This window comes from Colius striatus, chromosome Z (assembly GCF_028858725.1).
Source record: "Colius striatus isolate bColStr4 chromosome Z, bColStr4.1.hap1, whole genome shotgun sequence".
Lineage (NCBI taxonomy): Eukaryota > Metazoa > Chordata > Aves > Coliiformes > Coliidae > Colius > Colius striatus.
Window position 1 is genome coordinate 44,124,943 of NC_084790.1, and position 1,049,151 is coordinate 45,174,093.

General features: G+C 38.4%; 7 protein-coding genes, 3 long non-coding RNA genes and 1 other non-coding gene across 31 annotated transcripts; 5 read left to right on the forward strand and 6 right to left on the reverse strand.

Annotated features, from left to right (window-relative positions):
* The first annotated feature begins 15,160 nt into the window (after positions 1 to 15,160).
* RAB3C (RAB3C, member RAS oncogene family) lies at positions 15,161 to 128,646 on the forward strand. Of its 2 annotated transcripts, none has more exons than XM_062018605.1 (5): positions 15,161 to 15,223; positions 24,251 to 24,478; positions 67,210 to 67,328; positions 117,979 to 118,103; positions 128,459 to 128,646. In XM_062018605.1, the coding sequence occupies exons 1-5, from the start codon at positions 15,161 to 15,163 to the stop codon at positions 128,644 to 128,646; spliced, it is 723 nt and encodes a 240-aa protein (XP_061874589.1). The 2 variants fall into 2 exon arrangements, with proteins under 2 accessions (XP_061874589.1, XP_061874590.1); XM_062018606.1 differs by having other exon boundaries at positions 15,161 to 15,184.
* Positions 128,647 to 171,398: 42,752 nt separating this feature from the next.
* On the reverse strand, positions 171,399 to 772,276 carry PDE4D (phosphodiesterase 4D). 13 transcript variants are annotated; one of them, XM_062017696.1, is made up of 17 exons: positions 772,195 to 772,276; positions 679,817 to 679,932; positions 602,515 to 602,750; positions 290,255 to 290,446; positions 275,575 to 275,611; positions 270,002 to 270,075; positions 268,868 to 268,917; positions 216,294 to 216,406; positions 186,272 to 186,365; positions 182,737 to 182,909; positions 181,695 to 181,793; positions 181,443 to 181,607; positions 179,117 to 179,216; positions 173,933 to 174,087; positions 173,289 to 173,411; positions 172,625 to 172,807; positions 171,399 to 172,050 (listed from the first exon to the last, which is right to left on the reverse strand). In XM_062017696.1, the coding sequence occupies exons 2-17, from the start codon at positions 679,856 to 679,858 to the stop codon at positions 171,646 to 171,648; spliced, it is 2,241 nt and encodes a 746-aa protein (XP_061873680.1). In that variant the 5' UTR covers positions 679,859 to 679,932; positions 772,195 to 772,276; the 3' UTR covers positions 171,399 to 171,645. The 13 variants fall into 13 exon arrangements, with proteins under 13 accessions (XP_061873680.1, XP_061873679.1, XP_061873681.1 ...); XM_062017695.1 differs by lacking the exon at positions 772,195 to 772,276 and adding an exon at positions 681,924 to 682,001; XM_062017697.1 differs by lacking the exons at positions 602,515 to 602,750; positions 679,817 to 679,932; positions 772,195 to 772,276 and adding an exon at positions 520,800 to 521,068.
* On the forward strand, positions 686,791 to 686,861 carry TRNAG-GCC (transfer RNA glycine (anticodon GCC)). Its single transcript has one exon. It is a non-coding gene; the product is annotated as a tRNA-Gly (tRNA).
* A 28,198-nt stretch (positions 772,277 to 800,474) lies between the features above and the next one.
* Positions 800,475 to 821,917, reverse strand: DEPDC1B (DEP domain containing 1B). 2 transcript variants are annotated; one of them, XM_062018592.1, is made up of 11 exons: positions 821,852 to 821,917; positions 820,985 to 821,250; positions 815,834 to 815,969; positions 815,250 to 815,377; positions 810,343 to 810,473; positions 809,247 to 809,294; positions 807,872 to 808,012; positions 803,287 to 803,453; positions 801,720 to 801,896; positions 801,065 to 801,250; positions 800,475 to 800,762 (listed from the first exon to the last, which is right to left on the reverse strand). In XM_062018592.1, exons 1-11 carry the CDS (start codon positions 821,897 to 821,899, stop codon positions 800,601 to 800,603), a joined length of 1,590 nt encoding a protein of 529 aa, XP_061874576.1. In that variant the 5' UTR covers positions 821,900 to 821,917; the 3' UTR covers positions 800,475 to 800,600. The 2 variants fall into 2 exon arrangements, with proteins under 2 accessions (XP_061874576.1, XP_061874577.1); XM_062018593.1 differs by lacking the exon at positions 801,065 to 801,250.
* A 1,786-nt stretch (positions 821,918 to 823,703) lies between these two features.
* Positions 823,704 to 854,751, reverse strand: ELOVL7 (ELOVL fatty acid elongase 7). 3 transcript variants are annotated; one of them, XM_062018032.1, is made up of 9 exons: positions 854,665 to 854,683; positions 852,615 to 852,683; positions 835,543 to 835,636; positions 833,725 to 833,915; positions 831,490 to 831,570; positions 831,041 to 831,097; positions 829,538 to 829,643; positions 826,570 to 826,706; positions 823,704 to 825,552 (listed from the first exon to the last, which is right to left on the reverse strand). In XM_062018032.1, the coding sequence occupies exons 3-9, from the start codon at positions 835,604 to 835,606 to the stop codon at positions 825,349 to 825,351; spliced, it is 840 nt and encodes a 279-aa protein (XP_061874016.1). In that variant the 5' UTR covers positions 835,607 to 835,636; positions 852,615 to 852,683; positions 854,665 to 854,683; the 3' UTR covers positions 823,704 to 825,348. The 3 variants fall into 3 exon arrangements, with proteins under 3 accessions (XP_061874016.1, XP_061874015.1, XP_061874017.1); XM_062018031.1 differs by lacking the exon at positions 852,615 to 852,683 and having other exon boundaries at positions 854,665 to 854,751; XM_062018033.1 differs by lacking the exons at positions 852,615 to 852,683; positions 854,665 to 854,683 and adding an exon at positions 843,161 to 843,210.
* A 23,987-nt stretch (positions 854,752 to 878,738) lies between these two features.
* Positions 878,739 to 917,447, reverse strand: ERCC8 (ERCC excision repair 8, CSA ubiquitin ligase complex subunit). 4 transcript variants are annotated; one of them, XM_062019127.1, is made up of 13 exons: positions 917,229 to 917,252; positions 916,639 to 916,702; positions 915,291 to 915,386; positions 915,047 to 915,148; positions 907,830 to 907,953; positions 905,803 to 905,884; positions 905,101 to 905,169; positions 899,736 to 899,802; positions 896,178 to 896,281; positions 893,923 to 894,047; positions 885,833 to 886,030; positions 880,218 to 880,304; positions 878,739 to 879,103 (listed from the first exon to the last, which is right to left on the reverse strand). In XM_062019127.1, exons 4-13 carry the CDS (start codon positions 915,145 to 915,147, stop codon positions 879,035 to 879,037), a joined length of 1,026 nt encoding a protein of 341 aa, XP_061875111.1. In that variant the 5' UTR covers position 915,148; positions 915,291 to 915,386; positions 916,639 to 916,702; positions 917,229 to 917,252; the 3' UTR covers positions 878,739 to 879,034. The 4 variants fall into 4 exon arrangements, with proteins under 4 accessions (XP_061875111.1, XP_061875110.1, XP_061875108.1 ...); XM_062019126.1 differs by lacking the exons at positions 916,639 to 916,702; positions 917,229 to 917,252 and adding an exon at positions 917,344 to 917,447; XM_062019124.1 differs by lacking the exon at positions 916,639 to 916,702 and having other exon boundaries at positions 917,229 to 917,447.
* A 140-nt stretch (positions 917,448 to 917,587) lies between these two features.
* NDUFAF2 (NADH:ubiquinone oxidoreductase complex assembly factor 2) lies at positions 917,588 to 986,537 on the forward strand. Its single transcript, XM_062018410.1, has 4 exons — positions 917,588 to 917,808; positions 962,703 to 962,792; positions 971,054 to 971,094; positions 985,432 to 986,537. Exons 1-4 carry the CDS (start codon positions 917,682 to 917,684, stop codon positions 985,687 to 985,689), a joined length of 516 nt encoding a protein of 171 aa, XP_061874394.1. The 5' UTR covers positions 917,588 to 917,681; the 3' UTR covers positions 985,690 to 986,537.
* On the reverse strand, positions 965,255 to 966,647 carry LOC133628821 (uncharacterized). The gene is made up of 3 exons (XR_009820867.1): positions 966,579 to 966,647; positions 965,639 to 965,763; positions 965,255 to 965,521 (listed from the first exon to the last, which is right to left on the reverse strand). It is a non-coding gene; the product is annotated as an uncharacterized LOC133628821 (long non-coding RNA).
* SMIM15 (small integral membrane protein 15) lies at positions 986,525 to 990,211 on the reverse strand. 2 transcript variants are annotated; one of them, XM_062018412.1, is made up of 3 exons: positions 990,150 to 990,211; positions 989,918 to 989,991; positions 986,525 to 988,200 (listed from the first exon to the last, which is right to left on the reverse strand). In XM_062018412.1, the coding sequence occupies exon 3, from the start codon at positions 988,172 to 988,174 to the stop codon at positions 987,950 to 987,952; it is 225 nt and encodes a 74-aa protein (XP_061874396.1). In that variant the 5' UTR covers positions 988,175 to 988,200; positions 989,918 to 989,991; positions 990,150 to 990,211; the 3' UTR covers positions 986,525 to 987,949. The 2 variants fall into 2 exon arrangements, with proteins under 2 accessions (XP_061874396.1, XP_061874395.1); XM_062018411.1 differs by having other exon boundaries at positions 989,918 to 990,170.
* A 58-nt stretch (positions 990,212 to 990,269) lies between these two features.
* LOC133628837 (uncharacterized) lies at positions 990,270 to 1,025,765 on the forward strand. The gene is made up of 3 exons (XR_009820881.1): positions 990,270 to 990,615; positions 993,328 to 993,435; positions 1,025,551 to 1,025,765. It is a non-coding gene; the product is annotated as an uncharacterized LOC133628837 (long non-coding RNA).
* Positions 1,025,766 to 1,032,939: 7,174 nt separating this feature from the next.
* LOC133628838 (uncharacterized) lies at positions 1,032,940 to 1,041,787 on the forward strand. Its single transcript, XR_009820882.1, has 4 exons — positions 1,032,940 to 1,033,083; positions 1,038,762 to 1,038,909; positions 1,040,823 to 1,040,918; positions 1,041,232 to 1,041,787. It is a non-coding gene; the product is annotated as an uncharacterized LOC133628838 (long non-coding RNA).
* The last annotated feature ends 7,364 nt before the right edge of the window (positions 1,041,788 to 1,049,151 follow it).

Sequence of the window (1,049,151 nt, forward strand, 5' to 3'; positions counted from 1 at the left end):
CCCTGCCTGGAAGTGCTTCTGCTGACCAAAGAGTAAATAAATAACATGAGGAAACAGTAAATTATTTTTGATGGCCAATCATAGAATCATAGAATAGTTTGGGTTGAAAGGAAACTACAAAGATCATCTAGTCCAGTCCTCATGCAGGTAAACAGGGATATCTTCAACTAGATCAGGTTGCTCAGAACCTCATCCAAATTTCCCTTGAAAGTTTCCAGTGATGGGGCATGCACCACCTTTCTGGGAAACCTCTTCTGGTGTTTCACCCCTATACAGCCAAGCCTATATATAAATGAAGTATTCCCTCAGCTTATACAGACAAGATTCTTTGAGTGGAAAGGTGCAAAGAAAAGTGTCTGAGTCAGGTCTGGAAACAGTGTTACGCAGCACTTGAACAGTGCAGTCAGGACCCTATAAGGAAGAAACAGGTTATCACTGACATGTTGGAAGATTAAAATACTCATAGACAATTTTTCTCCATATATCTCAGTTTCTGGAGGAGAAATGTTCAGTAAGGTATGTTTTGTAATAGCAAAATTATATCTGTCATAATCTTAATTTAGTTGCTTATTACTTTCTCATTCACTACTCCAACTGGTTTCCCTCTGTCAGTTACCAAAGGGTCCTCTAAGAGAGATACAGCATTTGAGGCAGAGTTGTAGCCATCAAAGGCACAGTGCAGGTAACCTAAATGTATATGATGTACATAACTATATGTGAGAAGTTGATTCTGATTGCTCAGGGGTGAATTATTGGTGGATGTAGGGATAACTTTGCTTGGTAGTTTGGTGACAGAAAAAGTAATGCAGATTCAGCCAAATATAGAGTTCAAGAATAGCAATATTAAGCCACTTTCTCATTTCCTGCTGGATGACAGCATTCAAAGAGAAGTAGCACATGTGATTGAGCACTGCCTGCTTCCATTAATTTTTTTTTGTATGTGAGCTCTATGCTGTTTCTGCAAAGAAAGTCTCTGAGAAAGGATTTGTCATCTTTTCCTGCATCCATTTCAAAGTGAAAAAATATATTTTCTGATAGCAAATGCAGAAAGTGATACAAGAGGAAACAGAATACTAAGAATCTGAGAGCAGCCTGAAAGACCTGTATCATGACATTAGCCAGCCCAGAGGTGACATCAGCCTTTACCAGGGTTCCAGGAAAGAGCTGGCAAGAAGGAAATGTAGGAGAGACAAAGACGGTGTTTGATCCTAAAGAAACTCAGTATTTCTGTCATCTCTCATGAAGCTTAAATAATTGTCAACCTTCTTTTTCCAAAACAACTTTGGGTTTTTAAGAAAAAAATACTGATAGAATCATGGAATCATAGAATGGTAGGGGTTGGAAGGGACCTTTAGAGATCATCTAGTCCAACCCCCTTGCAGAAGCAGGTCTACCTAGATCAGGTCACATAGGAACTTGTCCAGGCGGGTCTTGAAGACCTCCAAGGAAGGAGACTCCACAATCCCTCTGGGCAGCCTGTGCCACTGCTCCCTCACCCTCACAGTGAAATAGTTTTTCTTATATTTAAGTGGAGCTTTTTGTGTTCCAGCTTCATCCCATTACCCCTTCTCCTGTTGTTAGCTACTATAGAAAAAAGGATGTCCCAACCTCCTGACACCCATCCTTTAGATATTTATAAATGTTAATAAGATCACCCCTCAATCTCCTCTTCTCCAGACTAAACAGCCCAAGTTCCCGCAGCCTTTTCTCATATGAAAGATATTCCAGTCCCCTGATCATCTTGGTGGCCTTGTGCTGGACTCTCTCCAGAAGTTCCCTGTCCCTTTTGAGCTGAGGAGCCCAGAACTGGACACAGGACTACAGATGAGGCCTCACCAGGGCAGAGTAGAGGGGGAGAAGAACCTCCCTTGACCTCCTGGCCACACTCTTGATGCATCCCAGGATGCCATTGGCCTTCTTGCCCACGAGGGCACATTGCTGGCTCATGTTTAGCTTATTATCAATCAGGACTCCCAGGTCTCTCTCTGCAGAGCTGCTCTTCAGCAGTTTGACCCCCAGCCTGTCCTGGTGCATGGGGTTGTTCCTTCCCACATGCAGGACTCGGCACTTGTCCTTGGTGAACCTCATGAGGTTCCTCTCTGCCCAACTCTCAAGCTGGTCAAGATCCTGCTGAACAGCAGCACAGCCTTTTGGGGAATCAGCCAGTCCTCCCAGTTTGGTGTCATCAGTCAACTTGCTGAGGATACACTCTATCCCCTGAGCTTTCTGATGAGGATGTTGTGGGAGACAGTGTCAGAAGCCTTGCTGAAGTCAAGGTGGATGACATCTGCTGCTCTCCCCTCATCTAGCCAGCCAGTTATGCACTCACAGAAGGATATCAGGTTAGTCAAACAGGATTTCCCCTTGGTGAATCCATGTTGACTCCCCCTGATAACCATCTTATCCTTCATATGTTTAGTGATAACATTCAGGATGAGTTGTTCCATCACTTTTCCAGGGATGGAGGTGAGGCTGACCTGCCTGTAGTTTCCTGGGTCATTCTTGCCCTTTTTGAAGACTGGAGTGACACTGGCCTTTTTCCAGTCCTCAGGTACTTTGCCTGTCCTCCAATGACTGTTCAAAAATGATGGAGAGAGGCTTAGCAATCACATCAGCCAGCTCCCTCAGCACTCTAGGAATGGTACAATGGTCTATCAGGACCCATTGACTTATGAGCCTTAAGCTTGGCCAACAAGTCTTTCACCTCTTCCTCTTCCACCCAGGGCAAGTCCTCTGCTGTCCTGGCCATCCTGTTATCCTCACCGGACTGGGCTTCCTGAGGGTCAGCCTTGGCCATAAAGACTGAAGCAAAGAAGGCATTCAGTACTTCGGACTTCTCTGCATCCTCAGACACCAGGATACCCTCAGCGTTTAGCAGCGGGCCCACATTCCCCCTCACCATCCTTCTGCTGCTGATGTACTTGAAAAATGCCTTATTGCTGTCCTTAACTTCCCTGGCTAAATTTAATCCTAGAAGGGCTCTAGCCTTCCTAGTTGCACCCCTGCATGCCCTGGCAATGTTCCTATACTCTTCCCAAGAAGCCAGCCCCTGTTTCCACCTCTCATAGATGGCTGCTTTCTGCCCGAGTTGTGCCAGCAGCTCATCCATGGAGGCCTCCTACCTCCTTTTCCTCCTTTCTTGCGCATTGGGACACACTGATCCTGGGCTTGGAGGAAGTGGTGCTTGAAGATTGACCAGCTCTCATTGGCACTCCTGTCTTCTAGAATCATATCCCATGAGATCCGTCCAAGAAGATCTTTGAAGAGGCCACAGTCGGCTTGCCTGAAATCCAGGGTCACGGTCCTGCTTTATGTTCTGCCTCTTCCACACAGGATCTTGAACTCTACCATCTCACTGTCACTGCAGCCGAGGTTGCCTCCAGCCTTCACATCCCCTACCAGGCCCTCTTTATTTGTCTGTACCAGGTCCAGCAGCACACCCCTCCTTGTTGGTTCCTTGATCACACATGACAGGAAGCTGTTGTCAGCAATCTGTAGGAACCTCCTGGACTGCGTGTGCTTGGCTGTGTGGCCATCCCAGCAAATATCAGGGTGGTTGAAGTTCCCCATGAGGACCAGGGATTGTGATTGTGAGGCAGCTCCCAGCTGTTCATAGAAGGCCTCATTCACATCTTCCTCCTGATCAGGTGGCCTGTAGCAAACTCCTACAACAATATCACCTGCCTTACCCTGGCCATTAATTTTTACTGATAGTGCTTTCATGTTTATCACAGTGTAACGACTTGACTCTGGTCGAAAATGAACACCCCTTTCCTTAATCATCTCTAATTATAATTCTAGCCAAAATAATTCTAAAAGAAAGGAGACATGCACTGTACTTGTATACCCCATAATTAAACATTAACCTGCCTTAAATTGAAGTCAATATAAATTATACATAGGTAATGTATTGTCTTTGTTTAATTTAACAAAAATGCTTGCCAATACATAGGAAATGTCCTATGATACCTATGCATTTATTTTGAAAGATACTGCCGGCTTGATGATAATAATTATCAACATTACTAAACTAGTATAAGTATAAATTTATTACCTTAACAGACCTCTTTTATGCTTGCTTTCTGTGTGTGCAAGAGATTTTTGATACTCTTAAGACTTTGATCTTCTTATCATCAAGCAAGAGAGACGGTAATGGCTATACAAGGAACCTTATTGTCATATAGAAAAAATAACTACAAACAATTAAATCTTATTAATTGCTTTTTTTACTTCTTATTTTGAAACAGATGCTGAAATCTACTGCAGAACAAACACAGCTCAGCTATTAACACTGTATAATAAGAAGTTGCCAGTTCTGACCTCTCTTAGTCAAACTGGTATCTGCAATACACATATGCAATATGAATGTAAATTAAAACCTCCATTGTGTCTGGTTGAAACAATGTATGTGTGATCTACATGCAATTCTGGCTAGCACAGGGAAAAATATCTCATACTGAAGATGCCTTTGGAGCTGAACTCTGTTGTTCTTAATGCATTTTGTGAGAAACCACTGAAGGTGGTTATTAAGGAGAGACAACTTGAGAAAATCATGAGGAAAACTTAAGAGACCAAGGTTGAAGTCTAACACCATATAGGTCAAAGCTGCTGAAGGACAGTAGTCATGCTTTTACCCTCTGCCAGCTATGCTGCACTATTAAGTGCACGTTACTACCAGCTGCAGTCAACAAGATTACCTACACTGCCCAGAGCCTAAAATATTGCTATAGACTACATATTCAAACTCTGCAGTGCAGAACTAGGGACTTTAGGAAAAGCAGACCACTTCACATAGCTAAACACTGCAGAAGCAAAAGAAGCACATGATGGGCAACCAGATTTGTTTTATGAAAAGTGTTGTGAAGTAGACAGCACTAGTTTAAATATTTGGATTTGGGATGGTGTGGCACTTCAAAATTATATTTGTTCTCAGCATCAGTTGCTTTTTGTTGTTTTTTTGGTTTTGTTTTTGGTTGGTGGTTTTTTTTCCCAAAAAGAATCAAAGATTCTTTTAAAGAATATTGGAGTCATGAAAAGATTGTAAGATCTCTTTCCTCTTCTAGTTATCTCTGCAAAGTGCTTATCAGCCTCTGTCAGTAATGTTTCTTTCCTTCATTATATTATTCCCCTACCTTAATCAAAGACAAATTCTTTTGGTAAATATTGTTGCTACAAATCAAATAGAATATGCAGAAATTTTGTCTTGAAGAATAGGAGCTGATTCCATCTCTGTGATAAACTTCATCTATGAAGCCAAGGCAGCAAGTCTTTCGAATGCTATTTGGCATGTCTGACTCAAGAACTGCTACATACATACACTGTATTGATCATTACATGTGCTTTTTCCTGTTTATAATTAAAACTTCTTCTGGCTTTTGTCTTCATTTCCTGATATGTTCCTTTAGAAAGCAGCATTATGTTTCTTTCCTGTGTAAAAGCAATTTTTTATGTGATGAGACTATCTCCATTTGAAAGGGATGTGCTGCAAAACTCAGGAAGCACACATGATAGAATACACATGGATGCAGGTCTCAGGCAGAAAAATAAGTTTAGTCTTCTGATTACTCCCAGAAAAAATGAAATCAAAAAGTTGAAAATACATAGAAAATTAGTTTTCTGCTTAGTTACACTCCAAACTTTTAGATACTACACTTTTGAGATACAATATAAAATATATGGCTTTGTTGTCATGTTCCTTTAGCTGAAAAAAAACCCAAAACTACAAACCAGCACCTGGGTCTAACAGATTACTTCTTTCTTCATCTCAGTTCAAAGAAAGTCTTTGCCCTGTTATCTTGCAAGCTATTAGAACTCAGAGGTTTGATGAATGAAAGACAGAGTATGAGTTGCTCCACTGAACATATTTTTCTTCGTGTTTACTGAGGTCTGTGTTGCAATAAAAGGGGGCACAGTGGTTTGGCAGAAAATAAAACCTCTTGCATTTTAACTCTCCTCACTGAGGTGAGAGGTTAGGTGCAGCTAAAATTCTGAGTGATACTCCATTTGCCATGACCAGTACAGATGCATTCACCTTCTGTGAACTATCACGACTCTGGATACACTGATAGCAGACTGCACCTTCGGTCCAGTCATGCTCATGAACTAGCATGGCCACACTCCAGAGTTTGGTCGTGTTCAGTGAGAAACTGGCTACTTAAACAGTGCAGTTTTGTTCATGCAACAGATATACAGGTTCTTAAGGATTGCCAGTGATAGTCACTGTCTGCAAAAGAAAGTACGTACGAAAAATTAGATATATAAACAATACAGTGCACACAAAGTATAGCCTGGCTATAGAAAGTTAATTATTCAGTTTAAGTTTCAGCCAAGGCATCCCAAGGCAGGAAGGAAGAGAGGCTCAGTCCACCAGTTGATCCCCTGGGTCAAAGGCAATCTGAGAGAGAGCTTCACTGACTCGTTCATGATGGTGTCATCCCCCCAACACCTGTTTTTCTTTAACCATTTTGTACCTTATTTCACCTTCAAGGTGGAGTTTGAGTGATTGTACTCATAAATAGCTTTATTATGATTGGTGTAAAATTCTCTCACCTCGCATTTAAAGGTATAGCTTACAAAAAATTCAGGGTGCAGACTCAAGAAGGAATGGTCACACCTTGGAGGTGGATAGCCTTTGGGATGGAGGTGTGTTTTAGTATTAAAATGACATTAAAATGAGCCAAGTTTGCACTAAGGACAGCATTTTGTCAAGATTTGAAAGACCATTGGCTCAGGGTACCAAAACTGCTGCTTACCAGTTCTAGAGGACTATCTTGTTCCTGTATATCATCACAGAGTTTGACTGCAGAGCCTCCACTCTGCTCCGTGCTCCATGGTATTTGCAGGGAGTTGTTGTGTTGTGGATTCCTCACATTGCAGCAGCAGCTGTATCCACCCTGTAAGCTTTCTTGATTTTATACCTTTACTTAATTGGTGAACAATGCTGATTTTTAATATAAGTTTTAATTTCCAAGCCACTTAGGTTATTATGCCACAGTCTGACATTGCAGCTCTGGTCACTCTAAAAAATTATGATATAATGCTTTGCCTACACGTCCTTAACCGCCGTGTTCCTTGACATTGTTGGTTGACTGAATTTGTCATATATTTCAGTAGCTGTCATGGGGCTGGAAGGATCTGGGACATCAGATGAATACAAAGAGGTTGACATTACCCCAGTACATATGTTTTTACTTTACAAGGCTGATGGGTCAGTAATTATGAGGGCAATCCAAGTGATAAATGAGATTAACAACCACAAATCTACATTTCATATTCTTGAAACTGGAGCCATACGACCTTGCTTTGCGGTCCTAACCAGATGAGAATAATAACATGCTTAAATCCAAGGAAGCAGCTACAGCTTAATTCTTCATTATGAATGTACCTATTCCAAGAAAATAAAGAATGATTCGTAAATAGAAGAAATTTTAAATAAAAAGTATCGGGATCTGCTGAAAACTAACCAGAATATCTCAGTGGATAATTTTGTAACTGTGTATGGCATGGAATCTGGTTTTTGTCTTCTGCTATGCAAAGCTAGTAGCCAGACTTCCAGATATATTTAAAAAACCCAAACTTTTTCTAGAAGCTTGTGGTTTTTTTTGAAGGAGTACTTTTACTCAGAAGTTATTTGAATTGGCAAATGTTGTTTGAAAAATTAGCCCACAGTATGTTAGCAAATCTAAATGAAGATTAAAATTTGTTGACAGTACATTAATTCTCATTCCTCTGCATTTCAATAATTACCAGAAATACAGGAATAAGCTTGTCTATACTATAGAGTTCCAACTGTATAATTAATTTACTTTCTTCAGAAAGTGTATAGATATATGCTGCTTCAGGAATAATTGTCTGCTTGTTTTCTGCTTGCTACTTTTATCCTTGTGTCTAAGTATCTCTCTTTTATTGGATCATATTTCAAATATAATAACCACACTAATTTCCTCAAGATCTTTCCTGATTGTTATTTCCAATAAAATAACCTTACTAATTTCTTTAAGTTCTTTCCTGTTGTGTTCTTTCTTGCTCTCAACTCTTGTTTTTTTCTAACTCATACTCCAAAACTATCACCAGTTAAGATGAGATAACAAGTTTATCTTATTTTACAAAAGAGGAAATGGAGACAAAGAGACTTTCTTAAGGCCACACAATGAATCAATGGCAGAGGCAGAACCTAAACCTGCTTTCAACCAAATTTCTGACCACATTCATTCTTCCAGAACATTCAGTTTGGCATTTTGATTGCACACATGAGAATTAAATATGTATGCAGATTAGACTGTACTTAAGACACACTAAAAATTAGGAACATGGAAGCTGACCGCGCTGAGAGTTTCCCTGCAGCATGGCAGTGTAAAGAATCCTTCCCTGGGGACTACCCATTACTCCTCCTTGTTACAGGTTCCTGCTGCAGGGGAAAAGCTGATGGAATGACTTGTGTGAGTGTCCATCATCAACTCTGGTCAGAAATTGGCCAGTTATGCACAATGTCTTCAGATAACATAATGCTCTCTGTAGTGGATATCTAACTGTGGACTCCCTGGCCACCTGCCAATATTTTGTTTGGTACCTTATGCAGAAGTCATGATGGTGGAACATTAATCTAACACATGCATCTTTATCTACCTGCCCTTATGGTCTTGCTGTTTATGTATGTTGTAGGTTCCAGAGCACTTGGAATACATCATGCAAACAGTCTGATTCCCTTTGAGTAACTCCTCCACACCGTCAGTCCTGCATGCCAAATGAACATAGCCCCAGGATTGCCAGGCAAAATGAGCTAAACCGTTCCTAAGGCTGAACTTGCCCTTAGGTTCAGGTGTTCCTTTTACTTATTATTTTGGTGAGATGTACAATTTTGCAATGACAAAAAGCAAGAGAAGGAAATAGACATTAAAAATATTTATATATTCACATGGAACACAACCCTTCCAATGCTCTTTCCAAACAGATTAAGAAACAATGCAGAAATAGAGATAGGATGGACACAGGATAGACTGGAATGGGCTGCCCAGGAAGGTGGTGGAATCACCATCCCTGGAGATATTTAAAAGACACACAGATGAGGTGCTGTGGGACATGGTGTAGTGGTGGGCTTGGCAGTGTGCAGTTAGTGGTTGGACTTAATGATCTTAAAGCTCTCTTCCAACTCAAATGATTCTAGGATTCTATGACATGATGATTTCTCTAAAACAGTTAAAAAGCTTTTCTTTAATGGAAAATAATTATGAACTAATGCTAGGAGCTATTGCCAGCTCCCTAGCAGGGTAATGTACTGCATGTATAAAAAGGAAGATGGTGAATTATTTAAGTTGGAATAAGGAGTAAAAGGAATAATTAATAAAATTATATATATATAATAAAATAATATGTAATAATAAGTAATAAAATAGAACATATCATAAGATGCAATAAAATATAAATTAGAAATAATTTTATTTATTTATTATTTGTAGAAATAATAAAATAAGGAATATATGAGACAGACACTATGTCATTAAGCACATATGGAATCTGATGAACACTTCACCTTCTCTGCTCCAGTGAAAAATTACTACTTTTAAGACTCCAAATGATGCTTATGGAGTTGATGTGACATTTAAGGCCAAGTTGGGACTCCTTCTTTAGTTTTGAATTTCAGCCTAAGATCTCAGACCTGAGAGAATGTGGATAACTCTAACCAAAAGCTAATGAGATGTATAGGGCATCAGCATCTCACAGAATTACATTCTCATTTGAGCTCCAGAGGCTTATTCCTCATATCCCTGATGAAACAAGACTGATGTCTGAGAACGTCTGGTGATTGGTGTTTTAAGTACCTAGGCAGAATAGAAAATCAAGTAATTATTCTTTTTCTTCCTGAGTCATGCATAGCTAAGGAACCCAAAAACAGCTATTAGGTTGTTTCCTGCCACAACAGCTTCTTCTAACACAGCTGCAGTGTAATCATGGAAAGTGCTTGACAAAATCACCATGATATCTTTTTCAGCAACTGTATTTCTGTCTTGAAATGCTTATTAGATGAGAAAAAGCAAGCAAAACTAAATTACATTAGAACTAGACATGAATATATTTATTTCCTCAGTCATTTTTACATTTTTCACTGGAAAACATGCACTCCTAATACATGCAGTTCTTTAAATATTTCTACTTTGGCCTTCCTTTTTTGCCTCAGTCTGTAGTTACTGTAGTAGAAACTTTCAAAAGAAAATATAGTGAATTGTAGAAGAACTAGTGAATTGTAGCAGTATCTGTCAGTATTGTTCCCATTATTAGAAGTTTTATGCTGACATCACATTGTGGAAAGACAGATAGCTAGATGCAAAATGGCTGCAACACCCTTAGAAATCTCATTGACCGTGTATATATCTGACAAGATTGGTAAGATTATTTCTCTAACCAAACTTCTTTTCACCAAGAGTACGAAAAAACAAAACCCCAGAAAATCTTCCTGCTTGGTCTGAGAGCCTAAAAGACATTGTTCACGGCTGTTCTACAGAAATCAATACAGCTGAATTCATTGCATGGCACTTGTTTTAACAACTATTTTGGCAGTTCACAAATGTGTTTGACAGGAAGAGCTGTGTGAAATTCCTACCAGAGCAGTAGCCCGAGAAAGCTTCTCTCTAGGTCATTCAATTGATCTGAGCTGTTGTCAGCACTATGCCAATAAAAGCATCCAAAGACCATCCAGAATTGTGATGTGATATGTCATGGATCTGACAAAACTATTTTGTTTGCTATGATTAAAAATTTCCATGCTGGATTGAAACTAATGTATACTCATTTCTTCCATCAGAGCTTCCTCTTGTCTAAGATGGATCTTGTGATTAATAGTACAGAAATGATGGACAGTAAAAGAACCATTCTTCCAACATACAGAAAGCTTAGGGTGATGCCATTTTACTATGAATACAAAGCTTGTTGTAAAAGCATTTCATGAGAAAGACATTTAATCTGTAATTTAAGTGTATTTTTAAAATTTATGCCACCCTTTGGCGATGGTGACTGATCACTAGCGACCTTATTGTTGTGTAGTAACATCCCCTACCCTATGCCATAAAGTCTCTTCTTCATTCTGGCCCGTTGTTCCAACTTTTTAATTTTTTTCGCCTCTTTTTAAAAATTTGATGTACATACTGCTACTAAGTATCTCTATAGATATAGGGGGTTTAGTTCCATATTAATCTTTATAATCTGCCCATCTTGATGAATATATACTGCTTTGATCTCTCTCTGGAAGTGTATGTTGACTCTGAGTATAAAGCCCCTGTTCAGGCAGCAGCTGAGCAGACATTTTAAAGATTTTCAAAGTTATACTTGATACCAAAAATTGTGCTAGAGATCTAAAGTACTGACACCTTCAGATCCAAGTAGCAGTTTGTTCCTTGCCCGCAGAGGTCACTGGACATGCAGATGCGGAGTGCTACGAGTGGTCACATTAGCTGGTAACAGGAGTCAAGAGTAAGAGGCTTTTTTTCTTCAGCCCAGGAACATGTAGCAAAGGCAGATGCCTTCAGAGTGGGGTATATATTGCCTGTTTGATCTCCACAAACCGAGGTGAGTTTATTGCAGACAAGATAGTGTGCTATGCAATAGAAAATGAAAAACAGAATGCCCCTTTCCCCTTTTCTATAGGCCAATGAAACCATTTCATGTAGAATACGAGAATGCAGGAAAAGTGATGGCCTATCTGGTGCTATGACCCAGTAGCCATAGCAACAACTGTGCAAAAATAGATTACTACAGTGCTCATTTCCATCAATGGCAGAACTGTAGTGATTTGCACTGGTCCCTTACCCATAAAATGCAAAGCTGTGTTTCAGTTCTTTTACAGTTTTAGTGGTTGCAAAGTCTAACAGGGAAGAGACCAGAAGAATTTTTATTCTGAAAATCAAAAAAAAACCAAAAAAAAAAACCAAAAAACCCCCTCACTGTCAAGAGCCTTTTACTTGTCTTTCATTGTAATGCAGACCCATGATGAGCATCAGATTTATTCTTTTAGCCACTGCTTTTCTCATTCCCCACTGTGGCGTCTCCAGTTCATGCACCAGCAGCATGCTGTCATGTCATGTCATGTCATCTGTTGGGATTCTAAGGACTTGCAGAATCTGGCAAGGTCACAAAACCAAGCTTCTGTACAGCAGTGAGGCCTTCTCATCTGTTGCAAACATAACAATTTTGATGGTTCACCTCATGACAAGATTTTCTGTTTATGTATCTTCTAGCCTGACAAGAGGTCCCCACAGATTTTTTTCAATGAATGTGCATCTGAGATGTTTGCTTGAGACAGATCTCATCCTGTTTCAGAGACACATCTGCTCTCAACAGAATTCCTAGTTTCATTTGACATCTGTGTTTTGTTAATTTGTGCTTGCTGTCTTGAAATAACATTTAAAACTGGCACTGGAAAGAAACATTCCTGAGAATTTTTTATCCCCTTTTTTGCTTAGTGAAAGACCCATGACTCTCTTTTTATTCTTTTCTCTGTAATCAAAGTCCACTCCCAGGATAAGACAAACAGCATACAGGAGTAAAAGAAACACTGTGTTCTAAAAGGTCAGGGGGAAAATGTTAAGTGCTTGGCATTAAGGAAGAGAACACATGTCCTGATTTGGGCTAGGGTAGGGTTAACTTTGATGAGGAAGTAGAAGGGGTACAGCATGGGCAGCTGACCCAGGCTGGCCAACAGGTATTCCATACCATCCTGACTGCTCAGTACATACAGGTGGGGAGCTGGCCAGGAGGGGTGCAGGGGAATCACAGGTTCAGCTGCCAATAGGGAGCAGTTGTGTCAGGTCCCAGGTGGTGAGCAACTGTGGCATGCACCATTCCTTTTGTATATCCCCTCATTTACTGTTATAACAGTTTTTTTCTGAACTTGTTTCTTCTTCTTGTTGTTCTATTAAACTGTTCTTATTTCAACCTTCGCCGGTTTTCCCCTTTTCTCTGTTTCCCCTCGCCGTTCTGCTGGGAGGCGTAGGAGTGAGCAAGCACCCTGGCTGGACAAAACCACGACAACGTAGGAGAAAACATTGTCAAGGTGTACAGATATTTCAGAAAGGCTGGCATTTTGTACCTAGCAAGTACCTTTATTTTCTTAAATAAAAAAGCTGTAAGGATTTGTATTTCTATCTAAAAATTACAAGAGAAAACAATGACCATTAGTTAAACCTTTTTGCTTTATTCTTCTCCCTCTTAACTTAGGCTTCTTCTACTTCTGAAACTTACTTGCTAGTTTTATAACATGGCCTATACCTTAAAGGTTTAGAAAGAAGTGAAATTATTGTTCTCAATATATGCATTATGAAATAAAAGTTACATTGGATTTCTCTAATATTTACTTATGTAGACCTCTAGGGCAAAATTAAGAAACATTTTATTTATGTGTACATCATTCAAGAATTCACTCATCTAAAATAACTCAGCTGTACACAAACCATATGTCTCCTGGTGCTTTTGTTCATACAAGTTTTCTTATATTTAGTATGCAGCCATGAAAGTTATCATTTATATACTGAAAAATTAGTGTTTTGGGAAAAACACAAACTGTCTTACAAAGACTGAAAGATGTTCCTAAAACCAAACAGTTCAATATCTAGGTAAGCCAGCTTGACTGTATTGGCAGGCTCATTCTAGATTAGCTTTTGTGACTATGTACATTATGTATGTTCCCTGGCACAACTTCAGGCTATTTCCCAGTCTTGTTATTCATTACTGGAGAGATTGACCTTCACCTCACTATAACTTCCTTCAGGTTGTTGTAAAGAGGGATCATGTCTCCTCTCAGCCTCCTCCAGACTAAACAACCTCAGCTTTCTGAACTGTTCCTCATTAGACTTGTTCTCCAGACCCTTCACCAGCTTCATTGCCCATCTCTGGACACACTCCAGCACCTCAATGTCCTCCTTGTAGTGAGAGGCCTAGAACTGAACACAGGATTCAAGGTGCGGCCTCACCAGCACTGAGTATGGAAACAAAATCACTGCCCTGGTCCTGCTGGTCACATTATTACAAGCCAGAATCAATCCAGCTCTTCAGGTCCCTCTGAAGAGCTTTCCTGGCCTCAAGCAGATCAACACTCCCACCCCGCCTGGTGTCCTCTTCAAACCTACTGAGGGTGCACCTGATTGCCTCATCCAGACAAAGATAAAGATGTTAAAATGAGGAGGATGAACTTTTGTACCACCATGAAAAACGAGAAGCAGTGATGTCACATCCACGTGGGCCTGCTGCCGTGCTACAACAGCACAGCTCTGGCCCCTCTCTGCCACCATTTGGCAAAGGCTGGAGAAGATCCAAGTGAGGAAAAAGAAAGCTGGGACAAGGGGGCGGGGTGAAGATGAGAACTCATGGGATGAGACTGTTCCTCCACAAAGGCATGTGGACCGCGGAGGGGCGGGGCCAGCGCGGCGGGCGCCCCCTATCGGTGGGGCGGCACGGTGCAAGCGCGGCTGCGAGGCCGGGGATGAAGGGCCGTGAAATGGCCGCGCCTCACAGCCAGTTTCTGCCGAGCCCCGCGGCGGGGGCTCCCCGTGCGCCCCGCTCCGCCAGGCGACTCCCCGCAGCCCACGCGAGAGCCGCTGCCTGCTGCGCCCCGCTACCGCCCTCGCTTGCGCGGCCCGGCGCTGCTTCTCCGTGGCTGCCGGCGCTCGGAGCAGGCCGCTGGGGTTGCGCAGGGCAGCGCATCCGCCGGGGCGCCGGGGCCCGGCTCTGCTAGTTCCAGCTCTGCTTTCCGCCTCAGCGCCGACAAACCACCCCGCGCCCAGGGCGCCCCGTGCCGCCTCGCTTACTCCCAGTCCCGCCGCGCCCTTCGCCGCCCCGAGGCGAATCATCAAAACGCCGCGCTCGCCCCGCCGGCTGCATCCCCTCCGAGCGCGCCGTCGTCCGCGGCGGCGGGCTGCCGTGCGCGGAGCATCCCTGGAGCTGTAGTCCTTCGCTGCCGTCATGGTAGCGGTGCGCGCGAGGGCGGCGGCGCGGCAGGAGGACTACAACTCCCGCGGGCGCTCGGGAGGGAGGGGTGGCGCCGGGGCGGAGCGCGGACAGCTCCGGTGCTGATCGCGACGCCGGTTTGTTGGCAGAGCCCGGGCAGGCGGCGGCTGGTGGCGTGCGTCAGCGAGCGGAGAGCGGCAGCGGAGCGAGCGGCGGGCCGCGCCCGGCGATGAGGCACGAAGCGCCAATGCAGGTCGGCGTCCGCGCCGGAGCCGAGCGAGCGGTGGGGGGCGTGGAGGGCGCAGCGCGGCCGGGAGCCCGCGGGACAAGGCAGGAGCCCTTCCGCCCTGCAGTGGCGTGGCGGGGCCGCCGGCCGAGCTCTCCTGCGGTGGTCGGGGGGATGTGAAGAGGAAAGGGGTGAGTGGGCCCGGGTGTGTGAGCAGGCCCGAGGTGTATGAGTGGGTCCGAGGTGTGTGTGAGGACTCGGGGTGCACGTGAGCAGCGGGAATGCGTGTGAGGGATCCCAGAGCGCATGTGAGGGTGCCCGGGGTGAGTGTGAGGGGGCCCGAGTTGTGTGCGTTGAGGCCCGCGGGCGATCATGTCCCTGTGAGAGGGGTCCCTGTCGCGGATCAGGGATGTGGTGGAGCCTATCCATCCGCTGCACAACGCAGCTCCCCAGGCCAGGGAGGAAGTTGAAGAGGGAGACTAGCTAATTAGGACAGGCCTTGTGGTGGAGACCACCATGCTGCCATGGCCACGCGTGAATTTCAGGTGGCATTTGGGCAAACCAAATGGTCCTCTACAGATCCTGCCCTTTGAGCATTGGTTGCAAGTCCACTGGGAGTGAATGGATTAAAGTTACTAGGTGGTGAGATGTAACAAGGTCTTGGATGCTCAGGAGGTTGGCATGGTATCTCCGCCTGTTTATTCAAGAAGCAGTTACCTGTCCGCACCACGAAGAGATGGCTCATGGCTAGAACTCTGAGTAGGAAAGTGGTAGACCTTTTTCAGCAGTTTTCGTATATGGAAAAATATCGTGTCCCTTAGCCCTCAGGAAACAGATGCCATGCAGATACCATTTACATTATGTGTAGTTTTTAGCACTTTCTAAGTTATTGGTTCAAAACAGTTTATGTTGATTAGGACCTATCTTATGACCTTATGCTCTGGGGGCCCCAGACTATACATTTGAACACATTCGAACACATGACTATCATTAATAGAAGATTGGTCATGTTACCAGTGGATTGGTAACAATCAATCCCACTGATTTTATACAATCTAAACAGCACTTTCATGATTTAAATTAAGAACTGCAGCTCTGTTAGCTGATATTTTTCATCCTGAATATCTACGCTGGCAGTAATAGAATTTCAGCCTGAACGGAATATCTGCATCCTCTTCAATATGCATGCTCAAAAAGAAATCTGAAATCTTAAGTTACATTGGTATGGAGTTGGGTTTCCTTGACTTTGGACAGAGATTAATAATCTTATAAATCTTTTGCAGAGCAATTGCTCAGATGTCACATGCCAACCAAAGAGGTGCACTAGAAATAAGCCATTCTTCAGTAAGAATGCCTTTCATTTTTCAGATTGGAAAACAGCAATAATTAGAATACTGTTTTAAAATGCATAGTTCTGCATGCTACATGCATGTGTTGGAAACTTTTCTGTGGAATTTGCCATTTATTTACTCATGCTTATAGCGATACTGAAGTCATGTTTAGCATGTACTGGCATTTCAGAGGATTTCATTAACAACAAATTTTGCTAGTAAAGGATGACAACTACAGATTGGTCACTACTGCACTTGACATTTTTGACATGTTGAATTCACTGACATTGTTAAATAGTTGTGGTAACAAAACAATGGTATGACATTAATATAGAATCTAAAGAAAGTCCAGTAATGCAAAAAAAAAAAAAAAAGTACTTGACACACATCAGAGAACTGGTCTTTAAGGTTTTTTTATATAATTGTCAGTATAAATAGAGTTATTGTTAAACATAATTTAATGAAAGTCAGCAGAAACCACAGCCTTAGATTAAAAAGAGACAGCAGAGAGCTATTAAAAACCTCTACAAATTCCAGATTTTCAAGGCTGGTGAGATGATCAAATGGTATCTGTTTTAAAGCATATCTCATCCAAAATTATAATCACAAGCATCTGGATGTTTCCAATATGTGAAAATGCAGTCTGGCAGCTGAGATTTGATTTTTCATTTGCAGTTTCTGCATTAAGTTTTTTTTTTCTTCTACTTACACTGTTTCCGCCATACTCAAATATTATTATTCAAGATTCCAGTGAAAAAATATTTCATTATGGATTCTGCTTCTTAAGAATCCCTTTGTTTTCAGCTAGTATGGTTGATCCTTGTTCAAATGTGGTTTAGGCTGGTTGAACTAATTGCTTGACATATCTCTGTTAGCTATCTGATTTCCTGTTACATGAAACAAATGTAATTGCTTCCTTACACATGACAAGTCTGTGGAACAGTCTGTTACAGAGCTACAATCTCTGAACTGTAGAGCTATAGGAAGAGTCTCTAATATCTGTCTTCAGATCACAACAGAAAAACCTCCAGTATAAGCTTCTCTTTTATTTCTTTTTTCCCAACAAGCAATAATTAAAAAGAAAACTAAAAAGTGAAAATATTTCAACAGGGACGGTGCTGTAGCACTGTTTTTCTATATCAATTCTTTGTTTCAATTGCAAGCTTGTGCCATTTGTCTGTAGACAAGAAAGGCCAATAATAACCAGAAAGGCAGCCCAAGCAGTCCTTCCAGAGAAGGACTTAAAGTGTAAAAGTTTGCTATTGTCATCTGATGGATATAATTGGATCTGAGTCAGAATTTGTGAATACTTTTAATTTTTCCAGCCATGTTTTCAAAGAATAAATATTGAGTCTTGGTAGTGCTTATGGCCATGGAGAGGGCTTTGATTTAGAAGTCAAAACCAATGAAGTCTTTTTTTCTGTGAAACATAAAAGCCTTTATGATTTCTGCATGCTCTTTTAAGAATTGGTCTGAGCTAGTTAAAAATCAGTGTCTCTCAGTAGTTTCCCCTAAGGTTTTCATGATACTTTCAAAAATAAAGAAATTGTCAGTGATGAATGCAGTGTTTGATTCACTGATTTAACTCTTTATCTGATTGTGGCATGCAAATTTTCCACATACCTGCACTTTGCTAAAATTAAAAAGCCAGAATGTAGTTTTGATAACCAGTTCTTAGAGTTTATCAGAGCATACAGGCATTAATGGTGGCAATTTGTAGAAAATGCTAGATCTCTAGAGACTGTCTCTTTCACTTGACAGGGCAACAGATCATCTCAAAGGTGACTGAGGCCATAGAGGGAAGGGAGAACTAGAAAGCGGAAAATAATCATTAAATAATCCAGTTTACCAAAGAAATAAATGAGGACTTTTTCATATCCTCTTGTCACTTGCAACAGCTATGCCCAGACAAAATAGGTTTATAACAAACATATCCAAACACAATGAAGAAGGGCGATAGCAAGCATGAAAGGCTGCTTTCAGACACTTAGAAGTTCTTTGTAGTATTAACAAAAATCAAAGCTATTATACACAGGAGTTATTATGGCAATTCATCTCCTATCACTCAGCAAAATTATTAGATTATTAGTCTTGGTTCAAATTAGAAATATTGGAGTAGAAGATCCTGTCAAGCCACCGGGCACACAGAATGAGTTATATACACCTTTTGTTAGCTGATCAAGCTGCATTTGAAGTCAATAGTCTTCTTTCTGTCACTAGCCCTCTTTGAAAGTGTACTGGGGAAACTCTTTCCCTTGCTGGTTAGACGTTTTCTAATCTCCATCTCAAAGGCATTAAAGGCTAGTTTAAACTCACTTCTGTGTCTATTGTCTGCTCCAGAATATATCAGTCAAAATAGTTCTCATTCCCTAATGTGTACTCCAGATTACTATCTGGAGAAACCAAACCAGTTTTGGTTACTCTTTTTTCTTTTTTTTTTCTCTCATAAGCTCTTCATTTCTCTGGTCTTCCTAATATTCTTTTCTATAGTTTCCATCTTGAACCTAGCTTTCGTAAACACACTTGACCAGAATTGTTGTTAATGGCATCTCACTAGTGCCTTAGACAGTGGCATTAGTATTTCACTTGGTCTCTTGGCCTGATACAGGTGCTTTGCAATTGAGAAGCTGCACAGTCTTTGCTGGTCTTATGACCCTGAGTGCTGCACTAAATAGGGCAAATGGTGGAGGGCTGTAGCCATCTGATTTTCAGTCTCTTTCCTGCCCCCTGGTAAATCTAAATTTATTTTTACTGGAGTATCTGAGCTGTCACAGCTTGTGGTCTGTTTTCTTTTTTTTTCAGAGCTGCACTGTTTTTGTGGCTTCTTAACATTCTCTGTTGGTCTAACTCAACTACGACTTAATCCCTGGTGTTGCCACTATTTGGAGAGTGGGATTTTGCCATATCACCTAGAGTAAAAATTGGAGATGGGTTTCTTAAGTTGTCCTTTTCATGGAGAAGTTAAACTTAGGTTAAAGAAAGATGAATGGATAATGCCCAAGCTCACTACAAGTAGACTCACCAGAATCCATGTGCTAGAGCCCTGACGGAACCATTCTTTACAGCACCTTGCATTCTGCAGTGCTGGGCAGCTGCCAGCACTGTGGCCTTGTTCATGATACTTCTGAAAAGAGACAAGTAGGGATTCTTTAAAATGTTTTAGACTCTCACCTGTCTGTGTCTTCTTACTATTTCCTGACTTGGTATTTCGGTATGTTTCTCATAATAAAACTTTGCATTTCTAACTACATCTTTCATGCTAGGTTATGATATATACACATCCATGAAGCTAACTTCATAATACCTTGGAGCAGATAAGCTTCTTGTGGTGCTGGCAAGTGCATTCATTCACAAGGTGTTCTCTGCAAGACGGCTGGAAAACCATAAATTCCAAATAAGTGCCTGGTGCATTGTCCACTGACTCTGTTAAGTCTTATTAATTGGTTAGTTAAAAATAAGGATTTGTGAGTATTGGCTGAGGTTTGAATCTGTGGATACTGTTATATTTGTTGAAAGCACACCAAAAATCAAAGGAGTTAAACCGTTTGGCCAGGGTACATAAAAAACGAACACAGAAGTCACAGGATATCTCTGAAAGACTTAGGAATAAATTTGGTCTGATGATTTGCCCAGAAAATAATTGATTTCTTCATGACTGGGTGATATTGTCACAGTGTTCTTAAATATAAGGATCTTGGTAATATTTTGACTACTCTGATGGTGGTATTTGATCTGCACAGGAAGGGCACTCACTTGTGATGTAGCCAACATATAGTGTGGTGCATTACGATCATTGAATTTTCTAGTTATATTCTATTGTTTCAGTACCCATTGATTATGTTAAACTAACTGTATTTTTCAGAAAGCAAAAAGATAACCTCAAAAGAACTTGTGTGTTCAGGGAAATCTGTCTTTTTAGTAAAATAATGACAAAAGTCAGCTTCTTTCTAGAAAGCAATGGAAACGTATATATTTCTACACCATATATAGAAAAAAGAGTGTTGCTGTTTGGAACAACTGCAAATTAGCTAATCAGTGTCTGTCTATTCTTCTGTAGACAGAAATGAGGCATTTTCTCATCAATCTTTTCCTTTAAGACATGCCTGTTATAATTTTTAAAATAAAACAATTTATTTGTGAAAGACCCACAGGAATCAACCTTGGTATTTTCACTCCCAACTTTCTTTTCCTTTTGCATTCCATTTTCAAGTGCAATTCATCCTGCATTAGTCATCCAGAGTAGGTTGCATATATAAATGCAAACTGAAGTGATGTGAAGGCCAGAGTGCATGCTGTTCTGCTTAAGTGAGAAAGCTGTTCAAATTAATTAAAGAATGAGGTCATCTAAGGTCATAAAAAGTAACATAGCCAAGTATTATGTTATTATTATGAAGGTGGCAGGTAAGCATATACTTTTTCAGACATTTCTTCTCAACTTTGCCTTGTTTTAACTTCTGTATTTAAGAAGTTTAAAGGTGTACTTTAAGCAGGGAAGCATGCTAAGCCATTCTTTTTTGTCCTCAGACCTATTCAAGCTGTGGACATTCCTTCTCCCAGGAGCACACACATGAAACCTCTTGACTATAGCTCTTATGATTGTTGTCTTGAGCTTAGATTTCCCAATGGACTCTCAAGTCTGTTCTGAGTCCTCTAGGAGGGGGCCTGAGGCTGCCTTTGGTGATAACATCCTGATGGATGTAGGGATCTGAATAGAGACTCATCTACAATAAAAACCAATTAAGCACCATGCTAATGAAAATAGCTGTGTGCATTCTGTCTTTAATTTTACTAAATAACTGCAAGATTTTGTTGTAGAGAAAACTCCATTTGTTTTTTTGAAAGTGATGCTTGGTTAATATATGCATTTAATCATTTCAGAGGACAGCTTTGTCAAAAGTAAAAGGTTTGCTTTCTGGGAAACAGAATATCATAACATTGGCAAGATTGGCATGTTTATGTGGTTCTGGTCCATAAACATAGTATTTAATTTCAGGTCTCAGGACAGCATTCCTGGTGATTATTTCCAGCATTGTTTCCAAAGCAGAAATGCTAGCACTAGCTTCTTCACATTTCTGTTCCAAATGCCTCTATAGTAGGGACAACTCCTGTTAGGAGGGAACTGACATAGCTAATATGTCAGGAAGTGGGCTACAGTGCATCCATCATCACATGCTTTCTTGAAGTCAGCAGCTTGCATTTAAGAAAGAAGCAGTGCAGGCTTATTCATCAAGTTTAAGAGGACCAAGCATCTAGGTTTCCCTTACAGTCTGCAGAAAAATAGAGACTCATCCAGAGTATCATTGAACAAGAACTTCATGTAGGTGGTATAACTCCACCCCAAAATGAGTCAGCTTAGGAAGTAATGGCAAAGTCTTAGCACCTGTACTGAGCTTCGTGTTTCTTCAGGGTAGTGCAGACGGTAGTACTTTTGTAAAACTCATTTAGGTTTTGGATGCAAGAAAGGATCACCATCAGTAGAACTGAGAGACTGGTTCTCTAGGCTAAAGCTAGTCTATCAAAATAACCTGAATTATTATCAATACATTTCTAATCATGTTGTGACTTCCTAGGTGAAAGGTGGTGAAATGAGTCTTTTCCCATGCCTTTCCTGTGCATTCTGTGTCTTGTGATAGACAGACATACTCCTATTTCTGAAATAAAAGCTGACTGCAATTCTCTGTTCAGCTTGCTCATAGTTCTGCCTATGGTACTCCAAGTAACAAATCTGTAAGTTCAAGGCACAGTGAAAGTGTTGGTTTTGGGGATTTTTTGTTTGTTTGTTTTAATAACTTTTAAGGAAACAAATGCATAGGTGATGCACACAACTAGTTTAGAGCACTGAAATGTCTTTGTGGGGAAAGTCTCTGTTTAAAACCATCCACAGGAAACATGTTCTATACTCAGATAGGCTACATAATGTACAAGATTTAGCAAGACTATTATTAGAGTCCAGGTCTCCTGGTTCCTCTGCTCACCGAATCACAGTTTCTGAAGTGTTAGGCTTTAAAGTACATGGGGAGGAACTGTAAGGCACATAGGACTAAGGACAACAAATGAAATGAAAGCTAGAACCCCTTTTTGTAAACCTTAAGTTGAAGAAGCTACATGAAAGGCTTCCTAGGAGATAAAACCAAGAAAGAAAATTATTTTTCTTGCTAGAAGTGTTAGCTACTGATTTCAGCTGCTGCATTACAGAGAAGACCCAGAAGGGCAGCAGAACAGGCTGCTGGGGTCAGTGTTCAGGTTACACGCTGATATCTCCAGACAATGCGCTGTCTCTGTCTACTAACTTTATTGATCCATTGTTGAAAACTGTATGCAACATCAGCATGCTCTTTGATAGTTTACAGCCATACTTCTACTACTTTATAATTACACTTGTATATACAGCACTTGATATTCTCATGTTCTAAGCAATATTTTCTCCAATAGTTCTACAGTAAGGGGGATTAGTGAAGGTGCACAGGGTTTGTTTCTTCTTTTTGCTGTAGAAATCAGAAAGATGAAAGATTAGTGATGTGTACGCATGGTAATATTTAGATTTTTGTTCTCAAATTTCTTTATTGCATGCCTATGAAAGAAGTGAAAAAAAATATTAAGACCAATGCCTTCCACTCAGAGTGGAAACGTGTAGGTACTCAAGAATGCATTTCATCAGGAGGTTTAGTCAATATCAAATAAAAGGATAATTCTAAATTCAAACACTCCATACTGCATTATTTATGAAATATAAATGTTGCACTGAATGTTCTTTCAAAAGCTTTCTACTTTAACTTTCTCATTCCGGACTTTTGTCCGCAATTCTATATGCCCTTTGGTAGCCCAAATAAGCTGGCATAATGTTATTAGTACTATGACACAGCAAAATTATCTCAGAAAATTTATGCAATAATTGAAATTCTGCTGAGAAGGTGGGTTAGCACACAGCCCTCACCTTGCTTCCAGATGTCCTCTCTGGTTGCCCAAGTGCATGCTGAAATGTGAAGCTTAAGAGAGCTTTGATGTGAGCTGCTTTTCCCTTCAACTCTCTTGAAAGCCAAAAATGTACTTTTTATCAATGAAGCACATGTTTTTTAAGTTCCTAGAGTAAAATAAGCTTGCTATTTAGCAGGATTTTGTGTTTTATATGGACCTTTATATGGATTAGATATTGTATTTTAAAGACTCAAATTTTTAAATATTGATAACTACCACTTGTTTTTCGTTAACATTGAAAATTCCTAAACTGTACAATAGGCTAGAACTAGAAAAAATTAAGATCTTCAAGTCATATACCCAACTCACTATTTAACGGTATGATAACTGAAAATTTGTAAAGACAAAATGCTTTGAATAAGGCTATAGGCCTTACAAAAGGCAGCAGCACATTTACAGTAAAATAAATGGTTCAAGAATTTAGTCAGATATGGAATATATTAAGATTTTTCTTGTAAATATACCTCCTGTGTCATAACACAGCATTGATCTCTTATTTCATTCAAGTGAGGTCTTTGTCTGTATTTTCACTGTCTGTTGCATTCATCACATTTTCTGAAGCAGGGGGGATTTACTCAAGAGCTGCCTTGGATTATTTTTTTTTCTTTTTTTTTTTTTTTGATACCTCCTTTTTGCAACTGGAACTATTACCATGAACAAAGGAATCGTTAAAAAGAATTAAGCTGCTGTGAATCTTTTCTTTAATTCTTTCATATCTGCTCTAAATGTTTGCAGTTTTATATGACACATGAGACAATAAACCATTTCTTTTTATTTTTAATTACAGATGGCATCTGCTCAAGATTCCAGATATGGCCAAAAAGATACACCTGACCAGAACTTTGATTACATGTTCAAACTGCTCATTATCGGCAACAGCAGTGTTGGGAAAACCTCCTTTCTGTTCCGATATGCTGATGATTCCTTTACGTCTGCATTTGTAAGCACGGTTGGGATTGATTTCAAAGTAAAAACGGTGTTCAAAAATGAAAAAAGAATTAAGCTACAGATTTGGGTAAGCCAAAAATAGTCATTCTATGAACTACACAAGCTGTAGAAGTTTTATAAATAGCATTTATGCTACTGTGGGCTTGCCCTGAATGTCGTAACTTTCAGATATCATAGCACATATATATCGAGAGAGAGAGAGAGAGAGAGAGAGAGAGAGAACATAGTAACAAAAAAAAATTCATTATTTCCTTCATCCTTTTATTGTTTGGAATAATAGAGAGCAGATAGTGTTTTTAAAATATTTAAGTACAGCACAGTATATATTCTGAACTAAATTTCATTAAGAAATAACACAGTTTGACACATTGATATATCTGTGAAGTGAGGTATAAACTGTGCAATATATGTAGTCTATTAAAAGTGATACATGTTATTAAAAAGTACCTTGAAATACCAGTTAGGATGTGGTTTCTACCCACAAAATTTACAAATTCATGTAGGAGTTGTGACAGTGGATATGTAACGTAAGACATTTTTATTCTCAGTTAGTTATGTTTTTCATCCTGGTCACATCTTCTTCCTGCTGAGGAAGAAAATGTGTGGAAAAAGAGTGTTAACAGCTGTGTTACCCAAGTGTACAAAACTTTGAGTCCCTTGACTATAACTTAGAGGTGTGAGAGAGATGCCATATGTACGACAGTGTGATGCCAGGGAATTAGGTGTTCTTTTCTACAAAATTTCTTCAGAAAGGATAGTAAAAAACTTCCTTATACAGGAGCCCCTGATGCTCACATCTAATTCTTGAGTGATAGGATGGTACTGACTAAAGGGAGAGAGGGAGATAGCAGAATATTTAACAATGTGGGACCTGGCTTCAGGTCTAAAGCTTCAGGTCTTTGTCATCTTCCTTGAGCAATGTTTCCTTTATGAGATATTTGTAACAGCTTTATTAAACAATATTTTTCTTTTTTGTGCATGAGCACAATTAATTTGAAAGTGTATTTAATGATGGAAAGCCGATAAATCTCAGGAAACCTTGAATCAAATACAACCAGTTAACCTAGTTGTTTTGAACTGCAGATAAACTGTATGTATTTTTAATATGGCGCACAGATGAATTTCTCAGTTTCCTATGCTATATCTATTTCACATCTGTTTAGGTGGGCTTCAGCCCTTGATATCTCAAATTATTTGTTGTTCTGTGCCTTCTAGCAAATGGAACACAGACCCTTTGCTTCTCAACCTCTACCTTTTTCAAGCTTAGATTCTTGAAGTTACAACAGTGCCACATACTAGGTAACTATGTCGTATGTATTCTTTCACTGCAATAACTTCCTAGTTTCATTGAAGTACTTTAGTTTGGAGATCACATGGTAATTCATATTGATATTATTACTTTTTTATGATGGAGCAATAGTGATAATGTAATAATAGTGTTCACATTAGAGGCTTTACACAGTTCTTTTAATCACTAAGTGTCCTCTGCAATAGATTTTATCGTTTGTGTCTCTCCTAGCAAAAGCAGCAATGTTAGTTTACAATGCTGTATTAATGTGATTAATTTGACACCAGTATATTTCTCATAATGCCTTACCATGGCAGACTACAAATATGTACTTGGCTCAAAGCAGTCCATTAATCTTAATGTTTTCAAGGCTATCCATGGCATAGAGAAGATGTAGAAACTCTATTCTTGCCAGCTGGAATAAACCTCTAGTTCCAGCAAAACAGAATTTTTGTTGTTCTTTGCATGACAAGTAACACGCAGAATCCAAACGAACTCTGATGATCTTTGCCTGAAAATTACTTGCAGTTAAAATCAGTGAAACAAGCACAAGGTCTCCATGACTCTTAGGGAAGAGAGGCTCAGAGACCTTAAAAAAGTCACTTACCTGGATGTAGGGTTAGAGACAGGTCTGCAGATCTTACTTTCATGCTAAAGCTTTTTACCCCAACCTACATCGTGAGTTTTGGTTTTATTTTTTTTTCCCCACAAAATTCTTAATATCAATTCTTAAAAGGGGTTGCCAAATTAACTCATGTTGCAACAGTTCACTGTTGCTGTTCCTGCTTTTTAGGTGCAGTGTTCTGCTTTGGAACATTGTGTTACAATTACACTTGCTAGTAAATCAGGTAACTGTTGCACCTCTGGGACTTTAAAAAAAAAAAAAAAAGTGTCTGGGAAGCTATTCTAGTGCATGAAATTTGAAATAGAGCACTCTCACTCCACCTCATAAGCTATATCAACAGCTGTACTGCTCTTAATATGCTGTATCTGTATATGTAACATCTATCTATATTATATTATACTTTATAACTTTTCATAGATTATGCAATGTTTTTGTAAAATGAATAGTACTCTTGCAATATCCATTTCCATTTCAAACTACATTTAGGCAAGATCATTTATATTTCATAAAACAGAAAACTGAATTAATCACAGTGAGTGTGAATTGATGTTAATTCAGAGTAGAAAATGCATGAGGTTATAACACTACCTTCAAAATCACTAGCAAAGTATTTGGTTACATCAAGTGAGAAAGCATATATGAAATAAAATGTTCTGAAAAAACTCACATACCACAACAGTCAGAAGAAACTGAAGTGCAAAATGTGTTCTGAATGGCAAGATCAGAACTGAATTACTGATGTACTGCAGTGAAAAAGTAGGTTGAATGTTACTGCTTTGCTATCCTTGCCTGGCAGTAAGATGCAGAGAAGTATAAATAGCAGTGCTGTTAAGTCACTAAAATTCTCTAGCTAGAGATACAGTTAATACAACCTGTGTTGTGTTACATATTCATCTTGGGTAGGCATCTAAGCTTTATATAGCTGTGTTTTGTAGCTGATCCAGCATGATACTTTAGCATATTGGAGACTGAGACAGTAGTTTCCTCAGAAAAGAATTCTCATATGCTTACCAGCCAATGGCTCCAAGTTTGAAAGTCAGCATGAACACTCAAGGAAGCAGAGTCATTAGGTCTTATTAAAATTCACTGTGTGATTGTCTTAACTGAGCTAGCAAGGGTGAACTGGTTAAAGTATGTTCGTTCTTACATACTGGGATGCCCTCCAGGTCTTTCTTTTGTTTGAGGTTTTTTCTTGCTTTGAGGCAATGATGCCTTATTTCTATATTCAAAGGATCCGAACTGAATTATTTTCTTTCATTGTTCAAGTCAGAGAGGACGATGCTCTTTTTAGTATTTACCATGATAATTTTTTCATATAGTCATAAAGAACCAGTGGGGAGCACTGTAACATTTTCTTTGTTTCCTTCTGAGCTGAGCACCTTTTTTCCACAATATTTCTTGCTAGAATTGAAAGAGGTTCAGAGTTCAAGTGCTATATTCATTAGTGATGGCACATTATCTTGTCATAGGACCACCAGCTGGCCCTGAAATTTTGTTTCACGGTAAGTTATAAATGTGACAACCATGGCATGGACATTACAAAGACAGCATATTAACAGGGTTTTTTAACTTTTTAAGGAGAGAAATGTATTTTAAAAGGCATTTTACCTAAAAACATACTGGTTTCTCAGCAGAAATGAAAATCAGTTTTGGAAAGGAATCATGTCTGTATGCAGCACATAACACATATGAGATAAAAGTCCCTCAGAAAGCTTTAAGTGGTTTTACAGTGTCAAATAATAAATGGCAATGCATATTTCCTCCAATTTGGTTCATATTAGTATTATTAAAGACTGAAAGGCTATAAGATTCTTTTAGTTTCAGATTGCTAGATTTCAAATTACGTTTAATTGAAAAAATATTCTTGTTGATATCGATTCTAACAAAAATACATGTTAAGGAAAATTATTAAAAGCTCAAAAAGCTGCAAATCAGAAAATAAAATTAAGGTGACCCTTTTAAATCTATCACTGTGTTCACTGTCTATATCACTACATTCAGTGTACTCTGTAGCTGTGATGCCATACAAGTTTGAATTTCTTTTGTAAACTGTCAGAGATTTAATAGAAAAAACAGACAGCAAGAGCTTGTGGAGAAATCATAAGCTAATTTGGATAGCAGAATTTTTTAGCTAACATTTGTCAAAAAAAAAAAATTGAATTTTTTTAATAGGGCAAAATTTCTGTGCAGATAATGATTCCTAGAAAATGGGATAAGATTTACAAAGGCAGGTCAACATATTTGTTTAACTGACAGTGTATCCATACCACACTTTAGCTCATGTTTAAAATTTTCTTTATCAGAGCTCAGTGATTTCTAAGTGATTACAGCATAAATTTTGTTTAAGCATCAAGTTCTCCCTCTCTGATCTGTTTATTACACAAAAATGTTCTAACTGTGATCACACAGCAGTTTTTGCATCGTTTCTACCTGGTTGCAGTATTTTGATACAAATATGAAATAAGAATAATGCACTGCCTTTTGCTCTTTAGATGGCTTTTCCCTGGAACTAGCCAGAGGCTTCATAGACTAGATAGAATAATGACACACAAATAAAAGATATCCTTCTAGAGAAGACAGTGTAAGAACTGCTTATGTCAACATATCTTTCCTAGAACTGTGTGTGACAGTTGCATGTGATACCCAAAATATTGCTGTCTTCATATCAGCTGTTTTCTATAAATTGTCATAGGGCTTAGGAATTAAATGAGGACTAAGTTTTATAAGCCAAATGAAAAAATTCAGTCTAATCATTCAAGATTTAAAACTGTAGTTGCTGTTAAAAAAAAAAAAACAGTAAATACTAAGCAACTCATTTTTTTCCCTACAAGCTCCTTAAAAGTGCTTTAGCAGTAAGAGATATTCAATTAAAATGTGAATCAATTTGTGTGTATTAGAAGGGTCCATGGGTGTACCAGTATGAAAGAAAAGTGCCTTGATATCCAGAGTTTTAAGGTGTATCCTATAGTAACCTGCAAGTATGGAGACAGTGTAATATTGCAGAAATATCCTCTAGCAGTGACTAAGGCTATAACATCAGTACAGAATCACTAAATATACTGGTTTGGAAAAAAGGTAGTGAAAGCTGATGCAATAAAAGGGAAGTTGAGAGTAATGTGTAGAGATAGCAGACAGCAAGTGTAGCCAATGTTTCATCACAGGAGTTTCATGGCCTGGTCTTGTCACATTTGACTCATCTGCATATTTTTAACTGGTATTAGAATTGGCCCATATTCCTTTCTTCGGTGTTAGTGACTGTGTAGCTGCTGCTTTGAATACATAGTCTTTAAGATGAGGATACTAAAATCTAATACTACAAGTCAAATTTTCTTGTCTCAGCATGAAAATCAAATGTGCATCCCGTGATATATCAGGTAACAAGTGATCTGAAGACAGCACAGGAGGGGTTTGGGAGGTACCTGGATCCATCCATATTAGTAAATTAAGCAGACCTAGATTGTGTCTGGCATGGAATAGCTCTTAGCCATATGTTCAAATTCTTTTAGTCTCAGATTTTGTATTGGGAAAGGTCTCTGTCGTGTTCTAGCTCATGAACCTTGCCCAGGAACTGTTTCTCAAAGTGCTAGTGAGACTGTGTCAAAATCATGCCAGAAAACATGCTGGCAGTTTCATGGTATAGGCAGATTCCATAGCCTCAAAATGCTCCATGGCACAACTTAATTTACTGTTATAGGCATGGCCTAAAAGAGGAGCAACTCCAAACAGCCTTGGGTTAGGTTGACCTGCCTGTGGTGGGAAGCAATGCAGTGAGTTTATACATGTTCTATCAGAAGGCTCTAAAGGAACTGTTTCTAGAAATAGATGGTTATTGAGGAATGTAGTCATGATGGCAAGAATGCAAACTGTTTATGGACTTTCTCTGTTAGCTGAAACAAGATGAAAATCTGGGCATATTTTGTTTTGGTTTAAGCTGCCTTGCAACAGATTGTGTTTGAATATTTTTAGATTAAAATACTCTCTTCTCCTTTTTTTAGTTCTACTAATACGTATATTTGGAGAGCCATGAGTAATATTTACCTCAAAGTTTTGGGTAGATTCCAATTTTCATAGTGCTGTATTATTTCATTGGGTGCATCTTAACATCTTCACTGAGAGGTCTTCCTCTTCGGTGCAAGTCATTTTGGGTATATTTTATTTCCCATAAATACTGACGTTCATTAATCATTATTTTTCCATAATTAGAGGGAGTTTTTCTCTATTTTTTGTCACACCTGAAGTTTTCAACAACAAACACTGAAGACTTGCAGAGGTATGGGAAAAGCCCATTAGAATACAGATATTACCATTGTGTTCACATCTCAGTCAGAGAAGCATCAGGAGTTTTTAGTCCAGTGGAGGGCTACCAAGATAATTAGAGGACTGGAGCATCTCTCATACAAGGAAGGACTGAGAGACCTGGGCCTGTTTAGCCTAGAGAAGGGTGAGGAGGAAACATGTCAACACTTACAAATACCTACAGAGCGGATGTCAAGAGGTTGGAGTGAGTCAATTTTCTGTAGTGCCCAGTGACAGGACAAGGGGTAACAGGCACAGGCTGGAACACAGGAAGCTCCACAAACAGGAGGAAAAGTTTTTTTGCTGTGAAGGTGAGGGAGCCCTGGCACATGCTGCCCAGGGAGGTTGTGGAGTCTCCTTCACAGAATCACAGAATGGTAGGGGTTGGAAGGGACCTTTAGAGATCATCTAGTCCAACTCCCCTGCAGAAGCAGGGTCACCTAGATCAGGTCACACAGGAAGACGTCCAGGTGGGTCTTAGAGACCTCCAAGGAAGGAAACTCCACACTCTCCCTGGGCAGCCTGTGCCACTGCTCCATCACCTGCACAGTAAAATAGTTTTTCCTTATATTTAAATGGAACTTTTTGTGCTCCAGCTTCATCCCATTACGCCTTGTCCTATTGCTAGATAGAAACCTCCTTCCCTTAAGGTTTTCAAAATCTACCTGGATGCATTCCTATATGACCTGATCAGGGTGAACCTGCTTTAGCAGGGGGTTGGACTAGATCTCTAGAGTTCCCTTCCAATCCCTACTGTTCTGTGAATCTGTAATATAGCTTGAGGATCTTAGTTACATCCAGAAGTTGTGTTTTCTGTAATTCAAGGATTCTTACCCTTCCCTGTTTTTCTGTTTCTTGTATCTCTTGTTCTGTTTCTGTTGAAGTTGTGCACATTAATTCAATTCAGTTCAGATTTCCACTGATTTAGGTAAAGAAAAAAATGTTTGAATAGTTCATTTTAGCCAAATAGGAGTGAACAGATGGGAAGAGGAGATGGCTAATGCAAATAATTGACATGGAAAAGGAAACTGCATACCTTGCAGACAAGACAGCCTGCTTTTTCTGTAAACTTCAGTAGATGCTACTACTTCATATAACCTATATAATATGTACATATTGTAAATAGTTTATATAGCTTAAAGTTTAAAGTCATCAGAGCAAAAAGAAATATAAGCAGAATCTGAAAAGATAATATGTATGCTGGTATTTGAAGTTTGACCGCAATTGCTCATACAAGGAGGCATGATGTGAAGAGAAAGCACCAAAGAGTCTTGAGTGAGAATGAGACCAAGAGTTTATAAGACAGAGCACCATAAATGTGTAAAAAAAATCAGAGGCAGTTACAGATACTACATTTGATGTCTTGCTATTATTATTTCCTTGCAAATCACATGGCAAAAGTGTTAATAGATGCAGTACCACAGTCCTTTACTGGAAAATACAACACTGAACTCTCTAAAACATTTTGCAAGAAATGCTACCTTTGGGATCTGTTTTGGGTATAAAAATATAGATACATCTATTATAAACAACACATATCTTGTAAAACTGCTTGGTGTGTTTCCTGTATAGAACCAGCACCCTGTCTTCAGTGCCAAAGCTGATCTTGGCAATGTAAATGTCATATTCAGTTCAGACGAGTGCAAAGAGTATATGCTGTATGCTTTGTGAGACTGGCCACGTTAACCAGGGATAAACTTTAAAAAATTACAACCTTTTACTCAAAAAGAAGCACTAGCTATCCAAATATGGATGTATTATTTCATTGTGGGTTTTTTACTATTAAAAGCACATGTCTTGAGGGTTTCAAACATTAACTCTAAATCAAATTTAAAAAAAAGGAACGTGCCTATCACTTCAGAACTGTGGCTAGAGAGCCCTAGGACCTGATCCTGTGTACTTACTCTTAACACTTGATGTTCCAAAGTAGTTGCAAACTCCTGGCCTCATATAGTTTGGAGAGGAAACGAGGTAAATGTCAGTCCTGCAATTGCAACTAATATTAAATTCCACTATTTTTCCCAATATTCTAGTGTTTTTTTTGTGAAAGCCTTCTGTAACAGTAGATCAAAGATTTCACTCTTCTACAAACTTATGTGCTTTACAAAACCCTCCATTGCTTACTGCAATAATTTTGCTGTGGAGCTTTACTTGCAGCATAAAAGTCAAGTCCCTGTGACCATCTTAGCACTCTATAGATCACAGCTGGATTTTAAATATTCTATGACAAAGACTTCTGTTACCATTAAAATGATATATCTGCATTTAAAAGGCAAAGAGTAATTGGAAGAGAAGGTGGCATTTAGCATAATTAAAAGTCTAAATAAGACTAACTGTTTAAGCGGAAAATTCCACAAGGATTCTTTACGCAAAGCTGAGCTAATTTAAGACACTATGTAGAATACTTTCCTGTCTGTCATGTGTCTTAGGCAGTTTTCTTCATTGGACTCCTGGGAAATGCATCCTGCATCATTTAGCCCAATAAATCATCATTCTGCCAGACCTAAAGTAACTGCAACTCCCCCTAACCTGTAACCAGGCAGTGTGATATAACATTTTTTTCAGCTGCATTTGCCTTCGACATCACGATCCTAGAGTCACTAGCTTTTCCCATATAAAGAAGCATAAATCAGTGGAAGAATTGTCATGGACGAGCACTTATATGTGTGCAAGCATCATATAGATTCCGCACAGGCTTCTTAAAAAATGGTGATGAGAAAGGGAATGGAAGATACAAGTCTTTCATACAGGTGTACCTGAATAGTGAGATCTTTGATTTTGTTCCAAGTGAGAAGTCAGGATAAGAAAGGAAAAGGGAATAGAACAATTTTGCTGTGATAGGGGTCTGAGGCAAGAACAATAACCTTGAGCTAATGCTGAAGAACAAATAAGTTACTTTAATTATTTAGTCTCAATAAAATACAGAGAAGTCTGACAATATGGCTTAAACTGGGAGATGCAACACATACTTACTAAGCCATAATTTTAAGAAGGAAGAATAAGTCTATCTCTAAAATTAAATGAATGTTGACAGCATTTCTTAAAGTGAAATCAGCTGTGCTAACAGTTCCTGTCAACTATTTTAGCAGCACATTTAAGACTTTTATACAGGTGCCATAAACGTACGAAGAAAGAAGAAAAAAAGCCCATATGGCCTCTTCACTGCATTTTAATAAGATTTGCGTTGTAGATTAGAGCAAAATGTTGCACTCTTGCTGTGCAGTAGTTGCTTTGAAGTCAAAGGATCAGAGCCTTGGACCATGAAAAAGGGAGTGTATGTAAACAATAAAAAATATGTAAAACTCACTTTTGCCTTTTCACTTTTTCACTTTTGCTGCTCAGTAGAGGCCGTTTCCCTGTGCTTTTAAAGCAGCTTGAAATGATCCTGAAATTACACTAGATTGAGAGGGGTAGAAGTGACTGAAAGGATGAGGGAATCACACAAAGGTAACTAATTTTTATTTGACATCAGTCAATTTACATTATGTTCTGGAAGTAAGCTTAAGTGCATTTTGTATGAAGCCAGAGCCATAAGGGGCTCTGTGTCATGTCAAGGCAATGTTTGTAGTGGCTAACATGTGGATGATGCATTCTCCTTTTACATGTGGAAATGATGACACTAAGCAAAAGAGCATCTCTAGAAGATGTAGCTCTGTATTTACTTTGTTATGTCTTGGCCAGTTAAGAAAAATCAGTTAGGATATTGGTTGCATTTTTTTTTCTGCTAGAGAAGCTGCATTTTCCACTTCTTTTTCTTTACTGAGTAAGTGAAGGATAATCTCCCTTAGTCTTTTCTGAATAAATATATTGTTCTTCTGTAATCTTGGTATTTTCTGGTTTAACCCAAATTGTTTTACTACTCAATGCTTATAAACAAATGATTTCCACAGTTTTTACCTGTTATGACTTGATTTGTTAATTTCAATTTGAGAAACAGAGAATTTTGCCTCAATGAATTCAGTCAACAACTCAGAAGCTGTTGATGGTGTAATTTAGTCAAGTTGTTTGTTCTAAAAGTAACATGGTATCTACATATAGGTAGCTCTTACTTTTCTGCCTGATATGTTATTATTTAGGTGTATTTATAAAAAGAAAAGACATCTAGGTCTGTCACAGGAAATCAATTGTTCTGTTCTGACAATGAGAATGATGCTTGTTGGATTTTTGCTCCATATAGATTGGATGCTGTTGACTTTGGTTTATTTAGAAATAAAGGCAACCCTGCAGAAAGGCATATGAAGTCATCTCTCATAGAGTAACTGGTTTTCCTTTCTAAATGATTTGGTCTGTCACACTGTCTAGCAAGGCCTGTATTTCTTCAGCTTAATGAGTCATTCTGGATGAGCTGAGCAAAAAAAAAATGGCTGGAAGTGTAATATTTATAATTCTATATTCACTTATAATTAGGACTCATATCTTCTGCAATGTTCTGAAGTCTTATGGAACTGCTTGTTTTTGACTTCCTCTCCAAAAGATTTTCAAATTCTTATCATACAAGATGTTGTAATGCAATGAGTGCAACTGAAATTTATTTGAAGACGTGTTTGTGATTAAGGTTCCTAGAGTTTAATGGATATGATCACACATGAGATGGCTTCACCTATACTATGAACTAGGAATGTGAGAGTGAAGTATGGAAGCATCCCAGTTGGCTGGATATAACTGGAATATTCTTTAACTGCATGAGCAAAAAGGATCAAGGAAATTTCCTGGAGAAGATGGAGTTCAGTAATGAAAAGAGGGGTTGATACGAAACTAGTAACAGGCTTTCTTGAAAGGAGAGATATTAGACTTAGAGTGCATTGTGGAAAGGTTTTAGGATTCAGTTAGTAAACTTAATACATAGTAGGTGTATGCTAGTAAAATTTGTTAATGATGGGAAGTTGGGAAGTATTACCAGTGTAGAAGAGAATTGATATACCATACAGAAAAAAAATAGTGGCTTTCAAGTGTCATATATAGAAATGGAATTGAATTGAATAGTGCCAAACTGGTTACTTTGGGAACAACAATATGAAATTATTTTATAAACTGGAAGTTATTCAGTTCATTTCACTGAGAAATGCACTTTGTGTGTACTTGAGAAAGAGAAAGGATTCCTACCAGCCATCCAATGAAAAACATTTACTGTGGCTCTTGCATGTGCATGGTGATTTCTAGAGGAAATGGGACTGTTCCATTATCTGCTTCACTAGAGATACATTATGTGGAGAAAGGGACTCAAACTGAAGACAGCTGCAGAAAAACTCCAGAGTAGAGGAACTAAAGGAAGTAGAAGGAAACAAAAGTAAGGCTTTTATACTCTAGAAAACAAAAGGGACTAGTGCTTTGTTTTTGACAAAGTAGTTTTTTAAAATTTAATAATTTTGTCCAAAATGCCTAATTCTCTGCTGAGAAACAGTTTGGAGGGGAAAAATGTGTAAGCAGGCTTGTTATTGTCATGACAGCAATGTGCTATTAGAAGAAACCTGTAAAAAATAAACAAGATATGCGTGAATGGTCTGTATAATAGACAGAGGCAATCATGAATTGCCTTAGCATGTATGGAGTTGAGTTGAGTTGAGTTGATGAATGCCACTGGCACTGTTCTGAAGGTTCCAAATTATTCCCCACCAAATATACAGGGAAATTAATGATATTTTGAATATGGCAGTAGTCTTACAGTACCTTCAGGACTCAAGTATTTAACTTGTTTCATGGCTATGAGCCACCATCCCGTTCTCATTTAGGCTAAATTCCTTTTGGAAAGTCCATTCAAGTGCTAAGATTGTTTTTTTTTTCACAGCACTTTGCTTCAGGCAGTTTAATGAAATGAGATTGTCATTAACAGTCTGCATCCCATAAAACAAAGCTGGTGGTGAGTAAGAAGAGTCATAGCGTAGCAATCAACAGGAAATCATATGATGACTCTAGTAGACAAAGAAACTCACTAGACAGCAGCTGAGTGTGAACATGTCTGTTTGCAATGTCGAAGGGAATATAGAATCTATGAAGGCAGAAATGCATTAAAAAGGTCACATAATGGCAAGGAGCTTATAGTTATTTTGGCTGGGAAATGGAAAGGCTGAGAAAACCAGTACTGTGCTAATTAGAGGGGAAGAGAGAAAAAATTATGTGCTTGAAGCATATATGAGGAGTCTTGTGAAAATGAATGTCAGATCTGAATCAAGACTGTAATTAACAGCCTGAAGGATAAAAAGACCTTACAGAAAAGTCAGAAGTCCAGGAGAAATGCCTCAACGCTCAAGATAATGAATGCCATTATGATTGTACAGGAATAGGAGTCTTAACAGCTAAATGGAAGAAGCAATGTTAGAAGATGACATTTGTGGATAACATCCTTAATTGGACATCCTCTCTGGGGATTAAACCCATATACATTTAGTACTAAAATCATGAGCAGTTCTTACTTTATTTGAAAGGGTAAGACTGCCTAAGGAAATAACAGCTGGTCTATATGAATGGATGAGCCTGTGATCTTAAAGGCATAGAAGGAAGATATCTTGGGATCCCTTCATACATTCTGCCAGTTTCACACATCTTAAGTAAACAATGCAAGTCCTTGCTAAAGAGTGTTGCACATGCTAAAAGTTTACATGAGTAACTGTGGGAAAATTTGTGTAAGACATGACCACTGAAAGTATTTATAGATACAGGAACTACTTCTCAAGGGAATGCATGTGGTTGAAGGTTAGGGGTATATTAAAAAGAGCTATCACATATGTCCATCCAGATGCCCAAGTATTTGACAATTGTCAATGTTGTTACAGAGTATACTGACTAGACAGTCTTTTGATCTTATCCAGCAGGCCCAGTCATACATAAATGTTTATTTACCTGTAAAACAGATCAGTTATTTTCCTTCTTCCAGGAAAAGCTTACCTGCATTTTATGAAGCTATGCTTCCTAGCTAGAAAAGTGCAAGAAAATCCACTCACATTTTAATACCCAGGCTTCTGACATGTTCAAATAAGCCTTAATAGTTTGAAAATAACAGGATCCAGGCAAATAGGAATTTAACTTGCTTGTCTCTTACAACAAGGTTTTCTGTCATATAGTAGTATACCAAGTGAGCACAGAAGTTGAACACAAAGCATGGCAGGACTGTAGTCTTTTTTTTTTATCATGGTAAGGATGCAGGGTCAGGAGCTGAGTAGAATCCAAGAAATCTTACGTTAATAGTTGTACTTTGATTTCCATTTGTAGAGGATTGCTAAAAGGCTAAAGTTGGTATAATGATCTTGTAATTCCTGATCGATTACATACTAGTTTCCTTTTGCTAAATTATAAAATTCCTTTACGTCTTTTTATGGTTCAGATATCACAGCCTATTTTCTTCTGAGTTCCTTCAGAAAGCCTAGGCCTCAGTGCAATGGTTCTTAGCCATTCATATTTGGGCCCATGTGGTGTCCCGTAGGACAGATAGATGTGATCTGTGGAGTGATTGCAGATTAAAAATTAAAAAGCATTCTCACACTCATAAACAAGGAAGCAAAATGAGGAAAAATTAGTAGTTTACATTATTAACTCAAACTATATGTAGGTAGAAATAAAAAACTGTTGTGAGACATCTCTGAAAAATAAGTTGCGTAACTTTGATTTAGAAAACCTTATTTTTCCTTGGCAAATATAGGAATGCTACTATCTCCTAGCTGACTTGCAATCACTCTTCTCAGTTTTTCTTCTTGCTTTATATAAACCATAGAGTTCAGTCTGACAACAGCAGAGCTATTAAGAATTAGTTTTTGACATTTTCTGTTTTGTGTTGCTATCTAGGAAGCAAAATAGTATTATATAACTTTCCTTTTCTTTGTGTATAAAAGAATAAGTGAATACGTACACTTTTATAAGGTGAATAATGTTTTCAGGAAAGACTGGCTTAGGTTTGGATAAGGAGACTGCTGTAATTTGAACATTTCTGGAAAGATGCTAGCGCCTGTCTCTGACAATGATGGATGCACATTCATCCAATACATCCTTGTCTTGGTGCAATCACTGTGCAAAAAAACGTTTTCAGCACACAGTATGCTACCGCTGGGGCTGCGCAGGGCAGCACATCCACTGGGGCGCCGGGGCCCGACTCTGCTAGCTCCAGCTCTGCTTTCCACCTCAGCGCTGACAAACCACCCCGCGGCTTGATCCAGGGAGCACATGGCAGGCTGCCAGCAGGTAGAAAGAAGAGAAAGCAGCATGTGACAGGACAAGAGATCAAAAGAGTGGGAGAAATTGTGGGAGGCAAAGTTTATTGCCCAGACAGATAAAGTTCAAACGTATATTCCTGTGTGTTGTGTATCACACAGAGGCACTCAACTCCTCTTAGCAGCCAGCTCTATTTAACATCTTATTTAATTACAGGTTTGTTGAAGTCCCTTCTCAGACTACCATCTTACTTGTGCTGAGCCACTTGCATTTCATTATATTGGTAAAATCAATCTATTTTGATTTTCTAGCCATATCAGAATAAAGTGATAGAAAAGACTATGGGCTTAGGCACAAAGGGCTGTGAGGTAAAGTTTTTTGGGAAAGTGCTGGTATAGCAAGAACAATCAAGGCTTTTATTTTTAAAGAGTAATCCCTATTTACAGTATATGGATTGATTATGTGTTTAAAAAAATAAAGGGGGAAGAGGAGTTAAGAGAAACAAGAAAAAAGCTAACATGCCAAATGTTTAGCATTCAGCAGCAGCGCAAATTTTAAAAGTGTATGAGCAATAACAGGGAAAGATTAAACCATCTGCCCAATGTCTCTGGTTGCTGAAAGTCTGCCTCTTTGTTAAGACTCTGTTTGCTTTTGAATTTTTTTCTCTAAATTTTGTATGTATTGTATGGATTTGTATGGAGGACTTATTTCAGGTTTTGATACTTGTAAAGGGATTAATGCTGTTCTGGTGGCTTGTGTAGATGAAAATACCATTATTTAAATTTTGAAACTAAACATTTTCTTGCATAAAAAATATTTTCCAGGCCAGTCCCACTGTATCAGAAAATTATTGTGAGACAGTATGTGTAGAAAAATAAGTAATCAGTGCAGTCAAAATTTCTAAAATTTCTAAATCTCTGATTGCATCAATGTGCCACAAGTGGACATTTTTAATTCTCAAAAAAATAATGATGAGAAGTAAAAGGCCTATTTTGTATTGATGCTGCTTGGATGATTTTCAGTTGATTGGAGAGCAGTTAACAATGGATTTTGGATTTTGGGTTTTTTTTTTTTTTTTTTTGCTACTGTACAGGCTTCCTTTCCTCATTTTTTTACTCTGGACTTTATATGTATATATATAAATTATATATATATAATTTTTTCATTAGAAGGGATCTGGTATTTTTCCCCTTTTATGAAACTTCTTAAATGTTTCCCCATTGCTAGTAAATACAACATTGTTCATCCTAGTTCATGTATGCTAGTTCATGTTGATTCAGAGGCTTTTCTTGCTGTTAACGCTGCAAAAAGAGGGTTTTTGAGGACAGAACATGAATCCTCAGTATTATTCCATTGCTTCAGATACTGATATTCCCAAGAATGCTAACTGCAAACTAGGGATATCTTTCAAAAAGTGTGCTTTGTGTCTGTTTTTCTGACCCAGAAATATGTTCTGCACAAGATATTCATAAATAAATGGGAAGCATTCTGGCTACTTAGCGAAATTGATGTTTTTAATTTATTAGCAGTGGAAACATGCCATAGGCTGTATTAAATCTCATTTCTTGACTGATACTGTCTGCTTTTCAAACAGCTCAGGTATGCTCTCAGTGACCTTTGCTCTCTGACAAACATCCCATGAGGTTTCACCACTGAAAAAGCAACTGTGGGAAGGATTAGAGTTCTTAAATAACTTGCCATGTGTTTCTGACCCGTACTTAAGTATCATAGAATCATTTAGGTTGTAAAAGATTCTTAAGGTCATTGAATTCAACCACAAACTTAACAAGGGCAAGTCCATTACTAAACCATGTCCCTAAGCACCACTTCTGCACATCTTTTAAATACCTCCAGCGATGATGACTCAAACCGCTTCCCTGGGCAGCCTGGTCCAATGCTTGACAATCCCTTCAGTAAAGAAAATTTTCCTAATATTCAACATAAACCTCCCCTGGCATAACTTGAGGCCATTTCCTCTCATCCCATTACTTGCCACTTGAGAGAAAAGACCTACCCTCACTTCACTACAATCTACTTTCAGATTCATCCACCTCTTCTACAGGCTAAATAATCCCAGTTCCTTCAGCTACTCCCCATCAGACTTGTTCTCCAGACCCTTCAGCAGTTTTGTTGCTCATCTCTGGACACACTCCAGCACCTCAATGTCCTCTTCACAGTGAGGAGCCCAAAACTGAAAATAGTATTTGAGGTGCAGCCTCACCAGCATTGAGTACAGGAGGACACTTCCCTTGGTCCTGCTGGTCACACTGTTTTTAATACAAGCCAGGATGGCATTGGCTGTCTTGGCCACCTGGGCACACTGCAGGCTCATATTCAGCTGGCTGGCAGTTAACATCCCCAGATCCTTTTCCTCTGGGCAGCTTTCCAGCCACTCTGCCCCAAGCCTGTAGCATTGCCTGGGGTTGTTGTGTCCCAGATGCAGGACTCGGCACTTGGCCTTGTTGGACCTTTCTGAACTGGCCTCAGCCCATCGATCCAGCCAGTCCAGATCAATGCTCAAAATCATAGGTCGTTGTACATCTTCTCTCCTTGAGCTTATCCTTCTTTGTTAGATTAGTATTTGGTTTGGGGGTTTTTTTTGTTGTTGTTTTTTCAGAGGTGCTGGCAAATTTCTCTTTCCCATAGAGTCATAGAATGGTAGGGTTGGAAGGGACCTTTAGAGATCAACCCCCTTGCAGAAGCAGGTTTTCCTAGATCAGGTCGCATAGAAACATGTCCAGGCAGGTTAATTACTCCTCAGTAATTAACAACCGAGGAAGCTCCTAATCTTTCAATTGATTTTATTACACAGTTGAATACTAGTTCTGCATGTGCACGTCTATCTCTAATGTGAACTGTTATGTTTTAGTTTCAATGGAAAAACACAGAAGAACTCTACAGGAATGCAAATGTCTACTTGGCCAATAAGCTTATAGAAAATAGCTGCCACTTCTATCGAAAAGGAAGGTAAAATCTAATTATTCATGTTCTGTGAGTGGCTGAGATGAATAGGAAACAGCAGGTCTTCAAACTTCTTCTCTTACCTAAGAATTAAGGTCTCAGAGATGAAATGACGTGTTTGTTAGCCTCAGTTTGCAAACCCACAAAGTGACAGGAGTTGGGGTTTGGATTTCTTGACACTGATGAAGTGTATATTTCTCATTCTCCTGACTTTTGTTGATGAAGTCTTTCTTCTTACCACTCTTCCCTGCCACATGTGAAGGGTGTGGAGGAAAGAACAAGGGAAAAAGCTGGGAAGCTTATTTCCACTGAAGTGAATAGTGAGTCCTCCTTCCTGGGCAGCAAAGGGAAGGAAAAGTTTTCTCTCACAATAATAGCTTCCTGAAGGATGCTGTAAAAAAAGAAGATGCAATAAGGGAAGAATCACAAATGAGATGCACTATATCCAGGAGATTAAGGAGGAAAATGTTTCAAGGAAAATAACATCACTTTTCACCTGAGATAGCAAATCTGATTCAAAACACAGAGGAACTAACTGGGTTTAATCAATTGTAGATTCCTACCAACACATTCCTATGAGAATTTCCAAATTCTCTTCTGGCTCTCCTGTATTCCCCTGAGGTTTATGTTCCACCTTTGCCTTACTAAAGAATCCTCCAGTAGATTCTTTTATCTTTCCTTTTATCTTAACTTCAGGTTTCTTTTCTATAGAGTTTCTATAGGCTTTTCTGTCTGGGAGGTATCACACAGGAGACATGGAAGTTTTCCCTTGGTTTTACTAATGAACTTTTTAGTAACTTGGCTGTTTTCCATATTATGTACTGAAGTATTGCTTTGCCTACACAGCTACCTGATTGTCAGGGCTTTTCATCTGCTGTGCACTCATCATGTACCTCCATCTATACTTCCACTTGAATTCCAGGAAGGTTGAGTATGAGTCTCTGGAGCAAAGTTGTTCCCATCAAATATTGCACCAGATTAAATAAACAGTACTCTCATAATGTTTTAGGGCCTGATTCAACTTATTATGTATTACATACATTAGCAGGAGAGATGCACACAGTTGTCACTTGATCCAACAGTAGAAGCCAGTACTATCTTAAACATTTTCTATCCACGCATTTTGCAATAACATTATGGCATGTGCAACTCTTGACACATAGATGAGTTTATTGCCAAGGCATATGCTTACACTTTGAAGTCAGTGGAAACTTTACCCTTCTTTCTATGGAGCCAGTATTTCTCTCTGCAGAGTTCCTACTGTCAGCTGTCCCAAGGAAACAGGAGCTTGTTTTTCCTGAAGTCTTTCCTTATGACAGCCTGATGCTCCTTTTCTGTCAGTAGTTAATGTGAGGCATTCATTTCCCATAAGGAAGCCAATGTATGGGACTTAAGATGAAACAGTATCATTCTTTGAAGTGAATTTAGTAGTGGGATACGAACTATTTATGAGACATCCTTGGTTAATAACAGTGGTAAAAAAAGAAGCTATCAGAAAAATAATTATGCAACACTTTGTGGAACATGAAAGCTGTGTGCCATTTAAAGAATGTCACCATCAAGCTCTAAGTCAACTATCAGCCTTTCAGCTAGGTTTGGATAGCCCCTGTAGCACCTGACAGCCTAGCAAATCCCTGCCAGCTGAGGACTGGTGTAGTATATAAGAGAACTCAATTGCTTCCCATTGCTATTGTGTCAGTTTCTGGATTATGTCCTGTTTAGATATTAATTCACTGCCCCATTCTCTGGCTCTGTCCTGATCTGTGTATCAGCTCTACACTTTATTCTCCCAACTCACATGGTTCTTGCCTTCATCATTTTTCCCGATCTTGTTTTCTGTTATACTAATAGTAGTACCTCTTTCTGAATGACTTTCTTAGGCTTTTTTTCTATCATGCCTATGGTTGGCATTTCTCAGCTTTTACATGCCTTCAAATTGTATCTGGCTTTGAAGCATGTTTATACTTCTGCTTGTGTACCTTAGCCAGACTATTCATAACTCTTTTGTTTTACCTTTTAGCTCATCTTTCTGATTTAGTCACACTTGTACTCATGCTTCTACTTGAGGATTGTGGCCAGCAGGTCAAGGGAGGTTTTGCTCCCACTGTACTCTGCCCTGGGGAGGCCTCATCGGGGGTCCTGTGTCCAGTTCTGGGCTCCTCAGCTCAAGAGGGACAGGGAACTTCTGGAGAGAGTCCAGCACAGGGCCACCAAGATGATCAGGGGACTGGTACATCTTTCATACAAGGAAAGGCTACAGGAACTGGGGCTGTTTAGTCTAGAAAAGAGAAGACTGAGGGGGGATCTTATTAATAAAGGGTGGGTGTCAGGAGGTTGGAGCATCCTTTTTTTTTTCCTATTGTATCTACCAACAGGACAAGGAATAATGGAAAAAAGCTGGAACACAAAAAGTACCATTTAAAGGTAAGGAAAAACTATTTTACTGTGAGAGTGAGGGATCAGTGGAACAGGCTGCCCAGGGAGGGTGTGGAGTCTCCTTCCTTGGAGGTCTTCAAGACCTGCCTGGACATGTTTCTATGTGACCTGATCTAGGTGAATCTGCTGCTTCTGCGGGAGGTTGGACTAGATGATCTCTAAAGGTCCTTTCCTACCCCTTACATTCTATGATTCTGTGATTCCATGATTCATGTTGCAGCACACTGACAGGCAAAGTTTCCCATCTCCAAGTGCTAGGGTCATTTGTGTTGTCTCCGAGTCCCAACTCTAACAGTAATTTGGAATGGAATTTGGAGGATGTCAGTGTTTAAAATATAAAGAAAGACATTGTGCAAATTTGTGTGGAGGATTGTCAATATGCATATATCTATGAATTGACTAGATATTCTCCAGAACTTCTTCACACCTTTTCTAGCAGCAGCCTGCAAGTATTCTCAATATTTCTTCTACAGCTATATTTTTTGATCCCAGCAAGACCTGTACAAGAGAGCCTTTTAATGTATACGACCTCTCAGCATATTCTGTGCACTTCAGAGCTTATTTTAGACCAACATTAAGTGAAAAATCTGCTGAAGTGGGGAAATGCTCAGGGCCAAGAGATGATAAAATTATTAAATTATGTGGTTTCCTCAGAACAGACTGTGGTTTTCTGAGAAAACAATATTGGATGTAGAGTGCAAAGTATTGAATCACAGTTGCCACAACACAATTACATTCAGAAAGCACTGACCTTGTATAAACTCTTTTGCAGGATCAAATTTAAGAAATGTTTGCAATCCCTTTATATGAGACGGTATTATATCATATTTACCTGAGTCACTGTAACATGACATTAGATCAATAAAGTGCAAATTACATACAATCATGATGTCAAATTAATTTCTGTGACGGTTCATTCTGGGTAATTCAGTAAAAATGTGCCAAGCTGCCTGTTCTGGGTCTAGATCAAATTTGTACTGCAATGTATTCCCATATACCTGTGGAAGCATAAATATCGCTAGAAAATAAGCCAGAAATTACTATAATGCAGATGAAAAAGACAAAATGTCTGGCAGAATTCAGATGCTGTGATAACTGCATGTATATTCTACAAGTCTTGATAAAAAAGACTTTATATAAACATCAAGCTGAAACAGACCAGATGACTACCTATGTAGTCTTAAGATCATTGACCATAATGCAAACCACTTAACACCTTTAGGGTTTTTAAAAAAGGTCTGCAAGTGCATATGATTGTCTTAATATTTCTTAAATATAGGTTTCATTCCTAAACAGACATATGGACCTTCAGTATTTTAGTGCAGTAGTCTAAATATTTCAGCTGAGAATTATGCCAATGTACTTTTCAGGAAACTGAAATAGTTTTTGGATTTTTACATGGGAGCCTTTCTGGAGGTGCTGAACTGAAATCAATCACCAGCATTTAATGGAAACTGTCTGAAACATTTTATCTCACTTAGTAGGAAGCTACGGATAGATATATTGCAGAATCAAAAAAATAAATCCTTTACCCTGCTAACCTTGAAAAATTATTGGTACAAATCCAGGGATAGCTCTGTCTTAAAAAAATATTGAACTAACCTGCCTCATATATTAAGAAAACCCAGCAACACAGATTGTACTATTTCTGGTGAGTTCAGAAAACTGAGAATCAGTTCTTGCAAAGGTGATTTCTTTTTTTCTTGACAGATGCATTTATCAAGATATTTAGTTTGGGTATGTTGGCACGGTGTTTTTAATTTCTCTGACATCTGGCCTACCATAGCTTGTCTAAAGGACATGAAAAGCCGTTTCAAGATGATTTCTATAGTTATTTACAGAACTGAAGAGATAGCTGAAGAGCTGCTGTTATGCAGCTTCCCCTTTAAAAAATGTAAGTGGAAAAGCAAACAATAGCGTGCTCTTCTGCTAGAATTCATATTAATTTCATCTTATATTTGAGGAACTGAAAAACCATATTCCTAAAAGAAAAAAACACAAAGGGTTTGTTGTTGCTTCTATTTGGCATAATTAAAGTTATTCTTAAGGTGCTGTAATTCTAATTCTACAGCCCTTAAAAACGAACCCATCCATTTCAGCAGACTTGAGGACAGTCTTGCTACAAATCCACATAAGTATAAAACCTTGCAGTATCTCATGAGAAGAAGCAAATAAAAGATGTGCAAGGAAAAACCTTTTAATTGGGTAGATCACTCTAGCTATGCTGTGCTTACAAACATAAACAAATAATTAAAAAAAACCCCCAAACCTCGGAATGGTTACAGCCTCCAGAAAGAGTAACAAGTGGACTTGCATCTTAAAAGACAAATAAGTGGGGTTTTTTAATACTGCCAATTAGAGCAGATGTTTGGCAAATGGTGGTGGTGTGATTTAAATCACTTTTTCATTTTTTTGTCTGGAAGGGAAAAAAAAACTCTGAGTAAATATTAGAACTACATAGACAAGAAATAAAATAATCGCTTAATACATGTGAGGACAACCTTCATAGCAAGAATAGAGAAAGTCATTCTGAAGGGTCATGAACAAAACCAAGAAACAAGCTAATGTTAGATATTCAGCTAAATTCAGAAACATTTGCTCTTCTGAGTGTTTGAAGTGCAATTATTTTTTATTAAAAGTTTGAAATAAGAAATAGATAAGAAATTAAAAAGGCTACTGTATTAGCTTTTCATACAGCCCTCTTCCTAAATAAACACTGTAGAAAAGTACCTTTTTGTAATAATTTAGAAAGCAAGCTGTCAATCAGATGAGTCATAATAGTTGTCTTAGGATAGGAAAAAAAAGAAAAATATGTGAACTAACTTGCTTCATTTTAGTTGATTTACTGGGCTCTGTGAAGTAATGACTTCCAGACTTCCTTAGCTCAGGCTAAACTTGCATCACAACACATGCTTTAGTGAAGTAACGACCATAGTTCAGAAACTAATAAAAATATCTAATAGGAAAAAAATAAGAAAACAATATAAATATGAAAGTCTACTTTCTATACAGACTGCTCTGAATGAACATGCTAGGCAGCCTATGCTAGAATTTATGAGACCTGCAGTTTTGAACTTTTGAGAATTTTGAAAACATTGCTTTGTGATATAGGCTTGGAAGCTATGGAACATGGAATGAGTCAGATTAGTTCGTAGGGACCGGGTTTACAAAATCAACCAAATCCAAGAATATATCATACAGAAGAGAAAGGCCTACTGAACAACAGAAAAATGTATTATGAGTTAAAGCATTCAAGTAACAGATTCATGTTTACCTTCAGAAAGACTGGTATTGGTCAAGTCTGGTACATCTCTGAACACTATTAAAAAGTACACTTAGCTCTATTTTTTAAGTTCAGAGTTCAGGGTTTTTTTTGGTTCAATGCTCCAGTAAAATTAGAAATACAAATTACTTATGGATACTGTTGTGGATTTTACATAATAACTACATATTCAAGCTTCTGGTCTTAATTCTGTTAATCCTATTTTAAAAATAATATCTCTTGTTAAGACAGTGAATTACACTTAAGAGGAAGCTCAGTTTGCAGTAACAAGAGAGACATGCTCTGTGACTGTCACTCAGTCTGAAAAATGCTCTTTCTGCAGCATGGTATTTTATGTGTTTGCACCCAGAAATACAAAACTAATACTTGAATGAGGCTGGAAAGAATGATTTAGCAACTAACAGCCCTGAGAACCACTATGTCCTGATCTCGAAGTAACATTGTAAGTTGCAGATTTGACACAGGTATATTAAAACAAATGAGGAATTGTGAGAAATATCAGAATTCTGTGCAAAGCCTGTCATTATAAGAGTAGATGCATTTCCTGTAACCATGGCCATGTTTTCCATGTGGAAATGTGCAATAGGTTTTTATAAGAAATCCATGGCTCACTGTAAGCAGTATAACAGAAGAGCATAGCAGAGGACTTCAGTGGAATGGGGCTAAAGGTCTCAGAACCAAGCTAAGGGAGCTGCCCCATGCATAATGGAAGCAGATACGAGAGAGAATCATATGGAAATGTGTGGATGAATGAATGGATGACCTACCATAACTGATATGCAGTATTGTGCAGGCCACAGCTTTTCTCTTGTTGTGCACCACATGATACTGCACTGTCAGAGCTGCATTATCCAACTGACAGCACCCAAGCTGACAAATACTGATTTGTCATACATGAGTCATGGCTGCCAGCTCAGACAATAGGTACTGAGACTGGATGGGTGAAGTTCCTCCAGAGCTGGAAGCCTGAGATGCTGCACTGGAGCTGAACAGTGAAGTCTCAACATCAAGAGGTATAACAGATTCCCCTTCTACTCATACCACTCAAATTCACACTGTGACACATCCTCATTACTGTGGTTGGCAATTATCTTCTGAAAATACGGGTTTTCATGTTAGGTTTTTCAATTTTCAGCAACTTGGGTAAATGATTCTTTTGATTTTCATTTAAATGCATAATAGTAAATCCCCATAAAAATAGGCAGCAGATATGATCCATGTTCCTGCTTAAGCAAAAAGCGAACTAATGTGATAGAGTTTTCATTTTAAAAAGATGTCATGCTTAATTCTTAAAAAAACCACTTCTTTTAAAATCAAGACGTGTCCTGCCTGATATAAGTTTCAGGTTAGGTTATAGGTTGTGTAAATATAGCATGTGTTTTTATATAGTAAATAACAGAGGATTTTACCTGTGCTGTTGTTTCCTAATGACACAACACTTTTTTACAAGTTATTTTGTACAGTCAGTAATATACAAAATGCAGAGGCATACATGATACCTATTAGAAAAAAGATATCTATATTTACAAAAGTAAGTATTTTTAGCTGTATCTTTCTTAAGAATCAGTCCTTAGCTTAATGTCATTTTTTTTTTATAAATGATATAAAATTTTGTCATAGAATCCAATTAAATACCCATTACATATATCTGAATCTGAAGATAAGTAATGTAACAGTGGGAAGCATTTTTGTTCTGCAGTTAGGGATTGTGTTGCGATTTCATTTTCTTTATTAAGAAAAAGAATATCATAATATTATACAGCAGATATTACTGCTTTAAGAGCAAATGAACTCTATACTAAGGATTAAGTAACTTTTCTTAGCAAGAGAAACAGTTGGAAGGGAAGAGGAAAGCTGGCATGGTTAAAAAAGGTTTTGGATTTAATATTCTGTGCTGCTGTACATGAACAACTGACACTAGCTGTCCTGTGTTTCAGGGAGGTATTTTGCTTACCTATTTACATAATAAAACTCTGCATTATATGAAAGGGTTAATGTTATTGTAAAACCAATGTTCGTGGGAATTAAATAAGTAAAAATTTTAATTATTTCATTGGCAAGTTATATCCTTGCTTTGATTTGTATCAGTCTGGATTTCATTAACTGTATGTGCTAATTTAGTTATTTTCATAGAATCATAGAATGGTAGGGGTTGGAAGGATCCTTTAGAGATCAAGCCCCCTGCAGCAGCAGATTCACCTAGATCAGGTCACATAGAACCATGTCCAGGTGGGTCTTGAAGACCTCCAAGGAAGGAGACTCCACACCCTCCCTGGGCAGCCTGTGCCACTGCTCCCTCACCTGAACAGTGAAATAGTTTTTCCTTATATTTAAATGGTACTTTTTGTGTTCCAGCTCTTTTCCATTACCCCTTGTGCTCTTGGTAGATACTATAGGAAAAAAAAAGGTGCTCCAACCTCCTGACATCCACCCTTTAGATATTTGTAAATATTAATAAGATCCCTCCTCAATCTTCTCTTTTCTAGATTAAACAGCCCCAGTTCTCGCAGCCTTTCCTCATAAGGAGGATGCTGCAGTCCCCTGATCATCTTGGTGGCCCTGCGCTGGACTCTCTCCAGAAGTTCCCTGGCCTTCTTGAGCTGAGGAGCCCAGAACTGGACACAGGACTCCAGATGAGGCCTCCCCAGGGCAGAGTACAGGGGGAGAAGAACCTCCCTTGACCTGCTGACCACACTCTTCTTGATGCATCCCAGGATGCCATTGGCCTTCTTGGCCACAAGGGCACATTGCTGGCTCGTGGTTAGTTTATTATCAATCAGGACTCCCAGGTCTCTCTCTGCAGAGCTGCTCTCCAGCAGTTTGACCCCCAGCCTGTACTAGTGCATGGGGTTGTTCCTCCCCAGGTGCACGACTTTGCATTTGCCCTTGTTGAACCTCATGTGTTTCCTCTCTGCCCAACTCTCAAGCTGGTTGAGATCCTACTGAATGGCAGCACAGCCTTCTGGGGAATCAGACAGTCCTCCCAGTTTGGTGTCAACTAATGACAATCGGGCCTCCTTCCTTTTAGATTTCAGATCCTGTTAATCATTGTATTTCTTTAGTGCCATTTACATCCTCAACCTTCTTGAACAGCTAATGCTGTAGCATGGAGCTCAGAAACTCCTTTATAGGTACAGAAGTGAAGTTTGATTTTTAAGTTTGGAGAATATCCAACTTCCTGCAAGGTCCAATAAATTGGATAGTGCTTGACATCAAAGAAAATGTAGTACAAAACGAAGTACTGTAGTACATCCACCTTAGTTAAAACTGTGTGTCATACAGACCACATTTTCTTCATGTTAAAGATTAAAAGGGTAAAAATGGGAGAAAAGTCATATCTTCCCCACATATACTAGGCTACATATCCTCTATAAAGTTGCGCTTTGAAAACTGTAGCACATTTCAAAACTTTTAACAACTGAATATAATTTCAAGGTTTAAGTGTTGAGTTCTGTCATTTTCTAAATTTGCGTTTTGTGATGGCAGATGTTTGGAAAGGCATGTTAGTCCCTCCCTCCCCCAAACTCCTTAGCATCAGGTAGTTTTAGCAAAATCAACACCTTTTGTTTAAGCTGGGCTGAAACATGAACCCTTGGGAGCCTATGTGCAGCTGACTAAAAGCTCTGGCTGTTTATCATCCTCTTCCTTATTTCTTTGAAGCACGGGTCTTTGAGCATGCTTACATGTGAAATAACCATAATTCCTCTATATAGTCCCCCTATATATTAGAAAATATATCAGAAAAACCTCTTTTCTGGACTCAGTTCTTACTTCTTGTTATTTCAATCTCCTCTTTGTCTGTGAGTCTCTCTTTTCAATCACAGTAGCATTTTTTCAGCTGCTGCATGATAATTCAGTTATGTCTGATCAGTGAGAGAACATGTCCCACAATTTAATCAAATCAGGGTAGAAAGAATCTTCTTTCTTTATCTTGGATCAAAGAACACATGGTTGAGTGTCTAATAATGCAATTTCCAGTTAATATGCTGGTCAGTGTTACAGCCAGTGAAAAGGTTATTAGGCTTACTATTCAGGTTGCAGCAGCCAAAAGCCAAGATTGCATGTGGGAAAAATACATATCCACCCAAAAAGACGTCTTTTGCAGTGAATGATGCCTGGAAAGGGATGTTTAAGGAACGTGAACTGTGTTAACTCTGCTGTGTACTTTACTTCTGCTCCATCAAGGGATTTCTTCATTTCACTTTTGAAATTAATTTAGTCTATTCTGTTATTGAAAAAGAGTCATTTGATTTGCTCTAGTTTATGTTTAATTTCATATTTTATTTTCTTTGGTAAATAATATATGAATCTGAAATAATTACAATGTCCTAGTATACTTGCATTTCTGATTCATATTACTGATTTCAACTCTTCTGTAAAATAACTCTTCTCGTTGTTTGTAATTAATGAAATATAAATGTATATGGGAGCAGTTATGAGTAGGTATATTTTCTTCTCCTCATGCTTTTATGAAGTCAGTCATAATTCAGGGTAGGCAGAAATTTGCAAGGAGAAAAATTTGATTTCTTTATCCTAACATAAAGACTAAGTATTTAGGGCAAGTTCACAAAAAAAATTTATATCACAATATGAATAGTGGAATATATATGTCTTATACATATAGTCCTATTATTTACCTATGTATATGTTTCTAAATTTGTATATATACACAGAAACAAGCACCTATGTGATTATATTATTTACAAATGAACTTTACTATTACTATAATACCACTTCATGTCACAGTTAGAAGACTGAGAAGGAACAAGTTGGAGCTGCAGTAGAATATGGGGGCTTCTGGGGAGCTAAGTCTTATTTTTAAATTAGAGAAGAAATGGCACAGTGTATGAATTAAAGCAGAAGTGTGATCATCAGTTGTCTACTGGTCCAATATAGTCAGTGCTGCACTGTAGGCAATGAAGCCTTTTTAAATTTGTTTACATTCAGTTTGATTAGGCTGGTTTTTGACTGTTTAAGCCCAAAATCTGGTTTTATAGTAGCTAGTGCTTTAATGTAGTTCTGATTATAATTACAATTGCTACAGATGTCACAGCTGGTCATTTTTCTGCTTCCATTAGACTGTGACTTCCAACTCCTTTCTGATGGATTAAGGTAGAATAACTGTGATTACTGGAAAAATATCTGTAGTTTACAAATCACAGCAGAAGAATAACACTAATTGTAGTACATCATACGTAATCTAAATCCACTCTTTAGAAATTATTTAGAACAGCATGTTTTATTTTCTTGAAATATTTACATTCTAAACTTTTCAAATAACCAATGGTAATCAGTTTTCCTGCTTATACATATAAAAATTATCAAATGTTTTGGAAAGAAAGGTGCATTTCAGTCACACCTACCTTAACAGGTCAAGATCTTTCCATTCTGTTTTTCTTGAGTACTTGATTTGACTTCTTGTGATGATATTGTATTTTCAGCATTGATATAATAGTTCCTATTTACTTGATCAGAATAAATGATTTTTGATCTTCCTAAAAGTTTATTAAGTTGCTAATGATCTAGGTTTTATATCTTTAAACATATATTTTGTTACTTAAAAATAAGCATAACTATAACTACTACAGCTACAGAACTGAGAAAGCTTTTTAACTGTATTCTGTTTGAAAATTTTGTGTTATTGGATCCCACTCTGTACAAAAGGTAAGCCAAAGGAAAATAAAATTGTCAATGTAGAATTAGAAATTCTTTGGTTCAGAATTAGTCTAACTAATCAGGGAATTAGTGTCTCTGTGAGACCTATTAGGCAAGCTGAATATCCACAAATGCATGGTTCCTGATGGGATGCACCCACAAATGCTGAGGGAGCTGGCTGATGTTACTGCTAAGCCACTCTCTATAGTTTTTAAATGATCATGGAGCACAGGTGAGATGCCTGAGGACTGAAGGAAGGCCAACGTCATTCCAGTCTTGAAACAGGGCAAGAAAGAAGACCTGGGGAGCTACAGGCCAGTCAGCCTCACCTCCATTTCTATAAAGGTGATGGAACAGCACATCCTGAACGTCATTTGTAAAAGCACAAAGGAAAAGATGGTTGTAAAGGGGAGTCAACACAGGTTCACCAAGTGGAAATCCTGTTTGATCAACCTTCTATGAGGGCATAGCTGGCTGGCTAGATGAGTGGAAAGCAGTGGATGACATTCAACAAGGCTTTTAACACCATCTCCCATTACATCCTCATAGAAAGGCTCAAGTAGCATGTGTTCAGTGAGTGGATGCTGAAGTGGATCAAGAGCTGGCTAAATGACAGAGCCCAGACAATGGTGATCAGTGGCACAGAATCGAGTTGGAGGCCTGTGGCCAGTGGAGATCCACAGCGGCTGGTTCTTGGGCCAGTCCTGTTCAAATCTTCATCAATGACCTGGGTGAGGGGACAGAGTGTACCCTCAGCAAGTTCCCTGATGATACCAAACTGGGAGGACTGGCTGATTCCCCAGAAGGCTGTGCTGCCATTCAGCAGGATCTCAACTATCTTGAGAGTTGGGCAGAGAGGAACCTCATGAGGTTCAACAATGACAAGTGCAGAGTCCTGGATCTAGGGAGGAACAACCCCATGCACCCATAAAGACTGGGGATGGACCTGCTGAAGAGCAGCTCTGCAGAGAGAGACCTGGGAGTCCTGGTGGACAGCAAACTAAACATGAGCCAGCAATGTGCCCTTGTGGCCAAGAAGACCAGTGGTATCCTGGGATGCATCAAGAAGAGTGTGGCCAGCAGGTTGAGGGAGGTTCTCCTCTCCTGCTACTCTGCCCTGGTGAGGCCTCATCTGAAGTCCTGTCTCCAGTTCTGAGTCCCCAGCTCAAGAGGGACAGGGAACTTCTGGAGAGAGTCCAACACATGCCACCAAGATGATCAACGGACTGGAACATCTTCCTTATGAAGAGGACTTCTAGATATTTCTTTTTCTCAAAGTATTTCAGCCTATTCAGCCTACCTATGCATTTATAAAGTTTATTGTATAGTTTTTGTTAAGAACTGGTTCTGGATTCTCTTGCTGTGTTCCATGAACACTTTTAAAACTTCAAAGCTTATACCTTAAAGTGTAGAAATCTTGCTGCTGCTTTGTTTGACTGGCAGTTTTTGAAATATAAATATAGGAAGAAAAATTCCTAGTTAATATCCTTCTTTCAATACTTGTTCTTTGCTTCACTTATTACTCCATTTATTGAAGAAACTTTGAGTAAGTGCATCTTTCTTTGAACTGTTGAAACCATTCATGCCTCTCAGTAGAAAAAGAAAAATAATATTTTCTAGAAAGATTTTGATAATACTTTTTAATAAATAATAATTTTGAGCCTTCTTGAATGTTTTGTAAGATCACATCTATGTAGCATCAGAGCAAATGTCCAGTTACTCCAGTACTTTCTCTACAACGGTTGTCAGTAATGGATGCTTAAGAAAAATAGCTAAAGAATGGTTAAGTGTATGGGTAAGTATCTGGGTAAGCAGACTTTAAATGCTACCTGTCTTCTAGTTTGTCCAGGTCTGTGAATTTGCATATTCGTACCTACCTACATGCCTGAATTTTTCTTGCAAAAGTTATAATTTGCACACTAAAGTCTCTTGTAACCTAGTTGGCGGGTGACAAACATGCTGAAGTTTTATTTTCTTTAAGAGAACTGGGAAGTAAATGCCTAAATATGTAAAGCCTAAGTGTGCAAATTGTTCAGGCATTTAAAAACTGGACATAACCAGTAACTCCTCCTAAGTGTATTAGTAGCTTATATGCTTGTAGTTTGAAAAAATCAGGATCCGACTTAATGGCCACACTTTTTGAAGACATTTTGTCAGAGATATTTTACACCTAGGAACAAATCCTTATGTAGTGAAATTTAGACCAGTGTGATGTTATAATACTTTAAACAAAGTGTTTAAAGATCTGAACTCATAAAACAGCTGTGCAGTGATCAAGGAATTAACATCACTGCATTTCCTCAAGTGCTGGATCATGAACTGTCTCTGCCTACAAATTGTCAATGGGGCTGTCAGTGTTCTGCTTACAATAATAATATAAACTTATCTGTTAAATAAAACTTTCTAATTATTTCATTATTTCTTTGGACAAAGACCTAAGGGAACAAGGAACTGTTTCTCAGAATGATATAATATGGGATTTATTCTGCTTCCTATATAAAGATATCATAGAAACTTATATACTTGTAACGGTGGTATTGATAACATTTACTGTAACAGTCTGTTGCATAGTGGCCAGGACTCCAGTGTAGTTGCCATATGTAAAAAGATGGAATTTATCATTACTAAAATAGGGCAAGAAATATTAATGTGATGTTTATACCATATTTATTATTAATTATATACCATATTTAGTATTAATTTTATATATTATTTATGGATAAATATAATATTTTTTAAAGGATATTAAAGTATTCGAATGCATCCAGGGAAGACAACAAAGCTGATGAAAGGTCTGGAAGGCACTTCCTGTGAGGAGCAGCTGAGGGCTTTGGATTTGTCTAGCTTGGGAGAAGGAGGCTGAGGGGTAATCTTATTGCTTCCTGCAGCTTCCATGGGAAGGGAAGAGGAGAGGCAGGTTCTGATCTCTTCTCAGGATCCAGTGATGAAACATATAGTAACAGGTCAAACAGGAGAGGTTTAGACTAGACATTAGGAAAGATTTCTTTACAGAGTGGGTAGTCAAAGTCTGGAACAGGCTTCCTAGAGAGGTAACAGATGCCCCAGGCCTGTCAGTGTTTAAGAGGCATTGAACACAGCCCTTAATAACCTTATCTGTTTTCACTTTTGACATCTCTGAAGTTATCAGGCAGCTGGACTAGATGACCATTGTAGGTCCATTCCAACTGAACTAATTCTATTCTATTCTGTTCTATTCTACTGTATTCTAACAAGTCTGGCAATTATTCTTTCTGGTGAGACTGTGCTTTTCTCAAGTATTTGGCTTTAAATTTACAAAGAAGTCATTAGAACTGCTAAATATTATTATACATATGCTAAACTCATAACTCTCAACCAATTTGAGCTAAAAAAAAAAAGACCAGGAAGCAAATGAAATAGCAGTTTATCTGAAATCTAATTTAATTATTTCACTTTACACAGAACTCCCCAAGAAGAGAATGCAAGGTTAAGGGCACTGCATTTTAAGATCCATAGATGAATCATACCTGATATATTTAACTTCTTTTTGTAGTCTCTCCTTAATAATTTACAGTCTTAAACTAGAACAACATGAAGGTCATGATTGGCTGATATGCATTCAACTGTGTTTGCTACTGAGATGTTTTCGGGGTAAATAAATATTTCCTTGTCGGTATAACTTATGCTCTCTTAAGTTTTTCTCATCAAATACCATTAGGACATTAGAAAAGTGTTCTAGATATAACCTTTGGATATGCAGCCATAGTGCAGAGATATTCACTGACAAGACAACAGAGAGGCCTTTAGTTTAAGTAATATATTTTCCAGATGAAAATCCACCCCAAATCACATAGTACATTATATTGTTGTTTCTATTTGGCATCTTTAACCCTTCTTTCCTTTGTGAAGAGATTGTAGCAGTGCATACTGTATATCTAAGAATTATGTCTTGTTTTGGTGAGACTTTTTTTTTCGTGTTGACTTTAATACAATTTAAAGATTCCCCAAATTAATAGACAAATTCTACCTAGGTGTAGATAATTCTAGCAGCATATTGATGACAAAGTTATAATTTTCTTATAGAGGATATGTCTTCTTAATTTTTCCACAAGGAAAGTAAAATAATTAAAAGCCATAAAATTAGATTCTCTGTGGTCTTGTAAAAGTTGCTAAGTAAAGATAAATTTTGAAAGAACTTGAGAAGTCCTTCAAAGTCTAGAAGTCTTGGAACCAAATCCTTAATTTTTCATGAATCACCTTTGTGTCACTAGCTGCCTGTATGCAGCAGCAGACTCTGTAAAAAAGTCTTCAAGCACCTCATGTCTGATGCAACCTATCAGATGCCACCTGTCCTTTCTCTGTCTTTCCCTTTAATACAGAATCATTTTGGACAGGTTCATCTGAATGTCTTGAAGGTGACAGAATAATTAACTGGAACATAACATTCTTTAATGATTCTGGGCAGCTGACCACACTGTGTAATACCTATCATTGCAAACCTGAATTATTAATCACTACAATCAGACACAAGAAAAAGAAAAGCTAGAATGATGAGGAAGTCAAAGATGTCTCTCAGAGTCACATATTAAAGTTTGGTGATGACTGTTGGAGAGCAGAGGAGTTAAAAGTGGAAGAAAGTAGAGTTTGGTACAGATTCTTGGGCAAGCACAGGTCTCAACAGTCTTTTATCAGGAGAGATAACAGCTCCTTGAAAGGCGTGAAGGAAAAATGTTTCTGGTGGAGAACAGATGATGGCATTACGCAGCAGGTGCTTTTTCAGCCAAGCCTTCGAATCTTAAAATACCTGCTTAAGGTCTGATATACAAAGAGCTACCAGCATTTGTTTAGGTGTCTGATGCCAGTGCCAGAAGACAGTGTCTGCCACAGTCATAGTAAGGCGACACAGAAATTACCTACAGATCTTTCTACAGGAAATCTTCCAGACAGCTCTAAAGCAGTGTTACTTTGCCGAGGCAAGAAGAACTGTTAGAGCACAAATCACACTGTAGTCCAGTGTTTTTATTCCGTAAGTTTTCTAAAGCACTAACCTGTCCCTGTCACCGACCTTCATGGAAGTTCTGAATGGGATTGAGCTTCACCTGTGGCTGGACTCTTCCAGAAATATTGCATTTACGTTTATTGCTTAAATTAGGTGAAATGGGTCTTGTTCTGTGTTTTGGGTAGTCTCTTTTCCTTTTAATTGGTAGTCAAAATTTAAAACATTTTTATGTAAAAAGTGTAAGTTGGTGATAATTCTAAATTGCCTTTGAATGTGTTTTGTAAATTTAATATTCCACACAGAAAAGCATTCTTTTCCTCCTGGATAGGTTTGGAAGGCTATGAATATTTAACAGAAATATCCCTGTATTTTTTCAAAGTGAGAGAAACTTCACTGCAGATTTAAACACAAGGGTTTATCACAATGAAAAGCAGAGGCACAGAGAGTGTTTCTGGCAGGAGTGTTTGGTTTATGGCTTTATTGGTCCCTTGTACCAATAATTAATTTTTATCTTGGAGTTGGAGAGGTACAAAATTTTCTTCTAAAACAGATCCAGGAAATGTGGTAATGTCAGTTATGCCATGAAGAAAGAATTATGTTCATAGCTCTCGATAGCTAAGAGGTTCCGTTAGCTAATCAGTGGACGAAGATTTGCATAATGTTGTAACATGGTGGAACTATTATGCAAATTTGTTCAGTGCAGTGGACCACTAACATAAAGCTATTATCAAAATGGCTGGTCAGATTTCTTTTCAATCAGTGGATCCCACCTCATCATGAATAATAAGGAAAAGTTAATTAAATATGAGTAATGAATACTAATAAAGCTGTCTTCAAGATGCAGAACAAAGCAGAAAGAAAAGGGAGAGAAAGCTGAAAGCTTATTATTCTTATTTTGTGAATGACAAATTCTAGGAATAAGTAGCTAATCCAAAAGATTTAAATATGTATATAATCAAAGTACAGAATTGAGAAGAGGAGAGTACTCTGGCATTTGAATATACCTCAACATTATTCTCTGTTTGTGTGGTAATAGTCAACTTGACTCTTAGTTTTTGAACTTATATTTTGAATCAGTGTTTCTTCCTACCTCTGCTGAGTGAAAGGCAAATGCCTTTAAAAATGGTAGATCAAAGATGTAAAAGCTTTAGTACAGCTGTAAAAAAAATCCATCAAAACAACACTGCACCCCCTAAAGAACTTCACATATATCTTAGGGCAAGAACATACGCATTTTCAGGCTACCGAATGTTTTAAGGATGCAAAAGACAGTTTGGAACACTGTGAAGTTGCGTATACCTTTATCAATCACCAAAGCCAAGTGAGATGAGGACTGAATAACTGTTTGGTGCCTACTTCATCTATGGATAAAACAGTTCTCCTTATTTTCATAATAAGCCTAGGTCTCACAGCATTAGGATTAACTTTGTTACAACCTGTCCTTATCCTACTGTGTGATGAGCACTGTTGCTTTAGTGTCTAAATTACCAAGTATGCTCCTGGAGGTTAAGGAGATTTTCTGTCAGGACTGAAGATTGTCAATAGTGCATTTGAGCATCAAGTTTCTAAAATTACTGTTCCATGTAATGTTATTAGATCTAATGTTTCTTTGTGTCCCTTTCACTCAAAAGCAAGTTGCTCTGATCCTCTCAGACTTTGCCAGAATTCAGTGCCAGCTGCCAGCACTCCAAAATGACTTTGCTCATCGTAAAGGATTTATTCTAAATACAGTAATTTTGTTCCATATTAATTACCTTTTGGGTTTTTTTATTATACACTGGGACACATTTTTGGTCTTTGACTCAAAAGATTGTAAAAAAAGAAAAAAAAAAGAAAGGTTGCTATTCTTGTATAATCACAAGACTCTTGGAGAAGGAACTTTAAAAACAACATATGACAATCATAGAATCATAGAGTGGTAGGAGTTGGAAGGGTCCTTTAGAGATCATCTAGCCCATCCCCCCTGCAGAAGCAGGTTCACCTAGATCAGGTGGCATAGGAACATGTCCAGGCATGTCTTGAAAACCTCCAAGGAAGGAGACTCCACAACCACTCTGGGCAGCCTGTGCCACTGCTCCTTCACCCTCACAGTGAAAGAGTTTTTTCTTATGTTTAAGTGGAACTTTTTGTGTTCCAGCTTCATCGCATTACCCCTTGTCCTGTTGTTGCTAGCTACTATAGAAAAAAAAGATGTCCCAACCTCCTGATACCCACCCTACAAAACTACAAAACTAAGTATATCACATCTTGACAAAACTAAGTATATCACATGTTTTTCCAGTGATGCTTGCTGTGCGGTAATAGCTGCCTGTAGAACAAAGATCCTTTTCACAGCTTTGCTGGTATTAGTTGTGTATAACTATCTTTTTCAGAATGACTCTGTGTTTCCTCATTCTTGAGGAAAAAATCTTGAAAAGAAAACATGAGCCGTTCCATAAAAACAAATTCTTCTCAAGACCTTACATGAAACTTGATTAGAATATAAATTGGTACTTTAATTAATAGGTTTTACTTTTTTGAAGAGAATGGCAGGTCCAAATATGGGGAATAAGTACAAGATGATCCTCAGCTACAACAGAGCAGGACAATCCACATTGCAGACAAGACCAGGAGAAAGCTGCAGCTTGTGGTGGAGAAAAGCAAATATGCAGTGAAATGGCAGTGAGGCTCAAAACACGTGTCCAGAACCAATGGCAGTTAAGATCAAGCTACACTAGCCTAGAAAGGAGGCAGTGACCTTCCCAAACTTTATGTTTTAGGAAGGCATGGTTGCTGAATTTCAGAGAATGAACATTTTATGTGAGTCTTAAAGGAAAAAGAAGAGAGAACAAGAAAGAAGAAAACCAGACAACTTTAAAAGCAATTAACTTCATGCACAGTCACCAGCTTTGTGGATAGAATGAGAGAAAACAAAACACAGAATTCCAGAATCTTAAAGGTTCGAAGGGACTCTGAAAGATCATCTAGTCCAACCCTTCTGCTAGAGTAGGACCTCCTAGAGTAGGTCATATAGGAACTTGTCCTGGTGGATTTTGAACGTCTCCAGAGAAGGAGACTCAACAACCCATCTGGGCGGCCTGTTCCAGTGCTCCATCACCCTCACAGTGAAGAAGTTTTTTCTTATGTTTCTTTGGAACCTCTTAAGTGCCAGCTTATACCCATTGGCCCTTGTCCTATCATTGGTCATCATTCCTGAACTTTAATGAACCTCCTCCAAGCTAAAGAGCGCCAGCTCCCTCAGCCTTTCATTATAAGAGAGAGGCTCCACTCCCTTCATCATCTTTATGACCCTGCACTGAACTGTCTCCAGCAGCTCCCTGTCCTTCTTGAACTGAGGGGCCCAGAACTGGACTTGTTGACAATGCCCTCTGTTCCCTCAGCAAGGTCATTAATGAGCACATTGAACAGTACTGGTTCCAGCACTGACCCTTGAGGGGCTCCATTAGATACAGGCCTCCAACTAGACCTTGCCCCATTGATCACAACTCTCTGCCTTCTCCCCTTCAACCAGTGAACAATTCACCTCACTACCTAATCATCCAGCCCACACTTTCTCAGTTTTACTGCAAGGATACTGTGAGAGATTGTGTCAAATGCTTTGCTGAAATCCAGATAAACCACATCCACTGCACTACCACCATATATCCACCTGGTTATAGCTTCATAAAAGGTTATCAGGTTGGTCAAACATGATTTCCACTTGGTAAACCCATGTTGACTGGTCCTAATGACCCTCTTGTCCTTTAAATGCTTAGAGACAGCACCCAGGATAAGTTGTTCCATCACCTTTCTAGTTTCTCCAGTGAAGGTTTAGTTTGGATGATAGGAAGAACTTTTTCACTGAGAGGGTAGAGGGTTATTAAGCATTGGATAGGGTTGCCTAGGGTAGAGTCATCATCCCAGGAGATATTCAAAACATGCAAAAATGAGTTGCTGAGGGATGGGGTTTAGTTTAGTGATGGGCCTGGCTGTGTCAAGTTAGTGGTTGGACTCGATGATCTTAAAGGTCTTTTCCAACCTTAATGATTCTGTGATTATATGGTTCTGTGTTTTTATGTGTGTAATCTGTTAGAAGTTCTGTTTGTTGGGAAACAGTACTCCCAGAACAGTCAACTTGCCCTGATCCAGCAGCTTTTTTCTCTGACGCGTCCTTTGTGCCCTGCTCTCAGTTGCTTCTGGTATAAACCAACAACCACTCTTCATGGGTGGTGAGCAGCAGGCATCAGGTGGGTTTACACTCCATCTGCCTCCCATCTCAAGATCATTTTTGCAGAGATTGTCCCCATCCCTCTCTGAACAGCACTTTTCCTGTGTTGTTGGTTTGTTGGGTTTTTTTGTTTGTCATATGTTTCTATTTATCCATTCTTCCCTGAGACCCCACCAATCCCTGAGCAAACATCAGAGAGATCTTTTATGCTACTCTGAAAAGAGCCAGTTTAGATTTTCATCCACTTTCTGCCTTGAATCCTTTTATGTATCAAGAGGAAAAATTAGAGGAATATAGAGTCTTTTTGATGGAGTGTATAAATAACCTTTGGGAAGAAACAGCAGAAAAGAAACATGAAACTCATAAGGCAGTGGTAGTTTTTTATTGCTGTGCAAAGTGAAAATCCACTCAATTAACATTTCTGATTTTATCTTTCTGTTTGCCTGTCTTCTAATACTGTGAATGTGCAGCAGAGGTATAAATGCCATCCAAGAAATCCTCTTCTACTGCTGCCATTTTTTTTGGCACATAACACAAGCAGTACTTTATATTATTAAAACTCATAATGTGTGGGGGGGAGTGGATCTAAAAAGATACTTGTATGTTTAGCATACAGAGCAGAAATGCAGATGCACAGAGTCACTCGAGTGAGTAGTACAAAACAAGTTTGTGTTTTGCAGGCTAAATCCTTTTGTTACAGGCTCATTGAATGTATTTGCTGCCAAATACTGTTTGCTTTCACCTTCAAAACTCTTTACATTAATAATGAGCAACTCCATTTGGAAATCACATATTGTTCCATTCAGCAGTGCAGCACTAGGCAAACATGAGAGGGAGAGCACACACTCGGGAAAGAGGGCTTATTTTAATGTATTGCTCAATGACATTACTATAGTCTAAGGTGGTATGGCTCATTCTGTATGAAGTGTAGCAGGACTTGACAGTGATAGGGATCTACTTCTAGCTAGGTTAACTCAACTAAATGTACTTTGCCAGCCTAAGTAGTTGTTATTGTCCGGATTACTATCAGAACCTTGATTTCTTAGTTTTGTATTTTGAGATTTTTCAGCCCTACAAACTCTTAACTTCATGTGAGATGCAGGTTCTTCTTGAGTCAGCTAGCTGGTATTCTAAAGTGTTTCTATGTGCACAGGTGGTTATTAGGTTATCTCTCTGCATTCCTCTGGGAGCATTGCTGTCAGCAGCTGGTACATTCACCATACACTGAGGCCTTTGATGGTATGGCAGTTACACAGTAGTAATGAGAACTTGTAGGAAATTTACCATAACATTATTAAAGAGTTATTTCAAGGGACACACATAGGACAAAACTTGGTTCATACGATTATTGTGAATGTAGGTAACATATTTTCACTCGAAGCTTTATTGTACTGTCAAATTCACTGCTGTTAACGCAAATGAACAGGCGAGGGAATCTAGAATTATCTGTCCCATACCATTTGATAGAGGACAGTTTGACATAGATGTACAAGATTGCTATCTTCACCATGAGCCCAAACCAAGTATTTTGTACTCAATCTATACCTCTACCATTCCTGTTTCACTGCCTATAGATATACAGGCCCTCTTCAAGAGCTTTAATGATGAAAAGACTTAAATGATCCTTTTAGCTATCGAATTTCTGGCAAAAAAAAACAATGATTTTTTTGTACTATGAAGTTATATCTATGAGGATCTAGAGCATAAAAATGTTTGCAAAAATCCAACTTCGCTTTTAGATGAAAAAACTAAGGAAAAAAACCTCCGAACAACAAATTGAAGTTATCAGAGCACACAAGGCCAAACCATGCAAGTCTTAATCTTCCAAATACTCAGGGCCATGGGCTACTAGCCAGCATACTTTATGAAATACTCATAAAATAGATTATTTATACAGTATTACATCTACTAAATCTTATCATTCTGTGATATAGTGTCTAAAATATGGTGCCTCTTATAAAATTCACTGATACGTTCACCAAACCAGAAGCTAATGGAATTGTGGGAACCTTATTAAAACCAGAATTTACAAGAGAAAATGTAATATTTGAAAATATTTCTTGCAGCTGCTGAGATCCTTTTTTCTTTGTTTTGACTAAGATTTGTAAAATCCTTGTTTTTGTGTTCTGTGTGTGGGATATTTCATAAAGCATTCTCTCCCTCTTTCATTCCCTTCTGCTTTTTCACTGTACTTTTTTAATGAACAGTCAGTTCTCCATAGCAGACATTACGTACATGAATGAAAAGGCCCCCAAGATGATCTATGTCTCTTGTTTTCTTCCCATCAAAGATGGAAATGAACTGCCATAGTTGAGATACCAGTCAATAATATGTCAAATTTTATTCTTCCTCAGGATTATTTTATTTACCTTCCTTGGAAGTAACCATCAGTCAGTGCAAAATATAGATGTTATGTTTCAGAATTTAAACCTGAAACATGGGAATCTAATTCCATGGTCATGGAAAAAAGACTAAGATTACATAGCATCAGCCAGTAATTGTAGCTGAATTGGAAAAGCTTTTCTTCAAGTACAGGTACAAAACAGTACCTGAGGATGAAATCATGCTAATTTACAGATATAAATACAATGAAATACGGAAATTAGTACTTCTCTGCTCAATTTTTCTATAAAAATAAAAGCTAGCACACAGAGACTAAAGCCAATTACATTGTTGTGTTATCTGTCAAATAAATAAAATCAGTCTCATATAATAAAATATCTAATATTAAAGCATTTGATATTTCTAACGTGCTATTTCTCCTGATAAATGGTATTTGAGTTCCTTAATAGTCATATAAAAGGAGTTATGTTCAGGGAACTTATGAATAAATACTTGTCAGAATGCAAAGGAGATACGAAAAGTTTTGACAATATTAATTATTAATATTTTCAGTTATTTCCTACATGATCATAAACACTGTACTGCATAATTTGTAGGTAAGACCAAGTGAAATTTTAGTTGCAAGTGAATAGAAAAGAAAATCAATAGGAATGTGATTACTGACATTTTAAACTAGTAAATTTTACTATATTCATGGCTGTCCTTCTAACCCATATACTGAAATACCACTTTAGAAAATCTTTTTTTATCATCATACTAACATAACATTAACTACAGGTGCATATAATATGCCTGTATTGAGAACAATCCCAAATACCTGGTTCCTTCCCAGACTGTCCCATATCAAATGCCTAGGTCCTGGAGAGCATCTCGTATCCTGAAGTCAGTCAGTGTTTGTATCTTCATCTGCAGCTTCATTTCCCTTTATGTGAAAATTTTTAAAAACTTTTATCTTCCTTTATCTTTCTTTACCCTCAATTTTTATTCTATGATCAACATTGCTTAAGCTCACAGTAGCTACTTTTAACACTGTGCAGAATATATTTGATATTTTGATTAGGAAACCTCACTGAGTTACAACTTTACTGCTAGGGCTGTTCACTCTTACTTACAGACAGCCTCCAGCAGAACTCACCCGTGGCGAAATCAGATTTGCTTCAGTAGTGGGCTCCTGTTTGTCATACCATCATGTTTCCAACCGTACATGTCTCTCCTTCTCGGATCACTGAAACTGTATCAAAACAGTAGTGGCTGTAATCCAGAATTAACAGAATCCAAATCTTTTACCTAAGACCTTGCTTGATTTCAGTAACTGTCTTGGTTATGCTTCTTATTCTACAAATGGCTTCTGAAGTGTGTAAAGTCTCTTTGTTTATTTTATTGGTTTACAAGAAGAGTAATACATATGTAAAGAAGGAGAACCACTTAATCTACTTTTCTTCTGTTCAAAAGACAATAGTACTAGCCAGGAACCATATCAGAAAACACAACAAATTAAACTTTTTTTGTCACTGGTTATTCTTCACTCTCTCTAGGAAGGCAAGTTAAATAAATTTGTGTGTACTAAAAAGTAAACTATTTCATAGCCATTCGAAAAAATCTGTAATAATGAAATAAAATGTCAAAGTTTGCTAAAATTGAAAATGTACAGCTCATCTGTGAAACAGTTACAGGATTACACTGAAATATTATGTATGTCTTGCCTAAAGCTTTTGTGGTTTAAAAATATTAAGTATGCTGGAACAGGAAATAGTTATTTCCTGTACTTTGGGTATTATTTTTCTCTCACAATCTTAGTTCAGACATGGGTGGTTGTGCTAAACATTACATATAAATCAAGTAGCAAGTAGTCCCTGCTGTGAACTTTTTTAAATGGAAGTAAGTAAAGCAAGCAGTAGAAGAAAGGGAGACTTACATTTGTTACTTTAAAGGCAATTGAATGAGGGAGAAAAGCAGACATAAGAAATTACTAGCAAACTTTTTTAGAAATTATTTTTGGTCAGATATCATCCTTATTTTAAAAGCACTCCTCTCTAGCTTTTATTTTCTCAACACAGATCTGTGTTGGAACTAAAGCTGAGATGAGCACCAATGGCTTAAAATCGCAAGAACAAAACAATTGGACACTGCCTTTTGGGTCAGAATATTTCTGGGCTTCAAGAACCACCCTGATCTTACACTGAAGACCTTAACGACGTTATTTTGTCCCAGCTTTTTAACCAGGACATGAGGTTTTTACCTATCCCATCTGTCAAACTAGGAGAGTATGAGGCAGCAGCATAAGACAAGGTTCTTACCTGACTCTCAGGTTGAATGACATGAATCAGTGAATGACTCAGGTTATATGAATTGAAAAAGGGCCATGCTTTCCTGCTTCTTTTCGCTGTCATCTCATGGCAGAATGGATGTGTCCCTCCTATTATGCTCCAATGCAGATTTCTCCTGTTCCCTGTTATTCTCAGTTTTCTCCTCCTTGCTTAGTTTTATTAGTAGGATTGTATAGTTTTGCAATAACTGTTGTCAGACTTTTCTTTCTGTTAAAAAATAATTTATCAATTTATTTGCAGCATTGTATTTGTTGTTTCAGGACACGGCAGGTCAGGAGAGATACAGAACAATTACCACAGCTTACTACCGGGGTGCAATGGGCTTCATTTTAATGTATGACATCACAAATGAGGAATCTTTCAATGCTGTGCAGGATTGGTAAGTAAAACTTGGATTGCATGTTAAATAGCACAGAGAACATTTGATATCACTCAGCTGCTGCGACAGTGCAAATTATTTTGGAAAACTTATTTCCAAATGCAATATCCAAGCATTCTTGTATCCAAATATATGCTGAGGATTTTTCAGGAAAGATAATGCTTTAAAATGTTTTGCACATAATTCATTGTAACCATTGTGTTTTCTATTAGTAGCCATTAGTGCACACTAGTAAACATGCTAGTCTGGAGAGTAACTGCTAAGACACTAGAAAATGTTTCCATATTTCATGGAAAAAAAAATGAGGTTCCATGGCAGGGATAGTTAACTTAATTTTTCATCTTATTGCCTTTGACTGTAGCTGGTTCTATAGTATACTGTTAATCTTGTGCCTCCAGTGTAAAAATGGGGGGCATACTTCCCATCTTTAACTTACAGAGTTAAATCCAGTTGGTGGCCAGTTACCAGTGGTGTTCCCCAGGACTCAGTGCTGGGACCTGTTCTATTTAACATCTTTATCAATGATTTGGATGAGAGGATTGAGTGCACCCTCAATAAATTCGCAGATGACACCAAGCTGGCCAGGTGCATAGATCTGCTTGAGGACAGGAAGGCTCTTCAGAGGAACCTGAACAGGCTGGAGAGATGAGTGAAGGCCTATTGTATGAGGTTCAACAAGGCCAAGTGCCGGGTCCTGCACTTGAGCCACAACAACCCCAGGCAACACTACAGGCTTGGGGCAGAGTGGCTTGACAGTTGTCTTGTGGAAAAGGATCTGGAGGTGTTAATGGACAGCAGGCTGAACATGAGCCAGCAGTGTGCCCAGGTGGCCAAGAAGGCCAATGAAGTCCTGGCTTGGATCAAAAATAGTGTGACCAGCAGGACACATTTCCTCTGTAAGCACTAAAGATGTAGTTATTCACACCCCTTCAGGCTAAAGGGTCAACTCCCGAGTGTGTACCACCTTCTCTGCATCTGTAGGACTCTACACTGAATTATTCTTATGAAAATATTTTTGTATTTATTAGAAATTTTATAAGCTTACATGACTGGTACCAGACAACTAGCTTTTGGACAATTGAATGTATCTGAGAGGAGTGTCTGCTTGATACTCAAAGACACATTTGGTCACTGTGACTTCCTGCACCAAAGGGATGTTCTGCCATTTTTTTACAAGCCAGAGGCATGGTGATGAATGCCCTCTGTTAACACTTTTATGAATACTGCTCTGTTCAGCAGCATGAGACAGTCTCCTACCTAACAGGAGGTAGCTGAAAGTGTTATTCACAGATGCTGCTATGGACAAAAAAAGGTATCAAGGAGTACATCCAGCCTCCCAGCTGAACCTATAGTTGTGGCTGCCAGCACCACTGCTTCCTGTGCCTGCCGGCTGAAGCACTTTCATGCTTTGCATCTGCTATTCAGGGCTGATTCAAGCACTGGGTTAACTAGGTGATAATGGCTGCATAGGATCAGCTGTAATCTGCAAATCTCATTGCCTAATCTCTGGGCAAACCAGATGGCATGCCATGTATTATCTAGCTCCCTCTGACACAAAGGTTTCTTTATAGCAAGTGTAAACATGAGTACTTATTAATTTTCCCACCTGTTTATTTTCCAGCCTCCTAGGTCTATTATGGTTGGCACTCTTTGTCCCCTGGTGGAAAGTAACTGGGCTTCATGCTAGTTAAAATTTTTTAAAAGTCCCTCTAAAATAAAAAATTAAATACTTTAAAAGATATTATGTTCTTAAATATGGTTGTGAAATACAATTTCTCCATCATTCTCATCTAGAAGCAGTACAAACAGCTACTGTAGAAATTTGGTGGACAGGAGGGATTGCATTGTTATGTGCCAAGAGCTACTGAACAGTCATCTGCACTATGAAAGGAATGACAGAGAGGCAGAGTGCTTCACTTGTCAGGATAAGACATATATTTACTTATTATGTTTAATTTCATGAGCCCAGCTGCCACCCTGCTTTTCTTCCTGTTTTATTCCTCTCATCTCACATCTGATAATTGATTTTGATTAGTCAGTGCTCCTATTTTGATAGTAATTATAAAACTACAGCTTGGTTCTGAATGTGAGAGAAGTTACTCACAATTACCAATGCTTGGGAAAAGCAAGCATGGCTATGCTCATGTCTCTGTGTGTTTGTGAAAGATACGGGGGAAGGGAGCAGGTGCTTTAAGCCTCTCTGGGTCTTTAAAATGCTTTTTTCTGTGGTAAGTGTGCCTCTGAAGGCAGTGATGCCATTTTGTGTCCATGAACAATTCAAATCCAAGGTCAAATCACACCAGCTTCAAGACGTGATCTACAAACCATATGGCAGTCAGGACAATGAGTCTACAGGTGCCTTTTAGATTATGATAAAGGAGTTTGGCTTAAAATATGGGTTGAGATGATTCTTTAAGTGCTGTTAGTTCAAAGTAGTTGTACTTGAAAGTCATTTTTTTCAATCTGAAGTCTGTCTGACAAGTCTGCTTTAAAACAGATAGATAGCTGTTATTTCTAGATGCCATGCCTAGGCCACCATGATTCTGTTCAGCTGTGGGAAATTCTGTATCTAATTTGACTATTAAAATTCTACATTTAAAAAAAAAAAATCAGTAACTGTAATTTTATCTAAATCTACTAGCACAAATATATGCAAAAGTATAGCAGTCAAACATTTGTCCACCACTTTGTAAGGCTGAGAAAGGGTTTTATCTAAAAGCTTAGCTTTTATTGGACTTTTATTGGAAGGTCCAATAGATTTCAACCACACTGCAGACACTTCGGGAAATGTTAATATGTTATCTTCCCTAATTAAAATGGAAAAACCTTACAGGTTCCAAATGATAGTAACAACAAAAGTTCTAACCTAAATAGAGATTTTTTTTTAAAGATTCAAAAACTTCTGTCATCTTGAGACCTTCAGACTAGCATGCTAAGAGTACACTGTCAGCATCCATGTCCTATAACTGTTCAGTCACTTCAGAACTGCCATTTGCTAGGATGTGTTTGACTAGCTTGGTTCTCTGAATAGCAATATTCCCTGCATGGTTTCACTGTAACAGGTGCTGTTTAGGTGAGCCTAGTTTGACGGACAGTTCAGACAGACCTACAAAACTAAGAGGCCCTTTATAATTTTTATCATTTGGATGTTTTTTGCATCATCTGTACACTTTATCAGCAATTAGTCTAAATGTTTTAAAACTTTGAAAAAATAGTTGAAAAGTATTTATCTTCAGTTTCAAATGAGTCTCTGAATATATTTCTTCTGAAGAAAATGTCAGTGCCAATAGTCACAGCACTAAACAGTATGTCCTTTATAAATACAGATGTTAAGAAGGAACAACAGGACCAACAGTTTCTGTTTTCATTCAGGAGAGTGACGTTTTCATCCAGAATATGTTGAAAATCTGGCTGCTAGCAGAAACATCAAAGCAAACGTGCTTTGGCTCAGCAGATTTCCTATGGATCAGTGTCCACATTTTGAAGCTGCCTTTTCCATAAGGCTTTTTCCTTCAGAAATGCAGCTAATGCTGCAAGTTCCAGATGTGTACCTCACAGTAGTTTGGTGCATGTTGGTCATGCCACCCTAAAAAGATGCACTACTGTTCCTTGTGAAAGAATTCAAAATTTGAGCATTCCACATTGCCGAAGTCTCAAATTAAGGGATGCTTCCTCAGGAGACACACAAGGCTGAAAGAGCCTAAGAGGCTTTGAATTATTGAAGGCAATCTATATTTTGTAAGCTTGTCAAAGTCTACAGAATTGTTTCTTCCTGTATTTTTGGCTTAGGGCTATGGAAGCAGGGAGGATAAACTTTGGTTGACTTCACTCTTTAGAAAATAAACTATTTCTCAAAAATATTAAGATCAATATTTTGAATGTCCCTGTTGGAAAGGATTATGGTTATACATCTTAAATTCAGAAAGTCTTCCATGAAAGATGCTTCTCTTTCCTCTTTTTTCCCTTCCTTTTTTCTTGATGTCATTTAAACTGCTCCTGTCATCAGTCTGCTCAAGCTCATTACCTTAGAGATGGAATCAGCTGGCAGAAGGTACATAAACTTCCTATTTTATGAAGGATGCAGAGGCTTAGAACACAGCAGGCAATTTATGTTTTTAAGAACTCTCTTGTGCTGTATGTATTTCTATAGGAAGTATTTGTGGAATTTTGTGCTAACCAATATGCTTGGAACAGAGTACTTAAAGCCAACAGAATGAAATACTGATTATGCATCCTTCATCTGTGTCCATAACACGTGAGAGAGGGTTATTGGTTATTGGTTATTGAGTCTGGGCAAGACAATAGACATGAAACAGCAGCCATCAGGTAAGACCAGAACAGATCCTCAGCTGTGCAGTCAGCTGTTCAGCCATTACCAGAAACGTGATATACATGGTTTGGATTAAATTCTTCAAGGTGTCATTTGAGGTTGTTTTAAAGCAGAACCTTAATGAATGGCTGTGTTACTATCAATTCAAGATAATATTTAGAACTGAAGATTTAAAAATATGAGTATTCACTACCAAATGGCATTTGGCACCTAGATTTACTGGCTAGGCCAGTACTAGTTGTTGTTTGAGACAAAAAATAACCCAATTTCTTAAAATTAGTAAGTTTTTCTTTCCTTTTAACACCTCAAGTGAATTATAAGTTAGCAACTATGGCTGTAGTGCACTGGAAATTGTTTTATCTGTGGTTGACCATGTCTCTCTTGTAGTAAGAGACATGATGGAATTTTTTTAATTGTCATTAAGAGAAAAAATAAAATTGGAAAATACATTAGCATGTTAATGGATGAATATAAGAAGTCCTCAAAGCAAATTAAACCCATTAAGTTAATGTCAGCACTGCAATATGCACTTCTAAATGGCATATGTTCTCAAGGATCCCTTCTTTTTGCTTCCACTTCTAAAATGTTGGTCTAATATTCATGATTAACACGTTCTTGATCTCCAGATAGGCTATTTTTCTTTTATCAAAACTTATTTTTCAATATTAAACTTAGTTTTATCATTTAAGAAAACTCTGTTATGTGCTATGTACAAATCTGGAAAGTGCTTCTCGGTAAATTTAGCCTCCATCCCTCTGCCAAAACAAATGACCTGACATGCAGCACAATGTGTGCAGTTCTGCTGCACAGAGAACAGAAACAAGCTGTGTTATGCCATTTCTCCATGTCCTTGGGAGCCATGAGGCTCTGTCCAGACAGAAGCTGCATCGTGTCCTCTGGTGATGCATACACAAACTAAGAGGCTGCCATAGAGCTGACAGCAACTTCCACAGCAATGCAGCTTACAGCCATCTGGATAAATATTGTAAATATTAAATGTATTAATGTGGTCTTAATATGGACAGAGATTTGAGTGGATTCCCTTGACATAGGAAGAATATTTCAAACCAATTCCAATCTGGTATATCTTTTCCCTATTTTCAAAATTTGGCTCACAAATGCAAAATTATTGCTAGCTCAAACCACCTACATGCTTTCCGGTTTCACAGACCCATTCCAAAATCTTCCACAGTGTTTCTCCCTGCCTATCCAAAACAAGAGTATCCCCACATTTCAAACTGAAGGGCAGGGTGTATCCCTGCGTATTTAGGCAGCAGCATATACTGCAACCCAGTCTTCCCTAAAAAGGCATCTGTGATGACAGGAAAATGTTGCAAATATATTGGTTTATGTTTTTAATTACAGCTTCTTGTAATTTTCAACAGATCACTTGTGACAGACCAACAAAAAATATTCAATGGCATGCAAAGTATTTGTTTGTTCCTTGAAGTTGTGAATGTGAAAGAAAGTCACGTATTACCCTCGCCTATCACTGACATTGCTAAATAAATGGCTTTAAGTTTGCCTGGAAAGATTTGTGAAAAAAAAGATGATATACCTATTTTTTTAAAGGCTCTTCCTGGTAACACATCTGATCTTAAACAGTACAATAGCCTGGTCAACATTGCCTTGATGAAGATATTTTCTTACCTTTTTGTTGCTACTAAACCCTGAAATTAAATATTCTTAGTACTCATGTAAATTATGCAAATCCTTATCTAGGTGCTTTTTTAAAAGTTCAGACCTCATCATTAAATGTTTTCAGTAGTAGATATGCCATAAAAAAACTATTCATGCATTGTAGCAGTTAATCAGGAAAGAGCTGTTAAATTTTCAGGACATTTTTCATTCTTTCCTATTTTTGTGTTCTTAAACCATAGAAAGGAACATATTTGTAGATTAGAAATTATCCATATGTGGTTCTTGGTCCTGTTGGCCCTTAACATTTGCTCCTTGCAAACTTTTGATTTGGACTAGCGCTCAGACAAAGGTTCTACACCTTCCCAAACCTCTGTCAGTATAGATGTGCCATTTTCTCAATTGCTAGGCATCATCCAGTATTAAGAGTGTTCATTCAAGTGTCCTCAGCTGCATCAAACCATATTAATACTGCCAGTGGAGAGACTGATAAGAAGCTCTCAGGGTGCTCCATGTCTCTTTTCTCTCAAATCTGAGATCGGGCAGCACAGCCATGAAGCCGTTAATAGCTGTCACTCCCCCAGATGCTGCTCAGCCACTGGTGACTTGAGTGGAGCTCCTCAATGGAACTAATCTCAGTGATATGCTTCAGGAATTCACCAGCAAGATTAAGTGCTCTGGTTTAGCAAGGAGCAGCTTTTGGCTTAGTAACAGGGGGAGCGTGTTTCAGTGAGGACCCGCTAAAGAGTTTGCGGACCTCCGGCCTGGCTGGGCCAATCTGGCGCCTCTGCCATCACTATTGAGGGGACGGGTATTTGAAGTGCTGGCAGGAGGTGTAAGAGTGATATAAGGTGGGGGTGACCACGCGGACCCTTCAGTCAGAGAAGGAGGAAGGAAGGAGAAGTAGTAGACGAGAGACCCGTCTGCAAGCCGTGGCGAGAATGCAGCTGTGCCCCTGCAACCTATGGAGATCCATGGCAGGACCGAGAGTTACCAGCAGCTCCATGTGAGTGAGCCCGGACGGGTGAGGGACTGTGTGGGGAGGCGGCCATGGCCCAGGCCGTGCTGGAGAGCCTGCAGGCCGCAGAGCAGCCCCACACGAGAGGCAGAGAGGAGCTGCAGCCTTTGGGATAAGTGCGCGTCGGAGCAGCCCGTGCAGGGCTGCCGTGTGTGTGAGTTACCCCATGGACTTGCAGGGAGGACTGGTGTGGAGTTCACCCGTCCTGAGGAGGGACAAACGGCAGAAGCTATGGGGAACAGACTGACTGAAACCCCCACTCCCTGTGCCCTGGGCCGTTTGGGGGGGAGGAGGTAAAAACACCGGGATCAGGGCTCTGAGCCCGGGAAGAGGAGAGGTGTGGGGAGAAGGTGTTCTTAAAAAGGCTGGTTGGACTCTTCACTGATGTATTAGTCTGTGTTATTTTGGTTATGTTTTGGGGGTATGTTTTAGTTGATGTTGCATTAAATTATTTTCTGTTTTCTTCCCCAAACCGAGTAGCCTGGTCTGTTTTGTCCTGAACCTTAAGCAACAATTAAGCTCTCACTGCCCTTGAGCAATTCTCAGCCTCTTCAGTACTTGAGGCTAATCGTGGTCTTTTGTTCCCTGATGGGCATAAACCAGGACATTAAGTCACTTTCACCTTCCACTGGACCTAACTGTCCTAGGCTTAAAAAATTGACTTTTTTTTTTTTTTAGTTTCATCTCACGTGGTAGTTTATTAAGACTTCTGTTCGCCATAGCTATACATGCCTTATTCCAGCATCATGGATTGCACCTCTGTGTTAGCACCAGCTGCAGACTGGTAACTAGACCATATGTGTGGCTGTATCTCCTCTACCACCCCCTCCCGTACAGATACAGGCTGTAGTTCTGGGGGTTATTTTTTTTCTCTTCTTGTCAGAGATGGGTAGTATCTGCATCACTCCCTTCCTAAGCCTTCTTTCCTCACTCAAAAGATACATCAGTCCTATCTGATAAGAAACCACAAATATCTTTTGTTTGGGAAAATGTGACAAATTAGCAAATTGTGCCTAGGTACTATATACATATAGCAGCAAGAAGAGACATCTGGCTTAACTATTTCCATACTTCAGTTCTCATTCCCAATAGCATGTGGCAGAATTATCCTCTAATTCATGAGTTTCTGCCCATTGCTCTTTAAGATCACACAGCAAGAAAAAGAAAATACCTATTTTGCAGCCTGCTATCTCTCACCTAGTAATTGAACTGAACATCAATAATTAATAGTAGCACAGATGTGGCAATGTGAACATAAACTTCCTGTACTGGACTGGAAATTTCAGGGTGAAGTTTCATTGTGTGGCTGATGAGGCAATAAAGACATTCAGCCATTCAGAGAACTGTTGTTAAATAAAAACGAGGTATCTTCTGTGTTGTACCAGATCTGCTCCTCTTCAGATATGGTCACTTAAGGTTACTCTAAGGTAGACAAAAGAAAACCAGATGTTCAGATTAACATCTCAATGCTGCCTTGCTGAACTTATATCCATTAATTAGACTATGCTAAGATACTCTTAATGAGATTTTCAGTTTTGCCTGTTTTATGATAATGCTTTTATTTTTAAAAAGTGAAAAATGCCACTGAGAAGCCAGTGGTGAGCTGCTGGAGTTCACTAAGAAGATAAACAAACTCCAGCATCGTAATGTAACCATATACTAAAGGATATGTTGGAAAGACTGATTCTAATATTTGGTCTAGTTTGACTATTATATAGAGAGACACAGTCAGCAGCAAAACAAACAAAACTTAGTGTGTTATAATCAGCCCACAATGTTAATTTTTTTGTAAGTAATGTCAGAAAAATCTTGTGACAACAATAGTTTTTGTTGTCTGAACAGTAACTAATATACACTTTTCATCTCCTTGTAAATGTGAATGTTGACAAAGTTACAATTGCTCAGCATTCCAAAATGAAAGCTGTGTGTTAGCCAACAACACCTGAGTCTTATTAGTGACTGAGTAATATCCCCAGGCAGTTCCCATTCTTACCTCAAGGTGCAGAAGATTTACTTTCCTCAGTGCTCTATTACTCTAAATCTTTTTATTCTAACTTCAGAGGAATCTCATGATTCCTGCACCAAAGCCAAACCTTGACAGGTGCTGAAGGAACTGTTCTTTTGGGGGATTTCAGACCTGCATTTGTCTTCTGTGGATTGCAATGTATGTCAGTAGCACTAAGATCTGCAGTTTCGTTCATGCTGCCTGGAGGTTATTCATTCAAAAAGCCAACAAAACTGAGACTGAACAAGTCAGCAGCAAAACAGTATACAGCCTTGTGGGCAGTCTGAAGAAGTTTGAGTTCCCTCTCCCTCATAAGCTTCCTCACCTCTGTTACACTCAGATTGCACCCTTTCTCCTGATAGCTCCTTTGCTTTTGATTTCTTCTTTCCTCTGCATCTGATTTCAACACAGCTTGTTCAGAGTGTCAAGCATGGACAGTTTTAACAGGGTGATAGCTATGTGAGATACAGGCTGTATGTGGGTGTATACAAGTTTTATTGGAATTTATCCCTTTGATTAGACAGGAAAAGTGCTGTCAATGTTCTTACATTGAAACTCAAACTACGAAGTGACCTGGCAATGTAACCCAGTAATAGTGATTCTTTTCAAAGCATAACTTAATACTATTTAGATCTGGCCTGCAAATGAAGCAACTTTTAGAGTGTATATTCATCAGAATATTGCAAGGCCTTGACGGGTAAACAAAGAAATCCATGCTTAATAATGAATGTTTTCCATTTTGAAAAGTCTATTTTCTTCAGTACCATTTATTGTTTGAGCCATTGCCAAATCCACAGAGAACATCAGGGCATGAATCATATAACTTTTAGAAATTTCAGTTTCAAGGAGGTCCTTAATAGTGACTTAAAAGAGATCTTAAAACTGTTATGGTGGTAGATTCTAGCTGGCCACCAGAGCAGATCGAGTGGCACTTGAACTATAAATTTCAACTTCTTAGGATGATCGGTATAGAGATATTTTCTGAACAGATTATTTCTGGTACAAATCCTTCAGACCTGTAAAAGCATTGCAGGGTAGCTCTGTCTGTTACAAAATACTCAAAGCTACAGCCTCAAGGATTTTCTCAGGAAATCTATTTTTTTCATATTTGGGTGTGACCAGTACCCTCTGCTCCCAAGCTCTGGTGATATGGTTTGCATAACTAATGGCGTTTTATAAGGCAAATGATCATTCCTTGTGACCAAGCTAGTCAGGCATTCTATACCTATCCTGTCATTATCAGTCACTGAAGGTCTTGTGAATGAAATAAACAAACCAAACATATTTCTTCTTCCCCTCCATGTTGACCTCAAAGTTCCTGGATGCTAGGCTGATTACTCCCTTCCTTACCAGTCTTGAAAGTCCCAGGCTTCTGGCCAAACAGGTGATGGTGACCCCCTCACAGAATGGGGAAGTATAGCACCACTCATAAATCTGTCTGTAAAATTAAGCAGTTACAAGATCTCAATGGGGAACTTGACTGGAACTGCTTCTGGACAGTGAAACCTGGGAGTCTTGGGTGCCCAGCAATGCCTCCATTGTCGTCTGTGTCCTCCAAGGACTGAGTGACTTGTCTTTTTTTATAGGATCCTCAAGTCTAGGTTGTGATTGTTATATTGATACATCAAACTGTGTATTATGACCTGACCCAGTCTGCAGAGGGTGTAGATGATTAGAAATCGTACATTAAGGTCTAAGTGATCAGGAATCATAAGTTTTAACATAAGTTCTGTATTATGCTCATATGTTGTACTATGTTGATTCTACTTGTAGAAATCCTATGCCATTCTATTAGTAAATTCTGTGCTGTACTAATCATAGTATTCTGTAAAATAAAAAGAAAATAAAGCTTTGTTTATGGCTACGCTTTAGAGCCATCATTCTGCCAAGGATCCCTAAAGAATCACAGAATCGCAGAATAGTAGGGGTTGGAAGGGACCTTTAGAGATCATCTAGTCCAACCCCCTGCAGAAGCAGGTCCACGTAGATCAGGTCACACAGGAACATGTCCAGGTGGATTTTGAAGACCTCCAAGGAGGGAGACTCCACACCCTCCCTGGGCAGCCTATGCCAGGGCTCTGTCACCCTCACAGTGAAATAGTTTTTCCTTTGGTTTAAATGGAACTTTTTGTGTTCCAGCTTCTTCCCCCTACAGTCTCCTCTAGACTAAACAGCCCAAGTTCCTGCAGCTTTTCCCCTTAGTGCTAGGTGACAGCATGTTAAAGACAAATAAATATTTCTGAATTTCTAGATTTATGAGTATAGAGTTATTAAAAAATAAGGGAAAAATAAGGGAAACTATCTTGTTAATCCAAACTAGAGGTTCTACATCTACCCAGTGTTTACTCTTTTTTTCCAGAAGAGGCATTAGGGCCCTTCTCTTTCTGGTGAATAAGTAGGACAGAAAAGTCAGTCTTCTATTTTGGCCAAGGTTTTGTGTGTTTATTAAACAGGCCTTAATGAAAAACATACTTCAAAAGCACCTAGTTTTTCCAGACATCGTTTGATACCCTTGCAGAACTGTCAGTGAAAACAGTGAGCCTTGGAGGTCACAAGCTGCTTATAAAACTCTTCAGAGGGATCAGAGAAGGGACTGCCTTTCTGCTTTAATCCCTCTCTGTGCTGGCCACATAACAACTGAGGCCCATCTTAGTGGCTGAACATGTTGTTGTTGCCTTTTCTGTATAATGCAATGCTGCACAGAAAGATGCAGGCTAGCTGAGTTGCCCCAGCAAGATTCTGGGATAACACTGTTTCCGATGCTTAAGCTAATTTTCTCCATCTAAACCTGAATATCATTGTGCAGTGCTTAGTTCATGCAAAATAGACTTAATATACAAATTATTCCTCCAAAGTCATTTCAATTCTGCATACATAGCATCAGCAATTTAGAGATGTTCATTGTAAAGGGCCAAGCAATGACACCTCAGTGATTTTGTGTGGCAAGTATTTTATCTGTATGGTAGTGCTTCAGTAGAATATTTTAAACTCTGACTTCAAACTAGTTTGGAATAGGAAATAAGAGGGAATTAGAGGACACCAACTGAGTCTGTGTATAACTCTTGGAAACACTAAGCAAAGTGTGGAAAAGCAGATGTTGCTCCATATCAGATGAACTCAAACTCTACTGGGAACAATACAGACCTCACTTCATCATATCCACTTTCTTGCTACCACTAGGATTTTTGAAAGTGCAGCTAAAATTTGATTCACACATGAAATCATGGGAAGAGTTGTAGCTGTCCAATGTTTACAGGAGGGAAGATTTTCATAAGCTCTCCGCTCCTCTCTGCTTGCAGCAAACATGCTCTGCCATAAATTCACATCATAAGAGGAGTGTACTCCAAGGGGAAAGATAAATCAATGTATTTTATCTTGAGTTACCTCCTGTCACTTGCACTATAAATCTGTTTGCAATGTTTTGTTCAGAGCAAGTGAGAAGAAAGTGTTATATCCATTAAAAATAAAAGCATAGGGAATAGCTCCCTTGGAAAACCTAGTACTGACAAAATTTATTTCAGATTCAGTTTAACAGAGACAAATATGCATGATATGCCCATTTTTTCAATAGCTACATTTTAAACTATGCCTTTCAGATGTACTCTGAACAACAAAACTAGCATCTGTTATGTGAGGTGATTGGTTTTCCTGTAGGAAATCCATCTAAACTTAACACATGAAATTTACACTTAGCTCTATATATATACATTAGAAGAGTTAAAGTGTACTAAAGGAAGCAAAAATAAAGAAAAAAACCACAGAACAAATAAATTCTACTTCAAAACAATTCTGAAGAAAGAACAGGACTTGCCATTTCTGCTCCGAGTCAGTGAGTCTGCATATTACAGTTTCCTTGCTACAAACAATGTTACAGCCTCTGGGAAAAAAAGGAGAGAACAAAATATGAACCAGACAGAAAGGAAAACCCTTATTTTAATTTATTGTTTTACTTTTAGATGCACAAATTTAAAATTGGTCACCTCAACCTCTCCTTATTTATGACAGCCTTTATAATCCCTGTTTTTCTTGAGAGCCTTTAAACCACACATAGCAGTTAAAATTATATTTCTAAGCAGCTTTAAAGACTTTTGCTTTCTAGATCAAGGAGAATCAATATTGGTAGTTCATCTTAAATGCTACCACATACTCATTTTTTTGTAATTTGTGTAGAATTTTGTTGCTGATGTGTATTTATGTGAGTAGATAACAAAAAGTATGAAAGTAACCAAGAATGATCAGGAAATGTTGTCTCTAGCTGAAAATTCGTAAAATATCTGTTAAGAGAGAGATTTGTAATCAGAAAGTGATGAGTGTTTGAAATGATTTTTCAGTTTCCATGGAGATTCTTCACTGGGTTAGTTGCTGCAGTCAAAGCTTAGATATATAAACAAAAGCAAGGGTACCTTGACTAGAGGGAAAGTCTGGGTTTTTCTGAGATTGTTAAGGAGTTTTTTGTACTGTCTACCACAGGAAAATAGTCTTCTGAATATAGTATGTTACTGAGAAAACAAAAACTAATCTTTTCCTCACATTTAAGTTAAGGTTTTAAAATTTGAATGTCTGTCTGTGTCTTCGATTTTGCCCTCCCAAAGGAAAGGACTTTCAGTAAATTTGAGGTATGTTACAAGCTTTTTTTTTTTTTATGAGACTTTAAACTGCAAATCTTTAGCTAAAACTTCTTTTTAATTCCAGTTCTATACTTAAATATTTCTCTCTTTTCTAATAAAGTCACACAATGAAAATCTAGTCAGAGCTTACATGAGTTTCATGTTGAATATGCCACGATGCAGAAGGGAACTACGCAAGAGAGTGACAAAACTGCAGCTCTCTTAGAGACACCAGAAGTGCTGTCCAACACAGTAAACAGGGAGCACAGACAGAGTTACTGAATGATCTGAGACCATCTCCTTTTTGTAGAGGATGTCAAAATCCCAAATGGTCAAAAAGAAGATTTTAAAAGAAGCAATCTGAAAAAAGAAACACATCCTCCAAGTCAGACAAGGATAAGCAGAGGCCTGTCAAGAACAGTAATTATGTTGGCAAGTAGATATCATTCTAGTAGAGAAGGACTGGCAGGTGATCAGCCATCCTTCAGAGCTTTCCTCAAGTCAGCTTGTGCAGTAGTTCAAGGGCAGCAGGTCTTGCTGAGGAGCAAAGTCCTCACAGTGGGAGAGGAGACATGGCTGCAGGGAGGTATGGCAGGAATCAGAAAATAATCCTAAAGAGGTAGCTGAATGAGGGTTGAGGAATGAGGCAGCACAGATCATCCCTCACAGCTAGTGCACCTGTCTTCAGTCAGGGAGTGGGATAGAGCAGGAGGACTCAAACACCACAATCACTGAGGAAGCTTGTCTTTATTTTGTATTTCTGTTATTGATCTTTATTTCATTCATACATCCCCTCATGCTGATTTCTCTCCCAAGTCTCCACTGCAACTCTTCAAAAATCATTTTTCACTACTGTGTCAGTCTTCAGTATCCTCTAAGCTGTTGACCTGCTCATTTTCATTGTTATTCTTTGTTCATCTTCTTGAGTCTCTTCTTCCAAAAATGAGTTTTCTTCCCACCTCACTTAGCTGCAAAAGTCTTAATGGAAAGAGATGCAGTAGGAAGAGAAAGATTTTTGCTAGGAAGAAGGAGAATGCTGCAGACTAAGAGCTCCTTATACTGTAGAAGGAGGCTTGAAAAATATATTTAAACAAGTCTCAGAATGGTTCTATTTTCATTTAGAATCTGCCAGAGCCCACTTGTGGACACATAAATATTGCTGGAAAGTCTCTGAAGCAGCTCTCTTGCATTTTACGTAACAAACTGCTGAAAATGACTTTTTTGACAGCAAAGGTTACCTTGAGAACAGTGGAGCAAAAGAGCAAACATGGATGTCTCTGTATTGATCTGGTATATTCATAGAATGAAGCTGAAGCAGTTAATGTCAGTCCTTTCTCCACAAAATTATTTGCTGAGGACTAAGAGCTAGAATGCCCCTTCAGAGCACACTCAGCTGAAAACAGCAGGGAACTGTGCTATCCAAGAAGTGATGAGATGGCTTGGAAAAGCAGAGTTATCCCCACTTGTGTGGGTAGCACCCTCTTTAAAGAACACAGTCAGCTTTTCTCCCTGAGTGTGGTTGATAATCCACACACTTCTTTCTGAGTGAGGAATCTTAAGTGTTGGAAGTTCATCCTGTGAGTTACAGAGATGAAAGGAGATAAAAGACAGGGTAGGTGAAGGTGGTTTATATTTCCACAAGGTATGCAACGTGAGGGCAGCTGAACACTGTCCCCATACTTCTCTGTCCTATTATCATATCAAGATTCCTTAAGATTGTTTTTATGGCTTCTAGACCAAAGCTGCCTCATATGCAGCTTATTCCCGAGCCATTGACAGACTTTACTATCTTCTCTCTCTACCTAACCAGTCAGGCAGAACAGGGGGAATGTTTTGAAGTGTGAAGTTGCACTGTATGTGTATGTTGGATTACAATGATGTCATAGAATCCCACAGATGGATAAGTCTCTGTCACAGCTTTACTGCACTGAAGTGGGTTTTGCATGTAAGGGCAAACGCCTTCTAATGAGCAACAGTTTCACCAAAATATGGCATATTGAAACAGGTTTCCAGATTTCACGTTCTTTAATAAAGATGTTAGTGGAAATGAATAAAAATTAAGCTTAACAAGCCATAAATCCTGTCAACAAAGACTCATTGTTATTTAGGAGAATAGTTGAATCATTAGCCGTCTTATTCTGTGATGTATATTCAATTTGTTTCTATATTTTCTATGCTTATTCATCCTGTTAGTAGTACTTTCTTGTAGTGGAGACAACATTAATTTTTTCCTACACTTTGACTGACTTGGACTAAAGAACTTGATTTTTATTTAAAAAAAAAAAGATATGCCCATTAGTTAAAAACACCAGAAAATGCAGTATTATTTTCTTACAGGGTAAGACAGAACAGAAAAACAAGCTCAGTATATTCTTCCCGAGAATCCTAGGGAGCAAAATGCTCATAAACACAGTGTTTGGATTCACTTTTAAGTGTCCCTAAGTCAATCAGTCAATACAGATTTCATTACCTTTATTTTTACTCTATTGCTTTTTTGAGTTTTTGTTTACACTGAAGACACTATCACACTTTCCTAGGTAAACTTAATAGAAACTTATTGATTCATTACATTGTTTGCTCTCCTTTTTTATTTTTGTCCTATTTGACAGCATTGATCAATATGATACACGTAAGAACCTACTATAGAGAAAGCTGAAGTCCTCCGCACTATTAAAAATCAGCTTTTAAGTATCTTTTGCTTTCTTATGTTCAGCTGTAGCTGTGGCCACCAAGGATCAAATCAGCCAATCCTTCCCAAATGCCTGAAAAATATGAATGCTTGAAGTTTTGCTTGTTTAGTATTCAGCAGTTAATTAGCACTTTTAGCATTTCTTTTGATTACCATTTCCTGGTATTGTGGTTTTTTTTTTTAAAAATAGAGTTCTACATTCATTTAAAAAAAGCCAAACTGAGGAAAATACGGAATTGGAAAGAGAATTTCTGTACATACCTTATCATGGAGTATATGGTTTTCTTCTGAATCTTAGCAATGACGTCTGCTGAGCTTTCAATTTTGCTTAAGATTTAGACAGGAGGCAAAGCAGCAAGAAGCATAAGAAAATTAGGTGGAATCTTTATAGTTAAATCAGATGACTATTTTTTGTGCTTTCCTGATTATTCTCTGTGCTTGTAAAGATATACATTTGGATATTTGGGAGATGTAGATTATTTCTTTGGGCTTTGGCTTCTGGGGAGAATACTGTATAATAAAGAAGAAAAAAGTATGAATGCAGAATAAAGGGCCAAATTAAATGACTATAAGAAAATGAGGGTGAAGTGTGCAAAGAGTAAGAATCATGCTTAAGAAGAACAGGAAAATATGGTAAGCCTTGATTCATTCTCTTTGAAGACATAAAATTGAGAAATACAGTGATTCTGCGGGCCTTCATCAGATCAGCAGCATTGGCTGTACTCATTCCTGTCATTTTACATTTCGGGAAACTACCTCCATGCCTTCACTGATAAGCTGGGCACATTTTGTGCTAGCTAATTGTGATGTGAAAAAGCAGTGTTGCTCTGCCTCCAGGCTGAGGGCAACTAAATGCCAGAGTAAGTTGTTCTGGTTTAAAGGTTTATTTGCAACCAAATAAATTCTATGATTTAGAAGCCACGGGAATCTGGCCAAGCTTCCTGGAGCACTTTCATTCTTGATGTCATCAACAGAGCCTTAGACTTCTGTGGGATGGGGTTCAAGAATATAAGCCTGTCAAGTTTTAAACAAATTACAGACAAATTCTAAGACAAAATATTTTGTTCATAGCAAGAATATGTCAAAATATGTCCCTTCTGACATATATAAAGCTGTGGAGATGAAAATTTAAGCATCCATAAAACATACAGTGGAGTTAAGCTTGTTTCTTCCTCAGGGCATTTATTGCTTAGTTTTGTATATCAATTCATTGTAGAAGAAAACTCATAATATCCATATATTTAAACACAATGCTATGTAATCATGTATCTGTAACTTCTTGAGCAGGTGGCAAATATAGCATAAACTGGAAGCGTAATGAATACCAGAGTGGCAGCTGAGCAAAGCACATCCAATGTTTTCTGTCTTACACACATTAAAGAAGACAGAAACACTGGGTCTTAAAGTACTTAAAAAAACTTCAGCCAATGTTTTGCTTCTTGTGGTGATTAAAAGGATACTGCCACTGTGTTTTTTGAGGAAGTTTAAACTTTAAGTAGGTAATTTATAAATCGCTGTTAGCATTATTAATTATTTTGGCTATAGCTCATGCAGATTATACATCCAGGGTGCTTTGTAGCCATTTTCAAATATATATGTTTGTTAAAGAAGTGCTTGGATGATCTACTAGTATAATATCATTTTTCAATACTCAGAATTGATGCAAAAGTTAGGTTTCAGCTCTTCAGCTTAATCAACTGTGCTGTTGATGAGCAGCCTGTTCAGCATAACTTTTCCCGATATACTTCAACCCGATTCTTCATGTTGCTGAGCTATGACAAAAAAAAAACCAAACAAAAAACCCAAAAAACTAAAGCAAACTAGCTAAGAATGGAGTCTTTACACAAAAGTGTGTGCTGCTTTAGGGCAAGTGCAATCTGTGATGATACACTGTTGACCCGTGTGCTAGGAAGGAAGGTGTTAATCTACAACTAGACAGAGTGAATTAGAATAATAGAAGGCTGTGAGAGTGAGATCTGTAAAGTATATTACCTATACTTGTATGTCAATGTGTAACCGAAAAACAAATAATTGAGCTTGGGGAGTGTTATGAACTGCAAAGACATTATGACATTATAGTCTAATTGTTGACACTTCGTCCATATGAATGGTTTTTATGATGGATTTTTAAACTCAATTGTATGAGTGTCAATAATTATCTGATTTTCGTACAGTATACACTGAAATTAGACCTGGAAATAAATATTCTGATAACAATTTTCAGATATGCTCTGCCAGATATATGCCCAGTATTTTAAAGACAAGTAAGTCTCAGTATACAGGTGGGGAGTGTATCCTGTCTGACCTGCAGATCATTGTGCTGGGCACATCCTGGTTCCATGGTCAAACTAAACCAAAATATTTCAATCAGTCTGAGAATCTTCTCTTTGATCTCCAAAAGAATCACAAATACCAGGGGAAAAATATTAGAGTGAAGAAAATATTTCTATCTTTCTTAAAACTCGCAAGGCTTTGTGGTGAAAGGGACTATATGGCTTGCAAAGGACTAATTTTGTTTTGCTTCCATGGATTGAGTTCTGAGGTACATTTACACCATTTTGCATGTTTTAAATGTTTTCAGAACTTTACCAAGGACAATGAGGGTCAGTAATATACCTTTTTTAAAAAATACATGTGATATCAGAATCTCAAGAGCTAATATTTCAGTGATAATGCTGAGTTTTATGAGAAATTTTAGAATTAATAAAATCTTAGCATTTGGAATGCTGTAAACATATAACATTTAATATATTTCCTTGCAAGAAACATGCCCTACCACAAACAGATCCTGGAAATTACTAAAAAGTGGATGACATCAGAAAAATATTCAATGACCTTATGAATGGCTCTAAAATTCACATTCTTACTCAGGTGTGATGACATGAACTAACTATACATTAGGAATACAGCCCAATCCTATTTTCACGATATTGCCTTATACAATTCTCAAGAATTCTTTTCCTTAATCGGGTTCAGTTGAATTTCAGTTGATGAGTTTGTGGCTTTCCTTTGTTTCTGCTTATTCTACAGCTTGAGTTTTCCATCATGCCAAGGAACAGAGAGTAAATTCACCCCAAATATTTCTTATCAAATGTTAATATGTATATGCACCAGGCAGGCAACCTGTCTGGGTCTGGAATCTGATGTCTTGACTCTTGTGTGATGCTGCACTGTGTTATATCACTTAAACATCCAGACTACTTTAGGAAGATCCCTAAATTACTGACACATACTGCTATACATGTGCTTGTCATCTGTATTTGCATGTGTATATCATCCCTACATGAACAATCCTTTCTGTTTTCACTTTCCTCTACCCTCATATTTATCAGGATATTAATGAGAAAGGTAGATTTATTTAGTCACAGTTACCATTCTATTGTAAAAGCACTGCATTGGAGGTCGTGTCAGAACTGAGTGACAGTTGTAATAGGGATCATGCCTATTAACATGCAAAAATGCCATGTTAAATGTCAGTCTTAGAAAAATACACCAAACCCTTGGAGCTGAGTTCAAAATAGTGCTAAATATCTGGTGGAACTTTGTCTCAGATTTTTAAGTTCTGTAATAGGATTGGGAGTGGTATGTTTCTATAAACAATTGTTTACCTATGTTCATTAAGTACTTATTGTAAAGTGGAAAATATCTTGGCCAAAATACTTTTAAGTGTTTGCAAGAACTTCAGGTACGTCGGAAACAAATTCTTGTCAAGGACACTATCATATGCTTCTATATTTTTGCTTTTCTATGCTCAGCTATCTCACTTTAAAGGCTTAGGAGTGTGGCGGACAAGGAGTAACATATTTAAGCAGTACACAAATAATGCTGACTGGAAGACCTTTTTGTAAATTTTGCAAAAAGTTCCACCTTAAATCCATACATAGCAGTTGGACTGCTATGGTTAGCACTGAACATCTTGTTGTTTGATGAAAGAATTCAAACCTGTTTCCAAGGTAACCAATCCCATCCTCTAAAAATCTCTGCTGGGCTTCCACCTGTTCTGTGAAGCTGAATGCTTTTTTCATTTCCTGAGATGCAGTTTGAACTTTAATACACACGTGTACACACACACCACATGCTGCTTTCTTTCCACTGTGACAAAGGAGACAACAAAAGTAAATAGGAGGTGGTTAATATTTAAACTGTTATGACAGAGTGTCTCAGTAGCACATTTTTAGAGGTATTGTAAGTGGTGCCAAGCAGCTCTTGAAAAAATAGGTCTTAGAGGAAAGGCAGATTAATTTTGAATTTATTCTTGGGTACCTGGATGTCAGATCACTGTAGTCTCCTTTTTCTTTGCTTTCTGCTCAGGCTAGGAAGGATATCACATTTTAAGCAGAGTAATGAAGATGTGTTAGTAGAGGCAAATGTTATTCAATAATACCATCTAATGAATAAATTGCCATCTTCTCTGTTGCATTAGGTAGTTGCTCCACATACTTGATAATAGCATGTAAAGGCAGAACACTTTAGAGAATTCTATTTGCACATTCCATGCACTTCTGCACACATAAAAACATTTTCAGTAGATGATCTGGAAGATCATTACTTTTCTTTAAAATTATTTTTTCTACTGAGACAATAAGACTTGAGAGGGTTGGAACACAAAATATGTGTCAGGAAACCACAGAACAGTGGAGTAAGGCAATGGAGAACACCCACACAAAAAATATCTTTTTTATCTGGAAAAAAAGCAGGGACATGATGCCTGATTCAGGCTATTCTGAATGTTGCCAACATTTTACAAAAAGGATATCCAATTATAATTTATTTTTGTTTCAATTCCTTTAAATATTGCCCATACAGACTATTTAGAGTTTCCAAAATAGGTCTCAGAGTAAAATAAAATAAACAGTTCCTGCAAGACAGAAACAGCTCCTGCTCTGATGCTGTAGGAGATTAATCTATAGCCCACTTTTCATAGGGGATTTATTAATGATACAGACCATCATCTTCTCTATAATCATCCAATAATAATGCTATAGATATACAAATCTATTAGTCATATAATTCACTAGAGTTAATCAAAGAATATCTAATGGCCTTTAGTGATTTTTAACATAATTCCCTACAACCTGATACCCACTTCCTGTTTAACTTCTGAAAATTTTTTATCTGAAAAGTGAGAAATTGTATCACTTGAATAAATTGGCTTAGTAAAAGATATTACCTGTGACAGCTAGTGTCTCAAATAAAAGAAACAGATGATTCACCAAATAAAATTCTGCCAAGACCTCTTCAACTATCTGTGAGTCAATACAGTGTTGTTCAGATATCCATGCCTTACATTTCATTTGTAACATCATCTTAAACTTCAGTTTGAGAGAGTGTTGTAATTAGTCTTCTATTGACAGAATTGGAAGAAAACCACTGGCACGAGTAAACCCTATTATAATTATTTTGAGTAACACTAATGAAGGTGACTTTCAGAAGCATTTTGACCTTTGATGGAAGTTCTGCAGAGTCTCAGTGCAGGGTGCACAGTTCAAGGAGAAGGACTGAAAAGGATTCATGTTTATTTTATGAAACAAGTTGTCCTTGTTTCTCCAACTGGTTCTTCTGGAAACTACCTTGCAGCAATCAGTATAAAACACATCATAGGTCATTTCTGCCTACCTCATCAGGAAAGCAATGCATCCTTTGTGCATGGCCTTATTTATTTTTTAAATATTTATTTTACAATATTCCTTAATTACAGTTGTTGATATAGCAATATCCTGTTTAGATCTTGTTTCTAGCCTATAACGTGTTGGTCACAAGAGAAAATCTATTAACTATATTTTAAAAACAACTTCTTATCTTGATCATAGAGAATTTGCAGAACATGTACTTTGTGTTCCTACTTTGGGGGAGTTTGGGAACTTGTCAGCAAATATTTATCTTGGTAATTGCTCAGGTCACTGCTGGATATTTTTATACCTTTGATCTCCCTTTATATTTCTAGCCCAAAGTTAATTTTCTCTATCTCTTCATCATTCATTCATTTAAGAGGCATCTTCAGTGTCTTATAAATCTGTTTACTTTCTACATATGTTGCATATATATAAAGGTTCAAGGGCCTTTGACTCTTCAGATCTGTGTAAATATACATGATTAAGCAATATGCTCAGTTAGTTATAATAGACCTAACTTTAAATTAGGTATTAGTCTAAGCCAGTCAGCAAGGCTCTGTTTATAATCACAGAACACAGGAGACAAAATGCATCTACTAAACTTTCATGGTCAATTATACAGTGAAGTGAATTGGTCTCTGACAAGTCCTTTGCTTTGACTATGGAAGGAGCCAAAGCAACAGACTTACAGATGCCTAGACTTTCAGAGGCTGAAGATAAAAGTGCTAAATCCTAGCTTTGTTGTTTTTTAATTTTTAACTGATTACTGATCACCTTTCCATGAAGAAGTGGTGCAAAAATATTGTAGATGTTGAGGATCAAAATGTCGAGAAACAACAACAAACTAGCTATCTAAACAGGTAATCATTCAGTACCTATTGATGGATAAAGACATTTGGGGTGGATTTGAGGGTACAGGGCTATTTCACCCACTTTGACACATCACTCCATTGAGCATGTACCTTGAATTTATGTCAAATAAGTTGGATTTATCTTTTGTTATAATTTTGTAGTAAAGAGATTTGTACATTTTGGGAGATTCAGAGACTCATGATGCTTTCCAAAGTTGTGCTGTAACATATATAAAATAATTTTCTCTGGAATGGAGTCGATGTAGCATATCTGTAAAGGACAGAGAAATGCTAATGTATGGCTGGGTGGCTCTTATAATCTTACTCGGTGTAGCAAACTGATTTGCCACAGAAAAGGATATCCAGAACCATAGTGAGCCAGGCTTGTCAACTACATCTCTGAGAAAAAAGCAGCATGAGTTCAAAATGCACCCTGCCAACAGAAGCTATGGGAGCTCCAGAATAGCGTATGGTTCATAGCGCTATACTAGACTTTCCCCACAGGTCACTGTAAGTGCTAACAGTTTCTCATGAGCTGTCCAGTATGTTTCCAGCTGAGATTAATAAATTATATTTCTTTATGTCTCAGGTAAACCTTTAATATTTGTTCACATATTTCTAAACCTCTGGCCTGTTTTGTTTCTGTCCCCCTGTAACCTTCCTAATTTGTCTTGAAGTTTAGTCTTCAAAATTACTGCAAATGCTGAGTAGAATGAATAATCCTTGTTCTTTATAACACCTCTAACTCCAAGAGTCAAATTAGTCGTGTCTAATTCATACACAATCTTTGGTCCCTGCAGCCCCAGACTCTTTTCTCTTTAGACACTCTACCTAGTCATTAGTTTAAAAGCTCATATTTATGTATTTGCTCTCTTCCAAAAGGTAGCACTTTGCACTTGTCTGTATTAAATTTCATCTCATTGATTCCATATTGTTCCTTTGGCCTATCAAACCATTTAGAATTCTGATCTCATTCTCTGAAGCAGTTATTTGCAAATATTTCTGAATATCTCTGAAGCAAATATTTGCCTCCAGCTTGATGTCTTCAAATTTGATCAGTGCCTTATTCTGTCATCCAAGTCACTAATACAGCAGCAAATAGAAATGCATTGACAGACCATGTTTAGAATGCCTTTCTATCTTGACAGTGAATCAATCATATCCAGTCTAAGTGCAGATTATAATTTTGTTCTTTTTCTTCCACATATTTATTTTGGTGGTGTGTGGAAAAGGACTGTTACATGTTAACTGTACTAAAATCAAGAGTAATCTCATTGATTTTCTCTCCCATACTTGCCAGGTTTGTTAACCTGTCAATGAAAGCAACCAATCTGGCTAGACATTCTTTATTATTGGCATAGCAATATCAGTAACACATCTTTGGTGGGTATGTCTCATGAACTTGTTATGCGTTAAGAGCCAGGAAACTGTTCTGACTTCAAGTATTCCAGGCTATAAGTAGTTTTATTGATCTATAATTCTCATCTTCTGCTTTTAACTTGTTTTTGGGGTTTTTCCTGTGTTATATTTCTCGAAACTGAAAAATAATTGCTAATAGTTTAGAGATTACTTAACAGTTTCATTAATGCCTTAGGACATAGCAGACTCTGCTGACTTAAATATACCTAAATTGCATTAACAACTTTGCTATTTTGGCATGCATTTCTCTCCTATTATTAAACTTACATTATGCATGAAAATCAGTCTTTATTTTAAAGACTAAAAGAGATATCAAGTAGAGGCTGTTGAACACCTGTACTTTGTAAGGCCTTCATAACTCTTCCCCACTGAGTCAGCAGGTCTATATTTCACTTTATTTCTATCTTTTTTCTAATGCATATATATAACTTTGTATTTTATTTTTGTTGTTTTTATATCCTCCCAAAATTGTGTGAGAAACACCTCTTGTTTCTTGTAAGAATCAGAATCCTACCCAACCAGAAGGACTCTGGCAGGTATTTACAGCTTTGTACCATGAAAAACACCTTTCTGCTTGTCATCAGTCACTGCAAACACAGTTTCTGTGCAGATATATTATCATAGTTTTTGGGCATTATGTTGGAGAGATACGCACTTTTGCTAAGCTGCCCCAGCATCCTCGTTTTTAGATTACTTTTCAGTTTAGACTAGGAGGCTTTCACAATCACTCCTTAGTCGAGTTACAACTTCATGCAAATGAAATCAGTTTTTACTGGACAAAGAAATACAACTGGAATAAAGACATAGCATTTTATGTTTTTTTCCTGAAAATGTAAAGAAGGCTATATATGGCTGAAAGCTTTTCTGTTGTCCCAGATCTGTTGCTTGACTGAGTACAAGACGCTACTCCCTTGGGCAGTCTCTCTGACATTTGGTAGATGTTTTCCTCATATAGCCAGTTAGAATTTTTTTTCACCTGGAGTGCTTTCGGTCTTAGATTTCATTCCTCAGGGACAAAATAGTTTTTTGATAGCAAATGCTAGCTTTTATAACTAAGCTTCTTAGAGGCCTTCAGGAGATACATACAGATTTAATCTTTCATTCCAAAACATATTTACTGCAAACGTATTTAAAGACTACTGTTAATGAATTACCTTAATTAAGGGAAAATGTACTTCTTCAGGGACACAAATGCCAATTAAGTGGCTGAGGAACTCTTTACTGTATTAGATTGGCCATTTAACTAGTGACTGTATGACTTAAAGTCACATCTTCCCTATTTTGTGAATCAATACGGGGATCATTAATATTTACAAATACCTAAATGGTGGGTGTCAGGAAGTTGGGGCATCACTTTTTTCTATTGTATCTAGCAACAGGTCAAGGAGTAATGGGATGAAGCTGGAACACAAAAAGTTCCATTTAAATATAAGAAAAAACTCTTTTACTGTTCAGGTGAGGGAGCCCTGGCACAGGCTGCCCAGGGAGGGTGTGGAGTCTCCCTCCTTGGAGATCTTCAAGACTCGCCTGGACATGTTCCTATACAACTTGATCTAGGTGAACCTGCTTCTGCAGGGGGTTGGACTAGATGATCTCTAAAGGTCCCTTCCAACCCTACCATTCTGTGATTCTGTGATTCTATGAATATGCATAGTAAAATGTAAAATGACCCTATTCACTGAATCTTACATTTTTATAGTAGCAGATATTCTTCACAGAAAAATAAGAATGACTTATATGCATGTATTAAAACTTTGACTGAGATTAGACAAAATTGGCATAGTTACTACACAAATTCTTGGCACAGTAGTAAGCCTTCAAAGACCCTTGCCAATGGATACTGCAAAATACTAATATGTGATGGATCTTGGAGAACAAAAATGCTTTGACTAGTATGTGTTGTTCACATTTCTAAACAGTCCTCTGTGAGACTGCATAACTTTTTATCCATTTCTGATTCAACAAAGATAATTCAGTCAAAACATGGGAAGAATTTATGTATTCATTATGATAGATTTGAAGTTGTTACCAAATCTTTCTTCATCCCATTTAACAGTTCTACCTCCCCCAGTTCTCTGTGTAGGAATACTATAACCTAAACAAAACTAGTTTTGGAAAAAGACCACATATACTACATCAAAATAGTAATTTTAAACTATCTCAGTCCTCTTACATAAAATCTGCTCTGTTCATGCAGTTATCTATTTCCTAATTCTTTGCATAATAATTAGAAGCACTTATCTGAGACAATCCTTTGTTTTTTATACACAAATCAAACCCAAACATTTGCAACAATCATAGGGAATTGTACAAGGATTGTTGTAATTGTTATCATCTAAAGACATAGATAGAGAGTCATCAATATAAAAACATCTCAATTTTCTTAGGCCACTCAGTGTATTTCAAAATATCAGACAAGGCTTTGGTTTTCCTCAAATTATTCTAAATTCAAGACACAGGCAGGATACAAACAAATATGGTTAAAATGCACAACACTGTTACAAATATTTATAAATAGAAGGGTTGGCAAGTTAGAAAAACCCAAAAGCCATACTTTATCTACTTGCAGAAACATTCGACAAGAAGGACGTTCTTCTACTGTATAATTTATTTTCTGTAAACTATCCTAAAAGCATTCCAATATTGACCAAGTCGCTGCAGAATGGATTCCATTGTGTTTCTCTGTCTCCCATAGTTATCTGTGTGAGACAGGTGAAGGAAGCACTGAATAACTTCATGCCCTCCAGATCTTTTATTGTGGCAAATTGTTAAATCTCACTTTCCTAATGTCTTCAGAGAACATGAGGTTCCTGCTGTGTATGAATTCAAAGACTTTTAAATGGCTTGTTCTACTAACCTAAAATTATTTGTGAACTTGTCTCTTCAGTGTTTAGGTTTTTTTGTAAGAACTACTTGGCTGTTGGAGGGTTAAAAGTACCCCTATTATCTATACTGATCAGGAGGCCATTATTTACTCAATGTTGTATCCAAGCAGAAATCTCCACTTTGTGTATGACAATCATTATTGGAATTAATGGGAACAATTAGATGCTGAACATGAATTAATTTCATCTAAAAGGTTAAGGCCTGGAAAAACTATTTTTAAACATTCTTTTTTGAGGCCTACAATTTTTTAAGTCTTATATGCTTTTCTCAGATAAAATTGTTATTATTTGGCTTCATTTTGCTACATAGTGAATAAAGATTTTTTTAAATTATTTCCTGGATGAAGAACTGGATGAAGACTTTCAATTCTTGTGTTCATGTGCCCTAAACTGATCATAATTCTGGCTTGCAGCTAAGACACCTGACACCACAGGACAAGCTTTCATCCAAGTACAAGGCAGTTGTAGTCTACTCAATTATTCAGTCCACTATAAGACAACATAAACATTTTTAGTACTTTTTTGACAATTTCAAAAGTAACTGAAGAGTTTTGCAGTATGAATATGATATGCTTCTGTCAGTGAAACTAATAAATTCACTTTTCTGAACAAAAAAATAAATGTAAATGAAGCCATCATTCATTTTAGGTACACAGGACACTGGCAGTTCACAGAACATAAAAATTCCAATTTCTGTAGCATATTGTATGGTTTTTCTCAAGTATTGTTTGTATCTTGGTGCTGGTTTTATTTATGCATTTCTGTGGCAGTGTGACTAGAACTGAACACTCTGTTCCAAGCAAGCTTCTGTTAACAGTTTATGTATTGGAGTTATTGAGTTTTTATTATAAAGGTCAGGTAAAATTATGCTGTTGGTACAATGGCTGTATGTTATTAAGAACTTGAAGAATCAGTAAAAATTTCTATTTTCCAGTAAGCTAGTTAAAAGGTTGACCTTTTTTACTCCATATATAGTATATACAAAACTTTGGAAAAAAAAGAATTGAGTTGGGATCATGAGATGTTGATGGTCCGTAAGCTGGCATTCACCTGACAGGATATCAACATCTACCCTGTGCAAGTTACTTTAGTTTACAGTCAGTGAACAGGGTATTTTTGTCTCATTATTTCCTTCATCTTAAAATAGACAGGTAAAATAGTTTGTGTGATTTGTGTTTTAAAAGTGCCTGCCTCTCAGCAGTGACTGACCTGCAGTCATGAACACTTACACTGTAAATGTCTCAATGTAGGTAAGGCAGAGCCTATTCTGTATTTTTAAAGGCAGAAGACAGAGAAAACAGGAAAACAAACAAACAGGAAAATCACCCCAAAAACAAACATACAAATAACAAACAAAAAAAGAAAAAAAAAAATGAAATATGCTTCTCCAAGAAGATTCGAATTCTTTGCGCAGGGGTTTCTGTGAGGAATAGGCTGGTTTTATGAGGTTTAGGAACTGTTAGAAATATTAACATCTCCTATTTAATTTCTGTTTTGACCTCAACTTTGAGCATAACTTTTATATATAAGAAAACTACATTGACAATATGTGTGATACTCTCCTATTAAAATTTTAAAATAAACCAACAAAAAACCTTTACAGGAACCTTACCTGTAAAAATCTAAATTTGGCTAATGACCTTGGGCAAGAAGGGAGTTTTTTAGTATTCTCCTCAGTCATGTTATACATGCAGCCAACATTTTGTTTTGTTATTTAACTGGAGCAGCATATTGAGCACCAGTTTTCATTAAGCAGCTTGCAATGACACTTGAGGTTTTTCCTAAATGATTGTACTTAATTTAGATTTTAAAAGATGATTATTATAGGTTATCCTTTCTAATGTGCATTGATTTAGATTTATCAACACTAAATTTTAGCAACCCTGACTGGTAACCATTTAGCATTTTTTTTCTGCAGCAGTAAAGCTGCAGAAATTTTTCAGTTGTCTTCCATTCTGATTATCCTAACAAGGATTTGTCCATGTATGCTCATTTTACCTTGTTTTTCAGAATGTTCTTCTTACTGTTTCACAAAAATTGGACACATCGCTGTTTTTTTTTCACTAAGTTAAATGTTACTTTTTGTTCCTTCTTTTTCTCATGCTTCTTAGCCACTTCATGTTTTATGATGATATTAAGAGCTTGTACCATACTGAATTACTTGCATTTACTATACAAACAGCTGCAATAGCTTGAGATTTTACTTTTCTGCCTCACCTACTTGTAACTGTTCTTTCTCCATTAGCATTGCTGCTATGCAGAACTCAGCAGAACAAAACATGTATTTACACATCAACCAGCCCATAGCCCAGAGCCAGGGTTCATGGGCAGATAAGCTCATATATTGCTGTTGATCTAAATATCTGAGAGATATCATATTTAGTCTGTTGCATTAGAACTCCAGCAGGAGAAGTGGAGAGACAACTGGGATTTCATGTGCCCAAATCCTCAAGCTTCTTAAAAACTGTCAAACATTTAAACAGTCCAAACAGACTATGTCAACCAACTGTTCACAACTAAACGGAAAACAATTATTGAGATTTATAGAAAACATTTATTCAGAGTATATGAGCTGAGTACATTTTTTTGTTCTTAGTTTTGTGCAAAAGAGAAGTTATGCTCTTTACCTTGTAGAATTCTACATAAAGACCTTGAGAATATGGTAAGTATTCCATGAAATTGGAGGCAGGGGGTTGTATTTCATGGCATTTGTAAAGCACATTGTATCACTCTGTCATTATAGCAATAATAAGGAGTAATTTTAGCTGTAGATGCATTAATCTTTTCATATTATTCTTGTTTTTTCATTAGTCTACCTAGTCACCTTATAATCATCTTTTAGCACAACTGTTTCTCTGTGATGAACAAATCTGTTCTATAAATCAGATTTTTAAAATTTACTTATTTATTGTCTTTTTCATTTAAAACTACACATGCGGTGTCCTGTTTCCTGAAATAAAGTATAATCAATTAGGAGCCAGAGGTCTTTATGTGTATCAGCCCATAAAATTCCCATGTATCCCTCCTTCATCTAGGTCTGGTTTTGGTTTCCTCACTTGGTCCTATTTTGGCCTCAAGACTGAGACAGCTACAAAACAGTACTATACTGTAATCCCATGTGCCTTCCTCTAATCTTCTGGTTTAGTCCTTGGGTTTTTCCTTCAGTATTTGCAGCTCTCTTCGTTATTGTGAAGTCTGAGGGAGTTTGTGCCATGCCGTTATGTTAATCACTGTACAAGAATTAAAAAAAAAAAAATCCCTGACCAAAAAGGTGTGTGTAAAGCTTGATCAGAAGTATAAGGAAGATAAAAGGCAATATGAAGAAACACAGGATACCAGTGAAACTGTGAGAATTCAAATAACATCATTCACAGCATCCCATCTAGCCACTCATTAAACAGAGACTTCAGTATGCAGGTTGTTTTTCAGCACAGATGAAAAATGTGTAAAAAAGAGATGGCATCATGCTGCTTTCTACAAAGGACAGCTTGAGATAATGTCTAGAGGTTACTAGAATAATGAAATATGTTGGCCATCCTGACTGGAGATATCAGTAAGGCAAAGGTGAGGTTTGGCAACATCATGAAATGTGGGAAACATGACGTGATTTGTACAGAAGCATTGAAACCAGAAGCAGTTATCTGGGATTTCAAAGAAGGACAGTTTTCTTCTCTTTAGTACAGAAAGAATGTGATCATGTGAAGATCACCTCAAGGTCAAATATGTGTCTGACTTATCATACTCTGCAGATCCTTAGGAAGCAATGAAAAGGAGAGGCCTGCAGTTCTTGTCATGGTTTATGGGCAAGTTCAGAAAGAACAACATTTTAGCACTTATATCTATTTGGTTCATATTTGAGAGGCTAAGCACAGCATAGCTGTAAGCATTCTCTGACTATTTCAATTGACAGTCCAAAAATAGACTTGTAAATGCATATGGAGGCACTTGAACAACCAGTCAGGTTCAGTGGGACTCAACAAGCAAATTCAAAGCTCAGGATAGCATGACTCCAAATTTTAGAAGCCTGTTTTCTGAAAATCATTGTCATCAACTTTGAAATGTTATAGCATAAAATATATTGCTAAAAAAACAAACTAAACCAAAATCTTTAGGATGCTAGAGTTAGTGTCTGTCTGCAATTTATGTAGCAATACCTCAAATTGCAAGTAAAAACACTTCTCTTCTTCTTGTCCTCAGTCTGAGAATTAAAAGTTGTGGTGTGTTTGCATTTCCTTTATCCTGTCTAAGCAAAGGTGTTAGACCACCTTCTCTTCACAGTGAGTCTCAGGACCACCTGTGCCACCTTACTCCTTGCTGTGGATTTACAGTCAGCAGTTAAGACTTTGTTATGATCAGGATTAGAGCTTGAGTATCCTACTGCTTGGAGATGTACCTTTAATAGGACAGGAAACACTGACAGTTTTACAACAAATGCATTCACTAAAAATCTGCACATAAGGAATGAGCATGCAGCATGCTCGGGGTATGAATTTGGGCAAATCTGTTTGTGCCAGCTTTCAGTCAGTATAGAGAGCAATTGTCCTCAGCGTCTTTCTGCAGTGATATAGTGGAGGGTCTCTTCTTTCCCCCAGTCTTTAGAATTTATACCTGCATTAAAATTTATTACATATTCTTTTTAAATCCCTAAACAAACATGAGGGGCAGAGGTATATAAAGAGATCAATTTTACATTACCTACTTTTTTCTCCACATGAGGGTTTTATAATAAAAGTAATTTATTTGATTGCTAGATATGCTTAAAGTGTTTGGCTAGAAAGCTTTGAACTTCGCTGAAATACAAAAAGCAAGCTGTTCATTTAATCAGCACATTTAATTCATCCTGCTTTGCATGCTGCGCCACACTGTCTTCTTTCCATATAAGGATCTGTGGTATCTTCCTGCAGCACCCCTGCCTCTCTTCTGAAAGCAGCCCAAGATGGCTTTGTGCATATTCCTTATATGTGCTGTAGGCCCAACTCATTTTCCTTGTGCAATGTAGCAGCTGCCTCCTTCTTGTACATCTCTCTCTACAGGTGAGTTGTTTATATTCCAGAGCTTTTTTTCCACACTGACTGAGAGCATGTTCTTAATTTGCCTTGTTTTAAAATATTTATTTTTTCTCTGTGTGACTAAATGGGAAGTGAATCAGCAAACTGAGTTGGATTATATTAAGGAATATAATGTCATTTATGGATGTCGTCTGCTTGAGACATTTTGTTTGTTTGTTTGTTTAATAGTGGTAATTCATCAGATTTCTCTTTAAGCAGCCATTGTTCAGAATCCAATGAGGGTTTTCTAATTCTATGCAAAAAATTTAGAATAACCGTCAAGGCAAGGTTCGGGAGAGGAGGGAAATATTTTCTAATTTAGCAATAATATTATATTAACAAAAATATAGGATATTTGTTCTGGGCTTTAGTAAGATTAGGGCTATTTTTTTTTCTCTGAGACTCATGCATAATATATAAATATGTAACACGCGTTTACCACAAAATTAATAGAACCTTTTGTGTCATTTTAGGTGGTCCTTATTGTATAATCTGATCTACCTTCTTATCCAAAATTGTTTAAGGACAACGTAGCACTTCAGCCTTCAGAGATTATCTGCCACAAATGTTAGAAAGGGTATTTGATTATACCTTAGCACCCGTTCATGCATATCCCACTTCACTGGACTTTTTTACAGATAACTTTTAACAGTCACATCCTCTCTTCCGTTCTAAATCCTTTCCCTGCCAGATGTACAGAGGGCAGAAGTTAAAATTTGTTTATTAAATGATTGATCCATTCAGCACTGCTGTGAATGGGAGAAGAAAATGTAGATTCAAACTGTGTTGTGCACATTCTCTTCTTTACTTCTGTGTGAAAGACTGAAGCTATGAATGCTCATCTGGAGGTCATGGGATTCCCATGGGAAGCAAGTCCATATGGGTCCTGCATGGGTCTACAGGACAAGCCCTGTTTCTCTGAGAGGTCTCAGAGGTGTTACCCAGGTCTTTAACGCTGAAGAGAAGACAGCAGTTGAGCTGCATTGCAGTTCATTCTACTTCCCCTCCCAAACCTCTCACATCCATGTTTCAAGTTGGTCTTGGATTATGTACATCCCTTTTTATGGACTATCTGAGAAGCAGTTATCATATGTTTCTTTGAATATAAGCTCTGATGAGACCAAATCACCTGCTTGCAATTCCTTCTTTTATTTCTGTTGATAGAGTATCATTGACCTTCTACTTATCACTTGATGCGTTCCACTGGCAATTCTCCAATATGTAAGCTCACATCCTGCAGCACAAAAGTCCACTTGTAGAGGACACTTTGTATCTGTTAGCAGGGCTATCAATAAAATCCTTGTGATAGACAACAATCTGGAAATATCTTTTTATCTCTCTTCAGCAAATCTTTAAAAGAAGAATACTCAGACCAGAATAAAATTTGTCACAGCTACAAACTAACCGCTTTCACTAGGAACTAACCACTAACTAATTCCTTTTGTGGCTCCTATACCTGTAGGGTTAACTGAGCTCAGAGCAGCACACATTGCTAGGAAGACATTGAGGGCTAGCCAGAATTTCTGAGGTCTTAAGGTTTTATATGTAGTGATTTCTTGCTGTAGTCAATCAGATACTGAAAAGATATATATAATTGAGAACAGGTTTGCTGTAACCTCCCATTCAGATGTGAGCAACAGAGTCCTCACTTTCAAATGTTACTATGTAGAATTCAGCTTCAGTGAAATCTAGTTTTCCTAGATGAAGGAAACCACGGCCTCTCTTTGTTGTGGGATCTGGTAGTTAATATCATCAGGTTTTTCAGACACATCACTTCTCCCTTTTAGTTTTTCTTAGCTCTACTGATCAGAGTTAAGAGAGCATGTGGTTGTCACCTGAATTCACTCACAGTCCAGCATGATGCTGTTTACAGACATGAGATGTTCTTCTTGTGGACTTTCTAATAGGCCTTTCTGAGTTATTTCCAGCAGCAGCAAGTGAGGCTATCAGTGGCACTTGAGCTTCTGGTTCCCTGTGCATACAAGTAGCAGAATTGCACTTGCCTTCTTTTGTCAGGAGTTTTAACTATCAAAATGCTTGAAGTTTTACCTTTTTGAGAAAATAATGAATGCTAAGATTCTGTATTGCAAATTGAAGCTTTAGAAACCAGGAGTAAAGTCACTGCATCTTGAGTAGTGGTCACAGACTTGATATAGCTGAACAAAACACAAGGGAAAAAAATAAGTTTGTTAACCTCAGTATGTTCTGGTTTTGTTTGTTTAGGTTTTTTTCCCAGATCTGTTTTGTGGCAGTTGGGTTAGTTCTTGAGTTTGTGAAAAAAAAAAAAAAAAAGACTGAAAGCTTGTAATTTCTTTGAATATATGTGATTACATTTCAGTGTGGTTACTGCTGATTTTAAATGGTCCTAGATAGCTAAATGGTTCATATGCAGCTAAATGCTGCTGTACTTCGGAATTCTTAATGGTTTTATTTACAGAATTCTATTTTTCTTAATTAAATCAGAGTCCCTACCAGCAGTTGGTCTCTGGGAAATATATTTTTTTGTGCCCACTGTTCTTCTGTCTCTAGGCAGGAGTTTCTATGTGTCTCTAATGATAAAAAAATGCAAAGCTGGGCCTACAACTTGGTCCATGGTCAGGATGATATCCATAAGATTTCCAAAGGAGACAGGAGCATCACATTGACATTTCTCATCTACTCAGCCTAGGAAATGTGCCCACAACTCCTCAGAATTCTTCCTATCCACCCTCAGATTCTTTTCCACTTCCCAAGGGAATGGCTTTGTTTAGACTGTATGAAGGAATAGAAGGACAGTAATACTGTGTTCACAGCAGGAGTGAAAAAAGAGAGGCCCTCTGCTCCTCCTGGGACGATGGAGGCTGTAAAGGAATGGAGTGAAGGAAACTGGATGACAGGGAATGGTGCTGTTTTGTCCCAGACTCCTCTGCAGTTGTGCAGTACACACACAGAGGTGCTCTCATCCATCTTCACAGTCTGCCACAAGCCGAGACTTGTGGTTTTCCTTCCTGAGTTATGGGTACTGAACATGCCTTAGGGGATCAAGCCTTGGCTAGAGACATTTCACAACAATGAAGCTTATATAAATTCGTTAGCCAAGCTGTCTCCTGAGTGTGATAGCTCTGCAGAAATCTTTCTCTGGCATAAGTCTGTTTATATCTCTAAAGTAGAGGTGTATGAGGAACCTTCACCTGATGCTATTATTCTGTAGACAAACCTTGTGGCCTGCTAGTGAGTTCTGTAACCCTGGAGACCTTGATAATATCCAAAGCTGTGGGTGAGATTTCTCAGAATAAATTTAGCTGATATATTGCAATATCCAAATTAAATACTTGAGGATACCTTCTAGTCAATGGCAAGAAACACTTTTCACTTATTACTCATCTCATTCTGAAGTAGTTCTCTAGAACAGGTCAGATGAATTGCATCCAAAGAGACTTCTGCCAGCCCATCTGTGTCAGAACTGTGAAGAATTGTGACTCTCAGTCTGTCTCAATCTGTCAAGAGAAATCTCTAATAGGGATGTGTTTATAGAGGCAACAGTTTTACTGCTGTATTTGGATTTGCTATAGGATCAGACTTGGCAGTGCATGATAGTTCATTACATTCCAGGGCAAAATACAGCTTTGTTGGTATAGTTATGTCCACTCTAGAAACACTTTCTGGTAAGCACTGTTATTTCCTCTACTGCATGACTTTAAAAGACTTACTGTGAAACTCACTCATTCACTGTTACTTGTTTGCAATAGTAAGCTTCCATTTCTAGAACAGTGCATGGGAAATGTTTTATTCTCTTGATTTTTTCAGTACATTACTTTTCTCAAATGCTCTGGAGATGCAAAACAATAATGAACTTTTGATTTTTGGATGTTTGCCCTTATAAACTTTCCGAAGATTCCTATCTGCCCAAGCACTTGTTTAAGGCACACAGTTACGTCCTCTGAGAGAGATCTCTGCCTACTGAAGTCAATGATGAACTGTCCATAAGACAATATTAAACACTTCATTAGCAGAGAGAAGCTGTTCACTTAAAAATGAATTAGCTAGCATGGTTTAAACATTATGCTTTACAGTACCCACAGGCAGAACAAGATAAATTTTAATTTATGAAAGTTCAACACAAACCTTAACTAACCATAGGCCATATTGAAACATAACTGTGTTCAGTATTCAAAAGTGTTAAAAAATATTAAAACTAATCTCAAAATTCTTTACTAAAAAGTCATATTCATGCCTGTGTATGTTGCTGACAGCCTTCAGCATACTCAGGATTCCTTTTTAGCTCTGGCTTCTGAGGTCAGGGTTAGCACCATACTTTTGTTTGAAGAATTACTATGAGTAACAAAATTCAAATATATAATAGCTAGGGCTTGAGAGGCAGATGTATATATACACAAAAATATATAAACAGGTTAATCGAAGAGCAGCCATATTGACATTCTGAATGAATACATAACTCTCACTTTTTTACAACTTGTTTTCTCGCTTTATTTTCAATCCTAGAAATAAAACCGAAAGTCTAATACTTCCCATTATCCTCCGTGTGTCACCAGAAATAAGCCTGCAGTTTACTTACTTGCAGGGTAAGTCAGCAAGATTATTCTGCCACCCTGTGCCAGGAAGGATGTAGACAGTGAAATGATTTTTACTGGTTTCTTTGGCTCCTGGCAGTTCTTACAGTGTCCTAAAGCAAAGTGTGAGTACAGTAATTCAAAATTTACCTTCAGGGCCTCATCCCGTCCCACCTCTCCCCCCAAAAAAAAGACCAAACCCTAAACAATTATGTAACTTATACTCATCCCATTATTAGTTAATGGTGGGATTAAGGTAGTTGCTATTTTGCTAGTACAGTTTTAGATATCTGTCAAAAAAGGCAGAAGCTCAAGTGTTCAGATGAAAACTAGGTCACGTAATCTGACTCAAAACTTTATACTTTAAATCTCTTATGCTTGCAAGTGTACAGCCATGGAGGAAAGTTGCTTCCAAAGAGGTATTGGTGGAACGACACAATGATGGAATCACATTTTTATGCCTAGGGTTCACATATAGCTCTGAATGTCTCCATTCGAGATAAAATGTACTATTACAGAAGTAACATATCTTTGCCTTTTTAGTAAAACAATGCTATCTATCTTATCAACAAGAAGTAAAATGACTCACAAGATAGCCTTGACACACGGCTTGCAAGCTGGATGAATCCTTACCAAGGAGAGCTTGTGATAATTTTTGTCTTCAATGACCTAGTAAGATTTTTCAGTGATTAAAATTAGTTCTTATTGTTTTAACCTCTTTGGTAAAACATGAACACAGGCAATTCAGAACACAATTTATGTGTGTATAAGACTGAGTTGTTTATGAAACAGTTTATGCAAAATACCAAATCAGGAAAAATAACCCCAAATGATCCAAGAATATCAGATATAAAAGAAGAAATGGCAGAATTCATTTAAACTTAAAAACTGAAAGCTAAAACAATAGAGCAAATAAAATCCAAACCAATGAATTTGAAAAGTGAGAGGAACTTGGAAGGCATTCCTGGCAAAGCAAGCAGAGATGGATTAATAGCCATAAATATGCAAGCAATTTCCTAAGGAGATACGACAGAAAAAAAGTCAGGGTCAATCCAGAATACCAGAGAATTGTTTAATGAGAGGTTCCCTAAATAGGGATATCTTGTTGCTAGATACTTGCCATATATATTTGCAAATATTATTCTAGATTTGCTATTGAAAATGGAAAAAATAACTCTGTTAACCCAGTTAAATTACAGCTATGTAACTGTCGAAACCGTTAGAAACCAAATGATCTTTACCATGGCTGTAAAAATTTTACTGCTTCCTAAATGCCACTGATGTGTGGGTCTGAAGGCAAGAGGCTGATGTATAATCCCAGAAGTGCAAGAGAGTTTAGCAGGTTAATGCAGTCCAGAGTTAAGTGAGTATTGGTGGTGCAGGGAAGAATCAAGTATTAGGTATAAGTACGCAGGATGAAAAGGACTTCCTCAGCACCAGTATTGCTTGCTTAATTATCTTTTCCTTTTTTTTTTTTTTTTTAATTCTCAAAAGCACATTGCTGTGAGAAAGAAAAAGTGACTGTGAGGACACGTACATATGTATCAGAATCTGTTTCCTGATATATATGTATATGAATACAAAATGGCAAGCAAAAAAAAATGTTTAATTGACAGCAAATTGCTTATTTACTTAAAAGCACGATATACTCAGACAGATACCGTACTTGCTGTAGTAAATAACTTCAGTATTCCCTTATTTCAAAGATGTGTTTTTCGAATGCCAGAGTTAGGATCAGCTGTATTGATTAGGGCCATTACTCATCGTTCCAGCGACACTCTGTGCAATCAACATAAATTGGTGATTAACAGGGTCATTTATTCAGAAGCATCTGGAACATGAAACCATGGGGATAATCAAAAGATGTTCAAGTGCAGGCAGCATTTTGCCTTTTATTGTTTCCATTAATATTATTTTTCTGTAAATACATTCTTCCATCTTTTTTCAAACCCTGGTTTTTGATCATTGTGTGTACTGGGCCTGTGCAGTAGTAGCTTTGAAGCATGATAATTTAATGGCACATTTCTCAGTGGGGAGAAAATTAAAATGTACAGCCTTTTGGGTATGTGGTGCATTGCTATATCACGTCCCACAGTATGGGACAGCTTGAGGCATTATAGATGACATAAAAACTCTTCATTAACCTGGGTTATTACTGTGTCCCACTGTGAAAAATGTGTTATATTAGTTGGCCTGCTCCTAAGTAAACCTTGTGTAGGAGAGAATTTTTTACTCCTGTGAGTACGAATTAAATATTGAAATGTATTTCGTATTGTTTTACCACAACACAAAAAAAAGGAAGTGAGTTGAAAGATCTGTCTGACTTTAATCTCTAATACAGTATTTATTGTCTCTTCTCCACTGTATGTGTAAATATCTGTTCAACTTTTCTAAATAAAAAGCCTAGAAAAGAAATAGATACCACACATCAGAAAAGGAAAGGAAAGCATTTGACTTCGACAGGGAATTTACTGTCTTATATTAATTCCACACGCCTTCAGCCAAAGCACACCTTGCCCTGCAAGAGGCTGGTAGCTTTCATACAAGTACTCTGTTATCTGCTTCCATGACAAAAAAGCCCTCAGAATGTGCAATGTCAGGGGGACATACTATATGTAGGGCACCAGAAGGCAGTGGGATCTCAACCAGCTTGAGAGTTGGGCAGAGACAAACCTCATGATGTTCAACAAGGGCAAGTGCAGAGTCCGGCACCTGAGAAGGAACAACCCCATGCACCAGTACAGGCTGGGGGTCAAACTGCTGAAGAGCAGCTCTGCAGAGAGAGAGCTGGGAGTCCTGGTTGATAATAAACTAAACATGAGCCAGCAATGTGCCCTCATGGCCAAGAAGGCCAATGGCATCCTGGGGTGCATCAAAAGGGAGGTTCTTCTCGCCATCTACTCTGCCCTGATGAGGCCTCATCTGGAGTCCTGTGTCCAGTTCTGGGCTCCTCAGCTCAAAAGGGACAGGGAAGTGCTGGAGAGAGTCCAGTGCAGGGCCACCAAGATGATCAGGGGACTGGAAGATCTTTCATATGAGGAAAGGCTGCGGGAGATGGGGCTGTTTAGTCTGGAGAAGAGGAGATGGAGGAGAGATCTTATTAATATTTATAAATATCTAAAGGATGGGTGTCAGGAGGTTGGGACATCCCTTTTTTCTGTACTATCTAGCAACAGGACAAGAGGTAATGGGATGAAGCTGGAACACAAAAAGTTCTACTTAAATATAAGAAAGAGCTATTTCACTGTGAGGGTGATGGAGCCCTGGCACAGGCTGTCCAGAGGGGTTGTGGAGTCTCCTTCCTTGGAGGTCTTCAAGACCTGCCTGGACATGTTCCTATGCTGCCTGATCTAGGTGAACCTGCTTCTGCAGGGGGGTTGGACTAGTTGATCTCTATAAAGGACCCTTCCAACCCCTACCATTCTATGATTCTATGATTCTATACTCTGCCTAAGGCTGTTCTTAGAGTTACTTCCAGTTGTTAAGGTGCCAACTGAAGTGTGCAGGCTGTGCAGGGACAGGAAAACACCTCACCTCCTGGGCTTGTCTTCTAATGAGGTGGCCATCAGAACTCTGGCACAGGTGGTAATGGGGAAAAGGAATAAAAAGTATAGTACTAACTTAGAGCACAGACTTACTATTTTCTGTCTGGCTTTTTTTTTTTTTTTTTAATATAGTAAGTGCATGATCAGGCTCCTGCTATACTTGTATTGGAACATCGTTTTAATGCTTATTTGATAACTGGGATGAAAGCATGATGCAAAGTTTGTGCCAAAGATACAAAAATTAAGGACATCTGCAACCTGATTAATACAAATTAAGAATGCCCTTCAGGCTTCTGGACCTTCACTATCACTCCAGCCAAAAGGATGTGTGTAAGAATTACAGTTTGACCATGAATATCTTTTGCCTATAATATTTTCACAGAATCACAGAATTGTTGGGGTTTGAAGAGATATCTTGGGATCATCCAGTCCAACTCCTTGCTAAAGTAGTTCCACCTCAATGGGGTTGCACAGGAACGTGTCAGGGAGGGTTTTGAAAAATTTCACTTCATACCATCTACCATTTTTCAGTGGATTTGCATTTTGAAGTCTGAAAATAATCTTCTGACACAAGAGATACTTAGTACTTTGATTTGAAATGACAGTGCACAGAAAAAGCACTATAGCTAATTTATCACCATGAAAAAAGTATGTGTAGATTACATTAAAAATCTAATGTAATTCTATAAAATACTCAGCAGAGAAGGCACTTTAGTGTGTAAGGTAAGAACAAGTCAAAATACTTAATTAGAAAGACAATTCTGATTGATGAATCTCTGATGCCTAACCTCCCATTTTAGACACCATGCAGAATTATAGTTATCAATGCCACATCAGTTCTTATTGCATTGTGTTAAAGGCAGATCCAGGGTACTCCCAAGAGCGGACATTATTGAGCACGCATATACTTCCTCATTAAACTTATGGTAATGGATACTTACATACAAATAAATATCATAAACACACAGAGAGTATCACCTCTTGAATCTTTTTCTAGTTTCTCCCTTTTTTTAGTAACTACACTTTTTGCAAAATGATATCATGGCCTCAGAAACTTGCAGTGAACTCTTTTGTTCAGGTTCCTTTTGTGTTTAATTCACTGACAAAACTAATTTTTTTTCCTTAAAGTAGATGCAGTTCCTACCAAAGCACTGAAAATCTGTGATGCTCTGGGTAATTGTCCTGGTTTAGGCCCATCAGGAGACAAAAGACCACGATTAGCCTCAAGTACTGAAGACCTGAGAATTGCCAAAGGGCAGGGAGGGCTTAATTGCCTCTTATGGTCCAGGATAAAACAGACCAGGCTATTCAGCTTGAAGAAGAAAACAGAAAAACATTTAATGCAACACCAACTAAAGCATAAGCATAAAAGCCCAAAACACAACAAACACAAAACAACACAGAGTGGTACAATGATGAAGAGTCTGACCAGCCCTTTAAGACCACCTTCTTTTCAACCCTCCCATCTTCCCTGGCTCAGAGCCTTGATCCCAGTGTCTTTATCTCCTCCCCCCATGAACGGCTCAGGGGGGCAGGGAATAGGGGTTTCAGTCAGCCTATTCCTGGTAGCTTCTGCTGCCACACACTCAGCAGCCCTGCAAGGGCAGTTCCAATGTGCATTCATCCCAAAGGCTGCAGCTCCTCTCTGCCTCTCATGTGGGGCTGCTCTGCGGCCCACAGGCTCTCCAGCACAGCCTGCACCATGGCTGCCTCCTCACACATTTTCTCACCCATCCAGGTGCACTCTTCCGGAGCTACTGGTAACTCTTAGTCCTACCATTGCCCTCCATGGCTTGCAAGGGCACAGCCTGTGTTCTCACCACAGCTTGCAGAAGGGTCTCTGATCCGGCGCTCTGCCTTCCTTCCTCCTCTTCCTCTGACTGTGGGGTCCAACGTGGTTGCCTCCATCTTGTACCACTCTTACATCTCCTGCCAAGCGCTTCAAATTCCTGTCCCTAAATAGCAATGGGAGAGGTGCCAGATTGGCCCTGAACCCAAGAACGGGGTGGGGGGAGGAAGACTGAGAACTCTTTACTGGGTCTTCACTGCAACCCACTCCCGCTGTTACCAAGCAAAAGCTGCTCCTTGCTAAACCATGACAGTAATGTTCATTTTGAGCACACTTCTGGCTGAATATGAGCCAAAAATTTGTTAGTGTCATACCTGTCGTGCAGCTTCTGCATCATCAATTTGTCTTCCTCCAAGGGAAGATTAAACGTGTAGACTTTGTTTGCACAGTTTGCAGTCTGTGTCTCTGCTCAAGGAAGATAAAGTCTGTCAGAAGGAAGTGGTGAATCATTGGTATTCCTCTGGTTTCCTCAGTATCAGCTTATTTCACAATCATAAGGCATTTTTCAATTCATTTGTCTTTCATTCCAGACAGAAAACGTAATATTGTATAAACAATAACTGACATGTCAAATACAGTCAGTGTTGTCCAATATCCAGTCTGTTGCAAGAGGTTGATATATCCCTTTTATGCCATTACATTCCCTTCTCCACAGGTCCTTTTCTCTTGCTGCTTTGTGATACTGAAGATGGAAGGGATTTATTTTCTTCATTTTTGTACATTGTTTTCCTTCCTCCATCCATGTCCAATCCTCCTGTGTTGCTGGGAGATGTTTGCCTATTCTCTGTAGTTTGTTAATAAGCATTTGCAGTCAGCAGGTACTGGTACTATCACCAAAAATAAGCATCCCAAATTCATTATGTTATCTATTCTGAATAGAAACAGAGAAGCTAAGATATTCATTAGATTGAATTCCTTGATAAGAAGGATCAAAGAGCAGTTTGTCCACTCCTTCACAGATTCATCTAAATCAGCTTACTATTTTGATAATTATTTCCTTTATTGATCGCTTTTCATAGTTTTCACTAGTTGCTTCAATAAGCAGCTGGAGCATGCCAAAATGACATGAGTAGCAATAGCTTAAGTTTAAAAATTGCAAATATCCAGAGCTTCCTCATCAGTAAGGGAGGAAAGATCCTGAGCTCTTTCTCAAAGCTAGTTCTGTTTCCTAGGGCTATGCATTCCCCCAGCCGCCCATCAGTTCCCAAGTGCAAAGTGCAGAGCAGCTAGTACAGAACAAGCTTCCAAATGGCCATCAATACTGAGCATGGTAATCATTTAATGTACTAACCCTATATGTGCCACATCTCCATCGTATCGCCAAGATGAATGAGGTAGAGAGAGGAGATGGGAAAACTCCGATATACGGGGGCATTCTTAAGGCACACAACTTGTCATGGTTGCTGGGAATAACAAGAGTTTAGGAGACGTAAAGAAGGGCACAGGGAAAGGAATGGAGCATTTGGGAGAATTTTAGGTATCAGCCAGTGAACTCAACACAGCAGAAACTTCAGAACATAGAAAGATTTTCACAGAGGTTTTGTTAATTTTGTTTGAGGGTTTTTTGCTTGTGCTTTGTTTTGATTTTTTAAATTTTGTTTTCATGGCAGGATGATGCACCCCACTTAATTACATACTCCTTTATGACACTGGAACAGCAGAAGTACACCATGTTTGCTGAACCTTCTGCAATAATATATATATGACCAGCTCTGGAGCATTTTCATTAGGGTGCATCTCTCCTGTCAGTGCATGTAACTTACTACTAATTAACTCAAAAATCCCGTGGAAAACAGCCCCTCTAGAAATGACAGGCATCCTTGGAGAGCTTTAAATCCAAATAGTAGTGTGTAGATTGTGACTTTCTCTAAAAGTTCATATTCCTGATACATTTACTATATGGGTATATCTTTACCGAATGTAATTGTTTGCTGTCCTTGCTGTCTGTGGTTAAGAATATACTAGAGACTGTTCCAGGTTAGATTAATGTTTGTCCTGAACATGTCTCGAGATACATTTAGAGTGACCCTAAGGTGTGCCAATCTGTGTGCAACTTGAAATGTACAAGCAGCAGGTTTGTCTTCCCTAGCAGTTTCTCCAGGGTACAGTGCAGTGTCAACCAGGGGTAGCTAAGTGAAGTCTGAGCTCTCAAAGGAAAGTATATCACACTGTATCTGACAGCTCAAGAGGCAAGGCTGCAGCTCCATGCCTCAGGTCCAAGCACTAGCAAAGCTGAAGATGTAGTCCCAGAAGCTGTGTGCGCACAACACACATGTACAATAGTCATTTTTGGAGCCCAGTGTGGTGCAACAATTTTCCTGGAAGAACCCCTATTGTTTCTTTTTTCCTTGCAATTCACATATCCATACCTTTGGATCAAGGTAGGTTTTCCGTCCTGCTTTTTCATTTTCATGTCCTCTCCATTATCCTGTAAGTAAAACCACAGGATACCCCATGGTGTTTAATGTATACATACATGGTCAGCCACACAGATAACAGGCAGACTCACAGAACACTCCCACAAACACCACTAACAGCCTCATCCTGCACCCCTGCCTGGCAGAAGGACTTGGAGGTCCACTAGTGAGAGTATTTATCTGTGTAGACATATATACAGTGTAGATCCCTGCATCAGATAGCCTCACATACTCAGTGTGCCCAGTAGCTGCCCCTGGATCCTAGTCTTCGAGTTGCTGGCACCTGGACATAGAAGTCTCTGTGGTGACAGGTTTCAGGCCTGGACTTTAGGGCTGAAGCTGTCCTGGGACAGCCCTGAGAAGTACGTGGATGTAATGTCCCTTCTGAGTCTTTAATTTGGGTTCTTACCAACCTTTTTGTCCCTTTACTCCTCTGGGCTTGTGAACATGGGCCTTTAACAAACTGATGGCTCCTGTGATACATCTGGAAGCAGCTAGGGCCAGGATCTCCCACCTGCCATCGTTTATCTGTGCTCCTTTGTGGATGTGCAAATCAAATTTTATCACATAATTTAGTGTTAATAAGCTAGTTTGCACAACAGTAACATCACAGCAGTGCTTTCATGTTGCTCTGTGCTAGTTGCCTTCGCTTCCAGCATCTCAGTTACCTCAGCGAGCTGGTGCTTGGGTATCTCCGAACCCCACTCCATCACGCTGTGCAATACTCCTTGTAGGCTGCCCACACAAATATACAAAGGCATCCCACCATTGTTGCCTGGACAGTTCTTTGAGTTGCCGGAACAGTTTTTTTAAGCTCTTGTGTGTTCAGAGGTGCAGGGTACACTACTGCACAAATGTTAGTGTCTTGCTTGTTTGGAAGTTTTGTTCTTTAATTATTGGTTTCAATCTTCCTGCTAGAATCAAGTTCTTTGTTAAACTACTCTCCTAGGCTTCAAGCAGAATCTTATCTGATGATAGATGTAACCCTTCAAGCTTGTACCTGATCTTTTCCCAAAAGATGCTGCAATATAGACCTTTTTACCTTTCTCTGTGTCATGAACAGGCATTTCACTATGCTTGGTTATAAGCAAAACTGATATTTAGTGTTTTTTTCCAGACTTGGAGAGGTGTATTGCATAATATATCTTTGTTTTTTATAATGATGTGTTCACTGAATCACAGAATGGTAGGGGTTGGAAGGGACCTTTAGAGATCATCTAGTCCAACCCCCCTGCCAAAGCAGGTCCACATAGATCAGGTCACACAGGAACAAGTCCAGGTGGGTTTTAAAAAACTCCAGAGGAGGAGACCCCACACCTTCCCTGGGCAGCCTGTGCCAGGGCTCCCTCACCCTCAGAGTGAAATATTTTTTCCTTATGTTTAAACATTGTAAAATCCACTTTGAAAGCTGTGTGCTCATGAGAGATGAGGTAGCAGTGGACAGCTTTGCCTAGACAACGCTGATTTTATTCACTCCAGTAAATGGCAGTGTTAGAAGTGGTATCAACACAAAATGTCATTATACTCTATTGAATTAAAAAGCACTTTTTTCAGAATAATACTTTATGATCTAACAAGCATTACAAAGCATTTCTTAGGAGCCAAACTAGATAGCACAGTAATACTGGAGCAGTATGCACATGAACATATGCCAGTGTAAACTGTTTAACTTTGCCTTTCTTTTAGAGTCCAAAGTAGAATTTTTTGTATGTGTTTAAAATTGTGGTTTGAACATTTTTTTTTCAAATAGTATTTTATTCCATTTAACTACAGAAAAGAGCCTCCATGTTACCTTTTACAGTCTTCTGACTTAATAGTCCAAAACTCTTTTGGAGATTTGTTGATGTAACTTTACAGTACTTTGAACCAGTAATGCAAAATATAGCACTGCTTTAAGATGAGCAAATACTATTGCTTTAGTTAGCCTTCAGCAGGTACTCTTTTCTGACAAGAAATATGGCGGATTTGCCATACAGGGAAAATAAGTCTCGTATTGATCACTAAAAGTAATGGATCATCAACTTCTCCATTAATCTGCTTCGCTGGTCTCTATATATTATAAAACCGCAAGCATGTGGTAGATTGCCTGCCTACCACTAGCATGTGAAAGATTTACAGGGTAAATTACTATTGACATACACCAGATCACCGAGACTAAACAAGAATTGCTGTATTCAGTTTACTGCAAACATTGGCTTTGCCTTTTCTTATCTTCAGTCTTCCCGAGGCTGAAGTTCTTCACAACGACAATGGTTTGTGTTTTGGGTTAATTAGAAGCCTCAGTCATTTGAAAGGTCATGTATGCAAGGAGCAGCAAAATCTTTTTTTGAATTGACCTGTGTGTTGGATATTATGGAGAATTGTGGGAATCAAAATCTATAGAAACCATTAGTGGAAATGTATGCCTAAAAGAAAACATAGCAGTGACAAGCCTATTATATTCTATCCAGTTCCTACTGTTGGGGGATTGAGTGGGGATACATTTGAATGATTTTCACAGTAGTTGGTTGTATTTTTGCACTGCAGAGTCTTTTGCAAAACATAAGCTGTTGGAATCGTTACCAAGAACACTATCTCTTCTCTTACTGCTTAAAAATTTGTTTAGAACTAGATGATGTGACATAAGCAGACCACATCAAAAAGTTTAAAAGTGAGTTGCTTTGGTAATGAGAAGAATTTGAATGCAAAATTTTATAGCTTATAGAACAAAAAAATCATGTTTGGCTGCACTAAAGTGAAGGGGTTTCCATTCTTATGCAAAGAAATTCATGTACCATTCTGAAACAAAACAAGATTGAATGTAGTCTCATTACACTGGTGTGACAATATGTCATCGTTTGACATGACAGCCATTTCTGGTAAAGGGAAAGGGGCTGTAAAGATGGCTCCTGTAAAAAGTTGCTCAAAATGCTCCCCAGATCTGAGCCAGACCGACTTCTGGGGCTGAGCCAATTAGACTCCTCCATGACCACTTTTTCAGAAGAAGCCAGAAGAGGAGGCTTCTTCCTTTATCCTTCTTCTTCTTTTTTCTGGCTAATGGTGGTGCAAGGAATGGGAAGAGAGAGAGAAGCAACCATGCGGACTCCAAGGTCAGTGAGGGAAGAGAGGAGGAGGTGTACTGCAGCAGAGACTCCCCGGCATTCTACGGAGAGGACTGCTGAAGCTGACATTTGTTTGCGTTTTGTTAAAGACCCCGCGTCAGGGTCAGTGACTCATTTCATTAAAGACTCCCTATCAGGGGCAGTGATCCCCTTCATTAAAGACCCTGTGGCAAGGGCAATGACTATGGCCAGGGGAGGTCATATCCTGTGTCAAGGACCCCATAATCACAGAAGCTGTAACTGTGGGGAAGAACACATGCCAAAGAAGCTTGTTAAAATTATGCCCAGAAGAGGTTGCGTCCTCTGTGAGGGACTCTCTATTGGCAGAAGCTGCAGCTGTGGGGATGAACCCACACCAGAGATGTTCATTAAGGTCTGTGTCACATGGGAGGGACCCCGTATCTGAGCAGGGGAAGAATGCAAGGGGTCACCCTCATCTGAAAAGAGAGAAGCAGCAGAGCCCATCTGTGAGAGACTGACTACACCCCCCATTCTCTGCCCCCCTGAGCTGTTGAGGGGGGAGGAAGTAGAGATACCAGGAACAGTGAGCTGGGCCGGAGAAGAAAGGAGGGAGGAAGGAGGGAGATCTTGAAGTGCTGACTGTAATTTTCTCATCATCCTACTCCCTTTTTGCTTTTTGTCCTGTTCTGTTTCTTGTAGGTAGTATAATAAACTTTCCTACTTTCCTCTCTAAGTCGAGTACTGGAGTCTGTTTTGCCCAGAACCGTAATCAGCAGCGAGCCCTCCCTGCCCTTGTCTTAATCCAAAACAACCTTGCTTATATTTTTTCCTCCCATGTCACTGCGGCCTCCACCATCCTAACGAGGGTGGGAGTAAATGGGGGCACTGAGTGAGAGACTGTCGTGGTGCTTCATTGCTGGTTGGGCAAAAGTATGACACAATATTTCTCCAGGTTGTACATCTTTGTTCATAAATTTCTTCTATTTCACATTTGCAGAGTGCACAAGTAATTCATTTTGTAAAGCTTAGCATTTTAACTGCATATTTTGCTTTAGAAACTTCTTCAACATAAGGAGAACAAATTGACCCCCAACTCATAACTCTTCAAAGATTAGGTCTTTTAGAGTCTGTAATGGGCTAATATCCTCTGACGCTCCAGCTACTATTATTTGCAAAGTTGCCATGGTGACAATTGTAGTTCTGGTTTAAAATTAAAAGTAAAATCTCTATTTTATTTAAGAGCTCAGCACAGTTCCAAAAGAACATTCTGGCAAAATGAATGCAAAGTGTTCTCTTTTCTGAGTAATTCTATCTTTAGCAAAATGTAAATGGTCAGAGAAGTCTGACCTCTTCTTTGGTCACACTGCCTTATGATCACTTACTCAAATTGCCATAAAACAGATTTAAAATAGCTCAGTGTCCATTTCTTGAATGAAAGATCAGGGCAGGCCCAAGGGAACAATCTGTAGCACAAAATACCTGGGACATGCTTCAGCTTCTTTTTGGTAATTCCAATAAAGTAAAAAATCCCTAAAGATGTCTGTGATCCTTCCACTGAAATTCCTCTTCCTGACACTACAAACCCATCAGACGTGGATTAAAGGTGCTTTGACTTATGTAGGGGGTTCTGGGCTTGTGAGCAATGCCATTGGACCCAGGGTTACACAGATAACTGTAGCAACTTTTGCCCATGTCCATCCCTCTGGTCTTGCAGTAAGCAAGATTTGTTCCATTTTTGTCTTTCACTAGAAATGGTTGTCAGACTATATCGTGATCTTTTTTGTGCCTGTAACATTTTACAGACAAGGATCTGAATATGTAAAGATAATGACTGTGTTATGAGAAGAGATAACTAGTGAACTTAGCAGCCACACAGATCAGCTTCCAAAGCTGATTTAGGTGACTGATTTTTGAAGATATTTAATTTTTTCTCAGAGTCCTAGGACCCTGATACACAACCGGTTGTCTTCCAGGTTACCCTCTCCTACCTGTATAGTTAAACAGGTTAGTTTTTATTCCAGTGCAATTTCCTAAACAGCTGGTATTGTCCAGGGTGTGGGGGCAGGGAGGGGGAAGCAGAGAAATGCTCTGCATCTTTTTCTCTCCATTGATTATATTGGGACAGAAAAGATATTGATATCCTAACAAACATTTGACTGGAGCCTAAAGTCAGACCTCATCATGAGCCCACAGCTCATTCGTAAGTGTTTAGAGTAAGCTTGCTGCACCCAGCATTACCTTCAAAGGCAGGTACTGCTCTCAATTAGAAGGTATGAAGCAGAAGCATCACTCCTGGCTGAATCTGGAGCCAGGACATGGAGCTTTCCCTTCGACAGAGCAGATCTGAGTATCATCAGAGTAGTGGCAGTTAGTGACTGAGAGGCACCACAATTGTGCTCCCAAGCTGCCCATTAGCTGCAATGCTTAGTTGCATCACATTCAAGATGCAAAAGAGGGCTTTGTCAGGTAAGCAGTTTCACCAACAGCACTCCATGGTGTTTCAAGACCTCAGATACTCTGATTCAACTATTGTCATCTCTAATTTAAATGGAAGATAAAGTTCAAACTCAGCCCCTGTGCATGTCTTAATGCACAATGCAAATGTTCCTATTGTTCTGGTAAGTCAAAGACATGTAGTGGAATGTGCTGGAGGGAAACAACAGAAGGAAGACAGATTGACTTTGAAGGTTTGCTGGTAAATTTGGATCCTGATTTTAAAAGGTAAAAGATAACGAATAAGCTGATAATTTTGATTCAAAGTTCTGGTTTTAGATTATAAGACTTGCATTAAAATGTGAAAATACTTTTTTAATTGTGTGGGAGAAAGTGTCACAATTTCTAAGAATATAAGAAGAATGTTGATGGGAGGAGAACATATTTTAAAAGTGCCTATTTCTAAGAGGCAGAAGTAAAGCCTATGTGGATAGTATTCCTCTAATAATAATTATTGTCAGATCACCTTTCATTTATTAAAAAACCAAAATTAAGCAGAATCATGTTACCCTAAGATGTCAAAATCACTATCGTCTTTTTTGTCTTCTTGCAATTCTATTTGAAGTTTTTTTAAGAGAATTTTGCTTCGCTTTGACTTCTTTGTCTTTCTCTCTCTCTATCTCTCTTTTAAGGTCAACTCAAATCAAAACATACTCTTGGGATAATGCCCAAGTTATTTTGGTCGGTAACAAATGTGACATGGAGGATGAACGGGTAATCTTCACTGAAAGAGGCAAGCATTTAGCAGAGCAACTTGGTAAGAAAAGAAATAACAGAAATTTTGTAGTTGCTTGTGAGATGCATAAAGTGATGTCACTAATTGCTAGAGTACTTGTAATGAAACATCAATGATATATTCACTGCAAAGAAATAGTCATACACTGCTTCCCTTTTGTTTCTGCAGGCTGAGCTCTGAATTGTCCTTGTTGGTATCATTAATATTGTAACATCATTAGAATGGACAGGTGTCCAGGGATGACCTTATGCAGAACTGTGACATGTCAGTCTTCTAAAAGTGTCCACAAGATCAGTGCCAGCCCAGAGGCTGGCTCAGACTACAGACATACTGATAAGATGTTTCTTGTGCTACTCCTTATAGAGCCTTTGTGATAAGCAGCAAGATTAGATATGTGTCTCTATATATACAATATGTTTAGTTATAGTTATAGGCAGATAGACCCTAGCCAAGGAAAAAATAAAACAAAACAAACAACAAACTTACTCAATAGCTTACTCAAAATATATAGACTTTTTTTTGCAAGTTCAGAACACTGGAGTTATAATTTCCAATACCAACAACGAAAACAGAAATATGCCAATATCCAGTTCCTAGTGTTAACAGTTTGCCTCCTGCACATTTACAGAAGTGTAAATAAAAAACCTCTATTTCATAAGATCTCCCTCTAAGAGACAAATGTTTTTCAACACAGAAAATTACAGAGCTGTGAATGTCTCCATTCTTTCTGTGATATCCTTTCATGGTATGAAGTGTTTTTGACGTAAAAGTGGCCAAAGTGTAATGGAAAATCTCCAGAGCATCGTCATAAGATTACCACCTGACCTGATTTTTCTTTCAAATTTACCAATCCCTGGAGAGCATGCTCATCAGGTGTGCAAATAAAACCCTAGCATCATTAGAGGTCAATTTCTGTACTGCTGTACTGGTCATTGGCCTGTTATTATTTTTAAAAGGTAAAGGTTCAGTCGAGTGAACATGTGTGTAACTAAGATCTCCTTGTCACTAGTCTTATGTAGCTGTAGGGGAAAAGGTATCATAAGAGTAATTGCACAGGAAACAGAGAGAGATAGTGGCATTTCAAAGTATAGCACCTGTGCTGGATCTAGTCCCATGCTAGTGGTTCGTAATTTATGTATAATCATGGGTCACTGACCATATTTTTTAACATCTTTTTTCTAGTTGTGCAATTGCTTGTCCTGGTAAGTTATTTCATCAGAATAACTTTTCTTCTTATAGTATCTAAATAAGCATTACAAATGTGTAGCACACCTGTAATGTATACATTAAAAATGACCATAGATTGAAAAGTGACAGGAAAGATTAACAGCAAGTTACCTCCAGAAAACAAAATTGCCAACATTTGTGAGGAACTAAGTTTCTAAAACTCTTTGCAACAGAACCAAAATTATTACCATTGCACCTGCTTTAACAGAGGATATTTTTCTTTGCAGAAATACCTGTTATATTATAGATATTTCTAATATCTGTTCTTTCTTTTCATTTCTAAAATTTATTCATTTTAATACAATCTAAGACAGTGTATTCAATAGAGAAAGAGATCCAAAACATCTAACTGTATACTTTTACCACAGTTTCAGAACAGGCACTAAAATGTTTGTCAATAAACATAAATTTTCAATGTAGAGTTTGAAGATTGTAAATTTTTTTTAAAAGTCATATAACTAATCTGAAATTTTATTCCTCAATATATTTACCTGTAGAAAGTTTTATTTAGTGAGTTGACAAGGAATCTCTAAGGTCATGAATTGAACAAGATGAGAAGGAACTTTAGCTAGTTGTACTGTCAAGAGTCCTCAGCTGTAATAGGCAATGCTTGCAATAATTCTTTTTTTTTTAAAAGAGGAATGACATAAATATTAAAATTCATATTTCAGGCTTCAAAGCAAACTCCAACTCCTGGTATTTAGAATTCAGTCTTTATGGAAGCAGATTATCCTCTGTTCCCATCTTTATCTACTCTGGAGTTTTCCTTTCTCAGATATATGTCCTGTGGTTTCCTCAAGGATAGATTATTGTAAGGGATAAATTATTTGTTCTGATTCAGTATGTCATTTAATGTGCTCAGACTGTACACACAAATGTTTATGTTTACTGTATAGCTGAAAGGGAAAGGAATGAGAAAAGGAATGAGTTTTCCTGAATTGTGGTAAGTGCTCTGGCCATGTTGGGCAGTTTGAAGAGCACCAGTTGTGTCAAGCAGGTACGACTGTCTTTTCTTTCTCTACCAGTGAGTTGATAACATCTCTTGTGAGCAAGTTTTGAAAGTAATGATTTTTACATCCAGCAAAACATTTTAAGACTGTGAGTCCTTTGCTGTGATCTGTAACGTCAATTAAAGCTACAGCTGCAAGCAAGCACAATACATGAGTGCTGTACAAAGAACATGTTGTGAAATATTCTGTTCTCAAGTATGGTTTTATTTTCAGCCCTTGTTTATTTGAAGTCACTGAGAAAATGAATACATGTACATTTGAGGCCAGGTTTTCAAAAGGTCAAAATGAGCACTTGGCATTTAGCTCTCCAGGAAGCACAGTCTCCTGATGGGGATGATGTTATTTGAAAATTGTGCCTCTTTTGTGGCTGCTGATGTCTTTGAAAAGTGTGGCCTTCAATGTTATTAATGAGGTGTAATCAATCATTTTTTATATCTCAGTGCTGGCTTGTTTTTCAAGTGTAACTCAAACAAGTGGTTTAGATAACCAGCAATAGATCTCTTTACCTGGCAAGGTCTGGCTAAGCTAGTCAAGTATCCTGTGGTAGCTCTGAATACCTCTCTCATAACCCTAACAGAAGTTCACAAAAGAGAGAAGGAACAGTAAAGAAAACCAGATCTGACCTTGAAGGGAAATTACCAGAATATTTATGAAGACAGAATTTGTCTTGTTTTCATTTTACACTTTGTTGTTAATGACATGGGATATGATGCTGGCAATACCACCACAGATCATATCTGCAAGCGGTGTGGTACCTTACTCACAGTAATGGCTAGGAGTATGTGCTTTGTGAAAGGTACAAAAGGACAAACATACAGTGATACTTTGCCAGACTGTAACAAATTGTATTTGTGGGTCTCATGAACCAAAGGCAATATCTTTATATTCAGTAGCCCTTCAGGAATATTTCCGTGGACTTGTCCAACTTCACTTTTGAAACCATGTAGAATCTTACCATCAACAGTATCCATTAGATAGGTGCAGTTTATCTGAGTTATCAGCTTCTGCTCTGAATCAACCACTTGCTAGTTTCATCTGATGTTTCTTCACTGTTATGTTCCAAGTACCTGGTTTGTAACACGGTTGGTTTCAGAGAACTCCATAATACTCCTCCTTTTTCTCCAGGCTGAAATTCCCAGACTATTTCATCATTTCAGACATGAAGACCAACTCACACCTTAGCTACTCTTTGTCACCCTATTCAGTACTTCAGAAATCAGTTCATGGTTTAATGATTAGCATCATTAAAAGAGAAATGTTAGAAAGAGATGAAAACAGGCAGGATAAAAGAAGTACAGGTAAGTTGTGTAACTTTGCCTCACAAAGATATCATACCAAGAAAATATAGAAACATGACAAACCAGCCAGCAGACAGAAACAATTAACCTACCTTTAGTATTGACACACAAATCACAATTAAACAAGTTTATTCCCTAATCACTACAAACATAATGCCTATGCTATTTTTTCCCTTCATGAATGTTTACTCTGAGCACAAGATGCATTGGCTGTTGAGTGAAATGCCCATATAGTCAGCACTTACATTCTTTAAAGCATTTTACTAAAACAACTTTGGAACTTCTTGCAAAGAAAATGCATGCACACTTGCCAGCTGCATTAGTCACACAGCTTTTCTGACATGTTTCTCTCATGCGTCTCAGCTGAGTTCAAAGCTTAATTCATTTGTAAAAGTTTGATGCCACTTGTCAGAAAATAAATTTTAAAGGGACTCACGCCACAAATTTCTTGGTTCTTTTTATTTGTGGTCTGTATAATATATTGTTATCTCTGTTCTGACAAAGGGCTAGCAGGCAGAGGTGTGCACAGAGCTTTCAGAAAAGTAACTGGACAAACAAATGGTCAGTTTCATATGGAGCTTGGCATACAGATTATCCATTTATTTATGAAATTTTGCTGTGCATGCAAATGAGGCATATAATTTTACATGTATTCTTTTGTTGTGCTTCTGTACAACTCCTATTTGTGTGCATTGCAAACTATTTCAACACTGATTAGTTTTAAGTGCAAGTACTGCCATTATAGAATATATCTTTAAGACCAGGGCCCCTGAAGTTTCTACAGTACGGTCCAAACTGTGTCTGTTGTGCACCTGATGCTAGAGGGCTACTGTAAGATCTGTCCCAAGTGTCTGGTCGTGTTTTCTATAAGTTCCTATTTGACCTATTTTGGCTTAGGATGGTTAAGGCTCTGGGAGATGGACCTGCTGTAGCATAGAAATGTTGTTTGGAAGAGACCTCCAATGTCCTGCTAAAATCCACCTCTGGTTCTATGTTCTGTCCAGCAGTTTTCAGGGCAATGCCCTTCCCATCAGATTTTCTGTGCCTCCACTTTTCTTACACTCTGTAACCCAAGGTCACCCATGGCTGGGGGGGCATCCACCACAGATGAACATGCCTTAGAGTGCGCTCCCCTGCTTTCAAATTGTGTCCTGGCGTATTGTCTCTTCCAACTGATGTCAGAAAACAAAATAAATGGACCCTTTTCTGGGAGAGCTCTCACATTCCCTTTTGCAAGTGCCTGCAGAAAACAGCCCTCACACTGCATGTGTGGCACCTGCAAAGGGCTCTGTGCTATATGCCACAGTGTCAGCAGTGCCCTGGGCTTCAGTGCTGCTCCACAGCTTATTTCTCAGAGATGGAGTCATTTTACCCCTCAGATTTTAACAGATACCTTATTTTGCATATTTTAGGGTGTTTTTCCTCTCTCTATCCTATTTTGTTTTCATTTTGTTCTTGGCCCATATATGTACATAATGGTTGTGCTGAGGAGATGCTCTAGACCCAATTCATGGGTGATTAGATTTCTTTAAATTAAACCCATTTGGCAGCCCAGTAAGCCTGAAAGCAGAGCATTTGTCAGTGTGTGTGCTTATGCAGGATGTAATCCAGCACTTCTGTGATCTGACCAAGCCTGCAAGACCAGGTCTGCTGCTGAGATGGGGCAGGAACACAACTGGTTTCTGAATCCTACCAGGGCTGAGGCACAACACAGCAGCTCCCCAGCATCAGGACTGGAATGAACCCTCACTCACCTTGGGGTATGAACCCTGGGGTGTAACGTGTATGTTAAACATCTGTGGGTGTTAGGCATCTGTGAGTTCAGACAGCAACTGAAAAGGCACTTTTAGAGCTGTAACTTTGGCATCTAAACAAAGAATGAAGTGGGACCTGGCACCTCAGCTCACAGCTTGCTGGAACAGCAAGTTCTGTTTTGCCCCTGTGGCTGGCTGCAGGCTGTGGTGCAGAAGGCAGGCTCACCATCAGCTTCAAGTGCATAGACATATGGCTGCATCTAACTTGGCATTACCAATTAGAATAATTGGGTTGTGAAGGAACATGCCTGTTCATAGTTCCATCCTTCACTGTTTTTTAAAGGGCAATTGTTAGCACCAGAGGAAAGAGACAGACTGACAGCACTAAGGAGCACTAGTCTTCTGTTTAGTTACATCACACATAGGGTATTGGCAGACAATTAATAGCTCCTGTCCCCAGGATATTTTTCTCACAGGGGTGAAATGTCAACCAGACATTGCTTCCATGCACTCAGAGCTGGATTACAGGAAAGTTACTTGGAGACAGTGAGAGACAAGGGATTGTATTTTTTCAACAAATGTCCCATGTAAACAAAGAAAAAACATTTCTTCGCGAAGGATCTAATCTATTGTCCAAATCATTTAAAAGGTGTCTGGAAGCCACAATCAAGATCATTACAATTGAAATATATATGAAAACCCTCTGTTCTGAAAGACTGTACAAGAAGATAGAGCATTACCAGTAACTTCCCCCTCAAGTCTGGCTGTTCTGCCACAACTGAGAGTCCCTCTTTTGCTTTCTTTTTTAATAAATCTTGCATCCCTAAAGGTTGGATAAACATGTTGGCTTTTATACTATCTGTATCTAGAATGGTGCTAAAGCACTGGTCTTTGCTGAGGTAAAATTAGCGAATTCCTATTGAGGACCTTAATGTTGTTTCAATACTTTTCTTAAAATAGTCCAGCCCTCAGCCTTGTGTGGATAGCAGACATTTCATACAACTGGTTTACAAAGTGAAGCATGATCTAACCAGATCTGCTGCTGTAGTTGCAGGTGTAGGAAGCAGTTTGAAAGGACAACAATGGTCACCAGCTACTTTTCAATCCAGTTTCCTAGGAGAGATGACCTTTGCAACTGTGCCACTTGTGTCTATCTCTCTTTGAGGGAAAAGTCTCAAAGACATTAAGAGTTTCGATGAAGTGGACAACTGAGCAGTAGAGGAAGGTTTTGCAGTTGCCTTGGCTGACAGCCTGCAATGTGAATGCAAACCTTAGATGCTATTCACAGCAGGCATGAAGATAAGTGCCTGCCAGCATCCTCTCAGAATGGTCCATGGGATGCAAATCCAATAAATTAAGGCATCATTAGCTCCTCTCCGTCATATAACTATTATGGAATGTATATATAACATAATACACTTCATATAACATAACAGAATCATTATGGATTGATTCATTCTCATGGCTTCCTAGATTTTGCCTTTTGTACACAACTATGTTAGAAAGGGAGCAGGTTCCTGCAGCCACTCCTTTTTCTGACGTTGCATTTCCCCACTACTCCTCAAAGTACTGGATTGAACATGAGACTGGCAAGGGCAGCACTAGGCCTCATGGTTCAAGGAAGAATAGTTATTGGGTGATTACACCCTCGAGGACATCAGCTAGCATCATATCAGGAGCAGTAAATAAAATTGTCATGGTTGTGGACAAACACTCTGAAACCAGATCAGCAGGTGAAACCTTAACATAGCTCTTTTCTGTATTGTCTGTGGAATTGTGCTTAAAATTTGCTAGCTATTGTGTCCTATGAAGTCACATTTTCTGAGGAAATAAGAGGCTACAGAATGTTCTTCCCTTTGCATATGGCTCTTATTTCTGTTGTTGGGTTTTTTTCTTCCTTATTTTTTGAAAGTAGGTATAAGCAAGTACTAATGAGCTTTGATGAAGGAGCCTCTATAGAACCAGGACAAGCATGAGGCAGAGAGGAACAAACTGGGTTAATTCAAGCTGTTTGAGGGAGGCTATCTGAAGTGCTCTGTGTGCGTTAGAGTTCACCAGGTGAATGACAGCACTGTATCTGGCTGGCCCCTGCTGTTGTAGTGCACTGCAGGGGCTGCTGAGAGCTTGACAGGTTTGAGTCAATACTACTGTGAAGAAGATAGGTAAGTGAAAGAGACAAAGTATAAGGACAATAAAGAGAAAACTGAATTAAACACAAAAGGGGCATTTAAATTGGAACATCATCATGCATGTTCCACACACGTTGTTCCTATGTTCAGGTAGCACTTTGATATTTTGGCTTTTCTCAGTTTCATCTCTGTTCTGCCTTACCTACACACTTGCCTTTGGGCTTTGTTGTATCTTTGCAGTAATTTGCTCTGCTCAATCACATCCAAAACAGCAGTACAGATCATCACAGGTGCCAGGAATGTGCCATTTTTTGTGCTCAGCTGCCCTGATCATCACCAGAGAGTTGTCCTTTAGGCTTATACTAACATGGAAAATCTTTATTCTCTGTTGACCATTGCCAATGAGCAGTGGGAAAAAAAAAAGAAGAAAGTATTAAAAGGCATAGATCTGAGTCCTTTATATAAAGGCATTTTAGAAACTTAGGATCTGTAAGCACTACAGTAAAATAATAGCAAGATGAGTCAGGAGGAGAAGTCACAGGGAAGAAGTTCTGCAAAACGTCCTGAAACAAAATGGAAACCAACCAGAATTCAGGCATTTTTTTCGAGACACACCCTGCTGACTCTTTGAAACAGTTCCACAGACAGAGTTTTTGTTAAACACCACCACAAAAAGATTAAAAAAAAAAAAAACCCAAAAAAACCATTCTAATTTATTGGCCTATTTTGCATAAGGTAGCACTTGTACAGAATTGAATCCACTGCACAGGATAGTCAGTTGCTGTTTGAAAGGCAACAAGCCTCCTTTGCAAGCATCTTTGCAACAGCTCCTCAGCTTCATCAAATGGAACTCTCTTAACTGTTGTTACCCTGAATTCTTGTAATTCAGCTAGTCCTGTGAGCCCACTATGTACCGTGATCTATTGGCAATGATTAAACTGTGCACAAAGCAGCTTTTAACTGTCTTAACTAGTTTCAAGACTGTTCTGTGTGATCATTTTGGTACCTGCAAGAACAATTTCCACAAGCCATCTGCAAATGTCTTACCCATATGCAGCTGAATCCATTCTACAGCAGGAGCTGCCTGGAGAGAGCCCACTAGCATGGCCCTGTTTTCTACTTAGGATATTTACCAGCACATTTAAGCATACAAATAGTTCCTCTCAGATGGCCTATGCACAGTGGACTGCTTAGGAGAATCTCAAAGACTGTTCAAAATTCCCTGAAAAGAGTAAAAGAAATACTTTGTTGTGAAGGCAGCTGGGTCAGCATATTGTCTCATGTATGCAGGTCTAGCTGGGGAGGTTCTGGATCACACAGGCAATCGATGACAAAGTTGATAGCCTACAGGCATAGTCTGACACTCAGTGACAACACTACCAGGACTACAATTTACTTCTTATATCAAAATTGTAACTGAAATCCCATAGATTTCACCTCAGATATAGTGTCTATTTTTATTTTATTTTAATAAATAAGTTTGTGCTTGAGTGCTCTGTAAGCCTCCATCTTACTTAGAGAATGGGTGCCTCTAAGCTTTTCACAGTGTTCTTATGCAGAACATCCCCGCAGTGATAGTTTTCTTGATCCTGTCCATGTTACAGTATTTCCTCTCCCCTCCCCTTCCCTTCCCTTCCCTTCCCTTCCCTTCCCTTCCCTTCCCTTCCCTTCCCTTCCCTTCCCTTCCCTTCCCTTCCCTTCCCTTCCCTTCCCTTCCCTTCCCTTCCCTTCCCTTCCCTTCCCTTCCCTCCTCTTTTCTCCTCTTTTCCTTTAAATTTCTGTTTTCTCTCTGCCCTGATCTCTTACCTACCTGTAATACCTGCCATTTCATTATTACCTCACATGCCAGTTATTTTCTTATCTGTAAAAACTTCTCAGCAATGTCCATAATAGTCATTATGCCTCTTGTCCTCTCCAAGGCTTTGGTGCACCATTCCTCATCGTCCCCCAACTCCTCTGCCCTCTGGTCCTGCTTGTTCCTCTTTGGCATGGCTGCTTTTCTCTTGCTTCTCATGGAGCAGATGCAGACAGTTGTGGAGGATCTGACTCTGTTGCTGTGCCAGAGTTGCAGCAGAGTTTCAACACAGAGCACTCAAAATGTGGAGGATCTTCCTTCCCCCAGTCAGCCCCAAATGCCCTGAACAATCTTCTGAATTGAGCTCTGCAGGAGGGCTGAAGCCACTAGCAAGGGAGGCTACACCAGCTTTTCCAGTTTTCCTTCTAGTTTAGAAGAAAGGAGCTGTGTGACCGAGCTAAACTAATACAATGCTATGTAGGTTCAAGTCTCTTCCCGTATATGGCTTCTGTAGACAGTCTATTATTATGCGTAGTTTTCCTGCTTTCCAGAGAAACGTGGGGCAAAAAAAGTTTTCATGGCAATCTGAGGTTACCTCGTACCTGTGAGGTTATCCTGACATGTCTCACTGATATTAATACAAGTTGAATGACCAAATCCCTGTACAAAATTTATACTTCTTACCTAAACTACCTATCAACACTAAATTTAGCCTTTAAAAAACTGTTTCCTGGTTGGGCACCAGGTTAATGACAGGATAGAAGTGCCTCAAATAATGCTCAGAGGAACATAACAGTTAGAGATGGAGCAGTGGATTATACCTTTCAAATGGCTGGACATATAGAGCATTTCTAAATTAGTAATACTCTCAAACTGGTGTCAATTATTAGGTTAAACTGTTTTAAAGCAGAACTTGCCTAAGTGAATGTATTTGGGCCAGTCCTGATTTTAGCTGGCTTGATATAAAGCAAATAGCACTGGTGTTCTTAACCCTGAGAGCATGACAATGTCAACCATTCTTGCAATATCATTCTTGGATGTGTGCTTTCACATTTGCTTTCTGAGCATCTCTCCACTCTTCTTGCCCAAGAGAAGTTTGTGTATTTATTGGAAATACTGGGATACATACACATCGAATATAAACGTGCTGTTTATTTTCTTAGGATTCGAGTTTTTTGAGACAAGTGCCAAGGACAACATTAACGTCAAGCAGACATTCGAGCGGCTTGTGGATATCATCTGTGACAAAATGTCAGAAAGCCTGGAGACGAATCCCACTATTGCTGCCAGCAAGCAGAACACACGGCTAAAGGACACCCCTCCTCCACAGCAGCCCAACTGTGGCTGCTAATGCAGCAATCAGCAAAGGCAGCCCCAGTGTGTTCTGTTGCCAACAGAGTATTTATGATTGGTCTATATGCCTTTATTTATACTATCTTTTTATTTGGGAGAAGCCTTTTATTTTACATCAGCAGCTGATCGAGTATGCGGATGGAGAGGTTTTAGTTTGAAAGGATGATCCATTTTTTAGCATCTGGTTTTTGCATGCAGGATAGTAATTAGTGGCTTTTTTTTCTTTCTCCTGTTTTACATTATACTTACTTCAGCTGGTACCATGTCCTCAGACCACATTTGCCTAGGACTGACTATTGCTTCATCAGTTTCAAATTATATAGTTGAATCCTTAGGGTAGGGACCAAGCTGTTTTAGATTAAGATTCCTGATACCACTTATATTTTCTCCTGATTGCAAATCAATTTAGAGATATTCTTCTAGTGAGCCAATCCCCCATTCTGTTTAGATCACTTATACATGGCATACTTCCTGCAGCATGTTGCCTTGGCAAATTGGCACTCATGTGTCACACACCATGGATGACTGGGAATTGCGGAAGTTAGAAAAAAACTAGTTCCTGGACCCAAAGCCATCAAACTTCCCCGTGAGTTTCCAACTAGAAGTGGTTATCCAGTGCACACCCTCAGAGATACTCATCCTGTTTGGATAGCTAGTATGCCTATATTTACATGGGAGCTGCATGTCAGTCTGACACGTGTCTAAAACTGGACTTCATTTCTCATTCCATCATTATGGAGATCCCAGTAATACCTACCCAAGTAGTGGAGGGCTGACTAACTCTTCCCATTTCTACCTGCATTAGATACTAAACACATAGCTCCTGTTTTATTGCCCCCTGACAGAGCTTGGCTGTTTATAGCAAAAAACTGTCTTATGCTCCTTGTCAAACCTGCACAGTTAAGTTTTCAGGAACTTTATCTCCCATTCATTCACTGAAACAACCATCACCACACTGGCTACAAACACCTATATTTTATTCAGACCTATTGCAAAAGTGCTGCTGGCATCAGTGAACTGGAGTTTGACCTAATTTTTACTTTGATGGGGATATCTATTTTGAAAAGACAATCGTACTTTCATAAGACTTTTAAAAACTTTAGGAGTAATAAAGAATTGTCAAGTGTTAAGAATTGTCAAGTGTTACAGTAGCCATATTTCGCTTTTTAAGAGTACTCCTCTAGAACTTGGTGACAGTTTCTTACATCTGTGCCCTGGAGTACTTTGTATGACTGCTTTACTTGCGTCATAGTAGCATTTTATAACTAATGGCATAATTGGAGAAACATTAACTGTTTTATTGTTCCAATTAGAATTTAGGACAAAGCTGACATTTCTTAAACTGTCTGCAATGGCAAAAATCGGAAAATGAATGAAAAAGGAAGTAACACGAGGTACTTCAGACTGCTCACTACTGGAAAGAAATCCCCCTACATACTTGACTTTTTTTTTATGGTAATTTATGTAACTCCTGAAACACACTAAGAGAAAATGGTTGGGTTTGGTTTGTTTGGGGTTTTTTTTGCTCATTAAATAACCTATATACACTTTGACACCATAAAAATTACTTCCAAACAAGACATATAGGGACATGTAAAATGGATATGCCATCAGAGCATTACATCAGCTGCCCAACTTAAATGAATAAATATTCTTTCTTCAGTCTAGAGTTTTAAACCATGTCTGCCTTATTAAATAGTTTACTTAAGCACTTGTTTTCTGAGTAGACATGGAGACTGGATTTAACTCCTTCACTTCCATGAAAAGAAAACACATCCAGAAGAGGCAATTGCTACCCCAACCATAACCCTGCCTCTCTCCAGGAATGCTGCTTTTCCCTCTTCCATCTAAGGCAGTATGTTGATAACTGTGCTGACAGACTTTGATTAACACTTTTTCACCCACTAGGTGCAAACTGCTTTGAAAAAAGAAGTTATAAGAAGCTGAGGAAGCTTTGTGTGACATGGTGGGCAGTATTCCCGTCCTTTTCTTGTTATTTGCATTTATTCCTACTGGAGAAAAAGGGAACAGGGAAGCCCTGAGACAGAACTCATCTTCCACTCTTGTGTCCTTCAGAAAAGGTTTAGGTTATACTAGTAATCTAAGACATCTCAGCAAGGGCAAGGAGAGAGGCACACAAGAGCATGGCTGCAAGGGCAAGTGGTCTTCCAGCTTTGCTCTGGGATGCTTGCTGCAAAATGTTTGTCTCCTGTGCATGTTCTAACAAAGGAAAAAGGCTACAACATGCCCCTTGCTGCAGCCACACCTTGTTTGTACTCCATTGCAATGAATTCCAGACCCTTCCTGCTTCTTTAAGATGTAGACTCTAGTCAGTGGTAGCAGTACATTATTAGCATGTATGTTTTTAAACAATGGAGTGATAGATAAACTTCTTAAACAGGATTAATTAATTGATCTTCATTTTGCATTAAGAATCTGGGCAGAAGAGTAACAGCCAAAACAAAGAAGGAGAATCTCTCCTTCACATTTCAGAGACAACTAACCTCCCAGGCCTCCGACGTGTCTGACCTTCTGCATGGGATGGGGAGGACGGGGAAGCAGTTGCAACAGTAACTCTGTTAGACTGCCAGCCATGTGTTACAAAGAGAAGGCTCACCTGAAGTGCAGCAGCGGAGCCAGCCAGCATTTACAAACTCCTAGGATCTTTGTATTGACACTCAGATATTGTCACAGAGTTCAGAATAAGATTAATTTTTAAAATGTTCACATCCAGTCCTTGGAGGTTTTCAAGACCAGACTGCCTTGGTCCTCTGAGTTGACACTGTTTTGAACAGAGGGTTGGGAAGGATGGCCTGCTAATGGATGTTCCATTGAACCCAATTTATCCTATCATCCTTTCCTCTGAAATTGAAAAATCTGTGGAAGTTCAAGTAAATCTTTTCTTAACAGGCAGGGTTACCTGCTGTTGGAAAAGTAGGCTTTGATTTTCCATCTCAGGTTGTCTTTTGCAGCCACATGTTTCTTAGCAGTAGTGAGTTTTCTGCTGTACATTTTGGTCCCATTTAGTTCAGGAGCATCATGATCTCAGTACCGCTCTCAACTGGAATCTGACTGTTGTAGGGAAATGTGAAAGAAAGATTTTTGAGAAGTAACTTAGTATCCTTTCCTTAAACATTCTAAAAATTTATCTTGAATTCCAAGTGAACTATCACAATTGGGATTTTCATTCTATTTAAGATTATATCTTGGCTTGTTCATAGGGTAGGATATCCAAAAGCAGCCTGTGTAATCTAGTTTGGCTCCTTCAGTCTAGTTTGACTCCTGTTAACTTATATGATAGAAGGATTTTCTGCATTTTCTTAAATGCAGGTAGAGTTAGGCTGAACAGTTCTGGAAATCACATCAACTTGATCCCAAGCAAACAATAGTGTGTTCGTCACACATATCCAATAGTCACTAATTATGAGTTGCTGGATGCTACAAACAGGATTTGGTTAGATCTCTCTCAGCAGAGAAATAGGACTGAATATCGTGGAGCTTTATTGGTCCAGACACAGACAACCCCTTCAACTGAGATTTAGGCCACTTGGTGTGATTAACACACAGCAATCGACACACAGAGCACGTTAAATTTCTGGGGGATTAGATGCCTTTGGACCCTGAGATCCATAGTGCCAGCTGAATTAATAGTTCACAACCATTTTCCAAGTTATGATCTAGACTGAAGCTTTCAGCAGCAGGCTAATCCTATGCATAGTTAGTGCCCCAGCCTTACCATGCTTTGACAGTGTCTTGCTTGCTCCAGACTAGTGCTCCAAAAGTGCCTTAGGAGCACAGAAGAGCACAGGATGTGACTGGTTCCTAAGGTGCTTTATGGCACCAACCATACTGAATGACTTGCAAGCCTTGCTGGGCAGAACCTTGAGATGCATGTCTTCTAGTAAAAATTCATGTTCACAAGCCTTCTTGTCCTTATAATGCAACTAACGTAATACTGTATCTTTTTGTTATTGCTGTTGGTTTTTTTATCTAGACTTGTTGGTTTGCTGTTTGAAATACCTATGAGCTGGCCTGATTTTCTGTCCAAAAATACTCATTCTCTCTGAACAGCTGTGTACATGACTGTTACCTGGAACTGTTTGTTCCTGTGTGCTTATACTTAATGTAGCACCTAGAGAAACTACCTGAGCAACTACATCTAGGTGGCCCTTCCAGAGCACCAGTCTGAAAGATCATTTTCTTCCCAGTCTGCTCAGCTCTGTATATGCAGCTGTACCACGTGTACCTTCTTTATTTTAGGAATAAAAAGCTGTTTCAGGGTGCACAAAATCTGCTGGAGTCTGATCCTAACTTTGAGAATGCTTTGACACTGTCATTTTTAGGAAAAAAACAGTGGTACAGATTCTACATCTGATGATGATGTCTTTGTTTCTGCAATAGCAGACTTGTGATGCTCCCAAGTTCCACCTCTCCCCATCTACTCTTTTCTACACTTGTTTGTGAGAGGCAAGTTTTATTACTTGCATTTTTAAGGGGATCAGCTCTTTAACATAGACACAGAGTGCATGAGCCTAGTTCTTCTTTAGGATGACAGATTTAGTGATGTGAGACCATGTGTATGTAAATACTCATAGATAAACCCTCAGGGGGTATAAAGCAACATGTCTTCACTTTTGCCATTAGGGGAGTGAGCTGTGTTGATTTACACCATTTAATCCATATCTGTAGTCTCTTAATCCATACACTTCTACTCCAAGTTCTCCCAGGTTCATCATTTGTCAAGTCTAATTTAAAGAGATAACTCATTTCAATTATTTAAATTATTTCTACCACTTTATTAAGGGATAAATGTAGTTCAGCTTTTCAATTTAAGCTTTTCTTTTTCTATTTTTTCTTCTTTTTTTTCTACTTTGTTTATCCATGGATATTAATTACACACATATAGTATACAATTGTACACAGCAATACATCTTTGACACTTATTCAATTCCCACTTTTACTTGTTCACGCTCAGTGCAGCCCTCCCTAAATACAACAGTGGAATTTATCCATAAATTCTCATTAGCACCAGAAATCATCTGAGTTACATTTGCAGACAAATCTGTGGTTTCAGTAGATACAGATGGTTTGTCATTTGTAGAATAAGGTATCTGGTATTTGATTTGGGGTGGGGTAAGTAAAGTCCTAATTGTCCAGTAACTTTAGGATCATGCATAACATGAAGAAATGAAAGGCAGAGATTGCTTACCACTTCTGGCGATGAATTTCCTTGAGTAATTCTGACATATACCTGCAACTAATGTGAAATGAAATGTTTGTGTTTTAACTCCCATTTAATACTTTGTTGGTAATGTCGGGTGTGTTGTGGCTCAGTTGGACTGTCGGAATATGTAACCTGTATACTAGTGTTTGTGGAACTCAGATGTCTTAAATGTTGCATGAAAATATATTGTAAAAAATAGATACGTTTTCTATTTTTTAATACCTCAGAACTGAGGAATCATGGGCCAATAAGTGCAATATTTAATTATTTACTCAATGTATATAAACTTGTGTGAAAGGGAGAGTTGTCATGTATGTGTGACAAGCTGTTGATGATGCCTGCGTGGCTTAAGGTTTCCAGTAGATGTATGTGTCTTGTGGTAAAATTTCTATAGTAAATACTTTACCAGTGTAGTGTAAGAATATTCTTGAGTCATTTTAACTATTTTTCATATATGAGACAATGGTAAAAGATACTTGTATGTTTACTGCAAATGCATGTCAATTTTACTTCTAGAGTCGTGAGTTGTCCTTTTTGAAAACTATGACATTACACCAACATTAGTGGGGCAGCGCTTTCAGTCGGAAGATGTTTGCAACCATTTCTAAACTGTCTGCCTATCTTTTTAATTATCTAGAAGATTAAAAGAACCACCTAGAGCTCAGAAGTTACGGTGAGCTATGGAAAGAATCAGTTACCTGCTCTGCCTGCTTGTTTTGCATAGTATCAAATGGGTGTGTTTTCTTTAAGCTGATACATTTAACTCATTTATCTGAATATCAAATGGGAGTGCCCAATACTCTTGCAGACAACTCTGCAAATTTCAGTTGGTGCCCAGAGTTAATGTTTTTGGAAACAGCTTGAAGGTCAAGGCCAAAATGGTCCAGCACAATGGGTGGTGACATTAATTAGTCACTTCTGACAATTAAGTTTCTTAACTTTTCTAGATCCTAAAGATGGAATGTTGACCCAGACTCTTCACTCAACTCTTACATAGCCTTCCACATGGAATAACTCCACTGTTTGCAGTCAAACTGCTGTATAAACGGAAACAAAATGCAGGGCAAAAGTTAAGCATGACATTAAAAGGAGACATATAAGCAAATAAACAGTTCTCGAGGCACAAGAGTAAGGCCATCACTATTCAACAAAACTCTTCAGTACATTTGGGACTTTAAACCTGGAATCACTGATCTGCCCAGAGTTCCCAGCTGTGCCCACAGACTCTGCAGAAATATTCTGTCGATTCTTGCTGCATCTCTGGGTTCAAAGGAACACGTCATCTGCCCTAAGAATTTGCTAACTAGACTACTGAGTCTGGGCCATAGGGAGTAACTGGTTTTGCTGAACAATTTCCATAATGAATTATTTTCATTAGTACCATATTTGATCTGATGTATTTTTTGTGACAATATACAAGACTGACATACATTTGAAGTTTTGTTTAAATTAGCTTGATCAGGAAAAGAATGAAACTCTAAGGCCTACTAGAAGCCAGTATCAAGGATTTCCTTTCCTATATCACCAAGCAGTTTATCTGAAAAAGCCAAGTAGCCAGATTGCATTAAGTAGCACAGGAGAGTACTTGCAATGCTCTGAGCAGTCTTTAAAAATTCTCCATGTTTTTCTGTCTTCTGCCATGAAAACAACTGCAAAATTATACAGACCAGAGTGAAATGGAAATGTAAGATGGAGAGAAAAATTTGGGATTGCCTAATTAAAAAAGGAAATTCTTGACATCTCTGTAGCTGAGCAGCAAAGTAACAGTCATAATATGAGGTATCACTTAAATAAAGATATATAGACTGCTACAGCTTTGAGGCTGCTTTATCTAAACTATTTGTTGCTAAGTGACCTGAATGTTCAAGGGCTGGCAGATAATTTTACCTTGCATATTTATTATTCTTCATAGATGTGTGATTACATATACAAAGATAAATGCTTGCCTTCAAAATATGTGACTATTCTGGCTCCTTCAAACTTGCTTGCTGAATTGCTCTTGAAGAAAAGTTGAAGTACTTGCTTGGGATACAGTATTGAGGGAGTGAGACTCAATCTGTCCCTCCTCCTCTGACTCTTACTGCAATACAGTTATTGTGGTTCTAAAAAAATTTTAATTTAAAGTGCTACTGGGTGACAAATTTTGTGAATCTTCTGCATATATCCAAGGGAGCTCTTGTCTGAACATGAAGTACAAGTTTAATCCATGTGCGGAGTTTTAATTCTTTGTGGATGTAGAGACCGTGTGTATTCCATTAGATAATCTGTTTCTATGTGACTTCTGTATACCAAGTGGGTTTTGTTTGTTTACTTTTTCTTTGAAGTCTTTTTTTTTTCCTTTTGCAATTACAATAAATATTCAAGAGACTATATTCATGAATACATCAGTTGTGGTGATGTGGTCTTACCCCTTGCCTCCTTTTGTTTCTTTCCTTTCACTTATGAAAAGCAGGAGAGAATTACTTCAGTTTGGGCAAAATAATGGACAATGATAACATATCTGCAGTAACTCATTTCATTAATATCCTCTTAGTAGCATAGGTGAGTCGTAGTTCTGTCTGAATCCCACAGAATTCACTAGAAACTTTACCCTAGGAGTCTGCAGGAGAAAGGTTAGACTTTTCCCTACCAAAAGCACACTGTTGTCCCAGGCTATATGCTGACCCTTTAAAATGGGGGAATTTTTTTTCTTTTGACATTCCACTGTAAACAGTATCTGTGCCATTTGGATGCTGTTATTAGTTGGTCATGTAATCTTAGCCTGAATGGGCCATCTCAATGTAGTGAGTAATATTTTACACAAATTGTGATATATCACTCTCCAGATATTGCTTTCTTTTCTAGACATACGCTCTGGCTCCTGATAGACTGAACCCTACTGTGACCCTATCTTCCCTCCACATAAGTCCTAATCTTCATTCAATCTGTTGAACAGATTGCAGTCTCCTGTGCCCTGCCAGCTGCTGCTCACAGGAGCCCACCTGAAAACTCCTTTAGCATGTTTCCTCTGTTTTTTCCACTGCATTGCAATCAAGTCCCACAGTTTTTCTAGTATGTAGTTTCATCTGCAGGGTGCAGAGTAAATATTGCCTGATTAATGCCTAGTTCTCACGCAACCTCAAGTGCTTCCTAGCTCATTGCTTGGGATCCTATCTTTAGACCAGTTCCTGCTGGGAGGTTTACCTGCACAGCTCACTGCCCTCATTCAAAGGCCTTCTTCCAGCACAGACTTGAATCACCTCAGAGAATGAAACTCATTCCTTCCTCCCAGCTACTAGCGATTGTAGTATCTTCTCCATCCATCTTTCTCATGCCACTGCTCTGTGAGACTGGCCCTAATGCAGTTGCTCTGCCTACCAGGCGGAGCATAAGACAAAAGAACAAGGGGAAAGAGGGGGAGGATAACAGGAAACGAACTTCTGACAGATACTTTGGAATGAAAGAATTTTTGAATTGCTGTATTTTCAAAATCCACCTGGATGCATTCCTGTGTGACTTGATCTGGGTGGACCTGCTTTGGCAGCAGGGTTGGACTAGATATCTCTAAAGGTCCATTCCAATCCCTACTATTCTGTGATTTTGAAGATGTTGGCAATTTTAACATATAGAACTAGACTAGAGAAAATCACAGATGGGTAGATGAGAATGGTGATCAATAGATAGGCTAAACACTGTCTCAACAACAGGTGTTTCTTTCTCAAGAAAACCCATTTTTATTTTATTTCCTTCCAGTCAGAAGGCTGGAGACAGAGACAGAAAATTCACATCCACCAAAGAAAAAGACACCTGAAAAGGTGCTAGACAAGGGGGATTTAAAGTGGTATAGAAAAGATTCCTGACTTTGAGTAAGAAAGGACAAACAGGCAGAATGTCCCAGTGAAGTGAGAGTGGATGACTTAGCAATCTGATCCACCAAAATCAAGAAAGACATTTAAAGTGTGGGCTTACATAAAAATGAAGGGACTCTACAAGTCAAAGAGAAAACTGAGGCAGTTAAGTACAGGGAGTTGGTTGTTTTTTGTACAGAATCAAAGATGCCTTCAAAAATCTTACAAAGTACCTTGCTAGATTTGTGTATCTGTTTGCTCTCATTTATAAGATCCTGAAGAATTAAACTGCAAGCCAGAAGATTTACAGCTTAACTGGTTGACATCAGACAAAGATGTGCTTTAAGCCACCATGAACTCAGGTCATCAGTGGCAGGGACAGGCAGTGGGAAGTTGGTGTGAGGTTCTGCCCTCAGTGGCGGGATGAGGAGACACTCCAGCCCAGTGAGTAAGCAAGTCTGTCATGTTTAGGCCCATAGGGAACAAAAGAACATGATTAGCCTCAAGTATCAAAGATGTGAGAATTGCCAAAGGGCAGGGAGGGCTTGATCACTCAGGACTTAATGGTCCAGGACAAAACAGACAGGCTACTCAGCTTGGGGAAGAAAACAGAAAATAATTTAATGCAACACCAACTAAAGCATAACCATAAAACCTCAAAACATAACCAACACAAAACAACACAGAGTGGTGCAATCATGAAGGGCACAACCAGCCCTTCCAGCCCTTTAAGACCACCTTCTCCCCAACCCTCTCCTCTTACTGGGCTCAGAGCTCTGATCCGGCTCAGGGGGGCAGGGAATGGGGTTTCAGTCAGTCTATTCCTGATGACTTTTGCCATTTGTCTCTCCTCATAGCAGGTAGACTCTTCACTGATCCTCCCTACTCCTCCACAGGGTACCTGATCTGCAGAGACAGTTCCAAGGTGTGTTCATCTGGAGGGCTGCAGCTCCTCTCTGCCTCTCATGTGGGGCTGCTCTGTGGCCCACAGGCTCTCCAGCACAGCCTGCACCATGGCTGCCTCCTCACACATTTTCTCACCCATCCAGGTGCACTCTTCTGGAGCTGCTGGTGGCTCTTAGCCCTGCCATTGCCCTCCATGGGTTGCACGGGCACAGGGGCATTCTTACCATGGGTTGCAGAGCGGTCTCTGGTCTGGCACTCCTCCTTCCTTCCTCCTCCTCCTCTGACTGTGGGGTCCAACGTGGTCACCTCCATCTTGTACCACTCTTACACCTCCTGCCAAGCACTTCAAATTCCCGTCCTTAAATAGTGATGACAGAGGTGCCAGATTGGCCCAGCCAGGCCAGAGGTGGGTCTGAACCCAAAAGTCCAAAAACTCTTTACCGGGTCTTCACTGCAACCCGCTCCCACTGTTACCAAGCAAAAGCTGCTCCTTGCCAAACCATGACATAGCCTAAGAGTGTGCTTAGGCACCTCTGCAACCCACCACAGTGGGGTGGAAATTAAGACCAAAGACCATTGCGCCATTAGAAAAAAAGATGTGGAAAGGCTAAAGCCCTACCCAAAGCCCCTGTTGTTAGGGAGACAAAAAACATCTCCTCAGAGAGTTAGAAACTCCAGTACTACACTCTTCACTTCCTAACAGCTGCCCTGGGGAGGCTATCTGGGGGTTCCCCTAAGCAGGAACACACTCTCCTGAGGAGATGCTACGTTTCCATCGCTTCCAAGCGAAGGGTGATCTTGGGCAGGCAAATTATCTCCCCTAAGGATGCAGTGCAATGAGCCCGGTACAACTTGACCAGGCACAGACATGAGCATGCTAATGGCAGGCCAGCCTCACTATGTAACCCGGGTTGGGTCTGCTGAGGCTCCAGGAAGTGTGTGTGCACTTATTTCAAATCAATGTCTGTGGTTAAAAAAGTAAGTTTATGAATAGCTGTAGAACATCTGGGGATGCCACACAGGATGTCTTCCTCTCACCAGATCCTTAAAATTTTAAAAGATTTTAGGAATATAACATTAGGACTCTGCCCTGCTTTTCTTTCAAGATGTACCCTAAGAGCAAAGCAAGCCACAGTATGTCTTTATTTTTGCCTTGTCTTTTGTACTCTACAAAGCAGAACAAAGACTAGCTCCTGACCCAACACTAGCAGATTTCTCATAGTCCACGGGTGCAGCTTGTGCTGCTCCACACACCACCCAGCCAGCTTTGCCCTGCAGTAGCATGGCAGCCAACAGCTTGGGCAACATCTGGTGAGTGGCTCAGGTGGAATTTGCTTTTAGGTTATCTCTTTTATTTCTCTTGGGGAACAACATAAGAAATGGTCTAGAAAATAAAGCCCATTTCAAATTGCAGTGTCACTCTGTTGTAATTGACAACAGGAAGATTAATTTTCTGATGTCTTCCTTGAACAAAGGCACAACCACTGTCCGCATGCCACCTGGCAAAGCAGAGAAACACTAAGGTTTTACTGTGTAACTAAAGTTAGGATGCAACAAATGTTATTTTGCTTCTGTGGAGAATAAAAACATCTTCACTAGTATTACTGACAAGCCAGTGAAACAGTCTGCTCTGGGAACAGGGACCAGGAGGGAGATACTTGATTGCCATTTTGAAGCTACAGGAGGTCACTTGACCCAGGGCACACATGAGATTTCAGATACAGCATGTCATGTCACAGTTCCCATGCCTTGGCTCAATAGGCTGGCTACTTTTATTATATGGGTGCTTTCCATACCATGGTATTAGGGGACATAAGCACCTGGCCCTGAGATGAAAATTTTGGTCTGGAAATTGTCTAACTAGCCTTCTGCATATGACTCCCAGTTTCTTTCCACTAATTACTTTCCCAGAATACAATAATAGAGATGCCTGAAATATACAAGCAGGGATTTTTCCTATTGCATTAGCACACAATGTCTGTGCTATTACAGTTCAGAGGGAGCCAGAAAGACAATTTATTAACTTGCTAAACCTTCTCTCTTGCATTGCCAATCTCTTGGCTAAAGGAAATCCATGCCTGCACAGTCCTATAATACAGAAATCACTAACTCGGTGTGGCAGATGCCTGGCAACTGCTACCAAAACAAAATGGAGAAATCACAGAGCTGTGTTTTGGGGACGTGCTGGCAACAGACCTTTTCCATGCACTGAGCTCATTGGTGGACTATCCGTGAACTTGAAGCAGTAGCCTTTGTAGCTCAGTGCTAGGCAAAAAGATTCTTTCTCCCCCATTCACCACTTATATTCCAAAGAGAAACTGTGACCTTTTGGTGCTGAGACACCAGGAAGTGAGTCTTGTTTTTTGAAAATGAAGTCACATAACCAGAAGTATTCACTGTACCAGGAAAGGTGCAGATAAATGCTAGACTCAAGAAGCCATGAGGCATATGCATGATAATGAGAGACAAGCCACAACAGGAAAAGGCAGCTGGGCCTGAACGGTTTTGACAACCATAGATACCATACAAAGCTACTTCTAAGTATGAGCAAAGGAAATTATGACCTTGTGAGCAGCGTCTTTCCTCATCATCTGTCTTCAGCCACCCTTTACGATCCAGCCATGAGGTTTCTGAGCACTGCATTTGCTTGGAAGGTGCTGACCCAGCCCCAAAAGTAGGCTCAGCTAATGATTTCATCTCACAATGCTAAAAGAACATATGGGGAAAAGCAAAAAGGGGAGGCTGGGGGTAAATCTACAAGGGCCGAACAAAATCTTGGTGTAAAAGTAACACTCTTTAGGACTAGGAGTAAAGTTAGTAAAATGGGAGTGATCTAGTGTCTTTGTCCATTTTAGAGGCACTGGGTCCTCAGGTAAGTCAGAGAGCCTTGGTAAGTGCAGTTGGTAAAGCTTGCCCCAGGTCTTCACTCAGGACTATGCATGTCTGGTTACACAGATCACATAAGGTGGTCACTGGGACTTGCTGCTGCAGCCCTGCGCTGCTGTGGTCAGTTCTCAAACTATTTCACACATTACTGAACTGCCTAGTGCTGATATACTTATTTCTGCCTCTGTACTTCTCTTTGCACTGAAATGAAAATCAGATCCCAGAAATGTCTTTTAACTAACTGTCACTTTTGGTCTCACAGCAAGAGACAGACTTTGGGTTACCCTGCAACCCATACAGATGCCATGGGCTCAAACCTATCCCAGCTCCCTTTGTTTGCCCAGCGCCATCGGGGAGGAAGCTTTCTGCTGTGCAGTTTATAATTGCATTAGATAGCCCTCTAATGTGTGTACGCCGCCAAATGCACCTTGCTGCCCCTCCCAGGCAGCTGGCAGGGCCTCCTCCTGGGACCCATCATTGACCCAAGGGTAATGAGGGACAAGGGGCGACAAGGGCACATGACAGGGAAAACTAAACTTTTTTTATTATTATTAAATTGCCTAAAAGAGAGCAATTGAGAGGAATCTTGATCAGAAGTGACTTTCCTGACTGTGCCTGCAGGCTGAGTGGTTGCCACTGGCCTTTTCCTGCACACTGGAGAGATCTGCTTGTCAAAGGGGTAGTTGTATTACTGTGATCACTAGAGCATCTATGGTAGGAAGCCATTTAGAAAGAGGCTGTCTCAGAAGCTGATCCTGTTCAGCAGTGACTTCAACCATCAAAACTGGAATTTTTAGGAATACCACAGAGATCTGTATTGGGAGAAACTGGGAGAGAGAACAGAGGTTGAAGCATGCAGGGGGCAAGATGGGCACAAGAGGTGACCCTAGGCACAGCCAAAAGGCAGGATGAAAAGGGACAGGACAAAAAGGGGAGCTTTGGAAAATGCAGCTGGAGCTGGGCAGCAACAGAGGAGGTGGCATGGGCATGTTGAAAGCTGTGGGAAAAGCTGGTAGACACCTGGTCTGCAGATGCCAGACTTCAGGGAACGTCTGATAAAGAGGGCAAATGCAGTAGTCTGGGGAATATAATGAGGAGGAATGAGTAGAAGAGGCTGATAGGAAGCACGAGCAAGAGCTGAATGCAGAGCGGATGAGGATACCTGTGCAGCTTCCAGTGGTTTTGAAGCTGAATGTCACACTGAGATGCTCATAGCAGCTGGAAGGGCTGCCAAATTTGGTTTCTCAAATGTGTGTAAAATAGTTTCATTAAATTAAAATGAGGACAAAAAAGTGAAAAAATGCCATAACCCTTTACAAAGGCCAGTCAACTCTGGAAAAGAAACAGTCTGAACTTCTTCAGTTCTGTGTAGAATTTCCTTTATTCAAACAGCAAAAATTTTGTTCAGTGCGTTTTGCTTTGGGAGTAGTTTTGTCATTTAAATTTTCACGGGAAGAAGTCCCCATTTTTCGTCCCCCTGTTCCCCGAGCTCGCACAACGCCAGGCCACTGCTCAGCCTGCTCGATAGACCGAGCTGTTCCACCACGTGAAATTCACGTTCCCCGGCAGTTTGATGCCTGTAGCTGAGTGTCAAGCCCCGGCATCGACCCAGGCAGCACTTTCCAGTCTCGGTATTGCCCTCTGCATCGCCGTGAGCCACAAGACAAGCCGACGAGCCGCAGGTCAGCCCCGGCCCCTGCCTCGGCCCCGGCTCCGGCGCCAGGCCGTGAGCAGAGGGAGCGCGGCGCGCCGCGGCCGCACCATCCCGCCGCTGTCTTTACGTCTCCGTGCAGCTCTTTCTCTTTTTTTCCCTTGGGAGGGCTGTTTTTCCGCACGCCGGGAATCAGTGACGTCTCTCGGCCACGATGTGGCGACAAGGCTTTTTTTTTTTTTTTTTTTTTTTTTGTGAGGTTGTCTTTGTTTTGTTTTGTAGCTCGGTGCCATGTGCTGAATCCTTCGCCGATGTCCCTGTCGGCTACCTGCTACCCATCCGGATCCAAGCGTGGGAAAGGCTTCAGCTGCACTTTGAGCCCGTTTTCCACGCAGACCCCATCCTGCATCTCCTGCAGCACACATTCTGACGACAGTTGCTGATGCCTTTCAACTCTGTCTTTAATTATAGACTTCAATACTGTCGTTCCTCTGATTTCCCAAACCACGAGTCTGACTCTGGGAAAGCTGTGAGATGGGTGCCTAAAAGCCATACAATATGTTTGCTTCATCCCTTCTATTGTCTGGTGAGTGGAGGTTCTTGTCTATACCCCATGTGCACCTGAAATGTGTGAGGAGCTGCTGCTTAGGTGAAGGGAAGAAAGAGCAAGAAAGAGAAATGCATCATGCTGTCAGCTTTCATTTATATACAAAGACAAATGATCAAAGATGAGCTCCCACCATCCCTTGCAGGCATATCAGTCTCTTACCCCCCATTCAAGCTCAGTGTAGCAGTGCTCCATCTGCTGCTGACACCTTCCCTGTTGTCAGCACTGAGAGCTAGAAATCCCCTGAAGAATTAGTGCCAAGAGATTCTTTGATCATTTTTTACCAGCTGTAAGACAAGAAATTATGATTCCATAGCCAGAAAACACCTCAGCATTGGTAAGCTTGGAGGTTTACCTGGACTTATGCATATTTTCATAAAGCAAAGTTAGTTGTGTGGTTGCCAGCACTTTCAGAACAGGCTTTCCTGTTCAAGTCGAGCAAGCTCATCAGAAGCAGGAGGTGCTGCTGCACAGAACCCACAGCATGGGCCACTGGCAGGCAGGGAGAGCTTCCACTCGTGGCAGCTGTAGAGAAGTAAAAACATACAGCTTTCATGTGGGCAGTGATGCAGGGCATGCTGTTTATGTAAGCCAAAGTTTCATGCCTGTCCCCTCAATTTCTTGTCCCTACTCTGACCTCAGGGAAGGAGTGGGGCAGAGCTGGTTCCAGTGGAGAGATAGGAAACACTTCTTCTCCTAGCCTAATGCATCCCACATTCTACTAGATATAGTATCCTCACATGCCATGGAAAGGGGTTTTGCCAAAATAGCAAAGCAAGGAAACTTTGCAGAGTGTAGAGGAAATGCCCTTAGCACACTACAAACCATCCCTTGCTACTCTTGACTTTGCAACAAGTAAGCATGTGGTACATTTGTCCACAAACTGCAAGGATGATGAACCCCACTGTTAGTTCACATGATAGTATTGCAGTTCACACACTTTCTAGGGTTTGTTTTAAAACCCTGGCCCTAAGACTAACTCATCAGAATGCTCAAAAATTTTCACAATTTCCAAAACATTTTTTATAGAAGGTCATGGTTTAAGCCCAGCCAGTACTGAAGCTCCACACAGCCACTTGCTCAGCCCCACACACCCCTACTTTCCACAGGATGGAAGATGTCTTAGTGAAATGGAGGACAAAAGATACCCAAGGGCCTTGTGGATCGAGTCAAGGGCAGGGAGTGCTCACTGTTCTGGCCAAAACAGACTCCACTACACAACTTAGCAAAGAGAACAAGAACAGTTTAAACCACTATCAATTACAAACAGAACAGACAGAAAACAAGAACAGAGCAGGATAATGAGAAAAATACAACCAGCACTTAAAGATCTCCTTCTCCCACTCCTCCCTTCTTCCCAGGCTCAGCTCCCTGCTCCCAATATCTCTACCTCCTCCCTCCTCAGTTGTGCAGTGATATAGGGAATGGGGGATTTCATCAGTCTGTCACAAAGGTTCTCTGCTTCTCCTTTCTTCTCAGAGGAAGAGGATGCTTCACATTCTTCCCCTGCTCCAATATGCAGTCCCTCCTCTGGGATACAGTCTCTAAAAAACCTCTCCGGCATGAGTCCTTCCCAAGGGCTGCAGCTCCTCACAGGCTCCTCCAGTTTAGATCTCCTCTGAGGCACCATAACTCCAGGCCCATTCTGCTCCAACACTACTTCCCCACATAGTCCCAGCCCCTCCAGCCACAGCCACCCCCTCTGCTGTGGGCTTGTCCATAAGCTGCTGTCAGAGCTCAGCTCCACCATTGCCCTCCACGAGCTGCAGGGAGGCAGTTGAAATCTCACCACAGGATGCAGAAGAGAGTCTCTGCTCCAGCACACCCCCTCCTTTCTTCTCTCACTGACCTTGGGGTCTGCATAGTATCGTATCTTTCTCATTCAAATCCTTTCACCACCTCCCATATAGAAAAACCTTCCTCCTCTGGCTTCTTATTCTTAAAAAGTGATTGTGAAGGTGCCCAATTGATGCAGTCCCAGAGGTGGGTCTCACTCAGATATGGAGGAAGTTCCAACCAACTTCTTACATGAGCCACCACTGCAGCCCTTCCACTATCACCAAAACAGCTCCATAGAAGCCCAACACATAGAGGCAAGCTTACAAGAATTAATATTAAATGCTACCAGACTCATTAGTGAAATAGCAGGAACACCAAGTACATTTCTTATTAACTCACTGCCCAGGAGAAGTAGGCCTACTACTGACATGTGGCCCTCTGCAGGGGCATTACAGTGCGTGGGTGTATGGAATGATCATGGACCTACTGGCCATACTCCATAGAGAGCCAAAGCTGTGAGTATCCCAGTCTTCCCCATCCTTAAATCTACCCCAAAGATGGGGCTGCTAGGTCTGAAGGCTTTGGGCTGAGATTTACCTTAACTGGAGGTTTAAAGCTTTGAGAGATAAAGTAGCACTGGCTGCAAATGCTCAGCTGACCTCCTAAGATTCCAGGGAAGCCTGTCCCATTCCTGTATGGGAGAAGAGACTGCTTCTCTCCTCACATCCTCCACATCTAAAATACCACAACCTAGTGGTCTGCCCCAACCCAGACAGAAGATGGAGTGAGGAGATTCTGAGCTCAGGCTGATGATGCTACTGCCCTCACAGTTCCCTGACCCTGGTCTTGTGGCATCGGTGCAATAAGCATCTAGGAGTGCAAGGACTCCCTTCATGTGGTGTCTGGTGTTGCCACCACTTAATCTTGGCTGCAGACACCACAGAAGCATCTCCCAGCAGGGGCACAGACAGAGTGTGAATCCCAGTGCTGCCTTATGACTTCAGAAAAGGATGTGGACCTAATTTCTGAAGGATCTTGTGGGCAGAAGGTTTGTGCTTGCCTTTTGTGTGCCAAAGTGGCCAGAACAATGGCTGCGGCTGCTACCCAAAAATGTGCTTACGAAGATGGAAGGGATGGTTATGTTCCTTGTAAAATCTACTGAAGCCATGGGTTTCTCCCTCCCAGTCTCCCCCATCACTTCTCATGTAAAGATGTGACTACCATTGTACTCATTTTTCTCCAAGGGAGTCAGTCTGGCCCGGCTCAACCCACAACCACAGACAGCTCTGCCAGTGTCTGACTGTGATGGGGCTGTGCTCCCAGATCTCAGTATCTTGCCTTAATATGCCTGCAGCAAGTAGTTAGGAGAAACTGTCCAGCTTTAATTTATATAGCAATGGCAGGGATCATTGCCTGCAAGAGTACAAATCATTAAAAACAGGAAAAGATGGTGAGACAGAGCAACTCACTTGAGAGATGAGTCTACTGTGCAGTAGCTTCTCCTGGGCAGAACTGTTGTTACCAGCCAAGGGACTTGCCATATCTTTCACCCTCTGACACTGGTGTTTTAACTTGGCCATCAGTTGGCTGAAACACCAATGAAGGCTTTCTCTCTCTGTGGTGTCTCTGGGAGAGAGCTGTATTGCAAAATCTTGCTTCCCTCTAGAGCCAAGAGCAGACTTGGAGAGCTCATCCCTTTTGCCAGAATCATCCTGGGTCTGCTTCTTCTGCACTTCCACCTACTCTCAGTTTCTCAGCCTAAATGAAGACTGACTCGTGAGACCTGAGGAAGTAGAGGGAGTTTCACCGGTGAGCAGAGCAGAGTAGGTCCCAGGTGTCAGATCAGGAGAAGCACTTGCTGGTGCAAGGGATCACATGTCAGAGGCTGTAAACTTAGACCTTATTGAGAGATATGAAGGTAAACAAGAGCCATTTAGGACATGTCTGGGTGAAGGAAATGACATGCCAATTAGGAAGTATTGAGTATGAGCAGCTTGTGAAAATCTGCAGATATTGAGTGAAAAGATGAAACAGAGAATATGGATCCTGCTTCAAACCATGAAAGCATCTTATTTTTCATATCAGGCACCTCTGTAATTGTTCCTTTTTGAGTGAGACAAGATGCTGTCCCTGCTGTCCTTCTGCAGAGGGAAGTAGAACTTTTGTAGGCCAGGGAGGGCAGGGTGATAGGGATTTTCATTGTGTGACTTGTGGTCATCCACAGTCGTGTCCTGCAACTGCATTTGATGAAATCTGTTGGTTTTGGCTGACTCAATCAGTAGTCCCTACAACAAAATAACCCCCAGAAACAATACTAATGCTTTCATGGGGTCAGTTGCTGCTATGCTGCCTGCCCTAACACTGGTTGATCCCAAGGAGTTTGGAGGGGCATAAAAAACTGCTGGAGGTGACATCCACATCTGCAATGGGCACATAATCTGCTTCCACCAGAATGCCTGTGCGGATGGCCAGAAGACACAGATAAAGTCACGTAAAGTCTTCAGGCAGCAAGTCCCTCTCAGGGACCCTAACAGGATAGAGAGACATTGCCTGTCATTTTAGTGGAAAATCCTTTCCTTGGTTTTACAGATCCTTACTGTTAGCTCTCCCAAATGCCTTTAAAGCTAGATCTGTATGTTGACATACAGAGAAAAATAAGAAATGTCTTAGACTTGCCATGAGAGAATGCTGATTACCGTGCTGCAGCCTTTCAGATTCCCCCACAACACACTTCCATCAGATAGTAGTTTCTCATAGAGCTTCAGGTGAGCATTGTCTCATGACAACTCTCCAAATAAAATCAGTTTCTGCTTGCAATCTTACAGTCTCTTACCTAGGTTGAAACTTCTTTTTTATTTTATATTTTAGGCTTCAGAGGCTAATGTTTTACTTTTATTATTGCCACTTGGTGTTCATCAAAAAGTACCACTGTTTTCAGCTTTAAAGCAGGAAGAACATTTAAGTGAAAACAGATGTGTTTTTTTCTGTCAGTTATCATGATGTCTGTCTCTGAGGCAAGTTCACATTATGTAATATTTTTCACCTCTCAGAAAAGCACAACAGTCTCCTAAGAAAGTACGCTCTGCCATGCTCCTCTGGCTCATCACATGCTTTTCCTGTGGTCATTGTGGAAGTCTCCAGAAAAAGCAATTTTTAAAATAGTCCAGTGGAACACTTGTTAAATGACAAGTGCTTCCCATTTCTTTTACATTGCTGCATGACTTTCTAGTTCAGTTGTTTGGATTTTTTTTCTAAATAGATTTGAATCAGCAGAGCAACGGAAATTACTAAATTAAAGTCTGCTGAAATTATGTGCTAACAAAGGTTGCCTTGCCCCTGCAGAAAGGTCAGAATCTACACAAAAAGAAAAGCAGCAGCATGTATAAATAGAGATGTTCAACACAAGACAACAGTAATTATCTAACACAGCATAGCACACCAATGACTGCATATTAAATGTGTGAAGTCTGATTCACCTCTCATTCTCACATTAAATAGCAATTTCTTAATAAAACTCATAAATTGCCTACTGCCAAGTTAGCAGTTCATGGTGTTTTATTTCCAAAAAGGGCATTTTAGTACTGCTGCATATAAAATGAAGTGTGTTGCTTGCTTTAGGATGCAGTAGTGATATAATGGTTAACCACAAAATCCTTATTCGTTTAATTGCTGGATTACTCTTAGCTCTCTATTTATATGCATTGGGATCTGTGGGTGTGCTTCAGGTGCATCTTTGACTAAGATTTAGGAAACCAAGTATGCACAGGAGAGAGGAAAGAGGATAAAAAGCTGAACTCTGAAGAAAAAGTGCTGCCAAACCCTGTGTAAAACCAAAGAGGAATGGGAACAGAGACCAGTGCAGGCAGGTCTGATATAATCAGGTGCAGTTTTGCCTGGTTTGGAAGGGAAGGAGGGCTTGAAGAATAGTCAGGAATCATGGCAAAATGGCAAGGAATCCATGTACTTCTCACTGCAATACCTTGTCAGAGCCTTCAGATGCTCCTGCCTTGCCCAAGACATTGGTATCAGGTCTACAGCTACCCAGACAGGTGTCCAGGCACCATAATATCCTAAAAGGCTGAAGCTATTGAGGGTCTGATATTGTCTCTCTGGTAAACTAGAAACAATTACGATGATACTACTTTTGAAAAGCCAGCTTGTTCTGTTAGCTCTGCCATATAGCACAGAGTCACATACCTGTACCTTCTACTTCCTTCCTCAAGACCAGGTGCACCAAAGTATTGCCTATATACTCTTTGCTGTGCACCTCCTGAGCTCCAATGAGGCTGTCTAGAAAACTATGTTGTCACCGTGCTATTACTCACTTTAAAGTTTTCATTTCTTTCTTTTCCCCACAGAAATGCTCTGTCAGATGTAGGGAAGGTGTTGGCTCCACTCATACTCTATACAAATAAACCCTGTTCTAATCACACACTGTTACCAGCACTGTGACAGCTGAACAAGTTCTTCACTCAGCCTGGAGACCTCGACATTTGTGCAATGCAGAGAAGTCAGGCCCCAGTCCTCAGTAACATCCTTTTGCCCATAGTCAGACACCCAGGGACTTTCCTGCCTTGGCAGCTTGGACAGGGTTTGTGCGTGTAAGTGAATTTCACTTTCAAAGACAATGATTAGTAAGAGAATTAATCATAATGCAGCTGGGAAGCCTGTCAGTCCAATTCTGACAAAAAAAAAGTTGCCCTCTAGAGAAAGAAGTCTTTTCAGAAGAAGCAGTTTCTCCAAAAGAAAGAAGACACTTTGTCATAGGAGGGTAAAAATCTTCCAGTGACTTGAATATCACACTGGAAGACTGGTTTTTTTTGAGTCAAAAGCCACTTTGAGTAACTGATTCCAAGAACTGAAAAGGTTGAGTTACATGATGTACTGACTCTGCGATCCTCAGTCTGTGTGTGGACAGGTAAATGAAGGGAGAGTTGGGGATTTTGGCTCTTCTCAGCTGAATGACTCTGAAGTTGAAACTGCAAAGAATTTCTGCCTCCACTTTTGGTAGATAAAGAGTTTTCGTCACTACGACTGACAGCCTCTTCCCCTCCAGATCATGTCACTGACTTTCACACGTTGTCTGGTTATTCTATGACATGCTAACTAGAGCCTATCTTTAAAATAGGCATTTATGAGTCACCTGTCATTCAGCCATGCTCTCAAAAACCCACACTTCAAAGCCATAAGATAAAGGTATGAAGAAACTCTCTTAAAACCCCTGAATCACTTCCCTTGACGCTATCATTCTTGAGCAGTCCAAAAACGCTGCACATTCCCGGAGCAGTTCAGGGTAGTTCAAACACAGCAAGCATATCTGAGCATGGCTCAGGGATATTTTTTTTTTCCTTCAGGATGACAACTTCAACCAGTACCTCCAGCAGCACAAGTCAGGGCAACGTGCCCACCATACCACTGCTGCCTGTCGGACTGGAGAGCCTCACATGATTTCCTACTGCAGGAGCTGCTAAAAGCTGGAGATATCAGGGGAAGGAGGCGGTGGGGGAGAGGAAAAAAATCCTCACACACCTGCAAACATGCAATTTTCTTCCAACGTTTGGCGAAATACTTCTGGCTTTCAGCTTGTTTTCACATAGTGATGTGCTAGAGCACACATTTTTAGTACTTAGAGAAATTAAAAAAAAAATCATTAATGAATTTACTGACATCAGCTTCCTGATAGCAAGCTTTAATCGGTTTTCATGGCAGGCATTTAAAATTCTCCATGTTTTTAGTGAGTATAGCTTCAAACAGAAAGCAAAAAGTCCTTTAGGTATAGAACCATTTCTACACATGCCCCCTAAGGTCTGTGTAGCAAGATCTTTAAACTGATTGATTTAGGTTAGGATCAGATGCCAATTCCATGTCTTAACACAGCTTGATGCTGACTATGTTGGAGGTAATTCAATAGAGGCAACGAGATGACATTATAGTTTTTACTCTATAGCTTCTGGTGGTATCACTGGAGCCCAAATTTCCAAGTCACATGTATAATTTTAGTTACAATTCAGATAGATCAACGAGCTGGATGAGGGGACAGAATGTACCCTCAGCAAGTTTGCTGATGACACCAAACTGCAAGGGGTAATGGGATGAAGCTGGAACACAAAAAGTTCCACTTAAATATAAGAAAAAAAACTCTTTCACTGTGAGGGTGAGGGAGCAGTGGCACAGGCTGCCCAGAGGGGTTGTGGAGTCTCCTTCCTTGGAGGTCTTCAAGACCCTCCTGGACACGTTCCTATGTGACCTGATCTAGGTGAACCTGCTTCTGCAGGAGAGTTGGATTAGATGATCTCTAAAGGCCCCTTCCAACCCCTACCATTCTATGATTATATGATTCTATGACTGGCTGATTCCCCAGAAGGCTGTGCTGCCATTCAGTGGGATCTCAACTGGCTTAAGAGTTGGGCAGAGAGGAACCTCATGATGTTCAACAAGGGCAAGTGCAGAGTCCTGCACCTGAGAAGGAACAACCCCATGCACCAGGACAGGCTGGGGATTGACCTGCTGTAGAGCAGCTCTGTGGAGAGAGACCTGGGAGTTCTGGTTGAGAATAAACTGACCAGCAATGTGCCCTCGTGGCCAAGAAGGCCAACGGCATCCTGGGGTGCATCAAGAAGAGTGCAGCCAGCAGACTGAGGTTCTGTTCCACTTCTCCTCTGCCCTGGAGAGGCCTCATCTGGAGTCTTGTGTTCAGTTCTGGGCTCCTCAGCTCAAAAGGGACAGAGAACTTCCGGAAAGAGTCCATCAAGATGATCAGGGGACTGGAGCATCTTCCTTATGAGGAAAAGCTGTGGGAACTGTGTGTGTTTAGTCTGGAGGAGACTAAGGAAGAATTTCATTAATATTTACAAATACCTAAATAGTGGATGTCAGGAGATTGGGGCATCACTTTTTTTCTGTTGTATCCAGTGACAGGACAAGGAGTAATGGAAAGAATACAAAAAGTTCCATTTAAACATAAGGAAAAACTCTTTCACTGTGAGGGTAAGGAAGCCCTGGCACAGGCTGCCCAGGTAGAGTGTGGAGCCTCATTCTCTGGAGTTTTTCAGGAGCCATTTGAATATGTTCCTGTGCAACCTGATCTAGGTGGACCTGCTTTAGGAGGGGGGTTGGACTAGATCTCTAAAGGTCCCTTCCAGCCTTATCATTCTCTGTGTACATATGTGCACCTGCATGGGAGTCCAGGAAAAGCAGTGTTTCACTTACATCCCACTTTTAAGCAGTGTTTTGAATGGCTTAGCAGTCTGTATTGATTTTGAGGAAGAATCACACCCATCTTTGATATCAATCTGAAGTGGCTTGCAGAAGTCCTGCCAGGCCACAGCACAGATTCAGACCAAGCCATGGCCTCCTTGAGAATGTGGTAAAGATGGCAGTTTCAGCTCTCCATTCTGTTCCTGACATCCTAAATATGCTGAGTGGGTGACAGGGTGCAGGCAAGACCAGAGAGCTCAGGCTTTTTTAGGATATTAAGGAAAATGAACGTCCTGAGACAAAACATCTGCTTGCTCGTGCTTGTTCACAGTATCGAGCCACACAGAAAGCAGGAGCTTACAGCTCTATGTTAACCTCATCCCCTTGCATTTTCCTCCTCATCACAAAACCTTCAAGTGACAGAAGAGTAAGTTGTAAAAACTTACAACTCACAAAACAGCCCTGGCACAATTTTTGCTTTTATACCAGTATGTCCTCACTGTGGCTGAATGAAAAGCCTAAGTCAATATACAATGTTGCTGTGGGAAATAAAACCTGAAGCTACTGTGGGAAAAGGGTTTGCAAGGCTGGGCAACAGATGTTAGTCCAGAAGACTAAGCTTGGGAATAAGTTTTTCCCTACAGCACAAGGGATCTGGGTCTCATCATCACCGAATGGCTTGGACATGAGCAACCTAGAGTTAAGCTCTAGTGACCCTATGCTGCAGAAAAATGGGGCAAGGAGGTGTTGCAGTTCTGCCTTGGACAGGCTGGCACAACTCCTACTGGTTTAGAAGGCATTGCACACACTCACCCAGGAGCCCATCATGAAACAAAGCTCTATTCATGCTTGCCTTCCCTACCTTGCCACTGCTGCTTTTATTCACAGGTATTTTATCATCAGGTGTCTCAGCAAGAAATCAGAAAGCTGAACACTATCTTATTTTTCCTCTCTATAAAACCTCATCACTTCATAATTCTACCTTCACTTCCCTGTTATGGGTTTGTGCGGAGCCGTTTCTGGTAAAGGGAAAGGGGCTGTAAAGATGGCTCCTGTAATAAGTTGCTCAAAACTCTCCCCAGCTGAGTCAGACCCACTTTTGCGGCTGAGACAGTTGGGCGCCTCCATGATCACTTTTTAAGAAAAAGCCAGAAGAGGAGGATTCTTCCTATTTCTTTTTCCTGTTCTTTTTCAGATGGTGGTGGTTAATGGAGTTGGAGGAGAGAGAAGCGACCACGTGGACCCCAAGGTCATTAAGGAAGGAAAGGAGATGTGCTGGAGTAGAGACTCCCCTGCATCAGCAGCTATCCCTGTGCACCCTGTGGAGAGGAGTGGTGAAGCTGTGAGTTGTTGGCAGTTTGCAGAGGACTCCACGCCAGGGGTAGTGACAGTGCCTGGAGGAGACGTGAATTTGTGTGAGGGCGGCGTTGCAGCAGAAGGTGCCTGGATGCTGCTGCCACAGAGGAGTCCCAAGCTGGAGGAGTTTGTGAGAAGCAGCTGCAGCCCTTGGGAAGGGTTTCATTAAGGACTTTGTCCCATGGGAGGGACTTAATGTTGGAGCAGGGGAAGAACGTGAGGAGTTGTCCTCTGAGAGGAAAGAACCAGCAGAGACCATCTGTGAGAGACTGACCACATGCCCCATTCCCTGTCCCCTGTACCGCTGAAGGTGGAGGAGGTAGAGGCATCAGGAGCAGGGAACTGAGCCCAGGAAGAAAGGAGGGACAGGGGAGGGAGATCTTAAGTGCTGGTTGTAATTTTCTCAATTGTCCTACTCTCTTTTTGCTTTTTGTTCTGTTCTGTTTCTAGTAGGTAGTAGAATAAACTTTTTTACTTTCCTCTCTAAGTCAAGCAGTGGAGTCTGTTTTGCTTGGAGCCATAATTGGCAGCGAGTCCTCCCTCTCTTTGTCTCAATTCACAAGGTCCTTGTTTGTCTTTTTTCCTCCCATCTCACTGGGGTGTCAACCATCTTAACAAGGGTGGGTGTGGATGGGGGACAGTAAGCAAGAGACTGTCATGGTGCTTCATTGCCAGCTAGGCCTAAACCACAACATTCCTTTCCTTGTCAAGCTACATATACCTGCCCAGAAGATACAGGCAGAGAAAAAAGCAGAGGGGGTATCAGTCATTGTTTCACAGGGTTTGGCATTAGTGTGTCACCAGTCTACCAGGACACATGTTGGAGGCAGGAACTGGAGGTGACTCACAGGCCGTGTGTCAGTGCTTTTGTATATCCCTGGCTTAGGTAGTAAATCAGGGCTTTGGATTTCTCACGTCACGTAAATAAAATGAAGGATTTGACAAGGATTTTTTAATCCGCCTGGGGCTGACTGTCAGCATGGGATTCCCCCTGCTTGGTTCACAATCTGCTTCCCTCACTTGATGAGACAAGTTTCCCACAAGTCATTCAGTACTCCCAGAGGTGTGCTTGCTGCCTGAACTAGGTACAGAGCAGAGAGGCTCTACATGGGCCAGTTGTCTGAAATGATGGGTCCCTAGGACATGTGTTCTACTTTGAGGTCTGCAGGGCTGCACCCGTGGTGCAGAAGTGTAGATGTGACAGCACACATTCCCCCAGGCTGAGCACCTGCGCCAGCACAGCTGTGGCTTCACTGCACACATTCACAGAGCTTGTCCAATGGTCTGTGAGGCACAACTTGCATCCTTGACATGTGGACTCTGATCAAGGTCAGCAGACTTCCTTACTGGGGTAGTAGCTGGCACAGGCTGTGAGCAGAACTGCCTTGCAGTCACTGCATTTCTATACCTAAAGGAAGAAAGGTCTTAGGACCATCTTTTCTCACCCCTCCATCCCATACACCTGCCTTTTGCTTCTTTCTCCAGTGTGAGAGAGGAATCCCTTCAGACACAGATGAGATTTCTCAAGGAGTGTCTTGCTCTGTCAGGTGTTTTGCTGCAGAGTGAGTCATGAGTGTCCTAGAGATTTGGTGGCGTGATCTCTGGCTGCTCAGCAGCTCTCTGCTTGTTTCAGCAAAGGAAAACAGAATGCTGTTTTCATTGCTGTCTCTAATTAAATACTGGGAGTATATCCAGGACTAGCACTAAGGAATCCAGCCATAATTTGGCTTCTAGTACATGCTTTCCCAAGCTTCAGGGGGAATCCAGGCTGCAGAGGAAATTCCTTTGGTTAGGAAATCCCTCCATGAGGTAGACCAAAGACTTGGGCTGTCTCCAGGAGCTGGGGGAAGCCAGCTTGCACAGCAATGCCTTGTCTCTTTTTCACTCCTCCAGTGCCTTGTAGCGCCTCCCCTCTTGCAACACAGACAGGCTCCTATCAGATCCTACTGCCCTACTTCCAGGCTAGCTAGTGTACTGGACTTCCATTTTCTTCTCAAAACTCTCTTGTGAACTGATCTCTACAGTTATTCGGTTAACCCCTTCTACTATATTTTATCTTGGTGCCCATATGAAATCACCTGCTCAGACCCAGTTCATGGACTGGGTCACACAGTTCATGGCCAGAGGACACGACCTGGATGCTACTGCCAGTGACACCAGCTTCCCCCACAGCACTTCCAGGCAGATCAAGTGACTTGCCGTTAGCAGCCACATGCCTGGTGCCAGAGGTGCTGGGCTCAGCACTCCCACCCAGACAGCTTGCAGTAAGGCATAGTATCAGAATCAACACCTCTTCTTTTTCCAAAGTATACCACTCAAACCACTTCTGGTTGTGGCTATCTCTCTAAATACAGTGTGAGGAGAGCATTGTGAGTAGTCCTGACCCAGCAGGGAGGTCCCAGATGTCTGGAGGATGGAAAATATGACAGATATCTGCAAGAAGGGTCAGAACGAGGATCCTGGGAGCTACAGGACTGTCAGTCTGATCTTGGTGCTGGGGAAGGTTATGGAACAGGTTGTCCCAAGCAACATTTTGAGGCACATACAGGATAACCAAGGGTTCAGGCCCAGCCAACATGGCTTTATGAAGGGCAGGTCCTGTTTGACCAATCTGATCTCCAGTGACAAGACCCGCTTAGTGGATGAGCGAAACGCTATCAATGTGGTCTGCCTGGACTTTAGTAAGGCCTTTGACGCAGTGTCCCACAGCATCCTCCTGGAGAAACTGGCTGTCCATGGATCTACTCTGAGATGGGTGGAAAACTATCTGAGTGGTCAGACCCTGAGAGTCATAGTGAATGGAGTTAAATCCAGTTGGTAGCCAGCTACCAGTGGTATTCTCCAGGGCTCGGTGCTGAGGCCCGTTTTGTGTGACATCTTTATCAATGATCTGGATGAGGACATTGAATGCACCCTTAGTAAATTTGTAGATGACACCAAGTTGGGTGGGTGCGTACATCTGCTGGAGGACAGGAAGGGCCTACAGAAGGACCTGAACAGTCTGATCCATGAGCAGAGGCCAACAGTATGACCATCAACAAGGCCATGTGCCAGGTCCTGCACTTGGGCCGCAACAACTCCAAGCAACACTACAGGCTTGGGGCAGAGTAGCTGGAAAGCTGGCTGGAGGAAAAGGACTTGGGAGTGTCAGTTGACAGCTATCTGAACATGAGCCAGCATTTTGCCCAAGTGGCCAAGAAGGACAATGGCATCCTGGCCTGTACTAAAAATAATGCGGCCAGCAGGACCGGGGAAGTGATTGTCCCCTTGTACTCTGCACTGGTGAGGTGCACCTCGAATACTGTGTCCAGTTCTGGGCCCCTTACTAGAAGAAGTACTTTGAAATGCTGGAGTGCTGGAGACAGGCAACAAAGCTGGTGTAGGGTCTAGAGCACAAGTCTTAAGAGAAGTGGCTGAGAGAGATGGTGATGTTTAGCCTAGAGAACACGAAGCTGAGAGGAGATATGATCATTCTCTACAACTACTTGAAGAGGAGCTTTAGTGAGGTAGGGGTCAATCTCTTCTCTCCAGTAACAAATGATAGAACACAAGGAAACAGGTTCAAGCTGCACCAGGGGTGGTTTAGATTGGAGATTTGAAAGGACTTTTTCACCAAGAGCGTTATTAAGCATTGGAATGGGCTGTCCAGCGAGATGATGGAATCACCATCCCTAGAGATATGCAAAAGAGTGTAGATGAATTAATGAGTGATATGATTTACTTTAGTGATGGGTCTAGCAGTGTGAGGTTAGTGGTTGGACTCAATGATCTTAAAGGACTTTTCTAACCGTAGTGATTCTACGAGAGGCAGGATCAAGCAGGGCTTCAGGGCATGGTCCAAGTTGTATAATCTTAGACTAAACAAATATCTTTGTAGTTAGTGGCAAAGATCTCACTGGTCAAAGCACTGCTGGGCACATGCAAATAGCTTTAGCACGAGCACAAGATGCATTTGCCCCCAGTGAATAGATGCAACTCAGAATATAGTTTTGAGCCCATGTTTCAACTTTTACCAGATGGATCATCGGCATTTTCTACACTGAGAATCCACAAGTCTTGACACTTTCAGGCCTCCTTAAGCCATCCCACAGGTGAGACTGTGAAACTATATTTTCCTTTGTTTTTACCTTTCTCCTATTCTGACGTCTCCAAGATCAGCTCAGCTTTTTACCTCTGTATGGTTTTCTTGTACCAGTTGCAGTTCTCCAGGCAGCAGCAAAAGTTGCTTAATGATTTAATGCCAAGGGCTGTGATGGACCATAGCCCCAGGCTTAGTGAACCACAGGGGGACTGTGTGCATGCACTGCAAACTGTCCCACTCTGTCCTCTATAGAGATGTGGATAGTGTTGATGTGAAGGTAGCTGCACCCACCCAGGTGGGCAGGAGCACCAGGATGGTTTCTAAACTCTCTGATCAATGTTATCTCTGCTATTTGATTTGAGCAGTCAGCTTCCCCTTTTATCTGCAGAGATGAGAGAAGGGTACAGGCCTCAAGACATTAGTCTTTTCAGCACACATTTCTGTGTCTTTGCACAAACCCACCTTCAATAGCAGTGTTATCGTTGATGCTGGACTTTGTAGTGCTGGGTTTGAGTCATGGGTGATGTTCTCTGTGTGTGACTGTGCTGTGGGAGAGGTATCTTCCCAGGGATGGTCCAGCGGAGCCAGGGGTCCCACATTCTTGGTATCTACTTCATCCAGAGTCACCAGAGGGTCTCAGACGTCCTGATCCCTGAAGTGAGACAGCTTATGCACTGATGGGAGAATGGGGACAAAATCCTTTTGTGTAAATACTTCAGGGGTTTATGCCTAATGCAGCATCAAAGATAGACTTAATGGTTGCAAATATGGTTGCTGTTGAATGATGTTTAGCAGGAATGGATGCCTGGGGGGGATTTGCTGTGAGCCTCAGTGTTGTGAGAATAAGTTTGTTATGTAGCTATTTCCCTTTATCGTCCACTGTAGGTGCCCATTCCAGATAATATAATATGGTAATGAGTGAGTTACCTCATCCTAGCAACAGCTAGAAGAGCAGAAAGAAATCCTTCGCCGTGCTTAACCAAGGAAGCAGAAGGTACAAGAGTATCAAGCCGAGGACATGCAAAGTACAAAGAAAGACACTTTGAGAGACCAAGGAAAATGTCGGTGGTTGAATGCCCTGGCCTAAAAGGAAGGGACCCATGTGCAGTGAAATGGTGAGAGTGTGGGCAGTTACTCAGAGGACACATGTGAGAAGTGGTGATGGAATGTGATAAATATGATGAACTGTAATTAAAATACAGTTGACAAGTGGGTTAGTTTTGCAGAGTTCTCTGCAGAGCTCTGCAGAGAAGTAGGTGTGTAGTGGGGGCAGACAGACTGCAGCCCCTCCAGCTATTCCAGCCCCTTTTCCCAGAGGCTGAGCACTACTGCAGGAAAGGGATTTTGTTACAGAGTAGGTACTGTAACCTGCCTCATGAACAAATTCAAGCTCTTTTAGCTGTTAATAAGGGATCCTGGGAGGACCTGCACTTCCTTTTCCTCTAATAAGGACTGTTTTGTTGCAGTGTGAGCTTTGCTGCAGATGTCAAGGCTGTATTTTCTATTGTGTACTTGTTTCTTTCTCCTGGGAAATCTCCATTTCAATCTCTCTTACACACTCAGCTATCCTTTCCAGAGCGCCCACATAAGAGTGGCTGTCCAGATCTGCAGATGTGCTCTCCCCTTTAGCTGTAGGCAAAGACAATGTGGCCAAGCCTTGCCTTCCCACTATATTTATTATTAATGAAGTTGAACACTGGAGTAGTTCAGCTGAAGCAGCACAAAGGAGAAAGGAGTGATTCATACCTGTTCTCCTTAATGCTTTCAGAGTAATTTGCTGGATTTCCAGTGGCCCACGATTAAATCCTCCTTCCCTCCCCCTTTTTAAAATCAGGCACAAAACTCTATCCTGTTAAATTTCAATTTGTTAGAGGCAGATTGGAAAGTATATGACTCTATTAGGTCACATACAAACCAGCTCCACGGTGTTATCTGAAATGCAGTAAGAGATTTTAGATACAAAGCAAACCAAAGGGATTTTTTCACCTATTTATCAATTTTTCACAATAATGTGCTGGTCTATACTTAAATTAATGTGCAGAGATTAGTGTAAATCTGAAGCAGCATTTCCCATCTGCCACAAACATACCAAATGTCGTTGGAGCAGCCAGTGACTGTCCCCGATGCTCCTCCGTGGCCCCATGCCAGCAGCATGGCAGTGGGTTGTGCAGCTCCTGCAGACCACAGCACCCTGCAGGTGGGGTCCCCCAGCTGCGTGACCTGTCCCCAAAAAACAGTGGGAACCCACTGCCTGCTGTTTGGGTAGGTACTGGGAATGGAAGGCAAGGTGCTGGGATTTCATCTCCCTGAATCCAGCACAGCAGAGGAAAACTTGGGTTCCACCGTGAGGATACCTTTTGCTAAAAGGAGTCAAACTCTAATATCTGTTCTCCAGGAAAAAAAAGACACCATTAGCACTGCCTGCGAGGGCTATGACAGTTGCAGGACTCTGCAGAGGCACCAGAAAATTGCCCAAACATGGAGAAATGTAAACATCCAGGCTTTTGAGCTTAGCTGGGAGTAAGCAAGAGTATGGGTAGCCCAAAACCTGCTTGCCACATCAGCCCCTGCTCATCTCCACACAAGGTCACCATGGCACCCAACTGTAATCCTCGCTGCTCACCAAGCACAAAGCCCTCAGTGATTTTGCCAACCCATTGACCTGCCAGAGGAATATCCTGCATCACCAGCCATGCTTCCTCCCTGTTGTCAGCTGTGGGGACAGCCCCTCTGGAGCAGACAGGCCCCAGCACTGCTGCTGCAGTGTCCCCGGGGAGGAGGCCGGGGCCTCACTACATCCCCAGTGGGCAGAGTGCTGGCGCTGGCAAATACAGCAGGGCAGTGGGTCTGAGGCTTGCAGCCACCCCTCAGACACAAGTGCTGAATGGATCTGCAACAACGTATCACAACAGGGCATCTCTGCCTGTCTCTCTGGACAGCAGAGACTGTAGGTGTTAATATTTATGAAGGGAGCCCAGCACCGGGAATTGTGGTGGGGAAAAAGGGACACGGCTGTCAAATGCTTCCAGTAAAGCATGAGTGTGAGGGTTGCTTTGCCTATCTGCAGAATTAAAACAACAAACCGTGACTTGCTCAGTTACAAGTCGTGCTGCTGAAGGCTTGTTCAGCTCAGACAGTCTAATGGAGAAATTTTTTAAATGCTAGTGGCATTCATTAATATCATGAGTATCTGGGGAGGAGGACACTTGCAGACAGTCCTGGTCTTAGGCTCCTGCAGAATGACTCCCATGGCCCTACTGGGGACACTGCTTGGCACCACATCTGCCTTGGCCCCGTAGTGCCATTGAGTGTTGCAGATCAGAGACTGCAGTTCACTGTGAACAGCATAGCACTCTACTCCCGTTTTGGGAAGCAGGCTTTGAAGACCCTTTCAATTTACAGACTGCTCCAAGTGAAGGGGTGGTAGGGTCAATGATGCTCCACAGCAACCCAAGGCAGCTGATGGCACCACCTGCAAAGTGCATCTCAGCTTCAGGGCACTGGCAGTTTTCCAGGGCACTCATCGCTCAGATGACTTCATAACAGTTGGCACCCCAAACTATGCACTGGACTTATCAATGTACAATGGCTGTGGCTGAGCCTAGGCAAGTCTCCTGCAGCACTGTGCAAGCAGGACAGCAAGTGTGTAGCCAGAAACATCAGCACATAACAGCCTGAGACCACAGTGAGGTTTTTTTCAGTTGAGATGTGTAGCACTTTAAGCCTTTCCAGAGCAGCAGTTCATAGAATCATAGAATGGTAGGGGTTGGAAGGGACGTTTAGAGATCAACTAGTCCAACCCCCCAGCAGAAGCAGGTTCACCTAGATCACATCACAGCAACATGTCCAGGTGGGTTTTGAAAATCTCCAGAGAAGGAGACTCCACACCCTCCTTGGGCAGCCTGTGCCAGAGCTGAACAGTGAAATAGTTTTTCCTTATGTTTTGAATGGAGATTTTGCATTCCAGCTTCTTTCCATTACCCCTTGTCCTGTCAGTTGATACAATAGAAAAAAGGGTTGCCCCAACCTCCTGAGACCCACCATTTATACACTTGTAAATATTAATGAGATCCCCCCTCAGTCTCCTCCAGACTAAAAAGCCCCAGTTCCTGCGGCCTTTCCTCATAAGGAAGCTGCTCCAATTGAGACATTCCTTGAGTGTTATTTCATTTCTTCCTATTTATCTCTCTCTGTCCTCACTCCTCGCAGCCCCTCCATCCTTTTCAGCACAAAGGAACAGATGTGTACAGCACAGGGAAACTTTGGAGATCAGAGGACATAGCAGGAGGCTACGTCTCTCTTACAAGGAAAAGCTGTGATACCTGAAGCTGTTCAGGCTGGAGAAGACAGAGAAGAGATCTTATTAAGAGTTATAAATACCTAAAGGGTGGGTGTCAAGAGGATGGTGACAGTCTTTTTTCTGTAGTTCCAAGCAACAGCATAAGGGGTAACAGGCATAAGCTGGAACATAGGAAGTTCTACTTTAACATGAGGAAAAATTTATTTCCTCTGAGGGTGAGGGAGCCTTGGCACCCGCTGCCCAGGAAGGATATGGAATTTCCTTCTCTGGAGGTTTCCAAACCTGCCTGGACACATTCCTGTGTGATATAATTGAGGTGAACCTGCTTTAACAAGGGGTTGGACCAGATGATCTCTAGACGTCCCTTCCAACCCCCATCATTCTGTGATTCTGTGATTCTGTATCTCTGCTAAGTGTAAAAACCCTGAGACAAATTGTAATAATCTCTTTTTCAAACCTTTTCCCCATTTTTCTCTAGGTTTCCTTTAAACATTTACCCCCTCTCTTTCCTCAGTTGTGGGTTTCCCTAAGGGTTTCATACTCAACTTCAAGACAATCCCAGACAGACCCTTTTCGTTAGGTTTCAATGAGATGTCATTAGCTAATTGGACCTGAGGGTGGCTTATATGAGTAACCTGCAGGAGAATTGGACGTGTTATAGAGATGCTCTTCTCTTGAAAAAACACGTTAACAAAAAAAAAAAAAAGCAAAATAAAGGAGAAAAAGACTGACTGACATTCCCTGTCCCCCTGAGCCATTTGATGGGGAGGAGGCAAAGACACCGGGATCAGGACTCTGAGTTCAGGAAGAAGGGAGGGGTGGAGGTAAGAGAATTTTAAAGGGCTGGTTGTGCTTTTCATCATCATCCCATTCTGTGTCGTTTTATGTTTGTTATGTTTTGGTTGTTGGTAGATTAAACTAAGTTCTGTTTTGCTCAGGACCATTAGTGGCAAGTGAACCCTCCCTGTCCTTAAGGGGTTCCAAAGGCCCTTGGTACTTGTAGCTGATCATGGTCCCCAGATGGGCCTAAACCAAGACAAAGAGTAATAAGAAGAGCAGCACAGTTGTTCTGGATGCCCTCACCCCAATGGCAGCATGGCTGATGAGGGCTGATGAAGGAAAGGCATATGTGTAATTATACCCTGCTGTTCTCGTTCAGCTGAGGAAAACATGGCCAATGCCATGCTGCTGGCGCAGGCTGACACACAGACACTGCCATGAATAGCACAGTGTAATGGTCAGAGCATTGTGGCCCCATCTCCTCTCCCCAAGTGGGTCACAAGCCCAGAAAACCACACTGACATTAAGAGGGATATGTCTGCCAGCACCCCTAAATATAAGTGTCCTTTCCCTTCTATGAGCATGTGGGAAGGAGACAAACAATGCAGAAGGTTAAATGAGAAAATCAGCTCAGATTGGAAGCTGTTATTAGAAATATTTTTTGCCTGCAAATACTTTGCTATTTTGAGATAGCCTTAGAGTTTTAAAATTGCTGTAATAGAAAAAGCCTTTCCAAAGAGCACTTCACTCTTCATCACTCCACACTCCCACACCATCATTTGTACAGAGGATCAGCCCATTCTCAAGCAAAGATAGACCAAAGTTAATTGCACTTATCATCCGATACCTTTGAGGACAGGACCAGTAGCATCAAGCCATGTGTTTTGCTCAGAGACAGGTCCTCACTCGTAACCATGAAGTTCCCCAGGTCTTGGTCCTCAGCAAAGTATCTGCCAGCACAAAGAATGAATGAAACAGCTGATGCAGCTGTTGTGTCCTGCAGCCTGAATTTGTTGCATGGCAGTTTCCAGTGATTTGGCTCCTTGCTGGCTTTTGGCTTTGCCTGATAGACAAAAAGGTAGACCGAGGGAACTATCACATTTCTGTCCCGACATGATCAAACTATACTTTAATCTTCTCTTGACTAAGATAAATAGATCACATGCCTTGAATCCCACTAGACAGCAGATTATATTTCCACTGCAGTTTGTGTTTTTTTTTTTCTGCTGGAACTGCAACTCTAAGTCTCTCTACCAAACTTAGGTGCCATAATTCCAAAAGCATTCTTAATAATATTAAAGGTTGATTAAATAGGTTCTCATTTACAGTTTCTCAAGCATTTTTGGAGTCCTTTTATAGGCACAGCTTTGTAAAGGACATTTCTCTGCAGCTGCTATCAGCAGAGCATCATTGCACGTGTTGTATCACCGATTCATTCAGTCTCTCACCTGACAAATGTCCCCCACATAATTTACCCTGAGATGTATGTGGTTATTACAGACATACTACCACAGCTTATGGGAGGGAATGGGAGAAAGCAGGAGAGAAAGCAAGATTGCTCTGGAGCAGGGATAGGGCTGCTTCTTTGTTTGCTGCAAGCTTTCATAGAATCATAGAATGGTAGGGATTGGAAGGGACCTTTACAGATCATCTAGTCCAACCCCCCTGCAGAAGCAGGTTCACCTAGATCAGGTCGCATAGGAACATGTCCAGGTGGGTCTTGAAGACCTCCAAGGAAGGAGACTCCACAGCCCCTCTGGGCAGCCTGTGCCACTGCTCCATCACCCTCACAGTGAAATAGTTTTTTCTTATATTTAAATGGAATTTCTTGTGTTCCAGCTTCATCCCATTACCCCTTGTCCTCTTACTAGCTACTATAGAAAAAAGGGATGTCCCAACCTCCTGTCACCCACCTTTGTCTTTGTAATACATGCAATAAATAAATACACAATTTTTAACATCCCCCCTGCCCTCCCTCCCCTCCGCGTGCTTCTGTTCTCTTTCCATGTTCAGCAAAGATCCTAAAAACAAAAACTGCTTTTTGTGGGGCCATGTCAAACCCAAGCACTGGCAGATGTCCACAACCAGTATGATTATAAGGTCAGCTCTGCATGCGCTGGTGCTGCTCTTTTCATCAGAGGAAGGGCTCTGCTCGGCGTCTCTGGACACAAGTGATCCCCTCTATCAAGCAGGCTTTGTATCAAGGCTTCAACCAGCAATGCAGTTTAGGAGATCAGCCCATGTCCGCAGCTGGGACAGCCAATGTAAGCTGCTAACCATGGTCTGAGGATGCCATTGGCTACACTCAGCTCTTAGACCCTGGAAATGCTGCACTCATTTGAGGTTTTGAAAACTTAGTAAGAGATTTAAAGTATTAGTTTTCTGAAGAGTTTCCACTATTAGAAGGCACTCAAGTTTTTAAGCCTCCTTTGACTGTTTCTATTTAGCATCACGTAATGATGGCCCAGTGTAATGGTGTAGGCCAAGTCCTACGTAACACACACGTCAACTATGCTTCAACTACTGTGTGCTGCATAATCTCTATGTTAATTTCCAGTCTTCTTCAGACAAATAAGTTTCTTTGCTGCATATCAGAGGTGCACCATGTCTGTAGGCATCTGAACTCCATGGATGCTGGAGGAAGACAGGGGAAGGGTAGGTGGGAGCAAGGATTTCAACATTTGCAAGTAACTGTGCAACATGACTGCTGAGTTTCTGATCTGGGTTTGCTGCCTGCACTAACCAGTTAATGTAATCTGGGGCAACACATCACGTGTCTTCTCCTGTATCACCCAGGGCTGTTTCCCAAGCATGATGCCATTGTCCTCCTGCTAAAGGCACATTTAGCAGAGATAGTCATCACATGTTTTTAGTCTTTAAAGCTATGCTGAACTCTGCATTGCATCAATTTTTTACTTTCTAGATGTCCATCTTAAATACGTACATAGCTCTTACTACCACAGCAGCTCCAAGGACCTCAAAACCTTTGCTTTACGAGAAGGAAAAAAAATCCCAACATCTTTGTACCTGGGGAACTGAGACGGAATCAAACTCAAAGTCCGTTCTCCTAAGGTCCACATCTAAGACACAGAATTGCCTTTGACAAGATGAAGTTATTTTAGTTGGAGGGTATTTCTCCCTGCCCAGGTTTTGCTTCCCGTTTGTCACTCTGATTTCTGTTTGGACTTCCTAACTACCTTTTTTTTACTTTTGCAGATTTCTGAACTGGTCTGACAGGAGGAAGCTGGAGGTTTTATTTATCCTGCAGGCTAAACTAAACTGAATGAGCTGAAGACTTGGGTTTTCATGTTGGGTTGTTTGGTTTTTTTTCCCTCTTGAAAAGCTATCCAAAATCATTCTGGTAACAAATTTGGTTGGTCATCCCAGTAAACTTTTTTTGTACTCAATCAGAAACTACTTTCGGTTAAGTAAACAATCCCCTCAACAAGAAGATCCTAACTCTGATCACGGGGAGGTGCATGAAATCCACTCAACAGTTGGACCTTCATTAAGACTACATTTCTCTCTTTAGGACCAGCATGGCTGTTTTTCATGAATTATTTAAAAGAAGAATGTCATTTTATCACCCATCTAGAGTAGAGACTCTGTGGTCATTTTTTAACTAAGGTACTCTTTTTTTTTTTTTTTTTTTGTGGTACTACTCTCCTAGGCAATTCATAGTCTTTTAGTTCTTTAAAGTGCAAGTTTTATTCTCTCAGGATACACTGTGCTGCTTTTGCCACTCAATCCAATGGTAAAGTTTCCTGAAAACTGAGACTGAACGCCTCTCTCTGTAACTGTATAGCACCCTTGAGGATTAGACTTCTTTACAAAATATCACATTTGATCAATATTTGTGACTTGCCCCCACATTTATTTTGTATTATCTATGCAAAACAGTACGATGACAAAAACACGGTAATCAAATTATTCTGGAAATACGCTTTCTCTTAAAAAGTCACAACTGTGGGATATAGGTAAAAAGGAGTTTAACTTGCAAAAGAAAATAAAATACAGTAACTAGGCAGAATCAACCCATGCTTTTATTTCCATTGCATATAAAATTTCATATGAAGGTATTGATGTACAGTACTATCCCCTAGACTGCAAGAGAGGCTAAGAAACCAGTGAAAGAATAGTCATGTGCAATGTTCACGCAAGTTGTCACTCTCAAAGACATCCCCAAAATAAAAATCAAATCAAGACAATAACCAAAAATTGTTCAGGATTTCAGTTATAGTGTCCCTTTCATACCATTTAAAACAAAATCAATCAATTTTCTTTGGGCCAGGGCTGCTAAAAATCTACAGTTTGTGTCAGAAAGGAGGATCTCTTTTTCCTTGTAAAAGAATCTCTCCTTTCACAAAGAAGTTGCGTGCTACGAGGGCTGGGCATCGCTGCAATAGAGGAGTGATATTCACCTTGCTCTGGCAAATTCACTGGTATCAACCTTTAAGTAGTTTGGAGAAACAAGTCAGACAGCAAGAGATGCTCAGTCCAACCTGCAAATCTGATACTAGTGTTATTGAAAGACCTAAAGATTTACCACTCTCCTGTAGACCTAGGGCATTATGCTATACACATCTGTACAAAGCCTTAGATACACCCATACAAAATGACACTTTGGCTGCTGAGAATATTAATATTGGTGTTGGAAAGCATTTCCAAGACGAAAGTCGTCTGTCTTTTGTCCTACTTTATGGAGTCTGCTCACTCAGTCACAATTTGTGCTACTAGATAAAGAAGGATATTACAGATGACTGTAAAACCCTTTCAATACATAGCCCTGCTTTAGCAGGGGGTCAGACTGGACGATCTCCAGACACTCCTTCCAACCTGTCATTCTGTGGCTCTGTGTAAGTCCGGCTATTTGACTTCCCAACATGCACTAAAATCACATAGTTAATGGAGATGCTTTCCAAAGCCACCTCACTACTGAAATACAGCGACGTTTTTAGGGTTTTTATTTTTTTTCTTTTTTAGGTGGGGAAAAAAAAAAAAGAAATTGGCTGCAATAATCCCCATTGATAGCCTGTAAAACAATAATAAGAGAGGCAACACAACTACAACTACATATTTCCAGAAGCCTGGAAAAGCTTGAACTTCCAGTAGGGTCATGAATGAAAGCTCATCACAGTTGCTACTGTGCATATTAGCTCATACAAGTAACCCCATCAGTTACCAACGGAAAATATGATAGAAGTGCCCAGCCCTAGCCCCACAGCTACCTTACTTTCAAATGCAGCAAAAAAGAAAAGATTGTTTAAATTTAAGGCACAGCCCTGGGACCAAAGACCTGCAGCTTTTTTTTATTGATATATCTTTATGTATTTTATACTTTTCTCAAGTCTTCCATAAACAAGCTCTAAGGTGACACTGAATATATTACAGGAGAAAAAAATGTACAAGGAATATGTATACACAATAATCATTCTCTCACCAAGAGTTTCCAAGTACAGCAACACCACCCTGACGAGGATGATGTTATAATAAGAACTGATAATTTACATTTAACATTACAGTATGTACATTACAATAAATACATGGTTGTAAACAGAGACAAACAAGACTGTATTACAGGTAAGGTCATTTGGTGAGAAAAATGCATGGCACAAATAAAATAAATAACGCATTTGAAAAAGAACCGTCAAAGCTTTCTGTAAAATCCATTTCATTCAAGTTTTTTAAACCTCTGAATGCTGTTTGTTCTATCTATATTCTTTCATTATCTTTTTTTAATGACACAAAACAATTTAAGAGTTCTAATAGAGCATTATTGAGGACAGTAACTTGCAAGCTAAAGTGTACTGTTACAAGCAAAGTGAATTTTCTTTTTTCCCCACTCAATACCAACTCACTGCCTTTTCTTATGGCAAAAATATTCAGAACACATAAAGCCACTTGTAAATTTTACTGTTAAAGCAGTGTGCAATGCTAGAACACACTTTGGCAAAAGCGGAAAAAAAAGATTGTACAATGCATTATATCCCCATCATTAAGTAATGATATAATATTCTATTACTTGATTGTCTACATGTATGGATGTATATCTCACAAAATGGTGTGTTGTTCTTTTCATTTCCTTTCAGTTAGTGCAGATACAAAACCTTTTCAGGTCCCTACTGGTTATTCTGCAATTTATATTGCTTTTTCCATTAATAAGGTTCCAGGCACTCTTGGGGGGTTTTAAAGGATTTTTAGATGGATCAGGTTCAGGAAGAAATGATGAATAACAAAAACAACCAACAGGAAAAAAAAAAAAGAAAAAGAAAAAAAAGAATGAAAAAAATACATGAGTATTCTCTTTCCTTCTTCAGCACCTTCAGTGCTAAGGCCCTGTAAAAGCTAAATGTAGAGAAGAAAACTGACTTGGACAAAGTAGAATGCAAAATGTCTTTTCAGCTTTTGCTGAATTCTTAACCAGTCATCATTGAACAGGCTTTTATTCTAGATCTCACTTAAACTCCTCCCCTGTATTCATATCTGCAAATTTACTATAAAATGAATCCAAAGAGGAAATAATGTCTGTTCCGTGTTCTTTTTTGAAGAAATCACCTTGGTATTGTCATTTTGCCACAATTTTACAGAGTGGGAGTCTGCTACCTGCCCGAGGCAACTATTTTCCATCTTCTGTGCTCAAATCTATAATTTAAACAAAGAGTAAGGTGGAAAAAATAAAACTATATTTCTTCTTTCATGTAACCAAACAACAGGACTGCAAAATGAAATATACAAATTGCTACCTCCCTTTAACTTTCCAAGTCACAGACACTTTCTGTACCAATCAAACTGAAAAGCAGTATTACTCCAGCACGAGCTGGATAAAGGATGAAAAGATCTGAGCCTGAAATAATGTCAAGCAAACTACCACTCTCACAATACATTGCTCATTTACTTAAAAACATAAAAAGACTGACCTGGCTCTTCTTGCAACAAAGACTTGAAAAAACAACGCTAATCATTATTTTTATGTAGGTACACATCTCAGATTAGCAAAGGTTTTAACTACACAGCTGACACAGACAAAAAGTTATTAAGAGAATCAAAATTGCAAATCTTACATTAATGCTTCACCCCCTGAACTAATACTCCGTACATTTTATTAGCCTTCTCTGATTTTGCAGTCTACAGCTCCCAGTAAAAAAATGGTCTGGAAACCATCGTTCAGAGGGAGGAATTTTATTAGTATAGCAGCAAGAGCTGCTTTTGTATTAAGATGATGACTAATTACCCTTCTTACAGGGTCTAGTCCTGCAAATCCTGGTCTTACTGGTCCCAGTTGGTTTTGCTGGGACCACCTCTTGTAGTAAGAGAATTGACAGGATCAGGTGGCTATGAAGGCAAAAGCACAATGAAAGTTTCTCTAATATGTCTGCAAAAACTGTGATGAAAAACAAACAAATAAAAAGCTATCATACTGAAAGAGTTTTATGTAACAGAAAGGATATCCATGGAGTTAACTAATAGATAAAATCATAGACTTTAGTAGCTTAATATTACTATGAGAGTCAAAGGTGCAAAAAAAACCCCTCAAAACTCAAAAAAAACCATAGAAGAAGAAAGGAAAAAAATCCAAAACCTAGAAGCATTATCCAGTGTAGCACTGATTTGTACTGAAAACCTGCAAGATACTCTTTGGGGAAAAAAAAAAATAACCAGTGGCAAATGAAGCCTGAAAGTAGGTTTTTTTTTTTTTAAATATAATACCTCGGTGCATTTAATAATAAAGGTAAGCTCTACAAAACATCCCTCTTTCACCCACTATACAAAACACAGTTTAGAGCAACCCACTGGGTCACACTGTTTTCAGTCACATAATAGGAAGACTTGAAATTAGAAAACTATGAAATTAGAAAATTATGCAATTCCACAGTTCATCTTCCTATTGGTAACAGAATCATGTTGTGTCCCACCACTTACGTGCATTTGTATTCCAGTAGGAACCTCAGTTTATTCTCTGTTTCCTCTCACGGTGAACATTATCCAATGCTTTGCTCATGAAATACAATGAATTCAAAAACTATCAAAGCATAAAAGCATTTGTTTGGGAGATGAACTCCTCTAAAAACACTTGCTTTATGTACTCAGATCTGCCAAATGGACAGCTTATTAAAGTGGAGTTTACAAATGTTCTCCCCCCCCCCCCCCCCCGCTTTCTGATGCCGTGAAGGTGAAAATTCTGGTTACAATATTCCTGAGTGCCAAACTGAGTCATCAAGGTCAGTTTTGATCAACAAACGCCCTGGCAGATGATAGCGAGTTGTGACCACGGCTGGTAGCATATGACATACACTTTGGAAAGCCTTATCTAATAAAACTGAAAACAAACAAACAAACAAAAGCCAGAGACAAAGAGGAAAATAAAGTGAGAGGGCAAGAGAGAAAGAGACTGCGTCTTCATTGTTACGTGTCAGGAGAACGGTCTTCTACCACACAAGGTTCTGTCTGGTTCTCCTCCTCTTCTTCCCCTACTTGCTCATCAAGAGGGATTTCAGTGGATTCTGAATCCTGGGTGCAAAGTGTCTTGGAGTCGCTGCAGCTGGTGTCTTCTTCTACTTGACTTCCACTGTCCTTTTCGGTGTCTGACTCTCCGTCTTCCTCCAGTGTCAGTTCAAACTGGAATTTTTCAGTTTGGCCCTGCCTACTCTCTTCCTGGTCATCAGGTGCAGGAGAGGGACTTTGAGGGATTGTGCTCTGGTACCATTCTCGATTGTCCTCCAGTGTATCTAAGATATCCTGGGCATCTGGGTGAACGAGATCTGCCCACGTCTCCCACAGAGGATGAACGATGTAGTCTATAAAACCCACCTGTTTCAAACAAAAGAAAATTAGGATGAGCTCTTACTCGAAAAGAAATAAACAACTCTGCCTGTCAGTCACACAAAGTATGAGAACTGTAACGATACTAGTGCTGCCCGGAAAGGTGGCCAAAAGGAAAACCATCCTGTTTCACTTACTAAAATAGAGTATTTTACATTTCAAAAGTGCAATTCGGGACACCGGGTGAGGACTTGGAAAGGTTCTATTTTCAAATTAACCGTTCTTTCCAAACAAACTCCACTGCACCTAATGAGTCAAGCAGCTGCTTTATATTTAATTCTGCTTTCAAAGGAAACTCTAATGAGCAGCTGTAGAATACTCTCTTTTGATACATAAGCTACATTGGAGGTCATGACAGTGATGGAACCCTTTCAGTGAACACACTGCCATTGCGCTGCATTCTCACAGTAAAAACCTCAGCTCCTCTCACTACTCAGAAGCTGACAATTAACTAGGAGGAAAAAAAAAGGAAATGGTGCATTCAGAAACGAATCCAAACATGGCTATGGGCCACACTTTTCTGTTAAAGTGTGTTATTTAACTGCTACGACGAGTCAGTTACCTGTGATTTCTCTACAGATGCATTGTGCTTGTCACACATAGGACTTATCTCCATTCCCCTCTCTCTTTCCCGATCTCCCTGATGGAAAAATTCCTCCATTATTCTGTCTGTCCACTGGCGGTAGAGATGGAGTGGTTTGGTTGGGTTGCTCAGATCTGCACAGTGTACCATATTCTGAAGAACCTAAAATAGATTGAACACGCATGGTGTTATTACATGGCAGAAAAACAGCTCCTTTTCCATTTACACTTTTGGTGACTGTGAAAACAGAATCTTGAACTTATGTATAGTGCAAGATTTATTCTAAATGGAAAAAACTTGGGTGTTTTTCACACTTGCAGTAGTAGCCATGAACTACCTTACTCCTGGCTTTGTAAGAGACAGAAAAATCTCTGAAGGGCCAGTTGGGTACTGATAATATTAAGGGACGGCCAAAGCCACATTTAGCCCAGAAATATTCTAGCACCTTGATGCTCTCCCAGAGAGTCCCCCAGTATCTAACAGAGTATGTCAAGGTAGGAAAGACAAGAGGCAGTAAAGGGAAGGCAGTGAGCCATTGTGTAAGAACAGACAGCTGACCTAAACTGTCCTGGGGAATGGGCGTATTAGTGTTGTCAAAGATGTAAGTGAAAACAAGTGACCATTTGCAGATGAATTTGCTTACCTGAATCCTGTCTGAGTAGTTATCAAGAAGTAGGACACCAGAACTGGTCACTTTTTTGGTTTCAACCATGGTTTTTAAATCAGCCAATAGATTCATATGCTTAGACATGTCTGTTGCAAGTACCTTGAAAAAAAACCAGAGGCTGACATTGTATAAATTATTCTACTTATTTTAAAAAAAAAAAAAAAGAGGAAAAAAAATCTTTGAATGTATAAATAAACCGTTCCAGAGGGGAACCCATAGCTCCTGTCTCTACACTATAAAAGTCTTAGTCCTATGTCATTACTGTCCAAAATACTAAGTTTTCATTTTGGTTGTTTTAAGAGTATGACTAAACAATTGTTCAGAAAGATCTGATCAGCCTAAACTTGTCACAGATTCGGTGCCAAATTTGTGACATGTGGCATACATTTCAGTATGAGAACAGCTCAAAGCAGGACTGTACACTTTCTAAAAAGGTAGAGACAGTTACTGGAACTGAAAAGAACCCACTATTCATATTTGGGTAAGACACAATAAAATTTCAAAATGTACTTCATTGGTTATAGGCCTAATGACATTTAATTTATCATAAAATGCTTCTGTGCTTTATTATTCAATTTGCTAGCACTATGGAAGAGGGACTCTCAAGAAGCAGAACTCACAATGTCAATGACCATTTTCCTCAATGATTGCCTCTGTTTTTTGGTCAAATTCTGGAAAATGTCACAATTTTCTTCCTGTAGCAGCTTGAAGCCCACAGCTAAGTGGTGATTCTCCAGTACTGATGAGTCATTGTACATCAAGGCAAGTTCAGAATCTGCAATAACAGTTGCAGGGCAGAATGTTACTAAAGCCTGTGCTTCTACCAAATCCCTCAAGGTTTTTCAAATTCATTACATTCATAACAAGACTTACAAATGGACTTTTAGAAAAAAAGCTCCTGTCATTCACACAGGAAAGTTACCGAATTAATGACTGAACATCTTAACAAATCAAGGCAAAACATTTTGAGGGAAATAAAGAAATTGTTTTGCAGGGAAGCATGTACATGTGCCTGGAGCGGCAATTAAAAAAAAATACATGGAAGGTATTTTTCAGAGTATGTTTTCATATCTGCATGACGTAATATGGAAAATATTATATGCATAAACACGCCTAAACTAAAACACACTGATGTTTTCCCTTCTCATGCCTCCCTCTGTTGATAACTACTAAAATTCCACTGTTTAAGTCTAGTTCCTGCACTCAGACTTACACACAAATCCTTAAAAAGAGAATTAATAATCAGAAGTATCATGTGTGAGTAATTGTAAATCAGCTGAGATATGACAAGCATGTACTTACTTTAGTTAGCTATATGTCTATTATGGTTTTTTTAAAACAGTATTCTTATATTTCTTAGATTCACTGGAAAACAAAACTAGGCAGAAGCCAATCATCATCTAGAGGGTAGGAAAATTTAGGATCTGCAAGACCTAAATTACATGGTCTTTACCTCTGTGCCTGTCCCTACAGTTCCTTCCTTCCAGAGCAACTCAAAATGGCTAAAATCCCTTTGTTCCCTTCAGCTTGGCAACAGTAGTTCCAGTTAGTGACATTAACTGGTAGACACAAAACCCTTCCCTATCAAAAGCTAAATGGAGACAAACCAGATATGTCTTCTAAGCTACTGAATAAGCAGCATTAGAATCACTGCTAACTTAGCTGCATTTCAACTGTATGCCAAAAAGTGCAAGCTTTTTGTATCACTCCTGGTCCCTTCAACAAGCTGCTACTCCTGCTTAAACCAGAACAACTTGGTGGTTTCCCCATAGCACCTCAGAGCCATCAATACATCCTGATACTCAATTTCTGATTAAACAAAGAAATAAAAAACTTTACTCATATGTGCCCTAAATTCTTGAGAATTTAGGTCTTACACACTGCTTTGTGCACAAAGCTTGGTTCACTGTCTTCCTATATCATGCTGATGAAAGGTACTGGTTACCAATAAAAACCCAGAAATCTAGAGTCAAACTCAATCCTCCTCTATGAGTCATCAAACTGAATTTCACTATAGGGTTGCCCTTAGGTCATTAAGGCACATAGAACTGGATGTAGGCTAAACTGGACTGGAGGTCTGAATGTATAACAACGAGTCACAAGTAAGAGCTTCCTTCTTAAAGCTATACTGATGATTTGGGGTCACATTATTTTAGCACCAGTACAATAAATTTACCCAACTGCTAGAATGACATTATTCATAAATGTGCAACCAGGTGGGTCAAATATGTAACCCTAGGTATGTGTCCATTTCTATAGCCTTTTCTTCTTATGTGCTTGGATAATTAGTATTATTTCAACTTTTATACTTCCAGGTCATTTATTGTTGAAGGAAAAGCTGTCAGTCAGCAAGAAATAACATAGTGTGACAGAATCACCACATTGACCTACAATGTGCTACCCATATATAAGAGTAATATGCACCACTAAAATCAAAAGCAGGTTACATTAGGGCAAAACACCATTCAATAGATGTGTCATTGCAGTGTTTTTGCCGGGTCCAGGTTTTTGGTAGCTGGGGGCTACAGGGTGGCTTCTTTAAACAAAGACAAAACAAAGTACATGTACCAGAAGCTTCCCCTATAGCTGACAGGGGTAATGTCAGTCAATTCTAAGATGGACCCTGAAGCTGACCCAGGCCTGGCCAATTAGTGACTGAGGCAACACCTCTATGAATAACATATTGGAGAAGAAGTTGCTGCGCAGCAGCTAAAATACAGCGGCAACAGGGAGTGAGAATGTGAAAACATCTCTGGAGACACCAAGGTCAGTGGAGAAGGAGAGGGAGGAGGTGCCCAGCCACTGCAAGAGATATTTCCCTGTGTACTGTGGTGCAGCCCATGGTGAGGCAGCTGTGTCCTTACAGCCCATGGAGGCCACTGGGGAGTAGAGACCCACACGCAGCCCAGGGAGGACCCCACGCCAGAGCAGGTGGATGCCTGAAGGAGGCTGTGACTCCGTGGGAAGCTCACCCTGGAGCAAGTTCCTGGCAGGTCCTAGGAGCCCATGGGGAGAGAGGAGCCCATGCCAGAGTAGGTTTGCTGTCGGGGCTTGTGATCCTGTGAGGGACCAAAGCTGGAGCAGTCAGTACCTGAAGGACTGTTCTCCCCGTGGGTGACCCACATTGGGGCAGGGTGTGAGGAGCTGCCCCTGTGGGAGGTCCCATGCTGGAGCAGTTTGTGAGGAGCTGCAGTCCATGGGAAGGACCCACGCTGGAGAAGTTTGTGAGGGACTGTGTCCCATGGGAGGGACCCCACAGTGTAGCAGTGGGAAGCGTGATGAGGCCTCCCCCTGAGAAGCAGCAGCGATAAAGTCCATCTGTAATGATCTGACCTTAACCCCCATCCCCTGAGCCGCTGGAGGGGAGAAGGAAGGAGAATCTTGGAGGAAGGAGGGGTGGGGGGAAGTGTTTTAGGATTCAGTTTTCTCATCTCCCTGTTCTGATGGTTATTTAATAAATCAAACCTTTTTCTCCGCAAGTTGAGTCTGTTTTGCCCATGACACTAATTGCCAAGCAATCTCCCTGTCCTTATCTCGATTCACAAATCTCTCATTATATCTTTTTCTCCCCCGTCCAGTTTAGGAGGGGGAGTGATAGAACAACTTGGTGGGCACCTGGCATCCAGCCAGGGTTAAACAATCACAGTCATGATAAGGTTTAATGAAGCTATAGTATTCTTCTAACAGAAGATGAATTCATGCAATCCTGTAGAGCAGCCTTAAGGGATGCAGAATGAGTACACTGGGTTTAAAACTCATAAATCACAGAATGGTGGGGGTTGGAAGGGATGTCTAGATATCATCCAGTCCAACTAACGCAGGTCTGCCTAGATCAGTTCACACGGGAACATGTCCAGGTGGGTTTCAAAAACTTCCACAGAAGGAGACTCCATACCCTCCCTGGGCAGCCTGTGCCAGGGCTCCCTCACCCTTACAGGAAAGAAATTTTTCCTCACGTTCAAGCAGAACTTCCTGTGATCCAGCTTGTGTCTGTTACTCCTTGTGTTGTCACTGGGCACCACAGAAAAAAGTACAGACCCATTCTGACATCCAGCCTTCAGGTATTCATCAGTGCTGATAAGATCTCCTCTCAGCCTTCTCTTCTCCAGTCTGAAGAACCCAGGTCTTGCAGCTTTTCCTTGTGAGAGATGTTTCAGACCCCTGATCATCTTGGTAGCCCTCTGCTTAAAGTTCTCTAGCATTCTTCATCTGGGGAGCCCAGAACTGGACACAGGACTACAGATGAGGCCTCATCAGGGCAGAGTAGAGCAGGAGGAGAACCTCTCTCGACCTGCTGGATGCACTCTTTTTAATAAATCAAAAACTGTCATTGGCCTTCTCAGAGGGCACATTGCTGGCTCATGTTTAGTTTGTTGTCTACCAGAGCTCCCAGGTCCCTCTCCACAGAGCTGCTCTCCAGTGGGTCACCCCTAACCTGTACCGGTTTATGGGGTTGTTCCTTCCGAAATGCAGGACTCTACAATTGCCCTTGTTGAACCTCATGAGGTTCCTCTCTGCTCAACTCTCACACTTGTCGAGATCCCGCTGAATGGCAGCACAGCCTTCTGGGGAATCAGTCAGTCCTCCCAGTTTGGTGTCATCAGGGAACTTGCTCAGGGTACACTCTGTCCCCTCATCCAGGTCGTTGATGAAGATGTTGAACAAGACTGGCCCCCGAACTGACCCTCCACTGGAACTCCACTGGCCACAGGCCTCCAACTTGACTCAGTCTGTTGGTCACCACCCTCTGGGCTGTGTCATTCAGTCAGTTCTTGACCCACCTCACTGTCCACTCATCCAAGCCACACTGCCTGAGCTTTCTGATGAGGATGCTATGGGACATGGTGCGAAATGCCTTGCTGAAATCAAGGTAGATGACATCCGCTGCTGTCCCCTCATCCTGCCAGTCAGTCACGCCAACATAGAAGGCTATCAGGTTAGCCAAGTAAGATTTCCCCTTGGTGAATCTATGTTGTTGACTGTTCCTGGTAACCATCTGTTCCTTCGTGTGTTTACAAATGACAATCAGAATAAGCTCTTCCCTCACCTTTCCAGGGATAGAGGTGATGCTGACTGGCTTGTAGATTCCCAGGTCTTCTCTACTGCCCTTTCTGAAGACTTGAGTTATACTGGCCTTCCTCCAGTTCTTGGGAATGGCATTAGGGTCTCATTTCATTATGTTTTTTTTCCTTTACACATGGAATGCCAGCAAGTGACTCAAAAAAACCCCCAAACAATTGTGAGGAAAAAGAAAAAAAAAAAGAGTTTGCCATAGTTTGCAGGAATAGGCTGAGAAAGTCCAGTCCACAGGGCCTGAGCATGCACACATCAGAAAACAATTACAGCAGCCAGGGACAGACAGAAATGCTGTTTGTTAAAAAAAAAATTGTTTTCTGAATTCCTTAAAAATGTATGGCTATCCTTGGTAACACCATATGTTTTCAACAGAACCAAATATGCCGTTGCCTTCCTCTTTTTAAAATTTTTATTTAATCTTTCTCCATTTTTCTCCTACAACATTATTTAATGTAAACTGACTAGTTTCCAGGAGAGATCATGTTATACATTGAAACAGTGCTAAGTTTATAGTTCACATCTTAGTAATTCTTTGCTAGAGGGTACTATGTAAATTATTTCTGAAGCAATAAGATAGGAAAAACAACATCCAGTTTAAAATACAGTTATCTATACATTGAGAAAAGTCACAGTGAGAAGTAAACTAAGGAATGAACTGAGTGTTTTTCAGGTGTCTTGTGCACACCTTGCATCAATTTTTTGAGGAAATCCTTGAACATCAAACTTACTTGTGTTGATAAGAAACTGGTTTGAAACTCCAGGATGATCTACATCATGTATTGCACTGGCAAAAATTGCTGCAAGAATCTCCAAATCAGTGAACACTGCCTAGAAAACAATAAAACATAAATTACAGTCACTAACCACTAAAAAAGTGTTTTCAGTAATACATTACTCTCCTAGGTCTGAACCAAAGAATCACATTTGAAATGTATCAGGGATCTCAAAGATTTTACACATAGGCTACCTATCACATACTGTCAATTATATAAAATTTCATAAATATTTGAAGTTTGGCAAAAGTGAAATGATCCTTACCTCACACTGACAGTATCACCACATTACAACAACTGAAGTTTTTTCAGCTTCAATCTGTAAACAAATCCACTTTTCTTGAATTACTAAGTAGAGATTAGATCATTAGACACAGGTTTTTAACCTACAGCACAATTTAAGTTAAAAATTTCTGCCTGACTCCTACATATTGTGCTATATCTGCCTCATATCTCCTAAATGATGCTAAAGGAAATGGCGACAGACTAGAAAGCATCTTAAAACATTTACTGATTCTTCTTCTGCATGAGTTTACTAGGAACAGAGGTCTCCAATGGACCTGGCATGTCACCTAGTCCCCTGTAGTCACCAATTCACATTTTTGCCTTTAAAGTTGATTAAGAACAGCTCAGAAGTGCGTATGTCAGCGGTAGCGCTGGGTAGACATTTGCTATTTTACTGGCCAAAGTGCTGCTGAAAACAAGGCTATGATAAAGAGTTTATCTGGGAAAAAAAAAAAATCAAAAAATGCTACTGACAACCACTACAGCTTTTTCAGCTTTTCAGTTGTGAATTCAGAAATCATGAAGTCTTGTGATTTAAGAAGATAATCTGATCTTTCTTTTTGAGATAAAGAAAATCCTTCCCAAGAGAATTCCAGAGTTCTTCAGAAGTGAGACCTGCCAAGAGTCTTAAGGTCCACTTATAACCCTCTTTTTAAAAAGAAGGTAAACAAAAGTGTTCAGCAACATGAAAGACGGGTCACTGTGAAAAAGAGTCAAAATGCAGCCCTCCTTGACAGAGGGCAAATCCTCTGAACTACTACAATTTCAACCGCTTCATCTATCTGTCTATTTCCAACAATTTAGTGAGATATACAAATGTTTGCTATACTAAGACCTGAACTGTGCTTAAAAAAGTGAAAGTAATCTCCACCTCTCTTCCACTTCCCTTTACTTTGGAGATTTACGTACTTTCAACAAGAAAACTTGCCAGAAAAGAGCATAAAAGATGTTATTTCTTTACAAACAATTTTGAAATTGTTGAATTTGGGCTCCTCAGCTCAAGAGGGACAGGGAACTTCTGGAGTGAGTACAGCACAGGGCCACCAAGATGATCAGGGGACTGGAACATCTTTCATATGAGGAAAGGCTGCAGGAACTGGGGCTGTTTAGTCTGGAGGAGACTGAGAGGGGATCTTATTAACATTTATAAATATCTAAAGGATGGGTGTCAGGAGGTTGGGACATCCCTTTTTTCCATAGTAGCTAGCAACAGGACAAGGGGTAATGGGGTGAAGCTGGAACACAAAAAGTTCCACTCAAGTATAAGAAAACACTATTTCACTGTGAGAGTGATGGAGCAGTGGAATAGGCTGCCCAGAGGGGTTGTGGAGTCTCCTTCCTTGGAGGTCTTCAAGACTCACCTGGACATGTTCCTATGCGACCTGATCTAGGTGAACTTGCTTCTGCAGGGGGGTTGGACTAGATGATCTCTAAAGGTCCCTTCCAAACCCTACCATTCTATGATTCTATGAAATATTTATGAAAAACAAACAAAAAAAAGAGATAGCCCAGCGAAAATTTAATATGTGTTCCACTCTGCCTGAGAAACAAACACAAAAGTAGCCATTCAGGACCAGAATTAATATGCACAAGGGAAAAGGCATTTGGGCCTATTGATGGAATCCCATTTTATCACTATGTTTCCTAAGCAATTCCACTAATTGTGGTCAGTGAGAATCCTGCATGGGAAATAATGACAGAATGGTATTTAGTACTGACATTGGAGACCAGTTACGTACACTTTTACAATGAAAAACGTTACAGCAGCACAAATCTGTATGATTTTAAAGAACAAGATGTGATATTTTCTGCACAATCTTTATGTGACAATAAACTTTGACCCTCATAAAATATCTTTAAAATAGCAGAATTGATGAAAGAAATTTTAAGATTTTTGTCTTAAAATACTGCAGAAATTAAGATCTTTAATATTTAGTTTAGAAGAGTATGCCCCTTTCTCTCATGCCTGTTTCTTCCCCACCTCAGTGTAGTTTACCTCTAACGCTGGAGTTGACAGCAGGACGTGGGTTGACTGAACAACATCTGCAGCATGTATGTTATTGTGATATGCCACATCTGCATGGTAATGGTCTTCTAGAGTCATCAAGTAAGTTATTAAAGTATCTACTGGAATCTTAAATGTTTTCAACAAGTCCCGTTCCTAGGAAAGGAGAAGGGAAAAAAAAGATTACAAAGCACAGAAAAATCTCTAAGATAAGCAAAGAGGAGCATGGCTACTGCTACTTGCCTGAAAAATAGTATGCATGATGACTGTCAAAGGTCTGTTTCCAGACAACTCTGCTACTCTGAAAACCTGAAGGCCCCATTTGTTCACATCTTCTAGTTCCTAGAGTAGAATTAAATAACAAACACATTGAAACCTAATACAGAATTTTTTGATGGAAACAGCTGCAGAATCATGAAGACTCAAACCTTGCCACTGTGAAAGTTACACGCTAAACTCTGGAAAGGAGAAAGCTGCTACTACAAATGTTGCAATATTTGAATTTGCAGATACCAGCTTTTCAGATTGTAATTCACCAAGCATGAAAGAGTGCCTCTTAAGTGCACTGCTTCAGAACGAAAACATATACAGTATCCTGAATCAGCTGACACACTTTGCTATCTCTTTGCCCAGTGACAGCAGAGTTCAGTGAGGAGGAAAACCCCAGAGATGCTGAGGTTCTACTGCTCTCTCCCTGTTTCTCAGAAACACTCCTCAAATAAAGGGAGAGACTCCTGAAAACAAAAAGATGGGCATATTTCAAAATGCAAAACTGTAAAATGCAATGAACAATCATTTTATGACAGTTTTAGATTACTGACAACCAATTAGCTGGTGCAAAAATAAAAGGAAATGTCACTAAAACCAAAATCACAAATTATGTACATAAAATGACAGAGCTAAAGACAGAACCTGGAAGGGTAGCTCTAATGCTATATACCAGTTTTCAAAAAACATAGGGCTGCTATGTATTTTAATTCTTCTGACAGTGTATGGTGTATTTACTCTTCGTTCTTCAGATAAATTTGTTTATAAATAGGCATAGACAATACTAATTTACATTCTATCTCCAGGTGAAATGCTGTCCATATAGAAATCAACCCTTATGTTCTGATTTTACTTGTGACTCTTCCACTTCACTAAATGTATGTTATTTCAAGTGACATCAGCCTTTGGTGCTACATTTTAAAATCAGTGGTTATAAGTAGAGGATGAAATAATACCAACAAGTCCAACCTCTATTTCAATTGAACAGTTTAAATTCAAGGCTTAATATGTTCTCTACCTTGGCAAGAACATCTTCTTGGTCTGTTTTAACTCCAAATTTGGGAATACTGGAATTAGTTAAGCTGGAGCTGTGCATCAATTTTTTGACTCCACTAATCTGGGACATTGGCCTCTTCTTTTTCTCTTTCTCTTTCTGCATCGGAGAAGGGATTTCAACTTCATGTTGTTTGTCTTAAAAAGAACGAAGAATAAGAGACTAATTTTTAAAGGAATTACAAATGTTACAAAGTTCACTGTTGAGTTCCATCTTACGGACATTATAATTCTTTATTTTTATGTTTGCAGATTTTGCAACAGATACTTCATATTGAGAGCAGTAAAACCATGAAATGATAAACACAGACCTATACCCCAGTATAAGCTGATTTCTGTTTCACAAATTGCCTCATTATTTCTGAGCTGGCTTTACATATGACTAGTGACTGTCTGATTTCCCATTTTTATGCACCCCTAGCACTGTAGAGAGAGTGAATCCTTTTATTGTAAAACTGTTATTACAACTGAACAGAAATCTAAACTTCCATTTTGTAAGGAAGTTTAGAATTCCTTCTTCTCCCAGAAAAACACACTTGGAAATTGTATTTCAATTACAATCAAAACGCTGTTCTATGTAAAGCTTTACAACACGTTTAGAACTCAAAGGACCTCACATTTGAGGATTGCTCCTGCTTGCATTAAGACTCTGTACAACTCGGAAAACCTTTTACCAACCACATCTACCATTGCTTTGGATAAAGAGGCAGCTCATCCCAGCAGTGCAGGGCATTTCAAACATTGCTACTACAGTAATACCAACAAAAGGACTGTTTTGCTAAAACCCAACATTGTACTGTGGGCTTTTGCCTCCAAAGCAGTATCAGCAGCATCACTTCACGTGCCTCATCAACGTATGTGCTGGGAAAACTTGAATAATGATTAAACTGAGAGCAAGTATATTTAGGCAATTGTTAGCTGACTGCTGCAGAAACAGTATGGGGGTGTGGAGCATTGCAGACATCTATGGTCCTCAAAGAAACCCAAGTTAGAGCAACAAGGGACTCTCCTGCCAAAACCACTAGGAATTCGCATTAATTTTTGTTCTATTTGTACTCTAACTCAACATAGAGTTTTAATGAGTCTCTCCAAATTATCTCTTTTTGGCTGAAATTTACCTGCATGTTTTCCAGTTCTCAAGCAATATTCCAGTAAAGCCAGAAAAATCTATATCATATGTTTCTAACATAGGAACCTAGCAGAAATGGCAGTTAGAAAACATCTTACAACAATAGTATCAACAAGAGGAAACAAAAAAGATTTGAACTCTTTAAAGCATCTAGCTATTCCTCCATTCCTGCCATAGTCATTTTCAGTAAAGACAATGAAGATAGAGAAGGGTAGTAAGTCTGCTTCTAATTATTAGATTGTGTTTGCTTTTTCACTTTTTTTTTTTTTTTTTTTTTTTAATTAACCTTTAGCAGCTGCATTTAGTGGACACCTCAAATTCCAAACAAAATACAAAGATGAAGCTGTTGAAATGTCATCGAGGTTTAGCCTGCAGCAACAAACTCCCTGATTGCCCACATTGTACTTCACTGCTCTCCTCATATGGACAATCAGGAAAAGGGGGAAGTGGAGCACTGCAGCTCGTGACTGGTGCAAACTGACAACAGATGAGGAGCAGTGATTCATGTTTGTGCTTTGATGTTTATGGTTTTGGTCATACACACAAAGTTTAGACCCGTCAATGAGGGGTTTGTAAGCCAAGCTGTCAGGCTAACTCAAGTGAAAGGAAATGTCTGAACAACTTTAGATCTCCAGAGGTATTCCACAGGACTGACTCCGCTTTTGTAACTACAAGCACACAGGGCAAAGGATCCTCACTCATCTGAACATCCAGAAAACATAGCTTGCCATTTTAACCCTGGTTGGGCCATGCCCATTGTGAGGTTCTCTCACATTTTCCATTTATAGGAGAAAAGGTTAATGACACTGAAAAATAAAAGCCTTGCGTATTATTTTACTCAATACAGGAGCCTTAACTCTTACATAAGAAACATATGAATATTATGAATAACTTCATATATGTCATATAGCCCTACATGGGAAAACAGTCCTTTTTTTTTTTTTGGCAAGTATAGGATCAGAAAACTTTGTTTTCTCATGACATGTTCCTAACTTTCAAATGTGAGAAAGTCTGTAGATGTTCTGGAGATAGATTATGAATAACAGATTATTTTCCCTCATTGTACTCCTCTTGTTCATACAATTTTAAGTATCCCAGCTTTTCATGCAGACACAAGTATCCATGGCTTAGTAACTTCACCTTTCCAGCACTCTTTCTGCTTGAGATTGAGGTCTCATGTGAAAGTCTGACAGATGCATTTCCTTTCCCTGTCAAAACGAGCTGTAACTTTTCAAGGAAAAGCAAGCAGAAACTGGTATCCCAGCCTTTCTAGTTTAAGTGTACCACTGTACACTGTGATTTTCAGGGCTTCTGAGCCGTATAATGTTGCTTCTCCATGACAGAGGGCTATCCCTTTCTTATTGTCTGAAACCCTGCTATGACACAGTGCCCAGACACGCTACCTCAATCATGGGTAAACTCAACAGACACTTTAAGTCATCCACTTATGATACAGTGAGAAGCAGGATAAAATGTAGTTTAAAAATCCTGCTTCTTTCAAAAAAAGACAAAAAGTACTACCTATGGTAGGTATCTCACAGAAATAAACCAAGATGTATCTCAACACATATTACTGACACCTTTAAAACTACCTGTTACTCTAATCCAGATGTATTCAGCTGTGCTTTATATGCACAGTCTTTATGACCCAACCATGTTTCACTCAAAATGTGTTTGAGATTGGTATATTACCTTCATGTTCAAAATCAACAGTATGGAATCAAGTTTTATTCATTTCACCAGTTTTAGCAGGAAAAATATACTTCCTTCTGCAAAGCCATAGAGGAGAAACCATGCTCTTCATAATATTGTGTTGGGCTTTTTTTTTACTGCTCATATCCCATCACACCAAGCTCCAGAGCTGCAGAAACTCTCCTGGCAGCAGCAGTCTGTTCAGATGTTGACTTAGTCGTATTCATCCACCCACTCATGTGTGGACAGGGAATACCAAAGCATCAGAGCTGTGTGCTACAAGATTTTGTGAGATTACTTGTGCTTCCAGCACACTGAAACTTGTGGTAAGTTTTGTAAGGGAAATGGAATTGAAGAATTCTTTTTAATATATAATTAAATCATTATATTTGATTTTCTTAATATGGTAGCATTATAGTAATGGTAGTGCTACATTAAAATTTCTATATGAATATTTATCTGTAACCACACACACATAGAAACCACATATGCAAACTAATCGAGCTGTGAGGAAATGGATCTCACGTGATCTCTTGGTCTAAACACTGTATGAAGAGATACTACATGCATAGTTTCTGAAAACAGAATATAATAGGGAAAGCTACTTGCTTTTAAAGTGCTGTCACAGCACAGAGAGACTGAAAAAAGGTTAAAAAGTGAGCTCCCATCATAGTCTTACCTAAGAACGTGTTTGATATATATTCTGAGACCTGATTGCCCGACCTGCTCATTTCAGATAGGTGAGTTAGCTCCCGGTTGAGCATTCTTTTAAACTGGAAAATAAAACAAACCAAAACAGCGTCAAGTTAGTGATCAAGATGTATTTAAAGTTAGCATGAGAAAATGCAGTTGATTGATGAGGAAAGGACATGACTTTAATAATATATACTGAATGAAGAACTATGAAATCAAAAATCACACATAGGTTCACTCTGCCCTACTAACTTATTTCTCACTGAATACCCCACAGTGATTCGATTTCTATGGCAGAGGGTCTTACTAGTAACTGAAAACTGTAAGACATATATACACACAGAAATAGTTAATATTACCACCTTCCCAATTTTTGAATTTTCATTTGGAGAGAAAATACAAATGTATTTACACAGGACCTCTTCTCTACTAGACTTCCCTTAACATATTTTGTAAATTCATCTACTTGTGAATTTTTTTGCAATTATTTTTTTAATGTTTGAAGTTTATCTTACCTCTCATCATTAATCTACTCAAATATATTTGAAAGCACTGCTCAAACTAACCAATCTATCTTATCTTACTGATTTCCTACATACCAATATGGACAGAGGTAGGTCTTGTTGTCTCTAATGTGGAACTATTACACTGGACTGCCCCATTGACTTGACTGTTTCCACAATCTCATAAAATTGACAGTATCTCTAGGAAACACAGGAGCAGAAGAGAGGTGGAGACATCTATTTCTGTGGAAGCATCTTCCTTTTCCCTTTAACAATTCACTAAAGGCATTCTACAGGACACAAGTGATTACTAACACTCCACAAAACATGTAATGGATTAGGTACTCTTCATTAAGTCCTTCTTGATTCCTTCTACACTCCAAGGTAAAATGGTATCTTGTGGTACTGTGTTCAACAGGTTAATAGCGTAACACAGCTCTATCTTACATGTATTTTCATTGACTATAGCCTTGCCTTGATACTATAAACAAATAGATCTCAGCAATGTTTATTATCAATTCAAACAACTCTTGCCAATATAAGTTAGGATCCGTCATTGCTGAATTTTGCCTCCCATTGTACCACCTGTTCACTTTGTTGTTAGATTTCTCAGTCATCCTTTCTCTTAAAGCCAAATGATTTGTGCCATTTTCAGAACCAATTTTCATCTTGTTCATTCAGTAATTACTATTTATGGCATTAAGTAGTTATCCTTAGTATATATCCCTGTAAACATCCCTCTGTGTTGAAATCTAGCAATTTTTTCTTCTACATGAGATACAGCACTAGACTAAACCTTAACAACCCCCTTTCCATCCCATTGGAATCAAAGTCTTTCCTTCAAAGTGGTCTCACGTAGTGAAACTTGTGTTACTTTCTTCACAGTGTCTTTGTAAGTCATCAATTGCCATACAGGTCACAGTATGCCAAATAAAAACTACCTTTCATATAACACTCTAACCATCAGCCACTGCATTTTCCTGCCATCTTGACATCCCATCAAGTTCAGGAAGTTCTCGAACTACAAAGACTGAATCATATTTTAGACAGAAGCCAAAGACTCAGCTTTGATCTCAGGCATCGTCATGTGCTAGCAAATGCTCAACACATTTCTGAAAATTAGAACCACATTGCAATTACAGCTATCCATACTATGGACAACAGGGCTATACATTCTGTGCAAAACCACTCTCAGTCTCTGTTGTGAGGTCTGTTGTTTGATGCCAACATAAGATCTTAAAAGTCAAGCTTGACAAGCAGTAAAGTGACTGGTCCAGATATCTTAAGATTACTTTTAAAAGTGTGTCTTTGAACTTTTAACACACATGAAATTCAAGCTTGCATGCTTTTTCTCCTGTATCCATGAAGGCGAGAAATTGAATTAAGGGAGTAGGTTGGAACAAGGTTTGTTATTATATACTGGGAAGCATCTTGTGGAATTTATGGAGTATATACTTTTTGAGAATTTTTAACAAAATATTTCCTGTATGGATGTTAACAGCACATGGAAGATGCATGGCAGTCTTTTTTAATGCTATGGTCACCAATAATCCAATACAAAGTCTTGTCTCCCTACCTCCTGTCATCCCGTAAGCCACTAGAACAAAATAGCCCAACCATAAGAATGAAACCTGCAGAACAGTCTATGTTGCTGCTGAATGTGGGTCTACAGTAAAACAAGTCCTCCAGCTTCTCTACAGCCCTACTGTTAACAGTGAATTCAATGTGAGAAGCCTTTGGCTTTAAAGAACTGTGGCTCTATGACTTCCTTATACTCTTTTACATGTTGCTGACGCCACAGCAACACAACTTTGACATTTATTTTGAAAACACATGGACCAAGCAGGAGCTTAGAGAACTGGTTTAATTTTCTAATTATATGACAAAGCCTTATGACCATCATTCACATTGAAACAGATATGAAGACCATATGCAGACAGTAGTTTTTGATGTAGCACAATAATGCTCTTTGAGAGATTAAAGCCCCCTAAGAAAGGTGAACAGTGATTGAGATACTATACCCATTCTTGCTGGTTATACCCTGTTTCAGTATACTTCTATGCTACTTACCGTTCTGATGTTTAATAACTTGTTCTTTGGGGAAGAATGAAAATTTTAATGAAAAGAAACCCAAAAAGCCTCAAGGAGCATCAGATTTCCACGTTATTTATACATCCCTGCACAATTACTTTATAATGAAACTCTTGTCTAACTCTCACATGCCTCCCACAAGATGATATTGCAAATCAGACAAGTTTCTGCTAGATCTGCAAGTCAACACTGTTTCAGTTAGCTAGCCAGTAGGTGCTTCTCAAGTGACTGAAACTTGGCTAGACTGTTCACACTTTCATTTGTCCCCTCAGAAATAACACTTGGCACTTTATTCTAAAGAAGCTAAACAAGATGTGAAACTACCTTGTCATTAAAGATCACACTTTAAATAGGAATTCTAAAAACCTGAATGCCACATACTTTCCCAGTTGAATAAAATCAATCACAATGCATCAAAACTCTTGTTGCTAATAAACATTGACACCTTACACTTTAATTACCATATTGTCAGCTTAGCATGGGGACAAAGCAGAGTGTTTTGGCTGATCTATGTCTATATTGTATCCTATGTCAGAAAGAAAGATTTTCCCATGTTAAGAAAAGGCATTGTTAGATTGGAAAAATGACACATGTATATCACAGCCCTTGACTACAGTCTAGGAAATCTGCCCTGGAAATGGACAGGCTGTAAAATGGTCTTAGAGCCAATTATACTGTTCTTCACTGATGAATACTGATGTCATAGCAATGGAGCAGTAAATATTGTGTAAAAAAATAAAAATAAAAATCCTGAAAATATTTCCTTAAGCAGAATTTTTTTCATTTCATTTGTTTCTATTGGCTGTGATGATTTACTCTCCGCATGGGGAGGGGTGAGACCAACAACATAAACACAGGTACAGTATTAGAAAAATGTTAAAAATCTCCCAAGGTGACAAAAGTACATGTAAATTTTTACCTCCCTTAAAAAGCCTAGGCAGTCTGATTGTGGGAGAACTGTATCATGAGAGAGTAAAAGTGCATATGTTGATATGACAAGAACAGTTTTCTCAACAGTGGTCACCTCCAAATAACAGCTTACAAGCAAGAGATTGATGTTAACAATTCAGGCCCTTCTGGGATGAAGCCCAATACATGCATATCTCCACATATATATTGCTGCTGTCAACTTAGGGTGAATGCACATGGATGTTTCCTGATGTCAGCAAAGGTTCCTTGAAAAATTTTTACAAACTTTTGCAGAAACCATATTCCCAAATAACAACCAGAGCATTGATATAATTTTTGGGAAGACATCGCATTTATACTAGAAAGAAAGTTCACCTTGAAAAACACGGCAGATATCTAACTAAGGTCAACTCTTGGCCATCAAAAAGTTTGGGCTGTATGCTTAATATAAATGGGGTTTTATTGATTACACTTTAGCAGATTTTACATTTTTTTGTATTAAGTTCTTGACTCAATAACAAAAAGCTGAAGTAAATATGTAGGCTGCAGTTACTAGTATTGGGAGAGGAGGCACATCTTGGTGCCTCCCTTGATAAGGATGCCCTGTCATGGCATGGTCCCTTCCAGCACAGAAGGTGAAGCAAGGGCTATCAGGCGGTCCATGGACCAAAATACTCCATCCTGTCTGTCCTTCAGCTTGAGTAAAACTCTAAACCCAGCAGAGACTTAAACTAAAATGCTCAAGAGCTCAAGAGCACCCAAAGCCTTTCATTGTACTGTCTCCCTAACTTGCATGGCAACAGATCCTAGTTTTAACCTCTTTAGGTGCCTCTTTTCTAGGTAACATTCCTAAAAGCCTAGATGAATAGAATATATCCAGGGAACAATTCATTCAATACTTGGAACAGTAAGCTTACATGACTGTATTTTGTTTCTGAAACAATGCTTCTGAAACAAAACCAACGTTGTTTTAAAAAGACATCAGTAAGTCAAAAAAAGAATAAATAATATTATTTTACTGGATTTGAAAAGTCTTGTATTCTACAAGAACAAGACAAGGAACTTAAAATAGCCTGCCTTACAAATTAATGTAAGGCTTCTGTTTATACTGCTTATCAATGCAAAATTATCTTTGACATTACCAGCATTCTTAATATATAAACAGTATTTTAAATAACTACAGATTGGGATTGGAAGGCCATGTGTTACATTAATATCAAGGTCATGCACTGGTTTTTACACGTAAGCTGTAGCGAGGTACATATCTCTAAAGCCTGGTGGTGTGATACAGATGCTCATCGTTTCAAGGAAATATCCTCAATGAAAGCCAGAGGTAAATACTCCGCATGCCAACCATTCTCCAAACTATAATTAACAGAAGATAACAGAGCACAGCCTGAAGCACACAGCAATTACAGAAATATAGGTATAGTAAAGGATGTAGACATATATCACAGTGTCTAAGACTCACATGTTTCATTCTTCCTGAATACATAATACATGAATACATAAATACACCACTGGTATGTCAGAAAAAGCAGGTCTTCTTGATCTCTTCCCTTTTTTCCTGTAAGTGTACATTGTGACCTCAAAAACCACTGTACTAAAATTGTGTTCAAGTACTACTTAGCTTCTTAACTGAAATCATTGTCTCTATTCAGCATAGGACACTGTCTGTACAGAGGATATTTTTTTCCACCTGTAATCAATTACAGCTAGCATGCTTTTTGTTGAACTTCAATTAGCAAAAAATCTATTCATTTTGTAGGCTAAGCAGTAACAGTGAATATTTTGTGAAGATCAGCAATTGTTTTTTTTCTAATTTAGCAAGCAGCAACATGACAGCAGCTGCCTGGAAAGAAATACTTCATAATGAAAATTAATACCATTTAGCCAAATGGAAGCAACTTATTTCTTGGTAAATGATAAAGGAATCCTCCTAGCTAGCGTAACAGGGTCCAATTTTTTCACAGATAACTGATGAAAATACTTGAGAATACACTCTAGCAATTCTGCATTAGCAGAAAACGGTCACAATGACCTTATCGGACACAATGACCTAGTGATAAAAGTGGGTGTTAATGCAAGCAAGCAGAAGAGATTCAGTCATGTGTGAATACTGTGCTTGTATTATTTTCAGTAATTTAATTCAACACTTGATTGTTTAGTTCAAGAGAAATCAGAATTTCATTTAAAACAAGATGATTTGGAAGAGTTACTATACGTCAAGCGTAGCATGACGCTTATTTTCCCTTTTTTACACACTTGGTAACAATTATAAAGGCATCATCTTTTTTTTGAGTACGAACATGTAAGTAGGGCTACACCAAATCCCAAATGTGTTGTTTTATTATACAAATTTCAATTCTGTATGTTGACAGTTTTAATTCTTTGGTGCAGACTTTCAAGGAAAAGAGATAAAAGCTTATCTAACTCGATTTTCTAGTAGTACTGCAGTTTCAAGCTAGTTCAGAGCTGGTATACCTAATAATGTGGATCAATATTAAAAGATGACAATTTCCAGTGTTTTAATCAATAAACTGTCATGCATACACAGAGGCTACTAAAAAAATGCTGCTGGAAGATACTGTTGATAATTTAACATTTCTTTAGCTATTAAAACCAGTATGAGTCATGCATTCACCCATTATCCTCAGCCTCTTTTACTAACGCTGCCTCCTATTGTATGGTATCTCAGTTTTGGTGTTTTTTTTTTTTTTTTTAATCTTTTACTGCCTAGAAATACAGTTTTGTAGCAATCTTTTTCTAAAAGAAAACAAAACTCTTCTGAATTTCTTTGGCTTTATATTCAGCCTGATTATCCATTGAAGCAAGATTATTTTTAAAGTCTCAGCAGTTTCTCAGAAATAAACTGTATACTGTGTAGTTCCTTCTCATTGATGAACACAGGCTTGATTTTATTTTTTACTTTGTATTCATATTACCAATATCCATATCACCCACAAGTACTCACGCTATCCAATGATCATACAATCATGCACCACAGATCAAAGTGCTTAAAAGGTGAAACAAAATCCTACCTTTATGTAGCCCCATGAAACAGACAGTAAATAGTTTGTCTCAGGCATTTTTGATTTTTCTTCCTATACTACCAGTTTAAGCTAATCAGTTCTTTGTTATACTGCAAAAGACTTCAAAGAAGAAAGACTTCTCCTTTTCCCTTCTAATTCTTTTTGTTGATCTTCAGGTTCTCAGCAACTGTGTGCACAGAAGACATACTGAAATGAAATCCAACCGCATGGTCTTCTGATTGTATAAATGCCATTTGTAAAACTCCGAGCATTCAGAGGCAATGTTGAAGAGACATATTGTACGAGCTGAAGAAATATGTGAAGAGCTAGGGATATGCATATTTCCTGAACACTAGGACTTAATGAATAATGTATGTCAAGATGTTCTGCTGCTGAAAAGACTTACTCTATCAACAGCTACCAAATAAGGACCTGAAAGGGAAGCCACAAACGGTGCCAGTAATCCCTCCCATAGAGCCTAACTAGCAGCCAATAGTATGTCACCCTAAAAGATATATATCTGAGCGGCTAGTGACATGATGTATGGTAATTTCCCATTGGACTGTGCTGGGGACTCTCCTGGGCACAGAGTATCTTCTTCTTTTTTTTTTTTTTTTTTTTTTTTTTTGTGGTAAATGCTATTTAATAATGGCATCCCCTTCTGCAGCATTCACACATCATTCAAAATTAATTGGGTTAAGGTCTCCCTGTTTCAGCAGCATCTAACCACTCTCTTTGCTGTGCATATTCATGTGGATTATGTAGGAGTTTTAATTTCTCATGTGGAAGGGAATTTTTTTTTGTGATTTTTTTTTCGTGAAGAAGAAAACAGAAATAGAACTGTAACATTTCTGGAACAGTCTGTAACAATGTGTGACAATGAAAATGTTTCTGGCAACTGATCTACTCAGACCATTGGGCCAGTCTGCTAGCTTCTGCTAATTTTAAGAGATAAAAAGCAGTTATTACTGAAATAAAATAAAGCAAGTCCTGTGTCTTACAATTCTCAGTAAATGTTAAGTTTCCATGGAGAGTCAGAAGTGAAATAATGAGTCCTCCTCACTGTATTTATTCAACTTTTGCTGTTTCTGCCTTAGCAGATTACTGTTATCAGTTACAGCTACACAGCATAGACAAAAAGGGATTAATTGAAAGTGATGTGTGTCAGTGAACTGACTCAGAGCATTAAATAAAATATTGCACCATCAATTGCACTCAGAGACCAAAACTTAAAAAGGTGGAATGCATTACTTTGCACCACTTTGTCCAAGGCAAACGCAACACTGAAGCAAATTTCTAAGTCTGATATATCAAAAGAAGGGAGAGTTTCCAATAAGACCACAGGCAAATGTCTAAGGATGAGCTGAACGAAGTGCAGCGTTCAGCCTAAGGCCACCCTGCTGATTCACTGGAATGTGCTGACTGAAAACAGTCATATGGTAGGTTTTGGCTGAAGTGGTTTCTACATCTCTGGGTCATACTACATAGCAATGTCACCAACATTGAGTGCTTGGAAAAGAACTGAACCTGCAAAAATCAATAGTGCAAATTACAACATTAACAAATTCCTTACAGGAGACAAATGTATAGCAATGAGACAACTGGACACAGTCAACAGATCATCCAACATTTACGTATTTTCAAACGGAAGCATATCGTTTTCTTAAAATTGGTAATATAAAAAACAGGTGAATGAATGCATTACTGATGAATTTTCTTTATAATATGCACAATTATACCTGCCCTGGATCTACACAGTTAGATGAATATAAAAGAATTCAATTTTGAAAACGGACTTGAGTTATTACAGACTCAACAGGACTCAACAGAATATTAGTCTAAAAATTCCTTCTGAAAAATATTTGTCCTGATTCTTCCACTCAGCTTTGTAATGCTGAATATAAAGACTGCTTGGCTACACCCGTGTTGCATTATTTTCTGATCACCCACAAGTGAGCACTGCTGCCACCTACCCAGCATCAACACTGAGGACTGAAAATATACTGCCTTCCTTCAGAGGGCAATTTCAATCATGGCTAAGAAAATGGTAAAATAACAGCCATTATACTTCTGTCAATTTAAGAAGTGAAGTATGTGACTACAAAAGCTCAGTTGCAATAGGTAGTACAAACAGACATTGGAAAGCTAGGCTTTTAAATCACTTCTCTTAGCTGGTTACTTTAAAGGCTGGTTCCTCCTTAGGTGTTATTAACAAATGTCTCCGAAAGCACAGGAATTTTTATCAGATAAGGAATATTTAAAATGGCTGCTATGTAAATTACATGAGTTGCTTTCCATGTATAAAAAAATAAATCTTCTTTGTTACATGTGGGAACAAAGACACATCCATAAGAATTCCTGAATTATAGTTTATTAACTTACCAGTATGACTTAATTGACTTAGAAAGTGTGCCCTCTGAGTTTCACTACATGTCCAGAAGATCACTTTAGAAATTTATAGTCGGCCGATTTTCATCATTTTGGCTGATTTTCATCCCCAGTTCCCAGGTTGGAATGTGTGAATAAATAGCTTTAGAGAAGACTATGGCAGACAGATGAGCACATACTAAATAGAAGCCACGTACACTAAATATCTAGAGTAATTTAAGGTAAGAAAAACGGGATTAAGTGGAAGTCCAGGAAAATTCTTGCTTCCACACACGTATACATCGATGAAGATAAAACATGAGGGGAGAAATGGTTCTACAATGGTTCCAATCAAGCAAAGAATATGGAAATGAGAAAAATCTAATTTGAAAACACAGTAACTTAGTAATAATTCAGAAAAAAAAGGAATTTTTTTAACTGCCACTGTTGTATGTTTTGAAAGAATCAAGACAATGACCTTGAAATGCAGAAGGAGGATGAAGTAACCCACAGGAAATGTTAGCCATTATTTAATCAATAAGCCTGGACAACTTTCTGCAGAGAAGAAGTAAAAAGAGGTGGTAGAGATCCCAACAGTTGTGATGTTCAGCTTTTCATAAATTTTGAAAGACTGCAAAACTCCAAATTTTTTGCCCACTAAAATTAGCAGGACGGATGGGTAACATCAGAACATTTCAGAAAACATCAGTCCTGAGTTAAAAATAATGAAAAATCTGAAATACACATATTCTAGGCTTTTGCTTGATAAAGAATTAAGACATAGGAATGTAATTAATGCCAGTGAATATTTTTATGTCTTTGATTTAGTAACATATAATATTCTGTAGCAGCACTCTCTCATGTTCAGAGACGGCACATTAATGGGTTAAGAATATGATTACTGACCCATTTCTAGCAACGATCAACAGGCTCTCTTCATCTAATGGGATAGTTTTATCTCAGGCTCTGTAAAACCCAAGACTATTTTATGGTATTCAGCTTCTTCACTGGTAATCTAACATTAAGTCGCTACTATGAAAACTTACATAGTGTAGAATCTTCCAGAGAACAGAAAAACTGGGGGCAAAGTGAAGGACAATCAATGAGGATGTGGAAGTGACCAACAGCAGCCTCACTTGTTTAATATGTTGACATCATTCACGTAAACTATAGTTCAAGGAATCTGATTGCAAAGACATGTGGCAATAAGAAACACAGTCCACAAGTACAAAATGGTGAACTATGCTGAAGAAAGCGTAGAGTTCACTGAAGTTCGTAGAGTTACAACAGAAGTCTTGTAGTGATACAGTGACCAAAAAGAAATCTGCATCTTTTGTGATGGTAAATATGAAAAGAGATAGTCTAAACATACTATTCTAGTGACTCTGCTGATGAATAATGTATACAGCTCTAGTGTCTCCACTTTCCCAAATGCTGTCCTATACAGCATATAGAGGGAAAAAAATTCAAATATTATTCAGAGGATAGAGAAAATGTTTCATTATACAAGAAAAAACTCAAGTCTGTTCAACTTAAACAGAATACAGCTACTGTGTAGGATCATGACAAAGAGGAAATACAGTGTTACCACACCTGGTTCAGAAGCATCTACAAGGCAGTAAGAAGCAATGGAAGCAATCTACTGAGCTGAAACTAACTCAAACTACAATCACGATGGGGATTAGCAACGTGAATTTATTAGAGTACTGAGGCAGGGAAGTGGTAGATTCTCTGCTGCTTGGTCAAGAAAATCAGTATGTTTCTGAAGGTATGTTTTATCTTAATGCAAGTCATGTATTAGTCAAGCATGAGCCAGTGAATTCAATATTTCTACAGCTATGTGCAAATTAGCCCTCTGAGAGACACAGGAGATCGAGTAATCTATTTGGTCCCATGAGTCTATGACAACTCAATCCATTTACTGTAAGTGCTCATTCTAGAAATTCTACCTTCTAAATAACTTCTGTCATGAAGGCTGTTGATACATCTTTGACAATGATGTTCTGCTTGAAAGTAACTTTCAGAATTTAAGAGCTGTGCATTTTTGACAACATCAGCATTGAAGCACGTTAACCCCAAATGTTCTTCTTAGAATTGAAGCAGTAATCTTTATCTCTGTGCAAACTTCTGGAGGTATTAGCATTTATAGTTCTTTATTTCTTTACTTTCTATAATGCTCTGTGCCATTGCCACAGTCAGAAAAAAACCTGTTTTCCTTCAACAAGAATGTGAATAACTTCATTAGGTTGCTCTTTTCCATAATCATTTCAAGAGCATGCAAAGGCAGCCAGATTTCACCAATATTAGCAAGATAATGTCACTCTTCTATTGATCTGTCATACTTGCCAGAAGAACCTATAGCCTGTAAACCACTGTAGAGCACACAGATTGGACCTATGAAATACAAGATGGGTGAGGAAAGCTCATTTTTCCCCAAGATCTGGAATAGGGCTTCTGATACAGAAACATCTCATGGACAAGGACGAGAATTACATCCTCAGCAGTCTGGAAGAAACTTTGATCCTGTGAAATACAGTACCTTTGTTCCTTTCTGGCTCTTGTTAGTAGCCTAAGATTCATGAAGGTTCAGTTAAAACCTGTGTAAGATAGCAATGTTTCAGGCTTGAGGAAAACAATACCAAGAAAATCAAAGAACCACCTTTTTGACTTAGTTGCAGCACTTTTGAGCTGTCCCACAGGAGACTCAGGAGTCTAGTCTTTTTTTCCACAGGTCAGTGGTGACCTGTTGAAGTGTACATCAGCTCCAGCAGAAACACACTTAGCTTTGAGGCCAGGAGTACACTGCAACCTTCAAAAAAATGTCTGGGCACCAACCCTGAATACAAATGTGCTGGATGTAGTCCATGTTTAGTAAGCAGCAAAAAGAACATTGAACTTAGTTGTCAAGGTCTTGTGTTACAAACATGAAGAGATAGCCTGTAGATATCGCACGATCCAAATGAGAAGCCTGTCTGAAAATACCAAGAAACATTTTTACGCAGACCTCCGTACACCAGAGAACTGCAACAATCACCCATGTCAAATTCAGCTCCTACTGGTCACAAACACAAGACTGTTTTCACAGCATTAGCCAAATCCACCTGGCATTTAAGCTAGTGTGTACCCTAGTAGAAAGCCTTACCACAAAGTGGAAAGTCCACTCAGTACTGGAAGATCACATCAGAAAAGAATCATCATTTCATCCATCAAGAAAGATGTGTGGATGGACTCAATGATGCCAAAACCAGAACTGGTCTGGAGGAAGATGCAGGACAGTTAGGGGCAAAGCAACTATGCTGAATAAACCAATCTCATCAAACTCCCCTGGGCCCCACCTGTGTTTCCCTGACTAGAAAGAGAAGGTAAAACTTAAATGAAATGAAAAATCGATAATTCTACAGCTACAGGGAGCTGTTCAGCTGAAGGAACCACCTGTCACACACTAAGTGAGCAGCAAGGGTGGAAACAAAGTTGAGTTTTAACATTAATACCAAGAAGAGATGAACACCACTGGTGATTGAGACCAAAGGCTGTGACTGGAACAAATTCATAATTCTTCTGAACGAGCCTCAGCTTTGAGGATCCCAATCATAGTATAAAGATGCTACTTTAAAAAGGTTTTTTTGGCAGCCTCCTTATTGTCAGAATTATGTTCATTACACATGATGGATTAGCCTAGGTTATATCATTTTAGAGATCTTTTTATTTGGGACTATGTAATTCTCATGCATCAAATATAATAATTTTATGTTGCTGAACAGACTGAGATGACAACATTGTTCTGAATTATTTTAGAGGAAATATGTAGTAAAACCCAGGAGCCACATTGTTCAATAAAGAGCTTGGGTCTTTTACGAATTTAAAACAAACAAACAAGGACTTTATGGTACAAAGAACTCCGTGTTTGTATTTACTGCCCTCTAGCGATAGTACTAGCATTTACTGTCAATATATAGCAACACAAACTTTTTTTCAGACCAGAAATCTCACACTGTAGTCCACCAATTTTTAATCATACCACAGCACTGGCTTTACAGGTATTCTTTACAATTGAAGTCTTTTCAATAGATTGCAATTGCACAAGCAACAAAAATTTCAGGGTATTTCCACCAATTTTAGGGACCAGTGGCAATCTTTTAAGATCAATATTCACCTATAGTTTTCTTGTAGAAATTCTTCTACATAATGAAAGAGTACAGTATGCATGTCATGGTTTCTAAAAAGAAAACCAAACAAATCCCGCAGTAAATGGAGCTGAATTTCAACAAATATTTTGCTGTTTACAATATTTTGCTATATATTATCTATATACATTATATTATATAATAATTGCTATATATTTATCTTCATTCAATACTGTCAAAATGATGTAAATTACAAAAAAGCTACAGTTAGAAGCTAATTTAGAATAGGGAAAAGTGGATCAGGGTGTGATGACAGCTGCAGCTATGACAGCAGACTTGAGAAGGTATTTTGCCCTAGCAAAAAGTGCTGAGGAACAGCTTAGGTGGTTATCTCTCTATCCCACTTGGCAACAGAAAAAATAAAATGCGTAACCACAATCCAGTCGTTTCATCCATGAAATTGCCTTTGTGAACAGTACTCACTGTGAAAAGGTTTTTCAAGCTTTGGTCTAGAAACAATATTTTAAAAACCCCTTACCTTTATTCGGTAAGCTCTGAGCCAGACCCACTTCTGGGGATGAGCCAATTAGGTGCCACCACGATCACTTTTTAAGAAGAAGCCAGAAGAGCAGGGTTCTTCGTGCTCCTTCTTGTCCTGTCCTTCCTTCTTTTCTAGCTGGTGGTGGTGCAAGGAGTTGGAGGAGAGAGAGAGAGAAGCAACCATGCAGACCCCAAGGTCAGTGACGGAAGGGAGGAGGAGGAGTGCTGGAGCAGAGACTCCCCTGCATCCTGCAGAGAGGACTGGTGAAGCTCAGGTTTACTTGCACTTTGTTAAAGATCCCGCATCAGTGGCAGTGACTATGGAGACTGCGTCCCGTGTGAGGGACTCCATATTCACAGAAGCTGTAGCTGTTGGGAAGAACCTACACCAGAGAAGTTCGTTAAGGACTGTGTCCTGTGGGAGGGAGCTTGTATCAGAGCAGGGGAAGAATGCAAGGAGTCACCCTCATCTGAGAAGAGAGAAGCAGCAGAGCCCATCTGTGAGACACTGACCACATCCCCAATTCCCTATCCCCTCCCCGGGCCGATGATGGAGGAGGAGGTAGAGATATCGGGAGCAGTGAGCAGGGCCCAGGAAGAAAGGAGGGATGGGGGAGGGAGATCTTAAACTGCTGGTTGTAATTTTCTTGTCATCCTACTTCCTTTTTTTGCTTTTTGTTCTGCTCTGTTCTGTTTCTTGTATATAGTAGAATAAACTTTTCTTACTTTCCTCTCTAAGTCAAGCAGTCGAGTCTGTTTTGCCCGGAACCACAACTGGCAGCAAGCCCTCCCTGCCCTTGTCTCAAACCACAACAACATCAGTTATCTTTTTTCCTCCCATCTCACTGGGGCCTCTGCCATCCTAATGAGGGTGGGGGTGGATAGGGGGCAGTGAGCGAGAGATTGTTGTGGTGTTTCATTGCTGGCTGAGCAAAACCACGACACATATTAAGAGGAATAAGTCTTTTAATGTCTTTTTAAAATGTACAGTCATGTTTAACAACTTTTTTCTGTAATTCTAATACCTATGAAAACCAAATATGAACCAAATTATTTTCTACCCTTCTACATACTATCGCTTAGTTTAACGAAAAAGAAGATAAAAGCCTTCCTATGAAGAAAGGCAATGATATCACAGACAAAAGAAGAGAATCATGGACCGTGAAGTAATTAGTAACTACCACCACTGCAATGAGCTCCATAAAGCTCTGATATAAACACAATTTAGCAAGTACCTGTAATCATGCACAGTAGATGGCAACATTCTGAAAGCCAGACTCCAGGTTGTTTCAGGCAATTTAGTTGGTTCAGGCTCCAGTTCTTATTAAACAATGGCTATTGTACTTTTCACTAAAGTACATGTGATAGCACCATTGTTCTTCCAAGGAACAAAAACACAGCAAGGGTTTTTCACCAAGTAATATCCATTCCAATGTGTTCTTCACAATTTTTGTTTGATTATTTATTTAGATGTTTTAACCATGCTTTAAATCTCTGTAGATTCACAAAAACAATCAGGATCTGTAAGTCCTGAACAAGAGAAACTACCAGTCTCATCCATCACACTCTCATCTCATATATACAGGGAAACACACAAAAAATGTAATGTTTCACCCAAATGCCTCTAGGTCAAATTAAGCAAATAAATGTGAAACCCGAGTGGTTTGCAGTCCCACAGTCAGGTGTACTGTAACGTTGAGCTTACTGGTACAGAGGAGAGATGGAGACAAGATAACAAAACCAGGACAAAGGCAGCTCGGTAGTTTCCCGAATTGCACACTTATTACCTATGTGATTAAAACCCCTCTTACAAGAAGTCTTGGTATTTACATGAGGAAACTTGTCATGTATTCCCATTTCCTTAGTCTGTGTCAATTGACAACAGTAATTTGCCTGTTCTCCCACACATACAGTCTGAGTGTAGTTTTGGGCACTGGCTCCTTGCACAGTGGTGACAGTGGGCAGTGAGGTGCTGTTGTGCTCAGACCACGCAGAGCCACTGCTCTGCTCTGCTCCAAGGCTTGTTTTTCTAGCTGTGGATGTCTGAATACCTGCCTGGGGTTTGGCAGGTTCAGACCAGGCCATGCTGGGGAGGCATCAGCCATGTTGTGGTAAGGACGAGTGACACACCCATGCCTGACACAGAACACCCCTCACTGTCCCATGTCAAAACAGATGGGTTCCTTTTGGTTTTGCAAGCTTGTTTAACCTTGTGCTCGAGAGAATGATCTCAGCCGAGTCTCAGCTGGGCAGCAACCAACAGCTGAGAGGTGACTGAAGAAATGGACTGTTAGCATCCTTCACCTCCAGCTATGAGTCTCCATGTAGCTCATGGCTTTTAATATAGACAGAAGAAACATCTCAAGAATCAGACTTGCTCAGGAGAGCACACTCTTGGAAGCTGAAAGCATTAGAAACGATGACATAGGGTCAGGTGATGCAACTGGATGCCTGGTTCTTCCACAGGTTCATTAGCCCAGAACCAGTCTCTGCTATGGGGCTCATGTATCTCCAGGCTAGAGCTGCATCTCATCTCATCAGCTAAGAATCCACAGGCTACAGCCAGGAGCCCTCCTAAACACAGTTTGTTTTGCACTAGGTTTTATTTGAGGTAGCTACAGGGAGCTGCTGAAGCATAGCTTCTGCATCTGTTAGTACGCAACACAGACTGATCACAACACTGGAAGGATTCTGTAGGAGCCCTCTCAATTGTCTGAATTTCACTTTTTGTTAGAAAATGAAACTAACAGCACAGGAAGCACCAAGATTATGTCAAGTCACATAAGACATGGGAGTATAAACACACATTTCTCATTAACTTTGTACAACTGAATTTTTGGTGAGAAGCACCTTTTCAGTAATCCCTCACTCTTTTTTACACCATTTTAGCTTTACTCCTAACTGGCTGTTAAAACACAGAAAACATATTAATGCTATTTTTTCTTTAAAAAACTAGATAGGAATATAAAAATAGATATCAAGGTTTACTTGGTACATCAATATAGTTGCCCCTCAGTAATGTTACTGTGTTGCTCCTGAGCAACGCCAGTTTAACAGATCATCAACAAATTGATATTTATAAGGAAACTTTTTTTCTGTTAAACCACTATTTTTTTAAATGCTCAAATGCAGCTCAAATTTAGCAATTTCCAGTATGTACTGTAACACTATACAGTAATCACCCTTTTGTGAACATCACTTTTAGATTTCATAATGCTTTAGCTTTGATAATTTAGGTCACTTACAAACTTATATAGCATAGCAAAGCATTTAAGATAATTTCATTTTAAATGTAAGACCTCAATGACAACTCACTATCAACGATTGTCTTTCCTGAATGGTAAAATGTAACCACCCCCGCCTTTTATGCAGAATTTGAAGCCAAAGGTAGAGTAAAAATCACAAAAATAACATAATGTACTGGAAACTGATTAGGTTCCACTAACAGAAGAAAAGCATATAATCAGATTGAGGTATATTCTCAGAACTTGCTAAATGAACACAAAATACAGAAATATTATTCAAGTAAAAGATTATCTGTTAACTTTTCATTATTACCTGGTATTTTATCAGGAAAATCATCCGTAGCTTGAAAAACAACTTACAATCAAACAGAACTAATAAGCTTAAATAGATTTCTTTACCTTTATCTTGCATTTTTATTAGTTAGAAAAAACCTACTTTTTGCCCACTTACCCATTTATATACAATGTGCAGCTGGAAAAGCTCCAAACAGCACATGAAGAACAGGAGAGACATTGGCAGATGCAGAAAGACATCTGTCTATTCATTCAAGCAGGGGCTCATACACACATACAAGCCCATATTTTCCATGAGGAGAGAAATGTTAAAAATGCTCACTGTTTGCAACAAATTAAACTCCCTCTAGTCCTCCAAAGACCTATTTAACAGCTGATTCTACCAACTCTTCATCAAAGAGACAATGATGCTAAGTAAAATTAGCTATGGGCTCTACCCACAGCTTGATGAAGACTTTCAACAGCTCCATCGGATATAGATAAAGTTCCAGTTGAGTTCCAACAAACTGTCCAAATGCACCAGGAAATGAGAACAATGCTCTAGTATCATCTTCCAGCCCCTCCAATGCCATCCTTTTGCTTAAGTCTCCAAACCATAGAACAAAACAGCAAGGATCTGTCAAAAGTAGTTCATCTGTATAGGACTGTATAGTTAAGTAGGATGTTAAGTCTTGTCTAAAGCAAATTCAATTAAAACCGTGATAGGATCTAACATTTGACAACTTCAGTGAATACTAAAGTTAATTTTCATACTCATTTCATGAGACTGATATGCCTATTCTATTAGTTACTGCTCAATTTACTGTTACATGTCTAAAAAGCATATTCGCAGCTTTTAAAAATCAAACACACTGCTGATTTTTTTACTGTTTTCTAAGCACGCATTAGGAGATGCTAATTCCCAATATTGATCAGTCCACTGTAAACACAACACAGACTTTACCTGACTAGAATGAACATTTGCCTGGTCTATTGTTCAGTGTACTGCTGTATTAATCACCTCATATTACAGTAACAGTAAAAATATATCAAGTCCCAGGTCCTGATTAATTTTTTTTTCTAAGAGCAAAATGACGATGAAGCAAAGCAGAGACATTCATACGAGTTTGCTAACAGATGCTTTGAAGTCCCCTGGTAGTCGAAAGGCACAAGTCAAAATGGATCTTAGTACTTCCAGTGCTGCCAACCATGAGCCCACAAGCAATTCATCCAGCACATAGAGCACAGGTCAGCCTAACTCCCGCCATTCAACAAAGCTATGTGCATCAGCAACAGCAAGAGACCACTGCCAAGCAGGACAGGGGGGAAAAGACAGACTGGGGAAGAGATAGATTTGTGTACAGCATGGTATTTCACAACAGTCAAGCCACTGTTGAAGGAACTAAAATAAGAAAACAAAGACAAACCCCAGATGACTCCTCCCTCACGGACAATTATTAAGGCACAGTTTCATACTTGGGCACACTATTCAAATGACAGGGCGTAAGAAGGTATAAGACCAACACCTGTCCTCTCATCCTCCACTTTCGTCAGGTTGGCAGCTTTAGTTTTCTACAACCAGGACATTTTTGAAGCTCTGATAAGTGCAAGAACAAATTAAAATACCCTGTGTACATCAGCACTCTTTTCTTTATACCACATCAATAAAATGGGAAACATATGAGCATAGGAATAGCATGTACACAAAAAGACAAAAAATATACCACAACATAGCTATCATTTTTTTTCCAGCAGTTATGCTTTATCCAAATAGCACAGTTTTGTTTTGTATTGTTATATGATTCTTACAACCAATCTATCTTTCACAGGTCTGTGAAGCAAAGATTAGATTTACATTCCTGACCACTGAAGAAAAATCTTTATTTAAGTTTTAGCCCCCAAAGGCCAAGATTTGCTTCTGCAGGAGCTTTCCAGAGCATTTTATTGTCTTGTACTTAAAATTCTGTAATTCCATTTTTAAAAAAAACAAGTTCTGTAAGCAAGGATGTACTGAAACCTGTGCTGGAAATGCCAGGCTCTGACTACATATCAACCAACTGCATCACCTTCACAAAGATGAGCTCTCCTTAAAGAGCTCTCCTGTAATAAAGCCTCTGAAACCTTTCCAGCGACAACCAAAAAGAGCTGCAAAAAATCCCTACCACTAGAAAACATACTTTTTTTATTTATTACCAATAAAGTGTGGCAAATTCCAAGCACAGAAAATATATAAACTGCTTGAAAGACTGCACATATAAAAAGTCTTTTCTAGTCTATCTTGCTCAGTTTTCATTAAAACACACTCAAAGATGCACAAGTCCAAAACTTCTACTTGTCAGTCCATCTTTCAGTTGTTTCTGCTTTCAAACTCTTTCTTGGTGTATTAACAAAACAGCACTATCTTGCTGTTTCCTTTGTTCTTACGGTAACTCCTATTTGTGCCTTCTGCTTACAGTTCTTTCCTGTTGTAGTTGCACTGCTTTTCCAGTTTCCCAAGGTTGAAGTTTGTAGAAACATTGCTGAAGAGCAGAGTCAAAATGTCACGTTACATCAGATCTGAAAACTAAATGCTTCCTTGTACCAATGAGTACACGTGAATCATATCCTCACCTCGTAAAAAGTACTCTTCGTTTAGACCACCCTTTTGAAGTACCAACAGGTGGCTGATGTTTTATGAAAAAAAAATTGTTTCTACATACAAGAAACCTTCAGAGTGAGGTACCTTTCAGTTTACATTTTGCAGTGCGTAACATACACTGACACTTTGAGAAACAGAAACAAATACTTGGCACCTTTGTTTCTAGTCCTTCCAGTTAAAATAGCTTATTCAGTACAAAATGGTACAGTGCTGCCTTCCTGCATCTATTGACTGGTACCAGTCAACAACAAGAGAAAGGTATTTCACGATAAAATGCTACTTATCCACTTGGTGGCCACTCTTAAAATCTGAGTTACGGTAATTAAAGTATCAGTATCGTTAATAATTTCGCTCTTGGCTATTAGAAAAGACAGACTGTTCATTCTGAATTGCAAAGTTTATGGAAATGTATTTCCACTGACAGAGTGAGGGTGTCTGTAATTCTGCATTAAGGCTGTACAGTCAACCTCAGCCACAAACATTAGATAAATATAATAAATATAGTTTAAATAAGTTAATGTCTGCTTGAACAGGTCCCTTCAATCATACAAACTAATTGAATTAAAAACCACACATCATTATACCCATCAAACAGTACTCCTGGCCTTCTGTACCTAGGGAATATGACTGATGTAGAGGCCCCATTATGAAGCTGCACTCAGCCATACACATTTCCTTTAAGGTCCAATTGTTTATTCCAGAATGCACACTGACTTTGTTTAGATTGTTCTTTATGACTTTGAAAAAATTGGCTGTGAACTTCTTCAAAAAGACAAACTTCAGGCAACAAGAAAACGCTACTGGTCAGTATATGGTACTTCTGAATACAGGTGAGAAACAGCTACCATTAGATGGAGGAGCTTGAAAACCAGTCTAGACTAGCGTGCATTAAAATAATTACTGCCTTGTTAACATTTTACCAACGTCTAGTGTTGATTAGAGTGGACTGCATTCTGATATTCAGGAAACCTGCTAATAATCTTTCTAGCTGAAAATCTAACTTACACATGAATGTGTGCAGTGGTGAGCACCGGAGTCCTTATGTGAGCACAGCAAGCCCTGACATTGAGCTGTGTCATGCAGACAACTGCCCAGCACAGCTAAATGCATGAAAGCTGCTGCAACATACTCTGAAGCATGGTTCCAGAGTTGCACCACCACAAACACATCTCAACCATCCCACCTCCGTTTCCCAACCTGTGAAAGAGAAATACTTCCAAATTGTAAATCGAGTGACATGAATCTCGTGGTCCATCATTATAACACAGCACATGCAATGTTACATTTTAAGTGTAACTTGCAGTACAAGTAGATGTAAAAAAAAAAAAGGCCTTAAAGATCTGTGCTGTTTCACAGGCAGAAAGCTAACTCAGACAATGATTTTATATGTTTTACAATCTAGCCTACCCAGATCTATAAGCTACTTTCATTTTTTTTTGTAGAAATGAGAAACTATCCTTGTCACAGAAAAGATGAACTATTACTACATGTGCATTAATTGCAAGACTGGTACTTCTTATCTATAATAAAAGATCAAAATCAATCAAATTTAACTGGAAGGTCTGTTTATAGTGTAACTTTCTTTTGTCCTCATGCTTTCCCACTCCAAACAAAACCAACAGCAAAAACGCATAAGCCAGCAGCCTTTCCCATAGCAACTATGAGCAGAGGGTTTAGTTAAACACCGTCTTGCTGAGGGATCTTATAGAAGCATTCAGTCAGCTCAATTTCATTAGCTGATCATATATTAGTGCATTACAACATAATTAATAGAAATAGCACTATGTTTAAATTTTATTTGCAGATAATGTTGTAAACAGGCCCTGCACATCAGCTTGACTCAGTGTTTCTCCATTATTCATGATTAACTGCACGTAATACTATCGTCTATGCACCTCCATTTCAACACCCAGAACAGGCACACGGAGCTAACGGCAGGCAGAACTTGCCCTAGCACAGCAGTATCTCTCTTGGTCAGAGATTCAGAAGCATCAGTCCTTATCACAGAATGGTTCTGTCACCAGGTATCTAATGCTACAGCCAGAGGGAAGCTGCAGCTGAACTGCTTAGAAGTGAACTCCAGCTCAATAGGCTGGCCACCATCTTGCTCATGTGGCTTCTATGCAGGATAAGTAACACCACCTGCCATCATACCTTAGCCTCCCTACATTGTTTTAGTCACTACACGAGGACCTTTCTGCAAGTTAACTAGAACTAGGTTCAATTTCTATTGAGAGATTCTCTAAAAAAAAACAACAAAACAACAACAAAACAGGACATATCCATCCGCAACATACTTAATTCTGTGTCAGTCTTCTAAACATGAAAGGTTTTGGCAGATGATACTAAAACCCCTAAGAAGAGTTTCTTAGTGCAGTCAATGCAGCTGAGCTGGTGTTTCAACAAACACCACGTTCATTGTACCAAAATTTAAGTGATAGCAGAAGCTACATGCTTTTGTAAACACCAGATTTATAAAGAAGAAAACAAGAAGAAAACAGGAATGGCCATTGCTTTATATCTTACAGTTTAACCAGCACAGTATTATGAATATAATGCTGGCATTCTTGGCTCTAAATACTGTCAACAAGGAGCCACAGTATTTATATACTTATCGTGCCTTTCAGTAGCCATGAATTCTACCTTTATTATTAAGCACGAAGTTACAAAATACTGTTGTCCATGAAGCCATTTCCAAATAAAACCTTAAAAAAAAAAAAAAGATAGACAGTATTTTTTGTAAATGCCATAAAAAGGCACATCAATGTTTTCATTTTAACTTTAAATAATTAAACTGCTGGAAAAACTTTGTAATTTTCAAATCCTCATTATGGTGTTTGAAAATAAAGCTATTTTCCCACAGTAGGTCCTAGTTTTTTACTCTGTAACATTATGTCTATATTATTCTGTGCCATTATGATAAAAGGAAAGAAGCTTTCATACTGTAGCATCTCCTATAATTAAAGAAGCTACAAAAAGGGCTGTTTGTGTGCTGCTATGAAGCATTTGTTTATATTTATGGAAAAAAATATTAAGTTATTAGTGACTGGAAAGCTATGAAACCCTAGAAGCAGCTAAAAAGCTGAAAAGTCATAGAAACTCTCAGAGAGGTATCATTCCTCTTCCGTAGCTCTCACATCCAGAAGGTTTTAAAGGAGCAGTGAATGAGAGATCCAGAAATCAATTTGTTTTTTCTAAAATTTAAAGTACAGACTGAATCTGTGAGATTACAGGTTTCTATCTTGTTTTGGAGCATTGAAATGAGAGTATTCTTTGTATCAACCATTATGGGTCAACTCCAGTTGTCTTTCTGTTGGCACAGAATGGGATAGCCTGTGCAGGGAAGAGCTCTGACAAACAGCGCCAAGGGGCTAATCCCACCATTCAGTTAAGACGTTCCCACATCACAAATGCCTGCTCATCATCGCCCAGGGAGGCAAATGTTTGCCATTGCGTACCCACACAAGGAGAACGGTCTGCTCACAACTCAGACATCTTGAGCCTCACATACATTTTTCTCTTTAACAGACTTAAAGCTCTGTCATACCACCAAAGCCCTCTCTTATCATGCTGGCAGAAAAACAGGGTGTCTCAAGATTTTTCGCATTGGCAGCAATTCATGACAGCCCCTGTGGAAGCAACACATGTTTCCACAGAAGAACTTCAGCCACTGCTAAACTGGTGTCACTCTCCATCCATTTTTTTTCTGAGATGATGAAATCATAAATCAGAAGGAGATGATGGTGCAAGCCATCTGCACAAGAGCAAGTTTCACTCACTATCTCGTTGCAGCACATCCCTGTGCAATACAGTTCACAATGTGCTATCGCCTTGTTTTTTATATATATATATATATATATATATGTATGTATGTATATAGACCTCACTCATCTGGAATGTTGTGTCCAGTTCTGGGGTCCTCAGTTAAAGAAGGACAGGGAGATGCTGGAGAGAGTTCAGTGCACGGCCACCATGATGAAGGGAGTGGAGCATCTTCCTTATGATGAAAGGCTGAGGGGGCTGGGGCTCTTCAGCTTGGAGAAGAGGAGACTGAAGGGTGAACTCATTAATGTTTACAAATATGTAAAGACTGGGTGTCAGGAGGATGGAGCTAGGCTGTCCTCAGTGATATCCAATGATAGGACAAGGGGCAATGGGTACAAGCTGGAACACAAGAGGTTCCAAAGAAATGTAAGGTAAAACTTCTTCACTGTGAAGATGATGGAGCACTGGAATGGGCTGCCCAGATGGGTTGTGGAGTCTCCTTCTCTGGAGACATTTAAAGCCACCTGGAGGAGTTCCTGTGTGACCTACTCTAGGTGATCCTGCTCTGGCAGAGGGGTTGGATTAGATGATCTTTCAAGAATCCTTCCAACTCTTAAGATTCCATGACTCTGTGATTACTACAGCTAACCAAGGGCAAACCTGCTGTTCTGCAGGAGCATCAGCAGTCTGACATGGCAGCAAGTAAGGTAGTGCATAGGGAACTGCACTTCAGCTTGGGGTCTCAAAATCCTTTTGGGCTAGCTTCAGTGCATGGATAGGGAGGAGTGTGCCTGGGAAGGCAGTCTTTCTTTACCTTCACAATCTCTTTTCTCTTGTTACAAAGTACAACGAAACTGTGGAATCAGCACAAATATGCATTAATTAAAATTCAGGCTCACCACTTTATCAGTATCCCTTTACTCTGTCACTGTACAAACTGAAATCCTTAACAAATAAAAAAAGTCCTGATGCTTCACTCAACAAGCTTTTTCTTTCTAACAGATGCCCCTTAATTGTAAGCTTTATTAGAAGCAGCATTCTAAAGAGATAACCAAATCCTCGGCTTTTCCTAGAAAGATCTGGGAACATAAGAACCAATTATCATGTCAGCCAGACAAGTGTGATGGCATTGCCAGCCATTATATAAAAGGACCATAACAGAACAAACCCCAGCAAGTTTTTCATCTGGATATCCAAGGGCTTTAAATCTTAGAAGAAAAACAGAGGTGTTGCCAGCTCTACAACAATTTAGTAACGACAACAACAAATTATTTTCTACTGTTACATTTCCAGCACATATTTTTCATGTGCAGTAGCTGAAACTCAAGAGAATCACTGATGTTTAAATCCTCTTAAATGGATACGACAACATTATCCCGTCCCTTAATTGGAAACAGGTCACTCTTAATAGGCGGCTATGACAGGAGTGGATACAATTTTACACTGGCTGAGCTTCCACTCTTGGAAAAGGTATTTTCTCTCTCCTGGCCCTGGGAAAAAACAGCAGAGGTAGTACAGCCCTCCTGTTTGAAAAAAAGGAAAAAAGCTAACTGAATGCATTTCAAGTTGTCTTTGTTTCCTTGAAGTGTAAGTTTAGATTACATTAAATGTTTACAGGTAGGTCATTTTCTACAATAAAGATTACTGTTTGTGCATAATGTGTGACAAGTACAGGACTATAAACATAAACCAAGTCCTCCAGCATTTGTGCTGTTACATTAGCACAGTCTACAAGTTGGTTCTTTGATAACATTGATGCCTTGCATATCTTCAAAGTCCTCAAAAATCTCAGAGAGGTTTGTTTAGCACTAGTAACTGTAAACAGATTTCTGCTTTAATCTGTGAGCATTTCCACATACTAGTGTACAAGTTGGATAACAATAAGATAGTTTATACTTAAAAAATAGTTTAATAGTTAAACGTGGTCAAACTAAATGAAATCTAAATGAAAAGGCATTCACCTAATTTTGTAGTGGGAAGGAAACACCCAATGACCAAAGAAACACCCAGCTTTTCTAGACTCCTGTTCATTACCAGTTATAGCAAAGCCTGCAAAAAAGTATCATCTGCAGCAGACATAACTGAAAGAAAAGCAACATAAATTGAAATATTTTCCATGTCTGAATTCAGACACTCGGAAACACAAAAGCAACACACTACAGATGTTTGCAAAATCACAATTACAGAAGTGAAAACAGCTGTCTATCAGTTTCATTGTAAGTAGTCCTCCAAGTTTTACTAATCTACATTTAATACTGTCTAGCAGAAAATGTCTGCTATGTCTTTATTACTGCCATTCTTCAGTTACTTATTTTTTGTCACACAATTAACTCTCAGATCCAGAACAGGGGATTTAAGCTACTTGCCACCAAACCGTGTACTGAAAGAGAGAGTTCTTCTCCTGGAAAACCTAAAAGAGCTATTAATTTTGTTTTAATCTTGTTTGGCAGAAAAAGAAGAGCAGGTTACTCATTACAAAAGACCAAATTATTAAAATTCTGAAAACTATCACTCTGCAACCTGGAAGTTTTAAATAGATCATTTGTTTGTACATCAAAGTGTACCTGTGCCTACAGTTGGAATTCACAACTGGCAAGCTAGTATGCACCTAAAAACTATGTTTTTCAACAGATTACTACTCACAATTCAGTCTAGCAGAAACTGGTATGAGTTAGCATCTCTGGAAATCAGAACAGAGGCATCAAGTTACGCCTTGGGACACTAAGTTCAGTGACTGAAATTGATAAACTATTTCCTAAAATGAATTTCCTTCTGTTCAAGTAACCCGTAACACAGAAATAAAACAGTAGAGCGACAAGCTGCTGATGGTAGCCAATATTAACAGTATATGATGTAGAAAATCAGAAACAACTCTCCAAAGATGAAAGACATTTCAGTCAATTTTCTAAATTTAAGATGCCGCTCATTTGTTTTCTAGTTTCAGATCTTTTCAAGACTTTACAGAGTTTCTACAGAGTATGAGGATGACAAACTTCCTCTGTTTATGAAAAGATGCTGGGATTCTCTTGTTAGTATCCAATTTCAGAAATCAGTAATTTAAGAAAACACCAAGTACTGCAAGAGCCATAACAGCATAATAACAATTGATAACACTTTTAAATGTTATATCCTATCAAAATCAGATTTATTTACAAACTACGCCTATGGGTGCATCACAGATCTGTCCATCAGTTACTTCATGTGCAATGCCTCCAGGCACCTGGAAATCTATTTTATCACAGGGATGGCTGGGAAGTGGGACTTCATCTGGCTATTACAGTCATCCTGGTGTTAACATCAGCAGCCAAGCATCACATTTGGCTTCCTATAGAGCGTGTTTTCAAAGTTTTTGGGGTTGCACTTACTGCTGCAGCATGTCACGGCTCATCTGGAGATTGTGGACAGCACCCTGTGCCTACTGCTTCAGGCAGTTTTAAGCAGGGAGAAGAAGGATCTTTTTGTATACCTGCGTCATCCCACTTTCATTTATCCAAAGCTGTGAGCTAGCACGTCATAGACTACAGTTAATTGAGCACAAGGGGCATCTAAGCAAAATAAATACGCTTGGATTGGGATATGCTAGCGCAAGTCCTACGCAGGCATTATCAACAGTACGGGGATTCCACACAGACGTGATCAATGGTTCAGACTGCCAACTCACTGTACAGAAAGGGACTGGATATACAACACAGTCCCTGCCCTACTTCAGGCATTCAAGACACAATATTGTCTCCTCTCTGGATTTTTTTCCTCTACTGTGGCAGCCTTTGCACAGTGGGCAGAAGCTCATATCTGATGCATAGCTCGGTTCTTATGCCACCCCTTACATTTCCCACATGTTCACATACATAAGGTAAACTAACACTGACAAAAATGTTCTTATGGGGGGGAAAAAAAAGGGACAGAGAAGTGAAATGAAGGAAGTAGCTTGTAGTCTCACAAAAGCCACCAGTCAGTCTTACAGAAACCCTGGAAAAAGAGAGAAACATGGTGAGAAACCATGTTCCGTACCAACAATGGTCCTTTTCCTGATTTTCTCAACTGATTTTACAGGACTTACTTTTAGGACAGAGAATTGGGTACTCACGAATATTCCTTGCTGTACTGAAGTCTATGTCATCCACCTTGAATGCAAGTTTCTCTACTTTGTTTTTTCTATAAACTAAAGAGTGTAGCTTACCTACATGCCTCTCCCAGCTGTCTCAGTTTGCAGTTGTTTATAATAGAAGGTGCTGTATAAGTGACTGATACATTTTAATAACCAGAAATAAAATTATTCTTTACAACTACCTGCTACACACTTAAAATCCTCCTGCACAGAATTTTCTCATATGGGCTTGCTGGTTTATATTCAGGACTGTTCAGATTATGGTTAATGGAATTGATTTAGTGGGTTTTTTTTGTTTTTTTTTTTTTTTTTAATCTTTAGAACAACACAAAGCCAAACATCGAAAGATGTCAAGGATTTTTATACATGGGGAGCAGATTTCCCAAAAAGGAGAAAAAGTTTTCCATCAGATCTGAGTATGACCTGCAAAACTAAACAGCAGCTATTCTTTCCCAATATAGTAATACCATGGTCTTCGTAAGTATTTCAAATGAAACACTACGTAACAATAAAGTACTTCAGACATACACATTTGATACATGAAGCAGATTGAGGCAGTACATTAATGCAATATAAAAATCCCACTTTCACTCAGTTTCAATCAGTTGAGACATCACTCTCACTGACCTTCAGGTTAACTATGACAGCTAGACTTACTGTGTACCCACATCACTCCCTTGTCCATGTGGTCTTATGTTGGAAATATGATTAAAAAACTCTTTCGGAATCACATTCTCCTTGTAATTTGAATAACATGGATGAAGAATGTTTACCCTGCAATCCATGAGAAGCAATTCTTTAACTAGTTCAAACAAACACAAATAAAACATAGCATCAGGTGTAGCACCTTTATGTTTACTTAAAGATGCAAAGCACTTGTCATATTTTCTTTTAAAACCAGATCCTCTTTAGACAGCAATCTAAATATATTCCGCCAAACCTAAGACACTCTGACCTGCAATTAATTATACCTTACTTTAAAAATACCTTCACCTCACTGTTGGTAAAAGACATTGCATATTCTATCTTATTTAGGGAGGTGATAAATAAATACTTGAAGAAAGCCCAGGACTTTGTGGAAGCAGCTACAAAGACATCACAAGTCAGGGAAATGACAGGTGTTCAAACTTGTTAGCAAGGGAAGATCAGCACCTATGTGTTGGTCTGATCTTATTTTGAAAGCAATATCACTAGATTCAAATAGTATTAAAACAGACTCTGAAACTCTTGGCTTTGTAACTTGTTGGCACATATGCAATATATCCCAAGTAATGAAAACACAGTGCTGACAATAGCCAAACAACTCTTAAAACAGATATTTAATTGCTCTTAAAAGTCTCTAAAGAGGAGAAAAGCACAAGGGTATTGTATTACGGGACTAAACTGCATAAGAATCCAGAGCACCTCACATGTCACACACAAGCCAAGTTGAAGATGGACTTTAAAAGAGACAATATGAAACAGTAGCATAATTTTAGAAGGCATAAGCCATGATAAAAACTTTCCTTGCTGACTTTAAAAAAGCCCCAATTTCAACCAAAACTGTTAAAACACACTACAATAGAGATCAGTTGCTTTTACAGACACAAACGGTAGCAAAAGCAGCCTAACTAAAACTTCCTTCACTTTCATTGTACATGTAACTTCCCAACACTCTGTTGATGACAAATAGAAAAATAAATTCTGAAGAAAGACAGCAGGCTTACCAATTCAGCTTTAAAAGCTATCTCCAGAAATGTAGCTACATACTGTCTGAAAACCAAAATCATGAAAGCAAGCGTACTTATAAATGGAATATTTAGAATTCTATTTCAAACAGCAAAGCAAACAAACAAACAGACAAACAGATCTGATACCAGCACATCCCAGCACATCGTCCCCGACTAACACGCATCCTCAGCTCCCAGGAAAGACGGACAGGCGCTTTCTGTCTCACAAACACACCTCAGATATAGTCAGACGTGACTAGTGTGACGACACCTGGGTGTTCTGATCGCGTTCTTTCGCAACCAAATCGTGTTCAGAGAGGTGCCTGCATTATTCTTTACAAATAAAATTCAGCCTGCGGCTCCCCTGGGACCAAGAACCACCTTTATCACCTTTTCACTCTACTCTCTACACCATTTTCTAGGAAAGATCCCTAGTTTAGAATGGGATGCTGTGAAAAGAAAAGGCAAGTGAAGGGATTACCGCCCGCAGCCCAAAACAATCGGAACCAGTACAACGCCCCATCAACTGCATCACTTTCCCAACTTGTCCCGAAATGTAAGAGGACTCTGCGTAAGCCACAACAGGAGCCGTTCCCTCAGCCCAGCGCGCCCGAGGGGCCGGTCACTAACCGCGGCGCGCTTCCGAGCGCGGGGCTGCTTGAGCCGCGGACCGGCTGCAGCTGGAGCGCGCCGCGGGATCTTACCTTGTTCGAGGCCATTTCGCTGACGGAGTGTCTGGTCTGCAGGGTCTCCAGCTGGTCCAGGCACCAGTCTAGCTCCTCCAGGGTCTCGCTGGCCAGTTTCTGGTAGGCCTCCTCTGCGAAAAGACAGGGAAAGGCGTACTCAGTTTGCAAGCGTTTCAAAGGGCTAACGGCGAGCTCCAGCGGGCGCATCCTCCGCTGCTCGGTGCCCACACATGAGTGCTGCTCCCTCATATTGCCAGCCCGGGCAACGGGCGGTGCGGCTGTTCCCCACCGGGGGCCGCGCTCCTCTTCGGAGCCACCGAGCCGGCGAACGACGGCGCCGGCACAAACTTTCCGCCGGCCGGGCTCTCCTCCTGCCGCCCTCCCTCGCCTCGCCTCTCCCGCCCCAGTCCGCGGCCGCAGGCGGCCGCGGCGCCGCCCCCTCAGGGCAGCGCCGCGGGCGCGCAGCGGGCGCGCAGGCAGGGGCTGCCATCAGCGGGGAGACGCGGTGCGGCGCGGGCGGGGATGAATCAGCGCGGCCGCGGGTTGCGGCCACCGCGCTTCCTGTTTTCGCAGCTCCGCGGCCGCGGCCGGCCGCTGGCGGGGACCCGCAGTTGTTCCCTCAGCACTTTCACACACGCACCCCTTGCGCCGGGAGTTGCCGCGAGGGTGCCCCGCTAAGCCTGACGCGGAGATGGCCCCGGCCCCGGGCACCCGCGAGCCGTGCTCAGCTCTGCTGTCGTCTCCGCGCCTCACCTATACACAGGGATGCCATGAGAATTGGTTGGTTAATGTTTATGAAGTGCTCGGAAGATGTAAAACCACGTGTAAGTGCACGGGATAACGATGACCCGCCGAAGCACCAGCTGTTCAAGTGCTGTTCAAATAACTGCAGTAGTGTTTCCTCTAGCCCAAAATCGTGGATGGGGGGTGTATGTGTGTAAGTTTTGGAACTGGACCCAGCCACGGCACAGAAATTCGCAGTTTAACCAAAATTGATATATGTCACACTGAACCTAACTGTCTTAAACCTTGCAAAAGCTTCACTTACAGAGAGGAAGGCATTCCCTTCTTCAATAACTCTCCAACAGCAGGAGATCTGTTGGTATGCAAATAATTTTGGAAATACAATCCTACATCTAGGATGCCAGCTTCATGTAGAAAGCCTGGGTATTTCTTTTATGATGTAGTTCAGAAGGAGAGAATGCTTCATACTGAACTCTGAGCTGAGTGAGTTTTAGCCTGGCACACTGTCTTGCAGGCTGTGTATCCGAAATATTAAGTTTTGAAAATCCTGGCATGCATGCTTCTGGATCAGCTACTTGCAAATAAAACTCCCAAGAGAGAGAAATATTTGCTCAGCGGGCTTGTTAGTGCCATCTAAAACACCTCCCTTACCTTGTTTCACATAAAATTAACCATATTTTCAAAATGTCAGGCAAAAAAATCAGGCAAACAAATTAACCAAAACTTTTAAAATAAAATACCCCAGCATGAACTACTGCCAAGTAGCCCAGTGCATTGATGTCCAACATCTCAGATAGTAGATTTGTATCTTCATACATTTTATGCTCAAAAACTTTGTGTTTTTTCACAGCTGCTAAACATCACATACTTGTGGCTATTGCAAAAAACGATCTAAAACTTTGAATAATGTCTATTCACGTTTAGATAAGGGTAATTTGAGAAGATTAACTGGCAGAACCATTTAAAGAAAATTTTGTGGTGCCTACCTGTGTCATGATTAACTTGCCACTTCAGCAAACATGCCACTAAACCATACTCAACAAAAAACATCCTCGTTGAATTGTAAACACTATCTTTCGTACATGTCTTACTTCACCATACATACTGTCTGATCCAGAATTCCCTTGGCAAATAAAGTCAGGATTTTCCAGCCTGTTCATTCATCAAAAGAGAATCTGTGACGTTCTGCAACACAGCAGACATCACAGCTCACTATTTGGGTTGGGGATCACTTTTTTCTGTTGTATCTAGTGACAGGACAAGGGGTAGTGGAAAGAAGCTGGAATACAAAAACTTTCATTTAAACAAATGGAAAAACTACTTCACTGTGAGAGTGATGGAGCCCTGGCACAGGCTTCCCAGGGAGGCTGTGGAGGCTCCTTCCCTGGAGGTCTTCAAGACCTGCCTGGACTTGTTCCTGTGTGACCTGCTCTAGGTGGACCTGCTTTAGCAAGGGTTTGAACTATATGTCTAAAGATCCCTTCCAGCCCCTACCATTCTATGATTCCATGACTATTTCTTGAACAGGATTGGTTTACTGACCTTATAGAGTAGATTTTACCAGTACTGGAAATAGAAATAACTTGGTTTATATTTGGAAGAGTACGTTGTTAAATGCTTTTGAGGAAGTGGAGACGTGGTTAACATAGGCATAGTTATGACCTTATATGATTATTTCATTGACAATAAAATGCACAATGCAATGTGGTAAAATGAATCTATGTGATGTTATTTTGTTGCCAGCCTGCAGCCTGCCCTTCAGCATTTCTTTAAAATCAGATTTGGTAAACTTTTGGTTTTATTCACACGTAAACACCATTCCTAATACTTAAGAGAGTAAAAGGGTAAGGTTTTTCTGAGAAGTATGAAAACAAAGCAAACTTGAATGAGACCACATTTAGGTAATAGTAATAAAATGCTCAGTTTGTTATTTATTTTAAAATTTATTTTTCTTGTTATTCATGTAGCAATAATATGTATTATCAACAGCACCTAACATTTACAAGTAACATTTACCTACTATCCATCCTCGCAGTATGTCTCAAAGTACAGCAGAAACCAGAACCCATCACTCACAAGGCAGTCCCATCATCCTTAGGATGTTTCTCACAATCTGTTGTTTCTGACTCCTACACTTGAAGACTCCCTGGCTATGGTGAGAACCCACTGACCACTTGGAGTAAGTAAACTTCTGGTGACCAATGCTAGGTTAAAGGCTTCATAGAATAGAATCATTTTAGCTGGAAGAGACCTTTGAGATCATCAAGTCCAACCTTTGTCCTGGCCCTATGGACCACTAGATCATTAGACTTGCTGGACTCCTATTGGTACCTCCTGCCAATTCTCAGATTGGCACCTCCTGCCAATTCTCAGATTGCAGAGTAGTCAGGCCAGCCCTAACAGCTTAAATGGAAATAAAAGGCTTTCTAACCGGTGACAAAGTACCTGTCAAACAAGAACTGGTGGCAAAGTACCCATCAAACAAGCACTAGCTGCTTTGTTCCTGCAATTCTGAGGGCAGAACAACCATAGGAAAGCTTTTTTTCTAAACAGTACTGAAGGTCTAAATTTGGCCTACACTTTTGTTGTTATACAATCTGGTGGAAAATGCTGTAGAGGTTAACAGCTTTTAAAGTAGAACACCCTGTCACCACTAAGCTAAGAATAAAAAAACGATTATCAGCCACGCAGGTTTGGCAGTCTCACAATAAGGTTTCTGACCTTTGTGTTACCTCTAAGGTCACACCCTGTAATTATTCCAAGTCAGGAGTGATCTACTAATCAGATCTTTTGGTATAGGCATATGATCAAGCTTTCCCCCCACCTCAGATATTAAAATCCTAAACCAGATTAATTTCTTATCATAATAAGGTTTTGAAATTTTAAAGGGTTTATTTTAGACCTCATTAGGCTTTAATTGGAGGGAAATACAGTTTAACACCAGTTTCTTTAACAATTTTCATGTTATTTCATATATACTTTTAGAAAAAAGGAAGTGACCGTAAACATTCTCGTTACTGTTCACAAATTACTACAAGCAATTCCACCATGTGTAGCTTTCAGTATTGTACACAGAAAAAAAAACAAATGAAAGGGTAGCAGAAAAGAAAAGTTCAGCCATAATCATTTGGCACTGCACAGTTACGTTGTTAGAAAGGGTGTCCTACTGTCTGTTTTTATAAAAAACCCAGGTTATTTGCAGAGCTTCTAACACAACAGCTAAAGCTGTCCTTGTATCCACATTTCTGTATTTCTGTTCAAAATTTTCAAAAGGTAAAATTACTATATGGCAATATATATCCACTTTACTTAACAGTTCATCCTTATTTTCATACACAGTGTTCTATTATTCCTAGAGAACAAAAAGCAATACTAGGCTTCTCTACCAGCCCTCAAGTGTATTTGTGCTAAAGGAATTTCAGCACAGCAGAAGGAAAAGATAGGTATAGATTCTTCCCTGTTGTCCAGTCAGTTGAGATTGTGTGAGGCAAAGATGATGGAAAAGAGTCAACTTTGCAAGTAAAAGAGTCAACTTTGCAAGTGCACAGGCAAAGACTCTGACCACCGTTTTCCCTTAAAACAGGAATGTTTTGGAGGCCAGAGAAAGTCACCACTCAGCAGTAGCATGATCGAACCAGGCTTGCCATGTTTGTGGGTACAGGCAGCTGGGAGAAGCTCTGAATACCATTAGGCTACCCTGAAGATAAACTGAATATGTGCTGTGACGCTGAAACACTGGACTTGAATTTTGTGTCCATCTTTTTGCTCTACTACCTAATGTAAGCTTGAAGTTTAGAGCAATAGAATTGTTGGGCCAAGAGTTTCTGTTTCTCTTACTATTACAGCATTTAAAAAACCTCTGTGGTTCAAGGAGAGTTTTTATGTAAATGAGGATGTTCACAGCCTTAACTGATGGCCTATATATTGAAGTGACTGACTCAATGCTGGCACCTTATACTGAACGTAGCCATATGAATTCTGATTCAGTGCAGGAATAGCATCCCATTTTTTAGTCACCCATTTTACAACTGAGAACAAAGTTGGTTTTAGGCTTTACACAGAAAATCATAAATATTATGATTTAAAAGGCTATGCAGAGGTTTCATATTTCTTACTGTTGATTAAATGGGCTATTTTCGTTTAACATCTAGAAATTTGCAGAAATCCTTCCACAATAACAAATAAGACAAAATAGTCTTGATCAGGCTTTGGAATTAACATCTGGGAAGACAACTCAGCTGCAGCAGATTTCTCAAAAACTGTTTTGATGGTCCCATTCCAAACAGTCACTTTCTTCCATGACAGGAATCTCTCAAAGTTTCCACTCTAGTGAAGAAAAATCCTTTGTACTAGTTAGTAGTGTCATGCATAGACAGTGTCGAAATGACCAAGGCTAGTCTTCTTTCAAGATGTGATGATCTGCAGGACTGTCTCAATGTGTTGCTTTACACAATTCCTGTACCAACGGCCTTAGGCTACAGAAACTGGCTTATCTTCTTGAACAGAGTATGTATTAACCTCCAGGAAATAATAGGATCAAAATGATAAAGTCCAGTTATGCTCAAATTGTCAAAATATTTGAGTATATTTTAAAAAAAAGGACCGTATAAAGAAATATGCAGACAAAGCACACATTAAATGAGGATCTAGGGAAAAAGTTCGAGATTTTTGCATCATCATTTTGTATTTCTCTCATGATCTCAAGAGAAGTCCACATATACCATATAATAATAATCCCTCTATACCCTAAGACTGGATATTACGGGCAAAGCTATGAATAATGCATTTATATTCTTACAAAAACAGGTAATAGGAAGGCTGCAGACATCTGCAAAGAAGTTATTTGGCTCTTGGAACAAGCCTATTACAGTTATTTCAGAGTAAAAAAGGCACTTGACTCTTATAAATATAGAATAATTGCATCATTAGACTCTTACCATGTAGTTCAGTTTTACTGTGTGGGGTTGAGGATGTTACTTGTACTGGCTTTTCTGTTAAACATTTGGTCTGCTTCTCGGAAAAAGCTTTGGAACCAAGTTACTCATACTGATATAATTTGTTCTAAAGTCTAGAAGTATTTCTGTATTAAGTATTTGCAAATTCATCACAAGTCTTGTGATGACAGAGTAGTACATCAGAATAACAGGAAATTATTTTTCAGTGAAGCCAAGCAAGAAAACACAAACTCATTACATACAGCTTATGTAAATAATTTACTGCTTTAATGACAGAGCATATCAAAATGATTGCAGTGTGAATGTTTAAATCCATTCTTTGCTCTTACCAGAGATCCAACAAGGTCAAATGCATATTCTTCTGTTACCACACATCCTTAGCCAATGCGCTCTTACTCTCTGAGCACTTTGGCAAAGGACTAATGCATTACTTACTCCACTGCCTGTGAGAATCTGCCAGAAGGGCTACTGTCACTCACTCACTGGTGAAAAGTATCAAGCTTTTCCATCAAGAAATCAACCCTGCTCAAAATATAGAAAAAGAGAAAAGTACTTGATTTTCAAGTAGAAAAATGACCTTTGCATGCATTTTTATTGCTTTCTTTTCATCAACAAACTGCATTTTGATAAAAGGTCTGTTTCTTTTTAAAATCTTTTTACAGTTTTAACTGTGTTGATTCTGTATTGTGAGGCTTGCAGGCAGGGAGTTCAATAATGGATTCTTTACTCAAGCTGCTTTCTTATCCTATTACTTGTATCGTACCAAAAAATATTTCTTCTAGGTGAGAGGATGTATCCTTATGATCAGTTCCTCCTGTAGCTATGAAATAGTTTCTGAAGAGTATTCTGCTGTTGATTCATCATAATGAGAGAAGTGGGAGATTTTCAAAGCAAAGCAAAATTAGAGGCAATGGGTACAAACTGAAATACAGTAGGTTCTCTCTGAACATCAGGGAACACTTTTTCTGTGATAGTGAGCACTGGAGCAGGTTGTCCTGAAAGGTTGTCGAGACTCTGTGCTTCGAGGTCTTAAAAAATCTCTAGACAAGGTCCTGGGCAACTGGCTTAAGGTAGCCCTACTTTAAAAGAGGGATCAGACCAGACAACATGCAGAGGTCCTCAGCCATTCTGTGATTAAATTAGCAGTTGGGAAAAATAAAAGTTATTTTGGCAAAAAGTGAGTGGTTCAAATAGCCATGCTGTTATGTTTGCTGTTCCGTAATAGTCTCTGACTCCAGCAGAAAGAGGAAACAATATTACATTTTCCCCATGAGGATTTTTGCTAAAGGGTTCAACTCATATATTATTCTGGGCTTTATGATGAAAACAATAAAAATAAATCACTAAATTTATATGCATAAAACCTTGGTGTTAAAAAGACCTACTAAAAATTTCATTTTCCTACCTTCATAGAACATATGATCAGAAAACAAAGGTATAGCTTAAGTTTTTGTCAAAAAACAACAAAAGACCATTAGAAAATATCAGCTTCACTTTTAAGCAGATTTCTGATAGTTTTATCTCTCAATAGCTGCAAAACCCAGAAACTGTTCCATCACAAAATGTTTATTGAGACTTATTTAGATCAGGTTGAAATGTGAAAATTTGGAGTCCTAACTGCAGAAGAAGTTCAGGATTTCAGGGAAGAAATTCAGGATGTTTAGTTTTGAAAGTTCCTCAAGAACTTCACAAGTGCACATTCAGAAATCACTGCAGAATAAAATTAATAACATATCTCTAAGTACCAGCACTAATAAAATCTGTTTTGGTAAGTATACGTGTCTCCTGGTTGATTTGAATTCTGAACCTCACAACACCCAACAGTGAAGCCAAAGCTCATACTATATTAAAAAATCCTAAATAACTTTTTTTTTTTCCTCTCCTTAAAAGACAGTGCTAATAGGCTCTTCTATAAAGTTGCCCATTTTTACATAGTTTAATAAATTTCATACATCACTACCTCACTATCAGATTTTGCTAACGGTGGCCAATGATTTCGAAAGTTACTAGATGGCTGTTAGTAACACACACCTATTTCCTACGGAAAGTGCTCTAAAATTGTCCTGAGTGTTTCCAGTAGTAATTCTGATTGCAGGCATATTTTCATGATATTAGTAAGACAAGCTAAATGAACTGATGGCAAGAGGGAGCAGCTGGAGACAGGCCTTATTGTAGGGCCCTGGGGACCGTGTGACAAAGGAAACCTCTCAGCCTTGCCCCAATTGGGTAGCAAGAAGCCTGCTCTCTTTCCAACAGCACAAAAGGAGAAATGCAAGAACACGCAACTTCATTCATCTTCATTCCTAAAAGCAGCAGAAAGGCAGCAGCAGGAACAAATTTTGGTCCTTCATGTTTATGAAACTGTTCTTCCCTTTACACCCAATTAGCTGGAGTGTATTTACACAGCACAAATGGGCTACATCTTGTGTTCTTCCCTAAACTTAATAACTCAAGCAGTCCAATTTATTTAGTTTTTAACGCTTCCTTCTCAGGCCAAACGATGTCTGAATCAGACTTCGGGCTAGCTGCACACCTTGTATCACTGGACTCTTGCACTCTACCAAAGATAACAGAAGAATGTGAAGTTCCTGTCTGATAAATACTCTTCATGGATTATTCCCAGTGAGTCTGTGCTGAACTGAACCCTCACTCTCCAAAATCTACAGATCATCTACTGAATCTGCTGTAGAATTCCACACTTACCTCTAACACTGCTGAAGAAGTGAATAATCTTTTTGCCTACAAATTGTAAGACCAAGGATGTGGATAAACTTAGTTTGGTTTTAGTAAGATACGTCTAACAGAACCTTTACTGTTATCATAAATATTTTAATAATCCGTTTTGCTTTAGTGACATTGTTTATTTATATATTTAAAATATTATTATAGTAGCCTCCAAGAGCCCCATTCAGGGTAAGTTCTCATTCAAAACATAGTACAAATACATAAAAATTGTGGATCTTCTCCTCTAGTTTTTTAAGCACATCCTCACTTCTCATGTATGCTGGTTTTAAGATAATTGTTAGACAACTTAACTTACTGTTGAATGTTTGAAGAGAACTGTTTCCACTGGTTTGATTTTTGGCTGTTTGTGAAGGATGCAAACACTCCTTTCGAAGTCAGATATGCTTCACTGTTACTAGATTTATGTCATAGATAACAAACCTCCAGCTTAAACTGAATGAAATGTGTTAGCCAAGCAATTTCTTTGCAGTGGACAACGAGTCAATCATTATTTCTGCAACACTTCCATGTCATTTTGCCTCAGGGAGTTATCCTGGAGGCTACTAACCCTCCAGCTGACATTGTAAATATCAGTCACCGTTTCTGTGGCTGTGAAAAGGCCAGGCTGGGACATGGTTTGTTTTGGATGACAGGTAGGCAACAGACAAACGTCATCCAGCAAAACCACAAGGCAGCTCAACCTGCTTCTCCATGTGTCAGGTTGAAAACTCGATAAACACTGTGTCAGTCTTTCCCTTACAATAAAATTCATCTTTTTCACAATATTCATTAACAGTTCATTTTCATGAAACTCATAGAAGGAATTTTTTCCCCACTTATTTTCCTTTAGAAGCCTCATGCCAAATATTTGGCATTGATTAAAATGGTGCCATGCTCTTTCATGCTAACTGGATGACCTGCCCTTCATATTTAGGTACAAGAACTAAGAGATCAGAAGTATAGTAAGAACAAAAAGGTTCTGGGGAGATACATTACAGTAATGACTAATCCACCTCATTCTGGAGCTTTTTTTTTTTTTTTTTTTTTTTGAGAAGGTTTGCCCAACACGTTACTTTTCCTATCCTAGAAATTTTTTTATATTTAAAAAATACCCAAACATATGCATAGCTTACTCTGCAAAGAGTAACATTGAACTGGCTCAAAGGTTGGGAGTTTTGGTTTTCAGGTTTTTTTTGTTTGGTTTTGTTTTGTTGCTGGTTTTACTGTTGCGTTTTTTGTTTTGTTTTGTTTTTTTCCCCTGAAATGCAATAAAAGAAAAAAAATTTTGATTTTTACACAGCTGTCCTGGGACAGAGTGGGTTCAAAATTTTGTACTAGTTTCCCACATCCTGTGTGAGTGTCCTGAATGCAGAGTTGTTGACTATTTTTCAGGTGGATCTGTTTATTTTTTTCTGCTAAAGTTCTTCTGGTATGGAAAAATAATAAAAAGGAAGCTTCTCTCCTCCTAGCCCTGCAAATATACAGTATCTCTTTGATTCAGCTCTTTACGATTTTATACAAAGTGGAGCAGCTGCAAGAGAAGATGCTGAGATGTACATCACTATTTGACATCCCTCTCCTTCCTCATTATCAGAAGAATGGGGAGACACTTCAGCCTAGAATGCCTTTCTAATGCTATTCTCTTACACTCTCTAAAGCAGCTCAATTTTTTTTCCCATTTCAGGGATACTGCACATTGCCATCAAAATTTTAGGGGTTTGAAAATTATTATTTGCTAGTTAAAAATAAAACTAAGATTTCTGAACCTCTCAAGATAATCACCTACACTGGGCAGACAGCTGGGATCTGAGCAGAGGCAATTGCAATGTTTCATAGTGCTACCTGGAGATTTTGTGCAAATTTGCTCTGAGGATGAAGGAGCCTTAACAAGCTCACTAATGATTACTCCTCAGTGCTGCAAAAGCCAACTTCACACAATAAAGAATCATAAACTTGTTTCTCAAAATGTTTGATTTCTTAACAGCAAGAAAGAGAACTGTGGAATAAAGATCTGTACTTTGTGACTCAAGTAATCATTAAAAGCACATTGCCTTTAATCCTAAGACACTTATCTATACAGTGACCGGTCAACAGGTTCTTTTACTTTTTTTTTTTTTTCCTGAAATATGAGGCTTGTTAATCATCTTTTAATGTCACTTTACCAAGTGAGCTGTAATACTTTCTCATCTACATGGGTTTCAAAGGAAATATTGGAACACAAAGAAACACGAGTAATTGTATTTTTCACTCTGGATAACTTCTTGCCTTTTTGAGCACAAATCTGTAGCTGGAATCTATAACACTGTCTAAATATCCTATATAAGAACTGCCCTCTCTGTTCTATACTATAAAACCAAACAGAAATCCACAGAGCCAAGTACAAAACCATTAAAGTTCGAGGTATGAGTACGAAGGCAGCAGGAACACACAGACATTACAGTAAAAGAGTAATCAGTTTCCAGACCTGGGAAAGATGTTAAAAGTAATCTGTGTGTTTTCAAGCCAGCAGGGAGAGTTTAATCAAAGGAAGTCTCCTTTGTTAAATGTTGTCAGGAAAACATTCAGCTTTTTCCTAAATCAGTCTATATTTTTAAAAATTCTGTTCTACTTGCTACTAATGCCCTCTCTAAACAGGTAAGTATTTTGTTAAGTTACAAACATTTTTCCCATTAGCAACTTGGAGAACAATTTCTGATTCTGTACATTTACATAACAACATTTATCAGCATTTATTACTGCAAGCTTGACCTTCATAAAGACTATTTCTTGTGGAAAGTAAAAAAGAATGGTTTGAGACAGCTGCTTATTTCCTGGGCCATGGCAGTCTGAATAGTTGCAGTTGCCAGCAGGTCCTTGACAGCTGCTGTGCAGCAATTTCAGTTTTTAAAGTAACTTGAAAGGGGCCATTGTTACATTTTGAAAGACAAACAAATTACATTTCTTTTAAAATAAATATTAACAATATTGAATCCAATACCAACTTTAATGCAGTACCTTCTTTTAAGGGTGTAAGAGTGAATTAACAAACCGTATCTAAATTATATCCATTTGCATTACACTCATTTGCACTGCACAACTGATAACAAAAAGCTATATAGATTATAGACCTAGCTTAAACGACGAGAGTTTAGCCATGAATATTTTTTCCAGGCAAACCAGCCATGTCTACAAACACTAACTTTACATCTTGACAAATATGTCATGATTTAAGCTGCCTGCGGTGTGACTCTTTACTAACTACTGTAGCTTAGTCTTGAATTAGAGGAAAGGACCAACTGCTGATTTAGGAGAACCTTCTCCCACTGCGTGTTCCTGAATGCACTGTGTCGGTGTGACCCAACACGAATCTATATTTCCACTGAGATTTGACAAGTACAAAACTTCTGATAAAATGGTGTTATTTTGTTTGACAAAGGCTGCTTAGTCATCAGTTAGAACCAGTTTCAAAAGCACAGATTGTTTCTTCATAGTACTTTATATAACTTTAAATTAACTAGACTTACATGTGTAGTTGATAAAGCAAGTATCGTTGTGCCCATGTAAAATTAGCACTGGCTTCTTTGTTGGGTTATTTTTTCAGAATTTATTTAGCAACTTTCCATGTTATGGAAAGTTCACTATGATATGGTGCTCTAGTCACTGAAAATTTTATTGCATCTCTTGCTTAAGGACAAGAAAATTTTAGCAAGCAAAAGGAAAAAGCCTCAAAGAAGAGGCAGCACAGCAGATAGTTCTCAAGAGAAAACCATGTCAGTCATTGCTAAACATGTTATCACTAACCTACATTTATTATACCTTCATTATTATTTTTGTATTTTGTAAAATTTGCTCATTAGTTCTAATCCACTAGAATTTTTGTATTTTTTTATTTATGGATTCATACATATAATTAGGTTTTTTCCATGCTAGTCATACTTTCATAGACCTCTGTCATGGGTGATTAACATCTTTATGCACTTGAGCACATCTGTCCTTCCAAAACCTGAATCAAATTACCTTATGCTCAAACATGGACCATGCAGAAATGTCCTCTTCTGTCTCAGCTCAAATCTGCTCAGTAATAGCTCCTTACTACAAATTAATAATGTCATCACTTGGCTGGTAGAAAAGAAAGTTAATATGCTTGAAATGAGAAGAGCTAAGACAGCTCAAGCTGTTTAAATTGCTGATTGGAGCTAAATTAGCTAATGTTGTCTGGAGCATACTAGGAAGCACACAGAAATTACTTTGTTGTAAAACAAATTTGGACAGTAAGCTTTAGCAGCCTGCAGTAACCTCTATGACAAGAACCTGAATAAGGACATCTGCCTACAGCTTCAAATAGTGGTATTTCCCTAAAAGTTCAAAAAGCTAACCATGACCTGTGGTGCTCTTCAGTTCTCAAGTTCTTTAAACTTCAGCTTGAAAAGTACTATACTTGTGTTATTTATTCAAAAGAAGAATAGCTACTTCTCATAAGCTGACATATGAACATTGGTAGCTTTACTACAAAGTTGTTCCTGAGAGCCCATAAAATTTCTGATAGATATACTTTATTGTGCAGCTATTTATTCATGAACTACTGAAAACATTTCCTTTCTTGTGTAATTATCTATATCCATAGCATAACTCATGCTTACATCTGAGACTACGAGAAAAGAGTGAACACCTTTTATCTTTTCACTAGAATTACCTTTACAATTCAAAATATTTGCTTGTTTCACAAGACATTTCTACTATCCAGAAAAGAAAAAAAGTAAAAAAACCAGGAAATGAAACTTTCTGAGAATTCATCTATACACCAGATCTTTGGCTACATGGAAAGAAATTTACTGTGTTAGTATAAATGAGTGGATGCAGTTCACAAACTACTTTTGGTTTCGGACGACTGCCTATGTTAAAAACTTTTGCTTAACCTCAAACAAACCTAGCAGAGATGTAGGGATTTCAAACATAATGTATTCTGGTAAGTCTCTTGAAAATAAGTCAACAAATAAAGAGATATTCTTTATTAATTTCTCTACTGAGTGAAGAGTCATAGACTTGTGCTCACTGCAGCTGTAGTACATACAGAACTGCAAAAATTCCCTACCAAGATGTATTGGTAGTGAAAACTTCCACTGGAGACTCTATCTGTTAGAAACAAAGGAATCTAACAGTCAGAAATAACTTCAAAGGAAACCATGCGTTGCTAATCCTGCTGCACATAGAACTCTGTTTTATGGGGTTTTTTAAAAAAAATCAAAGATATTTTTTATTTAATCATTTCATATAGTCACTGGAGTTTTTTTAATGTCACCATAAAAATTCTGGATAGTTTTTATATTTTTGCCAAATAAAATCAGTTAGAGTCCTGAATAGCCTTACCCTTTCTTTCTTCACCTTATAAAATCCAGCTTCAGAACCCCTCCTGGATGTGCCTGCTTCGGTGATAATACTGACTGGTGGTGATGCACACATAGAAGGTGCCGAGCTTTACTCTCAGCTCTCACAGAGACTTCCCTCGCAGGAGAAGGAAGGCAGTTAGGAAGGAAAATAATCTTTCTGTTTACAAGCTGATAAAATAAGGTAAAGGCAAAAGTAAGAAAATCTGTGACACAGCAACAGCAATTTTATTTTCACAAGGAAAGTAATTCCTAAGCAAATAAGGTAATTTCCCTACGTACTAATGCATTTAGTGTCAGAGCTGTGCAGTTATGATACAAGACAATTCTTTCAAGTAACAGATATGAAAAAATGCAGGAACTGGCTGTGCTTTTTGTACAAAACTGACCAACTGAGCCATTTTTGTGGTGTTGGTACTGAGAAGCAGTAACCAGAAGTAAAGAACAGCTGGTATAGCCATTGTAGGAAACAGTCTTTTTTTTTTAAAAAAAAAAAATCTCCCAGTACCTAATTCAAATCTGGCTTTTGACATATGAATGAATGGAGTTTCCAAAAAAATCTAAAAAATCTAAAAAAAATCAGGAAAATGAAAAAATAGTACTTGTAATTTTTAAAAGAGTTGTGAAAGGGGAGTAGAATTGCCAGCCCCTCTGTGTCAGAGGCTGTTGGTGGGATGTCATTCTTGTCTTGGCAGTCATTGCTTCAGTCTCAAAAGTATTAAACAAAAGAATGCAAAATTTGTATAGATGATGTTTCTGAGATTGAATAAAAAATACTTTGCAGAGAAGAATATATAAGACAAAGAACCCCTAACACATAAAAATCAAAGTGGAAATGGAAAAAAAGCCAAACCAGTATGATGTAAAAAATAAACCCAAACTACAAAATTGAACCACGAAAATAATCCAAACTCTTTTTTTTAAAAAAAGAAAAAAAAATTAGCAACATTTTTAGCTGCAGTTACAAAATTCATGTGTGGACTTCAACATTTCTAGTGATTGCATTTTAAAATAAAAATAAAATAACGTGAGCTTTGGCAGTCAACACCATATTTCTCCTGCAACAATTAGCACATCAGAGGCTAAATGGAGCAGAGCTCCTCTACACAATGCGATTAAATTAGTCCACATGAGGGAAAAACATATCTTTCAAATTTTGTCAGGGAAGAAGATACATTTAAAAATATTTTCAGTTAAAATGCAAGTATTGAAAATTAAGTATATCAACAGTTTTTAAACTGCATTATGTGCCTTTTGCATTTTACCAACTTAGTTCTTGTTAAGCTTGGGCAAAGTGCACTATTGCCAATAGGTTTTGGATGAGAGGGAAATTGAACAATGTAGAAGAGGACAGTTTTTTGCATGAATTAATATATTTTTTAATAGGAGATATAAAGACAGTGAAATTAAGAGCTATAAAGGCAGTGAGATTAAGAAGCAGCACAACAGGACTGGTGAACAACATTCTTCCAGAAAAAAAAGAGAACACAAGTAACTTCCAGTTGAAAGCAACTCAAAATCATGATGCGCTTTCAATTGCAAAGGATATCACAGAATCACAGAATGGTGAAGTAGGAAGGGACCTCTAAAGATCTCTAGTCCAACTCCCCATCTCAAGCAGGTTCACTTAGATCAGGTCACACAGGAATGTGTGCAGGTGGGTTTGGAAATCTCCAGAGGAGACTCCACAACCTTCCTGGGCAGCCCATGCCAGAGTTCCATCACCCTCACAGTAAAGAATGTGCAGGAAAGAAAGACCAGTGGTCAGTGTATTTCGAGATAAAAGAGAAAGTGGAAGCTCCAAGTAAAAGATATTTTTCCCTTCCCTACCATCTTCTAAGTCTCTAGTGCGTACCTGTGCAATAAAGAATTCATGCTAAATATCCTTAAAATTAAGTATTTGTTGGTTCTGATGGCAGCATACACATAAAACTTCCTGAATATACTAGGGGAAAGCCTCCCAGGGGAGGGGTTAAAAAAAACATTAAATATAGTTTATGGTGAACATTTTGTTTGATTTTTTGAAGTTATTATTGTAGATAACGAAATTCAACAAAACATATATGAGTTGATTGAAAAATAATATTAGCTATAAAACAAGAAGAGATACACAACTTGATCAGACTCCAGAATAAGACAATGAATTTTCCAAAAGGGAAAAAGAAGAAAAAAGGGGAAAAGTTATAAGCTGAGAAATAGTTATTAGATCATAAAACTTTTCAACAGGAAAAGATCAGTTAAAAGTCCTAGCTCCAGTGAATTCTTGTGCACAAGTCCCATTGATGGCAACAGACTGGAACTTCACCCGAGAGCCACTCCATAGAGTTGTCAGAAGTGACAGCAGGAGTGACAAAAAGAGGTAACAAAATGACAGTGCTGCTTGTGTTTTAGTATTTGAAAAAAAAAGCTGCTACTATATGACAATTTGTTTACACCTCAAATGACCTTTTCTTAACTAAGATTTTCTGAAAACTACCACCTGACATGCAACTAATGTTAGCTCTAGTTGGATATAACTCTTTTTTTTTTTTTTTTTTGCTACAAGATTTTGTAAAATTGCTATTTTAAAGACTACTTTTGGAAAACTTCCCATGGAAAACAGAGTGTACAGTGCACACTGGTGTGCAGAGCTGCTGCCTGTACCATCTGGAAAATTGCACTTCATACCTTTGAGGGGAGTTTCAGACTTTTGACATTCAAAATTGATTATTTCAAAAGGAATGTTTACTTGGAGAAACAAACTTGTAGCAAGCTAGTACAAGTAAAGTAGTTGAACCTTGTGCCATAAGAAATAATAAATCAGGTTTTGACTATTAGGTAAACTCTCTTAACCTCTGTGACACAACTAATGACACAGCTCTAAATCACATCTTTATCTTGATGGGCTTTGTAACCTCTTTTAACCTTCAATCCTGAACAGTGCTCTGCTCACATTCCATGTGGACATTGTTTTTTCTGAGGCAAGACAAGTGTTTTATACTCACGGGTATAGTTGTAACACTGTACCCTCTGAAACACAGTAAGTCTCTGCAATGGAAAGTACAGAAAAATAAAGGGCTACTATCTTAGCCAATAGGTAGGTATCAGTGATTTTAACAGTGACACGGTGATTTACTGCAGCTGAAGATGTGAACCACAGCTTGCATTTGTTTACACAAATGTAGTAAAATGCACAAAGACAATTGAATTTAAACTCATGAGTAAGGTGCTAAATAAATACATAAAATTAGATAAGCAAACAGAACAAGCCATGTGTTCCTGTGAGATTAGACAAGTGGTCAAAGTAATGAAATGTTCAAGGAAAAAAAAAAATTAGTGTTTCACATAACGTGCAAAGTTATCTGAAAATAACACAAACCTTAAAATGTTTTATTGTCAACAGAGAATGGGTTTCGCAAAGAGAATTAACAGAATGCTTGTGTGTTTTATGAAATATCTGATTTTCTTTATTCAAAGAATATTATTATGATGTCCTTAAGACATAATTTACTTCATCTTTTTTTTTTTAAATATTCATTTTTTATATAAAATGAACCAAAAAAATTAGAACAAGGGAATCGGTTACCCAAAGATCACTCCATGTCTGAGTGCTGGCTGCAACAGCTTGTCCCAGCTTAAATGGGGCTGTGATTTTGAATTAAAATTTAAATCTTGTGCATATCAAGCCCTTACACATTAGGTAAAGATTTGACCTCCTTTCCTTGTGAAAAGCCATTCACTGCATCATGCAGTACTTTCCCCTCTCTGTGAGAAGCGTACACCTATCATGCAGGGGCACACAGAACGCACATCCCTGTACTTTGTTTTTGGCATGTCAGGATGTGTAACTGAAAGGATAGATGGGATTTCTGAGACCAGCTTGGCAGGTGGGCAATGAACGGCAGCTCAGGCTGCCCCAGTGAATATGGCATGCAGAGTCACAGCACGGGAGAGACAATAGTGGTGTGCTGCATGCTGGGGAACATGTGTAGGAAGGTGTGCATTGTGTATGAAACCAGACAAGCTGATTTCCTCCTCTGTTAGGCTCTGTGAAACCAGACCGTGTTCATCTTTCAGTCATCAGAGTTGTGCACAATTACAGTCCTGCCAGAGGTACTTCTCCTACAGAATTTCTGTCCTGTAAGAGTCTGTGCACAATTCTTAACTTCTTTTATGGTTGGCTGTTTAATGACAAGATAAAACTGTAAGTGTGAAGAATGCAGTGGAACCACCATCATTTGCCTTGTTCAGAGCTTGGTCTAATTCGTAACCCAGCAAAACAATAATTTTTAAAATCAATCTCTTTTTTTTGTTTTGTTTTGAATGGAAAAGCAAAGCATATCAAGTAACTTATGTTGGATCAACTTTGTTAGTATATCATCACCCATACACAAACTGACACTTGAACATCACATGGTTAAAGGAATAGTTCCACACTATTGGTTCCTGGTAGCAATGCTGGCAGAAGTTGTTCTCTCCTTGCTCTGCTGATGGCAGCCATTGTTAACCATTGCTATACTACTCTTCTTTTGGGGGCACATGGTGATGTAGACCAGAGGACAAGACTTGTTAAAAATAACTCTGCAAAACCCAGTTATTTTTAACCTGGCTAAGTTCTCAGCAGTTTATTCTGTGCCTTCATAAACAACAGTACTGGCACAAAGAGATGGCACCAGGATAGGAAAGAATGGCTTGGGATAGAGTACAGATCTCTTGAAACTGACACTGTGGCCAAGGAATGTGGAAATACAGTCTCTGTGGAATGACCATTCACCATCAAAACACAGTTTTACTGGAATTTAAGAATACATATTTTGATCGATAACACAGATATAACAATCAGGTTTTTTTCAGATTTGAAAAAAAATAGGCTAATATCTAAATGCAACTCCATACTTTCAGTGAAATATACAGCATTAAGAGAACTTTTAAATAACATCAGGTTCTTGGTTGCCATAGGAATAGTTTTCTAATAAATAGAAGCTGGTCAAAAGTTATCAATCTTTGTGTTACAAAATTAGCCATATTCAGACGGATTCTTCATATGCTGACTCTCTAATGCAGATGCCAATAAATACTGATATTGGTACTTTAAAGGTGATACAGCATAGGCAATTGTCAGTGTTGACTGTGGACAGGTAAAGACCTTGTACTTTAAAGTCTTTGAGCTGTTCCTCGAGGACTAGGAGAAATAAATTCTCTCTCTTCCATCCTCTCATGTTGAAAGAGAAAATATCACAAAATATTTATGGATGAAGAATGGGAGAAGCACATAAAAAGTGTTTGAAGACATGACAGATTCAACTGACCAAAGAACTCTAATGCCTTTACATGTTACAGATCACAAATCTGAACTGGCACTGCTTTTGAAGACATTGCTGAAGTTTAATAAACAGCACATGTATCAGGATCTAACAATTCTTTTAGCAATCCACACAGTGCACCACAACAACTCTTGCCATCAAACTCCATGTGCCAGCAAACAGGGTTTTAGATTTAACAGAAAGTAACAAGAATGACTGCCAGAATACGACAACCATTAGAAAACCAAATGGAAAAAAAAAATTACTCAGATGAACTCCCATCTATTCCAAAGGAATGCAAGACTATAGCTGGAAATGATGATCCCTTTCTCAAGTGCTGCAGGCAGCTTGTTTAATAAACATATGAGGAACCAGCCAACGGGAAGCTCAGCCAGCCACTGTAGAATAATGAAATGCTTTGAACTACAGGCAATATGCACGCCCAAATTACATACTGTGATACTCACAATATTTGAGCTGCTCCACAATGCAGAAGCCAATTATTCTTGGCAAGCATCCTCATCATGCCTTCCAGCTCCTCATCATTCACATGTGGAGTAGTGCCACATCAAAAGAACTCAGCCATAAATTCTATAAATCCTTACAGATGAAGATGAAGTGGAAAAAAATACTCAACCTTTTGGAGCGACTATGATTTTGAATAGAGTAGGATTCTTCTGCTCAGAATTGTTGTCAGTATAGCTCTTTGCCATAAAGAATAATAGCTAAAAAATACAGTTTAGATAAACAGTCTTATCAGTCTAGTACTGACCTTTTGTTACACTGTGGACCAATAAACTGAGGCAATGAAAAATATGAATTACAATAAATGAAAAAAAACCCCAACTATCTAACTTTTTACAGACTTTTCTCATATATTTCTATAGAAGCTTGGTCACTTGTTGGTGATAGATGGATTAATTACACATACTGTAAAAATTCACACAGGAAATTCACAACTGAACTTGAAGTCTCTAGTACTACCTACTGAGAAAAATCCATTAACAGACAGTCCATGACCTAAAATATCCATATTTCAAGAGATACAGAAGCACAGAGGGACAAGATGAGTTGCCCAGGTCTGTACTACATACCTTGTTCATTCCACAACTGTGACAAATGTTTCAGGTCTCTGAAACGTAGTCCAGGATTCCACTTAGGAATCCAGTTGCTGCAGAAGTGAATAAAAATGGTTTGCAGGTACACCACTACTTTCAAAATCTTCTGTCTTCTTTCACAAAACAAGAACCATTTGGAAGCACAATTTGATTTGCAGCTCCAGTCACATGAGAATCATTTGGGGGAAAAACTTCACTTGCAGCTCGAGTTAATATGGTAGTGACGACAAGCTCTCAGAGAAAATAAAAGACATATCTAACTCAAGTGTTCCATAACACTTCACCAACAAGGGCTGTGATACTTGAATGACAGTCTTCAGTGTACCCAAAAGAGCAAAATGTTATGCTTGGGAAGGGAGCAAATGTTCCATTTATATTTGCTGCAATAAATAAGAATACAAGAGCTTTCCAGCTGAGGCAGCTAAGGAGTCAAATCAGAGAATTAGGATCTGCTTGCTTATCATAAGAAAAACTTTATTGTAAGCAAAATGATTAAGTGGAAGAACGAATTCCTTAAGGAATAGAATGTGATAAGAAAAGCAATCTCAACAGCATTCAGAAGGAATATGATATACTTGTTGGGCTGTCTGTGTGCTAACAAAGGCCATAACTTGGTGACATAAATACAATTAGTGGATTACAACAGAGTTATCAGCCAGCAGCCCTGTGTCGGGCCAGAAAAAAAGCCAAGTTTAGGCAAAGAAAGGAAACATAGTGCCATATAAATAATTTTAAATGGGACTGTTCAATTATTTCTGCCAGAAAAGAAAACTTATTACTAGGAAAGCAAGCACAGCTTTTAATCAATACAACCAACACCACAAAAACTCTCAAACGCTTGGGTTATGCAGCCAAATGTGACACAGAAGGTAGATGCTGAAAGAAAACCATTCCTAAGGGAAGTTTGTTCTCTTGTTCCATGGGGAAATTCAAAGTGCAAAAAACCAGAGAGGCACAAGGGTAAAACCCAGGTGTTTCTTGGAACTAGGGACTATATGCAGCTAATCCACCACAAATGCTGTTACCACCAACTGAAATTGGTCCTGAATCAAATAATTGGAGATGGAAAGTTTTATTATGATATTGCAAACTCCCAAACAATTCTGTCCTAACACAAGCTACAGCACAGCTAAAGCACATTCCATGAGATTAGTAATTCATATTTTAGATGTTTTTGGAAATCTACAGACAAATGATAACAAAAGAAAATGGCTGTCATGGGGCAGCACAGAACCACAGTATCTGACATCCTAACTCGTACAGACAACCGCAAGAATCACAGAATCTCAAGGGCTGGAAAGTACCTCAAAAGATCATTTAGTCTAACCCCCCGGCCAGAGCAGGACCACCTAGAGTAGGTCACACAGAAACTTGTCCAGATGGGTTCTGAATGTCTCTAGAGAAGCAGACTCGACAACACATCTGAGCAGCCTGTTCCAGTGCTCCATCACCTTCACAGTCCTTAGATCCTCACACTTGGCAATGTCCTGAAACACAACTAAAGCTAATCTTCCTGGACTGTCAAATTCACTCATAGTTTCTCTCCTACTTAAATTTAAAAAAAGAGCATTTTTTGTTTATTCAGGATTTGAAATAATTCAGATTGCTTCTATTTACTCTTTTAGATGAACAAGTAATTCAGCTAGTATCTTTAACAGTAGTTTCTTTTTAGCATTAAACCAAAATCACAGCTTTATTTGCTCCCAAAGGGCAGTAGCAAGTTTAGGTTTCTCTTACTGTGTTTTCTTCCTGCCTTTCACATGTAGTATTTGTTTATACCCCCTACACATAAACTACAACTGCACTACTCTACAGAGCCCCATTGAGAAGCACTGCACAATCTGCAACCATTAGCACTTTTTATCACTATAAATACAACACTGTAATGATACTCAGTTAAGATCTTTAATATACATAAACATTCAGAACCACTGACTGCACCCAATCTGCAGCAACAAAGTGTGTGAAGTCAGTCAGTGGTGGGATGTTGGAAAGGAATCAAACCCTTGTCCCTCACTGTCATTTAAAGAGATGATACCAGAAAGTAGTTTATCACTGTGCACCTGCACACATAAATGCAGTCTGCCCTGTCATGTCTTACTAACTCAGTATGTAAGCCTTCTTTACTCAAACACCTAATTACAAAGCTCCATAAACATTCATGAGTTGTGGATGTCTAACATTAACTTCTCATTTGCCTTGATTATAAATATCTTTTTAAAACATTTTTAACTTTCATTATTTAATCTTACTTTTGATGAAAAACTAAAATACAAATTCTCATCAAAGAGGTACAAACTATTTCTACAAGTTCATGCACCATATGCAAATTAAAGCTTTCACAAAGGCTATTTATGGTTATTTATTTGTTAAGCAGACTATAATTAAACATAGGGAAACTACAGCACAAATATACTTTTGTGATTCCACTGAAACAGAAAATTCCTCCTTCACTCGGTAAAAGACTTCTAGCAAACCAGTGCATGATGCAATATAATTAAAATTAAAAATCCCACAACAACTATTATGACACTAATGAGGTAGTAAAGAATAATGTCAGCAAACAACTTCTAAGAAGGTTCAAAGAGTAAGGGAGAGGATATCTATAATGTCCATAGACTTCAAGGAGACTGCCAAGTTCAAATGTAAACAAATGTAAAACATTAGCAATTAAACATAAAATTAGAGCTTTGCAGTGATGTCATCTGGCAGTCTGATATCAGGTTCGAAAAAAACAAGACACAGAGCGTGGAATGAAACACATTTGTTCAAGGTCCACACGGATGGACTGTGTTTTTCCCGTACTATTAAATAAATAAAAACCCAAGACCACAAATAAAAGCAGTAACCAGGTCAGGATGCTGATTAATTTTTTAAAAGCTATTGTTCTGTAAGTGGCAATGTATTAAAATATTTCTCTTTTTTTTTTGTTCTGCTTTGTCTGTTGGAACTCACTGACTTCAAGGGACATTTTTGTTACATTTAATGTAGTCCCATGCACATAATGTTAATGGAACAAAGAGATGGTATTGATTTTATGTTTTCTTTCAATTGCATTTTTAACATTTAATGAAATAAAAGTAGTTTCTTATTTTATTAACAAGTTAAACAGAAATGTGACGTTTAAAATCAGGAACCTTAGTGGATGCCTAACAACTTTTCATTGTTGAACGTTTTCTGAGCTATTCAACTATTTTAGTGAAAATGCTTACAAAATCTGTATACTATGCTTTTATTCCATATCCTGTTTGCCTATTGTATCTTCTACTGGAAATCATGCAAAAAACAGCATAATTACTAGATATTCTTGTATTTTATCACTATCAGAAGTCACAAATCAGACATGCAGATTTTATTCTTATAGTTTTCTTGAATTCAGGGTGAACATAACTTAATAACAGCACAGCCCTATTTGTTATTAATCTTGAAATGAATTCATGAAAGAACTTTAAATTGTACAACTGGCTAAAGATGGGGCGAGGGCTTTCTAATTTTCCTCAAGATATTGCTGAAAAGACCATAGATATTATTGTTTATATTGATTAAGTGTAACTCACACCAGGCTTTAAAACCTATTGCTTTTGCTTTTCATATTGTTAGCATTGATTTGCAGAACCTAATAGTTCAGGCTTGTACAGGCAAATCTGGAAAACAAACAGCTCCTGTAATGAACATTTGTTAACCTGTTCAGAGAACATCTAAGGCATATAACTTGCTTAGTTTGCCTTCGTTCTGACAGTAGGAGAGCTGTAAAAATCAATGCAATTGCAGTAAAAGTAACAAAAGCATCGTTAAGGTACAAAGAAAGGTGCTTATTGGATGCTGCTTAGAAACAATTTCAGAGCTTGAGAAAGAAGATACTCAGCAAGTGTTGCATGGCAGCAGGACCTAGCAAAGGGAGGTACCTGTAGACACGATGCCCTGGTTTTGGCCTGGATAGAGTTAGGTTTTTTTCCTGGTAGCTGATGCAGGGCTCTATTTTGGATTTAGTGTGAGAACAATGTTGGTAGCCCACTGATGTTTTAGTTGTTGCTAAGTAACACTTATCCCAAGTGACAGACTTTTCAGTTTCCCATACTCTGTCAGCAAGCAGGTGCACAAGAAACCAAGAGGGAGCATGGCCAGGTCAGCTGATCTGAACTAGCCACTGGGCTCTTCCATACCATAGAGCATTGTGGCCAGTATAAAACTGTGGGGGTAGTTGTCCAGGAGGTGTAGATTGTTGCTCAGGTGTCAGTCAGTGGATTGTTAGCAACTGCCTTATCTTTTCTTGGGGTTTATGTCTCTCTCTTTTTGTTTTATTCCTTTACAGTAACATTATTATATTTCTAAATTATTCTTGCAGTTTTATATTTTATTTTGGTTATTACACTGTTCTTATCTTAACCCATACTTTTTTTTACGATTCTTCTCCCCATCACACTGGGAGAGCAAGGAGTGAGCCAGCAGCTGCATAATGTTTAGTTGTGGGCTGGGGTTAAACCACAACACCAAATACTGACTGTTATCATGACAACAAATAACACAACAGATCTAAAATTCTATGAAAATGTGGATATAGATCTGAACTCCCCAACTCCTTCAGTCTCTATATATTCACATTATTAATGCTCATACTTTTTCTGGCTATCACTTTTCCAATGTCCCAAAAACAAAGTATTTACATTAGGTTTTAAGTACTGCACAAGCTGTCTCCTGATATCACTCCTCATTCAGCTCTGAGTCGTTATTTTCCTTCAGTGATCAGGTCATTATACTTTTGCAGTTCTTCTGTCTTATTTTCAGACATATGGGACCTTGTCTATACCTTGGTAAAGCTGCCTCATCATTTTAATTTAAATTGTGCCCCTAAATTCTCCACTGTGATGCGTCCAAAACCCTGACAAGAATGCGGCTGCTGCTTTGCTGGGTCCATTGCTTCTGTCATAGTTTAGCAAGGAGCAGCTTTTGCTTGGTAACAGGGGGAGTGGGTTGCAGCGAAGACCTGGTAAAGAGTTCTGGGACTTTCCCCTGGCTCTTGGGTTCAGACCCAACTCTGGCCTAGCTGGGCCAATCTGGAACCTCTGCCATTGCTATTTAAGGACGGGAATTTGAAGTGCTTGGGAGGTGTAGGAGTGGTACAAGATGGAGGTGACGAGGTGGACCCCACAGTCAGAGAAGGAGGAATTAAGGAGGAGCACCAGACCAGAGACCCCTCTGCAACCCATGGTGACAACACAGGCTGTGCCCCTGCAACCCGTGGAGGGCAATGGCAGGGCTGAGAGCCACCAGCAGCTCCGTGTGAGTGTGCCCAGACAGGTGAGAGACCATGTGAGGAAGCGGCCATGGTGCAGGCCGTGCTGGAGTACCTGTGGGCCGCAGAGCAGACCCACAAAAGAGGCAGAGAGGAATTTCAGCCTTTGGGATGAATGGACATTGGAACTGCCCATGCAGAACAGCTGTGTGTGTGAGGCACCCCGTGGAGGAGCAGGGAGGACCACCGCAGAGCCCAACTACCCTGAGGAAAGGCAAAAGGCAGAAACTGTCGAGAACAGACTGACTGAAACCCCCATTCCCTGCCCCCCTGAGCTGTTCAGCAGGGGAGGAGATAAAGATGCCTGGATCAAGGGCTCTGACCCCAGGAAGAGGAAAGGTGTGGGGAGAAGGTGGTCTTAAAGGGCTGGTTGTACTCTTCATCATTGTACCATTCTGTGTTGCTTTCTGTTTGTTGTGTTTTGGGGTTTTATGGTTATGTTTTAGTTGGTGGTGGATTAAATTATTTTCTGTTTTCTTCCCCAAGCTGAGTAGCCTGGTCTGTTTTGTCCTGGACCAGGACAAATTAAGCAATTAAGTAATTAAGCCCTCCCTGTCCTTTGGCAATTCTCAGGTCTTTGGTACTAGAGGCTAATTGTTGTCTTTTATTCCCTGATGGGCCTAAACCACAACAGCGTCTCATGCTAAATAATACTTTTAGGGTTTATTTTTTCCCTTATAATCCATCATTATGTTTCTTTTTTTCCTGAGTCTACCCAGCTCTAGCCATCTACATTGTAAATAAAATCATCTTTGAGACACAGGCCACTAGTTACAGCTTCTTACTACAAGGCCTTGCCTAGGCCTTAACCTCTGTGGTGGTACAGTAGCACTTACAATAAAATGATAATGAAATGTTATTTTCCTTAAGTCTGGGAATGTCTGGATATATGCATTGTCTCTAATCTAGAAAATGAGGCTTCTCCTTGTTAAACCAGTCATGGTGACACTCGAGAAAATCAGTCTGTACACTCAATTAACTGCAAACTTAAGTGAAATGACAAAATATGACAGGATCATATGCTTAGGATTTGCCATGTTGACACAGAAGGTCCACCTGACATAATTGTCTCCATTATTGCCTTCAGATTTCTAATATACAACAGAAGATAAATGTCCAACATCCAGCTTTAAAAATAAATCTTCTAGGACACTTTAAGTGTCAATGACATTCTAGATTTAACAATCTGCAAAGGATAGAATTGGTGGAGGAAATAACATACAAAAATTATACACACATTCATTATTATTTACATACTATTATTTTACTACGTTGATAATCTTTTTAATTTTTTTTTTTAATCTTTTAAAAATATTATGCAGATCTTTCATTATAAGTGTTAATCCCTTAAGAAAAACTAGGACTGTTTTTCTAAGAGCCTGATCTGTAAGGCCACAAAAACAAATTGTCCTGTTGTCTTTCAAAACAGCATTGATACCAGAGATGTTGCACTATGAAAAATATCCAGGGCATTTGTGAGAGTCATCAGTTGCAGGAAAAGCTGCTCTGCAGACTTCCTTGAATGTGCTTCTGCCGTCTGTACTGCACAGAGCAGCAACTGCTTCACAGAGCAGCAACTGCTTCACGTAGCAGCTCAGGCTGGAGCCAGTGGACTGCCAACAGCTGCATGAGAGCACCAATCTTTTGTAACCTTGATCAATATCAGCTGACTAGTCCCAGGAAACACAGTCTGGCCTCTGATTCTGTGACTCATGGCCTTATTACAATTCATATTTCCTGGTCAAATCGATTAGGCTGCACTATTCATGCTACCTTGTGTATTAGTAGTGTACACTTAACGTGCAACTTTATCACTGAGGTATATTTAATTACATAAAGTGAGATATATATATATACATATACACATACAACCACTCCCATTACGGGTAGCTCTTATGCCAGTATGATGCTCATTAAAACATACACCTGCATTGTGATGTTTTGAGCAAATATATCAGAAATATGAAAGATAAAAGCCAACAATGAATTAATGCTTTGCCATCTAATACACACACAACATAAACAACCCATGGTAAGTATTACAGATCAAGGCAGAATCACTCTAGACTTATTTAAAGGACAGCTCAATTACCAAAAAACTACTGTAACAATAAATGTGCATAGTCTAAGGATTTTAGATGGTAAATGAAATCAGATCATGCACTAAATAAAGAAATGTGGGTAATGCCTCTTGTCCTTAGCTGAATTAGTTCATGGAGTAGAGTATGTGCAGGTAAAATTAAAGGGTTTTAAACAAATAATTAATATCCATAGTATCAGATGATGTATAGGCTTAAGTGAAGGAAAGCTATAAAGTAGCTAGAAAATGAAACAGGAGCTATACAAACTCGGTGTTTTACAACAGGTCCTGTGTCTCTAGCAAACAAGGACATTCTGCTTTCAGGACAACAACTGTATTCACCCTCATATCCATAAGGCTATGGAAATTCTAGCAATCTTAAACAGCATTCAATAATAAATCAGTTATAGATTGACACAGTTAGACAGGCACAGGCTGTTTCTTTTAGCTATGTTTTCAAGACTACCTCACAATGCATCTACTTTTCATCCTGAAAATGGGAACTGTTTCACACTGCTAACACATGGATTTTCAGAGGTCACTTCCAAAGTCAACAGAGGGAAGGTGAAGTTAAAAGGTTCTCTAAGCTAATTGCTGACCCCGAGGCTTAGAAGGAAGGGAGGGTTTTTATCATCTGTTAATGGTCCAAATAAAGGAAATTTGCCTCTTTCCTGACAGCTATAGCTGTATAGCACCCTCATTAATGGCTCTGGTGGACTTGAAGGAGAGGTTTCTCACTCATTACAGAGTTTCCTAAAATCTTTAGAAATGTAGAATGCTCCTATGTCTTTATGTGCTGTATGTAATAGAATCTCAGCCTGTAACATGGAAACATGTAATCCGACCAAGACTATCTCCCTTGAAGCCTATTTTAAGTGAGTATTGAGGTGGAAGGGCATTACCATTACCCAACATCAAAAAAGGGATAAAGCTATAAACAAGGTTAAATGGAACAGCTATACATTTGATGCAGCTAAGTCAGAAATATTGAGATTTGCTTGCAGATTGAAAAATTAATCCAGTTTTTGTTTGACACTTACTTTATACAGAAATAATTGATGAGTGATGACTTTGTGGGGATACTGATGAGTTAGGGAAGATTCAAATACAGTAAATGCAAAATTATTTCTACCATGTGTGAAAGTGCATCAATTGCAAATCACAGAATATTTCTAAGGCAAGTCTGGGCAATAGAATTTGTTTTCTTCCTCACCAGAAACACAAACTTAGAGGAGTGTCCAAAACTACTCTCTCCCTCAGAGATCTAGGAAGCTATGAAAAACGTTCCATCAATATGATCACATAGTTTTCCAATGCTGTAGAAACAGGTTGCTAAATACAGTGGGCTGTACTGCTGACAGCTCAGATATTTTGTTCTCCATCTTTTAATTTTAAAAGAAACAGTTGTTCTCTGGCCTGCCTGTGGCACGGCGAGTTTCACAGCCAGAGCACCTTTTCAGGAGCAGAACCTGCCTTGTCTAGGTCACAGCTGAGAGCCACTGCTGCCCTTACACTTCCCACTAGCAGCTGTTCTGCATGTCCTCTTTGGAAAAGTGCCTGGAGCTTGGCTCTCTGCAGTTATCACAGTATTACCAGGTTGGAAGGGACCTCTAGAGATTATCCAGTTCAACCCCCTGCTAAAGCAGGTTCACCTAGATCATGTCACACAAAAACTTAGAAATCTCCAGGGCAGACTTCGGAACAATCCTGTGCAGTCTGTGCCAGGGCTCCCTTACCCTCACAGGAAAAAAGCTTCTGCTCATCTTTCAAGTGGAACTTTCTGTTTTCCAGCTTATGCCTGTTACCCCTTGTGCTGTCACTGGGAGCAACTGAAGACTCAGCCCATCCTCTCGATACCTGCCTTTTAGGTATTCGTGCTGGTAAGGTCGCCTCTCAGCCTTCTTTTCTACAGGCTAAATGGCCCCAGGTCTCATAAGCCGATAGGGAGAATTTGTCTTGGAGATGTCATCTTGGAGAATGCCATCATGCACGGACTTACCAGTTTTTTTAATGAAAATCTACTCATCGCTTTTATTTTATATATATATATAAAAAAAAATATATATAGAGCGAGCGAGCGAGAGAGGGAGAGCGCGAGCCTGGTCGAACCGTCCGCATGTAACGACTTCATGTGACGCCAAGCACAAGCGCCAGAGTTTACTTCTGTTTGCTCAGTGGCCCGGCGCGCCCGTGCCGCCCCTGGGCTGAGAGAGGGGTGGGAGGGTATAGAATCTCGCGGCAGTGCCGGACTCCTTCAGGGTCCGGCGAGCTCACTGAGCCGCTGCAGCCCCGCTCCCGCCCCACGGGCAGGAGCACCTCGCCGCTGCCGCCTCGTGACGTCAATGGCATTCTATCGCGCCGCCTGCAGCAGCAGCGCGGCTCGCTGAGTCCGCTGCCGCGCCGCTGCCCGGCGGCCGCCAAGTTGCGAGGGAAAAAAGTGTTTTGCGAAAGACTCATATGGTATTTGAGAAACGCGGCTTCCAGTTGAAGTGTCTAATCTAAAACATGAAAGCGGGGGGGTCGAGTCATTTCGCGTTCGTGCCTATTTGCTGTCGCACTCAGCATTTGGTTTCCATGGTGTTACGCCTAATTACAGCGGCAGGAGGGAGAGGAAGGCCTGGCACCTCACGGGTTCTTTTTGCATTATAGTTGTTGAGTTTTGAGAAATGGCATTTTTTCCTGGAGGGTATCGGCTGCGCAGACTTGACCAGGAGTATTCAGCACTATGCAGTGAAAACGTGGAGACAACAAGCATTTTAATGCACGGGGAGGTTGAGGCCACTGAAAGACAAATGGGATGTAGCATCAAACTGCAGAAGCTTGTAGAAGGCAAAAAGGACAAAGGCCTGAGCTTTTATGACGTGAAATTCTTTCCAAGCCTGAGCTGTTGGGGAAACTGTGTCATGGGGGACAGCAGTAACATTGTCGGTTGATTTGGTGGTGTAAGGTCCAACTGGATTACACTGAAATCTGCAGCAGTCATAAATGCTTATGAGGTGCAGCAGGTCAATCTGGTTTGCACCCCATAACTGTTTCAGCCAGTTGTTGGCTGGCGTAATCATCTGTTGCTGCAAATGGCCCAAAATGTCTGTTCTCACAAGCCTACCTATCCTGTCTGCACCACTACTACATGTCCATGCTTTTATGCGCTGTCCGTGTATTTTTACTCACACATATATGATACATGCTATACATATGCACAAAAATGTATGTACAAAATCCAAGAAACTGAATGTTACAGAATTACTGTAGTTTATGTCTTTGTCTCTAAAGCAAATTTCCCCTTTGAATGAAATAAGCCCCATTTTTTCTACATAACGATATCAGTCATTGGATTGTTTCTTGTTTTACCGTCAGATGCATGCTATCACAGTGGTTGTGCACCTACACACTGTTACCATGCGTGACATGAAGCTGTAACACTCCTACACATCCCAGAAGTGAGTGCCAAATCACAGCCCTAGAAAAAAACAGTTAAAACTCCACTACTTTCCAAAAGAACTACAGCTGTTGTCCCTGTGTATGAATTTGGCCCACATATTGGGAAGTGGCACCTCAATGGCATTGCAGAGGCAAAGACTGACAGACTGGCGAGCTGCAGGCACAGCTGCAGCTCGATGAGATTTTTGCACTATTTCGTTAGAATACCCATGCTTCACAAGTAATTGTTGTTACTCTTCTTCAAAAGCTTTTCTTCAAAAGAATGGCTATGCACAGATAACAGAATAGAAAAATTATAAGGAGATTATGCTTACTCCTTTCAAGCCCAGTAAGCGCATCACTCATTTCAGATGTCCTTTTTTCAATTACAGGAAGTGAGTCATTTCCACAAAAGCCAATAGGACTCCAACAGGTTGATTTATAAGAGGAATACATGTAAATCTACCAACATTTTCTTAGTCTTATAACCATGTGCTATTCCCGGTCGTGATGGCAGCTGTCTTTTGCAAGAAAGGAAGAAAAAGTAAGGGAGAAGGCAGAAAAACAGTCTGTTCTGTATGTGTGTTATTCAGAATAGGTGATTTTTCTTCAGAAAGTCAGACGTGTTACAAACATTTCCTCCTGCATCAAAAGGATTAAGACACAGTAGGCCTTGGCTAAAAATTGGCTGAAAGAACTGTGTCAAAACCAGCTTGTAGTAACCAGACTTAATCCAGTCACAGTCAGCTCCCTAAAGGCAGGACCAAATTCTTTATTTTTTAAAATTGGGCTTTTGTTGTTGTCATCTCTTCCAGATGCAGTGAGCAAATGCAGATTAACCATCAGATTTGTCAGTGAAAACAAACACGTTGGACTGGATTCCTGTTGTCCATGCCACCTATGTAAGGAGGTGGAAATCCAATGAAAGTAAAGCTGAGAAGTTAACTGAAATCCAAGCCAGGCCTGGAAAAGTCTTAATCAAGTGCTGTTCACTGGTGCTTTTTTTAATCCCAGATTGGACAGTTAAACCAAGAGTAGCAACTGAGATGTGAATGAAATGGAACCCAGCTTTCTACTCATTAAAATACATTTAAAAAAAAAAAATGTTTATGCTTCATGAATGCCCCCAGTGACAGAATCATAGAAACAGTTTTGCCTCAAATCTGTTTATATTGAAAGCAATAGTTTTAAGATCCAGTAGAAATGGCAGCCTTGAATGGGGAGTTTTATGCCAAAAGTCCATTGCTGTAGTCCATGATGTACTCAGAGCCCTTGGCACGAGGAAAGCATTATTTTGCGCTGTGTTTGTGTATAGATTTTGAATTAAATTCAAAAGTTCTTGTGAGACCTTTTGATTGAAGCTTATAAGAAACTATTCTGATTGTGTAACTCTTCTAAATGAGATAAGCATTCTGTTTGTCTAGGATGTATGTTCTAGTTAAGATCACCAATGTAACAGCAAAGCCTGCCAGAAAAGAATTTCTGCACGATACAAAGTGCTTTGTCTCTGTACTTGTAAGTGTAAAAAGTCCCAGTTATTGTGGCGCTTATAAAGGTATTCTGCAACCACTGAAAAAGAATATAAAATCTGCCCTTCTTATTAGTGTATTTAAAAAATGAGACTTGTAACGCTTTCTGAGTCTGATATGAAGATACTAGAACATTATTGACCTGGGAGATACCTACATATATGTAGTTACTATATACACTGTACCAGAATGGGATTTCACAGAATCTTAAGGGCTGGAAGGGATCATTTAGTACAACCCCCCTGCCAGAGCAGGACCACCTAGAGTTGGTCACACAAGAACTCATCCAGATGGGTTTGGAATGTCCCCAGAGGAGACTCAACAACCCATCTGGGCAGCCTGTTCCAGTGCTCCATTACCCTCACAGTGAAGAAATTGTTCCGTGTGTTTCTTTGAAACCTCTTATGATCCATCTTGTACCCATTGCCCCATGTCCTAGCACTGGAAATCACTGAGAACAGCCTGGTTCCATCCTCCTGACACCCACCCTTCAGTGTATTTGTAAACATTAATGAGGTTACCCCTCAGTCTCCTCCAAGCTAAACAGCCTCAGCTCCCCCATCAGCCGTTCATCAGAAGGGAGATGCTCCACTCCATCATCTTGGTGACGCTTTGCTAAACTCTCTCCAACAGCTCCCTGTCCTTCTTGAACTGAGTGGTCCAGAACTGGACACAATATTCCACATGTGGTCTCACTAGGGCAGAGTAGAGAGGGAGGAGAACCTCTCTTGACCTACTCACCATCCCCCTTCTAATACACCCCAGGATGCTATTGGCCTTCTTGGCCATGAGGCCACATTGCTGGCTCATGGTCATCCTGCTGTCCACCAAGACCCCCAGTCCCTTTCCCATACACTACTCTCTAAGAGTTCATTCCCCAGCCTGTACTGGTACATGGGGTTATTCTTTCCCAGATGCCCTTGTTGAATTTCATTAAATTTCTCCCCACCCAACTTCCAGCCTGTCCAGATCTTTTTGAATGGCAGCACAGCCTTCTAGTGTGTCAGCCACTTCCCACAGTTTAGTATCATCAGCAAACTTGCTCACAGTGCCCTCTGTTTCCTCAGCAGGGTCATTAATGAATATATTGAGCAGCACTGGTCCCAGCACTGACCCTTGAGGGGCTCCATTAGATACAGGCCTCCAACTAGATCCTGCCCCATTGATCATCACTCTCTGCCTTCTTCCCTTCAACCAGTGAGCAGTCCACCTCGCTACCTGATCATCCAGCCCATATTTTCTCAGTTTTGCTACGAGAATGCTGTGGGAGACAGTGTCAAATGCTTTACTGAAATCCAGATAAACCAGTTCCACTGCACTACCACCATCTCTCCACCTGGTTACATCTTCATAAAAGGCTATCAGGTTGGTCAGACATGACGTCCCCTTGGTAAAGTCATGTTGATTGCTCCTAATGACCCTCTTGTCCTTTAAATGCCTAGACAGCACCCAGGATAAGTTGTTCCATCAATTTTCCAGGGATGGAGGTGAGGCTGACCAATCTGTAGTTACCCAGCTCCTTCTTCTTACCTTATTTGAAGACTGGGGTGACATTGTTTTGCTCCAGTCCTCAGGCACCTCTTCTGTTCTCCACAACTTACTGAAGATGATGGAGAGTACTTTAGCAATGACTTCTGCCAGCTCCCTCAGCATCCGCAGGTGCATCTCATTGGGGCCCATGGATTTATGTACATCCAGATTGCTCAACTGATCCTTAATCCAGCCCTCATCAACCAAACAGAACTCCTCCTTTAACCTGACTTTCTCTGGAGCCTGGGGCTCCTGAGGACAGTCTCCAGCAGTAGAGACAGAGGCAAAGAAGGCATTCAGTAACTCTGCCTTCTCTGTATCCTCTGTCACCAGGGCACCCACCTCATTCAGCAGTGTGCCTACATTGCCTCTAGCAATAGTTTTATCTGCAATGTGTTTGAAGCCCTTTTTGTTGTACTTGACCTCCCTTGCAAGGTACAACTAGAATGAAGCTTTAGCTTTCCTAGTTGCCTCCCTACATCCTCTGACAACAGTTTCATATTCATCCCAAGTGGCCATCCCTTCCTTCCATGATCTATAGACTCTCCTCTTTCACTTGAGTTTGCCCAACAGTTCCCTGTTTAACCATGTGAGTCTCCTGGCTCCCTTGCTTGATTTCTTACCTCTGATCCTGAGCCCAGAAAAAGTGATTTTTGAACAGAGACCAACTATCTTGGGCCCCTTTATCCTCTAACACCCTGTCCCAGGAGATGTCCTCTTAAGAATTGCTTGAAAGGGCCAAAGTTGACCCTGCTAAAGCCCAGGGTTGTGATCCTACTTGGTATTCTGTTCCTACCGTACAAGACCCTGAACCCTATCATCTTGTGGCTGTGGCAGCCAAGGCTGCTCTCAACCTTTACTGCTTCAACCAGACCCTGCTTGTTCGTGACTACAAGATCCAGTAGTGCTCCTCTCCTGGTTGGTGCATCCACCATTTCCATCAAGAAGTTACCATCGATGCACTGCACTCCTGGACTGTAAGTGGCTATCTGTGTAGGCCTTCCAGCAGATACTTGGGTAGTTGAAATCCCCCATGAGAACCAGGGCCTGTGATTTTGAGGGTGCTCCCAGCTGCCTGTAGAAGGCCTCATCAGCTCCCCCAGCCTGATCAGGTGACTTGTAATGGACACCCACAACAGTATCACACATGCCAGCCTGCCCCTTAATTCTAATACACAAACTCTGAACTTGCCCCTCATTCTTACCTCAAGAGAATTCAGTACATTCCAGTTGCTCTCTCACATGAAGAGCAACTCCACCACCTCACCTTGCTGGCCTGTCTTTCCTAAAAAGGACATAGCTATCCATGACCACATTCCAGTCATGTGAGCTATCCCCACCATGTCTCTGCAATTGCCACTAGATCGTAGCCCATTTCCCATACACAGACGTCCAGGTCCTCCTGTTAATTCCACGTGCTGTGTGCACTGGTGTACAGGATTCACCTCCGGCACTGGGTTGCCATCCTTTGACTCAACTCTAGTGGGCCTGGTTTTATCCCCTTCCCCCTTCAAAATTAGTTTAAAACCTTTTCTGTGAGCACCACTATGAGCAAGGATCCTTCTCAATATATTAAAGTTAAGCAATTTTGAAGTTAGAAGCCAGATTATGTATTTTTCCTGGACTAGTAGCCAGAGAATATGCATTTTCTCAATTTTAAATTTTAAGATGGGTTTTAAGCTGTAAATTTGAAGCAAATTTTTTATACATCCAACTAGCAGACACATACACAATTAAAATGGCTGATCCATCCTCTTTGCCTAAGAAATAGCCTAGAAATTCCATATCCGTTTACAGTTGTGATGGACTGTTGTGGTAACATTTACACTTCACAGGAGAGCTGACATTTATTTGCAGCTACACATTTCCAAAGTATTAGTAACACTGCAATCATCTTTTTGTGTTACAGGAGTTTCTGTATGGCAAGAAGGGGAAATTGCAGACTTAAAATACAGACAGATAGACATAGTGGCCGTGTGAGTATCATGAATAACACTCTCTTCATAGACAAAGCCTTTACAAAACAATACAAAGAACAATCCTTGCTTTCAGCTTCACGTAACAGAACATAATGTGTGAGGAGAGCAAGTTTAAGAACAGTATCTCCTGAATTGTCTTTGTCTGCCAAAAAAAAGGAAGATGTTAAACAAGTGATTACATATTGGGAGCTATATTTCCTATGAAACACTTCATGCTTTAGTTTACTGTGCCAATTACATAGACTAAAGCACTTTTTACTGAACCTGACTGACATCCAGTAACAGTCCACTGTGTAACAATACATCATGTAGCTGAGTTTGAGAGCTGCTAGACACAATCTAGTGTAACAGGAAAGTGGCTAGTTTTGTCTTTACATATGCACTATGTGTTGTTTAAAGTTATGTTTCGACTGCAGCCAGGGATGTGATCATAGCATGAGCAGATATATCACCAGCTTTAATCTGGTGACCATAAAGCTGTATGACTATGACTTTACTAATTTTGGGCCTTCACTCAGGTGGATGAAAGGCACACTTTCTTAGTTCATCCCTGTTGGTACCCACTAACTACAGTGAGCTCAGGTATATCTGCGTGTCTTACAGCCCTCCTCATTTACCAGGCTACCTTAGAACATACTGGGGAAACTCTTTCCCTGTACTGAAATCTTAATGTGAGCTTCCAAATAAGCTTGTCTAAGCATTGCCAGATGATGAGATAATCAGTAACTCAGACAATGAAACGATCATTTCCTAAAATACTGTAATACTGGGCTTTGTCATGAGGAATATTTGAGCTGGTGTTAACAATTCCCTTAATTTTCCTAGAACAAAGTTTATAGGGGATTTAATATTAATAATTTTGTATTTAGGAATAGTGAGACTATAGCACTGGCATGAACTGCACAGAAGGCAAAGGAAGGGAATATGTTCTAAGTGAGTTTCTTACCCAACAGTGAGAAATATTCTTTGATAAACAACACTTTAGGAAGAATTTTAAAGCCTGGAGTGATTATGTTGATTAGAGAACCATTTAATAGATTAAAAAGTATTGAAACATAACTGAACCCAGTATTATAAGTAAAGGTGCTTGAGTCCAGTCCTGCTTTTATAAATGCTTCTACAGGATTTGGTTTGGTTTTCCATGTAGGTCTAGAATTATTCTAATCTCTCTAAAATCTCTCTGCATCTGAGATTTTTTAATTTTATTTTAGTTTTGCAGCTGCAGCTGTTGTTTTGTAAGGAAGATGTGAAGGAAAATAAAGACAATTAATATAACATCATAAAGATATGATCACAGTTTGCAGGATTGTATTTAAAGAAAAACACAAAGACATTTAAATAGGAAAAAACAGGACAGATTGAGAGTCAAGTCATAAGAGAAGTAGTAGAAGAAACAATGAAAGAAAAGTAGGCATAAGGAGAAGAGTGTAAAATTTGGAGTTTGTTTGTTTTAAGGGAATAAATTGAAAGAAAAATAATTTTAAATTAAGAAAGAGTAAACATTAGTATTTTAGCAAGGATCTCTGCTTTAACAAAAGCCTTTTCCACCCTCTGCAACTTGCTGAACAAATGCAAAAATGACATGAAATCTGTAATATACCCAGCGGGCTGTTTCAAGACATTTTCAGACTTCATGCCTTCCAGACTAGTATGATCACACCACATAGAGTTACTCTCTCTGTCTCTCTCTGCAATTGGATTTTTAAATGGCTGATGAGCAGGTTGTCAGACTGTCTCACAAACATTAATGGATTTGTCCTAACAATGAGGTAGGCAGCATGAGAGAGGAAACCATAAGCAGGTGTGTGATCAGAGAAGAGAGCTTAGAACTAATTCCAGGTGTGAGTATCAGTGCAATGCTGTGTCTATACAGACAGCTTCTGGAGGCAGCCTACATCACAGCAAAAGCTTCAGTGCGTTTTGCTTAGTGCAAACAATCTCTGTCGTGCAATTGTGGCAGCGTGGTTTCAGGACCACAGAGTCCTGCTCAGGCTGCAGAACTCCAGCTGCAGTCTGAGCTTCATGCTCAGCTTTCTGCTGTTTTCACTAAATTGCCTAAGCTCTCCTCTGTGGTCAGATTTATGCAGGTGAACCCAAGCAAATTTTCCTAAGACCTGCAAGACATGAAAATGTCTTTCAAGTCCCTTGACCATTTTGTCTTGTTGGAAACATCAGTCTGCTTCTTGCACTCTTTTCCCAATGAAAAGATTGAAAACTTTCTGAAAGCATTTGAAACAGCATGTCTAAAGTGAAAAATAACCAGCATGATAATGTCTAGTTAATGTTTTTTAATATATTAACAGATGATTATATTTGTTCCATTTTGAAATACAAGTAATAAGCACCATTAATCTTAACTAAGCTAATTTTTAACAAGCTGTGGTACTTCAGGTATACACTTATTTTCTCAACAAAAGGAAGACAAAAGAATTCACATTAGCAAAATGCTCTCCAATTTAAGCATTTTAGGTGATAACATCATTATTTGTTTCAGTTTTTAATATACTTTGCTTAAACACCCTGTACAGTTAAATGAAGCTTGTACAGTTAAATCTTACTTTGAACCTTTTCTGTCTAAGAATTTATGTTTTAGCTTCAGTCTGCATTATAGTTGATGGGGGATTGTTTTGTTTTTTTAATTTTGAAGACACATGAACTTGCCGTGCTATGCATCTCAGTTTCATGTCTGAATGTCACATCTGGATAGTGATCTCTTGCACTTTGATGTGCAAGACTTCTTCACATATAGGAGAAAAAGGCAGATAAATGTTTAAAATGAATCACTGTTGTTTCAGAAAGAAATCCACTTGGGTCAAGAGGCTTTTTAAAATGACATTTTTGAGACATGAAAGCTTAATCTGTGCTTTTGTATTTTAAATGTTAGTCAGACAGATGAGAGAAATGTGCATCTATGTGAAGTTTTGTGTAATTTTGATATCTTTCTATCTTTCTAAACATGTTTAAAAATTCTAGAACAAGCTCATTTTATCTGTTTAACTGAGATTCCAGTAAAACTAGTTTTGCTGTTATGATCCCTACTGCTATGTTTCATTTTTAGCAATTCAGATTGCCACTTTCTAGGTACTAAATCTTGACAACATTGGTGAAGGGCAAGCTCATGGGTTCATATACTTCTCACAGTTTCTTAGTTTGTTTTACAAATGTGGCTATTTCTTAATCTGTGTAACATTTTTTTATGTGATTAAAATAATTCAGCATTACATGGAAATTTTTGCCTGTGATCTGCGCCATCTTTCTGCCAGTCAGATAACAGGTCTGTTTTTATGATATCTTTCCAGCTCTGGAATGTAGAGTGCTGGATGCTTGCTAAGGGTTTCAATGGCAGCTAATAATTTAAGGCAACACTTAACACATCTGTGTCTTCAGAAATCTGTATAAACCCAGGACTACTCTTTTGTGATGGTACTGCTTAATCTAATTTTCGTTTCCCAGGCTATCCCACCACTTAGTGGTTAAATCTATCCTTACAGTGTCCCATTCATTTGTTTTCAGACAAGTACTTGAATAGCTGTACAGTGAATCAAGTGAAAAATTTAAGGACTGAAAAAAAAAAGGAAAAATAATAGAGGTTATTTTTCAGTCTGTTATGTTCCTTGATTATTTGAGCTTGTATCTGCACAAAACAACTTGATAGCATATTGCAGGGAGTCGTGAGAGGAAAGAAATGAGTAACCAGGTTCAGGAACTACATAAACTGACCTTTCTGCTTGAAAATACAGAATCATACAATGGTAGGGATTGGAAGGGACCTCAAGAAATCATCTAGTCCAGCCTCCTGGTCAAGCAGATTTACCTTGATCAGGTTACATGTCCAGCGAAGAAGACTCCACATTCTTCCTGGGCAGCCTATGCCAGGCTCCCTCATCCTCACAGGGAAATAGTTTTACCTTATGTTTCAATGAAATTTATTGTTTTCCAGTTTTTGTCCATTACTCCGTGTCATGTCACTGGACACTACAAAAAGAAGTGCTGCCTCAACTTTTTGACACACACCTTTCAAAAACTTGTGAGTATTGATGAGTCAGTCTCCTCCAGGATGAATAATTCAAGGTCCCACAGCCTTTCCTCACAGGGGAGATGTTCCAGTCCCCCGATCTTCTTGTTAGCCTTGTGCTGGACTCTCTCCAGAAGTTCTCTGTCCCTCTTGCACTGAGGAGCCCAGAACTGGACACAGGACTCAACAGGGCAGAGTAGAGGGGGAGAAGAATCTCCCTTGACCTGCTGGCCACATTCTTCTTGATGCATCCCAGGATGCCATTGGGCTTCTTGGCCACAAGGGCATATTGCTGGCTCATATTTAGCTTATTATCAATCAGGACTCCTAGGTCTCTCTCTGCAGAGCTGCTCTCCAGCAGGTCAATCCCCAGCCTGTACTGGTGCATGGGGTTGTTCCTTCCCAGGTACAGGACTCTGCACTTGTCCTTGTTGAACCTCATGAGGTTCCTCTCTGCCCAACTCTCAAGCCAACTGAGATCCCGCTGAATGGCAGCACAGCCTTCTGGGGAATCTGCCAGTCCTTCCACTTTGGTGTCATCAGGGAACTTGATGAGGGTACACTCTGTCCCCTCATCCAGGTCACTGATGAAAATGTTGAACAAGACTGGCCCCAGAACCAATCCCTGTGGAACTCCACTGGCCACAGGCCTCCAACTTGATTCTGTGCCATTGATCACCACCCTCTGGGCTCTGTCATTCAGCCAGCTCTCGACCCACCTCACTGTCCACTCATCCAAGCCACCCTACTTGAGCTTTCTGATGAGGATGTTATGGGAGACAGTGTCAAAAGCCTTGCTGAAGTCAAGGCAGTTGACACCCTCTGCTCTCTCCTCTGCACTAGCTTCATTAGACCAGAGAACAGTGTTGTAATAGACTCATTGGTGCTGCAGCTTCAGGTTTTACTCAGCAGAGCAAAGGCTCACAGACTTCATTGTGAGAATTTGCAGAAGCAAGGATATCACATTTTGGTTTCATAATATCACACAGTGAAAACCTATAGCTGATATATGGCTTACATACATTTCCAAGTAGCAGAATCACATGAGAACTAAGTGGTTTCACCACCTGATGATTGCTTTCCGGTGTGAAAGGCATCTGTGTAGTACGTATGTCAGCTACTTGCTCTTTCTCTGAAAAGAGTGTCTTCAATTGCAAAGACATAGATTGCTTTAGGACTAATCTTTCCCCATCTGTTTCTTTGTCTGATAGCTTTTCAGAGTCAAAGATTGAATGAGGAATGGCAAGGTTCAAGTAGTCTTTTTTTTCCCGATATACCAAAAAAGTTTTGAGATTCGCAAAAAAAAAAGCCCAACTCCAAGAACTCCTAACCCCACCAAACCAAAACAATCCCCCCAAAACACTGGAGAATAAAAGTATTTGTGCAGCTAAAATGCTGAAACAGATTATACAGATCCCTTTTTGTTTAGGAAACTGGACAAAATACAAAAAGAAATTTGGGGGTATATGTGTTCATTTGCCATTACTGCTGCTTCTATTTCATAGAATCATAGATTGCCAAACTCCAATTAAAACCAAAAAAACCTAAAAAATCTGATTTTGCTGTTTACCTCTAAGAAGTGGTATTCAGAACCAGTAATATTATCAACAACAACATCAAAAATAGTAACAGTAATGGTATTAAAGACTATTCCCAAAACAAGGGTTTATTTCTTTCCAACTAGCTGCCTCCCATCATATTAGACCTTTCTACATTCCATTTATAACATTTAGTCAGCTCAGATAGCCAAACTGTGTCAAACTCGTTTCTGATTTTCTTCTGCATTTGTCATTGAGGTTTTTTTTGGTTTTTTTATTTCCTTATAGTTGTCTTTGCACTCCTTCAATTAAAGACTAATTAGTCAATCGTTCCTACAGTATATCCACTAAGTGAACCACCAGCATATGGTTTACTTGATTCAGTGAGAACTGTTAAATGCTTGCTAATCCAGTCACTTTATTAATTAATTTATTGCTTCATTAATTCATAATGTCATCATAATAAGGATAAATTAAAGACATTCTTCGTACAAATGTATCTGCTCCTACATGAGGTACAGTTGAGTCTTCTTAACTGTGAGCTGATTAAGGACTATCGTAAAAATCACAAAATTTTTGAAATTTATTAACAGAAGCAAGAGTCATATAACAGCACACTTGCCTGAACACTACTACAGCTATTGGATTTGAAAAGAAAAGTTTAAGGAAGTCATACCCTGGGTGCTTTTTAACATTTCAAGTGAAAGCTCTCCAGTAAGATCTACTGTCTTTTTCAGTGCCTCCTGTCAAAGTCTCAGCAACAAGTCTAGTAAATTCCTTTTTACAACTCTTCCCTAGCAGGTTTCTATTAAGAAATGCCTTACAATATTTGGGACTATGCTAGGTTGCCTACTTCTGATGTCTCTTTTATGAATACTGATGCCAAAGTAATCTGTATTGGATGGCTCTCAAGGTCTTGCCTAGGCAATTGAGGGGTTAGAAACTCTGAAGAGCACTCAGTTTGCTTCTCTTGACTGTGAAGAAAGCCTGTTCAGAGACTGAATACACTGATATTGATATATTGAGGCAGCCAATTGGAAGCATAAAATACAGGGGCATGTCTGAATACATGACTCAAGTGTGCCTACCACTCTCTTCCATGCTTGCCAGTTACTTCAAAACTTCTCAGTTCTCACCACCAAAGATCTTCTGGGGTGAGTTGTCTGATGCAGGAAAAAAAAAGATTCCCTTTGCATGAAGATGATAGAACTCCTGACCTCAAAGCAGAAGCCTGACTTTTAGGTATTTCTGATTTTTGAATCATTTGATTGCAGTACCTGAGAAAGTGCAGTAGGTACAAGTCAATTGTCTTACTGCCAGCTCTGGAGTTACTCCTTCCAGCTGAAGATTAATCGCTTTGCAGAATGTAATGCAAAATGCGTGGTCAGAGAGAGAATGAGCAAAAGGGAGGCTGTCCCAGTTGTCTGGTGATGGGAGATGTGCAGGATCAGATCCTAAAGTATGAGCATTGCTCCTAGGGTAATTTATTTGTTTTATCTGGGCACAGATAAAAGAATATATGGAAAGACCTGCAGAACTTTCTAGTCCACAGGAGAAGAGCTGTTATTCTTGTTTGTCTCGAGGGCTGTCTGACCCTGGCTGCTGGCTCCTCTGATTCACTTCTTCGTTCAGGCTCCAGACTCAGAAGCCTGCATACAATAAAAGCAGAACTTAGGCACTTTAATGGGTGATGTCAATGCAGCCCTTAATTTTTAAATGGATACTCAGGAAAGTGAATAGGCTTTAATGGACCAATTTCTTGGTTACCTGTTAATGTGAAAGAGATCTACTTTAGAATCTGTCTTTCAGTTAAACTGAAGATAATGTATCAGAGATGACAGAAGCAAGATAAAGCGTGAAATGAAGATGTGCTCAGATTGCATTCAGTGGTCATACTGGAAGACACATCTGCACAATTTTATTTTCTGTATTCCTCAGCCAGCGGGCTGCATTCAGATCAGGAATGAGAAAAATGGCATAGAAGACAGTCCTAATTTTCTTTCTGATTCTTCTTTCTTCAGTCCTTCAAAGAAAACCACCTTTCAGTTGTTCTGCTGTTGATATCGATACTGTAAATGCAGCCTGGGATCATGTATAGTTCTCAACTACCAGTGACCATAAGTGACACAGATGCACTCAAAGTAGAAAAGGAAGCACAGAAAGCTTACGGTTGTGTATGTCTCTGCAATAAAATGGACTGCACTGCAATCCTAAGGGAAAATAACCTGAAGTCCCAGTTGAAGGTTACCAGTAGAGGTTAGCCCTGTGCTGCCTTCTAGTCTGTATGCACTTTGATGACCTAACCACATGTTTCCATCAGATTGTTAAGAAATTAAAAATCATACATAACGACCTAATGTTGTAGTCTACACACTGCAAAACAACTGCAGTCCATTTCTAATTGTGATTTAGATGGTAAGTTTCAATTACATGGACATTCTTGCCAGGAATATTTTAAACTATAATTGTACTTTGCCATTTAAGTAACTTGGTGTTTTATGAAAGCTTCCACATTTAACTATCAGGTATCAAGCATTGAAGTGCAAAACAAAAAGTGTGCATAATACTGAGGAAAATGCAAGTTTCATAATGTCAACATGTCAACATTTTAAAATGACATAATGTATTATTGTTATACATCCTAGATGATCCTGAAAAACCTTAGTTTTCTTATACTTTCTCTCTATAGAAAGCCTGATTTTTTTTTTTTTTTTTCATATGGTACTATGCCGCAATCAAATGTACAGAGCATTCTGTTTTGTACCCTGGTTTTATTCACTTGAATATGAGATATGTGAACAGCTTATGTTGTCCAAAATCATATCAATCTTCTCCTGTTGTTCTGCCTCATGAACGTTTAACAAATGTACAAAACGTAAAGAAGCACTAGATAAACAGTTAATTTGGAATCTCTCATTAAGTTAGAAAAGTTTTGCAACATTAATTAAAGGTCCATAAACCAAGACAGGGAAAGCATTTGGTAAGCCTTCACAGATGTATCCTGTCAGTAGCAATCTCTTCCCTTAAACTCAGGAATAGAGCTGAACTTGGGGCACAAATAATGTTCCTTTTAAAAGAGAAATACAATTTAATAGTTATCTTTTTAAATGGGCCATTTTCAGCAGGTATTTTTTTCACTATAGCACATGACAGTGCTGTACAAACTATGAATGTAGAACAGAATATAAGCAAATATGGCCTCCATTTGTGAATATAAAATGACCACAAACTCTATATGTGTAAGGAAAGAAGCTGTTATTTCACCACTGAAGGTGACAAAGTGACTGTGAAAGACTGGGTAGGGAGCAGACTCCTGTCTCTTCGATTCCTTTGCTCTTTGCTTTGTTTACTATGAGCAAGAGACATATGAATGAATTTCAATCTGAATGTAATTTGTGCCCTATATCTCACAAAGCAATATGATTTTGTTTTTATTGTGGATAAGAAGGCTGTAAATGAGATGGCTCTCCTTTTAGCTATCATGAACTAGATAAGGCTTTTAATGATTAACTGAAAGGAGTAGCTGATGTAAATGCCACTGTTTTCCAGAACTCTTATTTTTGACAAATATACTGATTGTTTTTAAAAAAACAAGATACGGGCCTTTTTAAAGTACTTTGCACGGTAGTGATGAAGGATTGGTTCACCTCCACTAAAGCTGATTGTTCATCTTTTATTCAGAACATTTGGTAAAAAATTTTGAACTTATTTTGCAGACAGAATAGCTGAAACTAGCTATAAGATAGGACATCTGCATTGCTAATTAGTTACTGAACCAGCTGGAGAGATTTTACTGGAAGTTAAATCTGTATTTGCTCTGGATTCCACAATATAAATCTGTTTCTTTTTATTTGCTATTTGAATTCATAGAATCACAGAATGGTTTGGGTTGGAAGGGACTTTAAACATCATCTAGTTCAAATCTCCCTGCCATGGGCAGGGACACCTTCCACTTGCTCAAAGCCCATCCAGCCTAGCCATGAAAACTTCTAGGGATGGGGCATCTACAACCTCTGGGAAATCTGCTCCAGTGCCTCACCACCCTTGCAGCACAGAATCCAATCCTGAACCAGGATGATGACCACAAATAAAATGCAATATTATAGAACAAACACTGTAATGAAAAAATGCAGAAAACCTTTTGAATCTTGATCACTAAAACTGACTATTGATCTTCGAATTCCATTCTTATTTTATATATTATTACCACATTCAGATTGATTAATCCAAATAGTAGATTACAGACTGGTGTTAATTGTTTTGTTATTATTATTTTTTAAATTAGAATATACTTCTTTTTTTTTTTCCCTAACCATTTTTCTCTGTAGTTTCAAATTGTTTACTGAGTTTCAAAACTTGATGCTACTGGGGATGTTTAAAGGCTGTCAGAAGTAACAGCAGCAAGAGAAAGCATCAGCTGAAGAGAACAATTGTGTTTTTACATTGGACTATGACATACACAGGTTTACATAAAAGCAATATGTATTTTTGTTTTATTTCAAAAGGAAATGACTTCTTTATGGAAGATGGCTAAGTTCTGAAAGGATGCTGTAGACATGGAAGAACAATAGAATTGCATAGCTGTTAATTAAATTAACAGTCATGCAAGAATCCAGGATAAATAAGTCAATTCTGAATTCTACAATGGTTTTTGTGTCAGGAATTTCAATTTAATATAAAATAGAATAGTAGGCCTGTTATATAAGCTTGTAAGAAACCATTTGTTTTTAAAGGCAGGAATTGAGTTAGATAGAAATAAAATCATGAATACATATCCAATTCAAAGTGACAAATAGCACTTACAGGTATATGTGCTATGAGTATCTTCCAAAAAAAACATATGAACAGCTTAATGTAAGTATATAACCTTACAGATACTTTTATTTCAGTTTGTTAGTTCCTCTCTCTTATTCTACTACTCTTCACACAGCATAAAATCCACACTAAACACGTGTTATTTTTTTTTGTCTGAGAAAACAATTGTAATGAATATAGCTGTCTTCACATTGTTCACATAAAGGTGGAATTCGAAAGTATTACTGGAAGTAGAAAGGATGGTTAACCTGCTCTTAGTAAAATTCTGGACCTAAATGTAAATATTGAACATACTTTCCTAGGAAGTAAACTGAGGTGGAGTGGTATGTTTATGCCAGTGAGTTTTGTGCCTATAAAGCACTTGTAATGCTTGAATTGAGCCACTGGTTGATGTGTAGTGTTAAACTGCCTTGGGTCTGTAGATACATATCTACTAATTTCTCAAAGAGTAGATGTGAAAATGCTACAAATCATTCTTACACTTGAAAGTCTAAGTGTTTATGGTATTTATCCTGAAATTAAAATAATTGTCTGAAGTAAGTTAAATTCATTCAAAATATCCATCGATGCATAGATATAAGCAAAAGTACAAAGAACAGAACATTTACATATCATTCAACTTACTGCACAAAGAGCAAAGGCTGTTTTATCAAAAATATCTCCTTTAAAATCAGTGTCAGGTTTCCTCAGTGCTTCAGGAAAGCACCCTATATTAAAATAAATCTGAGGAAGGATTTCAGAACATTTTCGTTCACCTCTCCCAAAAGTTTGTCAATGCAGTTTACCATAGGAATACTTCTCTATGATAAGGTAAAAACATAGGTAAGAAAATTAGGTAAGAGTGCGAAGTTCTTATTTTAACTGTCATACTGATGACTAAATCTAGAGGACTGATACACATACTGCAATTATGTCTTGAATAGGTATGTTTTGTGTATGTGCCTAAATCTGGATATGAAATCTAAGATTTTTAACACTTTAAAATGTGACACTGATATTACATTATGATTTTTTTTTTAAATATGACCTGAAATGTTCTTTGTTGCTAAGTCTATATTTTCAGAAACATCAAGATCCTCACAACTGCATATACCCACTCCCAAGCACATGACAATTGCCCAAATATTGGTGAATTAACCTCTGTAAGGCAGGTGTTTTGGGCTTTTTTGTGGCCACTCATGTTCACATGTTTATCGTATTCCCCACTATGCCCTGGAAAAATCACTGACACGGGAAACACTAAAAGGCATATGGATTTTTGAGGATCTCTCTATGCAGTGATACATCTTGCAATTCAGTCAGGCCCTGAAAGATTCAGTAGTTTTTGTAATGCTCTGTCTTCTGGACTTTTGCACAGTTTAAAGCATGTTGGGAATGTTACTTCTTACTGAACAAGAATTTATTCTATTTTAATTCCACCATGTTATTCAATAAAATCTTTCAGTTACAGAACTGATATGAGTAAGAAATACACTTACACAGAGTTATATATGCTCAAAAGAATCTGTTATTCCCTATGCTATCATAAGATGTGACCAACAGATTTTCATCTGTTACTTTTGTTTCTTCTTAGGTCTAGCTGCTTGTATTTAAGAGTTTAGTCTGTATGAATACAGACGTTTAGCTCAACATAGTGATATTTAAGTGTGTCATGCTGAAGGAAAGGAGACTAGTCTTTCATTAATATTTAAGTATTAAATAGCAATTTATTATGCTTTCAATGTAAGAAAATAGAAATATCAAACAAAAGACTGATAGATCCCATTTCACAACCATAAACCTTCTCAGGAAACTTGAATCTAACAAAAACAAATAATGAAATGTGTTGAATAAAGCTCACGAAAAACATACAAGAAATTAATTAGCAGGATGTTGATTTGTGCTGGATTTAAGATGCAGAGTCATGCATGTACAGTGCAACTCAAGTCTAATCTCAAGTCTAATTAAGAAGCAACAAAAGCATGAAGTAGTAAATGAATTCGATTAGCTTTATAACCTCATAATCTCTGCAAATAGTTTATTTATATATCACTATGTTTTTTGTATACATTACAATATCTAAAGGGGGTTTTGTGACACTAAGCTACGTGCTTCCTACATTTTCATAAATGAGATGTTGCTTGTTGCTGAGAAAATCCATATATTTTCTTCTGTCCAATAAAGTAGATTTGGGGTTTTTTTTAATGCAAAATTGTAAAATGTAAATAACTTCTAAAAAGTGCAATTTCAGAATTATTATTTATTATACTATTAAATTAAATGATCGTTTTTGTTATATATACAAGTCTTCACTTACACATCCTTTGGCACTGCATTAGTAATACAGATGGCCACTTACATAATCCCCGGTTAAATCCACTTTAAAGCTCTTACTATGAATTAGGTATTATGTATATCTAATATATGTATATATATGAACCAATCCCCATGTCTATGATTTCAGGTTAACTAAGATTTGCCAATTAATCCATAGTTGTGAGAGTATTTGAAGGTTCAGAAACTCATTCTTTTGGGCCAGCTTACCTCCTCATACACAAAAAGAGCTGCCAGACTGCTTATAAATTGTCATTAGAGGACAGCAAGAAAGACCTTACATGTTTCCTTCCTGTTTCAAATGACTCTGTTTTAGAAATGTACTTATTAAAAATAGAACTGTGGTAATCAAAAGATCCCTAACACTTGCACACTGTTTTTATCAGTGAAAAATGGAAAATTGCAAGATCGATCCTTGAGTCACAGCTAGTTTCTCTTTTTTTTTGTTTTGCTTTAAGGGAAACGTTATTTATAATTCACTGGTTGTGTTAAGAGAATAACTATTAGCTTGAAATGAAACACCATTCGTATCACTGCCTGGAAAATGTGACTCACAGTGAGAGGAACCCCTCTTCTGGTTGAAGCACAGAACACCACTCATGGAAGCACTGCATAGCAAACAGGCTGTTAGCCCAGGCTGGTCTCAGTCATGGGAGAGAGATGGTACTTTTAGGGAGCAATTCATCTCCCTTTAAAGGAGACATCTAACGTAAGTCATTTCACATGTCTGCTTATTTGGAATGACTATAAAGGGACCCTAAAGAACTCTGTCAGAACATCTACATCCTAGATGTCTAAAGCATGTAATAAAAGTACTGTCTAAGAAGTTTGTTGTTAAATGAAAAGCTTCCACCTCCTACCCCTTAATTTGTCTGCAAAAGAAATGCTCAGTATGTTATAGCATACTTGGCTGATACTGAAGATCAAGTATGCCTTGGTATTCATGAGTTTCTTTCAATGCAGTTTCCCAAAGTGATTTGTGTGGATATATCGAGTAGGACAGACCATATTTTAATCATCAACTTCTATGTATTTACATTGAAAGATCACTTAAAATTTTAAGGACACCAAGTTACTTCTAAGAATTTGAGCATTTGGTTCCTGTGCTGCTTCACTTCTCAGTTTCACAGTTTCTTACTGTTTTGCTAATGCATTTTCTCCCACATTTATGCCTGAGGGTGAACTCTTAAAACAGTAAATTGGAGAAATTTGCTCTTGCTATTTTAGTCAATTGTCTTTACCATATATTTTACAAATATTTTTTTTTATCTTACCCTTGTTGTTTCTCCACATATCTTCTGCAGTAGTTCCCTTTTGCTACACTTCTACTTTCTGTGATTTGTTCCTGTCCTCAGTCTTCCCAAAGACATGTCTTCCTGGAAGCTTAGCAACACGAAGTCCCCATCTTAAGTGTCTGTTTTCTAGTTCAGCATTGACATAGTTTAATGACGTTGTGCCTTCCAGTTACTTTGTTACACAGTTCTTGCTGAGATTGTTAGCTGAGCTATCTGGATGATATGGTGGGGCTCTATTTGTCTTGTGCATTGTTCTGAACACTCTATGACACGAACTCTGAGAACACCTTGACCAAGAGGGTTTCTCAGCAGGAAGGATCTGCACAAGCTACTTATCAAACTTTCCCCAGAAGAATTTTAAAAAGCTTAGTGGCATGTGAAAGGTGTTTCAATCGTTGTGTGAAGAGCAGGAAAAGTGTTTGTAATACATCTTCCTTCTTGGTATAGTGCTGTAGTGCAACGTATTTTATGAGGATTTTATATGCCCAAAGAAAGCACCTGTGCATACTTCTGAGCTTATGCCATGAAATTTGTTGCTATGGAAATATCAAAACCAGTCCATGAGTAAAAACAGTCAAACCCATTCAGACAAAATAGTCTCCAGCCTCTATCTCCATTCAAGTCAAAATGAATTGTAACCATTTTCATGTTTTATAGTGGTTTAATATCTTTCCTGTATCATTAAAGTGTTTTAGCTATTTTTATCCAATGCACACAGGCCCCAGCTCACCCAGTTCAGTGCATAATTTGACCATGGCAATTCCAGCCACTTCTCTCAGAAGTCAGATTAAACTAAATTAGATTAAATTATCCTTACTATTCTTTGCCTTCTCTTGCTTACTTTGAATTTCTTGGCGTAGAAGCATTTTCTAAATTAATTGCAACACTGACTGCACCACCTTCCTTCTAAACATTAAAACTTAGATGATTTATTGCTTCTGACACATAGCATGCATGTGAGGATTAACTGTATGGAAATCTTCAGACCAGAGGGAATTTCAAAAGAGCAACAGCATCTTCCAGCAATGTGTCTTGGGTCCTGCTGTCTGAGCAGCTTCTCCTGCTGGAGAAAAGAAGCTGACCTTAGGCAAACAACTGTGGGAAGGCATGTAAGGTAGGCTCGGTGTGTGTTCACATGCCTCTTCTGGATATCACATTTTCTTTTGCTGTCACAGATTTCATGGTGTTATGGGCTTTCTAGAGATAATCCCTTGGAACCAAAGAAAAGGTCTTGTTTTTCAGTATCTCTATCTCCAGTTAAGATAACAGACTTCTGGATGACTGTGTTGTGTCAGACAAATCCTACAATTAAAAATAGGTGTAACTGAAATGTCTTATGGAAACTGATTTGCAATCAGCACCCAAAATTACCACTTAAATGAATACATTAACAAAGAGTTATGGTTATAATTGATCTAAGCATTTATCTGTGTCCCCTTCCTATTTAATTATTGCAGAACATTATTAACTAAGGATGTTTTCCTGAATAGATTTAAAGTTTTACCCTCCTTTTCCTTGATGAGCCCTATGCACAAATTCTTATATTACATGATGAGTTCCTAGGAGCATTCAGTTGTACAGAATTGCCAAGACTGGGGCTTTCAGAGGTAATATGGATACTGTGTGAGGCTAGATGAAAAAAAACTAACATAGTTAACATATTCCAGAGCCTAACGACAGAAACTATTGAACATGACAAAGCTACGCTTCTTGTCAGAAGAGCTGAAGTACCATTTCTTCCTTGAGTGATAAATGTATTATATAACTAAAAAGACAAGATATTTTGAAAATTCTGCAAATAACTTTTTGCTTTCAATGAGAGATTGCCTGTTTAGTTTTGTACACTTTAGTCAACAAGCAAAGCAAATGGTCTTTCTCTCTGCCAACACACCATGGAGAATGTAACTACCTGGAAAATTACACAGTAAGAACACATGTTGCCCACAAAGATGTCCAAGATCAAGTTGCCATAATACCAACCAAAAGTGGTGCAGGGTAAATCTTACAAAAGTGTTCATGTAACTTGCATACCAGTCCTGTTTTCAGCTTCATGTTTCATTAGACATAATAGTGTCTTTTACAAGAGATTATTTCTCTCTTACACACTTACACACTCAAATATTATAGAAATAGAATGTACTGCCCTAAATCAGAAAAGTCAGTTTTGAAAACTTCTTATTGTTGCAGTGCAAAGACTTTGCCTTAATATAGCTGCAGAACAATATGTCCCAAGTGACAGACTAACACATTTCTTATACCAGATCTTTCTACTACATTTAATTACAAAAAGTTACTAATGAAGGTAATCATTACATGGTCACACATTGGTATAAAATGGGAAAAAATAACTGGGAAAGAACTGAAAACCAGGATAAGACACAAATCAGTAAGCTAACATGATACAACACCAAAAGTCACCAATTTGAGTCACCACATGACTCAAATCCTCTTCAATAAAACAGATATCACCATATGAAAGAATATAAGATTATTATAAAAAATTGCAGATTTCAGTGAGATGTTTTTTATTAAAAAACATTAAACTTAGAAGCCCGTGATGGTTTCACAGAGGAATTTTAGTAAAATTAATTCTTCTTACCTGTTATAGCTGCTTTGTTAATAGATGGTTGGTTACACATTGGTGATCGTCTGTTTGAAAGTAAAGAAAAGTGTAAGCCTAAGAAACTCACAGATGACTGAATCCAACAATATAATAGATAATACTTTTCCTTGGGAAATTATTTGGTGGCTGGAATACCCTGTCATTGTCACAGAAAAAATTTGTTTAGAACAGATATTTCTGTGTAGTGTAGAAGAGAAATCACAACTGACTCTGAAACCTCTTTGCGGATTAGGGACTTCAAGAGAGGAATATTTTAGGAATTTAAACGTTAACTAAAAACCTGTCTAATCATACCTAGAGCTTAAAGCTATCTTGAAGTTTGGTTTATATACAGAGTTATCATCATTTTAACATGGCTTGCACTTCCCATATTCTCTGATTTTAAATATCATTATTTTAATTTTTTTCAGCCTATTATTTAGCATACACATTTCACACATTATTTTGCATATGTCTTCCACAATCATCTTCAGGGCAAACAGCTCAGTAGACTGCTTTTCCCACCGAAGAAAACTAGAAGTTGCCAGACTGACACAGCTGTGTAGGGTTTTTCCTTTTAAGTTCTAGAGTTGCATATTCTGGGTAAGGGATAATGACTCCACCATAAAATTTGTCACTGTAACTAATGTTACTGTTAACTCTGACGCTGTATCATGACTGGAGAAAGATGGTATTTGTAATGTCTCATTTATAATCATGAAATACTGTGTATAAGTGCGATGTCATTATCTTGGATGAGTTAAACAGAGTTCTAGGCTCAGATCATACAAGTAGCTCACAATGAGTGTAGCTGCTCAGTCAACTCAGACTGCCTGACTGATCATCTTTGAATGATCTTTGACATATGAGTAATTTATTGAAAATCATATAGATTGCACAAAACCACTCTGAGTTTATGCAAAGACAGTAATGTAGGAGCAATTAGTAGGCAAGGAGGCTGTATCTCAGCTGTCAACTATAACATTTTCAAGGGATTAATAACCTCATTACTCATCCACATGTTTTATACAGGTTCGTCGGCATACATTGAAATCTGTAACCTATGATTGCTATTCTTAGCTTACATTTTAAAAGTATCACTGCAAAAAGGGGCTGAAAATTGACACTCACTTGCTGGGTGCTCGATCTTGTAAATTGGTTAATGCAGCAAAGTTATTCCGTACAGTACGCAGGCTGGCCAGCACCTGGAACAGACAAAATGCTTTCAGTCTAAATTTCTGCACAGGTGAGACTAATTCATCTCCATTCCACTGTGCTGAAAGGAAAAGGAAAGGACATTGCAAAAGAACAGTAAATGTTTTTCAGGCTAAGGGAAATGGGAGTGGTTTGTCTGAAGCTTTGGCCATTATTTAACAATAACATGCCTGTAATAGTTACAAGGCAATAGTTTATTTCTTTTTTTTCCCCCCTCATAAACAACTCATTATTTATTTAAAGGCAGACTTACTTGAAGAGGATGAAAGTTTTCCACAGTATATTACTTGGTTCTTTAAAATGACCATGAAAGCATTCATATTTGGAACATAATAGCCCATTCAAACCTAATACTTCATGCATAAGAAATGATTACAGAATCTTCCATTTTCACTTCAGCCCCCACAAACTTCACAGGACAAAGGGAATGAGATTGTCTAGACTGCCAGTAAAAATAAAAGTAGTGCCTTTAGGGGGCACAGTTGATTTGGGGACTTAATGCAGAAGTCCAGAGTAAGAGGAAGATATCACCTAGACAGGCGTGAAATGCCTGTAGGCCCATTGGGAAATATGACATAAACAAACCACTTCCTTTCTGGACTTCATTTCATGCAAGACAGTAGCTAGCAGAGGCAATAGAGAAGTGTATCCTTGTTATATGTGTATAAGTATTCTTGTAGGTAGGCATTCTCTTCTGAAGGTAGTTGGATAATTCCAACAAATTTCCTACCATGTAAGGACAATAAGATGCCATCTCTGACTAGAGAAAGACTGCTCAGGTGAGATCAGAGAGGAACCATGAGTTGTTTGGAACCATACTGGGAACAGGATGAATCAGCAACACTAATCAGTGGAGCGCTTTTGCAGGAGTTGCCCATAGTTGTTTCTCAGCTAAGACTAGGTTGGTTCCCTGGTGAATCCACCCTAGGAATAACAAGGGCAGAAATGGAAATTTGCTTTCCAGAAGTCTGAGATGAGGAGGATAACAATTCTCTTCTCTTAGACCCTTAAATTTAGACATGAGACAGGAAGTAGGAGGCAGAAAAGAAGGATTTAATGAAAGCTGGTAACAGAAAGAAAATATTCAAGAGGTGAAAATGACTAGCAGTGATGAAGCTACTGTAAGCAATTCCCAAATAAGATAATAAAGAGTTAAGATAATAAAAATAATAATAAATTTGTTGCATAATTAGACAGTATTAATTTCAATATGTTTTCCTTTCCAAAGATCAGGAGGCAAATGTGCATACATTCAGCACAGAATAAAAATTATTATATAAGCCAGCAAATTTGCATGCCTGGAGTACAGTGTACAAATGTATTTAGATGTTGAATATACACAGATGTAAACTGGGCATGAACTGAGAAGAAAGTGGAGTTCAAAGTTTCAAAATTTGATCCATAAAATACAAAAAATTTCCCCTGCTGAAATATGAAAATACTGTAAAAGGAAGAGATAAGTTGAAGCTGGAAGGGGAAGTAAACATGAACAGAAAAAAAATGCCTGTTAAAGTAAGACACACATTTTCATGACTGCAGTCTATTTTCAGCTCTCTTCATTCAATCTGCCTGGGTTCAGTTCACATGTGCCATGATGCTGAGGTGGATTATATGTGCTAGTATTATCAGAGAAACACATCTGTGTGGCTCCAAGAGCTATCTCAGGCCATGAAAAAATGTAGTTGGTTTTCCTGGCTGCAGGTTCCTACTCAATAAGCCCTTTTGGACTCAAATTGGCTGTATAATCTGGTGCACTGAGAACTGAGAGCATGAACAAAGGTAGAGTTGGTGAATGATCTCAGGTACAGCCATGCTTATTAGCTCTGTCTCTGCTGGACTGCAATGAGTGGTTCTGTACCTGCCTTGCAGGATGAGTTTCAGAAAGATTAGTAGTCTAGGCACAATGGCACGTGAAAACATGAGCCTAACTGAGGTATCTGTTGGATCTGAAATAGCAGGGCATTTAGCACATGGGATGCTGGGGAAGGAAGTGTGCAGAGCTGCAAGGTTGCTCAGGGCCAGTTACATGAGAAAGCTAATGAGCCTTGTGAGACTTATGCTCAGGTCCCTGAAGAGCTGTGAGGCAGTATCTCTATTGAGCCCACCTCCATACACATTGACCAGGTTTTTCCACTGTCTGAGATATTATGAATCTCTCCTTTTTCAGAAAACAGAGACTTGACTGTTTGGGGGTTTATATTCCTTCATTTGTTCTTCTGACAGGTGAGATAACTGTTTTGTAGGTCCAGCAGTGAAATGTCTAGTATCTGCCCACCATCTCAGCTCCCGTAGCCTACACTCACGTATTGCGACAGTTTTGGCAAATGCAAGATGTTCCCACATACATAGCAATGAATGTAAAAGTGACCTCAAACACTTTCGCCATTGCCTACAGAGGTGCTAAACAACTTTATTTAGTGTATAAAGGTATTAATATTTCTAAGTCTATTATATTATAAATACAGGAAAAAAAGAGTTTTCTTTAATTGGCAGTTTCTCTGACCATAGAGGCTCCACTTGTGCTTAATGTTTCTAGAGTTATATTTGTGAAAAAAAAGCAACCAGTCATCCATAAACCTCTTTAGGTTCAATGCCTAAGTAAACAGTATTATTTTAAAAATCAATATATGTACCAAAAATTGCAAGTGCATTAAAAAAATCAAACTTTTTTGATGAGAAAAATATTACAGAATTCATCCTTAAATTTCAAAACACTTAATTTTTTTTTAAAGAAAAATTCTACAAGTAGTTAAATTACAGGAGTTACTGTTCATTGCAATACAGACACAGAAACTAATGTTGTCCTTGTGATTGACTTTAAAAAATTTTAGCTCACAAAATTCCATTCTGATAAAAATAGTAAATTATCTTCTCCTAGGGCCAGATTCTATGTGGGGGATGCAGCATGCCACCCTGCCTCCAGTTATCAAATGTAGCCACGCTACCATGGTGATGTGCTGAATAGAAACCGAAAAGCTAAAATTGAAACTATTATCACCAGGTGGCTCATGACCAGATTAAACAAGTTTCCTGATAAAAAAATATTGATGGTGAGAAATAACTGGAACATGTGTTCCACATACCATGATCTTCTGCTACCAGGCAGACCCAAATGGATTAAAATGGTGCTTTTTCTGTTTGCAACACAGAAGTGCATCTACATGATGTATAGTAGATGTATGATGTGTAGACACAGTACTGGCACATGGATCCAATTTCTGAAGTCCTGAATGAGATCCTAATACTGCTAACGTAACTCAGAGGGCCAGGCACTGTGCTTCACTGCAGATGTAGTCTGTGAGTCGGAGACAGGATTTTTGCCTATTCAAATCATTTTTAGATAAGGACTACATTTTTCCTAAGAGTCTAATCAGATGTCACTTCCCCTCTATTAGGCATGCTCTCTTAACTGCATCTCAATTCCTCCTGTCTCAGGAAATGTGATGTGTAACAACTCACTCTGTGAGTGCTTTTTTTTTGTTCAGTGCAGACAAAACCAGCTTGATTTAAACTACTGCTAACATGGTTTTTCTCTGAAATACTAAAAGCTCTCAAAGAATCAATTGCGGCACCTTGGTGCAAGTAGCAATAAGACTCAGGTTCTCCTGCTTTAATTGCTGAAGCATCAGTGCCAACAAGACTTGTGTTTTGTCCCAGAAAAAAGTATCCATAAATGAGGTGTAATTTTTACTAGTTTTCTAGGCATACTACAATTTGTCTTAGCTATGTGGCATAATTTCTAATTATGACAATGACCATAAACTCAATTGTAATAAATATTATTGCATTGCATGACCACCACACAATTTCTAATTTTCAGCTCTCAAGAGTTAGGGTTTTTACATTTCCCTAGGAATTGAAACCAGAAGATCTACTTTTTCCGCCACTCCCCCTAACCCACCTTACCCCTCCATGTAATTTCTTCTCTTTCAGTATTGTTGAAGTATATTTACCATTTGAGAGACCTTCAAGTATTCTTAGAAAAGGCTATGGCTTATTTTTTTTTTTTTTCTAAAAAACTATAAAGGAGTTCTGTGATTCTGTGATTCATATTAAGGATTTGATCAGTCTTATAAATATTGTATCTGTTTACAATATAATGAAATATGTAATAACCTATTAAATGAATACTAATTGTATTAATAGCTTATAATTAGATCAAAGCAACCCACATATTCCAACTGAAAAGCTTAGTCTTATTTGAGAGTGCTTTGTCACTTAACCTTTTTCAATTCATCTTCAATCACATATGACTTCCAGATTTATCTTCCTCCTTATAATTACACTGAATTAACTTTAATTCCTATCTATTACAGGTTAAAACCTGTCATCATTGAATCATAGAATTACAGAATAGGAGAGTTGGAAGGGACCTTTAGTGATCATCTAGTCCAACCCCCCTGCCAAAGCAGGTCCACCTAGATCGGTTCCCACAGGAATATGTCCAGGTGGGTGTTGAAAACCTCCAGAGAAGGAGACTCCACACCCTCCCTGGGCAGCCTGTGCCAGGGCTCCCTCACCCTCACAGTGAAATAGTTTTTTCTTATGTTTAAACGGAACTTCCAGCTTTTTTCCATTCCCCCTTGTCCTGTTAGTAGGTACAACAGAAAAAAGGGATGCCCCAACCTCCTAACATCCACCATTTAGATATTTGTCAATATATTAATAAGATCTCCCCTCAGTCTCCACTCCTTTAGACTAAATAGCCCCAGTTCCCACAGCCTTTACTCATAGGAAAGATGCTCCAGTCCCCTGATCATCTTGGTAGCCCTGTGCTGGACTGTCTCCAGAAGTTCTCTGTCCCTCTTGAGCTGAGGAGCCCAGAACTGGACAAAGGACTCCAGATGAGGCCTCACCAGGGCACAGTAGAAGGAGAGGAGAACATGCCTTGACCTGCTGGCCACACTTGTCTTGATGCATCCCAGAATGCCATCAGCCTTCTTGGCTACCAGGGCACACATCATGAGCTCAAAGAGTATGTGTTAACTTCTTATATATGGTAAGACAGCTCTGTTGCCAGAAATTGTGGTTTCTGTCTAAATTATATAGAATTTGGAGCTGACATTTTGTAAAACAGAATCTAAATGTGAAAGTCAAACAGATGGTTTTGTAAGGAAACATAAGCATTCTGTGCAAAACTTAACTCACTTCTAAAAATTATCTTGTATTGAACACACAAAAGATGTTCAAAAGTAGAAACTGTAATTATGAAAAGCAGAATAACAGAGGACACAGCTTTATCTTCATCATGACTGCTACAGTATTATTAAAATAAATCAAAAGTGTGTTGTTGCACTTCAAATTTTCAGATAATCAAAAAGCAGTAATAAAGAGAGGTATAGATAAGAAGACAGGAAGGTTTATGACTTTCTGTTTAGATAGTTTTTTTCTGTTTCAAATATAATGTTAACAAAGGAAAACACTTGGTTTGGCACTCTGGCCTTTAAATTGCAAGACTATGTGAGAAATAATGGCAAAATTGTGCCTACCTGAGCAAATGGTGTCACAATCAAGTCATCTCCATGTCTGAAAAAATGAGCAGAGTTGTAAGTTAGGTGTATGACTGGAAACTTATCTCACTGCTTTAACAGAAAGAAAATCAGGTTTTACAATGCAACGTATGTAACTCCAGATTTATTCTTCTGTAGTCACTACTGCTGCTTCACACGTTCTTTGAAAAGCAAACCTCAACCTGGTTATTTCCCAGCTGCCTGGCTGTCTACAGCTGATGAACCAGACAGTTTCTGTGCTGTGGGCTGGGCAGGTGATAACTGCCTGAGACCCATCTGCAGATATTTCATCCCAAAGGATGCAGATGAGAATAGAGAAAGTGACCCCATTCAGAGTTAGCAACAGGTTTATCAGCACTGCATGGGCAAGTAACTGCAGATGGCTGGGCAGCGTGTTGCAGATGGATAGAAACTTTCAAACTGACTCACAGTTCTGTAGCTATGGCGGGGTGACCAAGTGTGTACCATTGCTGTCACAACTTCACCTACACCATGGGGTGACATACACTCAAGAGAAGAAGAGAGGAAAGGAAAGTGGGGTTACTTTGCTTCTATACCAAAAGCTGCCACTTGAAATGGTTTCAGAAAAATACAGGCTTGTAAATCCAAGTAGGCAGAAGGCCTACTGAGCTAAAGAGTAGTGTCTGAAGCACTGAGGTTATGGAATCAAGCCTCTCCAGAGGACCATAGGGACAGTGTTCACCTATCATGTTTAGTGTATGGCAGCAATCAAGACAAATTTTTCCAAAGACAAAAATGCAATGTAACTCTGTTTTTAATTCTCATGTATTTTCCTGCAGTGAATTTATCATGATGAGTTACAATTTGCAGATTTCATCAGAACCAACCATTCCTTTGGTGGTACTTTAATTTTATTTAAGTTCAAGCATAAAACATGAGTATTTAATAACAGATTTCGCATCCATGAAAATGTAATTAGAAAAATTGGGAAATATTTGAATTGCTAAATCATCATTCTTATAATTGATACACAATCTGTAAGACTGTAATGTTTTTGCAGATATTGCAAAATCCTAGTAAAAAAGAAGTACAACCAGAGAACCTGTAAGGACAAACCCTCCTCTCTAATATTCCAAATTATAATAATGCTTAATATCTGTGTAGGTGGTTTTATTAACATCTCTTTTATTTCTGTTAGTTGAAATACAGAAATAGGTTTTTAAAGACCCTGTAGAAGAAGTCAACCCTTTTAAAAAGGTCCTTGCATGAGTGTTTGGAATCAAATGTTGCTTCAGCTGAAACCATAGCCCCAGCCTGGCTGTGAAGTCTGTAAACCTGATCCTCACACCAAGCCAGAAGAAACATGACACCGTGGGAAGAGCTCAGAGGCCTTAATTGGCCAATGAAGCCAAATCCAATAGGTTATTATAGACATTATGAAGCATCCCAGGGTATTAACATGGGAGTTAATGACCAAATGGGTTTAGTATCTCTTCACATTCTCACTGGGTTATGAAAACATCAGGAAGTGCCCTAGACTACTATTTCTGATCAGGATTGCTTAATGAGTTACACAGCTACACAAAGTCTTCAGCAGAAGATAAGCCTTACCTTTTCTCTCCTGTTTTCCACTTAAAACAGTCATAGTGTGAATGCATTCACTATCTCATTTCCTGAAAAATTCTACTGTCTTCAAATTCTGTGAAATAATATTATCTGCTGTCTGACAGCTGGCTTATATATTCCTCAGTAAAATCTGTTGGTTTTTTGCCTTTTATAAAGAATATTTTTACTATTTAAGTGTAGCTACTCTACTTTCTCTTCTGTTTTGACACTTAAAAGAGACACAGCTGTGTAGAACAAGGAATCCTGCGTTAGTCATCTGAATGACTTCTGCAAATATGGAAGAGCCTAAGGCTTCAAGTAAATTATTTGCCGGTCTTCTGGCACTTTATCTGTTACTCAAGTTGTTTATGCAAAAAGCAAAAAGAGTTGAGCAAATTATGAGAAATGCATGTGTTTTCTATGGATTTAATTGTGGACAGAAAATGTGTCTCAAATCAATATGCAAATCCATTTTTTTATGATCTAGTCTTATTTCCACATTTGGAAATTATGAAGGGGCAGAATCTTAGCAATAAAACATTTACAACCAGGAGCAACATTGGATAATGAACAAACACATTAAATTGCTTCTACTTATGAATGAGACAGATAGAACTAGTTCTTTCTGGCATCACAAGCACCTGGTAATGACAAACATTCTGAATGCCCAATATGTGACACAAACGCAACAATAATCACCAGAGCCTCAAATTCCCAGGCAACTGCTGCAGAATAGTTCTTAACTGTCAAAGTGTAGATTAACAAAACTATGAAATTAGGATGATCGCTCTTCTAAAAATCTCTTGTGGACCTCCTTATTGGAGGTGGTACTTGTTCTTTTTCCCATTCAGTGACCTTTTTTGCTGACACTTGAATGCTGAGGCACTTTTATGAGGCAATAAGTACATATTTCTGTGCTTTCTGTCCTGAAGGTTTTGTGTTTGTTTTTTTTTTCTATCAAACATCATGACCCCACTCCTCTAATTTTCAGACTTCATTCTACTTGAGCTCTTGATGGGCTGCATTTCAATGCAGAACACTGATAAAAGAGTGTGGGTTGTAGTTTTTTGAAGGAGTAATTATTAAATATTAATTTAATGCACTGAAATAAACACAGGATTTACTTTTAACTTTTCAAATGCCCCTTGTGTTAAAACCAACAATTACAGAAATTGTTATTATTTTGGTGAGAGAGTGTTACTGAAAGTATAAATATCCACAGCTTTCGCAAGCAGTTGAGCGTGTGTCAGACCCACTTGAACAGAAAAGCAATTGCATAGTGTGGTAATCTTTAATCTATGTTGGGTCAGGAAATCTGGAAAAGGTGAGAGAGTTCAAAAAGGGAGCAGATAGGTCTAAAGTGACTGTGGGTTTTTTTGTACAGAAGAGCAAGAACATATTATTGAATCAAAGTGCTATTGATCCGCAGTGTACTGCAGCGTAGTAAACACTACAACATATGAGTGTCCTGCTGTTATCTTTTCAGATCATACAGAAGTTGATAGATGATTCTGAATTCTCTGGATTCCGGACAGGATAGTGTCACACTTCCATATACAGAATCAACAAGGAGTATAAACCCCATGCAATACATCACAAGCTGCTAAATATATACAGATCTGTTAATCTTTAAGGTTAGAAGAAATTGCTCATATCAATGTTAGGCTCTGTTAACTAGAATGCCTGACATACTTGTTCATATCTTAATTTTTTGATAAAGGAGAACAGTTTTTACATGGCCCCAAAATTTGAAGTGATCAATCTACCACCACTAAAAAGACTGCTTAAGCCCTTAACAGTCTGCATGAGATGAGCTGCTGTTATATAAAACACAGGCCAAATTTCCATTTGCAGACAGAAGATTAAATAACACAATGCAAATTATTTACCACATTAAAGTGATGAAGCCTATCCTTCTGTATATTTTCTAGATTTTACTTCCTGACCTTTCCTGTGGGAAAAGCTTGAACTCACCTCATATAATCTATGGAGAAGGGTGCTCCCTGCTAAGTCAGAAGTTAGATGAAGGTGTTAGCTGATTCTTGCCAGCTAAAAAGCATAAAAAATATGCTTTCTTTCCTCAAGATTGACATTAATTTATCTCTTCTGTACCAATTACATGACAGTAATTAACTTTGCTCCCACTACAAAGGAACTTAGAGATGCATGCACGGACAGACAGAGAAGCGGGCAGGAAGATTAACACAAGGATAGAGCAGCTGACTGCATAACCTTCATTTCTTAATTAAGTTGAGATAATTTAATACAATCATCTAAGAGGAACAGCTAGAGAGACATTCTGCAGACCTGTTAGAATATAGTTTAAAAAGAGGGATGTTTTCTAATGCGATCAGAAAAAAGTCATGTGAGTCCTACACCTTAGCGATCACTAGAAATGTGGGTCTGCCCTTGCCAGTATGGAGCATCACAGGGAAGGTCCTGCATAAGATTTGTCTTCATAAAGGCCATACTAAGCTGAGATTAACCAAATGAATAATCTTGAGGACACATATTGGAAATGAGAGACATAAATAAGGAGGAGATAATGCACAAAACATCAATTCAACATAAACATTTTCATGTACAAGATATAAACAAAATTCCTAGTTAATCTTAATATGATTCTCACAGCATAAATTATAAGACCAGTGGAAATAATTTTGAAGTTTTGTACCAGTTTAAAGCATGATCATTCTAGTTTGTCACACTCTTCCATCTGAACGAAAAAGTCACTTATCTCCCTAGGATAAATATTGGCTGATGAGTCATAGAATCATAGAACGGTTGGAAGGGACCTATAGAGACCATCTAGTCCAACACCCCTGCAGAAGCAGATTCACCTAGGTCAGGTCACATAGGAACATGTCCAGGCAGGTCTTGAAGACCTCCAAGGAAGGAGACTCCACAACCCCCTCAGCAGCCTGTCCCACTGCTCCCTCACCCTCACAGTGAAATAGTTTTTTCTTATGTTTAAGTGGAAATTTTGTGTTCCAGCTTCATCCCATTACCCCTTGTCCTCTTGCTAGCTACTATAGAAAAAAGGGACGTCCCAACCTCCTGACACCCACTATTTAGGTATTTATAAATGTTAATAAGATCACCCCTCAATCTCCTCTTCTCCAGACTAAACAGCCCCAGTTCCTGCAGCCTTTCCTCGTATGAAAGATGTTCCATACCCCTGATCATCTCGATGGCCCTGTGCTGGACTCTCTCCAGCACTTCCCTGTCGTTCTTAAGCTAAGAAGCCCAGAACTGGACAAAGGACCCCATATGAGGCCTCCAGGGCAGAGTAGAGGGGGAGCAGAACCTCTCTTGACCTACTGGCCACATTCTTCTTGATGCATCCCAGGATGCCATTGGGCTTCTTGGCCACAAAGGCACATTGCAGGCTCATATTTAGCTTATTATCAATCAGGACTACAAGGTCTCTCTCTGCAGAGCTGCTCTCCAGCAGGTCAATCCCCAGTCTGTACTGGTGCACGGGGTTGTTCCTTCCCAGGTACAGGACTCTGCACTTGTCCTTGTTGAACCTCATGAGGTTCCTCTCTGCCCAACTTTCAAGCCAACTGAGATCCCGCTGAATGGCAGCACAGCCTTCTGGGGAATCTGCCAGTCCTCCCACTTTGGTGTCATCAGGGAACTTGATGAGGGTGCACTCTGTCCCCTCATCCAGGACATTGATGAAAATGTTGAACAAGACTGGCCCCAGAACCCATCCCTGTGGAACTCCACTGGCCACAGGCCTCCAACTTGATTCTTTGCCATTGATCACCACCCTCTGGGCTCTGTCACTCAGCCAGCTCTCGATCCACCTCACTGTCCACTCATCCAAGCCACACTGCCTGAGCTTTCTGATGAGGATGTTGTGGGAGACAGTGTCAAAAGCCTTGCTTAAGTCAAGGTAGATGACATCCGCTGCTCTCCCCTCATCCAGACAGCCGATTATGCACTCATAGAATGCTATCAGGTTGGTCAAACAGGATTTCCCCTTGGTGAATCCAGGTTGACTCCCCCTGATAACCATCTTTTCCTTCATTTGTTCAGTGATAACGTTCAGAATGAGTTGTCACAGGCTTTAAATCCAGTTGGCATAGTCTGTGTTGGCTTCTCTGGCTACAAACTTGGGACATAGCCTGCTTGAAAGACTAAAACTGCCAATTGACTTTGAAAAGCCCTAGGGGACGATGGCTGTTTGGAATCCCTAAACTGTGCTCCATAGCAAGAACTAAGGCTTTTGTCATACTATCACAAAAATCTATGCCATTTTTACAGGGATGTATTTAGGCACTTCTTTTTTAAATATAGAAGCATAGCAAATAAAAGCATGGGAAAACTCTTTCTATGTATGTACAACATGCATAATATGAAAGAACATGAACATGAAACTAGTCTTCTGTTTGAACCAGAAAAGCTATAGCAACCTCCTTTTTCAGTGTAAATGTCAAAATTTGGATTAAACACGACCTGCACTCATTTCTATATACAAGGCTGATTCAGATTTGTTGTCCAATAACGTGCTATAAATACAGCTTAACTGAGATATTAATGTTTTGCTTGCACATATGCTGGGACATAAATATGCTACTGCAAAGTCCCAAATGAAGAACAGAGAATGGAGTGATTATTTAGCCTAACAACTAGGATTTTTTTATCCTGCCTCAATAACACTATGAGAAGCCAAATAAATGCACAAGAAACATATGATTAGGTATGCTGAAAATAATGTGCATGGCACAAATTCAGACTTCAGCGGCAATGAAATCTGATTCTAGATTGCAATCTGACAGCCACAGAAACATCATATAATGGTACTAGTCAGTAGCTGTGCTCTAACGACAGTGAGCAGGAGAGTGGCTGGATGCTCGATGCAGCATGCACTTTATCATCTGCATTTAGAATGGGCTGGTTCACAATATTAATTTTGCAGGGTCAGAAATCACATTGCTCCCAGTTCATTTGTCCTGCAAGAATAGTGTTTAAGTCATGTCATCTCAACTTCTAAAGACTTTGAAAACATTTCTTTTAGTCTTAATGTGAGATAGCTCTGTCCTGCCTCCAAAAGCTAAGGCTGACTGGAAAAGGAAGCAACTTTCAATGTTGTACCCACATTATGGAGTGTGACAGAAACTGGTTTACAGCTTTTCCCAGATTATCAGTGGGTGGTCAGTCATTTGCATCTCATTGAAAGGCTGAGCACCATTTGAGGGATAGTCAGGCATCTAAGGCAGAGGCTAGGGACCACAACACTGTGGGCAGGTTGGGATTTAATGTTGAAAGAGCAAGCAATAGAAATTGCCAATGGAGTCATGAGCTATGGAGGAGGAGGAGGAGGTTGTTTTTCCCAGAGCATTTCTTTATTTCTGAGAACATGTGCCTTAAAGGATTTTTACAAAGAGCTACTTGAAACCACTTGTTCTATCACACGGCAGACAGAAATTAGACCCTGAATGAAGCAGACTCTTCTCAGCTATTGTCTGAGTGGTTTTGAAGACCACATTTTTCTATAACACTGTGTAGTTATGTCCTCCTGATACTTCTTTCTAATTCAAATGCAGAGCTTGCCCTAATTAGTCAAAAGTATTGCTGTAATATTGGGAGTTCTGAAGAGTTCCATTTACTTAATTTCAATTGAGCTTAGCCTGATGAAGGAGGATTTTCTCAGAAAAGCCACAGTTCCTTAGAAGCCCATTATCCCAGCCAAAAGAAAGGCTGGTTATTCTAGTTCTCCTTGGACTGTCTAAGTAAGCAAGTTAGACTTAGGAAGACAAACAAAATGGAAAAACAATTTCTCCAGCATAAATCGCACTAGCAAATATTCCAGATGCACTGGAATTTCCAAACAGCATATTGAGTACAAATCCAGTTACTCCAGTATGGTACATTTGTGAAGAAAATACTTGAGTGCCTTATGATCAGAGATCCAAAAGACAGCTCAAAACAAATGTGATCATTACACACAGCTAATACATACCAAGATATGCACATGTACCAATGTACCTGGAGATTTCCAGGCATAATGGATATTTTGTGCAAAAGTGTTTTCGTGCAAATTTTTTAGCATCTCAGTTCCTGAAGATACACTTTATTAGGGTTGAAAGAAGCCTTTGAATACTTGGAGTCTGCTCTGTTGAAGTCATAGGTGTTAGATTACTCAAAATACAGCCTTACTTCCAGTTGAACTGCATTAGCACCTAAGATGGCTCTCGCAAGATGTAGAAAGACAGGATAACCACCTCATTACAGAGTAAAAGACTGCAAATGAATAGTGAAAACTAAGGTTTTTTAAAATCAGTATTCTGAGATTTAATCCAGGTAATATTGGGAAGTACTACCTGGTTACCTGTGTGGTGCATCACCAGCAGCATATTGCAGCACCTGTGCTTTAAAGCAGACTAGAATAAAGGACTTTGGTGGGTCATATGGGTGGTTAGCTATGTCTCAGTGATGATGATCTGAACTAAGACCCATTGAATCCAGAAGCATCATTTGGGATATCTGGATGGGTGGAATCAGAATCAGGTGACTAATACAAATATTGGCAAGTATTCCTATTGTTCCTATTCTGTATAATATGCTATAGGAACACTACTGCACTTCTTCCATCTCTCAATAGATATCACAGCAACTTTGGAAAAGTTCTAGGGACATCAAGGCCCTTTGAGTCAGACCCAGAGATATAGTTGCTCATGAAGCTTAAATGTTTTCCAAAGAGACTGCAGTTGGAGTTGCCTGGGGAACTCATAGAGATACTGGTAAAGTCAGTCACCACAGAGGGATGCCAGCATGATGAACATGGACAACTAAATAAATCACATTAATCATATTCCCTCAAACTGCCACCAAACTTCAATGCTTTAATCCTACCATAATACAGCAGACTGTTTAGATGACAGAACAGTGGACAACTCTGATAAACTGGCCTGCATCAAATCTGAAAGAATTATTCCGTCCTAAAGAGAAACAGAACATGGACTTGCCAAATCATTTCACTGGCATAGGTGAAAAAACCAGTCTGCCTGGGGGTGACAGTGGCAATGGCAAGGAAAAAAAAAGCTACTGCAGTGTGGGAGTTTGGTTTGTGTCTTGAAGGAGGATCTGGATTAAGCTAGAGGATGTAGGACTCAAGCAGAAAAAGAGCTGAACTCAGTCAGAATAGCATGGGCCAATTCAACAATGCTATTGTACATACAACAGAAATCATCATTTAGCTCTAAGCAAGGCTGTAAACCTTCATCAGTGATGATCAACAGTGACTAAAGGATACGTTTGTTTTCTTCTCAGGTTAGAGAAAATTAGTGGATGTACACACATGACTGGAAGCAATCAAGTCAGTGCAGCTTAATGAGTTACTATTAATCAGTTTTGATTGCATTAGCTGACACATATAAACTCTTACCTTGTTGCAAATGAAAATAAAATGTATTACATTTAACTATTTCTAAGGAGCAGACATTTGATTGCTTGCATCTCCCTGCCCCATATGCTTAAGTGTTCAGAATACGATTGTGTTACTTCTGAAGAACAACAATACGTGACTTTCGATGTGAATCTTCTACTGATGTAGGTTGAAAGATTTTCTCTATTAAGGGAATGAGAACAGAGCTTCTGAGAGAACAGCACATACAAATGGTGATTTTGCAGCCTGAGTGAGCTTGCTCTCAGACAGATACAGCTTCAGAGTTTAGAAGCTTATCTCAGCTTCAAAGATTAGAGAAAAGGATCCCCTAACCAAATTCAAAGGACCTTAAATGTATGTACATAAGAAGAAACAAGACTTCAAGAAAAACAAAGTAAAACCACCAGCAGTTCAGATTGTCCATTTAGAGGAAACAGACTCTACAGCTAACAAGTGCTGCTTGTGCCCTGAGAGTTGATATCAAAACTAATCTTCTTTTGGATTGTGAAATAAATTCACCCTCTGCATGTAGGTGATTACTGAGTTAGGAGAACAGTCTGAGAAGCATCCACCAAAACATCCCTCTTTGCAAAGTTCTCTTTCTCCACACTGCTCTCATTCTTCAATATTGCATGTATGAGTATGCACACAAAATCACATTTATCCTTCCTCCCTTCCACTGCAGATCTGTGTAGCAAGTCTGGAGATGAGTGGTGTTGTGATGTAGTTGTAATCCCAGATAAGTATCGGCTTTGATACCATGTTTTTGATGACATACCACTTTTGACTGAAAAGGTTTAGAAATTCTGTCTGCTTTGTTTGGCGCAGGGGCAGTAACTTGCCATTTAGTTTCAAATTCCCATTATTTCCAGAAAAGGGAAAAATGCACAGCCTGACACATTGAAAGTGTTTGAAGGGGAAGTGATGTGTTTAACAACTGAGAATTATATTTGGAAAATGATTAACTTTTAGCATGTTGGCATAAACCAATAATGATTCTGTGTTGTCTTAACATAAGATGAAATCAGTTTGCATTGCATAAGAAAGTCCTGATTCAACAACCATATAAAACCATACTAAAAGATCTTAGAACCTCATGAATTAAAAAGCAGATCAAAAGAAGACTTCTCAATTTTAAATATGCCTTTTTGTTTACAATGTAACTGATATCCCCAATAAACAAATTAAGATAGTACAAACATTATTTAATTTTAAGCAGAATTAATATATTTCAACAGAAGTTTTAAGTATCTGCAAAATTACAGATTGTTTTGGCTTTATTTTGAAAATATATCTCCACAAATTAAAAACTCCACCACTATTTCTACAGATATTGGAAAAAGGGATAATACATCCTGACTAAACAGTCTAAACATCTGTATGTCAGCATCCATGTTTATCAGACTACAGGGTCTCCTTTTGCTCCAAAGAAACCCATATTTGGGTTTTGTTATTCAAAGACAGGATCTAAAAAAAACCAGAAAAAACCCCCAACAAACAAATTTTTCAACTTTTAAAACCAGATTTTACAGACTTGTTCTCATGAAGTCTACAAAGTAGCACATCCTCCAGGAGAAGGCAGGATAATACTGTAGCTACAGGGAAAAAATCCTGGAGTAAATTGCATGCCCTTGAGATTTGTTTTACCACAGCAGTGCAGGGATTCTGCTACCTACAGGAATACCTGCAGAATAGCAGTAGTTGAGCCAAATGGGGAATGGTTGTACTGGTGGCCATTTGGTCATTTAGCAGATCACTAAGCCAATGCCTTCAGCTAGTGTTCCCTGGCTGGGTTCTGGTTCTTAAATATGGAAACAAGTTTTAATGGACATTAGTAAATTTTGTGTGATTATAGTAGCTACAACTTTATTCATATATCACCCAATCATGGAAACATTGCTCAGCCTTTCTAAAGAAGCCCACAGAACTCCTCACAGAAGCTGAGTGAGATTCATCTGGCCAAACCCTAGAGCAACCAGGATATTGCATCTCAGCTGTGTTCTGTGACTTTCTGGAAATGGGAAAATGGTAGACTTAAGGAGTGCTTATTGTCACATGCCTTTCCCCGTATATACATTCAGAAAACACAGTGGAGCTGAGACAGACGCCTGTATGGAGGGTGTCCAAGTCGTGTGGTTTGGTCTACTGCACTCTGGTCTGCTTTATTGCGATGACAGGGGGGCTACGCATGCATTTCTCCCTCTAGAGTGGCAGTTGAAACATGAACTCTGCCCCAGCCAATGGGCTGATTGATTGTGTCTTTCTAGTGTTCATAACAGTGCTAATGATTCCATTGAAGAATCTAATTTTTAATCTGTTTGGAGACCTGTTTTTTTCTAAAATGGAGATTCTCTACTAATTCAGTCTCTTGGTCTGGTAATCAGGACAGTGATGCATCAGCAAGAAAAGCATAAAAATGCTATCACTTCTGCCCCCATCTGCATTTGCAAGTTTTCCTGTCTCTCATCACAGAACTTGTCCTGTAATTTATCATGTTGTCTCACACATCCTCACTGATTTGGTCATTTACTTCTCTTTCTCTTGCACATCGTCATCTCTCTGCCAGAAATCCCATAGCCAGGCTTCACAATGCATCTGTGCTCCTCTGCCTTAGACCTTGCATCGTCCTGTCTACACCACCTGCTCCTCCAGTTCACAATCCTGAACATTTTTTTCTTCATGTATCTCCTCATATCATCACCATGTCCTGCTTTTCTTTCTCTCTAGGACAATGCTACTTCTACCAAGAAATAGACTTTCATTCTCTCTTTTTTCTTCTTTTTTTTTTTTTTTCATTTCTTACCATAGAGCTGCTTTTTTATGCTTCTTTCAGTGCTGTAACTGCACCCACATTTGTCCCTCTAATCATCTCTGACCTGAGTGAGTAGCCTTGAACTCATCCTGTCTTTTATTCCTTTTAGTAGCTAATCTGGCTCCTCACTTTTAATGTGAGGATATATTTTAGTCTCTCTGATTTTAAACAGCTTCCCACTTCCCCCTTTTCTGCCTTTGCTTCTGTTACTTTCCATCTCAACCTAGTGAATCAAACTGCCCTTGGTTGCTCTGTGAGGTTTACTGCTTTGGGCACAGGGATGCATGCTGTCTGTTTGCCTGGGGATAGTATCCAACTACACTAGTCTCTTGGTTTTCAGCTTATGATTAAACTTTTAAGTTGTTTGTAGCAGAGCCCTTCTTTTCATCTTGGGTTTGCAAAGAACTGAGCAAAACTCTGTTCCTTTCCTTGTCTGGAATCGTGCAAATAATAAATGACAGAATGATGAATTCAGTACTTCAGCACTGCCATCCACTGGTTATCTTTTATCACAACACTCCATGTTTGACAAAAATCTTGAAGTTTTGTTTGTGTTTTGTTTGCTGATACTGAAGTGTAATGTGTTACTGTACATTACTATTGTAAAAACACTATCTGACAGTGATGGAATTGCCAGAAATCTGCATGTGACGTTCCTTCCAAATACAAGATGCTTGCCTTTTGCTTTCTGTTTTCCTTTACAAAGTGAAACATTGAGGCTGGTAACTCAAGTACTAAAGAATCAGGGGATTCTAGGTTAAACTTTTATGTACAATTAAATCATGAATCTAAATTACCTGAATATGTATGTTTTGTAACAAACTTTTCTCAACTTTAAGAAACATACAATAATTAAAATAAAGCATAAATATAAAAGCAAAAGGGAAATGGGATAACCTGGGAATGATCTAAAATTTGTCTGATACTTCCCCTGACAACTCTTCTAGCCTCCACCACATTTAGGAATGTCCTGAATCAGACTGGTTTCTGTATTTTAATAATCTCCAGTGGGTTTTCTTTCCATGGGCATATCCAGTTTCTCCTTGAACCCATATATAAATAGCTTTGTGGTATTTTTCTTTATTTTTTCCTTACTCTTTTATCTTTTTGAACTTTCCCCTCTTTCATTCCTTGTTTTATTTTACCTCATTTCAGTGATATTATAAAGCTTGTTATAATTAGGCTTACTAATATACTAATAATATTTAATTATTAAAACAACTTGATTTTAAATTCCCTAATGCACTCCCATCTTAAACAATGGCAGAAGTATTGACCTTCTTAGTACAACTCCTCTGTGAGACCATGAAAATCTATCTAGATGGGAGGTCCAATAAATATTATACACAGATCTGTTTTAAGATTATTTCAAAAGGAAGAGTAGATACAAATATTCAAAGTAAAATCTGTGCTCGGTGTTTCAGTAATTCAATTGTTTATCCAATTTACTGCAGTGTGCTGAAATATTACCCAGAATTCTAGGAAATGCAGAAGTGGATTACAAGTTCAAGGATGGAGCACTAATTGAATTTTTAATTGAAATGACTCATCTAAGCAACACAGTGACCTGGATTGTCCCCCTTGAACATAACAGTCTTTCCAAACGGTATCTTGGCACAGGTATCATGCTAAAAGCTTGAGTTTTGAACATCTAAAAAGAAAGGTTATCTTTCAGAGGAAGATTTGCTGGAAAGGGGTCACTATTTTCAAGTGAAATCCATTTTTCCTTATGACAAGGCAAGATCAATTTGCTTTTTTCTTATTTTATCTCCATCAAAATTGGTCATACTGGGCAGAAAGCTTACTAAGTACTTCAATCTACAGGGCTTCACTGAGGCATAGACCTTATACAAACCCTCTGTAAGGGCACAAAAGTTTCTCATCCTGACACTTACATAGAATAAGAGCTATAATTAGATAGACTAATCAACATTTCTAAAATTCCCATGTAAGCTGGAAATGGGCGTGTTCAATTATAATTACTGCAACTTAAATAGCAGGCAAAATTTCACTCGTTATGAAAATGTTTTTCCTTTGTTGTGTGTGCTCTGATAGTTTTAAAAGAGGGTATTATTGGATTTTGCCTCGTTAAAATCCAGCATTTTTTAATGCCAGGTTTTCAATGTTTCAGACTTCCTTGTTCACTAGAGGATTCTTACAAGTCTGGTCCTTTATTTTAGTGACTTAAAATTGAACTATGAACACCTATTTGGCAGTGGAATTTGGAGCAGATGGGGCAAAGAGACAAACAAAAATTCTTAATTTCTACTACTTATAAGTAAATGGAAGCCAGACCATTTAACATGTTTTTGGTGTCTTACACATAAGCAGACATGTGAGTCTGACTTTCACTACCCACGCATCCTGGAGTCTACTCATGCTTGAAAAACATGATCTAGTAGTAGAAAGATCTACATCACCGAAAAGTCATGAAAGAGGATAGAATAACTTTCCAAAGGCCTTTTGTTAAAATGTTACCTTTCAGTTAAAACGGAAATATTTTTTTCACCTCTCTAGAATTTACTAATTCTCTAAAAACACACGTTGGAAATAAATGTCATTTTTTCCTTAAGAATATTAACAAGCAGAAGTTGAGTTTGTATCTTTTATCTTGAAAAGAACTTAATAGCCATGAAATCGGACTTCTCCATGTTTTGACACACCATTGTTGGCTGTCTTCACTATTCTGTCAAAGCTAATAAAGTTCATAAACACAACTACACTCTCATGATAACCCTACTTAACATAAAACTGCAGAAACAAGTATAAGATTTATTAGAGACATAAACAATTATCCTTTGCTTCAACAGTGTAAGTGATTATTGTCTTTGATTTTTAAAAGAAATTTCTTGTGGCTGGAAAAATCTTAAGACTAAAGTACTTACATATCACTGGCAATGGAGGAGTTCCTGGACATGGACTTAGGAGAAAGGTCATAGTCGCTGTCTGATCGGTAAAGGAAAGACTCCCTTCGTTGACTGTGGACAAAATTTGCCTGAAGGATTAGTCCTGATCCAGGGCTCGTCATGGGATCTAAGGGACTTCGTCCTGAAGATGTACCATTGTCTACATCGAAACTGCAAAAAGGAAGGAGAAAAATATTTATGACATTGACATAAAAAAATTGAAAGTAAGAAACACTTTTCTGATAGATTTATCACTTGGTAATTTCTTCATGAATAATAATGGGGAAATAAACATCTGGCCAAGTCCACTGTTAAGTCAAAAATCAAGGCACACAAGAAATATACTTTCAAGTTGACGATAACCAAGGAGAATATATCTGAAAGAAAATAAATTTGGTATAGAAAAAAAACCCCACACTACCAGGAATACAGGAAGTCTTATGCTACTGTGCATGCAGAGTATCCATGAGCTCTATACCTGCAGAAACATGATGTTTTATTTTCTTCCTTCAGCCCCACCTCTGCTGAGCTGGACCCTCATTAGCATGTCTCCCACTGCTGAAGCAGTTCAAAGATCTTTTTTCATCTTTGAGTACCTCGTTTTCAAGTATCCAAATATTTAATTACTGCCCAAATATTTAGAGAACATATTTTGTATTATCCCAATAAACAAATCACTGGGGTGGTATTAAGACACGTATGTGCTTGGACATATTTTCATGCATTAAAGTTGCCATTTTACAATGAGAAATGCATTCTTTGCTGACTCTTAAGCAACATGACTTCTGTGGCTATTTGTGTCTTTGCACTACACAGTTTAGATCCAACATTTCTAGCTATTGTAGTCGGTATTAAGAGTGGTAAATAGGCATATAATTCCTAGGGAAGACCTCAGTCATGAATGACTGATGCATGAGGGGAGAGAAGGAAAGACAAGAGAGAAGATGCATTTTCACATAATCTGTAAGGTTTCCACAAAGAGCTTTGAAAATCAAAGACCTTGTATGGGGGTCTGAAATCAATTAGAAACTAGTGCAGGTGGGCAGTGCTGGGAGGATGTACTCATAGTAACCTGTGTTGCTTAGCAGCCTGACAGCTGTATTTGGTACTGTATGGTGTCTTTTCTGAGCTCGTGGCTCTGTTTTTACACTTATCATGCTGCGGTATGCAATCTCAGAGGTTATGAATATGTGAATTAACAAGATTATATCTCCAGCTGATGGAATGGAGCACATTTTATCCATCCAGAAGTGGAAGATGCCTCTTGTTTCCTTAGTTGATTGTGTCTCTATAAAACCAAAGATCAGGTTTAGTTTTACAGCATAGTAGGAAGATATGCATGAGACCTTGGCTTATAACCACTTTGGCTCATTTGCCATATTAATGGGAATTTACATAATACTGCTAAAGCATTTTGGAATGAGGAAAGAACAGATGAACTTTCACGTGACTTTTTAAACAGAGGTAAGTGTTAGCATCGTAATATTTATTTGTCATGAAGCTATCTGAAGAACTCATTTTGAAAAAAGTTCATGTGAAGGACACTCACTGGTTTTCAATAATATCTAATGACAATGGAAGAGAAAATATTCAGCACATGTGAGATTCAGCTGACATCTTATTTCATTTTTTTCACTGTTACTTTGCACATTTTCTTGGCACCACAAGCTTTCTGCCACTTTTCGACTATATTATTTATTTTATACTCATCTTTCATAATTTGAACATAGAAAAACAATTATTCTTCTAAAAAAAAGTATTGAAAAATGGTATTTATTAAACAAACTTGAAGCGAGCTTAGCAATTTAATCCTCTTTTCACTGTGGTTTTCAGAAAAAAAAAAACCAAACCACTGTCAGTAAATTCTAACACATACACATCTTCCCAGATTTGATTTCTTTTGATTATGCCTGAATATTTTTACTGTGTTCTCAAATATACTGCTACTGACTGAAGTGCAACATATGAATCTAAAATTATGAAAGTTTAATCTTTTTTAAAACAAATAAAAGTTCAGCCACCAGACTGCTGGGTGATCTTGGACAATACAAAACTTCTCTTTGCCTTTCATTTTCCCTACTCGTTACATCTTTGTGATGGTCAAGGAAGTGTGACTTCTACAGTAAAATGTAATTTGTAGCTTACAGTGCCATAAGTCAGTAAACATATTCTCATTACTGCTAACATGGCTACTACTGTTTACTAGCAATCAGTATCTTTTTAGTTTGAATTCCTGCATATGCCAGGAGAACAAAATGCTCACACTGCCAAGAGTTTGGAACATTTTTGAGCTCATCGTGTTCAACATTCCTAACACATCCACTTCATTTCATTGCCTAAATAAAATATTGTTTTTTCTTAAACAGCTGCAAAAACACACAGACTTCTAACCAACACACAGTCTATATGTTTTGCTTTTCTATTGAGGGCTGGAGGGCAGATTTTTCATGCAATATTAGGTACAACAGAAGAGGATTGTTTATTCATGTGCACAGTAAGACTGACTTCTGCAATGGTGGTAAGATCTGAAATATGCAAATATGCATAAGATAAAAGTAGGATAGAAATAAATGAAGGTAAATCTGAGCCTGTCTCATAATAGGAAACGTTTTTATATTACATTGATTTCTTCAGCAGTAGACTTCATGATTTCATTGATTAAAAGATATTTCACTAGATTTAAGGAAGATAGATAAAGTTTTGTTTGCAGATTTTTTATATGCTATTCATCCAGCTGTTTGTGGACATGATATGAATATTTTATTACCAGACTTTTCTCCCAGTCAGGAACTGTGGTAGGCTCCTATGAATGATTTAACTTCAAGATTATAAAATTGTGATGTTTTTAAATTAGAAAATCTATTAGATAACGTTGACGTTTCATCGGCTAGGAGATGCCCTATGGTTTGTACACTAGGTAACTTACAAGTACGTGCAAGACTTGCACAGAAATTTTGTCTTGTAATACTAAGTTGTGTCCACTAGATGGACGTCAAAAGTAACGAAAGGGATCCAAATATATCAGCAAGGATTTGGTTCATACTGCTCAACGAGAATGCCGTTACATAAATATGTACCAAGAAAAAAAAATATTCGGTTTTACAGTCAAAAGAGAACGTAAATACCACACTGAATTGCCAGAAATGTGTTTATATTTAGAAGTTTCTAAAATACTGCAGCACAGTGTCTTATCTCTTTCTTACTGAGACATTTGTAACACTTTCAGATACAAAAGTTAGTAAAAATCTAAATTAAAAATGTGTTATTGCAGTGAAAATCAAATACATTGTTTCTTTGGCTGAATAATGGGTTTTATTTGAAAGAAATGGCACTGCTAGTCACACTGCATCAAAAGAACAGAGAATCAGAATGGGGAATTTAAGACTTTTACAAAGTCATTTGTTCTTTCTTGTTACACACACTGAAAAAACCCAAAATTTAAGATACAAAATAGGATAGACTGTTTAATTTGTCTTGGCCAAAATTGCAGATAATCAGCTGTTTGCTTCATATTTATCTTTCCATTCCTGCTAAGTTTTAAGCCACAACAGGAATATACTGTAGATTTAAAAATGCTCTTTCGGTGACAAATCAAAAGATATTTTCTCCCTAGTGTGTTTCTCAGCCTCCTTGCACTTTTACTGGAGGGTGGTCTTTGGAAAGGAAGAAGGAGCATGGAAGTTGTTACTATAGGCACAGGAACTGTTTTACTATCATTTCACAGGCAGAAAGTGGCCATTTAGAGACAGAACTTTCCATTGCTGCTCTGCAGGCAGCTTCAGGCACTTTGCACAACACACGCAAACTGAAGCTGCCTTTAGTAACAGGAGCATTTGGCACAGCATACATCACAAAACTTTCTGTATTGAAAGAGCTTTGCTGCAACTCTGGAGCTGCCAAAGCTATGAAAAGCCAACGCTAATTCAGCAACTTTTGTGTCTGCATTTTGACAAAATATTTTATGACATTAGTGGATACTGTTTATCCTTACAGCCTGTCTTATTCAGAGTTCAGTGATGACAAACACGACATGAGATGAAAGTTCAGTCTTTCTCCTTTTTTGGTTATTCACTGTGTTTGCATGTCTTGCCCACTGCATATTATTCAGTCTCTGTACTGAGACTGGGATAAAAGAGTTCACCACCTTCATGGTTGATCTTGCCTGTGCTCCTAACAAGACATGAAGTAGTAACATCACAAAGTATCCTTTAAGGTGATTATTAATTGTTTCAAGTGATAGTAGGAGTCTGTGGCAAGAACAGCAAAGGTTCTGGATCCGGGATCTCAGCAGCAAGGTTTCATTGTTAATGACTGCAAAGCTGCTTTACACAGAGAAAGAAACCTTTTCTGTGTATGAAGCTTTTAGTTCCATAAGAATTAATGGCATCATAATAAACATGCACAAGAGCTTGTAAATAAGGCTGCATAGGAAATATTAATATTGGTCTTCTTCATTACTGAGACTTTAGAAATTTAATTCTGTAGCTTTTTGTTTGGGATTTTTGTGTTTGGTTTGGTTTTTAGAGAGGTAAGCAATGGTAGAAGGAGGAGGGAAATAATTTCCACCCCAAAATAAAGAATTTAGTAGATTTTTTAAGAAGATAAATTGTACTCCTGATGTTGATGATGTATGATGGTGGAGCTCAGGATCCTGTGCGGAAGAGTCAGGACACTAAGCAGGATTATGACCCTGGATTTCAGGCGAGAAGACTTTGGCCTCTTCAAAGACCTGCTTGGAGGGATCTCATGGTATAAGATCCTAGACGGTAGAAGTGCCCAAGAGAGCTGGTCAATCTTCAAGCACCACTTCCTCCAAGCCCAAGACGGGTGTGTACCCACAAGTAGAAAAACAGGAAATGAATGGAGGAGATCTGCATGGATGAACAAAGAGCTGCTAGGACACCTCAGGAAGAAGACAGAAATCTATGATAGGCCAGATGAGTATAGGAACATTGCCAGAGCATGCAGGGGTGCAAACAGAAAGACTAAAGCCCTTTTAGAATTAAACTTGGCCTGGAAAGTAGAGGAAAACAAGAAGGGGTTTTTCAGGTACATTGTCAATAAAAGGATGATTAGGGAGAATATAGGACCTTTGCTGAACACAGAGTGCCCTGGTGACAGAAGATGCAGAGAAGGCTGGATGACTGAATGTCTTCTTTGCTTTGGTCTTTACAGCCAAGGCCGACCCCTGATATTTGGTCGGATCTCGACCGGCTTTAGAGTTGGGCAGAGAGGAACCTCATGAGGTTCAACAAGGTCAAGTGCAGAGTCCTGCACCTGAGTAGGAACAACTTTGTGCACCAGTACAGATGGGGATTGACGTGCTGGAGAGCAGCTCTGCAGAGAGAGACTTGGGAACTTGGGAGTCATGGTTGATAATAAACTAAACATGAGCCAGCAATGTGCCGTCATGGCCAAGAAGGCCAATGGCATCCTGGGATGCATCAAGAAGAGTGTGGCCAACAGGTCAAGGGAGGTTCTGCTCCCTCTCTACTCTGCCCTGGTGAGGCCTCATCTGGAGTCCTGTGTCCAGTTCTGGGCTCCTCAGCTCAAGAGGGGGAGAAAAGTGCTCCCCCAGCACAGGGCCACCAAGATGATCAGGGGACTGGAGCATCTTTCTTATGAGGAAAGCCTGCAGGAACTGGGGCTGTTTAGTCTAGAGAAGAGGAGACTACAGGGGAATTTCATTAGTATCTACAAATACCTAAATGGTGGATGTCAGGAGGTTAAGGCATCAATTTTTCTGTTGTCTCAAGTGACAAGAAAAGTGGAAAAGACTGGAACACAGAAAGTTCCTTTTAAACATAAGGAAGAACTATTTAACTGTGAGGATGGTGGAGCCCTGGCACAGGCTGCCCAGGAAGGGTGTGGAGTCTCATTCTCTGAAGGTTTTCAGAACCCACTTGGACGTGTTGCTGTGTGATCTCATCTAGGTGGAACTGCTTTGGCAGGGGAGTTGGATACAATGAAAAAAAGCAGTGGGCCACCTCAGTTAGTGAGACACACTGTAGACATGGAGGATTGTATAGGATGGCCAGAGTGTGCTTGTCTCTAGGATTGTTCAGCATATTAGCCCAAGGTTAGGGAAAGCTCATTCCCTGTTAGTCAGGATGTGACAGGCAGAGTGTAACGTGTTCTTAGACTTTGTGTGCGTTAATTACTGAGATGCTATGTCATTAGAAAGCATGTTGTGTGAGATGGACATTGATTTTGTTATATTAATTTTATGTCTCAGTCAGAGAAGACACTGCAAGGAATAAATGAAGACAGAGACAAAAAACCTTTTTACTGGAACAGGCATTATCTGCTGATAAGAATTGAATTTGCATCGATGCATTTTAGGTAGTTAAATTCTTTTTTACTTTAGACACTAAATGCATTCATTGAATTCACTAAATTTGTCCAAAGATTCTGTAATACAGTGAATATTATGGATTGGGCTTTTTTATGGCTTATTAATAACATAAGCATTAAATTCAACTAACAAACAGCTGACATGGGTATCCCTTTTTTTTTTTTTTTTTTTTTTGGCAGACATAGTTATCCAGAGTGAAGCTGAAACTTAAAAATTTCCATTTTCAGTAAGAAAAAAGTTGTCAGTAGTCAAACTTTGTCATAGGCTCCCACTGGACTTTAGATGTTAAACAGGTCAAACTGCAGCATCAGAAAAAAGAGATGTACAAATAAATCGGTGGATTTATATAATTGAATAGCAGGCCTAAAATTAATTTATTCTATTAATTTTGTGCTCAGGATCTTTGAAAATATTTGCTTTCTGACAGTGCCTATCCAGTGATGGACAGGCCACATCTAGTTTTCTCCTTCAGCTTTCCTTTCTGTTTGAATTAAAAAATCGTTTATATGTGACTTAATATTTTTATTTTGTTTGTAGGAAAGTTAACAAAAGGTTTTGCCTTCTATTGCTTAAAAATATTTTCAGTAAATTGTAAGCATGGTATTAAAAGGGGCATATGACCTACATGTGAATTTTCTTGTACCACTGGAGAATTCAAGCCAACTATCTACTTGTAGCTTTGGATTTCCAGTTAAGTGATTCAGCAAGCAAGCACTATCATTAACTCCATTTTTAGAAGTGATGTGGATAGATTTTCCAGTATCAAAACAATAAGCAAAAGAAGAAAATGTGACATTTAATAAAATTGGCTTTTAGCAGTAGAACTTGTCTTTTGTTTTTGGCATAACTGTTGTTGGAAACGGTGTATAATAAGGCTTAATACTCAAAGCTCAGATAACAGGCAAATAGAACATATGTAGAACAAAAAATACACTAATGCAAAAACATTTGTAAGAATTATTCTACTCAAACGTGTTAGCCAACATACCTCCAACTATCTATTTGAGTTTCTGTCTCATGATTTTCTAGCAAGCATCTTGGCAAATGTAGCTAGTTTCTCTAAAACACTGTTTATGAAGTTTCCAAGCAAAAAGTTTCCTGTGCATGTGTTAAATGTAATTCATATTGCTATTATTTTTTTCTTATTTTAAATTTATTGGCATCAAATGTCAAAGCATTTGCAAGTTTATTTTAGCTATCTATAAAAATATGCAAGCCAACTACCAAGCTTACTGTCTAATCCTAATAAAAATGCAGCTCCTCTAAGATACTAGAGAAACACCTTTGTTTCAGAAAAAATCTGAAATACAAAAATGAATGTAAGACCATTCTTGAGATGCAGTCTGCTCTCAGAGAAGGAAAAAACTAGTACAGTTAAAGAGCTCAGCATTTTCTTTCTGTGACTTCAGTCTGATGCCATTAACAGAAGTAGACAATTTTTTAATATATTATTTCTTAACTAATGATGTGATAAAACAAGCATGTAGGAAAAGGTAACTCCTCAGACCTGTAATATTTACATCAATACCCTACAGTACTTAGGAAAGCACACAGAAGAAAAAAAATAGGTACAAATGTTCCACAGAGATAACACTAGTACACATTGAGAAGCTTCCTGACAAAAATATCCTTCTGAGGAATCATCATATATAGCCCTGATGACGAGAAACATTTGGCATGGTCACAGAAGATATGGTAACATTTACCCTAGTGGTAGAGATCTTTGGTGTAGAGTACCTCAGCCAGAAGCTGGCAGGAAAACGCAGTGACATTTTTTTTTCTCGTGCTGTTGCAACGTTTCTCTAATTGCAATAAACAATTGCTGGCAACAAATTGCATATGAATTCTACTTCTACAAGAATTCCTTTTGGGATATGTTTGCAGCAATAGCATTTAAATCATGGCACGAGTATTTTTAAAGCTTAAAAGCTCAAAGTATCTGGAACCTCAGAGATCTAAACTCACTCTATTATTTTTTTTTAAATACACTGCCTTACTCAGAGTCTAAGAGAACTCTGACAAATAAGACTCTGTCAGTGGGATATACTTGTCTCATTTGCCACAAAAGCTGGGTACTGAATCAGATAAAGAAAGGTAAAAGTACTTTTATCATCAGGAATTGTAAACAATATTTGCCCAAGCTGCACCTGATACTGAACTACCAACTTAGCCATCTCATTTTGGATTTTCAATTTAGGGAATAGTTTCACTTTGATCATTGTGGTTTAATTCTCCTTATGTTAAGTAAGGATCATAACACTTTCTCGTTATGTGAGTGCTATGAAAATTAATTTTAACATCTCTGAGAAGTAGTAAGGTATCACAGTGATGAAGACCATACAAAAGCCAATAAAGGGACTATAACTTCTTTCTCATCGGTTTGTCAGTAAAACACAAGGCCATATAATGAGCTGCAAAAAAGTAATAGTATACTGAATAACTCATGAATTGAGTTACATTCATTCTGTGCACTTAGTGAAGTAAAAGCCATATGGAATTGTATAGGTAAAGTGATTATCAAATTATTTATGCACAAGACTTAACTGAGTTTAGTGAATCATTTGTAATGTTGGCCTTTTTTTGTGCTTGCCTCTTCAATCATAATAACATGTATATGAGGTTATTGTGTGTATATTTGTGCACATATTGAAGAGACAACCTAATCTCTCTGAACTCTTGCATTTGCCATTATTTTTCTCTAATTTTCTTTTTCAGCCTATTGTGTCACTATCTACAGCCATTACTGGTAGACTATCAGAAATTTCACACTTCAAAGGCAGTGTTGTGGATTTGCTTTCTAGCTGTTCATATTCAGATGAACAAGTGAATGTTACATTTTATTATAATGAATGTTTCAGGATCAAAGGAACATCTAATTCGCAGTCTGTAGCTAACTACTATCAAAATATAAGCACTTCCTAAAATCTCCTGTGTTCCTACGTTGTCTACAAAGCTTCTGATGGTAAGATCTTCATTGCACTCATGACTGTTAGACTCAGAAAGCAAAAGCTCTGTAGCAAAAGCAATAACACTATAAATACAATACTTTCACTATTCAGGAAATAAAGAACATATAATGAGGTACAAAATTACTATACATATCATACAACTTTCTTTTGGCAAAATACCTAAATAAGTCTGTAAGTTCTCAAAATCTATTCACAAGACAAAACAAAACACTAGCCGCTACAGTGTTCAAATGCCACACACAGAGCCAAGCTAAGCATATCTCACCAAAGAAATGAGTCTTTCTCTGTGAATGTGGTAACAGAAATAACAGTTTACACTCTTTACTTGTTAAAAAGTAATTTTTCCAGTATAAAACAAACTTGGAAGTAGATTTGATATAATGGATTGTAATAGGAACTGAAAAATACACCATTTTATAAATGTGAGTGATCTGTGAGGCCAAAACTGTTAAAAACCACTGTATATTGCAAAACAAAACCAATCATTCTCCTCATAAAAAATACAAAAGTGTTTTACTAAAATTAACAACTCAATCTGCCCCATATAGAGATATGTATCTATAGAACCTCCAGTACATTCAAAGATAGCTTGGGCTTTTCCTCATTACTTATAGATCTATCTGTAAGCACAAGACAACTCCAGACAATGAACTTTGTGCTCCACTTTGCATTAAGAATTTGGGAGGGGAGTAGACTGACTTACTGCTGTGCCCATCTATCAACTATCCTCCCTGCTGGAACTGCACCTCTACTGCCACTCTCCATCACTGAAAATATGCCTTTCTTCATCCTTTATGCAAGCCTTCCCTCTGACACCAAAGGGCTCTACTAAAAATTTGGTCAAGTAATAACAATGGAACTAGAGTTTCTTAGGATAAAACAATTAAAATGCCATCTGTTTACAGAGAGAAAGAAACAACACCAAAAATCAAATACATAAGGGCATCTTCTGAATTATATCCCTAACATTTTAGGGAAAAAATTGTGTGTGATTGTCATGGTTTGACATGACAGTCTTTTCTTTTTTTTTCTTGATACTGATGACACGACTAAAAATAGGACAGGACATGCCATAATTTCTGGTGCTGAGGAGATGACTATATCATGCTGGAACCATTAAAATGCATGTGATCCAACAGATTGAGAAGGAGGAATGCCACCATCTACTACCGGTCCCTATGGCTGAAAAAAAGGTCACTGTAACATTGTTGCTTTTGGAACCAGATTTGCATTCAAGTATTTTCCCCTGACATCCAGTTATTTCATCCCATAAAGTGTTCCTAGGAGAATCAACAATTTTGTCAAATAAAAAGTACTTTTTAAGTAGTTCTTTTCAGTAACTACATGACCAAAGGTCTGCGAAGCTGATCACGTACATATCCTCCTCAGCTGGCACCATTGTAGATGCACCACCCATCACAATATCTAGCCTATGACTCTGGAGCAGAACTCAAAGTCTTTGTCTTTCAATGAGAAATCTCAGGCAGAAACGGGGACCGAGGGAGGGCTTGCTATTGTAGTATATAAGCTACCAGGAATTCCTTTGTTTCATTATTTTCTTTTGCAGGAATGAAGTAGGATAATATGATACAAAAACCTGTTCTTTCACTGCATGAGTCATCCTGAGTGAATCATTTTATCGCTTTCTGTGTGTTCATTTCCCTACCTGCAATATGATCCCTTTATAAAGTGCTAGGAGCTCTGGTCATTAAAAAAACCCATTTGTAAGAGCTAAAATTAGTATTACTGGGAGTAGTATTAAAAGCTGTAGAAACATAAAAATCATTGCTTTTAGGAGCCTATCAAAAGTGGATTTAGGTGGGAAAAAGAAATTTAGAAATTTTTCCTCATAGGAAACAAGTGAATGAATAGGAAGTTAAAAAAAAAAAAAGGAAAAACGCTTTTTTTTTTTTTTTTTAGTGCATTTACTTTTCAAGACCTCTGAATGGAAGATGACACTAGACCAGGTACTTTTGTAACTTTTGGAAGCAAATTGAGGGAATAATGGCAAAAAGAAAAGAAATAATGAGCTGAAAAACAAAGATGGGATAAAAGAAAACAAATAGAGGAAAATCTCACTAAAAATATTGTTAGAAATTTTATTTTTAAGATTTTAAAAAAGAAAAAAGAAAATATTTTTCACTTCAGGTGAGAAATTGGTTAGATGTTTTTAAAATGTCCACTCCATGTTGTACTTCTGTAAGATACAGAAAATAATTATGAATTCTCCTTTCAGGCCGAATGAGATAATTTTTTCTTCCAGAATAACAACAACAAAAAGGGGTTTTTTTTAAAGTTAAAGAAGAGTAATTATTGTAGCAGATGAAACATTGCTGAGGTCTGAAGGAAGAAAACCTGACAGCAGGCAAATACATGCTTGGCATACACTACTATACAGCCCTGCCAGGCCAGCACATGGGCAAATGTCTTCTGGGAACCTTAAGTTGTGCCTTAAGGAAGACTTGGAAATACATATTTATCTGAAATAGTCTTTTTTTACCCTTTCCAGCCACAGATCTTTGACAACAAATGAGAATCTGCTCATCCAAGAGAAAGACTATTAAAAGGGATCACGAATTACGCAGGTGTGTACTACTTGATTTTTTAAATTTTTTCTTTGCGTGTTAAATGTTAAAGCAATAAAAATGGAAACTTATTTATATCTGACCTCTCCAATGTATGAATGAAGTAGCACAAGTGAAACACCAATAAAATTTTTACTAATAAATTGTCAACATAACAGCACAACTTAGAAACAGTAAGCATAAATTTGGAGAATATTCATAGGTTTGTATGATTTCAGAGTTCTGCAAGGATACTTGAGAAATGAAGTGTCTGATTACAACACAACAAAATCATCAAGGAGTATTTAAAGCATAGAAGAGAGGAGAAGAAATTTCTGCTTATATTTCAAATATTAAATTTCATACAACTCCCTGACACTTGAGAAAGTGAAATAACCAGTAATGAGAATATCTGTATGTTTTGAATCTTCATGAACTATTATGTTACACAGTAATATTTGCAATTGTCTCTATGTCCATCCTTTATGGAAAGCTGTATTTAATTTGTTTTCCAAGCAGTTGTAATAAATAATATTGCACCTAAGCTGACTTTGGAAAGCTAAATTTGAGGAAACGGGACCTTTTCTTTTGCTTTAAGGAATACAATACCTGAGGCTAATTTAACATCAAAAGATGTAGGAAGTAACTTCTGCAACCAGATGCTAATCCCAAGCTGCACAAAGATAGTACAGCAATGTCAGACCTTCAGAAAGCTGGTCTCAAAGTCATTGTTCACCAGGATTACTATGGTAAAATCCATAACATGACAGACAATATTCTCTTGCTTAGTCAGGTAGAGCAGCAGGCAAAGGTGGAATGGACCAGACATATGTGCAGAGAATGAGAAAGAAACACATCAAAGGATTCTTATCCTGCAAACTTTTCATTGTTAGCACATAAGCAAAAAAAATTATACCAATAGTTTCCATGAAATCTATGGAATGGATATGTTCATGATCAAAAGTACATTTCAAGAGCTGCTAGTCCTTAGGTTTTCTCCTCCAGTTAAAACAACTGCAGCAGATTTTAAATTAATGTTATAATTTTATTATTATCATACTTCAATAGTGTCTTCCAATGAGTTTTGAAAGTCACTAGGATGGTACTGGAAAATATTTTCTTGCCATTGAATATTTAAATTAAAATAAAATCTTATTTTGAATGACGAGCCTGAATATGAACATGATCAGTATCTGAAACAGACAGAGAATACAGAGGGAGCAGCTGGTTTAACTCAATGATAGAGGAGTTATAGTGTTTTGTTTTCAACCAATACAAAAATAACTACTGGTTAGGAAATCAATCATTACTCTTTTGGTTGATTAAGGAAAATATTCTGAAGAGCTAATACAAACTGAAAAATAGATGCTTGTCATCCATCTAAAACCAAGCAGTGATATTGATAGCACAAATACAAAGTAGTATTTTACTGTTGAAATGAATAATTGTACGAAAGTTGTAAATGCACAGTTTCAGTATTGAAGTCATAAGGTCGTCTTATTGACAGAGGAATGCATTTCTGAGGTAGAAAAGCTGTTTGCACAAGATGAAAAGCTTCGATGGCTTTACAAAATGTCATTCCCTAGTTATTTATTTCCAGCCTTTTCCAAGAATGGAAATTCTAAGAAGAAAAAGACATTGCTTCACAGCTGTGAATGCCCTGCTTGTCAAAAATGCAAATGTAATCACTATCTGTGAATCAAAGACTAACAATTGACTGCTGATAAATATGAGTAAGGACCTCACAGAAAGGTAGACCTCGAGAGCTGAAAGTCAGATTAATTAACAGAAGAGTTATGTGTGCATATGCAGAACAAGAAAACATGAGTTATAAATGGTCTAGTACCAAGAGGAACATATTCCTAGGAGATAAAATCATCTCAATAGTCAATTATGGCATTTAAGTTGCCAAAAATTCTAAGACTCTACAAAGGATGCTGCTACCATGAGGGGCTCAGAAAATGGTTGCTAACATTTTCCTATCTCAAATCTCTGGCCCTCAAAGAATGAAAAACACATGTTAGCAACTAAGTCACTAATCATAGCACTACCAAGCATAAAAACAGTGCCTGTGCCAGCATTGACTGACTCATGTTTTATACTTTCTTATATGTCCTGGACTCTACATTGCATTGAACGTAAACAGTCATTTCGGTTATTCTGAAACCTAGGCAAACATATGTTTTTATTAATAATATGGAACTCAGCAGTGAGGAGTCAGCACTGAGGTGAGTATCATGGGACAAGAGGGACATTAAAACAAAGACCAAACCAGGCATTAGCTTAGCCAAGAGGATAAATAAAAAAATAAACTTCCGCAGACTAGGCTGGAAAGGACAGAGCTTCAATATCGCTGAGCCAGCCAGCATCTTTTTCAGGCTTCCTAAATGAAGGACATCTGAACAGTTTCCTTGAGAACTGACAAGAATTGGTTGAACTTTTAAAAAGTAATTAATTATGCACCTGTAGTGACTACCACTGGTCATCGGCAAGATTTGAACCACCAGTCCCTTGGCTTTGATCCAAAAATACTCTAAATTTTAAAAGATCCACTTTAATTTCCACTTTAATGTAATTTTGGTTTTGTTTTCTTGTTTTCTATTATGTCTATTACTCCTTGATTCTCTCTATGTGGGTACAAATGAAATATTAGTATCACATGGATTTTCTGTGATAACAGATAATGGTGGTAACAGCCTAGTAAACAGGCTCTAAATCACTGTTTTCTTTCTCCTGTGAAGTTTATCAGTACATTTTGAACTGCTAGCTTAAAGTAGACAAAAGAATCAAATCATGACTTAAAAATAATAAAGAGAGGGAGAAGGTAACTATCTAGTCAGCTCTTTAGGCACTGATTGTCTTCCACTGGTAGTAGAGTAGCTATCAAAATGACCACTGAATAGGGACCAGTAACAGTGAAACTTCATGTTTTTAGGAATGCTTACAGTGCAGGTTTTGTTGTACTGTAAGATGCTGAGAAGAGAAATATTACATTCTAAATTTAAAAAGTCTGTTTGCTAAAGTATAAGAATTAAAAGTTATGAAAGATGATGTAACAGATTCTGTGATTCTGTAAAAATGGATTGGCAGTAGTGAATATGTTGTGGACAAAAGAGTCAGAGTGACTTAGGCAGAATGTTTTTGTCCCTGTCACAGAAAAGACACATATCTAATATCTCATTATCTGATTCATACAGTAGAATAAAGACAGAAAAGAAGTCAGAGAAGCACCATTGTTTTCACCTGGAGAGAAGCAAATCACAAAGGTTTCTGACTCATACCCAATTCTTCTTTTCAGTCATGTTTTTTGTAGCAATAATATAATAGGGTCTGGTTTTTCTTTTTCAGAAAATGAATTGTGAAACAATGAGTATTAAAGTGTAAATAAATAAAAAAAAAAATTAGAGAAGAAAGGAACAAGTGCCAGAATGTGAGCCAGGAAGGAAAAGATATTCAAACCAAATTTTCTGCTGCTGTAAATAAGCATTTTATGAATTTGTGGTGTAGAATTTCTTCCACTTAAATGACTAGATTTGTTCCTAAGTAAACAAGTTGCCACGAATGGCCAAGTAGAGTCTATTTGAAGCACAATCCTCTACTGCATGAATTGTTCAATATCCAGGTGACTGTATGATTGTCAAGAGATAATAAGGATAATAGGAAATTAAGTTACTATAGAATTATAGGATATTTCAACTACAGAATTCCGCACTATTTTAAGACTAAAGCAGTGTAAGATTGAAGAACACAGGAAGGAAACCTGAAACTCATTTGGAAGCATTAGCAATGTGTTCCTGAATGTCCTTTCAGCCTAGCTGCCTAACTCCAAACTTTTTTCAAACATGATGAAGTGGTGTAGTCCTTTATACATTTTCAACTGCTTTTATATCACTGAGCATCCTTACAAGAAAATCTGTTTCAATGGAAATAGGTGGAAAATGGAATTTGTTTCTCCAGCATCAGCAAGCAATCCCTTCAGGGCCTTAGTTCTATTTCCACTCTGAAACAACAGATAGTTAGTTTTTGTTTTCCATTACTGACCTTCTTAGGGTAACTCTGTGTGTGTTTATTTTTGTAGACAAAAAAGCATGCAAGAACAGTAACAAGGGACTAATATGACCTCTATGACTGAAAAATGTCTGTTGATGAGTATAACCAGAACATCTACCAGTAGATGTCCTGATGTTACTGTTTTCTTTTGTGACTGGACATATTCATTTATTGTGAATTTTCATTTGTCATAAATGAACATGTTCCATTTCACCATCATTAAGTCTGCCAGAGCCAGCTTAAATAGTGGGCTTACAGTCTTACTGCAAGGGCAGGCCTACTAACTTTTGAATGTTCATCTTTACTTCATTATGTTTCTGCCTACAAAATGGGGCTATACCTGCTGACTAATTTCTTTATGCAGTTTCAGATTTAACAGACTGAAAATGATGAAAAACTGTACACAGGAATTGGGGGAGATCTATCTAGAATTTGTGAAATGGCATTTCAGTCTATCAGACATCCTTCCTCCTTATTTCCTTTTTCCTATGTACATTGTGACTCTAGCAGATAAAGGCATTACCATACCATCTTTATGCAGAGCATGAAAAGTAAATATACATATAAATCAAGAATAAGAAATAAATAGGCAAACAAAAGATGGTTTTTGTGTTCTAAAGAATCGCCAATATCACTTGGCAAAACTTTAAAACAAAATCACTTGAGAAGATTTACAGCACAGATTTGTGCAAGTGTCTGATTCTAGAGGCCAGGCTCCCCAGTAGTCACTGAAGAGAGAGCTCAGAGGACATCTGGGAACACCTGTCTAGTTAGGATGTCACTCGTGATTATCTGAACAGCCCTCTAGACCTATGCTGTTTCCTCTACAGACTGTATGAGCATGAGTGATGGGATTGGCTTTAAAAAAATGGGGTTTTAAACACAAATAACAGAGCTCCTTCTCACCTTTGAATTTTTGAACCTTTGATTTGAAATTTACAAACTTTTTTGTCATCATGAAATTTTGTATTTTAAAATGTAAGAACTGAGGATTTAATATGACTTTAAAGTGTGGATTTATATAAAAGTTAGTAGGACTATGGTAAGTGGAAAATAATAGAAGCCGATGCATTTTTATGGATTAAAAAAACATCTGCTAAAACAAAAGTTAGGATGGGAAAAAGAACATAATATTTACAGATACCATTTAATTCAGACACACATTAGGATGGCATGAGATGATAGCAGTATGACTGAAAACTATGAAGACAAAAGGAGTCACAGAAATAAGATGCAATTCTTTTGGCCATATACATCATAAGGAGCAGAGGCTTTATCACATTGTAGTTTCTCAAGTTCAATATGAAGAAAAATAAATGTTGCAGGCTAAATCAGATGTTTAGCACATCAGACAGAAAATACAGAGATACAAAACAAGAAATTGCATGTTATAGTATATGTCATATGTTTTAAGAAGATATAGACACATCTACAGAAGCACACTTGTCTAAGTTTACAGGCATCACACTTCTAAAGTGTGAATAAAATAAAAGAATGAAGCTGTTTAGAACATAACTGTATTTGTGAAACAGCAATAACGGTGTCAAAAGTGTGCAGGAGATGTTGAACAAGAAAGGAGGAAAACTACAATAACACAAATATGTGATTACTCAGTTTTAAGTGTAAAAATACTTATTTTAAATCTGGAAGTTTTGAAGACAAAATCTGAAAACAAGTCATTTTTTCTCACAAATGAATTCAAAATCATGAAAATAACTGTTTTGTTGCAGCCTTGTGAAGGTAGTTTCATGACATTCAAATGAGGAAAGCTATTTCAAACTCAGTTGGAAAGGAAGACTTAAATGCAAACAAGGAGGGCAGAAAGGGTACAAAAGAAAAAAGGGGGCAGTAAAAGCAAACTAGCTTCAGAGCTGTATCCAGATAATAAGATGAATGTAAAAGGAGGGATATCATGAGGACAATAGATGTTGGCTAAGTCAAGGAAATTGCAAACGACAGCACTGCTGAAAAGCTTCAGATTACTAAATATGGAAATTTCTCAGACAATAAAAATGATTATGAATATAAAGCTCTAAGAGGGAAGATGATCTTATGTAACCAGTCTTGTGTAGTGGATGCTTCTGAGTGCAGCAGCAACCACAAAGCTTTTGTAGCAATTGGCTGTTTTTTCCTCTGTATAGACCTCTTGGAAAGAATTTCCCAAAAGTGCTTCCTGGAATCTAATGCTTATGTGGGTGAATGCCAGCAGCAGTTGTGAGATGTAGTATAACACCATATGGAATTAGTCCTTGGGATTAAGAAAGTGGCATACACATGTCACTGTGGTGTCGGGCTAACTAACCTCAGTATAGCATCATCCCATCAGCTACCAGGGCAGCACAGCTAGCACCAACATACAGGTCTTTGTAATGTTGTCTGGCACTGTACATATGTAGCATCCATGTCCTTCTTTCTTTGAAATGTGTTACAGGTACATGTAATAGAGCTTCTTGTTGGTAGATTATTATATAGTTAAACATGGGAATTTCTTGAAAATGTTCACAATTGAACAATATCATTTTATCAAAATGATTTTCACACTTTTCACAAAAAAATACTATTGTTAAATAAAATTTAAGGATAAATTTCAGAATTATCAAAACTTTTTTGTCTTCCAAATAACCCCCTTTTTACTAATCTGACTTTTTCATTGAAATAGTGGATTCAAATAATAATTTAATATGATTAATTTGAAATAAAATATAAGGAAACTATTGAAATTTTTAAACTAATCCATGCTGAATTTGAGATCTTTGACAAAAACAAGTACAGTTACTCATACTTTTGAAGAAATCGCTTTCCTTTTTTAATGCTTAACATTTCAATAGAATAGGTAAAGTCTTTATTTGATATTTATACAGAAAAGTACTTAGTGCTTGAGGTTTTGAGTATATTATTCTTAAATAGCATCAACAGGTGATATTGTAAAACTAGCAAATGAACTGGAGAAGAAACAAATTTAAGTCATGAGTTAATCTCTAAGCTTCTTAACTCCTCAAATTTGTGGTAAAAAACTGAGGTCAGCAAAATCAGTTTCTGCCATTTAGCCTCTAAAGCTGTATACTGTTCTGTCTTTTTATACATAATAGGTTTGAAAATGTTTCATAATTTTTGACAAAAGAAAAAATATTTAAAAGATCATGTCATATCATACCACAGCCTTCTAATGCACCTGTTTAAGTCCTACATACACACATCTTCGTAATATCACCAATATCAATACATGAGTGCAGAAACTTCCCTATGTGTTTTGTAATGTGACTTAAGAAACATGCTTTAGTGTATATATATTAGTCTGAATACCATACACACCATAGCACACCATAGCTGAAATCTGATGGGAATCAGAATAATGAGTAGAAGTAATTTTTGTTGCTGTTAGAACAAGGACATCACTGGTTAGTGACTTCATGGATGTGAACTGACCACACTTTGAGTATTGACTAACATTCTGTACTGGATTTCCCTTGTTTAATATGAATACTCTCACCATATTATAATATAATGCTACAACTAATACAGATTAAATTATATACTCAGCATAATCTAAGTTAATTGCATTAGAAGGAATCAGTCTGGTTAAATGTGTGCCATGCACGTGTCCATACACAAGTTGGATTCCATTTATATGTATTATTTATATTCAGGGGAGCTTTTTTTGGTAAAATCAGTGACATAGCCACACATCTCCTCCTAAGGCAGACATCTAAACTACGAGATGTAAGTCACATCCTGAAAGCAAATATTTCTCTCCACTGAGAGCGTGAGGTCATTAGGTCAGGTATGGCAGGCATCTACCTTTAGATGAGCTGAATCTTGTCTGTAAGGCTGAACACTGTAACTGCACTTCTCAGGAAATTGTGCTGGAAAGAAGGTGTCTCTTATCTTGGAAAAAGATGCAAGCAACTTGTTCATCCATGGTATAATGGACAGGAATAAAAGGGAGAGGACTTCTATCAAAGTATGTCTCGCATTGATCCAGATTTGGGCTACTTCCAATCTTCAGTTGAACCAGATCAAAATGAAGTGAGCTCCTGATGAAGTTTGGTTATGCTAGGGATAGATGCTGAAGTGCCTCACCCCCACTGGCTTCACGATCCAGTTAGGACAAAGTTAGAACGAAGGTTTGTGCACCAGTTGATAATCTACAGATGTACACAGGGAGCAGGTATGAGAATGAACTGTGCTCTGAAGACAAGACTATGTCTTCAGGAAAATTGATGGTGGTTTGTACACTAAAGTGAGTACTGGAGAACTACGTTCTGTACTTGTTTGCAGTGTGGAAAGAATATTAATGTACATTTTTTCTTCATGTAGCTTAAAAGAGAATGTCTCTCAGGAAGTGTCCTTTCTTTGCTGGGGTTCAACTTTGCTATTTGTTCTGTTTGCCATAGTTGCCAATATTTTTGCTTGTTTTTTAAAAAAAATATTATTTTGAGACAGCAGTTCTTATCACATTAATGTTAAAATAATTGTATTTTGTGTTTGTAAATCTGATACTTCTGCTCTAAAAAAAGTGCAGGGATGAGACCATGCCAAAAGATTGTATTGGCAAAAAAAAGGAGTAAAAATTATCTAAAACCGCCAACTCAACTTGAAATGATAATCAAAAATTCTAACAGCATGGTGGGCATCATCAACAAAGGTATTGAGAAACAAAAACAGGCATAATTTTAGCAGCATATAAAAACTGCATAAAACGAGATACACAAATCGATGAACAAAAGGGATGGACTCTAAAGAGAACAGGCAAGTGTGAACTCCATAATGTCCCTAATACAACACTAGCAGATGCTGGGCAATACAGTAGGAATGAACTACAGAAACTGGACAGGTTTTCATGTTCTCCTGTTGTTGCAGGAGAAGACAGATTACTAGGTTAGGGAGAACATTGGTCAGGCTCAGTAGCACATCTGATATTGTTAGAAAATGGAACAGCTGATCACCTCAAATTCTTCCCTTAATTAACAGCATTTGTTCCTGTTTAATTACGTGAAAATAACACGTCCTAATGTATCGCACTCTGGAAAATAGTGTAGTGCTGACTATGCAGGCTTCCTCAGCACTGACAGTGGTAGAATAAATAAAAGCACACATACCACCTCAAATTTCCATGGCTGTCATGATGAGGCCTGTGCTGCCTATGGAAGCCTATTTTGCTAAATGATGAAGTCTAGCAAAGCCAGACTTCATGCAGGAAAGGTCATCTCTAGCTTGTAGGTTTTGTTCAGCATTCAGAAATCCTTCAGTTCTGTTTATGATATTTGGTAATTCGGTGTCCCCATGAGTTCATTCAGTGTGCAGATTGCATTGATCTTTCTCAATGGACCATATTCAACATTTTCAACTACTGCAAGTGTAATTTAAAACTATTTGAGATCCTAATTCTCTTTTGTTCAAGAGTAATTTCATAAGCTGTGACAATAGGGGACAGGTAGTATTGCCAACAATGACAATGGGCACTTGCCTCTCACAGTCGTAATACTGGTGAAGAAAACACATTAATCCAGTATAGGAACAAAACATCTTTACCTCTTCAACTGGTAAATGGTATGAATGTTGTAAATATTATTTGCAGTTACATTTACATACTATTCTCCGCCTTGTAGACAAAGATTCCATCAAGGAATACCTTGGTTTTCCTCTTGATCTCCCCAGCACTGGAATTCCCAGTTGCCAATCAGCAGTTACTTCAAATATAGGTCTGATGCCAATAACCTAGAAGTATGCAACTCATTTAACAGCATTAATAATATCTACTAACCATCTTTATTCTGGTAATAGGCTAGCTAGCACCACGTGATTGACTAAGGAACTAAACTGTTTTGGGTTGACTAATCTCTAGGCAGTGTGATGTAGCCACAGCTTTCTCCTGTCTGATATGAGTGCCAAAAGCCTGGGTCACACTTATGGAAGAGTTCTACTTTGTGTTACCTTGAAGTGCAGCTAATCTAGGCCAGCACAACAGTATCTCATCTCATTCTTCTGTCCTAGCTCTTCTGCCCCAGAAACCACACTATCTATTGATGTCAGGCCATGAGTATTTTATTGTCTCTATTCAAGAAAACTTTTATTTAGCATCCCCATTGTGATCTATGTGGTAAGGGTACAATCACAAAAAGTTCACCTAATAGATTGGCTTTATTCCACTTATCTATAAACATGTTATAGACTTAGAAAGTCATTCTGGACAAGATCCTTCAGCAATTTCCAATCTACTAAACTTCATGATATCGCTTACAAGAAGTACCACCCAACACTGCAGTTAAATAAGAACAGATGCTTTGTTCTACAGAGTACCACAGACTGAATCATCAATGGCCTCTGCTTTCAGGGGCACTTGAAGGGGCTGGGATATGCCATTTGCAGATCAGCCAACCATAAATTCCAAAAGAAACAGGAAAGCCTGAACTGGTATACCTTAAAAAAAAAAAAAAAAAAAAAAAAAAGACAGAGGAAAGCTAACTCACAAAGTAAACAGATAGCTATCAACTTTAGGCACACCATGCAGAAAGGAGTGCGGCAAGAAGCTGACAGTACTCCTGGGACTTACAAGCTCTTTGGGCTAATTATCTGCCTGTTAAAAAATTAATGAAAAAGCTGCACCTTCTCCAGCCAATAATCTTATGTCCAGCAACCCTGTCTGCTTGTTTGATCTGGCACTAAGTTTTTCCCTTTCACCAAAATTTTAACTAAATCCCTCCAAAACAGTATTTTTTCATAAGTTCAAATTGTTCTTTCATTACAAAAGAAAAAAAATACAAATAAACCAAAATTATTATATTTTCTGTGGAATGCTTCTGCTCTGCTGATCAGTGGAAAATAGTTAAGAAAGTGGAAACATATTTTCATTTAAACACATGCACTCCTGTCTCAGCTAGTGTTTTAACTTGTAGTAAGTTTTCTTTCTACTCTTTTATTTCTTCTCATGAATAATAAGACAAATCAATTGTCATCACTGAAAAGTCTGTATGATTATTTGTTCCATCTGGACTATTCCCCAGAAATGTTCTGATTCACAACCACCCTTATCAATCACATACTGAAGTTAAGAATGTGGAGGAATAAGTGGTAGAATTGAGCAGCATAACATAATAGCTAATAATAGCTTATTTAAGTTACCTTCTTATCTTGCATAAACACCAACCATCTGCTTTTATTTCAGTTATTATAATGTCAGGAGACATCTTCCAAAATGCATCAGAAAGATGTTTGCATCAGAAACAGCCAGCCCAGACAAAGCCAACTTTGCAAGGGGAAACATCAGCAGGGCTTCAGCTTATCTGCAGAACCTCAAAGACAGCTGACACAGCTCTCCATGCAACTCTTTGGATGCTTCACAACATTGGTACTGAAAATAAAATTGTACTTTTACCATGTAACCTGAAGTCACTGTATCTTTTGAACAGAGGGTGAGTGTGATTTCAGGCAACCCAGACTAGACATTTCCCTGCCTTGTCTCTAGCTCTCTTCCATCCTCTCACTGGTCTCTGTGTGCTGGGAGCCTGGTTTCTGTTCCTCATGGGAACTTTGTTTACATGGGAAACTGAAATGCAAGGACACACTGTCACCATTTCTCTCAAACCCTTGCAAGAGGGATATCTAGACTCCAGTACAACCTGACACTCAAGTACTCATCCTCCCAGAACCTGCAGATCCCTCTATGCCTTCTCTTCTCATGTTCTCACATCTTCTCCTTCTCCTCAGTCACATCTACTCCTTCAACACCCAGCAGGATTGCTATGTTGACAGACAAAGAAAGGAGAATTAGATGGTGCATCTCTCTGTGTGTCCTGGCCTGAACATCCATCAGTGGCACTGACTCATCATGTAACTTGTCCCTAAGAATTTTGGTGCTGTTGCTGTGCTGGTCCTCAGAACTACAGGGATCAGAGCTGATCCATAGAGACAAACCCTCACAGTGATTAAGAATACCAGCCGAAGTCACACACAGCTGACTCTCAAACTGGTCCTGCTCAGGCCCAACAGAAAGGCTGCTCAGCTGAGCACTGTGGGTTGGCCTGAGCTGCCATCTCCCCAGAGATGGCCAGGAGCTGAGTTTGGTGCAGGGTGGCCAGTGGCTCCCTCGCCTTCTCTTTTCCCTCTGCACTCCAGTTTCACTCTGGTCTCTGGATGGGGTAGGGCTTGCCTGGCTTCCCTCCACACTGACAGAAGACAGTATGTACCTCTTCTAGTCAGCCTCCAAGGATCTCTCTACCAGCAGCTTCTGAGCTCAGGTAGTGTTTCCAAATAGCAGCAAAGCAGTGGACTCTCAATTCACAATTAGCAGAACAAGTATTCTCACCTACCAGATCAACATTACAGCTAAAGACATCTGCAGCAAAGGGAGCCACGCAGGCATTTTAGACAGAATACTTGGTGGCCAAATCAGCCTACATGTTGGCTATGAGGATATTTTTAATTGAAATTATTTCCTCTTTTTTCCTGCAAGAATCAGTGGAAGCAATCAAAGCAGAAATAATTGAATAGCAGAAGAGTTAATAAAAAAGATACTGAATAATTTGTACAGTTGTATGTAATAATTAATGTATGTGTGTTCTAGCTCATTACCTTGCAGATTTCTGGCAGAGTGTAACACTTCAGCAATATATAGTTCACCAACGTGGGTTTACTTTATTATGTTTTAACAAAGATATAGGGCCACTACTTACTAGTTATTTCAGCACAACTCTTCCTTAGCACTTTCTGAGAACAACTAGGACTGCTCTTTAGCTTGACTAGAGTAGTTATTTCATTTTTTTTTACTATAAAATCTCTTTAGCACAGGATAATTGTAAAAAGTTAACTGCTTTAATGGTAGTACTGAAATGGTTTTAACTCAGAACCAACACTATGTGAAACATAAAGTTGTTAATAGGCTAATGTTCAAATAACTTGCTATATTTCCTCACAAAGAAACATATTTAGTTATTAGTCTATCCTGTAGTAACACATCAGATAAATAGCCACAAAGACTGTATTTTTAAGTATATCATTTTATACCAGTTAAATAGCCCTGAACAACTAGTCTATTTTGTGTTTATTAAAATGATGATGGTTCTAGTAAAAACACAGAGACAGGAAAAAATGTGGGAGACATTAAAAGAGAAGAGAGAATTTATGTATCTAACAGAAATCTGTCTTTTTGGTGCCTATTAAGCTATATAAACCACAAAGTTCTCACAATAAAAAAATATTTAAGCAAATGACAGAACTTTGCTGGCTGCTAACTGAAAAATCTGCAGGAAAATCATTTTTACATATTACTATTAGAGGCTGCAGCTTCTCCTCTGAGCTCATGAGGCATGGAACAGCACATTCTCACATATAGTACTATAAATTCTGTCTCCTCCCAGAACCCTTATCTCTACCAGTCATTCTATTTTTGCCAACAAAACTACGTGAAAGTACTCTAAAATAGCTCACACAAACTATGGCTTCATTTTACCCTCCAGCCTCCAGAACTGCAAGCTTTATATTATAACTTTATTCCTGAAATAAAACCAGTGAAGATTTTTAGAGGGTATTTGTAAGTGCGAAGACTGAACATTACTACTTAGTGGGAAAAATTAATGTAATATGTTATTAAAAAAACCAAACAAGTAATGAGTTCTCATTAAAAAAATGCTACACATAGTATCATACAAAAAAAAAGTTAAATAATTTTGTTTCTCATTAACTGTGAAACTCCTCAGTTGAACATCTTCAACAAGCATGCAAAATCTATCGAGTGAAAATTAAATCCTGTGACTTTCTTGGGACATGGCTGTGTGTCATAATAGGAAGGAGACCTTGAAAGAAACAAACCAAACACGTTACCACATTGCGTCGGCAGTCCTTAAGGAGCTGGTAGATCGTGATCTTGGCTTCATAACAATGCTCATTTTGAAAAATTCCTTCAGTGTTTCTAGCAGTCAAATATCAGTTGCCCTAACAAAGCTCATTCTCAAAGTACTCCATTTCAAAGTGCTTTTAAAGAATCTTCTGCTTTTTAAAACCCTTAAAATCTCTCTCCTGTAATAATCCAGCCTGTAGGCAAAGAATTCTAATGCGCTGCACCTCCTTCCTTTTTCACGCTGAATTTACTCTAGCACTGTGCTGTTCGGAAATGACAGTGCTTTTCTCTTCTGTCTTGTGTTGCCCTGGGAGGAACTAGTCTGTTTTGAATCTATTCTGCCTGCAGGTCACATGGGAATGAAGGCAGCTGAAAAGAGTCTCTATCTCTTTCTTGCAGTTTGATAACAACCGGTTTAAAGGTCAGTAACATTTAAAAAGAAAAATGGAACAATACTGATGGATAATAGAAGAAAGGAAAAGATGAATGTAAGTTACAGTAACATTAGTGAGTTTGCAGGGAGTTTCCACTTAGAGAACTGCTGATAAATTAGTCTCTGTGGAGTAAAGAAAGGAACAAAGATTTATAATTCCAAGTTAACTAAAAGCCAGCCTTACCTAGAAATGTAATTATTCCTTTTTTTTTTTCCCTTTTTTTTTTCTTCCTAACCCTTGCCTAGATATTGTGAATAAGTACTATTGTCTGACTTCACAAACCAGAAAGTATTCCCTGTGTGAAATACTGTGGGGAAGTTAAGTAAAAATAAAATTCCTTGTTGACTGTTACAGTCAAACACACATACAGACAGCTATTGTTATAAATCACTGAAGGACGAAATACTGCAGTTAAAGAACTTTTAACATGACATCTTCTCTACTATACTGCAGAGATTTTTTCTTGCTACAATAAGTACATTAATCATTTATGAATTACAAACAAAAATTGCATTTATATTTTCTAGCAAAAAAAAAATCATAAAAGCTTTGAGAATTAATTGCTTTCAGGAAATATTAGTGTAAGAGTATTTGGCAATTTCAGCATTAGAAGAGGAAAAAAATGCAGACAACTGTGTAGTGAATATATGGTTTAAATTATACATTTTGAATTTGCTTTGAACTGTGTTAAAACTGTTTTAAACTGAAAGAGCAACGTTATTGCACAAAAGTGGTTACATGCATAATAGCCATTCCTTATGCAGTCTCTACAAAAGTTGCAGCGTCTTACTTTTGATGGTAGTGAAGCTAGGTTAATAGTGAAAACAAGCACTTAAACTGTTATTTGTAAAATTTATATAGACTTAGCAAATAGAAGGAAAACATGAGAAACAGGATCTCTGTCGTAATATCAAAAAAATCATCAAATAGGAATGGGAGTAAAGTATGTAAAAACTTCCTCGAACCTTTGCACTTTATAGCAGTACAATAAAATGCATTGCCAACTACATTGTGTATCGACAAGATCCTAACTGCCATGAAGGCCTATGTCAGTCATCTGCATATAAAGTGCTCCACAACAGCAGAAGGAATGTTAATAAGGTTTCTTGCTCCATGTTTCTGGGACCTATCTTTCAAATACCACCTACTGATTACGGCAGGACCATTTGTAAGAGTCTTGTGGAATCGTACAAGTTAACTTCAAAGAGTGGAAAATTTTCTGTGGTAAATTTAGCTCAAAGGGTTGTACAGTCATAAGACCTTTAGAAATAGTTGGATCCATCCCTGCGCAGGTCACACATCTATAGAAGTGGACATAAATCAGGCACTATGTTGTGAAACTCTTTTATGCCTTAAAGAGATGGAATAGATGATGAAGAAAAAATAAAATCATGTGAAATAGAGGTGCTAGGCTATAGCTGGCCATTTAAAAGCTTTTTTTAAAGTCCCAATTGTCTGTGATTTCTCAGGTCCATTAGTGGACAAAGGTTTTTACAGAGAACACAGGAGCTCAATAGTCAGTATGAAAAAAGACAAACTTTTTGTAGAGAAGTTTCTAGGGAAATGATTAGATCAACTTTGGCAGTTAGCAATAGTTTCTAATATATACATAAAACCTGTTGTGCTATCACTAATGTCAATAGTAGTTTTATCTAAGATTGAAATAAAGATATAGGGGCATACTAGTCCACTGTACTCATTGAAGATGACATAGCACTTCTTTTAGGGCCTAGGTTCTTGGTATGAGGTCAAATAATACAAACTTTAATTTTCTCATAATTAGAAGAAGAAAGAAAAAAACTAAGAGAAATTAAGAGAATAAAGAAATGGCTGATGCACTCTAATAGTAATGAGAAGAAAAGGATATAATTAATTGACTGTTAAAATAGCCAATAAGAAGTATTAGACTTGTGTATTGGAAGCTAGAAATCTATCTACGTTAATCAGAAGCACTTTTTTCCCAGAATGATATTTTGTGAACATTTAGTTACTAAATCCATATATATATATATAAAATACTTGAATTCCTATATAGAAGATAAATATAAACACATTCATTATTGTACACTCCATGTTTATAAAACGAAGGATAGCTTTAGAGATGCATGTATAATATCCACGGCACATGGATACATGCACTTATTTGAGACATGGAACAGGTGTTTTAGCATTCCATTTGTACATATAACTCTGTAATTTAAAAAAAAAAAAAAATCCTTTTTGGAATCACTTTTTGGGCTGGCAGGAGTAAGAGCTCTGTTGGTATGCTATCCCAGCCAAGATAAGTATTGATTGCAGAAAAAAAATCTGTTGACCGAGTTTTGGCTGCACAGTTAGGCTGTCTGAGAACGAAAAGATACTGAAGTAATTAAAACACCAATAATACAGTGTTACAGGATTCAACTCACTTTAAAGATGCTTGCATCTTAGTTACTCATCTTCAAAGTAGTAACCAGATGACTTTAATCAGTGTTACATTGCATAAAATTAAAAATTAACTGGAAAAACATGGCTTAGGGGATGAGGTGCAGGACTAGCTGCTCTGTTCCATGCCTGGGAACGTCTTTGTCTTGAGAGTATAGAAAATATGTTTAAAAATTCTGCATTTTGGCTTTCTTGTTTATAAAGCAGTGATAAGGCACATCATGCTACTTGAAAAGCACTTGGACATCAAAGGGCTGAAAACAGGTAATAGATGCCAGATTATTACTGCTGTTGTATAGAAGCTTAATAAATAGATTAACTCTCTTCCTTTTTAAGACAAAGCAAAAAGCCCCTGTGGTCTGATAAGACTTAGTTTACCATTTTAAGTTAAGCCTGCAAGAGCTGATGCCACTTTTCTTGTTTACTAGGGTGATAAATTCAGGAATTCCTAGCAAATATGCATTGCTTTAGGACATGTAGGGACACTGTCAATGTATCAAGAAAAACAGAATCCTGGAAACCTAACATCAAGCCTTAACAGGTAAAGAATGACTGGTCAATCAAGTATGGTGTTTGGAATGCACATTAGTGTATGAAAGGCACACAACAAGATGCTGTTTCTTGATTTCCAATCTTAGTTTCATCACAAATTTATTTATTAAAGTATCTCCAAAAACACATCTCTAGTCTCACTCATTCAGGACCATCCCCAGTATCCCCAGCTCAGTTACAATTGCATCTGGAATTGTACACCTTTTTACTTCTTTGTATAAGCTTGCCAGTTTACATGTTTATATGAAATATGGTTTTCAATACACAGAGAATATAACCCCGAGATACAGACCCAACCTTTCTAATCTCTAGGAGGACAAACTCCACAATAGGAAATATTTTCTCACAAGCTAGGCACCATACCAGTTAGTTCTGCAAAACTATGAGTTGCACAGTTCATCCTAGTTCATCCACAACATTAGCTTATCCTCTTATGTCCTGTACAACAGAACAAGACTGAAGGGCAGAAAAGATTAACAAGATGTTCCTATATTACCTGCATGGGTGGATTTGAGAACTACTAATGTAGGTACAGGTTCAGAAGAGACATCTTTCAATAACAAGTGTTAAGGCAGAGAACTAGAAAAGGAAACCACTGACCTAACAGAAGGTTTAGCTACTGCTCAACACAGCAAATGATTAAAAAAAATATTTTGACTTGAGAGACTTTATCAAGAGGAAACACATCTGCATAAGTAAAATAAATGGAAAATGTAATAACAGTGCAGAATCATTAAGAATGGAAAAAGGTGAACCAAAGGGTACAGAACAAATACAACATATGTCATTAGTGTTTCCTTTCTATATTCATTTACATTTAGCTGCCTATAGCAAGCTACCTGACTTACAAATAAATGTGGTTTATTTGTCCAGTGATTACAGTGCAAGTAAAGTTAACTGTGTCCTCTACAAAGGCTTTACCTAGACTCATTGGCAGCATGGCAAAGAGGGCATTATGTGAGAATACACCATTCTGCCATCATGCTTTGTCTAAAGTTACGCTGCCTTGGTACACTAGGAAACTGCTAGATGCTTCTGCCTGACCTGTAGCATGAGAGAGAGGCCTTATGATAACTTGCTCCCTTACATAGCAAAGCTTAGTTCTTGATATGCTGGGCTCAGAACATGGCCTTTATTCTGGCCTAATTTTCATTTTGTTTAGTCAGTCATGCAGCTGAGGTTAGCAAACTCAATACTAACTGAACATTGCTGGTCCACGTACACTCTGTTGTAGAAATAAAGCCAGTACTCAGGTAAAGCTTCATTTCTATAGATTAAAAAAAGAAAAAAATTAAGAGAGATCATTTTTAGGAATAGAAGAATATTTTTGTTCTGACAAACATGATATTCTAGGCAAACTGTGAGCTTGAACTATTAGCTATGGCTGCAGTCTCTTGTAACATCTAGTATTACGGTTGGAATGAAGGGTTCCTGCTAATGTTAGACTAATATTGGATAACATTGAATAGCCTAAAATTCAGTACTAGCCTGTGGGAAGACTTTGAACTTGAGTTGAGCTAATGCTGCCTAGTATGTTGGGCTGTTTTCCTCTTTTTTAAAAAATGAGATATAAAAAATCTCCTCAGATACTCTCTCTAAAGCTATAAAGATATTATTTGTATTTTAAAAATAAAGCCTTTTTGTCAGCTCTAAATGGACATACTGCAATAATTTTGACACTATTAAAGGGAAAATCTATTGATGTTTCCATTAGGTTTTGTGATTTTTAGCTACTTGCTCCACATAAACTTGGACTACAATTTCTTAGCTAAATAATTGCTTAATATAAACACTTGTGGCTTACAGCTTAAGTGAGAACAAAATTAAGCAGTAGGTATGTCTTCCAAGTACAGTATGTTCATCCGTTTTTTGCTAAAAAATGGTAAAAACTACTTTTCTTAAAGAAGTAGGAAAAGCAAGAGAGAATTGTCCTTTTACAGACATTTTATAATTAGCGGTGATCCTAGACAAAATTACTGTAAAGTGTCAGGCTTACTACTTTGAGAACAATGATATTTTCTAGGACACATCCTCTTTCATCATCAGCTTGTTCAGAATAAAGGGATAATTCTGATGAATATCTCTTAAATGAAGAAGTAAGAGATTAAGAAGAGACATCTGGAAGATGCTAACGAATACTACCATTTTAAGACGACTATGTATATATTTCAACAAGATAAAACACACACACAACCTGAAAATTTACATGTAAACGTAAGTTTTAGGTATGTTCAACAATCTTATATATTAAAGCATTTTTTTTTCACCTTTATATTGTGTAGAACAAAATTCTTCCATTAATAGCAAAGCTCTATTCTCCAACTAAACATATTCTAAAATGAATAAGTTTTGGTTATGTTTTTGGCTTTTGTGAGGCAGTGAAACAATCATCTTTTAGTATCAGAAAGTCTTCCTGAAAAAAATTCTGAGGTTCAGTATTTCACCAGTGCAACAGCACAAATCTCTACAAAACAGGAGAGTGGATTTCACTATGTTCTGCACTGGAAACTTGGCATCCACAAGTACTGAACCATGACCTGAATGAGTCAGACACGGATAAGACTCTTGTTTGCTAGCATGACATCATCCATACTTGTAACTGTTTCACAAAAATGTGAGGAAGCAAGATTTAAATTATTTATTGGGTTACCAAACCCTTCTTGAAGAGGAACTACACATTTGTGTTTCAGAAAATCCGCTTGAATTTGTATAAAATTCTCTAATCTTTTTTATATCTTTTATAATCTTTTTTGTTTTCAAGGTATGGAAAACTCCAAAGACTTATAGAAGGTACGGGGAGAAGAAAGAAAAAAGGAGGCATTTTAAATGAGCAATCAAAATACGAAAGGTACTGGACTTTGAATACAAAAATGTCAGACCGAAAACTATAATTAAGAGCAATAAGCTATGCATTTAAAAACGTGGCAAGATAGCCACGTGGACAGTATTCTGTGACTACAAAGGAAGGTTAAATTGACAGTACATTACTTAACATTAATTATTCACTAGGAGCTAAACATGACACAATAACAAAGAAGTTTTCTCACTAGCTTTCAGATGTCTGGAAGTTCTGTTTGATGATTTAACTGGTGGGCTAGTCTCCTGCTGTAGACAACTCAGTTAAGTACTTGCTGGAGTTGTCTATTTCCACGATTCAGATTTCTGGTTTATGATACAGGGGACTGCTCCCCACATCTGTCTGTCTTTCTGTGGATTATGGCTGCTTATCTATTTCACCTGAGAAAGTTAGATTTAGAACAATTCCAGATGTACTTGATAAATCTTATGGTACCATCCTAAAAACTGTAAGCTTCTATAACATAATTTGTTTTTCTCTTCACTCTCATGTAGCAATTGAACTTAACATAGAGAGTATTAAATATTTTCTTTTATGGAAATGTATATGTAAAATATTTTCGTATTGGGAATCACATCTTACCATATTTGTGAATGACAAATGATGTCAAGACACCCAATATGTCCCTAGTTCAAAACTAATGTAGTAACTAGCATGGTTCAAAAAAGTGATACTTCTGAACTCTCACTTGTTCCTCTCTAGAGGTGGGGAAAAATAAAGAGATTAAAGAGAATGTATATGTAGAGCACAGTAGCTATGCCTACTGATTTAAAAGTTTTCTAAGACTGACTTAAGTGGAGTAGTTCTACAGTATGTTCTCATTTTCATTGATTCTAAATATCTCCCCAAATTAGGGCTCATTTATTAGTTCTGTTTGAACTCTTGATTTCATCTGTTTGAATTTTCCCTTTTTAGATGATACATCAGGCATAATAAAAACATACTGCAGAATAACTGTCAAAGAGACCACCAGATCCACTGAGTGTTAAATACCACCAGAGATGATGATAGCCAGGTAGCTCATGTTGCTGTGGATGTAAAAAAAAAAAAAAAAAAAAAAGCATAAATTGGATGTAAAAGTCTGAATATTGCCAATACAGTGCCACATTGGTCATGGACAATACACATCTTTCCGCTTTGCCCATCCATGAGTAAAACAGATACTTTGTGTGTCATCAAATTCATGAAAATATGCCATAGCTCAGCATGCTCTATGCGTTTTCACGGAGACATACTTATATGTAGGACAGCAATTCTGAAACAAGCAAAGTATCCTTTCACATAGTCTAATGATAGCCTTCTAATACAGCAAATCAATCTCTTCTCTTTTCTTGATGCTCTCCTTCAGTGGTTGATTAGCAAAGCTATCTCTATTTTTAACCATTGGATTCAATCCAGCTAACTTCTTTCTAGACATTTGCTACTGTGTTAAATACAGAAGAAAGAATGTTTAATTAAGGGGAAAAAAAAAAAAAAAAAAAAAGAGGAAAGGCAGTAAGACTTTTTACATTTTGACTTAGGTTTCTTCTTTTTTTTTTTTTTTTTTTTTTTTTTTAAATAAATAAAGGGTGTTCAGCAACCTCACAAGACCACATTTCCCAAAAAAGGAAAAAAAAAATCAATGTACAATTGCAATGGAAAGTCCTACGTGTTCATTTCCCTTTTATGATCATAATGTATACTAGTGCATTACTGACATAATACTTAGGATAATTTTCAGTGTCAGTAAGGAGCAATTCAAATCAACTAAGAGTCCTGGACTTTTACTCCTTTTTGTAAAAAAGTATCTCTAAATGAATACAGGTACCTCTCAGCTTGATATCTTTACAATTTGACTTTCTCAAACACAATAAAACCTAAATATGAAATTGTCCCTTTGATACCAGTAAAGCATTCCAGAGAACTGACAGGAGCTGTTTCAACAAGAAGTAACAAAGTAGCTACTTAAGCAAAGCCTACCCAGAAAGTAACCCCCTCAATATAATGAAGACCTTCAGTGAAATAGAGACCCACATCATAGTGACCAGATGTACACACTATCTAACATACACATTCTGGTCTTGTGAAGAATGATGAAGAATAAAAGTTACCAAGACACAAGTTATGTCTTAAGGAAATTCATGACCAAGTTAGTGTAAAAACAGCTAGGTTATCTTTTGCCAAACCATCTTCATGAACCCCTCTTCATTTAAGTGAGCATTGGTAACGTGTGTTGCATTATGTATTAGGCTTCTTAGAAATAGGTAGGTAATTCTTGGAAATTACATGAATATTCATTTTCTTTAATGTATATAATAAGTATTCTTTCATCTCTGGGTCTGTATGATTGGTGGAGAGATCTCCCAGGCAGCCAGCAGAGAAATGAACTAATGTTGGCTTCCTAAAGATTGGTTTGGAGAGTGATTATTTGTTATGGATTTCAGTAACAACTTCTTTGAAGAAATAGAAAACAATCAAACAACTGACTGAAATTAAGTTTGCCTCTAAACAATTTTTCCTTTAGAGTCATATGTTTTTCAAATAACCTTTGTCATGGTAGTTTTTTAAAAAGGCTAGGTTTACACATTATTCATTGAGTTCTGATAGATTTTGAAGCCAGAAACTATTCCTTGACCCTAAAAATTCTTTCACCCAGCATCTTCTCATATTTCAACTCTGCTGCTCAACTAAACTCTTATTTCCTTCTCTCAGTTTTACCCTGCATCTTTTCCAATGCTAATTTCATAGTCCTCTGTTTTTGAAATCTTTCTTCAATATATTCTTAAATAGTTTTAAACACCAGCCTTATGTTGAGGAGCCATTATGTATTGTTCTGTGTTAAATTCAATCCTCATTTTACCTAGTCATGCTTCTTGTAACACTTTCTGATATACCCATACAAGCAAAATGTTACAACTGAGCTTTAAATGAGCATAATCTCATAGGTTTTTCTGTCACGTGTATAGTACTCTTACTTACTCCTGCTAGCCTAAAATACGTTCTGCCTTGATTCCACATTTTGACTGAGCCTGCCTTGCTACATCTGAGTATCATTGCTTCCACTTGGACAATATTTCTGTTCAGAGTTCCAAAACATGATCAGACCTTTACAACCTATTCCCCACTGGATTTGGCTGATATCACCACTTTCTAGGCACAAAGACTCAGATGTTTTCTGCATAAATTCCATTCTCTTTCCTTTAAGACATTTTCATCTGTACTGGATCTATTAGTTTGTCAAACTTTAGTCTGATAATAAAGACTGCTTCAGTCATGAATTTTTTACTTCCTTCTCAAGCTTTTTGTGCTTTTCATGTAGACTCTGTGTGCGGGGGAAAAGAATATGAAATTTAAGAATATGAAATTTTTTGTGTTTGGCAATTTGCTTTTATGTATATTGTCATGGTGCCAATATAAGAGATTTATAGTGTGCTGTATCAGAAAAGTATATTGAATAATTTTCATATAAATTTACAGTAAAAAAAAAATCTAAACTGCAGCTGCTATTATTTTAACTACTTAAGTGTAACAGAATGTGCTCACTACTGGTTGCTTTAGAGACCGTTTGGGCTGTATTTCAGTGTGTTTGCATGGAACTGAGAAAAACTAGTCAGACTTTTCATTCTACTGTCAGCACTTTACACGTTTCTTTGAAAGGTATTTTGTTTGATTTCTGTTTCATGTCCAAGAGGAGGTTAAAAAATGAAACATACCGGGTTGCAAAGACTAGTCTGAATTATTATTCTCTTTTAATTCCCATTTTAAATGACCTACATTTTTAAACGACCTACAAAAGCTCTAGGAAAAAAAAATTTCTCTAAGTATATGTGAAATTTTAGAAGAAAATAATCAATCCATTTACAGAACAATTAAAAAATATTTAGATCTACAGATATTACAGTAAGGTTTTTTTCTCTGATATTCATACACAATTTTAACTATCCAGAAAACTATGTTATATTTCATATTGCAAATGTTGTTAAAGTCTACTACTGACATTAAATGCTGGCTTTAATAGTATTTTTAAAAATGTTCCATGTTCATAGGCATGTGTTTCATAACTGTTATCTGAGTTAGCATTCGAAATACACTGGCAGTTTTACAAATCACAGCAAGAGGCACATTTCTGTCTCTGAATATGAAGCTATAAAATGTTGAAATTTATTTTTGCTGTTTAAGCAACTTAAATATATGTATGTAAGTAAACTCATTCCTGCAAAGTCATGTCCAGCTGACAAACACCCAGATAAGGTGACATTTAAGAAAAGAAAATCTGGCTGAGAATTTTTTCTCATTTGTTTCCACTGTGTTCTGTTATTTGGATAAGAACACAAATAAATGATTCACTGTTGCCTTTTACAACTGAAAAAAATATCTTGATATATAAAACATTTCTCAGTTGTGCTGTCATTCTTGTATTAGCTCTTAAGCTAATACATATTGTGCTGATTGCAGCTAAAAAATTGTGACTTCTTCAATGTTTATTCACAATTTTAACAGTATTAATGAATTTAATAATTTACTAGCATTTGAACCTTAGTTATCCCAATCTTTCTTGTCCAAGGAAAGCCCTCCAAATAGTCCACTGGAAGATCTTGTAACACAAGGTTTGCATCTGCATTGTTTTTCCTTCTAGAATAACAGCTTCACCGCTCAAGCCCTCTGCTGATTATTTGCTTTACTACCCCTGGCCAGATGGTTTGAAAAACTCATCATTGTAGCCCTGGGAAGACATCTTTCCTCTAAAAAGTCTTACACAGAAGAAGATTATAACAACCACTAATTCCGCCAATAATCTTTCTCAGAAAAGTACTTAAGGAAAATCAAGAATCTTTTTAATCTTATCTAATTCATATTTTTTCTAAAACAGGATCCCTTGCACAAAGAGTCCCAGTGAATGAACCAGTAAAGCCTGTGGCTCCCTTGCCTGTCAGAGACATATACCAAGGTGCATACCACCAAAGGCTCAGAGGTCTCAGGGAGGAGGCTGAGCTCTCAGGAATGCCAATAGTACCTTCAAGTTTAATTCACAACCTTGTTAGGGATAACCACGTATTTCCAAAATGTAGGCCAGCAGATCTTTGTACATAAAAAATATCTGCTCTTAACTTCTAAAAGAGCAAGGATATCAGAGAAGGAATACTTTCTATTTTTAAATAAAATAGGGCAAGATCTGAGACAATTCTAGCATCTGAATCAAAGTTTTCAAAAATATAGATACTTACAATGAAATCGGTTGTACTAAAGCCCCAGGCCTAGAACATGTTAATATCGTAAGTTCTTAATCAATGCAAAGCATTTCTAGAGAAATCAGATTTGCAGAAGATGTCTTTCAAAAAGTGAGTTGATAGTACTAGAAAAAGGGAACAAAGTTTGTGTACACAATCCTTTCACCCAGATCCAAGAAGCAGGAAACAAAAGAGTAATATGACAGTAAAATAACTATTTTTAATTCCCCAACTTGCCTCTTGAAGATTTTGCCTGGTATTTGTCACATGCCTTCATGTGTCACACAGAGGGATAAGATACAACATGGCAGCTGTTGTTTCTGACCTTCCTCCATTGTTTCAGAAGTATGATTCTAGACTCCGGGACTTGTGTACTTTAACTCACATGGTTTCTACGATATCAATGCATACAATAAAGTTCATTATATAGGATCTTTGGTGGATTTTGATATATATGTTGTGAAAGACATTGATTTGTGTGGCTTTGGAGTTGTGTTGGCTTTCGTAATACCTAAAAATATTTAAACTTTCCTTTTAGGCCTAAGAATTTTGCCTTTATACCTCAGTCACCTCCTTCTGGATTTGTTTTGTTTACCAAGAATGTAATTTAAAATAGGCCTCCTTCAAGTCAGTATACTAAGCTAGAAAAAGAATAAACAGAAATCAGGAAAAAAAAAAAAAAAACTTTAGAAAACTTTAGAAAAATACGAGTTATTTCCCTGACATAAAGTTCTCTTAAACTCTTATTGACAAGTGAAATCTTAATTAAAAAAAGCTGCTAAATGTCATAATAGTTAAATCAATTTTCTAAACAACCTTAAGCCCTCTCCTACAATATGCTCATCCTGTCATCCTTTACATAATCTGGTTTTAGTCTAATTTTAGTTTAATATTAACCTTACTTGATCTTTTATCTCTTCAAATACATACTATTTAAAGCCAAATTAATAACTTGAGTTTTTCTCTCCTGCTAGGATTCATCCAAAGATCCATGGAACTGTCAGAATTTTAGTAATTCTAATCTGTTCTGTAAACACGAACCTGCGGTATAAATCTGAATATGTCTGAAAGTATCATATTCAAAATTCTCCCACTTCAGCATTTTTAACATAATGCGTTTTGGTAAGCTGGAGCAACAGAGCATGTGGCTCCTCCCTTAGTAGGTATAACACTTAACATAAGTAACTTGTTTTGCCTAAAGTGGAAAGCATGGTAAATACTGCAAATACTACTACTACTACTATCAAAAAAAAAAAAAGCTTTTCTTCTATTTAGACTTCAGATCTAGGTTTGCCCCTGTTGTTTAATTTCTTATCCATATCTGAAAACAATCTGGGATTCTTTTAGTCTCAGCTGATAGGTCATTATTCCTGAAGGACTAAACTCTGTTACAGCAGACACGCCTATTAAGTAAACAAAGTGATTTTTATCTGCTCAATAAATCTAATTTACCCAATAGATTTTAGATACACACACTAGTTTTTGTTCTGTTGCAATTGTTTTATAAATTGATGATTGCTAGAAATACTTTTGTGCCTCATTCTGCATTGTTAACTTTAGCAAAAAAAACACCTCTATGTTATAAGGACAAATAAAGCACCGAAAAAGAAACAGTAAATTGAGTGGTTGTTGTCATTGTTAGAGAAAAATCACTACCAATAATATGACACCTTTTAAAGAGTCAGTTTGTGGGAAGAGTAAGACACAAACCTCACCTAACAGATATGACCACTGGAGACCCACTTCACATCCCAGAGGCATATCTTTGCTCATGTGCTCTGTTGTCACATTTTTCCATCATTGTATAAAAGCTAGAAATATGAAGACATCCATACTCTTGTGCTAGGCATTTGAACTTCACAGTAAATGATTCTCAAAACATATTACAGTTCAGGTATTTTCCTGGTATTAATCAAGCTGCATTATTTATTGTGGTGTGTCACATTCTTGACAGTCATCTCAGGAAAACAGGTTCAAGTCAGTTAACATGGTTTCACACATATCTTAGAAATCATAAATTTTCTGGTATAATGTACAAAAATCTGAACTATATCAGCTTGATGTTGTTTTTGTTTCCTGAACATTGTTTCATAATTTTTTGCTACTTTATACATTTAAAAAACCTCTCAAAACATGCAAGTCTCAAAGAAGAACCAAATGAAAAAAACAAATGAAATGAAATTATCAGAGACAATTCCTGATTTTTTTTTCTATGTAATTTCATCTAACACAGAGGACAGTAACATCAGTGAGCTGCAGAAGACTATTCATCAGCTTGAATGCATAAATCATAATTTAAAACCAAATCATAATTAAAAAGTGCAACTGATTTGATAGTATATTTGCCGTGTGTATCAGGACCAGGAATATTCAACATTGAATAGTGTCCTATGGCTGCACTGCATGCTTAGTTTAAATTGGCCTAAGAATTTTTCATTTTTGAAGAAGAAAAATTAAGTACAAATTTTCTATTTGAATTAAAAATAAAGCAGCAACAAGAAAAACTCTTGTATTCCTCACCAGAAAAAAAAATAACTTTACCATCTGAGAAGGGGAGAAGATTAAATTCAAGGTTTCAAGGTGATATTTTACACAGTCTAAAATTTACACTGTTGACTACATCTCTTTGCAATGGTTCAAAGAGGGAGAAGCCCTAGTGCTACTGGTTCAAAGTGTCTACTGCTTTACAGCGACCAGACCTAAAGGCATATATGAGTTGGTAGTCCAGGAAATGTCATCACTTTCAGGCCACTTTGGTGATCTGGATAGTAAGGCAAATAAACTTGTCGATTAAATTTCCAGTAGCACTATATAATGGTATTTCTTTCATTACAAGCTTCTTTAGAAAGCTTGTAAGTTTTTACCATATTTTTAATTAAAATTAATTGATGGAAACATTAACATGTAGTTTATAAATCTCAGTACCAGTCAAGAAGAACCACAAACAAAATGTTTTGTTTTTTAGAGTGCCTATGAGAGATATAGAGCTGACAACAATCTAAACATTTCATGAATACAATCTGGGATCCGAAAGAGAAGCTTTCCTCATGGCAGCACCACTGGCCTGCCATATTTACCTACTAAACAGCTAGAGATAGTTGTTTTGCCTTAAAAACAGTAATGAAGCTGTTACATGACTCTAATCTAAATCTGAACCAAGGCTCTGCCTGTTACTACTGGCACTCTGGGGTGGCTCTGACCCATATCTGACCATTAGACAAATTATTGTTTATTATATAAATAATTCAAACTAGTTAATTTATATTCAGGAAAGGGGAACGTATATTTCCATCTGTAGAACTCAGTGCAATGTATCCATGGAGACAACTCGTTGGGGCACACTGTCACCTCCAGGAACTACTGTTCTCAAGGAGCTGCAAATCAGCAGATATCAGGTTATTTTTAATTTTAACTTACAGGCATATTGATAAAGCCTAAGCAAATCACTAGGTTATTAGGAATACACAAAATAAAGACAATATTTTCTTTATCATCCAGCCTAGTATGAAAATAAAAATTTTTTTTCCACTCATGTGCTATGAACAAAGATTTAGTGTATTAACAGTAAATTACATTGTAGGACTATTATATATACTTAGTGACACAACAAACAGAAAGAAGATAACCAAAGCAAGCAATTCGATAGCCAGAAATAAATTCCAAAAACATGTCAGAAATCCTGCAATTATTTAAATTAAGAAACAGGAATAGATAGCAGGTATAATGAAAACCAGTTATTTAGGGTATATATAAAAACATCAAATATAAAAATGTTTCTAAACTACAGATGTGATTTATTTTTTTTTAAAAAAGCCCTCTCCCTTAAGTATATAGAGCTGTATTCTCATTCTAATGGTATACTCCTATTTCACTTTCCTAAGGCATCCAGTAAATGCAAAAATGATGATGTTGCATCAAAGTTAGGGTAAAAACTGTAGGACTTCAAATGCAGATGCCTAAGAATGCTTTACATTGTTACCACAAACTTCTTTATAGAGCTTTACATTATTGCATTATTACCACAGCTCCTAAAACAACTCCTCTTTAGAGTAACAGAATGTATGAATTTTAATGGAGAACTAACTATTCCAAGATCAAAAAATATATTTTATCAAAATAAAATGTTGTCTAAACTGTTTAGAAGTACCAAATGAGATAATACTTGTAATAAATTGCTAATAACATACATTTGTTTCTGTTTATCAAAGAAGCTAGCAAACTGCAGCTCCATCAGATAGCTCTGCACTGTAATAAAACATTTTCACTGATGTTCTCTGGCTGCTTTTTACCCTTCTTCATTTAAGCATATTAGTTATCATAAAATCTAATCACAGTAAAAAAGTACTTTAAAATGAATGGTCCAAATTATGAAATATCTTTTTGATCGATGATCCACTGTTCTTTTGAAAGGGTGAAGAAAGTGCAGATCTAGCAAATCTAGCCAGTTTAGCTAGCACTTTTTTGATATCATCAAGCTACCTCAAAAATAGTTCTCACATCAAAATTTTACAGAAATAGAATTTTTGATAGTAAATGTGAATATACATAATATATAAACTAAATTAAATAAAAATTATTATACAAATATATATATTTCTATATTCTATCTTTTTATTTTATTCTAGTAAGGATTTCAATTTTTTCTTTACCTTGAAACAGAATTTTACTGAGATTGCATTACCTTTTGGTATTGGCTCCAACTATAAATAAGTATATCATCTATATTATATCATTATTATTCTTATCTATAAACGGTAAGTACAATTTGGGAATTAAAATGTGCTTGTATTTGGACTGTAAGTCCACTCTGGCTAGAATTCCTTCTGTTTTCTATGATCCTGAACAGAGCTTCTCAGAAAAAGGAACCAATATGTATTTTTATGTCAAATTTGGGTAAGCTTAAATATATGCCATGTTCCCATATACAGTGTACTGTGTGTCATGTGGGAGAGCTTAAAAAGAGAATGTGCCCAAGAAAACAGGGAAGAAGTGCAATTTGCAACATACACACCCAAACCACACCCAATGATTCCTTCAATAAGTGAACCATCTGGATTCTGGGATTAATGTTAAGAAATTATTACATTCAAGTCTTTTTTTTTCTATTTGAAATATAAAAAGATCTTCAAAAATCAGTATATTGTTTCAGAAGGCTGACATGATTAACCACACCTGCTGACTTCATGATTCACAGGTGCTGATTATGTTCCATTCTGACATGCATCACTTCTAGATATCTCACAGAAAATTCATCAGAATGTACTCTTTATACAATGTTTAGAAGGCACATAATTTTCTCCTCTGCCACCAGTAAAGGCCTAACTCAGTGGATTTTAATTACATTATTTTACAGTTTTCAAAATATCAATTTTCTGACTGCTCAGTGGAGTTCAAATGATGTTGAAACATTTGGCTTGCCTTCCACAGCCTGATATAAAGCAGATTAACTTTTTTGCTTAAAACAGCTGACTTCTCAGCTTTTCCTATTTAATGTTTGCATGATTGTATTTACATTTTTTTTTTATTTTAAAAGTAAGAGGAGCAAAAGCAAGGAAAAATGATGCAATTGGATGGTTACCTAGAAGCTGAAACATGTCTCACACACTTAGGAAAATCAAATACACATAAGGAAATTATTAGAGTCACATGAGTTAAAGCAAAAAATTGCATCATTCACATGGTGCTACGTGATACTTCTGCCTCACACCAAAGCTATCTGAGCAACTGATCCTTCTCTATCTGCAATATTTTAATTGGAAATTATAAGTTCCATACATTGTTACAATTCAATTTACCAGAAGGAAAGAAGAAATTGAACTGAAGAGACTACAGTATATCTAATTTGAAAACAAAAAACCAAACAAATCACCTATACACAAAACAGAACAACCAGCCCTGATTTGCTGTTCCCTAGGTATGAATTTTCTTTTTGGAATGAATGAAAGCTTCGGTCATTCATCTGTCCTTCCTCTGTTCTGTATACCTAAAATGGTCATATACAGAAGCAGAGAATTCAGCATTTAAGAACCTGGCAAAGTTTTCCTTGGAATGTGAACTCCCTGTGTTTCCTCTGTGGGTGAAAGGCTTCTCACAGTGTATTTGATGTGGGAGAAATAGAATTCCAAACAAAGCAAGTGGAAAGAAAGTCATTAAAGAGTGTCAACTTGGCTGAGTGACTTTGATGCTAGTACTTCTGTAGCAGCTTGTAACACAAACATAGATGTATCTGGAAAGAGCTGAGGGGAAGGAAGAGGTGCCTCCAAGTGAAGTGTCATGAGGACACTGAAATATCTGGTACAGCTCGGTTCCTAGTGACTGCGGGTTAAGTGGGATTCACAGGGTAACTCATAGGGTATATTAGAGTAATACATATGTAGCTCAAGCTGGAATTATTTTTTATTTTTCCTTTTTTGTACTTGTTTTTTTTCTTCACCTACATCTGTTATAACCAAGAAAATATGAGGCCTCCTTTTCCCCATCTAGAAGCAATTACATCCCATTTAAGCAGTTTTGCTTTCTTCCATTTTAGGCTTCTTCACTAGCTAAACAACTTCAGCTAGTGTTAGCAGGAGTTTATCTGATCCTGCTTTGGAGGGATGATGGATATTCTTAGGCTTTGCTGTTGTTTGTTCTGCTCTGTCATTTTGCTTTCACAACTTCAACAGAAATTTGTACCAAAGCCTGTGAAAACTAAGCCACTAAAGAGACAAGTATATACTGGAAATGTTGCAAAGGTAAAATAAATAAAGGAACGTCAAGTTCATGAGGACAAACAATAAAGTATGTACTGTATATTCAGCTTCTTCCTGGCAAACTTGTGATTATTTGCTCACTTTAATGTAGGATATATATATATATACACACATACATGCATGTGTATATGCTGTGTATCTAATATACACATATATAATGACCAACTGTATGAGCACATTGATGGGAAGCATCTGTTCTTTCCTGCTGCTGAGACCTCAATTTCTCTGGTTTCCCAGATTCTGGCAGTTTGCCTGTAGGACTTTTAAACTCATAATAAGAACGGAATCTTGAAGAAGAGAGGCTGTAAAAAAATCAGTCGCATTTTATATTTCACTATCTTAGACGTGTTCTTCCTTAGAAAACTGTGTAAAACTGGCTATCCATCATGTGATTTTTTTTCTTTTAGAAACACAAAATTTCCAATGAAATTCTGCCTCCTGTAATGACCCCTGTTGCCTTCACGTAACACTGTCCTTGTGTCTCTCAGAGGAAAGAGAAAGGGAAAATGTGGAACAGACACAAATGTACATACTAATGGAAAGAAGGCTATTCCAACAGGGTTAAAAAGACAGCCTATCTTGTCTGGCCAGTACAGACACTACCAGGTATTAGACAGAAAGGAAGGTTAATGCTCATGATGGAAAAATAGCTAATCAGCAAATCTGTTAAACTACACGAGAAGTGAGAGAGAGGGTAATAATGGAAATTTTGTAACAGAAACATTATTAAAAAGTATATTTCCTTGAGAATGGGAATATTATAATTCTAAATCTAGACCAAATATCCCATTCAGAACCTCTGTGTTTACTTCTAGTCACTCTACTTTAGAAGGAGTATTCCAATAGGATGAGGGGTTAAGACATCTACAGCATAAATACTATGGACATAACATTTTTCCATGTGAAAAGAGGAACTGAACATCTAGATTAGTTAGAAAGCTGATGGACGAGAGTGGTATACATATACAAAACAGCTAACACTTCAGAAACATCAGGTTGCATGCAACTCAAAAGAAGGTAGCAGACTGAAGAAATTCCTGCAAATCATAGAAAGTTCACATTTCAAAAGATACAACTGACATAAAAAAATTAGCAACTTTTTATTAAAAAATCAACAAAAATTTGTGTGAACATCAGCAATATAATCAATAAGGAGAGGTCCAGATTATTCATACACAGGGACCTATAAGGTTTTTATAAGTGTTGATAAAGTCCCCTCTGAATCTTCCCTTCTCCAGGCTAAACAGCCCCAGGTCTCTCATCCTTTCCTTGTAAGGGAGATGTTCTGGTCTCCTAACCATCTTGGTAGGCCTCCACTGGACTCTCTAAAGAAGCTCCCTGTCTATTTTAAACTGGAGAGCCCAGAACTGGATGCAGTACTCTGGCAAGGAAGATTATACTGTAACCCTCAAGTTTCTTACCATTTTCTCACAAACATTTGCTGCTGTCTGCTGTCACAGACTTGGAGCTGAATAACATGGCATGGACCATCCCTGTGATGAAATATAACACCTCTCCTATAGCTAAAGATACCAGACTGGTATGTGTGCCACACACTTCTAGGCTGGTAGGAGTTTGGTTTTTTGGGTTTTTTTCCCTTAGTTTCCCTTTTTTTTTTTTTCCCCCCTCATTAAGAAGGTTACTTTAAAGCCTCAAATTACCTTTTAGCATATTACAGAAGTTTTCAATTAACATTCATATATGGCTTTTATAGAAACAACTGAAACACTAAATAATCTATATTAATGGTTTCTAAGGCTAAGAAATAAATTGTATTTACCAATTGCAGTTGTTCCACTTCCTTTGCAATAAAAAAAAATCTACTCAGATCCACAATGGACGTAAACATACTTTACAGCAGCTTAAAATAAGCATTGGTAAGTTACTCCCATACCGCTTTTCTTCTTGTTTAATGAGTATCTAGAAATTAATTACAACATTTTGACATGGTACATGCTGAACTAGTGTCAGCTTGTTCCTGAGGTATTCAGTATCAGATTGAAGGATAGATCTATTTATAGGCTTCCTAGATTTTTTTATACACCAGGGATTTACAAGTCAAATAGTCCTGACACTAACATAAATATCCATGGGCATCGAAAATTTGTAAATCAAACTGATTATTTCCTGTTGCTTATGGTTGGTGTAATCTTTGTCTGTATCCCAAGTGATGCTAATGTCTGCCCCTAACCAAATCTGGAAAGCCAGCTTTGTGTGGGGATTGTTTTAGCCACAAACAGCAAAGCCCAGCCATTTATTTATTGTAAACTGTAGCAACACTACTCATCATTATTTACTCCACTGAGTATAAAAGAAATTTTTCTGATGGTTATTTTTAAAGGTTTTGACTTAGGATGTTAGAACTTACTTAAGCATATATTGGAAAAAACTTGTTGATTCAATATCTATAGATATACTTCAATTTTCTGCTTATTTCACACTAACTAAATCACTGCCAAGAAGGTATGAAGAACAACAAAATCCTGAAGAACAAGCACTCAGATAACACTATTCCAAAGCAGCAATAAGAAAAACTGACATACATAATCTCTTCCACCATGACAGACTGTTATGGTTTAGCGAGCAGCATGGTCTTTTGTCCCTGGATGGGCCTAAACCATGTTGTTGCTCACTCAGTCTTTCTGTATGAGGATCAACTGCACCTGAGAAAGTTAAGCAAAAGCTGAAATTTTTTTACTTGTTGCTTGTCTTCCATTTTCCTCCTGCTATTGGGGACCCATGGACTAGGACTTGACTTTCTGAGGTTTTAGGAAATAGTGTAGAGACTCTTTATAAATTTAGTCATTATCAGGGACTCTCTAGGCAGTTTTGTCAGGAACATAATTCTGCAGCAGCACCAAGAGTCAAGTATGATTCACTTATTCCAGCTTTCTTACTGCTACTTAACTTGACTAGTAATATGCCTTGCTACTTTGCTACTTTTCCCAAGACATCAAATTAATACAATCAAGTGTCTGAAATGGGTAGGATGATATTTTGGCATGCTGATTTGTCTGAAATAAGTCTGAATGAGACTCAAGACATTGATATGGCATACTTTGTATTGCAGAATTTCTGAGTTGAATATGAAATCAATTCTGTGACTCATCACATTCACTCAAAAGCCGATACTTGTATGGATTAATTGAATATTTTATTTCCCAGTCAATGTTAAATGACTAGTCAAAAAGAACAAAACTCATTGCAGTATGCTGGGACTCTAATCCCTAATAAATAAAATAATACACTTTAATCTGGTTTCCATTCCCAGTTCATTGCAAGGAATTATAATAACATTATAATAACAAAAAAGAATATTACACTCTACTCACTAAGCAAGCTTTGACAACTTTAAGAAATCCCTTTAGAAAAGAGATTCCTGAAAATTACTGTTTGAGAGAGAGAGATTTTGCTTTCCAGCCCAGCTCCCAAGAGTTTAGTGGCTTGGAAATGAATTATCTGGCAGGAGGGAATCTGTCTCCTTACGTACAAATGCCGTGAGCAGCTGGCTGCAGAAGTGTTGGCAGTAGCCTGGGTCACATGACCATTCCTTTAGTCCAGGGAAATATGCCAGATGGCAGCCAAAGAAGAAAAACAGAAAGAAAGTTGAGGAAGGAACAAAAGAAACTCACATAAAACAACAAAGAGCTTTTCTTTCTTTCTTTTCCATATGAAGATATAAGTTTAATGATTACTGTCTCAGGAAGTGTATCTTTCTAGCTAACCAAATGAAGACGTATTGAATGTATTAATTCTCTGGTTATTCAATTTAATGCATATTATTGCTAGTGTCATTTCTCCATAACACTTATTTTGCTTTGGAACTTACAGTCTCTGCAAAATTGTCTACATGAACTAGTTTTACTCAGCAAATTTTCACTCTGAGTTATCTTCATTGTGAAAAAAGACTTAATGACCAGCCAGACAATCAGAGCAATCTCCATCTGCCTCTGAATAATCTTCTAAATGGCCCCAAGGACCTGCCATTGAGTCAGTGGGAGTCACGTTTAGCATCCAGTAGGACTGAGTGTCATATAACATTCTTATTCATACATTTCAGTTATATGCAGGAAATTTTGATGTAGGTTATAGTTCTTCATCCAGTTTTGAAAGGATTTAGAAGGTATTATGAAGAAGCCAGGGCTTCTGTCTCTATCTGTTATTCAGAGGGCTCAGGAGGCACTAAATCTTAACTGTGCTACTATTAGGACTCAGTTTTTACATTCACAGCTAGTACCATTTTCCTAAGCAAAGCTAAATGGAACAGGAATCACAATTCCTGTCTGCATTTCAGGAAATGAGATGTGTTTCAGTTTAGAGAGACTCATGGCTTTAAAAAGAAAGAGGAGGGAGGGGGGTGAAAGATAAAGGGGAGAAAAAAGTAGAGAAAAAGTACGAAAGGGGGAAAAAAGTACAAAAAAGTAAAAAAGGAAAAGTGGTGAGCTTGTCTGTGACTTCTGGAAACTTAATGAAGATTTAAAAATATTTTATTTGTTTTGGACTAGAAGAATGTTTATTTGTCAGAAAGCAGGATGGGCACAACTTCCTACAAAATTACAAATTTATCCTCCTTCTCCAGTCTGCAGAAACATACTGGAAGTGTGAAATGGTCTTTCTCTGTGAAATACCCACTCCTGGCCTCAGCTCTACATTCAATTAAAACTTGCGCTTCTGATGTGTAGTAAATCATAAGTCAATTGCTACCAGGCTTTTTTGGTCTGCTTTCCTGTTTTTGTTCAGTACAATTTGCTGAGGCTTTATTTGATGGGAATGGCAGAGGAGGAGGAGCTCTAAGTGACTACATTACATTCGAGCTCTTCCTAGAAAAACTGCATTGCCTGAAGTCCTACTGTGTGAAAACTTGCATTAGCCTGATTCTCCCACTGCCTTCTGAAAGATGCAAACCTCAGCACTTGCTGATTAGCAAAGAATCTCAAATCATTACTTGGCTACAAGGTGGCATCAGTGTATCACAGAATCTCCCAGAAATTAAATCATAGAATCATACATAGTACTCCGTTTAAATAACAGATTCTGAGTGTCCCACAGAAAAAAAAAAAAAAAAAAAAAAATCACTACTGTTTTGCCCAAAATGGAACAAAAGAAGTTTTAAAATCGTGCCCAATTTCACCATTTAAATTAAGAGTATGAAGTAGATCAGTGTGGTCTGCTAAACCCCTTTTCATCATGGAAAGCCTGGACAGTACTGTCAGGTATTTAGTTTTAGAAACCAAAGCCCTTTGACATCAGTTCAGTGACGTGAGAAGAACTGTCAGTTGACATAAACAAGGTTATTGAATTACATAGGGACTGAGTACTGTAAAATTTTGTAGTAGATTTCTAAATATAACCTACAGTGTGAATGGAGCCATGGCAGTGACATTGCGATATGTATATTAAGGACTGTGAATCCTCTTCTTAGTCAAAACTTATAGTTAAATTGAATAGTAAGAACAAATAGGGCTGATAGTCCATAATACATTTATGACCCAGTTTTTATAAAATGATCTTCAACCTCATTCTAACTCTTTAAAGCTCCTGAAACAAACGTATAACACTTTCTCTATAGTAAGACAAAATACATTCACACTTCTTACATAAGAACTCCTTCCTTTTAATTTTTAAAATAACTTCATTAGATTAAAAAACATGCTATATTTACTTAATAATCAAAATAATCACATCCCATATTAACATGCTACTTTAAATATTATTCTTTTTGCTTCTAAAATATTGATATATGTTTGTAAAAGAATCATAAGCAGTTTCTTTTAAGCAAAAAAACCCTCTGCTAAGATTGTCTCAAGAGAATCTCAGTTGAATTTTATGATCCAGTTTTTAATTTTGGAAACTAGAAGTAACTTTTAATTCTGTGTTCAAATCCCTTTATCTATTATTGTCTTTTTTTTTTCCTTTTTTTTTTTTTGCTCATAAACTACCCTGAGAGTAGTTGGACTGTACTTAACCAGTTTTTTTACAGTATTCACATAGATAGTGTTTACTACCGATAATCCTATGTAAATAATTCACCTTCTTGGTTATTTGATATTGCACTTGTGTACAAATAAATGTGACTGTTGTGTCAATTAATATTAAAAAAAAATCATTAAGATGGACCATATGTAGTTCCTCAATGCATGAAATACAAATGAGAATATCTTAAGAAACTTTTACTTGAAAATTTGAATATCATTTATTATAGAAACAAGCAAGGAAGTTGGAAAACAACTATTGGTTCAATTGCAAAAAGCAGTACAAAAATAATGGAACAGATACTTTTCTATTGTTATTTTTTGTTAAGAAGCATGGAAAAAGTAGAATCTGTTTTTCTCACTAATTGTACTTACTTTTAAAAGGTGGAACTGAAAAATATTTAACAATCATGGTTCTCTGGCTATGATGCCTTTCAATTATAAATATTTCAGATCTGATATGTGGTGTCCATGTGTCATATTTAAAACTGGATATGTTCAATTATAATAAGTACTGATAATATTTAGAACTATTATTTTATAAGAACATTGACATAGATGCTAACCTACTTTTTCCCCAAGTTGGAGTACAAAAAAGATTCAAAGTTAATTGTTTTCTTGAAAAGTGTAGATCCATAAATTTCCAAGGTCACTTGTTCATAATATTTTTCAGTCACACAGAAAAAATCACTATTTTTCTGATATAAATGTTTAGCAAAGCCTTTATAAGCTCAAGTCACAATAAATATAAAACATTTCCAAATTTTTATATACTATAATCCTATAGAGGAATAAAAAAGAGCCACAGTCACAATTATTATCACTGTCAATTACATCAGAAGTCACTAGAAGAGATACCTGTAGGACTTCAAAAAGCGAAATCTCATCTTATTTCTTGGAGATGGACGAGGGATATAGGCTCCAAAAGGATCCCACAGGAAGGCCATTGGCAAAGTTTACTTTAAAATCTCTGAAAAGTATCCCTCTGAGGAGAAGCACAAGTTGTGCTTGAGGTGCCCCACACTAATCATGAAGCACTTGTAACTGTGTAAGGGAATGTCCTTTTCCTATGGTATGCTTTGGCAGAGACGTGGCTGGCTGAAAGGACAGGCTAGAAGGGATAACTGGGATTTCCTGCTGCGTGAGAGTTGCCCTTTGCATGAACGTGTCCTATATTCAGGGCTCTTATCGTATTATTCAAGTGAGAACTCTCATGGTAAACCCTTGGATAGTTACAGCAGCCACAAAAGAGCATAGAACTGCAGAACTACTGCACTGCTCTGATTGTATACTGCTGTCCAGACAAAGGCTTTAAACCCTTAATAGTCTGTTGAAAGTATTTTTAACATGGATTATATTGAAACAATCTGTTTCAACTGGCATCAGACAGCTAAGGAGTACACAGAAAAAAAGTATCAACCCCCTGAAAAGAACCTCAAACCAAAATCTGCTGTGTTCTCTCATATGTACCTCCATGGCACAGAAAGGAGCTAGCAGCTAGGGAGTAAAACTGCTGTTGAAAACATGCCTGGAAACCCCTCAATTGCCACTTTGTTTAATTCTTAGTTCTCTTCAAGTGCATCTTCCTTCCTCACAGCTTCTAAAGAGAGTCAATTTATAACATTAAGTAGCTTTTCTGAAAGGGCTTAATCATCAACAAGAGATCAGTCACTCTAACGAAGTACATCTCAGTTTGGTAGATAATTTTCAGGCCTCTTGGCAGCTTTTCTCAAAGACATACATCCCCATACTGAATTACTGCCAGTGACTTTGAGAACTGAACTCAGTCTCAGCTACTTAGGGTCATTCCAGTCTGGTGTCTTTTTCTTGTTTGTTTTGTTCGCTTGGTTGGTTTGTTACGTTTCTAAATTTTTACTTTTAATTCAAGCCCCAACTCTTCCATGTAATTGTTTCAGCCTGGTGCTAGCAGTGTTGAAGGCAGAAAACAATGTAAAATTGAATTACAACACCAACTGATATCATGTCAATAAAGCTACCTTTATTTCCTCTGCCAACTGAATCTGGCTCTCGGCATTGGTAAACTGAGGATTCTAATCTAATTTGGGTGATCTTTGAAATAAAACAGACCCTGATATTTTTATGATTTATAAGGAAGATGACAGAGGAGAAATAGAATATTTACCCAGAGCAAGGTTAAAAATGAAAATTTAAGGTTCCCCAAGGCCCTGCTAGAAAATACCAGAAATTAGAAACATGTATTCCCACAGATAAATTACATCAATCATTCATTTCCCTGATGAAATGTAGTCTTTTTATGGTAAAGTGTACTAGGAGAAACGACACTCATCACAAAAATTATACAACATAGAATCATAGAATCATAGCATGGTAGACGTTGGAAGGGAACTTTAGAGCTCATCTAGTCCAACCCCCTTGCTCAAGCAAGTCCACCTAGATCAGATCACACAAGAATGCATCCAGGGATGTTTTGAAAACATCTAGAGAATAAGACTCCAACAAGCTCCCTAGGCAGCCTGTGCCAGAGCTCCCTCACCTGAACAGTAAAGAAGGTTTTCCTTATGTTTAAGTGGAACTTGTTGTGTTCCAGCTTTTGTCCCAGGTCCCGCAGCCTTTCCTCATAAGAAAGACACTCCAGTCCCCCAACGATCTTGGTGGCCCTGCATTGGACTCTCTCCAGCACTTCCCTGTCCCTCTTGAGCTGGGAAGCCCAGAACTGGACACAGGACTCTAGATGAGGCCTCACCAGGGCAGAGGAGAGGGGAAGCAGAAACTCTCTCGACCTGCTGGCCACATTCTTCTTGATGCATCCCAGGATGCCATTGGCCTTCTTGGCCACGAGGGCACATTGCTGGCTCATGTTTAGTTTATTATCAACCAGGACTCCCAAGTCTCTCTCTGCAGAGCTGCTCTCCAGCAGGTCTACCCTCAGCCTGTACTGGTGCATGGGGTTGTTCCTCCCCAGATGTAGGACTCTGCACTTGTCTTTGTTGAACCTCATGAGTTTCCTCTCTGCCTTGGCTGTACAGACTGAATCAAAGAAGGTATTCAGTAGTTCTGTGTTCTCTGTACTCCCTGTTACCAGAACACCCTCTGTGTTCATCAGAGGGTTCACATTCTCCCTAATCTTCCTTTTGCTGTTGATGTATTTGAAAAACCCCTTTTTGTTTTCCTTTACTTCCTTTGCCAAGTTTAATTTCAAGAGAGCTTTGGCCTCCCTGGTTTTGTCCCTGCATATTCTTGCAGTTACATAGATATACGTAACTGGATATATTCCAGTAACTGGATATATTCTGCTCTTTTCTTCTGTTATGCTGGCAAATGCACTACAGTGTCAACTGATGATAAACCTCTTCACATAATGAAATAAATCTTGAATATAGAAGATTCATAGGAGAAATCACTATTTCCAGGCCAAAAGTCACATTATTTTAGAGCAACTTGAAGAATACTCTATATAACTAAATTATAATAATACAGCATCTAATTTCCAAAGGAACAGAATTCTGATCATTTTAACAATGATGACTAAGTTGCTGCCTGGGTATTGTAAGATATAGTATTCCTCCCAGTCACAAGATAATTAAAATTTGAGTGATTAATAGATACTTTTAAACATATCTGAATGGTAGTACTGGATGTGAGAGATGCCCAAATCAATATTTCTCTTCTGGGAAATAAAACCAAGATAGGTAGCATTTTTTTTCTTAACAGCCCAAAGAACTTAATGTTTCCAGGTATATTTCCTTTTCACATTCTGTTTCTAAAAAAGATTTTGTACAACACCACAGTTTCAAACATTCTATGATTCTATGAATCTATGAAAATACAGCAGCAACATTAGGTTTTTCTCTCTGTAAACTTAAACAAACATGCTTCCTCTTTCTTAGAGCCCTTCCTTCACTACTGCAATAAACCCGCTAATGCAGTCAACCACAATAAGGTCAGAGAAATAATCTTCTTACAAGATTACTGAAGACTAAATTTATACCTTGATATCAAAAACACTTACTGTCATACATAGTGGCATGCAGTAGATCACTATGAAAACAAACCACAGTGCTCATGGAAATTTAGGGAAATTAAGGAGCAAATAACTCTGTAATACACTTTAACTTTTACAGAGAAGTTGCTTTCTTTTTTCTTTTTTTTTTCAGACAAAATAAAATCACATTTCCAGAAGCACTACGATTCATGGAAAAAAAAAAAAAAAAAAAAAAAGACCAGTGTTGAGATTAAAAAAACACCTTAAAAAGGCAAAATCAATCAGTGTACTTAATGATAAATCATACTTGTTCTAGAAATGCATATTGTAATAAACATTTATGTTACAGTATCTTTGACATTCTGTGCAGTTTTGCTACATAGTTTTGACAGGTACTGAGTTACCGTCTTCCCACTCCTAGCTGCTCAGTGGCACCACTATAGTATTTTGTTATTGATGGCTTCAGGTTTACAAGATCTGCAGAGTGAATTAATACAGAAAAATGTCTTTTACTGTTCTCAAAGATATGTAAAGTACTGGGGTTTGGTTTTGTTTTAAAAAGGTTCATATAAATCAACAGCAAAATCATATTTTTAATAATTAAAAATGTGAAAAATAAATTAATAATGGGCACTCAAAGCAATATGAAATGAAATTTTTTTTGTTCAGTTGAAGTCATGTAAATGTAAAAGCATTTGGTAGTAAGCGGTTATGGTAATAAGAATAAATATCATATTTAGTTAATTTTCCGAGTTGTGTCCTGACACATTTTAGAACTCAAAGGGCCAAGTTTTATCCGTAAATTCCCCTCATTGTACTCAAAGCTCAAACACTTAAAGCATTAAGGGTATTATGGGTAGGAGGCTTGCCAGTGGTGGTGATGGTGTTTTTGCAGAGATCTGTGTCTTACTGTAATCCAGCTCCATGCTTTGAGTCATATGATGGGAACCCACTACAGCCCTTGGACACGTGACAGATCACGCTGTTCAACAGCGTGACAGAAGCATAGCCTGGACCCAGGCACTCTGACTCCTAACATACTTTCTTTGAGAAGCCTTCCTCTCACATCATGATCTCATTGGTCAGATATAATCTGTGACTAACTCCTAGGTGAGCTTCCTCAACTGTGTGTGACATGTCTCCTTCCGTTCAGGAGGTGGGAGGGATGTTACACAGGTGGCATAGGGGCTGCACCCCAACCAATCACAGCGCAGAAATGCTGACAGGATCACTCATGTCTTTTTTAACAGATGAAGTAGCAGTTGATGAAGGAAATGGAAAAAAAAAAACCCAAACCAAAACAGTTGAAGCTATTACTTTGTGAGTTGTGGAAAACAACAGGATTTTTCTGCATGCACCCTTTGTGGCTCCTGCATAGTGCAGACATTCTCCTTCCCCAGGCAGCTCTCCTAAAGCCTCTGCCCTGTGTGTTCTATTTGTATACAGTGTTGTACTTTGAGAAAAAAAAAGGATTTTACAGCTACTATTGTGACAATAGCAACATATAAACTTTGTTGCTTAAAAAATGCTTATTTATCAACAACTGAAAATTCTGAGAGTTCAAACTGGGGTCATTACAGCACACAATGATTCACGTTTATTAGACAGTATTTTGCAGACACTTCTCCCAGAGTTTTTCTTTCTGTTTTCAAACACTGCCTGATGGTTTAGTTGGATGTTTCCAAACAAAATGCTGCTGAATATTATGTAGCTTTATATTCACTCGCTGTTTCAGAGAGATGGCTTGCACAATCTGAATTCTAAACAATTTATTAATATTTATGCACATTTTTATTACAGACACGATAATTTTCCCCACTTTTTATCGTCTCTTGTCAGTATTGATATAGAAATGAAAGATAACTGACAAAAAAAGAATTAGGAGTAAACCACCTGAATATAGGATAAATGTGCATTTTAATTTTCCCCAGCAGCATCAAAGTGCCTAGACTTCCATAAAAATGTACCTCAAAAAAAGTTTATGCTGGAGGGCCAAGAATATGTAAGTTTTAGAAGTTAACAAAATTATTTTCTGCATGTAATTTATTTGTTAGATAAGGTGAAGTTCAGTTTTGTAAAATTTCTTCTGACTTGTCTTTGTTATATCATTCTTGTTATTTCCATGACACACATATTTTCTCACTCCTGAAAGAAGTATCCTGACTTTGAAGTATTGTTTTCCCACCTGATAATAAGGAATAATCCCAGTAAAAAGTACCCCACATAATTCTGACTTTGAATAATAAATGGATAGTCTTAAAAGGCAGGTACACTTTCTTCAGTCTTTCATTTTTTTCCATCACCATTATCGATTTCAATAGAAAATCTGAATATATTACTTATCATACCAGTTTGGTCTCTTTAATGTGTTCAATAAAAAAAAAAAAAAAAATCTCATATTATTTCATTGGAGACTAAATATCAAGAAAAATGCATATTCTGACTATGTTTTTTTAAGCTAATTTAAGATTCTACCCAGGACTATTATCTCTTTCCTGTGCAAATTCTTTCTGCAGCCTTGTTTCTGTTAAAAAGTCTGCCTATAAGTGGTGAAATGATAATATTTCTATAGGAAATTCTCAATTGAACAACAGTTTCTGAATTTGTTTGTAATACTAATACTGTTCCTGAGGTTGGAGCATTCACAGCTCTTCTGTAACAATTTTTTGGTGATAATAAAGGGTCAGCATAGCCTGCAGCCATTCTGTTAAAAAAGCATCTATAGAGTGTTTTACATATCTATTCTACTACGGTTGATCATTTCAGACAGTCTAGTTATCTTCCATATTCTTATAACTCTTGTATGATTTTGTGGAAATCATACAGGGTTAAAAGTTATCTAGAAGGAAGCCATACAAACACGCATGCATAAGCATGTATTCACACATTGATTCTGTAAATGGAAAATAACACAAAATATTTGAGTTTTGCTTTTTCAGTATCTTTATAGTAATGTAAATTTTTGCTAGGGCTAGTTTTACAGATTTTAAAAAAACCTGATCTGAGATCAATTAAGAAGTCTCACCAGTCATGAACTAATTATGGCTTCTTATATACCTGTTGTGTGGAAATTACTGTTAAATACTAAGATTAATTCAAAATGAGAGAAAGTTTCATGACCTCAACATTGCTAGTAAAGCCTGCAATGAAGAAGCAAGCTTTCACTCAGAATCTAAAACTGATGTGTCTATACTGGAAGCAAATCACCTGAAGAGCTAAATATATGTAAGATTTAAAAAGTGTGAGATTCTTTCCTAGAAATTAAAGTACTAATACTGGAGAGCAAAAAGAGAGATGACAAAAAAGTACCAGCATAAACAGATAGCTCTTTCATTAAACTTTTATACAGACACTGCCTACTATAGGTGACTGTAACAAGAAGGGAACATCAGAATGAAAGCCAGTTTAGGCTGATTAAGGTTGTTCTCTGAATTCATTGGTAATTCCTATAGGCTATGTAGACAGATGTCTTCCTTGCTACAGAATTATATATTCCTCTATTGCACTTACATAAGCACCAGACACTGATCTGCAGCTTTAAGAGACAGAAGCTACAAAATTCTGTACAAGTCACAACTGAAAGTATTGTTCTCAAAAAGGCAGCCAGATTGAGTAACAGAAATGCTATAGGAATGTTCTTATTCTTCATAATTTTCCAAAATATTAAATGGCTTGTATTTACAAAACAATATTAATAGTAAATTTTAAAACAAAAAAATGCTATCTCTATATATGTTGAGATCATTATTTTTTAAATTATAGCTCTCCTATTCATCTATTCTTTCAAAGGAATCTGATTGATTTCAAGTCCAAATGGCACCTCAAGAATTACTGAGGAACCTTACTTTAGTACAAATGAAACTGAAGAGCTTGTGTAAATGATTACCAGGCGCCTTTGACTCAATTTGGAGCTGGCTCATTGAAAGAAGCTTTCAAAAACAAGCAAAAAGCATATTCAGCAAACTACTTATGAACACTTTATTTTTTTTTTCCTAGTTACATTAAACAATCCTCTGATTCCTCAAAGGCCTGTCAGAGAATCATGAATTGGAGTAATTTTTTGACCTGAACACTTCCAATCTGATATTTTTAGTGTGATTTCAAGAACTATTTGGCAGGAATCCATTCTACTTTTAAGTGATTGCGACAGAAATGGCATCAGAGTCACTCAGATCAGAGCTAATTTGAGAAGTTCTGCCTTGGGACAAGGGCAAAACGGGACAGCTTTAGACAGTACTGAAATGCAAAAGAAACAAGTTTATCGTCTACATTTTAATGTAACAAATGTATGGCTAACACATATAAGAAATCCTGTTTGCATCATATATGTTATCAAGTGATCTTTTATAAAAGTGGAAATAAAGATCCTATTTTAACATTTGAGATCTAAAAGATAGAATTAACATTGCCATCAACACTAAAGTTTTTGCAACTCAGCCTAGCTTGTCTTTGGGACAGTTCAAAAGCATCTATCAATTCTCCTGATGCTCAGATAGGTAAATTAATCTGCCTTTCAAAGATAATAGATAATATTTATAGGTAAGTTCATAAATAAAGACTTACATGTGTTTCATATTAAAGTCCTATTCAAATAAAAGGAACAATTAGAGGAAAAGCATTTAATCTGCCCAGGACCCATTTGTGAGAGAATTAGAAAACTGTGATTTTCATAGAATCATAGATTCATGGAACAGTAGGGGTTGGAAGGAACCTTTAGAGTTCATCTAGTCCAACCCCCCAGCTAAAATAGGTCCCACCTAGATCAGGTCACACAGGAACATGTCCAGGTGAGTTTTGAAGACCTCCGGCGAAGGAGACTCCACACTATCCCTCGGTAGCCTGTGCCAAGGCTCCCCCAGCCTCACAGTAAAATAGTTTTTCCTTATGTTTAAATGGAACTTTTTGTATTCCAGCTTCTTTCATTCCTTTTCCTGTTACTTGAGACAAAAGAAAAAAGTGATGCCCCAACCTCCTGACATCCATTATTTAGATATTTGTAAATATTAGTGAAAGCCCCCTGCAGAGAGATCTCATCCTCTCTAGACTAAACTGCCCCAGTTCTTATAGCCTTTCCTCATAACAAAGATGCTTTGTTTTAGCCTTCATGAAAAATATACCTCATGAAAATGAGTGGTAGACAAAAACACTGGAAAAATCTAGAAGAGTTGCCTTCAAGACAAGAGTCTCAATAACTCTCTTGTCTAAAATGCATAAACATTGATCTTAAATGAAATTCTAAGGTATTCCTGAATGAATTGACTCAAATGACATACTATATGTTGTGTATTCAAAGGGAATCTAATTTGTGAATGGAAGGAAAAAATCAATACCTGAAGCAGGAATAGAATATTGTGTAACACACAATTCTACTGCAAACTAAATCAGTAATAATACCAACTGCATCTTGAAACAAGGAATTGTATTGTAGGGAGAAAAAAGGGTAATATTTTTATGAATTTTTCAATTGATTTATCCCCATGAATTTCCTCAATAATTACATTTATAATCAATTCTTTTGTAGTGACTTATTTAAGTGAACAATCCTAACACAAGAATTGCAATGCAAGTTGATGAGAACAGTTTTATTTAGACCTATAGATAAAATATTACCATAAAGTTCCTAACATTTAAAAAAAAAAAAAAAAGATAATTAACTTACAGAAGAGAATGAAGCAAAGAGGTAATGTTTGGTGTTCTAAGTTACCCTAAAAGCTGAACAGATCCAAAAGTAATATTGGACTAAAATAAAATACAAATACTATAGTGTAACAGTGACGAATTTCAGAAGTGTTTTAATATACTTACAAAGCATTTATCTCTCTGGAAACACGCTTTCATGCCCTCGAGTGTTCAAAATAATAATAATCATTTCTCTCTACATCTAAAATAAGCACACATTCTTAACTACGTCATTCCTCTGATCAGGAGAAACAGTTCCGATTGTGATCAAAAAAGGGAAAAACGGAAATGTTTGTTAGGTTAGTTGATTCTTTAGTAAGATGAAATAATGTAGGATGTTCAAAGTTATAATGGTTCAATGATTTTCACATAACAGCAGTCAGCATAGATCAGAACTATGTTGAGTCAGATCTTTCTAAATGGAGCATCTTCTGTGTTTCTTACAACAGAAAGCTTCCCCTTTCACTAGAAACCTCTTGTCTATTAAGCACTAATTCTATGATACTCAAGAAGCAAAAACTTTTAAAAGAACTGGTTTGGATTTTGGAGAAAAGTTCTCATCTCACAGAAAAAGAACATGTAAAGCTCTTTTTATAGACAAAATGCCATAGAAATATGCAATGTTTCAACACCATGGCATCCTCTGTCTTCCTTTAAATCTGCAGTCAGGCACAGTAGAAGGCTGAAAGGTTAAACTAACTGAAATAACAAAAGCACACAGACTGGTTAGATGACAATAATACATTCCCTTTTTCTTACTTTGAAATGGTTTGTTCAGTTAGCAGACATCAGATGTCTATATGGTGAGCTTAGTTGACCTTTAAGCTCTTCTGACAGTGTCGCTCAGCTGTCTGTTGACTACAGTAGCTCCAAGACCTGTCATACATGCACTGATCACCTCTTTAAGTTTAAAGTTGTCGTAACCTAGAGGAAGTCCCATCCTCATCCCTGGATCCTTAAAGCCTTGAACCCGTCAGAAAATGGAGCTTAGACAACTTTTTTTAAGTGAGCAAAATGCCTAGATAGCTTTAAAAATGTGAGCTGTGTGCAACTCAAAAGTGTTGAATATAATATTATTCAATCTCTGTGATTGTAAAGCAGGAGCATACCAATCCAAAACACAGGTGATTTCAGCAGAAATGCTAACTTCAGCCTGGCTTCTGAAACAGTCTTAGTAGCTGGGGTTGAAATACTACTTTGTTTTTTGTTTGTTTTTAAAGAGTAAACATCTGAACTTTATATATGCACATCTCTTCAATATTCCATATCATGAAAAAGGATCTTGGGACCATCTTCAATACACTAGTTGCCATACCAACTGCTAATATACATCCTCAGCATGTGTCATAATTTAGAAACTAATTCAGAATCTTGGGAATCAATCCACTGGCAACGGCTTGTGCCCATTAAGGAAGAATAGAATTCTGTGTACACTGTTAACAAAAATGTACATTTCCAAGTTACCTCATGGTACATAGTTTGGTGATGTCTTGCTCAGATGTCTTGGGCAGCCCTTTTACTGCTGACTCCACAATGTCTGTGTCCATATAGCATCCCTGTCTCAGCAGCAAAGGGCATGCTGCTATCTCCCAATTCCACCAAGGCAGCCTGTTATTCTACCAGTCAGGACTCAGTCTTTATCTATACTTCAAATAATCTGAGAATGAAATTACTAAATGACTGAGAATGTCACCTAGTACAAACAAAATTAAAATCCAAAAAACCCCAAACCAATTCATTCTTTTTTTTTTTTTTTTTAATTAAGAGAAATGATGGTTCGTGGAAACCAATATCCTTTCAGCCAGTCTGTTATTAAAAAAACAAAAAAGTGTAAACAGCAGATTATTTTGTTAAAAAATTAAATCAGCTTTCAAAAGTGGTCCTACAAATGGAGACATTGAAAACTTTTCCTCCTCTCATGTCCTCACAAAAATGGAGGAAAATGCTATCATGCCGGTTCTCATACACTCAACAATTTTTCAGCATATTTCTTCTGATAATGAAATTAGGAACAAGAGCTACTACCATTCATGATGTTAGAGAATGCAAAACAAGGACTGCTTATCTGCTTGCAGAAGGAAATTTGCTTTTACATGAACATAATAACAGATCCGTATGAAAAATGGTTCTACCCCTCCCCCCAAAAAAGCAGTAAAAGTAACTAAAGACTCTAACCAGATTTTTTTTCTTCTTTTCAGAAAGAAACTATGAGAAAGTATCAATGAGAAAACACGGGCAAAAGATAGGCGGCACAAAGACAAATACAGCTGATGCACTGGATAACCTTAGTAAAGAAGCTATTAACCTAAGTGCCTTCTTTTTGCATTATACTTGAAGTTATAAAACCAGATCACATTTCTTGCATTGTCCTATCTTTTACTTATTGGTACAGAAAAATCTGACTTTGTAATAAAGATATTTGTTCCTTGGTTTCACAAGTGAAATTATATAGAATATAGCACGTTTGTTGAAGTAGGTATATTAAGTACCTTTGTTTAGCAGCGGTAGAGCAATACTGTTTCTTGAGAAGTCAAAGCCCTAGAGAAAAGCAACCTACCAGTCCAGGAGCCAGGGGTATGTAGGTGAACTTTTGAGCACACAGAAATTTTGATTAAAACCATGGGAAATGAGAGGAAAAGGGTTTATTACAGAATATTGTGGAACTCTTGAGAAAACAAGGAAAGGCAGATATCTGCCAGAAGAACTGTTGAAACAGGTAAGAGTTAAGAAATTAGTAAAGATGTTAAAAGAAGTACAGAGATGAAAGACGAAATATGACTGAAGAGAGCTCCAGTTTTAATCTATGACAGAAATTCTGAGCAAGGGATAGGGGTGATTTCTAGTCTAAAATATTATTTTATTTCTTATTTTTTCCTTTCCTTTTCAATTCATGGAAGAAACTGCTTCATTACCATGTACATATTTTGGTCAGAGAGAGATGAAATGTTCTGTATTTCCAACATTTTTGGCCAAAAATTACTTTTCCATCATAAGAAAGATAGTCTTGGTGAAAAGCTGTACAAAATTCTGAGCTCTTCCCTTAAATTTACTTAGAGTATTTTATGTGACTTTGGCTGTATTACCTTTTGATTTGTGCTTTTACAGTTGCATTAACTACTAAAGGAAATTGTGAGCATCGTATAGAAACTTTACTGATTCTAAAAGCAGAACTTTGAAACAAAATTGCTAGAACATTTAAAACCACAAGTAAAAGGAAAATAGAGATCTGAAAGTTCCCAGCAGTGATCTTCAACTTGGTTTCATAACAGAATTTCTTTTTGACTTATCTGCAAGATATAAGTCAGCACTTTTCTTCCTCAATATTGTCAAATTATGTAGAAATGTCAATTATATATTGTATTGTGTAGTTACATTTTAACAAAATGTTGAATAGTATGCTGATTTGCAACATTAGTTGCCAGTATACAGAATCATTTTTATCAGCTTCACAATTATGTGAGATGAAATAATATTTAGCTGAACAAATATAGTTATTTTGGAAATCAGTTAAGTGATATTTCTGTAAACTGACTGTTAATTGTAACAGGTGAAGCTGAGTCATCAGCACAATATTGGTACAGCCATTTTAAAAACAAAAATATTGCCTTTCAGCTAACTTCAAAAGCTAAGGAGGAAACGAAACTTTCTTGAGTAGTAATGCTACAAAATCTTACTAGTTTCTCTTACAGTATCCTTCAAAAAGCAACGTAATCTCTATAGGGAGGTTCATATTGATTTGCCAGCTGCAATGAGTTCTGAATTAAATAATATTTCTAACATTCTATACATAAACCATCTTCTTTAAAAGTTAATTTGTAATTTCTGAAACTTTCAAATTGAAAGCATACCTATACTTTTTTATTTGCTTCAGCTGCTATACTCTTAATTGCTGTAGTTTTTCTTAAGAGAATGGCCTTCACTGGATGAACAACACACACTGAACAATATAATTCAATAGAAATAACAATTTAATTAAATGAAAATCACCAATCCAGGACAAGTAAAAGTTATTACTTTGTTTCACAAGATTGTATTTGGATAAACACCTAAGAGTCGAATTTAATGAAGTGTCTCAGAAGTGTTAGCAATATGAGGATACTGGCCTCTTAGTGAGGGCGGGGGGATGAATAGAACATTACAACTACTTCAGGCTTAAAGTCTAATTTCACTCCTTTATAGTTTACCACATTCTGCATTGCTTTTGATTTAGAGTCTTGGCATTATGGTTTTGCTTTGTAATAGACCACTTTTTGCTTAATAATTCAAGTAGAATGAATAATTGTATTGGCCACTTAGTTTCACATAGTTACTGTATTTTTTTGCAACAATGCCTTGTGCATGACAGATTGATGAAAGTGGGAAGTCTGTCTTGTTCCAATGACAACATTGGAAAATAATTTTCCAAATTTGTGGAGATATTACCCTTATGTTCCTGCCCTCCCTAGAACCTCAGAAAATGACAGATACAGAGTCCTTCTGACTCACAATGAAACTGCACATAGGCATCTGTGCAGGAAGACATCTAAAAACTCACAGAATTCATGAAGCCTTGCCTTCTCCCATCATTTACGAAGAAAATACATGAAGCAATATCAGAGAGAAAAAGCAAAACTGAGTCGGTTTATTAGGAGTTGCCACTGGTGAACCCATTTATCTTCCTAGTGAAAAGAGCTGTGAAAAAAAAATATGCAATTTCTTCAAGGAACTAGATTGCCAGATCCTGATGTAGGGTTTCCCTTTCTCTTCTGACTGTAAATGTCTCAGCAAATTACACTTCTGAAAGCAATTTATACAGGCACTGAAGAGGTTCAGTTGTCTCATGTTACTGATAATGGTAACTAATACCCTCCTTCCAGCTTCCCAGCAGGCAAACAAAATCTAAAGTAACACAAGAATTTCAGGTGAGGCATGTGCAAGTAACTAGTATTCCTGCTTTTCAATTGCAAAAACAGGAAAGCTGCTGAAGAGCAGCTCTGCAGAGAGAGACCTGGGAGAATTCTGGAGAGAGGCCAGTGCAGGGCCACCAAGATGATCAGGGGACTGGAACATCTTTCATATGAGGAAAGGTTGTGGGAACTGGGGCTGTTTAGTCTGGAGGAGATTGAGGGGAGATCTTATTAACATTTTAAAATTAATATTATTAACATTAATATTAACATTCCTTCTGTCTCTGAAAGAAAAGGGCATCCTGGATATGCTTAGCTCTTTTGAAATGCATGTAGTCTTAATTTTATGTAAGATTTTAATTTAAAAAGGATATTTATCTAGCAAATTTGAGTTGCATTAAAATGTTGAATAATTAAAAGTTATTAATCAGTTAATCAATTTTAAAATACAGTATTTTATGATACTTTTACATTATTTTTAGTTGAGAAGACTGAAGGAAAAAGACCAAGTGAACTTCACACAACCAACTAGTGAATCAATTTTCCCACAATGTTAAATTCAGATCAAAAGCTGTTTAATTCTTAAAAAAAGTCTTATACATGCATTGGCAATAACCCATACTTCACATAGGCATTTAAAACAGCAACTTTTACTATGGATGTACCATCTTCCATAAGTAATAACTGATCTTAAAAATGAAACTTCTATCTTCAAAGACAATACTGGGACCAATCTTCCCTGTTTTAGTAAAGAGGATCTCAGAGACTGGAATACTCACACAGCACAGTTTTTATCTCAAAATACACTCTTTTTCAGCAGGTGCTACACTCATCCAGGGGAAAAATAATGAACTTCCATTTCATAAAAAAAACCACCATATTGCTTTTATGTGTAATATATTTTCACCACACTTTCTGCCATTGCTGTTGACAATCTCATCAAGAATCTCATCTTCCAAAAAACACTTTCTCTTTTCTGTACTTGGACATAGACATCCTCTACTAGCCACCACTGGAGGCAAGACACCATTTTTTATAGAATCCTGGTCTAATCTGCTATAACTTCTTAAATGTTACTTTTTTCTTCCCTTGGTATGTTTTTTAACATAATATGAAAAATAATTTTGACTTCTCTTCCAACAGAAGTAACTGTTCTAAATAGCTTTACTAGTTCTTATTGCAAAGGATGGAGGATGAAAGAAATTTTTTATTAGGAACAGAAATTACTTCACTTACTTTCAGTCATTTGAAAGTTGGGAAGTTAGTTCAATATATTTCTATAAGTCCATGTATAGAAATGGACAAAGACAGACACCTGTTCCACCTGCCTTCAAGGCTGATTTTGGACAAAACTCTGGAGATGCCTTTCTCTTTCAATAATCCCAAAAGAAATCTGGATGCCTGTTAAAAAAGATGCTTGGCTTTTAAATGACTGGACTTGAATCCCAACCCAATTACTTAATAGTAGGTAGCTACATTAATTTAACTTCCTAGGTCAATTTCTTTTCTTCAATGTTCTTATCTTTAGAAAGTCATTACTTCCTTGTCAAAGAAAATTACTTAAGAGCCACAGAAAAGGGATAAAATTTAATTCAAAATTCTGAATATCAGTATTTTTTCTTTCATGTTTAACAAATATTTATAATTTATTTTCTTGGCTGTAGAATATTGGATTGCAGATATGTATTCTACATCTCTCATTACATTGTTAGAAAACTCAAAACATATTGTTACTTCTCTAAGTACCTTACTTTTATGCCATCTGTTATGCAGTGGTTGGATGATTACACTTCTCACTTCCTGAATAATAATCTTGTTGACCAGTTCATCATTCATTTTCAAATTCTCAGTACATCTGTCTCTCAGTCATGCACTGCCAATGATGGATTGGGGATGGAGGCATTGTTTGATTTTTGGGTTTTTGCAGTGGGGAGGAGAGGGGAATTGGCCTAAGAATTCTGGTTGTTCTAGTTCCAAAATGCCATAGGATGATGAGTGAAACTAACACAGCACTAGAGAGTTATGATGGACCTATCCCAGACTAATTATCATAAAGTTTGCTCTTTCTCATTAAAACAACATATTCTGGTTGCTTTTATAAATTAGCAGAATTGGTCCCATTATAGCTGTCACCTTGTGGATGGCATGTTTAGTGACAGTCCTAGTACTTCCTTGTGTTTGATGACATTTCCCTTGGGACATACTATTTTATGATGCAGAATCCACAGTTCTAATAATTTGTTTGTTTGTTTGTGAAGCTGAATGATCTTTCCATACAGCTTTCCTTTGATAAAGTAACATTTCTTCAATAGATGTTTTATTTTCAATAGCTGTCATATCATGCAGTTCAGCAGTTCTCAGTACTAGGCATGTCTACTTTTACATATTTATGATCTCACCAGTAAAACAGTAATTATCTCGAAGTTCAAAAATTATATTTCTTATTATTGCCACTTATTATCTATAGTACACATACCACAGTGTATAGGAGTCTTAAAGTGAACTAGGGCTCAAGGTTTTCAGATATGAAACAAGCATATTAAAATCACAGACAAGCTTTTATATTAAGTCAAATAATACTTGTGGGTAAATCAATACCAATAGCAATTTTTTTTCTAAATTTGTTAAGGTTGAGATTTATGACTTCAGTTTTCCTTTTTTTTTGGGAAATACAGTATTTTATGAAGTGCTTTTATGTATACTTTGAATTTCAAAAATATCTTTTGGTTTCTAAACTTTCTTGATTTACTTGAATATGGTTCAGAATTACCTGTTTCTGCAAAAAGGCACAAAAGATACTGATACAAATTCTTTATCAGCTGATTAAGTTTTAAAAGAGGATTAAATCATCATCGTATATTCCATTTAGATATTGTTACAGCACTGAAGCAGATGTGACTGAAAGATATGAGTTGTTTAGTGAGCTAGCAAAGCACATGAAACTCTTTTTCTTCAAATTATTATATCACTAGAAAACCAACTGCAGTGGTCTACCCGTGAAAAAGTGAGAAAAAAATATCCTAGTAAAAGTCTGATTAGAAGGGGCAGCAATTACAAGTAAAAAACTGCTTTAAAAAAAATTACATAGTTGTCCTTTTCTTTTGAAAGGGAACTTAACACTATCTTATCTATAAGGCAATTCAAAGCAAATTCCTTTTCATGTTAGAGGTACTTTAGATGGTCAAAGCAATGTAAGGCAGATTGCAAAGAAGAATGCAAGCAAGAAATACAGACAAAAAGTTCAAAATAGTGGAAAAAAAAAATCTAAAAAATACATTGGAGAAAGTAACTTTATCTAGTTTTCTATGTAGAGACAAAGCCATGACCAAAAGAGCAAGTAAGACTGAAAGTAGATGTAAGGCATGAGAGGCAAATCTATATCATTCACTGAAAATACAAGAGTGAAATAGTAACTACTTAAGTTAGATTTGTGGCCTACCATGCCTACTAGATTTGTGTACAACTAGTCCTTAGTTTATAACATTAAACTTACATATCTAGGCATCTCAGGAATATGAATCTTTTTCCCAAAGCACAGAGTGCTAGTAAATAACTGAATCTTAATATTTCTGCTGAAGATACCAAGCACATATGGCTCTGGAATCAGGCAGAGAAGTATACGCAAAAAAACAAATGGGTACACCACCCAATTCTCTGTTTTCCATGTATGCAACTCCTGCAATGTTAATAGGTGATATTCATAGAATCATAGAATGGTAATTCACCCTTATTAAGTCTTGAACATGCCCTAGATTGTATCTCCTTCAAATTTCCTGGGTGTTATTAATTTGTCTTAGTCATAAAGCTATTTAAATGTACATTTCCATTACTAAATAAAAATGTAATAAAGATGCAGTTGCTGTGCTTATCTACTCAACAACATCTGTTGCTCTGTGGCTGGTTCTTATTATTAGCTTTTTGGAAGACATTTGTTATTTGACACCCAATAAGCTTCTCTAATAGCTATTTGATTTTACTCTTGTTGAAAAGTAATGAGAGATTAAGGAAAACAAACAATTGTGTTATATGTTTACACAAACCTTACATTTTAAAATTAATCGGGATTCTTGTCAACTAAAGATCTCAGTGGAGAGCTTCCTAACATTTCTTAGAAGTGATTCCATTAAAATTATAAATGTGTGACTTGAGAACAACACTATGATGGATATTTACCAGATGAGCTACAAAACAGACTATGATTACTGAAATCAGAAAGAAAAAAAAGTAGGGCCATATCATACAAAGAACTTTTCCACATGAAGGAAGCTGTGGCTAAACAACTGAGTAACGTAATATGTAGAAAATCTTATCTGGGCTTTGTATAATGTAGTAGTGGTAAAAAAAAAAACCAAACTCAAACCTACTACTAAGGTCTTAACCATTTTTTGAAAGCTCGCATCAACTTTGCCAAAATCTCTGCTCTGAAAAGTTAAATATATTATATACTAGTCAAAATTCTGAATCACTGCAATTTCATTTAAGAGTAGAAAGAAATATAAATTAACTTCCTCTGGAATGTCTTTGAAAATTTTGCAGATTTAAGTGACTTAAATCCTCTGCACTACTGCCTTAAAAGACTCATAAGCCAACGGGAATGAAAAAAAAAATCAGTAATATTTTAGGTGAAATTTGGTGACATATGTTAGAAATGAGATTCAGATGACCCCATTCTAATTGTCTAAAATGGTCTTAAATCCAGAAAGCTTGGAAAGATTTTATCACATTAACCCATCTACTTGAACTACATATTAACTTTAATTCCTTTAAAAAATGGGGATTTTGTATACTGAGAAGAAACATGTGAATAAGGGCACCAGGAATTATTTATTATACAATAATGTCCAACTGTGTGACTAAAGTGGGCAGATTTCTAACATTAGCAAATCCAAAAAGCAAGTGTCAGCTGTAGAAAAAGACAACCACTGGCTTTGCCAAATGTACAAAACAACAGAATGCATTTTATTTCTTCATATTTTGCTTTAAATTTCACAATAATCTTCCCATAGCACACCTAGAATACTTATGGCTTGCACAACAGCTACCCTGTTAGATAGTAAACAAGACACACAGCTTCATATTGAGTGGTAACTGCTGTCACTCAATATGCCAAGTGTTGCTCATCGTTCCCACGTTTCGACTTCCTTCTGCACATTCCGATAGCCCATCTGATTACCACAAGCAGACCTCAGTCAGCAGTTCAGTCCAGTATATTGCTGTGATAGGCTGTTCATTCTCTTCTCCCTTGAACACTTTACATGCAGGTAATTATCAGCCATGTTCTGCCTTAGACATTGAATACAAGAAGCGGATGAAGGAATGTGGAGTGATAATGGCACACTATGAGTGCGAGCTGGCTGTTTACCACAGTGCTATTAGGAGACCTACCTGTAGGTCAATTAACAAATACATATACTTCCATTGCTGCCTCTTGCACTAGTGTTTTACATTATTTTTGTAGATTATAAACAAAATGTTTAAACTTCTAGTATGTTACTGTTTACTAATCAAATTTTAATGTTTTAAAAGAACATTCTAATGTTATATTGTTCTAAAAGATTTTTTCATATGAAAAATACAAAACTGACTGAATAGAATTTGTCAAAGTATTAAATGAATTCTGACCACTGTGGTTTGCAAATAATTTGTACTAATATCCTTTTATTGCTCTAGTGGTATTGTGTGGCCAGCTCTTGGTAGTGGGGGGCTACAAGGGTGGCTTCTTTAAAAAAAACACAAACCTGCTAGAACCTTCTTCTGTACATGACAGGGCCAGTGCCAGTTGGCTCTGAGATGGACCAAGGCCAAACCACTTAGTAATGGAGGTAACACCTCTGTAATTAGTATGTCTGAGAAGGAGAAGAAGCTGTAGTGCAGATGCTGAACTGCAGTAGTAGCCCAGGGAGTGAGAACATCTTTGCAGACACCAAGGTCAGTGGAGAAGGAGGGAGAGGAGATGCTCCAGGCACTGGAGGACAGATTCCTCTGCAATCTGTGGTGTAGCCCATGGTGAGGCATATTGTCCCCTTGCAATCCATGGAGATCCATGGAGGAGCAGAGATCCACTTGTGGCCTGAGGAGAACTACACACCAAAGCAGAAGGCTGTAACTCTCTGGGAAACCCACACTGGAGCAAGCTCCTGGCAGGACTTAGAAACCTATGGGAGAGGAGCCCATGCCAGAGCAGGGCTTTGGCACGATTTATGACCCCATGGGGGATTCACACTGAAGCAGTATTCTTAAAGGAATGCTTTCCCTGTGACAGGCCTGCCTTGGGGCAGTGTGTGAAGAGCTGTACCCTATGTGACTCACACTGGAGCAGTTTGTGAAGAACTACAGCCTGTGGGAAGGCGCCATGCTGGTGAAGGTCGTGAAGGACTATCTCCAGAGGGACAAACCCTACACTGTAGCAATGGGAAGTGTGAGGAGGACTCCTCCTGAGAGGAAGCAGCAGCAAAGTCCATCTGTACTGAACTGACTGTAACCTCCCATTCCTTGTCCCCTGCACTGACGTTGGAGGACAAGTTAGAAACTTGTGAGGAAGGGAGAGCTAGGAGAAGTTACTTTAAGATTTGAGTTTTATTTGTCATTTCCCTACTCTGTTTTCTTTCTTTGTTAATAAATCAAACCAATTCACTCCAAGTTGAGTCTGTTTTGCCCGTGACGCTGATTGCTCAATGATCTCCCATCCTTATCTCAACTCATGAACTTGTTATATTTCTCTCTCCCCTGTCCAGTTGAAGAGGGAGAGTGATAGAAAAATTTGGTAGGCATCTGGCACCCAGTCAGAGCTAAACCAACACAACTGCTTTTTTTTTTTCCTCCTCATATATTTGTAATAAATGTTTTAATAACTTTAATAACCTCCTGAGTTAGAGTTTGGCGATTTATTCCATGAGCATGTCCAATTGTTTTTTTGAACCATGGAAACTGTCAACATTCAAACATGCTTTCAAGAAGTTTTACATAGCTTAACTATGTATTTCATGGAGAGCTGCCTTCTTTGGTCTGTTACAGAACTTCTCCCCACTTCTTCTGAACAGTGTTTTGTCACTGGTCTGAAGATGTTAAGCAGTCAGTACCCAGCCATATTTTCACAATCTTTCTCATATTCACCCGCTGGCTTTCTTTCTAGGCTGAAATACCCTAATCTTTCTTCCATTGTGACAGAAGTTACCTTCTATTTCTGACAAAATTGTTTGAAATGAAATGTTTTACATTCTCACTGTTACAAATGACTGACTTGAAGTTTCAATACTTTTGTTGGCACATCCCCTAGTGCATAAATTTACTATCATTCATAGTGTGTTTCCGTGAAATTTAGTGTTGCCTAAACTAGGCCACTTAGGAGGTATCTGTACTCAGTTTCCACACATTGCTCACAGCAACGATAAAATCTGAAATCGGTCTCTGCTTGCATGCTGAACTAATCTAAAGAAACATGGTCTTACTTTTTCTTTCTCAGCATTTCTACTGACAGTATATAGTCTATTAACAATATATATGTAATACCTAATTAATGAACTAATTTCTAACTGAAACAAGCTTGTACATCTCAATAATAACTCCCCTGTACCTATTTTTACAACAAAATTTTTGGTTTAAAACTACTTTGCTACAATGCAAGTCATCACAATTTTTGAAAATATACAGTGTCGTCATTTCTTTACTGGGCTAATTAAGCTTATGCTGTTCAGGCTGCTTTTAATTTCTGTTCAAAAGCATCTTCTCTTTTTTTTTTTTTTTTTTTTTGTTAAATCAATCAACAAGCACAACAGTATGCTGTGATACAGATTTTTACTTTCTCTAGTAATTCTGACCTGTGGAGAAAGTGACCAAAACTGAAGTAACAAAAACGCCACTGAAAATTCACCTTGTTTAACAACAAACTAAACCAAGAGAAGCTATACAAAAACTTGGCTAACATTTTCAGCATTTGAGTCACCATTGTAGTGTTTATACTTGTGTAGTAGTGTTGTCAACTGTGACAATTCCTTTTATTATTTCACTTTGAGATCCTCTTCTCTGTATTAGGTTTCAGAATCTTACTGAAGCTTCTCTCCAAACCAAAATTGAAGTAACTTTCATATTTTAAAGATAGTTTTCTTTACTGCACTGCCTGTGAATATTTACTGTAGTTTCTTTTGATCCTTCAAAAAATTGCAAAAATCTATGAAAAAAAAATTGGCTAACTTTGCACACAGTATTAAAAAAATCTTTTATGAGCAGTATGAAAAAATGAATTTCATGAACGTATATGACAGATATCTATCTTGTTTTTTAGGTTATGGAAGGGATTAATATTTGGCCAGTATCCTCCAGCTAAACCTTCCTTGGAAGACTTCCTCCTAGTTACAAACTGAATCCAATGAAAGAAAGAAACAAAGTATTAGATATAATAATTAAAACTGACTTTCAATTAATACAATTAAATTGGGAAAAAAAGAAAATACTTTTTTTTTGCTCTTTTGATTTTGTTTTAGATACACATGGATAATATATTTTCATGTATTGATTTTTTTTTCCAGATTTAAAAAGTAAAAAATAAACTCAAGATTCTCACCTTCCAATTTCTCTGAGAAGTAGAGTTTAAAGTTACACACTAAAAAGCATGGCAGTTAGTAAAATAGACTATGCTGTAAATGTTCTTTTACTCCTTGTTATCTTAAGCTTTAATTCAGAGGCACTAATATTTCTAAGAAGAAATAAACAAAATCCCAGTAATTGGGGTCTTAATGATCACTATGCAGCAGAAGTGAATCATCCCTAGTTTTCTATTTTAAAATTAATTAATGTAAGAACATTTTAAATTATACAAATTAACGATATCACATATTTTAAATAAAATGTTATGTAATATGTAATAACATTTTATTCATGACTGTGAGGAAAAAGCTTGAAGGAAAGAAATGGATTGCTTAAAGTTGAAAAAATAAAGATGCTTTCTTTATTGTTGGAAATTGGCTATAAAATAAATGTCCTTAATAAATTATTGTTGTAAATCTATACTAGTACTACTCTCAAACAAGAAACAAATAAAATAAATAAATACAAAGGACTTTATTAACCTCCACAAAGCAGCTTATATTGCTGGGATGCAAAGTGGGAGGGTCAGGACAGTTGAGATCACCTGACATTTACAGTGGGAGAGAATAAGTGTTTCACAGGAACAGAAAAGCACAGTCAATAAGGAAATTTTTCAGGCACTTCTCCCACAAAAAGGTCACATATTAGGGAGAAGTTAAAAAGGACAGAAATTGCAAGCTAGTACAAGGGAGGACTGTACCAGTCTTCTCTATACTGAAAGATCAGGAGTTTCGATCAGCTAAACACCACCCTAAACATCACCTATTAAAGAAGCATTTATTTCAAGCAACCTAGAGGTGTTGAAAGTTATAATTTCCAAAATAACCTACCTAATGGAGATTTAAAACAGGGAAAATTGAAGATATATGGTATTTTTGTATGATGAAACAATATACCCTAAAATGGTACCAAAAAAAAAGTCTTATCTAGAGAACATTTCAGACAGAATAGAGCATGAGTACTAAAATGTTGAAATGGAGGACTTGTGAATTATGAAATGAAGTTGCTCGCATCAACTAGAGAACAGATCAGAAATAAATGAGCTAGCTTTTCCCTTGTTACGGGTCAGCTTGTGCCACAGATGAAGAAACATTAATGATGGGTTTCAATAAGCACGTTTTGTATCATTATTACAAGAGAGAAGTGCTCATTACATTGTCAATTCCAGCTATAAAAGTAAGCACTTCACAAATTGCATACCATATACTGCATCTAAAAAGAATTTTCCCCTGCAATTTAGATATAATTTTCCTCTGTACACTTTCTTCAGTAGAAGAAAAATCAGGGCTTCCTTTATATCTCAGTTAGAACAAGCAAATAACTTTTTCCCTCATTAGTTAGTTTCTGATCAAGTCAACTCCTTGAAACACAATGTGCTTTGCAGCATAGTTCACCATATATTGCTGAACTACTTCATTCCATTTTTATGGTCATGAAGATACAGTTAATACATAAACGACACTCCAAGTTCTAATTCCCACTACTGTGTTACTGCAATTGAAACACTTCTATGGATACATTTATAAAATTATGACTAGCTTGGTGATTTGACAAGAAACTTTGCTTGTACTCTTGATGTAAAGAAATACGCTTCTTGCTTTGATTGGTACTTTTTATGTTCCAGATAGAATGATAATGCAGAATAGAAATTTCAAATTACTCAACATTTTAAAAGATTTCCATTTAAATTGAAATGTATTTGATGTTAAAAACCTGAAATGTTTCTGGTTTTAGTTTTTTCTATTAGTCCTTGGAAGCTTCATGATATAAAAATGAAAAGCTCCTTTGAAACAGAATTATGGCACATTTCTTCCTGAAACCAAAATGAAATTATAAGTTTGAAAAATCTCCAATTTGGTATCATTCAATTCTTTAAAAGAAACATTGGGAAATATTAAACTAGCACTATTAAAATATAAAAATGTTTGTCTCAGTTTTGGTAACTGCCTTGAAAATAAGCATGACTACATTTCACAATGTATATTTGTAGGCGTGTGTATATGTAGAGTGTCTACATATGCAGATATGAATATTTGCTTTTTTTTCATTAAAATGACCTCTAGTTATTAAAGCACTTCACAGTTCTAACTCCAAAATCTACATATATGTCTACGTATATTCATTCCCCTTGGTAAACATGGATGTTTTTTGCTTTGATGACAAAAATCAAGTCAGCTGAGAGACTTCTGGTACATCAAGTAACACAAATACTGGAATCATTGAGATAAAAATCTCATAGCTCACACACATATCAAAACTAAAAATAAACAAATGCTATCCAATGAACAAAAGACTCCCTTAAATCTCCTTTCACCCTCACACCTCCAAGATAATTAAATCTGTGTTTCCTTCAGTTAGCCATGAAAAATCTCATTGCAAATTATTCAGGAAGACTACCTTGGTGTCTCAAGAAGACAGAATTTTCTTAGTGACTCAGGCAACTTTGTTTTGTATAGTGTAATTTCAGTTCTGGCTCTAAAGTTACAATAACTTATTTAATTTTGACTAAATAATTATTCTCATTAACCTTAATCCTTTAAAATACTTTAATTATGAGTTCTATTCTCTCAAGAGTTCCTAAATTATACTTGGCACTGCAAAACTAATAATTATAACCTCATTAGAAATTCTTTGCCTCCTATTTTTGCAAGTTCTACCTTAAACTAGTACATTGAAAAATATGACACATAAACATTTTGTATATATTTGAAAGTAATTTTTCATAGCACCTCTTCGTAAAAAAAGAGAAAGGTGTTCCAGCTGTGTGTAATACAATTTTGCACTTTTGCTTGGATAAGTTTTCCAAAGAAGGTAAATGATAGGCAATAAGCTGTGAAATTGCTTGGTATGTGGATGAGCTTTAATTCGTAACATTATTCTTAATTACTGTTTTTTAACTGATTTGTGTTTCAGCTTGCATAAAAGAATGTCTAGTCACTCAATGCATACATTTATTTTGTAAGAACCCTCAGACTAAAGTCTTTCATCAGGTAAAAATCTTAAGAGTTGCTAAACATGACAGAGTCTTATTTCTGAAAGGCAGTAGTACAGTGGCTTCAGATTAGTGTCATGCCTTAGAAAGGTCTTGGAGATGGAGACCGACAGATATATTACATTGATATGTTACAGATATATTACATTACAGCAGATGCTAGCATCAGCTTCCATGTTCTTCAAAGGTAGTAGAGACTGGAATACATTCCTTATTGCTAAGACAGCATAAAGGAAGAAATTTCTATCGCTTAAACATAGAAATGAACTATTAGTTGTAAAATCAAGTTATGAATTTGTACAACAGCATTTGACTTTCACTGTTTCTTTTTTCTCCTCAATATGCCCACCAACTCTGATGAAGTGCTGTACTCACCAAAGACTGGAGTTTACATGCTAGCAAATCATTTACACAACAGAGTAATATGCCCTTCTCATACCAAGAAAACAAAATTCAGGCTTTAACTTGGCCTGATATTATCTTAGAACAGAGAAGCAGAATCTTAGGAACAGTTATTACATTGATTTTTCCAACTAAGAACAATTACCATGAGGAATTCAAGAGGAAAACAGATTATGCAGAAAAATTTTAGAGTGTTCTAAGTGTCTTACATTACATTAATAAAGCAATTCCCTAACATGTTAAAAATACAAAGGAAAAATTACTCTAAATTCTCTCAGTTTAATTACTTTTTTTAACAGAGTAGTATTTTTAAATTAAATTATCAGAAATATTGTGGAAAGCTATACTCTTTTTGGAAACTGGAGAAAGGTTTTCACTTAAGATTTCATATTAGATTCTTCATCCTCCATGAAAATTTCTATTTAAAATCTACATATAGCCTTGTTATTTCAATAAAAAAGTATTACATATCATAAACACATGAAGCATTTCAGATTATAAATGTAGATTTAATTTGAAACTACTTAGGGAAGGCATGTGCAATAATTGATTATTTTTTCTTAAGATAACTTTTTTAAAGAATCTCACTAGTTTACCTTTTACTCAAAAGAGCCTCTGCTAAAACACTAACCAGGTATCAGTAGTTCTCTGATTCTGACATGGAACATTAAAACTGTTTTTTCTTTTTTTCCAGTAGAACACAATCAAGGAAGATTGATCTTTTCATACAAAAATTTTCAGTCAGTATTTCAATTCCAATCACAGAGGAAATTTCTCTTCATGGGCCAGTTTTACAAAATTAAAGAGAAAGAAATTCTGCCACACTCAATAATATACAGAATTCTCTTTCAGATATTTTGCTAAAATACAATTCCCCCCCAATAAAAAGATAAAAAATATTCCATGTCACGTATACCTGACAAACAGTATTAAGAAATAATTTATGAGTAATCAAACTCCTAATACATTTTTGTTTAAAATTCAGAGACAATAGCCCTAGTTTTCTTGTATTAAAAAACTACGCAAAATTTCTTCCCTGAAAAAGTGTCTAATTTTTTGTAAGTGTACATGCATACAGTATTGTTCTGTCCAAATGGTAATAACTTTGTGCTACTATATTTATTGCTGTTATCTGGAGTTACATATGTTTTTCTGGCTTTTTTCACTAGACTTCTCTTCCATGATTCAATATTGAATACAAATACAGTGAGATTATGTACCTTCTCCCCCTTTCTCTACACAGAAGTACAGATTGCTTAAAGGCAACAAGCTGTAGAAAATGCAAACACTTTGCTGAAGGATAATAAAGTCTCATACCGTCTCCTTTGCTGTTTAATATCAATTGGCTTGTTAATAGCATATGGTGATCCACGAATGTAAGCACTCTGGAATCTAGCCACTTTCTCCAGAGTCAGGTGCTCACGGCTAGATGGTAAACTCATTTTATTCCATGAGAAGCAGCATTAAACTAAGAGTCAAAAATATGTACTACTGGAAAAAATTGGAAGCAAAATGCTACATAACAACTTCGTTGAAATATGCTGCTCCAAAGGTGCCAAACACTCCGGTGTCTGGAAAGCAAATGCTTCTCATCTCAGCTGCAGCTGCCACCCTCGTGCATGCAGGAAGTTGGCTGCTTATTTCCACCCAGTGATACTCCAACCAATTACTGATGAAGCAGATAAAGCAGAAAGCCACCTAGGAACAGTTTCCCCCTCCCATGGGCACTAATATTTTCTTGGTTTTTTATTTTTCTTGGTGTGTGGTGGAGACAGATTGTATTCACAGTTTAATTAATTAAGACTAATGTCTGAAAAAGCCAAAGACTGAATTTACTTTGAAGCAGCAGGTGGGCCAGGAGAGACATTTTTGCATATATCAAAAGATTGTAGTTGGAGGAGGAAGATCTACCCACTGGTACATTGAAAAGGTTAAATAACTTTTCAGATTGTGTGAGCTCAGACTGATTAGATTTGTTCTACAAATGATTTCAGCATTTAATCTACGTAAAGACAAAAATTATGACCATATAATCCATGGTATATTTTATGAAGTTTTATATTCTGTGTTATGTTTCTTTTTGCATAGCAGTACATTTTCCACTAATGTGAAGTAACAAAATATGCATATAACCACATGTAAGACCTTATTCTGCCTTTGATAAACAGAAATATAGTAAATTGGTTTCCCATATTATAAAAGACACTATGGGGTTTTTATACACTCAAGTATTCAAAATTATCAATGGAATTGCCTTTCCTCATCAAAGTGCATCTACTTGGCCTCCACTGTCTAAGCCTCTATGCAATCCTCTTAGATGTCCCAATCACAAAAAGCAGAAAAGGAGTACTACTTCAATGCTACTTTAACATACAATCAAATTGTGAAGTGGATTTTACAATCTGACATGAGAATTTGAGGGATACAAAGGAGATTTACAGAAAAAGACCTATCATTGAGAACTGGAATACGGGGTGGGGGAGTGGAATTTTGTGTATGTAATATATATTACATGCACCCAAATCTATCTGGCTAATATTAATCCTTTTGAATTGCTGGAATTAAATCAAAGGAGGCTGCAAAGGTGGAACCTCAACAGGAAACAAGAGAGAAAGGAAGATAAAGTTCCTTTCAAAAACAGTGGATGGGGGGAGTGGTCCTGAAATGGGAATATCCTCTGCCTGGCCCCAGCAAGGGTGGCAACATTTACCTTTCCCAGGCTGCAAAGCACTTGAGAAGGAAAAAGAAGGGAGTGGCAAGAACCTGCAAAAGCATTCAAGCAGCAGGGCTACCCAACAGAATGGGCGGCAGGCTGCCTCGCTTTGGCACTGCTAAAATGAACTGGAAGGAGGGGTTCTTCTGTGAACTGCCAAAAAAACCATTCAGATGCTAAATTCTTGCCACATGTTTTGATTCTCTTTTGCTCTATGTACTTTATATATTTGAAGAAATTTAAAAAAAAAAAAAAATCTTTGTATTGACTCATCTGGAAATGAATTTAACAAATTTCCAGGACTGGTGTTTCAGGCTGCAAATGTAGTGTAACTGCTCCATGTGCTGCCACACCTGCTGCTGTGCTGGAAACCAAAGGAATTTGTCCTTTATCTTTGGAAGGTGTCAAATTCCCCAAAGACCTTTAAGTGACAAAAAAAAAGCCAGGCAGAAAGTGTGCAGACATCTACCCTGTACATTTTGCTTGCATCTAATGCAAACTGCTAGTATAACAAATAAGCCTTTTTGAGGTTGTTCTTAATTCCACTTATGTACTGAAACTTTTTTTGTCTCCATAGATGAAATATAATTTTGCATGCACAGCTCTTGTAAGACTGAGCTTAAATTAGGTAAATTTTATACTGAATTAACAGCATAACAGTAGAGAAGGATGCACACTCTTAAAAACATGACAAGGATTGAAGTGAGAACACTTGATAAATCTGCATTAGTCTTTCAGATATGACAACGTTAGTGTAAAAGTATATTTGATTCTAATTAGGGTATAAGATATTAGCAGTTAAAAATTCTTTAGAAATTAATTCAGCTTCGTACAACAGAAAGCTAAAATAAATAAATTAGTTTAATCTAAGCCTGAAGTAGCAATTTTTCAACTCATAAACAAAGCTATTATGAAGGGAAAAAAAACCCTAAAAAGCAAACAAACCTCACTCTCCTACCTTTTAGCTTTTTCACTTCAGGAAAAAGAAAAACAAAATGGGAACAAACCCAGGAAGATTTTATAATCATTTAAGACTAATCAGATTAAATTCAAACTTGTAGAGTTTTTTCTTTCTAGTGGTTTGTTGGTGAGTTTTGTTTTTGAGGGTTTTTTTAAAGTGAAACAGAAGACAGCTGTAAATCAGAATTTCTGTATATGGAACTTACTTTTCCTTGATAATGAGGTGGAATAAGTTCTTCCCATTTTATTTTGAGTACTGCATGTACTCTGAGTGACACTGATCTGAGAAAGTATGCTATGTGTCTCAAGAAGTGCCAAACCAAAACAAAAACACAAACAAAAAGTCCCTAACATAAGCATCATATAATAAAATGTGAATAAGAACAAGCTCTTACTTATAACACTGCAGAGACGCATTATGAGTCCATCTGTTACATATGGGGACAACCCAAATGGTTTGATGTAGTACATACCAAACACACATGGTGGAAGAGACCCCAGGTTTAAAGGAGTGAGACAAATATTCACTAATGGCATATGCTTGGCTTGACTTTGCAATGTTTTGTCACATTTTTTTGCTTATGTTTGCCTTACAAAGATGAATCTGTTTTTAACTGCCAATACACACTTTCACTATTGAAATGTGGGACCTCATACTTCTGAAGACCTTTTTTTTAATTGACTCCTACAGATTTTTCTTCCATTTCTTTCATTAAACACCATAGAGAACCTTCGTGGAGACCTTCTATTCCCTCCCTTCCATATCAGAAAGCCATTAGAGTAGCCACATTGGGTCCATTTAGCTCAGCACTCCATTTTTGACACTGACCAAGCAGTCTACCGTGTATTTCACATATATCTTAGTGACAAAACCAGAAAGGTTCTATAGATTTAATTTCAATAATCAATTTACAAAAAAAAAATTAATATTCTTTTGACAGCAAAATTATTTAACACCATAACAAAGCTGAGAAATGGAAGCAATTAAAAACTCAAGAGTTCTTCATAAATACTGTCGCCAACCATAGATACTGTCACTATATATAATGTTACTCATTAAAAATCATTAATGACATACTGCTGCAGTTACACAGCAGAACAACTATGTTTATTCATCTCTCCCAATTAATATCTTCCTTGAACATTAGCTGCTACTATTATATTTAGGATAGCAAGGTAGTAATGCCAATGTTGTTTACTGAATACGCAAAACAAAGACATTTTAGAAATGTTAGGTGTTTTTAATATGCATTACTTCTCTAACATGACGACTACCAATTTGGCTCTTTAAGATTAAATTTGTATATTCTCTACAGCTTAAAAACTAATTTCTGAATCCATTTCTTAGGCATATACTTATTTTTTATGTTATACCGCTTTCCATGGACTTATTTTCCCAAAAGCAAACACATTATTATGTATTTGCACACTATTCATCAAGGCTAAATTAAAAATTTACAATATACAGGTGAAAGACTATGTATCCCATTACAGGTTTCCATGGGCAACAAATTTTCAAGAAAGATATTTTCCATTAGAAATTGACAGGTTATGAAGGTGTATTGGATCTGGAGTGGTTGTGATTTTCCACAGCAGCCCTTGTAGTGCTGTGCCTTCTGTTGGTAGCTAAAAATGTGTATTGATCTCACATCAATGTTTTGGCTACTGCTCACACAACAGCAAGGCTGTCCCTCCAGCATTCCTTCCCTCACCTTCACTAGTAGCTGTCGGTGGGCAGGATCTTTGGAGAGGTCACAGCCAGGACGGCTGACCCAGGCTGACCAAGGAGATATCCCATACCATAGAGCATCAGCTCAGCAATATAAACAAGGGAAGAGGAGCAAGAAGTGTGAGGCATGATTCACTTTTGCCTTCCAAAGCAACCATAACACTCACCAAAGCCCTGCTTCTTGGAAGTGGCCGGACATTGCTGCTGATGGCAAGTAGAGAGTAACAGCTTTATTTGCTTTTCTTTGCTTCTGACACATATGACTTTGCTATTTCTTTACTATACTGCTCTTATCTGAACCCATGAGGCTTCCATCTTATTTTCTCCCTTCCCTGGCTTGCTGAGGAGGAGGGTGATAGAGCAGTGTGGTGGGCACCTCATCCAGCCTGGATCAAATCACCACAGTCATTTTGTTTAATTTGCTGAAAAGTTGTTGTTCAAGGCCCCACTCAAAACAGTTCTTCTTTTGGGTTGCTCTTTAAAAAGGGCTCACAAGCTGACTATAACCTGTAAAATGCATCCTCCGCAGTCCTAAAAGGCCCAGGAAAGTTTATGTTTCTTTCTTGTTAGCTGGTTGAGACACAGTCGCTATTTTGTTCTCAAAATCCATAGGCACATGCCGATGCCTATCCTGCCATTTTATGACCAAGAACTAGATCTCTTGTAAAGGTCCCTTTACCTTGCTTCTTTTTAGAGCAAAACCAGCTTTCAGAATAATCTGAATTATTCTTTTCCCCTTCTCAAACACTTTTTCTGCCTTCTTCCCCCATACAATTACGTCATTGATATACTGTAAATGTTCATGTGCATTGCTCTTTTCCAGCAGTTTGGATTACCCCATGGCAAATGGTAGGATTGTGTTTCCACCCATGGGGCACTTGATTCTAGGTGTATTGGACACTTCTGCATTGTGAAGGCAAACTGTGGCCTGCACTCTGTTGCCAAAGGTATTGAGAAAAATGCATTGGCAATGTCAACAGTAGCATACCACTTGGCTGCTTTTGACTCCAGTTCATACTGGAGCTCCAACATGTCTGGTACAGTAGCACTTAGAGATGGTGTCACTTTGTTCAGGCCACAAGAGTTAACTGTTAACCTCCACTCTCCATCAGATTTTCTCCTAGGTCATATATTACTATTAAATGAGGAATCGGTTTTGCTGATTACTCTTTGAGTCTCTAGTTGATGAATCAGCTCATGGATGGGAGTCAGGGAGTCTCGCTTTATGCGATATTGCCTCTGGTGCACCGTCCTGGTAGCAATTGGTACCTGTTGTTCCTGAACTCACAGCAATACCACAACAAAAGCGTCTTCCAAGAGGCCAGGCAAGCTAGAGAGTTGTTTGATTTTCTATGTGTCAACAGTGGCTGTACCAAAAGCTCATTGATACCCCTTTGGGTCTTTGAAGTATATTCTCCTGAGGTAGTCTATAACAAGGATACCAGGGGCCTCTGGACCAGTCACAATGAGGTGGTTTTCCCATTTATCCCCTGTTAAGCTCACTTCAACCTCTAATACAGACAATTCTTGGCATCCCCCTGTCACTCCAGAGATCCAGATGGGTTCTGTGCCTCTTATGTTGACAGCAGCAAAGTACACTGCACTCCTGTGTCTACTATACCTCTGTGAGTCTGATGTGCCAGGCCATTGAATCCACACAGTCCAGTATACTCGGTCATCCCTTTCCTCCTTCTGGCCGGAGGCAGGGACCCTCTATTTCTGTTCTTCATTAGAGTATTTGCTATCTGACCTTTTCAATTCCAGACCCTTCATCAGCATCGAAGTAGGTGATTTCAGTTCTTTTATGTCTGGGAGATCACTGATTGCCTTCTTGTGTCTTTGCAGCTACTATGCTGACAGCCTTCTTGGGTGACCCCTTCTTAACAGCTGTCTTCCCCCTTACTTCACATATAGGGGCTTCCAGCTTAAAAAGTGGATCCACTTCCTCATATCCTTTCCTTGGCCACACAAGAAGAGCCAGAGTTCAACTCATGGCATATATCTGAGACTTCTTTTTGCCCTGGTCAGGGGAGTGGATGACCCAATTCTTGGGGCATCTCTGACAGTTAGGCACTGCTATTATTGAGACTTTCAGATTCCCCTAGAAATATCATAAAGAGCAGATTTCTCCATATAAGCCTACCTTCACGTTCTATGACATCTAAAAATGCAGAGTGTTGTTCTAGGCGTGTTCTCTTTATCTTCCCAACATATATAACCAGGCTGTTTTAAAATCTTCCTTTAAAAACAAAACAGAAACTCCCAAAATACTGTCCACACAACTCTCATCCTCCACACAAATCATCGATGAGAAAGAGAAGTAGGACATGAGTCCCATCTTTATTGGCCTGTCTGTAGAAATGTAGAACATTTTCATTTTTAAGTGGTGCTGGTGAGAGATTTGAGCAAAGATGCTAGAAAAAAAAATTCCCAAGACTGAAAAATTAGGATCTTGATATTTAAATTCAGCACCCAAAATAATTAATGTACATTTCTGCTATTAATCTTCCAGGCTCTGATAACAGAAGCACTGCTACCATTTTATCTGTTCAGGTCACTGTAAAGATAAATGTATAGACCATTTTTCAAGGCCTCAGATATTATACCACTGAATACTTCAGAAGTGAACAAAAGAACTAACCATTTTTTTTTGTTGTCAGGACTCACAGTGTTATATAAATTTTGGAACTCAGGTGTTGGGATTTAAAAAGACAAAAGAAAGACAGGAATTTTTCAAAAAACACAGTGAAGATAAAACAAAACCCAGTTCCATCTATTTCATTGCATAGAAGATCTAAAGGTCCTTTGTAAAAACTGGCACTCAAACAGCTGAAAACCATGAGTCCATGCATGCAGGGTAGAAATTCATTTTATATGATTATGATAATTTAATTATTTCCCAAACTGGAATGTCAAATTTTGCCCCACAGATTTATTTTAAATGCTTTTTTTTTTCTTTTATATGGAGTTGTAAGTATGTTGCAGCAGATAAAGCAAATTGGGAAACCGTGAAATATTCACAGTTGTGAAAATAGTGCAGAAGTAACAGTCTGTGTGCAAGAAACAAAATTTCTTCTTTCCAGAGAGATCTTACAAGTAATGCTCTTTAACATTTCCACTGTGATAGCTGTAACACTTTTCATTGTGCCACACCAGCCATACTGTGTCAAACTGAAACAAAGTATTAAATTATTTTCCTTACTATCACCTTCCCAATTCCTGATCTCTACTGGAAATGAACTGAGAGAAAATTGCATGTTGATTTGCAACTGAAATCAGTGGTGAATCTGCTTGCACACACAGGCAGACAGCTTCTGTATTGCTGCATATGACATTGTGACAGGTATGCTATTATGATTTTCTTTTGAAATAAAAGAATGGGTTTATTTCTCTTGCAGGAAGTGTTGGGTAGGGTTTCCTTTCCCTTTTCAAACTGTTGAAAATAATTAGTAGTTAGTTGTTGTCTCTTCCTATGTAATAGATATACCTGTTTCTGTTCTATGCCTGTTACAACTAAGATTTGATTTCTATCAAGATAAACACAACCCACCACCATCTCACAGGAAATGGTTCTCTTCAAAATGGCTTCATTGTATGAAATGAGTCATGGCTTCCCAGAGTAAGCTGCAGATCAAGAGTCAGGGAAAACAATACACTCACTAAAAATTTGCAAACCTCTCAAATCTGATGAGCATGAAAGTGGGAAGGCAAATAAAAATCAAGCCATTATGCCACTTTTGTACTGGAAGCGGTTTCACACATAATTGTCTAAATAATGTGTAAGTAAGCATGATCACAATGCTTTTGAAGCTTTGTGACTTGTTAAATGGATAGCTTTGCTAAAGACTTTCAATAAAGGCTATCTAGTTATTATCAGAGTTATCATTATCAGGTTATCAGAGCTTTAACTAGTGAGGAAAATGAATCCTGCTGTGTAGCTCTGACGTTAATTGTGACCTGAAAATTAAAAATGCTAGAAGTGACTCTTGTCAACATTTGAATGTTTTCTATGGCTTGAGGTTAAAACTGTAAACAGTCATCAGATGACATATGATGCCATCTTAGCTATAATTGAAGTGGATAAAAAGCCAGAGAGAGATATTTTTTTACACTGCAAATTGCAAATATAGTAGTGTACATCTACACAAACAAGACCTTAAAATATTTGGAAGTCACATGATAAGTTTTTGTTTTCTGGAAGTCCTCACTGAAAAAGCATATACTATATTGAAGATCATATTTAAGCTTAAAAATCTACATGCTATTCCAGATAAATCTCTGTAGCAGAAATGAAGAGACCCAACAGATATTGCTGCTGTCACTCTGCTTAATACTAAAAAAAAAATACATTATCCATCCAAACATGGGAACCACATTAAAGACCAATAAAATGTCCAATTTCTCAACAATAAAAAACAGATTTCCCAAACTGCTTTGTATTTATGTGTTTTTTTAAAAAGAAAACAAAATCAAAAAAAACAAAAACAAACCCACAAAGTGTACTTAGAATTGCATTCTTACCCTTTGCTAGTCTGTATTTCACCAGGCTGGAGAGCATAGACAGAGCATCTGCCCAGTGGAGACGGTAGATAATAGAGCCATACTGATGAAATGGGTAGCAAGAGATGAGAGGAGGGATAAAGGCAAGATGGACAGCAAGAGCTAGCAAGTCTATAGTTATGCAGCAATGCTGAAGGAGTCCTGTGGACCTCTGGTAACAAGAGTGCAAATTGGCATGCTGGACTGTGTGTGCTGGTTCCAGATCCAAACTCGAAGAGCGTAAAGATATCTGACTGGGAGAAGAAGCAGGAAACTGACTACTCTTCTGGACTCTACAAGGTGATATTAAAATATTTTTATGAATGGTGTCCAATAGTCATTGACATTTGTTACAGAGTGTAGAAGTACATTTGTGTTGCAGGGCAAGAAAATCCGCCTTCTTATTACCTATTCAGTGGAATTATGTAGAAAAATCTATGAAACACATGCTACCCATGACTCCTCTTTTATTAGCACGTTAATTCCAACACTATGATCTACTACACTCCGATCCCCATAAGTACACAGCTTTAATTCTTGTAACAGCCTATTAGAAGATAGGTAATTTGCTCTTTTAAAGAAAACATTTTAAGAGTTCAATTTTGCCTGCACCACTACATAGCCAGTATGGAAATTGAAAGGCAAATTCTTTCAAAAGCCAGTAAAATCCCACTGTATGCTAGACAGCAAAAGTTTCATTTAAAAAAAATCTAATATTCAAGCTTTTAAGTCAGTAAGACTTTGATACTAAATATATCGTTTGTAACCAGTCTTTCTCTAACAGAAAGAACAGAAGTATATTGATTTGGTTTGACAAAACATGTTAGAAAAACATTAGTAGAAGTGCCTAGAACAGTTCCAGGTAAAATACCAATATTTAAACCAAACAGATTAGTTTAAAAATCAAAACTAACTTCAAGGCAAGGCTACATTTTAGTGTAGCTTGCTCAGGGTTTATGAGCACACAATTATGGTTATTCTATTTCTCAGCACTGTCACTTGTGCATACAATAAGATATGTATGATATTGTGCAGGTACACAAGACATTACCAAAATAACAATATTTGCACAGTTGAATGACTCCTGCACAAATTCATAGAAGAACTTACTTGAAATATGCCTTTTTCTTTATTTTGTATGATACAAAAGAAACTCATTTTGCTTTCCAAGACCTAATTCCTTTCCTCTTAGGGACTCCTTTCAGTACAGTTCTATTATTTGTGCTCTGAGGATGGTAATAGAGAGATTACAGTAACCTAACCAGTTCTCAACAGGATCCTTGTCAAAGGAATTAGAAAGTCAGATTCAACCTCATTTTCTGTCAGAAAGCATTCAGCACTAGAAAATGGGCGTGTACAAAAGGTTCAACATTGCCAGACCACGTCTCACAGTTGATTTTTACCATTTCATGGGACTCACTTTTCTCCCTCAAAGAGCTTTTTAAATGAGAAGATTAAAATTGTAGGGAATGGATCCATAGTCACAGGATGGAGTTTTTTAATATCTATTTTAAGACACATAAACCTCTTGCTTTATGGGCAACGCATCATTTTAAAAGAAAATATTGTAGGATAGTATATTTCTTTGTACACCAAAAGCTTTATGAGACTGTACTGGTTGTGGCTTTTTTTTTTTCCCCTGTAGAATTACAGAGCAAAAATATATTTAAAAAAATACTGAGCAAAATAGTTTCTCTTCCATGAAAAGTGAAAACAAATAAACAAACAAACAGTTTTAGTATCTTGAGCTGCAAACTCCAGTTAATAGTAGGTCTTTTGGATGAACTTTTAAACTACTTATAATGAAGCCTTAATGAGTTTTCTCCTTTCCCTACTACAACCACGTAATTTTATCTATGCCAAAAACACCACATTGCCCTCTTCCGGTTGATTTAGTAACGTGCTCCATGTCAAACCATCCTGTTGACCTAAGTGTATTACCTCCTATACATCTGCAGTTTAGTTATTGAAAAGCGAAATAAGTAATTCCTTAAAATGAGGGAAATACTGAAAATGTTGCCCCTATTCTTTTTACTTTTAGGCAAAACAAGGATTCCTTATCTATCATTCCTACAATTGCAGTAAATACTGTTTAGTCTTCTTTTTAACTTATGAATCTTTTCTGTAGTGCTATTTTAATTTCCATTTTCCAAACGCTGTCTGACTAAAAAAAAATTAATGAAGTTTCTGCAATTGCTTCAGATATGTGTGTGTGTGCCTGTGTTCTCTATGTGTATGAATACCAGTATTGGGAAATTTAATGTAGGCAGAGTATAATTAGGCACACCAAAATTCATGCAAGATTACATTTAACAATTAATTTTTATTCATATGTCTGAAAAACTTTAATGGCTACCAAATCCAAGATGTTGAATTTTGCAATGAAACACAGGCAGATTCCTAAGCCAGTACCAGTTTTCAGAGAGTCATAGTTTTACACTGCTACTAGGAAGAACGGGTAAATGGATGAAATCGTCTCTGTCACTATGGCAGTCTTCAGTGTCACGTCCAGGATGCCTGGAATCCCCTATAGCACCACTAAGCTTTGAATGCTCACATTGGAGAGTCCAGAGGACCTTACCATGTGGCATTACCATTTCCAATGTCTTTTTTAAGGTCCTGATTCCCTTTTCTACTGCAAAAACCTTCACGTGTAGAATTTTCCTTGTTTTTTTTTTTTTTTAAATTCTTTCTCTTCCTCCTCTCTTGCTCTTTCCCCTCTCCTTGGCCTTCAAGGAGCAATAAAGCAATCAGTCCTGTCTTGCTAAGGGAGGATCCTGCCTTTGTAAGACTAAAACTACAAGGGAAGCTATCAATGGTGAAAATAGCTTTGGTTCAGGACAGGGCAGCCAGACTTGAGAGAAGCTCAGAGGCAATCTGTTTTACCTAATATTGCTTTACCAAGTAGTTGTGAGACAAACTACAAAGAATCATAGTGGCACTTTCCCATCTTTTTCACTTTTTGTTTCTTTTTGCCTTGTTTCCATTCAAAGAAGGAAGATAAATTGGATTTCATAATAAGAGTGTCATTACCACTTCGGATATCTTCTATAACTCTTCTCCAAAAAGGTCAATTTCTTCCATTTTTTATATGATCCAAATACTTGTCAACAGAGATTTCTGCCATCAAAATTCTCTGATTATACTATGTTTCAACCTTTGAGGTAATAAAAGGCCTTTACATCAGTGTCATTATCCTCAGCCATGGAGAGGAAGGAGTCCTGCCTGCAGTTCAGATGGGCAGCCTGTAACACTTCATGAATAGTTGCTGTACCTAGTTTCTCTCCTCTCACCAATTCCGCACAAACTAATCCTCTGTAACAGTCGCGTTCCTTCAAAAAAAAATAGATGAGCACATAAACCAAGATGAATTCTTACCAAATGGCCCTCATTTTTGTTGTCTGTTTTTTTACCTCTTTTGTTGCACTTTGAGAAGTCAGAGAGGAATGTTAGGTTTTCTGTCAGTGTAATGAAGAATACGGGGAGTACTTACCTAGAAAACAGAACATTAGGAAAGGAATTATTAGAACATGGAGGCTTACAATATCTACTAACATCATTAGCACTTACAAGTATTTACTGAAGCACTAGGAAGAGGAATTATTTTTATTTAGGTATCACTGCATTTTTTTTTCATATCACTGCATCATGAACATGAACTTAGTACATAAATATATATGTGCAAAGACGTTGTATTTTATTTAAAATTATTTCCAAATTTTGTGATGAATCTTCTTTCTTTTGGGCACTGTTGATTAACAAGTCTTATAGAATAATTCCTATTTCATACAGCACTTATATTTGACAGCTTCTGTGCAACATATTTCTGTTTGTGGAAAATCTGTGATTTTTTTTTTCAATTATCAACTATAAAATTAGCTGTCAATATATATTTTTATGCAGTTGAGCTTAAAATAGTTTTTAGCTTAGTATTATTGAGTATCACTCTATTTACTAATATTGAAACACGCAAAAGTAAAAAGTAAAATGTGAGTTCTCAGATCTTAATAGAAAATGAGGTTTTGTAGCCATGATGTACATAGGTAAGTTTTAGATAAAATGAAGTATTGCAGGCATTTTAAGATGTCTAAAGTTCCTTTGCTAAGCCATAAATTGTGACAACACAAAAAGATAATAATATCACTTGAATAATAGGAAGAGCTATGTAAGAGGAAACAAGAATGCCTGCTTTTAAAATGTGCCTATAACACTAGGAATTTTATTGATACTGAGGACAGTGTTTCCCTCTAGTAATTAATTCCAATCATGCTAACAGTAAAGAATAAAGAATCGATGTTTCAAAAAAATATCATCTTCAGTTATTTCAAAAGACATGTTTTATCACTTTAATTAGATACACAGGGAGGTTCCTGGCCAAAAAAACCCACAATATAAAAATGTAAAACCAAAGAAGAAAGCTCTATTTTTCAGTGCTACTGAATTTCCAATTTATTATACTTTCAGCAGAAATACCATCAAAACATCATTAACGAATGGCTGGATGTTTAGTTCAGACACTAAAGAGACTCGCAAAGAATATAAGGCTATACAAATGGATCTGACACATGTTAGAAGTCATCGCTACTGTAAAATGCTTCTGTCTATGTTTTTCTATTTTTTTTTTTCTGGCCTACTTTTGATAATCTCTTCCTCGGCAAAACCCAAAATCACCCCATGGTGTCATGGAGTAGCCTAACATCTGGACGTTCCAGGCTTCACTATCTGCTTCCTCTTGATACTGGCAACTAGCCACAACTAATAAGACTCCAAGTACAGATCAATTCAGATGTTAATCAATGACAGGTGCAAAACTAGGGAATAACAGAAAGGAAAAGTTACTTTCCAGCCTTCGAATTTATCAGACTGCCATAAATAGCTCCTAAACTTTGTTTCCTAGATCCAGTTCTACTCAAGGAAAAAATTATTCTAAATATGGAACAAACTATTCAGAATTCTGGTCATCAAATGACTGTCACAAACTGTGGCATTTACTACCCTAAAGCAAACAATTAAACCCCCAAATATGTGATCTATGAAAATGAGAGAGGATAAGAAAACAACTCATTATGTGCATCAACTTTTTGTTTTAATTATAGTCTCATTTGGTTATCATAACATCATAGGTCAATCTGTTATTTTGTACTACCATTAAATCACTGTATTTGTTAGAGGCCCTATAATACTGCATTATACGAATTTTGTGTATATGATACATTCCTACAAATGTCATACCTATCTTGCATTAAACATGACTCTTTTTTTTCCCTCTTCTTAAGACTTTCACCTAGTGATTTAGAAATGTAAATTATTAATACAACTCTATCAGAAGAAAACATGTTAAATACTCTTTTATTAAACTTAATTTAGAGCTGCTACAAAGCTGACTTCTATACTAGATGTAACTTTTAGGGGAAAATAAAAACAATGGAAATATTTTCTGGAGGTGCATAGAGAGTTCAGCAGAGACAGGCTGAAGAAGACCTTAACTGGCTAAAGAAGTAAAGATTATTAATTAAATGCCTCAGTACGTGAAAGCTAATAATATTCATAATCAGGAGAAGCTGAATTCTGACACTTTTTTGTTTTACATCTGTAGGATGAGTTACATCTTCATTCTTTTTCAAAACAAGTTTCTAAGACTCTTTTGCTTTTTGTTATTCTGTGGTCCTTAGGAAATAGTAGAAATAAGATTATAAGAAAATATCTATGACAAATGCCATGAGGAATATTTTCATGTTATGGAAAAAAAAATCATCACTTAATTCAACACATTAAGACAGTATAGAAAAGCTTGTTTACTGATGTATAGCTAACTGCCAAGTAGCTTAAATAGCTTGAAATGCTTCTTCAGATCCAGAGGATCAAAACAAGAGACATATCGCTGCACACTATCCTAAAATAGCAACATCTATCTCCTGCTCCCCTCATATTTCTTCAGAGACAAAATAGCTCCAAAACTTTTTTAGAAAAGAAAAAAGATTTCATGTGTCATACAACCAGAAAAAGGTTTAGAGTAACTGGTTTAGCTTTAATTACATCCTCTTTCCTTCTTTAGTTAAAGACACTGTAGCTATTATCTATAAAGCTACAACATTTGTGATTTTCAAATAGCTAGACTTTTAAAGAATATCAGCTTCTGACAAAGAGCTGTAGCTTTGCTTGTTGAACTACAGCTCATAGACCTCCAGTTCTCCCACGACAGCAGGAATAATTCATATCCTCCTGGGTGCTGTGCAGTGTCATAGCTTCAGCCAGTTGCCATAGGACTAGGAAGCAGATGAAAAACTGTTACACGTAATTGTACTGAACAGGTTAATGTATTCTCTTTAAAAGTGGCACTTATTAGCTTGTCTGCCAGACTGGCTTCTCTCTCTGACACTTTAGAGCACTAAAACAGGCACAGGATTTTTCCATTGACACCAGGAAACTGCTGAGAGTCAAATAGAGAACTATCTCACTGAGTCATGGTGAGAAATGTTGAGGAAACTAGAAAGCATGGATAAGGGGAGAGGAGACAAATACTGTATTCAGCTACCTATAGGGAGGATATAGTGTCATAGAGCCATACCCTCTTCAGCAATTCACAGAGAAAGAACAACAGTTGCAGTTTGTACAACGTACTACTTAGGATGGACTTAAGGAAAAAAGATAATCTTCACCATGATGATGGCTAAGAACAGAAGCCAGCTGCCCACAACTGTTGACGAATCTCAGCTCCTGGTGAAGATCCTGGGAAACTTGGTCAAACTTTGATGTTAGCCATGTTTTCATCTGAAGATTGGATGAGATAGCTTTGAGAGAATCCTTCTAAATTAAATTATTTTACAATTTGGTGATTCTAACTTAGTAGCTATAACTAATAATAATACAGTTTTACAGAATGAAAACAGAAATGAGAAGGCTAGAGCACTCTTTACATCTTTCCCTTTCTTTGACATGATACCATGTATTCATCAGCTGCAGGCATCACTGTTCTCACCACAATAGGACTGAATTTTGTTTTCTGTGCTTCAAATTAAAAGCTTCCTTAATGCCATCATTTTTTTTTTTTTTTTGCTGCAGCCCAGATGCTCTGTAAACAATTTTCTACAATTAATCTACAAATGCATGCTCTAAACACGTAAGTATTGTTAAACATTTCCTGTTTCATGACGTATAATGTTTAAAAGAGTTTTGCAACACAGGAAAGGGAATAAACACTTCCTAAGAAGCAGACAGTGTTATCAGTGTATTAGTTCTACCCCTTAGATGAATAAACTGATACTTTTGATCTTTTCTAATCTGATCCATTTGAGATTTACTTCTTTAATTTCTCCGACAACTTTAAAATGTCTGTGAACTTTTCTTCTTGTAGCTTCTTTATATGGATTATGGCCTAGACTGCCTTCTTTCATAATAGGTTCAAGTGAAAGGAATTATGGAAATGACACAGGAACAAAACCAGAGTATAATATGAAATATGGTAACGATAAAAACATTTATTGCTATACTGAATTAGTATTATAAGAGATTAAATATGTTATTTCATAATGTCTGTCTACCATGACCTATTTTGTTAGCCAGTCATGCCTGTTAACGCCATGTGAGAGGGACAGGCAACCTGCAAGCATTAGGCAGGGCTAAATTTCTGTTTTCTGGTTCACAGAGGCACTGTTATAAACTGTTATAAACAACTGTTAAAACAACCAGTATAAACAACTTTAAAACAGAATTAAATCTTTGTAAATCGATTTTCTTTACATACAAAACCAGGGTACATTTTTAATGTTTGAATCTTCACATTGATGGATAGACTTTCAGTAGTGCTGTTGTAAAACTAATTAGAGCCACAGCTGGAAGAAGAATTATAAGGAGAAGGAGAAACCTGGAGCAATTTTAGTTCCTTGCCCTGAAACACACACAAATCCTCTCAGCCTTTTTGTCAAAAAGCTCAATACTAGATGAAGAAGCATAACTTTCTTCTCACTAGACAGCAGAATAAAAATACTTGCATAAAGAATATTTGAAAACTGACTGCTATATGGCACTGACACCACATACAGAGCATTAGCTCTCCTCCTACTCTTTCTTTTGCTTGTTCATCTCATGGAAAGAGATCAAAGATGTCCATTCTGAAAATAACGATTTTCAAATGCTGAGGGTACACATGATGCAGAGAAGGCCATCTCTGCATGCTTCTGCTCCCAGTTTGAGACAGTGTAATACTGACAGCTAGAGGAACAGACAACAGGAGAGACAATTATGCTCTAATGTCATATGTGTTCTCATCATGAAAAGAAAATGTTAACTGCTGTCTACAACAATATTTCTACTATCTAAAACTGTTTTCTTCCCTCTCTCTCCCCTCCCCTCTGCCTGTCCCCATCCCTTTCTCACTTCCGTATACTTCTCTTTCCTTAGTTTTGGATACATTTACTGTCTTCATACTTATCCATTTGGGAACGCTGCTTAAACACTGCTAAGCCATGCACATGTTTAGAAAATGGCTGTGACTTTTGCTTATTCCGTGGCCCATTTCTTCCATTCTCCCAGCTTATGTGGCAAGGTACTCTTGCCTTCCTGGAAGAGGTTGCTGTTTCCAGGGAGAAACTGCTTAAATGGAATATGTGAGTACTGCTGAGATGATTCAGTGCAAAGACTCACTTCAATGGTTGTTGGAAGTGTGTTGCACTAAGTTACTGGATTTTGGACTGAAGTGGCCAAAGAGTGCTCTCAGACTTCCTCTTCTGGTCAGGCTTCAAGGAATGCAAACATTGTAAGGGGATGGTAATAAAGGCAAGAGAGAGTCACGTCTGAATTATTTGCAAAATTATCTCCTCTTCGTCTTGAAAAAGAACTGATAAAGATCCTGCAGCTGCACTGTCAGGAAAGCCAAGGGCTCAGAAATGATTTACCATCAGCAGAAGCAAGAGCAGTAGGGCAGTGCTACCTCTTTGGTCAGAAGAGTACTGTAGCTAATAACACCTGGAAAGCTATGGCAGAAGGCTTCTGCCTTTCTGTGAATCAGTAGGTCGCTTTGTTGGTACTGCACGAGCAGCAGGTCTGCAGGGATTTTGTGTCATCATGTGGAGTGACTCGAGAGTTTCAGTCCAACTGCATCTGCTTAACATCTTATGCCAGGGAGATCAGGCCCTTTGAGAAAGCTTGTTTCCCATGACTACTAGGTAAGGTAAAGCAGCAATGAGTTCTCACCTCCTGAACACATCCATAACTATGTCTCTGAACCTTAACTATAAACATACCTTACTGTGCACTCACTTGAAATTTATGCAAGCTTCTAAATCATATTGTCTGGCACCATGATGGCTAGAGTAGAAAATATATTTCAAACAGATCTCAGAAAAAAGGGATCTCAGAAAACCTGTATGATTGAATTGCCTTCTACTACTGTGACTTTGTTCTTTTCACCACTGCAATTCCTCTCCTCACAAATGCATGAAGAGAATTTGGTAGTTATCATTCAAATAGTCTTCAAACATTTCAATGAAGTATATATCTCTGGAAAACAAATAAAAGCAGCTGATAGCCTGATCTGATAGCTCTTCTTTTAAGATTATGTAGCACTTTGTGTATCTGACTATGCCAGCAATAATATGTGACCACTATGACATTTCTGTGCATTTTGCAGTTGAATAGGACTGTATTTCAAAGCAAAGCAAAATGTAATACCTTAAATTTTAAGGATTTAAAAAGTCGTTGTGACAATGAAAAAGCTATGCTATTCACAGAAGTTATGAAAAAATGCTAGTGACATCAATGAAAGATGACCAAGCTAACACAAATTGCCCTGTATTTGTTAAAAGCAAAGAACACACGTAGAAAGCTATGGCTGAGCAGGTCACACTAGGTATCATTCCCTTTCACAGACACCATACTTTTCTTACTATTATTTATTGATAATGTCTGTATCATATAATATTTACACAGGCAGAACTGAGAACAGTTATGAGAAACATATATGAGAAACTACTGCTATGTTCTTCTCAGCACTTCTCAGCAACAAGAAGGGGTCAGCAGCTGCATTCAACTCTAGAAACTTGGCAAGAAATGAAAGATGCACAGAAGAGCTGATTCCTGTAATTTCTAGTTGAACCAAGCATATGATTCATGCTATTTAGCACAACAGATCAAACCTAACAAGTGATAACTTAAAATTTCCTTACAACATGAGATTAACTAGTGCATTGCTGTACAAGAGTTACACAGAGAGATAATGCAAAACTCTAGCTTTTACACATGGACAACACATGTAGCTACACAAGCAATATTCCCATCTTTGGCCAGTACAAGAATTCTTTTCACTCACCCTGATTTCAAGCTGTTGGCAACTCCAAAAATATTTGTACTTTGGAGGGTACTGTATTATGGAGCCTCATTCATATAAGAACTGATAAGCATTCTTTATGATAATTATGAATATAAATGAAGCAGAATAAATGATTCTTAATATCTGTACAGAATAATTTGTTATAATTAGTTTGTGGATAACTATATAAAAACATAAGCAGAAAAGATCTTCAATTCTAGGGGCTGGCCACACACTTTGTTTTTTGTTTTCATTTGCTATGAAAATTTCAACATCTTGCATAGAGGCTTTAAATTCTGGGGGGTTTTCCTCGTGATTTAATAATGCAGTAAATATATTCTCCTAAAATGCGTTCTTCTAAGATGCATCAACTTTTTATAGAATCAAAAATTCATACAGCTTTGCATGGCGTAAAGATACTAAGAGCAGAAGTCACTAATATAGCAATATTAACTGTCGAGAAAACATTTAGACCTATGTTTGATTAATTCAAGTGACACTCATCACTACCACTATGAATATCCCTGAATAATATTAATTACTAGCAACATGTAGTTATAAATATCTTAACAGCATATTTTCTAATATTAGATTTTTCTGTAATAAATGTCAACACATTGCATAGATGTGCAATTTAATAGCTCTATAACAATTTCTGATCTGTAGGTTGAGATAATCATTGGTGAATGCTGCATCAGTATACAGCACAGCTTAAATATAAACATGCAGATTTATGTCTAGATATACTGAAGTTAATGAGCAACATATATTGTTCTGCATTAACAAGACGATCAGTTAGACCTCTGAAAAAATCTGTAAGCTGACTTTTGAGTAGCAAAACATCAAAATGAAACTCTAGAGATTATGTAGTCTGCAGTAAATTCATCTGCATTCTACTTTCTTCTTGGTTCTGCAAACACTTTAAAGTACTATGAAATAGTAAGTAGTTTTTCTTAGAATGTGATAAAATACAAAAAAAAATCTTTGGACAAAAAAAAAGTCTATCATCAACACATTGCTGTAAAATTACTAATTATTATTGTTCCTCTTTATCCGATGTGGAAACACGATGTAATAATACATCTTCCCTAGTGGTAACAGATTATTACATTATATTAGACCATCATGATGAATGAAGTTTGCCTTAGGCCACAACTGGACTTTATATTTTTAAAATAAAAAGAAATAAAATGCCTTCACTATTTGATCATAAAGGGAATCATGTAAATATAGTGTTCATGTAGTTAAAGACTTCAACATAACACCCACGCTCAGATAAGATTAATTGAATTAGCAGAAACTACCTTTATACTGACATTTTCTGATTCCTTAGGGCTTTGCTTTAAATATTTTTTTTTAAGCCAATTAGATACTTGTTTTCTCCTCTGAAGTGTGACTTTCCCATGAAAGTCCATTACTGTAAGCCAGTTCTGGTTTCTACCGAGAAATATTAGATAATTCGCAGCAAATTGCTTCACTTCCTTGTTTAATTTGTTTGTAGGAGCCTTAAAAAAGTATGCTCCTAATAGCTGGCACTTCATTATACAGAAATGAGATTCCTGCCCATTAAAATAAAATGCAGTACTGAAAGTCATACACAGCTTTTCTCTACCAAATGACAATAACTAGGGTCCGAAAAGAATCCAATTGCAGTTTCTCATTTCTCTTGATACCAAAACATCAAGAAGAAAATTACATTTCCATTCAAGATTTACAATCGGAAATATTCTTCACTATGTTTTGATAAATGTTTTAACCATCTGCAAATTCGCTCTCAAAGAACATATCTATGAATTACTATCTATAACATGTAAAAAATGTAATAGATGATCACCTATTTTCTCTAATTTCTCCAAGAAAAAAAATCAGGAACTAGGAAACATCTGCCTTTGACAGAAGTTTTATTTAACGTAGTACACATGCACAGATCTCTGAATATTTGGGTTAAGAGGAAGCTCTGGAGACTGCCTAGCCCAATGTCCCAGCTTTTAAGAAAGAAAAGTGGCAAGTTGTTGGAAGAAAAAGGCAGCCAAATCTTTAGGATTTCATCACTCTTGTTGGAGTTATCATAACATTTCCATGCATTGCTTAGCATGACTAGCAAATCAATCTATTTTTGCCTCAATGAAATTTCCAAAAGCACAATGAAACAGTGCTGCTGTGCTGCTGCTGTTATTGTCTTTTGTACACCTACTAAGTTTTATTGGCACTTGGCTGCACCTACCAGACCAAGTAGGAAGAAGCAAAACCCGTGATTCTGCAACTGGACATACAAGTTTACACTGGAACACAGGTACCTGAATATGTGTCCGGGTTTAGGCCCATCAAGGGTCGTGATTAGACCGAAGTACCACAGACTTGAGAATTCCTAAAGGGCAGGGAGGGCTTAATTGCTGCTTACGGTCCTGGACAGAACAGACCAGGCTACTAAGCTTGGGGAAGAAAACAGAAAATAGTTTAATCTACCACCAAATAAAATATAACCATAAAACCTCAAAACATAACAAACAGAAAACAACACCGAGTGGTACAATGATCAAGGGCACAACCAGTCCTTTAAGACCACCTTGTTCCTACCCCTCCCCTCTTCCTTAGCTCAGAGCCCCGATCCTGGTGTCTTTATCCCCTCCCCCAGTAAATGGCTAAGGGGGCAGGGAACAGGGGTTTCAGTCAGTTTATTCCTGATGGCTTCTGCTGTTTATCTCTCGGGGCAGGTGGGCTCCTCACTGATCCTCCCTGCTCCTCTGTGGGGTACCTCACACACACAGCAGCCCTGCATGGGCCTCTCCAACGTGTGTTCATCCCAAAGGCTGCAGTTTCTTTCTGCCTTTCTTGTGGGGCTGCTCTGCAGCCTGAAGTCTCTCCAGCATGGCCTGCACCATGGCAGTCTCTCCACACAGTCTCTTATCCGTTCAGGTGCACTCACACGGAGCTGCTGGTGGCTCTCAGCCCTGCCATTGCCCTGCATGGGATGCAGAGGCACAGCCTGTGTTCTCGCCACGGGCTGCAGAGGGGTCTCTGTTCCAGCACTCCTCCTTTCTTTCTCCTCTGACTGTGGAGTCCATATGGTCACCTCCATCTTGTACCACTCTTACACCTCCTCCCAAGAGCTTCAAATTCCCGTCCTTAAATAGCAATGTCGGAGGCACCAGATTGGCCCAGTCAGGCTGGGAGTGGGTCTGAACCCAAGAGTCAGGGGAAAGTCTGAGAACTCTTTACTGGGTCTGTGCTGCAACCCCCTCCCCCTATTACCAAGCAAAAGTGGCTCCTTGCTAAACCGTGACAATATGTAAACCTATATCATAGAATCATAGAATGATTTGGGTTGAAAGAGACCATTAAAGGTCTAGTTCAGGTCTAGACCATTAAAGGTCTAGTTCAAATCCCCTGCAAAAATCAGGCATATCTTCAACCAGATCAGGTTGCTCAGATCCCCCATCCAGCCTCTAACTGCATGTTTCCAGGATGGGGCATTTACCACCTCTCTAGTCAATCTGTTCTAGTGCCTGATCATCACAAAAGGTTCCTTAGTTTGAACCTATCATCTCTTTGTTTAAAACCATTACCTCTTGTCCTGTTGTTATAGGTCCTAGTTAAGTCTGTTCCCATCCTTCTTATAACCCTCCTTTGAAAAGTCACATTAAGATCTCCACTGAGCATTCTCTTCTCCAGACTGAGTAACCCCAACTATCTCAGCTTTTCCTCACAGAAGTATTTCATCTCACTATTTTTGTATCCATCCTCTGGACCCACTCCAACAGGCCTATGTCTTTCCTGTGCTGAGGACTCCAGAACTGGATGCAGAACTGCAGGTCAGTCTCACTAGAGCAGAGTAGAGGGACAGAATCCCTCAATCTGCTGACCTTGCTGTTTTCGATGCAGTCCAAGACACAGTTGGCTTTCTAGGCTGTATGTGCACATTTCTGGCCCATGTCCAGCTTTTCTTCCACCAATATCTCCAAGACCTTCTCTGTACAGCTGCCCTCAATCCCTTCATCCCTCAGCCTGTTTTGATAGCAAGGATTGCCCCGACCCAGGTGCAGAACCTTGCACTTGGTCTTGTTGGAAATCCTGAGGTTCCCATGGGCCCATTTCTTGAGCTTATCCAAGTCCCTCTGGATGACACCCTATCCCTCAGGTGTGTCAGTCGCACTACTCAGCTTGGGAGCTAATGTGCTGATTTGCTGAGGGTGCACTCAATGCCACTGTATATGTCATTGATGAAGATATTAAACAGTGAAGGTCCCAGTACATATCCCCGAGGGACACCACTTGTCACTGATCTCCATCTGGACATTGAGCCATTGATCAATATCCTCTAGATATGACCATCCAGCCAATTCCTTATACACCCAACAGTCTATCCATCAAATCCATCTCTTTCCAATTTAGAGAGAAGGATGTTGTGAGGCACCATGCCAAAGGTCTAGATGATATCTGTAGCTCTTCCATTGTCCATTGTGGTAGTTCCCTGCTGCATATATTGCCCAGTGGTGTTACATATCTGTGTCATTCATATACATTTATATATGTTGCATGCATTTCTATTAATACATCAATAAATATTTGCCTACATTGTTCACTATGTTTACTAGCATTGCTGTGATCAATGTTGCTGATATCCCCCGAGGAAACAAAGAAAAATGCTGTTTTTCCTTTCCAAGTTACCCCCATTGAACTGAATGTGATTTGCTCCATTCCTCTGCTTTTCCAAATATTTCCTACGTGTTGAGCTAGTGCATTAACAAAAAAATCTTCCAAAATCAAACAGACTGTGTTTGATTCAGTAAGTTAATAAGTTTTATATGAAATGAACATTTATTTCACGATACTTCATTTTTTCTGTATCACAGTTTCTATGTGACTGTCTTATTTGGCAATCTTCAGTATGTCAAGTGGAGTTAACGGACTGAAAACTCAGGCTAATAGTGAAGGCAACGGTGAGACCATGGTGACATAAAAGGGTTCTGTGACATGATTGCTCTACTCTCACCAACCCTGCTGCTGTAATTTCTTTTTCTGGAAAAACCCTGAAGTGTACCTCAGATATGCAAAAAAAAAGGCTCAGAAATATTTAAAAAATGTTCTGCATTACGAAAAAATGAATATTTTGAATATTGAAAGTTTGATTAAAAAAAGATTGCAGATGTCCATAACTTAATTGCTTCACAAAGAGAAGAAGCAGTTACATCTCTGAGTATCACAGAGGTCAAGAAACCTTTCCACTCTAAAGAAAACTGTTCAAAAGCCTGTCTCTCATTGCTTTAAACATCTGTCCTTGAGAAGGCCTAAGTTATCTTCTTTTCTTTTTTTTTTTCTGTAAGAAATTGTGAAAGGTGAAGCTTTCACAAACAAATGAACAATAAATCTAAACCTTTGAAACACGTGGTGATTTGATCCCTTTTTCAGCCATCATTGTTCTTATTATTGTTAGTTATTATTAAACTAACCTTGCTAATCCTTTTCTTTTCTTGGAGAGATGCCATTTTTTTCTGTGAACACTGCCAGTAAATGCTGCTTATGGTGTGAAGCAATCTTATCTACATGCTGACAATTTTCTTTGAGCAGAAAAAAAAAGACACTGTTGGGAGTAAGTTATTTCTTGCTTCAGTAATTTTTAAACATAAAAGGCCAGCATGATTCTAGAAGAACGAGGGAGTTTCCTAAATTCTCTTTTTCCACTTCCATGAATTTTGTGTAGACATAATCTCATCCTTCAAATGAATGGCAGCTAAGTGTTAATTGCTATGGTTCTGGTTTGTGGCTGTTTTATACTCACCTTACTGAATATACTCTTGAACTTCAGAAGTGAGGAGTAGACTTATCACTAGATGCTTTACCGGTAAGTGAAATTCTTAATATATGATTTTTCTACTTTGAAGTAAGTAACATTGTAGATTTACTACAATTAACTCACACAGATAATTCTGGTAACACTGAGCATGTTTCTACTTGCTGAAAAGGGAGATAATTCTGATCCAAGGAGGATGCAAATGAAACACCAAAAAAAAATAACCAAAAAAGACAACAGCTTGCATAAAAGCAAGGCAGACTTACTACAGACAGTATGGTAGACTCACGTAGATAAAAAGTCTCTGAGGTCATTCTTTCTTTTCTTTTCATTGATGTTGGCTATTTATACAGCACAGATACACCACTCATATCTACCAACTTTGCAGCATATTTTTCTAACTAACTGCCACTATTCTAGACATAACTGCACAATTCAAGTTTAATTGCAAAAGCATTGTATCCGATCAACTAATTGAAGACTATATTGTCTACAAGCATAGACTCAGAGAAAAGAATGTTGTTTATCTCAATTTACACCAAGTTCAACACAAATTTCACTCCTTTGAAAATATTTCTAATGGAAGAACATGAGATCTAGGCTAAAGCTTTAATAGAGCTTTATGAATCCCACAGTGAGAAAATTCGGAACAGAATACAGAGTAAAATTACGTGAGTATATTAGACACTATTCATTTTTCACTGACTCTTAGATTGCATTTATGTTATAGAAAAGTAAAAACACAAACACTCTCCCTGAAAGAAGAATGCCCACGGATGGAAACTTCCAAATAGGTTTCAGCATTCCCAGTTCCAGCAATGACATACTTCATAAAAAACTGTAACTTGCATAGTCAGCTTCCAAGAGAATCTCTTCATTCCAAAACTATTGCCAACTTATAGCTACCATCAGAACTTTGTTATCTTGGCACTAATGATTACTAGTATTCACACATTTGTGATATATTTTCTCTGCCTTTAAAAAAAAAATATAAATGTTTGTTTTCTATTAATTTTTATTCCAATTCTCAACCAAAAAGGTTTACATTCTTTCAGAAGTGTTTGGAGTTATGGAGGGCTGTTTGAGAGAAGTCTTCTCTTGTCATAGAAATGCTAAGCTTCATTTCAAATTTTCCTGCATATGTTTTGTTTAACAGTCTTTAAGACAGATGTCACCTATGTCCTGAGAAGCACTGTGCCTGTTGCCAAGGAAACAACATTCTTCTTTTACATTCTTTTCTCTTCCCTCCCCCTTTCCTAGTTCCAACGTCTCAACATCATTTGAATCCAGGGCAAACAGAAAAAGGTTTCCATGTTTGATGGCATACATGAAAAATAACGCCTTCAAGTACTTGCATAAAGTAGCATAATATTCCAGTAATATCACAAACGTGGAAGACTTGTTAGCAAGACCGCAAATCATAAATTATGACTTTGAATTAAGACTATTTTACCATGAATATGGCAAATCAAAAGTATAATAATGGATAATAGGGTATTTATAAGCATTACACTCCTACTAAGAGCTGTAATATGCAGATGGTTGATCCTGCTCTGTCGTATGCACAGGGCCAGTCTTTAGCATAATTGCCTGCAGCCCAGTGGAACAACTCATTAGATGTAACCACAAGTACAAAGATTTGCATCAACAATACAGCCAAGATTTAGTAGCCAATTACTCGCAACAAAAAATAAAACCCATTCTAAGCAATGAAGATATATCAGAAAAATCTCTGCATTCTCATCATACTGGGTTTCATATGAGGTGCTGTTTCCAAACAACCCACTTCTAGTTGTCTGAACACCTAAATGAGAGGTGAAGCAAACTGATCCGGAGATGATGCTTTATTTCCTAGAGCCAGAGTGGTACACTTGCACACTGCTATCTCACACCCTTCTCTTCAGAAACAAAACCCAAATATTGTAAAAAACAGAAACAGAAGAAAAGAGGAGTCTAGTTTCCGTGTACTCATTAACACAAAGCCGTAAAATAATAATAAAGTACAGAAACAGACTCAGAAGTGGATAGTATTACTCAGGCCCTAGAGAAATTATGGCTTAACTATTCCTTACTGCAACAATAACTGCAACCATTTCTGGCTTCAGCACATAGAGCAGGAACTACAACCAGGCAATAAATGTTACGTTTTCAAACCTTTCACTGTCATTGAGAAACCGAGGAGACCGAGGTGTTGCCAGAGCCCTGGGTGCAACAAGCGGAGGCTCATTCCCTACCCAAGCACCCTCAGGGCTGCTCCCAGCCCCATCCCCACTGTCCCTCTTCCTGTGAAACCTCATAGTCAGTTTGCCTCAACATCTGAATATATGACCCAGGACAACAGTCTACTCTCCTCACCACTGATCCAAGGGAAGGAAGAGCCACAAAAGCACGGTATTTACTAGGAAGACAGGTAAAACTTTCCCAAAATTCTGCTGCAAAAGGTTTTGGTTCTCTTTTTTAAAACAAGAAAAAAACCCCTATGCACTTACTATTAATAATTTTGTAGGAAACAGTCATAACACTGCTGTGTTGCATATAATAGGTATTTTGAACCTGCAGACGAGGATACCTTCACTAACAAAATAAAGCATTTCAAATAAGAAAATGCTGCAGTCATGGAGGGCCCTAGACACTGTAGGAACATGAAACCTTTAAAACAAATACTTAATACAAGTCATTTTCATTTTTAAGACATTTCTTAAATATATAATTACCAAACCAGGCTGCTAAGAAAAGGCACACGCACTATATCAACGAATAAGGACAATACAGGTTAAGGAAACCTGGGCCTTGCTACTTTCTTTCATGCAAGTTCACTGACATCTTGTGAGTGATATAGTCTGTGCACTTAATTGCATGGAAAATTTTAAAAGCATCACTCTTACTGACAATCATGTTCACAGATATCATTTGAACCTTCACAATAGCTAGCTAAGAAGATACAGAATCATACTGAAGGATCTTGCACGTAATTCCACCATGTATCTTGAATTGTGTGCATCTTTATCACTGAAGGAAATAAGAATTATATTCACAGACTTCTCTCTCTAAGCCCACTGCCAAACTTCCAACTGTAAATGAAGCTCTTAATATTGTAAAATATGCACATCTTGATGTTTGAAAAAAGACAGTTCTAATGACATTCCTAAAATTTTAATGGAAATGATCCTATTGTCCTGCACCATGTAACAGCCAAATTTTTCACTGTACTCGCAGGAAACATGATAAAGCCAAAAGTAAGTTACAGAGCTTGCTGTTTTGTTCAAGAGGCTGTATTTGAGTTAAAATATACTGTTTTGAAGGCACCATATTTCACAGAAAATAACTGAATTGCAGTTTAAATAAGAAAGATTCTGAGGTCCAGAAAGACATTAAAACAATACCAGGTACTTCTATTTGTTGAAAGAATAGACAGGAGACACCTATCATTTTGATCTAAAAATGTATTTTCCATGTACCCTGCTAGCCATGAAAAGAGATAGAATGCTTAATTTCATTGCAATTAATACTGAAATGAATTTTGACTGTCAGAAAGAATGTGAAATTGAAACCTCTTCCTTGCGCTAGCTCTGTAAAATGTTATTTCAATAGTTCAAATTAAAAAAAATACTTCTTTTTACACCCATATTTTAATGCAAGTGTTACATATATAGTGTCACTAATATAGTGAATTCTCAGACAAGACTTGTTAATGAACAAATTATTATTTGCAAATTAAAGTTGAGTGTGTTTTATATTGAAATTTAATCATTTTTCCTCCTTTGTCAGAGCAGATTCTTGCATAAATCTTTACCCTGCAACAGCAGTTAAACTTAAGAAACTTTGTAGGACTTGAAGCAGCAAAACTTCTTTCTGAAACACAGCTATGATCTGCCTTTCAACTCTCTGTGCAATCCCAAAGACAGAAAGTAAACAAATACAACAATTTTATTTTACTCTCTATTTCTCCCATCCCCGCAGAGATAATCCTTTCAACTTTGCTCTTTTTTTCCCTGGTACCAGTCCAGATTTCTCAGTCTGGTGGTTTGAAAAGATGGTAAAGATGTTTTCACAGAACAGCAAGCCTAGCAATTCTGGCAAATCCTGGAGGGAAGAGAAATCATCAGGGCATTTAGTAATATCTATTATTATAACAATACCTAGAAGATGTTCACTAGCCTAACAAAGAACTGACTTTGCCATCAACATTCTTCCTTGACTATGTTCAAGCAATATTATTAGCATAAGACTTTAGAAAGAAGATCAGGAAAATACATTTCTTTGCCTCTTGGTTGACAGTGCATTAGCTGTGCATAGCATCAACCAATGTTTATAGAAAAAACTATGACAATAAAAAGAGAGAAGACAAATATTTGGTCTATCAATCAGCATGATTTTGAAGCAAAAAACAATTTAAATTGTGTTAGGTATACCTTTTCAGATGTAAAATATTTTGTCTTTCTCACAGATAGTACCTGCTACCAGATCCTTAAATTCAGTAGAAAGGCTAGCCAGTTATCTCAGAATTTATTTTTGAAAAGGAAGCTTTCCATCCACTTGTTTAAGGTATAGGCCAGGCTAGGTTTCATGACAAGTTTAAACAGATTATTATGAAATTACTCAGGCCTGCAGTCAGCCACAGAGAAACTGTATTGATATCTTCTCTTTTAAACATATTTAGTTTTAAATTATGAGCACATAACATCAACATGTTATTTAAAAACGTAAAGAAAGAGAAATCCTCATTAATTCAATCTAATAAAACAACTCACTGAAATCTCCATGTTCACTTTGTTTGCATTGACTATAAGTGCAAGAGTCCCACCTATGTCCTTTACACAATTATTCCTACCGGTTATTTACTAGGTGTCTAGGACTAAAATCCTTAATCTGACTCAGTTTGCACATCTGTAAAACTAGTGAAAAATGTCGAAGAAAAATCTTTATGACAAGGCTGTAGTAGTTGTAAATAACGAAGCAGAATAAACCATAGGGACATCCTACAGCAGAGGGAGCTCTAAGACAAGCTGTGTGATCTAACATCGCATCAAATTCAAAATTAAAGAGCACTAGGAGAAAGGAATGCAGGGAGGAAAGGGATTTGTTGAGAGATAACGTGTTCCAAATACGCTTGAGAGACATACAGAAAAGAAATCACTGACAGTAACTCAAAACATGATGTTAAATGCAGAACATTATTTTATGGATTAGAAGTTTAAATGAAGTATAGCATAAAAATTATCAGAGTTCCTATTTACACCTATAACCTGAGGCAAGGAGGAGGTGAATCACAAATATGGCAAGTGATATGACAGACCTTCTAAAAGAAGAGTTTAAGTTAAACAAGCCCTGAATATATCAGAAGATTCTCCATATGACCAAAAAAAAAAAAAAAAAGAAAAAGAAAAAAGTATTTGAAAAAAACCCATACTTATTTATATCTCAGTAAACTAAACTAGATTTTGCTTATGTCTTAAAATTGATTTTGCGCTTTCTAAATTGATACTTTGACTACTTCTTTTCAGGACTGTTTTTCAAACTTTTTTATTGTTGGTGATGATTACTCTCTTATTGATTAGTCTAAGACCTGAGGTCAATTAGTTAAAAAAAAATAATCTGAATGTCTAGGCATTTGAACAATTTGGTAGACAAATGTGAAATGTGGTAGTTATTGAAATCTGTTGGGTGAAAGCAAATATTTAATGCAATAACTGAGTAGAAAATTCACCTTCAGAAGAATATGGCCACAGCATTCAGTCTTGCTGCAACACCATCATCACTGCTTGCAGAGCTAAAAGCAACATAGGACTACTAAGAAACTGTATGCATCATAGTGTCCTAAGAAAGGCTTGAAATATTAAATTCCACTTAGACATGCACAAAAGCAAGATAACGGGTTTCTTTAAAAAAAAAAAAAAGCAATATGCCAAGAATGTTAACAATGTATCTTTTGAAATTAGCAAGTAATCACTCTTGACAATTTGTTTTCATCAGTGTTGATTTAAAAAAAAAGAAAAAGAAAAAGAAAGACGTGTATTGCATATTATTATACTCCTGAGAGGAAAATATCCAAAATAGGGACATGAAGATAAAAGAAGCTCTTAAAACAATAGTAACAAATGGCTTTAGCAATTTTTGTTTCATGAGCCAAAGCAAAATACAGCTTTCAAAATTCAATTAACAGTTGTTTCCCACTTTAACTAGGGGTAAAAAAAATCTTACACATTTCAAGGAAATATGTTAAAAGTACAACATCAATGAACATCTTAAAAGAACTTTATGAACAGTAACAACAATTAGGAATAGAAGACATAGTGAACATATATATAACAAGGTAATGCTACACAAAATCTATTTACTAATGTCTCTCATCCTGAAAGTGGCATTTCTTAGCCTCAACAGCTGTTAAAATGAAGGCATCCACACTAATAGTTTTTTCCTTTGGGACAGGCTGCAAAGTCCCAGATATTTTTTAAATGACCACTCTGTGAACTGCTTTGTGTATGTGGGTGAGGGAAGTCCTTGCATGGACTCTGCAGCAAATCGATTGACATTTGGAATCTTATCTGGCTAGGCCTCTCCTGGTATGCTCAGCAGTAAGTTATAGTTGGTTTCTAAAAATATCTGTCATCATTTGAAATCTATGGCTGCATTTGACTCTATAATAATCTCCTGCAGCAGTGAATCACACAGACTAATTAGAACTATGAAATGTTGTTTCCCGAATTTCTTTTATTATTTTCTTGGATTTGAATGTATACAGTAGCCCATTTTGTTGTTTCTGCAGGACAAGGTAATTAAAAGGCAGACAGCATTCTCTGTAGTTCTTTAATAACACTGATAATTGCATTCAACTATTAAGTAGAGTAGTGAGTGGACCAATAATGTGAGTGACTATGTTTTTCCAGCTTCAGAGTTTGCTTGGGACTTCTGCACAAATCTCAGCTAAAATTATGACTTTACAGTTAAGGTTGTAAAAATTTTGGTTCATCGCTGGAAGTTTCTCCTGTTTAAGACTTCAGTGTCTCAGGATAGTATCACACTAGGTCATACATATACACACTTTATACACTTTGGGGAATTATAGTTGTATTGAACTGCAGAAAGTAGTTCTGTCACTGAGAGATAAGATAACACTTTTAAAATAGAGTCTAGAGAGCCAAAAAGAGACATGACATGAGCTATGAGCCTAATTTGCAAAATGTGTGTTTCCTCCTGGAGAAAACATATTAAAAAGCTGTTAATAAAATGAATGAAAAGTAGATACTGCCTGTTCTTAGGCTAAGCTGCAGAGCACTTTGTGAGTGGCCGTGAAGGACACACTTCCCTGCTTAAGTCTGTCACACTAGTATGATCAGAGACTAGATTTCCTTAGTATCCTCCTATCTTCCCATCACCTGTACTCATCTTCAATAGAATAAATTGACTATTGAGAATAGACAAGCAAATTTGGCTTTGAACAGTAAAAAAGAAAAAGAAAGAAAGAGACTAACAGATCTATTACATATAATAAAAAGACTGAAAAGGCCATCATGACAAATCAACAGAATTAATTTCCTAAAATAAGATTTGTATTCCAGTAATTCTTACAAGCTTCAGGGACTTACTGTACTCAGTACTGTGTACAAATATGGAAGATGGCTGCTGTATCAAAAATCCTACAGTTTAAAGAGGGAAAATACAGAAAGTAACCGAACAGTTACACAAGGAATCACTAATGGAAATTTTATTAGCTCAATTGTTTTAAGATTTTTTTTTGTTGTTATTTAGATAATAAAATAAAATTAAAGGTATTAAAATAGACACTGGTCTTTTCAAGTTTTCCACAATAGAATAAGAACACAATGAACAATCTAAGGAAGTATTAAATGCTTTATTTCTGTACTGAAGATCATGATATTATGAAATTAAAAGGTAAAGGAAAGTGATTGCTGAGTCATGGAGTTAAAGATATCAGATGACTGGGTGGGTTCTATTATCTCCCTTACACAGGGGTGAAAAAACCCTGGAAAAGCTGTACAAAAAACTCAACATAGAGAAAAGTCTATGATACATAGATGTCTGAGAGTGTATGTACATGAGAGAGAAATCACTACTTCGATGACCGATGACCACACTTCCACCTTTTCAGGACATCAAAGGCAAAAGTAAAAAGGTAAATAAACAACTAATGCAACATACATTGTCAAGAAAGTTATCTCCACTAAATAGGTTTAAGAGAGCATCTAAGATAAATTCTTGATTTGATTAGCTTTGCTTTCAAAATTTGGGCTATTTTTCATCAGCAATATCTCATTTAGTTGAATTGCACCAGTGTCTTTCATATTTTAAATACAAATAAGAGCGAATGAAGATGAAAAATATTTTGATAGGTAATCCATCAAAAGGAAGTAAAATGGACTGGTAAATTGCTAGAAGTCTAAGTTCAGAGTGGGAAATTAAGTAATTGTATATTCTTTGAGCCCATTCTCTTCTATCCTAACAGACATTATAGTGATTACAATTAGTTACATTTTGTCACGCTCAAAATCTTTGGCTTGTATTTGCTCTAAAAGTCTAATGATTCAGTAGCTTAAACATACATCATGCTTTGGGAAATGGTGTATTATACAGCAGTAAGTGCATGCTTAGGCATATTGTTTACTTTGTGACATAAAGCAAGTTTAAAAATTACTTTAGAATAAGATTTAATGGACCTGATAAATATAAGCAGGTTTCAGATTTTTATTGATTTTCTTCTGAGACTATATCTCAGTCTTTTAAGATTGACTGTGTTCAAAAGTGATTTTTTTTTGTTTCGTTTCTCCATGCATAAATTTATTTATTTTGAGAAGCCTTGTTCAGTTCCAATGAAGAAACCTAAAACACATTTTCACCTACTTACCCAGAATCAAAGAAAGTACCTCTAATAAAAGTGATTAAAAGTGGCAGAAAGGCAATTGAACATATTCTGAAGCTAGAGCTTCAGACCATCACCACCATATACCTGAGCCTGCCAGATGCTACTGTATGCCTGAGCTAGCTATGACAAGTACAAATAATTGCAGACGAGAAGAGTAAGGATCCACGTGTTTCAGATTGATGCAAGAGTGATAGATTTGCAGTGGGAAACTGGCACTAAGCAGCATAGTAAAAAAGTGCTATGAGCTACACTACTGTTTTTCCCTCAGATCAGAGTGACTTTGAGATGAAGACCAGAGCTGGTACACATTGTTTTACTATTTATCTATATTATTTTAAACATGCAAGTTTACTCATCTTTGATACAGACCTGAAGCTACATTAGAGAACAACTGCTCAGAATGAAACGTAAAATCTATCCAACTTGACGGCTGTATCTTTACAAATCAATGTTGAGAAATGGATTAAGTTGATCACAGTTCAGGGTAAATTTACATCACAAATGTAAACCAAATTTGGTTAATTTTTCTCTATATCTTGAGAATAATTAGTGTTTATGTTGAAGATCTGAATAATTCATAAATAGATGTCTGACAGGTTTAAGTATCACAAGAAGCTTAAGAGATTATTAGCAATATTTTAAAATTTTGCTTCACTAACAATGAAAAGTATAAATTCCTATCTGAATAATTTAAAAGTCTTCCTAGCTTTAAAAGTCTAAGCACATTTTTTAGCCAAACTAAGTAATGCTTCTCTGGTTGCCTTTCTCATAGAAAGAGGATGCAAAGACTTATCAAGTAAACATTGGAAAATATATAGTACACTGATTACATGGTTATCTTCAATTGAAAGAGCATATTCATGCAAGCATATAAAACTAGTATTTAGTGAATCTAGCTCCTTGTTTCCCTAGGGAAGGGTATCAAGAACAGAAGAGCCTAGTTTTGTACCAGCCATGTTACGTAGGCTAAAATTTGCTCATAATGCAGCACCTCAGGCACATTTATTACATAAAGAATCTGATGAAATCTGTCCATTACTGGCACTGAAAGAGTTGCAGCTACAAAATACTGAAGACTTTTAAGATATTATTTTTGTTTATTTATCATTAGAAAAAAATCATAGTTATTGTAAAATCTTGTCAATAACTTCCCCAGTTGGAATAACTACTTCAAAGCCTGACTAAAAACTTTAAAGCACCACTTGACATTCATCAAAATAATGACAGGTTGTTCCATTTTCCACTTGAATATACATATCATAGAAGCATTGTCATATTCTCAGGTATCAAGCCATTAAAAATATACTGGACAAATTATGATATTGGAAATATTTGGCAGGATCAAATAAAATTTACTCCAATGTGTTTCTGAAACTATCTGAAAAAATATTTAAATCTTATGATTTTTTCATAAACAGAATAACGGTAAGACCTCAGGGCACACAATACAAATATAGAAAAAGGAGAAGAAGTCAGCTTAACTTCCATACTAGAAGTAAATCACTAATCAGTTTCTAAGAATCTAAAGGATAAGTTGATAATAACCAACCAAAATAGCTTAAAATCTGACCACTATGATTTTCTTTGAAGAAGTCACTGATCAGATATTGGTTGAAACTGGAAACTATAGGTTTAATCTATCTTGAGCTTAGGAAAACTTTTGCTGCTGCTTTGTGTGACATACGCAGAAATGACATAGGGCTACCTGAGCTAGATTCAAGCAGTATTTGGCAGAAGTAGACATCATGAACAAAAGTAAAAATAGCTAACAATGTCTATCAAGTTGTAAAAGCACACACTGCACTGAGTCCTTCAGACTGTCGCATGCCAGGTGTCCCCATTAGTGACTTGAAGTAAAGCATGAAGTGGTAAAAAGTTGATTTTGTAAGCAGAGAAGTGACAGAAACATTTAAGAGAGATGGATTAGCATGTATGTGATATTGACATCCTGGACACTGAGAATAACAGCATTTAAGAAACAAGTATTGAGTGAAACACTTTTGGAAAATAATAAGAGCAATTAATGTCAAAGATGGAATTAATGTAATGACATATTAGTTCTCAACTTAGCTTCACCCAACAGCAGTCTCAATGCTATTGTAGAAAAGCCGGAGGGCAGCTCTGCAGAGAGAGACGTGGTACTCCTGGTTAACAATAAACTAACCATGAGCCAGCAATGTGTCCCCATGGCCAAGAAGGCCAATGGCATCCTGGGATGCATCAAGAAGAGTCAAGGGAGGGTCTGCTCCCCCTCTCGTCTGCCCTGGTGAGGCCTCATCTGGAGTCCTGTGTCCAGTTCTGGGCTCCCCAGCTCAAGAGGGACAGAGAACTTCTGGAGAGAGTTCAGTGTAGGGCCACCAAGATGATCAGGGGACTGGAACATCTTTCATATGAGGAAAGGCTGCGGGAACTGAGGCTGTTTAGTCTGGAGAAGAGGAGATTGAGGGGTGACCTTATTAATATTTATAAATATCTAAATGGTGAGTTGGGACATCCCTTTTTTCTATGGTGTCTAGCAACAGGACAAGAGGTAATGGGATGAAGCTGGAATACAAAAAGTTCCATTTAAATATAAGAAAAAACTATTCTACTGTGAGGGTGAGGGAGCCCTGACAGGCTGCCCAGCGGGAGTGTGGAGTCTCTTTCCTTGGATGTCTTCAAGACCCATCTGAACATGTTCCTTTGTGACCTTATCTAGGTGAACCTGTTTCTGCAGGGAGGTTGGACTAGTTGATCTTTAAAGGTCCCTTTCAACCCCTACCATTCTATGATTCTATGATTCTATGATTTTTGGACATATTTGCAGGCACGACTATCCACAAGAAATGGGCAGAAATTTTTTAATCTTTATTTTGATTTTTTTCTTGAATTTGTTTAAATTTAATTTAAACAACACACCAGCTTGGAGTACAATATAAGAAAGGTGCAGAATAGTAACTCCCAACCTTGAGTAACCTTGAGTAACCTTGAGCCGATGGATCACCACCAACACTTAAAATCTCTGTTTACAGTAATATATTTCTGTCACCACAATTTACACTGGAAAATCTATACAAAACCTGCGTAATATGAGGCTCACTTAACAAAACCTTGCTTAGGCTTTAATGCAAAGTGTCCCAATAAGCAAAGATGTTACCAACATCCACGAAGAAAAGACATGTTTAATCTCAACAAGGGAAGATGAGGAAAAAAATTATAACAGGTTTTAGTGTCTCCTTCAATGCTGTAGCAGTATTGAAAGTGTCTCCTTCAATACTTCAATGCTGTCTGCCCTCTGAGCTTAGCCAAGAAGCTTGCTGAATTTCCGGCCTGGGTAATTTGGAGTAGATACCATTTTAAAGATAATTATGTCCAAAAACTGGAATAGATTATCTTGTTCACCAGATATTATACACGACAGTTGGACTGCTTTAAAGCCTTGATTAAATTGTCTGGGTGTATGCGGTCCTGCATCATACTATTGTGTAATGACCTATTCATACCTTCATCCTATAATTCTGGTAGAAATAATAATACCCATTCCATTTAACCTGCAAAATTATTTTGCAGTCAGGAAATATAAAATTAATTTATTACTAATACATGGATATATGTAAATCTTAAAGGAATATCTGTAAATTGGATGATAAATGAAGCAAATTACATAGATAATCAGAAGTTATGGAAGAGGAAATACATGTTTTTTTCATATTTATGAATGACAACTATCAACACTTAGGATCTCCAAGGGCCTCCACTTTTATCAGCACCCTTATTTTTCTGTACTACTGCACATCTTATGGTCTGTAAGTCTACTCTACCTGTCAGTGAACAGAACAGGAACAGCAAACTCAATTCTTATCTCAAAGACATTAGACTCTAAAGACATAGGCAGACCCTGATGAATTACTATGGTCAGGGAAACAAATTTAGATAATGACAGTGTTGGTCAGCATGGTAGGGAGTAGGCCCAGCATATCAGAAGTGAAGTAACAGTTTCGATTTTCTGTATGTTGTGGCAGAGAGGGTAGCATATAGCATCTAAGAACCTGTGCAATATTTATCAACAGAACAGATTAGCTGACTTACTGAGCATAAATAGGCTTTGTTCACATTCAGCAGTCATAAGATAGAGAAGAAGGGGGGAAAAAAGGAGAAGCAAATAGGTAAATTAAATTTTCATTTCTATTTGACTGCTTCTGAAAAATAATACCCTTTTTTGGTTTCACTTCAGACTGTTCTCATGGAAAATTAAAATACTGACTGCCAAGGAAAGCACTGGAGATTTTGTTTCTCCCCTCCATTTTAGGTACATGACTTGCTGTATCAAAATCAATAGGTATTAGGCACTTAAAACAGTTCTGCATAGCACTCCAGCCAGAATAAATTACCCTAAGGAAAAGGTCACAGCTCTTAAACATATTTTTTTTTTAGCTCTGTTAATAGGGTGTGTATGAAAAGACTTGTCCTTTTCCTACTCTCATTTTTTTTCCTTTACTGTATATTTTTGTGATTTGTAGATTGACTCCTTGTATTTTGGCACTGTTTAATAACTGACCAGGGATGATATTTAGATTTGGCATAAAATCATCAAAAAAGATATTCTGTTAATTCTCTCAACTATTATTGATATTTGGTAGATATCACTTCAAAATTCATTAATATATATTAAAGCTGGAAAATAAAAAGTAGTACACAGTGAGAAGGAATGTAAAAATGTGGCAGATTCAACTATACATAGAAAACAAAATATGTGAGAAGCATATTTTAGTTTCTTCTTCTTATGTAGAAATACAGAACTGAAGAATGATTTAAAATATTCACTGACCTTTTTAACTCGGGGTTAAGAAATATCAAAGACATTTTGGTGAAACTGTAAGATCAAGTAGTAGTCTAAAAAGTAATGGGGCTAAAAAGTATCACGAGAAATAGGTGAATCATTATGCCTAATTTAGAACACACTTACAAGACTTTCTAAATTCCAATGCCAGAAGTAAATTTTTTAATTTTTTTTTTCCATTTTACCCCAAAAATCGTGGTTTAAAATCTAGATTAAATGACATATAATTCTTTTTTATTGCAGTAGACTCTTAGTCTATGTATGGATAAATTAGAGGAATATCCTGTACTTACATAAAATTCATTATTTTCCAAAAGAGTGAAGAAAAAGATTTCCAAAAGATTGTGAAGAAAGCAATAAGGAGTTTCAACTCAGAATTGTAATACTAAAATAACAATTTAGAGAAAGAGAATAATTCCAATCCAAAGAAATAAAAATTCATTAAAAAAAAAAAAAAGTCTGTGAGACACAATAGAACAATATGAGGAAACCTCCCTGGCACCAACTTAATCATTCTAGGACTATAAAAGGTCTAGAGAACCCAAGCATACATCCTGCATGTGTTTTTCCTTGGCATTATTTACTGCAGGGAATGTTCCTGCTTGATGTAAAAAACCTGGCCAGTTTCTGTGTAGAGTACTAAGCCTCACAGTCATTCTAGCTGGTACTTAAGATGCAGGATGTCGATGGAATTCTTCAAATTATAAATGACACAAAGATCACAAGAAAGAGACATTTGCTTTGCAGCCTGAATATTGTTCTTCAGTCAGACAAAAGAGTAGTAATATCTAGTCCCAATAATCAGACTATCACCAATTATGACACTTAGTCTGTGGAATCATTGCAATATCCCTGTTAAACACATTTGATCTGTGTAGAAAACCACTGGTCCAATCAATATCAGCATGTTACTAAGGGGTCAAAATTACAGAATATGTCTTCAAATCTTCAAATCTCTTCTTCTCTTTAAAATCTTCCTCTCTCTAAATATTATCTCTCAAATTCTTCTTAAAAGCCTCACCTTTAGGATGTCAGTGAGAACATTGCCACTGTCTTCACCAGGATCAGATTTTACCTCAAATCTTTGAAGAACAATTTAAGATATTTTGTATTATTGTAAAATCATAATTTGAAATTGCTATAAAGCATTTTTGCTATAAAACTTCACTAATTATGCAGTATTCCACTGTATTTATAATGGAAAGCATAAGGATCTTCAAGCTTTTGAGTCAAAGCAGAAGGCAGACAACAGCGGAACACAACTTCGGGAATTTAAAAATCACAAACTCTGTAAAAAAAACCTGTCTTCGATTAATATTGGTTTTGGGTTTTTTTTCCCCCAAGGCAGCCTTGAAATGTCAGCTGTTCCCAAGTAAGCAAAAATGTTTCCACACAAACTCGATGAGAAACTAAATGAGGCTTTTTCAGGCAACAGTACTACAGATGCTTTTTCCTACACGGGTGGTTGCAGCTGTCACTGCAAAACCTCACATTCTTGGGCTATTAAGTAACTACTTCCATGTCAGTTATTCTCAATTCCAGTATAAAGGTGGCTTCCAATTAAAACAAGTCATCTACTCAGATTATTTTAAAAACACAAGTGATTGCTTTCAGGGATTCAGGGACTCTTACTGGACTTATTTTAAACATATTTTTTAAAAGTCAACTTTATTATTAATTTTTTTTCACAATATGAAGCGACTTCTTGTTTCTCTTCATATATCTGAATTTTAGGATTTATTTCATGAGCATTCTTTTCCTATTACCAGTCTTTCTTTGTAAAGTGGGCATTTTTATTTCCATTTTTTTCTTGTCTTGAAAGTAGCCTTTCAAATTTAATGAAATGCACTCTATATAATTTACAAGATTTATGACTTCTAATGCTGTTTCATAATTTTTAATTAAAAAAGTGCCATTTTCTATGGAAAATTTGTATGGATATATTGGAGTTCTGCAGGCACAGTTGAGGTAATTACCTTAACAGAGATTTGTATGTTCTCACTGAGCCTTTTTATTTCTATTCACTGAGCTCTTGTCTCTTACCTGAAGTTACTCTGCAACTGTTTCATTTACCTGTTTGATACCTAAACCTTTCCTTGTCATGAGCTTTGGTATGCAATTTACTTCTAAAATTCATCCTTCCATTTTAAAAATAATTTTTAGTTAAGAATAGTGGATAGACAATTACAAAGATTTTAACAAAAAGTATCTTATCAACAATAGTTCCAGATTTCTAATTATAGATGCAGATGTGCAAACATGGATATTGACTGTTTTCTTGAAGCTTCATACAACATGAAGTGCAGTATCAATCAGCACATTTTTCTACAAGGCTGCAGTATTTCTGCAGAGTACTGTAGGAATTTAACTGTTCATTATATCACTACACAGTCCGACAAAAGCTTGTGTTTTTTTTTCTAAAACTTAAACTGACAAAATAAGTGTGCGCAAATCTCAACTTTTATTTTCACAGCCTATATCACAGAATCACAGAATCTCAAGTGCTGGAAAGGACCTTGAAAGATCCACCTGGAGTAGATCACACAGGAACTCATTCAGGCGGGTTTTGAATGTCCCCAGAGAAGGAGACTCAACAACCCATCTGGGCAGCCTGGTCCAGTGCTCCATCACTCTCACAGTAAAAAAAAATGTTCCTTGTATTTCTTTGAAACCTCTTATGTTCCATCTTGTACCCATTGCCCCTTGTCCTTTTGAAAATGCAATGCAGCACTGAGTCAGTTTCATGTCTGCTGATGCCTTTTGTAGAGGCCACTATAGGTAACTGTGGAAACCCAGGGAGTAGCAGGTGCCCCCACAGCAAGGAGGAAGATGACTATCTGTCTGGGAAACGGAGGTTGCTTTAAAAGCAGCTCTCTTCATCTTTCTCAAACCCAAAGCCAGCTAGTGAGGCTACATCCACTTGTATGACATTGGTATGTTGGAGGATGGCTCTGCTGTATGGTGACTGCTGCTGTCAAGGGTGACCTTTCAAACAGCAGCTTTGCTGCTCACAACTCCTTGGTGTTAGTACCCAGGGAAACAAATTCATCTTTGTAGGGCACTAAGCTCAAGTCAACACGTTACAGTCTTTGTTCTGGAACGACAGATCTCATCTGCACTACTGAGAAACCTCAAGCATCAGCCAAATAATAAATAAAAATATCTATTTTTTTTAATCTAACAGTTTTCTAGACAAACTTTAGACTCCTTTTTAAAAATCCCTCAAAGCTGAAATACCATTGATTAAAATGCGTGAGGTTATTCCTGTGCCTGTAGTCTTTTTACACAAAATGAGGACATTGGAATAAAATACAGATGTAATGAGAGAAGTTCCTCTTTCCTCAGTTCCTTTACTGTTTAGGTTTTCAAAACTTGCAAAAAGGAATAAAAAAAAGAGCTGAAAAAGTAACACAGAAAACAAAGTAGTTCCATAGACTGCATAAACTAAGCATACAGCCATTTTGACCTCTAGTATTTCAGACTAGGAAGACCTATCAATGACTTATCACAAATTTAGTCTTCCCAGCTTCTCTAAGAAATGGGACACCCAATTGTGTGAAATTTTAGACGAATAAATTTTACTCTGAAATTCAGATTGATTAAAGTTTTACGGTGTTTATATAAACACATTAAAAGCAGTATGTAGTTAAACCAGCAAGATACTTCTTGCAATGTTTATTCTCCTCTAAAAAATGAGATTATTAGGGCATGTCAAACTGCAAAATCTTCTGAAGGAGAACTTACAGACTGAGACTTCCCTGTTTTTCAGGGGGAACTGGTTTGTGAACCAATTACTTGCCCGTGATGCCAACCCCCTTCACAAATACTTCCGCCAAGCCTTCAACTCCAGCCACAGTGCCTTCATTTTTCAAATTCCCAGGCTTAGTTACTTACTCAGGAAGCCCCATTTCAACAACTAAATGATTAGTAAAATCAGACTACATTTAGCTGCTAACATTCCTTGGATGTCTGACATGTAGATGTGTACAAAAATACATCACAAAATGTACATGTTGAGTGGGACTGCAGAACCTGTCTGCTCTGACAAGCCCTCTGTTCATGGGTCCTGTCAAAACTAGAAAGCCATTTACTGCTTTTTTTTAATGAGGTGAAAACAATACAGAATCAAACATCGAAAACTTTTCAATAAAACTGTTACTAAAACCATTCAGTGAAACCCCAAAACCTATTTTTCACTTTTCTTCCCATTTCCTAGCTTGTGGGATCATTTCTTTACTAGTAATCTCTCACTAAAGTTACAAGGCAATTCTTGGTATCTATTGCTGTGATTTTCCATTCTTTTTTTCAGAATATGTTCTTAAAAAAATAATGTCAACTTTGCATCCAAGTGACATACACAGTTATGGGTACCGAACCCTGGTCATGAAGGGAAGTTTTAGCAAGTGGGAGCCAATGATAGGAAATGGCCTCAAGTTGCTCTAGGGGAGGTCTAGATTGGATGTTAGGAAGAACTTTTCCACTGAGAGGGTTGTAAGACAATAGAACAAGCTGCCAGGGGAGGATATGAAGTCATCCTTGAGAGATATTTAAAAGATGTGTTGATGAGGTGCTGAGGGATATGGTTTGATGGTGGGTTTAGGGGTTTAGAGTGAGATCAGTGGTTGGGCTCAATGATCATAAAGGTCTTTTACAACTGAAATGATCCTGTGATCCTATGATCCAAAGTATGTCTGTGTGTGTGTGTGTGTTTAAAAATTAATACAGAAGAAGAATAGAAAGCATTAGTGCAATCAGCATCCATGTTGCTGGCAATTTTAGTATCTATGACTAACTTTTTTTTTTTTTTTTTTTTTAGCTGGTACTATAGAAGGAAGAAAAAATGAATCTGCTGAATCAGATCTTTGGCGGATGCTTTCATCTGAACTGCAGAGGAGTTTTCAGTAATTAATAGCCAGCTGCACATCCTGATACAATGCCAGATGGGTCTTGTGTCATTAAGCATTACCAAAACAAGTTACTATTTGTCAGGTAATGATCTAGGAAAATAAATCCTTGGAAATGCAAACCAGTTTTCTTAGGAGACAAAGGTGTATTTAAGGAGTAACTTGATGGTCTTGTGCATGAAATGTTGAGTGCATAAAATGCTATTATCTCGCACAAGTGATTGAAATATGCAAAGGCCAGAATCTAGTACTAATCTATATTTACATTTCAAAGGAAATTCTTTTGACAAAAGATGTTATGTTTCTCCTATGTATTTCTGAAGAAAATTATCTATCTTTTCAGAATTTTTCCATGCTGGGCATATATTTCAAGATAGTTCATTACTCACATAGTTTTGAGATCCTGAACAACCATGTGATAATGGGGTACCTAAACACATCTGTGAAGAGTGTCTCTAGAGGTACCTCCCTCAATTTTTTGGGGTACTTAGCTCCAGATTTTAAAGACAGATTAGTAGAACTGCAGAGTTTTCTCAACTGCAAAAGAAGTTGATTCAAAAAGTATTTGGATTACATTCTGTACTATTGAAGTACAAAGCTGGATAATTACCCTCTCCATACTTCAAATTACTTGCTACACATTAGCAGACACTTCCTCACACCTCAAATCTCCATCTGTAGAATAGAGCCAATGATATTTTGTCTATGCTGTTACAGCACACCCTTTAATCACTGTAAAGCATCGAGATTCTATAATGGGAAGAGTTACAGAAATCTTATGAAGAAATAGGCAATTTCAAATCTGGTAAAGGTTTTAAGTTATTTATTTTGAGAAAGAAGTGCAGGTCTGTCTACTGAACAAGAAATAATGGGCAAATGCCAAAGCAGTGAAGGAACAAAGTGTTCTGTGGGAGCTATAGTATGCCTTCATGCATTTGGAACAAGTCACACACATAGGAATGCCAACTTTAAAGTCACCATATGGTGCAAAGCACTAGAATTGTAACATTTCCTAACATTTGGATCCTTCAAACCTTCTTGTTTTTAACATGATTACATTTGTTTTCGCATAAGCTCATAAACAACAGTTTTGTTTTTTGCTACAAAAGTGAATTTTATATGGTGCTAAATTTATTCATACAGCTGCATGTGAAATTACGCCTTAGTACATTCTGTATTTTTACTAGGAGGAAACAGAGATTCTATTAGAAAGCCTCTTTCCAAATACTCAATTTGCATGGGCATAACATGGTCATGAGAATGTAACTGGTTATTTTCACATCCCCTATCATTATACTTTGTGAACACCTGAGATTAAAAAGGCAAGAAGCTGCTGTGGTATAGCCAGAAAAGTATTTAAACACTTTTAAAGAGACATGTAAATATTTAACTCTTAATCAGATTAATAACATTATATCCCACTATATGGATAGATAATTGGTTGTCCTGGCATCATTTTCAAAAGGAAATGTAAAAGGGTTTTGGTTTTATTACCACACATACCTGTATCTGAATGGAAATAAGCCCAACTGTAAATGTGTTCCCTATTCTGTAAATAACAATACAGAAATAAAACCCAAAAACGAAAACATTTTACTGCTAGAAAAATTTAAATGATAACACAAAACCTCAACACAAACCACTAATATTCATCTTGGCTATCATTCTACCCATAACTAAACATATGAAGGAAAAGATGGTTATCAGGGAGAGTCAACATGGATCCACCAAGGGGAATTCTTGTTTGACCAACCTGATAGACTTCTATGAGTGCACAACTTGCTGGCTAGATGAGCGGAAAGCAGCAGATGTCATCAAGGACAAGTGCAGAGTCTTGCAACTGGAGAGGAACAGCTCCATGCATCAGTACAGGTTGGGTGTTGACCTGTTGGAGGGCAGCTCTGCAGAGAGAGACCTGGGAGTCCTGGTTGATAATAAACTGAACATGAGCCAGCAATGTGCCCTCGTGGCCAAGGAGGTCAATGGCATCCTGGGATGCATCAAGAAGAGTCAAGGGAGGGTCTGCTCCCCCTCTCGTCTGCCCTGGTGAGGCCTCATCTGGAGTCCTGTGTCCAGTTCTGGGCTCCCCAGCTCAAGAGGGACAGAGAACTTCTGGAGAGAGCCCACTACAGGGCCACTAGGATGGTCAGGGGACTGGAACATCTTTCATATGAGGAAAGGCTGTGGGACCTGGGGCTCGTTAATCTAGACAAGAGGAGACTGAGGGGGGATCTTATTAATAATTACAAATATCTAAATTGTGGGTGTCAGGAGGTTGGGACACCCCTTTTTTCTGTTGTGTCTAGCAACAGGATAAGGGGTAATGGGATGAAGCTGGAACACAAAAAGTTCCATTTAAATATAAGAAAAAACTATTCTACTGTGAGGGTGAGGGAGCAGTGGCACAGGCTGCCCAGGGAGGGTGTAGCATCTCCTTCCTTGGAGGTCTTCAAGATACATCTGGACATGTTCCTTTGTGACCTTATCTAGGTGGACCTGCTTGTGCAGGGGGTTTCGACTAGATGATCTCTAAAGCTCCCTTCTAAACCCCTACCATTCTATGATTCTATGATATCTTAACACAGATAAATAAATGATAAAGTATTGTATGACATCCAGAAATTTTTCAGAGTAGTTTTTATCAGACTTGCTTAATGGCCTGATCTCAAAGAGGACAAACCAAGGTCAAAGACTGACAGACAACTACTATCAACTCCAAAAATTATTTTTTTCTTACCAGTGACACGCTTTGTTAAAAACCATGATCATAAGCAAGATCTTCATTACTGAGAAACCGATAATGTCTAACAGTATCCAGCATTCCCTCTTCAGTTTCACAAATCTAAATTTCAGTAAGCATTTGAGACAAAAACATGATTTGACATAACCTGTAAAACTCACATTCCAAGTGAAAATGGAGGTTGTTCTCCATATTTCAGTCTGTTGTTACTTGGAGGATCCCTATCAAAGGATGTTGTAGATGAAAAAGTTTATGTAGCCTCTAGCAACGAGTGAACAAAAATGTAAGAGAGGGACAAACAATTGGAAGCTGGTAGAGTACTTGTGGGAACTACCATCTTTTTCATTCTCCTGTGCATATTTTCTTGTAGCCATAATACCAGTCCAGAGGTACTCTTGGTTTCAACCATTATACCCACCCTCTCACAAAATACAGCTTGAGCACATACAATAAGCTTGAACTAAAACAACTTTATCTAGAACAGATGACAGCTAGCATGATCTAAAGAATTAGAATTAAGTACCTATGTTCCAGGGCCCACTACCTTTTCACTCTCAGTGTGCACTTCTCTCCATCTTTGAATTTCCACCCCACCCCTGCCTCTGAATTTAGATGAGGTGCTGAGGAATGTGGTGTAGTTGTGTGATGGGCCTAGCAGTATTAGGTTAATAGTTGGACTTGATGATCTTAAAGGTCTTTTCCAATCAGAATGATTCTGTGATTCTATCAAGACAAAAAAAAAAAAAAAAAAAGCAAAATTAATGTAGTTTCAATAAGAACTAAAGTATACCTTTTGCATTTAGATAGCTCTGTTGACAGACAGAAAATCACTGTATCCTCAGGGGAAACCTGGGAGACATTCAAACCTCAGATTTCTCTATAATTTTCTCAAATGAACTGTCATAGAAAACAGGTGGCCTACAAGCTTTTATGGTTCTTCCCAAATCTAGATCTAAACTGACCTGTGCAACAGAATCATAACCAAGAACTGGTGTCAAAAATAAAAAGCAGGATGCCAAGGAAAAGGCAGAATTGTACAAAACTATGTCTTTCAGTATTTGAAAATTCTCTATTTGTTCATTACTTGTCTCTGTAAGTTACCCTATAAGCTTCAGTACTTCACATCTGCTAATGTCAAATTGCATTTAGTTTTTGTATTCTCTGCTATCAAAAGCATCAAAATTAAGGTACTAGTTTGACATTACAGACATTTTACTATTTCCTCAAAATGTTTTATTCGAGAGAAGAAGTTTTGTTATGGTTTTATTTGTTACTAGAAAACAAGTGTGAAGGTTTTTTCCTGAAAATATAAAGATATTGTTTCTATTTTTCCATTGTTTGAAAATGTTGGCAGATATTCTCTTTTTTAGTATTTTTTTCCTAATAATGTAATACAGATACAGCTATATGTAAAATAAACTTAACAGCAGATACAGCCTCAGTGTTCTGATGACTGACAAACAAACAAGATACTTAATGGAGCACAGAAAAGTGAAAAAGTTATTTTCAAGTATTGACTCATGTTATTTTTTTAATCCTGACAACAATCACGTTTGGATAGAACCTTATGTTCCAAGTAGCAGTACAATAAACAAGCAATGAGAGAAAACCATGGTAGATGGAATTGTGTTCAGCACACTGGGAATAGACTGCACCTTTGAGATTTATAGGCTATCTCATTCCCCCTACAAATTTTACATTAGTCTGTTTTTATTGATGAAAACTTTAGCTTATACTGTTGAAGAAAATTATAGTGCAGGACGGTACCTCACAGTGGAAAAAAAACAACTTGAAGAAATACGAGTCCGAGTTCTTAACATCAGTTTCCAAAATTTGGTTGAGCAAACTCTTTCTATTACATACCTATAGTAAGTGATGTGTATGAAGCCCTCACAATGAGAGACAAGGCGTATCACTTTTCTCTACAAGTTTTTTCTGCTTTTCTGAAAATTGCAAGAACCCTATGTCTTATCAAAGCTGATAAACATAATTTATGAAAAATTCCTACCACCTATTTCTTGAGAAAATGAACTATACTATTTTCTCAGGAAAATAATGATTCAGCTGTATCTTCCTGCCTACACTCCCAGAACAATTCCAGATTCCTATGAGTTCTGTAGAAAAGTGAGGTATTCTGATCCAAGCCCCTCTACACTCATTTTTTTTTCTTTTAACTGCTTCTTAAAACAGTAATAACAGTAATAAGTGGTACATAAAAATTAAGCAAAAGGTCTCTTAAAAGAATGCTAGCTATATGAATTATAATTGGTTAAGCATCACACCTGACAACCTACAAACTTATATTTGATTGCTCCCTCAATCTATACTCTGATACATAAATTTAGTGAAAATTTAAATATTTGTATTGGCATAAACTCCTCAGACTTGTAAAAAAGAACTTCTCAAAGCATTTAAGCTATGGAGTGGCACTGGATAGTCACCTTTGTCAAGTATAATTACTTTATGAAAAGAGAGGCCAGTATTTTTTTAAAAATATTTGATATTCATGACTCGAGTATAGGGCAGGCGCAACAAAAAGAACTTCTTATAATATAATTATTAAGATTTCATCTGTAATATTAACAATTGGCTCTGAAAAGAATACAAGAAAAATAATGTACCTTAATAACTCTGCTGAAAGACTGATTCACAGGGGAACAATTAATTAAAAAGTTTCAGAATGGTACCAGAGACTTTGTTGCTGAGATTAGCCCTCACTTTTAATGAGTATTATTAGCAACATGTAATTTTTAAGATATTTAATGTCTTGCAAAAATATAGTCATATAGTTATATAATATATAATATTATTAAACAGATTAGGGTTTGATCTCCAACAGTAATCATTCTTTTACAGAGGACATTATCAAGAGTACTAAGTGCACTGTGTCTCCAACGAGTGTGAGCCTCAGGTCTTCAACCACATACAGTTGACTGAGTTGAATGCTGAACTGTGGGATATTTGGGGTTTTTTCCTTGCCACAGCAAAGAAGCTAAAGACTAGAGAATCCCTGAGAACACAGCAATTCAGTGTCAAAATGCTATTCCTCCTATACAGGAGGAATACACTTCCAGGCAGAAACACTAATGGTACTCCCTGTGCTGTTTATTTAACACAATAAAATAAGTTGCTTAACACAGCATCTTTTATTTCTTACTTCTTTAAGGCAAAATGTTTATTCTCAGGAATTTGTTTTGACATGGAAAAGCCTGCAAACAATCAGTTTCTTAATTCTGGGCGACAGTTAAAACATAAGAATCCTGGGATACTACATTGAATAAAAATCTATCCAGACAAATTTTCAAATTTGCAACCTGGAGTTTGGCACATACACATCAATAAATGGCTTGACTTTGACAGATGTTTAGCAAGGTCAGTGCTCTTTGACTTCTTTCCATATTTTCTAAAATTAGAACATTATTATTTCACTGGTTCCCAAACTCAATTTCTTGCGCCAGTGAGTGATGATTTAGCACAGCTTATTAAAAAAAAAAAAAAAAAAAAAAAGGAAGGTAGAGCTGCATTTTATGGCGAAGGTGGGGTATCAGGATTATTTTACATTCCTACTTTGTCACCAAAGTTTTTCATTTAAATATATTTAAATATACTGATTTAAGACAGGAAAGAAATTGCAGTGAAAGAAAAAGTGAGAGAACCCTAGTCAACCTGTGTGGAAGAGGAAGTTAATAATTCCAGAATAACAAATTTTCTTAAAAGGATATTAATGAACATAAAATGTATGCAAACACAGGAAACCCAAAGTCATTCTTTCTAATATTTTCATTCTGTCTCATATGTTGCTCCGTGTTCAGCAGTGCCATTGTTTGGAAAGGCATGACCATATGTTTCCAAGGCTGAGGGTAAGGCATAACTGGCTTTTTACAGTGGCATCACATATTTATATCACCTTAAAGAGAAATAATTAAATACCAAAGACCTGAACATTGACTTGAACCCTATAAGCAATCATTATAGAAAAAGAAGGGAAAGGGAAAGTGAAACAATAATACAACATGATGTTTAATCATTTTATAACTACAAAACAGAACTATTTCAAAAAATCTGTGTGAATTCTTGACTCTACAGAATCAAGACTTAAAAAGTCACCGAATTGATTAGGTCATTTGAGAACTCTGACATGTTTTTATTGCTGCCATTAAAAATGAAAGAGTAATTTAAATTATCAAAAAATACTTTTTATAAAAGAAAAAACATGCAGTGTGATTTGCTCCTACATTTACAACAACTTGTCATATCTTTTTACATAAGGTAGTGCTTCTGCAAAGTAATTTTTTAACACTAACACAATTTTCCAATTTCCCATATTTGCTACTTGTTGTTAGAACCTAACAAGATTTTAAAGATTCATTTCCATCCAATTCTTTTCATACCTAATCAAGCTTTCTCCTAACAGTATCCTGAGTTTTTGGTTTTCCATGGTATCTACTACCTTGCAACCTCTTCAAATTCGAATTCTGTTTAATATTCAAGACAAACTGAAAGCAAAAGACTCTTTGAAATGTAAGATTTTAATTATCCTTATACTCACTGTAGCAATGTACTCTTGTTTACAGATCCACAAAATTATTTGGTAGCTAAAGTGTTCAATGATATTGAATTACTTGGCTGGATTTTTTGTTTGCGTCTGTCCAGCTATGAGAAGATCACAGGCCCTTGTTTATAAAAAAGTTACTTCCGAAAATCTGCACGTGATTGTCTTTTTAATAAAATGTGAATGTCAAGGTCAAAGGGCTAAATCATGACCCAGTAGAAATGAAGTCTAATAATACTGAAACAGGTGTCTGATATGTTGCAAGCTGAAGATATCATTAGGACTAGAGAAAACGGAGAAGAGCAGTCATATGGGTCCTGAAGAGTGATACAAGTTATGCTGGCGAGAATAATAGCTGCTGACGTCTCAATGAAATTAGCTACAGCAGAGCTGGATTATGCACCACTGAAATAGGACTAAGAGAACTCAGAACTGACCTATTAATCACATACAGAGCTAAAAAGCCCTACTGGGTACTAAAAGCCTCCTTCTTCTCACCAATAAGAACGTAATTGAATAGAAACTTGCTGATATTTATAGTCACAGTCTAATACAGAGGTAGGGTATGTGGGAGAAAAACCATGAAATAAGTATACTGAAACTCCTGCCAGAAAACTAGTAACTTAATTGAAGAAAAAGACAAGAAAATTAGGTAATTGGTTTGCTAGCTTATCACTTCTGGAAAATGTTTTCTCAAGAATTCACTACACTTAAAGAATTAAAGACACAAACCTCTTTATTAGGTCCCAGCAACAGTCATTATTTTTTCAATCTTGTATTAGTACTGCTGTTCTATAATGAAGATGTGCAGCAAGAACAAGATAGAAAAAGCTGTAGCACAGGTACCAATTTTTTCTTTTGAAAAATAGATACAAGTATTATATAGGAAATATATATAACTGATAATGTCACCATGAAGTTATCAAAAAAAAAAAAAAAAAAAAGATAAAACTGAAATGAAACAAAAATGAGCAACAAATGTACCAAACTTTACTGAAGAAATAAACAAGGTGAAAACCCAAAACTTAAATATGACACAAATTATGTGCTCAGAAAGTTATCTGGAAGTTGTTGAACAAACATCTTTTAAAACATCAAATTATTCTTTGTTTGCTGTAAGGAAAAGCAAAACCACTGTAAAGTATTGCCAAATACACAAGCTAAATCAAAATAGAGTCTATATCTGTAATTGAATGTGAGAGAAAAAGAACTAGTATGTCTGTCACTATATTTCAGGCATTACATTACTCTCCTGACAGAATATGCACAGAACAACTAAAAGTGATATAAAATTTCTCCCGAATATACCACGAATAATGCAAGTGAAAATTAGTCGGTCAGTGAAAGATATCCCAGTTGGCAGTATCTGTTTAGCATGTTAGCAAAGAAGCCTACTATACATCACTCAGTTACTTTATTAGAAACCAATTGAAATTATAAATTTCAGAAAAAGGTATTATTTCATCTGGACCTACAGACAAAACAATACAGAAAAGCTTCAGCAAAAATAATGGCATAATTATATCTATGATACATCGATATTAAGCATATTTTACATTTTATATTCCATTCAATAGAATATGATATTGAGACTTTTATAGAGATATACACAATAGATCAGGTTGAAAATACCTGAATTACATAGCACACTGAAATTGAAAGCTGTCATCAAAGTTATATTCAATTGTAGAGAGCAGTTGTTCTCTACTATGTGCTAGTTTTTTGATCCAAATGAGACAGAAATCCTGTGTATTAGAAGATTATAATATAATCTAACAAAGAAAAAGAAGTTTGCAAAAAATTCTGCTAAATTAACTAGATTTTTTAATTCATCTATCTAATTTTAAAAATAAATTTTGATTATTCATGTATTACTTTTAATCTGTTTCTCTTAGTGAGATGAAAAACCTACTGAGATAAGAAGCTGCTGCTAGGGGCATCATTTTTTATTTAACAGCTCTGCCATGAGACAATAAGATCTATATTTAATTGCTTATGCTGTTTGCAGAGTGCCCCAGTCACCTTGTTATAGAACTACTATGTTGGGAGTATTCTACATAGAATAAAACAGCTCCGAGAAAAGGACAGAAATAAAGACATGTAATGTTACTATGTGGTGCAGCATTTTGGGGCATTCTACAGGATTGTGGAATGGAAGAAATCTCAAATATAAGTTTCTGCATTGTTGCCAATATTTTTCAGAGATGAGGATGCCATCAAAAACATAAAACACTCATTTGAGCTTGGCAAACTGTTTCAGCACAAATCTACTTCGTCCTGTGAAATTATTCATGTAATTTAAGTCAAAATTGCTACTGGTATTGACTGAAACCACATTTTCAAAGGTTGCATTATTTACTAAAATGAGGTTAGACAACTGGATACACAAGTTTTCCACGAATATCAATCCCATTTTCAAAGGTTTAAATGACTTTTTGAACCATCTTCTTCAATTTATTATGAGACAAATAATCTATTTTGTTGATGGCTGCATCAATCTTTCCTTTCTTGTTTTAGTAACTTTAAGAAAAGTATCCAATCACTAGCAATTTATTTTCAGGCAGGTCAAAAATGAACATACCATTTTAAAAGGACAATGTTAATAGTGAAAATAGAAAGAGAATACAAATGAGTGCAAAAGATACTTTAAAATATATTTAACATTCCATTTACACATTTAACTTATCACTTATATTACAGATACAATACAGGCACTATTTCAAATATGCCAGTTGCATTGCTAAAAGAATTGCACCAGATCCCTGTTCCTACCAAAGTTTAGTCCTCAAAAATGAGAAGCAGTATTACTTAGTCATTACAGGCAAATATAGGAAGCCCACAGAATATAATTTAGAGTTATCTTTCAGAAATAAACCCAAAAATGACAAAGATTATTTTAGTTCTCAGCTAAATGAATTTACTCACCAGAAAGAAACTCAGAAGTAGTAGAGACATTCTGGGTGACAGTCTGGTTGCTCTGTCACAGGCTTCACATCATTTGACCCTTTTCACAGCTATTTTTTAATATGCATCAGTCAATTACTTTCATGCTTTTCTCCATTATGCTATTGGAAGGCTGTCACAGAGTCTCCCTTGTCTGACAGTATTTAAGAGTATTCTAATTAACCACACAAAGGTCCAAGTGGCCAATTACATCCCATCGATTTGTTCTATTTTGCTAACACAGCTCTAAGAGAGAAATATTAGAAAATCCAACAGAACTGTAGATAAATCTGCCTAACAGATGTTGATTTACCTTGCCCTTAAAACTCTGCAACCATAAGGATCCATAAGTGTGACATTCCTCTTACTACCTGAAGCACATATTTATCAAGACTAACTTTTTTAGAATGTGGGATTTTTTAACAAGAATCCTCTTAGCCTCTGCAGCCAACTATCTCCCATCACTGAAGAGATGTATTTACAATACAAATATTCTGACATTGTGTATAAGGAATTTGGTTGTTGAAAATCTCCACGCCTTAACAGCATATTGCTGAATACATTGTATTCCCTACACAATTTGTTTCTTCCATTTCCTGCCCTGACTTTTAATGTAAACAGTAAAAATTCAACAAAAACAGGTATTCTTCCCCTGAAAATGAAACTGTCATAATTGATAAAAGTCTCACATCCTTGATTCTAGCTTCCTGAAAGTCTGGAAAAGTGAATGGAAAAATGAAAACATTGTACCCATAGTTAAAAAGAATAGATAGGAGGACACTGGGAACTATCAACTGGTCAGCCTCACCTCTATGTCTCAGAAGTTCGTGAGGCAGACACTCCTAGAAGCTATGCTTGGGCACATGGAGGACAGGGAAGTGATTTGAGAGAGGCAGCACGGCTTCAGCAAGTGCAAGTCCTGCCTGACCAATCTAGTGACCTTCTGTGGTGGTATGACTATATCACCAGACAAGGAAAGAATCTTGGATGTCACCTATCTGGACTACTGTAAAGCCTTTAGCATGGGCCTCCACAATATCCTTCTCTCTATATTTGAGAGAGATGGATTTGATGGTTGAACAATTTGATGGATGAGGAATTGGCTGGATGGTTACATGTAGAGGGTAGGAGTCAATGGCTCAATGTCCAGATGGAGACCAGTGACAAGTAGTGTCCCTCAGGAGTCCGTACTGCAACTAACACTGTTTTATATCTTCAATGACATAGATAGTTGGATCATGAGCATCCTCAGCAAGTTTTCTGATGACACTAAGATGAGTAGTGCGGCTGACACACCTAAAGGATGGAATTCCATCCAGAGGGATCCAGACTAGCTCGAGAAGTGGACTTATGTGAACCTTAGAAGGTCTAACATAGGCAAATGCAAGGTTCTGCACGTGTGCTGATGCAAAGCCCAGTATCAATATAGGCTGGGGGATGATGGGATTGAGCATTCTGATCCTGTTGAAGATGTCCCTGCTCATTGCAGGGGGCTGGACTAGATGATCTTTGGAGGTCCCTTCCATCTGAAACAATTCAACTATTCTATGATTCTATGTGCTTTTCATGTAAGACCCCACAGATTTAGAACACTCAACAAAACGTCTTCCCTATTTTTCTAGACACACAAGCACATTTGCTCTTTCTTTATCATAGCCCTTAATAAACACTAATTATAGCCAAAAACTTAGAAGGCTAAGAGCACAGGACATCATCTCTTTTGATATCAGAGATGTGATACCTTTTAAAGTCTGCAGCAGTCATGTTAATATGATGAATCACATTTCAGCTGTATAGATGTCCTCAATTTATGTTCCTGAAAGCTAGAACTGATACATTTTGAATGCTCAACACTTTCAGACCACTTCAAGCACTAGTGAATAGCTAAGAAATAAAAACAGATTTCTCAGAAATTTAGATATGCTTTTTAATTATTTCATTCTGTGTTTTCATTAACTGACAGTTAAAACACTGTATACATTTTCAATATTTTTATGACATTGTGGTGTTTTTTCATGAGGTTTTAAAGGTTTTCTGGTGCTTTCCAAATCGTTGTTACCTACACTAGTGACAACAGAAAAGAATAACACAACTGGATACTTTGTAAGTAGATTCTTCATGAAAAGTTCAGAGGCAGCTCAAGCACTTAAAATTTAAACAAAAGGGTTTTGAAAATACTCAGAACATGATGCTAACAGATGAAAACCTCTGGCTAACAGAGATCTAGCTTCATAATTACTGCAAACTTGTTTCTGTCTGCGTTCCTGTCCTGAACATGTCTGATGCTTTGACTCTACTGTTTCCACACCAATGTGTATGCAAAAGATTTCGCTGGCTTCATTCCCACAATATACCCAAATTGCAAGAGTAAGTTATTGCACAAAGAATGTGAAGCTTAGCCACCTTGCTCTAAAATCACCTACCTGCACATACTCAGTTTGAGGCTACAGGGAGGCAAGAAACACTGAGCTGATGGCAAACTGCAAGAGCTTTGCTTTGGCAGCTGCTAACAGGAGCTACACTGCAAGAACACTGAATTCCTTTCCACAGGAAGAGTATAAACTGAAAGTACTGTCTAATCACCACTGTTTTTTAAAAGAACTGAAGTTTTAAAAATTCTGTCTTCTAAAACTTGGTTGAAATCAGATAACAGGTTTCAAAGCTATAAAAGGAGGAAATAGGTATGTATAATCACGTAGGCCTCATTTCTTTAACAAAACAGGAAAAAAATTCTCATGTAAAAGCAGTTACATATTCAAATGAGGATTTTAAAGCACTTCCTTTTGCCAGCATTCAGCATCTGTTCCCTTGATTAATAGCCAGCAATATACCTGTGAATATAGGGAAAGCAAATGGCATTTTCAGGAAAGCAGAGCACTTGAACTCAGTCACAAGTATGCTTATGTATTATCTTTTCCAAGTATCCAAACTTTTATTAAAAGTACTGGATAAGGAAAGAAGCTTTGAGTACTGCATAAGAAAAGTACTTTGTGAGGTGGGGGTGGGAGGTGAGTGGGACATGATATAGATGAAACATTTAAGTGAAGGATACAAAGAGAAAAACTGAAAATTTTGCAGTTGGCCCCCATGTTTGTTTTCTTTAGCAGTTTTTTGGTGGTGGTGTTGGTGAGTGTTTTAGATACAGATACCATTACCTATGCGGTCAGATCTTGTCTATATAGAGGTTGCAAAGGTAGATCCTGATATATTGTCATATATTTTGTTTTCCCTCAGAATTTATTTTTGTATATATTATATAATTACTGAAACAATGGTCTGAGCATCTGATCTTAGTGTAGGATTGCATGAACTGGTGGTTCAAAAATGTTCATTATGCAAAAAACTACCAAAACTCTTATTCGTCTTCACTTTGAAGGGGACAAGCAATGCTCTAAATCAATGCCTTTAAAATCCTTCTTCTAGTTCATGGAAGGAGCGAACAAGCCTCTAGCTGGTACAATCCCTACCTTATTATGACTTAATCCCTGATTCCTGCTTGGTTGCCATAAATAGCCATATATTAGCTCAGCTGCAGCTCAGCACGCATACCTTTTTGTAACTGTGGTATTCCCAGTAGCAGTTACTTCATACAAGCCATGTCTACTTGCAAAATACAATCCTACAAAATGAAATATGATTAGGTTTTGAGGATTATACAGCATGCAGAGATTCCACTCATGCTAAAGGTACCACATGGCATATAGCTGACCAACATACATTGCAATAATTTAAACATTACAGTATTTAAAACTCAGAAATGTTTATTATATAGATGACCAATATAGCACCTTAACTGTTTTTCTAACCAGCTATAACTTCATAACGAATAAAGTGGTCTAATATCCAAACTAAGCTCCTCATTAAAATCTGCCTAATATTGGAAAGGGTAGTTTCTGTGTTTGTGGGATGAACCTTCCAAATCCTGTTGTATTAGGGAAAAAAAACCCTAGACGTCTTTGACGTTCCATAGGCAATTCCTAGCATTATTATACTTTCATAGAACAGGTCAGTCTGATACAGAAAGAGACCTCTTTCTATTGCAGTTACTGCAGTTTGGAAATTCACTGTAGAAACTGCACAGTTATGCACTGAAGAGCATTCCAAGGACACTTAAGATCAAAATTCCAAACAGCACCAGCAAATGAAAAGATGTCTGTTGATTGGTAGTCTTCACCAAATACCTCTGTGTTAAAGTACAGTCAGGAACAGTACTCTCTCACAATGTTAGAGACAATCACCCAGAATGTGGAAGGACTATTCTGGTACAGAAAAAAAAAAGGATGTAGAGCTGGGTATCTCCTGGCCTGTCTGTTTTTCTGTATGACACCATCCTAGCATCCAAGGAATTTATCTCCCAATTTTCTCCCACGTGTAAATTTCACCATACCTCAATATTCTAGGTACAAGTCTATTTGGTTTATGACCTGTTTGGAAACTACCTATTCTATCAACACTTCCACAGCTTCTTTGTCGTATTTGGAGACTAGCAGAAGGTAAGATAATACAACGATGACATGATGTGATACCAGATTAAAAAAAGTGTCACACAGTAGGACATATACAGAAGTGAAATACAGTACAATGAAATACAACACTGGGGTTCATTTTTAATGACTCATTGTTTACAAATTAAAACACTGACAAAAGGCACATCACAAGAGCACAACAGAAATTCTAAGCCACATGTTAGGGCTGTTGTCATGAGATCTGTTGCACGAAATTAAGTGAATTGAAGTAATGGGTTTTAAGAGGACTGTTGAGGATTTTTCAATTCTCCGTGAGCTAAAAATCGTTGTATAAAATACCTCTATCTGACTGTAAAAATTAAAAAAAAAATCTGGAGTTGGAAGTCTAAATTCTTATTTGGATACCTAAATATAAAGAAGTTGATGAATGGATGCAATCAAATGCACAGAAAGGTGTATTAAGCCCTGAGATCAGAATTCTTTTTTTTGCAATTCAACTGTCAGAGCATGGTATGACATGTTCATTGTTATTTCTCAATATACTTAATCCAATTTATTCACACTGCATTTTCTTGTCTCTATTATATACATTTTAGTTTAGTTGCATGTTGATTTTCATACATTTCTGAATGTATATAGATGCTGAATGTGACAGGATGCCTGTTCCTCTGAAGTTCTGAAAGTAGGTAAGGGTGACATGCCTCATTCCTTTTTTAATTATAACACTTACTTGTTAGGCAATACTGGAAGATGATGTTCTTAAATTCACAGACTAAGAAAATAAAAATTCACAGATGGTATAATATGCATAAAAATCTTAAGACTTTGATGTATTAAGATGATATTTAATTGATCAATATTTGGTCAATTATCACAATTAACAATGAAGTCTCAAGTATTTAGTTGTACGCCAAATGAAAATAACACTGTAATTAATCATGTGATAGTTAAAATCTACTCACTTCTCTGAAGGCATTACTTGCCTCTAGAGAATATAGTTGGAAAACAAGGAAAACAAAACTAACTTTTGAAACATTTATTCCACAATACTCAGACACACATATCACTGGGGTATATGAGCCTCTGTGATCGATGCTTCTACTGTAACCAGAAAGGCTATTTCACCTGATAAGCCTTGTCCAGTTCTGAATCTGGAAGTTATATTACAAATTAGATCTATTTTTCCAGTTTAAAGGAAGTTAAACTCTGAAAACTTTAAATTGCTTGTGAATAATAGAGAATATAAACACCGCCAAAAACCGATCACTCAAAAAACTGATAGTTTTAGAACTTTGTTTAACATCTGTTGCAATAAATTTGTAAAGAAAAATAAATTCAGTAATAACAGAACACATAAAAGAAACATAATATAAAATGTTACAACACAATGTGGAATATCTTTTTTATTAAAATGTTCTAAATATCATGTTCAATATCTAAGTTCAACTAGGCATAGAACTGATCTTAGAAAGCCAACACTTGTGAAGGACACACAAACGTTCTGTTAGTTACATCCATGTTATAAACATAAGTAACTGATTTACTCCCTAGCTACTGCCAGCCTCAAAAATTTGTATTTCAGATCAAATACCATTCATTAGTGGCTAAAACTAACAATTTGATAAGTGCTATGCAAAAATCATGAAATCAGGAGCTGTACTTCATTGCAGATGGAAAAAGTTAAAATCATCTATTTTCATCTCAGTAAGAATTATCTGTTTTCCTGATGGGGACAAGCTGTCAGCTGTCATATAAGAGTAACCCAATTAAAATGACAAAATACGCAATAATACAATCTAAACCAATTTCTTCAGACAATTGAATCTATGAAATCAGGTTACCTTATGAAAAAAAAAATCATCAATCTTTTCACATTTGTGGGGTCTTTTAAAAACTATTGAACAAAGTAATTCTGTAAAATTAAAATTTGTGATATAAGAAGAGTAGATATCCTCCTTTTAAGAGATTAACTAACCTAATTAAAACTAAAAGGAACAGTTCCATTCAGATAAATGAATTTTACCCAGGTATATTCAGTTTCACTGTAGCTTTCCAGTGGTTGAATATATTTAATATTCAGGCAATTGTTTTAATCAGTTCTAGTAGAAAGAAGGTTACTGGCTTAATAAGACAAAATACTAATTTTCATATCATTTTTCCATACTCATCTTTAAAAACAGTAATAAATTCTCAACATAATTTAGGTATATCAATTCAGCTAGTTTTAAAAGTAGAGAAATGAACACCCTTTCCTTCTGTTAATGTATTTAAATGCTTTATAATATAAATGTATCAGGCACTTAGCTGAGTTCAGCTTAGCTACAAACTTCCTAAGCAAAATTGTTCAATCTTTTTTCAGATGTTGTGCTTGGTTCTATCCACTCCTCTGAAACCTTTTCTTTTTGTGCACACCATTTTGCTAATTTCATGAAGGGTGTCACACAGGAAAAAATTATTGCATTTATTAACAGCTACTGACCAGTAGCTTTCACTCAAAAGATTCTCTTATTTTTTATGGTTAGAATAAAAAATATCTGAAATCATTCTGCTATTATCAAAGAGTTCATCCAGTCATAAAAAATGTCAAAAACTGCATAGATTTCAAGCAAAATCATGAATTCCTTAGAATATTTAACACTGACATTTCTTTTCCCAGCAGGAGTCAAATTCCCATCTTCAGGTGAACTCATCTGTGAATGAAGACCATACTTCCTTAAGTCACATAATCATAGAATCATAGAATGGCAGGGGTTAGAAGGGAGATCATCTAGACCAATTAGACCAATTTGAGATCATCTAGACCAATTCCCCTGCAGAAGCAGGTCCATCTAGATAAGGTCACATAGGAACATGTCCAGATGGGTCTTGAAGACTTCCAAGGAAGAAGACTCCACACTCTCCCTGGGTAGCCTGTGCCAGGGTTCTCTCATCCTCACAGTAAAATAGTTTTTTCTTATATTTAAATGGAACTTTTTGTGTTCCAGCTTCATCCCTTGTGCTGCTGCTAGATACAACAGAAAAAAGGGATGCCCCAACCTCCTGACACTCATCATTTAGGTATTTGTAAATATTAATAAGACTCCCCCTCAGTCTCCTCTTCTCCAGACTAAACAGCCCCAGTTCCCGCAGCCTTTCCTCATATGAAAGATGTTCCAGTCCCCTGATCATCTTGGTGGCCCTGTACTGGACTCTCTCCAGAAGTTCTCTGTCTCTCTTGAGCTGAGGAGCCCAGAACTGGACACAGGACTCCAGATGAAGCCTCACCAGGGCAGAGGGGGAGCAGACCCTCCCTCGACCTGCTGGCCACACTCTTCTTGATGCATCCACACTCTTCTTGATGCATCCCAAGTCAGGCCAGAGCGTTTAAAAACAATGTAAGTACCTGCAAATCTACTAAAAAAAACCTTAATAAATGAAGCAGCATAAATAGTAATATTTAATCAAGGTGGTTAATATAATAATAATTTTAATATATTTTTCTTCATTATTAAGCTATTGTTAAGAAGTAGAGATATAGAGTAATTTTTTCTGAGTCAAAATGCACATCTGGATTAATTTTTTCGAAGGAAGAGATGGTAGCTTTTTGTAATCACATATGAGTGAAGAGCCTGTGAAGGAACTGCACAAACACATCAGCATGCGTTTTATATGTATAAGAAGCCTCAGTTTAGTTTCTGCTACCCTGACTTGAGTTTCTAAGGAGATATAAATCAGGATTTTCTATCCAGAGAAAACAAGACTTTCTGCAAATTTATAGACTATTTCAACTGGTTAAAAGATGTACTCTACTTATGAAATAGAGTGTTTCAAAATGTTTTCAGTCTCAAACAACAAAACAGTTAGTGCATTCAAAGGACAGAGATATGAAATAACTTCAATTACAGACCATGTGCTGTGGACAGAAGTGCAAAAGGCAGGTCATGGCAAAAATCCACATTTCAAAGATACTAAAGTTCAGTTTGTATTAGTTACAGTAATGTAAAGCTGAGTATATTACTGACTTGAAAACAGGTTAAATTATCTCATTGTTCTGGAACAATAGATTAAAGATCCAACAGAATAATCATCTGTCTAGGACAGCCATAGTGAGCAATGACAGTTTGTATTTGCTCATATGGTTAAATAATCTTACCTGCACATAAATTTTACATGCAAAAGTGCCATGACTATTGTGTGGAAGATTACTGAGCACTTCAATGGTTAATGTGTATTTGTAATTTATATATACAGATACCTATCTAACCTGCTCATTGTGGGTGTTGCCAGCCTTAGTTAACTAGTGTATCTGGAGAACTTTTGTCTTTTCATATTAAAACATACACAGAAAGTCAAAGTACTGCTAATTTAAATGATAAATGAAACCTTATTTGGAAATAGTAGAAATATTTTCATATCTTCACTGACTTTTAGCATGTTCACTGCGCAGATAAGGTGTTAGAAATATAAAGGTAAAAGCAACAGATACTTAAAATGAAACTCCATTTAATTCAGTATCTTAACTACATCTTACTACACTTCTTTTAACTTGAGCAATAAAGTTCAACAATGCCTGACAGAAAGTAACACTTGTCCTTGACCATAAGAAATCAGGAAAAACGGTAACCTTTAATACTTAGCAATACTGTGAATATCTACCGCCCACAGGGGATTAAATACAACTCTTTGGTCTTAAAAAAGATTTCTTCTCAGGTTAGGGAACTGTGAAGTTTTTTCAGATCAAATTCAAGTTCAAATTCAGATTTCCAAAGGAAGACTCGAGATACTCCTGTTCAGTTTTTATATTAATGTTTTAAGTATAAAATACCTAAAAACTAGTTAAATAATACGTTGAAAAGCAGTTCAGACAGAAGCTTCTTTTCTTTTCTCACTGTAAAATACAAACAATTTTCTAGAACAAGCAAATGTGTAAATATCTGCACAAACGTTTCATCCTGGTTTGGGTTGGAAGAGCTATGCCACAAGAGCACAGCATTGGTCAGGCCCAGCTCCCCATGATACCTTAGTGAGCTGAGATGACTCATCATGTCCTTAGAACACAATAAAAAGTTTATTTTGTGCATTAACACTGAGCTCTTCATTTTCCATCAGTTTTCTTCAGAGTTACATTCTCTCAAAATGGAAGAACTTCCATAATAATGGAAATCAAAACCATTTTTGGCTTGCTGAAAACCATGTGATCTCTAATATGCACAAATAAAATATTTAGTATCATTATTTTAGAATATTGATAAACACAGAACACAGAAGCTTATTAACAATTCCATTCATTCAGGGATTTACTAAGGTGCTTTTCAAAAAAGCTTTTCAGAAAGCTGGTTAGTCATCAAATTAATCTGAAACAAACGGTAACATGTATAACTATGTATCTACACAATTTTGCACAGGATGAAGTATATAGAACAATAATGATCAAATCAAATAAACATAGGGGGATTTAAAAAGCATTAAGAAAGGATTTTGTCTATTTTCTTTATTCACTGCCTTGGTAACCAAATTAAATTTCAATCAACCTTAATAGGCCACAAGTTGGCAGACGGACAGTCATAGGTTACAATTTTATTTGGAAAAGTTAGTCTATTCATCTATGGGATTATTTCAAGTCTTTACCAGTTTTAAAGACAAACAATCTTGAACGTAGGTTTTTCGTTTCTATTTTTCCATTGGTAAAGCTAAAAGGTATGTGCAATATTTGTTTAGGTAACTGAATACCATGTTTACCTTTGCTTGGATTGACACCAAAAAGGCAGATAAAATATAATGGAAAGACAGGTTATGTAATTTAGTGGTAAACGTCTCTACAATTGTTTTCAGTGTGAATGGCGGTAAGCTACACATTGTTAATACATAATTTATGTTGTATAGTGTGTAATGTGAAAATCCTGCTCCTACTATCATCACAAATGTTTCTTGGTATTGCTACGATGAACTTTATCCTAATCAAGACATCATTTGCCCCAACCACTGTACCACTCTAATTATATGGGGGTTTTATTTGCTTCTCTACAACCTAAACTGTTAGAAACAGCTTCAGACAAAATGTCTCTTTTTTTACCTGCTCCAGTCCCAGTTTTATGAGGCCTTTAAAGTCCATTCAGGTTATTACCACCCTTATCTGTCTGATACAGTTGTGCTCCCATTTATACTGCCTGGCAACATATACATTTTATAGCTGCTTTTTGCCAGTTCTTACCTGTTACTAGCATTACCAGGAGGGTTCAGATACTGGAGTTCTCACCACACTTCCAAAAGGTTATTGATTCACATTCAAATCCTATTTTCAGGGCTGTCACTTTTTGGCTATTCCTTCCCTAAACCCACCTAGAGGACCAAACATGAAAAACACATCCACTCCTTGACTGGTTACACAACATTAAAATCCTGGACATTTGAAACAATAAATTACATTTCAGAAGTGCATATTTTTTTTTTACAACCACTACAGCTGTTTGTTCCTCCCTGTATTCCATGTGAGCCGAACAAGCACTAGCACATGAAGGAATAATGCAAGTCCAAAAAAAGGCCTTAAAAAAGCAACACCTCTAAGCTACAGAAAATTTTAGCCTTGCATCTGAAATACTTGCTTCTATTAGGATATAAAGGTCAGAAATAATACAATGTATATAACATTGGCCATAAAACATCTTTGATATGTGGCATCAGCACTGGGGAAACATTGTTAAAGAGGATCCACTAGTATTTGCATTACCTTAACACACACAAAGTATTCTTTCCTTTATCTTCATTGTCATGCTTTAGTGGACATCTAGAGGTAGCACAAAGGGAGGTTATACAAATTTAGAAAACTTTTCTTTGTGCCAATTCCTATTCACAACAGAAAAGTCTGGCAATGCATTTGTAGGCAATGCATGGATTTGTGAAAGTTCATAACTAAAAGAGAAGTTATGACTAGTAACTAGTAAAACCCTAGCACCCATAAATGCTTATTTCAGACCTACTGTAGCATGACTAAGCAAAAGTGCCAGTCCTCTGAGAGCTGAGATGAACAGCATGCTGAAGTCCTTTCCCATTGTAAACTAAGATCTATGATTCAGTAAGCACAAGTATAGGGAAGATACGGTTTGAATTCAATTGAAACAGCGAACGTGGAACACACCATTACCTTCACGTATCTTTCCAGCCAACACTTCTGCCAGTCTGCCCTAGACAATGGGTTCCCGTGCTGTGGGAGGCAGCAAGGTGCTGGCAGGGAGTATGCAGCAAAACCAGGCAACTGCCTTTCAGAGTTTAGTGTACCTCTTAGACAAATGAAAAGCAGCTCGTTTCTTCCAAAACCCTTTCAGCAGACTGCAGGATTCATGTCTGAAAACCATTTACTCGGGACAGAAACGCTGGGGCTTAAAACGTCCTTAAAATAATTTCTCTATCATAAAGAGAAGTAGGCCAAATTCTCAGAGGGGATAGAAGCGGTCTTCCTGTTAGGTCTGCGCTGCAGCACCTGGTCCATCACACTTTGCTAAATACAAACTGCTCAAACAAAAAGATGACACACGTTCAGGATCACAGTACTTGGGGTTTAGGTGATGTGGTTTGAAGTTGGCTGTAAAAGGACTTAACGCATACTGGGAGATGGCAGAAAGCGTGATTTTAAGACAAAGCCCGCAGCTGCCCCGCTGCCTGCCCGCGGCCAGAACGGAGGCGCCGCCAGCGCCCCGCCCCGTCCGTGACGCGCCCCTCGCGCCTGGCGCCATTGGCCCCGCCCGGAGGGCCGGCGGTGACGCAGGGCCGGTGCGGCCGGGCAGAGAGCGGGGCCTGGCCCGCTCGGGTCCCGTGGGGCTCCTGCGGGGTCGGCGGTGCCGCCTCGGGGCAGGGCTAGTGCTGCACCGAGCTCAGATCGCGCTCCCAAGCAAGAGCCTTCGGCAGGTCGTCCTGCAAAGCCCCTACGCGCAGAGGCGGGCGCAGGCTGAGGGCAGATCTGCCAAAGAGCTGCGCCCTGAAGCCGGTCTGTCCCCCAGCCCGCAAGCGGTTTTGGTTTTAAGTGAGCATTCACGCTTCCACAATGCGTTTGCTTCTAATATTGAGAAAGATTCATTACTTACCCACAGAACAAGTTTTCTGGGGAACCATTTCTTTTGCCCAGACTAATAATATCCATTAAGCACTAAGTAAGGTATTAATTCCAACATCAGGAGCGAGTCGTGACGCAACAGCAACTGGTAGAATCTATAAGCAAGGTAACCGCACGGTATGGCAAAGGAAGTTAAAGAGAGAGGTTTTTCAGTGAACGAGAGCAATAGATGCCTGTGGTTCAAAGAGGAAACAGATGTTTCAGTGATGATAAAGGGAGTTGAATGCTATACGATTGTCTTCCAAACAGCCACATTTGAGAACGTGCCATGCAATTGCATTCATTAAAGATTACCGAATTATCATATGAATGAGGGGGTTTTTTTCCCCCGGGTTTTTAGGTCACTTGAATGTATATAAATAAATAAGTTACAGGACAATCAACACGGGGAAAAATGTGTCTACATTATTTGCTTCAAGTCAAGCTTAGAAATGATGTGTTCCTTTGATACAGGAAGAAAATACGTCTCCCTACACAAAGGACTTTTATCATGTATGAAAATGTGACCATAAAAATCCAATTTTTATGACTTGCCTATTATAAAGGCAGAGGAGTGCCAAACTCATATTTCTCCATCACTGCTGTCTCTGCAAGATTTTAATTTTTCTCATAGCCTGGTTAGTCCTCATTTGACATTAATGTAGGTGAAAACATAGCATCTGCTAGTTGCTACAGTATTTTGCAAATAAGCGTTTTGAGTTTAACAATCTGTAATGTCTATTGATTACTCACCATATCCATGAATGCCTCCTAAAGGGGAAATTATTCACATGCATCATGTTCACAGATCTTCCAACATTAGTGTTTTCCTTGTCAGACAGATTTATCTCTTATATAGTATTCATAGATGCATTCCAGAACAACTGCATGAGCAGTTAACAGTAGGGATTATTGCAAGAGTTACTGTATCCACAAAACCAAAAATTCCCAGAATCCAAAGAAAGACTTCTCACAGGGTTTTCTAGGTACACGTCCGTCCATTTATGCATCACTTGCTACTTAAAAAAAATTAAACTAATCAGAATACAGAAACTGTTATGTCAATGCCAACAGTTTGCTTTGATAAAAATCCAAGTGCTTTGACTGATTTAAAACATCTTCACATGCAGCATTCTGGACAGTTGGAAAAGGTTAGTCAAAAGATAGTTTCTTGTCATCCATGCCAAATCTGTGATTAGGGGGAGAGGTGTAACTTCAGATTGCTTTGCCATGTTCAGATATGAATATTGCTTTTTCTTCTTTCTTAGATACATATTCATCAGTGATCAGTTTAACGCAGTTTTCCTTTTTTACAAGCCCAGGGAACAGGATGATGTTTAATAGCCATGTACAACAAACCCAAACTTCTTTCTGAATTTGATACTGTGGGTTTATTTCTTCAACTACAGAAGAAGGAAGGAAGTATGCTTTTTCCACTTCATAGGACAGGGCTACAGTTAGATACCATGGTGAGATACGATATCGTGACCAAAAGCATTTTTACTGTGTAACCCCATAATAAAGCTGCCCGCTCCCTTAAGTAAAATGACTAAGCTATCGACCCTTTCACTGCAGAACCTAGTTCTACTTTGATGTTATACTGTATATAAAACCACGTGCATCAATTTGTACACTGTAAAACGAAAGCAAAGCTTTAAGTCCTGTGTTACCTAAGCATTCTTTCCCTGCTGTCCTTTTTTTCCCAGTTCGGCTCCCAGGTAGTAGTTATCACTCCTGACGCTCCGGTAAATATCCTTGGGAAGATTCTTAACGCCCCAGCTAAAGAGATGGTGTCTATTTGAAGCAACGCAGGCAACAGGCTCTTGCTTCCTTTTTCCCTGGCTGGAATTTCCAACCTACCCCTCAAGCTCCTTGTGTCCTGGGCCAGCAGCAGCTCCGGACGCTGTCGGGCTCAGTGGCACTTACTCTGCAGCAGACTGGGCTCGGCTGCGGTGAGGGCTCTGCCCGGCAGCGGCTGTGCTGGCGTCAAGGGGGCCCCTCTAGGTGGGTTCTCCTGACACAGCACATCCTGCCCTGCCTCTCCCACCGACACGGGTGGAGGGAAAGGACGGGGTCGTTGGGGAGTAACAAAGCTAGAGAGCCTTCCTTAAAACAAGCTATTTCTTTTGAGTGTCTGGAAGCAAAGATTTCGCCTGGAAGAGCACAGATCTGCAGGAAAAGAAATGTGTAGGAAACACAGTTCACTGTGTTGATTTCTGCTGAGATGCAAAAGATTCTTAGGCAAGCTTTAATACTTCAGTGTGCCCAGGTTGTACATCATTTGCTTGCCATTCTTTAAACTGGTTTACACAGCACTAGGAGTTTTTAAACTTCAAACGACCCCTTGACCTTTTGGACGGGAAATCCTGCAATATGGAAATCAGCTGCAACTTCAGTGACATTAACACATGTGATAAGACTGTGTATTTGATTAGGGTGTGGGTGGCCTTAAGAGTAACGATAAGATGTTGCACTGCACATTTTTATAAATCCTATTTCCTTAAGTTCAGTTCTCTTGCTATCACAGCTCTACTCTACAATACCCCAAATTAGCCCTTGTACAGTTGATGCCATTCTGGAGGAAGACTAAAATATTAAACTATTACAATGTCACAGTGTGTGACAGTAAAGTATTACTTATTTCAATTCAGTAATAAAAAATAAACCTATACTGTTGCACACATTTCTGTATTACTGTACTTTGAAGACTTGGAGCACAATACCACAACATATTGTAAAATTTAAAGGGGCCCCAGCATTATTTATGTCCTGCTACTCTATGTAGAAAGACTGTCTTTCTTTTTTCATTTAAATACAATCATGATAGAAAGGAGACACAGAGTTACAAATACTGAGAATGGTGAAAAGTAGCCTTTTATTGTTAAGTTACAATAAAGCTAAATATTCAGTGTAACTTTTAAAAAGACCAGGCAAGTTGTCATAACCCTTATGATATGTTCATACTTAATTTAAAAACTATTCCCTTCCACTCCAACCTGGTTACTCTGGGAATTTATACCAGAGGCATTTGAAAAGACTATAATAAAAAATGTGAAATGTGCAAGGTTGTCTGATGAATCTGAATATGAAAGAACATTACATCCAACTGTTCCAGTTGTCTATTGCTTTCTCTAGGCTAGATTCACTTATTATGAAATATTAACTACACCAAATGCTACAAAAATCTGCACCATCATTATTATTTCATATTGCACTTACCTAACTACATACTTGCCCGATCATCCATGGGCACTGACATTTTCAACACTAGATTTACTTAATGCCTTATACTATCTTGAGAAAGAGCTTCTCAACACTGACCTGGCACCTTACACATTTGAAATCTGTGAACAAGTCTGTTCTGTATCCATATGCCAATTTATCTGATTTTCTCTAGTATTAAGCTCACCACAAAACATAACACTCATTGACTCAACTAATTTCATTCAGAAGTGGAGTTGCAGAAGGAGAGTGGGCGTATATAAAGTTACTATATAGCATTACAAACCAGTTAAAGAACTCACCAACAAACTGGAATATACAACATATGGGCCAGCAGGGATAAATTGAAGCCATAGATTTTAACGAGTAAAGAATTTTTGTTGCTTTTCCAGTATAGACTGACTTATGAAAGTCTTCCAGTTCAAGTCCGTAATAGTTTGCTGTTCACCTTGAAGAAAATGCAACAGCTAAAACCATTTTGTGACGTTAACTTTAGTGTTGTAATTTCTTTTTGGTTTTGCATAGGATAAGCGTTTTGTTACACCAGTTCTGTTCAGTTTTACCAAGTTTTTTGAAAAGGTAGTTCAAGTACAATTTCAGTTCAAGGGGAAAAAGAAAAGAAAAAAAAAACAGTTCAAGGGAGATTTTGCTTTGATTCCCATCTTCTGCTACCAGAACAGTCCTCTGACCATTATCTTTCAGGCTATAGGAAGGTCAGGTGCACCTTTCCCATTTGTGCAGAATCTGGGCTAAGCAGAGAGAAGTTGGAGGGATAAAGACAGAGACACAAAGAGGAGTCTGCAAGTGATAATGTCTCTTCCCTGAGATGGAGGGATCCCAGATTCCAGCCCTTTCCACAAGATTTTCCAGAGAATTTTCCACTAAAATTAATAAAGTAATAAACAAAATATGTTTGTAGCAGGATACATTATCTAGAGGCACTTATCCCTTTGAAATAAGTAGATACATTTTACTACTGAGTGGCAATCTATCTTTCTCGCTTTTCCTGGCCTTGGGAATCTGGCATTTTGGACAATCCAAGGAAATATATAAACAGAGCGAGTGAAAACCATCTTCCATAAACCTTGTTGTTAATCAGCCCATTAACACTGCAAAATCTAAACACCTTTTCATTCTGTTCTTTGAGGTAAGAGAACCATAGAGAGAATTATTTGCATCTCCATTTCGTAATTTTCACATACACTTCCTCCCACAGCACCCAGCTTTTCAATTACTAATGATATAAGAAAATCCAGCTAAGAATTGACTAAGGTCTGTGTCTGTTAAACTGAAGTTGTATGAAGTATTCTCTTTGCCTCTTCTTATAGCTGGAAATGTACTAGCAGACACCAGAGGAGGAGTTTACCTTGTGACATTTCTGTTTATGATCACAGAATCAAAGAAGGGACCTTTAAAGGTCATCTAGTCCAGCCTTCTCTGCAACAAGCAGGGACATCTTCCACTAGATCAGGTTGCTCACAGCTCTGTCCAACCTGACCTTGAATCTTTCCACAGATGGAACATCTACTACCTCTGTGTGCAACCTATTCCAGTTTTTTACCACTCTTACCCTAAAGAGTTTCGTCCTTATATCTAGTCTGAATCTACCCTCTTTAACGCCATTACCCCTTATCCTGTCACAACAAGGTCTACTAAATAATAATAGGTATAAAAGATAAGAGCTTCTCTTCTACCATTCTAATACAAAATTTTACAAAACCAGTGAAAATAATGTAATACAAACCATACAGGTGATGAGAACAAACTGCACCAGGGGTTTAGAGAGCTACCATTTGTAAGCTAAGTATGAGCATAAATCTTCTGAAGAGATCAGTTTAACTTACTGAATCTTTTGTTTTTTACAGAAAGCAGAGAAAAAAAGGTAATCGAATCAAATATGGTGATAGTACAAAGATATACAGGGCAAAACATGTGCCTGAGATGGTAAATGCTGAAAAGCAAGAATACCAATAGTAGCTTTCTAAAGACAGTGTGAAAGTTGAGCTGGTGACTCCAACCGGTAGATTCTGGGCAAGGATCAAGAAAAAAACATTACATAACTTCTTAATTCTATAAAAGCTCTCAAAATGCCCTCTAAAAATGAATAGTTTATATCATGGGTGTGGATCCATTTTTATATTGCAGCTGTTAGATCCCCTTATTATTTATAGATTCTCCATAAAAATAGTATAGGTTAAAAACCAAACTTGATTAATGAAGTGGTAAGAAATGCATCCCACTACATACTGTTAAAGGAAATAATTCAAGTGACAAGTCTTTAGTCGTAGAATTTGTTAGGTCCACAGAAGGTATCTTCAGTAATAATAGCATAGAGAGTAAAGGCACAAATGAATCTCATCAGAATATTTGAGTAAGCAGATAAGCCTGATAAGCTCCTTACCACATTTCAGACAGCTTTACTTACAGACAGGTGTTGTATGAGTGTATGTCAAGCCAAGTAATAGCTTTTAGTCCTGTCTGCTTCCTCTACCATCCACCCTGAATGAAAATTAACTCACTATTGGACTCCCTTCTGGAGTAAGTAAACTATTCTTTCAGAGAGAAAAACCTGTGCAACTTAAAAGCACTTTGCTACAAGCAGTCCAGATAACAGTAGGTTTATTTGTCTCTGTTCTTCCTATACAGTCCCTGCAGGCCTTCTACCCTCAAACATCGTCATGACAAATCATAAGGCAAGTCACATGCATTTTGGTGTCATGCTATGGAAACACCATTACAGCGGGCTCTGACAGAGTCTCATATGATTTGAGACACTTTGAACTGAAAAATGACAGAGAAAAAATGTTTCTCTGTACCCAGAGAAGGTCTAAATGAATGCTATCCAGTGTGGATTTAACCCACTCCACATAACTTGCCCTCAGGGCTTGAGAGCTTACAGCCATAATTATCTCATTGTCTAATACGAAAAGAGAAAACTTCCAAACATGTAGTTCACTTTTGAACAACAAACAGAAATTAGGTAATGCTACTAAGCGCTTATGGCTAAGAAAAAGAGCTTAGCTGTCAAGTATATTTTCGTTCTGAAAATGATATGCTGAACTCTAAATGTAATTTGAGCAGAACATTTCCATCCCGGCCCCAGCCCTTTCCAAAGGCCGAGAAATCTTCAGGACAAGAACTTTGAAAAATTTAATATTTTATGTGTTGTCTATTAACTTAGCTTCCTATGTCTCTTTTTTTTTTTTTTTTTTTTCCCCCTCCTTTCAATTGGATCAAGAGATGGTTTCAGGTAATCTCATTCTAGAATGTAAGATCTGCTCAGGTGTATAAAAATAATTATTGTTCCTTATCTCACTTGGTAAATGTGAATTCCCACTATACTTTTGCTGTGTCATTTATTTATTATAATCAATGTAAAAATAATCTTAAGGTTGCATAGATTTAAATGGGAATAGATGAAATGGGATGGAAAGCATTGTCAGTACATCTCAGGGAGAGTAAACTATCCTTTTGGTCTTGTTTGAATAGCCTTGCTTTCCATGATGCTACCAATTGATGATACTTGCAGAAAAAATAACTGTGCTGCATAACAACTTATCTCCCTAGATTGGTCAACCCTGCTCATGCTCACAGAATCATCTCTTCCCTATTGCATAAGATGGGGTTCAGATGCCTTAAAGATCATTCCATAAACAGAAACTTTACATGTATGCAAAGGAAGTGTATGGAAGAACTAGAGATCATTGTTCTCTTTCCTTATTTGACTCCTTTCTCTGCCCACCTACTGACCTAAAAAATTTTCTTTTTCATTAACAAAGGCAGGAAGAAGAAAAGCAACCAGTTCAGTTTGCTGAGAGAAGAGAGATTTCACATATTAAAATGGGAATTAGTTCCATCTTCTATTTATCAGGTCATTTTGTCTCCTGTGTTCAATCTGTCTTCTTTATGGTCAGACACTGAGCTCAAGCTCACTGTAAGAAGTCATGTTATTCAACTCATTGCTGTGGAATATGTGGATGTACATTTGCTGTGAAACGGGAAGTGACTTCTGGTAACCACAAATTCTGAAATTTTACCTTAGTGAAAATTTTGGGTACAACTGAAATTTGGCAGAAGTTTAAGAAACCTAGTTCTCTGTTTTCACAACTGTAGAGCTGAAACACTGAGGAAACAATGTCAGGTTGTTTTTTTTTTTTTTATGCAGTGGTAATAAACTGAATAGACTTTCCATGACTAGTCATAGCCTATTCTATAAAACAGACTTATGTATTATTTTTAGTAATATTTAGAAATCTAGAAATATTTCTTTCAAATAGAACATAATTCAGAATATTTGAATCTTGAATGAAAGGATATAATGAAACTTTACAGAGCTTACTAGCAGGCCATACGTAAGTTATCTGAAAAAAGTACTGATGACTTCTAGAAAGACTTCTGCTCTTTCCTTTATAAGGTGATGTTGACATGAATATTCAAATGTAGCTAAGAACCTAACATGAGGAAACATAAGACTTTTTAGAAACTGGAGAATTTCAACCTGAAAGGGCATAAATATTCACTACCATTTTTTTTTTCTTTTTAGTCAAAACTATGCCTTTACTATGCACACTGGGAACTCAACTATACTCCATATCAGCTCTACCTTCTCTAAGGGGCTATGAAGAAAAGGTAGCTGATAACATTTTTGGGGTTTTGCACGTCTCCCTCCCCTCTACATGTGGCAGTGTTTGCATTTCACTTCTTAGTATTTTGCATATTAGCCTAGTGAAGATGATGGCTTCTTTCTATATTGGCAAGCATCATATGTATTTTGAACACCACTATGACTTAGAAACGGAAATAGAGAAAAAGGACTCTTTGTTGACAATTCTTATGAAATCTTACTCAGACATACTTTTTTAAACTTTCCTATCTAAGTGGGATCTTTTCTTGGATGGGAAAGGGGAAGTGGTATAATGGGACACATGAAAAATAAGGGACAATGTTTTGAGAATTTTCTTCTTGAAATATCATTTCTCCTAACATAGCTTATTTTTCTTTCAAGTATACTTTTCTGATGTCTGCAGATGCACAATTTAATCATTCAGAATTCAATTTATTGTTTATAATACAGTTTAGAATTTAATCATCTTGTAAAGCTTTGAGTTGTAGATCTCCCTATCAGAATCATTAATGAGTAGACTTTCGTTTTCTCTGGAGCTGCCTATTCATGGGAAATATTTCTTGTTACTTTTGAGATGGGAATATTGATATGGCAATTTTAAGAAATTGAAATAAATGGAAATTTAGACTATCTTCTATGTGAGGATTCCTGAAACTTCTCAAGTTACTTTAATGAATTTTGAAATACCACAGTTTCATATTAAACAATTTAGATCTTCCATCTGTCTGTCAAGTTAGAATGTGTGATATAGATTTCATGAGAAAAAAAACATGAATCACATAAGTATAACTTCCTTCTGAAATCAGAATAGGAAGTCATCAGATATTTGAGAGGTAATATAAATGAATAAATGAAAACTTTTTAAATTTGCCCTGATTTGCATTATTTGTGTTGGTTTTAATTTATATTTACGAGTAAAGAATTTCTGTTTGTTTGTAACTTAGTCATCAATAATTGTAGTATGTCAAAACCTTCACGGCCTATAAAATCAAATAATTTCAATATTGGAATTATGTTATAAAAGCGTTAGCAATTATGAAAGTAATGTAAGTAACGTTGAGTCACTGAACCTCTCTTTTCCATGTAGTCAGCCTGTATTCATTGGTATCAGCTGACTATTTTCACAAAATAATAGAATGGTAGGGTTGGAAGGGACATTTACAGATCATCCAGTCCAATCCCCCTGCTAATGCAGGTCTACCTAGATCAGGTTGCATAGGAACGTGTCCAGGTGGGTTCCAGAAACATCCAGAGAAGGAGATTTGACACCCTCCCGGGGCAGCCTGTGCCAGAGCTCCCTCACCTTTACAGTAAAGATTTCCCTTATGTTTAAGTGGAACTTTTGCCCATTACTCCTTGTCCTGTCACTTGAGATAACAGAAAGTTGCCGCCCCATTCCCTTGACATGCACCTTTTAAATACTTGTAAGTGTTAATGAGGTTCCCCCCTCAGTCTTCTCAAGTTTGAACAGTCCCAGATCACACAGCCATTCTTCATAGAAAAATTATTTCAGTCTCCTGATCATCTTGGTGACCCTGCACTGGACTCAGTGCAGAAGTTTTCTGTCCCTTTTGAGCTGAGGAGCCCAGAACCAGACACAGGACTTCAGATGAGGCCTCACCAGGGCAGAGGAGAGGGAGAGCAGAACCTCCCTCAACCTGCTGGCACACTCTTCTTGATGCATCCCAGGATGCCATTGGCCTTCTTGGCCACGAGGGCACATTGCTGGCTCATGTTCAGTTTATTGTTAACCAGGACTCCCGTATCTCTCTCTGCTCTCCAGCAGGTCAACCCCCAGCCTGTACTGATGCATGGGGTTGTTCCTCCCCAGGTGCAGGACTCTGCACTTGCCCTTCTTGAACCTGAAGAGGTTCCTCTCTGCCCAACTCTCAGGCAGTTTCTTTCATAGTTTCAAAATGTTTCAGGACTTAAATTTCTAAGTATTGTGTTCCCTCCTACTAAACTAATCCAAGATCCTGTTATCTGATTCTTCTCTATTGTGATAGTTTCCTAACACTGAATCATATGTAAGTGTCATTAGTGCTCTCTTACAGCCTACTGTTTTTAAGAAAAATGTGGATAAAAACACTAAGCAAAATCCTTTAAGAAAACCTAAATAAAAATACTAATTAGAACCCTAGAAGTCTAGTAGCATTTTGCTTGGGAAATAACACATTCTGACAGTCCTTTGTTGTCTTCTTTTACTAGCTCCTCATCTGTTTTAAAATTATTTTACTGATGTCCATGCTTTCCATTTTAAATAGTAATAGCCCAAGTGACATTATAACAAAGATCATCTACATAAGTCCACCTATTACTTTAACTGGAAAATAATATTAAGAATGCTGAAAACAACTTAATTTAGAAAGCATATAGGATTTTGTCTCATTTTGTATTTGTCCTGATGTTCTTCAAAACTTCTGGGTTTTTTTCTTTAGTTTTGCTTTAAAGACAAAGGCAGTGGTACCTGTTGGATCACTTCCAGTCTCTTTAATAGAACAGATTTACTGTTACACTATTCCCAATTTTATAATCTTATTAACAAGACTGAGATTTCCTGTACCAGCTCTTTCAGTGTTGAACAAAGATCATCCAGTCCCTGTAACTTAAGAGCATTAATGCCTGAACTTTGCTTCCCTATCAAATTCAGCAATTTAAATTTACACACCTTTGTTGCTATTATTCTATTTTCCTAACTGAAAACAAGAAAAAGGAAGATATTCCTCCATTTCCTGTAATTCCAAACTCAGCCCTATAGCACAAGTCCATGCTGCTGTGTCTTGTTATTTACAATGCTTTTACAGTGTATGTGTATCATATATATAACAGTATGTGGTAAAGAAATCAATCTGATTTATCTTGACAGACTATCCAATCTTTACCATAGTTTATAGATATTTTTGAAACACAAGCATGGGAAATTTTAAGTTTCTGATAATATCATAATTGCTGGTACTATTTTTTTAAATAAAATTGGGCAGTTTGTCCAAATCCAAGCAGTCTTGCAAAAGAGCATTTTCTACCAGGTAACATTCACCCAAACCAATCCTTTTCCATCTATGCAACACCTTCCTTTTCAATTCATTGAATCATAGAATGGTAGGGGTTGGAAGAGGCCTTTAGAGATCATCTAAAACCACGGAGAAGCCTCCTGCATCCGTCCAGGGAAACCTGCGTGTTTGAGTAAGCCCCCGCGCTGCCCCTACACCAATGCACGCAGCCTGGGGAATAAGCAGGAGGAAATGGAGATGTGGGTGTGGATGCAGGGCTATGATCTCATTGTGGTCACAGAGGTTGAGTGCTTATGGATGAAAATTAAGGGGCAGGGTAAAGTAAGTGATACTGTTGTAGAAGTTTGCTACAGGACAACTGATCAGGAGGAGGAAGCTGATGAGACTTTCTACAAAGGGTTGAGAGCTACCTCATGATCACAATCCCTGGTCCTCATGGGGGACTTCAACCACCCTGATATTTCTTGGCAAAGCCACACAGCCAAGTCCACAGTCCAGGAGGTTCCTACAGAATGTTGATGACAACTTCCTGTCACAGATGATCGAGGAACCAATGAGGAGGGGTGTGCTGCTGGATCTTATGCTGACAAATAAGGAGGGTCTGGTTGGGGATGTGAAGGTTGGAGGCAACCTCAGCTGCAGTGACCATGAGATGGTGGAGTTCAAGATCTTATGTGGAAGAGGCAGAACACAAAGCAGGACCATGACCCTGGATTTCAGGTGAGCGGACTTCGGCCTCTTCAAATACCTGCCTGGAGGGATCTCATGGGGTAAGATCCTAGAACGTAGAAGTGCCCAAGACAGCTGGTTGATCATCAAGCACCACTTCCTCCAAGCCCAGGATCAGTGTGTCCCAACATGCAAGACAGGAGGACTAGATGATCTCTAAAGGCTCCTTCCAACTCCCACCATTCTATGATTCTATGATTCTAAAAGGAGGTAGGACACATCCATGGATGAGCAAGGATTTGCTGGGACAACTCAGGCAGAAAGTACCCATCTATGAGAGGTCGAAACGGGCTGACTTCTTGGGAAGAGTGCAGGAACGTTGTTAGAGCCTGCAGAGGTGCAACTAGGAAGGCTAGAGCCCTTCTAGAACTAAATTTAGCCAAGGAAGTTAAAGACAGTAATAAGGCATTTTTCAAGTACACCAGCAGCAGAAGGAATATTAGGGGGAATGTGGGCTGGCTGCTAAATGCTGAGGGTGCCCTGGTGATCAAGGATGCAGAGAAGGCCAAACTACTGAATGCCTTCTTTGCTTCAGTCTTTACAGCCAAGGCCGGGCGTAGGGAAACCCAGTCCAGGAGGATAACAGGATGGCCAGGACAGCAGAGGACTTGCCCTGGGTGGAAGAAGAGGAGCTAGCTGATGTGATTGCTAAGTCTCTCTCCATCATTTTTGAACAATCATGGAGGACAGGCAAAGTGCCTGAGGACTGGAGAAAGGCAAATGTCACTCCAGTCTTCAAAGAGAGCAGGAAGGACGACCCAGGAAACTACAGGCTGGTCAACCTCACCTCCATCGCTGGAAAGGTGATGGAACAACTCATCTTGAATGTCATCACTAAACATATGAAGGAAAAGGTGGTGATCAGGGAGAGTCAACATGGATTCACCACGGGGGTAATCCTGTTTGACCAACCTGATAGCCTTCTATGCTGGCATGATTGTCTAGCTAGATGAGGGGAGAGCAGTGGATGTCATCTACCTTGACTTCAGCAAGGCTTTTGACACTGTCTGCCATAATATCCTCATCAGAAAGCTCAAGCAGTATGGCTTGGATGAGTGGAGAGTGAGGTGGATCAAGAGCTGGCTGAATGACAGAGCCCAGAGGGTGGTGATCAATGGCAAAGAATCGAGTTGGAGGCCTGTGGCCAGTGGAGTTCCACAGGGATGGGTTCTGGGACCAGTCTTGTTCAACATCTTCATCAATGACCTGGATGAGGGGACAGAGTGTACCCTCAGCAAGTTGGCTGATGACATCAAACTGGGAGGACTGGCTGATTCCCCAGAAGGCTGTGCTGCCATTCAGCAGGATCTCAACCGGCTTGAGAGTTGGGCAGAAGGAACCTCATGAGGTTCAACAAGGACAAGTGCACAGTCTTGCAACTGGAGAGGAACAACTCCATGCACCAGTACCGGTTGAGTGTTGATCTGCTGGAGAGCAGCTCTGCAGAGAGAGACCTGGGACTTCTGGTTGATAATAAACTGAACATGAGCCAGCAATGTGCCCTCATGGCCAAGAAGGCCAATGGCATCCTGGGATGCATCAAGAAGAGTGTGGCCAGCAGGTCAAGGGAGGTTCTTCTCCCCCTCTCCTCTGCCATGGTGAAGCCTCATCTGGAGTACTGTGTCCAGTTCTGGGGTCCCTAGATCATGAGGGACAGGGAACTTCTGGAGAGAGCCCAGTACAGGGCCACCAGGATGATAAGGGACTGGAACATCTTTCATATGAGGAAAGGCTGTGGGACCTGGGGCTGTTTAGTCTAGGAGACAGAGGGGGGATCTTATTAATATTTACAAATATCTAAATGGTGAGTGTCAGGAGGTTGGGACACCCCTTTTTTGTATTGTGTCTAGCAACAGGACAAGGGGTAATGGGATGAAGCTGGAACACAAAAAGTTCCATTTAAATATAAGAAAAAACTATTTAACTGTGATGGTGGCGGAGCAGTGGCACAGGCTGCCCAGGGAGGGTATGAAGTCTCCTTCCTTGGAGGTCTTCAGGATTCGCCTGGACACATTCCTATGCAACTTGATCTAGGTGGACCTGCATTAGGAGAGGGGTTGGACTAGATCATAGAATGGTAGGGGTTGGAAGAGACCTTTAGAGATCATCTAGATTTTTTTTTTTTCAGTTTACAGAACTGAAATTCTCCTTCTCATCAGTGAATATGCAGATCCTCTTGAGATAATTTCTTCAAACTGACATTTATTTTCTAATTGCCTTTCAGAGATGCCTTTATTACCAGTTCATCACTCTCTAGGAGACTTCAGAGCACATGTATGGTGCGCAGGTACAAACTACACAATGCTGTGCTCCTACCTTTACATACGTGTTCTTATTATTTGGTAAAACAGGAATGATCATGGTAATTACATTCTGTAAACAAGTACTGTTATTTTTCTTCATATGTACACAATATGTGAGTGTTTAATTGTATATTCCTGACTTGAAATTTCTAGCACTAAGTGACATCTTGTATTCCAACAAAAATGCATGTATTTATAACTTTGAGTACTGGACCAGTGTCTGCTTCTTAAGTAAAAAGTGGTTAAGAGTCAACCCTTCAATTTCTCTATTTTCACAGAATTTAAGGAAACTATATAATTTAAATTGCAAAGCCCAAATTAAATTCAGATAGCAGTTCTGTCTCCCAGCTGCAAATGGTAGGAAAATACTAGATCTTTTATAGTATTAAGAGATTCCCACTGTCCCAGGGATAGTATACAGATGTTGTTCTAATATATACTGCTGGATGAAAGTTTCTTGTTTGTCCATATATAGCTGGAATTTGTATGGACAAGTACTTGATGATAACTACATAGTATTTTATAGCAATATTGAACCACAGACGCTTAGGGTGACTAAAAACATAAAAGGGATAAGATCTTTATCTCAAATGTTTTACAGTCCTAAATTAAACAGAAAACAGTGAGAAATTATTATTCATTATATAGAGCAGTGGAAAAAAATGTTCTTAACAGAAGCAGAGTAATAAGCTGATTATAAAGTACTTAATGAGATTTATTAAATGAATACGGGTCAATATTCCTTGTATACAAAGACATTCTTGGTTTTAAATTTATTATTTAGTGGCATACAATGAAGAGGAAACATGTGACAGTCAAAGTAGTAAACCTCTCTGGTTTGCAAATTGAAGTACAAATTTTCAAGAGTTTATAGAAGACTTTTTCTAGAGACTGAAGTCCAAGTCCAACTGCATTTACATCACTAAAAGTGCAGAGAAACCCAATGCTATCCATGGTGCTGACGAGTGCCAGTGTAATTGTGAACAATTAAGTCCTGAGAAGCCTCACTGGCTATTTCCTTAAATATAAATGTAAAGCAAAAAACTGAAGTCTTCCCCCACAACGTATCTCTGATTGTAAAAATTGTAATACTTAGAAACTGGATAATCAGCTTTTATAAAATATACACCCCCAAAAGACAGAGAATAAAAGCCAAAAAAAAAAAAAAAAAAGCCTTTTTGCCCACATTGTTTCCAACTGTTTTTGAAGAACTCCTAAACTGAGTATCTCTGAGACAGGACACAACTTTATCTGCTTTAGACAGCTCCACTACAGACTGCTATCCTGTCAGGCTACTGAAATATTCTTCAGAGAATTCCTTCCATTTGACAAATTATTTAAGCAGGATGAGACAGAGAGACACATCGGGACTGATACATTTTTACTTATAGTATATTCGATGTTCTTGCAGGATCAGTTGAATCCATGCCTAGTTCCCCATGATCCCTGGAGACTGATAGCGAGGTGTTGCATTCTATTGTATACTTACATGCTAAATCATAGAATCATAGAATGGTAGGGTTGGAAGGGACCTTTAGAGATCATCTAGTCCAATCCCCCTGTAGAAACAGATTCACCTAGATCAGATCGCATAGGAACATGTCCAGGTGGGTCTTGAAGACCTCCAAGGAAGGAGACTCCGCAACCCCTCTGGGCAGCCTGTGCCACTGCTCCATCATCCTCATAGTAAAATAGTTTTTCCTTATATTTAAGTGGAAGTTTTTGTGTTTTATTAGATAAAATAGTATAAATTATATATTATATATTTATTATATACTATATATTATATATTAGATCTAGTCATGGAAAGTGAGAACTTATTTACTTTTCACCTTTATTAAAATATGTTTGCAAATATAAGTCACCTCTGTGACAGAAAAAACAAACAAATTGTATCTTTTTGTGGTATTTGGTTATTGAAAACAGGACCATATAACTGGTACAAAGGCAGCCATCTACAGAAAATTATGTCTAAAGTGAAGCCCTCTGATTGCTAGCTACTAACAATTGGGAAATTTCGAAAGCTGTCCTGATGTTATTTGGTCTTTGTTTTGCCAATATAATCCATGAGAAACACAGAGCCAAGGCAGCACCCTTTGAGGTAGAAAACATATTTGGCATGCTATGCCTGGGCCATAGTCACTATGCTGCTGTTACTATTTATTCAAAACTATCTGTATTGAAATAGACTATTTGGATTGCCTCAGTGGTAACTATGAAGTGCAATGGAGATAAAATGTAAGAGAGCTTATCAGAAGGTTTAATCAAGAAAATGGATAAATCTGAAAGTTATTTTTGCCTAAGTGTTCATTTTTCAGATTTCCTCTTTTAACTAAAGTGACTATAATATTTTTATTTCTTTATAGCTTTAAATTAAATTAAACCAAATTTCTTTAAATTAGCTAAAATAAAAGAGAAAGAGAGCATGCTTTCAGAGTCTGTTTGTCTAATGCTTCCTATTTTCAAAACTGTGCAGGTAATTTTTGATAGTTAAATGAAGCTTGTCTATAGCTCCCAAATATTTCTTCCATAGAAAGTCATTATCTTCTGAGAAGACTCTGATTTTTCCACTCCATAGCTTCAAAGCTTGTGTGTATCACAGAATCATAGAATGGTAGGCGTTGAAAGGGACCTTTAGAGATTATGTAGACCAACCCTCCTGCAGAAGCAGGTTCACCTAGATCACATCACATAGGAACACGTCCAGGCGGGTCTTGAAGACCTCCAAGGAAGGAGACTCCACAACCTCCCTGGGCAGCCTGTGCCAGTGCTACCTTACTCTCACAGTGAAATAGTTTTTTCTTATGCTTAAATGGAACTTTTCATGTTCCAGCTTCATCCCATTACCCCTTGTCCTGTTGCTAGACATCATAGAAAAAAAGAGATGCCCCAACCTCCTGACACTGACCATTTAGACATTTGTAAATATTAATAAGATTCCCCCTCAGTCTCTTCTCTCAACTAAATAGCCTCAGTTCCCGCAGCCTTTCCCCATTGGAAAGAAGTTCTAGTCCCCTCTCTGTGGCCCTGCGCTGGACTCTCTCCAGCAGTTCCCTGTCCCTCTTGAGCTGAGAAGCCCAGAACTGGATACAGTACTCCAGATGAGGCCTCACAGGACAGTGTGTGAAGAAACAGATGTTCATTAATAATCATAGGGCCTAAAAACTGGGTTTTTTGCATAAATGACATTGTCCTTAAAAGAGGATAGCAGTCTTGATAAATTTGCCTTCTGAAATATTTGCCCTCAGTTACTGTAGATTAACCAGGGACAGAACCATCTCACTACTCCCCGCAGAATGATAGTACAGTTATACACAATTTCTTACTGCCCTCATGATCTGCATTTTAAAATAATAAAATGTTGGTCTGTGTCCAAGTAATTTCTTGTGTGGATTAGATAGGTAACTCATTGTGGAAATGATCTATACCATTCTATACACTCATTTAAATCGAAGTTTAAACTCTAAAAAGTAAAATTTTAACTAATTGACACATTTAGATTCTCTTTTGGTTGTTTCATCACTTGAAATGGTGTGATGCAATGCTCTTGTTTTAAAAAACCCATAATGTAAGCCCAGTTTTCCAAAAGGAAAAATTCAAGACAAAACCAACATTTTTCAAAAATACAATTCCATAATTGTCTAGATTAAGATTTGAACATCTGAATTTGTCCTCTAGAGCTCTGGACATACAGCATATTTCCTGAATAAATACAAATTTGTGAACCTCAACAGATTTTTTTTTTTAACTGGGACAATGCCAATAAGAAAGTGTATTAGTGCATAAATCATACTCAACATAAAATTGCCAGTTGCTACTTAGAGGAGGAGTTGACTGTAGATTAGAAGTGTGAGTAATGGCCCATCTGGGCAGGCACCATGACATCTGTATGAAAGGGAATGTTGCCTAAATCCAAGATCATCTGCTGCTCCTCTCAGTCCAGTGCTTAGAAAACCTTATTCGGAAATAGATTTGAAACTCCCAGTTCTATGATTTCAGCAGTATCTCTCTTCATTCATCCTTTAGAGTGCTGATAACCAAACTTAATTTTATTTCTCACGTGAAAAAAAAAATAAAAAAGAAACCTGGAAAACACTTGTAGATGTATGAGCAATAAATTCCATATGAAAATTTCAAACGTTATTTTGCAATAACTATGCAGCACTTACTATTTGTAATAAATATTCCTGAATTTATAGTATAAAGGTGTAGCATAAAATCCACATTTTCCACAGCTGGCAAGAAGTAAAGTTATGCACATTACCTGAAGAAGAAAAGTTCTAAATTGAGACAAGGTACATAGTAGTAGACATACATAAAATTATTATGGGCAAAAGTGCTTTTCTGTTAAATCAAGTAACAGGTAGATTTTCTATAATTAATTCAGGACATTTAAATTTTAACTTGCAGCTCATCTTTACACAATCAAAGCATGTTTCAGATAATTCCACATACATTTATTAAAAGGTTACAGGCAGAAATTGAAGTCCATTGAAGCAGTGTGTCATAATACTTCCACTGGCTGGACTATTTCTACACATTCTGTTCTAAGGCATGTTATAGGCTTCTGAATCTCTTAGTTACAGTGGTTTTCATTCAGTCCTTATATTTCTTTTAAGTTTGGACAGGGAAGTTTTATGGGAGCAAACTTCTTTATCTTCCCTAAACTTATTGTCAAATTTTAAACCTTTTTTATTGAATACTATTACAGTGGCCCAGATGAAGTATTTAAACAGACCTTCCTTTTTTTTCATAGCAATCAAAAGACAACTGGATGTCCTGAAAGAGATATTACAGAGGTTGCACTGAAAACCCATACATTTGGTTTAAACCAATTTCTGCAACTGCACTCAAGATTTGTTTTTAAGTATCAAAATATACAGATTTGTTAAACATTGTGTTTCTAGGCATCTTTTTGATTTGGGATCTAAGTTGTTAAGATTTCAAGTTTCACAGGTTGCCAAGGTTGTAACTGAACAACAGAGGAAAGCTCTGACAAAGATAAAGAACACTGCACCTAAGATGTCTGGCTGTAGACAATAATCACAGAGTCACATGACTGAAAGAATTAATCATAATTCCCATTAATTGTCTCATGAAAAGTACAGCCACAATATCATATGGGTTTAACGCTTTCAGATCAGAACATGAGGCCCGAGTTTCATTCTTACACTGACATTTTTTAAGTCCTAAAGGCAAAGAAAATTACTGTTACCACAAACAGTGATTAGCCATACACTGCATTTGGGCATGGAAACCTTAAGTTTTCAAGCTGCCACAAGATATAGTGTACCTTAAACATTTGACAGTTTTGCTGTGAAATTGGTGGCAATACTGAAACTAGATGCTGTCCAACCACGTCAAAAAAAGCCAATTATCATAATGCAAATATTCATTATAAAACATATGATTCTTTAAAAGTCTACCAAATGTTAAAAGATCTTATAAAATTTGAGACATATTATTAAGCAAACTTAACAGTATGCCCTTACTTATTCATGTGCAGTTAGTTGAACATGCAGCCCAGCCAGGTAATGAGTCTTGATTTACACTCATTCTCCTAGGAAGGTTTTTTTGCATAGGGTTCTGTAATTTTTTTCATTGCTCATAAAAAGCTAGTTTATCATACAGTTCAATTTAATTTGGATGTGAATGCAAAAATATATCTAAAGATTTAGAAGACAAAATTATTTGCTTCTGATATAAGACAAACTACTCCTCTCCAGCATCTAATCTCTATATTATTACTGATTAATGTTCAAAATGTTCCATTCTTGAAAACACTCTTTTTGAGTTTTAGATGTGTTTGTATGATAATTAATTTGTAAATATGTAACTATCTTTAGAAATCTCCAGGCAACACCCAGAGGACACAGATTAAGTATTTTAACTTAGTTTAAAAGATCTTTTCAAACAGTACACATTCATTAAATATTGTGTAACTTTCAGGATCTCTAGGCAATTTACAGGCACACACATACGCGGAAGTAGCTGGAGACAGTACAGCACAAGCATGTTCCATACTATGCCTGTGTCTTATAATCAGGTCACAGGCATATTGAATGATAGCATTATTCTAGGAAAGCTGTCACCTGAAAATGGCCAATGTTGGTAAGAAATTATAACCTGGACTACCAAAAATAGAAGTCCTTATCTGTGATATGGAAAAAGGTTTTGAGATTATTGAACAAAACATCCAAGAACACATTTCAAAAGTATTTTGCAGCTTGTTGCATATTTGGATAAATGGAAAATATACATTGTCTTTTTGTAGCAAGGAAAAATAATAAATTCATGGGAAGATCAGTCAGTTCTAGTTTATTGGGATATTTTGTTTGTTTTTGAGGTAGGGTTTTGTGTGTTTTTGTGTGGTTGGTTTGGTTTTTTTTTAGTGTACATAGACAAGCAATGCTTCACTGATCAACATTTGTGCTGAGCTGAAGGTCAGAGTGCTGGCATATTTGCAAGCCCATAGATCTGAATTAATAATTGCATTTTAGGGGGTGCTGAACTACTGAATTGTTACAATGCCATTTACAATCACAGAGCATAAAACAGCCCAGGTTGCATGAGACCTCGAAAGATCATCTGTTGTTATTTTTTATTTTTAAGTTTTTCCTAGATTGTCTCCTAGAATTCTCTGTAGGATCTATAAAACAGTATGGTTCATAGATTTAATATTAGAAGAGATCACTATAGGCAGCAAGTTTTAAAAACAGAAAATGTCAACAAAGTCTAGCTCAGGAATTCTTTCACTTAACCCAATAAAATGTGGTTTAAACATCTGGGTTGTTTGCTTTCTGGTCTTTTCGGGAGATTGTTTTGGTTTGTTTTTTTGAGAGAGCTAGTCTAAACACTTCAAATGGAGAGTTCATGTCACCTTGTGATTTGTGTTAAAATCTCTTTCTATATCTTTCTAATTTTATACATTAATGGAATGTTGTCATGGTTTTCCCTGCCAGGTTAGAAAGCATATACACCTTGAGTATTTTAGTCCTGTGTAATCTGTTATAGTCTTTCCACAGTCAATATCCAATACTTATTTTAATAATTATTCAATATTGTCTTTCATGGGCAGGGTGTGCTTTTTGCCCAACACTCTTTGCTAAAAGCTTTGGTACAGACCTTTTGTAGTATATGCTGTTCTATTTGAGTAACAAATTCAAGCCTGAGTAACAGCAAAAAAACCCCAAACTTCTGAAGAACAACCTGCATCTCTGTTACAAAAGTTTTACCAATAAAAATATCTGAGTAGAAGTACCTTACTAGTTTAAAATAGAAATCCATTCCTACTTATTCCTTTGGTAAGTTAGGGACCAGTATCAGTCCTACAGATGCCTTGACAATATTGTCCAGACTTCTAAGTCCTTCTTTTTTGAAACATCTGTGGATTGTTCTTTTTAAGTAATAGTGTCAAGAACAGCAAAATTTTCTGATTGTGATTGCACCAGTATCCTGAAAAAAAAACCATATCGCTTCTTAAATTCCCTTTTTGCATTGCTAATGACTAACATTTGCTCTCCTCTTTGCACCATTACTCTGGAAAATGTATTTTTTTCTCCAATCCACTAATTCCTTCCATTCTACTTTCAAGAATGGATTCTCATCTCAGATGACACACACATTGGCTTTGGTGTTATATTTGACTATACTAAATACTGATTTAGTTCTCATCCCAAGCAAACAAGACCAGTAGCAGTGACTCATCTTTAATATCATTTCTACATCACCCATTTCAGGTTCTTAAGAGTATTCAGAAGGAATCTCCTGTTATCATTTTTTTATAATCCATCTACACTCATAATTAGTTTTAGCCCATTCTAACTTTTATGATACACTAACTGTGCATTCATGTATATTGAAATTTAAAGAAGTAAAAAAGTGATTTGATTTTTATTTTAAAAAGAAATACAGCAGGGTATGAGTATATATAATAATATTAGTTTCAATTTAGCAATGAAATAATCTAATTCAGAAAAATCTCACTTAAAGACATATAGCAGTTATTAATTTAGAGCGCTTTTGTCAAAATTCAGGAAACTGTAAGTCTAGAAGATGAAGTTGTTAACATACTGTTTCTTAGGTAAATTTAAAAGATTCCTTCAATGTGCTATTGAATGTGATAAGGTTTATTATTCCTAATCTCTGGGGTAACTAAATACATTACCAATCCTTACAGGTTTTATTTTTCAAATAAATTCCTACTTTTCGTTCCTTCACAATGAATCTGAAAGGAAATCTGGCATTGTGTAGCACACAAGTCCAACTTTCTACATATGTGAATAGAAAAGGAATATCAGTGGATTTTGTTTTAAACGAAGGTTGTAATAACACATAGGATATTTGTAAGGATCATCTAACTAAAGCCATTGCTAGGAAAGCTTGTTACTAGGTCAATTAACAAAGGTAGGAAACAAGTATAAAATACGTGTATATGAGAGACTCATCATGTAATTATCTGCAGTTATTATTTAGCCCTAAGTAAGTAGAAAACATCAAAGTATTTGCAATAGTTCTCCATATTTAAAGAAATTAAATTTTGCTACAAAACACTCAAAGTCTGTGAGAACACTACAATCAAAGGAACAGCTTAAGCGGTTACAGCAATTCTGTTTTTAAGCATATATAAACACCAATGGGCATAAAGCACTTTTTAGTCTGACAAGATAAAGCTGTTATCATCATAGAATCATTTGAGTTGGGAGGGACTTTTAAAGGTCATCTAGTCTAACTCCTGCCATAAGCAGGGATATCTTCAACTAGACCAGGTTGCTCAGACCAGGGATGAGGTTTCTATTACTTTGGGCAACCAGTGCCTCACTACCCTTATCATAAAAAATATCATCCCATATCTGGTCTGAATCTATCTTCTTTTATTTTAAAACTGTTATCCCTTGTCCTGTTGCTATTGGTCCTATTAAAAAGTCTACCTTCAACTTCTAAGCCTCCTTTAAGTACTGAAAGGTTGGAATAACATCTTCCTGAACCCTTCTCTTCTCCAGGCTGAAAAATCCCATTATATGCTTTTAAATACTTAATAGTGGCTGAAATCTATATTTAATTTAAGTTTTCATTTGCCATCAGACATATGTTCAAACACTCATGACTTCACTGAGACTAAACATCCAATATTTCCAAAATTATTTCAATTTTATTTCAGAAAAAATGCCAGCAATGTAGTGTTTATAATTACTCTTATTATAGCAATGTCTTGCAAAAGAAAAGCAAAAAAAAATAGATTTGGGACGTGAATGGTTACTAGTTTCTTGCTTTCAAGAAGTGAATGTAACTGAAGATGCATTAAAATCAAAAGCCCTGAAATTATTATTTTAAAGTAAATTACTTTACCTTTTGTATTAAATTAATGATATGTTTTAAGAAAAATAAACAATAGCCACTTTACACTTTAAAATGTACCTTAAAAGTGAGTGCATTTGTTTGAATGTGATGTACTGAAATCAGAAACTGATCATAGCTATGATGAATTATTTTTTCAGCATTTACTTGATAAAATTTAATATTCAAATGAACACTTTAAATTTAATACTTGATAACATTTACTCTGCTATCAAATAAAAACAAGGTAAACATACATTTGCAAGTGCAATGTTTGCAATGGTATAAGTAAAAATAGCCATTTTTTTATATGAGATATTTAGCTAATATACAAAGAAGAGGCTGAATGGTTGTCAGTTGTCCTCGGTTACATAAAGAAAACTGCTCCTTTTCAGCAACAGTAACCAGTACTAAAACAGTTTCTGAAAATGCCTCAAAAAAATCTAAGAAAGAATTCAATAACTTCAGATGAAAAGATTCAAGTCATGAGGATGTCTAGCTCCACAAACTCTGCAGGCCCCACATTCAGAGTCCCTTTTATTCAAAGCACATCTAGGAGGAGGACTGAACTTCCTGAACCACTGATGGCATTGCTACGTGTAACACTGCCAGTCTCCACATGGGCTGTGTCCACACTGCAAAACAAAATGCAACTCCCAAGGGCTGCCAGGCTCTGGAGCCAGTGTCTCTCCATGGCTCTTCTTCAGACTGCTCCAGAATAGGGCCCTGAAGTAGTTTACTATATCCCAGCAAGTGGTATGGACCAGCCTGCAGCAAGTTTCATTTCCTTTGACCTACATCCAGTGTTACCTTAGAGTTTGTGATCCCTGAAGGTCACTAAATGCCTTCATATGACATCCCAAGACACGCAGTGTAAAAGTAACAGTGCAGTGAGGTTATTTAGTATTTCAAACACTTTAAACTGAACACACAAAGAATAATAATTATCTTGCTGTCACAGAAGCATCATATGGAGCCCATAGGGGATTCAGAGCCAAGTACTGTGCTGAGACAAAATGTGCCATCTGATCTACAGTCCTGACCAACTTGGGCCACTGCATCACTTAATTTACGGGTTAAGCATCACACTCAAAACCTGATACTTTTTGCAGCATAAATGGATGACTTCTTTAGCGTTCATAAAATTTGTGCTGTGAGGATTGCCTAAGCAGAAAGCTCTGTAGTTGACTAAGGTCTGGATCCAAAACACACTCAGGGAATTAGGCAGAAGGTCTTGACAACTTAGCATAATGGTTCTTCTGATAGACACAGAAGATTAGTTCCTCCAGTTTTCTGGAACTGATTTAAATAAATTATGTAAATCTCAAAAATTAATTATTATTTAAAGCAGTAAGTGAAAAAAAAGAAATTTATTTAAAACTTTGTTTACATTTTCAGGTTTTTACCTTGTGTTTATCTCCTTTAAAGTTCACTTATTTTTTATTAAACTAGGTACACTATAACTACATATATTTAAAGTAATTACATGGTTAAGTAGACATTTAATAAGTTTCTTAGCTTTTTATACTGTTATACGATGTTAAAATATTAAATGTAACCTTTTTTAAATTTGATGATATCTTTTATTCTAGGTTTCTGAAAAGATTAATTTAACTGGAAACTATATTAAATTGTATCATAGAAATCAGCACTTTAGATTGTTGTTAGTAGAGCTGTTATTTGTAGAAAGAATAGATATGCTATAGATATTTAAAGAAAAATAGTGATATGCATGGATTTCAACTGGCATGCTAATAACTGAAACTACGAGAGATTTCTTTCTGTATTTTCAGACTTCCAAACTGAGATTCCCCATTGCAGTTTTGGTTTGGGGTTTTATTTTCTCTTCTCTTAAAATAGATAGGAGAAGGAACATAGCTGGCAAAGCAGGAAAATTAATCAGCTTTTCTATTTCACTATTGGCAAAAATAATCTGAATAAAAGAAACTTTTTCTTTCATTCTTTCTCACAGCCAGTTTAACTTTTCAGCACATTAATTGTATGTGTTTGGTCAGGAGTTAGGATAACAATTTAACTTTCTGCAAAACTCAGTAAATATATCCAATGATTTATTTACCAAAAAAAAAATTACCAAAAAAACAAAACCAAAACAAACCAAATTCCAACAAAACTAAAACAAGATAAAAAAAGTATTGCATTACTGTAGTAATTACTCATTCTCTACTGCTCACTTCTCTCCTCCACCCCTTGATGGGTTGAGTAGAGAATGTGAAGAAAAAGATAAAACCTCAAGAGCTGAGATAAGGACAATTTAATAAGGCAACAAAAGGAGTTGGGGCATACCGCTTGGCTGCCTTTGACTCCAATTTGTATTGAAGTCCCAGCAATTCCTGGCATGGCAGCAATCATGCCTTCATTCACGCCACAATAGCCTGCTGTCAGCCTCCACTCTATTAGATTTTCACACTGGCCACATGGGACTATCACAGAATCACAGCATTGTGTAGGTTGGAAAAGACCTTTAAGATCATTGAGTCTAACCCTTAATATAGCACTGCCACGTCCAGGTGCTAATGACCTCTTGGCCCTCCAGTCAAGGAATCAGCTTATGGATGTGAATCAGTCTCAGCTGGTGCAATGTTACAGCCTATGCACTGTTGTGGTACTGATTGGCACCCGCTGTTCTTCAGCCCTCAGCAGCTGCACAGCTGAAGGATCCTCTGAGAGACCAGGTAAGATGGAGAGCTGTTCCATTTCCCCTGTCTCCAAGGCAGCTACACCAAAGGCCCACCAGTACCCTTTGGGTCCTTGAAGTACCCTCACCTGCAGCAGTTTATGCCAAGGATACATGGGGCCTCTGGGCCAGTCACAGTGAGATGCTGGTACCACTGGTTCCTTGTTAGACTCACTTCAGTGTCTAGCAGTGAGCTGCTGAGATCCTCCTGTCAGCCCAGAAGTACAGCTGCAATCTGCCCCTTCATAGCTGGGATGGCATCAAGGTACATTGTGCGCTGTTGTCCATGTGTACTCCTGAGGGTCTGTCATGCCAGGCCATTGGATCCACAATCCAATAAACCCGCTTGTCTCTCTCCTCCTCCTGGCTGGAGCCAGGGCCCTTCTACTACTGGTCTTCTTAGTCGTTAATCACTTTTTGTAACCATGAATTACGTGTGTTCAAGAAGACCAGAAGTGGGACCAGCCCTTCTGCTCTACCTAGGAAACAGCCCACTGGAGGCCGGAGTGGCATTTTTTTCCAGGAAGAGTCCCCTTTTGTTATTATATTTCCTTGTAACTCAGGTACCTGTGCCTCTAGGGTTGAATTAGATTTTCTATCCTACTTCCTTATGTCCTCTCACCATATCTTCCCCCAATATTCCCCATAGATTGGGCTCCAAGAGAAGACACCCAAGGTATAGGAATGACAACGATGTGGTCGTGCAGGTGAAACTACAGCATAAGCTGGTGTGTGTACCTTCTATATTCTCTCTTCAGCAGAGGAACAGGTGTGCCTGTCTCATCTCCTGATAGCTGACACATGGGCCTGTACAGGTGAGGAATAGGACATATCCTCTTTGAATTACTGGAATTCAGCACCTCGTAGGAACTTCCACCACAGGGCTGCTGTACATTGGACTTCATCTGGATCTGTTGGTAACTGTTCATTACCTGGAGCATTGTAGATCACCTTCAGTGATCAGATACTGGATACTTCTCTCTGTGGTGGTCCACTTGTCTGAGTGACACGTCTTTACTGAGAGGGTACCTTTCCCTTATGACTGACAGAAGTCACCTCCAGAGGCTCAGGACTCATGTCCTTTTACCAATCGCCTTGTCAGTGCCCCCTTCCCTAGATAGGGAGCCCAGCTGTGTGTCTTCCCTACCCTCCAGTTCCAGGCTGCTGGCCCCATTATGCCAGCATTGGAGCAGCCACATGAAAATGTGCTCCTCCAGATGGCGGCTGAGATCCTTTCACATTTCCTGCAGCAAACTCAGGGATAGGGATTAGGTGATCATCTCTACTTCTGTCTCTTCTTCCTGTTCTTGTGACCACTCCAATTCACTCTTGTCCCCTAATAAATCAACGGGGGGTTTTGAGTATTTCTTCTCCATAGAGGCAACTGATACTGGCACAGACCAATTCTCTGGCTGTGCTGCAGTGCCTGTTGTGACCAGTGAGCAGCCACAATGCCTGTCACAGTGGGGAGGTAGCACAGTCCCTGTTATGAGAGGTCGAGTAGCCATAGTGCCTGTCAGTCTGTTTTCCTGCCCTTCCTCCTGCGAACGTTGCATAATATCAAGCAGTGTTTGGTAGATACTGGCCAGGGCCCAGCACAGTGTGGTAAGTTGTGCCTCTTAGGAATAGCCACAGCATTTTTCTTTCAAATATTCTATGACTTCATTAGGGTCCTGTGTTTGTTCAGGAGTGAAGTTCCAAACCACTGGAGGTGAGAAGTTCTCTAGACACCTGCCCATGTTCTCCCCCATGCCATTCCACCCATGACTGCACAGCCCTAGGACAGATCTCTGGATGGTATTCTTAAATAACATTTTGTTTAGGAAGGGTGTGGAGTCTCCTCTGGAGACAAAACCTGCCTGGACATGTTCCTGTGCCACCTGGTCTAGGTGGACCTGCTGTAGCAGGGGAATTGGACTAGATGATCTGTAAAGGTCCCTTCCAACCCCTACCATTCTGTGATTCTATGATCTCTAAACAAGACCTGAAACACCTTCAGGAGACACAGCAACAAGAGCTTGCTGGCTTGAGCATCCCAAGGACACTGAAAATTCTCACAAGCTGTTGTAGTTGGCCTGAAGGAGAAATGGGAGGTGAAGGAGTGGGAGAAAGTGCTCCCCACTATCTTTCCCATGTGGGGTGTGATTACTGATAAATTCTGAGAGAAGGCAGCCAAGGAATGACAACAATGGCATATAGAAATACCAGTTTAACTTCATGATCAGAGATGTAATCACACTGTAAGTCGACATTACCCACTACAGCAAAATGATAGATCTGATCCCTCTCCCAGAGGGGATAAACATCACCACAGGGAATAAATAATGCATATAACAATGTACATAACATCACCATGTCAACAAAGAAAGCAATGTTGTGACCAGTGACTAACTAACATAAGAAACAGGCATAACAAATTTGGTTTAATATGTTGTGTGTGGTTTAATATGTTAGTTCCCCTGTTGGGAACTAAAAAGGACTTTTGTGATTTAATCCCAGCTGGCAACAAAGCACCACACAGCCAGTCACTCACTTCTCATTGCCCTCAGTGGGAGGGGGAGGAGAACTGGAAGAAAAACCTTATCAGTTGAGATAAGGACAGTCTAATAGGACAACACAAGGGTAGAAGAAACAATAACAACAGTAATACTAAGAGTGAGTGAGACACAATTCCATTGCTCACTACATGAACCCAAGGCCCAGCCTGTTCAGGAGCCATAATGTCTCCTCCCACCAATTAGTCCTTCTAGGTAAATATCCTCTTGGCTAGTTTGGGTCAGATGTCCTGCCTGTGCCCTTTCCCATCTTCTTGTGAAAATTAACCCTATCCCAGTCAAACCCAGGACATCTGTTCATGAAATTAAACTCATGAAGTAGAATGGAAGATACTCATTCGTGTATTGTACTTTTCACAAACAGAAGTCTCATTAACAGAAGTAACTGCTAGACACAAATAAGAAAGGTATAGAATAAACAGCCTGAAACCTAATTTAGCAGTCTAGATTAAAATGCATAACATTAGATCACATCATGTCAGATCCTGGAAACAATGCAAAAAAAATCTGGTGCTATCTTCAACTACAATAGCTAGAACACTACTTGTTAACTACAAAACATTAATTAAATAATTTAACATGTCTGAAAGGTTTCCTTTCTATAAATGTATATGTTGGAGAGATGCGACTTTTACCATGAACTCTCTTTACACTTATTCAAAATCAAGATAATGTTTTGTTTTTGAAGTTATAAACTGCACCATGACTATATATATGCAATATTTATATGTAACCTGAGAAACGTCCTTAGTGTTCAGCCACAGATACTGTCTTGGTTTAGGTCCATCAGGCAACAAAAGACCACGATTAGCCTCAAGTACCGAAGACCTAAGGCTTGCCAAAGGGCAGGAAGAGCTTAATTGCTGCTTAAGGTTCAGGACAAAACAGACCAGGCTACTCGGCTTGGGGAAGAAAACAGAAAATAATTTAATGCCACACCAACTAAAACATAACCTTAAAACCCCAAAACATAACCAAAATAAAACAACACAGAGTGGTACAACAATGAAGAGTCCGACCAGCCCTTTAAGGCCATCTTCTCACTCCTCCCCTCTTACCGGGCTCAGAGCCCTGATCCCGGGGTTTTTACCTCCTCCCACCGTGAACGGCCCAGGGGGGCAGAGAGTGGGGGTTTCAGTCAGTCTGTTCCTGATAGCTTCTGCCATTTGTCCCTCCTCAAGACAGGTAGGCTCCACACCCATCCTCCCTGCAAGTCCGTGGGGTAACTCACACACACGGCAGCCCTGCATGGGCTGCTGGGACACGCATTTATCCCAAAGGCTGCAGCTCCTCTCTGCCTCTCGTGTGGGGCTGCTCTGCGGCCTGCAGGCTCTCCAGCACGGCCTGGGCCATGGCCGTCTCCCCACACAGGCCCTCGCCCGTCCAGGCTCACTCACACGGAGCTGCTGGTAACTCTCAGTCCTGCCATGGCCCTGCATGGGTTGCAGGGGCACAGCCTGCATTCTCGCCACGGCTTGCAGAGGAGTCTCTGGTCTAGTGCTCTTCCTTCCTTCTCTGACTATGGGGTCTGCGTGCTCGCCTCCCTCTTGTATCACTCTTACACCTCCTGTCAGCACTTCAAATTCCCATCCCTAAATAGTGATCTCAGAGGTGCCAGATTGGCCCAGCCGGGCTGGAGGTGGGTGTGAACCCAGGAGCTGAGGGAGAGTCCACAAACCTTGCCAAAACAGGACATATACATATACTATTATTATGGGAACAAAGTGACAAGCATATTTTCAAATATTTAGCAGTGATTCCACAGTGGATCTAACAAGCATAATACAAGAGTATCCTACTTGAATAAATTATCAGCTTAAATAGTTATAATAAACTAGTAGATTCAGTGAAGCTGAACAAGGAGATAAAACCAGTAACGTATTTATCTACTATATAAAATTTACAAATATATATTAACTTATGTGTAACAAGGTATAATATGTCTCTCTATTCCAGAGCTGTGATGATTACATTTCACAGTTAGAATCATAGAATGGTTTGAGACTTTAAAGATCATGTCGTTCTACTCCTCCTGCCACTAGAAACACCCGCCACTAGCCCAGGTTCCTCCAAGCCCCATCCAGCCTGGCCTTGAACACTTCTGGGGATGAGACATCCACCACCTCTCTGAGCAATCTGTGCCACTGCCTCACCACCCTCATAGTGAAGAACTACTTCTATACATCTAATCTAAATCTGTCTTCTTCCAGTTTAAAGCCATTTCCCTTTGTCCTATCACTACATATCCTTGTAAAAATTCCCTCCCCAATGTACTTGTAGGTGCCTTTTAGGTACTGCAAGTTCTTAGATACAACATAATTTCTGGCCATTTATTAACTTCTTCCTTTATGTAATATTTTCCAGGGTAGTAAAAAATGCTAATCAGCACCAGTAACATTTACTACTTCAATAAAATATTTCTTTACCAATGGGGATTAATTCAATAAGATAATATCTAATGACAGTTTATGGACTGAAAAACATCTTTCTCAGCTGAATGCATATGAGAATTTTTCCATTAAGTAATTCTGATACAACTGAATTTAACTAATTTTTCAAAATAATTTTCAATTTTCCAGCAATTTTAGGAATGACATTTTATCTCCTTTTGAGAAAATGTAATGCTTATAAAAAGAATCAATAACTCACTTTATAAATTAATATTATTTGGATAAGTATTGTTACCGAGTTCTTATTTCAGGAAAACATTCATATTCGTGGTAAAGATACAGATTTTAATTAATTATTAGCCTTTTTGTAATTATTAGTTTCACAGTTCTGCGATACTCAGGCAAAATTAAGGTGACCAGGTCCCAGTGAATTGAGATTTACTGCACAGATATTAGATTATAATTTTCATCAGCAGTGTCTCAAGCTTTCCAAGCAGTGACTCAGAAAAACCTTGTATCATTAAAAATCTGTCAAGCAGTCCTGCATAGTTAAGACTTTACACAACATTTTACAGAAAGTCTTTAAATGCATCCTCAAAAATATTGACAATAGTATATACAGTACTATCACATACAATGCTAATTGCTCATTCATTCCTTAGATTTAGCTGAAAAGTTCTGAAAACTTAAAAAAAAAGAAATCAAATACAATGGATAAGTAACTTCACATCTGATTCCAAGAAACTGTTCAATAGAAAAAATAAACTGAAGCGGCAAGTAAGAACAAAAGCAGAAAGAAAATATTTCTAATAAAGTTGTTTCTTCTACTTCTCTCCGTCCAGCAGGGGATGGAACAGTAAGGAAAGTACCCGTTTTAAAGGTTGTGGAGTCTTTTATTATTTCTGGTGACATGGAAAGAATATTATAATCTTCAATAAAGTGTTTCCTGCAGCTTCATTTTTTTCTTCCCGGAGGTCAATATCAAGTTGTTAAAGCTTAAACAAGACTATTAGTCTTTCATCAGATTTATAAAGTGGGATTCTCTTAAAAATTATTTCTTTGCATATTGTTTCCTAAATAAACCTGTTTTGGGTCTAAATTTGTGGAAAAGACAAATATACTTGAAATATCTCACTACAGTAATAATACTGTTTTGTGAAGCAAATGGCCCCAAGACACCATTTTTTAATCAAGATCTACATCTAGTAAATGTGTTGTAAAAATTCTGTGTCTCTCTGACATCTTTTTAGAATCTAACAAAGGAAAGGAAAAAAAAAAAAGATTTGTTGCATGAGATAACATTTCAGTGCATGAAATAGTTGACTTTTTTTACTATTAAAAAAAGTCTCATTTCCTAAAGTATGCAGCTTACAATAGTACTAACTCAGATTTAGAAGGCCATGAAGTGCAAAATATATTTAAGAGATATTTCAGTTGCTGAGGGATGAAAATGTATTTCTAGTTCCAGTTATAGTTTTTTCTGTGTTTTACTCATTTTGATGTCATTGCCTTATATTTTCCATCAACCGATACCCTAGACTTAAAATGCCTTAAGTTTGCAAAGTACTTTTTTAATGATCAGGTGACAGAGGAAATATTAAATGCTATAATTTTAAATACTGTATTTTAATCTTTTTGGTTTATGGAATCTATATTTCTTACATCTGTGGGCAATTGTTAAATCTTTTATAATAGAAAATATATTAAATTCTGTAATGTTATCATTGATACCATCAAGAAATAAATTTAATACTAGATTTAAAAAGAAAGGGATATGTTTTCTTTCTTGCTTGCCAATAATTAAGTACATTTCTTACTGTTCTTTGACATAAAGAATAATTCTGCTGGTTTTGGCTAAGATAAGAATTACTTTTCTTTATAGTAGATAGTATTGGGCCACATTTCGGATTTGTGCTGGAAACAATGCTGATAACACAGAGATGTTTTCACTATTGCTGAGGAGTGCTTACCCAGCATAAAGGGCTTTTCTGCTTCTTACCCTGCCCTGACCGTGAGTGAGTTGGGGGTGCACAAGCTGTTGGGAGGGGACAGAGTCAGGATAGCTGACTCCAACCAACCCCACAGATATTCCAGACTATAGGACATCATGGCTGTTACATAAACTGGGGAAGGAAGATGGAATGGAAGGATGTTCTGAGCCATGATATTTGTCCTCCCAAGCACCCATTAGGCATGATAGAATCCTGTTGTCCTGGAGATAGCTGAACACCTACCTGCCCATGGGATGCAGGTAATTAATTATTGTTTTGCATTCCTTGTTTCAGTGGCTTTTTCTTTACCTATTAAACTGTTTTTACCTCAACGCATGAGTTTTCTCCCTTTTACTCTTCTGATTTTCTCCCCCATGACACTAGGGGAGAGCAAGAGAGGGGCAGTGTTGGCTTGAGCAGCAGCCTAGAGTTAAATCACGATAAAGATACGTTGTAAAAAATTATGGTTAAGTAAAATGTTAAATAGACTAAAATTAGTGAGAAAAAGTGGGAGATAAAATTGCATTGCTAGGACAGTAATAGAGAGGCTATGCAAAATGGGAAAAAACCTGAAAATATTACAAAAATATAAACCAAAATTATTTTGAACATAGTCTTTTAAATTACTAGCTTTGAAAGATAATTTTCAAAAATAAACTTGAGAAACTTGCCTCAAAAACATGAATGAGTGTTTGTAGATTAAAAGGTCTCCATCCCACTAGCATCTCTAATATTTTTGTTGTTATCCTGCTGCTTTTTTACTATGAAATTGTTTAGCTAGTGTCATTCTTCAATGAACCTTGACTATGCTATCCTGCATGCTAGCAAAATAGGTTCCAAATTAACACTAAATAAGATTAAATAATTAAATACTGCATCACAACATAGTTATACAGATAGCAAGAAAATAAAAAGCCTACTTCCCAGCCATAAAGCTGACATTTGGAAAATTTTTCAATGTTGCCATGTTGCTGTTTAATACCTTTATGTTATATTTGCTGTCATAGCTGTTTGTAGACTAGTGAAATGTTAGAAACATTTTAAAAATTACGCAGTACACCCAGATGTGATTACAGTGCACTTTCATCAAGATGGTGCATTGAGAGATTTGCAGAAGCCACTGTACTTGAGTCAGGGATGTTTAACAGGCTATGGCTGCTCTGTTAGGTCTCACACTTAGGACCTGAGAAACATATGCCATTCATATTACCTGTAACATACACTATATCTTTGAGAAATGTATGTGGATCAAGGGATAGAACGTATTGATACTAGATGATCTCTAACCCTTCCGACCCCTACCATTCTATGATTCTATGACCAAGAGACCATTGCACATTTAGTAGGCAGCAATCCCACTGTCATGGTTTGACATGAAGCGGTTTCTGGTAAGGGGGAAGAGGCTGTAAAGATGGCTTCTGTAAGAAGTTGCTCAAAACTCTCACCAGCTCTGAGCCAGACCCACTTCTGGGGCTGAACCAATTAGGTGCCTCCATGATCACTTTTTAAGAAGAAACTGGAAGAGGAGAGTTCTTTCTATTGTTTGTTCTATCCTTTCTTCTTTTCCAGCTGGTGATGGTGTAAGGAGTTGGACCAGAGGGAAAAGCAACCATGTGGACCCCAAGGTCAGTGAGGGAAGAGAAGAGGAGGTGTGCTGGAGCAGAGACGCCCCTGCATCCTGCAAAGAGGACTGGTTAAGCTGTGATTTGTTTGCATTTCATTAAAGACACATATCAGGGGCAGAGACTCATTTTGCTAAAGATCCTGTGTCAGGGGCAGTGACTATGCCCAGAGGAGACTGTGTCCTGTGGGAGGGACCCCATATTCACAAAAGCTGTAACTGTGGAGAAGAAATCATGTCAAAGAAGTTCATTAAAATTACACCCAGAAGAGGCTGTGTGCTGAGGAAGGGATCTTGTATCTGCAGAAACCGCAACTATGGGGAATAACCCACATCAGAGATACTCACTAAGGACTGTGTCCTGTGGGAGGGACCCCGTGTTGGACCAGAGGAAGAATGCAAGGAATCATCCTCATCTGAGAAGGGAGAAGAGGCAGAGATCATCTGTGAGAGACTGACTATATCCTCCATTCCCTGTCCCCCTAAGCCACTGAGGGGGGAGGAGATAGAGATATTGGGAGCAGTGAGCTGGGCCTAGGAAGAAAGGAGGGGTGAGGGAGAGAGATCTGAAAGTGCTGGTTGTAATTTTCTCATCATCCTATTCCCTTTTTTTTTTTTCTTTTTCTCCTGTTCTGTTTCTTGTAGGTAGTGGAATAAACTTTCCTACTTTCCCTGGAACCATAATTGGCAGTGAGCCCTCCCTGCCCTTGTCTCAATTCACAACAATCTTGATTGTCTTTTTAACTCCCATTTTGCTGGGGCCTCTTGCTATCCTAACAAAGGTAGGGGTGGATGGGGGCCACTGAGCAAGAGGCTGTTGTAGTACTTCATTGCTGGCTGGGCAAAACCACAACACCCACATAACAGTTAAGCTGAGCAGGTTCTGGACAGTGCAATGCTGCATATATCCTGTGGCTGCATGATAACCTCAGCCAGCTCAATTGCAACACAGAACAATCAGCATGATGATTTCACCACCTACATGGTGTTGCCTTTATTTAATTGAAAGGCAGGAAGTTCTCACAAGAACATCCTTTCAGTATAGACTCCAATACTGCATTAACATAGGATGCCCAGCATCAAAAGGGATGTAAGATTTGCTTGATTCATCTTCCTTTTTTTTGCTACATTAAAGCAGTCATCACATGAAGCAATTTGTTGTCAGGTTTTACTGAGATTCAAAAAACTCTGTACCTTCTCTCCCTCTCCTCACCCCCACCCTAGCACAGAACAAAAAGAGACATTCTACTGTAGAAATTTCCACTACTGAAGATAAAATACTTGCAACATAAACTGGAAAAAGATGAGGACTCCACAAACATTGCAGCGTGGTTTAGCAGCCTGGACTTCTCTTTCTCAAAATAAGCAGGGCAGCAACTAAACAGGAGCTGGATGGTCCTGCCTTTTACAGAGCATGTGAAGCTGATAAACAATTCCTTTAGCTTGAATTAAGAGCACCGTGATGCCCTGCAGTCTGAATCCCTGGGAGGGCTGACAAAGGAGGGCACCTCTCTCCAATGGCTCTTTACTCATGTCTCACATCAGACACATCAGGTGCCAATGTGAGCATGCCCATGTAGACTCTGTGCCATACAGAGGCCTTCTGTGGGGAACAGAGGTATTAGAAACTCCCATGCATATATTTTGTTTGCAACTCTTTCTATAACACCATGGCCAATTGTTCTGGTTTAGCAAGGAGCAGCTTTTGGCTTAGTAACAGGGGGAGCGGGTTGAAGTGAAGACCCGGTAAAGAGTTTGCGGACTCTCCCCCAGCTCCTGGGTTCAGACCCACCTCCGGCCCGGCTGGGCCAATCTGGCGCCTCTGCCATCACTATTTAGGGGACAGGAATTCGGAATGCGAGTCAGGAGGTGTAAGAGCGATACAAGATGGAGGCGACCAAGCGGACCCTTCAGCCAGAGAAGGAGGAAGGAAGGAGAAGCAATAGACCAGAGACTCCTCTGCAAGCCGTGGCGAGAATGCAGCTGTACCCCTGCAACCTATGGAGATCCATGGCAGGACTGAGAGCCACCAGCAGCTCCGTGTGAGTAAGCCCGGACGGGCGAGGGACTGTGTGGGGAGACAGCCATGGCCCAGGCCGTGCTGGAGAGCCTGCAGGCCGCAGAGCAGCCCCACACGAGAGGCAGAGAGGAGCTGCAGCCTTTGGAATAAGTGCGCGTCGGAGCAGCCCGTGCAGGGCTGCCATGCGTGTGAGTTACCCCACGGACTTGCAGGGAGGACTGGTGTGGAGTTCACCCGTCCTGAGGAGGGACAAACGGCAGAAGCTATCAGGAACAGACTGACTGAAACCCCCACTGCCTGCCCCTCGAACCGTTCAGGAGGGGACAGGGTAAAAACCCCGGGATCAGGGCTCTGAGCCCGGGAAGAGGGGAGGTGTGGCAAGAAGGTATTCTTAAAAAGGCTGGTTGGACTCTTCATTGATGTATTACTTTGTGTTGTTTCGTTTTGGTTATGTTTTGGGTTTTTGGGGGTATGTTTTAGTTGATGTTGCATTAAATTGGGGGTTTTTTTTCCTGTTTTCTTCCCCAAACCGAGTGGCCTGGTCTGTTTTGTCCTGAACCTTAAGCGGCAATTAAGCCCTCCCTGCCCTTGGGCAATTCTCAGCCTCTTCGGTACTTGAGGCTAATCGTGGTCTTTGTTCCCTGATGGGCCTAAACCACGACACCAATTCAGAATTAAAACAAACAAAAACAAATAAAGAAAACTCTTACATAATGGCATTTATAACATTCTGCTATTAATTGGTAACTTACAGTGCTTTCAACTGGAGAGTGAAAAGAAACAGCTGGACACCAACTGAAGAGTTTTCCACATTTTAATACCTACAATGTTCTGATTTTGTAAATTCTATATGCTTGAAATCTTAATCCAGCCAGTGGTGATAGGGAAGGGGGCAAGGAAAAACACGTCAAGCATTAAAAAAGATTAAAAAAACCCAACACAAACCATTTTGCTTTGCCTTTATTCTCTATAAAATGAGAATTGGATCTGCTGCCCTGCAGATGATGAAGGACTGAACAGACTAAGAAAGTGATAATTCAGTCTGCAGACTTAGGTTGCCATTCCAGGGAACTCAATGCTTAGTTGTCTACTGTTAGAGGAGTCAGCTGTGTTGGTCAGTCTATGTCTAAAATTGTACAGAAAAACTGGAAAAATACATTTCAGTATCTACATTTACCTAAGTAACAAGAAAAAATAAGGAAAAACTTACTCTGGGAATCACATTTTAGTAAACTTCTGATAATCTCTGTGGCATCCTATATACAATAGTCTATGAAAAGACACTAACAACAATGCTTATGAAGTAACAGAGGCTATTATTGTAGCACTTTGACAGAAGAGGGTTTACATTTATGAAGTTCCATCTGTAGAACTAAAGAAACTAATAATTTGCAACACAAAAAGACTAGGTCTTACGTAGTGCACAATAGTATACAACTGCAAAGGTCTTACATGAGTGCACTGTCATTATTTCTTTCCTGGTAAAATTACAATAGCTTCCTTATAATCATAAGCCAGAGTAGCAAGCTCCCAGCTCCTTACCAAACACTTATTTCTAAAAAAAACAGTCAGTATATAGCTCTGCACAGCAGGGATCTACAGTATTGCTTACAATTTACTGAATGGCCATTAGCTTTCTTGTGTCACTCTGTTTTGCTTAAAATTCCACTCACTTTTAGACATTCCAGTAAGCTCCTAAGAAATTAAATAAACAAAAGAAGGCATCCTAAGATAATAAAATGACAGATTTATTTTGACCTGCAGGAAAAATCTTCACCTTGGTTTCAGGCATTGTTTCAAAAATGTTTTAAGATATATAACAGTAAAATGGAAACATAAACCTGGGTAAATTCGCCCCAAAACCCAGTGACAAATTTGATGGCATGTTTTGATAGTCACATGTCAACTTCATCTGTATGTTGGGTTTTTCAAAGAGGCAGTGTGGCAAATTATTCAGCGTTTAGAATCATTAGAACAAGAAGGCATTCAGAAGAAACTAATAAGGTGCTTTGAAAGCTTTGTATTGACAGAATTCTTGTCTTGGTCCTAGTTCAGTGAATTTCCATCTGTTAAAATCTCAAATACATTGTTTCATGCTCATATTTCCTTCCTTTCTGAGATCAAAAACACAAACATCTGCCTGAACTTTTTAAGAAGCTAGGAAACTTTAGAACTTCCTTTGAAATCTCACTCTGTGGTCTCAGTCTGACATATGATTTTACTTTTTTTTTTTTCCCCTTGAGCAGCAATAGATGCATGACACCTATCGGTAGCACCTGGAAGACATGTAATAATGAAGTTTCTTGCTTTTTTTACTTTGGTTCTGTCACCTACTCTTATTCTTCACTTCCTAGCTCCTGAAGATTAAGAAGCAATTAGCATCTCTCCTCTTCCTCTCCCCTTCCCACCAGCCCTTGCCCACCCCTTAGTACTATCACATTTACTCGAAAATCTTTCCCTCAGCATCTGAATGAGCATCACTGTTGTGCCTCTACACATTTTTCACCTTCTTACTACATAAACATGTGTTTTTGAAATATGTGGCTGGGTTCTGTGTAACTCCTGTAGAAGCTCGTTTTCTGCATCTCATCTCTCTGATTATGTCTGCTGTTGCCTTGTTTTTCTTGTAGATTTAGCTCTCAGTATCACACCTGCATCAGCATGGTTCCCAAACTAATGAATCCAAGACATCTTTCATATTAGTGCATCTCATTAATTAAGTGTACATCGCTGCTTTATAACCTGCTTGAGTGAGCTAACTAATTGAGTCCAGTATAGGATTACTGTGAATAATATACACAAAGATTCATGCGAAAATTTGGGATCTAGATGATATCTAAAGGTCCCTTCTAACCCTACCACTCTGATTTTATGATCATCTCTCTAAATCCACTCCTTTTCCCAAAACACAGATATTTCCTTTCACTGACTCTAAATACTTATATGTTTGATTGCTATTGTGCAAACTGGGTACTCAGGATCATAGCACTGCTGTGGGAAGGTTTTGCTAACAGAAATATATGAAGGATTGGAATGATTTTTTTTAAGGTAAAAGCAGGCTTGGGCAGAGTCCAGCACTTTCCCCACAGAACACAGAGTTCCCTTTTTTTTTTTCCTGTGCAAGGTAAATAAATGCCTGACTTACGAAAATACACACATCCAGCCTAATTTGAAGTTTAACAAACACAGTTATTAAGAACAAGTATGGCTACTTGAACTCCAGCTATTTAAATCCAATTGTTTTTAAAGATACATTGTTTCTAACTGGTCATTCTAACAGGAATGAACAATGCCAAGTTAAAAAGGTTCCTACCAATAACGTGTTTGCATGCTTATAATCCCTAAGAATCTAAATCCTTTTTTGTTCACTCAGTGCCATGGGCTTTTGTGGCTTGAAGCACTATAGCTTATAATTAGCTAAGTTATGTCAGATACATGACAAACCTCCAAGGCCAGATTGAACATAACAACAACAGTGCTGGTATGTTCCTCATTAATATGACAACAAACCAGTAGTTTTGAGATTATCAGTCTGCAGAGCTCCAGATTTCCTATTTATAACAAGCCCTGTAAAGAGGTATGATGCACACTGGAATGAAATTCAGTTTAAGACATCAGTAAGTGAAGGTTTATCAAGGACACTAAAAAACCTAGTCTCAAAAACCAAGGCAGCAATTTAAGAAAAGAAAATAAAAGCCATGGCTATATTCCAAACCCACTCTGTGATTATTGATAGGTTTGAAAGATGCTGATTGCAGCCACCAGAGCATAATAGCAATGGTGGCCTATATCCCACACTATAAAAAGCTTCAGTAATTCCAAGGAGTGTTTTAAGCATTCTCGGGCTCAGTAAAAAGCACGATTAAGAGAAGGCAAATAAAAGAGGTAAGAAGCTTGTATTTTACCAGTCTCTTTGGCTGAATGGATAATTGGTTGCAGAGATGGAAACAATTCTCTTGGACACTACTGAGAGACCCCCAGACCAGAATTAACTGTAGGCTGTTAGTCAGGTCAAAGCCATGACCTGAACAATATAGTCCAGCATTAAGAATTCATATTACCCACCCCACCATTTCTTCTGTTCAACCTATTATCTAAAATAATCTGACTGATGAATTTACCTAGAGCTGGAGAATCTGAATCTTTAATTTCATAGAATCATAGAATCATAGAATGGTAGGGTTTGCACAAAATGAATCAGTTTCACTATTAAAATTGACTTCTTTTTCAGAAAGAAAATTCTAGCTCTATTCAGTTTGCAAAGATAGAATCAGTATTACTTTTCAAGACATAAAACCCTTAAAATTCATAGCCTACATTGCAATGAAAGTACTGAAGCCTATAAAAAAACCCACAGGTTTCTATATTATCTAAAGTAACAGTGCACATATTGTGGAACAATACACTCAAAATATATGTTTGAACATGCAGTACATCTTGCATAGATAGTTTTCTCCAGATAATTTGAAAATATGGTTACAAAATACTATTCAACTAATTTAATGTAATTAGAACAAAAACCTGTTGCAGTATTTTGTCCTGAAGTCCTTTTAGAAGGGATGCATTATAGAAACTTGAAAGTTTGCATTGGTACAACTTATGATACTTCATGTTCATTTTTAAATAGTTTTCTGAGCTCCCATTTGCATCTTGCTATTATAAAATAATTTTGAAAGTCACAGGTTCTTCCCACAGACTTAAGAAGATAAAACTAATGTTATAGCACATAAAATCTCTATGTTAGTTATTCTAAATACAAGATCTTAAGATATCAATAAGCCTACATGTGCTGTTAACTTAAGAACATATGCATTAGTTATCTGCTTTTCCAAAAAGCTCCATGAGAGGTTTAATTACTGAAAAGAGAGGAATTAATTTATTGTATCTCACTTAAGAAAGGGGAAAATAGAGTTTTGAATGTTCTAAGACTCCAGTTTTCTAAGGTATCATTGAATCGTCATCATTTGAGAAACAATAGCATACAAATATGTACTAAATTGTTACACAAACTATGGTTTTGAAAATTGAAATAGTTCCCTTTATTATAGTAATATTAAGCAAATAATATTTGTCCTTTGGAACCAACTTGTTTCCTAACAAATTAAACATACAGCAAGCAGGAAGACAACAGGCAACATTGACTTGCAACTATTTATAACTTTTATCAATACATTGTTAAGACAAAAAGAGTAAGACAGTCAACTTAGGAAATAGGAAAACTTATCTCTAACAATGAGCACCTTGAAGTAGGTCGCCTTTGCACATCTTTCAGAGGATGGGGTCAGACGGCATACCCTGATGATGAGACCGACTCAAGAGCAGTTTTCAGAGTGCTCTACCTGTACTTCATCATTGAGACAGGTACATCAGATACACCAAAATGACTTTTTAATCAATAAAGATGAATTTTCATCAATATTGCTGACCCACCTCACAGGGTATGTTCTTCCCTAGAGTTCACCCTAAGTCCATCAACAGATATTCAGAGCTTCTACCAATGATACATCCTCAGCCATATCCCTAGGAAAAGCCTCTCTTTTTCCTATTGCTCTGATCTGGTCATGCATCCCACTCATTGCTTTACTCAGGATTTGTGTCTCACTCTCTTGATGCCGTAGGCTCCCTGACTTTTTGTTATCAATCATCCTTAGCTACAGCCTGCAATGGTATAAAGTCCACTTTCTCTACAGAGCTTTGCCTATTCAATGTGAAGCAGTGAGAGCAAGTTGAATAAGCAGTCTTCATTCATGCTGTCTAAACACAGAATTGAACACAAATAGTCAGAAAATCATAACCAATAAAAATAAATCAGTTTTCTGTAAAGAAGAGACCTCTCCGATATTTCCAACTGATGTTACCTAATTACGTTCCAAATACAAAAATATTGGACAGCTTTGCAAATGTCTACCAGCTATATTCTTGAGAAAAAGAATGACATCTAGTGACAAGACAGAAAATTACAGTTCTGTCTTCCCTATGCAGGACAGAATACAGGTCATCCTTACACTTGTAGTAGCTATATACTTACTGCAGCTTCAAGATTAACTGTTTCTTTTGCTAAAAATCAGCAGAAACGATTAAAAAAACAAGACTTAAATTTTCTGGCTTGCTTGGATCTATATCCAGATGTATTTGAAATGTATAGCAATTTGATTTGACAAATTAAATGTCCTTCATTCTTTACCTTAAGATCTTACACACTGATATGTTCCGAAAGTAGTAAACTATAACATGTAATTGACAAACTTTGTTTTTAGTAAAAAAATAGTAAAAATTATTGTACTATTTATATACTTCCGCTACTGACCCCAATATGTAACATCCAATATTTTTTGGATGTTACACCAAAAAAGTACACTTTTGTATTGTTCTGCTCGCAATATAAAGAATAACACAAAAGCTTGGTGGTAACACTGTAGTTGCAGATTAAAATACATGAGTTCAGGTAATTCTAGTCTGTTATCGTTTCCAAACTTGTTGGAGGGTTTTCCTTTCCCCAGAGGGCACTCTTTCCCTCTCAATGTCCTAGACTCTGAATAAATTTCTGGGATATAAAATTTGTACTCATGTTTCTGCATGATAGTTCTTCTTAATATTGACCTCAGCCTACAGACGACTTGACAATACAGCTGAATGACAGCGCCGAGAGGGTGGTGATCAATGGCACAGAATCACGTTGGAGGCTTGTGGCCAGTGGAGTTCTACAGGGATCGGTTCTGTGGCCAGTCTTGTTCAACATCTTCATCAACGACCTGGATGAGAGGACAGAGTGTACCCTCAGCAAGTTCCTTGATGACACCAAACTGGGAGGACTGGCTGATTTCCCAGAAGACTGTGCTGCCATTCAGCAGGATCTCAACTGGCTTGAGAGTTGGGCAGAGAGGGACCTCATGAGGTTTAACAGGGACGAGTGCAGAGTCTTGCATCTGGGAAGTATCAACCCCATGCACCAGGACAGGCTGAGGATTGACTTTCTGGAGAGCAGCTCTGAGGAGAGAGATCTAGGAGTTCTGGAGGACAGCAAACTAACCATGAGCCAGCAATGTGCCCTCATGGCCAAGAAGGCCAATGGCATTCTGCGATGCATCAAGAAGAGTTTGTCCAGCAGATCAAGAGAGGTTCTGCTTCCCCTCTCTGCCCTGGTGAGGCCTCATCTGGAGTACTGTGTCCATTTCTTGGTTCCCCAGCTCAATAGGGATGGAGAACTTCTGGAGAGAGTCCATTGCAGGGCCATCAAGATGATCAGGGGACTGGAGCATCTTTCTTATGAGGAAAGGCTGTAGGATCTGGGACTGTTCAGCTTGGAAAAGAGGAGACTGAGGAGACATCTCATTAATACTTTTTGTTTATATTGAGTATTTGAGAAGTGTATATCAAGAGGATGGGGCAACACCTTTTTGTACTGTCCAGTAATAGGATGCGGAGTAATGGACATAAGCTGTCACAGAAAAATTTTGGCAAAAACTTTTTTTCTGTTCAGGTGAGGGAGTCTTGGCACAGGCTTCCCAGGAAGGCTGTGGAGTCTCCTTCTCTGGAGATTTTCAAACCCGACCAGGATGTGTTCCTAAGTGACCTGATGTAGACAGAGCTGCCTTAGCAAGAGAATTGGACTAGATGATCTTCAGAGGTTCCTTACAAACCCCTACCCTACTTTGATTCTATGTGAAAGGACATTTGTACTATTTAGCATTTCATATAATGTTCTGTTATTTGTGTGATACAAAACATGGCACTGAAGTACATCACCTTGCAGAAATATATTTGGTTCTATTTTACAATTCTGGACTCATTTCCAGCTGTCCTTGATTGGAAATGTATTAAAACCACAGTTAATATTTCCACAGTAGCTACATTACCCAATGTTTCCTATATATCACCTTGCATTTCTTTATTTTCTTCTTGATAAAATCTAAAATTAATCTAAAAGGATGTTTTCATAATAATACAGTAATTGAATCCACTATTTCCTTGTTCAAGAAAGATTGTACATGATATATTGGACCACTTCTGTTCAGTAACATACTGGCGTATATTCCTGCAGTATATTCTTTTGTCTCAACCAGTATATTCTTTTATCTTAATGACTCAAGTATGTATTTAAATTCCATTGAGTAATTATGAAATTTAGATGTATTTGCAAGTGCTATTCTGAACAGTAACACAAGTAAAAATGTGCTCAAAATATGTGCTGACTCAAAATAATCTATTCCATTACATATGAAAGGAACAATGTTGAAAATTCATAAAACCAGGCCTTTTGAAAGAAAATATTTATTTAAATGTGTACTTATGCTCACTAACAGAATTTGGCAAAGATGTTTTGCCTTCCAAGTCTGTACCAAAGTTTAAATAGATCAACTCTGCAGCGATTGAATGATTTGGTAAACAAATCTTTCATTTTAATCCCATGCTGACTCCAAAAGCTGCACCATAGAACTTCAGAAAAAGCAACTGAAACAACTACACTTAAAAATTCTTATTATAGACGATGTACGACAAAATATAGGTTCTAGTTTAAATATTATTCTCCAGCTGTTATCTTTCTTCAAGTCTAAACAAGTGTCATTTAATTATTAATAAAATAAATTGTGAAAACTATTGTTTCTAATGACCATGAAAAATATGAACTGCCAACTTAGTTGAAGTTTATGATGATGACAAAATCATAGAATCATCATAGAATCATAGAGTGGTAGGGGTTGGAAGGGACCTTTAGAGCTATCTAGTCCAAGCCCCCCTGCAGAAGCAGGTCAACCTAGACCAGATCGCATAGGAACGTGTCCAGGTGTGTATTGAAGATCTCCAAGGAAGGAGACACCACAACCTTTCTGGGCAGCATTCCAATTTACCTAATTTAAAAAAACAAAACAAAACAAAACATAGAACAAGAGGATTTAGAAAGATTATACTGTAAACTCTCTGATTTTCCAGCAGAAGGAAAACATGTGTTATGAAGAAATTTGTAATTGGAACTGCAAAGAATGAAATGTCTTATTTAGTTACATGGTCCATATGGTTTATCAAGGTGACAACTATCTTAAAAAGGAGCACGACTCATTTTTATATATAGCTGACCAAATTTTACATTTCTGAAATAGGCACAAATATTCATTAATTTCTGACTTCTTCAAGGTAAGACCTTGGTCTTACCTTGAACATTACTGCTCTGGAAAGAATATAAACATATTCTCTTTCTGTAGAACAGATTAGCAAATCAGAAACAACAAAAGCTGGTTACATGCCTGTAGTTCAAGGATGCATCTGTATTCGTCCTTTAGTTTGACTCAAAAGTGCATTTTGAAGCTAGACCACCTTTATCCATTTGATTTGCATAGTGAAGTCCAGGCACACTAACAAAAAGTGAATCCAGAAAGCATGTACCAGGACTAGTACACAGTACTATAGTCTTTAAGACCTAATTACAGTTTATCTGAAGGAAACTCTCTGAAACACAAGTAATGTAGACACTGATTTCTCAGTACTGGTAACTTCATGCTGCAGCAATCCATCTGTTATGATACCTTATTTGCCAGTCAAGATACAGTCTAAGAGGTTTTAAAGGTAACAGTCCATCTGAGCAAAGTCGCGACAAACATTGCAGATGTTTACAATTCCACTGCAGAAACTATGGGTTAATGTCTGTATACCACCACTGAGATTGACAACTTCTAGTTTAAACGTCCTTCATACTTATGCTGGTTTAAGTAACTTTTCCAATCTTCCTCTATACTGAACCTGGAACACACAAAAGTATCTCCTTCTCCCACTTCCCAGAGAGAGCAAATTATGCTTTGAAGACACACATAGAAACAAGTCTCTGAGGGATGATTATGTGTAGAAATTTCTAACATGGAATCTGATCTGGAATAAAAGTCAAGAAATCTTGCCTAAAGAGAAAGTGAGGAGAGTAACAAAACAAACAAAATCTACCACCTCTATCACCACCACCAATCCCCAAAAAAGTGAGCTTGCCCTATGGAACAGTAACAATGTCTACCACGGTGATTCAATTCTTCAACATATACAAACGTCTGTACAGTCAATGCATGTATGTTGGTCTCTGAATGTGTTGCTGCTTCCTAAGTCAGGATGTACAGGGTCAGATGTGTATCAGTAGTAAATAGAGATGAAAATTATCCTTTTCAGTCTTAACAGCTAGCAAATTCTCTTAATTTTCTATTTCCATGTATAAAGTGAAAATGTAAGATCTATGATCTATGATTCTATGATCTGACAATACACTAATGTTTTAATGAATGCTTAAGCAGCTTGTGTACCTACAGGTAGTCCAGAGAATTCATCAGAATTATTGAAACGTAAAGGCTCCTGCTTTGTGGTATGCTCAGTGTTTCAGCTTTCACTCAGGACTGCAGGTATTGTAGTTAGTAAGAACCACAGAAATGTCACTGTTACAAAAGTTTTCTGTGTATCATCTGGGTCACAATGTATTTAAAGATATAATTGTACCTATGCTTTAGATCACAAATGCTCATATAAATGATACAATAGCAAATATTTAACAATTTTCAACCATCCAAGAATATTAAAGTGGTTTATAGCATCTGTTAAGTCTATTGTATAATTTAACCTTGCAAATTAGACAGCAAATTAGTAGCCTTCAAGGTTACACGGTGCTACTCTATTTTTAAAAGCCCTTGACATAGTTTCCTAGAACACATTATTAGAGGTCAGAATATTGATTTCTCCAAATTCCAGACAATCTTGAATGCCATATTTTTCCACTCAACACCACCAGATTACTCAATAAATAGCTCATATTCTACCATGATTCCTTAAAAATCTTCTTTGCATACAAGAACTTTGGAGGAAAGAACACAGAAGAATGTTATGTATTTACAGATTTGTTGCTGTAAATTTTTATATAGGTCAGCAGTTAATTTTAAAAAATGACAGCATTGAAGACACCTGATGTATCTGCAGTAAAGTCAGAGTAATGTGCCAATGTCTTGCTAGTTGAAAACACTGAAACTAGATCATCTACAGATTTTCTTCCTCAAGTACTAAACATCAAAAAATTCCATGAAAGTGACATCAGTATTGTCTAGATTTGCACTGGTCTAAAACACTTGTCAGAGAAGAGGACAAGAGAACACTTTTTGATGTTGATGATGTTTTGATGATGATCCTACAGGTCTCATAAAAAATGCAGAGAACACAGCTGAAAGATTTCATTGCACATACATAATAGCAATTTCTGATGAGTTAAAAACATGAAGACATGAAAAGATTTTATGTTTACTCACTGGACATATGAGTTCACAGAAGGGCACAATGCAAACACTCACCAAATATGTAGTTCTTCAGAAATGGTACTTACCTACAAAGCAAACAAACAGAAAAAAAAGGCTTAAATATCTATACAGACACACATGTACATTTTAGCACCCTAAAAGATATCAGAGGATCACCACAGTGTACTAATTTCCTACTAAAGATTCCAGACAAAACATCATGCTAGATTTACAATTTACACATCACAGGCAAGGAATAGGCATAGAAAATTTTTAAAAATTTGTATATTATCTTATTTTGCATTTTTCCTTCTTCATTTTGGAAAAATCACCCCATTTAAGGTCTAAAAAGACTTGCAAAGTTTTGCTACCTACTCTACAATTAAACTTTAATTATCAGTTAAAATGCAAAAATATGTTTAAAAAGTACAAGGTTTTAGCTACAAAACTAAATGACACATTAATAACAGCTATTAGAAGAAGAATTAGCATATTCCTAAGCAGGTTATTAAAAAGACTTAAAGTTTATCTTTTTTATATGGCTTCATGCTTTTCTTCAGATAATGCTGCTCTGCAATTCCAACTATTTCTAATATCATTGCTCCAAAAGTTGTTCCAATGTTATAAATATTCAGCACTAAATAACATTGTTTATTCATAGATCTGACTCCTCAGTAACATGTGTTGCCTACCTTTGATGGAGTAAAAAAACCAACATGGCACATCACTGATTTGGCCAACTTCTCATAAACCAGTCAATAATCAGACTGAAATAATACTTTAGTGCTCAAATACCTAGTCCTTTGACACATAATGGAGAGCAAGTAAACATGCTTGTCTTGCTCTTTAAAGTCATTTCATACCATTAAATTATAAGGCATTCAGTTGTCTGTTCTTTCAGAGGAGAGGAAAGAAAAAACCCCATGCAAGAGAAAAAAAACAGGACAAATTTCTTAACTGGTAGGAAATTTTAAACTGTTAATTTCTTGCCTGTGCTGAGATAAAGGTCACCAGAATGTGATTATGTTCTACAGTTGTGTAAAGTAGGCTGTATGCACGCTATATACCTGTGCATACAATCAAAAAATAAACAACCAAAACCCAAAATCAAGCTTTAGGTCCAAGTACTGGCATTACTGTATAGGGTTGATCAATACTCTGGTACAGCTGTTCTAAATTATTTTGTGTTGCTGCAGGCAAATGTTTCCATACCTATGTGTCTTCAGGCTATAAAAAAATTGGTTATATCCAGTATTGCACAGCAACAAAGACACCTGAGCATTTGTTAGCTATGGAAGGGTTTCAGTTTCTATTCAAACCAGAGATAAGAATGAGATTCGATACAAAAGGTACGTTATGACACTGGCAAAGGTAAGACTATTTAATTTGTCTCATATCATTTTTTATTGGTTGTGAGCTACTTCTGCACAGCAAAACACAGTGTCAAGGCCTACATCAAACGGAACTATACTACATATTTATGAATTAACAGTGACGCTTCTGCATTGGGTGTTGCAATGCTGGCCCCATTAACCTAGTTACAGCAGTAATTGACTATTTTTTTTTTCCTTGTCTAGATAATATTACACAGATGCTGCAGTTTGCCAATGTAGGAATTTTGTCGTTCAAGTAAACATGCCTGTCTGCATGTAATGTGCATGACAAAGCTGGAAAGGTGTGTGTATATTTTTAGAAAAACTTCACCTTGCAGACTGTCCTCATCACAATCATGGTACACTGCCAAAACAACAGCTAGAAAACCATCAAAGGTGACTTTTGATAAAGCAAAGATGTTATCCCAAACTTAAACTCAGAACAACAGGTATCTGTATCTTAGACCATATAAAGCAGTAGATGGCCCTGCTTCACATGCTACCTTTTCTGGTGTAATCATTGTGATAGCATACACTTGAACTGGAAAGGTGTTGGAGATATTTCCTCAAAGCTAACAGACATTTGGGTTTAGGAACACTTGGAAAAGACACTGTAATTCAAAATTTTTCATTTTAGCCATTGAAAAACAGTTAGCTATTGAAAAACCGTTAGCCATTGAAAAAACTCTACCAAATGAAATCTTTAAAGATGATAAATGAAAGCTGCAGGGGCTTCACTTCACAAACCATAGTATAAATTGTTACAAGATGCCTTTATTTTTCTAAATGTATGCACGATTTATCTCATTCCTCATAAAAGAAATATTAATTTGAAGTACCAAATCTATGTCTCTTCTGTTTACATTAATTTTTAGTATCCTGGTATTATTTTTTGAAAATTATTTACATCAAGCTAAGAAATAATGAAATGGAGGTTACATGGAGCATGACATGTTGTAATAGAAAAAAAATCTCATAGCATTGTCGTGGTTTGGCCCAGCTAGCACAGCAGCACCACGACAGTCTCTCGCTCAGTGCCCCCCATTCATCCCCACCCTCATTAGAATGGCAGAGGCTCCGGCGAAATGGGAGTAAAAAGATAAGCAAGGTTGTTGTGGATTGAGACAAGGGCAGGGAGGGCTCGCTGCCAATTATGGTTCTGGGCAAAACAGACTCCAGTACTCGACTTAGAGAGGAAAGTGGGAAAGTTTATTCTACAAGAAACAGAATGGAATAAAAGCAAAAAGGGAATAGGATGATGAGAAAATGACAACCAGCACTTTAAGATCTCCCTCCCCCATCCCTCCTTTCTTCCCGGGCCCAGCTCTCTGCTCCTGATATCTCTACCTCCTCCCCCAGCAACGACTCAGGGGGGCAGGGAGTGGGGAATGTGGTCGGTCTCTCACAGATGGACTCTGCCGCTTCTGTCTTCTCAGATGAGGATGACTCCTGGCATTCTTCCCCTGCTCCAACACGGGGTTCCTCCCCCGGAACACAGTCCTTAACAAACTCCTCTGGTGTGGGTTGTTCCCAACAGCTGCGGCTTCTGCCGATACAGGGTCCCTCACATGGAACATAGTTCTTGATGAATATCTCTGGTGTGGATTCTTCACCACGGTTGCAGTTACAGGGTCCCTCTCACAGGACAAGGCCTCTTCTGGGCATAAGTTTAATGAGCTGCTTTGTCATGGGTTCCTTCCCACAGTTACAGCTGTGGATATTGGGTCCCTTCCTCGGGACAGGGCCTGCTCCGGCCATAGTGATAAAGGGTCCCTCCTTTGGGACACGGCCTCTTCCAGCCATAGTTTTAAAGAACAAAATCACTGCCCCTGTCTCGGTGTCTGCAGTGAAGTGGTTGGGTCCCTCCCATGGGATATGGCCTCTTCCAGTCATAGTCACTGTCCCTGGCTCAGGGCCTTTAATGAAGTGAATCGCTGCCCCTGGTCTGGGACCAGCTTTAGCAAAATGAGTCTCTGCCCCTGATATGGGGTCATTATCAAAATGAGTCTCTTCTTCTTTAAAGAAATGAAAATAAATCTCAGCTTCACCAGTTCTCTCCATAGAATGCAGGGGAGTCTCTGTTCCAGCACACCTCCTCCTCTCTTTCATCACTGACCTTGGAGTCCGCATGGTTGTTTCTCTCACTGTTCCTACTCCTTGCACCACCACCAGCCAGAAGAAAAAAAGAAGGGGCAGAAGAAGGAAGAAGATGGAGGAAGAAACCTCCCCTTCTGGCTTCTTCTTAAAAAGTGATCGTGGAGGCATCTAATTGGCTCAGCCCCAGCAGTGGGTCTGGCTCTGAGCTGGGGAGAGTTGCGAGCAACTTCTTACAGGAGCCATCTTTACAGCCCCTTCCCCCTTACCAGAAAAGACTGTCATGTCAAACCATGACAAGCATTCAAGGATTCCTGGAAAGATTGCTCTTAGAGTCATAGAATCATAGAATCATTACAGTTGGAAAAGACCTTTAAGATCATCAAGTCTAACCACTAACCTCAGGCTACCAAGCATGCCACTAAACCATGTCCCTCAGCATCTTATCTATGTATCTTTTAAATATTTCCAGGGACAATGACTCCACCACCTCCCTGGGGAGCCCATTCCAATGCTTAATAACCCTCTTGGTGAAAAAGTTGTTATTAATCTTCCATCTAAACCTCCTCTAGTGGAACTCAAGCCCACTTTATTTTGTCCTATCCTTCATTACTTCAGAGAAGAGACTGACCCCCACCTCACTACAATTCTCTTTCAGGTAGTTATAGAGAGTGATCATGTCTCTCCTCAGCCTCCTCCAGACTAAACAGTCCCAGCTCCCACAGTTGCTCCACATCAGATTTGCTCTCTAGACCCTTCACCAGCTTTGTTGCCAATCTCTGGAAACTCCAACATCTCACAATGTCCTTCTTTTAGTAAGGGGCCCAAAACTGAACACAATACTCAAAGTGCAGCCTCACCAGGACTGAGTGCAAGGGGACCATCACTTCCTTGGTAATTTAACATCTTTTCCAACTTTTTCCAAAATATCAAGCCTTACGTCTAACTCTTACTAGACTCCTGCATACAGCTGTGGAAACTTCCACTTATATGATGGAGAGCTCATCTGCAGAGACCTGGAAACAATGTAATTGCTTATGAAGATATATGGTATTGTCTCAGTAAAAAGCTAGCTCCCAGTCAAATTGCATGAAGTACTTACTACTGATCGCTGAATATATTCACTGGCAGACAAAGTTTTTTGGTTTGGTTTTTTTTTTTTGTATCGAAGAACACTCTCCCTCCACAAAAAAATCTCCAAAGAAAGTAATTTCCTCTCCACTCCAGTTCTCAAAAACTGAGAGACTCCAATCAGGTGCTTTTCAGTCTTGAAATATCCTAATTCAACCAACTCTGAACAGAAGTCTACCTGAGAGTGAAATCCCATGTTGTCCTGACTGTACTTATATGCTTAGTATCATGGAAACTTTATTATTAATAATTTAAGCATAAAACAATTGCAAATTGTAATACTATATAGTTACAGGAATTTTTATTGGGTTTAGTTGATTTATGAGTTCAATTTATTGCAACTGAAATGGCTTAAAAGTGTGTCTCAGTAGTAATGCTCATTCTAACACACAGATGTGCCAAGAAAATTTACTTCTGAGCTACAGGTCTTCCATCGTTCCACTCTTGCATAATTCTAGAGAAAAGAGCAGCAAGTATGCTTATGCATGCTGTGGATTTATAACACAGTATTACTGTTTTCAAAGATTTTAAATGTAAATTTTTGAGGCAAACAGTACTTTCAGCACCATATGTTATGTAGCATTTAGTTCACTAAGCCTTTAAAATTATTAATGATTCAAGTAAACTTTTCTTGTGGCTGATGGGATACGAAACACTAGAATATTATCCTCCTTTTGTACTAACCCAAATACTGTGTTCTTGGCTGTTATGCAATCCAGGGTGGTTTTCTTTGTGGTTTGTGGCTGCTCTATTTTTACCCTTAAACATGACTAATTTCCCAAAAACTCAAGAACGTTTGCATTTTTCCTGTAAGGAAACGACATTAACAACAATCCAAAAATGAATTTGGAACATTAGAACTCTGCAAGGATTATTAGAAATGAAACTAGTTTAGCCGAATAATTTATGTTCAATTCATAGCATTTGCAAACTGCAGTTCCTGATTAATTTAGTTGTATTAGGATAAGTTAACCAGAATGTACAAACACACATTTTCTGTATCAACTTGTGCAATGGTTTTGGGTTGTTTTTTATTTTTTAAATTTAGCTTTGAAAACATTATAATTAATGCTTAAACATAAGAAAGGCAGATATTTACAAAGCCTACTGAGATTTATAACATCAGGAGAAATTAACATGAAAGTTTACCAACAAAAGGATAACCTAACTCTGCAATGTAACAGACATTATGCAACAAAAAAGGGATTATGAGTTCAAACTACATAAAGGACTAATTTTACTTCATTAAACTTATGTTGTTTGATTTCTTATGAATTATTAGAACTGGAAAAATAATGCAAAGACTTGGTGGACAATTATATGTTCAAGGAGTTATTTTCTCTCAGATTAGTTTATCAAGAGCTTTATAGAAATTATTTGTTTATGTTCCCCCTTATTTCTAAAATAAGGACTCACAACTATCCTGACTGTCTAACTACTGAATTTGCAGTAAAATAAATTGGAGCTGAGAAACTACTATTTGTTCACAAATAGAATCATACAATCATTTTGGTTGCATAAGATCTTTAAGGTCGTCAAGTCCAATCACTAACCTAACACTGCCAAGCCCACCACTAAACCTCAGCATCTTATTTATGAGTCTTTTAAATATTTCCAGGGACAATGACTCCACCACCTCCCTGGGGAGCCCATTCCAATGCTTAATAACCCTGTTGATGAAAAAGTTGTTATTAATCTTCCATCTAAACCTCCTCTAGTGAAACTCAAGCCCATTTTATTTTGTCCTATCCTTCATTACTTCAGAGAAGAGACTGACCCCCCCCTCACTACAATTCTCTTTCAGGTAGTTATAGAGAGTGATCATGTCTCTCCTCAGCCTCCTCCAGACTAAACAGTCCCGGCTCCCACAGTTGCTCCACATCAGACTTGCTCTCTAGACCCTTCACCAGCTTTGTTGCCAATCTCTGGACACTCCAACACCTCAACATCCTTCTTTTAGTGAGGAGCCCAGAACTGAACGCAGCACTCGAGATGTGGTCTCACCAACACTAAGGGGGTCAATTGTCTTTTCTGTTCCTTCTCATCACATCATTTCTAGTAAAAGCCAGGATGCCATTGGTCTTTTGGGCACACTGCTGGCTCATGTTCAGCTGGCTGTCAATTAACACCCCCAACACCTCCTTTTCTTCTGGGCAGCTTTCCAGCCACTCTGCCCCAAGCCTGTAGCATTATCTGGGGCAGCATTATATGTTGTGGCCCAAGTGCAGGACCCAGCACTCACCCAGCTTTCTATCATCAGCAAACTTACTGAGCGTACACTCAGTCCCTAGATCACTGTTAAAATATTAAACAAAACAAGCCCCAACACTAAGCCCTGGGAACACCATTGGTGGTCAGCCACCAACTGGATTTAACACCACTTACCAACACTCTCTGCATAGCCATCCAGCCAGTTTTCCACCCATTTCAAAGTACATCCATCCAAGTCATGGGTAGCCAGTTACTCCAGGAGGATACTGTGGGAGACTGTGTCAAAAGCTTTACTACTTAGTGTTTGGACTCAATGACCTTAAAGGTCTTTTCCAACTGTAACAATTCTCTGATTTAGTGATTCACTAAATAAATCATATTGTCAGAGAAGGAGATCAGGTTGGTCAAGCAGGACCTGCCTGTCATAAAGCCATGTTGACTGGGCCCAAACCCCTGTTTGTCATGTCCTGCACCTCATAATGGTGCTTGAGATGACCTACTCCATAATCTTCCCCAGCACTGAAGTTAGATTGACAGAGTTGTAGTTCTCAGGATCATCCTTCCGTCCCTTCTTGTAGATGGGGGTCACATTTGCCAACCTCTGGTCCAGTGGAACCTCCCTGGTGAGCCAGAACTGCTGGTACATGATGGAGAGGGGCTTGGTGAGCACTTCTGCCAGCTCCTTCAGCATCTTCAGGTGGATTCCATCCAGCCCATGGACTTGTGTATGTCAAGGTGCAGAAGCCCCTTGCACTAAGGCTTTATTCTGTCTCCTGTCCCTGTCTTCCAGTCCAGAGGGTTGAGCAACCAGAAGACAGTTGATTTTACTACTGAAGACTGAGGCAAAGAAGGCATTAAGTACCTCAGCCTTTTCTTCATCTTTGGTCACTTTGCTTCCCCCTGCATCCATTAAAGGGTGAAGCTTTGGCTTTCCTTTTGTTGCTGATACATTTATAGAAACTTTTCTTATTGCCTTTTACAGCAGTGGCCAGCTTAAATTCTAATTGTGCCTTGGCCCTTCCAGTTTTCTTGCTGTATAACCTCACAACATCCTTATAGTCCTCTTGAGCTTCCTGACCCTTCTTCCAAAGACCAGAGATTCTCTTTTTCCTCCTAAGCTCCAGCAGAAGCTCCTTGTTCAGCCAGGATGGCCTTTTGCCCTGTCAGCTCATCTCGCACATAAGGATAGCTTGATCCTGCACCTTTAAGATTTCCTTCTGGAAGAATGTCCAGCCTTCCTGGACTCCTTTGCCCTTCAGGACTGCCTCCCAGGGGACACTGGCAACCAACTTCCTAAACAAGACAAAATCTGCCCTCTGGAAATCTATGGTGGCAGATCTGCTGATCCTCCTCCTTGCTTCTCTGGGGATCAGGAACTCAATTTTTTTCATGATCTTTATGCCCTCGGCGGCCTTCAACTACCACGTCCCCCAACAGACAGACCTTCTTTGTTTATAAACACTAGGTCCAGCAAGGCACCTTCTCTCCTAGGTTCTCTCCTGAGCTTTGACAGGAAGTTGTCTTCCACATACTGCAGGAACATCCTACAGTTTCCTCTCTACTTTGTTGTATGATTCTGCTGTCACACCTACATTATGTATCCTCTTTTAAGCATTACAGTCCCATGTGCAGAATGTTATCTCTCATTGTCCCTTTAGTTCTCAGTTAGTACTCAAACCAAACTAGGAGTTGCAGAATATTGTTGATACAAAACCATGTTGTTGGTTTTTTTTTTTAATGCAAGCATAAATCATGTCTTTTCAGTCTGTGTTAGCATTCTAACACAAGATTTTATGTTGCTGTTGTCTTCCATTAGAACTACAGGCAACAGTATAAATCATTTTGTAGTCTTAAAAGCATCAGGCAGTAGCTATATTGTACACTATCACAGAGGATACATTAATCAGAACTGAAAAGAACAGATAGGCATTTCTTAAAGTCCACAGGATGGAAAGCCTGCAACTCTGACAGTAACAATGGTGCTCTTTTTCATGTCCAAGTCAAATTTTATGTCTTAAAGAAAGAAAAAAAGAATATATCAATGGAACTAAAACTTTTTTTCTTATTTATGTACAGCATTCACCACAAAATGAAAAACAACCATCATCCTCCAAACAATTACTTCACACTGTGCAAAGTCACCTGAGCAGAAAATTATTCTCTTTTAAGAAACTTGATAAGGCAATACAGAATTTAGATTTCCTCAATCTCTGTGCTATTGCACAACTACAAGTATATTCCTTATGTCTGTTACCTATTTGATGACCAAAACTAGTTTCTCAGAAGCAGCCACAGAAATTCAAACTTTCAAAATATTTAAACCAATCTTTTAACTTTCTACCGATGAAATAACTGGTTTAGTAGATGAGTGGATAGCTGCAGATATTATTTACCTCCACTTTAGGAAAGATTTACCACTGCCTCTCACAGGACTCTCACAATCACTTGAGGCATGGGCTGGATGAACATAAGTAAAATGGACTGCAAACTCACTGAACAGTTGGGTTCAGGGGATGGCAATTAGTGGCACAAAGTCTAGTTAGAGGCCAGTAACTAGCAGTATACTCAAGGGATCAACACTGGGCACAATCTTGTTCAACATCTTTATTTTTCATCTGATGATAGGTCAGAGCATACCCTCAGCAAATTTGCTGATGACACAAAACTAGGAGTGCCTGACACATCAGAGTCATCTTGACATCCAAATGAACCTCAACAGGCTGGGGAAAGAGAATGATAGGAACGTCATGCATTTCAACAAGGAGAAAAGCAGTCCTGCGCCTGGGGAGGAACAACCTCAGGCACCAGTACGTGCTGGGGGTCACTCAGCTGAAAAGCAGCTTTGCAGAGAAGGCCATGGGGGTCCTGGTGGATACAAAGTTGAATATCATCCAGAAATGTTCCCTTGTGGCAAAGAAGGTTCATTAGGAGGAAAGTTGCTGGCAAGTTGAGAGAGGTGATCCTTCCCCTCTGCTCAGCATTGATGAGGCAACACCAAAGTACCAATGTACCATGGCCAGTACAATAGAGATATGGATGCAGTCCAGCAAAAAAAAAACATTAACACAAGAGTCTGGAGCATCTCTCATATGAGGAAAGGCTGGTAAACCAGGGACAGTATAGCCTAGAGAAGAAAGAGAAGGGTCTGGGGTATCTCACCAGTTTGCACAAATATCTGGAGGGAGGCTGTAAAGAAGATGGAGCCAAGCTTTTCCCAGTGGTACCCAACAACGGGACCAGAGGCAGTAGTCACAAACTGAAACACAAGAGGTTTCCTCTGAACATCAGTAAACACTTTTTACTATGAGTGTGAGCACTGGTATAGGTTTCCCAGAGAGGTCATAGAGTCTCCATGCTTGGACATACCCAGATGCCCTGTGGATATGGTTCTGGGCAGCCTGCTCTAAGATGCCCTACTTGAGCAAGATGGTTGGCCTAGATGACTTCCAGAGGTCCCTTCCAGCATCCATGATTCTATGACTCCATCAAGAAACAGACTGAACAAATAAGTCCAACTTAATAAGGAATAGTCTTCCTTGTAGGAACAGACTAGAGAAATTATTACATTGTTTTAAATGGCTTTTTCACAAGACTTCTTAGGCTCATCAAAGAGCTTCTCTTTTCTGGCATATATTTTTAATATTCTTTTAAAATATGTCACTCAAACCCACATTCTTTTCTTATTTTAAAAGGAAGAACATGAAACGTTTCCAAACCATGCATTTGTTCTTTAAATTATTTGGATTTTTTTTAAAAAAGCACTGGTCATTTTTTCCCCTCATTTATGTCCTGCAGTTTACTCTCTGCATTAACTGTCTATTTTATACATGTCCTTTTTCAACAAATTCTTTTTTTTTTCTGGAATGTAATTGCTCTGTAGCCCCTTTTGCCATTTCTGTAATAGTACTGTGACCCTTCTGGCATTGTATAACAGATGAAAAACAGTCTCAGAGTTGACAAGGGTAGAAACATGATCAATCACTTTCACAAGTCTTTTCTTTCTTTGTTATGATATTGTTATTTCCATCCTTAGGAAGAAACAAATACAAGCTGTGAAGCAAATACAAGTACAAGCTAGATACAGAAAGTGCTATTTTCTCAATCACTTTCAGTTATGAAATACAAAATCACAGGGATTATAATCAAAAAGTATTCACACTTAGAAGTCTGGAAGTTTTTTAAAAAACACTTGCATATCTTACACATACGATTATAAGACATTTCTCAAAACATGCCTCCTGTAACACCAAAAGAACAGCGACAGAAGGAAGAAGAAAGCTCTGAGTGTGGTTTAATTCCATCTAGTATGTTCACTACATATAAATGTTTTGGTCCACATTTTTCTCCAAATTATCATCTAGGCCAGCTTTGCTTCAGTTTCAGCATTCCTATACGAGACTACTTTTAAGTGTAGTCAGGACAATATGTAGTTGGATGAATACTGTAAATTAGCAAGGCATTAACTGTTTACATAATTACTTTATGCAAAGAAATTCAAGTCAGAGTCAAACTTCCTTTGAAATTTGGAATTATAATATACATTGTTCCACGGCTCACTTTTCACAATGTAGTGCTATAATACTGTTGCTCAGCAAAACTGAATATAAAATGATCTCTGTATACTCTGTATACTCTTTTCTATTTGCACCAGCGGTCATAGAAAGCCAGACAAGACTGCTTCATAGGTAGCTTCATTAGCTTTGGGGAGGTAGGATTTCACAGGCAAGCTCACGTAACAGAGCTCAACCCAGGCTGAACTTCTTTCAAATAACTGTGAAAAAGCAACTGATAACTTTTTGCCTCCTTTATCAATTTTACTGACTCATTGTCTTACACTGTTTGAACAATACATACTATTACTAATGCATTGTATTACTTCCACTACCAAAACCCAAATATTCCACAACCTGACATCCTTTATGGATTAACTTTATGGATTTTAAAACATTTCTAATGTCACTAATCAGGTCTTTTACATCCCTAAAGTCATTTGCAGAGAACATATTTATATGCATAACAGTGTCTGATCCCCTTGAAATGCCTGTTTCAGCTGCCTGTTGTAACTTCTTTCAAGATAAGTTTGTTAACCTTCATACTGTGGTCTCATTTTCATTGCACTGGTATGACAAATGATGAATTGAGCTTTGCTCTAAGCTTCCATTCACAATCAGAGAACTCCAGGCTAAATTCTAGGATGTTATAATTCAAAGTATTGGTCATGCCAGGATGTTTAAATTAATGCTCTAGTTTTTCTAGGGCTCAGGCCAACAAAGTGAAGGCAGTGAGGTTACTAAAACCTCCTGAAACACTGACAAGTCCCCCTGGGGTAACAATTTTTCACAAGTTTTTTGCTCTGCTTTTTGCTCTCATGCTCATTTTTACCACACAGTAAATGTGATATAATGCAATATGTCTGCTCTGTTCAAATACATTTCTCAGCAGAGCAAGGATAGAGTGAGGATAGCTCCTATCTCATTCTTCCCCCTAAAACTGGACTAGAAGGTCCATGCAATCAGCTACTCTCAGGGAGTGGCAGGGAAGTAGGAAGAAAGTAGGACCTGGCAACACTGGGGAAAGACCAACTTTCAAAGACCTACACAAAGCACAGCACGACATCAGTATCACAGATGCTGGTTTTGTGGGTAAGGACTGTTGTACAGCTTTCTGTTGTGTAAATATGCAGAAAAGAGTCATTGCAATACAGGAACACAGGACATCAATGACAATCATGGAAAGCAGAGGATATTCTGCAAATTCACACAGTAATTCACTATAACATGAGGTGAAGTTATAGCAACTCATTCATTGCTAATATGTTATCAATTGTTAATTCAAACGTTCTAGTCTGCTAATAAATTTTTCACGTGTATCTCTTTTTTCAGCACATCTTAATCCAGAATATCCCACATGATATAATCAATTTGGATTAAAGACGTTATGCAGCAGCTTCTGCCATTTTAACTTGCCATTCATTAAAAATGACTTGCAGTGAACATATTCGTTTTATATATGTAGAAAGTTAAAGTTCTGTGAATCCATAACTCACCTGGAAACATTTCAACTTCTGATTTAATTTGTTCTATGTGATATATTTAGCCCATACAGTAATCCAGCTATAAACAGTCAGGTGAGGAGTCTTAATTTGCCAAATAGAATGCCAAATATGCATAAAATATTAACAGAGAATGTGCAATATAATTTATAAAAATTATACAATTTTATTAAGACTATGTAGATATGTACACACAAAAACACCTGAAACCTTTCCAGTTGAAAACAAACAGAAATTCAGTGAATTAATTTTAATTTTCTATCCTAAAAAAAACCTGTCCAGAATATGAAAGACTTGTAATAATTTCATTTTAATGGCTTCTGCAGTTGACTAAACACTACCCCAAAATGTCCTTTAAAGAGAGAAAATGCATGAGGAAATGTCTACTGGTCTCCAATCAGTTTAAATGCTCCCTGAAATTCCATGGAATGGTATTTTTACCAGATAGTATGCCACTATCTCCCTGTTTTCTGCTCTTCAGAAGAAAAAATCCTCTTTGCTTTACACGTTTTCAGTATGTCACACATGTTAAACTAAAGTACCATGGAAAAACAATAGTGGATTTTACATTATTCTAAAAGAAAATAATTTTTAAGAAGAAAAACGGGAGAGTTTTCCACACTCTACGTAATTATTTCTTGAACATTCTTATTCTGCCTTTATTGACTAAAATAAAAGAGACATTTATCAAAGTCAATCTAATACTCTGACATCCTAAAATTCACAGAGATGGAATTACAAATATTCTTGAAAGACTTTCACTCTGTAAGTATTTAATGACCAAAAATATCAACTTAGACAAGACAGACAGCATGGTATTTTCATTGATTTTCTGAAATACCAAAAGAGGCTAGTTTAAGCAAAAAAAGCAAGAATAAGATATTCCCAACCCATTACAAGTAGCCTTAGCAGCGTTGTACACTTCCCACAGACACCCCCACTTCAAACCTCTTTTAAGTTCTTGAGCTTAAAGATAAAAGTGATAAACGAAATTCATCAAGGTACCAAAGAACAAAATACTTAAACCAAACCTCACGAAAGTTGCTTGAGTTTCTCAGTAAAAGTTTGTTAGATAACATCTAAGTTACTATATGCACACCTCTTCTTTTCCTCATTTCAGGTTAGTCTGTGTTGTTATGAGTAATATAGTTGGACTAGATGATCTCTGGGAGTCCGTTCCCATCCTACCATTCTAAGCTTCTATGATAAGACATGATATGTCTCCACTGAAAGCAAGAGAAAATTCCCTCAAAAGAAGGAGAATTAGCCATTGTTCTCTTGAGATAAGCAATGATGTTAACTCAACAGAACTTGAGGCTGATCCAACACTGTCTAGCAGCCAGCTAACATTATTCACACTATATGCAGATGTACTTAACCAATTCAGGTGAGCAACTGAAGTCTTCACGAGGATTGTTATTAATGAATGAAAAGCATTACAAAGAAGGGAAGGGTTTCTTGTCTCTGATATAGTCAGTTTCTACACCTTAGTATTGCTGAATAATTTCTGCCAAAGATTACAGCTCTGATTCATGCTAAAAGCTCTCAAAATATTTATTTTCTGGTGAGGAATGCTCCAAGTTGCCCTAGTTAGGTACAATATGATAAACTATGCCCCAGTCACACACAGACATACAATCTTGCTGGATTTGTCACTCTCTGACAGAGGCCCCTAATAAATCCTCACAGAAAAAAAATGAAAATAATACTTAAAGAACAGAATGGGATTTCTCTCAGTATTTCCTATCAAAACATGGCAAGCTGAATTTGTGTTTGAACTTACATCTTAATTGTGTTGAATAGTTCAACTTTTATCTCAGGATTTTGCCTAATCATGTTTTAAACTCATCAATAATTTGGTCTCCAAAGGAAAAAAAAAAGTCACTGTGCACTCTGTGAAAAAATACTTTGTTTTAAACCTACTGTTTGATCATTTCACTGAGTGACTCTCTTCTCACATGATAAATAGCAAGTGACTTTTCCCTACTCATGTTTCCTCTGCTATTCATATTTGTACACATTTTCTCATAAACCCATGCTCTTTTCCAAAATGAGGCATCCTAGACTATCCAATCACCCCTTGCTGTTGTTACCATTTCTTTTCTAAGAATTCTTAACAATATGAGTATGTTTTTCATTCTTAGCACCAAGTTGATATTTTTAAAGGACTACACACAACAACCCTGTCCTCAGGAGTGTTATTTAATTTAATATCCACTGTTAGCTATGCATTGATAAAGTTAGGTTTTTTTCTCTATGTATTGATTTTTATTTATTGTTGATTTGATTTCTTCAACATATGGCTTCCCATCAAATCAATATTTCATGGCAGCTTTGTCTCTTTAGGAACTCTTAACAAAGTTCATAATAAAAAGCTATTTAAAAATCCTTGTATACAGGAAGAATTGGATCATATTTACTCCTATGTGCTGACTCCTTAAAAAACCCTGATCTAAACAACCAGACACATACAAAACCAAAGAAAATCAACCAAAGAATCAAAACCATACAACCCCCAAAACCCACACATATACTCAAATAAAACCCTAACCCAACCTCTACCCAGTCTTGAAGCGTGCTTTTAATTTATAAAAGCCCATTTCTTACTTCTCTATTTTGTCATATGCACTGTTTACTGTCATTCTGAAAGTTTCTGGAGATCATCCACTACAGAAATCAGACATGATTGCATATAATTCTCTGGGTTCCTCTCCTCTATCCACAACCAGTTCTAAAAACCTAGTATCATGTTTTCTGCCATCTGACTTATTGGTAATAATACATATCTCATTGGTAGATGTAGGGAATAATTTTACAGTTTCATATTTAAGTTATTTTATAAATATTGATTTAATAACATCTAGACCTGGAAATATTATTTTATTTTTATTTTTAAATTCTTTTTAGAGTACACATCAGTTTGTGTTTGAAGCAAGCCTTGAACTCAAAAGTTCTAAACAAAAGCTCTAGTGCAAGCCATAGCCTAAGTTATGTTTTCCTGGACTGTGATAGAAAAAAAAAGGGTTGTTTTTCTGCTGTTTTGACTTCTTTGAATACTCTTCTTATCTCTAAATCATTTATGAGCTTATGTACCAAATGTTACAGATAGAAACACAGAATTCTTTCCAAAATAAATTATAAAGTGGGCTAGAAAAAGCTCATTGTGTACCAGTGTGAAACCACAAAACCTGAAACTACCTCTGTTGAAACTAAGGTATGTTACCAGCTTTTGGGTGTTACACAATACACTTTATTCCAAGCAGTAATGTACAACAGAATTTTCACAACTGCAGAAAGGTTAATACTGGCCTTTAACACTGGGAATTAAGCTTGATCAAGTACAAAGCATGACACAGTTAAAGTCTGGCTATTCAGAGAGACATGCAGAGATCTAGCATGCCTTACACCATGAGTGTATTCTTTTCTAGTGCTGGGCTGAAAAGTAACACTTGCAGAAAAATATTCTTTTTATTCGGACGTGAAAATATTCTGAAGAAGTTTTGACTAACAAAATAAAACTACTTAGAGACCATGCATTATCAAACATTAGCCTCTATTCTACAGCTGTTTAAACAGAAAAAGCTAGTCTTTGACAAATAACCTGATCAATAACATAGTCTTTGGTCTTATCATTGGTATCAACAATACTTTTTTTTTTTTTTAAATAGGAGACGACATAAAAAATAGATAATTTCAGTTAAATTGTATTTGATTAATTTGTCTGTCATTAACGCTGTTAATTCTACTATTTTTACATAGATATTTTAAATAATAAATATTGCAAATATGTAATAGTCTAAGACACATAATACCATCCTGGTTTAGCAAATGGCATAATGTGTCAAAGTAGGTCAGGTATGAAATGTATCAGTTATTTAGACAGTATATTAAAATTGCCATTTTGAATGTTGGAGTTAGCTCTCTTTTTCATTGGAAACGCGCTGCTAACACAGCTGAAATAGCCTTATATTACTGAAAACTTCCTTAATTTTTTTTCTGCATTATTATACTGAAAAGTGGTAGCACTAATTACACTTTAGAAAAAATACACAGTTAATGGGTTTACCAACGTTTGCCTCCTAAGTTGTGTTCTTCTCAGTACATGTTCTGTGCTGACGTATCAAACGCTAGAGCAGGGGAGAGCTGGGGTAAGGTGCAAATGAATGAGGCCATTTCACTTTAGTTTCCAGGCAACACAGAAAAGTGTAATGACTGTGCAGTGTGCTGGTCATTGTTCCAAAAGGTGCTACAACTCATTATTATTGAGGGCTTTAATTTTAAGCATTTTATTTTCTTTCATCTTAAGTATTTCAATCCATCTCATTTTCTCTTTTCTTTCTTTTGTTCTTTTTTTCCTCCTTCCTTTCTAGCCATGATGTGTGGAGGACATGTTTGTTCTAAAATATTGTCTATCTGTATAATCAGTGTAGCCACTCCTTGGAGGATGTCTCTCAGTACACATCTATTACTAAGGTGGTATAAAAGCCACATGATAACTGTGCAACTTTGCCAGCTCCAGAACTTGCTCCTCATTTGATCCAGATACATCTGGATGGCTCATAGAATGAACTATGATCCTGACAGAAGACATCCAGCAGCTTGAGCAAAGACAGATTTAATTTAGAGGGCTTTACTTAAATTATACTGAACAGTAATAGGATACTCATACCATGTTAAAGTAGTCTTACTTTATTTGGTAAAACTTACCTCCAAAATAAATAATATTTTCAATATCATTAAAACTATTTCAGTTCTAAAATGACAATTTAAATAAAACTAATGATTTTATTAGAGGTTGGTTAAAATGAATCTCATTAATTTTATTTGCTTTCTGGATTGTTCCTGTTCATTTTATAGGCATCACACAATCTCCATCACTAGCAATCAAAAATTTATAAATCATCAACAAATCTCTACTGTTGCAGATGTCCTGCAAATTTAATTGCACTGCTATTAAAAATAGTAGAATTCTTACTTCTACCCAATTGCAATGGATTTTCAGTCATCAGATAGGTGAAAAGTGTACTTTTGTGTAAACTTCTGTCATTTCTGCACAACACTAAATAAATATATGAATGTTTTCATGTTTAATATGCTGTTAAAGGAGAACCAGCAAAGGTCCTACTTCCTTTCCCTAATTAAATATACAGTTATACGATAACAGTGATTGCATCGAAACAATTAATTCCTCAAGCACATGGCATTCTGGGCTCAACCCGTGAGAGGAGGCCTGCTCAGAGCCATGGATGTGGTATCACACCCTCCAGGCAGCAACACTTCACTGCAAAGTGATCTCTAACCTGAGCACACGCAACAACTAACAGATTTCTCCTGACAACATACCACCCACACCCATACCCTGCATGTTCAGACCCGGTCTTTCTCTGGCATCTTTGGTCTCTAACTACTGAAAACAGTGAAGTTCAAACAACAAGAAAGTCTCCCTGCTCCAGTATTTATGCTCTATTCAGTGGTTGGGAAGAATCAGTTTGCCTTAAAACTTTATTTTTCCAGGTTGATGTTAATTCTATATGTTTGTTCTCTCTCTAAATAAAACAGAACTTCTATATTGGCCCTTTAAGTTTGTCAGAAACAAGTATAAATATATTGGGTTTTTATCTGAACCATTTTTTTAACTGGTTGTTGAGTTTCTAAATGGACAGAATATTAGCATAAACAAAAACATAAATTCCAAGCTGCAACACAACAATATACTCACGTAATTTTAACATGTACAAAAATAGTCTCAGGTTTGAATTCACTTCAACAACAGCAACAAGCAAATTTCATTTAATAACACTTCCAGATGTAAATGGTTTTTGTAAATGTGCTTTCCCTTTTTATGTATGTATTAAATTTTGCCCTTGTCTTTCATTCCTGATTTGACTTTTTTATTATTTTAGTCACAATGTTTTCATTTCACCAGTGCACACGTCCTCCTGCATTGACAGCAATATTTTTTTTTGCATTGGTGGTTTTTTGTTTAAGACACACAAAAAAATGCAATCTACATTTAAGGAAACGATATTCACATTTCTGTTGAACTAAGGACATGGGAAAAGTTTACTAACAAAAGAATTCTTTAGGTGAAATTTCTTTTGACAAAGCTATCATAAGATTTTAGCCACCCCTCTCTCCACATTTTTCACAATAAGGAAATGGCCTGCATCACATTGATTTTATATTTTCTCTTAATTTTTTTCCTCACCATGCAAGAGCAACAAGAATTTGAACCACATTCAAGTTCTAATATGTAATTAAAACTTGTTATGTTTAAATTATTTTACTCTTAAAATAGATTTTTAATTTTTTCTTTTTCTTCAGTGAAATTTTTTTTAAACATTTTACCTTCTGAAGAATCTCTGTAGTTCACAGTACTGTAAGATTTGCTTTACCCCAGCTTGAGTTTTTCATTAAGAAATATTTCTTTGTCACCATAGAAATACTTCTACTTTGCTCTGAAACAAAAATATTTAGTGTTTCTGAAGTCAGCATAAACACTATTAGAATAAGAACCTTTTCATTTACTTTCTTCCCAATTTGCTGTTGTTCTCAGTGCTGAAGAAACAGAATCACTGCTTTACACAATTTCAGTGAGCATTCTGCACAAAATTCAGGGGTCTTACAGGCCTACAGTTGCAGAAGTCATGCACGTGAAGGTCTCAGGAAAGTTATAACCCTTACTATATCCAAAAGGTATCAGACTGCAAAGAAACTGTTTACTTTGCCACACTGGTCCTAACCCCTTATCTGTAGGATTCTTTAATATTTAATTTGTATGTCTGTTTTCTGAAGGTGACTTTTGGGTTCAGATCTTCAGTTTAGCAGAGAAAATAGAACACTGTCCCTTACAAGTGCAAAGCCTCAAAACCACAGTTTTAGACTCCAGCTTGTTACCACAGTCCTTCCAGTCGAGACATTGATAAGTAATCATTAGAGAAATGTGCCAAGATCAGTCTGGAACAGATCTACCTCCTTTTTTTTTTTTTTTTTTTGATCACAAAGGGCTTAGAATACTTTTAAGTAAGAGAAATTGTAGTTAAAATGGAATACTTAAAATGGTTTGCCCAATAACAAGCTGAACACCTGGAAAATGCAATCCCAGAAATGCAAACAAAGGTGTAATTTCTGCAGTGTTGCCTGTTACAAGAGTTACCAATATTTTCTAGATGGGCTAATGTACTTCGATGTTAAATGGCTCCAGCATCACAACATTAGAAAGTTGTCAATGGAGATAAATCCAGTTGGTGGCCAGTCACAAGTGGTGTCCCCCAGGGCTCAGTGCTGAGGCCACTCCTGTTTAACATCTTTATTAACGATCTGGATGAGGAGATAGAGTGCACCCTGAGTAACTTTGCAGATGACACCAAGCTGAGTGGAACTGTCAACCTGCTTGAGGATAGGGAAGCACTACAAAGAGACCTAGATAGGCTGGATGGCTGGGCCAAGGCCAACGCCATGAGTTTCAATAAGGCCAAGTGCTGGGTTCTGTACTTGGACCACAACAACCCCCAGCAGTGCTACAGGTTTGGGGAGGAGTGGCTGGAAAGTTGCCAGGCATAGAGGGACCTGGGAGTGTTAGTGTTAGTGTTAGGGGTTGACAGTGGCTGAATGTGAGCCAGCAGTGTGCTCAGGTGGCCAAGAAGTAGGGAGGTGATCATTCCTCTGTACTCAGCTTTGGTGAGGCTGCACCTCAAATACTGTGTCCAGTTTTGGGACCTTCTCTACAAGAAGGAGATTGAGGTGCTGGAGAGGATCCAGAGGCAGACTATAAAGCTAGGAAAGGATTTGAAGCATGTCTTTTTTGAGGAATCTGGGGTTGTTTAGCCTGGAGAAAAGAAGGCTCAAGGGAGACATTATCACTCTGTACAACTACCTGAAAGGAAGTTGTAGAGAGGTGGGGGTTGGTCCATTGTCCCTAGTAATGAGCAATAGAACAAGAGGAAACAGCCTCAAGTTGCACCAGGGAGGTTCAACCTGGATATGAGAAGGAATTTCTTTACTGAAAGGGTTGTCAGGCATTGGAATGGGCTGCCCAGGGATGTGGTGGAGACAACATCCCTGGAGGTGTTTAAGACAAAATGATTCTATGATTTATTCATCTCCCTATCAATCCCTCTTCATATATATATTGAAGGCTGTCACAGTACAGCTAAGTCCAATGAAGACGGATGGAGATGTCATATAAAAAAAAATAAGATTTTTTTTGCATTAAACCGCTAACAACAAAACCACAAAGAACCAACCAACCATGCAAACAAACAAAAACCCTAAACAACCTACACTCTGAAATTATTTCAGCAAACAATACTCAGATTGTAAGAGAGTTTCTCAAATGCTAAGAAATGCCAGAATTGTTTGTCCAAGTATCCATAATTTGCCTTCTGTGTGCAGCATACATTATGATAGAGATGCTCTTTGACAATGACTACAATTGTATTTACCATAAGACTACTACTTTTCATGAAAAGAACAAATGCATTTTACAGATAGAAAAAGAAGCAAATACCTGTTGCCCCTCAGGTAATGAGCAAAATAGGGAACATATGATTTGAACTTAAGAAGGAAGCATTACTCTTACACTATGTTTTGCTTTTTCTCTACCCGAGACAATGTCTATCCTTTTTTGAAAGCAGGTATGCTTTTGCCTTGCCTGTTGTCTCTGCAAATCAGACACAACTGAGCTTTGAACTGCACAGTCAAGGTTAGTGTGGCATGTCCCTGACCTGGTAAGCCTGATGACAAGCAAGATAAACAGGTTCAGATGTCCTTGTCATACTTTACTACATTCATGTCCCAGATTTAGACTACATATCAGCAGGTAGTCTTAACATTGCAAAGAAAAAACCCCTAAAACTTGTATTGGTTTAGTTTCTGCTAATTTCAAAACTAGAACAATGTTTACTTAGATTACTACAACACCTAGAATGTGGACACTACAATAAACTATAAATGGATATTTAATATTTGGAAGATGAAATATGGACATTCTCTTGATCTATAGTACCTCATCCTTGGAAAGCATTGGGAAAACATTCTTGAGTTAATTATTATAATGCTTGACTTCAAGTACTTAGAAATTAGGACAATAGAATATAAACAACGGTCAAATCCAAGAGAGGGAACAGATGGCAGAGCTGGATTTAAAATCTCAGGATATTTTGACACAATCTCACATTAAATGCACATGGCCATGTGTCTCTACTTGAATTTGCTTCAGTCTCAGCAACCATAGCACTTATTTGCCTGTTATTATTGTGAAGTGGGACTTAGATGTTCACGTTTTATAATTCAGATATCCTCTCTTTGAGCTGAGAAGTTTGTCGTTTAAAGTGGCATAATTGTTGCACACAAAAATTATGCTTTTACTTGAACAGAGAAAAATAGATGTGTAAATGCAGTTTATCTTTCTTTTTTATCGTGACTTCACAACGACATCACTATGATATCCTACAAATTGATTCAAAACAGACATCATTTTTCTTGTTGATTTAAATGCTCATCTTAAAATTATTCATTTAACAAATAAAATATTTATCAAATGTTAAAACTGTACAATTCACCTCAAAATATTTAATGGTACCCAAAGTTCATGTCCTATTATGTTGGTCAAGTCACTTCATTTCTTTCTCAAAACCATTTGACTAGTCAATAGCCAATGATTAAATGTTATCACTTAGTATTCTATTCAAATAAATGAATGAAGCAGAAACGCTATTTATAGAAAAGCTTCCTGATCCTCATCCAAAGATTTTTACTCAGAGGAGGAAGTCACAACTTCCCAACTTAAGCAATGTTATATAGGTCTTCTTATTGAAAAGTTAGACTTCTCTTCTTCAAGTTACAAACAAGGACATTAATTATCCAGAAAATTTATTTTTGTGGTAGCAACTCATCTTTCTCACTACTAAAATAAATTTTGAACCATATTACATTGTATTCTAAACATTGTATTGATTATTTTTATTATTCTTTGCATGAAAGTGCTTTAAGGTTCCATTACCAATATTTTAGGGGCAACAAACCTCCTGAAAAGTTAAAACAACTTCAAGTTAGAACATATTTTTTCATGTAACTGTGTCAGGATAAGTATGAAAGCAATTAAGAAATTTGCTAGAGAACTACGGAGAAATGTATTTGCCACTGCTGGCCAGCAGCACACAGAAAAGAGCTCGACAGAGAAAGAGTGATTATTTCTCACTCTTTAGAATGAGAGCTAAAAGGCAGTAACAAAGATGTTCCTGTTCAAGTAGTATGAAATTAGATGGTTGTTTATAACACTGTATGTGGCCTTCGTTATAACCCATTGGTCAATACAGTAAGACACCATCAGAATTCAAGACTATAAAAAGTGAGTAGATGGTTTCAGTGGCTTTCAATCAGATGACTTTCATATTAGCCCCAGCATTACAATATCTGCTTTTCTCCAGCCATTCTAGGCTTCAAATCTTAATGCTGTTGACAGGGCATTACTACTAGGTGGTTGAGTTTTGCATCTTACTCTCAAGCTTCCACTTCAACTGCATTCAAATCCTCCAACACCATCTAGCCTGCTACCTCCAGGCATTCATCTCAGATTTCTTATCTAAGGCTACCATTGCTCATGAAACCTTTACCTTATTACCTGCAAAACAAAATATATTTAAGCTTACTATTTCTTTGCAAAAGTACTCTTAACTGTCACATTGAAATTGTGCACTTCCACTATTTTATTTCTTTCTTTCACATTATATATACTAAATTCTGAAAGAGTTCCAGTAATTTCTGATGTATTCTTGATGAACTTTCTAAGTCTTCTAAACTTGTAGTTTTAATATAGATTTTTTCTATAAAGTTTTTTACATAGTTTTTATACAAGCTATGCTACTTATAATACCACCCTATTTGTTGGTAAAGAGATGATTATAATATATAGGGGATTTCCATGTCATTCTTTTTTGTCTTCTGTATAACAACCTCTACAACAACTAAGCAAAGCCTTCCATTATGAAAAGAGTATAGATGAAAACAGCGACTATTGAACTGTGGAACAGTTGTGCTCATAGCACAAACTTATATCCAAAAAATATTACCAAAAAATTTCATGTTGTTCCCTTCATGGTTTTATCTGCACTTACCTGCTTTATGTATTTTAACCATGAAGTTTCATTGTGTGCATTCAAATAATTGATGACACTTTTATAAGGCTTTTAAACCTTTTATAAGGCCTCATGGTCATAATCCCTGCTATTCACTGAGGCCATCAACCACCCTGATATTTGCTGGTGAAGCCATTCAGCCAAGCATGCACAGTCCAGGAGTTTCCTACAGAATGTTGACAACAACTTCCTGTAACAAGTGGTCGAGGAACAAATGAGCAGGGGTGTGCTGCTGCACCTTGTGCTAGCAAATAAAGAAGCTCTGGTTGGGGATGTGAAGGTTTGAGGCAGCTTTGGCTGTAGTGATGATGGAGTTCAAGATCCTGTGTGGAAGGTGCAGGACCTCAAGCAGGATTGGCTGCAGCGAACACAAGATGGTGGAGTTCAGTATCTTGTGTGGTCGGAACAGAATACCAAGCAGGATCACAGCCCTGGACTTAAGCAGGGCCAACTTTGGCCTTTTCAAGCAATTTCTAGGGGACATCTCATGAGATAGGGATAAAGAGGCCCAAGATAGCTGGTCTGTACTCAAGGATCACATTTGCCAGGCTCTGGATCAGAGCAAGAGCATCCCAGCAGGTAGGAATTCAAGCAAGGGAGCCAGGAGACTCACATGGTTAAACAGAGAACTGTTGAGCAAAATCAAGTGGAAGAGAGTCTGTAGATCATGGAAGGAAGGGATAGCCACTTGGGATGAATATAAGATTGTTGTCAGAGGATGTAGAGAGGCAACTAGGAAAGCTAAAGCCTCATTGGAGTTGTACCTTTGAAAGGGGTCAAGGACAAGAAGAAGAATAGGCACAAATGTGACTTGGACCAGCCAGCTTGAATAAAGATGATAGGGACAAGTTAATGCAGCTGGCAAACTACTTCCAATTATCAGAAACAGGGATGCAAGTTAATCAATTGGGCCCTGGGTGATCACATGGGTGGAAGCAGCACATAAGGAAGTAGCTAGCAAAGGAAGGGTGGCTTTGAGTCAACTCTGTTGGTTGTACTATGTTGCCCATGTATGTCTCTGCACATGCATTACCTAGCCTCTCTAAATCTTTGAATGAATATAGCTTGCACCACTACAACAAAGAAGGGCTTCTTCAAATACATTGAAGACAAAACTAACACTAGAGGCAGTGTAGGCCCTCTGTTGAATGAGGTGGGTGCCCTGGTGACAGAGGATACAGAGAAGGTGATGGATGAACTTATCCTGGATGCTATCTCTAGGCATTTAAAGGACAAGAGGGTCATTAGGAACAGTCAACATAGTTTTACCAAAGGGAAGTTGTGTTTGACCAATTTGATAGCCTTTTATGAAGCTGTAAACAGGTGGATAGATGGTGGTAGTGCAGTGGATGTGGTTTAATTTGATTTCAGTAAAGCATTTGACACCGTCTCCCAAAGCATCCTCACAGCAAAACTGAGAAAGTGTGGGCTGGATGATCAGGTAGTGAGGTGGATTGAAGGGAAGAAGGCAGAGAGTGGTGATCAGTGGGGCAGGGTCTAGCTGGAGGCCTGTGTCTAGTGGAGTCCCTCAGGGGTCAGTGCTGGGACTGGTGCTGTTCAATATATTCATTAATGGCCTTGCTGAGGGTACAGAGGGCACTGTCAGCAAGTTTGCTGATGATACTAAACTGGGGGGAGTGGCTGACACACCAGAAGCCTGTATTGCCATCCAACAAGACCTGAACAGGCTGGAGAGTTGGACAGAGAGAAATCTAATGAAATTCAACAAGGACAAATGTAGTGTGTTGCATCTGGGAAAGAATAACCCCATGTACGTGTACAGGTTCAGGAATGAACTGCTAGAGAGTAGTGTAGGGGAAAGGTACCTGGGGATTCTGATGAACAGCAGGATGAGCATGAGCCAGCAATGTGCCCTCGTGGCCAAGAAGGCCAATGGCATCCTAGGATGTATTAGAAGGAGGGTGGTTAAGAGAAGGGCAAAAGAGGTTCTTCTTCTGCTCTACTCTGACCTTGTGAATATTGTGTCCAGTTCTGGGCCCCTCAGCTCAAGAAGGACAGGGAGCTGCTGGACAGAGTTCAGGGCAGGGCCACAAAGATGATGAAGGGAGTGGAGCATATCCCTTATGATTTAAGGTGGAGAGAGCTGGGGCTCTTTAGCTTGGAGAAGAGCAGATTGAGAGGTCATCTCATTAATGTTTACAAATACATAAAGGGCAGGTGGCAGGAGCCAGGCTATTCTCACTGATGTCCAATGGTAGGACAAGGGGCAATGGGTATAAGCTGGAACATAAGAGGATCCTAAGAAATACAAGGAAAAGTTTCTTCACTGTGAAGGTGATGGAGCACTGGAATGGGCTGCCCAGATGGGTTGTGGAGTCTCCTTCTCTGGACACATTTAAAACCCACCTGGAGGAGTTCCTGTGTGACCCACTCTAGGTGGTCCTGCCCTGAGAGAGGGGTTGGACTAGATGATCTCTCAAAGTCCTTTCCAACCCTTGAGATTCTATGATTCTGTGATTGTGACACTGGATTTCAGACAAGCTGAGTTTGCCCTCTCCAAGACCTGCTGGTAGGGCTCTCATGCAATAAGATTCTAGATGGTAAAGTGCCCAAGAGAGCTGGTTGATCTTCAAGTGCCGCTTCCTCCAAGCCCAGGATCAGTGTGTCCCCACATGTAGAAAAGCAGGAAAAGGAGGTAGGAGGCCTCCAAGGATAAACAAAGATCAGCTAGGACAACTCAGGCAGAAAGCAGCCATCTATAAGAGGTAGGAAAAGGGCCTGGTTTCTTGGGAAGAATATAAGAATGTTGCCAGAGCACACAGGGGTGCAACCAGGAAGGCTATAGCATTTTTAAAATTAAACCTTGCCAGGAAAGTAAAGGAAAATAAGAAGGGGTTTTTCAGGTACATCAGCAGCAAAAGGAAGATGAGGGGGAATGTGGGCCCACTGCTGAACACAGAGGGTGTCCTGGTGACAGATACAGAGAAGGCTGAATACATTCTTTGCTTCAGTCTTTATAGCTAACGCCAGCCCTTGGGAAGCCCAGTCCAGCAAGGATAATAGGATGGCCTGGACAGCAGAGGATTTGCCCTGGGTGGAAGAAGAAGAGGTTAAAAACTTTTTGGGCAAGCTTAAGGCTCATAAGTGTATGGGTCCTGATGGGATGTATACAAGAGTGCTAAGGGAGCTGGCTGATGTGATTGCCACTCTCCATTGTTTTTGAACAATCATGGAGGACAGGCAAAGTGCCTGAAGACTAGAAAAAGGCCAATGTCACTCCAGTCTTCAAAAAAGGCAGGAAGGATGACCCAGGAAACTACAGGACAGTCAGCCTCACCTCCATCCATAGAAAGGTGATGGAACAGCTCATTCTCACTGTTGTTAATAAACATATGAAGGAAAAAAATGGTTATCGGGGGAGTCAATATGGAATCACCAAGGGGAAATAACTGTTTGACCAACCTGATAGCCTTCTATGCTGGCATGACTGTCTAGCTAGATGAGGGGAGAGCAGTGGATGTCATCTACCCTGACTTCAGCAAGGCTTTTGACACTGTCTCCCATAACATCCTCATCAGAAAGCTCAAGCAGGGTGGCTTGGATGAGTTCACAGTGAGGTGGATCGAGAACCAGATGAATGACAGAGCCCAGACAGAGGTGATCAATGGCACAGAATCGAGTTGGAGGCCTGTGGCCAGTGGAGTTCCACAGGGATGGGTTCTGGGACCAGTCTTGTTCAACATCTTCATCAACGACCTGGATGAGGGGACAGAGTGTACCCTCAGCAAGTTGGCTGATGACACCAAACTGGGAGGACTGGCTGATTCCCCAGAAGGCTGTGCTGCCATTCAGTGGGATCTCGACTGGCTTGAGAGTTGGGCAGAGAGGAAGCTCATGAGATTCAACAGGTGCAGAGTCCTGCACCTGAGAAGGTATAACCCCATGCACCAGTACAGGCTGGGGATTGACCTACTGGAAGAAGAGTGCAGAAGAGTGCAGAAGAGTGCAGTCTGCAGAAGAGTGTGGCCAGCAGGTCGAGGGGGGTTCCGCTCCCTTTCTGCTCTGCCCTGGTGAGGCCTCATCTGGAGTCCTGTGTTCAGTTCTGGGCTCCTCAGCTCAAGAGGGACAGAGTCCAGTGCAGGGCCACCAAGATGATCTGGGGAGTGGAGCATCTTCCTTATGAGGAAAAGCTGTGAGAACTGAGGCTGTTTAGTCTAAATAGGAGACTGAGTGGGGATCTCAGTAATACTTAGAAACATCTTAATTGTGGATAGTGGGAAGTTGGGGCATCCCTTTTCTGTTGTATCAAGTGACAGAACAAGTGCTAATGGCAAGAAGCTGGAACACAAAATGTTCCATTTAAAAAAATTATTTTACTGTTCAGGTGAGAGAATCCTGGCACAGGCTGCCCAGGGAAGTTGCAGAGTCTCCTTCTCTGGAGGTTTTCAAAACCCGCCTGGATGTGTTCCTGTGTGACCTAATCTAGGTAGACCTGCTTCTGCAGGGGGGTTGGACTAGATGATCTCTAAAGGTCCCTTTCAACCCCTACCATTCTATGATTCTGTGATTCTATAAATAATTTTCTTTATTTTTAATTGGTGATGGTCTTTGGACATACAAGTAGCAGCTTGTAGCAAAGCCACAAGAAACAAAGCAATTTTTGTTGTTTAAGGTATGTCTGGAGTGACTTTGTAATTAAATGCATCATGTAGTCTGGAGAATGAGACAGATCTGAGAATATGTGGAAAATGAAAGATAGAGGCTTTTCTCCTTGGATTCAAATGAGATTTTATTTTTATTCCCCTACACATTTGAAATACGCTTCATATCAAATATGGAGCTATTCCTGCTCAGTATATCAATAGCATTTGCAGAAAATACTCCAGGGAGTGACGGAGTTGTGAAAACATTTTTCAACACTGTCTACATAGTCTAGTTTAATTTAAAAAAATTAAAATTCTCAGCAAAAAATGCCATTTCTTAACACTTCATTGGACATCAAGCTTAAACTTTTTTTTTTACAGTCTGACAGTTTGATCCAAAATATTTACTTTTAGTCATATACTCCCAAAGATTCATAAGGCATGACCTTTAAATTCATCATACTGCGATCAAGTTCTACACTGTAATATATCCTCTGAAGATAGTAGAGATTAAGTCTTTCTTTGAGTAGCCTATAATTAAAAAAAGAAAAAAAAGGATAATTTGTACTAAGGTGAAAAAGGGAGATACAAAACTCATAGATAAGACAAAGATTCTGAAGAAAAGATTCATAATTGTGAAGACAAGTTTTCAATGTTTTGTGGCATATATTTACTTGATAGTGACACTAAGAAATTGTACTGTTGGGAAGCACATTCTTTTAGTAGCTGTCAGTTTACAAGACAAATTAAGAGATTCCTAGATAAGTCATGTAAAAGGTTAGACTATTGTCCCAACAACATCTAGTGAATATATAAGATTATTACCAGCAAAATATTTATCACCTATAATAGATAATAAAATAATTCTAATACATGTATCCTATATTTGGTATTCTTTGCCAGCTATCTGAACAGAATATGTGATATTGTGATTTGTATCTTATAGCTCAGTAAGACTCTCCTGCACAGCTTCCAAATGAGGTGAAATGGGGCATTTCTTACACTCTGAAATTACCTGGGGGACAAGGGACTGTAAAATGGATTAATTCAGGTTAAATATTTCAGGCACAGTAAGCCTATATTTTCCAATATTTTATTAGAAAATTCCTCACATGATCATCTGGATGTTCATGCCTACAATTTTTTTTTCTGTTGAGATAGCTTTTATACACTGAAAGGTGCAGTCTAATCTTGAACTCAGCATGCTTCATCCTTCAAAAAGTGTTCATTTTAAAATTACTAACAATAGTCATTTGATGGAATTTATTTTTTTTCATAGCCCATTTCTCCCTCCCAATCATCACATTTTAATATTGTTTCTCTTGGCAAGCTACTGTTAAGGAAAGACGAAAATATCAGTGTTGGCACAGTTGCTTCTCTACAAGTGTTATCAGATATCACAACCTGTGACTACCTCTATCACATTAAGAAATACGATTGTTCCTAAATAATTGTTCTGTAGCTGGCATATCTAGCTTAGCTTTTTCTTACAACTCTCTTACATTCTCTTTTTAAGTTTCATATATTTCTTCTGCAGTAAATTATATTTTTATGTGGGGAATAGGGCTCATTGTGCAGTCAGCTCTTAGGCCATTTAATTAATATTTTTTGTGCTTTTGCTAGATTTCCAAATTTAATTATGTAGTTAATTTATTTCCCATGACAGCATGCATTTACAAAAGTCATTATTCTTCTTTTTGGTTATGTAATGTCCTACATGCTATGATTGTAATTAACACCTTTGGAGAATTCAGTCTCTGTCATGCAAATGTGCATAATAACAAAGAAGTCCAAGAGGGAGATATGCTTTAAAATAACTTAGATTTTATTGCTTATGACTGTGCTTATGAAAGTTCAGCAGATTTCAAACGTTCTTACAGCTGCACAGCAAGACTGGAAACACAATAGCTAACTTCTCTGATCGATCATTCAGTGAACCTCCCTATCTCCAGAAGAAAACAACATATGCTAGTTGTGATTGCCTGTGTCTCCTATAATGCAAAATTCTATTTGTAGTAATGGTCAAATAAATCAATTCTTTATTTGAACATAACTGAAAAATTGTTATAATATTAAAATGCATATCAGAAATGTCTACTTTTCCTTTAACTTATTTAATATGGAAATACATCTTTTTCATATAAAGCTGAAAAAAAATCATACAAAATCTGTTCTGGATAAAACTTATTTGCAATCTTAGTCTATTTTTTGGGGCAAAATTAATATATAGACAAACATTGTTATAATACTTTGTGGAGATTCCTCCTCTAGCATCCCCCTATTACATGTTCTGGTGATTTGACAGGGTCAGCAGATGCAGATTTGTTACAGAAGCCCAACAAAACATACACCACAGAAAACCACACATATACACACACAAAAAAAAAAAGTTTATATGTTCACTTAACTTCTTCATAATGACTTTTTTAAATTATCGAGGTAATGCTATCAGGAGATAAGTCCAAAGACAAATTCATGCATCAAAACACACTATGAAAGTTCCTAGATATTCCAGATAGTCTGGTCCATAAAGCTTATGTAATCTAATTGTACATCATTCATTCTCACACATTATTACACCTCCAAGTACTGCAAGCTTACTTGAACAATCTATTGTCCATAAAAGTCTGTGACTTCTAGTCTATAATTCTCCACCTCACTGTCAGGATTGTACCTGTGGAGCAGTTGTTACAACAAGATTCTAACTGAACAGTTCTTTTATCATAAGAATATTTAATGACTGCTTATAAATGTGGTACACTGAACAACACAGAAAAGATCTCGTGACTGTCATAAAATCTAAGAGGAAAACAGGTTATAAAGTATCATGACATGACCACAAGTGTTTCTGTATAAAATTATAAATGAAACAGAGTATGACCTACTTGTTTTACATTTTCACCCCATGCGTGCATTTTTGGGTTTTTTTTTTAACTATATTAATTCTGTACTTGTTCTTTTTTAAATAACTGAATGCAGAAGCTTATATTGAAAATAACAGAGAGAAAAAACTCTTGATGTTTTTACAACACATCTGAAATGTTGAGGTTATGGATATGGAACTATGCAATAACTATGAAATCCTTAATTTAAGGCCAAGGTACAGTGAAGTGTTGAGATTCAAAAGAGAGGAAAAGGCTGCAATGTGATACCAATTTTAGCTTGCACAAAACATTGAAAATGTGTCAAACTGTAGAAAAAATCTGACAGAATTGCTAGGGCAAGAACAAATAACCTGTTTTATCAAACCACAAATTAAATAGTAATATACACATGCAAAATAAAAGTGAAGATAGTAAGTTTGCAAAATGCAATCAGTGATGCAGAAGAAGCAACGTGGGAGACTACTTGAGTCTAATAGGCTTCCCAAGATGTTACACAGTAAGCTAATAAAAACATTCTTAAAAAAATACTGAAACTTACTGCAAATTCTTACCCAAAAAACATTTACAGAGTTCAAATACTTTATTATGCTCAAAGAGTACAATAATTAAAACCTCTGCAGTCACACATAATAACTCGAGATACAATTATAGCAACATGTAAAAGCAAAGTAATTTTTGCTTTTGCAGTAACTACTAAACAAAAGTAGAACTATATACAGGAACTCAGTTCCAGTTCTACTAAATTATTCTGAAGTTCTCCTAAATCCTGTCCAAGACAGAACACGTCATTAAAGACAATAGGTGAGACAACAGCTTGGTCCAGGAAAAGCATTTCAGCTATTAAAACTTATGAAGAAATATCAGATCTACAAGGCTGGGAGGTAATGTACAAGAGAGGAAGGCTCAGTGAAAATGGTTGGGATACATTTTCTTTTTTTTTATACTAGCAAATCTAGTCAGGCAAACTTATTGTTTTTTTCTCTTTCACAGTGTTCTTCCTTACTCAGTTATTTATCCCTGTACAGTAAGAACTTCAAATTCAGTCTTTGATTGCTCACTGATATTGCTGAAGTGGTTTTCGATTTTTTTTCTGATATCTAGGGCTCATTTGGGAAAATGCATCTTTGCCTCTTCCTTCTTCACAGAGACACAAATCTTATCTGTTCTCATCTGTCTCTCCTCCTGGTTTAACTGTGGAGAAACAGTATTACTTATCTCTGATAATTTGTCAGTAGTTTACACCATTTGTACAGTATCATCAGCTTATTGCAAGCCACTCTTGATACTAGGCAGTATCGTGTTCCCCTAGCTCATTCTCTGCTTCTGCTCCACCAGCCCATGCAGATGCATGCACAGATCTCACCAATTACACATACTGTCTTTGCAAGCCTGCTGCCTATTTGTATACAAGCACCCACACAAGTATGTCCCACTTCACATAACAGAATTTTAAGAAAAGAGTGGATATGTGGATTGGGTTATTTTAAACATGTTGTATGTCTCTGTGACAACACTGTGAATGAAATTATTTCCTAGAAATGCTTTATGCATATACTATGAATATCTTGACATTAAATGTGGAGAGAATCACATATTATTTCCAGAAAAGGAGTAAGCTAACCAGTTCTAAAATGTCTGGAAACCAACGGAAAAGAGTCCTCTGTAATATGTCAGTTGTTACCTTGACTAAAACCTGACATAATATTTGGTAATGTGATTTGGAGAGTGTGAATAAAACTTATAGGAGAAAAAGTAAGGAAGTAATAAAAGAAAGACAGGTATTTTCTTAACTGAACAGAAACAAATTTGGTCATATAAGCAAATGTGCAATTTATCTTCATCTTACTCAAATACTCTTCTCTTCTTAAACTTTATGTTTAACTTTAATAGTACCAAAAAGATGTTATTGTTAATTAAATTTTATTGCATCCTGATTAAACGTTGCCTTTAATCTCATGAGTAAATGCATCTAATTAAATGGGGGAAAAATGCTGCAATCTGGCTTCTCTTTGAAACACTCTTCCATAACACTCAAATATTTTTTTCAACAGAAGTTTGAAATACTCTGCACAGCACCCTAGAACATTTCAGATATTAATACAGAGGATGCATACATAGAAAATACACATCCTATCCTTCCCTAGTGTTCTCAGCATAGTTATCATTCTGCTTTGATAGATCTTCCTTTTGAAGTGCTTTTCGTACACTAAATTGTAATTACTTTAATTCCCTGAAAAACCTGAGTAGTGAAGAAGAGGGTAGGCAGACAAGCATTAAAAATCTTTGATGAAAACATATTTTGAAACTTGGAAGAAAGTTTTAGTGAGAAAAAGCCCATCGTTTCAGTTTAGTATAGTGTCACTATAGTTGAATGGTTTCAGCATAAATACACTGAACCAGGAGGTGTAGAACCACATCGTCGAAAATGTTGCTCTTCTGCAATCTACTTATAAATAGCACTTGAGGTCTTGTTGCTTTTTGCAATTAATTCTAAAAGTGCATGAAAAGATATTGTGCAACAAAAATAAACATTCCTGAGTTTATCGGTACCCTCATGTCAGTTACATTCCTGAAACTTAAAATGTCCCACCTTACCCATATCTATCTAAACTATTTCTAGGGCATCATTTTCATATCTGAATGTCAAAGTCAATCTAATTCTATTTACTAAGGGTAGGGACAAAGGCTATCTGAATTCAGATGAAAGTACTCTATATAACTGAGCATATACTTACAATCAGTAATACTATTAAATGGTTGGATATGGGGGTGCAGGTCATAAAAATAAAAAGTCTAAAGAGCAAAATTATAAAACCTCTGAACATCAGAAGGTACTAAATGAACCCCAGAAGAGTTGTAGAGAGGACAGATATCAAAGGGGAAAACTAATAAGGGACGCACAAATAACAAATCCACGTTCTATAATGAAAAAAGTCACATAGCACTACTTGTTGAATCTGAACACACACAAATAAATCACAAAAGCAGCAAATATTCTTTACAAAGTTACATACACAACAAACAAAACCCAACTGTTTGAACATTTTGTGTTCACTGAGATTTATTAAAGCAGCAAATAATAAAGGCCAAAAAAATCAGACACATGCATGTCATGACTTAAACCTTTCAATTAAATTGATAGTTTAGTTGCTTTTTTTCACTGACCTTACTATCCTGCTCCAAATATTTACACTTTTTGCTTTTCTTCCCTCTCCTACAGAAAGGAATTTTTCATGGAAAATAAAGGAAAGCTGACTTCCCACATGAGTTAGCTAAAGCTATGTGATTTAAAGTATCTAAGCATCCTTCCACAGACCTTTGGCTGTCTCACACACTCTGGCTGTTCACACGGCTGGAGAACCAAGTCACCCTCCCTGTCTCTCTTCTCACAAATCCCAGCATGTACCACACCACACAAACAGTCTCTCCTCCCAAACTTCACTGGGGTAATAGACATCTCAGAAAAGGCATCCAAAGAACAAAAAAAGGCAATCCAGAAACTGCCTTTGTAAGGTCTGTACCGGATGACTTCATTTATCTTGTTTGTGTCCATTGTAGTATCTGCTGCTGTGCCACTATATTGACCAGATACTACTACTTTTACAGTAATATAACATAATGCAGATTTCTAAGGAACTTCTGGCTACAGGACATTTGAATTCCTGGCCACGGAGCTTTGAAACACCTGTTTCTTTTCAGTTGCTATGGTTATTTCCTATCGATTGTACACTGATACGGTCTATAGACTAAGAGCGATTCAGGTCAAAAGTCCAAGGTAACTTAACTAGTTTTAATTTCACAGATATAGAAAGGACTACTTGTAAACATTCTCAGAAATCTCTCCAAGAAAAAAGAAGACCTCATGCATCTCTAACACTTAAAACTCTGTAATTTAACTCATTCCTAATGTATTTTTTCCTGTCTAAAATTCTAAAATTCCTAGTTTATCTGACAAGTGTTAGGCTAAATTCAGAGTTACAGCTAGGGGATGATAAAGAAGAAAACGAAGGAGAGAAGGACTCATAAAATGTCTGAGGTTAATGGCTAATGCTGAAACCTTAGCTGAAAAAAATCTTGGCAAATTTTCCATCACACTCTTGTAAGTAAAATCAAGTTATATAAGCCCATTTCTGAAAATAGTGCTTGGAAATCTATGAAAAACAAACAAAAAACCCCTATTAGGTCTTCCTTTCCTGACACAACTCATGCAGAAAGAACAGATTTAAATAAATGTTTCCACCAGTTTCTTAAACACTCCTTAGTAACTGGCCCAGTTTGCATACAATTTTCATGACAATTTTTATACAAGACAGTTTTCAGAAGACACAATGGTCCAACTTTTCTAGAGAGAAGAATCATAAAATTTCTTAAAGAGATCTTAAAATCTTACGTACTAAATCACCTTTTCTAATCACAAGTAGTTACATGCCTTTTACATAGCATACTGCCACCCCACTGTATAAGCGGGTGAACTGTGTGTTCCATGTTTGTTTACCTCATCATGTAAAAAAAAGATGAAGGTATTTTGACAGTTCACAATGAGTCCATTTATACCTTCACTGAAGAGAAAATATTCCTGTCATATGACTAAAAATGATAACCCAATTATTCATGTGAAAGGATAACAGTCATATGATGAACAAAATGCATTTTTGTGTTAACAGTTGTACATACCAGGGCCATTACAGAGGGGAGCTATGGGCGTTATAAAATAAATGGGGAAGAAATGGGTTGCCAGAACAACTCATCCATCCACTACCCACTTCTTGACTGTACCTGAATGTGATTTCAGAGCCTTGATATCAGAGAGCTAGGTACAATCACAATGAGTTGTTCTGGTGCATTGAATCTGTGGTGGTCATGTTTGGCATTGCTGCAACACACACTAGTATCTATGGTGTTATACACTTGGTTCTTATGCTGCCTATGTACATAAATTTCTAATCACAGGAAAAATATCACATGAAATTTGTAAAACTAGTGTTATTTTGCCAAGTAAGATGGGTTTTGTCAGTTACTCATGGATTGAATAATGTCATGTAATCAAAATTTTGAATGTCTAAGTGAGCAGTGGACTAAACAAGAAAGATGTACATATAAATTCATCGATTATTCTTAAAGTACAAAACAGAAATACAAGAAACTTAGAGCAATCACAGAATAGGTCATAACTATGGTGGAACAAACTAAATGTCCTAAAACCAGGATGTCTTCTCCATGGTGCAACATTCTGGAGTAAGATAACAACTACTCTATTTTCAAAAGCACTTTTTTTTTTCCTATGAGCTGTCTAAAACAGATACATGAATAACATGGATATGGAATTAAAACCACAATAAGGCCCCTATAGCCAAAGCATCTAGAAAATATATCTGTAGCATAGCATCTCAGTTTTCTACATAGATAATCAAGTGAAGTTGTATCAGTAACTACAGACTTAATGGGACTTGGCAACAAACACGTGTTGTGCACAGTAGTCCTTCTTCCCTTTACATGTCTGATCACATATATTATTGCTTAAAATGAGTGTTTTTTCCCTCCATCTTCTCTTCTGAAATACTGTTCTTTGCAGGTTCTCAGGTAATTTACTGCAACTCTCTACTTGACTCTCTACTTGCTGCTAATATGGGACATTCTTAAAATATAATTTAGACATAGCAATGACATGTTTAACAACAGTATCTTGCAGGCCTAATATGTCAGGTAATTGAGAGGACTCTGAGCCTTTCCTATACTCCATGTCATGGTGAGAAAGGCACTTTGCCCAAACTCAGAAGTTTCTGGATCTCACTAGAGCAAGTGTATTCAAACAAAATTCCAATTTCTAATACTACACCAGTTTTGGCCCTTTTGTGTTGCCCAAAACCATTTTTTCACTTTGTGTCTGTCCCTTTTAACACTCTTCCTTTCTCTCTTGTCTTGAACTGTATATAATAACTGTTATAACACATACATAATCATACAGGATAACTTCCCTCTGTAAACTTTCACAAATTCACAAACTCTATCCTAGCTCAAACCAGGACATTTACTCATTTTCATCTTGCAATGTAGAACAGCTTTAAATGATTTTTTTTAATTCTTGCATATTCTTCAGTATAGACTATTTTATAAATTATTTAATACAGACAGCAGTTAGAGATCCTTCATGTTGTGGGATTTATGCATAACTGTTAAATGAATATGAAATAACCTAATTTCATTTTTTTTTTTTGCTGTCAAACATGCAAGTTTTGACCAGGTACATTGGTTTCAGAACAAATATTCTTCAAGTATAAAGGCACACTTACTTTTCTTCATCCTTTGCAAGGGTAAAAATATTAGTTTATCAAAGGAGCATTTTAGCTACAGAAATACCTGCATAGTAAAGGTTTAGGCATACATGTACATAGTGTGCAATGCATATACCAGTCTCATAGCTATTGTGTGAATCTAATTTCAGACAAGTGAATATAAACTGGAATAGTATATCCATATGCTGCTTAGAATGCATAATTTATTTTCTTTGAACATATTTCATTGCCCTCCTTTCTTTATATTACATTTTAATTTGAAAAATGATGTGAGGGAAATGGTCAGAATAAAAAACAAATATCTCAGGACCATCAAAGCAAACAAGAATGTATTACAGAGTTACAATAACTTTCCATGTAACATTTTAGAAAATAATAAATTAAGTAATGATATTATGCTGCTATTTTCCAGATGATGGATGCAACAAAACTAATGTCTCTTATAGATTTGATCAGAAACATATCTCAGAAGTGAGTGGGTTACCAGATAAGTAGTACTAGTGGATCACTTTGCAAGCGTTCCCCTTTCCATCTTTCCTTTGTTTATCATAGCAACTTCTCTAATAAAAATCACTGTTTCATATACAATATGTATTCCTACCATTCTTTTCTATCATGTCCTTCTTAATTTGACCACTGTTAAAAGATAGTCAAGTGTATGCTATTCTGCTTAGGGGCGGAGGAGTAACAAACTGCAAATAAACAAATAAATTTAAAACATTTATGTAAAAGATAAATTAAAGGAAAAAAAAAAAAGGCCTAACTACTCTGGCCTGAACAGCCCAGAATGAGATATGTGCTTCTGCCTCTTAAGACTACAGTTTTTCTTTCTTTGGAACGAAAAAAAAAAAAAAAAGTATTATTACCTAAGAAATCAAGAAATCAGAGCAAATTAATTAGCTTTTGTCCAAGCATATATATTTTGTCTTACTTTATATAAATTACTGTTTTAAACTTCATATCTGAAATTAACCTGAATCACAAATTAGAAGTCTCTCTTTTATGTAGAGATTCATGCAGAGATCAAAATAACAAATATACACACCTACATAAATGCTTTATGAAAAAAAGTTAACCTGACATTTCATGATAAGCTGCTCAATGCTTACCAGGTATGTGCAACAGTGAAACGCCGTTGTTTTGGTATGTTGCTATTTAAAAGCATCCTGCGCAAAAGCCTTGGAGAGTTTCGAGGAGAAATAACTGGAGACAGCCGAGGAGAAGCAGACGAAGATTTCCTAGATGTCCTGGACTTTTCATGTTGCAACAGCTTTTCCCTCAGGGTCTTCACAAGATCTTCATTTAACCATGGATTTTGACAATGTGTATTATTCACTTCAGGAATAGCCAAGGTGTCTGGACTTGTCTGCTGAGCCATGTTTCTCAAGGAAGTTTGTTACTAAGGTGTAATGCAATCAAATATTGGCTTAACTGCTTAAAATATTTCCTTTTCCCAAGAACAGTGCAGGGCTTCAACTCCAGTTCAGCCTATTCTGTTTTCAACATGGTGTTGCCTGCCTTCAGTGCCTCTCTATAGATAATCATCTACAAAGAAAAAAAGCAAGCTAACTCCTCCACAGAAACCTATTAAACATTACCACTCCTCTCACAGCCCTGCTGCCAAAGATCACTTACTAGCTATCGTACCAAGTGAGCACAGGAGGAAGAAACTGCTTTAGCGCAGCCTTTGTTGGAGCTGTAAAGCTGCCTGTTAAACTATTGGAACTAATGTGCTGCAGCTGGCTGAGTGACTTCTGGTTATGTACATAAAAAGTCCTGGAGGAGGGCTCAAACATCAGATATGTACTGATTTTGTTTGGTTATTCTTTCGGTTTGCTTATTCCTGAACCTTCAGGGAGGCAGAAAGGAAGGGGAACTGCTGAATAATCTCTTCTGATTTTTTCCAGGATTTACAATATTTATCTTTGTAGTCCCCACTCAGAAATCAAGATTACAAGCTTTTACCTCTTAAGTCAACTAGCAAATGACACAACTAGCAGAGTTTCGGTTTTACCTTCTCCCTCCTGCCACCCACAAGTCAATTTATCACAACCAGTTTTCAAACATATTTAGAAAAGGCTAACACTTGGTACCTTACACTTTCCAGAAAAATAAAAAAACCCACACTTACAATCTGCACATAGACCAAAATCAAACTATGACAGCTGCCAGTACCTGTTTAATCAGATGTTCTTAATTTTGTGTACCATCATAGCATGATACTACTTGACCTACAGAAATGTCTTTTTGCTATGCACTTTTGGTTGGAAAACAAAAGGCATTCAAAGATAATTTCCAAAATAGAAAAAAGGCATTAGTACTTGTGGGTTTTTTGGTCAATACATATGACTATTTGATTTCATTTTCAGATTTTTTTTTCATGGGATTATACATAGCAGATGTTGATGTAGTTTTCAGAGCCACTTTGTTGATCAGTTCTGAAAGTCAAGGTTTTAATTTTTGATTAAAACAATTTACTTAGTCTATTTGGAAAGAATTTTTTATAAACATGTCCAATTCTCTTCCTAATACACTGAGAGCAGACAAAGACCCATAATAACTGGTGATAGGCTAATATTTGCTTAAGCTTGGTATATTCACTTTTACAGCAACAACAACAATCTTTTCGGTTATAACCACACTTCCTGTTCATCCTCCAGGAAAAAAACATCACCATTTTGTGAGATACGTCTTTTTAATATCAGAACACTGGCTAGACTTCATTTTTTTTTTGGTGCAATATATTTTTCCTCTTTCCTTTTCTCTCACATTCCAGCTTTCTTTTGCTAATAAGATTTTCCTTTTGAAGCATACACAGTGTCCAGGCTTACCACAGTTAAATGTCCAGGTGTGAAAGGCAAATACTGTTCTCAGTGTTATGCTAAAATCAGAAATCCTGCAAAAGCAGCCTCTCTCACAATGCAGAGGAATCACCTTTGTACTTAGCACTAAAGCCACAATTCCTGATGTGGATTATCAAGAGAACATCATGATGCTGACAAAGTAGAAGAGAACAGCAACTGAAAGGTCAACTTACTTTAAGAATGACATTGCTATCAGGTGTTAGACCCATTATATAGACAAGTTTAACTGTATTGCGTCATATGGGAAATTTGGTAACCATATACTTACAAATTTAACTCAATACTGAGCAGCACCACAGAACACAGAAATCTCTGTGCGTTATGTTTTTTGTGTCTTTTTCTAAAATTTTACAGATGTAATCACTGTGTAAAAAATAACAGTGATGAAATATAGAATAAAGACCAGATATTAAAACTACAAAATCAAAAATTTTAACTATGTTTTATGAAGAAAAAAAAATAACTGGAAATAAAATGTTAGTCCACAGATCACAAAAGAATCTGATTAAATAATAACTAAAATGCAATTAACACAGTAACTGCTTCCACTCTTTTCTGGTTGAAAGAGTAATACAAGCAGCACTGGTCCTCGATGAGCAAAGTAAAAGCACAGAAATGTTTATATCTATGAAGAATGAATGAATCCTCTCTCAGTCTATTATTCTTTCTGAATCATTAAAAAACATTAGCAATTCTGTATGAGTCCAATTATGTTTTTAAACAACACAGTTTGTATAATGACAGCTATGTCCTTTATGCTATGAAATGCTGCCATCTGATGTTCTGTTCTACAGCCTGGTCTTCAGATAACTGCAGCAGCTTTACAGAATTAGACCAACTGACCGTCCGGAGATCAATGAATCAATGATGTCAGTGAGACCATTAACATTTATTACAGTGGGGCTGGGATCATGCTTTAAGTGGCACTATGTTACAAAGATAATTATAGAAGAGAAAAGTATTAGTTCACAGATCAGCAATTTTATTAACCTTGTTCTTAAAAACATTAGAACTAAGTCAACAAGAATCATTAACTTGACACCCTGCATTACTGGCATTGAGTGGGTTTGCCACATAGTCAAAGAGGTAATATGTAATGTGTATAGAACAGGAAGATAAGGCCTTTTAACACAAAAACTGAGCTCAGTCATTATAAAGTTCAAATTCGCACAAATAGCTGACTAAAATGCATTTCCTTACTTGGTTATAGGTTAAATTTCTGAATGTGAATGTTCCATTCCCTCAGATACCTTATTTTGACATACAGAATCACAGAATGGTTTATGTTGGAAGGGATCTTAAAAGACCATCTCGTTCTAACTTCCCTGTCACAGGCAGAGACACTTTCTACTAGACCAGCTTGCTCAAAGGTCCATCCAACATGCTCTTGAACACTTCCAGGAGTGGGACATCCACAACCTTTCTGAGCAACTTGTTCCAGTGCCTTACCACTCTTATAGTGAAGAACTTCTTCCTTGTACCTAATCTAAAGCTACACTCTTTCAGTCTGAAGCCATTACCCCTTCTCTCTTCCTTAAAAAGAAATTTAAAAGCCTGTGAGTACTAAATAAGATCTTCACATGCTCAGAACCACCAAATAATAATTTCAATTACTATAAGCAGTCTCACAATAGAAGTTATTTAAGAATCTGTTGTGCTAATTTATGTAATGCCTTGGACACATACGTGCTATGGTAACTTTCAAGTATGCTCATGGAGTCAAATGAAAGCTTTCACAATGATTTTTTTTATAGACTAGAAACATGACCAGTCTTCACTGTAATAAAAAGCAGAGATCTAACTTCCAGCAATATTGAATAACCACTATGTGAGTTAGACAAAATGTTTATGTTACAGACAAGACTGGGGAGAAGATAAGGCAGAAAAGGGTAGACTGCCCACATGCTAGAATAACAGCTTGAAAGAAAATTATTCCATGAGGAAAAATTATCATTTCCAGTTTAATGTGTCTAGCTCTATATTAAAAAAAAAGCAAAGTACAAGTATTTTTTCCCTATAATGATTCTGATTAATTAACAGCCCTACTTGACTGTATTTTAATAAAGTCATATGTAATTTTCCTACAAAGATCACCAAAATTATTATTAAAACTATAAAACATTGTCAGCTACTCAGGTAAAACCCACAATATGTGTTTTGTACATACATTAAGAAAGCATAGGGTACAATTCCAAAAATTACTGTAGGCTTTTTACTCAAGATTTAAAAGTATTTAAAAATGTTTTTTTCCACTGAGGTAATTTTCTGGGCTCTTCTCCAGTCATACTAGTGAAATGAGATAACTGGAATCAATCTGTGAAATTTCACCAAAAATAATGTATTTACTGATTCTTTCAAAATAAGAGTATTTGAGATTTGACATATAACACCTTTCTAAAATGTAATACTGATGTTGCTTTAACTATGTCTGTATTGTCTGTTCTAAGGGCAGTTGATTCACTTTCTCATTTAATGTTCTAATTTAAAGTATTCAACAGTTAAATTTAATTTTGCAAGTTTTGCTTAGTCGCAGCCGCATAAGTAAAAGTATCAAGGTATCAAGATCAGATTTAATTCTTCCTGCTACACCTTTAACTAAATCATAAAGCTCAGGACAAAAGCAGAAATCTAGAATCTTCTCAACAGAAATTCAGTATTATAAAAATCTAGAAGTGCCAGTAGCTTCTGTTCTCTTCTAATGATCAGTTAAAGATAGTAAAAAATTAAACTCAAGCATTCAATTATTGTACTTTTAATAAATATTCTTATAAAATATGTTCCTTAACAGACTTAAAGTACTCACATTTCTGTACTCATGAAGACTAGAAAGAGCTACAGAATACAGAATAGAATAACCTACTAGGTTCTACAGGTAATACTGTGCAAGATTAAACATGCATTTGATCTCACATAAAAGAGACTAAATAAGGATTAAAAAGTAATTTCTGTGTTGCAATTACTTTGAACACAGAGTGTGATAATGTTACTTTTCTATTATAACTACTAATCAACATATAAAACATATTATGAGATTTTGGTTACTTTAAACAACCTTCAGCAGCATTTTTCTTATTAGAGCATAAATGCAATCACTCAAAAGGAGTAAAAGAATTCTTTAATATAAAATATGAACTTGGGACCAAGTAAAGAATTCCAGACACATAGCAACACAAGTGAAAGAACCATGCTTCAACATGTAGCTTTTTTGAAAGCAAGCACATCAGTATGACAGGATCATAGAAAAATGCATGTTGGTAATGACCTCAGCTGATCAAGTCCACTGTCCTGCCCAAAGCTGTAAGGTCAGACCATGCTGAGGTACTCCAGCACCTGACAATAGTGTAGAAGTGGAAAGAAAAGAAGACAAAGTCTTCTTCAAACAGGTGGTTGTGAGGAATGAGTGCTATTCTGTAGTTTAATTTTCTGAAGCAAATAGCAGAATACTGAGAGTCAGATGTGACTAAGAATTCTAGATAAAGAAGGAAATAAGAATCTTGGATACTATGATTTGGAAAGGGAGGTTTATGCATGAATTCAGGAGTATAGGAAGTAAGAAAACAAGGAAAAAAAAAGGAAATTAATAGATGATAATAAGTCCTAATAAAACATACTGTACCAGAAAAGTTCATGGTACCATTTTAATAGCTGCCAGGAGCCACATTCTTAGAGAGTTGATAAGATATGTATGGATTTGGCAAATGCAGCATAGTGCTTATCAGACCATTTTCAGTTACGTGCAAAAGCTGCTGGAGAGACCATAGGTACCATGGAGCTGCAATAGGTAACTAAAATGAAGGTTGGTTGAACTTGGCATAGAAATGACAGGCATGCTCTGACACATAGAAGTGTCTATAGACAAAGAAATGGAAAACATAATTCTAAATATTTCAAGGAAATTGCAGACTGCTATGTTTACTCTGTGCAATTAATCTAAATAAATTTGCAAAAGTATGCTAATGGAAAAATAGTACCTAAAATGGCATTAAAAGACCAAATCAGGTCAACTTTCCAAATAATAGTCAGATAGACATGCATCTAGAAGTATATTTTCAGGAGAAGACAGAATAAAGAAAGAACAGTTGGTGGTTCATTCAAAGTTGGGTGTAGTACATGTACCATCATCAACAAAACACTTGGTGTCACTTAAAATTTTAGAGCACTTCTTTTCTTGAGAAGTTCCTGATTAAAACTGTTTTCATAGTATCAGCTCAGACTCAACTTACAATTCAATAAAGTGTGTTGAATTTAGTCAGTAATTTATATTGGTTTTGAATGTTTGGAAATATTGTCCTATTCTAAAAAAATAAAGTACAGTTAAGACGAGCTACTGGATTTTTGTTCTGTTTTCTGTGCATGACAGAAACAAAAGAGATAAGAGAACACTAAGTATAATAAAATAAAACAAATAGTTACAACAGCTGTGTATTACAAAATGGCCAGGGTCCACTCTAAGAAAAAAGAGGGAAGATTTTGCAATCCATGCACAAGGACTTCAGCAATATTTTACACAAATGTCAGAGAAAATAGTGTTATACTTTCAAAATAATTTGCTAAATGGAATATGGATTCATAACAGAGCTTCCAAAAGAGCTCCAAACTTTAAACATAACAGTACAATTTGTTCCTGAAAAATGAATTGAAAAGAGATTCTCTGAAATCTTAACAAGTTCCTACAGTTCTTTACAATTTGTGCTCTTACAGAGAACAAAGAAGGATATTTTCAGAATGCAGATTGTTTGCAGAATAAAAGTCTACAAACTGAGAGCTATTGAGGGCAATCAACTGTTGGCCATAAATAATAGAGTGGAAGGACTGTCAAAGACCACCTACTTAAAAACACATGTTGCCATACACACACAAATAAAACAGTCATCTCAAAAGCAGTCATCTCAAAAGCAGTTATCTCAGAAGCAGTCATTTCAAAAGCAGACTACTTAACATTTGGTTATAAATGAAATTGTTACGTCAATACTGCATAGGATAGCCTGGAGATTTCCTTCTAACAAGATTAGATGTTTCTTAAAGAAAAGGATTAAGAAAAACAATTCTGTAATCAAGAGCTTCCACTAGAAATGACTGACAACAAAAACTCATTTAACTACTCAAAGAAAGCTATCAATATTTGAAAATACAATGCCTTCACTATACCAAATCTTGGAAAAAAGTGTTAGAATATGTTAAAATAGCTAAGAGAGTATTCATAAATATATATATATAAAAGGATTTATTTAAAAATATTCTATTCAGAGTGGCAAGAAGCTTGGATTGCAAGGAAAAGACAGGCAGCATCATTGCATAGAAACATAGGATCATTTCAACTGGAAGACTCCTTAAGATCATCAAGTTCAGGCTTTGTCCTAGCCCTGTCGACCACTAGATCATTTCCCTTAGTACAACATCCAGTCATCTCTTAAACACTTCCAGAGACAGTGACTCCACCACTCCCCAGTCAGCCATGACTGCTGATAAATGATGGACAGTGGCTTGGTAAACACCCATGCCAGTCCTCTCAGCACTCTAGGATGTATCTCATCCGGCCCCATAGATTTGAGTACATCAATGTGGAGCAGCAGGTCACTGCCCATCTCTTCCTGAATCGCAGAGAGAACATTATGCTCCTCACTCCTGTCTCCTGGCCTGGGGGGCTGGCTTTCCCCAGTGGAAATGCTCCTATCCCTAAAGACTGAGGCTGAGCTCCTAAATATTGTCTTAATTGTTTTTGGGCTTCTAGTAGCCACTTTGTCACGACCCACCTGAAATAACAAAAGTGAGTAATACAAAGGCTTCACCAGAGTGGGAAGTTTGCGTTAACATGTCCTTAACCTGTGCCCCAGGGAGACTGCAGACTTCTCTATGAAGTGGATCCAAACAGCATATTGGGCCCTCTGTCCCCTTCAGGAAGGAGTCACCCACAACAACGACACATCTGATTTTCTATTTGGAGCTAGTTTTGATACTTGGTCTTGGGCAACTTGGCCTTGGTGGCACTTCTCACCTGAGTGAACTAACCTCCTCTCCATCAGTCAGTTCCTCCTGCAGTGCCCCATACCTGTTCTCAAGAAGAGCTGGGGAGGTGAGGGAGGATGAAAAGGGATTTGCCTGCTTCCCTGAGCAGAGGTTTGTTTCCATTTGCCCCAGTCTCTTTGTCCCCTCCTTCTGCCTTGTGCAAGAGGGGAGGGGATCCTCTGCTTTTTGTGGAGCCTCCACTTGCTGCTTTTGTCTCAGGGAGCAGCTCCACCAATCTATCTGTCTCACTGATTGGTACTCCTTAACCTCTCCATTTCTTCCCTTAAGCTCTGCCTCCAGGCTGAGCAAATCATTCATCTGGTTGCACTGGACATAAGTGTTGTCTCTGCCACGGAGAGACATTCCCTTATTTCCCTTCCATATGAATTAACAAAGAAGGAAATTGTCTCATATGACAAGTAAGAATAAACAGAGTAGCACTAATTTCTAAATGATTGTGTAAGAAAACATTTTCTGGGGTAAGATTAAGGGAAATGAATGTATTCCAGATTACATCAAAGGACAGAAGCATTAGATAACATTACTGTCACTCCAATGCATAAAGATATCTTAACTGTTAGTTAATTGCAATTGAAAGACATGGCTCACAAACAACTCTAAGTAGAAATTGCTTTGCAGAGCAATCCAGAGAAGGAGAAAGCAGTAGAGATAAGAGGAAGCAAAGTGAACCAAGCATGAGCCCCACCTCACCAGTCTGTATTTAATATAGACATAGACTTGATTTAAAAGTACAGCAGCTAGGCAAGTTGTGTTTGGAATCTTAAAATTTCCTAGACCTGAGACAAGTACTAGTAGAGCTTTTCTTGTTTTGTCTGTGAACGCATGACAGCTTTGTAAAAATCTAAGGATTAGAACGTATTACAAGCACTTGCCAAAAAAAAAAAAAAAAAAAAAAAAAGCAGCATATCATCATTCCAGATTCCCAAATGTCAGAGTTTATTTATGAAGCTAACAGGAGCAATAACTTTTACTAAACTAGACTTAGCTCAGGCCCCCCAAGCATGGTGGTTAACCCAGAGTATAATGTACAAACAAACAAGTACATTTCTGAGAGGTCAAACACATGAACAGAAAGTTTACTTAATAAGGAATCTAGACTGTCTGTTGTATTTCAAGTAATCTGTTGCTTTGACCATGCTTTAAAAGCTGGGAGGAAGAAAAAGAAATATTTATAAAATCAAGAGAGAAGATTAAAAAATTCAGTCTAAAAATCTACTTTATAGTTTCATAATTAACCCATTGTCTGGAGATGAGCTACAATAGCAAAAAATAAATGGATTAAAAGACTAATCACAGCTACTCGGAAAGTTTTAATACCACGGGATTCTTCAGAGTTTGGGGATTTCTGCTTAGACTGATGAACTCATGGATGGTTCAATTTAGGCTTGTTATTGTAAATCGTTTCTTAAAACTTTCAAGTTATTAAAATTTTAAGTAGAAAACAAAAATATTCTTTCTAAGAAACCCCTTCATACAATTCACTTAGAGTCATTCCCAAATCTTCTCTATAGGTGTTAAAGTGGTCACTTTAGATATCTGTAAGAACCTGAACATACACAACACAAAGGATTTACTACTACAATGTTAATAAAATTGATAGAGTGTATTCTCATTCAGATGATAAGGCTCTCTGAACAAGTTTTGGGAAGAAAAGTCCTTCCCTGCATGGAAATGCTTGGGACTGTGATACAAAAATCATATCACACTTTTTTTCTTTTCCCCAGAAAATATAAATTTTATGATTTTTAGAAGTCTTTCTGGAGTCAACAAGATATTTCTGGTTTTGGCAATTCTATAGTGTGCATGTCTCTATCTTAAGAAGTTAAGAAGCAGGCCTCAAATAATTTCAGGAAATTTTTGTGGATATAAATGGAAATATAATTCTATTCTGCAGAATTTCAGCCTACAGTCTTAAATACTGTTATTTTCTTCTGAATATATAGAAAGAAAAAGTCTCAAAAATTCCTTTTAGTTGCAGGTGGCTTATACACGTTTTTATTTTTTTTAATAATCACACAGAATCATACAGAAAGGTGAAGGTTGGAAGCAATCTCTAAAGATCATCTAAGCAGGTCCACCTAGATCAGGTCACACAGGAATGCATCCAGGGGGGTTTTGAAAGCTTCCAGATTCTCCCTGGGCAACTTGTTCTGGTGCTCCCTCATCCTCACAGTAAAGAAGTTTTTCCTTTTTTTTTTTTTGTTTCAGCTTATGTCCATTACCCCTTGTCCTATTACTGCACATTACAGAAAAAAAAGTGTTGCCACATCCTCTTGACATGCACCTTTTAATTACTTGTAAGTATTAATGAGATGCCCCCTCAGTCTTCTCTTTTCCAGGCTTAACAGTCCCAGATCCTGCACCCTTTCCTCATAAGGAAGACAGTGATCCTGCACTGGACTCTCTCGAGAAGTTCCCTGTCTCTCTTGAGATGGGGAGCCCAAAATTGGACACAATTATTCATCATATTTGCCTAAAGCTTTGTAGAAGTTTAACTTTTGCAAGGAAGAAACAAGGAAGCTGAAACTAGAGTGCAATCCATAGAAGAAAAAGGTAATATATAACTAATGTCTTAACAGAAAATGGTAACAAAGTGGGGGTTTTTTTAGCACATCTAACTAGAGACATCTCAAATAATTTACTGAAGTACATCATATGGCATATTTAATTAGAGAGGAATAAAAACATGATTAAATATGAAAGTGAAGCATGGCTGCTCTCAGATATTCCAAAGTACTGCAACTGCATTTAAATGTCTATTGTATAAAAGCTATGAAGTAGGAAAAGTTAATATGTTTATGATAGAAAGCAAACATAATTAACAGACCTTTAAGATCACCTTATAGACTGCCCAAAATTAATAGTATAGAGAGGTATTGTGATTGAACCTTTGTTTACTGACTTCAAACAGGTACAGGAGCAATTTAGAAATAAGACAATGAAAGAAAAAAAATCCACAGTCCTCTGTCACCCTCTACAGGTAAAACCCTAAACCAGAAGCAGTTCTTGTCTAGCACAGAAAGAGATACATCTGTGCTACCACTTCACCACTGGATTTAGGGACACTTCTATTTCCAGATAAAGTAATGTTTCAAACATCCTTGTTTGAGACAACTGTAATTAAAATGTACCCTTTCTTCATTTACAAAGATAAGGGCAAGAAAAATTGTCAGATCTTTATTGAATAAGCATTCAGAATTTGTATTACATTGTTGCTGTTTTAATGCAGCTGCTCACTTACAACACCCCTGCCAGCAGCAAAGGGGGAACAGGGAATGGGGGATGAGGTCAGTCCCTCACAGATGGTGTCTGTTGCTCCTTCTTCCTCACTGTGGGAGGACTCCTCACATTCTCCCCTACTTCAACACCAAGTCCATCCTGCGGCATACAGTCCCTAAAAGCCTCTCCAGCATGAGTCCTTCCCAAGGGCTGCAGCTCCTCAGTTTCCTCCAGGTCAGATCTCCTCTGAGGCACCACCAGCCTCATTCTGCTCCAATGCCTCCTCCTCACAGAGTCATGGCCCCTCCAGCCACAGCCACCCCATCTGCTGTGGGGTCCTCCACAAGCTGCTGGCAGAGCTCAGCTACACCATTGCCTTCCATGGGTTGCAGGGAGGCAACCTCCATCTCACCATGGGATGCAGAAGGTCTCTGCTCCAGCACATCTCGTCCCCTCTTTCCTCACTAACTTCAGGCTCTGTATAGTTGCTTCTCTCTTACCCTGTTCTTTCCACCTCCAACAGCACATTTCTCTTTCTAATAAATAATGATCACAGAGGTGCCCATTTGATCTGACCTTAGCCACAGGAAGTTCCAACTTCGAGATGGGAGAATTTTCAAGAAACTTCTGAGAGAGGTCACCACTGCAGCCTCTCCCCCATTAATAAAAACATTTCCACACAAACCCAACATATACATTACATGACAAAAAATTCTGTGAAATATTTGAGGTGCAGAATCCACAATTGTAAGCCAAATCCCTTCTGTGCATAGATGGGTTTTAATTTTAACAAAGAACACATAAGAGCTCACTAAAAATAACATTTTCCAGCATGGGAAAAAGAACTAAGTATCCAGAGAGATTTTTAAGCATTTGAATGTAAAACGTTAAATCTATTAACTAAAGAATAATATCCAAATGCCAGACCATGAAGCAGCTTAGTATGTTTTTTCACTTTTATAATTCTGCTATTTGTTGCTCATTTTTACAACATCTGTTTTTATTATTGCATTTGATTTAATTACATGTTGTCTTAAGATTACCATGAAGAATAAATATTGAGTTTACTTATACCTTGACTCTAAACCAAAGGGAAAAAACCTCAAAACCTAACAGAGAGATAAATTCTTCCTAAGTTTATACTACCTTCATTGACTAAGGTAGGGCAGCATGAGAGATAATTTAATTTTCTGTAGCAGGAAAATTTGCCTTTCCAAGTGATAGTATCCTTATTGCTTGGAAAGAAAACATTTTACAAATGGCAGGCACTTAGAGTTGGCAGGGCCCTGAGCATATTCATAACTCCTGGGTCCACTGTATGCCTGAGCCCCATGGAAGAGCACACAGATGCACTGTGGTCATGGCAAGCCCTGCATTCTGCTGTCCCAGTTGGCTCCACTTCTGTTAAAGGTAACTCAATTTCCAACCTCATCTCTTTCCCCTCTTGTCTGGACTACAAGTTTATGCCTTCTATGACTTCCATGGGTATAAAATGGAAATTGTGCTGTTCTTGGAGTATGGAGATGTAGAAAAATAAAGAATGTTCTCCTTCTCCATGCTTAATTTGCCTTACCATAGGTATGCACAGTACCTTTCCATTATAAAAGAATTATTCCAGGAGGAATTGGACAACACTGTAGGACCATCAAAAGATGACTTCTACTAGCCAAAAATGCTTTCCAAAAACTCTTTCTTGATATTGAGGGCATAAGGTCTGACATAATTAGGTTATAAGACAGTGCATTAGTTGCATTTGGAGATTCTTGCTGCCAACCTTGATACAGAATCAAAGCAATGGAATACTACTGTCTGGAAAAGGTGCTTTCAAGAAGGTTGGAATATCTTTAAAGATTTTAATGTGCCTCTAGAATCATTTTTAGAATGTTTAGTGTTGTCCACATGTAAACTTAAAAGTCCTTCAGTACCAAAGGAGATTGGGACCAGGTACCTCTTCAAGAATTCTTCTCGAAACTTGTATAACCCAGAGCTGCATTTAGGATATTGACTACATAATGAATTATTGTCATATAAATGAGCCCCCTCTCTGTCAATCAAGGCTCCTGTAGATATTTTGTTAACAGTCAGTAGATTTTTGTTATACTCGACTAAAATTGCTGATGTAGAAATTTAAAGTATCAGAAAAAATACAACCATTCAATCAAAGCACTTACATTCCTTTGTGAACACTGAGGCTCCAGCCTGCCTGCTCCTTCAGAGGCAGCAGTTTGCATTAGAGAGAAGGAAACTTACATCTTCTATGTATAACTTTAATTACTTTTTATGATGGTCATACAAAAAGTAATTTTTTGCCAAATGAGGTTGACAGCATCCAAGACAGCAGACCTGACAGTGTTACCTCAAATAGCAATAGAAGATGGTCCAGAAATGAGTGTGACAGACCTAAGGAAAGTGCTAAATAAGAACCATACCTGCGCATACTTTCTGTAACAGCTGCTAATTGAAGAGTAGAAGACAAAAAGCATACAATGACACTTCCTATACTAGTTAGTTTCCACTAATTTGCAGTTTGAGACATCTCAAGCTGCATGTTGTCTTTTCATTTGACAGAAAAAAAAACCAAAACAAAACAGTGGATTTTTCTTCCATGTGTTTGTCCAGTCATTTCTTGGACATTCTAAACTTTTAGCATTCACAATTCCTGACACATAGACTTCCACAATTTGACTAAAAGATTCAGAAAGAGCAATGCATTTTGCTTCATTTTGAACCAGGGAGACATTCACAGGAGGAATGCGTAATCATAGTGGATTCAAGACTGTGGGATCTGTTGGTCTCAGTGACAGCTTTTTTTTGGAAGGGCAATTCTACATTTCTTGAGAAAGGAAAGATTAAGTAAAAGCCTTCCTCTGCTCCAACTCCAGAGCTAAAGAGTATTGTTATGGTTCAGTGATAGGATGTGGGTTATACCAAAATGACAGTATTCTGTTGCAAAATAATATCCCACTAAGTGTTCCCAAAAGTGGCCTACTAGTGGGTTTTGAATATGTACCTTGATGAGTAAGATGTGGCAGGAGAAATATTTCTGGTTCCCTGAGGACATTTCTCTTGGAAGCTCCCTTTTGATCACATCTTGATGAGTACAGAGAAAGATCAGAGGGCTTACAGAGAAGACAGAGGCTAAGAAAATGAAGGGGCTGAAGTGCCACCTCTTTCCAGTCCTCAGAAACCTCTGCACAGGTGACTATTACAATTCATAATCCAAATTAGTTGTCAATGTTCTTCTTGAATCCTATTTACAAGTAACTATGACAGACTCAACAAAAATGCGCCAGAAACATCTCAAAGTCTCATCTATCTAGAAGAAGACCTGCAGGCAGTGTGTGGTGGCACATGGCACCAAAAGAAGATGAAGCACTTCAAGAAATTAACCAGAAAGTACACTCGATACGTGCCTTCTTATTACATAATGCTTAAAATGTTTGGTTTTCTTTTATCCATGCTCAACTACAAGAATACATATCTCATATTCAAAAGAAACTCTCCAGACAACCTAAAGGTCAGACAGTCATGAAGCCTACATGCAAATAGTAGGAACAGGAAAACAACTTCCATGTTCTGCAAATGTGACCAACATCCTTCTGTTATCACATAAATTGCCCTTACAGGAAGATGAATACCTGAAAAAATGCCACAATGGAAAAAATATCTAACAACATAATATATATGCTCCATAGTGTAAATGGCCTTTCAGATAAACACCCACAGGGAAAAAAACAAAGGTACAAAAGAGAAAGTACATAGAAAGGGTACGTGAAGAATGTTACACAGAGGAATTAGAATGAAAACCTATGAAATAGCAGTGATAGCAAGAAAAAGAACAGTATTGAAAAGTTCTGCCAACTTTGCTAAATAACCACAGTTCTCTGGAAACTTCTTCTCTCAGAGGAAACCAAATCTATGGTGCTATTGTGTTAAATGTGTTACTGTCTATAGATTGTTACTGTCATTATGTTGACAGTGAGCTTTACAACTTTAACATTGTAAGCTGAAGAACCTGAGGAACTGTACGTCCAGGACAGAAAATTGTGGGAGTTTGTGCCTATCATCCAATTTTCAGAGTCACAGGATGGTGTAGCAATTCCATCTGTCTCTACAGAGAGAATTTTCATCCCGAAAATCATTATCTTCCATCCTTTCTCCTGGTCTTGACAAATACACTCGTGTCAGCAATTCAGAACACTGTTAACAAGAATGATTTTCCAAGCCAAACATTCTGCAGTGACACTCTACTCAATTTTATTTGTCTCTTTTACTTTTTTGCTGACATACAAGGCCTGCCTTCACTTCTAGAAGTCTTCTCTGACTATTCCAACATATCTCTTTTCTTTCATCTCGCTGAAATGTCAACTTCTGCTTAAGATACCAATTTCCTTCAGTCCCTGTCAATACTAGATGCCTTCAAGCTGTCTTCAGGATAATTTTCACTTAGGAGAAGCTACCTATAAACATTTATAAATCCTATCTCATTATCTATATTCAAATGGTTCATTGCAGTGACTTTAGAAAACTAAACAAACTAGACTACAAAATATAATACTGTAATAACAGACTCACTTTTAAATCTCTGTAATCACCTGTGGCTGTATGTTCCTTTAAACTGCAAGATCTCTTTAGCAAGGAATGTCAAGTTTGGAATATTCTGGAGTTTTTTTAATTACATATTGCTTAGAACTTGGGACAACATAAACAATAAACAAGAAATGACAATGACTCAAATCTATGGTTCTTTTAATATCCAACAAGAGACAATGATCTGTAAGTGATAAAGAGATACATGAATATCAACTACCATCTCTTGTAGGCCAAGTCGATTCTAGCTACAAAGCTTGCAGTAGGAAAATGCTCAAAATTTACTATATGAGAGGTCTGTAAAACTTCAGAGAAAGTAGAAATTCTCCCTCTAGCGGACTTGGAGGAGAAGTACAGAGTTCCAGGACACACAAATAGTGAAACAAAAAGCTCCTTTTTTACAATTCATTAAAAATTAATCTTTTTTTTCTTTTTAATTGTTTTGTAACTACCCTACTGCAGTAGCTCTGTGTAACAGCTAAGCCAAGCACCACAGACACACCAGATCAGATTCTGTACAGTTGTCACTGTTTAGCGAGGAGCCGCTTTTGCATGCTAATATGGGGAGAGGGTTGCAGTGAAGAGTTTTTGGACTTTACCCCGGCTCTTGGGTTCAGACTCACCTCTGGCCCAGCTGGGCCAATCTGGTACCTCTGTGATCACTATTACGGACAAAAATTTGAAGTGCTTGGGAGGAGGTGTAAGAGTGGTTCAAGATGGAGGCGAGCATGTGGAGCCCACAGTCAGAGAAGGAGGAAGGAAGGAGGAGCGCCAGACCAGAGACCCCTCTGCAAGCCATGGTGAGAACACAGGCTGTGCCCCTGCAAGTCACAGATGGCAATGGCAGGACTGAGAGCCACCAGCAGCTCTGGGTGAGTGTGCCCAGACGGGCGAGAGACTGTGTATGCCGCAGGCCATGCTGGAGAGCCTGTGGGCCACAGAGCAGACACACACAAGAGGCAGAGAGGAGCTGCAGCCTTTGGGATGAACACACTTGGGAACTGCCCGTTCAGAGATGCCGGGTGTGTGAAGTACCCTGTGGAGAAGCAAGGAGGATCAGTGAGAAGCCCACCTACCCTGAGGAGAAACAAACGGCAGAAACTATCAGGAATAGACTGACTGAAACCCCCATTCCCTGTCCCCCTGAGCTGTTCAGCGGGGGAGGACACTAAGACAGGGGGATCAGGGCTGTGAGCCCGGGAAGAGGGGAGAGGTGGGTAGAAGGTGGTCTTAAAGGGCTGGTTGTGCTCTTCATCATTGTACCACTCTGTGTTGTTTTGTGTTGGTTATGTTTTGAGGTTTTATGATTATGTTTTAGTTGCTGTTACATTAAACGATTTTCTGTTTTCTTCCCCAAGCCGAGTAGTCTGGTCTGTTTTGTCCTGGACCATAAGCAGCAATTAAGCCCTTCCTGCCCTTTGGCAATTCTCAGATCTTTGGTACTTTAGGCTAGTAGTGGTCTTTTTTCCCCTGATGAGCCTAAACCATGACAACAGTTATGATACTAGACTTAAAGACTTACCCGAAATCCCTAACCTCACTTGCTATTTTACAAGCATGATTTTAGTTGAAATTGCTAGCCAAGGGTTAAAAGTGCCAGTACTCGTTTATCTGTTGTGCAGGCACCTGGAACCAGAAGCCTTCAAAATCAGACTGAGAAGAGACCAAGGGAGGGAGCCTATCAGCCTGGGAATGAGTAGGGAGTAACTTCTTGGTGGTTTTAGCAAGACCACAGTGTTCAGAGATAAAATAATCGCTTAATTTCTTTATAATGTATATAGGGAGTGTTCTTTCATTTTTCAGTGTGCACATTAGGTGGAGCAATCCCCTGTGCACCCAGAGCTGCAGTAAAGAATGCTTGCTTTTTGAAACTCCAAAATGAGTTTTAGACAGATTCTTTGTTGAATTTTACAGTACAATTACAATGAACAGGTTAAAATTTAACAGAAATCATAGGGAACAGAGAAGTCATACAAAAATAAGAATATCAGGAAACAGAAAGGTGGTGATTTGTACACAGTAGTTGCTTCTCAAGATTTCAAACACAAGTATAAAGTTTTAAGGAGGATTTCAAGAGCAAATAAACATCTACAGATATTCTAAAACAGCTTCTGCCAAACATGAGGGGTAGAGATAAAAGAAAACATAAATGCTTGTGAGAGGAAGGTATTACACGCTCATCTGATGAAAGCCAGAATCCTATTTGTTGCGATTGACATCACTGTTGAGCTGGACAGATGTGATGATGAATTTTTAAAGGGAAGAAAAGCACATGGTTTTTGATGTAGTAGAGAAGTGATAGTCAGGGGACTAGTGAAAAAAAGAAGCAGAAATAAAAGAAACAGCTCTGTTGTTTTAATGCTTTGCCTGAATGTATGTAAACAAAATGGCTTTATAGTTTCCAAGTCCAGAATTACAAAGGCTGAAACAGTACATTAAGATTTAGTTTAAAATTTCATCACCGTTACAGGAGAACTTGCATCTTTGAGCTTTTATTCAGCCCGAAGGATTTTATATTTAATTTTCCAGAAAGCAAACAGTTGAAGCAGAGTTTGGATTTTGATTACTGAGATCTTGAGATGGCTGTGCTTTCTGGTCAGACCCAGACTCTTTCACTCCTCCTTTGTCCATTCACACATATGATTACAAAGTCCACTCCATCTCTCTTCAACATTTTGCTCATAATTTTGGGTTAATTTCACCCTCTTTCTATTCCAATTTTCCATGTTGCAGCTGCTGTTTCCCCTGTTAATTTTTGCCTTCTGACATAGCTAGAAATTATAACCTGCAGTCCAGATAAAGGGACACACAGCTGCAAGTCCTGCAGCCTGGAACAAGGCAGAGGCTGGACTTGATTACAACTCTGACACAGGGTTTGAAGTGTAGGGAGCAAAGCAGAAATTGTAAGTGGCAGGTTTAGCTCGATACATCTCAAAGAAGAGTGATAGATAAGAAACCATGGGTTTACTGAGTAAAATGAAATCCTACAAGACAGCAAAATTACACACAGAGTTTCAAGGTAAACCCAAATTAAAGTGTAGAGCCTTTATCAAATGTAGTAAAATCAAGTAGACCTGTAATGTGACCAGTGATGCTTCATCCCTGTTGAACCATACCTGCTTGTAATCACTGGTCAGTAAAAAAACATTTGGTCAGTTCTTTCCATCTGTAGAGGCAAAATTTGTGCACTTCAAACAGAGTTAAATGTGTTCTGCCCTGTCATATCAACCACACTGGGAAGCACAGAATGTGTTCAGTCCTCAGTTTTTTTCCCCACTGGAGGCTAAATCAGTTCATAGCACTTTTTTTTTTTTTTTCACCTAATGAAACTGAAAGCACTAGGAGTGCAATTCCTTGCACACAAGGTGACTAAACGACCAAAGTATGGAAAGAATGAGCTATGGGAGAGGAAAAGTGCCAGGCTTCAGGCACTACGCTGAAACTAAGATCAAGTTCACAAATAAAAAGTTAGTTCATGTAATAAATAGTTGAACTGTGGAACTCCTTGTGAAGAGCTGCTGTAGATAAAGTTTCTACAAGTTGAAGGGCACACTAAGCAAGTTCATGGAAAAGAAATACAATTCATCTTGCTGATAAGACCCACACCCTGCTCAGAAAGGCCCCCAGCTGAAAATGGCTTGAAGAAGAAAAAGTCTTAAGAAGGATTATCATGTGTGCTTGTTTGCTTCTTATACTTTCCTAAAGACTTGCTTCTGGAGAAAAACAGAACAGTTAGAAACAGAGAGAAAACGGTGCTCAGCAAATCAACAGTTAAAGGACACGATTACAAGCAAGAGGCAAAAGGTAGCAGAAAACTTTTTTTTTTTTTTTTTTAAATGGAAACTGCATGGATTTGAAGTTGAGTAATTTGAGTTTTAACTTCATGTGAAGTGGAAAAAAGAGAGCCAGCAATTGCATTTAGCAACATATTTAGAAACAAAGGGAAAAACCTCAGCTGACAACACGAACAGGTGTGTTTAGCAACAGTGTTCCACATATTATAACAGTGAGAAAAATAGACAGATGAAAAGAAAAAAAAAATCATAGTAGTAACCTAAGACATCAGAATAAGCATAAGCTTTCCTTGTGTGATCAGAAAGTGAGAGCAAGGGATTTAGAAACATGCTTTAAAGAAAGTGGAGAATTTGGGGAGTGTAGTTTTGACAAAAAAATTGGCCAGAATACTGCAAGCCTGAAAGACTCGATATGTTGAAGTATCTGAGGAGGGAGATTAAAATGAAGAGAAGTGTCTATCTTTCTCTTATAAACCACAATGAATTTATAAAAATTAATAGTGATGAACCTCCAATACCAGTTACTGTAAATCCCATTTCTTACTCATCTTCAATTCTGAATGGATCGAGAGTGGATTAGAAGGTGAATCTGGACCTGAATATATATAAAATGATTTCAAGGGAGAAAATATTGTCTCTGCTTGCATAAAACATGCACATTGGGCTAAAAAATAACAATAATGCAATTATTTTGGAGGAAACACAGAGGCTTTTAAAGACTTACAATGACAATGTTATATTGTTTTCAAAACATCACTTAAAACTAAAGCTTTTTTAAAATCTGTTTTCCCCTCCTGTAACTGCCACCATAGAGAGCACTACACAGCAGGAGAGAAATCTGACCTTTGAAAACATTTATAAAGGGTTGAACTAAAAATACAGAAATATGATTTTAAAGTCTTTTGAATGCATTTCCTACAACATTGACTCAGATTCCTCTGTACTTCTGATCTTCAACTCTAGCAAGTTATGGTAACCGTAACCTTATTATACTGTCATAAAGGGACCAGATATCCAGCTAGTTTTGGCTCAGGCTAAAATTAGGAAAATCACATTTCTCGCTGCTACTGATGGAACACCTAATAGAGTCAAAATTCTTTCTGAACCTTTATCAAGAACTTCCAGGGTTTTCAAACTTAAAAGAGACAATGCATCAGTAAGATAAATCCTTTTCTTTGCATACCACAAAAACCGCCTTTCAGAAATACCTTTTTCTTTTTAAAAATAAAATCTAGATTATTCAAAGGCCTTCTAAATAGATCTACTAAGGTTCTCTTTATTGTATCTGAAAAATCTATGCTGAGAGAAGGAAACTGAGTTTACTTAGTGTTAGAACATGTCTTAAGATACCGTTTTATTAGCATGAATAAAATAATTTTTAAATTTCTTGTTATTTTTTTAAATCCGCCAAATTGCTATTATTAAAACGTGTATGAAAATGATCCCCAAAAGCCACTCTCCATGTCTTTGGCAGTGTAATTTCTATAGATTCTTCATCAGTAATTAGGTAAGTAACCTGTACCTGATGCGTCTCTCCTTCCCCAGCACCAGAAAATAAAACTCTACTTTTTCAGATAGTAGTGTAAAAACATTGTCCTCTGACACTCTACTACAATTCAATGGCTTTTTAAATGATTTCTTTTTATTGTAAAAAGAATCTATCAGTCAAATGCCTATTTCCACACCAGTAAATAAAATCCTGTCATGCCCCACAGATGGAAGTACAGATGAAAAACAACAGTCTGAAGTTCTGCAACCAAAACGTACAAACTATAGAATTGACAATCAATGATGGACATGAAATCAAACTTGAGAGTCTTTCTTCAGTTAGGTCCTGTAAGCTATCTTTCATCTTTCCTGAAAATCTACAAATTATGACTGCATAAAACAGAAGATAGTATGCCTTATTTTCCACATACAATTCCATGCTCTATTAATTAATCAAGTAATCAATAAATAAATAGTCAGATTTTGGCTACTTTATTGTTTTCAATCTTCCTATATCGTCCTATTTGTTCTAGTGTAACAAACTGATGCAACTGCATTTACTCCTGTTTAACAGTAGAGGGGGCCCAAACCCTTAAAAAAGAACAGCTTGACCTATTTCTTTCCAACTTCTTCCCAATAACTAGTCAAATAGTATTAACGGAAAAAAAAAAAACCACAAGTGTATTACAGAAGGAAGTTGCTATGCCTCAAAAATAAACGGGGTTAAGTTCTAAGCTAAAAAATAGATACAACAATAAAAAAAAGAGGGAAGGCTATTCCAGCACATAGCTATACCACTACCCAGGACACGAGTTTCCCATACAGTGCAGAACACAAAAATAGAAATTCAATGGGGGTTATCAATGTGGCCTGAGAAAGCTACTTATAAGAACCTGTGCTCTGAGGAAACAGAAGCTTCATCATGACTGGTATATGTGTTGAATGACAGTACAAAGAGCAATGTATGAGTCAGAAGACAATGGAATATGCTATCACGGTGGGAAATACTTTTAAAAAGTTATTTTGATGGATGATGTTTCAATTTGTCTTGCAACAGACTCAAATTAATTCTCACCACTATTTTTTTTGAAGATATGAACAATGAATTACAATATTTATTTGTTTCTTAAGAAATCAAATTCAATTTTAGAAATATTAAATACTGCCTGAAGTTATGATGCTTGTATTACAGAGCACAGTCAAAGCTTAGCAAAATTATAGGAAGTCTTTTAACTGTTTTGTCCAGCTTTGGGTCATGCACTTAATGAGTTGTCATGAACCCTAAAAGTAACTAAAACCTTGACCCTATATTCTTTGAATGAGCTCAGGTGCACTAAGCACCAAGGATTCATAGAAACCTTTCTTCCCAGTTCACCCCACTGAAAAAAGTATCTGCCATTCCAGAAAAAAAAAAAACAAACCACAAAAAAAAACCAAGAAAAAACCCAAAAAGTAATTTATCTTCTTTTCCCAATTTTAATTATACATATGTCATGTTTGACCTGAAGCCATTTCTGGTAAGGGGGAAGGGGCTGTAAAGCTAGCTCCCATAAGAAGCTGCTCAAAACTCTCCCCAGCTCTGAGCCAGACTCACTTCTGGGTTTGAACCAACTGAGTGCCTACACAACCACTTTTTAAGAAGAAGAAGCAAAAAGAGGAGGGTTCTTCCTATTCCTTCTTGTTCTGTTCTGTTCTTCCTTCTTTACTGGCTGGTGGTAGTGCAAGAAGTTGGGAAAGAGAGAGAGAAGCAACCATGCAGACTCCAACATCAGTGAAGGAAGGGAGGAGTAGGTGTGCTGCCCTGCATTCTGCGGAGAGGACTGGTGAAGCTGAGATTTGCTTGCACTTCGCAAAAGACCCTGTGTCAGAGACGGATACTCACTTCATTAAAGACCCCGTGCCAGGGGCAGTGACCAGAGGAGGCCCTGTGCCATGTGAGGGTCCTCATATTCACAGAAGCTGTTACTGTGGGGAAGAACCCATGGCAAAGAAGTTCATTAAAATTACACCCAGAAGAGGCCATGTCCCATGGGAAGGATCCTGTATCTGCAGAAGCTGCAACTGTGGGGAAGAATCCACATGAGAGGTGTTCATTAAGGCCTGTGTCCCATGTGAGTGACCCTGTATCAGCAGAAGTTGTAGCTGCTGGGAAAAGCCCACACCAGAGGAGTTCATTAAGGACTGTGTCCCATAGCAGGGACTCTACATCAGAGCAGGGGAAGAATGACAGGAGTTGTCCTCATCTGAGAAGAGAGAAGCGACAAAGCCTATATATGAGAGACTGACCACATCCCCCATTCCCTGCCCCCCTGAGCCGTTCAGGGGAAGGGAGGTAGAGATATCGGGAGCAGTGAGCTGGGCCTGGGAAGAAAGGAGGGATGGGGGAGGGAGATCTTAAAGTGCTGGTTTTAACTTTCTCGTCATTCTACTGCCTTTTTGCTTTTTGTCCTGTTCTGTTTCTTGTCGGTAGTAGAATAAACTTTCCTACTTTCCTCTCTACGTCAAGTACTGGAGTCTGTTTTGCCCGAAATCATAATTGTCAGTGAGCCCTCTCTCCCCTTGTCTCAATCCACAACAACCTTACCTTGGTTATTTTTTTTCCTCCCATCTCACTGGGGCATCCGCCATCCTAAACGAGGGTGGGAGTGGATGGGGGCACTGAGTGAGAGACTGTCACGGTGCTTCATTGCTAGCTGGGCAACACCTTGACAACATACTAAGGTAACACTGTTTATTTCTCTATCACAACAGGTACTTTTCTGTTAATAGGTAACTTTTCTGGTAGCTGATCTGTTTCATTCATTGTATATTTAGGTTAATCTAATACAGATAAACACAAGAAAATAAGCCTACAGATGCCTGCAAACTATTACTAAAAAAATTATTTTTGGCTGAGCTATGTTTTAAATACTAAAATGGGGAAACAATAGTTTCTCTGCTTGAGGTTTAAGATTACCAAAGTTTAACCTTATTATTAAAAAAAAAAGTGTGTATTCTTTTGAATTGCATATAGTCACACTAATAATAACGTTTGCCTACTTTTCTTAAGTTAATCAAGTTAATCTGTAATTAAGTTAATTACAATGGCCTGTATTTTATTTGCAACAATGAAATATCTTTGAAATCCTTGGGGACAGGGTAGAAGATTCTTACAAAGAATTTTTAACTTTCAAGTTACTTCAGAAAAGTTCCTTAGAACCTGCAATGAAGCATCAAAAATATGTTACAACAAACACTGGTGATGTATATTAAAAAAATACACCCAAAAAGGGCTTCAATATAATATTAAGCAAATATTTATTTTAGGAAATCAATAAGGGTAATGTACTAATGAGTACTACAATTGGTGAAAGATCACAATTAAAATGTAAAAGTCAGATCTTGAGCATATAAAAAACTATTTTGACATAAAATGCATTAAAAAAATATTCCAGAAACATAGAATCACAGAATAATTTTGTCTGGGAGAGACCTTTAAAATTATCAAGTACAGTTCTCAGTCCTATCAACCACTAGACCATTTCTCTAAGTACAACATACACCCATCTCTTAAACACCTCCAGGGACAGTCTCTCCACTGTCTGACAACCCTTTCAGGAGAGAAATTCTTCCTCATATCCAGCCTGAACTCCCTCTAGTGCAACTTGATCTTGTTCTATTGCTTATTACTAGGGACAACAGATCGACTCCTGTCTCACTACAACTTCCTTTCAGGTATTTGTAGAGAGTGAAGAGGTCTCCCCTGAGCCTTCTTTTCTCTAGGCTAAAGAGTCCCAGATCCCCCAGATGTTCCTCATATGAAACGTGCTCCAAATCCTTTCCTAGCTTGGTAGCCCACCTCTGGATCCTCTCCAGCACCTCAATGTCCTTTTTGTAGACAGAGGCCCAAAACTGGACACAGTATTCAAGGTGCTGCCTCACAAAAGCTGAGTACAGAGGAATGATCACCTCCCTACTCCTGCTGACAAGACTGTTCCTGATCCAGGCCAGGATGCCATTGGCCTTCTTGACCACCTGTGCATACTGCTGGCTCATGTTCAGCTGCTATCAACCAACACTCCCAGGTCTCTCTCTGCCTGGCAGCTTTCCAGCCACTCCTCCTCAAGACTGTAGTACTGATGGGGGGTTGTTGTGGCCCAAGTGCAGGACCCAGCACTTGGCCTTATTGAAACTCAAGTCATTGGCTGTGGCCCAGCCATCCAGCCTATCTAGGTCTCTCTGTAAAGCTTCCCTACCCTCATACAGATTGACACTTCCACTCAGCTTGGTGTCATCTGCAAACTCAGGGTGCACTCTACCCCTCATCCAGATCATTGATAAAGATGTTAAACAGGAGTGGCCCCAGTACTGAGCCCTGGGGACATCACTCATGGCCAGCCACCAACTGGATTTAACTCCATTGACCACAACTTGTTGGACCTGACCATCTAACCAGTTTTTCACCCAGGAAAGTGTATGCCCATCCAAGCCAAGAACAGCCAATTTCCCTAGGAGAACGCTGTGGGAAACAGTGTCAACTGCCCTATTAAAGTCAAAGTAGACAACACCCACAGCCTTTTCTTCATCCAATAAGCACATTAACCTGTCATAGAAGGAGATCAGGTTTGTTAAACAGGACCTGCCCTTCATAAACCCAGGCTGACTGGGCCTGATCACCTGGTTGTCCTGCATGTGCTGCATAACAGAATTTAGGATGATCTGCTCCATCAGCTTCCCAGGCACTGAAGTCAAACTGTAATTTCCAAGACTATTCTTCTGTCCCTTCTTGTTTATGGGTGTTATATTGACTGATTTCCAATCAGGTGGGACCTCCCCAGTCAGCCATGACTGCTGATAAATGATGGACAGTGGCTTGGTAAACACCCATGCCAGTCCTCTCAGCACTCTAGGATGTATCTCATCCGGCCCCATAGATTTGAGTACATCAATGTGGAGCAGCAGGTCACTGCCCATCTCCTCCTGAATTGCAGAGAGAACATTATGCTCCTCACTCCTGTCTCCTGGCCTGGGGGGCTGGCTTTCCCCAGTGGAAATGCTCCTATTACTAAAAGACTAAGGCAAAGAAGGCATTAAGCACCTCAGCCTTCTTCTTATCTTTTATTATCAAATTTCCTTCTGGATCTAATAGGGGATGGAATCTCTCCCTGTATATAATGTACTTATAAAAACTTTTCTAATTACCCTGTACCTCTAAAGCCAGTTTGACTTTTGGCCTTCTAATTATCTCCCTATATAACCTAACAACAGTCTTGTACTCATTGTGAGTCATCACAATTTCATGGTTGCTGTTCTCCAGATGGCCTCCAACTGCCACATCCTCCACAAAACCTTCCAGCAGGGCACCCTCCCTGATCAGTTCACCTACCAGCTGTGTGAGGACATTATCCTCCACACACACCAGGAACCTCCTGGTTTGTTCCCTCTCTGCTGTGTTGTATGTCCAGCAGATACCTGGGAAGTTGAAGTCCCCAGCAAGAACAATGGCAATTGACCACAAGATTTCCCCCTAGTGCTTTTAGAATGTTTCATCTACCTCACTGCTGTGGTTGGGAGGTCTATAGCAGACTGCCACAGCAGTATCAGCTTTTTTGGCCTTGCCCCTCAACCCATTCCAAACACTCTTAACCCCATCATCACTATACTTAAATTCTGAACATTCATAACAGTCCCTAACATATGGGGCAACCCCATCCACCTCTCCTTCCCTGTCCATCTCTCCTGAAGAGCCTGTAGTCATCAATTGTGACGCTTCAGACACCTGAGGTATCCCACCACATTTCTGTGATAGCCACTATGTCATAGTTTTTCTGTTGCATCATGCCTTCAAGCTCCCCGTTTGTTGCTCATATTCCATGCACTAGTAGAGATGCACTTCAGATGAGCTAATGATCCCAATACCTTTCTTGTGAGTGTAGGGGTCATTTCCTACCAGATGCTTCTCAGGTATTCCTCTGACTTCTAAGTCATCAACAGCCCTTGCCTCTTCATTTCTCATTATATGCTTATCCCTTGTCTCCACTGCGAAACCAGAGTCTTCACTAGCACAACGTCCTATGAGTCTGGGCATACTTCCCTTGGCCTTATTCACAGCAGGCCCAGTTATATCCCCTTCCTCCTTCAAAACTAGTTTAAAGTTCTATCAGTGAGCCCTGCTAACTGCTGCCCCAGAATCCTTTTGCTCCTCTGAGACAGGGGCATTTCACTTGCTATCAGCAAGTCAGGTGTCTTGTATATCTACCCATGATCAAAAAACCCAAAGCCCTGCCAATAACACCAGTCCCAGAGCCACTAATTCATCTGATGGCACTTCCTGTTAACTCCTTCATTTATCCCTGCCAGTGCAGGAATACAGGAGAACACAATCTGCACTCCTGATCCCTTAAGCAGCTGCCCCAAGCTCCTAAATGCTCTCTTAATTGTTTTTGAGCTTCCAGTAGCCACTTCGTCACTACCCACCTGAAATACCAAAAGTGGGTAATAATGAAAAGGCTTCATCAGGGTGGGAAGTTTGCATTAACATATCCATAACCCATGCCCCGGGGAGACTGCAGACTTCTCTATGAAGTGGGTCCAAACAGCATATTTGGCCCTCTGTCCCCCTCAGGAAGGAGTCACCCACAACGACACATCTGATTTTCTATTTGGAGCCAGTTTTCATGCTTGGTCTTGGGCAACTATCATGGTTTTGTGCAGAGCTGTTTCTGGTAAGGGGGCAGGGGCTGTAAAAATGGCTCCTGTAAGTAGTTGCTCAAAACTCTCCCCAGCTCTGAGCCAGACCCACTTCTGCACCTGAGCCAATGAGGTACCTCCATGATCACTTTTTAAGAAGAAGAAGCCAAAAGAGGAGGGTTCTTCCTGTTGCTTCTTGTTCTGTTCTTCCTTCTTTTACGGCTGCTGGTGGTGCAAGGAGTTAGAAGGGAGAAAGAAGAGACCATGTGGACCCCAAGGTCAGTGAGGGAAGACAGGAGGAGGTGTGCTGGAGCAGAGACTCCCCTGCAAACTGCAGAGAGGACTGGTGAAGCTGAGATTTGTTTACACTTAGCAAAACTTGCTTTTTATTCTGTTCTGTTTCTTGTAGGTAGAATAAACTTTCCTACTTTCCTCTCTAAGTCGAGTATTGGAGTCTCTTTTGCATGGAACCATAATTGGCAGCGAGCTCTCTCTGCCCTTGTCTCAATCCACAACATCCTTGGTTTTTTTTCTCTCCCATCTCACTGGAGCCTCTGACATCCAACGAGGGTGGGGGTGGATGGGGGGCACTGAGCAAGAAACTGTCTTGGTGCTTCTTTGCTGGCTGGGCAAAACCATAACAGGTGACCTGATCTTGGTGCCACTTCTGACCTAGGTGAACTAATCACCTCTCCATCACACAGTTTCTCCTGCAGGGCCCCATTCCTGTTCTGCAAGAGGAGCTGGGGAGGTGAGAGAGGGTGGCAGGGGATTCACCTTCTTCCCTGTGCAAGGACTTGTTTCCGTTTGCCCCCATCAATTTAGTCCCCTCCTTCTGCCTGGTGTCAAGAAGGGAGGGGATCCTCTGCTTTTTGTGAAGCCTCCACTTGCTGCTTTTGTCTCAGGGAGCAGCTCCACCAATATATTTCTATCTCCCACTTTCTTATACTTCTTAACCTCTACACTCCCTCCTTAAGATCTGCCTCTAGACTGAGATTATTCACCTGGTCCCATGGACATAAGTGTTTTCTCCTGCCATCCTCTAGTACAAATAACAGGCTGAGGCACTCCCTGCAGACAGAGACCTGCAGAACTGTATGCTTTCATGAGAGCAGTCTGGGTTCCCACACTTTTCCTGTTCCCTGGTCTTGCTTTTGCACAAGTGGTCACCACGGCTACTTCCTGTGAGGGAGCAACGCCTACTAACGGGATTAGCCCATTGTTAGGGAAGAGGGACCAGTTTCTACCAACTGAACTTACCTCTTGTGTATCACACCTCCTTTCTCTGGGACCTGTGCTCCCTGCGCTCCTGGGCCATTTCAGTATCCCGGCCGCCTCTCTTGCCAGAGGTGCTGGAGCTGACAGGGACCTCTCCACTTGCCACAAGGCTCCCAGCTGCAGGAAAGCTTCCTGCTCCATCTGCCGATCTGCCCAGGGACGGACCAGCTCCAATGGCAGCTCTCGGTAACTAATACACAATGTTCTTCTAATACACAATGACATCTTTCTGGGACACTGCTGAAAGTTAAAACTGCTCAATCCATGAAGTTTAAACATGATTTGTCTTCATTCCTCACATTGGAATACAACATCTCCCAGCAGTTACAATGCCACATTTCCAAATCAGCCTCAGCAGCTAATTTTCCAAACTGAAACCAAATAAATTACACAGATATTTATGACTTAGGCACATCGCTAGAGATGAGTTAATCAGTTATCCATGAAACTATACAAACTACAAAAGTAATTTTACAAATAAAGCTCTACGGGTAAATATATACATGAGTGTGCACAAGGTGGTTAGGGAGTTGAAAAGAGGCTTGGAAAATGTTTGTTCACGTCACCTTAAGGTTTCATAATATGAAACAATGAGATTTTATGAAAGCAAATATTTTTTTATATGATCATCTATTAAGCATTTCTTACAGAATGTAATAAACATTTTTACAGAAGTGAAAAAACATTAAAAACCCAGGCAACCTAGCTTCTTTGGGAGAATAAAATATTGATTTCCTGTAGTCTTGCCATAAAGGCTAAAACTAATTGAAGAAAAGAGAGGTAGGAGGAGAGGTTCAACAGCCAAATGTTGAATGTTTTCAAATGTTTTCAAAACTCACCTGTATGCATTCCTATGCAACCTGATCTAGGTGAACCTGCTTCTGCAGGGGGGTTGGACTAGATGATCTCTAAAGGTCCCTTCCAACCCCTACCATTCCATGATTCTATGATTCTATGTCAGAAAGATTGCATTACAAGAAGTTTTAAAAGAAAACAATCAGAGAACTGAACTTCTTGATAAGCTATAGAAGTAAACTATTAAGCAAAATATTATCTGCTATAGATATTTAGAAAAGAATATTTCAATGTCTATTTCTCACATTACAGGAACCTGGGTTCTCCTGTGCTGTGCTCCAAAGTTCTTCTCTAGAACCAGGAACTGGTAAAATAGAAAAAAATACACAGAAAGGATGTTCAGAATGTTGCTCCACAACAGACTGATCTGTGAAACTGGATCTCGTTGCTCCACAACAGACTGATCTGTGAAACTGGATCTCCTTGCTCCCCAAGCCATGTATTTTTACCTTTTCCTTGGAATCAACCCCAGCACTTGTATAGTAAATCAGGTAAGAAAGCTGAGCCAGTTGAAATTATTCCCACCAAAACTTTCACAGATACGAATTAATTTTCAGATGCATTAAATTCATAATTTAGTTTATTCTATAGCATCTAGAATAAAGGAGGCAGCTGGAAGGTTGGCTTATTAAAGTTGCTCTGAAAAGACAAGAAAAGTTAAAGACAGTCCATGGCTATAGTTAACCAGGTTTCCCCCTTTGCAAACTTAAGTTTAAAAGAAAAAAGTTTCCTAATATTCATATGGTCTTAAACTTGTAAAAGTAGGTATTTTAAATAGCTCTGTACATTCTTTTGACAATTATGAAAACTTGCATAGTTGTTTTGTTGTTGTAATATTTTCTAGAAATTAAACTTTACATTTTTAGATAAAGAATGGTTTCATTAATCAAAATTCAAGCAAATCCTTTCAATAAAACTTTTTCAATCAACATTATCAGAAATAAACCCTTAACTAGGAAAAAAAAAGGTCTCAAGTTAAACAAGTATTACTCCTCAACAATTTCTGATTATGTTGAGTCTTATTAAGGAAATTAAGCTTTATAACAACTTAATAACAAATTTGGAAGAAATTTATATATTAAGTGGAAAAAAATTTAAAGAAAGTCAAAACAACTGTATTTACTGATTATAAATTCTGTGAGACACCTATGTAAGGGAGAAAAAAGATACCCAGAGCTCCACTAAGCCAGCATGGTATGAACTTTACATCCAAAGAATACATATAGAATAGAATATTTTAAAATGTCTCAACTTCATTTAAGAGATTAATATAGAGACTGTACTGCTTCAGACACCAAAGTCAATCAACCACAAGACACCCAACTGTAGCTAAGAAGGCTCTCTTAATTTTTCATTTCATTAAACTTATTTTTCAAGACTAGGAAAGGGTAGTCCTTGGTGTTAATAAGGTATGCAGTCAGGACTATGGATATTCTACTTGCACTATTGGTCCATGTTAAAATTACATCAGTATTTATCTCCATTTCTTAGGAAAAAGAAATTGAAGATTTAATAGTGATACACTGCTTGCTATATTTTTATATACTCTAAACCAGCATGAGTATCTGCAGTAGATGTTGCAGACAGTTCTATCATGAGAACTTCAATCTGATTTTTGGAACTCAGGCTCAGATCAGTTTGAATGTTTGTCTTGAGCTAAGATACTTAGCCCAATTGAAATGTTCCTACAGTGTAAAAACTGTAAAGATAAGAGTTATATTACAAAATGTTGGTTAAGAACCTCAATCTTAATATCTCACATACTTCTGAAGAAAAATGTAAATCTTATCAGATTTAAAATAAAATTATTTGCATCCTATTCTAGGATGGTGATGGACTGCGTTCTCTGTTGTCTTTACCAAGTGTTTTCCCTAGCTGTGATTTCAGTGATGGATCAGAAATTACATGAGAAGCAATAGTTTACTGGTTAAATATTCCTTCAAAAGATTTACATTGGGGGCCAATTATCTACTTTCTAAAATAATAGTATTCTGTTGTCATTGCTTCTGTACTTCCTGATCCAGTTTAAAAATCTATTCTCTACTATTGCTTCTTCAGGAGAACTGGTAAACACAACACTCTTTCTTGGTCACAAAGGGAATCACACAAAGCGGTTCATGGGCTGATGCTTCCTCTTTGTGGACTGCACAAATGAGAAAACTACTTCAAATTCCTTGTAACTTAAACACAGAAACAGAAGCCAGAATATTGTAAGAAGAGATTACTACTAGGAGAAGATACAGGTGCTATTTCGTTGCTCAGTTTACAGAGGTATGATCCTGAGCTTGGAGCTGCTTCTACTTATCTGAGTGCAAATTGTATTTGTGTCACTGAACAGTATTTGACCAATTTTAGAAAAGGAACAGGTAATATTTAAATTTTATTTTACATAATGAAACACCTATCCTTTTTAAATCTGAAGTTTTAAAAATTCCTGCTATCCTTTCATTTGTTTTCTTTGGTTTGTACTAGATCAGTTTTACACATATGTATACATTAGATCATGTTTACACATATGATTACACAAATATGGCTTTTTATGACACATAATAACTGTAAGAAATATTTTCAGAGTATTCAGTACAGCAGGTACTCAGCCTGCATATTAAAAATAATTCTAAGTCCAATGTTCTCATTGTTCTCGAGGGAGTCCTTCAATGCTGAATAGATTAAAAAAAAAGCAACAAGATTTCTTTTGAAAAGATCTGTCACTGCCTCATGCTACTATGGCTATAATCTTCACTGGCTATCTGCTTGTGTAAAATCAGAGTACATATGAATATAAAAATCATAGCTTAGAGTGTAAGATATTTTAGAGATTATTTAGATATTGTAGCAAATCTCTAAATACCAAAAACTTTTTAAAAGGTGACGTCCTCAAAGAAGACCCTTAAACTAAACAATTACATTCAGATTTTTATATAAAAACAAGCCAAAAGTATAATTATCATAAACAGTCTTTAAGTTTAAGGAGAAAAACGAAGGAGTTTATCTAAGGCTGTGTCTACTTTAGCAAGTAGTGAGGCCTAATAGGGGCATATCTTTAAAGTGAAATAGCAGGTACAGGAGACCCAAGATCCATGCAATTTCTTTTGGTGCTTTGCTTCAGTCTTCCTCAGTCTGGTCCAACAGATAAAATGTTTGTCAGGGGTTGGAATGCCAGAAAGTGTTCTCAAACATCTGATTTAGGTTTAAGAAATGAGAGGATTTATACTAGTGTGTTGCAAGGCACCTACTCAGTGTAAAGCAAAATAAGGTAAGACTTTTATCAAATGTTTTTTGAAAAGCACAGTACTGACACAATCTAAAATGCTTAGGGTAGATACACTGTAACTCCTGGGGCAGATCCAGTGATAACATATGATAGCTCCAGTAACTGAGTCAACCACAATCTTTCTGTATTACATATGCTTATCTTCAGATTCTGTTTCTGAACTATATGTACTTTGTCACACAAAGAAAACATGATGCTAGGTAAGAAGAGATCGAGCAGAGGCACTGGTCCAAATACCATGATTTTCTACATAAATAACTGTCAAGAAATGTGCATCAGCATATCATGTTTATATTTTCATCATGTATGGATATACATAACAACCAGAACCCATGTATTTCTATTAAAAAGTGATCTTTGTTTGAAGGATGAGATAGTTTCCTCACATTAATATGAATCAGCAATCTTTAAACTACTAAAATATGAATACTGAGGCCAACTGTCCCTCTTGCCCAGATATGACTGTGTCCACAGTTGTAAGTCAAACAGCTCAAGGAATTTGAAGAATAAAATAACACACTTTGGTAGACACCAATCAGTCAATCAAGATCTATTGAGTATCCCACAGAAGAGTTCATAATGCAATAACTCATATATAAGAATTCCCTCAAAGAGATCAAACCACAGACAAAAGTTTGCAAGATATATCTTCAAATGAAGGCAATTATCTGCAACAGAAATTATATTTTATTTATATAGCATAGCATCACTTTAGATATCCATTCTAAAGTATCTCAACCTCAAAGTGCTAAATTTCTAAATTGTACCACAATAAAACCATTATTTTAAATTAACATGAAGCATAAATTACAGCTCTGTGTTCTCATTCCCATCAGATAGAATTCTGCATTTAGAATAACCCTCCATTCTCTAGGGAAGCATGTGGTCTTTATTGCTTAAGGAAATATGAGTCATACAATAGGCTGCCTTCTAGAGAGCTACACATATGAGTTTATAGTAAAAAATATTAGAATCTAATATTCTATAGGCTTCTGTAATTACAAATATATTGTATCATCCCTCTTCCTTAGACACTTAAATTTTACAAATGTCTTATTACTTCATGTTCCAGACAAAATAGTATCTTGATGAAAACTATAAAAAGGCCTGTTCAAAAAAAACCTGTATCTCATTTCAGAGTTTAGTATTTCACAGATTTATTTTATACTCTTCTATGTGATATCTACATCAAGATGTAAAATACAGAGCTTTCATTAGCTTTTCAAATTCCCTAAGGTGATAGAGGAGTACTTCTGCCAACTGCCTAGTTAGAAAAGTATCCTCTGCCATATCTGTCTTCCTCAGTACTTGGAAACCTAGAAGAGTTTCACAGAAGATTTACAGAATTTGGTTCATTTTAATAATGAGGTAGGTGATTTGATTTTACAAAAAACAAAGCAATGAAAGGTGTTCTTCTAAGTAAGGTACTTCCTCTCTAGTCTCTAGCATACCCTCTCCCTGTACTGTTTAGAGTATCTCACAGTATGCATTACTGTACCATTTGGCAAAACTAACAGTAAATAGGCTAAGTAGTGGATTTTATCCCAAACACATAACCAGGTCTTCATAATTTTATAGAAACTGTGTCCTGTGATTAAAAAAAAACCCTCAAAATGGAATATACATTTGGATATCATAATATACTTCAGATTTTGAAAGGAGGCAATGTCACTCTCCCTTAAAACTGCTCATCATCTCAGAAACTTTATCCACTATCAAGGTGACTTCAGATTATTCAGCTACAGTTAAATTTTCCTGTCCATTACACATTAAGCAGCAAGAAAGTGAAGAGCAATCAAGTCCAGGGCTTAATATCAAAAAACAAGGTACAACTCAGAGAACAAAACACTTTAATAGTTTGCCAAACTGGCCATTCACCTGCATTTTTAAGGAGTTTTACGCTTCTAGTGACACTGGTGGAAAAAAAACCCTGAAGAATAAAATATCATCACCATGTTCAAGTACAACTGGGTCTTAACTTTAATTTCATATATGCATAGAGCCATACATAAATTGAATAATAGCTATCTTAACAGCAACTATGATTTGAGATTTGAAATTATTTGAAATGTTTTGAATCATTTGAATAAACTGAAATGATGTGAGTAGAACTTTTTTATAGGCTAAGGTGAGACTAAAACCACAGAAATTATGCATGTCTCAGTTTTCTCATTACTTGTAGTAACTCATCCTGCGTGCTTAAAAATTATAACTTCCCTCTTTCTTACTCACCACTTCGTATGCCAAATGACCAAATCAGGGAACAGAGAAAATTCCAGTACTTCCTTAATTTCACTAAATTAATTTTACAACTTCATTGATCAAAAAACTTTTCAGTAGACTTCCCATCTAGTGGATGTGTAGAACTTCTATGCCTCTTAAATCCAGTGTTCTATAAAGTATCTACTGATTTACTATTTCAGTTATCTTACTACTATATTTTCTCAAGTGCATACCTAATCTCTATTTTAATCAAAGTGTCACAGTCATAATATCTGTACATTGCTTAGTCTCAAGATACTTCATATTTAATCTATTGAGAATTACTGAGTCTGCACTTTTCATTAAGTTCAATACATACAGAGGGTAGAATGTCCCTGCTTCATACAGACAGAAAAATTAAGCTGTACAATAAGCCAAGATAACTGTTTGTAAGGACATTTAACTTTTTTTTTTTTTTTACTATCTCTCTACTGCTGATCTTTTTTCATCTATTTTCAGTAAACCACCGGAATCACACAGGCATATGAACGTTCAGATAATATGGATACACACATCAACATTATATATTCACAGAAACATCAAATAATAACAGATGGATAGGATACATTCCAAAATTTCCTGCCAAGCCTATCTACCCAAATATTATATATTTCAAGATTTATTATACTGAAAATTATCTCAGAAAGATAAACTGCCAAACAGCCCAAATGTCTGACCTTTTTTTCTCATTCAAATGAGTGGAGTGCTACTGAAGCTGAAGTGGCATTTATATGCTGAACAAAGTCGGTATGAATAGTACCATATGGAATTACAACTAGGTATCCAAAACTTAAATATCTGTTTTTTAGCCATTGCATGAAACTGTGTTAACTAATTTATGGGAATAAAAGTAACATATAGGGTTTATGCTGAATTAACTACCCCAAACTAGGTCCTTGGTTTCAACTCTAATCTCACAGAAAATGTGGAGTGTCTTATTCCTCAGTTGCAGTTATTTCTCAATCAGAGTTCAAAATTCTTATCTCCTCAGTGAGAACCTATTCTGTCTTAAATATATATGAAACTTTAAATTTCTTCATAAAACTAAAATATTATGTTGTGTAACCTTTTATATTGGCTGGCCATCCTCGTGGAAACAATTTTTCATACCTTCAAAATGGGAATTTTGTGAGGGCTTTATGAATAATTAAAATACTTTGCATGCTACAGCCTCTGCAGTGTGCACTACAAAAGTCTGTGTTTGTAATACTGCGTGTGTTCAGGCTACAACACTGTAAATGAGTTATTCACATTTCTTTCTCCAGCCAAATGCGGAGAGGTTCATTTTTAACTATATCAATTTTGTGAAAATTCACTTTCATTTCCCTAATGCTTTTGTATTTCCACCCAGAAGTTTTCTTATTTTCAGTCATGATTCTTGTAAAATATGGATCTATTGCCACTTTTTAGAAAGCTGAAAGGGTCTACTATGCATTAGAACACACTCCAACCTTTCACTTCACATTACAACTTCAAATATATGTTCAGAATTTTTGGAGTGCATCCGCCTGCATAAATTTCATCTAATTTCCTCACTGTCCTGGGTCTGAAACAAGTAGTTGAAATAAGTTTTATAGCTTTCTAAAGTCTCAGTTTTCACGGATTTCTATAAAAATCAGTCAAATAATTAATGAGATCAAATATGCATAATATATCCAGCTTGATTTAACTTTTTAATGCCAGCCTCTATAACAAAGTGGCATATGGGTATGCAGACATGTAAAAAAGCTATGGCATGTAAGCTCAAGTGCTTACAGCATGTTGTTTATTTTGCACAGCTACTTTACTGGGCTAAACATGAAGCAGCTTCATCCTCAATAAAGTTTGCATGATGGCACAGTGTACAAGTATGCAGTTATGACAAAATAGCTGAAATTCATCCTGCCTTACCCATTACTTCCACATCATCTGCTTTAGTGTTTATACTCTTCACTAAATACAGCAAGTGACTGTAGTAGCAGATACGGGGTCATCACCTCTGCCAATATTGTACAGTCCTATGGTTATATTTATTATTATGTTTATGTATTTATACATATACTTTGGTAGGTCACAACTCTCTACTTTCATTCTCAAATATTTAATGTTATTTTTGTTTTTCTTTAAACTAGCTGTGCTACAGTAACATAAATTTTATTTAGCTCATGGTTTCAAAAGCAGGCTGTTGCTTAATTTCTAAAGCTTCCTGGAAAATCACAGCCTTAATAGTAAGTAAAAACACACATGCAGACATACAACTAAGATACTTCGGTTTACACACCTATGACTAGCTGATATCTTTTTAATCAGCTTTGTACCATCTGATTTTCCCATATTGTCATCTTCTTGTTACAACAGACCTCTATGAAGCAGTTTGAAACTTTCAACCATCTTTGATTTAAATGCACGTATATTTATCTCTGATGGCCTGCAGTGGATGTAGAATTATAGATACCTACAGTTTGAGGCAGAACCTACTCTCTCTTAATATACACATCATATTTCTTAATACCTTACTAAAAAATTTTAGCATCTATGAGCCTATAAAATTAGTGAGATGAAGTAACTTCAAGAAAAAGCATACAAATATACTATTTTTCATAAAGTAGAAAGTTGACCAAAAAAAAACCAATCAAAAAAACTTGTAGAGAACTGAATTCACTACTGGTCAGAAAATATTTGAAACAACGTACATTGCAATTTGCAATTCTGTTACATTAACATAATTCAATACAGTATACAGTAGGTATACTGTAGGATTCACGTGAATAGTTACTGAATTGTCTCATTTCAGGTACTGTGATCCGTGCTTTTATAATCATGTTCTGTTAAGAAACAATGGAAAATATCACTGAAAGTAGAAAGTAGTACACAGCAAAAAAAAAAAAAACAACAAAAGTAATCATAGAAACAAAACTACTACCATTTATTCTACAACTATCTCACAAGATATCCCTTGGATAAATCAAGTTCATTAGCTTCTTCTGATTATTAAGACAATAATGTTAGCAAAGAGGAAACCATGGCCTAAAAGAGACTGTTTTGATGAAATAATAAGAGGATTCGGCATAACATAATAAAACATATTAATGTAGGAGTCTCAAACTGTTGAGTGACATAGTTGAGCACAATCACTTACACATTGCTGAAAGAACAGCAATTCCTGACAAAATGAACATAGAGTTTCTCTAGAACACCAAAAATGCCATGAAAAAATCTGGAGCTAACATTTCCTCTTTATAATGGGGCACAATTCAGACAGGCTGGAAGACATTCCTTGTGGCTTTTTTTCGTATTTCACTTACAAATGGATAACAGGTTAAGTACCACGTCATATTTATCTAAGAGAATGTTACAATATTCCTACTAAAATACTTTAGAAAATACTAATGATTAGGACAATATGTAAGAAATTAAGGACATTATATGGTGCAAGGAACTAACTGATGACAAGTGTATCTTATTAATAGTATGAACATATTTTGTAACTGATACTTCTTTCAGAGGCTACCCATGCAATGTAGTAAGTGCAAATTGAAAAGCAAAACCTATTTTCCGTATTTTAGATGCAAGTTTTTCCTATCCATCTCCAAAGACAGTACTAACATCTGCAGTCTTATTAGTTTATATCTCTTTTATTCACCTAGAATGCTACTGCAAAGAAAATGTCCTAATCAATTTCTTCAACACCTCTGTCTCTCTTGGTGCACTCCCCTGCTGTCTTTTCCCCCTTTCTATAGCATCAAATAAAAGCTGTTCTTTTCACCTTCAAGGCTGTTCCACAGTTATCCCCACCTTATTTATATCTTATTTCCTGTATGACAACTCCCACTTCCAAAACAACTCACAATGCCAACCCTCAATTAACACTTGTCAAATTTTCAAACAAGCTGAAAATGTTTTTTTCTTATAGCTAGTGAGAAATACACCAGAAAGTAATTTGCAAAACTAACCCATTACTCTCTTTTAAACTCCATGGCTGCTTTCCCATGATATTTGCAAAGATTGACAATGTTCCATGTTAAGATGACTTAAAAGTTACTAAGCCTGACCAGTAAAGCAGCTCAGCATGGGATCAAGTACTGTAGAGATTTAATTGCAAATCAAGCATCCTGCCATACATTAAGCCTATTCAGATGACAGGTAATTTCCAGTGTTAGTATCTTACACAAAGTAATCCTTCAATATAAAAATTAAAGGCTGACATATCCTGATGAAAAAAACAGAATCAGAAAAACTATTAATGTCTTTTAAAACAAAACACACTTGAAACTAGCATCTGCCCTACTTGTAGCACACATTAATTTCATTTATGTTAAAATTTTAATATTTTCCCGAAGGTCCATTAAGTTCCTTCTAAGTAATGGAAAAACAGGAGATTTTATCTGACTTCACCACCTTCCTCCCATTTAGATGCCCTTCTGGTTGTCCCAAGAGAGAGAAATGCTGACAAATCATACAGAAATAAATAAAACTCAGAAGCATTTCCAAAATCTATAGAAGTAGAAATGGAAGTTCATACAATTTAAAAGCCGCACAATGCATATACAGTGCTTATGGAATGGAAATATGCTTCCTTTCTGAGAATGAAAATTATTGGAAGGTGTTGCTTTTTTAAGTATCAACACTTGCTGGTTTTTACAATTACACAGCCTTATGCAAATGCTAGTTTCTTGTGCAGATCCAAGATTCTGAGATACTGCAGCTGATACACTTGCCTCCACAGTTTTAAGTGAGAAAAAAAGAGCTTCATATATGGAAGGTAATAATTTTAGGACAGTGGAATTCTGAACTACCTTAAGCTGCTCATAACTATTATCTCTTTTCTTTGCATCTGTGATTTCCTATCATAAAACTAAATTTAGAAACTTAGAGGATCTTTTGAATTATTACTGCATACTTTGGTCTTTGGAATGAGTCATCATTCTGTTTGAGGTTTCAATACTACCAAAACAAAGGCATCAATAACATGAGTACAGTAACAGATATCTAGAATGAACATAAATAATGACTTTGTGTCTCAGTCAGTTAGAAAGTAATATCTTCTGGCTTTTATAATTTCATATTGTTATTAATTTGGCCATGCCTAGAGAGTAGTTTTAATCCACTTTTAAATGGTCAGTCACCAGTAGCATTCTCTACTAATACAATCTAAATTCCATTGGTGCATGTTCTGTTATCAGTGATCTGGATGAGGGGATCAAGTGCACCCTCAGTAAGTTTGCAGATGACACCAAGTTGGGCAGGAGTGTTGATCTCCTTGAGGGCAGGAAGGCTTTACAGAAGGACTTGGACAGGCTGGATTGATGGGCTGGACCAAATGCATGAGGTTCAACAAGGCCAAGTGCTGGGTACAGCACTTGGGCCACAACAACCCCAGATAATGCAATAGGCTTGGGGCAGAGTGGTTGGAAAGCTGCCCGGAGGAAAAGGACCTGGGCGTGTTGGTTGATGTATGGCTGAACATGAGCCAGCAATGTACCCAGATGGCCAAGAAGGACAATGGTATTCTGGCTTGTATTACCAATAGTGTGGCCAGCAGGACCAAGGAGGTGATTGTCCGCCTGTACTGGGCACTGCTGAGGACGCTGTGTTCAGTGTTGAGTCCCTCACTCGATGAGGGATTCTGAGGTTCTGGAGCATATATGAAGAAGAGCAACAAAGCTGATGAAGGATCTACAGCACAAGTCTTACGGGGAGCAGCTGGGGGTAATGGAGTTGTTTAGCCTGGAGAGAAGGAGGCTGAGGGGAAACGTGATCATTCTCTACACCTACTTGAAAGGACGTTGTAGCGAAGTGCAGGTCAGTGTCTTCTCTCAAGTAACAAGTGGTAAGACAAGAGGACACAGTTTTGTGTTGTGCCAATGGAGGTTTAGGTTGGATATTAGGAAACATTTCTTCACTAAAAGGGTTATCAAGTAGTGGAACAGGCTGCCTGTGCAAGTGGTTCAGTCATCCATCTTTGGAGGTATTCAAAAGATGTGTAGACAAGGCACTTAAGGCCATGGTTTAGTGGTGGACTTGGCAGTGTTAGGTTAATTGTTGGACTCTACAATCTTATGGATCTTTTCCAATCTAAATTATTCTATGATTCTATTATATACCCACAAAACTATAAAGTCCCTGGATTTAATCCTGTTCTTTCTAAATCCACCAAATTCACTTTATTGCTGCATTGGATTTTATTAGTATGGATTTCAGCAATTACTCAGCAGTTATTTTACCTACCCTTTTCAGAAAACTGGGGTTTTTTAAGTTTAGAACAATATTATAAATATAGAATTAACTTCTTTAACATAAATTTAGGAAGCTCAAAGCAGCTTAATGTTGAAGATTCAAATTTAATAACATATAAATGATGAAAAGAGACACTAAGGATACTGAGGATGCTTTAATCATAAGTGAAATTACAGCTTAAAGATCCAGCTGGGAAATTAAGTATTTCAAAAGTAACTTATTCTTTTCTTTCTGCTAACATCCTTAATGTTGATATGATCCATGTAATAAACTAAAACAGTTATTTAAGTCACTAAGTAAGAAAAACATCACTTCTTAGAAACAAGGAAACATATACATTTAATAAAAAATCAGTTAATCATCTCTATTAGCTAAAATAGTAGAGCAGAATGCAGAATCGTATACTTTCAAACTATCCAACATCCATCAACTGTGTTTTGTTTGTTTTGCAAAGTATGATCAAATTATGTACTTTTGCATATATAGTGTGGTAAGAACTTTGAAAACAGAACAGTAACACTGCCTCAGCCTGTCTTTAAACATCTTTTCTCATGATGAAGAATACATATTCACATATATATTTTATTACCTTTACTGTGTTTTAATATAGTCTTACGGCCAAGAGACTATAAAAGTGGGGATCAGACACTGGGGAACTTAGTGACATTCTATGGAATGTTTTGCACTTAGGAAATCAACACAAAATAGAGAGTGTCTTGGCATCTTTTTTTTCTGATGAAAATGGGAATGCAGAAGAATCTACATACTTTAAGCAAATGAGGTAATTTGATCCACGGGTTTTGCAACAAGCGTTTACTAAGTTTGTAATACATCTCTTGGGAACATAAGGAAATCCACCTTAAGTTATTAATTACTAATTTTCACTAACGATTTTAATTTAAAGTTGCAGATTTTTTTTCCATCTGACATAAGCTTTTTTTATAATTATTAAAGCTGCACAGTACAGTAAAACTAGAACATAAAAAATATGGAAGACTTTCAGTGCATTTGAGATTTAGCAAGAATAGGGGTAAATTTCACATCTTACACATCAAATGTGTATTCAGTCTATCATATCATAATTACTAATGACTGTAATCGCTGCTGTCACAAAACAGCATCTTGAAAAAGCATTCAACTTCTTCCCTGAATAAAACTCTAGAGATGAAAAATGTTGGGACCATTTGAATTGTATATTGCATACCTCTCTTTTGTTTCTCTTTCTTTTTATAAGACGGGCAAACAAGTCATAAAGTTAAAATTGAGCAACATTAAAGCTCATATTAAGCCAAATATTTTGTTATTACTAACAGAAGAGTTTTTGTCTTAATAGCTAATCTTGTAAAGACAGCAATGCTCTGAGATCTCTCAGTCTTACCAGTTTCCTGTTCCAAAGTCTAAGAAGGCAAAGTTCAATGAAATTCAGCTTTCAATTAGATTGCTACAAATAGCTCCTGGAAGTAGAGGCAGAGGCAGAACCAGAAGCACTCTCTTTCACTATTTGGTGCATGGTAATAATGTGTCATCTTAAAACTAAAGGTGATATATATAAAGCAAGAATCAAAATAAAGTTCTGTGAACTGAAATTAATTGACATCTTCTTACATGTAATTTCTCAGTTAATTTCCTACTTAGGCACCAGTGAAATGTATTATCTGGTTGGAAAGGCAGAAAATGTACATCTGGGTTTCAGCCTTATCTTTTCTCCAGGTTACTGTACCAGTTTAATCTCTCTTTTCTTTTAAGTTTTGTTACTGCCAAGTCAAACCATTTTTTTTCTCTGACCGTGTTTAAAATCACACTTTAAATTCCTTACCTTTACTAAGTACAGATAGACTTTGATAAAACAGAGGTTCCTTAAACAGGGGTAGAATCAAAATATTAGAATTCACATTTTGGGCATCAAGGTTTTCTGAAGAATATAAAAAATATTTGCTACATCTGATTATTTTTTTCTTCTATTCTTCCTAGATACAGTCATTAATTTTTCAACCACATTTACAGTCATTAAAAGTTAAATAGGTCAAAAAGATTTAATGTACATTCTGGACAAGTATACAGAAAAAGTTTACAATAGAAACTTTGATGATACAGCTTTGCTTCTGAATTTGATCCAGGTAAGGACTAGTCAGTTGCTTCCATTCCTGTGGATTATGCTATACTTCTGCATAATTTAGTAGACGTAAGGATTGAATAATTTAATTATTTGTTGCCTATTTCACCCTAAGAAAAGAGGCACTTTAAATTACTTCCTTATCTTGTTGTCTTTTGAGTATGCATCTGTCACCCTACATTTTATATATCAATACACTTCGTTTTACACTAACACTTCTATCACTACAGCATTGATGTCCACTTGTTATTTCAATTGGACTATAAAGTCACAAGCTTTTCTTCTAGATGTTTATAGAACACTAAATGGTGCATCAAAAGTTTTCGCAGTCTAATCAGAATTCCCTCTGACTCTATACTACAAGACATCTTTTAGAAATAATGATATTTTTATTATAGTCACTTTTCATGCTTCATAGGCTCAAGGAAGTACTTGACCTGTATTTATTATTATAGGATTTGCAGGAACATACAGGTGGGGGAAATAGCACAACTGCAAGATAACAATTAGCAGTCTGGTTGAAAGTCTTTCGAAGTTACTGTGCATTAGAAGCTGATTATGATACAACATTACCATGTTGTTGGAAAAAAGTCAATCATCAAACTAGGATAAATAGAGGCATAACTTGCAGAACATTTAAGCTATGCTTCTGCACTGTCCAATCCTACTATTTCCTTAGCTGAAGGCTTTGACCAATTTTGGACATATTATGTAACAGAAAGATAAAAACTGAAAAGAATGTAGAAGAAAAGAGCAACTAGATTAGAACTCCAAACACACGGAATAGAAAGAAAAAATAAAAGATCTGATACAAGTGTAGCTTTCCGATCTCTGTCTCCAAGCTTTATGATTCTAAGACAATAAATGGAAAGTAAGATATTTTTCTATACAGTTTGTAGTGGTTTTGCCTGGACTAGGTTTTTGGGAGCGAAGGGAGGCTACACGGGTGGTTCCTTTAAACAAAGAACTGCCAGAAGCTTCCCCTGTAGCTGACAGGACTAATGCCAGTGAATTCTAAGACAGACCCTGCAGCTGACTCAGGTCTGGTCAATTAGTGACTGAGGTAACATCTCTATGAATAATGTATTTAAGAAGGGGAAGAAGTTGCTAAACTGCACCAGCAGGAGAAGGGAGTGAGAACAATAATTCTACAGACACCAAGGTCAGTGGAGAAGGAGGAGGAGGGTGCTTAGGCCCTGAAAGACTCCTCTCTGACCTGTGCTGAGGACCATAGTCAGGCAGCTGTGCCCTTGCAGTCGACGGAGGCGACCGGGGAGCAGAGATCCACTCACAGCCCGTGGAGGACCCCACACCGGAGTGGGTGGATGCCTGAAGGAGGCTGTGACTCCGTGGGAAGCTCACCCTGGAGCAAGTTCCTGGCAGGACCTAGGAGTCTGTGGGGAGAGAGGAGCCCATGCCAGAGAAGGTTTGCTGTCAAGACTTCTGATCCTGTGAGGGGCTCAGGCTGGAGCAGTCAGTACCTGAAACACTCTTCTACTGGTGGATGACCCACGCTGTGGCAGGGTGTGAGGAGCTGCCCCCACGGCAGGCCCCATGCTGGAGCAGTTCGTGAGGAGCTGTAGCCCATGGGAAGGACCCATACTGGAGCAGTTCATGAGGGACTATCTCCCATGGGAGGGATCCCACACTGTAGCAGCCTCCCCCCTAGGAAGAGGCAGCAGCAAAGTCCATCTGTAATGAACTAACCACAACCCCCATCCGCTGCACTGCTGGCAGGGAAGTGAAAAGAGTCCTGGGAGGGGTGGGGGGAGGTGTTTTTTAAGATTTGGTTTTACTTCTCATCTCCCTGTTCTTATCGTTAATTAATAAATCAAACCTTTTTTTCCCCAAGTTGAGTCTGTTTTGTTTGTGATGCTAATTGCTGAGCAATCTTTCTGTCCTTATCTCAATTCACAAGCCTCTCATATTTCTCTCTCTCACCTGTTCAGTTTAGGAGGAGGAGTGATATTACAACTTGGTGGGCACCTGGCATCCAGCCAGGGCTAAACCACCACAGAGTTTCCAAATGTAGATGTATATGCAGGTCTGCTATGCCTTTCACAGAAAGTAACTCATAGCTTCTAAAATACCACAGAGCTTTTCCAGAAGAAAAATACACTGTAAATATGAATTCCTTTATAATCCAAGGAACTCTTGCTAGTCTTCAGAAGATCAATATCGGAAACTAGCTTACTTGTATTTTCACAACACCACATATCATTTCCAGCAGTATCAGGCAGAAGGGAAACTACTTTGCTCAGAAGAATCACCTGCCATACTTCTAAATTACAGTGTTGGTCCTTATTAAAATATACATTTTCCAAATGACCCCCTTTTCTGTTATTGGTTTACAGTCAGCAAGCCTGACAGTAAATCTGTTTAGTTTCATAGAATCATAGAATCATTACAGTTGGAAAAGAGCTTTAAGATCATCAAATCCAGCCACTCACCTCACACTGCCAAGCCCATCACTAAACCAAACCATATCCCTCAGCAATTTATCTATATATCTTTTAAATATCTCCAGGGATAGTGACTCCACCACCTCCCTGGACAGCCTGTTCCAGCCTAATAACCCTCTCAGTAAAAAAGTTCTCTCTAATGTCTAATCTAAACCTCTCCTGGTGCATTTTCTCATGTCCTGTTATTCCTTAATGAAGAGCAGAGATTGGATTGAACCCTACCTCACTACAACTCCCCTTCAGGTAGTTGTAAAGAGTGATCGTATTCCCCTCAGCCTCCTCTTCTCCAGGCTAAACTTCCCCAGCTCCTTCAGCTTCTCCCCATCAGACTTGTTTTCCAGACCCTTGACCAGCTTCATTTCCCATCTCTGGACACATTCCAGCACCTCAATGTCCTTCTTGTAGTGAGGAGCCCAGAAATGGAGTCCCTAAGGAAAGTCAATGAATCACTGTAGAGATAGATTGATGGAAGCTAGTCAGAATAGTAGTCAAAGGATGGTAAAACTTGCAAGGCAATTTTAGTGAAGGGTTAGCGGTGGACAATTTCTGTCTCTCTGATCCAATTATGTTTTTTCTTTGTATCCTCAGAGTGTTATTATTTGTTAAAATTACCAGTTTCTTTTTTATTTTGTAAGTCATACCAATGGAAAACAGAAATTCAGAAATCCACTTTAGTAACTTTTTTTTAATGGTATTCATTATTCACTCCTTATTAACTGATGAAAATAAGCTGGATCTTTAGTGAAATTTCTGTAATGCTAAATATCACAGAAGCACTCTTTTCCTCGCATAGGAAAGCCTATAAACAATGTCAATATATCAAAACAGCTCTCTTAAGTGTAAAGTGGTTTTACTCTCACAGCCAAGCACAGATTATACTTTAAGACTCCTACAACATTAGTGCATAGAGAAATATGTGTTGCTGATAATCTACAGTTTATAAGTGGACAGGGGGAAATAAAATTATCATCAGTTCCTAAAGCACATGTATACATGTAGCAGTTCTTTCTATTATCTTATTATTAGTCAGGATTTTATTACTGTTTCATTTAATGATATCTCAAGTGTCTGAGAGAAAACACACAAATGTATCTACAAAAAAAGCATCTGAGTCTTAAATTTATGGTATGTTTTATTTATCCATTCAGTGATTTCTCAAAGTCAAAATTTGACAGGAAATTTTCACCTCTCTATTGTAACATACCCAAACAGGGTGGGAAATGAACTTTGTCTCATGAAATTGCAGAGACATTGAGCACAGCTTTGCAGCACTTTATATTCTCCTGAAACTCTGCTTTCTATATTTAATATGAACTTAGCTTATTAATTGATTTCCCTAACTCTAAACTCAACAACTGGACTTACTTCCCTGTGACTGAATGTGTTTTGGTCGTCTTTTTATGGTATGTGTTTGAATATACATCCATTCATTTGTTCACACGTAGATTTTTAATGTGGTGGTTTAATCAGCCCCCCTCATGTATGACCAAGCACTCATTCTACACATTTACTTCCCTGTGGGAATGAAGCTCTAAGACTTTAGTTCCAGGGGAATAACAAAACTAAGCTAAGTTACTATTCCAAATACATTGAAGTTTCTAGTGGTTTTTAAGAACATCAGAGAGAGTAGGGTTTTTTGCTTTTCTTTTCTCTACCTTTCTGCTGTTGTTTGAGATGAGCCTGCCAGCAGTTTTTCTACACTGTATCTTCCAGAAGCAATGGACCTATTTTCCAGCTAGGACAAATTTAGGAACATCTTTTGGGAAAGGCTATAATGACAGCAGCAAATGAAAGAAAATAATTAGGTTTCAAGGCCCATTTCGCAATCTCTAACCTTCATGACATTGCATTGTTTAATGCTCTCCTCTGATTCCTTAGAACTTGTATGAGTTTTGTTCTGAAGTGGTTTAATTTCAGGAACAGCAGGGAGGAACAGCTGTACTTGGAGCAAACCACTCCCATCATACCTAATTTTCCTGTCTGGAGCTAGATGGACTTAGATCAGCTTGGGCCACAAGTAAGAGGGGCAAGAGTAGCAGTGTTAACAACACCTCTTCAAAACACCGAATTCCTCAATTAGCTTTTTGATAGGAGGGCACAGTTCTTTTTTTACCTCTTTCTTTTTTCCTTTTGTTATTCTCGCAGCTGAAGTCTCTCCCTGAAATCTGAGAGAACAAGGGTCTACAGGTCCCTTACAAGGAGAAACACAGAGAAGGGATAATCTATGCAAACTAATCTACCTAAGCATCCAGTCACTCCTAAAATCACACATCTAGTAAATAGCAGTGGAAACCAACACTTCCAGCACTAGACTTTCTACTAGACCTCTGAAATTGCTGTTCAGCACTTTTGAGTCTACACCTAGAGAACTAGGCTATCTTCCTGATCGGAGAGGGAGCAGGGCTCTTGGAGGTGTGTACTGCTATCATGTGAAACAAAAGACCCAAGTCAGAACATAGGAAATTCTGATTAGGTGCTGGAAAAATGTTTTACTGCAAAGTGGTCAAAGATTGGAATACCTTGTTCAGAGAGGCTGTGGAACTATCATCCTTGGGAATGTTCAAGACTGAACTGGACACAGTTGCCCTCAGCAATCTGTTCTGAATGGATTTGCTTTGAGAGGTGGTTGGACCAGGTGACCTCCAGAGGCCCAACCCAAATCATTCTATGATTCTGTGATGCCATAATGCTGTATGTTTACTTCCTCTCTGGCCTAATCACATCTATATGCACATACTATATTAACTAATCATGTGACCTTATCTTATTTATCATCAATCTATAGTTATTTTTCTCTAATGTACTAGAAGATACTCAGTGCAAACTCAGATACTCGGTAGGCAGATACTATAGTACAAACACTGTAGTGTAATACTGTAATACAGACCTATTTAACATAACTGGAACTAGGCAGGCATTTATATGCAATTACAGTCATATTATCAAGTAGTGATCCACTATCCTACGAAAAAGAACCCTTGTTTTCAGAAATAAGCTGTATTCTTGTTTACAAGATTTGCTCTTCTAGCACTGGTCTTTTTTTTCTAGAGCTGCAATGTACCTCATATTGGTTAAACCAGCAAAGGAAAGTTGACATTCCTCATGTCAGCACATACCAACCTTCTTTGAAATCATTGTTATCAAGTGACATAGAATGGGGTTTATCTGACACATTTTCTTAATGGAACTCTTGCCTTTTACCAGCAAAAAAAAACTAGTCTTAGAACTTGTCCATCATGATGACCTATTTAGCAGTCAAATGATTCTGCCTTGCTTTTGGACATACATGTTCCTAGCTTCCTCATATTTCCAGTTTTAACACATCAACATAAACTCAAAGGTTTTCCAGTCATCTCCCAGCTTCAAAGTCTTCTGTAATGGATGGGAATCATGTAGTTAAAATGATTTCACTCCATTTAAGACAAATTTACCAGAAATTCACTAAGGTTATTTTAGTGTTTTATGCAAAATTTTCATCTAAATTACCCCTCACCTAAGCACCTGGTGTCCTAAGGAGAGATGTTTAGAGTATCAGCTGAGTGCCACAGAGCTGACACCATGAGTTTGTGTGTTCCTTTGCATAGCCAATTTTCGGGCAGATATTTCTGCTATTATTTAAATAATGGTACGATATTAAAACCTATTTTTAAAATAATAAAATAAAAACTGCATTACAGAGTTCCCCTTGAGGGAAATAATAAACAGGTTATGTTAATAACTTTAAGGTAGAACTTTACATAGCTATATCTTTAACAAAAAGTGCATAAGTCCTGATTAATCTCTATTTGATTATGAGGGACTTATCCTGCTGAATTATCCGGTTTCTATGCTTACTAGATTAGGAAATCGGCACCACTCATTTGCAGCAAAATTCATATTAAAATAAACACAGCTGAATTTGCAAATTTTAAAAGATAATATTTTTACAAATTCCAACAGCATTAAAACTAATGTTATTTGTATTTTTCCGGTCACACAACTCTAACAATCCACAAATGTGAGCCTTTTGAAACAAATATGAAAACAAGTCCCTTATGATCACTTATTTAAAGCATTTGGCACTATAGTTTCTTATTTAATTTATCTTTATGGATGACTCATAAAGATCATTAATCCAACAATGTTTGCTAAGTTGTAAAAACTATTTGTATTTTTTGAGGGAGGGCTAGCATATGCCGATTATTGTAACATCTTGGGTGCCTGTACCACTTAGTAGTAAACAAAGCAATAAAACACTGCCAGACAAGTAAACAACAAAATTCTTAATTACAGTCTGCTACTAAATCCTGATAGCATTTTCTGTCGTCCTATAAGTTGGAAAACATTCATCTTCCTTTTCCTTAGGTTGAGGTGTGGAAGCAGTCAGGACATAATAGATCAAGAGCAGCTTTTTGAACCAAGTAGAAGAACAGAATGGGTATTAGGATGGCGAGAAAGGTGCATTTTATTGGAGTACACAATAGACTTTTGCCAAGATTTGCAAAGGCACCATTATTTTTCCAAGTGCTCTGCTTGTAGCTACTGAAGCCAAGGACTTACCTAGCTAAATGATTACAGCATCATGCAGTATCCCAGGCTTCAGACAGTCGAGAAACGTAAGACGTAAAACTCCCTTCATATCTTAATAGAGAATAAAGTCTCTAAGCCACTGAAATATTAAACTGCATTCAATCTTGGATATTATTTTTGTTTCTTAACCCTTTATTGAGGGATGTTAGCACAAAAGTGACACTTCAAGAAAAAAACAGATACTTTGCAGCAGTCTTCACATGTAAGCAACGCAGTGGTGGATGCTACTTGGTCAAACCTAGGAATGGAAAGAGAGAGGAATTTTTTTTCTTACAGTAACTAATTTTACTGGCCACTTACCAAAGTACAGAGAGCATTAGGGAAGAAGCACTAGGATGATTGGATTTCAAAAGTCTAAAACTGTCTCACTTTTATGGAGTTGTTTATGTACAAATGCAGATTAAGTTTGTTTTGTGAAGAAGCCTAGACCTGTAAATCATTTAAGATAAAATTTACAGTCCTATTGTAAAAAGAAAGTTAATCTGGGAAACCTAATAAAAAAAAGAAGTCCAAATTCTAAGAGGTAAGGATGTATCTTTAAGGATACAACATCACGGTAAATTCCATGACTAGTGGAATTAGGACCAGTGGCATTTCTTCTCCATTTTTCCAAATATGAAATTTCAGTAGTGAAAAATAGAATATATAAAGATGATATGGCAAGATGATTTGACATATGACTAATGGCCTTTAAAAATGCTAAGAGTTTTTTTTAAAACACATAAACTGTGAATATAGACCATGCACTAATGATAGTCATGTGAGAAGCAAATAGATTGAACTGAATTTTTTTAAGGTAACCATCAGCTTCATTTATTACACTAAATATTCTTCCACTACTGAGAAATTTTTTAAGTATTTATTTCCCAATTCTACTAGTACTATTTATTATTACACAGTAACTTTTATTCTGTGATATAAAAAAATCACTTTAACATAAGCCTCTAATTACTGTATTTGGTTTTATTTTACACGAGAAAAAAGTCCCAGAGAAGATTCATTGACTTGCCTAAGACAACACAGTAAACATATTTTAAAAAAACGCAACCCAACACAGATAGTCCCAGCCATCTCCTTTTGATAGCTCTTGTGTATATCAATTCAAGGTACCTACCTTCTCCTTTGAAAATACAGGAATAATCTTAACTTTCAAGAATACGAAATCAGTCAATGATTCTGATATATTGCTCTCTGTAATGAAACACTATTGTGTTCCTTGAAGGAAATACAACATTGTACTAAACAAGTTAAGCACAAAGTTACTGATGATCATACAGAGACAGAGTAATGCTTTGCTTTCCAAAATGGAAGCCCGTTGTATTTTTCAACTAATTCAGTTTAGAATTTTTGCTGGTTGATTTTGCAATTTAAATACTAACACTCTTCAGTTTGGATAATAGAGATGTGCTAGTCTGTTCTAACTCTAATTTTAACATATGTAACTCTTTCTCCTAATTTCTTTTGAAAAAAAAAAAAGGTAGCTGTTACTTATTTATAAGTTTTCTAGAAAACTCAGAATAGAAGAAACTTCAAAGTTGTATATTTAGCTTCTTAAAGTGTGCCTTTGCAGTCTTCAGCGTGGTTTTAAGAATGTGGAACAATAAAAAACAAATTCTGGAAAAATAGGTCTATAGAAATACTTTTTGAATATTTGAGCCAGTAATGTTTAATGTTATCTCTGATGTATGATGCACTTTCTCTGCAGTTCTAGACACGATTTTTCCCACTCTCTATATTCAGAGTAATTTCAGTTTTCAGAAAAACAAGCTTATCACCCTGGACCATAACAAATCCATACAAATCCATTAATATATGTTCTTTTATCAGGTTAAAAAAAGTCCTTACATGAAAAGTGAATGGAATGTTGGTGTATTTTTTAAAAGTACTGAGGGGTTTTTTTACAAGTTACTGGTTTTACAAGAATTGTATTTTGCTTTGCTTTCTTTTCCATGTCAAAAAAGCAGCTGGCCTAGAACTTGAAATGAAAGTCTAACTTTTATCAGTATTTCTTGAACATATTTGTAAAGCAATTTGTTAAAGTTTACTGTGTGCTTCAATACTATTGCTGCTTGTTTCATTCCAAATATTTAACTGTGAGAATTTATTTTTGCTAAAAAAGTTGTGGAATGGTCAATTTTATTGAGCTGCTTCTTCACTCCATTTTGCTTCAGCACTTTTAAAAAGAAGGCACACGTGAAGCATTTTTACCTATACCACAAAATGAATACTGCCACCCTTCCTTAATTTTGAAGAAGCATGCCTTGTCAAAACAACATTGTTGCACTTATAAAAAAAAAAGGAAGTTTTAAAACCAAAATACTAATCATAGAGAATTGAAAATTCCTATTTAAATAGGCATAATAAGATTTGTTATTTAAATTTTTTTAGTGGCCCCAAACTCCTCACAAAAAAATATTATATGTGTACTTTCCTTTTCAACCTTGGCTTGTCGTCCTCTCAAAAACTAATAGCTTATGAATATATCTTAACCAGTGATTATGATTTACAAAAATTAAACTTCTTTACATTCAGAAACCAGAAATTATTCAGTCTTAAAGATCAAAAATCCTAGATGCCTACTCTTTTGGGGTTTTTTTTTCCTACAAAAGAAAGAGGGATGTACTGGAAAGAGCATTAAAATGAACATTTATTCTTTTTTTTAAGGATACGGTTATTCTTTCAAATCTTACACAGCGAAAAATTTAACATCATTAACTTTGGACACACATGAGTTCACACAGGTGATAGAAAGGTATAGCAACAGAGCAGCTGCATGAAAACCAAAGATATTAAAAGACAAGTGTTCAGTATTACTGATGTTAAAGTGTAGTTCTAATTTAGAATTGCTGAACTTCTTTTTTTTGACAATTATATCCAAAGTGGAAACAAAGCCAATGTGAGGCAGAAATAGAGGCAAACATTGCCAGAAAATATTAAAGTATGTCTTGCTCAGGTTTATGGCCACGGCTCCATAATAAAGAATAGTGTGTACCACAGAAACACACAAAGCAATCTTCATTCAGAAGGAATTCTATTATTTATTCATCGAGCATATCACACTATAAAAATCTGATTAACCAAGAAATCAAAAAATCTGCAAAGTACCTCAGCATTAAGTCACCATTCTCTCCATAAATCCTTTATTCACAATGTCCACTTAATATTCAAAGACAAGCATGTGGCTTTCCACTAAAAGGAAGTGGTTCCAGCTACTAAAAAATGTACACCGAGTAATAAATTGATTGATCAAATACATCATCCTACTGATTTTGACACAGAATTTGATTTTAAAAGAGATGCCCGTGATAGCCATCAAGGGTAAAAGAGACACCGGTGAGGTACACAAGTGTGAATCTACAGCTCATTTAACGTGGAACAATAGACTAGTAGATGACGGACTCCTCCCTCTGGCTAAGAAACCATTAGCCTATTTTCTCATCTAAGCCCATCCGAACTAGCAAGACCCTAGCCCCGTAATTGCCAGGCTGTCACCCACCTCCCTCAGCTCTCATTATTTTAACTTTGTGCAAACACCACAAGATTCGCGTCCTTGCTGCGCGGCACGAGCGCTGCAGGTTCCCGGGGACAGCGGGCAGCACGGGTAGCTCCACCGCGGAGGGGCGGGGAGCGGGAAGCCCGGAGCGGGGCGGCGGCGGCGGGGCCGGGAGCAGCGGGGAGCAGGGCCCGGGAAGCGCGCCCGTCCACCCGCCGCTCGCCGCTCCGCTCCCGGCTCCGTGGTGGCACAGACGCGGTGACGCTCCCACCCACGTGTTTCGCGACTGCTTTCCTACCCACAGACAGGCGCGTATGGGACGGACGTGCCGCCTTCGCCCGTGCCTCACTCACGCCTGGTGCAGGCCAGCCCTCTGCCCAGGGGCCCCGGCGAGACGAGCCGCCCCTGTCGCCCGCAGCCTCCCACCCCGGGCTGCCCAGCACGGCAGCCCAGCCCGGCCCCACCTCCGCTTCGGCGGGAGCTTCCGCAGCCGTGCGTTCCTTTTTTCTCCGTCCCGCCGCGGGGCGCGGGGTCGGTCGGACGGGGGTTCCGCCGCGCCCCGCGCCTCCGCGTCCCCCAGTGGCTGCCCTCCCCGCGGCCGGCAGCAACCATGGCGGGCGGGCAAGCGGCACCACCACCCCCGCCCTCCACCGACATACGGCCGGAGCGGTGGGGCCGAGCCCTTTCCTACCGTCTGAGTCCCTGGAAAGAGGAGGGCCAGGACATTCGCGATTTCTTCAAGCCGGGCCTGTGACCGGTTTCCACGGCGTAGGAGGCGCGGTCCATGGCCCGGCAGTAGAGGTACCGCTCCGTGTCGGAGTAGCCACGGTGCCTGACGCGAGCCCCGGCCAGGCAGCGGCCCCGTGAGGCGGGCGCCGGCGGCGGGCCGGGGGGCTGCTGGTGCTGGAGGAACTGGTGCTGCCGCAGCTGCGGCGGGTAGTGCTGCTCGTGCCGCCACAGATGCTTGGGAGCTTTGAGGCTCCCGCTGCTCCCCGCGCCGTCGCTGCTGCCGGGCAGAGCGGACAAGCCGCCGTCGCCGCCGCTGTCGCGCTCTGCCTCCATGCCGTTGGCGGGCGGGAGTGCCGGGGCGGCGGCCGCCGCCTTTCTCCGGGCAGCGGCGAGAGGAAACTGTGCTGAAAAGTTGGACAGCTCCCGCCGCGCCGCACCGCCCCTCGCCCGGCTGTGGGAGCGGCTGCGGACACCGCGCCGCCGAGTCTTCCAGGCCACTTGGGAGGGGAGGCGGGGAGAGGGGAGGAGGAGAAGGAGAGGGGCTGGCTTCCCGCTCGGAGGTATTTAAGGCTGGGCTGAAGCCGGCCCGGAGAACGGTGGAGGCAGAGCGGTTCGCGGTGGGCTGATGGAGCGCGGCCGGCGATGGGGAATGCGGCGGGGAGCCCGACCTCTGGGGGAGTGGGGCTGGGCGTGAGCGCTGCAGGGCTATCCTCTCTGCTTTCTCCTTCCCAGTGCACCTCTCCCGAGCCGGCGCCGAGGAGCTGGCGGCACGGCAGCAGCGTGTGTCTGCAGCTCGGACACGGTTCCCTCCCGCGGGGACTCCCGCTGCTGAGCGGCGGCAGGTGGCAAAGTTGTTCACGGCCCAGTTCGCCGAGAACTTTGCAGTGGATTAAAAATGGGTTCTTCCTACCTAAACTCCTCCTCCCACCACCCTTTATTCCCTATATCGTAATTCCAATCTTGGCCACATCAGGTTCGGAAATCCTCTGTTTCCCAACTTGAAACCTTCCCCGGGTCTGCCATCTTCACTGATGAGTAAGCTTTCTCCCACCTGCGATTAAGATTGGCTGTAAATCAGGGAGAGGAAGGTTTAATTATAGCGATGCTAAGCCTACTGCTTTTACATTATAAACGAGAAGTTTCAGAATTTTATAACTGCTGCAGAAAAATCACCAAAATTAAAATTTACACAATTGGAATTTGATTCCATAAAGAGTTTTTAAAATTAAGTTTACATTTCAAATTCTTTTGTGTTTATGTACAATCAATAACCCACAACTACAGGAAGCTGCGTTACGTTGCGCGCTCTTTTTTTCTTGCTTTTTTTTTTAATGAAGAATTCATATTTGTCCTATGTGATAATATTCTAAAATCTAACAACATATTCATGACAAAATTATAATTACTACACTCCTGACAAATAAGAAAGAGACATGCAGGTGTTCATTTGAAAGCTGTTGATAGGTATTTGTCTGGTCCTATTCCATTTGTGAAAGTATCAGTACTAAGCAAGAATGCATTGCATAATGTCTCTCCTGTGATACCTTTACAAAGACATCTTTTCTTCCAGTCACTGTTCATCTACTTATTAGACTGCTCTGATTACTTGTATTCATACCTCCTGCTTCCTGAGTCACAAAATTGGTCTTGCCATCCCTTTTCACATTTCAGCGATCGTTTCAAATCTCATACATTTTTTCCCTAACTTAATTTCTTCTTACTTCTCTTGAATATGTTACTTTTTTTTTCTGTTCTCCATCTTAAAAATTATCTTTTCTTCCTAGACATACAGTGCTCCTAAAATGAAGATTTGCCCTTAAACTGTGTACATTCAAGCTTCTGTTGCACAAAAATCCCAATCCATGTTTTTCTAAAACAAGAATACTTTCCTAAATAATACCTTTATTTCTTATTTCCTGCCCTAATAACTGTTGATTTCACCAGCCAATTTCAGATGAGATAAGTGGTGATAAATATTGCAAATAACTGGGAAAGAGCCAAAGTGGTACTTCCATCATACGCAACTTGAGTTTGAACTCGTATGTTTATCAAGTTCTGATTCTCCTGCTGTTTATCCAGACATACCAAATATCTATTTCCAAACCAAACCTCTTAGTTGGCATCACTTGCCCAGCTGTAGCAGGCTGTGACAATTTGACAGTACATATAGGACATAGAATTGGAAGTAGAAAGACTGAAGAGAGACAAGAGTAGAGAATAACACCCAAAATTAAATGAACAAAGGGGGTCATTGCAATGTGGAATATAGGCATATAGGATGAAAATCCATGAAAAACTGAGAGAAGAGAAATAACTTTTTCCTCTCTCTTTACCTCCATTCCCCTATTGCAATGGGACTATATTTCACAATTGCTAGTTCCCTCTACTGTCTTGAAGTGAAACAAGCTTCTATGACCCATCCCACTATAATTTCATGGAATCATAGAACTGCTGTTTGGAGGGCCTTTGTAAGATTTTCCTGTGTAGCCTCACACTCATAATGAAACTATGATCAACACTAGATCTCATCAGTCACAGCTTTATCTGCATCTTAATAAACCTCTAGCAACAGAAGTTGCCCAGCTTCTGTAGATAACCTGCTCCAGTACCACACTGCATGCCTCATGAAAAAGATTTTCCTGATGTTCAGTCTAAACCTCCCAATCAGAGGCCCTTAAACACCATGCCATTGCTAAGAAGTGCTTAAATTTCTTGTCTTTTGCAACTAACCATCAAGTAGCTGCAGGCTCCTATTGGTTTGCCTCCCATCTGCTACAGGCCTTGACGATCCTGATAGCCTTCTCCTAGGCTCTCCACATTCCCCTTGATCCACTAGCTGCAATCACTGTGGCACACAGGTTGTTTTATTTATGGTGAAGAGCGCACTGTTTGTCTGCTGTCCACCCTGCAGTCCTCTGAAGCCCTCAGATCCTTCCCAGTTGTGACCAGTCAGTCCCCTGCCAGCTTGTGCCAGTGCTTCAGGGTATTCTGTCTGTATTCAGAGCTATGCACTTCAACATGGCTTCTAGTATCAGCCTGTCATGGAGATTTGCTCGTTACCGGCTGCCAGATAGATCATTCTCTACACGTTGACCCTACTTAACAGTCTGTTTATCCAGTCCAGGCTTCAGTTTCTAAATGATGATGCTTCAGCAAATTGCTTCAAAAGCCTTACTAAACTGAAGATATATTACATCCAGTATTCTCTCCCCCTGCAGTCTTTTCATGATGGAAGGGCAGCCAGGCCAATCCAACATTATTCATCCTTGTTAAGTTCATACATTATGTGGTCCCATCCTCATGCCTTCTACAGGTTTGGAAATAGGTTCAGAGGTGTGCATGGACCTTTCAAGGAACTGAGATGAAGCTGATTGATCTATAGTATTTTCACCCTCCTCATTTTTCTTAAGGATGAGTATAACATTAATGTTTACCCAGCTGACAGGAACTTCCCTTAACTATCATGACTTTCCACAAGTGAATAATGGTAACCTCACAGTCACACTGGCTTGCCCTGTAGATCAGTTTGATCTGATCTTATGTATTTGAGTTTATAAGGGCATTTCTGATAGTCTCCATTCAATACAATGTTTTCAGAGTACACCTAATAATTTATACACCAAGTACAATATGACAGATAAACAAAGCATAATAACATTTTAAATAAAAAAATATTATCTCTAAGAAAATACAAGCTTCTCTGTGTTAACTATAGAATGGTAAGTACTGCATCAGGATTCATCTAAAGAACTAAAGGAATTGTCGGGCAAGATTGCAGGGCAGGGGACAATGTGTGTGAGATGAGACTTGAATAAAAGTAGATAAAGTTTTGCTAGGCTATCTTGTTTGAATTCAGGTCAGTAGTGTAAACTGTATTAGTGTATATACTAATGTAAGCTAAAAGAGGTTTGCTGATAGCCATTTTAAGAGTCTATTCCCTCTACTTTTTGCCTTTTTTTCTGAGATTGGGAAGAAGAGAACCAATTAGACACATGGATAGAGATGGTATATTATAAATGGTTGGGTTTTGATTAATGGAATTTTCCAGTCCTCACATAAGCCACAAGGGACAACTTTCAGTCCTTGTGAACAAAGATTGATTAAATATACCTATATCAGTAACTTTCTAATTCATAATTAGCTTCCTGACCTTTTTTCATTTAAACCTAGCCCATATTTCTTTTACCTTTTTACCTGCTCTTTGTTTAAAAAACAGAAAAAAGAGTATTTTAATGTGAAAAATAATTTTGCAATGTCATAGCTATATTGTTGTTTTAAACTGTAATCTTAGTCCATAACCACAGAAAATATTTGTAAAATGTAATCTAAACTGTAATTATGACTAGGTTTAATAGACCAGCAATTTAAAAGTAACAGAGTAATAGAAAGTCCAGCTCTAATCTATTAAATCTTATGATGACAGTGATTAGTGCATTGTTTTAAGAATCAATAATATCTGTTTATATTCAAACATATTTTACCTTTTTTTTAATGTAGTAATGCTACAGAAAGACAACTGAGTGAAATAATGACAATTTTCATATACTTGAAGTAAGATAGGAAGGCAAGGTTGTTGGAGAGAGATGACTGGCATCAGTGGCCAAGAGAGTCTGAAATCATTCCTCTGCCATATGTAATTCTTATCATGCAATAATTCCTTACCTCCTCGTGTGTGGCAGAACAACAGCATGCACAAGCTTGCCTTAGACCAGATTACTAACAGGGTTGTTTCACAGACTGCTGAACTCATCTAGCCCAAGTCAGTGACCTGGTTTATAGGTGAGCATGGCATGATAGTAGTCAAGCACCCAGAACGTTTTGCTTGACCACTGAAACAGCTGTCTCAGACTACATTGTCATGTAGCATTTGTGATCAGCTTCAGTTGCCAAATAAATTGATACTTATTTTTAGTGAAATTGAAAATGCTGAAAATAACCACCAAGCTTCTGGAAGTGAAATAAATGTGCTAGTTACTTCATCAATACCCATGTAAAATAACAGGTATAAAAGGAGACCATCTTAACTTTTAAAGTACTAATAACTTTTATTAAGTTCATAGAATTTGTTCAACCTAGCAATTCTATGACTTTCAAAATTGTCCAGAAATAAAGAAGCCAACAGCTCTCAGTTTGCTAACAAGCTACAATGGAAGGCTTGAATTTATAAGATATATTTTGTCTGTATCCCCTTTAGGATAAGAATTTTTATTGACTGATATAGCAGATGTTTGAATTTATGGCACCATACAAACAGTAAGAATAACGTGCATGCAGGTGTCCTATAGCTCCAAACTCTTTTATGTGAACTCTTAAGAATCCTACCAAAACCTAAGATACAAACAGAAGTTATTTTAGTTTTGTATTGGAGTGAGACAACTCATGACACCAGATAGAAAGCAACTAGGTTGGTTTTTTTCCTCTTTTTTTTTTTTTAAGTTAAAAAAACCCCTATTTTCAGTAATTAGCTGACAGCTTGACATCAGCTTTCCCTGAAGAATGTGGGCCTAAGTGGTTTTTTTTAAATTTTACTGGAATGTGAATGTTAAAAAATGAAACTAACAATATATGAAGACATTTTCTCCTGAATTGTAAGCTTTGAGGGCAAAATCTTTAGTTCTGCTTTTAAAAAAGAATAAAGTACAGTATGCATTAATGTAAGTAAATAATAGTAATTTTAAGAGTATGTTAATTCTCTCTTGCTAACAATTCCATTTTTTAAGATTGGTATATATTTTTTTTTTCCTAGTTACAGAGAGAAAGGGTGAAAAACCAAACGTTTTGCTTTCTAGTCAGTTTGTTAACAGAACCCAGTTTCTGCATAGCTACATTTTGGAGATTCATGTTTGCTCTCAAAAGCTGAAAGGAGCACAGTAAGGAGAAAGAAGGTTAGATCTGGTAAAAATGTGCCTATATAAGCTTAGCTCAGAACCTCTGGAGGACTGATTTTTATCCCTTTAGAAGTATTATCTGCTCTCTACTTGGAAGCTTCAAAAACTTCTCTGAGCCTCCACCTACACAAATGTGTTTTTGACAGAGTAATCCGATTAATTGTTCTGGATGTAGTACACCCACATTAACTGTCCCAACCATTTTTTTCTCCTCAGAAACCAGAGATCATCTCTTCCTCAGTTCTACTAGTTAAACAGTTTTTATGACCACTCTATCACTCTGTTTGTCACCTTAGGTTTGCACCCTAAACAAAAGAGACCAGTCAAGCCAGTAGTTTAACAGATCATAGAGATAGTAACATCTCATAGAAAGGAGGTGATAGGACTTGGGTGTCACAAAGACAGATCAGTCTCAGTGACCATGTCTCTACTCACTACGGACATGTTGGCCCTGCCTAAACACTAGCTCCCCACCAAAGCCACTTTACCACTCCCCTTCTCATCTAGACAGGGAATAGAAAACATAACAAAAGGCTTCTGAGTCAACAGAATAGCAGAGTCTCTCAGTTGTTACTGTCACAGGCAAAATCGTCTTGACCCAGGGAAATTAATTTATTACCAATTAAGTCAGAGTAGGATAATGAGAAGTAAAAACTAATTCTTAAAACACCTTGCCTCCACCTCTGTCTTCTCCCTGGGCTTAACTTTACTCTGTTTCCTATACCTTTCCCCCCTCAGTGATGCAGGAGAATGGGGGTTGTAGTCAGTTCATCACATGTTGTCTCTGCAGCTCCTTCCTTCCCTCTCAGAGGGAGAACTCTTAGTACTCATCCCCTGCTCCTGCACGAGGTCCTTCTCAAGGGAGATAGTCTACCGTGAAATTCTCCACTGTGGGTCTTTCCCACAGTTCTTCATGAACTGCTCCATTGTGAGTCTTCCACAGGGTCACAAGTCCTGGCAGCAAACCTGCTTAGGTATGGGCTCCTTTCCATGGGCTAATAGCTCCTGCCAGGATCATGCCCGAGTGTGGGCTTCCCATGGGATCACAGCCTCCTTTGGGCATATCCATCTGCTTTATTGTGGGGTCCTTCATTATCTGAAGGTGAAACTTTGCTCCCCCACGGCCTCCATGGCTGCAGGGGCAGGGTCTAACCATGGGCTGCATCACAGGCTGCAGGGGAACCTCTGCTCCTGGAGCACCCCATCTCCCTCCTCAGCTGGCCTTGGTGTCTGCGGAATTATTGCTTATATTCTCACTCCTCTCTCTGACTGCTGTTCTAGAAGGGGCTTTTCCCCCTTATTAAATGTCCTAGAAGCTCTGTCACCATCACTGATGGTCTTGGCTTTAGAAAACACATGGAAAGCTTCTAGCAGCATCTCACAGAAGCCACCCCTGTAGCCTGCCCATCTACCAGACCCTTGCTACACGTGCTTATCTATATTCCATTTTTAAAAATATTTATAATAAAGTAATGCACATATATGGTAAAATTTAAATGTTAATTATAGCATTGGTATATTCCATTCCATATTCATTTCACAATTAGCAACACTAATATGTTATTAAGAATAATGGGGGTTTGCATTTGCATAATATTTTTCATCCATTTAATCCCAAAAATACTAGTAGAATATTGCCACCTTTATTTTACACAAGTGGAAACTGAACCATGGGGCACTAGTCATGACACAATATTAAGGCAGGTGTTAAATTACTGTTAAATTACATTCCAATCCTCTACTAAAAATTGTATTTAAATTTTTAAAAGAAACATGTTTATGATCAGTTGTTTATTGCCCTGGTATGCTGAGACACTGAGAGAATTCAATTCCAAAAGCACAGAATTTTTACATTTTCATGCAAAATATGCTTTAAAGGGAACCTAGCAGCTTTGTCTAAAAATAAAAAATAAAAAAAATAGTATATGATTCCTTTTTTGCAAGTCAAGGCAAACGTTTTTCTTACCTAGCTTATTTCACCACACAATCCTCAAAAGTCTTAAGTCTGCTGAAAACTCAATAGTGGTGGAACATTCGACATTTGAGACTTGTAACTGAAAATTATTTAGAAAAATACATTTATTTTCCTTTTCTTGGAACGTGCCTGAGCCTGCTCACAGGAGACTGGAACCTCCCTGGTGGGTTGAGGTTTGAATATGAGAACTTCTGCTCCAACCATACCCACCTGTTAGTCTTGCATTAGCATCTCAGAGCTCTATGTACATCACACTAAAGTGCACAGAGATTGGTAAAATAAAATGTAGCAGTGTACTTCATAAGGAAATGCCATTTTAAGTTAGCTAAGACTCTTGACCCTTCACATCTTTTTAAAAACATGTCCTTTTAAAAAAAGAATTAATATTGTGCAAAAAGTATTAGTTTTATATCTTTCTTTACAAAGGTTTTGACAATATTTTCTAGGCTCTGTTAAACTGATGGTGGTAGTACTAACAGGGTGGTACCTCTTACTCCTTCAGAATGTCTCTGCAATTCTTAACAGATATTTATAATGACACTGCAGTGAAGATAAATAATTCTGGCATATAGAAAATAATGGAGAACATCATATTTTGCTCCATCATTTCCTGGTGTGTTAATGACATACATCCACTGTATTTTATTTTTATCTTGAATATAAGACAGGTATGTCATCTAAGTGCAGTAGAAACCATTCAAAATTGAGATAAAAACACAAGGTTGAAGGCTAATATATTAAGATAACATGTATAACTGGATTGGAATAGAAAGTATAAGCCAAATAGGAGACAAATAATGCCTATGCACTTCATATCAGAGAAGATACCTCCATAATGATTTATATACGTTGTATGTAAAGTAAGTGAAGTGGTAAAAGTGAGAGGAAATCACTTGCATTGTTTGTACAAGAAAGCAACTAATAATAAAACATGCAAGTTACACGAGAAATTTTGTTCATAAGTATTCAACAGTAACTATAGCACTAACTACAGTAATCCTATTGTAATTCAGCACAATGGTTCTTAAGAAATTGCTATATTTTATATACAACCATACATTTTCACTAAGTCCAATAATGTTGAATTTCATATACAGCAGACTGTCAATATCTGTTCATATACATTTTTTTTCATGTCTGGCTCATGAAGCAGAAACATATTCCTGCTCTTAACAGTGGAAAAGATCATCATTCTATAAATCAATTGAAAACGTCAATTACTAAAGAGGAAAATAAGTGCATGCTTTAAAGGCAGAGGTCTGATTAAATGTAGAATATATCATTACATGTAGAACTACAAATCCTAAACAAAGAAAATATTACAAGAACAAAGTCAGGTAAGTTTCATATAATCTACTTGTAGAATGTATTCACGTTAGTCATTAACAGCTTTACCATTGCTAACAGAAGGACAACTTAGGGAAGAGCACTGTTATCTGTTTCAGTGTATGCTCTGAAATCCTACTGCAGAGAGAAATTAGCAATCAATGGTCTTTTTTGTCAAATGACTTTTGCAAATGACTCCATAATTTAATTCTACTAAAATTATTGTCAACATGATAAAAGGAAGATTAATCTAGAACTGTATTATTATGAAAGTTTGATGCTTATTGCTCGTTAAGAAGGATAATCCTGCAGGTAGCTCCATGGGTAATTATTTTTTTGCAGTTTTTTAGTGAGGAATTACACTTTCTATTTTTGATTAAAAGACATTCCCAACACTGTAATCTTATTAGCTATCTAATCTAGTTTCTTCTATACATAAGCATAATTAAAAGGCGTAATTTATTTATTACCTTAGAGATTATATTTTCGACTATTCTTTAACTTTCCCTGTGTTCAATCACAATTGATACAAAGATCTTCTTTTCTTAGAACAGGTATGGTATAAATATGTAGTTTATTTATAGCGTAAGTTAAAATAGAAATCACATACATTTAAGTATTTACTACAGTACAGATTACTACATGGCTTTCAAAATCTGAATGCAAACCCATGCACAAACTCCAAATCCTTATAAGTGCAGTTTCCATTTGTTACAGAGAGCATGTATGCTAAAAGCATGTTACCTTGAAAATTTCAGTTGCAAAACCATAGTTTTTCTGTATAGATTATTCTTATTCTGCATGTTAAAGCACCGAGTCCAGTCCTATGGAATACACTCTTCTCTGGCAAGCCACAAGAAAAAGAAAATCTCTGACACACAAACCCAACAGTCTTGTCTTGTCCAGGTAATTTGAAATCTGACAAGTATGTAAGAACCACGTATTTCATACTGTGGTTACATGGACGGGGAATCCTAAAGCCTGGGCTTTGACATCCCCAGGCTGATGCAGAGCTCTACTGATGAAAAACTGAGCTCACTAAAATGAAAGGCATTTTGCACCCACCAAGATCAAAGTTTCCTGTAACGTCCCACTTAGAGCAACGAGCAAAGACTGTATTGCAGAAGTATACTAAAATAATCCCAATCTAGATTGTCACCAGTGATATATAATTACTGAATATAAAAGGGGGCAGAGTTTTAAAAACATTCCCTTGACTACCTTGATTTGCAGCTGGAGAAGGAAACAACAGCAACAGTTATTACTTTCCCAGCTGGGTAGCACAGGAGTAAGAGAAGGATTTATCACAGTCAGTGCTCTTCCCACTGCCTTCTCTTCTCCACTGTACCAGGGCAGCAGATGAAACAAAGCGTAAGCCCCAGGAGGGGCTCTGTGGAATGTCTTCCTTTCATAGCAATAGGGGATGATGCTACCTTGGTTCAAACCTCGTTTCCGTAGTAGTTTCTGAATAATACAACTACACATCATCCATTGATCTGGAAAAATCACAAAGTGAGAATCTATCCCATTTCAAACAAGGTCTGAAGCATAAAGGTACTTCTCCAGTTTCTTTTCCACTAATCAGTTAAATTAGTGGTCTGCTTACTTCATGCAGAGGAATATGAGTGGCATAAAAAATATTTTAGTTAGGATACATTTATATGGTCTCTGACTTGTAGAAACAAGAAAGCCCTCAACTTAAAAGCAAACCTCATTCAAACCTAGTTTCAGTGAATGAAAAAACAGAAGACCATACTGGAATAAGAAACACTGGGAAAAAAATCGAAAACAAAATTGAACTCCAACTCAGGGGAGTTTTACATTGGCAGTTTTAGTCAGCCTCTTGAAAAAAGATGCTAGAAAATTCAAAACCATTCAAACGCTAATTGGTAAAGACTGTGATTTTGGATAAAGTTGGATAAGGTGTTTACTCAGAACTAGGCAGTATAATTTTTTGTTTTGTTTGTACTACTCAAACAATATCTGAAGTTTGCTACTCATTGTCTTCATGTTTCTAACAAGGCTTTGGATTGCTGAAACACCTCCCCCCCTCTGAAATACTTCTGCTATTTAAATTCTTTTGAAGAGTTAAAAAAGGATACTAGATATTTCATGAATTCAACTGAATCAATATTTTTGGAAGAGCTAACCTTCAAATAACTCTTTTTTAAGTAGATATTTTTCTCACTACATCTCCTGAATTCCTTCAAGGAATTATCACATAAGCTGTAACAGTTTTTTCCAACTTTATCATGAGAGTAGCAGTAAAATTGCTCGTAGAATAAACTTGAAAATAGTAAGTTTTCAGGAGGAGCAATACAGATAGTTTGTTGATTGTTCCCAGGTTGTAAGGCAAAAGCATGGAAAGGCTCATGTCAATATATTTCAGTTAATTACTCCCAAACCTACTAAAAATATTTCTGGAACTATTTTATTGGGTTTTTTAACCAAAGCAGTAGATCTATCCATTATCATTAGAATGAATAATGGCGTTTACTTCTTTCTTGGAAACAGCATTCAAAAGAAATTTACACTCACTTGTACAATATATTTAAATTACTGGACAGCTTAATTGACATGTACCTAATCTTAACTTTGCCAGACATGGACCAAAGTTTTAAAATGTAATGCACTGAAACTAGTTAAAATGTCAAAACCTTTGACATAGAAGTAACTACATATTTTTTAATTTGAAAGTTCAGAATTGATATCTGTCATTCAGTGATTTTTAAACAAACACATCATATAGATGCCATAATCTTAACTAATTATATTTCCAGTGAAAGGTTTATTAATTACTTACTTTTGGTGAATCAAAATATTAACAGTTTGAATAGTAAAATGTAATTTTTTATTTATTATTTAAATGCAGGATAGAGGGTGTGAATATTACCAATTTAGTTTCCCATCTGTAATGCTCCAAAGTTCTTTATTGAAGAATATTCATTTGAGATATATTAAAAAGTTTTCAAGTATTATCAATATTGTCCTCTTTTACTTGTGAATTTCATACTTGTTTAGAATACCCTGGTGACATTCATGGCTTTATTTACTAAGCTCATTTTGGTTTCATAGTCCTACAACTAGAACCACTAAGAGGTTTTGCAGCTGTCGTCTTTGGCACTTGGATTGCTTATCTTGTACTTGATCTACAAATGAACAATATCTGAATTGCAATATTTGCCTGAATCCTTTATAAAATGTTTTAGTTATCCTCTGGAATCGTGAAATTCATTGGCTGAAAATTCTTCCACATTTGTCAAATGAATCACTTGCACAAGAAGAGTACTGCCCTCCAGAGACAAATGTGAAAGATCTCATAGACAACTATTTTCACAGTAAAGTACCATGTTTTTCAAGTTACTTATTTTACAAAATGGTGGAATACTTTGGTTGTATCTTATCACTTCAGCTAACATCCACACAGTTCTTTTCAACCCTCTCTTTTCTCTCACCAGTATTTTCAAGCAGAGAGAAATAGAGAAAGATTAAATGATTAAAATCTACTTTTCACTTCTTTAGGAAAAAAAAAAAGAAAAAAAGAAATGAGAACCTGAGCTTTTGTTTGATATTTGCTGGGTTTATAAACCCTATAGGGATGCTAGCCAGATTGTAACTCTCCAAGGCAGCAATCACAAAGAGAAGAATCTGAAACCATTCCCAGCTGTATCTCCTACAGGTCAATGTTCACTGAAGCAATGCTGCCCTGCTTCACCTCTAACTCATCAATAGAGCCTTACACAGACAAGAATAGCAGATTTATAAATTATTACCTTTTAGAGCAGTGAGACTATGTGCCGCTTGAGCTAACATGGTCCAGTGCAATCAGAACATGTTAAATTTGTACTTTAAAAAGGGATTAAGATAGGAGCAGAGATACTAGAAACTATCAGTGACTACCCACTATTGTTAGAATATGATTAACATCTCAAGATTAATGGGTAATATCTGTAAGATTTTGTCTTTTTGTTTTCATTACCATTCTATGATTCTATGATTTGGAGGTTGTATGTATTGATGTTTTTTTAATAATGAATCCTTCAAAGAAAGAAATGTTTGTAAATTCAGTATTATGAGGATGTTAATGAATAATACAGCAGCTTTCCTTGCACATAAGAACTTGGATGTAAATACTTTCTGAAAAATGTATGTAACACAGATCATTTTACCAAGTAACAAATATTGCAGTGTCCGCCTACAGATAAACTTATTACAGGTTTATTTTCTTAAAATTTGCTACGTGTCCTAAAATACGGAGTACTAAGCTCTGTCCTCAGGTTCTGCAAGTGAGCAAACAGCTCATACTTTGAGGAACCAAGACTTTGAGTTCCACTGATCACTCAGATGACAAAATTATCTGGTTTGTACCTTATTTATGATGGATAGCTAGTGTTCGCTTAATGCTCAAGGAAAAAAACACCACTAGTAGCTTAATAATTTCTCTGACTGAAATATAGTACTGGGTAAGAAATAACAATCCACATACTGCTTTAATCACTTAAATAATTGCTGACAGTTAATACTGTCATAAAGTGTTTGGCAGCTTTGGTTGAAATCATTGGGAGAAAAAATAGTCAGCTGTATCCTATAAGTGAAGTTCCTACTCTTATACCACTCTACTGGCAGCAACAATATTCCTACTTTGTTTTCTTTTATCCATACTACCTTTTTCACAGTTTTTTGTATTCTTCAGTAAGCTATGACATGCCCTCTTAATTCTCGGTTAAGCACATCATACAATAGCTGTGGTTTTATTTATGTAACTACATAGCTAGTAAGGGTCATACAGGTCTTCATCTTTCCTATGGAAAAAAAAGCTATGCAAGAAAGGAATAATGGTAATTTAAATAATGTCAACAGCTTCATTTGCTTTTTCTCACTACAGTTCCTTGGTTCTCTATATTACTTCAGTTACTCCAGTACAGGTGCTTGAGCTACCAGCAGAAAACTGGGATCATAGGTTTTCCATGAGATTTCTTTACTTATAAATTTGACTTTGTGGTTTGCAGACCAGATGTTTTCTCCAAATACATTCAGATTTTCTTATACAGTGTGGAGGAGTTTCCTACCAACTTTTCTAAGCAATTTCTAAGTAATTTGTATATTTTAAATTATTTTCATTTAACTAAACAAACCAGGTAACGCTTTCTGAGTTCCCTGTGTTAAAGCTTCCAGTTGTACCTCCTGGAATCACAATGATGATCAGCAAAAAAAATAAATTTAATATTGGATTTCTAAATAGGATTCAAAGGCAAAAGAGAGCAATCAAAACAATTCCTCTTATTGTAATGCTAATAGCATCTCATGAATTGGTGGAAAAGAGAGTAGCTATTGCTACTTCTGTATTACAGGACTTCCATGAATATAACTTCTGTTATCCTGCACTATCATCAAGGCTCATTGGAAAGCATTTTAGAGAGACCTTGCAAATTTTTTTTTACTGGCTATACTGGCACTCTGAGACTGACAAAAATGATGTATTGTCAATTGCACTGCATTTCTTCAAAGGTCTACATTAAAATGATAAAGTTTTAGGCTTGAATGTCTCTGACTTCAAGTACTCTTGGATACATAGCTGCCAGTAGAACATACTCAATCAGAAACCTCAAATGTTCTTAGAAAATTGCAATATCTACAATTGTTTTTCAATTATCTTTGAAATGCATGTTCTCTGACTACTATCCTGATTATCTTGGACTACTCCCACTCAATCCTTTTAAAACATCTTGAAAAAGTTAATGTTCACTTTTTCTGGATATTTTTATCACAAGTTGAGAAAGTCTGTTGTTCAACTTTACTTAGTCTTTGATAGATTATTCTCACTATTAATTTTTACAGTTGTTGGGGTTTTTTTCCAAATTCAAAGCATATCAAAAGCAAAATAATCCAGTGTTGTGGTGACTGTTCTCAAATCTAGGGAAAATTCTTACATCTAGCAACTCCTAGCACCTTTCTCAGAAAATGCAGGTTTAACATCTATCAGCAAGTATTGTGTAAGGGTAAGCACGTATTTCCAAGAACATCAAAGGATGTTACTCAGCCTGTAACTGAAATGCCACTTACATCTGAACTGAGATTCAGAATGCTTGGGTTCTATTCATGGATGTAATGGAGATCCCAAAAAGTGCAACAGCCACGATTCTATTACTTAGTAAGGCATTTGACAAGAAGAAGAATCCTGAGAGGTGAGGTCATCAGAACCACAGAAAAGCTTTTAATACAAATTCAATACTAACCAGCATTGAAAGAAATGTAACTCTGGAGTATATTCTTCTGCAATGATACATCTGCTTTTCAGGTTAGCCACTTCTACTTTATTCTGTGTAACTGTTCTCTGAAAAAATATGAGAGTACATTTAGCCTCTCCTTTATCCAGGAAATCAATGGCAATCAACACTGCTTATTTTGTGCTATTATCTGTCATTTTAAAGGATTTTTTAAATATCCTCTTCATTTTTTTTGGTAATTTTCTTCTCTACTGCAATAAAAAGACTGTAATTTTATAAGTTTTTTTAAAATAATTGTTATTTACTTTAAGCTAGCATGTCATTTATACTTAACAGAGGAAATCGTAAGATCTTTTTTTCCTCAGTTTTTAATTAAGGCTAAATTTTAAGAACTGTCTCCAGAGGAAACCCAAGACTAGTGGTGACTTTACATTAATCTCCCACACAGCTTTTAGCACCTCTGTGTAGGCCCCATCCCGTCTCCATGTAATTAAACAGGATTTTGCCACCATCTCTATGTGCAGAACAATCAAGCTTTGCAAGCATATTCTACATCAAAAAAATTTAGCATCAAACATAATGATGACAAAAACGTAGTTATTGTCCAAATTTATATTAATTAATCTGTGAATCAAGAAGCACAATTATATATTCACATTTGATGAAGCGGAGCAATTGCTTCTGATTCATGCATACATAATAAATGAAGCATCTGAAAAGAAACATTTAGGGATAAGGATTATTTCATACATTTTTCTTTTGAAATTATAAAGTCAGATTAGACCTTTGACAGAGGAAAATTACTAGGATGATATCAGGTTTTGCCATTGATAATTGAATATCTTTCTGTAGTTCTCTCCATTTATACAAAAAGTAGACATACTATTCACACCTGTACTTAACATTATCCAACAAAAAGCCAACAATTATTTTACTAGATTTCCACCAAAGTTATTTCATTGTTGTAAACATTTTGGAAACCAAGATGCTGAATATCTTCTAATTTACTTCATGCAATATATAAATTATTCGATACAAACTACTCCATCAACGTTCTCCATCAATCCTGCACTTTTCCAGTGATCATAATTTCAAAACACATTGAACTCATGTCTTCTGACAAAGATGGGGAATAGTTTCAAAAAGTATACAGAATATGAAAGACAACTATCTTAATTTGTGGCAGACCAAGAAAAGCAGATTATGTGTGATTAATAGATGTTTTAGATGATGATAGAGTTTATAATAAACACCTCTAAGCATCAGAAAGATGGAAATATCTGGAGGAAAAAGGAGATATCAGCCAAAACAGAATAACAGAAGGAAATTTTACAGTAAGGATGCAGTCAGAGAAAGACAGTACTGCAAACTTCAGACAAAGTTTTCATTAAAAATTCATTTGATTGAGTTTAAAACTTGATAAAAGCAGCTGAAAATGTACATTACTGATTTGTCTCCATTGAAAAGTCTCAATTTCTGCATGTTCAATGAATTTAAGATCATACATAACTATCAAAAATTACCTTTATACATTTATTTTCTGTTGGTGACATGGAGACATGTTAGACTTGATAAGGCTACACAGTGTCATAATGAAACCTTTTGTTGTAGAATCTCTGAGATTCTGCAGCCACATATTCACACATTCCTCATCATAAAACTGTTGGGTTTAATCCCCTTGTCACCTGCACCAGAGAAAAGACCAGAGGTACTTTTGAATTAAAGAAAATTATAGTTGAGAAGGGATGTGACAAGAGAGAACAGAATGAGAGCATTACACGGCCATTACTTAAGATTGCACAGAAACTTATTTTGTTGAAAGTAATAGCAGTCAACCAGATCTTACTCAATCACATGGAACAGATCCTATGATAAAGCCCACAGGCCTGTGAAAAACAACTCATAAAATTGGTTACTGCTGGAAAAGGGGTAAAATCAGTGTTACAGCCTTTTATGACTTGGCTCTTCTATTTTCTTTCTTGTAACAAGCACTGGAAATTATGTCCCCATATATTTTTTCAAGATAATTTTAAAGTCTTTTCATCTCCATTTGATAGAGATTATCACTTTTAAGGAAGACCATTTTTAGGAAAGCAAAAATTATGATATATTGAAGTCCCAAGAGGATCTGATCCATTTACTGTTCAGAGAACTATTGTCGAGACTTCATCTGAAGTTAAAGGGAAGCTCTAACTAACATATTTAAAAGAATCAGAAAAAAGCTCAGAGCCTTAGACTAGAAATAGAAAATGAAAGTCCATAGATGAATGAATGTACTTAACAGGCTGTTCTCAGAGTGTACACCTGATGTAAAATATGTATGTTGAAATCGCTTTCAGTAATTGATCATTATAAAGTATCACTTACTTTACAATTGTGAAGAAATCAGCCTCCTCTTGTTTCCAGAAAAATCCCTTTATTCCCCCGTGTTCCAGTCTGAAATGTTAGTCATTATCTGCTCTATAAATTTTCTTCTTTAATTTTTTAAATGGGATTCAAAGCATCATCTCAATAAACTGAAATCGTACTTTCTCTATTTAAGATTTATATTTAATAAGCATGAAGAAAGAAAAAATTCCGTCTGTGAGAAACTAAAGAATTTTTTGCCTTAAATAAATTTTCAGCAAAAAATGTTGTCATGTAATGAAAGCATTTTGATAAATATACTGCATTATAAAGTGTTCTTTCTAATCCAGTAATGTCTAATCCTGCAAGGGGAATGCCTTACCACCACTAAATAAAATATTCTATGATTATTTTGATGTGATACTGTACACCATTTAAACAGCAGCCCTTAAAGGTGTTAAATGTTCAAAAGACAAGGTGAGATTTGGAAACTGCATTAACTGCATCATATTCTAGTAATGTGAAATGTTATTTGAAATATGGTCAAAAGAAATAAAGTAATTTGCAATTCTACATCTTTACTCACCCAATGATAAAGCAAATGAAAGCCACACTGTGTATATGCTTCGGTACAAACATAACTTTATTAGTAAAATTATGGTTACTAATGGTCTGAATATGGATGAATATTCTGCAGAATCAAGTTGAAGGAATGCATATTCTGGACAGATGACAGAGTTCTAGAAAAGAGAAGCTATTACAATCCGTTTTATATGAGAATGGCCAAGTTTAACCAGACTGAATCTTTCTAGCCAACATCCTGTGACCCATACTAGCCACAAGCAGCTACCTGACAAAGAATAGGACAGGAATAGTTGGTATGCTTACCAAGTAACCTTCCCAAGTAACCCACTAAAATCCATACATTTTCTTCGAAGGATTTTCTTAGAAGGTTTGTTTTTAGTTATAAATAGAATAAGGTTATAAGGTAACATTTTGTTATTAATTGTATGTACTAATTGTTAGGATGTGTGATCAGGTGCCTAGGTCCATGCAGGATTTTACTGACACAAGAGAGATAAGAAATACAGACAAAAACTTGATTCGCTACAGAGCCCAGATCCTTTACCTGTGCACAGCCTTGTTGCTTCTGCTGATTTAGAGAACAAAACATATAAGAAAAATATAACGTGTAATCAGCCATTAAGGCTGATCAGACAACAGCGACTGTGCACTGTGCTTTAGAAAACCGGGTCACATAAATGCTCAAAATTGATATACATCTACTTTGATTCTTTCTCCAAGCAGCATGTTGGCTGCTCAGAGAGTAGGCACCGTTCTTCACACAACCACATGAGGTGCTTTTGAGCTACTCTGTGCTCTCCTTCAGTGATTAACCATGTCCTTCCAGAGTAAGACAGCTTGGCTGGAATTGTCTTAACAGTTGCATTCACTCACGGCTGCTGACTGGATCAGTCTCTTGAAGTGAATCCTATCTTTCCCTCAATTTTATGTGCCTGTAACAGTCCAGTAGGTTTCTTGTTTGTGTTTTTAAGATGCTGCTGTATGGATAATGGAAATTAAAATTAGAAAGAGCACTAGACATCTTCAATAGTGAAGTTAATCAAAAGTGACAGTTTCCAACATGAAAAAAATACTTGTAAGGAAGATAGTATGTATTTATCTAATTGGATAAGCTTTCTGATTTCTTTTGTCATCTCTAAATTGAAAGTAACATGATATAGTGAAAAAATATATTAAGAGGTTATTTTGTAAAGCACTTCTTTTCACACTGAATTTTTAATAGTGAATCAGTATTTTCAACTTCACACAATTTGTAGTAATTTGTGAGACTGGGTTTGTCGGATTTTTAACAAAAATTATTTTAACAAAATAATTGTTTTACTGATTAACTGCTCACAGCAAAAGACAATAAACTATTAACATAATACCTCTTGCAGTGATGGTGCAGGAAGTAAAGCTGATCTTAATGAATTCCTAGCCTTTCCCTACTGCTAATGTAACAACCAATTATAATATTGTAGCTGTAGACTTAGACACTAGTAATCACCTAAGTTGTTCTCCAAAATGATTACAGAATATATATAGCATCATAGAAATTGTTGATGCTGGTCACCTGAAGACTTAAAAGCCAAGGCTTGGATGCCACATTAAACCTTCTAATATTCACTTAACCAAACAAATCCCCACTGAATTTTCCCACTAATAGATCTGAGCTTAAATACTGGTTCTCTTTTGGTTTCCACCCTAATTAAATATATTTTTCTTTGTAACAGTATTTGCGGTCAGATAGAGTTTGATGAGAGTCAGTATTATAGAAATATAGATTCAGTTTAAGCCTGGATGCGTAACAACAGTTATGTATTTAACTCCTAGTAAATTAATTTTGACATACTAAGTTTATTTTTAAAGAGTGAGATAAATTTGAAGCTTTTTTTTTTTCATCAAAGCTCCATCTTCAGCTTTGTAACAGATGGTATAAGCTACACACAAAACCAGAAGTAAAAAGCTCTTGATTTCTGTTCGTAGTTTAATTACTGATTTGTTCTATAGCCTTGGGTAGTTACATTACCCCTTTGCGTACATGTTTTCCCATGCATAAAATGGAAATAACACTACATGCTCCCTAACTGATCTCCCAAAGGTAACACAATAATTTGCTCATGTGTATAATGCTTTTAAAAGAAATAAATTAACAATAAAAACATAAAGAATTGCTGTGGTATTCTTCCTTATTCTTAACCGGCAGGTGAGTCGGGCAGCTTCTTTTGAAAACAGCCTAGACCCACGAAAAGCTCCTTGCAAAGAGTTCCAGCTTGGTAAGCCCAAGATCAAGCAAATTTCCCTCTTTTTTTTTCTTTCAGCTCTGTGTAAACCATAGTTCTGACTTATTTTCACTACATGCAGTACCCTTATGAGTTGCAAATAAATTAATCTGAAGTGTAGCTTTCATTTTTATTACATGTTACTCTGCAAAGGTCCAGTCTCCTCCCTTTCATCATCTCTCTCTGACACTGAGTTCCTTGAAACAATAACCAAAATTTAGAATTCTGGCTGTTATTTTAAATATACTTTTCTGTATAGTAAGAGAATAACTGTGAAATTATGGCTAAGGGTTCACACTTTTCAATCATTTAAGATTTTTAAAAGCTTTTCGTGTCCTGAATCTTTTAAGTACTACTCTGGCAAAGGGAAGACGATAAGCAAGCAAGTGGTAGACATTAGGACACACTTAGTTTGAAATTAGGACTCTCAGTCTGTATTACTGTAGTATCAAACTTACATTGATGATGCTAATAACAATTTTGTAATATTTCCTTTCAAAACCAGATATTAAAAAGTTTAAGTGCATTTTTAATGGGCACAAAAAAAGCTGGGCATAATTTAAAATCACATTTTTATGCAATTTCCAATATAGAGGTTTTGATTGCTTCTTTAATGGTCAATAAAAGACAAACATTTTTAAGCAGTACAATCCCTATTTAATCCACAGAACTTAAGGAAAAAACTGATAAATTAGGACAGAAGGAACATTGCAAATTAGCTTGCATGTAAGTCATTCTTGTAGCTCCTGACAGTTTCATAAGCATACTAATATACACACTTTCTGTTCTACATAAAGAATACAGAAGCAATTTTAAATAGAGCTTATGCTGTACAATTATAATAATCTCTCCCAAAAGACGTTTGAGCAAAGAATATAGTAAATAGTAAGACTAAACACTATGTATACTGAATTAAAGATAACTAAATGAAACACACATACACACACAAATTTTTGTCCTGAAAGTACATTTCTAACCACATCCCAACTCCAAAATAGCTCTTTACTTTCAAATAACCATTTTAATCAAGCCTTCAAGTAATTTACGATACACTCATAAATTTCTGGACCTTACATTCAATGAACATGCCATTTTCCATCATATTATGTCAGTGACATGCATTAAGAGGACAGAAAAATCACAGTAGCAACTGGCATTGTTTGCTCCTTTTCCCCTGAAAAAGCTATCCTTTAAAGGAAAAAAAAATTACTACGTCAAGGTCTGACAGCTTGTATCTGTGACACTAATTCCAGCCATCTCAAGAATATCTATATTCTGTACTATCTTCTACTCCTTTTCTTCCAAGTTAAGAATGCAAATAGATGGTTTCTGTCATAAAGGCAGCTAAAAAAACTTTCATCATATTTCATGAAGCATAGGACAAACCAACACCATCATTACATACAGATTTGACCATCTGTCCTAAATCACATCCAAGTGTTTGAAGGAAGCAATTAAATTTAAGATATCACAGAAATGGAATATAAATATTTGTTTAAGTATTAGACCAGGGTGGCAGCTGTAGCTATCAGGGAAAATAAATGTAGAGGAATGTAAATTTTCAACGTAGTAATTATAAAAGAGGTAAGATCAAATGTCTTAAACCTCAAACAAGGACATTCCCAATCATAACAGTCCCCTACTCTTTTTAATATCAGCTGCTTTGGCAAACACAAAACTATTCTGCTGTCAATCCTTTCTTATCCATGCATCCCATCTTAAATGGCATCATAGCTGTTACCTATGTCAAAACCATTGGTAAAAGCTTAGTTGCAGTTGTTTGACCAAAACTGGCAAATTTAAAGTACATGGTGACATGCACAGTTGAAATATCCTAGCTGTCTGAGCTTACAGTGAAATATATAATTTAATATTCTTTATATACAGACTAAATATATGGCTTATTAAAAAAAAAAAAAAGAGCAACTGAAATATTAAAGGCAATTGCGTGCCTGTTTCCAGTCCTCCTCATAGAGGTGTGGCAATTGTTATATTTCATAAATGTAATGCTCCCAGCTGCAGACTCACACTATCCATTTGCAAGCACGTGTTTTGGTAGCACATATTGGCAATTTTGCATGAGAGGCTTCAATGTAAGGCATAAGTTCTTAGTCTTAGTGATGATCTGTATTACTCTCTCAGTTTAATCTGGGTGAAAAAATTCAGACTCCTTGTATACATGGGAAGAAATTAGAAGAGTGAAAGGAATGTGAAGGCACTGTGACATCTCCTTAGAATCAGAAGAGTAAGAGTTTACAAAGTGTGCAAGATTTAGGATGTCACCACTTAATATTTACATTCTAGTTTTTCATTTACTCACTTGACTGTTGCTTTTTTATAAAGAGAAGCTTTGCTTGAACCGATGTCACTCATTCCTCCACAAGGCTAACATAAAATCAGAAACAAAGCCTGTGACATTATAAAGGTGAAAAGTGAGAGGAAAACGGAATGTAAAAGGGGGGGGGGGGGGGGGGGTTGTGCATGCACTTTTAGGAATTGAATGAATATTTTGCTTTAAAAACTACATCTATTGTCACTGTTTTTCATTTTGCACATTCCAGGTATTTAAATTGCAGCATAAAATGCTTTATAATCCTTTTTTGTCTATGATCTGTTAATATATTCCTCCAAAACCTTACATTTCTAACTTAAGATGCTTTCAGCGGTGAAATTCCTCTGCTTCAGAGTATATTTCTATGAAACAAATGCTCTTCTACCTACCCCTACCTACCAAAAGCAAAAAATCCTCCCATCTCCCACCCACACTTCGGTTTCCTTTTCACAGCTGCACCTGTCCATACATTTGAAGGCAGTGAAGGTAAACTGTATTTCCACTGACATAATAGATCCTCTAAGTTTGTGCATTTTCTTGCAGACAACCCAGATAAAACAATAGCTTTCTCTAGCTGGTTGGCTAGCATCACAAGCACGTAAACAGGAAATGCACAGCTGCTTGAGAGAGCTAAAAACCAAAAAATGGCACTAGACATCTAGGGAAATTTAATTTCCTGAACAATTCTTCCTGTAGCAGTGTAATTGCTTTTTAGCTAAAAAGAATCATAAAAGCTAAAGAATTTATGTTACAAAGAAACATCAAAAGTAGAAATGCATCTGTTGTTGTATTCAGTTTTGGTTTGTTTGTTTAAACAGTTGGGCAGCTCCATTCAACAATCTGTAGATCTGTTGTTTCCTTGTCACTCTCAGAAATAAACTTACTTCTAGATGAATCCGTAGATTGTCCAGTTTCAAAACATATTCTACCAACCACAGCAATGAATGGCATAGGCAGGACACTAAGTTACTTCTTAATAGTCAAGAGAGATTCTTAGGTAAAGAGAATCATCTCACAGAAATGATCATACTCCAAGTAAGTGGATAGCTACCCATAAGTACTGATACTCAGTACCTAACACACTTGCATCTTTCAATCCAGCCTAGAAAATAACGCAGTCTCTGGAAACCTATAATCACTTTTTCGTAGGACAGAAGTAAGATTCTTCATTTTCCTTTTCTGACCAACCACGTAGTTTTGGGGGTTTTTTTTCCAGTGTTGATAAATCTAACAAAACAAAGTTCCTTCTCTATATTACATGCTTTCCACAGGACATCCCAAATACTATTGACACTTCAAAGCCAAACACTCTGAAATTTAGAAAAGACAAAAATGTGAACTGTAATGATTCCACCTATACTTAATTTCCTTCTCTATCTAAGACCAGTATGTCCTGGTGACAGAGAATGCAGAGAAGGCAGAACTACTGAATGCCTTCTTTGCTTCAGTGTTTACAGACAAGGCCAGCCCTTGGGAAGCCCAGTCCTTGGAGGAAAGTGGAATAGTCTGCAGAATGGAAGACTTTCCCTTGGTGAATGAGGATTAGGTTAGAGACCTGTTAGGCAAGCTGGACACTCATAAATCCATGAGTCCTAAATGAATGCACCCACAAGTGCTGAGGGAGCTGGCTGATGTTATTGCTAAGCCACTCTTGATCATTTGTGAATGATCATGGAGCATAGGTGTGCTACCTGAGGACTGGAGGAAGGCCAGTGTTACTCCAGTCTTCAAAATGGGCAAGGAAGACCCAGGAAACTACAGGCCGGTCAGCCTCACCTAATAATTGGAAAAGGGGATGGAGCAGCAGATACTGGATGTCTTTTGTAAACACATGAAAGAAAAGATGATTATCAAGGGGAGTCAACACAGATTCACCAAAGGGAAACAATGTTAATGAACTCGATAGCCTTCTATGATAGTATGACTGGCTGACTAGATGTGGGGAGAGCAGCAGATGTTGGCTACAGCAAGGCCTTTGACACCATCTTTCATAACATCCTCATCAGAAAGACCAGGCAGTGTGGGTTGGATGAGTGGATGGTGAGGTGGATCGAGAACTGGCTGAATGACAGAACCCAGAGAGTAATGATCAATGGCACTGAGTTGAGTTGGAGGCCTGTGGCCAGTGGAGTTCCACAGGGATGGGTTCTGGGGCCAGTCTTGTTCAACATCTTCATCAATCACCTGGATGAGGGGACAGAGGGTACCCACAGCAAATTGACTGATGACACAAAACTGGGAGGACTGGCTGATTCCCCAGAAGGCTGTGCTGCCATTCAGCGGGATCTCAACCAACTTGAGAGTTGGTCAGAGAGGACCCAGAGAGGAACAAGGGCAAGTGCAGAGTCCTGCATTTTGGAAGAAACAACCCCATGCACCAGCACAGGCTGGAGGTTGACTTGCTGGGGAGCAGTTCTGTGTAGAGAGACCTGGGAGTCCTGATTGATAATAAACATGAGCCAGCAATGCGCTCCTGTGTCCAAGAAGGCCAATGGCATCTTGGGATGCATCAAGAAGGTGTGGCCAGCAGATCAAGGTTCTGCTCCCCCTCTACTCTGCCCTAGTGAGGCCTCATCTGGAGTATGATGTCCAGTTCTCTGCTCTCCAGTTCATGACAAAGAACTTCTAGAGAAAGTTCAGTGGAGGGTTACCAAGATGATCAGGCATCTGCAGTATCTCTCTTATGAGGGAATGTTCTGGGACCTGAGGCTTGGCCTAGTTTAATAACATTAATTAACACTAATGGGGGAACTCATTAACATTTATAAATCCCTAAAGGGTGTATGTCAAGAGGATGGGGTGACACTTTCTTTCTGTAGTGTCCAGTGACAGGACTAAGGGTAATGGACAAAAGCTGGAACACAAATTTCCACTTAAATATTAAAAAAAACATTTTCACTGTACGAGTGAGGGAGCCCTGGCACAGGCTGTCCAGGGAGGGTGTGGAGTCCCCTTCTCTGGAGGTTTCCAAACCCACCTGGCTGCATTCCTATGTGATCTGATTGAAGTCAACCTGCTTTAGCAGGGTGGTTGGACTGAATGATCTCTAGAGGTCACTTCCAACCCTACCATTCTGTAATTTTGTGATTCCATGAGCACATTTCAAGAACTGCTCTCACTTTTTTAAAAAATAAAGATATCCACAGGGAAATAAGATACAGAAGGTGATATTAAATTTAAAGTTAGTATTTGATGGTTTTTTTATATAGCATCCTAATAAATTCTTATGATTCTTCTCATGTAGTACAAGTACTGCATTCTTTTCTCAGCTCCATTATTCAGAATACCTTATTCTCTCTGAAGATATTTCCAAAAGTTCTTAGCCTTGCATCTCAACTCTCAGCATGTTCATCTTTCTTTTTCCTCAGATTAACAAATGGTTGCACTGCCTTTACCATTGTAAACAACAATTTCATACTGAACAGTTCACATTTCATAAAATAATAACAGAAAACAGAATGGTATCAGAAACTGTTAAGAACAGGAAATGTTGATCTAGAAAACAGGTGCATAAGAAGTCACAGATGTAATAAAAAGCTCCAGTACAAATCACTATAAAGAAATATATTCAACTATTTACAGTACAAATAATGTAGATACACAAGAGCAAGAAAAATCCTCTTGTGATTTCTTGAACCTTATTGCATATCTGTATCATGTAAAAAAATTCTGTGTATAAAAAGGCTCCTATCTTTATTATCATACAAAAAAAAAAAAGGTTCTTCAAGCCCCTAGAAGTCTTTCTGGATACAAAATTTTCATAATATTCAGATAAAATGCTTTCTACTGTTTGTATTTGGTTATGACCAAAAAAATTACAAGCAGTATTCAGCCATAAATTTACGTATTAATTTTTTATTCTTCTTTTTCAATTATTTAGAAGATGTAAAAAAGTAAATCAATTTCTGTCCTAGAAGCAGCATCTGATATCTTCCACCTGGCACTGAAAACATCAAATCAAGAAGAAATTACTGGATCTTACCTGCTGGACTCAGCAGAGGTAATGGCAATCAGAGGAAGAATCCTCAGTGGAAGAGTCGTGGGCCTTGGGATAGTCTCGATATCATTCTTTTTGTCCCAGTCTACCTGTTCTAACTGCCTGAAAGCCAGAGGGGGAAGCTGAATGTTACGGGATGATAATCTCCGCACAAGATAGGGCTCCTTTCCTTGGAAAGACTCTTCATCCTCAGCGCTGTGATGCAAAGCTTCTTCTGAAACCTATGATCAAGGCAAAAAAATACCTAACATGTAAGAAAATATCTGTAATGTTAATTTGATAACTCTTTTAATTCCTTTCAAAAAGGTGATTTCTTATAAATATTATTTATACTTTCCTACCATTATTGCAAAACTGTAAAAAACGACTAGGGTTTAGAAAACTTGTGGTTTTAAAAGCACACAGAAAGCTATTTTATGATGAGATCAACATATTGCTATCTAAAACTTGTACTCATACTTGTATAGGGGACAAAACTGTTCTGAAATCCCACAATATTCTTGCCTCCCTACAAGTAATCTATCTTTTGGATAAAGTGAAAGCCCAAATTCTAATACTAAAATAAAATAAAATAAAATAAAATAAAAGTAGTCAGAGATTTACAACTATACGCCTCTCAACTGAAAACAGGAGAAATTTCACCTTAAATTCTCTCAGCTGTCCTGATTCCCATCTTTCTCCTTTGTTCACAGTAATTACATGTTAACAGTAAGTGATGAGCTCTTAAAACAACCACTGTAGCTTTTAGTGAATAATTAGAACCTCTTAAGGTCAGACCCTAATGAAATCTTAAGACTAAGCATTAGTAAACATTGTTTTTAATTTAATCATCTGAACCACTGATCATGTTCTCTGGGTCATGGAAGAATGGCAGACAATCCTGATACTGATTTAAAGGGGAGAAAATGTCCTTAGAAAGTTTTCAGAACTTTTAACAAGCAGCTCACCATTGTGACAGAAAATTCTCAAAGAATTACTTTTCTGTGAGCACTGATTTTCTGAGAAGCCTATTGTAATAATGAGAAGAAATTGGCTTTTTTCCCCCATGTCTTGCACAAAGACTTATGCCATTACTTGATAAAATCCCCATCACAGATACTACTGTCTACACCTATTGACTTGATTACTTTCCTTTGAAGAAACTAATGTTCTGAGCAAGTCTAAAGATTTTCTGCATCTAAACTAAAAATCAGGAACACAATAATATATAGTTATATATTATTCCACCTATGTCAGCTATCGATAGCTTCATAAGCATGATACAATACTTGAGACTAGTACACTGAGTATCAGTCTCTGTATATCATGTGTATATTATGGTATACAAAATAAAACAAGCTAGTTTATGTCCACAATTTACAATAACACGTCCAGTTACAGTGCAGACATAGCCTTCAGTCTGAGCTGTCTCGTGGAGAGCTGTTAGTGAAACATTGTTTATAGTTAATAGTTTTATTTGGTTTGCATGGCAAGCTTTTGGTAGTGGTCGAGATATACGAGCGGCTTCTGTGAGAAACTGCTAGAATCTTCCACCATGCCTGATAGGGCCAATACCGGCCAGCTTCAAGATGGACCTATCTCTGGCCAAGACCAAGCCCATTAGCAATGGTGATGATGCCTTTAGGATAACATATTTAAGAAGAGGTGAAAAAAGCCCTGTGGAACAAGAGCCAGAAAGAGTAGATTAAGAACATGTGAGAGCAACAACTGCAGACATAAAGGTCAATGAAGAGGGGAGGACGTGCTTCAAGCACTGGAGCAGAGATTCCCTTGCAGCCCGTGGTGCAGCCCATGGTGATGCAGACCTTTTGTCCGCAGCCATGGAGGCCACGGGGGAGCAGTGATCCATCTGCAGCCGGAGAGGACCCCACGCTGTGACTCGGTGGGAAGCTCATACTGGAGCTGAATCCTGGCAGGGCTCATGAGGAGCCCATTCTGGAGCATGTTTTTTGTCAGGACTTGTGATTGAGTGAGGGTCCCACACTAGAGCAGTCTGTTCCTGAAGGACTACACCCTGTGGAAAGGACCAATACTGGAGATTTTTGTGAAATATTGAAACCATGGGAAAGACCCACATTAGAGAATTTAATGGATGACTGTCTCCCTCGGGAAGGATCCTAAATGGGTGCAGGGGAAGAGTTTGAAAAGTTGTCCGTCTGAGAGGAAGGCACAGGAGAGATAACACATGATGAACTGATCCCAATCCCTCACTCCCTGCTTCCCTGTGCTAGTCAAGAGGAGGAGATAGAGAATTCAGAAGTAAAGTTAAGCCAGGGAAAAATGGAGGGGTGAGGGGAAGGGTTTTTTTATTATTTAGACTTATTTCTCATTAACCTACTCTAATTTGATTAGTAATAAATTAATTTCCTCAGGTCAATTCTGTTTTGCTTGAGACACTAACTTCTGAGTGATCTCTCCCCTGCCGTTATCTCTACCCTCAAGCCATTCATTGTATTTTCTGTCCTCTGTCCAGCTTAGGAAGGGAGTGATACAGCAGCTTTGGTGGGGACCAGACAAAGTCAACGCACCACAGCAATATAAATAAGATCCATTTATACACGGAGCTTGAGTAGTTGCTGTGAAAAAAATGTTTCTAATTAAACTTTTAATCACAAAATCTAAATTCACAATTTAGCAATTTTTCTTGATTTATCTGTAATGCAGTTTAAGAAAACAAAAATTGTAAGATGTCAATGCATGTACTCTGAAGCAAAACAACAGCAAAATCATTCTCTGTGAAAATGGTGTAAGAATGTGTTATAGTCGTCCAGAGAGAGATTTAACTTCAGGCATATATTTTCTCTGTGTGTACAGTGGATATTCAAGACAAATAAATAAAAAACCAATACTGGAATTAATTATAGCCGTGCAAGAAATTTAAAAGGCTGATATCAGACATAAAAATAATTTATCACGAGGTTATTTGATCTACTTCATCAGCTGATTTTTTGGGAAGCTCTCAATTCGTTTGGCAATTTCTTCAGTTCATGAGCAAAAAATAGATAGATAGACAATTATGACATAAAGAAAAACATAAGGGAAAGGGAAGAATGCCAACCAAATTTTAGAGCCATGATATTGAGAAACCAAACAATCAGCACTTAATGTATATTTTTATGACAATGAAAAATTAAATCAATTTCTGGAAAAACAGGCCATTGATCCACATAAAATACTCAGGCATCTAAACAAGGAAATTTGCACTGTATAGATTTTACTCATTTTGGCAAACAGAAGGAAAACATGCAGTGATAGTTTTGCCTTATTTTTGAACATTTCTCTAAGAAGCATGTATTGGATTTGCACAGCAAGATTGTGGTAGCGGGGTGATGTGCTTGTGTGAGAAGCCAGAAGCTTTCCCAATGTCCAATAGATTCAGGTCCATCTGTTTCCAAGACGGACCTGCTGTTGACTGAGGCTGAGCCTATCAGCAGTAATGGTAGCACCTCTGGGATAACATGCTTAAGAAGGGGGGAAAAAAACCTGCGGAATAGCAGCCAGAAGAGAGGAGTGAGAATATGTGAGAGCAACAGCTCTGCAGACATCAAACTCAGTTGAGAAGGAGAAACTGCAAAGGAATTACTTCATCATATTTCAGCTTTTCTAAACTGTAGGCTAAATTAGCTCATTCAAATTGCATACACAATTCTGCCTGTGCACCAGTTCACAGAATCAACAGCTGGTAACACCTATTTGCTTGCAGAACCTTGCACTGCTTACCTTCTTTTTATATTTTTTCATATTGTGTTTCTGACTGTTGTAACACTGATCTCACTTTAGGAATGCATCCTTTCAAGTGTTTAAATCAAACTGGTTTAATATATTTCAACTAGAAACTCTTTCAAATGTACCCTTTATGTTTGCTTACAAAACCAGAAAAGTGCTAATTAAAACATTACTAACGTGAAATTGTGCATACTAACCAGGTTAGATTTTAATTTTTAACTCTGTGAGGTGATAGTTTGTGCTTCCTTACAAGTACAGCCTCATTGCCCTTCACCCTTTGTGTCCCCAAAGCCCAAATTATGGATATCTTTTTTAATTAAGAGCATAAGATGAACTCATAATTTGCCCCCAAATACTGCTATAATCCATTTCCTTTGAACTCGCTAATTCTTTTCTTCCTCTTAATTTATAAATTTTTCTTCTCATCTATACCTCTGTTTAATAGAGGCCTCTTCCTTGGCTTTCTCAAAAACCTAAACTGAAGGGGCTTCCCTTACTTCTTTTGCTTGCCTCTGTGGTTTGGGTTTGGGGTTTTTTTTTTTGACTTCCCATTGTCTTGCAACCTAGGTTTTAGTCAGTCTTCCAAAAACCTTATTTCCAATATGTTTATACTTTCATAGGTTCTCCGACGATGTCAGTACCTCAAAGAGTCTCTTATCTTTATTCTCTGTAAAGCACTTTTAATTGCTTCTAGCGCTGTGTAAAAGATAGGTACAGTATCAGGTATATTCAGGTAGATCCAAAGTACAACTGTGGCAACTACTACCAGTGTAGCCTTCTTCACAAGTAAGGCTTTTCCAAGCAGTTAAAACAGAGCACAAGAATGACAGATAGGTATAGAGGTAGGAGGCCTCCATGGATGAGCAAGGATCTGCTGTGACAACTCAGGCAGCAAGCAGCCATCTATGAGAGGTGGAAACAGGGGCTGGCTTCTTGGGAAGAGTATAGGAACATTGCCAGGGCATGCAGGGGTGCAGCTAGGAAGGCTAGAGCCCTTCTAGAATTAAATTTAGCCAGGGAAGTTAAGGACAGCAATAAGGCATTTTTCAAGTACATCAGCAGCAGAAGGATGGTGAGGGGTAATGTGGGCCTGCTGCTGAACACTGAGGGTGCTCTGGTGTCTGAGGATGCAGAGAAGGCCGAAGTACTGAATGCCTTCTTTGCTTCAGTCTTTACGGCCAAGGCTGACCCTCGGGAAGCCCAGTGCAGCAGGGATAACAGGATGGCCAGGACAGCAGAGGACTTGCCCTGGGTGGAAGAGGAAGAGGTTAAAGACTTGTTGGCCAAGCTTAAGGCTCATAAGTCAATGGGTCCTGATGGGATGCATCCTAGAGTGCTGAGGGAGATGGCTGATGTGATTGCTGAGCCTCTCTCCATCATTTTTGAACAATCATGGAGGACAGGTGAGGTGCCTGAGGACTGGAGAAAGGCCAGTGTCACTCCAGTCTTCAAAAAGGGCAGAAAGGACAACCCAGGAAAGTAGAGGCCCAGTTGGAGGCCTATGGCCTGTGGAGTTCCACAGGGATGGGTTCTGGGGCCAGTCTTGTTCAACATCTTCACCAGTGACCTGGATGAGGGGACAGAGTGTACCCTCAGCAAGTTCCCTGATGACACCAAACTGGGAAGACTGGCTGATTCCCCAGAAGGCTGTGCTGCCATTCAGTGGGATCTGGACCGGCTTGAGAATTGGGCAGAGAGGAACCTCATGAGGTTCAACAAGGACAAGTGCAGAGTCAGGCATCTGGGAAGGAACAACCCCATGCACCAGGACAGGCTGGGGGTCGAACCTCTGGAGAGCAGCCCTGCAGAGAGAGAGCTGGGAGTCCTGATTGATAATAAACTGAACATGAGCCAGCAATGTGCCCTCGTGGCCAAGAAGGCCAATGGCATCCTGGGATGCATCAAGAAGAGTGTGTCCAGCAGGTCAAGGGAGGTTCTTCTCCCTCTCTCCTCTACCCTGGGGAGGCCTCATCTGGAGTCCTGTGTCCAGTTCTGGGCTCCTCAGCTTAAAAGGACAGGGAAGTGCTGGAGAGAGTCCAGCGCAGGGCCACCAAGATGATCAGGGGACTGGAACATCTTTCATACGAGGAAAGGCTGCGGGAACTGGGGCTGTTTAGTCTGGAGAAGAGGAGACTGAGGGGTGATCTTATTAACATTTCTAAGTATCTAAAGGGTGAGTGTCAGGAGATTGAGATATCCCTTTTTTCTATAGTAGATAGTAACAGGTCAAGGGCTAATGGGATGAAGCTGGAACACAAAAAATTCCACTTAAACATAAGAAAAAACTATTTCACCATGAGGGTGATGGAGCAGTGGCACAGGCTGCCCAGAGGGGTTGTGGAGTTTCCTTCCTTGGAAGTCTTCAAGACCCGCCTAGACACGTTCCTATGTGACCTGATCTAGGTGAACCTGCTTCTGCAGGGGGGTTGGATGATCTCTAAAGGTCCCTTCCAACCCCTCCCATTCCATGATTCTATGACAGCTTCAAACAGAACTGAATGTTATATGGCAACAGAGAAAAATCTATCTACATCATAATTAAAACTGTATTATTAAAATAATTATTTCTTGCTTCAGAATAGAGTTCCCAATTAAAGGACTATAAAAAGTTCAACTTTAAAGCTATGAAAAACTAAATAAGGTCGCAAGTAATCCCTTCTGAACATCGCTTTATACTGAAACACTCAAAGGAAAAATTAATTGCTCTTATATGGCGTGCTTATACAACATAAACCAAAATCTATGAGAAAAATACTAGGAAGCTTGGAAAGTCATATACCTAGATAACAGAAAATGACAGATTAACAACCACATGTGCTACTTTAATTTAATGTTCTTATCTTTACGCATTAAAAACTGGTAGTAAATCATGTGGCCAATATGGCCATATTTCAAGAACTATTCCATTATTTTTTTGTACAAATTTGACACTTCTCAGTTAATGAGTAGGTATTTAATATTTTATTTACCATCATTGCTGACTATGCCTCCATACTTTTGCAATTGATTCATATTGAATGTGAATGACATGTAAGCTTTTAAGCAAGGTCTTGCGAGTTCCCACAGAAAAGAAACCACCACTGAGGGAGGTATCTGATGTCAGAGGCAACTATCTGTAATGGATGTGACCTATAACAACCTAGATGATAACCAGGTGTCCAAAAACCCAGATGAAATCAGGTGCACATGGTCCATGTTGTAAAAGTTTGCATAAAATGTCATATATCAACATACTGAAGATAAAGAGATGAACAGACATGAAGGTACCAACTGTGGGTGCATTGGCCAGCAAACTCTATGAATTCAAAGAGAATCTCACTCTCTTTCTTTGGAGAAACTGACCCAACATCATCTCAGCTTCCGAGAGAAGATTCTGGGTCTTTACCTATGCTGACCAATATCTCAGAGTCATACTTCTGTCAAAGAGAGAGGATGCTGGTGCTGCACACCATGTGACGCACTGTGGTTCTATCTGTGTGACCACAGGGAAGGACATTATGAAGTGGAGTGGAGAAAATTACCTGGAGACTTGAAGCTTGACTACAAGAACTGCAAGAAAAAACAACAGTTTACCAAAAGGCATCCATCTAGGATGGCATAGACTACCTCAGGAGAAGGTACCTTAAAGATCCAAAATGTTACAAGTGGGCCTTTTGTATAGCTGGCTTGAGTGTGGAGAAGATTAAACAACTGTTTAGCTTCCCTGATCTCTCTGAGAATTCTTCTGTTGTAGAGTTGCTGGTATTAAAAAAAAAAGCAGGTGCCAATTGCTACTGCAATACTGTACTGGCAATGATATCGCACCAGTCAAGACTCCCTGCTTCTCATCTATAACTTGGTTCAGTGACTAGAGAGTCAGGGAGTGACCAGTAAGATTCATTCATACTTTAATAGTCCCAAGTGGCCAGTGCAAAAATCTAATGTAGAGTTGAGGCTAAGATTGGAGTATTGTGTCCTGAAAAAAGTCATGCTACTGCTGAGTACTGCTGTACAAGACTTACTAGAGCTCTAATATGAACTGAAATCAAAGGCAGCCAAATGTTACAAAACAATTGATATTGCCAACATACTCTTCTCAATCTCTTTGGCAGCAGAGTGCAGGCCACAGTTTGCTTTCACTTGAAGGGATGCCCAGTACTGCTGGAATCAATTGCCCAGAGGTGGAAACACAGCCCCACTATTTGCCATGGAGTGTTCCAGGCTGCACTGAAAAGGCTGAAGCTACTGAACATCTGCAGTATATTGATAATATTCTGTGTGACAACTCAGCAGAGGAATGTTTGAGAAGAATAATACAGATAATTTTGAAAGCTGGTTTTGCCATAAAACAAGGTAAGGTCAAAAGGCCTGCATAGGAGCTGCAGATGGGCGTTGTCAGATAAGGAATGAATGTGATCACTAAAATAACAGCTATGTCTCTGTTGACTAGCAAAAGGAAACAAGTTTTCTTATTTAGGTGTTAACATGGTTTTGGAGAATGCATATTCCAGGCTCCAGTTTGATTGTAAATCCTCCCAGCCAAGTGACCTGAAGAGCCAGGAGGAAATTGTTCATGCTATAGCAATTGGACCAGTCCAGACAGGACAAGATGGGAAAGATGTGCTCTAAATCACAGCCAGGAATAACAATACCATCTGCAGTGTCTGTCAGAAAGCACCTGGAGAGACTTGAGGCTGACCAGTTTCAGAGATGGAGATATAAAGGATCTGAAACCTGTCACACTTCAACTGAAAGAGAGCTGAATGGAAGCAGAGCAACTGGCAGCACAGAGGTAAACCCATATGGGCTGCAGAACTGTTGCAAAACACTGCCACTCAGGTGGAGGACCTGGTTGTAAAAGTATGTCATGTAGTTGCTCACATGAACAAGAGGCGTGCCACTGAAAAATATCAAAACCAACAAGACAGAGTATCAAGCTAGTAAAATTGAACTATCTTAAGTGGATCTGGCGTAGGAACATAAGAGTTATTTATAGGTCAGTGGGCCCGTGACATATCAGGACATCTGAGCAATAACCAAGTGGGCTGGTGATCAACGGGTGGACTTGACCATTGGTGCCATTGCAGAGACTATGCATGAATGTAAAAAATGGGCCATAGTCAAAAAAGCTTTTTCATGGTGTCTATACTGGCTCTGGCTAGAATGGAGTTAATTTCCTTCATAGCAGCAGGGGAGAAAACTAGAACATGTGATTCCAACTGACCAAAGGGATATTCATTGCCATATGAAGTTGTGCACAGCACTAAAAGCTCAGCAAAAGGAGGAGGAAGATTGAGGGCATTTGAGGTTACAGCACTTGCCTCTCCAAGTAAACTATAACACATGCTGAGTCTCTGTTTTCCAAGAAAAAAACAGAATTGAAGAATATACCTCTTTTTTTCTTGGTGGGTTTTTTGTCTTGGGGTTTTTTTGCGAAGGTTTATGTTCCAACTGTCCCCTGTGCAAATTTTCACAGGGATGGCAATAGATGTGGCTGCAGTCTGAAGTGTGAGAGAAAGAAATTTTATCATCATATTTTAACCAGTGAAAAATCCTCATTCTTAACAGATGAAGTAACTTGAGTTAGAGTTTTGAAAATAGTTATCCTGAGAGGCAACTGACAATGTTATCCAAGGTTGCAATTAAGCCTTTCCTTAATCATAAGCAATTTTTCTAGTATTCCTTTATGAAATTGGTGGGAAAGCATAACAATAGCCAATGCTGTCATTACCACAAAACTACTAAGAATGACAGCTGGGCTTTGGAACGGCAGGTATCTGACTTGCTATATAGCGTGATCCAAAACAATAATTGCTAATTAAAAAAAACAACTCCAAAAAATAGTTCTGCTCTTGACATTTCTGATCTCTGAGAATGTATACAAGAGAAAGGAAGTTCTGTAAGGTGTCTATTAATGAAATCAGTTAAACAGAATGTTTTAGATTTTCTTTTTTATGTTAGAGGTCTCACAGACTCACTGTTAATCCCTATCCTGTAGAAAATTATTTGAATTCTAGAACATGATATCTTTTTAGATACCAATTAACCCAATTCATCTCTTTTTGTATAGACCAGACTCCAGGCTGGGTCATTTAAAATGTCTGCATTTCTTCCTTACATTCCTCTGCTAATATGGGGAATAATTTGCTGGCTAACTTAATACTCATAATATTATTTGCTAGTCTTCTAATTAGCAGGTATGTTTCTTAGTTTTTATCAGTAATCACTCATTAGTAGGCATAGGTTTTTGTGCAACAATAAATGATTGTAATCTAAGGAACAAAAGTTAGGCAAATATCACAAACGTTCTTGAAAATAGAAGCCTGAGAGAAGTCAAAAAGTAGAGTCCTGACATAAAAATAGAGATTGTTTTGTGTTGCTCTGCAGCCCCACTGAAAGACTTAACAAGATTATCTATTTCTCACCTTCCTTAGCATTTATTTGAAAATCGTTTTTCAGAAGTATCGTAGTATGCATCTCTGTCAACAAAGTAGTTGTGAAGTGCCAGGTCTTGAATCATCTGTAATTAACCCATCTTGACATACCCTCCTATCCTTTCCATCTGCTGCTCAATCTTGTGATGTGGATCAAATGACTACTGATATCCTGAATTTTATCCATTCTCTTCCTTGAATAAATAAGGAGACCTTCAAGTGCTTTAAAAACCCCAACACTGGAGTCATTCTTCTAACATTGACATGACAGCACAGTGTTCTTTAAGGGAATACTAATTGGAGGGGGAAAATATACAGTATCTTAATCTATCCGTGTATTCTTGCATAACCATGTTATAATATACATCATGTGCACACAGTAGGAGAATTAAACTAGAAGGTAGATGAAAAATAGGTAAAAATAATTGCCTCAGTTTGTTTATTGCAGCCCAGAGGCATACTGAATACCAAAGAGCCAGAAGCCACAGTGAATATTCATTTTGAAGGCTTGACACTGGATGCAAATAAATTCTCCTAACAAATGATGAGCCTGCCTCTAGCCTCCCTGTAGAACAACTTTTAGTAAACTGCCCAAATATTTTTTATATACTTTTACTTAGAATAAGTAGTTATTTTTTGTGCTTTACTAGAAGCTGATATAGTAGTATTGATGATAATTTAGTGTTCAAACAGTTCATCTAAGTATATAGTAGGTGAATACCGTCTGTTTTAAATGCCAGTAACACATTTACAAGACATAAAGAGTAGGTGCTGGCTTGAGGGTGTTAATATCTGGACGTCCTTCTCCACTTAACTGTAAATGTTTGCTGTTACACTGGCAATTCTCTCACCATCACCAGACCTTAGCTTCTGTACCTGAACAACTGATATAATTATTCCCATCTAGCTGTGAGTGTATTTGAGATCCAGTGACACTGTTTATTAGCATAGCTATTTTAGACCTAGACTAAATACACTAACGTTCTTTCAGGAAATTATCCACTTTCCATTCCTACATATTATCCACTTCTTCCTCACCAAAAACTGCTTCAAACTATCGAACCAGTGAAATGTTCTTGCTCTTCAACTCTTCAATTTTTATTAAAAAGTAAATGAGCCTATACTATTCACAGATCATTTCAGTATTGCATTCCACTGTGACTAGATTCATTGCTGCTCATTATTTGCACTATGAAAAAAAGATAAAATGATGATTCATAATTTTAATCTTATAGTTAAATAAAATGAACTTCTATACAGTCAGGCAATTCTTTCCCTCTTTTGTCCATGATGCAAATATTTTAGTGGAAAAATACATCTAAAACATGTTCAGAATATTTTTTCTGTATCTTTCTTCAAGAGGTTTAAAATAATTACACCATTTAAAATGTGATTATGCATCTCAGCACAAGTTAGGAAATATTAATGTGCATAAGAAAACTAACAATTCTTAGTAATAGTATAGTTAATTAGATGTAGATGGCAGAATTGTTAATGGTGCAGGAAATACCCATGTTTTTTTCTGTTCTCTATTTATAAGGATGAAAATGATGAAAGGATGAAATTCAAAGCAAATGAAGAGGACTTTCCAGGCCATTAATGTGGAGAGTTTTCTAAGGAAAAAAGTTTTTTGTAAACAGATCAAATGATTTCTACAGAGAAAAACCTAAAAAAGTTGGCAGAGAGTCCTTATAACAATAACAAATCCTGAAAATGAAGGGAAGTTCAAAAGAATTGGAGGAACGTCTGTTCTAAGAAAACCAAATAGATGACCCAAATTCCAAGAGTCTACCAACATCACAAAAATAAATAAACCATATTATTATAAAGATGTATGAGTAATCTGACTTTGTATAAATAATCTGACAGATTCACTGAATAATTCTGTTAGTGAATCTGACTTTTAGGACATAGATCTTCTCAAACAAACTATTGGTGTTTTGGTTGTACATACAACAGGGTTTTGTAAGGCATGGATATGGAAATGATAACAAAAATTATACTATATGATCATGACTGTCTCTGAGGTAGATACACTGGAAATTTGCTACCGAACTTTCATGTTCTCAGTTCCATATTCCTAAAGTTTTAGGCTTAATTTATCAGAGAAGTGAGCTCTAGGTCAGTAAACACTTCCTGGTCCTGAGTTTTATTCTTAGAATTACAAAATAATTTGGTTGGAAAAGACTCATAAGATCATTGAGTCCATCTGTAAACCTAACACTGCCATCTCCATCTCTAAATCATGTCCCTGAGTGCCACTTCTGCACATCTATATCTTTTTAAATATCTCCAGGGATGGTGGTTCAACCACTTTCCTGTGAAGACTGTTCCAATGATTGGCAACCCTATTGGTAAAGTTTTTCATGATATCCAAACTAAACCTCTACCAGCACAACTTGAGGCCATTTCTTCTTGTCTTGTCCCTTGTTACTTGGGAAGTGGTAGAGGACATCTTTTGCAAAAGTAGGACAGGTCTATCACAGAGGTGCAAAATCCAACACTTCAACCTCAGGACTTGTGTGCATTTCTGTCACCCTCAGTACAAGTATTGATTTATTAGAAAAGTTTCTTGGTACTGCACTTCTTCAATCAGAAGCTTTCCTATAAGCTCTTCTTTTTTATCTCTACAGACTGTTTGTCTAACAGTGCAAGTTTTTTTTTAAAGAATGTCTGCAGCTAGGCAGATGTTCAGCAATGAAAAAAAAATAATGCCAGAAATTGGGAAAAACAAAAAAATCAAAGCAAGTTAAGTCAAAGTCACGGTGGTGATAGGAGTGATTTTGAATATCAAATCAGTTCGTACAGGAGATTATTCCAAGGGTAGTGCATTCTCTGCTGCACATAATGAAAACCTGTAGGTACACAAACTCAGGTTTTGTGAGCTTCAGTAAGTCAGAAGATTGACCTTCATGATGCATTGTCCATTGTGTAGGAGGACCCCGTTAAGTAATATTTTCAAATGCTATGGAATTCAGTAACTAACTAAAAAACATGCTAGGCAGATGCTGTCATCCTTGCCCAAATGTTCCAAAAAACATAGTACAAAATTCAGAGTAATAGCTATTGAAAAGTCAAGAACAAAGGCTCACCTGTACTAGCCCTAATTGTTTGGTATCTGTTGTTATAAGAAAATCAATTTGTTTACTGTTACCTGCATTTCTTCTGCTAAGTGTACTTGCCCTCTGCATGGGAACAAACCTGAGATGGTCACATGCAAAAAGTACAGCCCCTAAAGCGGAAAAATGCCTTTTTCACTCCTTTTCATAATAAAAAGGGTTTTGTGGCATCATATATTTCAGGGTCAAAGAACTTTAAAATAGATACTCAACTTACTGCTCTAAATGCACCTTTCTGACAGTGGCTTACAACAGAAAGCAGATAAAAACATTATTCTTTTGTTAACATTATTCTTTTGGCTCCTGAACCTCTTTTTGGATGTTTCAACAAGTAACTTGATTATCAAAAGGACTGGAATTAAGTTCTTTTGTTGATCTTCTCTAACCTGTGGAAACAGGGCTATTCATTAACAAGCCTGTTACAAAATATTGGGGAACTCTGATAGTGCATCTGAGTTGTATTACATGGTCATAGCAAAGTAGTGGACAGAAGTCCTTCTCTGTCCTTTGTTTACCAAGAGAGAATTCACATTTTTCATGCAAGTCCAGATAGAACCGAGTTTAAACCTTTTCCCAGAAGTCTTTAGCTCCTACTTTTCAACTCCAAAAATCAGTTATTTAGCAGCTCATATGATTGCTCAAGCACACACATTAAAATACAGATTTATCCTCTTTGAACTTTTTAAATTTTTCAGGTTTAGATTTTGCCAAGTTAGCGAAATCAAACCCATTTCAGTTAAACATTACACAGGTATCAGATGGTAATCACTGAGAAAGATTACTATTAGGGAAAATCTGATTGCTCTATAGTAAACTTCAGTCTTTACAACTTGAGACAGTCTTCCACTCTGCATTCTTTAACTTCCCCCAGATATGTAACTGTAAAAAGATATTTACAGCATGCTTATAGAGTGCTATCCCAGAATTTAAAGACATCTTTAGTATACTTCAAAGTTAGTTTATCAAGTCTTGTAATTTACAGGACCGAGTCCTTTTTTCCATCTTGGATAAGATAAAGGGGGTTTGCCTTTCTTGCACAACTCCTCTTATAAAAAAGCTTTTGACACATAATTTTTAATATCAAAATTTCTGGATTGTAATCTTCCAGATATCCAGTTACTACATTGCAATCATATAGAAAAGGTATACCAAATTGATTCATTTCAAAAAGCTGGTATGATTTCTTTTCGCTCTATGTATGTTTGCTTTTGAACAAAAGAAAAATTAACAAATGAAGTTTTCTTATAATATTGAAGAACTGATAGATCCATTAACCAACAATATGTTTCACAGACCTAATACTTAAATAAAAATACAGAAGAGGATGTTTCCAGTTCCAGAGTAATTGACAAAAAAATCCTTACTAAAAGTTTACACTAGACCCTACACATTTCTTCATGTCTGTTGCGCATAACTGCTATTTTATTCTAATTCTCCAATACATAATTGACTGTTACATTGAACTTTTGCATAAACTAGCAGTAAATTTATACGATGCTGAACAGTTTCCTGCAGAAACATTATTAGTAATAGAAATGATTGAGCGTGTTCAAACAATTCATTCATTTTCTCTGTATTCTGGAGAATGTCACAGACTTTTCTGCAGAAGTATTTAACATCAAGCTGGTGAAAAGATTCTACTCTTGTAACTTTCTGTAGATAACAAAAACAGACACAAAGAAGACATAGAGGGGAAAAAAATATACACTGGCTCCACTGGGGACTTTATATTACTTTTTTTTTAAACGATAAAAACATAAACATTAAAAAGGCACATAAAGTATCAGGAAAGAAGGGAAGATAGGCACACTATAACATTGTTATTACAATTCAACAAATTACTGTTCATCAAACGGAGCAAATGATTACATATGGTTACAAAAGTTTATGTACTCTTAGGTTCTCACAAATGCAAAGTAAAATGTGTTTTCCTCAAGGTCATTGAAGAACATTTTTTCTTTTTTTCTCTATGTACACTACCGTTGTTCATTTCTTCCACTCTTGCTACCATGTGAAAATTGCATGACTGGGTTTTTTAGGACATTCACCCATCTGAAAAATTTTCTTAGAGGTGCATTGTTGCCACAACTAATAAACTTTGCAAAGATTTCCATCACCAGGACAAGAAAACAGTGTGTTCTGTAAAAGCCTGTGTGATGGGAAAAATATGTAAAAAAATCTTCACTCCAGCAAGAAAGGAAAGTTTGTTCCATAATTGCATATTACGTGCAACACAAGCTTAGAAACACATCTCCTTAGACAAAAGGAACATTTCATGTAGAAAAGCTATAGATTCTTTTCTGGAAGTGAATTGTACTATAATATCATAGAATCATTATGGTTGGAAAAGAATTTGAAGATCGTTGAGTCCAACTACTAAACTCACTCTGCCAAACCCATCACTTTAGTCGTATCTCTGAGCACCTCATCTATGTGTCCTTTAAGTATCTCTACGGATGATGATTCCACTACCTCCCTGGACAGCCTATTCTGATTCTTAGCAACCCTCTCAGTGAAAAAGTTCTCCTAAAATCTCCCCTGGCACAACTTGAGCCCATTTTCTCTTGTCCAATCATTCATTATTGGTGAGAAGAGATCTAATCCCACCTCACTACAACCCTCTTTCAGGTAATTGTAAAGAATGATCATGTCTCCTCTTAGCCTTCTGTTCTGCAGACTAAATATTCTCATGTCAGAAAATCACAGCATCACAGAATCTTAAGGATTAGGATGGGCCTCAAAAGATCATCTAGTCCAACCCCCCGCCACAATAGGACCACCTAGAGCAGATCACACAGAAACTTGTCCAGGTGGGATTTTGAATGTCTCCAGAGAAGGAGACTCAACAACCCATCTGGGCAGCCTGTTCCAGTGCTCTGTCACCCTCACACTGAAGAAGTTTTTCCTCATATTTCTTTGGAACTTCTTATGTTACAGTTTATACCCATTGCCCCTTGTCCTATCATTGAAAATCACTGAGAGCAGCCTGGCTCAACAAGGCATCCTCCTGACACCCACTCTTTACATATTTGTAAACATTAATGAGGTCAACCCTCAGTATCCTCCAAGCTAAAGAGCCCCAGCTCCCTCAGCCTTTCATCAGAAGGGAGATGCTCCACTCCATCATCTTTGTGGCCCCGTGCTGAACTCTCTCCAGCAGCTCCCTGTCCTTGAACTGAAGGGCCCAGAACTGGACACAATATTCCAGATGCAGTCTCACAAGGGCAGAATAGAGGGGGAGAAGAACCTCTCTCAACCTACTAATCACTCCCCTTCTAATACACCCCAGGATGCCATTGGCCTCCTTGGCCCTGAGGGCACATTGCCGGCTCATGCTCATCCTGCTGTCCACCAAGACCTCCAGGTCCCTTTTCCCTACACTACTCTCTAAGAGTTCATTTCGCAACCTGTACTGGTACATGGGGTTATTCTTTCCCAGATGCAACACTCTACACTTGATCTTGTTGAGTTTCATTAGGTTTCTCTCTGCCTAACTCTCCAGCCTGTCCAAGTCTGGTTGAATGGCAGCACAGCCTTCTGGTGTGTCAGCCACTACCCCCAGTTTAGTATCATCAGCAAACTTGCTGACAGTACCCTCGGTTCCCTCATCAAGATCATTAATATTGAACAGTACCAGTCCCAACACTGACCCATGAGGGACTTCGCTAGACACAGGCCTCCAACTAGACCCTGTCCCATTGATCACAACTCTCTGCCTTCTTCCCTTGAACTAGTGAACAGTCCACCTCACTACCTGATCATCCAGCCCACACTTTCTCAGTTTTGCTGTGAGAATGCTATAGGAGACAGTGTGGAATGCTTTACTGAAATCAAGAGAAACCACATCCACTGCACTACCACCATCTATCCATCTGATTACATCTTCATAAAAGGCTATCAGATTGGTAAAATATAACTTCCCTTTGGTGAAACTATGTTGACCATTCCTAGTGACCCTCTTGTCCTTTAAATGCCTGGAGACAGGACCCATGAAAAGTTGTTCCATCACCTTTCCAGGGATAGAGGTGAGGCTGACCAGTCTGTAGTTACCCAGCTCCTCCTTCTTGCCCTCTTTGAAGACTGAAGTGACATTTGCTTTCCTCCAGCCCTCAGGCACCTCTCCCGTTCTCCACAACTTACTGAAGATGATGGTGAGTGGTTTAGCAATGAATTCTGAAAGCTCCCTCAGCACCTGCCAGTGCACCCCTTCAATACCCATGGATTTATGAAGACTTTGATAGTGGTGGTGTAGGAAAGACAGACTACAAAACTTCTTTCCTATAGAATTATTATCTATCTGATGAGAATCAAGAGGTTGGGAGTTTGCTGAAACACTAGTTAGTAGGATCATTCAGCTAAAATTATATGTTGATAATCTAAGAGATAAAGAGGAAAAATATTTTATTGGTTTTTAATGTAAAAACATATCTTGGCAAAGGTAAGTAAAACAAACAGTGCACACAACACAATGAAGTCAGAATTTCAGGATGGTCTTTTGGTGCAGTAAAAAAAAAAAACCAAACAGGGGAGGGGGAGGGGAACTCCTGGTGTTATTAAGCAAATCCTATCAGGTGGCCAAAAAGGTTTTCATTAGCTGCTGTGTCAGCAGAAGTATATGGAGAGTTCTGCTAAAGATATACTTGATAATTAAACAGGTATTGATATATCTAAACACTTAAAACAGAGAAGACAGAAAAATCAAAAAGTGCAGAAGGAGACTGAGTGAAAGTCTATAGAAAATGGCACTGTGAAGTAGGAATGTAAATACTACAAAATATATGCTTCTAGGAATAACCCAAATAAGTTTATTTCCACAACTATCTTCTCTGCACAAATTCTTGTCTTCATTGCAATCAAGGTGAAGTTTAAGTGTAGTTTAATTCTGGCACTCCCATCTAACATAAAAGCATAATATCCAAGCTGAATCATGATTTAAACTCAGTTCTTTTGACTGTCAGAATATGGACAGAAATTCAAGTGACAGTAACACTCAAAATTTTAATCTCAAGGGAAGAGACATATAGGGCTGCTACATTTCTGTGTTCATGCTTCACTGCATCGCTAGTATTGCTTGAGTAAATTCAATTATAACTCAAGCTAAGAACTCAGTAAAAAAACAGTTCCATAATGAGGACATCTTGCTGACATTTTAAATAACATTGCACAAGTGCACATTCTTCTGAGAAAAACATATGTCATCAGAGTTGAGTAGGAAATTGTTTTTCTACTTCGTCAAACTGTTCAACTTCTGAAATGTTCCTATTCTGTGTCATATGGAATGTTCTTTCAACATTTCCATAAAAAGTAGCTTAAGATGCATATTTCTCCCACTTTCTCCTCATAGTCAAGTCATCCAGTACATAGCAGAACCTCCTGGAAAGCAAATCATAGAATCACAGAATTATAGAATTGTTTCAGTTGGAAAAGACCTTTATCATTTAGCTTAAATGCCAATTTAACAGTGTCAAGATCACCACTAAACCATTTAGGCTTCATTTAGGCTTCTTCATAAGCACTTCATTTAGGCTTCTTTTGAATATCTCTAGGGATGATGACTCCACTATCTCTCTGGACAGCCCGTTCCAATGTTTAATAACCCTTTCAGTGAAAAAGTTCTTCCTACTGTTCACTCTAAACCTTCCCTGGCACAACTTGACCCCATTTCCTCTTGTCCTATCATTAATTACTGGAAATAAGTGACTGACCCCCACCTCAGTACAACCTCCTTTCAGGTAGTTTTAGAATGTGATCATGTCTCCTCTCAGCCACCTTTTCTCTAGGCTAAACATCCCCAGCTCCCTCAGACGGTCCTCATCAGACTTGTTCTCTAGATCATTCTACATCAGCTTCTTTGTCTGTCTCTAGACATCCTCCAGAACCTCGATGTCCATCTTATAGGGAGGGGACTAGAAGTGGACTTAGTATTCAATTAGGGAGGTATCATCAGTGCTGGGCACAGGGAGAATAATCACTTCCTTGGTCATTCTGGCCAAGCTATTTTTAATAAAAGCCAGGATGCCATTGGCCTTCTTGGCCACCTGGGCACACTGCTCACATTCAGCCAGCTTGATTAACACTTCCAGTTTCCTTCCCTTCGGGCAGCTTTCCAGCCACTCTGCCCCAAGCCTGTAGCATTGCCTGGGATTGTTGTGGCTGAAGTGCAGGACCTGATACTTGGCCTTGTTGAACCTCATACAGTTTGCCTCAGCCCATCCATCCAAGCTGTCCAGGTCCCTCAGAAAAGCCTTCCTGCCCTCCAGCAAATCAATACTCCTGCCAAACTTGATGGTGTTTGCGAACTTACTGAGGATGCACTCAATCCCCTCATCCAGATCATTGACAAAACTGTTAAATAAAACAGATCTCAACACTGAGCCTTGGGGAACCAACGTCTCTTATGGTCATATCAGAGAATCACCTAATCACAGAGCTTAGAATGAATCTCTGGAGATCATTTAGTTCACATTCTCTGCTCAGGCATACTCAGGAAGTTGCCCAGGAGAGTGTCCAATCAGGTTCTGGATATATAGAATCATTGAATCATAGAATCATTTCAGGTGGAAGAGACCTTTGAGATCCTCAAGTGCAGCAACAGAAGGAGTCTGCACTGCACCTCTGGGCAACTTCATCCAATGTCTGATGACCTTTTCAGTAAAATAAAAATAAAGCTCTGAAGTTTCAGGTGTTTTATTATATACCCATATCTTCCTGTCATGTCATTGGGCACTACTAACAAAAATCTGGTACCATCGTTAATAGCACCTCAAGAGGCATTTACGCTCATAGATAACATTACGCCAAGACTTCTCCAGGTGAAATAATCTCAGCTCTCAGTCTACTCCTGTATGTAATATGCTCTGTTTCCTTAATCATGACACTTCACTGCATTCATCAAGCTTGGATATGAGTTTTTTGTAGCACGGAGCCCAGCACTCCAGATGTGTTTTCCCTAGGGCAGAGTATAGGTAAAGGTTTACTTTCCTTGACAAATTGTCAGTGACATGATGTTCTTGGCCTTTTTTTTGTTGCAAGGACACATTGCTAAGTTGAGCTTGCTGTCTACTGTGATTCCAGGTGCTTTTCTGTCCCACATTTTTCAACATGGTAGCCTCCAGTACATACTTTAAGACATCTGTTATTTTCACTGTACTTTGTCATCAGGTCTCCTGATCCATTCAGCAGCAGACCTGCATTTTTCTAAAGATTCCTTTTACTGATAATGTACTTGTAGAAGCCTTCCCTGTTGCCCTACACATCCATCACAAGATTTAACTGCAGATGGGATTTGCTTTCCTAACCCCATCTCTGCATGCTTGGAGAATATATTTGATATGGGTCACTTGGCCCTGCCTTCACCTCTTTTATGCTTCCTTTTAATATCTGAGCTTTATCAGGAGTTCTTTCCTTATCCTTGAAGGAGTCATTCAACATCTATTTGGCTGCCCCTTTGTTGGCATCCACTATTCTTGAGCTTGGTGATGGTGAGCCTTGGAAATCAAACAGCTCTCCCACATCTCTTTTCTCACCAGGGCTGTATCCCATTCCTAGAAGATCTCTTAACAGGCCAAAGTCTGCTCTCTGGAAGCCTGGGGCAATGATCTTGCTGCTCATCTTTTCCCTCCTCTCATGATCCTGAATTCTACCCATCTCAGAGTCTCAGCGGCCAAGGCTGTTGCCATTGTTCAATTACTCTACACGTCTTCCTTGTTTGTTAATATCAGGTCCAGCTGAGAATCTCTCCTTGCTGGTGCCTTGATCACCAAAGCACTCCAGAAAACTCTGAGGTTGCCTGTGCCTTGCTGTGGTGTCCTTCCAGCAACTATCAAGGTGGTTCAAGTCCCTCATGAGGACTAAGACCTGTGAATGTGAGACATTTCCCAGTCCTTGAGCTACCTCTTCCCGATGAGAACAGTTTAAGCAGGCTCCTACCTCAACATTGCTGATGTTGACCTGCTCACAAACACCAACCCATAAGCTCTCAGCTGGCTCGTTGCCTTGCTCTGTGCAGAGCTCCTTGCTTTCCAGATGCTCTCTTCAATGAAATGCAATAACCCTTCCAGAGCCAGTATCCACCTATTGCCACACTCCAGTCATGCAACATCAGGGTTTCAGTCATGTCTTGTCTTCTCTAAAGTTTTCACTAAAGTTTTGGCTGTGCTGGGGCAGGTTTTTCTCAATTTCTCTTTTTGAAACAGATTTTTACCTACAAGTAATTACTTGCAAGGTAGATATGATAAAACTCACTCTTCACCAAGTTACTGTCTGGTACTTGTTCAAATCAAATATAAAATAGAATAGCACAGTACATGCTGAGAGAAGAGCAAGGAACTGATTTTTCATTAACCAGAAATCCAGCTCTGTATCCAGGGTAATATTTACTGAATGACTCATCAGATATCTCCTACATTTGTATGAAAAGTTCCAATTTTCTCAAAGAGCAATTTTCTTCTAATTCCAGATGTATATGTTACAGGACCTTGAACACACAAACTGGTGCAGTCAATATCTACAGTAATGAAAATGAAGTGTTACAATGCAGGACATGCTCTGTTGGAGAGTAAGTGAAACAGTTTTTAACTTGTATGGAGAAATATGGAGAAGAAACAGGGAGGGAGGAGTATCGTCTCCCTGTCTACAAGGTGTTAAGTACAGCAATAGCAACTATAGCAAGACTCACTAGAGATAATTATTCAGCAACTGTTCCCTGAAGTAGTAATTTCTACTAAAAAAGAAAAAAGTAGGGGCTTTTTAGCAACATTCCATGAGGAATAATGAGCTATAGTGCTCATTACATTCAATTTTCTAGGAAAGGCAAATAATTCTGATAATTTTCTTGATCTATCATACAGTGGTCCAAACAGTACATTGCTTTGTAGTTCTGACATGCTGGGTTTGGTATTAAAAACCATGAAGATCTGTTCAGATTAGAATGCACTGTAGGAGCTGATCATCCAGAAGTGTAACTGGGAAAGAAACAGTGATACAGTGAGTGCTTCACTATATGTCAGTATGATGGGTAAAGCTAGCAACTATGACAGTTCTGCTGTCTATGACAGCAGAAATAACGTTACATGGTCACTGCAAAACTGCAGCTTTCATCACTGTCCAGAAAAGACTGGATGTAGTGAGTTGGACTACCATACACATTTGAAGGCACCAACTAACCCTCATCCCTAACGTGCCATGCTGCAGCTGTTAGAGGGCAAAATAGGGAAGGGAAAGAAAGAAAAAGTAGGAATTATGGTGAATAGATGCTTGAGTTTTCTGCAGCATGGGAATGACAATATTTTATCAGTGTAGTCTGATTTGTGATGGAGAATCATTCCCTTCCAGTGCATCTTCAGTGTGTTTGAATGTTGCCTAGTTATTCAGGCCCAGTAAAGTCATGGGACAGAAGAGAATGGGTTTCTCCAGATGAAACAGAGAGATACCCTGGGAGGAAAATATTATGCTACTCATATGCAAGCATAGAACTAGTAAAGGAGCGTATGAGAGCAGAGCCCCATGCACCCTCTAGTGAAAAACAGGTTCAGCTTTAATGTGTTACACTAAATGACTCTGCTCCATATGACTCCAAGTAATAATACTGCTCTGACATATCAAGGTAATAAAATTTATCACCATTTTAGATTAGAATACTTTATCATTTTACATTAGACTGTACAAATGCTTTTATATCTCTTAGCATCTACTGGCAAAAGTACTGTGCCTTTTAAAGACCATTCACAGTTATTTTCAGAATAATCTCATTTGATTCTTTAAGGTTGCATAAGTTTGCCCATCTTCTTAGGCAATCATGTGTATATCACACTTTTTTTTTTTTTTCTAACTTGTGTTTTGCTTCTGAAGTCCCTCCAACCTAAAATGAATCAGCCTGCCCCTGATGGAAATCTACAAATCAGTGTGCTGATATTCTGGACTCTAAAACAACTTTAACAGATGACTCACCTTCAGCTATCAGTCATTCTCAAAATTCAAAACTGAATAGATGAAGGTCTTTACTAGAAATGTATACTTGACTTCCCATTCCATCTTAGTTCCTATTTTACATTATTTCTATTTTTTTCATGATTAAACTACTAATATTTTCTTAGATATTTTGGCTAGCCTGTGAAACTCAAGTTATTATATAAAATCACTCATGTTAAGAGTTATTATTGATTGTTTATAAAAGCCAAATCATTCACCTGCATTCATATTTGCAATGCATTTATGATGCAGGAGTATTCACAATATTCCCTTACCACTAGGTGATTCTGCTGTTTCTGCATACATACCCATCTTTTGACTTTTTCATGGAGAACAGTCTGTTCTTATTCTAAAACTGTTACAGTGTACAAGCACCTTTCACTGTGATGAACACTGCTCTTTTTGTGCAACAAAAATACACAAACTTGCATTTCCTGAGCCTGATTTAAATAATATATGTGCATATGTACATATATTCCATTTTCGTGCTTTATTCCTTATCTCCTCTAAAAATCAATGACATCCCTTCTCATTAGATTATTCTTCACAGTTCCCATAGTAAATATTCTTGTGGGAGTAAGTCTTATACACCCAAAATTATTTTGTCACTTATCAGTGAATCCTTAAAATTAGCAAAATTGCACCTTACTGACACTGTTTGAAATTTCTGACATTCCAGACAATATTTTCTTTTCACTCTTATCTTTTGTAAAAAGTTTCTCTCTTTACGATTTCACTCTTTCACAGTCATACAATTTATGACTTTATTATTTTACTGAAATTATTCATGCTTTCCCTTTGCTTTATTTCAAACTAACTAGTGCAAAACTGTTTCTTATAAGAAAATAGGACACCATAATCTTTCTTTTATTTCCTACACAGCATTGTTAATTCATTATACTCTGAATCTTCCTTCCACCTTCTCTACACACAGAAAATATTTTTAAATTATAATTGAATTTGTTTAGGCTGATCTTCTTGTAAATTTTTCTTAACAATTTCAATGTATTTTTCAGGTATTCATTTGTTCTACAACCTCGCATTCTCATACTTTTGTCATCTAAATTGTAACACAGTATTCCCAAAAGCATCTATAAATGCTATATTGGAAATTTCACATTATAATAATTTTTTTGAGACGCAAAATCAATAATGGTACTGATTATTAAGTTAAAACAATTATTCTCTATAAATATAAAATTCAAAGAAAAGCTGATAATTCCATCCTAGTGAGAACCTACATCTAAGTATTTTCTTTACATGTAACTTTTTTTCCATTTATTCTTGAAAGTATAAATTTTGTAGATCACTGCAATCTCTTACATGTTCTTTAATTTCATGTCCCTTCAATCTCTTTCATATCCTCTTGTCTTTCAGTATTTTTCTAACTGCATGTCTTTAAGGTGCTCTATAATCTTAGCAGCAATACCTGAATATAGGAAAAAAAATAGAACTGAAACAGAGTTGTTCATGTAACTGTCATTGCTGGCTTTTCTATAATGTCTGTCATTGACAGGAGAAAACTTTAAAGTTTTGAAGAACTAGGAAAAAAAATCTACCATTAACAAGGCCAAATTCCAGGTCCTGCACTTGGACTGCAACAATCCCATGCAACACTACCAGCTTGGGGCAGAGGGGCTGGAAAGCTGCCTGGAGGAAAAAGACCTGGTGGTGTTAATAGACAGGGGGATGAGCATGAGCCAGCATTTTGCCCAGGTGGCCAAGGTCAATATTTTTAAAGTGTTTTTAAGTATGAAGTACTTTTTAATCCATCTTCACAGGAGTCATAAACTGCATTAAAATTGTAGACTGGCTCACTGGGCTTGCATGGAACTCAAGCAGGAAACAGTCCTGGAAAGTCTGCTGGCCTGCCAAATTCCCAGCAGAAGTTTTGACAGTTATCATGTCCTTTGCAAGTTTTTAACACACTCTTGCTGCCTTTTTCCAAGTTTTTTCACAAGAAATTTTTTCTTACTCCTCCTTACTTATTCCTCCTTTCTTACTCCCTATTGCTCTGAGCATTTATTTCCTGGTGTTGGCTACAATAAGAAGGGAGAAACATGTTCATTGAATTATTCTCAGTAACGCCCTAATACTTCTCTTATATTACCATGTTATTATTTAGAACTCTCTGAGCATTCTAAGTACTTCAGTAAATGTAAAGAAATACTGAAGGAAAATATACTTTAATAGTTAGCATTACTTCAGATGAATTACAGTGCCTTAGGAAAGTTTCAGACACTTCAATTTAAGGAGTGTCCTGTTGTAAAGATGAAGTCCATAGAAGTTTATAACTGTATATGAAATCCCTTAACACTAACTACATAATTTAATAAGCATTCAAACAAATGAGTGGAAACAAAATGGCGTTTTACAGAATAACTGTGCCAGCATACTGATCTATCACAGTTTTTCTGTAAATTCCCATGAAGCTCACAAAAAAATAAACCAAATTGACACAGAAAATAATAGCCCTGCTAAAACAATAATATGAAACTGGATTAAACACAAAAATTTCAGTGTGCTGAATGATTACTTTACATCTAAGCATAAAAGTTTATTTTGTATCTGAAATCATTGTGTGTTTTGAGGCCCCTCATAAAGAGGTGCATCTTCAGCTAACAGCACAAGAAGTAAGTCGGAGTCTGTTTTCACTTTCAGTTTCAAGATTTTGAAGTTTAAGATTTGGCATGGGTACACAATACTTGACTTAAAATATTTGCTTCTGATATCTCTGTGTAGTCTGTTTCTCCTCCACTCATACAGAGAATAATGAAGTTACCTTACATTCTCAGTGTTAAGATATTTCTAAATAAATAATCAGTAAATGTATTACTTGTGACATTTGTGACTGGAAAAAACCCAAGCTTTACAGTGATAATTTGCAATTTACTGTGACTGATAAAAGCTAATCTGTGCAAGACAAAAACAAACCATAATGGTACTATCTTATAGAGACTACTGTTTTATTGGTAGTCTTGACTGTTTGGAAAGGAATGTGAAAAATGGTTTCTTGAGGCTGGCATCAGCTGGTGGAATGGATGGACTGTATTGCCCTGTTACTCCCTGAGGAACACAGAAGCCACAGATAAGTGCCTGATCAGCTGCAAAACTAGTTTTTTGATCTGGCTACCACCTTTTCTATAAAAGCAGCATGTAGAGCCTTCCACTCCAGACATTAGAAAGCCCCATGTGAGAAAAAATCAACAAATAAAACCAAACCAAACCAACCTCCCACACACACCAAAACCCTAAAACACCAAAATGAAAGACAAGAAATAGCAATGTCAAACCTAAGAATGCTCTCACAGAAAGTTTATGTATAGACATCTCAAGTCCAGCTCTAAACCCGTTATTTTTTTCTCGCAGGTAAGAAATCTATCCCCATTCAAACAGAGTATAACTAAGTGATTACTTTTAATTCCTACAACTTTGGCACATGCTGCACATGAGGCTGTGCAGAATAATCTGCCCACAAACCAATTTTAAATGATTTTTGGTGTAAGTGATGAGGCCATTACATATCCTTCTTTCAACGTACTCTCAACAATCTGTGTTTATTTTCCAGAATTGTCCTTGTGCTAGAAAGATAGTGTTAGCACACAATTTGATTTCATAATTTATTACACATTGGCTGTTCTGATTTCTAGATCATGGAGATCTACAAAATGTTCTACAAGAGATAGGTTTGAAAACTTGAAAGCCCACCACACGGTCATGCTTTTCTTATCAGTGATAACATCTACAGTGTCCTATAGAAAGAGTTTCTGAATGACAATATGGGACTGGATTTTGACCAGTAAAATATTGCTCAGAGCTCAAACTACTGAGAGACGTTGTGAAAAATTAGCTCCTTAGGAAAACAGGAGGTGGCTATATCTGTTTCTTTATGCAAACAGTATTTAATGTTTGACAAGTTTATTTCACATGCTGCTTATTCAGCTTCTTTATCTGCCTTGTCATTGACTTGAGCTGATCTCTTGCCATAAAGAGATTTTCTCTATGTCTTTGTAAGAAAGAAACATCAGAAAGCATACAATAATTGGGCAAAACATTACACATATGTTTCTAAACCTGTACCTGATTTACTTATCTAACATTAGCCACCATCTTCAAGGCAGAAAGTTCCCTCTGTAATCTCTTCCTCATGGGACACCATGGTACATGAATCAATGAGAGTCTTTTGGATCCCTCTTCTCTACAGGAGCTACATCTTGTATGAATTCTCTGCTCCTTACCACCACACTGTTACTGAGTGTTGTGACAAGATTGTTAAATATCTGCTACATCCTACTGGGTAATAACAATCTAACAACCACAAATGAATCATTAGAAGCTATTAAAACCATGGCCTTGCACTTGGCCTCATGTTCCTTGAGGAAGTTACTTAACTAAGCCCAGTTAAATCTTATTGTTATGGTAAGAAAAGTGACTAGTCATTCACTTTTTTGTCCATCATTTAAGGGTTCAGGTTTTTTAACATCTCCTTTTACATATCTACTCAAGTTATAAGAGCACACTAGCTAAGTCGATTGGCCAGCATTAGGTTTTTACAGCTATGGACATTGTTAAGGTGCGAATGTTAAAAATGTTGGAAAACAAGATTTCAGACAAGGTTTGACATGGACACAAAGATATGATTTCTGCATATTCCCATATATAGTCCAACACAAAGATTATGCATGTCTCAAGACTGAAGCAGCCAAAATACACTAAATAACCACTAACACCCAGTAATTCTTGCCAACCAGTCCTTAAAGCTCTTTGTATGTATCTTTATAAGGTTTCCTTCTTTCATGTCCCTTTTACTGCCTCCTGAGTTTTTACTATCATTTCTATAATTTTGTCTTTTAATCCTTAAGTCTTAACATTTTCAGCAACTATGTACATGCAAATTACATGCAAAAATCAGACCTTTTATTTACACTTTTTAACTCCAAATATTACTTTTTCTTCTTGCAAGGTATCTATTAAAGCCAAAAACAGAACTCAAGTATGGAATTTTGGTGCAGCTATTATAAGGCACGTTTCTTCAAAGTATTAGTTTCAAGGACATTCATAAAATTGTACTGTACTTCATCTTATTTATTAAATGTGTTTTAGCAGGTGTAGTGACAGATTGATTTCGTTTTTGTTTAGTAGATCCAGCACAATTGCTGTTAAACACAGTGAAAAAGCACTGCACTTACAATTTTAATTAATTTATTCATTCATTAGATTACAGAATTTAAAATGGGATCAGATTTTCAATTAAAAATATGACTGCTTACTAAAGCATTACAAATAGCCACTTCATCCAGATATTGAAAGGTAGAGGTTGCAATTATTTTTCTAACACAAGCAATTGCATAAATTAAAATAATATATCACACAGCAGGGTTTGTATCTGTACAAACAATTTAATAATCTAGAAAATGCAGTGAAAAGAAAACAATCTCAAAACTGTTTTCATGAAACAGTAAACGGAGAACTGTTTCATGTTTTGAGTAACCAGTAGTAAAGTACTTGCTTGGTGTCTCCTGAAGATAACTTGTAGAAACAGCACATAAAGTAACCTATTAAATAACAATTTCCTTGTAAGGTATGAATGCAGGGTCTTGATCAAGAATTCTACCTTCTTCATTCTAACAAGAACCTCACTTTGCAGTTAAAAAATAGAAGACTTACTGATCTGTCTGAAGGCCAAGGGATGTCAGACTTGAATATTCAGGAATGAGTGCAAAAGGCATCCATCCCCATCCCCACCCCCACTCACGAATTTAGGCAAAGCTGCTGCTCAGTTTTCTATCATGCTCTGAGTCATGCATTAAAAAGAAACAGCAAACAGTTGCTGCAAAGCAATGAATAGAGGCTAAAGTAGAGAGATTATCTATTTTCATTTTCACTGAGAACAGATTTTCTTTGCCAAGTGCTAGTAGAACACAAAGCAAGGTGCAGGTCCTTGGCTTCTACACAGCATGAAATGAAAAGAACTGTGTGTGTCTTCATAGTAAATGCCTTCATTGTTTGCAGCTCTGCCAAGACAGGAGGTATTTCTGACAATTCATTTTCTAAATGTGTGTTTTCCTGAGGTCTCATATATTTGCAATTACATAGCTTCAGGAATGGAAAATACTTGCAGCAAAGCACACTATCCCTTATGAAGGCAATCCAGAGCTTGTGAGAGATAAAACAGTGTGAATGTACTGCTTATCATGATGCCCTTAGACTCTGCTGTTGGGAACAGATGTTTTTTCTCTTAGTACAAAGATGGTATATTCTGTCCCTTCCACAAAATACCATCTAGAAAATAATACATCTGAGGATACACAGGTCACAGAATCTTCAAATCACAGAATGGTAAGGGTTGGAAGGGACCTCTATTGATCATGTAGTTCAACCCCACTGCTAAAGTAAGTCCACCTCAATTATGTTACACAGGAACGTGTCCAAGGTGGGTTTTCAAAACCTCCAGAGAGGGAATCTCCACAACCTCCCTTGACAGTTTGTGCTAAGGCTCCCCACTTCACCTTCAAAGCTGAAATCACACTGTTTTGACGATTATTTTATTTATTTCTGTATTTATTTATTTGTTTTATTCTTAATTGCTCCTCATATTATGGTGTGATGTTATAAATGGGTATTTACTACCCTTATCTTTCTATGCTTCATGAGCATCACAGATGACACTGAAATTTCCTTCTCTTCAATTATGAAAGCTACAAAGACAATAGGTTTTTAAAAGCACTTATCTTTAAAAAAAAAAAAAAAACACCACTTTTATGTTAAAAGTCAATGCTCTTACAATAGGAAATTGTGCCTAGTTTTACAAGAAAATTTATTTACTATCTTGAAAACTTCAGAAGCAACATTTGCAGAATCTTAGTCTCAGTTCTAGACTAGGTTTTAGACCTGTATACATAGGACTGTGGATACAATCAAGGGTAGCTCAGAATACTAAATACAGTACTGTGAAGAAAGGTGTTCAAAGCAGTTATAGAGTGACACGATATCCTGAAATAAGTGAGTGCAGTTCAAGGCAGCTGAACTCTCAATAATCTGCAACAGACCCAATTGAATATTGAAAAGAAAATTACTATAATGGACAAATGGTGTCAATGGAAAAAGGCCTCTCTCCAATGTGCTACAGCACTTGTTAATGATTCCTGCTTCATGGCAAAGAGGATTTCACATTCCCCAGTATTTGCATGGATTCTGCAGACTTGGGGCTTTTTTTTTTTTCTTCCTCTGTTAAAATAGCTCCAAAGAAACCATACCTTCTGCTTCCTCAGAGAACACATTCTATTCCAGCAGGAGAGTCCATGGTAAATATTTAGCCACATTCACATGGCTATGGCAACAATTGAATTTAGCTTGCATTTCTCTCTTCAAATAAGTGAGTATTAGCATCTGATACAATGTAGACTCTGATCCACATAGTATAGTTTGGTTATCTGAATTTGCTTTAATGTCACAACAGATAATTCAGGAGGGCTGTTTATCTGATTTTTAGAATTAACCATTTCTTTCTCAGAGAGGTATGAACTTACTATTCATTGGCTCTCAACTAATGTGCAGCGACATATCATTATACAGTAAAGAAATGGATTTGTGGAAGTTCCTCTTCCTGTTTTCAAAGATGCAGAGGGAAAAATGATATGCAGAGGGAAAAATGATCTGCAGACTTGGAAAAAAAGAGCTAACTGAAGTTTACACTCCTCTGACATCCACTGTCCCTGATGAAAGTTTTCTGTGGTAGTATTCTGGCTTCATTCAAAGGATGCTCTCTTAGAATCACAACTAGTAAATTTTCTTTAGCAACTTTCTTAAGGTTTTTTTGTATCTGTACATATATATGCAGGTATGCAATAATTCTAGTGGGAACAGCATCTGGGCATAGAGGTAATTGAATGTACAATTTAGCTCTTAATGATTATTGTTATCGAATCAGCTTATGTGCAGGATATTCCTAGCAGAAAGGTCTTCCTTCATGTGCTCTACATTTCTGGTGGCCTGTGTTAACTAGCCTATTCAGCTGATGATCCATAAACAGAGGATTTTATAAAATGTTCAAATTTCACCAAATTGTATTATTGAAACATCACGGATGAACATACATGAACAGCATGTGAGTACTCCATATACTCATTATAATAAATGAGAAAATTTGATTTGTAACAATATATATTATTCATCCGTTGTCCAATGTATGTCCCCCTTGAAGTCATCTTTCATTTCTGCATTCTCTTTTCCTTTTCCTACATGTACAACTTAAGTAAACTACTTATGTATTTTCCTGCTATTATTGTGTCACCATTTATATCTGAATTACGTTTCAAGTTACAGCGTGTTGTATGGGTCCTTGATTATCTACATGTTAAAAATTGATACTGTACCCTTAAAAGAAAATATGTGGCAAAGACTTCTGCAATTTGGAGAGAAATTTAGTGGAGAAGAGGTATGTATTTATAAACTAATTCAGTATGCATATTCTTCCTCCTGCCTATGTTGTCAAGAAAATATTTAGAAATGTGAAAACTAAAGTCACATAATGACTGTAATAATGTTTTCATACATTGAAAATATTTTCTTTTCAATAGGAAGCACAAAATGAAATGAGTCTTGCCTAATGGATCAATTTCTGAAAGCAGCAGCATCAAAAGTGAGTAAAAACTCAAAATCAACCAAGTCTTCTGCCTTCATGGAACATTAGACTGAGACAAATGAACAGCACTTCACAGTTAACAAATTCTTACGAAGCATTTAGTCATTACTAAAAATCTATTAGTAAATTTATGAAAGATCTGAAGGCTATTTTTGTTAGAATTACAGAAGATACATTAATGTAGTTAATTTTATTTGAATTCATTACTCTGTACATCTATCTGTATTTCAGCTTAGCAACCTCATTGTGTATAAACCATCAGCAAAAATAGACTGTCTACATATAGACATAGAGCAAAGGCCATTGAAGATCCCAGGCCTTTTATCCCTGAGAATCTCAGAAATTTTAGATCTTTATTCCTACCTTTCAAAATTAAACACTTTGAAGTATTTATTATCTGATTTCTAGAAAGAAAGTGGTGTAAATAGATTATTTCATGTTTATCGAGTGAATCTGATCATCACTTGATTTTTAAATGTAATGACAAATGAATGTAATTCCATTATACCAATTAGTGTATCATTTGAGTAGATGTATGAGTGTAAGGTTTACCCTACAAATACAGATAGAGAAAAGAATCAGCATTCTGTTAATCATTAATCTGATGTAATTATCAACCCACTAATACTCACAGTGTACACTTTCTTTATCTGACAAAAAAGCCCACCTGAACATAATAGATGCTGTAACCTCCCAGATAAGTTCTATGGTGCAACACAATCTAGAGAGACTTTAATTAGTAAGTGATAAAAATATTTTAAGCAGTAAGTGATGATATGCATTTAATACACATTTGATACACCAAAAAATATCACTCATGGAAAAACTATTTTCTTCACTGTGAACTATATAAGAAAACTATACTTTGGTAATGGTTTTGTGCTATTTTAAAAAATAGTTAATATATTTCTTTTTTTACATTAATAATTAATAATTAATTGCTGCTGAAAGATCTTTTTATGTTTTAGCAAAAAGATTTAAAATTTGGTCTCTCACTGCCTGAGAGTATGAGGCATTGAAGAATAGTACCAAAAAGAATCTAATAATAGGTTTTAAAGGCAAATACAATGCACAAGAGACAGGTTCATTCCACTGCTATATTTCATAAGCACCATCATCATTTTCCCCATTAATTAATTAAAATTTATCTTTAAGAAACCATCCTCAAATTAACAATTTAAAAAAAAAAAAAAACAACCAAACAAACAAAAAAAAGCAAACAAAAAAAAAACACTGCCATGAAAGCTTTAACATCACTGGCTAGGACCAACAGGATTCTCTGGAATGCCGCTCTTTTAAAACAGCAAATTTTTCATGTCTCTGAACCAATAAGGGGAAAAAAGGGCAACCAAAAATCTGAAATGCTGAAGTGATCTTCTTTCTAGATAAATGCTTTGAAGACTTTCTACAAAATAAAGTTTACCTTGTTCAGCCTTCCTTCAATTGCAGAATATACTGAGTTTAAGGTAGTTGCTCTGAAAACCTCAAGGCTAAAGCTAAGGCAAGCAGTGCAGTGACAAATGAGAAGACAGAGCTGGTTACTATCTGTTACTTTAAAAACAATTGGATAGCTATCCAAAGAAGTGGTAGCTGCCAGCAGTTAAAAGTATTATTTCCCTTTACATCCTGATTGCTGAGGTTGTTATTCACAACACTAACACATCACTAGAAAGAAATTAATGCTGATGCACAAGCTGCTTCAATGAAAAATCATAGAATCATATAATCATAGAATGGTAGGGATTGGAAGGGACCTTTAGAGATCATCTAGTCCAACCTCCCCTGCAGAAGCAGGTTCACCTAGATCAGGTCGCATAGGAACGTGTCCAGACAGGTCTTGAAGAGACTCCACAACCCCTCTGGGCAGCCTGTGCCACTGCTCCATCACTCTCATGGTGAAATAGGTTTTTCTTACGTTTAAGTGGAACTTTTTGTGTTCCAGCTTCATCCCATTACCCCTTGTCCTGTTACTATCTACTATAGAAAAGAGGGATGTCCCAACCTCCTGACACTCACCATTTATTTATAAATGTTAATAAGATCTCCCCTCAATCTCCTCTTCTCCAGACTAAACAGCCCCAGTTCCTGCAGCCTTTCCTCATATGAAAGATGTTCTGTACCCTTGATCATCTTGGTGGCCCTGCACTGGACTCTCTCCAGCACTTCCCTGTCCCCCTTGAGTTGAGGAGCCCAGAACTGGACACAGTATTGCAGATGAGGCCTCCCCAGGGTAGAGTAGAGAGGGAGAAGAACCTTCCTTGACCTGCTGGCCACACTCTTCTTGATGCATCCCAGAATGCCATTAGCCTTCTTGGCCACGAGACTCTATGTAGGGCAAGGCAATGAGCCAGCTGAGAGCTTATGGGTTGGTGTTTGTGAGCAGGTCAACATCAGCAATGTTGAGGTAGGAGCCTGCTTCAACTGTTCTCATCAGGAAGAGATAGTTCAAGGACTGGGAAATGTCTCACATTCACAGGTCTTAGTCCTCATGAGGGGACTTGAACCACCTTGATAGTTGCTGGAAGGACACCACAGCAAGGCACAGGCAACCTCAGAGTTTTCTGGAGTGCTTTGGTGATCAAGGCACCAGCAAGGAGAGACTCTCAGCTGGACCTGATATTAACAAACAAGGAAGACGTGTAGAGTAATTGAACAATGGCAACAGCCTTGGCCGCTGAGACTCTGAGATGGGTAGAATTCAGGATCATGAGAGGAGGGAAAAGATGAGCAGCAAGATCATTGCCCCAGGCTTCCAGAGAGCAGACTTTGGCCTGTTAAGAGATCTTCTAGGAATGGGATACAGCCCTGGTGAGAAAAGAGATGTGGGAGAGCTGTTTGATTTCCAAGGCTCACCATCACCAAGCTCAAGAATAGTGGATGCCAACAAAGGGGCAGCCAAATAGATGTTGAATGAGGCCTTCAGCGATGAAGTATAAAAGAAGCAGGAGTATGTTGGCAACTGGCACAACATGATTTGGGAAAAAGAAGGGGAAAAAAGCAGTAACAAGAGTTTAATGAAATTCCATGCCTCTCCATCCTACAAATTGCCTTAAAATAGATCACATCTTTCAAGTTACTCTATACAAAATTACATACTGAGTCATTTCTGTGAAGAAACCTTGGATCAGATTTCAGTTCAGGAGCAGTTCATAGTCAGCATTTATATTCATCACTTGAATTGTGGGTATGGTGGCTACAAAGCATGTTAGAATTCCTTATGGAAAATGTTAAATATTTAATACCTTTTAAATTGTTACTTTTACTGTAAAAGAACATCCTAAGTCTTTGTTGCTTCCTACTAACATAGACACCGAGATCTGTCTCATTTTTGCATATGCATGAAAGTAGAATGACAGAATCACAGAATCTTAAGGATTGGAAGGGACTTCAAAAGACCATCTAGTCCAACCCCACTGCCAGAGCAGGACCACCTAGAGTAGATCATATAGGAACTTGTCCAGGTGGGTGTTGAACATCTACAGAGAAGGAGACTCAACAACCCATCTGAGCAGCCTGTTCTTGTGCTCTGTCATCCTCACAGTGAAGAAGCTTTTCCTCGTATTTCTTTGGAACTTCTTATTTCCAGCTTGTAGCCATTGTCCCTTGTCCTACTATTGGACATCATTGAGAACAGCCTGGCGCCATTCTCCTGACACCCAACCTTTACATATTTGTAAATATTAATGAGATCACCTCTCAGTCTCCTTTGAACAAAGTAACCATGTTCTTTAGGAACCCAGAAGGATACTTTTTCAATATAGAATAAGTTGTTACAGTAGACACTGAAACAAGGCTTCTGAAATGGAAGCAAGTCTTCTTTTTCTTATTATTTTAATTTTGTCCAGGAAGAGATTGAAAGAAATGAAAAACTAATTTGTGCAGCATGATAAGGCAATTCAAATATAAGAATTCCAGTCAGGCCTTGCAGACCAGATGGCTTTTAATTTTCTGGCAATGATGTTAATTGGAAGTCAGGATGTAAACTTCTTTTTTAATCAACTTTAGGCAACTGAGGATTTTTCCTAATCATATAAACAGCTGCACACTGAAAGAATCAGCATCAGTATTACATTGTATGGGCACATTAGCCAGGACAAATAAAACCATAAACAATAATAATCTTAAGTAAAGTTGTAGACTACTGGTAGCTACTTTAAAGACACTAAAAAATGGAAGTTTGGTATTTATTTTACTTCTTCCCCTTTCATTTCTTCAATCAAATTTCTAAAAGTCACAAAAAAATCTTGACATTCATTTAGTTATGTAAAAGTTTTATCCTAGTATGTCATAAGACATTAAAAGCCTCAGTTCCCTGTTACAAAACAAGTAGGTAAGAATTTTATAACTTTCTATTTTTGGCACACATAGAACATATAGAATTGAAATTGTATTAACAAGTTAGTCTCCTTTTCAAACTGAAGAAAAAAATAGAGGATCTATCTCACAGTTAAAATTATGTGTGAAATCGAGGCAAAGAAAACTAGGAGTGTATTTCCAAAGCTAGAAGTTTTCACATTCACCATAGCAGTCATCATTCCAGAGGTTATTTATTGAAGGAAAGAAATTGAATAACTAGTGTATAGCTTTGCTTTACATCCCTTTTCTATTAGAAAGCCTGGAAAACATGGAAAATATTCTAGATTACCTATTTGGATTATCTTATTTGATAAACTTTGCATATTATTACAGTAATGAACATAACATAGGACAAATCATAGAATCATAGAATCAAAGAATCATAGAATCATACAATGGTAGGGATTGGAAGGAACCTTTAGAGATCATCTAGTCCAACCTCCATGCAGAAGCAGGTTCACCTAGATCAGGTCGCATAGGAACATGTCCAGGCAGGTCTTGAAGACTTCCAAGGAAGGAGACTCCACAACCCTTCTGGGCAGCCTGTGCCACTGCTCCCTCACCCTCACAGTGAAATAGTTTTTTATTATATTTAAGTGGAACTTTTTATGTTCCAGCTTCATCCCATTACCCCTTGTCCTGTTGCTAGATACTATAGAAAAAAGAGATATTCCAACCTCCTGACACCCACCATTTAGATACTTATAAATGTTAGTAAGATCTCCCCTCAATCTCCTCTTCTCCAGACTAAACAGCCCCAGTTCCTGCAGCCCTTCCTCATATGAAAGATGTTCCAGTCCCCTGATCATCTTAGTGGCCCTGCACTGGACTCTCTCCAGCACTTCCCTGTCCCTCTTGAGCTGAGGAGCCCAGAACTGGACACAATACTGCAGATGAGGCCTCACCAGGGCAGAGTAGAGAGGGAGAAGAACCTCTCTCAACCTGCTGGACACCCTCTTCTTGATGCATCCCAGAATGCCATTGGCCTCCTTGCCCACGAGGGCACATTGCTGGCTCATGTTTAGCTTATTATCAGTCAGGACTCCCAGGTCTCTCTCTGTAGGGCTGCTCTTCAGCAGTTCAACCCCCAGCCTGTCCTGGTGCATGGGGTTGTTCCTTCCCTGATGCAGGACTCTGCACTTGTCCTTGTTGAACCTCATGAGGTTCCTCTCTGCCCAACTCTCAAGCCAGTTGAGATCGCACCGAATGGCAGCACAGCCTTCTGGGGAATCAGCCAGACCTCCCATTTCGGCGTCTTAAGTGAACTTGCTGAGGGTACACTCTGTGCTCTCATCCAGGTCATTGATGAAAACGTTGAACAAGACTGGTCCCAGAACCCATCCCTGTGGAACTCCACTGGCCACAGGCCTCCAACTCAATTCTGTGCGATTGATCACCAGCCTCTGGGCTCTGTCATTCATCTGGTTCTCGATCCACCTCACTGTCCACTCATCCAAGCCACCCTGCTTGAGCTTTCTGATGAGGATGTTGTAGGAGACAGTTTCAAAAGCCTTGCTGAAGTCAAGGTAGATGACATCCACTGCTCTCCCCTCATCCAGTCAGCCAGTTATGCACTCATAGAAGGCTATCAGGTTAGTCAAGCAGGATTTCCCCTTGGTGAATCCATGTTGACTACCCCTCATAACCATCTTATCCTTCATATGTTCAGTGATAACATTCAGGATGAGTTATTCCATCACTTTTCCAGGGATGGAGGTGAGGCTGACTGTCCTGTAGTTTCCTGGGTCATTCTTCTTGTGCCTTTGAAGACTGGAGTGCCAACAAGTCTTTAACCCCTTCCTCTTCAACCCAGGGCAAGTCCTCTGCTGTCCTGGCCATCCTGTTATCCTTGCTGCACTGGGCTTCCCGAGGGTCAGCCTTGGCTGTAAAGACTGAAGCAAAGAAGGCATTCAGCACTTCTGCTTTCTCTGCATCCTCAGACACCAGAGCACCCTCAGCGTTTAGCAGCGGGCCCACATTCCCCCTTACCATCCTTCTGCTGCTGATATACTTGAAAAGTGCCTTATTGCTGTCCTTAACTTCCCTGGCTAAATTTAATTCTAGAAGAGCTCTAGCCTTCCTAGTTGCACCCCTGCATGCCCTGGCAATGTTCCTATACTCTTCCCAAGAAGCCAGCCCCTGTTTCCACCTCTCATAGATGGCTGCTTGCTGCCTGAGTTGTCCTAGCAGATCCTTGCTCATCCATGGAGGCCTCCTACCTCCTTTTCCTCCTTTCTTGCACATTGACATACACTGATCCTGTGTTTGGAGGAAGTGGTGCTTGAAGATTGACCAGCTCTCATTGGCACTTCTGTCTTCTAGAATCATATCCCATGAGATCCATCCAAGTAGATCTCTGAAGAGGCCAAAGTCAACTCAGCTGAAATCCAGGGTCAGAGTCCTGCTTTGTGTTCTGCCTCTTCCACACAGGATCTTGAACTCTACCATCTCATGGTCACTGCAGCCGAGGTTGCCTCCAACCTTCACATCCCCTACCAGGCCCTCTCTATTCATCTGTACCAGGTCCAGCAGCACACCCCTCCTTGTTGTTTCCTCGATCACCCGTGACAGGAAGTTGTTGTCAACAATCTGTAGGAACCTCCTACAGCAAATATCAGGGTGGTTGAAGTCCCCCATGAGGACCAGGGATTGTGATTGTGAGGCAGCTTTCAGCTGTTCATAGAAGGCCTCATCCACATCCTCCTCCTGATCAGGTGGCCTGTAGCAGACTCCTACAACAATATCACCTGCCTTGCTCTGGCCATTAATTTTTACCCATAAGCACTCTACTCTCTCCTCATGCCCACCCAGGCACAGTTCAGTACACATTAATTGTTCTCTCACATAGAGAGCAACTCTACTTCCACGCCTTGTCAGTCTGTCTGTCCTGAACAATCCATAGCCCTCCATGGCTGTGCTCCAGTCATGGCAGCTGTCCCACCAAGTCTCTGTGGCCGCAATGAGGTCGTAGCCCCGCATCTGCACCCACATCTCCAGTTCCTCCTGCTTAATCCCCAGGCTGTGTGCATTGGTGTAGAGGTAGCTCAGCAAATCATTGCTGAAGCAAATGACATTCAAAGACGACGCTGAGATACATAGGCTGCTGTGGTCTGGAGAAGAGAAGCTTCATCCATGGGGGGAACAAATTTCAGTCTTCCTAGACCTAGAGGGTGGTTTTAGAGAAGATAGAGACAGACTCTTCTCAAAGGTGCACAGTGAAAGGTAAAGAGGCAGTTATAAATTGCGCCAAGAGATAACTTGTTAGACAATGGGGAAAAATTCTTCCCATGAGGAGAGTCCAGCACTAGCAAGGGCTGTGCATGGAGGCTGGGCAATGTCCAGTGTTAGAACTTCAGAACACATTGAGAAATCCAGGCAAGAAATGCATACTAGTCCCTCAGGGGTCAAGTGCTGGGACCAGTACTGTTCAATAGATTCATTAAGGACTTTGATGAGGGAACAGAGGGTACTGTCAGCAAGTTTGCTGACAATGCTAAACTGAGGGGAGTGGCTGACACACCAGAAAGCTGTGCTGCCATTCAACAAGACCTGGACAGGCTGGAGGGTTGTGCAAGGAGAAATCTAATGAAACTCAACAGAGGCAAGTGTAGAGTCTTGCATCTGAGAAAGAATAACCTCATGTACAAGTGCAGGTTAGTGAATGAATTCTTAGAGGGTAGTGTAGGGAAAAGGGACCTGGGGGTCTTGGTGGACAGTAGGATGACCACAATCCAGCAATGTGCCCTCTTGGCCAAGAAGGCCAGTGGCATCCTGGGGTGTATAGAAGGGGGGTGGTTAGTAAGTCAAGAGAGATTCTTTTCCCCCTCTAGTCTGCCTTTGTGAGACCACATCTGGAATATTGTGTCCAGTTCTGGGCCCCTCAGTTCAAGAAGGAGAAGGAACTGCTGGAGAGAGTTCAATGCAGGGCATCTTCCTTCTGATGAAAGGCTGAGGGAGCTGGGCTCTTTAGCTTGGAGGAGACTGAGAGGTGACTTCATTAATGTTTACAAATACATAAAGGGCAGGTGTCAGGAGGATGGAGCCAGGCTGTTCTCAGTGATTTCCAGTGATAGCACAAGGGACAATGGGTATAAGCTGGAACATAAGAAGTTCCAAAGAAATATGAGGAAAAATTTCTTCAGTGTGAGGGTGACAGAGCACTGGAACAGGCTGCCCAGATGGGTTGTTGAGTCTCCTCCTCTGGAGACATTCAAAACTCACCTGGACAAGTATCATGGTTTTACATGACAGTCTTTTCTGGTGAGGGGGAAGGAGTTTTAAGATGGCTCCTGTAAGTACTTGCTCGAAACTCTCCCCAGCTCTGAGCCAGACCCACTTCCTGGGCTGAACTTAGACAACTCCACGATCACTTTTTAAGAAGCCAGGAGAGGAGGTTTCTTCCTTCTTCTTCTTCTTCCTGTTTCTTCCTTCCTCTGTCCCTTCTTCTTCTTCTGGCTGGTGGTGGTGCAAGGAGTAGGAACAGTGAGAGAAACAACCATGCGGACTCCAAGGTCAGTGATGAAAGAGAGGAGGAGGTGTGCTGGAGCAGAGACTCCCCTGCATCCTACGGAGAGGACTGGCAAAGCTGAGATTTCTTTTCATTTCTTTAAAGACCCCACATCAATGGTAGAGACTCATTTTGATAATGATCCCATATCAGGGATACTGACTAATTTTGCTAAAACCCCTGAGCCAGGGGCAGTGACTATGGCCGAAGAAGGACCCAATCACTTCACTTCATTGGACCCAATCACTTCACTACAGACCACAAGCCAGGGGCAGTGATTTTCTTCATTAAAACTATGGCCAGAAGAGGCTATGTCCTGAGGGAAAAACCCTCTGTCTGTAGAAACTGCAACCATAGAGAAAAATCCACACCAGAGATATTCACTAAGGACTGCATCCCTTGTGAAGGACCCTGTATTGGCAGAAGCCACAGCTGCTGGGAAGAACCCACACCAGAGAAGTTTGTTAAGGACTGTGTCCCATGGGAGGGACCCCTTGTTGGAGCAGGGGAAGAATGCCAGGAGTTGTCCTCATCTGAGAAGAGAAAAGTGGCAGAGCCCATCTGTGAGAGACTGACCACATCCCCATTCCCTGCCCCCCTGAGCCGTTGCGGGGGGAGGAGGTAGAGATATGGGGAGCAGTGAGCTGGGCCCGGGAAGAAAGGAGGGATGGGGGAGGGAGATCTTAAAGTGCTGGTTGTAATTTTCTCATCATTATCCTATTCCATTTTATTCTGTTCTGTTTCTTGTAGAATAAACTTCCTACTTTCCTCTCTAAGTCAAATAACGAAGTCTGTTTTGCCCAGAACTGTAATTGGCAGAGAGCCCTCCCTGCCCTTGTCTCAATCCTCAACAACCTTGGTTATCTTTTTCTTATCATTTTGCTGGGGCCTCTGCCATCCTAACGAGGGTGGGGGTGAATGGGGGCATCGAGCGAGAGACTGTCATAGTGCTGCTGTGCTAGCTGGGCCAGACCACGACAACAAATTTCTGTGTGACATACTCTAGGTGGTCCTGCTCTGATAGGATGGTTGGACTAGATGATGTCTTGAAGTCCCTTCCAACCTTTAAGATTCTGTCATTCTGTGTGATTCTGTGATTTCTGATTTCAGGTTACTCTGAAAATCTTAAACAAGCTCTTGCATAAATGCACATATTTTAATTTCTAATCTGAAATCAATCTGCAAAATGCAAGGATATTTTCATTTGGTATAGGCAAGCTTTCCATGTCATTTTATTTCAAACCATTCATTATTATTTACCAATGCATTGTAACAGCTCCCTCTCCAAACCCAGTCTGAAGGTTAGACTTTAAAAGTGTTCCTATGTAATCTAATTTCTATGTTTTAAAACTGTCTCTGGTTTTTCTCACTGTAGATAGAAAAACCTGAAGTCGACTACCCTAATTATCAGAAAAGTTGATAACTGCTTCTGGATCTGAACCCCGTGGATCAGCTCAATCATTACTTAAATACTGCTCTTGAGAGATCCTGTTTTGCAGCTGTTTTAGAGTAAAATATTTCAGTGAAGATTTTTGTTAATAAGTTATTAGCACTAGAAGAGAATTATGCACTGTTAGTCTAGAAAAGAACTTTTATGACTAAATAATGAACTAGTACTTAACATTTCTTCCTTCTCTCTGAAAGATTCAAAGATTTGGGGTCATTAAACTGAACAATAGAAGAGCTTTTAGCTAGGTTTTTTATAAAGTCATTATCACAGTCTTCAGCCACTTCTATGCGATTCTCTGACAGACTGTTGAAAAATTATGTTAAAAGTACAATGTAGAAGCTCACAGTGGCCCGTGTTTATCACTGCATGCGTTTCTACAAGCAGTTATACAGAAGGGCTGAAATCTGTTCGGTAATCATCCATGATTGGTTCAGTGTAATAGACAATATACAGGATTGTGTCCACATAGTTCACATTAAAATTGTACTACTTTATTATGTCTCTGTTCCATGACATCCTTACATTTTTCCTTTACACCATAGGATATTGAAGTCTTGTCCATATTGATGTTTAGAGTCAATTTAATTTTATTTGCGAATAGATGCTTCAATTACTTGTCCTGTCATCAATTCTAACTGTAATTTTTTGCAATTCACTTCATATAGCTTTTCTTCACAAACAGAATAGAAAAAGATAACTTTGGGGCCAGTCTTGTTCAATAGCTTCATCAATGACGTGGATGAGGGGACAGAGTGTACCCTCAGCAAGTTCCCTGATGACACCAAACTGGCTGATTCCCCAGAAGGCTGTGCTGCCATTCAGCAGGATCTTGACCAGCTTGAGAGTTGGGCAGAGAGGAACCTCATGAGGTTCAACAAGGACAAGTGCAGAGTCCTGCATCAGGGAAGGAACAACCCCATGCACCAGCAAAGGCTGGGGGTTGAACTGCTGAAGAGTAGCTCTGCAGAGAGAGAGCTGGGAGTCCTGACTGATAATAAAATAAATGTGAGGCAGCAATGTGCCCTCGTGGGCAAGGAGGCCAATGGTATCCTGGGATGCATCAAGAAGAGTGTGGCCAGCAGGTCAAGGGAGGTTCTTCTCCCTCTCTACTCTGCCCTGGTGAGGCCTCATCTGGAGTCCTGTGTCCAGTTCTGGGCTCCTCAGCTCAAGAGGGACAGGGAAGTGCTGGAGAGAGTCCAGTGCAGGGCCACTATGATCAGTGGTATGGAACATCTTTCATATGAGGAAGGGCTGTTTTTACCATCACCAGTTTTATGCATCAAGCTGTATTCTGTACAGCTCAGAATTAAGATTGAGATTAATTGCTGTTTGCTTGTTTTTATAAATGACATTTTTAAGTTATTTGGAATGCACATTAATTAATGCATATTGTAAGACATTTGTATTTTCCTTAGTGGTATTATAAGCAGGAGCACTGTCTTATAGGATTTCCTCAAAGTGGATAGCTGAAAAAATATGTTTTAATTAGTTATCTTTCCACAATAGCAACATAGTGTATACACTAGCAAGAATATCAAACTAATCAAAGATTAGTAGAAGTATGTAGAAAAGTTTTCTAACACTTAAAGTAATGAAGTTAAGAAACACTCATTATTAAATGACCTTTTAAAGGTCAGTCATAAAACTGTAGTCTTGTACAAGCTTACTCAGTAACAAAATATACAAGGAAAAGATATAAAATAAGTTTGAAAGCTCCGATTCTTGTCTAACTGAAGATCACAACACAAATGCTTTAAAAATTATATACTTCATATGCTTTTAAAATGTCTGAGGTTTTGACATAATAAAATAGAAATTAAAAAGAATTTGTAGGTTTTTTTCAATTTTTTTTCTCATTTTTTTCCTCTTGAATTCTCACATAAATGGAGCAACTGGAGGATTAGCAGCCCACTGAAGTACTAACTTATTTGATTCTCAGTGAAGTAAACTATGATGTATTCATTCTCTGTGGATGCTGCATAAGCAGGGAAAAGGACCAACAAAAGCAAAAATTCTGAACACTTTAGGTAGTTTATTTCGCTCTGCTGAACTAAGGAGATCTCCATTTAGCGTGCATGGTGGCTTTGTTACCAGTCTTCATTGTCTGAGTTTTCCAGCTACATGCTTCTAGTCATGTTTTTCCTTCTGTTATCTGAACAGCTTTCCTTTAGATGTTGAACTGCCAACAGTACCTCTTGCTGATCCAAGTCCTCCACAACTCTCAATCCCTTGATTCTTTTGATCTTCCTCTTCTTTTTTCATCTTAGACTTTCAAAATTTTTTCTTGTTAAACCCTTCACTCATCTTCCATTCTGTATACCCCAGTATACAATATAGGACAACTGATGATTAACGACAAAGTCAACTTTGCAGGCTTTCCCTGTTCCTAAGAACAGAGTTCTCTTAGGCAAACTGTGGTGCTCAGACTGTGGTGCCAACTTTGATTCTATTTGATTATCCTCTACAGATTGTCTCATGTTGGACTCTATCAGGACACAGTTATTAGCAGGACATTAGTCACCATAAGTTTGTCCACAAAAAAGACCCTTCAAAAGTAGTCCTCTGGAAATAGTGTTAAAAGACCAGTGCCAGGGAAAAAAAGAAAAAAAAAAAATCTCACATTCTCAAAAGCAAAGCCATCTATATTAATCTACTGTTTTAATGATATTATACATAAGATAGAAAGACAGATTTCACAATCACATATTGAAACACAATCTCCCCATCCATGGCTATTAAGCCCCACTTCAAGAAAACAAATACTTTTTTTCAATTAAGGTAGTCATCATTCTTAAAGTCAGATAGCAACCACTAGTGACTCATCAGCCTTTGGATAGTGGCAGGATTCTTCTATAAGTACTGTACAGGTTATTTCAGCTGTGCTTACACAGGATTAACAGCTTACAAAAGTACTAACATTGTTTAGTAATAACAAATGTAGTAATTTTTAATTTGCACACTACTATGATAAGTAATCCAGAGAAATCCACAGCAGACATACTTAGTATGCATTTTCTGATGTATACTGTGTTGTATATTGTGTGCATCCCTCTAACTTGAGGATCTAAGTGGTATTAACAAGCTACATACATACATACACATTGTACTTAATTTCCATTTTGCCTTTTTAAGAACACCTATGCTGCTATTCAAGACCATTATTTCATTGAGCATTTGGTAGCTCTGCAGCTCCTGTTTTATATTTTCCAATTTTACTTTCCTCAAACATAGATGCTTTCAATTTGAAAGAAGACAAAAGACAAAAAAATCAGAACATCCAAGTTACTCAATATCACTTTTGTTCTAGGGAAAGAAGTAGGATATTTACATTATAGAAAGAACTTGTATAAAACCTGCCACTACTTGTACAGATTCAGGATCATTACATACAGGGAAGGTAACTTGATCTAGACAGTGCAATACATTTTCAAATAGTATCTGAATTCTTTCAATATGGCAACTAGCTCCCCAGGTACCTGACTATACTCCAGCTTTCTTTTTTATTTTGTAAAGTAGAAGCAACATTGTCTTTGTAGCATAGTTTTGAGTTCTGTTACACAGAAATTGTTCACTAGGCATTAATTCGTAACAAACAGTTCGACTCAGTTTAGAAATTTTTGTTTGTCAGAAGGCAACAATTGTTACACTGCAAATCTGCCTTGACTGGATACATGGTAGTGAATGGGAGCTGAAAGTCTCTTTATCTGATACTCCTACAAGAGTAAAAAGTATTATTAGGCCTATCTTAACAATTTCTAGTCACACAGAATTTGCTAATAAAAGAACTAAATTGCTGAACTGATCTATGAAAACATTAGAGATTACCTTTTTTGTGGTAATAAGGAAGAATGAGAAAGTTTATTCCCTCATTTCCTCACTCTGTCCCAGAAATTAAGGGCTGTATTGAACTGCCATGATTAGACAGAAATGCTTAAGTCTTTCAAGCTTCACAAAGTTAAAAAATGGCATTCGAGCACAAGCCTTGCCATTACGGGCTACCATTGAATAACCTGAAATATTCCTAAAATCTCTTCAAAATGCTACTTAGAAATAGTTTGGAAGCTAGCAACTGATGAAATGCAATTTTATTTAAAGGCATGTTCTTCCATAATTTGTTAAATTTTCTAAGACTGCAAATTTATTATATTTTTCTAATGGTACATATTGACAATTTACTATCTTGGTCTTAAGAGTTCAGTATAAGTGAATAAGACAAGAACAAATCTTACTCTCCACAGACCTCATAGTCCATTATATCCTGCCTTTTTTTTGTTGTTGTTGTATTTCTGTCGTTTCTATCACAAGCTCCTGGGACAAGAGCTCTCATTTTTCAAGGTAGATCTGGCCCTAAATACCAGTGATGGAACAGTTGAGAAAGAGGACTATTCCATAGCTATAGCCTCCATGAAGAACTGTGCCAGGTCAATGGATCCACCTGTATCTTACCTTCTAATATGCCACTAACAGGCTGAAGGGCTTTTAAAACAGATGTTGGATGAATCACTGTCTTCTAACATGGGGTAGGTTTTCTTTTGCTTTGTTTCAGAGGTCAAAATGGTAACTTTCCTAAAACTATTCCGTGCTTTCATTATAAACATTCCCATTTGAACCCCAATCAGCCCTGTTTTCTGGGTACTATCCATGTACTAAGACACAGCTGCAACATCCACCTGCTCAGCACTGAGGCAATGTCATCTGAACCATTAGTTGAGACACCACTTGTTTTCCCTTCTTGCTCTTCAGTGGCACTTCACCTCTTGATTGCTATCTCTAGTGCCATCTGGCAATAACTAGCTACCACTTACAAGGAGGTGTGGGGAAATAGTCACAAGCCTTAAAAGACAAGTGAGATGCTCAAGTACAGACTCCAAAATAAAATGCTGCATGCTGACTTCAGATCAGCTGAAGGGGACTAATAGATGAGACAGACACACATCTTCTAGCCTCTCATCCACAGTCCCAGAAGCATTGTTTTACTAAACAGCTGAACAGTAATGTAACATTTGTGATATTATAGCAACCAAAGAAGTACCAATTCCATAAGAAAGTTTAAAAGTTGTGCCTGTCATACTAAAAATTATCAGGCATGCAAACCATTAACAAATAAAGATATTTTAAATATAAATAGTTTGGTACTAATATCAAGAACTCAGTACGTGCCAAGAACACTTTTAAAGTAATACTCTTCTACTTTGGTAGGTCTCAGCAGTACAGAATCCCTCTCTTTTTGGACATTGCCCAGTCTCCATGCACAGCCCTTGTCAGTGCTGGACTACCCTCATGGGAAGAATTTCTCCCCTTTGCCCAGTAAGTTATGCCTTGGTGTAATTTCTCATTGCTATCTCTTGAACTTTCACTGTGCACCTCTGAGAAGAATCTGTCTCTCCTTCCTGTACAATCATCCTCTAGGCCATGCAAGACTGAAATTTTTTCCCCCTATCACTGAGCTTTCTCTTCTCCATCCACCTCAGCCTCCTGTTTGAATGTGATTTGCTCCAGACTCTAACCACACCAGTGGCCCTTCCTCTCCTGGACTGTCTCTAGTTTGATCTTATCTTGCTTGCACTATCTTAAAGCTGGATCCAGTATATTTCAGAAATTCAAATAAAAGTTGAACATAACATCTTACTCTTACCATACATCTATTCTAATGTCATCACCAAGATGTTAAAACAGCTTTTCTAGATTAAGTATAATGGCAGATCAGCAAAAGATGTACCAGCGGCTCCAAACACCAAAGTGCTGTGGTCTCAGTAACAGGAAACCAAAGTTTAGTGACCCTGATCTATATCAAATTGTGTTAAATGTGGACTCAAGATATTATGTTATCCTGGGCAGTAACTTTGAAATGCAAAGGACTGAAAATGGTGGTGTGAATTTAGCACTTTGTATTTCTTTGCATCTCTCCTTAAAGAAGAAAGTGCCTACTGCCCTATCTAGATGGATGGTCATAAATGAGACAGAAATTTGAAAAGGAGGGTCAGCTAATAGCGAGATATCAAATAATAAGTCTGAAGCAAAGCCAGTCTGCAAATGGACAATTAAAAGTATTTCTTCAGAGAAAATTCTCAAGAGCTTTATAACATCTCACTTTCTAAAAATTATATCCAAGTACAATTAAAACTATTTTTTTTGGTTATAAAATGTCACACATTCATAAAAAAAAATAATTTTGGACTGCAGTCCATAAACCGCAGAACTTTATTGTAGCATCTATTTATAAGTGTTTCTTAGGGCATTTATCTAGCTTTACATTTCCTTATGTACCACCCCAATGTGAGGGTGAAAATATTTCTGGGAAAGAGATCCTTGACTTTTGTAACCTAATCATAAAAATTACAGTTCTTGTACATGTGTGCATCCTGTCCTCTTCTTATTTCTGACCCTCATTTATTATGTTTTGCTAAAATTACTTTATAAATAAACACTGTAAATCAGTGTTGGGCCATTTACAGCCATTTTGCTGTGTAACCAGTGCATATGCCAGATATTATACAAAATAAGTAAACAGTGGTTATTCTAAAACCTCTGCATGCTGATCCTGGGTATTTTTTATTGTTTTTGAAGAACTATTGTCTAAGAACTTTATCAACTACTAGTAATGGCGTTGAGGACAGTCACAATAGTTGGAATTACCTAAGTTGATTGATCCACCAACTTCATCTATGTGTATATAAACAACTGTCATTATACACACCCTTCACTATTGGCACAATTGAAATTAGTAGCTTTGAAGAAAAAGGGCCAGATTCTGACCTCAGGACAAAGATAACTTTAATGTTGTAGGAAATTATATCAGCACAAAACTGGCTAAGACAGAATCTGTTTCATTGAGTTTGGAAAAGGATTTGACAAAGGAGTAGAATAAATTATGCAACATTCACTATCAAATATTGTTGTGGTTTAACCCAGCCAGCAATGAAGCACCACAACATTCTCTCACTTGGTGCTCCCCGTTCACTCCCATGCTCATTAGGATGGCAGAGGTCCCAGCAAAATGAGAGGAAAAAGATAACCAAGTTTGTTGTGGACTGAAACAAGGGCAGGGAGGGCTCGCTGCCAATTATGGTTCTGGGCAAAACAGATTTCAGTACTTGACTTAGAGAGGAAAGTAGGAAGTTTATTCTACTACCTACAAGAAACAGAACATAACAAAAAGCAGAAAGAGAGTAGGATGATGAGAAAATTACAACCAGCACTTTAAGATCTCCTTTCCTCATCCTTCCTTTCTTCCCAGGCCCAGCTCACTGTTCCTGATTTCTGTACCTGCTTCCCCCTGAACAGCTCAAGGGGCAGGGAATGTGGGATGTGGTCAGTCTCTCACAGGGCTCTGCCACTTCTCTCTTCTCAGATGAGGACAACTCCTGGCATTCTTCCCCTGTTCCAATAAGGGGTCCATTTCCGGGACATAGTCCTTAATGAACTTCTCTGAAGTGGGTTCTTCCCAGCAGCTGCAGTTTCTGCTGATACAGGGTCCCACACAAGGGACACAGTTCTTCGTGAATATCTCTGGCATGGGTTCTTCTCCACAGTTACAGCTTCTGTGAATATGGGGTTCCTCACACAGGACAAGGCCTCCTCTGGCTATAATCACTGCCCTTGGCATGGGGTCTTTAATAAAGTTAGTCACAGCCCCGATGCGGGATCTTTAGCAAAATGAGTATCTGCCGCTGATGCAGGGTCTTCAATGAAAAGCAAACAAATCTCAGCTTCACCAGTCCTCTCCACAGAATGCAAGAGTCTCTGCTCTAGCACACCTCCTCCTCTCTTCCCTCACTGACCATGGTTGCTTCTCTCTCTCTTCCCACTCCTTGCACCATCACCAGCCGGCAAAGAAGAAGGGACAGAGAGGGAAGAAACAGGAAGAACCCTCCTCTTCTGGCTTCTTCTTAAAAAGTGATCATGGAAGTGTCTAATTGGCTCAGTCCCAGAAGTGGCTCAGAGCTGGGGACAGTTTCAAGCAACTTCTTACAGGAGCCGTTCTTACAGCCCCTTCCCCCTTACCAGAAGCAGCTTCATGTCAAACCATGACAAATAACATATATACTGTGCCATTTTACTCATATTTGAAGTTAGAAATTTATGACTGATACTGCAAATCCTTCTCAGAGACCATACATGCAACAAGTAAGAAAACAGAGTTGCATGTTGTGTTGAATTTGAATATCATGTCTGAAGAATCAGAGGGTAAACTATGTACAGGACTGCTATGCTTTGATTTATCCCATGTTTTTCTTATTTTTAGCCTTTCCCTTAAATCTGGGTACAGCCCTGAAATAGCTGCAGCCAAAACAGTAATGTAATGAAATACAGTGCAATAACTCAATAAGTATCAAGTGCTCCTGTCAAGCAGGAAACTTGCAGTTAAAACAACAGCCATAATGCCCTTTTTGTTTTTTCTTGTAAAAAAGAAGGAGAAAAAGCATCATAATCTGCCATAACATACCTTGGCATAGTGATATTTAATGAAAACTTGAGGGGAAAAAAAACCAAAAAACCAAATCCCTTGTGGTTTAGCTGGGTGCCAGAAGCCCACCAAGTTGTTCTGTCACTCCCCTTCCTAAACTGGACAAGGGAGAGAGAAATACAACAAGAGGTTTGTGAGTTGAGATCAGGAGAGGGAGATGGCTCAGCAATTAGTGTCATGCACAAAACACACTCAAGTTGAGGAGAAAAGGGTTTGATTTATTATTGAACTAATAAAGGGAGATGATAAATAAAACTGAAACTTAAAACAACTCCCTCCACTCCTCTCTCTTTCTAGGACTCTCCTTTCCCCCTTAGTGACACAGGAGATTTGCATAAGTTAGGTAGATTACATCAGTCACTCTCTCCTTGTCCACCAATGCTGTTACCCCATTGTGAAAGGTCACACAATTTCTCAGACATATTGTCTTCTTTTTATCCCCGATGTACCTATAGAAATGTCTCTTTTTTCCCTTGACATCTCAAAACAGATTTAATTCTATCAGGGCTTTAGCTTTCCTAATCAGATCTCTGTCTGATGGGATCATTTCACTGTATTCCTCACAGGCTACATGTCCTTGCTTTCACCCTCTGTAGGCTTCTTTTTTGTACATGAGCTTGTCCAGGAGCTCCTTTTCAATCCATGCAAGCTTCCTGGTGTTTTAACTGGACTTCCTTTTTCTTGGGGTGCATTGTTTCTGAGCTTGGGGAAGGCAATCCTTAAATATTAACCAAGTTTTTTGGGCCTCTCTGCGCTGAAGGGCTTTATTGCATGGCACTGTACTCAGCAGATCCCTGAAGAGGTCAAATTCTGCTCTCCTGAAATCCAATGTAGCAAACTTGCTGTGTGTCCTCCCTGCTTGCTTTAGTATCTTGAACTCTACCATTTCATGGTCTGTGCAGCCAAGAATGCCATTGAGCTTCACATTCATCTCAAACGCCTCTGAGGTTTAGGGCCCTTACTCTACTTTTTACTCATCCTGTACCCTTCAAGACAGAGAATTCCACCAGGGCATGACCACTGCAGCCCAGACTACCTCCAATGTTGACCTTTCAAATAAATTATTTTGCATTATTGAGTAACAGACCAAGTAGTGCCTATCTGCTAACTGGGTTTACCATCATCTGTGCTAGGAACTTGTACTCTACATGCCTCAGTAGTTTCCTGGACTGCTTGCAGTTTGCTGTGCACTTCCCCAGCTGATGTCTGCGTGGCTGAACTCTTCTATCATGATCATGGCTCATGAATGTAAAGCTTCCTGCAGATAAAGAACTCATCATCAACCTCTTCTTGATTGGGTAGGTCTGTAGTAGACACCAAACACAAAGTTTCTTTTGTTGGCTTGGTCTCTAATTTTCAGCACATGTGCTCATCTCCTGCATTGCTATCCTTCAAAGGTAGTTCTGTGTAATCACTCCTATTTTTGACGCAGACAGCAACTTCCCCACCTCTCCGTGGCTGTCTGTTCTGAATAATTTATAGGTGTGATGAATCACAGCACACCAGTCATGTGATTCATCACACCAAGTTTCTGTGACAGCAAGCAGGTCATAGCTTTCCACCTGAGCAGCAGCTGTGTGTTTCCAATACCTTACAGCAATTACTTACAGGAGGGAAATGCCACCATACAGTCAATGCTCATGAACACTCCAGACATTGTTTTAACCAAAAGTTTGGTTTATATTCATGCACTGCAGTATAAACTTATTAAGTGTAAGACCAACTTTGAATTATTTAGAGAATTTCCTGGACATATTAGGAGGAGGTTATGTGACATATCTTGTTCATGTGGCATATTCGCTGCACATTCCCAGTCAAAACAGTATGGCCAAAAATCTATGTGTACTTACACTTTCTTCTTGTGAATTAATTCTGTTTGTTCATGGCTACACTGATTTACTGAAATAATTATAAAATCAGGGGAATTTCCCTGTGATATTCCATGCTATGATGATTCACAGTGTAACAGATTCCAGGCACAGAATTTAGTGTGCTGAAAACGTTTAATCAAAGAGTTTAATTTGGGGTGGTTTTTTTCACAATACTCAAGACAGATAGCTCTGCTTCATGTGGAAGAAATCCATTTTAAATGAGCACATGTTTTAAATGGTTTATAACTTAATTTTATTACTTAGTATTCTTACCACTAGAGGAACACGCTTTATTCAAAAGAAAATGTTCTATGTCTTTAGCACACTGTGGACAGCGCATTTTGTATTAACTATCCTAAATTAAATTTGTCTATTACATTCTCATATTCTGTATGATAGAACTGTTTTAGGAATTAGCACTTACTGGTAAACAAAGGTGTTTATTCCTACAAGCAAGAACCTGTCAAGTGACTGGAATCTAGTTTTACATTATGGTCTATATAGTCAAAACCTAGAGCTACACTTATAAGAAGAAAATAAAAATATTACACTTTAAAAGACAGTTAAACAACGTTATGCTAATCTATATTGTGTTATTCTTATTACTTTCATAAACTGATAATTCTCCACAACCATTGTCAAATTCTATGCCTCAGAAAATCATTCTTGGTGAAAAGCTCCTAATCTAGTCATTACCAACTATAAGAATTATAAAAACAAAGCATCTATAAGTCAGCAGCCAGGAGTTATATTAAGGAAAGGGTTACAGCTGAGATCAGAGTAAGGTTAAATACAAGTATCTTGAAGTCATATGTTGAAGTAGCTTGTCTCCAGAAGACACAGAGCTATCTACTGAAACAGCCAGCAAAAAGTCTGAAAAAGCTTTTAATCAAAATTGAAGTTTTTACTTTAAAAATAATCAGGAATTAAAGGAAAGAGATATTCCTCCAAGGGACTATTGTCATACTAACACGTGTGCAGGTTTTGTTCTTAATGTATTACTAACTCTGAACAAAGAATTTATTTATTTGACTTCTTACAGCATAGTAGCACAAAGACACATCTATCTGCTCTAAGCACAAAGAACCTGTCTCATCACTGAACTCTTTGTAGCCTTGGCACTTTACTTTGAAATATTAATCTCACTTTACTCCTTGCTTAGTTGTCAGATAGCAAGAAATGAAAGCAGATGGAAATTAATAGAAAATGCAACATATGTTAATCAAAATGTTAAATAAATTTGCATTTACAATATTCAGTGAAATTAAAATTAAAAATTTATATGTTGAGAAATTTGTTTTTTAAAACAACTACTTACACTTTTTTAAAGATAAATCAATCATGCCACACAAATCAAATTACATTCTTCAAAAAGAGTCACATGGCTCTGATTTAGCTAATAACCTGTTTGGATTTGGAGGTTTTCTGTCAAGGCTTTTGAGTAAACTAGGAAAATGAACTAATGAAATAAGAAAAAGATTTTGCATTAATACATAATAGGTTAAAAGAAGAGAAACAGAAGATAGGATTAAATGTGTGGTCTGCCTTGGAAGAAGATTATCATTGGGGTTCCGTGGTAATGTGCACTGGGGTCCTTGGTATTCAATGAAGACCTAATCAACCTGTAAAAAGAAGACTGAGCAATGACGTGACAAAATTTGACAATGATATTAGGCCACAGTAGTAAAAGTAACAACTATGAAGAAGAGCAATACAAAAGAACAGGACTGAGTGACCAGACAATAAATAGTAGCTGAAATTTAATATAGAAAAATGTAAATCAATGTACATGGAAAATGAAATTTCTAACCTCACATATAAATCAAGAGCTCTGAACTTATCACTAATACTCAGGAGACTGTAGAATCTTGAAACACTGCTTGTAGTTCTGGACTATTCTCATTTTAAAAAAAAACAAATCCCATTTTCAAAAGGTTCAGAGATCAGTAAAAAGGGTAATTAAGTGTACGGAAAACCTTCTTTTTGAAGTGTTGCTAAATAAAATAACAACAATAAATGTATTAAGAAGCAGCGTGAAGAGATAGATTAGACTAATCCAAAAATCATTCCATTTTAGGAGGAACCTCTGGTCATGTTTATCTTAGCCCCTTGCTTAAAAAGGGGTCAATACTGTATTGACTAATATACTGATGTCTAAATTAGCCTGTGTTCTTCCCTGTCATAGCTATTCTTACATTTATGCTCTTTTAATTATCAGTTTCTGCTAACACATATCTGCCACTTATGGAAACCATAGATTCCAATTTTTTGTGTCAGATGTCTGTGTAGTGATAGCCCATGCCTCTGCTCAGAGCTTATTTACACAATACGTATCAAACACAGTTCTTCACAGTTTGAAACATCCTGATTCTACAATCTAACTCTGATAAACCTGTCTATCCTGGACAGACACCCAAAGCATAAACTCTGCAGGCAAGTGAGGATTTGTCAAAAATACCCTGAGGCATTACAAATAATGGTTCTGACAGACAAGAAACCTCATTCAAGAGTTCTTGCTCTCATGCTGTTATGAAAGCCGAATACAGTACTCTTCAACAGTAGGAATTAATGTTACTTGCTACATACAAAATGCTCCTAAAATCTCTCCAAAACCTTGCCACCAGTGCGCAATATATCAATGATTTGGTACTAAACTAACTCTGTTTTACTGATCATTACAAATCGTACCACATGTCCTATCTCATGCTTTGCATCAGCTGACTCCAGAGTCTAAAATAATGTATTTAAGCCATTTCAACTGGGAAGGGAACAAAAGTAAAATTCCTAAAATCTTCATAATAGAACAGAACTGAAGAATTTAAGATCATAATTCTCCATCTCAGAGATATTTTGCTGTTTATATGTCTTACTAACAAGAAATAGACCTTGAAGTAGGAAGTTGCAAGTTAAAATATTTTCAAATCAAAAATCAAGAGCCAAAATAATAATGTACTCATTTTATAACCTTGTCTGCTTTTATCATGATAAATCCTTAAGACCTAATTAAAAGTGAAAAATGAAGAACACAGTACAGACACAAGGAAAAAGGAATCTGAAAGACTGTTCATAGCTAGAGAAAAAACATTATATTTTGTAGAGTTCATGAATTATATCTAATTCCCACGGTGGTTATATTTAGTGAGCTGGCCATCAACATTTTTAAGTTTAGAAGCATGAAAACTACCTGATCTGTTTTCAAAGATGTGATTATATCATGGTTTGACATGACAGGCTTTTCTGGTAATGGGGAAGGGCCTGTAAGGATGGCTCCTGTAAGAAGTTGCTTGAAACTCTCCCCAGCTCTGAGCCAGATCCACTTCTGGGGCTGAGCCAATTAGACACCTCCACTATCACTTTTTAAGAAGAAGCCAGAAGAGGAGGTTTCTTCCTGTTCCTTTTTCCTTCTGTTCCTTTCTTCTTTTCTGTCTGCTGGTGGTGCAAGGTGTTGGGAGAAAGACAGAAGCAACCATGCAGATCCCAAAGTCAGTGAGGGAAGAAAGGTCAGTGAGGGAAGAGATGAAGAGGTGTGCATCCATCCATGATCAAAAAACCCAAAGCCCTGCCAATAACAACAGTCCCAGAGCCACTAATTCATCTGATGGCACTTCCTGTTAACTCGTTTATCCCTGCCAGTGGAGGGACAGAGGAGAAAACAACCCACACTCCTGATCCCTTAAGCAGTTGCCCCAAGCTCCTAAACACTGTCTTAATTGTTTTTAGGCTTCTAGCAGCCACTTTGTCATGACCTACCAGAAATATCAAAAGTGAGTGGTAATCCAAAGACTTCACTAAGGTGGGAAGTCTGCGTTAACACATCCTTAACCCGTGCCCCAGGGAGACTGCAGACTTCTCTACGAAGTGGGTCCAAACAGCATATTGGGCCCTCTGTCCTCTTCAGGAAAGAGTCACCCACAAAAATGACACATCTGGTTTTCTATTTGGAGCCAGTTTTGATGCTTGGTCTAGGGCAACTATCATGGTTTTGTGCAGAGCTGTTTCCGGTAATGGGAAAGGAGCTGTAAAGATGGGTCGGGTAAGACGTTGATCAAAACTCTCCCCTGCTCTGAGCCAGAGCCACTTCTGGGGCTAAGCCAGTTAGACGCTTCCATGATCACTTCTTAAGAAGAAGTCGGAAGAGGAGGCTTCTTCCTGTTTCTTCCCTCTTCTGTCCCTTCTTCTTTGCCAGCTAGTGGTTGTGCAAGGAATGGGAAGACTGAGCGAAGCAACTGTGTGGATCCCAAGGTCAGTGAGGGAAGAGAGAAGGAGGTGTGCTGGAGCAGAGACTCCCCTGCATTCTACGGAGAGGACTAGAAGCTGAGATTTGTTTGCATTTCTTTAAAGACTCCGCACCAGCGGCAGTGACTTATCTCGGTAATGCCCTCGTATCAATGGCAGTCACTCATTTTGCTAGAAACCCCAGATCAGGGATAGAGATTCATTTTGCTAAAAACCCTGAGCCAGAGTAAGTGACTACGGCTGAAGGAGGCCGTATTCCATGGAAGGGACCCCATATTCACAGAAGCTGTAACTGTGGGGAGGAACCCAAGACAAAGAAGATGATTAAGTCCAGAACTTATGCCTAGAAGAGGCTGTGTCCAAGGGAGGGACCCTCTATCTGCAGAAACTGCAACTGTGGACAAGAATCCACACCAAGGACATTCATTAACGACTGCATCCCTTATGAGAGACCCTGTATCAGCAGAAGCTGCAGCTGTTGGGAACAACCCACACCAGAGAAGTTTGTTAAGGACTGTGTCCCGTGGAAGGGACTAGATATCAGAACAGGGGAAGAATGCAAGGAGTCATCCTCATCTGAGAAGAGCAAAGTGGCAGAGCCCATCTATGAGAGACTGACCACATTTCCCATTCCCTATCCCCCCCCACCATCCCAAGGAGAAGGAGGTAGAGGTATCAGGAATAGTGAGCTGGGCCCGAGAAGAAAGGAAGGATGGGAGTCAGAGATCTTAAAGTGCTGGTTTTAATTTTCTCATCATCCTACTACCTTTTTGCTTAGTCCGTTCTGTTTCTTGTGGATATTAGAATAAACTTTCCTGCTTTCCTCTCTAATTCGAGTACTGGAGTCTGGTTTGCCCAGAACAAGGGAAAGAGAGGTTCAAAGATGAAGAGGAAAGAAAGGAACATAATTACTCAGGTCATAGATAAATACTATAAAATATCTGCATAATATGGTGGGGGGTGGGTGGGTGGGTTTTGTTTGGTTTGATTTTTGGAGGGGTTTGGGGATGAGGTGTGGTGCTTTTTTAAAAATTTTTATTCTGATTAGTGACAAAGCTGAATAACTATGTAGACAGAAATATCATAAATCTGTCTGATTTACACTAGGAAATATATTTCTTTCCCTGAAGAGAAAGACTTTATTACATTGTACTGTTTTGAAATAGGGAAGAGCCATATCTTCTAATTTTACCAAAATGAGTCACTGCCCCTGATGTGGGTCTTTAATGAAATGCAAACAAATCACAGCTTCACCAGTCCTCTCCACAGAATGCAGGAGAGTCTCTGCTCCAGCACATTTTCTCCTCTCTTCCCTCATCGACTTTGGGATCCACATGGTTGCTTCTGTCTTTCTCCCAGCTCCTTGCACCACCAGCAGACAGAAAAGAAGAAAGGAACAGAAGGAAAAAGGAACAGGAAGAAGCCTCCTCTTTTGGCTTCTTCTTAAAAAGTGATCATGGAGGTGTCTAATTGGCTCAGCCCCAGAAGTGGGTCTGGCTCAGAGCTGGGGAGAGTTTCAAGCAACTTCTTACAGGAGCCATCTTTACAGCCCCTTCCCCCTTACCAGAAACAGCGTCACATCAGACTGTGAAAACTGCAAACAATGCAGTCCAAGAGCTCCACAAAATTCTATTGCATTAGCCATTGCATCATTTCAGGTAAAACTAATGAAAGGAGTTGCCATATTAAACAAAAAACAGATCCCAATGGAGGAAGTGAAACATAGATTAGGATTCAAGTCCAGATTTCCAAAGGCGACTCATGAAATTTAATTACAAGCAGAACTGAATATCCTAAAAATCCATGCATGTACACATAAATGTTTATTCTCCTCAAAAATTGGACTCTTACCTGAAATTTATCAGGTTAAGATGTTTTCCAGAATGAAGACATAGTCTCACATTTTTTTCTAGTTTCAAGATGTTATCTCCCCATATGGTTGATACTATTAGAAGAGTTGCATAGAATGATATAAAAGCAAATATATTTGACCAGTACAGTTTTCTTCAGTGTTTAAAATCTGAATATGCAGACTTTTTCTGGAAAATTGTTTAAGTATGCCAAAAAAAAAAAAAAAAATTCAACACAACTTTAATCATTATTTTCCTCTTCACAAACACTTGAAAATAAAGCCGAAAGGGGAAAGAATCTGTATCAGGAAGTAGACAGGAAACAGGAATACATTTGTCTAACATGTATTGTTTGAATATAGGAATAGGACCTAAGTTGGGAACCCAAATCTCTTATTTATTAAGCAGAGAAAACTGCACACTCTCATCTTGTATTTTCTGAATTGCCCTGGAGATTCCCTACGCAGAGGGAAACATAAACTCTCAACTTGGGCACCTGAATTTCTGGTATGAATGCCAATGACTGCTTTTGCATCCCAAAAGCAAAAGATATCCCAAGCAATCCTGCTTTGATACCTAAAAGTTTTGCCTTCATTACTTCTTCATCTATTCATGGAAGCCATAAAAAATTCCATCATTTAGATAAATTAATTCAACAAAATTAGCAGCTAGTGTGTCGGATTGTAAAATAAAATTATATTAAGAAGCCCATGAACTGCATATCCTGTATGTCTGGAAGTTCTAACTGTGAGTCCGGTAAAAGAACCACAAACTAGAAAAAGGTCCTCAATTTTACTCTGTTGTAAGCATTCTATTAATGTTTCTCCATGATTCAGTTAAGCCTTCTACTACTACCACAGCCATATCATTCATCTCACAAAACAATCAAAATAGTTTGTTCCAACTCACTTAGTTGGAAGTTTGCTCTGAAATCTCAGTTACCTGACAGTCATCTTATATTCAGCCTAAATTTCTTCCTGACCATTCCATTCTTTTAATTTTTGTACTAATACTTCCTTCAGTTTAAGTCAGGTCTTCATAATTCCTGGATCTGAGACTTTGTTTCTCCTTTACTATAATTTTTAATCTCCTCTTTAAGAGGGTTCATCAGCACAACATCATATTACTGGTCCACACCACACTTCTCACAGTATGGATAAACCTTTCTTGAACTTGAGTAATGAGAAATGTATACGGTAATCCAGCTGGATAATATTCCATTATACAGGACAATGATATTCATTTCACTAGTACAAAAAGTTTGCCTTATACATTCTACAATCACACGTTTCATAGCAATTTCACATTGTTAACTGTAAGTCAGTCTGTAACCTACCAAGAGACTGAGATCTGTTTTGTCTTCTGTGCTTCAAAGTTGATGACCCTCCAATTTATAGCTGAATTATTTGTTATTAAGTCCCCTATGTGCGTGACTTTTCATTTCAAGTTATTAAATTTCTTCTTATTTCAGCTAGTCCACTAGGTCACTAACATCTTCAGAGGAGATAATCATAGTCCTCCATTTTCACTGATGCCTCATGACTTGAAATAAATCAAGTCAACCAAATCACAAAGGTAATCTTTGTGTAATTCCCCTCAGCATTATAGATATCACTCCAATAGAACCTACTGCCCATCCAATAGGTAATACTTTGCACAACTTGCAATTCTTAAACTGATCACTGCCTCCTGTACACTACCTAAACTCTTAGCACGCATGACAAGAAAGCAGAATATTATAAGAAAATAAGGATATCAATCTGCTTTTTTATACACTCAAACAATTCTGTAATTCATTCTATCTATATTTTATTTGAAAAGGAGGTTTTCATTTGCTATTTAAAATATAGTTTTTTTTCAACTCAACAATATTCTTCATATTTTTTTCTGATTTAGCTGAAATCTTAAACTTCTGCAATAAAAACATTGATAAGAGCACATCTTCCTGATTCAGACATTTTAATACCTATACACAAAGTTAGATTCAACTTACTTTAAATATGTGTTTGTATGCCTTTGCATTGCTTTTCATTTGGATGTCAGTACACTACAGGATTCTCTGCATGTTGCTCCTATATACCTTCCTGTTTCAGCATATTTGAACACAAGGTTAACTTCAAAATTCCTAAATTTTTTGCAAGCTTCTTAAAAGTTCAATTGGCTTCAAATTGGTGATATACACTTCCCACATGCTCAATTTAAATGTTACTTTATATGACCTTTTATGTTACATATATATATTAACAATTTAATTTGTTGTCCATCACCTTCACTTGGCAGCACTTTAGAATCTCGACCTGATTGGGGGATCTCTATGGATCCATATGGGATGAAGCTGGACACAAAAAGTTCCACTGAAATATAAGAAGAAACTATTTCATTGTGAGGGTGAGGGAGCAGTGGCACAGGCTGCCCAGAGGGGTTGTGGAGTCTCCTTCCTTGGAGGTCTTCAAGACCCATCTGGACATGTTCCTATGCAACCTGATCTAGGTGAACCTGCTTCTGCAGGGGGGTCGGACTAGATGATCTCTAAAGGTCCCTTCCAACCCTACCATTCTATGATTCTATGATCCTATGATCTGTGCTTAAGACTCAAAGCATAACATCTAATAAAATTATACATTTAATTCTCAATAAAAAGAAAAAAAAAAGGCAAGCAAAAATGTGGTTTTCACCATGTGTTACAGTGAGAATGGGAACTTTTTCCTTCACTTCCAAAGTTCACATTAATTAAATAATGAAACAAAGGAAAGAACAGATAAATATCAACATCTTTCATCTGCATTACAGTTGATGATTCTATGATTCAACATAAGGCCTCGATTATTTTCAGACTCGATTACCTGCCACCTTTAATAAAAGATGGCCAAGCAGGAAGATTTGCAGCATATACTGAATTTGGCAATGGCATATCAGCAATTTATCCTAAGACCTGCAAAGGTGGAGAACACAAGGAAGGCCTGCTCCAAAACCAAATTTCCAATAACTTCCATATATGATTCTGTCTGCAAATATTAAAAAACTAAACTTGAAAACTTCCTCCAAAAACGACAGAGTTAGGGACATACTGTTGCCCCTATCATCCAAGATTATTCTTCTCTTTGAAAAAAAAAAAGGAAAAGAAAATGAGACCCAAATTATGGAATCAAAATTGTCCATTTTGTACAAGTTTAAATTCAGTATCCTTTTGTTTCTGTAAGGCATTTCCTTTAAAAAATAAAATCAAGTTGAATTATTTAATTTCTTTTCTCCTAAAATTATCTGTATAAAAATAGGTTTATGATGCCAAAAGATAAGCCTCTTCACCTAAATTGTGGAACACTTCAAATCCTAGACATTCCCCTCACTGATTTCCCTTTGTCCTTATGCCACAAATCTCACTGGCCATACATAGATTTTTGAACACAAAAGTACTATACCTTTAAAACTTACATTTCTATGGCTGGTATCTTGAAATCGCAAGAGCATGAAAAAAGATTGTGGCTGTAGGCATACATACAGAGATGTTTGCTATTGAATTTTAATATAATCCACATTCTTTGTATCTGCTTAAAAAACTGTGCTCTTAAAGCACAAACATAGCTTTTGAGATCTGAGTCTCCAGGAGCACTGAATGAGCACAGAGGAGCAGTTTTTTGGCACAACATAGAGTGCTATACAGACATAACAAGTGGCGGCTACAGCTCAACACTGTGGGCTGGAATATCTCCTAATCATGCTGCTCTCATCTGAGAATGAGGCAATTAAATGCTAAAGTGCCGTTTCCCGAATCCGATAAATAGAAGTGCTTACAAATTTTACATTTTACAACCACTGATCTCATTTCATACAATACCATCATTAATGTTTTTGAGATTTGTTATTTTAACAAACATTTTTAAAAAATCAATATACTGGGAAGCAGGGGGAATAGGAGGTAGATTGTTGGACATTTTGTTTGAGAGTAAAAAATATGCAAGATCCGGACACAAATTTGTAGTGCCTTATTGCAGAGCTCAAGGTAATAGCTTATCTCTGTCCATACAAACATTCTCAATATTTACAAAATTTCAACTTCTGTGGAGCTGGCACTATACAAACTCAATCCTATAAAGAAAAATATTGTCCTTTGCAAAATGGAAGATTTCTTTAGCAATAGTGTGCAAACTTTCATAAATTAAACTCTTAGAAAACGTCTCCATTTATGTAAAATTAAAAATGGTGAGGGAAGGTTCTCTGAAAACATTTTACAGCAAGAGGAAACGTTCTTGCTTTTTTAATCCAGCAGAGGAATTTTAACAATCAGCCTCAAATCCAGATGTCCTGAGCTTATAGAGGAAATTTTTATTATTTAGATTGCTGTTTTCATATAATTTTTTTTTGTCATTGATTTTGTATTTCTGTTCCAATAAGAAGTCCCAACATTAAAAACCTCTTCCCCGACTTTTCTACTTATCAAACACTATATTAAGCCAGGTATCTTACCTTTACCGGCTTTACTGAAGACACAACTTCCTAGATTTTGTTCTAGTACTTTGAAAAACTTTCACTTTTTGTTCTTCATGAATGACAGAAATAGTTAGAAATACATTTGTTTATTTGTCCTTCCTCCTGTTTTCTAACCCAGTCAGGAAATTGAAGTCCTTCCTACACAATCATCCCATGTGGCAGCCTTGTAACTTCTGAACACCAACTAAACCACATGCATCTTCAAACATATCTACTACAGCTACTCTCCAGTCCATAATTTCCAAATTTCTCACCCCTCTAATAAAGGGATGCTTACAGTTTTATTTCTCTCTTATCTTGGTGATGTCAAGAATGTATTTCTGATTCTCTATGATCCAGAAAGGAATTGTTATATCAAAAGTAGATTTTGGCTTGTAGTAACATTGGACATCTGTGACAGACTGGTGTGTAGAGAGAAAGAGTATTGTTTTGCTAGAATTTATGTAAACAAGTTTTTATTCCTCTGAGTTGAAACACCAAATTTTTCTTGTCCACACCAAACACGGCAAACTGCATACTTCTTTTCCTTGATCTTTACCCCACTGAAAGCACTTTAGTAACATGACTGTTTATTTTAAAGCCCCAAAAGGATTGTTGGAGTAGGGGCTAGGTGGGTGGGTCATGAACAGAAAAATGTAGAAAGGAGTGCTAATGCTTGAAATAGTTGTTTATGTATCTGTGCTCAAAAAACCCAAAAGACATCACACAATAATTTTAAATTTTAACTTGCGCCATGCTTCTCCTCTTCTTATTGACTCATGTATAATTTTGGTAGGGCAGAAGATAAGCATTACCACTGCTGTATGGTCAGCATTACCATTGATTTGGACATGATGACCTATTCTACCTTTTTTTTGCATTAATTACGTGTTGTCCAACCATATAGACTTCTTCGGCTGTGACAGCACTTGACTGAAAGCCAGCATGCAAGAACTCATTTTAGATAGAGCACAATGATTAATAAACTAAACAACCAAAGGTACAGTGTGAAAGGGGGATCATCCTTTTGGTATCAAGGTTATATCTACCCTACAAAAATATGTTGGACATTCAGTTGTATGTCTCTGTTTATGACAACCAGAGAGCAACAATTCAGTAAATGGTATTTTTTCTCTTTTAGAATGAAGGTTCCAGGTTTCTAAATTTTTGTAAGTCCCAGCAAAGACACCTGAGCAAAGCTGCATAGGAGTTTTCAAGGCCACATAAAGTGTACCTCCTTCTGTCACAAATGTTTTCCTTTTTCTCTTTTGTAAAATGCCAACTAAGATACTTTACCAGGCTCTTGACAAAAACAATAAACCAATTTTAATCATATTTTAACTTTACCAAAGCCTGAGGATTTTATTTTGCCACACCTTGAAGACATATTGTAAATAGATATTTTTCCTGAGGAAATGTTTTTGTTCCAGGAGAAAGAATATCATTCAGCTTTGTGAAATTACTGCTTTGGTATTCTCAACCATACAATATTAACTTTACTGCACTATTATTTTTTTTCCTTAGTGATACTCTGATGGATGAATTGTAAGAGATTCATTCTTTCAGTTTATGCATCACAGCTAGTTTTCAATGCTCTTAGAGACAAAATAATGCTCTCTCTCCCACACTTACTACTTTTCCTGTGGCTTGTCTATTGTATTTCTGTTCATAGATTCAACCTTAGAATAATACAATGAACTTTTTTCAAAACTGGTTTGCATTTACCATTTAGAAGGCTTATTCATGGAGAAACACACCAGAGGAGAGGTTAAAGTTAAAACAGAGCCACAGACAGAAACTGGAACAGTAGAGGGAATTGTTATGCAGTGAGAAACAGAATAAGAACATATGGTTAACTAAAGAAAAAAATGAAGAGCCCTAGTACATGTGAACATTGTGGGGAGGGAGGGGAAAGCATGATCAGGGAAGAGATATCAAACAAATTTATTTTCATATTTGCAGCCTATTTCATCTTCACTGTCCCACTGACTGATAAAATCTATTAGACAGCAACTGAGCAAATGACATTTTGGTCAGTAGCAGATATTTAATTTTAATTAGATTTTCTGGGCGAAAAAAAAAACCCTCAGTTTCTCATACAGTTTTCTACAAATATAAAAACTCTATAGCTGAAGAAAACAGCTGAAGATTTAAGACATACTCAAATGCAGTTAGTTTCTTGTCATTGAAACTATCAAAACACAGCTATTTGCTTTCACGGGGAATTATTCCAAGTCACACTGAGCTCACAGTGCCACACACTTGAGACTGATCAGCTTGCTATGGCAATATAGAAAGTTTGAAGATTCCAGTCTCTACCTCTGCTGCCACTAACTCATCCAAGACCATGGCATTGTGAGGCATATAATGCAACAAAATAGAAATGAAAGAAATAATAGAGAACATTGCCACCAGAAATTAAAAAAAGGCAGGAAATTCACATCTCCAAAACATCTTTTGCAAAGACTGTAGGTAACTGTTGAGAATTCCCATGTTATCAGCTATTGAAAAGGTGCAGGACAACAGTGATTAACTAAACTTGATACACTAAGTAATTGAAATAAATTACAGAAAAATAATTGTTTTAATTTCTGTTCATCCACAGAGGAATCTCAAAGTGCTGACTTGTAGTTGAGTAGATCACATCTGTTGTCTGTTATTTTAACTACTTTAATTAAATCCTTGTACCAAAGTGCAAATGAAAAATAAGAAGCAATCATGAAACTAGCAGATGCTTGTAAAATAGCAACAGTTCTGATCAGACTTCTGATTCACTGCCAGATTAAGGAAATAGAAATGGTTAGCTGGGACTGCATTACTACATAAGATATTGCACAACCAGTGAAACCAGAGGACTGTTTGGAAAATATGAAGAAGAAAGTATTTATAAACATGTTCAAAAGTTGCCAAAGTGTTCCAATTATTTTTTATGTGCTTCTATTACCTAGCATGCTAGATAATATTCCTTTTTTTAAAAAATCTTGCAATCTAGATATTAGCAGAGTAACTTCTGATTTTCTGAAGACAAAACAGAGAAAGGAAATTCAAGACAGTTACTTTCACACAATTTTATGACCTCAGATTTTTCAGTCTGAAGGAATCCCTGTAAGGGTCACAAATGGACAACAGGTATCATTGTTATCTTTCCTTTATGCTGGTTTATTTTTCCTTAAAAGCGGGGAAAACATTATGTTGTTTATAGGCATAAAGGAGAGGAAAAAAAAATAGGATTAATAAAAGTATATATCAGATAGCACTTTTATGCTGCTTTCAAAAGTTTATGGCAAATAGTAGTACCTCTCCTTAGAGAGGACCCTGTTAATCCTCATCACAGTGTGTATCCATTTGATATAACAGTAATTTTCAGCAATGCAACACAGAGTTTAAAGTATTACAAGTATCTTCTTTTGCCCCAAGAAGAATTTAGTTTGAAGAAAAAAATGCAAATATTCAGAGGTGGAAGGAAAGTGTTACAGTACAGACATCTGAAGAAAGCTGCAGCTATCTCCAGTCTCCAAGGTTTGAGTGGTATTTGATGGTTTAAACTGCTTCTATAACCAAGTGGAGTGAACTGCTAGATAACACGTACAGTGAGATGCCAGAAAAGCCTTCAAAGAAACTCGGAGAGAAGTCCAGGTACAGACAGTATGTAATGGTTACCTTCACATGCCCTCACTCAGGTCTTATTAGAAAAACAGACATTCTCTAGAACACAGCATTACTCATTATTATTCACTACAAAACTTTATTATCCGCTGACTGGAGGAAAAGGATCTGGGGATGTTCATCAACAGCCAGCTGAACATGAGCCAGCAGTATGCCCAGGTGGGAGAGAGGGTCAATGACATCTTGGCTTATGTCAGAAGGAGTGTGGCCAGCAGGAGTAGGGGAGTGATTGTCCCCCTGTACTTCATACTGATGAGGCTGCATCTTGAATAATGTGTCCAGTTTTGGGCCCCTCACTACAAGAAGTACATTGAGGAGAACAAGTTTTACAAGGAGCAGCTGAAGGAATTGGAATTATTTAGTCTGGTGAAAAGGAGACTAACAGGAGATCTTATCACTCTATAACTACCTGAAAGAAGGTTGTAGCAAAGTGGGAGTTGTGATAGGAAAAGAGGAAATGGCCTCATGTTGCACTAGGGGAGTTTTAGATTGAATATTAGCAAAAAAAAATCACCTAAGGCTATCAAGAATTGGACCAGGCTACCCATGGAAGTGATTGAGTAACCTAGAGGTATTTTGAAGGTATGGTATATGATATGGAGCTTAAGGACATGGTTTAGTGGTGGCTGTGACAGTGCCAGGTTAATGGTTGGACTGAATGATCTAAATGATCTTTTCCAACACAAAAAATTCTATGATTTATTCTATGTTTTATCTCAACTAATTTTCTAGTTTCTCATTTTTCTTTCTTAAAACCCCTTCCAGGAACAGAGGAGATGGTCATTTGTAGAGATGAACAAAGAAAATCTATTTGCTCTATCAAGAGAGGACTCATATTAAGAGTATTTTAACAGAGACGATTGCTTTATTTGAAAACTGCATTGCAAAACCCTCAAGACTTGCACTTTTGCCATCTAGCTTGTGCTGTTGAGGTGGTTTCCTATCAAGATGCTAGCAGTGGAAAATTGTTTCTAGACGGAAATTTTTAAAAGTGTCAAGAAAACTTCTATCATTTTATTTCCTGAAACAAAACTACTAAAGAAGACAGCAGAAGTAGATGCTTTTTATTAATTTTTTTTCCTCACTATCCCTGTATAGATTCTTCCCTTTCCACCCTAGTTCATTTGCTCTTACATTGCCATTCAGAGACTATTGTTACTAAGCACTATCTAGGTTCCAGCATGTGTCATATCATGTAAATATAGATCCCTGCTGGGAAATCAATGATATATAATGTTCTGCCCCAGAAAGAGACAGAAGTTAGTTGCTAAGTGACATTATTTATACAACACATGTGGTGAAAAAATGTAGACAAGGGTGTGATAGCTTTTGTCTAAGTTTTGAACTTCATATGTAGAAAATACAGTAATTTATTTACCTAACAGAGTGATTGAGTAGTATTTTCCATAGTTTACTTATGTTTTGAAGTCAGCTTTCTCAGCCACAATAATTAAAAACATATTACAAGAAACACAGTAGATATGCTGAAAAAATTATCCCCCATCTTATACAAAATTTCAGGTTTTTCCCAATCCCTTAGCAAAAAATACTGAATATCTCAGTTCATTTTTTAAAATCATATTGCAATAAATTGTTGTTTGTCTTTATATATGAGCATGCAAATTACCTAAACACCACTTGGATGTTGCTGCAATGGTTTTTCATACAAGCTCTATTTTATTTTTACTTTTGTTTTCATTATTACATTTTACAGTAAAAAGTTCCTGATTAGGATAATGTTATAAGATGTGGTAAGATGGCTAACAGAAATGGACTATCTTACAACTTGCAATGGATTAGTTATTTTGGACACTACATAATAGTTTTCATTACCTTTCCAGACCTTACGTAGGAAAAATGGTCTTACATCCTATGAGACCCAAATGATGTTCTAAACCAGCAGGAAGGACCATGAAATAACTATAAGTGAGTCTTAAAAGCATAGGTGTAAGCCAAGAGCCAGGAATCTGGAGCGAATACAAAGCTCAAAAGCTAAATGAAAGAAACCCTGATATTCAGAAGAGTCACATATCATAGTGAAAGTCCATCAAATTTAAAGACTTCTAGTACTTTCTATCCTGAAAAAGAAAAAGTTAAATCATTAGTAATTGTCTATGGGAGCTCCAAGTAATTTTGCATATCTAAATGTGAAAATTAAAAATAACAGAAGTGGAGTATAGGAACTGCATTTTGTTCTCTCTAAGCATTCTCTATGCAAGGACATGGAATAAACGCCTCATAGGGTCTCACTTGGTCTTTCAAGATGAGTCTTTTCAAGATCTACCTCCAAAACATCTGCTGCAACCAACCCAAAAGTTTAACCAAAAATCTTGGAAACAGGTTTGTTTCCTAGGCCCACTTTAAAAATAAAAACATTTACATTAACTTAATTCCAGTGCTGAAGGAAAGTATCAGCACTTTATGGGGTCTCTTGCTGCGCAGGCTTGGCTGGACATAAAGATGCTTGTTTCTCTTTGTTAACTGTTCTCAAATTGTATTGAAAATCTGTCAGAAGACATGTTTTTTGAAACCTAGTGAAGATTCTTTTTCACTTGTACCAAAAATGAGACAATTGTAATGTGAAGTGATTTATACCCAGCAAATTAATATGAATTCAATATAGATAAGCCAAAAATATTCCAGAAATCAGTTTGCAAAACATAATCATTAGAGGAATTTAGTGAAAAGCAGAACTTCCACGGACCTTGGACATTTTCTTCCTTTCTTGTAGATGGATTTTTTTCTAAATCATATCTAAGTTAAAAAAGAAAGAAAGAGAGAGAGAGGGAAGGAGAGAAAAGAAATAGACAAAACAGATTTTCTGAGATACTGCATTGCTGAAGGAAATAGGCAAGAACCTGAAGATATTGCCATCGCTTTCATGGATATTACTGTTTCCTAGCCTCTATCGACCAGAAGCATGTGCCCAGTAGGAGGAAACTGAGTAACTTTTCATCTAAGGTGCTATGTAAGGTAACCAAACTCGGGTTTCTCTAAATGTATTGCACTAAGTGAGAGAAGCCTTGTACTTTGTAGGAAAGCAAGTTTTTCTTTAGATGTTTTCAGGACTATATTTGAATTTTTTCTTGGTGGAACTACATATTCATTTAAGGAAAGCTGCTCATTGCTATTTCCCTAAAGGCTTCCTGATGTACATTCATAGCACATGCTTTCTGCATTTCTAGGCTGTGTATTTATATGTGCAGGGAAGCATATATACACAAGTAGAAGATGAGATACATTGCATGTTTCAGAAGGAAAAAAAGTATATAGCATATAGGAAAAAACCCCTCATTTTGCACATAAAATCAGCTGTTTCTGAAGACACTAATAAAGGAACAAAATATAAATTGTAAAACTCCAGTAACAAGAGTGCAACCTAAGAGTTCAGGGACAATCTCCTGAAATTTACTGCTCCCATCAACCTTCTCCAACTTTAATAGTACTCGACTCTGACTCACATTCCATTTCAAATTCTTCATGTCTTTGTTGCTGTCAGTGGCCAAAATAATACTTGCCGAGTAATTATCTGTGTTTTTCCACAACAACTTGCATGAAATCATTTCAGTTTTCCACAAAAAATCTCTAGCAACTTAATCTGCCACTGACTATGGAATTCTACAAACATCCTCCATGTAACTGCTGCTTACCACTCTTTAGTAATCTTAACATTTACACCTATTGTACTTCTAAATGCTTGACATTTCTATGTTTCTATTAAAATGATTTAATATTTATATTGCAAGTATGCCAAGAACCTTGTTATGCTGGAGAACTGGTTGTTCTAGCCATTACAGGCACTCTGACAGATGCAGAGATTGACCACAACAACCTATAATTTAAAATGACAGGTGAAAGATAAGCAGGAACGGAATGTACTTTAGGAAAGGAATTATAGAATATTCTATTTCCCTCCATATATAGTGTGCTCATTCTCCTTACATGCCACTCACTCTAACTGCATCAGCCAGCTTTCTCCTAGTCACCATTGCAAAACTTGGTCTGAAAGTAGGTTATTGTAAGATGTAATGATTGCAAACTGAAGAGCCTGAAAGACCATCTTCGCATTTAAAGAAGTGAGATCAGTGTGGAGTAACTCAACACTGGATTAAAAATACATAGTAATAAATATTGGGGAAGAAAAATAGGGAGAGATTAAGTTGTTTGAATCTCTAATACTACTATGACTTAGTTATATTATGCGTCACCTTCATGCTTATACTTCTTTATTGACCATCAGCCTTCTTCAGTGTGAAGTGTGATATATAAAGCCTCAATCTTTACAGTCTTTTTTCTAAATTTATCTGCTCCAGGCCCTCAGTCATTTCAGTCATCTATCCACTGTTTCCTTTCCTGTTTAATCTGTATTTCATTTAAGTTTACTTTTTGAGGAAAGTACATTCTCTTGGCACCACAGAGTGGTATCTTCAGGTTAATTTAATTTTCACAATTGTAGCAAGTGATTACAAATGTGACAGCAGTTTCTCTCAAGCAGCAAAAACAGCAGGGCTTGCACTGGTTTTGGAGAACAAGAACTGGTTTGAGACAACTAGTAACTTGAAGCAGGTGTATTTCTGATATAAATGGCTGAGACTTCCCAGATCTTTCCCATGAAACATGACCTGGTCCATTGTGCCTTTTGAAGGCAGTCTGAATTCCAGCACTAGCTGAAACCATTCAGAAGTATGAAACTGTTCTGTATTTCTAGAAAGATAGAGCCTCACATGTAAGCAGTCATCCTTGGAGACAGGAAGAACTGGGATAGAAGATGCCAGTGACACAAATGTGTAAGAATTCTAAAAGAGTAAATACTCAGCTACACTTCAAGAGTTTGCTAGTGAAGCTGAGCTGTAAACTCTGCCAGATCCACTTGAATTATCAAGATGATTTTTCTGTCAACATAACTTAAATAAATGTTATCAGTCCACATTTTTTTTTAATCTGCATAATTGTGGATGATATTCAAGTTACAGATTAGGCTTGTTATGTCCATTAAAACAGAGATAAGGGTATTTTCATACTCCATAATAGTGAGCACTGACCAAATCTGAGATAAGAATGTTAAGACTTGCTTCAGAAATGCTGGAACTTAGTGAAGAAGTTAGACGAGTCACCAAAAAAAAAAAAAAAGATAAAATGATGGCAAAAGTATGTGCATTAATGTCAGAAATATTAGAGGCAGAAGGAAGGGAAGCATGGAGAACAGATTTTGAGATCTGATCAAAATAAGATGGTTGGAAATATTAGTCAGAACATCCATGAAAGACTGGAAAGGGTGGAAGACAGAAAGGAAGAAATATAGAATGAGTGGGAGGGAAGAAACCCATTTACAATTGCTTTATCAGGAATACACTATTATCTTCCTGCTAGACAACCTTTTCTGTCTCCCCAAAAGATATTCACAGAATTAAAAAGGGATTGTCAAAAATACACACGTGAATACAGTAAATTAATCCAAAACAATTTAATCAATAGTAATTTACTATTGCATAAATTAATTTATAAGGTCAAATCTGGCAATTATTTCTCAGATTGGATTCTCATCCTGGACATAAATTACTAACTCCTGTAGAAGGAATGTTAGAAAACATGTAGAAAGGGTTAAAGTTGCTCCAGGCATTTTGCTTTCTCCTCGGGCATTTCCTGTTCACGAGCTGCTCCTTTGCTTAAGGGAACTTGTTTCTTAAAATGTCTGTTCTGCCAGGCAACCACAGTAACTGACATTAAGAGGAAAATATCATCACTGAATGGGCTTCAATTTGCCCTTTAGCAATGTCCTACCTTTGCCTTTTATATCCCTTGTTTCTTTGTAAAGGCTGTATTACAGATGGAGAAGTGGAAGAAGGGAAAGAATACATAATGTAATTGCTTCCCATTAATAAAGAATGGTTGGTCCGAGCAATCTCCCTCTAAGTATCCTTCTATCAGATAACAAATGGACCTAACCATTGGCAATGAGAGAAAAATCAATTTATTTGGAAGCAATGCAAATTTATTATGAAAAATGCTTCAGGAACACTACAAGCTTCTCACATTTCTGTTGAGAAATTGGTTACTTAGAACTATTGACCTAAAGCAAGGATTGCTGTCTGACAGAACTGTGCTGTGACAGAAAAGGGCCTGGAGCTGAACTTATTTGCAGTTCCTTCACACTCTGTGTAGAACTATATTAGTCTACTCTTTGATGCAGAGTATCTTATCCTATTTCAGAAGAGCTGGTGAGCAGAGGAGTGTACAGGATTTGGCTGGGATAGATAGGATGACATTCCCTCTCCTTGACCATTTGCAGGAGTAGCAGAGGACAAAGAGCCTCTGGCTCTTGTGAGTCTCTGAGTCATAATCTAAGCAGAAATGAGCATAACAATGAAGGAATTCTTTAACTTCCTCTTCACTCCCTCACATCATAAGGAAATGTTATGACAATCTAGCCTTAAGAACTTTGAATGAAAAATCTCAGTAAGTCAGCTTTTCGCAAATATCTCTGCTCTTCCTTTGTGCTTCATCTCTGGGTGTTCAGTGTCCATTTTGTATTCACATGCGTTACATCTCACCTTCACCCTCAACTCTCCCCAGTCTGTACCTCATGCAACTTCTGCTTGCAGCTAATCTGCCAGAAGCCTTGCTACAATCTCTGAGCATTCCCTTTCAATAGAATGATCCCACTAGCACTCACAACTTTGCTCTTAAAAGTTTGATCATAGAATGAGACAGCCATTTTGTCTGCTACTACACATCTGTAGATTATCCAGAAGTTACACTTCTTGAAAATACACCTTTTGTATGTAATATTTTTATGAACTCAAAACAGCTTCACATGTCCAGGCTTATACAGATAATTCTTAAGTTTAAAGGCTGAACAAATAATATAGAAGCTCTATATTTTTTTTTCTGCTCCCCACTCCTTTTTTTTTGGTTGTTGAAGCTGTTGAAATTCCACAGTTTAAGCAGGCCCACTTGCTAAACATATCATCTTCGTTGGTTCATTTTCTTGCAATATAGATAGTTTCTGATTTCACAAGAGTTGACTCACTTCTGACACAATGTTCCAAGATGAACACCCACACAGTGTTAACATTCAGACCTTATTCTTTTCCCCACATACACTGCACTATCGCCACCTGAAAGCAGAATTTTACTTCCTTTAGCTGACCAAATACACCTCTGGTATACTGCCATAGAAATCTAGTATAATACTCTATTGAAAAGTTATTTACTACTGATAGAGTATTAATCATCAGTACAGCTGTGATATCAAGCTGAAGATAGGCTTAAGATTTGATTGTAAAAGTAAAATTCATAATGGTTTCATCATGATTCTGCAAAAACAAATGAAGTTTGTAAAGCTATGTGTAGAAATACATTGACTCATTCATCCAGTTGTGAGAATATGAAGATTTTCTAAAATGCAAATAATAAAGTTCAGTGGCTTATTATAAAAATAGTCCAAAATTTATTTTTCCATTGCTGATCAGTACTAACTACAAGACCCACCTTATACTAGTAGTAACTTGAGGATGGGGGGGCAACACCAAATTAGAGGGAGGAATGGACAGAGGGATGGAGAGAAAGGACAATACTTGGATGGTAAATGATAACATTAAATGAAATTAAAAAATATTTTAAACAGTTCAGGACACTAGAAAAAAACAGACATTTTGGAAAAGACGGAATTTATGAGGAAACATTTAAAGAATCAAAAAGCTAGGTAAAGAAGCTAAGATGGACTAGACAAATAATATGTATAAACAGAAAGATCGTAAATGTCGACATCCTCACTGAATGTAGTGAGCAAAAGAAAGAGCTGACTACTGTATAAACCCTTATTACAAAGCATAGTCAAATACAGCTCCATGGGCTACGAACAGAAGAATAAATTGCAATACTGTGTAAACCAGCCAGGGAGAGGACAAAGGACGAGCAAAACTTTACATTTTATTCTCTCTGAGGAAATGAAGTACATGAAAAGGAATAAAAATCTATTAGAGGAAGTATGAAAAAAAAGTATTAGCAGCATATTTTCAAAGACAAGAAGATACTGCTAATACTTTTTTTCATACTTCCTCTAATAGATTTTTATTTAGACATTGTATTGTCAAGAAAAACTGCAAATAGGAATAATATCTTTTCTATCTGCAGTTTCTATAATTTTACACTGTTAAATAAGATTTCAGATGGCTCATAATCACTCTACATTTGGTGAAAAAAACCAAAAATGTTCACACATATCTGCAGATTCATCCTATATTAGCTAAATTATGTTTGGTGACATCTGAAACCACTGAACCAAGACTTTGATTGCCGTGCTTTCTAGAAACATAAAACTCTTTGAAAACTATGTGACCATATCCCATGAAATAAAACTAAATGCCATATTCCATTTTTCTTTCTAAGATTTTTCAGTTCACATTTTAAGTTATCCATTAAGAAGCCTTTTGATGAAATGTCTCGTAGACCATGGATGAACTTGACAAAATGAAGATATTTTGAATTCATAAAGTTTAATATATTTATTAAAATTCATTCAGTTCACTTAAATTGAAACAATGATGATCTTTCCTCCACATTTGACCAAAATATATTAGATCAGCTACCATTACAATTTTATGCTCTGTGGTCTTTTATGAACAGCCTTATACTTCATATAATTCATCAACAGGTCAGACAACAGCAACACTGAAGCTATTTTAAGCACTCTGATTACTTGTTTTCAGTTTGCTGAGACATCTCAGGTTGTTTATTTAATTCACATAGTAAATCATGGCATCATGATGAATTTATCATATTTCTATTACTTTACCTCTAAGTTGGTATACACATATGCTGATAATTTGTACAGTAAAATTCCAGGAAAGAAAAAAGTAATCTACAGAGACAATTTTTTTTTTGTTGGTTTTTTTGTTTGTTTGTTTATTTGTTTGTTTGTTTAAGAAATCTTTAAAAAATAAGCCAAAAAGAGCAACTGGTCCCTATAGCCAAGAGCTCATGCAGATTCAGCCTGCTAGATTCAGGAAGCTCAACAGATCACAGAATCATAGAATGGTAGAGGTTGGAAGTGACCTTGAGACATTATCTAGTCCAGCTCCCCTGTCAAAGCAAGTCCATCTAGATCAGATCACACAGAAACGTGTTCAGACAGGCTTTGAAAACCTGTAGAGAAAGAAACTCCACACTTTCCCTCGACAGCCTGTGCCAGGTCTCCCTCATTCTCACAGTAAAATAGTTTTTTCCTTATGTTTAAATGGAAATTTTTATGTTTCAGTTTTTGTCCATTACCCCTAGTCCTATCACTGGACACTACAGAAAAAAGTGATGTCCCAATCTCCTAATATACACTATTTAGATGTTTATAAATATTAATTATATATCTGTACTGCCTTCCCACACCTGAGAGAACAGGGAAGAACTTAGGAAATTCTGGATTAAGTCAGCTAAGCTCATCTTCTTGGTCCAACAACCAGCCCCATTGGATTAGAAAACTGAGGTAGTGAAGGGAAGAGGAAACAGACACATCAAAGCATTAGTGACAACACCACAGAGAGAGCTTTCTCAATGTCATTACAGGGCAAGGTGGAAGATACTCATATGACAGAAAATCTGGATCCAGAGTGATTTGGAGTATTTCTCAAGTGAACTCTGTTTACACATAAGTTGGGAGCCCCACAGAAAAAAAAGGAAATAACTGTATCCTCTGTCCTTGTAGATGCAAGGACATGCATCTACAAGGATCCTTGTAGATCCTTGTCAATACATATTAGAACTTTTCTTTCCTATTACCACTTATCAAAACACTTCAGTAAAGTATCCTTGTCTGTTCGGGGAAGAGGCGTACTCAATAGCTTAAACACAGCAGTAACATATTAGAAAGAAACATTAAATTCATGCTGTGCTTGTAAGGCAGTCATTGGTGTATAACACCATACATTAATGTTGTTCCATGAGCATCTGGAAGACAGAAAAGCCTACAGTAGCATACAAATCCCTCTGTTTCACTAGTACTCTTGGATACTGGGAGACATACATACACAGGACAGAAAAAAAAATTACAAACACCAGAAAGAACACAAAATTAAGCATAATCTAAATTTCCTCATATATTACTAGCATATTTTCTCATTGGTCTCCTGGCACATTGCAGCCAACTTTTCAACAATGCATTACCAAATCAAATGCAATCCAATATCAAAACCAGTGCGTGGGCATTTGTGACCGAGTACCTTATATGTAATATGTAAGCTTTTATTTCAATGAGAGTTCAAGAAAAAACTTATTTTTAATAACTTTGTGTAAAATAAAATATATTAATTAATTAATTAGAAAAAAGTACTCAAAAACATACTACTATTAAATAACCTTACCTCTGTGCAAGTCACTCATACATATTTACTTAAGCTACAGATATAAGAATAGGATACAACTAACAAAAATTTTGTCACAGTTGCTATCCTACTCAGAAAGTGGTATTTGAAAGGCTAACATGACACATAATTAGTATGGAAGAATATTGATAATAAAAATACAAGCAAGAAAAAGTAAACTTTCTACTCACACTTTTGCTCCTCTTGTGTTGACTATAGATATTCTTGTTCATGGTGAGTCAGAAGTGTTCTGCACGTTTCAAAGGAAAGGTTTTATCCCTTGACAATCCAAATATCAGTTGTTATACTGAAAGGAAATTCATTTTACTCATTAGCATCTAAGTCTTTGCAAGTTGTACAACATTCAGGCATTAGGCACTGCTTAAATGTATAAAAGTTGCAAACATTCCAGTAGAGCAGATGCTTCACCTACTCTTGAATCATTCAACAGATACATTTAACCTGAACTGTACAACCAAATGTATCCATAAACAGGGCATCTTTTCCAGTCCATGGCAAATATGTATCAACCCACACAATTTCAAAAGCAATTACAGAACACTTACAGAATTCTGAGGCAGGGCTTTTTACCACAGTTCTTTAACTAAATATCATTGTTTATAATGATGGAATAAGTCTTATTGGATATTTTTAGCCAGTTTCTCAATTTGAGGGGATTTGTTAACTTACACACCATTCAGACCAGTAGACACGCTAAAATTTAGAGGAAGAAAAGCAGCTAGAGTAATTTTCAAATCCAGGTGCCAAAGGATACTTAAACCCAGCAGTTGAGTATTTTCATATAGTTGTCAGAGTTTGAGAAATTCATCTTTGTATTACAACAATAACTAAGCAAAAGCATTAGCAACTGATGATGGCATGGCAGCTTTGAAAAGTACCATTCTTCAGCCTCTGAGTAAGCACATAGCAGTAATCATGGAAGAGTAGAGTTAAATGGAAATTCATATGCTACAGGATCGGGCAGCTGAAAGATTTATGTTCTCATTTGGACCAGGTACATCTCTGCACATATTCTTTCCTTAGCTCTGTCAGTCAAAGATGAGATGAAGAGCAATCTCTGACCAAGAGAGATGTAAAATCATCCAGTACAGAATTAATGACACCAGCAAAACTACAGTTATGGTCTATTTCCCTCATGGAGAGACACATCACTGGTGCAACTCATATTAATTCAAGAAATATTTTCCTAGCTTAGGTATCATCCACATGAGCATGGCTTTGCTAACATAACATATTGGTTTAAAATCACTAAGTTTTTCACAATCTTTTAAGTCCACCTCTGCCAAAACAGAAAATTAACTATTAAATGTCAGTATGATATTGAGAGCCAAATATATTTGACAGATATGATTCTATGTTTCTATGATATATACATGCACAGGTGCAGTTTCCTGCCCCCACAGGAGAATATGACATAACTTAAATCTTCTTTTCCTTTCTAACAAACCCACTCATCTCAGTGCACAAGCAAGTCTTCAGTACACTACTTGATTTTTTGGTTTGTTTCTAAAACTCTGTCTTCCCTCAGATAAATAATAAATATGTGTTGATTATTTATCTCTTCAATTATTTATAGGCAGCATCCAGTAACACAGAAGCAAAGCCAACTGTTGAGCAAAAAAGCTAATTTTTTTCATATTTAGATATCATATATAAAAATATTGTTGTTGGCAGTTTTACAACACTCAAATAGAAGTTCTAATTTGCAATTAGAGTTGCAGAGGCTACACGTCCTTATGATTCTGCTAGATGCCTTTCAGGGTAGCCAAATTAGTCTCTGTCCTAGTATGATGAAGTTATAGTTGTTTTCTCCCTATTGATTGGCTTCACCAACCATTCAGTAGTTATTTACAAAGGGGAAATAAATTGTCGTGTCATACCATTGCCCAGAGCCTGTGCTCATGAGTTGAGCCTAGTCTGACAGTTCTTGATGGTAGTGCTGTCCAACCTGCACATTGTAATAGACAATATGGGTCAGACGTTGTGGACTACATTTATATCAGTGGCCACATAAACAAGTCCATTGGAATTGCAAGATGAATCAGTCATCAGAAACTTCAGAGACCGGGAGAGACTGGTGGAAGAGGAAACTGATTTGCATACTGGAGTTCATTAACTCAGAGGCTGATGGTTTCAAATGGTGTCATCCTTCCTGGAATGACAGTCTGACCAGAATGCCAGATATTTATGAGGTGTCTACCTTTACAAATCTCAGCAGCAATATCATCAGCCTGTGCTCAATGGAGGCAGAGACTAAGGATGGGGAGGAATCCTTACCCTCAGGAGCTGTGGCTCTATTTCCTCCATTGCCATCAACATCTATTCTGGCTACCAGAGGAGATTTGCCATCTAAGGGTATACTGGTTGTGAAGGTCCTGGAGAGAAATCCATCACGGCTATGCTGTGGGAATTGGATAGGAAAAATTTTGAGACTGATTGAATATTTACAGAGGGGAAGAGAAAGATCTTATCCCAGGGCTCCCTGGAATCCACTGAAAGAAGTAAAAGCAATATGTGTATTGTTTTTGCATATGGGTGATAAAGTCTGTATGTGAGAAACCTAAGAATCACATCAGTACACATGGGAACACATAGGAGGTGAGTATTGGAGGCTGCACTGAAAAACACCCACAAGATCTTGATCAGTCTCTGGAATATTGTTATAGACTTTCCTTAACAGAATTTGAATTATTAGAAAACTGTTTTCTTATCAATTATTTGTATACTACTGCTACGCAGTATCTAACATATTTTAATAAATAGGTATATATTAAACCATATCTATCGAAGCTTTATGGAAAAAAAATATAATTTTCAGTGACAATTGTTTTACATTCATTTACATTACATTTGTAATCTCTACATAGAAATCAATATCTTCACATTACTTTTTCTGCTTAAAATAGCTACAAGATGAAATAGACAGAAAAGTAAATAAATCGTTGTTCAGTCCACTCCAGTAATGCTCAAAATATACATGAGATAAACATAATTAGTTAATTAAACCAGTTAATGTATCTAGACAAAATTCACAGGATTCACATAACATATCTGTGTCTATGTATGAAACCAAGGTACAAGCTTATGACTTTAGCTCAGGAAAGCCGCAGTAGCACATTAAACAGAGGGAAATACTTTCTTTTACATATGAAGAGACTTTCTGTTTTAAACACTTTCAGTCATGTTTGCACACACATTCATAATGTGCAAGATTCTACCACAGCCAGAAAGCAGGATAGCAAAGGTTTTTAAAACATAGAATACAAGAGGAAAACAAAGGCTGATCATTTCCTAGAATGACATTTGAAGAGATTACTTCTTTCGCAATGGATGTTTGATCAAAGAGACCCAAGAACATTCCTTACTCACTATTTTAATGTAGATGCAGAATATAGAATTATCACAATATCACAAGAAGATACTTCATCAAACTATCTCAGAGGTGCTTCCAGCAGCCAGACTGGTGTAGTTTATAATAACAGGGGCATGAGTCACAAAGACAGATGCCCTACTTTCAGACCATTAAACCTTCCCAAGTTTTCATTCACAGCACTATGAATTTTCCTCTTGTCAAACATAACAAATATAACCAAAATAGTCCAAAACCAGATGGTATTCATAGTGGACTTCAAGTAGAACTGTACTTTATTTTATCCCCTTAGTCATTAAGCCTTAGTAACTCCTATTCACACAGAAACTGTCAAACACAACAAAGAAAGACAAAAAAAAAAAAAAAAAAAAAAAGCCAGTGACTTCAATTTGAAGACTTTCCTGATACTGCTTTTAAGCAATAGAGGAAAAATTAAAATGTAAGTGCTTCTGAGTTGATAGCTCAAATTCAAACTTTTATTTTTCTGAACAGAAGAATAAGAGACAACAAAATAACTGAAAGCAGCTTCCCATTTGTGTTCTGTTTCTAACTGCACATTTTCACTACTCTTTCAATATATTTGAATGGAGTGCAGGTCTGCTGGGTAAAACAGCATATTGACACTATCATTCACTCAAGGGAATTATAAGTTTAGGAAAAAAAATCAAAACCAAGAAACCAGAACACTATTCAATGAAAAAAACCAAAACCAACAGAAACTTTGTCCAGATTGCTTGAGCAGAGTCCAAGGTGAAGATTTTAAAAATAAGAAAGAAGTTCTTGTAATATATACAATATTATTATTGTGTGTTTGTTTGTATTTCTGTATGTATATCATTTCAAAGAAGCATGTTTTCTTTAGGAAGAGTTATAGAATATTTCAGAATAATCCTTGCTGCAAAATTGATGGACTTCCACTCTTTTTGCTTGCCAGATAGGCTTGCATTACTTTCATTTTCTTTATTTTTCAAAAACAGACACTAAAATGTGTACAGGCATACATTTAACTAGCCATGAAGTGCTTATATTTTGCTCTAATATTTATGACTTGGTTTTGAACAATTTGGAGTGTGTAATGCTTGTGTACATCTGCACTATACCAGGCATTTAACAAACAGGATCTAAGGTGAAGACATTGTCCTCCTTGAGGAGCTAGCACTTTGCATGCCTATACATTGTGTTTGCTCACTCTTACTTAAATAGTTTAAGCATTTTTACCTTAAGTATTTATCTAAAACCTGAACAAAGAGGTTTCAATATATGAATTCAGAATTAAGTGATTTTGGGGAGCAGACTGCTGGCAGCTAGCAACATTTTGGTACTAATTATTATTTTACTAAACCTGATGCTAAAGGCATCTGTATCTCCATCAGAGACATGTTTTATAAAATATAGCTCTAGGTTTAAGTTTTTTCTCCATTCTGATTGACAACAATACAAATGTTACACTTTCCCATTTGGAAACATTAATAATCTAGAAAGATTTGAAACAGTGATTTAGGTTGCCAATCACTGCCTAAAATCTTTCTATAAAAGATGTAACAAGGACTTAAGATATGGCTTACTCCCTGTTGTCACCCAACATCCATATGCATGAGTGAGATGAAGAACTCATTTCTGACATATCTCTATTCCTGAGAAGTTCTGGGCTGATAAGGTAGTCAAAATTATTTCAATTAAAAAGATGAGAAACTTAAAAATGAAGCACATCATCATACGGAATCAGAGATATCTTGAATGATCTGCCTGTCTCTCTGTCTCTCTGATCTGCCTTAAGAAATCTGGCACTGCTCTGAAAAAGTGTGTTGTTTACAGATTTCAGTCTCAGAGACAAGCAAAACACAGTCTCTTTACAGCACTAAGGATAAAAATCAAAAAGGCCTGTGCTTCTCTCTGCAGTGTATGACTCACTCGGTGGCCAGGATGAATTCTGGAACACTTTAATGTTGGCTTGTTTAATTTCAGTTGGAGTTGCTATTTAGGGACATTGCTCTTCCCCCTCACAAGAGCATACAGAAGAAAAAAAGCTGAAACAAAAGAGAAAATACACTCCAATGAATCTGTTAAGCCACACTGATGACATTTTCAAAAGCAACAGGCTGTGGAAGACGTAGACAACTGGAACAGATGTGCAAGAAAGGCAAACACATGATGAGGAAACAGGTCCTGAAATAAGAATGCATTTAGATCCATCTTCTGCCAGAATACATGCTCCATTTTTATTCGTCCTTCCTATACTAAGCAAGACAATGAATTTCTGTATTCGTAACTGAGTAGGAAAAAACACCTTGTACAGATAGGCTATGAGATAGGATAAATCTATAATTAAGAGAGATCTGTGCAAATAAATACTTGAATATTCAAGGCCAAATGTATACCTAATACCATGCTGGTGGCCATTTCTTTAAAGTATAAACCAAAGGTCTGACAGCTTGCCTAGCTAGACTAGCTTTCACCTCATTTAATTCAACATGACATATTTTCTATATAGTCTGATTCACACTGTGAGCATTTTTCAAAATCATGGACTTTCTCAGAACAGATAGAAAACAATTTAAATAATAAATTACTAGGTAATGTTTAAAGCAAATTAATTGCATCATTCTAAAGAAAGCAGATGTCCAGAAACTAATAAAGGAAAATGAATGGCGCTGCCAAAATCTCAGGTATTTTAATATATTTTTGTATTATATATCTCAGATATTCATATAACTGGAACTTATACAAAACGTCGTAATATCAAACCATGCATATAACAACTATGTAGATAAACATTTACATTGTTATTAAATTCATGTTATTAAATTACATTGTTATTATGTTCAGGAGTGTGAACATTCCACATTGTTCATCCCTTTTTTCTGTAGTAGATAGCAAAAGGACAAGGGGTAATGGGATTAAGCTGAAACAAAAGAATTCCACTTAAATATAAGAAAAAGCATTTTACTATGAGGGTGAGGGAGCAGTGGCACAGGCTGCCCAGAAGGGTTGTGGAGTCTCCTTCCTTGGAGGTCTTCAAGACCTACCTGAACATGTTCCTATGCGACCTCATCTAGGTGAACCTGCTTCTGCAGGGGGGTTGGACTAAATGATCTCTAAAGGTCCCTTCCAACCCTACTATTCTATGATTCTATGGACATCTCTGAAGAGTGCATTAAAAAGCATTTAAACATGCCAAATAGACTGAATTCATTCTTAAGGGTCTCTATGGCATTGCTTTTATGGAATAATAAGCCTGAGAGCCTTCTATGAGTGCATAACTGGTTGACTAGATGAGGGGAGAGCAGTGGATGTTATCTACCTTGAGTTGAGCAAGCCTTTTGACACCGTAACCCTTTACATTCTCATCAAAAAGCTCAGGCAGTGTGGGTTGGATGTGTGGAGAGTGAGGTGGATCAAGAGCTGGCTGAGTGACAGAGCCCAAAGAGTGGTGATGAACAGATCCAAGTCAGGTTGGAAGCCTGTGGCCAGTGAGGTTCCAGAGGGGTCGATTCTGGGGTCAGTCTTCTTCAACATCTTCATCAATGACCAGGATGAGGGGACAGAGTGTACCTCCCCCTCTACTCTGCCCTGGTGAGGCCTCCCCTGGAGTCCTGTGTCCAGTTCTGGGCTCCTCAGCTCAAGAGGGACAGGGAAGTGCTGGAGAGAGTCCAGCGCAGGGCCACCAAGATGATCAGGGGATACGAGGAAAAGCTGGAGGAACTGGGACTGTTCAGCCTGGAGGAGACTGAGGAGGGATCTCATTATTATTTATGAGTATTTGAAATGTATCTGGCATTGGTGGTTCAGTGGTAGAATTCTCGGCTGCCACGCGGGAGGCCTGGGTTTGATTCCCAGCCAATGCAACAGCTGTAGCTTTCCCTGGTCCTTATGGGGGACTTCAACCAGCCTGATATTTGCTGGGATGGCCACACAGCCAAGCACACGCAGTCCAGGAGGTTCCTACAGATTGTTGATGACAGCTTCCTGTTGCAGATGATCAAGATGATGTGCTGCTGGGCCTGGTACTGACGAATAGAGAGGGCCTGGTTGGGGATGTGAAGGTTGGAGGCAACTTCGGCTGCAGCAACCATGAGATGGTAGAGTTCAAGATCCTGTGTGGAAGAGGCAGAACATAAAGCAGGACCATGACCCTGGATTTCAGGTGAGCCGACTTTGGCCTCTTCAAAGATCTACTTGGACGGATCTCATGGGATATGATTCTAGAAGGTAGAAGTGCCAATGAGAGCTGGTCACTCTTCAAGCACCACTTCCTCCAAGCCCAGGATCAGTGTGTCCCAACACACAAAAAAGGAGGAAAAGGATGTTGGAGGCCTCCAGCAAGGATCTCCTGGGACAGCTCAAGCAAAAGCAGCCATCTATGAGAGGTGGAAACAGGGGCTGGCTTCTTGGGAAGAGCATAGGAACATTGCCAGGGCATGCAGGGGTGCAGCTAGGAAGGCTAGAGCCCTTCTAGAATTAAATTTAGCCAGGGAAGTTAAGGACAGCAAGAAGGCATTTTTCAAGTACATCAGCAGCAGAGGATGGTGAGGGGGAATGTTGGCCTACTGCTGAACGCTGAGGGTGCTCTGGTGTCTGAGGATGCAGAGAAGATTGAACTACTGAATGCCGCCTTTGCTTCAGTCTTTACGGCCAAGGCTGACCCTCGGGAAGCCCAGTGCAGCAAGGATAAGAGGATGACTAGGACAGCTGAGGACTTGTCTTGGGTTGAAGAGGAAGAGGTTAAAGACTTGTTGGCCAAGCTTAAGGCTCATAAGTCAATGGGTCCTGATGGGATGCATCCTAGAGTGCTGAGAGTGCTGGCTGATGTGGTTGCTAAGCCTCTCTCCATCATTTTTGAACAATCATGGAGGACAGGTGAGGTGCCTGAGGACTGGAGAAAGGCCAGTGTCACTCCAGTCTTCAAAAAGAGCGGGAAGGACAACCCAGGAAACTACAGGCCGGTCAACCTCACCTCCATCCCTGGAAAAGTGATGGAACAACTCATCCTGAATGTTATCACTGAACATATGAAGGATAAGATGGTTATCAAGGGGAGTCAACATGGATTCACCAAGGGTAAATCCTGTTTGACCAACCTGATAGCCTTCTATGAGTGCATAACCAGCTGGCTAGATGAGGGGAGAGCAGCGGATGTCATCTACCTTGACTTCAGCAAGGCTTTTGACATTGTCTCCCATAACATCCTCATCAGAAAGCTCAGGCAGTGTGGCTTGGATGAGTGCACAGTGAGGTGGATCAAGAGCTGGCTGAATGACAGAGCCCAGAGGGTGGTGATCAATCGCACGGAATCGAGTTGGAGGCCTGTGGCCAGTGGAGTTCCACAGGGATCGATTCTGGGGCCGGTCTTGTTCAATGTTTTCATCAATGACCTGGATGAGGGGACAGAGTGTACCCTCAGCAAGTTGGCTGGCGACACCAAAGTGGGAGGACTGGCTGATTCCCCAGAAGGCTGTGCTGCCATTCAGCGGGATCTCGACCGGCTGGAGAGTTGGGCAGAGAGGAACCTCATGAGGTTCAACAAGGACAAGTGCAGAGTCCTGCATCAGGGAAGGAACAACCCCATGCACCAGTACAGGCTGGGGGTCAAACTGCTGAAGAGCAGCTCTGCAGAGAGAGAGCTGGGAGTCCTGACTGATAATAAGCTAAATATGAGCCAGCAATGTGCCCTCATGGCCAAGAAGGCCAATGGCATCCTGGGATGCATGAAGAAGAGTGTGGCCAGTAGGTCAAGGGAGGTTCTTCTCCCTCTCTACTCTACCCTGGTGAGGTCTCATCTGGAGTCCTATGTCCAGCTCTGGGCTCCTCAGCTCAAGAAAGAAAGGGAAGTGCTGGAGAGAGTCCAGCGCAGGGCCACCAAGATGATCAGGGGACTGGAACATCTTTCATAGGAGGAAAGGCTGCAGGAACTGGGGCTGTTTAGTCTGGAGAAGAGATTAGGGGGTGATCTTATTAGCATTTATAAATATCTAAAGGGTGAGTGTCAGGAGGTTGGGACATCCCTTTTTTCTATAGTAGCTAGCAACAGGACAAGGGGTAATGGGATGAAGCTGGAACATAAAAAGTTCCACTTAAATACAAGAAAAAACTATTTCACTGTTCAGGTGAGGGCGCAGTGGCACAGGCTGCCCAGAGGGGTTGTGGAGTCTCCTTCCTTGGAGGTCTTCAAGACATGGACATGTTCCTATGCGACCTGATCTAGGTGAACCTGCTTCTGCAGGGGCGTTGGACTAGATGATCTCTAAAGGCCCCTTCCAACCCCTACCATTCTATGATTCTATGATTCTAAGAGGATGGGGTGACACTTTTTTTCTGTAGTGTCCAGTGATAGGACTATGGGTAATGGACAAAAAATGGAACACAAAAAGTTCTACTTAAAGTTAAGGAAAATCTTTACTGTAAGTATGAGAGAGCCCTGGCACAGGCTGCCCAGGGAGCATGTGGAGTCTCCTTCTCTCGAGGTCTTCAAAACCCACCTGGACACGTTCCTGCACAACCTCATCTAGGTGAATATGATTCAGCAGGGTGGTTGGACTAGATGATCTTTAGAGGTCCGTTCCAACCCCTGCATTCTATTATTCTATGATTCTATGATTCCATGATTCTAGAAATTTCCTGTTCCTACAATAACCTCTTCTGATAGCATGAATAATATGTACACAGTCTATCCACTGGAGAAAATGAGGGTTTTGACTTTGATCCAAGTAACATAAAAATTTTAGTAGAATAGACATAAACTCTTGTCATTCTTGCAGGAAAACTCTTTATTTAAAACTCTGTTTTCAGTCTTTATTTTTTCAAATGGAAATAGTATTTACCACATCCCTTTGTTCTATAGTAGCTAGCAACAGGACAAGGGGTAATGGGATGAAGCTTGAACACAAAAAGTTCCACTTAAATATAAGAAAAAAACTCTTTCACTGTGAGGGTGAAGGAGCAGTGGCACAGGCTGCCCAGAGGGGTTGTGGAGTCTCCTTCCTTGGAGGTCTTCAAGACCCACCTGGACATGTTCCTATGTGACCTGATCTAGGTGAACCTGCTTCTGCAGGGGGATTGGACTAGATGATCTCTAAAGGTCCCTTCCAACCCCTACCATTCTGTGATTCTATGATTATTTGTTTTAAAAATAATGCTTGTACAAGTATTAATCAAAAATCCAGTAATGTACTAACGAATATTCTTACAGCCAGCCCCTGATTGTTAAGGAATCTACACTTTTTTTTGGAGGGGCTGTGAATTCCCAAGATGCTATCAAACAAAATTAAGCAACACTGGAGAATTGTTTTCCTATATACCTTTGACAACAATTGAAAACCATGAAATGTAGGTTTTCAGGAAACATCTGTAGCCTACACGAGAAGGAGAAAGCATATTACTGCATTGATACAAGTATTGATGTCAGACAATTTTGAGAGCTCGCTACTAGAAATTTCATTAATCATTCCTTTTATTAATACATTATGCTAAGTAAGAGGTAATGAATATTGACCAGAAGACATCAGGTTTTTAACAAAACAAAATGTAGTAACATGACTGTAGCAGATTATAAATCATAGAGGAATGCAAAGATATTCCTATTGCAAGACTATTTCTTTGGGAAAAGTTGAAGAGTGGCTTTCTGGGGACAGAGAATGTGATTTTAGCAGAATACAGCATGATCTTTAGAGAGACACTAAAGTTCATTTAGTGACTTTTTTCTTTTACTTTTTTTTTTTTAAATTACTTCCAGCCATCCAGAGGTGAGTGTCTTGCACTTACCCCAGATAAATATTTCTGAACAGAAGGAGAGAAATATGAAACCTAGGAAATCATCAAGCATTAGATCTGGGAGAGAGAGCATAAAGAGGGAAATTTGAGTAAGAATATTTCCATTAAATATATTTTCCTTATGATAGTATATTTGATAAGTGCATCTATAAATTCACAGACCATATGTTACTAAATTGTGACTTTTAGGTGTTAGCTATGAGGGCTCACAGGCAAATTCTTGGACTGACTCAGGCCTAAGGATTGTATAAAGATTGAACAAAACACGATAGGCCTTTCCCAAAGTATGTGCAGAACTATTATATGTACAAGGCCTGACCACAAGAAAAGAAATGTGTGCTCACAAGTAATAGAGAGAAAAATCTCATCTTATTTTACAATCAAGTTGCTTTTTTCCTTTTTGTTTTCTTATAACTGTAATTTTTTTTTCAATATTTTTCTCATGCTAAAAACAGATTGAAGGAAAATATAGAATATTGAAAACAGTAAATGACAAAGGGTTTTTTTGTCTGATCCTCTGCATTTTCCAGCAGAGAAGAAAAAAACCCATATTAGATATCAATTTGATTGTGCAATGTTTACTTCTAATAAGTAGAGCTTTAACTAAAAGATCATCTTTCATTTTCAGGGAAATCCTTTCCATACTGAAGAGAAGAACACAATTGATTCTGAGTTGCATCAATCTATGGCCTGACAAATTAAGCATACCTGGGAGAAGTATCTGAAAACAAGACCTCCTAGCCTGCCTTGAAAATATGAAATTTAGCCTCAAAACTGTTATGACAACATGTGTACTATATACCAGGGAGAGAACAGCCTGCCTGTCCTGGCTTCCAAACTATGACAGCTGCCTGGGAGTGCAGCAGCAGGCTGGAGACAACTCGGCTAGGAACCACCCTCTGTACAGAGGCCATTGTTCCTTGCCACCACTCACTCCTCTGCCCCACCACCACTCACCTACCTTTTTTTATGTAGGCTACTGAGAGTAAACAGCAGGGTTTAAGGAGCCAGCATAGAAGTGGAGTCTGCTGAGGGAGGTGATCATATGATTCCCTCTGGCTGGTCCTGGAGGGGCTGTAGGAGATGTGCCTAGAGGAAGGAGGTGCCAGGGTGCCTTTCTGAGGGAGCTGCAGCCCATGGGAAATGTACACCAGAGCTGGGACATCTTCTGGAGAGAACTGTACCCACAACATACTGGGAACAGCCATCATTTTCCCTCAAACATCTCTTTCATGGCCTAAACTGCCCTGGTCAGTTTAAAAATCTCTCATCCTGAACCATCTCTGTCATACTTCTGCAGCTTCTCCATCCCACCATACCTGGAGAGGCTTCATTCTTGTACAAACTCTTTGAATATTGCACGTGCAAGAGAACGCTGCACATTTCTTGACTTTACACACAACACAAGGAACAGGACTGAGGTCAGGCAATGCTATTCCCAGGTTTTTGCTTTTTGGATAATGATTGCCTTAAGGATGCTTTCTTTTTAATGGAGGAACTGACTTAAAATAGCTGTAATACACTGACAGTTCTCAAACGTGTGCATATCCTCCTAGCACTGAATGGATACTGTATTCATTTAACAAAAGTGGGTACACTTCAAGATGTCTGACCAGAACCTCCCACATTGCTCAATATGCAGGTGGTCCTGATATGTACACACCAGAATAATGACAGTTTCCACTTTGTTTTCTCCTGTTTTCCACACACTTCCTAACTTTCCAAGCATCAAGCTAACATATTCATACAGCTGTGTACTTTCGCCCAGAGATTTTCATTTTTACACAGCAGTATTCAGCCAGAGCCTATCATGCAAGCTTAAGCTTGCCCCACTCTGTGTGCATCACTTTGCATTTATTTTAGCTTTCATCTGTTATTTTATCACATTCTGCAGATTTGCAATTTTACATAGTTGTCTTTAATGCCATGAATAGCTTAGTATCACCATTTTTTTTTCAATTCATTTTTAGTATATAGAACAGCACAAAGCTCTGTTTGCTGGCAAGCTCACATTTTGGAGTTCTGGCGATTGTCCTTGTCTACTTGTTTACTTGTCTACTTGAATAGACACTTGTTTATTCAATAAGGTCTTCTACTATTACCTGTATCTAGGGCAGATCATTTGATATCTCTTAGAGGCAAAAAATCTATCATAAGAGGCTTTGCAAGATCTCCTTTACTAAGCCTTTGCTAAATGTTCCACTAATTATTGTTACGTCTCTGCAATCTAGCTGACTTCGAGATCTGGAAGAGATTTCTTAGCAGGTTTTTATACCTTCATGTCTTTTTTCTTATTTTTTTTTAGTCTTCCTCATTACATTTTTGTATTTAACTTCTCAGATTTTAGAATGTTTTCTATTTTCTTCATTTAGGCAAAACATCAACTTTTTGAAGGATGTCTTTCTTTTCAAGAACTGTATCATACTGTTTCACCGTGACAGCTTTCTTTCACTTCTTAAAACACTGAAGACTATATATTTATTCTCTCCCAATTGTTTTTCTTGGTTATATACTAAATGTAAAAAAAAAACTATGTGTAGAAGTATGTACTTTTTCTTCTTTGTTGTGTCTAACAATAATGGCACTGTTTGTTCTGTCCTTTCAAATTTCCTATTTGATAAAAATTTTCTAACTCTTTTCTTCAGAGATAGAAAAATTACCTAGGGGAATGCACCATTGTGAAATGTGCTCTTCAAGCACTATCTGCCTTTTCTCACTCTTGAATTTAAAATCTGATTTATAACACAACATCCAAGGGTTTAAAACAGTACAAACTCTTGATTTGGTGTTATCTGCTTCCTCTGAGCTTCAAATATAGTCTGTCTATTTTGCCATTCTAGAAGTACAAATTGTGGAATCATAAAATAGTTTGGGTTGGAAAGGGCTTTAAAGATAATCTACTTTGAACCTGCGTGTCATGAGCAGGGACACCTTCCACTAGATCACATTGCTCAAAGCCCCATCCAATCTGGCCTTGAACACTATAAGAGATAGGACACCCATAGCCTCTCTGGTCAACCTGGTCCAGTGCCTCACCACTCTCACAGGGAAGAACTTCTTCCTTATATCTAATCTCAATCTACCCTCTTTCAGTTTAAAGACATTAACCCTTTACTACCACTACATGCCCTTGTAAAAAATGCTCTCTCTGGCTTTCCTTGAGGCTCCCTTTAGGTATTGGAAGGAATCCTTCATTTTTGTACTTTTTCCCCATAATAAAACTTCAGCCCTTTGCTACTTTTTGTTGTTCCAAATGCGGCGTAGGAAGCACTGAGAGAACAGTACAGCAGAGATGGAGCATTACTTATACAACTTTTGAAATCTTTTTCTGGAAGTGTTCACGCTTTCCCCATCTCATCATATACTCATTTGAATAAAGGATAGCAATAAAATTTCAGAATAACACAGACACCTTTTCTTTCTATAACTACATCTGTTAGAATTTACTGTTGCAGTTCCAGCATACAAAATTAATATTTAATAATTTAATTTTTAAAAATAGATATGTATAAAAGTCAGCATATCTGATCCCCTTTAAAAATGTTTTAACTACTATAAGACATCAATAATTGTTTGTTTTCCATCTTTCACCCTTGCCATGCATTCACATTATGACTTTATAGAGCAACATTCCTCTCTGTATGCTGTTTTTTTGTATCTTTTACAGACAACACTAATGTTCAACTGTGGCTTCCAGTACTTTAATTTCTTTACATTCTGCATTTTTCTAAAACCCATTGTAATTTCCTTCCTTCTGTTTGCATTTGTTACTGCATATATTTCCTATTTTTTATAGTGTAAGTTTATAAAACAGTAATCCCTACACCCCAAGCTACACAAATTTATGCTCCTATAATTTCAGAGCATTTCCAGAGGAATAAGTCCAGACTGAAGTGGAGGCAAGGCACTTGAACTCAGAATTTGTCTCTGTGTCAAAGCATATAACACACTGCATACAAATGACTATTTAAAGAGAGCTGTATGATCCAAGTAACGAACCAGTGAAACTTGATATGCAAGGCCAACATTTTTACCATTTAAAGCAGATGTTTTTCATGTGTGAATTCTTCATACAGGTGAGAGTTGGGAACAGATTAAAAGATTTCTAAAAAGCTAGAAATAAAACTTTGAAGTGTGACAATGTTCTACCTCTCATTTGGGTAGAATTTTGGCACCGAAGACATGGAGTAAAATCAAAGCTGGTAAATCTAAAAGTAAATTTTGAAAACAACCTTGTTGGCTATGATTTTAATACAATTTTGTCTAATAGTGAAACATATAGTTAGGAAGCCTTTCATGCTAGACAGAATCTTGGACATATTTACTCTTGAGAAATTTCCTTCTTTATACTCCTGTCATACATGCTATTGACTACCAAGGTCAAAGTGACAATACCTAGTTTGTGAACTCTAAACGTAAAAATGTTATTGACAAGGATCTTGATTTTCATCAAACAACACACACACATATATTCTGACGGTCTTATATAATTTATTTAAAGTCTGGCAAAAATGAGAAATGTTGCTCTGAAATTACTTGAGGTGACTGAAAATGACCTGTCCTCAGACTTCACAATCCTAAATTTAAAAGGTTATTATTCTAGAAGATTAGATTGAGAAAGCATACAAAATATAATTTTATGTCATTCTTCCTTTGGCTTTATTTAATTGAAGGACATTGAGCTAAAAATCTATTTCTTTAAACTACTGTTCAATATTTTAAATATATAACTTTTAACAGAAACAGTTCACTATTTTTAATTTTGTTATTACACAACAAATTTCATTTACTTTTTATTATGTTTATGGTTTGCTAATGGAAGACAACTTTGTTATAGAAGTAGGGTTAATACAATCTAAAAGAGAGAAGAATCACAGTGTAGCTAAAATGCATTTTTCTGAATCACAAGTAATCCACTTGTTACAGAAAAAAAAGTATTTGGATTTTAAATATTTGGATTAAATACTACAGTAAAGGTTAAAAAACCCACAAATGAGAAATCCAAGGTATTTATGTCTACATCCAAGGTTTAGTCTACTATATTGGATTCTCCTACCTTTTCATATCTAACTGGACAGCAGTTTCAGATACAGTTCTCACTGGCTTCATGATATCTTAACTCTTATCACCACCATTACTATCAATAAGACTTTTCTTTAGGATAAATTCCAGGAAAAGCTTTTGATTTTGGATACAGAAAAGATACATCTAAGATTTTATGTCTGCAAGACCAAGATAGACTAAACCACCTTTTATTGTATTGGTTTTTTAACCTCTTCTTTTCTGGCAGAGGAAAGAATGCAATTGAGAAACAGATTACTTGATTTTGCTGTGTTTCTTAGTTAAAAATCCTGACTACTTCTTTTCTGCAAGGTAAGAATATGCTTTGTAATTTTCAGAAAGAAACTGATGTTCGGCATGTCTACATGCACTGGTTTACTGCAAAGAACTTGTTTACCAACACATAATAATTCTATGATTATTACAGTAATTCCCATGGGCAAGATACCAGAGAAATGTTCTTTCTGAAAATCTAGCTATCAAGAGCTTTAACAATCAAACTCTTCAGTGATGCCTGCACAATACACCAATAGCACTTTTTAAATGACACTTGTTGAATTTAGATACCTCCATGGATACCAGCTGGAAGTAGAAGATTTGAGGATACACATTTTAGGTCGAGGCATAAAAAATTGTTATGAAAAATGAAACAAGGCAGGAAACAAGATTAATGCAAATAAAAGACTGCAGTCACAACATACTTAGTACAATTACTATTAAATGTATATATATGTGTGTGTGTGTATGTGTATATATACATATATATATATATATATAATGTGTGATGGTGCTGATATTTCTGTAAGTTTCAGGTTTTGAACTATGTCCCCATCTGAGCTGTGGTTACAGTAATAACTAGGATGATTAGATAGAGACTGCATGCTGCACGGCCTGGTTCACTGAGCAAGGACTTTACCAGCTGGTTAAACCTGCTGCTCTGCATAGCTGGCAAATGTCCTTGACATTTCATAAGTGTGCATTTTTCCCAGATGAGAGAAATGGCATGAGTTTATCGTAGTGGGTTTCTTATGATTATGATGAATCTGAAATACCTCAGAACTGTACATTAAGTTTCTGAACTATGTCGTTTGATGGCTAGATAACAAAATAACAGGAAATTATAACAGCAAATCTACATCAGGCACAGACTCACGTTTATTTTCTAGTTCTAGCAACCTCAGTACGTACAGTGCCAATAAGTGGATCTTTAGAGAGTAAACAAGTTTAATTGTGCATCTTCAACATTATTCATTAGATGTCTGCTTCTCCGTACTGGATGAAATAATTCTGGTATAATTGCAAGGCTGACTTTCAAATCTGAAAGTCTAGGTTTTCACGTTAATTTCTAGAATACTCTTCTGTATTCAAGGAATAAACTTAGGTTTTTTAGATTCTTCCACCATTCACAATATTTTTTTCTTTCTTTAAATTCCTCCTTAAACATCAAACTCAGTGGTGTTTCAAAACACTGTTACAGTAATTATTACACAAGCAGTGCACAAAAACTTCTGCTTTTCTGAATAGTCTTCATATCAAGCAATAAAACACCATGCTCTTCCAAAAGCAGTACTGCATGCCTATTTCTTTTTTTCACTACCTAGCAGTAAACTGCTAGCCAGGCAATCAAACAATGATCTATGGTTTTTTGTTTGGGTTTTTGTTTTTTTTTTAAATTAGATTGCCAAGTTAAACACTAAAATCCACAGATTTAGCCAACAACAAGTTTTGAATCCTACTGCTTTCTTTTTTGAGAGTTCAGTCTGGAAACAGATCTGTGAGGCATGTCGTATTTTTACATGTTTTCATATATAGACATACACACATACATTTGCCTGTGCAAAAATACACACATTTTGCTATATTTATAACAAGTGGGAAACAGAATTCTGAAATGCAAACACAGACCTCACACTATTTAATTAGAATGTGACTAAGATAATTTGTGTGACTATGACTTCATGAAGCACTTACTTAAAAACAGGCCATAAAAATCAGCAGTAGTTGCATCCAGAAGGGATTTAATTCACAACTCAAGCAAAACACATGAAGGTGAGAAAGCATCTGATACCATATAATCCAGAAGAAAATCTTTTCCCAACTAAACAAGAGAATCTGCATTGATCATAACTTCTGAATGGATAATGATGTCTATCTAGATTTAAAAGCCTGGGAGCCAGGGATTGCTTCCAATCTTTTCAATATGCTACTTCTGTCAAAAACCACGTAGTTTATGTGGCATGTTCATTTTGACAATCTGCACAAAAATATTCTCAATATCTATTTCTTCCTAGGCCATAAAGTGACCATGTTAATAGGTTGAAAGCAAAAGAAATAGAAATTGTCAAACTAGCTCTTCTGCAGTACAAGAAATGTTTAACATGAACCCCTACAAACTGTATAAGAAAATGTTTTTCTTTGAGGTTCTTTTGCTCTTTCTCTTCAAAACATACATACCTATGTTCCAAACAGGTATTATAATAAAGATATATCTAATATTACAGGAATACATTATTGGAAACTAGAAATCTAATAGTCTTGATTACTTAAAATTAGGTAAAAAATTTGAGGTTATTTTGTCCATTTTCTTCACAAGTCTTCATAATTTCAAGAATTTTGAATTCAACTCTGTTATGTACAATAAAGGAAAAAAAAATCAAAGGAGAGATTGTAACTAAAGCAAAATGTTCTCCGATTGCTGTAATTTAAAGGCAGATTTCAAATTACATGCATATTTAAATCCATGAAAAGCATTCCTGAAAACATTATAAATATCTCTGACCTTTATATATAAAGTATATCTTGGTACAAAAAGAACCAAATTACATAGAAAAGCTAACAGTAAAGTGGCTTCAACGTTGTCAAGCACTTTTAAAGCAAATAGGTTTTTTTTAAAGAAAATAGTTTTTCCTGATCTAAGAATCATGCATCCTTTTCTGCCCAATGCTCTTCATTCCTGTTTTTGCACATCAGCTTACAATGCAGCATCCCTATGTGATGTCTGGCATTTTGAGAACAACACCAATATCTTTACATGTTTTCATGTTGCCATTCACTCAGTCTATTAGTTTATATCTTTGCTGCTGTTCCCATTTGTTAAACTGCCATTGGTTAAATTTCCTGGACTTGCCTTTTTAGAAATGTAATGTACTAACTTTCTCACTGCACGGAAGTCTGAAGTCTGGCATCTTCAATATCATTGGTTTGTTTTTGTTGTTCTGAGACTTTCTCCCTTTAATTAGCTTCAAGAATTTCCCCCCAGTTTTCACATTCTCAGGGAAATTCCACTATTTAATATTCACTTGAGCTATATTTCAGTTCTTTATAATGAGAAATTGTAAAAAAGTGACCAGGAATCTGATAGACAGATAACACCTTGTTGTGTTTCTTCCCCAAAATCTTTCTGAAAAATCCTTCTACTGCAGTATCCAATGCTTTCATTTAGTCTGTAGTTGTTCTCAGAAAGAAGTATCTCCCTGTCCTTTCAAATTTGGTGGCATGCTGGGCAGCATCAACACAATAGTGTCTCTGATATTTTTTTCCTCCTTTAAATATTGTCTATGGACTTCCAGTAGATCCCATTCTTTTTTTCTTCAATTTGAATTCCAAACCAGGCATCCTTGATTTACAAAGTAACACATGCCTTCCCTCTTATCTGTTCCTCCTTTTATAGCAATATTCCAGTCACAAAAGTTATTCCACAAGTCTCTGTTCCTTGTTACCCTGTCAACTAAGTTGTAATGATAATTGTGCATGACTTTTCTGTGTTCTTGCTTGTTTCTCATTCTTCCAGTATTGGCATCCAGGCTGACTAAAATGGTAATAGGTAAATGCAGGCAAGAATATAATAAGTGGACAATGGCTTTAATAGTAAGGGTTTCAGAAATTTCCCTTAAGCACTGAAGATTTAATTTTTTTAGCCAAGTCCAAAAATAATTTTTATCATTTTTATTTATTTCTTCAGTTACTTTTTACTCCACAGCAAATTTCTGACTGAGACCTATTGAAACATCCTTTCCATGTCTGGCTTACAGCTCTGTAACAGGATAAGCTCTAATAACTGCTGAAGTTTAGTGACCCCTAGTAGCTGTCATTCAAAATCCAGTTTCTTCAAATGAGCTGTTCACTTATCTGCACAATTGGATGACAGTAGAAACATCTACGTTTGCACCTACATTCAACCTGAGCTATGAAGAACAGTATAGATTACATGATGATTTTTCAAGAAATTAGAAGCAGATAGTGAAAAGTTCTTTGTACTTTCTCTTGGATCCACAGGTTGAAGTCAGTTAATGATGTAAAATCTGCTGAGATCAATCAAGTCAAAAGTATATGACCAAGTCAAAGGCACACCTCTACTATGTACAGCGCAAGATTAACAAAGAAAACAAAACAAAAGCTTTTTTATTTCTTTGCCAATGTCCTATTTTTATGGATCTTCAGGGATTCCGTAGTGTAGGAGTTAGAAATATGATCATATACAAAGTACAGCAAGTGCTGCTGCAGGTAGAACACAAGGTGTTTTAAAAACTAGAAAAATAGCTTATGATTTAACACATCAGGGAAAAGTGGAAAAATAATGTATTTGTATCCTTTTCTCACAAAAATTAAGGTTTCTTGAGTACATACTGAAATGCTTGTCTAAAATGCCACTTCTCAGAAATGGTGAGAGTACTTTGATGATACATTTAATGGCAAAATGTTGCAAAGTATTTTATAAATATACTGTATTCTATTTGCAAATTAACATTACTACATTTGTACAGAGAAGGCAGCCAAAAATTTAAATACTGTATCACTGAAGAAAAATAAAACATTTATAATTACACCAGCATTTTTTCCTCTGTTGCACTTTTTCTTGAGAGAGGGACAGATGAGTGATCTCTGTCTTTTATCTTATCAGAAATAATTAAAACTCAGTACCTTTCCTTAGAGATCTAACTCCTCACTATAAAAAGAGTCCAGCAACCTTTGTCTATCCCTTATTTAAGACTGTGCTTATTCTAGGACCACATCACAATTACCACTGGTATGTCCATGTCTCTCTCTAGCTCATGGTCTGCCATTTTCTCTTGCTTTTCCTTTTGTTGCTCTGTTATTACTAGTGGTGTAACATGAGAAAGGGTGGTAACATCTTATGTTATCTCACTGCAGTTGGTTCCTGTGGCCAGGTTTTAGTAGTGGGGAGGTGCAGTGGTGGCTGCCAAAGTTGCCAAAAGCTTCCCCTGTATCTGACAGGGTCAGTGTCAGTCAGCTCTGAGATGGACCCAACACTGGCCAAGTCTGAGACAATTAGCAATGGAGGTAACACCTCTGGGACTAACTAGCTTATCAGACGAGGGAAAGAAGCTACTGCACTGGTGTTAAAAAAAACATGTAGAAGTGAGAACGTGAGAACAACATCTCTGCAGAAACCAAGGTCAGTGGAGAAGATGGAGGAGGAGATGCCCAGGCACTGAAGCACAGCTTTCCCTTGCAGCCCACAGTGCATCCCATGGTGAGGCAGCTGTGCCCCTGCAGTCCATGGAGGCCACCGGAAGCAAAGACCCACTCACAGCCTGTGTAGGACCCCACGCCAGAGCGATTGGTTACCTGAAAGAGGCTGTGACCCCATGTGAAGCCCACACTGGAGCAGGTTTCTTGCAGGACTTGGAAACTCATGGAGAGAGGAGCCCATGCCAGAGCAGGTTTGCTGTCAGGACTTGTGATCCTGTGAGGGACTCAGGCTGGAGCAGCTGGTATCTGAAGGAACTGTGCTCCCAGTGGATGTGACCCATGTTAAAGAAGTTTGTGAAGAATTGCACCACATGGAGAAGACCCATGTTGGAGAAGTTTGTGGAGAACTGTAGCCTATGAGAAGGACCCATGTTAGAGAAGTTAATGTAAAACTCTCTACCATGGGAGGGACCCCACATTGTAGCAGTGGGAAGTGTGAGGAGGTCTCTCCCAGAGAGAAAGCAGCAGCAAAGTTCATATGTAATGAACTGACCATAACCCACATTCTCCATCTCTCTCTGCCACTGGAGGGAAGAAGAAAGAGTCCTGGGAAGAAAGAAGGGTGAGGGAAGATGTTTTCAGATTCAGTTTTTATTTCTTATTTCCCTATTCAGTTTTTATTTTTAATAAATCAAAACAATTATCCCCAAGTTGAGTCTGTTTTTCCTGTGACACTAATTGCTGAGTGATCTCCCTGCACTTGTCCTGTCTCATGAGATTTTAGTTATATTTTCTCTCCCTTGTCCATCTGATGAAAGAGAGTGATAGAGCAGCTTTGGTAGGCACCTGGCACACAGACAGGGTTAAATCACCATACTCACTAAAATGCAGAGTCTAACATTTAATTGTATCCTGCATCTTAAGGTAATGCATGGAAGAGATGATGAATAACCATTATAAATAGAGTTAGCATGAACATTTTTACATAGGGTTATTTATTCACATGAGGGCGTTTTGATTAGTTTTGTGGGTTTTTTTGTTTTCCTTTTTTTTTTTCCTCTGGAACATACCTATAAACAAATTGTCACAATAGTGAAACTTTAAAAGTCCAGGATCATGATGTCATCAGATAAAAAGTCCATGTTATCCAATCTTTTTGTTTTTCACAGTCACAAATATGAAAGAGCAGAAAAGTGAAAGCATAGGTGATGTCCTTGCATAATCTCCTAGATTTCAATGACTTCCAGTTCAGAAACACCATGAGTCAAAGCACTGTCCTTGTTTTCTTTGATACGTATTTTTTTTTATCATTAATTAAGTCACCTGAAATCTGTATAAACTGCATCAGATAAAAAAATGCTTTCAGATATATTAATGCTTTTCACACAAATACATTTTAACTTCAAATAAACAAAAAGCACAGGTATTAGAATAGATAATTTTTAAGTTCCAAGTTACAAGTGTTTCTTTTGCTGCCACATAGAGTACTTTAGAGCACACAGATGAATAAAACATAAATGCAATCCATTTCAACTTATAAATTACAAAAAATAGCTGCTAAATTTCAATTGCAAAGACTTTGCTGAAAAAAAAAATAAAAAAACCAAAAAGCCAAACTAAAAATTACCAGGTTTTATTTTAATATACCACTCTGTTGGCCATATTTGTATTTTCTATTTATACCAAAAGTTGTCTAGAGAAAATAGAAAGATAAACCAATAAGCCCGTATCACCACCATAAAAGAATCTTCTCTTAGAGGAGAAATAAAGTTGGATGGTTTGTTTATTTTTTTTTATTAGGGGATGGGATACTGTGAGACAGAACAAGAAGAGTAACTGAATATTTCGGTCGGAACGTAAGAGTTTGTGGTAAAGGAAATGTTGCATGAACATTTTTCTTCAATCAGACAAGGATTCAAATAATCACTACTCTCTTCTATGAAATCAGGAAAATAAATAAATGTCATACTATGTTGTAAACTATTGGGATCTGAAGAGACTACACTGTAAAAATGCTACCTCTAAGCCTATTAGTGAGACAGAATCTGAATAATATAGTAGAAGGAGTAAGAGAGTTAGAAAATATTGATAATGGCAAGACATTAAGTTTGTTTGGCTGAAAGGCTTTGAGAATACATCATGTCTTTTTCTCACTAGAAAAACAGGTCTACTTGTGTGATAAGTGAAGAGAATGACAATGTACTGAGGATTTGGCATTTACCTTTAAAGAAACTTTTCATATTTTTCATGAGATTCCATTCATAAATTAATAGTGGGGTTTGAAAATGTTTCCTTATGGCTGTAAGAACAGACAGATCAAACCCACAAAAACAGTACCAAGTTCATGAGTAGAAATGGAACCATTACGCTGATAAAAACAAGTGAAACACACATCACGTAAAATGACATACATTTTAAAAAAATCTTTATGATTCTATGCATTCTTAGAAGACTAACATAGTAATGCAGGACTATATGATGCTGACGAGCTTGTGCAATAGTTAAGACAGCAGATAAAAGAAAAAAACAAATCACACAATACGTTGTGATTAGAGAATTAAAAAAGGTAACACGAAGCACGTCGAAGTAAGCCTACATTCTGCTCTTCTTATTTCATTGATAAAGTTGAGTATAAATCAGTATAAAAATGTCTAACTTAGAAAAAATACCAAAATCACAATTTTATTTTAAAAAAGAGGTGCTGAGCGATAATGTGTGAACACATGATCACTCATGTCCCACAGCAGAAAGCAGCTAATATTGGTGATATGTCTCATAGGATCATCAAATTGTTTGAGATGGAAGGGACATTAAAGATCATCTAGTTCCAGTCTCCCTACCATGGGCCGAGACATCTGCCACTAGATCAGGTTGACCAAAGCCTCATCCAACCTGGCCTTGAACAACTCCAGGGATGAGGCATCCACAACTTTGGGCAATCTCAACCAGTGTCTCACTACCCTCACAGAGAAGAACTTTTTCCTAATATCTAACCCCAATCTACCTTCTTTCAGCTTAAGGCTATTTCCACTTGTCCTATCACTGCAAGCCCTTGTAAAACTCCTCTCTATGGCTTTCTTGTAGGCCCTCTTTCAGGTATTGAAAGACAAGGTGTCCCCAGAGACAGCTTCAATATTCTCAGTCTGTCTTCATAGCAGAGGTGCTCCAGCCCTCTGATCATTTTTGTGTCCCCCCTCTGGACCTGCTCTATGTCTTTCCTGTGCTAAGGACCCCAGAGCTGGATGCAACACTGCAGGTGCTCAACAGAGCAGAGCAGAGCAGAGCAGCAGAATCCCCTCCCTCAACTTGCTACACGTGCCTCTTTCATTACAGCCCAGGATATGTTTGGCTTGCTGGCCTGAAGCATACACTGCTGGCTCATATGCATTTTTTCACCCATCTGTACTTCCAAGTCTTTCACCACAGGGCCTCTCTCAATTCCTTCATCTCACAGTCTGTACTGGGTTGCCTAGGTGCAGGTGCCTCTGGATATCCCTTCCTTCTGGTGTGTCGACCACAACATACAGCTTGGTGTCATCAGCAAACTTTGTGAGGGTTCACTCAGTCCCACTGTCCATGGCCTTGACAAAGATGTCAATACTGGCACAAATACAGACTCTTGAGGAATGCTACTCATCACTGCTTTCCACTTGAGCAGTTGACCACAACTCTTTGAATACAACCATCCAGCCAATTCCTTATCCGTGAAGTGTTCCATCTGTCAAATCTGCAACACTCTCCAAAAGAGAGGCAAGGATGTTGTGTGATACAGTGTCAGATGTCCAGATAGATGGTGTCAGTCACTCTCCCTATATCCGCCAACATCGTAACTCTGTTGTAGAAGGCCACCAAATTCATCAGACACAATTTGTCCTTTGTGAAGTCATGTTGGCCATCATCAATCACCTCCTTATTTTCCCTGTCATTTAGCATATTTTCGAGGAGGTTTGACTTCATACTATTGTCCGACACAGAGGTAAGAACAACCAGCCTGTAGTTCCCCGGGTCTTCCTTTCTTCCCTGTTTAAAAGTGGGGGTTATGGGTCCCCTTTCCCAATCTGTGGGAACTGCATCAGACTGCCACAGCTTCTCAGATACGATGGACAGAAGTTTAGCCACTCCTCTGACAATTTCCTCAAGTTACAAGGATACATCTCAGCAGGTCCCATGTACTTGTGCAACTTCAGGTTCCTCAGATGGTCTCAGACTTGATCTTCTCCCATTGTGCATGGTTCTTCAGTCTCCCAGTCCCTGCCTTTGCTGTCTGCAACTTGGGTGGTATGGTCGAATACCTCTTAATGAAGATTGAGGCAAAAAAGTCATGGAGTATCTCATGCTTCTTCATGTCTCAGGTAACCAAATCTCCTGTTTCCTTGCACAGAGGGCTCGTATTTTCCCTTGTCTTCTTTTTACCATCAACATACCTATAGAAACTTTATTTATTGCCCTAGAGGTCCTTGGCCAGATTTAACTCTATCAGACTTTTAGCTTTCCTTTTCTGATCCTTGGCTGCTCAAATCATTTTTCTGTATTCTTTCCAAAGTACTTGTCTTTGCTTCCACCCTCTTTATATATGGCTCAATATGTTTTTAGATTAACTGTGCATGGCTTTGCTAAATGTCAACAAGAAGGCAAGAACTTCTGTAGCACACTCCTTTGCATTACCTTCAAAGGGCATAAAACAACACACAATCTTAAACCTGTGGACAACAAAACCCCTGCAAACATTAGATACTTTTTATCAAAAGGATATTTACTACAATGTAGCAAAATCTTAAAAATGGCTTCAGCATCCACTCTATGTAGTTAGAAGAGTATAAAACATTTTTATAAACCTGAAATCTCCAATACATTTAACTTTCTCTACTTCTCATTTAAAAGGTCTTACATCAATTACAAAATTTGAAATAACCGCTGTGATCAGACTTGATTGCTTGTGTCCAGACTAAAGAATTTCCCAGATTTCATTGTCAATTGAATGAGAAGACTTATTCTTGAAACATCCAAGACTGATTAAAAATGTTGCCACAATGAAGACTCCAGGGTGAACTGAACAACTAGTTCTAAGATTGACTACACTAAATTTTTTTTAAAAGAAAGACTATTTTCCTCAATCATTTGAATTTATCATGCTTCAATGTTTAATTGATTCCAACGTTAACCCCTCTGTAATCAGTTCCATTGAACTTCTCAAGTCCTTTTATGACAAGACATATTGCCTGATCATTTTCTAATTCTTCATCATTCTCAAACTTTAGTGTCCATAATTCAACATAGCATAGTCACAAACTGAAGGATAAATTCAGCACAAAGGTTACTCTAATATTGGCCTTCTTATGAATCTAATATTAGAAACTATTTTAAAAAAAATAAATTCACATTGCTGCTGATTTCCTAACAGAGGTCGCAACTGTTTTTGAAGTGTAGTAATTTTTTTATGCTTTTTGGCATAAAAAAGTTATACCTCTTCCTTCTGAAAATTCATTACTATTCAAATAATCAATAGGATATTACAAATGCTCATTATCTATTTGAATTTGATTCTGTGGGATCAAGCTAAAGTTTATATTCTCCTTCTGAGAACCAGTCAAAATTAAGTCATTCATATCCCTTAAGGAAAAAGTACTCCAGATATTTCACAAGAGATAAACAATAAAAAATGGACTGTTTGTCACAAATATTTACATCAAATTTTGATCCAAACACAGTTTAATATCCTAATTTTTTGTCCATAGCCCCATAGTATTCTGAATGGTCAAAAGTGAATAAGAAGTCAGTTTCACTCTGCTCCAATCTAAAAATAATATTTTTATTCATGCTGTAAAACTTCTGAATTATTGTGTAACTTCATATTAGGACAGTACTAAAGGCACTACTTGAAAGGTAGATTTCCTATCCAAGTCAGTAACTTCTTAAAAATGAATAATGCTCAGAAGTGAGTATCGTAGAATCATAGAATGGTAGAGGTTGGAAGGGACCTCTAAAGATCATCTAGTCCAATTCCCCTGCTCAAGTAGGTCCATCTAGATCAGGTCACTCAGGAAAGTGTCCAGGCAGGTTTTGAAAACCTTCAGAGAAGGAGACTCCACACCCACCCTGGGAAGCTTGTGCCAGTGCTCCATCACTCTCACAGTAAAGAAGCTTTTCCTTGAGTTTAAGTGGAACTTTTTATGTTCCAGCTTTTTTCCATTACCTCTTGTCCTATCGCTAGACACTACAGAAAAAAGTGTTGCCTCATCATAGGACTTGTGCTAAACTGCAGTCTTTTATATTCATCTCCCGTTTTACACCATTACCTAGAGCAGAGCAAGTTTGCTTTACGACTGATATTGTGAGAAGTGAAACCTACTTGTGCAGAGAGAAAAGTGTACAGAAAGTCTCCAACCAGCAAAACAGTTAAAGAGTGTTTCATCATGAAATCTTTCATCTGGTAAGATATAGAAGCCTTAGAAGTGGAAGGAAACAGCACAAATTAAAGACAGGTTCCAAGAAAGGGGTCGAGTCAGGGGAAGGGGAAAGTGACAGAAATTTTCTCACATCAGTACTACTGAACAGGTGGCCTTTTGCTGCAGAGTCTCTATCACAGATAGATCAAAATGAAGCCTTATTGTCTGTGAGTCAAACGTGGGAGTAATCATTCTCCTTGATGCTAGTGCTGCAGCTTCTCTTTTTATTAGTAGGTTTTCCAACCAAAACACACGCAAGCCTGGTTTGCAAATAATTTATAAGAGAACTGCAAGAAAAAAATATTTCAGCAACTTTGTGATTAAATTTAGCTTTGACAGTCTGAAACTGAAAGACTCAAATCATACAATAACATCACCTCCCGAGAAAAAAAAAAATGTCTGATTCATCACTAGCATGATAAATGTCATTTATTAGAAGATTTTAAGTATGAAGTTTTTATATCAGGCATAAATAATCCTATTTTTTAAAGGACAACACTCAGTTTAAGGATTACACCATTTTTGCGGGCCCTGCTCAACTGAACTCATCATATTTTTGAAATATTTCTTCAATATGCTGTGACAGTATGGAGGAAGAAAGCCAGCAGTTGATTGATCAAACCAAAATTTTTTTAAAATCCTGTATTTCATTCTAATTACATGAAATTGAAGAACTCTGGCATGATGAAATCACAAAGCAGTTTAAAATAAAAAGTCAAAAGGACTATTTTAAAAAAACCAATTATGTTTATCACTGCAAATCTGGTAGGTTTCTGTTCACTTCCTTCCTCCTCAAAAATGACAAATCCTTGTCAGAAGACAAGGGTCACAGGAGCTACTGTCCTTCCCCCTTCTTTGTTCCCACACCTCTGGTGCATTCCCACAATTAGGGGTTCACTTCAGTTCTCCCCAAAGCCCCTCCTGACTTTCAAGATATCTATCAGCAGTAAAACACAAGGGATACAACCATACATATAGAAACAAATCACAAATTGTCACTTTGTAAACCAGCAAGACATATATTAGGGTATCTCATGAACAGTCTCACTGGGCATCTCAGAATACAACAATGTGGTCACAAAGAGATTAGTCACAGGTTATTTTTGAAGCTCCAGACCACTGCACGGACTGCCATTGCAACCATTAAAGCATTAAATGTTTGCATTCATTTTTATTCCTGTTCTTCATGGAAAAATTAATGCCTGATATAAAATCATTCAAAAGTCAATTGAATTTTCAGCTAAGAAAAATTACTTCCCAAAAGTATCAGTGCATTGATGAATCAGTGTATTAATTTCAGCCACTTCCAATCTCTAGTCTGCTCCCAGATATTTAACCATTATCACAGTGTTAGCATAGGTAGTGTGGTTAATCTGCAACGTAATTCCTTGCTAAAGAAGCCAACAGGGTTGTTCAATAATGAAAAATAAATGGTAGCTTCAGTTCAGAGTAAAGACTACTCAAAAGTACAACACAGGAATCCATGGTTCACATTGAATTTCAGTATTTGAAACTATCAAAAGCCCCAGATACTGGGGGGGGGGGGGGGGGGGGGTGGTAGTGCAGATCATCAAAATCATCAGTGGCCTTGGCTTCCTAAAAGGAAGGATTAGTTAAACAGCCTAAAAAAAGATATTTTTTTTTATTATTATTTCAGAACATACAGCTTTATTCCTTTGCTATTACAAAAATAAATACTTGAAAGAATTGAAATAGCAAATTTGATGAAAGTGGAGGATAAACAATCTTCCAGTTAACAACTTGATTAAGAAGGTAACATTTGGAATCAGAGCACTGTTCCCAGACCAGCCTTCTAGGTGTAAAATTTGTTGTGTTTCAAAGTAAAGTAACAAACTTTCCCTTTGAAATATCTTCGCTTGTAGTTACCCGTGTTTTACAGACATTTCAAAACAAAAAAAAAAGGCAATATGAACTATTCAAGTATTATTTGTGAATATCTGAACATCTCTCTACTTTTCTATGGAAGCACATTTGTGTCTGTCTGGACCAGTTACCACAGAAGTATTGCCAGCAGTAATAGCTTAGCAACATGGTCAAAATAAAACAAAACAGTCATACATGTGAAACATGAAAGGAAATTGTTGTTGAGGTCCTGCTGATTTTTTTGCTGAAGTTCAGTCTCCACTTCCTGAATTGGTATAACTGTTTTTTAATGAAGTTTTTAAAACTTTCCCTCATTTATTAATGTTTATTTAGGAAGCACTTGCATAGAATCATAGATGGTTTGGGTTCAGAGGGAACTTTAAAGGTCATTCAGTCTAACTCCCCTGCAAGGAGCAGGGACATCTCCAACCAGATCAAATTGCTTAGAGCTCAATCTAACCTGACCTTGAACATTTCCAGGGATTTGGCATCTACTATCTGCATGGCAACATGTTCCAGTGTTTCAAAACCTTAATTGTAAAAAGTTTCTTCCTTTCTGAGTAAAGAGAACATTTGTACAGTTGTTGGACCTTGTATTTTGTGGTGAGAGCCACAGAAGAACAGTAAATACTCTCTTAATTTTTGGTGTGCTACACAAGGTGGCAAATGCCTCATGCTTAAACATGAACCATTAAACTTTATTTCAGCAGCTAACAGTTAAGATTCTTCAGAGCAGGTAATGCAAAAGTCACCAGACATCTGGAAAGGCGAATGAGATCACTTAACCCAAACACTAACATTAGTGTATACAGAAAACCACCACACAGTTTAGCACAATTTTTACTTTCTGTTCAAGGTAGCTTCAGATTGGAACTGCAGGAATACTACAGATGTAACAGAGGAATTCCAGTATTGTTTTGTATGGGAGTTTGTGCAGACCTGTCTGCTCAATGATTTCCAAGAGCACTAGCTGGAGGCACTCACTATCTTGAGCATCAACTTCAGCCTCAGAAAGGGTGCAGAGGAGGTTTTTTTCAGGTCAGCAATGCATAGATGACATAATTTAACTGTACACTTGATATTCCAAACTAAATTTACATTCCTCTGCTATATATCTGTTGGGAGACTTAAATGGTACCCAAAGCAGTTCTATCATACTAGGAAGAATTGGAAAAAGTGACTCCCTGAATCTAACCAGATACTCATCAACAACTCAACATCCTTTTTAAGGCAGAAAAAAAGCATTTAAATTGAAGTAGCCTGCTTAAGCGCAAAGCACTGCTGTGATGCAGTGGGCATGAGCTGACCACCAGTTGATTCCTTTGTTTCTTATATTTTAACCCTACTACCATTTTCCTATCACGCTTGTTTAACATTTGTTATGGAATTTAACCAGTTGAAGGATCTAACTGACGTTAGATAAATTCAAGCTACAATTATAGTTACAATAAGATCAAGTAACCATTGGAGTTTTTGTTAAAGGACACATTCAGTTTTAAGTTAGTGTAAGTTTTTATTCCAGGCTGGGTTATTTTCTGCATGTCATGGGTCCAGTGCAAGACTTAATGTGGACAATCAGAGTTTATATTATGAGGCTCAGGTTACATGACCTAGCCTTTAAAACTATGTTGTTTATGTATGATGCATATCATAAATATATAATGTGCATGTCTTTAGTTTTTAGTACTAGTGTTATTTACTTATGACTACAAGCTTCTAATCATTGTAGAGCTGCAACTTTTAATCACTAAATGAAATAAACTATGAACTCCAGACCAACCTTCACAATAACCCTTATATTCTGTAAACGCACTCACCCAGTAACTGTGTTTTGAAAGGCAGTAGAGTTTGTTGGTTATTAATGGCTGCTCTGAAATGCACTCACTAAAAGATCTTAGCAAAACTTGCATCTCTAAAAACTCTAGGTTTGTCCCAGGTGGCCATCAGGAACAAACTAAAATATTCCTCTGGAAAGGAATACATATTGCCAAGGACAATAGCATGGTTTCATGTGTTCTTATGTGCAGAACAGGACAATGAGAGAAACCAGCTACTACCTAACAGATGAGTTTTTCTTGGCCTTGGTAGAAGGGGACAGCTTGAATCAGGTGAAATTCTAAGGCAAAAGCCAGCAGCAATTGGGAGAAAAGATGAAGCTTTAAGAACAGAATGGAGATATGTCTCAAACAGAATTTTTGTCAGGAATAGTATGACCAAGCAATTTGCTAAGATATCAGCAGTTTTACTTATGACTCCAGGTTCACTTCCTTCACTAAAGCACATATTTTTCCTTCCAGCACATTATCTAAATATTGAGCAAGATCTGATTTAGGTCATGCAAACAAATAACATCTACACAAGAGAGCTGAGCTAAGAAGAAACATAGTGGAAGGAAATATTTGTCTTAATTTTACCTTTCTAATACAGTTATCCTGCCTTAGAAGATTAATGGGTGAGGAAATTACAAATTGTTGATCACATTCCTACTGATTTTTCTTATCTTTTCTGTTACAAGCAGCATCTAATTAAAATAACAGAAACTAATCATCCTCTACCCATGAGTTTAGGATGACTTATCAACTATTTTAACAGTAAAATTATAAACAAGCTTGCTTTGTTGTTGTAGTCAAAGCTGAATTGCTGGAAAATGAATTACATCCCTGGTATTTCTCTGTCTTGGAGGGAGTACAACTGAAAGTTGGATTTTTCTCTGTACTTCAATTTATACATGTGTAGCACAAGAATAAATTTTCTGTCAGTCTGGGTCAATCTGTAAACTGCCTCAATTAAAACACTGAAGTTATGTTTATGCAAGCTGTTTTAGTTTTCCATTTCAGAACTACTGGCCTTTTACTAAAGTATAAAAATACAGTAAATTTTACAACAATTATTTATATATATTTCTCTGCTTAAATGATATAGGACTTCTGTCTTCAGGTGAACTTATTTTCAAAAATAACATTAGAAAGTAAGGCTTCTAATTTGTTTGGAAGGACTACACTAGACAGTTCCAGAAATAGCACTGAAAAAGTTACAACAGGATGATAAGTGTACAGGACATATATTGCAGAGGTTTACACTTAGAAGGATTAAAACAAATATATAGATACATAAATATATAAATCTTATCTTTCCTACCTCTCCTTTTCCAGACTCTAACATATCACTAGTGACTAGTTTTACTTATTGAATAGATACGCAAAACTGTAAATGATTTCAAAAGGTCCTTGAATTATTCCTGAGTTCACTATGTTTACTGAAAAAATATTTTATTCAAATTTTTCAAATCCTATATCATATCTAGCATGATGATTCAAAAGGAGCAGGCCACCATCTTAAAAAACTTAACAATAACTTTAAAGCATGAGAGAAAGTAGGTTCTGTAACATAACTTGAGTGTTGGGCAGAGAGGAACCTCATGAGTGCAGGATCCTGTACCTGGGCAGGAACTACCCTATGCACCAGTACAGGCTGGCGGTTGACCTGCAGGAGAGCAGCTCTGCAGAGAGAGACCTGGGAGTCCTGGTTGAGAATAAACTGAACATGAGCCAGCAATGTGCCCTCGTGGCCAAGAAGGCCAATGGCATCCTGGGATGCAACAAGAAGAGTGTGGCCAGCAGGTCAAGGGAGGTTCTGTTCCCCCTCTACTCTGCCCTGGTGACGCCTCATCTGGAGTCCTGTGTCCAGTTCTGGGCTCCTCAGCTCAAGAGGGAGAGGGAACTGCTGGAGAGAGTCCAGCACAGGGCCACCAAGATGATCAGGGGTATGGAACATCTTTCACATGAGGAAAGGTTGAGGGAACTGGGGTTGTTTAGTCTAGAGGAGACTGAAGCAGGATCTCATTAATTATTTAAAAAGTGTATGTCACAAGGATGGGACAACACTTTTTCTCTAGTGTCCAGTGACAGGACAAGGGGTAATGGACAAAAGCTGGAACATAAAAAGTTCCACTTAAACATAAGGACAACCTACTTTACTGTAAGATTGATGGAGCCCTGGCACAGGCTGCCCAGGGAGGGTGTGGAATCTCCTTCTCTGAAGGTTTTCAAAACCTGCTTGGACATGTTCCTGTGTGACCTGACCTAGGTTGGACTTGCTTGAGCTGGGGGTTTGGACTAGGTGATCTTTAGAGGTCCCTTCTGACCCCTATCATTCTGTGATTCCACGATTACAGGGTTCTATTTTAGGTATTATTTTTTCCTTTAGGCTTTTCATTAATTTGGGATTTTGAAACATTCCCAAACACATCAAGCACTTCTTCTAACTTTAACAGTGTACGATTGCATTATTCTGGTTAATATTTGACTAGATAGTGATGGATAATTGAAATTAGAATGTTGTCAGAATGAATAGGAGTTCCTCACCTACAAATGCATTCACTGCTCACATTCTGAGTCATGAATTCTGGGAAAACAAAATACAATTTCTCTTCTAAAAAATTTTGCTTGGTATTGATTCCTTTTTACTCAAGTACAAAACAATTACTCAGTTACCAAACAAGGACAAATACAAACTGGTTATCAGTGGAAACAAAATAACAAAAAACATTGTGATGTTCTTCTCATACTCTTCCCATAAAGGAAACCCCTATAGCAGGTTTAGGACTATAAATTGAGTATTAAGACTTCTGTTTTGCGTTACCTATCAGAGTGCCATCAAACACAGAGGAAAAATTTCTCTTTCAGGTAGCTTAGAGGTTGCTATTTTGTATCTGTGGCAGTATTCTTTGGATAGAATATGGCAAGTGAAGCTTTTAGTTTTAAAAGGAAATTTAAATACTAAAACTACCTTTCTATTTGCAATTCGGCTGACTTCCAAATAAATAAGTCCTGTAGCTATAGAACTGGTCCCAGTGCTTGGATTTCTAATGTTGGCAGTTATGGGAAATATCACTTTTACCATCTGGCTCCTACGATTCTTCTAATATACTCTGTTTCACATCAAAATACTATGAAATTTTAACTTCTGCTCTATTGGCAATGTATTTTTCCTTATGGCTGAGTATCTCATATTACAACCAATTGTAAAAAGTGGTTTTCTCTCCATTATTGAGATGGTTTCATAATGTCTTTGAACATCATCAACTGTTAAGAAGGTTTAAAACTCAATTAAAATGTAAATTAAGTCTAGACAATGCAGCAACAATTACTACTATGAACAAAAGGCAAAGCCAAGTTCAGATAGAAATGTAAATGTTTGAGATCTAATTCAATTTGCAATTATAGTCATTGGAATGCCTTTACAAATGGCATAGTAAACCAGTAGTGAATGAAGCCAACCTCAAATGCACCTGTTATCAGAACCAGTTGACCATTTAAGTGAAAAAATGCAAGATCAGAGAAAAATTAGCTGTATCTTCACAATTCCTTTTATTCCCTATACATGGTTAAAACGACTAAACTGGAATCCCTTAACATAGAATTTTGGAGGAAGAGAGAAATCTAAATCTGTTTGTGCTAGAAAAAGAAGAGTAATTTCTATCATCATATATTAAAATGACATTTGAAAAGAACAACAGGGCTTCTCTATTATTGAAGGTTTCTCTCTAGTTTTCTTTATTTTTTACAGAATCTCAGCAATTTAATACTTTATTCAAAGTTAGTGAGAAGATTGTTATTTAATAGTGCCATAACCTTTTTGCTTCCCTCTTAGAAAAATGGGGATCATTTAAATATGAAGACAGATATTGTATTCATTTTCAATGAAAATCAGTGCTATGATTCCAGAAGACCATTTCATTTTTTTATTTATTCTTTTCTGCAAGGATAGGAATCTGTGAGCAGAATAGGTTTAGCACAATCTTATCTAAGACATGTTTTATTCCCTGGGTGAATTGAAAAACATGAACAGAGGTTGAAACAGGTGTTGAGGTAGCTGATGAAAGAACGAGTCTTCTCTCAACCAAATTACTCCCTTTTATTAAAAATCTCTTTGACAATTTAGTTTCTGTTGAAAGTATGTGCAAAACTTCATTTTAGGTTTTCAAAATATCTAGCCTTTCACAACATTTAACATATGGCAATTATGCCAAGCTAACCATGAAAGGAAAAACGTTATATCAACTAAACTGGAGAACAATACAAATAAAAATTACCATTATTTCTATATAATTAATTATTTCAGTTCTAACATGTTCTACAATATTCCTCCAAAGGCTAGGAATTAATGGGTAATAAGTTCTGCATTTCACTAATTCCCTACTTCATATGTTATTATATATAGTGTATTCTTGTAACTAAGAAATAGTAGCACAGAGAATGCTCACATAGTTTTATTTCATGTATCTAACTGTATCACTATAATCACTGGTTCTTCCAGTGAGCAATACAGATCATCTGAGAGTGAAGGTACAAGATACTTTGGCTCTCACAGCAAACAAGTTTTAAAATTCTCTTACTCCTACACAGTTTTCCAGCCATGTGTCACTAAAGTTTGTCTTCACACAGCCATAGTAACACAACTGAGCCATCAGGATAACATTTCAAATCAGATCACAGAAATTATTAAAGCTGTCTCTCCCCCTAACATGATTTTGCAGAGGGCAGCTTTAACCTAGAACAGTGCTTTAGTTTCCAGCATGGTCTCCTGGTGCAGCTGACAGGACAGCAAATTGCTCCACATGAAAGAGTTGGGTAAGGTGGAATGGGGCAGATGAGCCCTTAACTGGCCTTATTACTGCTGTCAGCATCAAGTAGCTACTTGTCAGGTTAATGTCTTAGCTTTCTCCAGCTAAATAGGAAGACTGGATGTTTTCAGCATCAGACTTAGATGTCTAGCCCAGGCTTCAGCATCAAAGGTGTTTAAAAAGAGGTGAGATGGTTTTGACTACCTCATTGGTTATGCTTATATGCAGGAAGCTTACAGGGAAACTGTCCTCTACTTAGTAATGCTGATCCCTTACAACTTTGAGTATTGATAGCCAGACCTTTTGATGGGTTTCCATTAAAACAGAACATATGAAAATTTTGTTCCATTTTCATATGCATTTGTTTGATCTGTTAAAAACAACATTTTTGAAAAAATATGTACTCCCCACACCCCTCCATGTTCTGTGGCCCATAAAACGAAGATCAAACACTATTCCCTTTACATCAGTGTATAGCTCATTTCCTAGTAAAAATAGAGAGGAAAGGCTATTTTTTCTGAAAATTTAGAAAGACAAGCACATTCCAGGTACTCACTGGTCCAGAACATGAACTATGTCTTATCATCTATCTCCACTTATATAAACACTCTGTTCACATGCCATTACCCAGATGCTATGAATCATGACACCACACTTGCAAGTGACTGCAGTGACCTTAAGGAATACTAGTAAACATTTGCAAAAAAAAAACAAAACACAAAGGCATAGGTATTTCTCTGACAGTTTTGTTAAATGTTCACAAATACCACAACCTTAATACTATCTAATTTCTTGTACTTCTTAAATATTTTTTTCTTAAAAAAAAACTTTTAAAAACCCCAAACCAAAACACATACATACACTAAAAGTTATTCTGAATTTCCAATTTATTTTTCCGTTATTACATAAAGACTTCATTGGTCCTTAGTTCTCATCATGGAGTCTCCTTCCTTGGATGTCTTCAAGACCCACCTGGACATGGTCCTATGTGACCTCATCTAGGTAGACCTGCTTCTGCAGGGAGGTTGGACTAGATGATCTCTAAAGGTCCCTTCCAAACCCTACCATTCTATGAGTCTATGATTCTATTATATCAAGATAAAAAGATCTATGAAAGATATCCAAAGACTGTTAGTTGCAAAAATTACCTAGTGAGAGTTTTGAAAACTTCAAGGCATCTGTTTTCTATGGATTTCAATAGGTTTTGCAGGAATAAGCACTTTCTGAAATTTCAGAAATTGCCTAGCTTGGTCTGTAGGTGTCTGTAGGACTTGATGGACAAAGTATCTTGTCTCCTGGGATGCTAGCTACTTCTGAAAAACCAGGCATAAAGTATTTTCAGCATTTTGAATCAAACATCCAGCTGAGATTCAGATTCTTTTAGTATAACTCAGTATTTCTAGGATATCACAATTTGTTATTGAGCTATTTATTGTTTAAGGTTTTCAATGCATCAAACACAAGAATAGATCTGGCAATGACATTAGTGCTGAAAAATACTGCACCACTTCTTGCACTTGACAAATGGACCGAGAAGACGGCTAGGGAGAACATTTTCTTTTCAACCTAGATTTGTACTTTACTAAAAGGCAGAACATACAGAAGATTTTACTTGAATTACTTTGTAAAAAAACACTATTTTTTCAGAGTAACAGTTGTATAATCATTTTGTAGACCCCGCCTGGCAAAATTAAACTCATGTTTTTTGAACTTATTTTTCCTTCTCCTGTCAGGTGTACTTGAAGAAAGATACAATTGCTTGCAGGTAATAATCACAGAGAAGAATACAATTAGTAAAATTTAATATAAGGCAGACAGGAACGTAGAAAATGTGGTTCTGTATTACTTTTTGCTCTGTTTTCTTATTTACTTGAATTAAATAAGTAATTTTGAATGTTGATATGATATACTACAGACATGATAGCATTAATTTCTTGATCTGACATTTCATCTTCTGGCAGATTAAAAGAGAAAGTTTTATATATCCTGGTTTACATGGTCTAGTAAAAGCAACATTTGCTTTTAATGAGTCACTCGTCTATCCAAAATATAATGAAATGCAGAGCTAACAGAGCAATGATGTTCTTGCTGTAGCTTTCACCTACAAAGAATTAGTATCAACAAGAGCAAAATCATATATCTTTAAACCTGAGTGTCATTAAGAGTGGAAACAAAAGTGAGAAATCACACACCAAAGGTAATACTTACAAGTGTGGGAAGCAAGCAGTGCTGAAAAAGCCAGCAACTTATTGGCATTGTTCAATTTATGTATTCATTTTCTTCTGTATCCCTGCCTCAAAGGCAAAAGCACCTCCCCATTTATGCTTAAAATATCAAGGAGGTGGAAAGGAAAGTAGATATAATACAACTGTAATTGCTGTTGACTAGAGGACATTTTTCAACTATTGATGGCATGTTAATTCTGTTATCAACAGTTTATCTTACACACCTGCAGTCAGAAAACCTAAAAAGTTTTGGTTCACAATTCTACCAAATTTATCATTAAATAAGTCAAAGGCATCAACAATTTTTTTGTAGTAATTCACATCTCAAATCTCTGACAGTGTCAAAATGAAAACTTATTAGCTCAAAAAAATTGAGAGCTCTGAGGACTTTGCACAGTTCTTGAAGACAACTGCCAGTAAAATATCATTTTGTGTGCATAACTATGGCTCCTAAATTAATTCATAATATGTCAATTCAAATTAATTTTCAGTTGAATTGCTGAATTAATTCACAAATATGGTATTAGAAAAAGAATAGAAAGAATGAAGTTGGTTTCCACAACAACCAGTTTCACTGACATTACCACAATCACCTAAATAGCAAAACAGTACCTGAGACACTTATCTCCAAGCTACACCTCTATGAAACAGGAATAATAAGAGCAACTTTTGAATCCATATATTTTCTCTTGGCTTATCTGGACCCTAATTCCAATCATAAAAGGCCAAACTCCCAAGAAATTATTTACTATTTATTAAATTATCTATAAAACATTGACAGACATCAGCAAAAGACTCTTTTGTAATTTTGCATAATTCAAACTGAATTCAAATTCACTAATCACAACAATGATTCGTAAGTAACCTCAAGCCTCTTCTCTCAATAATAAACACAAATAATGTTTAAAATATTTGGAATTTAAATAAATGAATGTCTTCTTTGCAAGACTATGACCAGTTTTGTAGTACTGAATTGAATCCATTTATTTCAGCAAGAAAGATAAAGATCTGATATCGGCGCAACTTCAACAGCACAGAAAGCAGTGTAGTGGAATGCACTGCCTGGAAATACTGTAGCCTCCTTCTTGGAGGAGGGATCCTAGAAAAATCTGTCTCTTGAGTGGAAATATAGGTATATTTAACTGTGCTATGAGACAGCAGCACAAGACACGTTCTCTTCCAATGAGTGACTCCACCATAATGCTGTTACCTGCCCAGGATTTAATTAGCTAACTGCTCAGTGTAGCCTCCAGCACATAGAAGTTCCCTATCAGTACAGTGCAACAGATTCAAGTGGAGAAATTAACTGTTCTCAGCCATAACACACAAGGTTTTTGTTTCTAGTCACCTCCAAATCACATGCAATTGTAAAAATTACTCAAGAAAGCAAAAGAAGCACTCAGTTATGGCAGGCAAAGATCCGCCTGCCTGTCTACCAGAAGAAGCAAGAAAAAGATATTGACATTTATCTTATTTTTCCCTGGTTCACAACACAATTATGCAAAGCCCAATCTGCAAGCTGAATTGACTGTTCTTAGCACCTTCAAGCTAATGAGATGTCCCTTGACCAGTCTCTTAAGGAAGGGTACAGGGAGATCAATCCCAGCTGAAAAAGACAGCCACTCTGTGTCACTTCTGGGTGACTCCATCCAAGTGGTAGGGATCCTACAGGGAGTCCAGGCATCCTTGCTGCACTCTTTCCTCAGAACTAAGTGGTAATAGTTTCCTTGTTACTGAGACTGCTAGGAGTTATTTTGACACTTCAGGCTGGTCCTCTGCTCCTACATGAGTTTGAGCAGCAGTACATAAACTTTGCATTATAATCATCCATACATTGAACATGCTCTTTGAGCTTCTCAAAGTGTAAACAGAAGTCCAATTTTTTTGCTTTATATGAGCTCCAAATGATATACTTTTCAGTGAAGAGGCAGCTAAGTTTGTTAGCTGAGTGAGATGCACCTGAGTTCTGCTGAGATAATGATCTGGTACCATGCCACAATTCCCAAGCATTGCATATTCCAGGGCTTCTGTTTACTCACTTCCCACTCTACTGCCTACACCTGAAGACACTTTCTAGTTCACATGCAGTCAGGATTTAACTCTTCATTCCATGCAACATCACTTTATTTTTCATACAGCTCACTGCTATTCAGTTGTTAGAGGCCTGCCAAGCAGGCTGCCAGCTGAGCAGAGATGCAGAAGAACAGGCTGGGTTTGCATGCTTAGTTAGAGCCCCTTTGTTACACTCCAAGCGTTAGCCATAACTCACAAACTGTTCAAACAGCCTTGGCTCTCAATCCAGCACTCTGATAAACTGGGCATTAGAAATGAGTCAGCTGTCCCTGGAGAGGCTGAACTCCCTGTATCTGCTGTTCTTCGGATGGTGATTCACATCATCTGACATTTAATCATTGAGACCAATTTCTGTCCATGTGAGCGCTTCTCTTCCATTTCAGTGCAAAATCCAGGAGACTAACCTGTCTGACCATGCAGTGGAAGAGAGCAGAGCAGTGTAAGCACAAGAGGGAACAACTACAACTAAAATACTTTACATATCTTCTAGTTTAAAGCTGTCTCAGAAAATAGTGAAAGCAGAGACGAAGCCGACTACTTAACAGCATAAAGGTGCCAGACAAAACTCCCTGCTTATCTGCCACTGTACTAAGAGGTTTAACCTTTCATTTCACCATTGCTTTTTCAACAGAAATTTCAATGTGTTTGTGCTTTGAAACCCTTAGGACTGAAACAGCAACAGAAAAGATAAACAAATTACATAGAGATCACAATATTAAAAGTACCCCGGACTTTAGCATCCTGGATCGGTTGACAAACAGGAATCTTGCATTCATAGTTCAAAAATCTATTCAAGGCTAAATATGGAGTACAACTAGCACAGCAGGCAAATGTTGGTGTTCCCAAAGATACAGTTAAGTAAGAACTATCCTCCTCAATCTCTGTAGAAGAAAATTTGAAGGAAGCATGGGATGGGTTTTTTTATTTTTTTAGAAATTACTATTCTGGAGGGTGCTGCATGGAGTGAAATGGCTTAAGTTTTTGTTCTGAGAATTACAAATATATATATATATATATATATACATATTTGTAATGAAGTACTATGGCTAGCACAACCTGTCATGCTCCAGACAGTCTTTGCAACTCTGCTGCACTCAGTTGCAGATTCTACTACTGATGGTTTGCTCCTGGTAACCTGCATTATGTAGTCCTAATGCTGCATCCCTGGTAAAAGAGGAAATTTTTTTGTCATGGATGTGCTTGGCTGCTCCAATTTATCTGTGGTGTGACATCTGGGGAACACCCGCAGTTGAGCTGTTAGCAGCTTTCTGCAGTATTCCCCGTGCTGTCTCCATTGATGATACATGTTGCTAAATTTGACTGCAGATAAACCTGAGATGCTTAAAAAGAGTTTTTGTTGATGGAATGGCTCCATAGCTTCAAAAACAGGGTGTGTACATTTATTTCATCAGAAGGAAAACAGGCCTACTTTATTCAGGCAGAAAACTACCAGATCTCTTTGACAAAAATGGTATCCTGTGGTTTTCCAGCATATCTTGTGGTGTTGTTCATTTACGTGCTTTTGTGGTTGGTTGGAGTACGGTGTCCAGCTTTAGTGTCCCCAGCTCAAGGGGGACAGAGGACTTCTGGGCAGAGTCCAGCACAGGGCCACAAAGATGATCAGGGGATTGAAGCATCTTTCTTATGAGGAAAGGCTGTGGGAACTGGGGCTGTTTAGCCTAGAGGAGACTGAAAGGGGATCTCAATATTTACAAGTATCTAAATAGTGGATGTCAGGAGGTTGGGACATCCGTTTTTTCTGTTGTATTGAGTGACAGGACAAGGGGTATTGGCAACAAGTGGAACACAAAAAGTTCAATTTAAACATAAGGAAAAACTATTTCACTGTGATGGTGATAGAGCTCTGGCACAGGCTGTCCAGGGAAGGTGTGGAGTCTCCTTCTCTGGAGGTCTTCTAAATCCACCTGGATGCATTCCTGTGTGACCTGATCTAGGTGGACCTGCTTCTGCAGGGCAGTTTGACTAGACGGTCTCTAAAGTTCCCTTCCAACTCCTACCATTCTATGATTCTATGATTCTATTATTTGAGGTCTATCCAGAAGCCAAAAACCACATTAGATATCTATTTTTCATGTTCTCTCAGTGCCAACTATATCTAGCAGATGTTCATCCTATCCAGCATCCTACTCAGAGACCCCATAAAACATGCCATAAAGGTATAGATTCACTGTAGTGCTGCCATATACCTAAAATCAGTGAAAAGGAAATCTGTGGGTTTATACACAAGACCACAGATCTACACTTCCATATACATTCTTTGGTCCTTCATTAAATAAAGACAACAGTTGTAAGACTACTTCCTTCAGCACAGACACCTGCAAAACAGAAATGAAATACTACCAACTCCACTCAATGTGGCCTGCAAGTACTTTTAAGATGCTGATGATTTTCTGTAGCTATTGAATTATGTTATAATAAAGCAATGGATATGTTTTATACAAGAGTAAATTATATCATTTTTCCTAAGCCATTTCTGCCCTGATTTGAAATTCCTCTGAAATTTCTGTAATCACGGTTTTTATTTTCTACATAACAGAAAATTATGTAGAAAATAGGGTATACAGTCATGGTGAATTGAAAAGACACATCTATAAAGGGAGCAAAAAGAAATTTCAGTTATGAAACACAGCCACTACATTTTTTATGCTTTGTCCTGGCATTTGAGTGCTCATACACATGCTTCTATCCTCTAGTACAAATCTTTGTAAGGACAGAATTTTAATCAGACATCATCACATCTCTAGCACCAGAACCATCTGATTATCTGATAACAAGTCTTCTTTTGAACTTGAAAAGCCACAATATGTTAACATAAGCCACAATTTATTTCTGAACATTTTAGCTGTTTGGTGCAAGGGAAAGCCCTGAAATAAGAAATTCTGCATATCTCAAGAGACACTACCTGGATGGAGTTTTTTAGTAGAAGTCTATTTTAGTAAAGTATACTCCTCATTATGGTGTTTCCAGATGTTACCATCTTCCTTGCCTTTGCTCCAAACATTCTATATTCTTTTTTGATTAGGATACTTTAAGATGTGTGTTTAGGGGCAGAGGGCACTTCTGACATAACAAGGGCCACACAACTGATTAGCACACTCGTTGCTCTACACCCACACTCTGACAGTATCTGTCTGCTACATAACAGCCTGGAGTGCCTTGGAGCAGCAGGGAGCTGCCAGAGAGAAACCACCAGAGACCTCGTGGGTGGTCAAAAGAAAAAGATAGCTTGAAATAGACAACTGAGAAATATAGAGCAGTTCAAGCTCTGACTAAATTCCGATTTCCACCTAGTTGAAATGAAGGTTTATATGTAGAGACACACATCCCGTGGAGATCACTTCTAAAGCGTGTTAAAGCTTTCTAGTAAATGTAAACATTGAAATCTGCAATCTTTTGTTCTATCACTACAGGCTCAGTAGATTTTAAAAGTGCAGATGAAGAAGACACCAAACTACACACTTTCACTGCTGCTAAATAGCACTGAAGTCAGTATGTTGAAAACCATCCACAGACTTACAAAACATATTTGCAGTTCATATGCTGTGAGCCATCTTTTCTGTCAAATGTGTGTATTATTGATCTCATTCATTACCATAGTAAAGGTTTTATACACCATTTTGCCATGTTAAAAAGTTAAAAGGCCTACTGCTCCTGTAGGCAAAGTAAAAAGTAAGCAAAAATACACTGAACCTTGGCTATGTCAGTGAAAAATCTAAGACTCATTCAGGAAATGAATTGTTCATTAATATTTTTATATTCCTTTGACTTTTATTCAAATAAGCATTCAAAAGGTGTGCCAAGTTCACTAGCTCTACTATGGAACAGGTGTATTAAAAATTGCTTGATAAGGAAGGCACATAGACATAAAGGGAAAGCATTTACATCAATGCCTCCTTTTCATTCATTTGGCTAATACAATTCTACACACCAGACACTGGCAAATACACACACCCAAACTCTACATAGATAACTATAGAGGACATGAGAGTCTGACCTTAGAACATGCTTATAATTCCAGCTCTTTCTTGAATTTACCAGCTGAACAGTAGTAAAGAGACACTTCCAGCATAACAAAATCCAATACCAATGTATGTCATGGTTTTGCAGCTATAAATGGAAAGTAGAAAGTCGTGACATCTTTTCAGAGATCAATGAATATTTAGAAGAATTGGCTGAACTCTGAAGGAAATATCAGTGCAAAGCAGTAATCACTTCCAGCTGGTGTTTAAAGCTCCCTCTTAATTTGAATGATTTCAAATCTGAGTTACAGTGACAGCCAAAGGGAACAAATCCCGGCAAAAGAGAGGTAGAAAGAGCAAACAAATCTATCTATAGTGAGATTTCCAACCTACTTTAAGACTTCCATCTGACATTAAGATTCTTGACCTTCACCACCAGGACTAAGAGAAATCTTGCTGTGAACAGCAAGTTTCTGTGAACAGCGAGACTTTCAGTAGAATCAATACTATCTGTGAATTCATATCAAATTTGGTCATCAGCTTCAGTTTAAGAAATGTGGAATATCCCTTGATACTAGCAGAAATATGGATTAGAGTGGTAACATTCATTACATTAAACTCTTATAACTGTTAAATATGTTACACGGACCTGTTAAAATTAAAAAAAAAATAACGGCTACCTTTGCTTCAGTTCCTCAGTTAAGGAGTTTTGCAGGGGCTAGACAGGAGTCATTATGTCATTATCTGTGATGCAGAAGGCTTAGGGCCCAACTAAGACCGTGGGACCCTGGTGTTAGCCAGTTCTCTGTGTGTAGAAAAGCACATAGAGGAAGAAGCACATCTTGTTGCCAACTGCCTGTTTCCTCAGATATTAAACACTGCCTGCCTGCTGCTGCTTCCTCAGTAACTTTCACCTGGGAATACACTCAATAAAACATGATTTCTGACAGTCTAACAAAATTAAACTGCACAGTGATGTATTCACATTGAGACAGCCCACAAGTAAATCCAAATTTCCATCTGAGAGATTTAAATCCCTTTAGATAGAAGATTTTCCCATTATTTTTGCCATAGTCAAACTACCCTGTTAATTATCATAAAAACAACAGTACTTACAATCTCAAAGTTAAGTAATTTGCAGATCATTTCAGAGTAGTGTCAACTTTGGTTACACACACCAAATGAGACCTTGCAGAGAGAATATATTGGCTTGAGCCAGGCAAAATGAAGGCTGCCACCTCAACTAGAAGTGTAGTCTCTTCTTCCAGCTTCTTGGAGATACACAGAAGCAGAGCTTGCTTTCCTATCTGAACCCAAAATGCAAAGTTCATAATAGGAATTTTATTTCCTCATGACAGGAGACAAGAGATCCTGCACTATTATAATAGTCTGTCACTGCTGCCACCAATTTCAGATAGCAAGGCCATACCCCTCTACTCCATGGAAGAGCTGTTTACTTCCATCCCATCTGCACTAAAAGCATGGAGAATGACAGCTAGATCTTTCTAAATTCTTTTTCTTAAAGAAGAGGAGGATAGAGGAAAAGTGGTTCTCCTCTCCTTCCCAGACAAAATAAGCTCTGAACTATCTTTGATTTTCTTTTTTTCTTTCTCAAGTTCTAATGGTGACACTTAAAACAATTCAGAGGAAAATCATACTTTTCTTTTAAATACCACCATTCCTGTACCAAGGAAATGGCTGTTACACATGGTAGAGCATTTCCAAAGGGCTACCAAGTACATCGGACAAGCTGATACCTGCCTTGGTGCCAGAGGGATAGGAGCTCTCCTGCCTCCGTCATGCACCTATCTATGCATGGGGTTGCGTAACGGCAGCTCCATCTGGTGTTTAGAGACTGACTCATTGCTGGTAGTGTTTTTTGGAAATGGATCCCCTCAAGCAGCATCTTTTTTTCCTTATCACTTCAGAAAGGAGGAAATGTAGTTTAACTTGTAATTTAGGCAGCACTATGTGCTTGTTGCTTGCAAATGTATATTGAAAACCAAGTAGAGATTGTTACAGTTGCTACTATAGTTGGACTGCCCCAGAAAACCCTTGTTAATAAGATAGCGCATTCACAAACAGCACACTGAAAGACGAGGCATTGAGGGCTACATTTTCATGGACTAAAAGCCTTTCTAAAGAGTATTTCCTCTCCATGTCCCTTTGTTCCTCAGGTCTTCATCATATTTCTAAGGAGAAGATGAAGTGGTCACGTACAACACTATACAAGCTGCTTGTGATTGAGTTTTAAAGACACTATACAAAAAAGCAATAACCATCATTGCATCCCAAAGTCCAGAGGGATTTTTTTTATGTAGCTGCCAAGCTACTCCCCATGATATCTGTCATGGTTTGGCCCAGCTAGCACAGCAGCAGCATGACAGTCTCTCGCTCAGTGCCCCATTCACCCCCATGCTCATTAGGACAGCAGAGGCCTCAGCAAAATGGGAGTAAAAAGATAAGCAAGGTTGCTGTGGATTAAGACAAGGGCAGGGAGGGCTTGCTGCCAATTACTCCAGTATTCAACTTAGAGAGGAAAGTAGGAAAGTTTATTCTACAAGAAACAGAACGGAATAAAAACAAAAAAGGAGTAGGATGATGATAAAATAGCAACCAGCACTTTAAGATCTCCCTCCTCCATCCCTGCTTTTTTCCTGGGACCAGCTCACTGCTCCCGATATCTCTACCTCCTTCCCTCTCAATGGCTCAGGGGGGCAGGGAATGGGTGATGTGGTCAGTCTCACAGATGGGCTCTGTCACTTCTGTCTTCTCAGATGAGGATGATTCCTGGCATTCTTCCCCGGCTCCAACACAGGGTCTCTCCCCAAGGACAGTCCTTAACAAACTTCTCTGGTGTGGGTTGTTCCCAGCAGCTGCAGCTTCTGCCGATACAGGTTCCCTCACACGAGACGCGGTCCTTGGTGAATATCTCTGGTGTGGGTTCTTCACTACGGTTGCAGTTTCTGCAGTTACAGGTTCCCTTTCTCGGGACAAGGCCTCTTCTGGGCATAAGTTTAACGAGCTGCTTTGTCATGGGTTCCTTCCCACAATTACAACTCTGGATATTGGGTCCTTTCCTTAGGACTCGGCCTCTTCCGGCCATAGTTTTAAAAAAGAAAATCACTGCCCCTTGCTCGGGGTCTGCAGTGAAGTGGTTGGGTCCCTCCCACTCTGGTGACTATCCCTCCTCCGGCCATAGTCACAGTCTCTGGCTCGGGGCCTTTACTGAAGTGAATCGCTGACCCTGGTCTGGGGCCAGCTTTAGCAAAATGAGTCTCTGCCCCTGATAGGGGCTCATTATCAAAATGAGTCTCTACTGCCAATGCGGGGTCTTTAAAGAAATGAAAATAAATCTCAGCTTCACCAGTTCTCTTCATAGAATGCAGGGGAGTCTCTGCTCCAGCACACCTCCTCCTCTCTTTCATCACTGACCTTGGAGTCCGCATGGTTGTTTCTCTCACTGTTCCTACTCCTTGCACCACCACCAGCTTGAGAAGAAGAAGGGACAGAAGAAGGAAGAAACAGGAAGAAGGAGGAAAAAACCTCCTCTTCCAGCTTCTTCTTAAAAAGTGATCATGGAGGCGTCTATTTGGCTCAGCCCCAGAACTGGGTCTGGCTCAGAGCTGGGGAAAGTTGCGAGCAACTACTTAAGGGAGCCATTCTTACAGCCCCTTCCCCCTTACCAGAAAAGGCTATCATGTCAAACCATGACATCATGGCAATCAGAAGTAGTCCCCAGTGGATGGAAAAAGGGTGCATTGCATCTGTTTTTAGAAAGGGCAGATAGGAGAACTCTAGGAACTACTAAGCTGTCAGTCTCACCTCTGTGCTCAGGAAGATCATGGAACAGACCCTCTTAGAACCTATGCTACAGTACATGGAGTACAGGGAGGTGATTTGAGAGAGCCAGCACGACTTTACCAAGAGCAAGTCCTGCCTGACCAACCTAGTGGCCTTCTGTGGTGGAATGACTACATCAGTGGCAAGGGAAGAGCCATGGATGTCATCTGTCTGGATTTCTGTAAGGCCTTTGGCATGGGGTCCCCCAATATCATTCTGTCTAAACTGGAGGTATATGGACTTGATGAGTGGACTATTTGATGGATGAGGAACTGGCTTGATGTTCACATCTAGAGGATAGTGGTCAAAGATTCAAAATCCAGGTGGAGACTGGCAGCAAGTGGTGTCCCTCAGGTTTCCATAATGGGACCAATACTCCTCCATGTCTTCATGAATAATACAGACAGTGAGATCAAGTGCATCCTCAGCAGGTCAGCAGACGATCCCAAGCTGAGCGGTATGTCTGACACACCTGAGGGATGGGACGGCATCCAGAGGGACCTGGACAAGCTCAAGAAGTTGGACCTCAGGGGGTCCAACCTAGCCAAATGCAAGGTCTGCACATGAGACGGAGCAATTCCAGGTATCAATACAGAATGAGAGATGAAGGGACTGAGAGAAGCCTTATGGAGAAGGACTTGGGTGTACTGGAGGGTGAAGAGCTGGACATGAGCAAGCAATGGATGCTTCAGCACAGAAAGCCAACTGTCCCAGGCTGCACAAAAAGCAGTGTGACCAGTGGGTTGAGGGAAGGGATTCTGCCCCTCTGCCCCACTCTGGTGAGACCTCACCTGCAGTACTGTGTTCAGCTCTGGGGTTCTCAGCACAGGAAAGACATGGATCTGTTGGAGAGGATCCAGAGGATGGACAGAGAAATGGTCAGCAAGCTGAAGCACTTCTGCTGTGAGAAAAGGTTGAGAAAATTGATCTTGTTCAACCTGAAGAAGACTCTACAGAGATATTATTGTCACCTTTCAATACTTAAAGGGAACTTCTGAGAAAGATAGGGAGAGACTTTTTAGTAGGACCTGCAGTGAAAGAACAAGTGACAACAGTTCTAAACTAAAGGAAAGTAGATTCAAAATAAACATAAGAAATATATTTTTTTTATTATGAGGGTGGTGAAACACTGGAACAGGTTGCCCAGAGAGGTGGTAGATGCCTCGTCCCTCAATAGATTCAAGGTTGGATTGGATGGGGCTCTGAGCAGCCTGATCTAGTTGAAGATGCCCCTGCTCATTGCAGGAAAGTTTAGAGTAGATTATTTTTAAAGGTCTTTTCCAACCCAAGCTGTTCTTTGATGCTATGATCAGAAGCAGTGGGCCAGGCTTCTAAGCAAGGTTGATATGTCAAAAACGTACCCCAGTAAGAGTTGCATGAAATTGAAGTGCTTGTGTTTCAGAGACACAAGAACATAGCTGAGTTCAAAGAGGGATCACTTTGAAAGTGTGAAAATCATAGTTATATAGTTTAAGAGTGCAAAAAGGAACAATATAGTAGCAGCAATTGCAAACAAACAAAAAAAAGAAAGCAAACGGATGAAGAATTGATAAGCAGGAACACATGGCAAAATTTGTGCAAGGCAATGTGGTAGAAATTAAGGAGTGTTTGCTATCATTGCCTGGAATTTAAACTGGAGTTTTTATTATTTTTGTGCTATTTGGGATGGATCTTGAGGCAGACCCCAAAAATGGCACTTGTAAACATAAATCATGCACCACATCCTCCAGACATGAATACGGCTATAAACCTAAAGAGCTATTAAATGTTTTCTAATGAATCAACATCCAGCTTAGCAATTTTTTTGTGCTGACTGAAGGTATTACCTGTCTCTCAGCTGTTTTTTACCTTGGCTTTGTCAGTAGAAGGGGTGAGTTATGGGACACTCACACAAGCCAGGCCTATTAAGATGACTCAGACACCTTCATCAGATGTTTGATCTTGCCCAACTGGCTTTGCCTGAAGGAATATGAGAATCAGTTTTATAACTCCTTCATTCAACAACAGACTTGGTAGGTCAATGCAGGGGATGGAATGATGAACAACTCAGCAGGAGTGTCTACAGTTTGCATACCTGGATCCAAAGGTCAATATTTGTAGTCTAGAAATATCTCAGGAAAAAAAAAATCTCTTTGACAATACATGGGGTTGCACAGGGAGCTTTAATTTTCTTAATGGTTTCTGTCATAGTAGACCACAGAAAACCAGCAATAACAGAGCCATGATCTGTTCTGTCTTTGTACATCCCGAGCATGCCCTCTGTCTCACCTTAGGTTGCGTGCCAGAAATGGCTGCTGTAAGAGGTAGCTGAGCATTTCTGCAAGTTCTTACAGTTCTTCTTCAGGAAATGTGTTGAAAAATGGTATTAATATAAAATTAAAGAGAATAACCCTAAATGCATATCTATTTTGGGGCTAAGGAGGAATGGATGACTGCTCTTTGTAAACACATTCAAAAAAAAGAGTCCTCATTATAAGCAGACAACTCACTCCTTTTATTTTGGGTATTTACTTTTATTTCTTGGAGTAGATTTCTTTTTGCCTTATGTCCTGGTTTAGGCCCATCAGGGAGCAAAAGACCACGATTAGCCTCAAGTGCCAAAGACCTGAGAATTGCCCAAGGGCAGGGAGAGCTTAATTGCCACTTAAGGTTCAGGACAAAACAGACCAGACTACTCGGCTTGGGGAAGAAAACAGAAAATAATTTAATGCAACATCAACTAAAACATAACCTTAAAATCCCAAACATAACCAAAATAAAACAACACAGAGTGGTACAACGATGAAGAGTACAACCAGCCCTTTAAGAACACCATCTCCCCACTCCTCCTCTCTTCCCAGGCTCAGAGCCTTGATCCTGGTGTCTTTATCTCCTGCCTCGGGGTGGGGGGGGCAGGGAATGGGGTTTCAGTCAGGCTATTCCTGATAGCTTCTGCCATTTGTCTCTCCATAGGACACTTGGGCTCCACACCAGTCCTCCCTGCACCTCTGAAGGATACCTCACACACATGGTAGCTCTGCATGGGATGCTCCAAAGTGCATTTGTCCCAAAGGCTGCAGCTCCTCTCTGCCTCTCATGTGGCGCTGCTCTGCGGCACGCAGGCTCTCCAGCACGGCCTGGGCCATGGCCGCCTCCCCACACAGTCCCTCACCCGTCCGGGCTCACTCACACGGAGCTGCTGGTAACTCTCAGTCCTGCCATGGATCTCCATAGGTTGCAGGGGGCACAGTTTGCATTCTCACCACGGCTTGCAGAGGAGTCTCTGGTCTATTGCTCCTCCTTCCTTCTCTGGCTGAAGGGTCCGCGTGGCCACCTCCATCTTGTATCACTCTTACACCTCCTGCCAGCACTTCAAATTCCCGTCCCCTCAATAGTGATGGCAGAGGCGCCAGATTGGCCCAGCCGGAGGTGGGTCTGAACCCAGAAATCAGAGAAGAGTTCAAAAACTCTTTACTGAGTCTTCAATGCAACCTGCTCCCCGTTACCATGCAAAAACAGCTCCTTGCTAAACCAGGACACTTTAATAACACAATAGTTCACATACAAAAAGGTGTTTACTAGGCTTTTAAGTGGACTTAATGCAGCAATGTCTGTAAGCAAATATTGCTACGAATAATGCATGTTATTTCACTGTATGGCGAAAGAAAAAAAAAAAAACTTTTAAAAAACCAGTAAAATGGCAGTAAATCAAGAAAAAAACAGGTCCAAACAGTGACATTAGCAAGCAGTCATCCTAACTGTTAGTCAAGCACTTTGTTTTATATAGAAAATGTAGAGTCTAGTGCATTTCTATTCCTGACTTGTTTAAGTCTCCTTCTCTCTACAGAATAATAGCCAAGCCAGCCAGGCACAAACATAATTATCCCTGTGCAACAATTAATTAATCAGACATTCACCAAATACGGTAGTCAATTACCAGAAAGACCAAGTAAGAATGTGAGACTGTTTCAAACACATGCACTTCTTAGATGCATATAACGAGGTATACGTAGATTTTTTTTCCCTAAACTTTGAGCTCCCCCATATCCATACACAAAAAATTCCATCAAAGTAGGCATTTACTAACAAAACAGAGAAGAATCCAGGATGTCTCAGAAGAGTAAGCCTGGAATTAAAGGAGGAAAGTACATAGCTCCTTCCAATACCTCCCCACCAGGCCTTTGCAGCTGCTCAGCCTGCCTTGCCACATTTGATCAGTTATGGGTCTTCTCAAGGTTGGAAATAATCCAGGAAATTAGAGTCTCTACTTCTGTTCTTCCCTTTTCTCTCTCCACTTGTATTTGGGGAGTTTGTGCTTTGTTGGGTTTAGTTTGTTTTTTTTTTACTTGTTATGAAAAAACACAAGGGACAAATAAGCAGGAAGGGAAAAATAATAAGCAAACAAGAAATTTTCAGAATTTCAAGGTTAAAGTTTGCATTTCTCCATATCCAGACAAAAAAAGAACTTAAAAAGAAGCTGCTGAAAAGTCTTTTACAAGTAAGAAGTTTTAAAGTTTTAAGTGAAAATCTTCCAGCTGTATCAGAACAACTCTTACTGTTCAGAAATACTACTTTGATATTTATCAGGTGGACTGTTAATAAATCTGTGGTATTTTAATATATTTTCTTTCAATTTCCAGCACTTCAGAATAGATATTTATTCATGATATGGCTCATTTCTCCTTATTTTAATGGTTTTGTGTCCATGAAAAGCTTTTTTGTCAATCTTCACAACAACTCAAATTATTAAATGTTTAGTATATTGCAGTTATTAAGAGACATATTTCAGCCGAAAAGTGCCAGAAAAGAAAGCCAAGAAGAAGGAAGTCATCTCTCTGAGCAGGAAAAAGAAGAGAAAGCACAAATAACTTGCTGTCTGGTTCAGTAGAAAAGAGGAGCATGAATGTACGTTATTCCAGTTAAGGGTTTCCTCAAAGGAATCATTTGACAAAGGGTAACATTTGTTCCATCAAAGAGAAGAAATGCAGTTTCTGGGTATCTGACTGCAAAAGATTCATGTTAATTGTATTCTACATAAGATGATAAGTTGCCACCATTAAAAATGATTAAAAGTTACAAATATCCAGTTTTTCAACAGTCAGTTGTGGTTGTCACGTGATAGTTTGTTGTCTTCAAACTTTTAGAAATCCTTTACTTATCTGCATGTCTGAATGGCTTTAAAATAATAGCGATAGTTAACAGTTATAATTAAAGTACCATGGCAAAATACAATTGGGTGATTCCTTCTTATTTTCAACTTATTTTGCATTATTTAATACTTGTCTCAAAATAAGGTTTTATGTCAATTACTGTGACCAGGAGAATCAAGGAAAATATTTTACTTGAGATCTTGTCCAGGAGGCAGACAAGAAATGTAATTTTATTGTTAATTCCAAAAAATTCTTCTTTTGCAAGCTGCTTTCTAACAAAGACGTTTCCTTTGCAGCCAAACACTGTCAGTAAAAGCTGACTCCGCAATCTGCCAGTCAGTGGGAAAACAACTTGAAAATTGTGTAGGACAACAGGTAACAAGAAAGAATGCTCTTTAATAGTTAGGTATACAACTGTAGCTGCATTTTCTGTATCAATACCATTTCTTTTCAAAGTTGCAGCCTTTTCTGACTTCCACATTTTCTCGGCAAAGACTAGCTGGAAAATTGCTTCCTCATATTGAGCAGAGATGAGTCTAAATTGGTGCCATTCTTTTCTCCGCTGGCTTTTCAAATAAGTTAAATACTTCACACTGACTTACTTAAACCATATCACAAGAAAGCTAAAATATTTCCAGTAACTTTCAAAAGTCTTTATGTTAGAATTTAGAATATGCTTCTGCTCTCCCAAAACTGATGCGAATTCGGAGACTTCTTGAAATGTTAGCTGCCTGGAAATGAGCATACTTTCTTCCACACTCCCTCAAGTGCCTTGTTTCCCCCACACCATTCCCTCCAAAACTAGCCACATGTTTGGGGTTTTTTTCCTGGTAAAAGTAAGAACTGCATTCCAGAAAGCACAACGTCCAGACACGACTTTTGGAAATTCCAACAATAAGCCAAATATACTTCGGAGTTCTTCAGTTTTTTTCACCAAGTAGTTACTTATTTTAGAGTGTCAAGATTTTGGAGAAATTTTGCAATAAAAATGTAGGAAGTTCACCACAGACACTGAATAAAGAAGATACAGTAACACACTAGCACATTTTGATGTGGCAAGTCATTTCCAGATATATGCTATGGCTGGTAAGAAAAAGTCACCTTCACTCTTCCTATTGTTCTGCAATGTAATTTTTTAAAAGGAATACAACCTTTGCAAGTTTTGTATCCTTATTTATTAACAATTCAAAATAATTGTAGCCCAAATGAGGCTCCATTGCAGTTAAGTTTCAGTGAGACTTCAAAAAGTCTCATCTTACTTTTTAATTTTGTGAATTCCCCAACAATATATTTTTTCCACATGGTCTGGAAATAAACAGCCCCGGTAGTGATATAAACACAGAACATTTTCTCTAAGTGTAGAAAAAAAATACATGTTAAGCAAAGCTAAAAAGGTGGATAAAACAGTAAGTGAATGGTGCATTTGTAACAGTGAATATTCAGGAGCAGTAGCGCAGATTTTGTAAAAGTCAAGAGGGCACTTGACACTGTATATTTCCAATCAGTATTCATAGGCAATATTTAATACTCTTGAGCTAATGGGTACAGAAACACTACAGTGCCCCAGACACCAAACACTGAGCAAGCAAATAAGGCCTGCAATCAACAGGCTCGTGAGTCCATATTTGAAGCCTCAAAAATAATTAATGAAAAGATAAGGAAAAAAGGATGCAAGATGAGATAGAAGCATTGTTTTTAAACAAGTGTTGAAAGTCATCTCAATGACATGAACCACGGAGAACCCCTGCACACGTTGAATCAACTTAGTTTAATTGAGTTATTTCATATTATAAGAGAAAAGGCACAGGTTACACACAATCATTGGTAACACATTTAAACTCTTAAAATAGAGATGCAGAAGAAATTTTCATCTAAGCTATAATAACTTTTAGGAACAAAAAGCACATTTACCTGCTCCTGCTATATCAGTAAGGCTGTTTTTTCTACTGCAAAAAGGCCAGCTTTGCTACTGTGGGAAATGCCTGCACTTTCTTCCCACCTCACTGGACTGACACACACTGAAGACAATTGCATATTTCTCATTTCATCAACCAGACTCAATGCTGTCTCCTACTAACATTTTGCCACCTTACCTATGGTTGCCTTTGCCTTGGGACCCCTATATTCCATTTTGTAGAAATGCAGCCACTCGTGTTTCAACACTCCTTAATGCCTAATTGCTTGCATCACTTACAGGGTGGTTGTGCTTGCAATAAGTTGTGGTAGGCTGACATCAGGCTGAAGGAACTACTGTGTGAACTTTATTGCTTTCAGCAGAAACACAGACTACCAGAATTTTCTTCTTAGAATTATGTTAGAGCACTCAGTCAAATACAGTCAGTATTGAAAACACATGAGGAGATGCACGGAGTTGTGTGTTCTCCCATATTGCTGAGCACACTTCTGCCTTCTCTGCAGGAAAAAAAAAGAAAAATCCCCAGGTGGTAGAAACAATTTGGAGGACTTCTTAATCCTCCACTATCAACACTAATGGAAAAATAAAAGTGTGGTCTGGATAAAATTTCCTCAGGCAAGTATTAACAGCACAAAAACATGCCCCATCCCAGTTTGTCCACAAATGTGGACTTAATGTGAGTGATAAGAGAGTAGAACCATTTCAGCAGCCTCCCAACAGCAATGATAAAATAGAGATGATACTATAGAGAGAGTAAACAACAGCAGTTATTGACACCACTGAAGTTTTCCTGTGGAGGAGAAAGAGATTTGATGCCCCTCACTGAGTATTGCTTTTAAAGAGTACAGAAATGCTACTGCTGAAGCACTTACTCCTAGATGCTTAAAATTTATTTTCCTATATTTGAATGGTTCTGACACAAATAAACTTGCCACTCATTTGAGAGATTTCCTGTTGATTTCAGCAATTACTGAGCAACACCTGCTGGCACAGAGGAACCCTCACACTAGCCAACATCAAACTGAGAGAGTCTGCATCTGTGTCAGAAAGCTATCATCACAACTCATAGCCACATGCAGGTTTCTTATTCCACATCCTCCCTCCTAGGAAAACTATGCCCTATAGCTTACTTTTTTGTGACAAATGTCAGATTAGATAAAGAAAAGTAACTCCAGTAGATTTAAACCTCCAATGTTGGCACATTCATTAAAATTCTGGGCTTCCTTACCATGACATCAGCTACCAGCTGCCTGAGGAAGGTTACCATATTCATGTGCAGAAGAAATTAAGTAAGGAGTCTCAGAAAACAAGCCATGATTTTCATTTAGCTGAATGTTTCTTCAGAAGTACAATAATAAGTATTTAAATAACAACCAAAGCATGGATATGTCATAAATACTAAACCAGCTTTGACATATAAAGTGATAACAAGACAGTTAAAGGAAAATCAATATTAAATGTTGGTATATGTAAATATAATAGCTGCACTCCTACTTCTTTCATCCTTATATAATTACATTGCCCTGTTTTGGGAAGAATGGGGGAGTTGTTTGGTTTTAGTGCAGAACTAGATAGATAAATGATTGGTCATGTAAAATGACAATTTTGTTGTATATCACTTGGCTTTAGGGTCTAATTTTGCATAGTTCATTGCATCCTTTACACTAACATGTAAAAGCTGTTTGGTTGCCTTTGAGAAACATGTAGAATACTTCAATCCCATTCCTCATCCTCTGATTTTGCAGTTGACATACATTAGCTAGAAGGCACAAAGACCAACTGTTTTTCATTCAAGAGTAGTGAAGACAAAGAACTGAAATCCAATCAGAATAATAAACCCCTCTAAACTCTGTTTTCTTTGTGAAAGACTTGAGGGGACAGGGGATAAGGGGACTTAGAAGTAGAAAAAAAGAACTTTGAAATTAGGCAATGAATCTTACAAGGTTAGTAATCTGAAATCTTTGTTAAGGTTGATCATTAAAACTTCCGATTTAAATATCAGGTTTTAAATATAAGGGCAGGCATGTGTGTCATGAAGCTTAGATGCTCATGCTACTAGTCTACACAAACCAAGCAGTTACAAAGATGTAGAAAGGTATATGAAAAATGAAAATATGCCCAACTATACTACATATATGGATTTTAAGAGCATTTTTTAAGCCAACTACTAACAAACCTGTAAGGAAAAACCGGATCTATTGGTGCTCTTTACAAGGACTACTGCACTTAGAAGGAACTTTGTTTTCGAGTAAATATACCCACAAAGACAACATTATGAGAACAATCTAAGGACCCATGTAAAATGCTTGCACTGTGTTCCATTGATGAGATGCCACAGGCGTACTGCTATGACAGCACACCTCAAGCAATTGCTGTTACCATACCTGTTTGGAATACAGATTACTTCACCAAGCTGTTAATTCAGCGACTGTCTTAGTTGTTTACTTGCAAATCTTGTGAAGAAATAATGGAGCTCAAAACTGAACATGTTTAACTGTGTTCTCAATACAAGTGCTGAAAAAAGCATGACCTCAGATACTAGATAATAAAGAGCACAAAATTCCATATTTCAAAACGTATAGTATAATAAATAACTTTTTTCATTTTGCATTCCAAACTGTAATCACATGAAGTACCTGAGATGTTATTCTGCAACCTGCGAAGCACTAACATAACTCACACTTTACCATTTAAAAAAATTATATTTATTGTTGATTTTTATTAGAAAAGCCTGTCCTAAGGATAACACCTTATTGAAATATTATAAAGGGAAAGGATATTCACAGCATTTAAAGGAGTTCTTCATTGTACCTGCAAAGCAATAATGCTTTGTTTATCAAGAGGTAGAAACTGTTTTTATATTTAGAATTGGAAAAACTCTACTCAATTTTAATTTTTCTTGTTTGTGCATTTCTGGAATTAACACAAAACAAAGCAGATATTTGGAATTCAAACCACTAGTTTAATTTGCAATGCATATCACCATGTCAGAAGCTGGGCGACTATATCAGAGAAAGCATTGTTCTACACGCTTTTCTGTAAGCACCTGCATCAGGCCATCATCAAAGGGAGTACACAGCACTCAGTGTAAATTTAAGATGACCAGGACTTTTATGGCTAACAAGTAGTATGCATCATTGCCACAGGAAAAAAGAGGGAATGTACAAATGAGTAAAAAGTGATTTAAAAAGGAAACATCAGAAAAAAGCTTTGTTGATTATTTTTATCCCTGGATATTTTAATACATCCTCCAAAAGCACCTTTCAGAATCAGTTGGACTGATCGGAGAATATATGAGAAAGTTTTTTTCTCCCTCAGAAGCTGACAGTGTACCATCAACTAGGTGAAACCTCGTAAAATGTTCCAAATTAAAAGCTGACATTTTTCCACTTCTACACAAACTGAGAGGATAAACAGAGACTGTTTCAAAATATAACTTCACTATCCCTAATTTGATTACCTTCCACTTCACTGCATTCATCCAACAATGAATAAGTACTTTCAATGGAGCTACGTTCACTTTTTTGCCTACTCATTTATCAATGATGAAATTAAGCTATCAAATTTAAAAACACAAGTAATAACTCTTTGCTGAGCAGCAGAATGATGGAAGAGAAGACCAAACAATGCATGTTCTAAGAGAAGGAATACAGGTACATCCAGGAATAGTTCAGATTTGCTTGTATTATGTCTGCCGTGTTTTGTAGTTTGATATCTCATGGCTCTTTCTTTAAACCTCTGATCCCTCAAAACCATTCACACTATAACACAAGCATTTCATGTAACCTTTAGTGACAGTTCTCTCAACTGAGACTTTTTGCCTAGGTACTTGTGTTCCCTTGACCTTTGTTCCTCAAGACTATGGCAGGATGAATGCAAACTACAGGTGTATTGAGCCAAGGCAGACAGGTAGGAGAAAAGCCATCATCTAGCATGTAGTCTAGTAGCATCAGGTATTGCACTATGCTCATGCCAAGCATGAAATCTTGAAAACATAAGAAGGTGGCCATCCCAGATGAAAGAATTCTTGTTCTACATGTCTTGCATTGAACATAAGTTTATTCTGCAACCTGAAAGTGCTAATTGCATGTTGATTAACTTTTTGGTTCATCTTTTCTCTTCCTCTTAAACAGGGTTACCTGGGCTTCATTTGCCCCTGCTGTTTTGCCTTCTTACTGTTCTAAAGTTCCAAAACAAAACAATATTTCTTCCAGAAGAATAAGTATCAGTAACAAGTTGTTTCATGAAAAAAAAGAATGTAACGTAAACAAAAGATAGTATTAGTCAAAAAATAGATAGATGTAGTCAAAAGGTTACCTCCTAGTAGAATTTCTTCAAGGTTTCTACAGTCAGTTGTTGAATTGTGAATTGTACAAGTAGCATAAATTCAGAATCAGAAAGAAACCTTCAGTGCTGATCTAGCAATCTTGAGAGTAATAATTCCTTATTATGTATCAGTTTCACAAAGAGTTCAGCATGATGCACAGTCCTGTGCTGACAGGGGCTGTTTAGTAACTTTGATGTAACACAGAGGTGGCAGCTGGGAACTCAACATTAAGAGAAAAAGCCATTCTATTAGAAAAGTTTATTTATTCATTAAACTCATTACTCTGATGAGTCTGAAGCTGTATCTGATTCTGTCAAGTGGAGCAATTGAAGACAACCTGTATATGACAAGGACCTTTCCCAGACTATCTTCCCGGTTATTCACTCAAAATTCAATATACGCCAACATCTTATCAGCTCAAATGTTTAATGAAGTCTGAGTTGAGTCTTTGTGGAATTAAATAAGCTCATTTCCTCTGGCAATATATAAGCTTTTATTTTTTCTTAAAGAGAACATGCATGCCTCCCCTACACACATGACCTGGTTAATACATCCCTTGTGCACCTACTTTTCAGTATGAACTGATAATGAAATCCACTGAAGTGTGAAAAGTAGTACAATTTAAAGTCATCCATCCAATTAAAACATTTTTAATAAAACACCAGGAGATTAATAAATCTACCTAACAAGTGTTAAGCAGTATTTGCATTTAAGTTACTGCTCAATTTTAGATAAGTGTCAGAAAGTTTTCACCTTGTATATTTTAAAAAAATAATTCCCAGAAATAGTCAATGAGAAGAAGTACTCGGAGTTTCTGAGCTCTGATTCAAAATTTACATTAATTCTCCCTCAAACTGGCTGCCTTACAGAACAAGTACACAGATAGCACACATTTTCAAAGATAACTGCTTTGTACAAATGTGATGAATTCAGAGAGGAAAATTGCAAACAAAAACACAGCATAAGAAAGTATAAATGCTTGAAATAAGTTAGCATAATAAGCATGTAATTTGGAGCTTTCTCAGAAATCATGAAAAACAAGAGGACAAAATGATCAACTGCGAGAAAACAAAAAGCTGTTTCATGACTTAATGTACTATGAAAACTATGATACAGGGACAAGCTGCTATTCTACATGGTAAGAATAGTTTGCATTTTGAAATCAAAACAGCACCGTCGATGCTAAGGACTTCATATTAGTGATAACACACATATGCCTATGAATTTTCCCTTTTTGACCTCTTGGGTGATAAAACTTCTCAATGAAAGACAGAAAGATAGAAAGATGGCTCATGAAACACACAAAAAATCCATTAATATAACTGTTAGTATATTTCATATTGCATTGCAGACAATTCTTGTGATTGTATCTATAGAGCATAGAGGTACAAAAGCCAGAAACAAGGTACAAAATACAGTACCGAGCTAAATTCAAAAGCAAATAAGATTCTGTACATGAACCAGTGGCATTAAGTACAGCTTTACTTCTATGCTCTTTTCATTTTTCTAGGATTTCTTTTATCCTTTTAAACTAAACTAATCTGGTGGTCATTGACTCTTCAAATTTGATAGCCTTGAAAAACCTTTCCATTTATAAATTGAATTATTTAAATTTCAGATCTCTAATGAGGTTGCATTCTGAAATGTCCTTCTGGCCTCACATTACAGAGTTGTACTGCAAGACAATGCTACCCTGGAAAGAAATATCACAAACTTTTACCCTTCCCACATTTTCACTGAGCTGAAGAATAACTTCCACAAAAGCTCATACAGTCACGTCTAACTGTTGGTATTTAACATCCAAACAATCAGCTCAGGGTTTTGACACACACTCAAATGGTATTTCAGTGAGCATAGATCTTAACCTTAAACTCAGTACAAGTTGCATCTTATCTTCAGTTTAAGCAACAGTGTGTAGCACAAAGGACTGATGCATAATCCATCAAAAAATATATCTGCAGCTATGTGCAGGTGAGGTTTTAATAGTTCATATTTCTCCTTAGTTTTACAAATAGTCTCCTCTTTGCTTCAAGATCATTCCAATACTGTGTCCAGACATACGGAAGGAAGAAAGGAGCCAGATGCAAATTTTAATTTAAATTTTGTCTCTTAGATTTTTTAAAATCTAATTTTTCCTTTGTTGTTGATTGATCCTTACCCACTTTCTCTTCCACCAATGATGAGTCTTCCTTTAACAAAATTTAATAATAATAAAACAGGTCTCTACCTTTTCACTTAGTGTTGTCAGTAACGTGAGGACAACATAGGTGATACTGCAGGCAAAAATATCCCAGGTAAAATTAAGTTGTACAGCAGTAGTAGTATAGTAGTACAGGAGTTTATACAAGGTAGCATTTTGCATATTTAAAACAGTGGCAATGCTTAATTCACTGATCAATGCAAATTAATGAATTTGAATAAGGTTCCCTAGAAAATATGGAAACAAGAGAAGGCTGAGTTACATCATCATTATATATGTTGCAGTAAAACAATAGGTTGATAGCCTTGTAGATCCACTGCCTATGTAGTTCTAAACTCAGTTTCCAGAGAGTCTCAGGTCACTGAGTCAGTCAAAAACATCAGAAAACCTCTTGTGCATGCACTGGGTCACAGGCTTGTGTTATAATGTAACACAAGAACCAAGGTAAAGGATCTGAGAAATAACTACTTGGGGTAACAACCCCAAGTTGTTACGGTAATTGAGCAAGTAAAGAACCAAGCTATGCCTAGAATGGGCTGAGAAATGTAAACTTTCCCCAGGTTTCTAATGTGGCAAATTTTTTTATTTATTTAAATGAGGCATAAGGCTTTTTTGCTCCCTTCCAATGAAAAAAAAAAGGGCAGCATTATAAGAAAAATGTAGGAAGGGAAGAAGTACACACTATCATACAGGCACACAATGTTTTGGTGGGGGTTATTCTACTTAATATTAATTATACTCCCACAGCAAGTCCAGCTTTGTTGTCTTTAGCAGACACTGACATTTGCTGCTGCTATTATTGTATCGGCTTTGTAAAGAATGAGGGGCAGGATGGATTGCTGTGCTATCTGCAGGCAGGGTTGTGGAGAGGTTAGATCAAAATTAGTTTTAAGGCACCCTGTCAAGTACAGAAAGGAGTACAGATAACCAAGAAAATGAGTAATGGGGGAAAGTCGTAAAAAGGATTCTAACAGTTTTAAAAAAACTTTTAGATTTGCAACTGAAATTCGAGACTGTTTTTCCATGGCATCCACACCACCAGGGCACAGATTTCTTCCAGGAATTCTCACTGAGAGCAATTCTAGCCCTGCATTGTGGAAGAAACCACACTAATTTACGATCAGCATGACCCCATACAGGGAAGCTTTCATTACATAGAAGCAGAGGCTAAGACATAGCAAGCATTTACAAAAAGGATGGAAGAATCATATGGTCCACACATTGACATGAGTCTCTTTCTAGAGTCTCTTTCTTTTGATTTCTATACCATCTCCAGGATGATTGTGCAATTTTTCACACTAAAGCTTATTAAATTTGGTAGATTTAAGCTATTGCAATACTGAATGCAAACAGCATGATATACACAATTTTGTTACCTGGTATCAGAGACTGCAAATTACTACAAGATGGAGGCCAGAGAGTCTCAGCCCTAATGGCTGCTATTGAGGTGGCCACAACACAGAAAATCAGAAAACCTTGAATCTATTAAACAGGTTTGTTCTGTCTTGTCTGCGAGAGCAGGAAGGGACAGAGGGAGAAGTAGAATTTTCCTGGAAGAGCTGAAATCTATACATTTAGGCATCAGAAAAGAGACCAGAAAAATGAGAGACAAAAAGAGGAGACTTCAGAGACTGAGAAGGTTAGAGAAGAAATATGTGATTTAATGATGCTCAACACAACCAGGAGACCTGAAAATTTGAAAAGCTACCGATTCAAAGACCAAATGGCACACAGGAGCAGAAATTAACAAGCTATAAGAAATGGCAGCCATGTATGTTACTGCTTTACCAGGCTTTAAATGAATCACTGTTCTTCAGTGCAATATCTCAATTTGATTTAACGATCTTGGAAACCGCACACCACAACAACCTCAGTGAGACCACCTATCCTCACAGAGGCATCTGTCAGGAACAGCATAGAGCTCACTGAGAGAGTGAGAAGGTCTCACTTCAAGAATGAATATGACAGACTCTACTCATGGAAGACAAGGCTTTGTGGCTGCTGTAGATTTCATAGCTATGGGTCTGGTCCAAGAACCAAAGAGAGTTTAAAAACCCAGGCATGCAGTACACAGTTTAAACAGTAGCCTGTTGAAGTACCATGGGGATATTTTGAGCAGAGCAGCAAGAGAGCACAAATACTACTTTCATTTAGATGTGGTCTAACTGGCAGCATACAGGACAAATCACATTGCTTGAAAAAAAATGCCGTGTAGTTCAGTCTTTCCCCTCATCAGTAAGAAAAAATGATGTTCAGGAACATGTATTATCACAGAATAAATAACCAATCTGAAACCTACACATAGCTACCTCCTCATACCTCAAACAGCCAGAGAGTAGAGGAAGGAGAAAGTTACAGATTTTGCACATTGCTGTGGCTGGCAGTACATGGAAACTGGAGAGTACAAAATCTATTATTCAGTTGCTGCAAACTGCCCACCCTGCACCAATCACTGGAAGGTTCAATTAATCCATATGAAAGACTTTATAAATAGAAAGGCAGGTTTTTTGCTTTCTTTTATTTTTTAAGTGACTAAAGAAAAAGTGACAAAAGTACTCTTATTCTTCTTTTTTGAAAAAAAAAATAAAATAGAAAATGAGAAACAATGAAATGTTAGGGAATCATGCAAATTCTACACTGACAAATTAAATATCTGATGGCAAACAGTGAAAAAAACTCCACTAATCAAGCTGGTATCAGACTCGCACTGCAACTTGCAGTATCTATAAAAAGAAAATTGGGATGTGAACCATTTTAACGCTTCCTGGGCTCAAAACAAGCTTCTCTACTGCTGAAAGCCTCTTATAATGCCTATGAAATAGACCATTTGTCATATAGCTTGAGAATAAGCATATGGTAGTGAATGAACTGTGCTAACACTCCCTTTTTGCCCAATATGTACAAGAAGATGACCTTGAGACATAAAAAAATAGCTATGAAGATCATGCACTTAAACCATTCTGGTTAAATTAACTGGACTTCTGAAAATACTGTTGCATGTTACCAAGGGCTTATCATGGGCAAGCCACATTTTGTATTAGATTCAGACTTTTCTGAAATAAAGCCTCAGTATAGGACAGAATATCTCAAAATAGACATCTAAAAGCTCCCAAAATGTGTTATTATCCACCCACCAAGTTAAATTACTAACAAAAGAAAAAAGATATAATAGCAACATCCTAGACAGTTTCCATGATTTTACATATCATGGGATGAATCTGGCTTTGTGAATAACTGTTGTCATGGTAGCAGTGTCATGGTCCCAAAGGGAAATAAATCCACCTAACAATTTGTGACAAATCAGCCTAGCAAAGAACAAAATTACTTCAATCTTGCTAAAGTATTATTGATTTGAAGCTCCACATTGGTTATTGAAAAGTCACTACCATTTCTTTTTTGGATGTGTTTCCAAGAGCAGGATGGGCGATAGAAAAAGATTTTCTGTAGGTGAGACTTTCTTTCAGAATATGCAATTTCTACAAAATCAGACTTTCTGTTACCACCCAGCACAAAATTTAACTTTTTTTTTTTTTTAAAAAAGAAAAAGAAAAAACTTAAAATAGATATTTAGTTTTGGTTGATTTGAACTAACACAGTATATTTTGAACAATTGGAGAGGGGCAAAAGTACAGTATTAAACTGAATTTCTCACTCACTGCCTGCAGAAGATGTGTTTGCAGTGAAGGACCTGGATAAGACAAAGCTTATACCAAGTGTTTTTTCACATAAATATTGAGCTGTATGACTCCTACTCACATGGAAACCATAACCAGCTCAGGAAATCCCACATCTATTTCAGCATGGGGATATCTGGGAGTGCATTGGGAGTTAAGAGAATGTTAGGAGGCCCTGTTCATGCCTGTTCTATTTCTATATTGTTCTCAGACACTCTCCCACCAAAACTGACATGAGATACAGGGAAAGGTTTGACTTTAACCTTTTCCACTACAGGAATTTCAATGATATTCAGGCATCTAAATTGTTTGTTGGAGTTATACTTCATTTTACCAGATCAGTCTATTCAGGATGAATCACATCTTATTACTGGATGGTGTCTTCTGTTGTGCAACTTAATCCCGACATTGACAGGCTATATTAAGGAAAGGTCATACCAAGGTACAGGTCATGTAAAGATGCAATCTAGTAACTAGAAACCCAAGCAGCCAATTGATCAGCATCTTAGAATATTATAGTCTGGCCATCCTAAACAATATATCAGTCTGATACCAAATGTCCTTGTATTTGTTTTTATCTATAACATGTTTTGGTAACTCAGTCTCTGGGGTACCCTTCCTGATTGGCACAAAATTGTCGTTATCTGAAAAGGTTATTGAACTGTACCCTGCATGTAGCAACAGCAGCTATACTTCATTGTGTATTTTGAAGCTTAATGAGTGTTCTTAATGAGCTTTCAAAGATCATCAGAACAGAACAGCTACCTCATCAGCACACAAGAAAAGTGAAATTAAAACAAAGAATCAGTATTTGTGGGGGTGATTTTTCATAAGCTTTAATATCATCTGCCATTTCTTTGTGTGTTCCTTTCAGTTCTATAATGAAGTGATTTCAAACCAGACATTTAAGGTTATGTCTGCAGATACATTTTAAAACTACCAATTTAAAGAGCCATGTCCATCACTTCCAAATTCAATTAAACATGAGAAATATTTATAGATACAGTTATTACTTCTACCATTATACTATGGCTAACTGAATCATTTACTATACTCCATCTGATTAAAAGAATTAGAATAAATTACTTGGAAATAAGGTAGTGAGAGACCTGTAGGCCTAGCATTCCAGCCTAACTATGCTATTGTAAGATCAAGACATTATCTCTAGAGCTTCTCCAGCTCATACTATTATGACTGTTAGATAACATCCTATCTAATAGTCTTCCATCTTTTCCAGATTCTTCCTATATATATGCTCAGTTCCATTTTTACTTTTCTTTTTTCCCCATGTTTAATGTCATGTGTTTTCACCAAGAGACTTTTATATCAAGAATCACAGTACTTTTCCAAACCAGATGCTGTCATAACTCAGTTTCCTTGTTTCTGAAGAGAGAGCTCCAAATCCTCATCTCAAATGGTTAATTTCACTACAAATCCTTCTTATGAGCAACTCATTTAGAAATTAACTCCACCTTTCTCTCTTCTGCACTGGGTTAAGCCTTTTACCTGCTTTGGAACAAGGCTTAATAGTCGTCCTTGGCTTTCCTCCAGCACTTAATCAAAATGCCGTAAGACCCCTCCTGACCTTATTTCTCAACTTCTGGCTCTGTTTGTTTCCATAGAGAAAATTTCTTGGTTACCCACATGCCTGTCTTTGTGCTTGGCTGACATAGATGCCTGGCTGCTTTGTGCAGAAGATGCCCCACCTGGGGTCCTTACAGGCCTCAGTGCAGACTGGATGAAACTTTTAGCAACACATCATACAACCGTATGAAAATCTGAACCTGAAGAAAAGATGCTTTTATTCTCATCACTGAAAGAACTAGGAGTGGAAACCTGAGGAGAATATGGGGACAGCTGAAAACATCTTTCATTCAGAGACCCGAGAAGTATGAGCTATTACTGGGACATTTTTCCAGCTAGCTAAAAACAAGTTTTCCAATGAGATATTTCATCAAGGAAAAACAGCTACTTCATTTCAAATGCAAGTTTTCTTCAAAAAGAAACTTATAGAGATAAAAACCATTTTGATATAGCTGAAGAACTGCTTTGACCTTTTTAAGAAAGGAATATTTCTATCTGCCTTTTCAACAGAACTCTTCGTATTTTGAATTCAAAGAACACAAAATTACCATCAAAATGGAAACAAAACATCTCATGTCAACTGACATGAGTTCGCAGATTTTGTTTCACTGAAATGTATTGTTTTCATTGGATTTTTGGACAGTTACCATTTTTTTTCTAACACTGGATTTGCAGCTATATATCAGATCCCACCCAGTTCAGGTCCTTACCAAAAATACATTGCTGAGGGAAGCTGCAAATATTATGCCCATACCAGTACACCATGCATTAACGATCTCACTTTGCCCTCCATAGCATGGAACAGGAAGAGACATCTAGTTCTGCTTTAAAAGACAATGGCAGGAATTAAAAGGAATGCTCTTAAACTCTGCTACAGATTACATTCATTCCCAAAGCAATCTATGGGTTGCCACAAGTCAGACTGAAGACAGCAATGTAACTCTTACCTAAAACACCTGAAAATGTGAGTTGTGGAAACAAAATGCCACACAGTTTACTTAAGCATATACAAGACAATTGTTTTACTTTCTCTTCAGTTTCTTTACAATGGCTCACTTTTGCGATATTTAATGTTTCTGGAGAATGTCAGTTTACTCAAATTTATCTTTAACAGGAAAAGATGCAAAAAGGATGGGACTATATTAATTGAATCTATGAATAAGTGATGACTTCCTGTTACAGTTCTCAAGAATTTCTACCTACTTGTTCTCAAAACTGAATTTTCCCAGACACATCCCTAGAATTTAGGCTATAAGAATTGTACTCTGTGTATATCTACTCCAAACAAGATAATTGTTAAATTAGCCACAAAAAGTCTTGGCTTAAAGTAAAATCTAAGTCTAATCTTAGTGAAACCCATTTTTGCAATTTTGTTGGTAGCAAGAAAAGAGGCAGTCAGTAGAATGAAAATTCCCTAATTGAAAATAAACAATCCAGCTAACAAGGATGGTTTTTAAATGCTAAAATATTATGAAAATCAGGAAGGTACAGAAGTACATGATTCTTAATAACCCAAATCTCTGACTCGCAACAAAGCTGAATGGAAGCTAGTACACAGGAAAAAACTGAAGGAGCATCCAGGAAAAACCTTGGTAGAGAGAACTTGCAAAAACACATGGAGACAAATCCCCAGGAACACTCAGACATACAGAGAAAACGGAATTGAGAAATGGTCAAGAATTTAATTACCTGTATTGTCCAGATCCTGTAGTCAAACTGATCTTCAGTGCACCTTATTAAAAAGTGATACTCCAAACGGCTTAATAGTAAATGTGCTGATTACAGCAGCACAAAACAAAGCTGTACCAGACTCCTACACCTATACAGACCACTGCCTATTGCTATGCAGTCCCCCTGCTTTCTAAAGCAAAGAGGATTTGCTTTATAGATAGATCAGGATAAACTACATGCTACTTGCTTCCTATAATTTGTCCTTGAAAGAATAAAAAGAATATGAATATGGGGCAGGGGAAATGGGAAATGAGGAACATGTGCTCAAATCACTAGATGGTTTGGGAGAGGTTCAATATTTACAGCCAAGCAGATCACAGTACCCTACTACATATTCCTTATGGACTCCTGTAAACATCCCTCTGTTATTTAAACAGCCCTCATTTCTGAATGCTTTTTCACAACAGTGCTGCTATGTAATCACTTTTTTTCCTAAGATTGGAAGAATTATGGGCATCCACATATCATGAGGAGGTACAAATCACTCTATGTTGGTCTGTTCTTTGTTCTCCATGACAGAGACCGTGCCAGCAGCTTTGACAAGAGGTAGCTGCACACATTCACAGATCAGTGTTCAAGCAAGCAAAATCCAGCTCACACTTGCCAAAAGCTGTGCTAACATGCCCCAGAGGCTCTTAAAGTAGGGGCAGCTTGTCTCCTGCAGTCCTGGAGTACATTAACTACACAAATACATTTTAGAGAACTATAGCTTGCTTTCCATGTCCATCACATGTCTGATCTCATCATAGAAAAGGGAGGCAAAATTCCATCTTGCCTGTTCTGAAGTAAGGCATCAGCTGATGGTTTTTTTCCCAGAAAAGAAATAAACAGGAAAACCCAGTCCTTAGAAGAGAGGAATGCAAGTCAGGACAATACTGAGAAATGAAGTGTGGGAATACAGCAACAAGAATGCTGCAGTCCTAGAGCTGCACAGTGAGGGGAAAGGAGGAAGCTGAACAGCTGCTTTGCTTTAAGACATATATTTATATCATTTTTCAAACTTCACAGCTACTTACTACCCAGTAGATGCCATGGAGGTGGATGGAAAAGTATCATGACCATCTTCATGAATCTCATAACCTTCCAGAGAGGTGGTAAACCATGTTCAGATAAACAAACTGCAGCTCTGCCTGAACTCTGCCAAATGGGATAGGAACTAATAAGCTTTTGCAGGGAGTCAAACAATACAGACTCAGGAAAAAATTCACCCAGGAACTGTTTTAACCTTAGTGTGACAAAAAAGCCACAGAAATTGACTGTAAAATAACCAAATTGCAATTCTGTATGAGAAGAGCAGTAAAAAACCTTTTCTTTAGTCCCTTTGGAAAGACAGACTCAGTGCCTGCAGCTTCCACTGCAGGATTCTGCACTATAGCTGTTCCAGGTCAACTGAACATTGGTTTTGAAAGCCAGAACCCCTACAAAGCCAAGACCATATTGAAGCAGGAACTTCCAGTATCACGTTCCCACACATATACATGGGCCATGCTACTTCACATAAACCAGTTCAAATTAAAACAGAAACCTGCTTTTACCCATCAACATTGGGTGGGGTTGTATCAATATCAAAGACATTCACAATGATATTTGAAAGTGAGACTACTACATATTAGTTTCTGAAAGGACTAATTTAAAGAAAAAAAAAGGTTTCTGCACAAGTTCTTAAGTGGGCAATATGAGTGATCATACTTTAAAATTATGTTTCTGTCTTTGTGTGTACACATATATATTGTCAGGGTTTGTGCTTTTTTTAAATGAGTTAACATATTTCCTTTTTCAAATCTTGTTCCAACTAAGCAACTTTCTTAGGGCATTTCCTTTTATGTACAGCTTCTAAATTAAGCAGTCTTCTATCCTGCATCTCCCTTGATTCTTATCAGATGTCAGCAAACACCAAGTATAGTCTGCACTGGATTTTCCAGACAGAAAAGTACAAAGTCCCTAACCATGACATTTTTTAAGTTAAAGCTACTCTTTGTAGAGGTTGCAACAACAAATAAACCTATTCATGACATCAGACTGATGAAGCATCTGCAATCTTTCATGGCCCATTTTACAGCACATAAAAGACACTAGTGACACAAACAATGATGGCATGACAGAGAAAACTTGTTAATAGCTATGATTATAAATGCAGATGTCTACTATTCTACATTTCAAAGTTGTATGAGAATATTGCTTTTGTTCTTATTACTTTATCATCTGAAACTGTTGTGCTGCTATGAGGACGAATTTTGTACCACAGATTTCTCCCTCCCACTTTTTTTCAGGACATCCAACTTCCTCTGCTCCACCTTAGTTGTTGCCACATTACCATGTCTCCCCCAAAGCAGAAAAGAACCCACTGGCTGTACTACTGGTTGCATGTCCAGCTATACCTGGCAGCAAAGGCAAGATTTGCACTCTTGAGGTGGAGGAATAGAGTAAAAAAAAGATAGAACTCTAATACCATCCAGTGTGCTTATTTTTCCAAGTACTGCCCTCGTATGTCAATACAAAGGCACTTAAATATCATTTTGCTAGCCAAACTTGAGAAGCCTAAAATATAGATTCTGTGATTATTATATAAACCAGAGCTATTTTTTTACCCAAAATGTACCTCAAGTTGACTTGTTAACATAAGACTAAAAAGGTACATATATTTACAGGACACTTAAAGAAAGTTAGTTGCTTGCAAGTCACAAGGCAACCTTAAATTATGCAAATCTAATGAGTGCATAGTCTTCTTTTTGTTGATTGTGTCATAAATATAGATCTCTTCTGTTCAGAAACCTTTCATTTTTCTATAATTAGTTTTTTCCATGTTCTTTTTCCTCTTAATAGTGGTTTCATTTTTGGTTTTCTACTGGTAGTATAAGATTATGCTTTGCTTGCTGGAAGACATATTCCATCAATTTGTGATATTGGTCACACTTGGTTATAAACAGCCTCAGTATATTCCCTGAAAAACAGCAATTTTAAGCTACGGTGAAGCGAGTAATAACAGTAAGTGTAATTTTGCCAGCCACATGAGAAATTATTTTATTATTGATATTTGCACTCATTTTTATTTTGTGTCTAATGAACATGAAGGTTACCACATGAAACTAAATGAGCATTTTTCAGATTTTCTCTGCAGTTTGCTAGTTTACTTGAACTGTTTTTATATTCATGTCTACTAAACTAAAAAGTCAGTGAGCAATGCCAGCTAAGACACACATTTGAACATGCATTATTAATGAATTTTAGGGATTTTCCTGTGAAAGACGTATAACAAAAACCTTGAGCTGTCACGAAGATAAGTATCTTCAATTTAAGTGCACCTTTTCTGTCTGGTTCCTCTTCCCAGCATATATAGCCATTATGTCTGTGGTAATAGGAATATATATAAACTTTAGCTAGGGATCTAACTGTGTAAATAGACAATTAATAGGTTTTTCAAAGGAAACTGAAGCATAAACTCCCTACATACTTTTAATCATCAAATACCATAGAGTGTCCAAAAAATAGCCTAAAATTTTCTTATGTGGGTGCCCATGTTTAGGCACTCAGAATCATCCTTTGGTACTTAGCTAAAGCCAAGTTTAGAAAACTTTCACAGTTGAGCAAATAAATCTACATGAAACATTAGCGAACACAAATCCTTCTCCCTGAGCAGTTTTATATACCAAGCTCTCTTGTTTAACCCTACATGGCACCATCTTGGCAAGCATTCCTAGCTGTAATAAAATTTCCTGGATGAAGTATACCTAAACTAATAAACAGAGAGTCAGAGAACATGGACTGTACAGAGTAACTCACGACTTCCCAGTGCTCAAAGATCCTTGTCCTCACTTTTAGTCAACAAAATCCACAGTTATGTTTCAGTGCAAATGACATCTCTTTTTTAAAAACATTGAAACTGTCAAGTGAATTGCCTCCATTAGCTTATGAACCATTGATTTCTAGCTTCCAAAACTAGTTTGAGACTAGTTTGGTTTTCACTGTCTACTTCCTCAAATTTTCTTATACTGAAATGGTCAAAAAAAAGAGAAAAAACAGCAAAGAAATAAAACAGCTTTTACATCAAGGTATATTTAAAGGAGGTAGAGGCACTTCCTCTCAGCTTCCTCATGTGGTACCTCTAGGCATGCTCCTTAAAGATCAAACTGCATTTGCAGGGTCCTTTCTGTGTTGTAGAAAGCCATACGCTGTTTCTTGCTTACTGTTTGTTTTCTGAAAGTTTCTCCTATATTGTTACCTTCAGCTTACAGGCTAAGTATCACTCAGTCTCTTTATGCTGCGTCTTTTATCTTTGCAAATATTCTCATCCAGTTTTAATGTAGCGTCTTGGATATTCTCTACTACCAGATTTACACTATTAGTTGTAAGACTTGTTTAGGTCACAACTGACACAGCCATGTGGATCGCTCTGCAGCACTGCCTAGAATTTCTCAGCTTTGGCTATTTGCCGCCATTACTTGTACACAATCTTCAGAGCATCATGAGAAGAAGACTCCTTGCACATACTGATACCATGTTTACAACATATGTGCAAAGTAGAGTGCTGCTGTGTGTACCCACAGTAATCCCATTCTCTTCTCAGAAAGAAACTATTGCTCTCCTTTCTGGACCTATTACCATTTTATTTGCATGTTACAGAAGACCAAACCCTACAGTCAGTTCTCAGTCAACAGAAGAGTCATGTCTTTATATCACCTCACCCACTGGTAGCAAATCATACTACATGGTAGCTTTCACTCTACTCTTCAGCCTGTGGCATGAGAGCTGTTTTCAAGGCCAAGTTTCAGCACAAAATTACAAAATTTACCAAGGTTGAATTTCAGACATGGTGTATTGTTGGAAGTTAAAATAACGTGACTGCAAAATATTAGAATTAATTGTGCAAAATTGGGATGAATTGAGACTTGCTAAAGCTGAACTATATGAATGCGGAGGCTGGAGGCCCCAGACTGCTTGGCAGTGTTAGGTTAGTGGTTGGACTCCATGATCTTTAAGGTGATTTCCAACTGTAATGATTCTATGATTCTATCTGGTGTTAAACAAGGAGATAAACCAGAAGAAGGTGAAGGTAGTCGTCCTACCTGAAGCTGACAAAAGACAGGTGACACCTGACAGCTCCCAAGTGCAGGTAATCTGACTTTAAATTGGTGTGAAAGAAGAAATAAGACAAACTGACTTAGGAGAAAAGAACAGAAACCCCAGAATCAAATATTACTACTAGACTGTCATCACAAGAGGGGATGGGAACACAGACGGTAAGGGTATAATAACCCAGGGATTTCTTGCTTTGGGACCACTCTCGTAACAGAAGGTGCAGCTTTAACTGTGATAAACTGACTCTGTGTTAGAACCAAGACTTTTAACTCTTCTTTACATTCAGGGGTTGAATCAAATCCAGCTGCACCTACACTCCTGTCAGAAGCAGCTTAGAAAGCAAAGGGGTCCAGTTCAAACCTCACAACTGTATGGGAGAAATTCCTACATGTACCAAAGAATACATTAGCAATAGCTTCAAAATGTAAATCCAAAGAGTCAGACAGTCCTTGTAAAAGAGGAGAAATTACACATTATTCCATCAAGCAAAATCTTTGTTTTTTCTCCTCAGTGCATTGTTAGCAGAAGGCAGTTAAGGAAGATAATACTTAATCCTGAGAGCACTTGAGGGACTTTCAAAACAAAGTCAAGAAATCATGCATAAATGAAGAAACGTGTACAATTCCCAGAGAATCACAGCCCTTGTCAAACTCCTTTGCTTTAGCAGATGACCCCATTCAATGCAATTATCAGGACCAGCAAGATCTTGACCTCTTTACCTGTCTGCTAGAAAAAGGTACGTTTCATAATTTTGAGGAGAAACTCTCAAGAGGGATACCCACAATCCCCACCGAGACATGAATTTAACTCCTTTGAATGCCATGAAATTTCCTTTCAAATAGTCTCACTCTTGTTGCAAGTAACCTCACAAGCCACAGCATTCTTCTCAAACAACTTTCCCCCAAACCAAGGACTCCTGTATCTTTCAGATATATCCCACTAATTAAAAAAAGGCATAGATGCTGTTTTCTCTCTCTGGCATATCTCTTTCACCCAAACATCAACCTTAGTCTCAATTGGACCCTGGAAAGAAGGTGAAAACACTGCCTGAATTTCTTTATTGATACAGACAAGAATAATACAGTAAAAAAAAAAAAAACACAAATTAATAAACTAAAACCAGGGTTAACACTGTTACCTGTAGCCAAAAATATTTAAGGTATATTTATACATATTTACTAAATGTAATACTGAGAATGAACTCACAAGGAGACCCTGTATATAAACTTAAATGTAATTTCTGCACTGATGGAATCTACTATTCAGAGGAAAATGCTCCTATAATTTTCAGTTCTGCCAGACTCTGGTTTAATTTCTACAGGTGCTTTTTTCTGCGAAATAAATATCAGCTGAGATGTTTTCACACTTCAAGGGGTCTCACAGGGAGCAGTGAGAGTTGCACAGTTGCAAAAAAGCTGGTCCTGTTTGATCAATCTGATTCTCCTCCTATGACAAGATGACCCGCTTAGTGGATGAGGGAAAGGCTGTGGACGTGGTCTGCCTGGACTTTAGTAAGGCCTTCAACACAGTCTGCCACAGCATCCTCCTGGAGACACTGGCTGCTTATGGCTTGGATGGACCTACTCTGGGATGAGTGGTAAACTGGCTGGGTGGCCAGGCCCAGAGAGTCAGAGTGAATGGAGCTAAATCCTGCTGGTGGCGAGTCACCGGCCAGTGCTGAGGCCTGTTTTGTTTAACATCTTTATTACCTGTATGAGGGGATTGAGTACACTTTCAGTAAGTTTCCTGACAACATGAAGCAGGGTGAGAGCCTAGGCCTGCTTGAGAACAGGAAGGCTCTTCAGAGACAGCTGGACAGATTGGAGCAATAGGCTGAGGCCAATTGTCTGCGGTTCAACAAGGCCAAATGCCAGGTCCAGCACTTGGGCCACAACAACCCCAGGCTGGAAAACTGCCCAGAGGAAAAGGACTTGGAGGTGTTCATCAATAGTCAGCTGAACATGAGACAGTAGTGTGCCCAGGTGGCCAAGAAGGCATCCCTGGCCTGTATCAGAAGGAGTATGGGCAACAGGACCAGAGGAGTAATCGTTCCCCTGTGCTCAACACTGGTGAGGCTGCATCTCAAATAATGTGTCCATTTCTGGGTCCCTCACTACAAGAAGAGCATTGAGACAATGGAGTGTGTCCAGAGATGGCAATGAAGCTGATGAAGGATCTAGATAGCAAGCCTTATGAGGAGTGGTTGTGGGAGCTGGGGACGTTTAGCCTAGAGAAGAGGAGGCTGAGAGGTGTCTCCTTCTCTGAAGGTTTTCAAAACCCACCTGTATGCATTCCTGTGTGACCTGATCTAGGTGGACCTGCCTTAGCAGTGAGGTTGGACTAGATGATCTTTAAAAGTCCCTTCCAACCCCTACCATTCTGTGATTCTATGATTATTAAAATCACAACATAGCTCTTTATTGCATCCTGTACATTGTGACCCTTTAAAGAATTTCATAGAATCATAGAATGGTAGGGGTTGGAAGGGACTTTTAAAGATCATCTAGTCCAACCCCCCTGCAGAAGCAGGTTCACCTAGATCAGGTCGCATAGGAACATGTCCAGGCAGGTCTTGAAGACCTCCAAGGAAGGAGACTCCACAACCCCTCTGGGCAGCCTGTTCCACTGCTCCATCACCCTCACAGTGAAATAGTTTTTTCTTATATTTAAGTGGAACTTTTTGTGTTCCAGCTTCATCCCATTACCCCTTCTCCTGTTACTAGCTTCTACAGAAAAAAGGGATGTCCCAACCTCCTGACACCCACCCTTTAGATATTTATAAGTGTTAATAAGGTCACTCCCCAATCTCCTCTTCTCCAGACTAAACAGCCCCAGTTCCCTCACTCTTTCTGCATATGAAAATAAAAATAGTTTGACTTCTACCTCTGGCAGAGACCAAAGGATACTTTCCTGAATATTTAATGGTGAGAATTGGAAGAGATGAGGAAAGAAGAGGAAGAACTAATGATTCCAATTAGAAACATGCCCTGAAACATCATCACACCATTCAGAAGACTTATTTATTGATTCCACTACTTTCCTATCTAAAATCTTATTAGGTGGTAAGGTCAAATTTTGATTTCCCATATTCTTTCAATTATTTGAAATTTGACAAAAACATCAAGTATCTTTAAAACACTTTTTTAAAATATCTTGGGAAGAAATGCAAGGAAATACTGGAGAGTACAGCAGAGGGCCAGTAAAATGCCAAATGGACTGGAGCATTCCACAAAGGAGAGAAAGCTGAGAGGTGTGACTTCTCAGCTTGGAGACCCAGTGTTAACTAGTGACAAGAGGTAATGCGTCAAACTGAAATATAAGTGATTCATCTGAACATTAGGAAACAGGTTTTTTACTGCAAGTGTGACTGAGCACTGAAAAAGGTTGTTCAGGGAGTTTGTAGAGTCTCTTTCCTTGGACATACTTGGAAATTCTCTGGACATGGCCCTAAGCAACCTGGTCCAGGAGGCCCTGACTAAGCTGAAGTATTCTGCTAGATGATCTCTAGAGGTCTCTGCCAACCTCAACCATCCTGTAACCTCAGGGGCTTTCCCAATGGAAACTAATTGTGAGTCTTCTCCCATGACAGCCCTCAGAAGAGCTGACTCAGAGTACTGTTCCCTGTCTGCATTTCTGCACTGCCTCATTGCCAGATTCTCACACTCAGGAGCACCAGCCTCTCAGCATGGGACCTACCCTGAAGTTAAATCATCCTCACAAGTCTACAAGAAGATGGGAAAAATCCTCTAAAAGAGCTTTCCCCTTCGAGGCATCTGCCATCCTCACTTAGCAGCTGGTGAGCAGCCCCAGAGAAGCCCATGACATCTCTGGTGAGTGTGATGGCACCAGTCTTGAGCAGTCATAGGCTCTACCTGGATGCATTTGGTCCAAAGCTTCAGCAGATGCACACACATAATATCCACAGCTGGACTGTGGATGTACATCGAGAGTGCTGCACTGGGGAAGAGCCTTGGGTGGCTTGGGTGGCTGTCTGATGCCTTCCCAGTGCACAAGGAGACCCTTGGGAAAGCCTTCACCTCCCTTATCCCCCTCCCCTCTCAGGTTTTCTTTACTTTTTTGCACCTGGTACTGGAAAGGCTCAGGCACTTTGCACCTCTGTCTTGGCAGGACATTGAGCTGAGTACCAAGGAAGCCCATGAGCAGAGCGGCTTTGCCACCACAGCCAGCACCAGCCAGGTGCAGTGGGTAGGATGGTGGAAAGCAGCAGCATGTGACCTTTGCCCCGTCTGCCTGGGTAAGGTGAATAAAACAGCCCACATCAACATGTGCTGCCACTGCTTCTGCTTTGCCTGCATCCAGCACTGGGCGGACATGAGAGTTGCCTGTCTGCTTTGCAGGCAGCCTTTCCACCATGTCCTGCACATGGTGAGGGCAGATGACAACTATCAAGGGTATGTGGTCAGCTGCCTGCTGGGAGAGGAGTGCTGCCAGCAAGCAGGCACACAGCAGATTCCTACAGCAGTGCTCCTACTTTCACTGGGGTCTCACCAGCCTCTCTACTTTCTCTCCAACCCTGGGAGAAAGAGGCCAGTGAGGAGGGACCCTCCAGTGCCTCCACTGGCAGGCTGCAGGGCAGAACCTGGCCCAGCTGCATCAGCCACTCTCCACACCACCAGCATGGCAGTGCCATGGCCTCTGTGCATCAAGCACTGGAAAGGAGGCTCCCAGAAACACCTGGATGTCTCCAAGCACCAGAGCAGGCCTGCCCAAGCCCTCTGACCAGCAGACAGGCTACAGGTGCTCAAGACTTGTTAGTCCAGCTGCCATGACAGCCCTGTTCTTGCTAAGTAACCTTCTGAGCAACCTGCTCTGCCTTACCCTGCTTGAGCAGGGAAGGAAAGACTCCTCCAATATAGACCATTCTGGGATTATTGTTCTAGAGTAAAACTAATTTTACCTGGAAAAAATAAGTGCCAATGATGCTCAGAAATACTTTCTTTTAAAAAATAAGAGGCACTTGATCAAGTTGTCCCCAAGAGATAATAAATTTCCAAACAAGACAGCACCCATGTATACCTTGGGCCTCAGCTAAACCAAAGTACTGGATCTACAGCAACTTTACTGTGATGGAGAGAAGAAATCCTATCTGTCCTTTCAATGACATCACATAGAGTCCCCTGAGATGGGCTGGCAGGCAGAGAAGTGGTATTAGAGAGTACACTGCTTGCTCCCTTATTCAACAGGATGGGGACACATCCCATTCCCCTATCACGGGGTCTTCCCTGAGACAGCCTATGAAAAGCCTCCCACTTGATCACAAGCCCCTAAACAGCATCTCCTTTGCAATGTTGGGGCACTCCCAAGCACTCTTGTCCCGCACCCTGCAAAGACTCCCCCAGCCCTTCAGTCAGTGGTCTCCTGTACCTTGCAAGGCCCACAGCAGCATTTCTGCAGCTGAGCCCTCTCAGTGCTGTAGAAAGGGTTCTGGGAGTTCTGAGGGATACTCAGCCACTGGAACATGAGGCAGCAATGTGTCCTTGCTGCAAAGGTGGCTCATGGACTGGAGCACCTGCCACAGAGGGCAGACTGAGTGATTTGAGACTGCTCAGCCTGGAGAGGAGAATGTCTGGGGGCATCTCGTCAAGGTGTACAAATACATTAAGGAAGGGTAAAAGAGGATGGAGACAGGATCTTTCCAGCAGCAGGACAAGAGGTAATGGGCACAAACTGAAACACAGGTGGCTCCTCCTGAACATCAGAAAACTCTTCATTAGTGTAAGTATGACCATGCACAATGGCCCAGAGAAGTTGTACAAGCTATTCTACTAAGGGGGATGTCAGCCATCTAAGCACAAAAGCAAGCCAATTTCTTAACACAACAGCACCACAGTGAGTCGTCTGAGACACTTTGGAAGTGAGAGAAGTGATCTCATTAAAAAAAAAAATCCTGCAAAACATTCTGGCAAAATACAACTGAGGCACGGACAGTCACAAGTATTCATAGATTATCTCACAGGCTTTGAAGGAGACTACCTGATGATAGGAGACATTCCTGTGGGATGCTGATTTGCTTTCAAGGATTGAGTTCTTTTCATGCCAAAGACATAGTGCTCAGTATAGTCCTTCATTTGATTTTCTATTTTACTCTACAGTAGATTCTAAATACCTGTAACTTTACATGTAATCACATAAAGAATATTTTAATCTATTTACATTATGTGCTACTGTACAAGATATTTACTTGACACATTCCTACTTTTAGGTCCCCATTCCTTTGCACAATCATCTAGACAAAGGATGCATTGAGATGCATCTGAAAGTTAGAAATGCCAATGTCTGTGCAATACACAAACATTCAATAAAGGAAGAATGAAAGTAAAGAACAAACTACAGTAGGCAGTACTCACACTCCACCATAGGTAAATATCCAAGTATTTACCACTGCATTCTTCTCAATATGGCAAAGTGCATTTTTACTATAGAAATACGTATGAAGATCTGCAGGGCTTTTATCTTTTTGACACCAATTAGCTTGTTTGCCCCTTCTACAGGTACATGCCTTAAGCAAAATAACCTTTAATCTGCAAACTGTTTGGGGATAAACTTGAATACATGTTCTTTTTCTTTCCTGTTTGCCCCAGTTTTTCCTAGCCTGAGTCAAGAACCTCTGTTATTTGTTTTAAATCAGTATGTTTATTTTGTAGATTGTTCTCAAGACAGTGTGTTTGTGATAACTGGGTGAGCCGCAAGGTACTTTTTGTTTTTTCAAATTTATTTTTAAAAGTTTTCACACTTTATTATGTCTGTAGCCTGAGAGCTTTTTGTGTTCCTTGTGTGAAAGAGGAACAAGTTTTTTAGGGAAATACATTTTTCCACCAAAGGAAGACTATCCTGGGCAAAAAGACTAAACGGCAAAAAAATCTTTGATAGTAGAAAAATCATGACATGGTCCTGGGCAACCTGCTCTACAAGGCCCTGCTTTGAGCAAGGAGTTGGGCTAAATATCTCCAGAAGTGTTATCCAGGCTCAACTACTCTGTGATTCTCTCTGTTGTAATTAAAAGGAAACAGAAGATTGCTGGATACAGAATACAACAAAAAGTTTTTTTCCTATTTTAAGTTGCATGTACAGCTTTATAGTGTCATCAGCATCAGTCAGTTTATCGATGAAACAGATATTCTCTTAAGCAGTTGAAAGACTTTTATGCACTTTAGAAGGTACCTTTCAGCAGCTCTGACATACATTTCAACAGGAAGATTCAGAACAAGATGTCAGATCTGGGAAACTATTTTTATAAATCTGTCTTCATTTAACCAAGATATCTATACACTTTCCTTTCACCATCCACTTGGTATTGAAGCAGGAAAGAGAACGTATTGTCTTGGATTCTTCTTAGTGTTTTTTTAACAAAACTAATTCAACTATCAGACTAACGGTATTTAACATTTAAATAATTTATATTACATAATTATTTACATAACATTTGCAAAGCTGCCTTAAAAAATTTTCCCCGAGAAATTAAAGCCCTAACCCTGAATTTAAAACTTTCATTTCCTCTGAAAAGCTTGTGCAAAGCTTTTAAAACTGCTTTTCAGTTCACATCTGAGTTGGAAGAACTGTGGGTTTTTTTGAGCTTGTCTAGCAAATTATACAAACAAAATTTAGATTAAACACAATAACACAGCTTTGTATTAAAGATGAAAACTTTCACACAGTACAGAATCTGCCCTGTACATGTTAGCAACATATTTCCCAAGAAACTGAATTAAACCCAGACGAATGTGGAGCAGAGGGGAATGCTAAACATGATTTGGAAAGAATCGCTTAGAAATTCAGGATCCAGATGGTCAGCTGCATCTCAAGCCAGGCTAATGCTGATACGTAGACATGCTTTGTCAGACGACAAAAAACACAGACTCCGCTTTAACAGCGACTGTGTAAACCACCTTCCAGCTACAGGAGGAGGCAAGGCAGCAAATACTGCTGCAGCTGCCATAGTTCATTGAAGTGAAGCTGGCTGCTGTCTAGCCAAGGCCCATTATGTCTTTGAGCAGCACAAGGAGCTCCCCTTCCCTGCTGCCCTCTGGAGAGACCAATGCCTGTCTTGACATCCTTATGGATACAGCTGCACAAAGCTCATGGGATAAGGACTGCTAATCACCCTCCAGACACAGTTCTTATATAAAATTCCTTTATTATTCTCATATGAACCTATTCTTGGTGGTAAATTTTGCCAAATTTGCCAAATTTTTTGGAGTGATTTCCCCTCAAAAATGTTCACTTCAAGCTAAATTTTTGGGACACAAGTTAGACACAAAGTTCAGTGAATTTGGAGAGGCGATGAAAGGAAAATTTGGATAAATGAAGCACATCAGGGATGTGCTTTAAGCTCTCCCTGTAAATATCCCTACATAAGAAAAACTCTCAGAGGAAGAGACAAAAAAAAAAAAAATCATGTGACACAGGAACTACAGGGACTAAGTACTGCAGCTGAGTTTTCAGAAGACTTGGATCAACAGATCATATTCTGTCCTGTCTTGACTCCTGCAGGTATCACATCTATGCTATGCTGGAGTACACAAGAGACATTTTGAAAAGGATAAACAGTTGATATGTCTGCAGCTGGACAGTCATAGTGGACTCCAAAATACAGAGCAAGTACAGGTTTCCTGAACCACCATGACCCTCCTCACTATTACAACACTAACCTTGATTTTACACAAGGCTAATCATAAGGTATAAGCAACCATGGCAATACATCAGGGAGTGAAAGTATCTTGATAAAAAAGGAAATACCAAGATAGAGGGGTTAAGAGGTTAGGAAAAACAGAGGAAAATAAGTAGGAATAGGAATTTGCAAGGCTAATTAGTTAGCAGGAGAGGCTACAGAAAAATATAGGAGAGGCTGCCAAAGGTGAGGACTGCAGTGGTGTACAGGAAGAAAGGGAGACACAGACACCTATAACCTAATTATAATCACAAAATCTTAGAATGATTTGAGTTGGAAGAGACTTTCAAATATCAGCTCACTCTAAAATTCCCTCTATGAGCAGGAACACCTTCCACTAGACTAGGTTACTCAAAGCCCATCCAGCCTGGCCCTGAACACTTCCAGGGATGGGACATTCAGTCTCTCTGGGCAATCTGTTCCAGTGACTCACCACTCTCACAGTAAATATTTTTTCCTTATATCCAATCTAAATCAGACTTCTTTCAGTTTAAAACCATTGCCCCTTATCTTGTCTCTACAGGCCCTGGTAAAAAGTCTCTGTTTAAGAATTGAAAGACCACAATAAGGTGTCCCCAGAGCCTTCTCTTCTCCAAGCTGAACAATAATACCCTAGGAAACCTGAAAATGAAACCAGAATTCTAGTGCCCCTAAACAGGATTGCCTCAAGGTAGCAAATGCAGCCAATATCCATTTCCTTTCTCTTACTGAATCATCTTTGCAGGAGTAACTGGAAGCAGTAGCCCCAAAATTCTGTTAAAGTTATATGTTTTCTGTGACTTGCATTTTGATTTCAAAGATGCAAATCAAAGTCAGTGGGGACTAGCTGTGCAACACATGTCCCAGTGAAACATTGATTTATATCTCTGCTTTCTCCAAATCTAGTACCATGTAAAAAGTTTTGCCATGGAACTTGCTTTCTTTGAATCTAGGGCTTTTAGAATTACTAAGTTAAAATATAATTTCATGAATGGATCTGTATTATAAAAGCTTTTAGCATTACGTTGCTTTTCAAACAAGCTATTTGTAATTTGATGATTTATATGGTCTTATATAAGCTATTTCACTGAATTTTATTAATAAAAGCATAACTGAATTCCAAAATCACTGTTTGACAGCTGATCACTTACAAATCTGAATGATGAGAAAACTAGTTTAAGTAGTAACTAGGGAAAAAAGAGGAATAATAATAAACCAAATAAATTATTATAAATTGTCATTCTATCATAATTACATGATTTGCCTCTCAATTCAACTGTCCTTTAATTCAGTCATTAGTGAGTATCTGATTATCACAGAGCACAGCACATTTTAAAATATTGTGTGCGTGTGTCAGCAAGTCTTCACACACAAAGTGACGCCTGTAATTTAAATAGTAGCTTCAGGGTGATTTCTCTTGGTTATACATTATATGTGCACCAGTGTTCTTAAAAAAAAATCCCTGCACACTAGGAGGCCCATGGATCCCTATGATGGACAACAAAAACTACAGGCTTTAGTATAAAAACAGTTCATGACACAAAAGCAGAGAAAAATAGCACTTTCCAAACTTTTCACTGTAGGTCTCAGAAACTCACCTCTAACCAAAGACAGTAAAGGACTACATTGATGCCTAATTTCAAACACTGAAACCCATTCATTTACTTGCATGCTTTAAAATATTTTGTGCTGATCTTTGTGCCATTTGGATACACTGTAAATGTAAATACCTCAATGAGCCCAGATACAGCTTCTCACAGCAAAGCCTCAATTCAGCATTTTTCACTACAAGTTTTCTGAACCTTTTTTGAGCAAAACTCCCAGACCACTTGCAAGCAAGGACATTGAAGCAGGAGAGGGGGCTGGTGTAAAGCCATGCATCAGAGGTCAATTGCCGGAGTTGTAGATTGTGCCCAAAGCCATGGCAGTTCACCCATACAAATGCCAGTACAAAGGACATGGGAGTGCCCCAGGCAGCAGAGTATATCCCGCGGGAGGCGAAGTACATGGAGCCCCTGCTCCGAGGAGAGGAAATCCTCTTACCTGTAAGGGTTTCCAGGGAGCTGCCCTTCATTAGGCAACTAAAGGGACATTGGCAGAGAAGGACCTGCCTTCCCAAGCAAACAAAAAAGCCAACCAGGAAGCTGGTCAACTGCCATGGGATTCAAGTTGAGAAGTTTCTGAGACAAAAGGCAACATGGTAGCACAATGAGCAAACACAGCAGACAGATCTGTACTCCCCAATGCCAAACAAAACTTGTCTGAGGTGCAAGCTACAACCCTGGATCACTGATCCACTCACAAGAAGCACAAAACTTGCTTTTGACACAGTACTGCATGTGCCAGCTATCACGGGGGGACAACGCATGCTATCTGGCACAGTCTCAAACGGTAACACACTGGGGAAGCTGTTCCCAGGAGGAAGAACAGATAGTATTTACCTGTGTTTGCCTCCCTCCACCCTTTGCTGTCCTAAACTGGCTTTATATCCTTAATTGCACCACCATGTCAGACTCTAGAGCATATTGGATGTCTCACAATTCCTACTACAAAAATTTCATCTGCAGGAACTTTTCTGCAAGCACAATTTTAGCAGTATTTTAGAAACTTTCCAGGAGGAAGATGGGTGTGAGGCATTGGTGAGATAAATAAGTAAGTAAATAAATAAATAACACTTGAACTGCTTTAAGGCCACACAGCTGACCAACACAAGTGAGTGCATAGCCTCAAATTCACACTGGGTGCCATCCCTGCATCGTTAAGGATTCCAATACTGCAGCCATGCGAACAGCTGCCACCTTAACAACAACAAAATCACAACAAACCAGGATTTGCTTACCATCAGGAAAGTACAGTTACAATTTTAAGTGGTCAATTCAGCAAATTGTGATCAAGAAACAGTAGATTCTTAGGAGAATAAGTATAGAAGAAAATAAATACGATTTTTCCCAAAACAGGCTATCTTAACACACATGGTAAATTGCTTAATCTCTTTGTAAGTGGAAACTGCAATAAGCCATGAAAACCTTCAGAGGATGAAAGGCATCCTCAGTGAAGAGAGGAAGTTTTAAAGTAATGCTCCATGTAGTTTAGATGGATCAAGAGTATCTAAAACGGGGGATTTTATTAAAAACCTTAACATCTTAGCCAGGACTGGAAAGTATTTATAGTGATTTTATCACAGATTAGTAACAGACTTTGAAGGTGATATTTTGCTCTTAAGCTGCAATAAGACTTACTAAGAGATGGCATAAAGAGTCAGTAGCTGAAACTGGTGAAAATTATATCCAAAAGTAAGCAACTCCACTTTCATTGGAACAGCACGTTAAGTATAGCATTTCAGAAAAAAGCTAGTTTAAGACATCCAGAAAGATCAAATCTTCAAGCCATGAAGAATTACCTTCAGATCTCTCAGCCCATCGCATTGCAAAAGCAGGCATCTCCTGGATTTTCAACTAATGGCTTCTGGGACAGTTATTTGATTCATTTTTATATATTCTTCTCCCATCCTACCAAGTGCACCAAAAAAATGTTGCTAAACATCCTGCAGCAAATTGCCTTTTTTCCCTTACTGTTACTGCTGTATAACTACTGTATAACTGCAGTATAACTACTGTACTCCAAACATGGACATCAAAGACCATAGAGCCCCATTACACTGATGTAGCTCTTTACAAGTGCTGCTTTTCATGTGTGTGTGTGAATTTTAAATGCTATCTTTCACCACTTCTCTTGAATGAAAAAATTACCAGAATTATCTGTCCATATTGCACTCTTGGGAAACACCAGCATTATGACCATCTCTTCCCATGGCTTATCCTATACACTACTATTCTCACAGTGAGAAGGCAGTTCAATCTGAATGTTCACATAAAGGGCCTTAGTGTTATTTCTGTGAGGAGGCTTCAGGAAATGGCTGTAATGACTGGAGTTTATGTTCTCAAACTTTGTTTCGTCATCAAGAGTAACTGGCTTCATCCAAAATAAACTTGAACATATTACTCAGAGCAACAGATGTTTTTCAAAGTGAGAAAATAAATATTTTAATATAAAAATAAATATTTTAAAAGAAAAAATAAAATAAATATTTTTAAAACCCAACTATATCATTAGTGAGGCATTAGGTATATGTTCCTATATCTCTGGGGTTTAATTAAATGCACAGATTATTGATAAACGGTCTTTTCAGGTCTCAGGCAATTGCTTCATTTAATATATACACATATGCTGTGCTGTATCTTTTATATGGGAATCTACTAGAAAAAAGGTTAGCAAATAACAACTTTCTCACTCCTCATAATTAAATTATCTTGATAGGAATCACCCATATGGCAATAACAGAGGCAAGTAACAGATTTGATATCCCTGAAGTCCAAGGGTAGCACACTGTTAGAAATTTCACATGCTAAGGCTGGAGAAAGACCAGTCTTATTAATAGTCAAAGTTAGGTGGATGTATAAACACATTTGTGCAGACACCGTGTTGCACCACAAATGCTTGGGACATCACAGATCCTACCATCCGTTTAAATGGATGAGCCACAGATGTTTAAACCTTCATATGAGCTGAGTCCAGAAGCTGCATACAGTACATAGATTCTGAAAAGTGCAAATATTAAATATTCAACTGCTGATTTACTTTTTAAGAGGGGTTCCAACTACAATTTAAAAGAGGTTCAATTTTTATTTCCTAGCTTTGCTCTATATAAATGATGGTTTGTACTCACCACAGTAATTTTCTGTCAGTATATGCATTACTGAGAGTACAGAAAGAAGTGAACACTTCCTCATACAAATATATTTTCTCTTCTATGTCACTTTACTTATAAGACAGGAAAGAAGAGACAGAAGGATACAAATCCATGCAGACTCCTTGGCTGTAAATTAAAGAATCTACAACCATTCACATCAATGCCCAGATCTCAAAGAGCTTAGGGAGGAGGGGATCCCTAGATAATAAGATAAAGAATAGACAGACTGCATTTCAACCTCCCAACTGTTAAAAGTTGATTTAAACAAACAAACAAAGAATACGAAAGATTTTTGTACAGAGTAAATGAATTCTTTTATTTAAGATTTAAAAACAGGAAGCCAAATCAGCATCACCAAAATTCAACTTTTAACTGTGCATGTAAATTGATATACATATACAACCACATACTAACTGTTTCAAGGGTATATCATCATAGATATTACATGCACCTCTTGTTTTTTAATGCTGTAATGATAACTACATTCAGGAGTTCAATGTTAAATAAGGGCCTAAATTTTCAAAATTCTAAGGTAGAATGAGCAAAATCTTTTTTTTTTTTTTTTTAATTGCAGGTTGGACCCCAGGGGAAAAGCAGTTACCACCGAAAACTGGTTAAACTCAGCATAGCAAGATCTGCTGTATTCCTCTCCCCCTACTGCATCAGCTGTTTATGCACCACTGCCATCGACTGCATTTTTTTTTAAAGAGCACTCAGAAAGCTTAAGATATAGGAGAGCCGTTTGGGATAACTACATCCAGAGACAAACAGATTGAATTAATCATGTTTCATGGTGTGCATATCCTATGTTATCAAAATTTTGTTTTTCCGGTGAAACTGACTATTAAACAAGCTTTGACAGCTCAGTGTAGACAGCAAACAGAGCCACTTTAGTCCATCTAGATCCTTTCCTAACACAAACCATAAGGTCACCTTCCATCTTCTGTCTCTTCAGCTCCTAACTTGCCCTCAGACCACTTCCAAGCACATATCAAGCACAATGAATATATTTGTCATCCACACCTTAAAAAAGAAAAAAAACATATATACACAACTTATTCCATCCAGACAATCCACAAAGAGCTGTTTCTTTCTCTTTATCATCTTTTCAAATCTATTACTTAACTGGAATCATTTCCATTTTCAGTTTGCCAAGCCACGAATTATATACTTGCAGTTCTTACTTGAGAGTCTCCAATCACGAAAACTGAAAAGTTTCAGTCTGCATTGATTCGGCAGAACTGGAGAGATAAATAACATTCTTAAGATATGATGCATCAAGAAAGCTAACAGACTATCCACAGTCTGTAATTCAAATTCCAGGCTATAGAGCAAGGCTGAGCTTTGCTAGCTTTCAGAGTCACTGTGACAGGTAAAGTTTGATGGTAAATTATTTTAAAAAGACGCCATTATTCCTCATATGAAGAACAGCAAGTTTCAGTGAGCCCCTGAAGGAACTCTGTGTTCTCTGTAGCAGAGCCAGGAGCTATGCTACTTGAGGAAAACATTTGTGTTACTGTCTGAAAATATAAACACTTCTGTATTTTGCTTACTTTCAAGGAAAGCAAGTTGGAGCATAGGAACAGAGTCCTGCTTTTTAAGATGCACAAGATTCAAATCCTGACACAACAAAAACAAAGCAATTCTGTCCTTGATCCTGAGAATGCAAATACACACAATCAGTGACATTTTTGCTCAAGGACTTTTCCATATGTATACAAATGTAAATGCTCACCTGTGCACATATCCATGTGTGCACCTTTGAAGTGTACTTCAGTATCAGTAGTTCACCTAAGGGCTATTTAAAGAAAGTGACTGCAAATAAAAAGCGACAGAAGCAAGCCAAAAGCTGCGACATTAATAATATTACTTTGAAGTTTTTTTCATTTGCTATCTAAACCAAATTGAATCATATGGTTTGTTTATTAAACAACATTTTCAAGATACTTTTAAGGTAATCATTTCAACAACTAATTTTAGCGTCAGCATTGCTTTTGGTTTCTTCCTAACTCCAAGTGTGATTGGAACTTACTTGTAAAACACAAGTTTTCTAAAAAACTATTTTCTTTCTTTCCTCTCTCTGTCCTCCACACTCCACACCTTTCAATCTGCTGAGTGATCCTATCAGAACACACAGATAGTACAGATGTATGTTTATGCTGTTTTAGAGGGTATAATACAAAATTGTATTGATGTGATTTAACTTTTCTTGCTTTTTCCCCAAGGCTAGGAAGGAAGATCAGCCAGGAAGAAAGCAAAACTCATATTTAAAAAGAAAAAAAAAATTTCATTTGTGTCGATCTTGACCTAGTCATTTGGTGTTAAACTCTGGAATAATCTTTCTGTAGTGTAAATTCCAAAATTTAAATTTACTATTTGTGCCCTAATGAGCCTCTACTCAATGTACCTCTGCTGCTCCTGGGATCAAACAGGTGTCCTAATGTGAACCTTCACTGCCCTAGCTCTGTGCTAGAGTTATCTCTAAAACAACTTCACGTTGCAGATATATTCCAGGATTTTGTTCCTTCCTTAACTGCTGACATGCTCTGACTTGCCCAAGGTTATGTTTAAATTGTGCGGATTTCCATCCTGTGTCTACCATCCTGTTTAGTTTATAACCTTGTAAGGGACTGCCTTTTACTTCTTTTTTGAACAGCATCCAACACAACAGGACTTTGATCCAGCCTGTAGGCACTGCTTGTGGTATGTTAGATTCCAAATATCACCTATAGAATTCCTTATCTATACAGTTTCAGTTCTTGGAAACGCACTATTAACAGTATTGAAACAGTGCACGTAAACATCTACACCCCAGGACCAATTTTCCACATTACTCCTGAGATCACAGTAAATATAGTGCCATAAGAAACTCACTTTAACTTGCAAATTTTTTTCCAGAGTGTCTCTTTTTTGTTGAGCACAGGCAAAGTAACAATGTTCAGAGCTAAATAACCTCACTACATCAAAAAAAGTATCACAGCAGAGATAACTTTCATTCAAATGAGACATGACGAGTCACATGCCTATTGAGACCACAATGCCACATTCTCCAAGTTTAATGTCTCACCAAGTTATTTCCTTGTGCTTTGAATACGTCAGAGCTCAAACCAGTTTTTCACATCTAAGAGAATTACTTTGGATTTCTTATTTTAGAAATTTCATAGAAACTAATAGTTTATACTATAATTCACTACCTCAGTGCATACCTTACACTTAGTGCATACCTCCTCAGTCAAACTGATTTCACTACGGTTTAGATTTTACATTAAAATATATAATAGTGCACCTATTTACTGTATCTGACCATTAAGGTAAAGCCAGCAAAAGTTGTCTCACATACAGCCTGTGTGAAGAGAACACTTTTTTGTTTCAATTCCTGAAGCCATTTAAAGAAATTAAACAGCTTACTTTGCCGATCCACATCTAACAAAAAAACTTTACAGAGTATCAAAGATAGCATTGGCATTCATGGTCATTTTAATCTTGCATGATCCTGTGCATTACAAAGTAAGATGTGTGAGTGTCAATATTCCTGAAATTACTATTTTCTATTACACCTTCACAAAAATTTCTCTGCCAGTGAAAAAAGATTTATATAGAAGTTTTACAAGGGTGTTTTATATTGCCAGAAGCTATAATATTCATTAAAAGCAAGTCAGCTGACTAAAGAACATTTATTATTTTTAAATTACTTACTCATACAAATCCATCTGAAAAGCTACAGCTTCAAGAAGGAACAATAATAAGAAACAGCAGAAGCTTATGTCCTGCTAGTAGAAAGTACTTCTTTGTGTAACCCAAGCTATTTACTCACAGACACCAGCTTTATTACACTATACAATGAAATTATGTTTCCAATGGTAAAACAAGCAGGGTGGAAAGTTCTTTGGATGGACTAATGCATTTATTACAATGCATTTATAGCAACTGTCTAGCATTTAATAGAGAGTTGTGGAGCACTAGCTTAGTAGCTTTCTAATTTCTGATTTCAATCTGCTGCTTTATTGTTTTAAACCTGAGTACACAGAGGTAACATCCGACAATCTCAGTAAGCCAACAAGGGAATCACTGTGATAACTCCATCTGATTAAACCGCAGATCCTGAACGGCATTTCTCACTGGTTTATAAGTCATTGTGAGTAGAATTTGTTTTGTAAACATGTGAACTCTAACATGCTGGCATTTCACTTGCTACAAAAACAAGCTTTACAGATTAAGGAAAGTATCATAGCACCATTAATAAAAGAAGGGGGGGGGTGGGGGCTGTTAGTTAAGCTTTGCAGTTGTTTAAAATGCTAGATGTTAACACTGTCCTGCTTTTTGCTGATATGTCTGTTCTTTCTTAGAGAACATGCAGAAAGCAAGTGTGAAAGGAGAAGAGGTTACTATACTTCCAGCTGCAAATTTTGTGCATTTCTTTAATAATTGTACCACAATTGCTAGTATATAATATACAAATTACATGAAAATGTTAAGACATGCCATGTGTCTTGATTAGGCACAAGTGAGGTGTAATGCATTATCACTATATTTTCAGTTAAAAGAACAAAAAACTAGGGATCAAACACAGACCACTTCAGTGATGAATGAACACCCAATTCCCTGACCATATGCAACATCATGAGCCTGTTTTAACCTTAGCAAGATAAGAGCTACAAAGTTAACCGTACCTGATCTCAACACAGCACAGATCTCAGTTGTTAGCTCCTAGTGAACTACTTCCTAAACATAAGCATTCTTGGTTTCAGTATGTAATTAACAGAGTAGAAAAAGTCAAAATTACTCACAGAGTCCTGAAGATGCAATAGCAAACTATCTAAGACAGGAAATTCCAGTGCAATGTTACAAAACAAGTAAGAATAAACATGCATAAAGTCAGGAACTGAGAGGCCTCGGGTTACTGCAACTGTAGGAATCATGCTTGTGCACGCTGGGCTATAATTTATGAAACAGAGCCCAGGAAACAACCAATCACTAGCTCCTCCTAACAAGTCCAACTGGCTACGAAAAGCTGGAAGTGCTGCACAGAACAATGAAGAAGAGCTATCCCACACATTAATCTGCTTATCTAGGATTGCCTTCTGTTCAGAGAGACGAAGCATTTAAGAAGAAGAAAAAAAGAAAAATCACATATATGCTGTTGAAACAACAGAATAAATTTTAATCAGCTGGCAAACCTTCCATTGTTGTCAGAAAGCTAGTACCTGTAGTCAAAATTTGTAGCATCAGCTAAAACAGACCAGAAGACTTCCTTCTCAGTAGTGGGGTTTTTTTTCACATTACTGACAGAAAGGTATGCAAACTGCTCTTTTATTTCCTATGCTCTCCTGCTCTTAATTTAAATATAATGTTATTGCTTAATGCAAGCAATCTTCCACAAAATCTAATTAAAGATACATTTTTTCAGATCACAGGTGGCTGTTCAGCTCATTAATGAGCAGCCCTTCCCAGAAAGCCATCTGTGTGGTCCTTGAGTTTAAGACTTAAAAGATCATGGCTTACCAGAGAAGTGAAAAGAGAATCAAGAAAGTGCATTTTCAGTTAATAACCAAAAAGTAAACATTTTAAACAATACGGAATGGACTAGGTTTTGTACACTGGAGCATATATATGAAGACAAAGTTGTCCTTCCTGGGAAATTCCATGGTTTTGAAATCAGTGCTTGACCAATTTGAAACTAATACCATTTTAATGTTTTCTTTTAAATAATTTTCCTGAAGTGCTTCAGCCTGAGAGCAAATATTTCATTCTCAATCCTGGTTTATTTTATAAAAATTTCTAATTATTTTAAGTAAAAATGTATCAAATTTCTTTATCATTTCATGTAGTGAAAAAAGACATAGGAATCTGGCAAGACAAAAAATGTTGACCTTAGGGAACTATCTTCCTATAAACATACCCATTGAATTCTCCATACTGATAAATTCCTGTTTACTCAACAAATGAAAACATAGATACTTTGAATTGAGTTAGCATGAATTTTACAAGAATGGAAATCACCTAGGTTTGGTTGCTTTTATCTTTAAATCCTGTTCACATATCACTATTCTTTACAGTCCTTCTGTTTTCTCCGTCCTCTTGTAATCCACACCTTAATAATTTCTGAAATGTCCTTGGCAGAATATAATTTGTAAAACTCATTTCAGTATTTTCTGTCATGGCACCCATATTCAACAGCTTCTACAGACAGATATTCTGCAGCTTTAGATACCTTCCCAGTGGAGAGTTAGTTAGTAGCTGCAAATGACCATCTGGACCACCTTGTCCTGCTGGGCATCGTTACTCAAATTAGAAAAATGGAAGCCTTTAATCTCACAAACCAGGTCTTCTTGCATACCTAAGCAGTCTCTTCTCCAGTTCTCCAGACTGGCACTACCTGTAGTAATCATGAGCTATTTCAGCATGCCATCCTTTTAAGTGGTTCACCAAAAAATTACTGTGCAAAAAAAACAATGTGCAGAAAAGCAACCATTTATAACAGAAACTCAAAGTTGTGTATAGTTACCTTGTTTCTATTATTGAGAAAAAAATTCTCAGTATCCCACAGATTTCTAAGAAAAGGGGATAACTTTATTCATAGATTCTACAAATCCACGACTGAAGAGCAGACATCTCCAAAGAAGAGCATTCACTATCTAAAGGGGCTAATGGAACTGATAGTGTACATAAAAATAAAACAGAAACCTATTTTTAAAGGAGCTAATATTCCAGAATTTAACTTAAAATTTGAAATATTCTAATCATGCCTACAGGATGCATGCAAAATATTCAGTTATCTATATCCACTGGCAATCTTGACAGCATCCCATGTTCTATTTGACAAATACTAGAAAGAGACACAGTGGCTTCACAGGCTTGAAATTTAAGTTCATTACCTTTAAAAACCATGTCTACAAATTGGAAAAGGAAACTCTAGAAATTGCAATTTTAGTTTCTGCTGCCATAACATAAGGAAAATAAAGTAATTACCAGCTGGTTTCTTTGCATGCTGACTGAGGAATATCCTCCTCCAAAGAAGAGTGTTTTCTAACAGAAGGAGTGAATATATACACACACATGCTAAGGTGTTTTGTTCAGATTAATTCAAGTAGGGTGTTGCCTTCCCCCTCAAAGCACACTTCATAGCCCATTCTTCCACCTCACTGTCATTAAGACTCTGACAGGACCTGCAGGAGGGAGGGAGAGTTCTTTCCCCATCTGCCTGCTAAAAATATCCTTTTCACACCTTTTGCTTCTTTTTATGCCTTTCTCAATTAGAATGTGAAGGAGCTAGCTCTAGCTCTCTCAACAATGAAACCTATTGCAGCTCTCAGCTACATCCTAAAAGACTGTCAGTCTCTGGTTTTCCTTCTGAAGATCTTGAAGAGCGTTGTCTCCTAACATTTCCACCAGTGCAAGAGAATCTGACACACACATTCAGTGTTTTGAAAACAAAATCCACTGCAGTACCAAAATAAATCAGTTCCATTACCTTATTTGCTGTATAACTCTGGACAGTATCACATTGCCAGTTTACTGTAGTGTAAGTTAAAACCAAATAATGTACTGAAACAAAATCTGCCATCAAGAAAACTTTTACTGAACAACTGGAATGTCTGAGGTATGGCAATACAGTTAATCCTTCAGTACTTAAGATATTATATCCCAGACATTTCATTTTTTCCTATGTTGTTAAATTATTTATCTCCATAACAGGAACTTTCTGCATGTAATTCATTCTTTCTGTACTAGGCTCTCTTTCAGAACTCCCAGATTTATTGCACTTCTGGGTCTGCCACACTCATATCAACTTCATATCTACTAATAAAGTCTGCAACCTTAAAAGTAGTCCATTCCTCTGTCAGATACATTTTTTTAAATGGTTCAACCACAATTGATTTCTCTTTGTCAATATTTGAATTACTTTTGTTAGCTGAAAACCTTTTAAACAGTACAGCATACAGCTTAACAGGAAAACATATCAAGCAGGAACTTCAGCATTTATCTGCCTGATGGTTAGTCTTTCTGGCAGACTGAAGATGAATCCCATTTTCATACATGAAAGTGTCTGGCCTTAGTGGAGTCTGAACGTTTAAATAATTGGAAGAGGCAGGCACACTACAGCCCAGGTATGAGCGAGGCACCTTGGTAAGTTGCAGCTGTCTCTATGGAAAAGTGCTAATGGGCGGCACAGTCTTCCTCATCTCTCCTTAGCTAAGTCAGGACCTGTGAAGAAAAGAGCTACTCCTGTGAATGACAATTAGGTTGTCCAAAAGAAGAATGTAAGATTAAATTACATTCCAATATATTTTAATTTCCTCAACACATTTTCAACCCCACTGTGGATTATGTTACTTATCCCTTAGGTTTCACATTTCTTTATTCCTGCAGTTCTAAGAGTGCCTTCTAGATGATCAGATACACATGAGTTGAAACACCTCCAGATTTACTCAATCCTGCAGAACACATTTCTGCTTAGCCTTGCTAGGATTACTTGCAATCCACAAAGTTCATACAGAGATGATTGTTACCAATTTCTCTGTATGAACTAACTGTATAAGCAGCATTTACAAGATCACCCCTTGCAATGTACGCATAGAAAATATCTGCAAAGAAAGGCGTATTGCTGTCATAGACAACTCTAATAACAGCAGGGAAATTCTACACGCTACGAGAGCATTGAAAATAACAGATATGAATAAGGAAAGCAGAGATCTGCAGGCAGACTACAAGAGAAATCCTGACTGTTTACACATCTCATTAATCAGCAGGTATAATCTGCTAGTGAACATGAAGAGTAATGTTTCTCTGATAATACTGGGAAACGAGCACTGTGTGTTGAATGACTCGAGGTATAAACAAACACACAATAGTTTTTCATGTCTCCAGATGCTGATTTTATTTTATATATCAGCAATGTCAACAAACATGAGATCATAAAAGATAATTATAATCTGTATGATAGTTTTGTGAAAGAAATCTTTTGAACAGTGTACAAAGAAACATGGAAAATATGCAAGGAATGGAACATATGATCCATGAATACACATCCTACGTCAGAAGCAGAAGGACCTCTTCCATCATGCAACAACATAATGATTTAGCAAAACAGTATCTAAAAGAATGTGAAACTTCTGCTTACAGTAAACAAGAATAACCTTTAGTTTAGGTTACATTATGTGGATACAAAAATCAAACTAAAGAAACAGAATGTATACATAGCAGAATTTTTTTATTTTTTCTTTTTTAAAGAAAAATTTTTTCTTTTTTAAAGAATTTTTAGAATTTAAAGAATTTTTTCTTTTTTAAAGAAAAAAGGTACTATATGAATATATTCACTTAGGAACTGAAGGATTCATCTGTGCTACTGGTTCAGTTACACGTGAACAGGCTCAGCCAGTGGTAAACTCACTACTACATGGAGAGTTAACTGATGATTCAATACAAAAGCAACATAAGCAATTTTAATAGCTAACCAGTTCTGCATGGAGGGAAAACAGTGTTGTGCAGTATTAATTACATACCTTTCTATGTAAACCTGTACAAAAATTATACTGTATTATATACATGTGCTTGTATCATGCTCAGGATGCAGATGCTTCAGAATCTCCAAGAACTTCTAAGAACCTAATATTTAGTAAATATTCTTATTTCAGTAGCTAGAATAACTACCTATTATTGATTTTGTTAACAGAACAGTTGAACTATTAATTCAGCCCAGTATAGCAAATTTGAATGTGAGCTATATGGGATGCTTGTTGTAAGACATGGCCATCACCACTGAAAGAAAAACAATGAAAAAAAACCCAACAAAATACCATCACTAAAAAAAAAGAAAAAAGAAACAAAATGAAAAGATAAAAGATAGGCTTTATTATTAGTGCCCTTTGTTTTTTAATAAAGCCTGGAGGGTTTCACTGAAATCTAGAACACATTTCACATACAAAGAAAGTGGGAAAATCCACTTTATACAGCACATTAAAAAATACGAAAGTGTAGAATTCCTCTCAGTTTAACACAAGACAAGGGAAACATAGTACTATGATCATGAACTCTGGAACAGAATCCAGTCTTCCAAGTTTTACTCTAGGCAGGATTTAAGCCACAAGATACCCATCTCCATCAGTATTTACTGCAGCAAGTCAGAGCTTATAAACTACCTATGAAGCAGTGAGGTTATGTACACTGCTACTGTATGACTGAGTATCTTGCATATGTAGAATCAAATTTATGCTGTCGAAGTTGTATTACCTATATCCCAGACCATCAATGATGGAAGGTTGTTGAATCTCAATGGTCCTCTGGATAGTAGAGTTGCATTTAGACTAAGTAGAGGCTGAAGCCAAAGGAAATCAGTCCACCCACGCAGGCTGGTCCATGAAGGGAGAAGGAGGTGGATGTCAGGAGGATAGAGCCAGGCTCTTCTCAATGATGTCCAATGATAGGACAAGAGGCAGTGGGTATAAACTGGAACACAAGAGGTTCCTAAGAAATACAAGGAAGAATTTATTCACTGTGAGGGTGTGATGGAGCACTGGAACGGGCTGCCCAGATGGGTTGTGGAGTCTCCTTCTCGGGTGACATTCAAAACCCACCTGGATGAGTTCCTTGTGACCTACTCTAGGTGGTCCTGCTCTGGCAGGGGGGTTAGACCAGAAGATATTTTGAAGTCCCTTCCAGCCCTTCAGATTCTGTGATTCTGTGAATAGAAATATTCCAGAAACAAGAGATGTGCAGACATTGTTAGGAGTCTCAGTAACTGGAGAGCTATAGAAGAATTTATACACTGTCACAGATACATAGGAAGCTTGATCCAAAGGAGTTCACAGAAAATAAATATATTTTAAAAGTGTTTTCCCTTGCACATATTCTCTCTCCTGTAGAGGTAAGAAATTCAGATGAAGAGATGGAGGAGAAGCTCCATGATCTACAGAACTAATTTTCGTAAGAAGGGAGTTCTTTTCTCCATGGTAACAACTAACATTTGGTTAGGAGTGACCAAACTATTTCCAAGAGCCTAAGACAGTATGTTTTTGAAAGGATGATAAAACTTATGCTCATATACATGCCAGATAAACCAAGAAAACAGGCAACTGAAACTCAGCACCTAGCAGACACAATGTGTTTGCAGCTCTGTTGATAAATCTAGAAAGTAGCCAACTGGGGAAGTCCTACAAAGCTTCCATTTTTCTGCTCCCAGAAGTGTCTGATTGTATTAGAAGAACTCATCTGCATTGAGAACTTAAGCACTATAAAGTTTAAAAATGACAGCTCTACAGTTACACACAAAATTGATGTATTCATTCACAGCAGTAAGAAAGTTTTGAGTCCTTTGAGAATAGATAGCAACTATGTTAGAAACTAGCTATAATACTATAAAACCTGGCATTTTCAACTTCTAAATACTAGATTTCAGAAACAATGTAATATTTTGCACAAGATTTTCAGGGGAGGCTTTTTGGGGGGGGGGGGAAAAAGGTGATATGTATGTAGCTTCCTAGGTTAATACCGAGAAAAACAGTATGCATTGTATCTGCCACTCTAAACCTTCAGTGATGATTGGGAGAAGTTGATAGTTGTCAGCCCACACAGAAGACTAAGCACTGACACATACAGTTATTATTTAAAGATGTTTACTGACAAGATCAGGAACTTGGTAGCCTACTGGCATGATTGGATTAGTGAGACCAAGCACTGGCTCTAAAGGAGTGAGGAGTACTACTGAAGAATGAACCCTCCCATTATCTCTCCCCCAGCCCTAACCTGGGACCATCAAGCTTTTTTCTCCATTGCTTCCAGCTGAGAAAAGTAGAAATATTCAAACTATTTGTTGCGTCTTGGTCTTCTATAAATAGAATCAGGTACAAAACAGATCAGGGAAGATTAAACCAGTACGTTTCCTGTCTAGTGCAATTCCCAGAGGTACCGTGAATCAGCAGATCCATGCAGAGTGATAATAACACCAGAAAAACCCCAAGTACTTTGTGAGATCCCCACCAAGTCACTGGGAGAGGGAAGGGAAAAGCACAAGGCTGTCAGGAAGAAATTGGAAGTTACAATGTCAAGGGAGAAGAGGGAAAAAAAAGCCTACACTACCTTTTTTGGGAGCCCCACCAGTTCAAAGTTAGCAATGGATCTATGCTGGACTCTTGCCCCGATCTTCCTTTCACCCCCTCTGGCAGCCTCAGATGTTGTTAGTGAAGCAGCAGCTGTCACTCTGGCAGCAGCAGCGTGAGCCCAGCTGAGTTCATACATGCACTTATTTTAGCACATTGCCTTTTTTCTCAGAAAAAAATTCTGGCAATTTAATACCTTGGATAGCCCAGCTAGACATGGATAGGATTTGACTGGGTAGAGAGAAAAAAGCCCTAAACAAAACAGTTATTTTGGTCCTCGCATTCTTTTAGTCAAACAACCGTTGTGAAAATAGCATGAGAGATTTAAGAGGCAGAGTTTTCTTTCTGGTGAGAAGTATTAAGCAATCTAGTTATAAGCAGAGCAGGTCACATTTTTGGTCGCAAAATACCAAGTGAAATTATCTTGTGAAAATAATTTCTTTTTTTGTTGTTGTTAAAGAAGTGTCAGTACCATCTGTAGACCACAATCAAATTGTATAAGCCTGTGACAGGGAAAACCATGCCAGCTCTTGCTTTCACCTTCAATTCTCTATTGCTCTGCTTATAGTAAGCAATAGCCTGAAAAATGATTCATGGCTTGTCATTTTTTCTGCCCAGCTCATTCTCCTCTAAAACCACGGTCTACCCACTGATTAGACATAGATCATCCACAGACTTTTCTGGTCTGAGTTTTTCCACTCTATACAAAATATAACACTTGAATATCCTGTGTCCTCTTACCTTTATTACAGAGAGAGGACATCTGTCTGTCTTCGAAAATAAATCCTAATAAATATCATCACCTTGATTATTATGTGTGGTGTTGGGTTCCACAATTTAGTAAGGGTGTGAAGGTACTTGAATTCATCCAGAGGAGGTACCATAGGTGGTGAAATGGCTGGAACGCATTTCCTGTGAGGAACCTGTGTTTGTCCAGCTTGGAGAGAAGGAGGCTGAGGGGTGACCTCATTGCTCTTGGCAGCTTCCTAAGGAGATGAGGAGTGAAGTGCTGAGCTTTTCCCCCTGAGATCCAGTGACAGGACACATGGAAATGTGTCAAAGCTGCACCAGGGTGGATGCAGACTGGACAATCAAGAGGGTGGTCAAACCCTGGAACAGGTTTCCTAGAGAGCTGGTTGATGTCCCAGGCCTGTCAGCATTTAAGAAGCATTTGAATACTGCCCTTCCCTTAATAACATACTTTTGGCCAGCCCTGAAGTGGTCAATCAGTTGAACTAGATAGTTGCTGTAGATCTCTTTCTAATGAAATAATCCATTGTACTCTATACTAGAGAAGGTACACTAGAGAAGAAATTCTGTAAATCATTTAGATGAGAGCCTCGTATGACTAGCAGTGGACAATCATGTGGAAAGAATGACCACATGTGTCAGACCTATGGTTCATAGAGTCCGGAATCGTCTCTCATACTGGGGGGCAAACAAGGCCAATGAAATGGTGAACATGTAAAAAAGGTCTCTCCAGAATGCACTTGCGAACTTCAGCAAGCTGTGGATCAGCAATGCACTGAACCAAAGTTGGCATCATGGCTTATAATAATTCCAAATTCATTATTTTCTTCCATGGCTTGATCCAGTCATGTTTTGCACCCACCTAAGACTTCAGCATTTATAGAAAGTTGACAGAATTAAGTCTTCAGCTTAAATATACAGCCTATGAACCCCACATGCTTTAGTTCCAAATGTGATAACTTCCCCTAGATTCATTCCATAGTTTTAAGTTTTTGTAGTTAAAAATGTAACAAATATTTTTCTTTATTCTTCTTTCTCTCTCATTATGGCACAGACATCAGTTTTACACCTCCATCCTCTATTCTCTTCTCACTGAAGACTGCTGTTCTGTTTATTCATTTCTCAAGTGAAAGCCCTTCCAATGTTCTCTACCTGGCTAAACCACCAACTTCTACATTGGCCTAACAATAAGCTTCTGATGGTAAATTGCTACATTTCCTATACTGACAGCAAATGTCCTACCTGTTAAACACTTGTCACCTCTCATACTTGGGTCTGTGCAGAGGTTCCTAGCGTTGTCCTTTCTCATTCTTTTCTCTCTTATCTCAGAGGGGGACAGCTTCCACCTTTCCCTAGAGTAATGAAATAACATAAAAGCCTCTTACTGCACTGTATGTCTGAGAATTTTCGATGTACACTACAAGACCAGAAGTATGAATCATGGACATAAGACTTTTCTTTTCTTCTGAAGGTCACTTTTCTATTTATTTCCCTTTTTAAGATTGAATTAAGTAATTTTAAAATTACATAATTATTGTTCATATTGTTGTCAAATCTCATCTTTTTGTAGTTATTAATTTTCAGTATTTTTATCATTTTTCCTGTTAGCATAAGTTGCTCTGGTAGGCAAGGCAGCAGGTTTAACAGTTGTCTTGCTGTCAGTTTTAAATCAGCCATGTGAACAGTTTTGTTTTCAAAGGTTATTAAATTCATCAACGCTTATTAAGTTCCTCTATTCAGTGTTGTTCATTCTTGGAGATGGTGCACTTACTAAACTCCTGGAAAAGTGTTATATTCTCTGAGATTTACTTACATCATTGTTGGAACTGAAATCAGTTTATCCCATTTCAGAGAGAGAATAATGAATAGTTTTGCTTTACTGTCACATACAATGAGAATTTGACCTTTGCATTTGAGCACAGGTCAAGCGGGAGAAATTGTTCTTCAAGGCATCTGCAAAATCAGGCTCTACATGAAATCTGAAGCTTTAGTAGTATGGGACACCACTGTCTAAGTCTGGTGCTAAACATTTAACACCATTTCACATCAAAATGTATTACACCTAGTTGGCAGCAGACACCAGTTTCACCTTTATAGAGTGGGATGAGTAAAGGAATTACTAGTTCAGACTCAGGTTATTGGAAGTTAAAGAGTGAACAAGTTGAGACACTCTTTCAATTTTCACATAACTAACACAAGGCATTTAAGTCAATTTAAGAACATAAATTCATACACATTCATTAAAAAATCTAAACTGCTTTTTTTAAGGATCAGCTACCACTTGAAATCTGCTAACTTCCTGTGATAAAAGTGCTCGAGACAAATTCCTGTGAAATTGTTGCTCATTATGCTATGCCAGATCTCGTAAGCAAAGATCAAAGATTCTGGAAAACAAAGTATACATTCTAATTTAATTATGTCATGTCTTCTTGCAGTATTGTTGCAGCTGTAGAAGGAGAAGAAATATTTATTTTGGGGATTTTTAAAAATAATTTCATACTGAGCCATTCTTCTCGGCTTACTATAGAATCACTGAAAGGCAGGGTTGGAAGGGAGCTTTAGAGATCATCTAGTCCAACCCCCCTGCAGAAGCAGGCCAATCTAGATAAGGTTGTATAGGAAAGCATCCAGGTGGGTGTATCTAAATGACAGAGAACAATGTAGGTAATAATTTTGTATTAGTGAAATAAAATCACCTGACGTCCAGGATGGAAATATATTTCAGAGACAAATCAGGTGCCCAAAATATAAAAGCAGTTCTGCAGAGTCTTGCAGCTGTCATTCACATACAGATATTTAACCAGTGAATAGGGAGGAGTAGTGGACTAAATATTAGACTCTATGTAGAGTTGTAAAGAAGCTAAACCCTTAACATGATATTTTAGATGACAAAGTTTATAGCTGTAGTAGGCTTTGGTACCATTTGGCAAGATTTTGGTATTGTGGGGGGCTACAGTAGTGGTTTCTGTCAGAAGCTACAGGATGCTCCTTCTCTGACAGGGCCAGTGCCAGACAGCTCCAAGACGGACCTACCGCTGGCCGAGGCCAGGCCCATCAGCAATGGCTGTAATGCCTCTGGGATAATGTACTTGAGAAGGAGGAAAATAGTGCTGCACAAATGAAATTGCAGTCAGAGTGAGATTATACAAGAGCAACAACTTAACAACAACAATGTTATTTGAGAAGGAGGGGAGGAGGTGCTCCATGCACCAGAGCAGACATTCCCTTGCAGCCCAAGGTGCAGCTCATGGTGAGGCTCTGTGTCTGCAATCATGCAGGCTACAGGTTAGCAGAGATATACCTCACAGCCCAAGGAGAACTCCATGCTGGAGTAGGTGGATGCCAGAAGGAGGTTGTGTACCCCCACACTGGAGCAGGATCTTGGCAGGACCTGTTGTTGTCCAGTTGAGGAGGAGTGAGAGAGGCTTTGGTGAACACCTGGCACCCAGCCATGGTCAATCCATTACACTTCAGGGCTATATAAAGCAATAGAGAGTAACATATGAAGATTATGGACACAAACTGAGCAGCAGCCATATGGTCTGTTACCAAAAGATTGATATCACAGAGGGAATACTGTGCTCTATATATATATACAGAAATAATATAGGGTACTGTAATTTCTACAGTGTTCATATAAGAGGAAAGGTTCATACTATTCTGTGAATGTTAATTACCTTATACTACCAAAACATCAATTTTAGTAATTGTCAAAATATGATCAACCATCTTTCTGTGGTCTGTTTTGTGTAGCAGCAAAAGAAAACAAAAGGTTACTATGGTCTCTTTAAAAATAAGTTGATATAGCAATGCAGCATGTTGCTCATCTGGTCTTTGGCAGAGCCTCAAGCACTTCAGCCTACAGTACCCACAGCATCCAGAGAACTAGATAATAAGAGCCCTGACTAACCTGGTCATTCAAAATAAATATTTAAATTAAATGCAGAATTTATAGTACCTTTTAATCCACTACCTGCCACAATGAAAGCTACTGGAATTTGGAACATACATTCAAAAATGTAGTCAATATATCCTTCCTGTCTTCAGGCATTCATATCTGTTCATAGAATCATAGAATGGTAGGGATTGGAAGGGACCTCTAGAGATCACCTAGTACAATTCCCCTGCAGAAGCAGGTTCACCTAGATCAGGTCGCATAGGAACATGTCCAGGCAGGTCTTGAAGACCTCCAAGGAAGGAGATCCACAATCCCTCTGGGCAGCCTGTGCCAGGGCTCCCTCACCCTCACAGTGAAATAGTTTTTTCTTATGTTTAAGTGGAGCTTTTTGTGTTCCAGCTTCATCCCATTGCCCCTTGTCCTGTTGCTAGCTGTTATTCTAAATAAAAAAATCCAGCTGTTTCCAATCCCTCCTGAGAAATGCCTTCTAGTTCTGTCATCTGCTAATCACTCCTCCAGTATTCTTTCCATTAAGCTGAAAACATTAGTACAGAAATAGAACAGTACTTGTAAATGGTCAGATAATTATTTAGGTTGACTAGACACACCAAGTTGCATATAGTAGTAGTCTGTGGCTTTTTTGTCATTTTAGTTACAGCACTAATAACTAGTTTCTAGATCCTGGGAATGACAGGGCAGTGAGGATGGATGGAGTGGTAGAGCACAAAAGGGTCAGGTTATAAGAAATACATAAAAATCTATAGAAATCACAGTGAAAAACTGCATGATCAAGAATTTTTAAAAGTTTCACATATCATGTAGATTTTTTTGACTAGTCAAGAAGAAACAAATGGATAGTCTTAGGCAACTTTCGGCACAGAATTGAGTTGGAGGCCTGTGGCCAGTGGAGTTCCACAGGGATTGGTTCTGGGGCCAGTCTTGTTCAACATCTTCATCAGTAACCTGGATGAGGGGACAGAGTGTATCCTCAGCAAGTTGGCTGATGACACTAAACTGGGAGGACTGGCTGATTCCCCAGAAGGCTGTGCTGCCATTCAGTGGGATCTCGACTGGCTTGAGAGTTGGGCAGAGAGGAACCTCATGAGGTTCAACAAGGACAAGTGCAGAGTCCTGCATCAGGGAAGGAACAACCCCATGCACCAGGACAGGCTGGGGGTTGAACTGCTGAAGAGCAGCTCTGCAGAGAGAGACCTGGGAGTCCTGACTGATAATAAAATAAATGTGAGGCAGCAATGTGCCCTCGTGGCCAAGAAGGCCAATGGCATCCTGGGATGCATCAAGAAGAGGGTGGCCAGCAGGTCAAGGGAGGTTCTTCTCCCCCTCTACTCTGCCCTGGTGAGGCCTCATCTGGAGTACTGTGTCCAGTTCTGGGCTCCTCAGCTCAAGAGGGACAGGGAAGTGCTGGAGAGAGTCCAGCGCAGGGCCACCAAGACGATCAGGGGTATGGAACATCTTTCATATGAGGAAAGGCTGCAGGAACTGGGGCTGTTTAGTCTGGAGAAGAGGAGATTGAGGAGTGATCTTATTAACATTTATAAATATCTAAAGGATGGGTGTCAGAAGGTTGAGACATCCCTCTTTTCTATAGTAGCTAGCAACAGGACAAGGGGTAATGGGATGAAGCTGGAACACAAAAAGCTCCACTTAAACATAAGAAAAAACTATTTCACTGTGAGGGTGATGGAGCAGTGGCACAGGCTGCCCAGAGGGGTTGTGGAGTCTCCTTCCTTGGAGGTCTTCAAGACCTGCCTGGACATGTTCCTATGCGACCTGATCTAGGTGAACCTGCTTCTGCAGGGGGGTTGGACTAGTTGATCTCTAAAGGTCCCTTCCAACCCCTACCATTCTATGATTCTATGAACCCCTGAGCTAACAGAAACAATGCCATATATTTAAAAAACTAATACTGCAATCACTTTTGAAACACATGGCTTCCAAAAAAAAAGAAACTTATTTCACTGCTCCATGCCCCTAAGAAAACTGTTTAAACAGCAAACTCTGATCACTACTGCTGAAACAGATTACGTTTTGTGATCATTGTCAAAGTATCCAAGTTATGTGATTCATTTAATACTAAAGTTCAAAGGAGTTGATGTAACTGGGGGTTACATTGCTCATGCAGTATATTAGAAGCCACAGGTTAAGTGACTGCAAGACACCCACACGGACCTCTCAGCATATTCTCCTCGAAAGTGAGAAAATCATCTCATCCCAATGAAGAGCAGTACATTACTGTAGCAACAGCATGCTATAGGCTCAGACAGTTGTGAGCCGAAACAAGCTCATGGCCATAGATATGTATCCTAAAAAGATAACATTGTGAGAATTTAATTAAATAATTGGCACAAAAATGTTTAAGCCATCAAGTGTCAGAAAGAAAAGTTGCTTTTAGAAAAGAGAGTAAGAACTGAAATTTACAGTAATTTCTATCTTTTTGCTTCAGGTCATTCAGTATGCAAGAAGACAGTATAAATGGGAAATGCAAAAGGACTGATAAAGTACTTAGAGATGCTAAGAACCCTACATATAAAAAGTGATTAAGAGAAATCATGACATAAGATTTCTTTGGAAAACAAAAAAGATTTGTGAAAAAACACCAAACAGAACCAGCGTCTTGAAATTGAAAGGCAACAAGCTGACAAAAAGTTCAGTTTTCAATTTGCGATTACAGATGCAAAGCAAGTACTTAAAGACGGATAAGTATCAATGACTTTCCCTTCTTCATATTCAAGAAAATGGTCCTTCAAGCTATATCCAATTAGACAAGAGATTGCCTTTACAGATATATCACAAAGTAATGGATAGGATTGGGAGTCACTTTTGAAATGTCTTTCATTTCTGGTACAAAATGCTACCTTTTTTCATTGGCATTACCTGTCTTCTTTAAAAAAAAAGCAAGATTAGCAGACTTAATGTGTTCTTGGGTATTTGTATGAGATTAATACTGTAACCTTTTTAGGTGTTGCAATGGAGCACAGTTTCTTTTCCTCTTTTAAAAAAGCATTGCTCAAGTCACTTGAAAACAAAGACATTAGACAGGCTGTATTGCAGCCAGCTGACCTTTAAAATGTGTTTGTATGACTATCAAGCACTTTTTAATAAGTATGGATTTGGCACTGAACACATTCTTGCATAATTCCTGCTTTCATCATACATATGACGGAGTTCAGGAGCTATTCATGAAGAAAGAAACCCTTGCAAAGTAACCTTTGTCAATACCTCAACCACAGCTTTCCAGTTACTAGGTTTTCTGTGTCCCACCTTAATGACAGAAAACATCAGATCAAAGGAGTACTTCCTTCTTCCAGGCTAAGAATGAACTGGAGAAAAGACCTTTTTTTTGCACCTACTGGTCTTTTCCATAAAATGGACTAACAGCTCAAACTTGTCTCGCTTGCTAAGACAGTGTGAGCATGCATCGGAGACAGGCTTTGGGAAATCATAACATTTAAATGATAAATATTGTATGTGGTCCAAATAAAGTTACTTTCCTATTCGTTATATCACCTGAGTGATTAATATTGTAGGCAGTCTAAATAAAGAGATACTTACACCTATTTAGGTAAAGAGAATATCTTTCCTGACAAAGCTATTTTTATATCTTGAAAAACCTTTCCCACCAGAAGTAAACACCTTGGAAGGTAAGTGAAAAAAATCTAAACAAAAAAACAAGCCAAAACCTTTTTATAATGTAGAGTGATTCGTAGTTTTTGTCCTTCTACTCAGTACAGAGCATCTGAACAGCATTCAGCCTTGTTTGTTCAGTCTGTGTCTCAAGACAACTTCTAGTCTGTGCTAAACCTTTAGAATGGTATTAGTACTGTTGCTGAAATATACTCTTATCCAGTCATTGAGACAACCTACCTGCACCAATAGTGGTGGCCACATTTCCCTTCTATACCCATGACACATTGCAGCATCATTGCCAAGGTACCTCACCCACACAAGCATTAGGGCAATTCCTTTGTCTGGATTAGATATCAGCAGACAATATTCTTCTTTTATTTTCTAAGTAAAAATAAAAATGAAGTATGAGAAAAATTCTTCAAGTAACATGCTGTTTAGCAGTCAAGGATATCAAATACCTGTTCCTCCTGCATGAATACTATGTACGGTGCCCCCAAGCATCATGACACTACTCTTTGCTACTGTGCACCAACACATGAGCCAAAGCCCCACAGTAAAATTTTAATTGTATGCTGTGAACTGTTATTTGTACAGTTTTCTTTTTCTTATCCATTTATTGTCCATGCAGGGCAAGAAATTTAAAGCTCTTACCATGTCGCTTACCTCTCTGGGTTGTTTATCTCTGTTTTGATCTTCAGTTTGTCAGGAATAATAAGCAAAAAAAAATTTTTTTTTTTCCCCCACTGCATGTTAGATTTAATATTCAAAACCTTTTGAGTTCGATGACTCTCTTGCCTCCTTAACTGCTTCCTGCAGGATTAACACATCCTTTCTTTATATGTTTACAGTTCAATCTTACAAATTTTTTTGTAGTTTAAATATGCAAGTACGACCATAAAAATTGTGTACAAGACAATATTCTACAAACTTATCTTTGGATTAATGCATTCTTCAAAAATTTCTGGCTAGAGAGCCTCAAATTCTTCCTTCTCCTAAACAGATATTTCATATAAGTATGATGAGGAGACAGTTTTGAGTTAAGCTAGCACTATGAAGAGTCTAAGTAAAGATCAAGAGAGAAAGGGTCTACAAACCCAAGTACACCTCTATGGCTCACAGCAAGCTCATGGGAAGAGATCCACGTCAAAGAGGTTTGTGGAGGACTGTCTCCCATGGGAGGGACCTCACACCAGAGCAGGGGAAGGGCCTTAGGAGTGCTCATTACTTTTTTTGAGGTAAGTTTATGGATGAGTTAAGTTCATGGATGAGGTAAGTTTATGTACCCTTCATGCATGCAGATGTCTGAAGTCTGAAGAGGTTGCTAGCTGGGGTTTACATATCCACTGTGACACCTTGAGAAGCAGGCTTCTCTGTCAAAACCACACCAGGCATTTCTGGACTGTGTTCTCAAAAGGAGGTGTGATGAGAAGCACAGTGCAAATGTCCCAAGGATCTCCACTTAGATAATCCAAGTCGAGTTGGGTTTATTAATGGACTCAAGCTGCTTCAATTCAGAGCACTTCTCTCTGCACCTACTTTTGTTTCTCTTTGTAAAAGGAAGACTTATTAAACTGAGTTGCTCACAATACTGGAGTTTCTATGCAACAACTGAAGTACTAGGCAAAAGCTATTGTTCTAAGTACAAAACAGGCTTTTAAGAGACTTTTAAGGCAGCAAAGCCAAGTATTCATGAGCTAGGAAGCAACATAAAACGATAGTTACTCATGCAATGTTAATTCACAATATGTTTCCTTTTGCATATCCATTAGGTTAGGGCCTAATTACATCAGAACATACTATTAAGCCCACAGGATGCTCGAAGCATTCCACACTATTTTGCTTTCAACAGAGTGAGTGGACAGGAACAAGAGCAGCATACACTGTTGCTGATTAACATTAAATAGGGTTCTTTGTCTTAATATTTTGGCTTTCTTATTCTCCAGCAAATAATAAACATTAAGCATCCACAATAACATATTAAAAAATACTGTGTTACAGCATTCTGGTCACAGCACACTAACAAATGCTTCTATCTCAGGAAAAGCTTCCTTTTTAACAAAGTTCTAATTTTCTCCTTCTAATTGGAGAACATTTTTTGTAATATAATACTCTGGCATGTTTTTGCGTGGCTTGTAGCCATCTTTTGCAAAAGATGAACATAGTAGCTGCTGTTGCTCCAAGCTGATTTTGCCTTCTTGAAGACAAATTTAAAAAAAGAGAAAATGACCTGAGGGTTTTAAAAGAAAAGCAAGCATTAAAAAGCAGAGCATATATTCCTGAGGCTGATCTTCACTTGCAGGTTTGCTGCTGTGAGACACAGAACATGCTTTTAATAGCTACTTCAAAACCTCAGAACATTGTTCTCAATGTGTTTTTAATGCCTGAAAAACAACTTCAGCATAGACAAAAAATGCAGTGACAATAAAGAGGTAAAACATCTTTGTGACGTTAAGAAAACAAACAGCCTGAATGAGAAAGGCACCGTGTTTCCAGTGTCATGCTCAAGTCATTTAAGCATGTTGTATTGCAGAAGTGTCAGGTGCAGTCTTGACAACGCTATTCTTGCATATTCAGTTCTACTAACTGGATAAAAACTACTTTGCAGACAGCTCAAGTTACGTAGAAGACTGTGTTCAAGCAAAGCAATTAACATCTGATACTGTTTAGTTTGACAGTTGAAACTGCAATTATAAGCCAGGTAGTCGGCTAATTTAAGACAGGACTGCCACTATTCTTGATGCAGATTATGTTCAGATTCATCAACTTTACATACAGTTAGACCCTTATTAGTATCAAAGACACCACCAATGACTATTTAAGAATTGTAGTACAACATAGTAATAGCATTTTACATTGGGAATATTTGTGCTTCTGAGCTGGTGAGGGAAATGAATTTTGACTTCCTGCTGCTACACATAAGGAAAAAACGTGCTTTTTTATGGAAAGGTAAGAACATCGTTTATTCTCAAAAGCTCTTAGAAAGAAGTGACAAAATACTTGCCTATTCTTCCCATCTCTCTCTCCACTTTTTCTTCCCCTGCCCCAGTCATTATTGTTATGCAGGCACATGACTTCAAGATATCATTGTGAATGTGAAGCATGCAGCATTCAAACGACAGTTCGGTATTTTCCCCATTGATGTTTTGCTGAACTACACAACCAGCTCTGGAAATACAATACTATAATCAATGTAAGTAGGTATTTGACTCTACCAACAAGGTATAGCATTAACTCATACGAATAATATTAACATTTGTGACAATCTGCAACAATTTTACAAAACAATATTCCTACCACACAAAGAGAAGCTATACTGAGATAGTTAAACTATATCTAGCTACAATACTGCAATATCACACAAACTTTTAATTTGCAGGAATTTGTTTTATAAAACGAAATTCCAGAAGCTTTTACAAGAACTTTGTCTCTACTCTTTTTGAGTGTATGCATGGAAAAATGCCACAAGGCTGACCTCTGCTGGGTCATAGATTACCAAGCATCTATTATATACCTATTCTTCTTCACATGGTCTCTTGCAATAAGAAAGTGAAAATATTGCAAGTTATTATAACAAACAAGAAAGTAATGATCCCACTACTTATTCTTTCATGATTATCTGAGTTCAAAATTAGCTTCAGTTCTCAGTACTGCTGTTCATGACATTAAAATTTAACACTGCATATAAGCTTTAAAATCGTGTGGTAAATATTAGCCATGCACAAGGCCAGATCGTTACATGAATAAGCACTCAAGTTAAACAAGGAAACAAAAGAAAGATTTGAAAATGTGTAAATATATTACAGTGTGCCTTTTACTCACCTTTAGAATCCATCTAGAAGTGCCAAGGTCAATCTATCCTCTCTTCAGCAAGCTCAGGCATCATTGCAGAAGCTTTTTTCTCAGTCACTGCTAAGATTTCAGAGAGCCTTGCAATGATTTCAAACCACAGTTATAGGAGAAAGGGTAAAAATTCACATGAAGAAGTAGCTACACAGGCTTAAGTTAGTTCTAAGAAAAGAGATAGCTCAAGTTACTTTGGAGGTTCAAGAGTTGTCTTTTCTAAATATGACTATTATCAGTTTAGCACTATACAATCCTAGGTTTAAAAAAAAAAAAGAGACGTAGATTTTCAAATACCTACTTAGATCACAAAGCAGCAGAAATAGCTCTGTTACTGTAATTCATACCAGCCAGCAAATCACATTTTTATCTATCTCCTTCTCTCCCTCAATCCCAGGCAAAGCAACTGCAGCACAACAGAAACATATCTCACCCTTCCTGATCAGAGCAGAGCTGATTTGCATTATCTCCCAAAGTTGCTGTGCCCTGGCAGCTCAAAAGGTGAACCCTGTTAACCTATATGGGGTTTGGCCCACTGGGCTTTGTATGAAGAACAAAAGTTACAACTACAGATTACTTTATTTGCCTCAAAAATCAAGAGGAATGAAAACCCAATTGTTTCACATCACCTCCTGAATATCAAATCACTGACTGAAGCTAAAGAATTTGAACATATGTGTGACTCACATGTGAAAATCCATGGCATGCAAAGACTGAGGAGATTTTGTCCAGTCTTCCCATCAGGAGTCATTATACTTCCCCTCTGCTCATCCTTCCCTGAGCTCAATGACTTGAGTTTCAGAAAGTATCCGCCAGAGAGACTCTGCAGACACTAGGAAAAGTTAAAATTCATCACATTCCCATCAGTCAGTCCTATCAACATAAAAAACTCTTATTCAGCTCTGTCTTCCATCCATTCAGTAATACTCCCTTATAAACTCCAGTCTTTGCTGCCTACCAACATAAGTACTTTTTTGTGACTGTACTCCAGAAGTTAACCGAGTGACCTCCTGCTCTTGTTTCTCATAAGTGGAAAAGACTGAAGTAATGCAAACTCTCAGTTTAAGGAAATAATTCCAAACACTCACCTTGCACCATCTACAGTTTTACAAAACTCCAAAATCTGCAATGTTTCAGTGTCAGTCTGTCAGTACTGAGTGTAGAGGTCACACGAGATGAGTCAGCTGATTTTATGTAACAACCTCCAATTCAAGAATCACCATAGTGCTTTACCTCAGCATAATGTCAGGCAGACTTTTTCACTGCGGGAGGAACCTTTTACAGAGCTAGTAGTTTTACAGAATGCAGTCTTTCCCCCTCTTGTTTCTCTTTATTTCGTGACCTACGTATCATGTTCTCAGAAATAAAAGTGACCACATTTGAGTTAATTTTCAACCTGCATTGTTCTGCATTAATGCCACTAGCATTACCGAACAGTCTGAAAACACTAATGAGATTATCTAATTATGCAAACAGTGACTTTCATACTTTCACATCCTCAAGAAAAACACTGACAGAAAAATCTAGTATTGTTATTTCCTGCAAAAATCTCTAAAGAGTATTTCCATTGTGATTCCCTTGTGCTTACATTTAGGCAGTTCTTAATTACTCAGAACCATAGAACTGCCTAGGTTGAAAAAGATCTTTAAGATTATTGAGTCCAGCTGTTAACCCAGCACTGCCACATCCACCACTAAACCATGTCCCTAAGCTCCACATCTACATCACATCTTCTAAATACTTCCAGGGAAGATGACTCAGCCACTTCTGTGGGCAGCCTGGTCCAATGCTTGATAACCATTTCAGTGAAAAAAAATCTTTCCTAATATCCAATCGAAACCTCCCCTGGTGCAACTCGAAGCTGTTTCCTCTCATCGCATCACCTGTGGCCAGGGTTGACCCTGTCTGGATGTCAGATGTTCAGCAAAGCCACTCTATCACTCCCATCCTCAGCTGGACAGGGAATACAACAAAAGGCTCAGGAGTAAAGATAAAGACAAGGAGACCACTCAGTAATTAGCATCACAAGCAAAACAGAATTGACTTGGGAAAATAAGATTCATTTCTTACCAATCAGAATAGACAAAGGCAGTGATAAATAAAAACTATATCTTGAAACAACTTGCCTCCACCGCTGCCTTCTTCCTGGGTCTCTACCTCTTCCCTTCCAGTGGTGCAGGGAGATGGGGAATTGGTGGTTACAGTCAGTTCATCACAAATAGCCTCTGCTGCACCTTCTCTTAGGGAGAAGATTCCTCACAACTCCCCTGGTACAGTGTAACTCTTTCTTACAGGCTGCAGCTCTCCACAGACTTCTCCAGTGAGGGTCCCTTCCATAGGGGAAGCAGTCTTTCAGGAACTAACTACTCCAGCATGAGTCCTCCCACAGGATCAAAGGTCCTGACAGCAAATATATTCCAGTGAGAGCTCCTCTCCACATAGGTCCACAGTTCCTTCCAGGAGCTGCTCCAGTGTGGGCTTCCCACAGGGTCACAACACCCTCCAGCATGGACTGCAGGTGGATCTCTGCTGCCTCTCGTGACCTCCATGGCTGCAGAGGCAGGGCCTGCCTCACCGTGGGCTGCACCATAGGTCACAGGGGAATCTCTCTTCCAGTCATCTATCCATGAGTTCCCAGGTCCTGCCAGGATTCTGCTCCAGCATGAGCTTCCCACAGGGTCACAGTCTGCTTCAGGGCTCCACTTGCTCCAGGCAGGCTCCTCCCCTGGCTGCAGGTGAATCTCTGCTGCCCTGTGGCCTCCATGGCCATGCTCCATGCCTCACCTGCCATGCCCTGCCTCATCGTGGGCTGCAACACGGGCTGCAGGTGAACCTCTGCTCCAGACCCAGAGCACCTCCTTCCTCCCCCTCTTTCTTCACTGACCTTGGTGTCTACAGACTTGTTGCTCTCAAGTTCTTCCTCCTCTGTCCTTCTGCACTTTGCTTCTGCACAGTAACTTTTTTTCCCCTTCTCAAATATCACAGAGAGGCCAACCAAAAACACAGCTGTTAACTGGGAGAAGAAATTGACCTCTACCTTGCTACAGCCTCTTCTCTACAGTAGTTGCAGGGAGTGATTATGTCTCTGCTCAGCCTCCTGTTCTCCAGGTTAACCGCAGCTCCTTCAGCTGGTTCTCTTCAGACCTTTCCCCAGTTTCATTGCGCGTCTCTGGACATGCTCCAACATCTCAGTGTCCTTCTTGTAGTGAGAGTCTGAGAAATGAACACAGTCATATATATATATATATATATATATCACCAGCACTGTGCACAATCACTTCCATGGTTCTGCTGGCCACACTAGTTCTGATCCAAGCCAGGATGCCGTTGGCCTTCTTGGCCACCTGGGCACATCGCAGGCTCATGTTCAGTTAGCTGTCTATTAACACCCTCAGGTCCTCTTCCTCCAGGCAACTTTCCAGCCACTCTACTCCAAGCCTGTAGCATTGCCTGGCGTTGTTGTGACCCAAGTGCAGGACTAGATACTCAGACTCAGACTATTGAATCTCATAGAATTGGCTCCCCTTGTCCAGATCATGCATAAAGATATTGAATATAACAAACATTGAGCCCTGGGGAACACCACTGACCAGCTGCCAGCTGGATTTAACTCTATTGATCTTCACTCTCTGGGCCTGGTCATTCAGATAGTTTGTTACCCAAAAAGGTATAGGCCTGCCCAAGCCATAGGCAGCCATTTTCTCTATAAGAATACTGTGAAAAATTATGTAAAAGGCTTTACTAAACTTTACTTAAACAGTTACATTATCCAGGAATAGTTTTACATGATGCTACTAAATTAAAAACCATAAAAAGCCTATTATACCTATAATTTTCAGCCATATCCATGGCTCCATGAATACTTCCAAGGAATACATAAAAAACAAATAAGATCTAAGTCCACCATCATTTTACCTAAATCTGCTATATAAATGTCAAAATTGGCACACATTAATAAACTTGTAATCTCCATTATTAATAAAAGCAAATTTTCCATGCAGGACACTATACAGTGCATTAGAACAATGCATTGACTCATCTTCAAATATTTTACTGTGTTTTCGTTTTTCCAGTAAAATTTTGTATCATTTTTTCCACTATTTTGTCCAAGTTTGCCATCAGACTCATTTGTTATTGGCTATCTGGAATAATCTCAATTATCCCAATGAAAAATTGTGTATTTGGCATGTTCTGGTATTTTTTCTCCCTTTGCCAGGATGAGAAAGATTTTTTTCAGGCAGCTTTAGTTATTCAAACTTAAGAAGAGAATAAAACAACAAAATTGAAAATTATTGTCCTTATCCACTATTGTTTAATTATCCCACCTCTTTCAACTACTTAAAAGTACTTCACAAATATGTAGCAGCTTCCTTCTTTTCAAACACAGATTCAAGCATCTCTATGTTATTTAATTACCTTTGTAAAATTAAGTGGGTGTTAGGCATCCAAACAGAAACTCATGAAAACAGTCCTACTTCACCTCATTTTACATGTTTATACTCGTTAAATTTGACAACTCCTTTGACAGATAGTGAAATGCAAGACTAACTTCATACACATGGTTCATATAGAAAGAAGAGATAATAGCATCCTGGATACATAACTATTCTATAACCTGGGTTTCTGGGGAAAAAAATTAAACAGGAAACAGAACTGACATCTAACACAAGAAATTGATAAATGTGTTGTTGATAAAGAAATATCATACAGTAAAAACTTGAAAACAGACATAAAAACTTGTATAAATGCTAATCTCATTTTACAGGCTTTTTATTCCCAAAAACCTTGTTACCTCACACTTCCGCTTCAAGCTTAATGAGCTGGTGAAAATATTAACGCATTACAGATGGTGTAAAGTACACCAGCTGTTCCAATAATAAAATTGATTCCACTGCATTTATATACCTACAGAAAGGTATCGAAGAGTTTGTGGATTAAAAATCTAAGACCTATGAGCTTACCTAGAGCTACAATAACTAGAATCATAAACTCTGAAGCAGTAGGACTTAAAAAATTATGATCAAGAGATAAAGCAAGTCATTGGAGTTAGAGCAGTGTCTGAGAAAAAGAGATGCTCTTACAATGTAAAATATTTTTTAAGAAAAGAGGGGTAAAAAGCTCTGATGTACCACAGCAATAACTTAAAAAGCATGGTATGCTAACATAGTACCTTCACCTTAGTTCTTGTCTCCATGTAGCAGAATGAGGTGAACTTGTGCAGTTTTTCTCTACGTTTCTTCTGATATGAAGTAACATCTGAAATTCAGAAAAAAACATCAGTTATCAATCATTCTCTGTAGTCACGTGAACAGTTGATATCACAATCACAAAATACAATCATATGAATAATCTTTATGTATTAGCACCTAACAGTGGAAGCTATTAAAGAATATCAGATAACTAGAGCAGAAAGAGAGACATGAAAACTGAAAGGTTTTCATGACTGCTAATTTAGGATCTGGAGCAAGCTGTGCTTGTGTAAGGAAAGAAACCAATGAAAAAATCAACAAGAAAGAGCAATGTTAATAAAAGACTCAGTTGCCTTTCCAAGAAAAGAGATAAATACTGTTCTTCTATCTTCCAGGAAATGCTGGAACAAAGCTGACACAGATGTATCACTAGGAACCTATAGGTCAGGACAGAGGATATGCTTAAGGTGAAGTGTGAGGGAAAAGAGATTGCTCTGCTGTGGGCAAAGAACTTCACAAAGCAAAAATATCATAAAAAACCAAACAAATATACAAATAAAAACCCACCCCAAAACCAAAACATCAACACAAATAAAAGTTTCTACTCAAAAGATCTAGTCCAAAAAGCCTAGCAGTACTGTGACAGCTAATAACAATGATGAAAGCTTCAATACTAAGGAGTTAAACAGCATTGTCCAAATTCAGCAAGAAATAGTTCCTACCTACATGTGAGCTTGCAGGTGGATATTTCAAATGCTTCTTTGATAGCATTGGTTTAAGTAGATTGAAAAAGCAGCTAAACATCTTCTGCTTTATTGAGTCTTCCATCTGATGAGCTTTAAAGGAATGTCAGTTAGTTCTCCATTCAGTGAGTTTCTTCAGAAAATAGCCACTCAGTTAAGAAAAAGAATATTTTATTTGGCTCATGATCCTCGTGGCTCACAGGAAATAAATCCAATAGAGCTATGTTGCTTAGTCTTGTCAACATTTAGACACCGCAGGGTTTTAACACAGAAATAAAGGTTGAAGTCCTGAGAAAGTTCATATTGAAAGTGAAGATTCTACTGACTACAGCCTGGTAATACAGAGCCTGTGGTTTTTTTTCTAAGACACTTCAACATACTCAGTTTTCTATGAAACAGTTTTCAAGCTTTCTTTTTTGAAAGGAATAGGCAAGCTTACTTCTGTGTTCATACCATATTCGTCTTGCATATTTGCATTTGGTTCAGTTATGAGACAAGGAAAAGCAGTAAGCAGTGGCCACAGTCATATGTCTTCTATTACCAAGATAAGTTTTCTTAAGCATTCCTTTGCTACAGTCCCTTCAAGATTTTAGGGGACATTTTGTGGTGGTGTTTTTCACAGGCTTGGCAACTGACAGCAAATGGACTTTCTTGGTTTGTTTTTATCCTTGTTAATGAAATAATTATTCAAAAGAAAAGTACCCATAGAAACAAATGACACATCTTCAACTTATCACAAAATCTAATGGGTAAACTTTGATTACTGTTTAAAATAAGTTCATAAAATCTACAAAAGGCTTCAGAAAGTACCAATGGGAAAAAAAAAATAAGACAGAAGGTGGCTTACTGTCAGGTAGTGAGAGTATTTCCAATCACAGAGTCAGAGAATGACAGGGGTTGAAACGGACCGTTAGAGATCATCTAGTCCAACCCCCCTACAGCAGTAGGTCCACTTAGATCAGGTCACACAAGAACACATCCAGGTGAGTTTTGAAGACCTCCAAGAAAGAAGACTCCACATCCTTCCTGGGCAGCCTGTGCCAGGCTCCCTCACCTGAACAGTAAAATAGTTTTTTATGTTTAAATGGAACCTTTTGTGTTCCAGCTTCATCCCATTACCCCTTGTCCTGTCACTAGATACTACAGAAAAAGTGATGTCCCAACCTCCTGAAACCCACCATTTAGATATCTGTAAATACTGAGATCCCCCCTCAGTCTCCTCCTCTGTAGACTCAACAGCCCCTGCTCCCGCAGCCTTTCTTCATAAGAAAGATGGTCCACTCCCCTGATCATCTTGGTGGCCCTACACTGAACTGTCTCCAGAAGTTTTCTGTTCCTCTTGAGCTGGGGAGCTCAGAACTGGGCATAGGACTCCAGATTAGGCCTCACCAGGACAGAGTAGAGGGGGAGGACCAACCTCGACCACTTGTCTCCAATGGCAAATAGATTGGCTTCTACTTCTCCCTTCCAATTTAGGAACTAATGTTAGATATTATTTGGAGTAAGTTTACACATTTATGCAAGACTTGCTCTCCAACTAGCATTACCCATTATGATATTCATGGATTAGTGCTATAAGTAAATTATTGTGAGTAGTGCACTCATAGTCAAAATCTGACTGCACATACACAGAATACTATAACACATCTAAAAGTTTATGTCACTCTTGAAGACCTAGTACAAAAGGTAAGAAATGGTCTTAGACTTTTTCATATTCATTTTAATATTTCCTTATTATTTGAAGAGTGTGCCAGTTCATCAGTATGATCATCAATATGAAGTCCAAGTATAACCAATGCGTGAAAACAATCATGGAAAACATGTACTACTCAGAATCACATTGCCTAAGAAATATTCCAATCTACTAAACAAACAGCTTTGTAATGTACATCTTAAAGCTTATTGACTGGTTAGGACGTTACTAAAATGAAAATACTGTCACTGTTGCATTACAGGATAGTGACCATGTTGCTTGCTAAAACATCAGAAATTTGTTGAGATGTCAGCATCGTCTCTCCTCCTTTGACATTCAGTAAGGTATGTTATGAAATGCTGCTTTTCAAATCTCTAATAGATAACTAGAAATCACCACTATAAGTAAATATGGGAAAACAGTAATGCTTTAGTAGCTCAAAAGTGCTGTCAGAATAAAGTATGTGATATGCACAGTCAAGTTATAGGTACAGTAGATTTCATAATGCAAAACAAATGTAATCATTAAAGGCATGTACACTTCCATGTCACTTCAATATTTGAATTTCATTTCCAGAGGAAATGTAAGGTTTCAGATTTTTCTGATAAAATATGTTCTATAGTTAAGTATCCAATTTTGTATGGCAATACTTAGTAAGAGCATATCGGAAAAGATTTCAAAGATTGGGTTGCCTAAAATAATAGGTAAGCCCTACAGAAGGTAATGGAGTTTCAATAGGAGTTGACTCAAGCTGTAATGCATCATATGAACCAGAAAATTAAAAATTAATTTTTACAGTTTTCAAAGATCTATCTTAGATACCAAGAGTACTAAGGTGTACAGCAGCAAAACAAAATGCATTGTTTCCTATTTACCCAAGCAGGCCCAGCAAATTAATTCCTAAAGCTATATGTGAACAAATACAGCTTGGTTAACACAACTGAATTATTTTCAGGGAAAAAAAGAAGCTGTTGACTAGTTATCAACAATACCTTATGCAAAAATACACCTAAACCTTGAAACCAAAACAAACTACATCACATGTACCCTGTCACCCATCTAAATCAATCACCTTGAGTATGTTTGGTGTTTTGTTTTGAGTTGTTTTTCTGAAAAAACAGACATTATTAAAAAAAAAAAATCACTGTTTACAAAAATACTGATACTGGCTCAACATTTATATGACCTCAATACTTTCCAGTTCTTTTGAGCTTTTCTACCATCTTGGCAGTATCCCCAGTAGTTTTTTGAGTAGCTATATGCTGCTCCAGCTCCTTTTACATAAAGGTCCATTGACAATATGCTCTGACTCAGTTTGCTGATGTATTTAAAACCATTTACATCCGAAAGCTTCTGGTTCTATGAAATGGTTGAAAAGGCATTTTCAAGGCCCACATGAGTACTGGTGGTTTCTGTTTAGTTTTCTCTGGAAATAACACCGCTTCAGTTTCAGGAGTAGGAAATCGGACTCTGTACACTTCAGGGTAGGATTTCTGAAACTAGAAAATACACCAATTTAAGTGAAGAATTCACTCAAACTTGTTATATTAAAAAAAAGCCATAAAAATGCATCCTCTACCTCTGTAGCAGGAAAATTTTTATTTCTCTAATGGACTTTCTATACCTTCATACAGAAAATCAGGTGATTTGTACACATATTCCAAAAGACTTAAAAAGCCTGAAATCCCCAAGAGCATCTAATATTTTAAATCTTAGTGTCTCTCTAGAGGATTACATGTCTAAGACTCTATAAAGATTTTTTTAAGTTAAAATTAAAGACTGTAAAGGAATTTTTATTTACTTGCTTCAGCTTCTTCTTCTTATCTTTCACAGATATTTCTTTATTCATTGCAATTTCTTCCAATAAAGCTGCCAGCGGTTCTTGAGAGCCAGTTGCCCTTTGGTATTCAAATTCATCTGTACTGATTTGGTGACAGAACAACGGAGGAGGAGAAGTTGTTTCAGTAGCAGCTCCAGCATATTTTATCTGAAGAAACAGTTAAAAAAAAGGGCAGATATGTTTTCTGCAATAAATTTCCAAAACCTGGCTTAATCAAACTGACCACCTGAAATCATTAGGTAGGGAAGATATGGAATAAAGACCCTAAACCGTGCTTCTGACTCCTGCACTAATTGAGTTTGTTACAGTAAGTAAAAAAAAAACAAAACAAAACACACAAAGTCTGTTTAACTCTTGGAATAAGTTTATTTTCTATTAACTATGTAACTTCAGAACTATGTAACCGTTAGAGTTCTTTTCTCTAAACCATTTGGGATGTGCTTAGCTTAATTAAAACACATTGTTCTGGTTGAATATCAAGTCAAAACTAATTAGTCTTCATAAGCTAACAGAAATAGAACAAACACTTTAAAGAACTGTCAAATTTTGGAGAAGATAGGATAAACTTAATGTAGAAGGACAGAGACATAAGAAGCTCGTTTCAGTAGACACCTACTTGGACTCTCTGGAGATGTACAACATGCTCTTCTATAGAAGATTTTAAGGTAGATGGAACACTTAAGATTTCTTGATAATTGTCCAAGAGAAAAGACACTAGTTTAGCAGCAAGCAGTTCATCCAAGTCCATTTCATCCTTTGAGCAAAGAATGCAACGGGAAAATGCCTGAACCATCTGTGGAAAATAATCCACCATTATTGCACATTTTTCTATGTGGGGATAGAGAATCAGACTGTATTTAAAAAGCAGTCTTCTAGAATAAAGGTTTTAATGGCACAATACTTACTGCATTTCCCACACAACAATATAAAAATATTTTAAAAGATCTTGTGTACAGTGACGTCATCTGAGTGGACTTAAGATGGCTCATCTCACATACAAAATCTAACCCTGACCTTAACGGCTGAATTCCATTTTATTCTCAAGACTCAGCCAGCCACTTCTTGTGGCTTTTCCAATTACATAGGGCACAAACATTTCAGCTTTTTTCTTTCTGATAATACGGGGAATTTAATAGAAGTTAAGCATCAGAAGAAAAAAATAATACCATAATTACGAAATCAAACCAAATTTCAGGTACAGCTCACTTCATCTAATCTCACACTCAAGCATTCAAATGTTTTCTTTCTGTGCATTAGCCACATCAAATATTGAAAAGAACAGAAAGCAATCAAGTTTTTGTCATTTACTATAAACTACACCGATGAATTAAATCTTAGTTCAAAATACTGTACAGGATTCAATTCTAAAAATAACTTTTAAATTATAATCTAATTACTTTAATCAAAGACTATTTACAGTTAACCCTAGCAGTCAAAAATGTAATTATTTTAGTCAAATACTATTCATAGTTAATTACAAACTTAATAGCTATGGAATAAATTTAGATTTATGCATGCTACTGTATATTTTTATGGAGTAGCTCTATATCTGAGTTTTCTTGCAAGAGACCTGAAACTTAACCAAAAGAAAAATATGCTTTTCACCAGCAGGAACTGCTAAGTCACATCTAATAACTTTTTAGTAACACTGTTTCAAACCTCAGTGATAATTTTAAGAGCAGTCCCACAGAAAGAGCACTAGCAAACACTAGGGCTTTATCAAAGCCTGAGTAAAATTACTTTCAAAGATTTCTGTATTTATGTGATAAAAAAAAAATAGTACTGAAATAAACTGGTAACTTTTTTTTTAAATGGCTGAAAATAGGTAAATCAAAATATTCATCTACATCTTTCTAAGTATGAAAGACTGAAACAGGTAGTCTGTTTATCTACAGTGATAAAGAACACCAGAAACCTCACCTACTGTGTTTATTTCACTATTGGGGAGGGGGGGAAATCTATGGTGATTTAACTTTGAAAGATGAGAAAACCTCCAAATTCTGATCAAAAATTTAATTTGCTCATAACTTCCTAAGAAATTCCAATGTATTCAACCCAGAGTAGCTTTCCACATAGCTAGGTGTTCTTCAAAAAAGCAAATTATGTAAACTCTCCAGTAAGAATCTTTTACCTGTGCTACTCCAAAAGCCTTATCTAGACCTTTTGCCTTATGCTATACATACCAAAGTTCTGGTCCTCACTGATTCAGAAAGAGGTGGTAAATCCTTGTTAAGGCTAATTCTTGCCATCATCCGCACCAATAGCTGTAGTCTTTTTCGATTTTCTGGTGGCAACAGGAGACAACATATTTGAAGAGCTTCTACTGCCTTGTTGTGGTTTTGCAGCACACCTATTTTGCACAAGACCAGGAAATTGAGTAATGTTTTTCAATTGCATATTTCCATAACATTTATCATAACATTTCTAAATCTATCTCCCCAGAGCAGTCATCTATTAAATCAAGACTGTCATAGAACTCCACTCCCCAAGGAATCTAGGAACATATTGCTAGAAGTAGACTACTAAAACTGAGTACCTTGTTCAAGATCTTCTGATGCATTGAGGTATATTTGTAGCCATAATCATCAACACCAGACATTAGTAGACATGAAAAACTACAACAATTTGGTTTGTCTTTTGCTCTTTTGTAACCCTCATCTCTAAAACACAACTGAGACATATGCCCAGAAGCAGCAACAACATTAAAAAGTTAATTCTAGGGCAACAATCAGAACATCTAAACAAAACATGCTCATGCATCAGTGACAGCTATGACAATACTGACACATCCCTCACACTTAAAAAGGAAATCTATGACTAATTCTACTTACAAACTTGAGAAAACACAGAATGTGGGCATGGCAGAGATAATTAGACAGGAACACTAAAATCTGATAGTATTTTAGGTACCTGCAAATCGATCTCGACACCAAAATGATACCCTCTTTTGGGTTTCTACGGCTCAGTGAAGGAAGCATCTATTATCTATTTACCTAAATACCACTAGTGTCAGAATAAAACAAAAGTGAGGAGGAAAATATCTACATAACCGAAGTGTAACAATAATATCCTCTAAAAAAGGAGCATGGAAGGTGATAAGAGTTAAACTTCCCTTTTTTTTCCATAGGATTACAGAGGTTGGAAGAAATCTGAGGAGATTATCTAGATCTCTCCCCCTGCTCAAACCAGCACGATGTTCAGGACTATGTCCAATCAGGATTCCAAAGCCTCTCTGGACAACCTCTTCCAGTGTTTCACCACAATCCAATTAAAAGAAGACATTTTCTATATGTATAAACACAAGTTCCTTATATTTCTGTTTGTGTTCTTTGTTTCCTGTCCTGTTATTCGATATTGACAGAAGTTTGGCTCTCACTTACTTACTGCTCTCCATCAGTCTTTTATACTTGTTAGTAAGATCCTCCCTAAGCCTTCTCCTGTTCAGGTTAAACAGTCCCTGCTCTCAGACTGTCCCCATAAGACAGATGCTCAAAGCCCTTAATTTTTGTGACTCTCCACTGGACTCACTGACCAGCACTGAGAGAAGATATCATGGTCATTTCTGGCACAAGTACAGACTGTTGGTTCATAGTTACATTAATGCCCACCAGGACTGCTAAGTCCTTCTCAGCAAAGTTGCTTTCAACTCAGTTACCTCCAGCATGCGCTGGTGCATGGGGTTATTCCTACCCAGAAGTGGACTTGGCATTTCCCTTGGTTTGTAACTAGAGATTCCTGTTTGCTCCTTTCTCCAGCCTGTCAAGGCCTCTCTGCATCACAGTACAACCTTCTGCTGCATTAATTGCTCTTCCTCACTTGGTATTATCTGCATTCTTGTTTAGGGCAGAGTGTCTCACTCTCCATAGCATAATGAAACATTAATCAGTACTGGCTTCATTATCAGTCCTGAAGTAGTCCCTACTGACAGACTCCCAGACGAACTTTATGACACTGATCACAAACGTCTAAGCCAAGCAGTTCAGCTGATTTCTGGTCTACCTTACTACCCACTTACTCAGCCTGTACTTCCTCAGTTTGGCTATAAGGATGTGATGGGAGACAGTGTTCCAAGCTTTACTGCGGTTGACAGAAACAGCATCCACTGCTGTCCCCTCATCCACCATGGTAATCAATTCTAGACTGTGTAAAAAGTGGAAACTGTTATTATAAAAAGAACAGAGGTGTGTAGCAGTAAGTAAGGCAGCCAAAACAATATTTGAAGAAGAATAGTAAAGCATTGTAGTTGATTTCATTTTCAAAGCAAAGCTTTTTCTAATTTCAAATAAAGATTTGGCAAGCATACTAATGCCTATGTTTAGAAGTAGCCTTGAGGAATAAAAATTAACCTTACTGAGATTTGTACATAAAGAATCACTATATCCTGTTCAAAGAGTAAGTTTAATCTTGCCAAGTTAGTAAAATATCCGACGATCACTGATGAATTAATACTATTTTCTTGGCTATTCTGAAAACTAATTTCAGCCAATCTCTTGGAAGAGAAGTGCTCTAGACAATCTTCGTTTGAAAATAGCGACAAGTGAGGTATCTTGATACTGTTATACAAGCTACCTATGATTTCGGCAAATGATTCTCAGATTTTAAGATCGAGCTTTTAGACATATACAAATCACATTATATCTGACCCAAACGACTAAAAAATATAATCTGATAATACTTTCTTTGTTATTTCCTAAATTATTCCACTAAACAAAAAGCTTATCAACTGAAGGAAAAAAAGAAGTACTAACAATCACTGTGGAAATGTAATTCCCCAAGGGTGGCAATATAAAAAGTCAGACAAAGACTGAAATCTTGATTTCTATACATCTCTTCTGATTGAGAATTATTGCCAGTTTAGTAGACATACCCCATTTTAAAAAACACAGAAATGCAACTGCAAACGCAGGTCTGCTTTTCCATATTTTGTAAACGCACAATTTGCTAAGCAATAAATGCTTCACAGTCAGCATTCAGTACTAACTTTGACAGAATACATATGAAATAGTATTCTATGGAGTGTGCATTATCCTCTATAATGACCTGCACATTAACCTCATTGTTAAGACTTAATTATATGCTCATCAGAATCCAAAGCTTTCCCCTTTCTCTCTCATCTGAGCTCTCTAAAAATCCTTTACCCTGCCCTCTCTCCATCTGCCCCCAATAACCACAGATCAGATCTTGAAGAGAGTCTGCATGATTAGAGAAGACCTTGCTACCTAAGCTACAGACCACAGGTCTCTGACCCATATTTGCCTGCTGTTTATTTTCTTATTGATATTTCTAAGTAGTTTGAGTACAAAAAAACACAGGTAGTCTTCATCATAGGTATGCTGAACTCCTTCCACCGGCTACATAGGGAGCATAGACTTGACTTATAAAAACGTGGAAGAGACACCTGGGGATTGTCTGGTGCAGCCCAATCCCTCAGTGAAGGTGTCCAATCCATCTATCCCAAATCATCTTAAGGTCAAATGCAGCTTTCTAGCCCTTCAAATACCCAGCTTAGGCATCTGGAACAGGTTGTTTCATCAAAACTTCTGGAGAAATGGGACATTTTCAAACATATATTCCCAGTACTTCAAACTGTATCAGCATAAAGATGGAAAACAAACCAAGTAATTTTTGAAAGTCTATATTTCCACTGTTTTTTTGGTGCAAATCTATTTTTGGTAGTAAGGAAAGATTCTGCGCTCTTTTGTGAAAGGGATCACAAAATTTTTCTTTTACTTTTGGAAACCATGCACAATTTCCTGTCACTTCCACAAAAACATTAGCATGAGTTCTTTCTTCTAATTTTAAACCTGTGAAATATTGCAAAATAAACATCCTAAAACATTAAAATTGTGAAATACAATTATGAAATACAATGGAAAAGCAAATAGAGACTATGAAAAGAGAGGAAGAATTTTTAAGATATTCTTAAGAATGTCTGTTGTCTAAGAAAAAAGTCAGAAAAGTAACTATAGTCAGTTTGAAGCAAGATTCTCAACTAACAAAGTACAAAGATACTAAATTCAGAAATGAAAGTGTTATTCTGAATTCTTTTTTCATTTCAGTTTATTAAAAGCAATATTGTTTCAATTTAAAAAAGTTCAGAAAATTGACAAACTATAGAGCATGCTTACTTATCAACTCGGGCGTTCTTTTCTAAAATATAACCATAAAATGTATCAAAATATTTTCACATTTACTGTCAATGGGCCATTTATAGGAATAGGACAGGTAAATTTGACATAGTGTGAACCCTCAAAAAGTTACACTTAACTAAATTATTGTATCTTTAAAGCACTAGATTTTTAAAATGTCTAGTCTAAATGTAATTAGTGGCTAAAGCAACGACGAATTTCAATTTCCTTCAGATGTCACGTTGTGAGAGTTAAAAACAATCCTTACAGCTCTAATCCTCTTTAATGTACACTTCAATCAAGCAACTTCTAAAAGCTTATGTGTTTTTAAGATGTTTAGACATTTGCAGAAAAAGAAAAATCTGTTAAAATCCATCTCTTAGGTGTGGCAGTGCTAAGCAAGTAACAGAGGTCTTTAAAATTACAAAAACAAGCAATGAAAGTCTTTTAAACTAACATGACCAAAAAGATACAAGAATAAAACTGCCATGTTATATGTAATCAATTTAAATATTAAACTCTTCTGTATGTATGAACAGGACAAGTCCTAAAGAAATGAGCTGTGATATTCTTTAGGTAAATTAATTTCAAGAAGCAAATTCAAGAGAATAATTTTTTCACTACATCCCAAACGACTTACCTAACACACTAACACAAACATCAAAAAAATTAAATGTGAGAAGAGGTTCCTTCATCTGGCCAAAGTAGTCCACTACAGTTTTGAAAACGTCTCTTTCAAATCCTGAGTATGAAGGCTGCTTTAAATCTGAGCAGCTAGGCCCTAAAAGGAGAAAGGGGGGAAAAAACAGACAAAAAAAATTAATTTGTAGCCATCAATTAGATCACTGTTTTCTATTACAGCCAATAAAAATGCAATGTTAAGTAGAAAAAAACCCCAACAAATGTAGTCTCGTTCTTCAAAATACTAGACAAATTGTACAGATCTATTGAACTGTGCTTTTTTCCGATTGGTGTAGTGAAAACAGTAGAGGAAAAATAAGAATAGAATAGTTAAAATATATATCTCATTGAAATAAGGGGCACTATCAGTAGAACATATGATGGCTGATCTTTTTCAAGCAATGATCAGTGTTCTAGTTTATCAAGGAGCAGCTTTTGCTCAGTAACAGGGGGAGCGGGTTGCAGTGAAGACCCGGTAAAGAGTTTGCAGACTCTCCCCCCGGCTCCTGGGTTCAGACCCACCTCCGGCCCGGCTGGGCCAATCTGGCGCCTCTGCCAGCACTATTTAGGGGACAGGAATTTGAAGTGCAGGTAGGAGGTGTAAGAGTGATACAAGATGGAGGTGACCACGCAGACCCTTCAGACAGAGAAGGAAGAAGGAAGGAGAAGCAATAGACCAGAGACCCCTCTGCAAGCCGTAGCAAGAATGCAGCTGTGCCCCTACAACCCATGCAGGGCCATGGCAGGGCTGAGAGCCATCAGCAGCTCCATGTGAGTGAGCCCAGACGGGCGAGGGACTGTGTGGGGAAACAGCCATGGCACATGCCATGCTGGAGAGCCTGCCTGCCGCAGAGCAGCCCCACACGAGAGGCAGAGAGGAGCTGCAGCCTTTGGGATAAATGCGTGTCCCAGCAGCCCATGCAGGGGTGTGGCAAGAAGGTGTTCTTAAAAAGGCTGGTCAGACTCTTCATTGTTGTATTACTCTGTGTTGTTTTATTTTGGTTTTGTTTTGGGTTTTGGGGGTATGTTTTAGTTGATGTTGCATTAAATTATTTTCTGTTTTCTTCCGAGTAGCCTGGTCTGTTTCATCCTGAACCTTAAGTGGCAGTTAAGCTTTCCCTGCCCTTTAGCAATTCTCAGCCTCTTTGGTACTTGAGGCTAATTGCGGTCTTTTGTTCCCTGATGGGCCTAAACCAGGACAATCAGAAAAAAAAAATAGACTGTGAATATAAACAGGATTTGATAAAAGGGTCATGGCACAGTCAGTGCCATTGATTTTTATGGTAAGGTTGGGGGAAATTGAATTTTTTTTGCCCCCTCACGAATTTACTTACAATTTGCTAGACATTTCATTGCTGATAATATCCAGTGAGGTAGTTCCTCTGCATAGGAGAGAAACACAAAGAAATTAGGAGAGAAAAACTGAGAAAAATGTTAATCTGTGAGATAAAAGCAAAGCTGAAAATTCTTTCAGAAATTCTTTGTGTATGGTAGATGGCCTTGATTGCAAATACAGGCTTTACCCTAATATAGGATCTACCTTGAATCACATTTATAATTTCATACCTCTCCAGTACTCAGCTATCAACCAGTTACATCTAATGCTGTTACAACTCCATCAGCAAAACGGATAGCCCAAATCCTTAACTGCCCTTCAAAAATAAACCAAACTAATTCAAGCTATGCCTTCTGTAATACATTACAACAAAATGTCTACTTTGCACTCAAGATGATAAAAACACTTAGACATTCAATTCTGTCATTCATGAAAGGAGGAAGCTACTATCTTGTAGTGATCCAATTGTCACTAAAATGTACATTTATATGCTCCAGAGAAGGTTCTATTCACAAACCAAACCAAGTTCCAATCCCATATTTCACTTCTCTGCAAATCTTGTGGAAAACATGGTGGCAATAATCTTGTAAGTGATATATCAAACAGTAAAAGATGCTTCATTTCTCTTTGATGTGCAAAGCAGTTTTAAGCTAGGTACTAATTTCAAAACGTATTTACTGAAATCTCAGAACTGAAAACTTTTAAGCATCTCTCAGTGTACACTTTAATACTTTCTCAATTTTTAATAAACATTTCATCCACTTCAAGTTTAGGCAGTAGAGGAATGGGCTGACAAAGTTAGCTTGAAGTGAGTAATATCCCTGTCTTTATAAATTAAATGTGGCCACTATTTCACCTTCATCTTTAAATCTGGCCAAAGCAAGAATGTGTTTGATAGTAAATACAGAATAAACATCAATTTTTACTATTGGTTTGTCAGAGGACAACAGTGGCATACTCTATAAAAATTCTAAAATAGACAGGGACATACGTGTATTAAGATGCTGCATGTTAGTATAGATTAGAATTAATACTTTTTTTATACTAACAAACTACAATATAAAAAGTTAAATTAAAACTTCTAAAATACTTACTTAATTTATCTTCTAAAGTGACAATGCCTTGCTTATTGACATTGTATGCATTTTGGATTATATGCTTTGAATTCACAAGTTTTGTGTCTAACACTTCATCCAGAGAATCCAAACCCAAGACCTTTTGTAATCTGTAAAAATACATCAACAGTAATGAATGACAATTTGAGGGATGTACCAGGGTAGAAATTTTTCACGTTTAGTCCAATCCCCAGGGAAGCAGCAGGCTTCAGCAGCAGTTGATCCAGTTTGCATATGGGGCCTTCTTTTCTCCTCAGAAGAGTCTCCTGTGACAATGACCCATCTTTCTTTATGGAAGCAGTTTCGACACAGGATGTAAGCCAACAACCTTGTTGCTATCTCTGACCTACATGAACCATCATCATAGAATCATAGAATGCTAGAGGTTGGAAGGGACCTTTAGAGATCTAGTCCAACCTCCTGTTAAAGCAGATTCACCTAGATCAAGTCACACAAGAACACATCCAAGCAGGTTTTGAAAACCTCAAGAGAAAGAGAATTCACTCTCTCCCTGGACAGCCAGTGCCAGGGCTCCCTCATAGACCTTTTGTATTACAGCTTCTTTCCGTCACTCCTTGTCATGTCACTAGATAAAACAGAAAAAAAGGGATGCCCCAACCTCCTGCCATCCACCATTTATATACTTAAAAATATTAATGAGATCCCCTCTCAGTCTCCTCCAGACTAAACAGCCCCAGTTCCTGCAGCCTTTCCTCATAAGGAAGATATTCCAGTTCCCTGAACATCTTGGTGGCCCTGCGCTGGACTCTCTCCAGAAGTTCTCTATTCCTCTTGAGCTTAGGAGACCAGAACTGGCACAGGACTCCAGATGAGGCCTCACCAGGGCAGAGTAGCGGGGGAGCAGAACCTCCCTTGACCTGCTGGCCACACTCTTCTTGATGCATCCCAGGATGCCATTGGCCTTCTTGGCCATGAGGGCACATTGCTGGCTCATGTTTAGTTTATTTTTAACCAGGACTCCCAGACACTCTCTGCAGAGCTTCTCTCCAGCAGGTCACCCCCAGCCTATATTGGTGCATGGAGCTGTTCTTTCCCAGGTGCAGGACTCTGCACTTGTTTTTGTTGAACCTCATGAGGTTCCTCTCTGCCCAGCTCTCAAGCCAGTCGAGATCCCGCTGAATGGCAGCACAGCCTTCTGGGGAACCAGCCAGTCCTCCCAGTTTGGTGTCATCAGGGAACTTGCTGAGGGTACACTCCATCTTTTCATTCAGGTTGTTGATGAACATGTTGAACTGGCCCCAGAGTCAATCCCTATTGAACTCTACTGGCCACAGGCCTCCAAATTGATTCCAATCACCACCCTCTGGGTTCTGTCATTCAGCCAGCTCTTGATCAACTTCACTGTTTGGTTTAATTTGCAGAGCCTTATATCTAGTCTACAAAGGCACCTGGTGAGGTGGGGTAGCCATAGAGGAGATGTGCCTGCTGCACTGGGCATGAACTTGTCACCATTGTCCTCTGTCCCTTAAGTCATTGCATTCTGTCAGGTGGAGAGAGAACAGGGAATCCTCTGTATTGTGTATCCTGTCTGCCTGACAGGCCTGTGCCAGGGATGGTAAGGTGTGATCCAGTAGTCTCCCTTTCACACTTCCTAATACTCCTCAACCTACTCACCTCCTCCTGGAACTCTCTTACTACACAGAGAAGTTCCTGTACTTGGGTGCACCTCCCACAGGTGTGCTCTCTTGCTGTCATCCAGCGCTTACATAAGAGCAGGTCAGACCCCATAGCCTGGCACTTGAATGCCAGTATACTCTTACATTAGAGAGGCCATGGCTTTCTGCAAAATGAATACCATTGCTCCCTGATTGAACTGACAGAGCTGCAGCGTCCTCTCTGTGCATCTTTCTGTGCAAACTGTCACACTGTGTCCTGATTGCTGGTGCTCTGCTCTGCACAAGCTTCTTTTACTGAGGTGCAGAGGGAGTTTGGCCCCTCCTGGTCCTGTCCAGGTCTCATTAGCTGCTGTCTCTGAGCTGTGGGCTCCCAGCATGTCTCTCCCTTCCCCTGAGTTTTCCCCAATTTAGGAAACTCTCCTGTGCACTGTGCAAGATGGCTTTGCTGCAGATCATATTGGCCCTGGAGCTGCTCACCTCAGTTTCAGGTTTATTACATGAATATAATGTGCTAGGCTTAAATGAAAATAACCATTCGTAAGGCCTCAGCTGTGTTGCATAAATCGCTAGTGTGTAGGTTGGGTTTTTTTCTCATGCATAAATAGTACAAAGCAATGTCTTTAACTTTGCATAGGATATTACTTTTGGATTTGGTGAACTTTATCTGAATCTCAAAGCAATTCAGCGCTCAATTAGCTATTCCATTTCTTAACTCATACAAAGTATTGTACTTTTCATTGAAAGGTTTCATGGTATCACACGTCCATAGAAGAGCTTCTATTTCATAGCAACGAGATAAAAGAGAAAGACTGAGGAAGAAAGTGATTAAAGACAAAGCACACACAACAAAGAGGCCTGTGTAACACAACAGGAAAAAGTAGAAAAGTATTAAGCACAATGAGGTTTGCAAACTTAATTTGCTTATTTTGTTAGCCAGATAACAAGTGGTATAATAAGTCTTGCCACTATGGCTTTCAAGGCAACAAGGCAAAGTGAGTGGGTGTAACTACAAGGATTACCAGAGAAGACAGACAAGACTATTATCTACCTTAAGGCTATTACTACTACCATTACTGACATCATGGCTATGAATATTATCTGCTCTATGGAGCAGATCCTCTTGAGTGCCATCACACAGCATGTACAGGACAACCAGGTGATCAGGCCCAGGCAGGACACAGGTTTTTGAAAGGCAAGTCCTGTCTGACTAACCTGATCTCCTTCTATGAAAAGATAACATGCTGAGTGGCTGAGGGAAAGGCTGTGAATGTGTTTGACCTAGACTTTAGTAAAGCCTTTGACACCATTTCCCACAGTATCCTCCTGAAGAAACTGGCTGCTTGTGGCTGGACAGACAAACTCCTCATTGGGTAAAATACTGGCTGGATGGATGGGCCCAGAGAGTGGTGAGGAACAGAGTTAAACCCAGTTGGTGGCCGGTCACCAGGAATGTTTCCCCAGAGCTCGTGTTGGTCCCTGTTCTGTTTGACATCTTTAACAGTGATCTTGATGAGGGGATTGAGTGCACCCTCACTAAGTTTGCAAATGACATGAAGCTGTGTGGGAGCACAGATGTGCTTAAGAGCAGGAAGGCTCTTCAGAGGGATCTGGACAGGCTGGATCAATGGGTTGAGGTCAATTGTATGACGTTCAACAAGGCCAAGTACTGGGTCATGCACCTGAGTCGGAAGAAGCCCAAGACATTGAGATTCGAGAGCACGTCCAAAGAAAGGCAACAAAGGTGGTGAAGGATCTGGAGAATAAATCTTATGGAGAGTAGATGAAGGAACACTGAGGCTGTTAGCCTGAAGAAAAGTTACCCGAAAAGAGGTTGTGGTGAGGTGAGTGTTGGTCTCTTCTCTCACAAGCAATAAGACAAGAGGAAATGGCTTCAAGTTGGGCCAGGGAATGTTTAGATTGGATATTAGGAAAAATTTCTTCCCAGAAGGTTTTGTCAAGCATTGGACCAGTGTACCCAAAGAAGTGGTGGAGTCTCCATACCTGGAAGTATTTAAAAGACCTGTAGATGGGGCACTTAGGGAGATGGTTTAGTGGTGGACATGGCAGGGGTGGCTCTATTAGACCTTATGATCTTGAAAAGTCTTTTTCAACCTAAATGATTCTATGATTCTGCACCACACAGCTTTACCCTTGTCGTGGTTTGACATGCCAGCCTTTTCTGGTAAGGGGGAAGGGGCTGTAAAGATGGCTCCTGTAAGAAGTTGCTTGCAACTCTCCCCAGCTCTGAGCCAGATCCACTCCAGGGCTGAGCCAATTAGACACCTCCACGATCACTTTTTAAGAAGGCGGAAGAGGAGGTTTCTTCCTCCATTTTCTTTCCTTCTGCCACCTCTTCCTCTTCTGGCTGGTGGCGGTGCAAAGAGTAAGAACAGTGAGAGAAACAACCATGTGGACTCCAAGGTCAGTGATGAAAGAGAGGAGGAGGTGTGCTGGAGCAGAGACTCCCCTGCATTCTATGGAGAGAACTGGTGAAGCTGAGATTTATTTTCATTTCTTTAAAGACCCTGCATCAGAGGTAGAGACTCATTTTGCTAAAGGTGGCCCCATACCAGGGGCAGCGATTCACTTCATTAAAGGCCCCGAGCCAGGGACAGTGACTATGGCCGGAAGAGGTGGTGTCCCGAGGAAGGGACCCAATATCCACAGCTGTAACTGTGGGGAGGAACCCACAACAGATCAGCTCATTAAACTTATGCCCAGAAGAGGCCTCGTCCCAAGAGAGGGACCCTGTAACTGCAGAAACTGCAACTGTGGCAAAGAATCCACGCCAGAGATATTCACTGAGGACTGTGTCCCATGTGAGGGACCCCGTATCGGCAGAAGCTGCAGCTGTTGGGAACAACCCATGCCAGAGAAGGAGGTAGAGATATTGGGAGCAGTGAGCTGGGCCCAGGAAGAAAGGAGGGATGGGGGAGGGAGATCTTAAAGTGCTGGTTGTAATTTTCTCATCATCCTACTCCCTTTTTGCTTTTATTCCATTCTGTTTCTTGTAGAATAAACTTTCCTACTTTCCTTTCTAAGTCAAGCACTAGAGTCTATTTTGCCCAGAACCGTAATTGGCAGCAAGCCCTCCCTTATCTTTTTACTCCCATTTCGCCGGAGCCTCTGCCATCCTAACGAGGGTGGGGGTGAATGGGGGCACCGAGTGAGAGACTGTCAAGGTGCTGCTGTGCCAGCTGGGCCAAACCACAACAACCCTAACAGCAAATGATTCACAAGTATACTCACCGTGACAAAGTCATGGATTTCCATATCTCTTCTATATTTGTTTGTGTTAGCTCTCTGCGGAACACAAGTTTACATGCCGGTACTTCCCCAATAGCTATACTGTGTCGCTTGTACCACATCTCAGAGATCTGAAAGTAGACAAAAAAAAAAAACCACCCCACTCCTTCTAAACATGTAAATTTTAAAATAGTAAAGAATACATTTATAGCATAGCATGTTCCCTTTTAAAATTATTTTAAATATTCATAAACTACAGTGAAGTCTCTAGGGTGCAAGTGAGTGTTTAGGTTTCACAGACATGCAGATTTTTTTTCTGGAATTTGAGCAAACTGGAATGCAAGCATAGTGGCAAATACAGCCATGCTGACCTTAGGATGTTCAAGACATCACAATCTGTAGCAGAAAGAACCTTCAAAATTAACAACTCCAGAAAATCATTAAGAATAAGTTTACTTCATATGTTTAAAAGTGTTTTTCACTTAATTTTACAACCAAGTATTTTGTGCTACAATAAAGGGACCATTAGCTCAGCTTAACTGTCCAAATAGGCTTACATATGGGGAAATGAAAAGTGAGTACCTTACCATCGTGACTGATTTCACTGGGATGTGTTCTTGGGAAGTGTCAGTCTTTGGTTCATTCCAGTCTGGAAATTTAATTACTTCCTTTCCACATGAAGATTTCTTTGGATATGGCTTCAGTGGTGAGGAAGGAGGAAATCTACAATTAGAGAATAATTTTAATGCCTCAGAACTTCACCATGTTTCATCTTTACCAATGAAAAAATATAGTAAGCTTTTGCATGCAAAAATGCAACAAATGCCTTGGACATTCACAGTATGACTCAGTTGCCTCAAGATTGGTGTTGAATGGCAAGTAAAACATCCTAAGGTGTCTTGTTTGGCCTCTATCTGTTGCTTCAGAACAGTTTAGGTCCTCTGTACCCCCCATGACAGAGCTAAACCTTCTTTGAATGTCTGATACCTCAGGGCATCTCAAATAGCACCAGCTGTCCATTCATAGACAACTGACTCAGGTTTTCAGTAGAAGATCTTGACTCAGCTGAAAAAGGTGTGGGTAGATTTTCCCATGTCAAGTGTACTGCTAGCATGCATTTCCTGAAGCAAAGATACCTAACCACACCAGTTAAATCCAAGTGTTAGTCATGTAGCATGCATACAGGTGTCCACACAGGTCTTGTCCACATTACCATTTGTTTTCTGTGTTTACATGTGAAGATCCTATCCTGTAGTTCTTTTCTGAAGTCTTTTTGCAGCTGAATTGTGCAGGAAATTCATTCACTTTTTAAGGCATTTCAAGAAGTGCCTTGAAGAAATTTGCAGAAATAAACCCTAAGCTAGCCCTTGCAGAAAACAAACTATCCAAGATCACATTCATCTCAGTCAGATCTCCAGCTTGACCAGAATTAAATTAGTACAAAACGTAGGTCACAGCATATACCAAATGAATAGCAGCATGTTGGAAAGACAAACCAGACAGCAACTTACCTTCACCGTGACCCAGATCAGACCCGGTTTACTTGCACTCCTACGTTTTAGACACCAAGATTCTTGACATTTCAAGAAATTACTTCATGCTCTTTTCATGACAGTGTAAAAGGCAATTATGTCTGTGACCATGCAACAACAGCTTGTACACAACTAGATAGCAGGCATTTATATTCTACCTGGAAGATCCTCAAACTCAAGAAATCCTTAAGTGTCTCAAAAATTTCACCCCATCCTCTCCAATATTTAATTTTCATATTTCATAAGTTTCATACTGCAGTTTTTCTGGTGCAGTAAAGTTATACTGCATAGGTTAAACACGTTACAGTTTTGACCATGCACACTAAGTCCCTTTGGCATATTCCACAATGCTCTTCACAGAATATCTGCGATATAACGAGGTATCACTTCCTTTGGACAAACTCTGAGAGAAGTAATAAACATTAATCCTTCAAGACTTACTGTGCCTTTTAAAAGTAATCCAGATTACATTGGAGCTGTTGAGTACTCTCAACTATTTTTCAGCTGTTTGTTCTTAGAGTTTAATATTAAAATATCTGCAGCCTTCTTTCTTTGTCTTACAGTATTCTCAACAGTTCTCTTCCATTTCTTCACAATGTTTAGCTTTATGTTATTTACTGACCTGATTCTCAGTGAACCAGTAAATAAACCAGTTCTTACAAGCAGAAAAAGGAGATGCATTCCCCTTTTACAGGTAACACGACAGAAAGAACTAGAAGGAGACAAATTTTTGGATGAACAATGAAAAACCTCTGATTTTATGATAGAATTATGCTACCTAAAACTAGCAACTGAAGTACATTCCGAGGGTGATGTCTCAAGTTGCATAGTTTACAGCCAGCAATAGTAGTTTTAGAAGTTTACACAGTGAGGAAATGAAAAGGTATTTGTTTGCATCCAGGGAAACGGATAGAGAAAAGGATCAACTAACATTGGTATCAGTGGCATGACAAGTACTGAATTCCCAGGAGTATACTAGCACTAATATTTTTGCTTTGAACACAACTGCTTAAACTAAAGAAAATTTAAAGCCTGATAGCTTCCAAAACCATAGCTTCTCATTTATTACTGTAGGCTACACTAAGCTAGTGAGTCAGGACACACAGATAGTCTTTCCCATTTCTAAAAGCTACACTGCTTCCCACTTCCATATTTAATACTTGCCCAATACTGTGAGACAAATCAACATTTATCAACATCTGTTTCATATATTCTGTGGAGTGAACAAGAGCAAGCAATTACATTTACATATGAAGTCAATGAATGACCAAACTGTGCACCACAGTTAGAGAATATGGTTACAGTAAATTAACACAGGGAGTTATAAAAGAAGTATAAAACATATCAAAGTTTCCAGAGTAAGCCCTATCAGTGGAACTGAAAGCGACTTGTACTCTTGTAGGCACCAACACGGTGAGAAACGTTTTTACAACGCGACGTGAGGAACGTCCACCAGAGGGAGCTGACAGGATACTAAATACATAAGTAACGGCGGGCTGGAAAACCGATGGTTCGTTCGTTAAGTACGGCGAAAGCATGCTTTAGTTCTTAAAGCCAAACACCAAAACCATGAGTAGCATCTATAGTGTACTAAGCACAGTGGGGAAAAGCTGTTTTCAATTCAAGATGTATGAAAGTATGCAGACTCAGTTTCAAAAAAAAATAAATAAAAAAGCTCAATTAATAACCTAGTTATCTTTTGCTTGATTGTCTTTAGAACACAGGGTGAAGAACAAACATCATTAAGATAGCTATAACAAAAAAGCACTCTTGTCTGATAGGAGGTCATTAGGCAGAACACATAGAAAACAAACAGCACGGAAATATTTCACCCAGCGAAATTCTGCAAGCCTGCAGCTTAGGAAAGTCAAGGCTGAAAATACAAAGGAGAAAAGAATAAAATCATTTGAATGTGTCATGATGCCAAAGCAAAACTAACAAAAAACCACAATCACGTAAACACAACAAACCAAACAGATTCATAATACTCCAGGTATTACGAATACTAGGAGTTTGGATAAAAAAACAACTCCATATTTTTTCTTTTCACAGAGTAACAACATCCAGAAAGAATGAAGCCTTAAACACCTATGGTACTAGTGAAAAAATGCACAGGGTAGTGCTTCACCTAAGAACAGTGCAGGACCAAGCTAAGAACATACCAGTCCAATAACACATCCACCAGAACATGCTGTACCACCACTTTACTGCTTTTCTAACTTGTTTAAACAAGTAAAAAGACCACTATACACCACTCCTCTACTAGGTTTAACCTTTTCCAAGCTAAAGTTAAGGCTTGCTGAGAGCTGTAGCTCTTCTTGTCCTTCATGACTGTTTTCCAGCCTCAACTAGTTGCTGACTAGGTAAACTATCACAACATCTTGTCCTTCTATAGCAGCTATCAGTAGACAGTCCAAGAGGAGTTTAAGAACAGGACAAGAATACATGATACCTCCTTAGCATCTTTTTCCAGTCTTCAGTCATGTACACACAGACCATAGAGCCATAGATTGTTTTGACATACACAGCAAATGACTGTCTTGCATGAGTGTCTCAAAATACCTTCAGATTTAAGTACTTTGGGGCCTTCAAATTTGAGTTCCAAATTCTAACATTTAACATTTTCCTTGATGAACTGTTACACAGAATTTCCCTTTGTAAAGCTAAGTTTAGAGAGAATATTAATTTTTTTATTTGCTCAAATTTTTAAAAATTTCTTCAATTAAAGTTGACTGACATTTGTTTGAATATTTAGCCCATTTTGCAGAGAAGCTGTAGAATTAGTGACACTTCTTTCAGGCTAAAATCCAGCTACCACTTTTACTGGTAGATGGCATGTAGTAGCAAAAGGAACAAGTTGGGCTGGTGCTAAATTATTACTGGAATTAAACACATGATATCCAGTTCAATCTGACTGTGAAGAAACTGCATTGGAACCAGTTTGATATAAACGGCAGGTTTTTTATATTAAAAAAAAAAAAGTTGATCCAAGATTATTTATAACAAAGTAAAATAATCACATTACATATATGTCTTACTTTTAAAGTATTTAAAGTTAATAAATAAAATTAGGAAATTAATGAATGACTGCACTTACAGAACACACTAAACAGCAAAAGAACTTAGGCACACTCTACAAAGTAGTTAAGGTCACAGAGCAAAAAGAAAAAACTGACTTCATTCACATCAAGTAGAAATCCAGTATTACGGACATTTTCCCATAGATAATACTAAGAAATCGTTAAAAAAAACCAAATCCCACAAAATTTCTTTAAGTATAAAATAATCGATATAATAAGCAGAAATATTGTATTATGTTTCTAATGATGGCAGTGGGAAAAGTGAGTAAGCAGCTGTACAGTTGGTTGTTGCCAGATGGGCTTAAATTGCAACACTGAACTACTTTCCCCATTGCTCTGCAAGATAGCTCCTATTTCCTCAAAAGAAGGCTCATCTTAAGTTATAAATCCATATTTAAGATAATGGTTATTTTTACACTACTGTTTTTCACTAAACAGGACACTACAAGATGGTACAAATTCTGAACATTCAACTTCTGAACACTCAAATCTTAACTGAAGGCAAATGAGGTCAAAGAACTCACTCCAATTACGCTAAGCTTTCATTACAAAGAAAATTATTTTCCTCTGCTAACATGTCACCAGCTGAGAGGCTAAATAGGATGAGTAAGTAACCATCTTTCAGGATGAGCTTTGTCTCTTTTAAGGTAATTTCAATTTGCAACCCAAGAAGTATAGGAAAACTTTATATCATTAACTACTTTTAAACTTAGAAGGCTTTTCTTTTCTCCCAGAAGCAGAGACAACTGCAGTTGGATGCTTAATGGCATCTGCACTTCCACCTCTTCTTGATATGCACTCTTCCAATACTGACCAATTGTGTTTACCAACAGCAAACAGAACTCACTACCTTGTAAAAATTGCAAGAGCCTTTGTTAGTACTTATAGAATGTGACTGAGTAAAAGTATCCTTCAAAAAAAAAAGGTTTTAAAAAATACAAGGAAAAAAACCACTAAATCATGACAGTTGCCTATCTCTAAAGAAAATAAAGTCTTTAAAAGGAAGGGAAGGAAGACTCATTAATATCTTTGCAAAGGCATTTTACAAAAACATTTATAAGACTAATGCACAGGAAACTCCTTGTTTCCAAACCTCAAATTTTTCAGTTACTGAAAACAGGTTTACCTATATAAATGGCCATCATCTTGAAAGTCTTCTTTGCCCCATCTTCCCTTAATATCTTCAATAACATGATTTTTCAGAAATTTTTTAAGCAGCTTAACCGTTTGACTACGAGTCACCTCTGGGCCAAAGTTTTGATTGGAGCCAAGGAGTTCGTGTAAACAGTCCACTGCCTCTGACGCTTTGAAGCAACGCTCGTAGCTTTTGAAGCGACACCGATGCTTCCGCAACGGCATTCCAGCACGGAAAAGTTCTATTATCTCGTTCCACTAGGGAGAGGGAAAAAAGCAAACCGTTATAGGAGCTCTCCTAATAGAAGTATTTTAGTTGTACGAGACAGATTCGAACGCAGCCAGATCTGAACGCAGAACTAAATGCTTTTATCATCTGCATTTGCAAGGGCACCTAAATCACAGTTCTATGTGATTTAAACAGTTCATATCTCAGAACAAACGTGACATTTAGGAACTTGAAAGATTCAGAGCTTTACATTGTTTACAGCTTAAAGGTTATACCTTTAACCTCCCCTTGGTTTTTACACACTACAGCTCCGCTCTGCCCCACTCCAGCCACGCCGTGCGCAAGGATCCGGCCGCCCCATGCGGACTCAGTGCGGGTAGCACCAACACCCAGATGGAGGTCTGGGAGCGCCCCGACGGGTCCTGCTGGGAGACTGGCTGCCTGGTACAGGCCCAGGGCCCACTTGGGCTGGCGGCGCTCGGCCCTCAGGCCGCACAGGCCCGACCAGTCTGGCCCAAGTGGCCAGGCTGCCTCCAGGCAGCAGCCAGGCATCCGTGAGAAACTTAAGAGATACGGCTATCAAGGCGCCCAAGGCGGAGAGGGGGAACCCCGGCCCAGAGGGCCACTTACCAGCCGGGTAGCGCGGTAAGGCCCGGGGCCGACGAGCCTGGGCTCCATGGGAGCGGCCGGACCTCGCGTCTCCACAGAAACCCGCAGCCGCACGCGCCGCGCCCGCCGACCGTTTGAATCCGAGCCCGGGAGGCAGTGCCTTCGCCTACTGGGTGGCGGCGGCGGCACGTGACAGGCCAGCGCTGCCGCTGATTGGCAAGCTATTCTGCTGTCCCGCCCCCTCCAGGCCCGAGGCCTACCTCCCCGCTCGCCCCCCCGCCGCTGCCCCAGGCGCGGGGCCTCAGCCCGCGGGCTGGAACGGCTGCAGGCGAAGGCTGCGACAGGGGCACGTTTGGGCTTCCACGAAGGACTTTTTATTAAACGACTGTGAACTAGGCGTTGTGGATAGTGCGTCCTCCGTCAGTCAGACGTTTAGGACCGAGGCACCTGCCTGGGGCTGGAAAACAGTCGAACTCTGTCCATAAAACAGCGACTAGTGACTTGCCCTCTTCCTAAAAGGGGATGCAGCCTTTTTCTGTGGGTTATTTTGGGCTTTTTCCTCTTTAAATTTAAACACTGCAAAATCTCAGTTCACTTCCCTTCATTATCTGTAAGCATTCACTGTAACATTTAACAACTTTGCTGACTGTTGCAGTCCTCTTCCCATCGTAACTCAAATGCATAGTACACTTCAGGGTGGAGGATGCACAATTTTTAAGTAGGAAAAAATGTTAACAGTCCAGATCAAGGTTGTGTGATTCTCATGGGCTGCAAGACTGTACATAGGAGGATGGGGTTTAATAACATCTTCTGATGTTATTAGTACAGTTACGCTATATCCAACCTCTGAAGACATTTTAAAACTCACCGAAACAACACGTTCTTTTTCCAAATGCTACCAACGGAAAACTAAACCAGTGTGTAACAAACTACGCAGCAGGAATTTGAAATGGCACTTGCCCACTAAATGATTAACAGCTCCAGTTTCTGCTCGTGCTTATTTAATCTTAATCTCAAACAACTGACTCTGGAGTAAGTTGGCTGCAGTACAACTACTGGTCTTAAATTTAATCCTATCTCCTTTCTGTTCAGTACTTGCTCATGTGCAGAACTGCTTAGTTTTGACCACGTATAGTCTCAGCTGCTACTTAAGCCCAAGGTAGTTTGAAGAATCAGTTGCAGATCTAGGTCCCAAACCAACACACCTTCCCAACACATAACCACAACCAACCAACCCAATCTTCCCCTCATATCCAGCTGCAGGATGCATTCCTTCCTCCCTATACATTTACGAGGCAAGGAAGAGGGGAGGTAGTAATTACAAAATCAGAGAGCAGAACTAGGACTTCACCTAACAGCACAGAAATCACCTGCAAGACTGGAGAATGATGCCTGCTTACCTCCAGAAGCAGAAGGTAGTAGCACTCATCTTACACAACAGACTAGCTATTACGGCCTTCCCCTGAAAGGCCTGCAGTTGCCAAACACACTTCAACCTGCATTCTCAAGGACAAAATGAACCAAATTCTCCCACTTTTTTCATCAGTACTTAATAATGTACTAACACAAAAAATAGGCACCATTCGAGCTTTAAGAATAATTCAGAGGCAAAACTTTCCTAGTTGTTTGAAAAAACAGCAATACCTCTCTCTATTGCTGAGATGGCCCCCTGCTTTGGAAGCCAAAGGCATACACAGAGGCCAGAGGTTGGTGGGATTTGAGACTTTAAGCCAGTGATCACATTTCCCACAGAAAATGTGTGTGGCCCCTGAGCAGCACCCTGCCTGTCTGCAATTCTGTGCTAAACCACCTCTCCACATGCCTGGGGTCCAATTTCAATTTGACATGACAGATGACAGCTACAAGGATTAAATAGTGGAAAGATAAAATATATATTTTTTTTTAATTTGTTTTATACAGAAGATTGTATGCAGTCCTGTAAGAAAACATTTGCAACTCATGTCCTAGGCAAAGTTTAAATTCTTTTAGCATTAACAATGCAACATAAATATCAGCATTCCAATAAAAGTATTCAGGTAATAAAACTTACTTTCTTAGAATTGTACAACAGGGAGGCAATTAAAACATACCCCAAAGTTTTGGCTATCTGAAAATCCCACAAGCACATCAAGCACAAAGCAGATATCACAAGCTTCTTTTCTGTTAGTCATGAACAGAAAATAGTACTTTTAAAGATAAGAATTTAAAGACCTTTAACTCTTCATTTCCAGATCTGTTGTGTGCACCAATTCCTTAATAAACTCATACACTACAATGAAACTTGCACAATAACTTGTTCCTTTAATTTCTATACACTTATGACTTTTAGTCTTCCCAGCCATGAAAATATACTGGTTAATTCCACCCAAACTGGAGTCATGCCTGGTCACCACTGCCCACCTGAATCTCAGCAGCTCACAAAACAGCATATATCTTTTTACCTTGTTTTGGACAACATAACTGCCTCTATTAATGGAGAAATTGTAGCCTTGAGTTGTTAATAACAAGCATCAATAATCATGAAAAAAAAAACCACAAGAGAAAATGTTTCTAAGTGTGTATTTCAATAGATCAGGAAAATGGAAGGAAATAAAGCGCAGTACAATTATGCTAGATGACATTTAGGCTTCGATCAAATAGTATTTTCTTAAACCTTACTTGAGAACTAAGATTTTGGCTACTAAATTACAAGGCATTTTTCCTCCCTAAAAAGCCTAGGCTACCAATATCAAAATATATCCATAGAGACACTGAATAATCAGTACATCAGGCTATTTTGCTAAACAAATCAGTAAGATGTTTTGATCATTAGGCTACAAGACAGTTCAGATAATCCCCAAATTGTTATATCCCCAAATTAATGTTCGAGCAGAACACGAAATGAACTGTTACCTTAGTAAAAAACTTAGTTGTCTTAGTAAAAGTATATCCAAAAATCTACAATCTTCAGATGAAACGTCATACCATGACAGTTTTACATTCCTTTCTTTAAAGTAATATCATTTGTAAACACATACGTAATATTGTTTATGGATTAAATATATTAATAAGTTTTAGATTCTATAAACCATACTTATTGAAGAGTCATTCTTTTATTAAAATATAGCTGACAGTCTCAGCAACTTACAATATTCAAGGTGATGTAAATTTTTACCCTCAGTGTTCAAAGTACTCAGTACTCGTCATACACATTTTTGTTTTCCCAATTAATGTTCTTATTTTCATGCATCTTCTAAGATAGAGATCATTTATCCATCAATTTCTTATAGGGCAGACATGAACAATTCCTTTTTTTCTTTTTTTTTTTTTTTTTTTAAATCAGAGATCTGCGCTTCTCCCCCCAACCCCCAAATTCTCAATCCCAAATAACTTAGAGTAAAAATACAAGTTCTGCTTTGGAAGAAAACATACAAAATATACACTGTTTAGTGTGTGCACCTAAATATCTTGATTGTCAAGTAGTGAAAGTTTCCTCTTCAACATATACTCTTCTTTGGCTTTAGAAACAAGAATTTGTTTCACTGATCTTTGCTGATCCCATTTCTTGCCATCTTTGGTAGTCTTTGTCCTTTTGTATAAGCATGGTACCAGAAGTGGAGAAACAAGACTAAAAACATAGAACCATATAGCCAAATAATGAACATGAAAATTGGATACTGGTATGGACAATCATCCATGATGTAGATTTGTCCTATGTGGACAGTAATCATAATAAACTGGACCTAGAGGAAAAAGATGAACAAAACAAGTACTTAAAAAATAAATTATAAACTTACCACAGACATTTAAAGATTCAGACTAACTTGCATACAGAAACACGGAAAGGAAGGCAGGGGAAAGGCTTCTTAAAAGCAAGAGATGCACCTTAAGGGCCCCTCTCCCAAAGTGTTACTCCATTCAAAACACTTCTCAGGATAAAGAGAAGTCCCTAGGACAAAGTGAAATTCTAAGCAGCATGCAGAAATCCATACTATGAAAAGGGGAGTCCGCCCTTGCCAGTAAGAAAATTCCACATGAACCCCAAGTTAATAATTCACTGTTACTGACTCCAAGAAAAAAGACTCTAAGTTATGAATATTCAAGCGAAACTGTTCAGTGCTACATATGGTTACACAAACTGTTCTATTAACATAGATGCAAGCAGACAGTCATGGCTGCTTCTTGCTGCTCCTCTCCCTCTTCCATCACCGTCCTTGCTCAGGTTAAATTAACTGTTTGGCCAGGAGCTGAATTTTGAAAACTCAGCTATTTGAAATATGAGGCATAAAAAAAGGACTGAGAGTGGAAACCTTTTGAAAGTGATCTAATACTGATAAAATACTTCACATAATTACTGCAAGAGTGGTTTCTAATGCTCTAACTCCGAGAAGTAAAATTCTTGAAATTCTAAATAAATACTTCTTCTACACTACTAGTCACATGTGTATTCTGTATATTAAGTATGTTTTCCTGGTGTAAAATTACATTACAACAGTTTTTATACAGGCAACGAGTTTTTTAAGTGTATTTACCAAGTACTGTATAACTGAAAAGGTCATGTGTCTAAAGCTGTGATCATAGTGAACACTGAAGTCAACAGATTTAACTATATAACTGAGGGGTGTTCACGACTTTTGTTTCAATTAAAACATAAGCAGACTTTGTACCAACTGTAAGCTACACACGTGAACTGCAACTAAAAGTAATACACCTGTGCTAGCCACAATCAGCTTTGCGAGGTGTTTACGTGAGATACTCACAAGTTGTATAGTTGTCATGTATTTTTTCCACCACAAATACTTATGATAGGCTGGTCCCAAAGAACAGATTCCATAATAAGTGTACATTACAACATGGACAATACAGTTCAGCAAGGCATGAAATGTTCCTAAACCACCTGTAGGAAAACAAAACATAGTAGTATTATAGCATCAGGTATTTAAAAAGCCACCTCAGTTCCTAGTAGTTTGTTTTGAGATGGGGTAAGGAAAAAAAAAAACCAAACACACCAAAAACCCCACACTTGCCACAAAACCTACAGACTTTGATTAACCCTCAAAATATTTAACCTGAATTAGGTTGACACCAATTCTGACAGATGATATAGATCTCTTTTTTTCAGAAAAAGCATAGCTAAGCGTTTCCAAAATGGCCATAAAATCTAGTTAATCTAATTATCTGTAAAAGGTTTTAGTGGAATTTTCTGGTTTTGGGACAATTTTTAAAGTTATTTTTTAGTAAAACATACATATGATGCAGACACATAGAATTCAACAGAAACAGTGCTCCTCCTGTTTTACACCTCCTTTCCAGTCATGATCATGAACTTTGCAAATCTTTGGATTTGCAGTAATAATATAATAAGTAATAACTCCCTCCTCAACACAGATTTTCAGATTCCCAGGGTTTCAGTTTCAGATAGTAAGCTTTTGCAATTATGATCTAAATGAGGGGCTCACAAACCCACCACCCACCTCAAAAGCACACTTACAGTGAGTAAAAAAGAAATTTAAGGCCAACTAGTCCCATCTTTGGGGCAAACTCATGACTGAAACTGGTAAGGTATGAACATTTCACAAAGCAAGTAAGGAAATAATTCCTTTTCCATTAGATCAATTATAAAGTTAGATGATCCTGCTTGAAATAATTTTAATTTAATAAACACAAGAATTTGTAGGTAAAAATTACCCAAGAAGTATTTTTGTAAAGAAATACAAACATGAAAATACTGAGCACCAGGAAGAAAACAAGATGACACAGAAGTAGAGATTTAGTAGGGAAAAAAACCCCTCAATTTTCCATTAAGAATTATGCAATTTAAAAATAAAATACATTTTGTTATTTCAGCAGTTCAACACTAATCTTCCAGCTTTATAGATCATAAATCCTCCAGCTGTGATTGCAAACTTACTTTGAAACTTAGCTATGTGTATTTCTAAAAGTAATTTGAATGTTTTTACAGTTCAATAGTACATACTTTTTTTGGCTTGCAAAGTGAATATTCAGGAGAAAAAATAAATAGTTAAAGCAGAGAAAAAACAACTTAATGAACAAACAAAGATATGCTCCAAAAAGGAATACCATAAGCACCATTTTACAATTCCCCATTTAGATCAGAGAAGAATTAGCATCTCCATTCAAACCCATTGGTTTTTAACAAACAGGTTGAAAACTTGATCAATGCCAGTATTTAGAAGGACAAACAGTGATGAAACTGAATACAAGGTAATCATCAGCAGGACTGAAATTCTTGGAAAAGAAATTAAGTTATTGAACAGAAAAATATTTAGAAAGATTACTACAAAGGTAAGCAATAGAGCTGTAGAGATAAACACAGCTCTGCATGAATATGAGGGACTATTATTAGCAGAGGACAAAACAGTTCTTGTACACTTTTCTGAAAGCATTTGTCAAATTATCACATTGAAACTGATGCAAAATCAGAAGGCTGTAGCTTGTATACTGATCCAATGTCCAGATAAAAGGCAAAAAGTCAACCACTTATAAATGGTGCAAGGTTGATGAGGAGAGAGTGTTAGTTTCTGTTTTGTTGTGGTTTTTTTTCAAAGCTAGGACTGTATGCTATACAGTCCATTGCTATGCAATACTGGACTGTATGCTAAGAAAACTATTCACAATTCCGTCATGGACTTAAAATACCAGTTACTCCATATTTGAGAAATATATGACACCAGCTTTCTAAAAACAAATATAGCAGAAGTATATTCTTTTATACACTAGGAAAATCTGCAAGTTGGACATATTCAAAATATTCCATCTAAAAACTTTCTAGACTTCTTCCAGGCTTTATTTTTGTATTCATAAAACAGGCACTAAAAGATTAGATTAATGAGCAATGGTTCTTGTCATTAATTTGTCACCAATTTTATGAGAGAAAAAAAAAGGCCACAGAACATGAGAGAATAAAAAGGTCCAAGTCCTCCCATTTCTCAGTAAAAACTCCTAACCCCCGCCCCCTCCCTCATCCTCCTACAGGCAGACTACTAAATGACTGTGCATTTCTCCTTCCTGTGCTTATCAGGCTGTTCTTATGGCAAGCTATATTTATTAGTGGTGTGCACTAATAATGTAGCATATGAAGATGCATGCACGGACACACAGAGCAAGAATGGAGAAAGTGAAGGCAAGCTAGAAGTGGACAAAGACTTTCAATTCAGTACAATTCAAATACATTTATGTAATAAATAAGGTCCTGAAAAATATTTCTGTGGGATTGTGAAAGCCAAAGTATTAGATGTAAATATGCTACCTAAAGCCAGTAAAAATAACTGTATTAAAGACTAAATAATGCCTGAAACAGATAATAAAAACGAGAACACAGTCCTACTCCCCTCCAACTCAGCTCTTATATTTCAGGGGGATAGATGGCTTCAAAGTAGTTTCAGTTATTTGCCTCATACACCTATTCACATCTGTTTTTCATGTAATAAATCTCTTTGCTTATATACAATCCTCTGCTCTGCACCTCTTTCCCTCCATGAGAAGCCAACAATGCACAAAATGCTGTCAAACAGGAAAAAATGAGTACTCCACACTCATTTAAATATTTATGGTGATCTCAGATGATTTGTGAAAAGCTGCAGACATTTAAATTTACAAACACTGATGTCTGCAGGATTTTTAAATCTGTTCTTTAAATATTTTTGTCTAGCACAGTTAACTTTTACTATCAGAAGATATGTACAACTTAAACTCTCTCTCCGCTACCTGCAGCAAATTTGACTCCAAACCACCAGGTCCATGGCATGATGGAATGATGAAAGACATGCAGGAATGTAACTTGGTTGTTTTTCTTACGCAGCACAAAAAATATCTGAAACAGATTTTTAATGAACATAATGTTACAGGAGATAAACAGGCCCAACATACTTACAGAAAACTGTATGCATCAGTGCTGGTGTCTTACTACTATACATTTAAAAATTCTTCACAGTTGCACTCTTAGGAGAAGGTAACTGTGGCTCTGGATATGCAAACTACTTTTAAAAAAAATTAAAACCAGTTTGTAAAATCCACCTGCAGAGTTTCAAAAGCCAAGGAAAACTTTGAAAGGTAATGTCTAAATTTGAACCGTCACCTATATGTGCAGCAGACAGAGTGAGATGGACTTGCTTGGATTGAGAAGTATCCCTTGAACTTAAAATGCAAGGCTGAGAACATTAACTGAAGGACTAGGAACATATAAATACAGTAAAAAAATACTTGGAGAAATAGCACTTCATTATTATGAAGTGACTGACTTACCTACCCTTGGAAAAAGGCAAAATTAGACACAATATATGAAGGCATTAATTGAGATCTATTGACCACATTTTAAGGGCGGACATAAAAGGAAGCTTTAAGGGAAGACACAGAAAGAAAACTGTGTGAAGAGAAGTCAGGTCATGCAAAAGTGTCAGACAGCAAGCAAATGAAGACAGAAGAAAACTGAAGTCTAGTGTGTGAGGAAAGACATTTGGCAACAGATTACTTCATTACAACTACAGAATTACTTTTGCAATAAAACCAAAAAGATGCTGAGAAGCAGGTACATGACTGGGTGGATTTAAATAAAACAAATTTTTGAAGTGATAATTTTTCAGGCCCATCTCTAATTAAAAAGGAGCAGTCTAACCAGCAGACTAAACTTGTCAGGCTTTTCCAGTTTTAACATTCCTGGCCCTGCCATTACCATTCCATTTGTCTTAGTCAGTAAGATCTTCCAGTGGTTCAATCATGACTATTTGCACATGAAAGTTGGATGGACCCACAAGGCACACAGAAGAATTTAGAGCAGGTAGGTATGCTAATTTATTCTGTATTCAGAGCTGCTGATGCAAATATTCTGTATGTAGAAGATAAAATCTGAAGATGATCTGGAAAGAAGTTCAGTATGATCAACACTGTTTTTCATCTGCAGTGTTGAGACAAGTATTGCCAAAGCACAGCAGTTAAGTATATTCAGCCGTGAAACAGACGTGTTCTCTGGGCTTCCTAAATTTTTTAAGGCGTGTACAGTCATTAACATTTTTCTTGATAATAAAGGAATAACAGTGTAATGGGACAGTAAGATGAGAAGAGACAATAAAGGTAAGCACTTTAATAGTATTCTAATAATTGAAGATTGGAGTGCTGAATAAAAAGCTATTTATGCTTCCAGCTCCCAACAGCATTGGTTCTCCTATGAATAGGAAACCTCCCTACTTCTTTTATTAGAGTATAAATACTTACAGTATCTAATAATTCAATGAACTTGGAAAAGTAGTACAGCCAACAAGTTCGTACCATCTGCAAGAGTAAAAAACAGAAATTGTCAAATCATAATAGTCATAAATAAAATTAAGCAGCAGCAGGAAAAGTAAGTAACTATATGAAGGAAAGTACTGGGAAAAGTAAGTAGTGTCACAAGGTTGACAAGTATTTAAATATACTGTTTGTTTGGTTTTTATTTAAAAACTCAAATCATTTTTAAAACCAAGAGTAAGTCAACACATACATTGCTTCTTTCTTTCTTCCAAACAATGAACCCCTCCAGTCAACTCACATTCTCCATGTTATGTAAGAGGTCATTTTCATTTAATGCATTCCACTCTTCAGCAGTGCATTTGGTTGTTCAAAAAGCACTTCTAAAAATAAAGTCAGTGTAGCAAAATAATTCAGCTTTGTGTTTGGCAACTTACTCTTAGAGCTGTAGGTGACCTCGAGTAGTCAACAATATCACACCGGAATGAGTACCCTGTGGCCCAACCTGACATAAGAAACTGGAACAAAGGTAAGGGTAAAGATTTACTTTATGTCTTTTGAAAAAGTTATTAATTTTTAATTACTTTTGCAGTGCATAAGGAGGAGGGAAAAAAAATTAAATTTGTTGAATCAGCAACCTTGTCAATCACCTACCCCTGTGTGGACTAGCTACCACAAAATCCTTTGCTCTTGCAGAATAATTACAAGAATTTTCTTACTACACTCATTATTTCAGCACTAGTAACTGAAGAGGAGAAACAGCTGCATCTCCAAATCAAAGTTAAAGAAGCAACTTAGTGTGTAAATCAGGCCACAAAACCAAATAAAACAATTTGATTTTTTTAAAAAATTGCTATCAAAGCCAACCATCTTAATACTGAAAAGAAACAAGCTCAGTATCTTAATAATGAAAGAAAATCAGCAAATCAGAAAAATATGGCTCAATAACATTAAAGACAAGGAATAAATACATCAATATGCACTATGTTTTTAGTATCACATTTTCTAAAGTTTTGCTTAGTTAAACTTTATGATTCAAATTAGTCTGTCACTGATACAAGCAAAAAGAAGCTATGGTTTTACAATCAAGAGCACACACATAACCAAAGGACTATGTAAAATATATTATAAATCTTTTCTCTTGGAATATGTTAGAGCTTGGATAAGAGCAACATTGTTAATATCACACTTGTCTCACTCCCCTGTCAGCCACTAAGCCTCCTGTATCTTCTACCTGTTTATAAAGTGATTCTCATCCTTTGATTGCCATCATCTCTCATGCACCCTTAACAGATAGAGGGTTTTAGTCTGTTTAACTTCCCTAAAGAACCAAGTGCATAAAGAAAACATCACCAAGGAAGATAGCACAATATGAAGGCACGCACCAAATGGCTTGGTTCCAAGAAGACAAAAAACAAGCTTTTGCTGAGCAGCAGACAATAGCAGAAATTCAATCTGTTGCATTCTATCCATGCATTTTTTCATTAAATTGTGACATAGAAGTCTTCACAGAGAATAGTTGAACACTTGTTAGTGTCAGACATTAACAAAAGTTGGGGTCTTCTTTTCTTTGTTTCTGAATGTTATACCAAAAATCAAACTTGGCACCAAATCACAAAAGGATCTTTAGCAGTTTTTCAAAACAAATTCTAAATAGCAAATGCACCTACCTTTTCACCACATTCTACACAACAGTCATGACACAAAGTAGCTGCTGCTACACTGTCTTTAGAGTGTTGTTCAGAGAAATGTCAAGCAGTTCACTGTAACTTATGAGTAAATTTATGCAAATTGGCTAACAGAGGAGTATTCTGCCAATCTGGCACAATAATCTGATAACTGGAATTAGCAGTTTGTCAAATCTGAAATAACCACGTAGCCAGATTTAACACTAAGAGGGTCAGTGCTAACATAGTGATGTTTCACTATATATAGTCTATACCACTCATGGTTAAGGAGTTTTAGGTCATTCATTCCATAGTGCTGTACGACTCATCAAGCTTTCCAGTGTTAAAGTCTAACACTTGCTTGCGCTATGAACCATAGCAAAATCTCAGCATTTGTTTTGAGAGAAAGAGCATTTTCTGTTTTAGGCTTGCTGTTGACAGCAGGGAATGGGGCAGGGGGAGGATGGAGGGTAGGAGTCAATGCTAAAGATTTTCACAATCTGAGGTTGGGTTTTTGTTTTGTTTGGTTTTTTTTTTCTTTAAAGGATGAGGATCCCCACATTAGATTTACTTAATTCCAACATTTGTAAGGCAGATTATGGAATAATCTGAAGATTATTCCATAAGTAAACATACTCTATACAGTTTTTGAAACATCAGAGTTGACTGTCACGTCATAGGACAGAAACAAATGCAATAGACTAAGAAAATCATGTACTCTGCTTTACCTGCTACAGCTCAGGATAATTAAATATATTATAAGAACTTTTAATTTTGTAAATTATATATAATGACATACAATATTTTACAGTCTTTCTTGCTAGGTCTACAGTTTTTCAAGCATCATCTCAACTAGTTTAGGATACTGCTTGGAGGAATATAATCAAAACAATCAGAATAATAGTTTTTTTGAGATTTACAGAGTGGGAATTATATTAGTAAATTTATTCAAGTTCATAGAGATATGAAATCTATAAATACATTACAAGTAAAACAAGTACTTACTTCATAAGTCATGTATAGAGAGAGGGCGACCACACTAAAATTATAAAATGCCATTATCTGCCTGAGATCAAAAGGTTTTTTATTTTCCATGAGTTTGGGTCCTAATGAAGTAACAAAATAAATGTATGTCCCAATGATAAAGGTTGTTGGAAAAGGTGAAGACATGAGTGGCCAGCCTTCCAGTCTTGGATCTAGAGGACAAGGAAGAAAAAAAAAAAATATCAGATCTTTCCAGTACTTATTAAATCCTAAAACAGCTACAGAAAGGTGCTTGATTCTTAATGGTTTAGGTTTTGCTGTCACTGATCATATTTCAGAGTCCATTCACATCAAATCCATACCAACTGGAAAAAAAAATACTTTCTGTCTAGAACTCTCCATGAAGAGTCTGTTTCCACACACGAAAGGGGCTCAAACGACAGTACAGGAAGGCAATGCACAAGCAGATCACTGCAGTTGCATTCACAGGAGTGCATTCTTCTAGAAAAGCATGAACCTTATTTCACAAGTTCAAGTCACAGACATGGAGTAGCCCCACTTTTCAAGATCCTTGAGCTTTACAAAGAGTATGACATTAGACAAAGTAACTGGGGATTTTAAAGTTAGATCATCTGTCCCATCAGTTGGTATTCACTGTTTAGTATTTGAGACTTGTACCTAATCAGTCCAGACATGCCACTTCTTTCATAGCACCATAAAACATAGTTTCATAATTAAAAGACTCCAAACAGAAAAAGTGTTGCAAGTTCCTCTCCAGTTATCCCAGATGCATTGCAGAGTGTCCTCCCACGCACACCCCACAACTTTTCCCTTTTTTCTTCTTTTCCCCACAACTGAGGCTGGCAGAAGTTCCCTCATGTTTCTGTGGTTTATCACCGAGTCCCAGCTCACATTAAGACTTGCACATTTCTCCATAAGCAGGAAAACTGATATGAACTTCATTTACTTTTTCATTATATATTTTTTTTAATTTTTATAAATTGACATCTGAAAGATTAATTTCTGAATGACCCCAAACTTAACTACTGAGTTAGTAAACATCTGCTTTCATGGTTTGCTGCTGTATTTTGCAGATGAAATAACACTGCAATTTTTGTTAACTCAGTGATTTTCAGCTCACAGCATTCAAGCAACCTGTCCCCCATGAGACACTCCAAATTTGTTTACAGCCACTGGAAGTTTTAAAACAAGTTGAGGAGTTCTGCTGCCCACAGGCTAACAAAGGTTGTAAGCCACAGTACTAGGCATCTGTATATGTTGCACTGCAGGAGAACTACCAGCTCTCCATACTGGTGTTTCCAGTTTGAGCCTGATGAAATCATGTCCCACCACTAACAGTACACTACAAGACATGAAATAAAGCAGAAATGCTCCATCATCTGTCTCCATCACAATCCACTTCACACCACAAGTCATACTGGTAAAACTCACTTCTCATTTGCATGCTGTGATTCTAAAGAACAAGGTAAATGGCTCTGTGCTATAACAGAAAGGTTAAGTTAGTCATTTTATTGATCAAACGTTAACTGCTTCTTAATTTTTCTCAGGAATCAGCTAATTCCTGTCCCTGTGACTACTACAGTAAGGAACAGTCACGGATGCCACTGAGACAGATAGGTCTCAACCCCAAACTCAAGATATTCTCTGTTGGTTTTGGTAAGCATGCAGAACTACAGACCAACAATGTTAATGCAAAGCTTAATATCCTCATATCAGCTGCAACAAGAGACAAACATTCCTTTTCAAAACAGTAGAATAGCTATATATTGCTACTCAAAATTATTGAAAGTTAATAAGTTTTAGATTTAAATGACTCACCAGCATCTTTAATCCATTCATCGTATAGCAGCACAGCCTTTGATGTCAGATTGCTAAGGGCCATTTTCACTTGATCAAGATTCTATGATGCTGCCTGCAAGACAAGTCAGAACAGGTATATATATTTCTCTAATTAATAAAGGGGAGTAATTAATAAAATAAAGGTCAGTAAAATGTTTTGGAAAAAATTTTCAGGAAACAGAATGGAAAAAACATGGAGAAGACTAACAGAGCACCACATGTGAAATACAGATAAGGGAGCATTAGCTGACTATATTGCACTATGCTTGGGGCTAATTTATAGGTAAGCTGTTATGCACAACAATATGATTTTGCAATCTCTACATATCAAACAAGCTGCTCCCATGCCATAAAGTGTTATCTCCAGAAACCATGCTGTGGCTAACCGTTACAGTTAAGGGGAAAATATAAATTATCTGCTTAAATTCATTTTTATCACCATTTCCACGTAGAGTCCAAGGCACTGATATGTGAAGAAGTTCAGCATTGCAGCAGTTACTATTGAAATTTTTTTCTAAGAAGCATTTCTAAGGCAAGTGAGAAGAAAAGGTGCCAATATGTCTGCTTAATCTTTTTCAACACAATAATTAGCTGTAATTAGGATGTAAACCACATGCTGATGAATCAACTGTTTCCAAACAAGGATTACGAAGTGTCATAGTACCACTGGTAATACCATTAACTCCCAGAAATTACCCAGCACATCCAGTTTGCATGCAGCAACACCTACATATGCTTATATGAAAACTGATTCTTGTTCCAAAATTAAGTCCTCATCAGGCTTTCCATTGCCTCATTCCACCTAGAAAATACTTTTTTTAAAATCCCAACAATTTTGAGGGGTGTCTCTTCTGTTTCCTCTCAATGTCTCACTTTCTCTCAGTTTCTTTCCATGTTCCTGTGCAATTTTCACACTGTATTCACCCTTGCTAGTCCAGGCTGCAGGACACCCTGATAATCAGCTTCTTTCCTCTAGCTGCCCTTCTGTATCCCCTCCACGCTAAGCCATCTTGCAAGTTTGGAGAATCAGTTCTGCCCTCATGATGGTAATGCATCTCTCTCCTCAGATCTTCCCACAATCACCTTCTCATCCTCAACACTTCTGAAAAACAGTTTCACTCTTACCTCCACTTCTAAAAGTACCTCCCATCCACTGCCATTTCACAGGAGTTTTAAAGCACGTTTTAGACATCTCAGAATACACTACACTCACCTTTTATCACAAGATGCAACACAGGTGAGCCTGCTTTCATTAGAAGTTACCTGATCTAACTTCCCAATTCTCATTTTGCTACCCACTTGTTTTCCTGCTTGTGCTTCTGCACTGTGAACCTCTGAAACCACAATCAACTTCATGTTCAGAAAATGTTTTCTCTGCAAGTCTTTTAAATTTCAGATTTTCTAGAAATACCATCCAGTAGCATTAGCATTTCCCAGTTCCAGGTCATTGGCTTCATGTTGACTATTTTCACATGCCCTATGTTCATATTACAATGTGTGCTGATGTAGAGATCACTTTCTTCATAGTAGCCGCTACAGGCCTGTGTTTTGGATTTGTGCTGAAACCGGTGTTGATAACACATGGACAATTTAGTTACTGCTGAGCAGTGCTTACACAGAGTCAAGGCCTTTTCTACTCCTCACCCCACCTCATAAGCAAGTGGGCTGGGGGTGCACAAGAAGTTAGGAGGAGACACAGACAGAACGGTTGGTGCCAACCGACCACAGGAATATCCTTGATCATGTGGCATCATGCTCAGCATATAAAGTTGGAAGAATGAAGAGGAAGGGAGAGACATTCAGAGTGATGGCATTTGTCTTCAACTATTACACATGATGGAGCCCTGCTTTCCCAGAGATGGCTGAACACTAGCTTGAAGGTGGAAAGTGGTGAATGAATGTCTTGTTTTGCTTTGATTGTGTGCATGGCTTTTGCTTTATCTATTAAACTGGTTTTATCTCAATGCATGTCTTTTCTCACTCTCATGATTACCAACCCACTGAGAAGGAGCGAGTGAGCAGCTGTGTGGGGCTGAGTTGCTGGCTGGAGTTAAACCACAACACAATATTTTCTACAAAGCTTCTATATTTATAAAGGTGCTGGCAAAATCAAAACAAGCAAGGGACATCCTCTTCCTTTTCTAATGGAAACTTGCGTAGCCTTCTTCCTTTTGCCATTAGCAATCACAGGCAAACAAAGATTTTATAGATGGAGACAAAGTATAAATAGCTTTGCGATCTTGCTCAATAAACCAGATATCAAACATATGTAAATCCAGCCCAGTCTTGAACACCAGGTAATTTAAAATGTCTGTGACAGACAGAGGATTCAGCTGTAACTGGTGCTGGGGGGAAGTGTAAACAATTGGTATTTTATAAATAACTATTTAATGAAAATAAGTCTGATTACAGTAAGTTTCCCTGAAAATCCAGTATTATTCTCATTTCAGTCTCATGAGAACAGTCTGTCAAGAGTAAAGGCATGGCAAACAGAAGGTACCTTGTTCAGTGGTTATAATGATACTATACCAAAACCCACAGACACCTTGTGCACAGCGTGCTTCCATAATTCAACAAATGTATTCATCGAATGCAAATAATCATATTATAATTAATCAATTCTTCAATAAGAAAAATATTTTACTGATTTCACTACCAGTCAGTTCTCCTCCTCTCACCCTGATGAAAGCATTATTGGAATTTAGACAGGCTAGACCTGGCTAGATCAACATGTTGACCAAAACTGAAGTCAAATCAGTAGCCTACTGCTCAAAACATGCTCTCAAAAGTCTAGAAAATTTTGTGTAGATGCTGGCTTAAAGTGAATTTCCATTTATTATGGGCTTGGAGTATTGATTGACTTCTCCCTCTTAATGCTCAAACCTCTCATCTGACAGCTGCAGCCTCATGAAATAGACAATATTTACATTTTTACACTTAACTTGTAGACATCACTTTAATTTCGCATTAGGAGTCACACAAACACACAGTTGGTGTTTAAATAGCAACTCTTACTGCTGCTACATACTGAGACCAAAAGCAAGCTTTTTATCTGGAACCAGTCTATTTCCAACACATTGCTCTTGCTTATAGTAGAAAGGCTGCAGATGAAAATAGCAAATTCTCACATTTCCTAGCCCTGTACATACTGAGAGGTATTTGCCCCACCTCTCCTGACCCAAGCACTTGCAGCTTTTCTCCCTTTAAAACATTCAACAAGAGCCAAGATAGCAGAGGATCTCAGCCTTCGAGGTTTCTTTTCTGTTCATAAGCAAGCACGTAAAATACAACTCCAAAAGAGTTACTAATCTTATTCTGAAAGTTTTTGTAGTTTAGTTACAATCCCAAGAGTAGGATGTATTAGCCAGAGAGCAGCCAAAACCTCACCACACAGGTATGTTGACTGATAAATCACTCTGCGTCTGAAGGTAAGCAAAGTATAGTAAGTTAAAACTAATTCTTTTAAAACTGAGAATAACATCCACAAAAAGGCGGTGCTGTTCAGCACTTTTCTATAGGTAAAAGATTTCTTTAAAATCAACTCCCATATATTACACTACTGCTGTACTTTCAGTGTGCTTTAAATTCTACATATTTTCTTAACCAGCTACATAGTTTTCCTTTTTAAGTTCATTCCTACAAACAATTGTTTACATTAAACAACCAAAAATCCTGAAGACTTGAGATTACTACCCACAAGTCGGGTTAACCACAGCATGGGAGGCATTTCTTATCCTGTTATGCCAATTTCACACATAAGTTCTTACTTACTTGAAAATAATACAATCAAGGCTTGTCTTTCTTTTTTAATAGAAGCTTAAAAAAGCCCCACATACAAGATAAACAACTACCTTGTGCTTCAGGAAAAAAATACCAACCATTTTTTAAGGACTGCTTTTTTTCACAGTACAATTGTATTGTTAAGAAGTAACCTGATAATGCTTTGATCATAACACAGTCTTCCAAAATGCTTAGCTGTTAGTAAGTCTACAGAACTTATCCTCAAGACTTGAAACTGGAAATATTTAGCTGAAGGGACAAACACTTGGGGGCAGACAAGGTCCTTCACATAGTATAGTCCTTCATGCTGTAAACTCATGTGCGCAGCAAGTATTTGTGGTAGGCACAGTTCAGTTAGGAAAATATACATTTGGTTTACACACCTGCTCAGGTACTTAAGAGTATAAGTACATTGGCACTTTCATTGTCAGTGTTCCACTTTAAGCTAGCAGGGGGCCATTTTCTTTTTAAAAATGTCTACACTGTAGTAAAGTCTTTCAAAATTTGGAAAGTCACGGGAACAGGTTTATTTTCAGAATTAGGCTAATTTGAATGATGTGTTGGAAGAAATTTACATAAACTTTAAAAAAATGCAGTGATATAAGTTCAGTCTACCCAGCTTGAAAATTTCTAAGGTACATAAAGACAGTCCTTTCAAGCATATGCATTTGGAAACAAGTACTCAAATCACCCAAAAAACATATGTAAATTACAAAGCTCTTAGAAAAAAAATAAGCACTATTTTTTTTCTTTTTATTTAAAAAATGGCAATGAAAGTATTATCATGCACTTAGGTTCAAGGCAGATGGACTAATATAATTTCTGAAGACATCTTTAAACAAACATATCTTCACTAATTATAAAAACAGAGAGTATAACTGAGGTACAGGAGGGAAAGGGTTCTGATAAAAGATCAGTCATCTGCTGGCCTCTGGCTCCCTACAGCTAAGTAGACAGCTGAAACAGTCCATAATATGCACATGAATTATAGCATATAGCTTGGCAGAACCAATTTCAAGTTGGACCATTACCTTTAGTGGAGAGGCAAGAGTAGACAAGACCATTTACACCAGTCAGAAATGTCACAAATACCACAGTAAACCATATAAGAATGCCTCATGATGAAAAGTAGTAGCTAATAAGTTTTTGTAAATACTCAAGTTCAGTTAGTACACAAAACCGTTTAGTGATTCTTGTATGGGAATTACTGGTATGCCTAAAACATTCCTTTTTAAATGAGAACAAGAAGTTTCTCCTTTGCTCTAACCCACATGAAAGGTATTTGCCATTCTTGATGGTGATTTATTCCCTCTATATTATTTTTAAATATTAAAACAGATAACAAGATTTACTTTTAAATATTAAATGTACAAGTGATGTAAGTTGATGGCTAATGAACAAAATAAGCAAACAAAATAATTTGACAGAAAACCAAGCAAAATGAAACAATCTACTGTAATCTCTGTTCAGAAAACAAATTCCAAAACTCAATGAGAACTTAAAAGTTAAGAATTTGCATTAGAGAACAATGCTAATTATTAGAAAGACAGGCAAACTACTTTGACAAGTACTCCTTGGCAACAGACTGAAGACTATGACAATGCAGGATAAACTGCAGGATAATTTCCACCCAAGGCAGATCCCAAAAGCAAATGTTCTGGAGCATCACCCCTGGCCTGACAAGCAAGGAACAACAGGAAGACTCCTCCAGCCAGCAGAGCCTGCTGGAAGATGGGGAGAGCCTGCAGAAAGCTTTGACCCACACTGCTCCGACTTCAAAATGACAGCTTAAGAAATGACAGAAGTATTGACTTACATATTCAGGCATAATTATGAAACTTGCATGTTTCAGAATCACTTGGTATACTGCTGTTAATTCTGCTCTTGAAGTTCAGAAGGGAAATAAATTGTTTTACAGACAGCATACAAAGCTTTACCTGGGAAATAGCAGCTCTGCCCTTCCTATTTCCCAAGGCTGAGTGCTTACATAACTGCAGTTTTCTTAACTACATTACTCTCTTGTGCCACATGCCAAACAAATACAAACTGCCTATTACTTTAGATGCATTACTCACCTATATTCCGCAACAAAGCTTTAAGCTTTAGCCAGGTGTTGTCTGTTGTTACGGATTTATCTGAGAGAAGTTTCCATCACTTTCTCCATCTTTTATGCCTTTTCTCACCACCTAGTCCATGTTTGGAAAGAGCTCACAGGCAAGTTGGCTACATCCTGCTTAGCATTAGATGGGCTTTTCTTATTTGATAATACTATTTGTAAATACTGTTCTTGTTAGATGACAGTTCTGCCCAAGTGAGTGCCAGAAGGCAGGCAAGGCAAACTTGGGAGAAATTTCCAAGCTTTAATGTATTAGTTACTGATTACCTTGATTAAATTTGAAACTTTGTCTTCAGTCTATTCTGTAACACAAATCCTAACTCCTTAGAGTACATCAACAATTCTTGTATGTATGTTTTAGAGCATATTTTGGGGAAAGAATAGCAAAATTCAAAATAAATATAAATTCCTTTTTTAAAAAATTGACATCTTACAAACAGATTAAAGATGTTTAGAAACTATATTGAAACAGTCACTTGTAAAATTCCCCATTGTCGGTATTCAGCAAGAGATCTAATACTTACTCTGTGTAGTCACCCTTACAGATGCTGCATAAAAAGCAATTTGACTATAAATTGTTAAAAGAACTGACACTGTAGACTTAACAGCAAGGCTGAACACTAGCAGAAAAGCCACTTCCTCCTCCTCACAGAGAAACTATTTCAGGGATACAGCTACATTTGGTGCCCAAGTCCCAGCCAGAATCATACAGGCCTTCTCCTGTTTCACATAAACTGATCCAAATCACCACTAATGGTTGAACAGGGAAGCCCTAGTGTGCAGTCCCTCAGCATCAGTGCCAATGAGCCTGGTCCTCAGGCAGGAGCAGAAAAGTCTCAACAGCTCACTAACTCAATCAAAAGCTTAGTCTGTTGAAAATAATAATTTAAAAAAAGGGAGTGGGGAGAGAGTTTCAGTCAATTCAGACTTAAAACACTGAACAGGCACATGCAAAGGAAGTATTGAGATGCACAAACTGGATGCCACAGGCAGTGAAACAGATGGGAACAGCAGCCCTCTTATAGATCCCTTCAAGATGATAGTGAAATCATGTACAAGGGACACAGGATCATCATGTTCTGTACACTTACACATCAATTCTGCACACTTACAGACAGTCGCATACTAGATTTGCAGTCAAGAAGTTCACACACTGCACCTTAGCAAATCATCACACTATCCATCACAAGCCACAAAGGCACTCTGCAACACAAGAAACAAACCCACAAAAATTACACTGTCCTACAGTAAGACAAGAAAAGATCTGGCATCACCAGTATCTTAAATACCTTAAATGCATCACACAGGCTTGCAGTGATGCAAGTGAAAAGTGATTCTAGGGACTATGTCCCACATTACATAGGAGGACATCTCAAAGCCAAACAGTCCTGCTACAGTAGCCTGGAAAGAAGTTATCAAGTTATCAAGTCAGAACCCAGTTATCAGTTTAACTCCAGTATGAGAAAGACCCTGGGCAGGTCCCTGAAACGATTTCCAGTTTCACTTAGGAAGTGAACACCATGGACATCAGTCAATCTTCCCCAGTTTTCTCTCTCTGTACTCTTAACGTTTCAGAGAAAGGCAAAAACATAAGCTGGGGGAAAAGCTTCTAGAACTTTACCTTGTTATTAGTGCTTCCCTGACTTCACCATTTCCTGGAGTATTTGCATATCAGTCATCCTACAAGCCAACTAGTCTCACCTGCCTAGTCCTCTGCTGGGGTGAGTGGCTCCTGCACTCAGCTTAGGACAGAAGCACTTCTTTTTTGTTCCCCAGTGCATGACTTGTACTTGGCTCCCTGATGTTTCTTTCTGGCTCAGTGATGGCAGCTTACAAAGTCATCCAGCCTCGCAGCACATATCGTGTGACAATTTTCACCTAGAAGTCAAAGTAAGGTTCACCTATGGCATAATGATTATTTTTTAATTTTTTTGTTTGTTTTTTGGTTTTTTTTGTTTATTGCAGAGTCACTTTACCTTTAGCAAAGTATTGATTTAGTAATTGGGTCACATCTGACTCAGGTTAGTCTCCTCCTTACCCAAAGGACTTTCAAGTTTCCTTTTTCCACCTCGCGTATTATGTAAGTAGAAAACTTTCCGCAGCGTTTCCATTTTTCTTTCAAAACCAGATCAACTAAGCTTTGTGTCACTTTAAAACAGGATTTCACAAAACAAGAAACAGAGGCAGTAACACAATCTGGTATTTTCAGCCACACTACACAATCACACTAACTCATATATCCAGCATTCCCACTCATTCCTCCACAAAACAACATCTTTGTGATATGCTGAACTTTTACCTGTACTGGGTTGTTTTCCTCTACAGCACAGAGAGTTCAAATAAACATATGCAAGAATTATTTACTGCTGCAGTGTTTCTAAAATGTATGCAAATTGTTAGTAACCAAACAAACCAGAACATAAAACTCTGTACAGAACTAGAGGGATAAGGAGTGGTACTTACCTGCACTATAAAGATAGCACAATCTCAAGTCTTTTAAGCTGAATAGAAAGTACACTATTTTTACAACATAATTTATAGGGTAGCTCTAAAAAGGTAGAGAGAATGCACGGAAGCTAAATAAAAAGAGAAATGCAGAGCTAGACTTCACCTTTCAGACAAGGCTTCTTCAAATAAATAGGAACAAGACTTGTTACACAGGTAACATCTTGCTAATGCAGCCAATATCAATAGAAAATAAAAAGCAGACACACAAGCCATTTTATTTCCAAACACATCTTGTAAACACGTAATCAATAGCAATGTACCTGTAGCTATTCAACACTAAACAAATACAGAAAAATTACACCATAAATTTCCAGCTGTGGTAGACAAAGACAGGGAGATAGTACTGTCTTTCGCAACACAAAAACAGAGCAGAAAGGCATTCATGGGAAAGCGTGATAAAGATGTAATTACCTGAAGAACTCCACATTCACCTTAAAAAAGAAGTAAGCAAGTGAAGTGGAAAATACTCATAATTACCAAAGGAAGAAGGTTTTTCTACTATCCTATCTTGACTATAGTGCACACTTAACTCAGCTGCTGTCACTGTGGTTGCTGTGGCAAAATGACATTGCAAAGTCAATGTAATTTTACGGAACTTTTATTGCACCAGATTTAACATTGCTGGCTTCAGAATATTAATAAGTAGTAACACTGATAACACCAGTGTGAAGTTGCGACATGTTATTTTGTTCACTCTTTAGTAATGCAGTGATTTACAAATGCTGAACTGTTCCCACATCACTCTCTTATGCTGACGTGGGCTAATTTCCTTTTCCATTGTTTCACAGCTCCTTGCACTTGCTCAGCCTACCCACGCTCTGGGTCCTAGGCCGATATTCTAGGCAGCAAAATAGTGCATTCTTTCTTCTCCAATTTTGCTTGCATTGCATTAATTTTTGAGACAGATGACCTAGATCTGACACCTTCCCTTTCCTTCCCCTCCTCTTCTTTTAAGCTACCAGAGAGCACAGCAGACATGCTGTTGAGCACCACAAACATCAGCAACTGTACCCTCCCTTGGAGGCTCTTTCAAAAGAAAGCTGGAACCAGCTGTGCCAGCACCTTCTGTTGACCCAAACACTGCAACTCTGAACTTCAGGAAGTACAACGCAGGCAGCAGCCATGCAACAAAAGGCAATGGCAGAGCTATAGGGTGACAAAACAAAATCTGTGGTATTTGGCTTTAAGCAAAAGTCTTGTAACACTCCCCCTACCCAAGGAAGTGTGCTGACAGTATCATAAAAAAAAAAAAAATCTGCTGCTGAGTCTTGGTACACCAACTATTGTTGTGAAAGTCAGTTTTTTGGGGATACTGCAGGAAACTACTACACTGCTACATCTTTCCAGTCTGGTAATTTGTACAGCTGCACTTGAAGATTCCAAATCACTGAGGGACATGCAATGAGATATAAAGGCGTTGGGGCTTTGGGTTTTTTGTTGTTGTTTAAATCAACATTCTTCAGCATGATGAAAGGTCTAGTTAATCACTACAAAGCATGCTTGAGAGTATTAGTGTCAGGCAACCTGCAAAGGTACATTATACTGTCATTTGCAGACTCAGGCATCTGAGCCAAAACAACTAAACATATCAGTAAGTACATGAATAGACTTCTAATTTTTCTCTCCTACATCCTAAAGAAGATCACCACTTCAAAAAAAACCCAGATATTTCCGGATAAGGGCCTGTTGTACTCTGTACTCAAAGGAGGAATCACAGAGGGACAAAGAACAGACATCAATGAGACATCTGAACATTACAAACAGCTGGAGGAAGCGATGCTGCAGATTCATCTTCTAGTCAAAGCCGCTTGTCAAGGTTTCATTGTGCTTATACATTTAGTCCAGAGATGATTGTACGGAAACCAGTATATTCTGACTGAAATTTGAGTAAGCTTTAGAATGCCACTCAAGTTGTGTATATTACTTTATGATCAATAATTTTCCACAGCATCTTTCTGAGATGGGTGCACTCCTTGGAGGCCGATCCACTTGGACAGAGGTTGGACATACCATGCCAACACTAGGATGCGAGTACCTCTGCTTTGAGTCAGCACTAACAACAGTTTCAAAAACACCCTTTCACCTTTCTACTGGTGGTGCAGGTAACCTTCTAAGGACTACAGAACTGCTGGACTTCCTAAGGGTTCCCATGAAAGCTCTAGGGGTCAAGACTCAAAAAGTAGTATAGGATAGGAACATTCACAGCTGCTTACAAGCATTAGAGAAAGGAAACATGCAGTCAAGATAACTCAGAGTATCCAAAGGTCTATGGAGGCAAAAGAAAAAGGCTGCCCTGAGGACAAAGCAATGCTGCATGGGACTGTATGCAGATGACAACCTAGCCTCCTAAGCTTACATGAAAACAAAACTCTCCATCACCCAACATCAGTAATTGGCTTGACTAGCAAAATTATATGTCAACAGTTTCTCAACCAGTTCTTGTTATAAAAATCCAACTTCAAAAATATATCAGTTATTTGTTCAGTTTTCAAGCAATCCACATGTAAGAATTTGCATTACCACAAAACGCAAAGTAAAGGCTAACATTATGGCCAAAACGCATTAATGACATTTTACAGCTATAAAGTTTACTTCTGCTCTAGATCTAGTTGGCTGGACCTTAGTTCCTTTGCTAAGAGAAATTTTGAAAAGTCCTAATTACTTTGTACACTGTTCTTGAGCTTCCTGAAAGAGTAAAGCAGCACTATGCAAGTTGTGAGTTTTTTAACAGTAGAGCTTTTTAAAATTCATTTTCAAACACCAAACAATAACTTCCCAGAAGAACAGAATGAAATGCTATATTAATGCACAGGTTTCATCACAGGTATGTTGTAAGGATTCTCCATCTTCTATGATACTTTCCACTAGTACAGTAAAACGTAGTTCCTACCACCTTTCCAGGCATTCAGAGACTATGCAGAACCACAGTTCATCTCTGCAGTTTAAAATACATCAAATCAACAAGGCAGCATGTAAGGATGAACCTACTATATCTGGCTAAGTCAACTTTGTTGTTTTTCTCCCCTTCTTTCTGGTCCTGAAAGACTGCCAAATACAAATAGCTCCAAAAAAATTTATCCCATCAAAGTGCATTAGGCAATTGATATGCTACATCAGAATAACTCAAGGGACAATAATGCTTCTAGTGCAGAGTCTCGGCAAGCAGCAGACTACTAATGTTCCTGTAAAACGCCAGAATACAATAAACAGACAAGTGTTGAATAGTCTACTCAGCATGTAACAGCAGTAAAAAGGCAGAAAACTGGACTGCATCCAGTACAAAGAAAGATTAGGCTTATATATAACTACACACTTCAGTTATCAAAAAAAAAGTCTTAGCATTTTTCACGTACAGGTTTCAGTGTTTTGCAGAAGAGGTCAGTATGTTTGGTTCCATCTTTGTATGAGCACTCAGTTACCAGAGAAAAAGGGGCAGCTTTTCCATCAGTTTGCACAGCAAAACTATGAACAAAACCAAAGCATTGGCTGCCAGTTCAATATTTCAGTTACTACGCAAAACTACCAGGCCATACACTACTTTCTGAACCAAAAGCAGCACCACAGCTCAAATCACTAGAGGAGGTTTCTAAGCATCCTGGGTTGCCTCCACTCTTTCTCTTCTGCCTCCATTCAGAATGATTTTATTGTTCACACTCAAACTAAGGAATACGCTTTCACTCACGCTCACTGTCTCCCATATACATTCTACAGATGCACATTCACTCAGCTAACTATAGCCAAAGGGGGTAATGTTTTCCCTCTGACTGGAACAAGGACTAGACCGTTTCCCACTGGTGAAGTCTCAAGAAATGAGACAAGACCATATAATTTCACCATCTGTAAAAGAAGCTCTCTCACTTATCACAAAAGTCTGTCCAGACTCAACCTAGTTTTGTCCAACACTCCAGTGCTTTGGATGAAAGCAACCAATGGCACACAATTGCACTTCATAAACATATGTGTAAAGTGTGTACAGGTTAAAAGCCAGAACACCAAAATGCAAAATTTCCACAGCTCCAGAGGCAATGTTCCATCCCACATCCAGTTTAATCTACAAGTATCCAAACTGTTCAGTTTAAAACACAGTAGCAGTCTCATTTCTAGGATAGGGGAACAACTCCAGATCAAACTGGAATTCAGCATGGCCTAGTCCGTGTTCAGGAAATTTTTTCTTCAACTTTCAGGTAACCTTGATCAAGTGGAAAGCTTCAGTTTATGCGAAGCCATTTCAGGATAATTTGAAATTCAGCTGGAGGATTTGTCACTCTGTAAGACGTCAAGCGCTCATTAAAGGACTTGCTGAAGGGAGGAACGGAGAGTTTTAACAGCTCCTATGTCTTCTTCTCCCTTCTCCCAACCTTCTTCTCCAATATGCAAGAGCCATCTTAATAGTGAGAAGTTAAAATGAGTTAATTTCCTGAACGCCAGTGCTACGCATAAAGCTATTTACAGCCTTGCTTTATATCACTGCTTAGTGTAAGAAAAAACTCAAGTAGACTCTTCTTTAACAATCTAACTTGGCATAGAACAAAAGGTGCTACAGAAGCAACATTGTTGGCACAGTAATAATAATGCATTCAAGCACAGGAATTAACATCTATAACAAAGTTTGAAGAATACAAGTTGACAAGTAGTACTGTAAAAGATGTAATTTCAAAATTGAGCTTACTCTGTTAGCCTCTTGCCTTTTGTACATAGTATCTTCTGCACATCTCAGTAACAAGACACAAGGATGTGCAAGGCACTCCTGAAGAGCATTACAACAACCTCAACAAGCTTCTCAGACGCATCCTGTGCAGTTAAAGTTTCAGAAATGGGTCTTTTCTTTCATTACTGAAAAGACAAGCCAAAGAACTTCAACAACAAATGCTATTTTTAAAAAAATATTTAATCCAGATATTTCTAACTGTACCACTAAACAAATTTTAAAAATACTGTGATGGATAAGGGTAAATATTATAAAATACACTATTCACTTGCAATATATTTCAATCTAAGTAATTTTCACCTGTAGAGAAGGCAGCATTACCAGGTACCACTGCTCTGAACAGACTATAGACATTTTCACGCTGCCCATCCCCACATGGTAAACAAATACTACAGTATTTATTGAACAGAATAAATGAATATATCTGACCAATAACTCTGATACTCTTGTTGCTTATACAAACATCTTTTCATGAAAAAAAACCCCAAAACTTACCAGATTAAAAAGGGACAAATGCTGTATTTCAAAACTTAACAGAAACACTTTGCCCTCCTGCCGGAAAACAAACAAACAAACAAAACAAAACCTCACAAAAACCTCAGACAAAAAAAAAACCAAAACAAAACCCTTTTCTCCTCCAGTAGCAATATCATTTCTAAACCAAGAAGTTTGTCCTTCCCAGTTGTCTTGCACTCTGCTCAAGCACACATCAAAATCATGAGGTTTAACTACTGGTAACAATTTCCCAGAGCTTTACTTTTTAATAGATCAGCCAAAAAACAATTAAAAAAAATCTACATGTCACTTCAAATAACTTTCCTGAAAGGAAAGGCGTGGTAGCAATGTGAACTATTCCCACAGAGAAACACTGAATCAGTTTTTTGTGACTTTGCTTTAAGTCATTTCAGGATTGAGGATACAATGCCTGTTATTTCCAAACCAATAAACTAATCTTTGTGCTTCAGACTCCAGCAAGAGTTGTCCTCTTCTTTTGTCAGAAAACAAAGGAGAAAAGAACTATTCTTACTAAGCTACATTTTTATCTCAGACATACCCATAAACCCAGAATGTTGTCACTAGGATAGGAGACTATTCCGTTGTACAGGTTTTTGCAGGGCACCATACAAAATTAGACTTTTACTCACACATATCTGGTGAGATACTGCTTTTAAAAAAGAAAAAAAAGAAAGAAAGAAAAAACCCATCTTTTGCTAGAGACTCTAGGCACAGGGGCAAATGTGTAAGGCACCATATCAATATAAAAGGTAATCCAAGTGATAAAGAATTCACACTACAATGAAACACGCGAGGCAGCATGTAGGAATTCATACAGCTGCCACAAGCAACTTCTCTAGAGCATACTCTGTGCAAGCAGAGCAAGTCTGACCGTTTACAACATAAGTTTGCAATTATAAGAGCTCATTTAATGGCAGCAGTGTAACTTTAATCAACTTCTCCCCTCATTACTCATACCTGCTCACCCTTGACTTGGTCTGGAATAATCATTTTTCTGGCTGCATAACAAAACAAATTGAGAAACAGATCCAGGGTGGGGGAGACAGCCTCACAGAAAAGGAAAGGGTATTTTTAAGTCAGACCAGTTTCTCAGTGCTCTTCATCACCAGACTTCACCAACAGCTATAGCAGCGCAACAGAAAGGTGACACAAGGGTGCTCAAGATAAAAGAAACGCTGCTGGTGAAACTACATCAGCCTAAGCTGGTATCATGAACGAATGGAGATAAGAGTCAGTGTTCATAGCTTTTCCCATTATGAGTAATAAAGCCCTGACAGAGTTAAGAGGAGCTAATCAAGTGAATCAAATAAAATGATTCATAGATTCTATTAACACCTATATTTGTCCTTTGTGTGACATCTGTCCCACTCTACAGGCAGAAACGAGAGCTTGCTTTCGGCTGGAGAGGCTTTACAAGTAGTTTTAAAGATTTTAGTTTTCTATACTAGTTAAGGATTTAAAAGTTAAAAATGCAACTGAAATTTAGTTGCTCAGACTCTTATCCATAACCAAGTTAGCAACCAAGATGCTTTTAAACCTTTGCTGATCTAAACTGTAGTCTTTTCACATTACACAACTTACGAACTACTTATGGGTCTTCTCTAGTTAATGCCTTCAGTGACCAAGTGTTTTCTGTATCCAGCATTAGCATTCAGAACACAAACAGCAACATATATGCAGGAAAAGAAAAATTAAAAATCACGACATACAACAACAGACATATGCAAAACGTTTTATTATATGAATAAAACAAGAAAAAAATTAAAAGCTATTCAGTATTTCCAGTTCAACAGTCAGCATCAAAAGCTGAAACCAAAAGGTAAAGAGACACTTGAGTTGCTCTGATGTCTCCCACTAGTGTAAACTTAGATATTTAGTTTCAGCTGAGATGGCTATTTCACTTTATTGTTTTCAATTAATCATCAGAAGAATAGAAAATATTGTTTACTGCTACATCACTTGTAACTTTGTAAAACTTGAGTACAGGATACAGGAACTAGAACTACTACATGACCCTCTGGCTTTCGTTTGTTTGTCTTGTAAAGGAGCTACATTTTTTAAAGTACAATCAGGCTTACAAAATAAACTATTTTGTTAACATTACAGTTTTTTTTCTAATAATCTGATATTTTCACTGGGTATAAGTTTTACTTTTCACCATCTATGCCGCATTTGCCTTCTAGATGCAGCACTGAGCTTGGGTGCTGGAGGTAGACTTCTGGTTCAGCGCATGAAACCTGCTTCCTTAGCACTGCCCAACAACGGAGAGTAGCTACCCAACTTTTAAATAACATTTAAAGTAACTTTAAGTGAGCAGAAAGATCCTAAAATCAAAACAAAAAACAACCAGCAACCTTTTGTGACATGCTTCATATCTATTTTATGCCAACAGCTACTCTGAATATTGGAATAACTTGAGTTCAAGTTTACCAGTGTTTAGCTCCCATCCCTTTCCGTCTTGGGAGCAGCTTCCTCCTGATACTTGGAAAAGCCTGCCAGAACTGCTGCTTGAAGCACGCATAAATTGCATAGAGAAAAACGTGATCAAATCTGTCAGTTCTCAAACTTAATACATATTTGTGCAATGGGGAAGCTGAACCTGTGTGTGTCACCTTCTGTGACTTCAGGAAAGAAAACCACATAAGCACAGAGCTGCAGTGAAGGACAAAGGAACCGTGAGCGGAATGGAGTATTACTTCCCATTCCTTCCTTTTCAGCTACCCACACTTTGGGCAGTAGCTTAAAGACTCAAACATCCCCTAGCCTGAAGTCAAGATGAGTCTTGGGCTATAAAATTATTTTTCTGAAGTCATTGAGGGTGATGGAGCAGTGGCACAGGCTGCCCAGAGGGGTTGTGGAGTCTCCTTCCTTGGAGGTCTTCAAGACCCACCTGGACACGTTCCTAAGTGACCTGATCTAGCTGAACTGGCTTCTGCAGGGGGGTTGGACTAGATGATCTCTAAAGTTCCCTTCCAATCCCTACCATTCCCTGATTCTATGTTGTGCCACTGAAGATGATACCATCCTTTTTATTCATCATTGCCTACATGCCATAGCTCTACTACCTATATTTTACAAATGGTCCTCAATCTGCTTCAGACAAAACAAGTCTGCTTTGTTTACACCCTAGTTGGGAGCTAAACTATCTAATTTCAGCTGAGGCAGACCAGGGAGCTCACACTAGCCTTCATGAAGAGAGTTACAGGGCAGTAGCCTCTGACAGCCATGCCAGGGGAAGAGAGGCATCAGAGAGGGAGAGATGCCACCTGAAGTCTGACAAGTTAGATCCAGAATACAACAAACATGATTTCACAAGCAGCCAACAAAGATCCGGGAAGGAATCCTGTCTCTTTTCCACCCACCTCCTGCACCTGAACACAGCACACAGGTAAGGTCCTCCCACATCCCCCACGGTACACATACCTTCTGGGCCCATCCCACGCACAGCTCACTCCTCTGCCTCACTCTCCACCTGCCCACACCTCCAGAAATCTGTTAAATAACCAGACAAGAGCAAGCCAAAGGAAGAGGCAAGATGAGCTTTAAACTAGAAGCTCTGGGCAGAAGTAGATTCAAGAGGAAGAGCGGTAGTCCAAGAAAGGGGAGAAAAAAAACCAGTTTCCTGGTTTATTGCAGTGAAATGAAACAAAGCCAGGAAGGACACAGCATGTCAAGGGTAGCATACACACCAAAGGCTACCGAGTCATGTCAGGATACAGAAAGGTATCTGATTAGTTCTTTCACTACAATGTAATTTGTTGATAAATATGTCATGTTATTAGGCAAGCGTCATAACTAGTTGAAACCTATTTGTCTTGCATTACTTGACTAATGCTGTGGCATCTTTCCCAATATGTTCCATGAATGTTTCCTGTTTCACGCTACTGATAAAGAAATACTATCTAATATAAAGTTGATTGACACATTATAATGAAATACGATAAAGTTGCATTATTACCCACACTTGCAAGAGAGGTGCTGCCTTAGAAGACTGTAAGCCTACATTTGGCTTTGTGTTCATATCATGTAATTTTTCCTCAATCAAATGTGTAATACAAGTGCCTCTGTTCCTCAGTGAGGAATGCCTAATGCCATGTCAGCAAACACCACTACCACCTCTACCAGAGGCAGCTCCAAGGCAGCTTGATTGTTCTCAAGCAGCACCCCTGATGCCAAGCAGCAGAATATGTTAGGCAGCACACTGTTCCCAGACTGCTCCCAACCACCAGAAAAACTCGTTCAAACTTCTCCCACATGGCAATGTTAAGTACAGACCTACATGTGGGTCTGGGAAAGACTGAGTTACAATGGAGTAACGAAGGAGGGTATCCATACACAGCTGTAAAGCTTCTAGTCTGTCTGAACAGCTTTAGTTAACGAATCCCGATTTCCTACTTAAGCAAGTAAAGAAATCAATTAAGAGCTGGTCTGCAGCCCCACTACCCCCTTTCAAGCATCACACAATTCTTAGTGGCAGCAATGCCCAAAACCCAACCAAAGTATAAACATACTTAAAATGCATTCAGAAATTAAGTATCAGCATACTTAACAACACTAATAAACATACACGACATCCACAGTTGCAAAGAGCAAGTTTGAAAGACTGGCCCAATCTGGCCTTGTCAGCCAAGGGATCAGGAACCCACCTGCTCGCTCAGCTAATGGCCTCGCTAACTGCTGCCAGTCGTTAAGGACGGACCTGTCAGCCACGGCAGTGCGACAGACCCGTCACCTAGCAGGAGGAAGCAGCAAAGCCAGACGGCCACTCTTTCAACTTGCCAGACAATCCCTGACTAGACATCATCCCTCCAGCCCTACATTTTAAGCACGTGGGCCACACCTCTACCCGGGCTGTCTCCAACCAGAGAAAGAAACCTCCATTTCCTGACTCCTGGGACTGTGCTGAGCTCCGGCGGCTAGAATGGGCACTTTTCAAAAACAAAATCCCTGCCGCACAAGGTGGAAGTCACCCTCACGCCTCATCTTTGGCACGACTTGCTCTTCAGGACAGAGAAGCTCAGCACAATCAGAGGGCTCGAGGGACAGGCACCGCAGCGTGTGGGGCACAGCCAGGGGCTGGGGGGCACATCGCCCGTGGGGCGTACGGCACAGTCAGAAAGCCCGAGGGGCGGACATCGCGTGCTGCGGTGCAACGGGCACCGCGGTGAACGGCCCGAGGGCCCGGGGGTCACGCACAACAGCGTGCGGGTGCAGGCAGACGACGCAGGTGGGGAGGGAAGGAGCACAGCCGGGCACTGTGGGAGCAGGAGAGGCAAGCCGCATGCATGAGCGACCAGAGCGATCGATGGGGGGGCGAAGAGAGCACAAGATGGGCGAGAAGCACGCAGAGGCCCACCTCTACCCCATCCCCATCGCGCCCAGCCCTGCGCAGCAGCGCGTTAGAGACCCCCGCAGAGGGCCCTCGGTGCGTCCCCCCGCCCCGAAGCCTCCCGCTCCCGCCGGCACCACTCACGCGGCAGCAACGCGACCCCTCCCGTCCCCGCAGCCGCCAGCAGCAACTAGGCGGCGGGACGGGACGGCGCGCCAACCTGAAGCGCCCGGCGGGGGCGGTGCGGCCCGCCCCGGCCCAGCCCAAGCTGCCGCCCCGCCCCACACGGCCCGGCCCAACGCAACCGGCGCGGCCCACCCCCCGCCGCCGCGCCCAGGACAGAGGCTCTGAGTCACCGGCTCAGCGGCGGGCGAGCGGCCAGCGGCAGCACGCCCTGCCTGGCCCCGCCCTGCCGCCCCTTGGGCTGCCCCTTCTCCCACGGCCGGGGCGGCCCTGGGGCGCCCGGGCTGGGAAGAGGGAAAAGATACCGTTGCGGTGCCCTCTTCTTTGGCGTTTGGGGGTTTCTCAGGATTCCCGGAGTACAAGAGCCGCCGAGAGCGCCGTAATTCCTTCGTCTGAAGTGCAAAGCATAGTCAGGCAGGTGTATCTCACTGCTTTAGGACGCACTCCCACACCAAAAAGACCGAAATACCCTTCTCTTAGAAGCTATTTAGTATGAAGAGAATACTCCCCAATAACCCCCATCTAGAAAAGCACGGAGCGCAAAGAGAGGCAACAGCATGCTCCATTTTAGGTTGCCTGACACTTTAGTCCACGGAAAGCTAGCAATTGCTCACTTTTTGAGATTGCTAGCATGGAGGTGATGGCTTCAGTCAAAAGAAGTGAGAGATGGCAAATTGAACAAAAGTGGCAATAGCCTTTTATGATGTGCAGAAAAGCACAAGAGTCTGCAAGCTAATGCCATGAAATGAATACATAATCGATGTGTAAGTGTAGAAGGAGTTGGAGGACAGTGAGAAGCTCAGACCAGAAGTTTGGAAAACAGCTGATGGGATGGGGAGAGAGCAACATAGCTGATGAGAAACTCCGCAACACTGAGTGATTGATTAGGCTGAAGATTAGGAGGAGCACCTTGACCTTTTGGATTTATTTCATGCCTTTATTGGAATTGTTAGGATTATGCCAGGCAGAGAAATCCTGGGGCTTTTGAAAGTGCAACTTAATAAGATCACGGCGTTTGGCCAAAAAGGATATGTAGAAATATTATAATCCATTAAGCAATGCTGTACACCTCACCTAGGAGGGAAAAATACCAAAACAAAATGAAAACACCTCATCCCTCCAACCCCTTAATTTTCAGAAGCTGGAACCTTTACTTTGATTACTTGGTTCAAAACCATTTTTTCCCCCTAAGACTTCAGCCAGGAAAAAGATACAAACATATCTGCTCAAAGCCCTTGGGAGCCTTAAGACTAATAAGCCTTGACTGGTCCAAAGGCATGCAGCTATGTGGCTCAACAAGCAACTAATATTCCTCGTGTTGCAATATCTATTTTGCCATGCCTGATAGGGCTACCTTGCCTGAGACAAAATGGGACGCTGGGGTGCATCAGGATAAAAAGTAAGTAGGTCACTTGTAAGCTTCAAAATGCAAGGCTGTTACCATTAATGGGAAAAAACAACAGCATTACCAGATGCAGGTTAACAGTGCTAATACATTTGAGGCCAACTGTATTCACAACAACAGCTTTTCTCTCTTTGGAGCCCATAAAGACCCATAAAGTGGCCTCACCTTCTCTGCACTTCAGGGGTAAAGGTAATTTGAATCACAGAGGGAGCTTGGGAGGTCTGGGAGAAAACAGAAACAATGGCTGACCTACTCATGGCAGGTAAATGATTAACATGCAGCAGGGAAAAGGCAGCGTGAAGGAGACAACTGTGCCCTGCACACACAAGGAAAGCACGCACACACAGGACGTCAGAGGCAGTGAAGTTTTAAGTCAGGGAGCTGGCAGCAATCAGAGCTTGCAAGGGGAAAGCTGCACTGGAGATTTACTGTAAATCTAAGTAATTTTTTTAATTCTCTGCATTGTCCATCCAAGAGCAGGGCAAGAGGGAAATAAATATAGACTCTGGAGACAACTGTCTGGATTTTGCAAGGTGCTAAAGACTAAACTCCTGGTGTATGCTGAAAGAAAAACAGTGCTTGACACGAATACTACTAACCAATGCTTTTCCTTATTTCATCACCTTACTAGAATCCAGATAGCTCAGATGCTACTTTTCTACTGACTAAAGAAAGTTTAGACTGCCATTCTTCTGGTGAGATAGTGTTTATAGCATCTTTTGGAGGTGAGTACTCTCTAGGTCTCTATTTGAATCCTGATCAGCAGGAGAATCAGAGGAGCCACTTTGCAATGCACAGGAAGCATTGGAAGCTTTTGCTGATATGGTAACAGCTGTAACCAAGTGAGGTAGTCATCCAAAGAACACCAACATGTATACCAATCTCAAAGAGATGCAAATGTTACCCAAATCTTGTTTACAAGCTTTGCCTTCCTGGAGAATCTCTGGTTTACCTGTGCATTTCTACTGATGTTCTGAATCATAATTGCGAGACGTGTCCCAGGCTGGCTCTGCTGCAAGTGGCCTGTGTCCCAGAGCTGTAACAGCACAGTATGTTGCTGCATTTGACAGCTGGACTGGAGACCAAAGCAGCCTCTGTGACCCTTCTCATTTTCCATCTGGAGCTACTTTCAGGCTTTTCTTACTGGTGATTGCAGAAAAAGAAGGAAAAAAAAAAAAAGAAAAAAAGAATAGAAAAAGCTTTTTCTACATAATCTTCTGAGCCAGAACAGTGTCCTCTGTGTAGCTGAGGTGCTTCTGAATGTTTCTCTGCCTAGGTCTGTTCTGGACAGTCGTGCATGGGCTCTTGCATAATGCTAGTGGTGACCTTCCAGAAGCAGTTTTCAAACAGCAAAGAAATTCTTCCTCAGACACATGTTATCATTTCTGCTGTAGTGCAAGGTGAAGAGAAGACATGGTCCTACTCATTCTTCTGTCTATGGGTAAGCAGAGTTGTGCAAGAAAGTTCCCTTTCTCTCTCTGTTGACATACACTGCATGTAACTGTAGACAGGTAAGTAGCTGCTGCTGGTTTTTCATGGTTTCTTGACACCATGAACCCACAGAAAGCTACTGCAGCATTGTCACATCAGATTTGTTTCAACAGTTTTTTTGTTTACCTACATGTTGAGCTCCAGTTTTGCCATTTGGACAACAGTGAACTTGAGAAATTATCACAACTGTGACAAAGCTATCCAGACAAGGAACTTTCCATGTAAACCCACCTATCTCAAGCAACAGTATTAAATTCATTAGATCTTTACCAATTAAAGATTGTCTAATTATTGTGCAGCTGAAACTGCTGCAGCTGACTTCAGGAAGGAGTAAAGGAATTCTATGATTCTAAGGTGCTCCAAAACTGGGTGAAATAAATGGCTATTGCAAAACTAGAAGCAGTAATCATAAATGTATAAAAAATTACTTTCAAGGGGATGTTTAGCAGAATTAGTGTCATTGTGTCATAGATGTGTGACATAAATATGTAATTGTACTGGTTTTGCCTGGGCCAAGTTTTTTGGTAGCAGGGGGACTATAGGGGTGGCTTCTTCAAACAAAAAGAGTTGCCAGAAGTTTCTCCTGTAGCCCATAGGGTTAGGGCCAGTCAATTTTAAGTTGGACCCTGCACCTGACCCAGGCCTGGCCAATTAGCGATGAAGGTAACACCTCTGTGAATAACATATTTGAGAAGAAGTTGTTGCAAAGTTGCAACACTGCAGCAGCAACAGGGAGGGAGAATGTGAAAACATCTCCACAGACACCAAGGTCACTGGAGAAGGAGGGGGAGGAAGATGCTTAGGCACTGAAAAGGCTCTCCTGTCATATGTGGTGAGGACCATGGTGAAGCAGGTTGTCCCCCTGTAGTCCATGGAGGACCACACCGGAGTGAGTGGATGCCTGAAGGAGGCTGTGACACTGTGGGAAGCCCACACTGGAGCAAGGTCCTGGCAGGACCTGGGAATTCTTGGGGAGAGATGAGCCCACGCTGGAGCAGGTTTGCCGTCAGGACTTGTGATCCCGTGAGGGACCCAGGCTGGAGCAGTCAGTACCTGAAGGGCTCTTCTCCCGGTGGATGACCTATGCTGGGGCAGGGTGTGAGAGGCTGCCTCCATGGGAGGTCCCATGCTGGAGCAGTTCGTGAGGAGCTGCAGCCCATGGGAAGGACCTATGCCAGAGAAGTTCATGAGCGACTGTCTCCTGTGGGGAGGGACCCCACGATGTGGCAGTGGGAAGTGTGAGGAGGTCTCCCTTTGAGAAGAAGCAGAGGCAAAGTCCATCTATAATGAACTGACTGTAAGCCCCATCCCCAATCCCCTTTGCTGCTGGTGGGGAAGGAAAGGGAGTCCCGGAAAGAGGAGAGGGGTGGGGAAGGTGTTTTTAAAATGGTTTTATTTCTCATCTCCTTGCTCTTATTTTTTCTTTAATAAATCAAACCTTTTTCTCCCCAAGTAGAGTCTGTTTTGCCCATGACACTAATTACTGAGTGATGTCTCCATCCTTAACTCACAAGCCATTTGTTATATTTCTCATATAATATAGTTTATTACATACACACTGTCCTTCTCAAATTAAAACTATCAGTGACACATCTCTTCAGAGTGTATTGCTTAAATGCAAGCTGATTGCAACTCAATCTATAGCAGGAAGGACAGTAAATCACCTGCAAAAGGTGCATTGTGGTCATCCAAAGCAGCCTCACAGAACTTAACCAAAGCAAACCAAAGCAAACACACTTTTGAAAACACACTTGGAAACACACTTGGAAAACCAAAGCAAACACATTTGAGCAGCCAGAACTTATAACCTCCCATCACCAGATTTTTGGTTTTAATCTGTCCCGTCTCTAAAAAAAAGTATGTGAAAAAGGAGGCAGCCTCAATTACATTGTGAATATAATCTCCGATTAAAAAATATTTAAATATTTTTTTAGATTTAGATGCTTATTGTGCAGTGTGGATAACCTTTGAATGAAAACTCCAAGCACACTCCATGAAACTGTATGCAGTGGCTCTTCTGGAGCCCACATCACTCTTTAACTTCTCACAGCTGAGAACCCTAATTTAGATGCTATCTACTAACTTTGGAGGTACAGGCTGGATATGAGGAGGAATTTCTTTACTGAAAGGGTTGTCAGGCATTGGAACGGGCTGCCGGTGGAGGTGGTGGAGTCACTGTCCCTGGAGGCATATAAGAGACAGGTGGATGTTACACTTAGGGAAACTGTCTAGTGGTTGATAGGGCTGGGAAAAAGACTGGACTCAATGATCTTAAAAGACTCTTCCATCTGAAACAATTCCATGATTCTATGATAAGGCATATTTTAGCTGTATGTGTTATTGATAGCAATAGAAGCAAATGTTTTATTCTGTAGGATCTCACATAGATGAAGCTAAAGAAAGTAATAATCTTTTTAGTATGTCAGAGGGTTGTGGAGTCTGCTTGTGGTACCTGGGCCACAAAATTATGCTATTATCATATTCTTACCCATGAGCTGGGTGCATAAAAACATCTAGAAAAATAAGTTTCTTTTAGAAAACACTACTCCGTAACTGCAAAAGCATTCTTGTATGTATCATAAAGAAAACCCAAACCCCCTCAAAGGATGTTAAAAAAGAAGTGAATGCTAACTCTGCAGGATACCTGCAATGTGTTTTATAGGCTTTAGCTGGAGAAACTTGCCAGCGCAGCAATGTCATGCTGCAGAGTCCTAGAAAGATCAATAACAATAAGCAGTTAGTACAAACTGTGCCACTTCTAAATCAGAGTAACCAGTGACAATTTTTTTCTGATTTGCAGTGTGTTTTGTGCTGTTGGAAGCAAATGAGTTAACTAGACAAGCTGAAGTGAAACCATTATAGCCTGGGGAAAGTTGTTGGTGCTAACAAAGTCTTAGCTGTGCATGTCACCACAGCATGTCACCTTCTGCCCAACATCTGCAAGGATAAGATCTTTGTCAGGCATGGGCTTGAGTAACTGCTGATTTATGTTTTGTCTAAACACAAAAGGGACAGCATTTTTATCCAAGCAGCATGTGATGACATGGAGATGGGCAAACTGTATCTCTTGCATAATTTTCCTGTTCTCTTGCTAGTGAAAAGACCACACTCTAAGCATTCATGGTCTGCCATGTTCCCTGAACAGGAGGAACAGGGATGTCTGTCAAGAGAATGCTCTCCTTGCTATTATGTTCGGTGGCCATAAAAAAATCTCCAACTAATTTTGCCAGTTTCCAGATGTTATACTGTGAGAATGTATTGCCAAGATGGTACAACTGGGTTAAGAAGTGAGAAAGAAACTTTCAAACCAGAGCCCTCAAATTGCCTCATTTGTTTAATGCTCCGAAAGCCAAGGCTCAGGAGAAAACTTACCAGGCAATTGAGTGTCACAGTGAGAAATGACCACTAAAAAACTTCGGAAGAAGCTGTTGAAAGCCCACCTCCCTTTCTTTCAAAACCAACAATCTATTTATTTTTTTCTCCTCTCTTCTCATATTTCCCATGCCAATATCCACAGGAATTCCCATGAATGTTACTAAATTGCAGAGCCTTGCTAACACAAAAGCAGCTTCTCTTTCATTTCTCTGGCAGCCTCTAAGTTATGAAGGAAAACAAAGGACTGGAAAAGGGAGCTTTAACATTAATTACAGCAAATCCACAGTCCATTCTGCCTTGGCAGATATACCAATACTCATAGGATTCAAAACTACAGGCAAATCAGACTCAGAAAGATCATTTCTACCTCAGCAGAAAGGCTGTTTATGCTTCTCTTTGGAACAAGATAGATACCCACCAAAGACTCTAAATCAACTGTCTATGTGGTAAGATTTTAGGACTAACTTGCAACTTCTTAAAGATATTTTTTCCTGGGAAAGTTTATAATCTTTCAGTCCCTACGAATAATGAGCTGAAGATGTGCAGCAGAGAGAGCAAATAGGGGAAATGTATACAAACAAAACTTTTGGAGCAAGGTAAGAAACAATTTCTCATAGAGACACTAGCCTTACAGAAATCAGACTTAGATTTCTGAAAAAGAGGATGTCAGCTTGATCTTTTTTCCCTATTATTTTGGGGAAGTAGCATTTCTAAGGAAGCAGGGTTCTACCTGAGAATACACCCTGTTGTCTCAAGAGGTTCCTTCTGAAGAAAGCCAAAAACCATCAAGATCCTAAATGCTGGGTGTACACTGCACACTGAAGAACAATGCTCTGGGAGCAAAGCATCTGAACAAGCCTTATTTTTCTGCTTATTGACAGCATTCTCCACTGTTGATCCCCTGTCTTAGTTATGTCAGCAAAAATTCAGAGCAAGTTGATTGGTTCAGACAATTTTTGTAAGCTCTGTAGTAATTATCAGCAAATCATTTTCCAAAAGTCAGTTATTGTATATTTTGGTCTAGAAGAATGGCTGAAAATAATATTAAGTGATACACCTTCATCCTGCATAATCATTAGAAAGAGCCATAGAAGTTGAATGGCTCCAATATTTCTTAATTTAAACACCTAAGCCTGAAGCTGCAGCAAATCAGTTTCCCAGTGGTAGTTGGGGGGCTACAGGGGTACTTCTTTAAAAAAGAGCTGCCAGAAGCTTCCCATGTATGTGACAGGGCCGGTGCCAGTTGGCTCTGAGATGGACCCAGTGCTGATTAAGGCTGAGCCAATTAGTGATGGAGGTAACACCTCTGTGATTAATGTGTTTGAGAAGGAAATGCACAGATGCCAAACTGCAACAGCAGAAGAGGGATGAGCAAGAATGTGAAAGCAACATCTCTGCAGACACCAAGATCATTTGAGAAGGAGGGGGAGGAGGTGCTTCAGGCACTGGAGTAGAGCTTCCCCTGCAGCCTGTGATGCAGCCCTTGGTGAGGCAAGTCATAGGCAGGTGAGGCATGGAGCAGAATCCTGGCAGGACCTGGGGACTCGTAAAGAGAGGAGCCCATGCCAGAGAACAGGTTTGCTGTCAGGACTTGTGACCCACTGGAGGACCCACGCTGGGGCAGTCTGTTCTTGAAGGACTGGTCTGCCTATGGATGACCCACACTGGGGAGGTTTGTGAAGAGCTGCACCCCATGGACAAGACCCACCCTGGAGCAGTTTGTGAAGAACTGCAGCCCATGGGAAGGATCCATGCCAGAGAAATTAATGTAAGACTATGTCCCGTGGCAGGGACCCCATACTATAGCAGTGGGACCTGTGAGGAGACCTCCCCCTGAGAGGAAGCAGCAGCAAAGTCCATCTGTAATGAACAGACTGTAAGCCCCATCCCTTATCCCCTGCACCACTGGTGGGAAGGAAGTAGATATTTGGGAAGAAGGAAGAGCTGGGGGGAGATGCTTTAAGATTCAGGTTTTATTTTTCATTTCTCTGCTCTGTTTTGTTTGATTATTTGTTAATGAATCAAATAATTTATGCCCAAGTTGAGTCTGTTTTGCCCATGTCAGTTAGTTGCTGAGTGATCTCCCTGTCCTTATCTTCAATCGTAAGCCCTTTGTTAAATTTTCCTCTCCCCTGTCCAGTTGAAGAGGAGCAGTGATAGAACAACTTGAGTATCTGTCACGAAGACAGGGTGAGCCTCTCTGTCCAGTTATCTATCTGCCCAGCACAAAAGCCTGGAAAGACCACATCTCTGTTACACTAGGCTGGTCCATTCAGGTCCACTCTGATAGGAGCAGATTTTAAAGATTCTACCTCACAGTGTTGTTACCCCAAACAACTTTACCCTCAAACCCTGCTTAGTTCTGCCCATGGTCTTCTCCTTCCTCTCAGCTGACAAGTTTGTATTATGGAAATAGTCATCAAGAACATACTCCTTTGTTGCATCCTCTCTCTTTGGTACCTTTTACACTTTCTGCAACAAGTGGAAGAGAGCCCACAGTCTTGAGTTTTATGACCTCAACAAAACTAAGTGAAAATAAGATCACATGCACAAACAGCTAAGCTGTGCTCAATAGTTCTCATTCATTCACATGAGTCTATCTTCATCCCTCTCTAAATTAAAAATTCTACACACTCCTGACCAGCTAGCACAGACATGCATGCACATCACTATCTTCTCCTGTATGAGGAAGAAGGCAGTGTTAGAGTATAGCAGAAACTGTTATTCACAGCATTACTTGTTGCATCCCTCTCTTCTCAAACCTTTACAATCAAATCTATTATTTTCACAGGAAGCACCTGATCCACCATCACGCACCAGTAAGAAAACACATCTTCCCATCATGATTAAGGTTCTCCTAAAGGGTACATACTTACATTACTATCACAACAGTTTACGTGAACATACCTGTACTCCTTTTATTATTCCTAGCACAGATGTCTCTAGAAGCATAACCACAGCAACAGCAAACTCAGGGCAAGTAACTAAAGATTCCTTGAGAGCTAAGCAAATACTTTTCAGACTGCTGAGCCTGACAAAACTGAGCTTTACCGAATTAGCACCATGGCAGGAGTGGAGAGAGAATAGGAGATAACCCCATGACGTCATCGAGCAGTTGCTCAGGCTGTCATTGGGCTGGGCATTGCCTCCTTTTGGAGATTTTACCGGTCTGGCTTTATCAGTGCCTCATGGAAAAAACCCTGCACACTCCTTTGCAGGCCAATACAGATGCATTTTCATTACAATGCTATCTTTCATCTTCCAGCCAGCCATGAGAATGCCTTATAAGCAGACACTACTAACAAGCAGCACTACTGCTAATACAAGATATGACTTGCTTACAGAGATGGACTAAGTAGTGCAATTTTTTTTCACACAGTGCTCAAAATTCTGTTGTTACTACTCATCATAAATGTCACTTGCAACAGTTAGAACAAGGACTTCTTTTCCAGATGCCTTCTTAATGTGTATAAAGGAGGTTAGTAGGGTTATCAAACAATGAGGTTGAAGGTGAAGTTTAAAGAAATGATCAGTAACATGGCTGGAGAAACACATTCTGTCTTAAGAATCTGCTGTGAAACTTAAAATGTTCTGTGAAGGTGTCTAAGGCCAGGATGGAGCGAAGATGGGGAAAAGCTATGAAACAAATTTTAGTGGGAACTCAATGAACCAAATGGTTTCTTCCAAAAAACTTGACTATCTTCCTATTCTAGGTGAGAAATTAGATTTGTCAGTGAGATACTTTAAATGAGACTGGTATATGGGTACAGGGTACATCCTGGGGTTGTATTTCTACTGAGGACACTCTCCCAGGCAGAGTCCTGACATCTTCAGCAGCTGCATCTAGGGCCATGTTAGGCAACTGCATGAAACAGCATTATGTCCTACAGTGAGCTTCATAGTAGATGTTGTTCTTTCTCTCCATGTGCAATTCCTTTACAGTGGGGACTGAGAATTTAAATGGTCCAAGGGTAAAAGGCAGAAGTGAGAATGTGGCTTCATATCAGATGGCAGAGCATTATTTTCACTTAGGTATAGATGGGAGCTGAGAAAAAGTGCTTTAAATTGTTCTTGTTTCCAGATGTCCACACATTTTTACATGCCTTTGCACTCACTTTAGAACTGCCACAGGCAAAACAAGGAGTTATAAGAACATCTCAAAGAGAGCTTGTCTGAGATTAATGCAGTTCTTTACAGCATGTTGAATCTACTTTAAAAATCCCCCCCTTTTTTTTTTTTAAAGCCCACGTTTTGTTGGTTGCTGCTGTTCAATGATCTGTAACTTCTGCATTATTCTGCAGCATGTTACTAGGAAAAAAAACCATACTTTGATGTTCTTCAGCTCGATAAATTTTTGGGGCTGTATCTTCAGTGAAGTTTGCAAGACTTACATTTATAGACCAGTTTTGCACCCAAGGTACTCTTTTCTATGTACATTTGATACCCACAAACACATAAAATTATCCATTTTAGACAGAGCATAGGAAGAATTGTGTATTAGAAGGTAATAGTTTATCTTCAAAGGTTAATCACTGGATAGAAGAAAACTATTAACTGAGGCTCCTAGGGGTTTTTTTTTGTGATTCTAACATATCAAGTATTTCTGAAGAATACTCTGAAAATTTCTTCCCATTCTTTTTCCTTCCTGACAACTGTTTTCTTACTCAGAGACTTAACCATGGTTGAGATAAGCCATGATCATACTTATTGTGCTCACCTTTCCTGATGAGAAATGCAGTAAGAGGAGAGAAATTAAATATTAAACCCACTTTTTCAGAGACACTTCAGGCTATGGTCTTCTAGGCCTCTCTTGGTCTTCATTGTCCAGAATGAGTTCTACACACAAAAACAATCTCAAAGGCTACACAAGCTCATATATATGAATGCAGCTGAAATCTCTCTTGGAGACACAATGTCATTGTGACACAAAGAAAGACCTAAATTACTTACTATTGCTTATTATTCTCTCTTACCAGTTTTAAGAGAGCTTGTCTCTTTGTCATGTACTGAAGACAAGGAAAAAAAGGAGTTACCCCCAAGCATCTTTGTTTCCACTGTCAACATAACGTTACTATATATAAAGCCATACAGGAATTAGCACTCTTTGCCAGAACATACCCCCTAATCCTTCTAAGATTCTAGGTCTAAGATTCTGCAAATCACAGAGGATACGAAAGTAAATATTTCTAAATGCTAGCAGTTAATATAATAGCAACAAAAACCCAAGTAAAAACAACCTGAGAAAATCCAACATCATTCTCTTTCTCTCACTCCCTTTTTTGTTGTTAGTTGGGTTAGTTCTTGTCCTAGGACGTCTGGTCTTAGATTCTCCTAGAGGATCTAGATGCTTCCAAAACAAATTAATAGTAAAACTGATTATGGCAGAAATTGAAAAACCATTTGAAATGTCACTGATATTCCTAAAACCACAGAAACCTCACAGCCTAGTCTGCCTTATAGTCTTTCTTCAAAAAGAGTTTAGCTAATCCAATCTAAATGGGGAAGTGGCTTCTGCCATGATTTTATGGTGAGGTAGAAACAAATATTTCAGCATCACTTAGAAAGGGAGTAGGCAAAATGCTGTGTAGAGAACCTCTCACTGACATGGGAAGTGGTTTTTGATCACCTTATAACAACAAAAGGTCCAAACGCCTGTTAATCTTATAGAAAAAGCCAGGTAAAGTTGAAAAGTTTTAAGCATTTATACCATGTTTGGCCCCTAAATTTGACACGAGTGCAGAAACTTTTGGAAAACCCTTTACCAGTCCCATAGCATTGAGTTTTCATATCAGAAGTATACTGTATGCTCTGAAATTACTGTTTTAGAGCTTTGTTTTTCCAGACGCATGTGCCCATCACTCTAAAATGTCTTTTATTTGATGTTCCCCACCTGGGCCTGATTTGCTGCACTCATTCTTTTTCCTTTGTGCACAGGCACATGTGCAAACCTCCTCTCTTCCACTCTGGAAGCACTGAAGCCACTTGCAGAAAACTTCCTAGAAAGTGTCATCAAAACAAAAATGTCCAGCAAATTTTGCTTACACTTGCTCGCTTGCAGTTAGAGGCATTTGCAGCTCTCCACATAGGCACATTATACCAGCCTGCAATTGTGTATTTTCCATACAGTATCTGAGCTATTTTCCGTGCAGGATCTGAGCTTGCCTTCCTATCAACCTGTGAAGTATGAACAAGCTATTGAAGCATTGCTAATAGCTAAGTTTCAGAGACAGGCTGGAGTCAAGTGTCAGGGAAATGTATGCTTTTCCACAGACGCTTTAATGGTTAATCTTTAACAGTTAAAAGGCTTTTAGATTAGAGCTCCTAAGAAAATACTTTATTTTCCCAAACAGGCTACAAAGAAAGGTGGGGAGGATAGGAACTGTCTAAGTAATCAAAAAAGGAGAGGGATAGTACTTAAAATCAAGGGAGAAATAACTTGAGTAGACAAAGCATGGGAGTTTCCCCACAAACTCCTTCTATTGTGCTGGAATTGATTTCAAGACTGCCAAGACATAGCCAGATTGTCATGCCTGGAAAGTAAAGAAGCAATCCAGTCCTGCACCAGACCTCTCCTCCTTAACACCTGAGGAGAGGTGAGGCAAAGTTTTTTTGAACTCTCTCACCCAGTTGTCAAGGATATCTGTGTCCGGCCTGTCTTCACAGCCCTGAGGGGCTCAAATGTTGCAGACTTTAGTGACCGCTGTGGTACAGCCCAGGCAGGCAAGCAGGCAGAGATGGTGGAGACACTGACTGCCCCTGACTTTGTCATCTGGAAGGCAGGCTAGGTAGGAATTATCAAATGTATTGAAGAGAAGGAAAAGTGATTTAAAGAGGATTTGATCTGTCAGGAGAATAAAGGCAAAGCTAAAAAGATGGGGAAAAAAGTGAAGGTAAGAATAGCTGGACCTTAGCACAGAAGTTATCTTAAAACTTGTATCAGCTTTCATTAAAGAGATCGGAAATGTGAGAGCAATCAAAGAGTAAGCCATAAAAATAGGAGGTGAGGGAACGAAAGTTAGTGGACTTTGGGCACAAAAAAACCCCTCAAGACCAAACAGGTCAGGCCAGATTTTGTAGGCAGTTATACAGCAGAAAAAGAGTGGTAAAATCTCAACTCTGGATAGAGTAGAGTTTGTAGCTCTGTATTATGGAAGCTACTGGTCTTAGGTACAGTGACAGGAGACAAGGCAGTAAGAAAATTTTAAAATAAGTAATCCAGTTTGTGCTAGTCAAATGCCATTTAAGAAATGATGAAGAGAAAGGTAGAAATGTGAACATGTGAAAAGAAAGATTGTGGAGAAGTAGCATCTACAAATGAGGACAAACAAAGCTGACAACTGTTTTATACGGCACAAAGTTATAAAACTGGGAAATACTTTAATATGAAAGTTAGCAGTACTGCTGATTTGCAAAGATCTCTGCAATATTTTGGCAATAGTTTTATTTAACTAAGTCTCTCTTTAGTTAAATCAGACCTTGACATTTATTTCATCACTTTTCTTAACAACTGTAAGGTTTCAAGAAGCTGCAGGTGACTAGGGAAATAATGATGAACACAGGTCAACTACAAAATGAAAACAGTATTTAAATGGCAGATCTTTAAGACAGTTCTTTTCTACTAACTTGAGTGAACAAGTGTTGCGTGGGAACTAATGAGCTGCTTCTTCATAGACAAGTATTGCACTGAGTCCAAGTGAGTTAGGAAACAGCTAATGTTATTCCAGAAACTGGAATACGTTAACATAGGGTTACAAAAAGGCTAATGAAACCTCCCTCCCGTTTTCCTTATTTGGCGGTACAGTTCTGCTCTGACATAGCAAAATGGCTTTCAGATCAAAGCTTTCCTGTTCTTCTGCTCAGAACCCTATCTGGACTGGCAAACCACTATATGCACATAAGCACATAGCCTCACTAGACAAATAGAAATGCAGAAGAAAGGGGAGGACAGACCTAGGGACTGCCCAGAGAGGTAGAGTGATACTTCAAAAGCAAACAGAACTACCAATTCTAAGCAGAAGAACTTGATGGATAAGTAAAAGGCTGAGGACTTCGGTGGAGATACAGGCCAGGGTTAAGTCTAGAGAGCTATATGCAGGCATGGCTGTATGCAGCAAAGAAAGGAGATGCAAATTAGGAGGAAGGATTGTGAAGTCTGCTGGGGAGAGAGGAGGAGGAGGCAGGGATTGAGGACCATGAAAGATCTGTAATTTAATTAACCCTAAGTGAAGCAATGCAGATAGAAGATAGAGAAGATAGAGCAGTGTGAAAGCTGTTGCTTTAACAGCTCCTGTACACTGACCATCTGGAGCAGGACCTTCATCTCAAGGTTCAGGAGATCAGGGCACCACAGAAGTGAGCACTGGCCTTGGTGATGCACCACTGCATCATGGAAGGTTGTCAAATGTTCATACACTGTTCATCCTGGGGCACCAGCAGAGCTCTGCTTTCTATCAACTAGAATGGTTCCTTTGTTTCCTTTCTCTATGTACTGGTTTTGGCTGGGGTAGAGTAGCTGGTACAGGCAGTATATTTTGGATTTGTGCTGAAAGTAGTGTTGGTAACACAGTAGTATTTTAGCTATGGCTGAGCAGTGCATCAAGGACTTTTCTGCTCCCCACCCCACCAGCAAGTGGGACGGGGGTGCACAAGGAGTTGTGAGGGGACACTGCTGGGACAGCTGACCCTAACTAACAACAGGGATATCCCAGACCATATGGCATCATGCGTAGCAATAAAACTAGGAGGAAGTCTGGCACACAGGCCACTGCTCAGGGATTGGCTGCACATCATCTGGTTGGTGGTGAGAAATTATTTTCACTTGCCTTTCTTGGGTTTTATTTCTCTCTCTTGGTTATTTCCCTTTTCATTACAGTTTTTATTACTACTATTAATACTACTACTATTATTATTACTATAACTACTATTATATTAAACTGTTCCTATTTCAACCCATGAATTTTCTAACTTTCACCCTTCCAGTTTTCTTTTCCCCATCCCATTGAGAGTGAGCAAAGACCTGTGTGGAGCTTAGTTGCTGACTGGGGTTAAACCACAACACACTGTCTTCATTTTTGTTGTGCCTATCCAGCTTAATGCTTGAGCAGTCTCCTGAACTATTTGATCACTTTCCACCTTTTGACTTGCATTGCTTTTCCTCTCCTTGGCAGGTAAAAAAAACTCTGCTGGCACAATTTTCAAGGCCGCTGGAATGTATGACAAACCTTCCTACCAATATGAGATGTACCAGTGAGACCTTATCCATATTTAAGGCACAGAGAGCAAATCTAGAAACCAACCTAGGGGAATTCTGCCAAGCAGCAATATCTTTATCACACCTCAGAGTTCTGCATAGCCACATTTAACATAGTAGACCATCACTGACTGCTATTTAAACTACTTTTATATACTTTGTTAGTCAATCTAAACTGTAATAGGTGTCCATAGTGGCAGAACAGGATTAAGCAGCTGTTTCAAACATTCATTTAGGCCCTCAGGTATATTAGCTGTGTTCAAAACAATTAAATGTTCTGGAAAATTTCTTTATAAACAACTATGAACAGCATACAGGTGGCAAAGTTCCAACTTTGCAACTCTAGAGGTGCTTTCTTTTTTTTCCTTGGGAAACAATTTATGCAACACCCTGAGACTATGCAATACACTTCAAGTAAGTGCCAAATGTGACCATTTCCCACAATGTGCAGAAGAACTGCTTAGTGTAAGTCTTCTATTGCACCAGTGGCAGTGCAAAACCACAGAACATCATCAGGTCTTAGAATACCTAAGATGCTTAGCTTCCCTTCACATAGACCATAAGGCATCATTCAGGTACGAAAATATATTCTCTTGGTCATATACTCCATCTGGAGGAAATCGTGGTGGGCAAAAGAGGAGAGCCTCATTCAAACCTACTGTTTTGTAAAGTCCCCAAAGATTTCTTTTCATGTTTACTAGCATGAGAATCATAATCAGATGATTTCCTGAGGTGTTACAGAACAGTGTAGGAGGTGATAGCAACAGTAATTAACTGTTGAGCAACACGAGACACTCCCTATTGAATGCCACAAAACACGAGAACTTCATATTCTTACCATACACCTACTGCTTAGCGTGTCTTTTATCACAGCAAAGATGGACTCCCCAAACTGCTGCACTCATTGTGTCCTCTTGACACAGCGTATCTGTTTTCTGTAGCACATAGGAAAGAAGCATCTGAATGCAGTAACACAGTAGTCCAGTTGTTGCAGAATTAAGCTCCATACAGGTGAATTGATGCAGCATCCTCACAAGGTATATTGCACTGTGATGGTGGGATTGCTCACAAAAGCTAGAGTTCACACCTCTGTAATTATGCTACTGCCTGTAAAACAGACGTATCCTAAGTCAGAGGAAAGGATTCTCATTTTTCTCTTTCTTTTTCCCAGGCTAGCCTGCCTTTCTTAAAACAGCATGGACAGACTAAAGATCTACCATACAGCCCAAGATATATTTGTGTGGATGAAAGTGAGACATTACAGGCAAGCATTAATAGCAACAGCTCCTTCAGACACCATCCTGGACTACTAACAGAAAAGATTAAGAACCAACTTTAAATTTTAAGTACAAATGGAACTGGCTGGCTACCAAATGTAAGTTTGCTCTTGCCAATAATCTCCATCAAAAGAATCATCTGTTTCTTCCTTCATTATGTATCTGGTTCTTGAGATAACTTTTCTAAAAATATGATATAAAATTCTCTTACAATTCTCTTACTAATTCTGCTGTAACTAGTATAAAGCAAGTACCCTGTTAAATAAATGCATTGCACTCAACAGAAAAGGAAATTCTCAGTATCTTTCCAACATAGCTGCTGAGAACAAGCAAGAAAGTATTTTAATAACCCTCTCTCTGCCCCTCACATTAATCTATTTTGTGTTAAACAAAACCATACTACTTTTGTTGCTGAATAAATTACCCCATTCTTGCTTAAACATGTTACTCTAGATTATAAACATGTCTGTAAATATAACTGGTTGGGCTGTTTTAAACTGCTGATTTTGATGTCCAACCCAACATGAGGAAATTTACTGTTTAATCTTAAAATATTGCTAAAAAACCTGTTTAAGATTGTGGATGCATCCCTGTCCCAGACCTGCAAGAAAAAGGGTGGATTTGTAATCTTTCAAGTGTAAAGACTTCAGTGATTGACTGAAAGTCTCTTTCTTAGCATAAAGCTAAAACATAGTTTTCTGGTTTTGTCTGCTTTAGTTTGAAAGCAAATGGTGATAAAATGAAAATTAAGAACAAAGCTGTATGCCTATGTATTTTTTTTTTCTTCCACATGTAAACAGAAAGCTGTCTTAATAGCCCCAAATATTTTTCTTCAGTCTCTTGGGCTTGGCGGAATTTGGCAGGACTGGATGTTGTTAAGCGCTACCAGCGTGGTGGATGACATCAGTTACCTCTCATCTGGGCAAAACGCGTGGGTTGCTGGGTAAGGCTGACTACACAGCACACTGTTACGATTAGAAGGGATGAGGCTGTGGGGAGTAGTTATGCACTTGTCTGTATTCCTGGCCTCTCAGTCATTCCTTTTTATCCTTCATTCCCACTGTTTCTATAAAACAGACTAAAAGAAAACAAAACCAAGAAGAGGATGGAAGAAGGCATGTCCATTTCATAACTCAGCTTTAACCACACAAAGGGACTTTATTGATACATTTTACATACATCTGTTTAGTTGGATATTATAAGCATTAACCTCTGTCTACTAAAACCAGTATACTGCCTTCAAGAACATCTCTCAGATGTCAAAACCCCAGCAAACATCTCAGTGGCTCAGAACATGGCCAATACTCAAGCTTTATGGACTACTTTGTGTCAGCTCCCATGTTTTACACACTAGAAATACATATCTAGATAGTTCCCGTGGTTTAACTGATATGCCTTTGACTTGACCACGCACTGCAAATTTTGCTTGTAGGAAGCTAACAATGGGCTTATCCATTCATTGTGGCAGAGCCTGGATCTATGTGCAATGAAGAGATTAGTTTTCAACCGTATGTACTAGACTTTTACCTGCATTAAAAAATGAGGTAGTAAGAAAACCAAGAACTATTCTCCAATGGTGACAAAGCAGTGGCAATTTAAATATATCTTGTGTACATACTTATATGTATGTGGACACATATGTCTCTATATCTCCATTCAAATTAGGACAAGGACTATAAAAATGTAACTGTCAATTCTACTAATGGTCCCAAATCTAAGAACTTTTCAGCTTTGCCATGACAGGAATCTTCCATTCTGGTCCCTAAGCTGATTCAGTATATGAGGAACTCATTCAAATTGTCTGGATGCATTCCTCTGTGACCTGATTGAGGAGAATTTGCTTTAGTAGAGGACTGGACTGGATGATCTCTAGAGGTCCCTTCCAAACCCTACCATTCTGTGATTCTTGATAAAAAAACCCAGATGTAATATGCAGTGAAAAGCCTGATCTGACTACAAATCCAAACAATGCAAAAATAAGTGGCTAACAAATCCCTACATTTTTAGCCTTGTCAGCCTACATGTAAGAGAGAGGTAAGCACATGGTGTTGTTTTTCCCAATACCTGGGAATTAACCATATTTAAATTCTCATGTGCTAATACTTTTTCCAGGCCTGTGTACAGGAGAAAAAAAATAGAACCAGGTTTTTGCTTGGATGTCTAAATACTGGACTCTTTCTGAGCACCATAACATAGTGTGGTGGTTTAGCCCTGGCTGGGTGCCAGGTGCCCACCAAGTCATATCACTCCTCCTCCTAAACTGGACAGGGGAGACAAAAAAAATATACTGAGTGGTCTATATGTTGAGATAAGGACAAAGAGATCACTCTGCAATTAGTGTCATGGGCAAAATAGACTCAACTTGGGGAGAAATAGTTTGATTTATTAACTAACTATCAGAACAAAGAGATCAGAAATAAAACCAAATTTTAAAACACCTCTCCCCAACCCTCCCTCCTGCCAGGACTCTCTTTCCTTCCCCCCCAATGGCACAGGGAATGGGGAGCAGCAGCAGCAAAAGGAAGACCCCAACAAATGTGAGCCCACTGCAGGCAAACTAGAGGCAAAGGACACAGAAAAGGCTGAGGTACTCCATGCTTCCTCAGCACCGTCTTTAGTGGCAAATCTGGACTTTAGCAACTCCACATCCCTCAGACCACTCAGAAGTCCGGAGCAAGGAAGGTGTACCCTTGGTGGAGAAGGATAAGTTAGGGAATAGTTACAGAAACTAAACATGCACAAGTGCACAGTGCTCAACTAGATGTACCCACAAGTGGCTGACCTCACTGCAAGACTGCTTTCAATTATCTTGGAAAGGTGACAGTGAATGTCCTGAGTTTGGCTGACATGGAGTCAGCTGAGAGGTCACAGTCAGGACAGCTGACCCAAACTTACTAGGGGATATTTAACACCACATAGGTCATGCTCAGTATATAACCATGGGAGATGAATGAGGGCAGGAGGGATCTGGAGCAGGCTGGGCATTGGGTTCAGATGGTGACAAATGGCACTGTACATCACTGATTTCATATACTCTCTGATAAGTATTATTGTTGTTACTGTTTCTTCTCTCCTTGTGTCATCCTGTTAAACTGCCCTTATCTCAACTGAAAAGATTTTGTCTTTTTCTTCCAGTTCTCCTTCTCCTCCCACTGAAGGCAGTGAGCACTGAGCAATTGGGTGTGTGGTGCTTTGTTGCCAACTGGGGTTAAACCACAACAGTTCTTTTTGGCCATCAACATGGGGCCGAAAGGGTTGAGTTAAGGACATACCAGAGCATGCTAAACCAAATTTGTTATGCCTGTTTCTTATGTTAGTTAGTCACTGGTCACAACATTGCTTTCTTTGTTGACATGGTGATGTTATGTACATTGTTATATGCATTATCTATTCCCTGTGGTGATGTTTATCCCCTCTGGGAGAGGGATCAGATCTATCATTTTGCTGTACTGGGTAATGTTGACTTACAGTGTGATTACATCTCTGATCATGAAGTTAAACTGGTATTTCTATATGCCATTGTTGTCATTCCTTGGCTGCCTTCTCTCAGAATTTATCAGTAATCACACCCCACATGGGAAAGATAGTGGGGAGCACTTTCTCCCACTCCTTCACCTCCCATTTCTCCTTCAGGCCAACTACAACAGCTTGTGAGAATTTTCAGTGTCCTTGGGATGCTCAAGCCAGCAAGCTCTTGTTGCTGTGTCTCCTGAAGGTGTTTCAGGTCTTGTTTAGAGATCACAGAATCACAGAATGGTAGGGGTTGGAAGTGGACCTGCTACAGCAGGTCCACCTAGACCAGGTGGCACAGGAACATGTCCAGGCAGGTTTTGTCTCCAGAGGAGACTCCACACCCTTCCTAAACAAAATGTTATTTAAGAATACCATCCAGAGATCTGTCCTAGGGCTGTGCAGTCATGGGTGGAATGGCATGGGGGAGAACATGGGCAGGTGTCTAGAGAACTTCTCACCTCCAGTGGTTTGGAACTTCACTCCTGAACAAACACAGGACCCTAATGAAGTCATAGAATATTTGAAAGAAAAATGCTGTGGCTATTCCTAAGAGGCACAACTTACCACACTGTGCTGGGCCCTGGCCAGTATCTACCAAACACTGCTTGATATTATGCAACGTTCGCAGGAGGAAGGGCAGGAAAACAGACTGACAGGCACTATGGCTACTCGACCTCTCATAACAGGGACTGTGCTACCTCCCCACTGTGACAGGCATTGTGGCTGCTCACTGGTCACAACAGGCACTGCAGCACAGCCAGAGAATTGGTCTGTGCCAGTATCAGTTGCCTCTATGGAGAAGAAGAAATACTCAAAAACCCCCGTTGATTTATTAGGGGACAAGAGTGAATTGGAGTGGTCACAAGAACAGGAAGAAGAGACAGAAGTAGAGATGATCACTTAATCCCTATCCCTGAGTTTGCTGCAGGAAATGTGAAAGGATCTCAGCCGCCATCTGGAGGAGCACATTTTCATGTGGCTGCTCCAATGCTGGCATAATGGGGCCAGCAGCCTGGAACTGGAGGGTAGGGAAGACACACAGCTGGGCTCCCTATCTAGGGAAGGGGGCACTGACAAGGCGATTGGTAAAAGGACATGAGTCCTGAGCCTCTGGAGGTGACTTCTGTCAGTCATAAGGGAAAGGTACCCTCTCAGTAAAGACGTGTCACTCAGACAAGTGGACCACCACAGAGAGAAGTATCCAGTATCTGATCACTGAAGGTGATCTACAATGCTCCAGGTAATGAACAGTTACCAACAGATCCAGATGAAGTCCAATGTACAGCAGTCCTGTGGTGGAAGTTCCTACGAGGTGCTGAATTCCAGTAATTCAAAGAGGATATGTCCTATTCCTCACCTGTACAGGCCCATGTGTCAGCTATCAGGAGATGAGACAGGCACACCTGTTCCTCTGCTGAAGAGAGAATATAGAAGGTACACACACCAGCTTATGCTGTAGTTTCACCTGCACGACCACATCGTTGTCATTCCTATACCTTGGGTGTCTTCTCTTGGAGCCCAATCTATGGGGAATATTGGGGGAAGATATGGTGAGAGGACATAAGGAAGTAGGATAGAAAATCTAATTCAACCCTAGAGGCACAGGTACCTGAGTTACAAGGAAATATAATAACAAAAGGGGACTCTTCCTGGAAAAAAATGCCACTCCGGCCTCCAGTGGGCTGTTTCCTAGGTAGAGCAGAAGGGCTGGTCCCACTTCTGGTCTTCTTGAACACACGTAATTCATGGTTACAAAAAGTGATTAACGACTAAGAAGACCAGTAGTAGAAGGGCCCTGGCTCCAGCCAGGAGGAGGAGAGAGACAAGCGGGTTTATTGGATTGTGGATCCAATGGCCTGGCATGACAGACCCTCAGGAGTACACATGGACAACAGCGCACAATGTACCTTGATGCCATCCCAGCTATGAAGGGGCAGATTGCAGCTGTACTTCTGGGCTGACAGGAGGATCTCAGCAGCTCACTGCTAGACACTGAAGTGAGTCTAACAAGGAACCAGTGGTACCAGCATCTCACTGTGACTGGCCCAGAGGCCCCATGTATCCTTGGCATAAACTGCTGCAGGTGAGGGTACTTCAAGGACCCAAAGCTGCCTTGGAGACAGGGGAAATGGAACAGCTCTCCATCTTACCTGGTCTCTCAGAGGATCCTTCAGCTGTGCAGCTGCTGAGGGCTGAAGAACAGCGGGTGCCAATCAGTACCACAACAGTGCATAGGCTGTAACATTGCACCAGCTGAGACTCTGATTCACATCCACAAGCTGATTCCATGACTGAAGAGCCAATAGATGATCAAAGACTCGCTCAACATCTCCATATAGCCAAAGTGTAATACAAGTGGAAACTGACACTAGACTACCATGGCCTGAAAGAAGTCTCAGCACTGCTGAGTGCTGCTGTACTGGATGTGCTAAACTCCATTTGCCATGGAGTGATCCAGGTTGCACTGGAAAAGGGTGAGGCTCCTGGACACCTGCACGATATTGATGACATTGTGTGGAGCAGCTCAGAAGTTTTTCAGAAAGGGCAGAAAATAGTTCAAATCCTTCTGAAGGCCAGTTTTGCCATAAAACAATGTAAGGTCAAGGGATCTGCACAGCAGATTCAGTTTTTTTGGAATAAAATGACAAGGTATCATCAGCTCCCAATGGATGTGATCAACAAACAACAGCTATGTCTCCACTGAATAGCAAAAAGGAAGCATAAGCTGTCTTAGGCATTGTGGGAAATGCACATTCCAACGTACAGTCAGATTTTAAGTCCTCTCTGTCATGTGACTCAGAAGAAGAATCATTTCAAATAGGGCCCAGAAAATTAACAAACCTTTGAACAACTTAAACAAGAAACAGTACCTGCAGTAGCCCTTGGGACAAAGTGTGAAAAATGTGCTCTACACCACTGCCAGGGAGAATGGCCCGACCTGTAGACTCTGTCAGAAACCATTAGGGGTGACTGGAGGTCAGTGTTTTGGAGTCAGGGATGGAGAGGATCTGAGGCTCACTACACTCCCACCGAAGAAGAGATATTGGCAGCATAGCAAGTTTGAGCTGCCTTGGAAGTGGTTGGTACTGAAGCACAGCTCCTCTTGGCACCCTGAATGCCAGTGCAGGGCTAGATCTTCAAAGGCAGGGTCCTCTATATGCAAAGGTCCTCTCTAAAAACACTGCAGGCATTAGGACACTTTCAGATTAAAACAGTTTTGAAGGAGTACATTAGATATTCCTAACTTGAAATATCGTCTACTCTCTGTCTTGTACTGTACTTCAAGCCTGTTTTCACTCAGAAATTCTTGCTGACTAGGGAAGTGTGAGAAATTCTTACATACATACATTCAGTCTTAAAAACCTGTTAATCGGAGCAAAAAAACCTCTAATTGAACTAGTTTCTATTCTTCACTTTCTGGGACAGATTTGAGTACTACTTGATGCAGTCACCATATAAATAGTTGAATTGATGATCCCAGCTATACTTCTTTCTGAAGTGAACACTGTATTTATGAAGAAACTAATGAGAAAGTGCAGGCACAAAAACCTGTTGGGTCCCACTGCACATAAGCATTTGAAAATGGATGTAGTCTACTCTATCTAGACAATGATAAAATTAAGCTGGAAGTACTCCCGAGCTAGTATTCCTTCAGGAAAAATTCTCCTTATCTTGGAAACATATCATCTCTTTGTGTATTAGTGATACAAGAAACAATGCAATATCAGCTGGTCCCAAGGGCTTTTATTTTTCCTTTATCAGCTGTTCAGTACTGAATAAAGTGTAGCAATGGTAAGGGAAAGTATAAAAGTGGTAAGTACAAAAAAGTAATCCTTTAGGTTGAACTGTATCAGTGAAGAATGAACACAGAGAATAGTGGAAACTTATTTCTGAAAGACCTTGCTCTAACAGAAGGTTACCAAAAATTCACTTGTAATAAATCTAACACCACCAAATTCTGTAGATAAAGTCTGTGAACACAGTGCCTGAATGTCTGTTTTATATCATTACAATTGCAATTCAGCCTTCATCATCACTGCTGCTCCATGCGTCTTCATATGCTGGATGTAAATGCTGTTGAGGCAGAGACTAAAAAAAAAAAAAAAAAAATCTCAATGGTTTGTTTAATTAAAAATAATAAAATCAAATAAAGTAACGTTAAAGGCAAATTTCAAAACAATGGCACGTATGACACACCTCCACCACGTAAAACTCAAAGCGGCAGTTCTAATCAGAGCTTGGTAAATTACCTTGTTGCTGGGGGTTCATTTTTGTTTTTCAAAATAAGAAAAAACAATTCTCTCACACCAAAATTCTCCCTTAAACCAAAAACTGTCATTTCAGGCCATCTAAACACATGTTTGGTTTAAAGTATTTAGCCTTTAAAAGTACTTGTTTCTTCTTTGCTTAGGAGTAGGCTAGTTTTGAAATGAGCTGTTTTACAAAGCAAAGAAGTTACAGAAATTTTGCACTTCTTATCACCTCCTCATCCAAAAAATGGGAATTTTTGTATTCTTTGAGCCAAAACATTAGTATATCCTGTTCTTTTAACATCACTATAGTTTGTCAGACTGATTCCATGAATGATTCCAATTCTTAAAGTACAAAATTCCCCCCCCTCAAACTGTTCACTGAGATTTTTGTTGCCCAGCTCTAATACAAAGAAAGGGAAAGCACTCTTTTGGAAAACAGAGTTACATACAATCTTCCCTGTAATTTCTGTGTGCCTCACATAGAGAAATAGGCTAATTTAGAATCTCCTTTACTATATTTCTGCATCAACAGTATTTGGTTATGAAGTATAGCATCCTTAATCCTACTGTGTTATACACAGTATATTCTTAAACAATATAAAATCAACAGTCTTTGTCACCTTTCAAATTCCTAAATAGCATAAAATACAGCAGTTGGAAATTAAGTTTGGAAATTAAGGAAGATGAAGTGGAAGTTTGAAGTGTGATAGTCAAATGACAAGCACTACTTTAACTTAAGTGAGACACAAGATGTCTGCAAAGGATTTTACTAGACTATGAAAGAAAACAACCTTTCAAAACCCCACGACTATCAAATTATTGCGCAGAAACCACAGCTGATAGTCCTTTCAATTAGGAACTGTTACAAATTTTGACGGTGAAATATGTAATTTAATTTTCACATCACACAACACTCATAAAAACTTTAGTTCAAACTCACAAATTATTACCTTCTCAGAAATGTCATCAGGAACTGCCTCTCGAAGAGCTGGTATCCATGCAAGGATATTGCAATCTTTGCTACCACTATAAAGTTCCTTTAAGAAAGCAAGCAAAAATTACTTTTACACAAATATACTGAACAGTGGCATAGTTATAATGGTGGGGGAAAATATTGCATTAAATATTTATTTAAAGACAAATATATGATTTGTAATTGTTACTAAAATCTTGAGGAAACATTGTAGATAATATGCCAAAAAAATAAATGGAAGAGTTTTCATGTTTCTCCCTGATTGCACTTCAAACAGCACTATGAACATATAAATGAACTTTATTGCTTAAATACACTTTTCTTCTTCCCTCCCTCATGTATCCTCAGAAGACATCCTGAGAAGACACCCGTTTTAAGAGTTAGGAAGCTTAAGAGATGGTTTATCACAGAATCACAAGGTTTGAAAGGGATGTCAAAAGATCATCAGTCCAACCCTCTGTCAGAGCAGGACCACCTAGAGTAAGTCACACAGGAACTCCTCCAGGTGGGTTTTGAATGTCCCCAGAGAAGGAGACTCCACAACCCACCTGGGCAGCCTGTTCCAGTGCTCTGTCACCCGCACAGGGAAGAAGCTTTTCGTTATGTTTCTTTGGAACCTTTTATGTTCCAGCTTGTATCCATTGCCCCTTGTCCTATCATTAGCCATCACTGAGAAGAGTCTGGCTCCATCCTCCTGACATCCACCCTTTATGTGTTTGTAAACATTAATGAGGTCACTCTAAGCTAAAGAGCTCCAGCTCCCTCAGCCTTCCATCACAAGGGAGATGCTCCACTCCATCATCTTGGTCGCCCTGCGCTGAACTCTCTCCAGCAGCTCCCTGTCCTTCTTGAACTGAGGGGCCCAGAACTGGACACAATATTCCAGATACAGTCTCATGAGCACAGAGTAGAGGGGGAGGAGAACCTCTCTTGATCTACTAACTAGCCCCCTTCTAATACATGCCAGGCCTCAAAAGCATCTAGTAATCCATGTCAGAAGAGTGCTTATGTATGGAACAAAGAAGTATTAAGAAAACATAGTTTCAGCATGCCTAGGGAAGGAAAAGAACAAATAAAGAACAATTTGAAGCCTGTATCCTGTTGGGAAGGCACAGATCAGAAAGGCCAATTTATTATTTTTAATATAAATAACTCTATTTATTGTGGTAATGACTAAGGACTGAGATCCCACTGTGCAAGGCACCCTGCAAACACATGGAAGCAAACAATCTCTACACCAAACAGCTGGTAGTCAAATATAGCTTAGTTTTCTCAGTTCTTTATTAAAGGAAATACAGAGTTCTTTGTCACTTTAAACTCAGGAAATTTTGCTAATGCAAAATACTGCAATATCTTTGTAGTAAATTTTGTACTAATAATGTTTCTGTTTTCCAATGTACTACTTAAATCAACACCAATGAAGATATTCTTACGTCATCCATTTTGAATCATACTCCTGCATGTTCAATGTCTGACAACTCTTGAGTGTTGCCATGCCTTTAAAATGCCTGAGTGAAACATTTTTTCTGTCTTCAGGCTGACAGAATGAAAGCCTTGCTTTAAGCATGTTGGCTTTTACATTTAAAGTAGCAACTGTGTACATATACGTACATTACTAACACAATTATTTAAGATACATTCAATAAATGATTACAGCTCTGTCTTTACAGAGTCTCTCATATTATTTATATTTCATTCTAGAACTGCATGAATTATACTGACATAACAGCTGGTGCAGGAACTTAATGCCTAGTTCCTGTAAATATGCATTTATGTGGGTAAACTTATTTAAGAGAGCAGATGTGATCATTTTTGTAAAATTGGTCCCACATATGGTAGGAAGTTCTTTGCATATAAAATACAGGATCAGAGTTTATAATGTCATGAAATATCCTAATTATCTTGCTTAAAAGAAGACAGGTCAAAATTACACCAAGGTATAGGTCAAATCTCACTTTATGCTATCAGCAGTACTCTACCCAGGCCTCCTGTCTTTGATAGGATACAGAATATCACTTAGAACTCTACCTCTTTCCACACCAAAATCTTTCCTTATGAGCAACGTTGTAGCACCATCAAAACACTTCCATTTAACCTTTATTACCACTTGTCTTATGTTCTGATCCTGGCATTGCAAGATCCTTAGTTAATATCCATGGAGTGAATACTACTTACAATTAATTATTACAGCGAGAAATGGTGACTTCTATTGTGCCAAAACAGGAGGTAGTGAGATCCACCCATGTTTACAGTATAATATATGGCAATGTTATGCTTTAGGACTCTGAAGAAAGATTGCAAATAAAACCTAATTGAACTTTGAGTTACCTGGCTGCCCTGATGGGTTGTTGAGTCTCCTTCTCCGAGGGCATTCAAAACCCACCTGGATGAGCTTGTGTGTGACCTACTCTAGGTGGCCTGCTTTGGCAGGGGAGTTGGACTAGATGATCTTTTGAGGTCCCTTCCAGCCCTTGAGATTTTGTGTGTACTGCCTAACAGTGGATTTGTCAAATACCTTTACAGATGTCACTGGCATTTCTTGAATAGTAACTGTCGTTTGAAGCAAAATTGTTTCCTGCTACCTAAAATTTTACGTTATTTGCGCTTTACTCCATTTCTTTTTCCGAAAGGGAAACATAGGTCTTGTTTATTTAAATTATTTTAAGCAGCTAATATGGCACAACAGTATCTAGCATATTTGATACAACAGTAAACATAATTTAAGAGATGACACACTGAAGATTTCCTCTTCCACACCACCCTTAAAATTACAAACCTCCTCTTAATTTAATGGCTCTTATTAAGTAGAAAAACTCTGCAGTTGTTACTCAGCGAGACTAACATCTTATTAACTTTATAGACATATTTACCTAAGAACAATTTAGGCCAACAATAATGCAGTGGATTTTATAGCTCTCTTCCCAGGATCTCAAGAGGCATATACACACACATTAACTATACATCACACAACTCTGTGGAGACAGCTCCACAAAATATCTCAAACAGAAAAAATATTCCACGCAAATCTGCTAATTAATTTGGACCTCGTAAGAACAGACGAAAACTACTGCCATTGGACTGTAAATAGCTAATTGCATGGGTATCTGTGATCATATTTGATTACATGGTTCAGAGCAAACAGAAGACGCTTGTCACCTCAAAAACACAATTGGTGCAAAGTTTATGTTCCTTTTAAAGCCTATTACAGTTGAGTCAAAACAAAGGTAGTGATTAAAATACAGTTAATGAAAAAAAAAGAATGGGAGGGACTGGCAGCAACCAATATCAATTAGAATTTTCTTTTTTTTTGAGTGAGGGTAGGCAAAATTCCCTCAGCAGGAGTAAAGACAGCTAAAGAAGTTTAGAAGACTGCTAAATGTGAAGGCAACTCTTAACCATAATAGAGACTTACTACTAGATGGAAACTACGCAAAACTGTGTAGTCTTTTTTTCATATGAGGATAATCTAGTAATTTCAAATGTGTTAACAAGCAAGAAAAATGTTAGAAGGCCATCCACTATATATTTCACTATTAGATGCATAACTTAAAGAGTTCTCTAAAAAAGCTTCTATCTTAAATTAATAATGTTTTAATATGTATTAAAATACCACAAAGCTGCAATTGAGCTAAAAAGTGGAATGAGAGAGACACAAATGAACTGACATTTCTTTAATCCTAAACAAGACAATGGAAAAGGTGATTAAATGATTCTGTTACTGTAGAGTTAAGATACAGGAATATAAACAACATCAGTAAACATGGTCTGCAAGAAAGCACATTTGTCAAGGAAAACAGATTTTATTTACAGTTAGTAAGTGAAAATAGAAATGTACACCTGTGGATAACTTTGTAACATATGGAAGACATCTGTGTTCTCAGAAATGGAGTTTTATCTGAGAAATCATAATTTCTAATGGAATTATACAAAGATTGATGAATGTATTTAATTGATTAAAGACAGAATGAGCTATTTGGAAGTACAGGTTTGAACAGAGTCAAAACAACACTACCGCTACTTTGGTATTGACACATTAATACGATTAAAAGCAGAGCATTTGAAGAAAAAGAAAATTCAGTCACACTCCTAGAATATAGAACTAAATTCTGGAAAAGGGCAATTCTTAAAGAATTGGGCATCACAATGGAGAAACAAATGAAGCTGTTGTCAACATAAACCTATGGCTATAATGGTTGATGCAATTCTTGTGCTCGTGCTCACACACAGGCAATTCTTTTCTAAGGATCTTAAATGCCACGACAGAGACATTATAAGGAAAATTGCATTTACATGTCTGGAAAACATGATTAACAGTGAGATTTAAGCTTATCAGAAAGAACATCAAAGACAACTTATTATAAACACATCAGCCTTTTTGTTGGGAAACTATGCTTAGAAATGCAAAGGGCCTTTTAAACTAGTCAATATCAGTCCAAAAAAGATCTGTATCAGCTATACTGTGAATATTCTACCTTTCAGTGTATCCAGTATTGTACTGCCTATTCATGCCAAAACTGGTTTCCACATCTAACAAGGCTTATTAGCTTGGGCTCTATTGCTTCACTTGTAACAAGTCTTAAACTTTCATGGAAGTCCATCTTAGTACCTGGAAAACATTGTTTCAGTCAAAGGTATGGGATTCAAAGCAAGAGCTACCAGATTCACTTCTATACGTATTGTATATATGTATTGGTCATTAATAGATATCCACATACTCTTTCTGCCTCAGATACTTCTGCCTGATGATTCTGAAACAAAAACATGAGAATGGAGAAACTGCAATATGAAGTACAATCCTGAGTACCCGAGGGCCACTATGCAAGAGCCTTAAAAGCCATACTGACATACCACTCTGATCCTGCCACGTTATAAGCCATGAGAAGAATCTGATGCAAGGTATCTCATAATAAATTAAACTTTGCTATCCTTAGGCCTTTTATTACAAAAGATACCATAGGGGAGACACAAAGAAAAAAAAGCAGAGAAAAAGTAAAAATAAGGCTGTTTGCACCACAAGTCCCTGTAATGCTATGGTATTTCTTAGATTAAATGTTCTCAGATTAATTTAATCAGCTCAGCATGTTCTTAGCACTTCATTCAAATTGTTTATAGACCTCATGATCAGTGTAACTGCAGGCAATTGAGCAAGATCGCCTTAGCAAAGTACTTGAGAGGTCTCTCAGTACTGATAGGAATACTAATCCCCCTCAACTTCACTTTTTTTCTTACTATGATTAATTAGTCTTAAGTAGCTCAGAGAACAACAAATGCCTTCTCTTCAGTATTAGAGAAAACAGGCAAAAGCCTTAACACAATATGACACTAATGACAAGAAGCAAAAAGTTACTATAAGTATATTGAAAAGTTATATATGTGAGATGGAACAATCAGTGGAAGGAACACAAAATATAAATGACCGTCTCAAGAACCTGGCCAAACTTTTCTTGATTGACTCGTAGGCCACAGAACTCCTTCTTATATCAAGATCTTCTATTACAGCAAATCCCTGAAAAACTAACTTTTTCTGCAAATGGTTAGGCAATTTGCATAAATACTCCAGGTTGTCTGAAATATTGTTTGTACTTCACTTACCTGAAAATTAGGTTGAAATACACAGCAGTCAACAGTACTGTAATGCCCTCTAAGCACAGTTATCAGTTCTCCTGTGAAAACTGTATAAATAGCAATGGTACTCCCATAGGGTACAAAGGCAAAATCTGGATTACAGCCACAAGAGATGGTGAATTTGAGTCCTTTTCTACTTTCATTACAGACCTTCCCATAATTCACCTGCAAAATGAAGGATTATGCAGTTAGCTATATTAACTAAAATGATGAGAAATAGCTTCAGAGAAAAAGGTCAATTTCATTACTTCTTTAATAACCAATAAAATGAATTTTAAGTTTCCCAATGTTAGTACAGCTCTTGAGATTAACTATTACAGATGTCTGTCAAGAGAATAATTTTTCTATTCATTAAAGTTCACTCTCCTTAATATCAACTTTAAGAAAGGGAAGGAAAGATATGCTTAGAAATTAGTAATTCCACAATTTGAAACAGAATTTGCACAGGTTGTTGCATGCTAGATCTTCACTGAGCACCTAAACTCTCAGAGAAATTAGAACTGATTCAGGAATTACTACCCGAAGCACATTTATCGATGATACAACACAATGATTTTTTTTTCTCAGATATTGAAACTATTAGAAGAACTCATTACGCACAATAGTATAGTTATAAGTCATGGAATCATAGAATAGTTTGGGTTGAAAAAGACCTTTTAAAGGTCATCTGGACCAGCTTCCCCTCCAATAAATAAGGACATCTTCTATTTGATCAGGTTGCTCAGAGCCCCATCCAAACTGACCTTGAATGTTTCCAGGGATGGTGCACCTACTACTTCTATGGGAAACCTGTTCCAGTTTTTCACCACCTTCATCATAAAGAATTTCTTCCTTGTATGTAGTATGAATATACTCTGTACTCTGTCCGTTTAAAACCATTACTCCCTGTGCTATCACTATAGGCCCTGCTAAAAATGTCAGCTCCCATCTTTCTTATAAGCCTGCTTTCATTACTGAAAGGCTGCAACAAGGTCTCCCCAGAGTCTTCCCTTCTCCTGGCTGAACAACTCCTCAACTCTCTCAGCCTGACCTCATAAGGAGCTGTTGCATCTCTCTGGTCATTTTTGTGTCCCTCCTCCGGACCTGCTCCAACAGGCCCACGTCTTCCCTGTGCTGAGGACCCCAGAGCTGGACACAGCACTACAGGTGGGGTCTCACCAAAGTGGAGCAGAAGGGCAGAATCCCCTCCTCCACCTGCTAGCCACACTGCTTTTGATGCAGCCCACGACATGGTTGGCTTTCTGGGCTACAAACATACATTGCTGCGCAATGTCCATCTTTTCATACACCAGTACACTCAAATTCTCAATAGGGCCTCTCTCAACCCCTCCAACTGCCAGCCTGTATTGACACCGAGAGCTGCACTGACCCATGTGCAGCATCCTTTCAGTTGGTCTTGTTGGACCTCCTGAGGTTTCCGTGGGCCTACTTCTCAAGCTTGTCCAGGTCTTTCTGGATGAAATCTCATCTCTCAGGTGTGTCAGCTGCACCAGTCATCTGCAAAGTCGCTGAGCATGTACTTGATCCCACTGTCTGACTGATCCCACTGATGACATCACATAGTTCTGGTCTCTGTACTGCAAGACTTTGGTCCGTGGATAGAACAAAAACTGATCTACACTACCTGCTACCTTGTCAAGTGTCCTTTGTTTGTCAGAGTTGACAGATGTTGCAGAAAACTACATTTCCAATGTGTATGTGCCAGTAGGATGGCAAAGAACAGAAGCGTCAGCCTGGACAACACGAGAACAAGCTCTATGCATTTCTCAGCAAATCCGTTGCTGTGAGAAGGAACAGAAGAAAAACATCTGCAATGTCAGGAATGGTTCTGCATCTGTCCTTCATGATTTACCAAGAAACAAACACAAGCTGGAACACTGGAAGTTCCACTGCGACCTGAGAAAAAACTTCTTAGCTGTGACAGTGGGAGAGTCCCTGGAACAGTCTGCCCAGGGAGGTCGTGGACGTTCCTTCTCTGGAGGTTTTCCTGGACATCTTCCCATGTGATCTAATCTAGGTAGACTTGCTTTAGCAATGGGTTGGACTGGATGATCTCTCAAGATACCTTCCAATCCCCACCACTCTGTGATTAGGAGATGAATATGCAATACAAAAACAAGATTACGCAGAAGGATGGTGTTAAGTAAAGAGCAAAGTAAAAAGATTAGAAGAAAAAGACATATGAAGGAGAAGCAAATAAAGAATAACTTGCTAAATTATCATGGATTAGGTAAGAGTTGTGTTTTTGGGTTTTTTTTGGTTTTTTTATTTTTTTTTTTAAAAAAAAAAGGCTAGTCTTCTAAGCAACTCAAAATCACCACTGAGAAATCCAATACTATTCCCTATAATGGGAGCAGTGATATCAGCAAATGCTACTTTTTGAAGATCTGGCTTGTGAGGTGTCTAGGAAACCTTGCAAATAAGAGTAGTATGAGAAGTATAGCTTATTAGCATCACACTAATATGCTTCAAGTTCTTGACAAATCCTACACAGATAAAAATCTCAAAGGCTGAGAGTTTCCAAACATTCTAGGAAATGCTCCAGTTGGATATACCAGTCTAATTAGGTCCTATCAGACATCAAAAGTGTATTCAGAGGTAAATACAGAAACATATGACAATAGTATAGCTTACCTCTAAACAAACTTAATTAAACCAAAACATTAAGAATTTTGACAAATAAAACATACATTTTTTCATGAAGAGGAACATCTGAAATTCATACAATATTTTATGATTTAATGAAAGTATGTTTTCTAATAAAAATATTATTTTAAACTTAACACTACATAGCATTATATTAAAATATTTTGGTTTCAAATAATATTGACCTATAACCTATGCCCTTAATTTCTGCTGAAAAACAATGATCCACTTACATGTATAATGTTAGCAAAGCTCTCTGGGTTAATTTTAGAGCTCTCTACCTAGACCTCATGGCCAATAGTTAAGAAAAAAAACCCCAAAATGCTAACGGCATAATCTTTTGACAGCAGTTAACAGGTTTATAAAGTTTATTGGGCAATTATTCTAGTACAACTGTCTTGCTTTGTCAGGTTGATCCATGCTACATCATACAACTGTCTGAATTCAAAGTTTGGGGCAAATATAAGCATCAGTCAGTATGAACCAGGCAAAGAAGACGATTTATTGCTGTTTTTAAAGTATGCCCTATCATAGCAAAGAGCACTTACGTTAGTAAAGTATAACAAAACAGACTTCTGAGAAAATCTCTCTACATTATCATAGAAATGTATACAAAGACAGTTTGATTAGCATACATGTACATCAACATTTTTTCACATTGAAACCATATTTTCTTGAGATGTGGAGTTTATGTCATTTCATTTGTTAATAACACTGCTCATTTTGTTAAAACGGTGTTAGTAAATATTGACTGTGTCAAATCTTGTTAATGCTGGTCAATGACTGCTGGTCAAGAGCAACTGAACTCCTTTACCCAGCATGTAAGCTTTAACAGCAACAATTCCCAAGCCACAACACTGCTCATAACAAAGGCATGTACAATGAAAGGGCAGAGTGGAGGCTAGAAAAACAGAATTATATAGATGCAATCAGTGCAAATGGTCCTGAATTATACAGGAGCAATGGAAAGGAATGGATGCTGCCAAAAGAAGAAAGATGCTAAAAATTGTCTTTGTCCTTTGAGTAAAGAGAAAGGTTGTTTCCATTTAATACTTCCTATACTCAGTGAATTGGGACTTTCTATTCCTTTTCAGTGATAAAGGACGTAAGCAAGATATGTACAGCTTCAATATTCTTTTCCCCAACTAACTGAAACAATCCATTAGGCCCCAAACTTGGCTCACTGCTTAACAAAAATCATGTGTATCACCTTACTTCTGTAGGATGCTTAGGGACCTATGCTTCTGAGGTAACTGTGTCACAGGTGCCCTAGAGTTCAAGAACTGCAGCGCCTGGTGAAAGTGCTGCAGGAAACCGTGAGTAGACTGTGTAGTATTAGAGGGGCAGAGATGGAGATGGACAGAGGCTTCCACAGTCAGGTACAAGCCTGCAGTGAATCCGATATGCCTTGGACCATGGTTACAAAAAAAAGAAGGGCAAGGGCTCACCTTCAAAGCTGTCCTTCCAGAACGCCCACTACAAACAAATATGAGGCACTGGTGTCAAGGGACTTCACAGCAAGCTCCAGAAGGGGAAATCCCAGCAAACAATTCACCATCAGCTGTTCCATCAGAAACAGGTAATGGGCACCTTAGAAAGAAGCAACGAGATGGGTGCTTGTGGTGGGTGACTCATTGCTAAGAGGCACCAAGAGATCCATCTGTTGACCAGATAAGGAGTCCTGAGAGGTGTGCTGCCTGCCAGGAGCCAAGGTCTGTCATGTGGCTGAGAGTGCCATGGCTCATCAGGGAAATGGGCTACTATCCCTTACTCCTGTTCCATGTAGGTATGAATGATGTCATAAGGCATGACATCTCCAGAACCAAAAAGGATTTTAAAACCTTGGGGAAGCAAGTGAAAGGTAGGGTGGCTCAGGTTATTTTCTCTTCTATCCTGTTCACCAGAGAAAAAGGGAAGTCAACAATGAAAAAATCAGGCAAGTTAACTCCTCACTAAGAAGCTGGTGCCGGTGGGAAGGTTTTAGATTTACAACAACAGATCCCTCTTTGGCAACTATAACTTGATAGGACAGGATGGAATTCATCTCTCCTATAAAGGCACTGGAATATGTGGGAATAGGCTAGCCAACTTGATCAAGACGGCTTTAAACTAAAGGACTTCGAGGGTGGGGGGAGAAGCAATACAGAACAAGCTATCAGGTCTAGCAGGGAAACAGGGAAGGGAAGAGAATGCAATGGTAAGTGCCCCTCATTTGTACTCTGTGTTGAGATGCAGATGGCTGACCACCCTGAGGGAGAGCCAAACCAGGGAGGAACCTCCTGCACCCGTCCAAGGAAACCTGTGTGTTTGAGTAAGCCCCTGGGCTGACTCTACACCAATGCACGCAGCCTGGGGAATAAGCAGGAGGAACTGGAGATGTGGGTGTGGATGTGGGGCTACGACCTCATTGAGGTCACAGAGACATGGTGGGCAGCTGCCATGACTGGAGCACAGCCATGGAGGGCTATGGATTGTTCAGGACAGACAGACTGACAAGGCGTGGAGGTGGAGTTGCTCTCTATGTGAGAGAGCAATTAATGTGAATTGAGCTCTGCCTGGGTGGGGATAACGGGCAGGTTGAGTGCTTCTGGGTGAAAATTAAGGAGCAGGGCAAGGCAGGGGATATTGTTATAGGAGTCTGCTACAGGCCACCTGATCAGGAGGAGGATGTGGATGAGGCTTTCTACAAACAGCTGAAAGCTGCCTCACGATCACAATCTCTGGTCCTCATGGGGGACTTCAACCATCCTGATATTTGCTGGGATGGCCACACAGCCAAGAACACGCAGTCCAGGAGGTTCCTACAGAACTTCCTGTCACAAGTGATTGAGGAACCAAAGAGGAAAGGTTTGCTGCTGGACCTGGTACTGACAAATAAGGAAGGTCTGGTTGGGGATGTGAAGGTTGGAGGTAACCTCAGCTGCAGTGACCATGAGATGGTAGAGTTCAAGATCCCGTGTGGAAGAGGCAGAACACAAAGCAGGACTCTGACCCTGGATTTCAGGCGAGACAACTTTGGCCTCTTCAAAGATCTACTTGGATGGATCTCATGGGATATGATTCTAGAAGACAGAAGTGCCAATGAGAGCTGGTCAATCTTCAAGCACCACATCCTCCAAGTCCAGGCTCAGTGTGTCCCAACGTGCAAGAAAGGAAGAAAAGGAGATAGGAGGCCTCCATGGATGAGCAAGGATCTGCTGGGACAACTCAGGCAGAAAGCAGCCATCTATGAGAGGGGGAAACAGGGGCTGGCTTCTTGGGAAGAGTACAGGAACATTGCCAGGGCATGCAGGGGTGCAGCTAGGAAGGCTAGAGCCCTTCTAGAATTAAATTTAGCCAGGGAAGTTAAGGACAGCAATAAGGCATTTTTCAAGTACATCAGCAGCAGAAGGATGGTGAGGGGGAATGTGGGCCCGCTGCTAAACAGTGAGGGTGCCCTGGTGTCTGAGGATGCAGAGAAGACTGAACTACCGAATGCCACCTTTGCTTCAGTCTTCACAGCCATGGCTGGCCCTCAGGAAGCCCAGCCCAGCAAGGATAACAGGATGGCCAGGACAGCAGAGGATTTACCCTGGGTGGAAGAGGAAGAGGTTAAAGACTTGTTGGCCAGGCTTAATACCCATAAATCAATGAGTCCTGATGGGATAAATCCTAGAGTGCTGAGGGAGACGGCTGATGTGATTTGCTAAGCCACTCTCCATCATTTTTGAACAATCATGGAGGACAGGTGAGGTGCCAGAGGACTGGAGAAAGGCCAATGTCACACCAGTCTTCAAAAACAGCAGGAAGGACGACCCAGGAAACTACAGGCTGGTCAGACTCACCTCCACCCTTGGAAAAAGTGATAGAACCAACTCATCATCAATGTCATCAATAAACATGTGAAGTAGAAGATGGTTATCAAGGAGAGTCAACGTGGATTCATATGAAGAAAGGCTGCAGGAACTGGGGCTGTTTAGTCTGAAGAAGAGATCTTATTAACATTTATAAATATCTAAATGGTGGGTGTCAGGAGGTTGGAGCATCCCTTTTTTCCTATTGTATCTAGTAACAGGACAAGGGATAATGGGATGATGCTGGAACACAAAAAGTTCCACTTAAACATAAGAAAAAAGCATTTTACTATTCAGATGAGAGAGCCCTGGCACAGACTGCCCAGGGAGGGTGTAGATTCTCCTTCCTTCAAGACCTGCCTGGACATGTTCCTATGCAATATGATCTAGGTGAACCTACTTCTGCAGGGGGATTTGACTAGATGATTTTTAAAGGTCCCTTCCAACCCCTACCATTCTATGATTCTATACATTTGAAAGGTATAGAAAAAAATACAGAGATCAAAAGCACTGGCTAGTAGGGGAAAATAAAGGGACTATGGTGTGAACTTGTATCACCTGTACATGCATTTATTTTTCTGCTGGTGCCTTAAAAATATTTTAAGCAAAACCTCTGGGCAATGTGTGGAAAATACAGTACTCTGGCCTTGAAAAAGCAAGGCAGGATGAAGCTATTGCACATCAAATAAGAAAATTGTAAAATCACATACGAAACAAGTCCATGAACTAACAGGCACAGAAGAACAAGAAACAGTGATCCAGCTGGTGACAGGAAAATGAACAAACTGTATTATCTATGTTGGTGATGGTGATTTGAAGACAGAAAGATGTCTGTATATGAAGTACTGAGAACAAGCTAGCTAATATGAGTAGCATGGAGACAGAAAAGTCCTTTCATAGAATCATAGAATGGTAAGGGTTGGAAAGGACTATTAGAGATCATCTAGTCCAACCTCCCTACAGAAGCAGGAACATGTCCAGGTGGGTCTTGAAGACCTCCAAGGAAGGAGACTCCACAACCCTTTTGGGTAGCCTGTTCCACTGCTCTGTCATCCTCACAATAAAATAGTTTTTTCTTATATTTTAACCCTGCTACAAGAAAGATTACACAAAAACACAAAGAAAGTTGCAAGAAAGCCAGGCAGTCAGTGAAACTCTCAGGTACAGCCAACTGCCCTGCAGAGTGTGTTCTGACAACTAGTAGTTTTAAAAAAGGATATTTTCTATCAACAGTCACTGCATATTAAGGTTTTCATTACTGTACGAAGTATTTCAGCTATGCTCACAAATTAATGAACTTAAGTTCATTACATAAGTTACCGTGTTCAGCCCTTAAGCAGATCCAGGATTCCTCTTCTTATTAAAAGAAAAATCAAACCAAAACCAAGTAGAAACAAGAAAAGAAATCTGGAAAAAAAACCCCATTCAGAAAAACCTGCTCAAAAAAATTTCTAAAGATGAGATCAAGCACTTATGGAAATGAATAAATACTAAAAGTTGCAATCACAATTGCACAAATGATAAGTTTTCTAAGTTAAGTGCAAGTGAAAATGTAACTAAAGAACCTTGAAAACTTACTAATGTGTTTTCTCCAGTGGAGCTGTTCCAGAGTCGCATTCTATCATCTGTACCAATGGTCAACAGATGAAGTCCATCACTAGTATAGCATAAACCATTAACTCTCCCATTGTGAGCAGTGTTTGCTGTCAGGAAAAAGAATTGGTTCATGATTTCTGCAGGAGAATTACTATTTTGTATACACATCTTTATTTCAATGCATAGTAGTGAATGGTAACATATCAGTAAATTAATAATTTAACTTGTGGTTTATGAAAGCATCTATCTGGCAACCAGTCACCAGTAGTGATCCTCAGGGCTCAGCTCCAGGGCCAGCCCTGTTCAATGTGTTTACCAGTGATCTGATGCAGGAGTTGAGTGCACCCTTACCAATTTTGGTGTGATACCCAAGCAGGAGGTGCTGTTGACTCTCTTGAGGGACAAGAGGCCTTGCAGAGGGCAGAGGCTGCATCTGGCAGTGATTCACAGGATAAAATTTAACTAGAACAAATGCTGGATTCTGCCCCTGGGATGGAGTGATGTCAGGCACAAGTATCAACTGAGAGAGGAGTGGCTGGGGAGTAAAGATGCAAGCCTGTCTATGTTCAAGAGGCATTTGGACAATGTCCTTAGTGACATGCTTTAACTTTTGGTCAGCCCTGAAGTGGTCAACCTGATGGACTAGATTACTGTTGTCAGTCTCTTCCAACTGAATATTTTATTCTATATTGTTTATGGAGCACTATAAATGAATTCCATTCAGTTCACTCTGCAATATTGCACATTTTAAAGTATGTTACAGTAGCTAAAAATTTAACTCAATGCCATCACAGCAAACTGAATTATGGTACCCATAAATTAACTCGTTAAGATACAAAATTTATACATACCTCTTTGGTAAGAAGTATTTTTCAAAGATTTCCTATTAAAAAAAAATCTGAATTTGGTTTAGTTCAGCTATACTTCAATGTATTTCATATCCTAGTCTATGTGATTGCCATTAGTTTACAAGAAAATCATCCTGAACCTGTCAGAGAAATAAACTTGAAAAGAAAGTCACTGTTTTAACAAGACAATAGATCATTCAAAGGAACACATAATGTCACTAACTATCTTGGGAGTTACACAGAATTTCATTTTTGTAACACAAAATTAATCCAAGTTTTTCTTTTTTCAAAATCCTTGATTTCTTGAGAGCATTTTCATCTCAACATTTCTTGAATTTCAATGAAATTTAGAACTGTCAAAATCAAACACCTATATTACCACACTAAAATTTACACAGCAGCGAGCATGGCTATTAAAACAGACACTTACTGATACTTCATATCCTCTAACTGTACATTTTGAAAAATTAGTTTGACTTTCCATATATTTACATGCCTTTTTCTACCTGCAATTTAAGTCGCAAATAACAAGTCACTATGATTTATGTTAAACAAATCCCTTTGCTCAGTTATTCAACTTCAAATATTATGTATTTCTACCTCAGAGAAATGACCGTTCAGAGACTTGTTTTTCCTGACATAACTGAGTATCATTTGTGTAGAATTGATTGAAATTCATGAACTACAATTAAAGTTTCCCTTTAAATTAGTTTGTTGGGATTTTTTTATAAGGTATGGAGATGTGACCTGAAGATATATTAAAATGTCAACATGGTAGCTAACAACGACTGATATAAAGCACCATTAATGTGTTTAAATGTATTGAAATAAAAGTGTTAGCTAGCTTCCTGCAAAATGAAACATAATCATAGATTTATACTCCCTTCTACACTTTATGCAGTATAAAAGGAACAGTACATAAGAAAATTATTTCAGAGGCTTGCACTGGAAGTAAGACTAACTGAAACAAAAAAAGGAATGACGTTTTACGGGTTTTGTGTTGTCTTTGTTTTTAGACGAGGGTAATTATCTACTGGAACAGCTTATGAAGTATGAAGTGATTGTTGTTTATATGAAACTTAACTTACATGAGGAAAGAATTTTTCCACCCAAAAAACAGATGGCAAAACTTCCCACTTTAGGGGGAAAAACGTTTAGGACAGATAAAGTACTTTTTTTCCAAGGAGATCTCGCTAAATAAGATCCCCACCCACAAACACTGCTTCTGTAACAGAAGTAACCGAATAAAATACAATGGCCTGTGTTATGCAGTAGAAAACAACTGGATTATCACTACTGTCCTTACTGGTCTCAGTATTCACCACATTTAAGAAAGATAAGGATGCTTCTAACTACATACGGATTACCACCAGTTACACTCTGTATTACCTGCCTCAGAAGATGCTTTGGACTTTTCTCCATTGTGCTGATCCAGTGTACTCAGACATCCAGATGCTCTTCTCACATCCCATAATTTTACTCTACTGTCAGCACTAAGTAAAAGAGATTTGCATATGTTAGGGAAATTGTGCGCACTCTGGTTCAATAACTGTCTGTAGCCAATCCACCTGGTACTCATCTTGGTCCTCCAACTATTCTGACCTACTCATCATCCAGTTACATTCATTCCCATAGAATTTAATGAAAAGACTTTTAAGACAGGCTTCATACATTCACTTACATAAATATGGCTATTACATTGCAGGCACTGTGTTGCCCAATGTTTTGGCAAATGACAGGGGGCAGTGAAAAGGACACAGGTACCAATAAAAAGATTAATCTTACTTTACTGTCTACTTCAAAATGCTACAGAAAATAAGATAAAGCATTCAGTTACAACACTAAGCTTATGACACTCTTATTCCTAAGCAGCAAGAAGCATAAGCGAGGTAATGCACCTAACCCTTACTACAAGAGAAAAGCGAAAGTGATGAAGAAAGATTACCAATTACCCTATTGCTACATCACCATCATCCAGACCTACAGTTACTGGGGTGCCCTGGGTTCAGTAAGGGTTTGGAGAGCCTGTCCTGGCAATTAGGAAGCCCTCTGTGGTGCGTCCACTCACAGGTCAGGCTACCAAACAGTCACTGCATGAGGGTTCTGCTTTATAGTCCAAACCTGGCAAGTCAGGATGACTTGCATTTTCTTTGTGCGGAAACATCTGGAGCATTATCCTCCAAGTTGGATTCCACCTAGCTCTGGCCAGGACTTAAGAGAGGAACTCAAGAGAGTATTTTTGATTTTGTGACTTTCAACTTCTTATTTTTCAGCCGATAAGCGTCTGCTGGTGGCTGCTAAAAAGGTTCTAGTACCAGCATGTGCTATTTTGCAGGGTCCGTCTAGAGGCCATCTATTGTCTGAGGCCTGTTACCCAGGCCTTGGCATATCAGATACCTAAGTTAAGAATGAATCTTTGTCTACAATACAATAAATTTCCTTCCTTGTCTACAAAATAACATCCTTACATATCTACACAGACCAGGAAAAAAACATGCTAATTCTATTGATTAAACTATAGCTACAGACTGCAGTATCATCTGTAATGTAATCAGGGTCTGGCTACCACAAACCTGTAGTATGACTGGGACAGATTCAGGCTACATACATGTAGGCTGGATAGGTCTATATGCTCTCTTGTTGTCATATAGTGCTATGGCAGAGAAACACTGAAAACATGCTTCTGTAGGAACTCACTGGCTGTGTCTACCTTACTAGGGTGGTACAAGGGGTGAAAGACTAAGGTAAAGCCGTTATGAATGATTATGGTGCCCAGCCTGTACGCTCATGCTTTACTCTGTGTCCTTGCCAGCAAGAAAAACTACACTAACTGTTGGCACTACGTACACACTTAGGCAGCAACATTGCAGGCAGTGCACTTTGTATGGCACCTTGATGTGAAGCTTTATGTGAGCATTACAGCAGTATACTTCTGTGTGCACCACAAGAGTCCTAGCTACAAAAAGGAGGAAAATTCATAGAAGAGACCACTTCTTATGCATTAAGTCACCAGTGTAGATGGATTTACTGAAACTATTTGGTTCCCAGCAACTTAACTGTCCTTTCGGAGAAAAAAAACCCCTCCAAACACAAGTCACTTTTCATGACAGTGGAACAAAACCAAGTGGATCTCTTTGATCTACAGATGGAAAACATACCTAATCAAACTGCTTCATTAATAAAGAGTCTTCTAACTGAAGTAGTACATGCTTTTTCCTGTGTGTTCTCAAGTTAGATCAGTGCATTAATATCCAGAATATGTAGAGTATACACATCCTGACTAAACTGACTGTTCTGCATCTGACAAAGCTAAATACTAATGGGTTCTTTTTGTGCTTCTCTCCACTGCAGATTGATTTTAACTTTCAAATGGTTTTTCAATTGAATACACTAATAACATACAACTCTGCTGCAAACAAATATTTGAAGACCGTGAAAAGAGATATCTCTCTGCTTTGAGCTGATTACAAAGTGACCAACAAACTGCAAGTAGTTCATTGAACTGTTGTTAAAGGCATAGAAAGAGCTTCCTTATTATAAAAGCCTATAGTTGTCTATTTTTTATTACATAGTTTTTAAAGGCTAGCTTTTCTAGTCAGTTCTAATGAGCAAGAAAGAGCTTGTAATCTTTTATAATGTCTGAAACTGAAGGGTGTGAAACACACTCAAAAAATATGTCTCTTCTCTGATTCTTCCAGTCTCCTGATATAACTATGGAACTGCCACAGACAAATTTGAAAAAACACGTTTCACATGCAAGCCACAAATTCCCAAAATACACTTTCCCTCCACTGAAGTGCTCATGAGCATTTTTGTCATAAGCACAATTGTCTTAGAAAGCAGTCACATTTCTTGATACGTAAGATTAGTCCGGATTCTCTTTTAGCAGTATGAGGCAGTTTCTCTTCACTACTTCTTCATTATCTCTGTTGCCAGTTCTTGCCCCTATTTGTCTTAACAGATGGCAAAAATGAGCTATGTTATTAGGAGCTAGTAGTGCAACTATAGTACTGAATTAAGTAACAGAGACACAGGAAATATGTTCATTACTGTAAGGTAATACGACAACATAGGCAGATGCAGCTTGTAGTTAACATGACTTTAAAGCAAAATGTTTTGGGAGACGTCAGTAAGTCATTATTTAATAAACAAAATTTGATGCTATTTCTGTGATGAAAAAAAATAAGGAAAATTTTTTCATTTGCTAAAACAACCAAACAAATTGCACTGTTAGAAAAATTCCCAACTATGCTGAGCCTTTCAGAGACTTGAAATCAGCAGCCAAGGGCATCTAATGCTATGATACCATCTTATTCAAATTTCACTGTCAATTTCTAAAAAGGCCATTCTTCTCTGTAATTGAAAAGAAACACCACACCAACCATGAAACTAAGAAATGTCACATTATAATCAAAAGCTAAAATATGCAAAAGTTATAGGAAAGCCTAGAAAACAGCTGGAATGAAAAAAACAAACCCCAAATGCCCTGGAAGTATCAACATATAATCAATACTCACTGAATTACTGCAGCTTGGAAAGCTATTACCTTTTCAGCTAGGATGCTCGAGTTATGCACTTTGACCTAATTGAGCATGATTAACCAAGATGGTACTTTGATCGTACTAAACATGTTTTATTTTGTTAGGAAAAAAAAAAAATTAGCAATGCACACACTAATAAACAGGAAGAAGTATCTCTACAATGCCTTTAGCATTTATCAGTACTTATAATACCACTTCAAAACTCTGAACAATTTTCCTACAAAATAAGCACTGCTAGAATAACTTTTTAGGCTTAGTTTTTCTAAGCAAGGTCTGTGTAAGTGAAAGTAAGTGAAGAAGATTAACTTTAAAAGTGCATTTGAATTGTAAAAAACATGCAAAAAGAATACACAAAATTTCACTGTCAGGCATTTCTAGTGCATATAATGGTCAGCAATTGCCCTACCTTGCTGTTGCCAAAACATATTCATGACGTGGGGACCAAGATACTGCCAGTACTTCTTGCCTGTGACCTAAAAATTTATGAAAAAAACCCAAATATACACCATTTTACACACATAATAAAAAATAAAAGCAAATACTTATTTCTACAGAATCCACCAATCCAAAATAACCTAAATTGCAATATGAATTGGAATTTTATGAAAATATTCTAGGTTAGAGTTATTTTTCTTTCTTGCTCTTGCTTGCGTAGGGGTGCAGTGAGCTGAAAGTGATACATTGAGTACTACATCTGTGTAACTTTTCATAACAAAGACAGTTTTACCTAGGCAAACACATTATAGCACAGGCACAGCTCCCCGGTTTATGTTAAATACTGTTACTAAACTTTGTGTTAGCACTGCTGTTCTCACATACAGAAGAAACTATTAAGACATTAAGATAAATGTCTTCTTAGCAATGTCTAGTGCAGCTTGTATTTTTTTATATATATCTCCATACACACAAGCTTTACAACTCAGAAAGCTCTGATGTGCTGTGATGCAATATGGCTTGATCAACCCAAATGTTCAAACCTTATTAGATCATATTTTTGCCAGCAGATTAATGACTCCATTTGACTGTCAGAAGCTAGCAGAAACCTTCCTGAAGCCCACTCAGGTATTACTATGGGAGTCTGAATGGGAAAAAGGAGTCGATGTGGCAATAGTAGAAAATATGGACTTACAGCAGGGAGATCCACGGTGAGTCATCACAGCGGCTATGATGTTAGGAAAAGGACCGTTCGCTGACCCTCAGGTACAAGCCCGACTGAATGAAGCTATTTTGCAACAAACGCAGACACTGGCTCGTCAAGCGTTTAAGATTGTCCCTGACATGGGAGTACCAGTTCCCTCATACACAACCATTATATAGAAGCCCAATGAACCTTTTATGACCTTTTTAGACCATCTAAGAGCAGCTCTGGATCATATACCAAATATGTTGGGTGAAGTAAAAGCGGAAATAGGGTTACACTTAGCAGTTGCTAATGCTAACCATGACTGCAAAAAGATCCTGCAGCCTCTCCTGTAGACGGCAACTTTGGTCAACATGATAGAAGCCTGCTCTCAGGTAGGATCGTCAGCACATTTAGCTGAAGCACTGGCAACAACATTGAAACCATTAGTTCAACAGCACAAAGGAAATCGGAGGCCAAAATGCTTTAATTGCAGAAAAACGGGACATGTGAAAAAGCAATGGTCTGGACCAACATTGATATGGACAAACAGCTCCACCAGACCATCTGGGTCTAACAGCAGATTTAATGGCAATTGTTACAGATGTAGCAAGTTTGGACACAGAGCCAGAGTGCCACTCTGGAGTGGCCAGACACATATGGTCTCAGGGAAACAGGTTAACGAACACAAAAAAACCCCGCCCTTCAACACCAGTGGCTGCCTGGATGGCCTCAGATCAGCCACTGTAAAAAGCTCAGGAGTGGATGTGGAAACATCATCAGATATAACCATCCACAATACAGATATAACGGTTATCTCGTCCAATGCTATTGGATCCCTTGGCTATGGTTTAAGTGCTTTGCTTTTAGGATGATCATCAGCCTCTCGACAGGGTATTTTCATGCTCCCTGCTGTTACTGATAATGGTTAATGTTTGGCAGCCACCAGTTTATATACCCAAAGGAACTAAAATAGCTCAATTACTTCCTTTCAGGGCTAAAGTTTCATTTACAGGTAGTCATAAGCATTGAGATAGTGGTTTTGGATCCCCTGTACCTTGTATTTGCAAAAAACAATTACCACAAAACTAGAAGCAATTGCAAAAATAATAGTTAAGGCCAGAAAACGTCTGCTGGAAATAGCAGAGATTGAGGCAGATGTTATTTTCATTCCTCTCACAGATGAATTCTTGAACTGGGCATTGCAACAACCTGATGAATTACAGTGGGCCTCATTGTCATATCCAGGGACTATAAATAATCATTATCTGGCCCATAAACTGTTTTCTGTTAAATTTCAAATGGAAGACCGGCCGTTGAGATCAGCGGTACCAGTTAAAGGCCTGACTGTTTTTACTGATGCAAGTAAGATCTAAGCCAAAGCAGGAGTGGTTTGGTGGGAGAATGGATAATGGCAAAACCTAACTGTTCACTCCCCAGGCAGTTCAGTTCAACTGCTGGAGCTGATGGCTGTAGTTAAAACTCTCGAGAAATGGCCAGATGTCCCATTAAACATCATCTCTGATTCCTTCTATGTGGTCGATGCCGTCACTCGATTAGAGAGAGCGTTGTTGAAAGAAATCTCTAATCAGAATCTGTATAACTTATTTGTATGGCTCTGGCATCAGATAAATGAATGTCAAACTGCCTATTATGTTGGACATATTCAAAGCCATTCAGGCTTAAAAGATGGCCTATCAGTTGGCAATGAAATTGTTGACAAGATAGTGGCAGCTCCTTTATTGATACCTATGGGGCCAATAATTGACCAAGTTTCTCAAGCCTGAAGATTGCACGATTTTTTTCACCAAAGTGCAAAAATGCTGGCAAAGCAGTTTGACCTGACCATATCAGATACTCAGGGTATTGTTTCTACATGCCCTGCATGCCAGAATCAAATCAGCCTAGGAGTAGGAATCAATCCCAGGGGTCTGGCACCATTAGGTATATGGCAATCGGATGTCACTGTCTATGCTCTCTTTGGAGGACTTAAACGTATACATGTCACTATTGATACTTATTCAGCCACAGCCTTAACAAGTGACAGTGCTCAAGACGTCGTAAGACATTGGAGGAGTTGCTTTGCAGTCGCTGGTGTTCCAGGAGAGATAGAAACTGATAATGGCTCAGGATACATAGCCAGTAGAACACATAAGTTTCTGATCTTATGGGGTGTTAAACATACTACTGGAATCCCAGGCAATTCTACCTGTCAAGTCATTACTGAACGTACACATCAAACCTTAAAAGGACTGCTAGAAAAACAAAAAATGGGGGAAGAGGGGGTGAGCCCTGAAGATAGACTTATCAAAGCCCTTTATACAATGAATCATCTCAGAATTGTGGCAAACCAGAATGAACCACTGGCATTAACATACTTTGCCCAAATGAGTCTGGATTTGGATTTTACTGACAAACCTAAAGTTTGGTATAAGAATCCCATTACTGGAGAGTGGCAAGGACCTGCAGACCTGTTAACGTGGGGAAGAGGCTATGCTTGTGTCATTACAGATCAAGGTCCCTGGTGGATTCCAGCAAAATGGATCAAGCCACATCAACTGAAAGGACTTAGTGACTGTAAGAGAAATGGAAAAAACAATCTTGAGGAAAGAACCAATTGATCCACCCTCAATCCATCACCCTGTCAAAAGATAAACCCTGTCAACTGTGGCACCACATATGCTGCTGTAAATTCCTCCAGTAATCTGTATCGCATTAAAAGAATTGAAGAACTTAACAAGACGGCCAATGGAAACTTGAAAGCAAAAATGGTGTGTTTTCTATGGATGAAGAGATATTTCCAACTTACAGATAACGCTCACAGATAAACATGCCAAAGAAGTTGAAGAAAAGTCCGAAATTACATTCAGGAAACAGAAATATCAGTGGAGTTACAGAGAACTCACCCCTTTTCGCCAGTGAGCATCCCTCCTAGCAATATATATCAGATTGTGTTTATTTTGAATGTATGGATTTTTGTATTATATTGTTCAGCAATGTAGCTGTTAATGACCTATTGTTATAAACTCATGGCTATGGGTAAAAATAGTTATGTTTTCTTCATGAACCTTTAGTTTTGAAATATGTTGCTAAAGGCTGGCTGGTCCAAAAAAGAAAAAGGGGAGAACTGTCAGCACAAATGTGGCTTGGACCAGCCAGCTGGAATAAAGATGGTAGGGACAAGTTAATGCAGCTAGCAAGCTACTTCCAATTATCAAAAACAGGTGCTGCAAGGTAATCAATTGGGCCCTGGGTGATCACATGGACAGAAGCATCATATAAGGAAGTAGCTAGCAAAGGAAGGGTGGCTTTGAGTCAACTCTGTTGGTTGTACTATGTTGCCCGTGTAGGTCTCTGCGTGTGCATTACCTAGCTTCTCTACATCTTTGAATGAATATTGCTTGCACCACTACAACACTACAGGATACACTTGGAATGCTCAGGGCAGAAGCATCTATTTAGAGCCATTAAATAAACTCCGAAGAAGCATTTAGCTCAATTTCAGCTGCTTGAGTTAGCCTACTGAAAAACATTCCTACTTATTTTCAAGACGTTACTGGGTGCTTCAAGTTCTGTGAAAAATAATTATATTTTGTATTGCACTTGAGCTAACTGTACCAGACTGCATACAAAGATACAACTAGCTTGTGCCTGGAAAGCACTAACATCTCAAAATTAAGCAGCCCTGTTGAAATCAAACTGATTGTCTAAAGAATTACTTTTGCATCTGTATTCTTTGGTGACTCTAGTTCTAGAAATAGAACATTGAGACATCTGTCATGGCCGATTCAGTTCGAGACTTTACAGCTTATGCTTCTTCATCACACAAAAGCACCTAGGTTGCTTTTAGACTTGAGGTAGCCAGTGAATAGAGCTCCATTTGCACATTGCCGTGTCAAAGCTAACACTTCCCTTCAGTCTAGATAATATTTGACTCTTGCCCTGCTTGTTTGAAGCATGAAGATTTACCTTGTAACTGCCTTCACTTGTGCAGCTGTATACAAAGTCATACTCCCAAAAGCAAAGATTAGAGAGGAGACATTAAGGCCAAATTCTCATTAAATGCAAAAAGGATTCATGGAATAGATTATGGAACAATAAACCCCCACATTTAGTGAATAAGGATGATAGCAAAGGATGCTACACTTCCTAGCACATAGTGTCTTGCCTGTTACACAGAAACTTCCACACAAATCCACCCAAGCATCTCCACAGTATATTTTGTTGAAAACAGTGAAGGTTTTCTTCATTTTGGTATTTATCTGTTTTGTTGGGTTTTTTTTTAAGGAAGGGTTGCTGTTTTGGGGATATTTTATTTAAAAAACCCAAACCATCATCCCTTATTGACCTATCATGTCAACAAACCCACTGCCTGCACATAAACATGTAATAAATAATGATCACTATTGATTAGATCATAAAAATACCCAAACATCTGAAATAAATGGTCATTAATTAATATTTATATTCTCCAACTCATTAGCACCGACTAATACTGCGAAGAACCTTTTGCCACTGTATAACTTTCACAACTGGCAATAAGTTAGTCATGTTACTTACAAAGAATATATTGTATACAGTATTTCTTTACAGTACTTGCTTTACTTCAAGTAGTTATTGTTTGACATTTATGTTTCAGAATAAAAAGTACCCTGCAGAATGTGAGAACAAGATCCAGATTTCAAGTCACAGAGCTGTACTTTGGGGCTTTTGGTACCAACTGTAACAAAAGAAACAAAGATGGATTAAAAAAAAAGCCAGCATTCGAGAGAACAACATAAAAAAATATCTCAGCAATGACAAAGAAATAGCAGAAGAATGTTAGCTGCGTAACAGTTCATTTTGTCACAGTAATGTATTCTATTACAAGATTCACCTTTTTAGTCCAAGTAAATTTACCACATAAACAAAATTTAGAAACTAGAGATAAACAGGATAGTACTTAAGAAAGTTAAAAATAAAAAACACCTTATATTTAAATACTGATTTTTTTCTAAACACAGTTAAATTGTGTACCTATAAGCAACACACACACACACACAAACATTTACAGAACTTATTATGTTTGTATCTAATAACCATCAAATGCGAATTTATGTAATGAAAGGTAATGTAATTATAGCTAGGAATTTTTACCTAGAGTGATTGATGCATTACTTCAGAAGAAAAAAAGTGATATTATCATCAACATCATTGGACTGATAATATTTTATTTTACCAATGACCGGATACCTCATGAAGACTCAAATTACATAAAATTAAGACAGAGAGGGAAAACTCCGTATTGAATATTGCCTGCTTGTTACTGTAACCCCTAAAATACATAGGGCATTGTTTAAAAACTCATACATACCTGCTATTAAACAATGCTTTGTAGCAACTGGAGACATGTGATGGCAATAGACTGTTCCTTCAAAGTGAAATACATCTGCAGGCTGATGATACAAAGATTAAATGAATCAAAATGCAAACATGTTATCAGAATGAAAATCCTCACTATTAAGTATGTTTCAAATAACAGCTACAAATTAGACTAATAAAAATATTACTATTTACATACTAAGAATAATTCTACTGATTAGAAACCAGATCATGCAAATATTACAAATAAATCTGTTTTCAACACTAAAACAACTGTTAAGACCTCAGAGATGACCCAAAAGAAAAACACAAAAACTGGCTAATCAGAAGCATGGATGGATTTTTTTTTTTTTTAAACACCAAAAATGAAGAAAACATCAGCAAACAAAAAGGTTATAATACGGAGTTAGATGTCAAAAAGAAAGAGGGGCTTAGATTAAATTTACAACCCCCTTACCATTCACAAACATCACATACTATCTTCAAATCCTAAAAAACCCCAAAGCAAAACACAAAAAATGACCAGCTACCTTGTGAATGTTTAAAATTAATTAAACAAAATATTGGCTTTTATAATCTACAGTACAATTATAATTGTTTTTTTTCTCTCACTCTAAAATACTATATATTAAAATCCCCTTAAAATTGTCTGTGTTCTCAAACACACCATTTGGTGGTAACCCAGGTCAACCAATAACATTCACACACACACACTGTCTTTTAAGTGATGCTCACAGACCTACATGGAAAGTGAAGACAACTTCGCATTTAAGAGAACATTTAGTAACTGCAAACACGGCTTCATATCTTACAAAAAAAATTCTTCACAAAAAAATTCTTTCTCTGAGCATGAAATGACATTCAAAAAGCATCAGTGTAAATCCATTAATGCACTCATACAGGTGATGGGATATACTGCAGTCACAAACTCTTAATTCAACAAGCAGATGTGAGGATCATTGAGCCAAAGCAACAAAAAGCCTATAGAATCTGTAACAACGCCAGTTACATGGGTTAGCATTTTCTTACTGGTTTCTCTCCTCTCTTAATTTTTACAATGAGTGTACACAGTACTTACAACAGTAGAATTTTGAATTTAATTACCCCAAATGCCAAGATCATCAGTCCTTCAAAAGCAGTAACTAGGCCTTGATTATTAAAAACAATTAGCCCTGCTATAAACTACTGCGGGAACATAACGGAAGATTGGCAAGTAGGATTGTAAATATGCTAAAGTGACCTGTAGCTGGAGTGTTGAAAAATACATACATCAACAATGTTAACTGTTGCTTAGCATTTTGGCAAGTAGAACATCCTTGTTTAGACAACAGACTTATGATCGACTCAGAGGCACCCATCAGATATTCTTGAGATTCCTGCCTTGCTGTGAAAAAGATCAAAGCACAGTGGAAAATTACACCTAAAAACCAACCCCTGATTTATAGGAGAAAAGTAGCAGACTTGAAGCCTTTGCTCTTCTGCTGTGCTGCTGGCAGGACCAATATCCACGGTGCTGTGTCCCTGCTTACATGCCTCTGCCTAGGTCCCATTTCAGAGAGTCCCTGGGTCATGAGGTAATGAGAATAAATTTGCTCTTGGCATTTTATCTGTGGCTCTGTGGTTGTTCCTGCGTCCTGCCTGTGTTGGCTCACACAACTGCTCTTACACTCAACAATCCTGAAGAATAAACTTCAGAGCAGTCCTTGATCGAAAATTTCACATAGCACAAACTCAACTAGCTGTATTGCTACTCACAGCAAAGGCAGAAAAGAATTGTCCACACAGGTTCCACACTCTCATACAGTTTATACAGTCAGGTCTTCAGAAACCAGTAAGTACACACTAAGGTATGTATGAACGCTGGAACCACGCCACCCTGCTGCTGCACCCACAGTTCTAACAACTGTCTGGCTTTCATCCTTCTGAGTGTTTTGTCCTGCTGAGCTCTGGGAGAATTGCAAATGTGGAATGAATAACATGTACACAAAGAAGCTTGCAAGCTAAGAAATTCTCTCTTACTTGTAAAGTATTTGTATCCCATATTTTCAAGGTTTTGTCAAAGGAGCTGGATGTAAACATGCCAGTGTCATGGGGATACCACTGGACAGTCTCCACACTGAATCTATGTACATCAGGATGGCTCCTAAAATCAAGCAAAAGATTCCAGTTGGTTAGAGTATTAACAATCATCTTGAAATTCTCTTGATATTTGATGTCAAGTTGAAGGCAAAGTTTCAACATCTAAAAAAAATTTGTACTGAAGTTTTCAAGAACAACTAGTTGTGTTGGTGCATCAATTTTCAATCAACCAATGTTAATGGCTTTTAAGAGCCTGCATTTCAAGAAACTACTGATCATTCATCTTTTCAAAGTATGGTAACTGTAGCATATTTCAAGTTCAGACACTCAGTCTGAGGCATAAAAAAGCACTAAATGCCTTCTGAAATGTTTAAATTCTAAGTTTAAAGATATAATGTTTAAAGTGAGCACCTAACAGAACAAACCATTTATACTTGTAGAATCACACTGTCTTAGAAGTGGATCCACAGAAAAAATACAATCACATACACAGTTTGAAAAATTCATGATTATTAGCTAACAACTACAGCTACACAGTTACTGGAAATTATTGTATACTGAAGTCAACATACAGCAGTGGATTGAGTTAATTATTTTTGCAATCATAAATAAAAGAGGAAGAAGAACATGAAACTTTTGACTGAACTATGCATAGTAACAGAATGTAATATAATTAATAATACATTAACAATAGCTGGAAAAGGGGCCACCAGAGCCAACCTAGCTCCAGGATATGACACAACCTACTAGGCTCTGAACAATACAGGTCATTTCACATACTTGCTAGGCCACTCATAACTGAGCTGGATCCACCTGGATCAAGCTTCAGGGCCTAAATCCATGTTCCCAGACTCAGAAGCACCATGCTGTAGTGGATTAACCCTAGGCAGCTAAGACCCACCACAGCTGTTCACTCACTCTCCTGCAGTGGTACAAGAGAGCAAACCCAAATGGCAGAGGGAAGAAAAATTGTGGATTGAGATAGAGACATTTTAATAAAAGGAAATAAATCAAAACAAAGCAACTCACATAAAAAAAAAAAAAAAGGAAAAATAAAGATGCAAAAGCACTCCCTCACCACAGGCTGATCAATGTCTATCTAGACTCTGAGCAAAATCAACCCCTGGAAAACCTCCCTCCTGTTTTATTGCTGCACATGGCATTGTGTAGTATTGAACAACAATGTCCCTTTGGTCAATTTAAGTCAGGTGTCCCAGTTGTGTTCCTTCCTATCTAGTCGCCCATCCCCAGTCTATCTGCTGAGGGACACAGTGAGACAGAGTACGCCTTGACATTACACATGTGCTGTTCAGCTAAGACATCACTCTGTTATCAAGACTGGATACAAATAAAATAATATAGCCTCAAATAACGTACTATGAAGAAAATTAACTCCATTCCAGCCAGCACATGTGCAAAAAGGATAATAGGACGTAAGGATAACAGGATGGCCAGGATAGCAGAGGACTTGCCCTGGGTGGAAGAGGTTAAAGACTTGTTGGCCAAGCTTAAGGCTCATAAGTCAATGGGTCCTGATGGGATGCATCCTAGAGTGCTGAGGGAGCTGGCTGAGGTGGTTGCTAAGCCTCTCTCCATCATTTTTGAACAATCATGGAGGACAGGTGAGGTGCCTGAGGACTGGAGAAAGGCCAGTGTCACTCCAGTCTGTTAAAAGGGCAAGAAGGACAACCCAGGAAACTACAAGCTGGTCAGCCTCACCTCCATCCCTGGAAAAGTGATGGAACATCCTAAATGTTATCACTAAACATATGAAGGAAAAGATGGTTATCAGGGGGAGTCAACATGGATTCACCAAGGGGAAATCTTGTTTGACCAACCTGATGCCTTCTATGAGTGCATAACTGGCTGACTAGATGAGAGGAGAGCAGTGGATGTCATCTACCTTGACTTCAGCAAGGCTTTTGACACTGTCTCCCATAACATCCTCATCAGAAAGCTCAAGCAGTGTGGCTTGGATGAGTGGACAGTGAGGTGGATCGAGAGCTGGCTGGATGACAGAGCCCAGAGGCTGGTGAGCAATGGCACAGAATCGAGTTGGAGGCCTGTGGCCAGTGGAGTTCCACAGGGATTGGTTCTGGGGCCAGTCTTGTTCAACACCTTCATCAACGACCTGGATTCCCTGATGACACCAAACTGGGATGACTGGCTGATTGCCCAGAAGGCTGTGCTGCCATTCAGCAGAATCTTGACCGGCTTGAGAGTTGGGCAGAGAGGAACCTCATGAGGTTCAACAAGAAATGCAGAGTCCTGCATCTGGGAAGGAACAACCCCATGCACCAGTACAGGCTGGGAGTCGAACTGCTGGAGAGCAGCTCTGCAGAGAGACCTGGGAGTCCTGAGGGAGCAGTGGCACAGGCTGCCCAGAGGGGTTGTGGAGTCTCCTTCCTTGGAGGTCTTCAAGACCCGCCTGGACATGTTCCCATGCAACCTGATCTAGGTGAATCTGCTTCTGCAGGGGGGTTGTACTAGATGATCTCTAAAGGTCCCTTCCAATCCCTACCATTCTATGAAAGACAGTCTATCTGGCTCCATGTGATGCTAGTGAAAGTCTCCCAAGATTTCTTATACTTCACCTCTTACCTTTGCATTGTTCTCTGAAGCTTCCCAGGCTCCAAAGGCATAACTATTGCAGGGGTATCATTGTGTAAACAGATGCAGATCTTTCATAAAGATCTGGCCCTACACCTAAGCTAGTAGACCTTTCTGCTTACTTGGGTTGCCAGAAAGCATAGAAGTCTTTAAATAGCCTGAAGCCAAAACTGACAATACTAAGCAAAAGCTAATGTGCAACTGTTGAGCTTAGTCTAAGAACTCCCAAACTGTTTATCTCTAAGGCATGCACTAGAATTGTCTGTTACCTTCCCACAGTGCTAAAAATCAACAGATTTTGTGCATTTATTCTACTAGGTGGGTCAAGCCAAAAATCTTCAGTACCTGAAGTATCATGAAATCAAGTCTGACTCAGCATGAACTTACTCCTGCAGAGGCATTTGTATGCACTGTGCAGAAAAATCTCAACTCATGGCACTAATTATCCTGGCACAATTACCATAAGTGTACAATGCTGTACTGTGTCCGGCACTGAACCAGAGCAATCAGTTTTCCCATAATCCAGAGAGCTGAGGAATGAACTGAAAAAACCTCTCAAGTAGCTCTGTAAGAATCATCTTTCATCTGGCCAGGAAACATAGTAGTAGTGACAACATGCTGTTCAGTCTGGCTTCATGTCTCATGGCTCTAAGTTATTCCCAGTTCCTTCATTCTATATGCAGTATTTGCATTACTTAGAATATCCAAAACTTTTCCACCAAAGAAAAATATAGAACTAACTCTATGTATAGTAAGGCCACTGGCATTCATTCTTGCTAGACAGGTTTTCAGCAGAGGAGTCTACTTTACATACAAGTATCAGCTATATGTTATCTACAGGCTGTTTGGTTACTCTCAAATGCCAGGTTTTGCCATAGGACAGCATGAATCATATGAAACCATGCAAACCATGCCAACTCCCAGTGGAACAAGGAAAGTTCTGCAACAGTGGCCCTCATTCTAGATGAGAATCACTGGGTAAATCACAGCCTACCATCAGGAATTGTCTCCTCTGATGTTCTAATCTACCGGATCCTCAGCAGGCCTAGTTCAGAGGCTACTCAGAAATAACTTCCAAGGGCTTACTCTTTATTGTCTCATCAAGAGCTTACTCTTTAAGGAACTTTGAGACCAAAGTTGTATTGTGCACTGCGGACTTGGAACACAAGCAAACTTCTGCAACATTCATAACACGTTTCAAAGAGAAGTCAGATAGTGAGATATGAAATGTTTCTTGCTGGCAATTATAAATTAATTTACGATGTCTGGAACTCTGCACAAATAATATTCCAATATATGAAGCTATATCTAATTAGCTACATAAAGCATTTTAAACATACTAGGAAGCTACAAGAATACTGGGAATAAATGGTTGTCAGAAAAAAAATCTACTGTAGTTACCCTAGGCAATAATAATAATAAGCCTGTCATTTATAAGTGTCACACAAAATCAGGTTCTACTAGTACAGTTTATGCCTCTACTCAACAGATAAGAAATAAAAGATGTATCTATGCAATCGAATACTTACTCAAGAAACAGGCTACCAAGTAACTGCTCATCAAAAAGAATTTCCCAATACGTAGTATTTCTACAGACCTAACTAAAGTTAATAATGGCATGATTTTAGTACAGATTTGTCAGATTTTATGCTGTGTCTTCTCAGCATGTACTTCTTCCGTTTTCTGTATATGTTTCAGAATTCATTTCTGGTTTGAGCTTTGGGAAAGTATAATCATTATTTGTTCCTACCCATTTGATTTGATGCATGTTCTATTACTCTTTTTCCTTCTTATGGTCCAGGATACTATTTAGGCCTTTTATTGCTGCAAAGCTGTTCTGCTCTTGGCACTTATGGAGATCTCAGATCTCATATAACTTGAGGACGGGCAAAAAATAAAAAACAGGGAAAATGTAACTACTAATCTTTCACACGGTAGGATATATCTTATTATAAGTCTCTGACAAAGTCCTACTCTACTAGATAACTCTACTATCTAAACACAAGAAAGAATCAGGTTTTGCCAGGGACTTAGTGCTCATAAGGGACAAATTTATATTGCCTGCAGGGAAAGCCTAACAAATCAACAAAGGCTTGAGTCTTTATGTAGACTACTGTGACACATTATGGTAGTATCCTGTTTTTCAGAAAAATGTCTCATTTTTGTCAGTCACATACCTGTCTTCATTCAAACAAAGTCCTTACAGGTTCTGTATTAATTACTTCTGTACCCAGTGAACATTTGGTGAGCTTAAAATTACTCCCAGCTTTGCTAGTAGCTGAGATCTACAAACAAAACAAACAAAACAATTGCAAATCTGTATTGTAACTTTCTCTGATCAGATGTACAAGGATTTGCAAAGACAATTTTCTTTTTGCTTAAACATGTATTTATTCAAAGATACATATACTATAGGTTTATGACCCTTGGAAGAAGGGTAACGCAACTCAGGACTAGAAGCATGCCATGAGGTTATGCAGGGAGAAAATTAGAAAGGCCCTAACAGAACTTAATCTAGCTACTGCCATAAAGAATGTTGCTATAAATACATCAACAACAGAAGGAAGGCTAAGGAGAAATTCCATTCTTTACTGAACATATGGGGAAACACATTGACAACAGATGAGGAAAAGGCCAGGGCAATTATTGTCTTCTTTGTTTCAGTTTTTGATAGTTAAGACCAGATGTTGGAGGCATAGACACTTTACAGAATGAAGCCCCTGTAACTCAAGGGGAAATTGTTAGTGAACTGCAACAGCACTTAAGACACACACAGATCTATGTGGCCAGATGAGATTCACACAAGGGTACTGAGGGAGTTGGCAGAAGTGTTAACTAAGAAACTTTTCAATAGCTGTATCAAGAGTCCTGTCTGACTGAGGAAGTGCCAGTTAGGCAGAGGTTAGCAAATGCAGTGCCCACAGAATCACAAAATGGTTAGGGTCGGAAGAGACCTCTAGAGATCACCTAACACAACCCCCTCCTAAAGCATGTTCACCTTGATCAGGTCACACAGGAACACGTCCAGGAAAATTTGGAAACCTCCAGAGAAGGAGACTTCACACCCTCCTTGAGCAGCCTGTGCCAGGGCTCCCTCACCCTCACAGCAAAGAAGTTTCTCCTCACATTCACATGGAACTTCCTATGTTCCAGCTTACGCCTGTTATCCCTTGTGCTGTCACTGAGCACTACAGAAAACTTGCACTATCCTCTCATCACCTGCCCTTTAGGTATTTTTAAGGTTCCCCCTCAGCCTTTTTTCCCCAGGCTAAACAGCCACAGGTCTCAGAGCCTTTTCTCGTAAGAAAAGTGCCTTATTCCCCACCTGCAAGAATGGTTGGAAGGATTTGGAGAACTGTAAGTCAGTTAGTCTGACCTTGGTGCTGGGGAAGGTTATGGAGCAGATCCTCTTGAGCGCCATCATGCTGCACATACAGGACAACCAGGTGATCAGGCCCAGGCAGTACACAGGTTTATGAATGGTAGATCCTGACTGACAAACTTGATCTCTTTCTATGACAAGGTGATCTGCTAAGTGGATGAGAGGAAGGCTGTTGATGTGATCTGCCTGGAGTTTAGTAAGGCCTTTCACGCCATTTCCCACAGCATCCCCCTGGAGAAACTAGCTGCCCATGGCTAAGATGGACAAACTCTGCATTGGGTGGAAACATTTCTGGATGGCTACCTGAGTGTGTGAGGTAATGGTTGGTCTCTTCTGCCAAGTAACAACCAATAAGATGACAGGAAACAGCCTCCAGTTGTGCCAAGGGAGGTTTTGACTGGATATTAGGAAACATTTTTTTTTACTGCAAATGTTGTGAAGCGTTGGAATAGGCTGCCCAGTGAAGTAGTGGAGTCACCATCCCTGGTGGTATTCAAAGGATGTGTAGATGTGTTGCTTAGGGACATGGTTTACTGGGGGATGTGACAGTGCTGGGTTAATGGACTTGATCCTAAAAGTCTTTCCAACCTAAATGATTCTATGTTTTGGGGGACACAAGGAATATTTTTAAAACATAAAATTACTCTCTCATAGTTACTGGCTTATTTCAAAATGAAACAACAAGGAAACCCAGAGATGACAAATCTGTGAATCTGGAACAGGGTTAGATTTTTTAAATCTCTTTTCTAGTGTTAAAACGTAAGACTGGAAAACTAACTCTCATTTTTGTGGGGTCTACAGAAAGATAATCCTCTCTACTTTCCATATGACTCTGTGTAATTAATATCTTCCATTTCACCTTTTTAATTGCCAAAGATCTGCTCAAACAATATCAGAGTCACTGTACATTTATTACAGCTGTCAGATAAAACACGAAAAATCAATTAGCTATGGCTACTTTGTCAATCACACATATCCCCACAGTTTCCTGCTTCTTTTTTTTTTTTTGCACGCCAAGAAACACATCACATCATGATAGCCTCCTGTCACTATTTTCTACAGTCTTTTTATCCTAGAACTAAGAACACACATTAATTTGTGAGTTTAAGACTAGTCACACAAGTGATATCACGATGAAGTTTTAGAAACATTTTTGAGCACCTACCTTCCCACAGAACAAAGTGCTTTACACGTGTAACTTGGTTTTCTGCTCAAGTTCTCGAGGTCGTAAAGTACAATAACACCATCTGATCCACCAGATAACATGCTGAAAGTGTTAATAAGACATACAAGTTAGAACACTCATTATCTCAATACTGTAGATATAATTGAGCGTTCATGAAGGGAAGAAATCTACAGTACTAAAACACAATGGTCATATGTTTTTACTAACTAAAGTATATACTTACTATCTTCCCTCAACAGGCTCAATATCAAGGGTGTTGATACCACTCCCATGTATTCTTTCCACTTCTCTATCTTTATTTAATTCCAAACTTAGAACCCTTAAAATAAGAGAAAAACAGAGATATAAGCAACAAGAACTACAGAATTGCAGAATGTCACTATGTAGCTAAAACCATAGTCTCATGGTTCCTAAATGCATTATTTTTTGCAAAACTAGACTTGTAGACACATAACAGGGCTGTAAATAAGCCCTGTGAAGTTGGCAGGAAAAAAACCATAAACATTCTTTATGTTGTTTGGAAGGCAAGAGAGAAATAAATATGCAAAATAGGCTCAAAGAAGTAGCAAAACTGCATTTGTGGCCAAAAATGAAATTAAAAAAGGAATGTAATTTGAAAACACTAAGGAAAAGAAACGTTAAGAAGCAGTTGTTGTGGTCTAAATAAGCACTAGTTATTTTGAAGCTCCTTCACGTACTTCTAAGCTTCACCCTACTTGGAACTACAGACATCTAGTGGACAGATTCATTTAGTTTAATAAATCACACTATTTCCTTTGAGGAAACTCTGCTTGTGTGTTATCTGTAATATTAAATAAAAGCTGCACTGTTCACATGAACCTTCCAAGAGTTTTACGAGTTGCAGTTAGGATCTTGTACTACTTTGCAGTAGCCTGCATCTTTAAATATGCCAATATTATATAGTCAAAGAAATAGATTCTGCTTTTTTAAAGCATTTTGCCTGATATAAAAGCCTGAGCCTTACGAGATGATCAGAGCTTCCTACAGAACTATTTTATAAAAGACACTATTAACAAAAACGCAATTCAGTAGACAATTGAAAAGCTGCAAAGCACAGTGCCCCTCTGCAGCTTCAGTAAAGAAGCTGCTACAAACAACACATTTATAAGCATGCTTCAAAAGCAGCAAGTCGTTTAAGCTCTTTTAAAAGATGTGAAACATAGAAATACAAGAATTCAGCTAGAACATTATTTTTATACATACGAAAAAGATACTTCAATTTAAAACAGGTGAGCTCAAGAGTGAATTTTAGTAAAGCAATAAATCCCCCTAAGGGAATGTTATAAACAATGTAACTTTAAACTGTAGCTATAAATACAATCTACTGAAGACTTTAAACTATTTCTTTTTAAAGTAAAAATTAAAATGTTTAGGAAGAGAAATACCAGGTAGGCTGTTGTCCAAACAACATAAATTCTGCCCACTGTCCTCCCGTTTTTAATAGTGAATGCTACACGAGTGCGGAGGGCACAGAAAATATGTGATTGCATTGTCAAAATGCACACAGAAAGCAGCTTCCTTAGTGACCAAAATTAAGTTTTAAACAGCACCTTTTGCAAAGATACAGCCCCAAAACCTGTAAATCGCCAACAAAAATCCTTCCTGAAGATCGACCTGTGCAAGCAAGTGAACTGAGGCTGGTTTTATTAGATTCATCTTCGAATTCAGCTGTAAAATTGATTACAATTCTGATAATCATCCCATAAAAGCTCTCGGGAACCCAATAAAATCCCTATATCTCATTCTTTTGCAACCTGCCAACGTGCCGTGTTTGAAAAGAGGACGAGTGGCTGCGGACACACGACCGTCGCATGAGCCGTTTGTTCCTGCAGCGGAGCACAGCCGCACGCAAACAGAAACATCTGCTGAAACCGTTGCAGTAGCACCGGCAGTGACGCCGAGGTCATTGCCCTGTGCCTGCTCAGCCTAACGAAATATCATCGGCCAGCCCAGCCCAGGGCTGCTAAGCCACACAGGCGGCCAAAAAAAAAAACCCGCGAAGCTGAGGGACGAGGCATGGCAGACAGGCAGGAGCCTCTGCCGGGGACACCAGGCCGGACCCGGAGCCTCCCAGCTGTCCCACTCTGGCTGCCAGCGGGTAGAGGCCCGGTGCAGCTCCGCTCCGCTCCCCTCCCTCGACCTGGCTGGCGCGGCGCGGCAGCTCGGGCGTCCCCTCGGGCTCAGGCCGGGCGGAGCCTGGGGCTGCTGTCGCGCGTGCCCCTCCCCGGCCTCAGAGCCCCACCGGCCGCCGCTACCTCCGGGTGGCCTCGGCACGGCGCAGACGCAGTGGATCATCGAGCCCGGCCTGACGAGCTGCGATGAACCCGAGCATGGCAGCACAGCAGGCCCAGCCCCCACCGCTCCGTCATCTTAGCCTGGGGCAGGCCGGCCTCCGCCAATGGCGAGCGGTGTTGCTGGCAGGCGGGCTGGCGGCGGACGGGACGGGACGGGACGGGGCGGGGCGGAGCGGAGCGGGGCGGGGCCAGGCAGGCGCGGGGTCGCCGGAGGGGTGACGCGGACCCCGGGGGCCGGGTGGGGCCTGGCCTGTGGCGGCGGCGGCGGCCGTGTGGGCGGGAGCGGTGGGCACGGCGGGATGAGCCGGCCATGGCGTGTGCTGCGCGCCCTGCGCGCACGGCTCTTCGGGCCGGAGAAGGAGCTGGTGGGCACCGACCCCGCCGGCAACAAGTACTATCGCGTGCCCAAGCACGAGACGCGCGCAGGTAGGCACGGGCGGCCGGCGCGGCGAGGCAAGGCGAGGCAAGGCGGCTGTGCGTGCAGCCCTGCGCGTACCGGCTCTGCTGCCGCCGCCGACAGCCCCCGACAGCCCCGGCGGAGCGTGGTCCTGCGTAGCCGCTGGCCACCAGGTCGGCGGGGCGGCATTTCTGCTGTGAGGCGGCTGTCGCCCCGTTGCAAAAGCGAACGGGCTCTCGGTAAAGGAATGGCCGTAGCCGCTGAGGGAACCGAGCGAGGGGCGGGGCCACTCTGCGCGGCTTGTTTCGAAGAACACGCTCAGTGTCTCGTTAGACTCATGCTCTAACGCAAGATAAAACCCAAAGCCAGTCATCGGGAGGTTTTGGAGTGTAGCCGGCACCCTGTACAAGGTAGATAGGCAGCAGTAAACAGATCAGCCCTCCTTGATAATTCAGAGCACCTTTACCTGCGTTTTTACGTGAATTCCTGTGTATATGTTCACTGGATTCCTGAGGAAAAACAGTGTTCTAAGTTTCATCCCGTGTTTCAGGGGGCTGGATATTCTTATAGCATGTCTTATAGCATCTTCGGAGGCTATGGTTACTCTGCTGACCAGTTCTGAAAAAGAGTGAAGGAAAAAGGTGCAGCTTTTTATATTTTTCAGTGCTGTTTCCTCTCTCTGTACAGGCTTGTTTATCTAGTGTAATCCATGTATGTTTTATGTGACTGCACATTTAGACTGTGGAGACTTTCTACGTGATATTCTTTAAAATAAAAAGAGAAGCACAAAGTCACAGGTTGTGCAGTCACTTCAGTCAGTACCCTGCCTAAAAGGAAGGGAGTGAGGGGGCACACATCTTCGCTTCAGAAACGTGTTATGTCTTATGGTGTTATTTTGCCTTCAGAGCAGTTATCCTGGCCTTTTTTGGTCTGCAACTTCATGAACAACTGGCAGTGGCTTAAAGCAGGTCTGCTCAAAAAAGTGTCTGGGAAGAAAATGTGAATGCCTTCTCGTCAGCAGTGTGTTTTCCTTCTGGATTACCATGACAGTCTGTCACTTCATTCTGGCATTTCTGGCTTTCTTCATCTTACTTTCAACTTTTGATCTCACTGTTGAAGTTCGTGATAATCTTTAAGGGGTATACTGTGTCCTTTAGCATACAGTGGGAAGGGCTGGCTCTTAAAATGCTCTGCAGTTGCAACTCTGAAGTCAGTGAGAACATCATTTCTGTAAATCGTAAGGCTTTCTCATGTTATGTCTGTTTTAGTGATACAGATAACGTAATGCACGCCTACTAAATTATCAGTACTCCTCTCTTACTGGATTTTCCTCTCTCATTCATTCACTTGTCTTACTTTCTTGATCTTGGTATGTTGAAAGTTATGCACCACTAGCTTGCACTGATGCAATATTTTACTGCTACCAAAAGGGAGTGATCTTCTCTATTTTCTTTCTTACCACTGATGACTTTTTTCTGTCAGTTATTAGGCCTTCCTGTAGAAAGCTTTATTGGAAAAAAATATTAAAATGACTTAACTAAGAATCAGTTGCAAACTAGAGCTGGCACAGAAGTGGGAATGAAGAGGATGAGTTGTAAGGCAGTGCTAGAACTTTTTACAGAGTCTCTAATACTTCCTAATTATGTTCACCTCAGTTATCCTCTGCCTTCTAACAGTTTGCTGTTAAGCTCTTAACTGTAGCCTGATCCATTCAAATGCATGTTATTTGGAAAAAGTTGAGCATTAAAAAAAAATTAAATGCAGACTAAGAAAAAAATGTCAGGCAAACAGCTAATGTTTTATCTATTCTTCTCATGCTTCTGGTCTCTCTTTGGAATGAAAGTAACAGAAAGGTGATTGCAATTTGGCAATATTTGGGATATTTGGGATACTCAAAACTAATACCTCATCTTCCATAAAGGAGTTAATTCAGTCAGTTAATTCTCCTTTATTGTCCTTATTTTGTGTAACTAGAGAACAGGAGAGTGCATATGAAAAATACTACTGCTAGAATTCTGTGTGAAAACATTACTTTTGAAAGTTTTATTTAATTTACTGATGTATATTTGACACTGCACTAATTGTGCCTTTACGTGATTTAAAAACCCTAACCCTTCAGAATCAGTAGAGTGAAAGAACTCTGAAAGGAGTAAGCGAGAATTCCCCACAAAAAAAGAGAAAATGAAGGTGAAACTCTTTTGTGAAGGTGTTCAAAATTTTCTTTTTATTCTGTTGATTTGTTCTGTATTACACTAATTGAAGGGACTCACTGTTACCGTCAAACACACTTTGACCATGAGATGTGAAATAAAGCAATTATTAATGAGGAAGAAGCAGCTTACTTGAGGAAAAAAGGCTTCAATAAATTTGGAAAACAGATAGGAGAGATCCTATGTGTGAACGTCTAAGAAGAAAAAGTGTAAAGGTATGTAGAACAATTCTTACTTGTACCTTGTCCATCTGTTAGAGACAGAGGTACAAGTTACCCTAATGTGGATGAAAGGTAAGATGTATAGCAATAAATTAATCTGAATAAGTCATGAGATTACCTCAAAAGACAAAACTCTCTGTGAATGAGGTTAACTCGCATGAGTGCTGAAAAAATAGAGAAGCATCTTGTAAGTACATTCACAAGAGAGTAAGTGAAAAATTATGTGAAATTGTTGGTTTCATAAAATTGATTATTTTTAAAATAGTTTTCTGAGTGGAATTTTTTTAAACCTTTTTGTTGGAAAATTTAAGACTGTGGATTCTAAATTTGCTATGTGAATGAATAGTAGGTTGGAAACTTATCTGTTATTGGAATGGGGGGAAATATTACTCTTGTCAGCTGGATGGGAGTATCCAGAGGAATCCATTAGCTGTCTGTCGAAGTTCAGAATGACTCAAAAGTTTTTATTAGTGATTTGGATGGAGAAAAAGAAAGCATTTTTACTACATTTGCAGGTCAGACTTCAGGAGGAAACTGGAAATAGCTGTAAGCATATGGGAGCTCCAGTGTCATATGATTCATCTGGAGGACCAGATGGGATTAAGCCATGCTTGTTTCTAAACAAAACACATATAATGTAGGGGTTAAAGTGCTCTAAGAATATGGATCTATACAACTGACAGCTTTTCCATGGTACAACATGTACTGTGTTAGAACTGTTATCAGTGTAACTCTTGTGTCCTCTTAATTTTCTGTATTCCTGTTTTCTCCCTCCATTTCTACCTTACAGGTAGAATTATTCTCTTTCCTTGCAAAACACGCTTTCTCGTTAGTGTTATTATTTTAAGATACAATCTTCCCTGAACCTATCCAGCCTCTTCCCTTGTTGCTTTGGGTTACTTAGATGTAGGAAATTCTATATCCGTTAAATTTTCCCACTCACTGGTGTCTCATTTCTCCTGTAATTTGTGCCTTTAATTCTGTAGACACAATCATTGTGTTGTCAGCACAGAAAGATACTAGGTTTGGTCTATTTCAGAATAGGAAAATAAGCCAATCCACTCTCAGGTTTGTATTACCTTGTGGCTGAGGATAAATCAGTTCATCCTATTGTTAGGGAAGTAATTCCAGCTGGATATTCGCACTGCCTTGAGTGGTGGTAACTAATTTGCTCTCACCTTAAAACATTTTTGGAGAGCATCCTGTGCTGGTCACATACAGCAGGGTCACACCAGAATTATTGGGCTTTTAAAACTGGCTATAAAACTTCTTTAAAGAAATTCAACAATATGTGGTGGAGAAGGAAATATGTTTTAGTCTATAGAAACTAAAATGTATGCAGAAAGTTTCTGAAGCTTAGTTTTAAAAGAAATTAGGTATTTTAAGTGCTCTTTAAGTGTTGGAGAGCATTATTTAATGTAGATTAGGAAAACCTGCAGCACATATTGTTCATATCTTACCCTGTGTGCTAGCCATATAGAGACCAGTACAGGATGGGAACAGCACTGGAAAAAAAATTAATCATAGAGGAAGCCTTGTAGAGGCACTTAACTGTTTGAGGAGGACTGAGTAGTTCTAGTATGGTGCCAGGCCTGATGTGCTTTATCCCTCTGTAGTGTATTCGGGCAAATAAGCTCTCACAGAAAGACTGCAGAACAGACAGGTGCTACTTTCTTTTCCATGCCTTAGACATAGTCAGGAACATGTTTGTTTCAGACCAACAAGGAGATCCCACTTTCAGCTAGAGGTGAGGATGAATGGCATAGGTAGTGTGTATACCTTCCCATACTTTAGGCAAAAGCTGTCTGACATCTTTCTTTTTGCCTGCTCTGGTCCTTGGCAGGTGTTTGGAATAGAAATACGTGGAGCCTATAGCACAAAAAAAATCGTGTTCAGTGGTGAATTGCTGTCTCCTACACTCAGTCCAGAGTCCAGAACACTCTTGGACCATGGAGCCTTGTCTACATTAGTAAGGAGTAGTAGGAGCAGATCAGTGGATCCAAGTAGTTGAAGTTGAGTTTCCTCACACCTCCATCACATGAGATTCAGAGTTTACTTCAGATTAAATCTAGTGTGTATCCAAGAACTGAACATCTATCATACATGTAGTTTGAAGATCTCAAAAAGGTAAAAAAGTGTTAGGTAGATGCTTTCACGTGTGGCTTTCGCATTGCCTTGCCACCTAATAGCCCATTATTTTTTGAAATGTTTCGGAAGTGAGGATTTCTTCTTGGAAAAAGCAAGTTGTGCACACAGAAACTACTTTTGAGATGCAAATCAGCATGTGGTAAATAGAGGCAGCATGGCATTTGGTATTTTACAAAACCATATTTGCTTTGGATCAAGTCACTCTGTAAACATGTTCTCACAAATATTGTAAACTCTGGGGTGTCCTGGTCAAACTCAAGGTGCCTATTTTAGCAGATATTTTACCTTATTTTTAAAAAGTCTAATGAGTAATAGGAAAAAGATATGAACTTGCGTGGGTATCATAGTCCTGTGGGTGAATATAGAAAAGATGGGCAGTTTGGAGTGGAAGGGAAAGGAAACATAAAACTGAGCTATTTGAGTTTGGTTGCACTAATTGTCTTGGAAGAGATAAACTGAACATTGAAAGTGCTTAGACAATAAGAATATAAAGTTAACAGATTCAGTAAGGAAAGAACTCCTAGAAATAGAAAAGGAGTTAAAGGGAAGTCAAGTCTTCAACACTATGGTGAGGTAGACTCATTTGGAAATAAAGGTAACTTGGTATTTTTTTACAACATAATCACTATCATCACCTTAAGATAGAGTAGTAGAGCTATACCAGGCTTGTCATGAGAGGAACATCCAGCATAACTCATCCAGCAACTCTGAGATGACTCTTTAGTTGACAGTCCTGAAATGGGATATGGTAGAAGATGGGAATAGATGGGTGGTGTTGACTCCTGACTCATTTCAGTATCTCAGATGAGTATTTCACTAAACAGACTAGATTTTTCAATGTAATGCATTTAATGTTTTCTTATTGTATAATATGCTGTCAGGACATTGCCATAGCTTTGCTGCATGATGAATTGTTCTTGCTGCAGAAAATGGAGTGATATTTGAAATGTTCTTTTTTTGTTGTTATTGCAAAACAAATTCCTCATACAGTTTATAAATTGGTGGTTTAGCCCTGGCTAGGTGCCAGGTGCCCACCAAGTTGTTCTATCACTCCCTCTCCTCAATTGGACAGGTGAAAGAGAAAGATAATGAAAGGTCTGCAAGTTGAGATAAGGACGGGGAGATCACTCAGCAACAGCCATCATGGGCAAAACAGACTCAACTTAGGAGAAACGGTTTGATTTATTAATGCATAATCAAAACAGAAAACGGAAAAGAGATATAAAACACAAATTACTACCCTGCCCTGGTGGAGGCCACATCTGGATTCCTGAGTTCAGTTTTGGTCTCCCCAGCTCAAGAGGGACAGGGAACTTCTGGTGAGAGTCCAGCACAGGGCCAGCAAGATGATCGAGGACTGGAACGTCTTCCTTACGAGAAAAGGCTGCAGAAACTGTGGTTGTTCAGTCTAGAGAAGAGGAGGCTTGGGGGGGGGAATCTCATTAATCATAGAATCATAGAATGGTAGGGTTGGAAGGGACCTTTAGAGATCATCTAGTCCAACCCCCCTGCAGAAGCAGGTTCACCTAGATCAGGTCACATAGGAACATGCCCAGGCAGGTCTTGAAGACCTCCAAGGAAGGAGACTCCACAACCCCTCTGGGCAGCCTGTGCCACTGCTCCCTCACTCTCACAGTTAAATAGTTTTTTCTTATATTTAAGTGGAACTTTTTGTGTTCCAGCTTCATCCCATTACCCCTTGTCCTGTTACTAGATACAACAGAAAAAAGGGATGTCCCAACCTCCTGACACCCACACTTTAGATATTTGTAAATGTTAATAAGATCTCCCCTCAGTCTCCTCTTCTCCAGACTAAACAGCCCCAGTTCCCGCAGCCTTTCCTCATATGAAAGATGTTCCATTCCCCTGATTGTCTTGGTGGCCCTGCACTGGACTCTTTCCAGCACTTCCCTGTTCCTCTTGAGCTGTGTAGCCCAGAACTAGACACAGTACTGCAGATGAGGCCTCACCAGGGCAGAGTAGAGGGGTAGCAGAACCTCCCTTGACCTGCTGGCCACGAGGGCACATTACTGGCTCATGTTTAGCTTATTATTTATCAGGACTCCCAGATCTCGTCTCTTCAGCAGTTCGACCCCCAGCCTGTACTGGTGCTTGGGGTTGTTCCTTCCCAGATGCAGGACTCTGCACTTGTCCTTGTTGAACCTCATGAGGTTCCTCTCTGCCCAGCTCTCAAGCCGATTGAGATCCCGCTGAATGGCAGCACAGCCTTCTGCGGAATTGGCCAGTCCTCCTAGTGTGGTGTCATCAGCCAACTTGCTGAGAGTACACTCTGTCTCCTCATCCTAAATGGTGGATTTCAGGATGTTGGGGCTTTTGTATGTTGTGACAGGACAAGAGGTAATGGAAATAAGCTGGAATACAACAGGTTCCATTTAAACATAGGGAAAAAGTGTTTTACTGTGAGGATGAGGGAGCCCTGGCACAGGCTGCCCAGGGAGGGTGTGGAGTTTCTTTCTCTGGAAGTCTTCAAAACACACCTGGACGTATTCCTGTGTGACCTGATCTATGTGGACCTGCTTCAGCAGGAGGTTTGACTAGATGATCTCTAAAGATCCCTATCATTCTGTGTGATTCTGTGTGTGAAACCTTAAAACACCTCCCACCACCCCTCCTTCCCAGGACTCTCTTTCCTTCCCTCTCAGTGGCACAAGGAAATAAAAGAATGTGAGTTACAGTCAGTTAATCACAGATGGACTTTGCTGCTGCTTCTTCCCTGGGGGATATCTCCTCACACTTTCCACTGCTACAGTGTGGAGTCCCTCCCATGAGAGATAGTCCTCTATGAACTTTTCCAGCTGAGTGCTTCTCATGGGCTGCAGTTCTTCACAAACTGCTCCAACATGGGTCTTATCAATGGGGTGCAGCTCTTCACAAACTGCCCCAAAATGGATCACATCTATGGGGAAAACAGTCCTTCAGGAACAGACTGCTCCAGGGTGAGTCCCCCGGGAGGTCACAAGTCCTGATAGCAAATATGGTCTGATATAGGCTCTTTTTTCTATGGGTTTCCAGGTCCTGCCAGGAACTTGCTCCAGTGTGAGCTTCCCACAGGGTCAGAAGCCTCCCTCAGGCATCCACCTGCTCTGGCATGGGGTCCTCCATGGGCTGCTGGTGGATCTCTACTGCCCTGCCTCATTATGGGCCGCACCACAGTTCACAGAGGAATTTCTCTTCCAGTGCCTGGGCACCTCCTCCCCTCCTTCTCAACTGACCTTGATGTCTGTAGAAATGTTGTTCTCACATTCTCACTCCCTTCTGCTGCTCAGTATCCGCACAGCAACTTCTTCCTCTTATCAAACATGTTAATCACAGATGTGTTACCTCCATTGCTAATTGTCTTGGCCTTGGTCAGCATTGGGTCCATTTTGGAGCCGACCAACACTGGCCCTATCACAAACAGGGGAAGCTTCAGGCATCTCTTTGTTTAAAGAAGCCATCTCTTTGACCCCCAGTTACCAAAAGCTGGCCTCACAAAACCACTACAATTTAGTATAACCAAATCTCAGAGAAAGTAACTGATTCCCTTTTCCGTTGAAAAGAATTTATGAAGACTCTTAATAACTGATTTATTTTTAAAAATACAGGAACACAAGAGATACTGAATATTTAAGATCTAGTATACGTTTTTCATTTTTTCAATAGACATATTAATGAGCAGCTTATATTTAAACTTTATCAATATCTTAGTTTGTACTCTCATCTATTATAATGATTGAGAGTTAAAATGAGCACTTTGTGAAATACCAGCATATGCAGGTTTTAAGAACAGTAAGTCAGCAACAAGAGAGTAGTTTCTTTAAAAGGTTATATGTCAGTGATAAGAGCATGGCTCGAGTTTTAAGATTCCCTTTGGAGAAAGAGCAGACTCAACTTTTACTTGAATTGGAGCTGCAGCTTACTAGGAACATCTGGAAAAAGCCCAAAGCAGTCTGTGGGTTTTTATATGTTGCATAAACCCTTCACTGGGGGCACATATATGCCCTGAGCCTGTGATGATGGGAGTCTTTAAAAAGGAAGTTGGCAAGCTAAACATCTTTCTCAATGCTCTTATAAATTGCCGCATGAAACAGAAGCAGGGTTACCAAGTTTCAGTTGTAAATTTCATTGCTAGTAATTGAGTACAATGACTGCCGTCTGCATTCCTGTGAAGTGCCCACTCGCTTTCACATAAAAGGCTTGTACCTTGTGAACTTTTTTCTCAGTAAACCAGAAATATGAAAATAAGAAAGGGTCAGTATAAGGAAAAGATACCTCATGCTCAGTTGTGTGAAATACATAGGTTATCATAAATCCCATTAAATTTAGACTTCAATAGAAATATGTTCACTTTTTATGAAGCAGAAGTTCACAATTCTATTGAGATTGAATGAATCCTCTGTGATTGCTTTTGTAGCTGCTTGTTTTCTGGTTTAGATAGTGTCTTATTGCCTTCCAGTGCATCAGAAGAGTAGAGTAGAATTTCTACCATTCTTCAAACACACATCTTTCCAGAGCATATCTTCTGAGGTTAGAGCTATGGTTTTCATTTGACTCTGGATGTTACTTTCCTTACTAACAGAAATGAAGTCTGAGGAAAAGGCAGAAACCAATTCTGATTGTATAAAGCATTTGCAAGCTGACTGTTCAGTGTTCCAGGTAGCTGTACAGAATACAGCTGAACATAAAGTTTTGCAAGCTAGTTTTCAAGTGTTGGCTAGTAAATTGGTTTTATCTCTAGTGTTAAGATACTAAGGAAACACAGAATTTTAATTTTGATTAATGAATATGAAGCCAAATTTCAAAAGACTTTATTATTTTGGATATGGAAATAAATGTGTTGAGAAAGTGGCATTTTGGTGTTTTTCGCATGGAAAATTTCTATACAGATAGATTCGCAATTACAGGTTTGTCCGGAGGGTGGCAACAGTGTTTCAGAAAGAGTTCATACTGAATAAACCTGTCGGGCAAGAGAGGCTGTGGAACAGACAAACCCAGCTCTGAAGTTAGTTGTGTGTATGTGTACTTGTGCAAGAATAAAACTGGCATTGCAGACTGCCAGCTTCTAGGACAGCAGTTGTGGAATGACAAAATAGCTTTTCCATCTAGGTGGTGCATTATGCAGAAAAGTAATTACACTGTGCAGAGCTCACTGCAGATTAGAAAAGCTTTAATATTTGAAAAGCAGTGTTTGAGTCCAGTGATACCTTTTTTCCTTCAGCTGCCAGAGGTGGACTGTTAACTGGCATGGTATGTTAATCTTGATGATTTGAAAACCAGAAATAGCAATAAGTACTCATATGGACAGGCAGTAACTTCTGTGTTAACTGTTGCTGTGGCCAGGTTTGATCTTCAGTGTGTACCTTGACATTAAACTACAATGCTGATTGTTGAATTTTTGTGAAATTGTTGATTTTTACCTCTGATTTTTAAGTATTATATGCATTCGTTACTTCTAGATATTATATGTTTGGTTTGAGAAATTACTTCAGTTCTTTCAACAGAGGCATATGATGTTTTTTTTGAGTTCTGTTTATTGGCAAAAAAACCCCACACCAGTTAGTAAAACCCCTGTATATTTAATTCCCACATGCTGATAGGTTTTTTCTACTATGTATGGGGGAAGAAAAATTTAATTCAGTTGGCAGCCAGTCCATAGTGGTATTCCCCAAGGCTCAGTGTTGAAGCGTGTTCTGTTTAACGTCTTTATCAGTGATCTGGATGAGGGCATTGAGTGCGGCCTCAGTAAATTTGCAGATAACGTGAAGCTGGGCAGGTCCTGTATGTGGGCCACAACAACCCCGAGCAATGCTACAAGCTGGGGGCAGAGTGGTTAGAAAGCTGCCAGGAGGAGAAGGACCTGGGGGTGTTGGTCAACAGCTGACTGAACATGAGCCAACAGTGTACCCAGGTGGCCAAGAAAGCCAATTGCATCCTGGTCTGTATCAGAAATAGTGTGGCCAGCAGGACTAGGGCAGTGATTGTCCCCCTGTACTTGGTATTGGTGAGGCTGCATCTCGAATGCCATCTTCACTTTTGGGCCCCTCACTCCCTAGAGGGCACTGAGGTGCTGGAACGTGTCCAGAGGCAGACAATGAAGCTGCTGAAGGATCTGGAGAACAAGTCTGGTGGGAACTGGCTGAGACAACTGCATTTGTTTAACCTGGAGAAAAGCAGGCTGAGAGAAGACCTTATCACTTTCTGCAACTACATGAAAGGAAGTTGTAGCAATATGAGGATCAGTCTCTTCTCGTAAGTGAGGAATAATATGACAAGAGGAAGTGGTTGTGCTAGATGAGGTTTAGATTGGATATTAAGAAGAGTTTTTTCTTGGCAACTGAGAGGGTTGTAAAGCATTTAAAAAGGCTGCCCAGGGAAGTGGTAGAGTCACCATCCCTGGAGATATTTAAATGATGCATAGGTGAGGTGATGAGGGACATTGTTTAGTGGTAGGCTTGGCAGTATTAAGTTAGTGGTTGGACTTGGTGGTCTTAAAGATCTTTTGCAACTGAAACAATTGCATGGTTCTGTGATTCTGAAAGGTATAGTACTGGACAGATACTTGTTTTTAATAGGTGGAAGAATATTAGCTGATTTTGTTAATCACAGAATCTCAAGGGCTGGAAGGGACCAGATCATCCAGTTCAACCCACTTGCCAGAGCAGGACTACCTAGAGTAGGTCACACAAGAACTTGTCCAGATGGGTTTGGAATGTCCCAAGAGAAGGACACTCCACAACCCACCTGGGCAGCATGTTCCAGTGCTCCATCTTTGGAACCTTTTATGTTCCGCCTTATAGCCATTGCCCCTTGTCCTATCACTGGACATCACTGAGAACAGCCTGGCTCCATCCTCTTTATATCTGCCCTTTACATATTTGTAAACGTTAATGAGGTCACCCCTCAGTCTCCTTCAAACTAAAGAGCGCCAGCTCCCTCAGCCTTTCGTCATAAGGGAGATGCTTCAGTCCTTTAATCACCTTTGTAGCCCTGTGCTGAACTCTCTCCAGCAGCTCCCTGTCCTTCTTGAACTGAGGGGCCCAGAACTGGACCAGATGTGGTCTCACAAGGGCAGAGGAGAGGGTGAGGACAACCTCTCTCAACCTACTAACAACCCCCATTCTAACACACCCCGGGATGCCATTGGCCTTCTTGGCCCTGAGGGCACATTGCTGGCTCATGCTCATCCTGCAGTCCACCAGGATGGCAGCTGCCACCTGCAGGATTCAGCGTAACAGCCCTTTTGGTGGTTCTTACGAATGTGATTCATTAAACATATCCTTTTTAAGAGTCAAAATAACTGCAGGATCCTTATGCTGCCTTGATGCTTGCACTTAGTTTTTGTTTTTGTATATTAAAAAGTGATTCAACTCACTGATAGGTCATTCCATTGTACAGCAGCACGGATGATCCAATTGTGGGTTCACAGTAGCAGGAGGAAGACAAATTGTCTGAAAAATAGAGCTTTGTTGCTTTTCTATGGAACTGTCAATTTTCTTCCCCATATTTTATGCTTGGAACATGATCACTAGAGCTATGAGTGTGTTGCAAACGTGATCATTGTATCAATCGGGATTGCTGGCATATCATCGTACCTGCTTTATGGCTAAATTCTGTCACTTTTAGTTTCCTTATCTTGAAATACAAGGAGAACTCAATTTATTTTTGTGGTTCTAAGAAGGGTAAACCAAACATTAATATGTATGAGAAAAAAATCTACTCTGTATAAAGCTTTAAGGTTTGAAATTGCATTGTCAAACTAAAAAGCAGATTTAACATAGAAGACACTGCATAAGTGTCTGTAGGTGATACAGGAAACATTTTTCTAATGTATCTGTATAATTAATTTTAGTTCGTTATTTATATGGATTTAGGTTATTTTTACAGTAATAAGCAGTTTCTAAAAATAAGACTAGAAATAAAATTAAAGCATTTAAGTAGAAGTGGTGGGGCTACATTGTTATTTTTTAAAGAGAAGATAGAATAGAATGAACAAGAACTGAACAGAAGAGCACAGTTGAGAAACCATAGTAAACGAGAGGTAAAATGAAAGGTGCTGAGGCAGGTTGGCATGCTACCCCGTGGGCCATGGTAACCTTTTCAGTTTCTCCTGAAGAATAGAGAAAGTGGTAGGGAATTAGATTTGACTTCTGCTTTGTACAATAAGTTTTTTTGTGTTCTTTACAGATCTTTAAAATACCAAATAAAGTACCTGTCATAAGAGGCTTGATAGTTTTAAGATCAGATTTGCAGAGATAAGAACTGCTTTACTTTGAGGAGGGGGAAGAATCTGTTTTGTGCTCTGCCTCTGGGCATAGGGTTACACAGAAAGGAAGAAGACCTACATATGAGTGTGTCAGGTTGAGGGAATGGAAATTAAGTGAATAAGGGAGGTGAGATCATAATTTCTAGGTATCCTTTGTTTATGGTCAAGTACATATGAAATGCAACATGTTACCATTTCACTTTCATTGAAGTGAAGGACTAATTTAATTAGCCTTCTCCATATAGCTGATCTTGAGGCACCATCAAGGGGAAGTGCAGTCAGTATGAAATTTGCTTGTGAAGAGGGGAAGTCAGAGAAAGGATGGATTCTGTCAGACTTCTGCAGGCAGCACTCAGTGTTGTATGAACTGAAAATGTCATAGGCTTTGGAACTGTAGGATTCTTGGTCCTCCTAATGAATCACTGCTATACGCTAAGCAAAAAGGAGAAAAAAAATGTGAATACTGTTTTATGGATAAGGGTGAAAAAGGAATCGTCAGACTTCCCACCCTCAATAGTAGCTATTTATTCCATCAGCTGTTTATTTGCTTCTCTGTAAGAAGAAAAAGACGAAAAGCTCCAGGACATTGAGGCTTTTCTGCTAGTGCTGTTTCATTTCCAATGAGGAATCTTAAATTAAGATGTTTTAACAAGGCAGATTAAAACATCAGAAGACTACCAATATCTCCCATCCTCACAGTCTGGCCCACTCCTTTTTCATCCTAATTTGTAAACAGAATTAATTTTTTTTCTCATTTTTCTTAAGTGCATTGTAGTGACCCATTAGTAGGATCAAGAATGCTCAAATTTAACAATTGTAGCAGGAAGATAAGTAGTGAAAAAATAAAACAATTGAGTTCAATTGCTTCTTCACATTTTATTGTGTAGAAAATTAAATGCATCTCCCACCTTCATTTTTGCAGAAATATTATCTTATTTTGCTGTCTGGATCAGCATACACCACCCCAAAGGCTGTTAGCAGCCAAGGTGAGGTCTGCCTGAGACAAAGGAGGTATTTGTTGATGTTTGATTACAATAAAGGTTAATCACTGTCATGGATTTGTGTGGAGCCATTTCTGACAATGAGGAAGGGGCTGTAATGTGACTCCTTTAAGAAGTTACTTGAAACTTTCCCCAGCTCTGAGTCAGACCTACTTCTGGGGCTGAGCCAATTGGGTGCTTTCACAATCACATTTTAAGAAGCTGGAAGAGGAGAGTTTTTCCTTCTTTTCTGGATGGTGATGGAAGGAGTTGGAGGAGAAGCGACCATGCAAACCCCAATGTCAGGGAAGGAAGAGAGGAGCAGGTGTGCTGGAGCAGAGGCTCTCCTGCATCCCATGGAGAAATGGCAGGCTGTCCTCGTGCACGCTGTGGAGAGAAGTGGTAAAGCTGAGAGTTGTTGGCAGTTCATAGAGGACCCCATGCCAGGGACAGTGGCTGTGCCTGGAAGAGCCATGAATTTGTGTGAGGGCGGCATTGGAGCAGAAGGTGCCTGGATGCTGCTGCCACAGAAGAGTCCCATGCTGGAGGAGTTTGTGAGAAGCAGCTGCAGCCTTTGGGAAGAACCCACACCAGAGAAGTTCATTAAGGACTGTGTCCTGTGGGAAGACCCCACAGGTGAAGAATGTGAGGAGTCACCCTCCTCTGAGAAGAGAGAAGTGGCAAAGACCATCTGTGGAGGGACTGACCACATCCCCCATTCCCTGTCTCATGCACCACTGAGATTGGAGGAGGTAGAGATATCAGGAACTGAGCATGGAAGAAGAGAGGGATGGGGGAAGGACATCTTAAAGTGCTGATTGTATTTTTCTCATCATCTTGCTCTGGTTTTTGCTTTTGTCTTTTCTGTTTCTAGTAGGTAGTAGCATAAACCGTTCTTACTTTCCTCTCTAACTTGAGTGGTCAAGTCTGTTTTACCCAGAACCGTAATTGGCAGTCAGGCCTCCCTGCCCTTGTCTCAATCCACAATACCCTTGGTTATCTTTTTACCTCTCATCTCACTGAGGCCTCCACCACCTTAAGGAAGATGGCAGGAGGTTGAGCAAGAGGTTGCATGGTACTTCACCTGAACCACAACAATCACATGTGTTGATAATGAAATTTATTTCTGCACTGTTAAACTTCAGTGAGGTGAACTGTTGCTATTGTTCTTCTGAATGTATTTGTGAAAGAGGAACTGAACTCTTCTTCATTCAGCGTCATCAGTACAATGAACTGGCATTGTTAGAAGACCCTTTTGCACTCTGCTGGCTGCTTCCGCTCCTGTAACACAGAGTGGGTGATAGGAACTAGCAAGAGGGAAGTAAACTTCCCAGTCACTCAGTGTGGCAAAATCTGTGGGGTTTTTTTTCTTGAGAAGTGAGAAGAAACTGATTGTGTTGAAGTCAATGACAGAATGTCCGTTGTCTTACAGAATTTCACCTCTTTTTACCATTCTTGTGAAATACTTACTGAGTGTTCTGTATGTAAATGTCTGTTTAGTTTATGTGGTGTTGGTGTTTAAACGGATTAAAAAACCCAAACTGTAAATACTTTATCTAAGCAATATGCTAGAAAGAGTCTAAAATTAAAAAAAAAAAAAAAACCAAAACACCCCATTCTATTTGTAGTTCCATTTTCTGCAAAACTACTTGGCAGTAGAAAACATCCAGATGTATTTCCACGATCAACTGAGTCTTTGATCTGAGAGTTAGTAGAAGAGAGTATTTCTGTCCGAAAAAAAAGACAAAACTTCTTCAGTGTGAGGGTGACAGAACAATGGAACAGGCTGGCTGGATGGGTTGTTAAGTCTCCTTCTCTGGGGACATTCAAAACCCATGTGAATGGGTTCCTGTGTGACCTACTCTAGGTGGTCCTACTCTGACAAGGGGGTTGGACTAGGTGATCTTTTGAGGTCCCTTCCAGCCTTGATTCTGTGTGACTCATGCTTACCTTCTAGTGTTAGCCTCTGCCTCTTTCTGATTACAAGTGTTTGTAACTAGTGTGCAGCCTTGTGCCAGGTCTGTATGTCTCTTGCCTAGTGCACTTCCTTTTCTCAGCAAGAGTAGCTACTTGGTCTGGTTCATGGCCCAAGTTGTGTAAGGAAAAAAAAGCACTCAGGGATGAGAACAAGGCAAGTCTACTACTTTCAGTGAGTCTTCCAGGTTGAAATGCTTGTTGAACTGTTAATCCAAGATCATTGTGGAGTAATTAAAAAGAATCAAGGGCTGCACAGTTTATTTTTACCTATCTGTAAATAACCAGTAGAGATTTGCAAAGTAGTGGTATTGTTTTTGTTATATTTGTAATAGTATTTGAAACTTTACCACTCTTATGTTATCATACAGAGGAAAATTCTGAATTACACCTAGTATAATGACTGTAAATTTATCAAAAGTGTCATTTCAGAAATTAATGGTGGTTATTATCTGTCTGGGATAATTTATTTTTTACTCAGTATAATAGTTTTGAGTCTCTCTAAGAATTTTTTTCACACGAAACAGAGACATTTGTCCATGCTATTAAAATATACTTGTTATATGGATATTTCCTCATTTAAAAAAAGAAAAGTTTGCTTAGTCCATTCCTGATTTGAGAACCAAAATATACAAATAAACAAATCATGTCATTGCTTCAGATGCATCAACATTTCATAGCTTGTTCCTGAAATAATTAGGTGGGAAAATGTCTGGTAGTTTATTAAATCATCTGTTCTTGTGAAAATTCTGTCATCTTGGATAAAAAATACATACCACATAAGCAGTTTCAGGGCCAGAGCTGGACAGCTTCTGAATTTGAGTCTGACACAAATATATAAAGATGTGGGATAAAGTCCAGAAAACCGGAGACGGGTTCTCTGGTGAACCCAAAGGTGAATTCAGGTAAATTTGATGTTGCTGAAAGGGAGAGATCTTGTTCATTCTTTACCTTCTCTCTTTTAAGCAGGCTGTAGCACTCATAAGGTCTGTTGCTGAACTGGTTAACTCAGGACAGTAGAAAAAGTTGAGCAAGTGGTCTGTGAGCTATGATGTGGGAATAAAGAAGGAAGGTGGAATGTTTGAGCTTAAAGCAGGGGGAGAGGAGGTTGGTGACTCTGAGTGGAGGAACCTAAGAGACTTGCCAGGGAAACACATCCTTCCCTGTGTAGCTTAATGGTCAATGTTTTTTGTAGAATTACCTATGAGATTCTGATTTTAGTTTTGTCTTAGAACAAAATGTGAATCTTTTATATGAGAAAGAAGTGGTAGTATTTGCTGAAACAAGGCATTTAGTGTGATTTGTTATGATCACAGGGTTTTGGCAGATATATTAGACAATTTTCCAGTCCTGGAAGAAGACATTTATCCCTGTCTCTGGAAGAAAAGTTTACCAAATTAAAGATTTTAACAGACTTTATAGAAATTTTCTGTCAGTCTAATCTCTACTGATACCTGATTTATGTTCAGATGAGGTGAAGGTCTATGTGGTCCGTGCTCATCCAATGCAATGGTAAGACAGTACTTCTGAGAAACTCCTCTTTTTTCATGCTATGCCAGGGTTTTCCTCTGAGAGGGGGAAGGAGGTGCAAAGTTTCTCTGGAAGTCAGATTCATTTCTACACTTTTGAAACAGTGAAAAATGTTCCCAAGTCTTTTTTTTAACAGTCACTCTTTCCTCTGAAGCAGGACTAGAGGTAGACTTTCAAAGAGAAGTATTTAATTGTCTGGTTGCTGCTGTTCCAGTGTGCAACAAGGGAGTTAGAACAGTCTGTAACTCTGACCTAGTCTCTTCCATGATTTTTGGTTGTTCGTATCATCTTCTCAGTAAAAGAAAGGTGACTATTCCAAATCAGTAAGGGACTTTGTATGTCTGACCGCAACAACCTACCAGAATAGTTTAAATGTGACAACAAACCAGCAAGAAATGTGCTAGTTGTATAAGTAACATAGTGATGTCCAATGATAGGACAAGAGGCAAGGGTGTAAGCTCGAATGTAAGAGCTTCCAAAGAAGCACAAGGAAGAATTTCTTCACTGTGAGGGTGATGGTACACTGGAACAGACTGCCCAGATGGGTTGTTGAGTCTCCTCTGGGGACGTTCAAAACCCACCTGGACGAGTTTCTGTGTGACCTACTCTAGTTGGTCCTGCTCTGGCAGGAGAGTTGAACTAAATGATCTTTCGAGGTCCCTTCCAACCCTTGAGATTCTGTGAATAGTCTAGCAAGAAATGTGTTAGTTGTATAAGTAATGTAGTTACAAGCTAGTTACTGTATATTTGCTTTGCTTTAATGACATTGAGGCAGCTAGCGAGCAGACAGTTTAGGAAGTGAACACATATGTGTCACCCAAGCACCTTTTAGTAATGCATTTGTAAACTGTTAAAGTATGTAAGACATCAAGACTTTTACTATTAATTGATATCTCATGACCCAAAAAAGACTCTAACATTGAGTTTTATCACGTGATTGCATAGCTATTAGTGTTATTAGATTGCTACGGAAGGGAGACACTTTGCCACAACCAGTGTAATTCTGGGGGAGTGACAAAAGGGGCAAACAACCATGTTGTACTACGCAAGGGAGGAAGAAGATACCTAAGATACTATGGTGCTGGATGTCTACATTTAAAGGATGATCTAAGTTTTGAACCTGAAGGCCTGCTGTTATGAAAATCTTACTGGAATGGATCATGCACTTTTCCATGGAGGACACAGCTGAACTTAATGGAATTTCCCACCTTACCACACTCTCAGATGAAGAATGAGTCAGGTGGTGGGTGAAGATGGAAACTGATCGTCAAGGATTTGTGTTAGTTATTCCTTGATAGAATTTATGAATCTGTTCTGATGTAAAAACTGCTACATTGAATGCTTTTTTTGGCTCAAAGTGTTTCTAATGTCTTAAGCAGCTTTATAAAGTTTATTTGAATTGTCTTTACTTCAAAGTTTGGAATACCAAGAAGTTTATATATTAACTGATTGTTTCAGACTGCTTATCAACATCGATACACTTTTACTTACCATGCAAGTCGAATACATCAATTAATCTGACTTGTGGCAATTTTTTTACAACTTGGTTGCTACTATTAAAAAGGGGATGTAGTAGAAATGCTAGTACAAAGCTACAGCTCCTCTGGTGATCAAGACAAAGGAAATGTTGATTAAAATATATAAATTTGCAAACTGTAGCATCTTTTGAGCTGAAGGAGATTGTGTTTTCTTCCTCAAATATTCTTGGATCCTTGTATTATCTTGGGTGCAGAGTTCATGAAGGAAATCTTTCTGTAGAATGAAAGTAACGTGAAGCAGGAGTACAACTGCCTAAACGTAAATGGGAAATTAATTGGAAAAAAATCTGTGTGAGCTAGAAGAAACTGGTAATTTGTGATAGTTGCATAGTGGGAGGCAAAGATGAATTTTAGGTGATGCTTTGTTCTGTTCAGACATACAAAGGGTAGATGCAGGCCGTCTTTATAGATGGGTGAGGAAAGGAAACAAATATTAGCTACTTTTTAAAACTGGTGCTTTTTTTCTGTTGGCAAGCATGTCCTGAGACCAAGTATGGCTTCAGTGGCTGAGTTCCTGGCTGACTAGGCAGAATAGATGTATTAAACAGTCTAGATAAAACATTGTTAGGCATTACATAATACTAAAATTACGACGGCCAGATCATATATTCTACATATTGATCAGGTTTGGATTTATATAAACTGCTATACATAGGCAGCCTGTAGGATTATAAGCATCTTTAATTTAACACTGACATTGCTTAATGTAATGCAGTAGGAGTGATGATGCATGTCTGGCTGCCCCCTTTATTGTTGCTTTCTCCCTTTGAGTATTTTTTTAAACTTAAGAAATTTCAAATATTTCATTTCCTCCTTGTTGCAGGCTCAAAAGTCAATGAGTTGATGGGATGCATACTAGAGTACTGAGGGAGCTGGCTGATGTGATTGCTAAGCCCCTCTCCATCATTTTTGATCAATCATGGGGGACTGGAGAAAGGCCAATGTCACTCCAGTCTGCAAAAAGGGCAGGAAGGACAACCCAGGAAACTACAGGCCGGTTAGCCTCACCGCCATCCCTGGAAAAGTGATGGAACAACTCATCCTGAATGTTATCACTGAACATATGAAGGATGAGATGGTTATCAGGGGGTGTCAACATGGATTCACCAAGGGGAAATCCTGTTTAACCAATCTGGTAGCCTTCTATGAGTGCATAACCAGCTGGCTGGATGAGGGGAGAGCAGTGGATGTCATCTACCGTGACTTCAGCAAGGCTTCTGACACTGTCTCCCATAACATCCTCATCAGAAAGCTCAGGCAGTGTGGCTTGGATGAGTGGACAGTGAGGTGGATGGAGAGCTGGCTGAATGACAGAGCCCAGACAGAGGTGATCAAGGGCACAGAATTGAGTTGGAGGCCTGTGGCCAGTGGAGTTCCACAGGGATGGGTTCTGGGGCCATTCTTGTTCAACATCTTCATCAACAACCTGGATGAGGGGACAGAGTGTACCCTCAGCAAGTTCCCTGATGACACCAAACTGGGAGGACTGGCTGATTCCCCAGAAGGCTGTGCTGCCATTCAGCAGGATCTTGACCAGCTTGAGAGTTGGGCAGAGAGAAACTCTGAGATTCAACAAGGACAAGTGCAGAGTCCTGCATCTGGGAAGGAACAACCCCATGCACCAGTACAGGCTGGGGGTCGAACTACTGAAGAGCAGCTCTGCAGAGAGAGACCTGGGAGTTCTAGTTGATAATAAACTAACCATGAGCCAGCAATGTGCCCTTGTGGCCAAGAAGGCCAATGGCATCCTGGGATTCATCAAGAAGAGTGTGGCCAGCAGGTCAAGGGAGGTTCTTCTCCCCCTCTATTCTGTCCTGGTGAGGCCTCATCTGGAGTTTTGTGTCCAGTTCTGGGCTCCCCAGGTCAAGAGGAACAGGGAAGTGCTGGAAAGAGTCCAGTGCAGGGCCACCAAGATGATCAGGGGACTGGAACATCTCATATGAGGAAAGGCTGCGGGAACTGGGGCTGTTTAGTCTGGAGAAGAGGAGCTTGAGGGGTGATCTTATTAACATTTACAAATATCTAAAGGATGGGTGTCAGGAGGTTGGGACATCCCTTTTTTCTGTAGTAGCTAGCAACAGAACAAGGGGTAATGGGATAAAGCTGAAACACAAAAAGTTCCACTTAAATATAAGAAAAAACTATTTCACTGTGAGGGTGAGGGAGCAGTGGCACAGGCTGCCCAGAGGGGTTGTGGAGTCTCCTTCCTTGGAGGTCTTCAAGACCTGCCTGGGTATGTTCCTATGCAACCTGATCTAGGTGAACCTGCTTCTGCAGGAAGGTTGGACTAGATGATCTCTAAAGGTCCCTTTCAACCTCGACCATTCTATGATTCTATGATTACCTGTGGAGATTTCTCCCATATTCTATCAAAGAAATCTTAAATAGAATTACATCTTTCTGAAACTGGAAGAATACAAACAAAAAATGAAGTTTGGTGGCTGTTTGGTGAAATCAAATTGTTTATATACATTTATTTCAAATTATTGATTGAGCTTATGGCAGGGAAACCTTACTGTAAAACTACTTCAGCATTTGCTGGTCAAAGTGCAAGAGATATCTTTGTAGTTTTATGTTGTCTTTCAGACTGTCAGCACTATTTGTCCCATTTATATTGTGGTTTGGTTTTGTTTTGGTTTTTTTTTTAACAGGTATTTATTTGTCAGATGACAGTTGTTCATGGCTCCTGTTTTTATGCGTATCTGAGTTCCTGCTTGGTCATTGAGACAGAAGGATAGTTTTTATGCAAAGTTTTTAAAGTTGATGCAAAGGAAAAGGTACTCTAGAAATACATAGATAGTCATACTCATTAGCAAAAATTTAACCTATCTGCATTCTAACTGATGTTTTTGGTTTACAGTTAATAGCAAAGTAGAAGGTAAAGGAAAACACTGAAATTAGTTTGTAGATCTTCATGTCTACCCAGGGAGGCAGAAAACAAATTTGGGTTGGTTGATATGGACACATATGTGATAGGAGTTCACCTGCTCAGGCTAGAGATAGACAGTAAAAAAGGGGACAGTTACAAAGGAGACTGAAAACTAAGTGGCTTGTAGCAGAAGTGAAAAATAGAGATCCTATGGAGGATCTAAAGACAGAATCAAAATATTTAGAGTTTCTGACTGGAAAAGCAATCTTTGCCAGCAGTATTATAAATTCATGAGTAGAGTGGGATACATATGCCAAGTTAAGAGAAAATGATGTAGTAATTGAGCCTGGATGACTGATTCAGTGGTGTGGAAAAACAGAAAAGTTTTATTGAAAAAATCTAATACACAAAGAACCTTTACATTGGGGGATAAATCCTGAATATAGAGACAAGAGAGCTCCAATGGTGAAACAATACCAGGAAGAAAGAAGAGTAATGGCCTACTTCATCATGATTTTATGGTAAGGAAGGAGAGCATGGTCAGTTTTAGACATACTGATTTTAATATAAAGATCAGCCATCTATTTGGATGGAGAGAGATGTTAAAGGCAGAAGGTGACAAGTCTTGAAATTCTTGGAAGAACTAGTTTTTGAGTATGAGATAGGTGAAGCCTGATAGTAAACTCAAAATAACTATGGAGAGTGCTTAACAGTAATTTATATTGGAAACAATCAGTAAAAGAGATTGACATTATGTCATCCTGTAATGTATTTGAAAGATGTTTGTGTTGCAAAGATTGCAATGTCTCCAGAGGTGAAATAGAGAAAGAGAAGACGGAATCGAAGAGAGACGGTGCTATGAAGCAGTAGCATTTTAAGTATCGCAAGTTAATTATTAGTTACATATTTCTGAGAGCAGGTGTTAGAGCAATTGCTGCAAAGCCTGTAGTGCACTTGAGCTTACTAGCTCATCTTGCTGTTCAAAGTGCTGACACAATAAGAAGAGCTGTACGCCAGTGAAGTAGCATGAGAAAAAATTTAACTATGGCAAGAAAGGATATGGTGGAGTGTTTCTGAAAGCAGTGTTGTTGACAGACTATGTAAAGGAGTTGTCATGAAAGGCCAAACAAATGTACATGGGAAATAAGATGAGAGGGGACAAAGGCTTTGATCAAATTAGGGGTTTTCTTCTTTATGAGTATAATTAGAGAGGAATGGATTTAAAGAGACTGAAAAGTTTAAAAAGCCTGCTTACCAGTGAGAGCTTGAATGTTGGAGGATGATTTAGGGATCAGTCTTTATAACTACTGTTTGAAGCAATAAAGCAGAGCAGTGGAAGATAACAGAAATGCATATGAGGTTTAGGAGAGTTGTACCCTGCAGAGTTTTTTATACAGGACATGTATTTTTTTTTTCCTCGTGTTAAGACACTGTGCATAAATGCCTGTTCTTCCTTTGACATTTGTTTGAAGTATTGCATACATATATAAAGGGGTATCATATCAGTTTCATTTATGCAGCCGTCAGTTCACTGGTTTTGAGATGGTATACTTGTTTCTTAAAAGGGAGTAGCTTTCAGTTTAATTTCATTTGCATTTTAAGTAGTAGTTCAGTTAACAAAAAAATGGTAAATTACATCCATTCAATCATATAGAAGAATGTTTTGTCTATAGAGTACATTATCGTACATAATATGTTTGGGCCTTTACAATTTTTTTTACTTACCCAGGTGTCTCTTGATACAGTTTGGATTAAAAAGAAGTAGTTTTGTGCTTAAAACTAATCTGTCTCAAATGACGAGCTTTTTTTCCTATCATTTCTGCGGTGCTGCAGTGACCAGACAACTTAAGATAGGTTCACTAGATTTTCTACTTAAATCTCCTTCTTCAAGCTTTGAAGAGTATGGCAACCACTATGCTTAATTTTAATAACATTTTACAAACAGCAATAACATTTTACCCCTTTATGAATACCCTGCTCATCTGTAGCTTGCATACTGCTGAATAGCTGCATGCACTCCGTTTTCTCAGGGTAACTTCCCAAGGTATGTTCCATGGCTTGCCTTCTGTTGTGCTGCAGGAGCTTGTAGATTATAAAGCTAATATTTCTGTGAATTTTAAAAATTTGCATTCTAAGAGGAAAGTTTGTAATTTACTTAATATTGCTGTGTTGTGAGCTTTTTCAAAGGAGGTCCAAATTTATTTCTGAAGAATTACTGGGAGGCAGAAATTTTTGTCTTATGTTACTGTAGTTAATGTTCACACAGCAGGTTAAAGTGCAGTATCACTATTTGGTATTTTTAAAATCTTGACACTTTAAAATGTTGGTGTTATCTTGAACTTTTATGTAATAGAAGACCTAATAAGTGCTTGGTGAAACTGAAACTTCATAGGAGGTCTAGGCAAGAGTTGATGGTCTGCATGAATGAGGTAGCAAGCACTTGAACGTCATGACAGTGGCATGATAAAGCTCTGAATGCATTTTGTGGGGGAGGGTGAATACAGAGAGTCTGAAGTGTTTCTTTAATGTACTGAGCCACTTCAGCCATTTTCCCAGAAATTCCATGGGATGAAGTTCAATAATGCATTTACCTTTTATTTGAGACTGTGAGGAGACACGTAGCTGTAGACCAACTAGATTAACTACCCTAAGGGAAAAGGAGTGTAATACAGTGAATAGTAAGCTGAGTAAAAAATGATGACATTGCTAATTAGGAAAAGCTTCACTATAAGGAACCTCGCCAAAATATAAAGAAGGACCTGGAGCTGGTTCAAAAGAAAAGATGCTGTTGGGTGCTTCTGAAGGTTTGCGTAAGTGTGAATGAATAATAAATTGCTGAAGATTACAGAGTGCTGAAACACAGTATTCAATTCTGTGTAGAGAAAAAGAACCTGCAACTTGGTATAAAAAGGGATAGAGAATGCAACATATATTTAAAATACACAATAGAAACTGCCCTTTAGAATGTTCGGATTTTTTTTTTTAAGTATGAGAAACATTAGAGACCTAATAAATAGTAGGTCTGTACCTCACAAGCAACAAAATAATGTACTAAAATGAAAGTGATTAGTAGTTTCCTCTTTATCAATACTGTTAAGCATTTGTGTAGTGTACCTAAAAGATATTTATTAGCTGATAAGATAATGGAGAAAGAATTGTTAGGAGACACCTTGTCTGATGGAAATATGGATTTTTCTGGATTAGTTGGATAGTTATGACTTTGTGTTATATATGGGATGCATTTTCTACTAACAGCTTCCAAAAAAGAAGCTGATATCTCTCTTCCTTCCTTCTTTTGGTGTTCTAAACATGTAGAAAGCCTTGAATGGAAAAATCCATACAAAGAAGTCTACACTTCTGGTTTTTTTTTGCACTACTCCTTTCTATACTTTTTCATCAAGGTGATACTCTGAACCTGCTATTTGTGATAATTTAGAGACCTTTTAATATCTCCTTGTGCATTGTTCAATGACACATTCTGAGACATGCACTCCAAGGAACAAAGTTTGTGTAGAAGAAATGCTCTGGCATACGAAGCAAGTGTGAAACAGTTTTTGTTGATGGTAGTTGATAGGTTTGGGTTTTTTTCTACATTAACAGAAAACAGAAAAATAAAAGGAAGATGTTTGGACTAACCTTTGAAGTAAGTGAAAGAAATTGAAACTTGTGTTACTTTTGGGAGGGACTAGAAATCTGGTTGTAAATATTGATGAGCACAAAAAGGTAATGGTTTGATGAGAGATAATTAAAATTAAGTTCAGTTCTTGCTTTCTTTCTGCGGCATCGAAGCTGTGGAGAACACTCGTGCACACAGCATGTAGAGGATTTTTTAAAAATAATTGTAAATCTTACCATTGATTGACTCACTGATTGAAAATATTTGAAAACGACAATCTGGAGAATCACAGAAAAATTATACTATGTGTCTGATTATGCATTAACCCACATGGCCTCACTTCAGATGAGGCTTTCAAGGCTGTCATAAATAAAGATGTTGGAGATCACCAAGCAACATGATTATTCTTATAGTTTTGCAAAGGGTGCAATGGTTCTGGAACACAAGCTTCTCCAGATATATTCATAGACATTTCTGTTATACTGAAAACTGTTTTTGAGAAACTGGATTATTTTGGGGATGATGCCATTATCCAGGCAATGCTTATAGAATTCTGGAAATGTTTCCATTTTTGCCTGAGGGATAAAATAAGCATTTCCATTCATTTCTTAATTTCACTAGGGCTTTACTTGATTAATAGTACAATTTTTTTTTTCCTGTGGATCCTGCAGATGATGGAAGCACTATGAGTTTCCTTCTCCCTCAGTGGCAACAGAAAAAAAGAGGCCATTGACAGAAATAAAAGCAGAAGGGAGATGAGAATGCAAGCACGTAGGAAGCAAGCTGTCTCCAGAAAGACAGTTTTCAGGCTGCAGTGTTGTTTCTTTCCTCCATCTTTACCAGTATCCAAGTACTTTTCCACAAGCTTTTCCTGAGAGCGTTCAGGTATAGGCATATCAGACTGGACTACTTGCCACCGTTGCAGTGTTATACAGGTCACTATATATCACTCCTGTGTTTCCTTGTTAACATACCATAAACAGTGGAGGAAGTGTAGAAAACGTGAAAGATCCTGTTCTCAGAGAAGGCATGTATTTTATTCCATATAGTGAATTAAGTGACAATCCTGCAAATAATATACTGTTAAACACGGCATTTTTCCTGTTTTAAATATTTTTATTTACATAAGAAGTCTTGGTTAAATTTCGTATCAGTTTTCAAGAAGATATTTTTAGAGGTTTTTGAGTGGAATGATTACCTTACTTAGAGATTACAAAATACCTTTGATGAGAATGTAATTGACAGTTACAAAAACAGAGAGAAATCAAACCCTTTTGTTTATTTTATTTGTTCACATCACTTTTACCTGCTTCTGATTGTAATACATTTTAAAACAAAAATCAGTTTCACAAGGTGGTAGTGCCACCAAACTTTCTAAGTAGGGCCTTGCCATTTACAGACTTTTCCAATTGCCTTAGGAAGAATATGAGAAAAAGGAAATCTTCATGACCTCCTGTGCATGTGTGTGGGGGAGATGTTATTAAATTAGAAGCAAAGCTAAATCCAGCTGTGTTAATATTCTTGGCTACCAAGTCAAAAAGCATAGGAAAATATTGTGGTGCAGTTTTAGTTGTGATCATTAAAAGGAGATGAGCAAGGCAAAGATTGTAGATAGTAAGCAATATTTTTATTGTAAACAACCAATATATTTTCAGAGAAGATAAACAGATACTACAGCCCAGAAACATATCTACAGTTCCGAGTGAAAAATCAAGCATTTCAATGATAAATATGTGAGTTTAGTCTCTCTAATGAGACTAACATAGTATGCAGGTGATTTACCTTCATGCCACAAAAATTACATTTTTATCTATTTGTAACAGTTCTGACACCTTGAGAAAATGTAAGTTTAGTGTCATCTTAGGTTTTTCTTACATGTGACATTACTACTTGATGCATTTTTTTCATATCAGCATGAAACTAAATTCACCTCCTAAGGCAACTTTTTATACAACATAAAATTCTAAAACTATTTTTGCTCAGGATGAGGGCTCTTTTGAAGTCCTGTTCTTGTTAATTATGAGTATGTATTTAATTATGTATGTACCTGATGGCTTTCAAGGTTATATTGTGCAAGGAAAAAGAAATCACACTTGTTTAGTGCCAGAAGATGGCAGAGAAGATATATGTAATAGATCTTGAATTTTGTAGGATTGCATTTGTATTACTGTTAGTTTTCTTTTGTGCAGCTCTATGTGGCTTACTAACACTATTTTCAATTTTCATTTTCTTCCATATTTTTTAAAGTATTTAGGTAGGGAAGTCGGCATGTCTGAGTCTACACAGAAATTGGAAAATTTTGCACTTTAATGTGTTAGAAGTTTAATCACCCTCCTTTGGAAGTGCTTCAATCCTCTGTGCTTCAGTAAACTGTCATGACATGAATTTGGAAGATATGGATAAAATGGAAGCAATAATTTTTGAGAAACGGAGGTGAGGTTTTGAAGTAATAAAAGACAAAACTGTACAGCAACACGTGCCCAATAATGATGTATTAATACAATTAGGATGGATTTGTAATTAATTGCAACACAATTAGGATGGATTCTTGGTTCCTTTCCTTTGTATATTACAGCTTATTGTACCAGTAGTACTTGGGATATTTTTAAGAAATAGAACCTATGCTGTTAATACCTCACCTCCTTCTTCTCTATCATGCTGTTAAAGCTTATAAATATACGACCATGTGAAACAAATAAAGCCCTGACATTGTACTTGTGACTCAATGAACCAAAACCAGAGATCTGTTGAAACAGTGTTTTGGGAAAAGTTGGGGTTTTTTTGTCACGCTGAGCAGGGAGCTTACATTCTAGTAACAGCAAGTTTATAAGGGTCAATTTAGTAAGCACAGTTTAAAAGAAAGTCCATCAGTTTCTCTGAGTGACTTGCTCTTCTGACCCGCTTACTTGCCAGACCTTAAGATTTCACCTAACTAGTGCAAGTCCCTCCCCAATTGCATGCCAGCATTCTTTACTTGGGCCTTTTTTGAGAGAAACCTGACTTTTGACATAGACTGGTTTTCTTGCCTTTTTATTTAATGATTATCTCATACTTACAGTTAAGAAACCAGTCAGGGAAATTGTACAGATCAGTTAGTTTTGAGAGTTTGGAAATACAAGCCAATCTCACGTCATTCCAGTTCACGTAAAACAGAATGCAGTGGAGGTAACCAAGAGAGGATAGGATGAGGTTTGACCAAATAAGTGCTGTAGTGACATATTAAGAGTGACAAAACTTCTGTACACTGAAAGTCTTCTGCGAGGTAATTATCCTGCAGACACTCATTTTTGGGATTTCTTTCCTCAGTCTGGTAGTGAACTGAAAGTTCAATCTATACAAAAAGAAGATGCCTCATTGAGTTTTCTGTAGTCTTGTGTTTTGCAATATGATATTTATTTTGAAACATCCAAAACAGGATAATTCTTTTCAGTGTTAGTAAAGTACAATTCTGTTAGCCTCTCAGCCACCCCACCACAATATTTATCCCCGAAGGGGAGAAAACAAATAGAAAGGCAGTTTCTAACTACATAAATAGATGAATCATCTTGATTAATTAATTTTTCTTTGTGAATGGTATATTTACATCTGGAAGGAAGATAAGAATATGTAACAAACTATAGGACAAGTAATATTTCACGGTAGCGTATACAGAAGAGAGAAAGAAATATTCCTTTGAAGTTAAATGCTTGAGCTGCTGTAATATAGCTGATAGGCTGTGTATGCTTTTTAAGGTACTGTAAGAAACAGTAATTGAAAGAGAAATTCTGTTTTGCCTTACTGTATTTAGAGAATAGCAAACTGTGGTTTGATTTTAATAATTTATGTAATTTTCTTTTTTCCATCAAAATTTAATGCAGTCCATATTTAGAACAAACTGTTTCTGTGAACTGAACTTGCTCTTATTTAATATTGGAGTATTTTAACACTATAGGAACTTCTTTACGTTTTGTTGCAGGTGATTTTTGGGATTTTATCACAGGAAAATTTATTATGGTAAAATTAATAGATGCTTCAAATAACTGATTTCAAAGCATTTAGAATATGTTGGAGGTTTTTCTGTTTTCTTCTACTACTAAAACCATCAGTAAATGTAATTTAATTTTTTACGGAAAACAGAAAAAAAGCAGGTAATTTTTCATGGATTATTATTTAACCCTTTCAACAGTAGAATGAGATAACACGTAGAAAAATTACTTGTCTTGAGCTGGTAGACACCATATCTGGGCTAGCACTATTTTAGTGCAGCTTGAATTCTAACATGAGAAAATTGCAGAAATTTACAATTCAAAGTGTGTTTCATCAAGGAGAAATCCACAGATTGTTTTGACACTCAGTTAGAAATTCACCATGAAGATGGACGTTTCATGAAATTTGCAGCTGCTGATTGAATTTGTATTTCCATAAAGGCCATCAACAGTAGCAGCCCGCAGGGGAAGTGAGGGAAAAATGACAAGAATTGTGAGACTAGTATTTTTTCCTCAGCTTTAAAGTAGCAAATTACTTGTAATAAGGTCCTACACTGACCGAGATTAAAGAGAAATATAGGCAGCTAGAAGGGAATGATTTCTCAGTTTAATTGTTTTGAACAAAAAATGTCTGAATTTGATATTTAAATATATGTTTAGTCACCAGTACAGTCTGTAAAATGAAATTTGGAATCAAAACTGTCCTTAAACTGAAAAATAAAAACCTTATTGGTCATTAGGGAAGATTTGTCATACAGGTAATTTGATTTTGTAATAAATTCCTGGGATAGAATATAAATAATATCAAGATGTGCAAAAGTAGGTTGTCTTTATTGGGAGTAAAAATTTCATCTCATCCCTGATATACTCCCTCTTATTCATACACACACACAGACAGGAGAGGATGGGTAAGATCTGAATTTATTTTTTAACAACAATGTCCATTATGCTGATCATTTAAAAAACAAAGATGCCTTCACAAAAATACTTCAGTAAGAAATGCCATAATAAGATTGAATATAATAATAAGGTCGAAAAGATTTGGGTTTTGTTTAGAAAGTTTTGTATACTGCTGTCTGTTGCTGTTTTCATGGAAGGGATGTGACAAGGTGGGGGAACTTTAAATATTTCTGAAGTATCTTCTTTTTTCATGTTATTATTGTCACCCTTGAGAGACTGTAATTCCCTTAATACCTTTGTTTCAAAACACCTCTGCATCTTAAGACTATGGGAAGATTTGACATTTAGGTGTTTTCTTTCATCTTGGTGTTGGAATGTTCTTCATGCAATTCCCAATGCGTATCAAAGCAGCTGTACCCACCAAACTGTGTTCAGAATACTTTTCCTCTTAGCATCTGCATCTGTGTTATCCTGTGTTTCAGTTCTATCATGTCTTGCAAGCTAAGGAAGGTTAACAGAAATAAATTTTTAGGTCAGTAGACACCTAAATATTCCAGAAACTGATGCTGGATTTCTCTGTGGTTGGACAACGCAGAGTTGTGTTTTAGTATGATGAGACATATGTAGTCTTGATAGCAGTACTGTTTCTTAGCGTATGGAGATATTTATGAATGAAAATTCTTGTGTGACATTTTCATACTAAAAACATGGGATCATATATCTTTGCTGCTCAAACCAGAAAGCAATGAGTTAGAATTCTAATGAGATTAATTGAATAGTTTTACAGTAAGGAAAATACTGAATTATTTCTGGGAATTTACATTTTAGAAATTTAGTTGGTCGAGTAAAGTAACTGTCTTTAATTTTACTTTACAGTTTAGAAACCTACAGGACTTTGACATACAAGAAATCAAAATTATTTCATTGCAGAGTTTATAAGTGTCACAGCTTGTTCTTTCAGTGACCATAACAAACTATGCAAGTCTAAGGGCTGCCATCCAAAGGCAGTCTTCTTTCACTGGCATCAGCATAAATGCATTTACAATATAACTTTTATATGTACTTACTGGTTACAGCAAAATACTCTAAAAATCAACAGTTTAGTATTTAAACACATGATAATTAGGTACGTACTGTGAAAGCACATAGACGTCAGTAATTGTTTAGTCTAGAATTTATTTAGTTGAGCTGCAAATGCAGAAGTAGAAAGTGGGGAAAACTGTGGGGTCTGTGTGTTGCTGTTTGCTGATATGTTTGGATTTTTTCTACCTTGCAAAGTGACCACAGAAACTGAGATTTGAGTAGAAAAAATAATTTTGTGCTGTGGCTCACATGTGAAAAGCTTTGACTTCTAGGTAATCCTTGGTTCCTGCTGTTTCATGTGATCCTTTTCCTTCTCAAAGCAGCTTTGAAAGCAGACCAGATACTGCCACAGTTCTTTGGTTGTGTGATGTTCACCACCTACACCACTCCAAGCTCACCAAAACCTGATAAAATATACCTTTTTTTGATTAATGCATGCACGCAGGCATGCTTAAAGTAACAAGCTTTTGAAGCAGAGCTTTAAAAGTAACCTAAAGATGTAAAGTAAAAGACAAAAATTTTCCGCTGTTGAAAGATAAATGATTCCATGTTTATTGATGTTATTACACTAAATTGTTGTACTTACTTAAAAAAATACCAGTTACCTTTGAAATACTTATTTCTCTTAGAACTCCAACCAAATAATCATTTTTATTTCTATATGTAATTAAATATGACATCTTGCAAACCTCAAGTATTAAAAACTATAGAAGTACATACTTCCTGTGTACATACAGCCTGAACAATAATAGCACTTGAGCTCCTATGGACATTACTAAAGCATTCTTCTGATCCTTTTAAAAAGCATATTACTAATTAGATGCTTGCAATTTTTTTCCTATTTTTTCACTTTAGTGCCTTTTTGATAAGTATTAAACATGATATTAAATAATATATGTAACATATATAATAAACTTTGTATGCTTTTTCACCTATCTTGATTTATATAAACATAAAAGTAAAGCAAAATATAGCGACTGATGAATATAAAAAATTCTTAGTGTGCTTATATCAAGTGTCTAGCTACTGAGTTAGACTTATATTTAGAAATTTATTTCAAAACTGATATGCACCATTTTTTAAATACCTCATTTTAAGGGTCTGTCTCTCAGCCCTCATACATTTTAAACAAATAAGCAAGAGTAAAGTCATAAGGAATTTTTTTGCCTGTTAACCTTCTACCCAGCTTCTTCTTAAGACCTTCTTTGAGGATTAAATGCTATTATAATAATTAATAAAAATTACAAAGGATGGGGCATATCCTGTTTTTTAGAACTGAGATGATAGTTTTGAATTGAAGACATATAACCTTATCATAATATTTATGCGGAGCTGTGTTTAAGCTATCTTTAGTAATATTTGTCTATTCTTACAGTGAAAGTAAGACATGATTTGCTTAGGGGTTAAGGTATTCAAGTTCAGTTAATCTGAGTAAAAACACTCTCATATTGGAAATAAGTGATGATACTTTTATTGGAACTCACTGCTGCAGTATTATTGGTACTTTAAAACAGGAAAATTTTGTGGTAGCATTATGAGCTATAAGTTCAATGTACCATACTTCTTTCCTGTGTCAGGCAACGGTCATGTTCTTTGTTTTTTCCAACAGCACGAATTTTTCGCTAGTAACTCAAATGTGATTCTTTAGAATTGCTTAAAGCTTGAGCCAAGTGTATGGTCTGTGTTTTCAAACAGAAACTTAAATATTATTTTCTGTAAAACATGAATAAAGCATCTGGATGCAAAAGATAGTTGCTTTTCAGTTGCCAGACTTCTGATTGTGTTCTCAGTTAGGCGACAGTGATTCTGTGTGCAGACTTGAGTGCTGTGGAGTAGCATCATGTGCCATGATGGTGTCCATGCCATTACAACCTTTGAGTTTGCTTTTTTTTCTGACAAATGAGGACCCCTGTTGCCAGTTCATCTGTCTGCGTAAATCCTGACTGCTTTGATTTAGAAGACATACACTTGCTGTGAGATTATTTCTAAAAGTACAAAGCTCCCTGTTAGATCCAGCTGCATAATGAGATAGAAAATGTTTTCTGTCAGCCCTGGCAGACTGTTCAATTAGCTACGTTTATTTTGGTCTTTCTTAGGTATTTTATTTCCTTGAAGCTGTACAGTATTTCTCTTGACTCTGGTAGGCTACACTTAGTAGGCTATTCTTCTCCCAAGGAAGAGGTCTTGCTCTTTCTTGAGATCCCCATCAGGCCTTGTCTTGCTTAGCAGACTGTCCCTCTGAATCTATGCCAACCTGTTCTCTTTATTAGCTTTCTTTTAAAAATGAGGTTCTGGTGGTCATCACCCCAGCTTAAAAATGTCAGAAAAATATATGATGGACAGCCATGGGTCCCACAGGTGATGTTCTGTAGGAGGTGCATCATGTTTAGGCCCTGCGTAGGCCACACACACACTTTTCTCATTGAGCTTTCCCAATGGTATTTCTTGTTTTCTTCCCTGTTATTCCTGATAATTCCTGATACTCCTATTTTAACCCATAAAGAGTAACATTTCACGTGCTGAATGAACTGAGAGGCTCTTTTGAACACAATCTAAAAATTCAACATCTTCTGAGTTGACCATGACATATTCTGTGTCATTAGGACCTCTATTAATATCTTTCTCAGGTGTGAGCTTCACAAGAGTTTTCATATAATTGCCTTATAGATGAGAACAATCAGCTACAGTAGGAGTTTATTTGTTGTGGTGTATTGATGTGTCTGCATCCCGCTTTTTCATCTGAGTCTGGATTTGTGAGACTTCTGTGAGTGAAAGGACTAAGTGGTTTTTATATATATACACCTTCTTCTATGTTCTTAAAATGCGGTCTTGGAGTACACAAATAGAGCAAGTTCAGCTTCAAAGAATAATTTTGTAATTTGTATTATAAAGTGAATAGTATATAAATAGTAGAATAAAAAAAATATTTTTAATGCTGTTTAAAAGAAATGTGTGTAGGATATGCATAGGAGAGAAATGGATAATATATCTCAAAGAACAAATTAGCTAACCTTCCTTTTCTTTAGAAATTGCACTTCTTTGTTGATTGTGACTGAAATACATGAGTGTTCTCCCTTGTACTCTGCAATGAAAAGCAAACGTAATGAAATAGCTGTACTAGTATTCTTTAATCCTTCAAGTGCTGTGCACAGTATTATCTGTAATTGTGTTCCAGTCTTGTATAAGATTGAATTTTCTTTACAACTCTCAAACTTGAAATCCTCTTGTAAAATTTATTTAAAGGTACTTAAAAATAGAAATAACATTCACTCCTTGAAGATGTACAAGCAGCCAGCTGCAATAATTCCATTTATTCTGGGGGGGGGGAGGGAAAGAGATGATAAATGAATGTTTGCAAATGATTTATAATTGAAAGATAATTAATCATCCAAACCACACTGTAACATGGCTGTTGGGTCATATTGCTTAATTGATGTTTTCCACGGCTATAAGTTTCTTTTCATTTCATTTACAGTTCATACCCTTGCTGTAACTTGCCCATTTCTCTTCCTTGCATGACTACCTTTTTGTTTATCTTCCTGCAGTATGTCTTTATAGAGTACAAGTTGTTGTGCACTTTCTGTGTGCTTGCAAAATTCCCTTTATACATGATAAATCTCCATTTTAAGCTTTTCTCGTACATTCTCAGAAAATATTCGGTGCTTCATTCCTGGATTTATTCACATTTTGACAGTAATTGGTAGAAAACTGTTTCTTGAATCTGATAGACCAAAACAAACCTAAAGAACAGTTGGAAGAAAGCTTCTGCGTGCCAGAGCAGAGAATCGTCAATCCTCCAAGGAAGTGGCATTTATACTAGTATAATTTATGCTCTCGCAAAAATAATGTAATGTTCCTTTTCTTTTAGTAAGCTTATTGTTGATTTATTTACAAAACAGTGAGTCTTCGTAAAGGTGTGGTATCTGTTGGTCTTTAAGCTTACATCGATGAGGCAGAAGGCACGAGGCTTTTTCAGTGGGCAGTGAACAGGAGGTGAAGGTGGTGCATCCTGCTGCTGGATGAAGAGACCTTGGGGATTAGAATGACAGTGGGAATTTTGAAGCAGATTTTTAAATCCCTGTCCACTGAAGGGACAAACTACAATGAAGGGTATTTTCACTTCAGTTGACAACCAGCCTCAGGTATAGCAGGCTTTCAAATTGATAAGGTTTGTGTTGACATACATACGAGCCATGGGCTCTGATTCGTCAGTAAGTTACAGGTACTATGTCTTCAGGTTATTATATTTGTCACTCCTTAAAAGAAGATATGGGACACAGGATGCTTTTTTCATGTATTTATGACACAGACATAAGTGAACATCTTTTGACTGTTCAGCAGCTCATAATTATTCATAGCATTCTAATTTTATTATAATAAACTAATTAGTGTTACAGAAACACAGTGTAATGTCCCTTTTAACTAACTTGAATGTCCTGACAAAAGTCATAAAAGCAAAATTAAATACAGAGGAGAGAAATTGGCCCCTAGAAATGAGATTGAGTATGTTTAACTTCATTTTGTCCTTACATATATAAAACGTGATTCTGTACAGTTCAAGTAGAGGGCAGTTTTCACATACTTAACTTATAATACATAAGATCTGAAATGAGTGTCAAAGCAGACTTCGTCCCCTGAGAATTTTCAGGCTAAACTTGTAAGGATTCTTTCAGTAAATACATTATTACCTCCTTTTGTTTTTACTGTAAATAATACTGCTAAAAAGATAACATGGTTTTTAGAAATAGGCAAAACAAAACCTTTATAAGGTGTACTTTTGCACTGTAATCACCTAAACTTAAGGGTTTGCACTTGAAGCCTTTGTAATGTATCTTGCTCTGCCTGCAAACAATCAGGTAGCAGGTTATTAAGTGATTCTTTCTCACTAACAACTGAGCCATGTTTTCTGTTATTATGTCGTGTAGTTCTTTTGGTACTTTGTAAAGGGACAAACAAAATACTAGTTTATTTTTTAAATAACAACAAAAAAACCCACCCCATCCTAATTGAACTAATCTGTCACTGATTAATGAATGTGACAAGCAGTAGTTTGTCAGGGAGCCTTTGCATGTGTAGGAATGCTGAAACTATCCTCGTGATCATTAAATGCTTGATAATCAGGTGTGAATAAAAATAATTCTGAGATGTTTTTGGACAAGTTGTAGTTGTCCAGAGACTTTTATTAGGACAGATATAGGCACTATGTATAGCTTTAATAGTGGAGTACTCAAAGTGGAATTGTAATAATCACTTTTTTGGTCTTTAGGAAAGTAAGATATTTCTCAATATATATATAAGCCACAGTGAATCAGTATATACACACTGATTGCTAATCTTCCTGTGAAATAATGTGGAATAACTGTACCAAGTATTTAGCACAGTTACTCAGACTTCAGAATCTGCCTTCCTTATCTCTTTCTGCTGGGTCTAAAGTATGTATTTTTTATTTTTTGTGCAGAATTGGCTTACTGCTCCCACTGTGACATAGGGTGTTATATTCTGTTTACGTATTGTAGATATACTTAAGTTTGTATGCATTTGTCGGCCAGTTAGAGAATCTGGGCCTTGTTTTACTCAATTTCTTTATCTAGAGCTAAGGGTTTGGGGATTTTTATGGTGAGTAGTGAGAAGGGCTTATTATTCTTTCACTTATTTGGCTGGAGAGAACATTTAGATCCAAAGACCTCTGTGATCTCCCTAGCTTCTATTGTGTTTAATTTACCGTTTCAAAAGAATTTATCATGTCTAAAAATGAATATCCTCATTTGTTTTATAATCTTCTTAACCCTAAATGCTCCTACAAAATACTCTGATAATCAAAGACATTGTAGCTCTCTTACTGCTAATTAACTACTGTTCCTTGAGAATAGCATGATTATTTTAATTTTTTTGTTCTTTCCTCCATCAGCACAGGCTATCAGGGATAACAATCAAAGAGCATGTTTTGATCCTTGTCTATGAGATTTCTAAGGGAATAGCATCTGTAATGGTACTCATATTCTCAGGAACACTGATAGCATCTGCATCCTCATAAAGAGTGACAGAGATTAATTCTAAAATAAAAGCATATATCAGAATTCTAGACAAATAGACATGAACCATTCAAACAATCAACAAACAACCCAGCTCTCAATGTCAGTAATAGTAGCATATTAATCAAATGCTTCCTGCCACACCAGATCCAGTCAACCAGCACCTCAGATGTTAGTTTAGATGCATCTATAGGAACTGATGCTTTGTCTTTGAATGGGAGCAATATTCAATGCAATATTTAATAACAATTGAATGAGTTTATCAGCATTACTCTGTGAAATCTAATGTGGAGTTGAACTGACACACTTGTGATAAACACACCTTTTCCCCTTCCACATATAAACATTTTAATCCAATGTTTTACTAAACCTGTCTTCACATCTGGCAATATACCAAAAATTTTTTTTTTACCAGCTCATAAGTGGTTGTGTTATGTTCCTGATGCATTTATATGTGTGTGTGTGTGCACATATATGTATTTTTAAACTTTTTGTCTCTGAGGTAATTCCATTCAGAGACTGGTAAAGTGATGCTGGCATACACAGTGTTTGGTTTGCACCAAATATTTTGCAAACTTTCAAAACTTTCCCTGTGAGTGATATGAGAAATACCTTTAAAAAAAAAAAAAAACAAACCAACAAATAATTGATATTTTGTTTCTGGGTGTGGCTTGATACCTTTAAACTCAGTAGAAAACTCATTGACTTCTGTATGTGTGTTTACCATAAAAATATCAGGTTGTTCTTTGCAGATTCACTCCTGCCAAGACCCAAATAAAAAGTTGTGTCCTTCATTAATGTTTTGCTAGAATATTCTGTAGACTTTTTGATGATGATTGTAAAACAGAAGTATATAATTTAAATAAAACGTTTATTGTAGTTTTTTTTAAAAACTTGAGCTTTCCTTAGCAAAGGTTGTTTTGATTTAGAAAAATACTCGTCCATACTTAAGCAAATGGTTAAGACTATAAAGACTATAAGACTATTAAAATATAGTTGACTGTAATCCAGATAGAAATTGTTAAACTTTTGCTAGTTGGAGCAATCAGATAGAAATAGGATTTGCGATTTGAAGAAACCAGTTTGAAACAGAAAGTAGGATACCTGTATGTTAGTGTTTTGTACTTCCTTGTTCTCCACTCATTATTTTAAAATTACCTCTGTGAGACTGTTCCTACTAACTTTTGCTTAAAGTTTGAACTGAGAAACATTCAGAAGATCATGTGAAGGACTTAGTTCTAAAGTGTACTAAGCTCTTTCTGTAAAGGTATCATTACAGACTATTGTATGGTTGGCCCTAGTAAACTGAGAGGAGGAAGCAATGCATTAAGAAAACAGTTCCTTCTGATTTCAGTGGGGCCCACTGTTGTACATCACCTTAGGGAAATGGATAACGAAATAATTACTAGCATTGCACATTGTATAATTGATTTTCCTCTCCTGGTGTTTTCGTCTGTTACTGGTTGCATCATTATTGGAATATTTGTTCTATCACCAGTTTCAGAAATTACAGCTTGTTGTATCGTAAGTCTTACAACCCAGATATGTGTGTATTTTTTTCTGTTCAACGAGACAGCTTCCAGACAAATTTTCATATTAATTGTTTGTCATCCTTGACAGACCTGTGCAGGGCAAGAGTCTTAGACTAGTTTCGTAGCAGTCTTCAAAAAGACAGCATAAACATAGAACTAGGATAGAGGAGGAATGTACGGGTGTTTAGGAAACAGTGAAACCCAACATCCATGGCTGTTTTTTGACTTGTTATTCATGCTTTAACTGTAGTAAATGCATTTTTAAACTTGGAGTTGTTGGGTTTTTTTCTTCCTCTTCCCTGCTCCCTGCATTTCATCCCATCTCAGTCCTTCCTGGCTGATTGTGTGGGTACTTTTCCAAAGTCTCTGGTCTATGTTGAGTCTTTTCTATCAGCACTTTGACTAAGTAACTTCCATTTGAACATTGCTGTTATCTATGTTACACATGCTATGTTTCTCTCTTCTGAAAGCGTTCTGAAATACTGAAATTCTGACCACAAAGTAACTTGAAGGCAATCACTGATCAACAAAGTCCCTCAGCTAAAAATCTACTCAAAGCAGGGATCTAGGCTTGTCGAGGAGTGGTTAAGGGAGAATGGACACGGATCTCAGGGTATAATGTTAGGCCCGATGGGGCAAGGCAATCTGAGTTCTAGTTATATGAATTTAATGCACAATCAAGACCAGAGTCAGAGCCATGGGTAAAGCAGTTGCTGTCACATAGTCAGCGCAGACAGCAGGCCGCTTTCTGCTCCCTCAAGGTCGGGCTGTTTTCAGCTAACAAGCTAACAGCTCAAGGTGGAAAACAACTTTGGAGAAAAACAAGATGGGAAAATGTGAGGGAGCTTGCTTATCGCAGAAACCGCAAGTAGGATGAACACAAGAACGTAATCTATTAGCTGCTGTTGCTGAGCTAGCTTTGAAGCTGCTGTGTATATAAGTTAGAGCCTGCTCTCAATAAAGGAGAAGATTTCTGCTATCACTCACATTGAGTAGGACTGATTTCTTCCCACCCAGCTGAGAATCGGACCCTGGGTTGATCGCCGCATGAAGTAGGCTTGGAGCTGGTTGTTCAGGCTTCGAGCCTGGGTGTTTTAGGCTTCGAGCCTGGGTGTTTCAGGCTTCGAGCCTGGGTGTTTCAGACTTAAGAGTCTGGTTTCAGACTTAAGAGTCTGGTTTCAGACTTAGAGCCTGGTTTCAGGCTTCGAGCCTGGGTTTTTCAGACTTAGAGTCTGGGTTGCAGACTTCGAGTCTGGTTTTTCAGGCCAAGAGCGGAAAACTTCGCGGCATAGGCTTAAACAAATTAACATTCATCTTTTAAAGGATTATTTTTCCCTTTCTTCACAAAGGAAAAAAAAAAGTCTGCTGTCTTGTTTTGGCAGTGATGGACCACTAGTGCAGCCTATAGAGAAATAATCAACTTTTTGTTGCCTCTAGATACATAGTTATTTCTCTGCTTTGTGTGAAGAACTGCTGTGCTAACTTGTACTGCTTCATATTTGTCAAAAGCCGCAGTTTGTTGAGATGCTACCAGACAATAGGAAAGAAATGGCAGATCTGTTCTGTGAGCTTAGTAAGATACTGCCGAAAAAAAATTTAGGAATGTGTGTTTCCAGTACATAAAAGTTCATGTTGTGTTACCGATGATGAAACAATGTGCTGTTAGTAAATGAAGTACAATATAATGTCTTCAAATTGCATAGTGGTTCAGTAAATAGGTATGCTTTAAAAATGGTTGTTTCATCAAAAACTTTACAGCAGTGCTGTGTGACTGAAATTTGGTCCCTTTGTCTTAAATTTTAAAAGGCTGCATATTTGGGCTGTCCATGTAATTTTTTTTTTTCCTAATTAATAAAGTGTTTCATCCGTGGACTGTTACCATGCAGACAGGTGCAAATCAGCAAGCCAGAAGAGTCCTGGTCCTGAACTTTCATGAACATCTGAGATGCATTCGCTGTGAATGGGAATTGTGAATTGTTGCTTTAACATGTTAGCTCCATGCATGAACATGTGTGAGAGAGTGATCCCATTTCCATCTGCTAACTGCAAAACATACTGATTGTTTATAGCTGGCGTAATCTCTTGCTCAGTTAAGGTACCAAAAACATCCAATTCACTGTTGTCCCATTTCTTCTGTCACTGATTATACGTGCCATAGTTTGTTTAGCTCTGCACATTAGACAAACTTATTTCAGGAATTTCATAGAGAAATCTTGTTCAAATAATTTTGAAAACAGTGAAAATATATCTGACTGCTGGAGATCTTTAATATTGTGTGTGTATATATATATTGTTTTAAGAAATTGATATGAGACAAATAATAATTTGGTTATAGAACAAGCTTGAGATTATTCATTATTTAACTTCATTGTGATCTGAAAGGTTCTTCAATGGCTTTTTCTTTAAGCATACAAGAATATATCAGATTTTTTTGCAACATAAGTAATTAGCGTGTTTTGTCTGTAGAAGAAGGGCTCTTCCTCAGGAGAACATTAAAACCCCAAAATATTAATTTCATAACATCTGTGCATGTCTGCAGTTAACCAGCAAGATCTTGACTGGCTTGAGAGTTGAGCAGAGAGGAACCTCACAAGGTTCAACAAGGACAAGTGCAGAGTCCTAGAAGAGAACAATCCCATGCATCAGTACAGGCTGGGGGTGACCTGCTGGAGAGCAGCTCTGCAGAGAGAGACCTGGGAATCCTGATTGATAATAAACTGAACATGAGCCAGCAATGTGCCGTCGTGGCCAAGAAGGCCAACAGCATCCTGGGATGCGTCAAGAAGAGTGTGGCCAGCAGGTCAAGGCAGATTCTGCTCCCCCTCTACTCTACCCTGGTGATGCCTCATCTGGAGTCCCGTGTCTGGTTTGTTCAGGGCTCCCCAGCTCAAGAGTGACAAGGAACTTCTGCAGAAAGGGCAGCACAGGCCTAAAAGGATGATGAGGGGACTGGAACATCTGAGGCTGAGAAAAGGCTGAGAAACTTGGGCTATTTAGCCTGCAGAAGATTCAGGGGAGACCTTATCAATGCTTATAAATATGTAAAGTGTGAGTGTCAAGGGGATGAGACAAATCTTTTTTTATTGTAGTGCTCAGTGACAGGACAAGGTTTAATGGGCACAAGCTAGAGCACAGGAAGTTCCACTTGAACAGGAGAATCTTTCTTTTTGGTGAGGGTAAGGCAGCCCTGGCACAGGCTGCCTAGAGAGGTTGTGGAGGATATGGAAAACTTCCTTCTCTGGAGGTTTTCAAAACCCGCCTGATAATTTAGTTTCTAGGCTCCATAGTCTATAGACAGAGCTGTAGGTATTCAGAAGATAATCCATTGTCATTTGGTACTCTTTCACATTTCACTTTTATTCCCTTGCTGCCTTTGGCTACCCCTTTCTTATGCCAACAGGCTATAACTTCTGTTAAACGATGTTTTTTTCAAGCTTTTAAACAAATTCACTTCAGTTGTCACTCGTTGACTTTCAGATAGATGGAGACAGAAAGGCGTAAAGAAAATATGTTCAGTAAGAAAGTGTTATCAATCCAAAATGTCTAAAAACTATCACAAGCCAAAAGATCTGTCTGTTATTTAGACTTATTGGGCATTTTGCTTACAATGTTGCAAATCTTGGCTACTTCAGCATTTTGTTTGAATGATGTTAGATCTGAGTGTTCTATGTGAGTATTCTGTACATCTGTTAAAGTCTTCCTGAAATAATGTACTTTTTGTTTTATGAGTTATTGGCTATTATTCTTTGAGTATATTGTATTTTATATAATCACAACTTGAAGTTCTGTATTTCTAAGATATAATGGTCACGTGAAACTGAGGTAAATGTTAAAGCTAAAACTGTAAGTAGTTGTTCTTACATAGCTAATTGTAATTGTTTCATATATATATATATATACACTTCCAAGTAAAGTTTCTTGTTTTGCAGTAGTAAAGACCACAGTATTTATTTTAAAACATGGGACTGAATTATTATAAACCAAAATAGTCAATAACTTTACCATTAAAAAACCACTTCTCTAAACTGTAAAAGGTTTCAATTACATCTAAAGAGACTTCAGTGTGATCTTCAATACAAGAGTCAATGTAAATTATTTACAAGTACTGATCTGCCAAAAGAAACCTAGGGGACAAGGCAGTTCAAACAGTTGAAGTTCATTACTGTTGTGTGTGCATCACAAATGCAAAGAGGCTTAAAAGCCACCATTACATACGTCTTATGAAATCTTGCAACGGGATAGAAAGTGATGTATTTTGTTAGAATAGTTAAAAACATTTTATTTGAGAATGCATCAAGATAAAGCATTACTGACAAATCATAATGACAGCAGAAAAATACGCTTCATTACTTCTGCCTATATCACTTTACTCACACTCTTCTACCTGTGTAGGACTGAAATTATGGATCAGTTTTTTAAAAGGCACTGTGCTAACAGTAAAATTTAGTGACTTTGCAACAACAGAGAGCAGTGTTAATTTTGAGACTTATGTAGGATCAGAAATAATTAGGGAGGTCTTCAGCTTTTCTGGATTTTTTTTGTATAGGAAGAAAGTAATTATGTATTTTTGTTTTGCTTTGTAGGTAAAATCTTGAGAAATGGAATTATGCATGGTACTGTTGAAAGGAAATTATTTTAAAGCAATGTATGGCGTATATCTTCAGTATATAAGAATTGTGTGCTTACAAATAAATAAGTGTAAATCATACATAATCTTTCAACAGTGATTGAAAATATCTAATCACAGAATCTTAAGGGTTGGAAGGGACCTTGAAAGATCATGAGGAGTCCAATCCCCCTGCCAGAGCAGGTGCATTGGTATACAGGCATCTCAAGAAGGAAGTTGATCTTGGAGATGACGGTGTGATACACTATTTTCTTTGCCCAGTGGCTTATCTGACAAGTAAAAATGTAGCATTGCTCAAAAATAAAAAGATACTATAAAGCTAAAGCAAATACTTAGAAAAGGGATTTCTGTTTCTATACAAGTTCTTATTTTACTGTATTAAATTCTTAATAGTGAACAATAATGTGTAGTTTAGTTAGTAACCAAAGATGGGTGAGTTGTAACTCCTCTCAGTTTTAAAATAACGTAATTTAAAATACTTTCTGAAAACATACTGAAGGAATGAACTAATTACCTGATTATGAAAGGAAGTATTTTATGCAGACATTTCTTTGTGTTTTCTCAAAGGTCAAATTTCTCCCTGTCAGTCTTCCAGAAAGGGAGGATACTGGGAGAAAAAGCCTGGGGAATGTTGTAGGGATTTTTTTTTCCCCACTTCCTGCTAGGGATGAGGAACTTGCACGTCATCCCAGTATCTGCTAATTTCTCTAATGCTCTTTCTCTGTACAGTTGCATGGTATCTGGCAGTTGAATCTGTAGTGTGCTACACCACCAGTTTAATTTAGATTCTTGTTCTTTTGGAAGAGAGATCTATATGTGGGATGTAAACTCAGATTCTCCACACTGGCTTCCTTTTCAGTATAATGAATGTTCCCTGTCAGAGAATTACCTACTGGATTTTGGTTTTAAACTTAGTTTGCAGGCATATATGAAAAGGCTTACATCCACAGAGCAGTCGCCAGGGACTGGAGGTAATGTGGCTTGACCTCTTTGCAAAGTTGACCATTGAACTTTCAGTGCTGATATTTTGGCTTGATAACAGCATCAGCTTTCTGATTCTCTCACCAGCAATGAGGATACCCAGGTGAAGGAAAATAGTTGAAAGAAAACTGATGGACAGTTCTTCAGAGAAGAGTTCTCAAAGGGAAGGATACACTACAGTGGATAACTGAAATATGTCTGTCATTAGTAATCCAGGTCAACCCTAGAACATGCAGGCTTTTGTTAGTTATTGAAACATTTGAAATTGACATCTGTATGATAATAATTTTCTCTGTATTTTAATCCTTCATTTTTATCCTGTAGATGTCATTGCAGTTTTGTTAACAAGTACAATTCTTTCAAAGCAGTAACATAATCAACAATTTCAATATTATATAGAAGTATATTTAACTGCATTTTTCTTTCTTTCTCTTTTTTTTTATTTTGGCTATAGGGCAGATTATACCAGAGAGAAGATTCGTAGAAGCAGTAAATCGTCAAGCATACCAATATGAAGTGGGTGATTTTCCAATAGAATGGGAAGGTAAATCCTGAATATTTTTATTTATCTCCAGATAATTTTGCCATTGGCTATAGATCCAATAGAAATCAGGGCTTAATAAAATATAAAGAAAGCCTGTATGATCATGACTTTCCCCTACTAAATGTAAAAATACTTGTGCCTGAGGGGGATCTGATAGAATGATGAAAACTAAACGTGTTAAATTTCCTAATTATGCCTTCACTGCACAGTTAATTTGTAGGTCGGTTGAGTTAGTGGTAGCACAGTGATGGAGCTTTCTTTTTACTTTCCTATACTCTTCCCTGCACAATCTTTTAGAGAGTTGATTAACCTGTTAAATTTTTTTCCTGTTTCTACTTATGAAAATTTAAAATATAGAAAGAAATTCAAGAAGGTTAGAGAAGATCCTGAGGATTAACTGAGCAGCCCTTAGAAAAACTGAAAAAGCAGAGAAGTGAGTGTATGTTAGTCCTTGAGGCTTTAGGAGCTCAGGCCTAGTGTAGGGCTAAGTGTAGCTTAAAGTCTAGACTCTGCAATATAAAGAAGGAACTCCTGAAATAGTAGAAAGCCTTTCCATCATTCAGCATGCCTTTTGAGGCGAATAATATGTAGGCATCTCCCAGAAGTTGGTAGGTTTAAATCAAACAAGTTTTAAGCAATATGTAGTTAAACTGAGGAGTTCCTTGACATTGAGTATTCTGCTTCCTGAATTTTTCCTGAGCTCAAAAGATAACTAAGAGATTAGAGAAATGAAAATCCTTCTCGTACACAGACATTGCTGTGGTTTGTCAGTGAGCTGCAAATTAATGGAGGGTACAGTGTTTCCTGAGGAAGTACTGCAATGTACTTGCTTTACCTCATTTTCTTTCATTTGAACTCACTGTTAGCCTCTGAAGGAGGTGATACTGAGCTAGGTGAAAACTTCGGTACCATGATATCCCTTCCTGGAATCAGTAGAGAAATGTGAAATGTTCCCACCTTGCATTTTAGCATTGTCATTACACTGATTCCTGTGATTTTTTTTTTTTGTCAAGTAAAGCTGTATTAACAGCTAAAAGCTTCTCATAAGTGTTTCAACTCTGTTGGTAACATTTGCTCACAGTGTCAACTGCTTCTGTCTTCTACTGCCACAGTACCCCTAGTTGGCTGTCAAGTCTGAATATAGTTGCCTGTGGTTATTGTACTTAGGGAAATGGTCTAGTGGCTGATAGGGCAAGGACAAAGGCTGGACTTGATGATCTTGAAGGTCTCTTCCAGCTGAAACAATTCTATAATTTTATAATTTATCAGTCTGAGATAGCCATATTCTGAAGGAGAGTAGCAGCCATGTATACTTGTCCTCACCAAGTCATCAAGTGCTTGAATGGATATCTACCTAATCCAACTTTCTGAAGGTCTACTTCCTCATCCAGAATTTCTCCAGCCACTGATGGTCACTTTAGATCTATGTGACTGTCATGCACCCACTCTCCATCACAAACTCAAAACGTCAGGTGACTGCTCTCCAGTGAATGAATTCTCATCTAAGACCTAATCCTGCAATCCAGTAGTCTCTACCTGCACTTCAGTGGAATTAACAGGAAACGACAGTCAGAGTCTCAGATGAGTGTGTGATAATCAGCCTTTTACAAAGGGTGTTAGACTGGTTGCTATATGAATCTGTTCCTTAAAACTGCTGGAAATGGTAATAAGCCTGCAGTATATCTCTCTTCAGAAGCCTTTGGATGAATCCAAGTGACTTGACAGTGTGGTGCATGGGAGGGTACAGCTGTTCAGAAAGATGCTTTTGGCAAGCACCAGTCAAGGCTCAGGTACCCTGCAGTATGGACTTGCCATAAAGATGCAGCCGCAGGACCTGAGATGCACTTTTGCAAGGCAAGGCACCTTATTCAGGTTTGTTTTAAAGAAGGCAATTGCCTGTTCCTATTTTTGTGAGCTACATTTACAATTTTAACCCTTAACTTCTTAATCTTTGTAACTGTGTTTTTTTGCTTTGTGAGTTTGTCAGCACCAAATAGAAGAAATTTAAAAAGTAAAGGAAGATTTACAATGTGCAGATAGGTGACAAGACTTTTAAATACTGCATTTCCTTAGCAACAGAAAGAAAAAATACGTGCATCCTTTTTTTCCCCTGGTGCATTCTTTAAGCAGAATGAGGGCGTGTTTCTGACACATACAGTACAGGAATGCCACTAAAAAGGCTAACTGATATCTTTTAGTCCATGGCCAATTTAAACATCACAAGCAAGTATATCACTGTTTGAAAAAACCAAGACTTGTACTTCTGCTGTATAGAGGCTGTTCAAAAAACTATTCTGCTTTTGCTCTGTATTGGTGTGTGAGTTAGGGGTGTGGGATGCTCGGAAGTTCAGTTCACTGCTACATATTTTCTGCCTCTTGTAAAATGAAGAGTACTCAGTGAGCAAGAAATGAGAAAGACTGGAAAAAGTAGAGAACTCAAATGATACTATAGAAGTACGATATTGGAATGGAAAGAGTTTAATACAAGGTTTTTATACAAGCTCTGCTGAAAAGCTCGTTACAGTTTTGCCTCTTTCAGATTATTCTAGAAATTTCCCAGGCCAAGACCTGTGCTGACCTCCAAATCTGCTGTCCAGACTCTTGAAAATTTCCCAGTGTGTTCTCTCTGTGGATGTTGACTTTACAATTCATGCTGTTACAGATGCTGACCATTCCAGCAAATAGTCTAAGACTTTGCAGAAAGATTTCTAAAATCCTTGCAGTTTTCTCTGAACAGTAAAAGACAAGGTTAGAAGGCTGTATAATATTTCTTCTGTATTTTTTTTCTCTTGGAAATTTTGTCGATTTCTAATATTCTAGATCCTCTGTGCTGAGTACATACTTACCTCTCCAGAGGCCTTCTCTGCAGATCCTGTGCATGCATTTTGGTATCTGTGGCCTCTCTACTTCAGTTTTGTCTTGCCTAGCCTTCTCAGATGACCAATGATAGGACAAAGGACAACAGATATAGCTGGAACATAAGAAAAAATTTCTTCGCTAAGAGGGGGATGGAGCACTGGAACAGGCTGCCCAGATGGGTTGTGGAGTCTGCTTCTCTGGGGACATTCAAAACCCACCTGGGCAAGTTCTTTTGTGACCTACTTTAAGTGGTCCTGCTCTGGCAGGGGGGTTGGACTAGATGATCTTTTGAGGTCCCTTCCAGCCCTTGAGATTCTGTTATTCTGTGCTAAAGCTTATGTTGCCTTATTTCCTCTCCTTTTTCTTGGAATCTTCAGGGAGCTGCTTGCATCTGTACTGTCTTTAAAGGTTCTGCCAGGTCTCAGTTTTTTCACTTCTGGATAATCCATGGCCACCCTATTTAAAAGCAGTCATCCCAACACACTTTTCCTCTCTTTGTTTCCCTACATCTGACCGTGTGACTAGACAGGAAACCTCTTGTGATCAAAATTAATACAAATACTGTCCCTGGAAATATTTAAGGGCATGAGTTATCTGAGGAGAACTTGAACAAAACCAAGGACAAGACATTGTGGGAGCAGGCTGTAGTGAAATTTGAAGAGCATCTGAGTTAAATCTCATTGCATACCTAAGACATTCAACTTGGACAGCTGGAAAACTGAGACAGTTTCTAGTGCTATGTTTATCAAGTTATAATCATGTAACTGAGACCAAGTATAAAGCTATCAAGAGAGTAGATAAACTAATCATCCACATTTCAGACCCAGTCTCTGCAAACTGTTTCTCTGATTCTGGAGATGATGTTTGTGTATGAGTCAAAAGAGTTTACTGAAAACAGGGATGACAGCTTATTCCTGACAGGTTTACCTGAAATTTTTCTTCTGAAGGTGTTACTTTTAAGTGTTCCACAGGATTAAATTTCCTAAGGTCTCCAACCTGTGAATTTAATTACCAAAATTCTGAATGTCCATCAAAGGATATGTAAAAATGAAACATGCTTAATATTAAAATTATGGAATCATAATCCCTTATCTTTTCCTTACTGTTAGCTGTTTGTACATGGAAAATTAAATTGATTTTCATTTAAAAAGTCCAAAAGTGTGTTTCCTTTTGTACTTTAGTTTTGAATTTAGAACGTAATCCAATAGGAATATTGCCTGTTTTTATTTAGGTGAAGCCTCATATACTTTACTACAATGTGGGAATGCATGCTTTTCCCTAGGCAGTATTGATGCACATAACAGATGACCTTTCTGTAATGTTAGTTCTGAATGTTCTTCTGCTGTAGAATGTGTCATTTACTTCCTCAGGACACGTCAATAGTAATTCTGAGAGGAGATCCATAATTTTACATACCTACAGAGATTCATGAGATTGCCATGTTTAATGGAGCATTTTGTTGCCCATTTACTCCTAGTCTTGTCTTTATTTATTTATTTATTTATTTATTTTCTCCTGGTAACATTTAGTGATTAATGGGAGTCTTAGCTTTTATGCTCACTTTTATGCTCATTACAGTGTGTTATGTGTTGGTAGGACTCTTAAAGTTCAATGAAAATCTCATACATACTAATAAGAATGCAAATGAGTGCTGATGAAAGAATACAAAGCCTTCAGGTAGGAAATGTCCAGCTATCTAGTGAGATTCCATGTAGACAAAAGTATCATTGCAATGAATACAGAATGCAGAAAGCACCATCCAGTTAAAATTAGAAGCAGCAGCATAATTAGTTTGAAACGGAGGCAATGATTTAATTTGCCAAGGCTTTATAGGGCAGAGAAGAATGTTTTGGTTGTGCTCAGTATTTATGTGTTACTTTCCCTGCCAGATTTAAAACATCTTGGCAAACAATGGTGAGGACAATTTGTTTTGTTAGCACAGTGAACGGAAGTGTTCACGTGGAAATCTTTTCCAGACACTTTAATTAAGTACATGCCATGTATGTATATAGTGTTCAAATAATATCTGATAAAGCACCTGCCTGCTTTTTTTTCCATCAACAAATATTTAACGGTGGTATAAATCTGTTCAGTAATTTAAATCTGCATTGACTAAAAGTGTAGTGGGGAATACAAAAGAAAATAGAAGAGCTTTTCCGTTAGTAAATTGTATACACTGATGACATTTTTCAAAGAGAATGCAAAATGTCTCTATTTTAAGATACCGTTTACTTTTACTGCTAACACAGTTACTACTGAGTTATGTTTTGGATACGTTAATTCTTCCTTTATTTGTTACCGTGAATTTATACTTGAGGTGGTATTATTTTTTTTGAACCTTGTGTTAGATGTTCAAATTATTGTTGATAACTATAAAAAGTTGAAAGGTTTTAAAAATTTTCTATCTGAAAGAGAGCAACCTGAAAAGTCTTCCCTTTCTTCTCCCCACAGACTGAGGACTAGTCAGGTGAATTATTAGAAAAATGTTAAAAGTATAATATACTAAAATAAACCATGATATTTGCTTTGCTTTTAATCTTGTAATGTATCTTTAGCTGTGCTTTACGAAGAATATTTCAGAAATGGATTTGCACAGAGAGCATTTTACATATTAAAGCAAACTGATTTCTTCTTATGACCATGAAGAGATTTTAGTAAATTTTGTTACTGTATTTCTCCCATAGCTACATAGCAATGAAGGAAACTTTCATTAAATAATGATTTTTTTTATGCAGCTCATTATAGATGTTAAAATAAATTTACGTATAGTAATTTGAGAAATCATATCCATTCATCTGGAAGTCATTAATCAAATAACTGCTTAAAAGTCCCATCTGCTTTTGACAGCAAATCTGTTGTAATGGTTATATTTCAGCAGTAGTTTGTAATTGCAGCTTAATTTTGATAGGATTTAAAATTTTAAGAAATTTTCTTTAAGAATCACTAATTGTATTGAGTTGAAGTTAAAATGCATCTGATGTTATAAGAAAATACTGGCAATTTAAAAACAAGGAAGGAATTTGAAGTGCTGAGAGCTGTGGAATTGAAAATACGTCCATGTGATTGAAGCCAGGCATGGCAAGGCAGGGGATGATACTTTGATGAAAATAATCCCTTACATTTTGATGGTTTAATTTTTTTTTAATGAAACATTTTAAACTACTACTTTTCCTTTTCTTTCTCCATCTGTATCTTTTATTGGTCAGTGTCTACTACACGTATATAGTATGTATAGATATATATCCATAATATACCTACTATACCTGACACCTCTACCACTTTCTTGCTTTTCTGGATGATGTTGGAACAGTTGCTAATTAGAGACAAGAATTACTTCTGTCAGGGGAAAAGCTTGTGTGCTATGATTTTCTCTGGTCATTTTGCAAAGAGTGTCAACAAGACTGACAGTTGAGAAGTGGCGGTCATGCCAGTGTAGTCTGTGATTTTTCCAGATTTTGCATTTGGAAATCCTCATAAGATTTAAATGTTCAAAAGTGCTTGCTACAGATACATGCAAAATGTTTTCTAGTTCTATAGATTTAATAGGAAGTCATTTAGATGTATTTTGGATTATCTTAATGTCAATTTTTCCTTTCCAGTAACTTAAAACTTTCCCAGAAGACGTGATGTTAGCTGTTCAGTGCTCGACTGTTAGCCCACGATGGCAAATTCAGGTCTAGTCTTTTTTCAGACTTCAGAAGGCCTCCGAGAAGAACTGTCAGGGACTGCTTTTAAGAAAAGATGTTTCAAAATAGTATTTAAAAGAAAACATTTTAAGAAAGCATCATCCGAAAGTCAAGAAGCAGAAGTTCTTGAACCTTTCTTTGTGTTATTACAGATATTTTACCATTAAGCTTGAGTTCAGGCTGTTGGCCTTGCCATCGCGGCTAAATTCCAAGCTATGTAATGCCTCTCTTAAGTCTAGTCTTACGTTAGCTGGAAGCTGTTCCTCCTAAAACCAGTTTCATAATGTTGCTGAAGCAGTGGTGTTTGTGTTTCACCCTATGTGTAGTTGCATTTTCAGTTGTGAGGGTGACGTTGTGACTCCATGCAGCTTTTAGTGTTCTGGACTTGCTGTCTGACTCATTTTGTGATTCCCCTCGAAATACAGCACAGATGGTATTAGAAAATTAAAATTTGGAGTAGTTCCTTCTTAAGCATTTCTGAAGCTTTATAGAGAGCTCCAGGACAGATACAGGGGTTTGACTGGGTGATAATGAAAATGTCATTTTTGCTCTGATTTTCAAGCACAGTAACAAAAGTCTTAATTATCCATACAAATGTACAAAAGAATGTTTTGCCATGTCTAGGCTCTTGGAACTGGCTTTCCTTATGTTTGTGCTTCTGTTCATAACTGGCCACTTGCATTCTGCTACTCATTCATCTGAGAAATACCAGCAGAAATGACAAATGTCTATGAAACAGATAACCTAATAGCTACCGATTGTATGGGTTGAAAAGGCATAAAAAAATCCTACAATAGCAATACTTCTAAAGAGTCTTGGATATCTCTTTGTCTGCAGTCAAGTAACTAGTTTAAGTAATGCCTGTAATAGTTGGAACTACCTGTAATAATTCATTGACTGAATGAAGCAAGACCCAACAGAGTAGCACTGCTGTGTCTGCAGTGCGTTCCCTTTGGATTGCTACCTGCAATCAGTCTCACACTAAGAATCAGTGCTTACAGTGGGAGGGGGCATAAATCTGTAGATTTTGCTTCATTGTGGAAAACCTGAGCCACAGGGCAATGATTGTGGCTATTGCTTACATTCCCCTGCTGCCTTTCCCGGCATGAATTGAGTAGGATGGAGGGAGCCATCGCTGGGTTTCAGTACCTCTCCCTCGATGCAGTGGGTAGTCCCACACAGCCATAGGACACAGCGTGTTCAAGGCTCTGAAGCCCCTCAGTATTGTAAAGGAATCCTAGTCGGCACAAACATGAACAGATTTTTTACTTCAACAATGCCTGAGGCATATACAGGAACCCCTTTTCTCCAGAGGAGACTGAAGCTTTTCATACTTTCCAGCAGTTGTCATTTTCTCAGGGTGACGCTGTCTGTGTAGCAAGCTCAACAGCAGGCCTGGACCATGAGCCCTGCTTCCTAGGCCCTATTTGGGTACCCAAAGTGGTACATAAACTGTGCCCAAGCTTTCCTCACAGTGGTGATTGCATTTATTTATTTATTTATTTCCCTCTTTCCTTCTGTGAAGACTGAGAGTATTGACACAGGAAACAACATCTTGGATCTTAATGTTTTGGGATATGATACGGCTTGCTAGATCGTGACAAATTCTGTTGTAATTTTTTATCTAAAAGTTTCCTCTCTGTTAAAAATTCATTATAATTTTGAGTTTTAATACTTCCTGTGATCTTTGAAATTTGATTTTTATTTCTTTTGCAGCATGGATAAGGAAAAAAAGAAAGGATCCACCCACTATCGAGGTGAGAGAGATGAAATGTCTTTAAATTTTCAGTTGTTGTCATCAAACTGCAATGATTAGTTTATAATGTACTCACTTGTCTAATAATTTCATAGAATCATAGAATTGTTTCAGTTGGAAAAGACTTTTGAGATCATCAAATCCAACTGTTAAACAAACACTGCCAAGCGCATCACCAAACCATATCCCTCAGCACCTCATCTTTGCATCTTGAGTATCTCCAGGGATGGTGACTCCACCATCTCCCTGGACAGCCCATTGCAATGCTGAAAAACCGTCTTGGTGGAAAAGTTCTTCCCAATGTCCAGTCTAAACCTGCCCTGTCACAAGCTGAGACTATTTACTCCTGTCCCATCATTCATTCGTCCCTTTTGAGGGAGAATTTAGTATGTTGCTTGCCTTTTCATGAAATTGCACACAGATTAGATATCTAACACTTAGGAAAAAGAGGAACAAATGGAAATATAAACTCTAATGTTCTTTAGCTGTTCCTTTTATCTACATGATTTCTTTAAGTTGATCTGTGTAGGTTCTTCAAGATGATCATGGCCATTCAAGAGGTTCTTTAGTAATTTCAGAATTAATTTAATTACTTTTTAAAAAATAGGTTCTCTATGTATAAATGCAAGTTTTTTCATAGTAGTTGATATTAAAATACAGGTTTCAAATCCAGTTGCCAGTGAATTCACCAATACAGGAAAACAAATTGCATTAACATTTTACAACACTAATGAGATGGAAGAGTTGCAGCCATGACTTTTTCCATAAGTAGTTTCCAAAGGAAAGAAGCAGCAAGATATCCTACAGTCTTTAATGCTGATGACTTGGTAAAGGGTGGAACAAGTTTAACTGTTTATGTGTACGGATGCATATACATACACTACTTGCCCTGGACTTGTATTACAAGTTGTTAAGCATCAACTAGGAACGAGTGAGTAGAGAGGCATGGTTTACTAGGGAAGATTCAAACTGACTCCCACAGAGGCAGATACTTGACTTGCATCAGTAGAATTAGTTGTGTTCAACTGTGTTGAATTAATTGAAGCTCTGTTGTCATGCTGTAGCCAAAGATGTGGTCACTGCGATCATCTAGAATGTACTAGTCTGTAAGTTGTCTAGCCTTCCTGTGTGTTGAGGTGACTTGGGGAAGTGTGTCAGCTGATGTTTATGATCCATAACTCATTGGAATGAGCTCACATGCAACTTAAAGCTTTTCCACCAGTTCACTCTGGCTCTGGGAACCTTATCAATGCTTGTAAAAACCCGAAAGGCTGGTGTTGAGAGGATGGAGTGAGTATTTTTTTCTGTAGTGCCCAGTGACAGACAGGACATGGGGTAATGGGCACAAGCTAGAGCACAGAAAGTTCCACTTGAACATGAGCAGAAACTTCTTTCCTGTAAGGATGAGGGAGCCCTGGGAGGTTGCGGAGTCTCCTTCAGTGGAGGTTTCCAAACCCAGCTGGACACATTCCTATATGGCTTGATCGAAGTGGACTTGTCTTAGCAGGGGGTTAGACTGGATGATCTCTAGAGGTCTGTTTCAACCCTGACTGTTCTATGAATCTGTTTTACACTTGCCACTGAGATTGTAGAGCTATAATAAACCCAGGAATGGAAGAAGTTTAACTTAAATTTATCCTCAAAGCTTTTAAGGACTTAAAGCAAATAATCACCCCTTTCTTTGCATTAACATTCAGGGAAGTAGTAAATGTGATTTTAATTTTTTTTTTTTCTTTTACCTGCCCTCCTTATCCTAGTTGCTTTTGCAGAGTTGATACCACAGCAGTTGTTCTTCCTAAGCTTGGATTGATCTCCTTTTAAGTATTTCTGATCACACTAACTGTATACATACACCTTGTATTGTGGAAATTACTAGTCATGTGATACTGAAAGACGGGAGGTGTTGCATGTCATTTTGTCCTGTCATTTCCAGACTGCCATGATAATTGTGCTAAGATAAATCTGCACCAGAGAATGTGGGCAGCTTGGGTTTGGTATTGGTGCAATAAAGCTCCTCCTGGCACAAGAGGTATTGGATCTATTTCAAAATAGGAGTGCAAGGAGTCTACAGGTGAGACAACTGTGCATCAGTTGTCTTCTAGATATTTTACCTTCCTGAAAAAGCAATTTATGGAGAATAAAAGATTATTGGGAGTAATGTTACATTCAGAGTTCCAGGACTGCTTATACCTTCAGCTTCATGAGATAATAGATTTGGAAAACAATTTAGAATCCCAGAATTTACCTGCAGGTCTGTGCATTGACCTTATCAGAGCAGAATTGATATACTAGGAATTTGAAAAGTAGAGATCTTTTAACTAAACTCTAAATTATTTTTGTCCTGTAAAAGAAAAGGTAGTTCAAACAGATGTATGTTAAAAATTCTTGCCAATATTTTAAAAATAATGCTGCAGTTGCATTTTAAAATATGATAGTACAGCTTGATTTTTTTTTCCCTGCATTACTGTATGTAATGTATGATCTACGTTTCTTGTTATTTGAAACATTTATACCACAGTATCTTTATAAATAAAACTATCCTAGTCAAGTGCATATAAAACACTATTTGGTTCCTATTTGTAGGACTGATGGGCTTTAGCGTTTTAGCTACATAAATAGCAGCATTACTGGCTACTACTCTGTATTATATTCCTTTTTTTGACAGTAATGGTGATATGGTTAACTGCTGTTTGACAGCTGTGGAACGAGGGAATATCTCTGACCATATTTCATGTTGAAACCCACTATAACAAATCTCCTTGTTCTTTCATGTTTCTCGTGAGACTAGACTATTTCTGAAAAAGGATGCAAATCACACAAATTTTGCATTTTAGCTTAGTGACATTTTACTGTCAACATCATATTGTAAGACCACAGAAGAGTGCTACAGTTCCTAAAACATAAGTTACTGGAACTGTGCCTGTGTTTCGAACTTTGTGGTCTGAAACACCTTTTTTTTTTTTTATGGCATTCCATTTTTTCTTGTCATTTGTCCATCTCTCTCTTTCTTTCTCTTTCTTTCTCTTTCTTTCTTTCTTTCATTCTTTCTTTCTTTTCTTTCTTTCTTTCTTTCTTTCTTATGTAAAATTACATACATTAAATTATATTACAGTTTCTTTTTCTCTCCTATACTCTATTTGTCTACCATCTCCCTTTGTATTGTGTGTTTGAATTTTTTAGATTGTTCAAACTTGTCTTTATTCAGCTGTCATCTGTGGGTGATAGAGGTTGCCAGACTACTCTGGCCCTCAAGTCTCTTGATGAGCTCTGTGATCAAACTCTAAAATACTCTGGAGATATGGCTTCACAAATCAACTGGATCTTACTCATCTTTTTGATAAGCACTAATGACCACATTTTGGGAACCAATGCTATAGGCCAACAAAATGCAATTCATGACCATTGTGATGTGTCAGGCACTTAAATGAGAATGAATGTGAGTTGTCCTTCCTTACACTGGTCAGGGTAGCTGGGTCATGTCACTAGTTAAGGCTGTTCTTTATTCCACATATATCTAACTGATCTTTGTTTTGTTTCCATTAGAAAGCTTTCCTTTTCAGAAATTGCTTTACATCTCTTTTTCTATAGATTCATTTTTTTACAGAGAAGAATATTCCAGTGACTTCACAAGACAACTTGATCAGTATTAAGTGTGCAGCTGTACATAATATTTTAACCAACTGATTACAAAACAAGTGATGAACAATTAAGTAGACTATTACATTTCTTTATGAGGTATATAGAAAACTAGATGTATATAGTATGTTTTTGAGCAAATAGGATACATTTCCTATTTCACTGCCTAGAGACCTTAATGTTTTAAATTAACAAAAATATTTTAACGGCTACAAATATTGAAATACTTTAAATCAAATGCTGTTTTTGTGGAAGTAGATGTAATAGTTAATCACTATAAACTTGTTTATCACTATAAACTATGTGCACTTTACATGCAAATTAGTTTACCTGCTAAGCATTAATGTTGTTGGAATTTATTAACAAAAGTCGTTTTATTGTAATGATGTTCCATCCATGCAAATTATTTATTTTAAGAGACTGTTCCCATCCATTCTTGGAGCCATAGTCTGCTTTCTGTATGGCTTATCAACTAGACTGTAAGATAAAAGTAAACATGCTGCCTTGCATATGCTCCTGCCTCCCAATTTTTCTTCTGGCTACAGATTTCACTTCTGACATAAAACATGTTACCTATATATTTTGCATTTTTCACGTCTTAGTTGTGAAAGTAAGAAAATATGCACTTGTGAGTCAGGGGGAAAATCCTTCTCTTTAGGACTTTATTTTGGGGACTTATGTTGCAATTCCATTACTAAAGCGGAACTTCTCAAAGTGTAAAAACTGTTGAACAATGTAACACTCACAGAACCACTGCAGATATGTCTCAGTCTTTTACGTACGTTCATCAATTTCAGGCCTAGTTCTACAGATAAGAACTTCTCAAAATTTCTCAGCACTTTGTTGACAGGCAACTTTGCATGGCATTCACAAGCATTACTGCATTCTACATCACCCGTTTTCATTCTGGGTTACGTTTCCTTAAAAAAATAAAAAGCTTTGTTTAAAATTTGAGATCATGTTATGTGAATATATTAAAAATACTAATGGAAGAAATTGTGATTTTTCTGCTGATTCAGGTCCTAATTGAGTTAGTGACTGGATGCATAGGACACTTGTGAGCTTTGGTTATGGTGCCTGTTTCAGAGGAGTATCAGCCTCTCTTATCTGTTTCTTATCTTTATTGAATCAGTGGATATGTATGTACCACATAGTTTTCTCCCACATAGATAGTGGGAGTCATATAAAAATTGGTTTAAGTATCTTGTATCGAGCTTGTAAAACTGGAATGAACTAAGGGGCATATTTTTAAGGATGTAATAAACCTTAAAATAACAGGCATATAGGGAGTTTTTAAGCCTAGCTTCTATTTGTTTTCTTTAGAACTTCTAATTTCAGAGGGCATCAATTTATAGGGTCTTTTAAAGAATCCTACTGTCTGTAACATGAGGTACCTGTATGTATTTAGAAATATAACACTTACTTTTCCCTCATAACAGACCTTGTAGCTATGCACTACTTCTGGCAGTGTGCTGAGGCTCAAGAGTGTCTCAGTGTCTTGATGTTATTGATGGTCTTACCTGTAGAATGGAGAGAGAAAAAAAGATACAGGCTGTCTTGGGGTGCGAGAAAATGCACGAGAGAAAAATAGAGAAGGTTATCATGACAATGCCTAGAGAAACTGGTATGGAGAAGAATGTGGTTTATCTGTGTTGTGGTTTGGCTCAGCTAGCACAGCAGCACCACGACAGTCTCTCTCTCGGTGCCCCCATTCACCCGCACCCTCATTAGAATGGCAGAGGCCCCAGAGAAATGGGAGTAAAAAGATAAGCAAGGTGGTTGTGGGTTAAGACAAGTGCAAGGAGGGCTCAATGCCAGTTATAGTTCTGGGCAAAACAGACTCCAGTACTTGACTTAGAGAGGAGAGTAGGAGAGTTTATTCCACAAGAAACAGAACAGAATAAAAACAAAAAGGGAGTAGGATGATGAGAAAATGACAACCAGCACTTTAAGATCTCCCTCCCCCATCCCTCCTTTCTTCCCAGGCCCAGCTCTCTGCTCCCGATATCTCTACCTCCTCCCCCAACAGCTCAGGGGGGCAGGGATGGGGGATGTGGTCAGTCTCTCACAGATGAGCTCTGCCACTTCTGTCTTCTCAGATGAGGATGACTCCTGGCATTCTTCCCCTGCTCCAACATGGGGTTCCTCCCCTGGGACACAGTCCATAACTCCTCTGGTGGGGTTGTTCCCAGCAGCTGCGACTTCTGCCGATACAGGGTCCCTCACACGGGACGCAGTCCTTGGTGAATATCTCTGGCGTGGATTCTTCACCACAGCTGCAGTTTCTGCAGTTACAGGGTCGCTCTCTCGGGATGAGGCCTCTTCTGGGCATAAGTTTAATGAGCTGCTTTGTCGTGGGTTCCTCCCCACAGTTACAGCTGTGGATATTGGGTCCCTTCCTTGGGACACGGCCTGCTCCGGCCATAGTGATAAAGGGTCCCTCCTTTGGGACACGGCCTCTTCCAGCCATAGTTTTAAAGAAGAAAATCACTGCCCCTGTCTCGGGGTCTGCAGTGAAGTGGTTGGGTCCCTCCCATGGGACATGGCCTCCTCCAGCCATAGTCACTGTCCCTGGCTCAGGGCCTTTAATGAAGTGAATTGCTGCCCCTGGTCTGGGGCCAGCTTTAGCAAAATGAGTCTCTGCCCCTGATATGGGGTCATTATCAAAATGAGTCTCTACCTCCGATGTGGGGTCTTCAAAGAAATGAAAATAAATCTCAGCTTCACCAGTTCTCTCCATAGAATGCAGGGGAGTCTCTGCTCCAGCACACCTCCTCCTCTCTTTCATCACTGACCTTGGAGTCCGCATGGTTGTTTCTCTCACTGTTCCTACTCCTTGCACCACCACCAGCCAGAAGAAGAAGAAGGGGCAGAAGAAGGAAGAAGATGGAGGAAGATGGAGGAAGAAACCTCCTCTTCCAGCTTCTTCTTAAAAGTGATCGTGGAGGTGTCTAATTGGCTCAGCCGCAGAAGTGGGTCTGGCTCAGAGCTGGGGAGAGTTGTGAGCAACTTCTTGCAGGAGCCATCTTTACAGCCCCTTCCCCCTTACCAGAAAAGGCTGGCATGTCAAACCATGCCAATCTCTTAACCTGCTAATGTGATAACCTACAATTATTGGATGTGTACCTGTAGTAACAGTAGTCTGGGAACACAGAACTTTTCTTATTAGAAGTCACGTCACTTAAGCTAGATGCTGCTTCCTCTGTAGAGCACACAGGACTATGTTGCTGTAGGTGTTCTCAGCTTGAATTGATACCTCACTGTTGCCTTGTATGCATGTGCATGTGTATTCATATTTCATGGGAAATAAAGCAGAATTGCATGTTCCTTTAATTAGTGTCAAGAGCCTGAGAGTAGTTTGAAATAGAAACCCACTGTAAATGAGTGCTTTTCATATGCATTATGTAGTTGTTACGCTGTAATAAAACTCAGTGGCTTCTGAATTGCACAGTTGGATAGAAGGTGAAATGTTAAAAAAGGAAACTTTTTGTGACAGCTCCTATCTTCTTCTGAGCTATTTCTAGCATGTCCATAATTATCTGTTTTGACAACTTCCTTGTCACAAGAGGAAAAATTGTATTTCAGTGAGTTGTAATAAGCGTAAGGTTTCGATGATTGTTTCCCCCTCTTCCTCACCCCAAATGATAATAATAAACTATGATCTTTTAAAGTTTTTCTCTCATTCTTCTCAGTTTTGAAGTATGGGTGCACGTCAGCCTCCATCAAAGAATATCAAGGCACTAATTTGTCCCATTACTGCTACTCTGCTACTCCTCTCTGTGTGGAAGGAAGTGCATGGAGCCTTGGCTCTATCTTCTAATTCACTGCCTTCATTGTCAGCACAGCTGAACAGGGGTGGAACTCCTGTACCAGGAAAAGGGCTGGTACAGATTACATCATACGTAGACTAAGAGGAAAGCAAGAACCAGACTGGGACTGAGTCACAGCTTCAGTTCCTTGTTTGCTCTGTGGGCATTAAGGCTGCACATGACCTCTGTTCAGGGTGGAGTGCAGTGGTGCCAGGCTAATTTGTGATTTTTGCTGCTTCTACAGTTTCATCCATGATCTTGTTACAATTCTGTACAAAAATTGTTGCAGTATTATAGAAATAATTTAGGCACAAACCCAGACCGACTCCATGTGTTGCCAACATGCTTTACACTCTTGCATCTGTGCCTTCTCTCTTCCTTTTGCTTGTTATTATGTGTTCTTGCAAAATGCGTATCTGCTACACTGTGGTGCCCTGGAGACTATGTCAGCTTTTACTAGAGACTCTGTCACTCAGAAGTAACAATATAGTAATTTAGTAACAGTTAGCATTGCTTCTCTATAGATATGATTTAAACAACAGTTGCTGTGAGTTAGAATATAACTGATTTAGTTTGGTAGTAAATGTGATATTAACACTGTACTTAATACTAAATATTGGATTGTCATCAAAGCATGTATTGGTAATCATTATATTGGTTCAACACTTACACATTAATTGTGGAGTGCTTTAAACCTTAATCACAATTTTTATGCTGTTACTAATTCATTCTAAAGAATTGGTGCACCTATCATTTACACGATTAGGAACCCAAAACGCACAACCTTAATCTAGAGTGAACTGTAACAGATGATCCAAAGGAGCTACTTTTCCCTTACAATGGCATGGGAGCCAGAGTTTCTCCTTTCTACAACCCATGGTACCATTCTAAAACAGCAGCTATGTTAGTTTATTGTTAGTTAATTTATATGTTAGTTAATTGTTTAGATAAGTTATCTGATTTATGTTCAAAAGTCTAAAAAGCAGTTCTAGAAAGCCTAGACACCAAGAGATGCCATAAATTGTGATGTAACCAACAAAGATAATTAGTATCAGTTTATTTTGAATCGTACAGGGTACATCCTTCTAAGAAAATCACACTGAACGCACAGAACACAGTGCATATTTTTAAATCGCAGCTGATCAGACATTTGCTCAAAATCTAAACCACAATAAAGCCAATCTTAGATTGATTTGGCTGATATTGTCAATTGATTAAAGATACTTAGCATGTATGTTCTTTAAAAAATTAGCAGTCAGTTGGCTCAGCATTTGATGAAAGAAAGTATTTCAGCAAAGCCAAATACAGCTTTCTAATTGAAACTGCTCCTTTGTTTTTACCATGCATTGGCACAGTACTTTATTTATACCACATTATGTCTTCTTCCCAACCTGGCACTGCTGAGCTCATGCTCAGTTGCTGAGTTAACAAAACCTGCCATGAATCGGAACATTTAGTGCTTCCCAGTGATCAAGTCCTCTCCCTGCCTCCTACTCTTGAAATGTGGTCTAATGTCCAAGTATTTAATCTTACCAATCTCCAACTGGAAATTGGAGTTTAGCTAACCAGTTTGGCATTAGCATAAAAACAGATAAATTGGCTTAATTCTTGCACTTTGCTGGACTTTTACTTAATTTGTCAGTGAAGATAAAACTCTGATTATGTTAAATTGTCTTACAACAATCAATTTTTAAAACACTGTTCCAAACTGGATTTTTTACTTGTCATTTGTCTTTTTATAAAAGAACGCTGCATTCCAGATCTTCAGCATACAAAACAGGCCTTCCCGTACAGCCTGGTAGGCACTGAGAGACCTTTGACTAGAGACAAACTTCTGATTTTTTCTACTTCTATGGAGTAGAGGTGACTATGGTTTCCAAGCAGCAGAAGATACTTGGTGATACATCTAAGCTGCTAGAGTTGAATGAGAGCTATAAGGGAAAATATGCTTTGCAAGGAAAATGGAAATGTCATGCCAGTGGCATGAAATACATGGCTAGAGCACAGTCATGAATGGCTATGTGCTGTTTATGAAAGTCAGGCCAACAAGGCAGAGGGGTGGGATTGCTCTCTGTGTGGCAAAGATATTAGAATGCATTGAGCTCTTCCGGGGCGGGGATGAGGGGTAAGAATTAAGGGCAGGGTAATGTGGGTGATGCTGTTGTGGGAGTTGCAGTCCAGGATGTTCCTACAGAGTGTTGATGACAACTTCGTGTCACAAGTGGTCAAGAAGCCAACAGGGAGAGGTGTGCTGCTGGACCTTGGGCTGACAAATAAAGAAGATCTGGTTGGGGATGTGAAGGTTGGAGGCAACCTTGGCTGCAATGACCGTGAGATGGTGGAATTCAAGATCCTCTGTGGAAGAAGCAGGACCCCAAGCAGGGTTGCAACCCTGGACTTCAGGTGAGCAGACTTTGGCCTCTTCAAAGACCTGCTTGGAAGAATCTCATGGGATAGGATTCTAGATTGTAAGAGTGCCCAAGAAAGCTGGTCAGTCTTCAAGCACCACTTCCTCCAAGCCCAAGATTCATGTGTCCCCATAAGTAGAAAATGAGGAAAAGAAGGCAAGAGGCCTCCATGGATGAAACAAGAACTACTGGAACTACTCAGAGAAGAGTACAGGGATGGGTTCCGGGGCCAGTCTTGTTCAACATCTTCATCATCGACTTGGATGAGGGGGCAGAGTGTACCCTCAGCAAGTTCCCTGATGACACCAAACTGGAAGGACTGGCTGATTCCCCAGAAGGCTGTGCTGCCATTCAGCGGGATCTCAACCGGCTTGAGAGTTGGGCAGAGAGGAACCTCATGAGGTTGAACAAGGACAAGTGCAGAGTCCTGCACCTGGGAAGGAACAACCCCATGCACCAGTACAGGCTGGGGATTGACCTGCTGTAAAGCAGCTCTGCAGAGAGAGACTTGGGAGTCAGGGTTGATAATAAACTGAACATGAGCCAGCAATGTGCCCTCGTGGCCAAGGCCAATGGCATCCTGGGACGCATCAAGAAGAGTGTGGCCAACAGGTCAAGGGAGGTTCTTCTCCCTCTCTACTCTGTCCTGGTGAGGCCTCCCTGGGCTGCATTGCCCCCATGAATGAGCAGGCCATCTTTCTTTCTTTTTTCATGCAGCAGGACCACTACTAAGATGTCAGATATGCAGAAGACATTGATTTCTGGATGAAAAGCAGCTGCCTCAAACTCCATACGGGGCCACTTTGGCATTTTCTTAATGTATGGTAATTTCTTTTTTTGGATTTGCAGCATAAACAAATCCTTAGATTTCTCTTTTAATAAAATTTATGAAGGGCATTTTTTATACTCTTTAGATGCCATGTGTCTCCTGAGAACTACAGGTTCAAAGGGTTTATATAATTTATTTGTATAGAGATAGTGTTGGAAGAACAAGCTAACCCTTGGAAAACTGCAGTTACCGGGTAGATACCATGTTTTCTTGTGTTGGATAGCTTGATTTTGCATTCCCCTAAAGGTCAGAGCACATTACACATTCATGTTCTTACATTTCAGCAGAAAAATAAATGGTATGTTGGGGAGGGCAGTTTATACAGAAGCTAGCCATTTTATAAACCATTTCAATTCATCCTAGAGAAGGAAAGAAAATAAGTGTTCTGAACCTGACAATGTAATTTTAAAACAACAAACTTGACTCCCAGTCACTGTTTACAGTATATCAAACAGTAAAGGACTGGGTAGTGATGGAGCCTCAGAGTGAAAATGTAGCTGTGTGCAGGTGAGTTGGAAGACCTTATGGTGCCATGCAGATTTACAGACTACTTATCAAGTGTAGAAGAACCCAGCAAGTATCAGCTTCTCTTCCACTGTTCAGCATGTGATAGAAGCCCAGGAAGGTGCATTCACTGTGTTTAATTGTAGTGAGACATGCAAGATAAACCAAAGCCAAATTCAGAAGATTAGTTAAAAAGATCTTGCACATTTCTAGTGGGTTTTCTATAAATATGCATGCAGCAGTTTCATTAAATTTGCATTTTGAACAAAGTTGATTATCTTACTCAAATTTGGAACTACTTAGATACTTTATTTAAATACCTGTAATGGCGAGGAAACTTAAGTCTCGTAACTGCTTCAAACTGCAGTGGCTATGGTACATAAACTAATAGTATTTAGAAGTATGTTTGGGGGTTTTTTATATGTTTTAGTCAGAATTGAGAATTAAGCATTTGCAGTGATAATATTACAAACAGGAAGGACTCAGTATCTGTGAAAGAATTCCATAGAACAAACCTGACAGTATCAAAGGACAAGATGTTTGTGTGAAGAAAACTTATTTGGCTGAATTTTTCTAATGTGCCAATTGACATAAGGCTCCTGATTCACATTTTCTGTAGTTCGTGCACAGGAAGACTAATTTCAGTGTGTATGTGAGTGGCATGAATTTAATGCCTAAAATAGATGTGTGCAGATAATCTGAACTTGGAAGAATTTTATCCTTGTGTGGATTGAATAGAAGATTCCGAGCTAGTCGCTTCAGTGGGGTTTTTTTTCTGTGTTTGCGAATGAGGACCATTTATCATGCTTTTTCCAAGATCCACATGATTACTTTACTAAATCATAACTATAATTTGGCCAGTGAAAGCTGATTAAAAGAGCTTTACTTGAGTCTGAAAACCAGATGCCAATTACACATCAACATTTAAAATGCATTTGGAGTACTTGGAATTTAGTTACAGCTGCTACTAACTGACTACGATAACTTTATGTTAAAGTGATCACTGGAAAATATTTGAAGTTAGTAAGTCACTGTTGACAATAAATTACATTCATATTTGAATAAATCATTTCATGCTATTTTAGCAGAGATTGTGATGTAGTCTTCAGATACCACAAAGGTATATGGCCTTTTTTCTTGGTGGCAGGGTAATAAAAGCACCATAGGAGTAATCCTCTTGAAATCAGTTTGGCCACATTAGATTTACACAGGCATGTGGTAAACTTGGAGAGAACTGAGAGGTCTGATAATGAAGATTTTCTGTATTGACTGTTGAAAAACTGACTGTATTATACTTGGCAATATTTTAATTTCTGTGTGGGAGAAATTAATTTCTCTCCTTCCCCCTCCACTCCCAACCCTGCCCCCCCTTCAGTTTGCAGTCATTTGTGTGCTGCTTGTGTATTTTCGTGGTATATAGCTATGTGAAGTGTTTTGCTTCTGCTCTGCGTATATGTGAATTTAAGTATAGAGACAATTAAGGACTAAGAAAAAGGTGTTAGTTTTCATTATATCCCTAAGAGATTTTTTAAAATACTGCCTTTTTAAGTGTTCTTAAATGTTCACATACTCTTGCCTATATCTCATGTATTTTAGTGCCATTCCTAAAATAATGTCATGGTCATCTAGAAGTGTAGTGGTCTAGTTTCTCTGTAGCTCTTCCATATGCTTGTGATCTGGAGGAGGCATTTGCCTCCGGTATCCCTGTCTACACTTGCATATTAGCAACTTTGTTGTTACATGGTGTTGATTACAGTTAACTTGTATTTGGGTTCAAAGTGTTAGAATAATTTGTATCCCTTTTCTGCTTTGGTTTCTAATACTCTTCTCTGTCTGACCGCACAAAAGCCTTTAGCAGAATTTGCAAATCATCCTTCTAATAAGCTTATGGTTAAAAACCAAACTGCAGCATTTTTCAGGGCTTTTAGTATTTATTTTGAAAGTTCTTTGTGTTTTCGTCTGAACAAGATGGCAAAATCTGCTAACAGCTGTTTTTCTATTATATTTGTGGAGAAGCCAGTAATTGTACTTGCTTCAACTAATAGCCTCAGCGTTTCTCAGTGGAAACAACCAAATCCCACTTCAGGTTATCTTTATTAGGGAATTTACAGCTTTGACCTGTACCAAACCATGTTTTCAGTACAGGCATTTATGAAGTTCAGTCAGCAAACTGTACAAGTCTTCTCTGAATACATGTCCCGCTTGGGCATTTTGGCCTTGCAGTAGGATCATGCATCAGCTAGTTACTTCAAGTTTATCAGGGATAGAGGTAAACCTCTTAACACTAGATAACTGTCATTTGCATTTTTTTACCTGTGCAGAGGCAGTAGGTAAGAGTTTACACACATTAATAAGTACATTTATTTTAGCCATGACAACCTGGCAGATACCCAAAGTTAACATACAGGTCACCTAAGCAGCGTTGTGCTTAGTGTCATTATTGCAACACTTTTAAGGGCCAGGCAGTCAGCTGAGGATGTGTTGGTCTCCCTTGCTTCTTGGACCATGCTGCTCCTTGGCCTTTCTGAGCTGTCTTCTGCGTCTCCGGGGCAGGGCTTCCTTCGGGAGTTTTTATGCTCCCCTCACCCCCAGAACTTTTTATCCTGAGTGCCATCTCAGTAGTTCCAGTTATGCCCTAGCCTTTCTTTTTCTTTTCAGTTATTATTTTATATCTTTATTAATCCTGCATGGCTTCAGCTTACATACTACCAGAGTCAAGGCTGCAGATTTCTCCAAGAACAGCACAGACACCTAACATCACAGGCACAGTGAGTTACATGAAGAGATGCAAGTGAGAGCTGTATCGTAGCAAGTCCTGCACAGAAAGCAATGTAACATTTAGCCTGATTCTTAACACATTTTCGCATTTGTTGATGACGGTATTTCTTTTCCTTTTTGAAGTAACAGAATAGGGAAAGTAGGACACCACACTGCAGTTTTGTTTCAACACGATCAAAACATTAAGAACACTCTAGGGCTGAAATTGCAGATTTAGAAAACCAGTTAATTTCATGAAGTTTTGTTTTACTTATATATCTGAAGATTTGTATTATTAAATTAATAAAATGGCAGCTTTTAAAAATGCTTTATTCCAACACTGTGCATTGCATTTACTTCTGATTTATCTAATCACCTTTCTACTGTGTTCTTAGGAGATTCTTAAGAATGAAAATTATAGACAAGAAATGAAACAGAAAATCCAAGAAGTATGTGAAAAGGATAAGCTCCTTCAGGCCAAGGAATACAAGGAGGGACTTGTTGCTGCCCCAGCCCAGACCCGTGTGAAAGGCCACGCATCTGCCCCTTACTACGGAAAGAATGAGCCTTCGCAAGACCCAGCAAGCACTGCAAATACCTTTCAGCCAGGCTCTTGGATGCCACCAGGCAGTGGCAGTAGTGGTAACAAATAAACAATTGTAGTGTAGAGATATTGCTAATGGATAAACAACATAAACAGCTGTTATATATAGGCAAGAGTGCAATGAAGTAATATTAAAGCAGTTTCATTTTGCAGAGTTGTTCCAATGTGTTTAATCGTGATAAACCACTGTAAAATGTTTGAGTTTCAGTGAAAAATGGGATGTCTTTCTAAGTTTGTTTTCAACAGTTACTATTCTTCATTTCAACTACTCTTGAAATCATAAGTAGAACAGTTTTCCTAAAGAAACCTAAGTTGTTTTTTATCTTGAAAACTCATTTAAATTGCATTAGATGTAATAAACTTTAATTAATCAGCACACCTAGATTTTCCCAAATGTAGGTGTCAGTTTAAGATAGCTCTTCGGAAAGTTTAAATTCCCTTGGTTGTGACAAGTGTGCTTTCCTCTGGCAAGGGGGCAAAAAAAAAAGTTCCTTTCATTAACAGGAATTGATGTGGACACTACACTGACTGCACACTGTATTAACCTTAGAGGCAGCCTTGTAACTTAGGTTTAAGAACACAGTCACATATTTGAGTAATATTTGATTTGCAGTAAACACAGGATAAAATCAAACTGAGTTAAACTATCTGTAACTGCCATAGTAGAGGTTAGAAGCACTGGCTAAAGCTGCTGGAAAGTAACACTGGGTTTGGGACAAGTTCTGTCATTAATATTAAAAAAAAAAAAAAATTATTTCTGGTGTATTCTGGAACATCTTCAAATTATTAGATCGGTTTGCTCATGGTTTAGATACAGAGTGTGCAGATTATTTGCTTAGAGATGATGTTTGAGAACTGAAAGTCAAAATAAAGACTACACAATGTTTTTGAAAAAAAGTATCAAATTTATTTTTGCAGAGCATCCTTCATCAGTTCTCCTCGAAGTGTGTTAAGCTATGTAGGTATCAAAAAGTGGGACACATACACATTTGACAATACTGGATATAAAATGTGGAAACTTCATCCTATGTACTTATAAAATGCTGACGTCATATTTTAGCAACACTTGCTTTGACTTAAAATTGAAAGGGAATCAACAATGCATAGGTCTCTTCCTTTGAACAATGCTATTTTATTTTTAAACATAATGAAGGACTACTTGCTAGAAAACAGAACTTTGCTGCATTTAGAAATATGCTGTCTAAAAATGGAATTACTGCCACAAGCTCTTTAGACCTAGGTTTTGAAAAAGTAATCACTTCTGTTAGAAAAACATGAATTTGAATTAAGGTTGAATAATTTTGGCATATTTACAACACAAACTCCCCTTGGGACTTTTTCCAGTATGCCAGCATTCTGCAGCCTGCAAGATACCAGTTTCAAGGGCATCAACAACAAAGATCCAACCTAAACTCCAAAGGTAGCAAGGAAGGTAGCAAGGAGGAACTACTGTCACCAGCATGCACATGCCCCTCCTGTTCTCTCCCACGGCCACCTCCAGGTCACCAGGACACAGAAGACTGAGCTGCCTGGGCCATCGGTCTTGCCCCATTCACAGCTCTTCTTAGAGGCATAAAAAGTTTGTGACATAAATTAGTTACAGGTGAAGTGTTCAGGCCATCAGGGAAAACCAAACAACGCAGTGGTGTATGAGTGGGTTAAGAGTGAGCAAGCAATCAGTTCCCTAGAGTTTGGGCTGAATTTAAAGACTATTCATGGCTGGTAGTTTAAGAAGCAGCCAAAGCACTTTTTGCAGAGAAGCCCCATCATTGAAGACACTGCAGCAGACCCTGTGGGCACACAGCTGAATGAATTGCAGGGACATCACAGGGTCCTTAAAGGAAACAATCAACTCCTGCAGCTCTGATGAAGGTACGCAAATGCTTGCCTTTCTGTAATCCAGTTTACCATTCACATTTTCCCCATATTTTGACAGTTTTAAGACACTTGTTAAGTCACAGAATCATTTTGGTTGGAAAAGATCTTAAGATGAAGTCCAACCAAGTCATAGTTTAGCTAAGGGGAAGGAAAATCTACCTCCAGTGCCACCCAGCAGAATAATTTTTTCATTTAACATACAGATTTAGAAAAGCAGCTCACACTAGAACACATGTAATAGATTAAATGACTCTAACAAGTGTCACAGGCAAACTTTAACACAAATCATCTCACCAGAAAAAAATACATTGAAGGGATTAAATGTCATACTTCAAGAACAGGATCAAGTATCAAAGGACAGTTACAACACAAAGTGTACAAGTGTTTCAATTAAAAAGTGGATTCTTTGCACAAAGGTTTTTTTTCCCCATTTAATCCTTCTTTGTTCGTTTGGCTTTTGCAATATTCTCTTGGCGTTTCTGTTTCTTCTTTTGCTCTCGCTCCCTGGCCTCAATCATTTTTGCAAGCTTCCATGAAAGCGCTGCACTAATTACAAACAATGGTGTAAGGGCCAAGATCACTGTAGTAAGAAAGCCGTATGGGTCCTTTGCAGCCCACTCCACGATGTATTCAGCCCAAGCCTTAATATCAATCATTTTTCTCTTTTTTTATTGGGAAAACCCTGCAGAACAATAATAATAAAAAAATCTGAATATTAAAAAAAAAAAAGCACAGATAGGCAGCAAACTCTATTTTAAGTAGTCATCTTTCATTACTGAAGAGCAAGTTCATTTTGGCTAGAAAATAGAAGTAGCGCATAGTCCATAAAAGTGTAATTCAAAGTACTGATGCAACATTAGAGTACACTGTTGACAAAACAAGGAGGCATTTTGGATGAAGAAAAAATTGCTGTGTGGAAAAAAAATTAAGTCAGTGCTTCTTTGAAATAGAAGGAAAGGGGAGCCCCATTGGTTTCTCTTTCCACAGGTTGTACTAGAGAGGCGAGTGATCCAGGGCAGTGCTTTAGAGAATGAATTAGTGCAGTGGGTTTGTGTGGCCACGTTTTAGTAGTGCCGGGCTACAGAGATGGCTTTATTTAACAAAGACCTGCCTGAAGCTTCCCCTGTAGCTGACAGGGCCAGTGCCCGTAGGCTCTGAGATGGACCCTACACTGACCAAGGCTGAGACAATTAGTGATGGAGGTAACACTTCTGTGATTAACATGTTTGAGAAGGGGAAGTTGTGCTGCAGAGGCAAAACTGCAGAAAGGAGTGGGAATGTGAGAACAGCATCTCTGCAGACACCAAGGTCAGTGAAGAAGCAGGGGGAAGAGGAGGTGACTGGGCACTTGACCCCCCTGCACCCTGTGGTACAGCCCACGGTGAGGCAAGCCCTGCCTCTGCAGTCCATGGAGGCCACGGGGGTGCAGAGATCCACCAGCAGCCCAGGATAACCCCATGCCAGAGCAGGTAGATGCCTGAAGGAAGCTGTGATCCTGTGGGAAGCTCACCCTGGAGCAAGTTCCAGACAGGACCTGTGGAGAGCGGAGCCTATGCCAGAACAGGTTTGCAGTCAAGATTTGTGACCCCCATGGAGGACTCATGCAGTCTGTTCCTGAGGGACTGTTTTCCTGGCAGATGAGACCCACTTTGGGGCAGTTTGTGAAGAACTGTAGCCCATGGGAAGGACCCACTTCGGAGAAATTTGTGGAGGATTATTTCCCATGGGAGGAGCCTCACACTGTAGCAGTGGGAAGTGTGAGGAGGCCTCCCCCTAAAAGGAAGCAGCGGCAAAGTCCCAACGTGATGAGCCGACTGTAACCCCCATCCTCTAGTGGTGCTGTGAGGGAGAAGGTAGAAACCCAGGAAGAAGGAGGGGTGGGGGCAAGTGTTTTAAAAATCGGGTTTTATTTCTCATTTCACCACTCTGTTTTGATTGTTCGTTAAAAAAATCAAATAATTTCTCCCCAAGCTGAATCTGGTTTGCTCATGTCAGTAATCACCGAGTGCTGTCCCTGTGCTTATCTCGACTCACTGGCTCTTTCGTTATATTTCTCCCCTGTCCTCCAATTTAGGAGGATAAGTGATAGAACGGCTTGGTGCCACCCGGCCAGGGTTAAACCACCACAACTAACAATAGTGGGCAGATTCAAAAAGAGGTAGAGACTGTGTCGGCAGCGTACACGACGGTGCCCGCTCTGACAGTCCGTGGCCACCGGGCCGGCCGAGCCGGTCAGCCGCGCGCGCGCATACGGGCTGGCGAGGCCCGTAGCCCCCCAGGCAGCGGCCGGAGCCCCCCACGCAACCCCCGCGGGCCGCAGCCGCCCGCATCTCCTCGCACCCCCGACCCGCAACAGCTGCCGCGCGACCCGCGCCGCCCCGGCCGCGCGCTGCGCTCACCTGCGGAGGCGGCCCAGCGCCGCCTCGGGCCCCCCCGCGGGGCTGCCGCGCAACGAAGGGTAGCGCCGAGCTCCCTGCGGAGAGAACAACACAGCCCGTGAGGAAGAGGCGAGGGGCGCTGCGCGGTTCGGCCCCGGTAGCACTGGCCACCGCCCGGCCCAGGCGGCGCGGCGCGGCCGGAGGATGGCGACAGGGCTGCGCCGTCCCGCCCCGCCTTCCCTCGCTCCCCTACCACGGCCCTGCGGTGCGCCGGGATGCCGAGCGGAAACAGGAAGGAGGTGCCCGCCCCGCCCATGGCGGCGGGGACAGAGTGCAGCCAGAGCGGCCCGGCACCGCCCGGCGGGCGCCATCCGCGGCCGCGGGACAGCGCCGCCGCCGGCGGGCGGCATCCGCAGTCCTCCGGCCGCGAGGAAACGGGCGCGTGTTGGAAGAGAGAGTTATGGAGGTGCCCGGAAAGACGGTTCACACCGTGAAACTGCCCTGCTGGGGCGGGTGGCAGAGCGGAGCTCGGACCCAGCGGCAGCCTGGCAATGATGAGTGACCCGCTAAGGTGGGACCTGGCGCCCTGCGCGGTGGTGGCACCTGCTCATAGAGTCTCCTTGCTCTCTCCCATTACAGTGCTACTGAGGTGCGGGTACAGTCTTGCAGGCAGCCCACACAGAACTTTGGCTCGACACGGATCTCCTGAACCTTGTGAGGTAAGCCAGCTCACGCTGTGGGCCATTCGGTGACTATCTACAGTGCACCCCGTAGTGGGTTTGTGTTGCCAGGATTTGGTAGCAGGGGGCTACAGGAGTGGCTGCTTTAAACAAAGAGCTGCCAGAAGCTTCCTCAGTATGTGACAGGGCCAGTGCCAGTCGGCTCTAAGATGGACCCAGCGCTGACCAAGGCTGAGACAATTAGTGATGGAGGTAACGCCTCTGTGATTAATGTGTTTAACGTGAGGAAAAAGTCGCTGTGCTGAGGCAAAGAGCTGCAGCAGAATAGGGAGTGGGAATGTGAGAACAGCATTTCTGCAGGCACCAAGGTCAGTGAAGGACAGGGAAGAAGTGTCCAAGCACGGAGCAGAGCTTCCCTACAGTCTATGGTGCAGCCCATGGTGAGGCAGGCCCTGCCTCTGTGTTCCATGGAGGCCACTGGGAAGCACAAGCAGCCTCTGAGGACACCACGCCTAAGCGGGTGGATGCCTGAAGGAGGCTGTGACTCTGTGGGAAGCTCACCCTGGAGCAAGTTCCTGGCAGGACCTGTGGACTTGTGGAGGGTGGAGCCTATGCCTGAGTAAGTTTGCTGGCAGGACTTGTAACCTTGTGGCACACTCATGATGGAACAGTTGGTTCCTGAAGGGCTGTTTCCCCCATGGGTGGCCCACATTGGGTCAGTGACTGAAGAGCTGCACCCTGTGGGAAGGACCCATGCTGAACAGTTCATGAAGAACTGTATGTAGCCCATGGGAAAGTCCCACACTGGAGTAGTTTGTGGAGGACTATCTCCTGTGCGAAGGGACCCCACAGTGTAGCAGTAGGAAGTGTGAGGAGGCACTTGAGAAGAAGCAGCAGCAAAGTCCATCTATAATGAGCTGACCATAACTTTCATTCTCCATACCTCTGTGCTGCTGAGGGGGAGGAGGTAGGAAACCCAGGAAGAAGGAGGGAGACAGGTTTTGTTTCTCATTGTTTCCCTACTCTGCTTTGATTGTTCATTAATAAATCAAGGAATTTCTCCCTAAGTTGAATCTTAGTTGAATCTATCTTGCCTATGTCAGTAATTCCTGAGTGATCTCACTATCCTTGTCTGAACTCATGAGCCCTTTCTTATATTTCTCTCTCCCCTGTCCAGTTGAGGAGGGGCAGTGATAGAATGACTTGGTGGTCACCTGACACTCAGGCAGGGCTAAACTACCACAGCCTGACTCCTTAAGCTGTTTGGTGACTGCCTGCAGTGCACCTCTCTCCACCGGCCATTAAGTGAGTAACCACAGCACACCACACAGTTCCCAGCAGTACATGTGCTGTGCTGTGTGATAGCTGCTGCCAGAGCTGTGGTTGCTGCATTACTGCTGAACTCACCTCAGCAAAAATGCTCACCAGTTTTGGTACAACTTAGTCACTGTTAAAACCTTTAGTGTTCTCATACTGAAAATTCAGGGTCTGAGATTTGCCTTTCTGTGTGTTGCACCAAGCCTTCCCTTCTTCCTTTAAACACACCTGTGTGCATGCACACACTAGGTGAACAAAAATTACAGTGTGTCTCAAAGTTATCATTTATATTAAATTGATCAATTCAGGAGTTCCTTTCTCTGCAGCATAACAGCAAATGCCCTAAGGGCATTTTGCCTTTGTATGTGCTTTCTTTCTGTGAATATTTGTATTGCTTAAAGGGCATCAGTGACTGAAAAGTGTGTGACTGTTTGAGTGTGTGTGGTCATGACAAGCTTTGAGTAAATGCATTAATTTTGCTCACCTGTGTTAATATTTGTCAGTGGTGCAGAATCATTCTGTATAAGCAAGCTGTGAAATATTTCATGCGGAATGTATATAATTTATAAATTCCGAGGATAGACTATTCCTCGAAGATAATTTTTTCCTGTATACACCACGAGTTCTCCAATAATCTTCATGTATACATATTGATGGCCCAGGTATGTTGTACTCCACCTGATGGATGCCTTTGTTTCTAGAAGATATAGGTGGAATTTTTGTGCCATCAAAGAGTTTTGAAAAGTACCTTGATTATTGTTTTGTTTTGGTTTTTTCTCCAACCTGTAAACTGTCTAAGCCATGAAATGTTTATTTGCAGGTTTTTGACCATGTATGATGTATCCACAGTATGTGCCAACTCATAAACTTTCTTGGTTTTTTTAGCTTTACTTGAGTGAACAAAAATCCTTCATACCACTGGGAATTAAGTGTTCTTTTTCTGCTACAAATCTTGATTTAAGAACATTGACAGTTAATGTTTAAATGAATCTGCAGTATATCCTTATTGTGTAAATGGCATGAACAACCCCATATATTTGTAGTTGGACTACCCTTCGACAAAACTAGGTTTGAGTAGCCAAGACAAAAGTAGTCTAAATCATGAGTAATATTGATGGTCTACTTCGTTCACTTCAAACCACTCTTATACATTGTTTTGCTACATTTTATTTTGAAGAACAGAGCATGTCTTCGGACTGTGCAAGACCCATAGGCCAAGTAACATGCTACACACTTTTGTATCTTAAAAAAGTGATAGAATGTAAAAGTGTATATATATCTAGCATTCAATTAGAAATTATCAAATGCTTCTGTGCTCTGTGTAGACTCATTTATGTAATAATATTGTTTTTCCTGCCCTTGTAATAAATTACATAATTCAAGAACTCAAGTCTGTCAGGCCCTTATTCCATCCTTCATTTGTTCCTGTTTTAGGTCGAAGATGCAAATGGAAGTTAGTCAAATAATAGAGATCTTGATGTGGTCACAACTGATATGAGTATTAACTGCTTCTGGATTTTATTGAATTACATTAAAGGAAAGGTGAGAAAAACTTCTTTGTTGATACGACTTTATCAATCCTCAGATCTTTTCTCAGAGGTAGATTAGTGTGGCAGTTCAGGTCAGAAACGGAGAATAATGGGATCATATACCAACTGTGACACTAGGCCTGGGCTGATTCTGGAAATTCTAGGCATCTCCACAGAACTTGGATCTCCTGAGAACATTGGAGAAAGGCAATGGAGAAAGATTGGTGCCTCTGAACAGAGATTCAAGCCCACCGTGATGTGAGGAGCTCCTCTGAGCTGCCTGTTTCCTCTCACGGACCGTAGAGGGCACCAAGGATTGAGGACAGTGCTCAAACTCAAACACCTCAGTTAAATGCGAGATTGACTTGCAACGAACTCAAACCAAACAGCATATCTTTTAGTGAATCAATTCTGAGTCTCTATGTGTGTAGGTAATAATATTTATCCACCTTTGTAAAATATATTGAGGCTACTGAAAGAAGAAGCAGTGCTAGTGTGACTATAAGTTGAACTTTTAGGATTCAGATTTTCCTTGGTTTTGTAAAAGCAATTGGTTTTGAACAAGCAATTTCTGTGTATTATAAAGCTGCAGGCAAGCAAAAGGTCTAAACGCCAACTTTTTAAATTCAGGAAGTATGAGTGCAATTCTAATACTACTTCTATTTCTGGTCTTGCGCTATTTTCTATTACAGAAACTTACTAAAATTTGGTGGTGGGTAACTAGATATCTCCCCAGAACTGCAGGGTCATTTTCTGTCTTCTTCAGAAGTTAAGGAGACTGATTGATGTTTAAGTCTTAAATGACGTTCTTCTTAGAACTGAACTGATATAAACTCTAAGGTAAGAAACTTAGCCTGCTCTTTATGTACTCTGTATGTTCTGAGAACTAGACAACCAGAACCAGTGGCATCAACAGAGGTATCAAGAGAACTAGTGACAGGACAAAGGGTAACAAGCACAAGCTTGAACACAAGAAGTTCCACTTGCACATGGGTAGAAACTTTTTTCTCATGAGCATGAAGGAGCCCTGACACAGGCTGCTCAGGGAGGGTGTAGAGTCTCCTTCTCTGGCGGTTTCCAAACCTACTCGGTTGCATTGCTGTGTGACCTGAATGAGGTCAACCTGCTTTAGCAGGGGGGCAGGACTAGATGATTTCTAGAGGTCCCTTCTAACCCTTACCATTCTGTGATTCTGTGGACCCCACTTTTGTCTAGTCCATCATATTTCAGAGAAAAACTGAGTACAGTTATTGGGTTCTGTAGTTTCTTTCCAAGACCATTAAGAATTAATGATTCCACTTCACTAAACATCACAGCTGCTTCAGCAGGTCGCACTGTCTCTAACTTGAATTGAACAAATGTCCCAGGATAATGCCCGCAAGAACCTCTTTACCTAAATTATTGTGCTCTGCATATGGTGTCAGAATGAGGTCCTGATATTGTAGTAATAATAATTGTATTGTACAGTGTTTCAGTGCTCTGAAGGATTCATCACATAGCCAGGGAATAACATGCACAGCTGTTCTAGTGTCTACTAAATTGTAGTTCAAGTAACAAATTTTCCTGAATAAAAACCTCTTTTCATAACTCTAGTGATGTTTATTTCCTTTTACAGAATACTATGAGGATTCATGGTGATCCAGGGTTAAAGTGAAGTTTGAGACTCTCATTATAGGATATACTTTATTAAGTCAGGACTACTATCATAGCAAAAGACCTTAATTCTAATTCATTCTTCCTTTTTGGACAACTAGACCTATATGCTATGTTACATTTTTCCTGTGTGTTATATGGCTGCTATTTACCATCTGAATGTGGCAGTATATTTTTCTTTCTCTTTCATTTTTATATGTGTTTAGAATCACTTTACAAAGTATTATGAGCTCTCTGCTGATGAAAGACACTGTATAAATCTTCACTACCAATAATGAGTGCACATTTAGGTATAACATTAACTTACAAGAGTAGTATATGTATGAGTCACCGAGATCTGAAAGAGAAGACAGTGTTGTTGGCTGCTTCCTGCTCTTATATGGAAAGAAACTGTTGTCAGTGAAAGTGGGAGTCTGTACCTTATTTGAATTCTTAGTCCTACAGAATGGAATGCTATGGTAGTCTGTAGTGTTATGTGTACATCCCTCCTGCATTCTGCTTAGCAGCAAAATTGTTTTTAGCAAAAAAGAGAATTCTAATATGTTCCATTACACAGTTTTCATGCTAGAGTTGAAATATCTAAAATTAAAAAATGTTCAGTTCCTTCTTAGCAAAGCAGAATAATCAAACATAATTTATCATTCCCAAGACTAGAGTATCTAAACATCAGCCAATGTTGACGCTGATTTCGTGGTCTGAAATACCTCAGCTTCAGGATCGTGTATTTAAATTATACTACATGTTCAAATGGCAATCAGAAAACATATATGATTCACTGCTATGGAACTTGTAGTTATCTTCTTCATCCTCAAATTATGGGAAGTAACGTTCTTAGAAATGCTCTCACAATGTGAAGTCTTACTGACATAAATTTACCTTTATTGTAACAACAGTTTTGCACAACATACAGTGAATTTTCTTGAAACTGAAATGTTATTGGTATACTTATCAATAACTGTCAGCTGTCCTTGCCAATGCCACTAATACTGTCAGGCCTTTACAGGAATCAGCCTCTTGATTCAAATTGATTGTGGCTAGATCATGGTGTCTAAATTGTCCTTACATACTTTATGTTCTAAAAACTCCAGTTTTGGAAATTTAGACTGGAAATTATCTTCTCAGTGGATTAGTCTTATTGAAAGCTGTTGTGGGAAACTGTGTCTTCCAATTCTTTTAATAAACTGACCACATTCAACCTCTAAACCACTTTTTCCTGTTGGAGAGTTTGTGCAGAATTTCCTCATTCTGAAGGACTGTAATATTTAAATTTCTGATGTAAATGTGTTTATGGACTGATTATTTTTTTTAATTCCAGCATCATCCTCTAGTTTCAAAGAATCATAGAACAGTTGAGGTTGGAAGGAACTCCAAAATTGTGTAATTCAACCTGAGCAATGGTCACCTTGGTGCAATGCTCAAGACCATGTCCAGTAGTATTTGGAGTATCTCCAAGGGTAGAGACTCCACAAGCTCTTGGGACAACTTATTCTAGCATTTGGCTACCCTCAGAGTAAGACACTGTTTTCTTATATTGAAATAGAATTTCCTGGTTCATGCTCATTGTCTCTTGTCCTTTCTGGGAAGAGTCTGGCTCCATGTTCTTTCCACCTTGTCTCTTCCCCTCAATCAGGCATTTTGTACAGATTGATAAGAGCCCTCTGAGCTTTCTCTTTTCCACATTGAATACTCTCAACTCTTTCAACCCTTTCTACATATGACAGATGCTCCAAGCCCTTAATCATCTTTGTTGACATCTGCTGGACCTGCTCTGGTCTCCTTGTTTCTCATATGGGGGAGCCTAGAACTGGACACAATACTCCAGATATCCAACTTTGTTGTAGACACATTACTTTTTATCCCAGGCTTATTAATAGAGAATAAACAGAACAGATTAACAAGATTTGTCAACTCTACTAGGCAACTTTCTGCTTTGTTTTTCAACATTAACTGTTGTCATCTACCAATTCTTTACCTGCAATAAATCTTATTTCATAAGCAAATTATTTTGCTTATAATTTTTATTGTTGTTGTTTGAAAGAGGAGTCTTTTTTATTAAAAACTATGTTGGATAATAAGTACCTTTCTTAAGTATATTTTTCATGTCTTCCTGTTTCATTTAAAAACGCTATAAATAATTAAAAGCTAAATAACTCATGAAAAAGAGCAGAAAAAAGTGTGAATTATTATTGGAAACTTTTAAAGAAGATTTTATAACATATCCCAGAATTAAAAAGTAGATGACCCACTCAAAAAAGACATTTAGAGAGAAAATTCAAGGCAACTGTTTCAGATATAGTAGATATGAAATAAAGGGAAAACTACACATTAATTTGTATTCTAAAACAGGTAAGTACACAGCGAGCTTATAGCCAACAGTGTTAAGGATAACTAGCAGTTTTGATTATATTCTCTGCTAATAAAATAAATTATCCAGGAACAGTTGAAATGTTCAGCAAATATTTATGATCTACATCTGGAGAAGAGTCTTCTTTATGTGCATACACTTACTTACATGCATACACTTACTTATAAAAGGACAGTTTGGGTTTACATATCTCTAAACGGTCCTTTTCCAGAGAAAGAATGATTCTGTAAAGAAGCTGGTTTTAAGAAATCTCAGAGCCAGAATCAAACAAGAGGTCACGGAGGATTTCTTATATTACATTTTTAGTGAATTTTCTACCCAATTGAAACCAGTGCTTCTTGAGACAATGATGCTAATGGACGGAACTGCTGAAGAGCAGCTCTGCAGAGAGAGTCCTGGGAGTCCTGATTGATAATAAGCTAAATATGAGCCAGCAATGTGCCCTCATGGCCAAGAAGGCCAATGGCGTCCTGGGATGCATCAAGAAGACTATGGCCAGCAGGTCAAGGGAGGTTCTTCTCCCTCTCTACTCTGGAGTCCTGTGTCCAGTTCTGGGCTCCTCAGCTCAAGGACAGGGAACTTCTGGAGAGAGTCCAGCGCAGGGCCACCAAGATGATCAGGGGACTGGAACATCTTTCATATGAGGAAAGGCTGCGGGAACTGGGGCTGTTTAGTCTAGAGGAGACTGAGAGGAGATCTTATTAACATTTATAAATATCTGAAGGGTGGGTGTCAGGAGGTTGGGACATCCCTTTTTTCTATAGTAGCTAGCAACAAGACAAGGGGTAATGGGGTGAAGCTGGAACACAAAAAGTTCCACTTAAACATAAGAAAAAATTATTTCACTGTGAGGATGAGGGAGGCCTGGCACAGGCTGCCCAGGGAGGGTGTGGAGTCTCCTTCCTTGGAGGTCTTCAAGACCTGCCTGGACATGTTCCTATGCGACCTGATCTAGGTGAACCTGCTACTGCAGGGGGGTTGGACTAGATGACCTGTAAGGATCCCTTCCAACCCCTACCATTCTATGATTCTATGATTCTATTGCAAAAAAAACCAGAGGACACAACTTTTTCTGCTCTGATTCGAAAACATTTTTCACATTAGACACAGTCCTTTTCAGGGCAGGGAGAATTGGGGCTCCTCATTTTCATTCTTAAAACATTTTGAACCAAACAAGTATGTTTATACTCAGCCCTAAAGTTTAACTACTCCATGCTTGCTATGTTTATTTAATTGCTCAAACATTTCCACTGGAAATTTTGCTCTCTCCATTTTGGAATGGAGAACAGGAAGACATGTGATTTGTAGCGGTTCCCACAAGCTGCCCCGATAATTGCAGTGCTTACTCCAGTATTGGAGAGAACAGCCCCCAGACTCCTTTGTTAGTCAACAGATATTCATGACTCTTGGACCAGTTCTGCTTTGCAGATCTTGGTACTGAATTTTGCATTGACTTGATTGGAAGGAGAATCAAGCTCACAGAAATGACCACAAGAAGCACGATGTAAATGTTATACCTGCAAAACTATTGTTTACTTCATTCTAAGAGAAGTGAGCACTGAACTACTTGGCTTTTTGGAAACTGTTGCTTGATTTTAACAACTGGAGAATCTGCAGGGGGGAAAAAAAAAAGGTAAAGGCAAAGGAGAGGGCTGTTTGAATTGCTTAAAGAGGACTACCTATGCTGAACAGGCATGTTAGGCAAGTGCTTTACAGAAGAGGACAAATAAATTAAAACAGATGCACATAACCAAATAAGTAAAACTTGTAGGAGGACTTCTTTCTTGCAGTGAACTTTCCTCAAAAAGCACAGCATTATTGTGTCCCAATGCTCTGTATCAAGGATTCAAATTGAATCCCTTAATGCTAGAAGCAGCTGACCAGGGAGGAGATATTCTCAGATATTCTTTGCTCTCTTTAACATCCTAGTAGTGCCAAAGGAGTATAAAACATCTTTAGTGTAACTGAGGATTGGGCTGAAACAATGGAGGATTTGTTTCTTCTTTCATAGGAAATGCCTATATTAATTTACAAACATTCTCATAAATCACAGCTGGAAAAAATTGTGTGAGTTAAATATGTTCCCTTTGCTGCTATGTAGCAGAAGCTGGGGCCTTACTGATTATTCACCCTTTGGAGAGAAATCAGTAATGTGATGTTTGGATATCCTCCAAGTACAAGTTCTACATTTACACTGCATACATCCTTCATAAGAGGTGCTGATAAACCATGCCTAAACATTTCTGTTTTCTCAGGAGTCTTCAGTCATAATTCCAATCAGTTCCCTGAAAAAAGCCTTTAACAAGGCTATGACTTTCTGACGATTTTAGACTGTGCTAAAGTTCCCACAAAGAATCTGCATTATAAATAAACCGTGTGTGACCCATTGTGCCGTGTTTGTTTCATAGACTGTGTTTAACATCTTTCACCCTAAATTTGAGGATACATTAAAAGATGCATTGACCACACTATAGTACGTGCAAATGTAATAGTGTAGTGATTTGATGAAATGTCATCAGTGTGAAGCTCTCACTAAAATAATTTTTTTTATTATCTGTCCTTTGACTCTTTGAAATGTTGGACAGTTCTCTCATGTGGTCAGTAAATGTGGAAAAGAATGTGAGATTCTGACATTTGCCTTCTGCATCGGAGTGCATCACATTGTTCATCATCTCTGAAATATTTTCTTCTAGGCAGGATGCATTTTACTCTCAGTTGCACATCTCTCATATTTGGTGTTCAATATGGAAGCTTCTTGGACTCTAACTTAGCCAGGAGTTCTCCCATGACTCCACTCCTCTGCTAACTGAGGAAGTCTTTAGTAAGAGTGCTATAACAGTGTGTGCTGACGTATTGTTAAAGCTCTGATTTCAATAATGCACGAGGCAGGAAATATCAAGCTTATTATCAGGAATGATTGTTCCTGACAATTGTCACTTTTCACTTTTAAACCTGTAAGGTCTTGATTCATGGGAAGATTGGTATAGTCATCATGATAATATCCTGTCCATGAGGTCAATTTAATGTAAGGTCCTGATTCACAGGAAGGGGTTAAGGTAGTGTCCTAATTCATGCCAAGGAGTTCATGTTCCTTTTTCCCTATGCTGGATTAAGACACAAATAAGGTCAGATAGCACAGAATGGCTGAGTTTTTTATTCTTAATTAAGGCTTATGAAAAGAGATAGTCTGAAGGGAAGAAGAAAAGAAAGGAAGAGAGAGAGGGGAGAGAGAGAGGAGAAAAAGAGAAGCAAGAGTTTCACTACTTGTGGATCCAGTGGTGTCCCATTTGTCTTTTGTTGTCTTGGACAGTTTTCCTCACTGGTGAGAGTCTTCAGGTGAGAGTCTCTCAAGTGTCTGGGCAAGGGCCACTTTTATATGCGTAATTCAGTTCTTTGTCCTGTCTCACCAGGTGTGGTTATTGCCCTAGTAAGTTCAGCAGGATCTGAAACAAAGGTTGCAATTATATGAACAGAGAGGCCTCCCCATCCCTCTACCAGGTAGGCACAACACATCAGAAAATGTAGCCAGTCCCATCCTCAGTGTCTAATTCTTCTTCCAGAATGCAGTGGTTAGAGACATGTGTACTGTTTGATCTGTTAATCAATGGTCATTCTAGCTTTGAGGCAATGAATCCTTTTGTTTCACAACTTCATAGAGCATTGAATTGCACAATTGCAAAATGTCAGATGTAATATGAAGCAGCCAAAACAAAACTGCACTATTATCTGCAATGAGAAACGCAGATATATAAATGTATGTATATGTACATACATATATATATGTACCCACATATATAAAAAAACACAGAGAATAGTGTTCTGTCATATTGTATTTGAGGATATATATTGTATAATCAGAGAATTACTTAGGCTGGAAAAGACCTTTAAGATCATTGAGTCCAGATGTTAATCCAGCACTGCCATGTCCACCACTAAAACATATCTGTAAGTGCTCCATCTATACATCTTTTAAATATCTACAGAGATGGTGACTCCACCACCTCCCTGAGCAGCCTGTTCCAATACTTGACAACCTTTTGGCAGAGAAATATTTCGTCTTGACCTATCACTTGTTACTTGGGAGGAGAAATTGACCCACACGTAACTACAACCCCCTTTCAGGTAGCTGTAGAGAACAATAAGGTCTCCCCTCAGCCTCGTTTTCTACAGCCTGAATAGCCTCAGCTTCCTCAGCCAGTCCTCATCAAACTCATTCTCTAGATCCTTCACCAGCTTCGTTGCCCATTTCTTGGACAAGCTCCAGCACCTCCTTTAGTGAGGGGGCCCAAAACTGGACACAGTATTAGAGATGTGGCCTCACCAGCACCAAGTACAAGGGGACAATCACTTCCTTGGTCCTGCTGGCCACATTATTTCTTATCCAAGCCAGGATGCCCTTGTCCTTCTTAGCCATCTGAGCACACTTCTGGCTCAATTTCAGCTGGCAGTTGATGAACAACCTCAGATCCTTTCCCTCTGAGTAGCTTTCCAGCCACTCTGCCACAAGCCTGTGGCATTGCCTGGGGTTGTTGTGGCCCAAGTGTGGGACCCAGCACTTGGCCTTGTTAAACCTCATCAATCTAGCCTTGGCCCATTGATCCAGCCTGTCCAGGTCCCTCTGAAGAGCCTTTCTGTCCTCAAGCAGATCAACACTCCCATCCAACTTGGTGTCCCCTGCAAACTTACTGAGGGTGAACTCAATCATGCAATATGAAGAAACACCTAACAGTAATGGCTACCACTTCTATCTTTAAAGGCACTTGGGATTATTCTATGTGAACACCAGAGGGATTAGATTTAATGTCTATGCAGAAAGTGGTAAAATAAGTAACTTAATTCTATAAACAGGATTCTCAGTTACATCATAGCCTCTTTAACATGGACCTAATAGTATCTACATTTTGTGTGAGTGATATAAAAGACTCATAATGTGTGTATGTCTGTGTGTGTAAACAGCATTATTGCATTTATGTTAAGGGTTTTTATTGTTTTGATTTTGGTTTGGAGGGACATTTGCATGTATTTATTTATTACTTTTTTGGTTAACAATTATAGCATAAATACAGTAAATAACCTCAAAGAATGCTGAAACTAGATACATCTCTGACCACTTCAGTGATATTTGAGCATTACTGTATGAACCTCCCTCAATTGTGATTTATGGTGTTTAAGAATGTTATCCTTATTGACAAAAATTCCTTCAACCGTTGCATTTTAGTTAGTCTCAGAAAAAAAATACAGGACAACACCATGGAATGCTTTCTTTTTTCAGTTTACATTTCTTTTTATTTATTGATTTGATTTCTGCAGCATCAATTTGATTTCTTAGTGTATAAGGTACACATTGGTATCTCTTTAAATTACTTGTGAACCTTTTAATAACACCCTCTGTGTTTAGAGAAGCTGTCAGAAACCAATCAGAATAGTAGCATGCCCCTAGCTATGTCTTGTATGTTTGTGTATTATTTACTAAGTGTGGTTATTTGGGACTCAGTATGCCACATAGTTTCTTCATACTGTTTCTATTGTGAAACAAGCAAAAAACATGTATAATGACCCACAGCTCTAAGTACCATCCAACATTTAGCAGCTGAAAGCCTAAAATGTTTAAGTATATACTTCAGTTCATCAGAATTTCCAACTGTGAATGCTCCTATTTACATAGTCTGCCTCAAAAAATAAAGATACCCTAGGGATCAATGTTATGAGGGCCCACCTACATTTTTCTTCTTATTTCCAGCCCTTCCATCTCTCAAGCCTCATCCTCTTTGAACGCCTGCAAGATAAGAGGGACTATGTAGCATGCCTGGAATGTTTCTAAATCCAGGAACTAGTAGACCAAAGAAGGAATCAGATTCCAGAACCTCACATGGGGAGTACTCTGTTATTCCTTAACTCCCAAATAGTTTGGAAAATGTCAAACTAGGGCCTCTGCTTTTGGGCCACAGCTATCTAACATGTGTCGATAGCAGACAGGAAATGTGAAGAAGAAAATAAAGAATATGCAGTTCCTTTGTCTAAGTATTGGTCAACAGCTGTAATTCTGAAGGCGAGAAGTCTTTTCTCTTCTACAGCTTCACAAAGAATGCATATTTAATACAATAATGTTTTCTACTTATTAAATACAGCTAGTTAAACTCAGTGTTTAGTTATTTAAAGAGGAGAATTTTAAATAAAATATAATAGGAATCAGTGTCAAAATGTGAAGTGTCAGTTTCAAGGATACCCTGTCCTTTTCTGTTATTTATTCTGAGATTTACTCCTTCTGGAACATGTAATGCAATGGTAAGAGACAAATATGCTTTGGTCCAATACTGTATATATGTGCAAGTGATTGTGGAAGAAACAGTCTTCTTTGTGGATTTCACTGTAGTATCACATCTCTTAAACCACTTCCTAAAAGATATAGTGACAACCTATAATTTTAGCTTTTTTGTAGAAATTTTACAAAACAAATGAGAAAAAATAATTTAGGTTCAGGGTAATACACTTTGCATAAGGCAAGACTTGAGAGGCATACAGTTTGTGACAGACTTCATTTAGGTCAATTGTAAGAAAACATACTGCATTTTTCATGTTTTTATTAGCTGTTCATTCTTCCATATGAAAGACCATGTGCTACTACAACCAATAAGTCAAAGTATTTTTATTTGTAAAATTGTTGGTGCAAGGTAGTAGATCTCCTTTATTAGATTGTCACCAGATTTTTACCAACAAAACAGCTCAGTACTTGGAACCCATGTGTTTATGACAGTGTGAAATAAAGTGGGACAGGCGTTACATAATAAGTCTGTTTGTGGGCACATACTGTGCAAAATAATTTTCCTGTTTATATTATCTACTTTCAAAGTGAATTAAAGGCTACAAAACTCAATTTTGCCTTCAACGATAAGAAATTTGGAGCTGCTATGGCTACCCAGTCCTTTAGCAAATGTTTGTCAAATGAACTGCTAATTTTGATGCCAGGTTAGCTCTCTAGCCCGTTTTGCTTCTACATAGACAAATGCCAGCCCAGGTGAAGAGGCAGTACCTATGTGCTAGAATTCCCTCATACACACCACTGCATCTCTTTCCTTGAGTCAGAGAAGTTCCTCCAACACACTACCTCTCTACTTGCCAGGGCACAAAGAAAGAACAGTCAGGGAAAAGAATTGCCGGAGTTGGTACCAGTTGGCTGTTAAATGTGTTAATCTGTAATGTTAAACTACATCATCAATAACCCAGTTGTGGAATTTGTCAAGAATAACACAGAACATACGTGCCATAAAGCAAGATTTTCAAATGGTGGCCTATGGGCCATCTACAGACATTAGGGCACATCAGCAACAGTTGAAATAGTTGACTCCAACAGTTGAAAATACTGAGGATACACCTAGGATGTAGTGTTACCCACTAAGCCTTTCAGGTAACCCAGACTGAAAAGCTTCTAGAAGCTCCTCTTTGAATTGGCTCTGCTAGGTATTGCAATATCTACCACCTGCATTTTCAGGTCTTCCAAGCAAATGAATAATGTTGTCATTAATATTGTCAAGGTCACAGAAGTCTGCTCAGGTGGGAGTCCACAACATCTTTTTCTATTAATGATCCCTAATGATCTCCTGTCTCTCTGAAATGATCTCTCCTATCTCATCTGGATCCTGAATCAGATCCATTTCCTGGATGATTTTGCACATGCCTTTTCCCCGATGTAATAAATTAGATTTTTTGTTCTCTGCATCTTATTCAACTATATCTTACAATAACAAGTTATTGTCTCACCATAACAAGTTTTGGGGGACATTTATCTTACCTGCCTGCTACAACCTAATACTAACACCTCATTATTACAGCTGCTAGAAAGAAGTGCCAATATAAGGGTGAAATTTATCTGACCTGACCCTGATATTCGGTTTGGGATAAGATGAACTATAACCCTGTAAATTTCTAGTTGTTTCTGTGATAATGTGAAAGGGACTTCATATGAGTAGACCATCTTTAACCATCTTCAGTTCACTTAATCACAAATGTATGTCCTCTCTCGTTTCTTCCCGTGCTATACTGTAATAGCTCTCCCATCTATAATTACAGAACTCCTACTCATTACTCCAGAAGCACGTGAGTACTTCAAGTACGCGTAATCTTCAAACTGGATACCTCAAAAGTCTAGTATAGCAGTCCTTAGAGCAAAGAGAATGGAATTCAGAAAACATTTTTCCTCTAATGTAAAAGGAGTTTTCACAGTATAGTTTTCACAACTAGACTAGGCTTGCTTTTTACATTAGGTAAACATTTAGTTAAAAAGGTTCACTTCTTGCCTTCAGAAATAAACACAATTTTGTTTCTATGTTTTGTGTTTCAGTATAGGTTTTTGTATTTCTTTGGCTGCCACTTTCCAGAATGACACTGTATTTATTGGATTGTATTATGAACTGCTTGGTATTTCCTAAACAGCTTTGAAAGCAATTTATAAACCAAAAAGTAACATCCAGGAGAACCTTTATAAATACACAAGAAAATCTTTTCATTACATCTGGAAATTAAAAGCATTTGTATTGAGATAACATGGTGGGAACTGGGGAAAAGAATTTTAGCATGAATATTTGGTTATCCTGTTTGTCTATGGAGAAAAATACCAGTAAGAAAGGGAAAAAATGTGGCATTAAAAAAGCACCCATCTTAGTTATTGTCTAATAAAAACAGTTTTATTAATGGTAACATTGTGTATATAAATGTCTATATGAATTTGAGTTATTGCATGTCATCTAAAGGAGAATATTCTGGTCTCTCAAGACAGTGCTGTTGCATATAACAGTAAAATTAGGTAGAGAATACTGCAGCATCCTGGCAACAGAGTCTCCTTGGAGTCATATGATGAGGGGGTGGGATTTTGTGCTGTCATGCATGTCTGTGAAGCAAAGCATGTGGGAAGACCTTTGCCAGCTACAGGAACATCAAGGTGTCTGTCAAGCTGCTTTTCTGCCATTCTTTCTCCAGTGGTGCAACTTGCTGATTACCGCACATTACTCAGATGCCTCCTGCCACAGTGCAGCATATGAGTGCTGTTGCGACCTACAGAAGAGAATTGCAGAGTTGCTGAACGAGCCCTAGTGCAAATGGGATGCAAAGGACAACCTTGCTTTGACTTGCTCTCACTCTTCTCTTATTTATGTCAGAGAAAGTGCTTGTGCATCATTTTCAAAATCCTTTGTGTTAGCTGTAAACACTGTTCTTGAGACTCTCTCTAAGAGCCTCACATCTTGTACCTCCTCACTCAGTCTCATGTGCAAAACCAAGGAAACACTTGGGACCAGAGCCTGTGCATAGGAGCTCTTATGCACCACATGCAGGAAGTACAACGTGTAAAGTTTTTTAAAAGTTTCAGCAGGTGCTTAAGCCATATTCTTTTTGGAAGTCAGTAGCTTGTCTCAGAATATCCTTGAGGTAGCCCAGGGAAATGTTGCTATATCATAGAATCTCAGAATCTCAAGGGCTGGAAGGGACCAGATCATCCAGTTCAACCCCCTTGCCAGAGCAGGACCACCTAGAGTAGGTCACACAGGAACTCATCCGGGTGCGTTTTGAATGTCCCCAGAGAAGGAGACTCCACAGCTCATCTGGGCAGCTTGTTCCAGTGCTCTGTCCCACTCACAGTGAATAAATTCTTCCTTGTATTTCTTTGGAACCTCTTATGTTCCAGCTTTTACCCATTGCTCCATGTCCTATCATTGTAAACATTAATGAGGTCACCCCTCAGTCTCCTCTTTTCCAATCTAAAGAGCCCCAGCTCCTTCAGCCACTCATCAGAAGGAAGATTCTCCACTCCATCATCTTGGTGGCTCTGCACTGAACTCTCTCCAGCAGCTCCCTGTCCTTCTTGAACTGAGGCACCCAGAACTGGACACAATATTCCAGATGTGGTCTCATGAGAGCAGAGGAGGAGGAGAACCTCTCTCGACCTACTAACCACAGTCTTTCTAATACATCCCAGGATGCCAATGGCCTTCTTGGCTACGAGGGCACATTGCTGGCTCATGCTCATCCTGCTGGTCCCTTTTGCCTACACTACTCTCTAAGAGTTCATTCCCCAACCTGTACAGGTACATGGGGTTATTCTTTCCCAGATGCAAGACTCTACACTTGCCCTTGTTGAATTTCATTAGAATTCTTCCTGTCCAACTCTCCAGCCTGTCCAGGTCTGGTTGAATGGCAGCACGGCCTTCTGGGGTGTCAGACACTCCCCCCACTTTAGTATCATCAGCAAACTTGCTGACAGTGCCCTCTGTTCCCTCATCAAAGTCATTAATGAATATATCGAAGAGTACTGGTCCCAGCACCGACCCCTGAGGGATTCCACTAGATATAGGCCTTCAACTAGACCCTGCCCCATTGATCACCACTCTCTGACTTCTTCCCTCACTACCTGATCATCCAGCCCACACTCTCAGTTTTGTTGTGAGGATGTTGTGGGAGATGGTGTCAAATGCTTTACTGAAATCAAGATAAGCCACATTCACTGCACTACCACCATCTATCCTCCTGGTTACAGCTTCATCAAAGGCTATCAGGTTGGTCAAACATGACTTCCCCTTGGTAAAGCCATGTTGCCTGATCCTAGTGATGTTCTTGTCCTTTAAATGCCTGGAGACAGCACCCAGAATAAGTTGTTCCATCACCTTTCCAGGGATGGAGGTGAGGTTGACTGGTCTGTAGTTACCTGGCTCCTTCTTCTTACTGTTTTTGAAGACTGGAGTGACATTTGCTTTCCTCCAGTCATCAGGCATCTCTCCTGTTCTCCATGACTTACTGACTTCTTGTTCCTAGTGTATACAATTCTTGTTTAACAAAATCACAAATTTCCAACAGGCTTTGAAAATAATTGTTTTAGTATTCATTTTATTTGGTACTTCGATGGACGAATGTCTAAAATGCTGTGGGTGTCTCCTGGGTATGGATAAACTTGGATTTCATGGAATAGCTCTCACTTTCATAGTAAACCACGATCAAGTTTTGATTTGTTATGATGATTTATTATTCATAAGAAAAAAGCCTTGTCCTATCCCCCCTCTTCTTTTTTTCTGTCACCTTATACTGGACTAAAAATGTATCCTTGTTGTCTCTGTTAAACTTCATTGCAGTCCTCTTGCCTTAATCATGGAAGTAAAAAGTTAAGAGGTGAGAACATCAAAACCTGAGAAAACCTTGATCTTTCTTATATAGAAAAAGCTTTTCTATTTTAACTATTTTTAACAGGTAAAGTGTTTTCTGTTGAGCACAAGTAAAAATTTGTGAAGTGTTTTGATCACTTTGGTGACTAAACCATGAGCATATGCATTCTTAAGAAAAAAATACCCATATACATGTACATTCAAAATCATGCAATGGTGACTAGCCACATGATTCAGTGCATTTAGAAGTCAGTGGAAGGACTTCTGTTAATTTCTGTGAGTACTGGAAGAAATGGTGCTGTGGACCTCCATTCTGGGATCTAGTCTGATTTAAACTTTAGTATATTAATGGATGTAGATGTCTTCCCCTTTTCACAAGTGTAATACTTAGGCATTTTAAAGAAAATAAAACACTGCAAATAGACATTCTCTCCTGCATTAAATGAATTCTGTAATGTCCTGGTTTGAGCCAGGATAGAGTTCATTCCCGTGAGGAACCAGGAAAGGGCACAGCCTGAACAGCTGACCCAGGCTGGCCAGCAGGTATTCGATACCATCCTAACGGTCATGCCCAGGGTACAGGTGGGGGCTGGCCGAAATAAGCTCTTGCCCGGAATAAGCTCTTCCGCGGGGGCGGGCTCTCGGTCGCCGGTCCGGAGCGGTCGCTCACGTCGGGTCCCGGGTGGTGAGCAACCGCATCACTCACCAGTTTTCTTTGTAATATCCCCTTGTCTTTGTTATAGTTGTTCCTCTTCAGTTTCCCCAGTAAACTGTTCTTATTTCAATTTACGCGGGCTCTTTTACTTTTTTTCCTCCCTCTCCGATCCCCTCCGCGTTCCGCCGGGAGGGGGAGGGGGAGGAGTCGCGGTTTTCTTCCCCTTTGCTCCGGCTGGGCAAAACCGCGACATTTATATATTTACTTTGAATGACTGACTGCTTAGTGCAGTTAATGTGAAGCATAGTCTACTTCATCCACAGAATGACACTACCAAGTGCTGAGTAAATGGCTAAAGAATTATAAAATTAGTTGCTAAAAATTTAGCCAAAGGGATGAAAACAGATTTTTCAGATTGTGTGTGTATTCTAGGTATTGAGTAGTTTCTATATGGCTGAATTGTAACACAACAGTTGCAAGCAGAAGTTTCACAAGGCTTTTCCTCTGTTTTTAACAGAAATATTGTTTTATGTGGGGTTTTTTTCCCTACAGCTTTTTTTTAAAAGTCATATTGAACAGGAAGTACTAAGGAAGTACCTCACTGTGATTGTTTATACTGCTTATACTGTACTTTCCATACACAAAAATATAAATGTGAATCCAGCAGTGAGCACACAAAGAAAACAACCTGTTAGGGGTTTTTTCTGTTTTTCTCCATGTTTATTTAATAACACACTGCACTTATATTTATAGGCTAATATTTCACAACATGAGCTGCCCTGGTTTTGTGCAGCTTCCTTACCTAAAGAAAGATAGTTCTCTTGTGCTCATAGTCTGAGGTTTGGGGTTTTTTTTCTGAGCTTTCTTTTGGATGAGGAATGAGTCTAGTTATATGTGACTGATGCAGGACACTCTGATGTGATAAAGGTCATTGTTACTGAATGCACTGTACTCAGTACATAAATAATTGCTGTGATTTCAGCTAGATGGTCCTAATGCTTCCCTAATGCAGTTGCACATCACATTATCAACCTTCAGAACAATATTTAGATATCAGTCTTTAATAATAGCCAGATATTGGTATATGTTTGGGAGTAGGGACCATATTTTGTCCATATTATTATAGGAAGGTTATGGGAGTATAACCACTTATCATCATCTTTTCATTATTGGTCATAATCTGTTTCAGTCAATAAGTCAGGTTGTAAAACAGTTGTATTAAGAAGCAAAATTAATATGACTGAATAGATTGTTGCTATCGCTGTTATCACTGAGTTGCATGATGAGACTACCTGCTTATGTGGAATGTAGAAGCTGAATTCATGTGGATTTTTTATAATTAGTTGCTGACAAATGTAGCTTGGTGGTTCTTGTGCTCTTCTCCAGATCTGAAATGTATGTCAAAAAACCCACAAAACCACGTAAAAATCACCATACTTTTAAGCACCATTAATAGTTCTAAATACAATTTCATGTTTAACATTGATCCTTTTTCTCTCACAGCTATTTTAACTCCCTGTGGGTGCTGTCTTGGGAAAATGTTGGGTGGTTTAACTACTATAACCACTCCTGAGCTGGGCCTCAACGTGCTACAACCATGGGATACTACAGACAAATGCTGAAATCTTGGTTTTACTGCATGCCAAGTGACAAAGATCCTACTGCCTCCTTCAGTATAGCCAGGATTTCAGTGATTAAGTGTTTTAAGTAGTAATCCCTCTTAAAGACTGACTGTTGTGCTGTGGCACTGGCAGGCCAACAGCTAGCTACCCTACTGCAAGATACAGCTGATGAATTGGAAGCAGCACCTACTGTTAGGCTCTGATAAGAGGCACTGGTTGAGGAATGCTGTTTCAGGCTACAGGACGGAGGAGCACAGCTGGAGTGAAACTAAAAGTCAAAGTCCTGGTTTCAACATATAGACATATAGAATACAGGTACTGTAGAGTGGATGTATTTCAATTAAAGTTGAATTGAAACAAATACATGTGTTCAATGGTGTTAGTAAGAAGTAAGAACAACTTGATCTTAAAGATGTTTTCCAGCACCTTTGCAGGGTTGGAATTGTGGAAGAAACATGAGGATAAAAACATTTTTGTTAAGATTTGCCTTTATACGGAGTTTCTCTTAGTCTTTGTACTTCATCATTCTTATTTCTGTTACTGTAGTCTTACAATAACCTGATCCCATCTCTATTTCACAAATTATGAGACCGAAACACATGAATGGTGAGAATAAGACTTATGGGTTAAAAATTAACCTTGAAACATAGATGCTTGAGAGGGAATCTTTATTCCTCCTTACTGCCTCTGTTCTCCTCTGTACTTCTCTGGTGCTTGTGAGACCACAAAGGAGGATGACTCAAGGAGCTAATCCAGAAGATATGTAAGACCCAACAAGTGAGTATGTCTGCCAGTTTAGCCCCTGGCTCTGTGAGGTCAGAGCCATCCCAAGAAAAGCAAAAGCAGCTCTTGGGAGAATCAGGTGGGGGCAGGGCAGTTCTTTTACCAGCAAATTGCTGGCTGATCAGTTTTACCATAACATGAAACCTTATTCTTAGTTATTCAGAACTTGGCTTCAGGTATTTGTGACTTCATCCAGAGAATATTCCATCTGACTGCAAAGGGATCTACAGGTATCCAGCATTTTTGGGAAGATAGGCTCAGTGTCTTAAGGCAAAGCATCTGGAATTAGAAACTGGTTTTGAATATTTGAATATGTGTGATTCACTCAGTTCAGAAACAAGCCAGTGGCACATTCTGAAATAGATATGCTGCCTCCTGCCTCTAAGCTGCAGTCTCTGTGGAATAATGCTCATGCTAGACTCTGCCATTTCCCACGTACTTTGTGACTCATTCCATCCCTAAAATTATTTGCACCTGGTGTTTATGAACAGTGTAATGGTCAAAAATATGGCCTTCAGAACTGTTTAATTAAACCACAATAATTTTCTTATCATAAATCTCCAAGCTTTTATCCTGGGTCTGCTTCTAAGTACCTGTGTTCTTCCACAATATTTTGCCCTTGACTATATCTAGTCAGATGAATCATAGAATGGTAGGGGTTAGAAGGGTCCTTTAGAGATCATCTAGTCCAACCCCCCAGTGCACACGTATGGGGAGGATATAACTTCTGTGTCCTTTAGCTCTGGTGCACACAGTGAACTCTTCTTTACTGTCATTAAACTGGTCTTTAAAATTCCCTCCTTCCATGAAGCTCTCTTCTTTTGTGCTCCTCAGCAAAGACACATCACTGGGGTTTTTTTAATGTCTATAGCTAAGTCAGAGCATGTTCTCTGTAGAGCTGGCACATTGTGTGTTTTACTAGAACAACAGCACTTGCAGCCCTCATGAATATTACTACTGCTGTTGCTCCCTTGGAATTCTGAAATTCTTATTCCCTTTTACAGCGCAATTGATTCCCTGTGTACGGGTTTTGTATGTCTTCTGGCATGAAATCAGGCAGAGCTGAGTTTGTGAATGTGACACGTGTATCACAGAAACTAAAAGGTGGGAGCAAGTCAACTAGTTACCTAGCTAGAAATGTCTCTACTCCAGTACCCATTTAGGATTGCTATGGTGGGAAAGGTATTGTATTTACAATGAAGCACCTCTGCATAGTGAAAATATTGTATTGTGGGCCCTAAAATAAACACATATCTTATGTCTGTTTTAGTTCTTCCCCTCAAAGCATATTTGGACATTGCAGTTGGAGAAGCACATGGTCAATTTTGACTTTTTTGTTTTTCCCCAGGAGAGGGCTTGAAAGACAGTAAGCACTGCAGAATCAAGCCCTTTGCTTGCTATTCTCATCTCGTTGCTTACACTGGCTTCATAGCTTGTATCCTGGGCATCTGTGAAGGAAGATTTGTAGACTTGAGTTCACTGTGGCCAAAGAAGGATCTGAACTTGGATTTCCCACTTCAGATCGGTTGGATATATAAGCTACCTGTGCCACCAGGAATGGGGTCTGAAAACGGTAATTAATACAACTGCATTTTGTGAAGAATCTCGTTCTGTCAGCTCCAGTTAAGTATGCTTTGAAAATATTTCCTGAGCAGGACTTATATGTCACTCTCCAAGTTTCTAGGTCCTGTGTGTAGTGATTTGTGAAGTGCTCACCTGATCTGATCAGAGCAGTGCTTAGGAAACTCTAAAGCCCACAGGCTGTGAGCCTAACTGATGACAAGGCCACTGTGTGGATAAAGGATGGCATCACATACAGGGACTCAAAGCAACTCAAGCATGCCTAAATCCGATTCTGATTGTTCAAATCCACTGCTAGATCTGACTCAGGATGCAGGAGGTATCAGGCAGAAGGGATGGGAATGGAACCCAGAGTAAGCTCTGGACCAAACTCTTCTGCCTGAAGCCTACTTCAGTAAAACTCATGTATGTAGATCTCAGTGCTTAGGTTCTCTCAGCGATTTAAAGAAGCCTTTTTGACTAACACAGGGTTTTGCTGCATTATCTATTAGTCTCAAATTAGATTCTTTCTTCTAAGACATTTACCATTTCTTATTTTAGTTCCCAAGGACGTTGCAGAAAAATTAAAACACTGGTAGGTTCAGGCTCTCCACTGAGCTGATCCAATGAGGGGTAAACTTGGTACCATCCTAATGGGGCATAACTTGTCGGTAGCATGTCCACCCAAATGGGACACAATTCATCCATAGTATTTATACTTTTTATGCTTCAAAAGGAAGAGTGGAAAGAAACTTTTAGAAGGAAATATTTGCCTTTCCAGCAAACTATCAGTTATAAAGTATGTCATTCTATCATTTCATTAAAAATAACTGATTCGTTATCAACTGGAGTACATGAATAACCAGCCTCAGGTGTAAAGTTTTTGGAGTGACATTTCGTATGCTGAAGTGCCATACTTTTACTAATATGTTAATAAGCCTTTGCTAGGCAATCCAAAAATAGCTTTGGGGATTAGATAGAAACCCAATAGATTGGGTTTTAAATAAGGTTTTGGAGACAAAGTGTGTATATTTGTAATTGAAGTACATATTATGGAGCAACATGTTTTTTAAAGTGAAATCAAATTTAGTGCTCATCCGTCATCTGTAGCTGAGGCCAGTCAACCATAAGTAATGAGGGTTTCATTCTGTTCATGATTTTGTTGACCAAAACTAGTGTATTCACAGCTCTTGGAGGCCTTGACCCCTATCACGAAGAAATAGTTCCTTGCTGTGAAAGTGCCTGATTTAAACCCTACAGAAGCAGCTGCAAATGGAAATGAAATCAGCTTTGCTGGTGATAGCTGAGCTGGCAGCCCTTCTTTATTCTAAGAGTTGTAGTTCCCTCCTAGTCTTACTGTGGTTTTGCGACTTGCTTTGTTTTAAATTTTGTGGAAAATGCACAATATATTCCTGTAATGATGAGAAAATAATGGCAAATGTTGTTAAGGATTCTTACACATTGACACCAGTCCAGTTAAGGGCAAACATCAGAACTACCAAGGACTGCTGAAACATGAGAGCCATCACATGTTCTTTCCCTTGTATTTCTTAGGTTACTAGGTGTGTGTCCATTTCACTAGGACAAAGGCATTCTTTATTTTACAGGTTTAAAGTGCATAATTATAAAATGTATTGCATGATTTTACTGTTCTTGTGGCAATCAACGTGTGATAAGCTGCCCTGAGACCAAAAACATTAAGTTGTTAACAAGTTGCAAAGTGCATGTAGAGTTTACAGTCAGATCTTGAATATCTGCCATAAAGTGCTTAAGAACAGCCGAGGAAAATCCTACCAACTAAAGTCAGCGTAACTGCAGTACGTCAGATTTTCGTGCATTGAGGAGAGCTACTGGAAAGAACTTTGAGAAAAATCAGCAACCTGTTTTTCTCTTATTCAGGAACTTTACCTAAAAAGCAGTTTAGTAGTGTCTTCATGGTAAGTGTTGACAAACCTTATGACAAGAACTAGGAGGACATTTAAATTTGGTGAAAAATCTTGATTAAAAAACACTGGCAAGGTGAGAATTTTTTTGCTCATTGTCTGCTCTGTGAAGGACAAGGCCAGCCACCATCCAACATTCCAGCCAAGCTACTTGTTTTGAAGAATGTAATTCCTCTAACTTTTCCTCCCTGCATGGAATGAGTCTAAAAAAAATAAACTAGAGTAAAAAGCTTCTGAGATATTACAGATTTTCAGTAGCCAACCAGATATGTCCAGCCATTATGCTAGGGAGTGCTATGGCTTTGACTTCCTTAATTTTTAGCCTTTGCAGTTATTCTTTGTTCTCATTTTAGTCTTGGTGAAATGCGTTTGGGCATCTAAATCCACTTGGGTCAGAACTCTATATTACCAGTTTTCTGTGTCAATAGAAAAAGAAATATCTACAGCAGGAGCTGACAACTGCTCTCCTTTATGTAGCAGCCATTGTCTATGTATTGAAAGAGCGCTTGTCTAGTCCAGTTCCTTACACACTTGTGTCTCTATATCAGAAGCCACTGCCACTTCTTGACCAACTATACAGAATGGCTCCTGAGAATGACTGGATCTTGAGACAGGCCAATCTTATCTTTATGTACAGTCCCTTCAGTATCTCATGGTAGACTCTGTTCTCATGGATATCTGTTCTCGTGGTATGCATGACTCAAAGCTAAATTGTCAAGACTTTCCCCTCTGAATCGGAAAACCTGGGGAAGTGCTAGTAGAACAGCGCAGCCCTAAAGAAAGCACCATTTATGTCATTTCAATGAATTATTATAGAGAATTTAACTTTGCTAATCAGATAGTTTTGCAGGTGGGAGTTAGAGATCGTGCAGCTCTTTTCTGTGGGTCTCACAGTGAGAATCTTACCAGTGTGTCTAAATAACTGATGGGAAGGAAAGAAGAAGAGTGAGCTGGACTCTACTTTGTGATGTCCAATGACTGAATGAGATTGAAACACCAGAAATTCCATCTGAACACAAGAAAACACCTTTTACTGTCAAATACTGGAACAAGTTGCACAGAAAGGTTGTGGAGTTTCCATCTGCGGAGACACTCAAAGACCATCTGTACATAGTCCTGGGCAACTTGCTGCAGCAAACCCCACTAGAGCAGAGAATATGGATTAGTTATCATAGGAGTTCCCTTCTTGCCTTCGATAATTCCAGCAGTAGCAGACACTCAGGGTAGACTCTTCAAAAAACGCTGAAAGAAACAGCAGAGCGTATTTCATTTCACAAGCACTGACAAATACTGGCTGCCAGGACATTTTCTTTAATTGAATTATTATTGTGGATTTTGTACCTAGCTGCCAGTGTTACTCTAGTTTCACAGTAACAGGGCTTGAGGGGCTTTTGTTTGGTTGGGTTTTAGTAAGCAAGATCTTCAATTTTTTCTCATGTTAACAACACTAGGAAAATAAATATGTTACTTTTTATCCAGTGAGTTGGGTGAATGAGTGTTAGCATGCCACTAGAAACTTTCACTAAAAAGTTTATAAAAAATAGGACAAATTTCTGTAAGGGAATCACATCCTGAAATTGAAATGAATGAATATTCTTCCCTGAAGAGGGAAATTCCATACAAGTGTGAAATCATGTTGAAAAAGCTGTACTCTGAAGACGTGTTGTCAAGACAAGTAACATGATTGTTTGATGTTTACTGAGAGCGCAGCAGGAAACAGGGATCTGCTTTCACACTGCAAATGGCTGTAAGTGAAGGAAAAATTGAGTAGTACTTAATACTTAAGAAAGACAGGTACATGGTACTGAAGTTGTCATGTAAGAAGAAGTATGAAACGTATACTATAAGCTGACACCACGTAATTCAGAGAGAGATTTAAGGACAAAGTGACAGTCTGACCCCTTTATGCTTGTATTTTTTTTCCTTCATTTTTCCCATAACTCTAGTGTTTTTAGGTACCTAGGGAGGCTTGACAGAAAAGTTATTATCCTTTCAAGTCTCATACTAACATTTATTCTGTATAATTTATCTAATAGACAAAAATTATTTTAGGAGATATTCCAGTGTATTATTTAAATAAAAAATCCCACATCAGAATAGCCAGTCTGACTGTTTAGGAAATTATTACTCTGATAAACGCACAGCAACATTTACAAAATGTGGTTTATTTCTCTCACACAAGTTTAATCATATGAGATTGTAATGGTGCAAAGTCTAGTAAGATTCTAAAGGCAAGAGTTGGGAGCAAGCATGCTTTGGCATAGACATGTTATGTAGATAGTATAAGTTTTTCAGTAGTCAAATGTCACGGTACCTGTAAGCACTACTGTTTTGCATATAGAAATTATTTAATATTTACTTTTTTTTCCCTCCTCTTCCCTCTTTTGTGTTTTTCTATTGGAGGTACACTGTTTCTAGAGAAACAATGTTGTTATTGCCCTCCACATTCATCTATGCACTGTAAATCAGCTTCAATGACATTTAAAATGTTCACAGTATTTTGATAAATCAAAGTTTCTGATAATTCTTTTGATGTCACATGGTCAAAGTATGCTTATTATTACAAATAACAGAAGAATTCTTCCCCACTTTATTAATATACATTTCTTCTGCCTATATTGCATACCTGTCAAGTTTAGATGAATTAAAAAATATAGCTGTTTTGTCTGTGCAGCTTTTATATTAAGATGCTGCTAATAGATTGGGGAATGTTTCTGAGTCTATTTTCCTGCATGAGATGACTTTATTTGTAATTTACTTTTTAGTCCATTGGCGGTTTTTCTAAAAAAAATATTCCAGCTAATGTGACTCTATTCAGCACATTTACTTTGCCGTTACAAAACCAATCAGTAACTGTAGTGCAGGCTAATAAATTAATCCCCAAATTATGTTGGAATCACAGGTCTAAGGTGTCAAACTGAGTAAAGAGGGATTTCTTTTTAGCATTCCCTTTAAGAAAGAGATCTTCCCCTTTAAAAAGTGTTTTTGCAATATTTCTCAAAACAAGACTGGTGAACAGATGCAAGTTAAATTACTCTTTAATTAACTGGGGTTACAGTCACCAGGCAAGAAAAAAAAAATAATATTCATGATGCAATAATAGTAAAAAGAAGAATAGACTAAAGGACTTAGGGCTGACAACTGACAAATACAACTTTAGCATTCATGTCAAAGAGGATAGCCTTGCCATCTTTGCTTCTTAAATCCAAGTTTATTTAGCTAATTTGGCAACATATAGCCCAGATTTTAGCTGCATTACAGCCTTGATAAGTTACAGGAACAGTGACCAGTATAGAAGCAATTCAGAAATACTTCCAGGACAGAGCTACTACAGGCTGTTTGAAACATTTCCTGCTTCAGGGAATGGTAGAAGCTGAAGCAGAGAAGGCAGAGCAGCCTTAGGAGCCTGGGCTGTGAGCAACCTGTGTGTAGATGTGCAAGGTGATCATGCAGAGGATGGCCCCTGGTGTAAGCTACAAAACTATGGTGAGCATCTTGGTAGTCTGTACTTCTGTCACTACTCATGTGCTGTAACAATGTGCATATCGGCCTTTCCCCAGGACTAGCTGAGCTGTTGTGGAATATCTAATTTACCAGGTACTACACTTCTCTACTTGGATGCAACGTAAAGATTCTTACTGACTTTGGTGAGCTTTGAGACAGTCTGTGATTAGCCGTTCATCACCTTCAAAAGATCACCATGAACATATGTATCTCAGTTTCTATTTTAAAACTGTGATCTTCCAGCTGTGCTGCAATTACAAAGACTTAACAATTTTTTAAAAAAATCGAACCATTTCTCTATATACAATGAAGAGCAGCTGATGCAAACTTTCAAGTAGGGTGTTTTTTTATCTCCATATAAACATAAGTTCTTAGAATACTTAACACATGTCAAACTTCATCAAAGTTATTGAGAGTTTAAGACAGAAGGAATCCTGTCTTGTGATGTGCTCTGTCTGACTGATGTGCTTCAGATGCAAACCTCCGCACTGGACACTGTTGCAGTATCATGCCTATAGAGAAAAGCAAAAGAGCAGTCAGTCATCTTTTTGGATTACTTTTGTAAATTGGTCCTAAATGTTGTTTCAGAAATTATATCTGGAAGACTCAACTGCATGACAAAAGCCTACTTAGTTTGGACCCTGTCATGGTTTAGGCCCATCCAGGGACAAAAGACCACGACTAGATTCAAGTACCACAGACCTGTGAATTCCATTGCTGCTTATGGTCCTGGACAAAACAGACAAGGCTTGGGGAAGAAAATAATTTTATCCACCACCAGCCAAAATATGGAATGAGAGTTTCAGTCAGTCTACTCCTGATAGCTTCTGCATCTTGTCTCTCTTCAAGGCAGACAGGCTCCTTGCTGGTCCTCCCTGCTCCAGCGCAGGGTCTCTCAGAGGCGAGGCAGCCCTACACACGCCACTCGGATGTACATTCATCCTGGGGGCTGCAGCTCCTCTCTGTATCCTGTGTGGGTCGCTGGGGCCCCCAGCATGGCCTGCGCCATGGCCACCTCCTCACACAGTCTCCTGCCCATCTGGGCGCACTCACCCGGAGCTGCTGGTGGCTCTCAGTCCTGCCATGGCCCTGCATGGGTTGCAGGGGTACAGCTGCGTTCTCGACACAAGCTGCAGACAGGTCTCTTGTCTGGTGCTCCTCCTTCCTTCTTCTCTGACTGTGGGGTCCACGTGGTCACCTCCATCTTTTACTGCTTCTGCACCTCCTCCCAAACACTTCAAATTCCCATCCTTAAATAGTGATGGCAGAAGCACCAGCTTGGCCCAGCTGGGCCAGAGGTGGGTCTGAACACAAGAGCGAGGGGAAAGTCCCAGAACTCTTGCAGTCCCATCCCCCTGTTACCAAGCAAAAGCGGCTCTTTTCTAAACCATGATGGACCCTTAGGGCATCATATAAGACAAGTCCACATTTGTACTGTCAACACATGTTCCAACTGCATGCACATTGTTTAAATGTTAGGGCCATGACAACTTTTGATCTTTACTGTACTTGTGCGTGCATGCCAGACAGTGACACAGAACAGTCTGACCCATTACAAATTCTGCTGTATGCTTCCTCCTAACAATGTGAGTGTGACTAACCATGAAATGGAAGAGAAATCACACACAGACACACAGCTCAGTGCTATAGGACAGAAAAAAAAAATCCTACGAGGTTTTTTCATTAAGTACAAGCAGGTTTTTAAAGCCTCTAAGTATTAGTCCTAGCTCTGCTGCTTACACTTCTTTGGAGCTGAATCTTGTTCATCTTGTATGTCTGGCTTTTCACACATTCCACCAATTTCAGTAGCATTACATTTACCTAAATCTGCAGTAAGATGAAAAGTAGAATAGAATAGAATAAGAATAGAATAGAATAGAATAGAATAGAATAGAATAGAATAGAATAGAATAGAATAGAATAGAATAGAACAGATTTCACTTGGAAGGGACCTATGATGATAACTTTGTCCGACTGCCTTACAACTTCAGGGCTGACCGAAATTTGAACAATGTTATTAAGGGCAGTGTCCAAATACCTCTTAGACACTGACAGGCTTGGGATATTATCCACCTCTCTAGGAAGTCTCTTCTGGGTTTTGTTCCCTCCTAGTAGGATGGAGAGGCGAATCAGGGAAAAATAAGGAAAACTTGTGGGTTGAGACAAGAACAGTTTCCTACAAAACTCAAATAAAATATAACAGCAATAACAGAAATATATAATAATAGTAATGAAAATAAAATTAACAAAAAACTAACTAACTGAATAAATTAAACCATGGAAAAAACCCAAGTGGTGCACAATGCAGCTACTCACCTCCCACTGACTGATGTCTGAGCAGTGATCGGCTCCACTGCATCCCCCTTCAAGTTTATATACTGGGCATGATTTACTGGAATATCGCTTTGGCTTGTTTGTGTCAGCTGTGCCGGCTGTGCTCCCTCACAGCTTCTTGTGCACCCTTAGTCTACTCACTGTCAGGGAAGGGCAAGAAGCAGAAAAATCCTTGATGCTGTGTAAGCACTGCTCAGCAGTAACTAAAAATGCATCCCTGTACCAGAAACTAAGAATAAAAGTTTCTCTATCCCAACCAAAAACAAAACACTTTTTCAGTAATCTGCAGAGAGTAATGATGTCATCCTTCAGCCTTCCCTCCAAGCTACAGAATCACAAGTGCTTAGCCATTTCTCATAGGACATGCCTTCCAGCCTTTTCACCAGCAGTGTTATCTCCTCTGGACACATTAGAGTACCTTCACACCCTTGTTAAATGGTGGACCCCAGAGCTGCACGCAGGCCTTGAGGTGAGCTTCCCTGATAAAAAATACTAGGCTGCGTGTGAAGACCTGAAACTGTTTTTATTTGGAGTTTTATTATAAATGTTATTCATCAAAGTCATTGAATTCTGTCACTCCTGATCACTGATCTTGCATTGGCTGTGTGCACGCACACACATTTCATACAGATCTTTTTTCATAAACGTAAAAAAAAATGCTCTATGCAATCACCTTTAATTGCAAGTTTGAGACTGTTTTGTTAATGCTTCTTATAAGCACTTGTTCTGGTTTAGCAAGGAGCAGCTTTTGGCTTAGTAACAGGGCGAGCGGGTTGCAGTGAAGACCTGCTAAAGAGTTTTTGGACTCTCCCCTGGCTCCTGGGTTCAGACCCACCTCCGGCCCGGCTGGGCCAATCTGGCGCCTCTGCCATCACTATTTAGGGGACGGGAATTTGGAATGCGAGTCAGGAGGTGTAAGAGTGATACAAGATGGAGGCGACCATGCGGACCCTTCAGCCAGAGAAGGAGGAAGGAAGGAGAAGCGATAGACCAGAGACTCCTCTGCAAGCCGTGGCGAGAATGCAGGCTGTGCCCCTGCAACCTATGGAGATCCATGGCAGGACTGAGAGTTACCAGCAGCTCCGTGTGAGTGAGCCCGGACGGGCGAGGGACTGTGTGGGGAAACGGCCATGGCCCAGGCCGTGTTGGAGAGCCTGCAGGCCGCAGAGCAGCCCCACACGAGAGGCAGAGAGGAGCTGCAGCCTTTGGAATAAGTGCGCGTCGGAGCAGCCCGTGCAGGGCTGCCATGCGTGTGAGGTACCCCACGGACTTGCAGGGAGGACTGGTGTGGAGTTCACCCGTCCTGAGGAGGGACAAACGGCAGAAGCTATCGGGAACAGACTAATTGAAACCCCCACTGCCTGTGCTGGGCCGTTCGGTGGGGGAGGAGGTAAAAACACCGAGATCAGGACTCTGAGCCCGGGAAGAGGGGAGGTGTGGCAAGAAGGTGTTCTTAAAAAGGCTGGTTGGACTCTTCATTGATGTATTACTCTGTGTTGTTTTATTTTGGTTATGTTTTGGGTTTTAAGGTTATGTTTTAGTTGATGTTGCATTAAATTATTTCCTGTTTTCTTCCCCAAACCGGGTGGCCTGGTCTGTTTTGTCCTGATCCTTTAGCGGCAATTAAGCCCTCCCTGCCCTTGAGCGATTCTCAGCCTCTTCGATACTCGAGGCTAATCGTGGTCTTTGTTCCCTGATGGGCCTAAACCACGACAGCACTCATAGAAGGCACTTTCAAAATAGATAAAAGTTTCTACAGTGAGCTTGCTTATGGAGTGTATGTATACATTTTCAAAATACACACCCAAATGTGACTGTTACTTCTAATCACTATAATTTGAAAAGGTTATTTCCTGGTTCAATGCAATGTCTTATTTTGTTGGGGTTTTTTTACCCCTTAAATTTTATCAGCATTGCATTTGCTTACAAGCAAGCAGCAGACAAAAACTAACTGCAGATAGGCTTCTACCAAAGATCTGATGTGAAGCATAAATGGCATCAGAAGCAATACCTGACCAGCCACCGTCCGTTTTCATGTTTTTGTTAAACAAGTCAATGTCTTTCTTTATTTTGCATCTCTACAGCAAACCTGTCATTGGATATATTTTTCCTGTGTGCCTCTCTGGTACATACATGTATCTTACCTATACCTCTGCCTCTATATCTGTTCTTATCTCCATCTCTATCTCTGTCTCCATCTCTATTGATGTATGTGATAGGTTAACACTGACTCCCAAGCACGTCACCCACTTAAAAATAATTTTTGCCTTAAAAGACTATGGATAGTGAGGAATTCCCCAAAACATTCCACAAGGAAATCTGATTTTTCAGCTTGGGAGAAATGTCTGCTAATTCTAAACTACCATTTTAATTTTTCTACAGCAGAAATTCGCATTTTCCCCAACCGTAAAATTTTGTCATAAAAGAAATGAGCCAGTTCCCAAGGGTGTGGTTATCAAAAGATAATCTCATCCCAAACTGATTAGAGGCATAAGACTTATGCCTCAAAATGCTCCAGAGTGTGATTATTGTGTGATAACCATAGCCTGTATCATGTCTTATTGATTAACTAATAAAGTTTCAGTGTTATTACTCAGAGGAGAAACTAAGATATCAGCAAGAGCTCTGATTCTGGAATGGGAAAGATTCTTTGAAATTCTCAAAATAACCTTTCTTGTTCTCATTATAGCACCTCTGAAATTATGGGGTCACCAGATGCCAGGTTTTGTTTCTTATTGGTGATTATATCAATGGTATATTAAAATTGAACCATACCCAGATATATTCTCATGTAAGGACACATTTACACTAAACTGTTAATTTTGGTTTTATAATGCAGGTTTAGGTTACAGAGCAGAATAGAATTCAATTCTCTAGGGAGGATTTTTTAGACTAGACACTAACTTTGCTCTCCATTCAGGTTAACTCTAAGTTTTGTGTATTATTATGGTATGGAGAGACCTCTGCTCTGCCATGTGATCCCTCACCCCCTGCCCACATACTGTATACAAAACAAGGAGATAAAGTGAGCCCTTGGTCTCCAGAGTGTTCCTCCAGTCTGAGACATCCGGAGCTGCAGGCTTAGTACAGCTATTTATCCCTTAAATCTCCTAAACAGTAGCACAAAGAGGCCTTGAACCAGTGCTGAAGCTTTAACTGCAAAGCCACCTCCTCCCCTCTCTGCAGTGTTGTTTGTTTTGTACAAAAAAAAACCCACTTAATGATGTGGGACTTGCTTGAAAAGGCAGTCTGAAGGCTAATGTCACATCCAGCAGATTCTGATCTTCTCTGCATCAGTGAAAAGTTCGAATTACTTCACGGACTTCAGTGGAGCAAAACCAGGTTAATAGACATTTCTAAGAAAAAAACCCACTTGGTATATGCAAAAAGAGCCTCACTAGGAATTCCCTTGCAGTGCAGCTTCTACATACTGATGGAAAAGGAGGCAATATGCTTCATCTGTTTCAAGTTGAATGTTTTTTTGGAAATAAACACAATATTTGCATCTGTATTGCAAAACCATTTTTAGATGAAAATATAACGTGATGAAACATTTGATCAAACCTCTCATGTAGGGATGTGCAGCTTACATCTAAACAAAGGAATCATTATACAGCAGTGCAATGCACACCATAGTAATCCACTCGAATGAATTCTTTGGCAAATTTGCTGTGTCTATTGTGTTGCCATCCACTCCATTAATGCAGAATGTTAATTTCTGGAGCTAGCTAGAGCATTGCCATCCTTCCTTCTCATGCTGTGTGACAAAAATAGCTTGCTGTTCCTTCTACCAGCAGAGCTCCCTTTTGGCTAGTCACAGAAGGAATGTGGGTATAGGCTGGGCTCTGGAAACCATTGTCACTTGCATTATCCCTTTACCTACAATATCCTGAAGCAGGTTCAAATGACTAGCAGCCAAAAATCTTGTTTTCCTTCAGCATTATCACAGATACTTCCACCACTATGACAGTGCTGCCATTTTTAATTGGGATTTGCTAAAATCTCTGGAAGAGACAAGGTGTTAAGGCAGTAATCTGTTTTTATTTAAAAATACTTTCAGAAGGTGAGTGATGCTACCTTAAGGCATGCACCCATAGGAGAAAGGATAAATCACCTCCTGGACTGGCTGTATCTCATTCTTGACCACAGGGAGGATCAAGATGACTAGTTTGGATGAGATGACTATACAGCCAGATGAGGTGAAGGGAATTTTTGCCCTTGTTGTAACTGGTAACTGAAACTTAGGCTGTTATTATAGAGTCTTTCCATCCTTATCTGACCCATGTAAATGTTGCTTTGCCAGGCTGCATGCTGTGGAGCTCTGTGCAGCAGAGCTGCCTAACTTCTGAACTTAAGGTTTAGTGACAGATGCCAGGCTTACTTTCAAGTCTCATCTTTCTCTGAACAACAGTTCTCCTGAACACACAGAAATGCACAGATCCTGATAAAGACACATCCTACTGAAGGAAATGTCCCACTTCAATGGTACCTTTCTGTTCTATTGTTAATTACTATGAATAAAGTTTGTTCTGAACCCTAATACCTAATCTTCTTGTATTGAATAGGTTACAGCCCAGATGACAGAAAATGAAGAGGCAGGGCAGATTTAGAAGCCCAGAAAACAAGATTAACCCATAAAATCCTCCTCTGGAGGTTTTCAAAACCTGCCTGGATGTGTTCCTGTGTGACCTGATCTAGGTGGACCTGCCAGGAGAGTTGAATTGGATGATCTCTGAAGGTCCCTTCCAACTCCTACCATTCTGTGTGATTCTGTGTTTGAAAAGTGCTCTTTTTTTAAAATGCCAAGATATTTTATGTTTCAACTCCATGTAACAATTACAACTTTGTTTATCTATGGTGTCCATGAAGTATTTTTATATGACTGTTTTTGGTTTTGTCCACACTTTCGTAGTGGAAGATGTCATGTTCTCTAAGTATAAGCCTATATAATGTGAGCTTCATCTTGTTCTAATAATTCTTCCTCTGTTTTTTTTTTTTTTTCAAAGAAAAAAACTCCAAATAGTCATCCTAAATATCAAAAATAAAGTCAGTATCTTTCTATTCCCTGAAATATCCCCAACCACTCCTTCAGGAAAGGGCAAATGGGTGACCACTAAAGCAAAGGACTCCCGTGCTCCTCATTGTACATCCCATTTTCTACTCATCTTCATCAAGAGCCCAGTGGCTGAAGTATATGGAGTAAGCAATTCTGCATCCTTCAGTAAGATGGGCAAGGAACCTGGCTTGCATTTGAAGAAGAACTTTGTAATAGTCTCAAAGCCCTTCTGAAATTTAAGAACTTAACATCTGTTTCCAACAGAGTTACTTTACATGCAGAAATTTTTTTAGTCAAATATTAAATCTGCACTCTTTCAAGACCTGATGCATATCATAGAATCATAGAATGGTCGAGGTTGAAAGGGACCTTTAGAGATCATCTAGTCCAACTCCCCTGCAGAAGCAGGATCACCTAGATCAGGTCGCATAGGAACATGCCCAGGCAGGTCTTGAAGACCTCCAAGGAAGGAGACTCCACCACCCCTCTGGGCAGCCTGTGCCAGGGCTCCCTCACCTGAACAGTGAAAGAGCTTTTTCTTATGCTTAAGTGGAACTTTTTGTGTTCCAGCTTCATCCCATTCCCCCTTGTCCTGTTGCTAGCTACTATGGAAAAAAGGGATGTCCCAACCTCCTGACACCCACCCTTCAGATATTTGTAAATGTTAATAAGATCTCCCCTCAATCTCCTCTTCTCCAGACTAAACAGCCCCAGTTCCCGCAGCCTTTCCTCCTATGAAAGATGTTCCAGTCCCCATCTTGGTGGCCCTGCACTGGACTCCCTCTGTCCCTCTTGAGCTGAGGAGCCCAGAACTGGACACAAGACTCCAGATGAGGCCTCACCAGGGCAGAGTAGAGAGTGAGAAGAACCTCCCTTGACCTGCTGGCCACACTCTTCTTGATGCATCCCAGGATGCCATTGGCCTTCTTGGCCACGAGGGCACATTGCTGGCCCGTGGTCAGTTTATTATCAATTAGGACTCCCAGGTCTCTGTCTGCAGGGCTGCTCTTCAGCAGTTCGACCCCCAGCCTGTCCTGGTGCATGGGGTTGTTCCTTCCCAGATACAGGACTCCGCACTTGTCCTTGTTGAACCTCATGAGGTTCCTCTCTGCCCAACTCTCAAGCCAGTCGAGATCCCGCTGAATGGCAGCACAGCCTTCTGGGGAATCAGCCAGTCCTCCCAGTTTGGTGTCATCAGGGAACTTGCTGAGGGTACACTCTGTCCCCTCATCCAGGTCGATGATGAAGATGTTGAACAAGACTGGCCCCGAAACCCATCCCTGTGGAACCCCACTGGCCACAGGCCTCCAACTCGATTCTGTGCCATTGATCACCACCCTCTGGGCTTTGTCATTCAGTTGGCTCTTGATCCACCTCACTGTCCACTCATCCAAGTCACACTGCCTGAGCTTTCTGATGAGGATGTTATGGGAGACGGTGTCAAAAGCCTTGCTGAAGTCAAGGTGGATGACATCCGCTGCTCTCCCCTCATCTAGCCAGCTGGTTATGCACTCATAGAAGGCTATCAGGTTGGTCAAACAGGATTTCCCCTTGGTGAAGCCATGTTGACTCACCCTGATAACCATCTTATCATAATGAATGAAGGTAAGTCTTGGAGCATTGCCTGTCATGTTCTGGCTTATATTCAATGTCTGAGATGGGTTTTTCTGCACTGATTACAGATATACAAGTCAACAGCAGATGTTGTGAGAACATCCATTTGCTTTCCTTTCTCTGCATATAACTTCTTTCCCCCATGCTCTTGCCACTCAACTGTCCTGGCCTTCACTGTGGGTTCCTGTGTGGTATTCAGCGAGGCCCCCCAGGTGTGAGCTGTGAGGAGTTAAGAACCCTGTGCAGCTTGCTGAGCATTTCTAGTAGCTACATCAGGTTACTGATCTTCCAACCCACTTTGTTGATAGCATAGTTCATCAGCAATGAAAAATATCATTTCAGTGAGATGAGGACAATACATCTGAATCACGATGATGCTACAGAACAAGACATTCTGCATTACTTCAAGTTTAAATGTGTGTGTACAATCTTCAGAAACCTCATATTTCCCTGAGTTCTTGACTCATTTTCTCCAAGTCTTAATATTTTAAGAATCTTGGCAGAGTGGAGCATATAAACATACCTCTTATTTTTTCCCCTGCATAATGAATTTTAAAATTTAAGTATTTAAATAAATCTTTATATGAAATAGAAATATGAAGGATGCGGTATCTGGAAAATTCTAATCCAAGACTTCATATATAGTTTGTCAATGACAAAAGAGCATGCAGTTAGTTATGAGGATTTATAGTGTGTTTGCTAATTTGTTTAGATTTCTTGTTAGCACTGTCCCGGCATGGTATTGAGTTTGGTACATGGCTACAGTTACAGAGGTACTGCTCCAATGAAGGGTTAAATGTCAGTATCTTCACTCTTCCCATATGGTACCTTATTCCACAGACAGTTTCACTGATTCAATAGGAAAATTTGCACAGAAAAAATGTTCTTCAGTACCAGAAAATAAATGAGAGCCTGGTCTTGTGCCATTTGGGACATAGTTTTGTCTGTTGGAAGTTGGAGAGTAGTTTTAAAAAAATATGTGTGTTATTTTCATCTCTGCAACAGGAAATGCAACTACCTAAATCAACACATGAAAAGGTAACCCATGGAGTTAAGCTTGATACCTAAAAGCAGTAATGCAGGAGAAAGGATACTTTAAATGCTGTACAGTGCTATTTTAAGCAGAGTTTTTTGGCAGATACTAATTTTTTGTAAAGACCACAAAAGTGTTGTTTTTGTTGGATAAAAATAACAGCTGCAAGGGAGGCTGAAATTCTTTCTGAGAACAAAGAAAGACTTTGCATCAGGATTTGTGTCAGCTTTAACAACTATATTGTGCTCTCAGTTCAGTGGGCAGGATTGCCACTGAAGGCATTGTGTGACTACATTAGGCCATGCCCAAGGGGAGAATTTGGCCAAAAGGGATGACCAAATCCAGGGCTGAGGGCCAACAGCCAGTGAATGAATTGTCCTTTCATTGAAGCCCTCCAGAAAGTGAAAAGGCTCATCTCTAAGTCTGTGGGCTCTGACAGAAAAGGGAGCAAGAGAGATTTCAGTCCTCTGCCTTGGCTGGTGGTGCAGTCCAGCACAGTGCAATGTTAGTACAAATAAAGAGAGACTACATCACAGCACTAGGCAGAGTACCTACACTTCTTTTGAAGAAGTGGAATACACCTGAATGCCATTTTGAGAGCGCAGGCTTTTTTCCCTACTGCTCAGAAAGTTAGTAATATCCCTAATTGCAGTCTTTTGTTTCCAGGTCTAGGACTAAACAAAACACAATACAGTCCCTAGTCCCCTAAGCCAGAAATGGGCCTTTGTGTATGATGTATATCAGTCTGGAATGTTTATTCTGTGCAAATCAAAGAGCAATAGGATAAAGCAGAGTTTACTTATTCCTGAATAGGTCAGTACATGTGCTCTGAAGAGGTTCTCATCTTGCAGACTGGTCTACTGCTTTTTTGGTGTTATGGCTTTGGAAAATTGCACGCTTTTCTAACTTTTTAACACCCCCTAACAGATATGTCTGGCTCTGCACATTTTGGCAGTGGCAGTGCAATGTGGAATGAAAAATGCAGATGTGAAAGCTCTAAAGGTCTATTTTTTTAATTACTGGAATATCTGTTTCGTTTCACTGCAAAGACAAAAGGCAGAAGGGACTAGCAATATGGAAGTCCTTCAGACACTGGGACTAAAATACATCATACTTTGCCCTTAAACAGTGTCCCTGGGTCATGCTGCCACAGAGGCAGTGGCTAATCAAGCACCACCTTTCTGGGGTGCTAGGCTGAAGCAGAAGGATGCAAGTTCCATCAGGCAGTCAGTACCAGCCGCCACTCACGGGTCACCAAAGGCTTCAAGATCAAACTTATTCAGGATCTAGACAAATGCATTGTCTTGTGCAATGTGATTCTCTTGAAAACGTTTTCTCATTATACGGAAAATGAAAATATAATTTGCTTCCAGATACTGTGAGTTTGATAAGAGGGGTTTGTCTGATTTAAAAGCTTTTCTTCATTTGGGAATGAAGGACAGAACAGAATAACTTTATGTCTGATCCTTTCCTACTCCATGGGTGACTTACAAGTTATAATTTAGGCATAACCTCCAGTTTTCCAGGCTTTTACCTTGAGGTGAGCAATACAGACCCCAATAAGATATAAATCCAAGCTCCTAAATCAATAAATAAATACATCACGGGTAGATGTTACTGTTGACCAATGTGCACCTAAAGACAAGGAAAGGGAAAGAGGACATGTACAAATGTTTGTTTGAACATGAGACAGATATTTTTGGCCTTTTTGTTCACTGCTCACAAATATTTCTGCACCTTCTGATTATTGCAAAGATTGAATATGAAGCTAAACCTGAAGCAAATAAACCCTTGACATCAAGTCTGTAAAAAACATATGAGCCACTAGCACCTCACTCCAACTACTCTAGTCTGAGCCATCAACACCACTAAGGGCACGGAGGACAGCAGGTGAGTAGATAGGGCTATAAAAAGGGAGGGTAACGAAGTACAGCTTCTCCTCACTGTGTCACAAGTATGGGGTAATGCAAGCCAGTCAGGCAAATCCTAAACACCTTTCCTCCTCAAACCTAAAATGCTCTGTTTAGTGATGATCTCCTGTAAGGGCATTCTCCAGGGTCCTCTGCACTCAGCAGTATGGCTTGTTTGAATTCTCTATACCTCTGCTCTTAAAGTAATACTTGCACTATGGATCTTGTTGTAAAGCTAGAGTGGTTTTTTCTTTAGAAAGGGGTAGACCAAGTATCCAATGTACTGCAGACTGGAAACTGGCAGGAAATGATCTGAGGCAGCCTAGGAAGAGATGAACTATTGCTAGCTAAAACATGTGAATAGCCTCTCTCTCTTCCTCTTTTTATGAGGCACTTCAGTGTCTTTGGTCTACAGCCAAAAAGAAGCTTGGGCATTATAATGCCGAAGGCCATAGTTCCAATGACATTTCTAACACCCAAATCTGATCCAAGAGTATGCTGGAAATTTGGCACCTTGGAGTAGGATTTGTGGAAGGCAGCTGAGTGGGGAGATGCCAAAGCTGGGCAACAGTGCTGCCAAGGACAGAAGGATATCTTTTAAACAGTATCCTTTGCTGAAAGTCAACAGTCTTACTCTGGGCAAGAAAAGGTGCTATTTTCTAATCACTGTGCTGAACCTTCTCCTTTCTCTGAAGGCGTACAGAACTTCACATTTGTCCTTGAGAAAGCCCACATTGCCCTGGTGTTCTGGAGCCTGCTGCAAGCCTCTGCAGAATGCCATGCTCTCTCGATCAAACTCTCTTCTTCCATGACGTTTGCAGAGACCTGAATAAGCCAGGCTGCAGATGTGCCGTGTGTGCTGTCTGACAAGCTGTCTGTTACTGCCATTTTTTTTCAACTCCCTTCTGTGCCTGCTTTTTGTCTCTTTTTTATATATTAAGACTGTAAGGCATTTAGGGAAGGACATGCCATTTTGCTTTTTGTTTTCCTTTTTGGTCTTTGCATGACATTAGTTTATTGTGGTCCTAGAAAAGGAAAGAAATGCAGATCTTACCTATTGTGAGTTTTTTGCATTTATTCAGGGAGTAGATGAGATGTTATCTGATGTATAACCAGGAGTACAGAAATTAGAGCTATTAGTTGTGAAGTTTTTCTACAAATAGTTTGTTGATAAAGAAATAGTTGCTGGCTACTGTCACAGATAAACAATTTGGAAATCTGGAGTGATGGGTAAGTTCAAAGAGTCTATATACTACGCACTGTATATTTATACATGGCCAGCCATCTTAATATCTGAGCAATTCTTTGTTGTCTTCTTAAACAGCACCATTTGAAAGAGATAAAGCTTGGACATTCTACCCCTGGGATGTCATGGGCTGTCTAATATCTGGGATACACCTCGATTAAAAGGCTACCATGGCACAGGATAGAAACGGTGCATTACTTCTCTTATGTGGTAACAAAACTGCTGCCAATCAACAAGCAGATCTATAATAGCTGGTTTGACCTGTTTTGCTACTAAACAAATATTTGGCTTCAGATAATAGTTACCATTAAAAAAGAAAAAATCAACAACATTAACTTTGTGGAAGAACAGCTGGGGGATGGTATCCAAAGGAAACTCTCATGCCCTTGTTTACTTCTGTCCATATTGCATTGAACTCATCTCACCTAAGTTTTGCCATCTGTAGATTAGACACCCAGTTGTCTAGTGCTGGATGGGATGAATGAACCTCCAGAGCTGCTATGTTTAGATATCTGTGTGATGCCATGAATGTATCTCTGCGAGTGCCTGCTTCTCTCCTTTGTCTGCAAGTGGAGATTTAGGACTACTATAGCTAAAAGCCTAGCTTTTAGATACACAGAACCGAGTAAGAACAACCCTACCTTTCCACGTGCATGCTTGTCAACTTTCCCTCTGCTCTCTTTCACTGGAAATGGAAAAGCTTTTTGAGTCAGGAATTGTCTTCCATGTAGGCAGCACTATATTACCTCTTACTGTATTCACTAAGTCTGGTCAGGGAAGGAAAGTCCTGGGCTGATAAGACACGTCATCTCCCATGGGAATCAGTGGGAAGTGTGAGGGCTCATAGCTGTGCAGGGTGGACCAGCACCTCCTGGCCACACAGGGCTTGGGCTGGAAGCCACAGGAGTTCTGTGGGTTACTCATGGCTGTTGTGCTAAGTAAACATGTACATGCCACAAGAGCTGAATGAACTAGAAGGACATTTGCCAAATTTGCCTTGAGAGTAGCAAACAGATTTCTACGTGTAACAGTGAGACAGACATGGAATAGACACTTTTTCTTCTTCTTTTTTTTTTTTTCCATAGGAAGAAGAAACTGTCAGAACTGCAGCTACATCCCCTCCTTTACCCTGAGTAATTCCATCTACAGCAGACTCCTAACTTACGTCCCTTGGAAGTGTGGAAAGAAATCGGACTTTGACTGCCTCTTGCATCGGCCAGTAATGCAAGAGTCATTCAGGTCACTCATTCTTGTACACCATGCAATAACAATTAGTTGTGGGCAAGCTGAGGTGACTGCCAAATTTAAATTTCCTTAGCACAAAAATTAATAAACAGCATTGTGAAGCTCATGCAGAGCTAGTCAGCTTAACCAGCTGCCAAACCCTGCTCAGGAAAGAAAGTAGATAAAAGTCAAATATGTTATCACTCCACGTTAGCTAGCCCATACCACAAACTTCCTTCTCTCCACTTGTCTGCCACTCAACATTTAGACAGGCTGTCATTATCAGCCACCCGCTGCCCCAGCTTTGCCCCAATTTTTTTAAGCCCTACAGCACTGTCATTTGATGTGTCTGGTGAGAGAATTAAAGTAGGTGAAGACTGAGGACATCACTCCCCTAGGTAATGATATATTCTGATTCCCTCCAGCTATCTTCCTGACAAGCCAGTCCTCCCAGTCCTGGCCCTATTCCCCTCTTCCACAGACTGAAGAATAATTAAAACTCTTCTACATAAGGCATGGCTTCATTCAACATTCAGCTTAGACTCTGTTAAAAAAATGCTTGTGACAGATGGAGTATATTCTGTGCCATAGCAATAAGTTAGTTGGCATGCGATAGCCAGCAGGAAAGCAGATAAAAATACCTGGCATGCAAAGGCCAGGAAGGAAAAGAGACAAAATCATTGAAGTTTTAGGTACTTTTGAAACATAACCTTAAATAAGGCCTCACCATTTAAACGACAAATGCTAGACCTTGAAATTGTTATGCAGGTATTATCCTGAATGTATTCAGCAGAGATAAAAGCACTGAAATTTATGTCTTGATCTATCAAATATGCAAAAGACCTGAGGATGATAAGGGACCTGCAGTTATTTTGGAAATTCATCAGTACTGCAAGTCAGGAGAGCTGCACCTTGGAAGTCAATATGAGTGGGTCATATTTCATTGCTGCAAACTGTATTGGAAGTCAAACAGGAGATCTTTAATTGAGTGAAACATACTCACTTCAAGTAGCCCAATAAGGAAACTTTGGGAAGAGAGTTTCTAGAATAAGCAGTTTAAGTATCATCAGGCTGTCAAAATGTGCATGCTGAGGTGATCCTGGAAATGTTCATTCTCAGAACTTGTTCTTTCCATCAGCAGTAGAACTGCTTGTCTCTGGTGTAATTAGTCACATGTTTAGATGCAGCTTTTGATACTAGGAAGCTTCCCTCCTGTCTTAAATATGCGGGCAAGGAAATAAAAAGCTGCATGCAAAAAAACCCTACAAAACTAATTTTTAACCCACACCCAGCTGTTCTGACAAAATGGTACTCTCTCAGAAAAGCAAAGCTCCCATGGCTTTTGATATTATCACATCTTTGGAATGTGTGCACAGCCTTACTTGCAGAGTTACTTTTTTTTTTAATTGCATTAAAATGTGGATGGATCACATGCTATCATAACAAGAAAAACAGGTTGGATAAAATAAACAAATATGCCAGTGAATAGAACGTGTAGTCATAATTACTTTTTAAAAGATAAAAAAGACAAACATGAGATGTAGGGCCAGAATAAGACTGAATGTCCCATGATTTCCTTAATTATGTCAACACAGTTTCATGTACCTCAAAGGTAGTACAAAGAATATGCACTGGCTGCCAGGTGACTGTTCTCTGAGCAGTTTTCCTTTGCTGTATATTTGGCATGGCAACACAGATAGCTGTTAAGTCAGGCTGCAAAAGGAGTCCTGGCTGTGGCAAACCAAGGAACAATGTAGTGTGCATTTATTCTATTGTACAAAATCCCTGGTACTTCCAGTGCAACCCAAATTGTTCATCTCATATCAAGAAAGGGAGACTGTCTGAGAAAGGGAGAGATTCCTCTAAGAGTAATAGCCAGGATAGGTGTCCTGCCCAGGCAATGAAGGGCACCAGCTGCAGACTGCTATTAGCTCTTGGTGAGCAAATTTAGAAGGTGAAGGAGAATGCCAGCACCCACTAACAGGGAAGAAGTTCTCATTATGACCAGACTGGAAGAGTGAGAACAAATACAGGGGAGCAGGAAGATTTTTACTGCCCATATATACTGAGGATTCAAAAAAAGACTTTTTAATTTTTTTTTATCCAACTCTCTGTTATATTTACCTAGCAGTGAACTGGTGACTGTGACAAAAAGTTTGTTTCTGAAAGCTGTAAATGTTCTACCTATCATGAAGTCCTCAGAGAGCTAAACTGAGAATTGGAACAACTGTGTCATTGGCTGCATAATCCCTAGAGAGGGCACTTACACTTGGGGAAGGTCCGTGAAGGCTTAGGCACTCTGTTGGTGCAACTCCAGCTGAGCCAGCCTGAGAGCAAGTAAGATCTAAAAAGTGGATCCAATAAATCAGTACTGTGACTACCCACAGAGGGGAACTCAACGAGGGTTGTAACAGGAGTTTCTGTGGTTAAGGGTCTGCGGTTGAAGGTGTCAGAGAGTCCCAAAGGTAATCCAGTACAAGATGTATGGGTTTTCTTTTGGTTTGCCTGATCTTCTTACATTAAGTTTTCAAGAGGTATAGTTTAGATATCAGAAGTCATACATCAGTAGTTATACACTTGATTAAAGCTGCATGTGAAATCCTGCTGCTGTTTTACTACATAATTCAATGGTCAGATGCTGGGCTTTTTTTTCCCGTTTGGTTGGTGCTGGTAGCCATAACTTTGGGCTTACACAGTGAAGGTACTAGAAGGATCCAGCAGGATTATTTTGTAAGTATTGTCTTCACCATCTGTGAGGTATCCACCCTAAAAAGAGTTTTATCTGTAACTAGTCAGTTACAGAAGATGGGAGAATGGACTGTTCCTGGTCAAGAGGTCTTGTTTGGTGGCTAACCAGTGTCCTTCTGCCAAACTCATGAAGAGAAAAATGTATTTACCCTCTTACCTGGGGAGATGGAGTGGCTTCCAAGAATGGGACCTGCTCAGAATTGAGTCAGAAAGAAGGTTGTGCTGAGATTGCTGGACCAGGAAACTGAATTTCTCTCACGTGTGGGGTTTTCTTTGATATTTCCTGTTCAATAGTTGACCTTCTTGCCTGACTCAGAAGAGGTTTTATGGTAACAGCTCTGCTGAAGGTATAGGCTTTAATACAGAAGACTCTTGGGTTTCCTTGCTTGCATATGTAACTAATAAAGGAAGAGAAGTCATTTTGCAACCTATACACTTTACACTCTGTTGCCTATTATTCATGGAGAGACATGGGATAACAAATGATACACTGGTGAGAGCCACTCTGTTTGGAAGAATATTCACAGCAGGAAAAAACAGGAGGAGTGTGGCAGAGCATTGGATGACAGAGCAGCTTTGCTCCTCAAAACTGCTTTTGTAAAAAACCATTTAGACATGGGTGATTCTTTTTATTTTTTTCTGAAGAGAAATAAGAACAGCAGAGCATACAGCCTACCAGAAATTGCTAACTGTGCCAAGTGATGGGATAAAAGGAACACATTGGATAGGATATTTTTAAAAAAAGAAAAAATTAAAAAGCTATCACGTTCACTATTTTCATGTGAGCACATCGATCTGTGGTTTGTCCTTTATAACAGGAATACCACATCTAATTAAGTCTGAATGCATCTTTAGCACTTTTCTAGTTTTCAAAGCAAGTTGAAGATTAAACGTGGCACTTCAATGACAACCTGAGAATATGACTTTTCAGTAAGTCGTAGTAGTTCTGCTGAACTTCACTTAGATGTGTTTGAATGTATAGTGCATGAAGGGAAACTAGTGTTGGGAATTGAGAGACCAAATACTGAAATCAGAAAATTCTCCAACTTCAGAGTGCAATATTAATTTGTCAGTGTGCATCTTTTAGGTTTTGCGGGAGCTAGCTAATAAGGAACTGCCCTAGGCTTTCATCAGGACTGCATGTACCATATGGTAAGAACACCTTGGGCAGTCCTAGGCACACAGTCAGCCCTCTGAGCCATTCTGCTTATCTTAGCAAAGGTGTTAAGAGCACATTTTGAAACCAAATGTTTTCTAGATCTGCCTGTTTGATGTTACCTCTGCCTCTTTCTCCCCTCCCTTGCTCCCCACCCGCCTCCCTGGCTATGATTCCTTGATGGAGTTTTTCTCATTGCTCTTTCTTCAGCCCCTTTGCCAGCTCCCACAGCTCTTCAGCCTTCCTCTCCTGGCCACATACCTGCTCTAGTCACTTTACCAGCTTCTGTGACAACCTTACAACTGCTGCAGGCTCCTTCATTGCCACTTTTAAGTTTCATTGCCTAATCCAACAAAAATTTAAAGGTGAGAACTGAGAAACAAAATAAATACAAAACTCAGGGCAGAGTTGTGAACGCTTTGAAGTTGATCACGCAAAGGATCTCAGGGTAAGTCCAACTGCCTTCTGCAGTCTGACTGGCAGTGTGCGCTGATCCTGACTCTGCCTTCATCCAAGGCCATGTTTACTTTCACTACAGAGCTAAAATTCCTCCTCTATGTCTCTTTTTTTGTCTATCCCTACACAGTGAAGTAGCAGTCATACAAGCCTCATAACAAAACAATGTTGAGAGAGTAACAGATTAATGTCAGTTGGAGTGAATCAGTGACAAGAGAGAACAGTCAAAGTTCACTATTTGTGACATATATTGTGGTTTTTTTCAGTATTCGAGAGGCATTTGGAGAGGTAGAACATTAAATGCAGCTCAATTCGTCTAATTCATTCACAGAATTAGATTCATTGATGCAGCTCTAGAGAGATGTAAAATGCTGCTGAAAATAATTTTGAAAATACTGCAAGGGAAATCATCATTCAAGACCTCTTTTCTGTGATATGAACACTGCTGCCATTATTGGTGATAACTAGTTAGTATTGGCCAACGTGACTTATGGTGGTATTGGGCTGAAAGTTAGCTGGAAGTCTTTTTAGAGATGCTGCACCAAATACAAGTTAATTCTGGGAGCATTACCCACCTGCAGTTGTAGGCTAAAACCTGTTGTTATTGCAACACAACTCAGCAATGACCAAGTGGCAGCGGAAGAGCTGAAGCAGTCTGTGTAGCTCCAACCTCTCTTCCCCAAACCTCTGTTCCCAACTGTTCTGCTCTTTGCCCAGTTATAGAGGTCAATTGAAGACCATCTTACTTTTAGGTAGGACACCTTCCCATTTCATAGAATCATGGAATGGTAGGGGTTGGAAGGGACCTTTAGAGATCATCTGGTCCAACCCCCCTGTAGAAGCAGGTCCATGTAGATCAGATCACATAGGAACATGTACAAGTAGGTCTCGAAGACCTCCAAGGAAGGAAACTTCACACCCTCCCCAGGCAGCATGTGCCACTGCTCCCTCATCTGAACAGTGAAACAGTTTTATGTTTAAATGGAACTTTTTATGTTCCAGCTTCATCTTTTTACCCCTTGTCCTGTTGCTAGATACCATTGAAAAAAGTGATGCCCCAACCTCCTGACACCCACTATTTAGATATTTGTAAGTATTAATAAGATATTTGTAAGTATTAATAAGATCCCCCATCAGTCTCCTCTTCTCTAGACTAACTTCTGCCTGTGAAATCAGTAATCCTAGTGGTTTCTTTAACTCTCTTCTCACAATTACAAGTGCTGGGAGGTGAAAGCTGCGAATTCAGCTTGTGCAGACTGAAATGAATGTACAGGGTGGAAACAGAGCTGGTGCTTTCAGTCACAGATCTAGTCAACCACTTTTTGACTTCCAGTGCTCCCACATAGCTGGTGACATGGGGAACTCAGCAAACTGATAGCACCAAATAATTCAGCACCGTGCTCTTACGTCAGCAAGATCTACTCTAAGGCAAGCACAGGGATAAATGCACGACATGCACGGAATGGAAAACTTTAATCCAGGTGAGGAGTCCTTTCTCCGTTCCCCTTCTGCTTACGCATGCACTGTACTTTGCTTAGGCAATTAGTATGCAAATATAAACCAGTGCTGCAATGGGCATGGCACCTGATATTTGTATTTATGCAAAGAAACATGCCACTAAGAAAAAAACCCTGAATTGCTTATTCAGACTAGCACATTGCAGCTTGCAAAAACCTATAAAAAGTGCAACAATAGGGTCTTAATTCCCTGTGAGAGACAGGAAAAGCATTCTTGTTCTTCCCTGACTGATCACAGTGTGTGCTGGGCGGCACCATGCACCCTGCCAGCCCTGGCAGACTAGCAGAGTAGTTGATACTTGGTTTGCCACTTGCAGATAGGGGCTTTCTGTTTCTCCAGAATGAACCCTCTGTGTACTTGTTGTTTAGGAAAGGCATACGGACATCCCACCATGTTTCTGGCAAAGCGGGAGTCCAGAAGGGCAAGATGGAGTGAGAAATGTAGTGTAAAAATATTCCCGTTTGAGACAATAGAGTATGTACTTGTTTCTCACGTACACCAAACAGATCCAACTCACTTGTTAATTTGCTGCTGTAGTTTTAAGCTAGGCAGATGTTGGCGATCTTCAACCTTGAAAGAAGGAGCATATACATAGGCAAGAAAGACAAAAGACACTGAGACTCTCTAGCACCGTAAGGAATGGAGCAACCTGTGGCTTGATGTCACATTGTTTCAACCTTCAAAGGCGAAGTGAACCTGGACTCTAGCACAAACCAGCCACCACCTGATTATTAAATAGGAAGACTTTTTAATGGCAATGTACTGTACTGGTGCATGGGGTTGTTCCTTCCCAGATGCAGGACTCTGCACTTGTCCTTGTTGAACCTCATGAGGTTCCTCTCTGCCCAACTCTCAAGCCGGTCGAGATCCCGCTGAATGGCAGCACAGCCTTCTGGGGAATCAGCCAGTCATCCCAGTTTAGTGTCATCAGGGAACTTGCTGAGGATACACTCTGTCCCCTCATCCAGGTTGATGATGAAGATGTTGAACAAGACTGGCCCCGGAACCCATCCCTGTGGAACCCCACTGGCCACAGGCCTCCAACTCGATTCTGTGCCATTGATCACCACCCTCTGGGCTCTGTCATTCAGTTGGCTCTTGATCCACCTCACTGTCCACTCATCCAAGCCACACTGCCTGAGCTTTCTGATGAGGATGTTACGGGACACAGTGTCAAAAGCCTTGCTGAAGTCAAGGTAGATGACATCTGCTGCTCTCCCCTCATCTAGCCAGCTGGTTATGCACTCATAGAAGGCTATCAGGTTGGTCAAATAGGATTTCCCCTTGGTGAAGCCATGTTGACTCACCCTGAGAACCATCTTGTCCTTCATATGTTCAGTGATAACATTCAGGATGAGACTGAACTTTTCTCTCCCTCTCTTAAAAAAAAATAAGCTCTGTGAAGCTTTTTTTATGCATTAGCTATAACGAAACTGATTGATGGTTCACAAATAGAAATTATTTGGTGATTTAGACCAGGTCTTGCCACTGAAATGTTGGTAAGATGATACACAAGAATGTAAGCTCTATATGTTAATATGATTTCGACTAGAACATCTATATTTAAACAATGTGTTTGTTAATTGAGTATTTAGTCTGAGTCTCATATATCAACAATGCAGAGATAAGCAAACAATTTTATTTTCCCCCTTAAAATGGAGTGTGTTAGTTTTTCTAATTAATTTGCAACGTTTTTAGAAGACGGCACACACATAAGACAAGCATACCTGATACTAAATGGGTTCTACTGCTTGGCAGCACCAGTGCCTCCAGTGTAGGCAAAGCAGAGAATACTGAAATTGTGAAGAATGTAAATTTTTAACTACTAAACTTCCTTAGAACACTAGCTTTAAACTTTTTTTTTTTTCTCCCAAAGATTACTGTAAAGAAGAAGGAAGATACTTTTCTTGCATAAGGATTATTATCTTGCACCAGTTTGCAGATCTTTTAATATCTAGAGACCAAAGCAAAGGTGAGAAGGCCAGGCTGGAGAACTGGCTACATCCTGCAGCCCTTACTCAAGCTGAACTCCATCTACCTTGTCATTTTGTCATTACTGTGTTTTGTAGTTGTCATGGGTTTGTGTGGAGCTGTTTCTGGTAAGGGGGAAGGGGCTGTAAAGATGGGTCCTGTAAGAAGTTGCTCGCAACTCTCCCCAGCTCTGAGCCAGACCCATTTCGGTGGCTGAGCCAATTAGACACCTCCATGATCAGTTTCTAAGAAGAAGCAGCTGGAAGAGGAGGTTTCTTCCTGTTTCATCTTTCTATTCTTCCTTCTTTTTCCAGCCAGTGGTGGTGGAAGGAGTTGGAGGAGAGAGAAGTGACTATGAAGACCCCAAGGCTGGCAAGGAAAGAAAGGAGGAGGTGTGCTGGAGCAGATTCCCCTGCATCAGCAGCTGTCCCCATGCACCCTGTGGAGAGTAGTGGTGGAGCTGAGAACTGTTGGCAGTTCATAGAGGACCCCACACCAGGGGCAGTGACAGTGCCTGGAGGGACTGTGAATTTGTGTGAGGGTTGCGTTGCAGCAGAAGGTGCCTGGATGCTGCTGCCACAGAGAAGTCCCATGCTGGAGGAGTTTGTGAGAAGCAGTCGTAGTTGTTGGGATGAACTCATGCTGGAGAGGTTCATTAAAGACTGTATCCTGTGGGAGGGCTCCATATTGGAGCAGGGGAAGAATGCGAGGAACCGTCCTCCTCTGAGAAGAAAGAAGTGGCAGAGACCATCTGTGAGGGACTGACACTGCTGAGGATGGAGGAGGCAGAGATATCAGGAGCAGGGAGCTGAGCCCAGGAAGAAGAGATGGGAGAGGGGAAGGAAATCTTAAAGTGCTGGTTGTATTTTTTTTTATCATCCTGCTCTGTTTTGCTTTCTGTTCTGTTTCTTGTAAGTAGCAGAATAAACTTTCCTAAGTCAGTTACTGGAGTCTGTTTTGCCCAGAACCATAATTGGCCATGAGCCCTCCCTGCCCTTGTCTCAATCCACAACATCCCTGGTTATCTTTTTTCTTCCCGTCTTGCTGCAGCCTTCACAATCTTAATGAGGGTGGGGGTGGATAGATGGTCATAGAGCAAGAGACTGTTGTGGTGCTTCATTGCCAGCTAGGTCAAAACCACAACAGTAGTATAACAGAACCTGTGGGTCAAAATCAAATTTGAATGTCACCCATTGCACAAATGGAAAACCATACAGGCACGATTGGTACAGCAGCCAGGATCTTAGTTGCCATCAGCTGGCACAGTAATGTAGTATCTGTTACAACATCAGTCCCTGTAGTTACAGGTTCAGTTATGATTTGTTTGCATTACCTACAATGTTCCAGACTAACACCTGGCCTTGTCAGAAGGGAAATATTTTTGTTGAAATTTTTAGTATATATGTGCAACTTGGGCTCTTAACAAAGTTTGAATGAAGAAAGGCTGCAATTAAACTGTTGTGCATGCTCCTTAAAAAAAAAATGCTTAGGATGGCTCTGCTGCACATTAGACATGCTTGTTCATTTCATTAATGCCTTGACACCAGTGTCACTCCAGGACTCCCACTGTAAGGGCTTCAAGTGTATGGACAGTTGCTGGGCTTGTTGCACAGCACTTGGCATGCCGGACAAGCACCAGTGTAGAGGGATGTCTATAATGGGCAACTGGAAAGGGACAATGTTTGTTCCATACCAATCAGCTAGGGTGGGAGATCCAGACCGTCTTTGCCTTCACTGGGTGTGGCTTGTGCAAAGCTAGGATACCCTGAGTATTTCTGCTTGTGCTTTTCTCCCCTGGCATGCTTGTTTCTCATCAGTGCCTATTCTACTGCAGGACCAGAGGTTGGTTACATTGCAGTTGTCACTTTTCCCTCTCAACTCTGCTTAGCCTTTTTATACTTGTTGGGCAAAGTCCCTTGATTAGTGTTTGGGGTCACCCCCCTGCTTTCAGCTAAAACTGAATGGACATTTTAAATACTAATTCTCTGCTGTGCTTTGCTTTTCCCAAGTTCTAAAAATGATACTAAAATGATATCAAACTTGCCCTGATGCTGTTAACAAATGTACTGCTCTGTTCCCTTGTCTGTTTTTCTGGCTTGAAGGGAGAGCACATTGGCTTCATCTGCAAGTTCTCACTGATGAGATCATCATTATTCTTTTCAGAACATTAGTGGTTTTTTTCATCATTACAATTGTTAGAGTCACCTCATTGTCCTTCTTGCACCCTTTCTACCACTAAAAAAGAAAAAAAGACTGAAATGTGTCAATGAAGCATAGTCTGTTCCTTCATTGTCTCATCCAGAGAACTGGAACACTGTTCAGTCCATGATACCAAAAGTAAGGCAGTACAGTATTTGATGCTTTTAATAATATCTTGATTTTGAGTTTTTTTCTTTTTCCATTTTTCGTGTCTAAGCCATAGGTATTTCAGCATTGTTTTCCAAACTTTTACATATTTACTGGGCCTTAAACCTATTATTTTATCAATACGACAGATGCTGATGGAACAGAACTGTGGGACTTGTGCATGGTGTAGAACCAGAAGCAGCACACAAACCTCGCACAGAGATACTGTTTATTTACCTGACAAATTTTTGTTTTGATTCTCATAATGTCCTGTAAAAATCAGGGCTAATGCAGCTCCTATGAAACTTTCCACAAATTATCTTGAGGCAAGCATGGAGTAGCTGAGTGTTGAAAAAATGTTCTGTAGAAACAGCTCTAGACAAGTACCATTGGTATTAGGAAGCTTTAACATGTAAATACTTCAAGTCCATCTTTGAAATATAGGACCATAGAGTCATGGAATCGCTTCAGCTGGAAGAGACCTTTAAGATCATCAAGTCCAGCCTTTGTCTGAGCCCTATCAACTGCTAGACCATTTCCCTAAGTGCACCATCCACTCATCTCTTAAACACCTCCAAGGATGGTGACTTCACCACCTCCCTGGGCAGCCTGTTCCAATGCCTGACAGCCCTTTCAGTAAAGAAATTACTTCTCATATCCGGCCTGAACCTCCCCTGGTGCAACTTGAGGCCATTTCCTCTTGTTCTATTACTGGGAGAACAGATTGACCCCCACCTAGCTACAATTTCCTTTCAGGTAGTTGTAGAGAGTGATAAGGTCTCCCCTGAGCCTTCTTTTCTCCAGGCTGAACAGAGCCAGAACTTGCATACATTCCTCACATGAGACATGCTCCAAATCCCTTACTAGCTTGGTAGATATATAATGATACATAAATTCCTAGTCTAAGCATAATCAGAACAAGGATGTTTACTGGTGTGGGTGGTAACGCTTTGGAGATAGGGAGCTTGTTTCGTCTCCTCTTTACTTTCCGACAGTGAAATATAGCACTCAAAATGTGATGCACAATCCAGTCTTGGCTTGGAGAATTCCAAAAAGTCCTCAGCCTTGTCAGTGCTTTGTCAATGTTTTTGTCCTGTTGAGTTTGGCTGGAGAATAAAAACTTTGTCTACAAAAAAATTCATGATGTCTTTTATTTCTATATTGGCAACAGATAATTCCTTCCACATTTTAAAGAGAAAGTGCAGTTTCCAATAGAAGGAGAAAAGATAAGTGAGATGATGCTGCAATGATCAGCTCTGCAGAAGCGCTGGTACTTTCAGGTGTGGGGCAGAAGCAGATCAGGCTCAGCATGGAGGCTTCAGCTTCAGCCACAGCACTCACCTGCCAGGCCAGCATGGCCAGACAGAGCACAGACAGCTCTCGAGTGTTTCTCTAAAGTGAAATGTCTCTTGCAGGAAGGCAAGAAGGATAGAATGTGGCTCCACAGTTGGGATGCTGGATGAGAAGGTGGGAAAACAATTTTGTTCCAAACACATCCAACCAGTGTGGAGGCATAGCCTTCCTTCTCATCTCACAAAATCACTCCTGGCCCAGGGACACTGTTTCTGTATTGTTGCTCTTGCCAAAACTGTGACATTCCTGGGAAACATTTGGTTTAAGCAACTTTTTAGACGGTAAAGAGCTTTCCTCAAAATATTTCACCTGCTGTACTGAACACATACTCACTCCTGTGCATGATCCAGTTGTTTCGGAAGGACTGCCTGTTTCAGTCGTTATTTTTGAGACCCTTGCCCTGGCCTGGAACCCTGTTATTTTAATTGGGGAAAACAGCAACACAAAACTGAGGAGGTTGTTATGAATTATTTGATCCCTTCAAGCTGCCAGTCACTTAAAAATCAGAACCTACAAACCCAAAGCTACTAGAGACATCAAGGTGGCCAGCTAATCAAAAAAGCACGTTAAAAACATTTGACATTTTGTCTTCAAACTTCTCAGAATTAGTAATGCTGGCAACAAGTCTGACAGCTTGACAGAAAGAGGAAACTTCCAACACTCACCTATGGACATTTTTATAGGGAGTGAAAAATGTTTATTTGCTTTCTTTTAAAAAAAAAAAAAAAAAAAGAAATAGAAGCACACAACAAATTACTGCCATAATTTTAAATACTGCTGTTTTTGTAACAGCATGGCACAAAGCCTGCTGATGCATTCACTGATCTGATAGAAACATATCCAGCTAGGACAGGACTTCACATGAAGAAAAGAGAGGTGTTCATTTCCATTAGGCACCAACTTGTCAGGAATCCTTTCTGCCACTGCAGCAGCAGCAGGGCTGAGTGGAGCACTGCCACTTCTGGGCCAGCCTGGCACTAGGGGCTTGGCACAGGCAGGCTGACCTCTCGCCCCCTCTGCCAAGCACACCACTGCTTCAGAAAGCTGTCCTTGCAGGGATAAGGAGGGCAAGAGAGGCAATTCAGCCTACTTTAAGAGCCTTTTTACAGAATTGCTTGGTAATTACAGAAACAGTGTTCTGATTCAGTATTTACATTGTAATTGGATTTATCCAGGAAAATAATTTTGGATTTGGTTTGACAAGGTTTGAATTGCAAAACAAGCTTTGCAGCTATATTAATCAAGTCAGCCTGTTACGAGAATGACAGCCTATTTTGCCACAGTGGGACTTTTTTGTTGGTAGACTCAAGTGCCAAAATAAACAGAAATTATGCACTTATTCTTTAGGGGCAAGTATAGGCCAGTGTGTTTTCACTTCACCCTTTGAAGGCCTACCCACAAAATGATAAAGGTGCAAAGAAGCTCCTTGCAGCTGAGAGGACAGCATGGGAACTCTCCAGGTGTGGGTTTGTGGAGAAGATAGCCATTCTCTCCCACTAAAGCTCACCTGTACGGGAAAGCCCAGTTTAGACATAGCATATGTAGGCTGACAATGTGCCTCTCTCATTCACATTCAGCCTTTTCAGAGGCTGACCAACAAGCCTGAACTCCCACAAATCCACCGCTTGTGATCCACAGCCAAAACTGAAACATATTTGCTTGCCTAGGGCTGACTGGTGCTGGCCAGCCTTGCAGAAGACTCCCAACTGCCACATGCTCTTCCCCCCGCAACAACATGGCCAGAGAATCACTCCGGCAGCCACCTTACCTCTGTCTCAAAGGCTCTCTGCATCTTTCTCTGCTACATGCTTGGAAATGCACCCATTTGTGCCTATGATCTGACAGGTCTGTTCCCGTGGTAGGGGAGTATGTAGTACTCTCTTCTCTGACTGCATTGTAATGGAAGATTGTGGAGCCAGGGCCTCTAAGTACCCCAATAGGAGGTAATGGGGGCCTACCACCACTAAAAAACATCAGATACTCTAACATAAGCCCTTAAGTAAGCACTTCTGATGTGAGAGCTCACAGGCAAGAAAAGGTATTTGCCATAGTCCTGTCTTGAACCTCTTAATTAAAGTAGTAGTCTCATTAATTTCATAAGATTGCTTGCCTAAATATGCACCACTGTTGTGAAGAAAGTGGTGTATTATTTAGCCCTAAACAAAGTAGGCTATGCTAAGCAGATCGACAGGTGAGGAGACCATTACAAGATAAAAAGAAATTGCAAGGTCTGTTGGTTTTGTTTCGAAAGTTTGTTTACGAGGGCACAGAATTTTGTTTTTACCAAAAGTAATCCAGCCTTCTCCTAACCATTTTAGGAGGCTAAATAAACCAACTTCTGGAAATGTCTTTGATTTGCCACTTCCTCTCAGAGTGGTTGCTGTATGTCCCTGGGACACTCTGTCTCAGGAAGGTTTGTGTCCCCATAGCACTCCAGCCTGCTTGTCTTTCCGAGTTCCTCCAGTGGCACAGTTACACTTGAGATCATCTGGAAAGCTTCACCTGCTGAATCCGGTAGCCTTGTGGGAGACACCTGTGCTGCTTCAGGCTGAGCTGGATCAGCACCAGATAGAAAACAAAACCTCCTTCATAAGTGTACGGTGCACTGGTGGCAATGTAAAATAAAAATCGGAGAGGGAGCATGATGATTTCTATTTAAACCATGTTTGCAGTTACTCATAACTTTCTGCCTAAAGGCAAATTTAAAAAAAGTCCAGGCAGTGTTTTTTGTTTTTTTGAATCAGTTATAGGGCCCCAACACAGAGGTAGGAAAACAGAGAAGTCAGCACTCAGTCTGATAGCAGAGTGCCTTTACATGCCCCTGTGAATTTTACATTTGCTTCACCTGAACGCTAAGCCTTTGAACATTGGATTTACGGGTGGTCATTGATGATTGTTCATATAAGCATTTGCCAACAGCTGTTACAAGACAGGTACTCAGCTTTTTGTCTTGTTTAACTGCACTCAGGCACTTGGAGCTCTCAAGCTCTCAGGTCCTACATTCATATATTCATCCAGTGATGTTACTAGCTGGTGATAGTACATTTGCTATCAGTGACTGCTGACAGGTGTGTCACCTTCTACTAGAGTCTCCCAGGGTATCATATTTTGAAAGCTGAAGGTTTTTTTGATGAAAGGGGCTTTATAAACATATTTAATAGTTAATTGTAATTCAGTAAGAAACAATGTATTGGATCACTTGTTTCACTAAGGTATAAGTCTCTGAATTAACTTAATGATATCACCTAAGAATACAAGCTTTGGTTTCTAAAGAAGCTGACAAATCAAGTTTAGATTAATGGAAATAAAAGAGATATTTTTCTAACGTTATTTCGGCACAATTACTTTCCGTAATTGCTGGGGCTTTGTTTCACACACTTTGATAGCAAACAGATGTGATGATAGAGTGAGGAACTTTTCCACAGTGTACACTAGCGAAGCTTTCTCACATATACCACAATGATCATTTACTGAAGGTAGGTTTTTAGATTAAAATATGGGTATTTAAGGCGCTATAAGAAAAAGCTCTTCAAGACAATGAAAAGACTTCTTTTGAATTATAGCTTTATTATCACAGGTTTATTAAAATAGTTCTCAGAAAATTAATATCCTTCTGAGGAAGAGAACACTGAATTAAAAGAAAAATAATTCCTAATCGTGTGCTAAGATATCCAGTAGTGGTTAAATTTAATCAGTAAGCATTGTATCTAATGAGTCCAGTTGCAGAGCTATCCCTTTAATGTATCCTTCTTACAGTGCAATTAGTCTGAATTAAATGCATACTACCAAGAAGGAACTAGCTATTTCATCATCCCTGTTAAGACACCAGCTTTTTTAACCTATTACTACCTGAAGTTGCTACATAATGATCAGACTATATCTATTGTTAAAGACCAGAACTTGATATCAAGGACTGAGACATCTGTTTTACAAGTATCTGTACACCAGGTAATTTTTCTTAAACAACTACAAGGTAAATTTTCTTTGGTATTGGCTTATCCTAACTTATCTTTTTAAAAATGAAACAAACAAAAAGGATGGAACAAGCACTTGAATGAGTGACTCTGACAAACTGACACTGAAGAAATCTTACTAATTTAACACTGTTGAATGAGTTGAGTGGCATAGCAGCTTGGAAACCAGAGTGAGAGAAGCCGCAAATGTAACAATGCTGTAAGCTTTAAATAAAACATAAAAACATTTTTTGTGTATGTGCGTGGGGGGAGGACCATTGCACCTAAGTCAGTGTTTGATATGTGGCATATAATTACAGGAAGTTTGTAGAAGGTGCCATGATACCTGTCAATTTTCAGCAGGCAGAAAATGCAGATAACATACATAATTCATCAGCGTTCTGCCCTTTGTTGTTAAGCTGACTGATTTAGCTCCATAACATAACTGCTTATTCAAAACAAGACATTTAAATTCAAATGAAATACTGTTACCTCTTCAAAATGTGCTCAGCTATAATACTGATTCAGATGTATATATATGCATTGCTAAATGTCAGCAAGGAAGACTACAACTATGTAAAT

What these genes read in the sequence shown, in the direction of transcription:
- RAB3C (XM_062018605.1), top strand. Translation starts at nt 15,161, where the DNA reads ATGAGGCACGAAGCGCCAATGCAGGTCGGCGTCCGCGCCGGAGCCGAG. An exon ending in CCGAGCGAGCGGTGGGGGGC is followed by an intron (nt 15,224 to 24,250) that starts GTGGAGGGCGCA and finishes TTTTAATTACAG; the next exon opens with ATGGCATCTGCTCAAGATTC. An exon ending in GAATTAAGCTACAGATTTGG is followed by an intron (nt 24,479 to 67,209) that starts GTAAGCCAAAAA and finishes TTGTTGTTTCAG; the next exon opens with GACACGGCAGGTCAGGAGAG.
- PDE4D (XM_062017696.1), bottom strand. Translation starts at nt 679,858, where the DNA reads ATGAACAAGAATATCTATAGTCAACACAAGAGGAGCAAAAGT. An exon ending in TAACAAAGCAGCTATAACAG is followed by an intron (nt 216,407 to 268,867) that starts GTAAGAAGAATT and finishes GTCTTTTCGCAG; the next exon opens with AGGAGGCCTACCAGAAACTG. An exon ending in TGTCAACTCCAGCGTTAGAG is followed by an intron (nt 179,217 to 181,442) that starts GTAAACTACACT and finishes ATTGTTTTCTAG; the next exon opens with GCAGTGTTCACTGATTTGGA.
- DEPDC1B (XM_062018592.1), bottom strand. Translation starts at nt 821,899, where the DNA reads ATGGAGCCCAGGCTCGTCGGCCCCGGGCCTTACCGCGCTACCCGGCTG. An exon ending in CACTTTAGAAGATAAATTAA is followed by an intron (nt 809,295 to 810,342) that starts GTAAGTATTTTA and finishes TCTCCTATGCAG; the next exon opens with AGGAACTACCTCACTGGATA. An exon ending in TGTTTGTGTTAGTGTGTTAG is followed by an intron (nt 803,454 to 807,871) that starts GTAAGTCGTTTG and finishes TGTGCAAAATAG; the next exon opens with GTGTGCTGCAAAACCACAAC.
- ELOVL7 (XM_062018031.1), bottom strand. Translation starts at nt 835,606, where the DNA reads ATGGCCCTTAGCAATCTGACATCAAAGGCTGTGCTGCTATACGATGAA. An exon ending in TGAATGGATTAAAGATGCTG is followed by an intron (nt 833,916 to 835,542) that starts GTGAGTCATTTA and finishes CTTGTCCTCTAG; the next exon opens with ATCCAAGACTGGAAGGCTGG. An exon ending in ACATGACAACTATACAACTT is followed by an intron (nt 825,553 to 826,569) that starts GTGAGTATCTCA and finishes TTTTTCCTCTAG; the next exon opens with GTCCAGTTTATTATGATTAC.
- ERCC8 (XM_062019124.1), bottom strand. Translation starts at nt 917,383, where the DNA reads ATGATCCACTGCGTCTGCGCCGTGCCGAGGCCACCCGGAGGTAGCGGC. An exon ending in TGCCGCGCCGCGCCAGCCAG is followed by an intron (nt 915,387 to 917,228) that starts GTCGAGGGAGGG and finishes TCTTATTTTAAG; the next exon opens with GGTTCTAAGTTTGGAATTAA. An exon ending in GCACTTTGTTCTGTGGGAAG is followed by an intron (nt 907,954 to 915,046) that starts GTAGGTGCTCAA and finishes GCTTGATTTTAG; the next exon opens with GAGCCATCCTGATGTACATA.
- NDUFAF2 (XM_062018410.1), top strand. Translation starts at nt 917,682, where the DNA reads ATGAGCCGGCCATGGCGTGTGCTGCGCGCCCTGCGCGCACGGCTCTTC. An exon ending in CAAGCACGAGACGCGCGCAG is followed by an intron (nt 917,809 to 962,702) that starts GTAGGCACGGGC and finishes TTTTGGCTATAG; the next exon opens with GGCAGATTATACCAGAGAGA. An exon ending in AGGATCCACCCACTATCGAG is followed by an intron (nt 971,095 to 985,431) that starts GTGAGAGAGATG and finishes CTGTGTTCTTAG; the next exon opens with GAGATTCTTAAGAATGAAAA.
- SMIM15 (XM_062018412.1), bottom strand. Translation starts at nt 988,174, where the DNA reads ATGATTGATATTAAGGCTTGGGCTGAATACATCGTGGAGTGGGCTGCA.